At 42.3% G+C, this 1,017,500-nt stretch overlaps 2 protein-coding genes across 20 annotated transcripts in view; one reads left to right on the top strand and one right to left on the bottom strand.

The window, feature by feature from the left end:
* Positions 1-67,162, top strand: part of ACSS3 (acyl-CoA synthetase short chain family member 3) — a 219,335-nt gene extending 152,173 nt beyond the window's left edge. For both annotated transcript variants that reach the window (XM_073620242.1, XM_073620243.1), the window contains exons 10-17: positions 4,487-4,590; positions 17,932-18,027; positions 45,033-45,096; positions 56,608-56,689; positions 57,960-58,082; positions 61,594-61,693; positions 63,625-63,800; positions 66,875-67,162. In XM_073620242.1, coding sequence (XP_073476343.1) covers positions 4,487-4,590; positions 17,932-18,027; positions 45,033-45,096; positions 56,608-56,689; positions 57,960-58,082; positions 61,594-61,693; positions 63,625-63,800; positions 66,875-66,943 — 814 coding nt within the window. In that variant the 3' untranslated portion in view covers positions 66,944-67,162. The remainder of the gene's footprint in view (positions 1-4,486; positions 4,591-17,931; positions 18,028-45,032; positions 45,097-56,607; positions 56,690-57,959; positions 58,083-61,593; positions 61,694-63,624; positions 63,801-66,874) is intronic.
* Positions 67,163-86,032: 18,870 nt separating this feature from the next.
* PPFIA2 (PTPRF interacting protein alpha 2) lies at positions 86,033-630,132 on the bottom strand. Of its 18 annotated transcripts, none has more exons than XM_073620222.1 (33): positions 629,847-630,132; positions 590,989-591,239; positions 587,420-587,473; positions 371,528-371,629; positions 364,832-364,996; positions 329,417-329,491; positions 292,348-292,458; positions 270,950-271,174; positions 268,838-268,984; positions 258,435-258,569; positions 243,042-243,122; positions 242,523-242,606; positions 233,734-233,865; positions 214,586-214,648; positions 207,683-207,774; positions 202,547-202,682; positions 193,266-193,486; positions 185,070-185,307; positions 184,825-184,854; positions 183,014-183,144; positions 181,425-181,600; positions 170,968-171,061; positions 155,230-155,311; positions 152,970-153,170; positions 152,283-152,345; positions 150,191-150,220; positions 147,885-148,060; positions 145,049-145,146; positions 134,775-134,950; positions 129,833-129,901; positions 94,385-94,544; positions 90,685-90,794; positions 86,033-87,530 (listed from the first exon to the last, which is right to left on the bottom strand). In XM_073620222.1, exons 2-32 carry the CDS (start codon positions 591,235-591,237, stop codon positions 90,733-90,735), a joined length of 3,858 nt encoding a protein of 1,285 aa, XP_073476323.1. In that variant the 5' UTR covers positions 591,238-591,239; positions 629,847-630,132; the 3' UTR covers positions 86,033-87,530; positions 90,685-90,732. The 18 variants fall into 18 exon arrangements, with proteins under 18 accessions (XP_073476323.1, XP_073476326.1, XP_073476327.1 ...); XM_073620225.1 differs by having other exon boundaries at positions 90,685-90,791; XM_073620226.1 differs by having other exon boundaries at positions 181,446-181,600; positions 629,847-630,131.
* Between the last annotated feature and the right edge of the window lie 387,368 nt (positions 630,133-1,017,500).

Raw genomic sequence — 1,017,500 nt, 5'->3', positions numbered from 1 at the left:
TTGGCGCTATATAAATCCTGTATAATAATAATAATATTATAATAATAGTAGATGTGTTAAAAGCAGTGCAACACTGTCAGAATTTTTTATGCAACCTAACAGGACAAGTACAGGGACTTAAAGAAGAATTTACTTTTCTGCGTCAAGATGTACAGAAAATAAGGGAAAGAACATCGGCCCTGGAAGGTTGTGTTAGGGATTGGAGGACACTTCACAACCATTAGATTCAGACATTAAAGAAGTAATGAAAAAATTAGATATCAACGCTCATAGGATGGAAGATCTTGAAAAACGTTTTCATCGTAATAATATTCGGTTGGTGGGTCTCCCAGAGCACTCTGACAGAGCAAACCCCACAGAATTTGTGGAAACCTGACTATAAGAGATGATTGGGAAAGAACATTTCTCTATATCCTTTTCGGTTGCGAGAGCCTAGTAGGCGTTTCATAGCAGAAATATGTATATAATATTGATTCTTTCACAAAATACAAAGCATGGTGATGTAAGAATGCCAAGAAGAATTAAGACAACAGGGGAGTCCTAAACCTAAAAATTTCTGTGAGCATTTTCCTAATTTCAAGCCATCAGTTAATCTTTTCTTACACAGGTGGTCAAGTGTGGCTGTGTATGCATGTTGCTTTATAGTTTTAATAATGTTTATATTGTTAATATCTAAAAATTATGCTATGGTTAAAGAGGAACTGAACTCTAGAAGCTGTACCCAAAAAATGCAAACAAAGTACTAGTCACCACTATTGTCTGATTTACTTTGCTTTGTTCTGCAAAGTTTGTCTCTGTGGAGGATGCCATCTTGATGGAGATGGGGCTTTACTTAGATCAGAGCCTCCAGCGAGGACAACATTGAGCAACAGAGTAGTAAAAATATAATTTTTTCTACACATTTGCTATAACTAACAGTCAGAAGTAGCAGTGTCTTGGCTCTCACACTGCAAAGATACAGCTATGAGGCTGTGGCCAACATTTGCCCAGACACCCCCACGTACCAGAAAGTTGCACTGCTATTTTCCAGGGGAGAATATCAGACAAAGGACACATTCTTGTTAGGGTACTGATTAGGCACAATTAATATTTTTAGATGCTCCCCATAACCATGGTCGAGACAATGGGAGGGTAGGGGCAAAGATGGCAGCAGCCTGAGCACAGTGTTTTCATGTGTGTAAGGGGGGGATGGTGGTGCTGCATAGAGAGCTCTTCTCATAACACAGATTCTAATACAAGCAAAATGTCGTGTTGGTCACGCCCTGACCAGTTTCTTCATTACGGACTTCCACAGAGGGTGTGAGGGCTTCCTCTGTGGAAGTCTGTAATGACGAAACCAGTCAGGGCGTAACCAACACGACATCTCGGAAATGACGCTGTGTGCTCCACCGGCCTACCCAGAAGTGTTTGCAGCTATCTGCAAGGAAACGCTCGCTCCATCCTGGATGGCTGATAACGGTGATAGCGCCCTCTGGGTCACATACCTTCTTTTGCTTGTAGTTTTTAAACTTGATGTACGCAGTTCTACTAATGGGTCCGCTTGTATATGAGGGGTTTTGTCAGAAAATAAACGAGATTACGCTATGTGCCGACTTTCTTGTGTTTTATGATGCAACTCTGGAGCCCCTGTACTTGTGGATCTTGATGGTGATGTGGACTTAGAATCTGAGTGGCTGTTGTTTATTCCACCATAACACTGACTTATATTGAGATTCTGGTGAGTTTAACCCCTTGGGGGAGTGTGCTGCACAAGGTGGAATTTCTTCACGTTTTCTGGTGAAAGGTGCACGTTTTGACCACTTACATTCTCCAATCAAAACCTTTTTTGAACTGTCTGCCTTACCATCTACTGCCTATAGACTTTTATGTGTGAGGAAGACCACATGCTGTGATATTGTGATTTCAGCACGTTTAATTTTAGCGCTGTTTTAGTATTTTAATAATCTAGTGTTTGAACTGCTTATTTTTATACTACTGTTCGGTATGTCACAGTACATGTTGGCATTCATGGTTCCCTCAATGAACTGTAGCTCCCCAGTGCCGACAGCACTCATGCAGCCCCAGATCATGACACCATCATGCTTGACTGTAGGCAAGACACACTTGTCTTTGTACTCCTCCTCTGGTAGCTGTCACACACGCTTGAACCAAATAAGTTTATCTTGGTCTCATCAGACCACAGGACATGGTTCCAGTAATCCATGTCCTTAGTCTGCTTGTCTTCAGCAAACTTTGCGGGCTTTCTTGTGCATCATCTTTAGAAGAGGCTTCCTTCAGGGATGACAGCCATGCAGACCAATTTGATGCAGTCTGTAGCGTATGGTCTGAGCACTGGCAGGCTGACCCCCACCCCTTCGACCTCTGCAGCAATACTGGCATCACTCATACGTCTATTTCCCAAAGACAACCTCTGGAGATGACACTGAGCACGTGCACTCAACTTCTTTGATCGACGATGGCGAGGCCTGTTCTGAGTGTTACCTGTCCTGTTAAACCGCTGCATGGTCTTGGCCACCATGCTGCAGCTAAGTTTCAGGGTCTTGGCAACCTTCTTATAGCCTAGGCCGTCTTTATGTAGAACAATTCTTTTTTCAGATCTGCAGAGAGTTCTTTGCCATGAGGGGCTATGTTGAACTTCCAGTGACCAGTATGAGAGAGTGAGAGCGATAACATCCAGTTTAACACACCTGCTCCCCATTCACACCTGAGACCTTGTAACATTAACTAATTGGGCCCAATTTGGACATTTTCACTTAGGAGTGTACTCACCTTTGTTGCCAGTGGTTTAGACTTTAATGGCTGTGTGTTGAGTTATTTTGAGGGAACAGCAAATTTACACTGTAAGGCCTCTTTCACACGGGCGGACCATTCAGATCCGCCTGTCAGTTTTTTCAGGCGGACCTGAATGGACACTCCATACATTTCTAAGGAGCAACGGATGTCAGCAGTGACATGTCCACTGACATCCGATCCGCCCCGATCTGATCTCCGCTAAATCCAGATGGATGGAAACCCTATTTTCCATCCGTCTGGCGGATCAGATTGGATGAAAACGGACAGGTGGTCCATTTTCATCCGATTCCCCCCCATAGAGGAGAGCAGAGATCTGACAGGTCCGTTTCTGCACAGTGTGCAGAGACAGACTTGTCATCCGCTGGCTCAGCGGGGATAGACGAATCTGAACGTGTGAAAGAGACCTTATACAAGCTGTACACTAACTACTTTACATTGTAGCAAAGTGTAATTTCTTCAGTGCTGTCACATAAAAAGATATAATAAAATATTTACGAAAAATGTGAGGGGTGTACTCATTTTTGTGAGATACTGTACCTTACATACATATTCCTGACCTCTGCACTTTGTATGTCACACACTATTGACCCTTGCACTCTGTACTTTATTTAATCCTGACCTTTGAATTCTGTATGTTACTCAACCCTAACCCCTGCACTCTGCATTTCATACTCCTGATCCCTGAAACCTTAGCGTTACAGAATGCAGGGTCAGGATCAGTAATATGTATTTTACACACTCCTGCACTATGTACATTACATACACCTGACCATTACACTATGTACTGTACATAACACACTCCTAACCCCTGACTAAGTACTTTAAATACACTTGGCTCCTGCACTCTGACACTATATACAGTGCAAGAAAACAGAGAATACACATAACAAAAGTCCCATAATGTCATGGTGCATGTCCGGGTCCCCACAAAACCCAACTGATGTATCTGCAAAAGAGACACTGAGAAAGCATGGTGGAAGTTGCTAGCAGGACCCCAGCTGTGCAAAATGTGTGTGTGCACATCCGGAATGAGGGCAGTTTTTCACCTTCATCCTGGGCACTAGATGACTTCATACTGGCACTGATATAGCATAGCAATGCTTCGCTTTTTGTCTTCAGTTCCACTTTAAATCTCTTTTTCAGTTATGCACAAATAAAGGCAGTCAGGTGTTTCTGATGCTAGAGAAAAATCAGCTGCCTGTCTGTATCTACAGAATTGCTCCTACTCTAGCCAGATGCGGTGCTGGTCCAAACACTGCTGAATTTGATCGCTAGCAATGACTGTGATAACTCAATGCCACAGCTACAGAGGGAGTCATTCCATAGAAACAAAAGGCAGCCTCTTGGCAATCCTGCCATTGGCAATATTGACAAATCACTAGTGGTAGAGTGGCCTGTGTGACATTAGCCTTAAAATTCTGCACAACATGTATGTGACAACCTTTTTTTTTTTTCTTTTTTTTTTAAAAAAAGGCTGGTTACAGTTTGAATCATACCATTTTCTTCAGTTGTTCATCCTGCAGGCTACCACCTTTCTACAAAACAGATTTGTTTGCTACTCTTTTTCCATAAAGCTATTTCACTGAATATAAGGATCATGAAAAAAGTTATAATTAATGTTCACACTTTGATGCAAACTGAATGCCCATGTTTATACCAACATTTATGCTGTGCTGCTTGTAATTTTAAATAGGTTCCGCACATTGTTTGTTGCTGGAGAGCGCTGTGATGTGGAAACGTTGGAATGGGCCAAAACTATCTTCAAAGTACCAGTGCTGGATCATTGGTGGCAAACAGGTAGGCAAGTCAGTAGAGCTAGTTTTTAGGCACAACAGAAGTGCCAAAACTACCAGTCAGTAAAATATACAGTGTTTTTCGGGCTAAATGAAGCCGCTTATGAGATTTTACATGTTAATATTTTCAGAAATCCATATTTCTTGTTTAGGACAACACAGTGCCTTTGCTGCACTAAAATCCCAACCAGTGTTGTTGACCCTGCTACTAGACCACAGAACTCCACCTTTCCCTGCCCCTGCCTACCCCTGAAAAAGGCTCTTGGATGATGCAGTTCTAGGATGGCAAAGGCCTTTTGCAAGCCGAGTGATGCTGTCCCATGGAGTAGTAAAAGCTGTTGATTTTTTGTGATTATACTTGCATTTTTTAAGGTCGATGACAGGATATCTTTATATAATGCACTTCATCACATATTTTTGTTTTGTCTAGAGCAGGAGTCCTCAGACTTTCCAAACAAGGGGCCAGTACACTGTCCTTCTGACTTTAGGAAGCCAGCTTGTGAACCAGTGTCAATGGACATAAACAACACCCTAAACTTGATGGTCAGTGGGAGTAAAAATGCTCCAGGCTTAGTGGTCAGTGAGAGTAAAAATGTACTTGTATAGGTAGTTTGTAGGAAAAGGAATGTTGCTCCATTGTTATTGTCAGTGGGAGTAATAGTGCCTCATTGTTAGTGTCAGTATAAGAATTAGTGCCTTATCCTTGGTGACAGGGGTGGAATAGTGCCCAGACCTTGGTGTCAGGAGGAGAAATTACATTCAGATCTTAGTGTCAGTGGGAGGAATTGTGCCCTATCCTTGGTGTCAGGGCGAGGATAAGTGTCCAGAAATTGGTATCGGGGGAGGAATAGTGTCTCATCCTTTGTGTCAGGGGGAGGAAAAGTACCTTCTCCTTTGTGTCAGGGGAAGGGGCAGTGACTCATCCTTGGAGTTGGGGAGGAATAGTGCCTCATCCTTGGAGTTGGGGAGGAATAGTGCCTCATCCTTGTTGTCAGGGGGAGTAATAGTGAACCATCCTTTGGGTCAGGGGGAGGAATAGTTCCTCTCATTGGGGCCAGAGTGTGAATAGTGCCTCCGTCTTTGGTGTCACTTGGAAGAACGGTGCCCCATTGTTGGTTTCAATTGGTTGAACCGTGGCCCATATGTGGTAGGAAGAACTGCACCCCATCCTTTTGTGTGAGAAGGAGGAATCGTGCCCCAAGGGCTGATTAAAGGCAACCAAAGCACTGCAGTTTAATTCCCACTGCTCAAGAGGGTCTTGGAAAAGTATGCAGTAGGAAAATTCCAATAAAATTAAAATAACATCCAAACTTTGATACATTGAAAATCCAGTGATTGATATATATATAAACAAACAAAAGAAAAAACATAGAAGTGCAGTGCTTTTCCAAGCAAGTTACACCAATGTGCATATACAGTCCTTATCCCTTCTCCACAGACAGTCCTTGATACAAGTGAATAGGAATAGGGATCCCATGTAAAAGATTGCCACTTCCAACAGAAGCACACACAGAATTAACCCCCTATTACAGAGGGTCAAACGCATGCATTAATATCCAAAAATGGATATTAATGGTGTGTTTGAACCTCTGTAATAGGGGGTCAATTTTATCTGGTAAGAGGCTGTGTGTGCTTCTGTTGGAGGTGTCAATCTTTTACTTGGGATCCCTATTCCTATTTACTTGTATCAAGGACTGTCTGTGGAGAAGGGATAAGGACTGTATATGCACATTGGTGTAACTTGCTAAGATAAGCACTGCACGTCTATGTTTTTTGTGTTTTATATTTATGACCAGCAAATTTGTGTTTGCAGCTTTTTTTTATACGATTAAGTGGGTCTGAGCGCAGTTTTTTACAAAATATGTTTTAGCGGTATACAGTATATTGTTTAAAAAAATGGGATAATTTTGAAAGTTGGAACAAAGGAAATGTTGGGCTACTATTTTGTGCAGGAGCAAAGTTTTTTTTTCTTTCTTTGATGTTTTCAACAGATCAGTTTTAGAATGAATGCTTTTTCCTCCAGATATAATATCTCTGGTGGTTCAATTCTGAATTGATTGGTTTGTGTTCGGTAATAATTCCATACAATAATCAAAAGACAGCATCAGCATTTTCTTCAGACTGAACCAATTCCCTTAGATATAGTTTTACAAGATCCAGATCATCAGCTTAATGTAAATTTTCATCCACTTCCTAAAGTATATATTGGAAAGGACATTTGATCCTGTGTTTTGTTATTAAAGTTTACAATAGATTGAATTTTGCTTTTGGAATGTGAATTTGCAAAAAAGGGACAAGGTTTAAACTACAGTACTTTAAAAATAATAAAATAAAAAATATGAGAAAATTTATCACCGCCATTTAAAGTATAACCAAAGACTAGAACAAAAATGTAATAATGTACAGTGCCTTGAAAAAGTATTCATACCCCTTCACATTTTCCACATTTTGTCATGTTACAACCAAAAACATAAATGTATTTTATTGGGATTTTATTTGATAGAACAACACAAAGTGGCACATAATTGTGAAGTGGAAGGAAAATGATAAATGGTTTTACAATTTTTTTACAAATAAATATGTTAAAAGTGTGTCGTGCATTTGTATTCACTGCAATTAAAGCTGCAAGTCTTTTTGGAGATGTCTCTACCAGCTTTACACATCTAAAGAGTGAAATTTGTGCCCATTCCTTCCTTGCAAAATAGCTTAAGCTTTGTCAGACTGGATGGAGAACGTCTGTGAACAGCAATTATCAAGTCTTGCCACAGATTCTCAATTGGATTTAGGTCTGGACTTTGACTGGGCCATTCTAAAACATGAAGATGCTTTGATCTAAACCATTCCATTGTAAGTCTGGCTGTATGTTTAGGGTCGTTGTCTTGCTGGAAGGTGAACCTCCGCCCCAGTCTCAAGTCTTTTGTAGACTCTAACAGGTTCTCTTCTAAGATTGCCCTGTATTTGGCTCCATCCATCTCCCCATCAACTTGGACCAGCTTCCCTATCCCCGCTAAAAAAAAAGAATCCCCACACCACCATGTTTAACTGTGGGGATGGCGTGTTCAGGGTGATGTGCAGTGTTAGTTTTGCGCCACACAAAGCATTTTGCTTTTAGCCCAAAAAGTTCAATTTTGGTCTCATCTGACCAGAACACCTTCTTCCACATGCTTGCTGTGTCTCCCACATGGCTTCTCCTAAACTGAAAACGGGACTTCTTATGGCTTTCTTTTAACAATGGCTTTCTTCTTGCCACTCTTCCATAAAAGCCAAATTTGTGGAGAGCACGACTAATAGTTTTCCTGTGGGCAGATTCTCCCACCTGAGCTTTGGATCTCTGCAGCTCCTCCAGAGTTATCATGGGCCTTTTGGCTGCTTCTCTGATTAATGCTCTCCTTGTCCGGCCTGTCAGTTTAGGTGGACGGCCATGTCTTGGTAGGTTTGCAGTTGTGCCATACTCTTTCCATTTTCAAATGATGGATTGAACAGTGCTCTGTGAGATGTTCAAAGCTTGGGATATTTTCTTATAACCTAACCCTGCTTTAACCCCTTCCCGCCGACCGTACGCAGATATGTGTACTCGGCTTTCCGGGGTTATACCGGGATGATGCCCGCAGCTGCAGGCATCATCCCGGTACCGTTGTTTCCAGCGGGCGATCGGCTACCCGAGTATAACAACCGATGCGGCTAAAAGCCGCTCGGTTGTTATACCGGAGGAGCGGGAGGGGACATCCCCCCCCTCCCGCCGCCTCCCGCCGCTGTTACCGGGCCTCCCGTGCGATCGGGAGGCCCGGTGTCCGATCGGGTACCTTCGGCAGCTGGGGGCGGGCTGGAACGAAGCCGTGGGCGGCTTCGTTCCAGCCTTCTCGTTGTAAACGCGGAAGCGACGTCATGGCGCCGAATTTAAAAAAGTACACAGTATTCAGAATCGCCGTTTTCGGCGATCTGAATACTTTGAAGTGTAAAGGAGGGATGGGGGGTCTTTTAGACCCCCCATCCCTCCATAAAGAGTACCTGTCACCACCTATTGCTGTCACAAGGGATGTTTACATTCCTTGTGACAGCAATAAAAGTAAAAAAAAAAAATTTTTTTTTAAAACACAATTTATAAAGTAAAAAAAAAATAAAATAAAAAAAAAAAAAAAATTTTTTTAAAGTGCCCCTGTCCCCGCGAGCTCGCGCAGCGAAGAAAACGCATACGGAAGTCGCGCACGCATATGTAAACGGTGTTCAAATCACACATGTGAGGTATTGCCGCGATCGTCGGAGCAAGAGCAATAATTCTAGCCCTAGACCTCCTCTATAACTCAAACCTGGTAACCGTAAAAAAAATTTTAAAGCGTCGCCTATGGAAATTCATAGGTACCGTAGTTTGTCGCCATTCCACGAGTGTGTGCAATTATAAAGGGTGACATGTTTGGTATCTATTTACTCAGCGTAACATCATCTTTCACATTATACAAAAAAATTGGGGTAACTTTACTTTAAAAATTCATGAAAGTGTCCCTTTTCCAAAAATTTGCGTTTAAAACACCGCTGCACAAATACCGTGTGATATAAAATATTGCAACAATCGCCATTTTATTCTCTAGATTCTCTGCTAAAAAAATATATATAATGTTTGGGTACTCTAATTAATTTTCTAGCAAAAAATACGGATTTTAACTTGTAAACACCAAATTTCAAAAATAGGCTTAGTCTTAAACTTCTCCACAACTTTATCCCTGACTGTCTGGTGTGTTTCTTGGCCTTCATGATGCTGTTTGTTCACTAAAGTTCTCTAACAAACCTCTGAGGGCTTCACAGAACAGCTGTATTTATACAGAGATTAAATTGCACACAGGTGGACACTATTTACTAATTCAGTGACTTCTGAAGGCAATTGGTTCCACTAGATTTTAGTTAGGGGTATCAGAGTAAAGGGATCTGAGTATAAATGCACACCACACTTTTCAGATATTCATTTTTAAAAATAAATTGTAAACCATTTGTCATTTTCCTTTCACATGTCAAGGGCTTTGAATACTTTTTCAAGGCACTGTATATTTCAGCTTGCCAGTCTTGTGGTGGCTGCCTTGATTTTCCTTTTTTTGTTCAGGCAAAAACCTTTTATACAAAAACATTTTTTGCCAGATATCCAGTGTCCTTGTAACCTACTGTCCAATTACCGTAACTGAAATTAGTTATCTCACCCTTTGCAGCTATTTTCTGTGAACTACAAAGCATCCCTCCTCTATGTAAAGGAGATGGGAAGCAGGGGGATACGTTGTTTTAGTCTTGCCACACTTTCACACAGTCCTAAAGTGACAACACTACTCTATATTTACAGTATGCTGAGTGAACGTTGTCACGCTAGGACAGGAAGTGTTGCTGGCAGGATAAACAGGTGAAAATGAAGTAAGAAAAATTGATACAAGCATCAACTTTAAAGCCTGATACACACTAATAGCTTTTTGTCATGCAACGCGCCGGGTTACACGAAAATAAATTGACAACTCCGGTCGGAGTCGCTGTATTAACCATGCAAGGTTTGTTCAGCGATCTCCCCCAATGAGCTATTGTGTTCTGACAGGGGGACAGTCCTCCCAGCAGAACACTCTGATCAGCGCTCTCTGGCATTGGCTGAGAGTGCTGATTGGGAGTTGGTCAGCTGCTGGTTTTCCAGCATGCATGTCCGACAGAAGCTGGCCAGGCCAATATACACACAGGCTGAATGTTTGCCTTTTTTTTTTTTTTTTTTTAACCGGCAGTTGTCTCCTGACATTCAGCCTGTGTGTACAGGGCTTAAGGACTGGTAAGCTGCCTTATCTCACTTTTTTTTTCTTAGATGAGGTTCAAATACACGAACAACCTTACATCCTCCAGCTCCTGTGACTTCTATTACAGTAACGACTGATAACAGACACAGGTTGGTCAAATGACCTTTCTGGTATTTACCAGAAGGACTTGTGCCTGAGTCTTGTTTAGGTTCCTGTGCTCTCTTCAACCTTCATCTGCCCTCTGTTAACAATCAATAGGAGTGATCACAAGAATCACAGTAGTCTATGGACATCCTGTAGTTGGGCCCATTATTAGCATACAGTTTTGGACCACATTGAGCTATTTATTCTTTTGCTTTTTTGCTAGAGTAGCAGGCAAAAGCATAAATACACATTTTAAGTTGTTAAATTGATAAAGTAATTTTTAACTGTATATTTTTATTTTCTGCACGTCCATGCATTTACAGGTTTGTAAATGCTGTCTTTTGTGATTATTAGCATAACTTGGATTGTAAAGGACTGTTGACTGTGATACGTTCAGTTATCTATAGGCTGACCATAGATAGATGGATAGGTAGAGGGTTAATACATTTGCAGCTTGACTGCAGGAAATTTCTAGTAAATAAACAAAAACACCAAGCGCAATAATGTTCTAGCGTGACATATACAATCAAATAAGTGTAAATCAAATGTATGTGAATGCACGTGCAATTAATTAAATAAAAATTGTTAGATTGACAATGATATCAAGCTGCTATCAATTATATAGTGATCAGAATCCCCTAAAAATTAAAACATATAACATAGATTGATGCGCTCTGATACAACGTTCAATCAATGTGAGAAAATAATTTTTTGTGCTAAAAAACCAATGTGAAAAAAAATTGCTACCAAATCGCTAAAAAATCGCATATATATAAAATCGCAAATATATGAAAAAATCGCAAATATTTAAAAACTGTGTTCCTCCAGTTATACAAATCCACTGTATTTGTATAACTGGAGGAAATTTCTAGAGCACCTTGTAAACTTGTAAGTTTGCCATGTTTAGGTCAATGTAAAGGAGACAAAAGAGGCAGCAAGTGGGCCAGTGCTGTTTGTTCTGCTTATATTAGAGAGGATCAATAGCCGGCCATTTCTCACACATGCCGCTTCACAATTGTAAGGAATTTATTGATTCACCTTTACATTCACTTTTTCCTCCATAAAATATAGTTCAAAATATATCCACCACTCCAATAAATTCTTTACCAGCCTGCTGCTCATGATAGAGATTTGAAAAATACTGAAAGTCACATTTTACATAACAAAGTAGAGCATACTGACCTTGTGAAGTATATCAGAATAGTAAAATTAAAAGAAATTAAAAATGCACGCATCATATGAAATATGAAAGCTTAATGCAAAAGTTAGAGTATTACTAAAGGCAAAACTTTTTTTTTTTTTTGGAAGGAGAGGAATTAGAACACTTGTGAGTTTTTTTTCACTGACTATGCCCCCATTAGGGAGATTCAGCCTTTCTATTAATTCTGTATACCATTATCATCAAAATTGAGAGTAAAAGAAAATCCCAAATTTCTCAAATTGTCTTTTTAGGACAGCCTTGGAGAGCGTAGCTCTGCCCATTTTCCAGGAAACACATACAGCTTTAAAAACCCTCCTCTCCCACCATGGCCTCCGTTATTTGTGTTTCCTCCACCATGGTGGAAGCGCTGCAGGAACCAGGGGGAGCTGCGCTCTCTTCAAGGTGAAGGGGTATAGGTTCACCTCAAGATGTTTTTGTTGTTTCTTCCAGCGACCATCCCAGCTCCCCCCCAGTACTGGCGGGGGTGCTCCGGTGTCCCCAGCCTCTCCAGCTCAGAGGAGCAATGGCCCACAGGTGGTCACGCGTCCTTGTGCCCAGGGTCCACGTGTGTAAGCTTAGGAGGCCAGGCGGGCTGGTGCGTGGCTATCCCCGCATGTTGGTCCCGGGTCTCGGCTGGCGGGTGACATCATGTCCGGTGATGCATCTTCCTGTCGGGGAGACAGTGGTTCCAGTCGCCCTGAACGCAGAGGTCAAGGGGGATCGGGTCTATCGGCCGCTGTTTCCGGTTCCGGCCTTTTTGGATGACGCCGGAACCGGGAGTTTTAAAACCAGATGTTTTTTTCTCAGTTCCTCGCTGCGCTCTCTGCAAAATGGATGAGAGACCCACAGCCTCTGCGGAAGCAGGTGCCTCAAGCACCTTAATTGTATACCTCCCTGCGGGGTCAGAGGGGACTCTGCTCGGACCCTGCAGCCTGGATGGGGGGCTTTGCTTTGCTTGAGGGGTCTGGCACCTTTATGGGGTTCACACAGTTTTTCCTTTTGTTCTGGTGGAGGGATGTCTCACTAAGGAAATGGTGGTGACTGCTACATAGTAAAGACGCTTGGGTGATTCTTATTTTGTATAGGTTAAAGTGGCAGCAAAACCTAAACCTCCTCCACCAGCTCAGAGGAAATGCCTGTCTTGCAAGGATCCTCTAAGAGATTCATGGCAAAAAACAATGTGCAGAACCTGTATAGCAGAGCTTGTTGAAGAGGAGACATCCCAACAATTTCAAAGATCGGTTTTCCTCTGTACGGAGCTGACGAATTCCTTGAGCTCAGACAGATCTCTGCTGATCAAAAGCCCAGCCAGCCAAGCTGAACCTCAACAGCCTCTGTGCAGCCCTCAAGCATTCACCTCTAGGGCAGCAGAGGTTATTTACTCGGGGGATGAGAGGACAAGTACTCTTCCTTCCCTCATGGATTCAGATGAGGAGGGAGAGGTAGATGATAGCCGAGTGGCATCTAGGTACAAACTATCACTGGAGCAGGTAGATGATCTTTTAAGAGCAATCTACATGACTCAAGAAATCTAGGAGGAAAAAGTACATGACAAGATGTACCAAGGCTTGGATGAAACCAAACACTGAGTGTTTCCGGTCCACAGGGTCCTCTCTGATGCAATTAAAAAAGAGTGGAAGGACCCAGAGAGAGTTCCTTTCTTTTCCAAAACCCTCAGGGGAAGGTTACCCTTTGAAGAAAAGGAGACTGAGATCTGGAACAAGAAATCCAGGGTGGACGCAGCATTCTCACAAGTATCCTGTCACATGGACCTTGCGTTCGAAGATATGGGGGTACTAAAGGACACGATGGATAAGAGGGCAGATCACCTCCTGAGAAAAAAAAAGCGTGGGATTCCACCTCATCCAGCCTCAAGCCTGCAATGGCTTCCACAATAGTGGCCAGGAACCTGGAATGCTGAATAGAAAAACTTAAAGGTCACGTGGAGGCATGTACATCGCCAAAAGAGTTGCTGGAATCCTTTCCACTGTTGCTTAAAGCGATAAAGTACATGGCTGATGCATCAGCAGAATCAGTGAAGATGTCGGCAAGATCTTCAGTGGTGGAGAACTCGGCTAGACGTGCTAGCTGGCTGAAAACTTGAACCGGAGATATGGCATTCAAGATAAAGTTGTGCGGTTTACCTTTCTCAGGTGACTTACGTTTTGGTCCAGACCTTGAGACGGTCCTGGGCAGAACAGCCGACAAGAAGACGGCGTTTCCTTCCAAAAATAAGCAACCACTCAAAAGAATTTTCGTGCTGTTCAACAGCCCCACAAAAATAGAGATTAGGAGCAAAAAAAAGCTGGGCCTCCCAGAGGGGCAAGGGGAGAGGAGGGGGTTCTCTTCAGAACCCCAAATCAGCCCCCCAAAAATAAATGACAATCTCACCCCAGTGGGGGGAAGATTATCTTATTTTCACCACAGTGGGAAAAGGTAACTACAAGCCTGTTCGTAAACAACATCATCACCCAGGGGTACAGTTTGGAGTTCTCAGAAACCCCTCCGAGCAGATACTATATCACTAGTCTTCCAAAAGACAAGGAAAAAGCTTCTGCAACGATGAACCTGCTCCAGAATCTGATACAACAGGAAGTCATTATCCAAGTCCAAAAACATCAGGAAGGTCAGGGTTTCTAGTCACACATCTTCCTAGTGAAGAAACCCTCAGAACAGTATCATTTGATACTGATTTTGAAGATTCTGAACAAGTCAATCCGTTACAAACACTTCCGGATGGACACAATCTATTCAATTTGTCCCGAAATTGCTTTATGTCATCTCTAGACCCAAGGGACGCTTATCTGCACATCCTGATAGCCCAGGCTTCCCAACAGTTTCTCAGTCTAGCTCTAAAGCTGTGGGATTCAATATGGCATCTCTATTTCAGAGCTCTGCCTTTTGGACTATCATCCTCCCCCAGGATCTTTACAAAAGTGATGGCGGAAGCACTGGAGCCTCTAAAACTAAGGGGCATATCAATCGTCCTGTATCTGGACGATCTGTTACTTTTTGCAGACTCCAAAAGCAGGTCCTGACAAACCTGCAGGTGACCCAGGCTCACCTCAAAAGCTTAGGTTTGCTCCTAAATTTGGAGAAATCAAATCTAGACCCAGCACAGGAGATGAAGTTCCTGGGTTACACAAACTCGGTAGGTCAGAAAGTCTTCCTCCCACAGGAGAAGATAGAAAAGGTCCAAGCTGTAGTAACGCAGATTCAAACCAATCTCTCAGCGTCTGTTCGGAAAGCTATGGCAGTTTTGGGACTCCTCACAGCATCCATTTCAGCCATACAGTGGGCCAGACTACATTCCCAGCCGCTCCACATGAACAACCTTCAAAGATGGTCTCACAAGGAGCCTCTAGAAAAGCAAATCAGGTTCACCTCAAACGTAAAAAGAGTGCTCTTGTGGTGGCGGGATTTGACCAACCTAATAAAAGGTCTCCCCTGGGTCTTTCCCCTGGACAAACGTCTAACGATGGACGTGAGTGCTTGGGGAGCTCACTTGGACGGCCAGACCGCTCAGGGTTCCTGGTCGAAATCAGAAGCCCAGAAATCTTCAAACTGGCGGGAACTAAAGGCCATCTTTCTCGGACTCCTATCCTTTCAACAGGTAGTCAGGGGACAGCATGTGCAAGTACTCTTAGACAATACAACAGCAGTAGCCTATGTATTGAAACAGGGAGGAACCAGGAGCAATGGGCTCTTAGAGCTAGTCAGCCAGTTGCTCACCTGGGCTAAGCAAAATGTGGCCTCTCTGACGGCGATCCATCTAAAGGGGTCCCAGAACCTTCTAGCAGATCTGCTAAAAAAAAGGAGAGTGATAGAAGCGGAATGGAGCCTGAACCAGGAGGTTTTCTTGATGGTCACCTAGGCATGGGGACAACCTCAAATAGATCTGTTTGAAGCCAGCAGAACTCAAAAATGCGGATTTTTTTTTTGCTTCACAGGGAAGATCAGGCCATAGGAATAGATGCATTTGCCCATCCCTGGGATTACCAGCTGTGCTACGTTTTCCCCCCCTTCCAGCTCAGGATTTTCCTCAGGAAATTCAAAGAGGAAAACACAAGTCTGATTCTGGTCACCCCCTTCTGGCCGAAGAGGCCTTGGTTTGCGGCTCTGCTAAATCTAGCTGCAAAACCTCCCTGGAGGCTACCATCCAGAAAGGACCTGCTAACAGAGAGGACTCTGAACCATCCGAAAGCAGATTGGCTACAACTGACAGCTTGGTTTCTGAAAAGGACCTCCTAAGAGCCAAGGGTCTGTCAGAGAAGTTTGTGAATACCCTGCTCTCCAGTAGGAAAGAAGTGACATGGACTATATACCTAAAAGTATGGAAAAAGTTTAACTCCCGATGCTCTTCTAAGGGCTTCCAGGTCAAAAGTATAGTTTCAGTCTTAGAATTCTTCCTTGATGGAATGGAGAAGGGGTTGGCAGCCAGCACCCTTAAAACCCAGGTGGTGGCTCTTTCAGTTTTTATTTTATAGACTTTATTCAAAGAAGTGTTAATTTCTAGATTTTTTTAGGGCTCTTGCATGGAATAGGCCGGTAGCCCTTAAAGTTTTTCCCAGTTAGGATTTATCCATTGTGTTGCAGGGTCTTATGGAGGCTCCTTTTGGACCCTTGCAGGAAGCATCCTTAAAAGATTTAGTTCTCAAAATTTTTTTTTTATAGTGGCCATCACGTCAGCCAGAAGGATCAGTGAGCTTCAGGCCTTGGCAGTCATGGAACCCTCTTTGACGTTTTTTTCAGATCGGGTAATCCTTCGAACAGTCCCAGCATTTCTACCCAAGGTTGCCACACCTTTTCACCGCTCACAAGAGATAGTATTACCCACATTCTCCTGGGCACCAGCCAATCCAGGAGAGGAAGCTTTCCATACACTGGATGTAAGGAGATGCCTGCTACATTAACTAACAGTCACCAAAACATTTAGGAAATCAAATGCTCTCTTCATAATCTTCTCGGGATCCTGTAAAGGGGAAAAAGCTTCCAAGAGCACTCTAGGTAGGTGGCTTAAATGGGCAATCATAGAAGCCTACAAAGCTAAGGGAGAAGTACCCCCTTCAGGTATCGCTGCCCACTATACATGATCAACAGCAGTTTCCTGGACCGAAAGGGTCAGTGCCACCCCTGAACAAATATGCAAGGCTGCTACCTGGTCCAACTTCTCTATGTTCCTCCGGCACTATAGGTTGGACCTGCTGTCCTTTGCAGATCAAGCCTTCGGCAGGAAGGTGCTGCAGGCAGTGGTCCCACCCTAGGGTAAATTTCTCGGTTATCCTCTCCAAGGCTGTCCTGAAAGGCGATTTGAGAAAACTTAGTTAGACTTACCATTGACGGTATTTCTAAGAGCCTTTTAGGACAGCCGTTACTACCCTCCCTGTTGTCTTAGAAGCGTTTTAAGTATCTGTCATGGTTGTGTTGGTGATTTCTGTGCTTTGTTTTCCAGTGTGCTGGAGACCACACAATAACTGAGGCCATGGTGGAAGAGCGTTTTTAAAGCTGCATGTGTTTCCTGGAAAATGGGCGGAGCTACGCTCTCCATGGCTGTCCTGAAAGGCTCTTAGAAATACTGTCACCGGCAAGTCTAACTAAGTTTTTTGGGTTTGACTCCAAAACAGGAATAGAGGGGAAATCTTCCAATGGGGACACCCAAGTTCCCTCACTTTGGATAGATTTTCTCCCACTCCTTGTTTTGGCTATATGACAGAAAGTGAAGGGAAATCTCCCGAATGGAACACAGATGGAAAAAAAAAGGGACAGGGGTATAACCCTCCCTTACTCTGAAATTAAAAAAAAAATTGCATTCAGTTCTACTTTAAATATATCACCGATCTTTAAATGTGGTAGTTGCATTTATTTTCTTTTTTCCTATTTTTTTCCTTTATTTTCACCTGTTGATCCAGTTAGTCTGTTATTTTTCAACTTCTTTTAGTGTAACTAAAGAAAAATTTTTTATTATTTATTTATTACAGGTACTTATACAGCGACGTTAATTTACGCAGCGCTTTACACATATTTATTATACATTAACATCAGTTGAAAATGCCTTTTAAAATGACTTTGTTAAAGCATCTAATGATAGGTTTCTATATAATATGGCTGATGAGGTCTTGAGCCAAGAATAGCAGATATAGGTCCCCCTCTAACTATTCATCTATTTTATGAAATGGCCCAGAAAGAAGTGCTATCTTTTCTGTGTGAGTTTAAAATGTGTACATTTCTTAACTAATTTATTTTGTAGAAACTGGATCTTCTATGACAGCAACTTGTATAGGACTTGGGAATTCTTTGACACCTCCTGCAGGACAAGCAGGGAAGCCTGTTCCAGGATATAATGGTGCGTAATTGTAAAAGTAAATTGTTACTTCCTTATTTCCCATTCACCAATAAAACATTGTCCTATTTATATAATTAATCCTTCAACAATCACTTGACTACTTTTACAGTGCTTTTTCTGCAGCTTCCATCTGCAAAACAGCCAGTGAAAGAAACAGATGTAATATATGGTGCATATGTTTATATATGCACATGAATATATGTATTACTGTTTTGTATGTCTAATCTGCATCATTCTAAAAGGAACCTGTTAGGTAATAAGAAAAGGTACTGAAATTTTTTTCTTGAGTGAATTGCTAAGCTGGAACCAGTATGAAGGCAGTGAAGTCATGAAAAAATTTAGTGTGACTTGAAACTACAGATGGTGCCGACATCCCTACATTACTTCAGGCAAATAGGCTGTACACTTTGCAAGTGCGGTTGCACTCATTTTCCCAGAACATAGTAAATGTGCTGATTTTGTCCAATAATGTACAAGTAGGGATGAACCGAACACCCCCGGTTCGGTTCGCACCAGAACATGTGTACAGACAAAAATTTTGTGCGAACAAAGTTAAAGTCTATGGGACACGAACAAAGTGTTCATTTTAAAGGCTTATATGCAAGTTATTGCCATAAAAAATATGGGGACTCGGGTACTGCCCCAGGGGACATATATCAATGCAAAAAAAGAGTTTTTAAAACAACAGTTTTTTTCAGGAGCAGTGATTTTAGTAATGCTTAAAGTGAAACAATAAAAATAAAATATTCCTTTAACCACTTCAATACAGGGCACTTAGACACCTTCCTGCCCAGACCAATTTTTAGCTTTCAGCGCTGTCGCAGTTTGAATGACAATTGCGCGGTCATGCTACACTGTACTCAAACTAAATTTTTATCATTTTGTTCCCACAAATAGAGCTTTCTTTTGGTGGTATTTGATCACCTCTGCGGTTTTTATTTTTTGCTAAACAAATAAAAAAAGACCGAAAATTTTGAAAAAAATTAAAGTTTTGCTTTTGTTTCTGTTAAAAAAAATTGTAAATAAGTAAGTTTTCTCTTTCACTGATGGGCACTGATAAGGCGGCACTGACGGGCACTGATACGGCGGCACCAATGAGCAGGCACTGACGGACACTGACGATGGGCACTGATATGCGGCACTGATGGGCACTGGTAGGCGGCACTGATGGGTGGCACTCATATGCAGCACTGATGGGCATTGATAGGCGGCACTGATGGGTGGCACTGGTTGGCACTGATGGGCACTAATAGGCGACACTGATGGGCAATGAAAGGCGGCACTGCTGGGCACTGATAGGGTGGTGCTGATAGGCGGCACTGATGGGCACTGATGGGCACTGATACGCGGCACTGATATGAGGCACTGATGGGCATCCCTGGTGGCACTGGCAGTGGTAGGCATTGAAGTGGGCACTGATTGGCAGCTGCCTGGGCACACAGTGGCATTTCTCTGGGGGTCTAGGGGCATACCTGGTGGTCCAGTGTGGATCGCTTCCCTGGTGGTCCTGGGTAGGATCCGAGGGGGGGCTGTGCTGATAAACAATCAGCACAGACCCCCCTGTCAGGAGAGCAGCCGATCGGCTCTCCTCTACTCGCGTCTGTCAGACGCGAGTGAGGAAAAGCCGATCACCGGCTCTTTCTATTCACATCGTGATCAGCCGTGATTGGACACGGCTGATCACGTGGTAAAGAGTCTCCGTCAGAGACTCTTTACCTAGATCGGTGTTGCAGGGTGTCAGACTGACACCGGGGGGCGCGCAGCGGCTCGATATTCCTGATCACGTCATATGACGTCCGGTCAGGAATATCAAACCACTTTGCCGCCGTCATTTAATAATAGGGCGGGCGGCAAGTGGTTAAATATCATGCGTGGGGGGGGGGTCCCTTAGTCTGCCTGTAAAGTAGCCCATCATCCCCATGTTTATAACACTACCGCAGCAAAATTACATTTCTAAAGTAAAAAATGTAATTCAAAATTGTTTGCGGCTGTAATATATTGCCGGATCCCGGCAATATACATAAAAAATCATTGAAAAAAATGGCGTGGGTTCCCCCTCCCAGTCCATTACCAGGCCCTTCGGGTCTGATATGGATATTAAGGGGAACTCTACGCCCACATTTTTTTTTAAATGCCGTGGGGGTCCCCCCCAAAATTCATACCAGGCCCTTCAGGTCTGCTATGGATTTTAAGGGGAACCCCGTGCCAAAATGTGAAAAAAATGGCATGGCCCCCCCCCCAAAATCCATACCAGACCCTTATCCAAGCATGCAACCTGGCAGGGAGCAGACCCCCACAACTAGTGGGCAAGGGTTGTGGGGAAGAGGCCCTTGTCCCCATCAACATGGGGACAAGGTGCTTTGCAGGGATCCCAAAGCACCCTCCCCATGTCGAGGGCATGTGGCCTGGTACGGTTCAGGGGGGGGACTCTCTTGTCCCCCCCCCTTTTCCTGCGGCCTGCCAGGTTGTATGCTCAGATAAGGGTCTGCTGTGGAATTTGGGGGGAACCCCCACGCCATTTTTTTTTTTTTTACATTTTGGCGCGGGGTTCTCCTTAAAATCCATACCAGAAGGGTCTGGTGTGGATTTTGGGGGGGACCCCCACGCCATTTCTTTTTTAAATTCAGGCGTGGGGTTCACCTTAACCACTTTAATACACTGTGTTATATAAACTGCACTGACTGAATATAGCGTTTACACTGAATATCTAGTCTACACTAAATGCAGAGTATATATACATTTACTAGACTGACTGTGTATATATGTGTGTGTGTATTTATATACTTATTTACCACAAAAAGGAATCTGTCCTGGGGCATGGCCAGCTCTAACGGTCCACACAGGGGGAGCTGGCTGTTAAGTCATAACTCTTGACCTGCATAATTATTTCAGGACAGTGACTTTCTAGGTAGAGAAATTGGCGATGAGGATGATGACTGGACATTAGCACCTTTATATCTGCCCTTATGCTTTGTCTTCAAAGCTTAAAGTGTTACTAAAACCACAACAGTAAAATCAGTGTGTATCTACAGTAAAGCATGCTTGTTATACTCACTGTGGAAACTTAATCCTGCACATTGTATAAAAAGGCTGTTTGATCCTGTCTTCTCTGATCACACCCTTCTACCACAGTCCCCAATCCATCTCCTGATAGAACAGAGCCTTGCTCAGTTTGGTGTGTATTGCTATTTTCTCCTGTAGGGTACATGTAATCAGCACAGAGCCAATCAGCACTGTCCAGACAGAGGGTCAGGGGTCCTGCAGCCTCATAGGACAGTCAGATTTGAATGAAAACGCCTCCTACAAGCTTTAACTAGACATCATAGAAGTCACAAGACTTATATTTACTTAATTGCATTTCCATGGTCTGTGTACTGTGGGGGACCAGATATAGTGAATGAGGGTTCTGGGTTTAGTGACACTTTAAGTCCAAGTAGATTTGGAGAAAAAACACCACTGAATGCAGTTAAATATTTATTTAAAGCCCAATTGTATTTTCCCTATAAACTATACAAATAAAGTTACGCTAGATACAAAAATAAGCCTTAGGCCCCTTTCACTCATAATGTTAGTTTTTGACAGACTCTTTTTGCTCAGTGGGGATCGCTCCGTTGATCCCCGCTGAGCCGATGGATGACCGGTCCATCTTTGCTCACTGTGCAGAGACAGACCTGTCAGATCTTAGCTCTCCGCTATGAGAGATTGGATGAAAATGGATCTGCCTGTCCGTTTTCATCCGATCCGCCAGACGGAAGTAAAATAGGGCTTCCATCCTTCTGAATTTAGCGGATTGGAGTGGATCAGATGTCAGCAGACATGTCACCGCTGACATCCGTTGCTCCATAGAACTGTATGGAGCGTCCGTTTAGGTCTCCCTAAAAAACGGACAGGCGGACCTAAACGGTCTGCATGTGTGAAAGGGGCCTTAATTTGCTTACTTTATTTTTTAATATTTTCCCAGCCTCAACTTAAAAGACCTATCGCCAGCAGGTTATGCACCTAAAAAATTGTAACACTTTGGGGTTGATTCACTAAAACTGGAGTGCAAAATCCGGTTGCAGTTGTACATAGAAAGCAATCATCTTTTTATTTAAATAAGACAGTGTTAAATTAAATACAAAGCTGAATTGGACAGAAGTCCTACCAAATAGCATATTTGGATAACAATGAATCCATTTTTCATGAATGCTGATTTTTCAATGGGCTATAAATCCAAAATGAATATGCAATACACTTGTTTCTGAAATCCTGTTTTTAGTTAAGATGTATTATTTCAGTTTTTGTTTCTCCATTTGGAAATGTTCTTTTGCAATATGACATTTTTTGCCAATACTTGGTATTAATTTAAGTGCTAAGGACTTGGAAAGTTCAATGTACCTCTGTGTCTTTTTTGTACTTAAGGCACAATGCTATATTAGGAGAGCGGTGAGACAGAGTCTTTTATCTTTAAATACCCGTCTTTCATACAGTATTTCTTTGTGGGGAAGCTTTAGAAAGTGTTGAGTTTATACAGAAGGTGCTGTTCACAGCTTTGAAGATATTTGATATGCAGAACATCTATTATCTGCTCTGAGATAAGCCCAAAGCTGTGAATCACACTTGGCGAGTGTGAACGTGAACTGTAAAGTCAGGTCTCCTGAAATGTAATTTTATTTTTAAGCTTTTTAACAGTCAAATCATTCCTAGTATTATAAGCATAGTATAGCGCCACAGCACACATGGCGAGAACCCTCTGCCTACCATTCTACATCAGTGATGTGTTTGGCATGCCTTTGCTTTTTATTTTTTTTTTAAGCCCCACTCATCGTCCAAAGATTTGAATGTACCAGTGTTGGAACTACCAGGTTTGTAAGTGTGACCAGGCCCTGGCTGGGGGGGGGGGGGGGGGGGGGGGCGCGGCGCCTCGCCTCAGCGGGGTTGCTTGCCGCAGGGCTCTGAGCTGAGAACGTCTCTCTCACACAGCCCAAAGCCTGCAGTAACAGTTCCTACACCCTCGCACAGATGGGAGAGGAGAGAGCTGGTCTGCTCCTTCTCCTCCCACCCCTCTTCTCTTCTGTGCACAGCAGAAAGTGTGAATGATCAAATTCAGCTGCTTAGCCCTTACATTTTCCACAGTGCACACAGGAGGAGAGGGGCGGGGGAGGGGGAACTGTCAGTGTGCTGGATGCGTGCCCCAGGGGGGCACACGGGAGGCAGGGTTCTGGGAGGATGCCCAAGGACACCCTCCCAAAATTGGAAGCCCGGCCCGGGCCGATCATAGGGTCACAGATGCCTGGGTGCAGAAATATTTCTGGCGCCCCCACGTGGGAGTGGTCATCTTACCAACTCCTCCCCTTTACAAACGTTTCTATGGCAATGACTCAAACACAGATATGCTCCCCTAAGAAGTCTTCGCTACCCTAGGATCCTCCCATGATCTCTTAACATTAAAGCAAATACAGGAAGAGCGTACACTAATGAGACCTGGAGGGGAGTCTCTTTGATGCACACAGAGAGGGCTTCTGTTAGAGAGTCTGTTAGAAAGAGCCCCCAGGCATAGTACAGGAGATGGTCAGAGACTGCAGACATGTTACAAGAGATGGTCAGAGACTGCAGACATAGTACAGGAGATGGTCAGAGACTGCAGACATGCTACAAGAGATGGTCAGAGACTGCAGACATAGTACAGGAGATGGTCAGAGACTGCAGACATACTACAGGAGACGGTCAGAGACTGGAGACATGTTACAAGAGATGGTCAGAGACTGCAGACATGATACAGGAGATGGTCATAGACTGCAGACATGATACAGGAGATGGTCAGAGACTGCAGACATGTTACAAGAGATGGTCAGAGACTGCAGAAATAGTACGGGAGATGGTCAGAGAATGCGGACATATTACAGGAGATGGTCAGAGACTACAGACATACTACAGGAGACGGTCAGAGACTGGAGATGTAATACAGGAATTGGTCAGAGACTGCAGACATTATACAAAAGATGGTCAGAGACTGCAGACATGACACAAGAGATGGTCAGAGACTGCAGACATAATACAAGATTTGGCCAGAGACTGCAGACATGTTACAAGAGATGGTCAGAGACTGCAGACATGATACAAGAGATGATCAGAGACTGCAGACATGATACAAGAGATGATCAGAGACTGCAGACATGTTACAAGAGATGATCAGAGACTGCAGACATAGTACAGGAGATGGTCAGAGACTGCAGACATGACACAAGGGATGGTCAGAGACTGCAGACATGACACAGGAGATGGTCAGAGACTACAGACATAATACAGGAGATGGTCAGAGACTGCAGACATAATACAAGAGATGGTCAGAGACTGCAGACATGTTACAAGAGAAGGTCAGAGACTGCAGACATACTACAGGAGACGGTCAGACACTGGAGATATAATACAGGAGAAGGTCAGAGACTGCAGAGATATTACAGGAGATGGTCAGAGACTGCAGACATGTTGCAAGAGATGGTCAGAGACTGCAGAAGACTTGTTTCAAGAGATGGTCAGAGACTGCAGACATAGTACAGGAGATGGTCAGAGACTGCAGACATGTTACAAGAGATGGTCAGAGACTGCAGAAATAGTACGGGAGATGGTCAGAGAATGCGGACATATTACAGGAGATGGTCAGAGACTACAGACATACTACAGGAGACGGTCAGAGACTGGAGATGTAATACAGGAATTGGTCAGAGACTGCAGACATTATACAAAAGATGGTCAGAGACTGCAAACATGACACAAGAGATGGTCAGAGACTGCAGACATAATACAAGATTTGGCCAGAGACTGCAGACATGTTACAAGAGATGGTCAGAGACTGCAGACATGATACAAGAGATGATCAGAGACTGCAGACATGATACAAGAGATGATCAGAGACTGCAGACATGTTACAAGAGATGGTCAGAGACTGCAGACATAGTACAGGAGATGGTCAGAGACTGCAGACATGACACAAGGGATGGTCAGAGACTGCAGACATGACACAGGAGATGATCAGAGACTACAGACATAATACAGGAGATGGTCAGAGACTGCAGACATAATACAAGAGATGGTCAGAGACTGCAGACATGTTACAAGAGAAGGTCAGAGACTGCAGACATACTACAGGAGACGGTCAGACACTGGAGATATAATACAGGAGATGGTCAGAGACTGCAGAGATATTACAGGAGATGGTCAGAGAGTTACTCCATTCCTTTCTCCACCAGGGATGGCGCCAGGCTGTGTGGCTTTCCCTCTGGTGGCGCAGGGCAGTGGGGTTCTCTCTCTGATGGTGTTCCCTCAGCACTGTCCTCTCCCTCTGGAGTCCTGGGTGTACTTCCCTGAAAGCTTTTCCGGGCTCCTGTCTCTCTCTCCCATTCAGCTGAGCATGCTGTGTGGGCTGCAGTTTCCGTGTTACAGTGGGGCTGCCAGTCCTCGGGACTACGTGTCCCACAATCCTCTTCTCTGCTCCTTTTTTTTTCTTCCCTGGCCGATATGAAGGCGGGGGAAGAAACAGAGTGCGCCGCTCACTAGTACAGCAGCGCGCGCAAGGAGGAGAGGGGAAATAAGAGCCCGCGGCTGCAGTGGCGTCACTAGGCTTGGTGTCACCCAGTGCGGTAAAACATGGTGTCACCCCCCCTCCACCAACTATATTCGCCCCTCAGTACAGACCCCCCTCCACTAAGTATAGACCCCCCTTCGTCAGTGCAGACCCCCCACTAAGTATAAACCCGTCTCTCAGTACAGACCTCACATCAGTATAGACCCCCTCAGGACAAACCACCCCCCTCCATTAGTTCAGAACCACCCCATCTGCATTGGTACAAACCCCCCAGAACAAACCACCCCCCCTCCATTAGTACAGACCCCCCAGAACAAACCACCCCCCCCCATTAGTACAGACCCCCCAGAACAAACCACCCCTCCTCCATTAGTACAGACCCCCCCAGAAGAAACCACCCCCTTCCATTAGTACAGACCCCCCCAGAACAAACCACCCCCTCCATTAATACAGACCCCCAGAACAAACCACCCCCCTCCATTATTACAGACCCCCCAGAACAAACCACCCCCCTCTATTAGTACAGAGCCCTAGGACAAACCACTCCATTAGTACAGACCCCCCAGACAACCCCCCCTCTATTAGTACAGACCCCCAGAACAAACCATCCCCCTCCATTAGTACAGACCCCCCGGCCAAACTACCTCTCCTACATTAGTACAGACCCCCCCAGGACAAACCACCCCCCATTAGTACAGACCCCCCCAGGACAAACCACCCCCCTACATTGGTATAGACCCCCCAGGACAAACCACACCCCCTACATTAGTATAGACCACCCCAGAACAAACCACCCCTCCCTACATTAGTATAGACCCCCCAGGATGAAACCACCCCCCCTACATTAGTATAGACCCCCAAAACAAACCACCCCCTTACATTACTATAGACCCCCAGGACAAACCACCCCCCTTACATTAGTATAGACCCCCCAGGACAAACCACACCCCCTACATTAGTATAGATCACCCCAGAACAAACCACCCCTCCCTACATTAGTATAGACCCCCCAGGATGAAACCACCCCCCCTACATTAGTATAGACCCCCAAAACAAACCACCCCCTTACATTACTATAGACCCCCAGGACAAACCACCCCCCTTACATTAGTATAGACCCCCCAGGACAAAACCACCCCTCTACATTAGTATAGACCCCCCAGAACAAACCACCCCCCCTACATTAGTATAGGCCCCCCACCCCTCCAGGACGAAACCACCCCCTACATTAGTATAGACCCCCCAGAACAAACCACCCCCCTACATTACTATAGACCCCCAGGACAAATCCCTTCCCTACATTAGTATAGACCCCCAGAACAAACCCCCCCTACATTAGTATAGATCCCCCCAGGATGAAACCCCCCCCTACGTTAGTATAGACCCCCAGGACAAACCACCCCCCCTACATTACTATAGACCCCCAGGACAAACCACCCCCCTACATTAGTATCAACCCCCCAGGACAAACCACCCCCCCTACATTAGTATAGACCCCCCCAGGACAAACCACCCCCTACATTAGTATAGACCCCCCAAGACAAACCACCCCCCCCTACATTAGTATAGACCCACCCCAGGACAAACCACCCCCCTACATTACTATAGACCCCCCAGGACAAACCACCCCCCTACATTAGTATAGACCCCCCAGGACAAACCACCGCCCCTATATTATTATAGAACCCCCCAGGACAAACCACCCCCCTACATTAGTATAGACCCCCCAGATCAAAACACCCCCCCTACATTAGTATAGACCCCCCAGGATGAAACCACCCCCCCTACATTAGTATAGACCCCCCCAGGATGAAACCACCCCCCCTACATTAGTATAGCCCCAGAACAAACCACCCCCTACATTAGTATAGACCCCCCGCCCCCCCAGGACGAAACCACCCCCCTACATTAGTATAGACCCCCCCAGAACATACCACCCCCCTACATTACTATAGACCCCCCAGGACAAACCCCTTCCCTACATTAGTATAGACCCCAGGACAAACCAACCCCCCTACATTAGTATAGACCCCCCCAGGACAAACCACCCCCCCTACATTAGGTTTATTTAAAACACCCGGGTGGCAGCTGGAGAGGAGAGGACAGTGTGCAGCCGCGCCGCCCAGGTGGAGCGTGTCAGGCTTGGGCAGCAGGTGGGAGTGAGACACAGGAGGAGGAGAACTGGAACACGTTGGGCACAGGCACGGGCCGCCCCCCCTCCCACGGACGTCACTGCGCGGCTGGTCTCTCACACAGAGACAGCCGCTTCGATCTCATTTCGCTCTCCTCCTCTGACAGGAGGAGGGAGTGGGGATGGGCTTCGGCACTCGGCAGGTCAAGGCGGCAACCAGCAGAGAGCTGCCTACGGACAAGGAAGAGGAGAAGAAGGGAGGGGAGCACTCTGGCACTTCAGCGCCCCCACCTCTGTGGCGCCCGGGTGCACTGCACCCCGTGCACCCCGTCCAGGATCGGTCCTGAGCCCGGGGCTCGGATGGAAGGGAGGGGGGAGTAAGGGGGGCCCTTCATGGTTTCTTGCATCAGAGCCCTGAAGGTTCTAGTTACACCTCTGGAATGTACTGTACCCATGTAACCAAGGGTTACATTTCTTGTTACATTTATTTATTGACAGGTTTGTATATTTACCTATCCAGATTTGTGGATATAGTTCGATGATGAAAACAACACACAAGTAGTATAGTAATAACAAGATTTACTTTGGTTAAATATGGAGTACAGAGTCAAAAACTGATACATCCAGCTTCAGTTCAATCCAACATCTGTAAGCATCAGAAAGTCCTGGAGACGACAATCACTTCAATTTCTAGGCACATTCACTAGTCTGTCCTAGACGAGGCTCTGAAGGTCTTCTTTTGTTCTATGGTGTGTGTGTGTATATGTGTGTGTGTGTGTGTGTGTGTGTGTGTGAAAGGGGGCTCAACTAGTTTTAACCAATTCTAACAAATAAAGGGCTGTAATGGTTTTGAGACATTGTGACCATTTGTGGTAAGGTCAGAAAGATCAATGTATGCAGGAAAGACATAGCCATAGTCAGTATACAGAAGTATATATGCATACACAGAAGTGATTACCCTAAAACTACTATAGTTAACAGCATAACAACTAATACCAAGTTCTTTGTAAATTAATAATGAATATAGACCCGTACTACTATAACCCTCTTCACACTTCAATGGTGCCCCCTTTGTATCCTGCTTTGCCCCTGTTAGCGGCTGTCCACAAAGGTTGAATGATGTCATTTAGTCCACTTCCCGTGATGACAGTACAATACTGCAAAGAATGATGATTTTTATGTCAGCGTGAAAGCTGCTTTATGTGAATGTAAAAAAACCTTGTAAAACCCATGTTGGAGAAGAAGGACCTTACTTGTCACATGACTGGCTAGAAGAGACTTGTTTGAAATTACAGTACGTAGGCCTTGTATTTGAAAAAAAAATGAAAAAAAGTTGCTTGTGAACAGTAAGTGCTTTTTTTTTTGTGTAACTTTTTTCCGTGTTCTACTTCGCTGTCATGTTTTTGTGGTCTGTACAATCCACCCCTTAAACATGACATTCACGTTTGCCCACTAATGTACAAGGGGGTCCACAAGCTGTCAGTGTACACAAGCATATAGGCAGTGCTGGTACAAGGACATCTAGAGCCCAGGGCGAACATGCCAAACTGTGTCCCCCCACCCCCATTATGTGTCAGCAAAATCCCCCCCTCCCCCCCAAAAAACTGAGCACTAATCTGCATGCTTTTCCCTAAATATAAATCCCCCTCTTCCCAGTATAAATCCACCCCTTTGCTGAAATCCCCCCTCCCAGCACAAATCTCCCTTCCCACCAAAAAAAAAAATCACTCCTTCTAGCACAAATCCTCTACTCCTAAAATTTCCTCTCCTAATACACATCTTCTCCCCCCTCCCCCCCTGCCAGCACAACCTCCCCTCCTACCACAAATCCCGCCCCCCAATCTCCCCTCCTAGCACAAATCTTCCTACCATCCCCCCTCCTGACACAAATATTCCTAAATCACCACTATTAGCACATACACCCAAATTTCCCTTCCTAGAACAATACTTACCCCCTGCCGTCCCTCAAATTCCCCCTTCCAACCTCCTTGCAGCGCACCCCCCTCCCCCATCTCACATGATGCTACAGTGCCCAGGGCAGCCGCCCCTCCTGCGCACCCCTTGTCCCAGCCATGCATGCAGGAGACATGTAATGAAGGAGGGATGAGCGGACAAGTATTGTCTTCAGACAGTCAAGGGATGGGGGTGCTTCTAAGTTCATTGGATTTTTAATGTTTGAACTCAGCAATTGCAGTACCCTCCAAGAAAAACATGGGGGGGTTTACTAGAACTGGTGTACACAGCATCTAGTGCAGCTGTGCATAGTAACCAATGAACTTTGAACTTCAGCTTGTTCAATTAAGCTTTTGCAAAAAAAACAAAAACCTGGAAGCTGATTGGTTACTATGCAGAACTTCGCCAGATTCTGTGTGCACCAGTTTTTGTAAATCTCCCCCTGTGTGTCAAGCTGGCCAGGCTTGTTCTGTGCATGGAAAGAATTGTACAGAAATCTACAAAACAAAAGCTTTTTAGATGAGGTTGTTTAACTACTTCCCACCCGCCCTATAGCGGATTGACGTCCGGGAAGTGGTTCCGTTATCCTGACTGGGCGTCATATGACGTCCAGCAGTATAACATGCCGCCGCGGGGGCGCACATCGCGGCGATCGGTGGAGTGGTGTGTCAGCCTGACACACCGCTCCACCGATCTTGGTAAAGAGCCTCCGGCGGAGGCTCTTTACCACGTGATCAGCCGTGTCCAATCACGGCTGATCACGCTGTCAATAGGAAGAGGCGTTGATCGGCTTTTCTGTCAGACGCGAGTAGAGGAGAGCCGATCGGCGGTTCCCCTGACAGGGGGGTCTGCGCTGATTGTTTATCAGCGCAGCCCCCCCTCAGATCACCACACTGGACCACCAGGGACGCCACTAGGACCACCAGGGAAGGGGGCAACATGTGGATGGCCAGGTATGTACCCCATGGCCATCTACATATGCCCAATCAGTGCCCACAAATGGGCACTGATTGGCACCATTATGTTTTAGTTCTGCCCAGCAATGCCACCAATACATTTTATCAGTGCCACCAATCAGTGTCATCAGTGCCACCTGTCATTGCCCATCGGTGCCACCTGTCAGTGTCCATAAGTGGCACCTATCAGTGCCACCCATAACTACCCATCAGTGCCACCCATATGTACCAATCAATGCCACCTACGAGTGCCCATCAGTGCCACCTGTGAGTGCCCATCAGTGCCGCATACCAGTGCCACCTATCAGTGCCCATCAGTCCCACCTATCAGTGCCCATCAGTGCCGCCTATCAGTGCCCATCAGTGCCACCTCATCAGTGCCACCTCTTTGGTGCCACCTCATCGGTGCCCATCAGTGCCACCGTATCAGTGCCCATCAGTGCAGCCATATCAGTGCCCATTATTGAAGAAGAAAATGTACTTATTTACAACTTGTTTTTTTTTTTTTTAATTTTCGGTCTTTTTTTATTTGTTGTGCAAAAAATAAAAAACGCAGAGGTGATCAAATACCACCAAAAGAAAGCTCTATTTGTGGGAACAAAATGATAAAAAATTTGTTTGGGTACAGTGTAGCATGACCGCGCAGTTGTCATTCAAATTGCGACAGCGCTGAAAGCTGAAAATTGGTCTGGGCGGGAAGGTGTCTAAGTGCCTGGTTTTGAAGTGGTTAAAACATTCATTGGATAAGTCAGGAAACTTTCTTTTAAACAAGAGACACATGCCACACAATCTCTACTTTAAGCCTTATGTCTGGTACACACGATCGGATTGTTGGCCAACAAAGCGTCACTTTTGTCCGAAGGGCGTGTGCCAGGAACTTGTCCTGCATACAAATGGTACACAATTGTCGGCCAACAAACACGGACGTAGTGAGGTACTACAAGGAATTTCTGCTCTTGAGCGCCACCCTTTGGTACTTGTGTACAGATGATAGGAATATCTGACAACAGACCGTTGTCTGCCAAAAATTTACTAGCCTGCCAAAGTTGGACAACAATTGTCTGGAGCGTACTAACGGTCGGATTTTAGGCAAACAGTCTGTCATCACACAATTCCCTGCCGAAAATCCAATCGTGTGTACGAGGATTTAGGGTTAATGTACACGGGACCTTTTAAAACCTCTCCTGAACAATTTAACTTAACAGATAGTAGCCGATGTTTAGAAGCGTTTTTTTTTTTTTTTTGCAAAGAGTCAAAAATATATCTCCATTAAGCACACCTGTACACAAAACGCGGTTAAACGTGAGTTACCGCATTTACACGCGTTTTCAAGCTTATACAGGCATTTGCGGTTTGAAATACCTCTGAACATCCATCCTAAGTACGTTTTTTTGCTTTCCAAAAAATGCTTCTAAACTCAACTGCCTAGAAACTACTATAAAGACCTGTGTACATGTACTGATAAGATAACATAGAGGAGAGTTCAGGGGCAGCTGAAAAAAATCGCCCAACTGCTCCTAAATGTCCGTTTAGCAGCAGCAGTGTACATGAAGCCTGAATCTTTTCTCCCTACATTTAATTTTTAAGACATTCTTATTTTTGTCTCCTTCAATGTGGTGATGTTCATGACAGTTGTCATTTGCTGAGGGTTCTGTTTAGAGAACTGAAAAAAGTTTGTCAAATATGAAAGTTAAGATCATACTAGATGATCATGGTTGGCTTTAGTTCTCAAGTACTTGGGTTATTTAACCTGTTACAAGGTCTGTAATTACCACTGTCATTGAGGGAAATCCTAAAGCATGACCTGAATGGGCTGCATAATTGACTGCACAAAACTGACCTAGTCAACACTGATGTAAAAGTGGTATTAAACCCAAAAGCATTTTATTATATTGTAGCTTATCAGTTCTTAAATGTGGTGGTTGCATTAGTTTTCTTTCTTTTTTTTTTTTGGATCTCTTTTTTTATTTTTACTTGGTGATTCAGCTATTAGGTCTGTAATTTTTTCAACAGAACCAGCTGTTCTTCAAATGTAACAGGGGGTTGAGACAAAACCATTCAATTAATGGCAGGGGTGCTTACTGTACAATGATCAGCCTTAATTTATATGGGACACAAGACAGGTTGCTTTGGTGATGTGTTTCGGAACCTTTATGGGTTCCTTTCTCAAACCATTTAAAACAGTGGCCCCCAACCTTTTTGGCACGGGGACCGGCTGCGTGGAAGAAAATTGTGCTGCGCGGGGGTGTGATTTTTCACGGGCAATTAATAGCTGGTGTTCTGGTGTTGGCGCTTCAATCATCACAGCACCATGGTTGTTATGGTGGCAGAATGATTGAAGTGCATTATTTCTTATATTACATTGCAATATAAATGAAATAGTTCAACTCTCCATAATGCAGAATCAGTGGGAGCCCCGAGTGTGTCACTTGCCATGTCGCCTGCCTTCAGATGCAGCTTGCCACTTGCCACATCACCTACCACCAGATGCAGCTTGTCACTTTCCACATCGCCTGCCACCAGATGAGGAATGTCACTTGCCACGCTGCCTGCCACCAGATGAGGAATGCCACTTGCCATGCTGCTTGCCACCAGATGAGGAATGCCACTTGCCACACTGCCTGCCACAAGATAAGGAATGCCACTTGCCATGCTGCCTGCCACCAGATAATCAATGCCACTTGCCACGCTGCCTGCCACCAGATGAGGAATGCCACTTACCACGTTGCCTGCCACCAGATGAGGAATGCCACTTGCTGCGCTGCCTGCCATCAGATGATGAATGCCACGTGCCCCGCTGCCTGCTACCAGATGAGGAATGCCACTTGCAACGCTGCCTGCCCCCAGGTGAGGAGTGCCACTTGCCACGCTGCCTGCCACCAGGTGAGGAGTGCCACTTGCCACGCTGCTTGCCACCAGATGAGGAATGCCACTTGCCATGCTGCCTGCCACCAGATGAGGAATGCCACTTGCCACACTGCCTGCTACCAGATGAGGAATGCCACTTGCAACGCTGCCTGCCCCCAGGTGAGGAGTGCCACTTGCCACGCTGCCTGCCACCAGGTGAGGAGTGCCACTTGCCACGCTGCTTGCCACCAGATGAGGAATGCCACTTGCCATGCTGCCTGCCACCAGATGAGGAATGCCACTTGCCACACTGCCTGCCACCAGATGAGGAATGCCACTTGCCACGCTGCCTGCCACCAAATGAGGAATGCCACTTGCCACGTCACCTGCCATTGCCACCAGATGTGGATTGTCACTGCATTGGTGGCACTGGTTCATTTAGTACAGAGGCCTGCCTTTTAGCACAGTGGTCGTTCATGAGTGGGGGCGGAAGGTGAGAGATCTCTCTGCTCCCCGCCGCACCTCCGAGATTCTGCACGCTGTGAGGGCGGAAGAGAAGTGATATTATGCGGGCGGAGAGAGATGATGTCATCTCTGCTCGCCAGCCCACTTTTCTCATCCGCCTGCCTGCCTCTCTGATCCACTGGACTCTCTCACCCGCCCACCTGGCCCGACTGCAGAGGCGCTATGCACTGGTAGTGGGCCGCGGCCCAGTGGTTTGAGACCCCTGATTTAAACCATGGTTTGAGAAAGGAACCCATAGGAGTTCCAAAATGTCTCACCATTGCAACCAGCACACCCCAGGTGTGACAGCACATCCTGCCTTGTGGCTCACCTCCCCTCCTGGAACATTGGACTTGGTTTCCTCACTGACTACACGCTGTTTGCTGTCACAAACGGCTCTTCTGGTGGATGGTTTCCATCTAATGTGGCAGTTTGCATTTGGCTTTTTAATCATAATAAACCCATTGATGCTGCACTTAGCTGGCGCCCCGTGTGTTCCTATTCTGTAACCAATTCACAAAGATATTGAAAAAACTTGAATAAATATTGTAAAGAATTAATAAGTACAATGAAGTTCAGTGCACAACAGTACACTTAACAACCATGGGAACAGGGTTATTGGTTACTGTGGAAAGGTGAACATGGGAAGGGGTAAGACCCTGGGACAGTATAGGCTACACAGCATAATGTATGGAGAAGGTGGGAAGGTAACATGAAGAGTCCTCTCCCACTTTATCCACAAAGGATAGCGAAGTCGATGTCAGTCTGAAGTAATAGCTTGTAACAAAGCGAAAGGTCAGCTGGGCTCGTTTGTGTGCACTCTTATTCAAAGGATAACATTACTTTGTGGATTTTGGTAAGAAGGATGACAGTTGTATGCAGCACCAGTGCCAAAGTGTTCCAAGATCAGTGACCGAGGACATATCTGAGCATGTCAGCTAGGAAATGAGTAAAAAAAGTGTAAGTTCTAAACCCGCTGCTCCACCTCAAGAAAGTCAGAGTGTGGTCAGAAAGCTAGGTGAAAATAATAGGTTGCCAAGTATAAGAAAATAATTTGTAGGGCTTGGGAGTTAATTATCTAAGAAGCCTGTCTGAGCAATCACCCAGGTAGTGCCCATTGTGTAGTGCCATTGTGATATTAAATGCAAATTAATTAAAATAGAGGTTATGCTTACCTGCTCTGCGCAATGATATTGCACAAAACGGCCCCTTACTGTACCTCCTCTTTGGCTGTCCCCCACTGGCAAATTCCTACACCAAAGGAGGGTAGGGAGCAGGATGGGAGAGGTGTTCTGTTCAACATTTACCCAAAGTTTAGTCTGCACCAATCTATCACCTTGTGTTAGATGTACAGTGATATAGTAGAATCGAATGTCTTGGAGGGCCATCCTACCAGCCCCTTTAGGCTTATCAATGAATAATGTATGTGTATAGCGGGGATATAGGAGTCACAGTAGTCACATGTTTTGTTATAAAATACTGCACCAGCCCATCTCAATCTCAAGAGAGAGCTCCATGTACCCATGTCTGAAGGTCAGTTCTGATTTTCTGCAAAGTGGGGTAAAGTTCAAAGTTAATGTCCTTAGGGAGGGGAATCCCCACGTATCTGGTAGCGTTCAGATGTGCATTTAAATGGAAAACTATGTTGGAGTCTAGCATAAGAAGTTTGGGATAATGAAAGATTGATGGCTTCCGATTTCTAAATTGGTAATGTTGAAATTTTAGCGTGTACCTTAGTCCCTGAATTCAGATAGGAGATTAGGGAGGGGGACCTCTGGTGAAAAGATTAGCTCTTAGGATTTGTAAGAATGGTTCCAGGGTCAAAAAGAACAAAATGGATCATAAGAGACCACACTGGCGAGTCCCAATATTAGCGGAGAAGATATCGGGTAGCACCCCCGTTTACTTAAACCCTAGCAGAAAAAGTAGAAAGAGAAAAGACCAGTTGACCCTGTCAAAGGCCTTTTCCGTGTTTGTGTAGTCATATTGTCTTTTGCTTCTCTAGTGGGCATGAAGCCCCCTTGGTCTAAATGAATGATTTTGTGCATATGAGGTAGGATATAACTTGGTGTCTATGTTTAGAGAGATTGGCCAGTAATTGGCACATGCCAAGAGATATTTGCCCTCCTTAGGGGGTAACTGTGGTGTGTGTGTGGCAAAAGCTTACTTACATTATAATTAGTGTCCAGGCGGGTTGGTGTGGAGTACAGCTACAGAAATTGCCTTTATACACACAGGAGCAGGCATGGGGGGTGAAAGCACGGCTCATGAGCTGGGTATGCTTGCAGTTATCATAAGTAGGAGACCCCGCCTGTAAATTGTGAACCTTTACCCTGAAGCACCTGGGGCCGCTGCTGATGGGGGTGCTATGGCATCCCCCCAAGGGCCTCCCCTGATGCTAGAATCACTGCCTCCACCTGTACACTGCTCGTGCCTCACTAGACACTGCTGGGTTCAGCCTTAGAGAAGAAACCGAGGTCCGGTATGCTGGGTGAGAGTTTGCAGCTGCTTCCTTGAGCCCTCTCTCCGCTGTCTGCCTCTGCCTTGCTCCCTCCTCCCCCCTCCCTCCCACACATCGCTCGGCCATACTCAGCCACCAATCTATGGGGGACTACAGCTGACAAAAAAAAAAAATCTGAATCTTCAGCATGTGGCTGGGGATACAGTCTTTATTGCACCCCCCATCCAGGCATCCTAAGGCCGCTGCCTAATGCTGGCACTGGCCCTGCCTGTTGCTTTGCTATGCATGGGCAAAGTGCAGGTTTACCTTAATTGTGCAATAATTGTACCAATTGTTTCTTTTACAAATTTAGGGAATACACGTTAGCAAGTTGCTTTACCTCTTATCTTCCCAACAAAAGAAATGTATGTGTTATGAACTCTCCCTTTAGGCTTCCAAACTGTGTGTGTGTTTTGGGAGTGGGAAGGAAAAGAGCATAAACTGAAAAAGCCTAGGGCTTAACGTAAACTTTATTTATCATTGCTCTGGGATGTTGGTTTTACGTTTAAATTTAGTTTTAAAATGTCACACGGAAAGGAACAAGGAGGAATCATTCTGAATCAAAATATAATTAATACATTTTGAAAAATATCATGATCTACAGTATATTGCTTTCAACTTGCTATTTCTTTGCTGTGTTTTAGGGCCCTCTGGTGGTGCTTTATAAAATATGTATTGTTGTTAATCTATTCACTTATCCAGGTTATAAAGTTTAATTAGAGTCATATTGTTTAGGCAGCCTTTTCTGACCAATGACCTTGATTAAGTGACCTGGAAATGTATACAGATCAATTGTTCAGATTTTACTAACTGCAAGATTGTTCCAGCTCAGTGACTATTGAAACCAGAGGAAGCCAGGCATCTAGCCTTTGTAGAGCAATGGTCGCTTACATATTTATATTAGTAGAGGCTTCCATAGTGCATTCTGTCGCAGTGTTTAATCGGCAGATTGCTGGCCCGATATTTACACCTGTGCCATTTATAAATAGCACTGGATAAATTAATGTAGCTGTTGGGCAATAGATTTGTCCAGTAATTTCTGTGTACGTGTCAAGATGGCTCAGTACGCTGAGACACTGTACTAAGCTGGTCCTGGTCCAAGGAGCTGAGTACCATGTGATTGGCCATCACATGGTATTGTTTACAGTGTTGACCCTCCCCTTCCTCTTACAACAGGGAAAAGAGAGAGACAGCGTACTTGTGAATGGGGAAAGAATGAATGGATCAGCTGCTACAGATGCACATTAATTCTGTTTTTTTTTAACCCTTTCATGCTCCCTACTTTCCTACACAGATTACCTCCATGCTGTCTCCATGTGACTTGTATGTTAACCAATTCACTTACCTTATCCTGCTTATCTGAACAATAACCCCTCATTTCTATCCTGACACTGTATGTAACCAGTACATTAACCCATTCACCTCTTCCTTCATTTGTGTATGTCCTGTACCTTTAATGTATCAAGTGCATTTTGGGAGTTTTTGCATTATTCTGCCATTTTTTTTTTTTTATACAGTACCTTGAAAAAGTATTCAAACCCCTTGAAATGTTCCACATTTTGTCATGTTACAACCAAAAACGTAAATGTGTTTTATTGAGCTTTTATGTGATCGACCAACACAAAGTGACACATAATTGTGTAGTGGAAGGAAAATGATAAATGTTTTTTAAAATATTTTACAAATAAATATCTGAAAAGTGTGGTGTGAATTTGTATTCAGCCCTCCTTTACTCTGATACCCCTAACTAAGATCTAGTGGAACCATTTGCCTTCAGAAGTCACCTAATTAGTAAATAGAGTCCACCTGTGTGTAATTTAATCTTCATATCAATACAGCTGTTCTGTGAAGCCCTCAGAGGTTTGTTAGAGAACCTTCGTGAACAAACAGCATTATGAAGGCCAAGTAACACACTAGACAGGTCAGGGATAAAGTTGTGGAGAAGTTTAAAGAAGGGTTGGGTTATAAAAAAATATCCAACGCTTTGAACATCTCACAAAGCACTTTTCAATCCATCATCCGTAAAATGGAAAGAGTATGGCACAACTGCAAACCTATCAAAACATGGCCATACACCTAAACTGACAGGCTGGGATAGGAGAGCATTAATCAGAGAAGCAGCCAAGAGGCCCATGGTTACTCTGGAGGAGCTGCAGAGATCCACAGCTAAGGTGGGAAATTTTGTCCACAGGACAACTATTAGTCGTACACTCCACAAATCTGGCCTTTAAGAGTGGCAAGAAGAAAGCCATTGTTGAAAGAAAGCCATAAGAAATCCCATTTGCAATTTGCGAGAAGCCATGTGGAGACACAGCAAACATGTGGAAGAAGGTGCTCTGGTCAGATGAGACCAAAATTGAACTTTTTAGCCTGAAAGCAAAACACTATGTGTGGCGGAAATCTAATGCCCTGTACACACGGTCGGACTTTCCTACGGAATATGTGCGATCGGAGCTTGTTGGAAATTCCGACCGTGTGTGGGCTCCATCGGACTTTTTCCATCAGAATTTCGGACACACAAAGTTTGAGAGCAGGCTATAAAATTTTCCGACAACAAAATCCGTTTGCGTAAATTCCGACCGTGTGTGGACAATTCCGACGCACAAAGTACCACGCATGCTCAGAATAAATTAAGAGATGAAAGCTATTGGCTACTGCCCCGTTTATAGTCCCAACGTACGTGTTTTACGTCACCACGTTCAGATTCAGTGCGACCGTGTGTATGCAAGACAAGTTTGAGCCAACATCCGTCAGAAAAAAAACGATGGATTTTGTTGTCGGAATGTCCGCTCAATGTCCGACCGTGTATACAGAGCATTATACTGCACATCACCCTGAACACATCATCCCCACCGTTAAACATGGTGGTGGCAGCAGGGACAGGGAAGATGGTCAGAGTTGATGGAAAGAAGGATGGAGCCAAATACAGGTCAATCTTAGAAGAAAACCTGTTGGAGTCTGCAAAAGACTTGAGACTGGGGCGGAGTTCACCTTCCAGCAGCACAACGACCCTAAACATACAGCCAGAGTTACAATGGAATGGTTTAGATCAGGGCTGGACTGGGACAAAAATTTGGCCCTGGATTTCATCCAGACCGGCCCGGACAAAAATTTGGCTCTGAACTTCATCTAGAGTGGCCCACTGGCCTGGGCAAAAATTTGGCTCTGGACTTCATCCAGACCAGCCAACCTGTCCACTTTAATTTTGCAAACATGCACAATAACAGTATATAAACTATATGCAATTGCACAAAAATGGCTCTCCCTTACATCAGAATCCCTAGAGAGCCACCCCCACTTACATCAGGGTCCCCAGAGAGCCTCCCCTTACATCAGGGTCCCCAAAGAGCCTCCCCCTTACATCAGGGTCCCCAGAGAGCCTCCCCCTTACATCAGGGTCCCCAGACAGCCCCCATTACATCAGGGTCCCTAGAGAACCGCCTTCTTACATCAGGGTCCCTAGAGATCCCCCTTACTTTAGGGTCCCCAGAGAGCCCCCCCCTTACATCAGGGTCCCCAGAGAGCCCATCCATACATCAGGTCCCCAGATAGCCCCTCCATACATCAAGGTCCACAGGGAGCCCCCCCTTACATCAGGGTTCCCAGAGAGCCACAGCTTTGCATCAGGGTCCCCAGAGAGCCCCCCTTACATCAGGGTCCCTAGAGAACCGCCTTCTTACATCAGGGTCCCCAGAGATCCCCCTTACTTTAGGGTCCCCAGAGAGCCCCCCCTTACATCAGGGTCCCCAGAGAGCCCCCCCTTACATCAGGTCCCCAGGGAGCCCCCCCTTACATCAGGGTCAACAGAGAGCCCCCCCTTACATCAGGGTCCCCAGAGAGCCCCCCTTACATCAGAGTTCCCAGAGAGCCCCCCTTACGTCACCAGAGAGGGGGCGAGCAGTGAGAGATTATGTAATCTCTCTGCTGCCCGTGGCTGCACAGTGAGGGTGGAACAGCGGTGATGCGGGGTGGGTGGTGAGAGATGGTGTAATCTCTCTGCTCTCTCACCCGCCTGGCTCTCCCGTGCTGCCTGCCCACTCTATGGCTCTCCCGTGCTGCCTGCCGCATGGCTGCAGAGATGCCACGGCCCGGTAGTGGGCCGTGACCCTGTGGTCGGGGACTCAGGGCTGTGGGCCCCAGATTCGGGGCTATAGCCCCAAAAGCCACCCTATAACGACGCCACTAGCTGTCACTGAAACCGGCCCACTGAGCCATCAGCCCACTGGGAAACTCCCGGTAGTCCCGATGGCCAGTACATGCCTGTTTTAGATCAAAGCATATTCATGTGTTAGAATGGCCAAGTCAAAGTCCAGACCTAAATCCAATTGAGAATCTGTGGCAAGACTAGAAAATTCCTGTTCACAGATGCTCTCCATCCAATCTGACAGAGCTTGAGCCATTTAACAAAGAAGAATGGGAAATAATTTGACTCTCTAAATGTGCCAAGCTGGTAGAGACATACCCAAAAAGACTTGCAGCTGTAATTGCAGTGAAAGGTGGTTCTACAAAGTTTTGTCTCGAGGGGGCTGAATACAAATGCACGCCACACTTTTCACATATTTATTTGTAAAACATTTTGAAAGCCATTTATCATTTTCCTTCCACTTCACAATTATGTGCCCCTTTCTGTTGGTCTATCGCATTAAATCCCAATAAAACACATTTACGTTTTGGGTTGTAACATGACAAAATGTGGAAAATTTCAAAGGGTATGAATACTTTTTCAAGGCACTGTATATAAAAAAAAAGTAGGGCAGTTGCTCAGTTGTAGACAACCTTCCCAGCCTTTTTTTTTTTTTCAAATAGTTTGTCTACATTTTTGTGAAAAATTAAAGACATGTAGAAGAGCGACCTAGAGTAAAGGCCTTATGCCCTTTTTGATTTTTATTAAATTAATGGCCCTAAAATGATTTTCTTTTTGTGTGAGGGGTTAACTAATGTGCATAGTATAATAGGGGGTTATCTGTGCATCCTAATTGTGCAGTTGTATAAAAGTTTATGTAACATTTTATTCTTAAAGCCTGAATCCAGCCAAAACCTTTTCCCAAATACTTCTCTGTTTTTTTTATTGCCGTCTTTGACCCTTTTAGGGAGTTTTCACTTAAATTCCTGCCCCTTTGATATTCTGTGACAGCAGGACAGAAAATGCAGGTAGTGGTGGTCACTGTGACCAGAAAAGACAGACAATAATGGCCAGTTCAGATTCTTTCACTGCCACATGAACATCAGCAAACTTAAGTCAGGTTCACTGATCTCCAAGCACCATGCTGAAAATAAAAGCAGTACTTCTACAGTTTTGTGACTGGCCACACATAGAATTAAACAGTTTTGCAAACTGTGATCTTGTTTTTAACCCTTTGGAAGGCCATGATGTATTTCTTACCTCACTGGCTAACTTAAGCCTTTCTCAACCATTTTACCCTAGAGGAAGCCTTAAAATAATTTTCAGGTCTCAGGGAACCCTTGGAAAAATCCAGTTATACAGCTCATGGTACATATGTTTTTAAGTTGTAGAAAGTTTTAAATACAAGAAAAAAAAAGGTGGCATACCTTGAATATGTGATCCCCACGGCAGATAATTTTTTAATGTCCTCCTGCTGTATACAACAAAATTATTTTCAGTAATGCTCTTGAAATGAATAATAGAAAAAAAATTCTGCTAATGAAAATAAGTAACACCTTACTTTGGTGGTCATTGTAGGTGGGAAATCATTTTTCCACTGTCAAAGGAACCCATAGCAACTTCAGGAGGAACCCTAGTTGAGGAAGGCAGCCGTGGAGGTTACAACTATTGCGTATGGACCCTCTCTTTGGCATTCAAAAGGTTAAAGTGGAGCTCCAGTTGTTTTTATACAAAACGTGTAGCTGCTGACTTTTAATAGACACATACTCACCTGTCCAGCAATATGGTCACCCGAACCAGCACTTGTCTCCTCTTTCCGATTCTGGCGTTTCAACTTTGGGCACCTGGCTGTGACAGCTTGCGGCTTCACAGCCGGGTGCACACTGGGCATGTGTAAGTCACGCTGCGCCTGCTGAATGGTCTGGTAGTCTTCTGGGACCTGTGACGCATTCCAAAAGACTGCAGGGAGGGAGGGGGAGAGCCTAGGCCATAGGAGCAGAAGTGGGAGCAGGTACCTGTCAAAACTAGGTACCCGCTCCCCCCCAAAAAATGACATGCTCAATGTGCCGGGGGGGGGATGCATAAAGTGAAACTTCCCCTTTTGGGTGGAGCTCCGCTTTAAAATACTAGTTATATTAGTGGAGCCACCAGTGACCCTTCTATCTTTGGTGTGTTTATTGGATAAACTAGAACTCATGTAATAAAAATGAGATTATTACATGAGTTTTATACATACAGTATGGCATGTGTGTATAGTACAGTATCTCACAAAATTGAGTACACCCCTCACATTTTTGTAAATATTTGATTATATCTTTTCATGTGACAACACTGAAGAAATGACGTAGTAAAGTAGTGAGTGTACAGCTTGTATAACAGTGTAAATTTGCTGTCCCCTCAAAATAACTCAACACACAGCCATTAATGTCTAAACCATTGGCAACAAAAGTGAGTACACCCCTAAGTGAAAATGTCCAAATTGGTCCCAATTTGCCATTTTCCCTCCGCGGTGTCATGTGACTCATTAGTGTTACAAGGTCTCAGGTGTGAATGGGGAGCAGGTGTGTTAAATTTGGTGTTATCGCTCTCACTCTCTCATACTGGTCACTGGAAGTTCAACATGGCACCTCATGGCAAAGAACTCTCTGAGGATCTGAGAAAAAGAATTGTTGCTCTACATAAAGATGGCCTAGGCTTTAAGTAGATTGCCAAGACCCTGAAATTGAGCGCAGCATGGTTGCGAAGACCATACAGGGGTTTAACAGGACAGGTTCCACTCAGAATAGGCCTCACCATGGTTGAACAAAGAAGTTGAGTGCACATGCTCTTTGGGAAATAGATGTATGAGTGCTGCCAGCATTGCTGCAGAGGTTGAAGGGGTGGGGGTTCAGCCTGTCAGTGCTCAGACCATACATCGTGCACTGCATCAAATTGGTCTGCATGGCTGTCGTCCCAGAAGGAAGCCTCTTCTAAAGATGATGCACAACAAAGCCCGCAAACAGTTTGCTGAAGACAAGCAGACTAAGGACATGGATTACTGGAACCATGTCCTGTGGCTCGATGAGACCAAGATAAACTTATTTGGTTCAGATGATGTCAAGCATGTGTGGCAGCAAACAGGTGAGGAGTACAGTCAAGCATGGTGGTGGGGTGGTCATGGTCTGGGGCTGCATGAGTGCTGCTGGCACTGGGGAGCTACAGTTCATTGAGGGAACCACAAATGCCAACATGTACTGTGACATACTGAAGCAGAGCATGATCCCCATCCCTTTCGGAGACTGGGCCACAGGGCAGTATTCCAACATTATAATGACCCCAAACACACCTCCAAGATGACCACTGCCTTGCCAAAGAAGCTGAGGGTAAAGGTGGTGGACTGGCCAAGCATGTCTCCAGACCTAAACCCTATTGAGCATCTGTGGGGCATCCTCAAATGGAAGTTGGAAGCGCACAAGGTCTCTAACATCCACCAGCTCAGTGATGTCGTCATGGAGGAGTGGAGGAGGACTCCAGTGGCAACCTGTGGAACTCTGGTGAACTCCATGCCTAAGAGGGTTAAGGCAGTGCTGGAAATAATGGTGGCCACACAAAATATTGACACTTTGGCCCAATTTGGACATTTTCACTTAGGGGTGTACTCACTTTTGTTGCCAGCAGTTTAGACATTGATGACTGTGTGTTGAGTTATTTTGAGGGGACAGCAAATTTACACTGTTATACAAGCTGTACACTCACTACTATACATTGTAGCAAAGTGTCATTTCTTCAGTTTTGTCACATGAAAAGATATAATACAATATTTACAAAAATGTGAGGGGTGTACTCACTTTTGTGAGGTACTGTAGATATTGTATCATATCAAATGGCTATAGACAGACATATGTGCACATTTTGGTACATTAAGGAGTCTTTAGTATAGCTAATACTGAATAGCCTTGAAAGATGAAAACCTAAAAAAGTGCAATAAAAACAAGAACCTGTCTAAAGCAAGTTGTATCTATGAATTTTTTTCATGTAACGTCTCTGTAGCAGACCTACAAGCAGGGTGTGCATTGCTGCACACCCTGCCATTTTTAGCTAGAGTGATGTGATAGCCTCATAGATATGAGTGGGAAATGTGGTGTCAGGCACATGGTAGGGACATAATCACTGGGGTGGAACGGCATATGTTTATATTAAAATTGCTCATAAATTTATGACAAATTTATCACAAGTAATGCTTAAATTTACCACATCGTCTGCACAAATTGCACAAATTGCATTGTCGGTGTTTGTTTATCATTGGTCATTTGTTAAGCTGGATTGTCAATTGAAAATGCAGAGATTACTAAATTGTTTATTACATTTTGTTTGAAAGACCTATACCTTAAAATCATAATTCTGGAAAAAAAAGGCCATTCAAGAAATATTCTTCTTTTCTTTCACAGTTAAAATATTAAATAGCCAAATGCAAGAACTCAAGACTAACACGCTGGGAAATATTGTTGTAAAGTAAGTGTTATTGTCATGTTTGTGATCATAAACCTTTTCAAATTCCTAAACTAAAGTTGTCAGGTAATGTTGCTTCATATTTAACAAGATGTTTAAAAAAAATGGAAAATCCTTCCAATATAGAAGTCATTTACTTTAGCACACCTTCTTGCACCTGCTCACAGATTACACTCTAGTTACACCTGTGCGACACTCTTTTTTTTTTTTTTTTTTTACCAAGTTTGTTACATGATCGCATAGGGCATCCCATTCAGCATGTGACAAACATGCCAAAGTACCTCCTGCACCTGTTTGTAGTAGGCCTCATGCAATGCACATTTTGGCATGTGACAAAACATCCTTAAGAATTAATGACACTTCAAGCGCGATGCACATTTTGCACGTGTTCCCGGAACACCAAGATGTGAATAGGGCACTAATTAGTTGTCTCTGACCAATAAGAAATTTGTCTCTGTACCATAGACACAATGGGGTGGATTTACTAAAGTGAAAAAGACTGTGCACTTTGCAAAGTGCAGTTGCTCCAGAGCTTAGTAAATGAGCAGAAACGCTGATGACTTCCATCATCCAATCATGTGCAAGCTAAAAATACAGTTTTTTTTTATTTGCCTTGCACGTGATTCACTTTACAAAGTGAAGCTTTACCTCATTTACTAAGCTCTGGAGCAACTGCACTTTCAGAGGGCAACTGCACTTTGCAAAGTGCACAGTATAGTTACTTTTAGCAAATCAACCCCAATGAATTCAACAGTGGCATTACTGCCCACAATGAAATATTTTTCTGTTTACTGGAAGAAGGAAAACCTTTTTAAACACCCTCTGGTGAATGAATGTATTGTGCTCTCATGTAAAGGTGTTGCATAGCTATTTATTGTGGGTATGTTCATTGCCCATCTACTACCTTATATAAATCTGAATTTAAGGCAGATATAAAGCCAGTTAAATGTATTTTAAATGCAGTTGGTGGAAGCAGCCAAGTTTTCTTTTATTGACCTGTCCTGTCCAGTCTCCTCTTACCCAGTTATCACTCAGACTGTACATTATAGAAAATCTCAAGGTGAAAGGCTACAGGTGGTGGTCAGTGCCAGAACAAGGTCATCTAGAGCCCAGGGCGAACATGCCAAACTGCCCCCCCCCCCACCAAGATGTATGAGCATTATGTGTCAGCAAAAATCCCACCGCAAAAACACTGAGCACTAATCTGCATGCTTACCCCCAAGCATTAATTCCCCCCTGCTGAAAGCCTTCCCCAAATCTTTGCCCCCCCCCATCTCCCAAATCCCCCCCAAAAAAAATCACCCATCCTAGCACAAATCCTCTACCCCTAAAATTACCCCCCCACTTCAAAACCCCCCTCCCAGCACAAATCCCCCCCACCCCTTGTCCCAACCCTGGTGGTAGTAAGGGGGGGTTGGTATCAGACTTTTTTTTGTGGGGGGGGTTCTTTGATCTCTGTGAGGGTTAATAAATGTTTAGGTCCACTTTAAACTAGCCTTCCTTAGCTGCAGTGAAGGTCAAGGATCTAGCATTGTTGTCTGCCAGGGGTGGCCACACTGAATAATTGAGTCTTTGGCAGGTAGAACATTTCCAGGAATGTTTTTCTGTTGTGTGTTTGCCTGGAGTTGATCTTTTGACACATTTATTATCACAAGGTTGAAATATACCATTAGAAACGTTTTGCTAACCTTAAGTGGGCAAAGTTTAATTTTCATGGCTCGCTGTGAATATGTGTCATGTCTGGGTGTATATCATAGCTTGCACTTTTATGTCAGAGTATAAAAAATCTCTTGTAAATCTCATTTAATGCTGCAGTTTTCACAGTTGAATGACATTTACATGCCTTGGAAGAAGTTTCACCAAACACCTGTGAGACTGGGGAGCCAAAGGAAAAATAGTTGGCTTCCCACAGACTGGTACAACTGTAGATTTTGGCAGTACATCCTATTGACGAGCGTCAGGAAGTCTGCAGCAACTTATGCTTGATAGAAAATGCACATATTGCAGATAAGTGAGGTTTTTAAAGCAGATTGTCAGGGAAAGGTCATATTAATGAGAACCCTTTAGTCTAAATAAACAATAAAGAATGGACTATTAAATCACATAATTTTAAAGAGAATAACATGGACAAAGAAATTATGAAAATTAGCAAGAAGCTTTGAACTCAATATGCTAAAAAGGCAAGGGGTATTCCCTACAAATAAGGAAAATAGAATGCAAAAGTTTTATTGACAATTATTTAATGAGAAACTCATCCTCCACGACTCTGTTAACCAATTCGAAAATTTGGCCCCATGCATAGAGCACCATATGCCCAAGGACACTCACTGTAGATTAGTGCACCTATAATTACAAAAACATGGTCAGTGTGTTCATGCCTAGTCCACCCTATCCCCACCTCCCCCCCATCCAAAAAGGTCCCCTTTTTTTTTTCTTGCAACTCCTCTGTTGCTCAGTTTCCTTGTGCTGGTCTCTCTTCCCAGCAGTCATAATTCTGTCTATTGGACATCTCCCACCCTCCAGGTATTAGACCAATGGACGGTATACCTCATCTTCTACAAAATCCTACTCCCTTCTGCATGGCTTGAAACCAGAGTTAAGGCTGGTATGGTAGAGTTCGGAGTTTTACAATTTGGGAGGCATTCTGAAAAAGCATGTCCCTTTTATTAGGCTCTAAACACTTGGGTCTATTCTGGAAGCAGTGTGTCATAAGAATTCTGGGGACAAGTCTCAGACATGAGAGCATACTTCACTTTTATGTGGTTCTGAGCAAGATACCTGTATGAAGTGGCCCTTACATTTTTTTCTCTGATTTAAAAATTGGGGAAAAAAATTAAAATAAAGCCATACCTTTTCAGGCTTTGCTGTAAGCAATTGCCACTATTCCAAAACTGCAGCCCGATTGTGTTTGCAGAGATTCACTTCACCCCAGCCAAATGGCTGATGTAGATGGCATGTTAGTGGTTTCTAGGGTCAAAGATGATGTTAGGGATAACGGGGAGGTTCACCAGTTTTACATCAGTGCTAGCAAAATGGCACCAATTGGGATATTGATTCTTCAATATTCACAAGTGCCTGCTAAAAGTGAAGAATATTTTCCTATAAAAAAAAGTTCATCCCTGTGGAGGATTTCATGTCTTATTATAAAAGAATAATACATCACAGTGCATTTCATTTGCTTTTTTTCTGACAATGATCAACAGAAATAGACTCTTTCATGTCAAAGTGAAAACAAATCTCAGCAAAGCCTTTTATATTCAGTACAGTGAAAAACACAAGCTTGACTGCATAAGTCATATGGTTATGTGATAGTTTATGCAATCCCTAACAATGGACTTCTCTAATTTTGCTCCCTTTTTATCCTTTGTCATATTTGTTTGATAAGTGCAAAAAATACCTGATGAACCTGTCAGAAATCCAGAGCTGTCTTGTGTTCTTCATATGTTATCTCAAGGAGTTTAATTATTCCTTCTAATTTTTCCCTTAGACCAGAGAACACTTCTTACTATGTCGTGGAGATGACAAGAGGGTAGAGAGGTATTCTGTAGTTCAGATAAAAACTAAAGGACAAGGACAGGTCTAACGCCATGGGGTTTATTTACTAAAGGCAACTCCACTTTGCACTACAAGTGCACTTGGAAGTGCAGTCGCTGCAGATCCGAGGGGGACATGTAAGGATAAAAAAAAAAAAAACAGCATTTTTGCTTATACATAATTGGATGATAAAAACAGTAGAGCTTCCCCTCATTTCAGATCTTCCCCTCAAATCTATAGTGACTGCACTCCCAAGTGCACTTGTAGTGCCAAGTGGATTTGCCTTTAGTAAATCAATTGCAAACAAAGCCTGGGGAATGCCCAGGAAAAAAAAAAACAAAGCCTACTTACCACCAGCTCGCAGACAACCAAACTGATCTGTCTAATCGTACGCGTTAAAAACAGGGGTTTAGTCCGCACGCATTTGCAAATGCATGCGTAAGCCACAGAGCCTCGTCACGGCACCCTGATATCTGTGGTCCTAACACTAAAATATGAGTGTCCCCACAGTGGAGGCACATGCATTCTGATGGATAAATGCTGGCAGGTGGACTGAAGGGCAGCCCATCCCTTCTTAAAGGTACAGAAGCACACCAAACACCCAGCAAATAGCACCATGGCTGCAAAGGTGCTGGTGCATTTCTGGACCTATAAACACACCAAGGTGATCTCAAAAAACTTGCCACCGCCTTCATTTATAGCTGGCTATCACAGTAAGCGGCTTTGAAGGGCTACAGACAGATGCAAACAAAGCCTGGGGAATGCCCAGGAAAAAACCAAAGCCTACTTACCACCAGCTCACAGACAACCAAATTGACCTGTCTAAAAGTACGCGTTAAAAACAGGGGTTTAGTCCGCACGCATTTGCAAATGCATGCGTAAGCCACAGAGCCTCGTCACGGCACCCTGATATCTGTGGTCCTAACACTAAAATATGAGTGTCCTCACAGTGGAGGCACATGCATTCTAATGGATAAATGCTGGCAGGTGGACTGAAGGGCAGCCCATCCCTTCTTAACCACCTCAATACAGGGCACTTTCACCCCCTTCCTGCCCAAGCCATTTTTCAGTTTTCAGCGCTGTCGTACTTTGAATTACAATTATGCGGTCATGTTAAACTGCACCTTAATTAAATTTTTATCATTTTTTCCCCACAAATATAGCTTTCTTTTGGTGGTATTTGATCACATCTGTGTTTTTTTTATTTATTGCGCTATAAACAAAAGAAGAGGGACAATTTTGAAAAAACACAATATTTTTTACTTTTTGCTATAATAAATATCCAATTTTATTTTTAATTTGAACAAATTTTTTCCTCAGTTTAGGCCGATATGTATTCTTCTACATATTTTTGGTAAAAAAAAATCGCGATAAGCGTATATTGATTGGTTTGCGCAAAAGTTATAGCGTCTACAAAATAGGGGATAGATTTATAGCATTTTTATTTATTTATTTTTTACTAGTAATGGCGGCGATCTGCAATTTTTATTGTGACTGCGATATTACGGCGGACATATCGGACACTTTTGACACATTTTTGGGACCATTCACATTTATACAGCGATCTGTGCTATAAAAATGCATTGATTACTGTGTAAATGTGACTGGCAGGGAAGGGGTTAACACTAGGGGGCGATCGAGGGGTTAATGTGTGTCCTAGGGAGGTGATTCTAACTGTGGGAGGAGGGGACTGACTGGGGGAGGTGACCGATCGGTGTCCCTATGTACAAGGGACACACCATCGGTCTCCTCTCCGACAGGATGTGGGTCTGTGTTTACATACACAGATCCACGGTCCTGCTCTGTTACCCGGCAATCACGGGTGCCTGGTGGACATCGCGGCCGCCAGGCACGCGCATCGGGTCCCGAGCGACGCAGCGGGCAGGCGCCCCCTAGTGGCTCGGGAGGGCGATCATGTCATATGACATCCGCCCAGAACAAGAGCGACGCAGCGGGCAGGCGCCCCCTAGTGGCTCGGGAGGTTGTTCACGTCATATGACGTCCGCCCAGAACAAGAGCTGCCTCGTCCCGCCGTCATATGACGGCGGGCGGTAGCTTGGTGGTTAAAGGTACAGAAGCACACCAAACACCCAGCAAATAGCACTATGGCTTCAAAGGTGCTGGTGCGTTTCTGGACCAATAAACACACCAAGGTGACCTCAAAAAACTTGCCACCGCTTTCATTTATAGCTGGCTATCGCAGTAAGCAGCTTTGGAGGGCTATAGACAGATGCAAACAAAGCCTGGGGAATGCCCAGGAAAAAAACAAAGCCTACTTACTAGCAGCTCGCAGACAACCAAATTGACCTGTCTAAAAGTACGCGTTAAAAACAGGGGTTTAGTCCGCACGCATTTGCAAATGCATGCGTAAGCCACAGAGCCTCGGCATGGCACCTTGATATCTGTGGTCCTAACACTAAAATATGAGTGTCCCCACAGTGGAGGCACATGCATTCTAATGGATAAATGCTGGCAGGTGGACTGAAGGGCAGCCCATCCCTTCTTAAAGGTACAAAAGCACCCCAAACACCCAGCAAATAGCACTATGGCTGCAAAGGTGCTGGTGCATTTCTGGACCAATAAACACACCAAGGTGATCTAAAAAAACTTGCCACCGCCTTCATTTATAGCTGGCTATCACAGTAAGCAGCTTTGGAGGGCTACAGACAGATGCAAACAAAGCCTGGGGAATGCCCAGGAAAAAACTAAAGCCTACTTACCACCAGCTCACAGACAACCAAATTGACCTGTCTAAAAGTACGCGTTAAAAACAGGGGTTTAGTCCGCACGCATTTGCAAATGCATGCGTAAGCCACAGAGCCTGGTCCTAACACTAAAATATGAGTGTCCTCACAGTGGAGGCACATGCATTCTGATGGATAAATGCTGGCAGGTGGACTGAAGGGCAGCCCATCCCTTCTTAAAGGTACAGAAGCACACCAAACACCCAGTAGTAAATCAACCCCACAAACGGAAACTAAAAGCTGTGTGCATTTCTACCACGATCAACATTTTATTTTTAAATTTATTTCAGGAGTTTTTAACCACTTGTAATCAACCCCTTATACATAGATGGGTGGCACATTCCGGTGTGAGGTGGGGGGTAATATTTAAAAATTTTTTTTTTTTTGCATGAACACTGCTGTACTGTCAAGGATCTTCTCTGTACTGTTAAGTTCAGCTCACAAACGTACAGAGCCATTGGAATTGGCTCTGTACCACGTGTATGGCAGCCAGCTTTCACTTTCTTCTCACACAATGATCTGTGTGGGAGAGGAAAGAAAGCTTCCTGATCACAGCCAACGCCCAGTGTCCAGTGTTGTTCAGTACCAAAACAGTGTTATTCACCCCTCTACTGTCATTCACCTCTATACAGTATATATATCCTGTCTCTGCTCCTGCAGGGACCCGTAGGTTAATCCCTCGCCTCCCTTATCCTGTAGATCCTGCACTGCCCCCTAATCTCTATCCTCTCACTGTATGTGACGTGCATTAACCCTTCACCTCTTTCTTCCTTTGTGTACGATCTGTACTTTTTTATGTGTGTAGTGTGTCATTACCAAGCTCAGTGCTTTAACCCCCTCAATAAATCCAGCATGTTTCTTCATTTCCAAAAAAATGGCAAAAAGCAGATCACCTTGTGGCGTCTAATTTCCAAAAGAGGTCATTTTTATTTGCTTGATCTAGATCAGGGGTGCCCAACCTTTTGAAGTGGAGCGGGCGGGTGATAGGTCCATGTCCACTCTGCATATGCAAAGTGGACACATACACAGCCCACTCTAGTCTATGGGCCCTCCAATCCGATCAGATGGAAGGGGAAGTATCCCCTTCTTTTTTTTTTAGCAGATTGGATTATGGTGGTAGGTGAGTCTAAATGGACACAAGTCTGTTTACATCTGCTGCTCCATTGAGGTGAATGGAGGGTCTAATTGGGTCAGACTGTGTGAAAGGGGCCTAAGCCACTGATGCACTGCGGTTTACCCACACCGTGAGTGCAGCACAGTGCACCTGTGACTTTCCTGCGGGTTAGCTGCACTTTGCCATAGACTTCTATTATATTCTGCAGGTGTGGTGCACTTTCTGAAAGCGCAACAAACCGGCAGGTAATAACAGAAGTCTATGGCTCTGTGCAGGTAACTCACAGGCGCACTGAGCTACACCTACAGATCGGTTTGAAAGCAGCCCAGTAACCACTGCAAAACAGATATGCCCATATATTCACTGGTTTTAGTAATAAACTTACCTATAATAACTGTCTTCCATTCAGGTATTGCCGGGTGTTGCTGTCCCAGGCAGAGTGCATTTGGTATCACTCCGCCTGTGACAAGAGAAGGCACTATACAAGAAGTATCGGTTTATGCGGCTCTGCTCCGCAACTGCTTGCTTCCTCTACCGCTGGCTTCATTTACAGCACTGATGCTCTGGGATGGCGACTCGGCAACCTGCGATCTGGGTTTGCCAACCCACCATCCCAGAACAGGAAGGAGGTGGCGGGCCACATCAGGGGGCTCTGCGGGCTACTGGGCACCAATGAACTAGATGGACTTGTGTCTTTTTTCAACCAGACTATGTAACAATTTGTTGTGTTTTAAAACTGGAAGTAAGGGAAACTGTTTTTTTTCATGTTTTTTCTTTCTTTCTTTTATATAGTAGAAATAAAGAAAAAGGTTTATAAACCGCTTGCCTACAGAGGCATTTTTTTATTTTTCACGTTTTCATTTTTTTTATTTTGAGTTGGGGAGGAGGGCCTTCGGAGCACTGTAAACGTGATCTGTTAGCTGTAAAGCTACCGCATCTCACATCTGCAGGAAAGATGATTGCCAGCTTTAAAAAACAGTACCAGGATTGTGGCTGCAGTTGCAACCTTGATCCTTGTATAACCACTTGCTGTCCAGGATGTTTATATCTATAGACTGGGCAGCAAGTACTTAATATGGCATTAAACCCAAAATCAAAAATGTAATATATCGCAGCTTATCAATCCTTTAGATGTGGTGGCTGCATTGGTTTATTTTTTGTAGGCGTTTTTCTCTCTGGTTTCACCTGGTAATCTGGCTAGTAACATTCCTCCTGTATGAAGCCCCTTTCACATGGGCACCTCCGTAAAGCGGCATCCGCTTGCTCAACAAGGGGGATCTCTCCGCTGCTCCCCGCTGAGCTGGCAGATGACAGGTCAGTGTCTGCTCAACTATGCAGAGCAGACACAGACACGCTCTAATCTATGGGGCAATCGGATGGAATCAGACCTCCTGTCAGTTTCCATCTGATGCCATCCGATCCGCCAAACAGATAAGAAATAGGACCACCATTCCTCTGTTTTTAGCAGACAGGATCGGATTGACAGCGGTGGGTGTCAGTGGACAGTGTCCGCTGACATCTACTGCTCCATAGAAGAGACTGGAGGGTCCCATCAGTTCCGCCTGAATAAACACTCAAGCGCTAAATGCACCTATCGCTTCGGCATGATTGACATTTGTTATGCCCAAAAGCTCCTTTCCTGCACACAATTCTGCATTTAGGAGAGGAGCTTTGACTGCCTCTAAATGCTGCTTCTTCTAAATTCCTCTAAAAGCCTATGTATACATGGACACAAAGCTTTTTATTGAGAGGAATTTAGTCTTTTATTAAGAGGAATTCAGGGTTTTAGGCAAAAAAATGCCCAAAGCCCCCCAAAAAACTGTTTAGAAGCAGCAGTGTGCATGAACCCTAATGTCCCGTACACACGGTCGGAATTTCCAACAGAAAAAGTCCGATGGGAGCTTTTCATCGTATATTCCGACCGTGTGTATGCCCCATCGGACTTTTTACGACGAAAATTCAGACGAACTTAGAGAACATGTTATATATTTTTCCGAGGGAACAAATTCCTATCGGGAAAACTGCTCGTCTGTATGCTGTTCCGAGGTACCAAAAATGACGCATGCTCTGAAGCAAGTACAAGACGTCATACCTGTTGTCCCGTCGTACATGTTGTACAACACCGCGTTCTTGGTGTGACCGTGTGTATGCAAGACAGCTTGAGCGGAATTCCATCGTGAAAAAACCTTCAAATTTAAATTCCGACGGCAAAACCAGTCGTGTGTACAGGGCATAACTGCTCAAAATAGGAAAAAAAGTTTTTTATGTCGTTTTACTAGTTTCTGTTTATGGTTTCCATAAAAAATAAAAGAATTTTGGAAGATAATATTGCCAAAGGAAAGCCTTGATCTAAAAAATTCTACTGTATATGTATTACTTTGTTATTCTTGGAAATGACCATTATTGCTGAATAAACAGACTCATAACAGAAAAGTAAAACTGCCCTGGTCCAGAGGGGGTGTACAGGTGCAAGAGCTAAATCCACTTGATTTCAATGCTAATTGCAAAAGAAAACTTTTTATATGAACTGAAATTTCCCCTTACAACGTTTAACAGACATGAGATCGTTCATCTTTGGTAGTTGCATGTTGTGTAGCAGGAATTCAGTAAATTATAGTACTGCTTTGGCAATTCCCTGCAATCAGTGCTGTTTCTACACACCAGAAAAAAAGAAAATCGCACAGGACCTGGACATTCTGTAATTGAAATGCCATTCTGTAATCTGGGATAGTTTTTTTTTTTCTTCTTCTGATTCTATGCTTGTTTGGCTTTCATTTACAAAACTGTCATAATAAAAACAAAGGCTTCCGCTACAGATGCATTGGCACTCATGGCCAGTTCTCTAACAAAGTTGGCAAGGTTTGGCAAGCCTGGCATTACAAATATCCAGTTATCGTAATTGGTCAGATTTGATGACCGACTAAACTGATAACGGAGGAAGGCTTAGAAAATATGAACATTTAGAGGAATAGATTTATAGAGAAAAAACTTTTAAAGACATTTTTTGTAAATATAATCATTTAATTACCCTCCTTTTTATTTCATTGCACTTTGAAAGCTGTCATCACAAGCCCATGACAGCAACATTGGTTTCTTTACATTTAGCCTGTCTGCAGTGATCAGTGTGGAGAGCCTAATGTCTTCAGTGGGCTGAAAGCTGCAGGGCTTGTCTGTAGAAGCCTGACCTTGCACCCTTGATCACGGGTGCAATGCTTTCCAGGCTCCTGAAGGAAAAATAATAAATGCGCATTTTCTGCAAAATAATGTGCATTTATTTTTTTTTTTCTAAAAAATTATGAACATATTCTTTAATTTTATTCCACTGACACCAACAATATGGGGCCTATTTTACCCCTGTTGACACCATGGTGAGGCTCATTTTACTCCCACACACCCATCATCAAAGATTGGGGTTTCATTTTGCTCCCACTGACACCAACAATATGGGACTTATTTTACTCCGACTGACACAATATGGGGCTTGTCTTACTTTAATGATACCAATAATGTTGTGTTTATTTTATCCTACTATATTATCCTAGTAATACCAATAATGGAACTTATTTTATCCCAATGATTGCAAACTATGGGGAGCCATGAACAAACAATGATTTTTATTTTTTTCCCACTGACATCAACAAAGGAGTTTAATTTACTTCAGTTTCTCCTGTATTCATAGCCCTGTTTTCCCTAAAACATAGAAAAGCATAGGGGTAAAAATGTAACACCACAAGCCATACATTGTGAAGTCATATTTCCAATTGTTGGCAACTATGCTAGAAACCCAAATTGATTTGTATATGCCAGTGCACTCTAAGGAAGGAAATGGAATTACAGACGAAAAAGATTAGAAACTACAGCCCCTGCACGAACTTAGCTAAGTCCTGCCTAATCCCTATTCCGTGTGATTCTAGCCAGCCAGCTGTGGAAAACCGACTACAATCCTAGCAGATGCCCCAATGCCACCTTCCGTTCTGCATGTGGTCTGCTTTTCAGCTTATTGTTGATCTTTGTTGACAGGCTGAATGCTCACACTGCACTAGTTCTAGAAAGAATCATTTTTATACTGGAATCTGATTGTAAATTGATGTTTCTCATATTTCTGATTTTTTTATTTCCCAGATTACCTTTGCCTCCTGGGGCTTTTTCCACACTTTGGGAAAATGATGAAATGTTTAAAAATCTCTACTTCGCAAAGTTTCCAGTAAGTGTAACTTGCCAGGGGTCCATGATGTAATAGTAACATTTCTACCATGGATTAACCTTTTCTTTTTTGGCAGCATAACATCCCTTAAAGTGAAGTGATTTTGTCATGTAGGACAATGGAACAAGTTCACTTTAGTGCTGGCCCCACCAGCAACACAAACCTTTCCTTCCCTTTCTCACTAATCGATTCAGCTTCCAAGGGCAGAGTATGTGACTCCATCCCATTCCACCCATGTGGCAGCTATGGTGAATGGCTGTTCAGGTGCCCAGCTCTGTCACATAGAGGTGAGAGGAGAGTCCTCATCATTGTAAAGCATCCAAATAACGATAAATACTGCTGCCTTAAAAGGGTTGTAAACCTTTGTGTTTTTTCACCTTAATGCATCCTATAAAAATCACTTGTCAGTGACCGACCCCCCAGCCCCCCGTTTTACTTATCTGAACCCTCGAACTTGACCCGCAGGGATGCGCTTTCTCTCTGCCAGGGGTGCTCAGCTCTTGATTGGATAGATTGATAGCAGCTCAGCCATTGGCTCCCACTGCTGTCAATCAAATCCAATGACGCGAGCGCTGGGGGGTTGGGCCGAGTCCTGCATTCATCGTCTATGGACGCCGAATGCAGGACTCGGGAGCGCGCCCGCAAGGTAACCCCCTCGGGGAAGCGCTTCTCCGAAGGGGTTATCAGATGTTGGGAGGAGCCACGAGAGCCACTGGGGGACCCCAGAAGAGCAGGTTCGGGGGCCACTCTGTGCAAAACAAGCTGCACGGTGGAAGTAAGTATGATATGTTTGTTATTTAAAAAAAAAAAAATATATCTTTACAATCACTTTAAAAAATGTATTTTTAATTGACTTTTCGCTGGAACCAAACACACCTTTTCCTCTAAACATTAAGCGCTCTTAGAGACCTTGCCCTAACATGAACCATGTAAACAATGGGTTTCAATGGGTTGTTTTTTTTTATAACTGTAAATTTAGCTGTTAGCCAAGAATTCAGCTTCAAAAGCTATGAAAAAGCAATACACAGAAAGCTGCACAGGATTTTATAAAGATTGAAATAGATCTGAATTTGCCTGGCATGATTGGTCCCTGGTCAGTGCCCTGTGATTACATTGGGAATGGAATAGACAAGTGCCAGAAGCAGGTGAAAAGCTAATGAACTAGTTTTCTGTGATCTTACTGGCATATTTATTCTTCACGTACATAAGTATCCTAGGGTGAATGTAAAATGGTTGGATAATGTCTTTACATGTATTATCTGTTTGATAGGGGTATTACGATACAATGGATGCAGGATATATGGATGAAGATGGCTATGTATATGTCATGTCCCGGGTCGATGATGTCATAAACGTAGCAGGTCATCGGCTTTCTGCAGGAGCAATAGAAGAGGTAACCTAAAAGTAATATTAATTGTATATGTTAAAATGGTGGTTTTTGCAGGCTTTTTGATAGAAATTCTGCAGTTTTTTTATTTTGTTATGAATGTTGGTGCCATACTGCCCATTAGCCTCTAAGACCATTAACTATTACCTTAGTTGCCAAAGCTGGTACTTTTTGTGCTTGCATTTTTTTTTTTTTTTTTTTCGAGAAGATAGATAAACATTTAGGTGAGATGGCAACCTACTGGAGCTGCTCACTTCTTTTACTTATTCCTAGAATTTACAGGTATTGTTGGTGAGACATAATGCATGTCATGCATGATGGCATGTTACTCCATATTCTGTGAGATATAACATGAAGTGCCTCATCCAACTTGCAGTACTTCATACCTGTGTTATACACATTCCCCCCTTTAACTTTGTTGCACATAGGGGGTTATTTACTAAAGGCAAATCCACTTTGCACTACAAGTGCACTGTAAGTGCACTTGAAAATGCACTTTCAAGTGCAGTTGCTGTAGATCTTAAGGGGACATGCAAGGGAAATAAAAAAACGCATTTTAGCTTATTCATGATTGGATGATAAAATCGGCAGAGCTTCCACTCATTTCAGATCTTCCCCTCAGATCTACAGCGACTGCACTTCCAAGTGCACTTTCAGTGCAATTTCAAGTGCACTTGTAGTGCAAAGTGGATTTGCCTTTCGTAAATAACCCCCTCTGTGATTTATATCTCTTCATTACATGCAGTACCTCATACCTCTTTCAGTTCTTCATACCTATACTCACTGGATCCCCGGACTCCTAGTGCAGAAAGATCCTCCCCATCCCTGGACTCCTTGTACAGACATCACCACCAGCACCCTGAGCAGCCTCTGCATGGCTGGGGTGAAAACACAATACACGTAGGGGGCGGGGCTGAGTCACAGGAGGTGGGCAGAGGGACAAAAGGGGGGCAGCAGGGGGGCACCTTCACAGGAGGAGGGCAGAGTGACAGGTGGGCGGCAGCATCACAGGAAGAGCGCAGCGTGAAACAGGATGGGGCAGAGGGACAGGTGGGAGGCAGTGTCACAGGCAGAGGGACTGGAGGAGAGCATGCGTCACAGGGGGAGGGGAGCGTGACAGAAGTGGGTCATGCTTCACAGGAGGGGGGCATAGGGACAGGTGGGGACAGCGTCACAGGAGGTGGGCAGAGGGACAGGTGGGGGCAGCGTCACAGGAGATGGGCAGAGGGACATGTGGGGAGCAGTGTCACAGGAAGTCTGCAGAGGGACAGGTGGGGGGCTTGCATCATAGGAAGGGTGGCAGATGGACAGGAGGGAGGTATGCATCACAGGAGGGGGGCAGAGGGACAGGAGGGGGGCAGAGAGACAGGAGGTAGCAGGGGGACAGGTAGGGGCAGCATCACAGGAAGAAGGCAGAGGGACAGGAGGGGGGCATGCATCACAGGAGAGGAGCAGAGTGACAGGTGGGGAACAGCGTCACAGGAGGTGGGCAGAGGGACAGGAGGGGAAAAGAGGGACAGGAGGGGAAGCATGTGTCACAGGAGGCGGGCAGAGGGACAGGAGGTAGGCAGCATCACAGGAGGTGGGCAGTGTCGCAGGAGGTGGGCAGAGGGACAGGAGGGGCAGTGTCACAGGAGGTGGGCAGAGGGACAGGTGGGGGAAATGTATCACAGGAGGTGGGCAGAGGGACAGGAGGGAGGCATGCGTCACAGGAGGTGGGCTGAGGGACAGGAGGGGGGCATGCATCACAGGATGTGGGCATAGGGGCAGAGAGACAGGAGGGGGCGTGCCTCACAGGAGGTGGGCAGAGGGACAGGACAGAGGTAAACCTCTCCAGCATCAGGTCCTCGGGCAGAGCTTGGGGGGGGGATTAGGGAGGCAAGCTTGGGGGGGCGATTCATAGGTTAGGGTGCGGTGGTCAGGACGCAGAGGGTTTCGGGCAGGTGTCTATCTCTGACAGCTGCTGCACTCCTCCTGCCTATCTTCTCTCAGCGAGAAAGCTGAGCCATATCGTGCCGCTTGAAAGGATCAGACTTGTGTCCTCTGCTTACCTCTGCTCCAACGCCGGCTCCCCTCTCCTCTTCCTCCCCGCAGCCTCCAGTCCAGTTTAACAGTGACTCCTGCTCCGTTAAGGCGGGCAATATGAATGTATAATCCATCCACCTGGGGGCTGGGTTCACGCATGTCCGGCTGCGGTTTGCAGTCCGGAGTCCAGTGCGGTTTTGTTTACAGGTTAAGGTGCAAATTTTTCCTTGAATTCGCACCTGACCCAGACCCAAAATTGCACAGGACCCTTTTTATAACAGCACCGTGGCCGCCCCGCACATGTGTGAACCGGTGAAAGCTGGTCTGATTCACATGTTATGCGAATAGGATGCGGTTAAAACGCATCCATTTCGCATATATGTGAATTGATCCTTATTCTTTCCATTATGAGAGCAGTAGAAATGGCTGTATCCTGCCATAACTACCACCAATCTTCTCATTCTATCCTTGTGGGAGGGGCAAGAGTGGCTGCACACTGTGGGAACCAACACTTTTTCTAATATATGCAATGCCCTACCTCATGCCTTAGTACAAACCATGCATCACTTCCCTATTACTTGCTGTGTCTCTTGCCCCTATATTGCATATTTCTTGTTTCAATTGCACACAATGACAAGTGTTTCTATTTTGTCCAGCCCTTCACATTTTCTACAACATGCAGTGCCTTGTGCCTCTGTTTGCAGTGTCTAGTTTTCAGTGTCCCAGGTTGTGCAGGCAAATTACTTATCAATTCTGTATTTTTCTACATTTAACTTCAGTTATGGTAACAGGACATTTCATTTTAGTTCAATTAAATGTAACGTTAGTAGCTGGTGTCCAGTTTGTAATGTGTGTGGCAAGTTGATTATAAGATAATGCATGCAAGAAGAAAATGTAATGTACCCGTTCAAGCAAGTTTTGCTTCTTTGCTGTGCATTGCCAATGGTCTAAATTCCTGCAAGTATACCAGAGGGGATCTCTTTGACTAAAAACAGACCTTCTCTGCTGGATAAGAAGAAAGGTTTCTCTACAATTAACAATACCCATGACAGGTGAAACACGTTAGAGGGCCGTGGCTTGGAAGGGAATGAACCTGAAGCCTGTCATACTTGAAAATGAGTGGCTTTTGGTGTGCGCTTCCATCCTTTCTTCTTATCCAGTTGATGTTTGGGCAATACGAGCCCTTGAGGAGCTGTACCCAGCAGGGAGTAAATCACTGGGAAAACTTGACAGTGGAGCTTGTTGAGGTGTTTCATGTTCATTTGGGTTTCAGAAGCTCTCTGCTGTTTCAAAGGACATTAAAAATCATTATGCTCCTGTAGCCAGAGATTACAGTATGTGATCTTTGTCTATGATTTGGGTCATATGATAGGACCCATGAGCATCATATTTATATTCATGACATTTACCATTATCATATATAATATTTGTAAAGTGTGAATTTTAGTGATATGTCCAGTTTATTATTATTTTTTTTCTTTTAACTTTGCAGTCTGTGTTATTGCACAAGTCTGTGGCAGACTGTGCTGTGGTGGGCTTGGAGGATTCCTTGAAAGGACATGTTCCACTGGCACTTTGTGTTCTGCAAAATGGTAACGACTCCTGTGCTCTGACTGTACCTTGTATATTGTGTGTGTCATGCTAAAATTTCTTTCAAAATACTGCGGTGCACCAAATGGAAATTTTGGTGCCGAAAGGATAGGATACACTAGGCTGAAAAACAAAACTGATAACGAAAATGACAGTTTTTAAAAAATAATAGCATTTTGATATATAAAATTGTATTATATTCATCATTTGACTTTTTAATTATCATGAATTTAATGAATAAAAAATACAATCCAGTAATGTAAAATAAGTACTTTTATAGAACGTAACCCACATAAATTGGACACAGAAAATAAAATAAATACAAAATGAAATAAAGAAACTTACAGTACATATGCTGCTCAATAATAATAATAATAAAAACTAAATAAAATAAAAACAAAACAGGCATAATATAAAATGCCAAAGACTAAGAGCCTCTATGTTTATCCTCATGATACATCACAGGAAGCACCTCCATGGTTAACAGAGGACAGAATTAAAATTAGACTTGGGAAACTTAACTTTAATAAATTACCGGGACCAGATGGCTTGAACCCGAGGGTACTTAGGGAACTCAGTCAAGTAATTGCCAGACCATTGCTCCTAATTTTTACTGACAGTCTACTGACTGGAATGGTACCAGCGGATTAGAGAAAAGCAATGTAGCACCAATATTTAAAAAGGGCCCAAAATACATCCCTGGGAATTACAGACCAGTGAGCCTAACATCAAAAGTATGTATACTCTTGGAGGGTTTGATATGGGACTATATACAAGATTTTAGTAATGAGAATGGTATCATTAGTAGTAATCAGCATGGATTCATGAAGATTTGTTCTTGCCAAACCAATCTACTAACCTTCTATGAGGAGGTGAGTTGCCAGCTAGCTAAAGGAAGGCCCGTAGATGTGGTGTATCTGGATTTTGCAAAACACAGTTCTCCATAAACGTTTACTGTACAAAATAAGGTCCGTTGTTATGGACCATAGGGTGAATACATGGATTGAAAACTGGCTACAAGGGCGAGTTCAGAGTGTGGTGATAAATGGGGAATACTCGGAATGGTCAGGGGTGGGTAGTCGGGTCCCCCATGGTTCTGTGCTGGGACCAATCCTTTTTAATTTGTTCATAAATGACCTGGAGGATGGGGTAAACAGTTCAATCCCTGTATTTGTGGACGATGTTAAGCTAAGCAGGGCAATAACTTCTCCGCAGGATGTGGAAACCTTGCAAAAAGATCTGAACAAATTAATGGGGTGGGCAACTACATGGCAAATGAGGTTCAATGTAGAAAAATTTAAAATAATGCATGTGGGTGGCAAAAATATGAATGCAATATATATATATATATATATATATATATATATATATATATATATATATATATATATATATAATATATATTCTATAAACTGGGGGGAGAACCTCTGCGGGAATCTAGGATGGAAAAGGACCTGGGGGTCCTAGTAGATAATAGGCTCAGCAGTGGCATGCGCAATTTTCTGCGCCATTATCAACAATTTTTTCCTTTCGGCAGTTTTTTCCCGCCAACAAAATTTTGGTGCATCCCTACAAAATACACATGTACTGAATAGTGCATGTGGGGCACGATTTTTATAAACTGCTTGCAGCATTAGCTTGTTTCTGTATAATGAGATTGCAGTTGTAACAAACCAACACATGAACAAATAAATACCCAAAGATCTTCTGTATATTCTTTGTGTTTATCTCTGGGCCTAATAAATCTGAAAACCTATGATAGGTATGTCTGTATGACAAGTAGTGTATAGGTATAGAACTGTGAAGTGATGTTGTAAAAAGTACTCAGCCAATCGGGAATCAACTTTTCTTGCTCTATACCAAGTTGTGAAGTTTGTGCTTTTGTTCTCTAGGTAAAAATAAGCTATACATGGCCATTTCATATTTGTTGCAGGTGTGGACACTACAGATGAGGAACTGGAAAATGAAATAGTGTCACAAGTCCGAGAACATATTGGGCCAGTAGCAGCTTTCAGGAAAGTGATTGTTGTAAAACAGCTACCTAAAACACGTTCTGGCAAGATCCCTCGTGCCACATTGGCTTCACTTGTAAATGGCAAGCCATATCAGGTAAATGGTTAGATAATGTGTGCAATTAAATTATGTAATTGTTAAGTAAAATAATTACTGGATAGAAATCTATTGGTAAATGTTTTTGCATGTAAATCAAACTGACACATAGAAATCTTAATACGATCAAATACTTTCACACATGCTGTCCGTTTTTCATCCATCCATTGACGGATGAAAAACGTACATCGATGCATCTTTATGGAAAAACTGATATAAATGGATAATCATCCATTTACATCAGTTTACATCCACATCCGTCATCATTCGTTTTTTTAAACTGATCCAAGCTCTATTTTTCTTCCATTAGAAAAACGGATGTAAACTGACAAATGGTCAGTTTTTCATCCATTTTTGCATTGGTAGTGGATTTAAAAAGAAAAATGATAAACTGATGAGCACGGATGAAAAACAGATGGAAAAACTGATGAGCACTGCAGATAAAATGATGAATACTTCATCCATTTATGAAAGTGGTTTACAAATGCAGCAACTTATGGCTTCTTTCACACAGGTGGTCCACCTGTTTCATTAGTTCAGTCAGGTTTTTTCAAAGAAAAACTGGATTAAGTTTTCATAATTTGTTTCATCATTTTTTCATCATTTTTTTTTATTTTTTCATCAGTTTACATCAGGTTTTTCATTAGTTTACATCAGTCTTTAATCAGTTTACATCAGTTATTCATCAGTTTACATCAGTTTTTAATCAGTTTTTCATTAGTTTACATCAGTTTTTAATCAGTTTACATCAGTTTTTCATCTGATGCCACTCCATAGAAGAGACTGGGGGATCCGATTGGGTCTGCCTGAAAAATTGACAGGTGGACCCGGTCGGACCTCTCATGTGAAAGGGGCCTTAACCACTTTCAATTTTTTAAAATGTTTTCTTAAAATGATTAAAACATAATTTTAGGCCTGAAGATTACTTTAATCCCCCAAACATTATATATTTTCTGAAAGCAGACATCCTAGAGAATAAATGTGTGGTAGTTCCATTTTTTTATGTCACATGATAGCGCCATGGTTTATGAAGTACAAAAAAGTTAATTTTATGGCACACAAATGCAATAAATTCCCTAATTTTTGGTAAAATATAAAAGATGAAGTTGCACTGGGTAAATGGATGCCCAGCATGTCAAGCATTAAAATTGCATGTGCCCGTAAAAAACCTTCAATGCCCTATATTTTCCAAAGGGGATGCTTTAAAAGCCCGTACAGGTCATCAGTTTAGAGTTACCCAGGCACTCTGGTGCTAAAATGATTGATCTCTGGCTACATGTGTAGCACAATTGCCTTTTTTGTACGTAGGCACCCCAACACATGGATTTTTGTATATACACGTGCGTATGTGGGAGTGGAGAGGCTCAAACTTTTTTTTTTTAATGTGTCTCTTTAAATGTTTTTATTTTTTATTTTTTCTAAACATGACATTATTGCTATCACTTAGGGGACCAATAGCCCCCTATGTGATAGCGTATAGGTGATAGGGGGTGGAGGGGGCAGTGTGTGCAAGGAGAGGGGCAGGAGAGGTGAGGAGCAGTAAACAAAGGGGCAGGGTCAACCCTTTCTCTACTTCAGCGGCGGGGCCAAATGACCACTCCTTCTCAGGCCCTATCAAGTAACCAAAGAGCCGGCAATTATATTCAGAGCCGGCAATTATATTCAGAGCCGGCAATAATAGTCAGAGCTGACAAGTGATATAGCCTGTATGTACAAACTGCCCCCTCCCTGTAAGCACTGCTCCTCTCTGCATACACTGCCTACCCCCCTGACTTGTCTGTTTTACACACTGCCACCTGTTGCATTCAGTCTGTGCTGTCAGCGGGAATTCCTGACCCCTGACTGGCAGCAGAGATGAGTCACTGAATATTAGTACGCCGGTGGGTGCTGGCTCAAATGCAAAAATGGACCGTTTACATCCATTTTTCATCTGTTTCACTTTTTTAATGGAACAATAGGGCTTTGATCCATTCCAAAAAATGGATGTTGACAGATGTGAATGTAAACAGATGATCATCCACTTGCATCCGTTTTTCAATAGAGATGCATTGATGTTTGTTTTTCATCCGTCAATGGATTCATGTTAAACAGACTAACGGTCCGCATGCGTAAAAGGGGCCTTACACTTTTGGCAATAGTACTTTTCAGTTAACTGGTTGTGCACCTCTAGTTCTTCATGGGGATAAAATCAGCTGTGCTGACTAATCTGTGTTAGACATGTGCACGACCGAAAAATTCATTTTTTTATTTTTTGTTTCATTCGTTTTTGTTTTCCGTTTATCCGATTATTCATTATGATCGGCATTCGGTACTTCGGATCATTCGTAACATCGGAATGCGTTCGTATTTGTTCCGTTCCATTCGTTTAGATGTGGTATTCATAAATTCGGATGCATTCGTAACGTTTACTAACAGCCAAATTTGAAAGGAAATTCCAATACCTATAATTTAATAATTTTTAGTTTTTTTATTATTGTTGTTATTATTATTAATAAATAATAAATAATAATAAAAACTATAATAATAGTTAATAATTTAATCACAATAGAAAATAGTATACGAAAATCAAAATTATCCAAATGTAATCGATTTGTTTAATTCGTAGGTTGAATTGATTTTCGAAGTTTCGGATTTTCGTTCTTATTCTTTTGATTTTTGTTCTTTCTGATTTTCTGATTTTGAATTTTTTAATTTTCGTTCTTGCGGATTTTTATTCTTTCTGAAAATTTGTTTTCGTATGCATTCATCAAGAGAATCTTTCATTTATTTGGATGCTTCTGACCAAAAAAATAATCCCAATTTCGTTCAAAAACGAATTTGGAACGAAACGAATTGCACACGTCTAATCTCTGTCATACTCTGCCCAGCTGCTGTAACAGGAAATTGAAGGTAAGACTTTGGATTGAGGTTTTTAGTACACAATTCAAAAGTCCTAAATCACAGAAATAGATATGCAGTTAAAGAAACATTTTTTTTCAACCTGAGCTCTATTTTGTTGTATTTGTTGATAACCAAATTACACTATTGACTTTACATTTGATTGTGCTTCTTTTTGATTTGTATTTCTTTTCTAGATTGGTTCAACTATTGAGGATCCGGATGTTTTTAAAGTTTTAGAAGATGTTGTAAAAGCAAAATTATGAATAGAGGAAAGTTTTACAGTTTTTGATAAAGAGAAAAACCTTATCCTTTCTGTTTAGCATGGTCTACCACAAGAGCTAAAGAAAATACAAATCGGTTAGCTGTAACTGGTAGATAATTTTTATGTGGTCATGTTCTAAAAGTCCATTAACAGCTACCTCTCGTTTTGACTCTCATTTCTGATGATATATTTTCAAATAAAACTCTGTTTTATATGTAAACATTTAGGTGCTGCTGTCGTTAGTTGAAGCCTTACCAGACATTTTAGAGAACCAGATTTTGAATTTGTGTGTGTCTGAACTTTTACAAACCAGGCTTCTAGGATGGTATAAAAGAAAAAAAGCTTGTAGAAGTCTCTATTCATAGTAAGCTGACCCCGTCACACACGTCCATGGTTAATGGATGGATTACTATAGCTGGGTCTTCTCACTCTAGTACATTATGAGAAAAATCAGAGAATGGAATACAACATACCTTTCATTTATGCAATAAACCTAAAACCCAACTGCAGGCAAGTATAAAAAATCTTGATTCCACCTCTTCCTAAGCCAACCCACAGTGTAATGGATCAAAGTTACAGTTTTCCCTAAGAGTCAAGCCAATTCCCTGCCCTAAGGACCAGGCATTTTTGCCACTTGTTATCTCCTTGGGTACCAGTCCCATTACCCAGTTCTTCTACCTCTGGAGCCTAGGAGAGAGGACTCCCCTGCTGGAAGTGTTGCTTCCACCAATAGGAGGTGCCCACGTCATGTAGGTACCATGGCCACTTGAAGAAGGAACCCAGGAAGTAAACAGATAAAGGAAGATTGGGCCAGCAGTGTCACATGATCATATCTTCAGGTGTGTAAAATGGGCATTTGGATATTTTTTTTTCATACCAGTGGTTAGTTGGTCGGAGAGGGGTTGGTAACATCCTATATCCTGGAGCTGGGAATTTAAAGTGGAAGGAAAGGCAACCACATTAAAAAGCATCATTCTCATGTAATCACTAATATTAATCGATTGAAATCCTTCAAAAGTCATAAATGTCCCTTCAGGAGCTAATACATAATTTCTGGAAGTGATATGGTATCCGTTGGCTCATCACTTCCTATGAAAAACTGTAATTACAGGAAATGACGCTTCGCGCCTGCTGCTCAGCGGCGTCCTTTTCATGGCAACCGGATGCATTTGTCTTCTGTCCCCGACCCCGGCAGGCTATCTCCACTGTTCACAGCACAAGTGATTTATCTGTGCGGTTTCTACTCTCATCGGGAGGCATAGTGAGTTATTTATCTGTGCAATTAACACTCAGGTCATGTTCTGTCTGCCTAAGGCTAGGAGGGATGGGGGAAAGGCTGGGCAGGACAGGGGCAGCATTACTTAGTAGTAGGCATGTCTGTCCAAGAAAGACCGACAATGGTTTCAGGATCTAAAGGACAGCTGGCAAATTCAGATGAAGAGAGAAACCGTTGTCGGTGAAAAACAGGAAGAAGCTGATTGTCTAGCCAGAATTGAATAATATCAAAGTTAAATATATACTATTAATAGGAATTTTTTTATTTTTGACTGGAATTCCACTTTAAGCAGCAGAATAACAGAACAATGTGCTACACCTTTAATACCATACACTGAGCCCCATGATGGTGTGATTTATTGGAGTGGGACAGCGATTCAATGCTAGTGTCACTGTAACATGTCCATGGTAAACAGCAGGTGAATACACTACAATAATAAAACCGATAATACACAAATATCATTGCACAATGTGGAAAGCTAAGATGACATTGATTGGAAATCTGAACATTTGTGGGTTCAAATAATAAACTACTGAATATAGCCTTAAATAGGACTAGGAAAGGACGGACCAAATGTAAGAACACCACATCCCAAACGTTTAGACAAATGAATAAAATGGACTTTGAGGTAACCAACCTCGGGACTTTAATGGTGTTTATATCTTAAATATCAATTCATCAAGGGTTTGAATAAAAATAAAAATGTATTGATGTATTTAAACATTAAAAAAATCACAAGACATGATTTAGTACAGACAAACAATTTTTTCATCATAAAATTCAGTGACGTATCGCAAAAGATACCACTTTTCTCAATATGTTTCGCTCATTGGAGCTTTCTTGTGATTTCTTTTAATGTTTAAATAAATCAATAAATTTTTATTTTATTCAAACCTTTGATGAATTGATATTTAAGATATAAACACCATTAAAGTCCCGAGGTTGGTTACCTCAAATTCCATTTTCTTCATTTGTCTAATGAATATAGCCTTAGACATCACAGATGCTCCTGCCTAATACTCAGTGACTAGGGAAGCAATCATCTGGGTCCCCCCCCCCCCCCCCCACACACACACACACACACACACACACACACACACATACAGTATGAGTTGAACAGCCGCAACTGAAAGCGCACAGTCATTGTGACCATAATAAGGCATGCACAGTATGGTGAATGGTGGACTGTCATGTTCTGAGTTTTTGTTTTGTCTTTCTTTTTCAACTTATAGTGTACTTTAAATAATTATTTATGCAAACAAAAATTGATGTTAATTAAATAAATTGCATGTTTGCATTTGTGCAACTTGGTGTAACAAGGAACAGTACATATTGTTTCCTCTCTGATTTTGCCAGATTATATTTTCCTTACTTCAAAATCCTCTTTCTTTTTTATCCAGGGAAATAATGATTTATTTTTTATAGAAACTATTTCGTATGACTACCGTGATGGCAGTCACTATATTTAGACTTGTGATATTTTTTATGGATGAGAACCTTTGTTAAACATCTTTTGTAATGCTAAGCATTAAAACATTTTTTTTTCTTTTAAACTTGTAACTGAATGATTTTATTGAATGGGAAAAAAAAAAAATCCTGAAACCATGTTAAATTATCTATACACTATATTACCAAAAGTATTGGGACACCTGCCATTACACGCACATGAACTTTAATAGCATCCCAGTCTTAGTCCATAGAGATATGCCCTGTACACATGGTCGGAAGTCAGTAGTGCTTAATATTGCGTTGGCCCACCCTTTGCAGCTACAACAGCTTCAACTCTTCTGGGAAGGCCATCCACAAGGTTTAGGAATGTGTCTATGGGAATTTTTGACCATTCTTCCAGAAGCGAATTTGTGAGGTCAGGCAATGATGTTGGATGAGAAGGCCTGGCTCTCAGTCTTCACTCTAATTCATCCCAAAGGTACTCTCTCGGGTTGAGGTCAGGCCAGTCAAGTTCCTACATCCCAAACTCTTTATGGACCTCTTTATGTTTATTATAGATCATGTGGATGGCCAAGTGCATGTGCATCGCTTACCTGGGGAAGAGATGGTACCAGGATGCACTATGGAAAGAAGGCAAGCAGAAAGCAAACAATTTGCTGTTTCTAACAGCCCCCCCCCCCCCCCCCCCCGTTTTGATTTGAAAATGATTGCAACTGGACTTCTATTGATCAGCCCAAATTTGCAAATTCTGTTTCCTCCCTATCCTGCATCCCCTTCTCTAACACCCTTGTTGACAAAATAGATGCCCTTAGCTACTTCAATACTGAACACTTTTGCAGGCCAATTTTCAGCTTTAAGTCACATTTTGAATAACAATTATGCAGTTATGCAACACTGTACGCAAATTACATTTTTATAATTTTTTCCACACAAATAGAGCTTACTGTTGGTGGTGTTTAAGCACCACTGGGTTTTTATTTTTTTGTCTAATAAACATAATAAGACTGATAATTTAAAGAAAAAAAATGAATTTTTCTTTGTTTCTGTTATAAAACTTTGCAAATATATCATCTTTCTTCAAAAATTTAAGCCAAAATGTATACTGCTACATTTGTTTTTTTTTTACAAAAAAAAAAATAAAAATTAGTGGTATATTATTTACTAGGAAAGTTTTACAGTCCACATACTTTATGGAAAGTAGACAGTCCAAGGCATTTAGTAAGAGTCATGACAAGTTTTATGAAGTCTTGTGTCTATTTCCTGGCGCTAACTCACAGCTGAGTTAAAGGGATCTATTGAGGATATCTGAGGAGATGCACCCTTCTGACCAGCTGGTCTCAAAGCCTTTGTGACTTGGACGACATAAGTCTCCCCAAGTCAACAACATCTGGTAAGCCCCTTAATATCCTCGGTGGCGGCCTTTTCACCAATACTATCTTCCCTGCATACGTTGGTTGTCTCTAACTTCTATACAGCCTCTCGATTTATCTGCTACTCCAACCTGCGATCCAACATGGCCGTTCAAGGAGATGTACTCTTGTGACCAGTTGGTCTCATAGCCATTGTGACTTGGATGGCATAAGTCTTCCCAAATCATTTGCTTCTGGTAAGCCCCCTAAGACCCTGGGTGGTGGCTTTTTCACTATTCTTACCCTCTCTGCAACGTTGGTGGACTCTGACATTTACAGTCTCCTGTGGTGTTAATCTCATTTAGGAATTTTTGGACTTTATTGGTTCTTATGTTTGAATCACTTTTCACCTTTTTTTGTTTTTCCTTTCCAGTATTGTCTTTATAGCTCTGTACATTATATATGCACCATATACAGTGCACTTTATAACAATTTCATATCAATATTTGATTATATTGTATGTCATTATTTTTACACTTAACTTAGGTTTAAGACACTGTTTTTTTCTTTAATTTTTTGGGTTCATAGCGCTACACTTTTTTACACTGAGATCTGCATGGAGGAATGGGCCAACATGCCAGTAACAGTGTGTGACAACCTTGTGAAGACTTACAGAAAACGTTTGACCTCTGTCATTGCCAACAAAGGATATATAACAAAGTATTGAGATGAACTTTTGATATTGACCAAATACTAATTTTCCACCATAATTTGCAAATAAATTCTTTCAAAAATCAGACAATGTGATTGTCTGGATTTGTTTCCACATTTTGTCTCTCATAGTTGAGATATACCTATGATGACAATTACAGGCCTCTCTCATCTTTTTAAGTGGGAGAACTTGCACAATTGGTGGCTGACTAAATACTTTTTTGCCCCACTGTAATTTACCACCTGTGATCAACAAAGGCAGTCCCACGGAAACTTGAGCGTAGATGGTACTGTTCTGGCCTGACTGTTTATTATCCGGTTTGGAAGGATCATTTATGTGACTATAAGGGTCAAATTGAGACTGCTAGATCAAACAAAAAAAATTTTTTAACAAAAAATCTAAGCAAGCCTAGCAACAAAAAATCTTAGCAAGCCTAGGCAACTCTTCTGCACCACTGATAGATTATTAAAGTGTTTGTAAAGGTTCATATGTTTTTTGTTTTAATAACAAACATGTCATGCTTATCTGCTCGATGCAATGGTTTTGCACAGAGAAGCCCCAATCCTCATCTTCCTCCTGGCCCCTCCCCTCTGCAGAGTGCCCCCATGCATGATTGCTCCGCAGCTGCCTCTGTGTGTCTGAGAGACACGGAGCGTGGCTCAGCCCCGCCCCTCACTCCCTTCTTACTGGCTGTGATTGACAGAGATGGGAGCCAATGGCTCCCACTGCTGTGTCTCAGCCAATGGGGGTGGGGAGAGACCCAGATGTACTTCTTCTCTCATGCACATCATTGGATCGTGTTCATGCTCAGGTGAGTATAAGGGGGAGTTGAGGAAGGAGCTGCATACTGAAGGTTTTTTAACTTCATGCATAGAATGCAAGAAGGTAAAAAAAACCTTCACCCTTTAGAATCATTTTCAAACCAACACAGCTCTGTAACACATTTTTTAGATTTTTTTTACCTCAAAAATTGATAAAATAGGGCATCACATTCTTACCATACCACGTTTCTTCCACATCACTTCCTGAACCACCCAATTCTATCATCTCTGATTTAATTGGTCTCTGATATGAAATCTTCCTCCTGCATACTCGATCCTTTTCCCACCTATTTATTTAAATCCTGTTTTAGATCTCTATGCCCCATTATTCTCAATATCGTATACGACTCTCTTAGCACTGGTTTTGTACCAACATTCCTCAAAATTGATGCTCTTATCTCGATACCTAAAAAATCCAGCATTGTTCTGGACAATTTAAACAACTTCCGCCCCATATCTAAGTTACCCTTGCTTTCCAAGATCCTTGAACGGGCTGTGATATCTGTTATATAACCACCGGACTTTAAATACCCTATTTGAAACCCTCCAATCTGGTTTTTGGCAACTGCACAGCAGAGAAACCACCTTGGTCAAAGTCACTAACTATTATTCTATTGGATCCTAGTTCTTCGTTAGTGTCTTTGATACTGTAGACCACAATCTTTTACTCTCTCACCTTGAAACCATATTTGGAGTCTCAGAATTTGTCATATCTTACTGATCACTGTCACTTTGTTTCTCTTAGCGGATTCCAGTCTGAAGTTGCTCCAGTCAAGTTCGGTGTTCCTCAAGGCTCAATCTTGGGTCCCTTACTTTTTAGCATTTACATGTTTCCACTTGGCCAACTGCTTAGATCACATGGGCTTAATTATCACTTCTATGCTGACAACACTCAGACATCCACACTAAACCAGATTCTACTTTGGCTACTTCTCTCCCAGCTGTATTTATGATATAAAAACTTGGATGGCCCACAATTAAGCTGTGATAAGACTGAAGTCATGCTTATTGGCACCCCCCCCCCCCCCTCAATTATGTAAGGGTAGTCCTGGTAGTCTATTTTCAGCCTACTGTAGCTGAAAAACTGATTCATACATTTGTGTTTTTCTGACTTTTTTGCAATGCTCTACTCGCTGGTGTACCTAAATCCACTATTGACTACAATATGCAATATGTACAAAATTTTGCAGCCATAATCCTCCCTGGGTCTGGTACAAGTGACCATGTTACCCCTATTTTGGAGTCCTTCCACTGGCCACCCGACAGGTTTCGCATAGATTTTAAAATCCTTTTGCTCACCTATACGGCTCTTCATGGCTTGGCATCCCAATTTCTGTCTGAACTCTTACCAACTTAGCAGATGCATGTCTAAAAAGCCCTGTCAAAAGGGTCAGATGAAATGCATGGGATACAAGCCCAGCCACGCCTCAAAAAGTAGGAAGGAAAGGAAATCCCAAAAAGGTAACCTAAAAAAAATATGTGGGGGAGACCTGCAAACTACAGGAGCCTCCAAAGATCTCAACATGACAATGGTTGACAACAAAGTCAAGGGCTTACAGGAATGCCTTGATGAAACCAAACAGATCCTGACAGAAGCAGACTTTGTAGGCATGCATCTTCTCTTCTCACATATACATTATATAATGCTCTTTTTACTTCCTGATGAAGACTCTTTGAGTTGAAACACGTTGAGAATTTTCAGACTGACATTGGAGACATTTTCATGGAGGGATGCTGTAATCATTGATGTATTTGTGTGTAATATGTCACATGTATGGTAACATATTTTAAGCTGTGTTAATAATAAAATAGATCTTTCTTTCTCGAACATCACGGGACACAGAGCCTCAGTAATTACTGATGGGTTATATAGGTATCACTAGGTGATTGGACACCGGCACACCCTACCAGGAAGTTCAACCCCCTATATAATCCCTCCCCCTTGCAGGGATACCTCAGTTCTTACGCCAGTGTTTTAGGTGATGGACGTGTAAAGATGTCCTGTGCTGAGCTCCAAAGGGATTATCCTATATCCTATACTGGGGCAGGCCAGGCGAACCGGATCCATTCCAAAGTGTCTTTTCTAGGCCGAATTGGATGGTACCCAGGCCTCGTGTCTGAAGAAATGAGGTTTTACCTGTAACGCTTCTCTTTTTAGAGAGCTGGACCCTGCATATTAGAAAATGTTTTTTCTAGCCTAATTTCTAGCCGGGTGCTTTACAAGCCCAGAACTGTGGATCCCCCTATTCGTAGGAGGCCCCACCAGTCTCTGATGGTTTTTTCAAACGGAGCCCACCGTGAGAGGTGAAGATTGGGTCTGTGTAACAGAACCCTGCGGCTGGATAAGGTAAGAGGACATTCCACAGAATTTTTTAATTCTAGTAGGTTTTCTCCTTTAAGGTAAATGCATGCTATGCCTATTGTGACCACCGGGGGCTGCCAAGAGCACATACTCTCTCATGCTGATGTCTGTCTCAGTGTTCGACGCTACACAAGCTCCTCCGGCCGGCTCAGGTAGGATGGGATGGGGGGCTGTCCTCAGGAATATCTCCCCCCAGACTAGGGGAGGCCACGGATGGTTTGTAAGGTGGTTAGACACCGCACTTTCCCCGCCACCGCCGCCATTGCACGTGCAGGCCCATCACTACCAGCCTCTCTCCTTCCTCCCCCTCCCCCAGCCTTCCTCCAGGTTGGTTCCAGAAGGGTCGGCTAGCGCGGGAAGCTCTAGTTTTTTCGAAAAAGGAGTGGGGGGATAGTAGTAGGGGGGGGGGCGGGCATCAGCACAGCGTGCTCAGACGCCCACAGGGCCGGCTGCAGGCTATTAAAGGCACTAATTACAGGTGCACTAAGCCTTCTGGAGGGACACAGAGCTGACGGTTGCATGTAAGGTGGGACAAAGGCATTCCCCTAGGAAGCACTTACTAAAGTAACACCAGACTAGCCATTGGGTAGCAAGGGTTTTAGCCAGACTACATTGCTCAGCAGTCAGTGTTCATTTTGTGATACCTCCACCTTGTTGCTTTGCACTATGGGTAGAAGAGGTTCAAGCACCCCAAGAACCAGAGACTCTAGGAGATCTCGTTCAGGTTCTGAGGGCCCCCTGTCTGCAGCATCCTCCCCCCCTGAGGGGCCAGGGAGAGCCTTCGGGGTCAGGGGCTACACCTGCTTCTGGCACTTCAGCCCCTGTATACATTACATAGGAGGTTTTTTCCGCAACCATTAATGGTTTAGAGGAAAGATTAATGGCCGTGATTACATCTTCGCTCGGTGGAAGAAAATGCACTAGGCCTTCCTCTGTTCCCCAAGACCTTCAGGAAGAGGAGCTCTGGGATAAAGGAGAGGAATCCCTTTCAGAGGATCGGGATGGGATGGATGATTCCTCTTCGGAGGAATCAGGTGGAGAGGGACCCTCTGCGACTTCCCAAGAGGAGAAAGTCTTAGTGCAGATCCTTACTGGATTGGTCCGCTCCACATTTAAATTGCCCATATCTGAATCAGTTAAAGAACCCTCTTCTTCTTTAGGGTCACTGAAACCTCCTCAAACAGCACAGGCTTTTCCTGTTCATAATTTACTTGAACAGCTCCTTTATGCTGAGTGGGATCACCCAGATAAACATTTTTTTCCGCCGAAAAAGTTTTCAACACTATCCTATGGAAGAAAAGTTTATTAAAATGTGGGGAATACCGGCCATTGATGCCGCCATTTCCTCCGTAAATAATAGTCTGACTTGTCCTGTAGACAATGCTCAGATGCTCAGGGATCCTGTAGATAAAAAGATGGAATCCCTATTGAAAGATGTTTTCTCCTTAGCAGGTTCAGTGGCTCAACCTGCAGTAGCAGCGATTGGAGTCTGTCAATACTTAAGAGACCATGTTAACAGGTCATCAAAGTTTTACCTGAACAGCAGGCCCAGGGGTTGGCTAACCTTCCAGCGGCCTTATGTTATGTTGTTGACGCCATCAGAGATTCTATCATGCAAACCTCTCGTCTGTCGCTGGGGTTAGTGCATATACGTAGAATCCTATGGTTGAAAAATTGGTCAGCTGAAGCACCATGTAAGAAGCTCCTGGCTGGGTTTCCATTTCGTGGTGAAAGGTTGTTTGGAGAAGACTTGGATAACTATATCAAGAGAATCTCTTGTGGGAAAAGCACTCTCTTACCTGTTAAGAAGAAGAGTAAGCCTCCCTCTTTCAAGCGGACTCTTTCCCCAGGGCCGGGGGCTCCAGCCTCCAGGCAGTCTCGACGGCCTCCTCCTGGGTCCAGAGACAGGAGTCAACCCCAGTGACAAAAGAAGTCCTGAGGGAAGAAGCCTACTAGGCAAAACACTAAGACCTCTGCATGAGGGGGCGCCCCCGCTCGCTGGAGTGGGGGGAAGACTGCGACATTTCTCAGGGCTCTGGCAGGAGGATTTCCAGGACAGATGGGTAATCTCCACGGTAACCATAGGGTACAAGCTGGAGTTTCAGGAATTTCCTTCTCCTCGTTTCCTCAGGTCAAGTGTCCCCAGAGATCCAGAGAAAAAGTAGTCGCTCCTTCTAGCGTTAGAGCGACTTTTGTCGCAGGGGGTCATTGTGGTAGTTCCCGCGAAGGATCAAGGATTGGGCTTCTATTCCAACCTTTTTACGGTCCAAAAACCAAATGGGGATGTCAGACCCATTCTGGATTTAAGGGATCCGAACCGATTCCTAAGGATTCAATCCTTCCGCATGGAATCAATTCGGACAGTAGTCTCCACCTTGCAGGGAGGAGAATTTCTGGCATCGTTAGAAATCAGAGATGCATATCTGCATGTGCCCATTTTTCCTGCTCATCAGAAGTTTCTGCGCTTCGAGATAGGAGGGCACCATTTCCAGTTTGTGGCTCTGCCTTTTGGGCTAGCCACTGCACCTTGAATGTTCACAAAGGTCTTGGCTCCTCCTCTGGCCAGATTAAGGGCTCAGGGTATAGCTGTCATAGCATACCTAGACGACCTGCTCCTGATAGACCGGTTGGTAGCCTCCTTGAACTGGAACTTGAGGACCACAGTCAGGTATCTGGAACACCTAGGTTGTGTCCTCAACCTAGAAAAATCTTTCCTAAAACCAGTAAGAAGACTGGAGTATTTGGGTTTGATCATAGATACAAGCCAGGAGAAAGTATTTCTACCTCAGGCAAAGATCACTGCTTTAACCACTTCAATACCAGGCACTTAGACACCTTCCCGCCCAGACCAATTTTCAGCTTTCAGCGCTGTCGCAATTTGAATGACAATTGCGCGGTCATGCTACACTGTACCCAAACAAATTTTTTATCATTTTGTTCCCACAAATAGAGCTTTCTTTTGGTGGTATTTGATCACCTCTGCGGTTTTTATTTTTTGCGCAACAAATAAAAAAAGACCGAAAATTTTGAAAAAAAACAAGTTTTTCTTTGTTTCTGTTAAAACTTTTTTGTAAATAAGTACGTTTTCTTCTTCAATGACGGGCACTGATATGGCTGCACTGACGGGCACTGATACGGCGGCACTGATGGGCACCGATGAGGTGGCACCAATGAGGTGGCACTGATGGGCACTGATGATGGGCACTGATAGGCGGCACTGATGGGCACTGATAGGCGGCACTGATGGGCACTGATAGGTGGCACTGGTATGCGGCACTGATGGGCACTCATAGGTGGCACAGATGGGCACTTATAGGCGGCACTGATGGGCACTCATAGGTGGCATTGATGGGCACTCATAGGTGGCATTGATGGGCACTCATAGGTGGCACTGATAGTTGGCACAGATGGGCATGGATGGGCACTGATAGATGGGCACTGATGGGCACTGACAAGTGGCATGAATGGACAATGATGGGTGGCACTGATGGCACTGCTTGTTTGCAGTGATGCCCCTAAGGGTGGCATTGCTGGGCATCACTGCAACATAATGGTGCCAATCAGTGCCCATTTGTGGGCACTGATTGGCACAGATTTGGCACACTGGGCACATGTGGATGGCCATGGGGTACATACCTGGCCATCCACATGTTGCCCCTTCCCTGGTGGTCCTAGTGGCGATCCCTGGTGGTCCAGTGTGGTGATCTGCGGGGGGGCTGCACTGATAAACAATCAGCGCAGACCCCCCTTGCCAGGAGAGCCGCCGATCGGCTCTCCTCTAATCGCGTCTGTCAGACACGAGTGAGGAAGAGCCGATCAACGGCTCTTCCTATTGACAGCGTGATCAGCCGTGATTGGACACGGCTGATCACGTGGTAAAGAGCCTCCGCCGGAGGCTCTTTACCAAGATCGGTGGAGCGGTGTGTCAGACTGACACACCGCTCCACCGATCGCCGCGATGCGCGCCCCCGGGGGCGCGCTGCGGCATGTTATCCTGCTGGACGTCATATGACGTCCAGTCAGGATAACAGAACCACTTCCCGGACGTCAATCCACTATAGGGCGGGCGGGAAGTGGTTAAGGGAGCTGATTTTGGCAGTCAGGACCAAGGAGGGTCCTTCTGTCCGCCTTTGTATGAGGCTGCTAGGAAAGATGGTGTCTGCATTCGAAGCAGTTCCCTATGCTCAGTTCCATTCAAGACTACTGCAACACAGTATTCTGACGGCCTATCTAGCCCTAAAGGCCTGGACTATCAGGCTACAGGGTTACCCGGTCAGGATCCAGTCCGATAATGCCACAGCTGTGGCTTATGTCAATCATCAGGGAGGCACCAGGAGCCGAGCTGCTCAAAAAGAGGTGAACCAGATCTTAGTCTGGTCAGAGAAGCATGTGCCATGCATATCTGCAGTTTTCATTCCAGGGATAGAGAACTGGCAGGCGGACTATTTAAGTCGCCAGCAGTTACTTCCAGGGGAATGGTCTCTGCATCCCGACGTCTTTTGGGCCATGTGCCAAAGATGGGGGGTTCCAGATGTAGATCTCTTTGCATCCCGGTTCAACAAAAAGATAGACAGATTTGTGGCAAGGACAAAGGATCCTCTTGCAGAAGGGACGGATGCGTTGGTGATTCCGTGGCATCGGTTCTCGCTGATTTATACATTCCCTCCTATTCTGCTACTGCCACGACTCCTTCGCAGGATCAGGCAGGAAAGGAAGTCAGTACTTCTGGTGGCCCCCGCTTGGCCCAGAAGGACGTGGTATGTGGAAATAGTAAGGATGACGGTGGGTTCCCCGTGGACACTACCGGTACAACCAGACCTGTTATCTCAAGGTCCAGTGTTCCATCCTGCCTTACAAATGCTAAATTTGACAGTTTGGCTATTGAGACCCACGTTCTGAAGAGTCGCGGGATTTCAGGTCCTGTGATATCTACCTTGATCAATGCAAGGAAGCCAGCTTCCAGAATGATTTATCATAGAGTCTGGAAAGCTTATGTATCCTGGTGTGGATCCAGGGGTTGGCATCCCAGAAAATATGTGATTTTCTACAATTGGGATTAGAGATGAAGCTGGCCTTGAGTACCATCAAGGGCCAGGTCTTGGCCTTATCGGTATTGTTTCAACGGCCACTTGCTTCGCATTCTTTGGTCCGAAACTTTATGCAGGGGGTGATGCTTCTTAATCCTCCGGTTAAGGCGCCCTTAAACCCCTGGGACTTGAATTTGGTTCTGTCTGTTTTACAGAAACAGCCCTTTGAACCAATATGTCAGATTCCGTTGGTCTTGCTGACAAGGAAGTTAATTTTTCTGGTAGCCATCTCTTCTGCTAGAAGAGTATCAGAGTTAGCAGCTCTTTCCTGTCAAGAGCCTTATTTGATTGTACACAAAGGATAGAGTGGTACTGCGCTCTCATCCTAGTTTTTTTTTTACCGAAGGTGGTTTCAGATTTTCATCTAAACCAGGACATTGTTCTGCCTTCCTTTTTTCCAGATCCCTGTTCTCCGGAAGAAAGATCACTACATTCTTTGGATGTAGTAAGAGCAGTCAGGGCCTATCTGGAAGCAACTGCTCAGATTTGCAAAACGGATGTTTTGTTTGTGCTGCCTGAGGGTCCCAGTACAGGACAGGCAGCGTCAAGAACTACCATTTTTAAATGGATTCGACAATTGATTATTCAAGCTTACGATTTGAAACAGAAGATTCATCCGTTTCAGATCAGGGCACATTCCACAAGGGCTATTGGTGCTTCTTGGGCAGTGCATCACCGGGCCTCTATGGCTCAAATCTGCAAGGCCGCAACCTGGTCTTCAGTCCATACATTGACCAGATTCTATCAGGTGGATGTGAGAAGGAATGAGGATATCGCCTTTGGGCGTAGTGTGCTGCAGGCAGCAGTACAGGGTCCTCAGGTCTGATCGCACCCTACTTGGTTGTGGTTCCCCCCCTCAGATAGCATTGCTCTGGGACATCCCATCAGTAATTACTGAGGCTCTGTGTCCCGTGATGTTCGAGAAAGAAAATAGGATTTTTAAAAACAGCTTACCTGTAAAATCCTTTTCTGTCGATGGACATCACGGGACACAGAGGTCCCGCCCCTCTTCTAATACACTATATTGCTTGGCTACAAAACTGAGGTATCCCTGCAAGGGGGAGGGATTATATAGGGGGTTGAACTTCCTGGTAGGGTGTGCCAGTGTCCAATCACCTAGTGATACCTACCTGTATATAACCCATCAGTAATTACTGAGGCTCTGTGTCCTGTGATGTCCATCGAAAGAAAAGGATTTTACAGGTAAGCTGTTTTTAAAAAATCCTATTTTTTAAACATATTTTTTATGGTTACATGGCACCTATAAAAAGTCCCATTCCACACTTTTTGTTTCTCTTGTCTGTAAAGTGCTTTGAGAAGCTATATAAAATACAGTTTATTTATAAACCTTGTACTACCACATGTACCACCTCTCTAAACATTGTTGCTGACCAAGTATATGCCTCCGTAGAAATGGGATTCCCTGTCCTTTTTCAGCAGAATAATTCACCCTGCAATGCTGCAAAAATGGTTCAAGAATGGTTTGAAGAACACAACAAGTTTGAGGTGTCTCACAATTTTCCAGATCTCAATCCAATCGAGCATTTGTGGGGCTGTGCTGGAAAAACAACTTCATCTCATAACCACAGCATACCTTTAGAGGTCTAGTGGTGTCCATGATTTGCTGCGTCAGGGCTGTTTTGGTTGCATATTGTATTCTCAATATTAGGTGGGTGGTCGTAAAGCTATGGAGGATCAGTGTACGTTTTCCTTGTTCATATTTACATTCTATGTACATTTTTTTTTGTGGACTAAATTATTACTTTTGCATACATTTTACCGGCAGGGTGTAGTCCTGTAGAATCAGGTAAAATTAAATTACCTTTGATTCTGCCATGGGGATGGATGCTGTGGAAACTATGAGCTTGAACATGAAACATGTAAACATTACTAAAACACTTGTAAACCATTCAACCAATTGGAGCCATACAATTGTGCAAGAAAACTATACCTCAAAATAAATGTCACCAGATTTTCCTGCTCTTCTACTTACTTCTTTGAAAAACAAAAGAGCTGCAAGGGCCCCAGGACCATGCTGCGAAGCCTTTTTTCACTTAAAGCTTTTGTCTCTCCTCATTCCTGAGGTCCCACTACCAAAAAACTTGAAAAAAAAAAAAAGGCTCACAGCGATAACCGAAAAAAATCCCACAAATCATCCCATGCCTTCTGGTCATTTGAAGTTAATAACTCACCTAAAAGCTACAGTAGGCAATGCACGTGTACGCAGGTAGGTGCATAAAAATGCAAGGCGGCTGGGGACAGCAAATAACAGAACTGAAAGAACTTTTTTTTTTTTTTTTTTTGACAGAACTTGTTTTTTTTTGTTTTTGTCTCAGTTGAATGTGAATAATGTACCCAAGAACTTTAATCAAATCCATCAACATTCTTTTACCGATTTTGTAAATTATTTTTGTTTTATTACTTCAAATGCAGATCCTGCATGGTTGGACATAAAAAGCACCTATAGATATAATGACGCTCTGAGCACCAATATCTCAAAGGCTAGACCTTATCTGAGCAAATCAGGCTTTATGCTAGCTATACACATTACAATCTTTTTACACTTACCAAAACTATGTGAGTGTAGGTCCACCTAAGCAGTCTGTTGAATTTGTATCCAAGCCTGTAGACCCTGCTCCACATAGTTGTTGGCAGATTTAAAAAAATATCTACAACTAAGCTGTAATGCGTGTTGCCGACATAAAAGTGCACAGGCTCTATAGACATTAAAGGATTTACATTGTTAACAGGCATTAAAACAAGTCTTCTTTGACCTCTCTAGTTGCATGTACTGTGAAGTAAATCCCCTTAAAAATACCAAGTCATGCTTTAATCAGTTTCTGCCTGCTTACAGTACCTGTTGTTTTGCATACATTAGAAGCCAGGCAAGCTGCCAATATTCCAAAGCAATAGAAGGTAAAGGGGGAAAGAAGCAAACATGTCAGTGTCTCCGTTGTGAACATTAAAATATAATTTCTTCACAATGCCTTTAGCTACATTGGTGAATGAGGGAACATCTTATTGTGTTTTACTGCTTGTTTGATGTATAATTAATAAAATAATTTAATGTGAATAAGGTCTGCACAGAGGTTCATTTTAAGGCTACTGCTTCGTACCATCCAGTGTTCATACTCCAATTGCAACAATGATGCTTTGTTCACAAGCGCTTTAGCCTGTATAAGAGCAATGAGTACACAACACTTCTGTAAAGTTTTCAGGCAACCTTTCAGCAGCTTTGTTGAGGCCATTAAAATTACCACCCTGGGACTGAAGCTTTCTTTAAAGTGGAACTGCTCCACCCAAAGGAGTAAGCTCCACTTGTCTGCCTCCTCCCCCCCTGGGCACCTTTTGGTGGGGAGGGGGGAGTGGGTACCTGGTTTTGACAGGTACCCCCTCCCTCTTCCAGCTCACTTTGCCATGGCGGTTCAGCAGTCACTGGCCAAATTTGGACAGGATGATTGTACAGAAGTTGATCTACCGATTGACTTCTGTACAACCAGCTTTTTGGATTTTCCGCGCTCGATCAGCACCGCTGGCTATAGTAAGCAGCGCTAATCAGTGTATTTTTATGTCAGCAGGAAGACTTCCCTGTCATCAGAACAATAGCTCAAAGGGGAGGATTCCCCCACCCACATTGTGTGTGTGGCAGGTAGAATTCGATCATTTATTTCATCCAACCGACTAGTCGAAAAAAAAAAAAAAAAAAGCCAGCCCTAATGTGTAGCTGTAAACAGACTGTGTTGGGTGCCTGCTGTAACATGGGTTGAAGGATAAAGTAAATGACTAGCAGCTGTGGCAGACTTTCTCACTGTTACGCTGGGGGAGGAACACACTATGGCCAGCATGTAGCAGACTTTGGAACTACTGCCCTGGGAGAGAAACGCTATGCAGCAGGTGGTAGCTGTGTGATCTGAGCGCTGACAGGCTCAGTAGGATCACCACAGAAGGTTAAAAGATCTGAGCCTCCTTGCTCTACCAATCAGCATCTCCGGCTCTCTTCCTGTAGTTTGGCCTGCTCTACAGAGCATGAACGCAGACATCTGTCAGCATGCTTCTCTATGCCTGTCAGTTTCCAAACCGATGGGCTCAGAGAAGGATGCTGAGACTGGAAGCATAGCGGACCGCACAAGGAGAGGCAAAGGGCCAGATGTGGCCCATGGTCTGCTTGAGTAGCTGAAAATCACTGTAGTGGGTACTGCTAAGACAGTGATCTCCGCTAGCTTCCATGTCCTGTACCGAGCGGCTGCCCTGCTGCATTGTGAACACAGAAGGTTGGTCACTAGGGGCAGGCACCATTCAGAGAATGCTTAGCATTCTCTCTACAAATGGAAAGTATTCTCTGATTGGACGAAGTGAAAAGCGTGATGTCACTGCCCCATTTCATCCAATCAAGGAATGCTTTGCATTCATTGACAACATGCAAAGTGATCTCTGACTGGTCAGCCTCCTGTGTTCTCAATGCAGCAGGGCGCCACTTGGCATCCTCCCTGGAACAGAAACTCTCTTGTCTGGAGGCCAAGCTAAAGCAGGAGAACCGTGAGGCCAGGAGAAGCGCCTATCCATGATTGGGTCCGGTGACAAGGTTTAACAGAAGCTGACCTCACCTGTTGTTTCCTGAGAGTGACCACATTCCCAGTTCCATGCCTATTTGACTCAGTGCCAATGGCATTGTGTCCAGTGAGTTTGGTAAGAGTATCTAATTTTTTCATCAGTGGTGGATTCACAATCTATGGTGATTTCTTACTGGATGGTGGCCTATCCTTCAGAGGTTGAATATATCTTCAGTTTGAACATTGATTTCTACCTAAACAATTTCATTTCACCTGTTTGGACTGTTTTTTGTTGTATGAATTGTATTTATATACATTTATTGCTGTTTGCACCTAGCACTTTTTTTACTTTGCACAGTCAATGTGTTATATTTACTGTTTGCATTTTGCACAATTTTCTAATATATACATACAATATGGATTAATGCTTCTATAGGGATCCCACAGGTATATGTATAGTTACATTGGTCAAAGCTGGACCAATGTAAGTATGTAAAAATACCCATGCATAGAACTCTTCTTTAAAGTGACATAATCTCTGTGCTTAACCTGTCCAATCTAGCGCTAAGCCATGCTTCAAAGGCTTCAACAAAGTTGCATGAACATTGCAAAAAACTATGAAGAGCTTTCTGTAAACAATATCCTTATACAAGCTACAGCCCATCTGATCAAAACCTTAAAAGAGAAGTATGGGATTTTTTTTTATTTTTTAGAATCATACTTACCTAGGTGGATGCAGCATTGGTTCCCCACCAGCTCCAACACCAAGAACTAAGCGATCAAACACCGCAGATCGCTCAGTTCTCAGAGCTCCCTAAGCAGAGAGCTGCTGACTGTCAGTCACTGGAGCACTGGGCTGTGGAGGGGGCGGGAGCGGGTGGCCTAGGCTCTCAGCGGCTCACTAAGAGGCTGAGCCAGGTGCCGGTCCGGACATGTGGGCAAATCCCGACCACATTCACAATCGTTCCTGAGCCTTGACTGGCTCTGTGATGTCAGCCGACAGCTCCAGTTCGTTCTGCTCTCCTGTAATCCACAGGAGAAGTACAGCCAAACTAAACCAGTTGAATTTTCATCCATCTATGGCCACCTTTAGAGCAGCTGTAGTTGAATTGCTACATATGTCAAAAACAAATTATTCCAGCAGTATATTTAGAAGTGATTTTAACTGTAAACATAATTTACTTTATGCTTTATGTTCCAAAGGGGAGTTTGTCTAATTCGTTTTTGTTTTTTTTTATATATTAACTGCATCTTATTTTCCTTTCTATACACAAAATGTGTGCAGTTAAGCAAAAAAGTTCAATCTTGAAACATGCAATTTTCAAATACAGATATGGATACAAATGAGTAATAGCCGACATTGAAATTACATTTCTTTTGTTTTTGTCCTGTGATTTCAGAGTGCCCTCTAGTGGCTTAGCCTAGGGACTCCACCTTCTCTAAAAAGATCTGTACATCACCATAGTTATACAAGCCAGAGAGAGTTTAGTTTTATTTCCCTTTTTATTGACAATGGAAGGAAAACATTTTGTCACCATAAACTTCCAACTTTCATTGGTTAAAAATGAGATCTGACAATAAAATAAATGTTTATGAACGTGCATTGGCTTAACGGAATAACTAAAAGGTTTCAAGCAAAAGTCAAGCAGCGGAAGTTGGCAAATAGTTCAAAAAAATCTTAACCCCCTACTTGGGAGATGTCCATAATAACTATCAGAGAAGAAGCAACGGTTGCAAACAACAAATAAAGCCACAGCAGGTAATAAGATTGCAGCTATGCCTATGTATTATATCCAGATTTAGATATAATCAGACTTAGTAAAGCTGTGTGAACTGTAGTAACCTATAGCAACTAAGCAGTATGCATTTACTGAGACTGGTTCACTGCATGATGAATCCTGATTGGTTGCTACAGATTGCTCCACTGTGTAGATACATATATCTCTTATTAAACAGGCCTAAATATATAGGCATCTTTCACTTGTCTTTCAGTTATTTCATCTTTAAACAATTCTTTACAAGGCCATCTTGGCGAGGAGAGTAACAATAAATATATTTGCTAAAAGCAAAAGCTGGAATAAAGGTATGACTTTTTTTTTTTTTTACATAAGAATCTTGAATATTAAACTGTTGGAATATTACATCCAACATTCACTGGCATCTGAAGAGAAAGTAAAAGGTGTTCTCGGTAAAGCAAAGTGTTTTCTTGGTCCACAGGTTATTTCATGTTTTTTTTTTTTTCGTTTTTTTTTTTTTAAACCAAAGACCGGTGTCCTGGTGATTGCTTTTGACTTATGTAAACAGTTCATTACTCAAAGAGCCATCACAGTGCTTCTCTAAAAGACTTTAACCTATCAAGTGCCTTTTGTAAGTCCATTAGGCTCCACTGCCAGATTACACCATGGAACCAGAGGCAGGTATACAGCTGGAAGTTTGGAGGCTCTTAGGAGAAACATGTTGAGGCATCTAACTGCTAAACATACTAGTTTGACTGTTACAATCCAAAAAACTGTAAAAACAGTGAAATGGAAAGGTACAAACATTAGAGACACTATTTCGTCAGGTCTTCCCACATTGACTCAATTGAACTTTCAGTTTTATTTTTTAGAAAATCATATTTATAACCATTTACACTTGAGAAAATAAAAAAGACTTACACTTCATAAAATAAATACACATTAAATACTTAAATATTTCTAGTATATTACAAGGAAAACAGATGTAACAGAACATAAAAACGATTGGTTCCATCTCATTAAGTTGTGCACATTTAAACCTCTATGGATCATGGGAACCTTTCTTTTAATAATAGTTGTTCTCTGTCTCTTAAACTAGGCATATGATAATACGATACATAAAAATATTTTCACATTTTAGTTTTGTAGATCAGTGCTCGTTCTGGCATTCAGCTATCAGCCAGATGGTCTCTTCTTTTCATTCTTCTAGGTAGTGCACTTCAGGTAGATGGTTAAAAGAAGACACCTGGGGGAATACATGCTGGCATTAGACTTGTTTCATAACATAACAGTTTTTTTGTAGCCTTTAGGATTAAAGTGCTAGTGACTGGACAACAATATTCAAAGTCGCTGACGTAAAACATGCATACAGCAGGAGAAATAAGAGTGAAGAAAGGACTCCCCATCTACATATTTGTTCCAGGTGCTTCATTCAGAAGATAATACAGCCAGGCGCTAGTATCTTCAGGTGATGGTTAGCAGATAGCATGTGTATTTCTCCAAGGAAAGGTTCATTTTAAATGTGTTTTTGATTATTGGTGCAATGATTAAGTTCAAGTAGAACTATAGGCAAAACTTTTTATTTCATTCTGGCTAGAGTAAGGGAGGGTCATAACCCCTGTCAGTTTATTCTTTTCCCATCGGGGAGATTTTTCTTCCCTGCAAATTAAGGGAATCCCTTGGGGACCCCCAGGCCACCAGATCTAGTGTCCCCACTAGAAGACTTCCCCTCTATTACTTTTCTGGAGACAACCCAAAATTTGGGATTTTCTCTTACTTTCTATTTCAATGATAATGGTAAACAGAACATTACAGAGGGTGAATCTCCGTAAGGCTCAGTTCACTTATATGCAAATTAGATGCATTTTGAACCGCATCCAACTTGCATGACATGTTAACCCGGCAGCCTTCTCTTATGGAGCAGGTTCACATATCTGCAGACTGGCTGCGGTCTGTTTTTAAAGAGTGTCCTGTGCATTTTTCATTCTGGTTCAGGCGTGATTTCAAGTAAAAATTCACACCTGAATCGCTCCTGAACCAGTGAACAAAACTGCACCGGACTCCTTTTAAAAACCTCACTGAAACCGCGACCAGGCATATGTGAACTGAGCCTAATGGGGGCACAGATCGCAATAAAAACAGACAGGTGTTCTAAATCCTCTCTATTCTATTCAAAAATAAAAGAATTGTGCCTTTAGTTGTACTTTTATGTGATTACTCTGATTGCATAAAATAGTCTAACGGGCTAAATAACAAACATTTACAGGATTGTTGATATGGCTACAAATAAGCACCAATTCACCGTGGCACCTAAATGCATGTTTCCCATAGTGAGAAGCGGGTACCTCTAGAAGCATATCATTATCAAAGCATGTGAAGTGCCAGGTACATGATTTCTAGACCATTTACACAGTAAAATAAAGCTAGCTCTAATGATGAGTGCCTTATCATACATTGCATAGGCTACAGTGGATCTTACTTTTACTCAGGCAGCAGTCTCCTGTCAGGACAAAAAAATCCTGCACTGCCCTGTTGTTTCAGCTGCAATACATTGATCACTATGGGTTGCATTCTTTTCAATGGATGCAAGGTGTTCAGTGATTTGAAAGAAAGGCGATTATGATATTAATTTGCACCAACACCAGTGGCGGCTGGTGGTTTTTTTTGGGGGGGGGGGGCGGCAAACAACCACCTCCCCGGTCGGCCAGTGGCACCCAAGCCCCCTCCAGGGGCTGTCGGACGGTCATCTAGCCCCGCACTTGCCCCATAGGTCACGGCAGGCAACGCTCCTATGGGTGGCGGGCAACAGCTTCCATTGCGTCTCCTCCTCCTCTGCATCACAACAGTTTGTACCGTGCGTCTCCTCCCTCCTCCTCCTAAGCATTCAATAGGTTTGCCTGTCCTTTCAGACAATCAGGTGACAGGTCTCAGGACCCGCTTCCTGATTGGCAGGGAGGAGGATTAGTGTGACAATAGCGAATATTAATTCGCTATTGTCACACAACTGGATGTGCTCAGGGTGCTGTGCTCTGCACCCGGCACACACCCTTTTTTGAAGCCTATTAAAGCCTCTGGCTCTAATCATGTGCTTCAAAAAAACAAAAAAACCCCATTGGAATCCATGCGTCCGGCGCACCGCATGTAGATTAAGGAGCTGGACACATGTATAGGGGGTGCGGTGCCTTGCAGTGAAAAAGAATTTAAGATGGTTTATGAATAGAGGAGGTTCTGAGCGAGCGACAGTGATCAGTGTACACTAAAGCCGGCACTACAAGTCTCAACACTGGATGTTCACCATCATGAGATTGCTGCCTGGGTAAAATTAAGATGTGTAACAAACATTGCAGCAGCCAGAGATGGTGCACACATCATTACAGCTAACCTATGTTTTTCCTATTTCAGTCATCTGCCTTCATGTTTGGGCAAGAAATCAGTAGTAGCATCAACTAAAATGATATTTTGTTGACCCATAAGCAGGCAGGTGACACTGAGCCAAGAAACAGTGTTTCCCCCTGGCTTCCTATGCAGTGTGACAGGAGTGTAAGACACTCAGGATTAACTAAATGACTTCACCTAAAGCAGAATTTTACACATAACAACTTAATAAAAAATAATGTTCTTTAGCAAGGAACATACAGTACATTCCACATTAATATTTATGCTGCCAAAATTAGTGTGTGCTATAAATTGCCTACCGCATTGTTTCTTCTTGCTGGGGGTTGCTGTTTTACTGAAGACTGGCACCCCTGAGCAGCAGTAAATCTTTAGGCTATCAGCAGATCGGCCTCTAGTGGCTCTGGTTTTCGGCACAATGCCAAAAATGAAGAGCAACTGAGCATGTGCAGAGAAGGGTGAATAACTGGATTTTTAACAGTATAGGCACTTATTTTTAATGTTTTACATATCTATACCTGCAAAAGAGGCCAGCCTGAAGTGATCTAGCAGGACTTAATTTTCTGACAAAAAGTTCTACTTTAAGCTAGGTTCACACTGTTGCGATCAGATTTTGATCAGACTATCTGTGCGATTTTGTGATACAACTTGGATGTGGTTTGCTTATTCTATGGGGCCAGAATTGCCCTGGAATTACACCAAAGTAGCACAAGACCCTTTTCCAAAATCACGCTGCGTTGATGTGAATAGGCACCATTAAAAACAATTGTTCATGTGACTCAAGCCGCATCTGAAATTGCACTAGTGTGAACCAGGCCTTAAGGTGGTCTAAACAGACCATGTTGCAGCTGGCAACTTAGCATGAGCCAGGGTTCACCAGCAGTGAAACCTGCTAGTCTATAGACTCATCTGTCATCCACAGTGGTAAATTACCATTTTGTGAATATCCTTGCTTATACTTGGCAACAATGACTTTTACAACATAAATAATAAAACACATTACTTACTGTAAGTCAGTGCTTTGCTCTTTGTTTTGTTTTTTGTTTAAAGTGTTGTCAACATGAGTATGTCCGGACTGTGGAGCTGTCTAGTCTCTGCATTGCGGAAGGAGCAGCTGCTAAGAAAATGCAAATATATATATATGTTCAGTAACTGAACATAATTCATCCCAACCATCTATTACTACTTAGCACAAACTGGTTTTCAAATAATTTGCTCTCACATTAAGCTAAATAAACTATATGATAACGATGTAGTCTTCTATGCTCCTCTTCTTTACAAAGACTACAAACCTGCATAGACCAATAAGCATACTTAAGGTTAAAAGGTTTTTTTGCTCCTCATACCTGGATAAGCCATGTTTAGTAGTTTGCAGCCCTGAAATAACAATATGCTGTATATTCTGTATAGCTAAGGGCCTCCCCAAAGAACTCACGGTTCCACTGTTGCATGAAAGTAGGCAACCCTCTTTTACTAAGAGACCTAAAGAGGCCTAGGTGAATTTTAGCATTACAAAATGAATTGTGAAAGGCCTGTCCCCAAATGTAAAGTCATGAAACAATGGGCTTTTTAAGCTGCACTGGGGTTGATTTGCTAAAACTGGAGAGTGCAAAATCTGGTGCTGCTGTGCATGATAGCCAATCAACTTCCAGGTTTCATTGTCAAAGCTTAATTGGACAAGCTGAAGTTAGAAGCTGATTGGCTGCCATGCACCAGATTTTGTACTTTCCAGTTTAAGTACATCAACCACATAGCTCCCAACTGTCCCTGATTTCAAGGGACTTTCCCTGATTTGGAGCAATGTCTCTCTGTCCCCCTTTCCCCCTCATTTTGGTCTGATCCATATAGTTGTATATAAAATGCACTTTTTATCTTTCAAAAAGCGTTTCTCAGTGCTAAACCTTTCATCCAATTTCTAAATTGCTGCATTTGTACATTTTAAAAGCCAATATAAAGGAATAGTAGTTGTAAAAAAAAAGCACTTGTGGATTTAATTAACCTTTTTTATTGGTTAATTCTCCTTTAAGGGGGTGTGGCAGGGGGCGTGTCCTATGCCTACATACCTTTGTTAGTAGGTGCCCCTCATTCCTATCTCAAAACGTTGGAAAGTATGCACACTGTGTCTATGATTTATCACACATGATCAATTAATGTTGTAATTGTGGCTGTTAATTTTGTGCAGGTTTTACACAATAAGGCCCCTTTCACATGGGGTGGACTCCGCTGCTCAGTGGGGAATCTGTCTGCTGATCCCCCGCTCAGCAGGTGAATGATTTGTCTGTGTCCGCTTATGCAGAGCGGACACAGACAGCCTGCTGTCCTACCACCTGTCCGTTTACACCTGACAGCCATTTGATCGAATCCACTAGACCAGTGGTAGCCAACCTTGGCCCTCCAGCTGTGGTGAAACTACAAATCCCATCATGCCTCTGCCTCTAGGAATCATGCCTGTGATTGTCAGGGTCTTGCAATGTCTCATGGGACTTGTAGTTTCAAAACAGCTGGAGGGCTGAGGTTGCCTACCCCTACACTAGACAGTTAGGGAACAGATACCCATCCATCTGTTTTTAGCAGATAGGATCGGATGTCAGCGAGTGTCCATGGACATATGTCCGTTGACACCCGCCACTCCATAGAGAGCAATGGATGGTCCAATCAGGTCCGTCTGTGTAAAAGGGGCCTTAGTCTCAGGCGATTTCAGTAGTGTCTTTGAGCTTTGCATTTGTTACTGTCTCATAATTGAAGGGCTGGTTCACACCACAATTTCTGTGTTCAGGATGCTTTTCTGCATGCACGTTTTGATACGTTCTGGTGCGTTTTTTTTACCTCCTTTTTTCTTCATTTTTGATGCATTTTGCCATGTTCCAGATGCATTCCATACAGAAACAAATGCACCATGTTTTTCTTTTGTTGACTGCACTGGTGTGAACTAGGGCCATTGGAATCCATGTTAAACACTGTCCATGCAATTTTTATGCAGAATAAAAATGCACTGGACCGCATCTAGTGTGAACCAGCCCGAAGAGATGCCAACTGTATAGGAGCAGACCTAAACCTTGTAGGTCAGGTGTGTCTCTGAAAATGTGTTAAACACTATGGATGTTACAATAATACTGATTTAAAGCGGAGTTCCACACAAAAATGGAACTTCCGCTTTTCGGAACCCTCCCCCCCTCCAGTGTCACATTTGGCACCTTTCAGGGGGGAGGGGGGTGCAGATACCTGTCTAAGACAGGTATTTGCACCCACTTCGGGCATAGACTCCCATGGGAGTCTATGCCTCTTCCCGTCCCGACCGCGCTGTCTGCTGGGAACACACAGCTCCCAGGAGAGAGCAGGAACCACTAGGGACGTGCAGCGCGACTCGCGCATGCGCAGTAGGGAACCGGGAAGTGAAGCCGCAACGCTTCACTTCCTGATTCCCTCACCTAGGATGGCGGCGGCAGCTGCCGAGAACCGAGCAGGTTCTCGGTGTCCCCTGCCGACATCGCTGGACCCTGGGACAGGTAAGTGGCCATGTATTAAAAGTCAGCAGCTGCAGTATTTGTAGCTGCTGGCTTTTAATATTTTTTTTTTTTTTTGGCGGTGTGGGTGAACCCCCGCTTTAAAAAGGTTTGTTTTCAACAAAAAGTATACTGGGGACAAATTGTAAGCCAGTAATAATATCAAAAGAATACCAGGGTCATCTTGAAAAGAATACCATCTGAACAGGTCAGTCTCTTAATACAGCTACAAATGGATCTCGAAAAACACTCTTATGCAGCGTACACACGACCGGTTTTGCTGTCGGAATAAACTCCGAAGGTTTCTCCGATGGAATTCCATTCAAGCGGTCCTGCCTACACACGGTCAAACCAAATTCCGACCATCCAGAATGCAGTGATGTACAGCACGTATGACGGGACTAGAAAAAGGAAGTTCAATAGCGAGTAGCCAATAGCTTCAGATCATGCGTCGTTTTTGGTCCGTCGGAACAGCATACAGACGAGCGGTTTTCCCGATAGGAATTGGTTCAGTCGGAAATATTTAGAACATGTTCTATTTGTAGGTCTGCCAGAATTTTCAAAAAAAAAAAGTCTGATGAGACATACACACACGGAATATACGATGAAAAGCTTCCGTCGGACATTCCTCTCGTGTGTACATGGCTTTAGGGAGAGCAGGAGCCAGGAAAACATTAAATGTTCTCATCACAAACGTTCTCAGTTTGCCTTTTGAGTATTGGTTGTAAACTGTGTGTCATAGAATGTGGATCTGAACTGGGCAGATCACGGCAGTAATAGGTTTAAATTATTTAGGGGATATCATCATTGCTTTACTGCTTTGTGATTCCACAGACCTGGAACAAGTATGGAGGTTAGGAGTTCTCACTTTACTGGCTGAATACTTGTTACTCTCAGTCTGAGACTCACTTGGTACTGAAGAAAGGATGAAGATGGCAACCTTGGAACTGGCATTTGTTTAAAAACAAGTCAGTAACTGTAATTCTATTTCTATCCTTACATATCTGTAAATATACTGTTTGTATTTGAATAAATACAATTCATACAAATACTGCACCATAAAAAGCACATCTCGTTCCTGTTTTCAGTTTTCAGCCCTGTTCACATGCAATAGGGTGTTATTTGGACTCAATCATCCTTTTAATGCACTTCTACAGAATAGTATGACCTATTGCTGTAAGCAAAGCTAAAAATAAAGCAGTACCATCTGTTGTCATTTTTCGTGAGTGTCCGGACGTTGTTGTTAATCTGAATCCTGCTGGCAGTGTTTCTGAAGAGCCCGGCATCATGCTGATTCCATGGACCTCGCGTGGTGGAAATTGCCTCCTCCAGGAGGGCCCACGTCTAAAGTTTTTGTCATCAGTCTGAAAATACAAAACATGCCAAATTATAGAGCAGCAGTTCTATTCTGCTTATTTTCGTTGCTTTTATGCATTTATCACACAATAAAAGAATATTTTCAGTTTTTGTTATACTAGCAAGCATAGCTAATTGTCCAATAGGTATCTGCTACAAATGGATTTTTTTTTAAATGCTAGAGTTTAACAATAAAGCTCATTCCTAGGTGAATCTCCCCTGTATCTACATATTGCTGCATGATCAATGACTATAGCAACAACGCAGTAACTATCAATGCAGGGATAAATGAGTGGAACAAGGTATGGATAAATGAGCATTGTAACATGCCACGCGTGCCTCAATAGCAGACTATCTCTCTGAATCAACTCAACACATACATAAATGGAGTCACACGATAATGGGTGAAATCAGTCTGCTTACTATAATATAAAAGGCCAAGATACTGACTTTATTCCATGAATGCTGGAACGCCATGGGTCTGCTTGGCCCCATCCCTCCCATTTCCTGCAAATTGCTATTAGTAAAGGCAACCATCACACTGGTCCAATTGGAAGACCCAAAGATTGGCACCAAATGTTTTCATGAAATTAAGTCGATATCTGCATAACAGATTTCCCTATGTTTTTGGGGGTTCCAAGATGCTCTGAAGACAACACAAGGTGTGTCCATGCACCTCTCTGGGCACCTGAGTTTAATTTGTATGCTCATGTTTTTTTGGGTTTTTTTTTTTTGCTTGTTTGTTTTTTTTTGCTTTCCGAGGACACTACAAAGGATTTGTGTTACATTTTACAAATTAACTGATTGTTTCTATAAAATTCTACACTGCTATCTGGCACTTGTGAACAGACTCAGGATCTACAGCAGATGACCAGGAGTCAGGAGTCTGACAAGATCTAGCTTAAGCTTTGATAGGAAATACTCCTTTTGCACTGATTCGTGATACATTTGTTAAGGAATAACTCCAGCCAAAAGCCAACGTTCTCCTGATACAATAACCTGATGTGTGGGAAAGAGAGGAATCTCCTTAAAATGCATTAATCCTTGAGTTGATCTTATGGGTGTACAACTGAGCAAAGTGTATTGAACATTTTATAGTTAGTTGTTTTATTTAGTCGGTACGTGTTCTATGTACTTGTTAGCCGGGGAATGCCTAAAGGCAAAGTTTTGTAGACATACTTTTTAAAACTTTTCAATAAAAAGAAATCCCCCCCCCCCCCAGACAAAATTCTACACTGCTTGTAAAAAAAACATATATTTTAATAACCATTTAATACAGGGCATTTTTTGCTATTCAGCACTGTACTACTTTTTTGGCAATTGTGCAGTCATGCAACACTGTATGCAAATTAAAGTTATATCATTTTTTTCACAGAAAGAGAGCTTTCTTTTGGTGGTATTTGATCACAACTGGGTTTATTATTTTTTTTATTATATAAACGAAAAAAAGATTGAAAATTTAGAAAAAAAAATATTTTCTATTTTCTTTTATAGAACATATCACATCAAAAAAAAAAATCGAATTTCTTCATAAATTTAGTCCAAAATGTGTTCTGCTACATGTCTTTGGTATAAAATAAAAACTCAATAAGTGTAAATTATTGGTTTGTGTGAAATGTATAGCATCTACAAACTATGGTACATACAGTTGTGCTCAAGTTTACATACCCTAGCAGAATTTATGATTTCTTGGCCATTTTTCAGAGAATATGAATGATAACACAAAAACATTTCTTTCATTCATAGTTAGTGTTTGGTTGAGGCCATTTATTATCAATCAACTGTGTTTACTCTTTTTAAATCATAATCAAAACAGAAACTACCCAAATGACCCTGATTAAAAGTTTACATACCCTAGTGATTGTGGCCTGATAACATGCACACAAGCTGACACAAAGGGGTTTGAATGGCTATTAACGGTAACCATCCTCACCTGTGATCTGTTTGCTTGTAATTAGTGTGTGTGTATAAAAGGTCAATGAGTTTCTGGACTCCTGACAGACCCTTGCATCTTTCATCCAGTGCTGCACTGACGTTTCTGGATTCTGAGTCATGGGGAAAGCAAAAGAATTGTCAAAGGATCTGCGGTAAAAGTTAGTTGAACTGTATAAAACAGGAAAGGGATATAAAAAGATATCAAAGGAATTGAGAATGCCAATCAGCAGTGTTCAAACTCTAATCAAGAAGTGGAAAATGAGGGGTTCTGTTGAGACCAAATCACGGTCAGGTAGACCAACTAAAATTTCAGCCACTGCCAGGAAAATTGTTTGGGATGCAAAGAAAAACCCACAAATAACTTCAAGTGAAATACAGGACTCTCTGAAAACATGTGGTGTGGCTGTTTCAAGATGCACAATAAGGAGGCACTTGAAGAAAGATGGCCTGCATGGTCGAGTTGCCAGAAGAAAGCCATTACTATGCAAATGCCACAAAGTATTCTGCTTACAATACGCCAAACAGCACAAAGACAAGCCTCAAACCTTCTGGCACAAAGTCATTTGGAGTGATGAGACCAAAATTGAGCTTTTTGGCCACAACCATAAACACTACATTTGGAGAGGATTCAACAAGGCCTATGATGAAAGGTACAACATCCCTGCTGTGAAACACTGAGGTGGATCGTTGCTGTTTTGAGGATGTGTGAGCTACAGGCACAGGAAATTTGGTCAAAATTGATGGCAAAATGTATGCATAACGTTATCAAAAAATACTGGAGGAACATTTGCATTCATCAGCCAGGAAGCTGCACATGGGACATACTTGGACATTCCAACATGACAATGATCCAAAACACAAGGCCAAGTCGACCCGTCATTGGCTACAGCAGAATAAAGTGAAGGTTCTGGAGTGGCCATCTTAGTCTCCTGACCACAATAACATTGAGGCTGGATTCACACATCTGCGGTGCAAATTCCAGCTCCGTTTTCCCTACGAAGAGAAAAAACAGCTGTTCTGCGGATCAGCTGAGCAGGGAGAGGGGGGAGGTGGTAATGAGGAGGGGGAGAGAATGCCTGTTCACAACGGAACGCATCCATGAATCAGATGCGTTCCCATAGAAGATAATTCGCACCGCAATGCCCAAAAAACACACTTTTTTTGGGCAATGCAGAGTGCGAATGCAACGCACATATGTGGACCAGCCTCACTCAAATGAACGTATTTTAAAATGTCATGTGAATTGGATGCGGTGTAAGCCTCATCCAATATGCATAGGTGTGAACCCAGCCTTAGCCACTCTGGGGAGAGCTCAAATGTGCAGTTCATGCAAGATAGCCCAAGAATTTACAGCAAATGGAGGCTTTTTGCCAATAGAAATGGGCAGCTTTACCATCTGAGAAGATAAAGAGCCTCATCCACAAATACCACAAAAGACTTCAAGCTGTCATTAATGTTAAAGGAGGCAATACAGGGCGCTGGTTCGAATCCCGACTACGACATTACCTGCCTGGAGTTTGCATGTTCTCCGTGTGTCTGCGTGGGTTTCCTCCGGGTACTCCGGTTTCCTCCCACACTCCAAAGACATGCTGGTAGGTTAATTGGATCCTGTCTAAATTGGCCCTAGTATAGGTATGAATGTGAGTTAGGGACCTTAGATTGTAAGCTCCTTGAGGGTATAGGGACTGATGTGAATGTATAATATATATGTAAAGTGCTGCGTAAATTGACGGCGCTATATAAGTACCTGAAATAAAATAAAAATAAATACACAGTATTAAGAACTGAGGTATGTAAACTTTTGATCAGGGTCATTTGGGTAGTTTCTGTTGGGATTATGATTTAAAAAGAGTAAACACAGTTGATTGATAATAAATGGCTTCAGCAAAACACTAACCATGAGTGGAAGAAAAGTTTTTGTGTTATCATTCATATTCTCTGAAAAATGGCCAAGAAATCTTAAATTCTGCCAGGGTATGTAAACTTATGAGCACAACTGTATACTGGATTTTACACAGCTATAGACGCTATACTGTAATGGCTGTGATCAACGTCTTAAAGTGTGACTGTGATAGTGTGGCAGGCAATCTGGTGCTAATCGACACTGGCTGGGAGGGTCACTAGCTGACAATGATGTTGTTAGTGACATTAATACAGTGATAACACTGTACACTGACACTGTACTAATGACACTGGCCTGAGAAGGGGTTAACATCTAGGGGCAATCAAGTGGTTAACTGTGTACCTAACAAGTGTAATGTATGTAATGTGTGCTGCTTTTAGCGTACTTAGATCCCTTTCACACTGGGGCGTTTTCAGGTGCTTTTGGGCTAAAAATAGCGCCTGTAAAGTGCCTGAAAAACACCTCCCCTGCAGCTCCAGTGTGAGAGCCCAAGTGCTTTCACACTGGGGCGGTGCACTTGCAGGACATTAGAAAAAGTCCTGCAAGCAGCATCTTTGGGTCTGTGGAGGAATGGTGTATACACCACCCCTGCTCATTGGAATGCATGGGCAGCGCTGCCAAAGCGCCTGAATAGCGCTTTGGCAGCTGCACTTTTTAGGCGCTTTTAACCCTTTCTTCGGCCGCTAGCAGCGCTTTACCACTAACGCGGAGCGGACCCAGTGTGAAAGGGTTCTTTCTAATCTGGCTGTTTTTTCTCCCTGCTTTTCAGGAAGAAGAAACAGCCAGATCACTGTTATCTGTACTCAGAGTTCTGTTTGTTTGTAAACACAGAACTATTTGTTTGGATAAGGCCAATCAGCAGGTTTCAGTCAAAATCATTGGCTGTAATCTGCTGCAAAACACATGCTGTGTTCAATCACAGAGTCATGTCCCAAACCCAGAAGCTAGCCAGCAATGTACATGTACACTGCCAAGCCTGCACCTGCCGCCCGGTCACAGTATATTTACTGTGAGTGCTTGGCAGTAGGATAAAGTAGGTTGCACTAAAGGCAAAACTTTTTTATTAATTCCAGATAGAGTGGAGAAGGATTAGAACACCTGTCAGGTTTTTACCAGAGAGAGAACTTCAAATTTTGGGTTGACACCAGAACAGTAAGAGAGGAGAAATCTTAGCTGGTGGGGGGGATTAGAGATAGGGTGGGGGGGTCCTCTTCTTCAATAAAAAGCCTTCCTGTTACCCAATTTATTTTTCTTGTTAAGTAAAGATCTAAATTAAGAAGAAAGAAAGGCCACATAACTGAAAAACACTGGCTGGTGAGCACACCAGTAGTGCGTAAGATAACACTTTACATGTAAAAGGCAACAAGAGAATCCAGATTGTGAGAACGTTTATAAAATTCAGGGCATAGTAACTGATTGAATTGTAGGTATTTTCTTTTTGCTGTTAGCACAACTGACACACATTTGCCTGTTAACCTCCCTAAAGTACTGGTTGTGCCAAGTTTGCCAGCAGTAATATAACAGTACTGCTTTTGTATTAGTCTAAACTTTACCTTCAATGAAATCCTCAATTAAACCTAAAAAATAAAAAATTATGTTTTATATTTCTAGAAGAGTACTAGCGCAGGTTTTGGAAGGCTGCCAGTTTGTCATTACTAATTAATGGAGAAGAGTCTTTTTTTCATTATATGTGAGCACATGGGTAAAAATATTATGTACTAAACAGACATTTCACTAATAAAATATAGAAACTTTTTCAAAGATTGTTAAGCAGTTTATTTGGTACGCATGTATTTCCTATAGGATTAGAGTTTAAGTATCAGTTCTATAAAATGTACCCACATGGCTTTATGTATGGGGTAACTGCAGCTCTTTAGCTAAGGATTGTTTGCACCAGAACTCTCAAACATTGCAACATTTCTGACCCAAACCGCAAACTCTAATAAAGTCTATGGGACCCAAACTTGAAAAATCAAAAGTCCCCATTTTGAAGGCTTATATGCAAGTTATTGGCCATACAAAAGGTATGGGGGCCTGCATACTGCCCAGGGGGACATGTATTAATGCAAAAAAAAGTTTAAAAATATAGTTTTTAAAGTAGCAGTGATTTTAATGATGCTTAAAGTGAAATAATAAAATTGAAAAATTCCTTTAAATATAGTGCCTGTAAAGTGACGCAGCTGTACCATGTATGGAACCTGCTGTAGCAAAACTGACATTTTTAAAGAAAAAAAATGACATTTAAATAGATTTTTCCCTGCAAACTTTCTTTATTTTGTAAACAGCGGCTTGGAGAGCCAGTCTGTGTGATGAGACCACAATTTAGTGCACTTGGGACAAGAATAGAGATTTTTTTGGATAAATTCCGGTGTCTCTCTGGCAGACTTTGAATGGAAATAAAGTTTTTCACCACAGTGAGCAGTGAGCAAGCCTTATGTGAAGAAGCCAAATTATAGTACACTCAGGCCTAGAATAACATTTTTTTTAATAAAGTCTGGTGTCTCTTTCGCAGACTTTGCATAGAAGTAACAGGTGTGGAAAAATTGTTTTTTGGGTGTTGGTGGTGCCTTCACACCGTAACCCTATAGAGGTACTCTTGATGAAAGCAAGAATTGGCCTTGCTGCATAAAATGTAAATTTTATGCCCCGGTCAAACAGTTGTGGAAAAATTGATCTTTACGTGTTGGTGGTGCCTTCACACCCTAACCTCATAGAGGTACTCTTGATGAAAGCAAGTTTTCCCCTTTTTGTAAAAAAATTTAATTTTGTGCCTCGGTCAAACAGTTGCGGAAAAATTGGTCCTTGGGTCTTGGTGGCGCCTTCACACCATAACCCTATAGAGCAGTGGTTCTCAACTCCAGTCCTCAGGACCCACCAACAGACCAGATTTTAAGTATTACCTTGGGGAGATGCAGACTAGAATACTGCAATCACCGAGCAGCAAATGATGTCACCTGTGATGTATTTCAGTTATCTTGCAAACCTGGCCTGTTAGTGGGCCCTGAGGACCGGAGTTGAGAACCACTGCTATAGAGGTTCTCTTGATGAAAGCAAGAATTTGCCTTATTGTAAAAAAATTAAATGTTATGCCCTGTCAAACAGTTGCAGAAAAATTGGTCTTTGGGTATTGGTGGCGCCTTCACACTGTAGCCCTATAGAGGTACTCTTAATGAAAACAAGAATTGGCCTTGCTGCAAAAATTTGAAATAATATGCCCCTGTCAAACAGTTGGAGAAAAATGGGGCTTTGGGTGTTGGTGGTGCCTTCACATTGTAACCCTAAAGAGGTACTCTTGATGAAAGAGTTGGCCTTGCTGTAAAAAATCTTAATTATATGCACCTGTCAAACAGGTTTGGAAAAATTGGTCCTTGGGTGTTAATTGTGCCCATGAAACCTATCCCAAAAAATGACTTCAAGATAAAATTAACACCCACAAAGCTAGGCAGCCTAGACAGTCTTGCAGGGATTAAAGACCCCAAAAATAATTAATCAGTGACATCGGCTTGATAGCTGCTGCTAATCTAGGACTGATTCATTTTGACAAATGTCAGCTGGTCAACGGAGTCTTTCGACAGACACGCTGTTTTATCTGTCACAAAACCTCCAGCAGCACTGAATGCCCATTTGGAAAGCACGCTGGATTCCAGGCTATAGCGTCTACAAAATAGGGGATAGATTTATGGCATTTTTATCTATTTATTTTTACTAGTAATGGCGGTGATCAGTGATTTCTAGCGGGACTGCGACACTGCAGTGGACAGATCGGATACCTGACATTTTTTACACTTTTTTGGGAACCAGTGACATTATTGCAGTGATCAGTGCTAAAAATAAGAACTGACATTGTACTAATGACACTGGCGATCAAGGGGTTAAATGTGTTCCCTGTTTGTGTTTTACAACTGTATGGGGGACTATGTGACTGGGGAAACACACAGATCCGTCTTCCTGCTTAGCAGGAAGACAGATCTCAGCAGGGCCGCCATCAGGGGGGTACAGCCGTTACAACTGTAAGGGGCCAGAGGGGCCCGCCCGGGCCAGAAGAAGGCAGGATGGGTGAAAGGGAGCCATGCTGTGCATTACAGAAACAATCTCAGAGCGTGTGCTCTCTGTGGCATTGAGCTCAGACATCAAGCTCTTTACTGTCACCTCTTGCTACTATGTGCATGTGCACCCCTCGTGTACTGGGCTTTTCTGTGTGAGCAACATGTCAGCTTTGTGAAAACGAGCTGGGACCAGGTAGGACGAAATTCTTTACAAGTAGGGGCTGTGTGGGAAAGGGAGGGGGGCTGTTTGTGTACAGGAAGGGGCCAGAGCCTTGTGTGTTTACAGATTTGTGTATGTGGGGGGCTGCCATATATATAGGCATTGGTGCTCGGGTGCCACCCCCTCTCTCCAGCCACCCACCTCTATGTATCATGGATAGATTCATGCATTGCTTTGCATGAATCTATCTATGGCCGCTGTAGACACCCCCTATTCAGGCATCAGGCCGCTTTTCAGACGCCGGGCGCCTAATTTATAGTGGCGGGGTGTATTTTCGAAGCACCTGATTAGAGCCATATGCTCTAATAGGCTTCAAAAAAGGTGAAATGCGAGCGCAGAGCATTGCGCTTGCAGTTCACCCAGGTGTGTTAGAACAGTGAATGAATATTCCCTTTCTAACACTGAACCGCCTCTCCGCCAATAAGCGCGGGTGTGTTACCTGTCACCTGATTGGCTAAAGCGACAGGTGCTGTGATTGGATGCCTATCAGGAGAAGGAGAGGCAATGCATGGAGGACACAGCTCGCAGCTGTCACCCACTGCCCCACCGAGATAGGGTAAGTGGCGAGCAGACAGCGAGATGGCAGGGGGGGGTCACAGTGTTAACGTTTAAATGGGCATTTGATGGGCACAGTGGCAGCATTTGATGGGCACAGTGTCGGCATTTGATGGGCACAGTGGCAGCGTTTGATGGGCACAGTGGCAGCATTTGATGGGCACAGTGGCAGCATTTGATGGCACAATGGCTGCATTTGATGGGCACAGTGGCTGCAATGAATGGGCACCGTGGCTGCGTTTGATGGGCACAGTGGCTGCGTTTGATGGGGCACAGTGGCTGTGTTTGATGGCACTGTGGCTGCAATTGATTGGCACAGTGGCTGCGTTTGATGGCACAGTGGCTACAATTGATGGGCACAGTGAGGCTTCAATTGATGTTTCTTTCCTGAATTTTTCAGTTTGTTTGCGCCACCCTCAAAAATTTGGAGCACCAGCCGCCACTGTATACAAGTGTGTGTGTGTGGGGGTGGCTGGTATTTATACAGGTTTGTGGGGGCTGACATATATACAGGGGTGAGGGCGGCTGACATATATACAGGTGTGTGGGGGGTCTGACATATATACAGGTGTGTGTGTGGGGGGGGGCTAGCATATATACAGATGTGTGTGGGGGCTGACATATATACAGGTGTGAGGGGGCTGACATATATACAGGTGTGTGTGTGTGGGGGGCTAGCATATATACAGGTGTGTGGGGGGCCGGCATATATACAGGTGAGTGGGGGCCTGACATATACCGGATTGAGGGGGCTGAGTGTGTATGTACAGGTGGGGGGGCCAGCGTGAGGATTTGGTAGGATGGCCCATGGGCAAGCCCTGGGAAATGTTGGTGGTCAGGCTCGGTGGGGGGGGCCAGGCCTAAAGCTGTGTAAGGGGCCCAAAAATTTCTGATGGCTGCCCTGGATCTCAGTGTCATCCCCTGGCAGAACGGAGATCTGCCTTGTTTACTTTAGCAGATCCCCATTCTGTCTCTGTGGGGAACGATCGCGGGCCGCCGGCAGACTTTGAGCCTGCTGGACCCGCTTGTTGGCTCCCCCACTGGCCAAACGGAGCGCCGACGAAAGCTAGTGCACGAATGGCCGTACCGGTTCCCCGATTTGCGCAGCCGAGCCACCTTGCCGCAGTACATCTGTGGCGGGTGGTTGGCAAGTGGTTAAATTGAGGACTGACACTGACAGTAATGTAAAAACTATTAAAAAAATTAAAAAGGGGAAACACCAGCGTCGCAGTCAGAAAAACTGTGGCTGACATAAAAAAAAAAGAAAAGGGGGCAGACAGGGGATAAAAAGAAAAAAATGCAGCAAAAAAAAAAAAAGGTATACAGTGCTACATTTTAAGTAATGCTATGTGCTAAACACTGCACTAAACTAACAAACTACACTGACACTATACTATACTCACTTTATACTGACACACTATACTCACACTATACTGACACACTACACTACACTCACACTATACTGACACACTACACTATACTCACACACAACACTATACTCACACTATAGTATAGTGTAGTGTGTCAGTATAGTGACTATACTTACACGCGATACTGAGACGCTGCACAAGGGGTCGGCAACCTATGGGCCATGGGCCGCACCTGGACCGCTGCCGCTAAATGTCCGATCCGTGATTTATTCACATGCACCCAGTGGACATTTTAACCCCCTCACGCCGACCGTACACAAATATGTGGCCTCGACTTGAAGGGGTTGTACTGGGGTGATGCATGCAGCTGCAAGCATTACCCCAGTACCATTTTTTAGAGCCAGGGGTTGGCTTCCTTGGGATAACAACCCATGCGGCTAAGAAGACGCTCGGCTGTTATCCCAAGCAGCGGGAAGGGATGCCCCCCCTCCGGCCTCCTTCCGCGGCTCGCCCGGGCTCTCCCATCCCACAGGGAGGCCTGAGCGACCAGCTGGCTCATCCGCTGGCTGGCCTGGAGACCCAGACAAAGCCAGAATCGGCTTCGATCAGATCTAGGATCTAGTAACCCGGACGTGATGTCATGACATTCCGGTTTACAGAAGACTTAAAGGCGCTAAATTTTTAAAAATGGCAGTATTCAAAAAAGCCAAACTTGGCGTTTTAAATGCTTTTAAGTGCAAAGGAGGGATTCGGGGTCTTATAGACCCCAGATCCCTCCATAAAGAGTACCCATCACTGCCTATTACTGTCACAAGGGATGTGTACATTCCTTCTGACAGCAATAAAAGTGATCAGAATTGGGGGCTGTGTAATGTAAACGGGTCCAGAGGTGCGGGGGGCTGTGTAATGTAAAGGGGGCTGTGTAATGTTACCTTCATTTATTAGCAGGTGAATGTGGCCCTCCATGCATTCACATACATTGAATCTGGGCCTTAAGTGGAAAAAAGGTTGCTGACCTCTGCACTACACTACACTCACACAGTATATTCACACTATACTGACACACTACGCTATACTGACACACTATACTCACACTATACTAACACTACACTAACACTTTACACTCTAACAATAAGTTAACACACTAACTCGCTAGTAGAAAACTGAGCCCTGCTCTATCTATTTCAGCTCCAACAACACACTGCAAATGCTTCCTGTGGGAAGGGACCTTTTGTAGTGTGGGGTGGGACTATGAGATTGAGCCATGATTGGGCAAAGTCATTATGATTTTGTCAAATCAGGGCTCTTGCAGTGCTCTGTGCCCTGATTGGACAAAGCCTTGCACCTGCCCAGCGGTCAGGTGCATTGCTTCATCCAATTAGGGCCCTAGAATGCACTGCTTGCAGTGCACTGTGGGGCACTGAAGGGCAAATATCCCGCCGAGCGCCCCTTGAAAATGTGGGTGTTTGTCGAACGGGCGAACAGTCGATGTTTGGGCCAAACTTTGGCTTGGCCTGATTCATTCTCCCCACTCTATTTCTTAGAAATACCCTTTTATATAAAGAAGAAGATACCCTTTTATATAAGCTCTCATCTCTTTGGTCATGTAACTTCTATAATAGGGCTCATGCGCATGGCTGATTAGGGCCATACGCTGCCCTAGCAGGGCATTTCTATGTTGGGTATGGCCAAGGGCTTCTGAGCAACTGTGGACAGGAAGTCTCTCATCTAGGGACACACATTAGTCCCTAATTACAGAAAACTGCTCCAAGTGCAATTATGCCATCTGCGGACAATATCAGAATGTCCCTGATTTGTGGAGGCTGTCCTGTGCACGAGTCTTTAAAAGCTACTGCTAGAATGCACTATTGGAGGCAACACGAGGTCTGCTTTAGTAACAGAGTTACTTTTTAAGTGACCATCACCAAAAAACAATTATTTTTAAACCATATCTAAACCCAAAAACAAAAACATAATATATTGCAAATTACCAGTCTTTAGATGTGGTGCATTTGTATTGCCTTTTCAGGCTTTTTTCCCTTTATTTTAATCTGGCGATCCTACCTGTAACACACTTTCTGTCCTAGAATGTCAACCCTCACTGTATATATAGAGAAGCAGAGTTGTCACCTTTGGACTGCAGAATACCTCACTTTCTCCTCTTCTTTATAACATAGGGATGTAGTGTTTTGTAGTCCACACAGAGGGCTAGGAACAATGTTAACCGATAAGAGTAGAGCACGGGAAGTCCTCAGCTGACAAATTTCTGACATGATTGACAGATGTTTTGTGACTTATCTAACAGATATAACAAAACTCTTTCAATAGTATATGTAACAGATCACAAGGGAGAAAATAGAATAAGTTCATTGTTATAGGGTTTACATACACCAAGGGGCGTGTTTATAAAAAAAATGTAGAAAGCTATTGTGATACTGCATGTACATTCATACTGGGCAAATGGGGGCAAAGAGGCTGATTTGCTATACTAAAAGCTGGACTGCCAAACAAGCTGATGAAAGGCCTTTGCTTATAATTCACACTGGAAAAATACCATTGTATATTCAGGTCACTTCTGATTTGTTTACATTGTTTCAATCAACTTGAGGCTACCTTTTTTGGATTGTCCTCCAGACTTGTATTGGAATATAGTTGGACCTTATAGCAGTGGTGTGGAGCTTTATTAAAATTTTTGTTTCATTATACTTTAAGCCATTAAGATTGTGGAGATCCTCTGGGGTTGTAGAAGCTGCCTGCCCAGGAACCAGATCATTTACATCAACATCAATACTTTAGGATGGCAAAAACCAGTGAGATAATTCTACAGGTCCACCGCTATTTTTCCAATTTCCTCAACTATTCAGGGCAAAGAAACAGTGACAGTGTGTGGGTGCACTGACCCACTGGCAATCAGCTTGCCAGCGCCCCCCTTTACTGCTTCTTTCTCTGTCAAAGCTGGCACCAAAATCCCCTGTGCCGAATGATATGAGATACCAGATGAGCGGTGATGCCACTCTGTCATGCAACACTGCTTGGGCCTAATGTTTTCTGTAACAGCACAAGGCGTGTGGGGAGCTATTTGTCATGGGCAACTTGCATTAGGAAATTAAGATTTTTGTCGCTCATTTTGGCAGGATCTCACTGGTGAGGAACTGTTGGGAAGCATTCTGACAGCACATGTTTTGGTTGATGAGGGCAGGTTTTCATTATTGAAATTCAGCCTTTGGTTCAGGTCTGTTCTGAATTGTTATTTCCGCTTACCTCTTAGGGCCATGATGTTTTCACTCCTCCCTTAAGTAGGTTTCAGGTTGAATTTCTGGGATGGCTGCTAGAAAATTGTACAGGTTCCTTTCTCCAGCAGTCAGGGCAGCCATCAGAAATTTTTGGGCCCTTAACACAGCTTTAGGACTGCCCTGCCCACCCCCCCCCGCCTAGCCTGAGCACCAACATTCCCCAGAGCCTACCCACGGGGCATCTCACTGAATCCGCACTCAGCCCCCGCTCACATCTGTACGCAGTCAGCACCCCCCCTCACTTCTGCATATATGTCAGCCCCCTCACTCCTATACGCACTCAGCCCCCCCCCACTCCTGTATATAAGTCCCCCCCTCACACCTGTACGCACTCAGCACCCCCCTCACAGCTGTACACACTCAGCATCCCTTCACACCTGCAAATATGTCAGCCCCCCTCACTCCTGTACATACTGTATGCATCAGCCCTCCTCTTCACACCTGTACGCACTCAGCCCCTCTCCTCACACCTGTACGCACTCAGCCCCTCCCTCACTCCTGTGTATATGTCAGCCCCCCTCACACCTGTATGCACTCAGCACCCCCCTCACACCTGTACGCACTCAGCACCCCCCTCACACCTGCATATATTTCAGCCCCCCTCCTCACACCTGTATGCACTCAGCTCCTCTGCTCACACAGTTATATGTCAGCCCCCCCCTCACACCTGCATATATGTCAGCCCCCCTCACTCTTGTACACACTGTAAGCATCAGCCCCCCTCCTCACACCTGTAAGCACACAGCCCCTCTCCTCACACCTATGTGCACTCAGCCCCCCTCACTCCTATGTATATGTCAGCCTCCCTCACACCTGTACACACTCAGCACCCCCCTCACACCTGTACGCACTCAGCACCCCCCTCACACCTGCAAATATGTCAGCCCCCCTCACTCCTGTACATACTGTATGCATCAGCCCTCCTCTTCACACCTGTACGCACTCAGCCCCTCTCCTCACACCTGTACGCACTCAGCCCCTCCCTCACTCCTGTGTATATGTCAGCCCCCCTCACACCTGTATGCACTCAGCACCCCCCTCACACCTGTACGCACTCAGCACCCCCCTCACACCTGCATATATGTCAGCCCCCCTCCTCACACCTGTATGCACTCAGCTCCTCTGCTCACACAGTTATCTGTCAGCCCCCCCTCACACCTGCATATATGTCAGCCCCCCTCACTCTTGTACACACTGTAACCATCAGCGCCCCTCCTCACACCTGTAAGCACACAGCCCCTCTCCTCACACCTATGTGCACTCAGCCCCCCTCACTCCTATGTATATGTCAGCCTCCCTCACACCTGTACACACTCAGCACCCCCCTCACACCTGTACGCACTCAGCACCCCCCTCACACCTGCAAATATGTCAGCCCCCCTCACTCCTGTACATACTGTATGCATCAGCCCTCCTCTTCACACCTGTACGCACTCAGCCCCTCTCCTCACACCTGTACGCACTCAGTCCCTCCCTCACTCCTGTGTATATGTCAGCCCCCTCACACTTGTATGCACTCAGCACCCCCCTCACACCTGTACGCACTCAGCACCCCCCTCACACCTGCATATATGTCAGCCCCCCTCCTCACACCTGTATGCACTCAGCTCCTCTGCTCACACAGTTATATGTCAGCCCCCTCCTCACACCTGTACGCACTCAGCCCCCCCTCACACCTGCATATATGTCAGCCCCCCTCACTCTTGTACACACTGTAAGCATCAGCCCCCCTCCTCACACCTGTAAGCACACAGCCCCTCTCCTCACACCTATGTGCACTCAGCCCCCCTCACTCCTATGTATATGTCAGCCTCCCTCACACCTGTACACACTCAGCCCCCCTCCTCACACCTGTTTGCACTCAGCTCCTCTCCTCACACCGTTATATGTCAGCCCCCTCCTCACACCTGTACGCACTCAGCCCCCCTCACACCTGCATATATGTCAGCCCCCCTCACTCCTGTACACACTGTAAGCATCAGCCCCCCTCCTCACACCTGTAAGCACTCAGCCCCTCTCCTCACACCTATGTGCACTCAGCCCCCCTCACTCCTATGTATATGTCAGCCCCCCTCACACCTGTACACACTCAGCACCCCCCTTACACCTGAATATATGTCAGCCCCCCTCACTCCTGTACACACTGTAAGCATCAGCCCCCCCCCCTCACACCTGTAAGCACTCAGCCCCTCTCCTCACACCTGTATGTACTCAGCCCCCCTCACTCCTGTGTATATATCAGCCCCCCTCACACCTGTACACACTCAGCACCCCCCTCACACCTGCATATATGTCAGCCCCCCTCCTCACACCTGTACGCACTCAGCTCCTCTCCTCGCACCTGTATATGTCAGCCCCCCTCCTCACACCTGTACGCACTCAGCACCCCCCTCACACCTGTACGCACTCAGCACCCCCCTCACACCTGCATATATGTCAGCCCCCCTCCTCACACCTGTATGCACTCAGCTCCTCTCCTCCCACCTGTATATGTATATTGGGTGGTTTCTATGATTTAAAAAGAATCCAAAAAACTATGTGATAATAAAAGGTTTCATGTGATTTCTGTCCTTAAAAGAGTTTTTTTTAGCAGAACTGTATATGTCAGCCCCCCCTCACTCCTATACACACTGTATGCATCAGCCCCTCTCCTTACACCTGTATATGTCAGCCCACCTCCTCACACCTGTACACACTCAGTTCCTCTCCTCCCACCTGTATATGTCAGCCCCCCTCCTCCCACCTGTACACACTCAGCTCCTCTCCTCAAACCTGTATATGTCAGCCCCCCTCCTCACACCTATACACATTCACCCCACCCCCCTCACACCTGCATACAGTCATGCTCAAAAGTTTGCATACCCTGGCAAAAATTGTAAAATGTTGGCATTAATATTGAAAAATGACTGAACATGCCAAAAAAAAAAATTCTTTTATTTAAGGATAGCAATCACATGAAGCCATGTATTATCACATAGTTTTTTGGATCCTTGTTAAATCATAATAACAGAAATCACCTAAATGGCCCTGATAAAAAGTTTACATACCCTGGAATGTTTGGCCTTGGTACAGTCACAGAAGGTGGCACACACAGGTTAAATTGGCAAGTAAAGATTAATTTCACACATTTGTGGCTTTTTAAATCACAATTAGTGTCTGTGTATAAATAGTCAATGAGTTTGTTAGCTCTCACATGGATGCACTAAGCAGGCTAGACACTGAGCCATGAGGAGGTAGAAAAGAACAGTCAAAAGACCTGCGTAACAAGGCAATGAAACTTTACAAAGATGGAAAGAAAATGGAAAAAGATATCCAAAGCCTTGAATATGCCAGTCAGTACTGTTTAATCACCTATTAAGAAGTGGAAAATTGGGGGCTCTTTTGATACCAAGCGAAGGTTAGCTAGACCAAGAAAGATTGCAGCCACAACTGGCGGAAGAATTGCTCAGAATACAAAGAAAAGCCCACAGGTAACCGCAGGAGAAATAAAGGCTGCTCTCCAAAAAGACAGTGTGGTTGTTTTTAACCACTTCAGCCCCGGAAGAATTTGCTCCCTTCATGACCAGGCCATTTTTTGCAATACAGCACTGCGACGCAAAAAAAGAGTGACAATTTTGAAAAAAAAACAATATTTTTTACTTTTTGTTATAATAAATATACAAAAAAAAAATTAAAAAAAAATGTCTTCATCATTTTAGGCCAATATATATTCTTCTACATATTTTTGGTAAAAAAAATCCCAATAAGCGTATATTGATTGCTTTGTGGAAAAGTTTTTGCGTCTACAAAATAGGGGATAAATTTATGGTATTTTTATGACAATTTTATTAATATTATTTTTTTTACTAGTAATAAAGGTGATCTGCAATTTTTAGCGGGACTGCGACATTGTGGCGGACAGATCAGACACTTTTGACACATTTTTGGGACCACTGACATTTATACAGCGATCTGTGCTATAAAAATGCACTGATTACTGTGTAAATGTCACTGGCAGGGAAGGGGTTAACAATAGGGGACGATCAAGGGGTTAAATGTGTTCCCTAGTTAGCGCAGGCCACGCGCATTGGGTCCCCCAGCGTGCAAGCCTGCTAAAGGAGCAGCCGTACATATACGGTGATTTGAACAGGAGAGCCAACCTACCGCTGTATATGTACAGAAGCTGGTCGACAAGTGGTTAAGGAGCATGATTCAACAATACTTGAACAAAAAAGATCTGCATGGTTGAGCTACCAGAAGGAAGCCTTTAATGCGCCAATGCCACAAAAAAGCCAATGAGGCATGTCAAGGTGTTGTTGGGCATATTGTAACCAGGCTTTTTTGTGGAACTTGTACAGTAAAGGCTTCTCGTATCTCAGTCTCATCGTATTGTGCTCCTTAAAAATAACCACACCATCTTTTTCCAGAGCACTCCGTATTTCTCCTGAGGTTACCTGTGATCTACCTGACCTTGACTTGGTATCAAGAGATTCCCAAATTCTCCACTTCTTATTAAGTGGTTGAACAGTACTGACTGGTATATTCAAGGCTTTGGATATCTTTTTATATCCTTTTCCATCTTTGTAAAGTTTAATTACCTTGTTACGCAGGTCTTTTGACTGTTTTTTTTTTCTACCTCCTCATGGCTCAGTGTCTAGCCTGCTTAGTGCATCCATGTGAGAGCTAACAAACTCATTGACTATTTATACACAGACACTAATTGTGATTTAAAAAGCCACACATGTGGGAAATTAACCTTTAATTGCCATTTTAACCTGTGTGTGCCACCTTCTGTGTCTGTACCAAGGCCAAACATTCCAGGGTATGTAAACTTTTTATCAGGGCCATTTGGGTGGTTTCTATGATTTAAAAAGAATCCAAAAAACTATGTGATAATAAATGGTTTCATGTGATTGCTGTCCTTAAGAGTTTTTTTTAGCAGAACTGTATATGTCAGCCCCCCCTCACTCCTGTACACACTGTATGCATCAGCCCTTCTCCTCACACCTGTATACAGTGGGGACGGAAAGTATTCAGACCCCTTAAATTTTTTACTCTTTGTTATATTGCAGCCATTTGCTAAAATCAGTTAAGTTCAAAAACACAGAATTGTTGACATTTTTACAGATTTATTAAAAAAGAAAAATATCACATGGTCCTAAGTATTCAGACCCTTTGCTCAGTATTTAGTAGAAGCACCCTTTTGATCTAATACAGCCATGAGTCTTTTTGGGAAAGATGTAACAAGTTTTTTCACACCTGGATTTGGGGATCCTCTGCCATTCCTCCTTGCAGATCCTCTCAAGTTCTGTCAGGTTGGATGGTAAACGTTGGTGGACAGCCATTTTTAGGTCTCTTCAGAGATGCTCAATTGGGTTTAAGTCAGGGCTCTGGCTGGGCCATTCAAGAACAGTCACGGAGTTGTTGTGAAGCCACTCCTTCGTTATTTTAGCTGTGTGCTTAGGGTCATTGTCTTGTTGGAAGGTAAACCTTCGGCCCAGTCTGAGGTTCTGAGCACTCTGGAGAAGGTTTTCGTCCAGGATATCCCTGTACTTGGCCGCATTCGTCTTTCCCTCGATTGCAACCAGTCATCCTGTCCCTGCAGCTGAAAAACACCCCCACAGCATGATGCTGCCACCACCATGCTTCACTGTTGGGACTGTATTGGACAGGTGATGAGCAGTGCCTGGTTTTCTCCACACATACCGCTTAGAATTAAGGCCAAAAAGTTCTATCTTGGTCTCATCAGACCAGAGAATCTTATTTCTCACCATCTTGGAGTCCTTCAGGTGTTTTTTTTATCAAACTTGCGGGCTTTCATGACACATGCGGGCTTTCATGTGTCTTGCACTGAGGAGAGGCTTCCATCGGGCCACTCTGCCATGAAGCCCCGACTGGTGGAGGGCTGCAGTGATGGTTGACCTTCTACAACTTTCTCTCATCCCCCGAATGCATCTGTGGAGCTCAGCCACAGTGATCTTTGGGTTCTTCTTTACCTCTCTCACCAAGGCTCTTCTCCCCCGATAGCTCAGTTTGGCCGGACGGCCAGCTCTAGGAAGGGTTCTGGTTGTCCCAAACGTCTTCCATTTAAGGATTATGGAGGCCACTGTGCTCTTAGGAACCTTAAGTGCAGCAGAAATTTTTTTGTAACCTTGGCCAGATCTGTGCCTTGCCACAATTCTGTCACTGAGCTCTTTGTAGTTCCTTTGACCTCATGATTCTCATTTGCTCTGACATGTACTGTGAGCTGTAAGGTCTTATATAGACAGGGGTGTGGCTTTCCTAATCAAGTCCAATCAGTATAATCAAACACAGCTGGACTCAAATGAAGGTATAGAACCATCTCAAGGATGATCAGAAGAAATGTACAGCACCTGAGTTAAATATATGAGTGTCACAGCAAAGGGTCTGAATACTTAGGACCATGTGCTATTTCAGTGTTTCTTTTTTAATAAATCTGCAAAAATGTCAACAATTCTGTGTTTTTCTGTCAATATGGGGTGCTCTGTGTACATTAATGAGGAAAAAAAATGAACTTAAATGATTTTAGCAAATGGCTGCAATATAGCAAAGAGTGAAAAATGTAAAGGGGTCTGAATACTTTCCGTCCCCACTGTATGTCAGTCCCCCTCCTCACACCTGTATGCACTCAGCCCCTCTCCTCACACCTGTATATGTCAGCTCCCCTCACTCCTGTATATATATCAGTCCCCTCCCTCCTTTATATATAATTTTTTTTTCTTTTTTCCTTCATTTCACAGCCTACCTGCATATTCCCTATTCTTACACACATTTTTATTACAATACCCTATAGGTGCGTCAGTCCCATACCTTCATACCATCCACATACCACCACTCCCTCCATCCAGCTTTGCTTAGTGCCCCCCGCCCCCCACCACCCCATGACATTTCTTTCTTCCACAGTTACCCCATCTACTCAGGCTATACCGCCAATACTTCTTTGTTAGTATACTCCAGTTCCAATACTCCCCGCTCTCACCCACTATCATTATTACTACATTCCACATGTAATTTTGCCATGCGCACGCATGTATGCATACATACATGCAAGTGCGCACATATGCCTGATACATGGTAGTTGTATGCGCACATATATGACTCGCATTCCTCCCACCCATCCCTTCTATTTTTTTTTTTCTCTCACTTCATATTCTTCCTTATTATAATGTTAATAATTTTTATATTTTTTATTCTATTTATTTTCTATGTTAATATTTTTTATATATTTTGTATATATTTTTTCTTACTCTCTTGTTTTCTATTTTTTATCATTTTTTATCACTTTTTATCCATTTATTCAATCTCTAATCCTTCTTTTTTACTTACTTCCCCTTTTTTCCACTTTTCATTCTCCCCTCTGATAATTATTCTCTCTGCGCTTACGGGCGACATTATCATCTCATCTTTTTACCCTCCCACACTTGTTCCTGCTGGCGTGTGTTAGACACGCACCAATGCTGCCTGGCCAATCACTCTTGGACACCGCCCCTTCCCCCCCCTCCTCTCTCCCTATATAACCAACATCAATCATGGCTGATACCCACGCCTGACGAAGGAGCACGCATGCTCCGAACGCGAGCACTATGGGCACGCCCCCCGCTCCCCATGGAATCCCATGCCTCGGAGCTACGGACACCACCGGAAGCAGCCGGGGTCTGACCCCACCACAGCCCAGCTGGAACCAGATGAGACTCTGCAATGCTTAGGAGAACTAACTCATGCCTGTTTTTAATACTCAAATGTGAGTGCACATTTTACATTATTAAAGCCTTGTTTTACTAATCTACTACCCTTAGAGCGGCGCTGCCTTTTTTCTGTTTTTCTGTATATATGTCAGCCCCCCTCACTACTGTATATATGTCAGTCCCCCCACATATACACATCTGTAAACACACAAAACTCTGGCTTCTCCCTGTAAACAAACAGCCCACTCCCTTTCCTTCATGTGCCCCTACTTGTAAAGGAGGTTCTCCTACCTAGTTCCAGCTCTTGTTTCCACAAAGTTGACATGTTGCTGAGACACAGAAGAGCTGCAGCCGATCACACTACATAGCACAGTACAGGCAGCTCACACGAGGCCTGCACATATACATAGTAGCCAGAGGTGGCAGTAAAGAGCTCAATGTCTGAGCTCAATGAAACAGAGCAGCAGAAGCTGCTGAGATCATTTCTATACTGCACAACATGGTTCCCCTTCACCTGCTCCTGCCTTCTCCTGGCCTGGTCAGACCTCTCCAGATGCTCGGACCCCTTACAATTGTATCAGCTGTCCCTCCCTGATGGCGGTCCTGCCAGCAGTATTCAGCTTATTCACAACAGGTGCTGTTAGATTGTATTACTGCTGTGCACTCTTTAGTCGACCAAGGGAAATGCAAACTGACCTTAGTTCAGCCTCTGCTACAAGCCTGGTCAGAAATACTATCCCCAGGTTCATATGATTTGCACCAATACAGATCTGCCTCTAAACATCAAGAATCTCTTCCTTTGTTACCCTTAGCAACCACAGCTGCTACTGAGCATTCCCTGCCTCCTGTAGATCAGTACCCTGCTATCAGTAACCACACTTTCTCCACATGTAATCCACTGAAGGCTCCCCCTCGCAGTCCCGTTACCCATAGCATCCTCTCAGACTTCTTCCTCTCCTCTACTTTTTACGCCTCTCTCTTTGCTCCACAGTAGTGTTTACTACTTTTCCGTCAGCAGTACACAGCAATACACTCTGGTCAGCATCATGCAACTGCTTCCATGACTCTAATATCCAAACCAAAAAAGAAACAGAAGTCTTCTCCTGCTCATTCAATCCTGCCACTATCCACTGCTGACTCAACCATTATTCAGCCAGTTCCAGATTCCATGCTGCTTGCTGATGAGATCAATTCTTTCACCATGTTGCCTGCTGATTGGGTCCATTCTTCCTCCATGCCGCCTGCTGATGAGGTCCATTCTTCTTCCATGCTGCCTGCCGATGGGGTATATTCTTCTTCCATGCTGCCTGCCAATTGGGGCCAATCTTCCTCCATGCTGCCTGCCAATGGGGTCCATTTTTCCTCCATACTGCTTACCGATTGGGTCCAGCCTGCCTCTATGCTGCCTGTCTATTGTGTTCAGCCTGCCTCTACACAGCCTGCATATGGGGTTCAGCCTGCCTCTATGCTGCTTGCGATGGGATTCAGCCGGCCTTCATGCTGCCTGCCGATGGGGTTTAGCCTGCCTCTATGCTGCCTGCCGATGGGGTGCAGTCTGCCTTTATGCTGCCTGCCGATTGGGTGCAGTCTGCCACTGGTGCTCTGCTGTCCTCTGCCATGCCTGCCTCTGGTGCCCTGCTGTCCTCTGCCATGCCTGCTGCTGGTGCCCTGCTGTCCTCTGCCATGCCTGCGGCTGTTGCCCTGCTGTCCTCTGCCATGCCTGCCGCTGGTGCTCTGCTGTCCTCTGCCATGCCTGCGGCTGTTGCCCTGCTGTCCTCTGCCATGCCTACTGCCGGTGAATTGCTGTCCTCTGCCATGCATGCCACTGGTGACCTGCTGACAGCTGCCTAGCTGGTCTATGCTGATTCCCGGGCGCCCTCCCAGCTGGACTCTGTTAACTGGGTCAAGCTCCTGCCTGCTGAGGGGTCTAAGGCTTCTTGGTTTCCTTTGTCATGTGGCTTGCATGGGTTATCTGTCTGATCTGAGATCCCTACAGTTGCCTGTCCTGAGTTTCTTTTGCAGTCGTTTGGTCCTGTTGCGGAAAAGCTGGGAGGTCCAGATACCCACTTGGAAAGTGAGAGCTGCACTGTCTATTAGAGCCCCAGTAATAGAGGTCTTCTACGTAAGGGCAGAGTTCGATTTGAACCTTGTCCTGACCTAGGCGATATCTCCGCAATCCCAGGTGCATTCGGGGACCCGAGTTGGGTATCCAGGGGGATAGACCTGGGAGACAGTTAAAATGCGTGGCAGTCTCTTGTTAACCGAATGGGAAAGGTCCAGTAGTGATGGGACATCCTGGAATCAGAATCCCAGCAGTGGGATCTATGCTGCACTAAGGAATTGTAAGCTTTTGGTGTTGCACCTCCTCAGGGATCTGACCAGCAGGGAACCCAACCAGTTTTTGGACTCTGACGGCGAGGTATTCAGTCAGCCTCCAGACCCTGGCAGCAAGGTTCTCAGTCAACCTCCAGACACAAGCAATGGGGCACAGTGGAGCGTCCAGAGGCCATTCATTAAGGTGGGGGGAACAGTCAGGACCTGGTTCACCTGCTGGTGGCACTGTGCTTCCCTGGGTGGACAGCTTCAGTTCTGGTGTCCACCAGCAGGTGTCTCCCAGCAGCCAGCAGGTTCCTGCAATCATCTCCACCTGGCCCCAGCTGCTGGGAGGGTACTTAAGCTTGTCTCTACTAACACACCTTGCGTCAGTGTTTTGATTGCCTTTCTTGCTGCCAGATTCTAAATACTCCGGCTCTAGCATGTATCCTGTACCTTGCTGCCTTACTCTTGCTCCCCTTGTTCCTGTGCCTAGTCCTGATTCCTCCCCTTTCTTGCATCCCTGGTATTCCCTGTTGCCCGTGACCCTCATTTGTATATATTTTGTATATATTATATGATTAGTTTGTTAGGTTTCTGTTACTTAGGCTTTTTGGGTGTTGGTCACTTGTTGTTTATGTTCATTATTTATTGCTGTGTGCATATCTTCTTGCTTGCTGTTAATACATGTATTTCATTATACATTGTTTGGTCCCAGTTTCCTTGTCTACATCTGGTCATCCCAGCTGGTGTCTCTTGACAATGACAATGACTCTTTATACAAAGCATTTATTTTCCTGTGGGTACAGAACATTTCTGCAATTTTTTAATTTGGGCCTAGGAGACGATGGACAGCAGGGAGGGTCAACTTTGCTGTCCTTACTATCATAGACTCTGAATGCATGGGTATATTCAGAGTTTGCAGTGTTTATATTTTTATGAATACATAGAATATCAGCCTGCATTGGAATACAGAAATGACTCCTCAATGCACACCACCTTCTGGGATGTTCTGAAAGGTTTTGATTGTCTATAGAATATATGTTCAATATATATGTCCAATTATTATTTTAGTTGCAACTAACTTAAGTTACATTACAGTGCAGTAAGCATTTTTCTGTAAGATTTTGCTCATCTGTGTTAGGTATAGGGTCTTTTTTAAGCAGCATAACCTCAGAATATTTTATATGTTTTATGTTTACATTTTGATTTACCAGGTAGAAATAAAAAATAAAAAAAAAAATAAAAAAGTAAATGAAAATCATCAGCTCCATCAATCCACTTCTTTTTTTTTTTTTTTTTTTTAATCAGAAAAATATTTATTGTGCCAAAGAACAAAATACACATAATGTGGTTACACATACAGCAAAGGGCGGCCAAAATATAAAAGAAAAATACAGTAATACAGAAATAAAAGGAACACTTTACCCACTAGATCAAAGTTCTCCAACAAATTGGATCACAAGCGTAGTAGGGCACATACCCAGTATAAGAGTACAACTTGGCACCAGATTATAAATTTAAAACAAAAACAAACAGAATCTAACAGTAATAGAGTCTTTTTTGTAAAAGGAAGAGAAAACCACGGCCAAGGGGCCAATGCACAACGGAAGGTTATACTATCCCATGAAGACAAAAATCCTCTGAATACCCTATACAATGTTAGCAGTTACAAGTTTTTACTCACTCGCATATGGTGACTTGTTTGGGGACAGAACTCCATGTCCACCCCCAAGTGGAAGGGATAATAAATATCACACTCTCAAACTTGAAATAATCTTTGCATAACCAACTGAGTTATTCCAGGGGTGTCCAGCCATGCCTGCCAGATTGAGTTAAATTTCCTGTTCGCGTTTCAATGCTGATAGATCAACTTTTCATGGATAAGTGTCGGATTAACCTGTTCTATCCAATTTTTCATGGAAGGAATATTTGGGGACAGCCAAAATCTGGGGATTTGTTTTCTGGCAAGGTATAGCAGTGGTATCATAGCAATATTTATTGGAGGGGGAAAAAGGTCTTCGTCTATTACTCCCAATAAACAAACTATAGGGTCCAATGGGACCTTGATCATATACAGTCGATATAAAAAGTCTACACATCCCTGTTAAAATGTCAGTTTTCTGTGATGTAAAAAAATGAGACAAGGATAAATAATTTCAGAACTTTTTCCTCCTTGTGTGTGTAGACTTTTTATGTCCACTGTATACCCTTGAGATGGTATCAGTCACTTCCCTCCAATATCGGAAGAGTTTAGGACATCGCCACATCAAGTGTATAAGCGTCCCCTCTTCACCACAACACTTCGGACATATAGGCGAGTCTCTTCTCCCCCAACGATAAACCTGCGATGAAGTCCGGTATGCCCTGTGCAGCAGAAATAAATGGGACAGTTTATGTGAAGGCGAGACTGAGATGGATGGTATGGATTGTAAGTAGGGTTGCACAAATACCACTTTTTTAAGACCAAGTACAAGTACTTTTTTCAAGTATTCGCCAATACTGATTACCGATACTTTTTAAAATGTCATGTGACAGTGGCACTAATATGCAGCACTGATGGGCACTGATAGGTGGCACTGATGCAGCGGCACTGATGGGGCGGCACTGATGGGGTGGCACTGATGAGGAGGCACTAATATGCAGCACTGATGAAGCATGGATTGTGTCAGTAGTTTTTTTATTTTTATTTTATTTTTACACTTTTTTTTTTTAGTTTTTTACAATTCATATTTTTTTGTTATTTATTTATTTATTTATTTTTTACAATGTTATTTTGTGTGTGTGTGTGTGTGTGGGGGGGGGGTGGGGGGTCAGTGGGTTTTTTAATTTTATTTTTTATTATTTTTTACAATTTAACTTTTAAATATTAATTATAATTCTTTCTTTTTTTGCTTTTTTCTTTTTTTTTATTAGCCCTGTTAGGGGGTGGCTTTGGTGAGATATTAGGGTTCTAAACAGACCTCTGACATCTCCCTTTCGAGACAGGGAAAAGGACTGAGGACACAGATTCCCTAGTCCTCTTCTCTGCAGCCTCGGCTGCACTGAAGATGACTGAACAGGAGACAGAGGCTCCTGTTCATTCATAAACTGAAGCATTGTTTACAATGCTCCGTTATGAATGGACAAAGACAGTGATTCAGAAAAGGAAGGAGCCGTTAAAGGACATATATATCGGCTCCTTTCTCCGCTCTCTATCCTGACAGATCTGGGAGGAGGGGGGGACCGGAGGAGGACCTGAAGACCCAGAGAACTAGAGGAGCACATGGAGGACCCGGGGAGCTGGAGGAGAACACCAGGAACCAGAGGAGGACCCGGGGAGCCAGAGGACACACAGGACAGTCGGGGTGGTTGGTGCAGTGATGTGGGCAGTTATAAGCACCAATCTCCCTGTATAGCTTTCAATAAAGCAGCTGACAGCCACGGGAGGGAGAGGAGAAGAAACGTCTGTCAGCTGCTTTATTGAAAGCTATACAGGGAGATTGGTGCTTGTAACTCCCCCCACCGCCACACTGATCATCTGTTCGGCTGCCCGGCCCCCCTGCTATGCTGAGAACGCTGTACTGGCCAATCAGCAGCCCTGCCAGGAGGTATCGGATTAAGCATCTGTCAGGGCAGGGTCCAGCCCTTCCTTCTCTGAGCCCTGTGCTCAGCTGTCTGTTAATTGCCAGTATTCTTCATTCCACAGTGAATCACCTGGTCTTCATTTCCTGCTCGTCAGCTAGCCCTACTGGCTATTTAAACTGCCTGGATCAGATCTCCTGTGCCTTTGCCTGGTCAACATATCCAGATACTGTGTTTTCCTGTTAAAGACTTTTGCCTGGCTGACTTCCCTTCTGGTTCCTGATCCTGTTTACTGCCTCTACTACGCTGATCTCTGGATTCCTGTTTCACTGGCTTGTTCCGACTACCCGCTCTGGTTATTGAACCCTGGCTATGTTTTGACTATGTTTGCTCTGTTTATACCATTTTACCATTTTATTAAAAAGTGTGATTTTACTGCACTTCTGTCTCAGTCTGATTCATGATTCCTGACAGTAGGCGAAGGCCATGAATTCAGAAGATGCAGGCAATCCACTTATTGGTAATATTTTTCCAAATTGGATGAGCAGGATCACAGAATGGATCAGTTTGCCATAGCGTTACGGACGCTCCTGATTCGCACTGCTCACTTGGATCCTCCCACTGAGGCTGTTCCGGTACAACCTGTGTTACAGGCCGTTCCTGCATTTGAGGGCGATCCAGTTCAATGCAGAGGGTTTCTCAACCAGGTTGGAATATACTTTGAAATGCTGCCCCAGGCATTTCCCATGGACAGAAGCAAAGTAGGCTTTGTGATTTCTTTGCTTTCTGAGAGAGCCTTGGCAAACCCTCTATAGGAGACACAAAACCCTGTCGTTCTGAGTTACCCAGAGTTGGTGGCTTCCTTTAAAAGGGTATTTGACGTTCCCGCATGCTCCACTTCTGCTGCCAAGAGCCTCATGTCCATCAAACAGAGTACGAGAACTGTTGCCGATTATGCCATTGAATTCCATACTCTGGAAGCAGAGGTTGATTGGAACAATGAGGCCCTCATGGCTGCTTTTTCTCATGGTCTCCTGTACGTTTGGCTCTGAGCTTTGCAGTCCCACCCTTGCCTCCCTTAACTCCCATGCCTCCTGGTACTGAGTCTGCCAGTGAAGTAGAATCCATGCAGTTGGCTTCACACGTCTTTTTTGCGGACAAGAGGCCCTTTAGGAGGAGGGAGAGATTGTGCCTTTATTGTGGCCAGGCAGATCACTTCCTGAAGTCTTGTCCTACCCGTCCGGGAAACGCTTGCACCTGAGGTCCTGTAGGGGACAGACCTTAGGTGGCATTTTTACGTCCCCAGTTATCCAGAAGGATAAGCCCATGGTTCCGGTTACCCTTTCTTGGTCTGAGTTGTCCATCGAGATACAGCCTCTAATCGACCCTGGGTCTGCAGACCTGTTTATAGATGGTGCCTTTGTGTCTAAGCACCCGATTCCGCTGCAGTTTCATGCTATTCCACTTGTCATTGAGGCTATTGATGGGAGACCTCTACAGCCTGCCCATGTGACTCAGGAGACTGCTCTGTTGACCATGGCTGTAGGAGCTCTTCACCATGATATAATCAAATTCATCCAAGTCATTTCCTCACCTCATTTTCCAGTGCTTATTGATTATCCTTGGGTACAGAGGCACAACTCCTCTTTTGATTGACTTCATGCTAAGGTTCTTTCCTGGTCGCCACAGTGCAGAAAGACATGTTTTCAGAAAGTGGCTAAGGTCTTGTGCACCTCTTCACTCTCCTCCCTGCTGGAGGAGTACCGTGAATTTAGCGATGTCTTTGACAAAGATCAAGCCGGTAATTTGCCTCCACACCAGTCATATGATTGCACAATTGACCTTCATCCTGGTGCCATACAAAAAACAAAAGAGAGAAGGAGCACCAGCCTTGTGCATTATCCTTAAACAAGTTTATTTAAAAGAACACGTAAAAACTACTACTCACAAAGGTAGATGAAAATCACGCTAAAGATAATCTTTAACTTGTGACAATCTGTCCACTGGTGGCAGTCTCCAGATCCTATGAAGAGGACGTGCAAACCACTGCTGGCTGACGTGTTTCAAACGTAGCACCTTCTTCAGATCCTGGTGCCATACCCCCTTGTGGCCAGATTTACCCTTTGTCTGTCTCAGAGGACAAAGCCATGGAGGAGTTTGATGCCGATGCACTTTCTTGAGGATTCATCCGTAAATCCTCGTCTCCTGCTGGTCCTGGTTTCTTCTTTGTGAAAAAGAAAAGTGGTGAATTGAGACCTTGTATTGATTATAGGGGTCTCAATCGCTTCACGATAAAGAATGCTTATCTGATTCCATTGATTACAGAGTTATTTGACCCCCTCAAGGGAGCAACAGTTTTCACAAAGCTTGATTTGAGAGGGCATACAATCTCGTGAGGATCAAGGAGGGCAACGAATGGAAAACTGCATTTAATACCAGAACAAGCCATTATGAATACCTTGTAATAGCGTCTGGTCTTTGCAACGCCACGGCAGTTTTCCAGGAATTTATCAACGATGTCCTCCGAGATTTGTTGCAGCTATGTGTGGTGGTTTATCTCGACGATATCCTCATATTTTCCAAGTCCCTAGAGAGTCACCACACAGATGTCTGCCATGTGCTTCAGAGGCTGAGAGATGATAACCTGTATTGTAAATTGGAGAAGTGTGAGTTTCATCGTGAACAGGTTAAATTCCTGGGTTATGTCATTTCCACTGCTGGTTTTTGGATGGACCCAGAGAAATTTTCGGCAGTTCTACAGTGGCCCCGACCTGTGGGCTTACGTCCATTACAAAGTTTTCTTGGCTTTGCCAATTAATATAGGAAATGTATTCGTAACTTCTTGTCTCTGGTCAAACCCTTGACTGATATGACCAGAAAGGACAGTAACCCACAGAATTGGTCTTTGGATTCCATTAATGCCTTTTGAGAGTCTCAAGGCTGACTTTGTTTGACCAAAAGAATCTCACATTCTTGTCTGAGGTTAAACGCCTCCCTCCCAGAAGGGTGTGATGGGCTCTTTTCTTGTCAAGCTTCAATTACATAGTCTCATTCTTACCCGGCATTAAGAATGTAAGGGCTGATGCTTTGTCACAACAGTTTTCCTCCACTTTCAAGATGGAGTCAGTTTCTTTTCCTGTGATACCTCCTGATCGTATTCTGGCTACGGTTCGTACCAGTCTCACATCACCTTTGGGTGACAGAATTCTTGCCGCTCAGATCTATTTTCCTCTTGAGAAACCTTGTGACCGCTGATTTGTCCCCGAGAGTCTCCACATTGCTGTGCTTCAGACTTACTATTCTCCCATGGCTGCTGGCCACCCAGGGAAGAAACAACTCATTTAGGCTATTTCCCAACAATTCTGGTGGCCTAGTCTACACACTGATGTAGCCACCTTCGTAGCTGCTTGTTCCGTGTGTGCTCAGAGTAGGACACCACGACACCTTCCAGTGGGCCTCCTACAACCCTTACCTAATGTAGAGAGGCCTTGGACTACCTGTCTACGGATTTTATTGTGGAGTTACCCAGCTCTCAGGGCAACACAGTTATCCTTATGGTGGTTGACCGGTTCTCGAAAATGTCTCATTGTATTCCATTTAAGAAGTTGCCCACATCCAAAGAACTGGCTTCCATTTTTTCTCGGGAGATCTTTCGCTTACATGGCTACCCAAGGTAATAATCTCCGACAGGGGTAGCCAGTTTGGGTCCAGGTTTTGGCAAGCCTTTTGTGTGCAGTTGGGAATTCAACTTTCCTTCTCCTCTGCATGTCTCCCGCAGTCCAATGCAGCCACAGAACGAGCCAACCAGTCCTTGGAGCAGTTTTTACATTGCTACATTTCTGACCACCATAACAACTGGGCGGAGTTTGCTCACAATAGTGCCATCAATACCGCTTCCCAATTCTTTCCATTTATGGCGAATTATGGTTTCCAACTATCCATGTTGCCTGACTCATTTGTTCCTCAGAGCATTCCTGCATTGGAGGAGCCTCTCCGTGGTCTTCGTTCCACTTGGGTACAGGTCCAAGAGTCCTTGCGATATGCCAATGATAGGTACAGACTCCATACTGACCGCGGACGCCTCCCTGCGCCTTCCTACCAAGTTGGGGACAGGGTCTGGCTGTCATCTCGCAACCTCCGACTCCATGTTCCCTCACTGAAACTGGCACCACTGTTTATTGGGCCTTTCTGTATTCTTTTTAGGATCAACCCTGTGGCTTATGCTTTAGACCTTCCTTCTAATATGCGTATTCCAAATGTATTTCATCCCTCCTTATTAAAACCTGTGGTATGCAAATGCTTCACCACCTCGGTACCATGTCTTCACCCAGTTCAGGTTGAGAACCATGAGGAGTATGCACCCCGGAGAAATGATCTTGGGTCTCATACTCGGACATACATGCTCCTGTTCTCCTCTTTGCTTTCTATAGACATTTTCCCCTCAAACCTGGCAGTCCTCCAAAGGGGGAGCTGTCATTGAGGGAGTACGGTCATGGCTGGGCTTAGCCCTTCCTTCTCTGCGCTCTGTGCTCCTCTGTCGGTTAATTGTCAGTACTCTTCATTCCACAGTGAATCACCTGGTCTTCATTTCCTGCTTGTCAGCTGTTGGGCCTGCAATGCGTGCCTTAATTGCAGATATTTGTAAAAGTGGTGTCTCGGTATCTCAAATTTAATCTGTAACTCTGAGAATGATTTAATACCCCCTGACGAAATAGTTGAGACGTGTATTGAACACCCAATGACTCCCATGTTTGAAAACCCTCCAACTTGTCTAATTCTGCATAAGTCGGATTATGCCATATAGGTGTTTCCTGAAGAAAACCCGACAGCTTTAAGCTTACCCTAAGGAAAGCCCGAAGCTTTTTGAAAGGGAGTATTGTAGGTTCCGAATTTGAGAAGGCAGGCAAGCCTTATCCAGAAGCAGGACTGCCCGACTCGGGTCAGGAGCATCTGGTATCCCCCATCCCCCTAGATGTTGGAATTGGGAGGCCATAAAGTACAGTCTAGGATTTGGTACTGCTAGTTCCCCATGATCCTTGCTATACTGTAGAGTGGAAAGACATCCTAGCAAACTTCTTATTCCAAATAAGGGATCTAAATAATGATTCTATACATGTAAACAACCTCCGCGGTATCCATTGAGGAGAATTATGGAGTATATACAATAGTTGTAGAGACCAAACCATTTTAATTAGGTTCATTCTATTACTCTTACAATACTGACGCAGAAGGCTCGTAATGAGATGAAGGGATCATGGGAAACATTTCCTCATTACATAGACCGTGATCAATTCTGGAGAGGCCCTGATGCGAGGAAGAATGACAGGAAAAAACCTTGGACTGCTGGGTATGTGTACGCCATACATCCCTCAAACCCATCTCTGCCAAAAGTCTGGTAAAGGGCATCTGACGTCCCAACAGTCCCTGACCATGAGGTGAGACAGAGAATTTGTCAAGGGTGACATCCAGATAGTTATTAAAATCTCCTGTGACATACGCTGGGATGTTAGGATGATGAGCTAAAAAGTTTGCTAAGATATTAAGTGCTTCCGTAGAGGAAGGAGGATGGATGTACTGTATATGTTGGCTATTATGCATTCCAGCCCAGCCAGGTTGCATAACAAAAAGATATAGCGACCATACGAGGCAGAAACCGACAATGTAATGAAAATGGGACATTTTGATAGACTAGCATGCTAACACCTTGTGAGTGCACAGAGCAGGTAGAGTAAAATTGATGGCTAAACAAACTCATAGAGAATGGAGTGGTTGGATCTGAGCACAAATGGGTCTCCTGCAGACACACTACAGAGGAACCCAGATGTTTAGCCGTATGTAAAAGTTTTTCACTATGTTATCCAACCCCCTCACATTCCAGCTAATTATCCCATGCGATTTAGACATAACAAAGCTGTAAAAGAATGGTTAAACAAATCTAACCAAACAGTGCAGAATTCCATCCAGTTATACAACACACTTGAGTCCTGATGAAATGAAGGAGTGGAACAATAAGCAGAACACTCTATAGGGTCAACAGCCCTAAGTCCTGGGATGGAGGTGTCATTTAACCACATGGGACCTTCAAGAACCAGGAAGTAATTGTCTTCCAGTGCAAGAACAACAAAGAGAAAATAGTAAGGCCCATGAACCAACAGGGTCCATAAGCTTAACTTAACAGTATGATAATGTCCATGTGGAAACAGCATCTGGGGGGTTGAAACAGCTGGACTACATGTCATAGCCAAGCACACTGGCATGGTGCTCAAACGTTAAAACCAATAAACAAAGAACAAGCATATCAAGCACTTGCACAGATCCATCTTGAAAAAAGATCAGGGGCAAATAAGGCCATTCAGATGGTGACTGAGAATGCTGGATATATCCGAATCCTGTGGCCTGCATGCATCACACAGCATCTGCCCAGAGAGAGCGTTCCTCTCTGTCTAGTCATTGGGACATGAGGGAGGGCTTCTCGAAGAAATGTGCCTCTCCTTTAGCTACCACACGTAAGCGAGCTAGGTACAACATGGCATACTGTAGATCCAGAGCCCTATGGTGTTTCTTCACCTCAGTGAATTGTGCTTGTTGCTTTTGGACCTCTGCCGAGAAGTCAGGGAACAATGAGATCTTTGAGTTGCCAATTACTAATGCATCTCCCATAGACCTGGCTTTGGAGAGGATCACATCACAATCTTTGTAATTGAGTATCTTAAAGGGAAAGATTCTTGGAAAATTGCCTGGTGGTAGAGGTCCTTTCTACTGCGAACATTGGTAAAAAGGAGTCTCTCCCGAACACAGTAATTAGCCATTGTTCGATAAAAGCCACTGGGTTTCTTCCCTCGCTTTTTTCTGGGATGCCTATTGCTCTGACATTATTTTGCCTCAAACAATTTTCCATGTCATCAAGGCGAGCCGCATGTTTGGCAGTGAGGCTTGTTGATAATGTACCCCACGCTGCATTGGCACCCATTCGTCCTCTAAGATACTCAGGTGCCCTTCCAGTGCCGTCTCGCAGCTTTTGCATGTGTTGGCGGAGGAATGTGATTTCCACTTTAATCCCCTTAACCTACACTGCAAGCTCAGTAATGAAGGAGTTACGTGTGGTGACTGTCATTAGGATATCCCTCAGTGTGGGTTCCGGCACGTCCAGGCACTGGGCCTGGTCTGACGGGCAGCCATATTAGTTAGGGGTGTACTCACTGTGTCCCATAAATGTAAGGAGGCAGATGAGTCTTCCAGCGGTACCGTATCATTGGCTTAGGATTGATTACTGCTATGTTCTTCTGGTGTATCTGGCGGTGAGGGAGCCTCCCGCGGCATCGACTTGGCAAAGAACTTTTGAGCTGCCTCTTTGCACTTCTCCTTGGCTGGCCTTTTGGAGCATGGCACCATCTTGCCCCATGCTGTCCGAGGCCGAGTGGGAGGTATATCTGTGTTTTTGACATGCTGCTGGAGGTTGAGAGAGGTATCTCCGGATATCCCAAGGACACACCTTTCATCAGGTGTAGGAAGAACTGCAGGTAGAAGAGTAAGGTAGACGCCCGAAGGATAAATGCACAGCTGTTCGGTGGATCTAGTAGACCATACATCTGTCTACATCCACTGCCAAGCCACGCCCCCATCAATCAGCTTTATGAACATGAATTCCTGCATTAGTACTAAGTTCAAGAAAATGACGACTTTATAAGGAATTGTAGATTTTTTACTGGGATAATTTTTTGTCTATGATTTCCAGTAGGAGTTTATCTAGTGATCAGAAAAGTAAATGAGTTCAGTTCACTGGCACTTTGTGCCTGAACAAAGTATGAAAAACTCCTCTTCTGTAATTTAACACCAGTGTAATCTGTTGTAAAAGTGGCACTGTTAGGCAGACCATAGGAAAGAAATTTGCACGATTCCCCAATCAACACAGACAGTGCTGACAGGGGAATCAGCATTTGTCTTCTCCCGGCTGGGGGGCAGGGGTAGCCGTGCCTACCGGGAGAAGACATTGCTAATCGCAATAGAGTCCGGCAGGCTGGTTGTACCCAAGTTGATCGATCAACTTGGTACATTCAGCCTGCCTATTAACGGTTTGAATCTCGGCCAGTTTAGCAGGAAGATTCGAACCATGTATGGCCGGCCATACAGAAACCCACAAAACTACTTGGAGAAAAGGAGGAAAATGTAAAATAGTCTAAAGGAAGTTTTCAGAGTAAAGGAAATGATAGTAACGGGGTAATTATGGTGAATGTAAAATTGTTTTACATTGTTCCACACAGTGCAGAACAAAGTACACTCTACACAATGACAAAGCTTTATCTCCGTTAGTTCGCAGTTACAAAAGGATGTAGATGAATAGCGAGAAATGATTGTTTTCATAACATTGCTTTGTCACATAATTGTCAAAAACAGGCTAGTAGTATGGTTTACCTCATCAAGACGTCTCTCGGTTCCTAATGCCAATAGATTATTGTACTCTCTTTCCAGAATTTGTCTAGCCTGGAAATCAAAACAGTCAGCATTCAGTTATAAAAACACAAATATCCATTTACTGACACCTTAAAAGATACTTGCTTAGCTAATATACCTGGTATTTGGCGTCACCCTCACACTTCTCATGAAACTTTCCAGTTGTAATATAGACCTCGGATGCAATAAAGTAGGCTCAATTGCTCTAGTCTGCACAGACCCAGCCAGTGTTTATTGGCTTTTTAGGTTCAGATGCCTGTGAAGCAGACCCATATGCTCCAGGAGCATAAAAGAACATAATGGCCCCAGGAGTACATCTCAGCCCACATGCCTAAAGCTGAAATTCTCTAAGGCCATTCAGAAGCATTTGCATCTACCTCACAGGCTGTCATAGGTGTTTAACAGATAAACAGTGCCAGTATTCAGAAAGCAGGATCTGGTTTCATTGAACATCTTAGATCCATTTTAGTTCAGAAGTCTAACAAGCAGTGCCGGGACAAGGTCATCCAGTGCCATGGGCAAAGATGCCAAATTGCCCCCCACCGTTCATTATGTGCAAGCTTATGAGGAGGAGGGGGAGAGAGAGAGCACAGCCCGCACCTCCTTCTGGCTCTTTCCTCCTCTCCTTGCCGCTTCCAGTGCTGGGCTGACAGAAGTAGTGATGCCGCTGTCATTACTCCTGCCAGCCTTATAGTAGAAGGAACTTGCGGCACCCCCATCCCTACAATACGCGTTGCGCCCAGGGCAGCCATCCCCTTTACCCATCCCTTGTCCCGGCCTTGTTAATAGGAAGCATGGAAAGAGGTCAAATGCTGCAAGCATACAAAAACATACAGCCAAAATTTCATGGAGAAAAAAATGTCAACCAAGGTGACATAAACCAGTAGCAGTAAGTCACCTTGTTGTCCTACTTTTCAATTTTTTTCTACTTGTAGTGTCACTTTATGTGCAGCACCTGAATCTCCACCTGAATGTGTGTTGGATATGGTGAGCTGCATGTATGTTTTGTATGGTAAATCAGCAGGTGTGGCTTACATATTGGCATCAGTCTATTATCACGTCTTCCTGACACAGGAAGACTTTGATAACTGCTAGCAAACAATCTAAAAGCTCACATTACCAAATCTATTACACAAAAGCTACTTCAACCAAAAGTCAGCTCAAGCGCAAAACCATTAAAGAAATGTTCTTTTCAAAATTACTTGAAGATAATACAAAGTCAACAACAAAAACCCTGCATGTGTTTATGTGATACTGATGCCAATAAATAAAGAGTGGAATTGCTCTTATGGTCCAATCAAAAAGAAAAGCATCTAGCACACCACTAGATACAAATCTTTATAGAGCATAGAAAAAAACATGCTGCAATAATCAAAACATGTATATGATCTTAGCGTAATGGTGTGCAATAATAACAGTTGATAAAGATAAATGTGAAGATAAATCATAATGCAAAAAGATATTGTGTACAATATTAAGAATGGTGTCACACAAAAAAACAAAGCAAGTCTATTCAGCATACAAAAGTGAAAAAAGTTCCATAATAAGAATTTCTCAGCATTCCACACCATCTGCATGCTTCTTCACCTTATTTCACACAAGAGGCTTACCACAAAGCTATGACCCCCTGAATCAGAGAAGTCATAAAGCACTTAGGTTGATGTAACCATTTGTCAAAACAGATGAGCTCAGGATCTTGCAGCCTCTCCCCAGTAGACAACTTGGTCTCACAATGCACAGGATTATATACAGTAGAAGACATAAAAAAGAGACAGATGCTCCACAGAGCATAAAACCATCTATTAAAATAAATGAGCAGAATACTCCTAAGAGGTACAGGTAGATCGCTCCATCGTTTGTGCATGCATGATGACTTTACAGCGTCCACTCTGTCCCACATGTTTCTTCACAACTGACATCATCAGGGACTCAGAGAGGACGTCTGCACACCACACATTAAATACTGGAACTGGACAATGGAAAGCAAGGAAGTGTATGGTTTTTTGCTATGTAGAGCATCTCACTCTTTTTTTTTTTATCTTTGCACATTGTTTTTTTGCACTGAGATTATTATTATGGGTCTTTTTTTGCTATTGTATGATGAATGGACATGATTTGTTATTTTTGTGACACTATTGTTAATATTGTATACAATATCTTATTTGCATATGGATTTATCTTATTTATCAATTGTTTTTATTACACATAATTGTGTTATGATGATATACTGTACCCATGTAAGGAGAATATCACATCATATACAGTATCTCACAAAAGTGAGTACACCCTTCACATTTTTGTAAATATTTTATTATATCTTTTCATGTGACAACACTGAAGAAATGACACTTTTCTACAATGTAAAGTAGTGAGTGTACAGCTTGTATAACCCTGTAAATTTGCTGTCCCCTCAAAATAACAACACGCAGCCATTAATATCTAAACCACTGACAACAAAAGTGAGTACACCCCTAAGCGAAAATGTCCAAATTGGGCCCAAAGTGTCCATATTTTGTGTGGCCACCATTATTTTCCAGCACTACTTTAACCCTCTTGGGCATAGAGTTTACCAGAGCTTCACAGGTTGCCACTGGGGTCCTCTTCCACTCCTCCATGATGACACCACAGAGCTGGTGGATGTTAGAGACCTTGTGCTCCTCCACCTTCTGCTTGAGAATGCCCCACAGATGCTCAATAGGGTTTAGGTCTGGAGACATGCTTGGTCAGTCCATCACCTTTATCCTCAGCTTCTTTAGCAAAGCAGTGGTCGTCTTGGAGGTGTGTTTGGGGTCGTTACCATATTGGAATACTGCCCTGCGGCCCAGTCTCTGAAGGGAGGGGATCATGCTCTGCTTCAGTATGTCCCAGTACATGTTGTCATTCATGGTTCCCTCAATGAACTGTAGCTCCCCAGTGCTGGCAGCACTCATGCAGCCCCAGACCATGACACTCCCACCACCATGCTTGACTGTAGGCAAGACACACTTGTCTTTGTACTCCTCACCTGGTTGTCGCCACACACACTTGACACCATCTGAACCAAATAAGTTTATCTTGGTCTCATCAGACCACAGGACATGATTCCAGTAATCCATGTCCTTAGTCTGCTTGTCTTCAGCAAACTGTTTGCAGGCTTTCATGTGCATCATCTTTAGAAGAGGCTTCCTTCTGGGATGACAACCATGTAGACCAATTTGATGCAGTGTGCGGCATATGGTCTGAGCACTGACAGGCTGACCCCCCACTCCTTTAAACTCTGCAGCAATGCTGGCAGCACTCATACATCTATTTCCCAAAGACAACCTCTGGATATGACACTGAGCACGTGCACTCAACTTCTTTGGTCGACCACGACGAGGCCTGTTCTGAGTGGAACCTGTCCTATTAAACCGCTGTATGATCTTGGTCACTGTTCTGCAGCTCAGTTTCAGGGTCTTGGCAATCTTCTTATAGCCTAGGCCATCTTTATGTAGAGCAACAATTCTTTTTTATAGATCCTCAGAGAGTTCTTTGCCATGAGGTGCCATGTTGACCTTTCAGTGACCAATATGAGAGAGTGAGAGCGATAACACCAAATTTAACACACCTGTTCCACATTCACACCTGAGACCTTGTAACAATAACAAGGCACATGACACTGGGGAGGGAAAATGGCTAATTGGGCCCAATTTGGACATTTTCACTTAGGGGTGTACTCACTTTTGTTGCCAGAAGTTTAGACATTAATGGCTGTGTGTTGAGTTATTTTGAAGGGGCAGCAAATTTACACTGTTATACAAGCTGTACACTCACTACTTTGTAGCAAAGTGTCACTTATTCAGTGTTGTCACATGAAAAGATATAATCAAATATTTACAAAAATGTGAGGGGTGTACTCACTTTTGTGAGATTCTGTAGGTTAAAATGGCCTTGATCTATGTATATATGTGAATTGTCCTTTATTTTTAGTTTTTTTGCACATTTTTTTCATGCATATATTCATTTATTTATTGCATTTACTGCTGCTTTTTGGTTCAGGTGTGTACTATTATTACTACTAACAAAATCCAGATCCAGAGTAAGTGACATTCCCCTTACAGGTGATTGTGCAATGCTGATCCCTTTGATTTCCTAGACATACAGTATATGAAGGGTCTGTCTTTTTTTTTTTTTTTGTTTTCCTTTCATTTTTTTAATTAAAGTGGTCTTAAGCCTCGTACATTGGATTTTCAGCAGGGAAATGTGTGATGACAGACTGTCTAAAATCCGACTGTTAGTACATTCCATCAGACAATTGTTGGCCAACTTGGCCAAATGCTGGATGGCAGGCTAGTAAATTTTCGGCGGACAGCGGTCTGTTTTCAAATTTTCCTATCGTGTGTACACAAGTCTGTCACACAAAAAGTCCAAAGTACAAACACACATGCTCTGAATCAATGCTCACCAAACACGACATTAGCAGAAGGTACCCAAAGGGTGGCGCTCAAGAGCTGAAATTCCACGTAGCACGTCACTACGTTCATGTTTGTTGGCCGGCAATTGTGTACCGTTTGTATGCAAGACAGGTTCACGGCACATGCCCTTAAGATAAAAGTCTGGTGCTTTGTCTGCGGAAAATTCCGATCGTGTGTACAAGGCTTTAATTGTGTTTTGTCCTTTGATAATATATGTACAATAAACTTTGGAATAGACATTTCTAACAATGATTGGGCTTGAGCTGTTCATTGACGTTATCTTTTTTGTAGTACGTCATATCAGTAATAAACTAAGCAACGTGTAATCCTATCAAGACAGCTCAGTTTGTTTACAAAGTTGGCAACTGAGTGCAAAGGAAATTTCAATTACGTAATAGCATAACTAAAAAAAGCCCATATACTATAGCCTAAATAACATTAGAAAAGGCAGCTACCACTGGCCAACTTACCTGAGTATTTTGTGTTGGGATTTGTAATAACAGTGCCAAACTGGTGTAATCAAAGTTTTCATCCAGAGCAATGAGCGAGCCATGCACACCACTTTCTAGAATGCTGTTTGCATAATCCCTTAGACCTATTGCCTGGATCCAACGGATTACTCGGTCATTGCTCCAAACCAGCACATCTAGAACAGGAAAACACATTGCAGTGTCAGCCTATTTATCGTCATTTCAAAATCTCTCTCTTATTAAGCCACCTTCATAAATAAATCATTCCTTAAGTTTATCTGCAGGCAAAAATGGCAATCTTTCCAAAAAGAAAGTTTTTCTTTTTCCCTTTAGTGGTTTTGAGCTTGTAATAATAAATGCACCCAATTTTGATTAAGATTTATAGCAAAACTTTCCTGTGAGAGGTAGGGATTCTATGGCCATTCCCGGAGATGCTATCTGTCTGGCTATTGCACTGACCAAAAGTGCTGAATCCCTTTTGAGTCACCGACCTGAATAAGTATTCATAAATGAAGGCGGCAGACATCCTTATTTTTGGGTTTGATTCTGGTAAGGGGCATACACTATTGAAGAAAGAGGGTAAACAGGTTGGCTAGGAAGCATTTACAGAAGTAGCCATGGCAGCCTCCATGACTCTCACAGGAAAGTTTCCTTTATGGAACATATAATCGGAAAGTGTTTTCACCTGTGTTGCCTACACACATTGGATACTAGCTATCCAATGTTTATTTCAGTTTTAAGTCAAACTACCTGAGACCACACCTGAAGGAAAATACTTTTTATTGGTGTGTTTGCAGCCCAATAGCAGTGTTTTAATTTGGGATTTCTGATAACAACCAGGTCATAGCTTATTACTTACATTTAAGATAGAAGATCAGTAATGTGTTTGGATCGCCCAAAAACGACCACTGTCTTCTTTTTAGGCACCAAAAATCTTGCAAGACAGATAATTAACGCACAAAATAATACAAATATAAAAGGCTTTAGTAACACAAAGATTTCAGGGTCAATGAAAATGGTAAATTTACTAGCAAATACCATAATTTTCCTTTCCTGATGGACTCTATCGCAGCATACATTTGGGTAGCCCGGCCCTTGCTTCCACCCCATAGGACCCCACTTCCATCAATTTTCAGGCTGAGCCAGAGGACCCGTTCCGTAACTAGCCTACTCATGACTCTGGAAGGGAACTCCTGCTGCCATGGAATCCATCAGGAAAGGAAAATTATGGTAAGTATTTGATAGTAAATTTTCAGTTTTCCTGACAGACTTCCATGGCAGCATACATTTGGGAACTAACTAGCCCAAAAAAACAAGGGTGGGGTGTTAAAAAAGTAGGGTTTCAACTATAGCCAACAGAAACCCAATGGATAGATATTAACAGCATAAGGAAGTTAGCTACACCCCACAATGAGCCAGAACAGCTTTAATGGAAGACATGTCATCCTCCTACAACTATTCCTAGTGCTCAGGGAACCCACAAAGCCTACACACTCCTGGATGAGTGTGTGGTGACTGTTTCTGTAGGAACCAAGCCCTAAGCTTTATAAGCCTAATGGCTAGCTGGAATGACCCATGCAGCAAAAATTCGGGATTTTGCCCCACTGATTCTGCTAGAGAGAGTGACAAATATGTCCTAAAACTGTGAGCAAAGCTGTAGCTTGAGAGCATGCTCAAAGTATCCCAATATCCATGGCATGGAACCAGTTATTCTTGGTGGAAGGAAGCCACCTCAGATTGCCACTCAGTATGGATATAAACACTACCCATACTGGGCAGAAAGCCAAAAGGGTCCCTCTTGGCACAAGGCCAAGATCCTGGCAAACCTCCCGACTGAGGAAAAAGAACCCAAGGAAAGGCTGCTTTCATGACAGACTTTACTCAAAACTGGACTGAAAGAGATTCCATATGGAGCAGCAAGCTGTCAAGGGGCCTTAAAGGCCCTGAATCTGGCCAAACTTCCTGCTGAGGATGTAGCCCTAGAGAGATTGACATCATTGCTCAATCCTTGCTCCAACTGGATTGGCAGGGATCCCACCTGGAGCTGTAAGTCATCAAAGTATCCTTCCTAGCCTAAAGCTTTGATCTTGGCAAACTTCCTGGCTGAAAAGATAGCCCTTAGAGTGCATGTCTTCATAGCTCAGTCTTCATAGTTCAGTCTTTACCCATGCTGGACTGCAAAAAGATCTCATCAAGAAAGTCCAGAGCAAGTAGTAAACCCCACTTAGAGAGTCTTGGCTCTCCTTCGAGACTCAGATGCAGCCCCCAATAAAAGTATTGGTTTAGTAAGGGATAGTCCACCCATGAGCTATTTAATATGACAGGGACTGCAGAGATCTGCCCTCTAAGAGAGCTTTAGGATCAGTTGAAGTCCAGAATGCACCTGACCAGAGGACTGACGCAAAGAAAACAAAGCAATCCAAACTGAACAAGCTCTATTCAAATCTTTTTGTAGGATTTATAGATATTAGCTTGGCCTGTTTCGCCAATAGGGAATTACTGCAAAAATTGCCACAGTTTTTGGCAACAGACCCCCCCAAAAAACGGTATATGGATCAAACTGGAAGCATATGGCTTGTGAGACCTTTCCTGATTTGACACAGCATCTGCACCCAGGGCTTTGCCCAGGCCCCAGGGAAAGCTTTCCAGCTTGTAACAGTAAGGAGATACTACCAGATCTAACTCTGAAATCTTGTCCAGAGATAAAATCCAGAGAGGACTGATCACCGCTCCAGGAAAAGTTCAAACAGACCAAAATAAATCCTTCTTGGTTCAGAGGTTGTAGGTGCTGGCTATTGCTAGTAGAAATAAACAGGAATGAATTCTGGACAGCCGCACTCGTAGATTAGCCTTGTTTATTAAGAAAATGCACATCAATTACAGGGTGACAGCAGACAGGAATAGAGCTGACGTTTCGCACTAACGTTAGTGCTTACTCATGGCTGTCCAGAATTCATTCCTGTTTATTGCCAGAGATAAAATGCACTTGGAGGGACCTGGATGTAGGAAATGTAGGAACCACTTATTGCCTAATTGGGCCACAGTATATGGATTCTTCCCAGAAATTCTATGTAGACTCAAAAGAGATAAGGAAGATTCTACTCCACCCAGATTACAGTCATCTCTACCTCTTCTCAGTGGACTGACCCTGCAGGTTCTGACCTGCCCCCAGATGTAGGACACCACTATGATGTTCAGCCTCACTGGAGACTTAAAAGCCTGCTGTTAGGTGATAAAAATGTGAAGGGAGCATGAAAGAGCTGGCCAGAAAACCAGAATGTTCCAACTAACTTTCTAACCGGGGAGTTCTACAGGCAAAACAATTTCCCGACAGGGGAGTTCCACTGGTAATAACTCAGCAGCACCCAAGGCTTCATCTGCCTGTTTGCGAGACTTGAATCGCTGGGCTTTTTGCATGATCAATATTGGAGAAAAAAAAACTTTCAGAGCAGGAAGCCATTTACATTGAGCGCAATATAGGGATGGGAGAGACCATGGTCCTGATCATCAGGTAGTGAGACACTGACAGGTGAAGAGAGGAAAAGCCAGGAATCAGATTACCCAGCATCCTACCACCATTATGCTCTAGTGGCAAAGCTATGCATTCTGAACCATGATGGATTAAGCTCTCAGATACACAGATATTTGCGTAGGAGTCACATGACCCTTTTTGAAAGACTAGCCAACCAATCTCATATAGGGTTCTGCGAACTTGACAGGAATCCCTGTCTAGAGGAGGAGTGAATCGAGAACCCAACCAGCAGACATATATGCTGCAAGATGTCTTAATCCATGTAGAAACAGAGGTATGTCAGACAGCTCTGGGAATTGGAAATAGGCATCCCTCTGAGCAACAATAGTACTCCTCTTAAAATCACATCTGCTGGAATTGGAATTGCCGTCCCTAGAGACAGTAAGAACTATGTTGGCTAGCAGAACTTGCTTATTGTTGCTGGAGCAAAGGATTGTGTGGGTGGCACAAATATGGAAAAGGCCAGTAAGCAACCTCTCCCCCAGAACTGGAGCTTTTTGCTGACTACGTGGCTGAGGACTCTTTCTCTCCAATTCTTTCTGGACTCCAGGCCAGACCTGCAGGAACAAACCCTTTGGAGCTAAACACTGACTCTTGATTCACAGTAGGGATGAGCCGAACACCCCCCTGTTCAGTTCGCACCAGAACATGCGAACAGGCAAAAAATTTGTTTGAACACGCGAACACCATTAAAGTCTATGGGACATGAACATGAATAATCAAAAGTGCTAATTTTAAAGGCTTATATGCAAGTTATTGTCATAAAAAGTGTTTGGGGACCTGGGTCCTGCCCCAGGGGACATGGATCACTGCAAAAAAAAGTTTTAAAAATGGCCGTTTTTTCGGGAGCAGTGATTTTATTAATGCTTAAAGTGAAACAATAAAAGTGTAATATCCCTTTAAATTTCATACCTGGGGGGTGTCTATAGTATGCCTGTAAAGGGGCGCATGTTTCCCGTGTTTAGAACAGTCTGACAGCAAAATGACATTTCAAAGGAAAAAAAGTAATTTAAAACTACTTGCGGCTATTAATGCATTGCCGGTCCGACAATACACATAGAAGTTCATTGATAAAAACGTCATGGGAATTCCCCACAGGGGAACCCCGAACCAAAATTTAAAAAAAAATTACGTGGGGTCCCCCTCAAAATCTATACCAGACCCTTCAGGTCTGGTATGGATTTTAAGGGGAACACCGTGCCAAAATAAAAAAAAAAAAAAAACAGCGTGGGGTCCCCCTAAAAATCAATACCAGACCCTTATCCGAGCACGCAACCTGGCAGGCCGCAGGAAAAGGGGGGGACGAGAGAGCGCCCCCCCTCCTGAACCGTACCAGGCCACATGCCCTCAACATTGGGAGGGTGCTTTGGGGTAGCCCCCCAAAACACCTTGTCCCCATGTTGATGAGGACAAGGGCCTCATCCCCACAACCCTGGCCGGTGGTTGTGGGGGTCTGCGGGCGGGGGGCTTATCGGAATCTGGAAGCCCCCTTTAACAAGGGGACCCCCAGATCCCAGCCCTCCCCCCTGTGTGAAATGGTAAGGGGGTACTTGTACAAAAGTACCCCTATCATTTCACTAAAAACTGTCAAAAATGTTAAAAATGACAAGAGACAGTTTTTGACAATTTCTTTATTTAAATGCTTCTTCTTTCTTCTTTCTTCTATCTTCTATCTTCCTTCGGTTTCTTGCTCCATCTTCTTCTGGTTCTTCTGGTTCTTCCGCCGGTGTTCTCATCCGACATCTTCCTCCGCGGCTCGGCATCTTCTTCCCTTCTTCTCCTCGGGCCGCTCCACATCCATGATGGCATGGAGGGAGGCTCCCGCTCTTCTCTTCATTTTCTTCTCTTCATCTTTTTCTCTTCATCTTCTTCTCTTCATCTTCTTCTCTTCATCTTCTTTTCTGGCCGCTCCGCATCCATGATGGCATGGAGGGAGGCTCCCGCTGTGTGACGCTTCTCCAAAATAGATTTTGAGGGGGACCCCATGCCATTTTTTGAAAATTTTGGCCGGAGTTCCCCTTAATATCCATACCAGACCTTAAGGGCCTGGTATGGAATTTAGGGGGACCCCCAAGTCATTTTTTTTTTATTTTGGCCGGGGGTTCCCCTTAATATCCATACCAGACCTGAAGGGCCTGGTATGGAATTTAGGGGGTCCCCCCACTTCATTTTTTTTTTAATTTTGGTTCGGGGTTTCCCTGTGGGGAATTCCCATGCCGTTTTTATCAATGAACTTCTATGTGTATTGTTGGACCGACAATGCATTAATAGCCGCGAGTAGTTTTAAATGACTTTTTTTCCTTTGAAATGTCATTTTGCTGTCAGACTGTTCTAAACACGGGAAACATGCGCCCCTTTACAGGCATACTATAGACACCCCCCCAGGTACGAAATTTAAAGGGATATTACACTTTTATTGTTTCACTTTATGCATTATTAAAATCACTGCTCCCGAAAAAACGGCAGTTTTTAAAACTTTTTTTTGCAGTGATCCATGTCCCCTGGGGCAGGACCCAGGTCCCCAAACACTTTTTATGGCAATACCATGAATAGAAGCCTTTAAAATTAGCACTTTTGATTTCTCCCATAGACTTTTAAAGGGTGTTCCGCGGCATTTGAATTTGCCGTGAACACCCCAAATTGTTCGATGTTTGGCGAACTTGTGAACACTCGATGTTCGAGTCGAACATGAGTTCGACTCGAACTCGAAGCTCATCCCTAATTCACAGTCTTCTTTAATTCAGCAGACATGTACTCTGAGGCAGGAGGCCAGACTAAACACAGCTTAGATGTCAAATGAAGCTAGCCCTTGAAGGGGGCAGTTTAAACTCTTGAAATGCAGACCAGATTGTCTCACTTGTCAGAATGATTCTTTAGGATAGAATATTCTGCATCCCAACTTCCATTGCATTGGAACAAAGGCAAAAGTTAAGGCAGGCTCCCAGGCTGCAAATGCAGACAGATATACCGCTTAGGAAAAAGTCCAACACAAGGCTACCACCAGAAGATGCTACACTCTCCAAGGACACACTCAATCATCCGGATTGAGTATACCCCTGAAGGACATAGCATCCTCCAACGACAACTCCATGTATACAGCTAAGCTGATGAAGGCCACATCAACCAAACAGGTGACTCATTATGCTGGAAAACTTATTCTGCATAACTGCCTTAATCTGACATCCTGCAGTGCAGGTAAAAGTGTTTTGGTTGGGGTTTGAACTTGAGCAACCCAGTACTGCAAGGTGCTGACCACTAAGACATTCTGCTGCTCTGTCCGTCTGTTCAATTTGCACCCCCCTTCAAGAATAAGCTTCTAGCTTAAACATCATAGGAAAAAGGCAATGCACTCCTTTGGAAGTGCTAAAATACTTGCATTGCAGGTACCTCTGCCATTTTAGGCATCCTAGCAGCCTTACAAAAGGAGGTACAAAAACCAGCTCAAAAGGTCTTCCTCATACACATATTCCTTTTAGGTATGGTTTGAAGAGGGTTAAATTGGCCCATTGATTGGTCCTGCAAGAAAAAGCTTGACATTGTCAGAGTAGAGAATCCTTGCGCAGGAAGAGTTGTAACAGACTCCTTTAGAGCAGTGGTCATCAACCCTGTCCTCAGGACCCACTAACAGGCCAAGTTTTATGTATTACCTTGGGGAGATGTAGACTAGAATACTGCAATCACTGAGCAGCAAATTTATTTATTTATTTATTTCAGTTACTTATATAGCGCTGTCAATTTACGCAGCGCTTTACATATACATTGTACATTCACATCAGTCCCTACCCTCAAGGAGCTTACAATCTAAGGTCCCTAACACACATTCATACATACTAGGGACAATTTAGACAGGATCCAATTAACCTACCAGCATGTCTTTGGAGTGTGGGAGTAAACCGGAGTACCCGGAGGAAACCCACGCAGGCACAGGGAGAATATGCAAACTCCAGGCAGGTTGTGTCGTGGTTGGGATTCGAACCAGCGACCCTTCTTACTGCTAGGTGAGAGTGCTACCCACTACACCACTGTGCCGCCCAAATGATATCACCTGTGATGTATTTCAGTTATCTTGCAAACCTGAACTGTTAGTGGGCCCTGAGGACAAGGTTGATGACCACTTCTTTAGAGGGTCTTGACTACCTGTGGCAACCTGTTGGTCTCTGTCATCTTGCTCCCTGGGTGCCTGAACAAGGCAAGAAATTCATACAGGGTTTTACCAGCCAAGGCATTAGCAGCAAAGGCCCAGTTTATGGTGTGCATAATACATGTACATGTCTGGAGACACTTAATAGCAAGTGTCCATTAGTAAGCTTTCCATACACCAGCTTTAAGAGGCCTGCAGAAGTACTGACAATCCAGGAACAGTATCAGTAAGGAAGTATTAGGCTGCAGAACACAAGGACTTGTTGCAGAAATAAACAAATCTCAGTAAGTTTAAGGGAGAACTCCACATTGTTAAGAAAACAAATATTATAACATGTACAATTGCTACTCAAGCCATGCAGTAATTTATTAAATAACCTTCCCAATTCAAACTGCAGCTGCTGAAGTTTCTTCAGTTGTCCAGAGAGAGACAAAGTAACCGTTGTTTGTTTGCTGGGTGAGAGGAAACCCCTAAGGGGCTAACCACTGCTAAAGGAATACTAACACTGCCAGACCTCTCACATCAGAGCACCACTACACAGGTGATTTCATTAGACAGAGCCTCAAACACAGAAGGAAAAACCTTGCTTAAACTAACAGATATCTGTTCAGGACAGAATGCAACTAAACCAAACTTTGATAAAAATGCTACAATGCATATCACAGCATAGACACCTCCACATGTTTTCATTTTGGTTATTATTTCTTTCTTTCTTTCTTTAACATAAGTTAACATAAAAGGTAGGAAACTTCATACAAAATGAACCCATAAATGAGGAGGACAAAAAAGGAATGCAGCCTCTAGCTCAGCCTGAAAATTTATGGGAGTGGGGTCCTATGGGGTAGGAGCGAGGGCGGGGCTACCCAAATGTATGCTGTCATGGAAGTTTGTCAGGAAATTTCTTTTAGTGCAGTATTCTAAAGTCACATTATATAATAGTGGACTGGTCTCCAAACTGCGGCCCCGGATGTGGCCCTTTGCATGCATTTATCTGGCCCTTGGGGCACTATTTCTCCCACTTGTACAAGAAACGATTCCTCCCACTGAAAACAGCAATTGGTCAAAATTACTGCTACTGACACCAACAATACAAGGAACCATTCTTCCCACTGACAATGGGGCATAATTCCTGACACTGACACCAATGATGGGGCATTATTCCATTCACTATTTCATCGGCTGACACAAATGATGGGATACCATTTGTACCACTGACACCAACACTGGGGCATAATTTCTGACACCCACCCCAATGACGGCGTACTATTCCTCCCACTGACATCAATGATGAGGTATAATTTGCTCCCACACTAGGACATTTTCTGCTTCCACTGGCCAGAGTCTGGCCCCCCAAAGCCTGAAGGACAGTAATCTGGCTCTTTGTTTAGAAAGTTTGGAGACTCCTGCACTAGTGCATACATCAATAAAAAAAAAAAAAGCAAAAGATTTGCTGGGTTCCAACACTTGAAAAAATTGAAAATCTGTCGTAAATCAGTTCAGCAAGTTTACTAATATCTTATTAGTTTATAGATCCAAAAACTGACTGGATAGGGTCCCAAAAAATGTAAGTCCGTAACAGCAATGGAATACTTATTAGAGGGTATTGTTCATAACATTCTTACCAGGTTATCTTCGTTTTATGTTACAAAGACATTTTTTGAAACTCAGTGAAGGTTCTAAATCATATAATTATCCCTGCTTTCTATACTGATAAGTAAAATTAGCAATGATAAAGTCATGGAAATCAGTTAATGAGTAGAACGCAATACAGAGCTTCTTAAAGAGGAAGTAAAGCCTCTTAAAAAAAAAATACACCCTGCAAGGCAAAGGCATAATGAGCTAGTATGCATAGCATACTAGCTCATTATGAATTACCTGAGATCGAAGCCTTGGCATCGGCCCTCGTTCCCCTCCTCCGACGCCATCTATCCCGGAGTGACTTCCAGGTATCGCGTCTCCGACACTGTGACTGGCCGGAGCCGCGATGACGTTACTCCCACGCATGCGGGCTGGTGCCAACACTAGCGTGGCGCGATCGCCGTTAGAAACGGCATGCTCAGTGCGCCTGCGCCCAATGTCTACGGCGCATGCGCCGTAGACATTGGTGCCGCTATTCCTGCAAATATTTCCTAAATCTTTTAGGTTTGGGAGATATTTCTTGCACCTGCAGGTAAGCCTTAATCTAGGCTTACCTGTAGGTTAAAGTGGTTGTAATGGGTTTACAACCACTTTAAGAGGCCCCCACAGAAGCAATAAGTTGCCAACCTAGTCTTTTGTACAGTAGTGCTAACCAGGGCAATGTATCATGTATAAATGATCAATGCAGCTACAAAACTTTCAACATAAAAAAAATGTTTCATTGCATAGTCACTGGGATATGTAAATAATCACTACAACTCTTCATATTGAAGCATTATTTAACATCATATGTTTACTGACATTAAAAACCTTCTCTATAGGAATGCAAAGTGTTACACAGCCCTAGTGAATATTACATTCTGTGTAAGATTTCTGATATAAGATATATACACAGGCAGTACATTGGATATAATCTATGCTTCACTATTGCACACATTCCCTAAAACAATATACATAGATTACCTTTTATTTCATGCTGGCTTACTTCTCTTCTCCTCTCAAGTTCTTTCCTGTCATAATTCAACTTTTTTAAGCACATAATTCCGTACTGCAGACTTGTTCTGGAAATGTAAAAGAAATGGTTTTAGAAGTGTTACATTTCTAGGTACAATACACATGATTTAGTGTAAAAATCTAAATGTTCTTATAAAGTACTTATTGTAGGGTGCAAAGCATAGGTGTGCGCAGCCTCTTGCATTAGGGTGTGCACCCCAAAGCTCAAATACATATGCATGTGTATATGTACTGATGGTGTCAGTAGGGCAGTGGACAGTGTCAGTAGTTTTATTTATATTCTTTTTAAATTTTTTTTTTGTAACATTTTTTTGGGGATGAAATATCAGCGGTCTAAACAGGGGGGAATATGCACCACACAAGGCGATTAGGGTGTGCCCAGGCACACCTGGCACACCCTGTGCTCACGCCTATGGTGCAAAGTTGTTACAATAAATAGTAGTGTGTAGATTTCTACAAACTGATGTGATTTTCATTTTATTGTTATGAGGACTTTCCCTATCCATTAAGCTAAAACAGCATTCACAATACTTCATCCATTTGTTTTTTATAAAACCTCTTCCATCAATTCAGCTATAATAGTGCTACCAGAACACCATGGCCAAATGAACATTGTTTTCACATGCAGCTGGACTGCTGATGAGCTCTCAGCTTGGGCTACTGCTGCCTACATTATGAAGGCCCTCCTGGTCCCTGCATTATGAAAGGCCCTCCTGGTTCATGCATTATGAAAGGGCCTCCTGGTTCATGCATTATGAAAGGGCCTCCTGGTCCCTGCTTTATGAAAGGGCCTCCTGGTCCCTGCTTTATGAAAGGGCCTCCTGGTTCCTGCATTATAAAAGGGCCTCCGGGTCCCTGCATTATGAAAGGCCCTCCTGGTTCATGCATTATGAAAGGGCCTCCTGGTTCATGCATTATGAAAGGGCCTCCTGGTTCATGCATTATGAAAGGGCCTCCTGGTTCATGCATTATGAAAGGGCCTCCTGGTCCCTGCTTTATGAAAGGGCCTCCTGGTCCCTGCATTATAAAAGGGCCTCCTGGTACCTGCATTATAAAAGGTCCTCCTGCTCCCTGCATCATGAAGGGGATCCTGCTTCCTGCATCATGAAGGGGCTCCTGCTCCCTGCATTAAAAAGGGCTCCTGCTCCCTGCATTATTAGGGGCTTCTGCTCTCTGCATTATTAGGGGCTCCCAATCCCTGCATTTTGAAGGAGATACTGGATCAAGCATTATGAAATGGCTCCTGGTCCCTGCATTATTAAGGCAACCAGTGCCTGCATTTTAAAGGAGCTTCTGGTCACTGCATTGTGAAACGGCTCCTGCTCTCTGCATTATGAAGGGCCTCAAGAGGAGGTGATTGTGTCCACTTCTACCCAGGGGATTCAAGTAGAATGTCCTCTTAACCAAAAGTGGAACACTTCTGTTTGAATGAGCTCCTGGTCCCTGCATTATGAAAAGGGGTTCTAGTCTGCATTATTAAAGGAACTATATTTTCAGCAGAAAATAATGAACCTACATAGTTTCAGTCATAAATCTTTCACTTTTAGACTAAAAGATTTTATATTCTCAAATAAATATATAAAAAAAGTCTGTGCTTACTGTTAAGCGTTAAGTAATTCTAACAGTCTCAAATGTAAAGCCAAAGCTTATATTTTTTATATTTTGATAGAGTGTGGGAGTGTGATGACCTCAGTCAGGTTTTTATTGTGTTTTGTATCTACGCTGGAGAGATTCATCCTCTCTCAACTTTACATTTTTGGATTTCCTACCACTTGCTGTTGCATCTCCAGTTTAATCCCCCCCCCCCCCACAAGTTAAAAGCCCAACAGGGGTTTTAACAATTTAACAATCTGAACTAAAATGGCTTTAAATACACCTTGGTCTTTAGAAAATTGTAATTACAATTTAAACATTTTTTCTATTCTAAAGTATATGAAATTTTAAAACAGGTGCCTGTTTATCCTCCATGTGAATATGCCCAAATACACCACATCTAAAACCTGTGGTAATAATGTCACTGAAGTCTCAGTTTGGTGGGTAATTAAAGCTCCCATCAAACTCTTTCCTTATTATGGAAGCTCCAGCATAGGTTTAGCTGCTAAAAAAAATGCTTTTGCTTGGCTTAAATTGGTGAAAACTAGCGACTCATCTCAAGGGACAGTGCCATGCATTTTCTGCTCCTATTCAATTTATATTTATTTGTCAAAGGATATAGCAACCTTTTGGAGCTAAAGACCAGGTGTTTAACTCTGAAATGTTGCTATAGCTTTGTGACACTTGAATAGAGTTTGAAGAGGAGCAGAAGATGTGCTAGTGATACATGCTATTATCTACAATTTTATAACGCTGCCATCCATCCATGATAAATCACTACAGCACTTGGAAAGGAAAAAGGTTGAACACCATTTGCTTTTTTTTTTTTTTACATCTTAGTGATCTCAAGACTTGTTTCAACACGTATGTCAGAGACTTGTCAGCACTGATATGACCTTAACAGTAATTCCACTGCCCTCTGTGTTTCAGCCATCTCAGTTTGTGTGGCTTGCATGGCTTTTTTGGCTTCTAAAAGCTTCTATGGCTGTAAGCAGTATATTATCACCTTCCCTTTTGGCAACTTCAAATCTACAAGAAATCACAAATCAACAATAGACAAAAATAGGTAACACCGCAATAGCATTAAAAGTATAACTTCAGCCAAAACATTTTTTAGGTTTACATCCAAAAATGTAAATGCCTGAAATAAGGCCTAAGGCTTTAACCTTTCGCTCAGGTTTATAGCACTTACCTATGAAAGCTATCTACCATTTTTAAGTGCACTCGCAGGTCTTTCTTTGTCAGATGATCCAACATTCTTGCATCTACCAGGCATTCCATGAAATAGCTTCTGTATTGAGGTAAGCCCAAACTAGGCAGCCATTCATTACCAATCCATTCATGATTCATATCTCCATATGCCAATGTCTAAAAAGCACATTTTATGGAAAATTATTATACACATCTGTATTGTTAACACTTTATTTAGTATAGAAAGCATTAGGCTATACAGTGTTTTACGTAAGAATTCATGCTCCCTATTGGTTTTACAGTCCAGAATTAACATGAATGTATCTGTAATTTTATGTTGCCGAACTACACTTAGTAGTAAATAATGATGAAGTGAAAAAAAATGTATTTTGTTTCCTGAAATAATTTACAAATAGGTTAAAAGTGCTAATTGCATAAGTATTGACCCCTTGGCTGTAAAACAATAAAATAATCACCTACATGGAATTAAAGTGTTACATGATCTCAAAATAAACACTCCTGTTTCTGGAAGGCTACACAGTTTGATAGAGACTAGGGGCTAATTTAACAGTGTAACTGAACGACCACCGTGCAAACCTCCCTAATATTTTGACTAATGAGTGGCTGTCAGTATTAGAATGTGTGCCCACACCCAGTAAAATAACAAACAAAAGAAAAATGCGGCCCTACTCCAATGCAGTAATGTTAATGATGACTGCGAAGTGCTGAACAAACCTTTAATATAAATATCTAAATTAAGTATCCAAATTAATACTCAAATGCAATACCTGTGTAAATTAAAACAAACAAGGGAGATAAAACCCTCATCAATATGCACACAGTCAAACAGTAAATCTAAGCATAAGCCCGGGTTCACACCTATGTGAATTAGATGTGCGTTTCCCCGCATCTAATTCGCATAGCAGGAGAATGTGATTGGCTCCCTATGGAGCCGGTTCACATATCTCCGGGGCGGCTGCGGAGCGCACTGCACAAAAACGCTGTGCGTCTTTGGCTCCGTTTCAGGGCCGAATTCAGGCATAGAATCGGCCCTGATTCATCCCTGAAACGGGGAACAGGGACGCACAGCTCTCCTGTGCGATCCGCAGCCCGTTATAGTGTGAACCCGGGCTCAATGTCCTCAAAGTTCATGGATTACTACTACAATGTGGTCGCCCCCTAATTAGGTGTGACCACAGGTAATACCATTAGTAATGGTGGCACCTGACCTCCATGTTTAAAATGAAAAGAAATCAATCACTTCCTTGGAAATGTGAGTATTTATTTGGATACCTCATTTTAGACATTTATAGTGAGGTTTGTTCAGCACTTCACAGTCATTATCTGTACTGCATTAGAGTAGTGCCACATTTTTCTTTTGTTTGTTATTTTTATGGGGCTGATTTACTAAATGCAAAGAGGCTTTTCTTTTACTTTGGGAAATTTCCAGTAGCTTACTGAATGAAATAAAGCTCTCCTGACTTCCATCTTCTAATGTTCTCATGTTTTTATTTTACTTGTATGTGATTGAGTATTCTTTGCAAAGTGTATTTTCACCACATTCACTGAGCTAAGGGAAAATTCCCTTGCAAAGGTAACAGTCTTTTTGCCTTTAGTAAATCAACCCTATACATAGCTAAACAGGATCAGGACCACCTACATACTATCGAAGTGGGTCTCAGATAACGTTTTTTGAGAAACACCAACCTGAGTTTATAAAACAAAATATCCCACTGTCTAATTTTGGAACACAGCCTGGCAATACAAGAATCACACTGTCCCATGCATCCTATAAAATATTTAGTTTTCTTTTAGTTGCATAGCTAATATTCCTATGAAATATACATATTGTTATTTTCTTGGAACAATTTTAGTTGTCCTGATCAAGTTTACTTTATAATTTTTTTATTTAATGATCTTTGGTCTTGATTGGTTAGTTTTGGTTGTACTCCTGATTGTCAATCAGTGTAGTTGGGATAGCAGGGAATAGGCTGAGTAACAGTTTCAGCTAAAAAAAAGATAAGGGGCTTGGAGCCAGTGAGTGGATGGAGAAGAATGACCACTGGAAGGGGGAGCAGAGCTCTGCGAGCTAATAAAAGTAAGTCAGGAAAAAACATTGACCTAGAACTACAGTATATGAAGATCAAAAGAATTCAATGGACTTCAATGCTCATGTTTGAAATGATTAAAATCATGAACAAAAGAACAAGCTACATATACTTTTCAACATCATCTTGATCTGTCATTAAATATAGCCCTTAGTGTCTGATACTTTTTTGTAGAAATCTGCAACAACAGTGTTCATACCTGTGCCCAGCTACCTTCTTCCAACTCTTTCTGCATGATCAGCAGGAAAAATGAACATGAAAACACATACAAAAATAAAAAACAGGTCAGTAAACAAATTTGATACCACATAAAAGAAAGTGTGTAATATTTAGCGCATAATTGCATGATTTTATATTTGCTTGCCTAATGTAGTGGTTGCTGTATTTTGCTTTTCTTTAGGGGCAATTTGCACTAACCCATTGTGGTAATGCATGTAACTTGGGTTACTGCATTACAGTGCTATTAATTTAATACTCAAATGTACCCCAGCACCCAAAGGGAATGCACCACAGCCTGTGGCAGTGCATTGGGCTGCGCTATTGAAAAAGCACCATGCCCAAATTTCTGTTTGTTGGAATGCATTTCAAGCCCCTTCGTTTCAAAGGGCTGCCTTAGGACATTGTAAATGGGCCCTTAAGCTTACTTAAAAAAAAAAAAGTGTAAAGAACAATGACTGCACACAAAGCACAGTAACCAATGCAGGCAGATCATGGTCTTATCAATGCCTAACTGTCTGAGCTGATAGTATTGCTGTGACGGAGAGATGTTAGCTATGTATTAAAACACACACATATATATATATATATATATATATATATATATATATATATATATATCACACACACATACACAATATTACCAAAAGTATTGTGACACCTGCCTTTACATGCACATGAGCTTTAAAGGCATCCCAGTCTTAGTTTGTAGGGTTCAATATTGAGTTGGCCCACTCTTTGCAGCTATAACAGCTTCAACTCTTCTGGGAAGGCTGTCCGCAAGGTTTAGGAGTGTGTCTATGGGAATGTTTGACCATTCTTCCAAAAGCACATTTGTGAGTTCAGGCACTGATGTGAACGAGAAGGCCTGGCTCGCAGTCTTCATTCTAATTCATCCCAAAGGTGTTCTATCCAGTTATAGTCAAAACTCTGTGCAGACCAGTCAAGTTCCACCACCCCAAACTCGCTCATCCATGTCTTTATGGACCTTGTTTGTGCACTGGTGCGCAGTCATGTTGGAACAGGAAGGGGCCATCCCCAAACTGTTCCCACAAATTTGGGAGCATGAAATTGTCCAAAATGTGGTGGTATGCTGACGCCATAAGAGTTTCCTTCCCTTGAACTAAGTGGCCAAGCCCAACCCCACACCATAATCCTCTTCCACCAAATGATTTGGACTAGTGCATAAAAGAAAGGTCCATAAAGACATGGATGAGAGAGTTCTTCGAAAACAATTTTAGTGTGTAATCTGGATTAGTATTTTAAAAGAATACATGCATTTCTCCAGTACATACAAACTGTACACTGATATACTGTATATAATACTGTATTTCTTTAATAAAAAAGTGGAAGTGACATTTAATTTTTGGTTTTATATGCAAATGTGTACACAAAAACAAGGGTAGAATCTGATTAATGGACAGTCCTATTTCTTGTTTTTGTCTTTTTTGTTGTTGTTGTTAAATCTTTTCTGTGCAGGGGCTGTCCATCTACACATGAGAAATGCACATAAAGGGGGGGTTTTGTGACCTGTCCATACCAGCATTATGAACGCTGACATGTCTCCATCCCAATTCGTAGTACCAAAAAGAGAAAAGAGAAAGCGGGACTTTAATGAGACGTGTCCTTAAGGATGCCTACAATCTAACAACTATCTGTACTGTAACTGTATACGCCTTGTATCCACCATACCTTTGATTGATTTTTAACAATTCTCTTTATGTCTAATGAAGTATTAAACGATGTTTTATACGAATATTGCTGTAAATCCTTTGTGATTACGCCCAGTGTCTCCCTGGTTATAGAATATTTATGTCCGGATCATATTTATATTGGATACAGGCCAATTCTATATGTGCCTGGCCAATCTATTAATAATTATGCGTTGACACGTCTCATTAAAGTCCCGCTTTCTCTTTTCTCTTTTTGGTACACATGAGAAATATTATAAAATAAAAACTGTACATGTGCAAATTAGGTATAGGCTTGTAAAACCCTGATTATACTAGAAACTACTCAAATGTATTTGAAATTGTATGGCTGACATTGTAAATTATAGAGGGTGAATGACTTACCGCTTTGGCAGGAGCTGTTAGAGTCTCCATTTCCTCATGGGTAACCCATACATTACCAGACGGCTAATGAGAGGGCCCATGGGAGAGCAGGTTCAGATCCACATCAGGTAAGCAGCATTAAAGAAGAAAGTCAGCACCACTGTTAACAGTGTAATAACATCACAGTCAGCAGATATGCTAAATGCCTCTGCGTCATAGATGTCCCAAGATCCCCCACGAGCTATATTGTAAATACAGAAATAAAGCCCATTTTCATATACTTGTGATTGAATAATGTTTGCTGAATAACAGAGTAAAACTGAGCTCCATTCTATAGGTGTACTACACAATATAAAGAACCCTATAAAGCATTACTGGGCTTACTTTGAAAGGATGTTCAGCAGTGGCACAGCTGCCAAATTTTATATTTTAATGTCCAAGTTCTTATGTACATGGTGTTTTTTTCTCAATCTCCTGCATTTCACATTCATAAAAAGCTAATTTATAGGAAAACACCTAGTCATATAAATGATTTAAACTAGTTGCCCCAGTTTAGTATGCAGAGAAAACTGATTCATGCATTATATAAATGACCCCATATAAAAGACATGGATGGAAACAATTTTAGAACAGTTAATAATAATTATATATTGACATTCTGTTAACTACTGAGTATACCCAGGGTAAATGTAGAAGAAGTAGACTCACTGTTCTTGATGTTGGAGGAGCCGAGGGACTTGTAAGTGAGACCATTTCCTGAATAGCAAGGCGAAGTTTCAAGCGATGCAAGGGGTTGCTAATCCCAATTTCTCGCTGAATTTCAGTGTCTGACAATGCAGACATAATGGCACCACTTTTCACATTGGCACGACAAGCTGCAACATACCAGGCTGGCATTCCAAGCCATAACTAGAAAAAAAAAAAAAAAAAGCATTTTGATATATGACATAACTGCTTCATATATATATATATATATATATATATATATATATATATATATATATATATATATATATATATACTACTGACCATGTAAACCTAATTTGTCATTCTTTAAGAAGAGCGTCAGGATGTAGTATTTATCTAAACTAACCCCTTAAGAAAATGCCACCACAGTTTTAGAGAACTAACAACCCTGTGTGAAAACACTGCTTTTGGGTCTATATGGCTCCAACTGTACCATGGATAACATTCATTTAAAATTTACAACACTTCTGGGTGCCTCCCGCTCTGCAGATCACATCAGGCAGATTCAAAACATACAAAGACAGATGTAATCTAGCATATATAACATGTAAGTAGTTATTAAATAAAAGCAATATTTCAAGGTTAACATATTTTTTTCTTTTTCATTTGCTTTGTCTAGTCTAAATAGTTTAGATTCATATGGTTAAATAACATGGAAAAGGTATCTACAAGCATACAGTATGTATAATGTAGATTCAATGTCCCAATTTTTTTTTTTCCTATAAAATCTAACAGAACCTCATTTGATCTTGTATAAATCCACTGTTGTCCTGATTTAAAAATGAGGAAGAAAAACATTTGACCTCTCTATACCTTAGGATTCCACTTTCCCTGCTGGATTTACACAAAGTACAGAATAAAGCTCAACCTGACCTAAGTTACCCTACTCTGTCCAGCAACAGGTGAACAGTCACATGCAGAATGTGGCGTTAACCTGCAGGAGACCTTGTTGAAGCACTTTCTTACGGTCTTATTTACTATCAGTACAGTACAGTTAGTTAATGTGGCTAACATCAACATTAAAAGCAATTTTTTCCTCTTACTTAAAAACATTTTTTCTGTTTTCATTTAATGGAAATATGTTTTATCCTTTCATTTTAGTTCCCACCTCTGATTTAGATTGAGAAGTATGGCAGAATTATTAGTTGTTCCTAAAGCTGGTTATACAAACTAATCAGAAATCAATTTAAAGAGATTGTCTTACCTCCAAGAAATACACCTAAATGTATACTGTTACATCATAACATGCAAGAAACAGTGATACCAGGCTTGTAGCTCTCCTAAAATTGGAGAATGGCAAGGAAACACACTGTATATTCTAACCAAAATTGAACAGTCATCTAACTTTTGTGATGCAATGGGGTTGATTTACTAAAACTGGAGAACTGCAAAATGTGGTGCAGCTCTGCATAGAAACCAATCAGCTTCCAGCTTTTTTTTTGTGTGTCAGTTTATTTGAAAAAGTTAAAGTTAGAAGCTGACTGGCTACCATGCACAGCTGCACCAGATTTTGCACTATCCAGTTTTAGTAAATCAACCCCAATAACTCCAATATATCATTCTTAACTACTAGAGTGTCCAATCAGCATCCAAAATTGTCAAAATCACCTAAATTACCATATTTATCGGTGTATAACACACACTTTTTTCCCCTTAAAATCAGGGTAAAATCGTGGGTGTGTGTTATACGCCGAACCGCTGCCTCAGAGGGTAAGGAGGGAATGCCGCCGCCGAAATAGACAGAGCATAGTGTACTGTGTACTCGGCTAGGCTCAGCTCTGCTCACAGTCACGCCCAGTCCAGCCTCCTAGCCTTTACGTCCCGCCTTTGGACCGGTGTTGTGTCCATCATAGGAGTCAGGCCGAGGGGCGGGACTGCAAGACGAGCCGAGAGGAGCTGAATACACAGGACATCCGGCTCTGTCTATCTCGGTGGCGGTAACAATTTAAAAGATCATGCTGCAATTTTGGGCAAGGCTGCAGATGGACACTGGGCAAGGCTGCAGATGGACATTGGGCAAGGCTGCAGGTAGACACTGGGCTGCATTGATGGGCATTTAAAATGTAAGTTTTTTTCCTTAAACTTCCCTCCTAAAAGTTTTTTTCCTTAAACTTCCCTCCTAAACTTGGGGTGCATGTTATACGCCGGCACGTGTTATATTTGCCGATAAATACGGTAGATTGCACAAATGTAATACGTAGGGTGTACCTTGATTTCTTACCTCAAGCCATGCTACGACTGTAGGTCCATCCCATTGAGCAAATGGTAGTCCTTTTCTGCGGGCTTCTTCAAGAAGTTCATGTCTGTAAAAATAAAAATAGATGGCATTTTCATTAAATCAAGGATTAAACCTTTTAGGAATCATAATTCAGTAAACAGAAAAATGGTAACTTTATAAGGTAACTGCATCCTACCTTTACCGTTTATGCTGAAAAAGTTTTAGGCAGGTGTGAAGAAATATTGTAACGTAAGAATGCTTAAAAATATAAATATAATTGTTTATTTGATCAATTTACAAAATGCAAACTGAGTGAACAGAAGACAAAACTAAATCAAATCAATATTTGGTGTGACTACCCTTCCGCTTAAAGCCAGCATCAATTCTTACACTTGCACACTTTGTACATTTTCACAATGTCAGGGATTTTGTCGGGTGTATGATTAATCAATTATACCAAGCAGGTGCTAATGATCATAAACTTCATATGTAGGTTGAAACAGAGTCATTAACTGAAATGGAAACAGCTGTGTAGGAGGCATTAGGCCGGGTTCACACTGGTACGACACAACAGTCGTACCACTTTGGATCCGACTTTGCCCTGCGAATTGAAGTCCGACACGCGTCCGACTTCAATGAACAGGGATCCGACTTTGATCCCAAACAATACCAGGCACTGCATCTGGTATGAATCTTTAGAGGGAACTCCATGCAAAATGTTAAAAAAAACAGCATGGGTTCCCCCCTCCAAGAGCATACCAGGCCCTTTGGTCTGGTATGGATTTTAAGGGGAACCCCCATGCTGGAAAACTGCATGGGGTCCCCCCAAAATCTATACCAGACCCTTATCCGAGCACACAGCCTGGCAGGTCAGGAAAGGGGGTGTGGACAAGAGAGCGCCCCCCCTCATGAACCGTACCAGGCCGCATGCCCTCAACATGGGGGGTTGGGTGCTTTGGGGCAGGGGGGCCCTGCGCCCCCCCACCCCAAAGCCCCTTGCCCCCATGTTGATGGGGACAAGGGCCACTCCCCAACAACCCTGGCCGTTGGTTGTCGGGGTCTGCAGGCGGGGAGCTTATTGGAATCTGGAAGACCCTTTAACAAGGGGCTCCTGGATCCCGGCCCCCCACCCTATGTGGATGAGTATGGGGTACATTGTATCCCTACCTATTCACCTGAAAAAAAAGTGTCAAAAAAAAAAAACAGCACACAGGGTGCTAAAGTAATTTATTAATGCAGCTCTGGCGTCTCTTCTCCCCTCTCCGCCTCTTCTGCCTCCTCCACTGATGTCTTCTGCCTCTGTCAGTTCTTCTCCCCTCTCTGGGTCTTCTAGCCCTCTCCGGTTCTTCTCCCTCTGTCCGTTGTCTTCTGCCTCTGCTGGATCTTCTCTGCTATCTTCTTGCTCTTTTGCTGGGTCTTCTCCGTTGTCTTCTGCCTCTGTTCTTTTTCCGATGTTGACTCAACGCTTTCTCACGCTCTAATGCTGGGTGCGTGGTGTGCCACTACTTATATTGGCATTGGGCGGAGTCACCGGAGGCCCACCCCTTATGACGCCACCGCCCCATCATGCCCCAGGTGGTGATGTCATACAGGGTAGGGCCTCTGGATGACAGTACCCGATGACCCCTCCGCATGCCAATGTAAGTGGGGGCACACCGCGCACCCAGCATTAGAGCGGTTGAGAGCGTTGAGTCAACATCGAAAGGAGAACAGAGGCAGAAGACAGCAGAGAAGACCCAGCAAAAGAGCGAGAATATAGCGAAGAAGACCCAGCAGAGGCTGAAGACAGTGGACAGAGGAAGAAGTGCCAGAGAGGGCTAGAAGACCCGGAGAGGGGAGAAGAACCGACAGAGGCAGAAGACATCAGTGGAGGAGGCAGAAGAGCCGGAGAGGGGAGAAGAGATGCCGGAGCTGCCTTAATAAATTGCTTTAAAAACCTGTGTGCTGTGTTTTATTTTTGACACTTTTTTTTTTAACACATTGTACCCCTACCTATTCACATAGGGTGGGGGCTGGAATCTGGGGAACCCCTTGTTAAAGGGGGCTTCCAGATTACGATAAGCTCCCCGCCCACCGACCCCGACAATCAACGCCAAGAGTTGTCGGGAAGAGGCCCTTGTCCTCGTCAACATGGGGACAAGGTGCTTTGGTGTGGGGGGCGCAAGACCCCCCTGCCCCAAAGCACCCACCCCCCCCATGTTGAGGGCATGCAGCCTGGTATGGTTCAGGAGGGGGGGCGCTTTCTCGTCCCCACCCCCTTTCCTGACCTGCTGGGCTGTGTGCTCGGATAAGGGTCTGGTATGGATTTTGGGGGGGACCCCAATGCTGTTTTTTTGGTGTAGGGGTTCCCCTGAAAATTCATGCCAGACCGAAGGGTCTCGTATGCTCTTGGAGGTGGAACCCATGCCTTTTATTATTTGGCATGGAGTTCCCCTTCAAGATCCTCAGTGAACAAGTTGTATGCCAAAGTCGGGTCAGTTAGGACGGCAATCCGACTTTGATCCGACTTCAGTGATAATCAATAGGCTGAAGTAGGATCAAAGCCAGACCAAAGTAGTGCAGGGAGCATTTTCAAAGCTGGACCAACTTGTGTCGGACCAGTTAAGACGTCTCCTACAGGGAAACATTAATTTTCACATGTCATGCAACATGAGCTCTCAATGTCGGAGCATTTGTCGTACCAGTGTGAACCCACCCAAAAACTGAGGGAGGAACTCTGCTAATAAGGTGAGGTTGTGGAATACAATTTCATGTCACAGGTCATACACCATGGCAAGACTGAGCAAACAAAGGTAGGTATACTGCATCAGCAAGGTCTCTCCCATGCAAAGATTTCAAAGCAGACTGAGATTTCAAGATGTGCTGTTCAAGATCTTTTGAAGAAGCACAAAGAAGCGGGCAATGTTGAGGTCCGTAGATGCAGTGGTTGGCCAAGGAAACTTAATGCAGCAAATGAAAGACACATCATACTTACTTCTCTTCAGCATCAAAAGATATCCAACAGTGCCATCAGCGCAGAACTGGTAGAAACTAGTGGGACCCAGGTACACTCATCTACTGTCTGGAGAAGTTTGGCCAAAAGTGGTCTTCATGGAAGATGTGGACAAAAAGCCATACCTCTGACATGGAAATAAGGCTAAGTGACTTAACTATGCACAAAAACATAGGAACTGGGATGCAGAAAAATGGCAGTGGGCTCTCTGGACTGATTAGTCAAAATTTGAAATATCTGGCTGTAACAGGAAGCAGTTTGTTTGTGAATGGCTGGAGAGGGGTACGATAATGAGTGTCTGCAGGCATCAGTGAAGCATGGTGGAGGTTCCTTGCAAGTTTGGGGCTGCATTTCTGCAAATTGAATTAGAGATTTGGTCAGGATCAATGGTGTCCTCAATGCTGCGAAACACAGACAGATACTTGTCCATTATGCCATACCATTAGGGAGACGTGTGATTGGCCCCAAATATATTCTGCAGCAGGATAACCCCAAACATACAGCCAATGTCATTAAGAACTATCTTTAGATTAAAGTGGTTGCAAAGTCAGAAGGTTTTTAATCTTAATGCATTCTATGCATTAAAATAAAAAGCCTTCTGTGTGCAGCAGCCCCCCTCAGCCTCCCTAATACTTACCTGAGCCCCATCTCTGTCCAGCGATGTCCAAGAGTGTCTTGGCCATCCGGGACTCTCCCTCCTGATTGGCTGAGACACAACAGCGGTGCCATTGGCTCCCACTGCTGTCAAAGTCAGTTAGCCAATCAGGAGAGAGAGGGGGTGGGGTCGAACCGCAACTCTGTGTCTAAATCTCCTGTGGAGTCCCTCAGGGATCACCCTTGTCGCCAGTGCTATTCAACATTTACATCCGCCCTCTCCTCAAAATCATCAAAAAATCAGACCTCTGCTTCCACTCATACGCAGACGATACCCAAATCTACTTTCGGATCACCGGACAAAAAGACCACCATCAGCAACTTGAGAAATGCCTCACTTTAATAGATGACTGGATGACCATTAGTTCCCTCAAACTCAACGGGTCAAAAACAGAACTTCTCTACCTACACGCTAACCAAAATCCCAAAACCAAGACTCCATGGACACCTCCCGCCATCTTTGGACAGACCGTCTCTCCGAGCACCAAAGCCAAAAGTCTTGGAGTTATCTTTGACTCAGAAATGACAATGGATGCACAAATAGGATCAGTAGTTAGCGGATCTCACCATCTCCTCCGCCTGTTACGCAGACTCATCCCCCTCATCCCAGAAGATGACAAAGCAGCAGTAGTTGTAACAATCATCAATTCCCGTCTCGACTACGCAAACTCACTCTACTTAGGATTACCCCAATATCAGCTTACGCGCCTACAGGCCATTCAAAACGCGGCAGCAAGACTACTAACAGGAAAAAAACCCTGGGAGTCCATCTCCCCATCCCTGAGGAGCCTTCATTGGCTAACAGTAAAGAATCGGATCGCATACAAGACCCTCTGCCTCACCCACAAATGCTTAAAAGGTAACGCACCTCAATACCTCCGAGAGAAAATAAAACATTACTCACCGAATCGCAATCTGCGATCATCGAGTCAAAACCTCCTCCTAGTTCCAAAATACCGCTACAAAGCAAGGGGAGAACGAAGATTCGCAGTCCAGGGACCTTGGCTATGGAACTCTCTTCCTACTCACATCCGCACGGAAGAAAACCATCTGGCGTTCAGGAAAAAGCTCAAGACTTACCTCTTCTAATGAAAGCTGACAACATAAACGCATCAGCGCCTTGAGGCGATTCAGTTCGCATTTGCAGCGCTCTACAAATCATTCATTCATTCATTCATAAATGACTGGGGGCACTCAACAGGAGGAAGAGGCCAGGAGAGGCGAAGAGGAACCTGAGCAGAGGAGGATTTAGGCTGGTCTGTGCAAATCCCCTGCACAGGGCAAGTAAGTATAACATGTCTGTTATTTTTATAGAAAAAAAAACGAGACTTTACAATCACTTTAAAGAAGAACAAGGAGTCCTGGAAGTGATGGGTTGTGCCCAACAGAGCCCTGATCTCAACATCATTGTGTCTGTCTGGGATTACATGAAGAGGTAGAAAGATTTTTAGATAGCCTACATCCACAGAAGATCTGTGACTAGTTCTCCAAGATGTTTCAAACAACCTACCTGCCCAGTTCCTTCAAAAACTGCATGCAAGTGTACCTAGAAAAATTGATGCTGTTTTGAAGGCAAAGGGTGGTCACAGCAATATTGATTTGATTTGGATTTCTCTTCTGTTCATTTACTTTTTTTTACTCAATTTGTTAATTGATAAAAATAAACTATTAGCACTTCTATCAGTATTTCTAAAGCATTCTTAATTTACAGCATTTTTCACATCTGCCTACAACTTTTGCACAGTACTGTATTTCACAAAAAAAGACACTTCATATGCAATGCAATCCATTGCAGAAGGAGTGAGATGTGCAGCTCCTGTTTATCAATCAAAATCAAGTAAAGCTTCAGCTAAAACCATTTTCTTTTATAGTTTTTTGCATATTGGTGTGTGTTTTATGGAGCTTTCCCTTCACTTCCTGCCTCAAAGATGAGTCAGAACAGAGTGAAAATCTCCCCTTTTACCAAAACAGGTGCTTTTGAAACAAGGGTAAAATGTTGTATTTCCCTTCACTTTCTTTCCCAGTGGCAATGGTTAGCATTGAAATTAGAACCATTGTAACCTAATATAGTATGTATCCCTTTACCATTTTATCTGAAAAAAAAAGGTGACATCACATTGGATAAAAAGCTTTATTCTGGTAACACAAATTCACATTGTGACCTGCCACCTGTCCTCCACCCGCTCCATGTTTCAAAACGGCTTAACATGAAGGCTAGGGTGGTCCCAATGGAAGATGTTCTTTTTACCAGCATTCAATACAAGTAATTGATCCAATATGTGTGACAGTGTTCCTTTAAAAGGAACTCCCAGTATTATTCAAGCTATATGAAGATGAAAAAAAACCTTCACACAGCCATCTAGTGGCAATTGTCAAAAATACAACAAATACATATCAAATTAACATTCCCACACAAAATTAATTCGCTGTATCATAGAGGATTTTGAAATGCAGGCTTGAGCTGTTGAGAAGAAATTCATTGAGCAGGGATAAAACTGATCAGCCATAAAGAACACCTATATGGCAGCCAACAAAGTTTTGAGAGAGAAACTCTAGGTAATGGTCAGTCCCTGAGAGTAGAAGGTCACATGGGTGATAAGTTACAACAGGTTACATTTACCACACATTACAGTTTCGAGCGGGGGTCAAGCAACCAGTAGATCACGATCTGCCGGTAGATTGCAGACAGGTGACTGGTAGATAACTGTCTGGGCTTGCTGACCCACCATTCCAGAGCATCAAGGAAAGTGCAATGCAGAGAGATTTCTTATAAAGTTTGAGCTGTAGTAGGTAGCAAGAGCTGCATAAGACAATTCCTTCTCTGTAGTGCTGGCTTCTGTCCCATGCAGAGGGATTTCAACTGCACTCCACCTCTTATCTTGGCTAGTGGTCTCCAGAGTGGTGCCAGCAGCAGGAAAGAAGAGATCTTCAGGTCAGTGTGAAGCAATACACTGGGTATAATAGTATAGGGCTGCTTTTACACTGATGCATGGCAGTTTACCCATACCGCAGCTGCAGTGCATTGTGCCTGCAGCTTTCCTGCGGGTTTGCTGCGCTTAGCCATAGATTTCTTTTATATCCTGCTGTTTTACCACCCCCCAACTTTACGTGTGAACGAGCCCTAAGGGTCCTGTTGTGGAATGCAACTAAGGGCTCATTCACAAGTGCAGCAAGCACGGCTGCTCCTCATAAAAGTGATCTGAGTGTGTGTTAACAGGTAGTGAGGTGGCGATATGTTGCCTCCTCACCACCTAATTTAAACCCATGATTGCCATGCAATGCATGCGATTGCGACACTGTAGTACAGCAATTAGAGGTTTAAATCAGGTGTGAGGAGGCGAAACTGTGCGTGGTGATCTTTGACTTCTCAAAGGCTCTGACTTCAGGATCTCCACCCCTTTAAGGTTGCTTACCCCTGGTTTAGAGTTTGGTTTGAAGAATTAAAAAAAAGATTGCACATAGATACTTACCTATCTTATATGGAGATTCAGATCTGAAAGAGGTACTATCTTTGGGTGTTCAGTTTGTAGTCAAAAGGACACCCATGATAAGTAACAAAGTATTACCTAGTTTATTTTAGTCAGAAAAAAGGAGAATGTGGTTGAGCGCAACAGGGATGTAAAAGTCTGATGCATGCCGATACTTGAGCTGTCTTTGAATTGTCCTCTTCTAAGTGGTCTACACAGAGTAATATCTACTATCCTACACTAATGGAAGCTTATATGAGATCAGACAACTGTAATTAATTGTGAAATGAGATATATAGTGTTTGTTTTCCCATGTGCATAGTGCAAAAAGCAGTATGTATATACACTATATTGCCGAAAGTATTGGTACACCTGCCTTTACACGCACATGATGGCATTCCTTTATTGCAGATGTCATGTTGTAGAGCAAAGTAATGCTTTTGGACAAGCACCTGATGCAGACCAAAAAAATGAAGAGGAGTGAACTTTTTAAAAAGATGGTATCTGCTAAATTTATTTGAAAAAAGTGTTGGCAGAAGTTTTATTTTAATTCAATAAGGTTATATACGAAACCAGTTAATATTGGGAGGATTGCTTTGCCAGCTTCACGTTTTTCAATTTCCTGGCGACATGCCTATTGCATGTAATGACCTAATAAGTGTAGGTACAATGCTAAAAGATAGTCATATAGCTAAACACTTATTTCATTTTCTACTCCAGGAATAATGACAGCTGGGGTCTGCTTGTTGCTATCACATACAGAGCATTATCTCTTGGTGAATAAATATTTTTGCGTCAAGTAAAAAGGGCAAAGCCAATGAGAGGTGCTATAGGTTGTAGAGATCAACCTATATACTGCATTGTACAGTCACCAGGCTTCCATGAAATTGTAGAGGACAAATATTTTGACAGAAAATAAACACTGAATTACATCTAAAATTTTTCTAGTACCGAATTCTGGGTACTATTTTCTAGCTATTTCCTGATACTTAAATAATGTACTTATAAAAGTAATTTTGGAAAAGAAGTGTAGAATTGAATCCTGTGGAGATGAAAGCCTTCTCAAACCAACAGGACATATACATGAGCAATTTGAAACTCAATGGGGCATGTAGATCATGCTGTAAATCTCATAGCCAATAGCTGTTAATATAATGACAAATGTAAGCACAAAGTATCCAGGGCTATCTTTGCTGACCTTTTTATGTCACATCTGGCATTAGAAAAGATAAGAAATATTGGCCATACTCAGGCACATATTTCCTTACCAGATAAAAATTTGATATGTTCCACACTAGCAAGGTACCCCTAAAACAAATGTAATCCATTTTTCTGGCTCAAAAAAAGAATTTTCTTCTTTCAGTAAAACAATGCAGATGAGGATGTGCAAAGTGCAGTAGTCTGTGTGAGTAAGGAACCGATTTCAGCCCATGTCATTTAGAAGTTAGGAGATCGTTTCTGATTGGGCAAGGTGCTTTGGCCACCAATATTCCATACACAGGCTTATTCAATAAAGGAAAATAAGGAGTGGTCTTCTTTTTCCCACAGTGAAAAATCATTGGCTAATTTAAAAGAAAAACATAAATTGTAATTGCAGAAAAACCATACCCCATTCCTTCAGGCTATAACAAAAACAAACTTTAGCATGTCATACCAAAAAAACAGCGACAGCAGCTAAAAAAGGTATGACCCACGAAAATATTTCCTGGCTAACATGATGCATTGCATGCTTTCAATATTTGCTGTACAAAGAGGATACAGGCACAGGGACATCGTTTTCAGGCTGTCAGGTATTAGGAGTTAAAATAGCTTCTCTCCAACTGCTAGGAAAAGAGTTAGCAGCACAGGTTTAGGAAGTGAAGTTGCATAACATTAAGCCTTAGCAAAATATGCTAATCAATACACTTTTTTAGAATATTTAACTTTGTTTAGTGGACAATTGTTACACTTAGTTACAGTATTAATAAACTTTCACAAGGAAGTTTATAGAAATGCAAAATTTTCATAACCATGAATTGGGGCTCAAATGCGTAAAATATTTTAAAATATACAGTAAGCCACAGGATGTTTCAGTTCCATTGTACTCTGGATATTCAAAATGATTACAATAAATTAGGGCTGTTACTGATTAAAATTTTCGTGTTCGACCAATCGATTTTTTAAAATCAATTAATCGATTAATTTTGATTAATTATAAACGCACATACAGATCTAACTACTTTTAGCTGATGTAGCTCCTCCCCCATACATGTTACGTTCAATCAGAACTTCCTCAGAACTTCCTCAGCGGGGCTGGGCTATGGCGTCACCCTACAGTCTATTTAAATAGCACCGTTGTGCATCAGGGGGACAGATGGAGAGCCAGAGACATCCATCACCTGCTCAGACAGCAAAGTGTCAGCTCTTTGGAAAAAAAGTACCCTCATTATAAATGTTTCTTGATTGCTGGATAACCAATCAATGTCAGTACATCGTCAAACTGACTTACAGCCAGGAAAGCCCTCAGATATGTTGATTTTCATAGCCAAGTGCAGGATTTACATAGATGTTTATCTGAATACTTTGACCAGTGAGATCAATCAAATCGTTAGGATCTGTCTTCCTCAATTTATGATTTTGCGGACATCGACGTCACCGGACTTCTCCCCCCTTCTCTTCGTTAGCAGACGGAGGCACTTGGGGAAGGTTGGAGGAGTCCAGTGACGTCGATGTCCGTGACATCACCGGATCTCCGACGGAACTCCCTGAAGACCCGGAAGCCGGCGGAGAGGTGAGTACTGATCAACAGAATTTTGATTGATCAAAAAAATGTTGATCGATCAAAAAAATTAACAATTAATCGAAGAAATAATCTTTAATTTTCCCAGCCCTACAATAAATACTCATTATTTCACTGCAACATTTTAATTTGACACAAAACAATAAGGGAAAGATGTCTGTGTTTATTGTTTGGACCATTCAGTTTTGGGGTCAAGCTGGAAAAGAGGTTTAATAACCAATACAAACTAAAACAGTGGTGGTCAACTTGGTAAATATAGAGGGACTCAAGGGCAGCCTCCAAAATGTCCAGAGGGCTGCACAACAGAATCCATAGTTTCATTACATGTGTTGACAATGTACATTGTGGTGGGTTTGTGCATGCACTGTAATGCATTTTAAGAGACAACTTACTTTGCTTTTACACAATGCAAACTGTACCGAGCTATAACATGCCGCAGCATGTCACACCTCACTGAAATTTAATGCCACCAGCCTCATCTTTTTTTCATTGCACATCAAATGGCACAATAGAGAACAAGGCTTTTTGTCTCTTCCATGTGCCCAACACATGGGGGGTAAACAAGAACACATTTTAGTCACATTAATTGTAAATTTGCACTTTAAATCACATGTATTTTAAATTAACTCACTGTCGCTGTGATGTTATGCAGTGGCGAAGCTAGGCATTCTTTCACTCAGAAAAGACTCAGTCTGGACCCCCCACCCCCACCCCCACCTGAGAGAAAAGGTCTACACAATTATCACGTAGGTGAGCTTTGAGCATTTTCAAGCTTCACTCCCAAAATGGCTTAGGAGGGGCGCCACTGGAAAAAGAAGTGAGTCAAGGCTTGTTTCTGTGCGCTCTTTTACCTTCCCAGCGATAGGCTTCCCAATCTGCTGCAGAGGTGAAGCTTAAAATTATAGGAACACTATAGGATTGTAAAAGACCTGGGACTTCTTTGGATGCCCCGAGGAGAGCAGTAATGCGGCACGCAGTGGGTGCAGCCAAATTGTGTGGGGCTTAAAAGGGCATGGTTAAATAAAACAAATGTATTCTTGTACCTATAAAATATGCTTAGATTAATAAAACAAATGTCACTGTAAAAATACAAATTTAGGCTACCTTAAAAAGGGACTGCAGGGCTGATGCAAGGATTTTTTTCCACACAGGTGAAAGTGCACTTTGCTTCCCACAGGAGTGTGCTACGTACAGAGTTCAGGAGTGCGCTCTGTACAGAATGCAGAGTTCAGGAGTGCTCTCTGTACAGAGTGCAGAGTTCAGGAGTGCTCTCTGTACAGAGTGCAGAGTTCAGGCATGCTCTCTGTACAGAGTGCAGAGTTCAGGCGTGCTCTCTGTACAGAGTGCAGAGTTCAGGAGTGCTCTCTGTACAGAGTGCAGGGTTCAGAGAGATGCTATGTACAGAGTGCAGGGTTCAGGGGTGTTCTCTGTACAGAGTGCAGGGTTCAGAGGTATGCTATGTACAGAGTGCAAGGTTCAGGGGTGCTCTCTGTACAGAGTACAGGGTTAAGGGGTATGCTTTGTACAGAGTGCAGGGTGCAGGGGTGCTCTCTGTACAGAGTGCAGGGTTCAGGGATGCACTATGTACAGAGTTTAGGGCTCAGGGGTGCTTTCTGTACAGAGTGTAGGGCGCAGGTGTGCTTTCTGTACAGAGTGCAGGGTTCAGGGGTGCGCTGCGTACAGTGTGCAGGGCTCAGGGGTGTGCTATGTACAGACTGCAGGGGTCAGGGGTGTGCTATGTACAGAGTGCAGGGCTCAGAGGTATGCTATGTACAGAGTACAGGGTTGAGAGGTTCTTTCTGTACAGCGTGCAGGGTTCAGTGGTACGCTTTTTATGGTGTATAAAGGGTTAGGCTACATACAGAGTGCAGGGTTCAGGGGTATGCTATGCATAGAGTGCAGGGTTCAGGGGTACACTATGCACAGAGGGCAGAGTTCAGGGGCACGTTGTGTACAGAGTGCAGGGTTCAGGGGTGCACTATGTACAGAGTACAGGGTTCAGGAGTGTTTTCTGTACAGATTGCAGGGTTCAGGGGTGCGCTATGTACAGAGTATATAGGGTTACGCTACGTACAGAGAGCAGGGTTCAGGGGTACACTACGTGCAGAGTGCAGGCTCAGGGGTGCGCTATGTACAGAGTATATAGGGTTATGCTACTTACAGAGTACAGGGTTCAGGGGTGCGCTACGTGCAGAGTGCAGGGCTCAGGGGTATGCTGTATTGAGAGTGCAGGGTACAGGGGTGCGCTGTGTACAGAGTGCAGGGTTCAGGGGTGCACGACCTACAGAGTGCAGGGTTCAGGGGTACACTACGTACAGAGTGCAGGGTTCAGGGGTGTGCTACTTACAGGGTGCAGGGTTTAGGGGTGCACTAGGTACAGAGTGCAAGGTTCAGGAGTACGCTACGCACAGAGTGCAGGGTTCAGAGGTGCGCTAGGTACAGAGTGCAGTGTTCAGGGGGTACATATTTCATAGGGCACCTTAAACCAAAAATGACTCCCTTTGAAATCTCCACCCCCTCCTAGTACAGAATTTTCCCATCCCCAAATCCCCATCCTTGGCAGGATAATCTTATTCCCCTGCCATCATCACCCCCCTGGCCTGTACAAATGTCCACTCTAAACACAGACCTCACATACAGCGCGGCTCCATGCGGGCAGGTGATGTTATTCCTGTCAGTCTCCTCCTCGTGGTTTGTTGTGAGACCGGGTAGAGCTGAGAAGAAGCCTAGAGGAAGCTTATTTGGCTCTGTTACACAGGCAGTGGTCGGTCTGGGGAGATGATGCCAGTGCCGGAAATGCCTGGATGCATGGCGCTCCCCTGACTTTCCTGTACATTGGACCAGCTACGCCTGGGGACCGTGCAGGTTGGAGGGGGGTTGTAATTGCAGCCGTACAGAGTGCACATTTATGCGCTTCTGCATGTCCATCCCCAGTTGCCCCCAGGTTACTTTTTTTGATGGTAAAGTGAATTGGGTGAGCTTCTGCTGACGGCGCTCAGCATGAAGCTTGACATGCTCACTATCCTATAGGAGCTGGCAGAGATCTCGGAGGGCCTGGAGGAAGGAGGAGAAGAAAGGAGTAGTGGCGCACCTCTCAATATGGCGCCCAGGGCAGATTCGCCCCCTGCCTCCCCCCCTAGTTTTGGCCCTGATGTTATGTTCTTTTAACTTTCTTGCTTCTCCAGCACTCTTTTTCAATCAACAGGATGGTACTATCAGTCTCTGCAGGGCTTCCTATGTCAGTTATTAGACCCAGACAGATAACCTCCACAGAGCTCATGTGACCTGGGCTGTACAGGTGGCTGATTTCTCCCATGGCTGACTTCTCTGCTGCTTGTCACTTATGGACTCCATCTCTCTCCAAAGACTGAACCAAGCATACTGGCAGCCTGTTTGTAACACTTTCCAAATGCACTGACAATTGGAGGCAGCATGAGCATCATAAGCAACTGCTGTCTGATCTACCTAGGACTGCAAACAAGGATCTGGTGGACCACATTTGGCCCAGAGTCCCTTTGTAATGCACCTAAAATTACTGCATTTGTGATGAAGTAAGCTAGCTTTTACTTTGCAGCCTAAGGCCATCCCATGTGATAGCTTCCAAGTTGTTCTTCCTAGGATAAAAAGCCATTCAATCAAGTAAAAACAATACTAGCATTAAAATATAAATATTTAGTAATAAAGGAGCAACTGTGACAAGAAGAAAAAATGTGTTCTTTATTTTTTTTTTATTAAGGTTGGAAGTTTGGTTCCTGAGCTATAGTGCATCATTTATGGAATTTTCGAAATTTGTCCACAATTTTTACCATATAATGTTTACAATCATTTTGGAATCTCATATAGACATGATATACCTCCGAGTATGGAATCTAAATGATAAAAAAAACGGGGCTAGTGTCTTTTAATAGGCTAGTTCTATAATCAACTTTATGACTACTATCTGATTTAAGAAAAGAAGTATTTGTTGTCTCTAAGGAATTACTGGCTTTAATCTGAGACTGATATAATTACATTCACAGTGCTTTCTAGATTACAGCCACTCTTCCATCTTCTAAGAACTTGATATAGGAGATAACCAAAGAAAATAGCCTGTCCTTAGCTTTCAAAATTATATTAATGGCCAGAAACATTAAATTATTTCACAAAAAATATTAGTTGAATTTATGTTGTGATGCAGCAAGGGGGCTACAAGTATTTAGCAAGCCTGTGGGGTATTCCAGGTTCCATTATGGATTTCTGGCATTTGAATAAACTGTATGCATGATTTTGAATAATTGTGGTAGAAACTTTCAATTTTAAGCTCCTTTAGGGCAAGAATGGATGTGATTGGTACTATATTCTCTGCAAAGCACATGCTAGGTTGCTATATGGTACTATAGAGCGATGGTCATCAACCCTGTCCTCAGGGCCCACTAACAGACCAGGTTTTATGTATTACTTCGGGGAGATGCAGACAAGAATACTGCAATCACTGAGCAGCAAATGATATCACCCGTGATGTATTTCAGTTATCTTGCAAACCTGGTCTGTTAGTGGGCCCTGAGGACAAGGTTGATGACCACTGCTATAGAGCACAGGAAATAATTGTACAGAACCATAGGACCATGTTACCTAACACACATGATATTGTGTAGTGGTTTCAGAGAAAAGGCAGCATCTTACTGTCGTATTCCTTTTAGTAAGACAACAGTCTATGTACAATGCATGAAGGGCTCTTTGTCCACCAACGTGAGACATTTTTTTCTGTTTATTAGCAACATTACAGAGATAACTAAATTTTTGCACAGCACTATCACAGCATTACAACAAGTAGCTAAGCTCTAACAATGCTACATGTGGCTTATAGTTTATAGTTTCTATCATGTGGCAGGGAAACAGTATAATGTTCAGAGTCATAACATGGCAATCAAGCAAGAGTTCATGATATAGCTGATGAAAAGTCCTCTTCGAAAAGTATTCAAAAAGAAAAAATTATCCATATTGACTGAACATACACAGTACCGTCCTATGCATTTACCCAAGACAGTTGGTAAACAGCTGTGATCAACTAAGAAAAACCATCCAAATGGTCAGCTTTATGCAACAATCAACTTGCATGGCAGCCATACATAAATAGATGATGTGATGTCTTAAGCTTTATTTTTGGCCGTTTCTTAAAAATGAATACTTGTATACTACATGCTGGTACATCTGTATAAATAATAGGAAACCGTCTTCAACCCTGCACCTACATTGGGGACTGTTGACTAAGAAACTCCAAGTTGACCAGCAACTATTTCCATGACAGTTCTGTTGAAGTATTTTGCTGATAATACATAATTAATACATAATCACCTGATCCTGACAGAAATGCAATTATTAGTGATGACAGTAATCATCTATTGATTACACAGTGCTGACTGTCTAACTCTTGCATGTATGACCATCTGCTTAGCAATGTGGAGACACCTTCTACATTAGAGTATAGATATGTCATTAACATATGGCATGGTTCATCCTGAGATGAACAGATGAGGCACAGCTAACTAGTTTAACTGCAAACTGTAAATATGTATAGTATTTACATATTTCAGGGTTTATGGTAAAAAAGCAACCTGTTAACACACAAAAAATGGGATATTCAATTGCAGAGTGCACTGCCAAGTAGGGAATTGTAAATTATTTACATGTTTTGGGTCAGTGATTGACTAATAGCTAACAATAGAGAAAACAGGGCTGAACTTGCAAATCAATAGCAGCAGCTCTCATTTTTTCATTATGACAGGTTCCTATCAAAGACACAGTTTTTTGGAAAGTTAAAATTGCATAACAAAATTATAATATTACATGCATTGGTAAGTGTTACATACTTTTTCTTCAGCCTTCGGTCTTTCTCTGCTTGAGTTCCAAGTTTACTCAATCCCAGATAGTCCTGTGCCCCAGGGTCTATATCCATAAAAGCTCCTGTTGTCAAGAATGACATAAATCACATCTGTCTTTATTAAAGATTAATTAGGTAATCACAGTTTATATATACACTGAGCAAAATTATAAACGCAACATTTTGTGTTTGCCCTTATTTATCATGAGCTGAACACAAAGATCTACGACTTTTTCTATGTACACAAAAGGCCTATTTCTCTCAAATATTGTTCACAAAACTGTCTAAATCTGTGTTACTTAGCAATTCTCCTTTGCCGAGATAATCCATCCACCTCACAGGTGTGGCATATCTAGATGCTGATTAGACAGCATGGTTATTGCACATGTGTGCCTTAGGCTGGACACAATAAAAGGCCACTCTAAAATATGCAGTTTTACTGTATTGGGGGAGGGGGGGGTCTGAAAAACAGTCAGTATCTGGTGTGACCGACCACCATATGCCTCACTCCTTTGCATAGAGTTGATCGGGTTGTTGATTGTGGCCTGTGGAATGTTGGTCCATTCCTCTTCAATGGCTGTGGAAGTTGCTGGATATTGGCAGGAACTAGAACACGCTGTCGTATACGCCGATCCAGAGCATCCCAAACATGCTCAATGGGTGCCATGTCCGGTGAGTATACTGGCCATGCAAGAACTGGGATGTTTTCAGCTTCCAGGATTTGTGTACAGATCCTTGCAACATGGGGCTGTGCATTATCATGCTGCAACATGAGGTGATGGTCATGGACGAATGGCACAACAATGGGCCTCAGGATCTCGTCACTGTGCACTTAAAATGCCATCAATAAAATGCACATGTGTTCATTGTCCAAAGCATACGCCTATCCATACCATAACTCTACCGCCACCATGGACCACTTGATCCACAACGTTGACATCAGCAAACCGCTCACCCACACAACGCCATACACACTGTCTGCCATCTGCCCTGTACAGTGAAAACCGGGATTCATCCGTGAAGAGAACACCTCTCCAAAATGACAGACCCCATCGAATGCGAGCATTTGCCCACTCAAGTCGGTTACGATGACGAACTGCAGTCAGGTTGAGACCCCGATGAGGATGACGAGCATGCAGATGAGCTTCCCTGGGATGGTTTCTGACAGTTTGTGCAGAAATTCTTTGGTAATGCAAACCGATTGTTGCAGCAGCTGTCCGGGTGGCTGGTCTCAGAAGATCTTGGTGAAGATGCTGGATGTGGAGGTCCTGGGCTGGTGTGGTTACACGTGATCTGCGGTTGTGAGGCCAGTTGGATGTACTGACAAATTCTCTGAAACGCCTTTGGAGACAGCTTATCATAGAGAAATGAACTTTAAATTTAAGGGCAACAGCTCTGGTGGATATTCCTGTAGTCAGCATGCCAATTGCACGCTCCATCTGTGTGACATCTGTGGCATTGTGCTTTGTGATAAAATTGTGTGTATATTTTAGAGTGGTCTTTTATTGTGGCCAGCCTAAGGCACACCTGTGCAATAATCATGCTGTCTAATCAGCATCTTGATATGCGACACCTGTGAGGTGGATGGATTATCTCAGCAAAGGAGAAGTGCTCACTAACACAGATTTAGACAGATTTGTGAACAATATTTGAGAGAAATAGGCCTTTTGTGTACATAGAGAAAGTCATAGATCTTTGCGTTCAGCTCATGAAAAAATGGGGCAAACACAAAAGTATTGTGTTTATAATTTTGCTCAGTGTGTATATATATATATATATATATATATATATATATATATATATTAATATAAATGATATACTATATTTTCCTTGTCAAAAGAAGTTTATTGAGTATACAATGTTATAAAGATACATAAAGTAAGTTTACAAGGATCTACAAGGATCTGAGTAAGCTCATTGTTTTACAGTAGGGCTTCTATAGGTAAATATAATGAAATTTCAAATTTCAAATATTAAACATTGGGTTTACGTAAACCTAAATTAAAGATATATATCATTTCCTTAGTTACTTTTGTAGGTATTTAAATGATTTATACCTACTATACATATTGTTTACAAGTAGAGTGTATATAGGTCAAATAAATTCTGATAATGAGCTTTAATCGTAAGGTGGAGAAAAGGAAAGAAAAAGAAGAAAAAGGGTTGAAAGGTAGAGGTATGGTCCACAAGGTTGTCCCGCTCGTCAGTTTATTATTCTTTTTAGTTCTCTTTGAAGCCTTAGAATGGGTGTCTCTGTAAGTCATTTAATCTGTTACCATGGCAACAGGACAGAGTCATTGAAGTTTGACAGGAACTGTTGTTTTATCCAAGGATGCCAAAGTTTTTCAAATTTTGGAATTTGATTTTGATCGATGGCTACCATCTTAGCATGGGACATTGTATTATTCATTCTGTGAATTGTTTCTGCTAGTACCAATGTAGGAGATTTCCATGCCTTGGCCACTGTTTGTTTTGCAGCCGTTATTAGTTGGATCATAAGTTTGAATTGAGAGAGTGTTAACCATTCCGGTTTTAGATTAAGTAAAGTTAAATATGGATCTGGTTGTATTATTTTTTTAAATATTTTAGATGCAATCACGAAGACTTCCTTCCAGAAGGTTTGGATTACTGGGCACGTCCACCATATGTGTAAATATGTGCCTATTTCTGGGCATCCTCGAAAACAAAGAGCTGAGGTATTAGGTGAATATTTTGCCACTCTAGCGGGTACAAGGTACCAGCGAGTTAGGACTTTATAATTTGTCTCCAGTGCTAAGATGTTGGGTGAAGATGACTTAGATGTGAGCCATATGTTAGACCAGTCCGTGTCTTCTAAAGTTCGTCCCAGGTCCTCTTCCCACCTCTGAACGTAAGAGGGTCTATTAAGATTTGCTACTCCATATAATTGATTATAAAGTGATGAAATTGTACCTTTAGCAAATGGATCTTTTGTACAGATTGATTCAAAAATGGATAATTGGGATAATGGTGTATCCCCCTTTAGGAATGGTGTATAGAAATTTTTGATTTGGAGATATCTAAATATCTCAGAGTTTGGTAGATCATATTTTTCTCTAAGCGATGGGAATGAAAGGAATGATTTAGATGCTATGAAGTCATTTAGTGTCTGAATGCCTGATGTTGTCCAAGCTTTAAAAGAATTTGGGTAGATCCATGCCGGATAAAAGGCCGAATTTCTGATAAAAGAAAGGAGAGGATTGTGTGGAGATTGTAACTGATATTTGGTTTTTAGTTTATCCCAGAGAGATAAGAAGTGTTTAGTTATGGGATTATGAATTTTAAAGCGGTCTTTAGGATCAAGCCATAATAAATTTGATATTAATAGTGGGTCATTTTCTGAAGCCTCTATAAATACCCATAATGGGATTTCCTGTTTTGCATGGTATTTGGACAGACTGGCCAAATGTGCTGCTCTGTAGTAGTTAGTAAAATTAGGGTATCCCAGGCCTCCTTTATTTTTGGGAAGATGTAGTGTGTGTATAGGTATACGTGGTTTAGAAGAGCCCCATATAAACGAAGTTGCTCTTTTTTGTACTATTCTCAAAAAATAGGAAGGAATTGGAATAGGGAGGACTCTGAATAGATAAAGCAATTTGGGTAGAATAGTCATTTTGATTGCATTAATCTTCCCTATCCAGGATAAAGGAAGTTGCGACCATTGTTTTATTAGATTTGTGATCTGTCTTAATACAGGAGGATAATTGGTTGAGAATAAGTCAGAATGAGATGCTGTTAAATGAATTCCAAGATATGGGATTGATTTTTCTGCCCATGTGAATGGGAGTGCAGCCCTAGCCGGGATCAATTCCATGTTTGTGAGTGAAATATTAAGCATTAGGCATTTCTTAGGATTAATCATAAGGCCGGATAGGGCTGCAAATCCATCAAGAGCTGGTATTAAGTTAGGACCAGAGACCTGTGGTGATGATAGAAAAAGTAATATATCGTCTGCAAATATACATAATTTGTGTGTAATACCTCCTACTTCAATGCCAGTTATAGTTTGGTTTGTTCTGATGTATTGGGCCATGGGTTCGAGTATAAGGGCAAATAATAAGGGAGATAATGGGCAACCCTGTCGGGTACCTCTTTCGATATTAAAGGCTTCAGATTTGTATCCAGCATATTTTATATAGGCTTTGGGTTTATTATATAATGCTTTGATCCATGTTAAAAAGTGGGGTCCAAAACCCCATTTTTGTAATGAAAATTGCATATATTGCCAGGATACTGTGTCAAATGCCCTCTTAATATCGAGAGATAGAAAACATAAAGGGATTTTCCGTTTTTTAGCAATATGTGCCAATAACACTGCCCTGCGTATATTATCGCCTGCCTGTCTATTTGGCATGAAGCCTACTTGATCTCTATGTATTAATTTTCCTATAATGCTATTAAGGCGTTTTGCTATTATTTTTGCTAATAATTTAATATCGAGGTTTAACAGAGAGATAGGCCGATAATTCACACAGGAAGTATCATCAGAAAGGGGTTTTGGGATCATACAAACAATTGCCATTAGTGTTTCTTGCCGAAAAGAATGTCCATCTAGAAGTTTGTTAAACGTTTCAGTGAGAATGGGAGAGAGAATTTCTGAGAATGTTTTATAGTATAAAGCCGAGTAGCCGTCTGGGCCTGGTCTTTTGTTAAGTTTTAGGTCTTTTATGGCGTTTGCAACTTCATCTATAGTTATAGGCTCATCCAAACTGCTTTTTTGATTCTGAGATAACTCAGGTAAGGTTATTTTTGAGAAGAAGGATTCAGCCTCTGTAGGATTAAATTCATTGTTTGTCTTGTATAAAGTTGCGAGATGTGAGTGAAATTTATGGACTATTTTAACTGGATTACAAGTGTAAACATTTTTTGATAATTTCAAACGTATTGGTTTGAAAGATTTGTTAGTTGAATTTAATGCCCGAGCCAAATATGTACCTGGTTTGTTTGTATTCATGTAGAAATTGTGTTTGGAGCGTTTGAGGGATTTATCAACTGACTCAGTGAGAAATAGATCGTATTCCAATCTAGATTTTTCCAGATGAGATTTTGTACTCTGAGATGGATTATCTTGAAATGATATGTAGGCTGCATTAAAATTGAGTTCTAGTTTTTTTGCTAGATTTTTGCGTTCCCGTTTAAATAGTGCCATTTGTCTTTGTATTGTACCACGCAAGACAGGCTTATGAGCTTCCCACAGTGTTATTGGGGAGATGTCTGTTGTATTATTAATTGATATGTATTCCTTTAAAGCTTGTTCAATGGCCATCTGATGTAGTGGGTGTTTGAGCATTATGTCCGGTAAGTACCACGTTGGGTCATGCGCTTTTGGTATGGCTGAGGCTATAGTAGTGTATACTGCATTATGGTCAGACCACGGAATCGGAAGTATATCTGATGCAATAATTTCTGGTATCATTCCTATTGTTAGAAAAATATGATCTATTCTGGTGAAGGTTTGATGAGGGTGCGAGAAATAAGTGAATTTCTTTTTCATTGGGTTACTTTCTCTCCACGAATCTACCAGATTGTATTTGGAAAGAAGTTGAGAAAAAGGTAATCTAGAGGTTATTTTGGATGGTGTAAAAGGTGATTTATCTAGAAATGGGAGGAGGACCTGGTTCGAATCCCCACACATTATCACTGTTCCTATTTTGTGTGTATTAATCACTTGTAATATATGTGAGAGGAATGGTGTAGGTTGTTTGTTAGGAGCGTAGTAGGAAATCACCGTGATTGCTGTATCCATTATATAACCCATGAGTATCAGGTATCTACCTTCTGGGTCTTTAATTTCTGATGATAAGGTGAATGGTGTGGATCGGTGAAATGCAATTAGAGTTCCCCTTTGCTTGGTACAGGCAGAAGCCGTGTAAATTTGTTGATAAAAAGGAGAAATATATTTTGGAGTAGAATCTTTGGTGAAGTGTGTTTCTTGGAGGCATACTATGTGAGCCTTCTTGTTATGAAAAGTCCGGAAGGCTTTGGTCCTTTTTTGAGGGACATTTATTCCCTGAACATTCAGGGAAAGTATATTCAGTGGTGCCATGGCAATAGATCAAATAGTTTTGACTTACTTTTTGTTATGCAGAGCTGACTGCGCAGATCAACCTGTGTGGACTGAAGAGATGAATAGATAGAAAAGAAACCAGTGAATTCTGGAGTAAAGAGTAAACAAAAAACATATGAGATTAGATGATACATTGTATAAATTATTTTTTGCAAGTAATCACAATTTACCCGTGAAAGAGAATAAATATCTCTCTCAGGGGAATAAGTGCCTTGGTCACACTCCCACATAATATGGTTGGGAGAATGAGGAGGGCTAATGGGGGTACACGGATCTTCCGCTTACAGGAGAGAAGTGCTATGTCAAAAGACATCAAAATGATGTTTCATTAATTGGAGTGCAGAATATAGTTTTTGTTGAAATTATTTATTCCAGGGTGGTTGTATATGGTTAGTCTTGCCCTAGGCTAAATAATTCAGTTAGAAAGGTACTGTTAATAACTTTGGTATTGATGAAGATAGTTTGAATTATTTTGGGATTTTAACCCTTTTAGAGTAAACAATTACATATTTTATTCATATGCAACTGTTTAGATATGTTAACTCATAAAATTGAGGTTATATTGCTTCAGATTAGAATAAACAAAAACATAATTCTAGGAAGTAGTTAGGTAATAATATATTTGTTTTAAGAAAAGAAAGAAAAAGCTTCCATTACTTCTGGATTATTGAACATATTTGTCCTAAAAAGTAATAAATCTATTGTTATTACCTGATAATATATAACTGAACAAGAATTTCCTTATTTCACTTATATATTCTAAGGCTATATGAATCAGAAGTAATAAGAAATATAACTGGAATGTAACATGATCCCACACAGTGTGTGACTATCAGAATGCAGTTACATTCAGTTATAAATATAGGTTTTTTATAGAGAACCATCTCTTAGTATAATAAATGAAGAGATATCAGGAATTAGGATGTCAGTCCATTGAATCTTCTTGGTCCATGGATGATGTGGCATAACGGCCTCTTTTGTGAGAATGATGATTCCCATTTTGTTCTGAAATTTTCTGGGTGCTGCCTGAAGGTGAAGATGATGCCATTCTTCTGCGTGTGGGTTCTGTCAGATTTAATTTTAAAAGGGTTTGTTGTAGTTCATCTGCTGATCTGCTTCTGTAAATTGTACCTTGGTAGTTAAATCTGACTGAAAAGGGGAAGCCCCATTGATACATAATGTTGTGGCGTTGCAGTTCCATTAGTTGGGGTTTCATGGATCGTCTTTTAGTAATAGTAAGTTGGGATAGGTCAGCAAAAATTTGATAATTGTGTCCTTGAAAATTAAGTTCCTTTTTTTCTCTTGCAGCAATTAGTATTTGTTCTTTCGTTCTGTAATAATGAAATTTTGTGATTATATCACGTGGGGGTCCATCTTTCTTTTTGGCTGTGAGGGCTCTGTGTACTCTGTCCAGTTCTAAACGTTCAATAGGGATATCTGGCTTTAGTTCTTGTAATAGAGCAGTAATAGTAGATTGCAGGTCTGTCACAGTTTCAGGTATTCCCCTTATGCGCAAGTTTGAACGTCTGGCTCTATTTTCGTAATCTTCGAGCTTAGTTTGAAGTATTAAATTCTCTTTTTTTAATTGTTCCAATTCTGTTATATTTTCTTGGGTTGTAATTTCAATTTCATCCATTTTTATTTCTAAGGCTGCGGTGCGGTTTCCCAGCTCTCTTATTTCTTTGGTTAGGCTTTTTGTTATTTGGTCTGAGGTTTGTTTTAAAGCCTTATGAAGCATCTTTTCAAATTGTAATAATATTACTGGTGATGCTGAGGAGGCTTGTGGAGAAGTTTGTGAGAGGATTTGTTCTGTATCTGACTCAAATGGAGAGTCTTGCTGTGACATTTTCTGTCTGTGAGAGCGCCCTGATGCTGTATCTTGTGAGGTGACTGGAGCTGCTTCAGCTGCAGTGAGTGCCTGTGAGCTCTTTGTGAGGTGATTTTTATTTCTGCCACGGTTTCCTCCCAGTACCATATTTCCTGCCCAAACTTTCACAGTTTGTTCCCAGGGGCAAAAAGGTTCAAATGGATACCTTTTGAGCCTGCAGGCTCCGCTTTGTCCTTCTCTTCTCTCCTCAGCGGTGTGGAGCTCTAACAATGCATGTCTGCTCCGCTTCCCACTCGAAAAATTTCCGATATACTATATTTTATATATTTACACACACACACACAAAAACAAATATAACCACGCAGGGCTACAGAAATTGTATCCCTGGAGTGTATTTTGTTTCTGTTTATGCACGAATGTAGAGATGTGTCCTCACTTGACATTTCCTGTATTGAAACTATAGTACATGAAATGTGACGGAAGATACAGACTTCTCTATGGTACATGAGTAACAATGCATAGTTGAGTAAGGATCCTTTGGAAAGTGGTACAGGGTTACTTTGAATTACTATACAACTACAAAACACAAATCCAACAATTTAGAATATTATGATGGGGTATTTTGACAATAAGGATGAGTTCTCTATTGTAGCACTCTTTGGCAGTTTGCACAAATTGACAAAAGTTGCCCTATGCCTGAACTGCTAGGCCTAGGTCAAACTACCTAATGCAGGGCTCTGAGTAGATATGAAAGCCATAATATTGATAGGAAGTTTGCTGTTTATGCCCTTACCATCTCCTATTCTCTTTGGTTTCACCCAAATTAATTGAAGTTCACATCTCTATGGGGTTTATTTACTAAAGGCAAATCCACTTTGCACTACAAATGCACTGCAAGTGCACTTGGAAGTGCAGTCGCTGTAGATCTGAGGGGGACATGCAAGGAAAATAAAAAACAGCATTTTTGCTTGTACATGATTGGATGATAAAATCAGCAGAGCTTCCCCTCTTTTCAGATCTTCCCCTCAGATCTAAAGCGACTGCTCTTCCAAGTGCGTTGTAGTGCAAAGTGGATTTGCCTTTAGTAAATAACCCCACCCCCGTGTTGCGTTTAGGACAGCCAAATAATTTCAATGTTCTACTCTCGAAAAATGCGGGAAAGACATCTCCGACCCTTTTGTAAAAGTGCACCACACCATAAACATGTGCAGTTGCCTATGCTTTGGGGCACCATTAAGAATTAATGGTACCCTCCATGCTTCTGCTAAAGTGCAGCTCATTTCTCTGTATGTCGGAAAAGTTCACGATTTTGTGAGTGTTTCCAACACACAGAGATATGAACTTAGCCTTAATGAATATATCAAGGCTGAAAACTTAAAACTAAGATTATACTTTCAGAAACTGTTACTGTACAATCTGAACTATCACTGTGCAAGAACTTTTGTTGTTTTAATATTCTTCCTCAGCCAATTAGGTGAAAACTAGTTATAATATAAACATAAACAGTTCCTGTGATAATAAAGCATTCAGGTTGGCAAAATTCTACTGTCTATTCTCCAAAGAGCTGCGTTTTTTTAGGCTTCCAACCACTCTTCTTCATTCTCTCCCACTGTGCTTCCCATGTGTTCGACAGGCTGACATACTGAAGCTGACACACCGAATTAAAGTAAACAGACTGAAAAAGAGACAGGTTGGGCAATCCTGACATCCAATTTAAATTTTCTTTTGGGTAATGCTAAAGTTATTTTTCAAAACAATGCTGGTTTAAAGTGATTCTAATCAATCACCCTGTAAAACAACCCACTCAGTTTAAAATATAAATTAAAGGCAAAACATTTTTGTATAGATATGAAAAAAAAAACATTCTAAACACCTTTTACCCCTTTTTTATAAATGATTACATTCCCTCTGTTCTCAGCTGCATGAGAGCTGGGGGAGGAGAAGCAGCAGGACATTGAGCTTGCCAGTGAATAGCTGTGCAGCGGGGGCATGCTAGAAAAAGTCCGATCATTGCAGAAGAGTACACTGAATTCCCAGCACAGCTAGAGAACTGACCATGGTGTGTGCTCTTGCTTAGTGTGGTCAGTTTTTACTAGGAAAGCAAGGGGATTAGCAGGAGCACCTGGGATTTCACATAAAGGAAGCAATACAAAGAGAACAGGATACTTTCTCATACAAGTACATGGTACAGCAGGCACATATCAGAAATATGAAGTGTTGGGGTAACAAACTAATTAAGTTATGATGATTACTATGATTGCATGTGGTAATTTACAATATATGCACTACTGTTAATAATAATTTTAGCACTGTGTTTGGAAGTCATCATTAACACAGCAGTAGCAAAGTGAGACGCCGTTGGCGCCATTGTTCAATGTTTGAACACACCTACTCATTTCTAATACAGCACTTTAAATTTTATGCAAAATGACTCCTTTAAGCTTGTGCACACAAAGCCTAGTGTCTATTTAAATACAAAAGATAGAACAGAAACTTATTTCTAAATAACACAATTCTTATAAAGAACAATGACCTTGGAGGCCATACTCCTTACTGAGCTGTCCAAGTCTTGCCTTCTCTTTTTTACCAAACAATCGTCCAATGGATGATTTAATTCCTTTCTTCTTTGGAGCTTTGTGGAGAGAGTCTTGACTGCTGTTGGCACTGACTAGACCAAGGGCATCAGGTTCAAGAGATGCAGTCAAACTTCTACAAAAAAAATGAAAAAAAATTTTTTAAAATATTTACAAATCATACGCTAACAGCATACAGGTTCTGTGCTGAATTTATGCTGTGTTTACATCCTGGGGCCAGAAGAAATAGCTTTCCTTTTTTCACGTCAAAGAAAATTTAGCATCTTCTTGTAAGTGGTAGTGACTGACCTTGCTTATAGGTTTTTTTTTTATTATTGTGTACCTGAAGTGAGGGCACTGGTGAAACTTTACTGGTATGAAAGTTTTACATTTGGGCTTTCAGGAATCACCGGAAACCAGAGTTCTGTGTCATGCAAATACCAAACCAGCATCCGTTGTCCAGAATCTGGATCTGCTCCCTCATACCTGTTAATCCTCATTAATGGATAGAAAGTCCACCCATCTCAGTAATTAGCCAACAGCTAAACCTACCTGTTTGTCTTACCAGAATGCTAGTATTCTGGCTGAACAAGAGAAATCCATTGATCCCTCTATCCGCGCTAAGCAGTGTGGATAGTGGAATGCCAGCTGGTACCTTCTGTATTCAGCAGCCTCTGTTTCATCAGCTGCCACATATCTTTTTTTGGACTGGCTCCTTTATCAAAAAAAAAAACATTTTTACTAGATCACTTCTGCAACAGGAATGGCCAAATTTTGTCCAATGAGGACATGTGAAAAAATTACATACAGATCTGTTTGATCTGTGAGAAATCTCACCATGAAAATAGAATTTTCTTCAGAGTGAAAGGGTGTTTCCTTGTAAAATTTACCATCAACTCTTCTGGTAAGAGTTGTAAAATTTTGAATTTCTTTGACTTTCTCGGGTTGATTTACTAAAGGTAAACAGAATGTGCACTTTGCAATGTGCAGTTGCTCCAGATCTTTTTAAATGAGTAGAAGCTTCACTTTTCAAAGAATAGCCAATCACATGCAAGGAACATAAAAAAACAGCATTTTTGCTTGCACATGATTGGATGATTGAAGTGCCTCCTAGGATATGCATGTCTGTCACATATCACGGGAGGCATTAGCTTTCTTTGAGAAAAGAGAACGGGGTAGGCCTAGCGGCGAATCACTGGGAAAGCCACCGTCTGAACCCAAAATAGCTGATGGCTTCCCGATGACCTCACGAATGAAGATGCCGGCGTGGGACTGAGTGTGGGACAGAAAGAAAGAGGATCTCAGCAGGACATTGTTGGATCTGCTGGGTGGGTGAGCATGTTTACTGTGCAGGACCCGCAACCAGGTAAGCATGGGTTTAGAAAGAAAAAAATGGGGGGGGGGGGGGGGTAAAGGTCCTTTTTAAGACCATAAAGCTGATTTTGCTTCTGTTGGTCTTGTTAACATGACCTGAATATAATACAGCCATATAGTTCCTAGGATGTTATTTAAGTAGAGTGCAGTTTGAAGAAAGTGGTACACAGCTCACCCTCTGGCATCATTATGATATGAAGATGGCAAAGTATGAGTCATCCTGAGGGCTCGTGGTGTTGATGGAGGGGAGGTTTCACATTTTATTGTGGCTTTGTCTTCACGTCCATCTTCTTCTACAACTGCAATCTGAAACAAAAGATATTAGTTAAGCCATATTCAAACTGATCTATGAATTATATATGCCATCTCTGTGTAGAATATAAACAATTTATCTAAACAATTTAAAATGTTAATTGTTGATATTTTTGGACTAGATTACTATTATGCCATGTACTCACGGGCAAACTTTTTGGCATCAAAGGTCCGATGGTCTTTCCGACGGACTTTCAACTCACTTTTGACAGACTTCCGACAGACTTTCGAATGAACGGACTTGGCCACACGCGATCACACCAAAGTCCGATGGATTCGTACGTGATGACGTATGAACAGACTAAAATAAGGAAGTAGATAGCCAGTAGCCAATAGCTGCCCTAGCGTCGGTTTTCGTCCGTCAGACTAGCATACAGACAAACAGAATTTTCAACCGGACTCGAATCCGTCGGAAGGATTTGAAACATGTTTCAAATCTAAAGTCCGTCTGATTTTCGACCCAAAAGGTCCATCGGAAGTCCAATGAAGCCCACACACGGTTGGATTGTCCAACGGATTCGTTCCGGCAGACGAGTTTGGTCGAAAAGTCCGCCCGTGTGTACAGGGCATAAGTCTACGAAACAACAGTCACATGAAAAAAACAAAAAGCCCAAAAAAGACTTTAACTTCTCACATGGTTTCTGGTATTTATTTGTAATTATTTAGAAAACATGTAGTTAATATTCTATTTTGTATGCAACATTGCTCCAGACCAGCTTCCGGAAATTGACAGCAGTGGATCAATCCTGAACAATGTGCGTCAGCGTGGCCACCCTCCAACAGAATTGTAGTAAATGGTGGGGTGATAACACAGGAGCACTACTGTGAAACAGTTGGCACCCTATAATAGAAAGTGCCTGCACAAGGCAGACATAAGATGTTTTTAAGTTGTTTTGAAGACTACTTCCTTCATAATCTATCCTCATGTAATTTGCTTTTTGAAAGATTATATTTAAAAGTTTTTAATCAGGTGAAATTTGAGTTAGGCTGACGTTGCTAGTGTTTGGGAGAAGAAACATTTCTGCAGTAAAGTTTACAACAATAATTCGGTGATGTCAACACAAAATGCCTTCAATTTTTGATTTGCAACCCCAAGGAATTGGTGATCAAATCATAAGGCTGGCTTTACAGTATTCATTTATTGCTAGTAATCCTCAATCATAACCTCCAAACCACCTTTGTGGCTTATTAGCCTGTCCTAATCTTCTTCCAAGTTGTTCCCTTATCAAAAAACCAAGACTCTTACTTAAAGAACTCCAGGCATTTTATGCTAAATCATAGTGAACTATTTTCAAAGCACACATACACTTTATTACCACTGTCAATTCTGATACTATCATGTGAAAATTTAAAATCCAAATTGAATATTTTGTTGTTAGCTAAATATAACAAATTACGTCCAGTGATACATTAAAATCATTATGCATGATTGTGTTGATAGTTACACAACAATTTAAATGCTAAAATATCTTTAAATGATCAAGACAAATACAGAAATCACTCCAATGTGCAGGTCCATTGACAGACAGTACTGTGGAATGACCATAAACATCCAAGCCAGTGGACTGAATATTTGCCTGGTTTGGTTTCAGAATTAATCCAGCTCTAAAAGATAGACACATGGTCATTATTCTAAGCATGGTTTAGGTTTACTAAATATAAAAATGACATTACCTTTCGTCGATGCTTCCTCAAGTCACTAGGCTAAATTTGCAAAAAATAAAAAAACAAACAGCATTAGTGTTAATAGTGGTAGTAGTAAGTGGTAGTAAAATACAACAAACAAAAAAGAAAACACTAAAACAGAGTATGTTTGTTATGAAGCAATCTAATTGATATCAATGTACAAAAAAGATGGAAGTGTTAAACCTGTAGTCATGAATCAAAAGCTGTAAAATAATGCCAAATTCACAACTTACTAGTGTCATGACTCCCATGCGATCCATTTCCCTTGCAGGGCTACGTGGTGTGAGCTTAGGTGTGGAATGTCCGCTTGGAGGTGATGAACTTGCTAACGACGAAGCAGTCACTGAGCCAGTTATAGAGGTACCTGGGTGCATTCTGGCCAAGTTAAGTCCCTCTAAGCTAACGCTGGCAACTCTGTTCTCTATCTCTTCTGCTCTTAGTTCCGTAGACTCTTTTTCTTCCTGAATGAGCCTGGTTAAAAAACATAAGAACATTTATTTTCAATGCAAGTGCCATATCCACAAAAAAGAGAATAAACTCAGATCTTGGTCTGTCAGTGCTGAGAACTAATTTATCCATTCCATCTTCAACCTTTGTCTACAAAAGATCTGTACATAATTAAAGGTCTTTTTTTTACATCAATTGCATCAGAGGCTTTTCGACAGATCACCCCACTTAGAAAGCAGGATCATAACATAGTTTGTGTAACTCAGCTGAAAGATATGTGCCAAGATTTCATGCCTACTTAGCTACTTACTATCCCTGAGGAGCAAGAATCACTTCTGTCTACAGCATTCAGAAACTGTAAACCAATTTAACCCTGCATTACACATCTGCATGCATTTTTTTTATTGACTACTTTCTGTCACCCAGACTAGCTGAAGAGCCTGTTTTGAGCAAAAAAGACTAAATGCATGAGCGCTAATTATCCAAAGATTTAACATCCAAGCAGTAGCTTGTGTTTCCTATTCGGCTAACAATTAAAAAATGGTTTAATCTAACAGCAGGATACAAACGCAGTATTTTGGAAATGGGCCATCTGAAATATTGGGCCACTAAATCTACCTACTAAATTCCACCTAAATTCTACCTGCTGATATCTCAACAGTTTTGCATCTGCACCCGCCGACTCCTTTCTCACCTATCCTACTAGACACTGAAATTTGCTGCCATCTTCTGAATTTTCTAAGCTTTACAGTACACACAATGGGCTATTAAAATCACCAGCTAAAATATTTTTGTTAAAACACTTTCAACTCAACCTCATCAGTATACCAACACATTGGCTTAACCATGCTCATTATCAAGTAAAAATACTGAAAAGAATGCTGCACTCAAAGTAGTTTTACACCCCAAACAAAAATGTAATATGTTGCAGCTCACCAATCCTTAACTGTGGTGGCTACATTAGTTTTCTTCTTTTTTTTTAGGCTTGTTTCCCCTTTATTTTCACCGGGTGATCTAGCCAGTAAGACACTTCCTGTATTAGAGTGGCTCCTCCATTGATGGAGGAGCAACAGAGCCACCCTATGACAGCAGCACTATCTGTAGAGGATAATGTTAGATGGACTGCACATTTAGATGGATTTAAAGTGGTTTTAATTGCTGATGGTTTTCTACCTTCATGCATTCTGTGCATGAAGATATAAAACCTGCTGTGTGCAGCCTCCCCCCGAGCCCCCCCAACACTTACCTGAGTCTGATCTCAATCCAGCTATGTGCACAATAGCAGCTGCTCTCCCGCATCTCTCCCTCCTCATTGGCTGAGACAAAGCACCAATCACAGTCAGTGGGAGGGAGCAGGGGACGGGGCCAAGCCACCCTGTGTGCGCCAATGGACACACAGAGCTGGCTTGGGAGCGAGCATGCATGCGTGTCCCCCTAGCAAGCAGCTTGCTATGGGGTTACTTGGCAGGGGGGAGAAGCCATGAGCGCCAATGGGGGACCCGGGTGGAGGAAAATCGGGCTTCTCTGTGCAAAACCACTGCATAGAGCAGGTAAGTATGACATGTTTGTTTCTTTTTTTTCCCTTTTGTATCACATAAGTACCTAACAACTTAAAGCTTAACCACTTCAGCCCCAGAAGGATTTACCCCCTTCCTGACCAGAGCACTTTTTGCGATTCGGCACTGCGTCGCTTTAACTGACAATTGCGCGGTCGTGCAACGTGGCTCGGAAACAAAATTGATGTATTTTTTTCCCCACAAATAGAGTTTTCTATTGGTGGTATTTGATCACCTCTGCAATTTTTATTTTTTGTGCTATAAACAAAATAATAGCGACAATTTTGAAAAAATCGCATTATTTTTTACTTTTTGCTATAATAAATATCCCCAAAAAATATATAAAAAAAACATTTTTTTTCTCAGTTTAGGCCGATACGTATTCTTCCACATATTTTTGGTAAAAAAAAAAAAAAATTGCAATAAGCGTTTATTGATTGATTTGTGCAAAAGTTATAGCGTTTACAAAATAGGGGATAGTTTTATGGCATTTTTATTAATAATTTTTTTTTTTTACTAGTAATGACGGCGATCAGCGATTTTTATCGGGACTGCGACATTATGGCGGACACATCGGACATTTTTGACATATTTTTGGGACCATTGTCATTTATACAGCAATCAGTGCTATAAAAATGCATTGATTCCCGTGTAAATGACACTGGCAGTCAAGGGGTTAACCACTAGGGGGCGGGGAGGGGTTAAATGTGTCCTAGGGGAGTGATTATAACTGTAGGGGGGATGGGCTGGTGTGTGACGTCACTGATCTCTGCTCCGATGACAGGGAGCAGAGATCCAGTGACACTGTCACTAGGCAGAACGGGGAGATGCTGTTTACAATGGCATCTCCCCATTCGTCCTCTCCGTGAGGCAATCGCGGGTATCCCCGCGGCGTTCGAGTCCGCGGGACCCGCGACCCAACTCACGGAGATCTCGGCAGGCGCGCGTGCGCACACGGCAGCAAATTCAAAGTAACGTACGGGTACGTTACTTTGCGCAGCCGTGCCATTCTGCCAACGTATATCTACAGGAGCCGGTCGGGAACCGGTTAAAGTGTTGCAAAATCCAGGACCCTGCATTAATTATAGCTCCCACAGGAGATAGAACATGGAACTGCAATTATTTTAGTAAATATAAACTGCTAAATACCTTTTCTCATCAGCAGTATATAGCAGTCTTTTGACTTCTTTCAGTGTCTTGTTAAAGCTTATAAGAGGAGTTTTCATTCTACTCTGACTGTGCTATGAGGCTGCAGGACCCCTGGCCCTCTGTCTGGACAGTGCTGATTGGCCCTGTGCTGATCATCACATGCACCATCCCAAGAAAACAAAAAACTCTCTAGCAATACACACCAAACTGAGCAAGTGCAGAGTGACTCCAAGGCTCTGTCTGATCAGGAAATGGATTGGGGACAGTGGAAAAAGGGGTGAGATCAGAGAAGTCAGGATCAAACAGCCTTTTTACACAATGCGGAGGATTAACCCCTTACGTTTCACAGTGAGTATAACAAGCATGCTTTACTGCATATACACACTGATTTTACTGTTGTGGGTTTAGTAACACTTTAACTCCAGCTAACTTAAAGTTACAGATATTTTTTTTTCCTTTTGGGATAAAGGTTTTAACAGATGAATAAAATCTGACAATTGTAGGCACCTGTCATTGGTAATTGGTTTGTCTCAACCCTCCACCTTTTTTTTACACAGTTTGGTTTGTTAAAGGAAGTTGAAAAATAATAAAAGGATACAAAAAAAAAAAAAAAACGAAGTTAGAGAGGGAACTCAGAAAAACAAAGACTGATCCATTAAAGCATATCCAAGATCAAAATTTAAAATGATATATTCATTTCCACATTGTATTTCAATCATTTCTAGCCTACTCTTATTTATCTGAGCAATCCTGAAGATTGTAAACTTACTTTATGAAGATCCCCACACATTTACTTCCTTGATTTCTGTAACATATTCTAATGCTGCATGAATAAGCACTGCTGTGTCACACAGTTTATAGAGCCTGCCTTCTGGACTACAGAGGCGCTGAGAGGAGGAGTTTTGGGAGGCGGAGTCAGTACAAGAATCACTGCTTGCAGGCAGCAAGGTACCATGGACTCCTTAGCTCCAGCAGGAGACATGCAGAACACACAAAAGATTTTTAGAAAAATAACTATTGTTTTTAATGTTATTACAATGCTCATGTTAAAAAAAGAATGTGTATCATGTGACCATAGAATTCCTTTAATGCTGGTGAGAGATCAAGTATATCATTTTTTATTTTCACTTTCAGTGCCACTTGCCAGTCTCAGGTAGAAAATAAAACTATTTGAATGCAAGGCGGAACTCATATTGCAAAGGATCAATTAAATATAATATTTCCTCACTTTCGTCCTTTTTAAGGTTATAGGCAAATGCCACTACAGTAAAACCTTGGTTTGAGAGCGTTTTGCAAGACAAGCAAAATTTTTTACAAAATTGTGACTTGGTATACAAGTGATGTCTTGATATAAGAGTAGCGTCATGTCACAACTGAGTATAAAAGAGAAGAGAGGCGCCTCTAAGCGTAGCAATATGGTTACATTTAATGAAGGTACAACATTTAGAAACTCACATGATTGATGATTAAAACAGGCACATCTAAGTATGCAGGCATCCAGGGTAAAGCTGTCCACATAGACCGTCCTCCGCACTGTCATCTACGTCAACCCTTTCACGCTCCGCTCCACGAGCACTCCAAGCCTCGTTTTTAGATCGCTCTACTGCAGGGTAGTCTTCCCGGTCATGAGTGCAGACTGACAGCGGTGAGAGCTGGTCTATGTGGACCGCTTTACCCCAGATCCCTGCATACTTAGATGTGCCTCTTTTAATCATCAACCATGTGAGTTGCCAAATGTTGTTAAATGTAACCATATTGCCACACTTAAAGGCGCCTCTCTTCTCTTTTATACTCTGTAGCTCCTGCTGGATTTTGCTTCTAATCCCCTTGTGGAGGCTTCCATTTGTGGATGGACATTTTATGGTTACACAACCTATCACATTGCAATAATCTTTTTTTATGGACTATAAACTGAAGGACTTATGAATAAAATGGTTGTGGAACGAATCATTTGAGTTTCCATTATTTCTTATGGGGAGATTCGCATTCATATACAAGTGCTTTGGATTACAAGCATGCTTCTTTTGACTGTGTCCATAGATATATACTGTATAATAATTGTTGTAAGATCTGGCAGACTGCAGGCAAGTGGAGAGGTCATATACCTAAGCACACTCTGTAAACTGGGCAATTATCCCCTTCCTGAACCTTGGGGGCATCTCATGAGCTATGAAGTTTTAAAGGTTGGCTGTATCCTGGCTACATTTTATAATCTTTTAGAGCTATAATACTTTGTGCTTCAGTGTCTCTCATAACCCTGGCTTTCCTCATATCCATGTGATGTCACCACAGATGTTTAACGTAGACATGTTCTAGGGATGATACTTTGTACTTTTGGTTAAATACAATCAGTAACCATGGTAAACCTATGAAAACTAAAATGATTTGCCGTTTCAATTTAATTATGCTGGTTGCATATTCTGATTGTGCATGATAGTGCTGCAGGTTTTGAACCTAGATATAAATGGAATTTGGACAAAGTTCTTGATGTTTGAAAAAACAGGAACTGGATATACAGGCAATCACCTAACTCACATAGCTACTTGCTTTCTATGTGCATTTAGCTAGAAATTGGACAGAGGCAGGATGTTTTTGTACAGTTGCCACAGGCAAAGAAGCAGGAGTGCCAAAAATAAAAATAGCTCAGAAACACAGTCACTGTAACTTAGTCCTCTCAAAGTAAAAAAGCCAACTTTAAATGTCACCAGCATGTCAGTTCCCAGGTTTGTTCCAGGTGCTGCTGGTGCAAGCAGTTGACATTTTATCTATTGTAAAGGCAATCCACTGACCTGGCTTCAACTCTGTTCTGCTGTTTAAATGCTATGCGATACCAAAAAACTGTATATCCCGACCAATGCTTTATTATTCTTATTTTCAGTATTTACACTGAATACTTTAAGAAAATAATCAAGCTGGCATAAAAAAAATCTAAGGCAGAACTGTAAAGATCTATAAGAGCTGGCTTTGTCTTTTTTTGTAGCTGGAAGGCTGCTGACATGTAGAACAGCTAATCCTGTAGACCAGAATAGTTTTTCTTATATGCTTGCCCTGTTTTAAAGTGAATCCATGCCTTGCCTACCCATCACTAGGAATAGTTATCCAATATAGTCATTTAAATATTAGAACATCATTACAAACCAGGTAAGGTCCAGGACAACAAGGAAATGCCTTAAGTAAAATAGATGATCCCAGCTTGAGACGTATTACTTAGGGCACCAAAATGAGCAAGCCCCTTTTATAGTACCTCTTGTATAGCATGGGAACATGACTTAAACACAAATTTCTCCATTCCTGAATGGGAGACTATTTGCTCCTACACACACAAAGGCTCCCTTAATGTCGCCACACAAGAATGCGGATATAAAAATCTTACGAGATGGTACAGAACCCCTGCTCTACTTAAATTCTCTAACTCGATCCCCAATAGATGTTGGCGAAGAGAAGCTGAGGATGGATCAATGATACACATCTGGTGGTCGTGTCCCAAGGACCAACTTTTTTGGAAATTGGTACATGACACTATTCTTTCAGTCACTACAGAGAGATTTGATTTCTCACCTGCATAATACCTGCTTCATCATACTAATATTCCAAAAAAGCGTTACTTCAAATCACTAACTATGTTTATGATAAACGCGGCCAGACACTGCATACCTTGCCATTGGCGTTCTTCTACCATCCCAACGAAAAAGGAATGGTACTGCAGACTCAATAACATAGAAAAGATTGAAGAACTCATCAGTATCTCACAAGTAAAGTTATCCAAATTTACATCAACATGGTACTGTTGGCAACACTAAGACAACACCTGCATATTCAGAGAACGACTGTTGACCTCTTCATAGCATTAACGTTTGATAGAAATAGAAACCAACTAACTCTCAGCCCAGTTACCATCTTTATGGTCCTAATGTGATATCAATGTATATAGGGACCATCCATTTCACCTCAAAACAATAATTTAATCCAATAAACCACTATTTTTGCCTGATATCACTTGCGCGGAGAGAGAGAGAGGAGTTCCGGGTATCCCCTTCTTTTCTCCCCCCCATTTCTCCCCCTCCCCATTCCCCTGTCAGCTATGACTATTCCTTTTAATCTGTTACATCTCGTGCTAGTCTTTATAAAACATAATCAAGCTAAGACACTTCTATAGCTAGCATTATCTCATTATCTCATCAATTGACACAAGCAAAGACTCTTTACAGACATCAATGTATAAATTCCTTTCTATGGTAACCTTGCAATGTAGATCAACCAATAGCACTGTTCTGACATGAATAATAATGCTCTTCTGTATACGCGTTTTCTTGTTCCTCCTTCATACGAGCCAATTGACTTCTTGTTATTTGAGGTCATATTAATGTCAAAAATATGTTATTTGTATGCTTCTTGAACTTCAATAAAAATTTATGAAACAAAATGAGTATGCCTACAAACTCCACAGATTAAAACTTGGCCCTGCAGAGTGGACAGGGTAAGGTCAGCCATAGGTGAGCAGACCACTCAAATCTCATTTACACTGCAGTGCTGTCAGGACCGGTCAAGGGGATTGATTTACCAAAACTGGAGAGTGCGAAATCTGGTGCAGCTGTGCATGGTAGCCAATCAGCTTCTTTCTAACTTCAGCGTGTTCAATTAAGCTTTGACAAAAAACCTGGAGGCTGATTGGTTTTTATGCAGAGTTGCACCAGATTTTGCGATCTCTAGTATTAGTAAATCAACCCCAAAATGTCTTTCCCTGCTTAGCTGATGCATGGCTATAGCAAATCAGATAAAGGGTTGTTTCCTTTTTATCACAGAATTCTGACTGATCTGGGGAAACTTGAAGCATGCAAGAGAAGAGGTACTTTCTTAGTTTTCTAGCACCCCTGTAAACATAGAAAAGATTCTGCACCACTGTATTATTTCCTTAGGGAACAAATATTGTATATGGTCATAATGTTGTGAGGGCTTATTGATCTACTACATATTAATTGGTGTTGAATTAAAAACCTTTACTTGGGGTTATGTAACACAATATCTCAGGATACCTTCTGCAAGTCCCCCCAATAATTTCTTGTTCTGTTCTTAAATGTTCCAAGCACTCTATTGTAAGTGTCTCCATAAGACAATCCTTCCCAACAGCCACCAACTGGACTTTTCCAGACCATATAGCATATTGGGGTCATAACAAATAAATATGTAGTGCCAACTTAAAACTTTTTGAAACACAGTGCTAAGAAACATAACAGAAAAACTGCAGATAAAATGTATATAATATCAAGAAAAAAATACCTTATTTCTTTGTTAATAGCATCTAACTGCTCTTGAAGCATCATTGCCAATGTCTGAGCATCAGAATGTCCACCTGGAGATAAAAGGTCCATGGAACTGAAAATCGTTTCACGATCATCATCATCTATATCAGACATCTCTGTATCACTTTCAAAGGGAAGACTGCTAAGCACTCCCATTTGCTGTGTTCGATTCCATTCATGGTCCCCTAGAGACTTCACCTATTTAGAGAGAAATAGTGGCAAAACAAAAAAATACAAGACAATTTGGTGTCAGGAACATATACATTTGTGTTTTTTATTTCATAGCAACGGCCTTCTGCAATCTACACCCAAAAAAATATTTCCTAATACCCAAATTAGTAATAACAGAATCAAAACAATTACTAATAATCACTTTTTGATTCTGATGACTATTTGCTTGCACGATAGGTTTGCACAGATGCATGGATTTATGAAGTTAGGCAATCATGCATATATTCTGAAGAATTTAAACATTTGCAGTTTGCCCGGCTTTCATAATCATTTGTGCACCACTAATTCTAACACATCAAACAGAAATATACATTTTAAATACACAATGTAAATTTTGTATTCCTATCCTAACATTTGAAATACATTCTACTGCTAATAGCTGATGCCCTTAACTTCATTTAGGTGAACTCCTGATGAAGTCACAAGACTGTGATGATACGCGTCAGGATTGATTGACAGGCACGCCGGAAGTGACGCGGAAGTATGAGAATGTGAATACTTATATTGCTACTATTTACCAATACATTTTTGCCTAAACGTTACTACACTATCCCCCTTCTTCCCTCCTACCCACAATGGGCAAGTGTGAGAGGACCCTTATACCACTATAGAGGAGCCATTATCCACCACAGAACATTAACCATTGGAAAATGAGAGGAGGACCCCTAAAGGTGAAAGAGCGAAGCACTTTTTATTCACCCTTCACATTATAATATTCTTAGGACCTCTTTAGAGACTTATTAGATTGGTGGTTGGTACAATGTACCCGATACCCATTCACATGGGGGGGCAGGATCTGGGGGTCCCCTTGTTAAAGGGGGCTTTGGATTCCGATGAAAACCCCCCGCCCGCAGACCCCCACAACCACCAGGCAAGGGTTGTGGGGATGAGGCCCTTGTCCCCAAAACACCCTCCCCATGTTGAGGACATGTGGCCTGGTATGGTTTAGGAGGGAGGGCACTCTCATGCCCCCCCTTTTCCTGCAGCCTGCCAGGTTGTGTGCTTTTTTTTTACATTTTGGTGCAGGGCTCCCATTAATTTTCATACCAGACCCGAAGGGCCTGGTAATGGACTGGAGGGGGGAGGGATCTTCTTCACCTGCAAATGTATGGGATGCCTTTAAGGCATATACTCAAGGACAATATATATCTATTATTAAGGCTGTCAACAAGGCTCAGCGGGTCAAGACCGATACCCTGCAATCTTCGGTGGAAGAGCAAATAGCTTAATATACAATTGATCCGTCAGAGAATAATTTTAATGGTTTATTACAAAAGCAAACAGATGTCCTTTGAGCAGGGGGACTGGAATGGTCGTTTTTTGGCAATGATGGCTCAACATGAGCATACTATTACCTCGATCTCTGAAATACATACCTCATTGGGGGAACACGGTTTCTTCGCAATCTAATATTTTAGAGGCCTTTCAACAGTACTGCCAGACATTGTATACATCCTAGTTGACCCCAGATCTTTTGCCTAATGATATGGTGGCTTGGTTGGATCTGGTGATGCTTGCCTGGTTGTCGGACACGGAGAGAGGGCTTTAGTAAGTCCTATAACATCAGAGGAGGTTCTCCAAATTATTGATTATTGGTTCTTTCCCTATGGGAAAGTCACCGGGACTGGATGGTCTCTCTATAGAATTTTATAAGGCTCACGGAGACCTTCTTGCTCTTCTTCTTGCTTCTCTCTATTCCCACTGTCTGAAGGAGGGGCGGTGCCGGATTCACGCTCATATAGTTCTGATTCACAAATCACAAAAAGATCCATCCTCCTGTGCATCGTATAGACTTATTGCTCTTCTGAATACAGATTTCAAGATATTGACAAAACTCATTAAACTCATAATCGTAATCCTGCCAAGATGATCTTTTTAGGAATTGATAAGTACACCCCCCACTGGAGGTGTGGGTCTCTATTACGTGGGATTTCAAGATTAGAAATGGCATGGATATATAAGATTAAATGCTATACCCCTTTTGGGCTCAATGTGGAGGTAGATCTTAATGCCTTTATAGATAATTCTTAATCATTTTTTGCACAAGCTGTGAACTTGATGTGAACCCTTTGTGGCTATACCTTTATTCATTATTTTTTCCTTGTATAGGTGTCCCTCTCCACATTCTAACATTTTTTTTTGGCCAGCACTGATAAAAAGGAAAGGTGGTGGGGTCTGTCTCTATGTGAGAAGTGATCTCAAAGCAAGTGTGAAAGAGGACCTGATTGATGGAGAGTGTGATGAGTCTGAAGCATTATGGGTGGAACTGCATATAGATGGGCGTAGTTCAAAGTTAATCATTGGAGTTTGTTATAGACCACCCAATGTTAACGAGGAGGTGGAGACTCAGCTCCTTGCACAGATGGAAAGGGCTGCAAGGGCTGGGACAGTGATAATAATGGGAGATTTTAACTACCCAGAAATTGACTGGAGTAATGGCACTGCTGGGACAGTTAAAGGGCAAAAATTTATAAACCTAGTACAGGACAATTTTATGGTCCAGTTTATTGAGGCCCCAACTAGGAATGAAGCTCTGTTGGACCTGGTAATCTCAAACCATGCAGAGCTTATTACTAATGTGCAGATAAAGGAACACCTGGGTAGCAGTGACCATAACATGATTTCATTTGATGTTAGCTGTAAACAAGAAATACATAAGGGAAAGATAAAAACACTTAACTTCAAGAGAGCAAATTTTCCAAGGATGAGGGCTGCTCTCGAGGACTTAGACTGGGAGGGAATATTGGCAGCGATAAACACAGAACAGAAATGGGAATTCTTCAAAAAGACTGTTTGGGACCTCACTGCAAAGTATATTCCCATGGGCAATAAATTTAAAAGGCTAAAAAGAAAACCTATGTGGCTCACGGTCAAAGTTAGAAAAGCTATAAACAATAAGAAAAGAGCTTTTAAAAAATATAAAAATGAAGGAACACTAGAGTTGTTTAAATGCTACAAAGAATTTAACAGAATATGTAAAAAGGAAATCAAGGGTGCAAAAATTCAAAATGAACGACAGATCGCAAAAAATAGTAGGACAAACCCCAAAAAATTCTTCAAATATATTAATAGTAAAAAGGTCATGTCTGAGCATGTAGGCCCTTTACAAAATAATCTAGAGTGGGTGACTGGGGACAAGGAGAAGGCTAATTTATTAAATACTTTCTTCAGCTCTGTGTATACAAAAGAGCATGGGGAAGCTCATGTCCATAATGGGGGTGGTATTGACACAGCCCCCAATGATCCACAATGGCTCAAAAGGGATATGGTCCAGAAATATTTAGACAGAATAAAAGTGGATAAAGCACCTGGACCTGATGGCATCCACCCACGGATCCTAAAAGAATTGAGCTCTGTAATTTCAAAGCCATTGTATCTAATTTTTAGGGACTCATTAATGACAGGAATGGTACCACTGGATTGGCGCAGGGCGAACGTGGTGCCTATATTTAAAAAGGGATCAAAGTCTTTACCAAGTAACTATAGACCTGTTAGTTTAACTTCTATAGTCGGGAAGATACTGGAGCGTTTAATAAAGGACCACATAGAAGAGTTCTTGCTGGAAAAAAACATTTTAAGCAACAGACAGCATGGATTCATGAAAGACAGAAGTTGTCAGACAAACCTGATTTCTTTTTATGAAGAGGTAAGTAAAACCTTGGACAGAGGGGTGGCTGTGGACGTGGTTTACTTGGATTTTGCAAAAGCGTTCGATACAGTTCCGCACACACGGCTCATGTGTAAGCTAAAGTCTACAGGGTTGGAAATATCAGTTTGTAAATGGATGGAAAACTGGCTAAAAGACAGAATTCAGAGAGTAGTGGTTAATGATTCTTACTCTGAATGGTCTAAGGTTATCAGTGGTGTACCCCAAGGTTCAGTGCTGGGACCCTTACTCTTTAATATCTTTATAAATGATATTGGGTCTGGGATCAAAAGTAACATTTCTGTCTTTGCAGATGACACCAAGCTATGCAGTGGAATAACGTCCTTACAGGATGTCTCCAATTTACAAGCCGACCTCAATGCACTGTCTAATTGGGCGACTATGTGGCAGATGAGGTTTAATGTTGAGAAATGTAAAGTTATGCACTTGGGGGCTAAGAATATGCATGCATCATACATTCTAGGGGGAGTACAACTGGGGGAATCCGTAGTGGAGAAGGATCTGGGGGTTTTGGTAGATCATAAGCTCAATAATAGCATGCAATGCCAAGCTGCGGTTTCCAAAGCGAGCAAAGTTCTTTCTTGTATTAAGAGAGGTATGGACTCCAGAGAGAGAGACATCATTTTGCCCCTGTTCAAATCATTAGTAAGACCTCATCTGGAATATGCCGTTCAGTTTTGGGCACCAGTTCTCAAAAAGGATATCGGGGAACTGGAGAAAGTGCAGAGAAGGGCAACCAAACTGATAAGAGGCATGGGGGAGCTCAGCTATGAGGAAAGATTAGAGGAACTGAATTTGTTCACTCTTGAGAAGAGGAGAATAAGGGGGGATATGATTAACATGTTTAAATATATAAGGGGTCCATATAGTGAACTTGGTGTTGAGTTATTCACTTTACGGTCAACACAGAGGACAAGGGGGCACTCTTTACGACTGGAGGAAAAGAGATTTCATCTCCAAATACGGAAAGGTTTCTTCACAGTAAGAGCTGTGAAAATGTGGAATAGACTCCCTCCAGAGGTGGTTCTGGCCAGCTCAGTAGATTGCTTTAAGAAAGGCCTGGATACTTTCCTAAATGTACATAATATAACTGGGTACTGACATTTATAGGTAAAGTTGATCCAGGGATAATCCGATTGCCACTCTGGGATCAGGAAGGAATTTTTTCCCCTGCTGTAGCAAATTGGAGCATGCTCTGCTGGGGTTTTTTGCCTTCCTCTGGATCAACTGTGGGTATAGTATTGGGTATATTGTTTTTTTGTTTTTTTTGTTTTTTTATGGTTGGACTGGATGGACTTATGTCTTTTTTCAACCTGACTAACTATGTAACTATGATACTTTGTGATCACTTACTACCAATACTGGCCATTCTTTGGACATTGATGTCATATTAAATCTATTTTGAATGTTGGTTGTTTAGGCAACCATTTTTATTTACCTCTATCCTATTGGAACTGGTTTTACTTTAATTCAGTTTTTATTATATGTTATTTTATCTGAGTTCTTTTTTGTTTCTTTTTTTTTCATTTACACGTAATTTGATTAATTTCTATTATGTTTACTCTATTGGTACATATGGATCTAGATTTTTATACATTTATTTATTTTCATATTTATGTATAGTTCTATTTTTCCACTAGATGGCGTAATGTGACCCTTATCCATCTGGGAATTTTTTATGGTCGTCCTATTTGGATTGTGTGTCTTTTTGATACATTGTCCAAACTAGTTTTATGTCAGTATTGCTCTATATGTGCCCTCTCAATTATTTAATTTAATTTTTTTTTTTTTTATTTCTACTTTTTTATTTAGTTTATTAATCCATATAATGCTCTCTGAGCATTTCCTATTTCCGTTTTGGAGACCTGGTGTTGCCACTCATGTTTCACAACGAGGCGTGGTTTCTATGTATATTTATAGCGATGAGTCAGTGCGTCGCCTGTTCCCTAGACGATGTCTTTCTAAGACGAAACGTACGTCGGATGGTTGACAGGCTGACGTCATCACTGAGTATCTCATCTTGAATGGGTGTTCGCAGGCCGGCCGGCTGCTGTTTTATCTTTGCTTTTAATTCTGCTGTTTACGTAAGTGCAATATTTTATTTGAATACATTTTTATTACCAACTGATTTGTGCTATGGAGAGCCGTCTTTTTACTTTTTTTGGGTCCTCCCTGCTGTTTGCTTATTGATCCATTGGATGGAGCCACCCTGGTCTGCCTGGTCATCCTGGTCAGTCTTTCTCCACATTGTGAATCGTATCAGGACGGTATCATTGACTGTGCACCTGGTTTATTTAAAAGCTGGTTCACAGCTTGCCTTTGGTAAGCGTTTATTTTACCTGGTGGTGGATTCTTTCACATGGTGTCATCTGAAGGATTTATTAGCTTTTTGCACCTTATTGGAAATCATTGGGATTTTATATTTGGACTTTATTTCACTGTTGTAATTTTTCCTTTTTGTTTATTTCTTTTCTATATCACATCGGTTGTGTTTAGTGTTCATTTCTGACATATATGTGGGTCCTTCAGGGATCTATTTATATTATAGTACACCCGTTTGCAGCGCGGTTCATATTTATCTATTGTCTTATTGACTGTACATATCCCACAATTTTAGAACTGCAGCTACTTTTTTTGTGTTAGCGTGGTAATTTTTCTCTCCTCACAAATTTTTTGCATGTTTGCAAGTTCTGGTGCAAACCCGAACCGGGGGGGGGGGGGGTTGTTCCGCTTATCCCTACTAATTCGTAGTGTTTGTTTTTGAGCCGGCTTGAAAAAGGTTCCCATTACCCTTATCCCTTTATTTGCTCGCAAGATAATAAGTAATTTGTTACTGTCATTGCTCCTATTTTGGAGGTTTTATCCTACTTCCTGCCTAAACAAAAAAAGAAAGGGGAAATATCCTCATTTTTGATCAGATAGAAAGGGAAGAAGTATTCAGGGAAGCATGACCATTTTTGGTAAACTCATTTCTTGTTGAAGACAGAAGGGAATTGATTTACTAAATGTAAATAGGCAAATGGGTTGTTCATTTTGCAATTGGATCTGCCCCAGAGCTTAAAGTGATTGTAAACGATCATGTAAAACGGCCACAGCGCAGATCTGAATTTCCGGGAGGCCGTCACGCGCCCCCTGCAGGGCGCGCATGGCACGCGCTGTGTTCACCGAGTCACTGATCCGGTCCCGGCCCCTTACCATGTGTTCAGCTGTCAGCCAATGATCACATGACGTAAACAAAAGCTCGGTAATCGTTTTTTTTCTCCTCACGCTGACAGCGTGAGGAGAAAAAAAAAGCCGATCACCGGCTTATCTGCAAGGGACATCGGTCCCGAAGAGGAAGAGGCAATTATGCCTCATCTGTGCCCACCAGTACCCTCTGCCAGTGCCACCTGCCATTGCCACCTGCCAGTGCCCACCAGTGCCACCTATCAATGCCCATGAGTGCCACCTATCAATGCCCACAAGTGCCACCTATCAATGCCCACCAGTGGTGCCAATCGGTGCCACCTAGCAGTGCTGCCTATCAGTGTAAACGATCAGTGTCCATTATTGCCACCCATCAGTGCCCATCACTGCCACCCATCAGTGCCCATCACTGCCACCTATCTGTGCCCATCTGTGCCCATCAGTGCCGCCTCATCAGCGTACATCAATGAAGGAGAAAAATTACCTGTTTGCAAAATTTTATAACAAAATATTAAAAAAAAAAAAAAAATTTAACAAAAAATAAAAACCGCAAATACCACCAAAAGAAAGCTCTATTTGTGGGGAAAAAATGATAAAAATGTATTTTGGGTACAGTGTAGCATGACCACGCAATTGTCATTCAAAGTGCATCTGCACTGAAAGCTGAAAATTGGTCTGGACAGGAGGGGGAGTTTAAGTGCCCAGTAAGCAAGTGGTTAAAATAGAAATTAAAGGCAAAACATTTTTGCAAAGATATAAAGAAAAAATTATAAATACCTTTCTTCCTTTTTTATAAGTGATCACATTCCCTCTGTTCTCAGCTGCATAGGAGCTGGGAGGAGGAGAAGCTGCAGCAGCACACAGAGCTTCCCAGTGAATGGCTGTGCAGCGGGGACATGTCAGGACAAGTCTGATCATTGGAGGAGAGCACACTGAGTTCCCAGTATAGCTAGAGAACTGACCGCTGTGTGCTCACTTACTTAGTGTGGTCAGTCTTTAATAGGAAAGCAGAAGGACTGGCAGGAACACCAGGGATTTCACACAAAAGAAGCAATACAAACAGAAAAGGATACGTTCTCATACAAGTACATGGTACAGCAGGCACATATAAGTAATATGATGTGTTGGGGTAACAAATGCTTTAACCTCCCTGGCGGTATGATTATTTCAGATTTTTGCGTCTCAAAGCGGTACAATTATTTTGCAAAGAAATTTGGCGTTTTATATTGTAGGTCTGTAATTCTTAGCAATAACACACTTAGATCTGTCTACCAAGAGTCTAGTAGATATCCCGGGTATGATGAAGTTTGAAACACAAAATCATAAATTATAATATAATAAATAAATATAAATAATTAAAAAAAAAAATAATATAATAATAATAAAATAAATTTCCCCACAATTCACTATCGCTCAATTCTGCAAGTGTTCTATTTACTATCGCTGTTTTCTAGCTGGTCTAAAGCCACTTTTGACGTAAAGGGACACTTTTTGGTTGCTATGGACAATCTCAAGTTTCCAGGCAGAAAGAACAGTATATGTAATATCAAAACTGCATGCAGGGCATGGGCCAAAGCACTGGGGACAAAAGGGAAGTGAAATGACTTCATACAGTACTGTAATCTGTAAGATTACAGTACTGTATGTGTTATGATTTTTACATTTTTTGAATTTGGCGCCAGGCTCTGCCCCTGTATGTCGCAACGTATGCAGGGAACGGAGCCTGGCACAGAGAGACTTTGGGCAGAGGACGGAGCTCACAGACAGCACGGGGGGACATCGCAGGATCCTGGGGACAAGGTAAGTATACCGCACCAGGATCCAGAGATGTAATCCTGAGTGTGGCTCGGGGTTACCGCTAATGGGGCTGAAATTTAACCCCAAGCCACACTCGGGAATACCGTCAGGGAGTCTACTGAAGCTCTGATAACTTCCATCATACAATCATGTGCAAGAATTACTACTGTTTTTTTGTTTGTTTTTTGCACATGATTGGGTATTCTTTGCAAAGTGAAATTTCACCAAATCCCCTAAGCTCTTATACAAATTCCCTTGCAGAGTGCAACTTCCCTTGCAAAGTGAACAGCCTATTTGTTTTTTAGTAAATCAACCTCAAAGCCTCATAGCAATTGCACTAGCACATGCATACAAAATATCTACATCAAATATCAGACCTTTGGTTCTTCTCTTCTTATTCCCATTCTTCCTTTACGTGGCCTCCTTATGACTTTAGCTGAACGGTAGTCTGGCTGCGTATCTACCAATGAACCAACAGAGTATCTCAGTTCTGCTGATGTTTCCAGATGAGGCCTAAGAGAAATGCAAAACATGTCACTAAGATGAGGTGTACATACGTTTAGCTTGTAGATATCACTATATACAGTAGCTTTAATGTAAAACTATAGTGCCTACTAGATTTGGTACACAACACATGATCAAAAGGATACACTGAGAATAATTCTCTAAGATTAACGAGGGAAGGAGAGAAGGGGAGAGCAGATGAGAGAAGGGATAGGATAGATTCAGGAGAGAGGAAATTAAAAAGTAAAAATAAATAGAGGGAGGAGAAAAGGCAATAAGGCTCTGTTCACATTAGTGAGATTTCAGATGTGACTTGAGTCACACAGAATTGCAGGATAATGGAAATCACATTTTATTCAATGGTGCCTGTTCACCCCAATGCAACTCAGCATAGTGTGATTTTGGAAAAAGTTGGCCCCATAGAATATGCAAACAACGTCAAAGTAACATTCAAGTTGCATCCAATGTACACTACAAACTCACACTTAAAGTCGGATCAAAATTGGATTGCAGCAGTGTGAACCTAGCCTTATGCATTATTTAATTTGAGACAGAAAGTATGGTAAAAATAGCTGAATAGTTTATAGCTGGGGTTTGGGGGGAATCATTAATTTGCTTCAAAGGATCAATAACCTTTTCTGGCAACACAGAGTGGCAGGGGACTCCCCCATCACAAAGTCTGTTCTCCCCAACCCTTGGGTTACCTGTGGTCATCTTGTGAGATCCTTTGTGGAACTGATTTTAGTGATGCAGAAGGTTATAGGGCAAGAATGTCAGTGCGATGTGATGTAACTTGACAAAAAATGACATACTATAAGGTTAGAAAAAGTATAAGTGGCACTATTCTTCTCTAATTTCAGTATAGTGGAAAGAAATTGCCTTGCAGTTTATAAAACCTTTAGTCTATCCCAAGTCAAACCAAAAAAAACGAAGAGAAGCGAATAAAAAGCTATAAAAGACAGGTGTTATACCCTCTGTCTTTTTATTCAGGCTGTTGGATCAAAACCATAAACATATGGGATGGTTTGGTCTTCCTTAGAAGATGTTGTGGGCCCCAAATCCCAAAAAAGCCCATGGTATCAAAAATGCCACAGAAGTGTTAGACATAGTATACTTGCTTTTTAAGTGTTACAGGTACATAATTACTAGGGCAATGAAGTCACAGAGAAATGCTTGGAGTTTTAGGGGGTCCCAGTGCCTCTATGCAGTGGAAAACTGAACTGGCAAGAGGTCTATTGCATATTTACCAGCTCATATAGACCACTGGGCCAAACTAGTAATGTGGTATGCCCAAACAAATGAGCAGCAAATGACCCTTCAAAGAAGATTTGAGAGGAGAAAAGATGGAGAGAGAAAGAGAAGGCAAATACTGTTTTTCTTCAACCAGCTGAGGACCTAAGCGTATACAGGGCATACACCATCTTCCCCTGCTGCTGCTGGCAAATCTAAGGTGTCTAAAGTGGTATAAAATCGAAAAACAAAAAATAATATATTGCAATTTTTGGGCTTTTTGTCCTTTATTTCACCTGGTGATCCAGCCAGTAACACACTTCCTGTCTTAGGGTGCCTGCATTCTGGATGTAAATAGTAAAGCAGGCACCTTTTGACAGCAGCATTGTTGATCTGGGGAGAGGGTAGTGTTATGCCGTGTACACACGACCGGTTTTGCCGTTGGAACAAACTCCGAAGGTTTCTCCGACGGAACTCCGACGGATATCCGCTCAAGATGTCTTGCATACACACGGTCACACCAAAGTCCAACTGTCCAGAATGCGGTGATGTACAGCACGTATGACGGGACTAGAAAATGGAAGTTCAATAGCCAGTAGCCAATAGCTTCCGTCTCGTACTTGCTTCAGAGCATGCGTCGTTTTTGGTCCGTCGGAACAGCATACAGACGAGCGGCTTTCCCGATAGGAAATATTTAGAACATGTTCCATTTCTAGGTCCATCAGAATTTTCGAAAAAAAAGACAGATGAGGCATACACACGATCGGAATAGACGATGAAAAGCTTCCGTCTGACTTTTTGTATTGGACATTCCACTCGTGTGTACGCGGCATTAGACTAGCAAAATTAGATGGATTTGCTTACAAAATTGAAGTTGAACTCCAGCTAACACTTTTTCAGCAGTTACAGCAAACCGTTTTTTTTTCCTTTTGGGATAAAGGTTTTACATAAAGGCTGGTTCACACCTGGAACCTCATTCCTGTGCAGTGCAATTTTCAGCCCATTCATTTGAATAAGCTGAAATCCGGCTGGATCACACAAAAAGTAGTGCATCCACTACTTTTCAAAACTGCACTCACAAAAGCACATGATAATGTGGTACCATGCAATCTGATGCAGGCAAACGCACTGCGTTTGCGATCTGCATTTGGGGTGTCACTAGGAATATAACTGCCACTTAGTATGGACAGCATGGTCCGTTAAAGAAAGTTGAAAAATAACAGACTTACTGGCTGAATCACCAGGTGACAGTAAAGAAAAAAGCATAAGCAAAGAAAAGCATTGCAGCCAATAATTGGTAAGCTGCAATTTATTTTATTTTTTTTCTATTGGGTTTAATACTGATTCAGTTGAGAGAAACAAGGTAACAATGATGTTGTTACATCATATTTACTCAAAGGGGGGGGGGGGGGTGACCTTTAATCTGCATTTGATGTTACTTAGGGCAACTCAACAAATATTTTAGAAAAAATTAAATGAAAGGTGTTCCTATATAACCAGTGGCATCACTAGGGTCGGTGTCACCTGGTGCGGCAAAACATGATGTCACCCCCCCTCCTGTCTATCCTGCCCAGCGCCTGCAGGATAGACAGGAAGTTTGCACAAAAGTTTGGTTTGCACAAAAGTTATAGCGTCTACAAAATAGGGGATATATTTAAGGCATTTTTATTATTATTAATTTTTTTTACTAGTAATGGTGGCGATCAGCGATTTTTAGCGGGACTGCGACAATGCGGCGGATAGATCGGACACTTTTGACTCTTTTTTGGGACCATTGATATTTATACAGCGATCAGAGCTAAAAATAGCCAATGATTACTGTACAAATGTCACTGGCAGGGAAGGGGTTAACACTAGGGGGCAATCAAGGGGTTAAGTGTCCCCTAGGGAGGTGTTTCTAGCTGTGGGGGAGTGAACTGACTGGGAGTAGAGAGAGATCGCTGTTCCTGATTACTAGGAACAGCAGATCTCTCTTTACTTCCCTGACAGAACTGGGATCTGTCTGTTTACATTGAAAGATCCCCGTTCGGGCTCTCTGAGAAGCAATCGCGGGTCACTGGTGGACATCGTGTGCACCGGCCACACGCATCGGCATGTGCCCCCTATACCTCTTAAAGCGGCTGCCGTACAGCTACGGTGATTCACACAGTCGTGCCAACCTGCCGCTGTAGAATGACGGCGGCTGGTCGGCAAGCAGTTAAGAGCTGGTTCTGGCCAGATCAGTAGATTGCTTTAAAAAAAGGGCTGAAATATTTTCTAAATGTACATAATATAACTGCATACTAACATTTATAGGGGAAGTTGATCCAGGGAATATCTGATTGCCTCACCGGGGAACAGGAAGGATTTTTTTCCCCTGCTGGAGCAAATTGGATCCTGCTTTGCTGTTTTTTGCTTTCCTATGGATCAACTGTGGGTATAGCATTGTAGGTTTTTTTTCTCTCCCTTTTATTGGTTGAACTAGATGGACTGGTGTATTTTTTCAACCGGATGACTATGTAACTATATGTTACATTTTTTTGTTTCTTATTTTTAGTGTCACATTAAAACAATGTGCAAAATAAAAAAAAAATAAAAATCATTTTTAAATAATGTCGAAATGCTCTGTACTAGAATCATAATTTTTTTTTTTTTTTGTTTCACAAAAATAATCATAATTTTAGTGTCATTATAAAAGAGGCAAATTATACAATAAACATTAAAAAAATGTATCTTCTGCAAAACTGATCAAAGTAGAAAAAAATGCAATTTCTAATTTTGTTACTTATTTTTGTCTATAGATTGCAGAGAAAATTGAAATACTTTTTCAAGACAATGTCACTAAAAATCACAAAAAAAACAAAACATATACATATATATTACTTTGTGAAGTAAGGACAAATGTATTGCTGAATAAACAGGCTTATAGCAGAAATGTAAAAATAATTGCAGTCCATAATTGTAGTCCATAAGGGGTATACAGGTGTGACAGCTGAAGTGGTTACAAAAAAAAAAATTGTGTTCTTGCTCTCACTTCATGAAAGGAGAATAGCATTTTTAAGCGGATCAAAGTTTAAGCTGTCAGTTGTAAGATGAATTGTAGTATTGCTCATTCTGCCAGAAAAGGGAACAATGAGACATCATTTTGGTGGGATTATGTGACACCAAAGATTGAAAAATGTGAGTCTAAAAAGAGTTTGAGGCATCAAGCTGTCACTCAAGGTGATATGCCCTTGAGATAACCAGAAGCCTAAAGCATGGATGTAGATGTAGTAGACATGTAGCTTGGCAAACACTTGAAGTCATGAATAAATAAATTGTCTTCTCAAAGGATGGCCCACTCACAATAAAATAACAACAAATTGGATGATCTACAGCAGTGGTTCTCAACCCTGTCCTCAAGTACCCCCAACAGGACATATTTTGGGAATTTCTCTTAGATAAATTAGCTGTCCAAAATACCAAGCCATTGATTCTCATTTAAAGCACCTGTGCAAGATAAAGGAAAACCTGCAAACATGGCCTGTTGGGGGTACTTGAGGACAGGGTTGAGAACCACTTATCTACAGTATATGATATCCCACTTTGGAAAAAATATTTTTTCCAAAACAACGTAAAAGTACAATACTCTAAGATAAGTATAAAAGTCACTGAATACTTTTACCATTCAAAGAAACCATGACAAGTTGATGGTACCCACACCAGCATAAGGGCAAATAAAGTGGCTTCTTGGGAATGTTTATTCCATTTGTTATAAAAATAATTGTAATAAACAAGACTAGCCCTGATATACTAAGTACCTGGTTAAAGTTGGTTCTATCAAGGATCCAGTACGCATCTTCACCTGATCAAATTCTGTTCTCATTTTATCAAGGTCTTCTGCTAGTCTTTCCTGAAAATAATCATTTCAATTTTATTCTAAACATTTACTCAAAATGTAAACAGATTTTCAATACTCATTGCTCTGGACAAGTAAAAGTGACATAGAAAGGATAAGACTTATACTAGCTAGAATCATAAGATGTTTATCACTTGAAAATCAGACTATGAATCAATCAGATGTTTATGATAACTCTCCAGCCATTCCTTAGCTGAATAATTATGGGAGGTTGTGATTGTTGCGAATATTTTAAGTTTACCCAGAGAGTTAATATGTAAAAAAAATATGTAGGAAGGCCAGTATGGTGGCCTGAATTTATGGGAGGAGCCCGGGGGGTATTTAAGCAGCCCGCTCACCTGTGGTGCTTGTCGGTTTCCTGTGCGCGATATACGTCACTAGGCCGACTATTCGATATACCAGCGTTCGCAAGTTCTTGCCTCGCAAGTTCCCGTATTCGATATTCCGTACTCAAAACCTTCGAAGTCCGCGTTTTCCGTTCGTAGTTTGTACCACGCGTCTGGCTTGGCTGTCGCAGGTAAGGTCCCGTCGGACTTTTCGTTTTTCATATCATGTCACTAAACCGTGAGTTCAAATTTCGTTTCACCCGCATCGCATAAACTGCAATGTATATCGCTCGTACTTTCGATATGTTACAATTCGATAGCACAGCGACGCTGACGTCGCATCATTTCTAGCATGTCGGTATTAGTAGACAGCCATAGCCAGTCGCAGCTTGTAAAATTATCAAATCAAGTTAGTTCGGTACCAATCATTTCTCATTTCTAAAACATTTCAAAAAACTCATTTCGGACATTTCAAATCATTTCTCATTTCTGGAAAAACATTTCTAAAAAATCATTTCGGACATTTCAAATCATTTCTTATTTCTGAAAACTCATTTTCTGACATTTCAAATCATTTCTCATTTCAGTCACCACCGCGCTCCGATTCGAATCCAATCGCACCAAAGATGCGCCGATTCGTCCCGGTGTGCCCCAGTTATTACGGCCTCATTTCTATACATGCTCCAGAGTTACGTTATTGTCAGCCAATTGTACCTCTGCCATGGTTATCATTTCATTTCCATGTATCACGTTCCGACATGAATTCAGTCGCATAAAAATGCACCGATTCGTCTCGGCGTGCCCCAGGATTGGCCTCATTTCTATACATGCTCCAGAGTTACGTTTTATCAGTCATTTTGTACCTCTGTCATGGTTATCATTTCATTCCCATGTATCACGTCCCGACATGAATTCAGTCGCATAAAAAATGCACCGATTCGTCTCGGCGTGCCCCAGGATTGGCCTCATTTCTATACATGCTCCAGAGTTACGTTTATCAGTCAATTGTACCTCTGTCATGGTTATCATTTCATTTCCATGTATCACGTTCCGACATGAATTTAGTCGCATAAAAATGCACCGATTCATCTCGGCGTGCCCCAGGATCGGCCTCATTTCTATACATGCTCCAGAGTTACCTTATCAGTCATTTGTACCTCTGTCATGGTTATCATTTCATTCCCACGTATCACGTTCCGACAGGAATTCAGTCGCATGAAAATGCACCGATTCGTCTCGGCGTGCCCCAGGATTGGCCACATTTCTGATACATGCTCCAGAAATCCGGATCATAGCTGAATCGCAGACACCAGGGATTGACCCATATCTCTGTCACGCAATTTCTACCATTGTACTCTCACAACGCATCACCGTTTCGAAACCAGTCGCATCCAAGGCGCACCGATTCGGCACGGCATGCATCACAGGTTTCGATCACATTTCATACCCACACCAGAGCTCGGTTGGTTGCCAGTCGCTAACACGGCACAACCAATACGAGCCTCGGTCAAAACAATCATTTCTCTCATTTATTCAATACCGCACTCCTATTCGAATCCAGATGCAGCAAACAAGCACCGATTCGACCCAGGAGCACCAGTATTTTAGCTTGCCTCATTTCAATACATGCTCCAGAGCCCGGTCCACGGTCGAACAAATCGTGACACGACCAGGCCGCACCTCTGTCATGCAGTTCATTCATTTCACAATCAAGGCAAACATTTCGAACCATTTCATTGTCACAAATTGCAAGCACCATACAAATCATTGCTTCAAGTTACTTAGCAATCCCTTCACGAATTGTCACCTTTCATCTTCCTCAGGTCAGTCAAAGTTCAGTAGGTCCACCCTGCACCAGGTTGGACGATATCCCCCCAGGTAAAAAAAAAAAAAAAAAAAAAGAGGGAGAACAAGTCGGGTAAGTATGACGCAGCGGATCAAAGAAAAACTTGAAATCCATCTCACCCCCAATAGGTTACAGTCAACCAGGAGATAAAGCTCGAGAGATCCTCACCAGAGCAACCATGTCCCAGGCCGGCAGTGAAGACTTCACGGCCCCTCTATCACCTACTCCGGTCTCAGAAAGCGGCAGCGTGCAATCCCTCAGGGGATGGACTATTCCCAGACTGACGGCAGAGCTCAGACGCAGAGGTGTCCCCTTCCCCGCCACAGCGAGGAAAGGCGAGCTCTTCAAACTCCTCTTCCCCCCACCAGCAGCAGGACCCAGTACCCAACAGGCATCCCTCCAGTCCATATCGTCGGCCATCTCCCAGTTACACACAATGGTATCATCTCTATCCACCTCAGTTGCAGACGTCCAAGCCAGGGTGGCACTTCTGGAGGCCCGACCGGCCACAGCTGTCCCCGACCCAACGGCAACTCAGACCTTGACACCTCTTCCTACAGGTACCTCAGGCTCAAGCGTCATTGTCTACCCCTCCCACCTGGTCCCAACCAGTATCAGGAAGGACATTTTGGACGGCAAGGACGTCAACCTGGCCTCTCTCCTTATCTCCGTGCATGATTTAGCAGAAAATAAAGCCTACTCCTGGGGCGACATATCGGTGGTCATTAAAGCCAAAGACCCCAGGCTGAACCGCAAGCTATCAGTCCCCGAATTTACCCTGGCCTTTGGCATGCTCAGAGATGTCCTGTGCTCAGCCACCCCCAGCAGGCGGGAAGAGCTGGACTTATACCTCCATACTGTGGTAGACTTGGGCCACAAGTATGGAGGTTTCGCTTTCTACGATTATCATCGTTCCTTCTCAGCCAAGGCCGCCGCCAGATTCGCACAATTCCAGATCGCGACAGATTGGAGTCTCATGGACACAGAGCTCTTCTGCCGCCACTTTGCCGGCTTACGCTCACCTCTGTGTGCAATTTGCCAGTCTTCCACCCACACTGCCACCTGGTGCGCCAATACGGCGATCAGACGGCCCTTCGAGTTCCCCTCTACCTCAGGTACAGTACAGGGCCAGTCACCCCCTGAACCAACGCCTCAGGTGGACAAACTCGGACGCCCAGTCCGAACCGTGGGAGGGGCAGCCATCTGTAATAACTACAACTACGGGTCCTGCAACTTCAGCCAATGCCGCCTACTTCACATCTGCACTTTATGCCAAAGAGCACACCCTAGGAATTTGTGTGAAGTCAAGCAAAACAAGAGGGCATGACTAAGCCGAATCAACATCTTATGGCTAGGACTGTATCTCACTTCACACCCCACCCCTTCCCTGGCCACCTACCTTATCCAAGGCTTCACAATAGGCTTTCACACCGGCCTCATTGCACTGCCCCACAGTACTCACGAATGCGCCAATCTTCGTTTGGCAGCCATCGACGAACAGGCCATAGATCAGCTCTTACAGGCAGAGGTAGATCGAGACTATGTAATAGGCCCTTTCACTTGCCCCCCTTTCAGCACATGGAGAGTCAGCCCTATTGGGCTTGTCAAGGGCAAATTCTCTAATAAATTGCGTTTGGTGTACGACTTGTCTGCGCCTCATTCTTCGCACATACCCAGTCTCAATTCCCTGATCCCCTCCGAAGAGTTTTCCCTAAAATACTCCTCCGTGGACATGGCAATACAAGCGATCATCAAAGCAGGCACAGGTGCCTGGCTCTCCAAAGCCGACATCTCGGATGCCTTCAAGCTCCTGCCCATCCACCCATCCCTTTGGTGCTGGCATGGCATCAAATGGAAGGAAGCGTATTATTTTGCTACGAAACTCACCTTCGGTTCGAAGAGTAGCCCGTGGCTCTTCGACACGTTCGCACAGTCCCTCGTTTGGATACTATTACACAAGGGCCAATGCCATGAAGTCATCCATTACCTGGATGACTTCCTACTGATAGAACCGCCCAACAAGCCCCCAGGAGATCTCGACAAACTGAGAGTAATTTTTGGAAACCTCAACGTTCCTATCGCCGAGCACAAAGTCGACGGTCCAGCAAACATCATCACCTTTCTCGGGGTCAGCTTGGATACCTGCGCAATGCAGGCCAGTCTCCCCCCCGACAAATTAACACGCATTAGGGCAGTCATTTACGAGTTTACACACACCAAGGGCTGTACCAAAAAACAGTTGCAGTCTCTCCTAGGTATGCTCAACTTCGCTATGCGAATTATCCCACAAGGCCGCACATTCGTATCACGCCTACTTAGATTTCTGTCAGAAACTCAAGACCCTGATCAGATTTTGAAATTAGACTCCGCAGCTATAGCGGACCTATCAATGTGGGAGGAATTCTTGTCCGCCTGGAATGGCATATCTCTATTCATACCTATGGTTTCGATCCATTCACCCCAGGTAGTGACTGACGCTGCAGCCTCCACAGGTTTCGCGGCAATTTTTGGCCATCATTGGTTTTCAGGACCCTGGCCTCAACAGATACTATTGATACCCGGCTTTTCCCAAACATCTGCCCTGTTCGAGCTTTATCCCATAGTGGCAGCCGCACAACTCTGGGGCCCCCACTGGACAGGACAAACCGTAGTCTTCACCACCGACAACCAGGCCACGGCAGACATCATCAACAGAGGCAGGTCCAAGTCCCTAGCAGTCATGTCCTTCCTGCGCAGGTTGGTTCAACTGTCTTTACAACATCAGTTCAACATACACTGTGAATTTATACCCGGCAGATACAACTCAGCAGCTGACGCACTATCACGTTTCAATTATCCCTCCTTTTTCAAACAGGTTCCCGATGCCGACCCAATGTCGGCCCCTATCCCCGTCTGGTCACAACTGACCCTGGATTAGTGCAACATCTACACGGAGCTACGCAACTCATAAATAATTCCCTCTCCCGCAACACACTCAAAGCCTACCAGACAGCTTGGAAGGCTTTCAACAAATTCCTCACGCCCTGCCGCAAAGAACCAACAGATATCAAACAGGTACTGGCCTTCACGGCACACTGCCACACGCAGCTGGCCTTATCCTACAACACCATCCGGTTATACCTAGCCGGCATTCAACATTTCATGGCGCTTGAAGACCCGACGAAGTCGTCACTGTTCTCATCCCACGCTATACGAGCCATCCTAAGGGGAATACAGAAACAACAACCAGTCATCAGCACTAAGCGTTTGCCCATTACGGGGCCCATCTTTAGGGACATGTCAAACATACTGGCTACTTCGCCATTCGGTCTGCTCCCCAGCACGGTCCTACAAGCAGCCATATATTTAGCTTACTACGGGTTCTTGCGGCCTGGCGAATTCACCACTAACAAACCCACAGACCTAGTACTATGCAGACGACACTTGCTTCGACACCAAGACCACTTTATCCTGCACCTCGAGGTCTCTAAAACCCAGCAAACTGGCTCGGGAGTGAACATCCACCTCTACAGAACCAACAACAGCTGGTGTCCAGTCGCTGTACTCAACCGACTCCTATCTCTCCTGCCTGAACAACCAGACAGCAGTCCCCTTCTACCATTCCCAGTCAAACCCTTAAATGCCTCTCAGTTTGTGAGCCACATAAGAATACTTCTCCGCAATCTCCACCTTAACCCTAGTCAGTATTCCGGACACTCTTTCCGCATCGGAGCAGCCTCCGCGGCATCCCGCCACGGGGTGCCAGATCACATCATCAAAAGGTTAGGCAGGTGGAAATCAGCCTGCTTCGCCCGGTACATCCCCAATCCACAAACAGAGATGGCACAGGCATTCTCCAAATTGGCTCAATAAATAACTGAAAACCAATAAAAATTATAACCCTACCTGAATGTTTTTGCCCCCTTATTTTGGCATACCGGCCATTAGACCAAGGCACACTTTCAGGTCTATTTCATATGGTAAGTCCACACTTTCAGGTCTATTTCCGATGGTAAGTCTTATCTTTACTACAAGTGTTATCTATGTCCATATCGGACATAGGGCTCCGACCATAAGTAGGAAGGCCAGTATGGTGGCCTGAATTTATGGGAGGAGCCCGGGGGGTATTTAAGCAGCCCGCTCACCTGTGGTGCTTGTCGGTTTCCTGTGCGCGATACCCACCCTCCCATCCCCATTTCACAGCATTTCTCAACTATTCATTTCATTCATTTCTCTTACAGAATAATCATTTCTTAAACCAGGGTATGCCCCCTTATTTTGGCATACCGGCCATTAGACCAAGGCACACTTTCAGGTCTATTTCATATGGTAAGTCCACACTTTCAGGTCTATTTCCGATGGTAAGTCTTATCTTTACTACAAGTGTTATCTATGTCCATATCGGACATAGGGCTCCGACCATAAATATATTATATATATATATATATATATATATATATATATATATATATATATATATATATATATATATATATATATATATATATAGGTTTATTTGGATTACCCTTGGTGTATACAAGTAGTGCCATACAAATACACGTTTACCTGTAATTATTGTGCAAGATCTGTCAGACTGTGATCTCCTGTTTATGGTTTAGCCAAAATCAGACTAATCAAAAAAAAAATTGTGTACCTTTTCATGTAAACATTCTTCTAACTGTTTTCTGAAATTTTCTGAATCCTGAAGTAAAATATTCTGTAAGATAAAAAAAAAAAATACAAAAATCAAAAGGTTTCCAATATCAAAATGACCATACATTTAAACAGACAGCATGTACTATAAGCCAAAATACTCATATCTAACTGGTGTTCCTGACCAGGTTAGGCAATGAACACTGAATACTTCAATACCTTTATCAGATTTTAATATATAACTTCTAACTTTCTGGCAAGATAGCACCCATTGCTCTTTTGGGTGAATAGAAATCTTGCTTTTCGGATTTTGTAGAAATTTGTGCCCTGTGTGATCACGTACATTGTATATAGGCTACTTTCACACTGAAAGGGCTGGCCGTTAGCGATAAAGAGCCACTCGTTTTAACAGCGCTTTACCGCTGTTTAAGTTGCACTTTTGCACTGCTTTTCGGCCATTAGCGGGGTGTTTTTATCCCCAAAGAAGGGGTTAAAAACGCCCGTGTTGCAGCGCTTCCGAAGCTTTTTTTTCAGGTGCTTTAAAAGTGCTGCCCATTCATTTCAATGGGCAGGGCGTTTTTGGAGTGCTGTATACAGCGCTCCCAAACCACCCAAAAGATGCTGCTCTGAAACGTCACACTGAAATGAATGGGAGGCGGTTTTCAGGCGCTTTACAGGCGCTATTTCTAACGTTAAAACGCCTGAAAAATTACCTAGGGGTCTAAACTGACCACACAAAGCACAGAAGCTGATTTGTGTTAGTGTGGTCAGTTTTCATTCTTTGGCTGGTCATCCAGATGTGCAGACACACAGCATGCCTGTATTAAGTAGTTTGTTTAGTCACCACACTCTTCGACCAATCACAGCCATTCCCCTGGCACACACCCCCTCCCAATCAACTGTTGAACACGCTCCCTACTCAAGAACAGGCTTACTGTGTGTCTGCACAGTGTCCTGTAACCTCCCCACCCAGTATTAGGAAAAAGAGATGCCTGGTCACATGACAGAACTTTTAACCATGTAAAAAGGTAAGAAAGATAATTTCTTGAACTAAACAAGATCAAATATGGCATCTTCATAACAATAACTGTATTAGAAAGTGCTACTTCAATATAATACCACTGTTTATATTCAGTAGTTGCAGTACACAAGCTTTACTTTATGTAAAACCAGTCTATTGTCCTATCGTTATACAAGCAGGAGCCATGTGTGTGGTGCATGAAGAGATGATGCTGCTAATTTATTGTACCTGAACTATTTGACAGCCCATTCTCACTTGCCTGCACACCAAGCCAGATCGGTTTAGTGGGTGGGCAGCAGTCTATTATGCACGTTTTATTGCATCACACAGCTCCCTTTTTTTCTGTTTCAACCTTACATAAGTGAGGCGTAAATAGTGACACTTCATTCATGTCACTGCAAAGCAGTGTGGTGCACTGCGCTTGCTGAGCAGTGAAGTGACATACAGGGCCATACAGAGAGGTGTGATATACAAACATGTTGTATAATATCACACAGCTCTGGAATGCAGTGAAACACTGTGCTCCGGTATGAACGTGACACAAAGAAAGCTATTGTGTGCGTCATTGCAGTTAGTAATACCAGCTCATTATTGTATATTCCAAGACCAAGGTATGAACTCTTTATGCTATGCATCAAAAGAAATTTCCAATGGCTTATCTGGAACCAGTATACAGATTAGGACCTCTCACCTATCCCTGACTTTTCCAATCTTTTTTTCCTATTTCAGGTTAGCGTTTTAAGAAAATCTGGGCATTAGCATGACAGCCACATAATTATCAAAACCAGATTATTAATGGCTGCCCAACTGTTTTACCTAGGTTTTCTTTGAAAATATTAGGCTATATTAGCAAAAGCATTTTTTTCCATAATTATGTTTTTCTTAAAATTTTTCGTGATGCATCAATCTCCCAAAGAATAAAGATAGTCACAGTTGATACACATACATATGTATTTTGACTCTGGGCTCTCCATCTGTAGCTGTCAAGTGTAACCTTCGAATGACAAAGGGCATCCTTTAAACCTAACCACATTTATATTAAAGTAAACTATAACACTATCTAACTGCTATATAACTATATACACATAAACATGTACAATATGCATTGAAACGTTTGGATTTACTAATATATATTTGATCTTTTAAAGCATTGACTTTTTTTGTAATTATTTTATTGAAAGTTATACCCAAGATATAACTAATGTTGCAAATGACTATTACTGCCTGAAATGACCTATGTATAATTTATTACTCTCAAAGTACTGTAAAGCCCTATTCTCAGCAGCCATTTCTTCAATGCCCTTATTGTAAACTCTCCTATCTTATGCTGTATGGGGGTTTCCTGACTCTAGTAGGTTTCATTTACAGACTCAGAACAAGCATGCAATCAGTGGCGGATTAACCTCTGTGGAGGTCCCTAGGCAGTCAAAACCTTAGTAACCCCCTTGCAGGTTTCTGGAGGTTTCTCATGCCCGAGCTCCAGTGGGATAACTAAATAGTGTGCACGTTCACCGCTAGGAAATGGTCATCATCAACTGTGCATTAAACGTCCATAGGTTGCACCAAATTTTTTTACAAACTGATAGCTGAAAGAAGATGAGTTTTTAAGAGACAAACTGTAATGTGAACCTGATGTCTATGGTTTATGTACTTTAAGTTGTTATTGGGTACATTACAATATTACAGTACAGTTTGTTTCCTTAACCTCCCTGGCGGTATGATTATTTCAGATTTTTGATGCTCAAAGCGGTACAATGCGGTACAATGTTTTGCATGGAAATTTGGCGTTTTATATTGTAGGCCTGTAATTCTTAGGAATAACACACTTAAATCTGTCCAAACAAGAGTCTAGTAGACAGCCTGGGTATGATAACGTTTGAAACACAAAATCACGAAATATAGTATAATAAATAACTATAAATAATTATAACAAATAATAATATAATAATAATACAAATTATTCAATAATGTAATCAAATCAAAAACACTGAAATCTGCTCAGTTGCAGAATTGTTGCTGTCATTACTTTCAGTGTTTGATGACGAATTTCCCCACGATTCAATATCGCTCATATTCTAATTTATTATCGCTGTTTTCTAGCTGGTCTAAAACCGCTTTTGATGTAAAAGGACAGTTTTGGTTGCTATGGACAATCTCCAGTTTCCAGGCAGAAAGAACAGTATTTATAATATAAAACTGCATGCAGGGCATGGGCCAAAGCACTGGGGACAAAATCTGTAAGATTATAGTGTACTGTATGTATTGTGTGTTTCACTTTTTAAATTTGGCGCCATGCTCTGTCCCCATGCGTTGCAATGCTCGCAGGGAACAGAGCCCGGCGCTGTGATACATCGAGCGGAGACACAGCCGCCGCACACAGCGGGGAGACATTGCAGGATCCTGGGGAAAAGGTAAGTAACCGTACCTGGATCCTGCAATGCAATCCCAAGTGTGGCTTGGGGTTACCGCTTTTGGTACTGAAAATCCACCCCGAGCCACACTCAGGAATACCACCAGGGAAGTTAAGTTGATTCATTTTTTCTATCTTTTGTAAACAATTTAAGAAAGCTTCATAGTAATTTTCTTTTAAGATTAAATCAATATTATTTTGATTTGTTATCAAGGGGCCCTTAAACGGCATGGGTCCCTTAGGCTGGTCTCTACACTGCCAATCTGATAATTCGGCACTACATGCAATAAATTGTCAGAACAACTTATGCCTATATTTTTCCCAGGTAAGCATTGATGTCAAAAGCATTGAAATTGCAGCTAGAGACTAGCATTTTCAAAAGCAGAGTTCAACAATAGCAGCCTCCATGACCTCTCATGACAGTAACACCTCTGAGTGTCCCTTTCAGTAACCATGTTTAAAGCGGTTGTAAACCGCTGAAGAATATAAAAAAATAAATAAACCTGTAAGACAACGGCATTATGTGCTAGTATGCATCGCATTATGAAATACTTACCTTAGAATGAATGGTGTTTCTTCAGGGTACGCATTTTCCGGCATGGGCTCTGAAGGTCCGGCACTGTAAGCCAGACCTTCAGAGCGCATGCACCAATGATGTCATCAGCTGCATGCACTCTGAATATATCCTAAACTGTGCAAGTTTAGGAGATATTCACAGTACCTACAGGTAAGCCTTATTAAAGGCTTACCTGTAGGTACAAGTGGTGTAACAGAGTTTACAACCTCTTTAAATTATACTAGGTCATACTGTATACACAATTATTAGGCAAGTTAGTATTTTGACCAAATCATAATTTTTATGCATATTGTCCAACTTCAAGCTGTATAAACTTGAATGCTTATTGGATTTAAGCATATCAGGTGATGTGTATTTGTGTAATGGGGGAGGGTGAGGCCTAAGGAGATCAACACCCTACATCAAGGTGTGCATAATTAAGCAGCTTCTTTTCCTTAAGCAAAATAGGCCAAAAAGATTTACCTGACTGAAAAGTCAAAAATTTTAAAAAGTCTTTCAGAGGGATTCAGCACTCTTGAAATTGCTAAGATATTGGGGTGTGATCACAGAACCATCAAAGGTTCTTTTGCAAATAGTCAACAGGGTTGCAAGAAATGTGTTGGGGAAAAAAAGATGCAAATTAACCTCCCTGGCGGTATGATTATTTCGGATTTTAGGTGCTGAAAGCGGTACAATTATTTTGCATGGAAATTTGGCGTTTTATATTGTAGGTCTGTAAATCTTAACAATAACACACTTAAATCTGTCCAAACCAGAGTCTAGTAGATATCCCGGGTATGATAAAGTTTGAAACACAAAAACATAAATTATAATATAATAAATAAAAATAAATAATAAAAAAAAATAAAAAAAAATAGTAATAAAATAAATTTCCCCACAATTCACTATCGCTCAATTCTGCAAGTGTTCTAATTTACTATCGCTGTTTTCTAGCTGGTCTAAAGCCACTTTTGACGTAAAGGGACACTTTTTGGTTGCTATGGACAATCTCCAGTTTCCAGGCAGAAAGAACAGTGTATATCATGTAAAACTGCATGCAGGGCATGGGCCAAAGCACTGGGGACAAAAGGGATGTGAAATCATTTCATACAGTACTGTAATCTGTAAGATTACAGTACTGTGTGTGTTATGATTTTTACTTTTTTTTAAATTTGCCGCCAGGCTCCGCCCCCGTGCATCGCGCCGCTCGCAGGGAACGGAGCCTGGCAAGGAGAGGCTTCGGAGGAGGACGGAGCCCTCGGACACTGCGGGTGACATCGCAGGATCCCGGGGACAAGGTAAGTAAGGAGGCACCAGGATCCTGCGATGTAATCCCGAGTGTGGCTTGGGGTTACCGCTAATGGTCCTGAATTTTAACCCCGAGCCACACTCGGGAAAACCGCCAGGGAGGTTAACTGCCAAAGATTTGAGAAGAATCAAACGTGAAGCTACCAAGAACCCATTATCCTCCAGTGCTGTCATGTTCCAGAACTGCAACCTACCTGGAGTGCCCAGAAGTAGAAGGTGTTCAGTGCTCAGAGACATAGCCAATGTAAGGAAAGCTGAAACCCGACCACCAATGAACAAGACATATAAGTTGAAACGTCAAGACTGAGCCAAGAAATATCTGAAGACAGATTTTTCTAAGGTTTTATGGACTGAAGAGATGAGAGTGACACTTGATGGGTCTGTGGCTGGATCAGTAATGGGCACAGAGCTCCGCTTCCACTCAGATTCCAGCAAGGTGGAGGTTTGGGCTGATATTAGAGGTTAGCTAGTTGGACCTTTTCAGGTTGAAGATGGACTCAAAATCAACTCCCAAACCTACTGGCAATTTTTAGAAGACACTTTCTTCAAGCAATGGTACAGGAAAAAGTCTGCATCTTTCAAGAAGACCATGGTATTTATTCAGGACAATGCTCCATCGCATGCATTGATGTACTCCACTGCATGGCTAGCCATTAAAGCCCTTAAAGATGAAAGAATAATGACATGGCCCCATTCCTCACCTTACCTAAACCCTTTTGAGAACTTGTGGGCCCTTCTTAAATGTGAAGGAAAACAGTACACGTCTTTGAACAGTGTCTGGGATAGACGTGCATAATGAAAAAATTAGTTTCATTTCCAGTCGTTATTTACACAAATTTTTTTTAGTTAAATTAGTTTAATTCATTTTCGGAATTCGTGTTGATTATTCGTTTTCAAATTGATTCAAAAAGTTTTCGAATCAATTTTGAATAGTTTTCGAATTCGAAAAGTTTTCGAATTTGAAAACTATTCGAATTCAAAAAGTTTTTGAATCTGCAAACTATTCGAATTCAAAAAGTATTAAAAAACTATTCGAAAATGATTCGAATTTTGTTATTTAGGATTCGTTTAAATTCAGTCCTATTCTAATTTGGAATAACGAAAATTCGTCTGAATTTTAACTCGGAGCGAAACGAACCTCACATGTCTAGTCTGGGAGGCTGTGGCGACTGCTGCACGAAAGGTTGATCGCCAACATAATAATTCTGCACGAGAAAGCCAAAAGCTTACTTTTACTTTCTTAAATATTCAGGTTTGAGGTTTATTAACATTTTGGATTGACCAAGAGCACTGTAGTTGTTCAATAATGAAATTAATCCTCAAAAATACAACTTGCCTAATAATTGTGCACACAGTGTAGTTGTGTTAGCAAGAGCTGAGACCCATGATTCTGTTCAAAAACCAAGTAAAGTTTTTTTCTTTGGTTGCAAAATGCTGGCAAGTTAAAATGCATACAAAAAAGAAACAGTGAGAGCTCAGAGACTAGAGCAGCTAGCACAAAAAAGGTGACAAATCTAATATGCAATAAATCAAAAACAGTGCAGCACTTATAATGAAGTTCATAAGAATGAAATTCATAAAAATATATATTCATAAAGTGCATGATGAAAATTCATAAAAATAGATACATAAAGTGCATGAAGATAAATCATAAAGTTACACACACAAAATTTGATTGAAAAAAATTCATATCACGTGCATAAGGAACATTCATAAAACTATACACGCAAAGTGCATCTGAAAATTATGCAAACCAGAACACATAAACTTATAAAAGCGCCACTTAAGTGCCAAAAAGTGCCTTATCTTTAGGGTTTATACCCTGAGGATGTGCATGCCCATGAAACGTGTCGGGTGATGCCTTATATGCTGACATCAAGCCATTTTGTAATTTAATAGTAAGTATGAGACTGCTTTGGTGCTAGTAAGGTAGCAGATTTATACAGAGTACACAGAATAATAAACCAGAATGTTTATGCCCGGTCCTATAATCAGCAATTGATTGGTGCAAATTTCATCATGAGGCAGGGCAACAATAAAAATCATTTAACTAAGCTATGCAAAAACCTATTTAATGAAGTTACCTAGGGAAACCTCCCTGGGTAACCTGTGTCATCAGGTGGGTTTGGTTTCCCAACTACCACATGACGCCATTGTAGGCAGGGATTTCCTAAAATTCTGGGAACTCTGGGATTTACCTGACTCCCCATTAAGTGCTTCCTCCGAGCCTAAATGTACTCCTAGGAAAACCTATTGTGAGGTTTCTCCTGAGTTTCCCTTGTCAATTACATACTTCAGTATATCACCATCAGACAGAGGAGTTAGTTGAAAGATTTAACAAAACATAAAAATAGTTTTTTAGGAAGGTGATCTATAAAGACACAAAGAATTGGGATTGTCTAATCAGAGAGGTTCCCCAATCATCCACACGGGGTTCTATCTTTTTGAGTTACTGTATGGGAGGCACCCATTGGGGCTCTATTGGACTTTGCCAGAGACACACGGGAGAGTGAGAGTACCCCTCATACAGGTGTGATTGAACATGTGGCAGAAATGCAAGACAGAATTGCGCAAATGATGCCTATTGTGAAGGAACATTTGTCTCAAGCCCAGTTGGCTCAGCAGAGAATTTACAATTGTGGGGCCCAGGTACGTTCTTTTTCACCAGGTGATAGGGTGTTGGTGTTGGTCCCCATGGTCGTAAGTAAATTCCTAGCCAAAGGGCAGGAAGCGTTGGAAAAAATAGGTGACATGAATTACAAAATTATCTAACCAGGGGGATGGAAAAATAAGCAGATATACCATGTGAATTTGCTAAAACAATGGAAAGATAGGGAATCCCTGGTAGCTGAGACTACGCAAACTCCCACTCCGCCTAACTTGGTAGTCCCTGAAGATGGGATAGCAGAGACTCTGTCAAAAGATCAACAACAGGAAGCTAGAGAATTTGTACTCCACAATAAAGAGACATTTTCAGAATTGCCAGGTTGGGGATCTGGGATTGAACACGACATTGGGAAAGGGACTAGTTGAAACCATTGCAGAAGAAAAGCCAAAACACGTAAGCTGTTTTTAATCCATCTATTTGTAGCAATGCTGATTCTGGAGCTGCCAGCTACCTCTTCTTCTGAATACTTTTTATAGGGATGGAGAGCCTTTAAGCCTGTGCACCTAGTGGAAAGACTCCACTTAAGATTTGTGGGGAGTCTGCTTTGTTGGGAGTGCTGCTCTTGTGTGTCATTTGTCTAGTTCAAAACTCTATCAAATTCCAGAAGCCAGATGAGAGCCAATTCACCAAGAAGTAAAAAAAAGGCTTGAAATGGGGGTTATAGAGGAGTCAAATAGTAATTGGTCTAATCTTATTGTGTTAGTGCTCAAAGAAAATGGAAGTTGGCGTTTTTGCAATGACTTTCGCCAGGGGAGGCAGGGAATGGGATGTCAACAGAACAGTATACAGAAACAGGAATCAGTAGGGCAGAGTACAGTTGGTTAGCAGGGCAGTGTCAAATATGTGGATGGGGGAATCAAGTAATTTTTTTTTTGGTTCATACATTAGTCATTGAACAAATGACTGATGTATGGGCTGAGCCTACCTTAAAGAAGAACTTCACTAAAACCAGCAACAGTGAAGACAATGAACACCTTGGTCAGGTCTATGTAGATCAATGCATAATGTACAGAGTACAGGGGTCAGGAGAAAGCAATAAACAAAGCATCATATAGAGTGCAGCAGTCAGGATGAGCGCCACGGTCACATTATAGTCCTTCCTTAGCTCAGCGTCCATGGCAATCCTCCTACACATTCCCCCTCCATCCATGTCACCAAAGTTCCCCTATACATCAGTGTTCCCAAAGGGCCACCACCTTACATCAGAGTCCCACATTTACAGCAGATATGCCCCTTGCATCAGAGTCTGGCAGAGTGCCCCCTTACACATGCCTTCACCACTGGTCGATGGTTGGCATCAAAAGGCTTTAGAAAAATCCACCTGTTTCTGGCTCTGAACTGTGCATGCACAGTTGCAGAGTCAGACCAATTAATGAATTGCCAGACTCAGCCTAAACTGGTGCATTGGGGTTTGTGAATATAAACCATGCCAGATAAGCGCCATGTCGTCACTGTGCAAGTGCACACCTGAACCTCCCCTGCTGCCTGAACTGAGGCCAAGCCTGGCAGTTCTCAAAAAGGTTGGCTTCGTAACTGTGTATACACAGTTCAGAGCTAATGACAAGGGGACTTTTCTCCTGTCTACAGACATTTATGGAGAGGAGAAAAGTGCCTGTTTTTTTTTTTTTTTTTTAAACCATCTCTAAATTTACAACACAGGGCTGGGGTGTACACATGCTGCCTCTGTAATATTTTATTTCCTGTCCGTGGCAGAAATTATACCCTCATTTACTTTCTGAGGGCACAGTGCCTGCTTACCATGTCCCATTCAAGTAAATGGAGCTGCTTTGAAAGCACCCCATAACTGCGTGCAACGCACATGGTTGCAGTGCATTTTCGTGGGGTTCTAGGGTTTAAAGGAGGTAGTCACTGACTGTTAAATGCTCTCTGAATGCAGATTGCTCTTCAGAAAACAAAACACATGTAAACAAGCCTCTAAAGGGATGCTAGGGCTGGGCAGAAAGGGGTTAAACAGAGGTAAAACCTCATAAGTTTATCCAACAAGCAGATTGTGAGTCATCTCCCAAAAGTATTAAAGTTGTCCCTAAGTGTTACCTGGACATGAACAGAGAGGGGGTTGGAGACAGATGGGGGAGAGAAGAGAGGGGGATGGAGAGAGTTCTGACATAGTGCAGAGCTCAGCTCACTCACCCCAGGTTGGTCTGATGGTATCAGGCAGAGGTATCAATCTTGCAGCCACCAAGTAGTTGTCAGTTGTAGAGCTTCAAATTTCCCGACCACACATCTTCTCAGGCATAGCGCCGGCCGGGAAATGGAGTGTGGATGGGGCAAACATGAGGAGAGGGGCGAGGAGGTGGTCACATCGATCTGTCTCTCCTGTTCGTGCAGGTAAGGGGGGAGGGGGAGGGGGGGCATTGTGCTAGATGAGCTCAGTGATAGTGTCACAGACACACAGCTTTGAGAGATGCAGCCAGCTGCTGCAGACAGCTTCTCTTGATGGCCAAAGTCCTTAGGTTGTCCATAGGTTGGCACAACTGGAATCTAGTAGGGCGTAGCCCACCCCAGCAACCCCCTAGGTCCAGCAATGAAAGATAAGTATATTTAATAACATTTTCCCTGAAAGTAACCTCCCTAGTAAGAGTGGAAAGGGCAATAACCCCGATAGGTTCAAGAGGAGTTCTGAAGTGCCAAGAGAGCACAATTCAAATCCAAAAAAGTCACAGAAAAACACACAGGGGAAGCTACATGAGAGATACGATGTACTTTGTCTTAAACAAAGAAAAAATGAAAGGCTAGTGGTCTTCTGGCACAAGATCACAACCACTGAGATCAAATGCTGATCCAAGCCTGATTATAAAAAGGTCAGGATTTGTCCCAAGGAGAACTTGCAAAGATGAAAGCCTTTCCTAACAGTTCGCAGAAAGTTGACTTCTTGGCTTTTAACATCCATCATTCGGAAAGGCCCCAGTCCCTCATAATCTGGGCTTCAAAAGCCATTCCAATACAGCCAACAGAGTCAACAAAGCATCTGCCAGGAGTATTGATCTTTTTTAGTGTACCACATCTGCCTGGGCTAACCCAGAGCTATGAGCATCACAAAAATGCTCTCCATCTGGATCCTGTAGGGCATATGAGGAAGGATTTTTCTGGGGAGAAAAGGTGTATATCATTCATTACTGATCCAACTGAGTCACCAGAGTATCCACTACTTTTGCAAGATGATTTCTGTACCTAGAGAAAACCTTGTTTCATTTACTTTTGTTGAACCTGGTCCAGGAGATCCACATTTGGCATCCCCCACTTTTTACACAGATCCTGGAACACTTACTGGTAAAGAGCCCATTGCCCTGGATCCAGGTGCTGACGGCTGAGGAAGCCTGTCTGCCAATTATCCACATCTGCAATGTAAATGGTGGACAAGGCTAAAACATCAAGTTCTGCCCTTGACAGAATCCCTTTTACTTGTCTTGTCATAGCAGGTCTTCTCTCTGATGGTTGATGTAAGCTACTGATGTGGAGTTTTCAGACTGGATCCTGATCAGCTGACTCTCCATTTGGGGATGGCCAACATTGTAGAGACAACCAAGCCATCCGGAGCTCTAGAGTTTGGATTCCTCCAGTGTCCGAGTCCCCTGCACCACCAAGGTGTCTAAGACTCTTTCCTAGCCTGTAAGGCTAGCATTTACTGTGAGGATCTGGATCTCTCCAACTCGAGAACTGGATTCTGGAGGAACTAGGCTAGAGACACCCCGATCTTCTGTGTCAGAGAAATTGGTCCAGAGCAGGGATCTCAAACTGGCGGCCCTCCACCTGTTACGAAACTCCAAGTTCCATCATGCCTGTGGGAGTCATGCTTGTAACTGTCAGCCTTGCGATGCCTCATGGGACTTGTAGTTTGGCAACAGCTGGAGGGCCGCCAGTTTGAGACCCCTGGTGTAGAGACTGCACCTATTCATCCCACACAGGATCCTAATTTGTAGTGTTATGGATTGAACTGGGCAAACTGGACTGGCTTGAAGAAAGCTACCATCAGTCCCAGAGTAAGGTAGCTCCTGGTCTGGAAGCTGAAAGTTTGATATTTCTCTTGGGGAATAAAAATTGACTTTATCTATGTCTAGGATAAAGTCCAGATATTGCAAGTGATGAGCTGGCTCCAATGCTAACTTCTGAAGGTTCAGCATTTATCCAAACCTTTTCAAGGACTTTATTGGCCGTGTTGTTCACCTTGTCAGCTGGAACTTGTGTTGGCTGCCCCTTTAAAAAGAGGTTGTTCAGATATTCCACACTGGGGATGGCCTGGGAGTATGACATAGCAACCTTAGTGAATGGTAGGGGTGCGAAAGACAGGTGGAAAGGCAGGACCATGAACTGGATGTGTTGGGAACCCACAGAAAAGCAAAGTTTTTTAATTGGAAAAATGATGACATGCAAGTATGTATCCTTGATGTCCACACAGTCTCCCTAAATGAAGAAGGCTGCAACAGACCTGGTGGATTTCATGCAGAGTTTTTGGGTCCGAAGGGAGGGCCTTGAAATTCGAAGGTGTCTTCCACGACACCGTTTGGTTTAAAGGCTATGAAAAGCTAGGACTAGAATCCCTGAAATGATTCTGCTGTAAGAACTGGGTGATAACCCTTTTATCCAGAAGATCTCTAAGGGCTGCATGGAGACCCATGTAGTCACATAGGTAGGTTAGAAGACATGAACTGGGAGGAGGGTTTGGAGCAGCATTCTAGTGTGTAGCCCCTGGAAACCACCTCCTGTACCCAGGCATCTAAAAAGCTTTCTGTCCAGGTGTCCACAAGGGCTAACAAATGTCCCACTATTTTGGAAGGGGAGGGCACCCACTATCTCACCTACACAGTAGATTAAGGCTGGTGCCATGAGTTCTAATTGCATAACTAGACTTTTATAGACTAGCAACATGGCTAAGGCAGGTGCAATGCAGGGCCAGCCAGGGAAAACAAGGTTTTTGGGAAAAATCTCCACACATTTATCAATAGGATTCTTAAAAACAGACGCATCATCCACAGGAATCATCAGTACTTTATTAGGGTGTTGGATTAATGGATGAAATGGCCCAGTTCCTAATAAACGACTCCTAAATTAGTACAAGCTGCCAAAGATTTTGGAGATGTGAACAGCTTATCAGGAGTCTCCCAGTCCCCACAAAGGATGTCTGGGACTAGTGCACCAGAAAGGTCTTGGTAGTCTTAGGGCCTCGAAGGAATCCTAGACAGGTAGCAGCACTGGTAAAAGCTACAGGCTGATCTTCCAGTTTTAAAGTGGTGCACACCAGATCAATATCAATAACCACATCAATGGCAGTGGCTCCTCAGGGGCAACCTCATCTGTTAAAGATTATTGAGGCTCAACATCAGACCGAGACAGCGTGTGCAGCAGAGAGCTCAGAGTCCGCTAAGGCCACACCAGACCAGTTAACAATTTTGCAGGGTAAAGCTTGGAGGTAAATCATTCAGAGTCAGTAATAAAGGTTGCAAGTTGGCCCATGAATACTTAACTGCAGTGAATTCCTTCTAGGATAGCATCAAGAGGGGGGGGTAGGGGGGCACATATATCTGAGCTAAGGAAGAGTGCAGGGACTCAAAGAGAGGGCAACATTCCAGGATGTCAGTGTGTCAAGTCCTTTTGGTGGGTGAATTGCAGGCAGCACTGGACCCATAAGTGGATTGTTACAGTAGAGCTGCTGCCCGTGTGTCTGGGATCTGATATATTGTGCTGAAAACAGCAGGGACAATGTAGCTTAAGGTACAAGGCTAGGCCTTAAGGGTAGGTGGGCAGCAAATACCAACAGAGGATGATCCACATGTCACATGAAACAAGAAGCATTGGTGGGGAATTTCTTCTTCTCACTGAATGGCTCAACATTCCACCTAACAACCCTAGCTTTAACCCTTTCTGCATTACACTGATGGAAAAATAGGGATAATAAGGGTGCCCAATGGTCCTAACAAAAGTAGCTCTCTGTGATTGGTCTGAATGGCCTACTTATAAAGTGAGTCTTTTCAAGGACTGGGTCACACCAGAGGCTGTGCCACAGCTCTGGACCCTGAAAGCACTCTGTGGCTAATTAATACAGTACATTCAGGTCTCCAAAGCACCACAATGCAGAGAGCTCAGTGCTTGACAAAAAAATTGACAAGTAAAAATGGATAAACTTTTCTCAGTAGAGAAAAGGCATCCATCTTTCTAAGGCACTATCAAAAAAAAAACTGAAGCATGCTGGGAGTAGAAGAGGTTATACTGGACTGGTCACTTTTTTGGTTGCCAAAGTCAAACAATTCCTGCAGGCGGTGGTATGACCTAATCATCTATGAATCCTGTGTCCCTCAATAAGTAGGAGAAAAAAATATTTTAGAGAGTGATCTGTAGGATCAGAAAACACTTTCTGCTGGGCCTATTGCCTAAAATTAGGCAAGATATTGTCGGGCAGAGGACATTGGACCTGTCACAGAATGGAAACATAGGGGTTGATTTACTAAAACTGGTGGGGGCAAAATCTGGTGCAGCTGTGCATGGTAGCCAATCAGCTTCTAACTTCAGCTTGCTCAGTTAAGCTTTGACAAAAAAAATTGGAAGCTGATTGGTTTCTATGCAGAGCTGTGCCAGTTTTTGCACTCTACAGTTTTAGTAAATCAACCCCATAGTTCTTTCAATGCAAATGTAACCTCAAAATGCTAAAGGCAAATTAAAACATTCACATTGCATTTGAAGTTTTGCATTTGACCGAAGCTTGTTTTTGCTACAACTCAAATACACAATTTAGGATTTTGATAGTAATTAGACATGTGGATTAGTTTTTGTCCGAATGCATTTTCGTCCGAATTTCAGGTATTTTCGATATTGTTTTAACAAACGATAACGAAAGCGCAGAATCCGAAAAACGAAAGATCCGACATAAACAAATGCTTTATTTTCGTTTTCGTTGCTACAACAGTTCGATATACAGTGGGGCAAAAAAGTATTTAGTCAGCCACCAATTGTGCAAGTTCTCCCACTTAAAAAGATGAGAGAGGCCTGTAATTGTCATCATAGGTATACCTCAACTATGAGAGACAAAATGTGGAAACAAATCCAGACAATCACATTGTCTGATTTTTGAAAGAATTTATTTGCAAATTATGGTGGAAAATAAGTATTTGGTCACCCACAAACAAGCAAGATTTCTGGCTCTCACAGACCTGTATCTTCTTCTTTAAGAGGCTCCTCTGTCCTCCACTCATTACCTGTATTAATGGCACCTGTTTGAACTTATCAGTATAAAAGACACCGGTCCACAACCTCAAACAGTCACACTCCAAACTCCACTATGGTGAAGACCAAAGAGCTGTTAAAGGACACCAGAAACAAAATTGTAGACCTGCACCAGGCTGGGAAGACTGAATCTGCAATAGGCAAACAGCTGGGTGTGAAGAAATCAACTGTGGGAGCAATAATTAGAAAATGGAAGACATACAAGACCACTGATAATCTCCCTCGATCTGGGGCTCCACACAAGATCTCACCCCGTGGGGTCAAATTGATCACAAGAACGGTGAGCAAAAATCCCAGAACCACACGGGGGGGCCTAGTGAATGACCTGCAGAGAGCTGGGACCAAGGTAACAAAGGCTACCATCAGTAACACACTACGCTGCCAGGGATTTAGATCCTGCAGTGCCAGACGTGTCCCCCTGCTTAAGCCAGTAGGGGGTTTGCTAGAGAACATTTGGATGATCCAGAAGATGATTGGGAGAATGTCATATGGTCAGATGAAACCATAGTAGAACTGTTTGGTAGAAACACAACATGTCATGTTTGGAGGAGAGAGAATGCTGAGTTGCAACCAAAGAACACCATACCTACTGTGAAGCATGGGGGTGGCAACATCATGCTTTGGGGCTGTTTCTCTGCAAAGGGAACAGGACGACTGAACCGTGTACATGAAAGAATGAATGGGGCCATGTATCGTGAGATTTTGAGTGCAAACCTCCTCCCATCAGCAAGGGCATTGAAGATGAAACGTGGCTGGGTCTTTCAGCATGACAATGATCCCAAACACACTGCCCGGGCAACAAAGGAGTGGCTTCGTAAGAAGCATTTCAAGGTCCTGGAGTGGCCTAGCCAGTCTCCAGATCTCAACCCCATAGAAAACCTTTGGAGGGAGTTGAAAGTCCGTGTTGCCCAGCGACAGCCCCAAAACATCACTGCTCTAGAGGAGATCTGCATGGAGGAATGGGCCAACATACCAGCAACAGTGTGTGACAACCTTGTGAAGACTTACAGAAAACGTTTGACCTCTGTCATTGCCAACAAAGGATATATAACAAAGTATTGAGATGAACTTTTGATATTGACCAAATACTTATTTTCCACCATAATTTGCAAATATATTCTTTTAAAAATCAGACAATGTGATTGTCTGGATTTGTTTCCACATTTTGTCTCTCATAGTTGAGGTATACCTATGATGACAATTACAGGCCTCTCTCATCTTTTTAAGTGGGAGAACTTGCACAATTGGTGGCTGACTAAATACTTTTTTGCCCCACTGTAGATAGGAGATTCAACATGATGCTGACAATAAAAATCTGTGTCCATCAAACCTGTGGTCGAATGTGTCTAACCTTAACTCTATTAGTCCAAGATTATTCTACATAGAGAGAAAAGATTGGACGTAGAGAGAAAAGATTCAACATAGAGAGAAAAGATTCGACATAGGGGAGAAAAGATCGCTGTTGGAATTGGATGGGGGAAGTAAAATAAAAATAATGATGATGATGAATGTTATTGGCTGATTGTAATCAAAGGGGAGGAGCAGTAAGATAGCTAAAACTAAGTACACACATACTTTGGCTTGTGGTGTCTGTTGAAAGTTCTAAGAAGATTTGACGGAGCAGGTAAACTATACGGCGTCGTACAGTTTAGCTGCTCCGTCGAATCCTCTTTGAACATTCGACAGACACCATAAGCCTTCAATGACAGATTCGACCTTAAAGTGGGGTTCCACCCAAAAAACAAAAATACCTGGAAAAAATCTAAAAAAAAAACCAAAAAAACATTTGGATATTTTTTTTTTTTTTCACTTACCTCTAAATGCCTGTTGTTAAGTGGTCCCTCGTAGTCTGCCTGTTCCTTTGCCTGGGCTGGTGACATCACTTCCCCCCAGGCACAGGAAGGGCTCCGCTCTGCTCCCTCCCTCCTGTCAATCATCTGGGACCCATTACAGGTCCCAGGTGATTGAGCGGCCAATCACGGCGCGCGGCGCCGCTCGCGCATGCGCAGTGGGTGCCAGGCTGTGAAGCCACAGCCCGGCGCCCACAGTTGAAATGCCGGCGCCAACGAGTGGAGGGGGGGGACGAGTGGGGCCTCGATCCCCCGCATCGCTGGACCCAAGGACAGGTGAGTGTCCAATTAAAAGTCAGCAGCTGCAGTATTTGTAGCTGCTGACTTTTAATTTTTTTTTTTTTTTACGGCCCCCTGGGTGGAACTCCTCTTTAATTAATTTGGATTTTTGGACAAATGCAATTTTTAACGAAAAACTAAACAAATAAAAACAAATTTCGGGAGTAACTAAATAAATTTATTTTTTGGATGAAAACGAAATTCCGAAACGAAATATTTCAGTGTGCACATGTCTAATAGTAATAAGTACAAATTATATTTATCTATTATATATGGTGTAGCACCTACAGGGGTTGATTTACTAAATGCAAATAGATTGTGCACAGTTGCACTCTGAAAGAGCAGTTGCCCCAGAGCTTAGTAAATGAGGTAAAGGTTCACTTTGCAAAGAATACCTAATAATATGCAAAGAAAATAAAAAAAAAACAGCATTTTTGCTTGCACATGATTGGATGATAGAAGTCACAGAGCTTCTGCTCATTTACTTAGTTCTGGAGCAACAGCTCATGCAGAGTGCAACTGTACTCTTCAAAGTGCGCAGTCTATATGCCTTTAGTAAATCAACCCTATGGTGTTATAAGGAAATCTGTACTGAAAATGCTGAACTGACTATCATGATGATCCAAGTATGCAAGATAAGGAAGTTTTAATCCCCTATTACTGTCCTGATAAGCATACTTTTTCTGGGTCAGTAACTGAAAGTTTTCAAGCCAGAGTAGCAAGCATCTTTAGGAGGTATTACTAAGCTCTGGAAAAATGAGCGCAACTGCATATGCAAAGTGCACAGTTTATTTGCCTTTAGTAAATCAACCCCTTTACTTGTTCAGTAGAGAAGGCAGTATTTAAGGAGAGAAATTCGGGCCCTGGCTTAAATTTTGCACTGGGTCGTCGACCAGTTTATCTACAGTGCTGGAGCAAAGCACGAAGAATGACAAATTACTGAATATTACTGAGTCCTATGCTGAAGGAAGGAAATGTAGCTTTTTAATTTAGTAACTGTACAACTGCAAGCACAGCACTTCTAATAACCTCCCTAATACATCATTCGTTCTGGAAACTATTAGGCCCCTTTCACACTGGGGCGGTTTGCAGGCGGTATTGCGCTAAAAATACCGCCTGCAAACCGCCCCTAAACAGCCTCCGCTGTTTGTTCAGTGTGAAAGCCCGAGGGCTTTCACACTGAAGCGGTGCGCTGGCAGGACGGTAAAAAAAGTCCTGCCAACCGCTTCTTTGGAGCGGTGAAGGAGCGGTGTATTCACCGCTCCTAAACCGCTCCTGCCCATTGAAATCAATGGGACAGCGCGACTATACCGTGGTTATACCGCGGCTATAGCCGCGCTGTACGAGCGGATTTAACCCTTTTTCGGCCGTCAGCGAGGGTTAAAACCGCACCGCTAGCGGCCGAATACAGCCGCAAAAACGACGGTAAAACAGCACTTAAAATAGCGCTGTTTTACCGCCGACGCCCCCACCGCCCCAGTGTGAAAGGGGCCTTACAGTAGTTGTATGGTCTCAACTGAAATGTGAAAGATTACTTACCTAACTGGACTTGTATATCATTCCTTGTTCAGATTTGCATAAAACTACAAGAAAATCACTGAACTATACAGTATAGCCACACCCTGTTTTTCTTGTGTTACACGGGTTACTTTTTTGAAAAAAATGTCACCAAAAAAAACAATTGTAATACAATACAGGTCAATGCAATAAGTTGTATAGAACTGACATGCTACCTTGAACAAATGTGCTTTCAGCAAAATCCAGCACATGAAAACATTTTAAGCTTTTCCTGCAGAGGAAGCTGCAAAATTTCAAAATTACCTTGTCTTCAAGTGCAGCCATTCTTTCCTTCAAGTGCAACTGCAGCCGTTCATTTGATTCAGTTAGGAGTCTATCCACTGTATCAGAAAGCCTTTTATTGTGTTCTTCATTCATTTTTTCCCTCTGTCTAGCCTAAACCGCAAAATTAGACACAAATATATAAACTATATTCAGCTATTGGTTACAGTCTACTCATTCTGGTTCTGGTCATTCCCAACAGCAATACAACGTATTACATACATAGTTACATAGTAGGTGAGGTTGAAAAAAGGCACAAGTCCATCAAGTCCAACCTATGTGTGTGATTCTGTCAGTATTACATTGTATATCCCTGTATGTTGCAGTCGTTCAGGTGCTTATCTAATAGTTTCTTAAAACTATTGATGCCCCCCCCCCCTGCTGAGATCACCACCTGTGGAAGGGAATTCCACATCCTTACTGCTCTTACAGTAAAGAACCCTCTATGTAGTTTAAGGTTAAACCTCTTGTTAATCTTGTTAAGATTCCTTCTGCGAAAAAGTTTTATCCCTATTGTGAGGTCACCAGTATGGTATTTGTATATTGAAACCATATCCCCTCTCAAGCATCTCTTGTCCAGAGAGAATAAGTTCAGTGCTCGCAACCTTTCCTCATAACTAGGATCCTCCAGACCCTTTATTAGCTTTGTTGCCCTTCTTTGTACTCGCTCCATTTCCAGTACATTATTCCTGAAGACTGGTGCCCAGAACTGGACAGCATACTCTAGGTGCGGCCGGACCAGAGTCTTGTAGAGTGGGAGAATTATCATTTTATCTCTGGAATTAATCCCCTTTTTAATGCATGCCAATATTCTGTTTGCTTTGTTAGCAGCAGCTTGGCATTGCATGCCATTGCTGAGCCTATCATCTACTAGGACTCCCAGGTCCTTTTCCATCCTAGAGTCCCCCAGAGGTTCTCCCCCCAGTGTATAGATTGCATTCTTATTTTTGCAACCCAAATGCATTATTTTACATTTTTCTACATTGAACCTCATTTGCCATGTAGTTGTCCACCACATTAATTTGTTCAGATCTTTTTGCAAAGTTTCGACATCCTGCGGAGAAGTTATTGCCATGTTTAGCTTAGTATCGTCCACAAATACAGAGATTGAACTGTTTACCCCATCCTCCAGGTTGTTTATGAACAAATTAAACAGGATTGGTCCCAGCACAGAACCCTGGGGGACCCCACTATCCACCCCTGACCATTCCGAGTACACATTTTTCATCTTTTTTTTTTTTTTTTTTTAGGAGGAGGAGAAGGCTGGGTTTAAGTCCACGTTCAGATCACAAAAGCGTTCTCCAGATCCATTGCGATGTGTTTCTGCATGTGCGTTTTTGATGTGTTTCTGGATGCATTCCAGATGCTTTTTTTTCTCACTGTACTGGGGTACAGTGCCTATTGTAGCCAATCAGATGTTATCCATATTGTATTTATCACAGATCAATGATATATACGTTATGTTAATATTGTTAAAGTTGTTGTTGTTAATATTTATCTTTGTAAATAAATTCTGTATAAAACATTCAACAGTGTTATTTCATGAGATAATTTATGAGGGCGTGTTTAGGAGTGGGGCAGGGTAGGGGTTGGGTGGGGCAATTGGTGGTGAGTAACTCTTAAAGCGGGAGACCAATCTTTTTTTTTTTTTTTTTTAGGTCATTGAGACACTTTGCTAATCCCAAAATAATACTCAGTTTGGGTGTAATATTTCCGCCTCTGTCTGTTTTTGTACTGATGAATAACTTAAAAAATGTGATGCTGGCTGTTTTCATCTTGCTTGTGGGCATGTGAAGCCCACAAGCATTGATTTCCTGGATGCGGTGAATGCTGCTCATTCACAGCTTGTGGAAGCCTGACACTAAGCTCCCAGGAGACAGTGCGGCGCCGGGGAAAGGCAATAAACACGCCTACTCCCATGGGAGGAGAGACAGGAAGTGCCACAATAAAGTACAAATAAAGGTTATTACAGCGATAAAAAAAAATTTCGTGTGGCATTTGAACATCTATGCAATTAACTGAAGGGGGTAAGATTAAGTTAAAAATTTGAGTGGAACCCCCGCTTTAAGGCCTGGCTAGGAGCTCAGGACTTTAAATTTTGAGCCCTGCTCTAATGGGTCAGACCACACTAAATTAGGCTATATTCACATTGAGGCATTTTTCAGGCGCTAAAGGGCTAAAAATAGTGCCTGTAAAGCACCTGAAAAACGCCTCACCTGAAGCCCCAATGTGAAAGCACAAGTGCTTTCACACTGAAACAGTGCGCTTGCAGAACGTTGGAAAAAGTCCTGCAAGCAGCATCTTTCAGGCGGTACGGGAGCGATGAATACACCGCTCCTCCACCACCCCTGCCATTGGAATAAATGGACGACGCTTTGTGGGCGCTGCTAACCTTTTATTTGGCCACTGGCGGGGTTAAAAGTGCCCTGCTAGCAGCCGAAAAGTGCCGCTATTACAGCGGTAAAGCGCCGCTAAAATTAGCGCGCTTTACCGCTACTGCCCCCCGCCCCAGTGTGAAACTAGCCTTATTGTTAGTATTAGCCCACTGGCTCCAGCTTGTGTTTACACCCGTCAATATTTTTACAGGCAGCCAGTAAAAAACGGGCACTTTTCTCCTGCCAGTAAATGCCAGTGACAGGAAAAGGTTGCCAGTAAAAAATATGGCTGTGAGTCAGCTGAGACCATCCGAGTGCCTGCTACATTGTGTTCTGGCAGGGGGCGGGTCTGGCAGAGGAGGTGCCTGAGCATGTCATGTGAGGTCATAGTGCAAGGCAGCCGAGTGGAGAGGGCCGAAGCCTCAAATACGAGTCTGTGGGAGGGGAGCAAGGCAACCCGGGAGCCGGATTGTCAGTGCTGTTTGAACTGGAGTGGACTGAAGCGACCACGTGGCGGGGGAGAGAGACTGTCACTGTGACTCAGGGGGGGATGTGTTGTGTCGGTGACGTGTCATTATCATCTGTGCTGCCGCTAGTGTCACTGTGAGAGTCAATTTCATGTGTGTGTTTCTGCCTATTCTAATTTCTTGCCTGTCCCTGAGCAACTTACTTTATCAAATATAAATATAAATTTATAAAATAAGAAATATGTTTTTTGCCCTAATATCTACCTTAAATCACATTGCTAATTGCAAATTGTACTTGTTTGTAGCCTAAATACTGAAATTTGCACTTAAGACTGTAATGTTGTAACTTTTGGAAATGCCAGTAAAAACGTTTCTGTGCCAGTAAATTTGGAGTTTCGTGTCAGTAAATTTCAATCTAGTAGGTTGGCAACCGGCAGAGAGAGTGGGACCCCTTTTATAGACTATGGCGGGTATACAGATCTGAGATTCCTAAAGCAGGGTTATCATCAGAGTCCCAGAATAAATTTAAGAATAATTTAAGAATCTTGACCCCCCTAGCATTTGTTTTTTAAAAGAAAAATTTCAGTGCAACTGGCCACGCACACTATTAGATGCTTGCATTTTCACAATGAACACATTGTGAAGTGTAAAAACATAACATAAGAGCTTTATATGCATCTACAAATGTTCATGCATTACAGGTAACTTCACAGCTCTTTCCAACACTTTGAAAACTACATCTTCCAGCATGAAGCATGTGAGAGAAGGTGAAAAAACACCCCATGAGAAGCGAGAAACAGAACACCAATGATTAACAATGAACTGGCAAAACAGTGTTTTACCTAAAAGATGAAACTGAATATCACACAATCTTCTGAATGTTCAAACAACATTCTCCCATTTGTACAATGTAGGCAACATTGTTCAGCAAACCTTGTGTGGAAGACATCTAATGTCCCAAATTGTATTTATTTATTATACTGTAGGTATTTAAAAAGCACTGAGAATTTACACAGTGTTTACATACTGTACATTCACATCCATATGTGTCCTCAAGGAGGACCCTCTATGGTCCCTATTTAACATGCAAAGATAGTGTACATGCACAAATACACTAGGGGCAATTTGCAATGAAGCCAAATAACCTACCAGCATGTCTTTGGAGCGTGGAAGGAAACAAGAATACCTGGAGGAAACCCACACAAGAAAAGAAAATACAAAGACAATCCATGCTGATAGTGTCCTGGCTGGGAGTCAAATCAGGTACTCCAGTGTTGCAAGTCAGATGTGTTAACCACTTAGCCACTGTGCTGCCCAATAGACCAACCCTTGAAAAACTAAATGTGAAGGCTAAGTCAAAATGGTAATCACAGACTAAAAATGATTCCCGTTTTTAGCTATAAAATGAAAGGCAACTGGTTAGTCTAAGCCAATGTTTCTCAACTCCAGTCCTCGGGGGGGGGGGGGAATCCTGAAAACATGACCTGTTGGGGATACTTGAGGACTGGAGTTGAGAAACAGCGGTGTAAACTTTGTGTTTTTTTTTTCTTTTACCAAGTTCCACTATCAGAAAACAATTTTTTGTTGTTTTACTAACTTAGGAGAAGAATGATGTAACTAGATTAGGGTACCTTCACAAACTTTCACAGGTACCATAATGTTCTGGGACAATTAACATCTCCCATGACACATTTTATGGTGATTGGATTAAGGTGACTGATTTATACATGTGGTTATAAATGCTGTGGTATGTTTCTAACAGTAACTAGAAAAGAGGGCAGTTCTTAGAAGAGTGGCAAAGCATGTAAAACATTACAGAACAATTCTAGGTAAATGTGACCAATTACTTCCACAATAGCTATACCATGAACTGAATAAAAGAAAACCTTCATTTGATTGACCTTAAAGTGATTCTATGCTTTGTTTATAATGGGTAACGGGTGCACTTTAATCCAAACTGCCACAGACTCATATACTTACCTTCCTTTTTTCTCCACTGCATTCAGCCTACAGGAGCAATACTGGAACCTTGTACAAGTTACAAGTTGTTGGAGTCATAGATCACACAGGGCTTTGTCATTGTTTACACAGGAATATTACTCTCCATAGACATAGAGGGTACTTCTTTTAGCTCTCATCACTGAACAAAGTGGCGAGAGAACAAAGGAAAGGCCAGTATATTCTGACGGGAAAGAGAAAGAATGGGCAAAGCACCAGTTTGCCTTAAAGGAAACCTATCAAGGTAAAATGTGTCACTTATACTGCTTTAACTTAAAAATTCTGGGGCTGTCATTCTTGTTCTTGTTCCATTTTAGGTAAGATCCTTTAATTAGAATGTGCATGTAAGATGTTCTAAAATAGAAAGAAATCCTGCGAGTCACCACTGTCTAGATGCTTAAAGTGGTTTAAAGCGGGGTTCCACCAAAATTTTGAACAATATCTGTATGTATTCTCTTCCTTGCCTAGATGCTGAAATGCCGTTTAAAAAAATTAAAATCGCCGTAATTACCTTTTAGTTTTCTATTCTTCTTTGCACTTCCTGGTTCTCCTCCCGTGGGAGTAGGCGTGTTTCTAGCCTCTCCCAGACTCCTGGGAGCTAGTCTCAGGCTTCCCAGGATGCCACTGAGCATGTGCGGGAACGAGCAGTGAATGCTGGGAGCACAGCATTCACCACATCCAGGAAATAAATGCTTGTGGGCTTCAAATGCCCACAATGAAGATGGAAACCGCCTGCAGTGAATAATATAAGTTATTCTTTCCGACGAAATCTGACACAGGCGGACATATTACACACAATATGTGAGTATGTAATGCTGAGAAGAAAAGTTTGTGAATGAACTCAAAAAAAAAAAAAAAAAAACGATAGATAGGTGGACCCCCGCTTTAAATAACCCAAAGACTAATGGTATTGAGCCTGTCACATGTATCGTGAAAGATCAATAAATTATCTAAAAGCTGCTAGCATTGAACACATCACATATATCGTGCAAAGATAAATACATTAATTGAATACACTGCGCTAAAAATTATATAGATTGTAGTGTATACTAAAACTAAGTAAAATTAATCAAATTAATATAACTAATAAATGGATATGATTACACACAACATACATTTAAAGTGCCTTGTGCATAACTTTGTTTAAAACCATAAACATAAACAAATAACATAGAAAAAAAGTGCTCCTGTGAAATATATAGTGTCCAAGTAGGTCATGAATGACCGTGCTGAATATAAACAACACTGCAAGGGATATGTGAATCAAATCATAAGACAAAGTGCTCATGTGCATATAAATCGCATCCAAATCGCATCCAACTGCGTCTCTAGTAAGGTGATAAAAGTTTGTGTAATTTAAGAACAATAAAAAGTGTGATCCAAGACGTGCTGGGGTGTCTTCACTCAGGTGCCCCCCCTCAGGTAGTAAACGCTCATCTTGGAGCGTGCAACTTTGCGATTAAGCAAAGTCAAAGCACGCATGTAAACCTCCTCTGGGCTCTTTAGAATGTCAGGCTCCTGGGTTCCTCAGCATAGTTATCCGGGATATACATCAGGTGCATCAGTGCACCATTCTATGATGAACATGTAGCAGATTATACCAGGGTGGTATCGGGATGATACAAGCGTCCTCCTTAGCTTACAAGATATTTTGTCGTGCCATCCTGACCCCTCCCCAAATAGTGTCGATACAGGGATATCAAATCTACCTCAGGGGGAAATATATGTAAGATGTTCTGGTTTTTTTCTGGCCACATACTTCTCTCAGACTAATAAGCTACCCTATTTCTATCCTGATTTCTTATCTTTAATAGGGAAATACCTACCATGACATAAAGGCCAGTAAACATTTTTTTAATGCCCACATAAAATGTGAATATAACCAGTGAACACTTGGACTTCATGTAAAACCCAACTCCAGGTTTTTTCTTTTTTTTTTTAATACAGTGGAAAGAATTCAGTTATATGCCAGGCTTTTTTAATTGTCTTTCACTTCCTGTGCCTCTGAAGCACATACACGAAATTGATATTGTGGTTGTTACAGGGACAGAAAGCCATTGACAAAAATTAAATGAAATAAGAAAAACCTCATCAGGCGTTTATCCTCTTCCTTACTTAAAAAAAAAAAAAAATGTGAGTTTTGATTTTGTCTGTGTCTCCTGTCCTGACAGGAAGTGAGGGAAAACCATCCCATTAGGAATACTGAAGGCAATAAAACCTTACCAGAGGCTCTGATCCTTTCCTGCTTTGTCTAAAACGAAATAAAATGTTTTGGCTGGAGTTGGGCTTTCAAATTCAATGGGGAACATTTATCAAGCAAATTAGCAACAAAATTAGTTGCAAAGCTGGCTGCCCCTTTACTCTAGGAATCGTTGGTAGCCATCTCCAGAAAGTTTTGAAAAGGCATGAGACAGATTTAGCACTGTAAGAGCACTTTCACACTGAAAGCGCCGGCCATTAGCGGTAAAGCGTTGCTCGTGAGGCTACTAGTTCGCCCGCTAGTTCGCCCGCTAGTATGGCGCGTTTAACCCTAAAAAAGGGTTAAAAACTCCCGTTTTGCGGCACTTTCAAAGTGATTTTCAGGCGCTTTGAAAGCGCTGCCCATTCATTCCAATGGGCAGGGCGTGTTGGGAGCGCTAAATACAGCGCTCCAAACCCACCCTAAAGATGCTGCTTGCAGGATTTTTCCTAACGTCCCGCAAGTGCACCGGCCAAGTGAGAAAAGTCACACTGGAATGAATGGGAGGCAGTTTTAAGCATTTAGCAGAGGCTATTTCCAGCGCTAAAGCGCCTGAAAACCGCCCCAGTGTGAAAGGGATATTCACTGAAAACAGACATACCATTATGAAGCAGGGGCAGGGTGTATATTGTCATGGTGCTAATTTTGATCTGTAGAGGGAAGAATTTATGAACCAAGATTCATAGATCTGTCTTATATTGGAGTCACTGCTCCTGTTTAGCACTCCCTTGCTTTGCAACAAAATTGATCAATGCCAGCCAAATATTTAAAGTGAACCTTTTCTAAAGGTCATCGTTTCTAGCAATTTTGCTATATTAATATTAAAAAACATTTTTTTTTTTACTTATTTTCACCAAATCATGAGCTCTATTCAAAAACATATAAACACACAGATGAAGTACTTCAATTGTGCATTTCACATTTTAGATAATTTGCTTCCAAGGGATTCATTAGGCTTTTCTGAGCATATCTCTACCTGTCTGCACCCTCTTGCCTGCTGATTCTATTTCAAGAATTACAAAAGGACATTACTAGGAACCATTGAACGTATAAAATTGAAAACAACTGTCTTTGTTTGGTTTCTCTCGCCACTGAGGAGATTTATCCTTTCTATTAATCATGAGGACCACTGTCAATGAGACTAAAATTGATGGGAAATCTAAAATTTTACAGTTGTCAACGGGACAAGAAGTAAAGGGAAATATTTAATGGGGACAGCTGTTCTGGTGACATCTGTCTAAGGATGGAATTCTCCTTACCTCACAAGGACAGGAAGTAAAGATAAATCTTCGCCACCTTAACATGTTAGAGCCCAGCTCAAGTCCATCATTTTTATTTTATTTTGGCTAGAGCAGGGAAAGTTTACAGCCTCTGCCAGGTTTTGAATGTCAGATCAAAAACATTTTAGTTAGATTTGGGCTTTAATGTCAGGCTAAGAATAAAACCATTCCTCTGTAAGTCTTTTTCCCTTGAGTTTCAACAAAAGCATTCATTCTTGATGAAAGCCCACCTTTGGAAAAGCTGAAGCCCAGAGAACATGACTTTTTTCTGGCCAGAATCAAAGTAGAGATGCACTGCATTGCATCTAGCTCTCCAGATTTCTTAATAAAAAAGGGTCAAGCACCTTTAAATCCACTTATTTACATATAAGAATCTTAGCATACTTTAAAAAACGTATTATACTGTACACACCCTCTGCAGCTCCTGGTTCTTTTCTTCAAGCTGTGTCTCCAAATGTCTCATTCGTTCCTCAATGTTTCCATGCCTTTCTTCTGCCTGTAAAAAAAATGAAAAGAGCTGATCTGAAATGTGAATATCTAGGGACCGGGATGGTCAGCAAGTAAAGTATAAAAAGACAAAAGCAAGCTACTACTAACTGCAGACTTACTCTAGAAAAAGAAATAGTACTGAAGCAGGCAGCTGGACAGCATTGCTTGAAATGTGTCAGCTACAGAGGCCTGCTACATCCAAGCGCTAGCAATATATTAGGATTACCTATGAGCAGTGAAATCAGCCAAATGTAACATGCAGACTGTGCATGGTTTGAAAACAAACCTACTATCATAAATCATAAGCCCCTGAAGCACTAAATTGCACAATGGTTGATTATCAATAATCAAGGCATAACAAAAAAACGAAAGAACAGTAAAATGAAAAATAAAGTAAAATGGATTCTATTCAGCAATAGAAAGTAAAGTCCAGTAGGACTACCTTCCTACGTATGGAGACCATTTCTTGTAGTTTAGATTCCATAACATATTGATAATCATCAGATGAGGAGGTTGGCTCAGACTAACAAGTTAAGGAAAAGGAGAGGGACAAAGTTGATAAAACACAACAGAAGACTGCAAATAATAAAACTGTACAGAACACTTAAAGAAAATAAAACAAAAAATGACAATGTATATACCAGAAAAAAAAAAAGAAAAATGGTAAAACATACTAATCTTAGCTTGAACCGCCACCTGGCGGAGGCTCTCATAATTCACAGGTAAATTTCTAATAACTAAAGCAGAGGTCCACATCTCTTAGTTCCTTAGGATCTGAAAGAAAGCTAATAGCAAACAACCTGCTTCTCCCTTTCACAATTCTAGGCAAGTTAGAAAATAGCAGGGAGCAGTTGAGAGCACAGATAAAGCTTACACACCAAGGACAAAAAGTATTACATTTCTTGTGCCTACAGCTAAATGGAAAAATGGAAAAAAATGGAAAAAAAATTGCCTATAATTGCAATGTCAAGCCGCTCAACTTTTTTTCTCTCAACTCAGACAATAATGTTTTTGTATGTAAAATATGAATATCTTCCCAAGTGAAATGTCAATACCCCAAAATCCCACCCCAAGCCACACAATAATTAAAAAATATTAATAATAATATCTATAATAATTAAACCACATTTTAATATAGTTTATTGAAGTTGACCAAGAGCTGTAGATCTAATCTGCAGCATTCACAATAGGCTCTGAGAAGGTTTTACAGCTAATTTTATCTGGTTTTAGTATTCAAGTCAAATTTTATCAAGACATACATTTTACATTAATAATGCAATCTTCTGCTGTTACAACTACACAGCAATTCCTAGTGTCCAAACTGAGTACAGGAGTCCTGAAAGTATTCCATAGCACCATGATCCCTATCCAGGCACAATTTTACAGAATGTTCAAGGTGATTTATGCATCTACACTATAGAAACCTCATTCTTTGAAGAGCCTGCTTTCTCAAATGGATAATGTCATAGAATGAGTAGTGCGGTCAGTTAGGGAATTCACAACTAGGGATGGGCCGAACACCTCGAACAGGCAAAAAGTTCTAGCGAACTAGCGAACTCTATTAATGTATATGGGACACGAACATGAAAAATCAAAAGTCCTCATTTTAAAGGCTTATATGCAAGTTATTGCCATAAAAAGTGTATGGGGACCCGGGTACTGCCCTAGGGGACATGTAACAGTGCAAAAAAACATTTTTAAAAGGCAGAAGCTGGCTAATATTGCCGGCCTTACCAAGAGACACTTTGCAGCACTTACTGTAGTGAGACTATTCCTCTCTAGTGCCTATCTTAGACTCTATGTCATCACATCCTGCCAGCAGGATGAATGATTGAATAATATGAGAGAGTAAATGAAAGCATCTTGGGACCTGAAATCCAAGGAACCAGGGTTTGCACTCAAGTCGGACTGTAATGGACTACAAGTTTAAAACAAGGAAGATGCCGCTCCAGGTGAGCAGTCACTACAGTCCAGATGCGCTGGGTGCAAGCCACCGATGATCAATAGAAAGAAAAGAACAGCTGCACACCACAGGAACATTCCAACGATTTTATTCCAAATATAGCAAATGACAGCCAACAAAGACAGAGTGTCTGAACCCAGGAGGTGATGCATGCATTTCACACTGACCTCAGTGCTTCTTCAAACAACTGAGAAGCACTGAGAAGCCGTTCTTTTCTTTCTATGGACTACAAGTACCAACCTGCTGAAGAGGGAGAGGAGAATGCTGGGAGAGGCAATAAAAAGCCTAGTCTAGGCTGGGATTACTCTCTTGGGACCCCGGCCTGGATCTGCAAGCAAGTGACTCAGTGTTAGACTGTGCTCTGGCCGAGTCACAGCATGTGCTACAAGAGAGAGAGGGTCATCACGCGTGTGTACAGGAGCATCCACTGACAGCCACTTCTGGTCATCTAGCGGCAGCCTGGAAGCAACTCTTGTCACATCCACGCCTGAACCTGTAGGGCAGCAGCATGACATGAGATCGAGCGTCATCCCTTGAGCCAGGCCCTGCAGAGGCCTGTTGTGGAGTGTTCACATCACTTCTCATAACGGAAGATCGCTAGGACTGGTGAGAGGGCTCTTGCCCACCCCTCTTATAACAAGGAAAACTGCATGTAGACAACGTTGTCTTGCTCTTTTGACTAAACTTGTAGGACCCTGTGCTACACTTACTCCCTGCCAAGCAGCGACAGTGTTCATCCTGCTTCAGGACACCACAAGCACACTTTACATCACCCTGCTTGCCAGGACATACCAGCTAATTTACTTCACTCTGCCTATCAGGATATCTCCAGTATATCACCAAAGAGCTAGCTGAAGATGCAAGGCCTTCTTTTTCTTCTAAGGGACTACATCATAGCCCCAAAAAGGGATGTAGTGCCACCCCGAAGGAGCCACTGGTTAAATTTTGGGTTCTCTGCGCCTCGACTCCAAGAACAACCTCAGCCCCTCTGGTATACCTGGTTGAATAAAACTACTGCAAGCACAATATACAACGCAAGTGAGAAATACATTTTGCCTGGCTGTGGGATATGCCAATAAAAACACACACACCTGTTTGGTGGTAAATACGCTCAACCACTTCAATACAGGGCATTTTCACCCCCTTCCCGCCCAGACCAATTTTTAGCTTTCAGCGCTGTTACACTTTGAATTACAATTGCGCGGTCATGCAACACTGTACCCATATGAAATTTTGATATTTTTTCCCCCACAAATAGAGCTTTCTTTTGGTGGTATTTGATCACCTTTGCGGTTTTTATCTTTTGTGCTATAAACAAAAAAAGAGCGACAATTAGAAAAAAACACAATATTTTTTACTTTTTGCTATAATAAATATGCCATTAAAAAAAAAAAAAAAAAAAAAAACCCCAAAAAACATTTTTTTTCCTCAGTTTAGGCCGATATGTATTCTTCTACATATTTTTGGTAAAAAAAAAAAATCGCAATAAGCGTATATGGATTGGCTTGCGCAAAAGTTATAGCGTCTACAAAATAGGGGATAAATTTATGGTATTTTTATTGTTATTTTTTTTTTACTAGTAATGGCGGTGATCTGCGATTTTCATCGTGACTGCGATATTGCGGCGAACACTTCAGACACTTTTGACACTACCTTGGGACCATTCACATTTATACAGCGATCAGAGCTATAAAAATGCACTGATTACTGTGTAAATGTGACTGGCAGGGAAGGGGTTAACACTACGTGGTGAGGAAGGGGTTAAATGTGTATCCTAGGGAGTGATTCTAACTGTAGGGGGAGGGGACTCACAAGGAGAGGAGACCGATCAGTGTTCCTCTGTACTGGGAACACACCATCGGTCTCCTCTCCTCTGACAGGACGTGGATCTGTGAGTTTACACACACAGATCCACGGTCCTGCTGTGTTCACGGGCAATCGCGGGTGACCCGACGGACATCGCGGCCGCCAGTCACGCGCATCGGGTGCCTAGTGACGCGGCGTGTGCACGCGCCCCGGAGGGACAAAGGGTTCCTGCCGCCGTCATATCACTATGCGCGTTAGGGAAGTGGTTAATCTATTGATACGGATTAGCGTAAGTAACAGATAAACCGAACTTAACACACGCAGCAGGCAGGTTAGCAATAAACAATGGATTTAAACTTTCAACAAGGGTACTTATAAATCCACACTAGGTTTTGAGTGCACTCAAAAGAATAGACAGAGGTATGGTACCCCTTTAACTAGCAAATGGCCAAGGTTCTGGGATACCTAAGGTTAGGGGCAGTTTTTAGTCCTGAATCTTTGCCAGCTAAACCGTTGGAGCTCGTTGCAGCCATTAGTAAAGCCTGCAGGCAGTATTAAGGCTATAGGATAGCAGGTCAGGCAGTTCCTAATGGCTCAGTCTATAGTAGTGATAACAAATAATGAGCGCAGGGCCCTCTCATCAGGCTCAGTGACACAACAGTAGTTGTTCCTCCAATGGGCATTCACTCGCTTGGGTTACCTAAGGCAACTCTGGAGGACAGCAGGGCAAAGACGGTGGGTCTCTCTCTCCCTGTTTGGGTGCAAACTCTGGCACAGCAAAGGGGCTTCAGTGGCTTGGTCCCTTTCCCTGATGGCGTTCCCTCAGCCACACTTCAGACTCCCCTCTCTTCTTGTAGCACTCTACTCCCTCTGGTGATGAGGGGCAACGTGACTCACTCTCTCCTTGTTGCCCCAGGTCACACACTGCAGCGTGGTTCTCCCTCTCCTCTTCTTTAGTCTCCAGCCTCCTCATCCCTCACACACACTCTCTTCTTCAGAAGCCTGTCTTCTGGGATAGTGCTGGGCTACATGGTTGTCCCTCATGGATGCACAGTCCTCTCACCACACTGTCCTCCACAGCTCTTGGTAGCACTGCCTGAAACTTTTCACTTCCCATTGTCATCTGTGTCTCCCCATGTTCAGGAAAAGAAAGGTCAGCATCTCCCTATCTCCATCTTGTGACCAAAAGAAGAAATTGCATGACGATTAGTCTTACGTTATAATCTATGAATGTCCTTTATGGCTCAATGACAACATGCCTGCTACAGGAATATGAGGAGGGAGAGGAAGAGGCTGGTCCTCGAGCCACGTTTGCCTACTGGAGTTTTACTTTCTCTTAACATGACATTATACAGTGAGGATTGGATGACGTTGTACCATGTGATGAGCTTGATACATTTGGTATCTTGTGAATATAATACTTACCATTTTTATTAATAAAGCAATGTTTTTGGGATAATGCACTAGGTCTGTGCGCCCTCTCTTTCTTTTGTGGTTCCAGTTATCCAGACTCCCTCAGTCTTAAGAGGGCAGCAAGAGGTGGTGTATCCATAACAGCCAGTATGGAAGTATAGCCTACTTACATTGTGTGGACCCACTCCTAAGGGCAGGAGGTTTTTGTGTTTGCAACTATCTACAACATATTCCCCCCACAAGGGATTGACGCTTTTGGTGCCATAAAGGCCCTACTTTCACCCAGGACTCTATTAAGTGAGCAGGTTTAAGACTTAAAGGTTAAATTGGTTGCATTAAATGAAATAGAGTGTTAAACCTTTTCTGGACCTGTGGTGTTGGGGAACAGAAAGGAGTGGTCTGACACGAGTAGGTCATTCTCCTGCTCTCCACCTGCCTGAACCTGCAGAGACCAATTCAAGCAGATTCTGTTGATCTTGTGATGGTACTCATTACTTATATGTTGTAATCAGTTATTGGTCTTTTTGACTGTTATTTCTGTCTTTAGGGTTATTTGGCACAGTAAACCTTTTGCAAGTGGCAAGTTTATTTTACTGAATTCTAATGCTTTTGAAACCTCAGTAAACAATATTTAACTGTTTCATTTGAGTGTGTGTCTTTAAGTGTTTTTTTGGTCACAACAAGATGTCTAAACAAAGGGTGTCAAAGGTGTCGGAGGACTTACAAGGTAAGGCCAACCAGTGGGGTACAAATCCTTTAAGTGGCCCTCACAGGGGTAGCGCTACACTGATAAATATGAACAAATGTAAAGCATCTAATTACTAATTCCCGAGAAAAGAACAGATTTCAATGGCATGAACACTGAATACTTGTGCATGAAAATTGCCTTCACTTTGTGCTTGAAAGTGATGCACATTTCATAGTTACATAGTAGGCGAGGTTGAAAAAAGACACTAGTCCAACCTATGTGTGTGATTTTATGTCAGTATTACATTGTATATCCCTGCATGTTGTGGTCATTCAGGTGCTTATCTAATAGTTTTTTTAAATTATCGATGCTCCCCACTGAAACCACTGCCTGTGGAAGAGAATTTCACTTTCTACCGCTCTTACAGTAAAGAACCCTCTACACAGTTTAAAGGGGTTGTAAACCTACCTGTTTGCATTAAGGTGGAAAAACACCTGGCAGTGACCCCTACCCCCCCATTTTACTTACCTGAGCCCTGGAACGTGACCGACGGGGATGCGCTGTCTCTCTGCCCAGGGTTCTCGGCTCTTGATTGGATAGATTGATAGCAGCGCAGCTATTGGCTCCCGCTGCTTTCAATCAAATCCAATGACGAGGGTGCCGGGGGCGGGGGCCGAGTCCTGCATTCGGCCTCAATGGATGGTGAATGCTGGACTCGGGAGCACGCCTGCAAGGTATTCCCCCAGGAGAGAGCTTCTCCCAGGGGGTTAACTGATGTGGGGAGGAGCCGCGAGAGCCACCGGGGGACCCCAGAAGAGCAGGTTTGGGGTCACTCTGTGCAACACGAGCTGCACAGTGGAGGTAAGTATGATATGTTTGTTATTTAAGAAAAAAAAGAAACCTTACAATCACTTTAACCTCCCTGGCGGTATGATTATTTCAGATTTTAGGTGCTGAAAGCGGTACCATTATTTTGCACAGAAATTTGGTGTTTTATATTATAGGCCTGTAATTCTTAGGAATAATTCACTTAAATCTGTCCAAACAAGAATCTAGTAGACATCCCGGGTATGATAAAGTTTGAAAAACTAAAATAAAAAATTATAATATAATAACTATAAATAATTATAACAAATAATAATATAATAATAATAAAAATTATTCAATAATGTAATCAAATCAAAAACACTGAAATTTGCTCAGTTGCAGAATTGTCGCTTTTGTTACTTTTAGTGTTTGATGACGAATTTCCCCACAAATCACTATCGCTCAATTCTGCGAGTGATTCTAATTTATTATCGCTGTTTTCTAGCTGGTCTGAAACCACTTTTGATGTAAAGGGACAGTTTTGGTTGCTATGGACAATCTCCAGTTTCCAGGCAGAAAGAACAGTTTTTATAATATAAAACTGCATGCAGGACACTGGGCAGACCACTAGGGACAAAGGGGATGTGTAATTATTTGATACAGTACTGTAATCTGTAAGATTACAGTATACTGTATATGTACTGTGTGTTTTACTTTTTGAATTTGCCGCCGAACTCCGTCCCCGTGCGTCGCAACGCTCGCAGGGAATGGAGCTCGGCACTGTGAATCGAGCGAGACACGGCGGCTCGCCGATCACACAGCGGAGAGACATCGCAGGATACAGGGGACAAGGTAAGTAAACTCTTCCTGGATCCTGCGATGCGATCCCGAGTCTGGCTCGGGGATACCGCTTTTGGTATTAAAAATTCACCCCGAGCCAGACTCGGGAATACCGCCAGGGGGGTTAAGGTTAAACCGCTTTTCTTCTAGTTCTAGTGAATGGCTGCGTGTCTTAAAAAATTCCCTTTCGCGGAAAAGTTTAATCCCTACTGTGGGGTCACCAGTACGGTATTTGTACATTGAAATCATATCCCCTCTCAAGCGTCTCCTCTCCAGAGAGAATAAGTTCACTGGCCAGCATACTCCAGGTGCAGCTGGACCAGGGTTTTGTAGAGTGGGAGAATTATTGTTTCATCTCTGGAGTTAATCCCCTTTTTAATGCATGCCAATATGCTGTTTGCTTTGCTTGTAGCAGCTTGGCATTGCATGCTGAGTAGATGGCATTTATATTTTTGCCACCCAAATACATTATTTTACATTTTTCTACATTAAACATTTCTACATTGGCCATCCCATTAATTTGTTCAGATCTTCTTGAAAGGTTTCCACATTCTGTGGAGAAGTTATTTCCCTGCTTAGCTTAGTATCATCCACAAATACAAAGATTGAGCTGCTTATCCCATCCTCCAAGTTGTTTGAATAAATGAAATAAGATTGGTCCCAGGACAGAGGCCTTGGGGAACCCACTCTCCACTCCGAGTACTCCCCATTTATCATTACTCTCTGAACTCGCCCCTGTAGCCAGTTTTCAATCCATGTACTCACCCTATGGTCCATGCTAATGGACCTTACTTTGTACAGTAAACGTTTATGGGGAACTATATCGAATGCTTTTGCAAAATCCAGATACACCACGTCTACGGGCCTTCCTTTATCTAGATAGCAGCTCATCTCCTCATAGAAGGTTAATAGATTGGTTTGGCAAGAACAATTCTTCACGAAGCCATGCTGATTACTGCTAATGATACCACTGTCATTACTAAAATCTTGTATATAGTCCCTTATCACCCCCTCCAAGAGCTTCCATACAATTGATGTTAGGCTAACTGGTCTGTAATTCCCAGGAAAGTATATTGGCCCTTTTTTAAATATTGGTGCTACATTGGCTTTTCTCCAATGAGCTGGTACCATTCCAGTTAGTAGACTGTTCATAAAAATTAGGAGCAATGGTCTGCCAATTACTTGACTGAGTTCCTTAATGACCCTCGGGTGCAAGCCATCTGGTCCCAGTGACTTATTAATGTTAGGTTTTTCAAGTCTAATTCTAATTCTGTCCTTTGTTAGCCATGAGGGTGCTTCCTGTGACATGTCATGAAGATAAACTTTGCAGTTTTGGTTACTGAAGCCCCCCGATTCCCTCGTGAAGACTGAGGTGAAGAATAAAGTTAATACCTTTGCCATCTTTCCATCCTTAGTAACCAGATTCCCTTCATCATTCTTTATGAGACCAATATGATCTGACCTCCCTTTCTTACTATTTATGTACTTAAAGAATTTCTTTGGATTTTTTTTAACTCTCCCCTGCTATGTGCCTTTTGTGTTCTATCTTAGCCGTCCTGATTGCACCCTTACATTTCTTGTTGCATTCTTTGTAAAGTTGGAATGCTGATGATGATCCCTCAGCCTTGTATTTTTTGAAGGTCCTCTCCTTTGCTTTTATATGCATTTTTACGTGGAGTTAAACCACCCAGGACTTTTATTAGCTCTTTTAAATGTATTTCCTATTGGGATGCACTGGCTAATGCTCTTATTTACTATGCTCTTAAAGCATACCCATTTTTCCTCTGTGTTCTTTGTTCCCAAGATTTTATCCCAATTATTATCTTCTAGCAAGGATCATAGTTTAGGGAAGTTGGCTCTTTTGAAATTCAGTGTCTTTGTATTACCCTTATGTTTCCTATTTGTGTGATTTATACTAAAACTAATTGACCCGTGATTGCTGTTTCCTAAATTGCCCCGTATTTCCACATCCGTGATCAGGTTTGTACTGTTGGTAAGCGGTAGGTCTAGTAACGCTTTGTTTCTAGTTGGTGTATTTACCATCTGACCCATGAAATTGTCCTGCAAGACATTTAGGAACTGGCAAGCCCTAAATGAATGCACGGTTCCATCAACCCAGTCTATGTCTGGATAATTAAAATAACCCATTATAATAACACTTCCCTTTCTTGCCGTGAATCCAAATTGTGATAGGAGGTCCGCCTCCTCCCTCTGGTTAGGGGGCCTATAGCATACCCCCAGTATTACTTTCCCCTTAGTTTCCTCCCTTTGTAGCTCTACCCATAAGGATTCCACCTCCTCTCTTAGAGGATGCTGTAGCTTATTGTAGGAAACCTGTACCAAGGCAAATATTGAAGGAGAGGTGGGAGGAAGTCACTGGGCATGCACCTCAAAATGATACAAATAGAAGTCCTTGGCTCAGTCCAATGGCTTAGGTTCAGTAGCATTCCAAAGAAAGGGCCTCTCCCAAGGGGCAGATATCACCCAAGTAAAATAATTTATAAATAATTGAGCCAGAGGGAGTGCCAAACAAATGCTTCTTAGAGTCCAAAAATATTTATTTGATTCCATGAGGGACCAAAAGGAAAAAAGGCAGCTAAATAATTTCCCTTCATCAGGGAGTTAGTGCTTATCTAATGGACTAGCAAAGATCTTGAACGTATCAAAGCAAGAATATTTAGTGTGCAAATTTCTGTGTTAGTGGCAGAGCTGTTCTGGGTCAGTGTCAAAAGAATTGAAATTACATTTTTAATAGGATCAGTCAGCAATGGCTTGCCCTATATTGTCAAGAGGTTTTCTTCACTAACCATGCAAAAAAAATTAAAAATAGCATGGTCCAATACATTACAGCCAATCCCCTTAGCTTCTCCATGCTTGAAAGCAGCTGTGGTTGGCTGCTTCATGATGCTATATAACACTACTCTTGCCATGTAATAAAACCCACTGTGGTGAAGACAACTTGCTTTGCACGGACATAAAGTTCGGTACTAAGTGAAATTATTTAATTAAAAAAACTGAAAAGAACACATTCTTTGTCTACAGCAGTTGAAGCAATAGATGAAAGTAGCACAAGAAACAAAGTAAATAGAATAATATGTATTCATGTGTTTTATCAAAGTAAGTCTATTAGGGAAATTTACTGATTGCAGTACAGCTCTTGACAGATATATAGTGTGCATTCCAGTAAAAGACTAGGCCGACACTTCAGAAATGTCTTACATAAATTTACAGAGTGAGCTGTGATAGGTTTATGGGATATGTTTTAGTAGAAGTATTGATTGTACCTAGCTGCAAGGAAGAGCATGTGGCTTGTATGTATCTTTTAGAGAAGACATCAATAATATTTAAGAAGCTATGCTCTGTAACTGTTAACAGTAAGTAGGTATATTTCTAACGATACAAAATATCTGATCTTGGATAAAATGGCTATAATCTTTATATCACACAGGGAATAATAATGTATAGTTGAAATTTCAAATATTTCAACCTAACAACACACATTTTTTAAATGAATGGTTAAGGGGCAATGGGGGTTATTTACAAAAGGCAAATCCACTTTGCACTACAAGTGCACTTGGAAGTGAAGTCGCTGTAAATCTGTGGGGTAGATCTGAAATGAGGGGAAGCTCTGCTGATTTTATCATCCAATCATGTGCAAGATAAAATGTTGTTTTTTATTTTCTTTGCATGTCCCCCTTGGATTTACAGCGACTGCACTTCCAAGTGCAATTGTAGTGCAAAGTGGAGTTGCCTTTCGTAAATAACCCCCAATGTTTATTACAGTGTTCACTTGTGAATGGTCTGTTGCTGTATCTGACTGGTTTTAGTAAAAAATATACTAGAATGAAAAAAAATGTTGGTGATGGTCTAAATGCTAGTGCTTGACAGACCTTCATTATCTCGGTGAAAGTTGTAAAAGTGTGTGAAAATAGCACACTGAAAAATATGACTGCAGACTAGGGTTTTTCTTTGCATGTATTATTATTTTTATTATTATTATTGCAGGTATTTATATAGCACCGCTTATCCGCTTACAGATAACTAAAAAGATCAATGACGTCAGTGGGAACTTATCTGAGAGGCAAAAATTGCGCACTGCTCAAGGAACCTCTGGAGGAACCCTAGGGTTCCATAGAACCCTGGTTGAGAAACCATGTATTATAGCAGAGATATGCAATTAGCAGACCTCCAGCTGTTGCAAAACTACAAGTCCCATCATGCATTTGCCTCTGGGTATCATGCTTATGGCTGTCAGAGTCTTGCAATGCCACATGGGACTTGTAGTTCTGCAACAGCTGGAGGTCCGCTAATTGCATATCCCTGTATTATAGTGTAAAATGAATACATTATTACATATTCACCATTTTACCTTCTCTGTTTTTAAAGTGCATGTGTAACCAAAACTGTTATACATTTCTAAAGAGTAGGGAAGGGTTAAAAGCCCCAATTGGGTTCACAGTGTTTTTTATGCACATGTTCGCTCGGAATTCTTTTCACTTCCTGTCCTGAAGACACAACAGGAAATTAAAGGGAACCTTCAAATAATACAAACCCCTGTAAATTATTACTGTAACACTAGTGGAACAGTTGTCCCCACTGCATAACTAACCCTCACCTCTTCTATGCAGACAAATCTAAAATTTTGGATTTCTCCTAATTTTCTGTGATAATGGATACCAACACAACTAGAGGGGTGAATATCCTTTACTAAGTTTCCATTGCTGTCTAACTCTTCCTCACTCTATCCATAAACTAAAAAAAAAAGTTTTGCCTTTATATATACTTTCAATTACCCTGTTTGTATATTAGAGGCCATAGAGAGGTGAATATCATCAGTGAAAATCTTTGCTAGGTTTGCATTGCTGGCTAACTATTCCCCACTTATCCAAAACTAAAAAAAAAATAAGTTTAGCCTCTGTATACACTTTAATCAATGGCCCTGTTTTATATTATAGGTAATTTCTAAGATGTTCCTTTGATAAAAACACAGACTCAGATTTTTATCAATGGGACATTTCTATCCAAGTCTTGTGTACAGACCACTGAATAAAACACAGAGAAAGCAACAAATCCACATTTGCTTGTTGTGATAAATTCCTACTCTGCCTACCCACTTGCCCCTTTGCTAAAAACAATCATCTTAAAAAAACCTGCGTTAAAATGAACCCCCAACAAACAATTATCTTCTAATTACCACTAAAGGATTTGTAACCATGCAGAAGGTCACTAACTCAAGGCCATCAGCATCACAATTCATGTACTATCAGAAAGAGATACTGTAGTTTACTTATCAAGGACAGCATGAATTAAAAAAAAAAAAAAAAATCTATACTGTCTTAAACTGTCACATGACAGTTGCCTCGTGCACACGGTCGGATTTTCCGATGGAAAATGTTCGATGGGAGCCTTTTGTCAGAAATTCCGACTGTGTATAGGCTCCATCAGACTTTTTCCATCGGAATTTCCGTCGCACAAAATTTGAGATCTGGTTCTCAAATTCTCTGACGACAAAATCCGTTCGCGTAAATTCCGATCGTGTGTACACAATTCCGATGCACAAAGCTCCACGCATGCTCAGAATCAAGCAGAAGAGCTGCACTGGCTATTGAACTTAATTGTTCTCGGCTCATCGTACGTGTTGTACGTCACCGCGTTCTTGACGTTTGGAATTTCCGACCAACTTTGTGTGACCGTGTGTATGCAAGACAAGTTTGAGCCAACATCTGTCAGAAAAAAAACATGGATTTTGTTGTCGGAATGTGCGATTGTGTGTACGAGGCATTAGTTTACCTGAATAATATAGTTCTCACCATATACAACTCTAAAGGTCTATGTATAAAACATTTGCTGTGTGGATGTCCTAACTATTCAAAAGGGCACCATTAATTTTTTCTGTATTTTTTGTAATATAATTATCTTCTATGATTGTCAGTTCCAACTAGTGGCCATAATTCTTTTTTTTTTTCTTTTATTGAGGTATTTCAGGAAGAATATTGCATTATGGCCACTAGATGGAACTGATGATTATAAGACATTATATAAAAACAATATGGACAATTGAGTACTGCCCATGATACATTTTTTATTTGCACATCCAAGTTTTCACGACAAGCTTTCAGGATGTACACCGTTCTTCAAGGTTCAAGCAGTACTTATACACACATTTTTAGCAGAATGTTAACAAAATCTCTGAGGGAAAAAAAAAAAACACAAATAAACATACACAACAATAGTAAACTTGGATAGTTAGGCTACTTTCACACTGAGGCATTTTTCAGGCACTTTAGAGCTAAAAACAGCGCCTGTAAAGTGCCTGAAAACTGCCTCACTATGCAGAGCGCTTTTAACCCCTTTTTAACCCCTTCATGAGGGGGTTAAACACGCACCGCTAGCTGCGGCAAAGCGCAGCTCAAACAGCAGTAAAGCGTCGCAAAAACTATCGGCGCTTTATCGCTACGGCCCCCACCATCTCAGTGTGAAAGTGCCCTTAGTGAGCTAAGGCAGGCAGAGGGCTATGGACTGGGAGGGAAAAGGGGTCACAGAGGTGAGAGTGGTCGTGAAACTGTTAGTGATTTAGAAAACTGAGGTCCACATTTAGCCCATTATCCTTTATTTCAATAAGATGTATTATTCTTAGTTCAAAAAGTTTCCTTTCCTGAGTTGGTTTGAAGTTTTCCTTAAGAACTAAAACATTCATGTCTTCCAAGGTGTGGTTTGGTTGTGAAAAATTAGGTCCCACAGGTGTGCAAAAATCATCTTATTTTTGTTCCTTAATGGTGTGTCTATGTAAATTCATTCTTCTTTGTAATTTCTGTCCTGTTTCACCAACATAGGATCCTTGGTTGTATTTTGTTTTGCATTGGATGATGTACATAACATTACTAGAGCTACAGCTGTATGATCATGTAATATTGAAGTTCCCTTTTGTGTGTGTGACACCTTTTAATGAATTCATTTGGCTGCACAGTTTGCAGTGTTTTTTGTTACAGGGCTTGGTTCCTTTATTTGTGACTTTTTAATAAGAAGGAAGCTTCCTTCTGATTACATTATGTCTGAGGTTCGGTGGTTGTCTGAAAGCCAAGGGTTTTGGAATTTACTTTAAGCATTTCATCTGTTGTGATGGGTTGCAAATCTTTGATTATCTTTCTTATCCCTATTATTGGTGTTTTGTATGTTTTTTTTCTTTGCATTGGAGGAGATTTTCTCTTTGGGTTTACCTCAAGCAAAAACAATATGGCAAACATTCATGGTGTCTGTGTGCATGATTAAGACACCTGCACTATAAATGTTTTATACATAGACCTTATAAAGTCACAAAACTACCTTACAAGCTAATTCTAACTTGCTAATTTTATTTGTTTTTATATTTTTTTTAAATAATTAAACATTAAAAATAAAACTCTGTTGAGATCATTTTTTTACTTCTTATTGTGTACCATATGAACAAATTCATTTTCTTAGAGATTCACTTTAATGATACTTACCTTTTGTTGATAATGATGATGTCAAAAGTAACAGCATTTAGTTAAAGTACTAAAACACCCATCATATGCTTTGGTCCCAATTTAATAGCGGGCCCATTGTTTATACTAAACATTCTGTTTTTTTAAGAATATTTTAATACAAATATTGATTTCTGATTTTTCATTCTTGAAAATATCTAAAATACGATATTATGTTTGGTATACTTATAAAATATCAAAATAAAAAAGGTCCATGTCATTATATGTTATTTGCTCTTGAAAAGAACAATACTAACTCTAAATTGCCAGTAAATAAAAACAGGTTAAATTAAAAAAGAGATAAAATTCAGCACTAATAGTAATCAGCTGTCAAACTAGATGAATGTTTATTTGTAGCAGGATGGTATCTCATTTTCATTTATAAGGTTGCCTAGGCGAGAGATCAATAGTTACACCAACAATCCAAGACGTCTTACTTTTTATTAAAACTGTTGATCAAGCATTTTAATGTGAAAAGGGGGTACCTTACTGCTGTAAGATCATGTAGGAAACTGAGCAATGCTTGCTGAATATATAAAATTCTTCAAGGCACACATGCATAAATCATAAAATATAAAATTAACAAAATGATGAAAACATCTAATGTGCAAAGTAAGCATAAAACCAAGCAAGACATCTAACAAAGCTGAATGTAACATATCACAACCATAAACCATCTTTATAGTATTTTTTATTAGGTTAAATAAGCTAAACCCCTTTTAACTAAAACACCTACATGATTTGCTGCTATGGCATGGTAGAATGATGCATCCTTAAGGTGCATCCTTATAAAGAAATGTTTCACCTGTTCATTACCTTTGTAAGGGCTGCTATCCTTTGTGCCAGCTCCGCTTCCACCTCGGGCAGAGTCTCAGCTTTCCTCATTGTTTGCTGTAGTTTTTGTTCAGCCAATTCCAAGCGCTCCTGCAGCTGTCTGTTTTTCTCTTCCATCTATTCATCCAACAAAAAGAAGAAAAACGGTCATAATCAATTACTATTTTATGGTTGTTATTATTTTTTTACATTTATCACATGGTTGTGTAGCATAATGTATTGAACACTGTGTACCCCAAAGCCTATACCTTCCTCTTTGCTTCGTCTGTCTTCAGATTTTCTACCTTCCTTTTTTCCCTGCTAACCCAAAATCTCTGCCTCGACTTTTTCCCTTTTGTCTCAGGGCTTCTGTCTTTCCTTTTTCCCTTCTGTCCCAGACCCTCTGCCTTCCTGTTTCCTCTTTTTCTCCTACTCTAACTTTCTTTGTTAGAGCCTCTACCTCCCCTTTTTCTCCTACTGTCACAGAGCCTTTTAACCCCCCACCCCCATCCCTTCCGTCCTATTATCCTTTCCATCCCACAGCCTCAGACTCCCTTTTTACACCTTCCTTCTAACCCAGAGCATCTGCCTCCACATTTACCCTTTTTGTCAGAGCCTCTGCATGTATTTCTCCTTCCATCACAGAGCCCTTGCCTCCCATTTCCCCCTTTCATTTCCAGAACCTCCCATTTTCCCCCATTTGAGTGCTTTTGCCACCTTTTTTTACATCCTTACATGGGTCTTTGCCACCCTTATTCCCCTTGCTTCCTAGACAAAAAGCCTTTTGTTTGCAACAGCCTCCCCAGCACCCCCTAATACTTACCTGAGCCCCATCTGTGTCCAGCGATGTCCACAAGATTCTCAGCCGTCTGAGACTCTCCCTCCTGATTTGCTGAGACTTAGCAGCAGCGCCATTGGCTCCTGCTGCCAATCAAAGCCAGTCAGCCAATCAGGAGAGAGAGGGGGTGGGGCCGGGCTACAGCTCTGTGTCTGAATGGACAGAGGGAGCTGTGACTCGACTCAGGTGCCCCATAGCAAGCTGCTTGCTGTGGGGGCACTCCACGGGAGAGAGAGGCCAGGAGCTCAGAAGAGGGACTTGAGAAGAGGAGGATCTGGGTAAGAATAACATGTTTGTTATTTTTATTGAAAAAAAAACAAGACTTTACAATCACTTTAACTTTATTTTAGAGGATATTATACTGTAAATAACATTTTTATTTTGTATTCTATAATTCGTCCCATTTAAAATGACACTAAAATAATGTAATGTAATTTAACCACTTGCCGACCGTGGGGTGTCCTAACACGTCCTGGGTTTGTGGGGTATACCGGAATGATGCCTGCAGCTAGAGGCATCATTCAGATATTGCCGTTTTCAGCCAGCGATTCCCTACAGCATAAGAATGATCATAGCGGAGGGCCAGCCGCTTGATCGTTCTTACGGGCGACGAGAGGGGACGTCCCTTTGGTGCTTCTACCGACTCACCTCTGCGATCAGTGAGTTGGAGAACAGATCTGCTGGCACCGGATGTCCACCATAGAGGTTTCCGGTGGACCAGATGGCGCCGCCTTGGCTGGGAAGCCATGATCGTTTTTTTTTAATTTTTTTAAATTTTTGCCTTCCAGCCTAGAGGTGAGATGTGGGGTCTTATTGACCCCATATCTCACTGTAAAGAGGTCCGATCATGCCATATTCCTATTAAAAGGGATGTTTACATTCCTTGTAATAGGAATAAAAGTGATCAATTTTTTTTTTTTTGAAAGTGTCAAATTAAAATTTTTTATGAAAAATTAACAATAGAAAAATTTTTTTTTAAAGCGCCCCTGTCCTCATGTACTCGCACGCAGAAGTGAACACATACGTAAGTTCTGCCCACATATGAAAATGGTGTTGAAACCACACATTTGAGGTGTCACCGTGAACGTTAGAGCGAGAGCAATAATTCTAGCCCTAGACCTCCTCTGTAACTCAAAACATGTAAGCAGTAAAAATTTTTAAAGAATCGCCTATGGGGATTTTTAAGTATCGAAGTTTGGCGCCATTCCACGAGCGTGTGCAATTTTGAAGCGTGACATGTTAGGTTTCTATTTATTCGGCGCAATTTCAGCTTTCATATTATGCAAAAAAATTGTGCTAACTTTACTGTTTTTTTTTTTTTTAAAGCATGAAACTGCTTTTTTTTTTTTTAAAATGCGTTTGAAAAATTGTTGCGCAAATACCGTGCGAGATAAAAAGTTGCAATGACCGCCATTGTATTCTCTAGGGTCTCTGCTAAAAAAAACATATATAAAAAAAAAACATGTCCCCTGCCCCAGGGGACATGTATCAATGCAAAAAATGTTTTCAAGAACGGCCGTTTTTTCGGGAGCAGTGATTTTTTTAATACTTAAAGTGAAACAATAAAAATGAAATATTCCTTTAAATATCGTGCCTGGGGGGTGTCTATAGTATGCCTGTAAAGTGGCACATTTTTCCCGTGTTTAGAACAGTACAGGAAGTCCTCGATTTACAAACACCCGAGTTACGAATGACTCCTACTTACGAACGGCCTGAAATGCAGGCCACTTGTGTTCCACGCTGGTCTTCCACATTGGTCCTGGATACCTCCGGACACATCCCATACTGCAGTTCTCCATGTACTGCATGGCCAGAAGAGCCCCAGATAACATAACAAGCGCCTGGAACATCCCACATGCATGCACAGGCGGACGTTACACTTACAAATGCAGTGTTCTGACCGGAAGTTATACTTACAAATGCAGTGTTGCGACTTACAAACAACTTCGACTTACGAACAAACCTACAGTCCCTATTGTGTTCGTAACTCTGGGACTTCCTGTACCACAGCAAAATTATCATTTAAAACTAATTGCGGCTGTAATGAATTGTCGGGTCTTGGCAATATAGATAAAAATCATTGAAAAAAAGAGCATGGGATCCCCCCAGTCCATTACCAGGCCTTTTGGGTCTGGTATGAATATTAAGGGGAACCCCGAACCAAAATTAAAAAACAAAAAATTGCGTGGGGGTCCCCCTAAAATCCATACCAGGCCCTTTGGGTCTAGTATGGAAATTAAGGGGAACCCTGCGCCAAAATTAAAAAAAAAAGGCATAGGGGTCACCCTCAAAATCCATGGCAGGCTGCAGGAAAAAAGGGGGGAACGAGAGAGCACCCCCCTCCTGAACTGTACCAGGCCACATGCCCTCAAAATGGGGAGGGTGCTTTGGGGTAGCCCCCCAAAGCACCTTGTCCCCATGTTGATGGGGACAAGGGCCTCATACCCACAACCCTTGCCCGGTGGTTGTGGGGGTATGTGGGTGGGGGGCTTGTCGGAATCTGGAAGCCCCCTTTAATAAGGGACCCCCAGATCCCGACCTCCCCCCCTGTGTGAATTGGTAATGGGGTACGATGTACCCCTACCATTTCACAAAAAAAGTGTCAAAATGGTAAAAAAGACAATAGCCGGTTTTTGACAATTCCTTTAATAATAATGTCTTCTTCTTTCCCCCTGCTTCTTCCTCTATCTTCTTCTTCCCCTGCTTCTTCCTCCAACTTCCTCTGCTTCTTCCTCTGGTCTTCTCTATCTTCCTCCAGCTTCTTCTTCCCCTCTTCGTCCTCTGGACGATCCGCCTCAATGGGAGGCTTCCGCTGTGTGACGCTTCTGTGCTTGCCCTCAGTTATATGAGAACTGTCACAGAAGCGTCCCATGGCGGGATCCTTTCATTGAGGTGGATCGTCTGGAGGATGAAGCGGGGAAGAAGAAACTAAAGGAAGATGAAGAAAACTGGAGGAAGAAGCGGGGAAAGAAGAAGACCTTATTAATAAAGGAATTGTCAAAATTGTTTTTTTTACCATTTTGACACTTTTTTTGTGAAATGGTAGGGGTACATCGTACCCCATTACCAATTCACACAGGGGGAGAGGTTGGGATCTGGGGGTCCCCTTGTTAAAGGGGGCTTTCAGATTCCGATAAGCCCCCCGCCCGCATACCCCCACAACCACAGGGCAAGGGTTGTGGGGATGAGGCCCTTGTCCCCATCAACATGGGGACAAGGTACTTTGGGGGGCTACCCCAAAGCACCCTCCCCATGTTGAGGGCATGTGGCCTGGTACGGTTCAGGGGGGGCACTCTCTCGTCCCCCCCTTTTGGGTCTGGTAATGGACTGGGGGGGATTTCATGCTCTTTTTTTCAATGATTTTTATCTATATTGCCGAGACCCGACAATTCATTACAGCCGCGATCAGTTTTCAATTTTTCCTTTAGAAATGTCATTTTGCTGTGGTACTGTTCTAAACACGGGAAAAATGCGCCACTTTACAGGCATACTATAGACATCCCCCAGGCACGATATTTAAAGGAATATTTAATTTTTATTGTTTCACTTTAAGCATTAAAAAATCACTGCTCCCGAAAAAACGGCCCGTTTAAAAAAAAAAAAAAATTTCATTGATACATGTCCCCTGGGGCAAGAAACTGTTATTTCACCCTTACAGAAGAATTGTAAAGGTGAACTAACACTGTACATCCCCTCCCCCCTTCCTGTCCCCGCTGTACTTACCTCCAGAGATACTGAGCTGTCAGTGCCCACACTGACAGGCTAGCGGTCTGGGGATTTGAAATCCAAGTTTTTCTTCCTCTTCTCTGTGCAGCGCCTCCTGGATGGACCAATATGATTCTAAGTGGTCAGCGCCATTATGTGATTCTAATTGGTCAGCGCCATTACAGAGCATCACTCTGATCTTTCTCTGAGAACAGGAAGAAGAGTGAGGAGTTCAAATCCCTGGACCGCTGGACCAGCTGTGTGGGCCCTGGCAGCTCAGCATCCACAGAGGTAATTACAAAGGAAACTGGGTTGGGGTGAGAGGTTGTGTGCTGCTAGTTCACATTTACACTTTTTCTGTAAAATTTAATTAACACTTTACATAGTTACATCGTTAGCCAGGTGGAAAAAAGACACAAGTCCATCTAGTTCAACAAAAAAACAAATAAAAAAAATATATACTTTATTGACACTTGCAAACTATCTGCAAGTGTCATTTTACACAATGGCATACAAAGCAATTGCTTGGCTGACACATTGAGGCACAGACCAGAATTAGGTATGCAGATCAAGATTTAAACTTTATCCTTCCTGTCTTGTATGTTTGTACTGGGTCAACATTTAAATAAATCAAAGGCACAGGACCAGTATGACAGCCAAGCAACTGACATTTTTTGCATGTCGTCAGCAATAGCAGTCTTCCTGTTTCTCTCCGCACAAGTTTCCTTTAAAACTTAATGAGTTCACAGCAGCCAATGATATATCGCATTCAGGAGAACTTCTGCCATATGCTGGAATTGTCAATCCAAGTTTTGGTTATGATTTCTGTGTTTACCTATATACTAGAAGCATCTGATTTCGAAAGATGTGCATATTGTCCCGATAAAAAGTGACCCAAATCATGAACTGTACAAATTCAAACCATATTGTTTCAACTATAATCTAAATATTAATATGATAATTAACAGCTTCACTGCAGCTACAATCGTTTCATGTTATTGTATTTTTAAAGCATTAAAAGTGCACTGTAAAGATAGAAAAGATAAAAAGGCTTTCAGAAGAAAACAAAACACTAATAAGCTAGATGCTAGATCAGTAACTTTGAACGTTATTGATGTTTCAGCACACCTGGGACAATGTTTCCTGTCTACTGGCACAACAAAAGTAATCTGCTATAATTAAGAAATAATTAGACCAAAAATATGGACTGTAATATTACTGACTATTTAACCAGAACATGCTACAATGAAACATCAGCAATATCAATTACCTTAAAACTACACATATTTCGGGGCTAAAGTCAGTTACATGTATCTTAGTTAATAAATTAGATAATAAAAAAGCAATTCTAGTTTTAAAAATTATGGGACACCGTGGACTGAGCATTAGCTCACAGCAGTCTGACTGAAGAACTGTGATACTGTCACTTTAAAACCAAAACAACCTTGAGACAATGGGGTTAATTTACTAAAAGCAAATGGACTGTTCACTTTGCAAGGGAATTTTCTCCAGAGCTTAGCAAATAAGGTGAAGCTCTGCTGACTTTCACCATCCAATCATGTGCAAAAGATACTGTTTATTTTATTTTCCCTGCACATGATTGGCTTCTTTGCAAAGTGAAATTTCACCTCATTCACAAAGCTATGGGCAAAATACCCTTGTAAAGTAAAACTTCCCTTGCAAAGTGCACAGCCTATTTGCTTTTAGTAAATAAACCCTAATGGGTTTTCCGGGCATAACATCCAATTCTTTGCTTCCCCCTGGTGTCTCTTTCTTTTTTTTTTCTTATGCCTTATGTTGTCTCCTTTTGTCTCTCTTCTCAGTTTCTTTTTACCCTTAATTCTTTGTCTCTCCTGTTATAAAATCTTCTTACCTTCCGGTTCTCTAACTTCTTTAGCGTGGTGCACACTGAGCTGTGCATTCAGCACAAGACGTCAGTGCTGGTGAGGGAGCTTGCAGAGGTTGTATTGCTGGAGGGGGGGTGGACTTTAGTTCCTTTTTAATGAAGTCTGTGATGTGTGTGATGGAAAAATCTGGACAGCCGCACTCCGGATTGGAAAAGTGAAAAATAAAATCCTCTTTATTGAAAAAGTAATAACATGATTAAAATCCGTACATGGCTTTGTTGGGATAATGCAGCATAACCGCTAACGCGTTTCACGCTCCCAGGAGCGTGAAACGCGTTAGCGGTTATGCTGCATTATCCCAACAAAGCCATGTACGGATTTTAATCATGTTATTACTTTTTCAATAAAGAGGATTTTATTTTTCACTTTTCCAATCCAGAGTGCGGCTGTCCAGATTTTTCCATCACACACATACCATTGGAATAGCAATTGCCGGCACCTGGGGCTCTCACAATCATCCACACAGCGGAGGACGGGAAGCTTGAACCCGGTCACCTAGAGCAGTGGTAACTATCTTGTTCATCTCAAAAGTCTGTGATGTGCTATTTCTTGTCTGTTTATTTGAATGCAATCAGTAGCCATTAAGGACTGAGTTTTTACTTTGGGTTATTATTATGCATACCTCCCAACTTTTTGAGATGGGAAAGAAGGACACCTATCAGCAAAAGTATACAGGCATAGGACACACCTCTTGCATGCCCCCTTAAAGAAGAATTGTACAAACAAAAAAGACTGGTTAAACCCACAAGTGCTTTTTTTACCACTACTATTCCTTTATATTGGCTTTTGGAATTTACAAATGCAGCAATTTAGAAATCAAATGAAAGGTTTAGGGCTGGAAAACACTTTTTGATACATAAAAAGTGCATTTTTATAGCAAACTCTAAAGATAAGTCCAAAATGAAGGACAAATGAGGAGGAATGAGGGACAGAGGGACATCGTTCCAAATCAGGGACAGTTGGGAGCTATGATTATGTGATCAACAAAAGCAAAAGGGGTTGCCAAATTGCTGAGAAGGGGGGAGTGTGGTTAATTGGTGTGTTCTCTAAATGCATCCCAACTGGCTGCTTTTATCCCCAAACGGAACTGTGGTCCTTTGACATAGGGAATTAACTGTAGCTGGGCAATCATGGCCGGAAAGGTTCCTTAGATTCAGCCTCCGTTTAACTACTGAGGTTATAAAAACTTTAACATGCTGATCCCCAACTATTTTAATAATGATGGATAATGATGCAATTCTTTTACACTTTATATTACCATTTTTGTCTCCTGTAATGATTCAAGTTTTCCTGAGTTTGCTTCCAAAAGCAGCATGGCATCACTCAGTGTGACTATTAAATTGGCTCTGGTCTGCATATTGCATTTACAAGCTTCTTTTACCTGCCTAATCCAAAACACCCATTTACATGAAACATCAAATTCATGCAGTGACCTAGGCTGGACTCCGGGCAAACACTTAAACACACAAATGAAATGCATGCATGAGAGATGTTTTGCCTGTCAAAAGATCAAAAGATTTGTATTTCTATTACCCATTTATGAGATTTACACAACTCTAATGCCCCGTACACACGGTCGGACATTGATCGGACATTCCGACAAAAAAATCCATGGATTTTTTCCGACGGATGTTGGCTCAAACTTGTTTTGCATACACACGGTCACACAAAGTTGTCGGAAAATCCAATCGTTCTGAACGCGGTGACGTAATACACGTACTTCGGGACTATAAACGGGGCAGTAGCCAATAGCTTTCTCTTAATTTATTCTGAGCATGCGTGGCACTTTGTGTGTCGGATTTGTGTACACACGATCGGAATTTCCGACAACGGATTTTGTTGTCGGAAAATTTTATAGCAAGCTCTCAAACTTTGTGTGTCGGAAATTCCTATGGAAAATGTGTGATGGAGCCTACACACGGTCGGAATTTCCGAAACAAGGTCCTATCACACATTTTCCATCTGAAAATCCTATCGTGTGTACAGGGCATAACAGCCTGCACATCCTTGTCTGGCAGGACAAGATACCTGACTTTTCTCCACTGCAGTTACGTAATACAACTAGATCTTGTCCCTGACCCAAGACTGTAACTGGACAAAGAAGGAGAAGCAGCAGAATGGTAAGCACATTTTTTGGCCTCTTGTGTTGCTTTTCCTTTTTGCAATCTCAGCTCTACAGGAGATTTCAAGAGACTGATAGAATTTAAAGGCTGAAGGCAATTAAAGTGGTAAACCCAAAAGCAAATATTTATTATATTGCTGCTCACCAATTCTTTTACATGTTGGCATCATTAGTTTTCTGTTTTTAGTTTTTTTCTCTTTTATTTTCACCTAGCAATCCTGCCTGTAAATTGTCGTGCAGATGTAGCATGTAACACTGACAGGGGTGTTTCCAATGATAAGCTTTTATTAATTTATGTAAAACCTTTATTTCCAAAATGAACAAAACTGTTTGCTGTAACTGTTTAAAATGTTAATGTCAATTTGTTGGTGTATTTAAACCTGTTAACCACTTTCTGTCCAAAGGTATCTCTGTTGCTCCTTCATACAGAGTGTAGGCACTCTAATACAGGAGGTGTGTTACTGGCCAGATCACCAAGAGGGGGAAAAAAAAAACTAAAACCCAACCTCTATGATTCATTTTTCTTATTAATCTCTTTTTTTTAATATGTCTGTTCTATTACAGAGTACTTGTTATGACTATTTAACTATGAGATTATACCTATTTTGTAGATGACAATAATTGCCTCCTCCTGAGGAAGTGAAACATGTAGAAGACTGTGTCAAGATCTACATTTCGGTACCCCCTATGATCTCCGGGGTTCATCAACTTTCTGAAACCTCTTGTATGAACAATACACATTGAACATTTTGATTGTATATAGTGTCTTTTGTAATATTGTTTTAAATATGTCTCTCTATGAATAAAATGTTATTTTAATTACAATTTCTGCCTAATCCTTGGGTACCGAGATAGTCCAAATTCCTCCATTCTACCAGGGGCATGTTTGGGGCAGCCCCAGGTATCTCGTCTCAACACTAAACCATTATTGGATGATGGTACCTGCCCCTACCTTTAGATTAAGTAGATTGAGGCATTTCTTTATACTCTATGATTAAGCCCAATGTGGGTGAATGAGGCAAGAAGAGGTTCTGGACAGCCGCACTCCGGAATATAGCCTTTATTATAAAAAATCAAAAATACAAGCCACAGCAGAAATTGAGACAAATGAGCTGACGTGTTTCACACTTAACAGTGCTTATTCATAGCTGTGGGTGAAATCTGTCAGAGGGGTGAAACCAATGGGTGGGAATGTAGACTGAAGCCTGTCTTTCATTTACCTTACACTCAAGTTGAATTCAGTGTGTACCTGTATGCTATATTTATGGTTTGGGGTTTAATACCTTTATATATTTTTATTTCATGTACTTACACTACTTGCATTTAAAAATATATTTATTGATGTAATTATGAATACAGATCTACATATCTGCCTGGAGTTTAACTTAAGTTTAATCCAGTTTAAGCACCACTGGGATATATTTATGGTAGAATTATTCCACCCTGTAAGGATTAATAAATCCATGTTGTTTAAAAAGACCTTTAACAGATCAGAATCTGGCTTTACAGAGGAAAGTGAAAGGACTAGGAGGCGCTTCATAACGTAAAAAGGGTACATATAAAGTTTTTGTGTTCCGTGATATTTTAAAAATCTAAATGCGCTATTTGTTGTCAGCCAAGAAAATAGAGGCCTATTTTAAGTGACCCATGCAAAATGGTACAACTCTACCACAAGAAAAAAGAGGCCTATTTTAAGTGACCTATGCATCGGTACAACTCTACCACTTGTTTAAAGTAACAATTCAACACCAGAACTCAATTATGTACTTGAACAACATTTATATATTACAGGTAAAGCTGGATAAAATAAAGTATAACAATAAAAGTACAGAACCTGGCGTAATATAGCTTCTTTGTTCGCCAATTCATTTTCTAATTTGTCATTCATATCATGAATGGAAGTTGCTTCCCTTTGTGCACTGAGATATCTCTTCTCCAGAGTTGTGATACGCTCTTCCATATCCTCCTTCTGAGCCATAGCCTGAAATAAACAGAGCTATGTTGTAATACTGAATCACAGCAGGATAATGGATAAGGTGATTACACACACACACATAGTAGGGTCAACAATAGCATAACACATGGGATATTCTGATTGTTGTGAATTATTTACAAATTTTAAGTTTTTTTTTACATTCACTAAAAATTATATTGGCACATTATAGCAATTTTTTACATAACGCTGCCTGTTGTTTAAGTGCTGTGTACACAGATTGCTTCATTGCTCCACTGCCACCCTATGGTCAAAAGAAGGAACACGTTGGCACCATCAGTGAAGATGGCACAAGTGGCTGTGGAGCAGAGAATATTTCATATGTAATTGCTGAAATATGACAAATTAAGGGTTAAGTCTGCTGTGTATAGGACAAGCACTGCCACCACTCTTCCCCCAATAATTACACTTTAGGGCAAACCATATTATGCTCTGAGATTGAATAACATTTTATAGCCAAAAATGTGTTAGCTTTTTCATTTTTTTATTAGCACCCTTTCTATATTATATATTATATTATATATTTTTCTAAGTATATGTTGTCTGTGGAAAATACTGTAGCATTCAATAAGTACATTGTATGTATAAAGTTTGGACTTCTCAATCACATTGCATGGCTAGGTCATGTTTTGATATGGCATTTGTTGCAGTAGCAGACATTGTCTTAATTTGAATCAGAAAGATGCAAAAGGCCCTATAATTTACCTACTGAACCCAGTAATGCTTTGTCATGCCCTCTGCTGCAGATGATACACTGGAACCCCAATCAAGAGAAAAACAATTTTTAATAAGACACTGCAGTCTATAGTGAGACAAGGGACATGCAGCTAAGAGCTTTATTTCTCAATATGAGCATACTAAACAAGCCTCGCACTATGTGGACCGATACAATTACAAGTCGAGACCCTATAAGGCATGTTTAGTAAAAGATAAGACTGTGGATATTAGTAATCTTCGGTTACGAAAAAAAGTGCTTAACTGTTAAAGCAAATGCAACTCAGAGACGGAATAGCGAGAAAAGATGTTTTAGCCTGGGTTTAAACTCTTGCGATGTGGGAACTAGCGCGATTCCAGTGCGGGTTGCCGCATCGCATCTCCCCCCGCAGGCAGTTCACACTGACCTCTGCGAACCCCTGTAGGTGTCAATACAAAGTTAATTACACCCCCAGATCGGTTCACAGACCGCAGTGTGAACTGTGGATTCAGACAGGAATCGGATCGCATGGGTGTGAACACCCTTGCGATCTGACTCCAGTGCGGGAAAAAAAAAGTACCTGCACCTTTTTTCTGCAAATCCAATGCGAGTTCGCATTGCACAGACATTGTATATGATCGGCACAGCAATGCAGGTGTGAATCACATGCAATGTCTGTGTTCGCATATGTGTACTGTATGGCTAGGAGTGCTGGGGTGTGTTGGAGGATCTATTAATGCTGGCTGCTGGGGGATCTATTGTTCCTGGAGGGGATCTATTTTTGCGTGGCGCTCTATTGTTGCTGGGGAGATCAATTGTTGCTGGCGGGTAATCTATTGTTTCTGGGGGGTCAATTGTTGCTGAAAGAGATCTACTGTTGAGGGAGGGAGTCTACTGTTGCTGGCTGCTGGAGATTCTATTGATACTGGCTGCAGGGGGTGGGAGTCTATTGTTACTGGGGGATCTATTGTTTCTGGGCAAATCTATTGTTGCTATTGGGGATCTATTTTACTACTTCTCTTATTATTAACAAATTCCATTCAAATTACTTAGCGTCACAAAATGATACTTGGCTCTGTATTCTCTAAAATAGGTGCTACTGGGGGGGTGGAACCAAGGAACGGTGCTCAGAGGTGGGTAGGGGCGGAGACAAGGGCTGACTCAGAAGAGCGGAGTTCCTGCACCTATTCTCTGAGAAAAAAAGCTCTGTTTATAAATAAATGACTCGTGATGCCACACAAGACAGGACTAATTAACACTACCTCCCTGATGTCTCTCTGATATTTTGTATTCATTTCTTCTGTTTTTGTTAGTTCTTTTCGAGCCGACTCTGCTTCTTGCTCAACTTCTCCAACTCGTGCTGACAAGGATGATAATCGGTCCTTCATCTGGGTCATTTCATAATTCTGCTTCTCAAGTAGTTCTTGAAGTTCAACCATCTGACTGGCTTCATCATTAGAGTCTATAGAGCCATTTGATAACCTCTGCAGAAAAAAGTAAGAATGCAAAAGTTAAAACGTTAACCTACTTATTTTATTCTCATAAATAGGAATACAATTTTTCTTCTAAATTACAAAAAGGGGAAATTCCACCTCCCCCTTTCACATTTGGCACTTTATTTTTTTGGGGTGGGTACCTGCTTTTGAGCGAAAGTTCAGCCTCCTATTCAACCTTCTGTGACAGATGAGCCTCCTAAAATTTGTAGCTGCTGACTTTTTTTTTTCAAAAGATAACCGAAGAAGCACTTTGAAGCAAAACTAAAACTACAGTGCGTTGAAAAAGTATTCATACCCCTTAAACATTTTCCACATTTTGTCATGTTACAACCAAAGACATAAATGTTTTGATTTTATGTGTTAGACTAACACAAAGTAAATTGTGAAGTGGAAGGAAAATGATAAATAGTTTTCAAAATGTTTTACAAATAAATATGTGAAAAGTGTGGCGTGCATTTGTATTCAGCCCCCTTTACTCTGATAACCCTAACTAAAATCTAGTGGAACCAATTGCCTTCAGAAGTCACCTAATTAGTAAATAGAGTCAACCTGTGTGTAATTTATTTAATGTAATTAATCTCAGTATAATTACAGCTGTTCTGTGAAGCCCTCAGAGGTTTGTTAAAGAACCTTAGTGAACAAACAGCATCATGAAGGCCAAGGAACACATACATTTGTGGAGAAGTTTAAAGCAGGGCTAGCTTATAAAAAAATATCCCAAGCTTTGAACATCTCACGGAGCACTGTTCAATCCATCATCCGAAAATGGAAAGAGTATTGCACAACTGCAAACCTACCAAGACATGGCCGTCCACCTAAACTGACAGGCCGGGCAAGGAGAGCATTAATCAGAGAAGTAGCCAAGAGGCCCATGGTAACTCTGGAGGAACTGCAGAGATCCACAGCTCAGGTGAGACAATCTGTCCACATGACAACTATTAGTCGTGCACTCCACAAATCTGGCCTTTATGGAAAAGTGGCAAGAAGAAAGTCATTGTTGAAAGAAAGCCAAAAAGAAGTCCCATTTGCAGTTTGTGAGAAGCCACAGCAAACATGTGGAAGAAGGTGCTCTGTTCAGATGAGACCAATATTTAACTTTTTGGCTTAAAAGCAAAACACTATGTGTGGTGGAAAACTAACACTGCATATCACCCTGAACACACCATCCCCACCATAAAAAACATGGTGGTGGCACCTGTGGTTGTGTGTACCTGAGTATTGTGTGTACCTGAGTATTGGGAGTACCCGAATATTGGGAGTACCCGAGTATTGGGAGTACCCGAGTATTGGGTGTACCTGAGTATTGGGAGTACCTGAGTATTGTGTGTGCCTGAGTATTGTGAGTAGCTGAGTAATGTGTGTAGCTGAGTATTGGGAGTACCTGAGTATTGTGTGTACCTGCAAGTGCACGTGGTCTGCGAGTGCACATGGTCTGCGGGTGCACGTGGTCTGCAAGTGCATGTGGGCTGCGAGTGCACGTGGTCTGCGAGTGCACGTAGGCTGCGAGTGCACATGGTCCGCGAGTGCACACTGACTTTGAGTGCAGGTGGTCTGCGAGTGCACGTAGGCTGCGAGTGCACATGGTATGTGAGTGCACGTGGTTTGCGAGTGCACTTGGTCTGTGAGTGCACATGGGCAGCGAGTACCTGTTGGCGGCAAGTACCTGTGTATTCTCTTGTTGAGTACCTGTGTATATTGTATTGTTGAGTATTAGTGTCAGGAAGCTAGTTTTTAGGTAATTTGAACAGGGTATATTCCCCAATCCTCATTAAATTAGTAGGTATGATGCCCGGTGGGTGTGGAGATACGACTCGGTGTACACCTTGCGGCATGTATGCGTTCCTTGATCATCTGATCGAGGGCAAATACTGCTGTGCAAAATGTAAACACATTGTTTGCCCAGGTTCTGAATCTAGGGAAGCAACTGTCAGCACTGAGAAGACCCTCCATACTAAAGGAGAGCCGGGAACATACCCGGCAGGTGCCGGCAGGGGCCAGCACAGAGGCGCGTGGAGACAAAGACGTGCAGGCACTTGAAACGAGTAGATGGGTGACAGTCAGGAAGGATATAGGGGGAAGTGCCAGGGAGACCAATCCTGGGCTGGAGCATCCCAATAAGTACGATCCATTGAGTGACATTGGTGAAACCAGTAAGCGACCAGCAGTGCTGGAGCTGGGGGACTCTGCTAGCTGCCAGGGGAAGAACTCCTCCAGTAAGAGTGGGGGGGAAGTGAAGGGAAGGGGAGGGGTATGCCTATATATCAAGAATAATGTACAAGTGAATGATGACATCAATAAGGGAGCTAGGGAGGAGGAGGTGGAATCCTTATGGGTAGAGCTCCATTTAGCAATGAAGCTAAGGGGAAAATAATACTGGGAGTATGCTATAGGCCCCTTAACCTGAGGTAGGAGGGGGAGATGGACCTCCTATCACAATTTGGATTAGCAGCAAGGATGGGAAGTTTTATCATAATGGGGGATTTTAATCATCCAGACATAGACTGGGCGGAGGGAACCACACATTAGTCTAAGGCTCGCCAGTTCCTAAATGTCTTGCAGGACAATTTCAAGGGTCAGATGGTAGACGCACCAACTAGAAACAAGGCGTTAATAGAGCTACTGATTACCAACATTACAGACCTGATCATGGATGTGGAAATACGGGCAATTTAGGAAACAGCGATCACAGGTCAATTGGCTTCAGTATAAATCACACAAATAGGAAACACAAGGGGAACACAAAGACACTGAATTTCAAAAGAGCCAACTTCCCTAAACTACGAACCTTGCTAGAAGATATAAATTGGGATAAAATCTTAGGAACATTTACATTTTTGGCTGTAACATGACAAAATGTGGAAAATTTCAAGGGGTATGAATACTTTTTCAAGGCACTGTAAAGAAAAAACTTTGGTGACTGTTTAGAACAACTGTCAGGGTTGTATTGCTGTCTGTGTCCTTTTAGGGAGATTCACTCTCTAACCTTCCTGATAACCAGTGTCACCAGATATGAAAGAGATGATGGCAACTGTACTGTATAAGAGGAGTATTCACTCACACTAAAAATATATCCTCCCACTTCCTTTTGAGTCTACAGGGAAGGAAGTGAAAGGGAGTTGAAAGGGAAATCTCCTCAACAAAACAGAAGCAAAATTCAAACTAAAAAAGAAGTTTTGGCTTTAAAGAGTAACTCCACCCTATGGGTGATCTATGTATATTGCAACAACTTTGTTGTAGATTTCTACCTTTTGTTATTCTGACGGAATAGCTGTTTGTTTGACTTTGTCCATGTTTAGAGTGAATCTGTATGGGAGTGGGTTTATAATTATCAATTAGTTACTGCACCTGCAGGGCTCTAATGAGGAAATTGGCATGGTCTGCATTCCCTTAGACGTGAATTCCCCTTTGAGAGTATCTCATCAAAAATTACTAATTAATTTTGGTTGCAGGGGATGCCAAAATTCTGACTAGAAGCATAGTGCAGACTTCTGGGAAACATCTGTGTACAGAACGCCTCCAAGTAGCCATATTGCATTGCATTTTCCAACGACAGTGGAGCTATCCTATACTTCAACCACTTGCCAACCGGCTGCAGTACATATACCACAGCAGGTCGGCTCTATTGTGCGATACAACGTATCTGTACGTCATTTCATGCAATAGACAGCAGTTCTGATTGGCCAGAGGGGGAGCCAATCAGCGGGTCCGGCGGCCACCCGCAATCGCTTTACAGAGAGGCAGAACAGGGATCTGCCTATGTAAACAAGGCAGATCCCCGTTCTGACAGGGATAGACACAGAGATCTTCCGTTCCTGCCAAGCAGGAACTCAGATCTCTGTGTTCATCCAGCGAGTCCATCCCCCACACAGTTAGTAAGCACCCCCTAGGGACACATTTGACCCTTTGATCGCCCCTGGTGTTAACCCCTTCCCTGCCAATGTAATTAGTACAGTAACAGTGCATATTTTTAGCACTGTTCGCTGTAATAATGTCACTGGTTCCCAAAAAAGTGTCAAAAGTGTCAGTTAGGTGTCCGATTTGTACGCCGCAATGTCGCAGTCCTGCTAAAAATTGCTGATCTCCGCCATTACTAGTAAAAATAAATAAATAAATAAAAATTCCATAAAAATATCCCATAGTTTGTAGACATGATAACTTTTGCGCAAACCAATCAATATACACTTATTGGAATTTTTTTTACCAAAATTATGTAGCAGAATACATATAGGCCTAAATTGATGAAGACATTTGATTTTTTTCATTTTTTTATTGGATATGTTTTATAGCAGACAGTAAAATATATATATTTTTTTCAAAATTGTCGGTCTTTTTTTGTTTATAGCACAAAAAATAAAAACCGCAGAGGTGATCAAATATAAGTGAAAGTGTCCTTCACGCTACTATGAGTAAATACAGTGAATGTATACAAGGAAAAAAATGTGTGATAATATCTATAAAGAAAGCAGCAAAATATGAAAGTGTTCACACTACACCAATAGGCAATAATAAATAAAAGTGATCTTGCGCAATCAAATGTAATCACACATAATAATGGTTCTTGAAACATGTATAAAGTGCATAAATATAAAGTGCATCAAAATAAGGTGCATAGTGTTATAAAAAACAAAAACAAACAGTAAAATATTAATAAATATAAAGGTGCTCTGCAAAGTGCTCTCTATCCGTGAGGTAAGAGTAAGAAGATTTAGAATGGCGATTTCTGAAGGGCACAGTTCAAACGGTGGATAAATATAAAGTGGCTAAGTGTAGCAATAAATAAGCTGGCAAAAGTTCATAGATGTCTTCACAGATGGTCTCCTAATGACACCAGTCTCTCAGAACTCTCACCTTAGTGTATGTTGAAACAAGCATCGCTAATTGACATTCGGTTGTAGATCTGTGTACAGCATCAGAATGGGGCCCAAATATTACTCATCCAATCACCATGGCTCTGGCAATTTCCTCTCTGCTCCCAATAATGCTCACATGTTCTGCACGATTGGTGGCTCTCTAAGTGGACACTCTGGATCCAGCAGGCAATTCCATGTGAGACTGTGCCCCCAGCTGGAAGGGCTCAGAGGATGCTCTCTCCAGGTGCTGCTCTGCACTGGTCTGCCAGCAGCGATGTGTCAGCGATAATCCGGGAGTGTGATCCGGGGAGGTGTCCGCTCCACTTCCTGATCCCTCTACAACAAGTGTGTCCGTTCACTGACAGCCGCCCGCCCCTCTGTATGTGTCAGTCTGTGGATGTCCAGCTTCCAGGTCATGTCCCTGGCACTCAGCAATGCCATCTGTGAAGACATCTATGAACTTTTGCCAGCTTATTTATTGCTACACTTAGCCACTTTATATTTATCCACCATTTGAACTGTGCCCTTCAGAAATCGCCATTCTAAATCTTCTTACTCTCACCTCACGGATAGAGAGAACTTTGCAGAGCACCTTTATATTCATTAATATTTTACTGTTTGTTTTTTATAACACTATGCACCTTATTTATTTATTTAATTTATTTCAGGTACTTATATAGCGCCGTCAATTTACGCAGCGCTTTACATATACATTGTACATTCACATCAGTCCCTACCCTCAAGGAGCTTACAATCTAAGGTCCCTAACTCACATTCATACATACTAGGGACAATTTAGACAGGATCCAATTAACCTTCCAGCATGTCTTTGGAGTGTGGGAGGAAACCGGAGTACCCGGAAGAAACCCACGCAGACACAGGGAGAACATGCAAACTACAGGCATGTTCACGGTTGGGATTCGAACCAGTGACCCTTCTTACTGCTAGGCGAAAGTGCTACCACTACACCACTGTGCCGCCTTATTTTGATGCACTTTATATTTATGCACTTTATACATGTTTCAAGAACCATTATTATGGTGATCAAATACCACCAAAAGAAAGCTTTATTTGTGGGAAAAAAAGGACATCAATGTTATTGGGTACAGCGTCGTACGACCACGCAATTTTCAAGTAGCCTCCCTGGCGGTATGATTATGTCAGATTTTTGCGTCTCAAAGCAGTACAATTGTTTTGCATAGAAATTTGGAGTTTTATATTGCAGGCCTGTAATTCTTAGCAATAACACACTTAAATCTGCCCAAACAAGAGTCTAGTAGATATCCCGGGTATGATAAAGTTTGAAACACAAAATCATAAATTATAATATAATAAATAACTATAAATAATGCTAAAAAATAATAAAATGAATTTCCCCACGATTCACTATCGCTCATTTCTGCAAGTGATTCTAATTTACTATCGCTGTTTTCTAGCTGGTCTAAAACCACTTTTGACGTAAAGGTACACTTTTTGGTTGCTATGGACAATCTCAAGTTTCCAGGCAGAAAGAACAGTATATATAATATAAAACTGCAAGCAGGGCATTGAACAAAGCACTAGGGACAAAAGGGATGTGAAATTATTTCATACAGTAATGTAATCTTACAGATTACAGTGTACTGTATGTGTTATGAATTTTAAATTTTTTTAATTTGCCGCCGGGCTCCTCCCCCATGTGTTGCGTTGCTCACAGGGAACGAAGCCCGGCACACAGAGGCTTCGGGCGGAAGACAGAGCCCGCAGACACATCAAGGGACATTGCAGGATCCCGGAGACAATGTAAGTAACCTGCACCAGGATCCTGCAATACCGAGTGTGGCTCGGGTTTACCGCTAATAGTACTGAAATTTAACCCCGAGCCACACTCGGGAAAACCGCCAGGGAGGTTAAATTAACGCAGTGCGTTATCGCAAAAAATGGCCTGCTCCTAAAGGTGGTGTACTAGAATCTTCCCCAGAGCTATACACCAGGAGGTAGACAACAGAGATCTACTATTCTCAAAATGGATGAATTTCAAAGAACCAAGTAACAAAAAGCTGTTTTTATGGTAGAATATTATCAATCATTTTGCATTAGTCAGCAGCACCAAGGATACTTTGTTCATGAATACGATTGTATTTTAATCGATCAGATTATGAGATTATATGGTGGAAACCTAGATGTGATCAATAATTTATGATAGTAAGTTACTATCATATCTTAACTATGATTGGAATATCATTTCCCCGTGTGACATATTGATAAAATGGGTTGTCGACTATAGATTAGTGATAGGAATAAACAGAGATCAATCACAAAAGAAATCAACCATTTATTGAAACACGCATAGCTACCTTTACTGGAGATGAGAGAGGTAGATTTCTAAAGCAAAGCATTATGTGGGAACACTGATTTTTCAGGATCTGTCAATGACTGTAAGGCTCTTTCATACTGCATGCATTTTTACAACAGAGCAGTGTGAAACGCAACTAACCAGTGTGAAGAGTTCCATAGGATTTCAAGGGATGCGTATTTCATGCATTTTTCTTCTGCTTTTTTAACTGAAAAAACTGATCAAAAACTGATGAATGTGAAAGGGCCCCTAATGCTGAAATGAAAGGGGCACTTAGAAACCAAAGAGCCAAGTTCTGCTCTTACAGGAAATATTGAGATCGGCATATAACTTCAGCTGTCCGGGTTTACTGCTCATTTTCACTGAAGCTGAGCTCTGTATTTTCCACCATATTCCCAGCCTAGACTACCTAGAGTTGTCATAGGTTTAACAACCAAACTAAAGCCGCGTACACACGAGCGGAATGTCCGACAGATAAAGTCAGACGGAAGCTTTTCATTGTCTATTCCGATCGTGTGTATGCCTCATCAGACTTTCTTTTTCGAAAATTCTGACGGACCTAGAAATAAAACATGTTCTAAATATTTCCAACGGAACCTATTCCTATCGGGATAACCGCTCGTCTGTATGCTGTTCTGATGGACCAAAAATGACGCTTGCTCTGAAGCAAGTATGAGACGGAAGCTATTGGCTACTGGCTATTGAACTCCCTTTGTCTAGTCCCATCGTACGTGCTGTATGTCACCGCGTTCTGGATGGTCAGACTTTGGTCGGACTTTGGTTTGACTGTGTGTACGCAAGACCGCTTGAATAAAATTCTGTTGGAGTTCCGTTGGAGAAACCTTCGGAGTTTATTCAGACGGCAAAAGTGGTCGTGTGTACGCGGCATAAGATTGCAAAAAAATGGAAAGGTACACTACTGTTAGCAATAAAAAAAGAATGAAAACAGTCCCTTGCTCTAAATTTATAATATATCATTTACATCTATTACTTGCTAGAGAACTGAGAATTTGAGATAACAGCTATATTGATTAAAAACAATAAAAAGCGTGCTCCGCCCTGCTTCCACTTCTTTTCATTAAAAGTTTTTTTTCTTTTTTACTTTAAATTGATTTTATGACAGCGTTACACTGTATAGTTATCAAATACTAATCTATAAATGCTACAGCTTAAAATGAGACACAAATAAAGTATGTTTCCCCTTTATAGATATTTTCTAGGCTCAGACATCCCCTGATTGCTCAATCAATTTGAAGCTGCCTCATTCCATTAGTGATAAGATGCACAGTAAGGGTATTCTTGGTATTGACACAGAAGCCATGTATCGGATTCTTTTGTTCCCAGGATAAGGATGGACCTTACCATCTCCTCTTGCCACATCTGAAAATGTGATACTACATTGTTCTTTATAGCCGCCCACAGAACTACTGTTTGCTAAATTTAGTTTTTGGCTTCCCTGTAATCGGGGAAAGCATTGTTTGATTAGTTAGGTCCGCTCTGGGCTCTGTAGGTATGGACTCAATTACTTCCCCCTGGGAACCTGGGAAATAGTGGGTGGGAGAATATTAACTCAGCCAGCATGTTAATATCCCCCCAGCCATTTCCTGGTCAATATGGCAGGAGACCAGCAGGGGGCTGTGGGAGGTATAAATGGGGCAGTGCCCAGAGCTGAGGTCTCTTGTTCCTGGGGGAGTAAGACTCAGCCTGAGGGTTGTGGCATCCCTGGGAGTTCTGCCTGGAACAGTCTGCGCCTTTATGGGGCTTTAAACCTAAAGACTTTTATGGACTTATAGCTGACAATCCTGGATCTATTGCCTTTGTCGATTACTGTTAGTTATGGACCTAAAGACTTGCACTACCTCTTGTGGATTTATTGCTGAATTGGACTTTGCCTTCTGCCAAAGTTATGCACACTTTATGGGGCACTTAGAAGAACTCTGTACAGCAGGGGACCCCAAACTTTGCAAACAAAGAGTTAGTTTATGTGCTTCAGACTTTATGGGGGCGAGACCATGGCCAGTGGGAGACAAAAATGCCTTGGCATCAGTGGGAGTATAAAATTCCCCAATCATTGGTATTAGGGTAAATATTAATGACCATTGTCAGTTTGAATTGGAGAGATAGTGTGCCATTGTTTGTGTCATTGTGAGGAATAGTGCCCCATTGCTGGTGTCATTGTGAGGAATAGTGCCCCATTGTTGGTGTCAGTGGGAGGAATACTGCCCCACTGTTGGTGTCAGTTCAGAAATGAATGCCTCATTGTTGGTGTCAGTGGGAGGAATAGTGCCCCAAGGGCTGGATAAAGGTATGCAAAGGGCCTCATTTTGCCCCGGGGACGCAATTTGGAGGCCACTGCTGTACAGGGATGTATGGATACTGTCTTGAGAACTGTACTGTTATCTGCAACTACCTCAGTAAAGGGTGCCGTTTGTTTACTTGCTTTGCCTGGTCTGAAGTCTCCTAAATGGGTACATGCACAGCGAATCAAATGAACAGGGCTTACGCACACAACAAGGGGACTGAGTTAGAAAGTCACAGTGTATAGGGTTCAGCATGCAGGATGCTCTCTAGTATAGGCTATAATAACATTACTAGGGACACCTGTGTTTGTGTCATTTGCTTATTGCAATTAACCAGCCAGGGAAAGGATGACTGGCAAGGTGATGGTTACTCTGAAAGTGAAGGGGTGTTATGCTTGTCTCCTTCAATAGAGGTTGGCTCCTCACAGTCTAGGACTTAATCCGCGGCTCAGCATACCTAGGGACCTAGCCAGGAAACGGGAGAGAGAGATGTAGAGGGACCCCTGGGAGAAAGAACAAGCATCTAGTTATAGTCAAGTACTGTATTCAATAGCAACAGTCAGACATGGGAGTGAGGTGACAGGGATTGCTGTGTTTGTGGAGACCGGTACAGGCTCTGCGGTACTGGTCCCTAAATGCTGCACAGCTGGGGAGCAGTGTTCGCTAACTATTAACAGTGTCTCTAGAGTGCTTAGGGTTAACAGTGAGTGCATTTGGGCACAGATTACAGAACAGTTAAGCCGGCCATAGATGGTCCGAACCTCATCCGGTTCAGCAGGGATGTTGGATTTTTACATGCGATTATTGCCAGTGGCTAAAGCCGCTACCAACAATCACTGTGTTTTCCCGGCAGGGATGACTCTCACATCCTCCTGCAGGGAGAACACAATAGCATTGTGGGTGGAATTCCCTCATCAACACTGATTTTGGGAATTGAGCTTCTTTTTTTCCTGCAACCCATGGTTGCAGGAAAGAAAATCACATCATCTATGGCCTGCCTTAACTAAGTCACTGCCTACTTCTAAGTCTAGATTTATGCTTTAATGCTGCCTAGTGTTTAGACATTAGCAAGTGCAGTTTCTTAGTGTCCCCACAGGGTGCCCTAAGCTCCGCCCACAAGCCAGTAAAGGACAAAGGCAACATACTTGATAAGCTCTCTCTATTACTATTTATCAGCTACTCTAATCTTTAATTCTATAAGGATGTTCTATGTTAGTGCATAAGCATATCTGACACGTGCCTCCTTTCTCAGTCTGAGCTTGGCTGTACAGTAAATTGCAAAAGGTTGATATTAAGTCAAAGCAGGGTGATATTTAATGCAGCTATGTGCTCCGATAAAAGTAATTTAAAATGTAATTTTTCCCCTTTGTGGAGTTTTCAAAAAAGGAGGCAGTTATTTTCGCCAATTTTGACAAAAACAAAGCTCTTTGCCTTTACTATTAGCAGATTTCATAAAGTTAATACAGAAAATCAATACTTAAAGACTCATCACAGGGACACATTTTGTATTCTTCTAACTGCATAGTGTTAATGCCTGTAAAATAGCATTTATGCTTTTTATTTAATTTAATTTACCGTAATATTTCAGGCCAAACTTTCCAGCACAGGTAACAGTTACAAGGATTGGGGCAAACCATGTAACGCTTGCGTAAAGTCCATTTAAAACGAAATGCCCATCTAAGATTACCCTATCCATAAGGTGACAACGCTGCTTTTAGATTTCACTGCCAAATATATGTTCAATCTTATATTTGCTAAAACTATGTACCATACTGTCTGTATCTATTTAAACTGCATTCAGTTGTTCAGGCCTTTGTGCTACATAGTTGTTGGATTTAAAGGACTGTTCTGGATATAGTCAGAATAAAATGGATACTATACACTGTACATTGCAATATGTACCTTATTCATAGTAGATTTTTAGCATTATATTATAAAAGAACTGGGTAACTCGTGTGAAGTATACATTTAAGTCTGTGAACGATCCTACATGGATATTAATATATCAAAAAGTATAAAGGGAACATTATTATGAGGAGCAAATGGAGAAGTATTAATAAGACTGGCTTTCCACTGAATAATTTTCTTTCAATTAGCAGTTCATTTCTTGGTTCTTCAGCTCTAATACAATTTTTACAAAAATAGGATTTTTATACTCACTGTAAAATCCTTTTCATGGATTCTTCTGAGGGACACGGGGAATCTTTACCTTTAAGGTAATACTCCTGCCCACAGGGGGATTGGACAAAAAAAAAACTATAGTCCAGCCCAGGATACCCCCTACCTTCCGTTAGCATGCCTCAGGTTTTGAGACAAAGCACTTTTGAAAGCATAATCAGAGGGGTGGAACCTGTATCCCTCAATAGACTCCAAGAAAATAATTTTACACAGAGTGCAAAAAAACTATTTTATTTCTTGTCCATTATCGATATCCAAAAGGAGTCCAAAAAAAAGCAGTCCAAGGGGTGAATAATTCAGCAAACAAATGCTAACAGGGCCAAGTAAAAAACATGAACTGGGAACTGCTTGCAATGTAAAGAGGCATCAGAAGACTATTTCATCCAAACTAAGAACTCGAACTAGGGGAATGTGTGAATGTAGACCAGGTGGCAGCCTTGCAAATGGCAAACAATTGCTTGATACCAAAAAGCCCAAGAAGAACTCACATATCTAGTAGAGTGTGCCTTGACAGGACAGATTATACACTTGGATAATGGTCTGCCTCAACAAGCTAGAGATGGTGGAATGAGAACCCTGATGAGGTCCAACGAAAATACAAAAGGGAACCAATCTTCCTAAAGAAAGCAGTGGCTGAGAGATACTCTCACAGCCCAAACCACATCCTGACAATAGAGGGAAATTAACTTTTAACAGTTTTTATAGCAAACCTGACACCCCCCTTACACCTACTGAAACTTCCCTTGGGATTCGGGAGGAGTTAAAATTTGGGTAGTTAGACTTTGGGCAACAGGACTTAAATAGTGCCAACAGTTTGTGCAGGGCGTGAATAGAAAGGTCCTACTCTAGGGGTTTATATTCTAAGGGGAGGGGTGATGCAAAAAGTAATAGCTGCAGGGAATTATCTGATGGAGCTGGCTGAGGTAACATTTTAGGTGGAGGCGGGGTAGGCTTCCCTGAATAAATGAGTTTTCAGGGATCACCTAGGTGAGAAAAGGGGAGGGCTTGGCTGGACATATTGGGATGGGGAGTTCCAGAGGTTCTGGATCGATCCTGATGTTGAGCATGGGAGGAGGTAAAAAGGGAGCTTGAAATTGGGATGTCTTAGGAGGAGCAGAGTGGAGACTTTGGGTGATATCTCAAGATCCAAATATCTCAAACTAAGGTTTCTTAATGGGAAAAGTTTATTCAGGTACAGTCTTACGGACACAGATTTAGTAAACTCCACCCTGTTGCTGTCCTGATGTGGGTATCTATAAGGAGACCAATGTAGAAGAATTTGCGCATTTAAGAGAGGACCCTAGAACTATATATTTCTTGTTGTTTGTTGTTTTAGGGATAAGCCTCTTAAATTTGGAATAATAAACTGCAGTCAGATTTACCTACATTCTAGTTTTAATAATTTTTTTCTCTCTCTCTCTGTTAATATCTGTGTACCTGACCTGCAAATATACTGCTAATTACTAGTATGGGAGATGAGTTGCCCTTTTTGTTAAAGGGCTATATATATTTTCTAGAAATAGTTTTCAGGGCTCTTTAACAGTCTAAAGTGGAATGTAAACTAAAAATCTTGGTTGGAGCAGCATTGAATCTGTAGTTTTTTGTTTTTTTTCTTTTTTCATGATCATTTTTACTATTCTTCTTGTTTATTTTAATTACTCTCCTCTCTTCTGTTTCTTTTCCTTCTTTAATGTTATGCTTTCTAAGTTTTTCTTTTGGTTTCTATTGTATATTTCCTGAAGATAATGTAACTAAGACATCAGTCATATAATTTTTTTTTTTTTGCAAATTAGTAGGCGTGGGCATTCCTGCCCACCAGTACCATATTTACACCCATTGAAACCAAAGTATCACTGGACATCCAGGTCTTATGTCTTAATGTAATTCTACCTCCCCCAGTCTGCCTACTGCTTTAACCTGAGCCCCATGAGCAGGTGTGGTGAAGCCAGGGACCCGGCAATAGCAGGCAGTGTTGACTATCCCTACCATCAAGAGCCATGGATGATACTGGCTGTTGCTCCGACTCTGTACCCTGTGGGGATCCCACTTTACCCGTCCACATTACACCCCTTATAAGTATTTAGCCTTAATGGCCAACCAATCTTGTCTGGCATTCCTCCAATAATTGTACACTGACATTGTTATTTTTTTGTATTCATGCATGACTGTCCGGAGGCCCCATCGTCCCCCTCCTGAAGAAGCAACGACAACCAAGTAATTTCTTGAGACAAATGTGCAACGAATAAGACTCTCCTGAACTTTCCTTCACCATGCTGAAAAGTGCTCATAGTCCGATCCAATCATTACAATCATTACACCATATTCCCAAGTTACAGGACGAGATATGTCAAGCTTCCTCAGAGCATGAGGAAGCTTGGTTACAAGCGAAACATGTAAACAAGAAATCATCACGCCTTTTGTGGTGTGAGCACGGGTGTTTCCACCCACACAACGGACTAACTCCATTTATCCCAGTATCCGTGAGTTTGTGCCCCGAGTACCTGTTGGGAAGCCAGAAGAAGAATACAACATATGGTCTGCGAAGCAAGGACTTGGCTGAATTCATATCTATGACTCGGTTCTATGCTTTACTACTGTGGCAAGTGGGCCATACAGATGGACTTGAAATAAAAAGGAGTAACAACATGGAATGAGACATCAAACGGTGAGCTGTATCTGCCCTTACAAACAATGGGGATGTCTATTCAGGATTGAAACCATTTGTTTCCTTAACCACTGTCACCTTTACATCTATAAGTCTGCGATTCAAGATTCATCCTCTTTATAGTCATTTAACATACTCATGCAGAGCCTCTAAGAAATGAGTTCTATCATCTTGTTGTCTTAACCACTTCAATACAGGGCACTTAGACACCTTCCTGCCCAGACCAGTGCTGTTGCACTTTGAATGACAATTGCGCGGTCATCCATCACTGTACCCAAACTAAATTTTTATCATTTTGTTCCCACAAATAGACCTTTCTTTTGGTGGTATTTGATCACCTCTGCGGTTTTTATTTTTTGCTAAACAAATAAAAAACGACCGAAAATTTTGAAAAAAAAAAAAGTTTTGCTTTTGTTTCTGTTAAAAAAAATTGTAAATAAGTAAGTTTTCTCTTTCACTGATGGGCACTGATAAGGCAGCACTGACAGGCACTGATACAGCGGCACCGATAAGGTGGCACCAATGAGCGGCACTGACGGGCACTGACGATGGGCACTGATATGCAGCACTGATGGGCACTGGTTGGCGGCACTGATGGGTGGCACTCATATGCAGCACTGATGGGCATTGATAGGCGGCACTGATGGGCACTGATGGGTGGCACTGGGTGGCACTGGTTGGCACTGATGGGCAATGAAAGGCGGCACTGCTGGGCACTGCTGGGCACTGATAGGGTGGCACTGATAGGCGGCACTGATAGGCGGCACTGATAGGCGGCACTGATGGGCACTGCTGGGCACTGATAGGCGGCACTGCTGGGCACTGATAGGTGGCACTGCTGGGCACTGATACGTGGCACTGATGGGCACTGATACGCAGCACTGATATGAGGCACTGATGGGCATCCCTGGTGGCACTGGCAGTGGTAGGCATTGAAGTGGGCACTGATTGGCAGCTGCCTGGGCACAGATTGGCAGCTGCCTGGGCACAGAGTGGCATTTCCCTGGGGGTCTAGGGGCATACCTGGTGGTCCAGTGTGGTGGCCATCCTGGTGGTCCTGGGCGGCTTCCCTGGTGGTCCTGGGTAGGATCTGAGGGGGGGCTGTGCTGATAAACAATCAGCACAGACCCCCCTGTCAGGAGAGCAGCCGATTGGCTCTCCTCTACTCGCGTCTGTCAGACGCGAGTGAGGAAAAGCCGATCACCGGTTCTTTCTATTTACATCGTGATCAGCCGTGATTGGACACGGCTGATCACGTGGTAAAGAGTCTCCGTCGGAGAATCTTTACCTAGATCGGTGTTGCAGGGTGTCAGTCTGACACCCCGCAACAACGATCGCCGCGATGCGCGCCCCCAGGGGCGTGCAGCGGCTCGATATTCCTGATCACGTCATATGACGTCTGATCAGGAATATCAAACCACTTTGCCGCCGTCATTTGTTAATAGGGCGGGCGGCAAGTGGTTAAACTTTTAAGTGGATAATGATTAATACTATACAAGGCACATGCACTTTATCTATATGGAGCAAATGAACTCTCAATATAAATGAACTATATACATATATATTTTTTCATCTCATATATGTATATATCCCCCCTTTTTTTGAACCAGTACCTTTTCTGATCAAATTAAGTACGAACTTTGAAATTTTTTTGAGTAGATTCCAATGTATGGGATGAATGAGAGTTGTGTATGATTGGTTGTGGTGGCCACCTGTGTCTCATTAAGACCTCTGTCTTAATTTAAATTTTATGTAATGGAGGTGGGTGTAGATAGTAATATTTTCTAGATTTATAATAATTGTGGATATTCAATAAAGAAATTTAGTTTTATCCTGTTTATCCTCTTTGAAGAATACTTTTTGAGAATTTTTCCGTGTTTTCTTTTAGTGTCCCCACCTGGTCATGGGTCTTTGACATGCTAATGTCGAAATTGGTTATGCTAGGATCAAAGAGGGTTGCTTAACTTACAACCATAAAACATATGGTAGACAGAGGGGCACCGGAAGTTTCTTGAACATGGTAGCCAAAGGGACTTTAAATTACAGGCAATCAGACTTTGATGCAACTCTGGACCAATGACGAGGTTCCGGGGAGGGGGGTGTAACCTGGATGGGTGAAAGTGGGAGTAGGGGCGGGGGCGGTATAAAAGCATTACAGAGAGCCACACATGGTCTCTTCCTCTCTGTGTGCCCCCCCCCCCCGCAAGCATTGTAACATAAGGTCTCTGTGTATTGTATTTCCATTACTGTAGTCCCTTTACTTTCTTTGTGTGTAACTTAAATTATCTTTGTCCATTGGCAAAATTGTATTTGTAACATTGCGGCTTCTCTGTATTTGTATCATCTACGTTATATTTGACAATATCTGATTATTCTAATGTTCCTTTTCTGTATAAATGAATCAGATCTTTGTATTTTAGCAACATTATCATTTCGTTATTGATTTCATGGGTTATAGCTGCAACCGCATTGGTTGATTCTTATATAGACAAGGTTGTAATCACTTATGGTATATATCGTTAAGCGTATAAGTGAGGTAGGTAAACATTGCCATTACACACCCTACATGGAATCCAGTGCTTGAAGGTCACTTCCATGCTGTCCCTACAACATCCAGTCCAGTGGTGCACAGATGTAGCAACCATAAGCCAGGCTGATGATTGTCACATTGGATAGCTGCAATCGAAAAGATGATTTCTACAGAACAGCCTTGACTAAAGAAGAAAAAATTTAAAAAGTAGAAAAAAAAAAGTAATAGCAAAAATAACCTTCCACAAAGCAAAGCAAAAAAGAAGACTTCATCCTGCTAGGTCACTAGCTGGTAATATCCTGGGCTGGTTTACAGTTTTGTGTTTGCCAGTGTCCAATCTTCATCTAAGCTGCAGTATAACCCAAAGGGCATAATGGGCGAGTTAGAAAATTAGTTTGGCGAATTTTAGCATGGAGAAATCTGTAGATTTTGGTATTGTTCACAATGCTTATAAGTTAATATTTAGATTTAAATGTATTCTTGCATTGTAAGCTTTACCTTAATGTTCAAATAGCAAGAAGCAATGGGGTTGAACTATTAAAACTGAAGAATGCAAAATCTGCTGCTGCTGCTATGCAAAGAAACCAATCAGCTTCCAGGCTTTTTGTCAAAGCTTAATTACGGAAGCTGAAGTTGGAAGCTGATTGGCTACCATGTACAGCTGCACCAGATTTTCCACTCTCCAATTTTACTAATTCAACCCCTATGAGTGTCACAGCATGTAAAAAGATTTATTTAAGCCCAAGTAACAAGACACTGGAAAAGCTGAATATGCAAAATTAAACTAAAAATATAGAAATGCGATCAAGCAGCTGTAACTATAGTACCAACATCTCTGATTTAGGCTGTTGATGATGTGACAAAACATTTTAAAGCATATCTAAAAGCAAAACTTATTTTTTTTAATTTTGGATATAGTAGATATAGTTTTGGATATAGTAGAGAATAATTAAACCCTTTTACATAATTTGCTATCTCTGTCTTATTGGAGAGAAACCTCTTCATTTACTGTCCGAGAGACACAACAGGAAGTGAAAAAAAAATCTCTCCAAGGTGAGGCATATATGGCTTATAATATTCACCTGCAGGGCATTATAGTTTAAAAAAAAGTTCATCCCTGCAATATTGCACATAAATTTGCAGGTGATTTGAAACTAAATTCGGTGGACCTGCCATAACCCCCTGGCTTCCCTACTCATCACATCAAAAGCTAAAAAAAAAAAAAATGGTTGCGTTATCACATTAGTCAGTTACTTTTGTTGGTCACTACAGTTCTGTGTTGCATGATCAGTTATTACAAATATTTCAAGGTAAAGAATTTTGGAAGTTGACATTACCAACTTCATCAAAAAGTGCAGGACCCGGGACTGTCATCCTGATCATAGAGTTCAGACATTTATTCTACATTTACTTCACTAGCTGCATACCAGTTTTAAATGAGTGACTTCCTAGGTAGAGTAGGCAGAATCAGGATAACAACCACTGAACATGGCAGTTTGCATAGTTCTATCCTTACAGGTTTACTTTATTACGCAAAGAAGCCCAGTTATAAAGCAGCAGTATGGTCTGACCACAGTCATACTGCTGCTTTACGAAACACAGTGGAGTAACTTCACACATACTCTATGTATAGTGCTTTGCTTGTTTTGAGGCTCCAAACCAAACAAAACTTAATGCATGTCAATAAAAGAAAAAATAGATAAAAGGGGGTTAGAAGAAAAAAGCTGGTCAAGTGGCCAGACAAAGTCCGGCAACTGGCCTCTCATACATGGATTGCTCTTGACAGTGTTAGGCAGAGAGCACTTTATGGGATACCACAGACTCCACACCCCAACACAATGTAACATAAGCTGTATCCACTCCCAGCTGTAAATATGGCCTTTAATTGCCAATAGAGATGGGCTGAACACACCCCTGTTCGGTTCACAGAAGAACTCCCGAATGGGGGAAAAGTTCTGATCTGAACGGTGAACCCCATTGAAGTCTATGGAAGCCGAAGAGGAAAAATCAAAAGTGCCCATTTTGAAGGCTTATAGGCACGTATTTGGCCATAAAAGGGTTATAGGGGTTCGGGTACTGCCCTGGGGACATGTATTAATGCAAAACATTTTTTAAGAAACAATAGTTTTTTCAGGGGCAGTGCAACAATAAAAATGAAAAATTCCTTTAAACATAGTGCCTGGGGGGCCCCCTTAGTCTGCCTGTACAGTGTTGCATCTGTAGCATGCATAGAACATGTTGCAGCAAAAATTACATTTCTAAAGAAATAGAACGATTCAAATCCCATATAAAATGACTCGCGGTTGCAATTGCCGCCACCCGGCTTATTGAAAAAAGAAATAAAGAAAAAAACAGCGTGCCCCCCAGTCCATACCAGACCCTTCGAGCCCCTTCCCCCTCCATGTTGAGGGCATGTGGCCTGGTATGGTTCGGGGGGGCGCTCACTCGCCCACCCTTTCCTGACCTTCCAGGCTGCATGCTCGGTTAAAAGTCTGGTATCGATTTTGGGGGGGACCCCATGCCGTTTTCGCTTGAAATTTTTGGCAACTTTTTTCTTTTTTTTTTTTTTTCAATAGCCAGGTGTCAGCAATTGCAACTGTGGGTCTGGACTAGGGGGGTACCCCACTCCATTTTTTTTTTTTTTACTATTTTTTTACCGGCAAATGTTTTTTTAATTGCCGACTCATCGGTTGTTAAGGACGGCATGGCCGGCTTCCTGGCCCAGCTCCCTAACAACCAGTCCAGAATGCACTGTGCAGCGGACACACGCCGAACACCCAGCAAATTCGGGTGTTCGCCGAACAGTCCGAACAGCAAATGTTCGGCCTGAACTCATGCTCAGGCTAAACTGTTCACCCAACACTTATTGCCAGGTAGAGTTTTGAGGAGACATACACATACTGAAGTCAAGTTTTAGTGTTGTGTGAAAATGAATAGAAAACCCATATTCAAACGTGTAAAGTCGCAACTCTTTCACTCTATTCATGTTACTAAAGTGGGAAATGAAACATAATTCCACATTATAGCAAACAATTCCTGTTATATAGGAATGTTGCTTTAGCTCAGATAGCAAATATTTCAAAATCATTGTACCTTAAATGTTCTAATGCAACTGTATACAGGAGCTCCCAGCAGCAAACTGCACACTTGTTTCTTATAGAAATAAAAGAATATATCGTAAACAAACTAATTACACAAAAAGGCAGAGCTGCTAACGCCTTACATCAGAGTTCTTTCCTGTAAGCAACTGCAAATGTAAACATCTAAAGGGAAACTGCTGAAAAAACGACCATTTCAAAGTAATAACACTTTAGGGTAATCATTGCCTGCCACATTCTGAGAGCCATGAAAAGCTCTCAAGCTAGTAGTTTTATGATAAAATATGCTTGGTTTGCCTCTCAGCATAGGACGACAAAAACATGGCACAAAAAAGAAAAGTATTTATACTGCCTACGGGAAAGTTTTATATGTTCTACAGTTGTTCCAACTTTGGTTAGTGGCAGGAGCAAAATTCCAATGCTAGCTGTCAGGGCACCAGAGAGAAAACACACATCTTTAGATTCCTTTTCTGTAATGCCCCGTACACACGGTCGGACATTGATCAGACATTCTGACAACAAAATCCATCAATTTTTTCCAACGGATGTTGGATCAAACTTGTCTTGCATACACACGGTCACACAAAGTTGTCCGAAAATCCGATCGTTCTGAACGCAGTGACGTAAAACACGTACATCGGGACTATAAACGGGGCAGTAGCCAATAGCTTTCGTCTCTTAATTTATTCTGAGCATGCGTGGCACTTTGTGCGTCGGATTTGTGTACACACGATCGAAATTTCCGACAATGGATTTTGTTGTCAGAAAATTTTCTAGCAAGCTCTCAAACTTTGTGTGTCGGAAATTCCTATGGAAAATGTGTGATGGAGCCCACACACGGTCGGAATTTCCCGACAACAAGGTCCTATCACACATTTTCCATCGGAAAATCCTATCGTGTGTACAGGGCATTAGTGTTACTGAGTAAAAACACTCTATCTGGTCTATCTACAAGACGTGTTATGACCTATGTTGCTGTCCCTCTCATAAGAGAAATTGTAGGAAATGCCTCCCAAGTATATCAGTGAGCAGCACCAAACACCCTAACTGCCTACTAGCATGCAACTGTGAAGCTATTGTTCTAGAACAGTCTTTCCCAACCTTTGCAACACAGAGGACCCCTTGAAATAACTTCCCTGTCTCAGGGAACACCTGCTAGATTACTATATCTACACCTCAGGGTACTAAAGTCTGATGGTCATTACCTTGTCATGAACCTTCTGCCCTTGTTCTACGGCTTCCATAGGCTCCTGATCTCCTTCACCAGTCACGATCTTCCTCTGGATATGTGCATTCTGTTCCCTTAACGCTACAATCTGTAAAAACAAATAAGGCCACAGATATTACTACAATATTTTGTACACAATAATTATATATTAGAGACTGACTGCTGTCAGGGTATACTGATTTGTTGTATTTTCTGACATCATCACTGACGACGTAGGGAGGAGTCGGTGATGTGTGACGTGACTCGTGTGCTGGGATGCAGCAGCCATTTTGTGGGTTGGAAACGCCGGACATTTCCTTTACTGCCTGTTTATCTCTCTGAAATGTGAGTGGCTTTTATTATAATAAATTACTATCTGGATGTCTGCACTACGAGGGGTTCTTTTCTCTTTTCAATTGGGTATTGAATGTTGCAGAGGAGCTGCAGAGTATATCCCCATGCCGCTGAGGAGCTGTTATTGAATAATATCCATGCTTGTTACTATCTACCTGAGGGTAAGAGGCAGTGTGCTTGGGTGATGGTGGCGGTTTCTTCACAATTGTGATACCTCAAGACACATCCTTTCCGTTCAGCAATGGACTATTCTAAGTGAACTATACTCACCTGTTCATGCTAGGTGAACACATATAATCAATATACAATTAGTTCATATTGGTCTTTGTTTATGAATTTTAGTAGCGCTACACCATTCTCTCTATATTTTCATAGTTACTAGTATGGATGAGCTTCGAGTTGAATGTAAATTCAACTCGAACATCGGGTGTTCGCCCGTTCGCTGAAGAGGGAATTTTATGGGTCGTTCGCGGCAAATTCGAGCGCCCCATAATGCACTGCAATACCGCAGTGCATTGCTGTATGGTGATTGGCCATAGCATACACCTGACCTGCATGCTTTGGCCAATCACAACATGCTCCTCACGAAAGCCATAATTGGCCAAAGGCAGGGTGCCTTTGGCCAATCATGGCTCAGGGGGACTAAGTCCACGCCCACACTATAAAAGGCTGCTTACACAGCACCGGTATAGTGTGTTATAGTGGACAGAGATAGAGAGATTGAGCTAGATTAGGCAGGCCGATTAGTTAGTTAGTGGCAGTGTATTTGATATATATCTATATATATATATATATATATATATATATATATATATATATATATATATATATATATACATACATATATATATATATATATATATATAATATATATATATATATATATATATACATACATATACACACATATAAAGTCAGACTAGTACTAGTAATAAAAAAAAATGGTATAAATCTATCCCCTATTTTATAGATGCTATAACTTTTGCGCAAACCAATCAATAAACGATTTTTTTTACCGAAAATATGTAGAAGAATACATATCGGCCTAAACTGAGGAAAAAAAATGTTTTTTTATATATTTTTTGGGGATATTTATTATAGCAAAAAGTAAAAAATATTTATTTTTTTTCAAAATTGTCGCTCTTTTTTTGTTTATAACGCAAAAAATACCACCAAAAGAAAGCTCTATTTGTGGGGGAAAAAAGGACATCTTTTTGACAGGACTTCCCTGTGGCGTCACGGGGAATGCCACAGGGAAGTCCCGTCAAGTCCCCGTGCCTCAGAGGGGGGCGGGGTCACCGGGTGGCCCTGCCCCCCCGTTATTTAAGAACCGTCAGAAGAGGAGAAGCGTCACATCCAGCCATCATGGATGCGGAGCGGCCTGAAAAGAAGATGAAGACAAGATGAAGAGAAGAAGATGAAGAGAGAAGCGTCACACAGCGGGAGCCTCCCTCCATGCCATCATGGATGCGGAGCGGCCCGATGAGAAGAAGGGAAGAAGATGCCGACGCTGCGGAGGAAGATGCCGGACGAGAACACCGGAGGAAGAACCAGAAGAACCAGAAGAAGAAGAAGATGGAGGAAGAAACTGAAGGAAGATAGAAGAAAGAAGAAAGGAGATAGAAGAAAGAAGAAACATTTAAATAAAGGAATTGTCAAAAACTGTCTCTTGTCATTTTTAACATTTTTGACAGTTTTTTTGTGAAATGGTAGGGGTACTTTTGTACCCCCTTACCATTTCACACAGGGGGAGGGCCGGGATCTGGGGGTCCCCTTGTTAAAGGGGGCTTCCAGATTCTGATAAGTCCCCCACCCGCAGACCCCCACAACCACGGGCCAGGGTTGTGGGGATGAGGCCCTTGTCCTCATCAACATGGGGACAAGGTGTTTTGGAGAGCTACCCCAAAGCACCCTCCCAATGTTGAGGACATGCGGCCTGGTACGGTTCAGGGGGCGAGAGAGCACCCCCCTCTTTTCCTGCAGCCTGCCAGGTTGCATGCTTGGATAAGGGTCCGGTATGGATTTTTGGGGGGACCCCACGCCATTTTTTTTTTTAATTTTGGCGCGGGGTTCCCCTTGAAATCCATACCAGACCTAAAGGGTCTGATATAAATTTTGAGGGGGACCTCACGCCATTTTTTTTTTTATTTTGGCCGGGGTTCCCCTTAATATCCATACCAGACCTGAAGGGCCTGGTATGGAATTTAGGTGGACCCCCACGTCATTTTTTTTTAAATCTTGGTTCGGGGTTCCCCTGTGGGGAATTCCCATGCCGTTTTTATCAATGAACTTTTATGTGTATTGTCGGACCGGCAATTCATTAATAGCTGCGAGTAGTTTAAATGACTTTTTTTCCTTTGAAATGTCATTTTGCTGTCAGACTGTTCTAAACACGGAAAAAAGGTGCCCCTTTACAGGTATACTATAGACACCCCCCCAGGTACGAAATTTAAAGGGATATTACACTTTTATTGTTTCACTTTAAGCATTATTAAAATCACTGCTCCCGAAAAAAAGGGCCGTTTTTAAAACTTTTTTTTGCATTGATCCATGTCCCCTGGGGCAGGACCCAGGTCCCCAAACACTTTTTATGACAATACCATAATTATAAGCCTTTAAAATTAGCACTTTTGATTTCTCCCATAGACTTCTAAAGGGTGTTCCCCAGCATTCTAATTTGCCGCGAACACCCCAAATTGTTCGTTGTTCAGTGAACTTGCAAACAGCCGATGTTTGAGTCGAACATGAGTTCAACTCGAACTCGAAGCTCATCCCTAGAACTGAATTTATTCCCTCTTGAGAAGAGGAGATTAGAAGAGGGATATGATCAACATTTACAAATACATAAGTGGTCCATATCGTGAACTTGGTGTGGAGTTATTCACTTTAAGGTCATCACAGAGGTGAAGGGGGCACTCTTTATGTCTAGAGGAATAAAGATTTCATCTCCAAATACGGAAAAGTTTCTTCACAGTAAGAGCTGTGAAAATGTGAAATAGACTTCCTCCAGAGGTGGTTCTGGCAAGCTCAGTCGATTGCTTTAAATAAGGCCTGGATTCTTTCCTAAATGTACACAATATAACTGGGTACTAACATTTATAGGTAAACGTTGATCCAGGGAAAATCCGATTGCCTCTCGGGGGATCAGGAAGGAATTTTTTCCCCTGTTGTAGCAAATTGGAGAATGCTTTGCTGGGGTTTTTTGTCTTCCTCTGGATCAACTGTGGGTGTAGGTTTGTGTATATGGGATTGTATTTTTATGTTTTTGGTTGAACTGGATGAACTTGTGTCCTTTTTCAACCTGACTAATTATGTAACTATGGTCTATTCAAAACAGTGTAAAACAAGTCTTATCTGGAGATTGATTTAAAGACTAGACTCAAGGACTGAGAGTGCATAATGTGTTAATTTATCAGTGATGTTGCGGTAGACCCATCCAAACAGGAGATTCAAGGAGGTGCAATCAAGTTAAATCCTCTTGGGTGCAGGGATCATGCCATGTTCATAGGTGCAAGAGATTCATTTGGAAAATAACGTTTTAATTTTTAACTCGTGCAGTATCATGGTATCTTCAAGTAACTCAAAATCAAACATTCATTTGCAAAGCTAAGTACATGGAAAAAAGACTGCGCAGGTCTTACGTGGAGCTTTGAACACGCTGTTCTAGCACAGCCTTCTCAAAAAATCCCATAAAACATAAAATACCAATTGACACAGCACCTTTTAATGTCCTGATAATGGCAGATATCATGTATTCATTCAACCTGCAGATGCCTGCACAATTTGGAAACATTTTAAAAGACATAACTTTGTCTCAAACCAAAGCAGTGCAAACACTATTTTCTGGCTCCGTAACAGAAGCATTATTGACCATTAAAGGAAACCTGTCATAACGTAGGTTGCCATTACAAACTTCTTCTGAAAATGAAAATTTGTTTCATGTCCATAATCCATAAAATGCTGAAGCAAAAGCCTCAGTACATTTCTTCAACCTCCATGTTCTGCATGCTTCTGAGGTCTGTGAGTCAAATATATGGGCCAGGCAAAGCCATGTAACTAACCTTTTGAGATGGTGTCCAGCAATAAATAAACTCCTGTCACCAAACACCGGCTAAGTGGATCGGTATAGATTCCTGCTCCAGGGAAACCCATATTTTGTGAGAGGAGTGTCTGCATCAGTCGACCACTCTAGTCATGGGAGTCACCATACAGTATAAAGCATGGTGGGGAAGACCAACCCCCCCTCTGAGCTTGGGTCATTGTAAGAGTGCGCATTTAAGATGGGAAGTTTGCATATCCCCTCTCAAGAGCCAGCCCAGTGCTTGCATTCAGGGCTGGGAGATTTTGAGAGGAGTATTAAGAAAAGGTGATGGGATGTTTTGGGGAGCTATGTAAAGCACCCTACCGGTCCTTCCCATCAGCCATGATCTTCCTGCATTACACAGAAACTCCCAGACGACATCGCTGAATCTAAAATAAAGTATGCAAAGAAAACAGAAAGGTCTCATTTAAAATTTGCATGTTGATGAGGGGGGAAGTATGACCCAGGGCAGGCAAAAAGCAGAATAAACCATAGCCTGGAGGCACCATGCTTGAGCATTGTGTGCCAGTTTATTGGCAAGTCCATTATTAACAGTCAAAGTCAAAAGCATTAAGGAATCGTTTATAATACACATGTGCTAACAGCTGCACACTGTTTTTCAACTGTAATTACATTAGTAAGGATGAAGGATAGTTGTGGTTATCCACAAGTACAAATTACATAAAAGATTGAAACAACTCAAAGGAATCACAACAACAACAGAAATATGTTGCAAATACAATTTAGATCAATTTAAACAACAACTGCAACTGCAGTTGGGAAATGTTGGACAGCTTGTTAGCATACTAGTAGCTACACTTGATTAGATAATAAAATGCATGAATTAAATGCCAAATAATCAGATTTGCTGTAAAGTGTTCAGCTAGCACTCTAAATGCAATCTGTAAAAATGTCAAGTGACCTGCGAGAGCCATATTATAAACCACAAAATCACATTATGTGCAAAATGCCTTGTTGTTCTTGGTTATGACTAATTGTAAACAGTAACAGATCAGTGAATAAAATGTCTAGAAAAGCTAATAGAAATCACAGCAAGGTTGTCACTGAATGTACAGTGCCTTGAAAAAAGTATGCATACCCCTTGAAATTTTTCACATTTTGTCATGTTACAACCAAAAACGTAAATGTATTTTTAACAGAGTGCCACATAAATGTGAATTGGAAGGAAAATGATAAATAATTTTCAAAATTCTTTACAAATAAATATCTGAAAAGTATGGGGTGTGTTTATATTCAGCTCCCTTTACTCTGATACCCTAAACTAAAATCTAGTGCAACCATCTAGTGCAACCAATTGCCTTCAGAAGTCACCTAATTAGTAAATAGAGTCCACCTGTGTGTAATTTAATCTCAGTATAAATACAGCTGTTCTGTAAAGCCCTCAGAGGTTTGTTAGAGAACCTTAGTGAACAAACAGCATCATGAAGGCCAAGGAACACACCAGAGTGTTCAGGGATAAAGAGTGGTCAAGGATAAAGTTGGAGAAGTTCAAAGCAGGGTTAGGTTATAAAAAAATATCCCAAGCTTTGAACATCTCACAGAGGACTGTTTAATCCATCATCCGAAAACGGAAAGAGTATAGCACAACTGCAAACCTACCAAGACCACCTAAACTGTCAGGCCGGGCAATTAACCAGAGAAGCAGCCAAGAGGCCCGTGGTAACTCTGGAGGAGCTGCAGAGATCCACAGCTCAAGTGGGAGAATCTGTTCACAGGACAACTATTAGTTGTGCACGCCACAAATCTGGCCTTTACGGAAGAGTGGCAAGAAGAAAGCCATTGTTGAAAGAAAGCCATAAGAAGTCCCATTTGCATTTTGAAGCCATGTGGGGAACACAGGAAACATGTGCTCTGATCAGATGAAACCAAAATTTTACTTTTTGGCCTAAAAGCAAAACGCTATGTGTGACGGAAAACTAACACTGCGCATCACCCTGAACACACCATCCCCACCGTGAAACATGGTGGTGGCAGCATCATGTTGTGGGAAAGCTTTTCTTCAGCAGGGAAGCTGGTCAGAGTTAATAGGAAGATGGATGGAGCCAAATACAGGGCAATCTTAAGCCGCGTACACACGAGCGGAATGTCTGACAGAAAAAGTCCGACAGAAGCTTTTCATCGTATATTCCGATCGTGTGTGTGCCTCATCTGACTTTTTTTTTCAAAAATTCTGATGGACCTAGGAATAGAACATGCTCTAAATATTTCCGACGGAACCAATTCCTATCAGGAAATCCGTTTGTCTGCATGCTATTCTGACGGACCAAAAACGACGCATGCTCTGAAGCAAGTACGAGACGGGAGCTATTGGCTACTGGCTATTGAACTTCCTTTTTCTAGTCCCGTCGTACATGCTGTACGTCACCGCGTTCTGGACGGTTGGACTGTGGTCGGACCTTGGTTTGACCGTGTGTAGGCAAGACGGCTTGAATGGAATTCCGTCGGAGTTCCGTCGGAGAAACCTTCGGAGTTTATTCTGACGGCAAAACTGGTTGTGTGTACGCGGCATTAGAAGAAAATCTGTTAGAGTCTGCAAAAGACTTAAGACTGGCGAATACAGCAAGAGCTACAATAAAATGGTTTAGATCGAAGCAAATTCATGTGTTAGAATGGCCCAGTCAAAGTCCAGACCTTAATCCAATCCAGAATCTGAGACTTAAAATTGCTGTTCGCAGATGCTCTCCATCCAATCTAGCAGAGATTGAGCTATTTTGCAAAGAAGAATGGGCAAAAATGTCACTCTCTAGATGTGCAAAACTGGTAGAGACATCCCCAAAAAAGACTTGCAGCTGTAATTGCAGCAAAAGGTGGTTCTATAAAGTATTGACTCAGGGGGGCTGAATACAAATGCATGTCACACTTTTCACACATGTATTTGTAAAAAAAAATGAAAACCATTCATCATTTTCCTTCCACTTCACAATTATGTGCCACTTTGTGTTGGTCAATCACATAAAATACATTTATGTTTTTGGTTGTAACATGACAAAATGTGGAAATTTCAAGGGGTATGAATACTTTTTCAAGGCACAGTATGTATGTTGATACCAGCCGAGTAGTATTAATGTATTTCACCAAACCATGTTATGTATGTTACATTCCAAATGATCGGTGTACAATAATGAAGTATCTTCTATACTTCATTTGTTATCAGTCTTTCAAAAAGACCTTTGCCTTCACAGCTTACTTTGATTATTACTATAGTTAGCCAGGTATTTGCGATAAAAAACACTTGGACTTATTCCATGGCTAAAGTCCCCTGCACCAAAATCCTAAAATGCATTTAGATTTTTTTTCTACATACAGTGCCTTGCAAAAGTATTCACCCCCCTTGGCATTTTTCGTGTTTTGTTGCCTCACAACCTGGAATTAACATGGCTTGTTTGAGGATTTGCATCATTTAATTTACAGAACATGCCCACAACTTTGAAGAGAAGATGTTTTTTTTTCATTGTGAAGCAAACAACAAATAGGACAAAATAAAAGTCAATGTGCATAACTATTCACCCCCCTAAAGTCAATACTTTGTAGAGCCACCTTTTGCGGCTATCACAGCTCCACGTCGCTTTGGATAAGTCTCTATGAGCTTGCCACATCTTACCACTGGGATTTTTGCCCATTCCTCCCTGCAAAACTGCTCTAGCTCCTTCGAGTTGAATGGTTTGCGCTTGTGAACAGCAATCTTTAAGTCTGACCACAGATTTTCTATTGGATCGAGGTCTGGGCTTTGACTAGGCCATTCCAACACATTTACGTGTTTCCCCTTAAACCACTCAAGTGTTGCTTTAGCAGTGTGTTTGGGGTCATTGTCCTACTGGAAGGTGAACCTCCATCCTAGCCTTAAATCACACACAGAGTGGTACAGGTTTTGCTCAAGAATATCCCTGTATTTAGCACCATTCATCTTTCCCTCAACGCTGACCACTTTCCCAGTCCTGACTGCTGAAAAACATCCCCACAGCATGATGCTGCCACCACCATGTTTCACGGTGGGGATTGTGTTCTTTGGGTGATGTGATGTGCTGGGTTTGCACCAGACATAGCCTTTTCTTTGATGGCCAAAAAGTTCCAATTTACTCTCATCAGACCAGAGCACATTTTGGGAGTCTCCCACATGCCTTTTTTCGCAACTCAAAACGTCCCATTTTGTTTTTTGCTGAAAGTAATGGCTTTCTTCTGGCTACTTTGTCATAAAACCCATCACTATGGAGCGTACGACTTATTGTCGTCCTATGTACAGATATTCCAGTCTCTGCTGTGGAACTCTGCAGCTCCACCAGGGTTACCTTAGGTCTCCATGCTGCCTCTCTGATTAAGGCCCTCCTTGCCCGATCCGTAAGTTTTGGTGTGCGGCCGTCTCTTGGCAGGTTTGCTGTTGTGCCATGTTCTTTCCATTTGGTTATAATAGATTTGATGGTGCTCGTAGGGATCATCAAAGATTTGGATATTTTTTTATAACCTAACCCTGACTTGTACTTCTCAACAACATTGTCCCTTATTTGTTTGGAGAGTTCCTTGGTCTTCATGGCAGTGTTTGGTTCGTGGTGCCTCTTGAATAGGTGTTGCAGCCTCTGGGGCCTTCCAAAAAGGTGTGTATATGTAATGACAGATCATGTGACACTTAGAATGCACACAGGTGGACATCATTTCACTAATTATGGGACTTCTGGCTTCATAACAAAAGGGGTGAATACATACGCACATGCCAATTATCATTTTTTTTTTCTGAAAAATAGTTTTATGTATATATTTTTCTAATTTTACTTCACCAATTTAGACTATTGTGTGCTGATCCATCACATATAATTCAGATTAAAAAAAACATTGAACTAAAGACTGTAATGTAACAAAATAGGTAAAAAGCCAAGGGGGGTGAATACTTTTGCAAGGCACTGTATTTGATCTAGGTTTACAAATTACTAAAATTGCTAGTTAGTGATAGAGAATATTTTTGCTGACAACTAAAAAAGCTGTGGAAGTGAGGTGTGAGTAAGATAGCAATTACTGGAAAACCTAAAGCTAATTAAAAGCAATGAAAAGAGAGAGTTAGGAAGTGAATTTTGCACGGCTTGAGGACAATAGAGATCATCAAAATCAGTAAGTGAATATATTTAATATATAAAAACATTCAGACAAGACTGTGGGGGGGTCAGTTCACAAAGAGATAAATACCACATTTGCCCTAAAACAGCTCATGTGATATTTAGTAGTAAATTCACAAAAGCAGCCAACCACTTCAGCCCCGGAAGATTTTACCCCCTTCCTGACCAAAGCACTTTTTGCAATTTGGCACTGCGTCACTTTAACTGATAATTGCGCGGTCGTGGGATGTTGCACCCAAACTAAATTGACGTCCTTTTTTTCCCAAAAACACAGCTTTCTTTTGGTGGTATTTGATCACCTCTGTGGTTTTTATTTTTTGCGCTATAAACAAAAAAAGAGCGACAATTTTGAAAAAAACGCATTTTTTTTTACTTTTTGCTATAATAAATATACCCCAAAAATATATAAAAAAACAATTTTTTCCTCAGTTTAGGTCGATATGTATTCTTCTACATATTTTTGGTAAAAAAAATCTCAATAAGCGTATATTGATTGGTTTGCGCAAAAGTTATAGCGTCTACAAAATAGGGGATAGATTTATACCATTTTTTAAAAATTTTTTTACTAGTAATGGCGGCGATCTGCGATTTTTATCATGACTGTGACATTATGGCAGACACATTGGACAATTTTGACACTCATTTGGGACCACTGGCATTAATACAGCGATCAATGCTATAAAAAATGCATTGATTGCTGTAAAAATGTCACTGGCAGTGTAGGGGTTAACACTAGGGGGCGATTGTGTTCCCTAGTGTGTGTTCTAACTGAAGGGGGGAGGGGACTGCATCGAGACCGCCGGGCACTCTCATTGGCTCTGGGGGCTAGCTGCGGGCGCGCGCCCCTAGTCGCCACCAGAGGGAGCGACGTAACATAACGGCGATTCGCGCAGCCGAGCCATGTTGCCACAGTACAACTGCGGCGGCTGGTCAGCAAGCTTTTGATGAATATACTAAATATTTAGGTTCTGTGATATTTAGCACTGAAATTTGGGGCTGGTTCACACCAGAATTGCACAGGAAGCAGTCCACTGTGTGATTCCTGTGCATTCCCCTGCATTCATTTGAATGGGCTGCAAATCACATATGATCGGACAAAAAGAAGTGTATGACTACTTTTGAAAAACACAGTGCACCAAAACACATGGTGCATTGGTACCCACAAAACGGTGCTGTTGCCAAATTGCAGCAGGGCAGTGTGAAAGAGCTCTAGTGAGTGTAGTGTCACGTGATCTCAAACATGTCTTTAATACTGTATTTACCTCATGTATTTACTAAATTTGCAGCATATACTGTAAATCAGATATTTTACTTTGATGAATTGACTCTTCCATCAGCTTTAATTAATTCATGGAATGTTTCCAAAAAACATAAATATTGCATTTGATAACTGTTAGTGACTTAACAACTGAATTTCAGGAAATAGGGTGAGTCTGCCAACTCTACAAATTACCTGAATAGTTGGTAGCTTCTATAGTGAAGAAAGAGAGGCTTCCATCATGTCAGACAAAGAAGTGTGGTGGTCCCATCCCTAATTAGACAGACCAAGAAAAAAATACCCCCTAGATGGGACTTTAATAGACCACCAAATATAAATATAACAACAAACAAACATGGCAAAACACAAAAAGGGAACAAAATACAAAAATGGCACTGATACTCTCCAATGGGTAAATGCCCTGATACCCGACGCGTTTCTAGTTTTTTTACACCTTCATCAGGGGTGCATAATGGAGAATGGTCATATGTATTAGCACAAATGGAGTGATTCCATATCAGGAGCTTGAGAAGAGCCAAATGTCAGGAGAGGCACAGAACGTTGTTCAGAAAAATTCTTGGCTTGGAGAAATCTATTCCCATACCGGTGAAATAACCATAGTATGGTGATGATTGGATTTGGTTGTACGCAATGTGTACTTTGTTGGGGCAATGCAGATGGAGACAGACCAGCGCCTTAAATAAGGCTGTGTGGTTAGCATATACTAGCCAATGGTGTTTTGCCATTTTTGTTATATGCACTACTAGACGTTTTATGTCTTTTTATATTTCTATTTGCTCACCTGTTTAATTGTTCTACATTTATGAAATAAATTGTTTTTTTACTTATCCAGTGTTTGTGGTCTATTAAAGTCCCATCTAGGGGGTATTTTTTTCTTGGTCCGAGCTTCTATAGTGTGCTTTTCCAAATGCCCAATCAGCACAATTTACAGACTACTATAGTCCATTACACAGAATCAGTAGAACCTTATACCTATGGATGTCTTCAAGTAAGGTAGCAAAAGATGCACTGGAATATAAAACATTATGGACTTATTCTCTTAGTATCAATGCACACAGACAAGGGAAGAAACCTTCCCAAATCTTCAAACCCTATGTTTATACAGTCCACATTTCATGGTAAACATGGACATATAGACAATGTCAAAACATAACTCAACAACAGGGCACCTGAATCCATGTGCAGGAGATTAGTCTGCCCATGTTCTAGACCCAACTTAGTAAAAAAATACAAACTGTAGACGAACTGGAAGCTTACTTTATCCTTTATCAAAATCCAGCCCTCTATATGCATTACACAGTCTTGGCTGTGGTTAAGTGTAAATTTTCCTCTACAAGTGTACGTCAGGTATGCAGACAGGTTTTCAAGAATCTAATATACTGTATATAGCTTTATGAATTGATTACTGAAACAAGATTTAGTTTAATAAACATACCAGCTGGCCAACCAGCAGCAAACATGTCAAGAAAGCAAGGCCAAACTGAAACGATGTATGGTCTTGTGCTAATGAATTATGAACCTGTGTCGCTATGTCTTCCCTTTTACCCCCCCCCCCTTTTTCTTTTCTTTTCTTTTTTTTCCCATGGATACGTGTACTACGCTTATGCAAATTACTGATTGGTCGATATAATATGTTAGACAGTGTTTTTTGTACGATTGTTAATACCATATATCTTCCAGGTATACTTTACACTTATGTGTATATTGCTAACAGACCATGTCTCATCTTAGCTTTTTTTTTTATTGGCGGCATGCATGCTGTGCAGAGAATGTTAATATTATTTTTCATTTTATTTTTTATTTTTTGTACTGGAAAAAATACAAAAATGTAATAAAAATTGTCAATTATTGAAAAAAAAAAAAGAAAAAAGAATTATGAACCTGTGGATGGCTTAATCTGTACAGTACTTGACAAGCACCAACATGGGAAAAAAAACGTCCTGGAAAACTACTAGAATGAACAGTCTGATTAATAGTGCAAACAAACATAATACTGTGCTGACCACTGCAATCTTTTCAAATACAAAGGATTAAAATGAATCTAGCGAAAGAAGTCTTTAATACTCAAATGCCCTACATTTCTTTTTCAGATATTTGGTGTTCAACCTACTTAGCCAGTGATACACTGCTAAATTACGGTTACGTGTCTGTAGCACATTCATCAGATCAGTCTGCAACGAAAACTCCAAACATGAAATGGAAAATAAATAGTACTCTTGGGTGTGCTGGGGAGAGAACAGTTGGAGCATAGCCACAGGGAGCAGACAGGTCAACTGCTTCGGAGGCCCCAGAGGTCTTTGGAATGGTTGTCACTGCCACTCCCTCATTAACATAGTGTGCTTTTTCCCTTTCGTGCTGTTTTAATATTTATTAGTGTTGCAGTTAAGGAAAATGCTACCGTTTCAATCATGTCTGTTATAGAATTCTGTAAACTTTAGTTGCATCACCATATTCTAAAAAATATATATATATATAAAAAAAAAAAAAAACCTCTGTGTTTAAAATAAACAAAATGTAAGTGCATGCAATATCAGCACTGTCCTAGTATCTCATTTTCAATTAAGCCGATGTTTAAAAACTGAATAAATGTTTTACACGCCATTTGCTAATTACTAATTTCAAAGAAGTAGGGTCAAAGGTGGCCATAGACAGTGGAGAATGGCTACAATTACGGCATTACGTGATTGATATGTTGTCCCAAAGGTTTTCACATAAAAATACACGCTCATTATACTCAAATGCCGCGTACATACGGCCGGACTTCCCGACAGAAAAAGTCCGATGGGAGATTTCGGTCGGACATTCCGACCGTGTGTATGCCCCTTTGGACTTTTTCTGTCAGCATTTCCGATGGACTCAGATATAGAACATGTTCTAAATCTCTCCGTCGGAAATGCCAACAAAGTTTAGCTCGTTGGCAAGTCCGGCCGTGTGTACGTGCCATTACAAGCATGTTCGTGTGAATGGGTAAGTCTATGCCTATGTATTGCAGATAATACATCAAAATAGATGCAACAAGAGTCGATTTTGAATTACATTGAAATGTTATTTTCTCGTAATAATACAACATTAGATGCAGACACTAAACATATAGAAGAAAAAAATAGTAATTATTTGTGACAACGCCTCTGACTCAGAATGTCGCCAGTGTCAAAGGAGAGGCAGGCTCAAACACAGCATAACTCCAAATGGTTAGACTACAGTTGTCACACATAAATTATTCTGAGAGGATCTGAGATTAAAGCAACACATCAGGAATTAATTGTTCAGATATATATTTCTTGCAAAATGAATAAGGATAAAGGATGGAACCAACTTGTTTTGGAGGCCTCAAAAGTGCTCTCTTCATCAGGGCTTAAAGATGGAGAATGATGTATATTGGACAAAACAGCTGATGTATATTAAACAGTATTTTGACAGGACAAGTGAAGACTGTTTCAGAAGCTAGAATAACACAAGGGTTCCAGCACAAATCTTCCTGCCTTCCCAAATTATTGGGTATCTGTTTTTGGAGGTCTGATAATCTGGAATCAAACACCTCCTTCTGAAACAATGCTGCAAATGGTCACAGCTGTAATTCCAATATACAATGAATCAGCTTCCACTAAGGCAGCCTATACATGAGCCAGTGAGTTGAATGAAAAATACTGACCCGATTCCCCCATTCATATATTCCAGGTACATTTGAGGGAATCCTCCTGCTAAGCGATTGTATTCTGACAAAGGGGAGACTTCCCTACTGTAAGAATACACAGAAGAGCACTGCCAGCTATAGCCTGCAGCATTGATTGAGCGGGGAAAACCCGACAAGGCAGTTGCACAGAAGTCGATCAGTAGATTGACTTCTGTACAACCACTGTGCTTATACATGGACTGAAATCAGGATGGTCCCTGCTGAACTGGCCACATTTTAATCCATGTTATGCCAGATTAAGTTCATTGAGTGGTCACAGAAATAAATGACTGATAATTTGCAGATCTCCTGGGTCTAGTAGTTTTAGCAGCTTAGGAGGAATAGACTATAGCAACATCATCCCCCTTTGCATGTTTTATAGCAAATGACTTTAAAACAGTGCCAAGACAAGGTCATTCAGCGTCCAGGACAAAGATGCCAAATTGTGTCTCTCCGCCCAGTTTATGTGTAAGTGTCTTTTCAAAACACAAAATAATTGATAACATTTTAAAATAAAATAGATTTAATTAAGTCAAAACAAAATCTATTCACAGCTACCCCTTCTTCCCCTCACCTTGCATCAGCCAATGTACATATATTACATGAGCATATTACATGAGCAAAAAGTATATTGCACATGCAGTATCTCGCAGTGTGTGTGTGTTTATGAAAGCAGTTCCTGTGTTATATCTGTGTAGCACCCTCTAGTGTGTGCTAGAATGTAATATAGTTTTTTTTGTAGTATAGGTTTGTTAGTGTAGGAAAATTTAGTTCAGCTCAGAATTAAGCCTGAGCTGTGAATCTGGGTCAGGATTTAGTGAGTCGGGGCTGGATGGCTTATCCTGACAGCTCTTCTGGTGCCTCCCACTGGTCTAGAAGGTGAGGAGGAGCTGTTTGGAATATTTATGTGGGCCTCAGTCAATCCTCAGTAAAAGGCTGGCAGGGGGCAAAGCTTACCTCGTAAATAGACATGGGCCATGCCAGCAGGCAGTCGGGTTAAAAATAGAGAAATAGTACTGTGGAGACTGTTGTGGCCCTCTGGGGTGCCCCCTAGTCTTGGGGGGGGGGGTGACCTTAGGCCGGGGCTTGGGTTCTGGAAGGATCCTGCCAAAACACATGGAGGAAGCTCTTCCTGGAAGCACAGGAGCAAGTGTGAGGATAGTGTGGGTAGAGCAGCACTACTGGGGACTTACAAAGGGGGAGACTGCCACATGTAGCTTGTTCTCTCTAAAGACCATTTTGTGCCAAGTTTTCATCCCTTCCCTGGGAGATCTCCTGAGAGTCAGGCGGGTGGGCTGGTGAAGAGTCAGCTGAGTGGGCTGGTGTGAGTCAGTCTGGAGGACTGTGGAGGAATGTTAGCCTGGAGGGCAAGTAAAAGGCCAGCTGCAGCTAGGTGGGTTAGCAGTACCTGAAGAGGTGGTGCTGGGACCAGTAACCACAGGAGGAGTAATGCAAACCAATCACTGTGATTTCTACACAACAAGGGGCTTCAAATTCCTGCCTGCAAAGGGCCATTGCTAAAAATCTGACTGTGTCTGTCAGATCCACAAAACAGTGATTCAGCTAGAACTGCAAGCAAGTGAAGTGCTGAAGGAGTGTTGAGGGGCTGTATATAGACTGTATATAGACTGCACATAGGAAAGATGTCCCGGAAGTTGTTGCCAAGTTTGTTGCTGAAGTCAAGTGGACATCCCATAACTTCCTATCCCCATCCAAATTTTTAACCCTCAATAAACCACAAAAAAACAAGCTTCGGACTGTTCTCTGTCTCTGGAGTGCCTGTGAAAATTCAGTGTTCTTGGCTGTGCAGGTTGAGGGATCCCAGTTCATCTGCGACTCCTTAGGGGGTGTGCACCATGTGTGATCTTGGATCATGTGTAGAAAGAAGCACTGAGTAAACATACTATGAAAACTGTGAGCTTATTGAATGAGTAGTGTGTATGTGTGTGTGTGGTATGTATGCAGATGTAAACTGAGTGTGCATCTGCAATATGGATACCCTTTGTATGTAGCCTTATGGAAGTAGTGAAGTAGTGAAGTATTACACATGTACAGAATGTGTGAGCAATAAGTGTAGTATACAGTTAGTATGCATGTTATGCAGCAGTGTATACATCTGTGTGTATTACATGTGAGTATGTGACAGTGTGAGTGGTAGTACATTCAGAGTCATATGACCTTGGCATTGATCAGGAACAGACAACACATGTCACTCTTCATTCCATCTCATTATTGGTCTCTCCTACAGCTGCATAGCTTCCTCCAGCTGCTGCCCTGGCCTTTCACCTTTTCCCACTGTCCTCTGCTCTTACTCCTCTTGATTCCTACCTTTCAGTGTCCTAGGCTCCACTGGTGCCCCACTCCTTGTTTTATTTGCCTGCCCAGCCCAGCCTCCTTTATTTGCTTACTGGGGGACACCATCATAAGGAACAGCTGGGGAAAAAAGCACCAGCACAAGGCCAGGCCATCTCAAAGGCATGATGGAAAGCGTGAGAGGGAGCAGCATAACAAGAGGAAGTATGCAGAAGTATGCAGATGGAATACAGAAGGATGGGAAAACAGCACAACAAAAATCAAACATCTGGAGCAGTGGTTCTCAACCTTACTGAGACCAGGGCCCGATAATTTATTCCTAAACCTTCCTTGTCCCAAAAATGATAAAAAGAAAATATACACTAAAAGTATCGATATTCAAAATATGATGTTTGGTGGTCAGTAGATGGATAAACACTGTGGCATAAGTGGTCAGTAGGAGGAAAAGATTCCCTGGGGTTGGCTCTACATGGGGCTGGGGGTCACTATGGGGAGATGATAGTTCTGGAAGAGGTTAGGGGACTATGCAGCAGGCTATATGGCCCTGTGGGCTATGAGGGTTCTGGAGGATTGGGGTCTAATGTTGGGGATGGGGTCTCTGGAGAAGGCTGGGTGTCTCTACAGGGTGCTCAGGCTTTGTAGGGGCTGTGCGAGACTGAAGGACACTGGGGGCACTGTTGCAGGTTGTTTGTCACTATGGGGGTGGGGAATGGAGACTCTTTAGCAGGTTGTGGAACACTGTGGAGGGTTTGGGGGAACTGAAGGGGGTGGGTGCTCTATAGGGGCACTGTAAGAAGCTGAGCATTCCAGTACATGGCATTGCTGCTTCTCTGCAGCCCTGGCAAACAGGAAGGAGACACTGCAGCTTCTCCTGTGGCCCAGCAGGAGGTCTCCACACTATTACACCCTGCCCAGGGCAGATGCTCCTCCCCCCTCATTGTACCAATCCTGTCTGAAATTCTTCAGTTGTTCACTAACTCTCTGCTAACATAGGTTTTTTATACAGTTATATGAAAGCCAACGCTTTCTATAAAGTAGTAGGTAATCTTTGGAAAAAAGAAGAAAATATATTTGTTTATCATCCATGCTTTTAAGTCCACTCTCAAATAAATGCCACAGGAGGCTGTAATTGTGGACCTTTTTCTATTTTGCATATTTTTAGGTGCACAGAAAACACAAGCTGCTATTTTGTGAGAGAAAGTATCCCAGATGAACATCTTGCTCTGGTATGTGTTTCTGGTATGTACGGGGCTTCTCACTTGGCACTGCAGCAACCATCAAGCTCCACTGCTACTAAGAGTACACTAGCTCTATTCTGCACTAAGGCAGGGGGCAAGAAGTCCACATGCACTGCCATCCCACTGCAGAAAGAGGATGGGAAAAAAAAACTAACTCAGCAACTATAGGGGGAGAGGAAAGCTGCCTCCCCTGGAAATAAAAAAATAGCACTTAGATCCACTTACTAGTGCTGCTATACTATTAATACTAATAGGCATTTTTTCCCATAGGAAATAAAATCCTTTTTTTATTTTACAATTGGGGTTGGAGGAAGGCATTCCCCCTACATTAAATTTTTCAGTTTGACCATGGTGTGTCATGACTCCCCTCCCTCTCACCTTCCTATATAACATTTATGCATTAGCCATATGAGGAAGAGAAGTACTATAGGATGTAACTGACTCTGCTGGGGCTGCTGGCATCACACCAAAGACAGTAACGCACAGCAGAAACCTCAGGCCTTTCTGATGTCTTCATAAGAGTGGCATTTACAGGTAAATGATATGCCTAAATTACATTAAATGCAAGACGGCCGAGGGTTGGCGGTCCCCAACCCTTGGCTGTACTATATTGCGGCACAGTTGCAGCACCGTGTAGGCTCTATGACACACGAACCAAGGGGCTCCGTGGCGCGATTGATGCTTTTTGCAACGGGTGCTGAGACCATTCTTTTGGGTCTGGAGGCACAAATGTTTGCAAAGTCTAATAAAAAAACTCCGACACTATCCCTGGTGCAGAAAGTTTGGAACAAAGGAAGGCAACTCCAGGGGGTGCAGGGGTTTACAGAATACAGCCCAATATGGGGAAACCGTACTTATGTGGAGCTGGTACCTCTCAAAGTTACAGCGTGAGCCCAGATGGAGATCTCACAGGGTGACCATGCTGTTTCACATATTTAGACATGGTAGACTGATGTCCTTTGCAGAGTTGCAGGCCACATTTAATCTTCCAGATAATATGTATTATTCATATTTACAGCTTCGGCATGCGGTTGCTGCGCAGGGAGATGCCGGTGAGTGGGAAGTGTATCCCACTCCGGTGTTCCATGTACTGCAATCCTCCAGTGCAACAAAAGGGATTATTTCCACGTGTTATCAAATGCTACTTACCAAACACCTCTATGCTTATCCATGCAAGGCGATCGATGCATGGAGAAGGGACCTGGGCCAGTTAACTGAGGACCAATGGGAGGAAGCGTTACAAGCCATACCTACATGCTCCCTCAATGTTGCGCAAAAAGTATCTCAATTATATATAATACTTAGGGTTCACCATACTCCAACAAAACTACACAGGATGGGCAGAGTGGCGGACCCCCTGTGCTGCCGATGTTGTCAGCACAGTGCGGATCTTATACACCTCTTGTGGCGTTGCCCGAAGCTCCATAGGTATTGGCATGAGGTGATCAATACACTAAATGGAGTGTTGCAAACAACGGTACCTGTAGACCCTATGTGCTGTCTGTTAGGGGTATTGGACGATGTAATCCTGGAGGAACAAACTAGAGTGGCTTTCTCCAGGGTTTTGTTTCAAGCTAGAAAACTTATCCTAATGGCATGGAAGTCTGCAGTACCGCCTTCAGTTAAAACGTGGATAACACATATGGGTAAAACTCTCATTATGGAAAAATACATATATCAACACAGAGGTTGCCCAAGCAGGTTTGAACGCATTTGGTCTAAATGGTTAGACACACCAGGACTTAGTCAGGGAGAACTAGTATTGACTAGGCTTTTACAGTGTCCTTAATTGAAAAAATAAATATACATGGAAAGGATATGTACTATATGTGGACTGGAAGGGTCGATGGAAGCCATTTTAAAATGAATAGTATGGAATAAAGGGTTATGTAGCACCACTAAAAGAACTTGTGCTGTATACATTGTATAAGTATGACACTGATGTCAGTGACATTGTGCATTGGAAGATGTATTAACCAAAAATGTTCAATAAAAACCTTTCTGATTTAAAAAAAAATACATTAAATGCACTAAATGCATTAAATGCACATATAATCTTATGGGAAGATTGTTGTTGAGTGGAATATCTGGTGATAGGGTTTGGAACCACTGATGTGAAACGTATGTGATATCAGCTTTCTTGACATGTGTAAAAATCAGCTATGTGATGCTAGTTGGGGATCCAAGGGCCCTTGACAGATGAACAGATCAGGTATAAAAGAACCTGGGGGTGCCTGCAAGTTCCAGTTTTATTTTATTTTTTTCTCTCCACAGGTTTGCTGATAATCAGAATGACACACAAGCCACTCTTACATGTTGTTTTTAATCATAAAGCCCAATTTGTTTTCATGGGGTACTCTTTTACAGGAATTCAATATTCAATACATTCAAACTTTCAGATACTTGTTGCAAATAAATATATTGTGCCTAATAATACTGTAACCACTCGGAAAACTGCTTTCTCTACCTCAGATAAGTTTGAACCTAATTTCAGGTATGTTTGCTTTCAAGTCTAAAGTCTTGGTTTTGCAACATGTACTACAGTAAGTTAAAGTGGCTCTAAAGGCAAAATGTATTTTACCTTAATACATTCCCTGAATTCAGGTAAAAAAATGTTCTGCCCTCGCCAAATGCTGTCCCGACTGGCAGCCTCCTCTCCTCTCTTCCTGGATTCACAGGCTTCACTGAGAGCATTGGGAGTTACTGGCTTCTGCTGCTGTCAGTCAAATCTTGTAAGGAGGGAGCAGGGGAATGGCTGAGCCCTGCTATGCGTGTCTCAATAAAATCACAAATTTTGGGTTGTCCCCAGAAAAGTCATTGAAATCTTCCAATGGGGACACTAGTTCTGGTGACCTGGGGGTCCCCAAGGGATTCCCTTAATTTGCAGGGATTTCCTCTCACTTCCTGTTTAGGCTACGGGACAGGAAGTGAAATCTTTGCAATGGGACACAGAAGGCAAAAAATAAACTGACAGGGGTTATGGCCCTGCCTTACTCTATCCAAAATGAAAAAAACAAAAAAGTTTTGCCTATAGTTCTAGTTCTACTTTAATATCACTTTAAGTAAAATGTATATGCTAGTCATGCTGTGTTCAGTTTCTGTAATATGGAACGAAAAGTATTCTTAACCAACATAACAAAACTTAAGCTTATCCTTTGAAAGTAATGATGTCTTTGTTGCTGACCACTTTAGCATGGTCACAGTAGTTAATTTCAGCTAGACTGAACTATAAGCTTTTGTTGGTGCCAACCATTAAAAGCATAAAAAGACTTGACTCTAAAGAGTAGATTATAGTGCTTGCTAGCTTGCCTTCAGCATTTTCATGGATGGTTTTAGGTCACGGTAAAATTCATTTTTAATAATTAACCACCATAATACCCCCTTCATTTATCCACATGGTAACACATACAGTATATTGAACATTTTATATGTAAAAGAGAAAGTGTGTTGAAAACAGCAGTGAGTTTATCAATGCCTATACTATTCTCCTCTTATCAAGCCAATAGTGCTTGAGCTAAGGCAGGCCACAAATAAGTATTTCCCCATGAACTAGGTACCAAATCATATCACGAGAGGCACACATCTGTAAGTGGAGTGCACACTGTATCATGTTGATCTCTCTTGATTGGACCTTTCATGCAGAGTTGTTCTATTAAGTTAAAGCATTTCATAACTTCAGTCTGAGTTTTTAGAGCTGCCAGTAAGGGATTGCTAGTAGTAAGCTGCAACATTAGAAAAGGGTGAAATTAGGAACTTAAAACAGCCTATAACCGTTGGATGGCGTAGCAAGAGGAATGGCTTGATTCATTTGCTGAAGCTACAGCCAGCACCGCCTTCAAAAAAGATGTCCTTTTACTGCACAATGTAGCCACATACCAGAACAGGACCAATTACTGCATACACCTGATCCCCCGAGGGATTCAGCAGGGATTTATATGTTGTGATGACACTTCTGCTTTGAAGGGGAGTTCCACCCAAAAGGGGAAGCTTTGCTTATTTGCCTCCCCCCAACCTTTGCTGCCACATTTGGCACCTTTTGGGGGGGGGGGGGGGAGCGGGTACCTGGTTTTGAGAGGCACCTGCTCTCAGTTCCAGGTGACTTTACTGCGGTAAAATCATCCGGAAGTTTGGCCCCCATCTCCTTCCCCTGCCACTGGGCCATTCACAAAGCACAGCGTGCTTCGCGCATGCGCAGCAGGAAACCGGCTGTGAAGCCGTAGGGCTTCACTACCGGTTTCCCTTAGCTGAGATGATGGCAGCAGCACCCAAGAGCCAATTGAAAAATTAGCTTGGGTGAAGACACTGCTGGATTAGTGGACATGTACATGTCCTAATATTAAAAGTCAGCAGCTACAGTATTTGTAGCTGTTGACTTTTAATTTTTTTTTAAGGAGCCTGGAACTCCGCTTTAAGGGCGGTGGGGACTACAAAGGTAAAAGTACTCTAAGGTGCCCACACTCTGTACTGACATAATATTTTTTACTCTTACTGGTAACTATGATCACACCCGCTTAACAACTAATATTAATTTTAAGGTTGACAGATACCTATGTGATACTTACATCGCATCTGTGTACTTTCAGTACCAAATCACTCTAAGCAAAATTGAAAAATCTTACATTTAAACTACTGCAATTAAATACAGAATGATGAAAAAAGTTTTTCATGTTATTATTTGTGTAGAGCACACATAAGGCCTGCCATTGCCAGTACCTTTCTGAAGATGCTAGTTCTCTGGATTCAAAAGAATTTGAGCAACGGATTTGGAACAAGTACACATATCTATAAAGTCCGACATCCTTATTTGCATGCTTGCTCTATGTAAAGGACACAAAGTACAGTGATATTTCGGGTTCACAAATGCTTCCGTTCTCGAACAACTCGATTCGCAAACAGAAGAGTTCACAAAAATTTGCTTCGGTACGTGAACTCCGCTTCAGTTTACAAACACGAGCCACGGCCATCTTCCCTGCTCTGACACGTGGTCGTGACTTTCTCTAGGTGAGATCGCAGTCACAGAGGGACACTGAAAGTGTACTATGAAGACACTTACAGTATTGAGAAGCTTTTTGGAGTGCTTTTTAGCACATACTGTACTGTACCTCCCTGTGCACACTTGCTGTAAAGCTTTTTTGTGTGCTTTTTATCACATACTGTACTGTGCCGGACATCCAGTATGGCTCCAAAGAAAATTCAGAGCAAGCATGGTGGTAAGAAGAAAGTGCGGAGCAGTAATAAAGGTGACAAGACTGTTCACAGCAAGCATGTTGGTGAAAAGAAAGTGCAGAGCAGTAATGCAGGTGATAAGAATGTGTTAGTGTTGTCTCTCTTCATACTGTACTCTACTGTACTTTGTTTCATATTTTTGTGGTTCAAAAACAAGAAAAAAAGTTCAGAATGGATTAACCTGATTTACATTGAACCCTATAGGAAAATTTGTCTTAGTTCACGACCAATTCAGTTCACGACCAGAGTCGTGGAACAAATTAAGTTCGTGAACCGAGGTATCACTGTATTGAAGCAGAAGGACAAACATGACAGGCAGGAAACTAGTATTATTAAAAAAATGAGAAGTAGCAATGGCGGCCCTCATCTCACCTAGGAAAGATTTTGTTTAAACTAAACCATCTTTTTTTGAAAACTCTGAATTTAATGGAAAAGTTAGAATGTTTCAAATGCTGTCTGTGAGATTTTTCTTTTTTTGGCAGGTCTGCTACCAGTCTCCTGGATAAGAAAGCAGATGAAATCTACGTAATAAGGGCATAGCCATAAATGCTTTTGAAGACCTATGTTAAATCTTGTGACAGTTGCCTGCAATGCCTTACTGCTGAACTCCTGTCTTGAGTACAGTATTCCCCATTCAGTGACCCTATTATCTACGCTGGCATCACTCCAATCCTTAATGCCTCTGTCACAATTGTCTCACTCTTGTAGTCTTGTTGAAGAAACCAGTTGGGTAAATTCATCCTATACCAAAATATATACAGTGCTTTAAAAAAGTATTCATACCCTTGAAAGTTTCCACATTTTGTCAGGTTAGAACCAAAAATGTAAATGTATTTTACTGGGATTTTATGTGATAGGTCAACACAAAGTAGCACGTAATTGTGAAGTGGAAGGAAAATGATAAATGGTTTTCAATTTTTTTTATAAATATATATCTAAAAATTGTGGCAGGCATTTGTATTCAGCTCCCCTTTGAGTCAATACTTTGTTGAACCACCTTTCGCTGCAATTACAGCTAAAAGTCTTTTTGGGGATGTCTCTACCAGCTTTGCACATCTAGAGAGTGACATTTTAGCCCATTCCACTTTGCAAAATAGCTGAAGCTCTATCAGATTGAATGGAGAGTGTCTGTGAACAGCAATTTTCAAGTCTTGCCACAGATTCTCAATTGGATTTAGGTCTGAACTTTGACTGGGTCATTCTAACACATGAATATGCTTTGATCGAAACCACTCCCTTGTAGCTCTGGCTGTATGTTTAAGGTTTTTGTCCTGCTGGAAGGTGAACCTCCGCCCCAGTCTCAAATCTTTTGCAGACTCTAACAGGTTTTTTTCTAAGATTGCGCTGTATTTGGCTCCATCCATCTTTCCATCAACTCTGACCAGCTTCCCTGTTTTTGCTGAAGAAAAAGCATCCCCACAACATGATGCTGACCCCACCATGTTTCACAGTGGGGGTGGTGTGTTCAGGGTGATGTGCAGTGTTAGTTTTCCATCACACATAGCGTTTTGCATTTAGGCCAAAAAGTTCCATTTTGGTCTCATCTGACCATAGCACCTTCTTCCGCATGTTTTCTGTGTCTCCCTCATGGCTTCTCGCAAACTGCAAATGGGACTTCTTGTGGCTTTCTTTCAATAATGGCTTTCTTCTTGCCATTCTTCCATAAAGGCCAAATTTGTCGAGTGCGCTACTAATTGTTGTCCTGTGATTTATATTCTCCCACCTGAGCTGTGGATCTCTGCAGTTTCTCCAGAGTTACCATAGGCCTCCTGGCTGCTTCTCTGATTATTGCTCTCCTTACCCGGCCTGTCAGTTTAGGTGAACAGCCATGTCTTGGTAGGTTAGCAATTGTGCCATACTCTTTCCATTTTCAGATGATGGATTGAACAGTGTTCGGTGAGATGTTCAAAGCTTAACCTAACTCAGCTTTAAACTTCTTCACAACTTTTTCCCTGACGTGTCTGGTGTGTTCATTGTCCTTCATGATGCTGTGTTATCACTAAGGTTCTCTAACAAACCCCTGAGGGCTTCACAGAACAGCTGTATTTATACTGAGATTAAATTACACACAGGTGAACTATTTACTAATTAGGTGACTTCTGAAGGCAATTGGTTTCACTAGATTTTAGTTAGGGGTATAAGAGTAAAGGAGGTGGAATACAAATGCACGCCACACTTTTCAGATATTTATTTGTAAAAAATGTTGAAAACCATTTATCATTTTCCTTCAACTTCACAATTATGAGCCACTTTGTGTTGGTCTATCACATAAAATCCCAATAAAATACATTTTCGTTTTTAGTTTTAAAATTTCAAGAGACATGAATACTTTTTCAAGGCACTGTAAGCATAGTCAGTGACACAAAATGCTTTTAATGCATCTTTAGCTTTAATCTCAATGCAGTTACAGCATGCAACAAATGCATATGATACAATTTTTTCTCCTAAAAGTTCGACGGACCTAGAAATGAAACATGTTTCAAATCTTCGACGGACTCAAGTCCGGTCGAAAAGTCCACTCGTCTGTATGCTAGTCCGACGGCCAAAAACCGACGCTAGTGCAGCTATTGGCTACGAACTTCCTTGTTTTAGTCTGGTCGTACGTCATCACGTACGAATCCGTCGGACTTTGGTTGATCGTGTGTAGGCAAGTCCGTTCATTCGGAGAGTCAATCGTAAAGTCCGTTGAAAAGTCTGCCGAACCAAGTATGCCGTACAGTCCGGTCGTGTGTATGCGGCATTACAAGTAATCACTAACATGTTAAACAAATTATGTAGTATGCTCCGCACTCAGGATAGTAATGGGTTGCAGCCCCCCTATTGGGTTCCCAAGGGAACTTACAATGAATAGAGATAAAGAAATGGGGTGAGTGGCGCTACCCTATTAAAACCGAATGAGTATAAGGAGAATAGTAGGTAAGTGACCCTACCTATATAAACGAGGGGGGTACCTATCTTGTTGGACTAGATGTGTATATATGTATCCATCAATGGTGGATATGAAAGTGTGATATAGCAGGAAGTGCTTAATCAAATAATATTAATTATGTGATGGATAAACATACATAGGTGTAAGTGATCAAACAAAACTTGTCATCAACATAATTATGCATATAGTGTGGTAAAGTATATGTCTATCACACCAATAAGCCAGTATTGAAAATCTAAACAACCATACATATATAGTGAAAGTGTTACATAGGTAACGCTTCAAAATAGCCAAGCAGATAATTTAAAAAAGAAAAGAAAAAATATTAGAAAACAAAAAGTAAATCCCAAACAAATATATGTGAAAAATATATAGGTATAGTCCCACACAGGATGTGTGTAAAAATTAAAAAATTATAACGGGGGGAGCACAACGAGTCACTTGATTTGCTGAGCACCGAAGTCAACCGAACGAGTTATATTTGGTTACTCTGGAATTACACTCATGTTATATATACATCATCTTTTGGGACTTATATTCTGTTTTTCTATTTTTTTTTAATTTTTACACACATCCTGTGTGTAAAATATATATATTTTATAGATATATATATTTTTCACATATATTTGTTCGGGATTTACTTTTTGTTTTCTAATATTTTTTCTTTTCTTTTTTAAATTATCTGCTTGGCTATTTTGAAGCTTTACCTATGTAACACTTTCACTATATGTGTATGGTTGTTTAGATTTTCAATACTGGCTTATTGGTGTGATAGATATATACTTTACCACACTATATGCATAATTATGTTTATGACAAATTTTGTTTGATCACTTACACCTATGTATGTTTATCCATCACATAATTAATATTATTTGATTAAGCACTTCCTGCTATATTACACTTTCATATCCACCATTGATGGATACATATATACACATCTAGCCCAACAAGATAGGTACCCCCCTCGTTTATATAGGTAGGGCCACTTACCTACCATTCTCTTTATACTCATTGGGTTTTAATAGGGTAGCGCCACTCACCCCATTTCTTTACCTCTAATCACTAACATGTTGCCTAGTGTGCTTTCTTTATTACCTTGTTTTTATTGGTAAAAGGCTATTGTATCCTGTGAATAGGGTTGTCATCCCTTTAAGGAAGATTTTAAGGGACATTTTTAGCACTCAGTGGTTCTCACCCATGGAAGGTGAGGGTTTCCGGGGTAGCCTGGCTGAACAGGAGAGGACTGATTTGAGTACTCACTGGATTAATAAGTCCTCATTAAAGACCCGAAGGCTTTGGTCCCTGTATTATAGCGTGGATAAGACTCCTCTATACCTCTCCAGTGGCCCATATCCAAGTTAACTCACATGTTACCGATTCTTTCCCAATTACTAGGGGCACAAGGCAGGGGTGTCCGTTGTCATCCCTCCTATTTGCTCTAGCTATGGAGCCTCTTGCTGTACGCATCCACTCCTCCCCCTTAATTAAGGGGCTCCCCATTGCCACCATAGAGGAATGAATCTCGCTGTACGTGGATGACACCCTGCTATACATGACTGATACTCACGAGTGACTTCACATTTTGCTTTCCAAAATTAACACCTTTGGTGACTACTCTGGCTTCCTGGTGAATTGGGATGAGTCCAATCTTTTTCCTTTGTATCCAGCTGCGATCCCCCAGATTCACCCGGACACCAGACTGCAGGTTGTGTCCTCCTTTAGGTATATCGGAGTTGTGGTACAGATACGTCTTTCTTCCTACATTGTTAATGACCTAGGTCCCTTAATAACTCAGTTACAAGAACAAACCAAGCAATTAATGGATTTGCCTCTAGATCTCATGGGCAGGGCCAACGCCCTTAAAATTATATATCTACCTAAGTTATTGTATATTCTTACTAACTCCCCTAGCAAAATCCCTAAATCCATTTTTAAGCGTATAGACACAATCTGAGCGGCATTCTTATGGAGTGGCCAACAACCTTTAGCACTTGAAACGCTAAAGGTTGCCGACACATCTGGCAGGTTTGGCGTTTCCTAACTTTTATCTATATTATCTAGCATCTCAACTGGTCCATATTCATGACTGGCTGAACCTGGTTGCAGTGAATGCATGTACTACTACTGAGGGAGCCATTGCCTCTTCCCTAGAGACCCTCCATAACATTGTCTATAGAGGCCGGGTTCCAGCTCATCTTGGCACATCCATATTGGCTACTTCTCTTTCATTATTTTGCTCAATTGTTTCGAAGATATCCAAACAATCTTGGTCGACCTCCCCCAATAACCCTCTGTGGTTCAATCCCAATTTGCAGGAACGGTACTCCCTACCGGATCCCTTTAGATCGCTGGTACTCTAAAGGGGTTAAATACCTATGTAATTTATACGATGCACAGGGTTTTAAATCTTTCTATCAACTACGCATTGACTTTGACCTACCACGCTCCTACCTGTTCTGTTATTTTCAGCTCCGACATGCTGTTCGTGCCCAGTTTGGCTTGTTAGACAGCCCAATAACTATACTCTCACTGGAGAAACTGCTAAGACACCCTGATCCCACTAAACTCATCTCCACTTACTATGCTGCCCTCACGACTGACTTTAACCCTAGATTCTGTATGGCTCAGACGAAATGGACCTCTATGGACATCTCCCTCACGGATGATGACTGGTCAGAATTTAGTGATACGTACAAGACCTCAGTTATCTCATCCAAGGCTTGAATTATACACATCAAAATCTTTCACCACTCTCACCTTACTCCAGCTAGATTACATAAAATGGGGCTAACCCCCTCGGCTGAGTGCTTCCGAGGCTGTGGCCAAACCACTGATTTCCTACACTGTTTCTTGACCTGTCCAGTGGTTCAAGATTTCTGGGCAGATGTAGGTTCTTTCATTTCCTCAGCTGTAGGTCTCCCAAACATTGTCCATCCCAAGAACTGCTTTCTATGCATCTTTGGTGACTTATGCCGCGTACACATGAGCGGACTTTACGGCAGACTTTGCCCGGCGGACTTTGACAGACTTTACGACGGACTTTCTGAATGAACGGACTTGCCTACACACAATCAACCAAAGTCCATCGAATTCGTACGTGATGACGTACGACCGGACTAACATAAGGAAGTTCATAGCCAGTAGCCAATAGCTGCTGTAGCGTGGCTTTTTGTCCGTCGAACTAGCATACAGACGAGTGGACTTTTCGACCGGACTCGAGTCCGTCGGATAGATTTGAAACATGTTTCAAATCTAAGTCCGTCCAACTTTTGAGAAAACAAAGTCCGCTGGAGCCCACACACGATCGAATTGTCAGACGAAATCCTGTCCGCCGGGCAAAGTCTGCCGTAAAGTCCGCTTGTGTGTACGCGGCATTACACATACCATGCCATGCTAAGAGACTACTCCGCATTCTGTATTTCTATGTTAAAAAGTCAATCTTGCTGTCTTGAAAGGGAACACAGACCCCTCTGAAATCCCTCTTGTTAAAGTTAATAAAGGATTCTATACTACTATACAAACTTACATTTGAACTCCGAAAAAGGAATAAGACAGTCCACAAAATTTAAAGTAGATGGATAGCTAGCCCTCTGACCCTTACCCCAGAGTGAATACATTATAATGTCATTTCTTGGTCATGCCACATACTTCAATGTGCTGATCTCCACTGTTGATATATGAAGTTCACACTGACAGTATGATCAATTCCTGTACTTATGCAATTAATAAATACACGAGATAGGTGAATTGATATTTTTTTATTGACTGAATAAGTGTATTGCTTGTTTATATATACCAATGAACAACCAAAGTTTTTTTGTATGTTGGTTTGTGTTTAAACCCAATAAAAATACTGTAAAAAAAAAAAAAAAAAAAAAAAGGACCCGAAATTCAGAGACTTGGAGAGACTTTGGATGGGAAAGCCTCCAAACACTGATTATAGGGACTTTGGTCCTGAAAGGGTTAATCCTCCTGAAAGGGAGACTTGAAAAGCAGGAAAAAGTCAGCACATGTCTATGAGTTATTGTGGAGTAGTCCAGTGCTGTGAGATTGTGTGGGCTGTCTGGCGACTGAGACTTGTTTTGCTTAGTTTATGCAGCATGCCTTGTACCCCAAAACAGACTGGAACTTCAAACCACAGCGTGGGACTTTTGGCCTTGCTTAAACCAGGACTAAGCACTGCTTGCTGAAGAAAGATATTTGTGTTTACTATAAAAAAAATAAAAATAAATTTTATAAATTATATATATATATATAGATATATATAATTTATAAATTTATATCTATATATATATATATATATATCTATATATATATATATATATATAGATATATATATATATATATATATATATATACTAAATGCATGAAGAAAGGGTTGCAGAATAGAGAGCTTTTATTGCTCAAACAAAAATTACAGCATGTACCAATGTTTCAAGGAATCCCTGCTTATTTTCAAGCTTGAGAATGCTGTCTTTTTTGCACGAGCAGTAAAAGCTCTTTCCCTCTTTTCAACTGTATTGATCCCGTGGTTTGCTGGGAATTCACTGGGTTGCATGCATGGACAGTTGAGTTATACTGCTTTAATGCTGTCTGCCCAGTTTTTTGTATATATATTCCACTCTGCATAGCTCTGCATTGTCCTTTCTTATAAAAATAAGTATTATACATTTAAAGTGGTTCTAAAGGCAGAACATTCCATGCATTAAGGTAGAAAACCTTCTGGGTGCAGCTCACCTTTCCTTGTGATAAAAGCTAAATAAGAAGGAATCTCAAGGCTGAGCATTCTCTGACAATAGGTTCCAATATATTGGGGGTGATTTACGAAAGCCATGTGCCATCAGTAGAGGTGCACGGCGAGGCTCAACGCACATTTCCATATTTACAAAATGGTGCGCCGGTAACAGAGTGTGAATCCCCCATTTACTATAGCGATTTCGGCACATGGGAGAGTGCAGTCTGTGCCCCACTATGGACATGAAGCACGGCATCTCCAAATCAATATTGACAGAAGATGGAGGTGCCAATATTATGGGGTGATGTGAGGAAGTTTAGTAACAACTGCCCAAGTAACAAATATGCCCAAAATAAAATGAGAAAGTAACTTTTTCAGAGAAAGCCTGCTTTGCCTGCAAGTACGTTTAGAACTGTGTGAGCTCAATGTAAGCAGTGCGCATGCGCAAGCGGTTCTTGCGCTCATTCAAATGTGTTTGTTTACTGCGTGGCCAAAATCTTAGTAAATGTTAAGTAACGTACACGCAATTGCATGGGTTGAACGAGCGCACCTCTAAACTTGACAATTTTTTTTTTTTTTTTACGCTGGTTCACCTTTATTTATTTTTTTAAGGAGATTTGCACACAGGTCACGTTAGCATGTTACGTTGCCAACATGTGACATGCACCTTGTTAAAATTATGTAAAAAGACTCTCGCTCCTCTAGCTCCTCCTAAAAGGGCATTTAACCTTCCCCTTCTAATGCATATGATTTCCTAGGGCTAGATTTTGCTTTTAAAGGGGAACTCTACACTCTATTCTCCAATGCTCTTGTCTCCCCCCTCTAACCCCTTGGATGTCCATGGGCTAGCTTTTCTTTTTAAAAGGGAACTCCACACTCCACTCCATTCCCAAAAGGCTGTGAGCTGCCTTCACCAATCCAAACCACATACTTTTTCAGAGCATACAACAGGGCCAGCTAGGAAAGGGGTGAGAAGTGTGATCGCCCAACCCCCTCCTGAACCATACAAGGCCACATGCATTCAACATAGCTGGCTGCCTTTAGGGCATGTTGGGCTCAGCCCAATACCAACCACAAAGCACCTTGTACCCACTAGTTTAAAGGGGCTTTCCACATTCCATAAAGCCCCCAGTCTGCAGCCCCCCACAACCCCAGCCTAGGGTTGTGTGGAAGAGGCCCTTGTCCCCCTGAATATGGGAACAAGGTGGTTGACTTTTGGGGTGCCCGAGCCTCTCCTGCCCCCAAGCATCCACCCCCCTTTCATGGGCTGGCTTGCTGTGTGTTTGGCTAAGGGTTTGTTAGTGTGTGGGAGGGACACAATATTTCTTTAGTTTGGGATGGTATTTTTCACGTGGGGGTTCTCATTTGAACCCTTAATAGACCCGTGTGTGTGTGTGTGTGTGTGTGTGCCAGGCAGGCAAGAGAGTACACTTGGGTGTCCTTATAGAGTTTGTAACATGTATTTTCTCTTTGTATTTTGTTTGTTATGTCTTTGTAAAGCAGATGTGCTTTAGAGCAAGTTTTTTTCACTTTTGTTTATTTAATTTTTGGGGGGGTATTTTGTCCTGAAACATTTGTGATGTTGTCAAAGTGTGTCGTTTGTAGGTTGTTAGTTTTACTTTCATTTAATTGTCTGTGTTGCATTATTTTGCAAAATCTTCCTCAAGATGTTGTGATTAATAAATGTTTATGGGCACAGTCCTTTTAACTCCTGTTAATTTCCTCTGCAAAATGGTCAGACCTCAAAACCATATTCTGTTAGTGTCTCAAATTAACATACATGTGTTTTTTGCTTTCCTTGCTCAAGTCCTGTTTTGTTGAACAATAAACTTTGTAGCAAATTTTTATGTTTTATGTGTTTTGTTAATTTTCATGCAAAAGATTTTCCATCTGCAGCTTAACTAGGCTGATTGGCATGGCAAAACAAAAAAAGGTGTGATTTGTCTAAAAGCTACTTTCCTGGTGCCTTCATGGCAGCATATGCATAGATTGTGCGTATGCTGCCATGGATAGGCACCAGGAAAGGAAAATTACAGAGAGGTAAGTATTCAATTTTCCATTTTAGCACAGTGGTTTTCTGCCTCAGTCCTCAAGTACCCCCGAAAGGACATGTTTTGGGAATTTATCTTAGCTAAAATAGCTGGCCAAAATACCAAGCCATTGACTGTGATTTAAAGCACCTGTGCAAGATGAAGGAAAACCTGCAAACATGGCCTGGTGGGGATATTTGAGGACAGGTTTGAGAAGCACTGATTTAGAGCACTGGGCTAAAATCTAGCTCAAGACAATCCTATTCTAATTGTGGGCATTTTAGGGAAACCAAGTGAGTGTTAGAACCCCTTCTTGTCTTTTTTAGGTTGGGCTTTGTGTCCCTTTTCTGAAAATTGTGTTCACTTCCTATCACATAGCACTGGTGATTTTATCATCCAATCATGTAGAAGCAGAGATGCTGTTTTTTTTTATTTTCCTTGCATTTCCCCTCAGATCTCCACCAACTGCACTTCCAAGTGCACTTGTAGTGCAAAGTGGATTTGCCTTTAGTAAATAAACCCCAAAGTCCAATATACCTACTAATTTGGGGTGTACACAGCAAAATGCTAGAGTGCAATTTACTTAATGAGGAAACAATTTAGACTGACCAGTGTCAATCACTTCCTGTTTGGCTATGTGACAGGAAGTGAATAAATTTGAAGAAGAAAGTGGCAAAATTTGTGAGGTGTCTTCACCCTATCAGGGGTGCAGACACCCCCAAAAAACTGACAAGACTTCTAATCCCTCTGCACTCTGTCCCCAAGCAAAAATAAAAAAGTATTTCATTTAGTTTAACTTTGCAAAGACACATTCCTAAGTTCAACTGTGATGCATGTCAATAGCCCATTTAGACCTTGTTTACTATTAATTTCCCTAAAAATTGGGTTCCTGCAGCTAGATGCGCCAAATGCATCTAGATGCGTGACTGCTGTGTATGTGAGACTGCTGTGTGCGCGGAGGTATGTACCCGTGCTGCATATCTGGTTCCCGGAAGCGGTGGCCAGCACACAGGAATTACATCCACCCCTACAGGAAGTTGCTTGTACTGCTTCTAATTTCTTCCCACCACCATGCCTCGCTCACTGTTCTCTGAGGAAGAGATGATCTTTATTTGTAAATTAAGACAATTTTTTATTTTTTTTTACATGGGGTGGTGTTTGTGTGGGAGGAAGCCAGAGTACCTGGAGGAAACCTGCGCAGGCACAGGGAGAACATGCAAACTCCAGGCAGATGGTGTCGCGGGCGGGATTCGAACCAGCGACCCTTTTTGCTGCTGGGTGAAAGTGCTAACCACTACACCACTTTGCTGCCAAAATATATATCCATAGATGTAGGTTCTTGTGTCCACCAACAGAGAGAAGTTGGGTAGATGCCACACTCCCAATTCTGGAGGCATAATATTGGTCTAGCATTACTCTAGCATGTCTTGAAAAAAGGTGGTTTCTCATGTGCCTTGTATAATGCCCAAGAAATATTGTTAGGAAAATACAAGTGGGTCATGGCACATCTACATTCTAAATTTGGCACTTAAGATGGTCATGCACTATGCAATCTGATTGGCCAATCTCTGTACAACTTAATATTTAGGCAAAATAGCTAATAGGAAGATGCACTTGAACAATTAATTCAAATGATAGGAAATCAATCAGGCTCTTGCACTAAATCTAATTTATTTAAGATATAACTGATTGCAGTGTATGGTCACCTTTAACCACTTCCCACCCAGCCACTGCATATGTACGGCCGGGTGGGTGCTCTCTCCTTCTGAGTGGATGTTCAGGAACGTCCCTCAGAAGGAAGGGGATCGCGCGAGCAGATGCGCTTGTGTCACCCGGACATGGCGCATCTCAGATCGGCAGGAGGGCTCTGTGATTGGCCCTCCTGATCACATGACGGCCGTGTCCAATCACAGCCGTCATGTGATGTAAACAGAGAGCCGGCTGCTAGGCGATCGTCTCTCCTCTCCTCACACATTATTTGTCGTGAGGAGAGGAGAGCGGATAGCTGCAGCCGGCTGGTGATCAGTGTGTATGAGCTGAGAGGTGAGGAGAGGAGAGCGGATAGCTGCAGCCAGCTGGTGATCAGTGTGCATGAGCTGTTTTTTACAGCTTTTTACACACTGATCACCAGCATAGTAACACACAGTGTAAAACACAATGTCCCAAAACACATGTCCCCAAAACACGTCCCCAAAACACATGTCCCCAAAACACCTGTCCCGCACATATGTCCCAGTAAAATCACATGTCCCAATGATTATCTGCACACATATGACCATGATCACCTGCGCACATCTGTACATGATCATTTGCGCACATCTTTCCGTGATCACACAACCCAATTATTATACACTTAATTGTTTTTTTTTTACCAAAGACATGTAGCAGAATACATTTTGGCTTAAATTTATGACAAAATTTGATTTTATTGGATTTCTTTTAAAATAGAATAAAGAAAATATTGTTTTTTTTCCAAATTTCTGCTCTTTTTTTCGCTTATATCGAGTTGTGAATAAATACCACCAAAAGAAAGCTCTATTTGTGCGAACAAAATGATAAAAACTTCATTTGGGTACAGCAAAAGAAGGAATAGCTCCCATAGTGTAGTAGTTAATACATATAAAATTCACAACGAGCAGTGAGAAAAGTGTATGGCTTCCGGGTTCGGCCGAACCCGGAAGCCATACACTTTTCTCACTGCTCGTTGTGAATTTTATATGTAAGTTACTACATTTGCTATAATAAACCTGAATTTTAACTACTACACTATGGGAGCTATTCCTTCTTTTTTAATCATTGCCTTGGGACTACTACGAGTGGCGGGAGGTGAAGCGGAGAGCTAGATCTACGGTCACCCCGCAGGGAAGGTGAATGCTGACACTGCTGCTGCATGAAACACATCCCCGTGATAATAACATTATCCATCTGCTTGACTCGGCCCACTGGAGGCCGCTACTGGAGGTGAGAGGCTGGGGGGAATAATGGGTGTGTGCACCAGAAGCAAAGAACAGCACAAGTCACTATTATCTGCATGTCTTTAAAAGACTTTTTGAACACTTGAAGTCACAGATTGCATGATATTGGTGTGGATTGCATTGCACCATTGTCACATTTTTGGACTACACTACAATCATTTTTTACATTTTTTATTTTTTAGTTTCTCATCTTTTCCTATTTTTGTTTGTGCTCTGTTCGCATCTCATACTCAAGGGTTGCATGTATATTAATATCATCTACTGCACTGATGTCATTGTTTTGCTTATTCTATTTAGTGCTGCGGAGCATTTTTGTGGCATTCATAGTCGCATATTATTGAGTATATATTTTTTACACTGGTTTAGTCACTATACTTCTGATTAGACGAGGTCACATGTTTTAGCACGTCAGAATTCAATATTTTTTGCACTATTCAATATCTTTGCACGTGTTATGCACAATTTGCACTTTTACATTTGGATTGTATTTTAGAGTTATTAGTATGTCACTTTGAATACTGTTTACATTGTGGATATTGGTCATTGTACTAGGGACTGCACTTGTGCACAAGTCACTTTATCTAATGATTTATGTATTCATTTTGCTATGCAGGTTATTCATTGGGATTTTTGATTATTTATTCTAGTGTGGAGTTTGATTTATTGCAAAAGGGATTGCAATTTTGCACTAGTTGTTTTATTCAGCTATGCATTATTGGTTTAGTAGCTAAGACTTATTGTCATATATTTGACACCTGTAACTAGGAGACTCACCTGGATGTTGATTGACCTTTTAGGGTTTATCTTGTTTCCCTGCAGTTTGGTACAGGAGGATAGAGCAGCGCCACATATCATTCTGTTTTTGTTATCCATGTTCTGGGGTGTTGAGTGCACCCATTTATGTTGGCTGCTTTCTGTCTGGTACCACATTACCCAAATTTTTGCTTAGGTTTTTATTTATATAGGAGGTTGTGGTTTTTGCGCATTAGTCCTTGCAGTTTTTTGTTTCTCATCTATCTGCTGCTGGTTTCCAAATACATGATGTAGAACCTAAAGCTTCAAACAACATGCTATGACTTAAAGGGAGATAAAGTATTTTATATTTTACCTCCTGGTTGGCAACAGCTAGCTCTTCTTCCAGTGCAGAGACTCTTTCTAAAGAAACCCTCAGCCGTTCCCTTACCTAGAAGAAAAATCAAAATGTGCAGTAACAATTTTTTTTCCTTGCTCTATAAAAATACTAAATATTATAGCTGTACATATATTTACCAAGGCAAAGACACAAAACATTTTTGGAGTAATTAAAGTGAAACATTTTTATACAAAAAAATGGAAAAAAAAAAGCTTATAAGATAATTTAAATCATTAAAAAGATCTCTGAAAAATACATTTTGTTCAGTTTATTTACATAACATTTACATTTTTATCATTACATAAATGTATACTAGGTCAGTATCCAAAAGGATATGAGAAATTGAAGTACTAGTAAAAAAAAATTAAATAAAAACTAGCCAATCATAGCTTCTTTAAACTTATTCATACATTACAGGATATTTTAGGAGACCTTATCAACATTTACAATATCAAAGTAATTTAAAAAAAATGTAAACCACAATGCCTAAATACATACTAATTAAGCATGCAACAAGATCAAAAACTCTGTAGTTAGCATACATAAGGGGAAAAGACAAGAGGCAGAGTTGGGAAATGTGCATTCTGGCACTTCTCCAACATTTCTTGTATTCCTTTTTTTGCCTAAAAACTAAAACAGGCCAACATGATTGCTACAGTAAGCATTTTATCAAAATGCAATAATGAACCAAAGTTGAGCTTATCAAATCTGATCTACTCTTTCACCAATACCCACTGTTGCCTGGAGACGGGAAACCTACTACTGCTGTTCAACTGGTATTGATCTTCTACTGCTATCTATTACCATCTTCTGAGGTAGAAAAAAAAAATAAAGGAGAAGAGGGAACAGAAACCACATATGTGTCTTTTACCTTTAAAGAACAAAATATAGTGAAATAACAAAGAGCAGTCTACGAACAATAGTAATGAGTATTACAAGAAGGGAGCATTTTCAACATAATTTAATTCTTATAGAAAATTATTTTACCTTAATTTGCAAACAGCAGTGTAAATATGAAATAAAAACTGAGTCTGCATTTATCTGAAGATCCCACTACTTTTGATGAATACTTCACAATCTGCTGTAGCACTGAATCTTTGTCAACTGCATCTATAGTTGAGACTCTATCATGGATGAAAATATCTAAGGTAGCTCAAAATAAGGCCTCCAAACTGATCAGTATATCAGTATATTAATATACTTTCAAATTATTCAAACATTCCTAAAAGAAACATAGGGACCACCATGGGTAGTCTCCTAGTTGACATCTTATGCTGTTCTTTTTGTTTTAATACTTTGTTGGCCACTGGCCTAGCATATACAAGTCAGAGTAAAGTCAGAACTCTTTATCTGTTCTGGGTTAGTGACTCAATAAAATGAGGCAGGAAAGTCTGCATGACAGCCACACAGATAGCTTTTTGAACAATGAAGATTAGCAAAGACAGTCACCATCTTTCAATCAGGAAAAGTTATTCTTAAGCAAAATGTTCACTTTTTTTTACCGAACATCTATGATAACTTTGATAAACCCATCATCTGTTAAATGTCAGATCTTCCTCCACCCTCTATCCAGATATGGTATAGTCTTTCTAGAAAGTGTAAAATCTTTCCATTTACAAGAGTTTTAATTAGTGTTTTTGACCAGATTTCCCAAACTTTTAGTATTAATAATGCATATCTTTATTTAAAATAAATAAAAAACACAAAGCGCTGTGAAGGTTAATAACTAATAAATATACACATCAAAAAGGTGAGGCTGCTATCAAAAAAATGTGTTCAGAATCACTGAATCAAAAAAACTTTGCTGCTTGGGACTAAAAGCTAATTTTCATGTGTTTTTTGGTTGTCTGATTTATTTATTCACGTTTTGTGGATGATCACTAGAAGCGACTTTATTTCCAGCACAGTATTATTTATTTATTTATGTATACAATTATGCACATGGTGTCACATATATATATTTTTTAGATTGCATCTTTTTAACACTGCTGGATTATTTTGATTATATAGCTACCAGTGTTTAAGAGCCATTTTTTATGAATTTACCACATTGTGAAGCGCTTCAAACACATTTTATTCACATATCTTTATTTAATATTCACATATTTCTAATTGTGCATATTTGTCAGAAGGAAATCTGTTTTTCTGATATTTTTCACAAATTTACAAAAGTCAGAAAATGTGGCTTTTAATCCGATGACTGACTGTGATTTTTCAGGTTTATTTTCGAAAAAATAGTTTAATATACCTTCTGGACTTTTCATTTTTCATTACTAATAATCTGACCCCCAAAGTCTGAAAAGGCTGAAATTAACCACTTCAGCTCCGGAAGATTTTACCCCCTTCCTGACCAGAGCACTTTTTTACAATTTGGCACTGCGTTGTTTTAACTGACAATTGTGCGGTCATGCAATACAGTACCCAAACAAAATTTGCGTCCTTTTTTTCCCACAAATAGAGCTTTCTTTTGGTGGTATTTGATCAACTCTGCGGTTTTTATTTTTTGCGCTATAAACAAAAAAAAAAACAATATTTTTAACTTTTTGCTATAATAAATATCCCCCCATTTCTTTAAAAAAAACAAATTTCTTCAACAGTTGAGGCCATTATGTATTCTTCTACATATTTTTTGGTAAAAAAAAATTGCAATAAGCACATATTGACTGGTTTGTGCAAAAGTTATAGCGTCTACAAACTATGGGAAAGCTTTATGGCATTTTTTTGGCATTTTTATTTGTTTTAATTTTTTTACTAGTAATGGCGGTGATCTGCGATTTTTTAGTGGTATTGCGACTGACAGATCGGAGACTTTTGACACATTTTTGGGACCACTGACATTTATAGAGCGATCAGTGCTATAAATATGCACTGATTACGGTATAAATGTCACTGGCAGGGAAGGGGTTAACATCAGGGGGCGATCAGGGGGTTAACTGTGTGTTCCCTCACTGTGTTATAACTGTGGGGGGGATGGGACTAACTAGGAGATATGACACTTTGTAGGAACACACAATCTGTCTTCTTTTCTCTGACTGCACAGGGATTTGTGTGTTTACACACACAAATCCCCGTGCTGGCTTTCATTCACGTGATCACGCCTGGCCAGCGGCAATCGCGCCCACCGGCCATGCGTATCAGGTCCCCCGCTGTGCAGCGGGCGCGCACGCATGCCTCCAGCGGTGCTCGCATGCCCTCTGGTGGCTCTCCTGGGCAAAGCCGTATATATACACAGAACTTTGTCCAGGAGAGCCATTCTGCCACAGTATATCTGCGTGAGCCGGTCAGGAACCAGTTAAACACAAGGATTTTGCCTGGTTTTAAAGGCTCTTCATGTATAGGCTTATAAATCTAATTGGGGTTGATTTACTAAAACTGGAGAGTATAGAATCTGGTGCAGCTGTGCAGAGTAGCCAATCAGCTTCTAACTTCAGCTTGATCAATTAAGCTTTGACAAAAAACCCGGAAGCTGGTTGGTAGAACTAAAGGCAAAACATTTTTTTATTATTTTGGATAGGGTAAGGTAGAGTTATAACCTCTATCAGATTTATTTATTTATTTATTTATTTTTGCCATCTGTGTCTTATTGGGAAGATTTCCCTGTCACACAGCCAATATGGGAGGTAAATCCTTTCAAAGTGAGAAATCCCTGGTTGTCACTAGAACTAATGCCCCATTGGAAGATCTTCCCTCTGTTCCTGCTCTTGTAACAACCTAATGTTGTACAAATAAATAGAGAGAGTGTATCTACCTAATGGGGACACAGACAGCCTGACAGGTATTCTAATCCCTCTCAGCTCCATTCAAAATAAAATAAAATAACGTTTTGACTTTAGTTATACTTCAATCTTTAATGATATAGAACCTCATAATTATCAACAAATCTAGTTATACTTTAATGAGTGATAAAAAAAATACTGAAATAAAAAAGAAACTAGGAAAAACTATATTGTGAGTTCACTGCATCTATTACTGAAAATTCCCCCAAAAGCTGGAACAATTTTACGTTTTAAAATGTATAACTTAGAATTGAATTTATATCTGAAATGATTCCATAAACTTAGCACATCTAGAATTTTTACATGTAAATATTTATTTTTCTTTGTACTTTGTTTTACAAAGTACAAGCTTCAACTATCATGGTTAAAGGGGCAATTCTGACCATTACCTGCAACTCTCTGTCGATAACATTTGTCTTTATTAACTGAGCTGCTCATTATGCATTTTTGAAGATGATCATGTCGGTTTTCTTATCGTTAAGTAGTGTTATCTATTTTCGACCTTTGTTTGCATCACTTCTAAATTACCTAAAAAAAAAAAAAATGCCATCTGAAAAATCTTCACCTAGCAGCTAAATAGGGAGAAAGGGCAGTGACACTCATAGAATACCTCTAAGAAAGACAAGAATAAACTCTCCAGAGCTTTAGATGAAGCCACAATACACATGTAATAACCTTTCAAGTGCATCTGATGACAGAGGCTTTCCTATTTTGTAGGCCTATTTTCAGTGATTATGTTTTGAGGTGGTCTCGATCTCAAACTGTTGTGTCATGAGGATCCTGCCAGTAATCAGCGATCCAGACGCAGGGGGACACGGCCGCGGGTTCCACTGCGCATGTGCGTGCGTTCTCGGGTGCTGTCACGCACGGGCACGCGCGCACTCCCGCTAGTGCCAGGCGGGCTATTTAAACCGGCCTGTCACACTCTATTCCCGCTGCCTGCTCTACAGCGTTCCGTGTGCCTTAACCTGATCTGACCTGTGTACTCTGCTATCTGACCCGGCTTCCTGTTAGACCATCCTGCTATCCGCCTGCACCAGACCCTCTTGGCTTGCCTGACCATCCCTCTGTGTTGTCCCTGGTACCTTTGCTGATCGACCGATACCGACCTCCGGCTTGTTTGACCATCCCTCAGTCTGATACCTGTATCCAGCCTACTACCTGCTGCCTTGTTCCTGGTTCCAGTCCAGCCTTCCAGTCTACTACCTGCTGCCTTGTTCCTGGTTCCAGTCCAGCATCCAGCCTACTACCTGCTGCCTTGTTCCTGGTTCCAGTCCAGCGTTCCAGTCTACTACCTGCTGCCTTGTTCCTGGTTCCAGTCCAGCATCCAGCCTACTACCTGCTGCCTTGTTCCTGGTTCCAGTCCAGCGTTCCAGTCTACTACCTGCTGTCTTGTTCCTGGTTCCAGTCCAGCGATCCAGGCTACTACCTGCTGCTTGTTCTTGGTTCCAGTCCAGCGTTCCAGGCTACTACCTGCTGCTTGTTCCAGCTTCCAGTCCAGTGATCCAGGCTACTACCTGCTGCTTTGTTCCTGGTTCCAGTCCAGCGTTCCAGGCTACTACCTGCTGCATTGTTCCTGGTTCCAGTCCAGCATTCCAGGCTACTACCTGCTGCTTTGTTCCTGGTTCCAGTCCTGCTTACTTACCTGCTTCCTTACCTGCTGTGGCTCCGGGTCCTCTCTGCATTCCAGCTTCCTCTTCAGCTTCTGGATCCAGAGGGTGCCACCACTCCTGAACTTCCGGTGACTGTCGATCCTGCCAGGCACCCATACCACTCCTCACTCCTGGCCTTCTGTCTCCATTCCAGAGGAACAGGAGTGGGAGCTGTAAGGGAGGTCCTTCTCTGCACTTCGGGCTCAAAACCTACCAGGTACGTGACAGTAGCAGACAGCCATGTCTGAGCCTGAGCAGGGAACGCCTCCCATGGAGGAACTTTGTGCACACCTGGCAGGATTGACTGAAGCAGTCAAGAATCTACAGCAAGGTTACACCAGGCTGGAGGAACGAGTATTAACCTCGTCTAATCCCATTGGGGCTCAGGGAGTTCCTTCCGCTCCTGCTCCTTCAGTCGGGCCTTCCTCAACAGTGGTGATGCTCTCTCCAGAACCCAAGGTCCCGACGCCTGAACGTTTCTCCGGAAATCGTCTCAAATTCAGGGCTTTCCGCAACTCCTGTGAATTGTTCTTTGCTCTTCAGCCACGTACCTTTTCCCTGGAGGCTACTAAGGTGGGCTACGTAATCTCTCTGCTTTCTGGTGACCCCCAAACCTGGGCCCACCGCCTTTTGGAGCAAAAGGACGTATCCCTGACTAATCTCCCCACCTTCTTTGACGCGCTAGGTCAGCTGTATGATGACCCCCAGCTGTCCGTGACCGCAGAAGCGGCTTTGCACACCCTTCAACAGGGTCGCAGGGCTGCAGAGGACTATGTGGCGGAATTCAGAAAATGGAGTGCGGACACAAATTGGAATGATGCGGCTCTCCGCTATCAGTTTCGAATGGGACTTTCTGACTCTCTGAAGGATGAATTGGCCAGGGTGGGTACCCCACAGACTTTGAATGCATTGATCGATCTAACCATCCAGATCGATCGACGTCCAAGAGAACGTAGGACTGCTATGGGAACCTCTCGCCCAACTTGGGTTACCCCTAAAGTTCCCCATCATTCGTCACCAGCACCACCAATCTCTACGTTTAACCCACCTGAGCCAATGCAATTAGGGGTTCTGCGGCCTTCTCTTACTCAGGAGGAACGACAACGTCGTCGAGTGAATAATCTGTGCCTGTATTGTGGGGAACCTGGGCACTATGTCAGGAACTGTCCCCTTAAACTCCGTAAGTGCCTATCCCTGTCCACTGACTATGTTGCACCTCTGGTTAAGAACACTACTCACCTTGCTCTCTCTCTCCTGTTACAGCTTCCAGGAGAGACTCTGCAAATAACCGCTATTATTGACTCTGGAGCTTGCAGTTGTTTCATGGACTCTCTTTTTGCTACCCAACATCGGATACCTCTGTCGCCTAAAGCCCATGGACTTTCCATCCACCTAGCTGATGGAACAGCCATTAAATCTGGGCCTGTTACCCAAGAGACTGTTCCAATACCTGTTTCCATCTCCAATTCTCATCAAGAACTGTTACGCCTAGATATCATCGCTTCACCTCTGTTCCCCATAATCCTCGGTATGCCATGGTTACAGGCCCACAATCCTGACATAAATTGGATCACAGGTGAAGTTACCTTTTCCTCCCCATATTGCCAACAGTCTTGTAGACTTCAGAACACTCAGGAGAACCCTACCCTGCTCTGTTTGAACACAGATCCTAGTCTACACCTTTCCATCCCTTCTGCATATCATGATTTCTTAGATGTATTCAGCAAGCAGGGGGCAGAGGTCCTACCCCCTCACCGGGCCTATGACTGTCCTATCGAATTACTCCCCGGTGCTGAGATACCTTTTAAAAGAATATTTCCTTTGACGGAAGTGGAACAAGGGGCTTTAAAAGAATATATCGATGAGAATTTAAAGAAAGGCTTCATTCGTCCATCCACGTCTCCAGCAGGTGCAGGTATCTTCTTCGTACAAAAGAAAGACAAGACCCTCAGACCATGTGTAGATTACCGCGAGCTGAACAAGATCACTGTAAAGAACCGTTACCCTCTTCCCCTGGTACCAGAGTTGTTCCAAAGACTTGGGACAGCTACCATATTCACTAAGCTTGACCTCCGCGGAGCCTACAATTTGGTTCGTATTAGGGACGGAGACGAATGGAAGACCGCCTTTCGTACCCATTATGGACATTTTGAATACCTTGTGATGCCATTCGGTCTGTGTAATGCCCCTGCTACATTCCAGTACTTCATCAATGATGTTTTACGAGACTTTCTAGATCTGTTTGTTATCGTCTATTTAGACGACATACTAATTTTTTCTTGTTCCCTTGAATCCCATCGCAGGCACATCAGAAGTGTGTTGGCCCGGCTTCGACAACACGGTCTATATGCAAAAGCTGAGAAATGTGAATTTGAACAGGAAAGTATTCAATTTTTGGGGTTAATCATTTCTAGCAAGGGCATTAAGATGGACCCTCAAAAGGTCACTGCAGTACTAGACTGGCCAGTCCCGACAGATAAGAAGGGGATCCAGCGATTCGTTGGATTCGCTAATTTTTACCGTAAATTTATTAAGGGGTTTTCAGCCATCATCACACCCATCACACAGCTAACTAAACAGGGTACACGTTTCCACTGGTCTGCTGAGGCTCAAAAGGCTTTCGAGACTCTCAAGGGCCTTTTTACTTCTGCTTCCATGCTAAAACATCCAGATTCCTCTCTGCCATTTGTACTAGAGGTGGACGCATCCGAAATTGCAGTAGGGGCAGTGTTGTCCCAAAGACAGGGAACTAAGGCCCTGTTATATCCTGTGGCCTTCTTCTCTCGTAAATTGTCCATGGCAGAGAGAAATTATGATGTAGGTGACAGAGAGTTATTGGCTTCAAATCAGCGTTGGAGGAGTGGCGCTATCTGCTAGAGGGTGCCGCTCATCCAGTCTTAATTTTTACAGATCATAAGAACCTGGAGTATTTGAGGTCTGCAAAAAGGTTGAAGCCACGCAAAGCCAGGTGGGCCCTCTTTTTCTCCAGGTTCTCCTTTCATGTCACTTATCGCCCCGGCTCCAAGAATACCAAACCTGATGCCCTATCCAGAATGTTTCACAAGTCCCAAGAGGTTTCCCCTCCAGACACCATTCTGTCCCCAGGGAATTTTCTTTTGCTTCAGGGGGACTTGCTTTCCCAGATTAGGCAGACTTCCGCAGAGTTGGGGTCTTCTATTAGGTCAGAACTCCAAGTTAAGGATGGGTTATTATGGCATGAGAATAGGATCTTTATACCTGAAGAACTACGAGTTTCAGTACTAGAACTCTGTCATGACCATGCATTGGCTGGGCATTTTGGAGTGGCTAAGACTACTGATCTGGTACAGCGTACCTTTTGGTGGCCTCAGTTACGTGAAGATTGTAGGAGATTTGTTGAATCCTGTACCACCTGTATCAGGAACAAGGGGCACAGGACCAAGTCATGGGGTTTGCTAAAGCCATTACCTGTCCCAGATAGGCCTTGGAAGATGCTTTCTATAGATTTTATTGTGGAATTACCTCCGGCTGGGGGCTTCACCTCAATTTTTGCCATAGTAGACCGGTTGTCGAAGATGGCCCACTTTGTCCCAATGAAGGGCACTCCCTCAGCTACAGAAACGGCACAGGCATTCATTAGAGAAGTCATCAGGCTCCATGGGGTACCAGTTAATATCGTTTCAGATCGGGGGGTACAGTTTACCTCCCGATTCTGGAGGTCTCTGTGCAAAACATTGAAGATTGAACTCTCATTTTCATCTGCTTATCATCCCCAGACTAATGGGCAAACAGAGAGAACAAACCAGACTCTTGAACAATATTTACGCTGTTTTTCTTCATTTGCCCAGGATGATTGGATTTCTGTTCTTCCATTGGCTGAATTCGCCTACAACTCTATTCACTCTGCTATCAAACAAACCCCATTTTTTGCAAATTATGGTTTCCACCCTTCATTTCTGCCTAATTCTCTTCCAGAGTGCACAGTACCCGCATTTCAGGAGAGGTTGGACTTCTTCACTTCCAACAATAAAGTTTTGCAGGAGACCATGACCAGGACCCAGGAGTATAATAAAGCAACTTTTGATAAGAAGAGACGAGGTGAGCTGTTACTTACACCCGGGGACCAGGTATGGTTGTCTACAGTAAATCTCAGGATGGCTTGCCCATCAAAGAAATTGGGTCCCAAGTTTCTTGGACCATTTCCTGTCAAGCGAAGAATTAATGAGGTGGCATACGAACTTGAACCTCCGGATTAATTAAAAGTGCATCCAGTTTTTTATGTGTCTCTACTCAGACCCTCTGTTTCTAACCCATTTTCAGGCCGAAGTACGGATCCTCCTGATCCAATTTTGGTAGATGGGGAGGAAGAATTCGAGGTGGAGGCTATCATGGACCATAGGAGAAGAGGCAACCAAAATCAATTTCTGATAAAATGGAGGGGGTTCGGCCCAGAAGAAAATTCTTGGGAACCTGAGGATAATATTCATGCTGAAAATCTTTTGCAATCCTTTAAAAGAGCCCATCCGGAGAAATTCCTTCAAAGGGGCAGCCGGAGGGGGCAATTTCATGAGGATCCTGCCAGTAATCAGCGATCCAGACGCAGGGGGACACGGCCGCGGGTTCCACTGCGCATGCGCGCGCGTTCTCGGGTGCTGTCACGCGCGCGCGCACTCCCGCTAGTGCCAGGCGGGCTATTTAAACTGGCCTGTCACACTCTATCCCCGCTGTCTGCTCTACAGCATTCTGTGTGCCTTAACCTGATCTGACCTGTGTACTCTGCTATCTGACCCGGCTTCCTGTTAGACCATCCTGCTATCCGCCTGCACCCGACCCTCTTGACTTGCCTGACCATCCCTCTGTGTTGTCCCTGGTACCTTTGCTGATCGACCGATACCGACCTCCGGCTTGTTTGACCATCCCTCAGTCTGATACCTGTATCCAGCCTACTACCTGCTGCCTTGTTCCTGGTTTCAGTCCAGCGTTCCAGTCTACTACCTGCTGCCTTGTTCCTGGTTCCAGTCCAGCATCCAGCCTACTACCTGCTGTCTTGTTCCTGGTTCCAGTCCAGCGTTCCAGTCTACTACCTGCTGCCTTGTTCCTGGTTCCAGTCCAGCATCCAGCCTACTACCTGCTGCCTTGTTCCTGGTTCCAGTCCAGCGTTCCAGTCTACTACCTGCTGCCTTGTTCCTGGTTCCAGTCCAGCGATCCAGGCTACTACCTGCTGCTTGTTCCTGGTTCCAGTCCAGCGTTCCAGGCTACTACCTGCTGCTTGTTCCAGCTTCCAGTCCAGCGATCCAGGCTACTACCTGCTGCTTTGTTCCTGGTTCCAGTCCAGCGTTCCAGGCTACTACCTGCTGCTTTGTTCCTGGTTCCAGTCCTGCTTACTTACCTGCTTCCTTACCTGCTGTGGCTCCGGGTCCTCTCTGCATTCCAGCTTCCTCTTCAGCTTCTGGATCCAGAGGGTGCCACCACTCCTGAACTTCCGGTGACTGTCGATCCTGCCAGGCACCCATACCACTCCTCACTCCTGGCCTTCTGTCTCCATTCCAGAGGAACAGGAGTGGGAGCTGTAAGGGAGGTCCTTCTCTGCACTTCGGGCTCAAAACCTACCAGGTACGTGACATGTTGGGTTTTCTTGCTCCATATTATGATTCCAGGGATGACTGTATGGATGGTCACCTCCCAGTATTTATCTTGTTCTTGCTGTTTATTTCCAGGCTATAGTGCACAAAATGTTATCCCTATCCACTTCTGTTGGTGACCAAGTGCTTAGCTGGGATCTTAGAGAAGACCTAACCCAATTGACAAGATTCTATGTTGTTCTGTTTCCCCCCCACTTATGTACCATTTCTTGTTGTCTTTTCAGAGCACACAAGGATTGTTCGTTGCTCTGCACAATGACTTTTTTTAATTTTTGTTCTTCTCCAAAAATTAATAACAATGATTGAAACAGAAAGATACAGCCTCTACAATTAGTATTTTTTTCATTCAGACACCACTTGTATCCAAAACCAAAACATAATGTTGCTTAAACATCACAAAACCTGGATTTCTGAGCAATGCAAAAACAATTTTATATACAGTGGGGACAGAAAGTATTCAGACCCCCTTACATTTTTCACTCTTTGTTATATGGCAGCCATTTGCTAAAATAATTTAAGTTGATTTTTTCCCCTCATTAATGTACACACTGCACCCCATATTTACAGAAAAACACAGAATTGTTGACATTTTTGCAGATTTATTAAAAAAGAAAAACTGAAATATCACATGGTCCTAAGTATTCAAACCCTTTGCTGTGACACTCATATATTTAACTCAGGTACTGTCCATTTCTTCTGATCATCCTTGAGATGGTTCTACACCTTCATTTGAGTCCAGCTGTGTTTGATTATACTGATTGGACTTGATTAGGAAAGCCACACACCTATCTATATAAGACCTTACAGCTTACAGTGCATGTCAGAGCAAATGAGAATCATGAGGTCAAAGGAACTGCCTGAAGAGCTCAGAGACAGAATTGTGGCAAGGTACAGATCTGGCCAAGGTTACAAAAAATTTCTGCTGCACTTAAGGTTCCTAAGAGCACAGTGGCCTCCATAATCCTTAAATGGAAGACGTTTGGGATGACCAGAACCCTTCCTAGAGCTGGCCGTCCGGCCAAACTGAGCTATTGGGGGTGAAGAGCCTTGGTGAGAGAAGTAAAGAAGAACCCAAAGATCACTGTGGCTGAGCTCCAGAGATGAAGTCGGGAGATGGGAGAAAGTTGTAGAAAGTCAACCATGACTGCAGCCCTCCACCAGTCAGGGCTTTATGGCAGAGTGGCCCGACGGAAGCCTCTCCTCAGTGCAAGACACATGAAAGCCCGCATGGAGTTTGCTAAAAAACACCTGAAGGACTCCAAGATGGTGAGAAATAAGATTCTCTGGTCTGATGAGACCAAGATAGAACTTTTTGGCCTTAATTCTAAGCGGTATGTGTGGAGAAAACCAGGCACTGCTCATCACCTGTCCAATACAGTCCCAACAGTGAAGCATGGTGGTGGCAGCATCATGCTGTGGGGGTGTTTTTCAGCTGCAGGGACAGGACGACTGGTTGCAATCGAGGAAAAGATGAATGCGGCCAAGTACAGGGATATCCTGGACGAAAACCTTCTATAGAGTGCTCGGGACCTCAGACTGGGCCGAAGGTTTACCTTCCAACAAGACAATGACCCTAAGCACACAGCTAAAATAACGAAGGAGTGGCTTCACAACAACTCCGTGACTGTTCTTGAATGGCCCAGCCAGAGCCCTGACTTAAACCCAATTGAGCATCTCTGGAGAGACCTAAAAATGGCTGTCCACCAACGTTTACCATCCAACCTGACAGAACTGGAGAGGATCTGCAAGGAGGAATGGCAGAGGATCCCCAAATCCAGGTGTGAAAAACTTGTTGCATCTTTCCCAAAAAGACTCATGGCTGTATTAGATCAAAAGGGTGCTTCTACTAAATACTGAGCAAAGGGTCTGAATACTTAGGACCATGTGATATTTCAGTTTTTCTTTTTTAATAAATCTGCAAAAATGTCAACAATTCTGTGTTTTTCTGTCAATATGGGGTGCTGTGTGTACATTAATGAGGAAAAAAATGAACTTAAATGATTTTAGCAAATGGCTGCAATATAACAAAGAGTGAACAATTTAAGGGGGTCTGAATACTTTCCGTCCCCACTGTATATATATGTATAGATATATAGATATCTATATCTATAGATATAGATATCTATATATCTTGATGAGATCATCACCCTAATATCTACATCTGATAATTACTCTGTATGGTCAATGGCTTCAAAAACACCTGGACAAAATCAAGCACGTTTCATGGCTTCCCAATTCACCGGATCATTCCTAGGGCAGTGATGTGCAATGTGCAGTTGTCAATAAACAGGTCAATTCTTAGCTGGTCTCAAGACAGTAAATTCAAATTTTACTTATATCAACCACTATTTTTATATGTTGTTTTTTATGTTTTTTTCTATGGAGAAATTCTTTATAATAGAATTTTGTTGCTAGTTGCTGAGAAAAATTGTTGAATATCTGATCAAAATTGCTGATTGGGCGCGAACACCCAATATTACACTAAGCACATTTACTTTATATTGCAGACTGACACGTCAGCTTGCAATCAGTATCACCATTAGGGATTTTCTTATTTGTATTTTATTAATTATCTTTTGTATAAACCTGCTTTAAAACAAAGTGGGAACACCCGTCAAAGGTTTCTCTTGTGTGGGAACAACCACACTACTCAGCACCTACCACTTAAAAGAGTGATTCACTGTGTAGGTTTACCCTCAGGTGACGACAGTATTATTTTTTCACTTATGTTTTTTTCACTTACTTATTGCACATTCACCTGGGAAGAGTGACCCATTGGAGCAGCACTCTTCAGGTGACGGGCAGCACCCCCCTCCCCTATTGTTATACACTTTTACTATTGGTACTCTGATTGGAGCCCCTTGGGGGAGGCAGCAGCCTAACTTACACCTAAGCATGGAATCTAACAAATATTATACATTCTGAAGATAGTTTTAGATTTAGTTAGGGATAACCAATTTGATCTCCAGAAGAAAGCAATAAACCACTTTGCAACAGAAAAAGACAATATTTCAATGAGAGTGTTGTGTTAACAGGGTAGTAAGGGTAGTACAATAAGACATTTAACAGGTTGAGAAGTAAATGTTTTACAGACTTTATTGATTAGTTCTTGAACTCTACATAGAATTTCATATGAGCTTCTATGAAATGTAGGTGGCCCTGATGGGGGAGTGTTGGAAACAAAAACCCTTAATTTCATAATTGCATATTGTTCTGGTAGAAGGGCTTTCTAGTGACTCTGAGCAAATATGGGTAAACAAATCTCCTGTTCCAAAGGACTAAGCTCTTTTTGAGAGTTAAAAAAAGTTAAAATCAGTTTTTTTACTTAGAACCCCCAAACATTATATATTTTTTTTTCAGACACCCTAGAGAACACACCGTATTTGCGCAGCGGTCTTACAATCGCTTTTTTTTTTTTTTTTAAATACACTTTTTTGAATTAAAAAATAATACAACAGTAAAGTTTTTTCATATTGTGAAAGATAATGTTACACCGAGTAAATTGATACCCAACATGTCATGCTTCAAAATTGTGCCCGCTTGTGGAATGGTGACAGACTTTGACCCTTTAAAATCTCCATAGGCGACGTTTAAAAATTTCTACGGGTTAAGAGTTTTGAGTTATGCTCTAAAAATCCTGGCAATACCTCACATGTGTGGTTTGAACACCATTTTCATATGCAGGTGTGACTTACGTATGCGTTCGCTTCTGCACGCAATTTTGGCAGGATGGGCTCTTTAATTTTTTTTTTTATTATTATTTATTTTACTTTTTATTTTTTATTTTTACACTGTCCTTTTAAAAAAAATGGGTCACTTTTATTCATATTATAAGGAATGTAAGCATCCTTTGTAATAGAAAAAAAGCATGACAGGAACTCTTAAATGTAAGATCTGGGGTCAAAATGACCTCAAATCTCACATTTACACTTAAATGCAATAAATAATAAATAAATAAATGTATTTTTATTACAAAAAAAAATCCCCTTTAAAGAGGAAGTAAACTCTGCAGTCCCTATGGTGCTTTTCATCCATTTCAATGTAATTGCCGTTTAACAAGCATTACATGGTCTAATCAAGACAGAATAGCCTATTAATTACTTTATTTTCAAACTTTTAAAAATGTTGTCTTCCGGGATAAGTCGGTGCCATCTTTAGTACTGTCATCTTGAGTCCGTGTAGAATATAATTTCCGCCCTTTCCTTTTTCTCGCCATAATATCACATATGTGCAATCTGATATTACTGAACCGCCACTCATACCCAGCATATTTCATTGTTTTTGTGCTTTTTATATATACCCGTTCTGGGTATATGTGTGCCTGTTAGTCCTGCTCCAGGTCTCTTCTCCTCATCGCGTTCTCGGATGTAGTAGGTTTACTTCCCATGTGACGTCATACAGTCACATGGGGAGTTACAGGATGCAGGAGAAGCTCTGTGATCCTGCGAGCAGAGGGCAGTCAGCGCTGTGCCGCTGGGAGAGGAAATCCCATTCATGGCACCCTGTCAATAAACGGACCCCACACAGAGCGTGCCGCAAATGAGGGGAAGAGAAGCGGATGCGCCAGCGACGTCAGTAAATCTAACAGGACGGATTACAGCAAAACTAAACAGGTAAGGAGACATTTGCCAGCAGCAATTAATAGTGTTTTTTATGAGGATTACAAAAGAGTAACGCTGTGTGGGAGGGTTTACAACCACTTTAAGATCATTGAGCGGAAGTAATGTTTGATACAATTGATACAATGTTTCAATGTTACATTCTGTATTCGTGGCTGAGCGATGTTGTTGATAAACATTGCCAGACTGCTTTTTTTTGACAACTCCTACTGCTGTGATTAATTAGAGCTGAATTGTTGGGTACTGGGACAGGGAAGGATCCCGGCAGATCCCGGCAGAAGGACTGGACGTACTAGACATGCCCTGTTTACAATGATGACATGTTTTTGGGCGTGCCTGGCACGCCCAGAGTTTGCATCCGGTTACTGAACATTTAGTTGAGACTAGTGACAGAACAGTGTTGATTGCGTACAGTGAGTACTGTGATTAGGCACAGACTCTATTTAACCGTGCCACTTTAAAACCAAGGCAAATATGCAGCACTTGATAGCCATGCCCAATTATTTTGCACTGAAGCAAAACATGGGTGTGGCATATCAGCAATTCCTTCCGTTCTGTAGTGAACCCCAGTGTCCCAGTCTGCCCCTGCATTCATGTATCAGTTTGGATAAGAAGAAAAAAAAAAACTTGCTTTCAATACTAAGCTAAGCATTTTCTCTAAGAGGTTTAGTACATAATGTTTTTCATTTGTATTGTAAGAATTAGTTCACAAGCTTCTTAAGTGGGATGTGAGAAATCCCTGATCATCCTGGATAGCAACAGAATGCAGGTGCTGTATAAGTGCATCAAGACAACAAGCAAACATTGTGCTCATTTTATTTGTGAACACAGAAATATAGCTTAATCATTTAATAGCAGTGCTAATAAATGCCGAAACAGACAATGGTATAATGATATAAGACTTAATTTACAGTGGAATTCACAGCTAGAACAAAAATCACAAGCAATAATTACATTGTACAGTGAAAGGACTTTAAAAAATATGTAATAAAAAGGTGATTGCTTGGACTTAATGATTCTGGTATGATAAGTTATTTCTAAGAAAAGTGATAATTCCATTGTTCTGGTGGAATACATGGAGATAAAATATCTTGAAAACACTTTGGGAGCAACAGAGATTTATTGGGGCCATCTTAAAATCTCATGCATAAGCAATTTTGATGGAGTTATTTAACAATCTCCAAACCATCGTTTCAGTATATAACAGCACCTATTACTTGTTGTAATGTCTTTAATGAGGTTGAGCAGACCCAATTACAGTGGCGGCTGTGTTTTTTTTGTTTTTGTTTGGGGGGGCGGCAAACAACCAAACCGGTTGGGACGGGGACCGGATATGCATGCAGCGGCGGTGGGGACTGGGCAATAATGCAGCGGTGGCGGGGAGCGGGTATCCATGGGTTGTGCAGCAGCTATGGGTTATATATACACTTCTGTATAATTCCACAAGCTGTTCAATGAACTTGAATCCTTGCTGGACACACACACACACACACACACTAGTGATATAATGCAACAATCTCTCTAGAAGTTATTAATTAATAATGTCGTATGACACCTATTTGTTTATATTTATTATTCCTAGGCAGGCAGCACATAAAAATGTATGCAGAAGTAGTACAAAACAGTATTACAAAAGTATTACAAAACAGGAAAGAAAATAGCATTCAGAAATGTTGGCTAATTGCTATAAAATAAAAAGGGAGAAAAACAGAAAAAAGGATTTTTGACTTAGACATGTGCAGAACAAAAAAAATGTGTTTAGTTTTGTTTCGTTTCGATTCGTTATTTACATAAATTTGTTTCGTTAACTTTGTTTCATTCATTTATTTCGTTTTTGGGACTCATTTCGTTTTGTATTCATTTTCAAATCAATTTCGAATAGTTTTTGAATTTGAAATGTTTTTAACTCAATTTCGAATCGTTTTTGAATTCAAAAAATTCCTTTTCCAATTTCCAAAAAGAAAACAATAGAATAAAAAATAAAGGAATAGAATAGAAAAAAAATCTTTTATCTATTCTATTCCTTTATTCTCTGTTCTATTTTATTCTCTTTGGAAATTGGAAAACTATTCGAATTTGAAAAGTTTTCGAATTTAAAAACTATTCGAATTAGAAAAGTATTTGAAAACGATTTGAAAAAATGTTTAAAATTTTGAATTTCGTCCGAATTCAAATTTCGTTATTTCGGATTTGTTTAAATTCGCTACTATTCTAATTCAGAAATTCGGATACATCTGAATTTCCGAATAACAAAAATTCGTCCGAATTTTAATTCAGAACGAGACAAACCTATTATTAAATCCTTTCCTTGTAGTACATTAAGGGATACAGGATGAAGTATTCAGGTGCATTGGGTTATATTGCTGCCTTCCAAAGATTGAACAGCATACCCCTCCAATCTTGGCATTCCTCAGTTTTGTAGTAACCAATAGTAGATCATAAGAACAGACCAATGCCTATCTATGCCTATTAAGTTAATCTAATAAAAGGATTTTACGGTAAGTCCAAAATCATTGAAAATCTGAGAAACATATGCCTGGTGCTGAACAGCCAGGAAGCACTAACTGATTTGGTGTAGTGAACTTTGACAGGAAATAGTGGAACATTGCCTTTGAGTATATAGTCTTGAGTTGACAATTCCATCTGGAAGTAGTGAAAGTATAAGCAGGTTGTACCACATCCAGACTATAGAAGAAATGTGCTGATTAAGGTTAAAGGAAGAGACCACCTTGGGAAGAAAAGATGCCTTGGGCATTAATTCAACTTTGTCCATGTGTAACACAAGAAAGAGTTCTTTACAGGTTAAGGCCACCAGGGAAAATGTCTTGCCAATGTGAAGGTAATGAGAAAGCCAACATTGTGAGTAAGTCTCGGTACACAAGGGCTGAAATTGGCCAAAAAATTGTTGGTTCAGCAGGAAACAGCTGACTTTCGGGCCTTGTGTACAGCTCCCTGTCCAACAGAAGCCGGTCTCACAACTGGCTTCTGTCGAGCCAATCGAGCACATACACAATTTTTAGGCATTCTTGCAGTGATGAGCAGCAGACCAACATTTGAGCCAAAGGGCCCTCCACCCATGTCCCGAAAGGAGGCACAATATAAATATTTAACATATAATTTCGGCTAGCCTGTCAACACAATAGAGTAGGGTTACAAGCATTTGCTCTAGCTACTGAAGAACAGAAGGTTCCATTAAAATAGATCCAGGATCCCAGAACTTAACCTTGGTCCAGACAGCTAAGGTCTGGCAGATATACATGGCAGCAAAGGCACGGAAGGAACTATGAGGGAGAATAAGGCCTTGGGGTGGACCCAGCCATCTGTTGTATTAAAAATACGACAGATGGCTGGGTCCACCACAGGGGCGGTACACTTTGAGGAACCCTTCCTGCATAGGGTATTGTTGGGCAAACCATTTTGAAGGAGCAAAAACTTTATTCAGGTTGGGAAACATCTTTACAGGCTGGGGAGCTTTTAATCAATCCACACTGGTAACTTTAGGAGCAGTGTAGATATGTGTGAACTATACCAGTAAGGGCCAAGATGGTTTTGGATTTATACCTGTAGATTGAGACTCCTCCTATACCAACTCCTCAAACAAGGATAAGGTGCAATAATCCTCATCTTCTGCTGACTGTGGAGCAGCAACTGCAGCCCCAGGGAATTCAGATATGGACTCTAGAAGAGAAGGCACTGAAGCACCCTTGTGACCCCTGTGTTCTGTCAGCTAGCATGGCTGCAACTTTTCCCATAAACTCAGGTATAGCAGCTAAGAATTCCTCCCTAGATAAAATCGTGAAGATTACCCTTGAAGGCGTTAAGGAAGACTCTAAAGAATGCTAAGCTGACAAGACCCCCAGGACCGCTGCCAGTGCACTTATACTAAGTATAGAGTGAGGGATTGCCCACAAGGGACCTCACAAAAAATGCTGCTGGAGTCAATGCCATCTGTAACTGGAGACTACAGGGAGCCTGGTTGAACATCCTGGAGAATTGTGATGTAGGGGTGTGGCTGAAGGAGATAGTGGGAAAGGCTGAGCAGATATGCTTGCCCTCTAGAAAAAAAGGCACATGCATAAGCTGTACAAGCAACCTAAAGGGAGACTGCACATATTTAGTAAGATCTACAGTCAGTAAGCACCAACTTTAAAAACAGTGCTGTGCCCCTGGCCCATTACTGAAAGTATCATGGCTGGCACTCTAGTTTTAACCACTTAGGGTACAGATCAGGGCACAAAAGCACACCAGCCCCAACTTACCAAGCTGTGGTCCTAAAACCCACAGCCCCCTCCAGGTAGGACTATCTATGGGCAGTTAGGCAGGATTCAGGGAACATGCCCCTTCCAGACTTTGCCCTGGACATACAGTACTTCTCTTGCCGTTTGGCCAATAATCTTGGGGGTATTGTCTTACCTGATATGATGACAACCAGTTCTGAAGGTGGATGATTTTGGATTTCTAAAACTAGCACATCATCCTGATTGCAGAGAGTCAAATTGCCATACTGTTGCCATGAGCAGTGTCTATAAAACTGTTAGTCAGTTCCAAGGTGGTTCTACAAAGCTAGGGCATAGCATTTTGCATTTGCATGCATCTCATAGTGCATGCTATCAGAAGTCGTCACTCTCATTTCACTATGATTAATATGTTGCACAAAACATATTCTTGAGTAGACAAAGAGAATAATCTGAGTGACTCTAGAATATCATGCACCTCATCCCGTTTAGAAAAGATCTTGAGTAGTGATACCAGACAATGTTGAGCCTGAGTTTGTAAGACCTCTTTCTCCCTGCTGTGATGCAGTCCAAAGGTCTGTGAGACCATAGTTGACTAACTTTATCTATGGCCACAAGCCTACAAGGTCCTGTTAGAGGTTCGTTAGCAACTAGGAGTTAATCCAGGTCTGTATGCCTATTCAGATGATGCCACATTTGCTGATACACCACTAGACACTGTATAATGACACTGAATCTTGTGATGTTATCTCACCTTATATCTCTAATGTTACATGCCACAGATTAAAATAGACAAATGCAGTTTTTAAAGCTCTGGAGAGATGAATCTTTAATACCAGAAACTGCCTACCTCAGGTGTGGGCAAAGAATGGCAAGTTTTCAAGGAAAAAAAATGGGTGTGGATTTCACAAAGTTGTATGGATTATCCATGAGTATTACATATTTGCTAAACAAATTGAACATTTAAACTACTATGCCTGCAATTGCAGACGGATGACTTGTCGGTTTTTATTTTTATTTTTTAAAGGGAAAGACTGCTGTTTGCTTTAAGAAAGAACACTGGCTGATTTTAGAGATAGTTACAGTATATTTTTCCCAGTGAGAATGGTACATATTACTAAAGATGGTACTTTGTGTTGTTAGGTTGTTCAATTAAGCTTTGATAATAAAACTTGGAAGCTGATTGGTTTCTATGCAGAGCTGCACCAGATTTTGCAGCGCTGCATATTTTATTTGAATAAATTCTTGGTTGGTCCAATGACTACTAAAGCACTTGGAAACCATCCTTAAGGCATAAACATGGAACCACTGAGCAGGCTAAACCCAAGTATTAAGTGCTGGGTCGTGGAAGGCATATATATCTTTGACTCTCATACTGCTAATGAATTTGTCTTTCAAAATAACAAAATCAAGAGAGCACGAAGTGTTAGCAAATGTCAAGCCTGTTTTTTTTATTTTTTACACAACACAGAGATCAAATTAACATGCTGTTAAAGAATTATTAATACTGCAGGACACAATTAGCACCACATATAACTGATAATTGTCAATTTGCAGAACGGTTTGGCATCTCGTCAGTCTCAGGAAGAGTGCATCAATTTATACTTAAAGGAAACAGTTTTCAAACTTCAGTTTCTGGATCACCAATACATTAGATCAAAAATTATTTAAAGTGGAACTGAATTCAAAAAGTAAAAATTTGTAAGGTTATTGTAAATGTTTGTAAATGTTAATTGTGCCTAAACAGTACCCTGCGAATCTGCCCTTTTCCTTTCTGGTATGAGAGTGTGCATAGGCACTTTTGTACCTACAGCCTTGACGTATGTCTGTTGTTTGAGATCTAAGGCACTGTTGCCTCTGGCTAAGAACTTAGAATCTTATAAGATTTAGTAATTTCAATAATGTGTTGCTCACTTTTCTCTATTCTGGGGGCTTTATATGAGCAAGGAAGCCCTGTCTCTACCAAAATGTCCACCTCCACACAGAGACACAGTCCAGACAAAGGCATTGTAAGTCAATATGGGGGGATAAAAGCAACTGCAGGGAGCATATAGGTAGTACTAGTCATTGATTCATTGCGGTCTGCCTGCCTTTTTTGGGTAAAGTTTCTAGAGTTAATTTCCCCTTAAATACACAATCACCAAATGTCTCTATGACCTAGATTGGACATCAGTGCTTCATTGCTGTTACTGTGCAATAATAATAACTTTCTTCACTGCAATCCTTTTAGGAGGGCATCTTATTACATATTAAAAAAAAACATATTGGATATGCAAAACCAGCTTACAAGTAACTACTCCAAAAGAAATGCCTTACGGAATAGCAATCACTTTAAAGCGAGCACCCCTTTTTTTCCACAACTCATTTGTCCAAAAAAACACTTCTTCTAGGGGCAAAGCAACCAACACATAAAAGTGTAGTATGAAAGTGGTGTATGATTATTTACTTCTGTTTACTTCTGTTTCTGAAGTTAAGACTTCTGCAGAAAGTTACAGACAATTAATGTCTCCAAGGTCCCTCAGCTATGAACAGCTGGCGTTACTTTTTGTGAGCTATGAAGATAGCTAGGCACAGTATTTAACTTTCTGGTGAGTAGACTGTGTGACTGGTGTTGGTGGGGGAAGATTAACCCTTGTGATGATCGCCGAATGTTAGAAAGATCTCATCCAGAAACCATTCAAATTTTTTCTGTCAAGCTTGAATAATACTTTATTTGAACACAATAATATTTACACTCTGGACTTTTGTTTAAAAAGCACTTATGGTGTCAGAAATTGTTGGCATTTTTATAGTTTTTTTTGTGTAAACCATTTGGTTGTTTTGCACTTGCAAGCGCAAGTGCAGAGCGCGGTTTAACTAATCTGTTCGTTTTTTCTTGTCTTATCTAATTTATACAACGTGCTGCTCTCACATCTTCACGATATTTAATGGTATACTAATTTATTCATTCCAATTGCGCGGATTGGTGGTATTTCCATTTATTTTATATAGTATTTAATGCAGCAGGATCTTGGGAGATTCTTCAATGTGCTATCATTTTGTTATAAGAAACTTTAAAGGTTGATGTGAGCTCAGAAGCATGGGATGGATACTAAGACAACTTGCTGGCTCTGTGATACAACATATGTAATACTTAAAGCTTGCACTCTATCGACTAAATGCAGTTCATCCTTATATTATAGAAATGTCAATAACAATAAAAATTTACATCAGGTTGTTTTGGATACACTGGAACATAATGTCTGGAGGAATCCAGGGGATGCTCAAATTTTCATTTGAAGTCCATGCCACATAGGGTTTCATCTTCAAATACTTCCTTTCTTGTACAGTAGAGACAGGAGTCTCTGGTTTGGCACCTCCAAGAGGTTTTCTGATTGGATAAGGTGGAGAGGAGGGGCAGATGATGTCACAATCTACCCTTCTGAATCTTCTGTGAACTACAAAAGACCTACACTCTGTAATAGAGATGGAAAGCGAGTTGTAGTTTGTAAATCAGGAGAGCAAAATATGGTGACAATGATATTCCTCCATAGGTACAGGACAGGAAGCACACTAATGGCAGGATTACTAGGCGAAAAAAAGGGAAAAAAAAGGCCAAGAAATTAAAACCTTTATCACCACCATATCTAAGGAATGGTGAGTTTCAATAAAGTGCATTAATTAATATTAATGCAATATAGTGCATTAATTAAGCACAGTATCATGTGCTTAATTAAGCACATGATACTGTGTGACACATGTCTGCCTTGATGCCTTGATTGTCGTTTTTCCTGTGGTGTGTCACTTGGATGGATCAATAAAGGACTTATATTCATCATCTTAGAGTGCAGCCGTTTCTTCCTTTTTGCAGTTTGTAGGGCGGGCGAGCCGTGGCTAGCACCCTTAAGAGGAGCCCTTCAGTTCACTTCACTCACTCATTTATCTGGATTCACCCCTCCTTTGTTATTTTGGCTCAGGGTAGTTGTCCTGTTGGAAGATGAACCTTCGCCCCAGTCTGAGGTCCAGAGCACTCTGGAGCAGATTTTTATCAAGAATGTCTCTGTACATTGCTGCATTTTTCTTTCTCTTAATCCTAACTAGTATCCCAGTTCCTGCCGCTGAAAAACATCCCCACAGCATGATGCTGCCACCACTATGCTTCACTGAAGGGATGGTATCGGCGAGATGAGGAGATGGTTTTCTCCAGACATGATGCTTGCCATACTGACCAAAGAGTTCAAACTTTGCTTCATCAGATCAGAGAATTTTGTTTCTCATGGTCTGAGAGTCCTTCAGGTGCCTTATGGCAAACTTCAGGGGGCTGTCACTGAGGAGTGGCTTCCATCTGGCCACTCTACTACACAGGCTTGATTGGTGGAGTGCTGCAGAGATGGTTGTTCTTCAAAAAGGTTCTCCTCTCTCCACAGAGAAACACCGGAGCTCTGTCAGAGTGACCATCAGGTTCTTTGTCACCTCCCTGACTAAGGCTCTTCTTCCCGATCACTCAGTTTGGCCAAGTGGCCCGCTCTAGGAAGAGTCCTGGTGGTTCCAAACTTCTTCCATTTACAGATGATGGAGGCCACTGTGCTCATTGGGACCTTCAATGATGCAGAAAATTTTCTGTACCGTTCCCCAGATCTGTGCCTCAATACAATCCTTTCTCGGAGGTCTACAGACAATTCCTTGGACTTTGTGGCTTGGTTTGTACTCTGACATGCATTGTTAACTGTGGGACCTTGTATAGACAGGTGTGTGTCTTTCCAAATCATGTCCAATCAACTGAATTTACCACAGGTGGACACCAATCAAGTTGTACAAACTTCTCAAGGATGATAAGTGGAAACCGGATTGTCACGGCAAAGGCTGTGAATACTTATGTACATATGATTTTTTTTTTCGTTTTTTATTTTTAATAAATTTGCAAAGATTTCAAACAAACTTTTTTCATGTTGTAATTATGGGGTATTGTTTGTAACAGCTTGAGGAAAATAATGAATTGAATCCATTTTGGAATAAGGCTGTAACATAGCAAATTGTGGAAAAAGTGATGCGCTGTGAATACTTTCCAGATGCACTGTAACCAAATACACCAGGCCTCGGTTTTAACAGGTTAAATAGTCTTATGAAGGTACACTCTTGTTTTAAGGGATTACAATATTTGCATGTACAGTATATTTTCTATAATTATGATAATTGGTACATAGATGTACTACGCATTACACATTCTATCATGTTAAAAAGACTTTCATTTTAATGAAATAATCTTTAGAAGGTAAACACCAATTGGTAGGCTCCAATAAATATAACACCAATTGGTAGGCTCCAATAAATATTTGGGGACATATATACAGGGCATCCTGAAATATTATTGGACAGGGCATCTAAAAAAATGTTACTGAGAGCAGATATATGGTTAACAAGAAAAACTTACATTCAAGTTGTTAGTTATAATATGTTATGTACACGGTGTGTTGTTTTATTGACATTATGTGATTTTATGCATCTACTGGTGTGTTGAGAGATGCTTGGGGTTGACATAGATGTGGGCTCCTCTGGAAGCCCCTATCCCTGTGCTGTTTCCCCAGGTGGAGGACCATTATGCACTCTGTGCCTGGTAGGCCCATGATATAGCGAGGCCATCGGCAGGGGAGGGTGGTTAATGCTTTTACTCCTTTTGTCAGTTGTAAGAGGATCTTTTTCTCCACTTGACCTGCATCCTGCTAATACCGACTGGGTAGTGAGATGAGGAATGGGTTAACTCCCATCTCTCATTCTTCCTTTTACAGCACCCAAGATGGTGGCGGGTGTTCCCTGGTGTGCTTCTGACCTGATTATGTGGTGTAACTGTGCCTTTATTTGCCTATGCAACAAATGGTGGACATGGCGATGGAGGACTAGGTGGGAGTGAGTTCTCTCTCCCTTGATTCAGGAGAATATCCAAACCGGGCCAACCAGAGACATATGTTGATAAAACTGAGGCAGTTAGAATAACCCTACAATTATGTTTAATGGTTGCACACATCCATTTGACTGTCTATAGCATTCTTATGCCGCGTACACAAAACCGGACTCTCCGGCAGAAAAGGTCAGACGGAATCATTCCGTCGGTCATTCCGATCGTGTGTGGGCTTCATCTGACTTTTTCTTTCTAAAATTCTGACAAACCTAGAATAGAACATGTTTCAAATCTTTCCAACGGAATCAGTTCCTATCGGGAAAACCACTCGTCTGTATGCTATTCCAACGGACCAAAAACAACGCAAGGGCAGCTATTGGCTACTGGCTATTGAACTTCCTTTTTCTAATCCCATCATACATCATCGTGTTCTAAACGATCAGACTTTGGTGTGATTGTGTGTAGGCAAGTCAGTTTCAGTGGAACTCCTTCAGAACTCCTTCGGGAAGACCGTCGTAGTCTATTCTGATGGAAAGTCCGGTCGTGTGTACGTGGCATTAGATTTACCAAGCGGTCAGCAATTTTTTATTGTGGGCAGCTCTGTGGACCTAACCAAGCAGGGCAGCAGAAACACAATATGAACAGTGAACATAAGTAAAAATGTAAATACAATGGAGATTTCATTAAAGCTGCTGCACCACTTCTCTGCCATTAATCCCTGTTAATGTATTGCGCCAAATTCATGAAGCATGTGCGACACTTATGATTTTGTCAGTGACTTGTGCACCACATTAAGGTAGTTTTAAATTGTGCCTCTTTAACATTGGGTTGCATTGAATGGGCCAAAATGTAAAAGTAGAGCTGATTAAGACTGACTCTCTTTTAGCATACAGAGAAATACTGTCTCAGACAGATTTTGCAAAAGTGTCTCTCAAGCATTCTAAAAGTGGTGCAGCAAGAGCCAAATTCAATTACAAGTTCTAGACGGGTATTTAAATTTGGCGCATTCTTCACCACTTTTAGAATGCATAAAAGACCCTTTTGTGAAATCTGCATGCACCTCTCTATGAATTTCAGGGTATGTTGCTTAACTCTTTCTATTGAGACTTTGTAAATGCATTAAGGCCTTAACAGGCCTCCCAGGAATAGCTTGGTACCTTTTTGTTTTCCCTAAAAGGTTTTATTACATAGTATGAATACTTCTATAAAATTAAATATTTTAAATATGACACAATCTGTATAAGTAATACATCTTTGCAGCACCTGAGAAGTCCTTGCATGCTTTCTATTTTCCTTAAACATAATCGGTAAGACCCCTTTCACAGTGGGGCCTCGCGGCGTTAGCGGTAAAGTGCCGGTAAAACTTTACCATCGTTTTAGCGGCACTGGGGCGCTTTTAACTGCCACCAGTGGCCGAACAAAGGCTTAAAAGCGCCTGTGTTGCGGCGCTGCCGACGCGCTTTGCAGGCGCTTTAGCAACTCTGCTCATTCATTTCAATGGGCAGGGCGTTTTGGGAGCGGTGTATACACCGCTCCCACACCGCCCTGAAGTTGCTGCATGCAGGACTTTTTTCCCCATCCCGCAAGCGCACTGCCCCAGTGTGAAAGCACTTGGGCTTTCACACTGGGGAGTCATGAGAGATGCTTTTCAAGCGCTTTACAGGTGCTATTTTTAGCGCTAAAACACCTGAAAAGCGCCTTCAGTGTAAAGGGGGTCTTAGGGATATGGTGAGCTGACCTAATAGGCTGGCTTTAGTATTTAAGTTTATTATGATAATTGAAAGTCAATCAGCTTTCCTCTCTCCTTCATTTTCAGCTTTACCCCAAGTTGGTAATTCATAGTCATCAGTTATAACATCTTTATAAACCTGCTCAAATGAGCACAGCGATCAACACCTCATATTATTGAGCCCATATGGAACTAACTTCTTATTTATGGTTTCACTCACAACATGCTGGCACTGCAGGTGCTTGTGTGTAAAAAATCTCCATCAACCCCTAATACCGCGTACACACGGTCTGATTTTTCTATGGGAAATGTTGGATGTGAGCTTGTTGTCTGAAAGTCCAATGGTGTGTATGCTCCATTGAACATCTGCTGTCGGACTTTCTGCCACCAAATGTTTGGTAGCAGGTTCTCAAATTTTCCGCCAACAAAACTTTGTTGTCAGAATTTCCGATCATGTGTACACAAGTCCGCACTGTCAGAGTCATGATTGGACACCATATCATCATGATTTTATCCAATCATGGCTCATTCCCGCCCCACAGTATAAAAGTATTCTTTCAATGGCAGCCATATTCAGTGTGATTTTGGCATGGAGAGAGATAGAACAGGGCTCTGTTCAGTGCTATTAGTTAGTTAGTGTGCTATATTGTGCTATTTTGCTTTAATTGTCAGTGTAGAATATTAGTTTAGTGTCAGTCTAGGGATAGTGTGAGTGTAGTGAGGAGGGCCATCATTCAGCTTTGCATAGTGTGCAGCTAGAGTAGGGACAGCTCAGATAGTTTCACTGTAGTGTAGTGAGACCGTGTCATTCATACATACATTAGTGTAGAGTAGGGACAGCTCAGATAATTTCAGTGTAGTGTAGTGAGACCGTGTCAGTAATCTTTACATTAGTGTATAGCTAGAGTATGGACAGTTCAGATAGCGTCAGTGTAGTGACGGCTGAACACTGTCTATTTGATTGCGTTACTGCCAGTTTAACGTCATTTACTTCTGTGTGCATTACTGCCAGTTTAATGCAATATAGTTTTGTGTGCATTACTGCCAGTTTAATGCCATATAGTTCTGTGTGCGTTACTGCCAGTTTAACCCCATATAGTTCTGTGTGTTACTGCCAGTTTAACGTCATATAGTTTGGTGTGCATTACTGCCAGTTTAACGCCATATAGTTCTGTGTGCCTTACTGCCAGTTTAATGCCATATAGTTCTGTGTATGTTATTACCTGTTTAACACCATATAGTTTTGTGCATTACTACAAGTTTAACGCCATTTAATTCTGTGCGCATTACTGCCTGTTTAAGGCCATATAGTTCTGTGTGTGTTACTGCCAGTTTAATTCCATATAGTTTTTTGTGCGTTACTGCCAGTTTTACGCCATATAGTTTTGTGTGCGTTACTGTCAGTTTAACGCCATATAGTTTTGTGTGCATTACTGCCAGTTTAACGCCATATAGTTCTGTGTGCATTACTGCCAGTTTAACGCCATATAGTTCTGTGTGCTACTGCCAGTTTAATGCCATATAGTTCTGTGTGCGTTACTGCCTGTTTAACACCAAATAGTTTTGTGTGCGTTACTGCCAGTTTAACACTATATAATTTTGTGCATTACTGCCAGTTTAACGCCATATAGTTGTGTGTGTTACTGCAAGTTTAACGCCATTTACTTCTGTGTGCGTTACTGCAAGTTTAATGCCATATAGTTCTGTGCATCACTGTACGTTTGGCGCATTATATTGCACTATATTACAGTGTATTCGTGGAGTGTGTCTGTGTAGTCTGAGTACTCAAATTAAAGTGCACCAAACACCACTTTACATTGATTAAAGTGCATCTACATACAGATTTCCACCACTTCTTCACATCTGATTATAAGCACCGCCCCCTCCCTCCCAATAATGTTTGGGAGGACAACAAGGAGAGGCAGACGTACCCTTGGCACTGTAAGGGGGCCAGCAACAAATGTGTCCACAGGCAAAGGTGAACGTGGTGGTCAGTCCTCAGGCAGGGCATCATTTCCTCTGTTTAGTGAGTTTGCCACAACATGCAGCGGAGGTGGTAGACTGGCTTACTAAACCTTCCTCATCCACTGTCACGCAAGCAGAGACAAGTGTGCAGTCTCCTGCAGTTGCCAGGGTGGATAAACCTGCCTCCTTGTCCACATCTATTCCTGCCATAGCCCCAAAATCAGCCTTGGAGGAGTCACATGCTTGACAAGGCATTTAACGTCCCTCCTCCTCCTTACCCACTTCAGTCTCCCCCTGCTATACCGAGTCATTACCTCTCAGCAGCCTCCACTGACAAGGATGATGGTATAGCACAGGGTGTCCCAGGTCCTAGCAGCACATCTGAAAGCAGCACACCACCAGCTGTAGACTGTAGCTGTCAAATTTCTCTGTCCCATCTCTGTCCCATCTGCTGCAGCGGAAAAAAAAAATACAGTCCCTGCCACCCACATGCCCAGCGTATAAATGCAAACTTGTCAAAGCTGTTGGCTCTCCAACTTCTGCCTTTCAGCCTCAGGACTCTGCCCCCTTCCATTAATTTGCACAATGGCAGGTTCCCAGTAGCTACTACTTTTCACGAAAGGCTGTTCCATCTCTCTACCATCATGTGGAAGGGAATTTTCTGGCATCATTGGGCAAGGCAGTCAGCTGTAAAATCCACCTTACTGCTGACACGTGGTCCAGCAAGCATGGGCAGAGACGATATATTTGGTTCACAGCACACTGAGTAACGCTGCTTGCAACTCAAAAGGATGCAGGACAGGGCTCAGTGCTGCAGCTTGTTATGCCCCCACATCTCCATACAGCTGGTGGTGATGATACCAGACCTGTGAGTCTACCCCCTCCTCCTCCTCCACCACCTCCATGCCCTCCTCTAAAGAATTGTCCTATGAACAACAGGTAATCCCTAAGCATTCAAAGGGCTATCCCATGAGTCAGGCTTAAAGGTGCCATGCAATGCTTCAGCTGGTGTGTTTAGGGGACAGGAACCACACCAGAACAGAGATTCTTGCAGGTCTGCAAGGACAGGCCCAGAGGTGGTTCACACCACACCAGCTGGAGCCAGGAATGGTGGTGTGCGATAAAGGCTCAAACCTCCCGTCCCCCCAAGTTGACACATGTGCCATGCCTGGCACATGTCCTCAATTTGGTGGTGCAGCGTTTTCTAAATATGTACCCAGGGTTGCAAGATGTGCTAAATCTGGCCAGAAGAGTCTGTAGCCATTTCAGGCGGTCATACACAGCCACTGCTCGGTAGGCTGAAATTCAGCAGGAATTCCACCTGCCTGTAAACCGCCTGATTTGTGACATGCCCACCAGGTGGAACTCAACTTAGGCTATACATGCAGCAGAGGGCCGTCAACGAGTACCTCTGCGAGTATGGCACGACAACAGGCTCAGGCCGCCTCTGCTTTTTTCCCCGTGCCAATGGCTGATCATTAAGGATGCATGCACTGTATTGTCACCATTTGAGGAGGCCATGAGGATGGTGAAGAGGACTTCCTTTCCTCTCAAGGCCCACTTTATCCAGACACTATCATAACTATGTCACAGAACACACAGGAGGAGAGAGGGGAGGAGGACGAGGAGGAGGATTCTGGCACTTTCATAGGCTTCGAAGAAGAGGAAGACATGGGTCAATCTGTGAGCAATGACTTTCCAACCCCAGGACCCTTGGGAGTAGTATGTGGCTGGGAGGAGGAAGTTCCAGATGCTGTCATTCTAAGTGACCCAGAGGAGTCTGATTTTCAAGCCTCTGCAAATTTGAGGCGCATGGGCAACCTCATGCTTCAAAGTCTGCAAAAGGACCCAAGAATACATGGCATAAAGGAGAAGGATGATTACTGGTTGGCAACCCTCCTTGACCACCATTTTAAGGGGAAGGTCTCAGAACTCATCCCGTCCCCACAGAGAGTGCAGAAGATAAAATCTCTTGAAGACACGTTAAAAGGATTTTATTGAACGTTTTTCCTGACTCCAGTAGGTTACAGTGTCATGGAACCCATTGTTTTGAGTCTTCTGTTGGTCAAGAGAGGAGCGTTGGAGATGACATCCGCCTAACTGAGGCATTTCGGAATTTTTTTATTCCTCGCCGCCACATGGTGGATGATTACCTCAGGGCCAAAACAGAGATGGAGAGCTTTCCAGCTGACGATCCATTGACTTACTGGGTCATGAGAATAGACCACTGGCCAGAACTTGCCCAGTATGCTGTTGAGTTGTTGGGTTGCCCTGCATCCAACGTGCTTTCAGAGCGGGCATTCAGTGCTGCAGGAGGTTTCGTTACTGATCATAGAACGCATCTGTCCACAGACTCCGTGGATCGTTTGACTTTTATAAAAATTAATCAGTCCTGGATTACCAGCTATGAAGCCCCTGATGCCAATGTCACTGATTAGGTCTTTTTGGGTGTGGAATCTCTGCAGGACTTCAAGGCTGCCTGTCCGGGGCCTGCCAGCACAGAACGGGCGAACATGCGTGCGCGCATGCGTGCCCCTGGCCGGTTTAAGGACCAGCGTCTGTCTCCCTGTGTGCGCCAGCGCACCCCTCAGGCACATGTGTGTGTGCGGCGTGTGCTTGTGCATTCGTGCTAGCGCCATTTGGCGCCAAGAGGGCTTTAAAAGAATTGCAGCTGCACTTGTGCAGCGCTGTTTCGTCTGCAGCTCTGAGTCTTGTAATCTGAAACCTGTTTGCTGATCCTATCTACTGGCCCGGCTCCTGTTTGACCTCCCTACTCTCTCTTGACCCGACCTCGGCTTGCCTGACCCTGCTTATGGACTTCTGCCTGATACCTGTTGCCGAACTTCTGCCTGTTATCTGATCCTGCTTGTGCCTGCTGAATCTGCCTGCCTGATTACTCGTTATTGACCCGGCTTGTCTGACCTCTCTGCTGCCTTATCCAGTGTGTGTGTGTGTGCCATGTCCTCTGGCTTGTCTCATCCAGTTGCAGCTGCCTCCGCATTCACCAGCTCTTCAGGTCGCTGACCTGCTACTGCTTCAGCTGTCTCCGCAGTTCCAGCCATCCCTGAAGGATCTCCATCCTGCTACAGTTCCAGCTGCCGCAACTTCCAAGGCACTCCTACCCCTCTGTGCTCTCAAGACCACTGTTCCCACTCCAGTGGCTCTTGAACCAGAGTTGAAAGAGAGGTCTTCTCCCACCAGTCAGGCTCTACTACCAGGTACCTAACACTGCCTAGCTTTGAGGGTGTTCAATCATTTCATCTGGAAGAATATTTTTGGTATAGGTTTCATGGGCACAATTAACACCCAAAGACCAATATTTCAGCACCTGCTTGACAGGTGCATATCATTGCAATTTTTTTGCCTTCATCAAGAGCAATAGGGTTACGGTGGGAAGGCGCTTTTTTACAGCAAGGCCACTTCTTGCAATTTTTTACAACAAGGCCAATGCTTGCTTTCATCAAGAGTACCTCTATAGGGTTACGGTGGGAAGGTGCCACCGACACCCAAAGACCAATTTGTACGCATCCGTTACTTCTATCCAAAGTGACATCAGAATGTATCCAAAAAATCTCTAATCTTGTTTCCAGTGCACTACATTGTGGCCTCATCATACACACTGGCTCCCCAGCTGTTGCTGTGCAAAATAAAGGCAGCTTGCAGGGAAAATGTTATTTTTTGGGGACTTTATTTATGCAATTATTGCTGCAACAGATTCTAGACATGGTACAGATCTGCCACTTTACAGGTACAGTAAGGGGACCCCCCAGGCACTATATTGGAAGGAATTTTTCATTTTTATCCTTTTACTTTAAAAATCAAAAAATCACTGCTTATTTACAAACATTTTTTTTATTGATACATGTCCCCCTAGGGCAGGACCCGGACCCCTATAACCATTGTATGCCCAATTACTTGCATATAAGCTTTCAAAATGGGCACTTTTGATTTTTGACGTTCGGGTCCCATTGACGTTAATGGGGTTCGTTATTCGGGGTCCGAACTTTTATGGTGTTCAAAGGTTCTGGTGCGAACCAACAGGGGTCCATTTGGCCCATCCCTACAGGAGAGCCTAGCTTCTTCTCTCCAATCTTTTCTAAAAAATGTACTTTCCTTGAAGAAACAAGCTGTTTTTTCCCATACCTTCTGGAACATGAAAATTTCCAGATGATTTGGGAAAATGGAAGCTTAAAGGAGAACTGATACTTAAAGCGGAAGTAAACCCATCCATAAAACAGTTTCATTTCTGGCACGTGCCGGAAATGTAACACTACTACGATAGGGGGGTTTACTTACACTTTAATCACACACAAACCGTAATGTAAATATTTATCCTCTATATCTCTGCAATATTAAGGTCTTTTAACTTGAAGCTGACTCAAATCTTCCCTTTTTCTCAAAAAACAAAAAACATATTTCACTAATACGAATTAAAAAATCATCCTCAGATGGTTCCTTGGGATCTAAACTGAATACCACTGTATTCCATTTATAAAAGTTAATAATACTGGTTCACATCTATGTTGCGTATGACACATTTTTATGCATATGACAACTACTTTTATATCTACTGATATTTTATATAAAAGAGCATATGTATATACTATTTATTGTTTTTGTTTCTTCTCATGTTTAGGGGTAAAGATTAGCCAAGATGAGAGGTTTACTTGCAGAGAGCAGCCATACCCCCCCCCCCCCCCAAAGAAAAACATATCGTGCATGGTTTAAACCTCCCGCTTAAAGCCAAGAAGGATTTTTTGATCCGCTACACAGTTATTTTTCCATAACTTCCATCAGAACACAGATTTTATAGTCAAGCCATAAAGATTAAAGGCTGGATTCAATTTTTCTGGCAGAATTTCATTTTTCATAATAAATAGTGGCCAGGTTCAGGATGTGTATTAATGAGGTCAGCTGGTGAACTACTTCCTGTGTCTTAGAAGTCAGCTGGTAAACTACTTCCTGAGTCTTAGAAGTCAGCCGGTGAACTACTTCCTGTGTCTTAGAAGTCAGCTGGTGAACTCCTTCTTGTGTCTTACTGGTTTTCACAGCCTAGGGTCCATCCAGGAAGTAATGTAGAAATTTTCCATTGAACAAACTGGATGCTGAAGTAAGGGCTGGTGTAGGAAAAATAGAAATCTTTTTCTTTTCTGCAAATTAAGTACATTAATGCTATATTGGTACATAGGGAAGTTGGAATTTAGAAAACAAAGGTGAACTTAGCCTTTAAGGACTGAACACCTACACTCTATTTAAATACATCTAAATAATTAGTCCCTGCCATCATAAATGAGTCAATAGTGTTTGGCTTGGAATCTTTGATTTTTAATTCTGGCAATAACATCTGGTTACTTGGCTTTTCAGATATTTTTCCTTGAAAAACTTTAAGTGTTGATGAAAAGGGATGCCTCCAGAACACGGAACTCTGCAGACTAAGCAGCTAACCTCATAAGCCGCACTGCCTACACACTCATTAAAACATTGTTCCATTATATCACAGCAGGCCGTTTACAATAATCCCGTGATTACACATCACCACCAACTTGACTGGCACTGCAATCTACAGTGTTTATTAGTCTGCAATTAATACCGTTTATTTTCAAATCAAATATTATCATTCCAGTTTAAGTGCCTTTGTTCCTATAAATGGACATCTGAAAGCTGAAATCACACGGTCTACTAGTATTTAAATATTTGGCAGATTCAACATTATTCAGATGGGCTTGTCAGCAGCCTGAAGCTGCAGTTATATATAGTGGTTCTAATTACCGGGAGCCTGATCTGCATCTTACAGGCAGGAAACGCTGCAGAACTGCAGTTTGAGATCTTGGTCATTACAGTGCAGAGCTAAACGTCAGTAAACAGTCTCATACATATATTGAGCTTAGTCTGAAGCCAATGATTAAAAGAATAGCATACCTTTTCATCTAGAGCTTTGTGGTGCTCAAAGAGAGATTTCAGAGCTTTAAGAACTTCCACTTCACTGGAAACACCTGAGGGGGACTGTGCTTGGCGTTTCACCACCGTCATCCTCAATGACCTTTCGTGTCTTGAAACAAGGCACTCCAGATGCTCTAACAAAAGCTGTTGGATTGAAGATAAATAAATCAGTGACTGTGGTTTCAAAGGTCAGTTTAATTGAACTGTTAACTTTGCGGCATGCCTGGATAATGGATCTGAGAGCAAGAAAATAACTGTTTGATCAAGGAGTAATAAAGAGAAATGAAGAAACATTTATAATAACTACAGGGGTAATTTACTAAAACTGGTGCACACAGAATCTAGTGCAGCTTTGCACAGTAACTTATCAGCTTCTAGGTTTTATTGTCAAACCTTAAAGCTAAACTTCAACTTTCTTTTCACTAGACCTGAATGGAATGATCAGTCCCAGTACAGATCATACCTCTGTACCATGTTGCTCTGTTTACTGCAGATCCTCTGATATTCTGGGTTTAGTTGAGGCTTTGTATCATGTGACATTCTGTATAGCCTGGATGTAGACTGAGGGCCTTACAGCCACTTCCTGCCGCATCTCTAGCCTACAAAACACCCCTTACATCAGTTACATCATTTGTAGTCTGCAAATGATGTAACTTCCTTCACAGCTCTGATGGTGGGTGGGATGGAATATATCCTTATTAGGATCCAGTCCCACCCAGTCACACCTTCGGGAAGAGTCCAAACCTTTCATGTCGCGCCTCACAGATCACAGCATTATTCAAGAAGGAAGCCCCATTCATACATATCCAGTTCTGAAAGCCAGTTGTGCTGCTGGTGGGAGGGATGAATAGACAGCCCTGGTACACACAGTACCACATGAAAGTCACATGACTTCCAGCGCCACTATCACAGACTATCACACAGAAATGCATGCCTTTTCTTGCAGATTGCCCTGCGTCCAAAAATGCGTAGATGTGAACGAACGGTAACTCAAGCACAACATGTGTGTCCACGGGTCTTCGAAATGCACAGCAAAGCATGCGTTTTCTGTGCAGGTTGCCACTGGTTTGGAAATGTGCCGATACAAATGCAGCCGAAATCGTAACACATTGCTACGCATTTTTCAACACATGGCAAAACAAGCTAAAGTTAGAAGCTGATTGGCTACTATGCACAACTGCACCAGATTCTGTACGGTGTACACCACTCAATGTCCAAAAAACAAAGCTAATATTTTTTTATAGATATATATTATTGGGTTTTAAACATTTTGTACAAAAAAAACAGAACACATATAAAAAAAGATAAAAATAGTTTTCTTAAACAGAGAAAGAAAATACCTACCACGTCTCATTGAGTTGCACAATCCACTTGTAAGAATCATATATACTTTGGGTATTACAGTGTAAAGAATCTAAGTAGTCCACTATGAAGAAACAGATATTTTAAAGAAGAAGTACAGCCCCCCCCCCCCCATGAAAAATTAAAAGTCAGCAGCTGCAAATACTGCAGCTGCTGACTTTTAATATATGGACACTTACCTGTCCAGGGAGCCTGCAATGTTGGCACCTCAGCCAATCTTCAGATCGGCTGTTGGGTGCAGCCATTGCCATTCCTGGTAAGGGAACCTGGCAGTGAAGCCTTTTGGCTTCACAGTGGGTTCCCTACTGTGCATGCACAAAGCGCGCTATGCTTTCTAATTGGCCCAGTGGTGGAGGAAAGAGGAGGGGGACCGAACTTCCAAGAGAAGGCGCAGCGGTGCCCTCTCCAGAAGTGGGGGAACTGTACCTGTCAAAACCAGGTACCCGTTCCCCCCCTCCCCCCTGAAAGGTGCAAATGTGGCACCGGAGGGGGGGGGGGGGAGACAGATAAGCGGAAGTTCCACTTTTGAGAAAAGTCACGCTCCAAAGTCGCACTGTTAATCGTGCAACTTTGGAGATGTGCTAATGTGAATGGAGCCTAAGCCTGCTTTGAACTGTGACACTTGCCATCACTATTAATAAGGACTGAACAGATGTTTGAATTTGCATCCATTGCAATTGTTGAGCGTACTCTTATTAATGCAATATAAATGATTATTTTACAGGATTTATATAGCAACAGTTTGCGCAGCGCTTTACAACATGAGGATCAGAGGGCTCTGCTCGTTAGAGCTGACTAGTTATAGCATAATTAATACCACAACTCACTTTTTTTATTCGTTTTCTGATGTAAATTATATTTAATACTTTGAATTATCAAAGATTATACATATAAGCCTTCCTATCTCTGTTAGAAAAGCAGAGGCTCCCGATATGTGGCTCTGAGCTTGTTTTCAGGTTGATAGCTGTATCCCTATCATCAGGTACTCTGTAGTGTATCTGTGTTAATAGCTCAAGATTTATGATTTTCACATTAATGTGGAACTAATTATACCCGGGCCTATCTTTTTTCCTGCTAGATTTTAATAATTATGGCTGAATGCCAGGCACATTAAAAATGCTATTACTTGCTCATTTAAAAAAAGATTACATTTATTTTTAAATTCATCTAGCTCTTTTACTTTGTATCAGCCATTTTTAATCTCCGGTACTGTAGTACTCAGACTGGGAGAAGGAGGGGAAGCATTAGGAGTCATTCAGTTGTATTGCAGTGTACTAAAGCTGGCAAAAAAAAATAATGTTGATAGAAGGATAGAGAGCAGATGGATGACTCTGTGCCTGCTGCTGCACCTTCACTGTCCAGTCTCTGACTGAGAGTCATGAGGTCACTTAGCTGGTCACCAGCCTAGCTGTGTAGGACTGCGTATATCTTAAAGAATATCCATAGACACATTTTTTTTCTTTCATTTTGGATCGAGTAAGGCCCCATACGCACCTGAGCATTTTGTAGCTTGAAGCCTGAAACTACAAAACGCTGGAGGGGAAAAAATCTATTCTCTATGGAGATGGTTCACATCTCCACTCCAAAATGCCTGAAGCCAGAAGCCCCAAAACGCCTGAAGCTCAAACAAGTTCTGGAACTTTTTTTTTTTTTTTTAGGCAGATTTGGGTGTTTTTCTGCTTTTTACGTTGGTGACCTTTTGACCTGTAGAAAATCGCGGCAAAAATGCAGTAAAAAACGCGGCAAAAATCGCCGCAAAATCGCAATAAAATCGTGCGACCCATTGCCTGAAAATGCTAAGCTCAGGGCTGAATGGGGGCCTAAGGGAGGGTTATAACCCCTGTAAGGTTTATTTTTGCCATCTTTGTCCCATTGGGGGGTTTACTTTCACTTACTGTCTCATAGCCAAACAGGAAGTGAGAGGAAAATCCTGCAAATTAACCACTTGCTTACTGGGCACTTAAACCCTCTTCCTGCCCAGGCGAATTTTCAGCTTTCAACGCTCTCACACTTTGAATGACAATTGCGCGGTCATGCTACACACTGTACCCAAATGATTTTTATCTTTTTTTGCACACAAATAGAGATTTATTTTGGTGGTATTTAATCACTGCTGGGTTTTTTATATTTTGCTAAAAAAACAAAAAAAGACCGAAAATTTTGAAAAAAGAAAAAACTGTTTCATAGTTTGTTATAAAATTTTGCAAATAGGTAATTTTTCTCCTTCATTGATGTGCACTGATAGGCTGCACTGATGGGCACTGATAAGGTAGCACTGAAGGGCACTGGTGAGACGGCACTGGCGGGCACTGATAGGTGGCACTGAGAGGTGGCATTGATGGGCAGCACTGAAGGGCACTGATAGACTGCACTGATTTTTTCCTTTGATAGGCACTAATGGGTGGCGCTGATAGGCACTGGTAGGTGACACTGATAGGCAGCACTAATAGGTGGCACTGATGAGGCACTAATGGGCACTGATTGGCAGCACTGATAGGTGGCACTGGTGGGCATTGATAGGTGGCACTGGTGGGCACTGATAGGCAGCACTGATATGTGCTGGTAGCTGGCACTGGTGGGCACTGGCAGGTGGCAATGGTGGGCACTGCTTAGCAGCAGTGGGTGTCCATGTGCGAGACCGATGTCTCTCTGACAGAAGCCAGTAATCGGCTTTTTCGTGAAGAAAAAAAAAGCCGATTACGATCTTGTGTTTACATCACGTGATCAGCTGTCATTGGCTGACAGCTAAAAAAAAGGATGTTCTCCGTCTTCACCCCCTGTTTGGTGATTCCCTTTTTGAGTACACTGTGTCTAGAATATTATCCAACCCAATTTTAATATGTATTGTACATTTTTCTAATAATAAAGAATTTGTAAACTTTTAAAAACTTTACAAAGATACTTTCTATTGACTCTAAAAATGACCTATTGCCGTTAAAGTCCCATTATAAGGGTTTCTTTCTCCATGTATTGGCTGACAGCTGATCCCGTGGTAATGGAAACCAATCTGTGATCAGCCGAGTCTCATTGGCTCGCTGATTACAGAGCATGCTTGGGAGGACATACATGGATGCCCTCCCAGCAATTTAGGCCCGGGCTGTAGCCTTCTTTCGGCTATAGAGCGGGCATGAGGAGGTTAAGGGAATCTCTTGGGACCCCCCCCCCGGTCATTAGAACTAGCGTTACAAAATTTCTCCTCTATTACTTTTCTAGGGACAACCCAAAAGTTGGGTATTTCTTTTATTTTCACTTTCACTGATAATGGACAAATAGACAGGGTGAATCTCCCTAAGGCTGGCCATACATGGGTCGAATTCTGAAAGAATTTTCTTTTTAAAACATGTTTTCTAAGAATTTTCATTCAAATTTCACACCTTTAGTGGGCCGCAGAAATGGCTGATTTTTGTACGGCCATTGAATTTGGGTGATCGGGCATGTTGGAAATTTTTTGAAAAATGAACGATTTTCTAATTAATGATGGGAGAATTGTGTGAGAAAAATAATCAAAAAAGAAATGCGCATGAGTGCAAGAAAAGAAAATTACCGGAAAGAAAAGAAAATTCACAGCCACAAAAAATATTTTCTGTAGCAATATGAGGTGAAATTGAAGGCTTGGTTGGTCGAATTTCAAAATCAATGGTAGCCTCATTGGATTACAAAACGCACAAAATGTCTGATTTTCGGAAGAAAATATGTTCCTGAATTCGACCCATGTATGGCCTGCATAACGGGGGCACAGGCAGCAATAAAAACTGATAGGTGTTCTAATCCCTCTCCACTTTATCCAAAACTTGTGCAGGAAACACAGCTTCCAAAAATGTATATGCTGGCGGGGGGGAGAGCAAAGGGATGACTAATTATTGTGTGTATAATGTAAATTATAACAGGTTTGTTATTTTTTTTTTTTTTTATTACAACCTTTAGAATCACTTTAAAGCGGTAGTAAACCACAGTTTAAGAAAAAAATCCCCATCAAGGCAATGTCATAATGTGCTAGTATGCATCGCATACTAGCACATTATGGGAGGCTTGCCTCAAAACGAAGCCCTCCAGCGCCACACTGTCACCGCTGAGAGGGCTTCCATCTTCCTTCAGCTACATGAGTGGCCGGGGGCGTGATGACGTCACTCCCGTGAATGCACTCTGAATATCTCCTAAACAGTGAAAGTTTAGGAGATATTCACAGTACCTACAGGTAAGCCTTATTGTAGACTTACCTGTAGGTATAAAGGTTCTACAGGGTTTACTACCACTTTAAACACTTGCTGACCAGCCGGCGTCATTATACGGCGGCAGGTCGGCTCGTTCAGCTCCCATAAGAGCCATAGCAGGCGCGTGCGTGCCGCTGCACAGCTGGGTACCTGATGCGTGTGGCCAGCGGCCGCAATGTCCGCCGGTCACCTGAGATCGCAGGCACGAGAGCCAGCACTGGGATTTGTGTGTGTAAATACACAAACCCCCATTCTGACAGGGCAGGAGAGACAGATCTGCTGTTCCTAGTAATTAGGAACAGCGATCTGTCTCCTCCTCTAGTAAGTCCCATCCCCTCACAGTTAGAAACACACATAGGGAACACAGTTACCCCTAGATCACCCCCTAGTGTTAACACCTTCCCCGCCAGTGACATTTAAACAGTAATCAGTGCATTTTTATAGCACTGGTCCCAAAAAAGTGTCAAAAGTGTCCGATCTGTCCACCGCAATGTCGCAGTCCCGGTAAAAATCACAGATCACCACCATTACTAGTAAAAAACAAATACCGGTAAATAAAAATGCCATAAATATATCCCCTATTTTGTAGACGCTATAACTTTTGCGCAAACCAATCAATATATGCTTATTGCGATTTTTTTACCAAAAATATGTAGAAGAAAACATATTGGCCTAAACTAATGAATAAATTAGTTTTAATTTTTTTTTTTTGGGGGGGGGGGGGGGTATTTATTATAGCAAAAAGTAAAACATATTGTTTTATTTTTTTCAAAATTGTCGCTCTTTTTTCGTGATCAAATTCCACCAAAAGAAAGCTCTATTTGTGGGAAAAAATTACATCAATTTTGTTTGGGTACAGCGTCGTATGACTGCGCAATTGTCAGTTAAAGCGACACAGTGCCGTATTGCAAAAAATGGCCTGGTCATTAAGGGGGCAAATCCTTCCGGTCCTTAAGTGGTTAAATTACAGTTTACAATAAATAATAAAGATATGAATAAACCATTGATAAAGGGGTTGCAGATACTTGTGATTTACAAGACTCAGCCTATACTAAGACAAGATCAAATTGAGATGTTGGAATAGCGAATACAATTAACTTACTCTTGTGTTATTCCTTTCTGCTTTCAATTCCGAAATTTCTTCCTCTTTTTCGAGAAGCTGTTCCCTGCATGCATTCAACTCTTTTGTCAGTGCAGCAAACTCCTGTGAAGTGCAACAGAAAAAAAAAGTCACCAACAAAGCAGTAGCTCCAGAGTGTACACAACTTCAGTTTTAGCAGTTCTAATACCCAGGATGGGTTTTAATATTCATTCATCCACAGGTATCCATCTCATTGACAAGTAAATTGCTTAGTTTAAGTCTTTAAGATGTTTTGTATCACACAGTATTCACACCAGTTATAGTTAACATTAATCTTTAGCCATACAAAGCCAGACAAAAGCACAGTGGAAAAAAGGAGGAGAGTAAAATAATCCCACAGATTTTCAAAGGTGTTGTACAATAGCTCAGGAATATGCTGCTTTGAAAGTCAGTTTTCATAAAAGATGTATGTCTCACAAAAGATCTTACCATCATTCAGCCTGGGTTCACACTATAGCGAATACAGACATTGCATGTGATTCGCACCTGCACTGTGGTGCTGATCGCATGCGATGTTTGTGCAATGCAAGTTCAGCCATACAGTTGTTTGACTGAACTCACATTGGATTTGCACAAAAAGGGACTTTTTTCCCCACACTGGAATTGGATCGTATGGGTGTTTTAACCCATGCAATCCAATTCCTGTCCGAATTCACAGTTCGCACTGCGATCTGTGAACCGTTCTGAGGGTGTCATTAACATTGTATTGACACCCACAGGGGTTCGCAGTGTAAACTGCCTGCGGGAGAAATGCGATGCGGGAATCGACGCTGGAATTGCGCTGGTTCCTGCATCGCTACAGTGTGAACCTAGGCTAAAGCGACATTAAACCCAAAAGCAAACATTTATTATATTGCAGTTCTTACAGGAGATGGCTGTATTCTTTTTTCTTGTCCACTTCTGCCCCCTGTGCTCTTTCATCCAGAGTGGTGTCAGTATAATAATGGAAGTGTATTACTGACCAGATCACCAGGGGAATTTAGAGGGAAAAAAGCCTGATACAGCCACCACATCTAATGATTGGTAAATTGCAATATATATTACAATTTTGGTTTTGGGTTTAGTATCGCTTTTGAGCTTTTACTTTAGCTTGAAGAAGCTTGTGCTTTTTTGTGCTCTTGTGCACGGTTCCTTGCATGTGATTGAGTACTCTTTGCAAAGTGAAGCTTTACCTCATTCACTAAGCTCTGGAGCAATTGCACTTGCAGAGTGAAACTGCACTTTGCAAAGTGTACAGTCTGTTTGCCTTTAGTAAATCAACCCCTGAATTACACTATCACAGCCCCAAAAAAAGCCTACAGCAATCCACATCATGCAGACTTCTTCAAGCAGGACAGAAAATAAATCCATAAAATCTGCCAGTACTGCCTCCTACCAAAGAATGTAAGAAATATAATAACAATAACGAATCAAAAGTAATATTAGAGCAGTAAGAACAGTTCCAAAATGTTAGTATAGGCTCATTTACACTTGCTTCGGCTTCAACACACACATTCATGGCTACTTTACACTTGCTGCAAAACATTGCTTCGGACAGGCTTTGTTAAAGCTCTGTGAACGCTAATGAAAGCTCCTGTCACTAAATAAAATAGTTAGCTTACAGTCCTGTTCATACTTTGCTTTTGCTTTGCTTTGCTTCGGCTTTGCTTCAAAAATTATAACCCATGTAGCTTTAGTTTTTGGTGCGTCAAAGCATCTTCAAAGCCTCCATGGAAGTTTATGGCAAAGCTCGCTTGAAGCCCCACCTAAGCCTTTTTGAAGCCTCATCGAGGCCCCATCGAAGATCCACCAAAGCCTCATCGAAGCCCTGCCAAAGCCTTATCGAAGCCTCATCGAAGCACCATGCAAAAGCAAGGTGTAAACAGGACTGTAAGCTAACCATTTTATTTAGTAAAAGGAGCATTGACTGCCGTTTAGAGAGCTTTAACAAAGTGTGTCTTGTTTTGAAGCAAGTGTAAACGAGCCCTTAGTGCTCATTTACACTTGCTTCGGCTTCAACACACATTAATGGCTAGTTTACACTTGCTTCAAAACAAGGCTTCGGGCAGGCTTTATTAAAGCTCTCTGAACGCTAATCAAAGCTCTTGTCACTAAATAAAATGGTCAGCTTACAGTCCTGTTTACACCTTGCTTTTGCTTTGCCTTTGCTTCAAAAATTATACCCCATGTAGCTTTAGTGGTTCTTCAAAGCGTCTTCAAAGCCTCCATAGAAGTCTATGGCAAAGCTCGCTTGAAGCCCCACCTAAGCCTCATTGAAGCACCATGAAGCCTCACCAAAGCCCCACCAAAGCCCCATCGAAGCCTCACCAAAGCCTCATCGAAGCCTCATCAAAGCACCAAGCAAAAGCAAGGTGTAAACAGGACTGTAAGCTAACCATTTTATTTAGTGACAGGAGCTTTGACTGGCGTTCAGAGAGCTTTAACAAAGCGTGTCCAAAGTCATGTTTTGAAGCAAGTGTAAACTAGCCCTTACAGAGAGGAAAAAAAAGTCTTACTTTGCTGAAATCATATTTCAGATTTTTACAGAATGGATGGGGATATTAGGATCAGACCTCATTGACACACATAAAAAAAAAAAAGTCTGCTTTAGTCAAAGTAATGAGAAAAAAAAAACACAAAAATTGGCTTTGTTCAAACGTATACATAAAGAGAAGTATGCTTTTTTATACAGCTAGCAAAAGTTTGGAAATGGGAAAAAATAAGATTCCCTGGTGCTAAAATTGTACAGTTGAGTATAGAGCTCTGCTGTTATTCTGGTAATCTGGCCAACGTAATGTATAGCACAGTGTAGAGTAGTAGGTATTACCTGGTGTGCCATTACACTATAGTTGCCACCTCTACATTTAATTAGCCTCAGAACCTGTGTAATTCAAAGGTGTTCGAGTTTAAAGGGATGAGGTGGCAACCCTACATTACACTTGTGGAGGAGTGCAGCTCCGAAGCAGTGGCCATTGGGGGATGAGAAATTGCAGTGGTGGCCAGTAGAGTAATGTGGTGGTAGTCATTAGAGAAGTATGACCTTACAGAAGTAGTCAGAGAAGTACATTGGTATGGATGGAGGTGATGTTTATAAGTGCAGCGGTGGTCAGTGTTTACCATCACTATACAGCCAGTATCAGGTGGATCAATCACTCTGCACATTGTATGTACTGTTAACATTTTTCTGTCAACAGTGCTGTCCACTTCCATGATGCCAAAGACATAATGTGGTGGTGGAAAGTGCATTTGATAAAAAGTTTGCATATTCCAAGAATCTCTGCAGGAAACCAGTCAACATGTAGGCACTTAAAATACATTTATTTACTCAATTATTAATTTGAAACCTAACACTGCACAATTTAGTAAACTCAACACACAAATAAAAATATATCAGGACATTTTTTTATGCTACATGACCTGCACCTGCAGAATGCTTAAATTAAAGCAGTAATAAACTCCAAAACAACAATGTATTATATTGCAGCTTACCAATTTCATGATGTATTGACTGCATCATTTTTTTTTTTTAAGGCATTTCCCTTTTTTTTTCACCTAGTAAAACAGCCAGTAAGTCTGTTATTTTTCAATTTTCTTTTACGGACCAAGCTGTTCAGCAAAAGTGGCAGTTGGAGGGTTGAGTCAAACCATATACCACTGATAGAGGTACTTACATTGGTCATCTTTTATTCATTAATGTAAAATCTTTATTCTGAAAGGAAAAAATGTTGCTAAAGTGCTTAAAAAGTTTGAGCTGGAGTTCAGCTCTTATTCATTAGTTAAGTCCATGTAAATTTGCTAAATCTAACATTACACTGTACCTAGACTGAAAATGCTGCTGTCTGACTGCCCCCCCCGCTTCACCTCCCTCATGCAATCTTTTATCCCAGCCTTTTTCAACACAGAGGAACCCTTGAAATAGATCTCCAGTCTCAGGGAACCCCTGCTAAAAATTTGAAATCTACAACTCATGATACATTAGTGTTATGGTCAATGGGAAGAATGGTCCTTAGACCTGTGGTCATTGGGAAGAAATACCTCCTTACAGATAGCTAAAAAGATCAATGGTGTCGGTGGGAACTTATCCGAGAGGCAGAAATGGCCCAATGCTGAAGAAACCGTTAGAAACCTAGGGTAGTGGTAGTGACCTGAGGATAGTGGCCCTTATGTCAACACTGTAATCATTGGTTATATTAATTTGGTGCATATACATTCCTCAGCTATGCCTGAGTTGTCATGTTCTGTAAATTGTTTTGTCAACCTTTGCCCTTTTTTAAATAAAGAAAAAATGGCAATCCTGTTGCTTATACAACTGACTACTAGGGATGAGGTTTGGGTTTAGAGCCACCTTAGGGTTAAGCCAGAGGCGTAGCTACAACCTTCAGAGCCCCGATGCAAGAAACCATAAAGAGCTTTGGTCCCGGGCCCTTCCCTCCAGGCCCGGGGCTCTTTATTTCCATCATGGGGTCCTTTATTATGGTCACACAACAGCCCCCTTTCTGCCATCTTGGGGTCCCCCCACGGTGGTAGAACACCAAGGTCCAGTCGCAAGTGAAACCTTTGTGACCCTGGTAGTTCCGCCACTGTGTTCCACCTGCATTTACTGCTAAAAATGTTATAGATTTTACCAGCATGTAAGAGCTGCACTTCCAGATTCCGACAGGCTTTTAAACAGGATGTTAGTGACAAGCTCAGCGAGCGGCCCCTATGCAGATCACCCATGACAGGAGAACCAGTATACCCATCGCCGACCTCAGAAATATAAGCCGCAGTGGTGCAGGAGGAGCGCTATGACAGCACATGGCTCATGCTGAGGACACTGATGGAGGATGAAAGGTCAGATTGGCAGCATTGGGCTAGCAGCGGTGGGGAGCAGCCAAGTCAGGCAGCAGTTATCAGTACCAGAAGGGCCGGTGCAAGGATTTTTATCTACATAGGCGAAGGTGCATTTTGGTGCCCCCCCCTCCCCACCATCCTCCTGCCATCCCTCTCCCCTCAACAATGCAACCCCCCACCACCACTGTCTATGGAACCTCCTTGAAATTGCTCCCATATTTGTGGGGATGGAGTGTGAAGGACATGTCTTTAAATCCCCCCAGGACAAATCCACCCCCACCCAATCCCCCTCTCAGTAAAAATCCTCTAGCTCAGATCCTCTCCACCAGGTCCTCCCTTCCAGCACAACCCCTTCCCCCCATCCTGGGTCAGATCCGCTCCCCCCTTTATCCTCCCCAGCACAAATCATCTTTCCCCAAAATCCTCCATGCCAGCATAAGTACTTTCCCCAGTTTTGTCACAAAGCCTACTACCCAAATCCCCCTTCCCAGTACAACCCACCCCCCCCCCCGCCCCAAAAAAAAAAACACAAATCTTCTCCCCTTCTAATATAAATACATCATTCCCAACTGTCCTGGTTTTAGTGGGACCTTACCGAGATATTAATTCAATTCTATGTATCCGGACTAAGGGTCTGTTTACATCAGAATACCAAGAGGGAAACCTGTGTTTTGTGTGCGTCTCCCAACTGCATTCAAAATGCACTGCCATCACGATCTGCAGCGGGTATCAGCTTAAAGACTCCCAAAATACAGGTCGCAAAAAAGTCCCTTATATGGATAGAGGGTATTTGCTGCAAATGCAGGTCGCAAACGTAGTGTATGCCTGCGCCAGATCCTATGATCAGAAGTACCATCCAGTTGCTGTGCATTTTGTAAAGTAGAGCATGCACAGCTCTTGGTGCAGACCAGCACAGTTTCAGCCCACTGAAATGAAAGGGCTAAGATTGCACAGCACCTGGAAGGCATGTGAATCGCACAGGAATGCACAGTGTGTTCCTATGTTATTCATGGTGTGTACCAGCCCTGAAATATGGAGCCCAGTGCCGAAAAAAGTTCTGGCACTCGGCTTCACAAACTTGCCTGCCGGGGGGGGTTTCGGGCTGGGGGACTAGTGTGGGCACCTGAGGCAATTTCTCAGAATTTCTAGCAGGTGCCCAGGATCTCAGACACCAGGATTGTCCCCTCAAAAGCAGCAAGTATCTCTTTGTAGAAGGGGTAAAGGGGGCAAGTTGTCAAAGAAGAATACTTGCAGTGATTGGGGGGATAATAAAATGCTGTATGAGCTAGGGGGCACTTTGGGAGGGGAGAGGATTTTTGCTAGAAGAGGGGATGAATATATAGCACAAGTTCTCTCCCCTCACAAAGTGCCCCCTAACACATACAGCATCCTATTATCCCCCCAAATCATTGCAAGTATTCTTCTTGGACAACTTGCCCCCCCCCCCCCTTCTCTGAGTCCCCTTCCCTGTGTCTCCTTTCCCTGCAAGTGTCATGTTGTATATTGAATTCAGATTCAGCACAAACCTCAGATCAGCACGGCATATGTACAGCTGTGTCCATTCTCCACCCCCTCTTCCTGTCTGTTTATAGGGAGGAGGGGCTTCAGTCTGTGCGTTAGTGTGAGGCAGGAGGGGGGAGAAACGGGGGAAAGAGGGAGAAATGTGGCTGCTGTACAGAGTTATAGCAGAATGTGGGACCCGAAAACACCCCACACAAGCTACGAGCAAGTCACTGGAGCCAAGTGCTGGAACTTTTTCCAACACTGGGCTCCTCTCTGGGGTTCACATACTGGGCTCAGCTAAGTACCAGCTGTGCTAGAGCTGGACGGGAAGCCTTTCCTGCTGTCTTGGGGCCCCCTTACAGTGGCAGAACACCAGGGCCCGGTTGCAAGTGAGACTGTTGCAACCCTGGTGGTTCTGCCACTGGTAAGCAGATGCTATGGTTCTGTGGTTCAGCAAAACTCTGAATTTATGGCTGGAAATTAACAGCCAAAGCCATAGTTTACTTTAAAACCTTTGATTATATGGGCCCCCGAGAGCCAATGATCTGAAAGAAGTGACAAGCCAGCTTTCTCACTATATAACGTGTGGGCTCCCAGCAGCCAGATTATCAGTGTGTGTTGGAGCTACATAGTTGCATAGTTGGTAAGGCTAAAAAAGACACCAGTCCATCCAGTTCAACCTGTGGTGTGTGAGTGTGCTTGTGTTTATGTCAGTATTACATTGTATATCCCTGTATGTTGTGATCATTAAGGTGCCCATCTAATAGTTTTTTGAAACTATTGATGCTCACTGATGATACCACTGCTTGTGGAAGAGAATTCCACATCTTTACCGCTCTGACAGTAAAGAAGAAGAGTAGTTAAAGTGTTACTAAACTCAGGACCCTGCATTCATTATATCTGGTCTCCCCACAGTAAACAGAACATGGAAATGCAATTATTTTAGTAAATATAAACTGCTAAATATCTTTTCTCATCAGCAGTTACAGCAGTCTTGTGACTTCTATCAGTGGTTGGCTGAGCACTGGCTAAAGCTTGTAGAAGTATTCATTCTCTTCTGACTGTCCTATGAGGCTGCATAAATTAGAGACAGTGCACATCTACCTCATTTTTCCAAAAGTGGCTATCCTTTAGGGTTACAGGCCACCCAGCAGATAGTTGAAAGGCTGACAATTCCTACATTCTGCTAGAGACAGAGAAGCTAGATGTCTGCCAGTGTTACTAATATGCCCTCTTTCCTCTCCAGCTTTGCAGGGAGAAGAAACAGAGATTGTTCCCTCTATACAGAGCCCTGTGTTGATTGTCAACACAGGGCTCTGGGTTGTGATTAGGTGCAGCCAATCTGCTGACAAAATCCCGGTGTGTCTAATCAAAGCAGGAATGGGCGAGGGCACGCACCCTGTACCCCAAAGAGACCAGCAACCTACAGGTAGGTCTCTGTGCCTGTATGGGCCACCCATCCACAGCACATTGCAGACGAGCGGTCTTTAAGTGGTTACATTTTGGAATTGGTACATGTGCCCCATGCACTACCTGGCTTCCGATGGCTAATTTTGACAACAGTTTGTCAGCCCAACAAAGGTAACACATGAATACTAAGATTAATTCTATAAGTTTCAATGTGGTCTGGATTTTTTAGGTTTTGGGGACCATTCATGAAAATGGCTGCAAATCAGACCTGGACAGATTCACTCATCCCTATACACTACTATATGCCACATGCAAAGTACATGGAAAATCGTTTTTCCAGAAATTTCACTATTTAAACACTAAATTACATATACTGTTAAAGTTTTTCCTTGACGTTAAATGTCTACCTACTCGATTTATCCATAGTACATAATACAAATCTCACAAATGCCAGCTCCTGAAAGTCCTCAATGCTTTGATCAATGCTTGCAAGTCTACCAAGGAGACATAGGTAGGTAATGCAACTGTATATTCATTATTATATATCATTTTTTTCCTGTGTATTTAATTTGCCCAGACTTTAGCTTTTGTATTTGGTGAACTTTCAAGACCAAAAATATTTGTAATGCAATAAATGTAAAATGTTCACTAACATTGTTTTTTTATGACATAAAGATATTAGGCAACTAAGTTAACACATTAGGTTAAGGATTTTTTTTTATTTTTTAAAAAGGGAGGTATTCTTAGCTATAATATATATATATTTTATATATATATATATATATATATATATATATATATATATATATATATATATATATATATATATATATATATATATATATATAATTTATATATGAAATATATTTAAATAATATCTAAATTGAAGAGCAATTCATATTCTTACACAAATCACAGCATTCTCTGTAATTTTTGTAAAAAAAAATCTGTACAGTAACCCAGCATAAAACAACTCCTTACTATGCCTTTGTGCTCCCTTTCCTTGTGCAGATGAATTGGTCTTGTGCAGTGTTCTCCAGGCAGTCTGTAGTGGCTCGGCTACTGGGTTATAGCTACAGCTCTGCTCAATGCAAAGGTTAAGTACAGCATATTGATGAGGTCACTGCCTCATACACCCTGCCTTTACAGGATCATATTTGGTTTTTCAAGGGCATTTAGTGCACACATGGATTTATAACCTTTGTGACTATTGAAGAATATACTTAAAGCACATCTTTACACATTTTTTAAAGTTCAGCTCAGTGGGTTCTAAATATTGCATAGAGTGCACAATGGACCGTTTTTTAATTTTTTTTTGTTCCTACCTTCAGATATGTGGCCCGGCCTGTGTTCGATCCCTGCAGCTGTGGGCGGGGATTTTGCGGGTATAGGCATCATTTCCTTTCATGGCCGCACTGTCTCCTGGGATATCGTGTCATTCATCCCAGGAGTCAGCGCGGAGAGTCACCGCGAAATCTCGTGGGATTTCAACAGACTTTTTTTTATGAGAAAACGGACAGCAGTAATCACTAAAAATGGAACAAGTGAGTTCTATATTTATACATCATAATCTTTGTCATTTTGCACAAAAAAAAAAACAAAACTTTGGAGACAGTAAAACCCGCTTTAAGGAGTAACTCCACTTTCAAGAGGAAAAAAAATAGCAATTAAAAAAAAATATATATATAGCATATACAATTATTGTGATTGAATGTTAAAAAATGACCTTTCCTTTTCAATCTGCAGCGCTGTAATACAATATGGCTACCTGGAGGTGTTCTGTACACAGATGGTATACAGAGCCCCCCCCCCCCCCCCCAGACATGTCATTTCCTGCTTGTGTGATTGGCTTACTGATTCTCCCAAAAGTCTGCACTAACATACACGTTAGATTTTGAGCATCCCCTGCAACAAAAATGGCATTTTTGTTGAGATTCTCTCAAAGGGAAATTACATCTAAAGGGATGCAGACCCTGCAGCTTTCCTCATTAGAGGCCTGCAGCTGTTTGAAAATTATAAAACCACTCCCATACAGATCCACTCAGCACATGGACACAGACAAACAGCTGTTCCCTCAGAACAACAAAAGGTAGGAATCTGCAACAAAGTTTGTTAAAATCTCTGCAATGTACATAGATTACCCAGAGGGGAATGCTTTTTTTCCCAACAAAAGTGGAGTTACTATTTAAAGCAGAACTTTGGCCAAAATTTGATCATTTATTTCTACAGGAGAGGACAGCTGAGATATACTTACCTGACCCGCTGGTCCTCCCTGCACAAGACCAGTCCGACACCCCCCACGCTCCAGGGGTCTTGAGAATAGACTGTTCCTGATGTCAGCATGTTTCATATACAGGAACAGTCCACCGCTGGACTATGGGGGAGTGAGGTTTTCCAGAGGATCGGCGGATCAGGTGAGTATGAACTTTGTATGAACAAGTAGTTGAAAAAATTTGCCCAGAGTTGGGCTTCAAATTACAGTTTTAGTGCCCAGAGTTTAGCTTTAAAAGGAGCTACAGTTCATTGAGGGAACCATGGATGCCAACATGTACTATGACATAGTGAAGCAGAGGATGATCCCCTCCCTTCGGAGACTAGGCCACAGGGCAGTATTCCAACATGATAATGACCCCCAAACACACCTTCAAGATGACCACTGCCTTGCAAAGAAAGCTGAGGGTAAAGGTATGGACTGACCAAGCATGTCTCCAGACCTAAACCCTACTGAGCATCTGTGGGGCATCCTCAAATGGAGGTGGAGGAGCGCAAGGGCTCTAATATCCACCAGCTCTGTGATGTCATCATGGAGGAGTGGAAGAGGACTCCAGTGGCAACCTGTGAAGCTCTGGGGAACTCTATGTTGCCACTTTGGGCTCAATTTGGACATTTTCACTTAGGGGTGTACTCACTTTTTGTTGCCAGCAGTTTAGACATTAATGGCTGTGTGTTGAGTTATTTTGAGGGGACAGCAAATTTACACTGTTATACAAGCTGTACACTCACTACTTTACATTGTAGCAAAGTGTCATTTCTTCAGTGTTGTCACATGAAAAGATATAATAAAATATTTACAAAAATGTGAGGGATGTACTCACTTTTGTGAGGTACTGTATACAATATATATAGATATCTATATATCTATATATAGATATCTATATAATTGTTTGGGGGTTCTAAGTCATTTTCTACCAAAAAAAATCGATTTTTACTTCTGAACAAAAAGTGTCAGAATAGGTCTAGTCCTTACATAGGTCCCAAAGGCTGACGCCTACTTTTGCTATTTGGTATTCCAGCACTGCATTTAGGACTGTAATGCCGCGTACAGCCGAGCGGACTTTTCGATGGACTAGGTCCGGTGGACCGGACTCCGACGGACAATTCGACCGTGTGTGGGCTCCAGTGGACTTTTTTTCCCAAAAGTCCGACGGTCCGAGTCCGGTTTGAATAGTCTGCTCATCTGTATGCTAGTCCAATGAGCAATAACCGACGCTAGGGCAGCTATTGGCTACTGGCTACGAACTTCCTTATTTTAGTCTGGTCTACGTCATCACGTACGAATCCGTCGGAGTTTGGTTGATCGTGTGTAGGCAAGTCCGTTCATTCGAAAGTCCGTCGGAAAGTCAGTTGAAAAGTCCGCCGGACCTAGTCCGTTGAAAAGTCCGCCCGTGTGTACGCGGCATTAGTTCTGAGCAAAATCTGGAGTGCTAGCGGGACCACGCAGGTCCCCCAAATGACCCATATACTGCAAGATACATAAATATATATATACACTTTTAGCAGAGAATAAAATGGTGGTCGTTGCAATTTTTTATGTCACACGATATTTGCGCAGCAGTTTTTCAAACACCCTTTTTTCAGGAAAAAATACACTGTAATTAAACAAAAACAATATATAACCTAATTGTTTTGTAAAATGTGAAAGATGATGGTACGCCGAGTAAACAGATACCTAACGTGTCATGCTTTAAATCTGCACATGCTCATGGAATGGCACCAACCTATGGTACCTAAAAATCTCCATAAGTGACTTTTTAGGTGGAACAGTGTATTCTAATGTAAACTGAGAGCCGTTATGTGGAAACTCACTATCCACATTATAACAGTAATTAAAATAACTTAAAAATTGTATTTAATATTTTGTATGGAAAAGCCAGAGTCCAGTAAAATGCATTAGAAAAAAAAAAGAGAGCACGATGTTTTAAATTTCAAGTAATGAAACAAGATAGCTTGTATACATTTTTACGCAGCATATTGTTGACACAAGTTAAAATATTTTATCAACCTTTTTGTAGTATTGTGTTATGCAATGGTATGGGATACTAATGGCCTACGCTTCTAAATCTGCCTTCCAGATGTACATGAACCAGGGGAATTCTGTCATCTACAATCTTTGTTTTCAACAGAAATGTTGTATGTCTGGTCATAGTTTACAAGCCCAGAGGTAAGAAAGCCTTTGCATAGTTAATGAAATTTGACAAGCACAACTGCACTCTTGAAATCTGTACACAAGTTATTCAGCTGGGAAGTGTGTGGAAGTAAACACGATTAAACTGGTGAATAATGAAGTTCAGCTTTGTTTTATCTTTTTTTTTTTTCTGACCGACAATGCAGTGCAGAAATGGTGCTGCCAGAATTTTAGTTTTCCTCAATTGGCCTTCAACATCTGAAAAGGCATCCAGTGTGTATGGAGGAGACGGCTTATTACGGTTTTAAATATATTGTCATCTTCAGTGTACACCAAAGCAGAACTAAATGCCCATGGATAGGTTTTAGCACCGCTCCCTAATAACAATTATACTCCTAGCTGGTATTTCCACATCTGAATAACTGATATACAATGTTCATTTTTCATTTGCTGTCACACTTCATCAGAATTGCTTTGTAACATATGAAATTATGTTTACACACACACACAAAGTATGGTTAAATAAGCAGTCCACTGGACAGTTAGATATTAAGATCTTTGAACCGAAACCTCTTCAACAAAGTAACTAATAATTTCTATGGAGATCACACAAGAATATGATATACTTAGCTGGGGATTTTTGTGGGCAACTACAAGAAATTGGGCTTTGGTGATACCTTTCCTAATTGAGTGCTATTGCCTAATACTGATCCCAGGGCCTGGGTAAAGACTAATAAAGATATCCCCATGTCTTTTCCTCTACAGCAGGGATATGCAATTAGTGGACCTCCAGCTGTTGCAGAACTACAAGTCCCATGAGGCATAGCAAGACTGACAGCCACAAGCATGACACCCAGAGGCAGAGGCACGATGGAACTTGTAGTTTTGCAACAGCTGGAGGTCCGCTAATTGCATATCCCAGCTCTACAGCAATGTACATGCCAGGGGTGCTCCCTGTTTCCCTTTTTATTTGCAATAGGCCAAAGAAAACAGACAAACCACTACATTTTGAAGTATACAGTCGGGAACCCTGGAGGATCTCTTTGTATGCTGGCGTTGCCTTGGTGAACCAAAAGGACTTGGAAGACTTCTTTAATAGCCTCAATGACGATGGAGGAGTCTCAGATTTGAAAGTGGGCAGCTTTAGGTCCCACAAAAGGACTATTCCTTAAAAAATGTCCAGACTGCTAATTGTGCAGTCATTTCAACATTTAGGTATACAAATTCACAATTTGTATTTGTAAAATTAATATCACTAAACTTAGATATTAAAATAACAAAAGGATACTAGGCTCCAAATGCATACCTCCCAACTTTTTGAGATGGGAATGAGGGACACCTATCAGCAAAAGTATGCAGGCATAGGACACAACCCTTGTCACGCCCCTTTAAAGGAGAATTGTACAAAAAATAAAAGATTGGTTCAACCCACAAGAACTTTTTTTTGTCACTACTATTTCTTTATATTGGCTTTTAGAATTTACAAATGCAGCAATTTAGAAATCAGATGAACGTTTAGTGCTGGAAAACAGTTTTTAAAGATAAAAAGTGCATTTTATATACATCCTATATAGATCAGACCAAAATAAGGGACAAATGAGAAGGATTGAGGGACAGAGGGACATTGCTCCAAATCAGGGACAGTCCCTCGAAATGAGGGACAGTTGGGAGCTATGCAAATGTGAAATTCCCTTCTATTACTTCTAATGCTTTAACACATTACTTTTACACATGATTTACTCTCCAAAATGTTTCACAGTGCCACTATTGACATTGAGATACTTTTTGATTCTGTGCTATTATTGCTAGAATTGACTGGATGTTATTTTATCAATGTGACAAGGTGAAGTTATTTCGGTCAGTTTTGCGTTTTTTCTTAGATTTTTTATTATTTATTCAATCCACCAGGTGCCTCTCTGAAGGTGTTTAGAGTGTGACACCTTGTGGATAACATTTTTATTTTAGGTTCTAGGACGGTCCGATGGCCTCATATTGTAATTTTTAATGTTTTATTGTCATTGTGGGAATTACGTTCCACCATAATATTTTGACAATATGGCCACCATTGTTAGCTTTTTTACCTATGTAGATTATATAATAAGAATTATGTTTTTATATAACCACTTCAGCCCTGGAAGATTTACCCCCTTAATGACCAGGCCATTTTTTGCTATATGACACTGCATCGCTTTAGTTGATAATTGCACGGGCGTGCAAAGCTGTACCCAAATAAAATTGACGTCCTTCTCTTCCCAAAAATAGAGCTTTCTTTTGTTGGTATTTGATCACCTCTGCGTTTTTTATTTTTTGCACTATAAACAAAAAAAGACTGACAATTTTGAAAAAAAACTTTTTGCTATAATAAATATCCCAAAAATAAATAAATATCCCAAAAATAAATAAATAAATAAATAAATAAATAAAACAAATTTCTTCATCAGTTTCGGCCAATATGTATTCTTCTACATGTTTTGGTAACAAAAATCACAATAAGCGTATATTGATTTGTTTGTGCAAAAGTTATAGCGTCTTCAAAATAGAGGCTATATTTATGGCATTTTATTATAAAATTATTTTTTTTTTTACTAGTAATGGCGGTGATCAGCGGTTTTTAGGGGGACTGTGACATTGCGGCAGACAGATCGGACACTTGACACTTTTTTGGGACCAGTGACATTTATACAGCGATCAGTGCTATAAAAATGCACTGATTACTGCATAAATGGCACTGGCAGGGAAGAGGTTACCACTAGGGGGTGATCAAGGGGTTAAATGTTCCATAGGGAGGTGTTTCTAACTGTGGGGGGACTGAACTGACTGGGAGTATAGATAGATCGCTGTTCCTAATCACTAGGAACAGACGATCACTCTGTACTCCCCTGACAGAAGGGGGATCTGTTTGTTTACATTGACAGATCCCCATTCTGGCTCTCTGTGGAGCGATCGCTGGTGGCTGGCGGATATCATGGCCACCGACCATGCACATCAGCCACCCTGCGATGCAGCAGGCAGAAGCGCCACCAGAGTGCCTGCTATAGCTGTTAAAGGGACCAATGTACGGCTATGGCAATTTGCGGGATCGAGCCGACCTGCTGCAGTATAATGATGGCGGCTGGTCGGCAAGAGGTTAAATATTACAGCCAGATTCATGGGGCATTTTTTTGATTGCCGCTCCTGAGAAGGGAGTTTCTAACTAAATCTGTTACCTGTTTATAATTAAAGTTTAGAGGCTTTATTTCCCCACTTGGAATCAAGGCTTGGTTTTAATATAGCTTGTCAGTGAGCTCTATGATTGCCATCCACGGCTCAAATCAAGGGGTGGTTTAATTGTATGGTATAATTAACCATGCCCCTGGACGATGTCAAACATATAATGAAACGCATAGGGAGGAGCGACGTGCTGACTTTACCGTTACACTCGTGTCCCGGAAAGATGGGTTTTTGTATGAGTGCTTGCCTATGCATACAAATAAAGGCGTGTTTACATTACATATCTTGTAAGTGCAACTTCTAAGTTCATTAAAGCTCTGAGGATTTTACACTATGCAGAATCTTCTTTATTTCTGAGAACCGTTATCATCCCCCTATGAGTAGAATCAATGTCCCTTACTGGATTTAAAAGGCCCTGGCTGGGTTTGGAGCCACAGGTGTTTCTGACCTTTTGTAACGAGAGGTCTATTTGATCCCGTAAGCAAGCCCTTTTTAGCCTAAATTGGCTATTGGCACATCCATAGTTATTAGATCATCTTTCTTCAGTTTATTAATTTTGTTAGATGTGTGTATATGTTATGCAACTTGAGCGCAGTTTATTTTTGAACAAATTTTTAGCGCTGTGTTAGTATCTGGTTTAGGGCAGGGATATGCAATTAGTGGACCTCCAGCTGTTGCAAAACTACAAGTCCCATCATGCCTCTGCCTCTGGGTGTCATACTTGTGGCTGTCAGAGTCTTGGTACGCCTCATGGGACTTGTAGTTCTGCAACAGCTGGAGGTCCGCTAATTGCATATCCCAGCTATGAAAAAGTGCCATGATGGGGCGTGAAACATGTTAGCTACCTTTCCTGTTCCTCCCTGTACATGAGGTGACTGCATTTGGATTTTATTTCTTCATATCAATAAAGATGCCTTCTATGGTGTGTGGCCGTCCAGGATCTTTTTCTTTCCTCAAGCTTGTGCAGAACCAGCACCTGTGAGTTCCATTAGGGCGGGTGTCTTGATTTGAGAGATTGGAGCTTTTGCTTATGAATTGCATATCCCTGGTTTAGAGTATTGGCGCAGTTATTTTACATTTACTTATATGTATTTAGAGCTGATATAAGATTCCTCCCTGCTTTATATATCCGAAGACATATAATCTTTACTCTCCTCCTTTATATATAGACTAAAGCACAGCCATGTGTAGCTAATCAAGCCTCTAAATTCTAATTTTGTAGACAGTGGGCTAGGCTGCCTTAATTTTTATAATTATTTTCCAGCCTCAAAGTACACTTTTGTCTATGAATGGCTTCACCATTCAGGTTCTATCCACCTCCACCACTTTAACAGTTTATCTCTATGGTTCTCAAATATATTTACAACAATGCATCTGCACTTTTACACCTAAGAGATGCAACAAACTTTCTCCTTTGGAGGTCTCAGCTCTCTATTGGCTTAAAGCCAGGGAACCTTCATACCTTTCAGTCAATCTTCTCCCCCATAACTCAACTTTGGAATTATTCTATATAAGGGGAATTCCACTGGTGGTCTGCTAAAGTGATTACTGATCTGTTTCATATGACTCAAGATTGTCTCCTTCTCCCCTTTGAGAAGCTAAAACTTAAATACAAACTTTGCAACATGTTTTTTCTCCCTAAGACACTACCCAGTTGCTGCCTCTGTATTGGAAGACCTAATCTAGGATGAAAATCTTTCAAAAGTCCCCACTGGTAAGCTCTGGTGGGTGGAGTGAAACGTGTTGGGGGCATGGTCTGGGGGGGGGGGGGTCCAGTCTGATACTGCAATTCGGTATTATACAGCAGTTCTTGACTTGATCTGCGGCTCTTGGGACACCTAGTCAATCTTTCAAAAGTCACTACTTAAATGTACCGTTGTATAAAATTGTGAGTCTCTAGACCCTTCTTCACCTTTGCTTACAACAATCCAAACTTTTACCATCACTGACTAATGACTAAGGAGACCTGGCTAATGTATAAAATTATCACTGCAGGTAAACATGAATATATTATTATTATACCACCTGCAGTATACTCCAGATAAGCTATGTCATATGGGAGTACTTCCTACTTCAACCTGTATTAGATGCAAAGATGCTTCTGCTGATCTTTTGATCCATATCTTTTGGACTTATCAACTGATTGGTTCATATTGGTCCTAGTTAACCATATTGGTCTAAACTCCATGACTTCATGGTAGACAACTTTAAAATTTTGGCACAAAATACTCCAGAGGAGTTTCTTATAGGCTAGATTGGCCCATTTATGCTTACTATGCATAGTAAAACGATGGCTTACATTTTTTAGTTCCAAGGCAGAAAATGGATCTTACTTCACAAAAAAGTTATTCCTTCTGACATCAACCAAATGTTATAGCCAACATTAATATTTCATTTGCAAAATGCAAATGTTTTTACTTCAATATAGAATAGCGTTTGGAAGACCTTTTCCTAGTTCATATCAGTTTAAATAAAGTTGAGTAAGACTAGGCTGCTTTTATGATACACTATCTGGTACAGGTACATTAAGGCTTTAGAAAGACCACTGTTCCTTTGTACATATCCAAAGCCCTTACAGCTTTAAAGTATCAAAGGCTTCACCTTTGTATCACATTAAGACTACTCATTACCACTGCAAGTAAAAGAAATTCTCCTGTTATCTGAATTACAGAAGAAGAAGAAGAAGAAGAATGCCAGCCATTAGTTTGTGAGGTTATTTTTTGACTGTGTGGGGAAGGGAGAAGAGATACTTTAGAAAAGGCACTCAGAGAAGCAATTGTGCACCCTATGTTGCATGTGTTTATAAAGTAGAACTCAATTTTTTTTTTTTTTTTTTTTTTTTTTTTTTTTTGAGCGTCAGTATTTCCCATTGCTTTTTTTTTTGTCACCAGGACAGGAACTCATATAAGACCGGAGGTAAAAGTTAAAACCACTTTTACAAACAGTGTAGGGGATAGGGGAAAGGTATAATTGTCCTCATATTGTTATTGTAATACATGCTCCAAATGAGGAAATCTTTTTCTAACCATGATAAATCTAGAAAGGAAATAGAGATTGTAAACCTCCCTGTTCTATGCAAAAAAAAAAGTCTGGCGTTTGCATTAAAAAGCCCTCTAGACCAAGGGTGCACTAGCTTCTATGACTTTATTCTAAATACAGCTCAAACATTGTGTTAGGTTTCTTCAAAAACTTCAGAAAAACACTCAATAATGCACAACCATATTTCTTTTCAATGATAAACGCTGGATGTGATGACATGAATTAAGGAGATTTCTTTCTTCTGGTACAAATTAAAGTTAAACATGTTGTGAAGTGTCTTAATATGTTGCCCTGCTTATTTTTTTTTTCATATTCCTACGTAAAGTCAACTCTACCCAAAACTGGTTTTGGATAGAGTAAAAAAAGAGTTCAAACTTCAGTCAGTGATCGAAAATCTCAATTGAGAAAAAAAAATGCAACAAAAACACTTTATTTACAGTAGTTGAAATTAAAATATTATTGATGTGCCTTCCTTTCCCAGGGACTCGCTTTAATTTCTTGGTTGGCAGATAAAATGTGAAGGAAATATCCCAAATTAGTCAGACATAAATATAAGCATGGTAGCATGGTAGATGTTGTAACCCTTTTCTCACTTCAAAAAAAAAAGCTTTGGTATAGCTATATAAGGTAAAAGTGTCTGAATGTACTTTGTTTAATATTTACACTAATATTCCTTTCCTGGTATCTCCACTCAACATTTGATGGGTTTTGTTTCGGAAAACTGGGTACATGTAGGGTGTCTATGTGGAGGGAGTGGAAGTACTTGCTGTGGCATTTAGACAATCATTCACGTGAGATACCTCTTGTATAATACAAACAAAAAAAAAAAAAAAAAAAAACACACAAGAAAACCCCAAACAACTTGGTGGTTTAATTGTTGGAATGTTCAAGCTCCACTGAATTTTGTGTGCAGCACTAGTCATTTTTAATCAGAATCTTTTCACTCGGTCATTATGATAGTCAATCTGTCACTTTCACATTATCTGAACATTTTTTTTTTAATCTGACAGCAAAATGCTAAATATGTGCATAACAATATGTGGTATACTAATTAAAGGCTTACAAATGTCTGACATCTCATTTGCTGAACACCTGCTGAGAATCATGTACACAAAAAGTTCTGGCTTCTCTAACAGCTGTACAGATAATCGTGTTTTTTAAGCAGCCCTAGATATTAATTTAAACAAACAAAAAAATTTCAAGTTGGAAAACCACAAATACCTCTTTAAATCTACACTGGACAACAAAACAGTCTTCCTTTATCAATCTAATTAAAGTAATTTGTGGCGCTAAAAGCAGGCTCCAAAAACAGTTTCTATGGAAACCTAACTTTCTTCAGAACAAAAACGTGGGTGTTGTGTTATGGGTTCTAATAATACAAACCCTAGCCCATAATATTAGTCACTATTTTCATGTTTTTTTCCTTAACAGTTTTTTTTCTTTTTTAAAGTCCACCTTGCTATATATAATCGGTAGTGATTACCAGCCCTGTATTTCAGGCTCCACTGTGCAAGTGTGCTGTTGTTCACACTTAAAACAAGTCTGAACTGAAAGAAATAGAAATACAGCTGTTGTTGACTCTCCTCCTGAAAATGCTAGTGACCTGGATGCCATGTTGATCCTCTGGTCTTATGGTACTAAGGGGCCTGGCAACTGATTGGTGTACAGTTAGCGTTGGTCTTTGTACATGTCTTGCATATTCATAATAGCAAAATCTCTCTACCATAATTCCTGTCCAGTTCCTGTTCACCTTAGTGTCAGAGCTTCCTGCCTACCTTTGTGTGTCCCAGCATCTTCTATTGCACTCTTTATAAAATAAAGTAAATAAAAAAACAACAGGGAGAGTGAAACCCCAGATAATTGCCACAACAGGTATATAGAGACAGAATATAAGCAAAGTGGCCATGCCATTAGCTCAGAAAAGCTATTGAAAACAGTTACATAGTTACATAGTAGGTGAGGTTGAAAAAAGACACAAGTCCATCCAGTCCAACCTATGTGTGTGATTATGTGTCAGTATTACCTTGTATATCCCTGTATGATGTAGTTGTACAGGTGCTAATCTAATAGTTTTTTGAAACTATCAATGACCCCCGCTGAGACCACCGCCTGTGGAAGGGAATTCCACATCCTTGCCACTCTTATGCCCTGTACACACGATAGGATTTTCCGATAGAAAATGTGTGATAGGACCTTGTTGTCAGAAATTCCGACCGCGTGTGGGCTCCATCACACATTTTCCATCGGAATTTCCGACACACAAAGTTTGAGAGCAGGCTATAAAATTTTCCGACAACAAAATCCGTTGTCGGAAATTCCGATCGTGTGTACACAAATCCGACACACAAAGTGCCACGCATGCTCAGAATAAATTAAGAGAAAGCTATTGGCTACTGCCCCGTTTATAGTCCCGATGTACGTGTTTTACGTCACCACGTTCAGAACGATCGGATTTTCCGACAACTTTGTGCGACCGTGTGTATGCAAGACAAGTTCGAGCCAACATCCGTCGGAACAAATCCATGGATTTTGTTGTAAATGTGGCAATATGAAAACTAAAGAAATGGGACTTTGGGGGCACAAAGGTATTTAAACTATAAAAATGTAAGGATAGTTTTTAAATTTTATTATATAGTACAAAAAACAGACATATTGATTTAAAAAACAATACAGACTACATATAAAACCTTATTACATGGATTTTGTTGTCGGAATGTCCGATCAATGTCCGGCCGTGTGTACAGGGCATAACAGTAAAGAACCCTCTACGTATTTTAAGGTTAAACCTCTTTTCTTCTAATTTTAACGAGTGGCAACGTGTCTTGTTAAACTCCCTTCTGCGAAAAAGTTTTATCCCTATTGTGGGGTCACCAGTACGGTATTTGTAAATTGAAATCATATCCCCTCTCAAGCGTCTCTTCTCCAGAGAGAATAAGTTCAGTGCTCGCAACGTTTTTTCATAACTAATATCCTCCAGATCCTTTATTAGCTTTGGTGCCCTTCTTTTTACTTGCTCCATTTCCAGTACATCCTTCCTGAGGACTGGTGCCCAGAACTGGACAGCATACTCTAGGTGCTGCCGGACCAGAGTCTTGTAGAGCGGGAGAAATATAATTTTATCTCTGGAGTTAATCCCCTTTTTAATGCATGCCAATATTCTGTTTGCTTTGTTAGCAGCAGCTTGGCATTGCATGCCATTGCTGAGCCTATCATCTACTAGGTTTACATTAATCTGTTCAGATCTTCTTTCAAGGTTTCCACATCCTGCGGAGAAGTTATTGCCCTGCTTAGCTTAGTATCATCCGCAAATACAGAGATTGAACTGTTTACCCCATCCTCCAGGTTGTTTATGAACAAATTAAATAGGATTGGTCCCAGCACAGAACCCTGTGGGACCCAACTACCCGCCTCTGACCATTCTGAGCATTCCCCATTTATCACCACCCTCTGAACTCGCCCTTGTAGCCAGTTTTCAATCCATGTACTCACCCTTTGTTCTATGCCCACAGACCTTATTTTGTACAGTAAACGTTTATCAGGAACTGTGACAAATGCTTTTGCAAAATCCAGATACACCATGTCTACGGGCATTCCTTTGTCTAGATGGCAACTCACCTCCTCATAGAAGGTTAATAGATTTGTTTGGCAAGGACGGTTCTTCATGAATCCATGCTAATTACTGCTAATGATACCGTTTTCATTACGAAAATCTTGTATTTAGTCCTTTATCATCCCCTCCAAGAGCTTGCATACTATTGATGTTAGGCTAACTGGTCTGTAATTCCCAGGGATGTATTTTGGGTCCTTTTTAAATATTGGTGCTACATTGGCTTTTCTCCAACCCGCTGGTACCATTCCAGTCAGTAGACTGTCAGTAAAAATTAGGAACAACGGTCTGGCAATTACTTGACGGAGTTCCCTAAGTACCCTTAGGTGCAACCCATCCATTCCCGGTGATTTATTAATGTTATGTTTCCCAATTCTAATTCAAATTATGTCCTCTGTTAGCCATGAGGGTGCTTCCTGTGATGTGTGATCCTCACCACTACTCAGACACCACTCAGGTACTCACAATACGCAGGTACTCCCGACACTCAGGTACTGCCAGTACTCAGGTACTCCCAATACTCAGGTACTCCCAATACACAGGTACTCCCAATACACAGGTACTCACAGTACACAGGTACTCACTATACACAGGTACTCACAATAACCTGGTACTCATTATACTCAGGTACTCACTATACCCAGGTACTCACTATACCCAGATACTCACAATACACAGGTACTCACAATACACAGGTACTCACTACACCTAGGGACTCACTGTACCCAGGTACTCACTGTACCCTGGTACTCACAATACACTGGTACTCACTATACCCAGGTACTCACTATACATAGGTACTCACAATACACAGGTACTCACTATACCCAGGTACATACTATACACAGGTACTCACTATACCCAGGTACATACTATACACAGGTACTCACAATACACACACAATACTCATGTACTCACAATACTCAACAAAAACAGTTACTCCACAATACCCAGCATCCACGCTAGACACAGTTAGTCAGTTTTTTTTTGTTTTTTTTATGTTAACTGGTTATGACTGCTCTGCTCAATCCCCTATGCAATCCAACACTTCCAGGGCTTGTCAGTGCCTACGGTCTCCCCCGGTCAGCCTGCCTGTTACTGTTCCCACCGCTCCCATGTCTGCCTGTCACTCTCCCCCCTGCGGTCTGCGGCACACTTACCTGCCGCTTCTCCCGGTCAGACCTGACACCTCACGCTCCCCTGGTCTCTCTCCAGGTCAAACCGCCTCCTCTGTCCTCTGTCACCCCCGCCCACTGCCTCTCACAGTCCCCTCGGGTCACCCGCCGCAGCTTCTTTCGGTCTCAAGGGGGGTGGATCGATCCTGTCCGCACCCACCGCCGCTTCTCCCGGTCACAAGGGGAGGGGGGTTTGATCCGCTCCGCACCCGCCACCGCTTTTCCTGGTCTCGGGGGGGTTTGATCCGGTCCACAGCACACACTCTCACACACTTCCTTCCTTCCAGAAACCACTCTGCTCTGTGGATTCGCACCAACAATCCCAGTCAGGTGGTTTAACCTCCCAAGATTGAACAAAAAATGAAAAATCACTTTTGGGTAGACTAATAATTTTGCCTTTTGATCCAAAGCATGTATGGAGTATTTATTTCACTTCTCATAATTATCCAAAGTGACTTCTCACCAATCTATCAAGGTCTGACATTTGAAGGTGTGACAACTAACAGGAAGGCCATCATCTGAACCAATGAAGGTTGGTGGGATTGTGCAAAGATCATCTCCAGGATATGGCCACCTTGTCAGAACAGACTGTTGGTCTCATGCAGTTTCTTTCTGTCACTTCCTTTCTACATGCCTCAGCTCCAGTGTCAACTGTATATCATTTCTTTTTATTGGCTGCTTTATAGTGATTACAGTGAACTATGCTTATGCACTATGTGTCTACCAAGGGGGTTTGTGATAGGGCGACAATGCAGGAGTACAGTTGTAACTGAAAGTGTATAAACAAGGACCTTCATGGCTAGGTATTTTTTTAAAGTGGCTGTAAACTCTGACATATACCGAGTGAAGTGACTGGTCTCAGGTGATACACAGAGATTAAACAAATCCTCCTACGTAAGTTGTACCTGTTTATCTGTAGTCTTCTCCTCAGCCATGTCTACAGTACAGAATTTAAAGCTTGTGTGAGCTGTCAGAAAACAGGGCGCGGAGAGCTGAAATTACACACTGCAGAGCTCAGTGAGGAGAACTCTGAGAGCTGATTGGAGGGATGAGTCACACTCCCCTTTACACAGCGTATAGGAACAGAGCTAAGGCTGTCAATCAGAGGCTGTGCGCTGGAGATTCCTAAATGTTAACTTTTTTTTCTTGGTGTCAGGAAAAGTTGTCAGAAATGGCACTTAGTGCTCTAGATTGAGACAAGTACACACTATAAAGGAATATTCTTTGTTCATATTTCAGATCTGAGGTTTACAAAATATATATATATATATATATATATATATATATATATATATATATATATATATATATATATATATATATATACATATATACACACACACACACACAGTAGGGACGGAAAGTATCAGACCCCTTTAAATTTTTCACTCTTTGTTATATTGCAGCCATTTGCTAAAATCATTTAAGGTCATTTTTTTCCTCATTAATGTACACACAGCACCCTATATTGACAGAAAAACACAGAATTGTTGACATTTTTGCAGATTTATTAAAAAACAAAAACTGAAATATCACATGGTCCTAAGTATTCAGACCCTTTGCTCAGTATTTAGTAGAAGCACCCTTTTGATCTCATACAGCCATGAGTCTTTTTGGGAAAGATGCAACAAGTTTTTCACACCTGGATGTGGGGATCCTCTGCCATTCCTCCTTGCAGATCCTCTCCAGTTCTGTCAGGTTGGATGGTAAACGTTGGTGGACAGCCATTTTTAGGTCTCTCCAGAGATGCTCAATTGGGTTTAAGTCAGGGCTCTGGCTGGGCCATTCAAGAAGAGTCACAGAGTTGTTGTGAAGCCACTCCTTCGTTATTTTAGCTGTGTGATTAGGGTCATTGTCTTGTTGGAAGGTAAACCTTCGGCCCAGTCTGAGGTCCTGAGCACTCTGGAGAAGGTTTTCCTCCAGGATATCCCTGTACTTGGCCGCATTCATCTTTCCCTCGATTGCAACCAGTCGTCCTGTCCCTGTAGCTGAAAAACACCCACACAGAATGATGCTGCCACCACCATGCTTCACTGTTGGGACTGTATTGGGCAGGTGATGAGCAGTGCCTGGTTTTCTCCACACATACCGCTTAGAATCAAGGCCAAAAAGTTCTATCTTGGTCTCATCAGACCAAAGAATCTTATTTCTCACCATCTTGGAGTCCTTCAGGTGTATTTTAGCAAATTCCATGCGGGCTTTCATGTGTCTTGCACTGAGGAGAGGCTTCCGTCAGGCAACTCTGCCATAAAGCCCCGACTGGTGAAGGGCTGCAGTGATGGTTGACTTTCTACAACTTTCTCCCATCTCCCGACTGCATCTCTGGAGCTCAGCCACAGCGATCTTTGGGTTCTTCTTTACCTCTCTCACCAAGGCTCTTCTCCCCCGATAGCTCAGTTCGGCTGGATGGCCAGCTCTAGGAAGGGTTCTGGTCGTCCCAAACGTCTTCCATTTAAGGATTATGGAGGCCACTGTGCTCTTAGGAACCTTAAAGTGGTGTTCCGGCCAAAATTATACTTTTTAAATAAAAATACCCATATAATACCCAAGCTTAATGTATTCTAGTAAAGTTAGTCTGTAAACTAAGGTCTGTTTTGTTTGTTTATAGCAATAGTTTGTTATTTTATAAACTTACAGCAGGCTGTGGCCATCTTAAGTGTGGGCAGCTGAAGCCAGACTGTATTTCTTCCTGGATCTCATCCTTGCAGATCTCGCACATGCTCAGTGCAGCACAAGCAGTGTAATAGGTTTCAGGTCAGGTTTCCATAGCAACGGCAGTGTCAGAGGAAGTTGCCGCCCCTTCCCAGAAGACATTGCAAACAGGAAATGATGCGATGAGCCACGGCTAGGGAGGAGGAAGTGAAAAATGAATACAGCAGATATACAGTAAGTGCTGAGAAAAAAAAATTAAAAATATCCAATTCGTTTGCAGTGCACAGTTTAGTGAGGGATGCTGAAGAGTTGTAAAAGTGGGTGGAACTCCACTTTAAGTGCAGCAGACATTTTTTTGTAACCTTAGCCAGATCTGTGCCTTGCCACAATTCTGTCTCTGAGCTCTTCAGGCAGTTCCTTTGATCTCATGATTCTCATTTGCTCTGACATGCACTGTGAGCTGTAAGGTCTTATATAGAGAGGTGTGTGGCTTTCCTAATCAAGTCCAATCAGTATAATCAAACACAGCTGGACTCAAATGAAGGTGTAGAACCATCTCAAGGATGATCAGAGGAAATGGACAGCACCTGAGTTAAATATATGAGTGTCACAGCAAAGGGTCTGAATACTTAGGACCATGTGATATTTCAGTTTTTCTTTTTTAATAAATCTGCAAAAATGTCAACAATTCTGTGTTTTTCTGTCAATATGCGGTGCTGTGTGTACATTAATGAGGAAAAAAAATGAACTTAAATGATTTTAGCAAATGGCTGCAATATAACAGAGTGAAATATTTAAGGGGGTCTGAATATATATATATATATATCTACCTGACAATACCTGATATGATGTAACTTTTTACCAATAAATTTTCACGGTTTGTGCAGCAATCCTCTTCTGATTTTTTTTATATTTTAGTCCCTGGGAACGACTAGATTGCTTGCACAACACCTCCTAAAAGACCGTTCAGTGCACCTCACCCAGTGACTGATATATATATATATATATACACACACAGTGGATATAAAAAGTCTACACACCCCTGTTAAAATGACAGGTTTCTGTGATGTAAAAAAATGAGACAAAGATAAATCATTTCAGAATGTTCTCCACCTTTAATGTGACCTATAAACTGTACAACTCAATTGAAAAACAAACTGAAATCTTTTAGGTGGAGGGAAGTAAAAAAATAAAATAATATGGTTGCATAAGTGTGCACACGCTTAAACTAATACTTTGTTGAAGCATCTTTTGATTTTATTACAGCACTCAGTCTTTTTGGGTATGAGTCTATCAGCATGGCACAACTTGACTTGGCAATATTTGCCCAATCTTCTTTGCAAAAACACTCCAAATCTGTCATATTGCGAGGGCATCCCCTGTGCACAACCCTCTTTAGATCACCCCACAGATTTTCAATTGGATTCAGGTCTGAGCTCTGGCTAGGCCATTCCAAAACTTTAATCTTCTTTTGGTGAAGTCATTCCTTTGTTGATTTGGATGTATGCTTTGGGTTGTTGCCATTCTGAAAGATGAAGTTCCTCTTCGTGTTCAGCTTTCTAGCAGAAGCCTGAAGATTTTCTGCCAATATTGACTGGTATTTGGAACTGTTCATAAATTCCCTCTACCTAGACTAAGGCCCCTGTTCCAGCTGAAGAAAAACAGCCCTAGAGCATAATGCTGCCACCACCATGCTTCATGGTGGGTATGGTGTTCTTTTGGTGATGTGAAGTGTTGTTTTTGTGCCAAACCGGAATTATGGGCAAAAAATTCAACCTTGATTTCATCAGACCATAAAACATTTTCCCACATGCTTTTGGGAGACTTCAGATGTGTTTTTGCAAGATTTATCCGGGCTTGGATGTTTTTCTTCGTAAGAAAAGGCTTCCATCTTGCAATTCTACCCCATAGCCAAAACATATGAAGGATACAGAGATTGATGTCACATGTACCACACAGCCAGTATTTGTCAGATATTCCTGCAGCTCCTTTAATGTTGCTGTAGGCCTCTTGGCAGCCTCACTGACCAGTTTTCTTCTCGTCTTTTTATCAATTTTGGAGGGGCGTCCAGTTCTTGGTAAAGTGTCTCTGTTGTGCCATATTTTCTCCACTCGATGATAACTGTCTTCACTGTGTTCCATGGTATATCTAATGCCTTTGAGATTCTTTTGTACCCTTCTCCTGACTGGTACCTTCTAACAATGAGATTCCTCTGATGCTTTGGAAGCTCTCTGCAGGCCACAGCTTTTGCTGTAGGATGCGACTAAGAAAATGTCAGGAAAAACCTACGGGAACAGCTGAACTTTATTTATGGTTAATCAGAGGTACTTTGAATGATGGCAGGTGTGTACTGACTCCTATTTAACATGAGTTTGAATGTGATTGCTTAATTCTGAATACAGCTACATCCCTAGTTATAAGAGGGTGTGCACACTTATGCAACCACATTATTTTAGTTTTTTATTTTTACTTCCCTCCTTATAAAAGATTTCAGTTTGTTTTTCAATTGAGTTGTACAGTTTATAGATCACATTAAAGGTGGAAAAAGTTATGAATTGATTTATCTTTGTCTCATTTTTCTACATCACAGAAACCTGACATTTTAACAGGGGTGTGTGGACTTTCTATGTCCAATATATATATATATATATATATATATATATATATATATATATATATATATATATATATATATATACACACACACACACACACACAGTGCATATACATACACAGTATCTTTTTAACCCACTGTTCTTGTGTGCTGGTGTGGCATTTTAAATCCAGAGCACTGCAACACACAAAGTGCCGTATGTTACTGTGCATTTACCATGCTATCACAGTCTTTTTTACTGTGAATTATGTTTTGAAAAATATCAAATTTTATGCAAAAACAGCCTTTCTTGCAAAGTATTTTCCTTTTAATGTACAGAACAAATACAAATGTCAACATTCTGGTTCACTGTTGCATAAAAGGTATATCCTGCTCAACATTATTGTGGTCTCATGTGTACTCCTGATTACTCTGAGCAACCCAAGTCTTTATTGTTACTCAGAATGCATAATGAAGGAAACATTAAGGGGATTTACAGTAAATGGTAACCTGCCATGGATGGTGGTTCCTTTAGACACAGCAGGAAGCCTATGTAAAAATAAACAGATAAACAATGATTGTATATCCATTTACAGGTTTATGGTTAATAAGCAAACTTGTGTTTTCGTTAATATCACATAATAATTAAAAGAACACAAACCAAAATATTTAACTCCTTCCCACTGGCCATTTAAGAGATTATAATGCCCGAGGTGGTACATGATCTTACAGATCATGTGATCACCATGATTGGCTGTCACAGTGATCAAATCATGTGATTGGGAGCTGTCAATAGCATGCTGGTCATAGTGATGGGGGTGTGTGATTGAGCATGCTTCCAGCACAACAGAGCAAATAAATGATGGAATTGGGAGTGGACCTCCCCCTCACCATGCAACCAGTGCACCATCCTCATACCTCACCCATAGGCTGACATGTGTTACCAAACATATCCAGGTGCCTAAGCCCCAATGCCATACCTTGCTTTTGGTGATAATATTTGCTATAAAAAAAATTGCGCATACTAACTAACAAGATATGTTTTTCCAAATCCTTATACCCTCTTTCTAACATGCACCTACATGCCTCCACACCCATCCTATGTGGGATGGATGTGTACAAGGACTCAAAATTCAGTCATACCAGGATAAAATCATCCTCGGTTTCCATCTCCTGTAGTTTCTGCAACACTTTTTTATTGCTGAACACAGACAAAATTCAGGGAGGAGGGCTTGGGGTACAGGATACCCAAGGCACAAAAAACACAGAGGACAGCTTCCTGAAAATCTCAACAATGGACCTTGTAGCAGCAGTGTTGCTGTAGGACAGGTAATTAGAGTTGGCCAAAGATCCAATGACTGTAGGAGCAGTCAGAGTCCAAATATGGCACCACATGGCTCCTGTCCCTATATCAAAAAGTACCACAATAACTGGAGTAGTAAGCAACCTGTGGACCCTTCTCATAATGTCTTAGCAGGAGCTTTTGCCCAGCAAATTTGCAACACTCTTCAGTGAAAGATCTCTTCTCAGCCCAGCTACAACATATCTCTCTTTCTTAGGCCTCCACCCCATATCACATGCTAGGGCCCACTGCAAAGAGCAGTTTCTCAAACACAAGCCTCAAATCCCCCCCAAATATTTATCCTCTTCCAAACCATACCTTCTGAGCTAGTCCCTCAGGGATTGGTTGGATGGATAAATATTCATAACTCCAGAGGTTACACACACACACACACACACACACACTATTTGCTGAAACTCTTAAGTGCCAACAGGCAGGAGCAATCAGCCTATGAGGTTTATACAGAACCTGCAGAACTCTGGAAAACTAGATTTCAGCTCAGCTGGCTACAGCCCAACCAAAAAACTTTAATGTAGTAATGTAATGTAAAACTTTAATGTAGCCAAGCTCTGTTCTATATATATTTTTTTACCCACAGATCTTTTCATTCTCTTACCAAAAGAACTACTTCCAAATAAGCCTATTCCAACATCACATTAGGTAATTCAACCATTCTAGGAAAGGGGTTAGTAGACAATCTTTCATAATTCCTAGTGTCCCCTACCAAACTTTACACTTCCTGATCATATTTATATTTGTTTTTGCATCAAAACAATCATCCCACTTCGGCATTAGATCACACAATATCATCCATTCACTAAAAGCTTTCCTCTCCTCCAGTGACAAAAAAACTTCTCAAATCTCCTTCTGCTAACTCCATAAACATAGATAAATAAGGATCTCCTGACAAAGGCAAGACAGGAAAGTAACTTTAGGAGGTATCCCCCTCTTTCTATTTCTGCTACCTGCAATTCCAATTTTTCTAGACTTATTTTATCAATTTACAAAAATTCCTTGTTTTTCAAATGTCACTAACCTCGTTTATGCCCCCTCTTGTCTCTAACAGTGCTACTTTTTAAAGCTCTATAGTCACAGCTAAGGATGGCCCCAATGTTCGAGTCAAACGTAAGTTTGACTCAAACATTGGGTGTTTGTTTGTTCGTAGTCGCCCCCCCCCCCCACCGTGGAGCACACCATAATGCACTGCAAGATTGCATATATAATACAGTTCAGAGTATATAATGAAGTCCGCATAGTATATATAATACAGTTCAGAGTATATATTGCAGTCCGTATAGTACATATAATACAGTTCATTACTACACTAAAAAGGGGCCTGCGGTCCCTGCCTGCAAAAGGCAGTTGCTAAGGCCTGGCTGAGCCAGTGTCAGGCCCAGTGGCGTAGCTAGCATATCTTGCACCCGGGGCTGGTAAATTTTTTGCACCCCCCCAAGAAAAATGGTATGTGGCAATATAGCGGTGCTGCGCCAAAACTGTGGGTGTGGTCAGATTGCATCAACAGTAGGAGGGACTTAAATGGCCATATGCTTTAATGATTGTGCCACATGCCAGTATGTAACAGACAGTACAAACCTCAGTACACTAATTTTAATTAAAAAAAAAAACTGTTCTATTGCATATCCTTTACTACACACAGCTAACCTTAAACTGATATTAAAGTCCTTTTTGTTTTTTAATAAGAAACATGTCATACTTACCTGCTCTGTGTAATGGTTTTGCAGCCTGGATCCTCCTCTTCTTGGCCCCTCGTCGGCGCCCCTGGCACCTCCGTCCTTCTGGGTGCCCCCACAGCAAGCAGCTTGCTATAGGGGCATCAAAGTAGGCGCACTACCGTCTGTCTCCTGATTGGCTCACTGGCTGTGATTGACAGCAGCGGAAGCCAATGGCTCCTGCTGCTGCCAAAAGCCAATCAGGAGGGAGAGTCCCCAGAAAGCCAAGGCTCTCGTGGACATCGTTGGATCGAGAAGGGACTCGGATAAGTATTAAGTGGAGCTGGGGGGACTGCTGCACACAGAATGTTTTTTACCTTCTTCCATAGAATGTAAAACACAGTGAGGGGAATTTATCAAAACTGGTGCAGTCAGAATCTTGAACAGCTGCACATGGCAACCAATCAGCTTCTATCTTCAGCTTGTCCAGCTTCGAAAATGAAGGCTATGAGCTGATTGGTTGCCATGCACAGCTGCTCCAGATTCTGTCTGCTGTAGTTTTGATAAGTTCCCCTAAGGACTCATTCAGATAGGCGCTGAGAAAGGGCCTGTATGCTGAGATACTTTTTGCTGCATCTGCATCCACCAGAGAGCTTCACCTATAGAAGTGGGTGCACAGATCTGAATGCAGACACTGTGCGTTTGGGATACATGCATCCCTTCCTGTCTGCATATCAAATTTTGACATTTGACTATGTCCATGCAGCTGCTGCATCCCAATTGACTTTAACTGGACTACCTGAACAGGGATGCACGGGGATAAGTATCCCCACGCGGTACATGGCCATCACACTGGGCATGGACGCATGTGCTCCATGTGAATGAGGCCTTATTGTAATGTGGGCCAGATAGCATGAAAGAGGAGATGTCAGGTATGGGATTTTTTTTTTAAATCATACTTATGTACAGTAGGTGGATGCTGCATCTGTCCCCCCGTCAGCTCCTAGACTGAGAACCGAGTAATCAAACACCACCAATCACTCAGTGCCCAACCCCCCCTAACACTGAAACACTGAGCTACGGAAGGGGTGGGAGTGGCTGGATCAGGCTGACCTGGGTGCCGGGCCAGGCATGTGAGCGGATCCTGACCACAAGGTTGTTATATTTCCCTAGCCTGAATTGGCTCTGTGACATCAGCCAACAGCCCACTGTCAGCTGAAAACTGTTCACAGAAGTGCAAAACATACTGCACTGCAATAAATCTATCACACAACCTGTCTCTCTGCTCCTGTTTGGCATTACTTGCAACAATTAAAAAAATTTCCAAAATGTATGTCCCCATTCATGTTGTGAACTCACCCTCCAGGGTCCAGGCAGGCTCTTCCTCAACCCAGGCTTTAGATCCAGGCTCTTTCTCCTTGAAGCTAGCAGGTCCTTCAGGCACCCTCTTTCCTAAGCCAGAGGGGTTCCACCTTTCCCCTCTCATAGTCCAGGGCCTCCAGACACCTGCTGTCCTAGTCCAGGGCCTCCAGACACCCCCTCTCCTAATCTGTAGCCTCCAGGCACCCCCTCACCTAGTTCAGTATCTCCCTTGTACCCCCCCCCCCCATCCAGGGGCCTTTGCCACACCAACCACCATTCCCTAGTCAAGGGCTTCTTTTGCACCCCCCCCCCCCCAGTCCAGGGCTTTCTCTGCACTCCCCTCCTAGTCCAAGGCCTTTTCTACAGCACCCCCCCCCCCCCCCCAAGTTCAGAGCCTCCTCTGCACCCTGCCCTCTGAATCCAGGTCCTGGGTCTCCTCTACACCCCCAGTCTAGGGCCTCCAATGTACACCCCCCTAGTCCAAGGCCTCTTCTGCAGCACCCAGTCCAGAGCCTCCTCTGCATCCCCCCAGTCATGGGCTTCCTGTCTTCTCCTCCCCTAGACCAGGGACTCCTCTGCACTCCTCTGCTAGTCCAGGCCTTCCTCTGCACCTCCCAGTACAGGGCCTCCTGTGAACTCCCCTAAAAGTCCAGGGCCTCCTCTCTTAATCCAGGGTCTTTGCCACACCAACCTTTTTCTAGTCTAGGGCCTCCTCTCCTAATCCAGGGTCTTTTCACACCACCCTTTTCTAGTCCAGGGCCTTCTCTGCCCCTGCACAGTCCAGAGCCTCCTCTGCACCCCCCAGTCCAGGGCCTCCTCTGCACCCCCCCTCCCAGTCCAGGGCCTCCTCTGTACCCCCCCAGCCCAGGGCCTCCTTCGCACCCCCTATCCCAGGGCCTCCTCTGCACCCCCCAAGTCCAGGGTCTTCTCTGCACCCCCTCAGTCCAGGGACTCCTCTGCATCCCCCCAGCCCAGTGGCTCCTCTGCACCCCCCATCAGCCCAAGGTCCCCACTGCACCCCCCAGTCCAGGGCCTCCTCTGAACCCCCCCAGTCCAAGGCCTCCTCCGCACCCCCCTCTCAGCCCAGGGTCTCTACTGCACCCCCCAGTCCAGGGCCTCCTCTGCGCACACTCCCAGCCCCGGGCCTCCTCTGCACCCCCCTGTCCAGGGTCATCTCTGCCACCCCAGTCCACTGCCTTCTCTGCACTCCCCCAGGCCCCCCAATCCTTTGCCATACCAACCCCAACTTCCTATTCCAGAGCCTTCTGCACACAAACCCCTCTCCGTGTCCTAATAAATGCCTTCCAGTTTGACGAAGGCTCTCCCATGCTGAAGCGTCACTCTGGAATGCCTTTCTATAGTGCTTGTGGGCTGGAGGAGCAGAGTGATTCAGCGCTAGTGCTCCTGTGCAGTCTCCCTCCTATTTGATTCTCTTGTTTTTGGCAAACTATGCAGAGGGCGCTGCCTGTCTATTACACTTGATCAGGCGGTAGTGACACCCTTAGAGCAGCACTTCCCAGTATGGGTGGGGGTGACGGAACCCCTGGCATCACCCCCCTAGATGCATCACCCTGGGCATGTGCCCCCCTGCCCCCCAAGTTTTGGCCCTGGTCAGGATTAACCATGCAGTGCTAGCTGTGCCTAGGAGCTCAAGCAAGTAGAGTGCTAGAGGAGCTGAGGTGTAATGGTCTGCAGTAAGAGTGGTGCTGGAGGAGGAGAGATCTGTATATAATGGAGTGTATAAAAGTTGTTCCAATTCTTTGTTCTAAAAGTCGCCCCAATTGATTGTTCTAAAATTCACTGGGCATTCCATACTTCCTATACCCCATCCAAGTTCAATCCCCTCGATAAGACAAAAAAAACAAAGCTAATGGACTGTTCATTGCCTTGGAGTGACTGAGGAATTGAATGCCGGGCTAGGCAGAGTGACAGGTGGGCCACAACACTTAGCAGCCCTTACAGGGGTACCACTACATATATAATACAGTTCAGACTATATAGTGCAGTCAGTGTAGTATATATGGTACAGTTCAGAGTATATAGTGCAGTCAGTGTAGTATATATAGTACATTTCAGAGTATATAGTGCAGTCAGTGTAGTATATATAATACAGTGGAGAATATATAGTGCAGTCAGTGTAGTATATATAATACAGTGCAGGGTATATAGTGCAGTGCAGAGTATATAATACAGTGTATTGAAGTACTTAAGGGGAACCCTATGACAGAATTAAGAAAAAAAACGGTGTGGTGTCCCCCACGAAATCCATACCAGGCCCCTTGGGTCTGGCATAGATTTTAAAGGGAACTCCACACCAAAATGTAAAAAAAAATTGGCGTGGGGTCCCACCCAAAATCCATACCAGACCCTTATCCGAGCATGCAGCCTGGAGGTCTGCATAAGGACTACATATCCAACAGTACCTTTCTGTCTGCAAGTAGATATGATGTGGTGTGTTTCCTGCACTGTATGCCTCCTGTAGTTCAAAAAGCAGGCTCTGTGAATGTTTGACACAAACAGTGTATAGAGAATATGTATCACTAAATTCCAGAAGTAAATGTGTGGGGATTCTTCAAAAAACTTTAAAACTTCAAGACTGTTCAAAATGATATAAGTAGACTAGAAATAATTAACATTTTACATTTTGAACATTTTGCAGAGCTAATCATCTCTTTGTAATCTTTAAATTTCTGCCCAAACTGATTTTATGGTACAGTTTATAGAAGGTCCAATTAGAAATAATGCGCTAATGGATATGTTAATCTCAAACAATGTATAGCTTCTTACAAATGTTCACACAGAAGAAAGTCTGGGTAGCAGTGACCATTATATGATTTTATTTAATCTAAGTGGTAAACAACTAGTATAAATATACTGGAAAGATAATAACATTAATGCCCTGTACACACGGTCGGACATTGATCGGACATTCCGACAACAAAATCCTAGGATTTTTTCCGACGGATGTTGGCTCAAACTTGTCTTGCATACACACGGCCACACAAAGTTGTCGGAAAATCCGATCGTTCTAAACGCGGTGACGTAAAACACGTACGTCGGGACTATAAACGGGGCAGTGGCCAATAGTTTTCATCTCTTTATTTATTCTGAGCATGCGTGGCACTTTGTTCGTCGGTTTTGTGTACACATGATCGGAATTTCCGACAACGGATTTTGTTGTCGGAAAATTTTATATCCTGCTCTCAAACTTTGCGTGTCGGAAAATCCGATGGAAAATGTGTGATGGAGCCTACACACGGTCAGAATTTCCGACAACAAGGTCCTATCACACATTTTCCGTCGGAAAATCCGACCGTGTGTACGGGGCATTACTGTTAGAATGGCAAATATTCCAGTGCTAAAGGCTGTCCTCCCAGACTGAAGCTGGTCATTCACTGTTTTTTTTTTTTTTAAATTAAGTCAGTGGGCTGAACAAAAAAAAAAAAAAGATCCTTCCATCCACACAAACGAGGTGGATAGAGGAAGCCCACCCCCCTATCCAGGAAACTGTGTTCTGGCAGTGCACCCACTGCTATCAGAGTACACTGATCAGAGGTTGCAGAGGTCAAGGGTCCTATACCCGTGGGCCACAGTTTCCACTTACAAGCTTGGTAAAATGGATGACATTTCCAGCTATCCTCACCCGCACAACTACCAAAACTATTCTGCTTTTGGGACATTGATGAAGCCCAAGATCGTCTGACCATAGACATTGTACCGGAGAATGTACACACACTTTGTGCTTCTTTCATCCACAACTGGCAGGTAAATTTAATGCTTCTATGAGTTGAACCAAGAAATCCCCTCAGGTCCTGCCAACAGACTAAGCTTACCATAATGTGATGGCTGAGTAGGATGTTAAGCAATCAAACTCCTCTTGATATGCAGAAGGGAACAATAGCTCTAGGGCTTCAGTGGAGTAACTACAACCTATACCTTTGAATGACCCATTTATGGTGACCCTCAAGTTTAGACTGACCCTGCTATCTGGCCTGATGGAGCCCCTTTGTCCCCATCGTCCAAAGCCCAGACTAGCCCAGATGTTGACACATACTATATTTCTCGGGATGCTTTAACTTATAAATTGTCTCTATGTTACACAAACTCTTTGTAGTTACCATTATTATTGTTTATTCTAATACTGAATGTCTACTTACAAACTAGCTTGGACACTAGAGCCATGGGCCCTTAACATTCCTTATATTCCTCCAACAATGTATGACAATTTAGACCAGGATGACTCGCATGGTTGCCCATAATATGTGATGCCTGACTTGTATTTCTGCTGAATGCGAGGTGTAGGTGTTGATGCTCCTGATAGGGTGGAGAGAGGAGGATAGGTGAACTGTGAGATACGAAACGGACACCATCCATACCCAATAATTGAACTTTGGAATGTTTGAAATGTTTACTGTTTTGCGTTTCAGGCAACATGGGATATTCATATAGAGCCCACATTAAATGGGCAGTGTGTTTGGTCATCTGTTTTAGGTCCACATTGATATACATTTGATTTACACATTTAAATGCTAGCACGCACCCATGCAAATCTGCTTAGGCGCTTGTCGCTACTTTCTATTTAGAAGTCCCTGTCCTCCCCTGAGAATAGGGAGCAAATTGCATTAACAATCTTAAGTAGGTAATTAAACCCTCAATCGAGTACTGCCCCCGCATTGAGTTTCACCCCCTTTCTTACATAGTTGGCAAGGATGAAAAAAGACACCAGTCCATCCAATTCAACCTGTGTGGGTTGGTGTGTGTGTGTGTTTATGTTAATACCATTTCCCATATCCCTGTATATAGTATTCGTTAAGAGGCCCATCTAAGAGTTTTTCAAAATGATCAACACTTCCCGCAGACAACACCAACCGTGGAAGGGAGTTCCACATCCTTACCACTCTGACAGTAAAAAACCCTTAAGCAGTTTAAGGTTAAACTGCTTCTCATCCAGCATTATTAAGTGGCCATGTGTCCTCTTAAGCAACCTGAGACTGAATAGTTTCATCCCTATGCTAGAATCACTATTTAGATATTTGTACATCACAATCATATCCCCTCTTAAGCGTCTCTTCTCCAGGGAAAATAAGTTTAATGTTTGTAGTTGTTCATTGTAAATAAGGTCCTGTAGCCCCCTTGTTAGCTTTGTTGTCCTTCTCTGGCTTTCTCCAGTTCCATCACATCATAAGAAACCTGGTGACCAGAACTGGGCAGTATACCCATACTTCCTGTTATCCCTTGTAAGCCTTCTCCATTCCATCTTCTTTCCCTCTCTCACCCAGCTTACCTTGCCTACCCAGTTGGTCCCCCATTATTCCTACCCTTCTGCATCCCCCATTTTGCCTTAGCCCATTCCCTACGTTGCGGTAGACTAAGATGGCAGATCACAATGCTATAACCTCAAAACAAATTAAAAGAAGACAAACACATAAAGTTAACATTATGGAATGTAAAAGGAGTAAACCTCAATGTCAAGTGATCAGGGATACTGGGAGACATTAGAGGATGCAAAGCAAAATTGCATTCTTTAAAAAAAATGCATTTCTAAATAGGAGAAATTCCCAGATTCACAAACCACTACTTTCCAATGCTATACCACAGCTCTCCAGCCTATGCCACCACCTAGCAGAATTACAGTTAATATCCTAATGGAATTCCAAGTGGTTGGAAGCATAAAATTACCTGACCCAGTTCTATATTATAACATTGTGCACCTAGCCACGGTACTGGACTATTGTAGAAACGAGGATGTGGATAATCATGAAACAATGCTACACTTACATGTCTCCAGTTTTAGGTAACCTGACCTTCTCCTCAGGTCTTAATGAAGCAGCCTTTATTGCACTCCACAAATCCAACAAATTTAGACTAAAAAAATTTGGCACACAGAAGGGAGTTAAACCCATTCAAAAGATCCAAACAATGGTTGGTACATTGAAGTTCTGGTAATCAGTACAACTGATATATTTGTAGCATCCCTTGTCTGATTGTTCTAGAACCTATGTCACCCTTCAAAGAGTTGTGTGAACAGTCCAGGACACTCAGGTACTCTTTAGCAGCAGCCTATGTTATACTTAATACCCTTACTGGAGGATTACAAGTCCCCATTTCCCATTAATTCTTCATAGGTTGTTTCAAGCACTGTCCCTATATTTTGCCATTGCAAGAAGGCTGTCTTTACAACACTTCATTTTTTGGACTGCCTGGTGATGCATGGGTTCTGGGAAAGAGTAATCAATATAATTGAGAAACTTAAAGATACAGTCCTTAAAAACTTTCCCAGTGGCTCTTATCTACCACCTAACTCCCATTCCAAATACATTACTATGAGAAAACTGTGCTCATTCACTTAATAAATAGAACTACAGCATCCCAGTTTGTTGAAATTGATCCAATCCACCTCTGAGGAACTTATGGTGTGCATAATTAGCAAACCTAAGGAAATGTAAAAATTGGCAGCACTCACAAAACACAGGGAAGAATATATTAACCTAAGACATAGTTTAACTGGTTCAAGCTCACGAGAGTATTGAGAGCTACTGACTGAAGCTTAAAGAGACCATAGATGTCCCTGCTTATCCTGAGTACCAGTTCAATGCTATTTTCCGCAAGATGCATGTTTGGAAAGACTATATAACCTGAACACATTGGGGGGAAATTTACGGGTGCACAAAGAATCTGGTACAGCTGTGCATAGTAACCAATCAGCTTCTAGATTTTATTGTCAAAGCTTAATTGAACAAGTTAAAGTTATATGTAAAAAGAGTGCAGCACTAAACAATAAAGTGCATTCGTGCAAATACAGACAAATATCAAAATATACTAATGTGCAGATAATCAACATTATATAAACAATAATAACTGTGAATGAAGTTTTAAGACACATATGCTAAACTCATCACATGTGAATAAAGTGCAACTGTGCAAACAAAAAGTTCATATAAAGCTGGATTCCATCAAATAAAGTCTCATGGAAGAAGAGAGTGTTTGAAAATTACAATCATACACCTGACGGCGTGACACCCACCACCATAACAAAATGGAGGCTTACCGGAAAGCCAGCGACTCCTCTTATTCAGAGAGATCACACAGCGCTTGGTTGGATCGCTGATCCACTGAGAAAGAAATCCGGACGTTCCACTCCTATGGCCATGGATGGTATACTCCAGGTGGTTCACAGCAACTCAGGATGCAAGATGCAGTGTAGGAAGCCTCGATATTAGAATGTTTAGGAAACAAAAGGACTCCACCTAGTGTGATACTGTCTTAACATCCGGATAGCTACGTACAAATGCTGCTACACTTGTGCGATCGCTGCTTGAAACTCACAAGGATTTTATCTGTTTGATCTGTTGATTGTGACATGATCATAGCTTTGAATTTTATGTAAGTGTACTTCTTAATAAACCGGATGTTGAGACAGTATCACACTATGTGGAGTCCTTTTGTTTCCTAAACATTCTGATATTGAGGCTTCCTATACTGCATCTTGCATCCTTAGTTGCTGTGAACCTCCCAGAGTATATCATCCACGGCCATAGAAGAGGAAAGTCTGGATTTCTTTCTCAGTGGATCAGAGATCCAACCAAGTGCTGTGTGACCTCTCTGAGTAAGAGGGGTCACTGGCTTTCCGGTAAGCCTCCATTTTTGTTATGGTGGCATGGAGAGAGACTGTCACTGTGACTCAGGAGGAGATTTATCGTGTCAGTGAGGTGTCACCATCTGTGCTGCTGCACACTGCTGTCAGTGTCCCTGGGAGTCAATGCATGTATGTTTTCCGCCCATTCTATTGTCTTGCCCCCCTGAGCTATATACATACTATATCGAAAATAAAATAAGAAATATGTTTTTTGCCTTAATATCTACCTTAAATCACATTGCTAATTGCATATTGTACTTGTTTGTAGCCTAAATACTGAAAGTTGCCCTTAAAACCATAATTTGTAATTTTTGGAAATGCCAGTAAAAAAGTGGCTGTGCCAGTAAATTTTGGACGTTGTGTCAGTGTTGTGTAAATTTCAATCTGGTGGGTTGGCAACACTGTTCACAAGTGATGTAATTTAGCATATGTGTCTTCAAACTTTATTCACAGTTATTATTGTTTATATACTTATGCCGTGTACACACGGGCGGACTTTTCGGCATCAAAGGCCCGACAGACTTCCGACGGACTTTCAAATGAACGGACTTGCCTACACACGATCACACCAAAGTCCGACGGATTCGTACGTGATGACATACGACCGGACTAAAATAAAGAAGTTGATAGCCAGTAGCCAATAGCTGCCCTAGCGTCTGTTTTCGTCCGTTGGACTAGCATACAGACGAGCGGATTTTTCGACCGGACTCGAGTCCGTTGGAAAGATTTGAAACATGTTTCAAATCTAAAGTCCATCTGATTTTTACCCGAAAAAGTCAGCTGCAGGTCTGATGAAGCCCACACACGGTCAGATTGTCCGACGGATTCGTCCCGTCGGACCAGTCCGGTCGAAAAGTCCACCCGTGTGTACACGGCATTAGAGATTATCTGCACATTAGTATATTTTGATATTTGCCTGAATTCGCATGAATGCACTTTATTGTTTAGTGCTGCACTCTTTTTACATATATTAACTGTGCCTGGTGTCGGGGTTATAGTGCACAGCTGGTTAATTAACTTTAGTTCCTAGTGTGGATATACCCTTTACATTTAAGTTAAAGTTAGAAGCTGATTGGTTATTATGCAGCACTGCACCAGATTCTGTGTGCACCAGTTTTATTAAATCTCCCCCATTGTCTCTGTATTCATATATACTCTCTGTAGTTTCCCAGGCCTTGTTTTCTCCTGTATGGTTTTAAAAAAAATTAAATGCATCAACTAACTGGTCTTTAGAATATGTGAAACTCAAATAATACAGCTGATTATTGAATTGTTAGATACTTTACAAAGGGATAAGAACTATGGTAGCAAGAATTGTACATAAACAGGTATGTTTTGACAAGATGCTATTGAGGGAGAAGTTGTAGGAAGAGTGCTTTGAGACAGGAGGGTCCTTTGGAAGCAGACAATGATAATGAGGTACTATCTCTAATGTAGATCCTCCTGGGAGGAGAACAGGAGGAACAGAGATTGTAGTAAGTCATACCATCACGGGAAAGTCATGCAGAACAGTGGAGGTATTGTGCTTTCCAAAATGAAAGTCTACCAGATTCAGTCAATGTTGTTTTTTTCCTTTCAAGCGGAGCATCACCAGAGCACTACAAGAGTAGAGAACAATGTTTAATGATGCCTAAGGTGTAACAAACAGACATAGATAATGTATCAAAGCATGACAGTGAGTTCAGTCTAAGATTTCACCCAAATCAAGTTAGTAAATATAATAAAATGAAAAATATAGGCTTTCCTGGTAATAATATCATGTGCCTTCTATGAACAATCCTTTTTATATATAGTATGATGGCCTTGCTGGAATTTGCTAGATTTAATCCCCTTATAGAACACAATAGCAGCAACAAAAGGCAAAATTGTCAAACGAAAAAGAAAGATATCTGAAAATATTTTATTCTTTGTCAAAAATGGGTAAGGTAACTAACCTACATTGCTTAAGGACAGAAACCTTTCACACCTTACTTCCTTAATGGGAATTTATCGTTTTTCATTTTGTTTAAAGATATTTATAGGTCACTGTGATATAAAATATTTTCAATGTGTGCTAGACTGGATTTGCACCTGTCTGTTCTGGTGCATTTGATGTTAATGTGTTGCATTAAGACAAACCATTTAAATAAATGATACAACACATTTGAACTTTTTTTTTTTTTTTTTTTTTTAATGAAAGAACACCACAATATAGTAGTGGGTTGCTTTGTGTTGTTATAATGCAGGTGCACCGGGGTTCCATTCAGAATGAATGGCAATACAGTATGCTAACGAGCATATTGCACATTAATACAATGTACAGGTGCAAACCCAGCCTTAATGTTTAAAAAAAACCTTGTTTCTACTTCTAATTTGTAATTATCAGTAGGGTTGCCACCTGTTGAGGATTCACCCGGACAGTTCAGGTTTGGAATCATGTGTCCAAGTTTCAGACTGCCTGAAACCCGGACACATTATTTAGACTTGAATATGGCTTCCCAGCAGGGTTGATGGCTGCAGTTGTCTAATCTGAGAGTGTCTGTTACACTCTTTCGTGCTGCCCAAAGCCAGCACTAGAAACACCCCCCCCCTCAAACAAACACACATACGGGAGAGGAGAGAGGGCTCGATCTGCACCTACCCCTCTGTGTCTGCTCACACTCCAATCCTCGGTGCTGTGCCTCAGAAAAGGAAAGTGGGGGTCGGAAATTTGAAGTTCAGCAGCCTCAGATACATCTGGATAAGTGTTGCTGACTGCGAAGGGGTGAGTGAGTTCACTATCCATCCCTGTCTGTGACTGAAGTCCCCCCCCCCCCCTCCTGCCTCTGAGTGGCATTAAGGTAAATCAGGGTTCTCAGAGTACCCCTTACATCACAGTTCCCCTTTACACCAGAGGCCACAGTATTCCCTCTTACATCAGAGTCCTCTCTGTACATCAGAATTCTCTTTGTCCCCCCTTAAATCAGGGTTCCCAGAGCATTCCTTATATTAGAGTCCCCAGAGTTCTCTCTTACATCAGAGTCTGCAGAGCCCCCCCTTACAGTGAAAGGGAACTCTGCAAGTTCAGATATAAAAAGGGAACTCTGTGGACTCTGATGTAAAGGGGGACTTTTGTTATTAACTTCATATGATTAGAAATGTTATTTAATAGCAAAATATATGTATAGTTTATACTATAAAAAAATTTGCTGTTCGCCGCTAAAGTGTTCGGGTTTGACTTGATGAAAAGGTGGCAACCCTAATTATCAGTCATATGCTCAATACAAATGCAGGCTCTGAATGTTGCTTTTCAGTGCTACACAATGGTTGTCCTTTATTACTCTTTCCTCACTGCTAAACTAAGAACGGGTCAACCCAATGAAAGCAATGCATTTCCTACAAGGTGGATATCATATCTAGAATTAATTTAACAGCTAAAGGGAGCTCTGAGTGGTTAGACATGGTCAGTCAGCTTCCTGCAAAAAAGAAATATCTAAATTTAATATCAAAACAAAAAATGTAAAGTGTAAAGAACAAACAAAGATCACATAAAGAATTACCTTACTAATCCTACTAAATGTTTCATCAGTACTGCAGCGCATGTTATTTTAATATAGAAATTAACTTTGGTCTATATTCTTAAAGATATCATTTTTGAACTGCTTCTGCAAAGACAAAATACATTTTTTTTTCCGCTCATTCCTAGACAACAAGCAGAAGATAGGAGCGCACATCGAAGCCGCCCGATTCTTATGGGGCGTACACACGGTCAGACTTTTTGGTTACAAAAGTCCGACAGCCTGTCCGGCAGACTTTCGACAGACTTTCGACGGACTTTTGGCGGACTTTAAACGGACTTTCTAACGACCGGACTTGCCTACACATGATCACACCAAAGTCCGACGGATTTGTACGTGATGACGTACACCGGACGAAAATAAGGAAGTTGATAGCCAGTAGTCAATAGCTATCCTAGCGTCGGTTTTTGTCCGTCGGACTAGCATACAGACGAGCGGATTTCTGGGTCCGGCGGAGTTACCATGTAAAGATTAGAAGCAAGTTCCAAATCTAAAGTCCGTCAGACTTGCGACTGGAAAAGTCCGCTGAAAGTCCGGGGAAGCCCACACACGATCGGATTGTCCGCTGGATTTGGTCCGCCGGCGTCCGTCGGACTTTTGTAGCCGAAAAGTCCAACCGTGTGTACGCCCCATAAGACTAATAAACAGGCTTCAGCTTTACCTCCCCCAGACCACGTCCCTCTAACAAATTTGACGCACTCCTGGGCTTAGTTGTAGAGACTACAACTGAGCTCAGGAGTGAATGAAAGGTGTTAGAGGGGCGTGGTCTGGGAGGAGGAAAAGCCGAAGCCTGTTTATAAGCCTTAGAATCGGGCAGCTTCGGTGTGCTCTCCTATCTTCTGCTTGTTGTCTATCCATTCGGGCAAGACAGGCCCTTTTGGAGCTGCACTCATCAGCCTGTGTGGAATTACCAGATTGAAACCCTTTGAGCTTTGGCCAGCCGCTCAGCTGTCGGCTAATTGCCAGCTCCTATCTCTCCACAGTTACTCAGCCTTTGATGATATCCTGCTGAATCGGTCCTGCCTACTTAAGCCGTCCAATCGAGCTCTGCCTTCACCTTGGTCAACATCACAGAAATTATTTCCTGCAATCCTGTTCAAGACTTGCTTTGCTGACATCCCTTCTGGCTCTAGAACCTGCATGCTGTTCCACTACATTGATCCCTGGCATTTGGCTTGTCTGACTATCTGTTCCGATTACTGAACTTTGGCTATGTTTTGACTATGTTTGTTCTTTTTCATTTTATTATTAAAAAAGTGATTTAACTGTACTTCCGTCTCGGCCTGATTTCATGGTTTCTGACAGTATCAATTGCTCATTTTTAGTTACATAACACTGGACAAATGAAAAGGTAACTTAGGATGGCTAACCACACATGGCTAATGTACCTCAGTAATCATGAATGTCAATGGCAACGCATGTGGTATGAACAAGGTTGTTCAGCTCTTCAGTTATATTATACATGAGTCTCCACAAGGTACATGGTATAAAACAATTTCTTTATTAAGTCTCCCAAAAACATTTTACTGTAAAAAAACTAGCTCTACTAGGCCCACATAATATAGGTTAGTCTACAGTGAAACATACTGACTACAACAGGATAAACTAGCATAAATACATTGTTGCATTAAAACATGCCATGCTGGTACACTCAATACTACAGTGTGACCAACCATCATTCAAGGTGTAGCAGAGAGCAATAACTATACCTTGCTCAAATAATCTGTGGCCCTATCTTGTTCGACAAGTGCAGGTTTCTACTGATGGTAAAGTGTAACTCAGAGGCCAAACTGCTGTTAGTTTTACACACTATACTAATATAGAATGAAGAATCCTATGGATGATGAGATAAATGTAAATCCATACTGATCTTGTTACCATTCTGTAGGTACTATGGATAATCAGTTAATCGTTTCAAATCAATTAATCGTTTCGTTTCCTTGACCAAATCAAGTTGTAGTGTCCAATTAGTATGTTAAATACACTGGTAATATCCATTCACAATACACATCAAAGACGTGACACATACATGCCAGTCTATGATGCATCCAATCACAACACATTAAAATAACGTATTAGAACACGATGTAGGAGTAAGGCCTAAGTTTTTTTTGCCAAAGCTCCTAAACTCAATTCCATAAAGCCTGTGGGGTTGATTTACTAAAACTGGAGAGTGCAAAAAATTGGTGCAGTTCTGCATAGAAACCGGGTTTTTTTGTCAAAGCTTAACCAATTCCAGCCAAAGCAAATTCTGGCATTTCTCCCCTACATGTAAAAATCATAATTTTTTTGATAGAAAATTACTCAGGACCCCCAACCAAATAATATATATATATATATATATAGCAGAGACCCTAGGGAATATAATGGCGGTCGTTGCAATTTTTTACGTCAACTTTGGTAAAACATAAATTATTATGTTAGGCTGAGTAAATAGATACCAAACATGTCATGCTTCAAAATTGCGCACACGCGTAAAAAGGTGCCAAACTACGTTACTTAAAAATCTCCATAGGCGACACTTTCAAATTTTTTACAGGTTGCCGTTTAGAGTTACAGGGGAGCTCTAGTTCTGAAATATTGCTCTCGCTCTAAAGATCGCAGCAATATCTCACATGTGTGGTTTGAATTTTTTTTTAAATTAGAATTTTTGAATATTTTTTTTTTTACACTTTCTCTTTATTTTTTTTTTTATCACTTTTATTCTTTTTACAAGGAATGTAAACATCCCTTGTAAAAGGAATAGGGCATGACAGGTCCTCTTTACAAAGAGATTTTGGGTCTATAAGTCCCCACATCTCTCCTCTATGCTGGAAAGCCTGAGATAAAAAAAAAAAAAATTGATCTCAGGCTTTCCAGCAAAAAAAAAAAAAAAAAAAAAATGGCAGTGTTTACATCTGCCAGAGCTGGAAATGACATGCCGCTTCTGGACTTCGGGGATCATAAAGTTATGTAGGGAATCGCTGGCTGAAAAAAAATATAACTGGATGATGCCTGTAGCTGAAGGCATAATTCAGATATCCTCAGAAAGCAATTAAGGGGAGTGTCAACAATGGCTTAATTAAACAAAAATGATATGGTTTTATTGATGAAATACACAAAACAACAATAATGAATAAGGTTCAACCGACTGGTACAATGACTGTTCTGGTGGACCTCGTTCCTCCAACGTACACAGTAATGCCCTGTACACACGGTCGGACATTGATCGGACATTCTGACAACAAAATTTATGGATTTTTTCCGATGGATGTTGGCTCAAACTTGTCTTGCATACACATGGTCACACAAAGTTGTCGGAAAATCCGATTGTTCTGAACGCGGTGACGTAAAACACGTACATCGTGACTATAAACAGGGCATTAGCCAATATCTTTCGTCTCTTAATTTATTTTGAGCATGCGTGGCACTTTGTGCGTTGGATTTGTGTACACACGATCGGAATTTCCGACAACGGATTTTGTTGTCGGAAAATTTTATAGCAAGTTCTCAAACTTTGTGTGTCGGAAATTCCGATGGAAAATGTGTGATGGAGCCTACACACGGTCGGAATTTCCGACAACAAGGTCTTATCACACATTTTCCGTCGGAAAATCCGACCGTGTGTACAGGGCATAACTCTTAAAAATTTCTGCAGTATTGGACAACGTTGTCATTAAAACCCCGCTAAACCACACAAACCTACTACCCCCACCATGAAAGTCCTTATTTCCATGTATGGATAAGAGATGGTACTACTGTTGAGTATTGTCCTGCTCCTGTTAAAGAAATACCATTAGTAAGTCCACCTTATATTAATTTAATTTATTATTTAATCATAGCCTTATGTCCATTGAGAGGGCTAATGGAAATGCTGCAATAAAGGGTGGTATAATAAAAAAGGTAAGTAAAAAATAGTTAAACAGTTCATATCATTTCTGCGTACTACAGCCTTTTACACAGGTTTATACAATCAATTTCAAACCGGTGTAGAACTATTATTGTGTTGTTTGCTGATATATGGCAATGTTCTAATACCGCTCACTACTGCTGGAAGTTGTGGATTGCTGAATTGAACAACAGAATTATTCTCCAGCCGAAGCAATACGCAGGAATGATATGAACTGTTTAACTATTTTTTACTTACCTTTTTTATCCATACACGGAAATAAGGACTTTCATGGTGGGGGTAGTAGGTTTGTGTGGTTTAGCGGGCTTTTAATGACAACGTTGTCCAATACTGCAGATATTTTTAGGAGTTACTGTGTACGTTGGAGGAACGAGGTCCACCAGAACAGTCATTGTACCAGTCGGTTGGACCTTATTCATTATTATTATTTTGTGTGTTTTATCAATAAAGCCATATAATTTTTATTCAATGAAACCACTGTTGACACTCCCCTTAATTGCTTTCTGAGGACATCTCTTTGTGCTACCATTTTTAATAGTGTTTTTAATTGCTATTGGGGAGTTATCCCTTCCATGGGGCGAATTGGTCATTGTTCAAAATTAGCTTGTTACTATTTAAAGTAGGGTGTATTCGAGGATTTTTTATTTTAAGATGTCATTCAGATATCTACACTTAAAGTTCTTGATGTCATATGACATCCACCTGAGGAAAGTGGTTAATCCATTCAAGCTAAAGTTAGAAGCTGATTGGCTACCATGCCTAGCTGCACCAGATTTTGTACTCTGCAGTTTTAGTATATCAACCCCTATTCGTCAATGTATATATAGGCTTTTAGCAGAGTTTAGGAGCTGCCGCGGTTAGGTGAGCTTCAACCTCCCTCTCCTAAATGTGGAAGAATCGCATTTAGGATAGGAATGTTTGGACCGCTGGCAGTGGGAAAACTATGGCAAAATCGCAGGGCGATTTTTCCAAATTTGGCGTTTTCCCGAGGTCGCAGTAAATGTAGGCAGGGTGTACATGAAGCCTAAAAGAAGTTTAGGAGATAATCAAGTCAGCTCCTGAGCTTAGTGCTGGTATTCTGAACATCAGACAGTCAGTAGTTCCAGTACACCAAATCTTCCTGAATCTGCAGAAATGCAGTACTGTACTGCCGCAAAAAACAGTTTTGGTTGCTATGGACAATCTCCAGTTTCCAGACAGAAAGAACAGTTTTTATAATATAAAACTGCATGCAGGGCACTGGGGAAACCACTAGGGACTAAAGGGATGTGAAATTATTTCATACAGTAATGTAATCTGTAAGATTACAGTATACTGTATATATTGTGTGTGTTTCACTTTTTGAATTTGGCGCCGTTCTCCATCCCCGTGCGTCGCAACGTTTGCAGGGAATGGAGATCGGCTCCGTGATGAATCGAGCGGAGGATGAGCCGCTCACACTGCGGGGAGACATCGCAGGATCTGGGGGACAAGGTAAGTAAGCTCTTCCTGGATCCTGCAATGCGATCCTGAGTCTGGCTCGGGGTTACCACTTTTGATTCTGAAATTCCACCCCGAGACAGACTCAGGAATACCGCCAGGGAGGTTAAAAGTAATCAATACCTGCAATTATTTACGTGTTTTAGCCTCTTACATAGGCCTTATTTATAATGATTATGACTAAGGCCTATGTAAGAGGCTGAAACGCGTCAATAATTACAGGTGTGGGTTCCTTTTAATTGATGGATCTAATTAGATCGTAAATGTTTTATTGTTGAGACACTGTGGTGTCGGATTTTTTTTCTTTTATATTGGACATTTGAACGCCTGAGTACAGGGGCTATCAGAGCACATGAGTCTCCATCTCATCCTATTTATTATTATGGGCTATTTTGGGGTAGTAGCACAATTTTAGGAGATGTATTATCCTGTCAGTAAGGCTTCATGTACACTGGCCTACATTTACCGCAGCCAGGAACATTTTTGCTGCGTTTTATGTTTTCCCACGGCCGGTGGTCAAAAGATTTCTTTCCTGAGGAGAGGGAGGTTGAAGCTCACCTAAACGCGCCAGCTCTTAAACTCTGTTTAAAGCCTATGTGTACACTTACACATAGGCTTTTATGGAGTTGAGTTTAGGAGCTTTGCTAAAAAAAACGCCAAAGGCTTCTAGACTCAAGTTTAGGAGCTGCCAGTGTAGGCTAGTGTACATGAAGCTAATGTCTGATAAGTGGCAGTTAGAGGGTTGACACAAACCTTTGAACGCTGACAGGGGTGCTTACATCGGTCAGCTTTTATTCATTTCTGAAAACCTTTATTTCAAAATGAAAAAAAAAAAACAAATAACTGGTAACTGCTAACAGTTAGCTGGAGTTTAGATTTAGTTTTTCAGTCAAGGCCATCTGTCCATCTAAGTTTTGCGTCTAACACAACCCTTTCCCTAGATTGACTGTAGACTTTTACCTAGTTGTTGATGCATGCACATCCCAAACTCCCCTTATACCAAGGAAAGTTTGTTAAACATTTGAAGAGCTGTGGACCAGGTTTCAGTTGCGGTGACTGGAGGCTGAGCCACTCATACAACAAAGACGAATTGTAGAACTAAGAAAACCTTAAAGATCACCAAGGAGCTGCATTTTCAGTATATGTGTTCCATCACAAAACACTGGGGGAGGGAAGGAGGCCCTGAGAAGGATAAATGCTCTAAGTGCACTTATCCTTTAAGCTAATAAAGTAATTAAATGATTTCCTGCTGTCAATCACGGAGAATGTAGAAGAAAAAAAAACTAAAAAGTCATAAAGAGTGCCTTTTTTATTTTCATAGTCTTTAATAAAGAATACCTGTAACCAGGCCATTCAAAACAAAGCAACAAAGCCACTGTACAGAAGGTACCATAAGAGGGAGTACAGAAAAATCATACTCGGAATAAGCCAAACACAGCATATGTTTAGGAAATAATGGCAACGATGTCTGGTTATGCAAAAAAAATTAAAAATTCTACCACTGCAATCTGATAAGAGGCATGGAAGAGCTTAGCTATGACGAAAGATTAGCTAAACTGAATTTATTCTCTAATGAGAGAGGCGATTAAGGGGGGTATAATCGCCATGTATAGCTACATAAGTGGTCCATATAGTCAACTTGGTGTAGAGTTAGTCATAATAAATGACAAGGGGACAGACACTCTTTACGTCTGAAGTAAAAGAGATTTAACCTCCACATTCAGAAAGGCTTCTTCACAGTAAGAGCTGTGAAAATGTGGAATAGACTCCCTCAAGAACTAGTCCTGGCCAGTTGAGTAGATTGTTTTTAAAAAAAGAGCTGGATGAATTCCTAAAGGCACAAAATATAACTAGATACTAACATTTATAGGTAATAAAACCAGGGGTAGTTGAATATCTATTTGCCTTCTGGGGGACAAGAAAATAATTTGTCCCCCACTTGAGCAAATTGGACCATACTTTATAAGGTATTTCACAGTATTCTGTTTATGAAGATTTTCTTTTTATTTACAGTATGTATTCTATTTTATTTTTTTCTATTGGTTGAACTAATGGACTTGTGTCTTTTTTCAACTTGACAATCTAGGTCTTTCAAAAATACTACAACACCCATTAAATATGAATTCCTATTAATACGTTTATTAGCAAAACATTGTCTTGATATTTAAAGTGTGTGTATAAGAAGATACCTCAGATAGTGATGGCTGGAATGTTGGTTCACTCCAGACCTGGAAAGCATGACTGATAGTATGGAAAATCAGCTGTATTTACTTACAGTAATACCTCGAGCGTTTTGTAATACGAGCTATTTTGTTTTTTTAAATCCTTACTCGATTTGCGAGCATTGTTTTGCAAGATGAGCAGGATTCTAGCCTCTGGGGTGTGCAAGTACTGCATGTGGCCAGAGGTGCGGCGGCGCCGCTGACGCTCGGTTCCTGAGTGTCTCTGAACATCTCCGAGTGTTTCTGAGTGTCTCCAGCGCCCCTGCACCTATGGCCTTATGCGGTACTGCATACACCAGCAGTGGCACTGGAACGCATTATCTGGGTTTCCATTGATTCCTATGGGGAAACTTTTATACGAGTGTTTTGGATTACAAGCATGCTTCTGGAACGAATTATGCTCATAATCCAAGGTACTACTGTATTTTGTTATTTTGGATACAGTGGAGAAGGGTTAGCAACCTTATCAATTTTTTCTTGCTATGTGTCCCAGATGAGAAAGATCCATTTTTTTCTATGTGTCCTGATGACAATTGTGTTACTAGGACTTAAGGTGATTGTAAAGCTTCGCCTTTTATTTATTTTTTTTAATTACAAACATGTTATACTTACCTGCTCTGTGCAATGGCTTTGCACAGACTATCCCCAATCCTCCTCTTCTGCAGTCCCCTGCCAGCACTGTCAGCTCCTCCACCCTGCCGAGTGTCCCCATAGCAAGCTGCATGCTATGGGGCACTTGTACATGTTTGTTCCCGAGCCGACTCTGTGTCCATTGAAGCACAGAACTCGGCTCAGCCCCACCCCCCACTCACTCGCTATGATTGACAGCAGCAGGAGCCAATGACTCCGGCTACTCTCCATGAGTGCAGTGAGGAGAGAGAGAGAGAGCAGTGCTGGATTGAGATCTGGCTCTGGTAAGTATAAGGAGGGGGAGGCAGAGCACTGAAGGTTTTATTTTACCTTAATGCAGAGAATGGTAAAAAAAAAAAAAAAAACATGTCAGGCTTTAGAACCACCCACATTTTTAGCTGTTACTGGAACAAAAACAGAAAGGAAAACCTTTTGTGGGCATATGTTGCACTAGTAACTCTGAGGATTTCCATCATTTTGGAGAGATTTCCTTTTACTTTGTATTCTGTTTACAGAAAGGAAAAGGATATTTCTCTGTTGTGATGAAGATGTTACAAAAAGAAAGAAAAAAGAAAAGAAAACCACCTGCAAGAGGGTTTGATTCTTCACTGTTTTATCTAAAACTGTAAAAAAGAAAAAAAATATATATTTGCCTTAAAGTGTTAGTTCACCTTTGCAACATTCTACATATCAGCACTCCTTATTTTCCAAGGCAGCCCCATCTTGCCATTACATATGCAGCCGTGGGTGGCCTCTCCACAGAAAACGCTGGCCCCTTGGTGCTACTTCATCCTGCCATTGTTTGCAGGATGAGATGGATACGTCCTGGTAGCTGTCCCAGCCTGCTCAAACTGTGTGCATGCGTGGTGCACTCTCTCATTCTCTATTTGCAGCACCCAGCCAGCAAGTTCTGCAGAGCGGTTCTCCCCTCTGTATATGTAATGGCAAGAAGGAAGACCATTTGAAAATAAGGGGCACACTGGTATGTACTATTCAGGGGGACCCGGAATTACAAATAGAGCTTTTTGTTTAATGTCACTTAAGGTAAACTTACATATTAAGTAATTAACACATTTTATAATATTTTATTTAGGCAATTGACATATGTACCCAATGCAAGTAAATGTTTTTTTACAAACATGTCCCATACAATTTCCAATAAAATAGCTTTCAGAACTGAGAGATTAATGCTCTTCTTGTCTCAGAGAGCAATGCTCTACCCTTAAGGCCCAATTAAATCATGTTACAGTAACGCACTATAAATTACATTTATTTACCACACATTACAGTGTGTCTATTTGAATGGCACCCCGACACACTGCACAGTAGCAGAGAACCAACATCATTCTGCATGCCATGTGTTGCGATGTGCTGTATTATAAAATAAAGAAAGAAAGAAAAAACACTGCATGTCTGATTTTTGGAGCATTAGGCTATGTTGCCAGCCCATTCGAACTTTCATTCGGCAGCTTCACGTGTCACCCATAATGATCTAATGCCGCGTACACACGAGCGGACTTCTTGTCGGACTGAACTCCGAAGGACTTTTCGACAGAGTTCCGACAGAGTTCCGACGGAGTTCCAACGAAACGGACTTGCCTACGTGATGACGTATGACCAGACTAGAATAAGGAAGTTCGTAGCCAATAGCTGCCCTTGCGTTGTTTTTGGTCCGCCGGACTAGCATACAGACGAACGGATTTTTCAATAGGACTCGAGTCCGTCGGAAAGATTTGAAACATGTTCTATTTCTAGGTCCATCGGAATTGGACACAAAAGGTCCGATGACGGTCCGATGAAGCCCACCCCTGATCGGAATGTCCGACTGAATCGTTCTGTCGGACCTTTTCTGCCGGAAAGTCCGCTCGTGTGTACGCGGCATTATAGTGAAGGAATAGGATACTGGAAATCCAACAGTTACCTATCTATAAGGAGGAAGGGCAAAAAAAACAAATTATTCTAGATGTCTACATTAACATACCAGCTAACCTACAAAAGAACAGTCCTGGTTTCCTGCACAATTGTTACTTTTACAAATGTAAATAACATTGAAAACAGAAAAAAAAAAATGTAAACTGGAGTTTTTATTGAAATATTAGATTTCTGAAGGCTTAATTTTAAGAATCATAAACCGTGTCTGCATCTTGGATGTCAATATTGTATGTCTGTGATTTTTTACCAATAATGTCTTTGTTGCAGGGACATGCGGTGAGGTCAGTGGCTGGTGAGGCACTGGCTAGTATCAGAGCCAGATACACACAGGTTACATACGCCACAATCGTTAGAGCGAGAGCAATCATTCTAGCACTAGACCACCTCTGTAACTCTAAACATGTAACCTGTAAAAAAATTTTACAGCGTCACCTATGGAGATTTTTAAGTACTGAAGTTTGGCGGCATTTCCACAAGTGTGCGCAATTTTAAAGCATGAAGAAGAAGAAAAGAGGTTTAACTTTAATCTACATAGAGGGTTCTTTACTGTAAGAGCAGCAAGGATGTGGAATTCCCTTCCATGGGCGTGGTCTCAGTGGGGAGCATTGATAGTTTCAAAAAACTATTAGATAAGCACCTGAACAACCGCAACATACAGGGATATACAATGTAATACTGACATATAATCATACACACAGATTGGACTTGATGGACTTGTGTCTTTTTTCAACCTCACCTACTATGTAACTATGTAACATGTTAGGTATCTATTTACTCTGCGCAAAATCATCTTTCACATTATACAAAAAAAAAAAAAAAAAAAAATCGGGCTAACAAATATATATATATACACACACGTATAATGTTTGGGGGTAAATTTCTAGCAAATTTCTAGCAAAAAAATGATGATTTTTACATGTAGGAGAGAAGTGTCAGAATTGGCCTGGGTGGCAAGTAAGTAATATACAAATAATTATTATATATTGTTTTTAAGGTAATTTACTATATTTTCAAAATCTGTACTCAAACAGGTGACTTAACAGACAAATTATTGAAGTTTGAAGTTATAACTTCCAACCACTAATTTCACAGTAAATAGATACATTATTATGTTATAACATATAGCATAATAATATATGATTTAGCTTGATTAAAACACCTTTTCAACAGCAGCAGATTCTCATTCTCCCTCTTAAGTGTGTGAGAAAAACATGGGGTTTTGGGTAAATCTTATACACATGTTTTTTCCTTGTAGTTAAGAGGGCTGGGCTGGAAGGGAGTATTTGTCTTTTAGACAAATGCCCCCTTCTATGACACTGCAGTGAGAGGACAGCCTCCACTGCAGCATTTTTATTGGACAGCTTGGGCCAATGGTACTTTACCATTGCTCCAAGACTCCAAGCTGTCCATTGAGCACAGTGCCTCTGACAAGAAGTGAGGAGAGGCACTCTGAGCTCATCCTCTCTGTCTGCTGAAAACAGAGTGTGCTTGCATTTAAACTGGCTGCTCTGTATATAGCTTCTGACAGGCTGCGCAAGGAGCTCCGCATCTCTGGAACCATAGGTCATAGGAGACCAGTGGTGGGGTAGGACTTCGGCTACCTACCCCCCCCCCCCACATTTGGGGGCCCTGTGACCCCAGGTCGCCGAACTACGACCCTTGAAGCTCGATCATTCTTTTTTTTTGTTATTTATTTTATTTTTTTATTATGTTCATGGCAGGCTCTGCCTCACCTGCCTCCCCTGACTGCACATCCCTGCTTTGTTGTGTAGAAGCTTCACTGTTTCAACATTGCAATAGAGGATCCCTTCAAAGGTTCATAATACACCAATTCTATATATGCTGTAATAAGTAGCCCAATGGCAGGAGATCGAGGACAGGCTGGAAATACTAGAACATACCTAGAAATCTATAAGGAACTATAATCCAATGTACGACTGTGAGCAAAGATCCTATAACAGTCATTGCCTACCACAGTTTAAATGACTCCATGTCTTAAAATAGACTGGCTGGTGATTTAGAAAAGTGTTCATACTTCCAAGCACATGAGGTTAATCCTGTAGCAGATGAGGCAACAAGATGACTGCAGTCTCTGAAAATACTTTGTGAACCACAGCAACAAATTCAGTATGCTTCTCTAATGCACCGTACACACGATCGGAAGTTCCGCCAGCAAAAGTCCGATGTGAGCTTTTGGTCAAAAATTCAGACCGTGTGTATGCTCCATCGGACTTTTGCTGGCAGAATTTTCGCCAGCAAAAGATTGAGAGCAGGTTCTCTATTTTTCCAACGGAAAAAGTTCCTATCCGAAATTCCGATCGTCTGTAGCAATTCCGACGCGCAAAATTCCTATGCATGCTCGGAAATAATTCGACACATGCTCGGAACCATTAAACTTCATTTTCTCGGCTTGTCATAGTGTTGAACGTCACTGCATTCTTGACGATCCAAAGTTCAGAGAACTTTTGTGTGATCGTGTGTATGCAAGGCAAGCTTGCGCGGAATTCCGTCGGAAAAACCATCCAAGATTTTTCTGAAGGAAATTCCGATCGTGTGTACGGGGCATAAAAGGTGAATGTTTCTACCTTTAGCAGTAATGACCAATTAGTACATCTTCCACAAACTTCCAGAAACGACTACTACGTTACGACTTATGAGCTCCAAACCATAATATATAATACGGCTTTCTTTTAACCTTAGCTAGACATAGGTCAAGGAAGCATACGGATACACAGAACTCAAATCACAAAGAGTTATTTTACTCTTAAAATCTGAGATTTTTTTCACATATTTCTTTGCAATTCACAATAAAACCACTACTAAAATAAAGCAGTTATTTCATCAAAAATGTGAGGTATTTTACTCATGACACCATGTTGTATTTTATTTCATGACACGATGGGATGAATACAGTGGAGAAGGATTAGAACCCCTGTTAGTTTTTAGTGCTAAGAAAAAGGTAAAATGGTCTAAACTGTAGAAAAATGCCAACTCACAAGTCAGTGTGCTCCCTGCAGCATATGTATGAATACAAAAGAAAAAAGATGACTAGAATACCAGTCAAAGGGAAGCTGCTTTCAGAGGACACACGTGGTTTATCAAAAACAAAACAAAAAAAAAAAAAAAAAGTAAAATTAGGTAAATACAAAATATCTTTATAAATGTCAAATATTTCATAAAAAATGTCTTAAAAATCACATATATAAGAACCGCTTTTCCACCAATAAAAAAAGACAGCTTTATCATTGGAGATATTTGCCATCACTTCTGTCCCATAGACAAACAGGAAGTGAGAGGAAATTCCTGCTAATTAAAATTAGTTCTGGTGACCTGGGGGTCCCCAAGGGATTGTGTCCCCATTGGAAGATTTCCCCTCTATTACTTTTGTGGGGGCAATCCAAAATTTGGGATTTTCTTTAACTTTTAATGATAAACGGGACAAATAGAGAGGGTGCATCTCCCTAATGGGGGCACAGACAGCAATAACCTGACAGGGGGTCTAATCCATCTCCACTCTATCCAAAACTAAAAAAAAAAAAAATTTGCCTTTAGTTATACTTTAACCACTTCTGGACCTCCCAGCGTACATGTACTGTGGTAGGGCGGCCCTTCAGCGTAAAATCACCTACCTGTACGTCATTTTAAATGCATGCAGGCCGCTGGCGACCTGCTCCTGATGTGATTGGACACAGCGGGAGCCAATCAGCGGGTCCGGTGGCCCCGATGTTCGCCGGCACACGGTGATCGCTCCCGAGAGAGGCAGAACAAAGCAGATCGCCATTCTGTGAGAGGGGAAGATGGAGATCTTGTGTTTCTACTAAGCATCTCTGTCTTCCTTCAGTCAAAGCACCCCCCCCCCCACCACACACACACAGTTAGCAAGCACTCCCTAGGGACACATTTAACAGTTTGATCACCTATGATGTTAACCCCTTTCTTGCAGTGTCATTAGTACAACGACAGTGCACATTTTTTAGCATTGATCACTGTATTAGTGTCACTGGTCACCAAAAAAAGTGTCAAAAGTGTCAGTTAGGCCACTTTCACATTGAGGCCCTTTACAGGCATTTTAGCGTTAAAAATAGTGCCTGCAAAGCACCTGTAAAGCGCCTCTCCTGTCACTGCAGTGTGAAAGCCTGAGGGCTTTCACACTGGAGCAGTGCGCTTGCGGGACGTTAAAAAAATTCCTGCGAGCAGCATCTTTGGGGTGGTTTAGGAGCGGTGTATACATAAAACGCCCTGCCCATTGAAATCAATGGGCAGCGCTGCCAAAGCACCTGCAAAGTGCTTCAGCAGCAGTGCTTTTCAGGCGCTATTGACCCCTTCTTTGGCCGCTAGCGAGGGTTAAATGCGCCCGCTAGTGGCCAAAAACCGCTGTAAAAATGACGGTAAAGCGCCGCTAAAACTAGCAGCGCTTTACCGCCAACACTCTTACCGCCCCAGTGTGAAAGTGCTCTTAGTGTCTGATTTCTCTGCCGCAATGTTGTAGTTCCGCTATGAGTCGCTGATCGCCGCCATTACTAGTAAAAAATAAAAAATATAAAAATGAGTTTGTAGACGCTATAACTTTTGAGCAAACCAATCAATACGCGCTTGGGATTTTTTTTACCAAAAATATGTAGCAGAATACATATTGGCCTAAATTGATGAATATTTTTTTTTTTTTTTTTTATTGGATATGTTTTATAGCAGAAAGTAAAAAATATTGGTTTTCTTTCAAAATTGTTGGCCTTTTTTTTGTTGATAGCACAAAAAATAAAAACCACAGAGGTGGTCAAATGCCATCAAAAGAAATCTCTATTTGTGAGAAAAAAACACATCAATTTGCCCGATTGCAAAAAATGGCCTGGTCATGAACGGGGGTGAACCTTCCCAGGGCTGAAGTGGTGGGAAAATTGGCCCCGATGATTTTGTGTTTTTCCATACTTAGGATACAAAAAGGAAGAGACTCTTCCAAGTTGGCAATTATATTTTTACATTCTTTAAATACCTCATGCCTGGACCACTGCTTATCTAACTCATGCTTTATTTATGTCCTTAGTGAATTGTTTTAACGCTGTTTTATGAGTTATTTACCACATGTTTTTGGTTTGTGAGGTAAATAGCCCATGATGTAATAGTGAATTGACATTTTCAGCATCTCATGAGATAATTGGAGAAAAATGTGTCATGTTATTCAATTATCTCATAAGATATTCTTTAGGGAATTGAGCCCACAGCAAGCACAATGCCTCATGCAACACCACAAATTTTAGCAAACTATTTGCATTTGGATATTTTAAGTAAATATCAAGCCAAAAATCCATTGATAAAAGTAAAACCCCCATAGATAGATAAAGCGGGGACCCTTGCCTACTATATCAAGAAAAATGTTGGCTTTGCATTCATTAGAACTCTTTTTTTTGAACTAACACATCTTTTTATCGTACTGCAATTACTTCACTAAGGTAACTTTTCATGGACTCCTGTTGGTTACTTCACTTCAACTTCACTTCCCACATTGTTTATTAAAGTGGTTGTAAAGTCTGAAGGTTTTTTAGAATGCATGAAGGTAAAAAATCTTCTGTGTGCTGCTCCCCCCACAGCCCCCACTGGATCCAGTGATGTGCACAAGAGCCTTGGCTGTCCCAGGACTCCCTCTCCTCATTGGCTCCCACTGCTGTCAATCACAGCCAGTGAGCCAATGAGGAGAGAGTGGTAGATGGGGCCAAGCGGTTCTATGTGTCTTGTGGCTGAATAAAGTGGAGCTCAGGAGTGAGCACGCACCAGTGCCCCCATATTAAGCAGCTTGCTATTGGGGGCACTGGTCAAGGGGGGGATCCAGGATCACAGGCAGGGGACCTGAGAAGAGGAGGATCAGGGCTGCTCTGTGCAAAACAACTATACAGAGCGGGTAGGGATAACTTTTTTTTTTTTAATCGGAACCTTTAATACCACTTTAAATTAGGTCAACAGTACAAAAACTATTTCTGGGAAGTACTCCCTATCTGTGTAGAAAATATTTTAAAATCCCTTTTTTTTTTTAAAACAAAAGGGTATTTATAGCCATTCTTTTTCAAAAGTAAGATTAGTTGCATCAATCACATTCTTCTAATACCAAAATAGTTTAAGGCACCCCTACAGCATATGCAAAAGATTACAGGGAGTTTGTTCACATTGTGTGCAAACAGGGGAGGTATTATGGACATACAAAAATATATAAAAATAGATATTGTGGGGTTTGACACACTCTATGTTGGACAAAGAAAGAGAAGATCTATAGGAGGGCATGTAAAGTATCTCCAGGCTGGCACTCAGATAACCTTCAACCTATAGGACAGAATCATGCCTCACACATAGAGAAGTACAAAGAAAAAAAAACATTTCTTGAAATAAGACTTTTTTTAGTTGGCATTTAACATAAGGAGAGTGATATTTTCAAGAGTTTTTTTTTTTTTATTTAAAGAAGCTGAAGAATGGCAGAGTTGGAAGTATTGTAAGAACTCTCACTGGGAAATTTCTTCTTTCATTTTTTTTAAAAGGAGTTGAAGATGATATTTTTATAATATCGGTGGATATACTGTCTTAGTATATTTTAGTTCAGTCTGGGTTTATTATGTTTCAAATGTATAGCATACAAAGTAGAAAAAGATAAGGAACTTAGAATAAGGCACAATGCAAAAAATCACCACATTGGTTTTGGTCAGTTACTATGGACAAAACTGATATATAACATCCAAAATTGATTAGAAAGGTCAGACAATGATGAAAGTAAGGGAAGACTTTTGTTTAAACTTCATCCCACTTTGAACCATGAGTTCAATATGCATCAAGTAAACTACAGTACATGAAAGTGTTTCAAAGTAAATTGATGAGAGCAGGGTGCAGGGGTGAGGCTGACATGTTGGTGCAGTTAGGTATCTAAAGGGGAAGAAAATAGAAGACAGAAAAGTAACAACTGCGAGAAGAAAGGGAAAGAGAATAAGACTAATACTAGCTAAAAAAAAGTGGCTGAATTAATCTTGTAGGGATATCACCCGAAAGCTAGCCGTTAGATAATTGAAACATAGGCCCAACAGAGGTCCAACTTTTCTTAGTTACATAGTTGGTAAGGTTGAATAAAGACAACAATTCATCCAGTTCAACCTGTGTTGGTGTGTATGTGTAGAAAATCATTTCCCATATCCCCGTATATTGTTTTTGCTAAGATGCACATCCAAGAGTCTTTTAAAACTATCTATACTTCCTGCCGACACCGATTGTGGAAGAGAGTTCTACATCCTTACTGCCCTGACCGTGAAAACCCCCCTACGCAGCTTAAGGTTAAAACGCTTTTCTTTCAGTCTCATTGTGTGGCCTCGTGTCTTCTTGCACTCCACGGTACTGAAAAGTTTCATACTTACACTGGGATCACCGTCGAGATATATGTATATTGATATCATATCTCCTCAAGCTTTTCTGCTCCAGGGAGAATACATTTAGCGCTTGTAGTTGTTCCTCATAACTGAGGTCCTCCAGTCCCCATATGAATTTAGTTGCCCTTCTCTGGACCTTCCCCAGCTCCATCACATCCTTCCTGAGGACTGGTGACCAGAACTGGACAGAAAACTCCAGATACAGCGGAACCAGGGTTTTATAAAGTGGTAGGATTATCGTTTTATCTCTGGAGTAAATTCACTTTTTAATGCATGCTAATATTCTGCTGGCTTTGGTTGCTGCAGCTTGACATTGCATGCTATTGCTCAGTCTTCTACTAGGACCCTTAGATCCTTCTCCATCCTGGAATCCCCAAGAGGTTCTCCTCCTAATGAGTAACTTGTGTTTATATTTCTACCCCCCAAGTGCATTACCTTACATTTAGTAATGTTAAACTTCATTTGCCATCTAGTAGCCCAATCCATTAATTTATTAAGGTCCTCTTGTAAAGTTTCTATATCCTGCTGTGATGTTATTGCCCTACATATTTTTTGTTTCATCAGCAAACACTGAGATCAAAATATTTATCCCCTCCTCGATATCATTTATAAATAAATTAAACAGAATTGATCCCAGGACAGAGCCTTGGGGTACCCCACTAGCTACTATAGACCTTTCTGAGTACATGTTATTTATCACCACCCTTTGGACACGCCCCTGCAGCCAGTTTTCTATCCAAGAACAAATCCTATGGTCTATACCAGGGTTTCCCAACCCGTGGTACGCATACTCCTGGGGGTACATGCACCTAAGGCAAGGGGTATGCCCAGTGTCTCGAGTCCCACCTTCCGCACACATACAGTCCCCGGCGGCTTGCTGTAGCGTAGCACTGTGGTGTACCACCGGGGCGGGCGTTCCGCACAGTGTGCCACACATTGGTGTTGGGGGGGGTCAGGCCGGCGGCAGCTGCCCAGGGTCCTGTCATCAATGGAGCCCATCACGCTGCTGCAAGATGTTTCCCTGGCCAGAGCTAACTATTCAGTGCAGCCTCATCAGTGCTGCCTATCAGTGTCCATCAGTCCTACTTGTCAGTGCCTCCTATCAGTGCAGCCTCATCAGTGCCTCCTATCAGTGCAGCCTCATCAGTGCTGCCCATCAATGCCTCCTATCAGTGCCGCCTCATCAGTGCCCCCTATCAGTGCCCATCAGTGCCTCCTATCAGTGTCTCCTATCAGTGCAGCCTCATCAGTGCCCATCAGTGCTGCCTATCAGTGCAGCCTCATCAGTGCCTCCTATCAGTGCAGCCTCATCAGTGCCCCCTTATCATTGCCGCCTATCAGTGCAACCTCATCAGTGCCCTCTATCAGTGCAGCCTCATCAGTGCCACATATCAGTGAAGCCTCATCAGTGCCCATCAGTGCAGCCTCATCAGTGCCTTCTCATCAATGCCCATCAGTGCCTCCTATGATCACAAACACATACATGACACCCAAACAATAGAAACTACTTCTCGAGACGGGTACGTAGGAATTTTTTTTATACCTGCAGGGGTACTTAACCGTAAAAGGTTGGGAAACACTGGTCTATACCCACCATAGGCATGCGCAGACCATGGCATTAGGGTGTGCACCCAAAGCTCAAACACACGTCTGTGTTTTTTTTTTTATTATTATTTTTATTAAAAAAAAATATTTTTTTATTATTTATATTTTTATTTTTTATTTATATTTTTTTTAAAAAAATTTTATCATAAGTTTTTTTTACAATTTTTCTATTTTTTACAATTTTATTTAATAATATATTCTTATTATACAATTTTTTAGAAAAACCATTGGGGGGCTTTGGTTTGATATCAGAGGTCTAAACAGACCGCTGATATCTCACTTTTTAGACAGAGATTCCCCAGTCCCTTCTTCTGCAGTCAAACAACTGGGGGAATCTGTGCAGCACAGCATGATTAGGGTGTGCCCAGGCACACCCTGTGCGCACGCCTATGATACCCACTGACCTCAGTTTGTAGATTAAGCATTTGTAGGGGACTGTATCAAATATATTTTTTTTGTACTGTTCTTCCCTATTACTTTCTTGGGAAAACAGACATTCTAGATTGCTAATAAAATCCAACTCCACGGTCATGGATTTCCACTGATGGATTATAACCATTCTAGCCGAGGACATCTTTTTTGGCATATTTAATGGGACTGGGGAGCAAAGAGAGATGCGCCTCAGGGGACAAGGAGATTTGTGTCGCCATAATGTCGCAGTATAATTTAAACATTTTTGTTCAAAATGTTTTTAATTGAAGCATAGTCCCACCATATGTGGAGCATTGCGTTATATCTCCAGCATGTATCAAAGGGAGTTGAATGGTCAAAGGGAAGAAGTGTAGTGGGGCATCTGTACCATCTTGTGATGAGTCTAAATTCCTTCTCCTGGATCTTGGTCACTGCAAACAACTTATGCCGGACTATCTGACGGACTTTCGACGGACTTCCAAGGGACTTTCCGAATGAACGGACTTGCCTACACACAATCACACCAAAATCCGACGGATTCGTACGTGATGACGTAAGACCGGGCTAAAATAAGAAAGTTGATAGCCAGTAGCCAATAGCTGCCCTAATGTTGGTTTTTGTCCGACGGACTAGCATACAGACGAGTGGACTTTTCGATAGGAACTCGGTCCGGCAGAGTTCTGATGTAAAGATTTGAAACATGTTCCAAATCTAAAGTCTGTCAGATTTACGACCGAAAAAGTCCGCTGCAGGTCTGATGAAGTCCACACACGGTTGAATTGTCCGCCGGACTCGGTCCGTTGGACCAGTCTGGTCGAAAAGCCGCTCGTAAGTACGCGGCATTAGGCATTAAAATAAAACATTATTTCCAATCCTGGGGAGTAATATGGATTAGGATCTCCTTTTTCCAAGTTTGCATATATGAGGGGAGGTTCAGATGTGCCAGGAAGGAGAAGATCGAGCACAACAGAAAAACAGAGTGGGCTGAGGTGGGGGGAGTTGTAGGAGCAGCAATTCAAATGCATTTGGTTTGTAAAAAATACTGGAAAAGCTCAGGAGGGAGCGCATGACAAAAATTATTGTCTTTGAAACCAAAGACCAAGGATGAGAGTGTTATCATGGTTGCTCCTGGAGGCTAGTAAGGATCAGATTGTATCAACAGAAGAAGTGGTCTGTAATGTTCCAAGGGTAGAGGTATGCAGAGCTGAAGGAAAGACAGGATTGATGAAAAATGGGGTAGGTAATAAGACCTATATTTTGCAATAACTGGAGATTTGCAAGAACGTGGTCCCAAATGGATAGAGTGCATTTGGTAAGATCTGGAAGAGAAGGGAGAGCAGTGCGTACCATGGAAGTATCCAGGGTAGAGCTAGGAGGTCAACTGGGGACATGTAGTGTTCCAATTGAACCCAGAGTTAAGGAAAAATTGTGAGACCAGTCAAGTACCCTGGTGAGGACTGATGCTTCATGGTTAAGTGAGATGTCTTGGATTCCTGCCCTACCCCACGATTTTGGCATAGTAAGCAATTTGTAATGGAGTCTGGGGTGGGAGCAATGATTCTTAAAGAACAGGAAGTGGGAGTGTCTAGAATAAGTACAAAAAACAGGGGATGATGTCCATTTTGAGTACGTTATTCCTACCCAACCAAGAGAGGTATTTTGACATGTAAATGTTGAGGTGTGTTTGGATTTTGGTCAACGTTGCAGGAAATTTAGGAAGAATAATTTAGAGGGGTTCAGGAGAAGGTGGTTCAGGGTTCAGATTCCCAGGTAATACAAGGACTTGGAGCAGATTTTGAATGGAAAGTTGTCCTTTAGTTGTTTCAGTCAGGTAGGGGTTAAGAATATATTTAAGATTTAACATATTTGTAGGATAGACCAACAATAGCAGTTTCCATACTTTAATTATGACAGAATCACTTTAAACAATGAACTGCAGAGGAATTTTTCAACCTTTTTAGAGTCACTGCACCTTTAAAAGTATGCAAAATCTCGAAGCCCCTCAATTTAAAATGTAAAAAAAATTTAACCATTACTTACCATCAACGTAAGGATTGGTTTACAATAAAAGCGAAAGTACATCAGTCTTGATCATTTTTAATTTTCAGCTTTACATTAAAAAAATTTAAGAACACAGCATATTCTTCTCCCTGTGTAAAGTCATCTAATTAAAGGGTTGCTAAGATACGGCCTTACACCTCCACGTGTGAAAATCGCAGTTCTCTGCTAAATTTGTAACTTTGTATAATGCAGAACAGGCTCATGGTTATAGCTGATGCATGCAATACTGAGTTATGTTCTGTCTTTTTACAGGAGAAGAAAATCTAGCCTGTATGGTTATGTACTCCCATGTTCACAGTACAGTATATATTTTTTACTCTCCGGCTAAAGAGCAAACAAGCTAACATGATAAAGACACACAGAAAAAAAATATATGTGGAAGACCTATGGGTCTATATATATTTCTGGCTTTGTTCTGTCCCACCTTGATGCTTATTGACTGTCTTCGTCTACCTTATAAACACCGTTATTACATTTTTAATAAAATATAGTTCAGGGAATGCATGTGCTTTAAATACCTTTAGCACTTTCTGATCTTTGCTCTCTTGTACAGCTACAGGCATCCACTATAACCTTCAGATTCCTGTTGGGTCATATACTTGTTTTTGCCTGCCCTTAGCCATTATTTCATCAGAGCTCCTTGTAGCTCTAAAGGGACATACTAGTAATATAACTGCCAGGGGTAAAGCCACAGTTGGCAAGGGGGCCATGTGGAAATATGGAGCACCCAGAAGTGTTTAATTCTGAAGATTCTAGTGTGTCTACTAGTTCTGCAAGAGAGAAAAGATGATATGCAAATAGGCTCTAAAAGTAACATGTACAGCATGGGTTTTCCAATCCTTTCTTTGATTGAACCTTTACAATGTCAAGACTAAAAAAAACAAGTTATAAATTGATCCATTTACCATTTTTGTTTTTCTTGCTGGATTTGGTGCAGATACACACGGATAGCCTGCCATTGAGCTGCACCTGGATTTCTGCACCTTTAAGAAAGAATGGGCTGCCTACAGGCATACCTATCCTCAATTTATTCAGTGCTATACAGTATATGTCCCAAGTTGGGAGGATTTTTCCTTTTGTGATATCAACCCATATAATTGCCATATCAGTGGTGCAGATTTTATTGTTTTTGGATCAGGATCACAAATATACACAGAAATTTCTCAGAACTTTTATTTTGTTTTCATATAAATCATTTTTTTTTAACACAGCAGCAAACTTGTACCTGTTCCTAGACCATTGTCAATGAAGCCTTCTTAAAGGGGTTGTAAAGGTACATGTTTTTTCACCTTAATGCATCCTATGCATTAAGGTGAAAAAACACCTGGCAGTCACCGGCCCCCTAGCCCCCCCCCCCCCCGTTTTACTTACCTGAACCCCTTCATTCAGTCAGCAGGGACACGCTGGCTCCTTCTCCATGGCTCCCAGCTCTTGATTGGATAGATTGATAGCAGCGCAGCCATTGGCTCCCACTGCTGGCAATCAAACCCAATGACGCGGGCACCCGGGGGCAGGGCCGAGTCCGGCATTCTGTGTCTATAGAGGCAAATGCTGGACTCAGGAGCGCGCCCGTAAGGTAATCCCCTCGGGGAAGCGCTTCTCTGAGGGGGTTATCAGATGTGGGGAGGTGCCGCGAGAGCTGCCGGGGGACCCCAGAAGAGCAGGTTCGGGGCCACTCTGTGCAAAACGAGCTGCACAGTGGAGGTAGGTATGACATGTTTGTTATCTTTAAAAAAAAAAAATTACGCTTACAATCACTTTAACAAGCATTAAAATAGCTACAACTTGAGTTTCTGTTGCTAACTTTAATGAGTGATTTACTCCACAGAGCCTGCAGTTAGAGAGGTCAGTGGGGCTTTATTTAAAGTGTTTTACTGCTCATTAAAAATATGTAAATGCTTTAATATCCATATTCTGGGCAAAAGTGTATTTTATGTTAACGCTGTCCAGTGTGTATTGCATAGAGCGAACTATGTTAGATCTGCTGACTCCTATTAGAAGACTAGATGAAGTCTCTAACGTAAAGTCTAAGTTTAGTTACATAAAAATGTAAAAAAATAAAAAAGCACAAAGGACTGGCTGATCTCTTGGTTGTAATCCAAAGACCCCCAATACCTATGACAGGGCTAGCCGTTAACGCCCACAGCACCAGAAGTATATGGCTGCAGGGATCGATACAATCGTCTGCACCTGTCATAGGCATTCTGCCTCCTCCATTAATGTAAGCTCTGCTAATGTTTCCATCTATGAAAAGCAATATATTAATAGAGGAGCTGGGCCTTTCATTCATCTGCTCATAATGGAGGGAAGCTATAGTAAAGCTTGTATGAATGGAGGAGGGGGGCAGACAAGAGTGGGCATATTTGGCAGTCTTACAGAGTGCCTATGACATGCCCAGCCAATGGTATTAATCCCTGCAATCATAATCTTCTGGTGCTGCGGGGGTTAATATGATCAGCTGAATTTGTCATAGGAACTGTCAAAGGTATGGGGTAGAGGGCAATGCAAAGGACTTCAGATTTCAACTAAGATCAACCAGCAGCAGAAGGGACTCTTACCACTGAATGAGTGTACCGTCCATTGTGCTGATATAAAAAAAAAAAAAATGTATTTGAACTAAACTTAGGCTTTAGATCACAAGCATGTATAAATATTAGAGAAATGAAAGCAGCAAAAAATAGGCACCTACTGTTTGTAATGATGCCATGCCAGTTGTGAGAAGTGAAAATTGAAGAACAGGATCATGCAGGTAACAAAGAAAGCCTGTGGAACTCCAAAGGACCTTCTTTTAACGGTTCTAACCATTTGATCCCACCAATGTGTGTTTCTACAAAGTAAAAGGTCACCTTGACCTTACTAAGCACTATAATACTCATTTAAAGGTAACTAGCAAAGGCTAGACCAAGCTCATAGTAATATATATATATATATATATATATATATATATATATATATATATATATATATATATATATATATATATATATATATGGGACTTTTTTATGCAATTCAGGCATATTGCAAGACAGACAGTACTGAAAAAACATTTGGAACAATAATGAAATAGTTGCAATAATATTTTGCCATTTGATTCACACTAAGATTAATGTTTTCACAAAACAATTGCTTTGATTTATTCTAGATGTTTATAATTTTTAAAGCACTTGCACCGTTTAGTGGTACATTAGACTAGCATTTAATTAAATTACCCAAAACGATGTCACTAGATCCAATAAATGCAGTTTTACATTTTACTTGACCATGGATATGCAAATTCCTGTTCTCCTAATTAAAAGGCTAATACAATAAATCCATGGACAACATTTTTATTGGAACATGAAAGATGTACAATGGCTTAAGGTCATATGCACGTAAGTGTTAATCACCATACAGTCATTCGCATCCTCTTTATATGTAAATGTTTGGTTCACATATTGATGAAGAAAAATAGCTTGAGTCATGATGAATAATTAAAGTGATACACTGATGACAGTTACTGATAATGTGTTCTCTGGCAGCCCAATTAGTTTTGTTTCCTCACAAATGTCTTCCTTGTGCTTCCAATGAACCAAGATCAGCAAGGTCCTTTTAGTCAAGTACAGTATGAAAGGAAACTCAATTATGCTGCACTGCTTAAAGTTGAACTTTAACTATTCCTTCAGTCTTGCATAGTTGTTTAGGGACCGCTCCTACACTTAAATTGCTTAGTGTGATTCCTCTGCACACTCTAATCTCCTCACAGTGGAGAGGGTTAGAAGGTTCCACAAGTTAGTTGGAGCTGGGTACCAACAGTACAATAGTTTAACATTAGATTCAAGTGCAAGTACATTCTGAGAGCACGATTTAGTGATGTCCCAGATTTGTTGCCTTTGTTGTGGCTTCAGGGTGATGCTGAGATCTGATTCCCATTTCTGCATGTGGGTGACGAGGAGCCAGAAATACGAGGTATGTCCAGAATATAATGAGAATTAAGTTCTTATGCTCAAGAAGAGCTATGTGAAGGGATAAGCTGGCCAAGGTAACTCGGGGTGGGGTGCCAGGTATACATCAGAACACTGATCAGTTGCATTCCAACCCTGTTCAAGTGCCTCGTATTAAGAAGCGAGTTTGGAAATTTGTGTGAAATTGGGTAAAAGGGCATCAGAAACTTTGGAAATGATGAGGAAAACTTATGGAGAAGCTTTACTATCATCTGCACAAGTGTACTGATGGCACAAGGCCTTCAAGGAGTGACGAGAAGGTGTTGAAGATGCACAACAATTAGAACGCCACTCTTCAAACGCAACAGAACGTGGATGCAATGAGGTCTATTCTCAACCATGACCGACAGCTCACTATCAGAATGATTCCAGAGGAAACAGGAATTACAGAGTAAATTGTTCATGAAATTGTGACTCAGGATTTGAACCTGAGAAAAGTGTGCGCAAAACTTGTTCTGAGGACCTTGTCACCTGATCAAAAAGAACACCGTCAAGTCATTTGCCAAGACCTGTTGGCTCATTTGGAAAGAGAGCCTGATTTTTAAAGTCGAGTGATCACGGGAAAGGAATCCTGGGTGCTTGAGTATGATCTTGAGACAGAGAAACAAAGTTTAGAATGTCACAGACCCACATCACCCCAAAGATACAGTGCCTTGCAAAAGTATTCACCCCCTTGGCATTTTTCGTGGTTTTTTTTGCCTCACAACCTGGAGTTAACATGGATTGTATGAGGATTTGCATCATTTAATTTACAGAACATGCCCACAACTTTTAAGTTTTTTTTTTTTTTAATTGTGAAGCAAACAACAAATAGGACAAAATAACAGAAAAAGTCAATGTGCATAGCTATTCACCCCCCCAATACTTTGTAGAGCCACCTTTTGCAGCTATCACAGCTCCAAGTCGCTTTGGATAAGTCTTTATGAGCTTGCCACATCTTACCACTGGGATTTTTGCCCATTCCCCCTTGCAAAACTGCTCCAACTCCTTCAAGTTAGATGGTTTGCGCTTGGGAACAGCAATCTTTAAGTCTGACCCCAGATTTTCTATTGGATTGAGGTCTGGGCTTTGATTAGGCCATTCCAACACATTTACATGTTTCCCCTTAAACCACTCAAATGTTGCTTTAGCAGTGTGTTTGGGGTCATTGTCCTGCTGGAAGGTGAACCTCCATCCTAGCCTCAAATCACACACAGAGTGGTACAGGTTTTGCTCAAGAATATCCCTGTATTTAGCACCATCCGTCTTTCCCTCGACTCTGACCAGTTTCCCAGTCCCGACTGCTGAAAAACATCCAAAGCATGATGCTGCCACCACCATGTTTCACTGTGGGGACGGTGTTCTTTGGGCGATGTGATGTGTTGGGTCTGCGCCAGACATAGCATTTTCTTTGATGGCCAAAAAGTTAAATTTTAGCCTCATCAGACCAGAGCACCTTCCTCCATACATTTTGGGAGTCTCCCACGTGCCTTTTCGCAAACTCAAAACGTGCCATTTTGTTTTTTCCTGAAAGTAATGGCCACTCTGTCATAAAGCCCAACTCTATGGAGCGTACGGCTTATTGTCATCCTATGTACAGATACTCCAGTCTCTGCTGTGGAACTCTACAGTTCCTCCAGGGTTACCTTAGGTCTCTGTGCTGCCTCTCTAATTAATGCCCTCCTTGCCCGGTCCATGAGTTTTGGTGTGCGGACATCTCTTGGCAGGTTTACTGTTGTGCCATGTTCTTTCCATTTGGTTATGATAGATTTGATGGTGCCTCTAGGGATCAAAGATTTGAATATTTTTTTTTTTTATAACCGAACCCTGACTTCTCAAAAACATTGTCCCTTACTTGTTTGGAGAGTTCCTCGGTCTTCATGGCAGTGTTTGGTTAGTGGTGCCTCTTGCTCAGGTGTTGCAGCCTCTGGGGCCTTTAAAAAAAGGTGTGTATATGTAATGACAGATCATGTCACACTTAGATTGCACACAGGTGGACATTATTTCACCAATTATGTGAAGGCAATTGGTTGCACCAGAGCTTTTTATGGGCTTCATAACAAAGGGGGTGAATACATACGCACATGGCAATTATCAGTTTTTTATTTCTGAAAAATAGTTTTATGTATATATTTTCTAATTTTACTTCACCAACTTAGACTATTGTGTTCTGATCCATCACATATAATTCAGATTAAAAAAAAACATTGAAATAAAGGCTGTAATGTAACAAAATAGGTAAAAAGGCAAGGCACTGTAGCTTGAATGAGCAAATTAAAAGACAAATCACAATGGTCATTTTTTTTTTTTGTTTTTTTATTCACATGGAATTGTCCACAAGGAATTTGTACCTACTGCTCAAACTGTGAATCAAACATTTAATCTGAAGTTTTTGGTCGCTTGAGACAAAGAATTTTTCATGTGCATCCTGAGGCGCACAACTTGAATCCTTCATCATGACAAAGCACCAAATCACAGTTCTTTGGCTGTCAGAGAGGTTTTGCCTGAAAAACACATCCCGATGCTTCCCCATCCACTCTACACCCCTGACTTGGCTTCTTGTGACTTTTTCATATTCCCAAAGATTAAGAATTGTTTGAAAGGACACCATTCGGGTAGTGTGAACAATGTCCAAAGAGCCATTACTTAGGCTCTAAATGCCATCCCACTTGAAAACTTCCATGGATGCTATGAAGAATGGAAAAAAAAAAATCGCTGGGAGCATTGTGTACACTCACAAGGTGCATACTTTGAAGGAGACAATGTTCAATTGTAAAAGGTTCCAATAAAATAATTTTTAAAATATCATTCTTATTACTTTCTGGACATCCCTCGTAGGTTAAGAATATAACAAGGAGATCAAGCCCAGGGAGTACAGTACAACAAAGATTTTCACAGGGTGTTAGGGTCATCTTGTCAGGGACAGGGACCATAGACTGAATGAAGTGTTTAACTTGTAAATAACAGAACATTTTGGTTATAGGCAATTTATTAACTACTTGCCACAGGATGTCAGGAGACAAAGAATGTTGGTGAGTTTTAGGTCAATCCAATGCAAAAAAGCATGCAGTTTTTTACCATCCTGGTAGGAAGCCAGGACTTCAGAGGATCGACATGAAATGCAAATAAGGGAACTCGAGCTCGCTGGAGTATTTAAGGTTGTCCCATATGCATAGGGAATGCAGAGTGATGGGGCTCTGAAGGGAGGATGTATCATGTGGAAGTAGCCATAACTGGGTCACAATTTTGGGTCACAATTCAAGAAATATCCACATGGGTACTTCAGCCGTAGCATCATATCTGGTGAGAACGGCCAATTGAACAGACTGATAATATATCTGCATATGTGGGACCCCCAGACCACCCCGAGGCTGACTCTAATAGAGAGTTTGTTTATCTGCTCTCCATCTTTGGCTATGCCAAATACATATTAGAAGCTGTTGCTGAGGTTTCAATAGGTTTGGCGTCGGGATCCTGAGGGGTAAACCCGACACAGATACACAATGTTTGGCAAAAAATGCCATTTTAATTGTTGCTATTTGGCAAAGCCAAGAGAGTGGATAGTCCTTCCAGGCAGCTAACAGGGTTTTGAGTTTACTAAGCAGAGGCGATTACTTAGCAGTATATAGGTAATGGTAAGAGAGGGTGAGATAGATCCCTATGTAAGAGAGGCATGGGTGTAGATTTACAGGGATAGGGAAAGGAATCCTGCAGTATACCTACCTGTTCCTGTAATAGAGAAACATTTAATACTTGGGACCAAACCCACCAAATTTTCTGACTGGAGGATTTCCAGAAGAGCCTAACTGCCCCCAGCCCACCTCATTCATTGTATTTCAGGTCTATCAGTCACAGAGGCTCAGCATAAAACTTGGGTGCAAATGGAGCCTGCCTGGGAATGCCCAATTCAACAGACTGACATCAATCCATTAAGGCAAATGCCATATGATATTGATGATGTTTTCATACCAACACCCAACTCACTATTTGCATCACGATGGAAGGCTTCTGAGAGGAGAATTGGGGCAGGGGATGGTGACATTTTCAGGAGCTTTGTACAGCACCCTGCCAGTCCCTCCCACCAGTCATGATCTGCCTTTATTGCATATTAGAGAAAACACAGAGATACAGTAATGACATCCCTAGGTCCAAAATCTAGTATGTAATAGAAAGACAATTGTTTTAAATAAGTAGTTTTAACTTGATTAATGAATGGGAAAAATTATGAACCAGGGAAGGCAAAGTAAGCAGAGAAGTTGCATTAAACCCAAATGCAAACAAATAATATATTGCAGATTATCATTTCTTATGCCCTGCTTGATTCCGAGCATGTGTGGAACTTTGTGCGTCGGAATTGTTTACACATAATCGGAATTTCCGACAATGGATTATGTTGTTGGTAAATTTGAGAACCAGTTCTCAAATTTTGTGTGAGGGAAATTCTGATGGAAAATGTCCGATGGAGCCTACACATGGTCGGAATTTCCGACAACAAGCTCCTAGCAAACATTTTCTGTCGGAAAATCCTATCGTGTGTACGGGGCACTAGGTGTGATGGCTGCATTCATTTTCTTCTTTAGGCTGTCTTTCTTAATTTTTCATCTGGTGATTCAGCCAGTAAGTCTTGATTTTAAAATGAACAAAATCTCCAGCAGAAGGTATCAGTTACAGAGATGAGATAAACCATTTAACACTAGCAGGGGTGCTTACAATGATCAGCTTTTATTTATTTTTGTAAAACCTTTATCCCTAAAGGAAAAAAACTATTTATTTAACTGCTTCTAAAGTATTAGCTGGCTTTTTTTTAAGTATCTAAATCTGCTGGTCCATCTAATACTCCCCCATACTGAGAATGTTGTTGTCCGAATGTACCCCTGTGCTCAATTATCCAGAGTGGGGGCATATTTATTTATACATTTTTATATTATTTATTTTATAAAATATCATTGTTTGTTCTTGTACTATATTTATATCTTTTAGCCATCCATTGATTTGTTTGCTAGCCCTGAAAAAGGGGGAGTCTATTCCCCTGAAATGTGTTGGCTTGATGTACATGTTGTTAATTTTATTAAAGGTCCATGATCCATATTTTAGAAGTCACACTTCTCTTGACACCAGGTGCTCCTTTCTTTTTATCTAAGTCTACATGCTGAAAGGACATTAAGGCCACACAGAAAAGACAGCAACCCAATCCCTGAGAGGGCCCATTGCCACTATCCATCACTGGGCACTAGGCACCCCAAGATATTCCTTCCTTTTGCCCACACGAATACCCATTCAGGACCAGTGACCTATCCAGTCAGTCCAGCTTGTCTCCAACACAAACTAGGGTGGGTTCACTGTAATACAGGTGCTGTGTTACTGGCCAGATCACCAGGGAAAACAACTAAAATGATTAGGTAAATTAGGTAAATTGAGATATATTACATTTTGGTTTTGAATGTAATACTGCTTTAAATTTTAGCTTTACGGAGTAATTCCACTTTTGTTGAGAAAAAAAAAAAAAGCAATCACTTCTGGACAATATACATTGAAAAGATTTCAACAAATTTTGTTGCAGACTCCTACCTTTTTTCACCTTTCAGACTGATTCATGGGAGGTGGAGGGGGTGGGGAGCTCTAAGTGTTCATATGAAGAAAATTGTAGGGTCTGCATCCATTAGTAGTTAACCCTCCAGGCTGCCATATTGCATTGAACTTTATGTAGCACTTTTAGAAAATTACAGTGGCTATAGATTGAAATAAAAATGTATCTTTTCATAGCAATAAATTACTAAATGGCTCAGGTAGCACATATATACTATATTGATTTCTTAATTGAAATAAGTTTAAATTAGCAGAGAGCTGTGATTGACCATTTCATTACTGTACTTTGTAGGACACTTGGCTGACTAGCTATGACATATGTGATCCCCGAATCAGCAGGACAGGAGAGTGGTGTAACTACTACATACTCATTTTTGCAATTTCCATCAGTCTCACAAGACTGGATGACCCATTCCAGTAGAAAGAACAACTAGAGGACCTTCTATGCAGTGATACATGTCAGGATATCAAGCAATGCATATTATAGTAATTACAGTTCATGCTGAAAATGTCCTCAAGTTCCTTGGCAATTCCTGCAGGTTTGAAATGTGTGGCCCCTTTAAACTTATCTCCACTTGAGCAGAGCAAATTTTTTTTTACAACCATAAAGCACTGAATTGCCAGTGGGCCTTTTTGGGGTTCTTCAGGATTCTTCAGGATTCTTCCTAGGCTCCCCAGCGGATTCCTAGTAGACTAGTAGACTGACCGGGTCCCCCAGCAGCCCCTAGCAACATCCAGGAATGGAAGCGGGTACCTCCAGTCTCCATCGCGCCGTCCGCTGCCTCCGGACGCCTAGTTCCAGCCCGCCAGCCTCATAGGACAGCGTCCCAGGACACACCCCGGCTCCGGCCTAGCACTCTGCCCTAGCCCGGCCTGTCGCCTTCCTCCACACCCGATCGGCAGACCCGCACCCCTGCCCTCCTCCCTACCCTACCCACCAGCCGCTGACGTGATCGTTTTCATTCCAGGGATCCTTACCTCTGGACAGACCGTGGCTCGGGCCTAGTCCGGCGGCCATCTTGGGACACCCAGACACGGCAGCAGCACTCCCCAGCCACCCGGAGAGCATCCTCGGACTCCACAGCAGGACCCACCCGGACCCGCCCCCCCCAGCCCCGCCCAGACCCCTGCCCTCCAGTGCTCCTCCACAGCATTCATCAGACGGTGGCTCGGGCCTAGTCCGGCGGCCATCTTGGTACTCCTAGTTCGGCCGTAGCTCCCTACTGACCGCCCGGAGCTCATCCGGACTCCACAGCAGTACTCTACAGAGACCCACCAGCCCCCTACCCACCAGTACACCTCCACAGCCGCCGTCTGGTCACCTAGTCCCTAGCTGCTAGACTCGGGGGGACAGAGAGTGGCTGCGGCCCAGCTCCAACCCACCTCCTCAGCTCACCCTCTCTCTCCGCGGGCAGTGTGCCCTTTTTACCACCTCCGTCACACCGGACTTCACCGCTAGGGCATGGGGTGAGACTGAGAGCAGGTCAATCCTCGATTCAGGCCTTGCACCGTCGTCCATCCTGATCCCTACAGACGCGGCTCAGTACCAGTAAGTAGCAGCTTAGGTCAACCCTAGTGCCCTCTCCTTCGGTCCGACCTCCACCCCTCTCCCCTCTCTACTCATCACCGACCAACCCAGGTCAGGTAAGTACCCCCCTCAGCAGTTGATCCAGGGACCTTCCGTCCGATCGCCTCCGGGGGTCAGGAAAGAATTTTTTCCTCTGCTGTAGCAATTGGCTAGCTCAGCTAGGGGTTTTTCGCCTTCCTCTGGATCAACAGAAGGGCGGTTAGGCCGCGTGGCCCCCCTTTCACCAACCCCCACAGGTCCATTCGCACCATCATCAACGCCACCCCTGAAGCAGCAGCATTCTTCAGACCATCATCTTCTCTGCAAAAGAAGCAGCGGCACCCTTCAGGACCGCCATTTCCTCAGCAACCTCACCATCGCTACATCAGTATCATCACCGCATCATCCTACCTTCAGCAATTTTTCTCGCCATGTGCAACTTCAAGTACTCAGCGGACGCTCTCCACAGGCTAAGAAATACCACCTCAACATTAACAACTCCCGTTTATAAAATACTACAGAAAGAACAACTACTAAAGACCAACCTACAATCAACCATCAAATATAGGAAGACAACAATTCAACCACAACAATTAGCATGCGCTCTGATCAACACCAGATCTGCAGTCAAACACAGACTGGAAGTACACGACTTCATCACCCAAAACATAGATTGCCTCTTCATTACGGAAAGCTGGCTAACACCCGACTGCAACGCCATCCTAACCGAATTAGTACCTGAGAACTACAGGATCCTAACAGAGCACAGAACAGGAAAAAAAGGAGGAGGCCTAGCAGTGATCTTCAAATCTCACCTCACCAAACCAACGGTACAGAACTCAGTGCTTTTCATGGAGAAACTCACCCTACATCTTCAAACACCCCAAGACACTATCCACATACTTCTACGTTACAGACCACCAGGACCGAAGACCAATCTCCTTACACCCTTCAAAGAATTCATGTCAACTCACACCCTGAAAACTAAAAACTTTTTGGCACTTGGAGATTTCAACCTCTGGGCAAACTCCACCCAAGACCCTATCGCCACCGCCTGCATTAACCAACTGGAAGAATTAGGTCTTCAGCAACTGATAAATGCTCCTACACATGGTTCAGGACACATTCTGGACCTCATCTTCAAACAAAATATGGACGTCAACATATTCGACAACCTACCGCTACCATGGACGGATCACGACGCTATAAAATTTAAAATCACTACCAACACCACCCTCCAAAAACGGAAACAGGCAATTACAACACGCTGGACAAGATCTCAGAGGAAACTACACTCCGAACTCTTCAAAACCACATTATCAAACAAAATAGCAATGCCAAACTTAAACCACTCAACTGAAAAAACACTCAACTCCTTAAACAAGGCATTACTACAAACAGTGGACTCAGTGGCTCCAAAACGTAGAGCACACATCCACAGAATAAACTCTGAATGATTTAATGGCACTCTTACTTTACTAAAGCAGGAACGCAGAAGAGCTGAAAGAGCCTGGAGAAGAAACGCCACAAAGGAAAACCACACAAACTACAAAGCACTCACGGAGAAATATCACAAAGCAATCTTCAAAGCAAAAAAGGAACATTTCTCAAACACCATCTCAACAGCCTTAAACCGCTCTCGAGAACTCTTCAAAATAGTCACCAAGACTATGAATCCTACCTGCCTAGAGCCCCCAGGAAACGAAACCCAAGAATTCTGTAATGAGCTATCGGATTTTTTTATCGACAAAAACGACAACATCCGGAAAACAATTCAACAAAAAAAAAAAAAACATCCAACCTCATTTAACTAAAGCAAAAAGAAAAAAATCGATACAATCATCACACAAGCACCAAATTTTTCGCTGATCCCAATCACCACTGACACCACCAAAAATATCATCAGAAGCCTCAGAGACAGCACATTACCAAACGACATAATTCCTACAAAACTCCTGAAAGAATGTTCCTACATCTTGGCTCCTACTATAACACACCTCATTAACCAGTCGTTCAAAGAAAGGACTGTTCCAATCACCCTCAAACATGGCATTGTCAAACCCCTTCTAAAGAAACCCAACCTCGACCCTAAGGACCCTAACTATCGCAGACCGATAACAAGCCTTAACACCATCTCCAAGATTATTGAGAAAGCAGTAGTACAACAGCTACAACACCACCTAGACACACACAAACTCCTGGACCCTCTGCAATCAGGCTTCCGCCCAGGCCATGGCACAGAAACGGCACTTCTCAAAATATGGGACGACGCCCTTGAAGCAGCTGACGATGGAGAATCATGTCTCCTGGTACTGTTGGCATTGATTATAACAGGCTGCTAGTGGCGGCTGCACAGTACACCTGTTACTCCTGGGTAAGGATAAGCTCCGGCGTGTTCGCACAGCCCACACGCAGAGCCCGCCAGGAAGTCGGCACTGCGCTACTCACAGGCATTGAGACGTTGTCCCGATGCGTGGCTGCAGAGATCGGGACAATGTCTCACTGCCTGTGATTAGTGCAGTGCCGTGCCGACTTCCTGGCGGTCTCTGCACGTGGGCTGTGCGAACACGCCAGAGCTCATTCTTACTCCTGGGCCCAATAACGCATGCTGTACAGGCCTCTGCACCTGTGTGAATGAACTATTACATGGTATGAATGTAGTTCTGAACACCAACATCACAACAATATCATGCGCGGGGGGGATGAGAACCAAGAATTTACATAAAAAGGAAACTTTGATGGTTATTCTGAAATTCAAAGTCTATTCACTCTGTGTTGCACACTAACACATTATCATGCAATATAGCAGTGCATTTGTTTTGAATGAGCTGGCAGTACACTTTAAATAGCATCTCCGCTTTTGTTGAAAAAAAAAAAATAAAAATCTCTGGGTGGTCAATGTTTATTGCAAGTTCATCTGCTCTGAAAAAAAAGCTCTTTGTTGTCTGCGGAATAAATCTGAACGGGAGTGATTTTTTTTCATAATTAACCAGCTGATGCACTTGCAGTGTTCTGCTAAGGAAAATGCATGCTCTGCGTCCTTTTAGAGGTGATTTCACTCTTTAGGAGTATCTCCACCAAAAATAACAGTTTTGTTGCACAGCATACATAAAATCTGACTTGGATCTTGGTGGAGACTTCTAGGAAAATCAGTGAGCCAATCACACAAGCAGGAAATTACATTTTTGGGGAAGTTCTGTATACCAACTGTATACAGAAGACCTCTATGTTGCCATATTTCATTGTATTTTACAGAAAATCACAGCACTGCAAATTAAAACGGAAAAGTAATTTTTATTAACATTCAAGTACGCAATGACTTGTGTGCCAACTGTATATGCTATATATTTTTTTTTTTGTTTGTTTGCTTTTATTTTTCCGACGAAAGTGGTGTAACACTTTAATGCATGAAAAAAAGTTGACATGACCCTTTCCCAACTAAGCACATTAAAATGCATGCCATGTGACTTATGGTGCACTGCAGTGTGGGTGTTTTACAGCAATTGTAGTAGTGTGTTGATTGAGAGTCTGTATAGATGCCTACAGGAAGCAAAATCACTCCCCTGATCAATCAGCTGTGAGAGTTCTGAGCCTCAGCTATCGAGCTCTGTAAACATAGAGATATAAATAGGTTGCGCGAGAATAAACCAAATTAATGTATATACACCTAAATGTAAATTTAAACTAAATTATATCTAAACAAAAATCATATGTGACAAATTCATATAAATAGCATTAAAGTGCAATGTGCATGTACAATATCAGCAAATCCAAAGTGCATAAATAGGTATAAAGTGCCCAGTGCTCAACATAAATATCAGAAAGTCCTGTCAGATATTCCTATATGGTAATTGGAAAAAATCCTAGAAATTAATGCCAAATCAGGTGTATATAACAGTGTCCATGTATAGTGTCATCCAGCATGCTCATCCAATCTTGGGTGCTGCAAAAAACATGCTCCAGTGCACTTCGGTGACCCCCCCCAAGTGGTTGCGCTCACCTCCGAGCATGTGACACAGTAGCTAGCTGTGTCAAATCACGCTTTGGAACCACCCCCGGGCTCTGTACTGATAATCAGGTGCCGATCTCCAGCCTGGTTCACTACAGCTCCATACCATAACCAAGAAAACAACTGGATAGTGTGATATCTTAAAAATATTTATTTATAAAACCCACTCCCCACAAAGGGGTACTCACATTACACCGGTGCACAAGTGCACCGCTCTATAACAAACTTCCAAAGTGGTTAAAAATGCCGGTACAGCGTGTGGTATGGTATGCGCTTCTCACGATATCACACTATCCAGAACTCCAGTTACTGTCCTGCAGTAACACAGCACAAAAAGAAGAGACACCAGTACAGAAAAGAGAGTTTAAGCTGAATCCAGCAGTCTGTACCTCTACAGCTGTCTCCATTAGCAACCAAATCTTTCCAGTAGCAGCACCAGTAATCTTGATCCCATCTTGATGCTTTCCCAGGCTCTCCATAAGTTCCTCAACCAGGATCTCATGTGGCAGAGTGACCTCTGGTACTTTATCTCAGACATTCCTCCCCTGTCCTCAACCAGGCTCCTGAACCACAGAGCCTAAAGCAATAGAACTCACTGGACAGTCAGACTTCTTCTCCAAGCACATGTACAGACCTCAGGCCTAATCACTCAGCTGTGCCTCACACACCCATCCCAGGCTAGAGCCTTGGGGGGGAAAGAGAGAACACCTGACCCTCCCAAAACATTTATACTCTCCTTCAGAATGTACCAGTGGCCATAAACCTCTTATTGGTTGGCTAGGGGAAGTATGAATATTCATAAGTCAGTTTTATTGTAGTAACTCATACTAATACCAGAGGTACCAGTGACACCTATTGGCAGAAGAGAGAAACCACAGCTCCACTGCATTTAGTGGAAAAAAAAACAAATGAACAAGTAGACTACAAATCAGCCAGGTTGTCTACCACCCAGCAGAACTAAATTTGACTAGTAGCCTCTGTTGAGGACATAGTGGCTACACAGGCAAAACTTAACTTCTTCTTAAATTGCTCCCTCACCCCTCCTAACACCTATGCTGACTAACCTGTGTAAGAAATATCTGTATACTTACCTATTTCCAAACTACTCCAGTCTTGTCATGTGATCTGGCTTCCCTGTGTAAGACAGCAGCAGCTGCAGGGGAGAGAAAGCGTGCCAACAACGGATGAACCATAGGATCCCATAGTCGATATCACATCTCCCAAGCATTACCAGCCATTGTTTAGTGCCCTCTCCTCTTCCCTGCATCTGGCAATGGTTGACACAGGGGATATCATGTGACTGGACCAGAGCAGCATGAAAATAGGCAAGTACAGTATATTCATCTTTCTTACACAGGTTTACCAGAATAGGTGTTAGGAGGGTGGTGGGAGTATTTTTCCTTGTCAAAAGAAGTTTATTGAGTATACAATGTTATAAAGATACATAAAGTAAGTTTACAAGGATCTATAAAGTAAGCTCATTGTTTTACAGTAGGGTTTATATAGGTAAATATCATGAAATTTCAAATATTAAACATTGGGTTCACGTAAACCTAAATTAAAGATATATATCATTTCCTTAGTTACTTTTGTAGGTATTTAAATGATTTATACCTACTATACATATTGTTTACAAGTAGAGTGTATATAGGTCAAATAAATTCTGATAATGAGCTTTAATCGTAAGGTGGAGAAAAGGAAAGAGAAAGAAGAAAAAGGGTTGAAAGGTAGAGGTATGGTTCACAAGGTTGTCCCGCTCGTCAGTTTATTATTCTTTTTAGTTCTCTTTGAAGCCTTAGAATGGGTGTCTCTGTAAGTCATTTAATCTGTTACCATGGCAACAGGACAGAGTCATTGAAGTTTGACAGGAACTGTTTTATCCAAGGATGCCAAAGTTTTTCAAATTTTGGAATTTGATTTTGATCGATGGCTACCATCTTAGCATGGGACATTGTATTATTCATTCTATGAATTGTTTCTGCTAGTACCAATGTAGGAGATTTCCATGCCTTGGCCACTGTTTGTTTTGCAGCCGTTATTAGTTGGATCATAAGTTTGAATTGAGAGAGTGTTAACCATTCCGGTTTTAGATTAAGTAAGGTTAAATATGGATCTGGTTGTATTATTTTTTTAAATATTTTAGATGCAATCACGAAGACTTCCTTCCAGAAGGTTTGGATTACTGGGCACGTCCACCATATGTGTAAATATGTGCCTATTTCTGGGCATCCTCGAAAACAAAGAGCTGAGGTATTAGGTGAATATTTTGCCACTCTAGCGGGTACAAGGTACCAGCGAGTTAGGACTTTATAATTTGTCTCCAGTGCTAAGATGTTGGGTGAAGATGACTTAGATGTGAGCCATATGTTAGACCAGTCCGTGTCTTCTAAAGTTCGTCCCAGGTCCTCCTCCCACCTCTGAACGTAAGAGGGTCTATTAAGATTTGCTACTCCATATAATTGATTATAAAGTGATGAAATTGTACCTTTAGCAAATGGATCTTTTGTACAGATTGATTCAAAAATGGATAATTGGGATAATGGTGTATCCCCCTTTAGGAATGGTGTATAGAAATTTTTGATTTGGAGATATCTAAATATCTCAGAGTTTGGTAGATCATATTTTTCTCTAAGCGATGGGAATGAAAGGAATGATTTAGATGCTATGAAGTCATTTAGTGTCTGAATGCCTGATGTTGTCCAAGCTTTAAAAGAATTTGGGTAGATCCATGCCGGATAAAAGGCCGGATTTCTGATAAAAGAAAGGAGAGGATTGTGTGGAGATTGTAACTGATATTTGGTTTTTAGTTTATCCCAGAGAGATAAGAAGTGTTTAGTTATGGGATTATGAATTTTAAAGCGGTCTTTAGGATCAAGCCATAATAAATTTGATATTAATAGAGGGTCATTTTCTGAAGCCTCTATAAATACCCATAATGGGATTTCCTGTTTTGCATGGTATTTGGACAGACTGGCCAAATGTGCTGCTCTGTAGTAGTTAGTAAAATTAGGGTATCCCAGGCCTCCTTTATTTTTGGGAAGATGTAGTGTGTGTATAGGTATACGTGGTTTAGAAGAGCCCCATATAAACGAAGTTGCTCTTTTTTGTACTATTCTCAAAAAATAGGAAGGAATTGGAATAGGGAGGACTCTGAATAGATAAAGCAATTTGGGTAGAATAGTCATTTTGATTGCATTAATCTTCCCTATCCAGGATAAAGGAAGTTGCGACCATTGTTTTATTAGATTTGTGATCTGTCTTAATACAGGAGGATAATTGGTTGAGAATAAGTCAGAATGAGATGCTGTTAAATGAATTCCAAGATATGGGATTGATTTTTCTGCCCATGTGAATGGGAGTGCAGCCCTAGCCGGGATCAATTCCATGTTTGTGGGTGAAATATTAAGCACTAGGCATTTCTTAGGATTAATCATAAGGCCGGATAGGGCTGCAAATCCATCAAGAGCTGGTATTAAGTTAGGACCAGAGACCTGTGGTGATGATAGAAAAAGTAATATATCGTCTGCAAATATACATAATTTGTGTGTAATACCTCCTACTTCAATGCCAGTTATAGTTTGGTTTGTTCTGATGTATTGGGCCATGGGTTCGAGTATAAGGGCAAATAATAAGGGAGATAATGGGCAACCCTGTCGGGTACCTCTTTCGATATTAAAGGCTTCAGATTTGTATCCAGCATATTTTATATAGGCTTTGGGTTTATTATATAATGCTTTGATCCATGTTAAAAAGTGGGGTCCAAAACCCCATTTTTGTAATGAATATTGCATATATTGCCAGGATACTGTGTCAAATGCCCTCTTAATATCGAGAGATAGAAAACATAAAGGGATTTTCCGTTTTTTAGCAATATGTGCCAATAACACTGCCCTGCGTATATTATCGCCTGCCTGTCTATTTGGCATGAAGCCTACTTGATCTCTATGTATTAATTTTCCTATAATGCTATTGAGGCGTTTTGCTATTATTTTTGCTAATAATTTAATATCGAGGTTTAACAGAGAGATAGGCCGATAATTCACACAGGAAGTATCATCAGAAAGGGGTTTTGGGATCATACAAACAATTGCCATTAGTGTTTCTTGTCGAAAAGAATGTCCATCTAGAAGTTTGTTAAAAGTTTCAGTGAGAATGGGAGAGAGTATTTCTGAGAATGTTTTATAGTATAAAGCCGAGTAGCCGTCTGGGCCTGGTCTTTTGTTAAGTTTTAGGTCTTTTATGGCGTTAGCAACTTCATCTATAGTTATAGGCTCATCCAAACTGCTTTTTTGATTCTGAGATAACTCAGGTAAGGTTATTTTTGAGAAGAAGGATTCAGCCTCTGTAGGATTAAATTCATTGTTTGTCTTGTATAAAGTTGCGAGATGTGAGTGAAATTTATGGACTATTTTAACTGGATTACAAGTGTAAACATTTTTTGATAATTTCAAACGTATTGGTTTGAAAGATTTGTTAGTTGAATTTAATGCCCGAGCCAAATATGTACCTGGTTTGTTTGTATTCATGTAGAAATTGTGTTTGGAGCGTTTGAGGGATTTATCAACTGACTCAGTGAGAAATAGATCGTATTCCAATCTAGATTTTTCCAGATGAGATTTTGTACTCTGGGATGGATTATCTTAAAATGATATGTAGGCTGCATTAAAATTGAGTTCTAGTTTTTTTGCTAGATTTTTGCGTTCCCGTTTAAATAGTGCCATTTGTCTTTGTATTGTACCACGCAAGACAGGCTTATGAGCTTCCCACAGTGTTATTGGGGAGATGTCTGTTGTATTATTAATTGATATGTATTCCTTTAAAGCTTGTTCAATGGCCATCTGATGTAGTGGGTGTTTGAGCATTATGTCCGGTAAGTACCACGTTGGGTCATGCGCTTTTGGTATGGCTGAGGCTATAGTAGTGTATACTGCATTATGGTCAGACCACGGAATCGGAATTATATCTGATGCAATAATTTCTGGTATCATTCCTATTATTAGAAAAATATGATCTATTCTGGTGAAGGTTTGATGAGGGTGTGAGAAATAAGTGAATTTCTTTTTCATTGGGTTACTTTCTCTCCATGAATCTACCAGATTGTATTTGGAAAGAAGTTGAGAAAAAGGTAATCTAGAGGTTATTTTGGATGGTGTAAAAGGTGATTTATCTAGAAATGGGAGGAGGACCTGGTTTGAATCCCCACACATTATCACTGTTCCTATTTTGTGTGTATTAATCACTTGTAATATATGTGAGAGGAATGGTGTAGGTTGTTTGTTAGGAGCGTAGTAGGAAATCACCGTGATTGCTGTATCCATTATATAACCCATGAGTATCAGGTATCTACCTTCTGGGTCTTTAATTTCTGATAAGGTGAATGGTGTGGATCGGTGAAATGCAATTAGAGTTCCCCTTTGCTTGGTACAGGCAGAAGCCGTGTAAATTTGTTGATAAAAAGGAGAAATATATTTTGGAGTAGAATCTTTGGTGAAGTGTGTTTCTTGGAGGCATACTATGTGAGCCTTCTTGTTATGGAAAGTACGGAAGGCTTTGGTCCTTTTTTGAGGGACATTTATTCCCTGAACATTCAGGGAAAGTATATTCAGTGGTGCCATGGCAGTAGATCAAATAGTTTTGACTTACTTTTTGTTATGCAGAGCTGACTGCGCAGATCAACCTGTGTGGACTGAAGAGATGAATAGATAGAAAAGAAACCAGTGAATTCTGGAGTAAAGAGTAAACAAAAAACATATGAGATTAGATGATACATTGTATAAATTATTTTTTGCAAGTAATCACAATTTACCCGTGAAAGAGAATAAATATCTCTCTCAGGGGAATAAGTGCCTTCGTCACACTCCCACATAATATGGTTGGGAGAATGAGGAGGGCTAATGGGGGTACACGGATCTTCCGCTTACAGGAGAGAAGTGCTATGTCAAAAGACATCAAAATGATGTTTCATTAATTGGAGTGCAGAATATAGTTTTTGTTGAAATTATTTATTCCAGGGTGGTTGTATATGGTTAGTCTTGCCCTAGGCTAAATAATTCAGTTAGAAAGGTACTGTTAATAACTTTGGTATTGATGAAGATAGTTTGAATTATTTTGGGATTTTAACCCTTTTAGAGTAAACAATTACATATTTTATTCATATGTAACTGTTTAGATATGTTAACTCATAAAATTGAGGTTGTATTGCTTCAGATTAGAATAAACAAAAACATAATTCTAGGAACTAGTTAGGTAATAATATATTTGTTTTAAGAAAAGAAAGAAAAAGCTTCCATTACTTCTGGATTATTGAACATATTTGTCCTAAAAAAGTAATAAATCTATTGTTATTACCTGATAATATATAACTGAACAAGAATTTCTTTATTTCACTTATATATTCTAAGGCTATATGAATCAGAAGTAATAAGAAATATAACTGGAATGTAACATGATCCCACACAGTGTGTGACTATCAGAATGCAGTTACATTCAGTTATAAATACAGGTTTTTTATAGAGAACCATCTCTTAGTATAATAAATGAAGAGATATCAGGAATTAGGATGTCAGTCCATTGAATCTTCTTGGTCCATGGATGATGTGGCATAACGGCCTCTTTTGTGAGAATGATGATTCCCATTTTGTTCTGAAATTTTCTGGGTGCTGCTTGAAGGTGAAGATGACGCCATTCTTCTGCGTGTGGGAGTGTTGCTGCTTGTGGGTTCTGTCAGATTTAATTTTAAAAGGGTTTGTTGTAGTTCATCTGCTGATCTGCTTCTGTAAATTGTACCTTGGTAGTTAAATCTGACTGAAAAGGGGAAGCCCCATTGATACATAATGTTGTGGCGTTGCAGTTCCATTAGTTGGGGTTTCATGGATTGTCTTTTAGTAATAGTAAGTTGGGATAGGTCAGCAAAAATTTGATAATTGTGTCCTTGAAAATTAAGTTCCTTTTTTTCTCTTGCAGCAATTAGTATTTGTTCTTTCGTTCTGTAATAATGAAATTTTGTGATTATATCACGTGGGGGTCCATCTTTCCTTTTGGCTGTGAGGGCTCTGTGTACTCTGTCCAGTTCTAAACGTTCAATAGGGATATCTGGCTTTAGTTCTTGTAATAGAGCAGTAATAGTAGATTGCAGGACTGTCACAGTTTCAGGTATTCCCCTTATGCGCAAGTTTGAACGTCTGGCTCTATTTTCGTAATCTTCGAGCTTAGTTTGAAGTATTAAATTCTCTTCTTTTAATTGTTCCAATTCTGTTATATTTTCTTGGGTTGTAATTTCAATTTCATCCATTTTTATTTCTAAGGCTGCGGTGCGGTTTCCAGCTCTCTTATTTCTTTGGTTAGGCTTTTTGTTATTTGGTCTGAGGTTTGTTTTAAAGCCTTATGAAGCATCTTTTCAAATTGTAATAATATTACTGGGGATACTGAGGAGGCTTGTGGAGAAGTTTGTGAGAGGATTTGTTCTGTATCTGACTCAAATGGAGAGTCTTGCTGTGACATTTTCTGTCTGTGAGAGCGCCCTGATGCTGTATCTTGTGAGGTGACTGGAGCTGCTTCAGCTGCAGTGAGTGCCTGTGAGCTCTTTGTGAGGTGATTTTTATTTCTGCCACGGTTTCCTCCCAGTACCATATTTCCTGCCCAAACTTTCACAGTTTGTTCCCTGGGGCAAAAAGGTTCAAATGGATACCTTTTGAGCCTGCAGGCTCCGCTTTGTCCTTCTCTTCTCTCCTCAGCGGTGTGGAGCTCTAACAATGCATGTCTGCTCCGCTAGGCTCCGCCTCCTGCCCCCCTGTGGGAGTATTTTTAAGACTTTAGGTTTGCCTTCAATTCTTTTTTCTTTTTAAGGATTGGCCTGCTAAAATGTAATCACTAAAAAACAATATTTTTCAAATTTACCTGACTAAAAGAATTATATATATATATAATTTTTGACAGAGTCCAACGGATTGCTACACTTAAAATATTTATTTATTAATAAATATTTTATGTGCAGCAATCCATTGGACTTTTTCTATATTTGGTCGGTGGGACGACTAGATTGCATTGCACTTGATACAGACCGGATGCTGTTTTCCTCAACCATAGTGAATATATATATTTTAGATATATAATAATAAAAAAAAAATAATCATAAAACTTTATTCATTCCTCTTTAATACCATAAGGGCTCTTTCACACGGACGATCCGTATGTCCGTTTTTCATCCTTCCGTTTTCGGATGAAAAACGGACATACAGTCATCCCTATGGAGCGTCGGATGTCAGCGGTGACATGTCCGCTGACATCCGACCCCGCTCCGATCCGAAAAGTGTAACGGAGGAAAAACCTACTTTTCCATCCGTTTTCGGATCGGATCGGATGACGACGGACACTACGGACCGTCATCATCCGATCCCCCCATAGGGGAGAGCGGCGCTCTGACAGGTCCGTCGCTGCACAGTGTGCAGCGATGGACCTGTCATCTTCCTGCTCAGCGGGGATCGGCGGAGCGATCCCCGCTGAGCCAGCGTGTGTTCACGGGGCGGATCATCACTGATCTGCCCCGTGTGAAAGAGGCCTAAATGTTTTTTTTTTTTTTTTTTTTTTTAACATGGTTTTGACTCCCTCATTATGCTAAGACTTTCTTATTTAGTTAACATGGTAAGTGGATAAATAAAGATCTTACAAATAATCTTTTTTTTTTATAATCTGCATATTAATACAACAAAAGCCAACGTCCACAGTCAGTTTCTGAATCGTTTTATGTGCACTTGCATATCAAAAGATCTGTACTCCAAGAATTATGGTTTAGATTGTGCTTATGGGAAGTCCCAGGTGGAAAGTGATAATAACGCAGTGCTTGTTGTGCACATAATTATACTGAAAGTTGACTAGGGAAAAGATTGAATCCTTCTTGATCAGCCAACCACATGATTTGCCTTAAGATTTCCAGCAGCTATGAAAGAACCTTTAAAATTTGCAAATTAAAGTAGTTCATTACCCAGAGGCTTTTAAGAACGAGTGAAGGTTTCCTGCATATTAAAGAAATAGGAAAAAAGATAGCAGATAATTCACTGCTATAAGAGAAACTCAACCCAAGCTATGAGAACTCAATCTTATAACCATAATGCTATAGAATTTGGTTCACTTTCAAATGTTTGCAGCTACAAGGATTAACTTGTTTGGCTCGGAAGTTTGCATTGACACATTCAAAAGCAACTGCCATGAGCAATTAACCATTCTCAAAGTAAATCACACCCAATCACTGAAATCTAATTATCTGTAAAGTACGTATATTGACTTTTTTGTCTAATCAGTGTACCTTTAACCAAAACAATGCTTTCTTTAGAATATTATGGGAAAAGATTAGAACCTCTGTAGTGGGTTCTTACTGTGTGGAATAGGTTAGAAGGGAACAGGTGACAGAATTTTTTATTTTGTATAAAAGTAATAAGCAGTTAAAACTTAAGTGATTCCTCACCTTCTAGGGAAAAGTTACTTATAGTAACAGTCAAATGTAGCACATAAGAATGAAAGACTGGCATAGGGGAGATTATGTGAGACATGCATCCTTAAGCTTTGTTTAATTGGGAACTTCTTAGGATAAAGTTATTTCAGGAGAGGGCACTGTCCTGAACCAGCCGCACTTCGGAAAATTTCTCAGTATTCCAGCACAATCACTAAGGGGTCTGTCAACTTTTTTCTGCAGTGCTGTCCTCTCAAGGGATACCCTGGCCTGTTGGCCTATGCTTTCCCTTCTGGTCAGGATCCTATCCCTATCTTTAAAGCCTAGTACACACGGGCCAAATGTCAGGTGGTATTGGCCGGTACAATAAAAAAACAGCCGACATTCGGCCTGTGTGTATAACAGCTGGTCGGATATGAGTCGGCTGTGTGGGAGGCTTCTGTTGATAGGGCATGACCGAAAAAGGTCTGCCGATTGGTTCCTGATCAGCACTCGCCAATGTCTGAGAGTGCTCCCCGGAGTGTTCTGACAGGAGGATGCCCCCCACCAGAACACAAGAGCACAGCAGAGGAGATCGCTGTACTAACATTGCATGTTTTTTTTCATTCAGCCCTGCTGGGTTGAATTAAAAAGAAAACTACTAGTGTGTACTAGGCTTAAACCATGGCTCTCCCTATCAAGCATGATCCTCTCCCTAGGCTGGCCATACACAATGTATTTTCTGTAACCACAGGTTGCAGAAAAGAAAATTGCTTGATTCCCCCATCAACACAGACAGCATAGATTAGGGAATCCCTCCTGCTGGGCCATTGTCTTTTCCTGGTGGGGGGTGGGGAAGGGCAGGGGAAGCCGTTCCCGCCAGGAGACGACAGTGACTATTGCTAGTGGCTATAGCAGCCACTTGCAATAATCGTAAGCGAACCCAGCTTGCTGGTTGTACCCAAGTTGATCGATCGATCAACCTGGTACATTTAGGCTGCCCATTAATGGTTTGAATCAGCAGGAACCAGACAAGATTTGAACTGTGTATGGCCAGCCTTATATCCACTCCTATCACTGTGGGCATGACAATGTGATGCAGAGGATGCTATTGATAGCACCTCTGCGTCCAAGATGGGCATTCAAAACTTGCAGGAATTCAGTGCCTATATTTAGCCACTGGCTTCCACAAGTCCACTTCCCACACACATGACACAAATGTCTTCTGCCAAGCGCCTTTTAGTGTCAGTAGCAAGCGGCAATCAGATAATCTCTTTGTTTAGTACCGAGAACTAGAGTGATCATCAGACTGGTCAGAAGTATGAATCAGTAAGAATTCTGCTTGCATGCATTACATCAGCTGGATGTGAAATCACCAATGGTCTCCACCTAAAGTGTTTCGCCCCTCCCACAGGGCATCTTTAGCGGCTGGCTTGCATTAGGTGAAGATCATTGGTGACATCACATCCAGCTGGTGTGGCTCACTTCTGGTTTGGCATACATGCAATTTTTTACTTGTTTGGTGAGTTTTTATTCTATTTTGCACAAATCTTTTATTAAATTGATTTATGCTATGTTTGCCCTTCTTGCTATTTATTTAATACGTGAGTACTAAATCTGAATAAATCGATGGTGGTTGGTGAAGATGGAAAGAATCTTTCACAGTCATCATGATGGACACTTTTTTATACATGGACTCTTTATATATGAACTGTTCATGTTCAGTAACTGAATAGGGGTTTGGGCAGTGACCAGTGCTTTGCATATATGGTTTGGAACTGAAGGGTAATTAATTTGCCTCGTCTCAGCAGCAGCTCACTAAGGTGACACAATTTTGCACATTCATTTATTTATATAGTTCTTTGGGGAATTATATTCAGTAAAGTATATTTATTTGAACACTGAACACAATTTTTTTCCAAAAGCGTGGGTATTGCAATAATTTTAACAGAAAATACTAGCATTGATGGATAATATATGATTGGCTTAAACTCCAAAGCTGTTTTTGTCTTGTTTGGCCATTATTTCTTTCATCCCCTGTTTTACACATATACCTCTAAAAAGCTTGATTCCCAAAAGAGCATTATGTGGCCTGTTTTACCACCACTAGTACAAGTATAACAAGGTCAGCATTATCTTAACAACAGCTATCATAAAATCCATGTCAGTTCCCAAAGATTATTACATAAGTTATCAACCCTATAATGCTAGCTTCCAAACGGATGACAACAGAGTTCCAATAGGTGTCTTTGGAAGAAAGAAGGAAGAGGAACTGTTGAAAAGTTCATATAATAACACTTTCTGGTATAAGACATCAAACAAATGAAATAAATTTGTTAATATAAAACGGTGGCCCTCCAAAAACATTACAATTATGATTAATATGCATCTGCAGTTTTCTTTTAGTCCCTCTGCAAAGTAATACAAATACCTGTTGATCCTACTAGTGAGGCCCCCCTAATGCAGCTTCCTGTGATGGTGTAGCAACAAAGCTACACTGCTCCTGAAGTCGGAGCAGAGTTGCTACTCTCATGTAGACTGTACCTACAGGTAGCAAGTACAACTATGAGTCCAGCGATGGCAGGGTGACAGCGGTGTGGGTAAATTCACCTCACAGCTAATAAAGAAAGAGGCCTTAGGCTAGGTTCACACATATGCAGCTCTGTGAGCCATGTTTTGTGTGGCTATGGCAACCTATTCATTTGAATGGGCTGCCGTGCCTCCTGAAATGCAGGAAAAAGGTCCCTGCAGCATTTTATAAATTGCAGCCCGCACGGGAACTGCAAGTGCAGTGCGGTTCCCAGTGTAGGTGTGAATTCCAGTGCCTGTCAGTGCCATTAGGGTTAATACAGCATGTTTTTCTGGGTGGATGGTCACAGCTGTGGGAACAGGTGCTGAATTACCCTCACAAATGTGACCCTAGCCTTAGAGATGCTAAAGGTAAAGAGTTTTGACCAGTTTTCGCATTTTGACTGGACTTCCCTTGTTCTATGTATTTTGAAAACATGAGTACGAAAGTACACTGTAAGCCATAAGTAACTGAGTCTATTAACCTCCATTAATACATAGCCATGTTTTCAGTGTGATTTAAACAAAAAAAAAATTGTGGCAAAAATATTTATTCCTCCCAAAGGTGAACCAATGTGCAGTATATTTTAATGAAACTAGAAAAGCAGAGTAAAATATTACATGTAAAATGTGTTTGAATGCTGCAAGCACTATTTATATGTTTCTTTTTGTGAGTTGGAATGCATTAATGTATAATTAGAGTTGTAATTATTATACAGACGAATGAATCACTATGTGACCATGGCTCACTGCACACCCATCAGGAGGCAAATGGAGCCACATGTCACAGCAGAAATGCAAACAGATAGAAAGCCTTAAAGATATCAGTACTTTAAAGATGCTGGCCAGGTAGGTAAGCAATGAAACTATTGTCTCTGCAGTGCTAAAATTCCTGTGATGTAAATTTTTGCTGCCACTATTTAGACAAAGTGTTAAAGAGGAACTTTGCTGTGGAAAAAAACAAATTCCGTAGCTACTGACTTTTAATAAACATGGACTTACCAGTCCAGGTATCTGGACTGTTTTCCCCTGGGCCAGTTCCTCACCAATCTTGGATTTGGGAAGCCAGGTTCGCATTCTGTTACCACTGTGCATGCGCGAGCAGCCATATGCTTTCTCAATGAACCTCCCACGTGTGACATGTCCCAGGAGGTTACGGGTGGGAAACTTTCACTCAGACTGCCTAGGGGATCCAAGCAGAAATGGAGCATTTACCTGTCAGAAATAGTTACCCACTCCCAGAAAAAAATAATGCACCTCCAAAAGTAGCTGGGGGAGGGGAGGAGGAGGAGGAGGAAAGGGATTGTTTGATCAGCACTGTTAAGCTGGGCACACACTGTTTAAATTGTTGCTAGTTCCTGAAAAATTGGATGAAATTTGCTTAGTGGGTGGCCCTGTGAACCCATTTACACTTGACATCCTTTGAATAAAAAAATCCTAGTCCTTTGAAAGATCTGTTTTATCTTTCATGGGAGTGGTGAAGGATTCGTATGCTTTTTCTCGATGAGAAGGAGCAAAAATTCTGATAACTGAACTAATGCAAAGAGAAGACATTGTAAGGTAGGAGAAAAAAAATCATCTTTACCCACCATGTAAACACTTTACAGTGATAACCTAGCCTCAGGGGAGCACAGTATCATAAACTACGTTCAGCCACATGATGTGGGTTACTTTACTGGTTTATCTTCCTCAGGAGTGTGTAATATCAGCATACTTTATTGTTTCATCTTCCTCAGGATTGGTGTGGCAAAAGCATGCGTCTACTCCATTATCAGTAAATGTTCTATAATTATACAGTAATATATATATATATATATATATATATATATATATATATATATATATATATATATAATCACATTCTGTGTGTGAAGTTTTCTGCGTTCAAGTGAAAAAGTTTACCGATCAAATCAGTCAACAACAAAACACTGACGTTCTGTAAAAATCTCTGTAGACATATAAAATACTAGATGTACTGTACTTTTTGAATAATGTATATGTACTTTTTGAATAATGTATATGCACAGCTATCAGTCCGTTTCCGCATGCCAGAGTGCTAGGGGTAACCCTGGACTCTAAACTCTCCCTTCGGCCCCACATCCAATTGCTGTCCAAATCATGCCGCCTCAAACTCCACAGCATCTCCAAAATACGCCCCTTTTTACCAAAGAAAACACAAAGCTTCTAATTCACTTCCTGGCTATCTCTCTCCTTGACTACCGCATCTGCCCTTTTTTGGATTATTTATTTATTTCAGGTACTTATATAGCTCCATCAATTTACGCAGCGCTTTACATATACATTATACATTCACATCAGTCCCTACCCTCGAGGAGCTTACAATCTAAGTTCCCTAACTCACATTCATACATACTAGGGACAATTTAGACAGGATCCAATTAACCTACCAGCATGTCTTTGGAGTGTGGGAGGAAACCAGAGTACCCGGAGGAAACCAATGCAGGCACAGGGAGAACATGCAAACTTCAGGCAGGTAGTGTCGTGGTTGGGATTCGAACCAGCAACCCTTCTTACTGCTAGGCTAAAGTGCTATCCACTACACCACTGTGCCGCCCTTACATTACCTTTACATTGACTATCTCCTCTTCAGTCCATCATAAATGCTGCTGCACTGCCAGACTCATCCACCTTACCAACTGTGCAGTGTCTGCCACCCCTCTCTGCAAGTCTCTCAATTGGCTTCCCCTCACCCAATGAATAAAATAAAAAAATTATAACAACATCTTACAAAGTCATCCACAACTCAGCCGCCAGCTATATCACTAACCTGGTCTCAAAATACCAACCAAATCGCTCTCTTTGGTCCTCCCAAGACCTCTTGCTTTCTAGCTCCCTTGTTACCCCCTCTCATGCTTGCCTTCAGGACTTCTCCGAAGCCTCTCCGATCCTCTGGAACTCCCTTCCCCAATCTGACCAACTATCTCCTAATCTATTCATCTTTAGGTGATCCTTGAAAACCCACCTCTTTAATAAAGAAGCCTATCTTGCCTCTGCACAGACTGCTTGATTGAAATCAACACGCAGAGAACTACATTTTTCAAGAAGCATGGCTGCATGGGAGAAGTTTTACCCTGGAGGCTTTCTGAGGGAAGATTAGAGCTACCATGAGGCAGGGAAGAGTCTGGACGTGGGGAGAGAGCGCTGCGGTCTTGGATCTGGGGTATTGCGCCTGTTACAGCCGAGAAGTCAGCGGTGGCATCCGGAACTAAAGGACATCCCCAGACATCCCGATCAGCGTGCAACGTTCCCGTGAGGAGGTGTAAATCGGGCACTCGTAGGAACCAGTACAGCAGCATTTTCTTCTGCGGCCATTGACACAGGAGTCAGTGAGAGGGCTTTCGCCCAATACTCCCTAAGCCAGAACTCTGTATTACCTTTGTCACTCTGCTTCCCTTAGTTACATGGAACTGTTACACTCTGCCTGACAGTGAAAGTATTTGTCCACTGCCCCATAGGATTACAATACTGGTTGCTTATCAAGCCCTTTGCATGTGCTGTGTTCACCTCATTACTGGAGATCAACAAGTGCACCACCGTAAAGTAAAGATCTTAAAGGGCCCTATCTGTGTTCAGGACACTGGTCAATTATAAGTGGATCCATGCTGGGGGTTTATTAAGTGCACTGGGTCAGGTATTGAAGTTATGCAGGCCTGCTAGGACTGTGATGCTGGGGTGAGGAAGGGAGAGGATTGACAGACAAAGATAAGGTCATTCTTTTACCCTCCTTCTGCCTGTGCTCATATAGCCCAAATTGTTTGGGGGTTGCCAGATGCTTTACCGAAGTCAATTTTACATTTTCTTGATTTACTATTCTCATATATTTACCTCTGCTCTTGGGGCTATTTCACTTGAAGGAGTCCCCTAAGAGCAGACAAATTTGACCGTGCCGATTTTCCTGTAACTTTCGTCTTGTTAAATCTCATCATACCTGCTTATACTGCTGTGACTGTTTGTTTTGTCCTCTTTAAAGCAAACATACAGTAAAAGTTACTTTTTGATTTCATCATAACCTGTGTCTTTTACTGTGGTATTTACACTACACTACAGCCAGGGGTGTCAGTGAGGTTGAGCCTGTTCTTGTGGTTGAGAAGGCAGAGTAAAGAACCAACAATATTCAAGTGGCTCCAGTAGGGGTAGCGCTACATATGTCTGATGGAATCAGATGTGGACCTTCATTCGGTGATGTCTTAATCCTCAGGCTTGAATGCCTTAATTTTCCATTAACATGTACTATACAATGCTCCGCCACTGAAATGCAAACTCTGGTCCTTTAAGAAAGCTGTTAAGCATCCTTGGAAACACAGTGTTGTTGTCTATAGCAGAGAGACATTTCAATGGAGCTTCAAAGGGAGTAAACTACAGGTTGGTACATGTGTTGTCATCAAAAGCAGAGGAAACAAACATTGCCCGGCTGCCAGAATACAAAGAAAGACATACTTTTTCCTGAAAGTTGGAGTGGCAATAAAAAGGAGAGATTCTCCTTACGAGTAAGGCCCAGCTTTTCAAAAAGGAACTTAAATAAATAAAATGAATAAATATACTGTATATAGGCAAGGTTAGAAACATAGTAATAAATCTTAAGTTCTCCTTAAAGAGTCAATTTATTTACATCCTAAACTGTAGAAAGAAAAATGTACACACAGCCTCTGGGAAAATAAGAGGAAAACTTCCCTGCTAGGTTTATTCTTACAGCTTTGTTAACCAGTGTCCAAACATGTGAAGGTGGTTGCATAACCCATGGTCTTACTATAATATTTGTTTCAGCACTGCCTTATCAAACGATGAAAGGTGATTTTGGAAATTATGTGCTACATTTAATTTGGAATTCTAATGCCGTGTACACACGATCGGACATTCGGACAACAAAATCCTGTTATTTATTTCCGACGGATGTTGGCTCAAACTTGTCTCGCATACACACGGTCGCACAAATGTTGTTGGAAATTCCGATCATCAAGAACACGCTGACGTGCAACACGTACGACGAGCCAAGAAAAATTAAGTTCAATAACCAGTGCGGTTCTTCTGCTTGATTCGGAGCATGCATGGAATTTTGTTCGTTGGAATTGTATACACACGATCTGAATTTCCGACAACGGATTATGCTGTCGGAAAATTTGAGAACCAGCTCCCAAATTTTTGTTGTAGGAAATTCTGACAAAGAATGTCCAATGGAGCCTACACACGGTCGGAATTTCCGACAACAAGCTCACATTGAACATCGTGTGTACGCGGCATAAGAAGACAGAATACCCCCTTCACAGATTCTCAAACACCCCAGTAGTTTTGTTGGAGTCAGTGAAAGCTAATATCCCCCAGATTTCCTTACTAGTCTTTAGTTCTTCTAGCTGGATACCATTAGTTGTAAAGAGTATCCGGTTTACAATTACATAATGATTGCTATTACCACAGCATTAATTCACACAACTTAATTACTATTTCAGTAAAATAGTATTTTCTTCCTATAACACAATAGTAAATTATCTTTTCTTTCTACATAATTAATGCCATCGTATCCTTTTTTTAAAGTTTCTGGAGTAAAAAGTAGGTTTACTAAAACAACTACTTATTGAAGCTCTACTGAATCACATTTTGTTTGCTAAAGCATTGCATATTAAACAATTACTATCTTTTTTTAATACTTGTTTTCACCTTTTCTTCACCTGTTGCAGCTCAGTCTCCTGCAATCTTTTTGCAGCCACTTTCTGTCTACAAACATGCTCTCCATGGATGCATGGCATTTCTCAGGGAGTTTTCGGATGCTGACATTAGTGGACCATGCCTGCTAAATGTGTGTTGAAACAGCCACTTGTAATCTCCATCAGAATCCCAAGTGACAGTGCAAGAACACAACTGGGAGCCCAGGTAGCTTTTAAAAGAAATTTCCTGAAAGAAAACGTCATAGCTCACCAGATTTTTTAATGAAAGCTGCATATTTAAATAGGAAATTTAATGACTTAAAATACTACAACATGTGAGCATGAGATTTTAGTAATTGAGCTTACTTTAACAGAAATAACACATTTCACAGAATGTGTTTACACATGCATTTACATTGACAACACAGCAAGGTCTGATTTACTACTCAATATTTCTATTAGAAATCAGCTTTACTACATTAGCTGCTGGGAACTCTCCATGGTGCCATTTTTCTATTTTATGAGCCATGTCAGCTACACTGCTCTCCATGTACAACAAATCTTCAAGTACGTTTATCTTTCTTGTGGTGAAACAATCAAATATCATATTAACCCATTAACCAACATAACTAATAAAAATAATTATTATCAGACTGGGTATAGTTAAGAGAAATAATATAAGCAGAAGATTTTTCCCGCTGTATAAAATAAAAAGACTTGTCTGTAGTTAGGCTTTATAGAAGAACTTCAATAAAAATCTAAAAATGAGCACATAATTCTGACAAAAAAAACTTTCAAAAACAATAAGGTGGGGCATATTTATTAAGCTGTCAATCTGACATTTAACATTTACTGCAGGTTAACTTTCCAGCTGCATGTGCTTTAAATGCCAATTACATTAGTCATGAGTAAATGTTTGGTAAAAGTGACATTAACTGCTTTATAAATATGCCCCTATTTGTCCCTGGACTTTTCTTGGCTCTAACAGCATATGTATATAGAACAAGGAAAAAGAAAAAAAAAAATGTAAAAAAAAAAAAAAAAAAAGTCACAGAATCTGTATGTAGCAGCTGCTGCAGCATGTCACGGCTTAGTAGCTCCTAAACCTACCCAAAGAAAATCCACGTGGGCTATCACTGCAAATATTTATTTTGAAAATAAATGCTAGCTGCATGGCTCCTATGCCAACTCACTGGCTTCAAAACTTTGGTGCTGGATTCCCTTTGCTGGTGGGCTGCAGTGTCCCTAATTCTGAAATGCATCTAAGAACCTTTTTCAAAGCACCTGGGTTCCAATCTACCATATCATATGGTAACACTAGCATACACTGTGATGTGATGTGTTGCAAAAAAACTGTGCATGCACTTTATTGCATTTTGGTTTATTAGGCAGCCTATTCAAATGAACAGGCTGCCTTAACATAAAGCACAACATAATTAGTGCTAACCCACAGCGCAGATGTAAATGGGCTCTGTGTCACTTACCCAAAGTCAAAGTAAAGTCCTTAATCCTTACCTGCACACATGTTCTTAGTTAGTGACTCCAAGTATTTAAAGCGGAGTTCCACTCAAAAGGGGAACTTCCGCTTATCTGGCTCCCCCCCCCCTCTGGTGCCACATTTGGCACCTTTCACAGGGGAGGGGGTACCTGTTTTTGACAGGTCCCCCTTCCCCACTTCCGGAGACAGCGCCGCGGCACTGTCCCTTAGAAGTTCGGCCCCCCTCCTCCTTCCTCCGCCGCCGGGCCAATTAGAAAGCACAGCGCGCTTCGCTCATGGGCAGTAGAGAACCGGCTGTGAAGCCGAATGGCTTCACTACCAGTTTCCCTTACCAGGAATGGTGTCAGCAGTACCTGACACCCGATCCGAAAATCGGCTGGGTGCTGACATCGCGGGAACCTTGGACAGGTAAGTGTCCTAATATTAAAAGTCAGCAGATACAGTATTTGTAGCTGCTGACTTTTTTAACCTATCATAGGGGGATGTAACTCGTCTTTAAGTAACAGGGACAGCCAGACAATTGGCATATGCAGAATAGGAATTGGCATATGCAGAATGGAGACACCATTAGGATAACTTGCACACGATATACGCTGCTTTGTTGCAAGATAGACCACCTATAGAGTGCCGTATGTTGGGCAAGTCCGGCGCCTCCTTCCTTTCCCAATCAATATTGATATACAGCATTACAGGACCATGTTGTCCCTTCTATGGCTGCCAAGTGCCACCTTGGAATCTAAAGACAAAATATGTCAATAGCAACAACACTAATTAGTAGTAAGGTTTCCTATTGATAGATAAGGACTTGGCTTATATAAAAAGATTTGGGCAACACTCCTCCAGAAGAAGCCATTGTCGGTGAAACATGTAGAGGAAACAGTGTAGCCTGTAGGGAAGAAGAAAACTACTAACTGTAAAGTTCTGCTGTATATGGATAAAAACAATAAAAACTTTGTTGTTTTTATGGGTTTGTTTAAGGGGAGTTTCTAAATTTAATAGCAGCTATTGCAGATTGGGAAATAATAATGGGTGTTTCAGTGCATACAACTGTACAGCACAAATATGCAGTGATATGCTGCAAATAAAGGGCAGCTGTGCTAAATAACAATCATCAAACTAAAGCCACCTTGCAGAAGGCCAGCAAGTCTAAACACTTAGGTTTTCACACTGCAGCCTGCCTACAGTGTGGTGGATCCAGGCGCCATCAGGAAATATGACAAAGAGCTTCTTTGCATTGCATCCTTAATGTAGGTCATTTTGAGCTCTCTCTTGGATAGTGTCAATAGATCCCACAAGATTTCCCCCTTGTATCAGGAAGGGTTGAAATGTTCCCTACAAGTCTCCTACCAATTTTCTTTTTCATCACCAGCATCTTTACCCTCCCCCTCCTCACCACTAACACTCAAACATGCCTTCTCTTCCTCACCACCGGCACCCCAGCACACCTTCTCTTCCTCACCACCAGCACCCGACCCTACTTTTCCTCAATGCAAGCATCCCAATCCTCCTCCTTACCACCAGCACCCCAAGCCTCCTCCTTGTATTCCTCTTCATCATCATGGCATTCCACATGCAGGTGGAAGGAAGGTATGGCCTTTGGTGCAAAGTAATGGTGGCTGCCATATGGCCTTCTGGGCAAAATAATGGCAGCTAAGTACCTGACACTGTGGTGTAGCACAGACAGCAATAAAAGAAATGCGTACATGGGTTGTCAGGCAAAGCTTGCCTGAAGCCACTGGGCATGGGGCTTATTTGGGAACTTTATTTTCAGTTCCACAGAAGAAATGCAAAAGAATATATCACATATTTTACCATCCTGTTAATGACTAATTTAAGGAAAGCCAAACACAGAAATAAACAGAACTAGAAATGGGCAACAACCTAGATTTCTCTGTATTATACGAGCAGTGTTCTATCACAATGCTGGAAACTACAGCTGTTATAGTTTAGTCTCCAAAATGCTTTATAAATAATATTATTAAACATGCTTTCTGGTCATTACTTAAATGTAAAGAAGTAGAAGCTACCAGCCAAGTCATTTGGAGTATATTACAGTCTGAAAATATTACTTTACTTTGAAGACTGTGCGCTGACATCCTACTCAGCTGTTCCACTTTACATTACTCTAATGCATATACTGTACCCTTAGTTGCACTGCAAATTAAATGAAGATGTGTTTAATGCTTGCAGATTTAGGTTTCAAATAGCTGTCATCCCTGGTTCAAAGACTGAGCTTCCAAAAATACATGGTAATCTTAGTGATTTTGACAAGCCTGTTTCATAGCAACAATATAGCTTTGTTGTGTGCCAAAAGTGATTATTCTTCAGCAGGTTTGCGAGTTCTGCCCAGGTTCTAAATGTGCAGCTTTGAATTGTGGATATTTCATTTTATTTAATTGTTGAAAGATAAGATAGATGATTTTGGGAATGTAAGGAAGTTACATATTTGCCTATTAACTTTCTCCTAATATTTTTGTAATGTAAATAATGTTTTAGACTTATAAATCCCCAAGAACAAACTTAATTTCCTGTATTTTGTTGCATATATTGGAATGGAGGTGGTTTCCGGGTGACCTTTTCCTTTTTGTCTATTGAACCTGGGTGGAAGACACCCATTTAGCCCAAACCTGTTCTGCTGCCCCCATTAGCCAATCATTCATTACATACAATTATTCTATTCCGTAGCCCTTTCAGCCATTTCGTCCAACACTCAGGTACCACATCTCCCATGGGCTGATCAAGGTTCTTGGTGCTGTTTCCTGTTGGTGGCAGTGGTCATCGCCCATCTTGGGGGCTGCGATGTGTACAAGGGAGGTTTTCATAGCTCCTGCTGTCCCCCCCTGCCCGGACAGGCGGGGCCACCTACAAATCGGCACCATGCAACCAAGTCCACCAGATGCGGCGTGGTATGTCAGCACGTGTGACTGTTGACATTATTAATGGATAATGGGAGCTCTTTGGTGACACACACCCCCATTCCGGCCATGTCTGCCCCCCATTTGTACTCTGTTGGGTTGGTTTTTCCTCTGCCTCCTCAGCTCCCAAGCCGAACGCTCATTACTGCCGACTGTGGGTATTCAGCATTTGGTAGTCTGATCCAGCCTTCGGTGAGTATAGGGTCATGCGTTTTGGACCCTCTTGACCAACTGTCACGATACTATCTCTATGTCGATACTTATTTGGCTCATTATAATCCCTGCAGACGTACTACACATGCATCTACCCCTGATGAAGCAAGTATGGTCTTGCGAAATGCGTTGGGTTACTTTTCATGCCTGTGTACTTTGCAATTTACATTTTATACCATGATACGTGTAATTCTATTTTTTACTGTATGTATCATTTCAGTGGCTTGGCTATCATTCATATTGTTTATGTTTGCATGACAATTTTAATAAATTCGAGACTTTATTTACTCTGTCAATTGTTGGCTAACCGCATTCATCTCATTTAAAGTCCCGGGCGATTTCCTGTATTTATTTATTTTTACAACAATGAGGCAAACTAATCTTCACTTTACCTCTACCACCTATGCACTTAGTGGCCAAGTATCCACAAAACCTAAATGGTTTTTAACGATAGAGTGGATAGACAAATTAACATAAGGACCTCGGGGTGAGCAGCTTGGTAACCAGTTCTCTACAAACCCCCAGAACCTCCTATAGTTTTTGGGAAACAATAGACTTATTAAATTAGGCAATATTGCATGCAAGAGTTAAATGTTTCATCACATTACTCCAAAAAAAAGTAGGTCTAATTAAATAGCTATAGTGTCATATATTAACTTCTATACTCTCGCCAACATCACAACCAAAAGCTATTAAAAGTTCCAGACACATACATATTCCTATGTAGAATGGATTAATTAATATCACTTGAATATGTCAATTTTTTTCCAAAAGGTTATGAAGTGGTTCAGCTGTGTTTATGTTTTTCACTTTGGCGTTGACAGTTGCCCAGCTACAAAAAACGTTAATCTGGATTTCATTAATATGCATGTACTTCTTTAGTATTCTGCGTAGAAACTGCTTGACTTTCACTTACTGAATACATTAAACAGAACTAATACTACATAACTGTGATTGAGACCTTTTGCTGTAAAAAAAAAGAAAAAAGAACTGCCTGGCTATCTACCAAAGAGGCTGATCATATTGGCATACACAAGTGAATCAAAGAGGTTTTCTCAGATCCCAGGGTGATTGTCCTGTAGGCAGTGCTGTATGTAGACAAACTATTTTCAGTTAGCATAACAGTTCCTTAGTCTATATAAACTTGTGTAACCCCAACAATGGCATAATATTCTCTGATGCTATATCATATACAGCATATACTTCTGTCTGCTGGCAACTGTGAAGGCAAGCATTAAGCTGAAATCCATGCTAATTGCTAAACACGCACTGTATATATGAATTGTTTTACTTGGCGGATTGTTTTTTGAACAGTGGTCTTGTGATTCTGGCACTACTGCAGTATAGGTATTTCTAAAGCCTACATTCTCCTTTTTTTATACTTTTTTTGTAGTTTGTGAAGTAATATTCAAAATTCTGTTTTTCTTGTTGCCTGTGTCCCTATTGGGGAGATTCAACCTCTCTGTTTGCCCTGGTAACCACTGTCACCAGGGCTGAAAGTGATGGGAAATCCAAACTATGAGCTGTCATCAGAACATGAATGAATAAGTTCACCTTTTGAATATATTACATGTTACACATGTATTTAGGTTGTAACATGTAACTTGTTCAGCCAGTTGCGCTGTTGCTTCACTTTTAATTCTCATTGGCTGATCTGGTGGTTTCTCTCTAACCACAGTTAAACCATAGAAAAGGTTCTGCCTAGGTACTATTCCTTGCAAAACCTCTGATATTCTAAGACATACAATTTCAGAACTTAAAGTCTTTTCTCACAATTTTTAAAAGTACTTGATTTTCTGATAGTTTCCAATACCCCTACACATAGATAGACATTAAAGACATGTTGCCCATTTGGGCAGAAAAAAAGGCTACAAATATGATACCTATGACTGACCCACAAACTGCAGTCGATGACCCTGGTAGAAATCTCCTTTTGCCTTGGATCATTCAAGAGGAGAGTAGTTCCCTGAATGTCACCTAAGCACAGCCAAAAAAAAACATCTGCGGTATGTGCTTGTCAGTAACCAAGCAAAGTTATCTAATTTCCAACCACCACTCATGCCCATGGAAAATTGTAATTTGAACACAAACAATATAAACAATGGGCTTAGTTTATCTTTGCTACCATTTCCTTTAATCAACAACCATATGCAACAAAAAAAAAAAAAATATAAAAGTCTCTGAACGTTGCACAAGTTTACCTAACCAGCTGTGTACATTGAGCATGCTACACACACATAATTATTGTGATATTTGTGGTGTTTACCTCAGTGGTGTCCATATGAGTCAGGATCTAAAGTTAAGGGTTTGTCGGGCCATTTTTTATTTAAAAATTAAAGCAAAGTCCTTACACCAGGGTTTCCCATACAGGGCTTTTCACCATCAAAACAAACATGGTCAAAAACAATACAGAATCACCTGGCTCTCTCTTCAGCAGTGCCACTGCCAAACCTTGTCTTTTGGCTTTTGATTGGTCCCTCAGACTGTCTTACGCAACTCTCCTGCCTCCCTGGGTTCTTCTGGCTCTCAGCCTATAGTTGCAGCACCCTGCTGCATGGACCCATGCCCTGGCCTCTTAACAGGGGATCTCCAGAGACTCATCAGAAGCCCTCCTGTCTCCTAGTCTAGACCTCCTGGCTTTTGGGTGGAGCACACCTGTCTCCTAGATGGAGAACACCTGTCTCCTAATGGGAGCCCTGAACTATGCCCAAGCCTATTATTATAACGTCTGTGCACACTCAGCCTGCATGTCTTCTGCAAGACCCGGATGCTGGGTTGGAGATTTCTTCCTTCCCAAAGCACTTCCAAATTTCCAAACTACAGAGCCCAATATGGGGAAAAACAAAATCCAGAGAAAGTTTTAAAAAAAGTTTACCCCATGCATAATTGATACTCCAGCGCCCCGCACACAGAACACGTGCAAACCCTGTGTCCATTTAAAAATCATTTTCGCAGTGGCAGGGCCTCACACTGTCACACTATATATGGGAGCTGAATTGGTTAAATAGTGGTTTCAGTTATGCATATGTATGTAGTTTAAAAACAAAATTCTAACTGTGTGGGAGTAATGGAAATAAATTAATCAGGTTTGGCTGAACTGTTGTGACTTTTTTTTCTAATATTTTGGAAGTCACTTTTCCCCACTGCATGTCACATTAAAAAGGTTCAGAATTCTGACAATAATTCAGCTGCATCTCATCACTGAAGTCTCTGAGCTCCAGTCCCTTGTGTATATTTCATCAAAGCAATTAAAATACAGCACTTCTCTTTTAGAAAATATTATGCAAAATGAGTAAATGAAATGTGACATTCTGGTCCAATTCAGAAGATTCAGCTTTTTGTTAGTTCCCTTTATTTCAGGTGCAGACCTAATGAAGCCCAGAGGTCAGTGCCTATTTTGGTTGTGACCACCATCCCTGTGTTCCTATCCTGGTAGATTTAATTCCCCTCCTTCATTGTCTTGCTGTCATACTGATAACAAGTGAAAATCTGGGGTCAAAGATTTCTAACCATTATCCATTCTAGAAATATTCCACACTGGCTTTTGGTGTTTGACAAATCTAACAAGATTGCAGTTCAGGGAACCCAGCACAGAATTCCAGAGTACAGGTAATCTGCTGCTGATCAGAGAAATGCTCAGGTGTCTACTGGCCATGCATGCACAAACTTGGCAATTAAAAACCATTTCCAATCATTCCCAATCAACACAACTTCGCAAAGACTTCTCGCTATAGTGCAGCCAGTAACGCATGAAGAGAAGAAACTTCATAATCCCATTCAAATATAGTTAGTCAATGATTACATACTGTATCTTTCAAACATCCTGCAGGTGGGAGTGTACAGTTTAACTTGTGATAATGAATGTAAATGATATAGAGATAAACTCTATAACAACTGATTATAGCAAGCAAAACCTGAAATGGCCCCTTAATGGCCAGGCTAGGTGACCCATGACCATGCAAGGATCCAGTATTCCAATACCTCTGTGTAGGTTGTGCAAAAGCAACATGGCAGCTTGCTCATGGGTGATGCGCAACAATTCCTCAGAAAACAATACTAAACCCAACATGCTTTACTATAAATTGCTTTTTTATACATGTTCTATTGTTCATTTATGATCAGTAGATTCAGAGGTGTAGGCAGCTTAAAGTGACTCTGTCATGAGGGATTTATTGGGGCTGCCATTGCTGCTCTAAAAATGAAGGTGGCTCAGCTGGGTTTGTGTTTAATACTTTTTAATGAGAGACCAAGAAAATGCATGGTGTTGATCAGTGTCAGAAAAGTGTAAGGGTTCTTAAGCTCAAGAACCAGAAACTTACAGACATATGGTGCCCAAGACTGCAAAAAAAAAAACATGAATGGATGCTATTGGTGGCTAACAAGCTGCTGATCACATCCAGTGATAACACTTTTTGTGCTACCCCACCTAATTGCTGCTACTCACCAACCACTAGAAAACTAAATCAGTGCTCGCTCATGAGGTTTTCTGAGTTCAGTGCAGTGCTGGGTACCAGGGAAGAAGGAGGCCAGTGACTCTCTGTCCTCCGTTTCCCTCTCCAGCATAAGGTATCAGGTTTCTAAATAACTTGATAAAAAATACACAAACACCCCTATCATCGCACACACATACATTTTAGGTTGGAGTCACAAATTTAGTCTTGTGCTATGGTGCATTACTGCGTCCAATGTGTTAGGGTGTATTGCGTCACAGAAGCCTATTCATGTTGCTTGAGCTGCCAAGACATCCCAATGCAAAAATAAAACTTACAGTTCTCATTTACATCTTTACAATACATTAACGCACATAGGCTCATGTGCAGTATATCACGCATTAATGTGCATCAAGGCAACCCGTTCATTTTGAATTGACTAGCAACACACCCCAACGTAATTAAACATGCATATAACCATTTTTCTAAGGCAATACACCATTCAAAATTAATTTTGGAGTTTGCATGCTCTGCCTGTGACTGCCTGGGGTTTCCTCCCACATTCCTGTCTAAATTGGCCCTAATGTGTATATGTACAGTATGAATGTGTGTTAGGGGCCTTAGATTGTAAGCTCCGTGAGGGCAGGAACTGATGTGAATGTATAATATACAGCATACTGTATGTAAATCACTGTGTAAATTGTTGGTGCTATATAAGTACTTATAATAAATAAATGGTAACCATACTGTAAATTTGCTTTGAACAGGTAAAGTGTCAGTGTCTCTTTAACATGCATTATTTTAGGCTTTAACACGAGTTGAGTTTAAGGCAGCAAATTATTTTTCAACCTCTTAACTCTGCCTCCTGGCTGCCCAAGTAGTGCTTTTTAATGCCCAGGAGGTGTTGCAGCTTCCCTATCACTTGACCGCTGTGATTTGCTCACAGGATCAGCGTGGTCCCCTTGGAGATCTGTCGGTTTAGCTTTTAAATTCAGAGAGCTATGTTAAATATGGGCTCGATTTCAGGACTGAATGGACTAGGGACTGAATAGACTTGGGTGGAGGTGAGGCCCAATCCCCCCCCCCCCCTTTTTTCCCTTTTTTTCCCTTTTTTTCCTTTTTTTTTCTCTCTTTTTGTGTGAGTGTTGGTTGGGGGCATTCACATTTGGATAGGTTTTTTGGATAATTGAAGTTATAAGTTGAAAACCTAGGGTGAATAGAGGTTGGAATTGAAAGCAAAATATTATATCATACGATGTGTGAATTGTATTCTGTAAAAGATTGTGTAAAATCTCGTTTTTGCTGTTGCAGAAAATGTAATAAAAATTATAATTTAAAACAAAAACATTAATAATTATCTTTTAGACTTCACAAGAATTTTGAAAGATATGTTGTATTTGTGTGCGCTAATAATGATTTTAGTGTATTTTTATGGAAAATATAGTGTATAGTGTTTATAAACATTTGTGCAACTTTCATGGGATCTACAACAAAGGGCGGCACAGTTTTATACGTTTTTATTCGACTTCTGAATTGCCTGGGCCCCCTTACCGCTATTTTGAAAACTTTCTGTACACTTTATCTGGCGCATACGCAATGTGAAAATACTGCAAGATTTCTCAATTTAGAAACGATGATCTCTCTGAAGGTAATTGGTGACAATGCCTTAACAGAGGGCATCTGTGCAGCTCGTGCCTATATTACCGCTGCTTTCACAGATACCAGGAAGTGGAAACCAAAAAAGGTAGATAAAAGCAAAAAAAAGTTTTATAAAAGTAACTGGTGTTAGACGATTTCACATCTGCATGCAGAGATATACATGTTTCTGTGAATTTTAGGGAAGGAAGGGAAAGGTCCACTTTAAAGGCAAACCCAAAAGAAAAAAAATATCTTTCTTCACTATCTCTGTGGGTGAAATATACACGTTTGCTTTTTCGAAGTTGAAAGCCCCTAACATCTACTGTTTCTGCACTTTTGAGCCAGAATAAAAAAAAAAAAAAAGAAAACCCATGGGAAGCCTAGAGGTGTATACACAGCAAATCAGCCTTGCTGAGCCACAATTACTCTAATTATAGAAACTGTTAAGGGGGAAAAAAAAAAACTACTGGCATACAAGTGTGCCTGCCAGTAAATCTCACATCATAGCACTTGAATAAATATTTGCAGATCATGGAAAACTGTGACTGTGACCGTTTTGTGAAGAAAAGGTACATTTTGGCCGCATGCGCACTGGACATTTTTAACGCTGCTGTTAGCAATGTCTGGCTTTTTTTTTTTTTTTTTGCCCGCTGCATGTTAACCTATGTGTCCATTCTTACATAGGCTTTTAGAGGCAGAGAATACATACATATATATATATGGTTAGCATCTCCTTCCTTTCTGTGCCAAGAGCTTCAGAATCGGTTCACACAGGGGCAACTTGTCAGGCGACTTAGCCCCCTGACAAGTCGCATTCCGTTTTGTACTATGGAACCGTTCTAATAGGAACGACTCAAGTCGCTCCGACTTAGAAAAAGGTTCCTGTACTTCGGAATGACTTCAGGGCAATTTGCATTGACTTCTATACAGAAGTAATTTTGCAAGCCGTCGCTGAAGTCGTGTACAGGTCGCCTAAGGCAGTCGCGCTGCAAGTCGTGCTGCCCCTGTGTGATCCGGCTCTCACAAGACACCATTATATAAACACTGGTGTCTGCGGTACTCCTGCAAATTTCACACACAACAATTTGTCTACTGCAGTCTCTCACTTTGTGACTGTTGACCAAACTTTAAAGCATTACTAAACCCAGTAAAATGAAAATAGTTAATCCGCCCCCCCCCCCCACACACACACACACACACACACACACACTCACACACACAATGCCCACAGCTTGGAAATCTTCTTTTTACATTAAAATACTGCCACTATATACCTTTTTGGCTGGTCTGTATACCACAGTCACTTGATAAACTGCAGGGTTTGCCCGAGTGCTGAGTGTTCAGGTAGGAGAAGATTTCCACTATAGCCTGTGTCCTCGTACTGTATTGGGAGGTGGATCATCCAACAATCAAGATGTGACATTCCACCCACTGTGTTTTTTCTTAGTTACTGTGCATGGAAGAGGATGGAGGGACTGGGCTGTCATTTAGGATCTGTATACACGCCCAAATGCATGATGTCTATACCATGTGACCTGACTAGCTCAGCTCAACAAGGAAATATTGTCTACAGCAATAGAGACCAAACTGAGCATGTGCAGGGGGACCACTCTGACTCTGTCTTATCTGACCTTGCCCAGAGTGACCCTACAGGAGGGGGAGGATCTGTGCATACAGGATCAAAGAGCTTTTTTACACAATGCACAGGATTAACCCCTTAAGTTCCACAGTGAACATAACAAGCATGCTATTCTGCATATACAGACTGATTTTACTGTTGTGGGTTTAGTAACACTTTAATGTACATTTTGAGTGACCATAGGAGAATGGTCAAAAGAGGAAATACTTCTTCCTGGCTGCAGCAGACCAGCAAAATTCTTCTCCTAGATTCCTCAGTCTAGGCAGAGACACTTGATAGGAGGCTCAGAAACTGTTTAATGATAAAATGTTTAATTTTTTTTTTTGAAAAAGTATCTGTTTGCTGTACATTGCAACATATCAGGAATGTATTTATGCAGATATTAAAAGTTACTGATTGGTCCACATTAAATTATTTTCTAAAATTGTGGTTACCAACCTTTACAGTGAACACGTAGAGATAGAAATATGGTAGCTGTCACTGCCAATTTCTTTTTAAAACTGACTTCGGAGTACAGCACAGGTACAGATTGCAGATGCCTAAGCAAACACATATTAATGGTTGAAATACAAGGAAACATGGCATGAAATTTGAAGCAAGGTGCAAAGGCGTAGCAAGAAACTGTAAGCCCTTGCATAGTCAATGCCACCTTCTGCTCACATTCTGCATTTTCCCTCTCTACAGCAGAAGTGCACCACAGCCATTTTGCTGTAACTCAGGTAATATATTAGTGACAAGGGGATTCCTTGTATCTCTTCTGTCACGGCATACATTTCTAACCAAAGATCTGCCTCAGGTTTTTCTAAGGTAAACCCAGGGCCTGTAGTTTGAGAATTTATAGCTGTGCCACTTGTGAACAGAGCTGCCAATAAGGGGTTCTCATATTCTGGGTCTGGGCCCCAAATAGGCAGGTGGGCCAAAAATTCTGTTACTATGATTACCATCCTGGGAAAGGAACGTGCTGCTGTGCGGTTTACTAGTCACTACTATATGTGCAGGCCAACAAAGACTCTACAGAAGAGTGGGGATTGCCTTATCTGAGCACTCCTACCATCTCCCCAGAGTGACAATGCTGCTGTCTAAAGGTGGCTCCATTGTTCCTCCATGGAGGAGACTAGGGTTGCACCGATACTAGTATTGGTGCCGATACCGAGTATTTGCACAATTATCGGTACTCGTGCAAATGCACCAATACCTGAAACTGATACTTTCAGGCTCAGTTCTTTGAGCTGTCAGTGGATCTCCCCAGTGTTAAAGAAGTCTGGTAATTGGAGCTGTCAAAAAAAAAAAAGCAGCCGGCAATGTTTATTAAAAACATTGCTCAGCTCTGAAAGCTAAAATAAAAAGAAACATTGTTTCTTTTTGTATATTTGTTTCTTTATCTGCAGATCAAAGGGATGAACAAATGTTCCTCTGTTTAACCCCTTAATAACCCTTAATTTACTTCAATCAGCCTTAATTAACTCCCTATTCTCCTCCATTTAATTATTATTTTCTTGTTTTTTTTCTTTTGTTCATGTCTATTTTATAAAAGATAAACAATTAAAACTTGTATTTTTTTGCTTTGTTAGTGAATATTTTTACATATATATATTAACATATATTTACACATTTCACATTGAAAAAGCACTAAATTTAAAGAAAATCGATTTCGTTTGTAAATAACTTTTCAATGCTTTGTACCATTGCTGGCAGCTGAAGTTAAAACAAAACAGTTGCGATAGGTATCGGTAATTGGTATCGGCGAGTACTAAAAAAAAAGTATCGGTACTTGTGCTCATTGTAAAAAAAATGGTATCGGTGTATCCCTAGACGAGACTCCCTAAGATAGGAAGTGTGTTACTGGCATGATCACTAGGTCAAAATAAAAAAAAAGAGGAAAAAAGGAAAAAAGAAAAATGAATGCAGCCATTGCATTTAAGGATTTAAAAGCTGCATATATAACATTTCTACTTTTGAGTTTAGATTTAACATTTGTATGTTATGTTGAAGAAACAGATGCAAATCAGTGCAAATACACCTAAATTATTTGGCAGTTCATACTTACTGTGTGTTCTGAAAAGCCATTGTGAGATTAAGAGCAAATTAGATAAAGTTTCATTCATTTTTAACTATAAAATACAGCTAAGTCTTCCTAAAGAATAAGGCATGTAACTCTGAAAGTGAATATTACCATTTCTCCTACCTAAGCTGGCCACAGATTTGGTCCTTTTTTTTTTTCCGTCCGATTCCTGCTTAACACATTTTGATATATCTATAACAGATTTAGATCTATCACAACATAGTACATAAGCAATCTGCTAATGAGTGCTCCTGCTTTTTTCCCCACTTCTCTTGTATGTGACTGCCCTATGACTTTACTACAAAAGGAAATTCAAATGGCTTCCTTATGAACATAAAATAGTTTTATTCTCTAGGTTTGTGGTTATAGCAGATTAAAGTAGTTCTAAAGGCAGGACGTTTATACCTTAATACGTTTATACCTTATCCCTTAATACATTCCCTGCATTAAAATGAATGTAAAGACTTAAACATGTCATACTTACCTGCTGTGTCCAATGCAGCCTCCGCTTCTCAGGTCCTTCGTCAGCTCTCCGAGCTCTCACCCCCCCCATCCCCCGCTGAGGGCCCCCATAGGAAGCCCTTTCTTATGGGGCACTCATGCATGCTTGATCCTGAGCCAAGCTGTTTGCGTCTATTCAGACACACAGCCTGGTTTGGCCCCACCTCCCACTATCTGCTTACAGGCTTTGGCTGACATCAGCAGAGGTCAATGGCTCCCACTGCTCTCGGCCAAGCCTGTGAAAGAGGGGACAGGGTAGAAAACCTGCTGCAGACGTGCACAGTGCTGAACGAAGATCGGTCTGAGGTGAGTATTTGGGGGGGCAGGGAGAAGCTACTATGAAAAGGTTTTTTACCTAAATGCAGTCAATGCATTTAGGTAAAAAACCTTTTACATTTACAAATGTTCCAGTAATTGTATCACCCACCCCCTTACCTCCCTATAGCTCGATCCAGCGCTGTGCTCGTCTGCAGTGATACTGGATTCTGTCAAAGGCCAAGGAGACGGCGGGGTTTACAAATTACAATATCCCTTCTGTGTATGAAAGCCGCAGAGTTTGATAGTAAAGCGAGCGCTGTATTGTCCAGCATAAATACAAATAGTGATATTGAAGGACAGAGCAGGGATAAGGCCATGGGATACACCTAATGAAAGGTCACACTCACTAATGTTTACAAACCCATTATTAAAAAAGCCTATGTTGGGGTTTTGCTCTAATAGTTTTTCTGCAACACGTTATTTTATCCATTGATTCCACTTGAAAATGGAGGGCCAAGCAACCAATATTTTTAATAGTGACCAAAGATTGGCAGATGGCAATTATTTGCATAGTCACTTCAAAGTTGGACTTTTCCCCATTGCCCAGCCTTTGGTTATGGTGGCCATCAAAAGCTAATATGAGAGCCTGAAGGACAGCATTTTCTCCTAGACCTCATCATAGTGCCCAGACCTGCAGAAGCCCTTTTAATTACAGCATTACAGATGGCCCTGTTGTAAGTCAGACAGTTAAAATTTCTGTTATTTTTCCAAGCCCAAGAACAGTTTCACACTTATACAAAGGGTTGCTATGTAAGGTTTATAAACTGCCCTATTATTTAGCTTTACTTTATCAAAGTGTGACAGAAGTAAAAAAGAAGTGACCTGAGGCTTGACAGTTGTTGCTTAATCCTGCACACTGTCAACCACTTCTGAATAGTACAGAACTGTATCAAAAAGGAGACGTAGTTAAGAGGAATGTCAATAACTGCAATGATCTGAAATACTATAATGCATATACAAACTTGAAGTAAGATCAGGAAGCAGACATATCATCTATAGCATGTCAATTTGGGCGACCTGGGCTTCCCAACTAACTTGGACAGAAAAAGGCACACGTTATCCCAACTTTCTAATCATAATAAATTATTACATTAATTTGTTATATCACAAGCAGTGTAAGCATCTTTGACATGGCATTGGCCTCTAGTAATCAGATGTGCAAATCAGTACAGCAGAACCTTTTTTTTTTTTTTTGGGGGGGGGGGGAGGTAGAAGCAGCAAAATGTGCCAGTTCAGGTGAGCTGCAATGCAAAGAGCCTACTAATAAAAAGACACAGCAGGGTAAACAAGGATATAAGCTCACCACTATGCCCAATAGCAGGGTGCAGATAGGCCCAGTAAATGAAAGAGACAGCAAGATCAGGTCTCAACCTCTGCTAGACAGTGTTGTGCTGTGGGGCAAAGCTGTATAATTCTCAGGACTGAATGGATACCAATACATTTTTTTTTTTTTCGCAGATAAAACAGCACAAATGTATTAATACTGTGTATTTAGCAGTGTGCTTGAAGTTCAGTTTTACAGAATTAGTGTTAAAACTTTATTGACACTTAATCCTGCCCAGAAGGTTCCGTTGTGAGAAGCTTAGAACCTCAAAGCCATGAGCGTTGTTTTCTTATGTTATATGTAACATAGCTTGTTACAAGAACAGGCATAACTGCAGACATATAGTGCAAATACCAGTGATGTTCCCCTACCCAGAGCCAACCTAGGCAGAAAGCCTAGGGCCAAGTGGATGTGCAGGGAACCAGCTTGAATATTCATGCTCCATGCACTAGACCAGGAGATAGCATGCTTGGTCAAAGGGCAAGATGCACTTGTAGTCCATTGGCTTTGGATACAGCCAAGCCAGTACAGGTGATGCAAATGGTATGGCTTCTCTGTGCCTCTGTACAACACTTATACATCTATCAATCAAAAGGATGGGAGGGGGGCCAAAGCTGCTACCTAGAGCCCCATTCTGTTTTAATCCATCCATGTTCCTACCCATATTATGTAATACCATCTTTCATTCATGTTACTCGCATACACTGTAAACCCATTTTCCCAGGGTTGCATCCGGTCACTGTCCACCACTGTTCTCAATATATTACACTGAATTTTAGCCAAAGTGTTCTATAACTGCTGAATAGCTAAACTGTTTAAAACAAAAATCCTATAGTTAGGCTATGGTAAAGCACCGTACACACGATCAGAATTGAACAAAAAATACCGCTTTAGAAGTGATCATTCGATAATCTGATCGCAATTACGCAGATTTCGGCCAAAAATTTTCCCAAGGGACAAACACGAAATTTTTTTTTTTTTTTGTACAATACCATATCATTATATGATTTTCATGTAATCAGTACAGTTTTTCGTCCGAAAAATACAATACAAATACATTACAACACTTCCGAATTTTTATTCTGTCGTACTAAAATTTTCATACTTTAGTAACCTTTTCATTTTCGATATGAAGGCTAGTTTGCAAAAATAAATGGACGATCAATCGTCCGATAATCTCATTGTGTGTGCTAGGCTTTAGTTGCTAGTATGCCATACATAAACACAACCCTGCTTTATAAGCAATACATTAATAAAGCAGGCAACACAACGTCATATCCTACAAGAACTGTATTTATAGTCTTTCCTGCTTCTCCACGGTTATAAAGGATTTCTACCAGTGAATAATTCTGCCGCTGAGTAAAAATAGTTATTTTTTTTCTGCTACATTTTTAGAACTGCTTATTCAGAACCCAAGTACTGCCAATGTTTGAGTGCGATTGTGTATATAAAATTAGAGCTATTATGGGATTTTTGCCGCTCAGTATGTAGATGTATAGTGACAATGCAGGTTGTACTAATCCCACTGTTAGGGGTCTCCTGTTAAACTTGTTGAAGCCCTAGATCACTTACAAGGGTGGTACTGCCCCCTGCTGTGCAAGAACAACAAATTAGAGCTTCATGAACGCGTTAACAATGATCATAAATACAGCACAGATTTTTTTTTTCTCTTAACAATGCTTTTTTTTCTCTCTGAATATAGAATAACCTATATGCTTCATTTTAAATAATGATAATGTACATTAAGAGTCATGTTATCATGCCTGATAAGGACACTGTTTAACGATTTATACAAATGCTTTCACTTTAAGACCACTTTTTGATCTTTAATGGCAATCCAGTACAGCATATAAACAGCACCTAAAAATAATCTGATAATCCGTCATCTACATATATGGTATTATACACATAGACAATAAACATAAAATATAGTTACATATACTTTAGAATTACAAATAGGAATAAAACAACAACAACAACAACAACAACAACAATGTCTCTAAAGCCTACAACATCAAACATACCTACCTGAAAAGTGTAATACCTGGTCCCATTTGGAGGATGTACTTTAGGAGATCCAGAAACTGTGCTCATATCCGAGAAAATCATTTCTGATGTCACAGGCAATACAATCCACAAAATGATACAGATGCAGACGAGGGATTTAAGGTTCTTTATAAATCCTTTCATGCATTATGGGAAGCTACTGTACAATACAAAATCTGCCCCATCCCTTCCATGCAGAAGTATTTATAAGGTTCCATTCTCAGTATTTCTGAGCTGACACGCCAGGTCTTCTCTCAGCTTCCACTCTCATTTGAACCTCACAGGGCATGTAAAAGCAGTTACATAAAAACACATAGGGAATCAGATGGAGAAAAAGAAGAGCCATACAGTACATGAAGCTTGCACAGAATCTGGCAACGCTTTGGTCCTGCCCATCTGTTCTCAGTGATAATCACCTCCCCTCAACCACAGTCTAGCAAAGTGATTATGCTAAGCATCCTAGCTAACCAATAACACACAGCTTCTTCTACAACGTGTGCGCTCAGTGTAATGCAAGGGACCTATTGTGTCATGCAACCTGAATGAAGTGACACTTTATATTGATTCCTGTGTAGAGCTGTCGCTGCTACTGCCACACTAAGCCCACAGAAGTTGTGCTTATCACTCTGCCAGCATTGTAGCAGCCAACAGCCTCTATTTCAAGTCATATTACAACATCAATTAAAATATTTATCGGCATAACCCCGAGTACACGGTTGAGTGGGCATGTTGTATTAATTATTATAACAATTATATATATATATATTAAAAAAAAGTTATAACCAAGCGTAATGCCTGATGCACAGATCACCATAAGCATTTGCGGACATCTGGCAAGTTACAGACTTTGGCGAATGTATTCAGGTTTTCATTTCCTGAATTTGGACAGGGTCCACAGTGTTGCAGGCTATTCGGTAAATGGAAAACAACAAAACAAAAGTGTTCTATTTTTTTGAGGAGTGGGAGTAGTCAGTCCTTTGGCACATTAAGACCAGAATCTACAAGCATAAAAGTAAAACAAAAAAGTCACCTTTGGGAATGCTACCCTATCCATGCATATTTAAAGCAGATCCCAAAACAAAAAAAAATGTATATATTGGAGCTTATTAGTCTTTAGATGTGGTGGCTACCTGTGTTACCTGTCCTCAGGCAAAATACATGGCTTCACGGTACTTTAAAACGAATACTTTTTTTTCTGCCCTATAGTACAGCTGTACCATGCTCTATCTGCTGTACCTGGGGTCCATGTTGATTTGTGAATGGCCAAGAGGAGAGGGGAAACAATAATGCCAGCTCTGCAGTCTATTATACCCACAACAATCATTTCCAAAGTACAGCGGGAGCTCATCTACCCAACAGAAAGTAAATAATATTGATTTTATTGTACTGCAAGACGATTTGGCCATGTATTACAACTGAGCACAGATAACATTTACTTACACATCAGAACTCAGTAAAATCTATGTGCCCACAGGTTTTCAGTGTATGTAGGGTATAGGTGTTTTTTTTTTTCCATTTAGTTCTGGGTAGAGCAGAACTAAATGAAAATTCCTTGTAGGGTGATTTTTTTAGACAAAGGGGTTGATTTACTAAAACTGGAGGGTGCAAAATTTTGTGCAACTGTGCATAGTAGCCAATCAGCATTTAACTTCAGCTTCTTTAATTAGGATTTGACAAAAAAAAAAATGGAAGCTGATTGGTTTCTATGCAGAGCTGCACCATCTTTAGTAAATTAACCCCATAGAGTTGTTACCAGAACAAAAGGTGAGGGAAAATCTAGCCATACACTCTGCAAATTGTAAAATAAAGCCAGTGCTCCTTCAGTGAAATGTAAACAACCATGTGCAATAAGTGTAGATATATAGTACACCAATCACCAAATTATAACAACAATGCAGCGCTAAAATAATAAAAGTGTCCATAAAAATTTAACCATAAACTGAAATTTGTCAAAACAAAAATAAACAGTTCAAATTGTTACGTGTGTAAAACATATACAGTAAAAGTTTCACTTCAACATTCACCCAACCTTTGGAAACACCCGTAGTGCCAATCATTCACCAATGGTAGAAATACACACTCAGGGATATGCTAATACTAGAACAGCAATAGGCGCTTTGTGTAAATGGCATCCAGCATCACCACTCTCGCTCCACGGATGTCAGGACCAGACTGCTCTATTCCACTCCACCAGGGGAATGTACCAGAGTTATCAGCATTGAGTCACCAACCAAAAACAATATTTTTGCTCATAGTATTTTATTATTCCCAAATATACATTAAAAACATCCAGTATAAAAACAAATTCCTTTCCTTACCATTCCTTACATAAGGGGCCACCAAACCTGTAGAGAATGGTGGCATGACCTCTAGCCCTTCACAGTGTAGCTCTACGTACGTTCCCCTGGTGGAGTGGAATAGAGCAGTTTGATCCTGCCATCTGTGGAGCGAGAGTGGTGATGCTGGATGCCATTTACACAAAGCACTTATTACTGTTCCAATGATAGCCAGCATATCCCTCTGGTAAGTGTGTATTTCTACCATTGGTGAAGGATTGCACTATAGGTGTTTCCAAGCATTGGGTGAAGGCTGAAGTGGAGCACTTTTATATGTTTTACACCCATAACAATATGAACTCGTTATTTTATTGTTCTGAGAAACTTCAGTTTAGGGTCACATTTTTGTGGACACTTTTATTATTTTAGCATTGCATTTTTGTTAAACTGTGCAAAGTGTGGCTGATTCCTGATGAACACAGGCAGAAATTCAAAAAAACAACAAAAATCAAAGGAGGCGGGTGAAAAATTATTAGTGAACAGCAGCTTCAAAATTCATCCATCCACATTATATAGCATGAATTGAGGTATCTGTTACTTTTTTTAATGGATTGAACAAAAAAAAGTGGGCATATCCCCTCACTTTTTAGAGATATCCTCTATTTCTGTTCAGTCTCTGGGACAAGGAGTGAAGGGAAATCTTCTCAGTAGGACACAGACCACATACAAACTGATGTGGGTCTTAATCGCAACCTACTCTACCAAAAGAAAATAAATGGTTATACAGTGCATACACTTAAAGAAATCAGTGAGAATTGTAGGCTGCTACTGTTGATCTCCTGCTGAACAGGTAAGTCGACTTGGTGTCTCTGATTTTAATGGCTGAAAAATAATCCAAGCATGAGAGAACTTATGAATGCTTCTCCTGGATCAACACAGTGTTTTGAAGCCACTTGATCAACACAATGGCTAGGCAACCATCCTGTTCAGAAGGAGAGATCAGCCATATCTGCCAACATATTTCTATCTGCACAATTTTGGTACTTGGCACACTACAGAGGCACTCCACATATGTAGAAGTTGTAGGTTGACCGTTCTCTGATGTAACAGAAAATATAAACTTAACGTAACATTTATCTGCCGTTATCCTATGTTTGGAATCTGTGCTTGTCCTGTGTATGAGATTTCATGGACTTTATCCAGTAAAGTTTATACTTTCCGTTACATCAGAGTGCGGTCAACCTACAATTTCTACATATGTGGAGTGCCACGACCACGGATCTGACCAGCACCTGAGCAGTGTGGTGGCATACATAGGAAGAGCTCATCTGGAGCAATATTTGTTTTGTGGCTTTGGATATTTGTACACTACAGAGGCACCTTGAATAATAATATTGGAAACTCTCTACCTCCTCTTTATATACTGTATGTATGTTATGTATCTGTATCTCCCTCTGCTTCTACACATCTAACAATCTATAAATGTCCTCTGATCCCCAATTTGTACACCATTGCCTAAAAGTTCCTGGACCCAAAAAGGATTAAAATATTTGTGCACTGTAAAACTCTAATATTTCATTTGTTTATTTCTATTGGGAGTAAGCCAATGAAATATGTTATGCTCTTTGAACTGATATCTCACTGCAAAGAACAGGATAGTATGAAACATCACACAACACCTTTCACCGAGCTTCATGCACTATATGATCTGATACAATATGGCACAATCAGGTCTCCATCCCACCCATACTTTACAGATCACCCCAAAGCATACATTCACATTGAGTAGAATCTGCATCCACAGTATTACAGTTCATACCAGTGCTCTGGAGATGCATATTCATCTGTCAATAACTAAATATGCCTGCATAATACATAACCTTAGTGCAGACCAGACTTGGCACTCTGCCTTTGATCCAGAGGTTATCAATATTAAATTGGGAAAAGAAAGATGTACAATGACAGGCCCTCTCAAATTAGTAAAGAATATAATCAGCTATTCCATATTAAAGTCTTTTCTCTTCTGGGAGAGAAATAATAAAACCTTACAGCAAAATATTCTTCATATTTAAGAAAGAAATTATTTTATTGCAAAGTCTTAAAGTGAACCCTGCACCTAAAATGCAGCACATGCTTTTTAAAGGGTAAGGCCATTTTAGTGGGGAAAAAAATTGCAAATAAAAAAAATATATATAGCGTATACAATTGCGAATCAAGTCATATTATATTTAACTGTTAAAAATTACCTTTCCTTTTCAATCTGCATTGCTGTAATTTTCTGTAAAATGCAATACAATATGGCTACCTGGAGGCGTTCTGTACACAGATGGTATACAGAACGCCCTCTGAAAATGCAAATTCTTGCATGTGCGATTGGCTTACTGATTTTCCCCAGAAGACTGCACCAAGATACAAGTCAGAATTTTGGTCTCCCCTGCAACATAAATGTCATTTTTGGTGAGATACCCTCAAAGGGAAATCATGTCTGATGGGATGCAGACCTTGCCAATTTCTCATTAGAGCCCTGCAGGTGCAGCAGCTGATTGCTAATTATAAAATCACTCCCATACAGATTGACTCAGTACATGGACACAGACAAACAAATAGCTATTTCTTCAGGATAACAAAAGGTACTAATCTTCAACAAAGTTTGTTAAAATTCCTGCAATGTACATAGATTACCCAGAGGGAAATGTTTTTTTCTCAACAAAAGTGTAATTACTCTTTAAAGCTATACTCTAGAGAAAGTAAAAATCCTCTTGTGCAATGGGGCTGCTCCTGCACTGAAAGGGTTTATTCCTCGTTTAGGTCTAGGAGGATACAAAAAAGCAGTTTTACATTATCCAATCCTAATCTTCAGCAGGCTTCCTCCAGACTGTAAGACCTGTCCCTGGTTGCCATTTATCTCCTATGCTCCAGCAGTTGCAGGTCCTCTAACATCATAAAGCCCAATGCAGAGCCCAATCCTTGCACAAGAGATAAGTTTTCCTAGGAACAGTTCATGGTCAGAGCTTAGGGTATAGAAAAGAACTCCGGCTACTGGAAGACCTAAGGATCTGGTAAGTAAAACTGCTATTCCCAAGATTCAAACAAGCATTTAACCTTTGCAGTGCGTGGGCAGCCCCACTGCAAGAAAGGGTCTAGGGGGCTGCCAGAAAGCAGTTTTACTTTACCTAATCTTCATCTCCAACAGGCTTCCTCTCGCCAGTAAGGGTGGCTATAGACGGTTCAAAACATGTAAGGGCAGGCTGAATGTACCAAGATGATTGAACGATCAACTTGAGTATAGCCAGCCTGCCAGATTTTGCATGCAATTATCACTAGCGGCTACTAGCCACTAGCAATATTCACGGTCTTTAATAGCTGAGTTGGAGGGGTTCCCCTGTCAACACTGTCCGTGGTTGCAGGAAAGAAATTCACTCAGTGTATGGGTTGCTTTAGACTGGTGCTTGAAACCACTTCTCCGATATGCTCCAGTGGTTGCAGGTCTTCCAACATCAAGCAAACAAGCATTTAATATTTTCAGTGATGGGAGCCCTACTGCAAGGAAGGATTTTTCTTTTCCCTGGAGATAAGCTTTAAGAAGTCCCCCCTTCCCCCCTGCTGAGAAAAGCATAAGCAAAAAAATGTAGAAAAAAATGAATTGGGGTACTATTAGATAATATACTTACTGGCTTCCACCATCAGCATCTAGGCAAGATCTAGGGATTGTATAAAAAAAGCCCAAGTCTTGCTGAGAATACACTCACAGCACTACACTATAGCATCTTCTCATAAGATTTGGAGTGCTCTCCATGCCTCAGAATCTTGTTGGCAGGATGATGCCATCACCCCCTAACTATGGAAGCCAGAAGAAAGGAAAGTATATCATTTTATCCCCCCCCTACAGTTTTTTCTGTTGTTTATGTTGCTTTTTACCAAGGGGGAGCACATTTTAAAAGCGGACCTTACAAGGTGTGCAAGGTCCGCTTCAAGGTATCCACAGACATGGGATTGTTCTTTTCCAGTCTATCAGATTTTGCAGAGAATACACAAAGATCACCACGCTTGAGCAGAGCAGACATTCATATCTGAACAACCTTTGACGAAACATCAATCTACTGTGCAATTTTTTTTCAGCTGTGTGTTTTCATCAAAATAAGCCTAGGTCTACCTCCCACCTCCATAGGAATATTTTACAGTCAGTCTCAGAGCAGTAATTAGCAGTATGGGATAATGTACAAGCTTGTAATTCTAACCAGAGGGAAAGACACCAATCCCCTTCCATAATACTCACATAAATATATATGCTCATGGGAACTTCTGAGCACTGCAACAGTACTTTGGAGAAAAAATGCGCTAAAATAACAAAGTTATCAGTGCAGTCACAAACCTTATTTTGCTAGAAGAAATATTAGCATTTCTCTCCAGTCTTCAGATTTACACAGTTCTGCCAGAAAGTACCGCCAGGCTGATCACCTGACCTTTCTCTATTCCAATTAAGCAATGCAGATAGGTCAGAATACACACATCAATCCCCACACTAGCAATATTACACACAGCTGTATACTACACTTATAAAATGAGCTTAGATTAATATACAAAATCTCCTCATTACAACATAAAATGTACACACCATAAACTATAAGCTACTCCACCAAAAATGTAATTAGTGTTCAAAAGAGTACTGTATATGCCAATTGTTATGCCAACTAGATAATTTTTGACTTGCTAGTGACTGAACAGCAAAAGATGAGCATTCCTCCATCACTTTTTTCTATCCACCTGTCACCATGTTCCTTGGCAGCACAAGTCTACCACACCTAACTAGCTTCTAACTTTGCTCCTCTCATTCTCAGGAGTGATTTACAGGGAATTATACATCAGATTTGAACACTTACATTAGCTGAATTTAAAGGATTATTAAACCCAAAGCAGTAAAATCAGTCTGTATATGCAGTAAAGCATGCTTGTTATACTCACTGTGGAACCTAAAGGGGTTAATCCTCTGCATTGTGTAAAAAGGCTGTTTGATGCTGTCTTCCCTGTTTCCCCCTTCCTCCAGTGTCCCCAAACCATCTCCTGATAGAACAAAGGCTAGGGGACAAGCTGCACATGCTCAGTTTGACGTGTATGGCTAGAGAGTTTTTTCTTTCCTGGGAGAGTGCATGTGATCAGCACAGGGCCAATTAGCACTGTCCGGACAGAGAGTCAGGGGTCCTGTAAATTCATAGGGCAGTCAGAGCAGATTGAAACTCCTTCTACAAGCTTTAACTGGGGTTGTAAACCCTTGCGGTTTTTCACCTCATTCTATGCATTGAGGTGAAAAACCTCTTGTAGTGCCTCCCTTTTACTTACCTGATCGTTCCTGCGCTGGGGACGAGCACACACACTGCAGCCGGTGTCTCAAGACCTGATTGGATAGATTGATAGCAGCACAGCCATTGGCTCCTGCTGCTGTCAATCAAATCCAATGATGCGGGAGCCGGGGAGGCAGAGCTGAGTCCTGCTGTCTGTGTCAATGGACGCAGCAGCAGGACTCGGGAGTGCCCCGAGGGAGAGCGCTTCTCCGACCGGGGCACTCGAGAAGAGGAGGAGCCTGGAGCGTCCCTGAGGGACCCCAGAAGAGGTGGGTTGGGGCCACTCTGTGCAAAACCAACTGCACAGAGGAAGTATGACATTTGTTTGTTTTTTTTTTAATGAACCTTTAGTTATCCTTTAACCAGACACTGATAGTCACAAGACTGCTACAGTATATACTGCTGATGAGAAAAGGTATTTAGCAGTTTATATTTACTAAAATAATTGCATTTCCATGTTCTGTGTACTGTGGGAGACCAGATATAGTGAATGCAGGGTCCTGGTTTTAGTAACACTTTGGGGGTTATTTACTAAAGACAAATCCACTTTGCACTACAAGTGCAAACTACAAGTGCAAAGTGCACTTGAAATTGCACTGAAAATGCACTTGAAAGTGCAGTCGCTGTAGATCTGAGGGGGACATGCAAGGAGAATATAAAACAGCATTTTAGCTTGCACATGATTGGATAATAAAATCAGCAGAGATTCCTCTCATTTTAGATCTTCCTCTCAGATTTACAGCGACTGCACTTCCAAGTGCACTTTCAGTGCAATTTCAAGTGCACTTTGCACATGTAGTTTGCACTTGTGGTGCAAAGTGGATTTGCCTTTTGTAAATAACCCCCATTAAGTATTCATTTGTTTTCAATGAATACATCACTGTATATGCAAATACTGTACATAATAGTTGGTTTGTTTTTTGCCTAGGATGACAGATGTCTTAGGTGTCCTTTTATGAAACTGAGATCAGCGGCGATCCCGAGTCTCACCGCTGATCTCAGCGCTTTACCAGTTTATGAAACTGAGATAATCAGCGGAGAACATGTTCTCCGCTAATTATCTCAGCACAGTGAGAATTCACAGAAACGGCCAGTTTATGAAGGTGCGATCTCCACACCTCACTGGCGATCTGTGACAGAATTCTCACTTTCTGATTCACCATTTCAGAAGTGGAGAATCAGAGTGAGAAGCCTGAAACTGGCTGATATTCTGGAGAAAGAAAGAAGTCTTTTGACTTCTTTCTTTCACCAAACAGTCAGAGCACACCTTCCCCACCATTACACACCCCAAAACCAGCAGGATAGGAATTTATAGTGTATATATATATATATATATATATATATATATATATATATATATATATATATATATATATGTATATATATATATATACATATATATATATATATATATATATATATATATATAAATATACATCTATATATATATATATATATATATAGCTATATATAGATACATATATATATATATATATCTATATATATATGTATCTATATATAGATATATATATATATTTTTTTTTGAGATGTTCACGTCTCTGGCTGGGTTCACACTTGTGCGATGCGTGAACCAGCGTGATTCCTGTGCGGGTTTTCACATCGCACCTACATTGACATCTGCGCACCACTGCGGGTGTCAATGTAAAGTTAATGACACCCCCAGATCATTTCACAGATCGCAGTGCGAACTATGTAATGGTGCAGGAATCGGATCGCATGGGTGTTCACACCCATGCGATCCGATTCCAGTGCGGACCAAATAAAGGGTCCTGTACCATTTTGGTGCAAATGCAATATGATTTAGGGCCAGTTCCCACTGCTGCGGTGTCCGAGATCGGATGTGATTCGCACCGCAGTGCAAAATCACATCCGATCTCTGTGCGATGCGATTTCAGCCATACAGATAGTATTGCTAAATTTGCATTGCCCTCGGACCAAACTCTTACAGGACCCTTTTATTGGTCCACAGCAGAATCGGATTGCATGGGTGTTCACACCCATGCGATTCGATTACTGTCCGAGTTTGCAGATCGCACTGCGATATGTGAACTGATTTGGGGGTGTTAACTTTTAGGCCCAGTTCACACTTGCGCGATGCCGGACATCGCACAGGCATCGCATGTTATTTGCAGCACACTGCCATTCACATTACATGCGATGTCTGTGCGGTGCGATATCAGCTGTACAGATAGTATGGCTGATATCGCACCGCATTCGGTGCAAACACGCACAGGACCCTTTTTTCTGTTCGGACCAGAATCGGATCGCATGTGTGTTCACACATATGCGATCCGATTCATGTCCGAACTGTCAGTTCGCAGTGCGATATGCAAGCTGATCTGGGGGTGTCCTTAACAATGTATTGACACTCCCCAGCGATTCGCATATGGCAGTGTGAACTGACATGCGAGTCGGTGCGATGCGGGAACCCGCAGTGGATTCGCAGTGTTCTCGCATCGCACCAGTTTATCAATTTTTATGTTTATCTATAATGAAATATATTTTATTTTAATTTATTAATAAATATTTATACTTGTATACTTTATTAAAATTATTTTTTTAATGATTATAAATGTATTTTGCATTTATATGAATGGTGTATAGCTGCATTACATATATGCATTACATTCATTTACTATACACCATTCACATTTAAATAGGGACATGTATGATCTTTAAATATTGATAAAAACAATGTTTTTTTTATAATTAGGTTAATGTATATTGTGTAGGGGGAATTTATCTTTATTATTTTATTAATATGTTGGGGAATAATGTGTGCTGATTTGTGTTAAACTTTTGTATTTTATGGTTCCTCATACTGTAATCCCGCTATATCACGCGAGATTACAGTGAGAGGAGCCATTGTCAGGAGTTCCCGGCGTTTGTAGATCGCTCCTCAACTCAACATGAGAAGCGATCTACACACTTTCATAAACAGGCACTCAGAGGAGAGCGATCTCCTCTGAGAATGCCTGAGAACTGAAAAGCGGTATTTTACCGCACTTTCATAAAAGGACACCTTAATGTCTTTGGGTCCTTTGGGTATGAACAGTACTATAAATAAACATCTAATTCTCTATGTGTTACTGTAAATATATTTAGAACGACCTGTCAGATAACAAAAAGATCAAGGTGAGTCCTACTTGCAAAAGAAGAGCTCTAGCGCTAACCTCCCCAGCAGCCTGCGATTACTACCTCTACTATGATCCAGTGCTGCAACCCCTGTCAGCGTCTTACAGCAGTTGACATCTCCAGGAGTGTTAGATGCTGGTGTTCCCTGCCGTAACCTGTGATTCCATCATCCGACCCCTAAATCACTTCAGCACTGTCTCACAAGAAGGCTTTATCGTTATTTCTTTGTTCCCCAACTGGGTCACTTTAACCTTAGCCACTTTTCCATTATCTTAATGTCCTTGAAGACTTCACTAAAGCCTCCACCTGCTGTGCAGCTCCAACCAAGAACTGCGGCCAGCTTGACAGGAACAGTTATTTTTGTGTTTTTATTTAGAAAAGAAATAAAAGTAAAAAGAAAATAACTGCATAATGATTTGTAACAGGATACAGCTTTAGTGCTATGATAAATGTGACAAACTGCAGATGAACATTTGTACTTTACATCATGCTCGTAGTTTTCAAACAAGCCATTGTAAAAAATGGAAGAGCTGTGCTCATTTTTTATATGCTTCTTGCCTTTAAAAAAAATAGAACTATTATTACAAAAAAAGAAAACCTGTCACTTCAGTATTATAAGTAATGAAAGTGATTGGAACATCATAAGGCCATAGGTGAATTGTGAAAATTGCACTGGTAAAATAACCAAAAAATGCTGCAGGTTCCTAGAGGTGTTTTAGATGTTGGAGCTTTGCCTGGACTTTCCTACTGCCTGTACATTCGCATGGTCCGGGGAAGTTGAAAATTATAGTGATGGCCCAATAAGAATGTAGAGTGTGGGAGGTAGTGACAAGCTCCATAATTACCCAGAAATGTCAGACCTTACACAGAAGTGTGAGCCTAGATTTGGTCCTAAAGAATAGGTAAACCCAACATTTCATATTACTGATATTGCCTGCTGTACCATGTACTTTTATGAAAACTTCCTACTCTCTTTGTATTGCTTCCCTTGTGTGAAATCTCTGGTGTTCCTGCCAGTTCCTCTACTTTCCTATTAAACACTGACCACACTAGACATGAGCACACTGTGGTCAGTTTTCTGACTGGGCTGGGAACTCAGTGTGCTCCCCTCCAATGACCAGACTTCCCCTGACATACCACCCTGCCCCCTGCACAGCCACTCACTGGGAAGATCAGTGTACGACTGTTTATAAACCCCCAAGTTTTCTGAATACCTTATGCAGCAGATACCAGATGGTATGTGATCACTTCTAAAAAAGGATTAAAGTGGTTGTAAAATCACATGAAAAAAAAAAAAAAAAGACCGGCAAGACAATGGCATAATGAGCTAGTATGCATAGCATACTAGCTCATTATGTAATACTCACCTGAGATCGAAGACACCGCTGCGGTGCCCGTACACAGTACCAGTCGGCGACATTTCTCCCCGGAGTTACTTCCTGGTATCGCGGCTCTGGTGCTGTGATTGGCTGGAGCCGTGATCACGTCACTCCCACGCATGTGCACGGGAGTCACCGGTAACAGCACACTCACTGAAGTAACGGTACGTACTTGCCATTGCTTCAGTGTGCATGTGCCGATAATGTTGGCACATGCAGATACAGGGGATATCTCCTAAACCGTGCAGGCTGAGGAGATATCTGGGGTAGCTACAGGTAAGCCTTATTATAGGCTTACCTGTCGCAAAAAGTGGATTGTAAGGGTTTATAACCACTATAAAAAAAGGTATGTATATTTTTTTTTTATGAGAATGGGTTGTTTAACAAGGTTAGGATTCACATATACTTTAACCACTTGCCTACTGGACACTTAACCCCCCCTCCTGACCAGACCAATTTTCAGTTTTCAGTGCTCTCACACTTTGAATGACAAATACTCAGTCATGTAATACTGTACCCGAATGATTTTTTTGTCCTTTTTTTCACACAAATAGAGCTTTCTTTTGGTGGTATTTGATCACCTCTGGGTTTTTTATTTTTTGCGCTATAAATGAAAAAAGACCGAAAATTTTGAAAAAAAAAACGCATTTTTCTTAGTTTCTGTGATAAAATTTTGCAAATTATTAATTTTTCTTCATAAACTTCATAAATTTTGGCCACAATTTATACTGCTACATATCTTTGGTAAAAATAACCCAAATGAGTGGATATTATTTGGTCTGTGTGAAAGTTAGAGAGTCTACAACAGGGATCCTCAAACTACGGCCCTCCAGCTGTTGCAGAACTACACATCCCATGAGGCATTGTAAAACTCTGACATTCACAGACATGACTAGGCATGATGGGAATTGTAGTTCCTGAACACCCGGAGGGCCGCAGTTTGAAGACCCCTGGTCTACAAGCTGCAAATTATAAAAAACTGATCACACCTGAGGTACTGACAGCCTATCTCATTTCTTGCAACCCAGGAAAGTACAAATACCCCCCAAATGACCCTTTTTTGAAAGTAGACATGCCAAGGTGTTTAGTAAGATGCATGGTGAGGTTTTTGATGTTGTCATATTTTCCCATAATTCTTTGCAAAATTAAGATTTTTATTTTCCACAAAATTGTCATTGTAATAAATTATTTCTCTCACATGGCATGTGTATACCACAAATGACGCTCCAAAATACATTCTGTTACTCCTCCTGAGTATTACAATAGCACATGTATGGGACTTTTTCACAGCCTGGACACATAGAGAGGCCCAACATGCAGGGAGCACCTTCAGGTGTTCTAGGAGCATAAATTACACATCTAACTTGTTGACTACCTACTACACTTTTGAAGGCCCTGGAGCACCAGGACAATGACACATGACACTGATGTGGCACTGATGACAGATGGCACTGATACGTGGCACTGATGACATGTGACACTGATGACAGATGGCACTAATAAGTGGCACTGATGACACGTGACACTGATGACAGATGGCACCAATATGTGGCACTGATGACCCGTGACACTGATGTGGCACTAATATGTGGCACTGATGACAGATGACACTGATATGGCACTGATGACAGATGGCACTAATACGTGGCAATGATGACAGATGGCACTAATACATGGCACTGATGTGGCACTGATGACAGATGGCACTAATACGTGGCACTGACAGATGGCACTGATGACAGATGGCACTAATACGTGGCACTGATGACACGTGACAATGATAACAGATGGCAAGTGACAGGTGGCACTGATGACAGGTGGCACTGATACATGGCACTGAGGACACGTGACACTGATAACAGATGGCACATGACACTGACAGGTGGCACTGGGGACAGGTGGCACTGATAGATGGCACTGGGGACAGATGGCACTGACAGGTGGCACTGGGGACAGATGGCACTGACAGGTGGCACTGGGGACAGGTGGCAATGGGGACAGATGGCCACTGTGGGCATGTGTTCATGCTATAGAGACCGCGTGTGAGGAGGGATAGCCGGCGAGGAGTGATGACCCCTTATTTTACATATGAGATTATCTCTCATTGGACACTCTGATCAAGTGCTAAATGGCAGCTGTGATTGGCCATTTAGCACGATCTGTGATTGGCTGTGTCCAAGGGACACGGCCAACACAGATTTCCCCCGATGCGTGCCCGCAGCGGCACGCAGGGGGGATGTAGACAGGAGGACGTCCAGGGACGCCCTCCCGGCAATTGAGCGCCGCGCTGTAGCCGTTTTTCGGCTATAGCGCGGGCGCCAGGTGGTTAAAGCATAACTTCCGTGTTTGACCCAAACAAACTATTTCGAGTGGAATTAATCTTTACTAGTAGATGAACCTGCTGTACATTTACTAATAGATGCACTGCTCAATTTATCAATGAATACAGGACTTTCTCTGGTTTGCTGAGGTGGAGAGGTAGGTGAATGGCGTCACGATCTCTACCTCAGCCAATAAAAGGAAGCCTTGTATTCATTGATAAAAAATACAAGAACTACAGAGGAGACATTGGGTATCAATGCGCACTGGCAGTATTCACTATCAGTGCACATTGAAAACAACATTGGGCGCATATATACACCCACGATAATGTTGATTTGCAACGGAACCCCTGGGGACTTCTTGCGGAACCCTAGGGTTCCTCAAAAAACAGACAAAAAAAATGCTGGTGTATGGGATAGTTTTGGAGTAGTTAGTGTGATGGGGTTACAATTACATTTTTTTTGTCAATACTTTTTATTAGGAAATGTATAAGACAAACAGCCTGCAACTGTAGGAGACATAGGAGCTCGTTTACTAAAGGAAAATCCACTTTGCACTACAAGTGCACTTGGAAGTACAGTCGCTGTAGATCTGAGGGGGACATGCAAGGAAAATAAAAAACAGCATTTTTGCTTGCACGTGATTGGATGATAAAATCAGCAGAGCTTCCCCATCATTTCAGATCTACCCCTTAGATCTAAAGCAACTGCACTTCCAAGTGCACTTGTAGTGCAAAGTAGAATTGCCTTTAGTAATTAACCCCCAATGAAACAAAAGGTAAAAAATTAAGAGAGGGTGCACAAAGGGCAAGCTTTGCAGGGCGCAATAATGTCATCATATGAGCAATGAGGATGGAATACAGCTACATGAGTAGAAACAAACTATTATGCATTAGTGTGGCTGTTGGAATACCAGGTAGCCTAATTAAAAATTTGATATAAATATTTTTTTAATTTTTAAAGCCAGGGTTTGTTGCTATGTTTTTTGTTTTTACTATATGTGGTTACTAATTTTGTTTACTATGGGATACTGATGGTGGGTGGTGTCTGTGCTATTGATCTGTAGATTTTCTACTTGGAAGTAGTATTTAATGAGGCTGCCTGTTGATAATGAGGCTGCCATGTCAAAAGAGGTTTGCTATAAATAAAGAAAATTTTTGAGCAGGAAACTTTTGGGAATGCAGTGACTCATTTTATATTGATATATCTATATATAGATATACAGTATCTCACAAAAGTGAGTACACCCCTCACATTTTTGTAAATATTTTATTATATCTTTTCATGTGACAACACTGAAGAAATGACACTTTGCTACAATGTAAAGTAGTGAGTGTACAGCTTGTATAACAGTGTAAATTTGCTGTCCCCTCAAAATAACTCAACACACAGCCATTAATGTCTAAACTGCTGGCCACAAAAGTGAGTACACCCCTAAGACCCCTTTCACACTGAGGCGGTTTGCAGGCGCTAAAAATAGCGCCTGCAAACCGACCGGAAACAGCCGCTGCTGTGTCTCCAGCATGAAAGCCCAAGGGCTTTCACACTGGAGTGGTGAACTAGCAGGATGGGAAAAAAAGTCCTGCTAGCAGCATCTTCGGAGCGGTGAAGGAGCGGAGTGTATACACCACCCCTTCACTGCTCCTGCCAATTGAAATCAATGGGGCAGCGCGGCTATACCGCCGGCAAAGCGCCTCTGGTTTTTAACCCTTTCTCGCCTGCTAGTGGGGGGGGTAAAACCGCCGTGCTAGCGGCCGAATACTGCCGCTAAAATGACGGTAAAGCACCGCTAATAATAGCAACACTTTACCGCCGACGCACCTCCTGCCCCAGTGTGAAAGGGGTCTAAGTGAAAATGTAAAAATTGGGCCCAATTAGCCATTTTTCCTCCCTGGTTCCATGTGACTCATTAGTGTTTCAAGGTCTCAGGTGTGAATGGAGAGCAGGTGTGTTAAATTTGGTGTTATCGCTCTCACTCTCTCATACTAATCACTGGAAGTTCAACATGGCACCTCATGGCAAAAAACTCTCTGAGGATCTGAAAACAAGAGCGATTGCGGGTGCCAGGCGAACATCGCACCCGGCGGGCACGTGCATCTGCTCCGTCATCGCACTGCAGGCGTGTACCACGGGCGTGTACCACAGGCGTGTGCCTCTGGCAGTGCGAGCGCGCCCCCTAGTGGTCTTAAAGCGGCCGACGCATACCTGCAGCGATTTGCTCAGGCGAGCCAACCTGCCACAGTATAACTGCGGTGGCTGGTCGTCTAGTGGTTACGTTAATAAACATTACTTTGATTGCAAAGCCTGTGTCCTGCGATCCAGCGGATTCCCTGAACATTGCAATATATACAGTGTCTCACAAAAGTGAGTACACCCCTCAAATTTTTGTAAATATTTTATTATATCTTTTCATGTGACAACACTGAAGAAATCACACTTTGCTACAATGTAAAGTAGTGAGTGTACAGCTTGTAATAATTTTAGTAATAAAATTGTTGTAATAAAATATTTACAAAAATGTAAGGAGTATACTCACTTTTGTGAGATACTGTATATTTATATATACATAATATGTACAGTATTTATGTATACATGCATACATACAGTATATGTTCATATTTAGCCTGTCTAAAATGTAACTGAAGATAAGTAACTTGCAGTGCACTTGTAGTGCAGAGTGGATTTGCCTTTAGTAAATCAACCCCATAGATATTCGTTATCTAGAAATGCAGAACATACAAATATTTTGCTTAAACTAACTTATTCTAGCTACATTAGTGGTCTATAACACAATCAGCCCTATAAAATAAGTACTGTGTCAACTTAAAGCAAATACATACAATAACAGAATAACCAAAGCCCAGCTCATGGAGGGCATGAGAAAGAAACAAACAGAATAGTCTTGTGGATATGCTGTAAAAGCCCACGTTCTCCACTTCTAGGTTCATCCATTGATGCATAAGAAAGCAATAAGAGTGAATAACTCTATGATTTGACAATTATTTTATAACAGAATTTCACAAATTGGCAATAATCCTTCTGTCACCTCCAGATATTTACAAAAAATGAGCATCAGTTGACTTGCTTCACTATCTACAGCTGTACTGTTCTAAGCTCAATATTAAACCGTGGACAACAGGGAGTAACATTCAATTTTCATTATGAGAAACCAGCCATCCGAAAAGCCATCTAGCTCACCTGTTAAGATGAAGTTTGGAAAATTGACAACTGGCCACATTGTGAACTCCAATTAACTAGTTCAATCAACAAAATGCATGCCAGTGATTAGAATATACCTCAGCAGTCTTATTACACTCATCTGAAAGTAGGGCCAGAGCCAAAATAAAAAAACAGGCAACTAATAGATGGGACCAACATTTTTTTGGAAGCACTGTAAAGAAAGCCGGGTAGGAATTCATTGTAAGAAAAAGGTCTACAAGTGTGCCCCCCCCCCACACACACACACACACATACCCCATATCAACATGATAATTACATTTTTGAATAAAACCTTTCCATTTTCATTACTTAATTTAGACCTAGCATTCATGGTTGGTGGGAGGGGGCAGATTATTGTCTTGAAAATGTCTTGGGCCCAGCCTCAGAACTCCTCTCAAGAGCCCTCAGACCTGATGCATGGCGTGGCCTGGCTCTTGAAAGGAATTATGCAAATATCAAAATGCCTTGATACATGGATGTAAGTTTGCTGGAGGTAGGTAATGCCCCCGTGTGATGCTGAGTATCCATGATGGGGTGGGTCATGGACAGTTGGCCTCGAAAAGAAAGAGCTAGATGAGTTAGTGAGGGCTGAATGCCCTCTAGCCAGACTCTACCTGGCATGCTTCAATGTGAGAAGCTAATAGTGTGCAGCAAAATCATAATAAGCAAATTCAATACAGGAGAGGAGCTTGTACAACTGTACAGTGTGTAAGATTCGGGTGATTAAACTCAAGCGGTAGGTGTGTTTACAGTGGGTTGCGCCAGTCCAAAACTGTAATTTAAGGGCATGGCAGACCACTTTTATTTAAAAGCAAGTCACAGTTCATACAGATAAATCTTCCCACGCAGAGGGTTCTCACCATCACTGCGAAAACATAACATTCAGCCTCCTGGCTTTCTTGTGGCAGCTTTACTGTATTCCAGAGGGCCGTGATGATTTCACTCCTCCTTTTGATATGAATCAGGTTGTATCCCTAGTGTGGCGTTTTGAAGATGATCCAGCCAATTTTTGTGAGCACTACTCAGCCTGTTCCCCACAGGTGATTGCTGAGTGCATTGTGTCTGCTCAGTCTTTTGTTAGACAGGGAGATTTAAAAGCACAGTTTGTACAACCTATACTTTCAGCATGGTCTGACATGATGCAATCAGCTCCAGCCAAACAAACCACCTCTGCCACCAAACACCAGCCTACCCAAATGTATGTTTCCCCATCACCCATGTCAACCGCAGTTGCAGCTCAGTATATGCTGCTCCCAATCAAATACTCATATCCGGTCTCTGCTCCCTGTACCTATCCTGCATTCAACCCACCTGCCTCTTCTCAGCTGCCTACCAACCCACATGAACTTCCCCCAGCTACTTTTACCTCTTCTATACCATATACCAATCCTCCTTTCCAGTCTGCTGCACCCCTCACCTACAGAGCTTCAGTGGCTAAGTCAAAGAAAAAACGAAAGTTTTTTCCAACCAAGACGATCCTGCCAGTAACCCAACCTGCCTCCGCACCAGCTAATCCAATCCAGCCTGGCGTCCCAGTGCTTGCTACCCAGTCTGATGTCCCAGTGCCTGTTAGCCAGTTCGATGTCCTGATGTCCGCTTTCCAGCCTGATGTCCTGGTACCCGCCTTCCAGCCTGAAGCGCCAGTGTTCCAGCCTGAGGTGCCAGTGTTCCAGCCTGAGGGGCCAGTGTTCCAGCCTGAGGTGCCAGTGTTCCAGCTGGAGGTGCCAGTGTTCCAGCCGGAGGTGCCAGTGTTCCAGCTTGAGGTACCAGTGCCTACTTTCCAGCCTGATGTGCCCGCTCTCCAGCCTGATGTGCCCGCTCTCCAGCCTGATGAGCCCGCTTTCCAGCCTGATGTGCCACTGTCTGCCATCCAGCCTGATGACCCGGAGCTTGCTGCCCAGCCTGATGACCCGGAGCTTGCTGCCCAGCCTGTGCCCATGCCTTCTGCCCAGCTTGAAGTGCCCGTACCTGCTGCCCAGCCTGATGTGCCTGCTGCCCAGCTTGAAGTGCCTGTACCTGCTGCCCCGCTTGATGTGCCTGCTGCCCAGCTTGAAGTGCCCATGCCTGCTGCCCAGCTTGAAGTACACATGCCTGCTGCCCTGCTTGAAGTGCCCGTGCCTGCTGCCTAGCTTGAAGTGCCCATGCCTGCTGCCCAGCCTGATGTGCCTGCTGCCCAGCTTGAAGTGCTCCTGTCCGCTGCCCAGCTTGAAGTGCTCCTGTCCGCTGCCCAGCTTGAAGTGCTCCTGTCCGCTGCCCAGCTTGAAGTGTTCCTGTCCGCTGCCCAGCTTGGAGTGTTCCTGTCCGCTGCCCAGCTTGGAGTGTTCCTGTCCACTGCCCAGCCCGGTGTGTTCCTGTCCGCTGCCCAGCCTGGTGTGTTCCTGCCCGCTGCCCAGCCTGGTGTGCCACTGCTTGCTGCCCAGCTTGAGGTGCCCGCTGCCCGGCTGGACACCATGGACTTTCCCCAGCAACGGCTAGTTGGAGCGTCCGGAGGTCGCTCCTTCGAGGGGGGGTACTGTCAGGAAAGGTGTCCTCCGCTGGTAATATCGATCATTTGGCGTGCAGTACTGAGGTCCACCAGCAGGTGTCTCCTGGCAGTTTGGAGCTGTCAGAAGAACTTTTTCCTGCAAGTATTCTGTCACTTTTGGGCCGCAGTACTGGCGTCCACCAGCTTGAGAATCCTGGCAGTATGGAGCAGGTATTCCCCTCTGCAGACAGGTATCACTTGACCTTAATTAGCAGAGCTGCAGTATAAATACCCGGCAAGTGCACACTCATGTTGCCCTGGTATTGTTCCTTGAGCTCTGACCTGCATTCTGTTATTCCTGATTCCTGATTCCTGAACCCTGGACCCTGATTCCTGGAACCTGTTGATCCTGAACCCTGAACCCTGGACCCTAAACCCTGAGCCTTGTACCTGACCCGTCCCTCCTGTGATCCATCCATCCTCTCTTGTCCTGTTATTTCCCTTCCCATCTACTGATCTCCTGTTTATGACCCTGGCCTGGCTTGACTACGATCTGGTACTCCCTCTTGCTACATATGCTGGTTGGTTTAATATCACTGTTTGTTTGGTTGTTCACTCTGTATTGGTGGTGTGTTCACATATGCATTTTCCTTAATAAACTTACTTTCACCTATTTATGTCTGGTTCACTCTGCCGCAGTCACACAGTTCTGGTCACATCTGGTTTATGACAGACAGCAGTACTGTTGCTCTGATTGCGGCACATCAAACTATTTCCTTTGTTTTTTAACAAGCTTTATTAAAATGTCATAAAGTGACATTACATTAAGTTCTTTAGTTGTAGTGCAGTACAAGCCTGTGGACAGTGTTGCATTACTGCATGTCATACTTTTTTTTGACGTACACCACTGCTACATGGTTTTGTGAACTGCCTTGCATTTGTCTTTGTCTTGCAGTGGGACTGAGTTGGAATAACTGTCCAGTACAGTCCTACTAGACCTGGTGTGAATGGGCCCCGTAAGCAGATGAAGCCTTTGCCTGTTTACCTCCATTTGACTCTTGATCCTGGCCCAAGCTCTATTTAGTTCTATTGACCTGTAACGCCTGCCCTTGGTTTTATTGCCCTGCTTAAGATAGTCTTTGGGATCTCACCTGTCTTTTTTTTTAATTTTTATTATTATTCTGAACCCTTGGTCACCGCAATATTCCAGGAAGCTAGCTCAATGCAACTTTGAGCTTGCCATTTTAGGATTTCTTTTTTTTAATCTGTCAAATCTCTAGGAAGAACTGGCATTTTTTGGCCAGTATCAGAGTGCATATACAGCTAATGACTACACAGTGCGTAGGCAACAATTCCTTTTAATGCCACACAACCACTGGAGGACCAATTCTTGCCATGTCTATAATCTTCATAATTCACTTGTGAATTACTCATGCACCAAAATACTTGATGCGCTAATAACAGCTTATGCATTACAGGTATAACTGAAAACCCTATTGCGCTGTCAAAGGCTGAAGTTAAATACCAGTTTTAAAAACATCTTGTGCTACCACATATAATTAGGAGAGTGATTCACAGCCATGGAGCAGGCTGCTCTTACGTTAAATGACAATTTCAGGGATGTACAAAACTATCAACTACCAAATTAGGCCCTATTGTTTTGTTATTATATTTGTGTGTGAAGATGCAGCATTCAGCACGCATAGGAAAATCTCATCGACTGAAAAATATTTACTTTACACACGTATGAACGAATGAAAAGTGAGAAATAAAATAAACAGTAAACTGGTATTTCCAATACAGCGTAGTTTGTTGCCATCTCTTCAACTAGCCGCAGATTTTATCTCTAGCCCCTAGCACCTATTTTGCTGTCACAACTATTAATCTTATAAAGCTTTCTCGATATACATGAGAATATTATTAATTTGGTGTAAGTCTTCTACAAGTATGCTAAAGTGTTAGACCTTTATTTTATGTATCTGTATTATATTGACATCCAAAGAAGGAACATCCTCCACTGCAGAAGAAAACAGAAGACTTGGGACCCAGAACATCATGTGGATTTAGACAAGTAAAAGCTTAGGTGTTATTTTCAGCTAAGCGAAATAAGGCAATTAATATTTGGGGGGGTGAACTAAATTTACATGACAATAATTTACGCATTACTTTTGCAGACCATGCTTATTCGTAGTGCTGTGAAGTGATTTCACTGTATTGTTTCTCTCTCAATTTAAGTCAATTCTTCCCTGTAATGGACACAGTGGTGAAACTACCGCCATAGCAGCCCATGCGCCTGCTAAGGGGCCAGTACGGGGGGGGGAGGTGTTTGCAGTTGAAGCGCCAGGGACTGAGGAGTGGAGGGACTGCATCCCAATTTAGAACTCCATCAGCGCAGGCCCTTAGAAGCAATGACATCTGCTGCCACTTGTAAAATAAAATAGCCCAAACAGTAGTTACACTCAGGGTCAAGCCAAATGCCCCAGGTGCTGTGGATATGGAGAAAAGTAGTGAAAGAAAGATGTGCTATCCTCATAGAGGTGGGCTGGGAAGGCCCCCTGTTGTCTCCCAGCAGCCAGCACTCCAGTCATGCTATAATGGGCTGCCAACAGTCAGACCTCACACATTGTGGCCTATAAGGAATTGACAATCCTCACCCAGGGAAATGCCAGAGGACCTCCGTGCATTCAGAGTCCACATTCAGTGCTCTAGGGTGGAGGAAGTCAAGCAGTAATCCTGAGAGGCAGTGTAGAACTGGCAACTTGGCAAATTTCTTCAGAATTTTAGCTGCATGGGAGTCTGGCAAACATGTTACCTACTTTATCTAATCTGGTTCTGGATATGATAAATATGCAGTATATGCAAGTTAGTTCCATAAAAAGTGTATGGGGACCTGGGTACTGCCCCAGGGGACATGTATCAATGCAAAACATTTTTTTTGTAAAAAAAGGCAGTTTTTTTCAGGAGCAGTGATTTTATTAATGCCTAAAGTGAAACAATAAAAATAAAATTTTACTTTAAATATCATGCCTGGGGGGTCCCCTCAGTCTGCCTGTAAAGTAGCGCATTTTCCCATATTCATAACAGTTCCGCAGCAAAATGAAATTTCGAAAGGAAAAAATGTCATTTAAAATTGCTCGCGGCTGTAATGTATTGCCGGATCCCGACAATATACATAAAAAATCATTGATTCATTCAATCATTGTGGTTTGGTATGGATATGGATATTAGGGGGATATTAGGGGGAACCCCGCACCAAAATTTTTTAAAAAAATGGGGCGGGGGTTCCCCCCAAAATCCATACCAGGCCCTTCAGGTCTGGTATGGATATTAAGGGGAACCCCGTGCCAAAATTGAAAAAAAATGGTGTGGGGGTCCCCCCAAAATCCATACCAGACCCTTATCCAAGCACGCAAGCTGGCAGGCAGCAGGAAAAGGGGGGACAAGAGAGCACCCCCCCGAACTGTACCAGGCCACATGCCCTCAACATGGGGAGGGCAGGCCACCCGCAATGTAACCAAGTGACCCTGCCTCTTCTGACATGTGACATCAGAGGGGGGTGGGGTCACCCGTTTACATCATTGGGTGGCCCCGCCCTTGACTATATAAGAGCTGTCAAAGCAAAAAGATGGCAGTTGGCGGGATGCCTCCCATGGAGGCAGAGTTTTTCCATTTTTTTTTTTCTGGACCACCTGGCGCCATGATTGAGGATGGATGGACATCGTGGGACACTTTTTTTTTTTTTTTTTAATAAAGGAATTGCCAAACTCTCTCCTGTCATTTTAACTTTTTTGACACTTTTTTTGGTAAATGGGTAGGGGATTTTGGGGGGGGACCCGACAACATTTTTTTTTTTTTTTATTTGGCGCAGGGTTCCCCTTAACCACTTCAATACACTATATTATGTATACTACACTGCCTGAATATAGATTCTACACTGAATATTAGACATGTGCATTGCTTTTCGTCCGAATGCATTTTCGTCCGAATTTCAGGTATTTTCGTTATCGTTTTAACAAACGATAACGAAAGTGCAGAATACAAAAACCAAAAGATCCACATAAACAAATGCTTTATTTTCGTTTTCGTTGGGACAACAGTTCGATATAGATAGGAGATTCGACATGACGCTAACAATAACAATCTGTGTCTATCGAACCTGTGGTCGAGTGTGCCTAACCTTAACTCTATTAGTTCAAGATTATTTTACATAGAGAGAAAAGATTCGACATAGAGAGAAAAGATTCGCCATAGAGAAAAAAGATCGCTGCTGGAATTGAGTGGGGGAAGTAAAATAAAAATAATGATGATGATGAATGTTATTGGCCGATTGTAACCAAAGAGAAGGGCAGTAAAATAGCTAGAACTAAGTACACACGTACAGCCGACTTACTTTCACTTACGATTTGCTAGCAGAGAGAGACACACACACTGAATCATTTCAGAAGACAATCTTAGCTGGTCCGTTTGTCAGAGAACCTGAATTATTTAGCAATTAAGCATAAGAACAGCAGCAGAACAATAGTGAAGCAAGCTACAGTTCAACTTAAATTTTTCATAATATTCTGCTGCTATTGTGTTAGTGTTGTGAACTTGATAGTGATACTAGTGTTACTAGTGTTGTGATAGCCTCAGAGGCTGCCCGTGTTGTGGGGGGGGGATTTATTATTATAGATTCTATATTATAATGCCATATCAATATCTGAAACAACGTCGGATGCCACGCCCGCCATTGCACTGAGGTTGAGAAACAAATGTGAAAGTTGGCTGACTGTTGGGGTAGAGTAGACCATTCAACATGAACGACGAAGATTCGACAAAGGAACGAAAAACATACAAACATTGAATCTTTGGCTTATGGTGTCTGTCGAAAGTTCTAAGAAGTTTCGACAGAGCAGCTAAACTGTACGATGCTGCAATCGTACATTTCTGGTCAAATGCATCCGCCCATAGGCTATAGAAAAATTCTAATGTTGGTTGACTAGTAAAATAATTAATAATTATAATTATTACTAGTCATACAACATTAGAATTCTACTACAGCTAGCTTGTAGGTGGAAAATTCGACCGGAATTGTACACGTAAAGTTTAGCTGCTCCGTCAAATCTTCTTTGAACATTCGACAGACACCATAAGCCTTCAATGACAGATTCGACCTTATTCAACCTAACCAAATAAATTTATTTTTCGGACGAAAACGAAATTCCGAAACGAAATATTTCAGTGTGCACATGTCTACTTAATATCTAATCTACAGTAAATGCAGCATATATACTAGGCTGTATATATATATATATATCAAATACACTGTCTTTATTGACTGAATATAGATTATACACTGAATATCTAATCTACGCTAAATGCAGAGTTAAAATCATTTAACTAATTTTTTTTCCTCATTAATGTACACACAGCACCCCATATTGACAGAAAAACACAGAATTGTTGACATTTTTGCAGATTTATTAAAAAAGAAAAACTGAAATATCACATGGTCCTAAGTATTCAGACCCTTTGCTGTGACACTCATATATTTAACTCAGGTGCTGTCCATTTCTTCTGATCATCCTTGAGATGGTTCTACACGTTCATTAGAGTCCAGCTGTGTTTGATTATACTGATTGGACTTGATTAGGAAAGCCACACACCTGTCTATATAAGACCTTACAGCTCACAGTGCATGTCAGAGAAAATGAGAATCATGAGGTCAAAGGAACTGCCTGAAGAGCTGAGACAGAATTGTGGCAAGGCACAGATCTGGCCAAGGTTACAAAAAATTTCTGCTGCACTTAAGGTTCACGAGAGCACAGTGGCCTCCGTGATCCTTAAATGGAAGACGTTTGGGACAACCAGAACCCTTCCTAGAGCTGGCCGTCCGGCCAAACTGAGCTATCGGTGGAGAAGAACCTTGGTGAGAGAGGTAAAGAAGACCCCAAAGATCACTGTGGCTGAGCTCAAGAGATGCAGTCAGAAGATGGGAGAAAGTTGTAGAAAGTCAACCATCACTGCAGCCCTCCACCAGTGGGGGCTTTATGGCAGAGTGGCCCGACGGAAGCCTCTCCTCAGTGCAAGACACATGGAGTTTGCTAAAAAACACCTGAAGGACTCCAAGATGGTGAGAAATAAGATTCTCTGGTCTGATGAGACCAAGATAGAACTTTTTGGCCTTAATTCTAAGCGGTATGTGTGGAGAAAACCAGGCACTGCTCATCACCTGTCCAATACAGTCCCAACAGTGAAGCATGGTGGTGGCAGCATCATGCTGTGGGGGTGTTTTTCAGCTGCAGGGACAGGACGACTGGTTGCAATCGAGGGAAAGATGAATGCGGCCAAGTACGGGGATATCCTGGACGAAAACCTTCTCCAGAGTGCTCAGGACCTCAGACTGGGCCGAAGGTTTACCTTCCAACAAGACAATGACCCTAATCACACAGCTAAAATAACGAAGGAGTGGCTTCACAACAACTCAGTGACTGTTCTTGAATGGCCCAGCCAGAGCCATGACTTAAACCCAATTGAGCATCTCTGGAGAGACCTAAAAATGGCTGTCCACCAACGTTTATCATCCAACCTGACAGAACTGGAGAGGATCTGCAAGGAGGAATGGGAGAGGATCCCCAAATCCAGGTGTGAAAAACTTGTTGCATCTTTCCCAAAAAGACTCATGGCTGTATGAGATCAAAAGGGTGCTTCTACTAAATACTGAGCAAAGGGTCTGAATACTTAGGACCATGTGATATTTCAGTTTTTCTTTTTTAATAAATCTGCAAAAATGTCAACAATTCTGTGTTTTGCTGTCAATATGGGGTGCTGTGTGTACATTAATGAGGAAAAAAAATTATTTTAGCAAATGGCTGCAATATAACAAAGAGTGAAAAATTTAAGTGGCTCTGAATACTTTCCGTCCCCACTGTATATATATAGATATATATATATACACACAGTATCTCACAAAAGTGAGTACACTCCTCACATTTTTGTAAATGTTTTATTATACCTTTTCATGTGACAACACTGAAGAAATTACTCTTTGCTACAATGTTAAGTAGTGAGTCTACAGCTTGTACAACAGTGTAAATTTGCCATCCCCTCAAAATAACTCAACGCACAGCCATTAATGTCTAAACTGCTGGCAACAAAAGTGAGTACACCCCTAAGTGGAAATCTCCAAATTGGACCCAATTAGCCATTTTCCCTCTCTGGTGTCATGTGACTCGTTAGTGTTACAAGGTCTCAGGTATGAATGGGGATCACTCTCCCTCTCTCATACTGGTCGCTGAAAGCTCAACATGGAACCTCATGGCAAAGAACTCTGTGAGGATCTGAAAAAAAGGAATTGTTTCTCTATATAAAGATGGCAATCTATAAGAAGATTGCCAAGACCCTAAAACTGAGCTGCAGTACAGTGGTCAAGACCATACAGCGGCTTAACAGGACAGGTTCTACTAGAGCAGGCCTTGCCATGGTCCACTAAAGAAGTTGAGTGCACGTGCTCAGCATCATATCCAGACGTTGTCTTTGGGAAATAGATGTAGAGCTGCCAATGTTGCTGTAGAGGTTGAAGGGGTGGGGGTTAGCCTGTCAGTGCTCAGACCATATGCCGCACAATGCATCAAACTGGTCTGCATGGCTGTCATCCCAGAAGTAAGCCTCTTCTAAAGATAATGCGCAAGAAAGTCCGCAAACAGTTTGCTGAAGACAAGCAGGCTAAGGACATGGATTACTGCAACCATGTCCTGTGGTCTGATGAGACCACAGGACATGGTTGCAGTAATCCATGTCCTGTGGTCTGATGAGATCAAGATAGACTTATTTGGTTCAGATGGTGTCAAGCGTGTGTGGCGGCAACCAGGTGAGGAGTACAAAGACAAGTGTGTCTTGCCTACAGTCAAGCATGGTGGCGGGAGTGTCATGGTCTGGAGCTACATGAGTGCTGTCGGCACTGGGGAGCTACAGTTCATTGAGGGAACCATGAAAGCCAACATGTACTGTGACATATTGAAGCAGAGCATGATCCCCTCCCTTCGGAGACTGGGTCGTAGGGCAGTATTCCAACATAATAACAACCCCAAACACACCTCCAAGACGACCACTGCCTTGGTAAGGAAGCTGAGGGTAAAGGTGATGGACTGACCAAGCATGTCTCCAGACCTAAACCCTATTGAGCATCTGTGGGGCATCCTCAAACAGAAGGTGGAGGAGCGCAAAGTCTCTAACATCCACCAGCTCTGTGATGTCATCGTGGAGAAGACTTCAGTGGCAACCTGTGAAGCGCTAGTGAACTCCATACCCAAGAGGGTTAAGGCAGTGCAGGAAAATAATGGTGGCTACACAAAATATTGACACTTTGGGCCCAATTTAGACATTTTTACTTAGGGGTGTACTCACTTTTGTTGTCAGTGGTTTAGACATTAATGGCTGTGTGTTGAGTTATTTTGAGGGGACAGCAAATTTACAGTTATACGAGCTGTACACTCACTACTTTCCATTGTAGCAATGTGTCATTACTTCAGTGTTGTCACATGAAAAGATATAATAAAATATTTCGAAAAGTGTGAGGGGTGTACTCACTTTTGTGAGATACTGTGTATATATATACTAGACTGTGTGTGTGTATATATCAAATACACTGCCTGCACGCCACTAACTAAGCTGCGTAATCTCGCTTCATTCATTACACTATTATAGGGCGTACACACGGTAGGACTCAGTTCGGACATTGCAACAACAAAATCCATGGATTTTTTCCGACGGATGTTGGCTCAAACTTGTCTTGCATACACACGGTCACACAAAGTTGTCGGAAAATCCGATCGTTCTGAACGCGGTGACGTCAAAACATGTACGTCGGGACTATAAACGGGGCAGTGGCCAATAGCTTTCATCTCTTTATTTATTCTGAGCATGCGTGGCACTTTGTCCGTCGGATTTGTGTACACACGATCGGAATTTCCGACAATTTCCGACGGATTTTGTTGTTGGAAAATTTTATCTCCTGCTCTCCAACTTTGTGTGTCGGAAAATCCGATGGCAAATGTCCGATGGAGCCCAAACACGGTCGGAATTTCTGACAACACGCTCCGATCGGACATTTTCCATCGGAAAATCCAACCGTGTGTACGGGGCATAAGGCCACCGTGTAAGCAGCAACCTTATATAGTGTGGGCTGTGGACTTAGTCCCCGAGCCATGATTGGCCAAAAGCACCCTACCTTTGGCCGATTATGGCTCTCTTAGCAGAGCACGCTGCTATTGGCCAAAGCATGCAGGTCAGGTGCATGCTTTGGCCAATCATCATACAGCAATGCACTGCGAGATCGCAATGCATTATGGGGCGCTCAAATATCCCGCGAACACCCCATATGTTCGGTTTGTTTTAGAACAAACGAACACCTTGCTTTCGACTCGAACCCTGGGCTCATGCCTAGTTGATATCCCGTTAAGTCCTCTACCAGGAAAATATAGCAGGTCCAAATAGTACATCCACTAGTTTGGTGAGATTAGCATCACAGGGATGCCCTCCATCTCGATTCAGCGGAGCAGTTGAGGAAAGAGCTTCAGAGGAAAAAAGGCATAGATCAAGGTGAACTGATACCATGGAGTCATCAGAGGAGTCATCAGGTCCTGCCCCAGGGGACAAGTATCAATCAAAAAAAAGTTTTAAAAATGGCCGTTTTTTCGGGAGCAGTGATTTTATTAATGCCTAAAGTGAAACAATAAAAGTGAAATATTCCTTACCTGGGGGGTGTCTATAGTATGCCTGTAAAGTGGTCCCCAAACACTTTTTATGACAATAACTTGTATATAAGCCTTTAAAATGAACACTTTTGATTTTTCATGTTAATGTTCCATAGAATTTAACGGTGTTCTGGAAGCTTTCGAATTTGCCCCGAACACCGCGTATTGTTCGGTGTTCGCAGAACATCCGAACAACCAAAGTTCGGCCTGAACTTATGCTTGGGCCGAACCGTTCGCCCATCCCTAGTACCTACCTGATGGTTTATCTATGCCACGGCTTTAGCATTGCTTAACTGAATCTGGATTGAATGATCTTTCAGTTGAGAGTTCCAGCATCGAAGGGATAACTTGTATCTCCAGTATGTTGATTGGGAGGTGATAAAGTACCCTGCGTAGAAAAGGTGTTCAGGACTTGTCCATAGCTTGTCAGGCTGGCATCTATTTTGAAAAATTTTCAGACTCCATAGCTAGATTCATGAGCCACTAGAAGAACAAGGTTTATTACAGCCTCAGCCTGGGCTGCAACCAGGCCATGCCCCCAACACATTTCATTCTGCCCAGGGAGCTTAGTCATGGGGAACCATGAGCTGTGCAACTTCCAGGACTTTTTTCCATTTCCAATAGATGTCTAGAGCTGGGACAAGCTCTGCCCTTGTCTGCACCCCAAGCGGTTGCTACATAAGAGGACCTGGTGGAGCAAAATGCGGGTAACATTGATGAGCTGGAAAGAGGGGAAAGATAGGGACATGCAAGTAGGCATCCTTGTCCAAGGAGGCCAGAAAGTCTCTCTGATAGAGGGAAGCAATAACTGACCTTGTGGATTCCATGTGGAAGACACCGAGAGGGTGATTTACTAAAACTGCACGAATCGCGCTGCGTGTCCTCACTGGTCCCTGCTGTCTTCTGGGATTTGTGTGTCTCCCAGAAGACAGTGGGGGGGCGGAGGAGGGGCCAGACATGGCGTAGATCACAGCAGAGCCTGCCGTGATTTATGCCCAGAAGTGGGAGCAAATACCTGGATTATACAGGTATCTGCTCCCCCTCCCCCCTGAAAGGTGCCAAATGTGACACCGGAGGGGGGGAGGAATCAATTTTTGGGTGGAACTCCACTTTAAGGATAAATACATTGTTTGGTCTCAGTTTCCTTGAGTAGCTACGTGTCTGGTCTCCTTAGCCGCTGATTCCTAACAAACGTGGATGTCTGTTATTTACTGCAGAGGTTGGCAGGCTAGATAACATGAAGCAGGTTAAATGCAGAGATTGAAATTCTAGCTTGTAGTCCCTAGATACCACATGCTTCACCCATGTATCAGAGTTGCTTTAGTTCCAGTTGGTCACAAAGGCTATCAGATGTCCCACCACATTAAAAAGTGGGGTCTTCCCTCATTGTGAAGAGGACTTGCAGGTTTGGAAGGTTTGGGAGTCCCAAGGTATGTAATGGAATGGAGTCCCAGCCTTAGACTTGGAGGTCACGTAGAAATAAATGGACTCCTCTTTGTTTTTGAAGATGAAGGTTTTCCAGCCCAAGGCTTAGGTTTCAAAAAATACTTTTTCCTATGTTGACATTCATGATTTAAATTGTTTAGGGAAGCACCAAAGAAAGGTTCACCAGCAAAAAAGCAATTTTTGCACTGTTGTTCTGCAGACCAAAATTTAGCACACAAGTCCTCTGTATATGCACAGATAGGAGACCCATTCTGGACATGAGACATATGATGTCCACACGCCCATAAATTGGCATTGGCTTTGAGTTCTAATTGTTTTAAAGCTGAAGGTCAGTTAGGATCAGCTCAGGTGCATTAGTCATATCCTTGGTCCATAATCCCATGGTTTGGCTAATGGACTCAACAGCAATGACAGGCAGGGCCTGTCAATGAGAACAAGGACTTGGAAATGGCTTCCAGTTTCTTGTCCACTGGTTCCTTAAACACTGGGATGTCATCAATGAATCAATGTTTTATTTAGGGAAGAAATGTCAGGATCCACAGTGGGAGAGGCCCACTCAGCAAAATGATTGGGAGGTAAAAAAAAAAAAATCTCAGCCAAAAACCAGTCACCACAATTCAGTAATGAATTGGGAACGTTTCAACTGGTTTGGGATTCTTAGGAAAGCTCAGACTAGTAACCTTAAAAGAGAAGTATTGGTTTTAAAAATCATCATCTAGTTCGGTCAAACAGCCAAGCTGGAAAACTCTCATAGACTTCCTCGATCCACCTTGCTTGTGTGGATGGTGGAGTCTGCTCATTCTTAATTTTTATTCAGTCTGCCAGTTGAACAAAAAACTTACTGTGTATACCCAGCTTTAGAGAATTCAGGCACAGGTAGCTCAATATCCAGTGGATATGGGGCACATTTAAAAGAGTCACAGTCACGTTGCCACAGAATGTCTGTGACATATTGAAAAGTGTTCCAGCATGTCAGAGTTCTCATCTGTAACAGGAATATGCAAGAGGTATAAAACGCACTCCAGGATTTAAAAAAGGGGACAAGCCCCAATAACTTACTCCAGCAGTGGTCTAGAGACCTGCGGAGAGTAAATACAGAAAACAAGGTACAGGAGAGTGCCAATGTAGAATTAAAGTGAAACATGTCACATTCCAGAGAGTCTTCAGACTTCAGGAGGACATGCTCCCAAGAATTCTTCAGGGACAGTATTATGCCAGTGGGTGAATTACAGCCCTGGACCTGTAAAGTGCTCTGTAGCTAACTGACATAGAACACAAGGCGGCTCACCAGCAAAACGCAGTGCCCATTATATTACATTACAGGCAGGTCCTGTGTCATTATGGTGGGGTCCTGGGTACTGCATCCAAGGAAACGCCAAACCAGAAAAACTGCAAGATCTCTAAGGGCTTAGCAATAAAGAAAGAATGTTGGTTAAAGATACACATCTTGATAAAAACAAATAAAATGTCAAGTAAAATTGGTTTGCTTTTCTCTGAGGAGAAAAGACATCCATTTTCCTAGAACACTAGGTCCAAAGTACGATGGGAGATGACTAACAGCATTTTTGTTTGCCACTGTCCAGTTCTCTTGTAGGCAGCAGTATACTCAATGGCAGCTGGTGTTTTTTATTGGGGGGGGGGAAGCAAACAATGCACTCACAGCCACTATCCCCCTGGCGGTCAGGATAGGATAGGACCCGCTTCCTGATTGGCCAGGAGGAGAATCAGTGTGACAATAGCGAATATTCATCCGCTATTGTCACACAACTAAGCAGGCCCTTTTTTGAAGCCTATTAGAGCCTTAGCTCTAATCATGTGCTTAAAAAAAACCCCATTGAAATCTATGCGTTCGGCGCCCCGCATGTAGATTAGGGGGCTGGCGCATGGATGGGGGGCCCTGCATTATGGGCCACCACTGAGTTCATAACCTCAGAATTCCCTCTGAACCTGTGTCCCTATCATGGGACCTGGAGGAACCATGGGCACCAAGCGGCACTTTCAGGGGGGAGGCAAACTGACACCCGCCAGCCAGCCCGCTCCGCTGCCTATCCCACTGTGAGGAAGTCTGGCGCCGCTACTGTTAGTGGTGACAGGAGCGGGCGAGCAGAACACTCGCTACCCAGGGGGAGCAGTCAGCGGGCGAGTGAGCGGGCGGGGAGCAGAGAGATGACATCATCTCTCACTACCCGCCCTGCATCACTGCAGTTCCGCCCTAACTGTGCAGCCACGGGCTGCCTGCTTTCACTCTGGGACACAGCAAGTGACAATCCGCAACATGTGGCAGGTGAAGTCGTGGCAAGTGACAATCCGCAGCGATTGGCAGGTGACGTGGCAAGTGACAATCCGCAATATGTAGCAAGTGACAATCCGCAATGTGTGGCAGGTGACAATACGCCTCTGGTGGCAGGTGCCATGGCAAGTGACAATTTGCAACGTGTGGCAAGTGACAATCCGCATCTGGTGGCAGGTGACGTGGCAAGTGACAATCCACAACGTGTGGCAAGTGACAATCCGCATGTGGTGACAGGTGACGTGGCAAGTGACAATTCGCAACGTGTGGCAGGTGACAATCTGCATCTGGTGGTGGAGTCCGAATCAAAACTTTAAGTACAAACACACATCACAAGTTGTATGAGACATCAGAGCCTGAGAGGGACTTGCCTTGCCCAGCCCTGTTTAACCACTTACAGACAGGAAGGATTTGCCCCCTTAATGACCAGGCCATTTTTAGGGATACAGCACTACGTCGCTTTAACTGACAATTGGACGGTCGTGCGACGTTGTACACAAATAAAATTGTCCTTTTTTTCCACAAATAGAGTTTTCTTTTGGTGGTATTTGATCACCTCTGTGGTTTTTATTTTTTACGGTATAAACAAAAAAAGAGCGACAACTTTGAAAAAAAAAAAAACTATGTTTTACTTTTTGCTATAATAAATATATGTAAAAAAACCCTAATTTCTTCATCAGTTTTTAGGCCAATATGTATTCTTCTACATATTTTTTGGTTAAAAAAACCGCAATTAGCGCACATTGATTAGTTTGTTCAACAGTTATAGCATCTACAACAGTGGTTCTCAACTCCGGTCCTCAGGACCCACTAACATGCCAGAATTTAAGTATTACCTTGGGGAGATGCAGACTAGAATACTGCAATCACTGAGCAGCAAATTATATCACCTGTGATGTATTTCAGTTATCTTGCAAACCTGGCCTGTTCATGGATCCCGAGAACATGAGTTGAGAACCACTGATCTACAAAATAGGGGATAGATTTATGGCATTTTTATTATTATTATTTACTAGTAATGGCGGCGTTCTGCTATTTTAGCGGGACTGCGACATTGTGGTGGACAGATCGGACACTTTTGACACAGTTTTGGGACCATTTATACCATTGGGACCATTGGGAACATTTATACAGCGATTAGTGCTATAAAAAAATGCTCTGTTTATTGTGTAAATGTCACTGGCAGGGAAGGGGTTAACACTAGGGGGAGATCAAGGGGTTAAATGTGTTCCCTGGGAGGTGTTTCTAACTGTGGGGCGGTGGGACTGATTGGAAGAGGGGAGAGATCGCTGTTCCTAATCACTAGGAACAGCAGATCTGTCTCTCCTCCCCTGTCAGAATGGGGATCTGCCTGTTTACATTGACAGATCCCCGTTCTGGCTCTCTGTGGAGCGATCGCGGGTGGCCGGCGGACATCGTGGCCACCGCCCATGCACAGGTTCCTTTATACTCCTATATACATGTATAGAGCCCTGACAGGTCCTTTTATACTTCTAAATACATGCATTGAGCCATGACAGGTCCTCTTCATACCCCTATAAACATGTGTAGAGCCATGTCAGGTCCTCTTTATATTCCTTTACATGTATAGAGCCATGACAGGTTCTCTTTCTACCCCTATCTACATGTATAGTGCCATGAACGGTCCTCTTTATACTCCAATATACATGTATAGAGCCATGACAGGTCCTCTTTATACTCCTATATACATGTTTAGAGCCATGACAGGTCCTCTTTATATTCCTTTACATGTATAGAGCCATGACAGGTCCTCTTTATACTCCTATATACATGTATAGAGCCATGACAGGTCCTCTTTATACTCCTATATACAAGTATAAAGCCATGTCAGGTCCTCTTTATATTCCTTTACATGTATAGAGCCATAACAGTTCCTCTTTATACTCCTATATACATGTATAGTGCCATGACTGGTCCTCTTTATACTCCTTTATACATGTATAGAGCCATGACAGGTCCTCTTTATACTTCTATATACATGTATAGAGCCCTGACAGGTCCTCTTTATACTCCTATATACATGTATAGAGCCCTGACAGGTCCTCTTTATACTCCTACATACATGTATAGAGCCATGACAGGTCCTCTTTATACTCCTTTATATATGTATAGTGCCATGACAGGTCCTCTTTAGACTCCTTTATACATGTATAAAGCCATGACAGGTCCTCTTTATACTCCTTTATATATGTATAGAGCCATGACAGGTTCTCTTTATACTCCTTTATATATGTATAGAGCCATGACAGGTCCTCTTTAGACTCCTTTATACATGTATAAAGCCATGACAGGTCCTCTTTAGACTCCTTTATACATGTATAAAGCCATGACAGGTCCTCTTTATACTCCTTTATATATGTATAGAGCCATGACAGGTCCTCTTTATACTCCTTTATATATGTATAGTGCCATGACAGGTCCTCTTTAGACTCCTTTATACATGTATAAAGCCATGACAGGTCCTCTTTATACTCCTATATACATGTATAGAGCCATTAGAGATCCTCATTATACTCCTTTACACATGTATAGAGTTAATTAGGGCAGATTGCAATTAACTAATAGCTACAGTAATTAGGAAAACATTTTTTTTTAACTTGTAGGATTGCTGTAAATGATGGCATATGCAGATCAAACATCACCTCTTTGATTTAAATATGAATAAAATACTAAATACAATTTGATGTCAAATGTTACATAGCTACATATAGTCACATCAAAGGTCACTCTTGAGATAAATATGAATAAAATAGTAAATATAATGCAGTTGTTGTACCATATTTAGGCAATGACACTTGCGGACTATCTGACAATGTCATTTTACACAGGAGTGGCTTTGACAGCTGTTCATGTTTCGTGATACATAGGAGGTCCTAGATGTCAGAGGTGCAGCCACAGGGAAGAGGAGCAGAGCATAGGATATAATCTGGTTTTTGTGACCAGAGTTCATCTTTACACTGGCTGCACATTTTAGATTCTGTACATTCTCCATAAAACCTCACCATGTACACATACATCTTTTATTTGATTGTTTCAGGGTCAACCCCAAGTGATTCTGAAGGCCCATACACACGATCGGACTTTTTGACAACAAACATACAAATTACCTGTTTTAAGGCAACATCTGACCGCGTGTACGCTCCATCGGACAAATTTTTTCGGTTTTCATCGGACAAATGTTAGACAAACTTTCCTGCAACAAAAGTCCTACGTCGGCTAGTCCGATCGTGGGTACACAAATCCATTGGACTTTAGTCCAAAGTACAAACACACATGCTCAGAACCAATGCAAAAGATCAGACAACAATACAGAAGTTGACCAAAGGGTCGTGGTAAAGAGCTGAGAAACCACATGATTTGGTGAAAGTTGGCTGAAAAAGTCCTGCCATGTGTATGCATACTAAGTTCATGGCCAACGCCCTTTGGACAGAAATCCACGGAAAATTTGAAGTCCGATTGTGTGTACGAGGCTATACACTGATCATGTTAAAAATCCACATTTTCCAGCAAATACTACATCTCTTTCATTATCAATTTAATCCCACAAAACTGCATAAAAGGTACAAAACAATTATATATATAATATTGTAAGTAACATCCTGCAATGACACTTTAAACACAGATAGCACTGTATATAGTCAGCAGGGCCACTGATAAGGCAGTACAGCCAGCCCTCCTGTACTGAGCCTGGGCCCCATCAGTTCAAAATGGGGGCCCAGGCATCTCCTGACTGTACCATCTTATTGCAGACACTGATCACCTTCTGCCTCCACCTCTTTCTCCCTCCAGCTGCACTGCAGAGAGATTGGTTCTAGCACATGTGCCCCATCCATCTGCTCTCCGGGCCCCCCTGTGTGCCCCTTTCCCCTGCAACACTGCTGGCTTCTTTCTTTCCTTTCCTCTCCTGCCATCAGCTGCTGTGGGCACACAGGGATTTTTAGATGGAAAGTGAGGCAAGGGGCCAGTAAATATGTCATTTATTGGCCCCTTCCTTTCCTGAATGAGCACAATGAGCAATCGGTACTAATCACTCCTGTGTCCATTCATCACTGAAGCATAAGTTTGTTTACTATGCTTCAGTTTGTGAATGAACAGGAAGCTTCAGAGCACTTCCTATTCATTCATCTGTGCAGCTGAGGCTACAGAGAAAGGAACAGATACATTTACTGTATGTCTTCAGTCACTTTTGACCGGGGAGGGGAGTGGGGCCCTGTCAGGTAGGTTGTGATTTCTTACAGCAGCCCTGATGGTCAACACCAGGCTTAACTGCACATTCTATTTAATATAGAATATACGGTATGCAGTCAGGTAAGCCCCCTACATTACATAACTGTAAACAAGGATATTTTACCATCAAATTTTAACAGGCATATCCAGCTTTACACAAAGCATACTATTGCAAAACCTGAACTAAGCTTTAGTCTTCTATTTAAAGCAATACATTACAGCAAATAGGGAGGATGTTGTGTGGTCACAAAACTCAAGGGACATTAACAGTATCCATTTCCCCTCTTGATTGTCCACTGCAGTTTTTTTTTTTTTTTGTACAGAAAAAAATATAACACTGTCTACATAATTAGGTGCCAGGCACAAAGCTTTTGGGTGTTTGGCCCAAGTCCTATTTCACATTTAGCATAATTGGGATGGCAAATACCAACTACCTACAAAATTCTCATGGTAAGCATTACACTTCCAACAACAATGGAGACAAAATACATTTAAAATTTGCCATTCTGAAGCTTCCCTCCAACCACTTTGCATATTATTTTATATATACTGTTATTCTGTACTTGCCAAATATGCTGCAGAAATCTCCCTCCACTGAGTCTGGCTGCATCCATTTTAACTGTGGGCAGCTGAAGCTGCTGCCTGTTCACTTCCTGGATTTACACAGACACACAGAGGCACACCTCCAGCTCTGCAGCTCTCATTGGCCCACTTATGACTCACCCCCCTCCCTTCCTGGAAAACTCATGAGAATGAGACTGAGAACTGTGCATGATGTCATAAGCCTAGCCTTATGACCAGACAAGAAACAGGAAGTGGGCTGTATAAAGTATTTACGGGCAGAAAAAAAAAAAAATGTTTTACTATCCAAAGTTAAAACAACAAGGGCAGAAGATTTAATAGCTGGAAAGATGAAAAAATTACTGAAGTTCCACTTTAAGCTTTGTTAGAAATATTGCTCTGTGAGACAGCAGCATGGTTAGATAATACTATACTATAGTATAGAGAGATGTGCCAAGAGGAAGTGATACTTAGGGCTTCAAAGCTTGGATGCCCACAGGTTTAGTTATATATAGCTGGCTTTGGTCCAAAATATGCACCTTTTTCTGATACTTCTCTTTGCATTGGAAGAAACTTTTAATAAGCCTTCAGGGATCCACTGTGTAAAAGGAGTAGCGTTATCTTTGAAACTGTACTACTGACTTTGCTCAGGAGTCAAATTACCAGGTCTTTTTCTTGGAAATTCGCCTAGCAGACCTAATCAGACTTGAAGCAGAACTAAACTGTATCTGAACACAAAAAACTGAAAAAGCTATTTAATTAATTTTTAATATTCAAAGCACATTCCCCCATCCATCCATCTCATTTTGTTGAGAAACCACCTTAACCCCCCCCCCCCAGCATTTCTAGTCATGGCCATCTTGAGTAAGGGCAGATGACTCATGTAGGCATTCGCTTCCTGGAATCCTTCTGTCCTTAGTTCAGGCATGCAGGCAGGAGGGTGCGCTTAGTTGAGAAAGCTCATCTCTTCCTTCAGATAAAAGAAAGAAATGCCAATGAAGACTCGTGGGATCTATGACAATATTTTGGCCTAGGCCAGAAACCAGGAAGCACCTGAAGAAATGTAAAAAAAATAATAACTAGGAAATGTACACTGTATAATATACACTGCTCAAAATGAATAAAGGAACACTTTGAAAACACGTCAGATCTCAATGGGGAAAAATATCATGCTGGATATCTATAATATATGGACTGGGTAATGTGTTGGGAACAAAAGGATGCCACATTGTTTAAAGGAGATGAAAACGATCAACTTACAGAGGGCTGAATTCAAAGACACCCTGAAAATCAAAGTGAAAAAATGATGCTGTCAGGGAAATAGGCTAGCAAACCAGCACAGGCAAGGCCGCGCTAACGCGCATCAACGCACACGGGTGTGCAATGTTTCTACTAGGCGGACGCCTGGCACCAAATTCGGACGAATGCGCGTGCGTAGCAACGTCGCGATGTTACGAACGCACGAACGGAACGGTGTGCGTACGACGTGATACTACGCCTTGTCTATTTAAACGTCCCACTGATGGTGCCACATTGCTGGATTATCGTCAGCTCTTCCTGTGTTCCTGTGATTGTGTTTCCTGTTATCCTGACTTCCTGTTGTCCTGACTTCCTGTGCACCGACCCGGCTTGTTATCGACTCCTCTGGACCTCCTGGCTTATTCTACCGGCTTGCTTCTGAATCTCCCTGCCTGCTTCCTGCATCTGACCCCGGCTTGGCTAAACGGACTCCGCATTCCTCTGTCTCCTGTACCTGGACTTGTTGCTTTGATTCTCGGACTGCTTACTGTGTTTGACCCCCTGGCCTGGCTTCTGATTTTCCTATTGGACTTCCATTGGTCCCATCCTTGGATCCTAAGCACGTTGCCTCTACGGACTTTCTCTATCAAGCCACCAACACCGGCTCCTACTTCCAGGCAACCCGTGCTTCTGTGAGCACCACATCCCTGTACCATATTCAGGGTTGTGCTGCACTCGGCCGCAAGGGGAGCCCTCTCAGCAACTCGGTCTCCTACCAAGGTCCTGACAGTATAATCCAGCCATGTCAGAGACCGACGGAGGTGACTCCCCGATGAAGGCCATTCTCCAGCAAATCACGGCCTTTACCCCAGTCATTCAGAAGCTTCAGGAGGAATACTTCCGGTTGGAGGAACGTCTGCAGCACCTACCTGAGTCATCCTCCTCCTCGGTTCAAGGTCCACCTCCAGCGGCAGCTGCTGGGATCTTGGTCCCTCCAGAACCACGTGTCCCAATGCCAGAATGTTTCCGTGGCGATCGAAGAAAATTTAGGTCTTTTAAAAACTCCTGCTACTTATACTTTGACTTGCAACCACAGACTTTTTGCAGTGAAACAGTCAAGGTGGGGTTCACTATCTCCCTATTACGTGGTGAACCACAGACCTGGGCCCATGGCCTGTTGGAACGAAGCAGTCCCTCCATCAACACTATGGATCAGTTCTTTGAAGTCATGGCTCGGTTATATGATGATCCCCTACGGGTAGCCTCTGCTGAAGCAAATCTACATTCCCTCCGTCAGGGTCAGCGCCCTGCGGAGGACTATACAGTGGAGTTCCGCACATGGTCCATGGATTCTGGTTGGAATGAGGCAGCATTAAAATACCAATATCGAATGGGGTTATCAGAGGCCCTCAAGGATGAGTTAGCCAGGTTACAGGGTCCGGCCACACTTGAAGATCTCATCCAGTTAACTATTCAGCTTGACAGACGTTTACGGGAACGTCAGGGTGAACGTGACCAGGCCTCTTGCTCCACTCGGAACCTGCCCCAAGTTCAGTCTGCATCAGCTCCCTTACAAGTCGGCATGTTCCATCCAGCATTAACTCCTGGGGTGAGACGTTATCGCCGGCAGGCGAGACTTTGCTTCTACTGCGGGGAATCAGGACATTTCATAGATTACTGCCCTATAAGACCAAGAAAACCGACCCTCCGTACTCACCTTCAAGTATCCAGGTCTTCCTCTGCCCATATCTCACTTCCTGTTACATTGCTAGTGGCAGGTAAGGAGATCCACCTCCAAGCAATACTGGATTCCGGGGCGTGTAGTTGCTTCTTGGACTTGGCCTTGGCTAAAGATCTAGCTATTCCGTTAAACTATAAGGAACAGAGACTAACAGTTCATCTGGCTGACGGCTCCTTGCCAAGCTCGGGTCATGTCACCCAGGAAACCATACCTATTCTTACCACTACCAATTCTGGTCATCAGGAGTTTCTCAGATTTGATGTCTTAAGTTCCCCTATGTTCCCAGTCATCCTGGGAATCCCATGGCTACAAGCACACAATCCTCAGATTGATTGGTCCAAGAAGGAGGTACTCCTTACATCTCCCTATTGCCAACAACATTGTTTGACCCCCGAATTCCAGGACTTTTCCAGTTGCCTGACTGTACAATCCACACCGAGTCCGGATCCTAATGTACCAGCAGCTTACCTGGAATTTCTTGATGTCTTCGATAAAAAGAAAGCAGACACCTTACCGCCACACCGTCCTTACGACTGCCCCATTGAATTACTACCAGGAGCTACTATTCCTTTTGGTCGTATATTCCCCCTCTCCGAGACTGAGCTTGAGACCTTGAGACAATATATTGATGAGAATCTTGAAAAAGGTTTTATCCGTCCTTCTTCTTCCCCTGCAGGTGCCGGAATCTTCTTTGTTGAGAAGAAGGACAAGACACTGAGACCATGTGTGGACTACAGGGAGTTAAACAAAATTACCCTTAAGAACCGCTACCCACTCCCGCTCATCCCTGAGCTTTTTCAAAGGTTCCGCACAGCACACATCTTTACCAAACTCGACCTCCGTGGTGCCTATAATCTCGTCCGCATCCGAGAGGGGGACGAGTGGAAAACGGCTTTCAGAACAAGATTTGGACATTTTGAGTACCTAGTCATGCCGTTTGGGTTGTGCAATGCCCCGGCGACCTTTCAGCATTTCATAAATGACATCTTCCGGGAACATTTAGATCATTTTGTTGTTGTCTACCTTGACGACATTCTTATTTTTTCTGCCACTCTGGAACTCCATAGAATACACGTGAAGAAGGTACTGAGCATCCTCAGAACCCATGGGTTATTCGTCAAATCTGAAAAGTGCGATTTTGAAAAAACTTCAATTCAATTCCTGGGTCTTATCATCACCACAGGTGGAATCGCCATGGATCCTCAAAAAGTAAAGTCCATCCTTGATTGGCCGGCCCCTTCTGACAAGAAGGGTGTACAGAGATTCATTGGCTTCGCCAACTTCTACAGAAGGTTTATAAAGAATTTCTCCACCATTGTAGCACCTATTACTCAGACAACCCGCCAGCATACCAAGTTTAAGTGGTCAGCAGCGGCACAGTCCGCCTTCGATCAGCTTAAGACCTTCTTCACTTCTGCCCCAATTCTGCAACACCCTGACCCTGCTCTACCCTACGTCCTGGAAGTCGATGCCTCAGAAGTCGCCACAGGGGCGATTCTATCTCAGCGTCAGGGTCCCAAAGCACTGCTGCATCCCGTGGCCTTTTCCTCACGGAAAATGAGCCCTCCTGAGAGGAATTACGATGTGGGGGATCGGGAACTTTTGGCAATCAAGACAGCTCTCGAGGAATGGAGGTATCTCCTGGAAGGTGCCACTCATCCCATCCTGATTTTTATGGACCACAAGAACTTAGAATATCTCCGTACGGCCAAACGCCTAAGACCCCGACAGGCTCGATGGGCACTATTTTTCTCTCGGTTTAATTTTCACTTAACCTATCGCCCAGGGTCGAAGAATGCAAAGGCGGACGCCTTATCCCGGATGTTTCCGGACACGCCTGAAGAAATTGCCCCCAGTACAATTTTGTCTCCCCAAAACTTCCTACTGATCCAACCCGACCTAAGATCCTCTATTGAGCAGGCCTCTAGTCAGTGTACTGAAGCGGAAGTCTCCTCCCTGAGAAGCCAAGAGGGACTCCTATGGCACCAAGATAAGATTTTCGTTCCCCAGCAAGCCAGATTACAAGTGTTGAAGACCTTTCATGACCATCAGCTAGCTGGTCATTTTGGGGTTCGAAAAACAACTGAGCTAGTTCAGCGGTCCCTATGGTGGCCCACTTTGAAACTTGATTGTAAAACCTACGTCAGCTCCTGCATCATCTGCCAACGGAACAAAGGATCCAACGCCAGGTCTTGGGGCTTGTTAAGACCCTTGCCAGTCCCAGAACAACCATGGAGGAAGATTTCCATGGACTTTATCGTGGAGTTACCCCCCTCAGAAGAATTTACTACCATCTTGGTGGTAGTAGACCGCCTGTCCAAAATGGCGCATTTTTTACCTATGAAAGGTACCCCCTCTGCCTTAGATACAGCAAAAATCTTTATTAAGGAAATTGTTCGACTACACGGATTACCAAATAACATCGTATCAGATAGAGGGGTACAATTTACTTCTAGGTTTTGGAGAAACCTCTGCAAATTACTTTCTATTGAAATGTGTTTGTCCACAGCTTACCACCCACAGAGTAACGGTCAGACCGAAAGGACCAACCAAACGCTGGAACAGTATCTGCGGTGCTTCTGTTCCTTTTCTCAAGACGACTGGATTCAACTATTACCTTGTGCAGAATTTGCTTATAATAACTCAATACACACTTCTACCAACCAATCACCCTTCTGGGCGAATTACGGCTTCCACCCCTCATTCCTACCCAACGTCATTCCAGAATCTTCAGTACCGGCGGTTCAGGACAGAGTGGATTTCATCCATACTAATTATCAGACACTCCAGGATACCATGAAGAAGGCCCAAGAAGAATATAAGAAGCAGTACGATAGGAAGAGAAGAGCGAGCCCTACCTTTAAGATAGGGGACAAGGTCTGGCTCTCATCTATAAATCTCAAGCTACCATGCCCATCTCGGAAATTGGGACCCAAGTTCCTGGGTCCTTTCGAGATCAAACGCGAAATCAACTCTGTAGCCTTTGAACTCACTTTACCCGAATCTTTCAAGATCCATCCTGTTTTTCATGTCTCACTTCTTAAACATGTTGTTTCTAGTCCTTTTCCAGGGAGAGAAGAAGTGCCCCCACCTCCGGTCCAGGTTGGAGATGAAGCAGAATTTGAAGTTGAATCTATCCTTGACTGTCGTCGGAGAGGTAGGACAATTCAATTTCTAGTCAAGTGGAAGGGGTATTCTGCAGAAGAGAACTCTTGGGAGCCCGCAAGTTATGTACACGCTCCTAGGCTAATTCAGAGATTTCGCAGTAGGTACCCCGAAAAATGGGCACGTTTAGGCATCCGGAGGCTGCCCCTTGGGGGGGGGCACTGTCAGGGAAATAGGCTAGCAAACCAGCACAGGCAAGGCCGCGCTAACGCGCATCAACGCACACGGGTGTGCAATGTTTCTACTAGGCGGACGCCTGGCACCAAATTCGGACGAATGCGCGTGCGTAGCAACGTCGCGATGTTACGAACGCACGAACGGAACGGTGTGCGTACGACGTGATACTACGCCTTGTCTATTTAAACGTCCCACTGATGGTGCCACATTGCTGGATTATCGTCAGCTCTTCCTGTGTTCCTGTGATTGTGTTTCCTGTTATCCTGACTTCCTGTTGTCCTGACTTCCTGTGCACCGACCCGGCTTGTTATCGACTCCTCTGGACCTCCTGGCTTATTCTACCGGCTTGCTTCTGAATCTCCCTGCCTGCTTCCTGCATCTGACCCCGGCTTGGCTAAACGGACTCCGCATTCCTCTGTCTCCTGTACCTGGACTTGTTGCTTTGATTCTCGGACTGCTTACTGTGTTTGACCCCCTGGCCTGGCTTCTGATTTTCCTATTGGACTTCCATTGGTCCCATCCTTGGATCCTAAGCACGTTGCCTCTACGGACTTTCTCTATCAAGCCACCAACACCGGCTCCTACTTCCAGGCAACCCGTGCTTCTGTGAGCACCACATCCCTGTACCATATTCAGGGTTGTGCTGCACTCGGCCGCAAGGGGAGCCCTCTCAGCAACTCGGTCTCCTACCAAGGTCCTGACAGATGCAGAAGGCTAGGGCATTTTTCTGAAATTTCATTGCTGCAACTCAAAATGGTACTCCATAGTTTGTATGGCCCCCGTGTGCTTGTATGCATGCCTGACAACGTCGGTGCATGCTCCTAATGAGACGACGGATGTTGTCCTGGGGTATTTCCTCCCAGATCTGGACCAGGGCATCACTGAGCTCCTGAACAGACTGAGGTACAACCTGGCGGCGTCAGATGCACAGAAACATAACGTCCCAGAGATGTTCTATTGGATTTAGGTCAGGCGAGGGTGGGGGCCATTCAATGGTATCAATTCCTTCATCCTCCAGGAACTTGCTGCATACTCTCGCCACATGAAACCGGGCATTATCGTGCACCAGGAGGAACCCAGGACCCACTACACCAGCTTAGGGTCTGACAATGGGTCCAAGGATTTCATCCCGATACCTAATGGCAGACAGGGTGCCATTGTCTAGCCGTCTCTCCATAGATATGCCTCCCCAGACCATTACTGACCCACCACCAAACCGGTCATGCTGAAGGATGTTACAGACATCATAACATTCTCCACGGCTTCTCCAGACCCTTTCACGTCTGTCACATGTGCTCAGGTTGAACCTGCTCTCATCTGTGAAAAGCACAGGGTCTGTCTCCTGGAATCTCCTCCGTGCTCTTGAGACTGTATTGGGAGACACAGCAAACCTTCTGGCAATGGCACGTATTGATGTGCCATCCTGCAGGAGTTGGACTGCCTGTGCAACCTCTATAGGATCCAGGTATCACCTCATGCTACCAGTGGTGACACTGACCTTAACCAAATGCAAAACCAGTGAAAAACAGTCAGAAAAGATGAGTAGGGAAAAAAAATATCAGTGGCCTCCACCTGTAAAACCATTCCTATATTGAAGGTTGTCTCATTGTTGCCCATCTAGAGCACCTGTTGTTAATTTCATTAACACCAAAGCAGCTGGAACTGATTAACAACCCCCTCTGCTACTTAACTGACTAAATCAATATCCCAGGAGATTAATTGATCTGATGCTATACACTGATTAAAAAATAGTGAATGCTGGTTGAGAGAGTTTAGTTGAGCTTTAAAGTGCAACTTAAGGCTCCTTTAGGATACACAAATGCCCTGAGTTTATGGGTGCCACCTTTTTGGAGGTGATCTCACCAACCCCAGCAGACTGAAAGTTGTCATTCAAGTGATGAACAGCATTCCTTCCCTTTGCTTCTTCCCTGGAAGCTACATAAAAAGTTATGAAGGGAAGTGAGGGGAGGGGTTGAGGTACGGAGGAAGCACAGAGAGTAATTAGACCCTGCCAGAAGGGAAGAGAGCTAGGATGTGCACAGAGAGAGACTCCACTAATAAATTCATTCTTCTCAAGTCGTCAAATTTGCTAGCAAGTTCAGAGGTACATTGCAATGCACTTAATTTAATGACCAATGTAAGTTTCCTAAGCATATAAAAAAAGAAAAACACTACCTAAATACCATATAAGTAATGCAGCACATACAGTAAATGGGTTATGTCAATTCTGATTTGCATGCTAAATATTTATTTATTGGAATGAACTGTAGGGTTTGTTACATACTCATATACTTGCCACAGCCCATGACACTGCTTGGCTGTAACAAAATAATTTAATAGAAAGCCATTATTCCTCTGGTCTATATTATAGAAGTTACCCAGGTATGATTTACTGACAGAGGGCTGTTTAACAACTTGCAAGTTTCCACTCAGTATGTTCCCGGGGAAAGCTGCTGTTTGTTTTAAACCTGCTGTCTGATTTCTTTCATCAGAAATCAGCCTTTCAGATGGATGGAATTTTAAAAGTGCAGCCATATAACTCTATATAGATACAGTATCTCACAAAAGTGAGTACACCCTTCACATTTTTGTAAATATTTTATTATATCTTTTCATGTGACAACACTGAAGAAATGACACTTTGCTACAATGTAAAGTAGTGAGTGTACAGCTTGTATAACAGTGTAAAGTGTAAATTTGCTGTACCCTTGAAATAACTCAACACACAGCCATTAATGTCCAAAACACTGGCAACAAAAGTGAGTACACCCTTAAGTGAAAATGTCCAAATTGGCCCCAAAGTGTCAATATTTTGTGTGGCCATCATTATTTTCCAGCACTGCCTTAATCCTCTTGAGCATGGAGTTCACCAGAGCTTCACAGGTTGCCACTGGAGTCCTCTTCCACGCCTCCATGACGACATCACAGAGCTGATGGATGGTAGAGACCTTGCGCTCCTCCACCTTCCGTTTGAGGATGCCCCACAGATGCTCAGTAGGGTTTAGGTCTGGAGACATGCTTGGCCAGTCCATCACCTTAACCCTCAGCTTCTTTAGCAAGGCAGTGGTCATCTTGGAGGAGTGTTTGGGGTCGTTATCATGTTGGAATACTGCCCTGTGGCCCAGTCTCCGAAGGGAGGGGATCATGCTCTGCTTTAGTATGTCACAGTACATGCTGGCATTCATGGTTCCCTCAATGAACTGTAGATCCCCAATTCCAGCAGCACTCATGCAGCCCCAGACCGTGACACTCCCACCACCATGCTTGACTGTAGGCAAAACACACTGGGCTTTGTACTCCTCACCTGATTGCTGACACACACGCTTGACACCATCTGAACCAAATAAGTTTATCTTGGTCTCATCAGACCATAGGACATGGTTCCAGTAATCCATGTCCTTAGTCTGCTTGTCTTCAGCAAACTGTTCACAGGCTTTCTTGTGCATTATCTTTAGAAGAGGCTTCCTTCTGGGACGACAGCCATGCAGACCAATTTGATGCAGTGTGCGGCGTATGGTCTGAGCACTGACAGGCTGACCCCCCACCCCTTCAACCTCTGCAGCAATGCTGGCAGCACTCATACGTCTATTTCCCAAAGACAATCTCTGGATATGACGCTGAGCATGTGCACTCAACTTCTTTGGTCGACCATGGCGAAGCCTGTTTTGAATGGAACCTGTCCTGTTAAACCACTGTATGGTCTTGGCCACCATGCTGCAGCTCAGTTTCAGGGTCTTGGCAATATTCTTATAGCCTAGGCCATCTTTATGTAGAGCAGCAATAATTTTTTTTCAGATGCTCAGAGAGTTCATTGCCATGAGGTGCCATGTTTAACTTCCAGTGACAAGTATGAGAAAGTGAGAACGATAACACCAAATTTAACACACCTGCTCCCCATTCACACCTGAGATCTTGTAACACTAATGAGTCACATGACAGGGAGGGTAAATGGCTAATTGAATAGGATCTCTGAAAATGGCAATGCTCGGCTCTTCTTTGGAAGTTATTAAAGCGGGGGTCCACCTATCTATCGTTTTTTTTTTTTTTGAGTTCATTCACAAACTTTTCTTCTCAGCAGTACATACTCACATATTGTGTGTAATATGTCCGCCTGTGTCAGATTTCGTCGGAAAGAATAACTTATATTATTCACTGCAGGCGGTTTCCATCTTCATTGTGGGCATTTGAAGCCCACAAGCATTTATTTCCTGGATGTGGTGAATGCTGTGCTCCCAGCATTCACCGCTCGTTCCCGCACATGCTCAGTGGCATCCTGGGAAGCCTGAGACTAGCTCCCAGGAGTCTGGGAGAGGCTAGAAACACGCCTACTCCCACGGGAGGAGAACCAGGAAGTGCAAAGAAGAATAGAAAAATAAAAGGTAATTACGGCGATTTAAATTTTTTTAAACGGCATGTCAGCATCTAGGCAAGGAAGAGAATACATACAGATATTGTTCAAAATTTGGGTGGAACCCCGCTTTAAGCTGTAACCTGTAAATCAATTAGTAGTTTCATGCAAAGTCCCTGTAAGCCCTGTTCTCTAAACATCCAGAGACTCTTTAAATAACTCCACACCATGTCCCAGACTGCTGTAACCTCAAATTTTCAAATAACTGTTCAGAGCTAGCCAGCATCTCCGACTATTTTTTTGGTTTGTCAATAAGGCTGCCCATCATAATGATGGAGCAAATAGGAATGCATAGTAAGCGCAGCTCTTGGCATAGTGGCCTATAATGACCCAAAATTCATAGCATCAAGGACACTGGACAAGGTATGAAGTACCTTCACTGCATTGCCACAGCCTGTCTGGGATCTAACTTCAAGCTTTGCGTTTTAGTTTTTTTTTCCCTTTGCCAAATCCTATACTGCAATACTAAAGCCTAGTGGCATTATAGATGTAGAAAATTATCAATGCTCAATTATGCAAAGCATGATAAAACACATTTAACAAAAACAACTACATCTTTCTAAAGGTTATTTCATTCTCCTACAGCAGTGGCCTTCAAACTGCAGCCCTTTGCTAGCCTTTTTCACTATTCCATTGAATGACACATATGGGGAATCTGATAGGGCTGCGCACCCCGATACAAATATTTGAAAAAAAGTGTAGAATTCCCCATGGGTTTTTTTAGCAGCAAATATTCTTCCCACTGATGTGCAGCACTATTCTTCCCACTGACACGAATGATGGGGCACTATTCTTCCCACTGACATGAATGATGGGGCACTATTCTTCCCACTGACACGATTGATGGGGCACTATTCTTCCCACTGACACGAATGATGGGGCACTACTCCTCCCACTCACACCAATGATGGGGCACTATTCCTCCCACTGAAACCAATGATGGGGCACTGTTCCTCTCACTGATACCAATAATGGGGAACAATTCCTTTTACTGATACCAATTGTGGGGCACTATTCCTCCCAATGATACCAGTAATGGGGCACTATTCCTCCCAATGAAACCAGCAATGGGGCTCTATTCCTCCCACTGACACCAACAATAGGGCACTATTTCTCCCACTGATACCAACAATGGGGCGCTATCCCTTCAACTATTACCAAGGATGAAGCACTATTCCTCCCACTTATACCAATGATGAGGCACTATTCCTCCCAATGATGGGGCACTATTCCTCCCACTTATACCAATGATGAGGCACTATTCCTCCCAATGATGGGGCACTATTCCTCCCACGTATACCAATGATGGGGCACTATTCCTCCCACTTATACCAATGATGGGGCACTATTCCTCCTCCTACTTGACTACAGGTGCTATGTAATTTATTTACTCCCATTGACCATCAAGCCAGAGGCATTGTTTATTCCCACTGACCATGGGGCATTTTCTACTCCTCCTGGCCACAATCCGCTCCCTTAAAGTCTGAAGAACAGTAAACTGGTATATGACTAAGCACCAGTCCAGGTGTGAAACGCGTTAGCTGTGTCTGTTAGTTCACCATCATCTGCTGTCAATGTTTTGTTTTTATCACACTAAATAAAGGTGATTGCATTTGAGTGCGGCCATCCAGCTTTGTTTCTTTTCCTAAACTGGTCCATTGTTTAAAATGTTTGGAGACCCCTGTCCTATAGCAAAGCATCTGCCATTATGCGTTTTTAGTAGAGGACAAAGACACAATGCTTTATTGCTTTACATATTCAACATTTGGCCGGAAAAAAATAATCAGGTAGCAAGCATGTAACAGTTTTGTTGATGTGGTTACTGTATGATAAAACCTTTAGTTTCCATGTTCTTGTAGTTCTAAAGCATTATCCACACGCTCAGCTTTTTAAGCTAGATTTATATATGCAACCGGGGCAGAGGTAAGATGGTGGTTTCAATGAGGCGGGTAAAACAGAGTGACAAACCATCATCAACTTGTCCTTGACATACCGTATTTTTAGTAGATGCTTGTTTATGGTTGGTGATAATTCACGGTGTGTTTCATGTCATTTTGTTGACATATGGCTTTAAATGCAGTTAGCCATCAGAGAAGATGAGAACTGCAGTGTTAGAATTTGATTCCCCAGGGGGACTGGCCCACGAGCACCATGTCATTGATAAAGATGAAGATACTGTCAGTGGAGCAGTGTATTGTCAGCATGATTATTTCATGGTTAGACAAAGTGAAATTTCCATGCTCCTGAAAATACTGTAGAGGTATGGAAATTAATCCAAGTCATCTCAGGATAAAAAACAGCTGCAGGTAATATGTTGTGGTGAACACTAGATGGCAGTATAACAGGATGTATAATCTTGATTGTTATTTAACCCTTTTATGACTAAGCCTATTTTTGACATTTGGTGTTTACAAGTTAAAATCCGTATTTTTTGCTAGAAAATTACTTAGAGCCCCCAAACATTATATAAATATTTTTTAGCAGAGAATCTAGAGAATAAAATGGCGATTGTTGCAATATTTTATATCACACGGTATTTGTGCAGCGGTGTTTTAAACGCAACTTTTTGGGAAAAGGGACACTTTTATGAATTTTTAAAAAAACAAACAGTAAAGTTAGCCCAATTTGTTTGTATAATGTGAAAGATGATGTTGTGCTGAGTAAATAGATACCAAACATGTCACGCTTTATAATTGCATGCACTCGTGGAATGGCAACAAACTACGGTACCTAAAAATCTCCATAGGCGACGCTTTAATTTTTTATTTTTTTTACGGTTACCAGGTTAGAGTTACAGAGGAGGTCTAGTGCTAGAATTATTGCTCTTGCTCTGACAATCGCACAATACCTCACATGTGTGATTTGAACACCGTTTACATATGCGGGCGCGACTTCCGTATGCGTTTTCTTTGCTGCGCGAGCTCGCAGGGACGGGGGCGCTTTAAAAAATGTTTTTTTCTTATTTATTTTATTTATTTTTATATTAATAAATTGTGTTTTATGAAAAAAAAAATTTGATCACTTTTATTGCTGTCACAAGGAATGTAAACATCCCTTGTGACAGTAATAGGTGGTGACAGGTACTCTTTATGGAGGGATCGGGGGTCCAAAAGACCCCCGATCCCTCCTTTGCACTTCAAAGTGTTCAGATCGCCTTTTTCGGCGATTCTGAATACTGTATATTTTTCTAAAACCGGCGCCATTGGCAGCCGAGTAAACGGGAAGTGACGTCATGACGTCGCTTCAGTGTTTACAATTAGGAGGCTGGAACGAAGCCGTGACAGCTTCGTTTCAGACTGTCACTAGCCAGCGGATTGGTCATCGGGCCTCCCGATGGAACGGGAGGCCCGGTAAGAGCGGCGGCAGGCGGCCGGAGGGGATGGACATCCACTCCCGCTCCTCCGGTATAACAGCCGAGTGGCTTTTAGCCACATTGGTTGTTATACCTGGAAAGCCGATCGCCGGCTCTAAAAAACAGTACCGGGATGATGCCTGAGGGGTTAAATGTATGGTTGCTTTACGGCTTGTTTACACGATCAGCCGGGGGATAGTAAAAGCACTTAGTTGAGCCGCAGTTGTGCAGTCTCATACATGCTGTGACAAAAGCTAAACCCCTTAATGCATGATGAAATGGGGCTGTGCTGCAACTGTCCTGCATGCAGTTGTGACATCATGGTTCAGCCTTTTCTGGGTTAGAGATGGCAGTGAGCAGGGACTTATCACTTCGTAGCCTCCTGTCAAGCAACCTCTGTGGATCACTTTTAAAAGGGACAGCAACGTTTTCTCTTTGTACCCCTGAAAAGTCCTACAAATACCTTTTGGTCCTGCCAGTAAAATCCACCTCATGAAACTTGTGATGGGTTAAAAAAATGCTGGACTTCGCCTAAATTTAAAGCAGTGCTGCCAGTTTCATGTAGGCTGTGGCTGCTTGCACTACAGCGGGTTAAGGCGAGGTTGCAGGGGGTGTGACTATCCACATAGTCACTACCATGCCAATCACAAGCCTGTGGCTTATCAATTGGCACCTGACCTCATCTAGTCCTGTCCATTGCTTTCAAAATTGATATCGCTGGCTCTGTTGCTGAAACCCTCCCACTGTGAGCTGCAGTGCCTGGAAGGAGGAGCGTGTGAGACACAGATTAAAGCGGATTTGGCTCAGTCTAGGAAGCTCCTACTTTATGAGGCTTGTGCATCGCATGGTTACTGGATTTGGGACCTACTTAGACCATCATGCAGGAGCCTTTAGAAGTACTAAGATAAGATTGGGTTGTATTGGCAGAAATCATAGTCATTTTGTGATCACTAGAATTCCTAATGACATTTTACTTGCTTACCTGAAGAGTTTGACACTCATGCAGTAAACACAAATGTCATCTAAAGTATCAAATGCATTTTCAGGACCTTGCTATTAAATGAGGGGAGAGGATATATTTTATCACTTGATCTCCACCCACGCACACACACTTTTTCTTCAGTAGGGGGTCAAGAGATTGCCCCAGATGATTTCATAAAAAAAGCCAGACCACCCAACTGTAAAATCAGTTTTTGGTAGATGCTGGAGGATTAAACTACCAGAAGGTTTCTTATCGGACTATCGGTGAGATCTCTGCACTCCTGGATTTGCGCATCTGCAGTCGCCATTATGGGTGGAGTTCCCCCTTTCTCTCTTGTTTCTTTAATAGACACTATGGAGAATGCAACAGGGAGGTGCTGCAAAGCGCAAAAGTTGATAGAAACACCTAAAGTTGCCATATTAATAAGAACATAAGTGAGAACTATAGAAGGGAAATCTCACTTTTAAAACAAATAAGAAGCTAGGGCCTACTTGACTTACCTGTAACCAAAACATCATTAATGAGTGGACTTACCCTCTAATCTGTCTCAAACTGTGTCTATTACTGTTTTACACTGTATTTGTACAGAAATGTTTTGAGTTAGTTTTGCATAATTAAAGACTGAAAATAAAGCTAGGGTGGGATGGGGGTTCAAGTGTAATGCCCCGTACACACGGTCGGATTTTCCGACGGAAAATGTGTGATAGGACCTTGTTGTCGGAAATTCCGACCGTGTGTAGGCTCCATCACACATTTTCCATCGTATTTTCCGACACACAAAGTTTGAGAGCAGGATATAAAATTTTCCGACAACAAAATTCGTTGTCGGAAATTCCGATCGTGTGTACACAAATCCGACGGACAAAGTGCCACGCATGCTCAGACTAAATAAAGAGATGAAAGCTATTGGCCACTGCCCCGTTTATAGTCCCGACGTACGTGTTTTACGTCACCGCGTTTAGAACGATCGGCTTTTCCAACAACTTTGTGTGACCGTGTGTATGCAAGACAAGTTTGAGCCAACATCTGTCGAAAAAATCCTAGGATTTCGTTGTCGGAATGTCCGAACAAAGTCCGACCGTGTGTACGGGGCATAAGTATATTAGACATCTTTAACCAGAAACAATTTGGCATACTTCCTTTTCGCTTTTAAATACATAAATATTTATTTTATGAGTGAAAAGGCTTTAGCTTTTACTTTTATCAATGTAATCCCTTTAAAGCATGTGCAATGCCTTTTCTGTTCATATGGAAACGCATCTTAGCAAGACGCATGCTGATGCACATTAATGCATGTACACACCTTCAACTGTCAAAAGCACTTCCGATCTGCACATAGCAGCCACCTCTGCCAAACTGCGCTTTTCCTTTCCAAAGTAATTAAATAAATGAGTCCCACTAAGCAGCTGCAAATCTCTTGTCAATACATGCATGGAATGCATTTCAAGTGCACAGATCATTCTATACACGAGTTATAGCTCAGGATTTTTATATAAAAATTATACAATAATTATTTGAAAGCTAGTCACAGGGAGCCTGTTATGAGAAATGATAGAATTATCAGAATAAATCGCCTGAGAATTAGAGCAGCATATGACCTACATTTACATAATGCGGAACTCTCCATCTCAGCGTAGCCAGTGATATATTCACAGAGGCAGCCTGAGCTCAAACCTTGATGCACAGCGTCGCATGGTGGATTAAACAAGAACACAAACTCAACTGATACACAGGAAAATGAGGAGAGAAAAATGTCAAACATTTATACATTGAACTTTTAGAATTCATAGTGTGACAAAGAAATTTGTTGGTTTTCACATGTGATATATGCAGCATTTTGAGACTAAAATACAACATATTTGCCCCCTTCTTGGTATTTTATTTTTTTTGCATATTTCTCACACTTAAATGATTCAGATCATCAAACAAATTGTAATATTACACAAAGATAACCCGGGTAAATCCAAGATGCAGTTTTTAAATTATTATTTCATTTATTAAAGGAAAAAAGCCATTCAAACCTGCCTGGCCCTATGCAAAAAAGTAATTGCCCCCTCCCATGCTGAATCACGAATGAGCTGGGATTAACCACATTTTTTTGGAAATTTTTTTGGGTGTGGCAGTTTCACTTGCCACACCCAGGCCTGATTACTGCCAGACCTGTTGAATCAAAAAATCACTTAAATAGAAGCTGACTGACAAAGTGAAGCACGCTAAACGATCTATAAAAGCAACACATCATGCCCTGATCTAAAGAAATTCAAGAACAGATGAGAAACAAAGTCACTGACATGTATCAGTCTGGAAAGGATTACAAAGTCATTTCTAAGGCTTTGGGATGCCTGTGAACCACGGTGAGAGCTATTATTCAGAAATGGAGAAAACTTGGAACAGTTATGAACCTTAGCAGGAGTGGCCGGCCAACCAAAATGACTCCAAGAGCACGTCTCTCAACGACTCATCCAGGAGGTCATAAAAGAACCCAGAACAACATCTAAAGAACTGCAGGCCTCACTTGCCTCAGGTAAGATCAGTGTTCATTATTCAACAATAAGAAAGAGACTGGGCAAAAATGGCATCCATGGGAGAGTTCCAAGGCCAAAGCCACTGCTGACCAAAAAGAACACAAAGGCTCATCTCACATTTACCAAAAAACATCTTGATTATCCCCAAGACTTTTAGGCAAATATTCTGTGGATTGATGAGACAAAAATGTTACTTTTTGGAAGGTGTGAGTCCCTTTACATCTGGCATAAAACAATACAGCATTTCATAACAAGCACATCATACCAACAGTCAGGCATGGGGGTGGTAGCATGATGGTCTGGGGCTGCTTTGCAGCTTCAGGACCTGGATGACTTACCATAATTGATGGAACCATGAATTCTGAGCTCTACCAGAAAATCCTAAAGGAGAATGTCCGGCCATCAGTTTGTGACCTCAAGCTCAAGTGCACTTGGGTTATGCAGCAGGACAATGATCCGAAACACAACAGCAAGTCCACCTCCAAATGGTTCAAACAAAGCAAACTTTAGGTTTTGGAGTGGCCTAGTCAAAGCCTGGACTTAAATCCAATTGAGATGCTGTATCATGACCTTACACAGGCCATTCATGCTGGAAAACCCTCCAATGTTGTTGAATTAAAACAATTCTGCAAAGAAGAGTGGGCCAAAATTGCTCCACAGTAATGTGAAAGACTCATTGACAGTTATCGCAAAAGCTTGATTGCAGTTGTTGCCGCCAAGGGTGGCACAACCAGTTATTAGGTTTAGGGGGCAAATACTTTTTTAACATAAAGACAAGCAGGTTTGGACAGCTTTTTTGCCTTAACCTCCCTGACGGTATTCCGGAGTGTGGCTCGGGGTTAAATTTCAGCACCATTAGCGGTAACCCCCGAGCCACACTCGAAATTACATCTCAGGATCCTGGTGCAGGTTACTTACCTTGTCCCAGGATCCTGCGATGTCCCCCCGTGCTGTCTGCGGGCTCCATCCTCTGCCCGAAGCCTCTCTGTGCCAGGCTCCGTTCCCTGCGAGCACACGGGGGCGGAGCCTGGCGGCAAATTCAAAAGAATGTAAAAATCATAACGCATACAGCACTGTAATCTTACAGATTACAGTACTGTATGAAATCATTTTACTTCCCTTTTGTCCCCAGTGCTTTGGTCCATGCCCTGCATGCAGTTTTATAATATATATACTGTTCTTTCTGCCTGGAAACTTGAGAATGTCAATAGCAACCAAAAAGTGTCCCTTTATGTCAAAAGTGGCTTTAAACCAGCTATAAAACAGCAATGGTAAATTAGAACACTTGCAGAATTGAGTGATAGTGAATCGTGGGGAAATGTATTTTATTATTATTATATACATTTTTTAAAATTATTTATATTTATTTATTATATTATAATTTATGATTTTGTGTTTCAAACTTCAACATACCCGGGATATCCACTAGAATCTTGGTGGACAGATCTAAGTGTGTTGTTGCTAAGAATTACAGACCTACAATATAAAACGCCAAATTTCTATGCAAAATAATTGTATCGCTTTGAGACGCAAAAATCTGAAATAATCATACCGCCAGGGAGGTTAATAAATTAAATCATTTAAAAACTGCATTTTGTATTTACTCGAGTTATCTTTGTGTAATAATAAAATTTGTTTGATGATCTGAGTCATTTAAAAGTGTGACAAATATGCAAAAAAATAAAAAATCAGAAAGGGGGCAAATACTTTTTCACACAACTGCATGCATATTTAAACTTTTTATAGTTTTTATAGTTAGTCGGGTTAAAAAAAGACCATTTGGTTTAACCAATAAAAAGGGGAAAAAAAATTATACAATCCTATATACACAATCCTATACCCGCAAACCTAAACTATTGCATTGGATTAAAAGTGTAAATTTAAAACAAGAATAATAAACAGGCACACTCCTGCTTGCAGCCATTGATCTCTTTTTCGTATGCAAATACTGACTTGGAAAAAGAAAACTTCTGGTAGGTGACCCTTCTCCTGTCTCACAATTCATTATGGAATCCATCAGACACTTTTAGGGAACATAAGGCTCTGTTCATACTATGTGCAGCAGAAACGAGTATTATTGCTGGTGATTTTCAAAGTGCGATTCTCACAAAATTCAGTGTCTCACGCATAGGGCAGCCTATTCACTTGGCTGCCCTATGCATGTTTGTCGCCCAGAAGAAGCTCCCGCTCCTTTTTGGGTGGCAAGCTACATGTGATTTTAAAGGGACGTTTTCCCGCAATTGCTACGCGATGCTGTCACTTGACGATCACTGCAAAATTTGCATTAAAATGAATGGCACCTAAATGCACGTTGTGTTGCAGCGATCGCCACATGACTTGGAATAGTGGGCAGAATCACAGTGATTCTGCCCGTGATTTAAAATCAGAAACTGTGAACAGGGCCCCAGAGAGGCAGCATAGGAGGGATTGGGTGGGCCTGTCCTTCTCCAAGTGGGCAAATCCATATCAGAGTGTCAGAGGTTTCAACAAGGGTACCCCAGGACCCCTGGCAAGGAGTACAAAGGTAAGGACATGCTGGATTAATAGATATTGGCATCTGTAAGTACTAAAGTGGTACATTTTTGCCTAGCTAGTCCTCTTGTGGGATATGTTAAGTGACCCATGCCATTCCTATGTTTAATGTTTTTAACTCAAGACCCCAAGTGAAAACCAACTAAGCTAGATGGCCAATTCTAAGAACTAATGATACCAAACACAGACACCTTGTATTCAATGGAAAGGTTTTCTTTAAAATTCAGATACTGGATCAGACTTCTCCAAAGTAAAAATAGATTGCTCAACAGTTTTACACTGGAAATACCGAATTTGTTTGGCTTGTTGTTAAAGTTGTCCTGGGGAACCCCTCTAATGGGTTTTTCTATATTTCAACAAAGGTCCAAATGGAGCAAAATATTGTAGCTCAATTCCCCAGTTAATACAAATTTCAGTAAAAACAAGAAGCTGCACCAGACTAAATGCAGTATTGCTGAAAATGGATTTATTAAATTATCAGCCAAATGGCTATTCACATAATATCTGTGATAAACAGGCATATCATTCCAAAGAAGGTCCGTGGTCCCTGGGGGAGTCCAAAGGGGTGTCCTAATGGGCTGCAGCGACATGACAGCAAGGAGGTGGAAAAAGCCGGCCTGGTTCCTGCCTTGCGGTTTACAAACCAGCGTGGAACGCACTTGGGAAGGTCTGAAAACCGGAAGTGAAGTTGGGGACGTGTCAGATGATGCGTTTCAAATCTTTCCCCTTTTCCTCAGTTCTGAGTGTTCCCTACCACTCTCCTGGCGCTTTTATGTGCCCCTTTCAATCGCGGTTGGGTTCCGGTCAACGCAATAGCTTATTCTTTTTTTCTTAAGTACATGATCATGACTAAAAAAGGGATAAATTAAAGTAAAATGTTATGTAACAAGTAGACAAGAAAGGTTGAAGTAATTCTACTTCCTGTGCTTCGTAATAAATTAAAGTATAACTAAAGTCAAAACTTTTTTTTTATTTTAGGATAGAGTGGAGAGGGACTAGAACACTTGTTGTTAGTTTGTATTGCTGTCTGTGGCACTGTTAAGAAGATTTACTCATTTGTCTTTTTTACTATTATCATTGAAAGTGAAAGTAAAAGAAAATTCCAGGTTTTGGGTTGTGCCCAAAAAAGTAATGGGGGGGGACTTCCAATGGGGACACTAGCTTTGGTGACCTGGGGATCCTCAAGGAATTCCCTTAATTTGCAGGGTTTTTCTCTCACTTGTTTGGCTATATGACAAGATGTAAAGGGAAATCTCAACCTTTCCTTACTATATCCAAAATGAAAAAAAAAAAAAAAAGTTTGCCTATACAGTAGTTCTACTTTAAGACATAAAATCTCCTAGAGAGGTTATCAACAGAAGAGACCTATGCATTCTCAGATTTTGTCACAAATTTATTTAACATTGTCAAATTTACATCTAAAATTCAAGTATACAAAATTATGACTAAACCTACTATGAGAGATATAGGAAATATTCCACACTTTTGACTTTGGCCACCATGCAAAAGACAAGTCAAAAATGGAAAAACAGGGTACCTATGCTATAGCACCTGTGTACCTACCTGTATGTCTACCAATGATTGGTAATCTGATGACTGGAGGGGTAATAAACAAGATGCAGCAGGAGAGGGAGAGGAAGCATTGAAAATTATTGAAGCAGAAAGAACCTTTTACGACAAGTTTTTGGGTACAGATACTTCTGCTCACCTGCAAGCCCAGAAAAGAATGTGGTTGCAGCTTTCCATAGCTGAATTGTACCTATAGGTATGCCTATAATAAAGATTACCTATAGGTACTGTAAATACTGTAAATATCTCCTGAACGTGCACCGTCATCGGCGCATGTGCTCTGAAGGAACGGCAACCCGTGACAGGAGTGACATCACACGGCTCCGGCCAGTCACACAGCCGAAGTCCATGGCCCCCGGAAGGAAGACAGGTGAAGATGGATGCAGCATCCAGCAGTGACAACGCATCGGTGGAAGGCTTCGTTTGTAGGTAAGTTTCACATAATGTGCTAGTATGTGATGCATACTAGCACATTATGGCTTTACTTTACAGGTCAAAAAAAAAAAAAATTCAGCCTGCGGTTTACTTCCTCTTTAAGGGCACAGTAATGACAACAAATCTCCTGACACTAGCAGTCAGAAACAGCCGGTCCTTAGATGACCTCACATTGCACATATACAGCTATCAGGCTGACAGTCATGTCAGGAAATGCACTGCCTTTATTCAGGAGAAATCCAAGGTGAAGTCTCTCAGGGTACTGCTTATGTAAAATTAACCGATTTTCCCTATAAAGTCGCAAAACTTAACTTGAGTACAGGTCTACATTATGTATCAATGTTATGAGGGGGTGAATTCAGCCACATCAGGCAGGTGAGAATGGACTACACTGGTTAGAGATAACCAATACTGAATTCTGGTCCTTTGCTTTAGATACATCAAGTTCAAGATTTCCCATAGACATGAAGACCCAAGCCTACACTTCCCCGTTGGCTTTGCCAACCTCCAGAATGTCTACAGAACCCCATGCATTTTTTTTAGAATAAATGAAAGCTCCTATAGTACACAGTTGATGACAACAGGTCACTACATTAGTGAACCATAAATGCAATGGTTTGCTGGCAGAGCAGATTCTTCTTCAGTTACATATCTGCCCAAAAGTCTGTCATGCCGTTACTGGTGTCTAAATTACTTGATTTGCAACTTGGGGCCTCAACATTGCCCTGGAATTTAGAGAAAGCAAGTTTCATTGAGACTTCTGCTTTTATTCCTGTCTCTTCTTTCACTTGAATTATTAATGTAAAGATGAATCAAGACTGTATTTTTAGCTACACCACACTCTTGAGAAATCAGCAACTTCCTCCACCAGTTCTCCTCAAGTGATGTACCAGAACAAAATGCAAACAAAGAAACAGTATCATCAATTCTAAAACTTCAAGGGTTGTGGAGAACTTGAAAACTATCAATAATCACAGGGTAAAATAAAAACATTTGTTAAGTAATTAAAAAAAAGTCAGGCTTGATAAAAGTAATTCTCCAACCCAACACAAACCCCCTCGCAAAAAATCCATTTGGAATCCTGGATCTTAAAAAGGAGAAAAAGTGGCAAATATTACTGGACAAGCACATTCTACTTTATTTTAATAAAAAAGGATATGGGGGCAATGGAATCATGAAACCATAGTTTGGAATGATTTCATGTGCGCCTCTCCTGTAATGACTTAAGTCTCCTGTAATGACTTACATTAGGCATTCTACTATAGCCTTTGTACTTGACCAAAAACAGCCAAGTACACATCTATAGTATTGCGGTAGCTATTCATCTGAGGAAAGTTAGTGGATAGTGTTTGCATTAAATCATTATTATCATATTCTGATAATTTTGGAAGGATCAGATAACTAACACCACAACTATGCTTTACGCGAAACATCAGGCTAGTCAATATTAGCTTGGAGTAAGCAATATTGGCTGAGGCGACTAAATCTAGGGTTCCCTTTTAGATACTAGTGGTGCCTGCTATCTATAGATATTTGGTAAAGCCCAAATCCAGGAAATCTGAAAACTCCTTCTTTGTGCCTGTACTGCAATGGTTAATTGCTTGTTTTGGTCTAGGCCTAGGGGAAAGTAAAATTATTTTACTTACTCGATCCTCCACTCCTCTGGCAGATTCAGCTACCCCATGCTCTGGAGGATGGGCCCTGGACCGGTCTTGATGATGTCAGAACTTTAGTTTGCTGAAGCATAAGGGAGAAGACTCTGTGGGGACAGATCTAGCAGCATAGAGAATTGGGTAAGTAAATATTCTTTACGCTCTAAACCGAAACTAGAAGTTAACCCTTGTAGTGTGGGTGCAAGGAGGAATTTTCAAGTTTCCTAGAGTAGGGGGTTAAAGGAGAAGTTCACCTTTTTACAAAAAAATAAATAAATGCATATTTTTTTGCAGGTAGAAAAATGTGTATTTATTATTTTTTTTTGTTGCAGGAGCCTGCAAAGCATTGCACCAACAATCAGCAGATCACTGATGCCATGCAGAACTCCTGCAGACCTGTCAGTGTATCTGCTTGCTCATATCTCATATGGACAAGCCCATACACTCTAACAAAAAGAATCAATTAACTACCACAGTGCTCACAGTGCCATAGTATTAAATTGAGAACTAAAAGCTGACAACCACTAAAGCTGTTGGGACTTGTTGTTTTCCATTCACAGAGCACTATCAGTTCACAAACGCTGTCAGGAAAGGCATGTTCGTGCAGCAGGAATTGCGCGGCTGACACACACACTCACAGTGCGTCGACGTGCGCGCGCGCACACCTGGCGCTAATCCTGGTGCCAAAGGGGCTATTTAAGCTGAGTACACCAAGTACTCTTTGCTGTTTGGTCTGCAGCTTCTGTCTGTTCTGACCTGTTACCTTGTGCTGACCTCTGATCTTGATCTGGCTTTTTCCCACTAACACTGTCTGCTTGATACCCTGACCCCGGCTTGTTTTGCACTTCTCTTCTGCCTGCTGCTCTGCTTATCTGCCTGAACGTTACCAACCCGGACTGCCTGACCCTGCACCTGCTCATCCAGCCTGCTACGGCTCATCTCTGCCAATCGCATACAGTTCCTGCTCCTGCTGCGATTCCAGCCTGCCACGACTCTGGTTCGCCTACCCATCGCCATCCAGCCTGCTGCACATCCAGCCATGGACAACCAGCTATACTACTTACTGCACTGATCTCAGGCACTCCTACGTCACCGTATTTCTGTGGTTGCTGTCTCACCTCCAGGGACCCACAAGCCGGTGTGGTATGAGAGGCTCTCTTCTACACAACAGGCTCACGAACCAGGTACGTGACAGGCGCAGACACATTTTTAAAAAATGTTGAAAGCTAGCAGGGGAGAAGATCACAGGTAGCTGTCAGAGTGGGGGCCAGTGCTTTCATAACATATTACATGTTACACCTTGAATATGGGTGTAACATGTAACATGTTATGAAAGGTGAACTTATCCTTTCAGTTCACTATATTTATCTGACAGTTTAGAGAATGAAACAGGCTGGGGCCTTTTCCTATTCAGTCTTCTATCAAGAGTGGGGGTCCTGGGTGATGCAGAAAATGGTATAGACATCACCACTGCTCTCTGATTTAATATCTGAAATATGGGGCATGTGCTCAGGGATCAAGGCCATGATACCCTGCACTCCCAGCCTTTCGTTAGTCTCTCAGGTTAAATAACAATGATGAGCCATTCTATCCAAAATCGAAAAAAATATCAAATAGTACTGCCTTTTACTGTATTTATTATACAGATGATCAGCTTGGGATGTAAATCAATTCTCTGTGATAAGTTATAGAGCACAATATTTCCCAGACATTTCTTTACTTGAAAGGAAGTTTGAAAGGAAGCAGCAAAGTACTGAACAAAGGTCAATAACTAGCCAGCCATTGAAAAAGCATAAGTCATTAAAGGCCAATAATTCCAATAATTTATTCCACCTTCCAAATCCAAAAGAAATGCTAAGCAGATGAAGGCAGGTTACAAGTAATTTGTTTATCAAGCAATTCTACATTTTTCAAAGCTTCCAGAGCTCCCTCATCTCTGAAGTTTCAAGAAAATGCTGTAAAATAGGGGTGGGACTTGGTGGATGAGTTACATTGGTTCAGCTTGGACCAATTAAAATATGCATATTCCAAACCAGTGGGGTTACCGTGGAAGTGGAGAATCACTGTAGTATGTGCTGATACTACAGTTATCACTGCTGTCTTCTGGGTTCCATGCCAAGAAGCTGTCTTGCTGCAAAATAACCATAGGGGGATACTTGCTCACATTCTCATTCACAGAATTCTTTGCATTTTTCTCAATAAAGATATTTTCTGGTGGTGGGGGCAAGACAGCGGTTGGGACTTTTGCCATGGTGCTTTATGCCCCCAGTGTCAAGGCAAACATTATACAGTAGGTTGCTAAATGGACACAACATCAGTTATTTTAATTACATTTGTGTGGGATTTTCAGTTTTTCTTTTGCTAAATGGACAGACAATTACATTTGTATGGGTTTCTTTGGTTTCTTTTGTTAAATGGATAGACCAAAAAAAAGAAAAGTTTTTAACTGGAGAAAAGGTTTGGATGGTATTTGCTCCACTATCCTTTAGGTCTTTCTATCACACTCTGCACTTGAGCTCTACAAAATAGAAAATGATAACTATAATGCCCCGTACACGCGGTCGGATTTTCTGATGGAAAATGTGTGATAGGACCTCGTTGTCGGAAATTCTGACCGTGTGTAGGCTCCATCACACATTTTCCATCGGATTTTTCGACACACAAAGTTTGAGAGCAGGATATAAAATTTTCCGACAACAAAATCCGTTGTCGGAAATTCCGATCGTGTGTACACAAATCCGACGGACAAAGTGCCACGCATTCTCAGAATAAATAAAGAGATGAAAACTATTGGCCACTGCCCCGTTTAAAGTCCCGACGTATGTGTTTTATGTCACCGCGTTTAGAACGATCGGATTTTCCAACAACTTTGTGTGACCGTGTGTATGCAAGAGAAGTTTGAGCCAACATCCGTCGGAAAAAATCCTAGGATTTTGTTGTCTGAATGTCCGAACAAAGTCCGACCGTGTGTACGGGGCATTAGTCCTCATGCACATTGGATATTTTTAACGTTTTTTTCCTCCAAAAGCCCCTGCATATTAGCCTATGTGTCCATGCGCACTTTTTAGAGAAGTTTAGAAACAGGGATGTCTAGAGGCAGAAAAAAAAATACTGTCAGCGCATTCAAGAGCAGCTACATTTTGGCACAAACATTTGATGCGTGTACATGTGTGTAAATGCACATTACCGACTAGCATGTTTAGCGCTTGAGAGTCAATTAGTTTCAATGGCCAGACCATATTAATATTCTGACCAATTAAATGCTGCCAGGAGGACAGGCGTCTATGAGAGCTAGCAAAACTTCCATGAGGCCTTGCTCATGTAATGAAACTTATCTGCACAAAAAATTATGTTTTCGTTACAAAAACTGCAAATGCATTTTAAAGGCATAAATAGATTGATTTACAGCCAAAAAAAAGTTACTGCATTGGTATTATTTTCAATAAAAACAAAGTCCCAGTAATAGTATGAATTGTAGCTGAAATATAACCAGTGATGCATGATGTCCAATTTATTGGACAGATGATTAATTGCAATTTCTGCCCAAGATGAAATCTATACTAGTAAAATTGAATTACATTATGTTTCTTTAGGTGCCATTTTTATTTTACCCAGGGTGTCCTATAGAAGTATTGGCAAGATATTCCTAAGCTGCTCAGCTTTTCTGAGTTTCTTGGTTTTGAGAAATTTGCACTTACAATAGCTTTCCAGTGGGTGGCAGAGTATAGGGTGACACACTAGCATCCACTGTAATGGGTGATATGCCACTATACAATCAGAACCCATGCATATACAAGAAAACAGACAGAGTATTTTTGTATTTTTTCCTATGGATTGTCCATAAATGTCCATTTAAAAATAAATGTCCATTTAAAAATAATGGGAAGCAGTCCCTAAGAAACATTGTTTTATTTCCTGGACACGTGTGCAATTGTTTGGGAGTTATTGCATATTAGGATTAAGCTGTTTTTGAGGGTGATTTACTGCAGGTACCAAACCAATGTGAATCCTACATATACATATCTTAGCCTATCAGATCATCTGTAATGATGATTCCATGTTATAAGCCTCTTGTTTGTAGATCAAGACCATGTATTAAAACTACACAGGATTGGAGTGCGGAGGAAAATTCACTCTTGCAAAAGTGTTTTGAATGGACAAATTGGAATGCCTTTGTACAGGATGCAGACTTAGAAGAAAATGCTTCATTTGTTCTAGCTTATATTTGCTTTTGTATGGAGATGTTATTAGTTACAAAAACTACTAAGATGTTCCCAAATCAAAAGCCATGGTAAAGGGAGGGCTCAGCTTAGAGTGAGAGATATGGCCTTTAGATCAGGTGACCCTATGGCCTACAGGAAAGCTTGTAATTAATTACTGAAGGGCATTAAGGTGGCTCAAGGTAGATATAAACAGCATTTTGAACCTTTTTTTTGAGAATCGCAATTCTGGGAATTAAAGCAATGGTAGATTTTAAATCTGGCAATACACAGGTGTGTAACTCAGTACTCCCTGATACCATTTAACCTTCAAGTTTTTTTTCCTTTAAAATAAGAAACATGTTGGTACAATGGTATTGCACAGAGAAGCCTGATCCTCATCTTCTGGCGCTCATAGCTCCTCCTCTTCAGTGAGAGCCCCATGGGAAGCGGCTTTCCATGGGTGCACTCGTGTGGGCTCATTCCTGAGCAGCCTTGTCTGCATCCATTGACACAGAAAGGTAGGCTCGGCCCCACCCCCCACTTGCTTGTCACAGAATTTGATTAACAGCAGCGGGAGCCAGTGGTGCCCATTGCTATCAATCTGTGCAGTGAGGCGGGGCAGATCCCAGAAGAGCTGCTGCTCTTGCGCACATCGCTGGATCAGGATCGGGCTCGTATAAGGTGGGTGGAGGATGGGTGGAGGGTGGGGGAACACATGCAGCAGAGAAGGTTTTATACCTTAAAGCAGTTGTATACCCTCAGAAAAAAAAAATGTTAAAAAAAAAAAACCCTGTGAGGCAAAGGCATAATGAGCTGGTATGCCCTGCTCATTATGGAATACTTACCTCAGAATGCGGTCCCCATATCGCTGACTGATCCATGACGAGGAAGCTGACATTTTGCCCTCGGCGTGTCTTCCGGGTTCGCGGCTCCGGCGCTGTGAGTGGATGGAGCCATGATGACTTCACTCCTGCGCATGCGCCGGAGTCTTCTTCCCAGCATAGAATGCATTAGGGTAAAAAAAAAACATAATTCTTTATAACCACTTTAAACCAACTTTTGCTTGTTTTGAGGATCAAAATCTACGACGTGAAACCCTAAGAGAAGAACTTGTGGAAGGGGAGCATATATTGGTATGAAAAAAAATGCAGTCAGATCAAGTTTGAGGAAGATGATTGACATCAGAAAGGCAGAAGGACTAGATGGGGTAATGGGGTATTAGGTGGTATATTGAGGGCATGTGTAGATCAGTTAGCAGAGGTTTTCATCTATATACTATAGAGTATTTAATTTGTCACTGCAGTACCTTCTTGTTTAAAATCTACTACTATTGTCCCAATAGCTAAAAGATAAGCAGTAACGTGCTAAAATGACCATTGTCTAGTTGCTCTAGCATCTATCATCCATGAAGTGTTTTGTTTTTTTTTTAGAAACTTATATTATCACATGTTAAGGTAAGTATTCCTGTTGATCTGGATAACATACTGCTTTGATACATCTCCAGCACTCAAATATGTATGTTAGGATGCTATTCATTGCTAATCAACACCAATTGTATGGCCACACAAAAAACCTTTAAGAAAAAAAAAAAAGGATTTAGAAAGTGATTTATTCGTTTAGAGCAAAGGGGGAGCAACATTTAACAAGTCACTGTTAAATACTGTAAGTTACTGTTTAGCCTGTCCTATTTAAACAATATAAATTATTTAAACAATATAAATTATTCACGCGATCCAAATATATTTTTTTAAATGCTGTTTTCAGCCAGAAAAATTAAGCATGGGCTTTTTATCTTAATTTGGACATTTCCAAATATTATATGTGCATACCGAATTTGACACAATACAATATAAGACTGCAAATACTTTTCTGTACACTAGATGGCACTAGTTCAATTAGGTACACTTGTACCAGCAGTGAATTTAGACAGCAATAAGGAAGCCTGGGTTTTAGCATTGTCTGCACAAAACACGATACCAAGAGCAAAGCTCAGCAAAAAAATTATATTTTACTTTTGATGTTAAATTTGAAGAGCAGTTGGGCTAATAATGCCTTATTTTGTGGGGGCATAAATATTTTGTATACATTTATTTCAAAAAAAATATGGGGAAACCTGATGATACAGGTTTTAGAGAATCGAAAATGAACTACAGAGCAAAACTGACAAATCATAACTACCAATCTCTCAAACAGAACAGACAGGGAACTAGACTTCATTTCATCAAGTTCAACATAAAAGCTCTTCTACGTAATCGATTTGTCTCGACTGGCTGAACTAGTGATGTCATAAGAAACGGTCATCACCTTTTAAAATGTGGTGTTCACACTTGTGGGGTATAATGAACATTATACCGAACAACCTACAGCAGCTGAAAAAATAAGAAAAAAAAAATGTATAAGTATATATATATATATATATATATATTTAAAATATATACCTATATAAGCTGTATGGCACAGTTTTAGTCTTGTAGCTATTCCATTAAGGTTTCTTGACACTTCAGTTATGGCTCTACACTGAGAAGGAAGTAATGAGATACTCCCACAGGCATCACAGATATGGATTTGTTAAAAAGATGAGGAAAGACAGTGTCTGTGTTAACCAGAGAAGCTACATTACAGCACTCATTGTTCTGTCGAAAGTCACAGCTGGATTTGCAGAGGTTGCTCTGGGCTACACATTCGTCTTTCATTTACCTTCTCCACTGATCTCTATGGAGTATCCACCAGCACTTTACATACGTATGACACTAGATTAATACAAGTATAACTCTGGGCAAGCCCAGAGTACGGCTATAGTTATTAATGCTATCTAGAAAATAAGTGTGCCTTTTTAAAAGTAATGGACAAAACTGTATGCCCTGTGACATTATAAAAGGTGAGATGATTGAGGGATGCTATGTATCATTTCATATGTAGCAAACTAAGGTGGAATGTGGTCCAGGTTTTCCAGGCCACCTTGGCAGTGTGGGTTCTGATCCAGATCTTGCTTTCCATTTGTGACCAGTAGCAGGTGGTATAAATAAGGAAGGACTGGAGCAAGAGGTTGGGGGGGAGACATCAAACAAAGAAGTTCATTCTAGAACTACTCTATGAACATTAAACAGCTAAATAACACATGTACATTGATAAATGCACAACACTGTATTTTACTTCTGTCCATGCTCTTGTTGGCCATAATTCAGCACTGCAAACTGCCAGTAATTTACCAGTAATACCATGCAACTCATGGTGTAGTTCAGCCCCCCGTGTTATTTATGTTTTGTGACTGATAAACTCAATACTGGGAAAGATGTAGACAGTATGATGAAGGGGGGGGGGTTGCATGGTGTTGCTAGTGTTGCCAGGAGCTGGATATCTACTTATTTCTGCAATCAGGAGACCTTGTATGGTATTGTTCCAGGGGAAGCTGTTTCCCTCTTGTGTTGAGTTGATGCTGACCTGTTACCTTCTTAGTCAGAGACAAGCTATGAGTATCTTGGGACATGTAGCCCGTACCGATGGGATTTGCCCTCTGGCTGAGTGATGTGGAAATACAACTTCCAACTGGCTTATAGGGAAGAGTAGACCGCTGGGAGAGACTATAAGTGGGAGGGATTGAGGCCTAGCGCGCTCTCTTGGGACCCAGCCTGGATCTATATGCAGGGAATCTGTTGTGGTGTGAGCTGCAGTTGAGTCGCGGCCTGCTTTGCAGAATTATCCAGCGAATATCTGGAGGGACACCTGCTGACAGCTTCCTTTAGCTGTTCGGCGGAAGCTTGGAGGCCACACCAATTCCATCCATCCTGCAGTGGTATCAGATTCGGAAGAACCATGGTACGGTACGCGGTGGAGGCCAAAAGTTCTCCCTTGAGCCACATTCCTGAGAGATCATCATTATCATCATCATCATCCTTATAACCATCATCATCACCATATGAATCAAATATGTGCAGCGCTATACACTGTTAACCAAGATTCCTACTGTGCAATAATCTATTGCTATACACTGTTAACCAATTGTTCTTACTGTACGATAAATTATATATCAATACAAAATATATATTAAAACAACAAATATTCTTACTATGCAATAATTAAATGTTAATCAATAACGTGAACAGTGCATGCTTAATATTAAAGTGCTGATGTGCTTGTGATATAAAACAATAATGCTTAATCATTCAGGTGTGTAGATTATCTTATATATAATTCATCGTTAAAAGTCCTTTCAAAATTTGCGTAATAATCAGATTCTAGTGATGGTGCTCCAAACTCTCCAATGTGGCAGCAAACTCGTGCTCCCCCCTGTGTGAATCTGCTTACCTCAGGGCATGTGACCGCACAATTAAGCTTGGTCTAATCACGCAGTTGAACCACCCCTGGGCTCTATATTAATGAACTCTGTGGGATCCTGAGCTGTTCAATGACGTAATCCTCCGTATAGGCTGGATGGTGTTTTATCATTTTAAAACTATTTTATTAAAACTATTTCCATCCAGGGTACTCACATAGTTTGGGTGCTTGTAGTGCACCACTCTGTAACAGACAGACACACAATCTCATTGTTTTGCTCTGTCTGTCTGTAACAGACAGAGCAAAACAATGAGATTGTGTGTGTCCATATACTCTCCGCAGCTACTTGGGTTAGCGTTGGAGCTGCTTCCTACACTGTCCTGTCTCGGGGGATTGTGTGGGAGGAAGACACGTCATTCCCTGTGTCGACACACGTTGGGGAGGGTACAGGACGGTGAATCCACTGTGAATCCAAGTACAGTTTATTTTACCCAGGAGGATTGTTGGCTGTTTATTCTCAACTTATTGGGTCAGTTATACACACAATCGGACATTCCGACAACAAAATCCATGGATTTTTTCCGACGGATGTTGGCTCAAACTTGTCTTGCATACACATGGTCACACAAATCTTGTCAGAAATTCCGAACGTCAAGAACGTGGTGACATACAACACGTACAATGAAGCGAGAAAAAGGAAGTTCAGTAGCCAGTGCAGCTCTTCTGCTTGATTCCGAGCATGCATGGAACTTGTGCGTCAGGATTGTGTACACACGATCGGAATTTACGCCAACGGATTTTGTTGTCGGAAAATTTGAGATCCAGATCTCAAATTTTGTGTGACGGAAATTCCGATGGAAAATGTCCGATGGAGCCTACACACGGTCGGAATTTCCGAAAACAAGCTCCCATCGAACATTTTCCGTCGGAAAATCTGACCGTGTGTATGGGGCATTACTCTGTTTTACCATCCAAAGTTTCTTTGCATGCCATCAAACATCAATATGCTAGCTGAAGATCAACAGGATTGCCACACAGCAACACAGAACTACTTTCACCTCCCTTCTCACTTCAGGGATTTGTTTCATTAAAGCTCATAGAATTCACCAAGGACCAAGAGCAGGTTGAATTGCAGCACAGTTCTTTTGCTAAAAGTTGTATTTGTTATATACTGTTCTGTATTTATACGTGAAAGAGCAGTAGAGAGGGGTCTGACACTCATAAGAGCCAATCCTCTGCTCTACTGTAACCTGTTCACATAGACATTATATGCGCTTAGTTGAGAACAGGGATTTAGCAGTGTTCACTGCTAAATGTTTGAATCTCATAAGTGATTGTTATTTAGTTATAAGTGACGTTTCTGTGTGAGACAACATTTTAAAGTGCAAACTTGAGTTTGACTCTTTGATTCTTTTCCCTTCCATCTAATTAAAGCAGTTGTATACCCGCAGAAAAAAAAAATGTAAAAAACAAAAGAACCCTTTAAGGCAAAGGCATAATGAGCTAGTATACACCGCATACTAGCTCACTATGAAATATTTACCTTAGAACAAGGTCCCTGCAGGCCGGTCCACGCAGAGGGAGCTGACATTTTTCGTTATAACGTCACTGCGTGCAGGAGAATTCTTCCCGGCAAGGTCGTGCAGACGCTGCGCATGCGCCGCTGAGGTCAGTGGCTGCATGCAATGTGAATATCTCCTAAACCGTACAGGTTTAGGAGATATTCATTTTACCTACAGGTTAGCCTTATTTTAGGCTAACCTGTAGGTAAAAACTTAAAAAATGGGTATACAACTACTTTAAGTAAATTTTGCTGATTTAATCAATTCTGTGTATTTCCTTCTTATTGTCATTTGAAAGGGAAAAAAATGTATGAACCCAGGGTGTCAGAGGTAACAGAGGACTCACAGGGTCAGGGCAACCAGGGGGGTATTGATTTATCTTGTGACCCTCAAGAGGGCAGCGTTACACTGGTAAATGGCTGGCAGTTTCCAGTGCTGGTTGTTGGACAACTGGAGTGCAGACAGAAGCAAAAAATGCATCCAATTCAGTTTAATGTTCTGTGACAGGGCTGCGACTTGTCACGGTGTCAGAAGAGGTATATTTCACACAGGGTTCTCACTGATGCAGGTTGGGGGGCTTGAGAATGCCCATTCTGAGTGGAGAAAAAGAGTTTTACAATTTTCTCTAGGATTGGTAACTCCTGGATTGGGTTCTTGAATCCAAAGGCCTCAAAGAGTCTTGGGAGGGATGGAGCTTCTAACCCCACATCCACATCTTACTGGAGACCATCATCTTGATTGTGCAGATGTGCACAACCTTTTTAGTCAAGATGTTGTTTGTGGTTTAGGGCTCTTTCATCTGGAGACAAGTTACTACACAAGCAGTGTGGTCAAACACACTGAGTGTGTTCTGGCCATGTGATTAAGCTGGGAGGTACTAATACACTTTGTGTCATTAGGCAGGAGCCTGTGTAGCCCAGGTGGGCATTTTGTTTGTCACAAAGTTGACTGAAACAGTGCGGTGACTTTGTGGGGAGACAGGCTCAGGAACAACAAAGTTTAGATAGCCAGGAGGTTGTAAAATGTATGTTCTGTCATATTGATGCTGCAAACCCCTTCAAAGGTAACCCTTTAAGTGGTTTTAAACTTTATGTTTAAATAAAATTGGGCAAAAGGCCCTGAAAATGTACTCCCCTGGCTGGACTGGAATAGACTAAACTACTTTTGAGAAAATCCCTACAGTTCATAGAGTACTTCTACAATGAACTTCCACTTTAAGCAGTGACGGTATTCATAGGATTGCGTTCACACATCTGAACTGAAAAATTTAAAATTTTTGTACATTCCAAATGCGTTTTACATGTGGTGCATTTTCAAAAGAAACAGGAATCAAGTATAGTTTTTTCTTTTTACTAACAAATGCGCATAAAACATAAATCATATACACATCTGTACAAACACATACACAAATGCCCTGTACACACGGTCGGACATTGATCAGACATTCCGACAACAAAATCCATGGATTTTTTCTGATGGATGTTGGCTCAAACTTGTCTTGCATACACACGGTCACACAAAGTTGTCGGAAAATCCGATCGTTCTGAACGCGGTGACGTAAAACACGTACGTCAGGACTATAAACGGGGCAGTAGCCAATAGCTTTCATCTCTTAATTTATTCTGAGCATGCGTGGCACTTTTGTGCGTCGGATTTGTGTACACGCGATCAGAATTTCCAACAACGGATTTTGTTGTCGGAAAATTTTATAGCAAGCTCTCAAACTTTGTGTCGGAAATTCCTATGGAAAATGTGTGATGGAGCCTACACACGGTCGGAATTTCCGACAACAAGGTCCTATCACACATTTTCCGTCGGAAAATCCTATCTTGTGTACAGGGCAATACACTACAATCTCAAAAGATTTCCTCAGCATTCACAAAGTTCTACCCTCAACCTAAAAATTGTGGACAATAAAATCTTAACAGAAATGGCAATCCAGGGAAGCTAGATGGAAAATAATAAAAGTGACCATTTAAAAAAGAAAAATATTTAAATTCCAAAAAATGAATATTTAACTTAGTCATGTTACATCGAATAAATACAGTATTAATGTAAAAGCCTATAAGAACAAGAAAGACCCAATATCATTGATCAATAACCTGCTATAATTAGAAATGCATATATTTAATCAGAAGTGTGTTCAAATAAGAGGATTCCATTTCTGCAGACCTTGACAGTCTCAAACAATAGACTTCTTCCAGTCACCGGTACATATGCATTCTAACACATAATGGCTTATTGATTGAAAAATTGTGCTCAAATAGAATGCCAACAGTTAACCCGGAGAAGATTGTTTCCTCTCATATATGCCCAAAGCTGATGTTCCTGCCATAGTGTAAAGTCATTGAAAGATGTATTTATTATACATTTCTCCCAGATTTTCAGTTTAATTTTGACTGAGATGACTTGCCTCATACTATGAAATGGTACTGTTCAGACGCTGCCCACATAGCAGCCTAAACACTCATTGCATTCAAATGAGTAGAGAGAGGATTCACTTGTGAGAAATGTGACTTGTGTTTATTCCTGCTTCTGTATGTTAGTTGGCTGAATTAGAGCATGTTCAATCACTCTGCTGGCAATATTGTGAAGTGACGCGTTAATAGGAAAAGCCATGTGCTGGCTAAAAATAACAAGCATTGGTTAAACAGAGCTTTCCATGGTCCACCAGCACAAAAGAAGTATGCAGAATAAGGCCCTTCTCTGTGATGCCACATTTGCGTACATCTGGAGGGGAAGGATTATAGACCAACAGATGATAATGTCAATGGAAGAATGTAAATGATAACTACATATATCTTACAATATTATATACTTTACATAAAACACACAAACTTTATATTGTTCCCTTGCAATATACCATCTGACAGAGCTATAGATGCAAAACGGTCAACTGCACAACTATCACTGCATATGGTTGGCAGTCATTCAGCCATCAGTCTACCACCTATCCAAACAGTCCACTAGGAAATCCAGCACAGTGGTATGGATCAGCAAATAACTCAATTTTTTAATGATATGCAGGGAGATACAACCAGTGAAAGTCAATGTGTTTCAGCCATGTTGACTCCTACTGGCTTTATCTCCCTGAATATCATAAATAGAGGAGTTTTTTACTGATCCATACCGCTGTGCTGGCTTTCCTAGTGGACTGTGGGTATGTGAGACTTAAGAAACCTAGAGACTGAGCACAGGTTCCAGAGATTTGCACTCTCTACGGGAGGTAGTAGCACAGCTTTCATCTGTTCTTCTACCAAATAACCATGACTGTATATTTTTGGTGCCAAAACTATACAGTCACTGTTAGTCAGAAAAAAACAAAAAAATGGAAGGGGGTTATGCCTATAATATGTAATTCCAGGATGGGTAGTGTGTATAGATACGTGTGACACATCAGATCACAAACCCATAGCTGGAAGCAAAGCCAAATACCTGCTATCAATAAAAAGACAGAAGCAGGTGCGTTCCTCTAGACCATTGCATATATGAAAAAAAGGGGGACGACCAGAGGGTCAAGGGACAGGGTTAATCAATGAGGGACACACTGGCTATAATGATAATTTAGAAACAGTTTATTACAAAATATAATAATAAAAATAGTTTCCACCCACATAATAAAAGATGGAACTAACCTCCACCACTAAGAAAGTGACAGTGCAAAAGGACAGATACACCACCTGGTACCCACTACATACATGTATAATATCCCCATGCATAGCAGTAATGAGCCATGACCGGCTGAACCCGTGCCTGGGAACAGTGTGTTGGCCTAAAAGGAACAAACAAAATAAACAATCAAATACTGAAAAGGACAATGCTGAGTGACGGTAATGCGATCACTTATAAAGAACAGCCTGTATGTAACCTGCCAGTCCAAAAAATAGGGTAAAAATTCAGTGGAAGCATACAAATAAATGGTTCAAATGGATCTTCCTGTAAAGGGAGCAACTGATAACCATTCTGTAGTTTGCCGTACTTATATGGAAATAATAGTCAGATGATGGTGTAGTGAGCGGCTTGTTTAGAACAAATTCATTGTAACTAAACACATACCTTCAGTCTTCTGCTGTGCAGTGTGAAGGGGGGGGGATAGAACAGCTGATCTCAGGATGCGGGAACCAACAGGCCGGGTAGTGGAGGACCTGTAACGTTCATGAAGTTCCCAAAGTTACCTTCTGTAGAATGGCCACGCCGACCCGATCCCCGGGTCTGTGGTAAACGGCACTTGAAGGGAAAGGTGACTGCGGGGTCCCAAAAGCCAGTCTCTGAGTATAGCAACGGAGTCGCCAGGCACCGCAGCCGTCCGGCGTGAAGAGCAGTAGTCCACGCTGGCTGCACTCCGCTGAAGTGGGACGCTCCACAGAGACGGCTCAGCTGGACATGATGGGATGGGATGATTGAGTCTCTGATGAGATCGCAGCTGAGAGGGGTATGAAGAAACAGGAAGACCGAAGTTAACCAGTATGAGCAGACATCCTGGAAAGGATCTTCAAACAGCTTGTATGCGGGGGAAAAAAGCAAATCATGAATAAAGTAGGGGTTGGTAAGTACAGTCCAGGTGGTGACTGTCAAGGAGTGGGGGCGTCCAGCTGACGCGTTTCAATCGGTTGACCGATTTTCTTCAGAGCTGGAGACAAAGTGGAATACATGAACCTAAATAGTAAAGTATTTAGTCTTATTGGCTACCATGTAATCCACCTGGACTGCCCCCTTAGAAAACATTAACTCTAAAGTACTCAATAGAAAGGTACACCTCTGACATTACCAATAGATAGCACCACACATACAGGGAGCAGATTGGTGAACATTGCGTGAAAAGGTGAGATACCAAAAGATAAAAATAAAAATAAAACATTGTTTAGTGGAAGAGGAAGGGGGGGGGAGAGGGTAGGATATTAGGGGGTACGGAATATATGTACATATTGATTTACACCATATCTCTAGTTTGTTGGAATCTATCAGAGTTTGTAGGAATATCACTCTGAGTCGCTTAATAGATGCGAAGGGGAGAGATTATCACTGAGCAATCCCTATAGTATCTATATTGTAAAGAAGACCCAGAGGGGAGGGTGGATTTTCCCACTCAATCATCCAAGGGTCACAGAAACCGGGGTCGCCTTAATGTTCCAGAAATACTGCTAAGTTGCATTCATTATTCAAGCCTAGGGGCTGGAGGCTCTTCAGGTGATAGATCCACATTTTTTCTTTTTGGTATAGAATGCGGTCAAAATCCCCTCTCCTTAGTGGGAGATTTAATCTGTAGATACCCTTCACACGGAGGCCCCTGGGCTCCCCACTATGTGCAGTCAGGAAATTAAGCGGTAATGGTCGCTCATCATCCTTTTTAAGGATGCTCTGGATATGTTCGCTGACTCTAATTTTGAGTTGTCTTTTGGTTTTACCTACATAGATCTTATCACACGGACAGGTGATCATGTAGACCACCTGTGTGGTGGAACAGTTGATGAAATCTGTAATTTTAAAATGTTTAAGACCCGTGGAGTCAGCGAACACATCCGTCTTTTCAACATAGCTACAAAGGGAGCATTTGCCACAGGGGAAACTTCCATGCAAGGGGGGCAAGTCTGTCAACCAGTTTTTACTGGGTGATCTAGTATACACAGAGTGGGATAATAGATCCCCCACATTCTGGGCCCTTCGTGCAGTCAATATGGGTCGATCCCCTGTGAATTTCCCCAAGATGGGTGCTTGAGATAGAATACTCCAATGTTTGGTGAGAATTTCTTTGACTTGATCCCACTGGGCCCCAAATTTGGTAATAATTCTAATTGGGTCCTGGGAACTGTCTGTCTTATTGTCCACAGGAGTGTCTGTCAAGAGGTCCTCTCTATTTGTATTGAAGGCTCTCTTCTTGGCCCTTCTGATGGACCTATGGGAGTAACCTCTCTCTCTAAAATGTGTATAGAGGTTAGAGGCCTCCTCTTGAAAGACAACATCTGAGGAACAATTTCGTCTGATCCTTAGGAACTGTCCAATTGGGATCCCCTGGATCAGGGAAAATGGGTGGTGGCTGGACGCCTGTAACAAGGTATTTGCAGCTGTTTCTTTAAGAAAATGTCCTAGTTACCAATCTGTTATCCTGTATAGTAATCTGTAGGTCCAGAAAGGAGATTGTCTTCGAATGGTGTGTGTATGTAAATCGCAAGTTACGGTCATTTGCATTCAGCTGTTGCATGAAGCTATCTAGCTGTAATACCGAGCCCTCCCACACCATAAAAACATCATCAATGTACCTCAGCCACAATTTGCTGTGGCTGAGGTACAGAGGGGCCAAAATATATATCCTCCTCCTCCCATAGGCCCAGATGTAGGCACGCAAAAGAAGGGGCCCAAGGAGCTCCCATAGAGGTGCCCCTCCTTTGTTGAAAGAAGGAACCCAAAAATTGAAAGCAATTATTTGATAACATGAACTCCAAGAGTTCTAGGATAAATTCATTCTGGTCCCCTAGGAGTGGGTAACTCCTATCCAGGAAGTGACTCACTGCGCGGAGGCCCCACTCATGGGGAATCGACATGTAAAGAGATTCCACTTCGATCCCAAGGAGGAGAGCCTCCGCGGGGCAGTACACCCCCTGGATACGTTTCAAGACATCTCTCGTATCCCTGACAAAGGATGGCAAGTCACTCTCAAGTGTCTTAATCATAGCATCAACATATTTGCCTATCCGCTCCAGGGGTCCTTTTATAGCGGAGACAATAGGTCTACCTGGAGGGTCTGTGAGGGATTTATGTAACTTTGGGATAGTGTAAAAAATTGGCGTGTTATATTCCCTTACTGTCATGAAAACAAGTTCCTTTTTGGTAATAAGATTACACTCTGAGGCAAACAATAATTTCTCATTAAGGATCTGGACAATCTTGGGGAAAGGGTTGTCTTTGAATTTACTATAGGTGGTAACGTCATTTAATTGACTCATCACTTCTTTCTCATATTTATCTCCTGATAGTAAAACAATATTTCCTCCCTTATCACTGCCTTTAATTACTATATTAGGTGCCTCCCGAAGTTCCTTTAAGGCCTGTCTCTCCCTTTTTGTTAAGTTGTCTATACCTCTCCACTCCCAGTTGATCTTCCCAAGGTCTTTTTGTACTAGATCTAAAAATAGTTTAATCCACTTGTTCTTGGAAATGGGAGGCATCTTTAGGGATTTGATTTTAAGATTTGAGGGTCTGTTGGTTATGTCTGTATGGGTAGGGATCTCCTGGTCGCTGTCAAAGTCTGGATTTTCATTCAGTAATGCTATAAGATTATCAAGTGCTTCTTGTTCTTCTTGATTCTCTGAGATTGTATTTTGAGTGTTTTCATGGGTGGAGTGCCAGGACCTGAAAATTACTTTCCGTAAAAAGAGATTAATGTTTTTAAACACTTCAAACTCCTGCATATTAGATTTCGGTGAGAAGGATAAACCTATTTTCAATAAAGAGATATGGTGTTCATTAAGGGGAAAGTCCGTGAGGTTAATTACAGTCATTTCCCGTGACTCCAGAGGTGAAAGCTCAGAGGGGAAGGCTGGAGTGGTCTTTTCTAGCTCCTTCGTGGGCGCGTTCTGAGTTCCCTTTGGTTTCCTTTTATTTCTTTTTCTTTTCCTTTTTGTGTTAGGGTTTTGCACCTTGCCTGCTGGGTGCTGGAAGACTGACTCTGCGTCGTTTCTACAGTCTCTGTGTCTCCCGTCGATGTCCCTAAAAAAACGACCGTTTTAGTTGGAGAGTCCAATTCACTATCTGACGACAGTGAATATCGTGGGGCTGAGGGAGTCCTTCTGTTTCTACTTCTACGCGATTTGCTTCTGCCTCTCTATAGAGTGGGGTCAAAGACGTGGTCCTTTTCCCAATCTGCTAAATTCTGTTTGAATTTTTTCCTGTTTATTACTTTTAAGGTTTTTTGGGTTTTTTCCATCTCCCTTCTAAGAGACTCATTTAGTCTTTCAAATTCTTGACTTTGTTTGAAAGGCTCAAGGAGTTTAGTGCTTGTATCTATCTCAGATTGGAGTTCACTAAGTTGTGCCAGTTCCTCTGCCACTATGAGGCGCATCAGCTCTAACCCTCTATTTGTGCAGCTCTCTCTTTCCATAATTCGAGAAGTCTCGAGTATGGAGATGAGCTGCCGGAGCAACCCTTTCACGTAAACCCCTTGGGATGACCCTATGCTCTATATGGGACTTTAGGGATGACACATCCCATGTTCTGTTTAGTTAATTTCTTATGATTTTTGAACAACTTCTTAAGGGTATCATCACCCGGAGCCTGGTTTGTTTGATCTATAGAAAAAGCTGTTTGTATTTCAAGGTCAAACTTTTCATCCAGAACACAGTCACTGTTAGTCAGCAGATTGTTATGCATTAACCAATAGTGAATAAAAATCTTCCACCCAACCATTAAAAGGGCACTGTTTTGCTAGTGTTACATACAGGGATACTTTGTCAGAGAATAAGTGAAGGTAATCACTCCACCGATGTGCCAACCTTGTCTCCAGTTCCTCCCCACTTCCTAGCACACCCCCTCCCCTTTTAAACCAAACCAAGTATCATTTTGTGATGATATATAAGTATTTTTATTGATTTTTTCATAAAAAGAAATGCGGTAAAATGTAGCAGCAAATTGTAATATACCTTTGAATGCAGTACAATTTACCTGCAAATCCGGTAAAATGTGTTTATAAGCCATCTGATTATGTCAATTTGTGATGAAGCGCATTGGGTGGAGACAGATGTGCTGACATAACTATGCACACACATTCTACATGCCAGATCAGGATTTGGATGCTTTATTGAATAGCGCTATTCTACTGTTTATATGTGAGTGGTTTAACTGCTTTTAAATACATTAGTTTTGTTGATTTCACACTAACGGGAGCATTCCCTTCATTTTCCTTTTCATACATACTTGCCTTATGTTGATGATATGCAAGGGATATGGAGGAGTTAGATATGGATATGGCCATTCTAATACCACATTGATCATGCTGTATATGAACACTCAAACACTGGGGGTCATTTGCCTTTGGTGAGTGCACACTTATTTCACTATGGTGCTATGTATCACTATGGCCATTTGGTGACAGGAAGAGTTTTCACTGATGAGGATTGGAATTGCAGCTTTGGATTATTTTGGACTTTGTTTTTTGAACTCAGTAAATTAGTTTCACAGTTGTTTATTTTATACTGTATTTCTTCAATGTGTGGCACTAGGTTTTATCACGTTAATGGTTTAAGTTATGCGGCTTAATGGGAAGATTAGCAAAACACTTTCCGTTTCAGAAGACCATCTTGCATAGGAAAAATAAATTCTAGCAGAAAAATACAGAAGCTGGCTGGCCTAAACTCTTCCAAACTTTTTAAAGAATAGAATGCAGCTGCTGTTCCTGGACCTCTTGACCATCAATCAATGTTAGCATCTGCACTTCAGTGATCAGGTTACAGCTTCACCCTCAAGAGGTTTTTCAGCAGCTTTGCTGATACAGATCTATGGCCCTTTTCATAGGAAGTAGTCTCATCCCTTATTGTTCTGTACACCTTCTGCTGCCTGCTTGCCATTTCTGTGGGCTGCTTAGCATCGAAGGGGTAGGTGATACATCTTATGAGAAACACAGAGCTACTATGGCATTACCAAGCGGCAAGGCTAGCCCAGTTATCTACCGCTTACCTCAAGGTTGAAAAACCAGATTGAGTAGCCATAGAGAGACACGCAGCCCCGAACCACACGCTAGACTTTCTACTTTGGTGTCCCCCAAAAAATAGACCCCGAATTCTCTCCCCCACTCTCTCTCACTCATTTAAGCTATGGGATAGCATGAGGGGGCTTCCCTCCCTGGTCTCTGAGTTCCAACTGCTAGCACATATTTTCCATAACCCTGAATTCCAACCAGGTATGAACATTACAGCATTTAAGTGGCGGCTGGATAAGTAAGTGTACCGCATAGGGCATTTCAATTCTGCAAGTGGCCTCATACCCCTGGGGCATTTTGAGGAAACACTGGATCTCCCTACTTCGGAAAGATTCAGGTTCTATCAAATCTTCCACTTTCTCAACGCCATTTGGAAGAATAAAATAAAACCCTCCAAATTTCACAGAGTACGAAAGATGGCGTGGGCAAGCCATGGAGCAAAGGGGTGGAATATCAATAATCTACGCATTGCTGGCTAAAAATGCAGACAAACTACCGTATATAACAGCGTGGGAAAGGGAACTTCAGGAAGAACGAGGACTGGCATGAGTCGTTTTCTGGATCTCTTAAAGGTATCTACAATACCTCACTGTTAGAAGCTAATATAAAAGTTTTCACAAGATGGTATCTAGTACCCACCAGATTAGCCTCCATGTTCCCTACCACTTCTCCGCTATGCTTTAGAGGGTGCCACAGCTTGGGGACTATGCTACACACCTGGTAGGAATAAAGTCATAAAGTGTCCCCTGACCCAAAATCCATCCATAGCCCTACTGAACGGCTACATACCAAACATCCCCAAACTGCCACGAACACTGATCCGCTTTATCCTGACAGGGGCGAAACTTTCAATAGCCAAGGCGTGGAAACAACCTAAAGTATCAATTGCTGCTACGAAAAGGAAATTATCTTGGATAATCTGAGTACTTTTAGACATGTCCAAACAGTTTGAAGCAATCTGGGAACCCCGGGCCCAATATATGGGAATTTCCTTGATACCTGGAATTGATAATCACTAATAGACATAATTCAATTCCTCTATGGTTGGCGACCCTTTTCTCTCTTCTCCTTCTTTCCCTCTACTCTTCTAACTACTCCTTTAGTGTGTTTCACACTATAATCTTCCTCCATGAATCACACCTCAAAGCCTATAGGGCTAGAAAAAACTGTAAACCAGGCTGGCTCGAGGCTACCACGGTACAGCCAGAGGTCCTGCTGAACTGAACAGTCTCGAGGGAACTGAATTCTAAACAAAGGTCCGGAAGCAGCCTCTGGCTTGCACGCCTTCAAAATAGGAGATGGAGTGCCCCCGCTTCTCCCGACACAGCTAGACCCCAATGAGGGTGACAGTAGTTGAGGGCCCACAACACTCCCCAAGTGCATAGCACACAGCCGTTTATTGTGAGAGTTACATGTATTATTAATGTACACCCATATGGTGGTTCATAAGTTGATCTTCATGTTATACTGTATTTTTCTATTTGAAAATCAATAAAATACTTTGACACGAGAAACACAGAGCTGCAGCTTCCCCTTTCTCTCCTCAGCCTCCTTCTACAGCCTCTCTAGCTCTTCCTTGCTCATGACCAGTAAAGGACAGGGGCTGGACAGTCAGGCCCTGCTGCTTCTACTGTTGGGCTGAAGCCCCTGGAGCACTCATTGGTCTGGCTGGGGGAGAACTAGGCCCCAGCTCTGGTTTGAGTACCCCCTCAGTCGCTCCACCCATCACTGACCATATACGCAGTACACACCAAACAATTCTCAAGAACCACCAAATTAAAAAATGCCGGACCCGGCTCCACCCCTGGCGCCTGCGTCACTGGATTTGATTGACAGCAGCGGGAGCCAATGGCGGCGCTGCTATCAATCTATCCAATCAAGAGCCGAGAACCCCGGGCAAAGGAAGAGCGTGTCTCCACCAGGTGAAATTCTAGGGCTCGGGTAAGTTAAACCGGGGGAGGGGGGTCACTGCTAGATGTTTTTTCACCTTAATGCATAGGATGCATTAAGGTGAAAAAACACGAGGGTTTACAACCCCTTTAAATTTTGACAAATAAAAACCTGGAAGCTGATACTGATTATATATTTTACACAGACTGAGAAGTGTGATTCCTATAAAACTAAAAACTTCAATTTGCCAAGCATATCTGGTCAAGAAACTATTAATAATGTACCCTTAACTTTATAAAACTTTTTTTTCTAGAAAGAAAAAAAAAAAGCACTGGTACCACTTTACAATGTGAATTTTAAAAAAACCACCCAGCCAGCACAGAACCCTTATATGCCAAAATAAATCTTTTTGTATCCAATAAGAATGCATCCTTGTACCTTTTGCAACAAATAACTTTCCACCTGAGTTAACACATTGAACATTTATATATTATACAACGCAATCAAATCCCATCTATTACATTTTTTGATGCTATAGCAACAGAAAATACTGTGTGCAGAGGGAATAAGAATTTTTACTTATTAACGGACTCTGAAAGGCAAAGGTGCACAGCCGGGGGCAAATCAAAAATGAAAAAAAAAAAGCTGGATATACCAACAAGACAATGATCCTAGACATACCTTAATATTACCCATGTTAAAGTTTGGAACTGACCTTGAGTCTTTAAACCTGAACACTATTACAAATCTGAGAACATTTTCTTCTTTTACCTGGGAAAGCCAACGCTTGAATACACTTTCTATCTAAAACATCTAGGCTCAAACAGCAAAGCTACAGACCAAGGACAAGGAATAAAACCTGCAGCCTACACAAAGAGGGAAGCTAATCTATTTGACTTCACATAGAAAGTAGTAAAAATCAATTTTGCTGCACGAAATTTCAACTGAACAGAAACCAGACCTTTAAATTACATTGTGCAGCCTGATCCATGAGGTTTATGAGCACCAAGCAGAATGAAGTACAGCAAGAGGAAAACAATTATTTGAACACTAATGCGTTTTTTTATCTGACAAAAATTAAATGAACATTTTAATAAAACAATATTGGAGATAGGAGTGTCAGCAGTCCATTTAATCAAACTCTAAATGTGCACTGTACAGAGTACAAAACACACAAGTTAATTAATCAATTCATTTGACAAATCCTCAATCCTCTCGTTGTTTTTTTTAAAAAGCTCACTATATTTTGCTAAACTATTAACGTTGTACTGAAGAGCAGTGAACTCACCTAACTGCCCATCTCTTATACTTGTACTTGTTGATTAAACATCAACTATTGTTCCTGACAGATGTTCCCATGTTGTCTGCTGCTGCAGCAATGCCCTATGAGAAATCCATGTTTCCTTTGCCAAAGGAATTATATTTTTGCCTATCCAGTCCTGATATTTACATAGCCCTGCCAGACTGCACAGCCTGGTTGGTGAACTAATTTATCTGCTGTAGTTTAGCGTTTCTCAACCCCAGGTTCCACAGAAGCCTAGGGTTCTGCAAGAAGTCCCCAGGTGTTCCACCCCAATTCACCACCGTGAATTGGTGGTTTCATTGTGCACTGACAGTGAGTACCTCCAGGGATCCAATACCTTCCTTGTACTACCAACACCTGTGACATCACTGCAGAGAGCAGCAGGGGATTATAGGCATGTTTGCAGGGTGGGAAAAACATACTGTCTCCTTCGCAGTGGCTGTTGAAAAGATACCAGCTGGGGAAAGTGTTGCAGCCAGATGAGCATATGTTTTAGGTGAATCTGTAATAAGGTGTATTTGGAAATCAGTGCAGAGAAGTATACTTCTACCTGTACTGTGCTGATCCCCACCTGCCCTCCTCTTCCGTCCATCCCAGGTTCTTATATGTGATATCAGCTGGGATTGACAAGAGAAGAGGGTAAGCTGGGATCAGCACTAGATTGGACATGTAACAGCAGCTTCCCTGTGCTGCTATGCATGTGAAAGAAACTAAACAGTACTACAAAATTCCCTGTCTGTTGCCCTGGTAAACCCTATGTGCTAAAAACAAGAAGGGTCCTGCGAGCCTCCACTGACCAGTTGCTCAGTAAAATATAGTATGGGAAGCTGCTAGCGTTAAACACGTCTCACAAATCGTGCAAATATAAATGAATAAAATATATACGCCACGCTATAAATGTGATGCACATCTCATCCATATAAATTCTGAAGCGCATACATCAGGTATAAATATTAATCAATGCGTAATGTTACAGCTTAAATGAACAATTATGCTGTGCTGAATAATATATAAAAACATGATTCGAATTCAAATCCCCAAAAAAATGTGAAAATGAATAGTGGCGCTCAAATGAACATACCTACTAAAGATATATATAAATGACTAGAGAAATTAAATAAATCATGGTGAAACCTCAATGTATCAGAAATGTGAAAATAAAAATAAAAGTCCAAAAATGGGAATAACGTGACTAAGCCAATATATATCACCCTGAGACAAGTGTAACTTTATATGTGTCACTTCTCAAAAATAAAATAAAAACCATATATATAAGAATAAAAAAGTCCATATAATAATGTGAGTGACCACACATAAGCTGAAACCTAGTGAGATGAGAGTGTCACTTTTCAAAAAAATGATAAGTGGCTAATGAAAATGCATAAACCAGTCCATATCCATATATATCTATCAAATCTTCTACTTCCTCAACGCCATTTGGAAGAACAAACCAAACCCTCCAAATTTCACAGAGTATGAAAGATGGTGCATTTATAATGTTACAGCTTAAAAGAACAATTATGCTGTGCTTAACAATATATAAATGCATAAATAGCATATATGCAAATAAGTGGTGATCAGTAGGTAATGTGACAGGTTAAATAAACAAGTGAATGAAACTCAGGTGCACAACTCAATAACAAAGTGCTCATCTGCATAAATATGTAGAATTCATAAAAAACCATAAAGCTTCATAAAATTAATCAAAAAAGTCCACAAATCGGTATACACAGATTCGTTTATCGATTGCTATAGAGTGATGCACTAGGTGCACCTGTTAAATGTGAGTACCCTTGAAAAGGGTTTTTTTACTTTGTTTAAAATAAATGGTTTTAAGCTTTATTACACTATCAAGCTTTTTATTTTTGCTGAGGTATTAGCTGAGGAGTTCAGGATTCCGGTTTTCCTTCTGAACCCAGAGGAGGTTCACATGCGTGTTTAGACTGAGCTTAAATACAAAGTCGCACGCTCTAAGGTGAGCGTTTATTACCTAGGGGATCACTGAAGGAAGGACACCTTGGCACGTTTTGATCACCTACCAAGCTGTTTTGAACTGTATGAACTTTTCAGCGCAGTCATTAATGATACAGCAGGACACTTTATTTGCATGTGAGCACTTTGTTCTTTGACATATTCACAATTTACGATTTATGGACTTTTTTGATGAATTTTATGAAGCTTTATGTTTTTTATGAATTCTACATATTTATGCACACGAGCACTTTGTTATTGAGTTGTGCATCTGAGTTTCACTCACTTGTTTATTTAACCTGTCACATCACCTATTGATCACCACTTATTTGCATGTATGCTATTTATGTATGTAGTTATATATTGTACAAACTATTGGTTTACAAATGAATCCGCCTATATCTGTAAAACCACCACTGTGCTCTGGAGAATGAAGACAATCCTAAAGATGCCACTTAAAAAAATGAAAATATGTGATCCGAATTCAAATCCCCCCAAAAATGTGAAAATGAATAGTGGCGCTCAAATGAACATACCTACTAAAGATATATATAAATGACTAGAGAAATTAAATAAATCATGGTGAAACCTCAATGTATCAGAAATGTGAAAATAAAAATAAAAGTCCAAAAATGGGAATAACGTGACTAAACCAATATATATCACTGAGACAAGTGTAACTATATATGTGTCACTTCTCAAAAATAAAATATAAACTATATATATATAAGCATAAAAAAAAGTCCATATAATAATGTGAGTGACCACAGATAAGCTGAAACCTAGTGAGATGAGAGTGTCACTTTTCAAAAAAATGATAAGTGACTAATGAAAATGCATAAACCAGTCCATATGCACAGTGAGCAAGAGAAAACAATAAAAAATAATGAACAGTACAAAAATGATACACCTCGTGACAGATGTGAGATGAGAGTATCATTCATTCACAAATTGTAGAACTGATGGATTAAATCAGTCCATGTGCAGTGTGATCGGAAGTTCAAAATAGTGATAAGATCTCCGGTGGGAAGACTGTGATTCTTGTACTCATCCACCACACCTCAGTGACGTGATTCCACTCCCTTCAAAATTCAAACTCACCAGCTGCTTTAGCCTCACACTCTCGTGTTTGGCCAGAATTGCCTTAACCCACTCACATGGGGGTTTACAATACGATCTCCAGTATCCAAAGATGTATATATCAAGTACTCTCCCTGAAGTAGTGGCTCCACATGTGAATGAGAAAAAACCCTCCAATAGTGTGATATCATCTAAAAATGTATTAAAACTCTCAATGAACCAACACCATTGTACTCACATGTAAATAAATCACAGCAGGCAAAGGGCAAATATCATCAAAGACATCCATGCAGTGGTTAAAGATCAACTACAAACGGCCACGGCCGACCCAGGGAGTGTGGATGCTAATGAACGGCTCACCTGCGCCTAGAATCGTTCCTCCACCTTACACCGTTGCATAACCTGTCAGTCCGTCCTCCGTCACACGTGTTAGGTTGCTGTATAGCCACGCCCCAACATGTTTCGTCACTGGGACTTAATTATGGGATTCCCATGATTAAGTCATCATGGATGTCTTTGATGATATTTGCCCTTTGCCTGCTGTGATTTATTTACATTTGAGTACAATGGTGTTGATTCATTGAGAGTTTTAATCAATTTTTGGATGATCACACTATTGGAGCATTTTTTCTCATTCACATGTGGAGCCACTACTTCAGGGAGAGTGCTTTATATATACATCTTTGGATACTGGAGATTGTAAACCCCCATGTGAGTGGGTTAAGGCGATTCTGGCCAAACATGAGAGTGGTGAGTTTGAATTTTGAAGGGAGTGGAATCACATCACCAAGGTGTGGTGGATGAGTACAAGAATCACAGTCTTCCCACCGGAGATCTTATCACTATTTTGAACTTCTGATCACACTGCACATGGACTGATTTCATCCATCAGTTCTACAATTTGTGAATGAATGATACTCTCATCTCACATCTGTCACGAGGTGTATCATTTTTGTACTGTTCATTATTTTTTATTGTTTTCTCTTGCTCACTGTGCATATGGACTGGTTTATGCATTTTCATTAGCCACTTATCATTTTTTTGAAAAGTGACACTCTCATCTCACTAGGTTTCAGCTTATCTGTGGTCACTCACATTATTATAAGGGCTTTTTTTATGCTTATATATATGTTTTTTATTTTATTTTTGAGAAGTGACACATACCGGTATATAGTTACACTTGTCTCAGGGTGATATATATTGGTTTAGTCACATTATTCCTATTTTTGGACTTATATTTTTTTTTTTCACATTTCTGATACATTGAGGTTTCACCATGATTTATTTAATTTCTCTAGTCATTTATATATATATCTTTAGTAGGTATGTTCATTATTCATTTTCACATTTTTTGGGGATTTGAATTTGGATCATGTATTTATATATTATTTAGCACAGCATAATTGTTCATTTAAGCTGTAACATTATGCATTGATTAATTTTTATACCTGATGTATACGCTTCAGAATTTATACTGATGAGATGTGATCACATTTATAGTGCGGCGTATATATTTTATTCATTTATATGAGCCCTATGTGCTGTTTCCTGGGGTTCCTCTGTGCTGTGCCCTGGTGACCCCCCCTTGCTGTGCCCTGGTGACCCCCCCATGCTGTGTCTTGGTGACCCCCCCGTGCTGTGTCCTGGTGAGTTCCCTGTGCCTTGGTGAGCCCCCTGTGCTGTGCCCTGCTGATCCACACCTCCTATCTCCTGTTTTATGACCCCCCCTGTCTTATTTCAGTTGAAGATGAAATTTGTGTATGTTTATTTCAAGTTTGATCCAGAATTGAGCATATGTGCAGAAAAAAAGCCCCCCAAGTATTACATTAAAGCATTTGTTAACCTCAAAAAAACAGATCCTGTTTCCTTAAAGCATGTTATACAGCACAGTGCTTGTGCTGTGTAATTTTGTCCTCTCTATCACCTAAAAAACCTGCCTGATCCTGCCTGGCTTTACCATCCCCCCTGTAAACAGACCACGGTATATCATGGCTGCTGAGCCCTGACACCGTGGTCAGTTTACGTGCCTCTGTCATCCACAGCTCTCCTGTCCTCCTCTGTCCTCTCCTCCGTCCTCTCCTCCGTCCTCTCCCCCCTCTCCCCATCCTGTCTGTTCGTGTCAGTGCCCGCCCCCTCCTGCTGTTCTCATATCTAATATAAAATGTCTTTCCATCCCCTCTGTAATAAAACAATAAGTGTCCCTGTGCCTGTGTTATATAAAAAATATGCCGATCCGTACCTATATCACAGCGGATCCCGGTGATCACGTGACTCCTCAGCTCTCTCTCTCCTCTTATCCGGCTGGAGCTGTCAGCCGGGGAGAGGAGAAAGTTGAAGAGTCACATGAGTGTCGGGGGTCGTTGTGATATAGGTACAGATCAGCATATTTTTTATATAACGAAGGCACATGGAAACTTATTGTTATATTACAAGGGGGGGTGGGAGGATTTTATATCGGTGGCTTAACAACCACTTTAAAGTGATATTAAAGTCTTGTCTTTTTTTTTGTTTAAAAATAACAAACATGTTATACTTACCTGCTCTGTGCAGTGGTTTTGTCCAGAGCAGCCCAGATTCTCCTCTTCTCGGGTCCCTCGCTGGTGCTCCTGGCCCCGTCCTCCTGCCAAGTGCCCCCACAGCAAGCAGCTTGCTATGGGGGCACCCGATCAGAGTTACTGCTCTGTGTGTCCATTCAAACATGGAGCCATGGCTCGGCCCCGGCCCCTTTCCTATATCAACAGCTTGCTGATCACACAGGTGTTCCATGAGCTGTAGATTTGAAAATTATTTTAAAGGTTCCTCGAAATCTCAAAATTTTTGCCCAAGGTAAAAAGGTTGGGAAACCCTGAGTTATGCCATAAAGCTCCCTGCCTCAGCTTGTGATTAAACAGTGAAGCAGCAGCTTACCTCTCTGGCGACACTGCTCTCTTCTCCTGTCAGTAAGTTTTTTTTACAGTGCATTGCTGAGCACCTGATTAAAGTGTCTCTAAAGGTTCAAGGTTTTTTACATTCATACATTCTATGCATGAAGGTAAAAAACCTTCTGTGTGCAGCAACCCCCCCCCCCCCTCCAATACTTACCTGAGCCCTATCGTGATCCAGCAATATGCACAAGAGCCTCAGCTCTCCGGAGACTCTTACTCCTCATTGGCTGAGACAGTAGCGGGAGTGATTGTCTCCCACTGCTGTCAATCACAGCCAGTAAGCCAATGAGGAGAGAGAGGGGGTGGGCCGAGCTGCGGCTCTGTGTGTGAATAGACACACAGAGCAAGGGCTCAGGAGCAAGACTGCTTGGGTGCCCCCATAGCAAGCTTGCTCTGGAGGCACTTGACAGGAGGAAAGGGTCAGGAGTGCCGACGAGGGGCCTGAGAAGAGGAGGATCGGGGCTGCTCTTTGCAAATCCACTGCACAATGCAGGTAAGTATAACATGTTTTTTTTTTTTAAACTTGCTTTTAATATCACTTTAAATCCAGTCCAGTTTAATGCTGTAGATGGAATTACAGGAGTAGGATATTATACCACATTTAAAAATATGCAATAGATGCATTTAAAATTAAATTTCATTATTGCTTCATGAATAGATACCTATCTCAATGTGCGTAATTTTCCTCCACCTGGAGTTTATCTTTAAAGCAAAATAACCATTTAAAAACCATGTCCATCTAACCACATTGTTTTCAGTTGGGTGCAATAAAATATATTGCACCATCCACTGCCCCTATAAATAAGACAGACTGTGTACATAATGTATTTCACAGCATAAGCTGGATAACTTCCCAGGTAATGTAAAACATCATGGATGGAGGCATGAAGCTTATTTTGTACATCTGAGTTACAGAAAGGAAAATTGAAAGAAGGTGAATGTACATCTGCTGAAGCATTTGTATATAAGAGGAGTATAGACTGGCTTATCAGGGATCTTAAAGCCCTACCTGAGCTTTTTTTTATAATGAGTAGGGAGGGGTTAACACTTGTAAAATTTTTATTGCTGTCTGTGGCACAAAGACAAAAAATGAAGGGTCAAGTCAATAACACACAGCGATCCTGAGCAATTCTTACCCTTATCTAAGCAAATTGGGAAAAATGGTTATTTATTCTTATTGGAGAGATTTCCTTCTACTTCCTGTTCCTCTGACCCCTATTACCAGAGCAGAGAGTAAAATAATATCCCCAGCTGAAAAAATAAAAATGATTATATATATATATATATATATATATATATATATATATATATATATATATACATACATACAGGTATCTCACAAAAGTGAGTACAACCCTCACATTTTTGTAAATATTTTATTATATCTTTTCATGTGACAACACTGAAGAAACACTTTGCTACAATGTAAAGTAGGGAGTGTACAACTTGTATAACAGTGTAAATTTGCTGTCCCCTCAAAATAACTCAACACACAGCCATTAATGTCTAAACCGCTGGCAACAAAAGTGAGTACATCCCTAAGTGAAAATGTCCAAATTGGGCCCAATTTGCCATTTTCCCTCCCCGGTGTCATGTGACTTGTTAGTATTATAAGGTCTCAGGTGTGAATGGGGAGCAGATGTGTTAAATTTGGAGTTATCGCTCTCACTCTCTCATACTGGTCACTGGAAGTTCAACATGGCACCTCATGGCAAAAACTCTCTGAGAATCTGAAAAAAAGAATTGTTGCTCTACATAAAGATGGCCTAGGCTATAAGAAGATTGCCAAGACTCTGAAACTGAGCTGCAATCTGGTGGCCAAGACCATACAATGATTTAACAGGATAGATTCCACTCAGAATAGGCCTCACCATGGTTGACCAAGGAAGTTGAGTTCACATGCTCAGCATCATATCCAGAGGTTGTCTTTGGAAAATAGACGTATTAGTGCTGCCAGCATTGCTGCAGAGGTTGAAGGGGTGGGGGGTCAGTCTGCCAGTGCTCAGACACTGCACACTGCATCAAACTGGTCTGCATGGCTGTCGTCTCAGAAGGAAGCCTCTTCTAAAGATGATGCACAAGAAAGCCCACAAACAGTTTACTGAAAACAAGCAGACTAAGGACATGGATTACTGGAACCATGTCCTGTGGTCTGATGAGACCAAGATAAACTTATTTGGTTCAGATGGTGTCAAGCGTGTGTGGCTCAACCAGGTGAGGAGTAAAAAGACAAGTGTGTCTTGCCTACAGTCAAGTATGGTGGTGGGAGTGTCATGGTCTGGGGCTGCATGAGTGCTGCCAGCACTGGGGAGTTACAGTTCTTTGAGGGAACCATGAATGCCAACATGTACTGTGACATACTGAAGCAGAGCATGATTCCCCTCCCTTGGAGACTGGGCTGAAAGGCAGTATTCCAACATGATAACGACCCCAAACACACCTCCAAGACGACCACTGCCTTGCTAAAGAAGCTGAGGGTAAAGGTGATGGACTGGCCAAGCATGTCCCCAGATCTAAACCCTACTGAGCATCTGTGGGGCATGCTCAAACGGAAGGTGGAGGAGCGCAAGGTCTCTAACATCTACGAGCTCCATGATATCGTCATGGAGGAGTGGAAGAGGACCCCAGTGGCAACCTGTGAAGCTCTGGTGAACTCCATGCCCAAGAGGGTTAGGGCAGTGCTTAAAAATAATGGTGGCCACACAAAATATTGATACTTTGGGCCCAATTTTGACATTTTCACTTAGGGGTGTACTCACTTTTGTTGCCAGCGATTTAGACAATAATGACTGTGTGTTGAGTTATTTTGAGCAGCAAATTTACACTGTTATACAAGCTGTACACTCACTACTTTACAGCAAAGTGTCATTTCTTCAATGTTGTCACATGAAAAGATAATAAAATATTTACAAAAATGTGAGGGGTGTACTCACTTTTGTGAGCTACTGTATAATAAATAAAGACCCGACAAAGGTTCTAGCTCTTCTAACACTTGTCAAAAACTGTTTTGGTGTATGTCTTTTATTTGCACTTTGATTTCCATCACAGATTGCCTTCTTTCTTTGCTTGGCACATTTACTGTACACACAACCCATGGACACAGAGTGAAAGGACTACATGTGCCACAACATTGAACAACTCTGTTATTGAATCATAAGCATGAGTTTTGGATTTGAAATAACTTAAATTAAATATGTTATAGATAAGCAAATGAGAACAGAATATGGCTTTTAATGTGCATGCTACATTGTGGATATTGTGATAATAAAGCACATTAAAAACTCCCCCCATCCCCCAGTAGCAAAAGGGAGTACAATATGGCAAACAAAAACCTGTATGAGCAGGTTACAATGATTACAAAAAAAAAAAAAAAAAAAAAAAAGACAAAAAATATGACTTTCCTTTATATTTACAAAGTTTAGTACAAAAGTATCACTCTGGGAATAGATACCGAATAACAGCTATCAGACTGATAACTTATCATTGACAACATTGATTAATTAATAAAATTCAGCAATGGCATATACTGTAAATACCTGAACATTCAAAAGAATTTCATAAAATGCTTTGTACAACGGTTAAAGGTATGGATTAAAACCTATGTTCTTGTAAAGTATGCAAAATTGCTAGTTTCTATTCTTATCTATTTCTTGGAACCAAACTGGGACACAGGTTTAAAAATACCTATAGTAAGGTATTAATGATTTTATGATATTTAAGATGGTAAGCCTGACTTTCAAGTAGTCGTGTGCACAACTGGGTGGCAATGTTTCTATGGGGATGTGACTTCAGTAGGAAGATTAACACCGGCATATTCATTTTAAAGTGCAATTTTAGTCATTATTGTTTAAAATAGAACTATATGCAAAATCCAAAATAATGTATTATGTGGTTTGTCACTAGTATAAACATAGCACTCTTTCTTTTTTAAGTCCCACTTTAAGGCCAGCCATACATGAATCGAAATTTGGCTGGTTCAGCAGGGACCAGCCGAATTTCAATCCATGAATGGGCTAGCTGGTTGTACACAAGTTGATCTATCGATCAACTTGTATGCAACTAGCCTGTCGGGTTTTTCCTGAACAGTCTGTACTGCTGACTATAGCCAGCAACACTGATCATTGTATTCTGCCGGCGGGGACGTTTACCTACTGTCAGAATAGAATAGCTCAGCACGAGTGATTCCCCCATCCACCTGGAACGTGTGGATGGGAGAATATGCTCTCTTCTCTTTTTATTTGTTCAACCCACTGATTGAATGAAAAAAAAAGGAATCAAGTATGGTCTGCCTAACATAGTTATATCACTGGTTGATCCTGCCAGTACTGTTATTAAACACCTGTTAAAGCGCCTATTGCTTTAAGATGCATCATTGACGCATTTTGCACCCTTTTTAAATAAAAAAGTATGAGTGAAGTTTTTATGTTCATTTAAATATAAGTGGTCAGGAAAGCCCTGAAAACTATATCTAGTGTGGAGCTGTTTTGGCACCAACATTGAGCTAAGAAACCCCAACATGTTACATCACTTACTGTAAAGTTCATCTAAATCTAGTATTCTAGCTAACACTACTCTCCCCAGAGATTGACAATGCCGCTGTCCAAGGGTGGCAACACTGCTCCTCTATACATACAGTGGAGGAGTGAGCACAGCCACCCTAAGGAAGAAAATGTGGTACTGGCAGTATCACCAGGTTACAATCCTGAAGAAGCAAGAAAAAAGAAAAGGGATTCAACCACCACACGCAAGAACTGGCAAGCTGCAATGTATTCTGTTTTTGCTTTGAGATACATTCGGAGTGCACTCATGAATAAATATATATATATATATATATATATATATATATATATATATATATATATATATATATATATATATATATATATATATATATATATATATATTTGAGAATGTTTAGAACCTCTGTCAGGTTGTTAGTAATTTCTGGGTCCCTTTCGACAAAAAACACCCACTTCCTGTGACCACAATGGGAAGCACACGGTATTTTCCTAAACAACACTGCACACAGCAATTTAAACCCAACAGAGGTTCTAACTCTTCCTAATACATATTGATACATTTAGTGTTTTTATTGCTGTACATTTACCTTTTGGAGAGGTCTGCTGTGACCAAACAATAAAACCTGACAAAGGTTTTTTGCTTCCCCAATCAAAATAAAAATATTGGCTGTAGGTTTATTTAAAGCTGCCCATACACTGGCAGGTCGAACAACCTAAGAATTCCTCTCCTTGGCAAGGAGTGACTGAATATACAATACGGAAATACTAACCCTATTGTTTACAAAACAACAAAAACATAAGACTTCAATGCTCAATGATTAAGCTTTGTCATTTTTTTACTGGCCATTACTTGCCCTAGTACTTAATTTATTATAGGTACTTACATAGGTAGTAAGACAAAAACAGACAAGTAATAAACACTAGCTAAGTATTGCAACAGTACTCTAGGGCAGAGTTTAAGTCCTAATGCAGAGATTACAAAAAGAATGGTTGCCAAGCTTTGTAAATTCTAAATGACCAGTTCCAAGATCATATTGAAGTTATAGAAATAATAGAAGAGATCTGATCAAAACAAATGCATTAGTTCTTTCAGGTAGTAGGAAGTAATAGCCTAAGGCTTCATGCACATGGATGGTCTATGGTGCTGAATACTAAAAACCCAAGTTTGTTTCCACACCTGGGGAGCCACAGATGGCACCTGGGCAGCTGTACTCAGCTAAACGTGTTTTTTGCAATTTCTTTGCAGTAGCATTTCTATATGCATTCGCATTTGGTGTATTTGCCGAACGAATATGTAATACAAACATGCACATGTAAAAGCTGATGCAAAAAAGCATCACCATTTACCCAAGCATGGCTGTATACAACCATTCACTTCTATGACCGACTGTAAGCACCACCTGGAGCTCTCGGGGCGTGAAAAAACACTGGTGTTTTTCAGTACTACAGCATATGTGTGCTGCAAACCATCTGTGTGCACGAGCCCTAAAAAATCTGATGAAAATACAAAATCCACAAATACATTTTCAGTCACCAGAAAGAAAAACATATATTCTACAAATGCCACAGCGGTTCTCCAAAAAGGTGCATGTAAATTACAAATTAAGAAGTTAAGCATTGCCACATCTTTACTCATAAGCATGCATTATATTGTAGTTATTATGTGGTATACAATATTTAAACATCTTAAAGTGGCCCTATTTGTTTTTTTGTTCTTTTGAAAGAATGGAAATTTAACATACTATTATGACCATAAGGCTTCATGTACATTTGGCCATGATGTACCCCGGCTGCAGGAAAACTCAAAACGCAACAAAACACAGTTTTCCCACGTTTTTCTGTTTCCTTCGGCCATCGTTCAAAATGTTCCTATCCTGAACACAATTCTTCTGCGTTCAGGAGAGGGAGGTTGGGGGGGTTAAACTTCCCCTAACCACAGCAGCTACTAAACACTTCTAAAACTCGACACTATATTACCAAAAGTATTGGGATGCCTGCCTTTACATGCACATGAACTTTAATGGCATCCCAACCTCGCTCATCCATGTTTTTATGGACCTTGCTCTGTGCACTGCTCCAAAACATTTACTGGAGGGGGATTATGGTGTGGGGTTGTTTTTCAGGTGTTGGACTTGGTCCCTTAGTTCCAGTGAAGGGAACTCTTAAGGCGTCAGCATACCAAGACATTTTGGACAATTTCATGCTCCCAGCTTTCTGGGAACAGTTTGGGGATGGCCCCTTTCTGTTCCAACATAACTGCACACCAGTGTACAAAGCAAGGTTCATAAAGACATGGATGAGCAAGTTTGGGGAGGAGGAACTTGACTGGCCTGGACAGAGTCCTGACCACAACTCAATAGAACACCTTTGGGAAGACTGCGAGTCGGGCCTTCTGCCCGACCTCACAAATGCGCTTCTTTCTGTAAGAATGTCAAACATTCCCATAGACACACTCCCAAACCTTGTGGACAGCCTTCCCAGAAGAGTTGAAGCTATTATAGCTGCAAAGGATGGGCCAACTCAATATTGAACCCTACGGACTAAGACCGGAATTTCATTAAAGTTCATGTGCATATAAAGGCAGGTGTCCCAATACTTTTGGTAATACAGTGTATGTGTACATGGACACATAGGCTTTTATTGAGTTGACTTAAATTTAGGAGCTGTAGTGTACATGAAGCCTTACAGATTGTGTATGCATGCTGTCTTGATGTTTACAGTTGATAGTTGGCAGTAGAGCTGCAACAACAATTTAAAGCATATAAATACCCCAGCAGAACATTACAGGTTACTAGAATTGTTTTCCCTTAGGTGCCCTTCATTTTGGAACATATAATCAAGAAATACTTGATTGTGACTGGAAATAAGGCAAAAAAAAGCACAAATAACTTTCCCAACATGTGATGCTGCAGACATTGCACACGCATTTGCACATGTGTATGCCAGGGTTAAAAAAATGTGTTCTAAACATTTTCTATGAACAAATAAAACAGTAACTAACTGCGAGTCAAAGTCATGATATTAATTGGAGAGACATTTCATAATTAGAGGTTAAATTGCTCCCTTTCATAGTGTGCAACACAATTTAACAAGCCACAAGAATAAACAAGTAGCTAATTACATTTCCAACTAATTGACAGGCTGGACACACAGCATTTCAGAGCTGGAATAGTGTTTATAAAAACTGCAATTAACATACCTTTGTACCCTAAAAACTAAAAGACATTTTAAAATTACTTAACGATTTCATTTTCTGTCTAGGAGACTACACACTTATGAAAATCCTGGGTACTTACATGATGTTGCTTATCAAATGGCTTTTGCCTTCTGTCAATCACCACTGGACTTTCCTAAACCAAAAATCCAAATGACACAACTGGTATTAAAAGTAAGTGGGTGAGGGGAGCTAAAGGGTTCAAGGCAATATGTACTTTATGATTTTATGTAGTGGGATACTATTATTAAAATGGACAATGCAAGACTTTTTTCCATTTTTTTGAAGACGCCATCTGCCATTTTGTGTTAAGACCTCTATGACTAAGACCTGTCTGGATGAAACCCGGTCGAGGCAGACCCAAGAGTCTGTGGTCCCCAAAGCAAGCAAAATACCATTCATGCCAATAAAAAGAAAAAAAAAAAACTGGGAGGAGGAGAGCATGGCTATGTGAAACAAGAAGCCGTTTGAAGCGGAGCACTGGAGGGAGATGTAGGGGCACTGCAGAGGGTAGTGCAGGAGACAGTACAATACATACTCCTGACCACTGCCCTCTGTATGTTATGTTGTATTTAACATAGTCCTGACTGATACACTTAAATTGTACTGTAAGTGTTTATTACATGTGTTCATGGCCCTTACAGTTGCGAAAGGTCCCCAGGTAAATGATTTTAAAGTGGTTCTAAACCCTAAATGTTCTTTACCTTAATGCATTCTCTGCAAAAAAACCTTTTCACTACCTGTTTCCCCTGCCCCGTCCCTAAATACTTACCTGTCTATTCTTTCAATCAAGTGCTGTGCCCATCTGCCGCAGTGCTGCTCTCTCTTCCTGCATTCACAGGCTACACTGAGAGCAGTGGGAGCCATTGGCCCCTGCTGCTGTCAGTCAAATCCCGTGAGGAGAAAGAAGGTGGCGTGGCCTAGCCATCTTGTGTGTGTGTCTATGAATGAACACATTCTTTGCTTAATATATATTTGCTTACTCTATAATACTATATTTTCATTCTGTGTTGTTGCCTTCAATATAGAACTTTTTTTTTTTAAGCATTTGTCATTACGGTTTGTATGTTTTTTTTATAGCATGAGATTCAGGATGAGGAACCTAGCTCTCCTACCTAAACTTCTGGCACAGCAGCAGCGAAAAAATGGCTGCCTGTCATACCAAAACATGGAGGGAGGGGGGAATGACAAGAAAGCACAAGTAGCAATTTAAAATAATCCAAATCTTACAGGATTTGACCTTTCTACATTTTAGAAAGGAAAAGTATTTTTGACATTGTCTGTGTTGACGCTAATTGGTTCGGTCAATAGGAATGTAAGGGTGAGGTCTCACAAATTGGACTCACAAAGCAAGAAAAAAATCAGTTAGTTTATAACCCTTTTTTTAAAAAAAAAACAAGATATTCATATATTATTAGTAATTAGACAAAAAGAAGAATATATGGGGCTTTATTTCATTCATTTATATTCATACACTACTTGACCCAAGCTGGGACTTAGCCACGTTTTTTTATTTATTTTTTAGATTGTTTGGTAAATCACAAGTCAACACAAAATATAAAATAGAGTCATTTTGGTAAAGAAAAATATAATTTTAGGTTGACTTTTGTGCAGAATAATACTAAAATCAGTACTAAGCCCAACAGCAAAAATTGAATACAGTATCTCACAAAAGTGAGTACATCCCTCACATTTTTGTAAATATTTTATTCTATCTTTTCATGTGACAACACTGAAGAAATGACACTTTTCTACAATGTAAAGTAGTGAGTGTACAGCTTGTATAACAGTGTAAATTTGCTGTCCCCTCAATATAACATGCATCTAACACTATCCTCCCAATAGTTTGACAATGCTGCTGTCCAAGGGTGGCTCTATTGCGTCTCAGAAAGTCAGACAAAAAGTATATGACTGGCTGGATCACCAGGGGTAAAAAAACATAAAAAGAAAACAAATTCAGCCACTATACTTAAGTAATGGTAAGCTGTTGTTTTTGGGTTTAGTACCACTTTACCTACTTTATTTTAGTTAAAGGCATGAAATATGGGTAAAAACATTTTTTAGAGACTCAAAATAAATTTTTAGGCCTGAGTCAGAAAACTAAAGTTACAATGCACCAATGTAATTAATGAATATTGAAACCCATTGGCCAATCTGCCAGGTACGGGCTGCTAAACAGCCTAAAAACATAAAGTTTACCTCCAGACAGATACATTTTGTAAAGCAATGTACAATAGGATCAAATTTGTTAAAAAAACAGGTTTTGTTTTCCTACTTTGTTTCGTTTCTTTCTCATCTTGCACTGTGCACATCCTGGAGGCTCTTTCTGAACTTCTTTTGAATGTGTGAAAGCTCAGGTCAGCTGAACATCAAGGTTCTACTTCAGCTGCTACAAAAGAGAGTGCCATTGCACTGTGTACTAACACGACTGCTTAAAGTTTGACTTGAAAGTGCATAGTATAGGGAAACACCACAACAGCTAAACTAAGTACATGTTGCCACCTAGAAAATAAGGTGTCTGGAGATACATCTTGTGGGCAGAATCACCAGATTTGAATGCAAAAATTAAAAAAAAGTCCATGTCCATTAAAATATGCATTGCAGTGCATTGGCGTCCCTGAATGCAGTGCACCCCAATGTGTGCGCAGTTACAAATTGGAACAGTGTGAACTGGCCCTTTTGACAAAACAAGAACTCCCTCAGTGACATATTTGTTCTTAGTGATTGTGTTTAGATATACTTTAGAGCAGAACTAAACTGTAACTGAGCACCAAAAACTGAACATGCTATTTATTTCATTTTAATATTCAAAGGAAACTCACCCATCCATCCATGTCTCCATGCTTTATTTTGTTGAAAAATCACTTTGAAAAACACCTCCTTAGCATTTTTAGCCATGGCCATCCTCAGTTACACCGGCCACACACGGTTCAAATCTCGACCTGTTCAGCAGGAACCAGCTGAGATTCGAACTGTTGACAAGCAGGCTAAATTACCAAGTTGATCAATCGGTCAGCTTGGGTACAACCAGCCTGCCTGATTCGCTACAGTTGATAGAGATAAATACTGTCTTCTTTCGATGTGGACGGCTTCCTCCGCCCACCACCAGGAGAAGACAAATGCTGATTCCCCTGTCAGCACTGTCTGTGTTGATGGGGGAATCGTGCAAATTTATTTTCTGCAACCCGTGGTAGCAGGAAAGAAATTTGCACCGTGTATGGTGGGCCTAAGAGCAGATGATTAATTTAGCATTTACTTCCTGGAATGCATCTGCCTTTAGCTCAGGCATGCAGGCAAGAGGGTGTGCTTAGCTGAGAAAAACCCTCCTCTCCCTCCCCCAGATGAAAGAAACGAAAATGCCAATGAAGAGTCTCGATATGTATGACATAATTTTGGCCAAAGTAGCAAGCAATGTAAAAAAATAAAGTTTTGAACAAGTAAATATATCATAACTTTCTATCTATTTACTAATACTAGCAGCATAAGGATTAAACTAGTTAATGTTGGTTGAGAGAGTTTAGTTCTACTTTCATATTAATACCCCATTATACAATTGTTATTTAACGGTACTACATAGATAACTATGTCAGGAACAAAAAGATAAGAAAGCAAATTACTGTAAAAATTGACAATTGTTAATGACTAATGTACCTGGGGCAGTGCAGAATTCAGTTGACGCTGTAGTGAATCTCTATCGTAGATAACATCTTGAAGTCGCTGCTGGGCCATGCTGAGGCTCTCTTGAGTTTCCCGCAGTGTATCCAGCAGCCGGTCACGCTCATCCAGCATGTTCACCATCAGTTGTTCAAAGTGGGAGTCCGAGTCTGAGCCACTACTCTGGGACCCCCTTTGGCTCATAGGGGTGTCCTCATTTATCGTTGGCATTACTTCACACATCATTGCTAGAAAAACAGAGAAAGTTTTAGAACAGATAATACACCAAAAAAAGACCCAAAAGATAAATTTAGGAGTCAAACATGTTTAATCTAATCAACCAATTTATCTAATCCACCAATTTTAAAAACAAGCTTAAAAAATAATTTAAATAATAGATAATTAAAATAGAGAAGAGGAAATGGATCAATTTACATGAAGCTGATTCAATATGCGTACAATATGTTACATCATGTCCTATACAGAAAAAAGTATACAGCGAGGGAAAAAAGTATTTGATCCCCTGCTGATTTTGTACATTTGTCCACTGACCAAGAAATGATCAGTCTATCATTGTAATAGTAGGTTTATTTTAACAGTGAGAGACAGAATAACAACAAAATATCCAGAAAACCCATTTCAAAAAAGTTAAGTCAAATAAGTATTTGATCCCCTATCAATCAGCAAGATTTCTGGCTCCCAGGTGTCTTCTATACAGCTAAAGAGCTGAGATTAGGAGCACTCTCTTAAAGGGAGTGCTCCTAATCTCAGCGTGTTACCTGTATAAAAGACACCTGTCCACAGAAACAATCAATCAGATTCCAATCTCTCCACCATGGCCAAGACCAAAGAGCTGTCCCAGAATGTCAGGGACAAGAGTGTAGACCTACACAAGGCTGGAATGGGCTACAAGACCATCGCCAAGCAGCTTTGTGAGAGGGTGACAACAGTTGGTGAGATTTTTCGCAAATGGAGGAAACACAAAATAACTGTCAGTCTCCCTCCATTGGGGCTCTATGAAAGATCTCACTTTGTGGAGTTTCAATGATCATAAGAATGGTGAGGAATCAGCCCAGAACTACACGGGAGAATCTTGTCAATGATCTCGAGGCAGCTGGGACCATAGTCACCAAGAAAACAATTGGTAACACACTACGCCATGAAGGACTGAAATCCTGCACTGCTTGCAAGGTCCCTCTGCTCAAGAAAGCACATGTACAGGCCCGTCTGAAGTTTGCTAATGAACACCTAAATGATTCAGAGGAGAACTGGGTGAAAGTGTTGCAGTCAGATGAGATCAAAATCAAGCTCTTTGGCATCAAGTCAACTCGCCATGTTTGGAGGAGGAGGAATTCTGCCTATGACCCCAAGAACACCATCCCCACCATCAAACATGGAGATGGAAATATTATGCTTTGGGGGTGTTTTACTGCTAAGGGGACAGGGCAACTTCACAGCATCAAAGGGGCGATGGTCGGGCCATGTGCTGTCAAATCTTGGGTTAAAACCTCCTTCCCTCAGCCAGGGCATTGAAAATGGGTCGTGGATGGGTATTCCAGCATGACAATGACCCAAAACACACGGCCAAGACGAAAAAGGAGTGGCTCAAGAAGAAGCACATTAACGTTCTGGAGTGCCTAGCCAGTCTCCAGACCTTAATCCCATAAAAATATGTGGAGGAAGCTGAAGGTTCGAGTTACCAAATGACAGCCTTGAAACCTTAAAGGATCTGCAAAGAGGAGTGGGACAAAATCCCTCCCGGGATGTGTGCAGACCTGGTGGCCAACTACAAGAAACGTCTGACCTCTGTGATTGCCAACAAGGGTTTTGCCACCAAGTACTAAGTCATGTTTTGCAAAGGGGTCAAATACTTATTTCACTCATTAAAATGCAAATCAATTTGCATTTTATCATTTTTTATCAATTTTTGAAATGCGTTTTCTGGATTTTTTTCTTGTTATTCTGTCTCTCATTGTTACAATAAACCTAAAATTAAAATTATAGACTGATCATTTCTTTGTCAGTGGGCAAACGTACAAAATCAGCAGGGGATCAAATACTTTTCCCCCTCGCTGTATATAAATAATTAACTTGCACTGTTAAGATCCTTGGCTTTGTCCCTTATACTATTTTTTTTTTTTTCCTTGCCCCCTACTTATGAGTACCTAATGTAAAATCTTGCCTACCTAAACCTTTTACACAATAAATTATACGATAAACATTAAATATGAAAACACTCCACCCCCACACATTTTGAAATAAAATCATGTGGAAGTCAATTACAAAACCTGAGGTTTAACCATTTCCCATCCACTCTTTGTAGATCAATGATGCCCCATGCAGAGAACGTTGTTTAGGTTCCACAGCTAGGACAGGGCTGTTGGGAGACTGTGCTGTTACTGACAGTTCCCATTGTCCAGTAATGATCTGGAACCAAGTAGAATGATTCACGATCAGGTAATAACCATGTCAGCTATGACAGTTATTGCAGGCGGTTTGTTAGTAAACAAACCAACATTGCTCCAGCTGTCATTGAACAAGCTGTCCACAGAGTTCAATGAAAAATGTCTTTTTTTTAAAGAAGACATTATAGTGTTTAAAAGGAAATACATTTTAAAACTTTACAAAAATACAATTTTTGTTCATTTTTTAGAATCACATTAAAAATCCGAGTAGGCTATTTATTAAAACATTGTACCAAACAAAATCATTATCGGTCATTACTGTAAAAATGTAGATATTATGCATGAGATAGTATAAAGTTATTTAATGAAATTGAGTGTACAATTTGAACTCAGTATCCATGCATCAATGACCTTTAGTCTAGGAGTTAAACATTCTTAAACTGCATAGAAACAAAAAAGCAGAATGAGCAAAAATGTTGTGTTAAAGTGATGCTGTAGCATTTATTACATTTTTCTTTTGTGGTTTTCTGTGGGGTGGGTGAAAGTTTGTTCTTTTTGTTTTGTTTTTTGAAAGACAGATCCTTGCCTTTTCACATCAGGAAGGAAGAGAAGAAGCCTTCATCAATGCTGGGTTGGGAAAGTCAGAGGTTTACCGTAGAAAAGCTGCTTACACCAATCAGAGAAAAAGCTTTATTTGCTTGAACCGAGTTAAACATTGTTGTGAATCTAAACTAAATTTAGAAAGAACTTATTCAGAATTAGCAAGAATTGGAAATACTAATTTATTTGACTAGCTTAAGTAATCTTGCAATAATTAAATGTGTTACTTGGGAATTTATATTCCTCCTAATGGGTGAAAAGTTCTACTACATTTATTTTAACAGTGCTGCTCCCAAATCCTGCCCATACAACAGCACAAAACATATTATTGCATAAACTTTATAGTGGAAAGAAGTCATGGAAATCTATTGCCAAAATCATGCGTTTGCAGAATTTACTGCCAACATTGCAAAAGGAACATACATTATTGCATTTAGGAATTGGGGGATTTGTTGGCCTCACATATCAAAAGAAATCATGTAAAAAAGTACCATCATCTGAGTTTAATTGAAACAGAAAATTTGGGAGCAGGGACCCCAACTCCGAACTCTCCAGGGGAGAAGTGCAAACGGACTATCTCGGTACAAGTAAAAGAGGGTAAACAGCAGAAATGATAAACATGTATATAAAACACAATTTTATTTATACAAAAAGTCTATATAAAAATATGCACAGATGACATGGAATTTCAAGTAGTTTCGCGGGGAACCCACTTCATCAGGAAATGTATTTGTGAATAAAATACAATACAATAAAATATATATATTTTTCACGGTGAAGGGGGATGAAAGGGGTAAAAAAGATTTGTAGACAGGTAAGCGGGGCTGCTTACCCATGCTGAGGTGCGAACAGAGTTCAGGCCTGACCCGGCGGGGTCTCCCGCGGTGACTGGGGAAGACACATATAAGGCTGCAGGGAGACAACCGCCTGCATGAATAAAGAATGAGGGGTATATATAAGTATAACAAATACATTGTATGTCTGTGATCCAAACAGTGAGAGTGAGTGAACGGAACACCAGAAAAGACCACGTAAGAATGCAAGAAGGATCCAATACCAAAGGACCAGACTAGAGGGACAAAGAAAATGTGTGGTTTCCCTGAATGATTTTCCTTTGGTGCCAATCATCATCGCCCTTCTCACTTTTTCGTTTTTATGATCACATAATTTTCTTTGTCCCTCTAGTCTGGTCCTTTGGTATTGGATCCTTCTTGCATTCTTCCCCAGTCGCCACGGGAGACCTTGCCGGGTCAGGCCTGAACTATGTTCACACCTCAGCATGGGTAAGCAGCCCCCCTTACCTGTCTACAAATCTTTTTTACCCCCCCCCCCCCAAAAAAACCCCTCTCCCTCCTTTTTCTTCATGTTGTGGTATCACCCCTTTCATCCCCCTTCACCGTGAAAAATATATATATATTATTGTATTGTATTTTATTCACAGATACATTTCCTGATGAAGCGGGTACCCCGGGAAACTAGTTGAAATTCCATGCCATCTGTGCATATTTTTATATAGTTTGTATTATATACCCCCTTGACTTTTTGTATAAATAAAATCGTGTTTTATACATGTTTATCATTTCTGCTGTTTACCCTCTTTTACTTGTACCGAGATAGTCCGCTTGCACTTCTCCCCTGGAGAGCTCGGAGTTGGGGTCCCTGCTCCCAAATTTTCTGTTGCATTTAGGAATTGATTAACTCATGGTTTTATATTAAATAACATTTTGTTGTGTTTATATGCATGTGCGGATTTCCAATTTGCTTCAATAAATCTGGACATCCTTTTCTGATCTTTCTCATTAACAATGCATTAAAGCAGAAGGAATTGTCACTCACTGGATTTGTTTTGTTTTTTTGTTTTTATAGCAGTGTTTTCTGTAAGTTTTAGAGACTGTAATCCATGAAAATCCAAGAAGGTCAGCAGCTTCTGACTTGGAAAAACAAAAGCAGAAAAAAGTGCACAAGCCACTCACAGAACCAGCAGTTCATCAAATTATAGTGCTTCTCGGCAGTATACTGCCTTCCAGCAGAAGCAGAAGCATCAGCACCTGGATAGAGTGAGGAGACAATCTACAAATGTTACATTCTAGCATGTACTTTACCAATATACTTAATAATGGATTTTTGTCTGTGATTGGGGCATCAGCATTACCAGCTGCTTTGGTGAGCTGGTTATTTGTTTCCTGGTTACATATAGAATATACAATAGCGATGTGGAGGGCAGAATTTGTCTTAAACTGTCATTAATGACACAGACAGACTCGGCACCTCTCCACAGAGCCCTATTACCCTTATTCCCTGACTTCCCCTGGGTACTCCACTGGTCCTTTGGCCACACATCCTTTCTCCATCGATCTACAGAGGACTTTTCTGTCATCATGGGCAAGGTCTCAGTCCTTTTTAGAGGCCATAGATCCCAGGGGTAATAAAAGAGCCCTTCAGTCTCCCCTTCACAGTCGGTCATGGACTTTGCTACTGCAGCTGATACGCTGTCTGAGAAGGGGATAAAGGTGGATGACCCCCCTTCTTCTAAAGAATTAGATCAGGATGAGATCTAATCAAAGCTTAAGTATACTACTGCTACCCTTATTAATGTGGTATGCTCATATTTAGCGTTAGAGCAGCCAGAGTCTGCTCATCCTAAGATCTCCAGCATGAGTTCCCTAAAAGTGCCCAAGACCTTCCCTGACCACTTGCTCCTTGAGTCTATTTTGCATAGTGACTAGCCTAACCCTGAAAGTTCTTTTCTCCTAAATGTTTTGCTCACAAAATCTTAATAAGTAGGGTTTCCTGCAGAAATAGACAGTCCCTGTGGTGGACCCAGCCATTTCTTGTCTTAACAAGACACAATGATCCCTGTAGAAGATACAGTAATTCTGTGTTCAAGGACCCAGTGGACAAATGGTTAGAAGCCTTCTTTAAGGTCCTATTTTCTTGGGCGGATCACCATGCAATCTGTGGTTGCCTCCATGGCAGGCTGCCAAACCTTAGCTTGGCCTGAGACCATAGATCCATCCCTCTGTTCACCAGCACCTGGAACTTTTACCTGTGCCCTTATGCTACTGCATAAACATCTTGGCTCTGTAGACAAACCAGGAAATTAATAAATCCTTTCATAGCAAGGTAAATCTTGTAGTCATTTGTTTCCTGAAAAAGAGCCCCTTTAGAAGAATTCCCCTTATGTCTCAACAGGACAAACAGAGTGGCGTTAGGGGTTCTAACCCCTAATCACTCTATCCATAACTAAAAATAAGTTTTCCCTTTTTTTGCCAGTTTCTTTCTGTACTCATCTACATGTTCTCTGGACAATGTTGGGCAATGCCAGGCAACAGATTGCATTACCATTTCCAACCAATATCTATCGCCTTTGTTAATGAAACATTTCAGCCAAGTCCAGGGAGCTCAGATTTTCTTCAAACTTGATCTCAGGAGGGCATACCACTTAGTATGGATCCATGAGGGGGATGAGTGAGGACATATGGCATTACAATGCATGTTGATAAGACTGCTCATAGTTTTTACTAAGGAAGCATGTGACAGGGTGAAAATGCAATAATACAATTGGAAAACGGTTGTCAACCCATAACCGGAGGTGTCTGAACTTCATAGTAAGGTGTTTTGATAAAAGCTACAGGTTTAAAAAGATTTTAAAAAACCTCTAAAATTACATTAGAACAGAGCTCCAGTTAAAAAAAGACATGAAGGAAATTAAAAGCCCATAAAAAGATAAACAAAACCAGCTAGAGATTTCCCTCATGGTAGTCTTCTTTAGCTGTTGCATTTTCACTGTCAAATGTGTCCTTCAACCTGTTTCCTCTGAACCCTGGTTCCGCCCCTGTTAGTGGACAGTGAAAGGAGAAGCAGAACAGTAATGAGCTGATCTCTCTATTCCTCTACTTTCTCTTCCTATCAGTATGCTTTTTTCAGCACATGAGCTTATTGATTCCTTGTACTGCTTCTTTTTCTCACACTCCATGTCTGCTATACAGGAATCTTAAGAGGTATGAAAGCCAGGTAAAATTTGGGTACTTACACGGCTTGCATTTAAAAAACACATTGCAGAGCTACGTTGATTTGTGTCTTTTATATCTACCTAGGTTTTTATTATGCTAAAGCCTATGTAGGGTTATGTACCTTAACAGCCTACCAGTCATTCTGTTGAGGAGACTCCAAAGTCATGTGTCATGAGTGTATACAGAGATTCCTATCTTTTTTGTCAGGTGGCCATCTTCTGGTGAGCTTGTCATATGGGTATTTCCCTGTTACCCAGTTGCTGCCACAGCATAGGTACGTATGGCAAGGCAAGGTGTCATCTCACCTGACCCAGAGAACCCCGATATAGACTATTTATCTATAGGCAATGACATCCATAATACCAACACCCAAGTACATTGTACTTATATGCAGTAAGATGTGTGTGTGTGTCTTTTTTTTTAGAAACCATCTAGTTCATTTCAGATCCCAGATGGACACCAATAAACAAACCAACAAACTGAAGATATACAAAACCAGGATACATATGTAAGTACTACTTTTCTATTTTCCTTGTGTGCCTTTCTTTGAGGTAAAAACAGTTTCTACATCAAGCTGCTTCTTTACTGCCAGAGAGTACGTTCACATGCTGAAAAGCCTGAGTCATTTCTATGGAATCTTCACATACCCCAATTTGAGACCAGAGGCAAGTACAGCAACGATCTTCATCGGCTTTACCATGTGGCATACAGTCTGAGCAACCACCCCCCTCCCCCCAAACCCTAAAACTCTTACATTCTCTTTAATTTAAACACTGCATCATGTAGTGACATTTGTGAGGATACAGTACCACTTCTCTATCTTACTTTGTCTTCTGAGAATTCTGCGTTTGAAAATGCTTTCTGATCCTCATGACCTTCTGAATAGCCATTAGAAGCCAAAATTAAATAATCCCTATGGGTATAAGACTTTAGTTTACCCCCTATTTTCCTTTTTAACTAAGTAATATCACAAGATACTTGCAGAGCACATTTTATCTTATATACATTTTAGATATAGAAATCCGGTTGTTATTTCCTTGTAGGATCACAATGTCACTTGTATATGTATCATATGAGTGGAGTTGACTGCTATCATCTTGAAGACAGGTATGTTTCTTGACAGCAAATAAAAAATTCCTTCCTAATACCTTATGAGTGTCACGCAACCGAAGAAACATAGACATCATTCTATATGTCATTTATGTTTCTCAGAACCAATACCTCTTTACAAAAAATCCAGCTAACAGGTCTTTCTAGTAAGGCTATTCTACATGCAGTACAAGTTTTATTTCAACATGGCAACACATAGGTGAATACAAATATGCAAGCTGAGAATTAGTACAATTATATAATACATATTTTATACCTAAATAATAATAATGTTTCCAAACCTCTACAATAAAAATATTCCACTGATTGGAAATAAATTAGATTTTATAAACTGCATATTTTTGACTAGTGGAACATTTTAACATATGGAGGGGGAAAAAGAGAAACTGACTCAAAATAAAAAATAGTAGCTCATTATTAGATGAATTGATAACAGACAATGGGGTTTTTTACGAAAGGCAAATCCACTTTGCACTGCAAATGCACTTGAAAGTGCAGTCACTCTAAATCTAAGGGGTAGATCTGAAATGAGTGAAAGCTCTGCTGATTTTATCATCCAATCATGTGCAAGCTAAAATTCTGTTTTTTTATTTTCCTTGCATGCCCCCCTTGGATCTACAGCGACTTTACTTCCAAGTGCACTGAAAGTGCAAAGTGGATTTTCCTTTAGTAAATAACCCCCTATGCATTCAAATTTCAGTGGCCCTCTGCTTTTGCACAAGAAAGTAAAGCTGTCAAAGCAGTACACACTATAGATATGCAAATCTGGCACCTCAAGTTCAGTACAACAATATGAATAGTATGTACAGGCAGTCCCCGAGTTACGAACACCCGAGTTCCGAACGACTCCTACTTACGAACGGCCTCAAATGCTGGCCACTTGTTCTCCACGCTGGTCCTGGATACCTTCGGACACATCCCATACTGCAGTACTACATGTACTGCATGGCCAGAAGAGTCCCAGATAACATAACAACCACCCAGAAAATCCCACATCCATGCACAGGCGGACGTTACACTTACAAATGCAGTGTTGCGACTTACGAACAACTTCGACTTACGAACAAACCTACAGTCCCTATTGTGTTCGTAACTCGGGGACTTCCTGTACTGTAGCTGGCAAAGGGAAGGAAGGGTTTGTACAGTTCACACAGAAGGACACAGGTTGAGGACCATTCATACTGTATGTAAACATGATTCTTTATTATGCCTCTTTCTTAGGTTCTTTGCCTTAGTGTACATTATTATAGTTTGAGATTTAAATGATGACACACACGTCTCTAGGCTAATTGTGACCTTTAAAGCCAAGTCAACAGTCTGAAAGTACATACAACACTGACATTTTAATTGGGCTTTGAGCTACCCATATCTTAATCTTCACAGTGTTTCCATTGTCACACATTTCACTGAAATTTTTCTCCTCCTACATGCTGGCACATTGTTGAGTGTATGAAGGACAATTGCAGTAGATATGGTTAGTAAAATCTTTACTTTACACTTTCAAAGTCAGACAGGGTGAGCTTTCAATCACATGCATTGTAAGCTCTCAGCATCAAGTCATTAATGCACCTCAGAATACAAGCTTTCAAAACTTATTCTCAGACATTTCTGGTTGAGAATATCTATCTATCTATCTATCTATCTATCTATCTATCTATCTATCTATCTATCTATCTATCTATCTATCTATCTATCTACAGGGGGTCCCCTACTTACAAACATCCGACTTACAAACGACTCCTACTTACAAACGGAGGGAGACAACAGGAAGTGAGAGGAAATCTACCCCTAGGAAGGGAAATTCACTCCTGTAAGAGTTAATATGGGAAAAAGGTGTCTCCACTGATGCTTCATCACCTATCCTTATTTCCCTAATAACCCCAAATTTTCAAAATCCAATTGTCATTGGGACAGAAAGTGAGGTGAAATCTTCTGAACAGGGGCACAGACAGCAAAACAAATGTTACAGGGGTGATAACCCTTCCCTATGCTATCTACAAAACTTAAAAATAGATTTTTTGGCTGGAGCTACACTTAAAAAATTTACCTGTTCCGACTTACAAACAGATTCAACTTAAGAACAAACCTAAAGTCCCTATCTTGTTTGTAACCCGGGGACCCCCTGTATATACACACACACACACACACACTCACAAAAGTGAGTACACCCCTCACATTTTTGTAAATATTTTATTATATGTTTTCATGTGACAACACTGAAGAAATGACACTTTGCTACAATGTAAAGTAGTAAGTGTACAGTTTGTGTAAATTTGCTGTACCCACATAATAACTCAACACACAGCCATTAATGTCTAAACCGCTGGCAACAAAAGTGAGTACACCCCTAACTGAAAATGTCCAAATTGGGCCCAAAATATTTTGTGTGGCCACCGTTATTTTCCAGCACTGCCTTAACCCTCTTGGGCATGGAGTTCACCAGAGCTTCACAGGTTGCCACTGGGGTAATCCTCCACTCCTCCACAACGACATCACAGAGCTGGTGGATGTTAGAAACCTTGCGCTCCTCCACCTTCCATTTGAGGATGCCCCACAGATGCTCAATAGGGTTCAGGTCTGGAGACATGCTTGGCCAGTTCATCGCCTTTACCCTCAGCTTCTTTAGCAAGGCAGTGGTCATCTTGGAAGTGTATTTGGGGTTGTTATCATGTTGGAATACTGCCTGTGGCCCAGTCTCTGAAAGGAGGGGATCATGCTCTGCTTCAGTATGTCACAGTACATATTGGCATTCATGGTTCCCTCAATGAACAGTAGCTCCCCAGTGCCAGCAGCACTCATGCAGCCCCAGACCATGATACTCCACCATGCTTGACTGTAGGCAAGACACACTTGTCTTTGTACTCCTCAGCTGATTGCCACCACACATGCCTGACACCATCTGAACCAAATACGTTTATCTTTGTCTCATCAGACCACGGGACATGGTTTCAGTAATCCATGTCCTTAGTCTGCTTGTCTTCAGCAAACTGTTTGCGGGCTTTCTTGTGCATCATCTTTAGAAGAGGCTTCCTTCCTCTGCAGCAATGCTGGCAGCACTCATACATCTGTTTCCCAAAGACAACCTCTGGATATGACACTGGGCACATGCACTCAACTTCTTTGGTCGACCATGGCGAGGCCTGTTCTGAGTGGAACCTGTGCAGTTAAACCGCTGTATGGTCTTGGCCACTATGCTGCAGCTCAGTTTCAGGGTTTTGGCAATCTTCGTATAGCCTAGGCCATCTTTATGTAGAGCAACAATTCTTTTTTTCAGATCCTCAGAGTTCTTTGCCATGAGGTGCCATGTTGAACTTATAGTGACCAGTATGAGAGAGTGATAACACCAAATTTAAAACACCTGCTCCCCATTCACATCGGAGACCTTGTAACACTAATGAGTCACATGACACCGAGGGAGAGAAAATGGCTAATTGAGCCCAATTTGGACATTTTCAGTTAGGGGTGATATAATAAAATATTTACAAAAATGTGAGGGGTGTACTCACTTTTGTGAGATACTGTCTGTGTATATATATGTGTGGCTGATACCAAAGCATTTTTAGGTACTTTCCCTAGTTACATTTGTTTAAAGGAATAAATAGCATTAGGAAGGAATTTGTTTAAAGGAATAAATAACATTAACATTAATCTAAGTTCTAAGTTATTAAAATGTAAGTTTTAAGATGTATTGAGGAGTTTAGCCCGTGTCCACCCTCCAGATGTTCTATGACATGCCTGACTCTCCGCTATACTATTTGTGAGCGGTTATTTTATACCACATTATGAATTTTTTAATATTTGTATGTATAATAAATTGATGCAAATGTTTAATATATTTAGCAGAATGTGATACCCTGTAAGTTGGTCCCAAGGAAGCTACGCAATCAGCGAAATGCATCGACCAGCAAATGAAATACACCCCCCCTCCACTCTTTAAGTCTGGAGTACCAATACACTAGTAGGAGGTGTCTATATACTGGCCCCAAGTGGGACCTACTGTATGTATCATATTGCAATATTACTGGTTTTAAAACCTACCAACACGTTGTGTGTTATTTTTAAAGTATTGTAAAATAAGATTGATATTTTTAACAAATTGGATTCTGTCTCATGTGCTTGCCAGTAAAGTTCATTACCAGCAACACTGGTTTCTGCAAATTGTACATTTACTAACATTAATTGGTGTTTTTTCACATGTGCTTTGGGATAAGTTTTAAATGAAATACAATAGTATAAGTAGAAAAGGTACTTGGCTTTGTCTTCGGAAACTTAGCCTCCTTTGATCCAACATAAAGCAGTACTCAGACTTGGAAAATAAGTATCAGCATTATGAGATAATCAGGGTTCTACTGCTCTGCACAAAAATGCTTACAGGAAGGAAAAACACAGGGATTACATCATCTACGTGCAAATTCATTGCCCAGTGAAAGAACTAAGGTGAATGTAGACAAAGTTGCATTGATTAACTGCTGTGTAGTCTGCTGAGGTCCAGGGCCTTGTAGTATTGTCTGGCAGGGGTGCCTGGATCAAAATCTTATCCAAAAAGAATTACACATTTTTTGGCAGGGGTGCCTGGATCACAATTCTATCCAAAAAGCATTACACATTTTTTGGCAGAGAAAACAGTTCACATAGATATTTCAATTGTGAAGATTTTGGCTCATGGGAAGAAATGAAGTCTGGCTATGATAATATACTGTCTATATGCTGAAGACAATGACTGGATTTCTCCTTTTAGTTAGTCCATTAATATACACACCTGACTTTATTTGCACATATTGAGTCATGACTTTTATTTCTTCCTATCACAAACGCTCTTTTTTCTAAAGTCTTAAGACCAGCATTCCACCAGTTAGAATTATAATTTGACAGGTATGAAATAAGATGTCTCTTCACAGAGCTACACAGACATTAGGCATATCAATGCATAAATAGATCAAATATTTTCAAGAGTGCTCCTCTCCTTACAGCTGCCTGAGGCAGGCATAAGTGGACGGCAGAGCAATAAAATTCCTTGCACTGAATATCAGCAGTTGATTGCTGGTGCTGACAAGTGGCATAAGTCACCTAGGAAAACATCCTATATTTTCTAGGTGAGAGATTCTCTTACTAGATCCTATTCTTACAGAAAAAAATATAATTAAACAAAAAAAAACACATCTACAACTATCTTCTCTCTCAATTCGCATTTCTGTTCTAAAAGTGTGGGGATCAATACTCAAAAACAGGGCCATGTCATGTTGCCTAGGATCAGCGATGACACTATTGGGAACCCTGAATACGCACCTGCTTAAAACGCCCCTTTTCTTGGTTGGTCCCATGGAAACCTTTCCCTTATAGCTTTGGCACATAAGGAACGAAAGAATGGATACTAAAATCCACCCCTAACTCTTAGCTTTGACCTGGATCTCAAAAACTGGTCAATGGGTTCCATATTTGCAACTGTGGGGGTTACTGGAGCACCTCCAAAGGCTGGGACTGACCCATAGGTGCCCTATGCCATTTAAAAACCTATGCCTCTTAAAATCAAAACCTACTCAACTTATTTCAGCTTTATACTATACTGATAAACCACATGTACTCTAAACACTAACCCATAAGGAACTAGGTCACCAGCTACAGTAGGTAGATATCCATAACAAATCTAGTTTGACAAGGAACGTCTATTACCTATAACACAAGGAGGAAGAAACAGCCTTGCCTCATAAACTATATAACAATTCCATGGCCACTTGAAGCACCTGGATTGCTTTTTTCTGGCTTTATGCAATTTAAAGATCTCATAACATAATACATACAGTAACTACTTGCTGGGGTGCCTGTCAAGCACCTGATGCCTTTCTTACCCCTGAAAATTATAATTTTCCCATCATTGTTCTTACAACTTTCAATCTTTTTACAATTCAACATAGGTGGTAAATCGAGATTGTTGACTTAGGCCTACAGACTTGGGACACAAAAAAGCTGTCTACAATGCATGAGTTACAATAGTCTTTTACGAAAGTCTACAAACAATTACTCTTTAGATGTTAAAGTGTATTGCATTCTTACATGTTTTTAAATATGATCACCCCAATATGAATTGTTCTTTGTCACCTTAATGTGAACTTTTAAATAAAAAAAAAAACCTTCCTTTGCTGTTTCTCCCAGTACTTGGCATTTGGTGGCAACTTCAGAAGCTGCCAAAAGCAGAACACGTAGTGCACAGTCATATCAAATCTGAACCTGTTTCTGCCATCAGCTGCTGGAGGGCAGCTGAAATGAGATGCAAAGCTCTCCTTATTTTTAGCTCTGTTCACTCAAGGTAGAATAGATCAGAGTTAACATACAACATGACAGTCCCAATGTACAGTACACTCTAATGAGAATAACCTTTTGGTTGATCGGAGACTTCCAAAAGCAAAATGATTTACTAAAATAAATACTCTTATTTTACCTCACGCTGTCATGCTCTGTTGTTACTTAATACATTTTAAACCAAAATCATACTTACCTGTACATTCTGCTACTGTAAGTGTTTATCAACACACAGATTCACTCTTTATTAAGCGCTTGTAAACTCCAACATTTCTTATGTATTTCCTGTTGATCCTGTCAGGATTTTGTAAGACAATAATTAACTATGCTCTCTGCCTCTGCTAACTTTATTATTTAGCATTATTTCCAATTCTCATTTTGACTAGAGGATACCCCCCTCCATGTTATAGAAAAGAGGAAAGGGGCAGGTGTCTTGTAGTCCTTAAACAATTCCTGTTCTGGAGGGCCAATGCTGTCCTTAGATACAGTATGAATAGTAAGCATTTACACATTTTTGTTTTTAATAGAGAGTGGAAGGGTTAGAATCCCTATGAAGTGTTTAATACTCTCTGTGTCCTCTGATTCACATCATTTGTCTTAGTGATCATTGTCACTGGAATAAAAAAGTGATGAAATGGGAAAGCAATGGGAAATGGGAGGTGATGTCTTTCAATAGGACAGCTGTAATGGTGATAACTGTGTCAACAGGTGCCCCATGTACTGGGTCTTCTCCTTTGCCATCAGGAGCCAAAGCTGGACAGGAGCTCATCCATGCTTCACAAACTGTGAATCAAGGAGAAAAGAACCAATGGCACATTAATTAATCCCTTGTCGTTAAAATGTTATTGCTCTGGACAACAACATAAATTCCAATGGGGGACCTCCTTCGGTGGTCCCAAAAGGGGCTTCATGTTATTGCCTGAAACAGTAAAGCTTTATCTATGAGGGATTCTATGGTGTTCCACCTATGTCAAAATGTGAGTTTCTGTAACAGGTGTACAGTATGATCTCAGCTTTTGTCTTTCAGAAGGTAGAAATTCTCTGCATATGAATCAGGGATTGTCTGCATCTCATATAGGATTTTGCTGTCACAGATTCACTTATGGGACATTTTATACTTATGTGCATACTATACATGCATTTTGCCACGTTCTTATATTCACACATGAGTGTATACTGTATATATATATATATAGCTATATCTATCTATCTATCTATCTATCTATCTATCTATCTATCTATCTATCTATCTATCTATCTATCTATCTATCTATCTATCTATCTATCTATCTATCTATCTATCTATCGAGAGATCTATATATCTATAGATATAGATATATAGATATAAAGATATATAGCTATATATACACACACACATAAACACAGTGGGAACAATAATTACTTTATCCCCTGCAGATTTTGTAAGTTTGCCCACTTAAAAAGAAATGAAGGGTCTATAATTTTTAACATCGTAGGTGTACTTTAAATGATAGAGACGTCAACCAAAAATCCAGAAAAAACACATAAAACAAACGTTATAAAGTGAGTTGCAGTTCAGTGAGTAAAATAATTATTTGATCCCCAAGCAAAACATGACTTAGTACTCGGTGGAGAAACCCTTGTCGGTAAGTACAGAGGTAAGATGTTTCTCGTAGATTGTGACCAGGTTTGCACACATCTCAGGAGAGATTTTGGTCCACTCTTCTTTACAGATCTTCTCTAAATCCTTAAGGTTTCTTGGCTGTCTCTTGGCAACTCGAAGTTTCAGCTCCCACCATAAATTTTTTATAGGAGTACGGTCTGGAGACTGACTAGGCCACTCCATGACCTTAATGTGTTTCTTCTTGAGCCACTCCTTTGTTGCCTTGGCGGTATGTTTTGGGTCATTGTCATGCTGAAAACCCATTCACGACCCATCTTCAGTGTTCTGGCTGGGGGAAGAAAGTTTTCATCCAAGATATTACAATACATGGCCTTGTCCATTGGCTCCTCAATGCGGCAAAGTCAGCCTGTACCTTTAGCAGAGAAATAGCCCCAAAGCATCATGTTTCCACATCCGTGCTTGACTGTAGAGATGGTGTTCTTAGGGTCATAGTCAGCATTTTTCTTCCTCCAAACACGACGAGTTCAGTTAATGCCTCGAGTTAAGAGCTCAATTTTGGTCTCATCCGACCACAGGACTTTCTCCCAATCCTTCTCTGAATCATTTAGATGTTCATTGGCATGACTGTACATGTGCCTTCTTGAGAAAGGGGGACTTGCCGTGGTTGAAGGAAGAAAAATGTTCCCAATGACTAAGCTCCATGGGGCGGAGTGGAATGCGTTGGGGCGTGGCCTGGTCAGAGTTCAGGCTGAGGTTGCCACTCTATTCACCTCTCCAGGACACCATAGATGTGCGACTTCCAGGGTATACCCCCTTTTCCCTTGAATCTTCAATGGAGACTTACTAAACAGTACCCAAAATCATTAAAATCCCTATTTGAAGAATTTCCTAAGATTTCTTATTGTTTTCCATTAATGCAAAGTAGGGGAGTGGATGTACTATATACAGAAAGAAACGCAGGCTAAAAAATAAAACCACTGGTGTCATGGTTAGGGCTGCTGCCATGCATTGTAAGTTTCGTAGGTTCAATCCCATAGTTGTTTTTGACTTTTTTTTTCGGTATTGCAATTAATCAGTTTTAGGGTCCATAGATTACATTTCAACAAAATAATTTACAGGAATCATACCCTATTCACATTTGTTTGTTCTATTAACATCCCAAAAATGTGAACAAATGATTGAAGCAAATATTTTTTTTTTTCTAATACTACATGTTATTTTTTACTTTACAAACATACAAATTTATATTTATGAAGGTTGATAGGAAGGTCTGGGCTTGATAGTTGAGCACAAACACATGCATACAAATTTTTGTGGGTTCATTCTGATCTCTCTGTACACTAAAACAGAGTTGGTCTTAATTACCTCCACTTTCATTCGATATTAACTGTCAGCATTTTATTTTGAATTTGGTGCAAGAGTTGCGACACAATGTAGAAGTGGCACAAATTAGAACTACCTGAAATAGGCGCATGAGTAGCAGTAAGAATCAAAACCGTTGCAAATGTTTCTCAACAAGAGAGTAATTCAATATCAGGAGCAAATAAAACCAGTAAAGTGGCGCAGCAGCTTTCTTGAATTCCACCCAATGTTTCCATAGTCTGCTTGATAAACTAGTGTAAAAAAATACTTTTGTATCATGCTTTTTAAGCCAAGAATTACTCATTTTATTAAGCCTGTTTATGAAGTGTTAAAAACATTAAAAAACTATTCTCTGTAGCACATGACCTAAACTATCTCTGGTAAAAGGACATTTTTACAATTCCTTTTCTGCAATAAAATGTAAAAAATAAATATCCACGCTACATTCCAGGGCCTCAAAAGTCTAGGGTTTCCATGCTATATCAATGCCCAGTGGGAGTATGGTCGGTGTGCATAAGGATGCCTATAGCCAGACTCTAGCCAGGGGGGGGCAGTATTTTGCTGCTAAGGTAAAAAAAAACCACGATGGGCATTATCTTTAGGATAAACTTGCAGTCCGGTAGAGTCAATGCCAAACAACAATACAGCATTTCAACACTGGACAGTGTACTCACATTTTATGTTAAGACCTAAAAGGATGCATATCTCCATACTGTAACTGCACTGAAGAACTGAATGTATTTGATTTGCATTACATATACTGTAAGCACAAGTCCTTCAGTACTTTCAGGATTTCTATGAGAAACGTTGTCCTAAGTTATCCTTTGCCTTTACAATAAGATCAAAGAAAACACTCACTCCAGGTACTTAAGAAATGCACACTATACAGGTCAGCAATGATTACAGAAGTCTTTACACCTGTAGGATACCACATTCATGTTAGGGAGCTGTAAGCTGGGCATTAAAGGGTAACTATGGAAAAAAATAGCAAAAAAAAAAAAGAGTATATAGCATATACAATTGCTACATGTTGTAATTTAATGTTATTAAAATCTACCTTTCCTTTTCAAACTGTGGCTCCATAATTTTCTGTAAAATTGGCAACCTGGAGGTGTTCTGTACGCTAATGTACAAAATGCCTCTAAAAATGTCATAGCCTGCTTGTGTGATTGGCTCACTGATTTTTCCAGAAGTCTGCAAGATACAATTTGGATTTAAGGTATCCTCTGCAACAAAATATCAAGCTAGTCATACATGGATCGAAATTTGGCAGGTTCAGCAGAGTTTGGCCGTATTTCGATCCATCTATGGCTGTTCCTAATCGACAGCAGTTGATATAATGAATAATTGCTCTTGAACTGGCTTTTTGGAAAATTTTGCTTTGATCAGCACTGCAACCAATCGGCTGCAAAGCTGATCAGTGTATTCTGACAACGGGGAAGTCCCTCTTTCAGAATATAAAGACACAGCAGGGAGGATTCCCCCATTTACCTTGATTGTGTGGATGGGGGAATCAGTTCAGTTTTATCAACCAGCCCGCTGGCTGTTTAAAACAAAAAAATTATCTGTGTTTTTGCCAGCTTAAAGCATGTGGAAACCCCCATCTTGTAAAACAACCCATTCAGTTTAAAATAGAAATGTAAGGAAAACATTTATGTATATACTGTATATATTGTGTATACTGTATATATATATATATATATATATATATATATATATATACTTTTTTTCCCTTTATTTTTTTAGACGTGATCACATTGGGGTTTATTTACTAAAGGCAAATCCACTTTGCACTGCAAGTGCACTTGGAAGTGCAGTCGATGTAGATCTGAGGAGACATGCAAGGAAATAAAAAAACAGCATTTTTGTTTGTACCTGATTGGATGATAAAATCAGCAGAGCTTCCCCTCATTTCAGATCTTCCCCTCAGATCTACAGCGACTGCACTTCCAAGTGCACTTGCAGTGCACTTGTGGTGCAAAGTGGTTTGCCTTTAGTAAATCAACCCCATTGTCTCTGTTCTCAGCTGCATAAGAGCTAGGGGAGGAGAAATAGCATTGCACGGAACTTCCAAGTGAAAAGCTGTGCGAGGGAAGGGGGGTGTCAGGACAAATCTGATAATTGGAGGAGAGCAGGCTGAGTTCCCAGCACAGCTAAAGAACTGACCGTGATGTGCTCTCCTGCTTAGTGTGGTCAGTTTTTAATAGGAAAGCTGAGGTGCTGGCAGGAACACCGGGGATTTCACACAAAGGAAGCAAAACAAAGAGAACAGGATACTTTTTCATACAACTATATAGTACAACAGAAACATATCAGGAATATGACATTTTTGGGTTTACAGTACATACTTTAGCTATATTTTACCACCAATCGCATGTTAAAGCTGTATGAGAGTGGTTTATTATTATTATTATCAGTCAGCTGCTGCACTTGCAGATCTCTAATGGGGAAAGCTGCAGGGTCTGCATCCCTTTAGATGTGATTTCCCTTTGGGAGTATCTCACCAAAAATTAAATTTTTGTTGCAGGGGATGCCAAAAATCTGACTTGTATCTTAGTGTAGACTTCTGTGAAAATCAGTGAGCCAATAACACAAGCAAGAAATTACATTTTCAGAGGGCGTTCTATACACCATCTATGTACAAAGGACTGTTTTTAAGGCAGGGCAAAAGGGGAAGCTGCCCTGGGCCCCATCATTGTTGTGGGGCCCAAAGCAGCTGCCTCATACTTGCCAATTATCCCTGTTTAAATTCCCTTGAAGTTTTAGTCCGTGCTGTGTCCCAATATCTCAGTGTGAAGTTTTGTTACTAATGCTGCTCAGCTCTGTCCAATTGCCGTGTACAGATGACTCACCTGCAGACCCTGTGTTTACATGTAAATAATCTGCATTAATATGTAAATAGAGGTGACATTGATATGTAAATAGCCACGGACCAATGGTATTGATATGTAAATAGAGGCAGGATTCATATGTATATCACGCCCCCCCCCTGAAGTCATATTCACCATCACTTCTGCTGAATGGTGCCAACTGGGGAGGTAAAGGGCCATGCTGGAAAGTCCTGCCTACAACTGTGGTCATTAAGCCTAACATCAGCCTGTTCTGCAAAGGAAAGCAAATTGGAGGTGGAACACTTTTTCAAAATAATATGGTGCCACAGCACCCTGAATTTTGGTGCATGTGAATACACACATCTCAGCAAATGCGTGAGGGTGTCATTAACAATTAATGGCACTGCTGTATATCTGCTAAAGGGCAGCACGTTTCTGTGGTGTCAGGAAAGCGGTTTTGCATGCGTTCCTGACACACACAAATGTGAACGCAGGCTAAATATCTCAGTTGCATTAGTGGTCGGTGTAAATCTTCTCATTACATGGGGGCTTGGTGTACAATCCTTTCATTCACACTAATGGCCAGTGTGAAGGTCCCCCTTACATTGGTGGTCAGTGTACATTCCTCTTTACACTGGTGGTTACTGTGAATGCTTCAATTACATTAGTAGTTAGTGTAAATCCCCATTACATTAGTGGTCATTGTAAATCCCCAATACATTAGTGGTCATTGTAAATCCCCAATACATTAGTGGTCAGTGTAGAAACTCCTCTTTATTTTGGTAATCAGTAAAAAAAATTCCAAACTTGCATTTGTGGTCAGTTTAAAATCCTCTCTTGCATTGGTGGTCCATGTGGAAGCCCCCTTTAAATTGGTAGTGAGTATAAATCCCCCTTTATTGCTTGTTGATGTAAAAACCCCCATTACATTGGTTGTGTAAATTCTTCATTGCATTGGTGATCAGTGTACATTTCCCTTCACATTGCTGGTAAGTGCAGAATTGCCCTTACACTAGTGGTCAGCGTAAATCCCCCTTTATATTGGTGGTCAGTGTAAATCCCCCCTAACATTGGTGGTCATTGGAGGTCATGGAGGCCATTGTATATTTCTCCTTACACTGGTGGCTGGTGTGTTAATGCTCCTATTATATTGGTGTTCGTGTAGAAATCCCTCTTTGTATTGGTTGGTGGCATAAAATCCCCTGTTATATGGTGGTCAGTGCAAATTCCCCCCTCACATTGGTGGTCAGTGTAAATTCCCCCTCATATTGGTGGTCATTGAAAATTCCTCATTACATTGGTGGTCAGTGTAGAATCCCCCACTACAGTATATACTGTACTTGATTTCAAGAATTTGCAACAGTGTACTGCCTATTAACTAATCCTATCCCCCCACCACTGCCACTGATCCCATCAACCCCCAGCTTTGCCACTGATAACATCCCCCTCCCCAAGCATTGCCATTGATCCCAGGAGTCCTAGGATCCCTAGGAGTTTTCTGTCTTTCTGTCTATTGATGGGTCCCCTCACCTCCCCAGTTCATGGTGTGCAGGCAGTGAGGAGATGATATGCTACAACCTTTGGCAACCAATCAGTGAGCAGTAATTGTGTGCATTAACCTCACGCAATCAATCATTGAACGGTAAGGATATGCATTAACCTCTAGCAACCAATCAGTGATCAGTAATAATATGCAGTAACCTCTAGCAACCAATTGGTGAGCAGTATTGATGTACAGTAATCTCTAGCAACCAATCAACAAGCAGAAGTCATGTGCTGTAACCTCTATCAAATAATCAGTGAGCCATAATGTGTGCTGTAACCTCTAGCAGTCAGTCAGTGAGCGGTAATGATAAACTGTAACCTTTGGCAACCAATCACAATCGCTGCCTGATCTGATTCGGTAAACTGATTTTGAGTCTAGCTGCTATTTATTGTATGTATTAGAGCAGGTGGAGAGCGAAATTGCATGGATAACCCTGTATGTACAGAACACCTTCAGTTAGCCATATTGCATTGCATTTTACAGAAAATTACAGTGGCTGCAGATTGAAAAGGAAAGGTAATTTTTAATAACATTCAATTACAATATGACTTGAGTCACAATTGTATACACTATTTTATTATCATTTTTTATTTCCTATTTTTTTTCCCCCAAGAAAGTGGAGTTACCCTTTAACTGTCGAATCTATACTATTTTAACAGTTTATTCATATGTCAAGCACATTCCTCTAGAAGAGAATAATCCAAGCCCTCGGCAATTAAACAATCGCAGAATATTGTGTGTTTGAAGATTAGCATCACATAATTACATGTTTTACACCGCTAACCTCCTACAGATCTTTCTGGGAAAACATCATAACAAGTGGTTAGCCTTCCAGTTTCCCTCTTTCAAGTAGTTTTTTTCTCAGAACAGAAGCTAGTAAGAAAAGAAAGTTGGCTGAAATATTATCTGAAGAAGTTCATAGAAATGGGGACCGCCAACTAATAACACCATGACTCAACAGCTAATCAAACTAACATGATGAAATGGGGAACAAGTGGAACATTGAGGAGGTTCCTGAAATGGGCTGAACTACACAGGCAAACTTTATTCCATGCTATATAGTGATTTAAAAACCAATTTGCAGCAGAATCATTTCAAATTATTTAACTTCCAAAAAGAGGTTAAATGTTTCACCCTCTCTAATGTTCATATACCTTAGTCATAAACAGTAGAATTCCCTAACTTCAATACTACACACCATATTATCATCCTTATTCCACTACTTGGCCAGTCAGTGACCCATAAGTTTCTGTACATCAGATGTCATGACAATTCACTAGCTGCATGCTTGTACTTGGATGACAGCTTTGTACTAAAGACAAAATGACAGTTGAAGAAGAAGTGCAGGAAAATACATTTGGTTTTTAAAGTGATACAAAAGATATTTTTTTAAAATTAAAATAAAAGAGAGGTTATAATTACCTGCTCTGTGCAATGATATTGCAGCGATTCCTTACCTCCTCTTCTAGGAGTCCCTCAATGTGCTCCTTCTTCCTCCGAGTTCCCCTTTAGCAAGCCATGTGCTATGGAGCCACTCATATGGGCTTGCTCTCAAGCTGGGCTGTGTGCATCCATAGACACATGCAGTACTGACAAGCCACACCCCCCCCCACTTCCTCCTAACAGGAGTTTGACTGACAGCAGCAGGAGCCTTTGGCTTCCACTGCCCTTAATGTATCTTGTGAGATCAGGAAGGGGAGGGGATCAGGAAGAGAGTGGTGCTACAGCCGGGACAGCATTGGATCAGTGACTGGACTCTGGTGAGTATTCAGGGACAGGAGTGCCAGGAAAAGTAGTGGTGGTGGTGGTGGTGGCGGTGGGGGGGGGTGTATCTTAATGCAGAGAATGCAATAATGTAAAAAAAAAAAAACACGCTTTTGAGTTTAAAACCACTTTAAATGCGAAGTACAGCTAAAGCTTATTTGGCTGTACTTCTCCTGTGGAGTGCAGTTTGTTTTGCACTCCTGTGACCCCTTTTCAGCAGAGAGCGGGCTGAATTCTGTTCTCTGCTGAAGTCACAGAAGTTGGTCCAGGCTCTGCGTCATCACGACAATGGAGTCTGGATCCGCCAGGTGCCTGGACCGACACCCGGCTCAGCCTCCCAGCAAGCCACTGAGAGCCGGAGCCAGACGCCTCCTGCACAGCTCAGCGCTCCAGTGAGCAAGGAGGGAACAGAGCAGAGAGCTGTGACTGACAGTCTGCAGCTCTCTGCTCACAGAGCTGTGAGAGCCAAGCCATTTCTCAGTGTAGAGGTGCCGGGGACAGATGCAGCATTGGACCGATGTTGCATCCATCTAGGTAAGTATGAATCTTAAAAAAAAAAGAAAAAAAGACCTACTTTCCTTTTAAAGCATATCTGTCACAATCTGAGCTAACCATACAAATCAAGAGTTTAATCCAGATTCGTTTTGGCATTCTCATGTCATGATCCAGCCAAGATTGAGTAGGTCTAGATTAGATTAGGGGTCTCAAAGCACTCCATGTGTTGCAAAACTACAAGGCCCATCATGCCTCTGCATGTGGGAGTCATGCTTGTAACTGTCAGCCTTGCAATGCCTCATGGGACTTGTAGTTTCGCAACAGCTGGAGGGCCGCCAGTTTGAGACCCCTGGTCTAGATCATCCATTCATAAACATTTTGAAAATCACACTAAAAGTGTGTCATGATCCAGTTAGGGTAGACCTAAAGTGGTTCTAAAGTCAACATTTTTTCTTTACCCTAATGCATTCAGTGCATTGAGGTTAAAAAATCTTCTACTAGCTGCACCCCCCCCCCCCCCCATCTCCCTAAACACTTACCTGAGTCCTATATTGATCCAGCGCTGTGCCCATCAGCAGCTTTTTCCCTCTCCTCTCCCTGCTCTCACAGGCTTCACTAAAAGCAGCGGGAGCCATTGGCTCCTGCTGCTGTCAGTCAAATCCAGTGAGGAGATAGTGGGGGCGGGGCCAAGGCATGCTGTGTGTCTATAGACGTACACAGCCTGGCTTGGGAGCGCGCCCACATGTGTGTTCCCATAGGACACAGCTTGCTATGGGGGCACATGAAGAAGAGGAGGAGCGGAGAGCTCTGATGAAGAACCCCAGAAAGGGTAAGGGGCCACTCTGGCATATAAAACCCCTTTTTTTTATTTTAATTTAAAAAAAAAAGTTTGACTTTACATTTGCTTTAATTCAGAAGATACATAACATTTTAACAGTATGGTTTTGAAGGAAGGCCAAATGTTTTACCTGTATACTTTCACAGTGGGGGTCAATTAACTCCAAAGTATGTTCTCACTTGACACCGGTCTATATGCCTGCATCCCAATTAGCACAGCTTGGCCTCTGAGACAAATGCGTGTATTTCAATACTTGAAATTCTGAAATTTGTATTAACTTTTATCCCATGCAGTGCACAATTATACCACTCTGCAAAGGCCTGGTTGCACAGAAACAAGATGTTGGACTCTAAAAGTGCCAGCTTTATTGTAGGGTATGCATGAGTATTATTAGCTTGGATCTTTTTATAGGGATACTGGTTAACTGCTAGCCATAAAGCATCTGTCTTTTCGCATAGCAAAAAAGAAGAAAGTAAAACTCTTACTTTTGGATTTATCAACCATAACTGGAAACAATTTTGAGTGAATATTTTGATAACCAAAATCCTACCTGCGATAACAGGTTAAGATGCAACCGCCAGCCTATTTCATCCCATTGGGTAGTCTGGGTGGGTGGTAACTCACTTTGATCTCAATTGTATAAAATAAAAAAACTGCAGTTTAAAACAGGATTTTTGATTTGTTGCAAATCGTTTTAATGAAGTTTATAAAAGGGTAATACCACTTTTGTGAAAAACAAAAAAACAAAAATAAAAATAAAAAATATTATAGCATATACTGTACAATTGCAATACAAGCTATGTTGTCATTTAATGCCATTAAAAATTACCTTTCTATTTTAATTAGCAAATTCACTGGAATTTTTTTGTAAAGTTCAATGCAATATGGAACCCTGGAGACATTTTTTACACCATTGGTGTACAGGACACCCCCAGAAGCTCTCTTTCACAGGCTGTCCACATGTCACTTCCACTCTCCTCCGCTCTGACCTCTGCTCCACTCTTCCCTATCCCCCACTTCTGCACATATCTCCCTCCACACCCCTCATCTCTTCTCCCACCCCCACCCCTAAAGTTTCCTCGCATCTTACCTACTGGGCCTGGCTCTAGTACCTCCCAGCAGTGCAGCCTCCACCTCTTTCTCTCACTTGCAAGAAGATCATTGGCCGACATCTGTGTATCTGGGTACAGGCGGGGATCACAGCGCGGCTTACCATGTGATGCCTAATCCCACACTGCACTTGCACCTCCCTTGTCCCCACCATGAGAGCAGGGTAAGCAGGGATCTTTGAGAGCCACTGAGAGGAAAGCTACCCTTGTAAACACAGAAGGCTTCTGTGTTTACAAGTGACAGTGGTGAGCAGACAATGAGGGCCGGAGGTGGCAGAACCCCATTGAGAAACAGCCTTGGGTGTGATAGGGCACATATGTGCCCTAGACACCGCTTTCCTCACCCATGCATCTGATATGTTTTACTCCAGGCTAACAAGTGCCCTTCTGAAAGTGGGGGCCTTCTTCATTGTGAGGAGGATTTGATCACAGGTTTGTAAGGTGTCGTCACTCAAGGTTTGTGAGGGAACCAAGTCCCAGACTAGTACTTGGGCTTGTGGTGAAATCAAAGGAACTCTCTTGGCTCCAGAGGAAGGAGGTTTTCCAGTTTCAAGGTACTTGGAGGCCTGTGTTAGCTGCAAAATGGTTTATGTACAGGGCCATTATAGACCCATTGGTGTAAGCCTGTGCCTGAAGACTACTTTAAAGTATGCCCACAGGAAGGGTGTCTGACCTGTGATAGCTGGTTTCAGGATGCTTGCCATGGCTGGGGTAAAAGAGTACCCTATCCCTTCAATAAAGTTTTTTAGGGAAGTACCAAAATAGTATTCCCCCACAAATGGCACAAAAATCCCACAAAAATTGGTACTTGCTCTCCCCTCCCCTCAGAAAAACCTGTAACTCAGTTTCAGGCTGAGGGGAGGGAATGAACCAGCAGGACAAAGCAAAAGAATGTCACCAGCATACCAAGGATCTCCAGAGTAGGTCCTAAGCTTTAATCAGCGAGCACATCATTACAGCAAAATGTAACATTTCGGGCCCACGCAGGACCCCTTCATCAGGTATGTGAAGGGGTCCTGTGTGGCTTCCTTGACACAGTTCCAGCCGGCGGTCGCTTCATCACCCACTTATACGCATAGCCAGTTCTACATTTGTAATTTTTTGTCTTAGGGACACGAGCGAGTGAAGCGAAGCGAGCATGTACAAGTGCCCCCACAAGTGGCTTGCTATGGGGGCACTCAGCAGGGGGGAGGAGCCAGGAGCACCAGTGGGGAACTTGAGAAGAGGAGGATCAGGGCTGCTCTGTGCAAAACCATTTTGTTATATTAAAATCATGTATCTATAAATATAAAACATTTATTTTAAAATGGCAATTTTCTTTCTTTCCAGCATGAGTGGAAGGAGAGAAAATGGCTTGTTTCCACCATCAGCACATTCAAATAATATGTTGTTTCTCTGTATGAGAGTGGCAGCAAGCCAGAGGTCCAGCAATAGCTGTGGTATCTGGGGTCAGTCAAATTTGAGAAAACCCCACCATATGTTTGTTATGCATTCCCATTCATGAAGCATGCCTAAAAGTAAATTTTAAACTATTTCTTACCATTAAGATGTTGGAAGGTGTCATGGCAGACTACAATTATTTTTGAGCAAGTTCAGAGTAAGGATGGGCATAGTCTGTGTAAATTTCTTTCCTCCAGCCAGGGGTTGCGGGAGAGAAATTTGCATGATTCCCCCATCAGCACAGACAATGCTGACGTGGGAATCCCTCCTGCCGAGCTATTGTCTGCTCCTGGTGGGGGGGGGCGGGAGAAGGCAAGGGAAGCTATCCCTTCCAGGAGAAGACCGTCATTATATAGAAGCCGCTTGTGATAATAGGAAGCTAATCTGGCAAGCTGGTTGTATCAATCATCTTGGTACACTCAGCCTACCCATTATTAGTTCGAATCTCGGCCTGTTTTGAGATTCAAACCGTGTATGGCCGGCCTAAGTCTGTTTCAATAGAAAGGCTAACGACAGGCTCAGATTTCTCTTATTAACATACAATTTAGAAGCCTAGCTAATCTTTTAGACAGTGTTCAACTTTAGTGTTCAGATCTAATTTACTAATAATTATTACTAATAATGAGATCTGCCAGCACAATACAGAGAGGTTTAAATATAGCAAGCACCACTGCCCAGCCCCCCCACAAAGAGTACTAAGTAGAATTATGTCAGTGCAGGAGTTATCAGAAAAAAAGTATCTAATGTGGTAAGCACTTATTTCCAAATATTATTTAATACGTTTTGCTATGTGAATGGGCACATGTAACAAATACAAAGTTGTATCCCAATTTGACTGCAAAAGTGGAAATACAATTTAGGGCTCCAACAAACTTACTTGAAGCTTGCTAAAAACTTTGCAAACCTGTGTTACAAACTGTTCTTATATAAGATTAACCCACAATATATAAGGCCTTAAAGTGTGTATGTATCCCCAAATCTTTTTAGTTGTTCTGGGTAAAGTAGCGAATGGTGAAAACCCTGTGTTTCATCTCCTGTCTTGTAGAAACATCAGGAAGGGAGAGTCAACCTATGCAAAGTAAGCAGAATTGCACTCTGACATCCCCGCTGATTTCCCCTCTATTCCAGTTCTTATCACACTCAAAGGGGGTTATTTACGAAAGGCAAATCCACTTTGCACTACAAGTGCAAACTACAAGTGTAAAGTGCACTTGAAATTGCACTGAAAGTGCATTTGGAAGTAAAGTCACTGTAGATCCAGGGGAGACATGCAAGGAAAATAAAAAACAGCATTTTAGCTTGCACATGATTGGATGATAAAATCAGCAGAGCTTCCCCTCATTTCAGATCTTCCCCTCAGATTTACAGCGACCGCACTTCCAAGTGCACTTTCAGTGCAATTTCAAGTGCACGTTTAGTTTGCACTTGTAGTGCAAAGTGGATTTGCCTTTCATAAATAACCCCCAAAGTCTTTTCTCAAACTTTTCATCATGTGACAGTGGTCAACAGAACAAATAGTGGTGGTGAATCTCCCCAGTTCTGCCTGAGCATACACGTTACAGCTCAATGAACATTCAGTTTAGCCCCTTAATTATGAAGGTAAAACAAACTTGAACCCAATTTTGGAACTTCTGTATTTTTTTAGTAAAATTGTAGAAAGTCCAATGGTGGGCACCATACTCAGATAAGAACAACTCTAAAGGCAAGGAGACGCAAAATAGTCCAGTGGAAGAGGCAATACTGGGTTTTGTACTGAAACAAGATAAACAGATTTATTGGTCGACTACTCAAGACTTGAGACAGACAAGCAGTGCCTCTTCTACTGGACAGTTAATAATAATGTACTGTACACATTTTTGCAACTAATTTAGTGTACTCAAGTGAATTGTACCTTGTCTTTTTTTTTTTTAGGACAAGGGCAGCACTTTAATGTACGTACATCATATCATACATAAAACATATAGAATCATGTGTACAATGGAATAGCAGAAACCAATCAGAATCCATCTCATATCTGACTTTAGAACACTGAAATCTAAACCGTTGCTATAATTTACTGAATATCAAATCCTAACAGAACAAGCCAGTGTGACAGCTACAGTGCCTTGAAAAAGTAATCATAACCCCTTGAAATTTTCCACATTTGTCATGTTACAACCAAAAATGTAAATGTATTTTATTGGGATTTTATGTGATAGACCAACACAAATTGGCACATAATTGTGAAGTGGAAAAAAAAAATGATAAATGTTTTTTACAATTTTTTTTTACAAATAAATATGTCAAATGTGTGGTGTGCATTTGTATTCAGCCCCCTCTCAGTCAATACTTTCCTCATTGCAATTACAGCTGCAAGTCTTTTGGGGTATATCTCTACCAGCTTTGCACATCTAGAGAGTTTCATTTTTGCCCATTCTTCTTTGCAAAATAGCTCAAGCTCTGTCGGATTGGATGGAGAGCGTCTGTGAAAAGCAATTTTCAAGTCTTGCCACAGATTCTCATTTGGATTTAGGTCTGGACTTTGACTGTGCCATTCTAACACATGAATATGCTTTGTTCTAAACCATTCCATTGTAGCTCTGGCTGTAGGTTTAGGGTCGTTGTCCTGCTGGAAGGTGAACCTCCGCCCCTGTCTCAAGTCTTTTCTTCTAAAACCCCATACACACGATAGGACTTTGTACAAACTTTCCCTTGGATTTTTGTACAAAGGGCGTTGGCTGGAAGTTTGTCTTGCATACAGACGACAGGACTTTTCCAGCCAACTTTCACCAAATCAAGTGGTTTTTCAGCTCTTTACCACCACCCTTTGGTCAACTTCTGTATCGTCGTCTGATTATGTGTCAATCTCGCCACTTTTATTGGCGAGATTGACACCTTGTGAAATGGGTTCACACTGCTGTGGGGATCCGACTTGGATCCCCGCCAATGCCAGGCACTGTGTTTGGTATGAATCTTGAGGGGGAACTCCACGCCAAATTTTAAATAAAAAACCGGCATGGGTTCCCCTCCAGGGGCATACCAGGCCCTTAGGTCTGGTATGGATTTTAAGGGGAACCCCCTACGCCAAAAAAACGGCGTGGGGGTCCCCCCTAAATCCATACCAGACCCCTATCCGAGCACGCAGCGCGGCCGGTCAGGAAAGGGGGTTGGGGACGAGCGAGCGCCCCCCCCCTCCTGAGCCATACCAGGCCACATGCCCTCAACATGGGGGGTGGGTGCTACACAGGTTTTAAAATTAATTTATTAGGCAGCTCCGGGTCTTCTTCCGTATTCGGGGGGCTTCTTCCGACTTCGGGGGTCTCTAAATTTAAAACCTGTGTAGTGTGTTTTATTTATTGACACTTTTTTCCCTAGGTGAATGGGTAGGGGTACGCTGTACCCCATACTTATTCACATAGGGCGGGGGGCCGGGATCTGGGCGCCACCTTATTAAAGGGGGCTCCCGGATTCAGATAAGCCCCCCGCCCGCAGACCCCGACAACCAACGGCCAGGGTTGTTGGGAAGAGGCCCTTGTTCTCATCAACATGGGGACAAGGTGCTTTGGGGTGGGGGGGCTGCAGGGCGCCCCCTCCCCCAAAGCACCCATCCCCCATGTTGAGGGCATGCAGCCTGGTGTACGGCTCAGGAGGGGGGTGCTCGCTCGTTTCCACCCCCTTTCCTGACCGGCCGAGCTGTGTGCTCGGATAAGGGTCTGGTATAGATTTTGGGGGGGACCCCTACGCCGTTTTTTCGGCGTAGGGGGTTCCCCTTAAAATCCATACCAGACCTAAGGGCCTGGTATGCCCCCAGAGGGGAATTCTCTCTCGCGCTCGCTGCAGTAGGAAAATGTGTTTTTCCTATTGCAGCCAGCGCAAGATGTACAGTACCTTGTCGCCGAGAACCAGCGTGATGAGTTCGCACTGGAAACGTTCTCGCGTCCGCGTACTGTAGTTTGTACAAAAGTCCGATGCTTTTGTGTACACACGAACGGACTTTGCTCCATCGGACTTTTGTTGCCGGAAAGTTTGTCCGTTCGCACAGCCAACAAAAGTCCAATGGAAACAGAAAAAGTTTGTCCGATGGAGCGTACACATGGTCGAATGTTGCTTCAAAACAGCTAATTTGCATGTTTGTTGTCAAAAAGTCAGATCGTGTGTACGGGCCTTAAGATTGCCCTGTATTTGGTTCCATCCATCTTCCCATTAACTCTGACCAGCTTCCCTGTCCCTGCTGAAGAAAAGCATCTCCACAACATGATGCTGCCACCACCATGTTTCACAGTGGGGATGGTGTGCTCAGGATAATGTGCAGTGTTAATTTTCCACCACACATAGCGTTTTGCTTTTAGGCCAAAAAGTTCAATTTTGGTCTCATCTGACCAGAGCACCTTCTTCCACATGTTTGCAGTGTCTCCCACATGGCTTCTCACAAACTGCAAATGGGACTTCTTATGGCTTTCTTTCAACAATGGCTTTCTTCTTGCCATTCTTCCAAAAAGGCCAGATTTGTGTAGTGCACGACTAATAGTTGTCCTGTGGACAGATTCTCCCACCTGAGCTGTGGATCTCTGCAGCTCCTCCAGAGTTACCATGGACCTCTTGGCTGCTTCTCTCATTAATGCTCCCCTTGCCCAGCCTGTCAGTTTAGGTGGACGGCCATGTCTTGATAGGTTTGCAGTTGTACCATACTCTTTCCATTTTCGGATGATGGATTGAACAGTACTCCGTGAGATGTTCAAAGCTTGGGATTTTTTTTTATAACCTAACCACCCTGCTTTAAGCTTCTTCACTGCTTTATCCCTGACCTGTCTGATGGGTAACTTGGCCTTCATAATGCTGTTTGTTTACTAAGGTTCTCTAACAAACCTCTGGGGGATTCACAGAACAGCTGTATTTATACTGAGATTAAATTACACACAGGTGGACTATTTAGTATTTGGGTGACTTCTGAAGGCAATTGGTTTGACTAGATTTTAGTTAGGGGTATCAGAGTAAAGGGGGCTGAATAAAAATGCACGCCACATTTTTCAGATATTTATTTGTAAAAAAATTTGAAGACCATTTATCATTTTCCTTCCACTTCATAATTATGTGCCACTTTGTGTGGGTCTATCACATAAAATCCCAATAAAATACATTTACGCTTTTGGTTGTAACACAACAAAATGTGGAAAATTTCAAGGGGTATGAATACTTTTCCAAGGCACTGTGTGCAAACAGATAAGAAAAAGTTATCAAATCTATGTTTAATTTTACTTGTAAAATGGTTAGTTCACCTTTATTAAAAAACTTTACAGTGCAGACAAGGGGCCCCAGTAGTTTACAAATCATAGTGCACTGTAAGCAAATTTAGTTTTTTTTTTAAAGAGGTTGTAAAGGCTCAAGGTTATTTACCTTCATGCATTTTATGCATGAAGGTAAAAAAACCTTCTGTGTGCATCAGCCCCTCCAGCCCCTCTAATACTTACCTGAGCCCCATTGCGATCCAGCGTTGGGCACGAGAGTCTGGGGACTCTCCCTCCTCATTGGCTGAGACGGCAGTCACAGCAAGTAAGCCAATGAGAAGAGAGAGGGAGCAGGGCTAAGCAATGGTTCCGAGTCTGAATGGACACGCAGAGCAGCAGCTGGGGACTGAGCCTGCTCGGGTGCCCCCACAGCAAGTTGTTTGCTCTGGGGGCACCTGGTAGGAGGGTGGAGCCAGGAGCGTTGGCGAGGGACCCGAGAAGAGGAGGATTCACTGCACAGAGCAGGTAAGTATAACATATGTTTTTTTTTTTTTTTAAACAAGTTGTCTTTATTATCACTTTAAATTTCATTCCTGTAGGCAAAGTGTGGCTAAAAAGTATTCTGAGGAATATGCATCATCCTATCATCCTGCGTATCAGCTATATGTCCCCATCACCAAAGCAATGAGGGATCTTCCTCATCCACAAATCAGCACATATACAGTATATACAGTATATATATATAGATATATATATCTATATATATCTATAGATATATAGATATATATATCTATAGATATATATAGATATATATATCTATATATATCTATAGATATATATATCTATATATATAATTTTGTAAATATTTTATTATATCTTTTCATGTGACAACACTGAAGAAATTGCACTTTGCTACAATGCAAAGTAGTGAGTGTACAGCTTGTATAACAGTGTAAATTTGCTGTCCCCTCAAAATAACGCAACACACAGCCATTAATGTCTAAACCACTGGCAACAAAAGTGAGTACACCCCTAAGTGAAAATGTCCAAACTGAGCTCAAAGTGTTAATATTTTGAGTGGCCACCGATATTTTCCAGCACTACCTTAATCCTCTTGGGCATGGACTTTACCAGAGCTTCACAGGTTGCCACTAGAGTCCTCTTCCACTCCTCCATGACGACATCACGGAGCTGGTGGATGTTAGAGACCTTGCGCTCCTCCACCTTCTGTTTGAGGATGCCCCACAGATGCTCAATAGGTTTTAGATCTGGAGACATGCTAGGCCAGTCCATCACCTTTACCCTCAGCTTCTTTAGCAAGGCAGTGGTCGTCTTGGAGGTGTGTTTGGGGTTGTTATCATGTTGGAATATTGCCCTGCGGCCCAGTCTCCGAAGGGAGGAGATCATGCTCTGCTTCAGTATGTCACAGTACATGTTGGCATTCATGGTTCCCTCAATGAACTGTAGCTCCCCAGTGCCAGCAGCACTCATGCAGCCTCAGACCATGACACTCCCACCACCATGCTTGGCTGTAGGCAAGACACACTTGTCTTTGTACTCCTCACCTGGTTGCCACCACACATGCTCAACACCATCTGAACCAAATAAGTTTATCTTGGTCTCATCAGACCACAGGACATGGTTCCAGCAATGCATGTCCTTAGTCTGCTTGTCTTCAGCAAACTGTTCAGGCTTTCTTGTGCATCATCTTTAGAAGAGGCTTTCTTCTGGGACAACAGCCATGCAGACCAATTTGATGTAGTGTGCTATGATGCTATGACGCTGATATGATGCTGAGCACGTGCACTTAACTTCTTTGGTCGACCACTGAACCTGTCCTGTTAAACTGCTGTATGGTCTTGGCAACCGTGATGCAGCTCAGTTTCAGGGTCTTGGCAATCCTCTTATAGCCTTGGCCATCTTTATGTAGAGCAATTCTTTTTTTCAGATCCTCAGAGAGTTCTTTGCTATGAGGTGCCGTTTAACTTTCAGTGACCAGTATGAGAGAGTGAGAGCGATAACAACAAATTTAACACACCTGCTCCCCATTCACACCTGAGACCTTGTAACACTAATGAGGCACATGCCACCGGGGAGGGAAAATGGCTAATTGGGCCCAATTTGGACATTTTCACTTAGGGGTATACTCACTTTTGTTGCCGGTGGTTTAGACATTAATGGTTGTGTGTTGAGTTATTTTGAGGAACAGCAAATTTACATTGTTATACAAGCTGTACACTCTTCATTTTCATTGTAGCAAAGTGTCATTTCTTCAGTATTGTCACATGAAAAGATATAATAAAATATTTACAAAAATGTGAAGGGTAATCACTTTTGTTAGATACTGTGTATATATATGTTTTCCATCGGGTTTAGGTCAGTACTCTGTGCAGGCCAGTCAAGTTCCTCCACCCCAAACTTGCTCATCCATGTCATTGGGGACCTTGCTTTGTGCACTGGTCCAAATCATTTGGTGGAAAGGGAATTATGGTGTGGGGCTGTTTTTCAGGGGTTGGGCTTGGCCACTTAGTTCGAGTGTCGGGAACTCTCAAGGCGTCAGCATACCAAGACATTTTGGACAATTTCATGCTCCCAACTTTGTGAGAACAGTTTGGGGATGGCCCCTTCCTGTTTCACCATGACGGCACAACAATGCAAAAAGCAAGGTCCATAAAGACAAGGATGACTGAGTTTGGGGTGGATAAACTTGACTGGTCTACATAGAGTCCTGACCTCAACCCGAACACCTTTGGGATGAATTCGAGCGGAAACTGCGAGCCAGGCCTTCTTGCCCAACATCAGTGCCTGACTTCACAAATGTGCTTCTGGAAGAATGATCAAACATTCCCATAGACCAGTAATGGTGAACCTTGGCACTCCAGATGTTTTGGAACTACATTTCCTATGATGCTCATGCAGTCTGCAGTGTAGTTGAGCATCATGGGAAATGTAGTCCCAAAACATCTGGAGTGCCAAGGTTCGCCATCACTGCCATAGTCAAACCTAAACCTTGTGGACAGCCTTCCCAGAAGAATTGAAGCTGTTATAGCTGCAAAGGGTGGGCCAATTCAATATTGAACCCTACGGACTAAGACCTCATGTACACTGCAGAGGGTAAACGGAGGTTTAGGAGCATTGGGGAGTTTTTTCAGCAGCCCCTGAACTCTCCTCAATGTTATCTTATGGTTACATGTACACTCAGTCGTTTATAGTAGTTTAGAAGCAGTTGAGGTTAGAAGCATTTTTTTGAAAGCAAATAAATCATGTTCAGGATGGTAGTTGAAAGAAAGAAAGAAAGAAAGAAAGAAAGAAAGAAAGAAAGAAAGAAAGAAAGAAAGAAAGAAAGAAAGAAAGAAAGAAAGAAAGAAAGAAAGAAAGAAAGCATTGTGGCCATTTGGGAGGGTCTATTGAGGTTATCTGTAAAAAAACACTTGTGAACACAAACGCTCATAAATGCTGCTAAATGCACATAAAAGTGGCAAAACTGATGTTTATAACCGTCGGTTACTAGCTGTCAAGTCCCAGGGTTCAGAAGAGGTTTTCAAACGTCCCGTGTACATGAAGCCTAAGACTGGGATGCCATTAACCACTTAAGGACAGATTTGACCCCTTAATGACCAGGCCATTTTTTGCGATACGGCACTGCATCGCTTTAACTGACAATTGCGCGGTCGTGCGACGCTGTACCCAAACAAAATTGACGTCCTTTTTTTCCCACAAATAGATTTTTTTTGTGGTATTTGATCACCTCTGCGGTTTTTATTTTTTTGCGCTATAAACAAACAAAGAGCGACAATTTTGAAAAAAAAATTATTTTTTTTACTTTTTGCTATAATACATATCCAAACAAAATATATATATATACAGGGGGTCCCCGGGTTACAAACAAGTTAGGGACTATAGGTTTGTTCTTAAGTTGAATCTGTTTGTAAGTCGGAACAGGTACATTTTTTAGGTGTAGCTCCAGCCAAAAAAACTATTTTTAAGCTTTTTGGATAGCATAGGGAAGGGTTATCACCCCTGTAACATTTGTTTTGCTGTGTGTGCCCCTGTTCAGAAGATTTCACCTCACTTTCTGTCCCAATGACAATTGGATTTTGAAAATTTTGGGTTGTTGTGGAAACAAGCCTTGGTGATAAAGCATCAGTGGAGGTACCTTTTCCCCAAAATAGCTCTTACAGGAGATAATTTCCCTTCCTAGGGGTAGATTTCCTCTTACTTCCTGTAGTCTGCCTCCATTTGTAAGTAGGAGTCGTTTGTAAGTCGGATGTTTGTAACTAGGGGACCCCCTGTAAACACATTTATTCATCAGTTTAGGTCAATATATATTCTTTTACATATTTTTGGTAACAAAAAAAAAAAATCGCAATAGGCATATATTGATTGGTTTACGCAAAAGTTATCGCGTCTACAAACTATGGGATAGATTTAGGGAGTTTTATTTATTTTTTTATTGTTTTTACTAGTAATGGTGGCGATCTGCGATTTTTAGAGGGACTGCAACATTGCAGTGGACAAATCTGACCCCAAAGCACACTTTTTAGGGACCAGTGACATTATTACATTGATCAGTGCTATAAAAATGCACCGATCAATGTAAAAATGACACTGGCAGGGAAGGGGTTAACCCTAGGGGGTGATCATGGGGTTAAATGTGTTCCCTGGGTGTGTTTTAACTGTAGGAGGGATGGGCTCCCTGGGACATGACAGAGATCACTGTTCCCGATCACTGGGAACAGAAGATGTCTGACATGTCCCCTGTCACAACAGGGATCCGCTTGTTTACACTGGCAGATCCCCGTTCTGCCTCTGTACTAGACGATCGCGGGTCGGGCGGACTCGATGTTGGGCGGACTTGAGGGACGCTCAGTGGGAGTGAGAGGGGGCGGTGGCGCGTGCCCGTAACTGCGGGAGCCATCGTACAGGTACAGCGATTCGTGCAGGAGAGCCGACCTTCTGCTGTATAACGACGGTGGCTGGTCAGCAAGTGCTTAAAGTTCATAAGTGTGTAGCGGCAGGCGTCCCAATACATTTGGCAATATAGCGTATGTGTGATGGACTCCAAGCCAGCACCTGACTCCAGCATGTGAGCATAGTTCTTTTCCTTGCCTCTAACCTTTTAATCGTTCTACCATCTTATTATTATTACTATCCAGGATTTACATAGCGCCAACAGTTTGAGTAACTCTTTACAATGTAGAGGGGGGACAGTACAATTAGAATACAGTTCAATACTAAAGGAATAGGAGGGTCCTGCTCATGGAGCTTACAATCTAAAGGGATGATCTGATGGACCATCCAATTTCCCTCCTTGGTATAACCAGAGCCAGTATGAGAGTGCTCATATGAATATATGAATCCCTCCAGCTGCTAGTGACATCTATGTACATGCTGCCTGGGGTGTAAAAAGCAGAGAAGTTCCCACACCATGTGCACTAGCATTTTTTACAAGCACATGGATAATAAGGTGCAGGCAGCCTGTTGAACCCTCAGCCTCCATTGAATTAGCATTTCTATTCTAGACAGAAGTCACAAGGTGCTAATAAGGGGGGAATGGCCACTCCCTACATGAAGCTGACTCCCCAGCTTCTCTACCTGCCTATGATGAAACCAATGGAAGGAGGGAGCCTCCTGTGCCATGGCACTGCATAGGAGTGAACGGCTGGTTCAGCACCACACGCCTGGACAGCTCCGGCCGCACCTGATTACAGCCTGGCTCAGGTGTTCTCCTACCCTTTAATTAGCGCTCCCATTGCGGGCTCATCAATGTCCTCCCATTCTACCCAATCCCCCCTTTATTTATTCATCTCAGCCCCATCCTTCACACCTATCCCCCCCTCCACCCACAAATCATTCTTCAGCCCGACAATAGTAAGAGCCGCACGCTGTAATTCTTGCAGGAGAAGCCTTGCCATTGTCTCAATTGCATTACATCATACCTATCCCTCCTCCTCTTTAACTCCTTCTGCCCCGCAGCCCTCCAAGCAGCGAAGCAAATGGCAATCATAAGTGATAAAAAGCACACAAACGGCCATACAACTAGCCAATAGAACAAGCCGGGGCAGATGGCATTTTACAAGAGCCGATCCCTGCTGTCACTGCTGTCATTGCACACTGATGTACTTGTCAGGATTTTTTTTATTTTTTTTTTTACATGCATGCAATCATCAAGTTTGCAGTAAGATCCCCCCAAATGAACAATGCATGCATGTGATGTGACAAGGAACACACTGAATACCTAAGATTTGAGATGTCTGCTTGCTTCTTGTAAGAGATCAATGAAGTGAGTCTGCAATCTCCGCCGGCTTCACATGGAGCACTCCGCCTGGACCATTTCCCCCATCAATCCGAACACAAATCACAAGATGCTGAAGTCAGGGCAGCCTCCAGGCATGCGACTGGAGCCACAATCAGCTTGGCATCTCTGCATGTCTGCCTCCCCTGTCAGCACCTAAATGGAAAGGCATCCATGGCAAAAATGGCACATTACAAATTTTGCAATGGGAAGCAGAGCTCGGTAGAAACCATTGTTTAGAGCAGAGTAGGGGAGGTGTCTCTTAAAGCCCCAGCATCCTTCTGACAGCTGCACAAGAATCATCTGCCTGCTGCTTGGCAAATGCACTGATTGCATGCATCTTGTATCCATTGATAGATATGATATATCCATTGCTGTATAATCTACCTTTGCTTTTTTTTGTTATATAATCATATAAAATGGTGTGAAGAAGGAGGTGTTGATTGTTTTTTTTTTGGTAATCAATGACTCAGGGCAAAAAGGCAAAGTCATTTGTGTCACTACATGGGTTTCCAGTAAATGACTAGTCATTTTACAATCTGGAGTGCCATGTGAGGTAACAGAAATCAGTTTTTCATTATCTGAACTACTGGCTTGGTTACAACATTGAGAATAAAGGGAATTGGCTATAATTTTTAATGCGCAAACAACTGCTTTACAATAAATGCTGTTTTTTTCTGACATAAAAAGTACAGTAAATATGTACTAGCAGCATTATTTAATAACACAAAGATCAGTTTGCAACTCACAGCAATTTGCAGAATTTGTTTTAAGTGTTAGTGTTTCTAAACCCAGTAATATGAAAATAATTCATCTGCCCCCCCCCCTGCCCTTTTAAATCTTCTCTTTACATTAAAATATTGCCACTATATACCTTTTTGGATAATCTGTATACTACGGTTACATGATAAACTGTAGTTTCTCCAGTGCTGAGAGTTCAGGTAGGAGGAGATTTCCACTACAGCCTGTATACACGCCCACATGTGTGATGTCAATATCATGTGATCTGGCATGCTCTGAGAACAAGTAAATGTTCTCTCCAGCATAAGAGACACAACTGAGCATGTGCAGGTTGGCTACCCTACCTGTGTTAGCTGGCCTTCCTCCAGTGCAGGAGGGAAGGATCTGTGCATACAGGATAAAACAACCTTTTTACACAATGCGGAGGATTAACCCCTTAGGTTCCACAGTGAGTATAACAAGCATGCTATGCTGCATATACAGACTGATTTTACTGTTGTGGGTTTAGTAACACTTTAAGGACTGATTCAAATGTAGTCCAACTGGTTACTATAGGTCAGTTATGGTGAACCTTGGCACCCCAGATGTTTTGGAACTACATTTCCCATGATGCTCATGTACACTGCAGAGTGCATGAGCATCATGGGAAATGTAGTTCCAAAACATCTGGGGTGCTAAGGTTTGCCATCACTGCTATAGGTTATTGCACTTTGCACATCATTGATGCCCACCCCATAGGACTCATTTTCATGTGATGGGGCATTTGTTTGGCAGTACCCCAACTGAACTTGATCCATGCAAGTGAATGGAGCCATGCCGCAACCGCTCTGGAATCGTGTGCAATGTACGCAATTGCAGCATAGTGTTGAGGGCTTTTGAGAGCTAAGGCATAGCACCTCCCAGCTGCCTGTCACCTGCCCTCTAAGGCCGGGTTCACATATGTGTGGCCGCAGTTTTCAGCCCGGGGCCAGGTGCGTTTCTGTTTACCGTTCAGTTCCGAGTTTTTGCCTGAATTCGCACCTGAACCAGACCAAAAAATGCACAAGACCCTTTTGGAAACTGCACCGCAGCTGCCTCGGACATATGTGAACTGGCTCCATTGAGAGCCAATAACACTCATATATCATGTGAGTTGGATGTGGTGAAAACTGCATCCAATTTGCACATAGATGGCAGGTGACAGGCAGTTGGGTGGCACTATGTCTTAGTCCTTAAAAGCCCACAACACTATGCTGCAATTGCGTACATTGCCTGCGATTCCAGGGCAGTTGCGTCATGACTCCATTCACTTGCATGGATCAAGTTCAGTTGAGGTGATGCCCACCAAATGCCCCAGAAGGTATATTTTTTTGCTGCGACTCTGAAATAAAGTATTGCAGCAAAAAGTACAACCCCATCCAGCTGCAGTTAAAGGGGGTGGCTAGGGGTTGGTAAAACTGCAATTCAGATTCCTATTTTTACCACTCCCTGACTCCAAGTGTAAATGAGACCTTAGGGTCTTTTCACATTATACTGCACATAAAAATGCACTGGAAATACATGTGCGCTGTTGCACATTTGCAACTTTTGCACATTGGATTGCACTTATATGTATTATTGTGTGTTGTAGTGTGAACAAGGCACATAGAAAACCATCGTTTTCTATGTGTCCTTGCAGTGACCTGCAGCCTATTTCAGTGCAGAAAATTGCAGGTCACTAGACATGGCATGCACAAGCCCTTGAACGTTATTACTATTTGTTATTATATATTACTCTTCTAATTACATGTGCTATAACTAAAATTGTAATAAATAAGCAACACAAGCAGAAACGTTCTTTAAAAAGGCAAGATATGGTTAATAGTGATTGTCATTCTAAAACAATAGGGACTTATTGTACATTTGGGAGCTGATATTTTTAAATGGAAAATATTAGAGCATCAATAACCAGTAGCTTCATTTTCAAAGGTTATAAAAAGTTCCTGCTTTCTGTGGAGTCTGCTCCCTTGGCTGACTCAGTGGTTTCTACCAGTCCCTAAATACATTCTGAAGTAATCACGCCTTCTCTTGCGTGCAGATATCCCCAGTTGCCTTCAGATATTTTCCCTGTTTGATATGAACATTTCCATCAGTGCTCTGCAAAAGGGTTAACCTTGTCACACTGCGAAGAATCAACGCAATATCCTTCACAAGGTATCTGAGTCATTTCAGGCAGTCTCACTTTAGCTGCATCATATGTTCTGTCAAGTGGGCTGTGTTTAGAGCGGCGGATATTTCTTTCTTTGTGAATGTCCTTCAGCCTTCCTCTTGGCAGCCAGGAACACTTCTGGGAAAATGGTTTAATTACATTTGTAAGTATAGTATTCCCTTGAATCAGGAAGGTGTGATTATGATCATTCAAACTGAAAGATATTTATACAAGGAAAACAAGCAGTTAAAGGGGATGCTTAATTGTTCCTTTTCTGGGTATGTACAGAAGTTTTAGGGTGAAGGTAAATGGGTGCTTTCAGTGTTGTGTCTTTTAACTGAGAGTCATCATCACAGTGCCAGATAAGCATGCAAAAGTTCCTAAAATGACAAAAGATGCTGCAAGCAGCATTACGACTGTCCATGCACTGTACAGTATAAACTAACAGAATTTGCTTTGGACCTATCACAGAGTGTAATCTGCTTTAAAATTATATTTTGACAGAATCAGGGAAATTTCTAGTTAAGAAACGTTTGACAGGGTTTGTCCAAGATTTAATATTATTATTTATTATACAGGATTTATATAGCACCAACAGTTTTGCACATCCTTGAAGGCTATGTTTAGGGACAGGTTCAGGTTTGCTGTTACAATGGACTCATGGTGAGTCTCTGAGATTTGCAAAGTTTGCATATCACAAACTTTTGGCTGAAAAGTTTGTAGGTTAGTCACTAGAAATAAATAAAATTAACTAGCTAGAATTCATTCCCTTAGCCTTGTCTATGGTCTCAAGAGTCAAATTTTTTTTTATGGTCTTAAGAGCCAAAAATTAGAAGTAATTGACAACCTAGTCCTCTTTGGTGGGCTCACAGCAGCCATAATGTCATTGTGTGTTGGAACTGTTATGCCGTGTACACACAGGCAGACTTTTCGACTGGACTGGTCCGACGGAACGAATCCGTCGGACAATCCGACCGTGTGTGGGCTTCATCGGACCTTCAGCGGACTTTTTCTGTCGAAAATCAGACGGACTTTAGATTTGGAACATGTTCCGACGGACTCGAGTCTGGTCGAAAAATCAGTTCGTCTGTATGCTAGTCCGACAGACAAAAAAGGACGCTAGGGCAGCTATTGGCTATGAACTGGCTATGAAATCAGTTCGTCTGTATGCTAGTCCGACAGACAAAAAAGGACGCTAGGGCAGCTACTGGCTATGAACTTCCTTATTCTAGTCTCTTCATACGTCATCACGTTCAAACCAACAGACTTTCGAATGGACTTTAGTCCGTTCGTGTTTGGACAAGTCTGGTCGTCCGAAAGTCCGTCGTAACTCCGTCGAAAGTCCGTTGGAAAGACCGTTGGACATTTGATGCTGAAAAGTCTGCCCGTGTGTACACGGCTTTAGGGAGAGCTGACAGTTTTGTGTAGCTAGAGATACTGATTTTTACATTTTTTCAATTATTTTTTCTTATTTTGGCTTTGGTACATGTTTCATGGCTTACCATGCCTTTTGTTTGACAATAGCTAGAAATGGTCTTAATTAAATAATAAGATTTGTGCCATATAGACTTTTAAGCCTCATACACACGATCGGATTTTCCGCAGACAAAGCGCCAGACTTTTGTCCGAAGGGCGTTGGCCAGGAACTTGTCTTGCATACAAACGGCACACAATTGTTGGCCAACAAACACGAACGTAGTTAAGTACTACGTGGTTTTTCATCTCTTTAGTGCCATTTTTTGGGCATCTTCTGCTAATGTTGTGTTTGTTTAGCATTGATTCCGAGCATGCATGTTTGTACTTTGGACTTTTGTCCGACGGACTTGTGTACACACGCTCAGAAAATATGACAACAGACATTTGTCCGCAGAAAATTTTAAAACCTGCCATCCAACATATGTCCATGGAAAATCCGACAACAATTGTCCGATGGAGCGTACAAACGGTTGGATTTTCCGCCAACAGCCTGTCATCACACAATTCCCGTTGGAAAATCTGATCATGTGTACGCGGTTTGCAACTGAACCCAGACAGATGTTTGTTCTAAACTTACATCGATAGTTAGGCATGGTCTATAAATTGCTTGTGATGTTTTGGGCCAAAGTAACGCAGTAACATAAGCAAAATTTGTCCCATTGAACCAGACCCAGCACATTTAGGGTAATTCACAACAGCCAATGCGATACAATGCAGTGGCTGGTATGAGGTACGGTGCACTGGAATCACTGCAGTGCCGATGCACCGATAGTGGGGAATCACACTTTTCACTTTTTTTAACCAACTTTATTAAACTGTATGCCCTGTACACAAGATAGGATTTTCCAACAACAAAACCGTGCATTCTTTTCCTACGGATGTTGGCTGAAACTTGTCTTGCATACACACGGTCACACAAATGTTGTCGTAAATTCCGAACGTCAAGAACGTGGTGACGTACAACACGCAGGACGAGCTGAAAAAAAATGGCCAGTGCGGCTCTTCTGCTTGATTCCGAGCATGTGTGGAATTTTGTGCATTGGAATTGTGTACACAAGCTCGGAATTTCCGACAACAAAAAGTTTTGTTGTCGGAAAATTTGAGAACCAGCTCTCAAACATTTGTTGTCGGAAATTCCGACAGCAAATGTCCGATGGAGCATACACACAGTCGGATTTTCCGACAACTAGCTCACATCGAACATTTGTTGTCGGAAATTCCGACCGTGTGTACGCGGCATTACACATCTCCATTCCATTAAGTAGCATTATCCTCTGGGTGGTGCGAGGCAGTGACTTATCTCGTACAGTGCTGCATAACTTTTTTTCAATGCACACTGCCCACATACTATCGCAACATGGTAGTGTGAACTGGGCACATAGGGGACAAGGCATTTTGCCTTGTTTTGTGGTGGGACAGCAATGGAATAGCCGCCTAACACAGACCTGGTGCGAATAAACCCTTGTGCCGCGCACACACGATCGGAATTTCGGCCCGCAAAAGAGCGATGACAGTTTTCCATTGGAAAATGCGACTGTGTGTATACTCCATCGGTCTTTTGCTGGCGGAATTCCAGCCAGCAAAAGATTGAGAGCATGCTTTCAATTTTTCGGTCGGGAAAAGTTCCTATCCGAAAATGCGATCGTCTGTGGCAATTCCGACGTGCAAAATCCCTATGCATGCTCGAAAACAATTCGACACATGCTCGGAAGCATTGAACTTAATTTTCTCGGCTCGTCGTAGTGTTGTACGTCATCGTGTTCTTGACGGCAAACTGCAAGGCAAACTTGAGCTGAATCCCGTCGGAAAAGCCGTCATATCTTTTTCCGACGAGAAATCTGCTCGTGTGTACCCGGCATAAGTCAACTAATCTTTCTTGGACTCAGCAGTTTAGAGAATGCTTAAAACTTGCAGAAGTCATAGACACTTGCTATGCTCCTTTTTTTTTGTACAGCAGCAAACACATTAGTTACATGTAACGTTGTGTATCCCTTGTCCTGTAAATCCTCACGCTGCCTTAACTTTTGCCTGATATTGCCCTGAGTGGCTGACTTCTGGATCTGTATGGGTTAACAGCAGCCACTGATAGTGTTAATGATTTTCACCACTTACCCACCCCCTTCTTCCCTTTCCACCATTCTGAGACCTCTCACTACTATTCTCCCACAATGCATCGCATTCTATGAACGGAGGAGGAAGATACATGACATGATCTGCACCCGCCTTCACAGAATGTTGGTGAATAGTAGTATCAGGAGTCTGAATCCCTGAGAGGGCACAAGGGGGCAGGTAAGCTGGGCAACTCTTCACAGTAGCAATGGTTGCTGTTATCCCATACAGGAGTGTTTTTCAACCGGGGTACCGCAGCACTCTGGGGTGCTGCAAAGAGTCCCCGGGAGTGCTGCGGCAAAATGACATAAAACCCTGTACGGTCCGATCTGAAAGTTTTCCTCTCTTAACTCCTATATACAGAAAAGAGGGAGAGAGCACAGCCCACACCTCCTCCCAGCTTTCTCTTCCTCTCGCTACTTCTGTCGACAACCCAGAAGGCTAACAGCTGCTGAGAGTGGGGTCAGTAAACTCAGGTATGGGAACAGGTCACCCTGACCAACACCATGTAGGTCTTGTAGCTTGGTTTACATAGGCCTTGGGGCCTGGGACTGAGAAACACCTGTGTGAGAACCCACTCCTGGGGGACTAACTGAAGAGCAAGGGGAGAGATGTCTGGACTTAATGTATTCATAATGGCTACAGTGCTCCACACTGTAGAAACTACTGTTTAAGAGGTCATGTAATGAAGTTACTGTGTTCTGCACTGTAAAAACACTGTTCAGGAAGTCAAAATATGAACTGTAATGCTTTGCCAATGTTCTTCGGTAAATTGTTGAAAATCATCTTGAGTGAGCATTCTTATTCTGGGTAACAGGCCTCAGGCTGGGAATATGTAAAGTGGTGGGCCTCAGGCCTGATGAAAAGTGAATGACACAATATGGTGAAGTGTCTCCTAAAGACAGGTATGTGGGAACCCTATCCAGAAGAGGAACTGGGCAGAACCTTGGCCAGCTTAGCGTAGACCGCTGTCCAATCCAGGTCCCTTACACTCTCCAATGATATCACTGCGGAACCAACAGTATTGTTATCCCAATTACAGACATCTGCTGGCAGGATCAACAGGTAATAAATCTATGCCATTGGGAAATTCAGACAAACAAAAATATAAAAATATTTGTATTAATACTATTAACAGACTGCATTAAATATATATATATATATATATATATATATATATATATATATATATATATATATATATATATATATATATATACAGTATCTCACAAAAGTGAGTACACCCCTCACAATTTTGTAAATATTATATTCTATCTTTTCATGTGACAACACTGAAGAAATTACACTTTGCTACAGTGTAAAGTAATGAGTGTACAGTTTGTATAACAGTGTAAATTTGCTGCCCCCTCAAAATAACTCAACACACAGCCAATACTGTCTAAACCACTGGCAACAAAAGTGAGTGCACCCCTAAGTGAAAATGTCCAAATTGGGCCCAGTTAGCCATTTTCCCTCCTGGTGTCATGTGACTCATTAGTGTTACAAGGTCTCAGGTGTGAATGGGGAGCAATTAAAGGGGACGACCAGAACCCTTCCAGCCAAACTGAGCTATCGGGGGAGAAGAGCCTTGGTGAGAGAGGTAAAGAAGAACCCAAAGATCATTGTGCCTGAGCTCTAGAGATGCAGTCGGGAGATGGGAGAATGTTGTAGAAAGTCAACCATCACTGCAGCCCTCCACAAGTCGGGGCTTTATGGCAGAGTGGCCCGACGGAAGCCTCTCTAAGTGCAAGACACATGAAAGCCCGCATGGAGTCTGCTAAAAAACACCTGAAGGACTCCAAGATGGTGAGAAATAAGATTATCTGGTCTGATGAGACCAAGATAGAACTTTTTGGCCTTAATTCTAAGCGGTATGTGTGGAGAAAACCAGGCACTGCTCATCACCTGTCCAATACAGTCCCAACAGTGAAGCATGGTGGTGGCAGCATCATGCTGTGGGGGTGTTTTTCAGCTGCAGGGACAGGACGACTGGTTGCAATCGAGGGAAAGATGAATGCGGCCAAGTACAGGGATATTCTGGACGAAAACCTTCTCCAGAGTGCTCAGCACCTCAGACTGGGCCGAAGGTTTACCTTCCAACAAGACAATGACCCTAAGCACACAGCTAAAATAATGAAGGAGTGGCTTCACAACAACTCCATGACTGTTCTTGAATGGCCCAGCCAGAGCCCTGAGTTAAACCCAATTGAGCATCTCTAGAGAGACCTAAAAATGGCTGTCCACCAACGTTTACCATCCAACCTGACAGAACTGGAGAGGATCTGCAAGGAGGAATGGCAGAGGATCCCCAAATCCAGGTGTGAAAAACTTGTTGCATCTTTCCCAAAAAGACTCATGGCTGCTTCTACTAAATACTGAGCAAAGGGTCTGAACACTGAATGTGAGATTTCAGTTTTTCTTTTTTAATAAATCTGCAAAAATGTCAACAATTCTGTGTTTTTCTGTTATTATGGGGTGCTGTGTGTACATCAATGAGGAAAAAAATGAACTTAAACGATTTTAGCAAATGGCTGCAATATAACAAAGAGTGAAAAATTTAAGGGGGTCTGAATACTTTCCGTCCCCACTGTATATATATATATATATATATATACATGTCTATATATATCTATATCTATCTATCTATCTATCTATCTATCTATCTATCTATCTATCTATCTATCTATCTATAGATAGATAGAAAGATAGATAGATAGATAGATAGATAGATAGATAGATAGATAGATAGATAGATAGATAGATAGATAGATAGATAGATAGATATAGATATAGATATAATTATTATCTTTTTTTTACTTTTACTTTTACCCATAGTTTGATTTTGATTTTAAAGTACACATCTGACCTTCTCCATGGAAATTATAGTTTGCTATGCAGTCACCGAACTGTGTTCATGGTAGTGGCAGACTAATATTTTAAACCCCAGATACTTAATTTATTAATTTTTATAGACATTTAAAGGTTCCAGTGTCTGTACAGAAGGGTATACAATGTAAATTTGTTTGCTTGGCAACCAATTCCTCAGAGATTTACAGAGTACATAAATAATTCACATCTGTACTGCCCCAAAGGATAATGTCCCTACAACATTCACACAAAGATGAATGTATTAAAAGTAGAAAGCAGGCAACATCAGTTTCTCTCTATTAGTTAAATTTTATTTCTGTTCCACACCTGGGCGGAACAGGTGTGCATCCTTGTTGTGTTGTCAACCTTAAGAGATAAATGCAGAATTTCATAACAACAACAGTTTACAGTGACTAAATGACGTCTTACCAGAAAAAGTGCGGGCTTAGATTTAAATAAAGTTGCAGAAATTCCTACCCAAAAAAATATAATTAAAATTTGTCTACACCTGTAAACAAAATGTTTTTATATTGCAGCTTACCAGTCTTTACATGTTGTGGCCGAATATGTTTTTTTTTTTTTTTAGGCTGTTTTCCCTTGTTTGTTTACCTGGTGATTTGACCAGTAACACACCTCCTGTCTTAAGGTGGCTAAGCTAACTCCTCCACTGTATCTTTGGGGATAGCAATGTAGCTACCCATGAACAGCAGCATTGCCAACCTGTGGAGAGAGTTTCCCACACCACTTTCTGGTGTAACCAATTCTATAGCTATAAACCAGCTTTAAAGCTTTGGCTAGAGCCAGGATTGGATGACACCTATGTCAGGCTTTAATAATTTTCCTGTCAGTACTAGTTTTAGAGTAAATCTCTCAAAAACAGAGACAGCAATAAAAAACTGACAGGCATTCTGACTGTTACCCATTCTACTAAGAACATTGCATTATTATTGTATGTCAGGGGTCTCCAGACTTTTAAAGCCTAACTTCACCTTTTTTTTTTTTTTTTAATTCAAAAAGGAAACGCTTTCTCTGTCTTTTAGGATAGGCAATACTTAAGCCACCAGTCTCCTGTTTAAAACTCCTCCATCACCGGTCCTGAATGTTTGTATTTGGGACAAAAAAAAAAAAACATTCAAAGGAAGTAGTTCACCAGCTGACCTCATTAACAAACACCCTGTACCTGTCCTCCCTCTCTAGCAGATTGCTCCCTCCCACCCTTGCAGTTACATGCTAATCCAATGCAGGTAATGTCAGCTCTTGTCAGGGAATCCCTGTGAGATGTCTGGCACATAGATGTGCGCATGCTCATTGTTTGTCTCGAAGAATGGCTAACAGGCACGAGCATGCGTGCAGGAAACCACGATCGCAAGTGCGCATGCGCATGGGCAAAATCCCTATTGGTGCCAGATTGGCTATTTAAAGGGAGCCCAGTCTCCTATTCTTTGTTGAGTGATCTTGAGCTGTGTCCTGTGCCCTGGTTTATCCTGTATGGTCTCCTTTAAGGTGATAACCTGACTTGTTCCTTGACTCTGGCTGTGTATCCTGTTCCTGTCTTGCCATTTACCTTTGACCTGGCTCTGCTAATGACTTGGGACCCTGCTGTCGGCCTGATGATGACCCAGGCTATCCCTGAGACTCTGCTTCTACCTATTACCCCGGCTTCTGTTAACCTCCAAGTGTCTGCCTGGCTGTCTTCTGTTCCAGCTCTGCACACCGTTGTATGCTCCAGCCTCCAGAGTCCTGACAAGCTGCCGGCCCGGAGTCATTCACATCAGGCACTCGTGTCCCTCCTGTCCCTCGGCTTCCTCTGTCTCATCCTCAGTGGGGCCAGGGCGGGAGATATAAGAGAAGCCGACCTCATCAACTCAGTCTCCTATCAGGTACATGACAGCTCTGCTCTCACTAAATACACAGCCAGGATCTTGCTTGTTTTGTATGTTACCTTCATCCCGCATAGATCATTCATTTGGCAGAGTGTGCAGGAGCGTCACATAAGACTGCTGTGGTATTGAAAACAGGAGAAGTGTGTGCCCGGAAGTCTGTAAAGCTTACCATACACTATACAATCTGATTGTGCAATCTCCTTTAGATCTAAAATCACCTATGTAGTGCAAGGGCCTGCCTGACTAGATACAGAATGATTGGATAGATACTGTAGGTGTGTACTCCTCTTATATAGCATTGGTAAATCTAAAGAAGATTGTACAGAAATTGTAGAAATGAGTTGTATAGTGTATGGCCATCTTTAACCACTTCAGCCCATGAAGATTTTACCTCCTTCCTGACCAGAGCACTTTTTGCAATTCGGCACTGTGTTGTTTAACTGACAATTGCGCAGTCGTGCGGCATTGCACTCAAACAAAATTGACGTCTTTTTGTCCTCACAAATAGAGCTTTCTTTTGGTGGTATTTGATCACCTCTGCGGTTTTTATTTTTTGCGCTATAAACAAAAAAAGAGCGACAATTTTGAAAAAAAAGCAATATTTTTTACTTTTTGCCATAATAAATAGCCCCCAAAAATATATATAAAAAACATTTTTTTCCTCAGTTTAGGCCGATATGTATTCTTTTACATATTTTTGGTAAAAAAAATCCGCTAAGCGTATATTAATTGGTTTGCGCAAAAGTTAAAGCGTCTACAAAATAGGGGATAGTTTTATGGCATTTTTTTTTCACATCGAGTCCGCCGGTCCCGCGAGCACGGTACGCGGTGGGTGCACTTGCCCGCTAACCACACCAAGTAAAGGGAACATACAGGTACGCCCATTTGCCCACCGTTGCCATCGTGCCAAAGTAGTGCGTGCAGCGGTTGGCAAGTGGTTATACACCTAAGATGAACCAGTCACACTTTCGGTGCCATTACCTGTTAACGGTACCCCAAATGCAGATGCAAACACACATTTGCCATTTAAAAATATGTGCAAAAATAGCAGGAAACTGTCAGTAAAAAATGTGCCAAAAACAGCATGTCAAAATGTCCCATGAGCTACTTTGCCACTCGTAGTGCAGCCCATTGAAATTATGCCCTATGCATGTAGTGGGGAAAAACAAGAAAAAAATCACATGTCTCCACTACGCTAGGTGTGAATTGGGCCTAAAAGCGAAATTGGCGTGGCTTCTGGTCTCAGATATCAGCTAAAGGGTCACACGAGAAGAAAAGTAAATGTGCTCTTGTGACCCAATGGGGAAGCATGGCCAAAAAAAGATTTGTCCATAATTCTCTTTCAAAAAAATACTTACCTGGTGCTTTTCCCCACAGTAAGTCCTCTTCACCACTAGATTGTGCTGTTCTTCCATGTTAAATGACATTGGAGGGAGAGCTGGAGTTGGGTTTTAAGAAGTTTTCTTAATGCCCCCAAAACACCTTTTGCTCAGAACTAGGAGTGCTAAGTGTTGGCTGTAGTTAAAGTGCAGATAGCATATGGCAGGCTTCAAAAACATGTGGTGGAACTAGTATAAAAACACCCACCACTAAATGATTCCATGTGGTCTTGTTAGTCAGATCAGTTCTTTAAAGTGAAGCATGGGTGCATTTGTTCCATTCATCATTCTGTCTATTGTTTTTATTGTTTACATGCCTTATCTATATTACTGGTACAGCTTTTATAGTACAATCTTGTCCTAATGCAAATCCCTACATAAGTTCATCGGTTCTTTTGTTTTTCTTGCTTACTGTACAGGATTGTAATGCTCACTCTTTAAGCTGAGGTGTCAAGTTCGGGTGTCTCATTGCACTTGGACCAAAATGGTAGATTTGCAGCTGTTCAGAAAGATTCCAAATACATAATACTTTTATACATTTGAGGTCAGAGGCTTATTATACTGGATCGAGGAAAAAAAAATTGTAAACACCAGGTGTCAGAATAAAAGAAATTCCAGAACTAGAACTAGTGAACATAATCATTGTCAGTAATGTCATAGTAACAGCACTGAACAATTCCTGAAATTGTAACAGAAAAACCTGAGGCTCCTGAAGAGCACCTGCAGTGTTGAAGAAAATGTGCTGCAAAGTAAGAAGGCAGCGAATATAGGTGCTGACTACACCTCACTAATGTCCCTTCATGGTCATGAGTGGTCTCTTGGAATTATAATGAATAGTGAGGGATTGTTCAGCTCTTGAGTTTCACAGAAAAATATAGATTTCTTTTAGAAGAGGAGGTCCACACTAACAATAAATAATAGTTCCTACTTTTTTAAATTGTCTCTTTATCTCTCGTGTTCTGTCCCCAAGCTGGCCCCCCACCTGTTTGTGGGTGTCTCCAAAGCTAGCAGGCTACTAAGGAAACAACCGTACATGTGCGCTACCAGTTGGTGCTGACACACACAGCACCTGGCAAGTGATGCCACTGCTTCCTTCTTTAAGCATATTTGACTATCACTCCACTGCCCTCAGTACCCTCCTCTGCAACCCAAAAATCAGGGAAGCAGTCCTAATGCAAAATTGCATTAAAGCTGTTGTAAGCCCTTAAGTGACAAGCCTTAGGTCATACACAGAGATGATACAAATCCTCCTAAATAATTTGTACTTGTTTATCTGCCAGATTTCCAAAACACACATTTTTTACATCATCTCTTAGTAAGAGAAAGCAGGGGATGGGGATCTGACATCACACACTGCAGAGCTAGAGCACAGAGTTCAATAAATTCTGATAGTTGATTGGAAGAAAGAGACACCCCCCTTCTAATAGGCTCATAGAGAAAAACACAGAGCTGAGTCTGTAAGTCACTTGCTTTATACTGGAGATCTTCCAGGGAGCTGAGGTGTTGGTTTGGGGTTCTATCAGTGATCCATGCAGATAGTATAGGGATCAGAGGTCAGAGAAGAAAAAGACTCGGTGCTTTGGAATAAGGCTAGTACACACTAGAGAGGGATGTACTTTGTTTATTTTAATGTCTGAGGTTTGCAACCGTTTAAGGGTAAAATAACACCTATCATTAAAGTGATTGTAAAGGGGAATGCAGTTAGGTAAAAAAAAAAACCCTTCTGCATGCAACTCCCCCCACAGCCCCCATAAATATATACCTGAGCTTAATCTCGATTAAGCAACATGCATGAGAGCAGCAGAGCTGCAGTCTCTTTGTCTCTCCATTGGCTTAGAGACAGCAGCAGGAGCCATTGGTTCCTGCTGTTGTCAATCACAGCCAGGGACAAGGGAGCAGGGGGCAGGGCCGAGCCCCGCTTCATGGGTCTTATGGATACACAGAGTAGTGCTCGGGAGCCAGCACTCATGAGTGCCCCCATAAAAAGCGGCTTGCTATGGGGCACTCGGCAGGGGGGAGGAGCCAGGGGTGCCAGCGGTAACCTGAGAAGAGGAGGATGGGGGCTGCTCTGTAAAACAACATTGCAAAGAGCAGGTAAGTATAAAAATGTTTGCTACTTTAACAAAAAAACAAGACTTTACAATTACTTTAGGTACCTATTTAAATCATTTACTGAGAAGTGTGAGGCACTGGCTTGAAGGGATTTGTCCCGTAGGTTTCTCACCTACATTAGGTGGGGAGCCCTAGGATTTGTCTGTTATAGAGAAAACAAACTTTTTGTTTGTTCATATGGAGAGGGGCTCCAGACTTTTCTCAGATCTTTATTAAGTTCAGGTCTGGGTCCTTAAGTCTGAAGACTTCGTAGAGCTTTGGCATAAAGCCTCCAGTACTAGGTCCATATTTTACTTGTTAGCCAAACCTCAATAATTAGTCAGCTGTGCACAAGCCTTTTTCGTAAGCTGGCTTTGGATCATTCCCTCTCTGCTATGTGGAAGACCACTGCTAGGTGAAAGGCTGACTACTGACAGAATGTTGGAAAGATACATGTGCTGCTTGCTTTGGGGAATGCATCAACGGGCATCCAACATAAAAAAAATATCATAATTGTATCATAAATTAACAAGTCTGGCTAGCCTCTCATAGCCTACCCTGTTATATGATTCGTTTAGTATATATTGCAAATAAAGGTATTCTCTAACACCTGGTACACACCAAACTTTTTTCTATGAAACATAGCTGATAATTAGGCATTTGAAAAACATAAGGATAAACAATAGATTATTTAAGTATTAATGCGCAGTATATCATGTGTGAATTTTTAGCAAGATACATGCATCTTCAATGTGTCTTGTCCAAAGAGAACAGTACCAAAATCCGAATAGTTATATTGCACCCTGGAATCAGAAAAGTCATGGAGTCCGTTAATTGCCCACTTACGTCCCTCAGCAACACAACTTTATTCAGGTGTTAACTTAAATGTTAAAAATAAGATGCTATGCCTGATTTATAAAAAAAAAAACAGAGGAAAGGAAAACAATGTTAAGAGATGGATCTATTTAAAGATCTAGTATTTATTAACCTAGTGTAGACATACAACATCTGAAATCTGACTGGATTCTATGGGCAAAAGCTTTAGCTTATGGCACCAATTACAGTATGTCAGTCCCAGTTTGTTACATCTGTGTTTTCTTTAAAATGTAAACGGTGCCAGTATTTATCATGGAAAACAGTGCTGAGCAGAGCAAAAGGGATGATAATGATGAAGTTGGTAAGAATGAAGCTGGCAAAATATTAACATCAGACCAAATGTTGAAAAAAAAAGGAGGGTTGTAAGATTCAAGGGTTGTAAGTCAAACCTGTGGTGTATATATGCAGGGCCAAGAAACAGGTTTACTTTAAAGCTGGATTAAACACCAAAAAATTATTGCAGATTATCCATTCTGTGGTGGCTACATTCATTTTTTTTTTCTTTCTGGGCTTTTTTACCTTTATTCTGACCCAGTGATCTGGTCAGTAAGTCCGTTATTTTTCAGTTTCCTTTAAAAGACCAAGTTTCCAGCAAAAGTGGCAGTTGGAAGGTAGAGACAAACCATTTAAAAGGTGACAGGGGTGCTTATAATGGTCAGCTTTTATTTATTTATGTAAACCCTTTATCCCAAAAGAGAAAAAAATGTTCAAAAAGTGTTAGCTAGAGTTTTGCTTGAATTTGTTAGTCAAGTCCATCCACAGCTGTGGCCAAAAGTTTTGAGAATGACAGAAATATACATTTTCAGAGAGTCTGCTGTCTCAGTGTTTTTAGATCTTTCTTTGAGATGTTACTATGGTATACTGAAGTATAATTACAAGCATTTCATAAGTGTCAAAGGCTTTTATTGACAATGACATGAAGTTTATGCAAAGAGACAGTGTTGATCCTTCTTTTTCAAGACCTCTGCAATTCGCCCTGGCATGCTGTCAATCAACTTCTGGGCCACATTCTGACCGATGGCAGCCCATTCTTGCATAATCAATGCTTGAAATTTGTCAGAATTTGTGGGGTTTTTTTTGTTCCACCCGCCTCTTGAGAATTGACCACAAGTTCTCAATGGGATTAAGGTCTGGGGAGTTTCCTGGCCATGAACTCAAAAGTTCAATGTTTTGTTTCCCAAGCCACTTAGTTATCACTTTTGCCTTTTGGCAAGGTGCTCCATCCTGCTGGAAAAGGCATTGTTCGTCACCAAAGGTTGTTCTTGAAAGGTTGAGAGAAGTTGCTCTCGGAGGATGTTTTTTTACAATTCTTTATTCATGGCTGTGTTCTTAGGCAAAATTGTAAATGAGCCCTCTCCTTTGGCTGAGAATCAACCCCACACATGAATGGTTTCAGGATTCTTTACTGTTGGCATGACACAGGACTGATGGTAGCGCTCACCTTTTCTTATACTGACAAGGATTTTCCAGATGTCACTAACAATCGGAAAGGGGATTCATCAGAGAAAATGAGTTTACCCTAGTTCTCAGCAGTCCAATCCGGCATCTTTTGCAGAATATCAGTCTGTCCCCGAAGTTTTTCCTGGAGAGAAGTGGCTTTTTTGCTGATCTTCTTGACACCATGCCATCTTCCAAAAGTCTCCTCCTCACTGTGTGTGCAGATGCACTCACACCTGCCTGCTGCCATTCCTGAGCAAGCTCTTGTCAGAAACCATGAATAAGACTGAGACAGAAGTACAGTTAAATCACACTTATTTAATAATAATAATAAAAAGGTAAACAGAGTTAACATAGTCAAAACATAGCCAGAGTTAGGAAACGGAACGGATAGTCAGACAATCCAAAATGTCAGGGAGCCAGAGAACACAGGAGAGCGTCTCTAGAGATGTGACCAAGGCAAAGGCAGAGATCATCTGGGCTGGACGGCTTAAGTAGGCAGGACTGATGAGCAGGATATCATCAGTGGAGAGAAATGAGCTGGCAATCAGCCGACAGCTGAATGGCCAGCTTTGAGAAGGAAGGGCTGAGCCTAGCCCTGACAGCTCTACACTGGTGGTGCCCTGACCCCACAGCTTAATCAACTGTAGTAGATGGTCTTGGCACTTGCTGGACTTTCTTGGGCGCCCTAAAGCCTTCTTCACAAATGCAGTGGAAATGTTTTTAATGGGATTAAGTTAATTTAAATGGCAAAGAGGGATATTAATTGCAATTCATCTAATCACTCTTCATAACATTCTGGAGTATATGCAAATTGCCATAAAAAAACTGAGGGAGCTGACTTTGTGAAAAATTTATATTTGTGTCATTCTCAAAACTTTTGGCTACAGGCTGTAAATATGCTGGTGCACTACCCTCTCCCAAGAATAACAATTTTGCTGTCCAAAATTGGCTCTGTTGCTCTCTTTGTATGAATGTTGGGGGCTTGTTTGAGCAGTATGAATGTTATGGGTGTAAGGTTAGGTTGCAGCGACTGATTGGTTTTGTGTGGCAGTTGTGTGAAGTTCTTTTGGGGTTATGAATGTTTTAGATGTAAGGTTAGGGTGTAGGGAATGATTGTTAGTTTGCGGCTGTAGTTGTATGGGGTTCTTGCGGGAGTACGTGTTCCATGTGATGTGATCTTGAGATAGTAGGAGCTGTATGTTTTGTTCCCTTTGGTTTAGGATGTTATATGAGGGATTCATGTTCCCAGGGCCCTCACGGATGGTTGGCTGGAGTGTATGGTCATTTGTGTGTGGGTGTTAGTACAGCTGTTTGACCTCTGTTCCCTACTTTGTGTAATGCCCTGTACACACGGTCGGACATTGATCGGAAATTCTGACAACAAAATCCATGGATTTTTTCCGACGGATGTTGGCTCAAACTTGTCTTGCATACACACGGTCACACAAAGTTGTCGGAAAATCCGATCGTTCTGAATGCGGTGACGTAAAACACGTACGTCGGGACTATAAACGGGGCAGTAGCCAACGGATTTTGTTGTCGGAAAATTTTATAGCAAGCTCTCAAACTTTGTGTGTCGGAAATTCCGATGGAAAATGTGTGATGGAGCCCACATACGGTCGGAATTTCCGACAATAAGGTCCTATCAAACATTTTCCGTCGGAAAATCCGACCGTGTGTACAGGGCATAATAGTGATTTGGATTTTATATAAGCATACTTAGAGGTATGTCACTTTTGCAGTTGTGACTGTGTGGCTGGTTGTGGCCCTTGCTTCCCCCATGATTGGTCCAGTGCCCAGTATGCCACCCCTATGCCTGGCTTCTAGGGGGTTGGTAATAAGACCCTGAATGTGATATCCTCTTGAGACTCAGGGGCTGATACATATATGACAAATGCTGTGGTAAGCCTACTGGTACACATTGTGATCTAATTTGATACATCCAAAGTCTAATTATGTTTGTACTGCAGAAATGTTTTTTAACTTTCTAGATGCTTCTGAGGTTTCCCTGATGAAGCAGCTGTTGACTGCAAAACATGTCAGTACAGACCAACGGGATACATCAGCATCCATCATTCATGCAATTGTATTGTTTTTAATACTATGTAATATAGTGTTTGTAATCTTTTTTTTTTTTTTTTTTTTTTTATTTTATTTATTTTTGACAAACAGACAGGGAATGAATCAAGGTACATATGCATTCAGACACAAACATTTAACAGCAGTACATGCTATTGCAGAAAAACAAATGTGATATTGGCATCAGTCAATTAGGTTGCAGTTAAAACAACAGCTACATAGTGCAGTATTCAGTGACCTAAAGGTTGGGGGGGTGGGTGGATCTCGCATGTCCCAGTAAAACATATAGCACTCATAAACAAGCTAGGGTGTGAAAACAACCATTGGGGTAGCTACAGGTAACGGGATATGGGGGGGAACGAAGCTCCGAACCCTATTCAAGAGTCAGATGCCACGCCTTCACCCAGGCGCCCCATATTTTATCATATTTCTTTGGACAGTTTGTTGCTAGGTAAGTCAGTTTGTAGAGAGGTAGGGCAGCATTTATCAGGGACAGCCAAAGCTGTTTAGTGGGGGGTTGAGTTTGGTTCCAATATAAAAGGATAGCCTTCCTAGCGTAAAATGACGCATAGAAGACAAATAATTTTTTCCCTTGGGGAGCCTGGAGGCCATTATCTTTCCTATAGAGTTGATCTCGTCAAGGATTACCCTCCAAAACTCCTCCAGTTTGGGACAGGACCAGACTACATGGATAAAATCCGCATCGTCCGAGCCACATTTGGGGCATATTGCCGACCGACCAAGAAAGACTCTCGCCAAGCATGCTGGGGGGTAGTAGGCCCGGTGTAGACATTTCAGTTCAGTGAATCTATCTCTGGCAAAGACCATCAGAGGTAGGTATTGCTGAATACCCTCCTCCCAGTTGTCATCGGCTAGGTTTGGGATATCTCTCTGCCACATCAAAAATAATTGAGAGACCTTAGACGTGTCAAGAGCAGCCAGCATATTATAGATTGTAGTCATTGTTTTGTCGCCCTCCGGGGATCGCAGCGTATTTTCAAGGTCGGACATCTGTAAAGTTATCGAGGAAGGGAATTGAGAGTGGTAAGCAAGATGTAATTGGAGATACCGAAAAAAATTTGATTTGGCAGGCGTTTGTCCCTCTTAAGAGTATCAAAAGAAGTCAACTGTTCCCAGGATACTATGTCTCCCAATGTTGTAATCCCATGTCTAGCCCATATAATCGGGTCTGAGATGGAATGAAAATAAGGTAGACGGGGGTTACCCCATAGCGGGGTTACAGGGGACCAGGTGTTAGGTTTTCCAGTCTTCCGACTTACAGTATCCCATACCTTAAGTGTTGCTTGCATGGGTGTGGTCACGTACCGGTTGGATCTAGGGCCCCTGTGGATTATATTCCTCAGCTCTGCGTATCTAACCCACCAGCGCTGCCTCTAGGGGATCTGTACACAGCCTCGACCCAGGAGATGAAGACTGGGCCAAATCCAAACCTACGGAGGACCTCCCACAGATATCGCCACTCGACCGAATCAAAGGCTTTCTCTGCATCCAGGGAGGCCACTACCACAGGTCGGTCGCCTCCATCCCCCGAGGCCATGACCGCATACAATCTTCGAAGATTAATATCTGTTCCCTTACTCGGCATAAAACCTGACTGATCTTCATGAATTAAGGTAAGTATCACCTCATTGAGACGCCTGGCGAGGATCTTAATCAGTATTTTAGCATCCGAGTTTAGGAGGAGTGTTTGTAATCTTAGTATGGTGGTTATATACTATCCCACCATCTTTCTTAACGGGTTTAAATAAATATTGTTTTATATGAAATTGTGCTGCTATACTTTTAGTACGAAGTCCCTAAAGTCCCCTATCTTTGGAAAGAATTTTCCTTTATGTTGTTCTTGGTATAATTTGGGATGTGGCGTCATACGCTTGTTTCCTAAGATATGGTAATACTTTTGGTCTGGCCAGTAAGTCTGTTATTTTTCAATTTCCTTTAAAAGACCAAACTATCCTGAAAAAGTGGCAGTTAGAGGGTAGAGATAAACTATTTAACACTGACAGGGGTGCTTATAATGGTCATCTTTTATTCATTTATGTAAAAAAACTGTTCCAAAAGTGTTAGCTAGAGTTTGTCTTTAATTTGTTAGTCCATCTAAATCTAAATCTGCTAGTGTATCTAATACTACTCTCTCCCCAGAACAACAATTCTGCTGTCCAAAGGTTCTGGATTGGCTCTGTTGCTCTGTGGAGTCACCTTAGGACAGGAAGTGTTATATACAATATAAATGTTTTGGTTTTGTGCTTATGGTGCTTTAATACCCTCCTTCCCAGCACAATATACACAGTTTTCCTTTGTTCCCATTGACACGCCATTCAACTGCCAGGAGTGAGGTTAGGAGGCCCAGTGTAAGCTCTGAGTCACTCTAGCCAGAAAAGTGGACTGCAAACTGTGTCACCACCCCTGTGAGAAAGTTCTGGGCCAATCACCAGTGCTGTCCCTTGAAAAAAAGGCGAATCCTATGTTCCTCCACATTCAGAGTTAACTCTTTGCTCCTGTTACCTGACTGGAGCAACGTAAGATGAAAGGAAAGGTGACTATGTGTAGCTTGTGGCGAGCAAAAAAGTGAACAGGTTACTTTTTCTGGAATGAGCAAAACACAGGTTGGCTATAAACGAATATTCAGGACAAAATATGAATCATACAGAAACAAAGAGAAAGGCTTTCTGATTAATCAGGTAACTATTTTTTGTTCTAGATAATACAGTCCCTGACAAAAGTCTTGTCGCTTCTCTATTTTGTAGAAACTCCTGCTATTAACCTGACTTTTAATTAATCAATTGGTGTTAGAAATAGCTCATATGAAAAGCTAAAGCCCTCCAAATGATGTTTAATGCACTGAAATAAATTAGTTTCACTGAAAAAAGATTTATCATTTAAACAAGACAGACAGGTCAAATTTTGGCAAGACAAAAGTTTTGTCGCCTATACAGAAATTTAATAACTTTACTGAAAATCCAAAAATATGTCAGCAAATTAAGTAGTGGTGCTGTGAGATCCAAATTTAATATCTTGTATGACTTCCATGAGCTTGAAGGACAGCATCCATGCGGTTTGGCAAGGATTCATACAATTTATTGATGAAGTCATCAGGAATAGCAAAGAAAACAGTCTTGCATGCCTCCCAGAGTTCATCAATATTCTTTGGTTTCGTCTTCCATGCTTCATCTTTCATCCTACACCACATATGCTCAATGATGTTCATGTCTGGTGACTGGGCTGGCCAATCCTGGAGCATCTTGATCTTCTTTGCCTTAAGGGACTTTGATGGAAGTATGCGATGGAGCACCATCCTGCTGCGAAATTTGGCCTTTTTTATGGTTGGGAATATAAGAGGTAGCTAAGATTTCTTGGTATTTTAGACTATTGATGTTGCCTTCCACCCTGCAGATCCCTCGCACACCCCCATACTGGATGTAACCCCAGACCATGATTTTGCCTCCACCAAACTTCACTGTTTTCTGGGTAAATCTCGGCTCCATGCGGGTTCCAGTAGGTCTCTTGCAATATTTGCAGCGACTGTGGTGTAACTCAACAGAAGATTCATCTGAAAAATCCACCTTCTGCCACTTTTCCAGAGTCCATCCTTTTAGCAGGCTGTGGCCCTTGGCAAATGCCACACGGTTTTTCAATTGTCTTTTGTTTAGTGCTGGCTTATGGGCACTGATTCGACCATGGAGGCCATTTCGAGACAGAATCCGACAAACTGTTCTGGTTGACACAGGGACTTCAGGTGACCAGGTCTCGTGGAGCTCTGCTGCAGTGGAAAATGGGCTGGCCTTGGATTTTCGAGCCAACAAACGGTCCTCTTGAGCAGTTGTCTTACAATATAATAATACAATATTTATATGCATATATTACTACTGTTTTACTATTACGTATACGGGAAGGACATGAGAGAACTACGATTAAGACAAGAACTAACAGTACGTTTGAATATTTACAGGTTATGAGCTTTTGCAGCAGTGCAATGAAGCTTTTTAATCAAAGCATATTGAAGGGATATAGTTCACTTGTTAGTCTTCAGAAGTCACACAAGCAGACAATTATGTATTTATTTCTGGCTGGAGTCCTTGAACTGGAAGGAAACCACTATGACTGATGGATCAATAAGAATAAAACACAAAAATGTAATGATTCGAAAAGAAAACAAAGTCTCTGCTTTGATTCAAACCTGGGGGCATGGTGACAATGTTATTCCAGCTTAAGGAATTTATTTAATCAAAATACCCCCCTCAATTTGAATGTATCCTGTTCAAAACTTGAATTTTCAAACTATAACATATGCTAGCGTGTTTTAAAAGGATAAAAAACATCCAAAAGAAGAGGACATCGTTGACATACCAGTACCAAGACAAGAAATTACTTAAAAACACTCAAAAGGGTCTCATTAAAAAAGTAGTCTTTCTCACTTATTAAGGTCTAGCTTAGTGTATGATAGGGTAATAATTAGTTAACATGGCTATACCTAATTAATATTTACTAAATCAGTTCTCTTCGCATGTTTGATTTAAAAATTAAATACTACTGCCTTAGTGCACCATTCATTAAGTATGCTGGGATATGGCCCCTTCACATGAAGGAAACATTTCTGATAACTTCCTCTATCATTCAGTCAATGAACTGTAAAGTACCCTGCTCAAAGCTGGCTTGAATTGATTAATGCTTGACCCTCTTGGGATTGCCTAATTCGTTTGGAAATTTAGAGCATTTCCCTGTAAAAAGGAGAAATATACAGGCTGCCATTGTTGATCTCCTTCTAAAAACACTATCACTGGAATTCATAAAGACTGACACAGACAGATTTCGTGAAAGTGTCTCCCATGCATTTTTTAAAAGTAGTACAGCATGCACCAAATTCATGTACCTCTCTAGAACTTGCTCTTGAATTCTGTGCATGCTGCACCACTTTTAGAACACATGCAAGACACTTTTGTAAAATCTGTCAAACGCCAAACCCGGATAGCAAGCAATTGTGCTGCAAGTTTGAAAATGACTTGCTAAGCTATTGCTAGACTTGCCAGGCTTCACAAGTTTGTTGCACAATTGCAGCAAGTGCACATTGCATGACTCCAGATCAACTTTCTTTGCAAACATTCTGCAAGTCTGCTGCATGTTCTGGTTCAGTTATGTTGTGCAATAGTCATCCCACCACAGGAGACACTGTGGCTGAATTTTTATGATGTAAACTTGCAGAGCTCTTGCTGTAGAGACTTGCCACACAAATTTGCTACAAATTGGAAAAGTGTCAACTAAAACTTGTGCTTCGAGTGCTCTGCAAGTATACAACTTGCCAGTGAAAGTGTGCAAGTAAGTTAAAGTGAGGTTCCCATTTAAAAAAAAAAAAAAAAATTAAAAGTCAGCAGCTACAAATACTGCAGCTGCTGACTTTTAATTGGACACTTACCTGTCCCAGGGTCCAGCGATGCGGGAGACCGAAGCCCCGCTCGTCTCCCCCTCCGTTCGGCGGCGCCGGCATTGCAACTGTGGGCGCCGGGCTGTGGCTTCACAGCCGGGCACCCACTGTGCATGTGCGAGCGGCACCGCGCTCCGTGATTGGCCGCTCAGTCATCTGGGACCTGTAATGGGTCCCAGATGATTGACAAGAGGGAGGGAGCAGAGCTGAGCCCTTCCTGTGCCGAGGGGAAGTGATGTCACCAGCCAAGACACTGAAAGAGGCAGACTATGAGGGACCCCCTAGCAACAGGCATTTAGAGGTGAGTAAAAAAAAAAAAAAAATTCCAAATGTTTTTTTTTTATTTTTTTTAGGCACATTCATGTATTTTTTTTTTTTTTTGGTGGAACACCACTTTAACAAACTTACAGTACAGTTCAACACTGCCATAAATTTGTTGTCTGTGCTACAGTATTTGCGAAGTTGGTACTAATTATCTCTACTTTTGTAAAATAAAAGCTGTTGGTATTATATTTTATTTTGTATTTTGCACAGGTGTTGCAACACAATATAGGAGTGGAGCAGTTTAGAACTACCTGAATTTGGCTCATGACCCTCTATCAGGACCAAAACTGTCACAGATATTTTTTGAATTAGGCGCAACACATTAACAAGAGCAATTAAACATCAGCTTTATGTGTAGCTGTCATACTGTTCCCATTGCTTCTCAACTTCTAGAGACACTGACCTACAGTACCTTGAAAAAGTATTCATACCCTTAAAATGTTCCACATTTTGTCATGTTGCAACCAACAACCTAAATGTATGGATTTTATGTGATAGACCAACACAAAGTGGCACATAATTGTGAAGTGGAAGGAAAATTATAAATGGTTTTCAAAATTTTTTGCAAATAAATATCTGAAAAGTGTGGCGTGCATTTGTATTCAGCCCCCTTTACTCTGATACCCCGAACTAAAATCTAGTGGAACCAATTGCCTTCAGAAGTCACCTAATTAGTAAATAGAGTCCACCTGTGTGTAATTTAATCTCAGTATAAATACAGCTATTTTGTGAAGCCCTCAGAGGTTTGTTAGAGAACCTTAATGAACAAACAGCATCATGAAGGCCAAGGAACACACCAGACATGTCAAAGATAAAGTTGTGGAGAAGTTTAAAGCAGGATCAGGTTAAAAAAAAATATCCCAAGCTTTGTACATCTAACGGAGCACTGTTCAATCCATTATCCGAAAATGGAAAGAGTATGGCACAACTGCAAACCTACCAAGACATGGCCGTCCACTTAAACTGACAGGCCGGGTAAGGAGAGCATTAATCAGAGAAGCGGCCAAGAGGCCCATGGTAACTCTGGAGGAGCTGCAGAGATCCACAGTTTAGATGGGAGAATCTGTCCACAGGACAACCATTAGCCATGAAGTCCAGAAATCTAACCTTTATGGAAGAGTGGAAAGAAGAAAGCCATTCTTGAAAGAAAGCCATAAGAAGTCCCGTTTGCAGTTTGCGGGAAGCCATGTGAGGCTCTTTTGGTGAGATGAGACCAAAAATTAAACTTTTTGGCTTTAAAGCAAAACACTATGGAAAACTAACACTGCACATCGCCCTGAACACACCATTGTGAAACATGGTGGTGGCAACATCATGTTGTGGGGATGCTGTTAAAGTCTGCAAAAGACGGGGCGGATGTTCACCTTGCAGCAGGACAATGACCCTAAACATACAGTCAGAGCTACAATGGAATGGTTTAGAGGAGGGATCTCCAAACTACAGCCCTCCAGCTTTTGCAGAACTACATGTCCCATGCGGCATTGTAAAACTCTGACATTCACAGACATGACTAGGCATGATGGTAATTGTAATTCAGGAACAACTGGAGGGCCATAGTTTGGAGACCCCTGCCCTAGACCAAAACAAGCAGTTAACCATTGTAGTACAGGCACAACAAGGAGTCTTCAGATTTCCTGGATTTGGGCTTTACCAAATGTAACTATAGATAGCTGACACCACCGGTATCTAAATCTGTTACTTGTTATCTAGAAGGGAATCTAGATTTAGTCGCATCAGCCAATATTGCTTACTCCAAGCTACTATTGACTAGCCTGCCGATGTTTCTCGTAAAGAATAGTTGTGGTATTAGTTATCTGATCCTTCTAAAATTACCAGAATATGATAATCATGATTTAATGCTAACACTATCCACTAACTTTTCTCGGATGAATACCTTAATACTATAGATGTGTACTTGACTGTTTTTGGTGAAGTACAAAGGCTATAGTTCTCTATAGTATGCTTAATGTATGGTTTACAGGAGACTTAAGTCTTTACAGGAGAGGTGCACATGAAATCATCCCAAACTATGGTTTAATGAATACCATTGCCCCATATCCTTTTTATTAAAATAAAGTAGAATGTGCTTGTCCAGTAATATTTGTCACTTTTTCTCCTTTTTTAAGATCCAGGATTCCAAATGAATTTTTTGCGAGGGGGTTTGTGTTGGGTTGGAGAATTACTTTGTTTTATCATGCCTGACTTTTTTAATGACTTAACAAATATTATTATTTTACCCTGCCATTATTGATAGCTTTCAAATTCTCCACAACTCTTGACGTTTTAGAATTGATGATACTGTTTTCTTTGTTTGCATTTTGTTCTGGTACATCACTTGAGGAGAACTGGTGGAGGAAGTTGCTGATTTCTCAAGAGTGTGGTGGAGGGCCATAGTTTGAAGACCCCTTGTTTAGATCAAAGCATATTCATGTGTTAAAATGGCCCAGTCAAAGTCCAGACCTCAATCCAATTGAGAATCTGTGGCAAGACTTGAAAATTGCTGTTCACAGATGTTCTCCATCCAATCTGACAGAGCTTGAGCTATTTTGCAAAGAAGAATGGGCAAACGTTTCACTTTCTAGATGTGCAAAGCTATTAGAGACATACCCAAAAAGACTTGCAGCTGTAATTGCAGCGAAAGGTGGTTCTACAAAGTATTGACTCTGTAAACATTTGAAAATTTGAAATTTTGAAAGCCATTTATCCTTTTTTCTTCCACTTCACAATTATGTGCCATTTTGTATCTATCACATAAAATCCTAATAAAATACATTTACGTTTTTGGTTGTAACATGACAAAGTATGGAAAGTTTTAAGGGGTGTGAATACTTTTTCAAGGCATTGTAGAACAAGCATGCAGTCAGCGAAGTGAAAATGATCTCATTCTTGATTCAGGTCAGTGAATGACAATATACTGAAACCAATGAATCATTGTTATAGTCAACTATTCTAATATACTGTACTATTGTTAATAGTTATTCAAATTTCCAAAAATGCAATTCAGTCATAATTTTCCTTTTTGTTCATGCAAGGACACAGCAGAGTTCTTGAATCTCTGACTACTGGGTTATAGCACCAGTGTCAGGAGTAGGACACTAGGCACAAAAAGAAAAGCACAGCCTATGGGTGGCCCCTGGCTGTGTCCAAACCCCAAAACTGCTAGAGGCAGCTCAAATTTTCACTAGTGTCCACAAATAAAGACCTAAGCTCCTTGATGGTAATCTTAGTTCCCTTTATTTTTTGCAGGTGATTTTTATTTTATTTTCAGTATTCTAGACCTTCACTCAACAGCAGAACTGGCTGTTAAGCTGGATAATCTAGACCCTTGTAGCCTCCCCCCAGCTCACACCAAGAATACCTGCAATTCCTTGCTACATTCAGGTTCGGCTGCGCCCTATTGTGGATCTAAGACCAATGTGAACGATACTTAACAGAGTAATGGGGGGGACATATGATCGAATGTTGCTCTGTCATGGCAGACAGTGACCCCACTCTTGCAGGAGGAGGCCGATAATGGTTAAGGTGCCCTCCTCTAATCCTTGGGATACAGAGACTAAATATACCCTCCTCTCCCCCTTATCCTTACTAGGTGGCTTTGAGTGGTCTGTGGGTGCCTGTTTCTTATCTAATTTTGTGTGTGTATCAAGGTGATGCACTCTTAGCAGGGGACACATAGGCCAACCAGTTACAGTGTCCTCAGATGAGAAGGTGACCCCCATGGGGTCCCACTGATTGCTGAGGTTGTAAGCGTACTTCCATACCTTCTCCCACAGAATCCTTGCCAATCTATTTGCAGTATTACAGCTTCTGAGCTTTGATTGTTGTTTCCCTTTTTTAATCCCTAATGATGACTCTACACCTGAGGGTTTTATAGGCCCCTGTTATTGCTCCCACAATTTTGAAGACCCTTTTCAGCTATTATTGATGCGGTCCATTCCACTTTGAATCTAGCGGATTATGCTTTTACCAATGCTTTCCCTGGTTTAGGTCCCTCTAGGGTTCCCCAACATCATCAAAATCTTCTAATACACTGGGGTTTCCATCCTCCTTTTTGGAGATTAGAAGGATTGTCAGTTGTTCCCTCCTCCCAAGCAATTGCAGCTTTGTGCTCATTTAAGGAGGCCTTCCTGTAAAGCTAAACTCCAGAAATTCAGTCACTTTGTAAAATGTAATGGCAGCCAAGTCCACCGAGGTGCATGCCACCTCTTATCTCTTTAATTTACATCTGAAAGTTTTATAGAGCTCTAAGAAATGTAGCTATCACCACACTCCTGGGGCTCTGACAGGAGAGATGCTGTAATCTCACACACATCATCTCTGCTTGCCCCTCCTCTATGCTGTTCATTCACAGAAGCATTTGTGTTCTGTGAATTAGTTAATTTAATACAAAGCATTCTGTGATTGACCAGGAGAAGAGAAGGGGTGGGTACAGTGGCTGCCTGCGACTCTGCAGCTTCAGGAACTGAGACTAGAAGATCCAGTCTTGGATCACTGGAAGTATCGCAATAGTGAGTTATGCTCCCTGCACTCAGAAAAAAATGGAAACTGTATATTGAAGAGATATGTCCACGAGGTATCATGCACCTTGCCTGACCTAACCCCTACTAATCCAGCACATTTTACAAAGTTCCTGGAGTTCAGCTTTAAACATGGCTGTACTAGCTGTAGATGAGGCTGGGTCCAACCCTAACAAGGCCCAAACCTTTCCAGTGAGAATGCACTTTTTAGGACCATATCAATGAGTGATTGTATTCCCTTTCAAGCCCTTGTTCTCATTGGGCAGAATTCAAACCCCTGTTCCCATTGGAAGAGAAGCCCAGTACTTTGCCTAGGAAGGTTCATTCCTCCTCGGCAGACAATAAGAGTTCTTTTTTTCTCTCAGACCCCAGCCTTCTAAGCCAAATCCTAGGCTGGCCCTCAGTCCATCCACAAACCTTGAATTTCAAGTCCCCACAGCCCAAGCTGAAAAATAATGTTTCTGGAGGGGTACTGACCTCTGACTGGAGCGTAGCATCCTCAAGAGCAATCACAGATAACAACTGCATCTTTTCCTGCACTATCCTCTTAATTATTTTGTCTTTGCCAATCCCCCTCTTGAGAACAAAAGGAGAGATATCCAAGCTGGTCCAAACAAGCTTTTCCCTTCACTAAATGCTACATTGGCTCTAAGTGCTTTATGAACTGTATGCAGCTTCAGCTACATACAGTACACAGTGCTGGGTTCCCATCTCACACCTGGAACAAAACTGAGTCGGGCTGAGCAGTGCTCAGCCATTTAGAGGCAGCTTTATACTTTAATACAAAGTTTCCTTTGGCCAAGTTGGAGAGCTTAACGTCATCAGTCCACCTTGCTGCCTTAGTCAATTAAAGGAAGCTTTGTATTAATTCACAGAATACAAAGCTGCCTATGAATGGCCGAGTGCTGCTCAGCACGACTCTGTTATCTTCCAGGTGTGAGACGAAGTCTCTGAAGTTTCTGCCTTACAGCTGGAACCCAACACCCAACGCTGAAGCTATAGTACATACAGTTCATACAGCACTTAGAGCCAATGCAGCACTTGGAAAGTGAAGGAAATAGTTTGTTTGGACCAGCTTGGGCCAAACAAACTATTTAAATTGGCAGGAAACCTGGAAATCAACTTTACTTTCTGTCCATTTTTATAGCTAAGAAGCAAGCCACTTAAAAAAATAGAAGAAAAAAAAAAAACACACGAAATTGAGCACTGCTGTGGGGGACATGTACCAATGCAAATAATAAAAAAAAAAAAATAACATACAATGAGAAAAGGGTCTTTTCAAGTGGCTTTGAAAGCACATTGAAAATGCACAAATGCTTTAACCAATGGAAGCTTTTACCCCCTTTATGATCAGGGCATTTTTTGCTATTTGGCACTGTGCTATTTTAACTGGCAGTTGCGCGATCATGCAACACTGTATGCAAATTACATTTTTATCATTTTTCTCATACAAAGAGAGCTTGCTTTTAGTGGCTTTTTAATTTTTTATTATACATTTTTAATTTTTTTTTTAGATATTAATTATAAAATATTATAATATAAAATCAAATTTCTTCATACATTTAGGCCAAAGTGTATTCTGCTACATGATCCCAATAAGTGTATATTAATTGGTGTGTGGGGAAGTTATAGCATCTGCAAACTATGGTATACATACTGAATTTTTTTTTTGTACAGTAATGGCAGTGATCAGTGACCTTTAGTGGGACTGTGATAGTGTGGCAGGCAATATGACACTGGGTGAGAACTGACTAACTGACACCACCAGTGACACTAATACAGTGATCAGTGCTAATACTTTACACTGTCACTGTACTAGTGGCTGTGAAATGGTTAACAACTATGGGCAATGAAAGGGATAACTGTATGCCTTACAATGTGTAATGTGTGCAATATGTGCTGCTTTTACTAATAGATGTGACAGAGTTTTCTCCCTGCCTTGCAGGGAGAAAATACAGCCACATCGCTGTTCTCTGTACAGAGCCCTGTGTTATTAGTAAACACAGGTCTCTGTGCTGTGATTCGCTAAGCTGATCAGCAGGTTCTGGCCATAAATCATTGGCTGGGATCTGCTGACTGACTTGTGCTATCCTGAATGAAAGCACAGATAGGGAGCAATAGGGATACCTGCCTGCAACATATCTACTGGGAGCAGGCCTTAAGCCTAAATAACATGCTGGAGGATGCCTTCAAGGGATTGTAAAGTCTCTTTTTTTTTTCCTTAAAAATAACAAACATGTTATACTTACCTGCCCTGTGCAGTTCATTTGCACAGAGCAGCTTGCCTCCTCCTCTTCCCGAGTCCCTCTTCGGTGCTCCTGGCCCCTCTCTCTTGTTGAGTACCCCCACAAAAAGCAGCTTGCTATGAGGGCACCCAAGATGAGTCATAGCTCCCTGTGTCCATTCAGACATGGAGCTGAGACCTGCCCTGGCCCCCACCCGCCCCCTTTCTCTTGTGATTGGCTGGCCAATGGTGCTGCTGTCTTAGCCAATGAGGAGGGAAGTACCGGCCAGCCGAGTGTCTCATACAACATCACTGGATAAAGACAGGGCTCAGGTAAGTATTAGGGGTGCTGCACAAAGAACATTTTTTATCTTAATGCATAAAATACATTAAGATAAAAAATCTTCAGACTTTACAACCACTTTAAAGCTGTACATGGTATTACAAAACAGTATGTTTTCTTTACAGACAGTCTCCGCAACAGGGTACTCTGGCACTGCATATTTGGCGGTGGAATTTTTTTTTTTTTACAATTAACCCTGCTCACATACAGCAGCATCACACCAGTTTGATTCACTTCAGTTTTTAAAAAGAGGCTCTTTTGAGCAGCAACACATGCTTTTTCATCAAACTGTATCCCCAGGCAACCCATGGATGTTGTGTATCATTATAGATATCTGCAGCTACTATCTGTCAAGGCTTAGCATTTGTGACAGTCTCACAGAGCCCAGCCAGCACACTACCCCCTCCCTGCACTGACAGGAGAGGAGACGTCAATGTGCACCACCTCCTCCCACCCCTCTCCTCCTGAGTGACCTGCACTCCAATCCACGGTTAGTACCATGCCTGTGAAAGGGGATGTGTGGGTGGGAAATTTGAAGCACTGCAGCTGGCTGATACAAGAGACTGCAAGATTGATGCCTCTGCCTGAGACCTGCCTTGGGTGAGTGAGCTGAGCTCTGCACTATGGCTGAACTCTCCACATCTCCCTCCTTTCTCTCCCCCTCTCTGTTCATGAGCAGTTTACTCAGGACAACTTCAGTAATATTGGAAGATGACTGACAATCTGCCAGTTGGATAAACTGATGAGGTTTTTACTCAAGTTTGTGATGCTTCTGTTTTAAACCCTTCCTGCCCAGCCCCAGATTCCCTTTAGGGGCCTGTTCACAAGTGCTTTGGTCTCTGAAGAGCAATCTGTATTCAGATCCCTCTTCAGAGAGCAATTGGCAGATAGTGAGGGGATGTTGTATCAACTGCTCACCACTTGCTTTAATCTCTAGAATACCACACTAGCGCACTACAACAGTCTGCATTGCACTGTTTTCAGTTGTGTTGTGGGGTGCTTGCAGAGCAGCCAAATTCACTTTAATGGGACAGGGTAAGCAAGCCCTGTGCCCACAGAAAGCAACAGAGGGTACAATTCCTGCCACTGCAACAAAGGAAGTCATCATAGTGGCAGCATGTGTACACCCTAGTCTTGTGTTGCCAACTGTCTGTAAATTCACAGACGGTTTGTAAAAAACAGGCACTTTTCTCCTGTCCATAAACGTCCATGCACAGTTCCAGATCCAGCCAATTAAGAGAACCGCCAGACTTAGCCTCAGATCAGGCAGTGGGGCAGGTCAAGGTGTGCACCTGTGCAGTGACATCATGGCACTTATCAGGCATGACTTATATGTGTTGAGGCTGAGCCCGGCAGTTCATTAATCGACTCACCCTGGAACTGCACATATGCAGTTCGACAACAAGGGGATTTTCCTAAATCCTTTTTCCTCCAGCCACCCTCCATTGGTGAAGGCATGTGTAAGGGGGCACCCTGACAGACTCCAAAGTAAGGAAGGACTCTGTCAGACTCTGATGTAAGGGGAGACTCTGCTAGACTCTGATGTAAGGGGGGACTCTGACCAAGGTGTTCATTGTTTCAACAGTTGCTGTTTTCTTTGAAGTTCTTCTGTAAGGTAGGCTCAGTAAGGCAGCCTGTACATTAGTCATTTTTTTCACACAACAGTGCGTTGATTTAAAAAAAAAAAAAAAAAAAGACTCGATTCTCCCATTCACACATTTGATGTGGATGAGGGAATCACTCTCGCTGAGGTATTGTGTTTTGACAATGGAGAGACTTTCACTCCACCAGAATTCACTGATCAGTGCTGCCAGCTATCGCCAGCGGTGCTGATCATGCGGAAATTTTCCTAGAGGCTAGTTTACAGAAGTCGGTCAGTAGACCAACTTCTGTACAACCAGCCTGCCCAAACATTGAAATTCAGCCAGTCCCTGCTGAAGCAGCAGATTTCGATCCATGTATGGCAGCCTATTAGTATTTTGCAGGTACAAGGACTGTGGTATATGTGTGCATTGTATATAGCAGGCAGAGATTCTGTTCAATCCCTCTGTTCAATGTCCCCCTTTAAGACCCTCCCACTGGCCAGCCTCAGTTATTAACATATTATATGTCTTGTTTCCATCTAACCCCCTGTACACTGCCATTATGACCCCTGTCCTATGCCCTGCTGACCCAATACAAAATGCCCTGCTGCTCCTTGTCCTCTACCTTGCTGACCCCTGTATACTGCCCTACAAACTGCTGGCCCCATCTTCTGCTCTGCTGACCCCCAGTACATTGCTCTACTGAATCCTGTTTTTGAACACTGCCCTGCTGACCTCCTATCCTCTGCCCCCTGACATTTTTTACTGCACCACCACATCCCAAAATAGTAATCCCCAAAACAAAATCTAATTTTTAAAAGGGAAGCCTTGCAGCAAAAAAAAAAAAAAAAAAACTTGCTATGAAGAGGACAGCAGCTAAAAGATGCTGCTGACCTAAAATCAACCACTAAATAAAATGAAAGACAAGAAAGCCCACAATAGTAAGAACAAAATAGAGGCAGAAAAGAGTTTGATCACCCATAGAACTATCAATCAAAATGAAAGTATAGTTTCTTCACTGACCTAATCTCTATTTATACAGTTTGTCTGCTTTCCATGTAACATCTTCACGCACTCAATGGCTGCTCTGGATCCCCTTTTATAGTGAGGGGGTTATCTTAGCCAAAGTTCCCTTATTTGCCCTTCTAGGTTTGCGACCCATAGTTCAAAGACTATGCAGTGCATTATGGTTTTAAAAAATTCTCCCAAGGGGATCTGCACTATATTCTGCACAATATGTATATATTCACCTGGACCATGAATCTTGAACACACAGGATTCACCTTGAACCTATTGTAAAGATGAAAATAGGTTTTGCTTAAAATAGGCATTGTTACAGATAATAACATACTTCATCTATTGTATGTTGTCAGTTTCAGTGTTAGTAACTCTTTTAAAATACAGTCATTATAGAGTAATTTGAGTCTGCCATTTCTGGAGCTCTGAAAATGGTATTTACCTGGCTATGTCTGTCTTAAATACTTTTGAAACACAGACCCTGTACATGAGTGTCAGAAAAATGTCAGAATTTCTTATTTCTTTTACCTGTACCAAGTTAGCGCTTCAGAAAGTGTAGGTGTCAAGTTATCAATGTGACAGCCTGGGATCTAACATTCTCAAAATGTCAGTAATGGCTGGCGGGCTCTACCTATGATAGAATAATAAAATTTTTATTTTTGTAAGTATCCCTTATACCGTTCTTGTCATAAGTTTGAAGGATAGTAAAGGTGGCCTTTAAAACTTTCTCATGACGGGTGTATTTTTAAAAGAAGGTTTAGTGTGCTTCAGGAAGCCACACTTTTTCGAGAAAGCTGACATTGCCAGTAAAAAGTCTTGATATCTTGATTGTGGACCACCCTCACAGTATAAAGCCTTTTGCCATTTAATAAGGTTCTAAACACACAAGCATAGGTATGCCACAGGTATGCAGTGATATTCCTAGGTCTCATTCAGCAGTGATATTCCTAGGTCCCACCACAGGAGACGTATTCCAGGACTTAGGGTCTGAAAATACCACTGACATGAATACTCTCTTAAGGCCCATACACATGATCAGAAAATCGTACAAAAAATACAGCTTTCAAAGCGATCATACGATAATCTACAATAATCGTAAGATAATTTGGTCCAAAATTATCCGAAGGCACAAAGATGAAAATTTTCCTCCTACTATTTGTGTTTAACCACTTGCCGACCACTGCACGCCGATATATGTCGGCACAATGGCAGTAATGTACGCCCCCTTTAATTGGCGGGGCTAGCGGGCACACGCGTCGCGTACAGCGTGATCATGCCCGCTGGTCCTGCGGACTTGATGTCCACCGGGGACCCGTGATCGTGTCACGGAGCCGCAGGACGGGGGAGATGCCTATGTAAACAAGCCATTTCCCCGTTCTGCCTAGTGACATGACAGGGATCTACTGCTCCCTGTCAATGGGAGCAGTGATCGCTGTCATGTTAGTGGTAGCCCATCCCCCCCACAGTTAGAATCACTCTTTAGGACACACTTAACCCCTTGATCGCCCCCTAGTGTTTAACCCCTTCCCTGCCAGTGTCATTTACACAGTAATCAGTGCTTTTTTATAGCACTGATCGCTGTATAAATGACAATAGTCCCAAAATAGTGTCAAAAAATGTCCGATGTGTTCGCCATAATGTCGCAGTCATGATAAAAATTGCAGATCGCTGCCATTACTAATAAAAAAAATGAATAATTAAAATGCCATAAAACAGTCCCCTATTTTGTAGACGCTGTAACTTTTGCGCAAACCAATCAATATACGCCTATTTTGATTCCTTTTATCAAAAATATGTAGAAGAATACATATCGGCCTAAACTGAGGAAAAAATGTGGGGTTTTTTTATATATTTTTGGGGGATATTTATTACAGCAAAAAGTAAAAAATATTGCTTTTTTTTCAAAATTGTCGCTCTTTTTTTGTTTATAGTGCAAAAAATAAAAACTGCAGAGGTGATCAAATACCACCAAAAGAAAGCTCTATTTGTGGGAAAAAAAGGACGTCAATTTTGTTTGGGTGCAACATCGCACGACCGCGCAATTGTTAGTTAAAGCGATGCAGTGCCGTATCGCAAAAAGTGCTCTGATCAAGGGGAAGGGGGCAAATTCTTCCGGGGCTGAAGCTGTTAATCAGTACAATTTTCGGCTGAAAATACAATACAAATACATGACATCACTTCCAAATTTTTATTCTGTCATACGAGAATTTTCATACTTTAGTAACCTCCTAATTTTCGTTATGGAGACCAGGATGCAAAAAAAAAAAAAACGGACAATCATTCATCAGATAATCTCATTGTGTGTACTAGGCTTTAAGACCTGTTCACACTGGTGTGCTGTAAAACACCATGTGTTTTTTGAAAATACACATTGCGTTTTTAGCACATTTTGAATGTGTTGCATTAAAATTTAACACATAATGCTTTTTACATATACATTTTGCATGGATTTTCAGCTCTGGTTACCTGAGAAAAATTTGACATGTGACTCAAATAACACACCAAAAACTCACCATTGTTGCATTTTCATTGACTATAATGGAAGGTATATTTTTCAAAGAGGGTACCAAGGATGCAGCAAGCAGGACTTTTTAAAAACATTGCACTCACAGAGATGTGAACAGATAAAATTTAAAGGGAACTATTTTTTATGCACTTTTGTTGCACTGAAAAGGTGTGTTTTAGCGTGGCAAAAGCACACCAGTGTCAACAGGGCCTTAGCTACAAAAAGCTGGTTGTTATTTGATAAGGTTGGTAGGTTCATTCTACCTCCCTGTAAGATGCAGAACGTTACATTTACTCTAGTATCAGAAAGTGTACACATTTGCATATTCTTTTCTGTGTTTCTCAAGAGTAACTTTTAGGTGTACATTATATTTAATTCAAATTAATTTATATGTCTGCTGCACCACAGTATTCTTCTCTTAAAAGTGCAACAGCAGCTGCTATAAAAAGTATCAACTGATACTCCTATATAAATGAAAAAAAAAAAAGTTTAATAGCGCTATCACCAAACTGTTTAATGTGCAGAAAATATATGTGCAAAAATTCCCATTCATTTTTATTTTTGTATTTACCATACTCCAAGCCCATCAATCCAGCTTTACTTTAAAGTCCATAATTAGACCAAATCTTGTGAATGAGAAATATCTGGACCCTTAAAGAGCTATAAGCCTCAAACTATAGCCCAGGCTGCACATTTTTGATGAGCAGATACATATTTTACACCAACCGATGTAGATTTCAAGCACAAAAAAAGGTTGCTTTACAACAAAACTAAGGATGAGCTCCGACGTGTTCACACGCCCCACGTGCAGAGCCCGCCAGGAAGTCGGAACTGCGCTGCGCTAATCACAGGCAGTGAGACATTGTCCCGATCTCTGCAGCCGCGCATCAGGACAATGTCTCACTGCCTGTGATTAGCACAGCGCAGTGCCGACTTCCTGGCGGGCTCTGCACGTGGGCTGTGCGAGCACGCCGGAGCTCATCCTTAAACAAAACCAATGTGTAATGGCACCGAATTGCACCTTTTTTCTGGTCAGTCAGTTTTACAATCAGAGTCAATCCTAAGCCAACACCTACAGAAATACCAATGTTCTGATAATCTTCCTCCCCCTGACTTCCACTTGGTAATGCCAAGGCCTGAAAATAAGCCACATGGGCAGAGAGCAGTGCATTGCGGGATTCAGATTGGAGTGTGACTATCTTTCCCATTCATGTAAGTTGTGATTTTCATAGGAACATAAGAGAGCTCCAGCAGCACACTTGGGACTTAAAAGCAAAAAAGGACCTGACACCTCATGGTGCTTGCTGGTTGGCAACAAAATGTTAACCCACCAGGATGTAAAAATTAAAGACTAGTCCAGAGGTTTCATAAATCTTACAGCCTTTAGAAATGCTTCTCCTTAATATTTATTTAATGAGCATGTTTTCTATTTCTACGGTCCTCTTTCATAAAGCTGACCAAGCATGGAAAATTGTAATATGCTTGTGAATGATCAGGCACTTGTAAAATAATCTTTTCTTTCAGCTTGCTCATTCAATGCTCAATAGCTTACAGACAGCAGGAAATGATAGGACATCAGATAAAATATGTAAATCTGGTAGATCTTGGTTAGAGATGCCAAGGTGCCAAATTATACACCAAAAAATGATTATTACACAAGGTTACTAAAAGTACTCCTGTAATTTAACAATCTTTGTGTTTTGGCACAATGAGCAATGATAAGGTTAAAACAGGTGAGCTAAAGTTGCTGCTGGACAGTAGGTGTGATAAGAAGCCCAGATCAGTGGTGGATTCAGACCTTGGGGGGCTCAAGGCACTTCAAGTTGGGGGGCCCTTCAACATAGAAATTATAATTACCGTATTTATCAGCGTATAACACGCGCCACGTATAACACGCACCCTAATTTTAAGAGGGAAGTTTCAGGAAAAAAACATATTTTTTAAATAAACATCTTTGAAGCAAATTAAGGGTCAATGCCCATCAATGTCCATCTGTAGCCTAATTAATGTCCTCAATGCAGCCTAAATAAAGTCCTCAATGCAGCCTAAACAAATTAATAAAGCCTGATTATTGTCCTCAATGCAGCATAATAAATGCCTTTATTTAAACTATATCATTTGCAGCCTCACCAGCAGCCTGAATCAGGAAATAACCAAGCCTTCATCTCCTCTCCACTTGGCTCTCACGTTACACACACACAATCCCGCCTCCGCCATCGGCATTGGACCAGCTCTTGTGATAGGCAGAACATTGGACCAATGCCGGTGGCAGAGGCGGAACTGTGTGTGTGACGTGAGAGCTGAGTGAAAGCTGAGGAGCCGAGTGGAGAGGAGATGACGGCTCGGTGAGGTGCGCTGTCGGCATATAACACGCACCCCTATTTGCCCCCGATTTTCAGGGGAAAAATGTGCGTGTTATACACCAATAAATACGGTCTATGAAAAATAAAAAAGTGAACTGAAATGAATGATAAACTCCACATCTGTGCAGAATTTGATCAATCTTGTAATTTTGGGTAAAACATGCCAACAACATTTTACCCTATTCAAGATCGCAGAGTGACGAATTCGCTCCTTGATTCAATCAGGGTCAAGTGAGGGAGTGAGCTTCTCTCTCACTGTGAAAAATCGATGCTGGTCATTAACGTGGTTGTAAAGGCAGAAGGTTTTTTATCTTAGTGCATTGTATGCATTAAGATAAAAAGCCTTCTGTGTGCAGCAGCCCCCCTCAGCCACCTAACACTTACGTGAAGTCCCTCCCTATCAGCGATATCCACGAATGTGTCAGCTGTCCAAGATTCTCCTTTCCTGATTGGCTGAGAAACAGCAGTGGCGCCATTGGCTCCCGCTGCTGTCAATTAAAGGTAACAAGCCAATCGGGAGAAAAGGGGCGGATCGGGGCGGGGGATCCATGTCTGAATAGACACAGGGAACTGTGACTTGGCTAGGGTGCCCCCACAGCAAGCTGCTTACTGTGGGGGGCACTGAACATGAGGAAGGGGCCAGGATCACACAAGAGGCACCTGAGAAGAGAAGGATCTGAGCTGCTCTGTGCAAAACCACTGCAGCAGAGCAGGTAAGTATAACATGTTTATTATTTTTATAGGAAAAAAACCTAAAAACAATCACTTTAACTCCACTCCCACATGATGGGGTCAGGGCGGTTGCTTGGCACTTTCCAACATTTTTCAATCTTTTTCCATGTCCCACCCACTTGTCTCTTGTAAACTAGGCAATAAATTCCATGGCACACTCAAGCTAAAACAAACCTCTCGGATACTAAAATAATATTAGAAGTTGAAACGTAAAACATCTGCCAACCCTCATCCCTTTCTTTGCCTCTGAAGTCAGGCTTAATTGCTCCGTATCCTGACACCTACACACTTTGTTTTTTTTTTTTGTTTTTTTTTTTTAAATAAAACAAATAATATAGTTAGTAATTTTTTTTTTTTTTTTATAAAGGAAGTCTTTAGCCCCCTTTAGCAGGGGGGTTGGGGGAAATTGCCCCCTTATATTTCCAGCACTGGCTAATATGTTACTTTTATTAAAATCAACTGATTCAAAGACTATTTCTGCACTCCCCAAAATGACCATGCAATGCTGGTTTAAAAAAAAAGTTGGTTATTGAAAAGACACCTCAGTCTCCCCCACAGCAATGCTTGGGTTGCTAGAGGGCTGCGCTTATTATTTTTATAAGAATATCCAGCAGCATTTTGAGGACTCTGAATATAGAAATAATGATATGATGTGGTGATCTGGCACATTATGGTGCTTGTCAGGTTTTTAAAAGAGCATAAGCTAATAGCTCAAATCAGAAAGATTAAATGTTAAAATAAATGCATCGTTTTGAAATATTACAAATAACTCACTTGTTCACAATGTTTACATGTTGTTTATTTATTTTAGATGACAATAGAGAAGACATATTTTTTAAAACAAATGAAACAATAGGGAGAATGTCTCAAGACACACACCACAAAAGAAATAAAAATAATTATGCAGTTTACCAAAATACAGTTATACCATATTTTAATATTACCCAAAAGAAGTCCATACATACTTCTACTAAATATGCAGTTTTACTATCCCACCCCTACATGTAAAAAAAAAACAAAAAAAAAACACAGCACTCGTAACTGCTCCCATGGTGCCATTGTTGTTATGGCAACACAATCATTTAGAACTGCATTACCGAAGAAATATTTCTTTGCTAGCCTAGTTCATCACACAGCATTTTCAACTAAATGCCACACAGCAAAAATCAAAATCTGCAATAAAGAAAACAGCACATTAATCTACAATTAAACTAAAGTTCTGTATCAGTTATTTAAAATTTAAAATTAATACTTTATTTTTTTATTTTGACAGGATAAGCGATCAGTAAAACACATTTGTAGCTACATGATCAAAGATTATTTGTACAGTTGATTATAGCAAGTCATTTGTAGCTACATGCCTCGTTTATATTGTATCCTCCTTAGCAAAATAAATCACTATTCAATAACAATTTTCGTGCTGTGCATTTTTATTTTTTGTGTTGATAGGCATTGAATTTTTGCCATCTACTGGTCATTACTTTTCACTGCAGCTCAGGCACCTGCAGTGCACACCTGCTTTAACCAATAAAGCATAAAGCAGAACACTGACCACTTTCACACTGAAGTGCTTTTCAGGCGTTTTAGCACTAAAAATAACGCCTGTAAAGCGCCTGTAAAGCGCCTCTTATGCCTCCCCAGTGTGAAAGCCCGAGTGTTTTTACACTGGGGAGGTGCGCTTGCGGGGCGGGAAAAGAAGTCCTGCAAGCAGCATCTTTGGGGCGGTTTGAAATGAATGGGCAGCACTGCCGAAGCGCCTGCAAAGCGATTTGGCAGCACAGCAACACGGGCGCTTTTAACCCTTTCTTCAGCCGCTAGCGGGGGTTAAAAGCACCCCACTAGTGAAAAGTGGGCGAAAAGTGCAGCTAAAACGATGGTAAAGCGCCGCTAAAACTAGCGGCGCTTTACCGCTAACGACGGGCGTTTTCAGTGTGAAGGTAGTGTAAAGTTCCTGTGGTGTTCACTGAAAACAGATAGGTTTTTATAAAATAGACCTAACTGCCTGTTCGCACCACCCCCCCTCCCCCCCAGCATGTAAACTGAGCTGAACATGTGTAGCTCAGCTCACAGCAGCCGGCCTGATCCCTGTGTGCCAGAATGGTGGCCTCCTGCACATGCGCAGGAGCGAAGTCATCCTGCACTGTCCAATGAAGATGGCTGAAAACCGACACACAGAAGAAGATGCTGGGACAGCGAGGGACAAGGACCATTGAAGGAAAGGTGAGTATAAGCTGCCTGTAAAGTAAAAGTTAAAGCAAAAGGCTTTTTTTGCCATCTGTGACCATGTTAGGGAGGCAAGCAAGGATTCCCTCACTTTTGAAAGATATTTTTCATCTTGTTTTGAGCAAGAAATTAAGAGAGACCGCCCCCCAAAGGGACACAGATAGCAAAAAAAAAAAAAACTGACAGGGGTTAAACCCTTACTTTATCCAAAATAAAAAAAATGTTTTGCCTTTAGTTCTACTTTCGTAGACTGCTAAACATGCACCCAATACCTGATCAAGAGGTTAGTCTGTTTGCTCATGTCCTGGACAGGGGTCAATCTGACTTATTTCTGATTGTTAATGCCTCAGATTATTCATTTGATGTGCTTGGACTGTGTTTGTATTCAGTTTGACTGTGCCTGTTCTGATCATGTGGTGCAGGTGCAGCTGTGCATGGTAGCCAATCAGCTTCTATCTTCAACTTGTTTACCCACTTCAGCCCCGGAAGGATTTGCCCCCTTAATGACCAGGCCATTTTTTGCAATACAGCACTGCATCGCTTTAACCGACAATTATGTGGTCGTGCGACGTTGTACCCAAACAAAAGTTACATCCCCCCCCCCCACAAATAGAGCTTCCTTTTGGTGGTATTTGATCACCTCTGCGGTTTTTATTTTTTGCGCTATAAACAAACAGAGCGACAATTTTTTGCTATAATACATATCCAAACAAAATATATAAAGAAACACATTTATTCAGCAGTTTAGGCCGATATATATTCTTCTACATATTTTTGGTAAAAAAAATCGCAATAGGCGTATATTGATTGATTTGTGCAAAAGTTATCGTGTCTACAAACTATGGGATAGATTTAAGGACTTTTATTTATTTATTTATTTTTTTAGCGGGTCTGCGACATTGCGACAGACAAATTTGACCCCAAATTACACTTTTGGGGACCAGCAACATTATTACATTGATCAGTGCATTTTTATAGCACTGAGCAATGTAAAAATGACACTGGCAGGGAAGGGGTTAAGGGTAGGGGGCGATCAGGGGGTTAAGTGTGTTCCCTAGGTGTATTCTAACTATAGGGGGGATGGGCTCACTGGGACATGACAGAGATCACTGTTCCCGATCACTGGGAACATAAGAACTCCTTCCCTGTCAGAATGGGGATCCGCCTTGTTTACACTGGCAGATCCCCATTCTGCCTCTGTACTAGGCGATCGTGGGTCGCTGTCGTACAGGTACGGCGATTCGCGCAGCGCTGCCACACTTCCGCAGTATATCTGCGTGAGCTGGTCGGCAAGTGGTTAATTAAGCTTTGACAAAATACCTGGAAACGCATTGGTTTCTATGCAGAGCTGCACCAGATTTTACACTCTCCAGTTTTAGCAAATCAACCCCAGTGGGTCCATTGAACTTTGCTACAATTATTTATTGATGTTCTCACTTGACAACAAGTCAACATAAAACACTAATCAAAAGACCTGGTTACATTTAAAGTCTAACTCCTTAGAAAGAACAACTTTTGATGTTGCACTGCTCACCAGGCCTAAATGGGATAGTTATCAATGAGGAATTTATGCATCAACACCAAATGCAAGCACAAAGTATGTAAACAATCAGACAGAAATCAGAGTTCTGGGCATGAGCAAACACACTAAGCTGTTGCTCAAGCACAAGCTGAATGTTCAGCAGTCTACCTAAGATTTCTTGATTAGACCAGGTGTACACTGCAAATACCTGAAGCACACTGCTAAGAAACAACAAGCAGTTAGCTAAAATGCAGGGCTGATTATTATGAAAATGTGTATGACAAAAAATATATATTGAATGGTGATTTGGATAAAATGTACAAGGGTTAGAAACTCAGTGATATTTTCCCCCGGGGGAATCACCCTCACTATTTATCATGGTGACCATTTTCACTAGGACTGAAAGTGACAGGATATTACATTTACACCAGCACAGGAATTGAGGTGAAATAGTCCAATGCGGACATTGTTGAGGTGACAACTGTCTAGTATGGGATTTACCCTCTCACCTACTGATGTGTCTTAAGATGAGAAAGTAAAAGGAAATCTCTCCAATGGGATAAAGACAACAAAACTAAAATATAAAAACACTGTAGAGCTGCTCTATATAAAACTAAAGAAAAAGTTTGAGCTTTAAATATAGTAATGTTTTACATAGGAGGCTAAAAAACAAGTGTATACTGTAAGTATGTATGGATCATGGCTGAGACGTTTAAATGGAAAAAACTTTATTAAAAAAAGGTTAACTTTTGGTAATGACAAAAGAAATATGCAATCCCTTAATCTACTGAACTGCCGGATCCTGGATTTGATAGCTTTATTTCATGGTGCATACAACATTAGTGTTATAACAATTTTTGGAATTATAAAATGGATTAACATTTTTCTTCATGCCCACTTGGTAATTTTTCCACTATTTTATATGAAGCACTGAAGATTTATTATGAAAACTACATTCAGCATACTATTTAAAGAAGAACTAAACAGTCACAAGAAGAATATTTAGTTTGGTAGGATATTTTAAGTAAAATATTATTACTGTTTTTTGTTAGTTTTTTTTCTTCACAGTTACAATTTTGTTACAGTTTTTTGTTAATGCCTGTGGATTCTTTGTATGAACTTTTTGTGAAGGTGTGCAGGCTTCATCAGTACCTGAACAGTCCAGTTTTATTGCAGTGACTCCAGTAGTACATGCTAATGTGTTGTCCATTAGGGTGACTACTTGCAGTCCAACTGATAAGTGCACAGGAAAGGGAGACAATACCGCAGCTGAATTAGGTAAGGGTTATCACCTAAAAAAGGGAGTGTCTATAGAGACACCTTGCTGGTAGGTTCAGCGCGTATCATTTAACGGAAAGCAAGAAATATTCAAAAATAAATAAAAAGGTATTCGCATCTTTGACATTACAGGAAAATGTGCTACAACATATTTGATTTAAGTGTTTGGTTTTAGATTCACTTTAAGCAGAAGCAAACTTGGGTGTGTGCCATCATGGAAAAAAATCTATGCACAGCTCCCTTCATCTTCACCTTGTTAGCGACCCGTCTTACCAATTGAACACTCTGTCTTAAATCATATGCTGAAAAATAAAGTAACACTGTTAGTTTCGAAATATTTTTATATAAATTTCTTAAGCAGGATTTTGATTGCCTAAAGCAAAAGATGTAAGAAACTAAAGAAACAAATACAAAAGAAACATAGTATTAATAAATACAGAACTGCATTATTTGTTGTGTTTTTTATCTGCCTGGAGTACAGCTTTAAATAAACCTGTAATGAGATATATATTGGGCCACCATTGATGACTTTCTACTAAAAATACTTGTTGTTCGGCTGTATCTGACAATACTTCCCATTGGCCTAGGACAAGCATACAGATTAAAAGTCACTTTAGCATTCAAATTACTTATCTGCATATTTATTCATCAGAAAACATTAAAGTTTAATTAGCATGACAGCCAGGCAACTAGTGAATTCTGAAATAAAGTTTAGCAATGTATTCTCCATATTCTCACAGGTTCTTTACCTCTTTCATCTATGGCTGGCATTTCAAGTCTGTGCAAATTAACACCATCTTGTTCAACATAATTGCCTTATTGATACTTTGGGAGTTGGTAATATCCATGTAATGTTGATATCTAGATACACTGGTTTCACCCTTAGATATAAAAAATGAATTGTATCCATAAATAAACAGTTACATATTAAAAGAGCACCAAAGCGGTAATGAATCCATTAAGGCAAAACACCAGGCATTTTTTTTTTTAAATGTGCTGTGTTGAAAATAAAAAATAAAACTGTGTAGAGGTATGTGCTAACTCCAGGATTGTTGTCAATAATTAATATTTACAATTTCATTTATGCCAGGAAGCATAGTTCTCACTAAACTTCTGGCCTGCTGTGGCTATGAGAGCTGTGACACTCATAACACAGAAGACATACTATAATTTATCCTCCATTGCCTGGAGTTCTGCTTTAACTCTGACATAGTGAACATGAAACTATTCCCCCCTGGACTTACACCTTGCTCTCACACTACACCCACACCTTAGAGAGGAAGTTCAAAGTCTCCAGACCCCTCTTGCCCTTTGAAACTCTATGTGTGATGCAATGACCCCAGCGCCACTTAATCTTCACAATGAACTCACTCCTGTTTTCAAATGTCCCCTCCAATACAGGACGGGCTTGCTCATCCTGGGAAAGTGACCTCGGTAGATCTCTTTCCCCGGAAGATTGGAAATTAATCTATCTGAACATACATAAGGGATCTGTAAATGTATCCACACAAGAGAATGGATACAAAATTCAAGCCCGATCGTACCGTTCCCCCCACCCTTATCCACAAATTCCGTCCGGACCTCCCGGATAAGTGTTGGAGATGCCAACTCGAAAAAGGATCTCTCCTGCATTTATGGTGGAGCTGCCCTGCCATCCAAACTTACTGGTCCGAGGTGCATCACCTCATCATGAAGATAACCACATACCAACTAGACTTCTCCCCGGCACAATTTCTCCTACACCATTCCACACTGTCACATAGGAACTACTTTAAGTCCCTAGCAATGCACATGTTAAACGCCGCAAAGCAATGCATAACCAGTCCACTGGGGCACCACACAGACCCCATCAATTAAAGAATGGTTAGCCAGAATCACCAAAGTAGCAGAAATGGAACGCCTCATCAGCATTGCACATGATACACCCTCCAAATTCTCAACTAAATGGGCCCATTGGATCCACTTCCAATCAACAGCAGAATACCAAGACCTTATCACTGCTGACAGCTCAACGGCTCAATCCAGTTTGCCCCAGGATCTGCCCCGAAACTGAAAACAAGCAACAATTACACCTACCTCCAGACTATTTCAAGTCAGAATCTCAATGAGCCAGCAACCTACCTACCACCCCAGGGAGAGAAAGATGGACACCCACCCCCTCCGTTTTAATTTGCACACCCCTCTATAACCACTGCAATATCCACCAGCCCTCTTTTTACCTACCCCCTCCCCCGCCCAGCCCTTCCCCGGCCTTGCCCCTCCCTTTCCACCCCCAACACTCACCTCCCACCCCGATCCTAACATCTCCCACCTAAGGAACCTAGTACTACTCATCATCACACAGAAACCTGCCACCTCACTGAGATAAATACCTACTACATTAAACAAACCCCTAACAGGACACCCAACCCCGCTGAACAAAAACTCACACCCCTCCCAGCGACCTCATATCTATAACCTGCGACCCACCCCTTAAGCCCCTTAAACACACACAGACAAAAACCTACGAGATCAGTATACGGCTCAAGCGAACCCACTGGATAACTTCCTCCTATGCCCTTTACTCAAAACCCGAAACTCCTAAACACTGAGAAGTTACCGACATACTTGAGTCAACCTTCACCCTATGCACCTCGTCACCGGACTACACCAAGTTGTTAAATATCATATGTTCTGTAATGAATGTTTCTGTATTTCAGTATACGTGTATGTTCCATTCAATTACCGCTAAAAACCTTTTTGGAAGAAATTAATATTATTATTATTATTATTATTATTATTATTATTATTATTATTATTATACAGGATTTATATAGTGTCAACAGTTTGTGCAGTGCTTTACAACATGAGGGCAAACAGTACAGTTACAATACAATTCAATACAGGAGGAATCAGAGGGCTCTGCTTGTTAGAGCTTACAATCTAGAAGGGAGGGTCACCCGATCAAATGGAACAAAAGGTAATAACTGTGGGGGATGAACTGATGGAGAAAATTAAAATGCAGTTGCTAGGTTTGTGTAGGATAGGCTTCTCTGAAGAGGAGGAGGAGATAATCGGCCAGGTTGGGATGAGTTTCATAGGATTGGAGAGGCTCTGAAAAAGTCCTGGAGGAGGTGACGAGGAAGATAGAGAACAGGAGGTCTTTAGAAGAAAACAATTAGGTTGGTATTTTGAGACTATGCTAGTGATGTAGATAGCGGTTAAATTGTGGATGGCTTTGTAAGTGGTTGTTAGTATTTTGAATTTAATTTGTTGGGTGAGCGGGAGCCAGGGGAGGGATTGACAGAGAGGAGTAGCAGACACAGAGCGATTGGTAAGGTGGATGAGTCTGGCAGCAGCATTCATGATGGATTGAAGGGGGATAGCCTATGTAGACATAAGCCAATGAGTAGGTTGCAGTAGTCGGGGAGAGAGATGACCAGGGAGTGAATTGAGAGCTTTGTTGTGTCATTGGTTAGAAAGGGGCGTATTTTGGAGATGTTGCAGAGGTTGATGCGGCAAGATTTGGACAGTGATAGGACGCGGGGCTTAAAGGAGAGTTCAGATTCCAGGACTACATCTAAGACAGTGATGGCGAACCTTGGCACTCCAGATGTTTTGGAACTACATATCCCATGATGCTACACTACACTGCAGAGTGCATGAGCATCATGGGAAATGTAGTCCCAAAACATCTGGGGAGCCAAGGTTCACAATCACTGACCTATGACCTTGGCATGCGGGGATTGGCTGACAGTTGTGTCATCGATTTTGACGGAGAGATCAGGGGAAGGTGCACGTGGTGGAGGAAAAATTATAAGTTTGGTTTTGGATAGATTGAGTTTGAGGAAGTGGTGTGACATCCAGACTGATATATCTATTAGTAAATTAGTGATATGTGAGGAGACTGAGGGAGTGAGCTGTGGGGTAGAGAAATAGATTTGGGTGCCGTCAGCATAGAGATGGTGTTTGAAGCTATGGGGGGCTATCAGCGGACCCAGGGAGGAGGTGTAGATTGAATGGGAGAGACCCAAGAACAGAACCTTAGGAGACCCCAACATAGAACGGAAGAGAAGAGGAGAAAGTAGAGTTGTAAGTAACATTAAGGTGTGGTTGGATAAGTAGGAAGAGAACCAGAAAAGAGTACAGAAATGTTTGTATGATGTTATATGTAAGGCTGCATTCACCCCTATGCAGCTCTCATACCTTTATACCCAACATCAGTGGTTTATGTAGGTTTTGTGCTGCCCTAGGCCTGACTAAACTCATGCACCCCCTAATTTAAATGCGGCCCACCCTTCCTGTCAAGGCCCCACCCCTTCCTACTTAAGACACGCCCTATCATCTGTAAACCACACCCCTTCCTCTTCAGGCTCTGCCTTTTCCTTTTAGAGCTCCACCTCTTCCTCTCTTCACTCCGGGCCGGGGAGCAGATGCAATGTAAGGAGGCTGCTCGGAGGAGGGTAGGCGGAGCATTAGGCCAGTTAAATTATGCGCACCTAGTCTGGTCAGTCACTGCCCATTTTTTTGCTGCCTTCCCGCAAAGTGTCGACCAAGGCCTGGGCCCTGTCGGTCTAGGCCAAGACACAGCACTGTCCACAGTACCACCCTGTGAGGACAGCCCAAAAGTACTTGTACTATGTACATACATTGGACATGAAGGCATTTACATGTTCTTAAGAAGCAATTAAAAACATGCACTCCACAACTTCTGAGGCTGAAGACACTCTAATGAAGCCAATGTTCAGACTGATGAGGTGCGGGGAGATTCAGAGAGGAATCGCACTGCATTCCTGTCAAAATCACTGCACCTGCACAAAAAAGGTACATGCTGGAATCAGACTGCATGGATGTTAACACCCATGCAATTCAGCCAATCGTACAGCGTTTTGTAAACAGCTTTTATGGTGTTATTGTTTCAACTTAGATGCCTGCAGCGGTTTGCATGAACGCAGTACGATTATGATGCAGTGCGGGAAATGCGCAGGAATACACAGGAATCACTGTGAATCCTACGCCGCATCAGTGTGAACCGTGGCTTAAATTCACAATAGAAGCACTAAAATTGCAACTCCTGCCAGCCTTCTAATGTAAACAGCTTTTTAGAATTGACTGAAACCCAGCTTCAGTGTCTGTTGTGATCTTAAAGCTGCTCCGCATCACTGGCTGTGTGGCTGTCCCCCTCACCAATGTCATCATATACAAAGCAGGACCAGCAGTCCTGAGCTGTACTTGAGGAAGTTGACAACCCACATTCCAGAACTGGATTGGAGGAGAGCATCAGCCAGTATTACTTTCTGCTAACCCCCCAAGACTGGGTTCACACCTATGCGAATTGGATGCGGGTTTTGCATAGAAGGAGAATGTGACCGGCTCTCCATAGCATCTTTGGCTCCATTTCAGGGCCGAATTCAGGCAGAGATTCGGCCCTGACTTGTCCCTGAACCGAGCCTAAAACGCCATTAGAGATTTACTATGTGCTAACTGTTCTTACTTGCTTGTCAAGAAAATGTAAAAACAGAAATGTGCTGCTTAGTCCCTAGGGTGATCACTGGGCATTCCGCATAGCAAACACTGACCATGTCCTAGGATTGCAGATGATTTCCAACACACTGCCATTGATAGCAATTTGTTCTGCAAAGCCACCAAGCCTGCCCGTGCAATCCTGCAGGTTCCTTAATGGTCCCAGCACATTCAGTACATTTTTGTTGGTGGCATCATTTGCTGTGTAAATACAATTTGTGATTCAGAATACTAAAGCTGCTGGGTATACATGTTTTGCAATTTGTCCTGCTTCAATCTGTGTATATCCCTCTCATCAATTTGTACCTGCTGCTGTCCTAGCTGTCGCCTGGGGGTTCCCGTCGTCCTCCTCTCTCTCTCGCTCCTCCTCCTGTTGTCACAAGGAGACCCCGCCCCAGGCCCGGGAGTAGATGCAATGATGCCGCGCGGAGGAGGGTAGGCATTAGGCTCCGCCTCCACCAGGTTAAACTGCACCTGGTCTGGCCAGTCACCAGCTGTTTTATGGGAGTTCCAGACGCTCCTCCCCCTCGCCTAAGTATGTTCCATGCTGCCCATGATATTAACAAGTGCCATGCTACAGCAAGTTGGCCATAGGAGGCTGTATTTGTGCGGGAGGCGGCCACGGGAGCTGGGACTCAGGAGGACGGGTGGGAGGGAGTTTTTGTGTGGGGGGGTGGCTTTTTTGCTGCTCCCCCCCACAAAGTGCCGCCCTAGGCCTGGGTCTTGTCATCCTAGGCCAAGATACAGCACTGTCCCACATGAACCAAAACAATTTTTACATTTAAAATATGAATCTTGTTCAATGAAAACATTGTGATTACTTAAGATAACAAAGAAATACATTGTTTTTTGGGGACAAGCATTGTCTTTTGTTTTTTATGTAATCTATAAGCAAACAGACCTTTTTTTTTTAAATTTGCGCAAGTTTTTTGATATGACACTGAAAAAATGAATTCATAAAAATGAAAACAAAAATGTTATGTAAATAAAAACTAAATAAATAAATAATAGCTAAGGGGAGAAGGGGAGGAAACAGTCCATCAGAGCTAATTAGGTTAATAAGGGGTTAAATATGAAAACATTTTATTATAAAAAAAAATGTTTGTAAGGTTTTTTAGATGAGGTTGTGTGCAGATTAAATATTATAACTTTGATCTACATATGAATAAAAACACTGTGTTATGGAATGACACTTACAGACTGTCTACAATAGGGATAAGCCGAACACCCCCCAGTTCGGTTCGCACCAGAACCTGCGAACAGACCGAAATTTGCGCAAACTTTAGAACCCTATTGAAGTACATGGGACTCGAACATTCAAAATCAAAAGTGCTAATTTTAAAGGCTAATTTACATGGTATTGTCCTAAAAAGGGTTTGGGGACCCGGGTCCTGCCCTAGGGGACATGTATCAATGCAAGAAAAAGTTTTAAAAACTGCCGTTTTTTCGGGAGCAGTGATTTTAATGATGCTTAAAGTGGAAAAAAAAATTAAATATTCCTTTAAATATCGTACCTGGGGGGGGGGGGGGGGGGGTGTCTCTATAGTATGCCTGTAAAGTGGCGCGTGTTTCTCATGCTTAGAACAGTCCCTGCACAAAATGACATTTTTAAAGGAATAAAAGTCATTTAAAACTGCTTACGGCTTTAATGTAATGTCCGGTCCCGGTAATATGGATGAAAATCAGTGAGACAAATGGCATGGGTACCCCCCCAGTCCATTACCAGGCCCTTTGGGTCTTGTATGGATATTAAGGGGCACCCCGCACCCAAATTGAAAAAAGAAAGGCGTGGGGCCCCAGGCCCTCTGAACAGCAGTATACAGGCGGTGCAAACAAGACAGGGACTGTAGGTTTGTTGTTAAGTAGAATCTGTTTGTAATTTTGAACTGGTACATTTTTAAAGTGTAGCTCCAGCCAAAAAAATCTATTTTTAAGCTTCTTGGAAAACATAAGGAAGGGTTATCACCCCTGTGACATTTGTTTTGCTGTCTGTGCACCTCTTCAGAAGATTTTACCTCACTTTCTGTCCCAATGACAAATGTTTGACAATTTGGGGTTTTTAGTGAAACAAGGATTGCTGATAAAGCATCAGTGGAAAGGAGACACGTTTTTCCCATATTAACTCTTACAGGAGAGAATTTCCCTTCCTAGGGGTAGATTTCATCTCACTTCCTGTTGTCAAGTTTGTCAACTTCCTGTTGTTCCTGTTTGCAAGTAGGAGTCGTTTGTAAGTTGGATGTTTGAAAGTAGGGACCTGCCCTATATACTCTTGGTGGGCGCAGGAACAGGCTCTGCTGTGAAATATTAGATCAAGAATTGTAATTACATGCCACTGTTGAACAGGGTCAGAAAAATTGGGCCTTTGGTGGTGGTGGTGCTGGTGCCACAACACTGCAACCCCTCACAGATACTCTAGTTGGAGCGCAGGAACAAGCCCTGCTGCAAAGTATTGCATCAAAAATTGTAATTACACCCCCCTGTACAGGGGCTGAAAAATTGGGCCTTAGGCACTGGTGCTGGTGCCACAACACTGCAACCCCTCACAAATACTCTAGTTGAGTGCAGCAACGAACCCTCCTTCCAAAATATTGCATCAAAAATTGCAATTACATGCCCCTGTTAAACAGGGGCTGAAAAATTGCGCCCAGAACCAAAAATATTCTTACAAGCTATCAGCATGATCATTGAGGAGGAAGAGGATAGTCACTCAGCATAATAGGATAGTCACTCAGCATCAGCATAGGCAGTCTTGAAGGGATCTGACATTTCAAAAAAAATTATTCGGTTACATCAGCATCAGGTGCTTGGTAGCTGGTGGTGATCCAAGACTGATTCATTTTTATGAAGGTCAGTCGATCGACCGAGTCGGTGGACAGGCACACCCTGTGATCAGTTACAAAACCTCCAGCAGCACTGAATGTGCATTCCGAAAGAAGGCTGGATGCAGGACAGCCACCTTCTCCACTGCTCCTTCTTTGACTGACCGAAGCCTCAGCAACATGTTGTCCAGGAACAGGAGTTTGTAACCTCCCAGTCTCTGGGAACGCGTTGCACAGACCTTTCTGCAAGGCCTCCCGAAGATGTTTCATCCTCTGCTCTCTCTGCAACAGCAAGATAAGGTCTGCAACCTTACCCTTGTAACATGGATCAAGGAGGGTTGCCAGCCAGTATTGATCCCTCTCCTTGATACCACGAATATAAGGATCCTTCCGCAGGCTTTGCAAGATCAGGGAGGCCATGCAGCGTGTGTTTGCTGAGGCATTCGGTCTGGAGTCCTCTGGGTCACTAAGGACGACATGATCCGCAGCCACCTCCTCCCAGCCATGTACAAGTCCATGGGTTTCTTGGGACTGTAAATGATTCCTTAAATCCTCCTCTTCCTCCTCCTCCTCCTCCTCTTCCTGTGTGATCGGCGGGCATGTAGGAACACTGTCTGGATAAAGGGGGCCTTGTGAGCTAAGGAAGTCCTCCTCTTCCTGCCTCTGTTCTGCCTCAAGTGCCCTGTCCATTATTCCACGCAGCGTGTGCTCCAACAGGTGGACAGTGTCACTGATGCATGATCTGTCACTGCTCACCAGCCTCCTCAAATGGTGACAGGACAGTGCATGCATCCATGATCATGGCCCACTGGTGTGGGGAAATAAAACAAAGCTCTCCTGACCCTGTCCTGGTGCCATAATCACACAGGTACTCATTGATGGCCCTCTGCTGCGTGTGCAGCCACTGCAGCATGGCCAACGTTGAGTTCCACCTGGTGGGCATGTCACAGATTAGGCGGTTCTTGGGCAGGTTAAATTCCTTTTGGAGGTCAGCCAGCTGAGCACTGGCATTATATGACCGGCGGAAATGCACACAGACTTTCCTGGCCTGCCTCAGGACATCCTGTAAGCCTGAGTACCTGCCCAAGAACCGCTGCACCACCAAGTTAAGGACATGAGCCAAACAGGGCACATGGGTCATTTGTCCCTGTTGGAGGGTGGAGAGGAGGTTGGTGCCATTGTCGCAAACCACCATTCCTGCCTTAAGTTGGCGCGGCGTCAACCACCTCTGAACCTGCCCCTGCAGAGCTGACAGAACCTCTGCCCCAGTGTGGCTCCTGTCCCCCAAGCACACCAGCTCAAGCAATGCATGGCATCTTTTGGCCTGCGTAGTTGCATAGCCCCTTGAACGCCTACAGAGCACCACTGGTTCCAAGGACAAAGCACAGGAAGAGGCCATGGAGGAAGAAGAAGAGGAGGGGGTGGAGGAGAGAGGTGTGTCAGAGTCACCAGTAGTAGCATTTTGGAGGCGTGGTGGCGGAACAACCTCCAACACTACTGCACCTTGTCCTGCATCCTTCCCAGCTGCCAGTAGAGTCACCCAATGCGCTGTGAAGCTTAGGTAACGTCCCTGTCCATGCCTGATGGACCATGAGTCAGCGGTAATATGCACCTTACCGCTGACCGCTCTGTCCAGCAAGGCATGGACATTGCCTTCCACATGCCGGTAGAGAGCCGGAATCGCCTTCTGTGAGAAAAAGTGGCGTTTGGGTACCTGCCACTGAGGAACCACACATTCCACAAACTCACGAAAGGGGGCAGAGTCTACCAACTGAAAAGGTAGCAGTTGAAGTGCTAGCAATTTTGCCAAGCTAGCATTCAACCGCTGGGCATGTGGATGGCTGGGAGCGAACTTCTTTCGGCGGTGCAGCAGCTGGGGCAGGGAAATTTGCCTGGTACAATCTGACGTTGGTGTACCGATAGCAGATTGCCCACAAGTACTTGGCTGTGACACACCTAATTCTACACCTTCATTTCCTCTCAGTGCAGGTCTCAGAGAAGACTGAAGGTATAGTGGGGTTGGAGATCTCAGCTGATGAGGAGCTAGGACAGGTCCTCTTTGTTCTTTGGTATGGGTCTTTTAGGTACACTTGCCAACGAACTCTATGGCAGGTCAACATATGTCTGGTCAAGCATGTGGTGCCCAAGTGGGAGATGTTTTGGCCACGCGAGATACGCTGGAGACATATGTTGCAAATAGCAGCGGTGCAATCTCCTGCACTTGTCTCAAAAAAGGCCCACACCAAAGAACTTTTGGAATAACGCGCAGAGACAGCAGCCCCCTGCACATGCGGAGCTTTGCGGTGTGATGCAGTCAGTGTGCTGCCTTTAAGCTGGACCCTGGAGGGCATCCTGTCTCGTTGGTGATGTGCCTCCTCCTCCTCCTCCTCTCTCCTATCAGGCACCCACGTGGAGTCAGTGACCTCATCATCCCCTCCCTCCTCATTACTGGAGCAAACCTGGCAGTATGCTGCAGCAGGGGCAACATGACTGCCAGATTGCTGTCCTTCTTGGGCACCCCCTCTGTCTGTGCTCACGTTACTGCCTTCCTCTAGCTGAGTACCATCATTGGAGCCTTCAAAACACTAGGCATCCTCCTGGAGCATGTACCCAATACTGTGGTCAAACAGTTCGGGGGACTCCTCAGGAGGACATGGTGGGGCTAGGGAAGGAGTGACTGATTCCATTGAGCCGAGGGAAGAGGCCGGGTTGGCAGCTGCTTTGCCAGATAAAGTACACTGAGCATGGGTGAGAGAGGATGAGGAGGATGAGGACGTCTTGGTTATCCACTCGACCAAGTCTTCCGCATGTTGCAGCACAACACGGCCAGCTGCCGAAAAAAGGCCAAGCATGTCCCTTGGTCACGTGCTGATGAGGATGCACCGTGTCCACGACCAGCACTGTTGCCTCTAGACACAGAACCTGCTTGCCCTCTTTTATTGGCTTGTGACTGTCTGCCTCTCCTTGTTGGCCTTCCAGACATACTAATGGCCTGCAGTGAGATGTAGCTGCACTAAGCTGGGATATATATATATATATATATATATATATATATATATATATATATACTGATACTGCAGCTAGCAAAATCAACTGCTTGCCTGTAGTATTAGTATGAGAACACCACCAATCTTCTACAGGTATCTTTAGCTGAACACTGTGCAGAGGTCGCACTACACTAACTTGTAGCTTTAGCTGAACACTGTGCAGAGGTCGCACTACACTAACTCGTAGCTTTAGCTGAACACTGTGCAGAGGATGCAATACACTAACGTTTAAATAACGTAGCTGCCTGCGGTAGTGATAGGATCAGGAAAACACCACCAACCTTCTACAGGTAGCTTTAGCTGAACACTGTGCAGAGGACGCAAAACACTAACGTTTAAATAATGTAGCTGCCTGCGGTAGTGATAGGATCAGGAAAACACCACCAACCTTCTACAGGTAGCTTTAGCTGAACACTGTGCAGAGGACGCACTACACTAACGTTTAAATAATGTAGCTGCACGCGGTAGTGATAGGATCAGGAAAACACCACCAACCTTCTACAGGTAGCTTTAGCTGAACACTGTGCAGAGGATGCACTACACGAATGTTTAAATAATGTAGCTGCCTGTGGTAGTGATAGGATCAGGAATACACCACCAACCTTCTACAGGTAGCTTTAGCTGAACACTGTGCAGAGGATGCACTACACTAACTTGTAAATAATGTAGCTGCCTGCGGTAGTGATAGGATCAGAAAAACACCACCAATCTTCTACAGGTAGCTTTAGCTGAACACTGTGCAGAGGTCGCGCTACACTAACTTGTAGCTTTAGCTGAACACTGTGCAGAGGTCGCACTACACTAACTTGTAGCCTTAGCTGAACACTGTGCAGAGGTCGCACTACACTAACTTGTAGCTTTAGCTGAATACTGTGCAGAGGTCGCACTACACTAGCTTGTAAATAATGTAGCTGCCTGCGGTAGTGATAGGATCAGAAAAACACCACCAATCTTCTACAGGTAGCTTTAGCTGAACACTTTGCAGAGGACGCACTACACTAACTGTAAATACTGTAGCTGCCTGACTGTGGCACTAATAGGATCAGAAGAACACCAGCAACTTTCTTAAGGTAGCTGTAAATACTGTAACAACACCTGCCTGCCTGTCAGTAGGAAGAGAATAACAAGAACAGATCTAGCTAAACTGAGTACAGTGTATATATATATATATATATATATATATACACACACACACACACACACACACACAACACCTTGGATGCATATATATATATATACACAATACACTGTAAGTGCAGCTAACTGACTGTCCTGCCTAATCTATCTAACTTAAATCAAATGACACTGTCTCTCTGTCTCTGTCTCTCAACGCCGGAACACACTACACAGGGCCGACGTGCAGGTGGCCTTATATAGTGTGGGGTGTGTACTAAACCCCGAGCCATAATTGACCAAAGCCACCCTGACTTTGGCCAATTACAGCTCTCTGTACAGACGGCGCTGTGATTGGCCAAGCATGCGGGTCATAGTGCATGCTTGGCCAATCATCAGCCAGCAATGCACTGCGATGTCGCAGTGAATTATGGGCCGTGACGCGCCACTCGATTTTGGCGCGAACGACCCATATCGTTCTGCAATTCGACCGAACAGACGATTCCCTAGTCTACAAGTGTTATTTAACACATGAGTGGCTGCATTTTGACAGCCACCTCTACTATGTAATACAGTGGGGGGGAGCGGTGGCAGGAGGAGAGGAGTAGGTCATAGGAGATACGTCCTAGATGTTTTTTGGATGTATCTTCTATGTTTAAGATTCTGAGATGGAAAGGTATTGTGCATCCTTTAGAACATCCTGCTTGCTGCATCTTGCAGTGAATAATACTTCATATAAAAACATACTGCAATGCATAAAAAGGAAGAGGTAGGAATTTAGCATTATAATATTTCAACAGTCAGCATTTTTACATTTTTGGATATGGTAGAGAAAATTGAGTACTGTCCGTGATACTTTTTTTTTTTTTTATTTATTTTGTCCTGAAAAATGGTATGTTAGTGCAAATAAAAAAAAGTATCACGGACAGTACTCAATTTTCTCTGTCACAATTGCACTAATACGGCTACAATCAAATCAAGTGGATATGGTAGGAAAGGGTTAGCACCACTGCAACTAATAACCTAATAACCTAATAAGCCTAATGCCGCATATACACGATCGGAATTTCGGCCCGCAAAAGACCGATGAGAGTTTTTCGTCGGATAATGCAACCATGTGTATGCTCCATCGGAGAGCATGTTCTTAATTTTTCGGTGGGAAAAAGTTCCTATCCGAAAATGCGATCGTCTGTGGCAATTCCAAAGCGCAAAATTCCTACGCATGCTCGGAAACAATTCGCAGCTCGGAAGTATTGAACTTAATTTTCTCGGCTCGCCGTAGTGTTGTACGTCACCGCGTTCTTGACGGTCGTAATTTCAGTAAACTTTTGTATGACCGTGTAAATGCAAGGCAAACTTGAGCAGAATCCCGTCGGAAAAGGCGTCATATCTTTTTCCGACGAGAAGTCCGATCGTGTGTACGCGGCATAAGTCATCATTGGATAAATTCAATCTCTATATGTGTCTTTGTGACCATTGCCACGGAACACAAAATTATGGGAAATAGTCACCAGAACAGGTGGTAAGGTGACACCTTTTCTGGTTACAACAGTCTAAAAAAAGATTATGTGTCCAAGCTGGAGGTGAAGAAATGTTCTCTATTTGGACACAGGCAGAAAATAAATACATGGCAGCTAAATTACTTAAATCTATGTTTGATAAAATAATTCACACATTTGCACAATCTCTCCACAAGGACAACGATTAAAGTAAAAATCAGATAGCATGTTTTATTTATATAGCAGAACATCACCAGAACCCAAGCTAAAACCTCACCACCTTGTGCACTAGGGAAAGCCTAAATATGAAATACAACAATATGCAAAAAACATATAATGTATGAATCCTTGGTGTTTAAAACAGAAAAGTAGTTCTGGTTGCAATATATCCCCTGCAGCACCCAGCATTATTCAACACAAATGACTGAGAACATCCAGTGAGTGCAGGATGTTATGAACCCACCCTCTTAGGAGACATCACCAAGGCACCCTGCCCTCACATACAATGATACAGTGAGCAGTGCTTACATGAACATATCAGTCCTGCTCTGCGCCATTGAGGACCGTCCAGTCCACTGCTGCAGAAGATTTGAAGAGGAAGAGGACCCTACGTACATGAGCAGCCTAAAAACATCAAAAAAAGGTACATTTATTAAAAAAAATCTAAATATACAGCTGGTGGGGTGCTTTGGTAAGAAATAAAATGGGGGTGGAATGGAGGGCATACAGTTGGCCTAGCATCATTTGACAATATTTATTCTTATAAGGAGATTTATTACAAATGCTCATTCTTGACTGTTTTTCTTTAATAATGAATATTCTTCTACCTATTAAAAGCAAATACTTTACAACTCAAGAATGTATTTCTTTTATTTGGACACTTCGTGTTCCAGATTTACTTTTCCAAACCAATATTTGGTTTAAATTTTGATGGTTGTGTTATTTATATAAAACAGTACAATAGAGTGGCTTTAATACATTTTATTTTGGCTTGGACCTATCAATGGGAAAAAAATAGAACATCTTCCTAAATCTAATGAGAACCTTCCTAGATTTATTTAGGGTAACCCCAATTTTTGAGAAGCCCATGCACTTTCTAAAGGTTTGTACATTTTGGGGGGAATCCACATGTTTCTCATATTGATCATTATTCAAGATTTTTATTCAAATTATATCATTATATCAGTTGGTTTTCATGAAGATATTGTAAGTTGACAGAGTTAACTATAGCCCAAGAAATTGAAATTCCCACCTGTTTTCTTTTATTATCAGCTCACTACTCTTCACTATTTCAAGATTGCAGTTTTTTTAACAGACCAAATCAGTGGAAAATAGAAATAAAAGTGCCTACATTAACAAACCTCCTTTTTTGGAAAATTAGATGAGTCAGCTCTATTTAGAACAGAAAAGATTTCTAAAGAATTAAAAAATCCCATTAAGGACTGTAATTGCCACATTATTTAAATAGATACAGAAACATAATGAGCTAAGAAATTTGAAGAGAACAATATTATAAAACATTACAGCATATTTATCTTTGGTACAAAATTATTCATAACAGTATTTCAGTTTCCACAAGTGAATTACTTTTTTTTTAGATTCTTTGAAACAGATTTTTTAACTAACTATACCAGCAGATTTATTTTTTTTGGTGAGTATACACAGATTTGGTATACACCTAAAGTGCCAGCATGTAACTACGTTGATCACTTAGAATGGCGCTGATCCATCCTGGAAGCCCAAAATAAAAAAATAAAAAGGGGAAGAAGAGCAGGTCTTCAGATTCCTGGACTGCTGTACCAGCTGTGTGGGCAGTGACAGCTAATCATCCATGGAGGTAAGTGCAGCAGGGTCCATGGGGGTGGGGAGAGTGTAGAGTGTTAGATCACCTTTTTCATTTTATGTGAAAAGGTGAACTTACACTTTAAATGAAACTTGTTACGTAAGAAACATAGAAGTTACCACTGATGACATCTGTTTCTCAAATGCTAGATTGCCTGGCTGTCATACTGATCTCGACATTCAGTACTCTGAGTCACTGACCCAGAATAAGCCAGTCCTAACAGCTAAGCATTCACTATTTCATAAACAGGCTAGCATTGGCAGACCTGACATTTCACTCATGACAGGGTTTCTTTAACTATTTAAAGCGGAACTAAGGTTTTTTGCAGAAGAGGCATGCCATGTCTCTTTTGCAATAAAATAAACTTAACTGCCTGCTTGCAGTCATCTTTAGAAAGCACACTGAGCTGCACATGTACAGTGCAGTATAGATTCCAACTCTGTACCTGTGTGCCGGGATGACTGAACTCCTGTGCATGCATGGGAGTTATGTCATCCTGTGCTGACCAATAATAATGGCTAAGGATGGAAGAAGCCAGTGAGAAGATACCAGCGACAACAAGGGACTTCATGGGCGTTGGACCATTGGAGCTAAGTTGAGTATTTGGGAGTTTCAGTGTTTACTGATTGCTTTCAGAGCTTATCCTGAGGTTAGGAGAAATCTCTGACGCAACAGCCAAAAGACAACTGTTAAAGTTATTAAAGTGGGGGAGGGTTAGAACCTCTGCCAGGTCTTTGTTCTACCTGCACATTTCTTCAAAGTGATGCAGGCTGAGGCAGCAGCATCAGGTCGTTATAGAGATGCAGTCTACTTTTGTTGACGATCCTGACTACTCTTTTTTCTGTTCCTGATTCATACTGGAATAGAACAGGTGAACTTTAAGAACTAAAATGAAGGGGTAGGAAATGTAAAAGCTAAACTCCAGGAACATATAATAAAAAAAATCAATAGTCCATTAAAATATAAAATAACAAAAACAGATTTCTCTTCTCTGCTTTCAGATCATCACCTATTGAGTATAGCGCCAACTGCATAAGTAGGATGTTAGGTAAAACTAAACAACAGCCTGGGGAAGCCCATATACTGTGGAACAAGTTCAATTATTAGCCTTGCATCTGGGAATTAGGACATAGAAATATCCTCCTGGAAATACTACTTCCTCTTGATTTTACTTAATGTAAGTCATTAGCTGGTTGAATAGCTGGATAATATAGATCCTGGTAGTCTCCCCAGTTTTAGCCATGACTTTTTGCAGTTCCTTGCTCCACGCTGGTCAGTCTGTAAAGGCCCATTTGCCTTGTAGGCAGCTTGTGGATTTTTTTCCTGCTTGGGGGCACATATAAACAACAAACTGAATGGTCTGTCACAGTGTACCCCTCACCGGCATGAAGCACCGTGGCTTCAACTGCAGGTGTCCTGCAAATTTCTGGGGCAGACAACTGGGATCCTTATTTTCCATTTGCTTCTGTCTGTCTTAAAATTTTGGAAAACAAAACACTTTTTTTAGTTTCGATTATAAAATTTTGCAAATTAGTAATTTTTCTTCATAAATGTTGGCCAACATTTATACTGCTACATATCTTTGGTAAAAGTATCCCAAATAAGTGTATATTATTTAGTCTGTGTGAAGGTTATAGAGTCTACAAGCTATGGTGCCAATCATTGAAAATTGATCACACCTGATCACACCTGATGTACTCATTTCTTGAGACACTAACAAGCCAGGACAGTACAAATACCCCCCAAATGACCCATTTTTCCAAGGTATTTAGTCAGAGGCATGGTGTGTTTTTTAACCACTTGCTTACAGGGCACTTAAACCCCCCTCCTATCCAGACCAATTTTCAGCTTTCAGCACTGACGCACTTTGAACGACAATTGCGCGGTCATACAACACTGTACCCAAATGAAATTTTTATCATTTTTTCCCCACAAATAGAGCTTTCTTTTGGTGGTATTTGATCACCTCTGCGGTTTTTATTTTTTGTTAAAAATTTTTAAAAAGACCGAATTTAAAAAAAAACATTTTTTTTTATATTTTGTTATAAAATTTTAAAAAGGGTAATTTTTCTCCTACATTGATGTACGCTGATGAGGCGGCACCAATGGGCACTGATAGGTGGCAGTGATGGGCACTGATGGGTGGCAGTGATGGGCACTGATTGGTAGCCATAATGGGCACTGATCTGGTACATTGATCTGCAACACTGCTAGGTGGCACTGATTGGCACCACTGGTGGGCATTGTTAGGTGGCAATGGTGGGCATTGATAGGTGGCACTTGTAGGCATTGATAGGTGGCACTCATGGGTATTGATACGTGGCACTGGTGGGCATTGTGGGCACTGTGATGTGGCAATGTCAGGTGGCACTGGCAGGGGGTACTGGTGGCACAATTGAGGCACAATTGAGGCATTATTGCCTCCTCCTCTTCAGGACCGATGTCCCTTGCTGGTGAGCCGGTGATCGGCTTTTTTTCTCCTCGCACTGTCAGCGCGAGGAGAAAAAAAAAGCAATCACAGAGCTTTTGTTTTGATCATGTGATCAGCAGTCATTGGCTGACTGCTGATCACATGGTAAGGGGCCGGGACCGGCCCCTTACTTGGATCGGTGATCACCCGAGTCCCAGTGACTCGGTGATCACAGCGCGCACCACGGGGCACGTGGACAAATTCGAGATCTACAAGGATCTCCAACTCTTTATACGAAAGTTGATTCTAAAAAAACTCTACCACAGACAGGAAGGGCCTAATGATCTAACTCCACAAGAAAACCAGGCATTGAAGCAACTGGTGTCCCTTCTCGATGAAAACGATCCAATCGATCGCATAGATGAGATCGACCTCTCCCAAATTTTAGAGTCAATCGAAACATCTAATGAACCCTCTAGGGGAAACAAATCCACATTAAAAAAGAAATCAGATTTCTGTCCAGTACCCATCCAAATGCGGCGGCTTTCCTTAAATTAGTTGATAAGGAACTAGACAAGATAAAAACCCATACTAAATTCCCCAGGAATTTAACCAAAAGAGAAACAGCAGCACTCAAAACACTGTCAAATAATAATCGAATTACAATAAAAAATGCGGATAAGGGTGGAAATATTGTGGTATTTAATAATGAGGACTATATCAAGATGTGCAATAAAATATTAAACAACCCATACAATCAGGATTTCTATACATTGATAGATACAGCCTATTCCCACTTGATAATCACCAAGTCCCTATGGGAATTCATTAGGAACAATTTCCCCCGTATACCGGTCTTTTATTCACTACCAAAAATCCACAAGGACACAAAAAACCCCCCTGGTAGACCAATCATTTCCAGTATAGGGGCAATCAGCGAGAATGCGAGCAAACTGATAGACGAAGTTTTAAAACCATTCGTTTCTTCTTTACCTTCCTTCGTCAAAGATACACTGCATTTTCTGCAAATTATTGATAAATTGGAAATCCCTGAACATGCAGTCTTTGTGACAATAGATGTCGAATCTCTCTATAGCTCTATCCCCCATGAGAAGGGTGTAGCAGATATCAAACACATCCTTCGCACAGCTAGAGACATAGATCCCACATATGGAGAGTTCATTACTTCATTACTAGAATTCATCCTCAGCCATAATGTTTTTACCTTTAATGGCCCCCACTACCTCCACGTGCAGGGGGTTGCGATGGGGACATGTTGTGCCCCATCGTATGCCAACCTGTACCTGGGGGAGTGAGAGGCCATGTTTCTGGGTGACGAAAGTTTATCGATGTATACGGACCACATACTGGGATGGTACCGATACATCGATGACCTCTTTATTATATGAGATGGATCGATTGATCTCCTCCAACAATGCTTGTTGAGGATGAATCGAAACGAATTCAACCATAACTTTACAATGTCATTCGATGAGCATTGTGTCACATTTTTGGATGTGGAGGTCTACAGAGGAGAGGGAGGGACTATCATGAGTAAACTTTACAGAAAACCTACTGCGAGCAACGCAATTTTACATGCCACTAGCTTCCACCCTAAACCCCTCCTTGATTCAATTCCGTATAGCCAGTACCTTAGAGTGAGACGCAAATGCTCCAACGATGACACTTTTAGAATGGAAGCAAACAAATTACGTGACAGACTATTACTACGGGGCTATTCCCATGCGTCACTCAAACGGTCTTTCAAAAAAGCCCTTATGCAGCCAAGAAACAAGCTATTGTACTCTGAAAAAGCAAATAAAACTGGCAAAAATGATACAGGTACTATTAGAATCATCACAAAATACAATAATCAACATAGACAAGTCAGGAACATTGTGGAAAGATACTGGCATAAGCTACAGTGTGATCCAACATTGGGGCCATTTGTTCCACAGAGACCCCTCTTCACCTTTAAACGAACCACTTCTTTGAGAGATAAAATCACTACGAGTGAATTCAAGGGGGAAGTAGGCAAAACCCACTGTAAGTACAAGGGGACCTTTAGATGTGGAGATTGCAACTACTGTAAATACATGCTCACAGATAAAAACCCGACCCTCCCGAACGGTCAGACTTTCCATCCTAAACACTTCGCTAATTGTAAAACTTGAGGGGTGCTTTATATACTCATATGCGAATGTACGTGTTTTTATATAGGAAAAACAAAAACAGAGTTTTGGAAGAGAGCACTTGGGAGACATACCACAATAGTGCACAACGGCAAATTTCCAAAGATTAAATTTCTTATTCTAGACCGGGTACACCCGGGGTCAAGGGGAGGCGACTGGAACAAGACATTGTTACAGTTGGAATCCCGCTGGATATACAGTTTAAGAGCTACTCAACCCCTAGGCTTGAACGAAACCATCTGGTTCAAGCCTTTCCTTGAGGGTTTCTCTTTAGGTGGTAGGGAGCAATAACTAAGATGACTATCCTTGGAAACCATGGGCTATTAATCCACCCTTCGACTATATAAACATCGCTTTGGTATCACTGCTCCCTTCCCTATATGTCATCCAAATCTTTTCCTCCCCCTCTATTATGTATAATTATGCCATACATAGTATACTTTAATTGCAGACTGTGTGCATATACGCTTAGTGTAACGGTTTCCCTCTCTATAGTCTATGCCCCAGAAATACAATCTCTATATATATTCAACTTTACTAGTTGTCACCCCAGCCCATATAACATCGATTAAGTAGTGTAATTCCTAAATGTACTTATATTCTTACTTTGTTTGCCGCTTATAATTTGTTTTCATTGAATGTAAAATCTTACCTGTAAAATACTGTCAGTCAGCAGCGCTTCCCATGTATTGTGACAAATTTACAATATTTTAAACTTTGTGCACTTTTTTTGTGCCTTCACTACAATCCCAGTCTGTGACCTGAAATTCGCCCGGCACACAAAGCCGCCTGAGCGGTTCCAGCTCATGGCGGTGTTGTGTGAGGCTACAGTGTTGTTTACACTGTCCTCCATCTTGCGACCCCGGCAGGCATGCGCAGTCCGCCGGGGAAGCTAGACGTGTCGGCGGGGGGAGTAGGCATGGCCACGCCTCATCGTGGATGCTCGCGCATGCGCGGGGGGGACCTGGTGGCGCTCGCTCCACCCAGGGGGCCATTGCCAGCGTGTCCGCCCCTCCTCTGTCACTGACAATCAGCTGTTGGCTATCACACCAACAGCTGATTGGCGAGGAGGGCTTCTTATACCCGAACACTGCTCACACCGAGCATCCGCTGCAGTGTGCAGGACGCTGTCGGTCTGAGCTGATGTCCAGCTATCTTGGATACAAAGTAAGTGACACCTGAATACATAATTTATGTCTTACTTAATATACTTTAATCCTGATGCTGTATTACTCTCTGCATTTGCACCTTTTTAGCCAGAAGGCATCAGTATATGGCTGAAATTTGGATTCTCTCCCTTTCCCCCCCCCCCCCATCTTAGCTTCTGGATTTGCTATTGCTGTGATCGCTAACCTCTTTAGCCAATCACACTATATATTATTTATCTACCTTTCCATTGATTTAAATACCATTTAACCACTACCACCTAATTAATGATAATCTAGATGTATCTGGATTTTATGAACCCTTTAAATCCATTGATATATTTATATCTCAAACTGTCAGGAATATCCAGTTGGATAAAATATACATCTATCTAATGGTATTTCCATATCTTCCTCCCCTTTTGTTATTACCTTTAGACATTCAAGGTATATTCAATCTACACCAGTTACCCTCCACATGTCCTTTTGAACCCTTCACAGTAGTCTTATCATATCATGTCATACCTCCACTATTAAAAGATTTTTCCCGTATCTAATTATACTCATTTAAAGTTTTGATCATTGATTGGCCATTATATACCTTTATATTTTTACATTTTACAGGACCCGCATTCGGCCTCAGTGGAATTTCAGGTCTAAAATTTCTTTACGCCCCACATCTCTGGGCCTTTCCTCCAATTTTTGAGGAACTAAATTATCTGTTTACATCCATATCTAGTCAAATCTTCATTTGCTATGCATGAAGTACCAACATCTTGGATACATTAATCAACCCTTACCTATCACAATCGGGAATATGCTGGATGGGCAGACAGTGTCAGCGCCTTTGTTTTTAAACTATTTTGGAATGAGAAGTTAGCTTACACAGTGCCAATGTAAGTGTAAATAGAATGAAAAATATAGCATGCACTTATGTCCTCATGGTTTGATATGTACACATATTTATCACTTTTTTGCTAAATACATTGTCTCTAATTTAGAAACCTCTGTTAAACTTACATCCACCCCTGAAGAAGGAGGCTAAACAACTCCGAAACGCGTCGGGTGCAAGTATATTGGTATCAATATCCCATATATGTACAAGTGTACGAATCGCATTCCTGTCAATGTTTGTTATATTGTTATTGATGCTTTTATGATGTTTTTGAAATGAATAAATTATTGTCTATATACTATACATTTTCCTTATGTTTTTCCACATGTGCCTTTAAAGTCCACCATTAGGGGAACTTTCTCTCTGCTTGAATGTTTAATTATAGGATGTGGCACAATTTTGCAGACAATTGCCGATTTACAACCTTTGTCTCACGTGCACAGCGGAGGCCGTCATATGACGGCCTCCTGGGAATTCAGGTCCGCGCTGTAGCTGTCATTCGGCTATAGCGCGGATATCAAGCGGTTAAAGTTGTAATTTTTTCCCACAATTCTTTTTTTTTTACACAACATTTTTTTCTTCATCCAGAAAGACAATTCTGGAGCCCTTCACATATGTGAGACCCCTGTGTACTACAGTAGCAGGACAGCAGATCAGTCCAAGTGATAGGCAAAAGCATAGGCAATAAAACAGACCAGGGTCAGTTCACATGCAAGCAGTTCAAGTGATAGGCAAAAGTGTAGTCGATAAAACAGGCCAGGGTCAGTTAACATGGAAGCAGTCCAAAAGGTAGGCAGAAGCATAGTCGAAAAAAAGGGCAGGGTGAGTTCACGTGGAAGGCAGTGGCATGGTTATTTGAGGAAGCATGGAAAATGGTCAGCACAGTCAGCACAGACGATGAAAATGGGAAAATGGTTAAAAATTTTAGGGATGTGTGATAAAGATGGAAGTATTCACCAATGCAAAGGCTGGGTTAGGAGGAACACTGGGGACAATTGTAGCTGGTATCTCTTCGAAATTCATTTTTACTGCATACGCGACATCTTTTTGGGCATCTTTGGCCTGCTTCATATGATGGAATGTTGTCCGGGAAGTGGCACTCATGAAGTCGGCTAATAGCATCAGAGAGAAGGCTTTCTGGGGGGGGGGGGGTGTCTTTGTTGATAGATGAGGGACGTGACAACTTCTTCTTTGATGCATTTTAGGAAGGGGGTGGATGGATATGGATTTCCATGGATTTGGTGTAGATTATGTATGCATTATAAATGGCCAAATGAATTAGATAAATTACTACTTGTACCTGAAATGGGACCTCCTTTTAGCCAAATAGGGCTGAAGCATTTGGTCATTGAAATCCACCCCCCTCCATGTAGAGATTATAGTCTTGGATGCATGTTGACTTTTCAATGGGACCTTGTCTTCTTTGAACCTCAACTGTAGTGTCATCATGGATGGTGGACATCATGTACACATTCCTGCTGTCCTTCCTCTTCTAGGACAGCACTTTGTTGCTTCTCAAAATTGCTTTTTCCCCCTTTGCAGTTTTTTGTTCACTATGGATTGTGGGAAGCCCTTCCTGTTCTTTCTGGAGGTTTAGCAGGCCAGGGTTTTTGCAAGGTATAGGTGTTTGAAAAGGGGCAGGCTGGTGTAATAGTTATCCAGGTATATGTGATAACTTTTGTTCAGCAGTGGGTATGCCAGGTCCCATACAATTTTTCCAGTTGTGCCCATGTAGGCTGGGCACTCAGGGGGCTGGAGCTGGGATACTCTCCCTTTATATATGTGGAACACATACAGATATCCCGTGACTCTCTCACAAAGCTTATAAAATTTTATTCCTAGACGGCCTGAAAAGGGTACCAGGGTCTCATGCAAACATATACGCAGATCGGGGACATAGATTTCTGCAAATCTTTGGGAAAAAAAAATTATATGATGATTGGGGGTTATTTTCAATATGCTGCTGGGCATATAGATTGGTCTTGTCCACGATGAATTGCAGCAAAGTGTCGGGCAAAAATAGATAAAAAACATAATTTTTGGAGAAATTTGGGGTATTGGCCTGCACACTTGGCTGTGCAGTGAAAGGGGGAATACTTGCTGACCCCGAGTTAAAAGACAGCCATGTTGGGTTGGCAAGAGCATCTGGGAGGTATGTAGCGGTCCTGACTCTTGGGGAATGTGACACTTGAGTGCTGGTAGTTGGGGGATTGAAAATTCCTGTGCTGGTACTGTGTGGTGATACTGCAGTGCTGGTGCTGGGCCTTGGCATTTGATCGTGGGGTCTATCGCTGGTGACAGCACTGGTACTGGGCATTTGTTCTTGGGGTCTATCCCAGATGGCAGTGCTGGTACTGGGCCTGGGAATTTGATCCTGGGGTCTATTGCTGGCGGCTGCCTAGTTTGCAGAGTGCCGTGCCCTTTTAGGAGGGACCCATTCTTCCTCCGATTCATTTGCCGATGCACTGCTATCAATCGTTTTAATGCTGAATTTGATTTGGAATCGGAATTGGCATTGGAATCTGATGAGAACTCCACGCTGCTCTCATCAGTCATGGAGAGGATCTGGAACGCCTCTTCACTGGTAAAAACTTTTTTGAACATACTGCTGATGGGCTGTGCGACGGGTGGCAGGTGACGGTCACTGATGGGCTGTGCAACAGGTGACAGATGGGTGACAGGTGAATTTCGCTGATAGGTGGCAGGTGATAGGTGATGGTCACTGATGGGTGACTGATGACGGTCACTGATGACGGTCACTGATGGCGGTCACTGACTGATGGGTGACTGATGGGTGACTGATGGGTGACAGGCGATGGCCACTGATGGGTGACAGGCGACGGTCACTGATGGGTGACAGGTGCACCGCTGACGGTCACTGATGGCAGCCTCTGATGGTGACAGGTGCGCTTTATGGGCACTGATAGGTGACAGGTGCACTTTATGAGCACTGATGTGGTGACTGTTGGGTGACAGGTGCAATGGGGGGGGGGAGTAGGGGCGATGTGACAAGTTCCCTTTATTTGTGTGTTTGGTGCATATAATACACACACAGATCGGTAACTCACTGCTCCTGGCTCTTCTCTCCTCCTCACACTGGAAACAGTGTGTGAAGAGTGAAGAGTCGGTAGCAGCCAGTTACCAGTCTGTGTTTACATTTGTGATCGGCTGTGAATGGATCACAGCCGATCACGTGGTAAACAGCCGCCGGCCATTGACTGTTTACCACTGTGTTCCTGGGAACATGCCGTCACCGACATGCACGCGCAGCGGGCGCATGTGCCGCGTCTAAGCGGGAGTACCATCTGTGACCGGCCGTGATCCAGTTCACGTGGTAAACAGCCATGCCTATTTGCTGTTCACCCCCCGTCGGTGGCGAGCTGTGTCTCGGGGACACACCACCACCAACGGTGCAGGGCTGTGCGCACCCGATCGGGCGCATACCCTGTTTGAATGGGCCGATGTCATATGACATCTGCCCAGAACGTGAGCCGCACCACCCCTCCATCATCTGACGGTGGGCGGGCTGCAACTGGTTAAGCAGAAGCGTAGCCGAGGAACAAGCAAAAAGTCAGTAATGCATGGTATTGAAGATATGGACAGCAGCAGGAGTGACAAGAGTGAGATATTGGCTGAGGAGAGCACAATAATCTGGCAAACAGGAAGTGCAGAGACATGGCTTAAATCCAGAGGGATTCATGGGAGGAGCTAAGAGTTAAAGGTTCAGCAGAAAACAAGACACAAGGCAATGGATCAGACAGGGTGCTACCTGGCAACTCATGTAGTGCAGAGAGATGAGTTATTACCAGACACAGCAGAGGTCCTGGGATTAAGTCACGGCCCTGACAGGCAATCAGACTCAGCTGTGGTCATCCACAGGTTGCAGTGGTACAAATATTGGTTCACTTTTACTGCACAACAGTTTATCTATCACAAAACGTCAGTAAAAATTACATTACAGTTCATTTTAGGGCACTCAAACTCAATGTATTACATAATTGGTATAATAATAATAGTACAGCCAAAGCTGACGCCGCAAAGCTGGTCCATGGCTCAGGAAGGAACACGACCATATGGTCGAGATCCACCCAGAACCCTGGACCGGCACCCAGCTCAGCCTCTCAGCAAGCCACTGAGAGCCTAAGCTCCCGCCCCCTTCATAGACCTGCACTCCAGTGAGCTCAGGGGGGCACAGCAGAGAGCTGGTGACTAACAGTCACCAGATTTCTGCTTAGGGAGCCCTGAGAACTAAGCGATTGGTGGTGTTTGAACGCTCAGTTCTCAGTGTGAGAGCCGACGGGGAACATATGCAACATCAGACCAATGCTGCATCCAGCTAAGTAAGCATGAATAAAAAAAAAAAAAAAAAAAAAAAAACCCATCCTTCTCTTTAAAGAAAAGGTTGTGCTGAGTAAAAAAATACCCAACTTGTTAAACCTTAAAATTGTGTGTGTGTGTGTCCATGAAACAGCAGCAAACGTCAATACGCCATCTTTTCTATTGGCAACATTTTAAAAACCCTTACAGGTCATCGGTTTAGAGTTAACTGTGATTAATGGTCCTAAAAATATTTCTCTCACTGCTCTTACTATAGCATGCACAATGAAAATGTAACGTGTACTGCAATCAATGTTTATGTACATAGTCGCTCCTGATGCATGCGTTTTCGTTGATATGTGCATTTATGTGGGGGAGGGATTACAGTTACCTAATCACTTCTACCTGACAGCCAGTAGTCAGCTTGTCAGATTTACACACAAACAAGAGTATGGGGGAGATTTACTAAAACTAGTGCACAGAGAATCTCGTGCAGCTGTGCCTAGTAATTAATCAGCTTCTAAAGGCTATGTACGCTTTTTTTCAGGCAGAATTTCACTTTTCATAATAAATAGAAGCCTTTTCTAATGTCCTTTCTGCCCCAACCATCTCAATGTTGTTATCGCCCACTTACCTAATCCATGGAAGCTTTATATTTTCACATTTCTGTTTGAATTTTTTATTATGCTTTTTGCTTTTATCACTTCCAGTGGAATATCTCCCATCATGCACTGCCTTAGTGCATCACAGAATATGTGTGTATTATCTGTCTGGACCAAACCTCCCCCACCACCTCTTTTTTAACCACTTCCATACAGGGCATTTTCACCCCCTTCCTGCCCAAGCCAATTTTCAGCTTTCAGCGCTGTCACACCTTGAATAACAATTGTGCGGTCATACAACACTGTGCCCAAATGAAATTTTTATCATTTTTTCCCCACTAATAGAGCTTTCTTTTGGTGGTATTTGATTACCCCTGCGGTTTTTATTTCTTGCGCTATAAACAAAATAAGAGTGACAAGTTTGAAAAAAAACATAATATTTTTTACTTTTTGCTATAATAAATATCCAAATTTTTTTTGTTTTTAAACAAATTTTTTCCTCAGTTTAGGCCGATATGTATTCTTCTACATATTTCTGGTAAAAAATATCGCAATAAGCGTATATTTATTGGTTTACGCAAAAGTTGTGTCTACATAGTGTCTACAAAATAAGGGGATAGATTTATAACATTTTTATTATTATTTTTTTTTTTTTTTACTAGTAATGGCGGCGATCTGCGATTTTTATCACATCGGACAATTTTGACACATTTTTGGGACCATTCACATTTATACAGCGATCCGTGTTATAAAAATGCATTGATTACTGTATAAATGTGACTGGCAATGAAGGGGTTAACCAGGAGGGGGCGCTGTAAGGTTAAATGTGTTCCTAAGGACTGATTCTAACTGTGGGGGAGAGGGGATTCACAAGGGGAGGATACTGATCGGTGTTCCTCTGTACAAGGAACACACCATCGGTCTCCTCTCATCTGACAGGACGTGGATCTGTGTGTTTACATACACAGTTCCACAGTCCTGCTCGGTTACCGGGCAATTGTACCGGCAGACATCGCGGCCGCCAGGCACGTGCACCGGGACCCGAGTGACGTGGCGGACGCTCGCGCGCGCCGTCGGTGGCACGCACGCGCCCCCTAGGGATCCTGGAAGGCAGCCCAGGATAACAGCTGCACCGTCCCGCTGTCATATGACAGTGGGCGGGCAGCAAGTGGTTAATATTTGTTTTCTGTTTTAATATCTGTTTTATTTCTAGGGTCCTCCTATTCCATAATTTTGGGAAATCTAAAGGAAATTTACAGAGATTGTACAATCAGATTGCATAGTGAATGTCAGGAAACGTTCAACCTGCTGGTGGCACTGTCAGACCTTTGGCTTGCAGTGATGGTGTCCAGCAGCGGGTGTCTCCTGGCAATCTGGAACTGTCAGGAAAGGTTTCACCTGCTGATGGCACTGTCTGATCATTAGGCCGCAGTACTGGCGTCCACCAGGGGATGTTTCCTGGCAGTGTGGAGCTGACATTATCTCCTGCGATCAGGCGTCACCTGAGACTGATTGCAGGAGATATGTATTAATACCCGGCAAGCACTCACACACTTGCCTTGGTTATGTCCTTGTGCCCTGACCTGTACCTGTGATCCCTGACCCTGACTCTGACTCAGAACCTGTACCTGTCCCTCCTGTGATCCTGTTACCTTGTACCCTTGCCCTGCAGCCTGATCCCGTCCACCTTCTCCTTGTCCTGTTTGCACGTGGCCCCCATCTGCTGATCCCCCGTTGATGACCCTGGACTGGCTACGTTTACGATTTTGGTATTTACCATCTATTGTATATACCTGTTTACTGTTATTTGTGGGTCTTTGTCTGGTAGTTGGATTGTTGTGCCCTGTGTTGTATTGGAGGTGTTTGTATTATATTTCACTTACCTTAATAAATTACACTATTTCACTTTACATGCGTAAACCTTTTGTGTGTAGCAGCCACCCCAGCACCCCCTAGTACTTACCTGAGCCCCATCTCTATCTAGTGATATCCACGAGTGCCTCGGCCATCCATGACTCTCCCTTCTGATTGGCTGAGACAGAGCAGCAGCGCCATTTGCTCCCAATGCTGTCAATTAAAGTCAGGAGAGGGAGAGGCGGGGCCAAACCGGGGCTCCGTGCCTGAATACACACACAGAGCTGCAGCTCGACTCGGATGCCCCCATAGCAAGCTGCAGGAGGGAGGGGTCAGAAGAGCCGAAGAGGGACCCGAGAAGAGGAGGATCTGGTCTGCCCTGTGCAAAACCCTACACAGGACAGGTAAGTATAACATGTTTATTATTTTTATAGAAAAAAACAAGGCTTTACAATCACTTTAATGGCACCAAAAGAGTGACTAGTTCATTTTAGGTGTATAAAGGTGGCCATATACTATACAATCTGATCTCTTTTAGATTTAGCAAAACTATGTATTAAGACTCCACACCTATCTATTTAATCACTCTGTATCCAATCAGGCTGGCTCTTGCACTACATAGTTGGTAGATCTAAAGGAGATTGTATAGTGGATAGTGGGCTTTACAGATTTCTGGTGTCACACTTCTCCTGGTTTCAATACTACAGCTCTGCTCCACATTGACCTATTATGTGATTGCTCAGCCCCTGCAAACTCTACCAAATGAACAATCTATCCAAGATGAAGGAGCAAAAAAATAAAATAAAAAAATGTATCACTGGCTGTGTATTTCGTGAGAACAGATAATGATACATAGACTGATAATGACTGTGTGTGAGCACAGAGGGGGATGGGAGCAATCTCCTGGAGGAGGATGGTGTGTGTTAGTGAGGTCAGCTAATGAACTACCCTGTTTCCCCGAAAATAAGACCTAGCATGATTGTCGGTGATGGCTGCAATATAAGCCATACCTCCCAAATAATCCCTAGTTAAAGTCCTTGTAGGTCTTGTTTTCAGGGTAGGGCTTATTTTCGGGGAAAGAGGGTAGGGCTTATTTTGGGGGTAGGGCTTATATTGCAGCCAACACCGACAATTACGCTAGGTCTTATTTTCGGGGAAACAGGGTAGTTCCTTCTACTAGTTTTTATGTCCTAAACACCAAATTCAGGATGTGTAATGGAGGACTTTTATACAGGAGGCTGGATGCTGAGGTAAGGCCTGTCCTAAGAGGTAGAGAAAGCTTTTTTTTCTCTGCGACAGACAAACAATAATGGCATACTCCCAGTTAGCAAGGATAACTTGCCACAAGTTTGTGGCGGTGTTGAATTGTAAGTTTGTTAACTTGCTGCACATTTTCACTGGCAAGTTGTACACTTGCATAGCACTTGAAGCACAAGTTCTAGTTGACACTTTTCCAACTTGCAGCAAAATTGCAGTGGTGAGTCTACAGCAAGAGGTCTGCAAATTTACAGCATGAAAATTCAGCCACAGCGACCCCTGTGGTGGGATGACTATTGCACGACATAACTGAACCAGAACTTGCAGCAGACTTGCAGAATGTTTGCAAAGAAACTTAATCTGGAGTCATGCAATGTGCACTTGCTGCAATTGTGCAACAAACTTGTGAAGCCTGGCAAGTCTAGCAATAGCTTAGCAAGTCATTTCCAAACTTGCAGCACAGTTGCTTGTTATCTGGGTTGGAACATAGGGAAGCTGAAATTTAGAAAAAAATCAAATAAAAAGGTGAATTTAGCCTTTAAATGCCATGCCTGGGCTCTGTATATTATATTCCTTGTTCATGGTTATAGAAAGCTTATGTAAGAGCCTTGCAGCGTCAACTGCTACTATCTCAGATCTGACAAACTAGGTTTACTCTCTCAAGTATGCTGTTGTGGAGCGTAGTAAATATTGGGTAATTACTGTAGCAATCAGCACTGTTCAAAGCAACTAATACCTTACCTCTCAGTAATTCATTTATTTCATTGCTGAAAATCCCACATTCAATCTAGTCATCAGTATTCTTGACATGGTCAAATGCTGTTAGATCTTCATTATCCTGATTTTTCAAACTGGCTCCTTTAAAGAAGCATATAATCATCAAAAATGTAACACGGGCAGGCACTCAGAGCTGAGTTAATTAATTTGTGTATGTTTAACATTGATTATCATTCTGGCTGAGGCTTTTGCAGTAGAAAACCAGACTGTGGCATATGTATTGTACAATATGTGTTTAATGAGTGTTAAAGAATTCACGTGTACATTAATGTGCCAAGTCAATTTTAATCTGTGTAGGATACTTTGAACATTACGTTCTTGTTACTACCAAAATAGAATTTTATAACAAGCAAACAGTCCCCATGCATGCAGTTTATTTGTTATTTTAGGAAGAAACTTGCTTTTATACTAACAGACAACAGCAGCCGTAAGTCATTCACTAGTACTATTAATAGAAACTATAAAATAATAATAAAAACAACACTGCATACACCTGAGTAAACAAAATTAATATAGACAGACACTTTACTGCTGTTGCTTTCTTTTGGCACTTAAATTAAAGATAATATGAGGACACAAAACTCCTAAAAAAAAAAAAAAAAAAATGAAAACCAAATTCTGGTCACACATAGGGTTTGGCAGCTTGAGCACATACCAACAAGACTTATGTCAGCCTTGGCCAGTGACACAGGTTTCTGCGTCCAAGTGTGACTATGCTGTGCTTGAGACAATGATCTATTTGTTCTGTTAGAAAGTATTTGCAGGCCAAGAATTACTGTGTTTCAACAGCATTTAGTGACATTTTGCATACATTTTCGTGAAAGCTTATCTAGAATGGCATGACCAATATCTGAGCTTCATAGAGATTTTGTGTTCTGGGACTGAGTTTATATATTCAAAAGCAAAAACTCTTGGATGGCGCAGTATCTAGATTCACACAGTGGGGTTGATATAATAAGGCCCCTTTCACACTTGTGCCGCTTGTCCTGCGACTTGGTAAATGACAAGTGATTTCCAATGAGTACCGTTCATACCTGTGTGACTTCAAGTCACAGCGACTTCAAAGTAGTCCCTGCCCTACTTTGGTCAGACTTTGATGCGACTTGAGGTCCATAGACCTCAAGATTACACAGGAATTGCTTCAAGTCATGCCAAAGTCGTGTCAAAGTCACGTCAAAGTTACGCCAAAGTCGTCAAAGTCTCGCAACTTTCAGGTCATACAAGTGTGAAAGGGGCCTAAAGGTAAATAAATTTTTTGCAAAGAAATTTTCCCCAGAGTTTAGTGAATGACTTGAAGCTCTGTTGACTTCCATCATCTAATCATGTGTGAGCAAGGTGCACCATGGTGTGGCAAGCAGTAAACACACAGAGTCCAAGTCAGGCAACAAAGTTATATTGTAGAAAAGGTTCAAATGCAACTTATTCAGGCTTGGCAGGTAGGCACACCCATAAGGCCTTAAAGATGCCGACAGTGTCTGCAATGAGGAGCGGAATGTGGCCTGGCCAGTCCACACCCAAAGGGGAGGCTTCTTGAAGAGAAGGAGACGTAGTCCCTGCACTCTAATGCCCTGTACACACGATCGCACATTCCGACAACAAAATCCATCGGATTTTTTCCGACAGATGTTTGCTCAAACTTGTCTTGCATACACACGGTCACACAAAGTTGGTTGGAAATTCCGAATGTCAAGAACGCGGTGACGTACAACACGTCCGACGAGCCGAGAAAAATGAAGTTCTATAGCCAGTGCGGCTCTTCTGCTTGATTGTGAGCATGTGTGGCACTTTGTGCGTCGGAATTGTCTACACATGATTGGAATTTATGCAAACGGATTTGTTGTCAGAAAATTTTAGATCCAGCTCTCAAACTTTGTGTGTCGGAAATTCCGATGGAAAAGTCCGATGAAGTCTACACAAGGTCGGAATTTCCAACAAGCTCCGATCGCACATTTTCCGTTGGAAAGTCCGATCGTGTGTACAGGGCATAACTACTCCTCCGGAACTGTTCCCTACTAAGCACTGACCTGTCAGACAGGGATCCTGTCCCTATGTTAGCATCTTGCATAAAGTGCGCCAAACCTGGGAGCCTTAAATAGACTCTGACCCAGTGTCCAATCGGACAGCTGTCTAACTGTGACCACAGGAAGTCATAGAGGAACGAAGTTCCTCAAAACTTCCTTACCCTTCTGCATTTCCACTTCACACGAACACAATCTGCTGAGAAGTACATGCCTGCAAGCAAAAGTGCGTTTTTTTTTCCTTGCACATGAAGGGGTATTCTTTGTGAAGTGAAATTTCCACACATTCACTAAACTCTGGTGAAAATTTCCTTGCAAAATGCAACTTCCCGTACAAAGTGAACAGCCTATTTGCCTTTAGTAAATTAACCCCAGTGTGCTGCATGCCTTGGAGCCAGTGGTGGACATTGAGTTGCCGTATATTGCTGATACGAGACAAAGGCGCTTTTAAGTGTAGCAATAAAACACTTTAAGGACAAGGAAGGGTTAAAAACAATTACAAGATGGAAGTGAAAAACAGGCATATCAATGAATCCATAGCGTCCAGTGGGATGCCTCCTGGGAGTAAAGACAGCTGCAGGTGGAAGTTCCAACGAGCAGCGGTGGGAAACACTGTGTCTCTGATCCAACATGGTCGTGCTGTCAGGGCCAGCATGGAACACAGGCAACTGGAAGTGATGTCAGAGTGGGCAGGACATGTTTTGGAGCATGCCCCTTCTTCATTGGTTTGAAGAAGGAGCGACTGGGCATGCTCCGAAACATGCCCCGCCCACTCTGACGTCACTTCTGGTTGCCTGTATTACATGCTGGCCCTTACAGCACGACTCTCCATCTTAGATCAAAGACAGTGTTTCCCACCTCTGGTCAGCTGGAACTTCCACCTGCAGCTGTCTTTACTCCCGAGAGGAATTCCACTGGATGTTATGGACTCATTGATATGCCTGTTTTTCTCTTCCATCTTGTAAGTGTTTTTAACCATTCCTTGTCATTAACCGCTTGCCGACCGGCTCACGCCGATATACGTTGGCAGAAAGGCACGTACAGGCAGATTAAAGTACCTGTATGTTGCCCTTTAAGAAGCGGATTGCGGGCCCGCAGTGACCTCCGTGAGTGTGATCTCGGAGAGGAAGAATGGGGAAATGCTTGTAAACAAGCATTTCCCCGTTCTGCCTAGTGACAGGACACTGATCACCGTTCCCTGTAATCGGGAGCGGTGATCAGTGTCGTGTCACACATAGCCACGCCCCTCCCAGTCAGAATCACTCCCTAGGACACACTTAACCCCTTCACTGCCCCTATTGGTTAACCTCTTCACTGCCGGTCACATTTACACAGTAATCAATGCATTTTTAATTGCACTGATCGCTGTATAAATGTGAATGGTCCCAAAATCGTGCCAAAAGTGTCCGATATCTCCGCTATAATGTCGCAGTTATGATAAAAATATGTAGAAAAATATGTATCGGCCTAAACTGAGGGGGAAAAAAAATGTAATATACTTTTTGGGGATATTTATTATAGCAAAAAGTAAAAAATAATGCTTTTTTTCAAAATTGTCGCTATTTTTTTGTTTATAGCGCAAAAAATAAAAACCGCAGAGGTGATCAAATACCACCAAAGGAAAGATCTATTTGTGTGGAAAAAAGGACACCAATTTTGTTAGGGAGCCACGTCGCATGACCGCGCAATTGTCAGTTAAATCGATGCAGTGCCAAATCACAAAAAGTGCTCTGGTCTTTGGGCAGCCAAATGGTCTGGGGCTTAAGTGGTTCAAGTATATTACTGCACTTAGAAGCGCCTTCTTCTCTGCTTTGTTTTTTCTATAGAGTGTGCTTCCTTCTTCTGAAGTGCTGCTGTGGTGCATTAATTACATTTCAAGAGCCAGTCATGTACTCTTTGTTAAAGTCTCCTTGTTATCTAGAGCACCCTATTCTTCACACTCTTTCATATGCACACTCTACGCACATAAAGTGTTTGTTATCTGACACTACAATAGCCAAATTAGCCCCTTTTTATCTACCATATCTTAGATTTTACTGAAGCAGTCACCTCAGGTAAACCCTCGTTGGCATCACCAACAATTCTGGCATAACATCTTGACATTATCAGTTGCAGTGGGACAAGCTGATTGGGGTCTGTTGTCTCAACAAAGAGGCCAAAGTAATAATCTGTGGAAATAAAGTTCCCCATGTGGCCTCTCCTGCACCCGCCTTGGCTCCCCTTGTACTTTTGGACCCTGGGGTAAGAGTGCAGTACACACCAACAGCATGTCCACTCTTTGTGTACAGGATTCTGTAGACAACAGATAAAACACTAAAACTAAGACTGATGCCACTTCCTGATTGTTCAACATATTAAGCACATACTTTTTATGTACTACAGCTCAGAAATCTGAGGTAGAAAGAACATTTGCAACTGATAGTCCAGACTAGATGAGGACTTTGGAGACATCTTCAAAGGTGAATAGGTTGGATAGTGGCTATGTGGGCTGCCTAGGCTGTATCTCCACCATTAGTTCTTCACAGTATGAAAAGATACTAACAGGTTAGCTGAGGTATGCTTAAAACTCCATGGCAACTAGAAATTATTTGGATGACATTACCTGTATATTGTAAGCTCCTCTAAGAACACACAATAGAGTGAATGTGTAAATGAAAAATACAGATTTTTTACTGTACCACAGTCAATCAAGAGTCTTGCTCCATGGAAGTTTGATGCAAAGACATTGTTAAAAGTGGAGTGATTCCATCATGATTTGTTAAAATTTACTTGAGCACAGAATGACAAAAGCAGTTTCATAATCTCATACCTTTTAATCTGGAGAGCAGCTAAATGCAAAACGCTGTAAATAAACAAAAATCAGATTACATTCATATTGCATTACAAATTCTACATTACAACTGTAGCAAAAAATCTTCCGACAACAAAATCCATGGTTTTATTCCAACGGATGTTGGCTCAAACTTGTCTTGCATACAAACGGTCACACAAAGTTGGTTGGAAATTCCAAACGTCAAGAACGTGGTGACGTACAACACGTACGACAAGCCGAGAAGACTGAAGTTCAATAGCCAGTGCTGCTCTTCTGCTTGATTCCGAGCATGCGTGGAACTTTGTGTGTCGGAATTGTGTACACACGATCGGAATTTCCGACAACGGATTTTGTTGGTGGAAAATTTGAGAACCAGCTCTCAAATTTTGTGTGATGGAAATTCCGATGGAAAATGTCCGATGAGCCTACAAACGGTTGGAATTTCTGACAACAAGCTCCTATCAAACATTTTCCATTGGAAAATCTTATCGTGTGTACGGGGCATTAGATCTGTGACTTTTTCTATGTACACAAAAGGCCAAGTTCTCTCAAATATTGTTCACAAATCTGTCTAAATCTGTGTTAGTGAGCACTTCTCCTTGTCAGAAACCACGAATCAGACTGAGACAGAAATACAGTTAAATCTCACTTGTGTAATAATAATAAAAAAAGGTAAACAGAGTAAACGTAGTCAAACAATAGCCAGAGTTCAGGAACCGGAACGGATAGTCAGACTAGCCAAAACGTCACAGAGCCAGAGATGAGCGTAGTAGAACAGCACGCAGGGTCTGGAGCCAGAAGGAATGTCAGCCAAGCAAATCTTTAACAGGAACACATGAGAGTGTCTCTAAAGATGTGACCAAGGTGAAGGCAGAGATTATCTGGGCTGGGCGGCTTAAGTAAGCGGGACTGACAAGCAGGATATCATCAACAGGTGAGTCACTGTGGAGAGATAGGAGCTGGCAATTAGCCGACAGCTGAACGGCCAGCTCAGAGAAGGAAGGGCTGAGCCCAGCCCTGACAGTACCTCCTCCTCAATGACCCCTCCCTCTAGGAGGACCACCAGGCTTGAGGGGAAAACATCTATGGAAATCAAAGAGGAGGACAGGGGCATGTACGTCCAAGGATGAGACCCAAGAGCGTTTCTCCGGACCGTTCACTTTTCAATGCACCAGGTACTGTATGTGCCCACGGAACCTACGGGAGTCAACAATGGACTGTACTTTATACTCCTCATGGTTCTCAACCTGTAGAGGGTGAGGACGAGGCACCGAGGTAGTAAAGCGGTTACAGACCAAAGGTTTTATTAAGGAGACATGAAATACATTTGAGATACGCATATTAGAAGGAAGGTCTAATGCATAAGAAACTGGGTTAATTCTGCGAAGAATACAGAAAGGCCCAATAAACTGAGGTGCGAACTTCAGAGAGAGAACATGAAGTTGGAGGTTGTGAGATGACAGCCAGACCCTGTCCCCAACCTGGTAGGAAGGCGCAGGCAGGCATCTATGGTCAGCATGGAGTCTGTACCTATCATTAGCATGTCTCAAAGGATCCTGGACTTGTGCCCAAGTGGAACGAAGAACATGGAGATGCTCCTCTAACGCAGGAAAACTCTGCGGAACAAATGACTCAGGCAACATGGAAGGTTGGAAACCATAGTTCGCCATAAACGGGGACAATTGGGAAGCAGAATTCAAGGCACTATTGTGAGAAAACTCCACCCACTATAAGAGGTCTGACCAGTTGTTATGATGGTCAGAAATATAGCAACCTAGGAATTGCCCCAAGGACTGATTGGCTTGTTCTGCGGCCCCATTAAACTGCGTGTGAGATGCAGAGGAGAAAGCAAGCTGAATTCCCAAATGTGCACAAAAGGCTCGCCAGATTGGGACACAAACTGACTACCCCTGTCCGAGACAATCACCTTGGGTAGCCCATGTAAGCGAAAGATCTCCCGAGCAAAAATGGAAGCCAGTTCCTTAGAAATGGACAACTTCCTAAGTAGAATACAAAGACATTTTCGAGAACCAGTCAACCACCATAAGGATAACTGTATTGCCCTGGGAGTTGGGTAACTCCACAATGAAATCCATAGACAGGTGGGTCCAGGGCCTCTCTCCATTGGGTATGGGTTGTAGGAGGCCCACTGGAAGGTGTAGTGGAGTCTTTCTCTGAGCACACACGGAACAGGCAGCTACGAAGGCGGTTACATCAGCACGTAGACTAGGCCACCAGAATTTTTGGGAAATGGCCCAAAAGAGTTGATTCTTCCCAGGGTGGCCAGCAGCCTTGGGAGAATGGTAAGTCTGGAGCACGGCAGTACGGAGACTCTCTGGGACAAAGCAGCGGTCACAAGGTTTCTCAGGAGGAGCATGAACCTGAGCAGCAAGAATTTTTTCACCCAAAGGAGAAGTGAGACTGATGTGAACTGTAGCCAGAATACGATCAGGAAGAATCACAGGAACCAGAACCGACTCCATCTTGGAAGTGGAGGAAAATTGTCGTGACAAAGCGTCAGCCCTTACATTCTTAGTACCGGGTAAGAATGAGACAATGTAATTGAAACTAGACAAAGAGCTCATTGTGCTCTTCTGGGAGAGAGGCTTTTAGCCTCAGACAAGAATGTGAGATTCTTATGGTCAGTAAGAATGAGAACCGGCACAGTGGTACCTTTGAGGAGATGTCTCCATTCTTTCAGGGCTAAAATGATTGCTAACAGCTCTCTGTCACCAATCTTATAATTGCACTCCGCAGGTGACAATATCTTGGAAAAGTAGCCACAAGGATGCATAGCGCTCTCAGAGGTAGGACGTTGAGACAGAAGGGAGCCAACTCCCGTCTCAGAAGCATCAACCTCAAGGATAAAAGGTAACATAGGATCAGGATGTGCCAACACAGGAGCCAGAAACAAAGGCAGCAACCAACACTGTAGGTTACCCTCCTTTCTGGTCATATCAGTCAGGGGCTTGACCAGAGACAAGAAGTTAGGAATAAACTTTCGATAATAGTTGGCAAAGCCAAGAAAACACTGAAGAGGACGTAAACCCATGGGTCAGGGCCACTGTAGGACTGCTGAAAGTTTCTCTGGGTCCATCGAAAAACCAGCAGTGGAAATGACATAACCCAGGAATTTAACCTGTTCACGATGGAATTTGCACTTCTCCAATTTACAATAGAGATTGTGCTCTCTTAGTTTCTGAACCACACGACAGACATCTGCGTGGTGGCTCTCCAGGGACTTGGAAAATATGAGGATATTGTCGAGATAAACCATCACACATAACTGCAACAAATCTCGGAGGACGTCGTTAATAAATTCCTGAAAAACTGCCGGGGCATTACAAAGGCCAAAAGACATTACGAGATACTCATAATGGCCTGTTCTGGTATAAAATGCATTTTTCCACTTGTCGCCCCCCTTAATCCTCACAAGACTGTATGCCCCTCTCAAATCAAGCTTCGTGAAAAACATGGAATCGAATAGGCATTCTTATTCGTGAAACAATTGAGACCCCTATAATCAATACAAAGTCTCAGTTCACCACTCTTCTTCTTCACAAAGAAGAAACCAGCACCAGCAGGAGACATAGATTTACGGATGAAACCTTGAGAAAGTGCATCTGCAACATACTCCTCCATGGCCTTATCCTGCAAGACCGACAAAGGGTAAACCTGGCCACGAAGGGGTATGGCAACAGGTTGAAGGTCAATTGCGCAATCATATGACCGGTGTGGAAGCAAACTACCGGCTTGACCTTTGTCAAAGCCATCGCTAAAATTGCTGTACTCCTCCGGCAGGGAGGAAAGAGAAGAAGTGCACAGGACCTTGGCTACCTTCTGGAAGCATGTCTTACTGCATTGTGGTGACCAGGAGAGAACCTCAGCATGGAGCCCATGATAGAAACTTATACATTCATTTCTCTCTTAACCCCTTTATTCAACTGGTGTGGTTTGCCCTATCTCCGTACCCTCTTATCCTGATGCCGTTATGGGATTTTCTACCCAACTTGCCCATACTCTCTCATATTTCTCTCCATATCCTCTATTCCAGTATGTCTCCCTATATAATGGCAGATTGCTATTTACTAAGTTTTTCCAATATGTCAGTGATGGGGCTTCCACCTTCTTCCAATTCAACACTATTGTCTTTCTAGCATAGAAAAGCAGCAGGCCCACCTGTATTCTCCTTCCTATAGGGATAATATTATTCCCTACTGGTCCTAATAGGCAGATCTCCGCTTCTTGATCTAAAGAGACTGATGTTACTATAGCAATTACTCTCAGAACCTCCCTCCAAAATACCACTATCTTCGGACAAGACCAAAATGTATGGATAAAGTTTCCTGGAAGATGAGCACATCTCCAACAGTTTTGAGGATTCGTTGGGAATATTGTATATAATTTGTATGGCGTATAATAACTCCTATGTGTTATCTTAAATTGTATTAATTTATCTCGGAGTGATACTAATATTTGGAGTGGAAATCTCCATATCTCCTCCCAGTTCTCTTCTGCTATTTTCAGAACATCCCTTGTCCAACAATCACATAATTTGCTTATGACTGACAATGTAGTCCTTGATAGATAACTATATAGAGTTGACATTAACTTCTTTTTACTCTTTTTCCTTACCATTTGCTCTAATCCTGTTTCTATTAATTGTGGAATACCCTTCGGGAACTGGGCTAATAAAGCATGGACCAACTGTATATATATATATATCTAAAAGTATAACTCCCGGGTATATCCCAACATGTGTCTTATTTCAGCAAATGAAAGAATTTTCCCCTCAGGTACCACTTGTGATAATTTTTTGATCCCAAATTTAGTCCATGCCCCTGGATCTTGAATAGAATCCAAGCGTGGAATCTCTGGATTTCTCCACAATGGGGTATTTGGAGATAAATTCATTCTCGAATGCTCCTCTTTTGCCATGGCCGTTTTCCATATTTTTGCTGTCGTAATCATCGAGGGGGTCAGATCTCACCTGTATTTTAGTCCACGGAATGGCAGCGCCTGGAGTGCCTCCACTGAGTGGACCACTGCAGCCTCTACCATTGTAGCGGGGTCAAACCCATCAGGATTCAGCCATCTCCCTACCTTCACCAACTGTATAGCTATATAATATTTATAAAGGTCTGGGAACGCCAATCCCCCCTGTACCACCAGGCGCATAAGTGTACTTAGTTTAATTCTAGCTGGTTTGCTTTTCCATATAAATGTGGAAAACATACCATGTGGCTGTGTAAAAAAATGTTTAGGCAACCACTGCACAGAATTTCTAAATAAGTACAAAAATTTAGGAAGAATCTTCATCTTTATTAGATTTATATGTCCCAGCAGCGATAGGGGCAGCACCTCCCAGATCTTTAGCTTTTTCTTAAACTCCTGTATTACTGGATCTTATTTCAGCATTCAAAAGTCTTTGACCTGTCGAGATACTGTTATGCCAAGGTACTTAAATTCAGTTACCCATTTCAACGGCAAATCTGGGGGAGCTGTATCTTGTGCCCCTTGGTCAATAGAAAATAACAAAGACTTATCCTAATTCACTTCAAGCCCTGTAAACGTTGAAAAGATATTCAATAATTCTAGAGCTCCCTTCAGTGAAGGACCCGAATCTCTCAGAAACAGCAGCATATCGTCGCCATACAGGGCTACCCTCTCCTCCAGCCCCCGCGACCGGAAGTCCTTGGATATTTGGCAAAGTCCTAAGAACCTCTGCCACTGGCTCTATTGCAATTGCAGCCTTGCCTTGTGCCTCTATGCAGCTGGAAGAAGGATGAGAGCCTTCTTCCCAATTTTACCACCGACATGGGTTTCTTATATATTGTTTGTATCCATTTGATGAATATTAATGGGAATCCCATCCTTTTAAATATTTCCCAGAGAAAAGGCCATTCGACTGTATCGAAGGCCTTCTCTATGTCCAGGGAAGCCACCGTCCTAGATCCCTCATACACATGGTGAGTATGTATATTTGTATATAATCTGCGTAGGTTAACATCTGTCGGCCTATATGAGGAACATAATTTCGGATCTTTCATTTCCTTTTATATTAAAGTTATATGTGCCTGCCTCATTGAATCTGGGAGGACTCCTTTCAATAAACCACTTGAAAATGCAAGTTTTGGAGCTAGTAAAGTTCCATATTTTTTATAGAATTCCACAGGAATTCTGGTTGGGCCTGGTTCTTTCTCCCCTGGAAATGTATGTGTAATCTTCATAATCTCCTCACTTGTGATCAATGCCTCTCTCTCCTTATCCTACAGCCACCCGAGGGCTACTCGGTCCAAAAGATCCGCCATAATCGTCAGGTGGAAGTCAGAGGGGAGAGAAGAGGCATATAGCGAACTACAATTCTCTCTGAAGGTCTCCAAAATCTCCTCAGGTTCTTTTGCTCTCTCTCCCTCTAGGGTTTTGATCTCTGATATGATTGTAGTTTGATATTCTTGTTGCGCCAATCTTCCAGAAATCTCCCACTTTTGTCCCCTTGCTCAAAAATGTTTTGTCAATTTCTATATAGTTCCAACCTTGTTATTTCTTCTATATGTAGATGTAAATCTCTTTGTGTGGCTATCATTTGCTCAAAATTTACAACGCTAGGATCTTGACCATATTTTTCCTTCTTTGTTTCTATCTGTTTTTGCAATTCCTGTATTCCGACCTTCTGTTTTTTATTAACCGCTGCATTGTTTGAGATGTATTGTCCCCATAAATATGCTTTAAATGCATCCCAAACAATATCCACCGAGGACGACCTTGCATTATTTTCCCAATACTCCATTATTATGGATGCCATTTTTTCTTCTATTTTGGGGTATGACACCCATTGCGGAGTTAATCTCCACAATGATGCACTCCTTGGAGTGGGGGCACGTATTGACAGAAATAGAGGGGAGTGGTCTGATAGGCCACTCAGTAAATACATTGTCACATCTGCAAATTCTAGATCTATTCTGGATGCTGTTTTATAGGAGGTAGAAAAACAGGAGTAAACTCTTTTTTCTGGATTTTTCCATCTCCAAATTTCTGTTACCCCTGCCGCCTGTGCCCAGTTGTACAAATCTGCTGAATATTGCTTAGGAGGTTTTGGTCTATCCAACTCTGGAGACAAAATTGAATTAAAGTCTCCAATAAATAGTAACTTTGCTGGGAGATATTGAATTATTTTTTCCATTATCTCATTCAGAATTCCAACCACGAAAGGAGGTAGTACATATACTGCTACTATAATATATCTTTGCTGCCCAGTCATATAAAATAGAATAACATATTTCCCTTGTATATCTGTATAGGTCTTCTCAATTTCTCCAGGGAAGGTTTTATTCACTAGAACTGATACTCCTCTAGCGTAAGAGGGATATGTAGCATGGTATACTTTTTTCATCCAGGCTTTTTTTAAGGTTATAAATCTTCTACCCATTAAATGTGTCTCCTGAAGTATAATCAGCTGAGGGCTGTATTTCCTTATATATTGAAACATTAATGCTTGTTTAAACCTCAAGTTTAATCCTCGGACATTCCAAGAGAATATCGAATAGCAATTATTTTTATCTGACATTATACAGGAAGTATGGGAAGGCTAGATACCTCCCCCATATCATAGAGTAAATCCATAGGGCCCTTAAACCACACCCTTGTTGAACCAATCAATACTCCCCCCTTACACTCCCTTCACCTCCCTCCTCCCATCCCACCCTATCCCTTTCCACTCCCTTCCCTATTCTACAACCCCATCCATTCATGGATGGGAATGGAGAGGAACTTCTTCTATCCCCTTCTTCACTGGGCATAGTATCTATTCCATGTTCAGTACGCAACATAGCCAGACACGCCTACAAAAAGCAGTCACCCTTCCATTCCATTGTGTGATGGGCTCTCTGGTATCAGTGGGTCTCAAAAACACCTTATTAATATACCCCTAAAAAAAAAAAAAAAAAATCTATCTTTCCCTTTATCATTCCAAAAAATGTATTATTAATATATAATATTTGTCTTAATTAAAAAATCTATATTCAGTGTATATTCAGTGTAGAAATATTCTCCCAACCACCCATCCTTTATAATCCTTTATTTCCCACATGCCATTTACCTTTATATTTTCCTCTGTGTCATATCATATAAAGCAGCGTGAGAGAAAATATTATTAATAATATCCAGTGAAAAGAAGAATGGCTATATATATTATTATTCAGTGCTGTAATATCATTTGCATCTATTAATACTTATTATTTTATAATTCCATATGTGCAATCTCCCCCCCAAAAAAAAAATCATCATTAATGTGGATCATTAATATACTACTATATATAGAATATAGTGTTTTTGTTATTATCAGGATCTATCACGATCTATACCGATCATATAATCATATAATAATATTTTTGTTGTTATTATCAAAATCTATACCAATCTATAATCATGTATATGGAAAAAAAATTATACATCATTGATATAAATCATTAATATATAGTGTTTTTGTTATGATCAGGATCTATATCTATATATATCTATATCTACCTATATCAATCTATAATCATATATGTGTCAGAGAAAAAAAAAAAAAACATAGTTAATATAAATCATTGGTCTATCAGAATATAGTGTTTGTTATTATCCGGATCTACACCAATCTATGTCTATAGACATATATATGCCCCCCCCAAAAATAGAAAAAAGGAACGAATGAAAAAAGAAAAAAAAAAATGATAAAAACCCACAGCCCAAAAAAAAAAAAAAATCCATCTATCTAGTGTTCAACCATTCTGCTGCTAAAGTTGGTGTTTCAAAAAAGAGGGTATGTGCCCCATCAATCACTCATAATTTGCTAGGGTATAAAAGGCTACATTTTAACCCCTTCTCTCTCAGTCTTTTCAGTCTTTTTCATATGTCTGTATAGGCTTTTCTTTGCTGCTGTATCTCCAGCGGGTAGTCGGGAAAAAATGATCATTTAGAATTCTCATATTGTAAATCTGCCTTTATCCTGGCTGCTGATAAGATACGGCCTCAATCTCTGTAGTTCAATAGAAGTATCAAAAATGGACGAGGAGGTGCCCCTGGCTTTGGGGAGCGGAAGGAGGTCCTATGTGCTTTCTCCACCGCTAACGTTGTGGACATATTCACTAAATCAAAAACTTCGTTCAGTAATTTCTCTAAAAATTTAATTGGGTTGTCTCCCTCCACACGTTCTGGTAGGCCCACGATTAGAACGTTATTTCTTCTCAAGCGACTTTCTGTATCAATTGCTCTGTCCTGTAGCGCTCTGATTTGTTTTTTCAATATATCCATTCTCTATAATCTGCTTTTAGTTTATCCTCTTCTTTGGAAACGGGAATTTCTATTTCTGTAGTCCTTTGCTGTATTTTATCAAACTCACGTCTCATTAAATTAACGTCCACTGCTAAAGCATCAATTTTACTTGTAAGGGTCTCCCTACTTGTTTTAATGGCCTCCAGAATGTCTTTACCAGAGGGAGTTTGCTCTACCTCTTCTTCTATCACAGTCTGGGTCTCCCCTCTGTGGGGATTTTTGTTGGGGTTTTGGTGCTGATTTCCCTGCTGTCTTTGCAGCCATTTCTGTGGGGGAGGAACAGAGGGTAATGGTTTGTGCTTTTACATGCTGTTTGTTAGGGGCCATTTAGCCACTTAATTGTATGCCCTCCGAGCCTCCTCACTACTCAGCAGAAGAGAACAGAGGAACAAAGGAATTCACGTTTCCCTCACCCGGCTCTCCTCCTTTGTCCCTTTTCAAATCCCCCCCCCCTTCCAAAGTAGAAAAAGGTCATTTCACAGCCTACCGTTATGTCCGCGCTCTCAGTTCTGACTGCAAGCTATACCGTCATTCAAAACATAGAGGAGTGGAGTCATCCATCCAACTAATCCACTAGCCTGAGAAGCTGAGAGGCTGAATAATCAGGAGTCTGAGATCCAGGGCCGTCAGTGAGCGTACACTGTCTCCCCCTGCTACTCCGTCACCTCTCTGCCACTACTCACAAAGCCGTTCCAGCCTCTATTCCTGCCGGTAATCTCCTCAGAGCCGCTGTCAGAGGAGAGAGGAAGAGAGGAAGGGGATCTGCCAGCACCTGGAGGCGGGTCAGCTTGCAGTATCCAATGCTCTCCTCTAGCCAGCGTGGGGAGGAGAAGGGTCGGCCAGCGCTCAGCTGAACCCGGCATCCCTCGCTGGAATCTTCACAGGATCAGAGCCCGCCCACAGTGTTACACATCACACACACTCACACCGGTATCCTGTAACCTCTAATGTACATTGTTATCTCATCCGTGATGGTATCCAAGAGACCATGAGAAAAAGCAGCCACAAAGGCCTCATTGTTCCACGCAACCTCTGCTGCCAGAGTACAGAGTTCAATGGCGTAATCGGCAACAGTTCTCATACTCTGTTTGATAGACATGAGGCACTTTGCAGAAGAAGTGGAGCATGCAGGAAATACCCTTTTAAAGGAAGCCACAAACTCAGGGTAACTCAAGACAACAGGTTTTTGCGTCTCCCATACAGGGTTTGCCCAGGCCAAGGCTCTCTCAGAAGACATAGATATCACGAAACCTACTTTGCTTTTGTCCATGTGAAACGCCTGGGGCAGCATCTCAAAGTATATCTCAACCTGGTTGGGAAACCCTCTATATTGGACTGGATCGCCCCCAAATTGCTGGGGAAGTGGAGCGGAACAAGACATACCTCTTATGGAGGTAATACTCGAGGCGGGTGCCTGCACAGAGACTGGAGCAGCAGCAGGGATGGCCTGCAACACAGATTGTACTGGAACAGCCACAGTGGGAGATTCCAGGTGAGCCGTGCGACTCATGAGCGTTTATAATGCCATGGTAAACTGAACCATGCGTTGATCCTGCTCATCCAATCTGGAAAAAATATTACCAACAAGTGGATTGACTGCATCTTCTGAATTCATGACCTTTGCCTATTGTCAGAAACCATGAATCAGACTGAGACAGAAGTACAGTTAAATCTCACTTGTTTAATAATAATAAAAAAAGGTAAACAAAGTAAACGTAGTCAAAACATAGCCAGAGTTCAGGAACCGGAACGGATAGTCAGACTAGCCAAAACGTCACGGAGCCAGAGATGAGCGTAGTAGAACAGCAAGCAGGGTCTGGAGCCAGAAGGAATGTCAGCCAAGCAAGTCTTTAACAGGAACACATGAGAGTGTCTCTAAAGATGTGACCAAGGCGAAGGCAGAGATCATCTGGGCTGGACGGCTTAAGTAGGCAGGACTGATAGCAGGATATCATCAACAGGTGAGTCACTGTGGAGAGATAGGAGCTGGCAATTAGCCGACAGCTGAGTGGCCAGCTCAGAGAAGGTAGGGCTGAGCCCAGCCCTGACACTCCTTTGCCAAGATAATCCATCCACCTCACAGGTGTGGCATATCAAGATGCCAATTAGACAGCATGATTATTGCACAGATGTGCCTTAGGCTGGCCACAATAAAAGGCCACTCTAAAATGTGCAGTTTTATTGTAATGGGGGGCCAGTAAAACCAGTCAGTATCTGGTGTGACCACAATTTGCCTCACACAGTGCAGCACATTTCCTTCACATAGAGCTGATCAGGTTGTTGATTGTGGCCTGTGGAATGTTGGTCCATTCCTCTTCAATGGCTGTGCAAAGGTGCTGGATATTGGCAGGAACTGGAACACGCTGTCGTTTACGCCGATCCAGAGCATCCTAAATATTTTCAATGGGTGACATGTCCGGTGAGTATGCTGGCCATGTAAGAACTGGGATATTTTCAGCTACCAGGAATTGTGTACAGATCCTTGCAACATGGGGTCGTGCATTATCATGCTCCAACATGAGGTGATGGTTGTGGATGAATAACACAACAACGGGCCTCAGGATCTCGTCACGGTATCTCTGTGCATTCAAAATGCCATCAATAAAATGCACCTGTGTTCGTTGTCCATAGCATGTGCCTGCCCATACCATAACCCTACCGCCACCATGGGCCTTTCGATCCACAATGTTGACATCATCAAACTGCTCACCCACACGACGTCATACACAATGTTTGCCCTCTGCCCTGTACAGTGAAAAACTGGATTCATCCGTGAAGAGAACACCTCTCCAAAGTGCCAGACGCCATTGAATGTGAGCATTTGCCTACGTAAGTCGGTTACGAACTGCATTCAGGTCGAGACCCCATTGAGGATGACGAGCATGCAGATGAGCTTCCCTGAGATGGTTTCTGACAGTTTGTGCAGCAATTCTTTGGTTATGCAAACGGATTGTTGCAGCAGCTGTCTGGGTGGCTGGTTTCAGATGATCTAGGAGGTGAAGATGCTGGCTGTGGAGGTCCTGGGCTGGTGTGGTTCACACGTGGTCTGCGGTTGTAAGGCCAGGTGGATGTACTGCCAAATTCTCTGAAACACCTTTGGAGGTGGCTTATGGTAGAGAAATGAACATTCAATTCAAGGGCAACAGCTCTGGTGGACATTCCTGCAGTCAGCATGCAAATTGAACACTCCCTCAAAACTTGCGACATCTGTGACATTGTGCTGTGTGATAAAAATGCACATTTTAGAGTGGCCTTTTATTGCGTCCAGCCTAAGGCACACCTGTGCAATAATCATGCTGTCTAATCAGCATCTTGATATGCCACACCTGTGAGGTGGATGGATTATCTTGGCAAATGAGAAGTGCTCACTAACACAGATTTAGACAGATTTGTGAACAATATTTGAGAGAAGTAAGTCTTATGTGTACATAAAAAAGGCGAAGATCTTTAAGTTCGGCTCATGATAAAAAGGGAAACCCAAAAGTATTTTGCGTTTATAATTTTGCTCACTGGAGTTGTTGGAGACACAGGCAGACATAGATAAATACTGTGGGGCTCAGTTTAAGATGGAACACTAAAAAACTTGTTGCCTAGCCCTTGTTTGCTGGTTTACCATGGCATTGGCATCCCAGAAGTGCCAGAGGCCATGTGCTACAATGCTGGACTGGAGTATAACATATACCACATAAAGATTTTATTTGTTGAGAACTAATATTCAGTGTTCTGGTCCTTACAAGTATACAGTTCTTGCATCCATGTCAATTCCCTCTGTAATACAGGAAGTCAACTCAACACACAGCCATTAATGTATAAAACCACTGGCAACAAAAGTGAGTACACCCCTAAGGGAAAATGTCCAAGTTGGGCCCAAAGTGTCAATATTTTGTGTTGCCACCATTTTTTTCCAGCACTGCCTTAACTTTCTTGGGCATGGAGTTCACCAGAGCTTCACAGGTTGCCACTGGTGTCCTTTTCCACTCCTCCACGACGACATCATGGAGCTGGTGGATGTTAGAGACCTTGTGCTCCTCTACCTCTTGTTTGAGGATGCCCCACAGATGTTCAATGGAGTTTAGGTCTGGAGACATGCTTGGCCAGTCCATCACCTTTACCCTCAGCTTCTTTAGTAAGGCAGTGGTCGTCTTGGAGGTGTGTTTGGGGTCGTTATCATCTTGGAATACTGCCCTGTGGCCAGTCTCCAAAGGGAGGGGATCATGCTCTGCTTCAGTATGTCACAGTACATGTTGGCATTCATGGTTCCCGCAATGAACTGTAGCTCCCCAGTGCTGGCAGCACTCATCCAGCCAGCCCCAGACCATGACACTCCCACCACTATGCTTGACTGTAGGCAAGACACACTTGTCTTTGTACTCCTCACCTGGTTGCTGCCACACACGCTTGACACCATCTTAACCAATTCAGTTTATCTTGGTCTCATCAGACCACAGGACGTTCCAGTAATGTCCTTAGTCTGCTTGTCTTCAGCAAACTGTTTGCGGGCTTTCTTGTGCATCATCTTTAGAAGAGGCTTCCTTCTGGGATGACAGCCATGCAGACCAATTTGATCCAGTGTGCGGTGTATGGTCTGAGCACTGACAGGCTGACCCCCGCCCCTTCAACCTCTGCAGCAATGCTGGCAGCCCTCATACGTCTATTTCACAAAGACAACCTCTGGATATGACGCTTAGCACGTGCACTCATCTTCTTTGGTTGACCATGGCGAGGCCTGTTCTGAGTGGAACCTGTCCTGTTAAACCTCTGTATGGTCTTGGCCACTGTGCTGCAGCTCAGTTTTAGGGTCTTGTTATAGCCCAGGCCATCTTTATGTAGAGCAACAATTCTTTTTTTCAGATCTTCACAGAGTTCTTTGCCATGAGGTGCCATGTTGAGCTTCCAGTGACCAGTATGAGAGAGTGAGAGCGATAACACCAAATATAACACACTTGCTCCCCAGTCACACCTGAGACCTTGTAACACTAACGAGTCACGTGACACTGAAGAAGGGAAAATGGCTAATTGGGCCTAATTTGGACATTTTCACTTAGGGGTATACTCACTTTTGTTGCCAGCGGTTTAGATATGGCTGTGTGTTGAGTTATTTTGAGGGGACAGCAAATTTACACTGTTACACAAGCTGTACACTCACTACTTTACATTGTAGTATAGTGTCATTTCTTCAGTGTTATAATAAAATATTTACAAAAATGTGAGGGGTGTACTCACTTTTGTGAGATACTGTAGCTGTCACGTGACCTGTATTTTGCAGGACAGTCCTAGTATGTTCTAGATATGTAAATGCAAGAATAATGTATTTTGCTGTTTTGGTTACTGTTTCGATAAGTTTCACTACATTTACATATGAACTTTGCATAGTATTACTTCCTTTGTTATCAGTAGTATACCTGGAGGAGGGCCAGTCCACCGTGGGTACAGCCTCGTTGAGAGTGTTTTAGGACCAAGCACCTCCCTTGCCAGATGCACTTTGATGCATTACCTATGGCTCTGTGGCACCACCCCTTGTAATACCTCAGACACAGAGGCAGCACAGAGCCTAGGGAAGCTCTCCTAAGTGAGGACTTTGCAGGGCACTGCTGTGTCTGAATCTGGTAAGTGCATTTATGAAAGGAGGGCTATAGCTAGGAAAAAGGGGATTGCTGTGGGGGTTTAAAAGAAAGATTCACTCGGGTTGTCAACTATGTCAGGTATACTTAAATACATGTTATATGCATATGTTAACGTGATGTAGTACGGCTTTTTATATTTTGCATGCTGGATGTAATTGTTAGCATATTTTCCTTTTTCTGTATGTACAGTTGCAATAAAAAGTATGTGAACCCTTTTGGAATCATATGGATTTCTGCACAAATTGGTCATAAAATGTGATCTGATCTTCATCTAACTCACAACAATAGACAATCACAGTCTGCTTAAACTAATAACACACAAAGAATTAAATGTTACCATGTTTTTATTGAACACACCATGTAAACATTCACAGTGCAGATGGAAAAAGTATGTGAATCCCTAGACTAATGAGATCTCCAAGAGCTAATTGGAGTGAGGTGTCAGCCAACTGGAGTCCAATCAATGAGATGAGATTGGAGATGTTGGTTACAGCTGCCCTATAAAAAACAAACCAGTTCTGGGTTTGCTTTTCACAAGAAGCATTGCCTGATGTGAATGATGCCTCGCACAAAAGAGCTCTCAGAAGACCTACGATTAAGAATTGTTGACTTGCATAAAGCTGGAAAGGGTTATAAAAGTGTCTCCAAAAGCCTTGCTGTTCATCAGTCCATGGTAAGACAAATTGTCAATAAATGGAGAAAGTTCAGCACTGCTGCTACTCTCCCTAGGAGTGGGCATCCTGTAAAGATGACTGCAAGAGCACAGCGCAGACTGCGCAATGAGGTGAAGAAGAATCCTAGAGGGTCAGCTAAAGACTTACAATGACACGTACCTCGTATGTGAGCCTGACGTGCAGAGGGAGACCTCTCGTACAGCCCTGGTTCCCAGATCACTGGAGTTGAGGACAGTGACCGTAGGAGCACAGCGGGGTATGAGTGCCTGGTGGATTCTCTGGAACTGGAGATGATGTCCACTGGAAGACACTGGAACTGGCTGGAGTGCCGGGTGCAGATAAGCTGGATACAAGTCAGCAGGCTGCAGGCAAGCTGGATGCAGGTCAGCAGGATGCAGGTAAGCTGGATGCAGGTCAGCAGGATGCAGGTAAGCTGGATGCAGGTCAGCAGGGTGCAGGTGAGCTGGATGCAGGTCAGCAGGGTGCAGGTAAGCTGGATGCAGGTCAGCAGGATGCAGGTAAGCTGGATGCAGGTCAGCAGGATGCAGGTAAACTGGATGCAGGTCAGCAGGGTGCAGGTGAGCTGGATGCAGGTCAGCAGGCTGCAGGTAAGCTGGATGCAGGTCAGCAGGGTGCACACAGCAGGCAGAAGCAAGGTCAGACAAGCCGGGTCATACACAGTGGATCAGTTCAACAGAATCGGCAGGCAAGGAATAGTCAAGTTCAGGCTGGTTTCTGGTAACAGGAGATCAGGCAGGCAGGTAAACAGAATCAGAGTCAGGGAAAGCCAAGGTTCAGGATTGGAGACAGCAGCGTGGTCAGAGAGCCAGGTCAGGTGATCGGATGCTGATTACAGGAACAGGTCACAGATGAAGCGGCAGATCAAACAGCAAGAGCTGAATGGTGGAAGCCCCTCTTAAAGGCCACTGGGCGCCAAAGCCGCGTCACTGTGCGTGCGATCTTCGCAATCGGCATATGCGCATTGGAACCTGTTGGTGGGGATGCGCCTGAGCCCTGTTGCAGGTCTGGAAGTAGTATGTCCATGACATACAAAAGTCTCTGGCATATGCTAACATCCCTGTTAGCGAATCTACGATACGTAAAACACTAAACAAGAATGAATTTCATGGGAGGACACCACAGAGGAAGCCACTGCTGTCTAAAAGAAAACATTGCTACACGTTTACAGTTTGCACAAGAGCACCTGGATGTTCCACAGCAGTACTGGCAAAATATTCTGTGGACAGATGACACCAAAGTTGAGTTGTTTGGAAGAAACACACAACACTATGTGTGGAAAAAAAGAGGCACAGCACACCAGCATCAAAACCTCATCCCAACTGTGAAGTATGGTGGGGGGGGGCATCATGGTTTGGGGCTGCTTTGCTGCGTCAGGGCCTGGACGGATTGCTATCATCGAAGGAAAAATGAATTCCCAAGTTTATCAAGACATTTTGCAGGAGAACTGATGGCCATCTGTTCACCAGCTGAAGCTCAACAGAAGATGGGTGTTGCAACAGGACAACGACCCAACGCATAGTGTCAGAGAACTCACAGCACTAGCTCCCGTCTCCATGCAGCAGTGACTAACGGCCATGCGCGGTGTCCCCGACAGAGGCGAGCGCGTTCCGGATCGAACGTGCACACTTACGCATCCGTACGAACGTATGCACGCACCCGCACACCCATACGAGCGGGTGTACGTTCTCACGCTCGCACGTTAACGTCCACCAATCCTGGCGCTCAGCGCCATATATAAACAAGGTCCTTGCCTGACACTAGTGCTGGATCATCTTCAGCTAGTTCCTGAGTTCTTGATTCCTGTGTGACCTGTTACCTTGCTCCTGACTACCCGGCTTCCTGACTGCTCTTTTGGATCTCCCTTGCCTGCTACCTACCTCCACTGATTATACTGACCCCGGCTTGGACTCTCTACTATGGCTCTGCTTCCTGACTTTGTACCTCGCTGCCTGCCCATTGCCAACCTCTGCCTGACCTTGACCACGAACCTGCCTGCTGTGTGGATACCTTGTTGCCAGCCAGTTGCCAACCCTTGCTTGTCCTGACGTTGCAGTTGTCCTTGAATCCATACCTACCTGCCTGGTTTCCACTAAACAGTTTTGGTGATCAGTCTCTTCGTCTTCTCCTAGAGGATCCTGAAACTCCAAGTTCCAGTTTCCAGCCACAGGTACACGCACCCTTCTGTGCCTCAGCACTCCCTGTCCTCACTACCAGGGGTGTTGGGACCAGAACCGTGAGAGAGGCCTCCCTCAGCATTCAGACTCTGCTGTAAGGTACGTGACAGTACGATCCAGCCAAATGGAGTCTGAAAGGGGGACCTCACCTTTGGACGCTCTGTGCCAACAAATTTCGGCCCTTACCCAGGCAGTCCAAGGCCTACAAGACGGCTGCCGGCAACTCGAACAGAGTGGAGTCCTTGTTTCCAAATCCCTCAACTCACCAGGCAGCTACCGCATCTCAGCTTCCTGGCCCAGCAGCCTCAGCATCTGCACCCGCAATAATGGTGCCACCCCCAGAGCCTCGAGTCCCCACCCCAGAGAGGTTTTTGGGAGATTGCAGCAAGTTTCGTGCCTTCAAGAATGCCTGCCAGCTATACTTCCTGCTTCATCCCCATACCTTCTCTTTGGAGAGCACCAAGGTGGGGTTCATCGTCTCACTACTCCAGGGGGAACCCCAAACCTGGGCCCATCGCTTACTAGAACAAGCCAGTCTGCTGTTAGACACCATGGACTCCTTCCTGAATGAAATGGCCAAATTATATGATGACCCTCAACGTGCCACCACCGCAGAGGCCAGTCTTCATGCCCTCGAGCAGGGACGTAGGCCAGTAGAAGACTATGTAACTGACTTTAGGCGGTGGGGTTCCGATACCCAGTGTAACGATGCCACCCTCCGCTATCAATTCCGCATTGGACTCTCTGAGGCACTAAAAGATGAGTTGGCCCGTGTTGGACTACCAGACTCTTTGGAGGACCTGATCCAGTTGTCCATCCAGATAGACCGTCGTCTGAGAGCGGAGATCTGAGAGAACCAGCCAAATACGGCCCATATGGATGTTGCCTAAAGTTTCCAGCAATCCTCCTATGTCTGCCTCCCATGTACCTGCTGCCACCTCCGAAGCTCCGGAGCCAATGCAGATAGGCCTACTCCGTTCACCACCACCACCTGAAGACAAGCAGCGTTGATGCCAGAACCACCTCTGCCTCTACTGTGGGGAGGCTGGCCACTATGCAAACATGTGCCCAAATAAGACCCGTAAGTTTAACTCCCTGCCTCATGAACCTAGTGCACCACCTGTAACAAGATCTGCTCACATTGCTGTCCCTGTTTCCTTGCAGCTTCCAGAAGGAACACTCCGGGTCCGGGCCATAATTGATTCTGGTGCCTGCAGCTGCTTTGTGGATCGTGCCTTTGCCCTGCAACATCACATTCCGTTAACACCCAAGCAACAACAACTTTCCATACGGCTAGCAGATGGGTCAAATATTAAATCCGGGCCTATTACTCATGAAACCCAACCACTGCCCGCCAACATTTTACCCAACCATCAGGAATTACTATGCCTGGACGTCATCTCTTCACCATTATTTCCAATTATTCTGGGAATGCTGTGGCTGCAAGCCCATAATCCTCAAATCAATTGGGTTTACGATTGCCCAATCGAACTTTTACACGGGGCAGAAATTCCGTTTGGAAAGATCTTTCCTCTGTCGGAACCTGAACTCTTGGTCCTTAAAGAGTACATTGATGAAAACCTCAAAAAAGGTTTCATCCGACATTCCTCTTCTCCAGCCGGTGCTGGAATATTCTTCGTCGAGAAGAAAGATCATTCCCTCCGTCCATGTGTGGACTACAGAGACTTAAATAAAATAATGATCTAGAATCGCTATCCTCTCCCATTAATCCCAGAACTGTTTCAGAGACTTCGCTCGGCACAGATATTCACAAAGCTGGATCTGCGGGGTGCCTATAATTTGATTAGAATCCATGAGGGGGATAAGTGGAAGACGGCTTTTCGGACACGCTTCGGCCACTTCGAGTACCTAGTTATGCCATTTGGACTCTGTAACGCACCGGCTACGTTCCAACATTTTGTAAATAACTATTTACCTCCGCCCCGGTGTTGAAACACCCTGATCCTGCCTTGTCTTATACCCTGGAAGTGGATGCATCGGAAAGTGCTGTGGGGGCCAGTCCTGTCCCAGCGCCAAGGACCCAAGTCTTGCACCCTGTGGCTTTCTTTTCCAAGAAGTTAAGTATATCAGAGAGGAATTATGACATTGGGGACTGAGAGCTCTTGGCGATAAAAGTGGCCTTGGAAGAGTGGCGGTATCTCCTGGAGGAAGCAGTGCACCCAATATTGATCTTCACAGATCATAAGAACCTCGAGTACCTCAGGACTGCCAAGCGGCTCAGACCCAGACAGGCAAGATGGGCTCTTTTCTTTTCCCATTTCAATTTCCACCTTACCTACCGGCCAGGCTCTAAAAATATCAAACCTGATGCGTTATCCTGCATGTTCACAGAGGCTGAGGTTTCTTCACCACCAGATACAATCCTGCAAGCTGGAAATTTCTTACTAACCCAATCTAGTTTTATATCACAAATCCGTCAGGCATCTCTAAGGACATCAATACCCCCAGGAACAAACCTTCAAGAAAAGACGGGCTCTTCTGGCGAGGAAATAAAATTTTTGTCCCTCAAGCTTTACGTACCACCACCCTGCAGGTCTGCCATGACTATCCTTTAGCAGGCCACTTTGGGGGTCACAAGACCATGGACCTAATTCAAAGGCATTTTTGGTGGCCCAACCTTGCAAAAGACTGTGGAGATTATGTAAAATCTTGCTTGACCTGTCTTAGGAACAAGAATAGTAAAAATAGAGCATGGGGACTATTGAGACCACTGCCCATCCCTGAAAGACCTTGGGATAAAATTGCAATGGACTTCATTGTCGAGCTCCCTCCATCTGAGGGATTTTCATCTGTCTTCGTGGTAGTTGACCGTTTTTCCAAAAGGGCACATTTTATTCCCATGAAAGGGACTCCGTCAGCAACCGAGACTGCCAGAATTTTTATTAAGGAAATCATTAGACTTCACGGAATTCCCAGTGACATTGTTTCTGATCATGGAGTACAATTCACATCAAAATTTTGGAAATTATCGTGTGAGGCACTAGGTATCAAACTTAGCTTTTCTTCAGCTTATCACCCCCAGACCAACGGGCAGACTGAACGCACTAATCAAACGTTGGAACAGTACCTACCTTGCTTCTCTTCTTTTTCTCAGGAAGATTGGGCCTCATTACTGCCCTTGGCAGAATTCGCATTCAACAATTCTACGCATTCTACTACAAACCAGTCACCATTCTTCTCCAACTATGGGTTTCACCCCGCCTTTTTGCCAGTACTCGTACCAGACTCTACTGTACCCGCTGTCCAGGACAGGCTAAATTTCTTTGTCACAAACAATCGGTTGCTTAAAGAAACCATCTCCAAGGCTCAGGAAGATAATAAAAAATTCTTCGACAGAAAAAGAAGGGGAGAATTGGATTGAAAGGTTGCTGACCGTGTATGGCTGGCTACTACAAACCTGAAATTGGCATGCCCTTCTAAGAAACTGGGACCCAGATACTTAGGGCCCTTCCCAGTCCAGAAGAAAATAAATTCAGTCACCTACGAACTTGAACTCCCCAATTCATTCAGGATCCACCCTGTTTTCCATGCTTCACTACTCAAGGTCGATGTACCGAATTCCTTTCCGGATCGGGAGGTAGGACCCCCTGAAGCTATAATCATGAATGGGGAAGAAGAATTTGAGGTTGAAGCCATTTTGGACCATAGGAAACGACAAGGGCAAAATCAATATTTAATCAAATGGAGAGGCTTTGGCCCAGAATAGAATTCCTGGGAACCTGAAACAAATCTCCATGCTCAAAGACTCATACGGGCTTTTCACCGCTCCCGCTCAGAGGGTTCGGTTTCAAGAGGCATCCGGAGGCTGCCCTTAAGGAGGGGGCAATGTCAGAGAACTCACAGCACTAGCTCCCGTCTCTGTGCAGCAGTGACTAACGGCCATGCGCGGTGTCCCTGACAGAGGCGAGCGAGTTCCGGATCGAACGCGCACATTCACGCATCCGTGCGAACGTATGCACGCACCCGCACACCCATACGAGCGGGTGTACGTTCTTACACTCGCACGTTCATGTCCACCAATCCTGGCGCTCAGCGCCATATATAAACAAGGTCCTTGCCTGACACTAGTGCTGGATCGTCTTCAGCTAGTTCCTGAGTTCTTGATTCCTGTGTGACCTGTTACCTTGCTCCTGACTACCCGGCTTCCTGACTCTCTTGGATCTCCCTTGCCTACTACCTACCTCCACTGATTATACTGACCCCGGCTTGGACTCTCTACTATGGCTCTGCTTCCTGACTTTGTACCTCACTGCCTGCCCGTTGCCAACCTCTGCCTGACCTTGACCATGAACCTGCCTGCTGTGTGGATACCTTGTTGCCAGCCAGTTGCCAACCCTTGCTGGTCCTGACGTTGCAGTTGTCCTTGAATCCATACCTACCTGCCTGGTTTCTAGCTTCCAGCCGCAGGCATCTGCACCCTTCTGTGCCCCAGCACTCCCTGTCCTCACTACCAGGGGTGTTGGAACCAGAACCGTGCGAGAGGCCTCCCTCAGCATTCAGACTCCGCTGTAAGGTACGTGACATATAGAAGTAAATCAACAACAGAATGGCTTAAACAGAAGAAAATACGCCTTCTGGAGTGGCCCAGTCAGAGTCCTGACCTCATTCCGATTGAGATGCTGTGGCATGACCTCAAGAAAGCGATTCACACCAGACATCCCAAGAATATTGCTGAACTGAAACAGTTCTGTAAAGAGGAATGGTCAAGAATTACTCCTGACCGTTGTGCACGTCTGATCTGCAACTACAAGAAACGTTTGGTTGAAGTTATTGCTGCCAAAGGAGGTTCAACCAGTTATTAAATCCAAGGGTTCACATACTTTTTCCACCCGCACTGTGAATGTTTACTTGGTGTGTTCAATAAAAACATGGTAACATTTAAGTGTTTTTGTGTTATTCGTTTAAGCTGACTGTGATTGTCTATTGTTGTGACTTAGCTGAAGATCAGATCACATTTTATGACCAATTTGTGCAGAAATCCATATCATTCCAAAAGGGTTAACATACTCTTTATTGCAATTGTATGTATACTGCACATTAACATTTCTCTTGCTTTGTATGCTGTGTATACTTCTTTTATATCCTGGAACCTATTCTTTGATCTTGTTCTCTTAATAATATAACCATAAAGTGAAAAGGTACAGCATATGCAACATTTGGTGAATAATAAACTACAATTTTTATTGCCCATTTTACTACCTGAACGTTTAGCCTGAGCCAGATGTCAGATTTGGTTGCATGCATATTTAACAGGATTTGGCTGTACAATGCTCAGGCAAAGCAACCGTTTTAGATCACCAGCAAAATAATGGGCCTGACATTCTGTCAAGAAAGGCCATAAATACTGTATAATCACACCAATCCATATTGTTTTCCATCCTGAGGACCCCTATCTAGAAGACCACCACTATGGGCAAATTGAGGAAGATCAGTAGACCCAAGAGAGGATGTAGAAAAGGTAGAAAGGCCCTTCCAAAAATAAAAAAGAGTGGCCGGTGTGTGTGTGTGAATGGGGGCTGGTATCTTTAATTTGAGTTTAGCATTAAATGTTTTATATAAAAATATTTAATACTATGGTATCAATCAGTTTTTGTTGGAGTTGTTATAATGTAAGTGTTTTTAGATTACTTTTAGTTTTGAAGAAAACAATGCAAAATATCTATCAATATATGGCTATTAGTTTTGGATGGAGCTGCTAAAATTTGGGATTATTGTAAGATTTTAGTTGTTTAGTATCCTTATGGCATCATTTACATTAAGCATGGGAAAATGTCTCTTCTATTTAACAGTAAAAAAGGGAGGACAGACCATGTTGGCCCCATAAAGAATGAGGAAGGAAATATGGTGACAAAGGATGGGGAAATGGCAAAGGTACTGAATTTATTCTTCTCCTCAGTCTTCACGAGGAAATCGGGGGGCTTCAGTAACCAAAACTGCAGTGTTTATCCTCATGACACATCACAGGAAGCACTCTCATGACTAACAGAGGACAGAATTAGAGATAGACTTGGAAAACTTAACATTAATAAGTCACCGGGACCAGATGGCTTGCACCCAAGAGTCCTTAGGGAAATCAGTCAAGTAATTGCCAGACCGTTGTTCCTAATTTTACTGACAGTCTACTATCTGGACTGGTACCAGCTGATTGGAGAAAAGCCAATGTAGCACCAATATTTAAAAAGGGCCTAAATAAATCCCAGAGAATTACAGACCAGTCAGCCTAATATCAATAGTATGCAAGCTCTTAGAGGAGAGGATATGGGGCTATATACAAGATTTTAGCAATAAAAACGGTATCATTAGCAGTAATCAGCACGGATTCATGAAGAATCGTTCTTGCCAAACCAATCTATTAACCTTCTATGAGGAGGTGAGCTGCCATCTAGATAAAGGAAGCCCTGTAGTTGTGGTGTATCTGGATTTTGCAAAAGCATTTGACACAGTTCCCCATAAACGTTTACTGTACAGAGTAAGGTCCGTTGGCATGGACCATAGGGTGAGTATATGGATTGAAAACTGGCTACAAGGACGAGTTCAGAGGGTAGTGGGGAGTACTCGGAATGGATGGGTGGAAAGTGGGGTCCCCCAGGGTTCTGTGCTGGGACCAAATCTTATTTAATTTGTTCCTAAATGGTAAAGGATATTATTTATGAAGAAAGTTTGCGAGCACTGAACTTTTTCTCTCTGGAGAAGAGACACTTGAGTGGGGATATGATTTCAATTTACAAATACCACACTGGTGACCTCACAATAGGGATAAAACTTTTCCGTGGAAGGGAGTTTAATAAGACATGTGGCCACTCATTAAAATTAGAAGAAATTAGGTTTAACCTTAAACTGCGTAGAGGGTTCTTTACTATAGGAGCGGCAAGGATGTGGAATTCCCTTCCACAGGCGGTGGTTTCAGAAGGGAGCATCGATAGTTTCAAAAAACTATTATTAGATAGGCACTTGAACGACCACAACATACAGGGATATACAATGTAATACTGACATATAATCACACACATAGGTTGGACTTGATGGACTCTTTTTTGCAACCTCTACTATGCAACTATATATCTAATTAGTTGCAAAATATAATGGAAATTGTGTTAATTATTAAAGTGTTTGTAAAGGATGAAGTTTTTTTTACCTTTATGCATTTTATGCATGAAGGTAAAAAAACATTCAGTGTGCAGGATCCCACCAGCCCCCCAAATACTTACCTAAGCCTAATCTTCCTCCAGCAATGTGCATGAGATCCTCGACTCTCCCTCCTGATTGGCTAAGACAGCAGCGGGAGCAACAGCTCCCACTGCTATCAATCACAGCCAGTGAGCCAATGAGGAAAGAGAGGGGGCTGGGTCGAGCCGCAGCTCTGTGTGTGAATGGACACTCAGAGCCATGGCTCAGGAGAGAGCCTGCTCAGGTGCCCTCCATTGCAAGCTGCTTGCTCAGGGGACACTTGGCAGGAGGGAGGGGGCAGGAGCCCCTGTGGGGGACCCAAGAAGAGGAGGATCTGGGCTTCGCTGTACAAAACCACTGTACAGAGCAGGCACGTATGGAATGTTTGTTTGTTTCTTTTTTAATTTTTGACTTTAATATCACTTTAAGAGAAGATACATATTAAATTATTGCAAAGTTTGCTGAAGTATGTAATTGCCTACACCTATAGCAAGAGCATTATTCAATGATTGAGCAAGGATCAGGCAGTTTATGAGTATGCAAGGGCTAGGGGGGCAATAATGAGTGCTAACACCTTCAGAAAAGCTTGTTATTGCACAGAGATTTTTCAATCTGTGTGACTGGGCCAGTACAACTGTTTTCTCATTAAAAATATAGGAGAAAAAGAATGGTCCATCTACTCTCCCCTTTTGTCTGTTGGCCAAGTTTCAAGACACAAATGATCGTAACCAGCATGTCTGAGGTCATACATACATTTCTCAACCTATCAATCAGAGAGAAAAATCTGCTTACAGTTGGTCACTTATGCCGCGTACACACGCTCAGAATTTCCGACAACAAATGTTCGATGGGAGCTTGTTGTCGGAAATTCCAACCGTGTCTAGGCTCCATTGGACATTTTCTGTCGAAATTTCCGACCAACAAAGTTTGAGATCTGGATCTCAAATTTTCCGACAACAAAATCCATTGTCATAAATTCTGAGCGTGTGTAGACAATTCCCACACACAAAATTCCACGCATGCTCTGAATCAAGTACGAGACGGAAGCGCTCGTTCTGGTAAAACTAGTGTTTGCAATGGAGATAGCACATTCATCACACTGCAAATTTTCTAAATCTTTTAATGCAGCACATTCTCTTCTTCTTTATAATGCTAGAATAATGCTGTTGTTTTGCTGCTATTCACACAGAGTTCTGACAAACTGATTTCTTTATTTCTCATGATCTCCTGAATAATATTAGTTATTTTTTTCGTGAGATCTCCATAATAATGTTTTTTATTTATTTTTATAGTGATTTTATTTTTTTTTGTTTTTTTTTTTTTTTATCAAGATCTTCTATTTTTTTTTCTAGTGATCTCCATAAGATTTTTTTCATTTTGTGTGTCAAGTTACCACAACGTCATTATTATCTTGTATTTTTTAACCTCAAGGAGGTTGGTTGGTTGGTGTCCCTTGTTAATTTGACATTGTATTTAGGAAATGTACCTGCCTACTTACAAACAAACTGTCCTTTTTGAAGTAAAACACATAGGCAAGTATTTGTGAATCAAAAATAGCCATTTATTATGGGTCATAAGAAAATAAAGAGGAAGGCAACGCTGGAGAAACTGGTGAAATTGGCAAAACCTTTGTACCCCAGGGCACACATCAACTATTTTACAGGCAAAATTGGGAGCTTGAGGAGTCCATATAATAGTGAGCACAATCCGGTCAAGGACTCCAAGAGATCAGGAACAACAGCAGATGACATACGTCCCCAGGCTGTGGTCATATAACAGCCTGCATCTTTTGTCAGACCAGACTGAACCCAGGCCATCACACTCTTTTCTTCCTTCCACTCTTCCTTCCAGGCTGTGGCTGTGGTGTTGGAGTTGTGGCAGGGGGTGGAGGAGGAGGACGATGGTCGAACTCACACAGGTGGGTTTTGGTTGTGAGTTGGCCCCTCAACCCCTTATTTAGGATCAGATACACAATTTCCTCACAGATGAGGTGTTGGCCCTCCTCCATTTCCTGCATTTTTCATGAAGGCATGGAGGCAAAGGCCTCTTGAAGAGTGGGGGTGGTTCTGAGGGCAGCATTAGCCTCCCGAATCAGCCCAAGCGCTGCCTCCTCCACATTTCTCCCCTTCCTGGGCCTTTTGGTTGGAAGGCGGAGGGGAGGGACCTGGGATTCGGTCAGGCTGCTGGGCCGTGCCACCTCCTGGCTGCCACATTCCACAGCCTCCTCCTGGCTGCCACATTCCACAGCCTCCTCCTGGCTGCCACATTCCATGCCCTCCTCCTGGCTGAGGCTTTCCTGTGTATGAAAAACGGACATTGTTTTAGTTTTTTGTTCATCAATCACACACAATTTTCAGCTCATGACTGTTGCAAATTGAATGTTAACAAATAGAAAAGACTATCATTCTGAGCCCAGCATTTTTCATTCTTGTCCCAAACATTTTTGGCCACTACTGTCTATTGATATGTCAAACACTATATTAAATCAGCAATTAGTGATCAATAATAACATCTAGTTAACATCATTAATTTTATGATAAGAAATATGTAGAACAATGCTATACCTGGCTCAAGCTGGGCTCCTCCACTTCTTCCTGGCTGGAAGGCCCAGGTTGGACGTTGGAAGTCTCAGCTGGGTTGGAAGGAGGTGTGGAAGGAAGAGTGGAAGGTAGGGTTGAGAGTGATTGCCTGACTTCAGTCTGGTCTGACAGAAAACAAAGTCTCTCATAGTACTAGAGCCTGGGTACATAAATGTCATCTGCTGCTGCTCCTGATCTCTAGGAATCCTGAACCTTGTTGCGATCCCTATTATAAGTGCTCCTCAGGCCAACAATTTTGAGCTTTAAATAGGGGATGGTTGCTGTGGGGATCTGTGGCTTCACCAACTTCAGCAGTTTCTCCAGCAGTTTCTCCAGTGCTGCCTGCCTCTTTTGTTTATGATTATAATGTGGGTGTTTCACCTGCCACAGACAGGGCAGCTCCCTGTACTTGTCTATGAATAGGGGGAGAAAGTTGTGATCATTGAAGCCATCCATTTTCTATGCAATCCACAACACAAGACAAACCTTAATTACAGGCTAAACTCTCTTAATCTTGTCCCAATATAGGCCTCAATCTATAAGCAGTATAGGCCACTGATGCACCAAGTTAAAATTGTACCTTCATTATCACGATCGGCACTTCCACTACTCCTTCCTCACAGATCGTACGTATAACGCATGCGTGTTGTGCTTTATATACACTGCGCATGCATGAAACTCCGCCCGCCCCTGACCTTCTATCTAGTATATTCCCCTTCTCTTTCGGCACAGTAGGAAAGCACATGGCGGAGAAAGAGCAAGTGCATGCAGACAGCAGCAGCAATGACAAAAGCCCGGAGCCACGAATGTCCCGATCCCAGAGGAGATTTAAGGCCTCAAATATGTCCTTTGTAGAGATGGTGGAGATGGTGGACATCTTGAAGAGGGCCTACTATGATGGGTAGCATGGACCTTACCCAAACCCAAATGTGAGAAAGGCCAAGATCATGGCTAAAGTTGTGAAAAGTCTGCACAGGAATTTTGGGGTACTACGATCCAAAGATCAACTGAGGAAACGATGGTCAGACCTGAAATTGAGGCAGCAGGATCAGTACAGAAAGATCAGGAAACTGCTTCTAAAAATTAAGTATTTTTTCCTGTGTTTCTATTATTATTATGTTTGTGCTGCTCCATGTGTTTTTCTTTACTGTTGTACAGTTTAAAATGGCAACTTTCAGGTTCGTGGGCACAGTAATCGTTCGTAGTAAACATTGTTCATTCGCACACTAATAAGATGTTTTTGGCAGATCCAGGTTAACTACATTTGTTCAGACCTATCTGTATTAAAAGAAGTTTAGTACATTGTTGTCTAGATGGGTTTGTAACTAGAATGAAATGTAAACTTGATTCAGTGTAAGGAGAGGACACTCAGCAGCTGTTTACACATCTGGACGCAGGAGCACTAGTGTGGGACACCAGAACAAACTTTTTAGGGTGTCCCACACAGGTGCTCCAGTGGTATTAGGGGTGTCTCCATGTGTGAAAATTGTACAAAAAAAGGTAAGTATTCCAGCTTTAGAAAGGGAAAAAGATGTATTCAGCTTGGAACTCTGCCCAAAAAGACAATTGTATGACACTTCCAAGCAATGTTTCAGATTCCTATTTCTGCCCTCAAATATCTGTGTGTTAAGTATACCTTTTTTAAATTCACATAGGGGAGAAAAGACTCAGAGCATCAGAGTACACCAGGGACCCCCAACCTCATAAAGAAGGGGAAATACCAACACCACAACCAGAGGATGTGGAGGAAGGAGAGGTTTATGAAGTGGGCAAAATAGTGACCACAACAGGTGAGTGTCTGAGACCACAGCTTCAGGTAATAGATGTATGCCTGCATATTTATAATACATGGTGTGTTTTTTTATTTTAGGTGATGTGGATGTTGTGGAAAAAGAAACTCATTTCACAAGTGCAAGTGCACACGTCCTCATCGGGGAGATCATGGTGTGCAATTGGGATTTACAGCAGACATCAATGATGTTGAAAAAAAGACTTCAAAACATCATTGATGTTTTAGGCAGAATCTAAAACACACCTAAATTCTTCCATTTGTTGATACTTTTAAATTTTGTAATTTTGTAAATCTTTTTTGAAGTATATTAAATGCCAGATTTTGAATATGCACACAGTGTGTCAACATGTACTATCTGCCATCACAGGATATCAATGTACGCGTTTTGTGGGTGCAACCCCTTCCTCGCAACTCAAGTAGTGCAGTGCAGTTTCAAGTGCAGTTTCAAGTGCTCTTTTGCAGTGCACTTGGAGTGCAAAGTGGATTTTCCTTTAGTAAATAACTCCCACAGTGCTTTATAATTTGCAACAATCAGGCCATTTTCGTGACTCCCAAAAATTAATTAATGGTGCTGAAAATGATGAATATTTTTTATCAGTAATGCATTACATACATTAACAACAAAAAACAAGGTGTGTGTGTGACAGACCCACAACGTAATAGTTAGCTGAAAAAGAGATTGTCACCTCATGTATCAAATAAGTTACATTTGCACTATTGAAGAAAACAGCCAAAAAGAAAAGCCCATTGGATAACCTAGGAGACAGCTAAAAGAAACACAAGCAGTTGTGTCTTGTTCATACATCACGGTACACAGACACAGAGTATTCATTACATAGCGGGATGTCCCAAAGCAATGCTCATTTGAGGGGAGGGAGACACAGATCAGAAAATAGACCGAAGGCGGTATCCTCTTGCCCTCTTACATCCACCTGATAGAATCTGGTGAATGTATGGACTGAAGACCAAGTCGTAGCCTTACAGATCTGAGCTATGGAGGCCTGGTGATGCACTGCCCAAGAAGCACTAACAGCCCTAGTTGAGTGCGCTTTCACATGAAAAGGAGGAGTCTTCCTCTTTATATCATAAGCCTGAAAAATAACCTGTCTAATCCATCTAGAAAGAGTGGATTTCGACGCTGCTTGGCCTTTCTTATGGTCATCCGGCAGAATAAACAAACGATCGGTTTTCCGTATCTGAGCGGTTGCCTGCAGATAGACACTGACTGCTCTAACCACATCAAGAGTGTGCAAAGATTCTTCCTCCTCGGACTGTGGATCTGGAAAAAAGGATGGTAGGATTACATCTTGATTCAAATGGAATCCTGAAACCACCTTTGGTAAGAAGGAACGATTAGGACGCATAACAATCCTGTCCTTGTGAATAATTAAATATGGCTCTTTACAAGAAAAAGCTGCCAATTCTGATACTCTCCTAGCAGAGGATATGGCTATCAAGAAGACTAATTTTTTAGTCAAAAGTGCTAAAGGAGCCAGGTGCAGTGGCTCAAAGGGTTGTCCCTGTAAAGCTGACAACACCAAATTCAAATCCCATGGGCATACTGGAGGTTTGACTGGCAGATTTAACCGCAGTGCCCCCTGAATAAAGGCCCGGACAAGGGAATGTGAAGCAATTGGCTTCTGAAAAAAAATACAGACAAAGCCGAAATTTGGACTTTGATAGTGCTCAAAGAAAGTGAAAAGTGCTCAAATCTCATTTCTAGGCCTGACTGAAGAAAGGTCAAGATTCTGCTAATCATATACCTTCTAGGATGCCATCCCCTGGGTTCACACCAGGAAACATATGCCTTCCAGATTTGTAGTAAATAAGCCTGGAGGTCGGCTTTCTGGCATTGACCAGAGTGGAAAGGACTGACTCCGAGAGCCCACGATCCTTTAAAATGTGGGTCTCAGCAGCCAATCTGTCAAATTTAGACTTCGTAAAGCAGGGTGGCAAATCGGACCCTGTGTGAGCAGATCTGGCCGGAATGGGAGGACCCAAAACCTGCCCACTGCCATCTTTACGATCTCTGCATACCAAGGTCATCTGGGCCAAGCCGAGTCTACTAAAAGGACTGACTTTGCTTCCCTTTTGACCCTTCCCAGGAACCGTGGAAGATGTGGGTTCGGAGGGAAAGCATACATTAGATTGTACTGATCCCATGGGATTGTCAGAGCATCTGACCCCTGAGTAAGTACATCCCTTGTTCTGGACACAAATTTGTCCAGCTTCCTGTTGAATCTGGATGCGAATAGATCCACATCTGGTGTTCCCCACCTTTGACATATGGTCTGGAATATGTCGGGGTGTAGGAACCATTCTCCTGGGCATAATTGCCGGCGGCTTAAGAAATCCACTTGCCAATTTTCCACTCCTGGGATGAATACCGCAGACAGGCAGGGAACATGGCTTTCTACCCATGCAGGAATGCGATGCACCTCCCTTTGGGCATCCAGACTTCTGGTGCCTCCTTGGTGATTGATGTAAGCCACAGCCGTGGCATTGTCAGATTGTATCCGAATAGGATGACTCTGTAGCCTGTAAGACCAGTCCATGAGGGCCAAATAAATTGCCCGAATTTCTAGACTATTGATGGGAAAGCGTCTCTCGGTTGCAGACCATCTTCCCTGCCTGCATGTTTCTTCCAGAACTGCTCCCCAGCCTGTCAGGCTGGCATCTGTGGTTACGATCTTCCATTGTAGTGGAAGAAAGGCTTTGCCTTTCAAAAGATTTTTGGTTCGTAACCACCAATTGAGGCTTTTGCGTATCCTTGGGGATAGGCACATCGGAAGATCCAAGGCATGAGTCTTTTTGTTCCAAGCTGCGAGAATGTTTCTCTGCAGGGGCCTTGAGTGAAACTGGGCAAATGGAACAGCCTCGAAAGTGGCAACCATCTTTCCTAACAGTCTCATACATAGCCGAATGGATGGACTCTTTTTGCTTAATACTAAGCGGACTAAAGCTCTTATGGCCTTGACCGTTGGCTCTGGTAGAAACACCCTGCCTTAAGCGGTGTCTACGATCATGCCTAGATACTCCAAACTTGTTGAAGGTTGCAAAGAAGACTTTTCTAGGTTGATTATCCAGCCTAGTCTTTCCAAATGTCTTACTGTCTTGAAGGCAGCGCGGTTCAGGTGTGCCACCAATTGCTCTATGGGTAGCAAATTGTCTAGATAAGTTACCACAGTTATGCCCTGAGCTCTTAGATTTGCTAAGAGAGGGTCTAGAATTTTTGTAAAAATTTGAGGAGCTGTAGCGAGACCGAAAGGAAGGGCCCCAAACTGGAAATGGCGCTGGTCTACCGCAAACCTTAGATGTCTTTAGTGAGCGAGAAAAATCAGCACATGAAGATATGCACCCTTGATATCTATTGATGGCATAAATTCTCCCCCCTTCAGGGTGGAGACCACCAAACTAATTGACTGCATTCGGAAGGATCGAATGTGTAGAAACCGATTCAGATCCTTTAGATCTAGGATGGGTCTGACATCTCCATTTTGTAACCTAGAGATACTGAAGAGACCACCCACTTGTCTTGAACCTCTTCTTGCCAGGCTCCTGAAAACTGTAGGAGCCTTCCCCCCACTCTGCCGAGTGGGGGCTCCCCTTCACAGGGATGTTTTGGGGCTCTGCTTGGCCGGCTTTTGTCCCCCAAGCCTTTTTCTGCCCTTGGGTGTGACCCTGGGCCTTTCCTCTGAAAGTAGATTGGGAAGGCCGTCGCCACTACTTAGAGCCTGATGTTCCAGGGGAAGGAGAAAGAGACCGTTTGAATGGTGGACATTTACTCCTCTTAACTGGTAGGAGTGTAGATCTACCACCTGTCATTTTTTTGGATAAAATAGTCTAGGTCATCCCCAAATAGGCGTTCCCCTTTGAATGGGAAGCCAGCTAAATATCTTTTGCATGAAAGCTCTGCTGCCCAACTTTTGAGCCAAAGGGACCTGCGCATGTGTACCAACAGGAGAGACAAATGAGATGCTTGCTGGGCAGAATCCAGAATGGCATCAATCATAAAACACAGCACCTGTGGAAGGTCTGCATAGTTCTCCACTTCCTCACTGGGAAGGAGGCCAAGCATCTGCTTAAACTGTTCCTTGAGGAATTGACACAAACCCACAGTTGCAACTGTAGATTGGACTACAGCGCCAGCCATGGAGAAGGAGGCTTTTAATAAACTTTCCAGCTTTTTATCAGTTGGATCTTTAAACACCTGAGCATTGTCCAAGGGACAGGTCAGGTTTTTATTCACACAAGAGACAGCCGCATCCACGGATGGGACCTCCCACTTTTTGATGAAGCTTTCCTCCAGAGGGTAAAGCATAGAAAACCTTTTAGGAGGAGTAAACAGTTTATCGGGATGTCCCTAGTCCTCATACAACAATTTATCCATTAAAGGATGAATTGGAAAGGAAAACGCAGTCTGTGGGATCCTTCTGACCCCCAGGGAAGAAACAGAGGATGTAGCGGCCTCAGCAGAGGGCATTTTAAATGTGGAACGCACTAGTTCAGTGTAATACTGGACCTGCTTCTTGAGTAATAAAATGAAAATAAACCAGCGCTGATCACAAATAATATAAACTAAAGCAGCTATGGTACTGAGGGTAAAACTTATCAAATCCCAAAACATATCTAATCGCAAAAAGCAGTACAGCGCTTAAAATTACATTTAAAAAACATTCACTAAAGAATACTATTATAAAAGTCCATAGTAAAGAGTTTCCAACATGTGATACAGTGGTACGAGTGATATCCACACAAGATGAGTGACTGTAGTGAAACAAGACCTCCACCAACGGTGGCACAAGCTGCTCACCTCAGTTGTTGGACCCCTGAGTATATCAGTCAGGTCAAAGACAGCATTTCCCTCAAAGGGAAGTAAAGCAGTAACAGGTAGACTTGTTGCCGATCAGATACCCAAAAACTTGTGAAGCTCGCAGTAGTCACATGAGTAGTCATGTGACTACTGCGAGCTTCACAAGTTTTTGGGTATCTGATCTGCTTCTTGAGTGCCTGAGAGAAAGAAGCTCTCTCCTCTTCCTCTGAATCCTCAGACTGCTCTTAATCCCTATCTCTGGATAGGGATCTCTCCTCATTGTCAGAAGAATCATCTGAAAGAGATAGTGCAGCAGAGGGAGGGGATCTACCCCTTTTTCTGCTATCTTTTAAGGAAGCTGAAATAAAATTCATAATTCTTCCCTCAAAACCCTCCAATGTAGCCCTAAGGGAATCCTTTGTGACATACGCTGGGGCTGTAACATTTAGGAGAGGCTGCAAAACCTGACAGGGGCACTGACTCATCCTGTGAGGCTGGCTCCAGTCTTGCAGGGGGGAATGGTAATCTGCAGGCATCTTTAGGACCCCTAGACACAGGCGGTGACTTTCTTGTGCCTTTGTTACCTCCCCCCGAGACTCTCTTACGAGGAGACATAGTCCCAAGCTACAAAGCAGAGGTACTAGTACATATGCAATCACTGTTGTGCTAAAAGTCTCACAATATACATATATGCTTAATACTGCACAAACCTGATGCCGAGTAGGTGTCTTAGGTTAGCCTGGATCCGACCACTTTAAGATGCTCACTGCCCAGACTCTGTGTTCATCTGTTTACAGAGCTCTGAACGCTCTGGGCTTTTAAATTAGCCACCTGGCGTCTGCACACCTGCAGTGGAGGAAGGGAATGATTGGACACCAGCTAATCACTGAGTGTCTGAAAAGCACGTAAGTTTGCTCTTTACTCCTTCTAGTGGTGGAAATCAGGTAAGACATGAACTCATTTAAGAAAGTCCACTTGTAATATAAATATACACATAGGGTTAACTTCTCTTACCTGTCCCCGCCGCAGGAACTGCTGAGAACAGACAGTTTCCAGCCTTCACCCATCACGGCGGGTAGCGTTGTGCCAACCTTCAGGGTTTTTTGGGTTCCTACTCAGAGAAACCTCTTTACCTGGACCTGTAAAAGACTCTGCCAGAAACTTTCGTGCCACTGTTTTAATAGTACACCAAGCCTGGTTTTCTCAGAGCCCAGTCCTCCAAAGAGAGACTTACAGGCAAAACCTCGCTTCTTCGGATGACGAGGTCCGGGTACCATATCATCTTGGGAGTCAAAATATCGGCCCGAGATATGGATCTGGTCAGCATGGCCCTTTAAGCCCCCGCAGGGACCAAACTGGAGCTTTCTTCACAGCACATGTTTTACGTGACCAACCAACAAAAACTGAGGTCCTCCCCGTATGAGAGGGATTATATAGGGGAGGAATTCTCCTTAATTGGGGTTAACCAGTGTCCAATCACCGATGGTGCCTATCTAACCCACTATGTAATGAATACTCTGTGTCCCGTGATGTATGATCAAGAAAAGGATTTTACAGGTAAGCTGTATTTAAAAATCCATGACTCCTGGCTGCTGTGCTACTATGATCCAGGGCTACAGCGGTATTCTTTTCTTTTCTAGGTTATTTTTCCTGTAGATATGGAGATGAAAAGTGATAGGATAGATTTTACCACTAAAATCAAAATCTATCAAGAAAAATAAAGCAGACTTTAATGTACAACTTGAAAATGCAAATGTAAGGTAATTTACCATGCATAAGAATGTAAAATAATTATATAAATATTCAGAGATTTTCCAAAGATTTATGACAAGTGAATATACAGTGCTCAGCATAAATGAGTACACCCATTTTGAAAAGTAAGATTCTATTCAATATGTCATTGAACACAAGAACAATTTACAAAATGTTGACAAAACTGAGTTTTTTAGAACATTTGTTTAGCTCATTACATGAAAGTAAGGTTAATAATATAACTTAGATTACAAAATCTTCAGTTTTACTCAAATTAGTTAATGCAAACATGAATACACCCCACAACAAAAACTAATCCATCTAGTATTGTGTATGACCTCCATGAATTGTAAGGACAGCATCAAGTCTTCTAGACATGGAATGAACAAGTTGGCGACATATTGCAAAGTCTATCTTTTTCCATTCTTCATGAAGTACCTCTTTAGAGCTTGGATGTTGGATGGAGATTGATGCTCAACTTGTCTCTTCAGAATTCCCCATAGGTGTTTGATTGGCTTCAGATCAGAAGACATACTTGTCCACTGAATCACTTTCACCGTGTTCTTCTTCAGAAATGCAACAGCGGCCTTAGATGTGCGTTTTGGATCACTGTCATGTTGGAAACGTGCACGACGACCAAGGGCATGGAGTGATGGTAGCATCTTCTCTTTCAATATAGAGCAGTACATCTGTGAATTCATGATACCATCATTGAAATGCAGCTCTTCGACACCAGCAGCAACTCATGCAGCCGCACAGAAGGACACTGCGACCACCACGTTTCACTGTAGGCACCATGCATTTTTCTTTGAACTTCTCGCCTTTGCGACATCATACAGTTTTGAAGCCATCAGTTCCAAAAACATTTATCTTGGTCTCATCACTCCAGAGTACAGAGTCCCAATAGTCTTCGTCTTTTTCAGTATGGGCCCTGGCAAATTCTAGGCAGGCTTTTTTGTGCATGGGCTTTAGGAGAGGCTTTCTTCATGGAGGACACCCCTGCATGCCAATTCATCTGCAGTGTGCGCCGTATTGTGTCACGGGAAACAATCACCCCAGTTTGGCTTTCTACTTCTTTAGCTATCTGCGGTGAACTTGCATGGTGATCCTTCTTTCCTCTGTTAATCTCTGTGGATGGCCTGGACGTCTCTGTGATATGGTTGCAGTTCCATCTTTGTTTTATCACTTTTATCACTTTTGCTTCAGTATTATGACTGATAAGTAAAGCTTTGCTGATCTTCTTGTAGCCTTCACCTTTCTTGTGTAAAGAAATTATTTTCTTTCTTAGGCCTTGTGGCCTTGTGACATTTATCTTCCATGTGGTGCCATTGCTGACAGAATAATCATAATAATCATAATAATCAACTGTCTCCTGGATACCTGTTTAATAAATAATTAGACTCATCTGTAGTTGAATTTTTGTTAACTAGGATTTTGTTGTCTAAAATTGAGCTTTGCAAATAAGACTTTCATTGAGGTGTATTTTTTTTTTGTGCAACATGGTCTTGAATTAATTTGTTAGGAAAAATACTTTTTATGTGTGCAAATTAACAAATCTTGGTTGCAAACAATGGCCCGCATTTGTGGGAGTATTTTGTAGTATAGTGTTCCATAGAAAATGTTGATTCTGAAATGTTTTCTGACAAATCTGTTGGGGTGTACTCATTTATGCACTCATTTATGCTGAGCACTGTATAAAAGAAATGGTTCTAAGCTTTCACAACTTATCTAAACATAGCTAGGAATCAATACCAAGGGTGTCTTCTCAGATCTGTTCTTCTTTGCCAGGGTTTTTAAAGAAGGGCTTGGACCTCCCTAAGGTAACTTGTAAACTTCTTTCTGTATACTATGTCATTATTGGCACAAAGGTTAAAGCTTGTAATGCCAGAACTTGGCCACCCCCTTCTGTCTCTCACACATTTATATTACCCAATGAGGCAGCCCATCTCACTGATGGGCCAATAGGAATGTGTAAAAGGCAGGAGAGGTCCAGATTCCATACTTCGATATAGACTCACCGGCCACTTCAATAGGCACACCTGTTCAATTGCTTGGTAACACAATTTGCCAATCATACGGCAGCAACTCAATGCATTTAGGCATTTAGGCGCAGTGAAGATGACTTGCTGAAGCTAAAACCGAGCATCAGAATGGGGAAGAAAGGGGATTTAACCACTTGAGCCCCGGACCATTATGCTGCCTAAGGACCAGAGGTCTTTTTCCAATTTGGCACTGCGTCGCTTTAACTGCTAATTGCGCGGTCATGCAATGCTGTACCCAAACAAAATTTGCGTCCTTTTCTTCCCACAAATAGAGCTTTCTTTTGATGGTATTTGATCACCTCTGCAGTTTTTATTTTTTGCGCTATAAACGGAAAAAGACCGAAAATTTTGAAAAAAAATGATATTTTCTACTTTTTGTTATAAAAAAAATCCAATAAACTAAATTTTAGTCATACATTTAGGCCAAAATGTATTCGGCCACATGTCTTTGGTAAAAAAAATGTCAATAAGCATATATTTATTGGATTGCGCAAAAGTTATAGCGTCTACAAACTAGGGTACATTTTCTGTAATTTACACAGCTTTTAGTTTATGACTGCCTATGTCATTTCTTGAGGTGCTAAAATGGCAGGGCAGTACAAACCCCCTCCCCAAATGACCCCATTTTGGAAAGTAGACACCCCAAGGAAATTGCTGAGAGGCATGTTGAACCCATTGAATATTTATTTTTTTTGTCCCAAGTGATTGAATAATGACAAAAAAAAAAAAAATATTTACAAAAAGTTGTCACTAAATGATATATTGCTCACACAGGCCATGGGCCTATGTGGAATTGCACCCCAAAATACATTCAGCTGCTTCTCCTGAGTATGGGGATACCACATGTGTGGGACTTTTTGGGAGCTTAGCCGCGTACGGGGCCCCGAAAACCAAGCACCGCCTTCAGGATTTCTAAGGGTGTAAATTTTTGATTTCACTCTTCACTGCCTATCACAGTTTCGGAGGCCATGGAATGCCCAGGTGGCACAAAACCCCCCCAAATGACCCCATTTTGGAAAGTAGACACCCCAAGCTATTTGCTGAGAGGCATGGTGAGTATTTTGCAGCTCTCATTTGTTTTTGAAAATGAAGAAAGACAAGAAAAAACTTTTTTTTTTTTCTTTTTTCAATTTTCAAAACTTTGTGACAAAAAGTGAGGTCTGCAAAATACTCACTATACCTCTCAGCAAATAGCTTTGGGTGTCTACTTTCCAAAATGGGGTCATTTGGGGGGGGTTTGTGCCACCTGGGCTTTCCATGGCCTCCGAAACTATGATAGGCAGTGAAGAGTGAAATCAAAAATTCACGCCTTTAGAAAGCCTGAAGGCGGTGCTTGGTTTTCGGGGTCCCGTACGCGGCTAGGCTCCCAAAAAGTCTCACACATGTGGTATCCCCGTACTCAGGAGAAGCAGCAGAATGTATTTTGGGGTGTAATTTCACATATTCCCATGGCATGTTTGAGCAATATATCATTTAGTGACAACTTTGTGCAAAAAAAAAAAATTTGTCTCTTTCCCGCAACTTGTGTCGCAATATAAAATATTCCATGGACCCGACATGCCTCTCAGCAAATAGCTTGGGGTGTCTACTTTCCAAAATGGGGTCATTTGGGGGGGTTTTGAACTGTCCTGGTATTTTATGCACAACATTTAGAAGCTTATGTCACACATCACCCACTCTTCTAACCACTTGAAGACAAAGCCCTTTCTGACACTCATTGTTTACATGAAAAAGTTATTTTTTTTTGCAAAAAAATTACTTTGAACCCCCAAACATTATATATTTTTTTAAAGCAAATGCCCTACAGATTAAAATGGTGGGTGTTTCATTTTTTTTTCACACAGTATTTGCGCAGCGATTTTTCAAACGCATTTTTTGGGGAAAAAAACACACTTTTTTAAATTTTAATGCACTAAAACACACTATATTGCCCAAATGTTTGATGAAATAAAAAAGATGATCTTAGGCCGAGTACATGGATACCAAACATGACATGCTTTAAAATTGCGCACAAACGTGCAGTGGCAACAAAATAAATACATTTTTAAAAGCCTTTAAAAGCCTTTACAGGTTACCACTTTAGATTTACAGAGGAGGTCTACTGCAAAAATTACTGCCCTCGATCTGACCTTCGTGGCGATACCTCACATGCATGGTGCAATTGCTGTTTACGTTTGACGACAGACCGCCGCTTGCGTTTGCCTTAGCGCGAGAGCAGGGGGCGACAGGGGTGCTTTTTTTTTTTTTTTTTCTTTATTATTTTTTTTGCTTTTTTATCTTATTTTTAAACTGTTCCTTTCATTTTTTTTTTTTTTAATCATTTTTATTGTTATCTCGGGGAATGTAAATATCCCCTATGATAGCAATAGGTAGTGACAGGTACTCTTTTTTGAAAAAATTGGGGTCTATTAGACCCTAGATCTCTCCTCTGCCCTCAAAGCATCTGATGACACCAAGATCGGTGTGATAAAATGCTTCCCCAATTTCCCAATGGCGCTATTTACATCCGGCGAAATCTAAGTCATAAAATGCTCGTAGCTTCCGGTTTCTTATGCCATAGAGATGTTTGGAGCCACTCTGGTCTCTGATCAGCTCTATGGTCAGCTGGCTGAACCACCAGCTGCATTCTCAGGTTCCCTGTTGAGACAGGAGAGCCAGAGAAAAACACGGAAGACGGTGGGGGGGGCATTCCCTCCCACTGCTTGTAAAAGCAGTCTAGAGGCTAATTAGCCACTAGGATTGCTTTTACATGAAAGCCGACCGCTGGCTGAAAAGAATGATACCAAGATGATACCTAAACCTGCAGGCATCATTCTGGTATAACCATTCAAAGTCGTGAATGGCGTACCTGAAGACAAAAAAATGGTTAACAATAAAGCACAGTAAACGGTAAAGTATAAAAAATTGCATACCTGAAAAGCAAACATGATAAAACATAATAACAATAAAACATTGCAGAATAGAATACAGTAAAAAAGAGCAGAACAAGAGAGAGAGAATAGAGAGAGAGAGAACAATAAAACGACAACTATTTTTTTTTATTTTATATATATATTTTTTTTTTTACACTTTTTTTGTAACTAACTTTTATAACTGTAACCGGTTCCAGGTTCGGGTCTCTTAAAATGCGATGGCATCTTGGGAGACCCTGTGAAAGTGTGCCTAGTCTGTGCAATGCTGTACCCTACGCTAATACTCAACTAGTGAATGGTAGCGTTCAAAACATTCACCAATGCAAAGACCAGGATTGTCAGGACAGGAGGGACAATAATAGAGGGTGTCACGCCTATATTCGCGCTTGCTGCAGACACGACATCTTTTTTGGGGGTTCGTTGGGTAGGGGTACTCGGGAGGACATAAAGAAAATGCCTCTCATGCAGCCGACTGCATTTGGTTGGGGATGTGAATGGGGGAAGTACGGGCGCTGCAGAAGCGGTGGGTTCCCAATTAGGATTGGCGAATGCAGCAGGAAGGGCACTATGGGCACGACGGGCCTGTGTGTGTCTTCTTGGTGGCAGCGGGACACTACTTGTGCTTGCCACCTCACCAGCTTGAACTGCACTTATGGGACTCGCCACGTCACCAAGTGTTACTGCAGTGCTGGTTTGACTACGACCGGGGTGTACTAGGCCGCTGGCGCTTGCCAGTTCAATAAAAAGCTACCAAAAAAACTGTTAGCGATCGCAGGGATCAGGCCTGACTCTGCGAACGCTGCAGTTATGCGTTAAGTGTTTTGTAAGTGACAGTGATCGATCGATACTGCACTTGGGTGGGCTGGGCCGGGCGGAGGGGCAAAATGCAGGTGCTAGCAGGTATCTGGGCTGATCCCGCTAACACTGCGTTTTTGGGAACCCTAAACTGCTGGGGACGCCAGTATAGATCTGATCGGATCAGATATTGATCCGTTCAGATACTATACCACTAAGGGAGGTGTACGGTGCGTGCGTGGGTGTTAGCGGTACTGGCGCTAATCTGACGCTGCTTGGGGCTGGTGCTTGCCAGTTCACCAAAATACTACCAAAAAAACTGTTAGCGATCGCAGGGATCAGGCCTGACTCTGCGAATGCTGCAGTTATGCATTTAGTGTTTTGTAAGTGTCAGTGATCGATCGATACTGCACTTGGGTGGGCTGGGCTGGGCTGGGCCGGGCGGAGGGGCAAAACACAGGTGCTAGCAGGTATCTGGGCTGATCCCGCTAACACTGCATTTTTGGGATCCCTAAACTGCTGGGGACGCCAGTATAGATCTGATCGGACCAGATATTGATCCGATCAGATACTATACCACTAAGGGAGCTGTACGGTGCGTGCGTGGGTGTTAGCGCTACTGGCGCTAACCTGACGCTGCCTGGGGCTGGTGCTTGCCAGTTCACCAAAATGCTACCAAAAAAACTGTTAGCGATCGCAGGGATCAGGCCTGACTCTGCGAACGCTGCAGTTATGCGTTTAGTGTTTTGTAAGTGACAGTGATCGATCGATACTGCACTTGGGTGGGCTGGGCGGAGGGGCAAAACGCAGGTGCTAGCAGGTATCTGGGCTGATCCCGCTAACACCGCGTTTTTGGGAACCCTAAACTGCTGGGGACGCTAGTATAGATCTGATCGGATCAGATATTGATCCGTACAGATACTATACCACTAAGGGAGGTGTATGCTGCATGCGTGGGTGTTAGCGGTACTGGCGCTAATCTGACGCTGCCTGGGGCGACGCATATCACCGCCGGGCGATCAGGGGGCTAAACCTTTATTCGGTAATAAACGGCGGGTGCCCTGACACTATAAAAAATAAACAAACTAACCAGCGTCACCCGTAACAGTTATACGGTGATCAGTGGTGAAAGGGTTAACTAGGGGGCAATCAAGGGGTTAAAACATTTATTCGGTAGTATATGGGGGTCCCTGTCGCTATAAAATGCTGACGGCGAACCTAAATATTTACGTCCCTAACTAGCGACACTAATACAGCGATCAGAAAAATGATAGGGGGTGATCAAGGGGTTAAAACTTTATTAGGGGGGGTTAGGGGGGTATCCTAGACCTACAGGGGGGTAATACTAACTGTCCCAACACTGTAACTGTCACAAACTGACACCAATGCAGTAATCAGAAAAAAAAAAAAAACTGCTGGTGTCAGTTTGTGACAGGGGGGGGGTGATTGGGGGGGGATCGGGGGGCGATCGGGGGGGGGATCGGGGTGTTTTGTGTGCCTGGCATGTTCTACTGTGTGTGTAGTGTTTGTGCACTCACATACCTGTCTTCTCTCCTCGGGCCGGAACGGAAATTACCGAGCCGAGGAGAGATGACATCATTTCCTTTGCTGCTGTTTAGCATACAGCAGCAAAGGAATGATGTGATTGGCCGGTGGCGATCGCGAGGGGGGGGCCACGAACGGATGGCCTCCCCCTCACCTCTGATCGCCGCTGGACAAAAGACGACCGCCTCGGGCACCGGGGGGGGTCCGATCGGACCCCCCACCCGCGGAAGGCAAATCACGTATATGTATGTGATTTTGCCTGTCCGTGCCACCTTGCCGACGTAAATCGGCGTGAGGCGGTCGTCAAGTGGTTAAGTGACTTTGAATGTGACATGGTTGTTGGTGCCAGACTGACTGGTTTGAGTACGGTATTTAAAAAACTGCTGATCTACTGGGATTTTTACGCACAGCCATCTCTTAAAAAGAGAAAATTTCCAGTGAGCGGCTGTTGTGTGGACGAAAATGCTTTGTTGATGTCAGAGGAGAATGGGCAGACTGGTTCCAGATGATAGAAAGGCAACAGTAACTCAAATAACCGCTCGTTGCAAGCAAGCTATGCAGAATACTATCTCTGTACGTACAACACATGGAACCTTGAAGCAGATGGGCTACAGCAGCAGAAGACCACACTGGGTGCCACTCCTGTCAGCTAAGAACAGGAAACTGAGACTACAATTTGCACAATTTGCTACAATAGAAGATTGAAAAAACATTGCTTGATCTGATGAGTCTCAATTTTAGCTGCAACATTCAGATGGTAGGGTCAGCAGGGGTGGCCCGTTCATTAAGGGCGCCCAGGCGCCATCCCCTCTATCACGCCACCCCCCTACATGTAGAATGGATAGATTCATGCATAGCATGAATCTATCCATGGCCGCCCCCAATTCAGGCATCCGGCCCCTTTTCGAATGCCGGGCGCCTGAATTACAGCGACGGGGGGTGTTTTTTAAGCACCTGATTAGAGCCATGGGCTCTAATAGGCTTCAAAAAAAGTGGACTCGGAGCACAGAGCATTGCGCTTGGAGCCCACCCAGGTATGTTAGAAAAGCAAATTAATATTTGCTTTTCTAACACTAACCCGTCTCTCTGCCAATCAGGAAGCGCAGGTCTAATACCCATCACCTGATTGGCTGAAGGCACAGGTGATCCTATTGGATGCCTGGCAGAAGGAGGAGCATGGAGGACACAGAAGCCATTGCCTGACCTGCTGCCCGTCCCACAGCTCACCACCGTCACTCGCTGGCGGACCCACCACCAGGATGGGGTAAGTGCCAGTCAGACAGCGAGCGGGCAAGCAGGCGGGCTGAAGGGGGAGGGGTCACAGTGAGGCTGCATTTGATGGGCACAGTGGCTGCATATGATGGGCACAGTGGTTGCATATGATGGGCACAGTGGCTGCATTTGATGGGCACGGTGGCTGCATTTGATGGGACACAGTGGCTGCATTTGATAGGGGACAGTGGCTGCATTTGATGGGCACAGTGGCTGCATATGATAGGCACAGTGGCTGCATTTGATGGGCACAGTGGCTGCATATGATAGGCACAGTGGCTGCATTTGATGGCACAGTGGCTGCATTTGATGAGCACAGTGGCTGCATTTGATGGCACAGTGGCTGCATTTGATGAGCACAGTGAGGCTGCAATTGATGGGGGGTTTTTTCAGCATTTTTCTGAATTTTTCAGTTAGTTTGCGCCTCCCCCCCAAAATTTTTTAGCACCAGTCGCCACTGAGGGTCATAATTTGCTGTGAACAACTTGAAAGCATGGATCCATCCTGCCTTGTATCAATGGTTCATGCTGGTGGTGTAATGGTGTGGGGGAAATTTTCTTGACACACTTTGGGCTCCTTAGTACCAATTGAGCATCAACGCCACAGCCTACCTGAATATTGTTGCTGACTAGAGATGGGCTCAGCTGCACAGACCGGGAAATGCCTCACTGCCTGTGATTAGTGGTGTGCAGTGTCAGCTTCCTGGCAGGATTGGGCAGGTGGGTTGGGACTAGGACCCGAACACGCCTGAGCCCATCTCTATTGCTGACCATGTGCATCCCTTTATGACTACAGTGTACCCATCTTCTGATGGCTACTTCCAGCAGGATAATGCACCATGTCACAAAGCTCAAATCATCTCATACTGCTTTCTTGAACATGACAATGAGTTCACTGTACTCCAATGGTCTCCACACTCATCAGATCTCAATCCAATAGAGCACCTTTGGGATGTGGTGATTGGGAGAGTCGCGTCATGGATGTGCAGCCGACAAATCTGCAGCAACTGCGTGATGCTATCATGTCAATATGGACCAAAATCTCTGAGGAATGTTTCCAACACCTTGTTGAATCTATGCCACGAAGAATTAAGGCAGTTCTGAAGGCAAAAGGGGGTCCAACCCAGTACTAGCAAGGTGTACTTAATAAAGTGGCTGGTGAGTGTATATCATACCAATAGATATTATACTGTATATACTGCACTGTATACACACACACACCTTGTTTATTTTAACTCATTCATTTTAAAACATTCATATTATTTAAAGTGGAATGCAACCATTGGCGGGGATGTGGCCAGAATTTGCCATAATGTGCAAATATGCATACATGTATAATATGATGCACTTACCTCTGTGTCTGCTCTCCTCCAGCAATATGAGGTCTGAGCTCAATGCATTCACTCCCTCTTTACCAGTGCCTATTATGTTCTTGTTCTTAGGGGTCTGTTATCTTCTTGTTTTGTCTGGCATGCACCGATGATGTAACTCCTGCACATGCATTCTGGATTTGCGATCTTGGTATCCGGCTCCATTCCCACCATTCCTATAAAATGTTGGGAATGGCCTGGGTCTACACACTGTACTGCGTGTGTAGTAGTCAGTGTACAGATAAAAAAAAGCAGGTAAGTAAATAGTTTTTTGGCAGACTAATAACTCTCTTCTACCCTGCTGGCAAATTTTTTGTCTTTAAACTTTACTTTTTACTTTCAATTTACTTTCATCCACTCATTATCCATTCAGATATCACTTTTCATTTACAAACGCTATAGTACTGGCTTTATGACTGGCAAGGCTGAGCGGCAAGGCTAAGGCAAGGGTGGGCATAGTTGGGCATTTCCAATGAGTGTCTGCCACACCGATCACACTCTGTAAAGTGTAATGTGATACATTTAGAAATCCCTAGCACTTCCTATTTTTTCCCATGGGGAATTTTGGGAGATTGATGTCAAAAGTTTACAATCTTATCTGCCCAGCAAATCAAGAGGGCTGCAGGCTGAGCTTGGAGAAGGCCTGATAAAATCAATCACCTTATATGCATCTGGAATACCCAGGCATCTTTAAAACAGAAAGTGCAGGGAACAAATGATTTCATATGTATCTTCACAGCATAACTTTTGTTGAACAGTTGTTTTTCATTTTTAAAAATTGAGGAAAGGTGATAGACTTACTTGTCATCTTTATTGCACACCATGTCAAGTAATAGTTCAATATCTTCCCTATCTTTTAACAGAAAACCATTTGAAATCAACCTGAAAAAAGTGGTCATGACAATAAAAAATAGTATATATTTGCTAGATAGTTTATATTTTACAAGATAAATGGCCATGGGTGCAAGAGACAATCGAAACAAATTAGTATTTATTTATGAAAACTCTAACACAATTAAACAGTTTTAAGTGAAGCTGTTGCCCAGAGCAACCACAAAGTTGTCATCTTTCATTTTCCAGGAAAGTGCACCAAGAAATCTAATTACTAGGGCCAGCAGCTCAATTTTGGTTCCATTTAATATTGTTTTAATTTGAATTAATTTATTTAGCCTTAATATGTAAACTGTGATGGATACATAATCATAATAGTTGGTTCGCAGCAGCACATATTTTAACATGCTTCCAGAAGACTTATCGCTAACCCTATAAGTCTGCTTAAATAAAATGCTGGAGTGCCACAAATCCAACTGCATTTTTCATTATAGAAAAAATAGTCATTGCCCTAAAATTTGGACGCTTTTGAGTAGGTATCTACCAACTGATTCACAAAATTTTGGTGAATACCAGAAGGATCCAAGAGAGGCCTTGTAAAACCTCTAAATAAAGACTAGCTACTAATTAAAACATGTAGCTTTTGTGTTCACGGTTGCTAAGCAAACCTTAGCAAAACCATGAAAATCTGTTTTTATAATGGAAAAACAAGTTAGAGTGTCTTGCACGTGATTAATGAGAAACGTTCTGTGATACTAAACAACTCTGTCTGAATTTCAAAAGGTCTGGACACCATGGGTAATGCATTACATGCCTCCAAACTTTGACCAAACATTACTCATTATCTGTCGAGCTCTGGAGCTTGTAAGACTACACCATCCCAGTTAATCACACCCTTCCCACTTTTCTCTCAACCCCCTCCCCCTTCTTTCCTCTTACCACTTCAACTCTCTTCTTTTCTTGTTCTTCTACTTATTGTCACCTTTCCCTCTTGCTGCACCTTGATATTTCTTCCATGCTAGGTACGTCATTCACACTCCTGGGCAGGAGCCAGCCCGGCGGTGCTGTGATTTGATACAGCACCAATCAATCTTCAGGTCTAAGCCAATGATTTTTGGCCTGGACCTGCTGATCAGTTCTGCTGAATCACAGATTAGCATGTGTCTGTGTTTACAAAACTCTGGCACAGGAAATGACGTGATCTAGAGCCCTTTGGTTCCAGAGAGAGAAGAGATTGTTCACAGTGAGTCAAAGCAACACACAGTCACAGTAAAAACAGTTTGGCATATCTTAACCCCCTGCTCACCCCCCAGTTAATCTTCTCACTGCCCTGTCACCAGTGTCATTAGTACAGTGTAGATAATTTTTTATGCCCCATGTTGGCATGGTGTCCACCTTAGCATTTGCAGTGGCAAGGCAATGTAGGACTGGCCAAAAGAGGGATTACTTTGACGCAGTTGGTCAGCTTAAACATGTATTATAATATATGTGAACGAAATATCCTTGCTTTTCATTGCATAGTTTGATGGGAAGGGTGTAGCAGTGTGCAGAGGGTCCATCCAGAATTTATATATATTTTTTACTGATCACTGTATTAGTGTCACAGGCAATGTGTGATAGTGTTAGCATCAGTTAGCATTCCTACCAGATAGCATCAGATTGCCCACCACATATTCACAATCACATCTAACCCTTTGATTGCCAGCAACGCTATCACAGACACACTATAAACCTCCATTACTAGTATAGTGTCTGTACAGCCATATCTTTGATCAGATCAACACTATACTTGCTTCCCTAATAGTATAGGGTCCCCAAAAATGCAGCTTTAGCAGGATCAGCCCCGACACCTGCTAGCACTTGCTTTTAGGCCCCCCCCCCCCCACCCCAAGTGCAGTGTCAGTAGATCTTTGTCACTTCTAATACATTGCACACAAAACAAACAGGCCTGATCCCTACTAGCGCTAGCAGGTACATTTTATTTGTAGCTGTTAAAGCAGCCCCTGACAGCCACGTGACCTTTTTCCCATGAGTCGCACTAGGTACGTATACATTTAGTGGCCAAAATGTCCAAAGAAAGGTACACTAGTGAAGAGGCCTACAGGATTCTGAGTATGTCAGATGAGAGTGAAGGGGAGTCCTCACTGACAGAATCAGGACCAGAATACAAACCTGTAGAGAGCAGCGGCAACCCTGACAGGTAGCTCAGACGATGGAGGAGAGGTCCCTGTTAAGGTCAGGCTTGCCCGACCCCATGCCCAAGTTGCTGAGCTGCTAGAATCTCATGATTTTACTCATACTGTATGCATCAGAGTGCAAGTATTGGTGCCACGATACCTTTTGGTGAACTGGCAGGCACCAGCGGCCTAGTACATCCTGGCATTTTTCACACCAGCACAGCAGTATCTCATGGTGGTGAGTCCCAGAAGTGCAGTTCAAGCTGGTGCGTTTTCTAGCACTAGTAGCATAGCATCCTGCAGCCATCAGGAATTCAAACACAGGGCCATAGAGAACCTTAGTGTCTTTCTGGATGTGCTTGCAAGTCCTGATTGGCAGCCCACAGATTCTGTAACACCCGTACTCCCACTCACTGCTCAAGCCGTAATTCAGGTGGAAACAGCACATTTAACTACTCCCCCTTGATTTTTATTAGTTTTTTTTTCATGGAAGATCATGTGATTGATTGTGAGCCAAAGCAATTTATATGATCACCAGTACATCGCCGCCAATCCAAATTCCTAGCTTGCTAGACCATTCAAATGGAAATAAGTCACAGTTTCAAAATTTAACATTTTTTTGGGCCTAACTCTCAACATATGTGTGATAGTGTTAGCATCAGTTAGCATTCCTACCAGATAGCATCAGATTGCCCACCACATATTCACAATCACATCTAACCCTTTGATTGCCAGCAACGCTATCACAGACACACTATAAACCTCCATTACTAGTATAGTGTCTGTACAGCCATATCTTTGATCAGATCAACACTATACTTGCTTCCCTAATAGTATAGGGTCCCCAAAAATGCAGCTTTAGCAGGATCAGCCCCGACACCTGCTAGCACTTGCTTTTAGCCCCCCCCCCAAGTGCAGTGTCAGTAGATCTTTGTCACTTCTAATACATAGCACACAAAACAGGCCTGATCCCTACTAGCACTAGCAGGTACATTTTATTTGTAGCTGTTAAAGCAGCCCCTGACAGCCACGTGACCTTTTTCCCATGAGTCGCACTAGGTACGTATACATTTAGTGGCCAAAATGTCCAAAGAAAGGTACACTAGTGAAGAGGCCTACATGATTCTGAGTATGTCAGATGAGAGTGAAGGGGAGTCCTCACTGACAGAATCAGGACCAGAATACAAACCTGTAGAGAGCAGCGGCAACCCTGACAGGTAGCTCAGACAATGGAGGAGAGGTCCCTGTTAAGGTCAGGCTTGCCCGACCCCATGCCCAAGTTGCTGAGCTGCTAGAATCTCATGATTTTTCTCATACTGTATGCATCAGAGTGCAAGTACTGGTGCCACGATACCTTTTGGTGAACTGGCAGGCACCAGCGGCCTAGTACATCCTGGCATTTTTCACACCAGCACAGCAGTATCTCATGGTGGTGAGTCCCAGAAGTGCAGTTCAAGCTGGTGCGTTTTCTAGCACTAGTAGCATAGCATCCTGCAGCCATCAGGAATTCAAACACAGGGCCATAGAGCCCCTTAATGTCTTTCTGGATGTGCTTGCAAGTGCTGATTGGCAGCCCACAGATTCTGTAACACCCGTACTCCCACTCACTGCTCAAGCCGTAATTCAGGTGGAAACAGCACATTTAACTACTCCCCCTTGATTTTTATTAGTTGTTTTTCATGGAAGATCATGTGATTGATTGTGAGCCAAAGCAATTTATATGATCACCAGTACATCGCCGCCAATCCAAATTCCTAGCTTGCTAGACCATTCAAATGGAAATAAGTCATGGTTTCAAAATTTAACATTTTTTTGGGCCTAACTCTCAACATGGGAATTACAAAAAAAAAAAATTAGTGATGGTCATATTGGTCCACAGACACGATTCGTCATATGTCTGTGTTCTTTGCTGCCATGGCCAGGCATAGATACGTGAATATAATGCAATTTAGGCATTTCAAGAACAATATACTCTGTCGTCCTCAGGGTGACCATGAATATGATCGGCTCCACAAAATTCGGCCCCTCATACATCACCTTAACCATAAATTCGCAGATGTCTATATGCCCTAACAAAACATCTGTGTAGATGAGTCCCTCATTAATATTTCTATTCACCTTCCATTCAAACAGTATCTCCCCAGCAAGTGTGCCAGACCTAGGGTCAAAATGTATAAGCTCTGTGAGAGTGCAACAGGCTATATATGTGATTTTCGGATTTACGAGGGAAAACATAAGCATGCAGAGCTCCCCAGATGACCAGGCTACATGGGGAGCAGTGGCAAAATAGCATGGGACTTGGTGTCACCCTTGTTCTGGTAAGGAACAATTATTATGCAATCGTACCACTTTTTAGACACTTATACGATCCTGGAAATTGGCTAATGTGGTACCATACGACCTAATCACTGGGGCTTCCCCCAACGGCTTGTAAAAACTCGACTTAGAAAAGGACTTGCTTGTGCAATGATGAATTGCTCAAATTCTCGTAAAGCCAGATGCTGGTACAAAAAAACGGTTGTATATTTATTTCAATCGGCTCTGTACAACACTTTTGTGTTTTACAAAGCAACAGGAAGAAGTGCATCCTACCTAAAATTTCAGGAAGAGATCATCATGGCCCCTTTGTATCCAAAAGGTGCTGTGGCCCAATCCCCAAATCCAGATGCAGTCAGCTGGCTGCATGAGAGGCATTTTCCAGATATCCTCACTGGTACCCCAACCCAAAAGTCACCCCAAAAAAAGATGTTGTGTCTGTAGCAGACATGGAATTAGGAGACACTCAGTTTTTTTGTCCCTCCTGTCCTGGCCAACCTGGTCACTGCTTCAAGGACTGCTTCCATTGCTACCACGCACTAGTGGAGCATTAGTATAAAGTAGAGCATGGCACAGTCTAGGGCACACAATTTGTACACAAGGGTTTCAAAAGATGGTAGAAACTGGTTATAACTTTTTAAGAGCCCATAAAATCACAGCCTGGAAAGTTTAAGTTACAGTTTTTACAAAAAAGTAAAAAAAAGTATAAATATATATATATATATATATATATATATATATATATATATATATATATAAAATATAAAATATAAATATAAATTAAAACGTTTAAAAAAAATAAAAAAGTCAAACAAAAGATATTGTTTTATTGAGGTAATGTTCTGTTGTTACTTGTGTTTTGTGGTTAACCATTTTTGTTTGCTTTGCGGGACCTCCAATCAGCTGCAGCACTAATATATTTATTCTGACAGCAACAAGGTGAGCTTTCAGAATACATACATCAGCGCTTGCAGCACTGCAGGAGGAGATTTATCATCCACAGTTAAAAAAAAGAACAAATATGCCCAAGTATGGAGGCCTGGTTTGTCAGTGCGCGGATCACCCCTATACTTCAGTATATATTTTTTTCACTTTTTTGGCAGAGATTTCTTTATCCACGTCGATCGATGTGAATGAAGGAATCTGTTAGGTTCTTTTTTTCATCCAGCCAACAAGCTGCATGAAAAAAAAGAATATTACATACAGTGCCTTGAAAAAGTATTCATACCACTTGAAATTTTTCACATTTTGAAAATTTAAATGTATCAAAAATGTAAATGTATTTTATTGGGATTTTATGTGATAGACCAACACAAAGTGGCACATAATTGTAAAGTTGAAGGAAAATGATAAATAGTTTTCACAATTCTTTTACAAATAAATATGTGAAAAGTGTGGTGTGCATTTGTATTCAGCCCCCTTTACTGTGATACCCTTAACTAAAATCTAATGAAACCAATTGGCTTCAGAAGTCACCTAATTAGTAAATAGAGTCCACCTGTGTGTAATTTAATCTCATTATTAATACAGCTGTTCTCTGAAGCCCTCCGGGGTTTGTTAGAGAATCCTAGTGAACAAACAACATTATAAAGGCCAAGGAACACACCAGACAGGTCAGGGATAAAATTGTGGAGAAGTTTAAAGCAGGGTTAGGTTAGCACCGTTCAAACCATCATCCGAAAATGGAAAGAGTATGGCACAACTGTAAACCTACCAAGACATGGCCGTCCACCTAAACTGATTGTTTAAAGAAAGCCATAAAAATTCCTGTTTGCAGTTTGCATGTGGGGGACACAGCAAACATGTGGAAGAAGGTGCTCTGGTCAGATGAGAACAAAATTGAACTTTTTGGCCTAAAAACAAAACACAATGTGTGGTGGAAAACGAATACTGCACATCACTCTGAACACACCATCCCCACCGTGAAACATGGTGGCAGCATCATGTTGTGGGGATGCTTTTCTTCAGCAGGCACATGGAAACTGGTCAGAGTTGATGGGAAGATGGATGGAGCCAAATACAGGGCAATCTTAGAAGAAAACCTGTTAGAGTCTGCAAAAAGCTTGAGCCTGGGGTGGAGGGTAACCTTCCAGCAGGACAACGACCCTAAACATACAGCCAGAGCTACAATGGAATGTTTTAGATCAAAGCATATTCATGTGTTAGAATGGTTCAGGCCCATTCCAGACCTAAATCCAATTGAGAATCTGTGGCAAGACTTGAAACTTGCTGTTTACAGATGCTCTCCATACAATCTGACAGAACTTGAGCTATTTTGCAAGGAAGAATGGGCACAAATTTCACTCTTTAGATGTGCAAAGCTGGTAGAGACATACCCAAAAAGACTTTCAGCTGTAATTGCAGTGAAAGGTGGTTCTACAAAGTATTGACTCAGGGGGGCTGAATACAAATGCCACACTAATCACATATTTATTTGTAATACATTTTGAAACCCATTTATCATTTTCTTTCCACTTCACAATAGTGTGCCACTTTGTGTTGGTCTATCACATAAAATTCCAATAAAATACATTTAAGTTTTTGGTTGTAACATGACAAAATGTGGAAAATTTCAAGGGGTAGGAATACTTTTTCAAGGCACTGTATATGCCCAACAAGGACCAGCAATGCACTGGTTTATCACTGGACTTTGAGTGGCTATACCTGGATGATGCCTGCAGCTAGAGGCATCATCCTGGTATTATTTTTTCAGCCAGCGATCAGCTTTCATGTATAAGATATCATAGTGCCTAATTAGCCACTGGATTGATTTTACAAGCAGTAGGAGGGGACTCCCCCCCCTCCTGCCACCTTCCACATCTTTCTCGGGCTCTCCCGTCTCACCGGGAAACTCGAAAAAGCAACCAGCGGTTCCACCAGCTGACAATAGAACTGATCAGAGACTGGAACAGCTCCAATAATCTCTATGGTTTAAGAAACCGGTGGACATCGTTAGATAGGGATGGACCTCAGGGGGTGGTGGGGCAGCTGCTGCTCACAGAAGGCTTTTAGTCCTAATGCATAAAATGCATTAAGATAAAAAAAAAACTTCTGATTTTACAACCACTGTAAGAGAAAGGAGAGAGAGGCCTCGAGGTTAATAAACTTAGAGTATATACAAGAATTGGCTTCCTAGTATCCAAGTCTAATATGTGGGTTGATGTCACCTGGAGCAAGATGACTGGTAGCTAAGCTGGTTGAGTCCAGTACAGGCTCAGCAGTACTGGCTAGGAAGTGCTGCATCATAACAGAGAAGACATGAGCCTACCCTACTGTCTAGAGCTTAGAGAAAGTTAATGAACTGTGCCACAGATTACCAGGGCACTAGTGAATGCTACCTTTGGCCCCCCACATGGGCACAGTAAGTCCCACCCAGTAGCAAACTTAGAATTAGGCCCCTTTTATACTTGTGCAATCTGAAAGTAGACTTTGCTGTGATTTTGCCGCAATTTTTGCCATGATTTTGCTGCAATTTTTTTGCCACGATTTTGCCGCAATTTTGAGCAATGCCTGTGTAATCATGAGATCTACTGACCTTAAGTCGCATGAAAGTCGGGCCAAAGTAGTGCAGGGACTATTTGAAGTTGCACAGATATGAACGGTACTCATTGGAAATCATGGGGTACGACTGGTCATGCGACTTTGCAGTCCCAAGTCGCATGACAAGTCCCACAAGTGTGAAAGGAGCCTTACAAAACACATCCAAAACACATTCTGCTTCTGCTTTTAACAAAAATATGTAGAAGAATATATATTGGCCTAAACTGATAAATAAATGTTTTTTTATATTTTTTTTGGACATATAGCAAAAAGCTTTGTTTTTTTCAAAATTGTTGCTCTTTTTTTATTTATAACACAAAAAATAAAAACTGCAGAGGTGATCAAATACCACCAAAAGAAAGCTCTATTTGTGGGAAAAAAAGGATGTCAATTTTGTTTGGGTACAGCGTCGCACAACCACGCAATTGTCAGTTAAAGCGATGCAATGTCATTGTGTGTAGCAGCCACCTCAGCACCCCCCTAATTACTTACCTGAGCCCCATCACTCTCCAGCGATGTCTACAAATGTCTAAGCCATCCGGGACACTCCACCTGATTGAGACACAGCAGCAGTGCCATTGGCTCCCACAGCTGTCAATTAAAGTCAGTCAGCCAAACAGGGGAGAGAGGGGGCGGGGCCGGGTTGGGGATTCGTGTCTGAATGGACTCACTGAGCTATGCCTTGGATTGGGTACCCCCATAGGAAGCTGCTGACTGTGAGGGAACTCGTCAGGAGGGAAGGGCCAGGAACAGCAAAGAGGGACCCAAGAAAAGGAGGATCCGGGCTGCTCTGTGCAAAAACAACTGCACAGCGGAGGTAAGTATAACATGTTTGTTATTTATTTTATTTTTTTAAAACAAAACTTTACAATCAGCACCATGTGGTAAAGTAATCTGCTTACCAGAAGGCAAAGAAAGCTAGGCATGTAATTTAATCCACGGCTCATCCAGCATATCGGCCTCCACCATACACCCTCAAGGCTTAGAACAGCAGTATCCAGATAACAATCACACCCAATAAACTTCTCCAGGGACTCACATCAAAATGCAGGCTCTCAGTAAATCGATCAGCAATGTTTTGGTGAGCTGGTCAACTCCTTTCTGTGTCATAACCTAAAGTCTGATCAGGAAGAAGACATTATTGATAGAAATGTCTTGATAAAAGGACGAGCACAAGAAAACATTGCTGATCGGTTTACTGAGAGCCTGCATTTTGATGTGAGTCCCTGGAGAAGTTTACTGGGTGTGATTGTTATCTGGATACTGCTGTTCCAAGCCTTAAGGGTGTATGGTGGAGGCCGATATGCTGGATGACCCGTGGCTTAAATTACATGCCTAGCTTTCTTTGCCTTCTGGTAAGCAGATTACTTTACCACGTGGTGCTGAGTGCTTCTACATCTATGCACTTTAATTTGTGACTGGAACATTCCTCCCTTTACCTCGGACTCACTAATTTAACATCATCTATTTTAGCGCCGCTTTCATAGACTTTTGGACTTTTATATTTGGTTATCAACAAACTTTGCTGGCTGCTCTTATTTTTTATTGAATAGCGCAGATAATTAAATTTTTTTATAAAACTTTACAATCACTTTTAAGTGGTAAAGGATGCGTCAAATGTATGTACCTAGAACTTGTACTTGAATTTGGCTCATTCTGCACCAATTTAGACACTTTCGCAAAATCTGTCTGATCCAGTTTTTCTGTCTGTACACCAAAAGAGAGCTGATCCAAATTAGCTCTACTTTTACATTTGGCTCATTCAGTGTGACACAATGCAATGCTCTGTACACACGATCGGACATTGATCGGACATACCGACAACAAAATCCATCGGATTTTTTCCGACGGATGTTGGCTCAAACTTGTCTTGCATACACATGGCCGCACAATGTTGTCAGAATTTCTGAATGTCAAGAACGCGGTGGCGTACACCACGTACGACGAGACTTTAAAAGGGCAGTTCAATACTAAGTGTGCCACCCTTTGGGCTCCTTTTGCTAATCTCGTGTTAGTAAAAGTTTGGTGAGAGACGATTCGCACTTATTCAGACTCGTGGTTTTCAGTTTGTTTTTCTGCTGTTCAGTTTGTGCTTGTGGGTTTGTATCTGTTCTTCAGTGCGTGTAGTGAATTCGCATTGATTTATCATTGTGTATCGCATCGATGTATCATTGTGCTCTTGTCTGCTAGTTGCTGATTTTCAGGTCGCTCTTCACAGGCTTTGCTGTTCTTCGGTGCATTCTGTTACTTCGTTCTGACCAGCCGACCGTTTTAAAGCCATGTTGCGTGTACATACTCATCGTAGAGTTTATGCTGTGCAGGGCCTTGGTGTTGGGGTTCTTACTTTTACACAAGTCCAGTCCATGAACAGGGTGGGGAGGAGTTCATGGACCAAGAATTGGTTGCTCCAGCATGACCAATTCTGTCACATGCCTTTACTCTGTGAGATTCGTGAGAATAATCCTGATGATTTCAGGAACTTTCTCAGGATGACGGACCCTGTTTTGGCTTTGCTGACCCCTTGTATCAGCAGGCAGGATACCTGCATGAGGCAAGCCATCACTCCGGGGCAGAGGCTAGTCGCCCCCCTACGGTACTTGGCGACAGGGAGAAGCCTGCAGGACCTCAAGTTCTCGACAGGCATCTCCCCCAAGGCTCTGGGGATCATTATTCCAGAGACCTGTTCTGCCATCATCCAGGTCCTGCAGAAGGACTATATTAAGGTAAGATTTTTATCCTTTAACAGCACATTTTATTGTTTTTAATGTTTGATAATATATTGTATTTCTTTCATCATTCCCTAATTACCATGATTGTAATATGCTGTGAATGTCCCCTTTGTCCTCATGCATGCTGGATTTTTTTAACGTTTTTTTTTTTTGGCCTTCATGCGTATTTGACTTCACTTACCTCCCCAGCATGCTCTCCTGTGCCTATATCCACCTCGCCTAGTCACTTAACAATGTATTTTGTCAGCTCCATAGTAGTGCTTTACCCTAAACACCCCCTAAAATGTGTACAAATGTTATTTATGTCCTTAAATTCTGGCAGAGTGCCAGAGGCTTCTTTTTGTGTCCCAAACCCATTTGGAACCCTCCCTCCCCCCAACCGCTACGTCAACCCATAACAATCCTCTATCTGCTGACTTTGTCAAACCCATACACACTATACCTACCTCCTACCGGGTAAAGATGAAACAAATCCAAATAGCTATCGTCCTATCTCATTGCTGAATCAAGATATAAAGTTTTATGCTAAACTTATTGTTAATAGGCTTCAACCATTATTGCCCCAAATGATTCATACAGACCAAACTGGCTTTGTGAAGGCTAAAGAGACTCGAGACAACACTAGCAAGACTCTTTCACTGATTTCCTTGGCACAGAAATGACAAATTCCGGCATGCTTGCTATCAATAGATGCCGAAAAGGCTTTTGATCGACTTCATTGGAGATTTATGTTTCATTCACTTCGCCTGATTGGTCTGCAGGATAACTTGATAAATAAAATGATGGCGCTATATACAAACCCTTCTGCTCAAGTTCGAACAAATGGTATCCTCTCCAACACATTTGAAATTAATAATGGTACCCGTCAGGGATGTCCTTTATCTCCCTTATTGTATGTGATCACAATGGAACATCTAGTAATAGCCATACGTAAAAATCCTTCTATACATGGTATAACCATTAATGAAACAGATTATAAAACTTCACTCTATGCAGATGATGTTCTACTCTATATAACATCATCCAAGATCAGTATTCCTTCTGTTCTAAAAGAAATCAATCTATTCAGATACTTAAGTAATTTTAAGGTAAATTTAACCAAATCTGATTTATTGAATATCTCACTATCTAGAGAAGAGGTTTCTTCACTGGCATCGCTATTCCCTTTTCATTTGCAAGAAGTAGCAGTGGAATATCTAGCAGTTAAAATTCCAACAGATCTTACTCTGGTTTATGATTTAAACTTTCTTCCACTTCTACTTCGAACACAAGCTGAACTACAATCGTGGACGAAGCTTTCCTTATCATGGTTTGGCCGTATTAACTCCATTAAGATGGATATTCTTCCCAAGTATTTGTACCTATTCCAAACTTTACCTATTAAACTACCTAAAACATTTTTTTAAAAATTGAATAAATTATTATCGCAATTTATCTGGAAAAACATTAAACCTCTAACTAACTGGAAGACACTCTGTCGATCTAAAGATCACGAAGGAGCAGGCTTGCCAGATTTTGAGCGTTATTATAAAGCAGTGATATATTCTCGTGTTCTAGACTGGTTTCATCATTCCAATGATAAACAATGGGTCCAATTAGAAATAAGTTCTTCTCCACTGAATCCTAAGGCCACCCTATGGCTTAATCTTAAGGCTATAGGTTCACGTTCATCTTGGCTTCTGCTCACCTATACGGTTTTGGAGTGTTGGCATCATTATTTAAAATTATTTCCCTTGTCTTCTATTCCAGCTCCACTTACTCCTTTACTAGATAATCCTTCTCTCCCTATTGGTATTCATTCAAATGCTATCCTAAGCTGGGACAAATCTTATTGGCCCCAGATTAGACATATGATTTTGGAAGGTACTTTTATGTCATTTATAAATTTTCAAACTCTACATGATCAGAAGAAAGGTATATGGTTTGTTTACATGCAATTGCAGAGGTTTTAACTCCTTCCTGACTCAGAAATACTCTATCCACCGACCGCTTACAGATTTTGAGCAGTTGTGTATATCTTTAGATCCACCAAAACACACTATATCTAAGATATACACGTTATTATCCACCCTTAATTCACCAGGTTTACCATCATACTGTATACGACCAAATGGGAGTTGGAACTGAACCGGGTAACTCAAAAGGAAGATTGGGATCAAATTTTTATCAATACTCATAAATTTTCAATAGCCTGCGATACTCAAGAGCGCAATTTTAAATTATTGTCCAGATGGTATCGCACTTCAGTTAACTTAAACTGAATTTTCCCTTCGCAGTCAGATTGATGTTGGCGTTGTAATGCTGCTATAGGTAACTTATCCCATCTATGGTGGGCTTGTCCTTCTATTTATAAACTATGGGATCAAGTAATCAATCTATATAATACTGCTCTGGATGAATCGATAAACAATTCTGTCGAATTGGCTCTTTTTTCTTTCTTACCTAAATTATTACCTAAAGCCAAAAAATCTCTTCTTTGTTTTTTCTTATCAGCAGTTAGACAACTAATACCAAGATATTGGAAATCCACAATGGCTCCTACAATTCCAGAATGGATTGAGACTCTTAATAGTATTATGCACATGGAGAAATTAGTAGCTGAAAATAACAATACTGTACTGAAGTTTAATGGGGTGTGGCAGTCCTGGATAACATTTAAAAATTCTTTAACTTTTTTGGAAACTTACTAATTTTCAAATTTATTGCTGCTGGAGCATATACATCTTATTTGCTTAAAACAACTTTAAAGACGGAAGAGAGACCCTACGATTTCGTTAATGTGAGACACTACTATTTTTGTTTTTTATCTACTTTTCCATTTCCCTTTCCTCCCCCCCCCCCCCTCTTTTTTTCTCTTTTTTTTGGTCACTCTGAATGTATAGGAAAATGATTGTGTTTTTTTTTTTTTTATTATTATTATGAAATGTATAATTAAGAAAGTTAAATTATAATGATTTAGTAATCATAACTTTAACGAATATCAAAGGTTAAATATGTATTCTGAGCGACTTTATCAAATTTGTGTATGTATATGTGTTTTGTTGTTTGTATAAAATTAAGAAAATTAATAAAAACATGTTGGACTAAATTTGGCTTTTAACATACGTAAAAAAAAATTTGTCACAAAAAACAGAAGAAATTTACGGATTTCTGGGTGTTTTAGATTCTTCCTAAAATATCAATGATGTTCTTCATTTTGTTTTGAACTTCATTGATGTTTTGCTTTATGTTTTCTAAATCTCGATTACACCCCATTATCTCCCCAATGAGGATCTGGGCACTTTCACTGGTGAAATTACATTCCTCTTCCACATCACGATCACCTACAAAAAAACCAAAAAAACACACCATGTATTATAAATATGCGGGCATCCATCTCTTACCTGAAGCTGTGGTCACAGACACTCACCTGTTGTGGTAACAATTTCTACAACGTCTCCCTCCTCCTCCTCTGTTTGGGTTTGGGGGATTTCCCCTTCTTCTTGAGGTGAGGGGTCCCTGGTGTCCTCTGATGAGTGGTGTCCTCTGAGTCTTTTTTCCCCTATGTGAACAAAAATAGTTATACTTAGCACACAGATATTTGATGGCAGAAATAGGAATATGAAACATTGCTTGGAAGTGTTGTACAATTGTCTGTTTTGTCAGAGTTCCAAGCTGAAGAATTTTTTTGGTCCTTTGTAAGGCTTGAATACCTACCTGTGTTGTGCAAGCTTCACAGATGGAGACACCCCTATAGTATCCACTGGAGCACCTGTGTGGGCCCCCTAATAAAAAGGGTGTTCTATTGTCCCACACTAGTGCTCCAGTGTCCAGATGTGTAAACAGCTGCTGAGTGTCCTCTCCTTACACAGAATCTAGTTAGCATTTCATTCTAGTTACAAACCCATCTAGACAACAAACTTTTATTAACAGAAGTAGGCCCGAAAAACCGTATTGAACTGCATCTGGCCAAAACATCGTATTTTAGTGGACGAACAAACAATGTTTCCTACGAACGATTAATGTGCCCATGAACATGAAAGTTGCCATTTTAAAATGTACAACAGTAAAGAAAAGCACATGGAGCAGCACGAACATCATAAAAAGAAAGAATAGGAACACAGGACAACTACTAACTTTTTGCAGCACTCTCCTGATCCTTCTATACTGATCGTGCTCCCTTAATCTGAGGTCCAACCACTGTTTCCTCAGTTGATCCTTGGATCGCTGTACATCAAAATTCTTCTGCAGACTCTTCACAACTTTAGCCATGATCTTGGCCTTTCTCACATTTGGGTTTGGGTAAGGTCCGTGCTTCCCGTCATAGTCGGCCCTTTTCAATATGTCCACCATCTCCACCATATCAACAAAGGCCATATTTGAGGCCTTAAATCTTCTCCTCTGGGATTGTGACGTTTCTGGCACCGGGCTTTCCTTCTCCTCCTCGTTGCTGCTATTATCATGCACCTGTTGTCTCTCCGCCATGTGCTCTCCCCCACTGCACCAAAAGAGAAGGGGCAGGGAATAGACTAGGAAGAACGTCAGGGGCGGGCGGAGTTCCACGCATGCGCAGTGTATATAAAGCGTAACACGTGTGCGTCGTACGTACGATCTGTGAGTGGAGGAAGGAGTATCAGAAGCGCCGTCGTGATAATGAAGGTACAAGTTTAACTTGGGCCTATGCTGCTTATAGATTGAGGCCTATGTTGGGACAAGATTAGGAGAGTTTAGCCTGACATTAGGGTTTGTCTTGTGTTGTATCTTGCAGAGAAAATGGATGGCTTCAATGATCACAACTTCCTCCCCTTGTTCATAGACAAGTAGAGGGAGCTGTCCTGTCTGTGACAGGTCAAACACCCGCATTATAATCATAAACAAAAGAGGCGGGCAGCGCTGGAGAAACTGCTGGAGTTGGTGCAGCTGGTGGTCCCCACGGCAACCATCCCCTATTTAAAAGCCAAAATTGGTGGCCTGAGGAGCACATATCTTAGGGAGCGCAAGAAGGTCCATGATTCCCAGAGATCCGGAGCTGCAGCAGATGATGTTTATGTCCCCAGGCTGTGGTACTATGAGAGACTGCGATTTCTGTCAGATCAGACTGAAGTCAGGAAATCTCTCTCAACCCTTCCTTCCACTCTTCCTTCCACACTATCTTCCACCCCAGCTGAGACTTCCGATGTCCAACCTGGGACTTCCAGCCAGGAAGAATGTGGAAGAGCCCAGCTTGAGTCAGGTATAGCATTGTTCTACAGATTTCTTGGCAAAACATAAATGATGTTTACTAGATGTTATTATTGATCACTAATTGCTGATTTAATAAAGGCTTTTACATATCAATAGACAGTAGTGGGCAAAAATAATTGTGACAAGAATGAAAAATGCTGGGCTCAGAATGATAGTCTTGCAACAGTCATGAGATGAAAATTGTGTGTGATTGATGAAGAAAAAACTAAAACTATGTCCCTTTTTCATACACAGGAAGACCTCAGCCAGGTGGAATGTGGCACACCGGAGGAGGCTGTGGAATGTGGCAGCCAGGAGGAGGCGGGGGTTAGTGACAGCCAGGAGGTGGCCGGGTTAAGTGGCAGCCAGGAGGAGACCGGGCCCAGTAGGAGCCTGACAGAATCGCAGGTTCCTCCCCTCCGCCTTCCAAACAAAAGACCCAGGAAGAGGAGTAACGTGGAGGAGTCAGCGCACAGGCTGATTCAGGAGGCTTCTGCATCCCTCAGAGCCACCCCCACTCCTGAAGAGGCCTTTTCCTCCATGGCTGCTACAAAACTGCAGGACATACAGGAGGGGCAATGCCTCATGTGTGAGGAAATCATTTATAAAACATTAAATAAGGGGTTGAGGGGCGAAATCGAAAACCAATACCTTCCTGTGTGAGTTGCATCCTCCTCCTCCTGCCACAACTCCAAAACCACAGACACAGCCTGGAAGGAAGAGTGGAAGGAAGACAAGAAAGTGATGGCCTGGGTTCAGTCTGGTCTGACAAAAGATGCAGGCTCTTGTATGACCACAGCCTGGGGATATAGATATCATCTGCTGCTGTTCATGATCTCTTGGACTTCTGGACCAGATTGTACTCCCTTATATATGGCCTCAGGCCACCAATTGTGCCTGAAAATTGTTGGTGTGTGCCCTGGGGGCCACAGGCTTCGTCAATTTCTGCTGTTTCTCCAGAGTTGCCTCCCTCTTTATTTGGTTAGGACCCCTTAATAAAGGTATTTTTTGGAACTAATACTTGCCTATGTGTGTTTTTCTTCAAAAAGGACAGTTTGTTTGTGAGGAGGCAGGTACATTTCCAAAATACAATGTGAAATTAACAAGGGACACCAACACCAACCAATCTCCTTGAGATTAAAAAAGACAAGATAATAATGGTGTTGTGGTAACTTGACACACACACCCAAAACTATTCTGGAGATAACCACAAAACAAAAAAAACAAAAAAAAACAGGAGATCTGTATTTAAAAAAAATACAATAAATAATACCAAAAAATAAATTTAAAAAATAAAGACATTTTCGGTAGATGAGACAAATTAAAATATTATATTCATGAGATCACGAGAAATAATAAAGAAAGAAGTTTGTGAGAAGTCTGTGTGAATATGAGCAGCAAAACAACTTCATTCTTCTAGCATTATAAAGAAGAAGAGAGAGCACTGCATTAAACAATTTAAAACATTGCAGCGTGACGAAAGTGCTATATCCATTACGAACGCTAATTTTACCAGACCGAGCAGTTCCGTCTCGGAATTTATTCTGCGCATGCGTGGCACTTTGTGTGCTGGAATTGGCCACACACGGTCGGAATTTCTGCGAACAGATTTTGTTGTTGGAAAATTGTATAGCCTGCTCTCAAACTTTGTGTGTCGGAAATTCGGATGAAAAAGTCTGATGGAGCCCACACACGGTCGGAATTTCCGACGACAAGCTCCGATCGCACATATTCCGACGGAAAAGCTGACCGTGTGTACAGGGCATAAAAGTGGTGCATTCACTGTGACCAGATGTAAAAGTGGTTCATTTTAGAACTATCTGAATTTGGTGCACGAGTTTCTGTCAGAACCAAAAGTGTGGTAAATGCTTCATGAATTTGGCTTCAATACATTAACAAGAGGGATTAACACCAGAAAAGTGGCACCGCAGCTTTATTGAATTCATGGCTGTGGGGAACACAGAGGGCTCTCTCTCCCCTTCCAGGATCTCTCCATCCAGCCCACCATGCTGCAGTCCTGCTAAAGCTTTCATGAGGCTAGATCATAATAACAAGACCCTGAGGTAAGCCAGGAGACTGCACCTCCACCACACAGCCTGTCTGAACTGTTTTCCTTTCCTACTTCAAACCAGCCTGTAATGAACACTCTTCTCAAGGAGATGCTGCTCTCCCTGCATGCAGATATTCTAGCACTAAACAAACAGTTCTACGGTGAAGTGCATTCTATGGTAGAGTGCACAACATAGGAGAGTCTCTGGGGAAATGACTACCACCATTAAAGACCTAGTAGAGGCACACAATGAGAGTTTATAGTAACGTACATGGATTAAAGCTAAAAATCGCTGACCTAGAGGACCGCTCTAGGAAGAACAACATTAAACTTAGGGATACTTGAATATGTGCAGTCAGCAGACAGACAGCAGTCAGCAGACCTAAAAAAGTACGCTATTCGCATCTCTATTACCTAACACAATAGCATTAGAGCTTACCGTCGATCACATTCACTGCATACCAAAACCCTCGTTCCTTCCAAATACAGTCAACCGCAATGTCTTACTCTTGAGAGAAGGAGAGAGAGAGAGAGAGAGAGAGAGAGAGAGAGAAAGGGAGAGAGAGAAAGAGAGAAAGAAAGGGAGAGAGAGAAATAAAGAAAGAGAGAGAGAGAAAGAAACAGAGGCGGCACGTCCATTAAGGGCGTCCGGCCCCCATGCAGGATGCTGGATGCATGAATTCCAATGAATGGGGGGGTTTGACACACGTGATTAGAGCCAGTGGCTCTAATAAGCTTCAAAATAGGGTGGGCTCGAGACGCAGAGCACTGCGAACCGAGCCCACCCAGTTGGGTGACAATTTTAACACTAAATCTCCTCCCCACCAAATTAGAAAGCAGGTCTGAGACCCATTTCCCGATGACCGCTGAGGAGGAAGGAGACGGAAGCACACAGGCACCGCCCCCATATCCATGCATCCAGATGGGGTAAGTGCTCCGGACCTGAAAGAAAGAAAGAAAGAAAGAAAGAAAGAAAGAAAGAAAGAAAGAAAGAAAGAAAGAAAGAAGGAAAGAAAGAAAGAGGGATGGAGGGACAGCAGGCCCAGATCCTACACCACAATATCAATATGTGTATGCCAGAAAGTTTAACAATCACCGGATAAAGATACTCCAAGCACCACCCCCTGGCAGATCCCATCAAACAGATACAATAGATGGTCAGAGAGTGTGCGGACATGCTACAGGAGATGGTCAGAGACTGCGAACATGATACAAGAGATGGTCAGAGAGTGTGCTGGCATGATACAAGAGATGGTCAGAAAGTGTATGGGCATGATACAAGAGATGGTCAGAGACTGCGGACATGATACAAGAGATGGTCAGAGAGTGCAGACATGATACAAGAGATGGTCAGAGAGTGTGGACATGATACAGGAGTTAGTCAGAGGTTGCGGACATGATACAAGAGATGGTCAGAGAGTGGGGACATGATACAGGAGTTGGTCAGAGGTTGCGGACATGATACAAGAGATAGTCAGAGACTGCGGACATGATACAAGAGATGGTCAGAGACTGCGGACATGATATAAAAGATGGTCAGAGACTGCAGACATGATACAAGAGATGGTGATAGACTGTGGACATGATACAAGCAGGGACATGCAGTGAGGCCAGTGGCTGGTGAGGCACTGGCTAGTATCAGAGTCAGATACACACAGGTTACACAGGAGCGAGAACAATAATTCTAGTATTAGATCTCCTTTGTAACTCTAAACATGTAACCTGTAAAAAAATGTAAAGCGTCTCCCTTAAGTACTGAAGTTTGGCGCCATTTCACAAGTGTGCGCAGTTTTAAAGCATGACATCTTAGGTATCTGTTTACTCGGCGTAACATCATCGGGCTAACTTTAGTGGTTTCTTTATTTTTTTATTCATGAAACAGCTTCTTTCCAAAAAAAATGCGTTTTCAAAAATTGCTGTGCAAATACCGTGCAACGACCACCATTTTCTTCCCTAGGGTGTCTGCTAAAACTCTATATATAGATATATATATATATCTATATATATATATATATCTATATATATATATATATATATATAATGTTTGGGGGTTCTGAGTAATTTTCTAGCAAATTAATTTCACAGTAAATAGATAAATAATAAGTTATTATCTTATAACATATAGCATAATAATATATGATTTAGCTTGTACCTTTTCAGCAGCAGCAGATTCTCATTCTCCCTCTTAACTGTGTTAGAAAAACATGAGATTGTGGGTAAATCTTATACTCATAAACCCATGTTTTTTCCTTGTAATTAAGAGGGCTGGGCTAGAAGGGGGCATGTGTCTTTTAGACACATGTCCCCTTCTATGACACTGCAGTGAGAGGCGTGCCTCCACTGCAGCATTTTTATTGGACAGCTTGGGCCAATGGTACTTTACCATTGGTCCAAGACTCCAAGCTGCCCATTGAGCTCAGTGCCTCTGACAAGAAGTCAGAGACACTGTGAGCTCATCCTCTCAGTCTGCTGCAAACAGAGTGTGTCAGCTTGTATTTAAACTGGCTGCTCTGTATGTAGCTTTTGACAGGCTGCACAAGGAGCCCCGTATCTCTGGAACCATAGATGATTGGAGCCCCACATTTTGATCAATGGTTGGGTAAGACTTTAAATTTGGGGTCTCTGTGACCCCAGGTCGCCGAGCTAAGACCCTCAAAGTCGATCATTTTTTAAATTTATTTTTGTTTCGTTTTTATTTATTTATTGTTCATGGCACTCATGGCTCTGCATCACCTGCCTCCCCTGACTGCACCTCCCTGGATACAAGAGATGGTCAGAGACTGTGGACATACTACAGGAGACTGTCAGAGACTGCAGACATGGTACCCGGAGATGGTCAGAGACTGCAGAACTACTACAAGAGATGGGGTCAGAGATTGTGGACATGATAGAGATGGTCAGAGACTAAGGACACAGCTGACAGCAGAGGCTTCTCACATGGCTATGAATGTGTACAATGTTCTGTGTATGGGGGAGGGATGTCAGTGAGTTAAATACACTACACAGGTCAGTGCAGTTTGCTCAGAACACACACAGAGAGTGTGTGAGTGTGTGTGTGTGTGTGTGTGTGTGTGTGTGTGTGTGTGTGTGTGTGTAAGTGAGTTTGAGTGTGTGTGTCCCTGAATACCTGCTGCTCACCCTCCTTCACAAAAAAAACAGAGACAAAGAGCCTACCTATCATGATTTTTCCACAGACATTCAGCTGTAGAGAGCCCAAACTGCAGGGTACAAATATATCTCTGCTTGGATGCACACATGCTGCAGTTGAGCTCAGGTCTGGCTGCCATGTTCATCTTCACCCCTCCAAGGCTGGCCACGCCCCTTCTCTGAGTCCCGGACAATCACTGAGAGGCAAGCGCCACCTGACCTCCCCGCATGCTAATTAATTGGATCTGGACAACCCTCTCCAGGGATTGGCCCAAGACCCATAAATATTCAGGCTGCCTGTTCTGCTCTCCCTCCCACTATACTTCCAGAACTCTCCAGAAGACAGGGGGAAGTAACAGAACAGCAGCCTGTGTAACACTGAACAACACCCCAAAGCAATCAACCCCTGCTCCTCTGATTACAGTGGAGCTAACTAAATTTACCCAGCAGCCTATTCTAAACTAAGAGGGTGCTACTCTACTATAGGGAGCTCTATTGTGGCTCAATCTCAATGCTTAAATGATGAATAAATCTAGGGCAAAAATGTAAAATGCACGCATAAACTTAAGTAACCACAATGCATTGCAACATTCACTACTTGCTCTATGTGTGGTGTGTTGTGTTGTCAATTCTTAACAATTATAATTGCAACAAAAATAATCATAATGATAGTAATAGTACAATGTAATATTAAATATAATGCAATATAAGTATAATGCTCTCTGTTATATACCAGTCAAAGAGCAAAATGTCTTTGCATGAGACTTTAAAATGAGTAAAAGAAAAAGAAAATCACTTCCATTTTGGGTTTGGAATATAAGAGACCACTCTGCATGACAATAATATAAAACAGACACTGTATTATATTTATGTTTTGTCTAATGGTGACATAAAACTTTACCAACCTACTTGAAAGGAAAAATTATGATAATGCTGTGCCATGATTTTCCATTCCAAATATCACAGTTTTATTTTCAGTATGAATCCTGCTGCTATGCAGCATATATTTCTTCTACATTGTGTAATGTAAAAAATCTTTATTGCATTTAGCGCTTTATTTTTTGGAGGAACATTGTTTTTTATTTTAAACCACTTAAATTATTCGTAATTCATAAATGCAATATGCCATAGAATCAAATCAAGTAGGGATTAGTCTCATAATTACAGTGTGCCTTTAGACTGAAATTTATTCAGAGCCCTAAAAAAGTTCTAGCTAAATTTATTTGGGACTAATGTGTACACACCAGAAAAGTCAATGTTGCTTGTTTCATTTTTTTTTTTTAGTTATTTTCATTTGAATATATAAACAAAACTTTACAACAAAACCCACACCCTGCTGGTGGACAAAGCATCATGTATAATTCCAGAGATCGACAATTCATCAAACAGCATACATACATAAAGCATTTGCTGCATCACAATGTATGAAAGAACATGTAGCCTAATAAAGTGTTTTTTTTTTTTTTTTTTAAAAAGCAGTGTACACTTTTTTTGTGTAGCGTTTACCCCCAAAAGGAGCCACTTGATGTCTCGGGTCCTTTGTCTTTGTGCCCACGACTTTGTGAACAGTTTGTTACTCTCTGACACGTCAAAAAGAACAAAGAAAAATTCCCAGCTCAATTTAGCAGTCAACCTGCAACAAACTGAATTATCCTGTCTAACAGTTCGCATTAAAAACAGGGGTTTAGGGGGGGCGTGGTGACCGAGCTCCAAGATGGATGCTTAACACAGGAGCTACGCTCATCCGCCAGAAATAATCCAGCGCCATCTGGGTCCATGGGCACGATCGAAGGCCCTGAATATGACCATCGGATAGCCCTCGACCCGCTGCACAGTGCAAGGATGCCGAGGCACAGAAAGAATCCATTACAGCCTCAAAAACGGTTGGACTTTTTCGCCTCAGCACTGCTTGGGCTACAACAAAATGGCAGCAATGCTAGGGACAAATGGCCTGACTACAGGGCTGGAACACATAACGGTAGCAGCAAGATGCCCTCCACAACATCCCACACAGACAAGCTACACAGCGAATCATCTTCTGGGACATCCAGCCCCTCTACAAGAAGCCCAGCAAAATCTAAGGCATGGAGGCACTCTCCGGCTAGGTCACAGGCTGACATGGAGGTAAGCAGGCCACAGCATATCTCCACAGCCCAGGACACATGCGAGGGAGACCCCGTAGCTGACTTCCCCATATCAGACAAGCCCATCTCTGACACAATGTTGAAAGACATGCTTCTGTCTTTGTGGTCCTCACTCCAAGCTGACATGGTCAGAGGGATTAACAAATGCCAAAGAGAGGTCCAAGCCATAGGTAACAGGGTGGATCATGTTGAATGCAAAATGGAGGAATACACATCTTCATACAACATGATGGTAGAGGTCCACACAGCACAGGGAGAAGACATAACAGGGATGAAAGATGTAATAGCAGACCCCGAGAGGCATCACAGAGTCTGTTCCCCTTAACCAACTCCTGCAATATGCCCACACCCTGTTCTCCACACTAATGCCAGAGCTGACAGCACAGGATATCTTTGTGGACAGGATCCACAGAATCCCCAAACCATCCTTTCTCCCTGAAGAGACCGCAAGAGATGTCCCGCTGAGAGTTCATTACTATTACGTAAAAGAACAAATACCACAACTATCACGCAAGCCAGAAATTATCCCTCAGCAGTATACCACTTTGAGATTACTCCCTGATCTCTCCAGGCACACACTACAATGAGGCTGCAACCTTATGACAATTACTAAAGCACTGAGGAATCATAAAATCCTCCATAAGTGAAAATACCCAGCTACAATCTCTATTACCCACAATGGGGTCACACTATCAGTATAAACATTGGAGGAAGGGATCACAGCCTTTGCGACAATGGGACATACTCCCTGACCAGGACCCACTACATTCACCTCCAACAGGACCACAAGCAATACAAAACGAGTGGCAAGTTGTATCTCATAAGCGTTCCCAAAAGAAAAATGCCGGTGTAAAATCTTAAAGATAACACACAATTACTCACAAATATCTCCAGGGACAGGAGATGACAGTTTACCTTCTCCTCTCCCCTCCTAAAGCACTAATAGCAGTTACATCTGCATGCGGATACATTACAGGATCCATTTCTAATGTTTCACGTGTTAAACTTTGATGTTCTTTGTTCCTTTTGTTATCTATTCGATATACACAGCCATATCCGAAGCAAATTACTTTCAACTACTGTAGAACCTGAGCCTCAGATACCTCCTCCTCATCGTACCGAACTTCACCAGAACAAACCCCATGTAAAAAGTGAGTATGTGTACCACACAATTAGACCACAGAATGCACCCCTCTTGCAATGACGATCACCTGTCTCTCAATTAATGCACGGGGTCTAAATCATCCCACAAAAAGATTTTCCCTATGGAAAGAGGCATGTAAGCAAAAGGCAGATATCCTCTGTGTACAGGAAACTCAATTCCAACTACACAAAATTCCGAGCTGTTCACACAAAGACTATCCGCATATAATTATAGATGGTCAGGGCCGGTGCTCCTACTAGGCGAACTAGGCAGTCGCCTAGGGTGCACTGCCACCTAGGGGCGCAGCTGACCCCTGCCTCTTCTCTTCCTCCTCCTCATCGCTCCCCAGGCTCCTGGCAGGGCCGCTGACAGAGGAGCCCAGACAGCAAGGTGTTCAGTGTGGCAGGCGGGTGGTAGCAATTGCAAAGCAGTGTGCTGCTTTGCCCTCTCTCTCTCACTGGCTTTCAGATGCTGTAAAGAGAGGGACAGACCAGAGTGACAGGCAGCCAATAGTGCTGCTCTTCTGAGTGGGAGGGCTTGACTGCTACTCCTCCCACCACCTCCTTAGCCAATTAGATTGCCCAGCCCACCACATTTGATTAGAAGATACTAGTAGCCAGAGCAGGGCGGGATGGAGAAGATCCGACCGGCATACCTGAGCATGAAGACGGTATGATCATGTCACACGCTCACTGGAAATGCCAAACACCTGCTGCAGAAGTCTAATCATCGGTGTGTTCTCCTGTCCTTTGTGTAGATTAGGCAATGATCGAGGGATGACTTCCCCTCTGTCTTCTCACACTGCTTCTTATCTGTGTAATATATTGAAATAAAGGAAAGGCGCTATACATGTTCATGAAAAACTATGCACAAAGAATAAATATACAATGCATCAAACCTAAATGTGCACACTAATGAAATAAATTGTCATAATAGCAAGCAAAATGTCCATAAGTGATAAATCCCAACACCAAATCGAAATGCTCTTAGAAAAAAATTCTAGTTCTTCCACCACAAGTGCTCAGTATGAAGATGGCCACTCACCAGAGATGTTTTACCCCATTTTACAGGACGGTCAAAAAACGCTTTGGTTCAGATTGGTTCTGCTAATATCATAAATACACTCCAATGGCCACTCCCAATGGAACTTTGCTACTGAGTTTCAGAAATGCCCAGATCGTCTTAAGCTTCTTATTTCGGATACTCAGGGTCTCCTGTACATCTCTTGCTGCCTGGCTCACCAACTGTTCTCTCACTGTGCTTAGTCCCCAATCACTGCAATTTCCACTGATGTATTTTCCAGTTCCTGCGGCAATTCTCTTCAAACACAGGACAGCCACTGATGGTGTAACTTCTTCAGCAGAGATTCAAAACCCCAAAGGGTATACTTAACAACCAGGAAGTTTTAATTAGGGAAAGCCTTCAGGGGGAGCCAGGTTGCACACAGATCTCCTCTCTCCAGACACCATTTACACTGAACACAGGATGGGTGACTGATGATTAGACTTCTGCAAGACGCTTCAAACTTCAGCTGTTTCTATAGAGCTTTTTGTGCCAGAGTCCTGTGTCAGCTATCCATCATTTATCTAACTTTTTCCTTGTTATCTTTGAAGGAATTAACTGGTCAGGCTGGGAGCTTCACAGACCTGTTAACCATTTACTGACCTCCTTTGCTTGAGAAATTACTGTTAGTAAAGTTTTTTCTTCTTGGCACTTTGTTATATATTGTAAACTGCTGTTTTTCTACACTGGTCACTGCTAGGACACACTTGTACTATCTCTGCAGTCTCTGATCATCTCCTGTATTATAACCGCAGTCTCTGACCCTTTCCTGTACCATGTCTGCAGTCTCTAACCATCTACTGTAGCATGTCTGCTGTCTCTGACCATCTCCTGTAGCATGTCTGCAGTCTCTGACCATCTTCTGTAGCATGTCTACAGTCTCTGACCATCTCTTGTATCATGTCTGCAGTCTTTGACCCTCTCCTGAAATATATTTTGCAGTCTCTGACCATCTCTTGTAGTATTTTTGCCAAAAAAGGGTGGCTACAAGCACGGTAGGTGGTGAGGGAAGGTGTACTTAGGCATGGTGGATAGTGAGGGATGGAGGGCCCAGGCATGTTGGGTGGTGAGGGAAGAGGGCTGTAGGTGCAATGGGTGGTAAGGCAAGGGAGGCTGCAGGCACAGTAGATAATGAGGAAAGGGATCCCAGGTGCAGTGTGTAGTGATGGAAGGAATTGACCAGGCACAAGTGGTGGTTAATAAGGGCAAGGCTGTAGAGAAAATTTTAATGTAGCATACAGGGCAAGGCTCTTCATAATCCAGGGCCCACCATAATCCTCAGCACCAGGCCCATGATGCTCTTAATCCAGGCCGAATGACCAGGGTCGCAAAGGTCACACTTGCAATCAGGCCCTGGTGTTCCGCCAATAATATATTTTTTTATAATGGCACACAGTGAAAAAATTAAAATACGTCATTATAAAAAGAAAACACTTTAAGATTTTCACACAATACACACAATACACACTGGGATCTGGGTTTAAAGAGTGTATTGTGCTATTATTTAATGACACTGCACAAAGCCATTCAGTTTTTTTTTGGGGGGGCACAAGTTTTTCACGTGTTTGATGCGTGGAGATGCCTTCACACCAACGAAAAGGACTACAGCTTTTTTTCCCATAGACATTGCTCATATTCACGTATTGACATGTTCCTGACAAATAATTACAACAAGTAGAAACCACTAAAGTGCACGACATTATATGGTCTGACCAAGCTGCCAAATCTTTGTCTATAAAAGAGCAGGGAGTCTCCTCTTCAACACCCATCTGGTGCTGTAATGTAAGACTGCTACAAGACACCCAAACCCACACTAAAATATCTCAGCATTTCCAAAAAATTTTCCTAGACAACTCCGAGTCTATAACTGACCCATATATCTTCTGGAACACACATAAGGGGCATACTCATCCAGGTAGGGGCCAAAGAAAAAAAGTTACATGTTCAATCTCGACACATTACTCGGAAATTCATACCACAGAAACACAAAATAAAAATTCACCTACAGCAACACTAACAAACAAACTGACCACATTCAGGGAGAACTTGAGAGAACACCTCTCCCAACAATACCACAAACACCTTAGATGCCTACAGCTGAACTATTACGCCAGCGCTAACAGAGCTGGCAAATACTTGGCAAACAGACTAAAAGCGGCACGCAGGAAATCTAGAATAGCATACTAACACACCCTACCCTACACCACAAAGTAATAAACCCACAGGACATAGCAAATCAATTTGCTGATTGCTATGGGTCATTATACGACCTACACAAGGATCCCAATACACCTCAACCAACTGCAGAAAAAATACACACATTCTTACGGGGACTGAACCTTCCATCTCTCTCATAACATCAACTTGAAAACCTGAACACCCTGATTACAACCCAAGAAATAGAACTAGTCATAAATATGCTACCGAACGGTAAATCCCCGGGGCCATATGGCTTCTCCAATGAATACTTCAAGACATTTAAAACTATACTATCTCCACACCTACGTACAGTCTTTAACAAAGCCGCAGATTCTGCCACTTTCCCCAAGAGATGCCGAGAGCACATATAGTTACCCTACCCAAACCGGGAAAAGATCCCAACACACCAGCTAACTTCAGACTAATATCCATTCTCAATTCAGACATCAAAGTATATGCAAAACTACTGGCTAAAAGATTAGCAGATATTATTCCCTCACTTATTCAAAGCGACCAGATAGGATTCATGAAGGAGAGACAAACCTCAGATGCAACCAGACGAGTCATAAAGGTGATATATCATGCTGAAAAAAAAATTGAACGCCTTCTCTGCTGCTCTCTATAGATGCAGAGAAGGCATTTGACAGGGTCCACTGGACCTACATGGAAATGGTGTTATCCAAGTTTGGCTTCAAGGGACCCATGTTAACAGCCATCTTGGCTCTATACTCATGCCCCTCTGCACAGGTATACTCAGCGGGCTTTCTATCCACACCCTTCAACATAACAAATGGGACCCGACAGGGGTGCCACTTATCACTGACCATTTTAAATCTAATGATAGAACAACTAACCAAAGCAATTAGGACACACCCCTTAATCACAGGTTTCCAGTTCGGTACAAGCAGAAATACTATCAATTTATTTGCGGACGATGTCATCCTGCTCCTGACTAACCTGCTCACATCCCTAAAACAGGCCCACAAAATCCTAATGGACTTTGGCGATATCTCATACTATAAAGTAAACTTTACTAAATCTCTAATCTTATATATAGGAGTGATGCCTCCATAAGGAATACCCTACAAAAACAATTACCATACACGTGGCGTAAGAAAGATATCACCTGCTTAGGAATAACACTAAACAATACCATTCATGCACGAATGAAAGCTAACATAATTCCGCTGACTACCAAACTGGAAACCCAATTAAAAGAAATATCCAGAAGGGATGTATCCTGGTTAGGCAAAAAAACAGCCTTCAAAATGTTAATATTACCGCTAATCTTATATATCTTTCGTACCTTACCAATTCCTATACCATTATTACCAATATCATTACCTCAAAACCCTGTCAAAAATAAGTTGCAAGTACATTTGGGGTGGAAAAAAGCTAGATGTTCCTGCAATAACCTCACCTTCTCACAGGAAGGTGGGAGGGGCAGGATTAGTGGACCTGCATGACTACCAATGGGCAATTAGACTAGATCATATCAAATATTGGTTACATAAAAGTAATACACCACTATGAGTAGACATAGAAAAAGTAAACTCCCCAACGAAAGACCTAACATCACTACTGATGGGAGACATCTGGATACCATGGGACACAAAATATCTCTCCCCTCCTATGCAGGTTTCATTGAAGGCATGGAGACTCTTCCTAAGCCAAACTCACACGGATACACATGAAATAAATTACGAGATGCCATTGAAAATCCTAGAAACAAAAATTCCTATGTTATCGGTTAAGGCCCTGGAAACACATAGCATTACAGACCTTTCAGACCTCTATAATGGGCCCCAGCATAAATCCACAGAACAATTATTAATGAAACAGTACCAATTGCTGAATAATTTGCTGTTCTCATGCCTACTGATAACGCATTCAAATCGCATCCAAGACCAAAGATTGAAATCCAGTCCAAAGTATGGCAATTTTACTCAACACCTACACAACACAAAAAAGGAATGTGAAGCACTGGAAACTAATGATTAAAATGTCAAACAGGTGGCATTACACCCCATATAGAATAGCAAGCTATTTCCCAAAAACCTTGCCATACTGCTGGAGGGTCTGCGGACAAATAGGAAACCTATTACACATGCTCTGGCTGTGCCCAAAAGTAAAAAGCCTATGGAACCAAATATTCTGATTGATTTCTTCCCTAATAGGAATATTAACCACTCCTGACCCAGCATTAGCTATCCTTCACTTGGGCATAAAGAACTTACCTCACGACTTCAGGCCAGTTATTAATATATTCTATTTGAAACACACACACTGATACTACGTAACTGGAAAAACAACACAACAACAAATTTATCAGACGTTAAAAACAACAACAAATTTATCAGACATTAAGAGAGCAGTCCACAGAAACTACACGTTCGAGCGTCTAATTGCAATCAACTCTATGCAATGCGACAGATTTGACAAATATTGGTCTATTTGGCCTAACAGCAATAACACCACGTAATGATCCCTTGACTTGATGTATATCCTGTGCTTTGGCTCAGTTCTACTGATTACCTAATGTTTTGTTATTATCAATCTATCAAAAAATTCTTATACAGATGTGTACTGTGTATATCGAACTGTATTGTCTTATTTGTAACATGTTCATATTTGATGCATGCAATAAAAAATATTGAAACAAAAAAAACACAGGGGTTTAGTTTGCACACATTTTCAAATACATGCGTAAGCTGCAGAGGCTACGTCACAGCACCCCAGTATTATCTGCAGTCCTAAGTCTCCAATAAAACTCATATCCATCCAATAAAAACTTTTAAAAAATCAAATTTCTTCACAAATTAGGTCAACATGTATTCTGCTACATATTTTTGGTAAAATTAAATTCCCAATAAGCGTATATTGATTGGTTTATGCAAAAGTTATAGCATCTATAAAATTTGGGATACAGTTGTGCTCATAAGTTTACATATCCTGGCAGAATTTATGATTTCTTGGCCATTTTTCAGAGAATATGGATGATAACACAAAAACTTTTGTTTCACTCATAGTGTTTGGCTAAAGCCATTTATTATCAATAAACTGTGTTTACTCTTTTTAAATCATTACAACAGAAACTACCTAAATGACCCTGATCAAAAGTTTACAAACCCCAGTTCTTAATATCGTGTATTGCCCCCTTTAACATCAATGACAGCTTGAAGTCTTTTGTGGTATTTGTGGATGAGGCTCTTTATCTTCTCAGATGGTAAAGCTGCCCATTCCTCTTGGCAAAAAGCCTCCAGTTCCTGTAAATTCTTAGGCTGTCTTGCATGAACTGCACGTTTGAGATCTCCCCAGAGTGTCTCAATGATATTGAGGTCAGGAGACTGAGATGGCTACTCCAGAACCTTCACTTTATACTGCTGTAGTCAATGACAGGTCGACTTGGGCTTGTGTTTTGGATCATTGGCATGGTTGGTCTACCTGACCGTGGTTTGGTTTCAACAGAATCCCTCATTTTCCACTTCTTAATTAGAGTTTGAACACTGCTGAATGGCATTCTAAATTCCTTGGATATCTTTTTATATCCCTTTCCTGTTTTATACTGTTAAACTACTTTACTTTACTTTAATACTACTACAACTTTCTCGCAGATCCTTTGACAATTCTTTTGCTTTCCCCATGAGTCACAATCCAGAAACATCAGTGCAGCACTGGATGGAAGATGCAAGAGTCTCTCAGGAGTCCAGAAACTCATTGACCTTTTATACACACACACTAACTACAAGCAAACAGAACACAGGTGAGGATGGTTACCATTAATAGCCATTCAAACCCCTTTGTGTCAACTTATGTGCATGTTATCAGGCCAAAATCACCAGGATATGTAAACTTTTGATCAGGGTCATTTGGGTAGTTTCTTTTGTCATTAATATTAAAAAAGAGTAAACACAGTTGACTGATAATAAATGGCTTCAGCCAAACACTAACCATGAGTGAAAGAATAATTTATTGTGTTATCATTCATATTCTCTGATAAATGACCAAGAAATCACAAATTCTGCCAGGGTATGTAAACTTATGAGCACAACTATTTATACTGGAATTTTAATTTATTTTTTATACTAGTAATGGTGCCAATCAGTGACTTATAGCAGGACTGCAATATTGCGGGGGACAAATTGACACTTTGCAGCAGACAATCTGACACTGACTGACACTTTTGACACTTTGTGGGAACCAGTGACACTAATACAGTGATCAGTGCTAAAAACATGCACTGTCACTGTATTAGTGGCACTGGCTGGGAAGGGGTAAAACATCCATGCCGATCAAAGTGTAAAATGTGTGCCTAGCCAGTGTTTATGTGTACTGTGTGTGGTGCTTTTACTAAGGGATGTGATGGAAGAAAATCCATCACATACCCGCAAACAGGATGGAGCTCTGCCTTGTTTACAAAGGCAGAGCTCCGTCCTGCCTCTCTCCTTGATGATCAGCGGGTGTCAGCGAACATCCATTGGCCAGCACTCTCAGCTTATAGGCTTTTGCTGTGACTAATTACAGCAGAAGCGGTGGGCCCCTTACCTGAAAGTGCAGAATCAAGTATGTATACGTGATTCTGCACAGTATGACCGCCCTGTAGCAGTAAATCTGCTATGGGGCAGTCGGCAAGTGGTTAAAGGCACAGGGGTGCACTGGACACCCAGCAAATAGCACAATGATAGCGTAGGTGTCCAGTGTGCCCCCTCACCAAATAACAAACGTTACAAACGGCAACTGCCCCTACCTATAACTAGCCTTAACTGCAAGGAGCACATTGTAAAACAGCAAAGAAAAACTCCCAGCTCAACTTAGCAGCCATCTTGCTAAACCAAATTAATCTGTCTAATGCCCTGTACATACGGTAGGATTTTCCGACAACAAAATCCATGTTTTTTTCCGACGGATGTTGACTCAAACTTGTCTTGCATACACACGGTCACAAAAATCTTGTCGGAAATTACGAACGTCAAGAACGCGGTGACGTATAACACGTACGACGAGCTGAGAAAAATGAAGTTTGATAGCCAGTGCGGCTCTTCTGCTTGATTCTGAGCATGTGTGGAACTTTGTGTGTCGGAATTGTGTACACACGATCGGAATTTACGACAACGGATCCAGATCTCAAGTTTTGTGTGTCGGAAATTCCGATGGAAAATGTCCGATGGAGCCTACACACGGTCAGAATTTCTGACAACAAGCTCCCATCGAACATTTTCCGTCGGAAAATCCTATCGTGTGTACAGGGCATAACAGTTCACTTTAAAAACAGGGGTTTAGTTTGCACACATTTGCATATATCATTTTTCCTCCCCCACATGCCTCCTCCCCTGATCTCTCTGTCAAAATTGATGACCCATCCCCACATGCCAAGGTCCTAGGAGTAGTCCTGGACTCTGAACTCTCCTTTCAGCTCCACGTCCAATCACTTTCCAAAGCTTGCCATTTCAACTTCTGGAACATCTCCAAAATATGTCCCTTTCTAACCAATCACAACCAACAAAGCTCTTAATTCACTTCCTGGTCATCTCTTGCCTCGATTACTGAAACTCCCTCCTCATTGGCTTACCTCTGCATACTCTTTCCCCCCTTCAGTCCATCATGAATGCTGCTGCCAGACTCGTCCACCTTACCAACCACTCTGTCTCTGCTACTCCTCTCTGTCAATCCCTCCACTGGCTTCCGCTCACCCAACAAATTAAATTCAAAATACTAACAACTACCTACAAAGCAATCCACAACTCTGCCCCCGGCTACATCACTGACTCTCAAAATACCAACCTAATCATTCTCTTTGTTCTTCTCAAGACCTCCTGCTCTCTAGCTCTCTCATCACCTCTTCCCATGCTCGTCTCCAGGACTTTTCCAGATCCTCTCCAAGCCTATGAAACTCCTTACCCCAATCTGTCTGTCTATCTCCTACTCTATTAGCTTTTAGACGATCTCTCAAAAACCCTCCTCTTCAGTGAAGCCTATCCTACCCACACCTAACTACTGTATTTTCATTTTGTGCATCTGATCATCCCCCACAGCTACTACCCTTTGTTCCACTTGACCTTCCTTTCTAGATTGTAAGCTCTAACGAGCAGGGCCCTCTGATCCCTCCTGTATTGTATTGTAATTGTACTGTGTTCTCCAATGTTGTAAAGCGCTGTGCAAACTGTTGGCGCTATTTAAATCCTGTATAATAATAATAATACACATTCTTAAGCTGCTGAGGCCACATTACGGCACCTCAGTATTATCTGCAGTCCTAACTTTAAAAATTTTGAAAGCCTCCATAGAAGAAGCGCATATCGTATATAATAATGGATAGATTGAGGGCAGGTATGCCTGGAGGGAGCCCATCCCTCTTTAAAGGCACAGAGGTGCACTGGACACTCAGCAAATAGCACAATGGCAGAAAAGGTGTCCAGTGAGCCCCTGATGCCCTTTACACACGACCGGTTTTCCCGTTGGAATAAACTCTAAAGGTTTCTCCAACGAAGTTCCAATGGAATTCCGCTCAAGCTGTCTTGCATACACATGGTCACACCAAATTCCGACCATCCAGAACGCAGTGACGTACAACACGTACAACGGGACTAGAAAATGGAAGTTCAATAGCCAGTGCGCCACCTTTTGGGCTCCTTCTGCTAATCTCGTGTTTATCTCATGTTAGTAGAAGTTTGGTGAGAGATGATTCGTGCTTTTCAGCTTTCGTGCTTTTCAGTCCATTACTGCTCTTCAGTTTGTGCTTGTGGGGTTTGTATTTGTTCTTCAATGCATGTAGTCAGTTCATATCTGTTTTTCAGTGCGTTCTTGTCTGCATTAAAAAAATCGAAGAATTTGCAGCGTGAGGAATGTGCTATCTCCATTACGAACGCTAGTTTTACCAGACCAAGCGCTTCCATCTTGTACTTGCTTCAGAGCATGCGTCGTTTTTGGTGCGTTGGAACAGCATACAGACGAGCATTTTTTCCTATAGTAATTTTTTCCATCAGAAAATATAGAACATGTTCTCTATCTAAGTCTGTCTGAATTTTCGACGGAAAAAGTCCGATGGGGCATACACACGGTCGGAATATACGATGAAAAGCTCACATCGGACTCTTTCTGTCGGAAATTCCGACCGTGTGTACGCGGTATCACTCTCTGACAAACCTGGCTGGGCTGAGGATATAGCTGCAGACACCTGTTTATATGTGTGTGTATATATAGCAAATATAGATCTCTCTATATTGTAATATGGGGGATTTTTAGCTCCTCCATTTCAAAGAAAAAAGAAAAGCTCACAGACACAGTTGCCAACACAGGGGTTCTTCTCCAGTGAAAAATCAGATAACAGAAAACACCAAGCCATCTGGTTCTCCCAGCTTGTAGTCCTAGCCCCCAGTTCTCTGGCTCTTCTGGCTCAAGCACTCCTGGACTCTGGATAGGGGTTCTCCTGACACCCCAGGCTCTCTCATCCCCCTACTACTTACAGCCTCCCTCCAATCCCCTGGACTCACTAGTTTCCTCAGGTTTCTCAGTCTCCCTAGGCTCATGCAGCTGTCCCGACAGTCCCAGTCTGGTGGGCAAGGAATTCTTCCAACATAAGGTTCAGTCTCTTGGCAGGAATGCACGTTCCTCCTGGATGGAGCACACAACTGTCTCCTGAGAGGGCTTTTTATCTAAATAGGAGCCTTGAGCTATGATCAGGTCTGGCCTAAAACTAACCAGCACACTTGTTCACCTACATGGCCTGCAGGTCTCCAGCAAAACCAGGACATATAATTGAAGGCTTTGTCTTACCCAAGACACTTTGAAGCTGTCAAGCTTCAGGCCCAATCCAGGATTACGAAACCTGAGGGAACACTGACAAACCAGTCTTCTGTACTCAAAAACAATGCTCTTTCTTATTGCAAATCCTGTGTGCATTTTTTCTATATCCACAGGGACTAGCAATGTCACAATATATATATATATATATATATATATATATATATATATATATATATATATATATATATATATATATATTCATATATCCCCAGAGAACAGTAATACATATACACCAGAAAATGACAACAAATTGAGTAGTGGCAAAGTGTATTCACCAGATGGAGGTAAGGAAAGATTGTACAGTAGTAAACCAGCAAGAAAAGATTATACTGGAGTGGTTCACAGTTAGAAGATATACCACAGCAGTCAACAATCAAACAACAGCATATAGTTTTACTGTAATATTTAACTGGTATAATTACCAGACTGCAAACAGTGGATGTGTAATAGTTCACCTCTTACTTAAACCTGTGCTTGGTAAGCCTAACTAGGAGGAAGACCTATAAAGTGTTCACCACAGTAACAGTCAGTAATTACTAGTGCACTTGCTCTAGACCTTCTATTGGCCAGCTCATTGGGGCCCAGTAGGAATCCCTACTGAAAGGGGCACCATTTCACACTGCACTTCAGGCAGTAAAAAGGTTAGGGTTTAGTGAGCATAAATGCATGTGTTTTCATTTTAATTATTTCAGTGTTCAATGCATTAATATATAGGTCCAGTGTTAAGTTTGCCATACATTGTAATACCATTTTTATATATACTGTCTCATGCACAGAGCAGGGAGCCAGCCAGAATTGGTTCAGAATCCCATAAACCAATAAGATTTCTGGATCTGGGGTTCTGTAGCTCCCCAGCTCTAACCTCCAGCTGGAGTAATACAGCTCAAATGCAGCTGTGATCCAGAGGATTGATATACACACTATGTCTATAGCTCTTCCTCATCCAATAAAGAGTTGCTGTGTGCTTTGCTGCCTGTGAAAGATGTTCACTGTCTATATCTAGGCTGGTCTCCCCCTCCCTTTGGTATGTAGATTTATTGCTGTAATCATTGCTCCATCCCTGCTAGCCCTGTGACATTTAACTCTATATGTACAAGTCAGCATTCTTGGTTTTGTTATAGGTCCCAGTATATCTTCTCAACTAGAAACTAACAAGACATCATGCTAGGACTTGCTGTTCTACCAAGGGACGCAAGCTAACAAAGTTTTTTCTAGGATTATGGAAGTGCTGAAGAACAGCGGCAGCACTCTATGATAAATAAAAATATAGAATAATATTGTAGTTAGCTTTACTACTGCCTTACCTGCCATCTCTATTATCTGCAGATGTTAAATCTCAATGAATTCCAGGCCCAGGCAATATTTGAAAAGCTCCTTATTATGCTCATGCAATGTCTTTTGATATATAAAGTCCAATGATACTATGAAATTGGCATGCCAAATTGTTGAGTCAGTTGTATTTCTCTATCAGAGCTTCTATTCATATATATATATATATATATATATATATATATATATATATATATATATATATATATATATACACAGTGCCTTGAAAAAGTATTCATACCCCTTGAAATTTTCCACATTTTGTAATGTTACAACCAAAATGTAAATGTATTTAATTGGGATTTTATGTGACAGACCAACACAAAGTGGCACATAATTGTGAATTGGAAGTAAACGATAAATATAGTAGGTGAGGTTGAAAAAAGTTACAAGTCCATCAAGTCCAACCTATGTGTGTGATTATGTGTCAGTATTACATTACATATCCCTGTATATTGCGGTCATTCAGGTGATTATCTAATAGTTTCTTGAAGCTATCAATGCTCCCCGCTGAGACCACCGCCTGTGGAAGGGAATTCCACATCCTTGCCGGATGGGTTTCTACATTTTTTACAAATAAATATGTGAAATACATGGCGTGCATTTGTATTCAGCCCCCCGAGTCAGTACTTTGTAGAACCACCTTTTGCTGCAATTACAGCTGCAAGTCTTTTTGGGGATGTCTCTATCAGCTTTGCACATCTAGGGAGTGACATTTTTGCCAATTCTTCTTTGCAAAATAGCTCAAGCTCTGTCAGATTGGATGGAGAGCTTCTGTGAACTGCAATTTTCAAGTCTTGCCTCAGTTTCTCAATTAGATTTAGGTCTGGACTTTGACGGGCCATTCTAACACATGAATATATTTTGATCTAAACCATTCCATTGTAGCTCTGGCTGTATGTTTAGGGTCGTTATCCTGCTGGAAGGTGAACCTCTACTCCAGTCTCAAGTCTTTTGCAGACTCTAACAGGTTTTCTTGTAAGATTGCCCTGTATTTAGCTCCATCCATCTTCCCATCAACTCTGACCAGCTTCCCTGTCCCTGCTGAAGAAAAGCATTCCCACAACATGATGCTGCCACCACCATGTTTCACGGTGTGGATGGTGTGTTCAGGTTGTTGTGCAGTGTTATGCCCCGTACACACGGTCGGATTTTTTCGATGGAAAATGTCCGATCGGAGCGTGTTGTCGGAAATTCCGACCGTGTGTGGGCTCCATCGGACATTTTCCATCGGATTTTCCGACACACAAAGTTGGAGAGCAGGAGATAAAATTTTCCGACAACAAAATCCGTTGTCGGAAATTCCGATCGTGTGTACACAAATCCGACGGACAAAGTGCCACGCATGCTCAGAATAAATAAAGAGATGAAAGCTATTGGCCACTGCCCCGTTTATAGTCCCGACGTACGTGTTTTACGTCACCGCGTTCAGAACGATCGGATTTTCCGACAACTTTGTGTGACCGTGTGTATGCAAGACAAGTTTGAACCAACATCCGTCTGAAAAAATCCATGGATTTTGTTGTCAGAATGTCCGAACAAAGTCCGACCGTGTGTATGCCCTATTAGTTTTCCGCCACACATAGCTTTTTGCTTTTAGGCCAAAAAGTTCCATTTTGGTCTCATCTGACCAGAGCACCTTCTTCCACATTCTTGCTGTGTCCCCCACATGGCTTCTCGCAAACTGCAAATGGGACTTCTTATGGCTTTCTTTCAACAACGGCTTTCTTCTTGCCACTCTTCCATAAAGGCCAGATTTGTGGAGTGCACGACTAATAGTTGTCCTGTGGACAGATTCTCCCACCTGAGCTGTGGATCTCTGCAGCTCTTCCAGAGTTACCATGGGTCTCTTGGCTGCTTCTCCGATTAATGCTCTCCTTACTCTGCGTGTCAGTTTAGGTGGATGGCCATGTCTTGGTAAAAATGGAATTTGATTATTCCTGTGCTACCATGTACAAGAAAAGGGAAAAGGGTGAAAAAATGCAGATAGAACAGCTGCATGCACTGACTAGGGGTCAAACCGAACCCCTAAAAACAATAAAGTAAGGATGTGGTTTGGTGCTGCGCTATTCAAGCAAAGTGAGGTAATATGCAGCTAAAGGTAGTAGTACAAATGGATATAAAATGGATTGATATAACTGGTAAAAACAGAACTATTGTTAAAAGTACCAGACTGAAGAATATATAAAATACACTGTTTTACCACTTCTAGAGTAATGCATGTGATAATAATAAAGTGCAAAGTGCAAGAATCAGACACAAATAACACTCTGATAGGTGCAGGGATGAATAAACTGTGTGTAGCAATAACTCTTGGTGGAGCTGCTGGTTTAAAGCGGGCTGTTACCGTCACCTTCGTTACCTCTATTTCACCAGAACCGGGTCTAGGGTCCCGTTGAGTTTAATACCAGACAATTTAGGCACCGGACACTTGAGTATCTTTTCCAATGCTTTAATAAAGGTAAATTGAAGGAATTAGCAGGAAAGAGGTAGAAGGAGAGTTGCATGGAAGTTCAAATACCTTTTCTCAGTGTAGTATTAGGAATTGAAAGCTTGTAGATGAATGTACTCTGTTTTTAGAGTTGAATCTTTGCCCCTCCTGGATAGGTTTCTCTCACTAACCTAGCAGCCAGTACGCAGCACGAACAAAAGTCTCTGCCGCAGACTTGATTGGAATAAAACCCGTACAATCCTCTGCCACAGGATGTAATGGTTTAAGATGGATAGCAAACACAGCACTAGAACTTTTAAGCCGACCCGGCAGTACTATGCGATAGGATTACTTTAGGATGCGTCCTCCAACTGAGTCACCAGGCCCCTCTCCAGACCAGCACTCTGCATGATCCTTCCATGACGGGTCCTCCCCTGGGATCTTCTCAGTTGTCCAGCTTCTTCCCATAGGACAGACAGCCCAGGACCATTCCTCTGCCGCCATGATAGGCTCCAGACAGGCTTCTGGGCCCACCCACACGCTGCAGCAACATGGGCCTCCTGGTCGGAGGACCACGAGGTAGTACTCCTAGCACATACCTGTCGGCCAGGTGGGCCAGCAGGTGGAACAAAACAAACCCTAAAACATGGCGTCTGTCCCATAAATACCCTCTCCCAGGATGCAACTCGGAGGACCACCTCCACCAAGTTATCTCCAGGACAGAGGAGCACTCATACACTTCAACGTGTTGCCTTTCCAACACCGACCCATGGTGACAACGACACCCACAGGCACAGTGTGAAACTACATGCAACTCAGCCAAACTGGAACAGAGGCAAATCTGACTATGTATAAACAGATAACCCATTAAATTTACCTATAAGCAGTAGATTAAAAATCTACCAGCGGGGGTGGGGGAGATGAGGACGTGACGTAGGACGCGACGTGAGGGGGAGGGGCTGATGCCGGCGCCTGTGTGAGGATCTGGGGCGAGCGGCTCCGGACGGGAGAGAGCTGCGAACGGGGCGATACACTGCAGCGATCCCGGTGTAAGTGTTCCACCGGGATGTCCTGGCTCCCGTGAAGGGCCCCCCCCTTCTCGTTCCCCGCGCCCACGGACGGCGTCACATACACAGTATACGACCCAGCCGGTTGGCTGGGACGTGACAGATCTGGAAACGAGCAGATAAACAGCTGATTATCAGCTGGAGGAGAAGCCCAGAGAGCGAGAGCGGGAGGAAGGGTAGTGAAGCCGCTCAAACAGCGTGCTGTCCGCCTGAACTGCTACCCGACGTACCGGACACCTGACGACCCCCCCTGAGTTTTCTCTCCCCCCTGCTTTTCACCCAAGATCAGGACTGCGATCCTACGCTGAAGGAGGACTACTGCTTAGAGACAGCGTCAGAAGAAAAGGTAGGAATCTCTGCATATCCTTATGAGAAGTAACTGGAAAGCATAGTGGTTTATGGATGGATAACTACCTGCATAATCAGGGTCTAAAAAGTGTCTGAGCGCAGGGAATTTTGTGTGTCCCCTCCTGGACCTGGCTGCGAATCTGTGAACAAACTGTGGGTACTATGTCTGTGGCTTGTCTTCCCCCGCACGCTTGAGATCTGACTCATATACTCCACAGTACATCACCCCAGGGCCCTTGCCTTGCCTCTGGAGGAGACATAAGGAGGGGGACCGATAAGGTCACTCTCTCAGGTCCCAGTTATTTGGAAGCCTGACATAACTTAAGGAAAAACCCAGCATAAATGTAAAGACTCCTCCCTAGGCGGGCGATAAGGATTGCGACAGGCGAGGAGGGCTAGGAGGGCTCCTCCTTGGACTCTGTGTGCATTGGTTCACAATTTTCCTCTTTTTGGTTTTTTCTTTTTCCCTCTATTTTTCTTTATGTGCACGTGGTGGGTAGGCACCACCAGGAGGGATCGAGCAACACGTCGTGAGAGGGGGTCTGATACCCCAAAAGCGGATACCCGGTGGAAGCATGAGAGGGCGGTCCCAAAAAACAGCAGAACCTAAAAACTCAAGAGAGAGCCTTAATACTAGCACCATTCAAAAATATCTTACAGAATCAAACCCAAAGAGTCCAGGGCAGGATATGAAGCCCTCAGGAACAAATGAAAAGAAAAAAGAACAACAGAAGCAGAAGGGGGGACAGGGGGCTAGGCCTAAGGAGGACTCGGGTCTGGAGGGGGGAGTGATGAGTGACACCCCGGAAGAGCAAAGAAATATGGATCGTGGCATGAATAGAACAGAAATGCTGGAAATGTTTGCTAAACTGGAGGGAGTGATAAAATCGGAAATCATGAATGTACGCTCAGATATGGGCCATTTACTCCATAGGGTGGAAGAAGTAGAAGAGGTATCAGCAAAGCAAGCAAAGACAATTTCTGAACTCCAAGATCAAATAGTCAAGATCCAGAGCGAAAATCGCATGCTGTCCTACAAAATGGAAGAGCAGGAGAACCAGAGCAGGCGACAAAATCTGCGAATCAGATCCATCCCGGAACAAATGAATGAAGACCTTGGGGAGAAAGTGAGAAAAATATTCAACCCCATTTTGGGTAGAAAGGTGGAGGAGGCCCTCAAGATTGATCGGGCCCATAGGGTAAGGAAACCCCCCAATCTCAATCAAGATATCCCCAGGGATGTTATCGTGAAGTTCCACTTGTACGAAGATAAGGAAAAAATATGGAGGAATCTCAGGGGTGCTCCCCCAATCTGCTTCGAAAATAAAAACCTACAGATTTTCGCGGACATATCGGCTGGAACCCTAGCACGAAGAAGACAGATGAGACCTCTATTAGATCAACTTCGAAGGGCCAACTTGAAGTATAGCTGGGGGTTCCCAACATCCCTGTTAGTTGTCAAAGATGGGAGAACACATAGGATGAGGTTTCCAGAAGAGACTCAGGATTTTTGCGCAAGTGTGGGGATCACGATGCCAGAGGAACTGAGATAAGAACCATAATGATCGCTCCACTAAGCTCATTTGAGTATGAGGGGGACTCTGAGTTGTTTTTTTTTTTTTTTTTTTTTTTTTTCCCCCGGGGGATTGTTGTGAGCAACTAAGAATACGGGACTCGGGACTTTGGGCAATCTATAGTGCAATAAGGTGATGGCTGTGCGGGGGGTGGGGGGGGGTGTGGGTCCTAGTAGGGGCGCCAGCCTCTTGTCCTCTTAAACCTCCCTCCGTGCGGGGGGGAGGGGGGGGGGGAGAGTTTTTTTTTTTTTTTTTTTTTTTTTTTTTTTTTCATCTCTCTCCCCACCACCTTCCCCGCGTAGCGGGGGGGCGGCACGGGTTGCCGGCTTATCGGCACCACCCCTCGAAGCAGTGCGCGCTGTACGGGATCTGGAACATCCTCTACAAGCGGGCCTTGGGCTGGGTGGCAGCCGGGGGGATGGGGGGAGGGGCCGGGGTGGGCGGTGTTCAGGGGTGGGGATGAAGGGGGGGTGGGGTGTTCCTGCGAGGGGGATCTTAGAAGGGCAGAGAGGAGCGGCCAGGGCCGTGAGCCTAAGTAATGCCTGACCTCAAGTTTCTCTCATATAATGTAAAGGGCCTCAACTCTCCCGTAAAAAGACATAAAATTCTGAAGGAATTGCAACATTATGGGGCTGACATAGTTTTTCTCCAAGAGACTCATCTGGTGCTGGAGTCTAGGATCAGGCTTTTCTCTCCGGGCCTGCCGCAATGGTTTTATAGTGACTCCCCCATCAGAAGAGCAAAGGGGGTGGCAATTGGTTTCTCAAAGTCTTCAAACTTCTCATTAATAGATAGACTGACAGACCCGGATGGCCGGTATATTTTCTTGAAGGGCAACATCGGAAATAAGATATTCACTCTGGCGAATATATATTGCCCCAATAAGAAACCAATGTCTTTTCTCGGTCAGGTGTTGACGAGGCTGATGAATTTCAGAGAGGGAGAGGTGGTATTGGCGGGAGACCTCAACTGCTACCTGGACACTGGTCTCGATACTACGTCCCGGGCACAGGGGACGAGCAGGGCCTCTACTGCCGCAATTGGGCGGCGGCTTTTTGACTGCCGCCTTGTAGATGCTTGGCGGACGCAACACGCCAAGGATAGGGACTTTACCTTCTTCTCCCCTGTGCACGGGACGTATTCGAGACTAGACTGCATCTTTGTTGACCATGGCCTCTTGGAGCAAGTACAGGAAACTAAAATTGAGATTATTTCACTTTCAGATCACGCACCGGTCACCTTAACGTTGCGGCTCCCTGACAGGGTCGAAGGGACTTATGCGTGGAAACTGAATGAATCTCTGCTCAAAGATCCAAAAGTGTTGGGGAAGATACAAGAAGAGGTTGACTTTTACTTTAAAGCGAACGATACAGGAGAGGTTTCATACTCCATTCTATGGGAAGCACATAAGGCGTTTACCAGGGGGGTCCTTATCTCCATGGGAGCGGGTATTAAAAAAAAGAGAAGGGAGGAAAGGGAGAGGCTGCTCGCTGAAATTTTCATCTTGGAGCAGAAACACAAGGAGAGAAGGGGATTTAATCAGGAAATCTTCCACCGACTAGTCGATAAAAGGGAGGAGCTGAGGGATATTATAGATCAGGAAACTAAGAGATCCCTTAATAGATTAACAAAAGAAAACTACCTGTGGGCAAATAAGTCTAGCAAGCACCTGGCCAGAATGATCAGAAAGAAAAAAGACAGGAATTTCATAGGCAAAATACAGAACAAAAAAGGAGAGCTTATCAGCACTAGTACAGGTATAGCAGAGGAGTTTAAAAAGTTCTATGGAGCGCTCTACTCCATAGGCCTAAATAGAACGGTCAGCCCTACACAGGGGAAGAGGGTCGAGGAGTTCCTAAGGGAGGCAGGAGTGGCGGAGCTTACAATGGAAGAGAGAGAGGCTCTGGATAGACCGATCGGAGAGGAAGAGATCATGGCAGCCCTCAAATCCTCCCCGAAAGGCAAGAGCCCAGGCCCCGACGGCTTCACCACATTATATTTGGAGAAGTTGAAACACATATTAGTCCCTAGACTGTGCCAATATTGGAACAATCTGGGTAATAACTGCGAGATGGGAAGAGAGGCGTTGTTAGCCTCAATTACTTTAATCTTAAAAGAGGGGAAAAACGATAGGCTATGCTCCAGTTATAGGCCCATCTCGTTGTTGAACGCAGATGTGAAGCTCTTCGCAAAGGTTCTGGCTGGGAGACTGAAGGAGAGAATGGCATCCCTGGTTCATGCAGATCAAGCGGGTTTCATACCCGGGAGACAGAGCAGAGACAACGGTGTACGAGCAGCGCTCCTTCTGGAGTTAGGTAAACGCAAGGGACCCCCAGTTCTATTCCTGTCAGTTGATGCGGAAAAAGCGTTTGACAGGGTAGACTGGGGGTTCATGTTGAAAACGTTGGAAGTTATGGGGGTGGGGCAGAGGTATATCTCCTGGGTGAGGTCCCTTTATAGTCACCCTATGGCTACAGTTAGGGTCAATGGGGTATTATCAGAGCCTCTGGAGATGAAAAACGGCACTAGGCAGGGGTGTCCGTTGTCCCCTCTACTGTTTGTTCTGTCTCTTGAGCCTCTCCTCGCTACCATTCGCAACGACCCAGATTGCAACGGGGTGGGAACGGGAGGGGAGGAGCACAAACTCGCGGCGTTTGCCGACGATATACTATTTTTTATTACCAACCCCAGAATCACCCTCCCGAACCTGCTCCGAGTAATCAGAGGGTACGGGGAACTATCAAATTTCAAAGTCAATTTGAAAAAGTCGGAGATCCTAAATATTAGCGTAGACAAGGACGAGGCCTCCCACCTCGCTCAGGTATTTCCATTTCCCTGGAAAGAGGAAATTAAATATCTAGGGGTAAAACTCTCCAACTCCATAAATGGATTGTATCATAAAAATTATTTACCACTGCTGGATGAGATTAGGCAGGAAACTAGAAGGTTAGCTACGAGACCGCTCTCGTGGCTTGGTCGCGTGAATGCGGTTAAGATGATACTGACCCCTAAGATACTTTTTAAATTCCAGATGCTCCCCATCCCACTTCCTCTGTATTACTTTGGAGCCTTAAGGAGACTGGTGGCGAGTTTTGTCTGGGGGGGCAAAAAACCACGTATTTCTTACGTGGTTTTGAGTAGGGGGAAAAAAAAGGGGGGGCTGGCCCTACCGGACTTTTATAGATATTACATATCAATCACAATATCACGGGTTATTGAATGGTCCAAAAAGGATACTGAAAAAAGATGGGTCAGATTAGAACACTACATGAGTAACACTGATTTACGTAGGAAAGTATGGAATCCACCAAAATATCGAGCACTGGGCACTAACACAGCGGTTTTGACACAAAACACTCTTAAATGTTGGGATTTGGTACACACACAGAATAAGTGGACATTTAACTCACCTTTAATTTACATGAAAGATAATCCTTTTTTTGAGCCAGGGACGAGGGAGGTGGGGGGGAATTGGTTAAAAGACGAAGGTATCCAACTTAAAAACTTCCTTAGTAACAATGGAAGCTTACGCACATTCTCCGAGTTAAAGGCAGACTCGGGGTTCTGGACGTGTGGAGGTACCTTCAGCTCTCGCACTTCACTGAAAAGCTCCCAGGGCCACTTAGGGGTGAAGGGGAATACAGACCACTCGAGCAGCTCTGTGAGAGGGAGCAGCCGCGTGGGACTATCTCACAAATCTATAGGATCTTGGGCACGAGACTGGAGCTGGAGGTGCCCCCGTACATCAGAAAGTGGGAACGGGAATTAGGTTCACAATGTGGTGAAGTCACCCTAGAGAAGATTTTGAAATTGGTACATTTGGCAGCACAGGATTCCAGGAGAATGGAAACTCACTATAAATGTTTGGCAAGATGGTACGCCACCCCAGACAGACTCGCCAAAATGGACAACACCAAATCCAACTTATGTTGGAGGGGCTGCACCTCTATAGGTTCGATGGCCCACATGTGGTGGGAATGCCACGTTATTAAAACTTTTTGGGGAAAAATCATAAGTTTGATCAAGGTAATTACAGGAGAGGTTATCCCGATAGATCCATGGGTATGCCTTTTTCACGGCACGTCAAAGACGGTGAGGAGTTATCGCTCCTCTATGGTAGCCATACTGCTGGATGCGGCTAAAAAGCAGATAGCAACAAAATGGCTAGACCCGGCTGCACCAAATATCCGGGACTGGCTACTTAGCGTTAACGAGGTGTACAACGTTGAAATTATAGATAGCAGAGGAATTGTCCCTGGGGAGGGAGAGGTAGGAGAAGGTAAATGGGAGGGATGGCAAAGGTATAAAAAGACTTGGAGTTTTGCCGAGCAATTTATAGATAGTACTTAGGGGGCCGGCGAAGTGGACAGTGACATGAGTCCATCAATGTATTAGCAGCTGTCCTCTAGATCCTCCTGCAGGAACAGGGGTGGGCGGGATTGGGGGTTTTTGGGTGGGTAGGATGAACTCTGTTAATGAATTTGTTATCTTTTTCTTTTTTTGTATTTGGTTGAGTTCGGTTTTTTATGGAGAAACAGTAAATAAAGTATTTAAAAGAAGAAGGGAAAAAAGAAAAAGAAAAGAAAAAAGAAGCTACACATGATGTGAAAATCAAAAGAGACAGAATTGACACTGATAAAGTGGAGGAAGTCTCTAATGGAATCACTGAGGTGGCAGAAGAAAAAAAAAAAAAAAAAAAAAAAAATCTACCAGCGCTACATGTGCAATATAACAAAATGTGCAAAAGACTGCAATAAATAAAACTTCCAGTGCAAAGTGCAAAATAATGTAAACAAGATGTAATGCGGTGTGTAGCATACACACAGCAATCATGCAGCAATCAAATTGTGCAAGCTGCAAGAAATGTAACAAAAGTCCAAATCATTCCAAGATGTGCAAAAATGCGATGCGATAAAAATGTGAGTAGAATTAGGTGGCGGTATTTCTTCTTTAAGGCCCCTTTCACACTGGGGTGGTAGGGGGCGTCGGCGGTAAAACAGCGCTATTTTTAGCGCTGTTTTACCACGGTATTCGGCCGCTAGCGGTGCGGTTTTAACCCCCCGCTGGCGGCTGAAAAAGGGTTAAATCCACTCGTATAGCGTGGCTATAGCCGCTGTATTGCCGCGGTATAGCCGCGCTGTCCCATTGATTTCAATGGGCAGGAGCGGTTTAGGAGCGGTGAATACACCGCTCCTTCACCCCTCCAAAGATGCGGCTGACAGGAGATTTTTTCTTCTCCTGCCAGCGCACCGCTTCAGTGTGAAAGCCCTCGGGCTTTCACACTGAACAAACAGCGGAGGCTGTTTTGGGGCGGTTTGCAGGCGGTATTTTTAGCGCAATAACGCCTGCAAACCGCCCCAGTGTGAAAGGGGCCTTAGTAAGTGAATGTTTCAAATATCAAAGTGGGGTGCTTGGAAAAATAAATGTCTCCTCTTCGTGTAAAGATCACACACTAGGAAGAAGTGGCCTCTTACCTTGCGGTAATGAGGTAACCGCATAAGATTAAATACTGGTAATGTCTGCCTCTTCCTTGTGTTCCTGGACAATATCTTGGTCTCTCAGTGGATGCAGAAGGAGTAATGAAAGAAAGGGGGTACTAGATAGTGTAGTATTTTTTCAACAGTGGTTGATTTTATTCAAACAACATGAAGGTACTCACATAATACAGCAGAGTAAAAGCGCTTGTCTCCACGAGCGGCAAGCTCATTGCCCTACGTCAGCATAGAGTGCCTATCCCTTCCCTACGCGTGACGTCATGATCACGAGACTTCTTCAGGGGATAGAGGGAAGGCACTAAAGATGTCTTAAATAGTCTATACTATTGCTTCTAATGAGCGGCCATTTTCTTGTGGCTTAATGTGATAATAATATAGTGGCCATTTTCCAAGGGATCAAGGGCGCGGCCATTTTTTTTGGTTATCATTACCTATATGGCGTAGCCCTAGATAAGAGTGTCATTAGTGCTAACCGAGCATGGCAGTACGCTGAATACTATTGTAGTGTAGGCTATGACACGGGACTGGTAAAAGACTGTCAGCAGAGCAATAAGGGCTGCGGGATGGAAGCTCAAAAAATACACTGACATAGTGGGCTAAAAATAAAATAAAAATTAACAAATATAAAGATAAAAATAGAATAAAACCTTATAGATATCCCTGAGGAAAAATGTGTTTATTAAAAACTGTAAAATACCGAATGGGTAGAATAGACCTCAGCACTGACGTATGCATAGAGAACAAGAATAAAAATAAGAATTAATGAAAATGAAAAAAAAAGAAAAAAATGAAAAAAATATATAAAAATAAAATAAAAATAAAAATATGTCTTGGTAGATTTGCAGTTGTGCCATACTCTTTCCATTTTTGGATGATGGATTGAACAGTGCTCCGTGAGATGTTCAAAGCTTGGGATATTTTTTTTCATAACCTAACCCTGCTGTAAACTTCTCCATAACCTTATACCTGACCTGTCTGGTGTGTTCCTTGGCCTTCATGATGCCGTTTGTTCAGTAAGGTTCTCTAACAACCCTCTGAGGGCTTCACAGAACAGCTGTATTTGTACTGAGAATAAATTACACACAGGTGGACTCTATTTACTAATTAGGTGACTTCTGAAGCCAATTGGTTCCACTAGATTTTAGTTAGGGGTATCAGAGTAAAGGGGGCTGAATACAAATGCACGCCACACTTTTCAGATATTTATTTGTAAAAGAACTGTGAAAACTATTTATCATTTTCCTTCCACTTCACAATTATGTGCCACTTTGTGTTGGTCTATCACATAAAATCCCAATAAAATACATTTATGTGGGGTGTAACATGACAAGATGTGGAAAATGTCAAGGGGTATGAATACTTTTTCAAGGCATTGTATATAGAAAAAAACAGTGCATTAGTATGGAAACTGTACTGTATGCAAGTGATCAGATTATTGTGTGAGGGTCTAACAGTGAAGAATCAGTGTAGTGATCTTAAATATAGGCCCAACACAAATACACCTTACTGTGTTACTGCTCAGGAAAGGAAGCTAGACACATGCTGTGTCAGAAATGTCCTGGTCACTTAGAAGAAACCTGACATAGAAACAGACACATTTCTATTTTTTTTTCACTAATACAGGAGGTATTCTTTGTAATGCATTACAAATTCAGAGCATATGTGGTGAGAATTAAAAACTCAGAAGTAGGGATAAGCCGAACACCCCCCCCGGTTCAGTTCACACCAGAACCTGCGAATGGACCGAAAATTCGCACAAATGTTAGAACCCTATTGAAGTCTATGGGACTCGAATGTTCGAAATCAAAAGTGCTAATTTTAAAGGCTAATTTGCATGAAATATATATAGAAAAAAACAGTGCATTAGTATGGAAACTGTACTGTATGCAAGTGATCAGATTATTGTGTGAGGGTCTAACGGTGAAGAATCAGTGTAGTGATCTTAAATATAGGCCCAACACAAATACACCTTACTGTGTTACTGCTCAGGAAAGGAAGCTAGATAAACCTGAAGGAATAAACCCCTTTTGACATCAATGTTTCTAAATTTAGCATCCTCTGTGGTTCTCCAATTCTGTCTACATGGGAATTAAACAGTTTTCACTCCATAACCCACTGAACAATTGTACTGCATTGCAATGAAAAGTTTACAATTAATTCCAGAGAACACTGGCTGTGATATCACTTTCCGTAACAGAAAGTCAAATGTCTTATATTAGTATTCCACTATACAAGCTTTCAGATCCATACAGGTCACCGTCATGCTGTGTCAGAAATGTCCTGGTCACTTAGAAGAAACCTGACATAGAAACAGACACATTTCTATTTTTTTTTCACTAATACAGGAGGTATTCTTTGTAATGCATTACAAATTCAGAGCATATGTGGTGAGAATTAAAAACTCAGAAGTAGGGATAAGCCGAACACCCCCCCCCGGTTCAGTTCACACCAGAACCTGCGAATGGACCGAAAATTTGCACAAATGTTAGAACCCTATTGAAGTCTATGGGACTCGAATGTTTGAAATCAAAAGTGCTAATTTTAAAGGCTAATTTGAATGGTATTGTCCTAAAAAGGGTTTGGGGACCCGGGTCCTGCCCCAGGGGACATGTATCAATGCAAAAAAAGTTTTAAAAACGGAAGTTTTTTCGGGAGCAGTGATTTTAACCACTTCAGCCCCGGACCATTATGCTGCCTAAGGACCAGAGGACTTTTTCCAATTTGGCACTGCGTCGCTTTAACTGCTAATTGCGCGCTCATGCAATGCTGTACCCAAACGAAATTTGCGTCTTTTTCTTCCCACAAATAGAGCTTTCTTTTGATGGTATTTGATCACCTCTGCGGTTTTTATTTTTTGTGCTATAAATGGAAAAAGACCAAAAATTTGGGAAAAAAAAATGATATTTTCTACTTTTTGTTATAAAAAAAATCCAATAAACTCAATTTTAGTCATACATTTAGGCCAAAATGTATTCGGCCACTTGTCTTTGGTAAAAAAATGTCAATAAGCGTATATTTATTGGTTTGCGCAAAAGTTATAGCGTCTACAAGCTAGGGTACATTTTCTGGAATTTACACAGCTTTTAGTTTATGACTGCTTATGTCATTTCTTGAGGTGCTAAAATGGCAGGGCAGTACAACCCCCCCCCCAAATTACCCCATTTTGGAAAGTAGACACCCCAAGGAAATTGCTGAGAGGCATGTTGAGCCCATTGAATATTAATTTTTTTTGTCCCAAGTGATTGAATAGTGACAAAAAAAATACAAAAAGTTGTCACTAAATGATATATTGCTCACACAGGCCATGGGCATATGTGGAATTGCACCCCAAAATACATTTAGCTGCTTCTCCTGAGTATGGGGATACCACATGTGTGGGACTTTTTGGGAGCCTAGCTGTGTACGGGGCCCCGAAAACCAAACACCGCCTTCAGGATTTCTAAGGGTGTAAATTTTTGATTTCACTCTTCACTGCCTATTACAGTTTCGGAGGCCATGGAATGCCCAGGTGGCACAAAACCCCCCCAAATGACTCCATTTTGGAGAGTAGACACCCCAAGCTATTTGCTGAGAGGCATGGTGAGTATTTTGCAGCTCTCATTTGTTTTTGAAAATTAAGAAAGACAAGAAAAAACTTTTTTTTTTCTTTTTTCAATTTTCAAAACTTTGTGACAAAAATTAAGGTCTGCAAAATACTCACCTCTCAGCAAATAGCTTGGGGTGTCTACTTTCCAAAATGGGGTCATTTGGGGGGGGGGGGGGGGGTTTGTGCCACCTGGGCATTCCATGGCCTCCGAAACTGTGATATGCAGTGAAGAGTGAAATCAAAAATTTACGCCCTTAGTAAGCCTGAAGGCAGTGCTTGGTTTTCGGGGTCCCGTACGCGGCTAGGCTCCCAAAAAGTCTCACACATGTGGTATCCCCGTACTCAGGTGAAGCAACAGAATGTATTTTGGGGTGTAATTTCACATATTCCCATGGCATGTTTGAGCAATATATCATTTAGTGACAACTTTGTGCAAAAAAAAAAAAAAAATTTGTCTCTTTCCCGCAACTTGTGTCACAATATAAAATATTCCATGGACTTGACATGACTCTCAGCAAATAGCTTGGGGTATCTACTTTCCAAAATGGGGTCATTTGGGGGGGGTTGAACTGTCCTGGCATTTTATGCACAACATTTAGAAGCTTATGACACACATCATCCACTCTTCTAACCACTTGAAGACAAAGCCCTTTCTGACACTTTTAGTTTACATGAAAAAATTATTTTTTTTGCAAGAAAATTACTTTGAACCCCCAAACATTATATATTTTTTTAAAGCAAATGCCCTACAGATTAAAATGGTGGGTGTTTCATTTTATTTTTTCACACAGTATTTGCGCAGCGATTTTTCAAACGCATTTTTTGGGGAAAAAACACACTTTTTTAAATTTTAATGCACTAAAACACACTAAATTGCCCAAATGTTTGATGAAATAAAAAAGATGATCTTAGGCCGAGTACATGGATAGCAAACATGACATGCTTTAAAATTGCGCACAAACGTGCAGTGGCGACAAACTAAATATATTTTTAAAAGCCTTTAAAAGTCTTTACAGGTTACCACTTTAGATTTACAGAGGAGGTCTACTGCTAAAATTACTGCTCTCGATCTGACGTTCGCGGTGACACCTCACATGCATGGTGCAATTGCTGTTTCAATTTGACGCCAGACCGACGCTTGCATTCGCCTTTGCGCGAGAGCAGGGGGGGACAGGGGTGCTTTTTTTATTTATTTTTTTTTTTTATTATTTTTTTGTTTTTTTATCTTATTTTTAAACTGTTCCTTTCATTTTTTTTTTAATCATTTTTATTGTTATCTCAGGGAATGTAAATATCCCCCATGATAGCAATAGGTAGTGACAGGTACTCTTTTTTGAAAAAATTGGGGTCTATTAGACCCTAGATCTCTCCTCTGCCCTCAAAGCATCTGACCACACCAAGATCGGTGTGATAAAATGCTTTTCCAATTTCCCAATGGCGCTGTTTACATCCGATGAAATCTAAGTCATGAAATGCTCGTAGCTTCCGGTTTCTTAGGCCATAGAGATGTTTGGAGCCACTCTGGTCTCTGATCAGCTCTATGGTCAGCTGGCTGAATCACCGGCTGCATTCTCAGGTTCCCTGTTGAGACAGGAGAGCCAGAGAAAAACACGGAAGACGGTGGTGGGGGGGGGCATTCCCTCCCACTGCTTGTAAAAGCAGTCTAGAGGCTAATTAGCCACTAGGATTGCTTTTACATGAAAGCCGACCGCTGGCTGAAAAGAATGATACCAAGATGATACCTAAACCTGCAGGCATCATTCTGGTATAACCACTCAAAGTTGTGAATGGCGTACCTGAAGACAAAAAAATGGTTAACAATAAAACACAGTAAACGGTAAAGTATAAAATATTGCATACCTGAAAAGCAAACATGATAAAACATAATAACAATAAAACATTGCAGAATAGAATACAGTAAAAAAGAGCAGAACAATAGAGAGAGAATAGAGAGAGAGAGAACAATAAAATGACAACTATTTTTTTTTATTTTATATATATATTTTTTTCTTTACACTTTTTTTTGTAACTAACTTTTATAACTGTAACCGGTTCCAGGTTTGGGTCTCTCAAAATGCGATGGCATCTTGGGAGACCCTGTGAAAGTGTGCCTAGTCTGTGCAGTGCTGTACCCTACGCTAATACTCAACTAGTGAATGATAGCGTTCAAAACATTGACCAATGCAAAGACCAGGATTGTCAGGACAGGAGGGACAATAATAGCGGGTGTCACGCCTATATCTGCGCTTGCTGCAGACACAACATCTTTTTTGGGGGGGTTCGCTGGGTAGGGGTACTCGGGAGGACATAAAGAAAATGCCTCTCATGCAGCCGACTGCATTTGGTTGGGGATGTGAATGGGGGAAGTACGGGCACTGCAGAAGTGGTGGGTTCCCAATTAGGATTGGCGAATGCAGCAGGAAGGGCATTATGGGCACGACGGGCCTGTGTTTGTCTTCTTCTTGGTGGCAGCAGGACACTACTTGTGCTTGCCACCTCACCAGCTTAAACTGCATTTATGGGACTCGCCACGTCACCAAGTGTTACTGCAGTGCTGGTTTGACTACGACCGGGGTGTACTAGGCCGCTGGTGCTTGCCAGTTCACCAAAACGCTACCAAAAAAACTGTTAGCGATCGCAGGGATCAGGCCTGACTCTGCGAATGCTGCAGTTATGCGTTTAGTGTTTTGTAAGTGACAGTGATCGATCGATAGTGCACTTGGGTGGGCTGGGCCAGGCGGAGGGGAAAAACGCAGGTGCTAGTAGGTATCTTGGCTGATCCCGCTAACACTGCGTTTTTGGGAACCCTAAACTGCTGGGGACGCTAGTATAGATCTGATCGGATCAGATATTGATCCGTTCAGATACTATACCACTAAGGGAGGCGTATGCTGCGTGCGTGGGTGTTAGCGGTACTGGCGCTAACCTGACGCTGCTTGGGGCTGGTGCTTGCCAGTTCACCAAAACGCTACCAAAAAAACGGTTAGCGATCGCAGGGATCAGGCCTGACTCTGCGAACACTGCAGTTATGCGTTTAGTGTTTTGTAAGTGACAGTGATCGATCGATACTGCACTTGGGTGGGCTGGGTTGGGCCGGGCGGAGGGGCAAAATGCAGGTGCTAGCAGGTATCTGGGCTGATTCTGCTAACACTGCGTTTTTGGGAACCCTAAACTGCTGGGGAAGCTAGTATAGATCTGATCGGATCAGATATTGATCCGTTCAGATACTATACCAACAAGGGAGGTGTACGGTGCGTGCGTGGGTGTTAGCGGTACTGGCGCTAACCTGACGCTGCCTGGGGCTGGTGCTTGCCAGTTCACCAAAATGCTACCAAAAAAACTGTTAGAGATGGCAGGGATCAGGCCTGACTCTGCGAACGCTGCAGTTATGCGTTTTGTAAGTGACAGTGATCGATCGATTTTGGGAACCCTAAACTGCTGGGGACGCTAGTATAGATCTGATCAGATCAGATATTGATCCGTACAGATACTATACCACTAAAGGAGGCGTATGCTGCATGCGTGGGTGTTAGCGGTACTGGTGCTAATCTGACGCTGCCTGGGGCGACGCATATCACCGCCGGGCAATCAGGGGGCTAAACCTTTATTCGGTAATAAACGGCGGGTGCCCTGACACTATAAAAAATAAACGAACTAACCAGCGTCACCCGTAACACTTATACGGTGATCAGTGGCGAAAGGGTTAACTAGGGGGCAATCAAGGGGTAAAACATTTATTAGGTAGTATATGGGGGTCCCTGTTGCTATAAAATGCTGACGGCGAACCTAAATATTTACGTCCCTAACTAGCATCACCAGCGACACTAATACAGCAATCAGAAAAATGATCGCTTAGCGACACTGGCGACAGGGGGTGATCAAGGGGTTAAAACTTTATTGGGGGGGTTACCCTAACTGCCCTACCACAGTAACTGTCACAAACTGACACCATGCAGTAATCAGAAAAAAAAAAAACTGCTTGGTGTCAGTGTGACAGGGGGGGGGGGAGGGATGATTGGGGGGTGATCGGGGGCGATCGGGGGGGGGATCGGGGTGTTTTGTGTGCCGGGCATGTTCTACTGAGTGTGTGTTTGTGCACTCACATTGATGTCTTCTCTCCTCGGCGCCGGAACGGAAAATACCGAGCCGAGGAGAGATGACATCATTTCCTTTGCTGCTGTTTAGCATACAGCAGCAAAGGAATGTTCTGATTGGCCAGCGGCGATCGCGAGGGGGGGCCACTAATGGATGGCCTCCCCCTCACCTCCGATCACCGGGGGACAAAAGAGGACCGATCGGACCCCCCACCCGTGGGAGGCAGATCACGTATATGTATGTGATTCTGCCTGCCGTGCCGCCTTGCCGATGTAAATCGGCGTGAGGCGGTCCTTAAGTGGTTAATGATGCTTAAAGTGAACAAAAAAAAAAGTGAAATATTCCTTTAAATATCGTACCTGGGGGGTGTCTATAGTATGCCTGTGAAGTGGCACGTGTTTCCCGTGGTTAGAACAGTCCCTACACAAAATGACATTTTTAAAGAAATAAAAGTCATTTAAAACTGCTTATGGCTTTAATGTAATGTCCGGTCCCTGTAATATGAATGAAAATCAGTGAGACAAATGGCATGGGTACCCCCCTCCCCCAGTCCATTACCAGGCCCTTTGGGTCTTGTATGCATATTAAGGGGAACCCCGCACCCAAATTAAAAAAAAGGAAAGGCGTGGGGCCCCAGGCCCTCTGAACAGCAGTATACAGGCGTTACAAACAAGACAAGGACTGTAGGTTTGTTGTTAAGTAGAATCTGTTTGTAATTTTGAACTGGTACATTTTTAAAGTGTAGCTCCAGCCAAAAAAATCTATTTTTAAGCTTTTTGGAAAACATAGGGAAGGGTTATCACCCCTGTGACATTTGTTTTGCTGTCTGTGCACCTCTTCAGAAGATTTTACCTCACTTTCTGTCCCAATGACAAATGTTTTTTGACAATTTGGGGTTTTTAGTGAAACAAGGATTGCTGATAAAGCATCAGTGGAAAGGAGACACGTTTTTCCCATATTAACTCTAATGCCCCGTACACAAGGTCGGATTTTCCGATGGAAAATGTTCGATTGGAGCGTGTTGTTGGAAATTCCGACCGTGTGTGGGCTCCATCGGACATTTTCCATCGGATTTTCCGACACACAAAGTTGGAGAGCAGGAGATAAAATTTTCCGACAACAAAATCCGTTGTCGGAAATTCCGATCATGTGTACACAAATCCGACGGACAAAGTGCCACACATGCTCAGAATAAATAAAGAGATGAAAGCTATTGGCCACTGCCCCGTTTATAGTCCCGACGTACGTGTTTTACGTCACCGCGTTCAGAACGATCGGATTTTCCGACAACTTTGTGTGACCGTGTGTATGCAAGACAAGTTTGAGCCAACATCCGTCTGAAAAAATCCTAGGATTTTGTTGTCGGAATGTCCGAACAAAGTCCGACCGTGTGTACGGGGCATTACAGGAGAGAATTTCCCTTCCTAGGGGTAGATTTCATCTCACTTCCTGTTGTCTCCTTCCGTTTGCAAGTAGGAGTCATTTGTAGGTTGGATGTTTGAAAGTAGGGGCTTGCCCTATATATTCTGCAGAAATTGGGGCCTTAGGTGTTGGTGTTGCCACAACACTGTAAGCCCTCAAAGTTACTCTTGGTGGGCGCAGAAACGGGCTCTGCTGTGAAATATTAGATCAAGAATTGTAATTACATGCCCCTGTTGAACAGGGTCAGAAAAATTGGGCCTTTGGTGGTGGTGGTGGTGGTGTTGCCACAACACTGCAAGTCCTCACAGTTACTCTTGGTGGGCGCAGAAACGGGCCCTGCTGTGAAATATTAGATCAAGAATTGTAATTACATGTCCTTGTTGAACAGGGGCAGAAAAAGTTGGCCTTAGGCACTGGTGCCACAACACTGCAACCCCTCACAGATACTCTAGTTGGAGTGCAGGAATGAGCCCTCCTGTAAAATATTGCATCAAAAATTGTAATTACACGCCCCTGTTAAACAGGGGCTGAAAAATTGGGCCTTAGGCACTGGTGCTGGTGTCACAGCACTGCAACCCCTCACAGATACTCTAGTTGGAGCGCAGGAACGAGCCCTGCTGCAAAGTATTGCATCAAAAATTGTAAATTAAACAGGGGCTGAAAAATTGGGCCTTAGGCACTGGTGCTGGTGCCACAACACTGCAACCCCTCACAGATACTCTAGTTGGAGCGCAGGAACGAGCCCTGCTGCAAAGTATTGCATCAAAAATTGTAATTACACGCCCCTGTTAAACAGGGGCTGAAAAATTGGGCCTTAGGCACTGGTCCTGGTGCCACAACATTGCAACCCCTCACAAATACTCTAGTTGAGTGCAGCAACGAACCCTCCTTGCAAAATATTGCATCAAAAATTGTAATTACTCGCCCCTGTTAACCAGGGGCTGAAAAATTGGGCCTTAGCCACTGGTGGCGGTGCCCAGAACCAAAAATTCTTACAAGCTATCAGCATGATCATTGAGGAGGAAGAGGATAGTCACTCAGCATAACAGGATAGTCACTCAGCATCAGCATAGGCAGTCTTGAAGGGATCTGACATTTAAAAAAAAAATATTCGGTTACATCAGTAGCTTGGTAGCTGGTGGTGATCCAAGACTGATTCATTTTTATGAAGGTCAGTCGATCGAACGAGTCGGTGGACAGGCGCACCCTGTGATTGGTTACAAAACCTCCAGCAGCACTGAATGTGCGTTCCGAAAGAACGATGGATGCAGAACAGGCCAGTAGCTCAATTGCATACTGTGCAAGCTCTGGCCAGTGATCCATCCTCAAGACCCAGTAACCCAGAGGATTTTTGGTGGGAAAGGTGTCCAAGTCAGATCTTGCCCCTAGGTATTCCTGCACCATGTAAAACAGACGCTGGCGATGTATGCTGGAACAGATCATACCTTGGGGGTGCGGACTAAAAAATTGTCTGAACGCATTGGTCAGACGGCCACCTTCTCCATCACTCCTTCTTTGACTGACCGAAGCCTCAGCAACACGATATCCAGGAACAGGAGTTTGTAAACTCCCAGTCACTGGGAACGCGTTGCACAGACCTTTCTGCAAGGCCTCCCAAAGATGTTTCATCCTCTGCTCCCTCTGCGACGGCAAGATAAGGTCCACAACCTTACCCTTGTAATATGGATCAAGGAGGGTTGCCAGCCAGTATTGATCCCTCTCCTTGATACCACGAATACGAAAATCCTTCCACAGGCTTTGCAGGATCAGGGAGGCCATGCAGCGTAGGTTTGCTGAGGCATTCGGTTCGAAGTCCTCTGGGTCACTAAGGACGACATGATCCGCAGCCACCTCCTCCCAGCCACGTACAAGTCCATGGGTTTCTTCGGACTGTAAACGATCCCTTAAAGACTGCTGCTGATGCTGAGTGCCAGGCTCCACCTCCATGCTGACACAATCCTCCTCTTCCTCCTCCTCCTCCTCATCCTCTTCCTGTGTGATTGGCGGGCACGCAGGAACACTGTCTAGATAAAGGGAGCCTTGAGAGCTAAGGAAGTCCTCCTCTTCCTGCCTCTGTTCTGCCACAAGTGCCCTGTCCATTATTCCATGCAGCATGTGCTCCAACAGGTGGACAAGGGGGACAGTGTCACTGATGCATGCACTGTCACTGCTCACCATCCTCGCGGCCTCCTCAAATGGTGACAAGACAGTGCATGCATCCCTGATCATGGCCCACTGGCGTGGGGAAAAAAAAACAAGCTCCCCTGACCCTGTCCTGGTGCCATAGTCGCACAGGTACTCATTGATGGCCCTCTGCTGCATGTGCAGCCGCTGCAGCATGGCCAATGTTGAGTTCCACCTGGTGGACATGTCACAGATTAGGCGGTTCTTGGGCTGGTTAAATTCCTTTTGGAGGCCAGGAAGCCGAGCACTGGCATTATATGGCCTGCAGAAATGCACACAGACTTTCCTGGCCTGCCTCAGGACATCCTGTAAGCCCGGGTACCGGCCCAAGAACTGATGCACCACCAAGTTAAGGACGTGAGCCAAACAGGGCACATGGGTCAGTTGTCCCTGTCGGAGGGCGGAGAGAAGGTTGGTGCCATTGTCGCAAACCACCATACCTGCCTTAAGCTGGCAGGGCGTCAACCACCTCTGAACCTGCCCCTGCAGAGCTGACAGAATCTCTGCCCCAGTGTGGCTCCTGTCCCCCAAGCACACCAGCTCAAGCACCACATGGCATCTTTTGGCCTGCGTGCTTGCATAGCCCCTTGAATGCCTACGGAGCACCGCTGGTTCCGAAGTCAAATCAGTACAGGAAGAGGCCATGGAGGAAGAAGAAGAGGAGGGGGTGGAGGAGAGAGGTGTGGCAGAATCACCACTAGTAGTATTTTGGAGGCATGGTGGCAGAACAACCTCTGACACTACTGCACCTTGTCCTGCATCCTTCCCAGCTGCCAGAAGAGTCAACCAGTGCGCGGTGAAAGATAGGTAACGGCCCTGTCCATGCCTGCTGGACCATGAGTCAGCGCTAATATGCACCTTACCACTGACCACCCTGTCCAGTGAGGCCAAGACATTGCCTTCCACATGCCGGTAGAGAGCCGTAATCACCTTCCGTCAGAAAAAGTGGCGTTTGGGAACCTGCCACTGAGGAACCGCACATTCCACAAACTCACGGAAGGGGGAAGAGTCTACCAACTGAAAAGGCAGCAGTTGAAGTGCTAGCAATTTAGCCAAGCTAGCATTCAACCGCTGGGCATGTGGATGGCTGGGAGCGAACTTCTTTCGGCGGTGCAGCAGCTGGGGCAGCGAAATTTGCCTGGTACAATCTGACGTCGGTGTACCAATAGCAGATTGCCCCCAAGTACTTGGCTGTGACACACCTAATTCTACACCTTCATTCTTCTCAGTGCAGGTCTCAGAGAGGACTGACGGTATAGTGGGGTTGGATATCCCAGCTGATGAGGAGCAAGGAGAGGTCCTCTTTGTTCTTTGGAGTGGGTCTTTTAGGTATGCTTGCCAACGAACTGCATGGCAGGTCAACATATGTCTGGTCAAGCATGTGGTGCCCAAGCGGGAGATGTTTTGGCCACAAGAGATACGCTTGAGACATATGTTGCAAATAGCAGCGGTGGGATCTGATGCACTTGTCTCAAAAAAAGCCCACACCAAAGAACTTTTGGAATAACGCGCAGAGACAGCAGCGCCCTGCACATGCGGAGCTCTGCGGTGTGATGCAGTCAGTGTGCTGCCCTTAAGCTGGCCCCTGGAGGGCATCCTGCCTCATTGGTGATGTGCCTCCTCCTCCTCTCTCCTATCAGGCACCCATGTGGAGTCAGTGACCTCATCATCCCCTCCCTCCTCATCACTGGAGCAAAGCTGGCAGTATGCTGCAGCTGGGGGAACATGACTGCCATATTGCTGTCCTTCTTGGGCACCCCCTCTCTCTGGGCTCACGTTACTGCCTTCCTCTAGCTGGGTACCATCATCAGAGCCTTCAAAACGCTGGGCATCCTCCTGGAGCATGTACCCAACACTGTGGTCAAACAGTTCTGGGGACTCCTCAGGAGAACATGGCGGGGCTAGGGAAGGAGTGACTGATGCCACTGAGCCGAGGGAAGAGGCAGCGTTGGCAGCTGCTTTGCCAGACAACGTACCCTGAGCATGGGTGAGAGAGGATGAGGAGGATGAGGATGGCTTGGTCATCCACTCTACCAAGTCTTCCGCATGTTATGGCTCAACATGACCAGCTGCCGAAAAAAAAAGGACAAGCGTGTCCCACAGCCACATGCTGATGAGGATGCACTGTCTCCATGACCAGCACTGTTGCCTCTAGACACAGAGCCTGTTTGCCCTCTTTTATTGGCTTGTGACTGTCTGTCTCTCCTTGTTGGCCTTCCCGACATACTAATGGCCTGCAGTGAGATGTAGCTGCACAAAGCTGCGATGTATATATATACTGATACTGCAGCTAGCAGAATCAACTGCCTGCCTGTAGTATTATTAGTATGAGAACACCAGCAATTGTCTTCAGGTAGCTTTAGGTGCACACTGTGCAGAGGACGCAGTACACTAACTGTAAATACTGTAGCTGCCTGCCTGTGGTATTAATAGGATCAGAATAAAAAAATCCAATTTTATTCAGGTAGCTTTAGGTGCAAATGCTGTGTGTGTGAATGCGCTGATCCCATCTAAATACGCTTATATCCTATCCATAAAGTGCAAACTTATTTCATATACAACATGGATCCATATAGAATCATTACATTAAAAAATAAATTATATCAAAAATTATATCAAAAAAAATCCAAAAATTCAACAGTTCAATGATGTGTGTCACATTTGTGGCAAAGTCTCCCAGTAATGTATTCAAATCTTCTATCAATTGCCGTGATTGGCGTGCTCTTGTGCTAATTCAATGTACTAGTGACTTAGTGCTCCACCACCACCTGTGAGATTGGCCACTCACCAGATGTTTCTTTAAAACTACACCTTTGGTTCATTCATAGGGATAACCACTCCACTCAAAGGGAACTTCTTCAACAGTTATGATTGGACCTTAGTGTTCCTCATAAAACATGAATAAAACGATCATCGCGCAATACCGTTTAAACTGTTTATTGTAAAAAACAAATAAAAACTGTGCACTCACATTTATATGTGCCCTTGAGCCGGCACCAAGCTATTCCAACAGTTAGGGACGGGTAGGTATAGCAGTCTACTGTATGCTGTGCGACCTCCGTTCCTCCCCTCGTACCCGTTCGCGTCCTCACCAACCACGTTCGTACTTGATCACGTGGGTGTATATCTCCCAGCAGCCTCTACGCGTTTCGCAATTTGCGTCATCAGGAATTGCTTCCTGATGACGCAAATTGCGAAACGCGTAGAGGCTGCTGGGAGATATACACCCACGTGATCAAGTACGAACGTGGTTGGTGAGGACGCGAACGGGTACGAGGGGAGGAACGGAGGTCGCACAGCATACAGTAGACTGCTATACCTACCCGTCCCTAACTGTTGGAATAGCTTGGTGCCGGCTCAAGGGCACATATAAATGTGAGTGCACAGTTTTTATTTGTTTTTTACAATAAACAGTTTAAACGGTATTGCGCGATGATCGTTTTATTCATGTTTTATGAGGAACACTAAGGTCCAATCATAACTGTTGAAGAAGTTCCCTTTGAGTGGAGTGGTTATCCCTATGAATGAACCAAAGGTGTAGTTTTAAAGAAACATCTGGTGAGTGGCCAATCTCACAGGTGGTGGTGGAGCACTAAGTCACTAGTACATTGAATTAGCACAAGAGCACGCCAATCACGGCAATTGATAGAAGATTTGAATACATTACTGGGAGACTTTGCCACAAATGTGACACACATCATTGAACTGTTGAATTTTTGGATTTTTTTTTATATAATTTTTGATATAATTTATTTTTTAATGTAATGATTCTATATGGATCCATGTTGTATATGAAATAAGTTTGCACTTTATGGATAGGATATAAGCGTATTTAGATGGGAGCAGCGCATTCACACACACAGCATTTGTAATCTATTTCTATGAGAAGTTTTTTGGATGCAGCAGCTAAGGCAATCACTATTAAAGTAATCGGTAGATATTGGTTTTGCGCCGGTGACACACACATACTAGCTTTAGGTGCACACTGTGCAGAGAACACAGTACACTAACTGTAAATACTGTAGCTGCCTGCCTGTGGTATAAATATAGGATCAGAAGAACACCACCAATTTTATTCAGGTAGCTTTAGGTGCACACTATGCAGAGGACACAGTACACTTACTGTAAATACTGTAGCTGCCTGCCTGTGGTATTAATAGGAGCAGAACAACAGCAATTGCTCCAGGTAGCTTTAGGTGCACACTGTGCAGAGGATGCACTACACTAACTGTAAATACTGTAGCTGCCTGCCTGTGGTATTACTTGGATCAGAAGAACACCACTAATTTTCTTCAGGTAGCTTTAGGTGCACACTGTGCAGAGGATATGGTGCACTAACTGTAAATACTGTAGCTGCCTGCCTGTGGTATTATTAGGAGCAGAACAACAGCAATTGTCTCCAGGTAGCTTTAGGTGCACACTGTGCAGAGGGCGCACTACACTAACTGTAATTACTGTAGCTGCCTGCCTGTGGCATTAATAGGATCAGAAGAACACCGCTAATTTTCTTCAGGTAGCTTTAGGTGCACACTGTGCAGGGGACGCACTACACTAAATTGTAAATACTGCAGCTGCCTGCGGTACTGTACTAATAGGATCAGAAGAACACCACTAATTTTCTTCAGGTAGCTTTAGGTGCACACTGTGCAGAGGACGCACTACACTAACTTGTAAATACTGCAGCTGCCTGCGGTACTGTACTAATAGAATCAGAAGAACACTCATTTTCTTCAGGTAGCTTTAGGTGCACACTGTGCAGAGGACGCACTTCACTAACTGTAAATACTGTAACTAATAGGACTAATAAGATCAGAAGAACACCAGCAATTTTCTTCAGGTAGCTGTAAATACTGTAAAAACACCTGCCTGCCTGTCAGTAGTAGGAAGAGAATAACAGGAACGGATCTAGCTAAACTGAATACAGTGTGTATATACAATTTATATATATATATATATATATACAACACCTAGGATGTATATATATACACAATACACTGTAAGTGCAGCTAACTGACTCGCCTGCCTACTCTATCTAACTTAAATCAAATGACACTGTCTCTCTGTCTATCTATCTCTCTCTGAACGCCGGAACACACTACACAGGGCCGCCGTGCAGTCGGCCTTATATAGTGTGAGGTGTGTACTAAACCCCCTGAGCCATAATTGGTCAAAGCCACCCTGGCTTTGGCCAATTACGGCTCTCTGTACAGATGGCACTGTGATTGGGCAAGCATGCGGGTCATAGTGCTTGCTTGGCCAATCATCAGCCAGCAATGCACTGCGATGCCGCAGTGAATTATGGGCCGTGAATTGGGCCACTCGAATTTGGAGCGAACGGCCCATATCGTTCGGAATTCGGCGAACGACCGAACAGGCAATGTTCGAGTCGAACAGGCAATGTTCGAGTCGAACATGCGTTCGATTCAAACATGAAGCTCATCCCTACTCAGAAGTAGTATATTGTGGTATTTTAGGCAAAGAAATTTAGATGTATTCAAAGGCTACACTTGGGCATAAAAAGAAAAAAAAATGGTACAAGGGAAATTTAATGGAGTACTAGATAGTCAAGATGGAGCCGCACTACTGATCATCCCCTGGCTGACTTCCATAAGTACATTTTTTAAATGTATGAATTACATTTAAAACTTTTCTTATATTAAATCTGTTTTGGCTGATCCTGCCAGAGATTATTATTATTATATAGGATTTATATAGTGCCAACAGTTTACGCAGCGCTTTACAATATAAAAGGAGACAATACAGTTACAATACAATAAAACACAAGAGGATTAAGAGGGCCCTGCTCAGAAGAGTTTACAATCTAATAGGGTGGGGCAGATGGTACAAAAGTTGTAACTGTGGGGAATGAGCTGATGGAAGTGGTAAAAGATTAGTTGGAGATGTGATAGGCTTTCGTGAAGGGATGAGTTTTCAGGGATCGCCTGAAGGTAGCAAGAGTAGGGTATAGCCGGACCAGTGGAGGTAGCGAGTTCCAGAGGATGGGAGAGGCTCTGCAGAAATCCTGGAGACCAGCATGGGAGGAGGAGACGAGAGAACTTGAGAGTAGGAGGTCTTGAGAAGAGCAGAGATCAAGTGTGGTTCTTTGGAATCCACAGTGTTATTTCAAACACTGTTATCAGAAATGCCCAGTTCATCTCTGTGTTCTACACCATAGGATGGGGAAGAGGGGTAGGTATTCTGTACTTGTAGCACACTTCCTGTCTTACCTAAAATTACGACTCCGATTCTAAACATACAGAACATGGGACCCCCACTCACAGTAGTTGGCATGCTCATCCCAACACAACTCAGGCAGGTGCCCCCACTGAATATTAACTTAAATATAAAATAGAAGAATTGTGGATCCATAAACAACTCTGAGCAAAAACCCTAACTCAATATATGAAATACTAAATTTATTTGAACAATAAGTCATACAATGATTGTAGATAAACAACACACCTGTCCCCAATTTAAAAGTAGAATAACGTTGTTCCCCACATAAAAAACACCCTTACACCTTTACTATATTGATCACCTGCTCTTGTTGACAAACTATGGACCCATAGCCAGCCAACAAGTGGACAATTCCATGCTAATGTCCAAAAAAGGGAATAAAGCATAACTGAATAAAGATACTCGCCTACACTCTGTGCATCCAGAAGAAATAATATATTCTAGTTCATGGTATCAAAAATGTTGCATGTGTAAAAACACAACCCTGTTTCTCCATAGATAAATTATAGTGGCATTGTCACCCTGACAGGAAGACACGGATCTCTCTCTTCCCCCAGTCAAAGCATCCCCTACACAGTTAGAAAGCACTCCCTGGGAGCACACTTAACCCTTTGATCACCCCTGATATTAAATTCTTCCCTGCCAGTGTCATTAGAACAGTGACAGTACATTTGTTTTAGCACTGATCAATGTATTAGTGTCACTGGTCCCCAAAAAGTGTCACTTAGTGTCTGCCGCAATGTCGCCGTCCCACTAAAAATCGCTGATCACCACCATTACTAGTATAAATAAATAAATAAAAATTCCATAAATCTATCCCATAGTTCATAGATGCTATAACTTTTGCGCAAACCAATCAATATACACTTATTGGAATTTTTTTTACCAAAATATGTAGCAGAATACCTAGATATTGGCCTAAATTGATAAACAAATGAGATCTTTTACATTTTTTTTTTGGTTGTACTTTATTGCAGAAAGTAAAAAATATAGTTTTCTTTTCAAAATTGTCTGCTCACAGTTAAAGAACCCCCCACACAGTTAGAAAGCACTCCCTAGGGACACATTTAACCACTTGCTTGCTGTAGCAGCTCCTCAGATTGCGGCTATCACTGTAGTAACATTGACTACCACAGTGATTCTTAGCTTCCTCAGTGGCCTATCGGGTATAACATATTTATACCAACATTATCAATCAATGCAAAAGTAAAAATCATGGCCTAGGAAAAAATCCAAAGGAAATACATGAGTTACAAGACCGCTGAGCAGAATTACAAATTGCCAGATAAAACAGCCCACATTTATGTATACAACAGCAAGATGTAAAATGAAAACATTAAACTGCATGTGACTATTTACTGCCTATCAAGATTCTGTTAAGCCCGCTGGTTAATTTCTGCCATGTACCAGTAAATGGGCTGTTCCATGCTTATTAAACTAAATGTGGCACTGCATTTAGATGACAGTTTGAGAGCAACATTTTGATGTACCTTTAGGAAAACTTCATATAAATGCAAAAATCGTTTTTTTCTAGTAGACTGTTTAATCCTTAGTTGCCTTTTTTGTTGGACATGGATGAATCCCACTGATAATTTTACATAAGTGAATTGACAGTAATCAGGCTTAACAGCATGTGTGCAGGTGTTTTGTGCTATTACTACGCTAACCTTCAGACTGTAATTTGCAAAGAAATCATCCTTTTATGCAGCATGTTTGGAAATGTGTTCATGTGTATTACCTTATTAAGATGTTTGGCCATAATCTATGTGATGCTTTAATCACATAGAATCAAAGGGATAAGTTTAAAAAATAAAATCAAAATTTTCCATATTTAACCCCTTATTAACTTTTAATGTATCATAAACAGCTCTAATAAGCTTCTTCTTCCCCTTTGGCCTTGCTTTTATTTTCCTGCTGATTTGTTTGTTTATTTGTATTTTTCTACCCATCAATATTAAACTTTTTTGTTTTTATTTGTGCTGTTTGTTAATTTTGTGTGTCGCATTACCACTTGCCAACTGGCCCATAGCCGAATAAAGGCTACAGTGCGGTCGGCTTATTCTGGGAGGGCGTACAATGACGTCCTCCCAAAATCGCGCTTCCCACGCACACCAAAGGAAGCGCACATGGCAATGTCCGTGACCATCATCACGGATCAGGGTAAAGGTCCAATCACAGCGGCCCATTACCACGTGATCGCTCCGTCCAATGATGGAGCAATCACTTGTCAACAAACCGGGGCATTTCCGGTTCATCTCTCTCAGCACACATTGATCGGTACAGCGTGCAAGGAGAGGAGGGAGTGCCTCATCCATGCCCATCTGTGCCTCATTCATGCTCATATGTGCCTAATTTATGCTCATCTGTGCCTCATTCAAGCCCATATGTGCCTCAATTAATCCCATCCATGCCTCATCTGTGCCTCATTCATGCTCATCTGTGCCTCATCCATGCCTCATCTCTACCTCATCCATGCCCATCTGTGCCTTATCCATGCCCATCTATGCCTCATCCATGCCCATCTGTGCCTTATTCATGCCCATCTGTGCCTCACCATGCCTCATCCATGCCTCATTCATGCCCATCCGTACCTCATTCATGCCCATCTGTGCCTCATCCATGCCACATCAGCGCTCATGCTTGCCTCATCCATGCCTCACTTGTCTCACATCAATGCCTCATCCGTGCCATATCAATGCCTAATCTGTGCCTTATCTGGTCTCATCTGTGCTTCATCCGTGGTCATTGATGCCAGATCAATGTCTCATCCATGCTCATCCATGCCACATCAGTGCTCATTCGTGCCACATCAGTGCTCATCCATGCCACATCAATGCCACTACAGTGCTTATCAGTGCCCTACAGTGCCTCACAAAAGTGCAATAGGTAGTCAGGAAATTTGATTTGTAATTTTATGTCCCTAGAGTGCCTGACGGTGCCCCTGAATGTTGGGCCTCTGTATGTGGCCAGGCTGTGTAAAAGCCTCACACGTGGTATCACCATACTCAGGAGGAGCAGCAGAATGTATTTTGGGGTGTCATTTGTGGTAAGCACATGCTATGTGTTAGAAATATCTTATAAATGGACAACTTTGTGTAAAAAAAAAATGCGTTTTCATTTTCTTTCCACGTTTTCCAAAAATGTGTAAAAAAAAAGACATGTTCAAAAGACTCATAATGCCTCATAGAATATACATTGGGGGTATTTGCTTTTCAAAATGGGGTTATTTTGGGGGCGTTTTCATTGTCCTGGTGCTCCAGGGCCTTCAAAAGTTTGATAGGTTGTCAGGAAATTATATGTGTCATTTAATCTCCCAGAACGACTGGAGGTGGTGCCACTTGCATGTTGGGCCTTAGTATGTGGCCAGGCTGTGTAAGTCTCACACATGTGGTATTGTCATACTCAGGAGGAGTAGCAGAATGTATTTTGGGGTGTAGTTGCAAGTACGCCTATACAGTGTGAGAGAAATAACTTGGTAATATGACAATTTTTTGGGAAAAAAATCTTAATTTTGCAAAGAATTGTGGGAAAAAATTACAACTTCAAAAAAATGCCTTTTGCCCATGCCTCTTACTAAATACCTTGGAATGTCTGCTTTCCAAAAAGGGGTCATTTGGGGGTATTTGTACTTTACTGGCTTGTTAGCGTCTCAAGAAATGAGATAAGCCGTCAGGTGTGATCAATTTTCAATGATTGCCACCATAGCTTGTAGACTCTATAATGCCCTGGACACACGTTGAGATTATCGGATGAATGAACGTCCATTTTTTTTTTTTTGCATGCTAATCTCAGATCAAATCTGATGAGTTTACTAAAGTCACGAAAATTCTCGTACAACAGAATAAAAATTCGGAAGTGATGTCATGTGTTGTAATGCATTTGTATTGCATTTTCAAACAACAGCTGTACTGATTACACAAAAATTGTATGATCTGGCATTATAAGAACATTTTTTTTTAGATATGTCCGATCAAATAATATCTGTTGAACTGTCCTGATCAGCTCTCAAAAGCTCTGTACTAACGATCAGATTACATAGTTACCTGGTTACATAGTAGGTGTGGTTGAAAAAAAGACACAAGTCTATCAAATCCATCCTGTGTGTGTGATTATATGTCAGTATTACATTGTATATCCTTGTATGTTGTGGTCATTCAGGTGATTATCTAATAGTTTTTTGAAACTATCAATGCCCCCTGCTGAAACCACCACCTGTGAAAGTGAATTCCATATCCTTGCCGCTCTTACAGTAAAGAACCCTCTACGCAGTCTAAGGTTAAACCTCTTTCCTTCTAGTTCTAATGAGTGGCCACGTGTCTTATTAAACTCACGGAAAAGTTGTATCCCTATTGTGGGGTCACCAGTATGGTATTTGTAAATTGAAATCATATCCCCTCTCAAGCGTCTGTTCTCCAGAGAGAATAAGTTCAGTGCTCATAACCTTTCTTCATAACTAATGTCCTCCAGTCCCTTTATTAGTGTTGTTGCCCTTCTCTGTACTCGCTCCATTTCCAGTACATCCTTCCTGAGGACTGGTGCCCAGAACTGAACAGCATACTCCAGGTGAGGCCGGACCAGAGTCTTGTAGAGAGAGAGAATTATCGCTTTATTTCTTGAGTTAATCCCCTTTTTAATGCATGCCAATGTTCTGTTTGCTTTGTTAGCAGCAGCTTGGCACTGCATGCCATTGCTGAGCCTATCATCTACTAGGACCCCCAGGTACTTTTCCATCCTTGATTCCCACAGAGGTTCTCCCCCCCCCCCCCCCAGTGAGTAGATTGCATTAATATTTTTGCCACCCAAATGCATTATTTTACATTTTTCCCCATTAAACCTCATTTGCCATGTAGTTGCCCACCCCATTAATTTGTTCTGATCTTCTTGCAAGGTTTCCAATCTTCCACATTGGCTTTTCTCCAATCAGCTGATACATTTCCAGTCAGTAGACTGTCAGTAAAAATTAGGAACAACGGTCTGGCAATTACTTGACTGAGTTCCCCAGGATTTCTTGGGTGCAAGCCATCTTGTCCCGGTGACTTATTAATGTTAAGTTTTCCAAATCTATTTCTAATTCTGTCCTCTGTTAGCCATGGGGGTGCTTCCTGTGATGTGTCATGAGGATAAACACTGCAGTTTTGGTTACTGAAGCCCCCCGATTCCCTTGTGAAGACTGAGGAGAAGAATAAATTCAAAACCTTCGCCATCTCCCCAACCATATTTCCTTCCTCATTCTTTATGGGGCCAATATGGTCTGTCCTCCCTTTTTTACTGTTTATATACTTAAAGAATTTCTTGGTATTTTTTTTGCTCTCCTCCACTATGTGGCTTTCGTGGTCTATCTTCTCCCTATCGCCCTAATGCGGATGATGATCACTCCGAAATCTGCCTTTTTCGTACAATTTTCTGATCGTGTGTAAGGGGCTTAACTTTCACAAAGACCAAATAATATATACTTATTTGGGTTATTTTTACCAAAGATATGTAGCAGTGTAACTTTTGTCCAAAATTTTTAAAGAAACATTACAAATTTGCTAAATTTTATAATCGCAACAAAGAAAAATAGATTTTTTTTTACAAAATTTTGGGCTGACTCCGGACTGACAAGCGATATGTTCAGCTGAGACATCTGTGCATGAACAGTTTATTTTCCTCACTATCTTCTACCAACTGTGAGTCGGCTGTATGCCAATTACAACATCTGCAGCCGATATAGCTGTGGCCACAGAGTGTATGTGCACAATTAGACTGTTTTGCAATCAGCCGAGAGGATCGGATGCTGAGGGATACAGTTATTCCCGCCCGAGCATCTTACTAATTGCCATCTTTGATACTTGCTACAGCTGAGGATCTGTGCATTATACATGTGTCACAGTCTCTGCCGTGGAGTTCATATGCACGAATAGACTACACTGGTATCGGCCGAGAAGATCATAGCTGAGGGAGAGAGATTTATTTCTGTCTGTGCATTTCACAAATTTGATTGAGGCGGCTGTCACAGCTGAGGACCTGTACTGCCTTGTTCATCCCTGGATCTTTTTGTTACCTTATAGGGCATGTTTTCACAATTATTAGCCCATTCCAGCACGGGCGTTGCTAGGGAGTGGCTATTGGGGCTATAGCCCCGAATCTGGGGCCCATAGCCCCGAGTCTGTTGCCGCAGGGTCCCTGCCTAACCAGCGGGCTGTGGCTGCTGCGGTGGGCGGGCTGGCTGCATGAGAGAGACAGAGGAGAGGAGAGAAGCGAGCAGGCGGAGGAGCAGAGATGACATCTTTCTCCGCCCACTCCACATCAGTGCTTTTCACAGCCGGGCCTCTTCAATTTGGGAGTGAGGTACGGTGGGGAGCAGCGAGATGACATCATCTCTCACTGCCCGCCCTGCATCACCGCTTTCCTGCTCTCACTAAATGGACCCGTGCTGTCAGCCTGCCACCAATGCAGTGTCAATGCACATTTAGTGGCACTGGCTGGGATGGAAAGTGACAATCCACATCAGGTGGCAAGTGACAATCTGCAAATGGTGGCAGGAGATGTGACAATTTGCAAATGGTGTCAGGAGACATGGCAAGTGACAATCTGCAAATCGTGGAAAGAGATGTGGCAAGTGACAATCTGCAAATGGTGGCAGGAGACGTGGTGACAATCTGCAAATAGTGGTAGGAGACGTGGCAGTGACAATCTGCAAATGGTGGAAAGAGACGTGGCAATCTGCAAATGGTGGCAGGTGACGTGGCAAGTGGCAATCTGCAAATGGTGGCAGGTGACTTGGCAAGTGACAATCCATATCTGCTGCCAGGTGAAAGTGGCAAGTGACAATCCACATCTGGTGGCAGGTGACATGGCAAGTGACAATCCACATCTAGTGGCAGGCGATGGTGGCAAGTGACATGCTGCATCTGGTGGCAGGAGATGTGGCAAGTGACAAGCCCAGGGCTCCTACTGATTCTGCAGTATGGTGAGTTGAACCACTTCATTAAATATTAGAATGTAACAATAGAAATAATGCACTTCAATCATCCTGACACCGTATCAACCATGGTGCCATGAAGATTGAAGCGCCAACACCAGCCATCGCCCGTGAAAAATTACCACTGCCCCCCCCCCCCCCCCCCCGCGGGCATGCAAAAAGGTTGGTGACTGCTATGGGCTCTAGCCCCAGATCTTTTGCAGACCTAGCAATGCCCCTGCCTACCAGTATCCATAAGAAGAGGGATTGGTGTAACATACATCGCTACACCGCATAGATACCTACTTCCCCTCCTTTGAATGGACATTCCACTGCCCATGTGTGGTGTTATCTGATCCATCCCCTAATGAGGGATCGGTACTGCTTAATGAGCCTATCTGCCTGCTAATCTCATACCCACACAGTGGATAGAGGACACACTTACCTGCTCATACAAGTCTGTGCTTTTTTGGCTCTGTATGTGTTACATTTTAAATGATTTAATAACAACGTTGTTATTTGTGGTGTTTGGTGGAGGTTTTGATTTGACTGTTTTTGTCATTTTGCTACTAACATTTTATGTCCAATAAATTATATATATTTTGATAGCATACTGTGTGGGGTCACTGTATACCAACCTTTTGGGAATTCTGTCCAATCTTTTTGCGATAGTATACTAGTGGAACGTGTCTTAATTAAATCTCACATATCCACAGTCTGATCTTCTCTTTGCTATTGATGCATGTGGTGTCGTTATTCTAAGATCAAGACAGCTCTCTAAGGCTCTCATAAAATATTTTTATTGTTGCCTATTCTTCTGGGATAAGTTTGAAAATATTGTCAAATTATTTGAAACCCATCATTCCAAAATATTTTTTAAATTAGATTTCAAATGAATGCTAATTTGTGCAGGGCTAGCTGGCCCAGCTGGGTTGTTTAGATTTAGAAGGAAATATAGGGGGCCTCTACATGAGATATCAGCTAGAAATGTAAACAGCACTGTTGTCATAGCAACTGGTTTGTTTACAAACTGGAGCTATAAAATAGACGGCCTAAATATATTAATAAAAAAGCTAAATAAAGTCGGCGCTGTTAATCCTCACTACTAACTGCTGATCTACAGTGGGGACGGAAAGAATTCAGACCCCTTTACATTTTTCACTCTTTTTTATATTGCAGCCATTTGCTAAAATAATTTAAGTTAATTTTTTTTCCTCATTAATGTACACATAGCACCCCATATTGACAGAAAAACACAGAATTGTTGACATTTTTGCAGATTTATTAAAAAAGAAAAACTGAAATATCACATGGTCCTAAGTATTCAGACCCTTTGCTCAGTATTTAGTAGAAGCACCCTTTTGATCTAATACAGCCATGAGTCTTTTTGGGAAAGGTGAAACAAGTTTTTCACACTTAGATTTGGGGATCCTCTGCCATTCCTCCTTGCAGATCCTCTCCAGTTCTGTCAGGTTGGATGGTAAACGTTGGTGGACAGCCATTTTTAGGTCTCTCCAGAGATGCTCAATTGGGTTTAAGCCAGGGCTCTGGCTGGGCCATTCAAGAACAGTTACAGAGTTGTTGTGAAGCCACTCCTTCGTTATTTTAGCTGTGTGCTTAGGGTCATTGTCTTGTTGGAAGGTAACCGTTCGCCCCAGTCTGAGGTCCTGAGCACTCTGGAGAAGGTTTTCTTCCAGGATATTCCTGTACTTGGCCGCATTCCTTTGTCAAATTTGTTTATTGAAGTTTTATAAGTCAGGGAACAGGTTCAAAAGCAATACAGGAATATACAATAGTAAGGTACAGTATAACATTATAATATGACAAAAGATAAAGTTGTCTCTTACTTTAAACAAAAAATTGTCAACTCAGAGAGACATTTCCTATAGTGTTAAGAAAGCAAAAATGTCTAAACATAGACTATGATAGAATAATGGAATCTCAATAAAATTATAATTTGAGAATATCTAAAGTTTTAAATAAAAGAAGCGTTAAGGAATTGTCACTCCCATATTTCAAGTAAGAGGAAGTTCCAATGGTTAATAACGTCATAGAAACATGAAATATAATTAAAAGTGACGCCATATGAACCTGATGAAGAGCAAGGAGTACAAGAAAGGAAAAAGAAAGGTAGGATAGCGAAAGGGTTAGAAAAGAAAGGAAAGAGGAGAGAGGAAAGGAAACGAAAGGGAAGGGATCTCCGAGGTAAGGCGTGTTTTCAACCATATATTAAATATGAGAAAATGAAAATGCATGAGAAATTTACCCAGGCATCAATAAGGCTGCATCGAAATTAGAAGGCAGGAAATGTGTCGTCCAAGAAAGCCATATATTCTTGAAGTTAGGAATTTTGTCATGCGTTATAGCCTCTGTTTTGGCATGAACCATGGCTTGATTAATTCTATAATTAGTTTCAGTTAATATCAGGGTACGAGTTTTCCAGGCTTTAGCTATTGTTTGTTTCGCGGCTGTAGTAATCTGCAGCATTAGCTTGAACTGATTATTAGAGAGGATTGTTGGTTTTCAATTCAAAAGCGCAATCAAGGGATCAGGAAGGATGAACACTGCAAATAATGTCGAGATCATGCGGAATATGTTTTCCCAAAATCTTTTGACAATTGGACAGGTCCACCAAATATGAAAATGTGATCCAGGTTCAGTACAGCCTCGAAAGCAAGAGGAGGAGTAATTGGGGGCAAATTTCGCAATTCTAGTAGGAACTAAGTACCAACGTGTAAGTACTTTGTAGTTGGTTTCTAAAGCAGCTATATTTTGAGAGGAGGATTTTGTAGTAGTAGTACAAATCTTATCCCATTTTGTTGTTTCCAATAAGAATCCAAGATCAGATTCTCACTTAGCTACATATGTGGGTGGACTAGAATGCGATTTAGAAATGAGTTGGGCATAAATGTTCAAAATAATTCATTTTGTATGGGGGTCATGTTTACATATGTTTTCAAAGTATGATAATTTATCGAGTGCAAGTCTTCCTTGGATATTAGGCATATAAAAATTTTTAATCTGAAGATATCAGAAAATTTCGGAGTTTGGAAGTTCGTGACTATTACTTAAGTCTGTGAATGTTTTAAAGGAATTAGAGGAAGTAAGGTCATGTAATTGGGTCATTTTAAAGGTGGTCCATGTTTTAAAGGTTTTAGGAAATTTCCAGGCAGGATAAAAAAGAGGATTTTTAAAGAACGATAAGAGTGGATTATGAGGAGATTGTAAACCACATAACAATTTAAATCTGTCCCATATTGCAAGGGATTGTTTAGTTATCGGATTTGTACGTTTTTTTCCGGCAAGAGGGCTGTATCCACAGGAGATTGGATATTGATAATGGGTCACAATCTATAGACTCCAGAGCTACCCAAAGTGGTATTTCAGTTGTCGCATGGTATTTAGGTATTTGTGCCAAATGAGCCGCATGGTAATAGGTAGATAAATTAGGAAATCCAAGACCACCTTTAAGTTTTGGAAGATATAAAGTATGTTTAGGTAAGCGGGGTTTTGAAGAGCCCCAAACATAGGTTGTTATTTTACGCTGCATTATTCTTAAAAAATATGTTGGGACCGAAATAGGTAAAACCCTGAAAAGATAAAGAAATTTAGGTAATATAGCCATCTTAATAACATTGATTTTACCAATCCAAGATATAGGGAGAGTAGACCACTGAGTTATTAAGTTGGTAATCTGTCGTAAGATAGGTGGAAAATTCATCCTAAATAGTTCAGAGAGATGAGGCGTAAGATTAATTCCTAAATATGGAAGACTGGTAGTAGACTATGTGAAAGGGAGAGATGTTTGTGCCTGTTGTACATCTGAGGGGGATAGGGAGATGTTTAGTGCCATAGATTTTTGAGGATTAATGACTAGACCATAAATATGAGCAAATTGATCAAGTTTTCGGAGAAGATTAGGAACGGAAATATGTGGAGAGGACATAAAGATTAAGATGTCGTCTGCAAAGAGACAGGTTTTGTGATGATGTCCAGGTAACTCAAGGCCTTTAATTGAGGGATCAGAACGACTTGATTGGGCAAGGGGTTCAATGAGTAAGGCAAATATAAGTGGGGATAGTGGGCAACCCTGTCTCGTACCTCTGCAGATGTCGAATGTGGTTGATTTATACCCTGCATATTTGACATACGCCTTGGGTTTATCATATAAAGAAGGGATCCAGCTAAGGAAATGAGGGCCAAATTCCCAGCATTGTAGCACATAGCATAGGTAGGGCCACGAAACTGTATCGAACGCTTTTACATATCTAGAGATAAAAAACAAAGTGGGATTTTCCTTAATTTGGCAATATGCATCAGTAGTGTCGCTCTACGTATATTATCCCCCGCTTGACGCTTTGGGATGAAGCTTACTTGATCTCTATGTATTAAAGAGTCAACTATATTATTTAGGCGAGTTGCTAAAACTTTTGCTAAAAGTTTGATGTCTAAAGTAAGCAGCGAGATGGGTCTGTAATTAGAGCAAGATGTTTCATCAGAGTGGGGTTTAGGTATCATTGAAATAATTGCAGTTAATGTTTCAGTTCTAACGCTATGTCCATTTAATAGGGAATTAATGGCTTCAGTCAATACTGGAGCTAGGATAGAAGCAAATTTTTTGTAATACAAGGCTGAAAGGCCATCTGGGCCTGGGCGTTTATTCAACTTAAGGGATTTAATGGCCATCAGGAGTTAATTTGTGGATATTGGGTTTTCAGGGCACTCACGATGAGCTGGGGGAATAGTTGGAAGAGTGAACTGTGAAAAGAAGGAGTCTGCTGAGACTTGATCTAGAGGATCTTCCCTGTTATATAGGGAGGCAAGATGTTTTTGGAAGGCATTTAGGATTTTTATAGGGTTACTGGTATATGTACCTTTGGATAACTTCAACCGTATTGGTTTAGAAGGGCGATTTATCTTATTAAGGGCCCGGGCAAGAAGTGTACTAGGCTTATTGGCTTTAAAATAAAATAAGTGTCTGGATTTACATATCGTTTTATCCGCGGAGTCCGAAAGGAAAAGGCCAAGATCAAGGCGTGTTTTATATAATTTTAATTTTGTTGTAGGAGAAGGGTTAGATTGGAAGAGCACATGTGCAGAATTAAATTTGTCTTCTAGTTTTTGCTGCTTTAAGCGCTTTTCTTTTTTGAGAAAAGAGGCCTGGTGAATACAAACACCTCTAATCACCGGTTTATGTGCCTCCCAAAGTGTCATTGAGGAGATATCAGGAGTCGCGTTATTAACCAGATATTCTTTTAAAGCCTTTTCCAAATCTAAGGAATGAGATGGATGTGATAATATAGAATTATTGATAATCCATGTGGGGTCATGTGCTTTAGGAATTAAAGAAGTGAATGTTGTTAGTACAGCACTAAGGTCTGTCCACGCAAATGGTATAAGTGAAGAGGAAAGGAGTTCTGGGGTCATGCCAATTGCGATCAATATGTGATCTATTCGGGAGAATTACTTATGTGGATGGGAATAAAAAGTGAATTGTCGTTTTGTGGGATTATTTTCACGCCAAGAGTCTAATAAAGAGTACTGTTGGAGTAATTGTTGGAAGGTATGCTTCCCGTTTTCTGTACGTTTTACTTATCAAGGTACCAAATATACCTGCAGATCTTATGATGAGTTGCAAAATACCTTGCAAAATCTACATCTCATAGATAGATCCTCTTCAAGTGGTCTTTGCCGTCGTATTACACCTGATCCATCACGAGATTCTGCCAAAGATGACAGAAGTCGCCAAAATTCATCTAAACGCAGTCACCATAATTCTCCTGATAAAGACCTTGCAGATACTATGGACTGATAGATTCATATTTTTTTTTTTTTGGACTCTATTTTGCAAGCATATTCTGCTTTTTCCCCCTTTTTTTTTTTTTTCATTATGCCATTAGATGTGTTGGCAAATGTTAACATCTTTACCCTCAACGCATCCTTAATTGATAACGTTATGAGTGCATAGAGCTCATTCTTACCCCCTAACCTCAATTCTCCTAGATATTTCACTTTTTGTGTACCAAATTTATAGTTTCCTTCCCCTTTTTTTTTTTTGCCCCTTCCCTCCTGCTCTTATTAATTATATGGTTAACCACTTCAGCCCCGGAAGGATTTACCCCCTTCCTGACCAGAGCGTTTTTTGCGATTCGCCACTGCGTCGCTTTAACTGACAATTGCGCGGTCGTGCGACGTGGCTCCCAAACAAAATTGACGTCCTTTTTTTCCCACAAATAGAGCTTTCTTTTGGTGGTATTTGATTGCCTCTGCGATTTTTATTTTTTGCGCTATAAACAAAATAAGAGCGACAATTTTGAAAAAAACGCATTATTTTTTACATTTTGCTATAATAAATATCCCCCAAAAATATATAAAAAAAAATTTTTTTTCTTCAGTTTAGGCCGATCGTAATCTTCTACATATTTTTGGTAAAAAAAATCGCAATAAGCGTTTATTAATTGGTTTGCGCAAACGTTATAGTGTTTACTAAATAGGGGATAGTTTTATGGCATTTTTATTAATAATTTTTTTTTTTACTAGTAATGGCGGCGATCAGCGATTTTTATTGTGACTGCGACGTTATGGCGGACATGTCGGACATTTTTGACACATTTTTGGGACCATTGTCATTTATACAGCGATCAGTGCGATTAAAAATGCACTGATTACTGTGTAAATGACACTGGCAGTGAAGGGGTTAACCACTAGGGGGCGGGGAGGGGTTAAGTGTGTCCTAGGGAGTGATTACTAACTGTAGGGGGATGGGCTGTGTGGGTGACGTCACTGATCTCTGTTCCGATGACAGGGAGCAGAGATCGAGTGACACTTGTCACTAGGCAGAACGGGGAGATGCTGTTTACAACGGCATCTCTCCGTTCATCCGCTCCGTGAGGCGATCGCGGGTATCCCCGTGGCGATCGAGTCCGCGGGACCCGCGACCCGACTCACGGAGCTCCCGGCCGGCGCGCGCGCGCGCCGCCGGCGGCGCGCATGCACGGGCACGGCGGGAAATTCAAATGGACGTACATGTACGCCCATTTGCCCAGCCGTGCCGCTCTGCCGACGTACATCGGCGTGCGCCGGTCGGCAAGCGGTTAACAAACCTGGTATGTAAGTTTATACCCTACATAGATGTGTAATATGCTTCAACTCAATGTTTTCTTATTCCTTCTCACCCTCCTTTCCCATCCCTCCTTTTTTTTTTTAAATTAATTAATTAATTAATTAATTTATTTATTTATTTTCTCTCACCCCTCTTTTTCCCCATCCCTTTTTTTTTCTTCTCTTTCCCTATCCCCTTACTTATCACTTACTTATTATAGCCGCTTTTGGGTGTTAGTATACTTTATTTTATTCATATATGTTTTGGCTGTCGTGGTCTCGGGAGAATGTCACTGCTCTCCCCATCTCTCCATCTTTGGGTATTTCTTCCTGGTAATTTTGGGGAATTCCCTGGATAGCTATTAGGCCTCTGGGTTCGTATTTTTGCGCACCCAGTACGCCACTTTCTTACTTATCCGCATAATTAAACTTAATGTTGATTGTCTATATAAATAATATATATAAACCTTACCCCTCTCTTTTATCTTACATACTTCTTCTTACTCTTCTACTTGTTCTTACTCTTCTCCGAGGTAAGTGTAGCAACACAAATTGTAAAGACTAATTTTGACCATATGTCTTTTATACCCTTCTTATAGCTCCTTTAAATGTACTTACTTTAAATGTGCAGGGTTTAAATATACCACAGAATCGAACTAAAGTGTTTCGCTCATTGGCATCAACCAAGGCACATGTTGTGTGTCTCCAGGAGACGCACTTTACTATTAAAGCAACTCCCAAATATTTTAGCCCTTTTTACCCACAAGTTTTTACGGCTTCAGCTGAAACAAAACAAAGAGGAGTATTGGTAGCATTCCATCGCACAACACCGTTCTCTCTCCAAAAGGTCTGAAGGGAGATACCTGATACTAATGGGGTTTTTATCCGATTCCCCAATTACAGTGGTATATTATTATGCCCTGAACAAAACTCCAATATAATTTCTTTCCCACTTGCTACATGTGATCGATACCCACAAAATGGGCACACTGTTAATCTGTGGTGACTCAAACCAAGTCCTATATATGTTCTTAGACAAATCCCCAATACCTATTGCCTCTAATTTGCGAAAGCGTACTTGGCCGCATTCATCTTTCCCTCAATTGCAACCAGTCGTCCTGTCCCTGCAGCTGAAAAACACCCCCACAGCATGATGCTGCCACCACCATACTTCACTGTTGGGACTGTATTGGACAGGTGATGAGCAGTGCCTGGTTTTCTCCACACATACCGCTTAGTATTAAGGCCAAAAAGTTCTATCTTGGTCTCATCAGACCAAAGAATCTTATTTCTCACCATCTTGGAGTCCTTGAGGTGTTTTTTTTAGCAAACTCCATGCGGGCTTTCATGTGTCTTGCACTGAGGAGGGGCTTCCATCGGGCCACTCTGCCATAAAGCCCCGACTGGTGGAGGGCTACAGTGATGGTTGACTTTCTACAACTTTCTCCCATCTCCTGACTGCATCTCTGGAGCTCAGCCACAGAGATCTTTGGGTTCTTCTTTAGCTCTCTCACCAAGGCTCTTCTCCCCCAATAGCTCAGCTCCTAGGAAGGGTTCTGGTCGTCCCAAATGTCTTCCATTTAAGGATTATGGAGGCCACTGTGCTCTTAGGAACCTTAAGTGCAGCAGAATTTTTTTTTGTAACCTTGGCCAGATCTGTGCCTTGCCACAATTCTGTCTCTGAGCTCTTCAGGCAGTTCCTTTGACCTCATAATTATCATTTGCACTGTCAGCTGTAAGGTCTTATATAAACAGGTGTGTGGCTTTCCTAATCAAGTCCAATTAGTATACTCAAAGACAGCTGGACTCAAATGAAGGTGTAGAACCATCTCAAAGATGATCAGAAGAAATGGACAGCACCTGAGTTAAATATATGAGTGTCACAGCATAGGGTCTGAATACTTAGGACCATGTGATATTTCAGTTTTTCTTTTTTAATAAATCTGCAAAAATGTCAACAATTCTGTGTTTTTCTGTCAATATGGGGTACTGTGTGTACATTAATGAGGAAAAAAAAAATGAACTTAAATGATTTTAGCAAATGGCTGCAATATAACGTAGAGTGAAAAATTTAAGGGGGTCTGAATGCTTTCTGTCCCCACTGTATATTACTAACAATATCTAGTTGTGTAATTTCCATATCATTCCCCACCATACAATAAATCCTAAATATCCACATTTGTGAAAGACATATGAAGATAAAACACGGGATACAACACCATGTATTACATCATGAAATCAATATCCAGATTTGTTCTGAATGTGAAAAAAAAACAAAAACAAAAAAACCCCAAAAAAACAGTCCTTGAAAATGTTCATCCACAAAATTCCGTGTTATTGTATTTATCAAAGATCATCCTGTCCCCCGTGCTTTTCTCTTTAAAATTCAATATAAAAATTGCTCCCCCGCCAGTGATGGAGCTAATTCCCCTCCCCCTAGAACCCTGAGGACCTCTGGGCCAATCATATGTTATTCTATCACCAAAAAACACCAGATCAGCATTTCTTCATCCAATAGATATATTCTCCCCTCAATGGATTTCCACCAATCACCCAAAAAGGAAATGACAAGGTCATCGTACAACGTGCTTTTATTAATAAATCCCCCTTAGAAGCTCCTCCTACAACCTATATGCTTCCAGATTCCAGTGCCCAGACCGGCACCAGCTCCATCAGCAGATTTCTATCCATTAACCACTTCAGCCCCAGAAGATTTGGCTGCTGAATTACTGGGCCATTTTTTGCAATTCGGCACTGCGTCGCTTTAACTGACAATTGCGCGGTCATGCGATGTTGCACCCAAACAAAATTGACGTCCTTTTTTTCCCACATATAGAGCTTTTTTTTGGTGGTATTTGATTTTGATCGCCTCTGTGGTTTTTATTTTTTGCGCTATTATGGTGGACACATCGGACACTTTTGACACATTTTTGGGACCATTGGCATTTATACAGCGATCAGTGCTATAAAAATGCACTGATTACTGTAAAAATGTCACTGGCAGGGAAGGGGTTAACACTAGGGGGGGTGATCAAGAGGTTAACCATGTTCCCTCAGTGTGTCCCTCAGTGTGTTTCTAACTGACCTAGAGGACCTAGAGGAAATGACAGATTGTGGTTCCTAGCTATTACGAACTCACGATCTGACACTCCTCACAGAGCAGAACAGGGATTTGTTTGTTTACACACACACGTACCTGTTCTGCTTCTCTTGCCCACGATCGCTCATGGCTGGCGGTCATCGCGACCATCAGCCACGAGCATCGGCACCCCCGCAGTGCAGCAGGTGCCTGCTATCCGGGCGACGGTTTGCTGGATTGTGCCGACCTGCCGCAGTATAATGACGGCGGCAACGTGAAAAAAAAACAAAACAAAAACACAGTCCTTCATCCACAAATTCAATGTTATTGTATTTATCAAATGTCATCCCATCCCCCGTGCTTTTATAGAAGTGATCCTTAAAATTCAATATAAAAAGTGCTCCCCTGCCAGTGATGGTGCTAATGCCCCTCCCCCCAGAACCCTGAGAACCTCTGGGCCAATCACACGTTATTCTATCACTAAAAACCACCAAATCAGCATTTCTTCATCCAATAGATATATTCTCTTCTCAATGGATTTCCACCAATCATCCAAAAAAAAAAATGACAAGGTCATCATACAACGCGCTTTTATTAATAAATCCCCTTTAGAAGCTCCTCCCACAATCTATATGCTTCCAGATTCCAGTGCCCAGACCGGCACCAGCTCCATCAGCAGATTTCTATCCATTAATATCCTCCAAGTAGTTCCCTCAGCACCGCCGTTCCTCCCACCATCTTCCCTCTCCATACAAACTATTCTCTTTTCACTCTCATTTCTCTCTTTTGGCTTTTTAATAAAATGCCATTTAAATATAAAATGGCCCAATGAGTAACTGCTTGTCTTTGTCAGACTAAGATGTTCCTATGAGTCCAGCTTAATCCACATGCAGTGCAGCATAGGAGCTGTTACATTGTACAGAAACATACAAGAAGAAGCTGCAGTCCCACCACAAGTTAGAGGAATTAAGTGGTTAGCTCTTCTGCCTGGCAGCACCGGGGTCGTTGCTTCAATTCCCAACCACAGCGCCACCTGCCCGGAGATTTCATGTTCTCCCTGCGCCTGCGTGGGTTTCCTCCGGGTTTCCTCTGGGTGCTCCGGTTTCCTCCCACACTACAAAGACATGATGGGAGGTACATTGTCCCTAGTATGTGTATGAATGTGAGTTAGGGAGCTTAGATTGTAAGCTCCTTGGGGGCAGGGACTGGTGTGACTGTACAATATACAGGATGGAAATAGATGACTGAGCACAGCTGCAATGTCTCCTATAATGACTGATCATTATTACATGGCCTACCTGTTGGATTGGCTCTACAGACCCCTCTTCTCCATTGCCAATACCTGCAGGTTTCCTGCCAATCCCCTGGACAGGTTTGTTGGTGGTGGTGGTCCTCTTGGCTTGTAAGGCCCTCTGTGGAGACACCAATTACACAGTCCCTGTAGTTTGCAGGGACTCGTCTTAGGAAGGTCCAGTATTCATTGATCAGAGACATAGACATTCCCTGTCTGCTCACATTCACCTCACATTTTACAGCTATTCACATTCAGGAGTAAAGGAGAGAAAGAACTTTCCTCCAACATTTCCATCCAAAGAAAACATGGGCACTTTACACGTCTGCTCGCTTCTAAAAAAAATTTTTGTATGGTGGTCACCGATAAAAAATGGAAATATGGCAGAACACGGCATGCACACAGAAATGCACGTTTCCACGCAATCCCGGACCATGCAAAAATATGTGCCTCACGCTTGTAGTGTCATTTATTGTAAATGTCCCCCCAAAACGTGAGACCCCCAATACAACAAATGTGGCAAAATGTGTGGTAAATAAAACAAAGCGGAACGCGCCATGAGCTACTTTGGGCAACTCACTGAAATCAATGGGGGGGCGCTATGCTTGTTGGGTGTTTGCCATCCGGGTGTGTGACTGGGGCCTTCATCATTTCACAAACTATGGAATGCTGGGAGAGCAGAAATCAGCAAAAATCTCCAACAGTAAAAGGGTTTAAATGACTACCTGAGCGCTCACCCCTACCCCCCCATAGCCCCATGTGTAATGTGCTGCACCCTCTTTTATATCGAGTCCCCACCATCCCCCACATACCAGATAAAAGATAAAATAGAAATAAAGACAAACTTTTTTTTTCATTTACAATAGAGTAAGGGGGGACTATAACCCCTGGCAGGTTTTATTTGCCATGTGTGTCCCCATTGGGGGGAATTTCCCTTCACTTCCTTTCCCATAGACAAAAAAGAAGTGAGAGAAATCCTCCCAAAGTGATCACCGGGTGTCACCAGAACTAGTGTCCCCATTGGAAGATTTCCCCTCTAATTCCTGTTCCGTGACAACCCAAAATCTGTGATTTTCTTTCACTTTTGTTGGTAATGGTAAATAGAGAGAATTAATCTCCCTAAAGGGGGTGCAGACATCAATAAAAACCTGACAGGGGTTCTAATCCCTCTCCACTCCATCCAACATTAACAATAAAAATATTTTCCTTTTATTTATAATTTAACATATGAGGGGGAAATAAAAAAAAATGATTTGGCAGTAAAAGGGTTAAAATGTGTTCGTGTAGGGGGAGGGGAGAGTTTACTTGGTTTGACAGTTAAAGGGTTGAAACAAATGAACAATATAGTTTGGTATTGAAAGGGTTAAAAACTGAAAGAAAAAAATTGATTTGGTAGTTGAAGAGGATGACTTTTTCTAAAGGGGACACAGACAGCAATAAAAACCTGACAGGGGTTCTAATCCCTCTCCACTCCATCCAACACTAACAATAAACAGGATTTCCTTTAGTTATACTTTAAAGCGGTGTTCTGGTCGAAATTTTACCTTTAAGATAAAAATACCCCTATAATCCTCATGCTTAATGTATTCTAGTAAAGGTATGCTGTAAACTAAGGTCCGTTTTGTATTTTTGCACCATTGATTTCCTACTTTTGTAAGGCCCAGCAGGCCACGGTCATCTCATGTGTGGGCATCTGAAGCCAGACTGTATCTCTTCCTGTATTCCATGCATGCTGGTCACCCAGCATGCACCTCCAGATCTTGTACATGCTCAGAGCAGCACAAGCGGTGTAATAGGTTGTAGGTCGGGTTTCCATAGCAACAGCAGTGTCTGAGGAAGTTGCCGCTATGGAAACCTCTCCTCCCCCTCCAGGAACCAGGAAGATAGGAAGATTATAAATCTAGAAATATAAAAAGCTGCAAAAAGTAATTACTTCTTTAAAAGATGCTAATTGTAAATGATATCCCTTGTTTCTGTACAGATTTTATATATATACATATATATATATATATATATATATATATATATATATATATAATCTGTTGTTATGTGTATAATATATATATATATATATATATATATATATATATATATATATATATATATATATATATATATATATATATATATATATATATATATATATATATATATATATATATATATATATATATATATATATATATATATATATATATATATATATATATTTGCACAGAGACAATGGATATCATTTACAATTAGCATCTTTTAAAAAAGTAATTACCTTTATAAATCTAGAAATATAAAAAGCTGCAAAAAGTAATTTACTTTACTTTAAAAGATGCTGATTGTAAATGATATCACTTTATCCCTTGTTTCTGTGCAGATTATATATATATATATATATATATATATATATATATATATATATATATATATATATATATATATATATATATATATATATATATATATATATATATATAAAATCTGTTGTTATGTGTGTGTATATATATATATATATATATATATATATATATATATATGCACAGAGACAAGGGATAATCAAGTAATTACCTCTATAAATCTAGAAATATATAAAGCTGCAGAAAGTAATTACTTCTTTAAAAGATGCTAATTGTAAATGATATTCCTTGTTTCTGTGCAGATTTTATATATATATATATATATATATATATATATATATATATATATATATGTATATATATATATATAATAAATAATCTGTTGTCATGTGTATATATATATATATATATATGCACAGAGACAAGGGATATCATTTACAATTAGCATCTTTTAAAAAAGTAATTACCTTTTGCAGGAGCTGCCCCATATTGCCCCCATCAAAATTGCCCCATCAAAACTACACAATCATACTGCCCCCATCAAACTGCCCCCATCAAATTTGCCCCATCAAATTGCCCCATCATAATTGTCCCCATCAAAACTGCCCCATCATGCTGCCACCATCAAAATTGCCCCATCAAAACTGCCCCATCATACTGCCACCATCAAAATTGCCCCCCATCAAAACTGCCCCATCAAATTGCCCCCATCAAAATTGCCCCCATCAAATTTGCCCCCATCAAAACTGCCCCCATCAAAACTGCCCCATCAAATTGCCCCATCATACTGCCTAATCAAAACTGCCCCTATCAAATTGCCTCATCATACTGCCCCCATCAAAATTGCCCCATCAAAACTGCCCCCATCAAAATTGTCCCATCATACTGCCCCAACAAAATTGCCCCCATCAAAACTGCCCCATCAAAATTACCCCCATCAAAATTGAAATAAATGAACATTATAGTTTGGTAGGGAAAGGGTTAAATCTCATTCACAATAACATGATTTTCCAGGAGCCGTATCCCTATTAGATCCGTACACTGATCATACAGGCTGAATTCACAGACTTTACAAATAAGGACGTGGCTCCATTAAGGAAAATCGTCCGTTATTTATTTTTTTTGCTGAGTCATCATTCATCAAAAAAAAAAGAAGTCAGATAACTCTGTCTATGATGTCATCAGCTGAGCCGTTATAAACAGGCGCAGTGAAGGCAGGCAGCAGAAGCTGAGAGGTCACTGACCAGTGAAGACTTGTTTCTTATCTCTCCTGAGATTTGTCTTGCGATTTTATTGGATTTGATTTAATTCGATTCAATTTCATTGCAATTTCTATTGTACATTTAAAGCGTGTTTTTTTATTCTTAATAATGAACCGATTTAAATATAATCAGCTCCTTTCTCTGAAAAACACCAAAGAGAAACCCAGCAAAGGAGCTATGGTAGGAGGTATCAGTGACCAGCCTGCAGATACCCCAATCAAAAAGCCCCCCAAAATGAAGAGGACCCGGGCATTTGTGCGCGGCTGTTTCAGAGCCATTGTTGGATGTTTTGGTTCCGGCTGTAAAGCCAATGGACATCACTGGGATACAGACACCGAGATTGGTAAGTATTATTTATAGTGATAGATACAAAAAGTACTCTGGATAAGTCACCTACACTCATGAATCAAAGGCACCTTCATCCCAAAATTATTTGTTTTCAAATAATTTTAGAACAGAAGGGGATTTTAAAGTGGTTGTTAAGCCACTAGCTGATCTTTATATAATCCCCTCTGTCAGATGAAAAGCTGCATCCTAGTGCCTGTGTGTTATTTAAAAATAAACAGTTTCTACCTGTATTAAAGCGGAAGTAAACCCATCGATTTAACAGTTTCAAAAAATATTTCTATTTCTGGCATGCCGAGATTGCTAACTGTCACATTGTTTGTGCTCTCAACCAAACTGTCAAACCATCCAATGGCTGGGGTCATAACGGATCACATGTGCAGCATTATGGCAGTTGAAGATTAACCACTTCAATACCAGGCACTTCCCCCCCCCCCCTCCTGCCCAGGACAATTTTCAGCTTTCAGCGCTGTAGCAATTTGAATGACAATTGCATGGTCATACAACACTGTACCTAAACTACATTTTTATCATTTTCTTCCCACAAATAGAGCTTTCTTTTGGTGGTATTTGATCACCTCTGGGTTTTTTATTTTTTGTTAAACAATTAAAAAAGATCCACATTTTTGAAAAAAACTAAATGTTTTTCTTAGTTTGTCATAAAATTTCTCCTTCACTGACGGACGCTGATGAGGAGGCACTGATGAGGTGGCACTGATGGGCACTGATGAGTTGGCACTGATAAGCAGCACGGATGGGCATTAATAGGCGACACTGATGGGCACTAAAAAGTGGCACTGATGGGCACTGACAGGTGGCACTGATGGGCACTGACAGGCGGCGCTGAGGGGCTGTGACAGATGGCACTGATGGACACTAATAGATGGCATTGATGGGCAGCACTGATGATGATGTACTGACAGGTGTTACTGCTGGGCACTGATTGGCACTGTGATGGGCACTAATTCGCACTGTGGTGGGCTCTGATTGGCACTGTGGTGGGCACTGAGAGACATTAAGGGGGCACTGCTAGCAGCTGTTGGGCACTGATTGGCACATCTGATGGGCACCTCTCATGGGGGCTGCGCTGATAATCAATCTGCTGATTATCAGCACAGACCCCCCCTCTGACAGGGAGAGCTGCCGATTGGCTCTCCCTGTCAGTGTGAACTGAGGAATGCTGTTTACCGGCACATCCTGGTTCACATGATGATCACGTGGTAAGAAACCTCTGTCAGGACTCTGGTGTCAGGACTCTGCAGCCCTGATACATGGGAGTCAGCAGAGAGAGGGGAGGGTAGAAACTGGTAAGATCAGCCAGCTATTTCATACACAGCACAAGCACTGTGCTCTATAACAGGCTTTAAAGGAACAGGATCTTCTTTAATGGTGTCAAAACACACAAAAATATATTTTGTTATAAAAACATCTTTATTGGAGTCCAAAGTTTTAAAAGAAACGGGGGGACAATGAATGTTGTCCACATTTCATAAAAACAATTCAGTGCACATGTACAAAATACACATAAATTAGCTACTGTAACCAGCGTGATGCTTGTTGCTCAACATGTTTCATTTTTCAGTTTCTTCAGGAGCTTATAAAGCAATATGTAGCTACAAAAAGACAAATACAATCAAAATAAAAAATAAACAACAATAATTCCAAAAATATGCATAAAGAATTATTAGTAAGTATGCATGACCATAAATAAACATTTTTGTTATCAAAGTAAATGTGTATCAAAAAGATATAACAACATAAATAATATGTTCAATGAATATCCATGAGGGTCTGAGCACTATACAGGGGGCACACAACATGAACATAAAACTCACCATGTATATAGAATGTAATCAAGCTAATGCACACTACTAAAGAGTCCAAAAGAAGAGGTGCCAATGCCAGCGACGGCAATTGATGGCAGGAGGAGCACAATGGGGCCGGTGGAAATACTATGCGTAAAATATATATGCACTGAGGAAAGAAATATATCAAGGATACATAAAGGCCTCAATCAATTAGATATACAGGTTAGTTTTACCTTAAATGTCATTCAAATGCTCCTTCCACAGAATGTAGAGGGTAGCAACAGACCAATCTGGAACTATTTCTTCCAGTGATGAAGGAACAATTTCACAAAGCCATAATGAATGCGGACACGTTAAATCAATAGCATCCCCCATGCCACCCACACTGTCCCATCTGATAACAAATAGAGATCATTAACCCATCAGCAAGACCAACATACACATAAGATGGGCCTGAAGACCAAACCTACCAAGAGTATCCTCAAAACTCACTGCATCTGTCAGAACAAAGACATAGCGGCCACCATGGTGAGCTTTATGTTCATGTTGTGTGCCCTTCTGTATAGTGCTCAGACCCTCATGAATATTCATTGAACATATTATTTATGCTGTTATATAATTTTGATACACATTTACTTTGATAACAGAAATGTTTATTTACAGTCATGCATACTTATTAATAATTGTTACTGCCAATTTTTTTGCATTATTGTTGGTATTTTTTATTTTAATTGTATTTGTCTTTTTGTAGCTACATATTGCTTTATAAGCTCCTGAAGAAGCTGAAAAGTGAAACATGTCGAGCAACAAAGCATCACACTGGTTACATTAGTTACTTTATGTGTATATTGTACATGTGCACTGAATTGTTTTTATGAAATGTGGACAACATTCATTGTCACCCATTTCTTTTTAAACTTTGGACTCCAATAAAGATGTTTTTATAACTAAATATTTTTTTTGTGTGTTTTGGCACCATTAAAATCCCCTTCTGTTCTAAAATTCTTTGAAAACTATTGATAGGTACAAGACAACTGAAACCCTTTCATTGGATCCTTCTTTCCCATTGATGAGGGAGTCACCCCCATATGTACACATGTATAGGGATTGCCACGACCATTGATGAGGGGGCACCCCCCCCATATGTACACATGTATAGGGATTGCCACGAACAATGATGAGGGGTCACCCCTATTTCTTCACTTTGGGGTGCGGCAGAGTAATCTGCAATGCAGCGGTTCCTGGTCCCGGCTTCTTCTATATCAATCCACCTCAACAATTCAAGGGATTACAATAAAAGAGACCGGGTGTTTAATAATAAGAAATGGAAGCACTGCAGATTACTCCACCGCACCCAGGAGTGAAGAATCAGTCCCCTTTTTTACTCAATTCATTTTAGTGGGTTGGCATAACTGCCAGGCAACCAAAGTTTTTATATGAAGGTCCCACACTCTGCTTGAGTGCTTGCATCATATACCACTTCCTCCCAGTCTGGATACAGATATAAGATATTCCAACCCCTCATAAGCACAAAACAAGGCGACACTTGTTTCGTTGCTAACATGGACTGTTTTTATTTGAGATCTCACACAAATATATAGAGCAGGATGACTAAAACCTAACCTAATTAACACGAGCTAATTATCTAATCCTTTATCCAGCCTCGGTGACTAAGAGACATGACCTTTTAGAACAGACTTGTGGTCAGCGAGCTTAAGGCTCGGTTCACACTGGGGCGACTTGGGATCCGACTTGTACGCCCTCAAGTCGCCCCAAGTCGCTCCAGAAATAGTTTCAATGGGAGTTAACGCTAGCGTCTTAATAGACACTACTGAAGTCGCTCCGACTTCAGAGCGTACTCCCTGTACTACTTTGATCCGACTTTGATCCGACTTCAGCCTATTGACTATCATTGAAGTCGGATCAAAGTCGGATCGCCGTCTCGCATGATCCGACTTCGGCATGCGACTTGTGCTCAGATGATCTTGAGGGGAACTCCGCGCCAAATTTTAAATAAAAATCCGGCATGGGTTCCCCCTCCAGGGGCATACCAGGCCCTTGGGTCTGGTATGGACCTTGAGGAGAACCCCCTACGCCGAAAAAACGGCGTGGGGGGTCCCCCCCAATCCATACCAGACCCTTATCCGAGCACGCAGCCCGGCCGGACAGGAATGGGGGTGGGGACGAGCGAGCGCCCCCCCCTCCTGAACCGTACCAGGCCGCATGCCCTCAACATGGGGGGTTTGGTGCCTTGGGGGAGGGGGGCGTGCTGCGGCCCCCCCCACCCCAAAGCACCTTGTCCCCATGTTGATGAGGACAAGGGCCTCTTCCCGACAACCCTGGCCGTTGGTTGTCGGGGTCTGCGGGCGGGAGGCTTATCGGAATCTGGGAGCCCCCTTTAATAAGGGGGCCCCCAGATCCCGGCCCCCCACCCTATGTGAATAGGTATGGGGTACATGGTACCCCTACCCATTCACCTAGGGAAAAAAGCGTCAATAAAAAACACAGTACACAGGTATTTAAAATAATTTATTAGGCAGCTCCGGGATCTTCTTCCGACTTCGGGGGTCTCTCCGGCGTCTTCTCCCGGTGTCCGCATCTTCTGCCGGCTCCACCGCTATCTTCTGGCGCTCTTTTGCCAGCGGTGGTCCGGACCTCTGGATCATCTTCTTCCCTCTTCTCTTCCAGAGATGTTGACACGACGCTCTCCCCAGCCAGAATGGTTTCTGTGCGCTCTGCAAGGGACTTATATAGGCGGTGACCCCGCCCCCTTATGCCGTCACAGTCCCTGGGCATGCTGGGTCTGTGACGTTTTAGGAGGCGTGGTCACCGGGTGATGACCACGCCCCCTTATGACGGCACAGCCCCAGCATGCCCTGGGACAGTGACCTCATAAGGGGGCGGGGTCACCGCCTATATAAGTCCGTTGCGGAGCGTTCAGAGACCATTCCAGCTGGAGAGAGCGTCGTGTCAACATCTCTGGAAGAAAAGAAGAAGGCAGAAGTCCGGACCACCGCTAGCAATTGAGCTGCAGAAGATAGTGGAGGAGCCGGCAGAAGATGCGGACACCGGGAGGAGACGGCGGAGAGACCCCCGAAGTCGGAAGAGGACCCCCGAAGTCGGAAGAAGATCCCGGAGCTGCCTAATAAATTATTTTAAAAACCTGTGTACTGTTTGTTTTATTGACGCTTTTTTTCCCTAGGTGAATGGGTAGGGGTACCATGTACCCCATACTCATTCACATAGGGTGGGGGGCCGGGATCTGGGGGCCCCCTTATTAAAGGGGGCTCCCAGATTCCGATAAGCCCCCCGCCCGCAGACCCCGACAACCAACGGCCAGGGTTGTCGGGAAGAGGCCCTTGTCCTCATCAACATGGGGACAAGGTGCTTTGGGGGGGGCGCACACTGCGCCCCCCATGCCCCAAAGCACCCCCCATGTTGAGAGCATGCGGCCTGGTACGGTGGGGGGGCGCCAGCGAAGTCGCCCGTCATGGAGGCGACTTGAAGTCGCCTCGTAATTTGCCGAAGTCGTGCCAAAGTCGCGCTGAAGCCGCGTTGAAGTCGCGGTACAAAGTCGCGTTAAAGTCGTGTTGCCCATGTGTGAACCGACCCTAACACAGTAGTATTCTTACAATAGCAGGAGCTAATTACAATTAACAATACAAACAGTGATCTCCCCCCCTCCTCAGCCTAGTCATTAACAAACTATAGTAGGAGTAGACTGTCCCATTTTAAGCAATCCAAGACATTCCCCCCAGTCACCATTTCCCATATGGCATACACAGGGTCCCCAGAGTCTGTGTGTCCTGGGGGAAAAGGACCCAAATCCAAAGTAATACCACCTCAAGGGTCCCTAGGCATACAGCTCACAAAGAGCACCGTTCCCCCAAATGCCAGGGCCCATAATGGGTCGGCAAGAGGCTTGCATTCAGTCCCCTCCAAAAGCCTCTGTCCTGGCTAGGTCTGTCACATTTCTCCCCTTTCAGCAGAAGACTAACACAGGAGGAGACCCCAGACGGGTTGACTCCGAAGTTAGTCCATAGTTCCAGTCCTCTACTGCCTGTACCAACACAGTACCCCAAACAAATTGTTCCAAACAAAGCATTACTCACCCAGCCAACCTCTGCCTCTCTCAGAGAACATATCCGCCGCTGGGGAGAGGCCTGGACTGGCCCTTCTCCCTGGAGTCCTTTCTGCCTCTGGAGAGAAGACAGGGGGACTGGGCTCACTCCGTCATGCCTTTGGGGATCTGGGCCGACCGCCCAGCATCCCTGGGGTATACAGGTGGGGACTGAAGCCCCATCCACCGACACCAGATAAAGCTCACGATAGACTGCCACCTCCTCACCCTGGGCCTCCACAATTGCTGCAGGTGTGGGGCAGAGGTCTTGAACCCTCTGTCCGGTTGCCAGCACTTCTGCTGGGGGTTTGCTAGGTGGTTCCTCCTCTACAGAAACGTCTATTAAATCCCCAGTCTCTGGAATTGCTAAAAGTATGGGACAGAGGTCTTGGACCCTCTGCTCAGTTACCAGATCTTCAGCTGGAGAAGTTTGTTGTAACTCCATAGATGCTGCTGGCAGAAAATCACATGTCCCTGTCAGTGTTGTAGGAGAGAGACCGACTACCTCTTCTCTCAAGAAGGCCGAAGCCACTGTTGGTGCTGGGCAGAGCACAGTGAACTTTGGCCCTGATAGCAGCTCTTCTGCTGGAGGCTCATCAGGTTGTTCTTCCTCAGCAGAAACGTCTATCAAATCTGCTGTCTCTGCAACTGATGTCTGGGGATAGAGGTTCACCATCTCCTGTTCTTGGAACCCAGAAGATGCTATCAGTGCTGGGCAGAGGTTAGCAGAGCTCTGCCCTGTTGTCATCACTTCAGGTTTGGGGACGGCAATCTCCAGATTTTCCACTGCCGATTCTCTGGCATGCTGCTGAACGTGTTCTAGCAGTTTCATGTATGCCCTTTCCAGATGCTGTTCCTTCCTTAGCAAATGGTCCAGATCAGGTTTGAGCTCTGAGACCCCTGCAAGACTGAGCATAGCCTCTCTATATTCTCGCAGGTCCTCAAGGGCAGGTTCCCCTTCATTGCCAAACACAAAACGATCTGTAAGGCTCTCCCACAGCAATCCAGGGCCTCCAAAGTCATATCCCTCCGGAGAGCATTCTGTTGTCTCCCCTAAATATGCCTCCTCCGCGTGCCATTGCAGAGCCCAATACCGATTGTCCAGCTCTATTTCCTGCTGGACCAGCCTATCCAACTCAGTCACCCATTGCTCCTGGGGCCGCTCTCCCAGGAATGCCATCCGCAATGCCCGTTGGTCACTGTCCCGTTGCTCTTGGGTCAGAAAGCACTTGCCCTGTTTTATACCAGTGAGCTGGAGGGCTCCAATCCAGAGCTCCACCCGAATTTGCTGCCTAAGCTCCAGGTATTCATCCTCAGACACAGTCCTGGTGTATGCTGAAAGGATGATCCGCAGCAGCCCCGGAAACTCTGATGCCAAGTCCATATCTCCGCTGGGGTGACCGAAGTCTGCTATGCTGATCTTGGATCCAGGTGGAGGTTTGGATGTCCCAGACTGCAGGAAGTGTCCCGCTGCTTGCCACCAATGTCACAGAACGTCCCACACTCCGCTTGAGTGCTTCCGTCATATACCACTTCCTCCCAGTCTGGATACAGATATCAGATATTCCAACCACTCATAAGCACAAAACAAGGCGACACTTGTTTCACTGCTAACATGAACTGTTTTTATTTGAGATCTCACACAAATATATACAGCAGGATGACTAAAACCTAACCTTATTAACATGAGCTAATTATCCAATCCTTTATCCAGCCTAGGTGACTAAGAGACATGACCTTTTAGAACAGACTTGTGGTCACCGAGCTTCACACAGCAGTATTCACACAAAAGCAGGAGCTAATTACAATTAACAACACAAACAGTGATCCCCCCCTCCTCAGCCTAGTCATCAACAAACTATAATAGGAGTAGACTGTCCCATTTTAAGCAATCCAAGACATACCCTCCAAGTCACCATTTCCCATATGGCATACACAGGGTCCCCAGAGTTTGTGTGTCCTGGGGGACAAGGACCCAAATCCAAAGTAATACCACCTCAAGGGTCCCTAGGCATAAAGCTCACAAAGAGCACCATTCCCCCAAATGCCAGGGCCCATAATCGGTCGGCAAGAGGCTTGCATTCAGTCCCCTCCAAAAGCCTCTGTCCTTTCTAGGTCTGTCACAATTAGTCAACCCTGTGTCCTTGTCATGTTGGGATTATTTATTGTCCCTTGCACTGGAATTTTGAACTTTTCTCTCTATAATTTGATGTTGTATACAAATATATAATGTAGGTGAAGGTGCTAAATCTGATTCTTCTTTTTTTTTCCAGATGTACGTGGTATTTACTGCAGACACAGCTCACAAGGCAGGACTACCCCAGTGAGCGAGACAGAATATGAAAGCTACATTGAGACTCCACCAGCATGTGACATTCACAAGGAGTCTCCACCAGCATGTGACATTCACACGGAGACACCACCAGCATGTGACATTCACACAGAGACACCATCAGCATGTGATGTTTACACAAAGACTTCACCAGCATGGGATGTTCACATGGAGATTCCACCAGCATGTGACATTAACATGGAGACACCACCAGCATGTGACATTCACACAGAGACTCCACCAGCATGTGTAGTTCACACGGAGACTCCACCAGCATATAACGTTCACATGGATAATCCACCAGCATGTGTAGTTCACACAGAGACTCCACCAGCATGTGATGTGCTTAATGTAGACATTAAGCTTTAAGGTTAATGAAAAATGTCACATTCTAAAGGGAAAGGTAGAACAAGGGGAGGGGGAGTATGGAAGAGGGAGAGAGGGAGGAAAAGAGAGGGGGGTTGGAGGAAAGGAAGGGGTGTGGGGGTTCCCCCCAACCCTCATCCCTCCTTCTTTCCTCCAACCTCCCTTCCCCATCTCCTTTTCTCCCTCTCTCCCTTTTCCATACTCCCTCTCCCCCTTGTTCTACCTTTCCCTTTAGAATGTGATATTTTTCATTAACCTTAAAGCTTAATGTCTACATTTGGACAAACAAGACAATTGGCTGTTCCTAGAAGAAGACTCAACAAAAAGTCTGAGGAACCCTCCCAGGGACCAGGTACAGCTGTACCAACACAGGTTCCTACACTAGTGGCATCTGCCACTCCAGTAACTGGAGGGTCCTCCCTTGAGGCCTCCATTTTTGTTTTTGGAGCTTCTGAATCACCATCAATGTAGCTGGAAAAACAAGACAATTGACTGTTACTAGAAGAAGACTCAACAAAAAGTCTGAGGAACCCTCCCAGGGACTAGGTACAGCTGTACCAACACAGGTCCCTACACTGGTGGCAGCTGCCACTCCAGTAAGAGGAGGGTCCTCCCATCAGCCCTCCATTTTTGTTTTTGGAGCTTCTGAATCACCAACTATCAATGTAGCTGGACAGACAAGACAATTGGCTGTTCCTAGAAGACTCAAAAAGTATGAGGAACCCTCCCAGGGACCAGTTACGGCTGTACCAACACAGGTCCCTACACTGGTGCCGACTGCCACTCCAGTAACCGGAGGGTCCTCCCATGAGGCCTCCATTTTTGTTTTTGGAACTTCTGAATCACCATCAATGTAGCTGGACAGACAAGACAATTGGCTGTTCCTAGAAGAAGACTCAATAAAAAGTCTGAGAAACCCTCCCAGGGACCAGGTACGGCTGTACCAACACATGCCCCCACATTGGTGGCGACTGCCACTTCAGTAACCGGAGGGTCTTCCCATCAGCTCTATATTTCCCTTTCTGTAGGTTCTGAATCACCAACTATCAATGTAGTTGGACAAAGAATATAATTGGCTTTTTCTTAGAAGAAGACTCAACAAAAAGTCTGAGGAACGCTCCCAGGGACCAAGTACAGCTGTACCAACACAGGTTCCTACACTGGTGGCGGCTGCCACTCCAGTAATCAAAGGGTCCTCCCATCAGCCCTCTATTTCCCTTACTGCAGCTTCTGCAGTAGCTTTAAGGTTAAGCTTTAAGGTTAATGAAAAATATCACATTCTAAAGGGAAAGGTTGAACAAGGGAAGGGGGAGTATGGAAGAGGGAGAGAGGGAGGAAAAGAGAGGGGGGTTGGAGGAAAGGAAGGGGTGTGGGGGTTCCCCCCAACCCTCATCCCCCTTCTTTCCTCCAACCTCCCTTCCCCATCTCCTTTTCTCCCTCTCTCCCTTTTCAATACTCCCCATCCCCCTTGTTCTACCTTTCCCTTTAGAATGTGATATTTTTCATTAACCTTAAAGCTTAATGTCTACATTTGGACAAACAAGACAATTGGCTGTTCCTAGAAGAAGACTCAACAAAAAGGCTGAGGGACCCTCCCAGGGACCAGGTACAGCTGTACCAACACAGGTCCCTACACTGGTGGCGGCTGCCACTCCAGTAACTGGAGGGACTTCCCATCAGCACTCGATTTCCCTTTCTGCAGCTTCTGAATCACTATCAATATAGTTGGACATGCAGGACAATTAGCTGTTCCTAGAAGAAGACTCAACAAAAAGTCTGAGGGACCAGGTACGGCTGTACCAACACAGGTTCCTACACTGGTGGCGGCTGCCACTCCAGGACCTGGAGGGACTTCCCATCAGCCCTCTATTTCCCTTTCTGCAGCTTCTGTAGAAGCTTTAAGGTTAAGCTTTAAGGTTAATCAAATATATCACATTCTAAAGGGAAAGGTAGAACAAGGGGAGGGGGAGTATGGAAGAGGGAGAGAGACAGGAAAAAGAGAGGGGGGTTGGGGGAAAGGAAGGGGTGTGGGGGTTCCCCCAAACCCTCATCCCCCTTCTTTCCTCCAACCTCCCCCCTCTCCTTTCCTCCCTCTCTCCCTCTTCCATACTCCCCCTCCCCCTTGTTCTACCTTTCCCTTTAGAATGTGATATTTTTGATTAACCTTAAAGCTTAATGTCTACATTTTACAAACAAACCAATTGGCTGTTCCTAGAAGAAGACTCAACAAAAAGTCTGAGGAACCCTTCCAGGGACCAGGAATGGCAGTACCAACACAGGTTCCTACACTGGTGGCGACTGACACTCCAGTAACCGGAGGGTCCTCCCATCAGCCCTCTATTTCCCTTTCTGCAGCTTCTGCAGAAGCTTTAAGGTTAAGCTTTAAGGTTAATGAAAAATATCACATTCTAAAGGGAAAGGTAGAACAAGAGGGAGGGAGAGTATGGAAAAGGGGGAGATGGAGGAAAAGAAAGGGGGGGAGGTTGGGGGAAATAAATGGGTGTGAGGGTTCCCCCCAACCCTCACCACCCTTCTTTCCTTCAACCTTCCTTCCCCCCTCTCCTTTCCTCCCTCTCTCCCTCTTCCATACTCCCCCTACCCTTGTACTACTTTTCCCTTTAGAATGTGATATTTTTCATTAACCTTAAAGCGTAATGTCTACATTTGGCAACTTTTGGATATGAGGCAGCTTGTGGAAGACTTGGTTTGGTTCCCCGAGGGCCTAGCAGGCTGTTTACCACCAACATCTCAGGCACTTTTTGACAGGCGATTATGTTTGATTGATGTATTGTCGATCTACATTAAGTAATTGATTATGTTGTGAAGTTTGGAGGCCGGTAGGCTTTTGAGGCATGTGTTGGACCGGCTATAAGAAGAGGTTGGAGGCCTGTATGTTTTTGAGGCGTGTGTTGGACCGGCTATGAGGGGAGGTTGGAGGCAGTATGCTTTTGAGGCGTGTGTTGGACCGGCTATGAGGGGAGGTTGGAGGCCGGTATGTTTTTGAGGCGTGTGTTGGACTGGCTATGAGGGGAGGTTGAAGGCCGGTATGTTTTTGAGGCGTGTGTTGGACCAGCTATATGGGAAGGTTGAAGGCTGGTATATTTTTGAGGTGTGTGTTGGACCAGCTATGAGTAGAGGTTGGAACTCTTTTTGTCTTCAGAGGCAAGAGGAGTCTTTCCAGCTTTCTTTAGGCTTTCTCTGCTGGATAAATGAGAACTCTTTCCACCAGTGAGGTCCAAGGCCTTACTCACATGGGGTGTATGAATCTATACCATGTGTGGAGGCTGAGTTAATCCCAAAAAGAACATCCATGCGGGTGCAGTTGCACAGACGCACCCTGGGTGCATTCGGGGCTGTGCACCGGCACCCACACAGATGTCACATTAAGTACAACCGCTGCAACCCAGTTGACCGGGTCTGCCTACACGGGATGCTGGGAACAGCTGTGCATCCCCATTCTGGTAAACACGGCCCTTCCATGGGGTACGAATTCATACCCCCCACGTGTGAATGAGGCCTAAGGGTGAATGGGATATTTAGCTCCATTGTGTTGCTAATTTGGGGACCACTGTACCCCTCTTTATTGTTATTTGGGTGTGTTTTATTATAGGGGTGTTATATTTTGTAGATTAGGATAAGTTTGTATATGTTGTGGAGGTGTTCCTTATTCTTTGGGTGTGTTTTGGAGTGTTTTATATATATATATATATATATATATAGATTGTAGTTTAGGATAAGTTTGGATTTCTTCTGGAGGCGCTTTAAGTGGACAGAACTGATTTACTCCGCTCAGCGGGGGTGGGCCTTAGAGAACAGAGGCCGCATATGGGCAGCACAGAGGCTTAGGGGTTAGCCTAGCAGCACTGGGGTCCTTGTTTCAGATTCTGACCAGGACACTATCTGCATGGAGTTTGCATGTTCTCCTTGTGCTTGCGTGGGTTTCCTCCGGGTACTCTGGTTTCCTCCCACACTACAAAGACATGCTACCTTGTGTTGGTGGTGCAGTGGTGAGCATAGCTTCCTTTTCCAGCAGCTTCCCAGGTTCAATTCCTGGCCAATGCCATCTCCAATACTTGGAGTCCTCAGAGAGAAAAGCGCTATACAAGGTCAATGCGGAGTATGTTTTAGTGGTGGAATAAAGAATGAAGCAAATGTGTGGTATGTTTGAGGAAGAAAATGTTCCCCCAGAATCTATAGAATCTATAGAAGGTGAACCCAGCAACTGATAGAAGACGCTTAGGCTGTGCTCACACCTAGGCCTTCTGGATTGTGGGCGGTATTACTGCTATTCCCGAATTGCTGGAAAACATGGGACATGCTTGTGATCCTGTTACTTTCAATGGCACTCACGGGACAATATTGTCACCTGACAAATCGCGCAAACAAAATCGTGGAAAGCCTGTTTCCCAAAAGCAGTCCTGCGATTTGTCAGGCAACAATCACAGCATAATCACACCTCTATTGGGGTAATGTTGAAAGTAAACAGATCGCAAGCACGTCCTGTGTTTTGGAGCGATTCGGGAGTCCGGAACACCTAGGTGTGAACAGAGCCTCTCTGTGTCCATCGTATGACAAGAACTTCTTGCACAAACTTCCCCCCAGCAGGAATATTACACCGATATTCCCCCCAGCAGGAATATTATACCCATACTTCCCCCCAGCAGGAATATTACACCGATACTCCCCCCCAGCAGGAATATTATTTCCATACTCCCCCAGCAGGAATATTGCACCCACACCCCACCATCCTGACACTAAAGGGGATCTCTACTGACCTATTGTGTGCTGATAACAGGAGTCCTGCTGCAAGTATCTGGGAACTTTTCCTAGCCAGCATCACTCTGCTCTCTCCTTCTATCAGCATGTTCCCTGTCATCATATTGGCACACAACTCCTCTGATTGGCTCCTGCAAGGGAGGGGTGAGGGGGATGGGCCCTCAAGGTGTTCGGGATGAGGGGGGTGGGCCCTCGTGGTGTTTGGGGTGAGGTGGATGGGCCTTCGGGGTGTTCAGGGTGAGGGGGGTGGGCCCTCGGGGGGTTCAGGATGAGGGGGATGGGCCCTTTGGGTTGAAAGGTGTCATGTTCTCCTCTCACATGTTGCCCCGTCACCCCATCGATAGGAGAAGGTCAGACTTGTTCCTGTCTGGGGGTCGTATTTATAATGTCACACTATGGGGGGAGGGGGCTTTCTATTACACCCGCTACTTTGCTGACAATCCCTGTACAGCACACCTGGCCTCTGCCCCCTCGGGGGGGTATCTCCAGTGTTGGTTCCTCCTCTTCTTAGTGCTGGGAGACACCACAGTCTCATCTCTGGTATCCTATTAGGACAGAGCTGATTGGCCCAGGGCTGTCACCTGACCAGGTCACACACTCCTCCATCCCTTGAATGAGAAGGCATTTCCTTCAGCTACACACTGGAGGGGGTGAGGGGGAGGGGGAAGTGAAGGAAAGGGGAGTGTACATTGGGGTGTAGGGAGGTAAAGGTGAACTCTGCTGTTGAAGTAAAGAATGTCTCCGAGAGTAATGCAACATATTCCTTCCATTCTATTGCAGGTTCCATCATGTCTGTGCAGTTTACCGTCCCTCTGACCTTCAGAGGCCCCCTGAAGAGTGGAGGTGTGGGGCAGTATGTGGTCCAGGAGGTTCAGCCTGCGTGGCAGCTGCCGTGCCAGCTCAGTGGTGAGACCTTCTATGATCCCGTGTCCTTCTTCTGTGGTCCGCGCCCTTCTCCTTTGATCTGTGCCCCTTCTTCTCTGATCCATGCCCTTATTCTCTGGTCCTCGCCCTTCTTCTCTGGTCCCTGCACTTTTTCTCTGGTCCCTGCCCTTCTTCTTTGGTCCCTTCCCTACTTCTCTGGTCCCTGCCCTTCTTCTCTGGTCCTTGCCCTTCTTCTCTGGTCCCTGCCCTTCTTCTCTGATCCTTGCCCTTCTTCTCTGTTCCCTGTCCTTCTCTGTTCCTCGCCTTTCTTTGGTTCTCATCCTTCTTCTGTGGTCCTCACCCTTCTTCTGGTGTTATCGGTGTCACTGGTAATCACTGAATGGGTATAGTGAATGGCAGGACACCACACACCCCCTCAACTGTCTAGATTTACATTAAAGTTTCAAATACAAAAATCCTTCATTGCTGCAGACCTCAGCACACGCCAATATATACAGTATCTCACGAAAGTGAGTAGACCCCTCACATTTTTGTAAATATTTTATTCTATATTTTCATGTGACAGCACTGAAGAAATAACACTTTGCTACAATGTAAAGTAGTGAGTGTACAGCTTGTTTAACAGTGTAAATTTGCTGTCCCCTCAAAATAACTCAACACACAGCCATTAATGTTTAAACCGCTGGCAACAAAACTGAGTACACACCTAAGTGAAAATGTCCAAATTGGGCCCAAAGTGTCAATATTTTCTGTGGCCACAATTATTTCCCAGCACTGTCTTAACCCTCTTGGCCATAGAGTTCACCAGAGCTTCACAGGTTACCACTGGAGTCCTCTTCCACTCCTCCATGACGACATGTGGGAGCTGGTGGATGTTAGAGACCTTGCGCTCCTCCACCTTCCATTTGAAGATGCCCCACAGATGCTCAATAGGTTTTAGGTCTGGAGACAAGCTTGGCCACTCCATCACCTTTACCCTCAGCTTCTTTAGCAAGGCAGTGGTCTTCTTGGAGGTGTGTTTGGGGTAGTTATGTTGGAATACTGCCCTGCGGCCCAGTCTCTGAAGGGAGGGAATCATGCTCGGCTTCAGTATGTCACAGTACATAATAAAAAAGAATTTACTAAAGCACTGCAATTAATCCAATTAATGTGTAGGAATCGGTTGGGTTTAAGCGCACTATTATTGTTATTCTATTACCATGTCACAGTACATGTTGGCATTCATGGTTCCCTCAATGAATTGTAGCTCCCCAGTACTAGCAGCACTCATGCAGCCCCAGATCATGACACTCCCACCACCATGCTTCACTGTAGACAAGATACACTTGTCTTTGTACTCCTCACCTGGTTGCTTCCACACACGCTTGACACCATCTGAACTAAATAAGTTTATCTTGGTCTGATCAGACCACAGGATATGGTTCAGTAATCCATGTCCTTAGTCTGCTTGTCTTCAGCAAACTGTGTGCAGGCTTTCTTGTGTGTAAATATCCCTTGTAATAAAAAAAAAAAAAGAATGACAGGACCTCTTAAATATGAGATCTGGGGTCAAAAAGACCTCAGATCTCATATTTACACAAAAATGCAATAACAAAAAAATAAAAATGAAATGTCATTTGAAAAAAAAAAAAAAATGTTAAAAAATTTCCCCTTTAAGAACATTGGGTAGAAGTGACGTTTGACATCGCTACCGCCCTCCAATGCTATGGAGCCGCACAGGGGCCATCTTCCCCTCACTTCCCCTCCCTTCCCCTCGGCATCCAGGCATTGAGGGGACAGGAACAGATTGGCTCCGCTGCTACCAACGGCTCCGGTAAGCGGTGGAGATGACAGGAGAGTGGCGGGAGGGGGGGCCTTTCGCGCCACCGATAAAAGTGATCTCGCGGTGAATCTGCCTCTGAGACCACTTTTATCTGAAAGAGGACAGTCCGCCGTTTTTAAAAATCCCGGGGTTAGTAAAAGTAGCGATGTATAACAACAACGGCTGGTCCGTATGTAGTTAATAAATTTGCAAAGATTCTCATGTTGTCATTATGGGGGATTGTTTGTAGAATTTTGAAGAAAATAATATATTTAGTCCATTTTGGAATAAGGCTGTAACATAACAAAATGTTGTGACATGGATCTATGCCTTCCCCTAGTACAAGCACCTCCCCCACAGTAAGAAAACACCAGCTAGGCACACAGGTAACCCTTTAATCTCCTCTGCTGTTAACCCCTTCCCTGCCTTCATTAGTACAGTAACAGTTGTAGAGCTGGTAGATTTACAATCTACCGCAGGTTAGGTAAATTTAGTAAATTGTGTGATAGGAAGGTTAAAAGTTCGCCTCTGTTCCATCTTGGCTGACGTTGTGTGTGCTTCCATGCTGACAGGTGGGTGTCGCTGTTACCACCGGTTAGTGTTGGAAAGGCAACGTGTCGAAGTGTATAGATGCTCCTCTGTCTCAGAGACAAGCTCGGTGGAGGTGGTCCTCCGAGTTGCATTCTGGGAAGAGGGTATTTATGGGACAGACGCCATGTTCTAGGGTTCGTTTTACAGCCACCTGCTGGCCCTCCTGGCTGACAGGTATGCGTTAAGGAGCTACCTTGTGGTCCTCCGATCGGGAGGCCCACGATGCAGCGGCGCAGGGGTGGGCACAGAGGCTTGTCTGGGGCCTACCACCGCGGCCGAGGAATGATCCTGAGCTGTCGGTCCTGTGTGACGAAGCTGGATGACCGGGGAGAGCCCAGGGGAGGACCCGTCTTGGAGGGATCATGCAGCGTGCTGGTCTATAGAGGGGCCTGGTGACTCGGTCGAAGGATGTATCCAAAAGAAGTAAGCATACAGCATAGTGTTGCCGGTTCGGCTTAAAGGTTCAGGCACTGTGACTGACTTTTACTGCAGAGAAAATCTGATACATCCTGTGGCAGAGGAACGTACGGATTTACAAGTCTGTGGCAGAGACCTTTGATTCGTGCTGCGTACTGGCTGCTAGACCGGTGAGAGAGGCCTATCCAGACGAGCAAGGAGTGTGTCCCACGAGGGGAGCGCATATCACCTAATAATCTAAATTCTACCGGGACATTAGCTACTGAGATTCTATAAGAAGATATTTGAGTTTCTCCTGAAAGTTTCCTTTTCCGCCTCTTTCCTGCTACTTCCTAAAGTTTGTTTGTTCAATAAAGCATTGAAAACGTACTCCAGTGTTGGTGCGTGTGTCGTCCAGAAGTAAACACAACGGAACCCCTAGACCCGGTGTCGGTAAAACCAAGGGAAGCAAGGTGAAGGTAACAGACCCGCTTAAACCAGCAGCTCCACTGTGAGTTAGTGCTACACAGTGCATATTTTTAGCACTGATCACTGTATTGGTGTCACTGGTCCCAAAAAAGTGTCAAAAGTGTCTGATTTGTCCACCGCAATGTCGCAGTCACGCAGATCAGCGCCATTACTAGTAAAAAAAAATCCCATATTTGTAGACTCTATAACTTTTGTGAACCAAAATCAATATACACTTATTGGGATTTTTTAATCAAAAATATGTAGCAAAATACATATTAACCTAAATTGATGAATAATTTCATTTTTTACATTTTTTTATTGGATGTATAGCAAAAAGTGAAAAATATATTTTTTCTAAATTTTTTTTTTGTTTATAAGTGATGCTCAAATACCACTGAAAGAAAGTTCTATTTGTGGGAAAAAAAGGACATCAATTTTATTTGGGTACAATGTCGCACGACCGCGCTATTGTCAGTTAAAGTAACGCAGTGCCGTATCACAAAAAATGGCCTAGTCATGAAGGGGGGTAAAACTTTCCAGAGCTGAAGAGGTTAAACCCTAATGGTGGTATTAATCACATAATCTGATTGATCTGCTTCCATAGGAATAATCGATCTATAGATGGCAACCCATTCAATCAATATGATACATCTGGGGAAGTGGATTTCAATGGAAAGGATACAATCATAATTGATAATAAATGCCTTTCTGTTTTCATAGTGTAATCCCATAATCTGATTGGTCACAATAGTAGAGTGGGAGTGGTTTAGATCCCTCTGACAAGTCTTTATCACTGTCTGGTGTCCCCATAGTGGAGATTTAGCTCTCACTTCCTCCGGGGTCAGAAAGGCAGGAAGTGAGCAGAATCTCTGCCAATAAATAAAGGGAAAAGGAGCATCTACTCTACACACAGCGGCCATCTTGGATTGCAGATTCTCTTTCCAGGGATAAATGTTTTTGGGGACCACTAGGATTCCCCCAAATGGTTACAAGGGAACCCATACTGAAAGAAATATGTAGGCTGCCATTGCTGATCGCCTTCTCTGAAAATGCTATACTCCTGGCTAGCTCTGGTTTCCATGCTTTCTGCTTCACTGGATGTTCATTTAGAACTTCTTCCCAATCAGTGATGGAGAACAGACAGAAAGCAATGGATCAGACTGACAGCCAGGCAATGAGTAGATTCAGTCTCTGTATTCTCCCATAATAAACAATCCAGGGGCTTTACAAGACGCCCCCCCCCCCCACTACCCTCATAGTAAATACTCATTTTTTCACTCGACCTGTGATTGGTTGCTATTGGTTACATGTATGTATTCTTGTTCTAGAGAACATAGGGCCCTATACATGAGATGTCAGCTAAAAAGGTAACCTTGTTGTCATAGCAACCATTTTGTTTACAACCCTGAGCTGTAAAAAAAACATCCTCCCTCTGTCTATTTTACAGCTCAGATGTGTAAACAAACCGTATGCTGTGGCAACAAGGTTGTTTAGATATTAAAAAAAAAACCATAAGGGCCCCCTTACATGAGATCAGCTAGAAAGGTAAACAACACTGTTGCCATAGCAACCAGTTTATTTACTTATTTAAAAACCTAAAAAGGTTTGTCAGCTAAAAGGTAAACAAGCTTGTTATCATAGCAACCATGTTGTTTACTTGTTTACAAACCTGAGCTGTAAAAAAAAAAAAACATCCTCCCACTGTCTGTTTTACAGCTCAGATTTATAAACAAGTAAACAAACCAGTTGCTATGACAACAACCTTGTTTACCTTTTAGCTGGTAACATTGTGCATTACATCATAAAAATCAATATCCAGATTTGTTATAAACGTGAAAAAAACAAAAAAACAAAACAAAAACACAGTCCTTGAAAATGTTCATCCACAAAATTCCATGTTATTGTATTTATCAAATGTCATCCCATCCCCCGTGCTTTTATAGAAGTGATCCTTAAAATTCAATATAAAAAGTGCTCCCCTGCCAGTGATGGTACTAATGTCCCTCCCCCAGAACCCTGAGGACCTCTGGGCCAATCACACGTTATTCTATCACTAAAAACCACCAAGTCAGCATTTCTTCATCCAATAGATATATTCTCTCCTCAATGGATTTCCACCAATCATCCAAAAAGAAAATGACAAGGTCATCATACAACGCGCTTTTATTAATAAATCCCCTTTAGAAGCTCCTCCCACAATCTATATGCTTCCAGATTCCAGTGCCCAGACCAGCACCAGCTCCATCAGCAGATTTCTATCCATTAATAACCTCCAAGTAGTTCCCCCAGCACCGCCGTTCCTCCCACCATCTTCCCTCTCTATACAAACTATTCTCTTTTTACTCTAACTTCTCTCTTTTGCCTTTTTAATAAAATGACATTTAAATATTAAATGGCCCAATGAGTAACTGCTTGTCTTTGGCAGACTAATGCCCCGTACACATGGTCAGTTTCTCCGACAGAAAATGTGCGATCGGAGCGTGTTGTCGGACATTCCGACCGTGTGTGGGCTCCATCAGACATTTTCCATCGGATTTTCCGACACACAAAGTTAGAGAGCAGGCTATAAAATTTTCCGACAACATAATCCGATCGCATCAATTCCGACCGTGTGTGGCCAGTTCCGACGCACAAAGTGCCACGGATGCTCAGAAGAAATTCCGAGACGGAACAGCTCGGTCTGGTAAAATTAGCGTTCAGAATGGATACAGCACTTTCGTCACGCTGCAATGTTTTAAATAGTTTAATACAGCGCACTCTGTTCTTCTTTATAATGTGAGAAGAATGAAGTAATTTTGCTGCTCATATTCACACAGACTTCTCACAAACTTCTTTCTTTATTCTTTATCGGGATTCCCTCAATATATTTTGATTTGTCACATCTGAACAAAATTTTTTTTGGTTGTTTTTAATTTTTTTAATTTTTTTTTCAAGGCTGTTTAATTTTTTTTTTGGGGGGGGTTGTATTTTTTTCAAGGCTGTTTTTTTTCTTTCTTTTTTTTGGTTTTTACTCCAGAATATTTTTGTGTGTGTTTTGTGTGTCAAGTTACCACAACACCATTATTATCTTGTATTATTTAATCTCAAGGAGATTGCTTGGTGTTGGTGTCCCTTGTTAATTTCACATTGTATTTTTGAAATGTACCTGCCTCCTCACAAACAAACTGTCCTTTTTGAAGGAAAACACACATAGGCGAGTATAATTGAAACAAAAATTCCTTTCTTAAGGGCTCAGAACCAAACAAAGAGGGAGGCAACGCTGGAGAAACAGCTGAAATTGGTGAAGCCTTTGGCCCCCAGGGCACACATCAATTCTTTTCCAGCAAAATTGGTGGCCTGAGGAGTCCATATCTAAGGGAGTGCAATCTAGTCCAGAAGTCCCAGAGATCATGAAAGCAGCAGATGACATCCGTGTCCCCAGGCTGTGGTACTACAAGAGCCTGCATATTTTGCCAGGCCAGACTGAACCCAGGGTCATCACTCTCTGGTCTTCTTTCCACGTTTCCTTCCCGGCTGTGGCTCTGGTGTTGGAGATGTGACAGGAGGAGGAGTAGGACCTGGAGGCGGAGGAGTAGGAGGAGTAGGAGGAGGAGGAGGAGGAGGACCATGTGTGAGGTCACAAATGTGGGTAGCACATGTTATTTGGCCCCTCCGCCCCTTATTGAGAGCTTCCAAAATTAGGAACTCACACAGGAGTCATTGGCCCTCCTCCATCTGCATAATTTTGCAGGCAGTTATGCCAGCAAAGTCCTCCTCCACAGTGTGGGGGGTTCTCAGGGCCTCTGTAGCCTTCCAAAAGAGGCCTATGGCAGCCTCCTCCAGGTTACTCCTCTTCCTGGCAGTTTGTCTTTGAAGGTGTAGGGCAGGGACCTGGATATCAGGCAGCCTGCTTGGCCCAGCCACCTCCTGGCTGAGACTTCCCTGTGTATGAAAAAGGGACATGGTTTTAGTTTTTGCTTCATCAGTCACAATCATAAATTAGTACTCCTAACTAACATCTAGTTAACATCATTGATTGGACAACCAGCAATATTTAGAAGAATGCTATACCTGGCTCAAGCTGGGCTCCTCCACATGTTGCTGCCTGGAAGGCCCAGGTTGGGCATCAGAAGCCTCAGCTGGGGAGGAAGGAAGCATGGAAGGAAGAGTGGAGAGTGCTGGCCTGGGTTCAGTCTGACCTGCCAGAAAATGCAGCCTGTCATAGTACCACAGCCTGGGGACATAGATGTCATCTGCTACTCTCTGGGAATCCTGGACCTTCTTGTGCTCCCTTAGGTAAGTGCTCCTCAGGCCACCAATTAGAACCTTCAAATAGATCATGTCTGCCGTGGGGATAACCGTCTTCACAAATTCCAACAAATTATCCAGCGCTGCCTTCCTCTTTGTTTGGTTCTTATATTCAGGGTGGTTTATCTGCCATAGACAGGGCAGCTCCCTGAACATATCAATGAAGATTGGCATAAAGTCCTTATCTTTCAAGATATCCATTTTCACTGCAAGACACAACACAAGACAAACCCTAACGTCAGCCTAAAGTCTACTAAACTTGTGCAAATACAGGCCTCAATCTAGAAGCAGTATAGGCCCAATGTTAAATCTTACCTTCGCTATCACGATCGGCGCCTCCGTTACTCCTTCCTCTGCTCACAGATCATACGTACTACGCACGCGTGTTACGCTTTATAGACACTGCGCATGCGTGAAACTCCGCCCGCCCCTGGCGTTCTTTCTAGTCTATTCCCCGCCCCCTCTCGTTCATAGCAGTGGGGGAAGAGCACATGGCGGAGACACAGCAGGTGTCAGATAATTACACAAACGAGGAGGAGGAAAGCCCGGAGCCTGAAACGTCCAGATCCAGAAGGAGACAATATAAGGCATCAAATATGTCCTTTGGGGAGATGTTGGAGATGGTCGACATAATGAAGAGGGCCGACTATGACGGGAAGTATGGACCTTACCCCAACCCCAATGTCAGAAAGGCCAAGATCATGGTGAAAGTGGTCAAGAGTCTGCACTGAAATTTTGGGGTACGACGATCGAAAGATCAGCTCAGGAAGCGGTGGTCGGACCTCAAATTAAGGGAGCATGAGCAGTACAGAAAGATCCGGAGAGTGCTGCAAAAAAGTAAGTAGTTGTGCTGTGTTCCTATCCTTTTTTATGTTTATTACATTCGTGCTGCTCCATGTGCTTTTCTTAACTGTTGTCCAGTTTAAAATGGCAACTTTCATGTTCATGGGCACATTATTCGTTCGTATCAAACATTGTTCGTTCGGCCTAGAAAACACCATGGTTTTGTCCATATGCATTTGGCCACATTTTTTAGGGCCTACTTGTCTGAAAATAATTTGGTTGGGTAGATGGGTTTGTAACTAGAATGAAATGCAAACTAGATTCTGTGTACGGAGAGGACACTCAGCAGCAGTTTTCACATCTGGACACTGGAGCACTAGTGTGGGACACAAGAACACTCTTTTTATTAGGGGGCCTACACAGGTGCTCCAGTGTATACTATAGGGGTGTCTCCATCTGTGCTTGTACAAGAGGTAAAGTATTCAAGCTTGACAAAGGACAAGAAAAATGCTACATCTTGGAACTCTGGCCACAAAAAAATTGTACCCCACTTCCAAACAATGTTTCATATTTATAGTTCTGCCATCAAATATCTGTGTGCTAAGTATACCATTTTTTTATACATAGGGGAGAAAAGACTCGGAGGACACCCCTCATCCGAGGAGACCAAAGACCCCCCACCTCTGGAAGAAGGGGAAATCCACCCAAGACAAACAGAGCAGGAGGAGGAAGATGTGGTGGAAATTGGCACCACAACAGGTAAGTGTCTGCGACCACAGGCTCAGGTAAGAGATGCATGTCGGCATAGTTTTTTTTTGGTTTCTATCTTTTTAGGTGATCGTGATGTTGTGGATCCAGATCCTTTCACCTCGGAAAGTGCACAGATCCTGATCGGGGAGATCATGGGGTGTAATAGGGACTTGGAAAACATCAAGAAAAACATCAATGATGTTCTTCCAAAAAATAAGAACATCATTGGTGTTTTGGGGAGAGTTTAAAACCCCTCCAAATGCCTATGTTTTTTGGTGTGCTACAATTTTGTAACATTTTTTGTCAAATTGGAGAAAAGCCAAATTTTGAAGAGGCACACAGTGTGTCAACATGTGCTATCTGCCATCACGGGAGATCAATGGATGCGTTTTGGGGGTGCAACACCTTCCTCAATAATAAAGTAGTTGAGAGAAAGGGGTTGCACCCCCAAAACACGTCCCTTGATCGCCCGTGATGGCAGGTCGCATATGTTAACATTCGGCTATTTGTGTGCATCTTCAAAATTTGGCTTTTCCGGGGGTGACTTCACCCTATCTGAACGCAATATCAAACACAGTTTGTAAATACTCATGTCTGATATTGCCTTCAAGTTCTACCAAATGTGAACTTTGTAAGTTCAAGATTTGTGTCTTTCTTGCTGGTTTTAAACACGCCTGTTTTATCTTAAATGGACATTTCTACTTTTTCTAATGTGACCCCAAAAAGTGTTATACAACAAACATGTTGGTTTGTTTTAAAAACCTTTTCTAAGTGCACATGTGATTGTGCAGGTATTAAAAAGATTGTTAATCAAGAATGTGTGGATTATTGTCTCAACGCTACAACACTTTTGTGGTGCTCTAATTGCTGTTTTCTGTGACAATGGGTGTTATTTCCTAAGGGCAAATCCACTTTGCACTACAAGTGCAGTTTCAAGTGTACTTGTAGTGCAAAGTGTCTTTGCCTTTAGTAAATAACACCCAACAGTGCTTTGTAAGGTTACACAATCACGCCATTTTCAGGACTCACCACATTTCTGTCAGGGTCAGCTAAAACAAACACAAGCAGTAAATGTCACCAAAGATTTGCTTATTTTCTTTTTTTAATTTGAAAAAGGTTTTACACATTGTTTGGCATATTGATAGCCCCCCTACCCGCAAAGAATTTAAGGTATCTTAGCCGGACATCACGGGCACTCGGGGGGGCAAGCCAGGATGGCCACTTTCAAGCGCCGTCAGGGTTGGTTCATTTTGAATTCTGGCCTCAGGCCCAACTGAGCCAGCATAGTTGGCAGAATGGTGCCGTAAAAAGTTGTGTAGAACACAGCACGCCAGGATAATGTGATTCAGTTTGTACTCCGCCATATGTATGGGTGTAAGAAATAGGCGGAACTGGCTGGCCATGATTCCAAACGTGTTCTCCACCACTCTTCTGGCTCTGGCTAGCCGGTAATTAAAAAACCTCTGGTCTGGGGTGAGGGTCTTCATCGGGAATGGTCGCATAAGATGGTCCCCCAGCGCAAAAGCTTCATCCGCAACAAAGACAAATGGGAGTCCTTCCACATTGTCTTCTGGAGGTGGCAAGTCCAAGCTGCCATTCTGGAGACGCCTGTAGAACTCCGTCTGGGTGATGACCCCACCATCGGACATCCGGCCATTCTTCCCCACGTCCACATACAGAAATTCATAAGTAGCCGACACCACCGCCAACATCACAATACTATTGAACCCCTTATAATTATAATAGTACAACCCCGAGTTGGGTGGTGGGACGATGTGGACGTGTTTCCCATCAATTGCCCCTCCGCAGTTAGGAAAGTCCCACCGCTGGGCAAAGTGGGAGGCCACAGTCTGCCATTCCTGTGGTGTGGAAGGAAACTGTGGAGTAAAACAAAAAAAAATTAGTATTTTTGCACATAAACATGGAAAGCAGATTAGACACAAACTTTCTTGGCCAACATCAAGATACCATTTATTTACGGGAAGTTTTAAAGATCAAAGTATAAGGTACACCTATCAGATTCACCCTCCCCCCCTCTCATGGGCCATTTGTAACATTATAGGGGGGGGACTTTTGGACAGGTAACCCCTCTCCACTTTATTGAGAGATGAATGCCTAAAAAATGGGTATTACTTTGGCCAGCCCCTCCTTAGTTACACTATTGACAGCCCACTGGACAGGTAAGAAGTGTCATAATTCAAAGATAGAAATACACATTGTATCCATTTTAGAACATTTTTACATTCTGCTATTACCTATCAAGATAATAATAGTATACAAAAACTTGAAACAGTACCATTTGAAAGTATACAGGCAGGCCCTTGCACTACATGCTTTGGGGATTTCATCCATAAATCTGAGTACAAAAGAGATGGGTATAGTGTGTATGGGTTTGGCAGTCAGCAGATAGATGATTGAGAAAAGATAGAGAATTGGTATCAGCTGACTTAGCAGTTGGGGGGAGGGAGGGTTCCAAATGATTTGGGGACCCCCCAAAAAAATACTCTGGCAATCTGCCTAAATTTTAAGCACCAATCACATTTCAAAACATTTTAGGGATGTTTGGGGTAAAGCACTACTATGGAGCTGATAAAATACATTGTTAAGTGACTACATGAGGTGAATCTAGGGCCAGGAGAGCATGCTGGGGAGGTAAGTGAAGGCAAATATGTATGAAGGACAAAAAATAATTACATAAAAATCCAGCATGCATGAGAACAAAGGGGACATTCACAGCATATTACAATCATGGTAATTAGGGAATGAGGAAAGAAATACAATACATTATCAATAGGGATGAGCCGAACACCCCCCTGTTCGGTTCGCACCAGAACATGCGAACAGGAAAAAAGTTCGTTCGAACATGCGAACACCGTTAAAGTCTATGGGACACGAACATGAATAATCAAAAGTGCTAATTTTAAAGGCTTATATGAAAGTTATTGTCATAAAAAGTGTTTGGGGACCTGGGTCCTGCCCCAGGGGACATGGATCAATGCAAAAAAAAGTTTTAAAAACGGCCGTTTTTTCAGGAGCAGTGATTTTAATAATGCTTAAAGTCAAACAATAAAAGTGTAATATCCCTTTAAATTTCATAGCTGGGGGGTGTCTATAGTATGCCTGTAAAGGGGCGCATGTTTCCTGTGTTTAGAACAGTCTGACAGCAAAATGACATTTTGAAGGAAAAAACTCATTTAAAACTACTCGCGGCTATTGCATTGCCGACAATACACATAGAAGTTCATTGATAAAAACGGCATGGGAATTCCCCAAAGGGGAACCCCGAACCAAAATTTTAAAAAAAAATGACGTGGGAGTCCTCCTAAATTCCATACCAGGCCCTTCAGGTCTGGTATGGATATTAAGGGGAACCCCGGCCAAAATTAAAAAAAAAAAATGACGTGGGGTTCCCCCTAAATTCCATACCAGACCCTTCAGGTCTGGTATGGATTTTAAGGGGAACCCCGCGCTAAAAAAAAAAAAAAAAAACGGCGTGGGGTCCCCCCAAAAATCCATACCAGACCCTTATCCGAGCACGCAACCTGGCAGGCCGCAGGAAAAGAGGGGGGGACGAGAGTGCGGCCCCCCCTCCCTCCTGAACCGTACCAGGCCACATGCCCTCAACATTGGGAGGGTGCTTTGGGGTAGCCCCCCAAAACACCTTGTCCCCATGTTGATGAGGACAAGGGCCTCATCCCCACAACCCTGGCCGGTGGTTGTGGGGGTCTGCGGGCGGGGGGCTTATCGGAATCTGGAAGCCCCCTTTAACAAGGTGACCCCCAGATCCCGGCCCCCCCCCTGTGTGAAATGGTAAGGGGGTACATAAGTACCCCTACCATTTCACGAAGAAAGTGTCAAAAATGTTAAAAATGACAAGAGACAGTTTTTGACAATTCCTTTATTTAAATGCTTCTTCTTTCTTCTATCTTCCTTCATCTTCTGGTTCTTCTGGTTCTTCTGGCTCTTCTGGTTCTTCCTCCGGCGTTCTCGTCCAGCATCTCCTCCGCGGCGTCTTCTGTCTTCTTCTCCTCGGGCCGCTCCGCACCCATGGCATGGGGGGAGGCTCCCGCTCTTCTCTTCTTCTTTTCTTCTCTTCTTCTCTTCTTCTTTTCTTCTCTTCTTCTCTTCTTCATTTTCTTCTCCAGGCCGCTCCGCAATCCATGCTGGCATGGAGGGAGGCTCCCGCTGTGTGACGGCGCTCCTCGTCTGACAGTTCTTAAATAACGGGGGGCGGGGCCACCTGGTGACCCCGCCCCCCTTTGACTTGACGGGACTTCCCTGTGGCATTCCCCGTGACGTCACAGGGAAGTCCCGTCAAGTCACCGTGCGTCAGAGGGGGGCGGGGTCACCGGGTGGCCCCGCCCCCCCCGTTATTTAAGAACTGTCAGACGAGGAGCGCCGTCACACAGCGGGAGCCTCCCTCCATGCCAGCATGGATTGCGGAGCGGCCCGGAGAAGAAAAGAAGAAAAGAAGAAGAGAAGAAGAGAAGAAAAGAAGAAGAGAAGAGCGGGAGCCTCCCCCCCATGCCATGGGTGCGGAGCGGCCCGAGGAGAAGAAGATAGAAGACGCCGCGGAGGAGATGCTGGACGAGAACGCCGGAGGAAGAACCAGAAGAGCCAGAAGAACCAGAAGATGAAGGAAGATAGAAGAAAGAAGAAGCATTTAAATAAAGGAATTGTCAAAAACTGTCTCTTGTCATTTTTAACATTTTTGACACTTTTTTCGTGAAATGGTAGGGGTACTTATGTACCCCCTTACCATTTCACACGGGGGGGGCCGGGATCTGGGGGTCACCTTGTTAAAGGGGGCTTCCAGATTCCGATAAGCCCTCCGCCCGCAGACCCCCACAACCACCGGTCAGGGTTGTGGGGATGAGGCCCTTGTCCTCATCAACATGGGGACAAGGTGTTTTGGGGGGCTACCCCAAAGCACCCTCCCAATGTTGAGGGCATGTGGCCTGGTACGGTTCAGGAGGGAGGGGGGGGCCGCACTCTCGTCCCCCCCTCTTTTCCTGCGGCCTGCCAGGTTGCGTGCTCGGATAAGGGTCTGGTATGGATTTTTGGGGGGACCCCACGCCGTTTTTTTTTTTGGCGCGGGGTTCCCCTTAAAATCCATACCAGACCTGAAGGGTCTGGTATGGAATTTAGGGGGAACCCCACGTCATTTTTTTTTTTAAATTTTGGCCGGGGTTCCCCTTAATATCCATACCAGACCTGAAGGGCCTGGTATGGAATTTAGGGGGACTCCCACGTCATTTTTTTTTTTAAATTTTGGTTCGGGGTTCCCCTTTGGGGAATTCCCATGCCGTTTTTATCAATGAACTTCTATGTGTATTGTCGGCAATGCAATAGCCGCGAGTAGTTTTAAATGAGTTTTTTCCTTCAAAATGTCATTTTGCTGTCAGACTGTTCTAAACACAGGAAACATGCGCCCCTTTACAGGCACACTATAGACACCCCCCAGGTACGAAATTTAAAGGGATATTACACTTTTATTGATTGACTTTAAGCATTATTAAAATCACTGCTCCTGAAAAAACGGCCGTTTTTAAAACTTTTTTTTGCATTGATCCATGTCCCCTGGGGCAGGACCCAGTTCCCCAAACACTTTTTATGACAATAACTTGCATATTAGCCTTTAAAATTAGCACTTTTGATTTCTCCCATAGACTTTTAAAGGGTGTTCCGCGGCATTCGAATTTGCCACGAACACCCCAAATTGTTCGCTGTTAGGTGAACTTGCGAACAGCCAATGTTCGAGTCGAACATGAGTTCGACTCGAACTCGAAGCTCATCCCTAATTATCAAACATTATATACCATACAATGTGATGTTAAAGGATAAAAATCTTACCTTAATATACTCCTTCTGCAGAACCTGGATGATGGCAGAACAGGACTCTGGGATAATGATCCCCAGAGCCTGGGGGGAGATGCCTGTCGAGAACTTCAAGTCCTGCAGACTTCTCCCCGTCGCCAAGTACCACAGGGTGGCGACGAGCCTCTGCTCCGGAGTGATGGCTTGCCTCATGCAGGTATCCTGCCTGTTGATATAGGGGGTCAGCAAAGCCAACAAACGGTGAAATACGGGGTCCGTCATCCGGAGAAAGTTCCTGAAATCATCAGGATTATTCTCACGGATCTCACGGAGCAAAGGCATATGACAGAACTGGTCACGTTGAAGCAAAAAATTCTTGGTCCATGAACTCCTCCCCACCCTGTTCATGGACTGGGCTTGTGTCAAGGTCAGGGCCCCAACACCAAGCCCCCGCACAGCACGAACTCTACGAGGAGTACGTATACGCAACATAGCTAGAAAACGGTCGGCTGCTCAGAACGAAGTAACAGAATGCACTGAAGAACAGCAAGGCCTGTGAAGAGCGACCTGAAAAACAGTAACGAGTGGACAAGATCGCACTGAATAGTACAATACGAACTGACTGCACGCACTGAAAAGCAGATACAAACCCACAAGCACAAACTGAACAGCAGAAAATGATCTGAAAACCACGAGTCTGAAAAAGCGCAAATCGTCTCTCACCAAACTTTTACTAACATGAGATTAGCAAAAGGAGCCCAAAGGGTGCCGCGCTTGGTTCTGAAATGGCCTTTTCTAGTCTCATCGTACGTGGTGTACGTCACCGCGTTCTTAGCGAGCGGAAATTCCGACAACTTTGTGCAACCGTGTGTACGCAAAACAAGTTTGAGCCAACATCCGTCTGAAAAAATCCATGGATTTTGTTGTCGGAATGTCCGATCAATGTCCGACTGTGTGTACGGGGCATAAGAGTCCAGCTTAATCCACATGCAGTGCAGCATAGGAGCTGTTACATTGTACAGAAACATACAAGAAGCTGCAGTCCCACCACAAGTTAGAGGAATTAAGTGGTTAGCTCTTCTGCCTGGTAGCACCGAGGTCGTCACTTCAATTCCCAACCACAGCGCCACCTGCCTGGAGTTTGCATGTTCTCCCTGTGCCTGCGTGGGTTTCCTCCGGGTACTCCAGTTTCCTCCCACACTACAAAGACATGCTGGGAGGTACATTGCCCCTAGTATGTGTATGAATGTGAGTTAGGGAGCTTAGATTGTAAGCTCCTTGGGGGTTCTGTAGAGTAGAGGGGAGAGGGGTGCAGGGTAGATGGGAGGTACAGGTAGAAGAGAGGGCTCCCACACAGGGTTCAATAGAGGAATAGAGGGCAGAGGACAGTGTCAGAGGGGGCCCTGGACATTGACAGCCTGGAGCGGTCGGAGGGACCTGGATCAGAGCTGGAGGAGACGATCAGGGAGGGAGCAGCTGGGGGTGAGCGAGTATCGAGAAGGAGGGACTCGAGGACTGGGTAGCACGGGAGGGACCCTGGGGCACAGACACAGGCAGCGCCCCGCCCCCATTTCAGTCACAAGAGACGAGCAGTGCCAGAGCACTGATCACCGGGATCCGTCGTACACTGCATGTCTGACAGGGAGCCAGCACCACTATCCCCGACCTACACCTCTATCCACCTTACTACTACCCGACTGCCAGCCCCGCTCCTCCAACCAATCATCCTCTACTACCTTGAGGGCAAAGACGACCCTGCCTATCAGCAGAGCAGAGCAGGGGGCGGGAGGAGCTGTTATGAAAAGACTCCGCCAATCCCGTTGTCTGTGCAGACCTCCAGCTCCTCCCACCCCCTTGCTCTGTGCTGATAGGATGAAACCGTTGGTGGGGCAGGAGAGCCGGAAGAGGAGACAGACAGACATGGCCACAGAATCGTGAAAGGCTGCATCGGCCATGTCAATTTCATTCCGGGACACTGTATTGTCCCGGAATGAAGGTGCCCGGGACCCAGGACAGACTTCCAAGATGCGGGACTTTACCGGCCAATCCGCGACGCGTGGTCACCCTAGTTCCAATGGCATAATTCACACCAGTGCAGTGCGTTTTTTCCTGCACAGAACTGCACTGGAATGTGGTAAAAAGCATATAAAATGCATCAAAAGTGCACCGGACCCCAGTACAGTGAAAAAAAAGTTGGAAAAATTAAGAAAAAACTCACTGGATTGCATAAAAAATGCGTTAAAAACGTGCATGCAGAAACGCATCCGGAACGGATCTGGAGGATTTTTTTGTGGTGGGAACAGGCACTTAAAAAGAGTATTTATTGATACATTAATGAATGCAGAGCTGCTTTAATTTGTGTATTTTTAAACTGTCTAGAGCTCAGTTATAAGTGTTGAGGTGCAGATCAGAGTTCGATTAATTATTTGGTATGGTTTCACATCAAAGTTATCCTTGCATACAATTATAGTTATACAAAACAGTGCAGTGCTAACCTTCAAAATATATAGTACAGATAATCACCTACTGTATATAAAAAAAAATGATCATGCAAAATAATAGTGTTCCCCTATGGGAGTGGGGTCATTACGCAACGCAAAGTGATTGGATGGGCGTACAGACCTGGAGCAGCCCACAGGAACGCTGTACTTTCTGATTTTCTTACGTAGTATAACCGACTTCAAGATGGTGTGAGTGTACATCTTTGTATGCTTAATAAATTTTCTCATATGGTTTTACGCTATGGGATGGTACCTTGTTTTTTACTTTTGAGAGACATTGTGGAGGCCAGAGCACGGCAGTCTACTGGCGGGGGGTGGCCAAAAAACCATATAAGCGCTGCCTAACCATTTGCTGTGAAAATGATGGTCTATAATATCTGGTAAGCTGTTGGTTTTTCTTGCACTTTTCACAGGTAAATAAGGAATCAGTTTATGCACTGTGGTATTGCAAGATGACTTTTCAGCACTAGAGAAAATGGAAATAAAAACTGCGCTATAAAACAAATAAACGGTAAATGATCAAAAAGCTGCACTCCCGACAATAAACATCAATTGTGAAAAGAAACATAAAAAAATATGAGAGTTGCGCTAATACATGTGCAATTATAAATATACAACCAAAGTGAACAAACTATAATAATAAGTGCAAACACAAGTAAAGGCAGATAGCAACTGAATATGATCCACCAAAATGTCCCATCAAGGTGAGAAAGCTCAATGTAAATGGTAATGACTCCAGATAGCCCACAAGTAATATAGAAAAAGTCCAGGTGATGATTATTACTTAATCCGTGACTACAGAGGAGGATCCACCACCGAAAAATGGAAGGGGTTACTGCTTACCAAATGGCCATGACCCCCCACCACAGAGGATCACAGTTAGCAGGCAAACTTTAAACAGACAATGGGAGCTCCTATCGGCATCCACTAGAGGTCATCACACCGTCAGCCACACCAGCAGAACTCATGGCAGGGATACACCATAGAATACAAAAGGGGAGCTCACAAAACCGTAGAGATTTATTTTTAAAATTGTATACATAAATGAACACTTACAAAACATACGAAGATAAAATAGCCAAAAGTCCGGTTCCTTGGCCACAGGAGCATGGACAAACCCGTCCTCTTGGAAAGCAACACTGTTTGGGGGTGACGTCAGCGCGTCATCTGGCTCCGCCCAAATTTAACGCGTTTCGTGACATCATCACGTCTTCCAGGGGCACAGGCGGCGCACTACGTCACCTCCTTAAATAATCACAAAGCGAAACCACGCCTCGCTATGGATTCCTACATGCCGAGAGTCACCCAAGGTACGTCAGAGACTTCCGGCGTCCGGGTGCGCTTCTCAGCACAAGCAATCAGCAAAGGCTGTCTGGTTATGGCAATCTAAAAACCAATGCACATATATAGACATAATATACATATATATATCATATCAGATACAAATGTAAGACCAAAAATAAAGGTTAGTGAAACTAAGTAAAACATTTCTACAGAGCGAAAAGAACGATAAGGGACTTGTAATAAGTGGCTAAAAATCCAAGGATAGTAGTTTCACTTCTCACATATAGGGACTTACGGGACCTATTTAAAAGCAAAACAAACAATCCAGAGGGGAAATTACAGATATATATCCCCATAATCCCCCATCTATCTAAATCAAAACTTTGTAAAGACCGGAAGTTGAACACTTAGTGGATTGTAGTCTCCATCCAAACATTCCCGCATAAGTTCAGCAGCGCCATCCAGTGGATGGGTCCAGAAAGCACACTAAAAAACATGTAATGTTTATTAATCCACCGGAATGTCGCTGACAAAAACTGGGGCAATGTCTGGTGGATAGATTAGGGTTGTAGGGGAGAAGAATCCCAAAGGGACCCCTATGTGACAATCCTCCAAGTATGCAATTTATATTCTCTACCACTCCACATATAAAACAAAAGCCGGAAGTGAAGCAAATTGCCAATTGTGGTCTCCATCTAGGTGTCCCCACCAATGCTCAACAGCGCCATCTGGTGAGTATACCTAGAGTGCACTGAAGGAACCTATATTGTGGATTAAACCACCAGAATGTCTCTATCAAAGATTGAAGTGACATCTTAGTGGATACTCTGGAAACTACAAGATACAGAGACCAAAATATTGAATATAGGGGTCTGTATAGCATAAACATTAAAACAGATATAGGGTAAAAGTACAACTTATACAGATCAAAACAATTTAATATGAAAAATAAATATAAAAAATAGATATGAAAAAGAGAAAAAGAAGGCCAGCCCAATATAACAAAACTCTACAGGGGAGCCGGGCTTGAGTTGGAAAATTGATAAACCCTATATCTTATACGGCCCTCTGGGGACATCCTCTAAGAGACAACTGTTGGCGAGGAACAGATGTAATACTGCGTGGTCAACGGCTGGTTTTATATACATATTATACATACAGTTTGGCCTGCAGATACAGATAACCCGGAGCATTAGGAATTATTAATAAATGCATTTACATCTGTGTCTACATTTAACCCAAATGGGGCATATGTTCTTAATCTGTAAATCCAAGACATTTTGCACTTGGAAATTTCCCTTACAAGTGAACTCCCTCTCCAATGTGGTTTGTATTTGTCGATCCCAACATACAAAGTATTGAAGGGTTCCCTACCATGTATTTCATTGAAATGTCTCGACACAGGGTGCTTATCAAAGCCCCTGCGGATATTATTAATATGTTCAGCCAATTTGACCTTGAGGGCCCTCTTGGTCCTGCCCACATATTGCAATCCGCAGGGGCATTGTATAAGATCCCTCTGATCCCTCCTGTATTGATTTGTATTGTAAGTGTACTGTCTGCCCCATGTTGTAAAGCACTGCGCAAACTGTTGGCGCTATATAAATCCTGTATAATAATAATAATAATAATAAGATAGACAACCCCCTCAGATGTACAGGTTATAAACGGTTTAACCTAATAGACCCGTGAAGTGCTTGTGGACATGAACTGACAGATTTTTCTTCCCCTGCAACTATTGAGGGAGCAGACTTGACAGTTCCTACATTTGTAGTACCCTGTAAGGTCATGGAAAAAAGATCTGTTGATAATGGGTGGATCCTGTATTGTGGGAGCAATTCTATTACCCAGTGTAGATGCTCCCTTAAATACAATACGAGGGTTTTTAGGTAGGATTGTACTGAGTACTGGATCCGTGGTCAGGATGTGCCAGTGTTTCTTTATTAGGTCCTTAATCTGGCGATGTTGGGTGGAAAATGTGGTGATAAAAGGTAAATTAAAATCACCCTTAGCCACCTGACGCTGGCCTGCTCCCAACAGCAAAGATCTATCCTTACCCCTTACTGTCTCTAATGATCTTAATAATCCAGATTGGTCGTATCCCTTTTCAATGAACCTCTCGGTTAGGATAGTTGCCTGGTTGTCAAAAGACTTGATTTCGGTGTAATTGCGCCGAAGGCGTGTGTATTGCCCTAAGGGAACAGCCCTCAACCAGGGTTCGTAGTGACAACTATCAAGGGGAATAAATGAGTTTTTGTCAGTTGCTTTAAAATAAGTGTATGTCACTAGTTTATCATCTTGAACCTTGATCTTCAGGTCAAGAAAACTGATTTCCACTTCACTGATCTCAAAACTCAATTTAATACCCCTGTCATTCTCGTTAAGGAAAGCCATGAAATTCACAAGCTCTGCCTCACTGCCGTCCCATAGGAGGAGGACGTCGTCAATATACCTAGCCCACAGGACCACCTGTGGTCTGTCCCGTGCCTTGACGACGTCCTCCTCCCACTTGGCCATAAATAAATTGGCCAGGCTGGGGGCATATTTCGCCCCCATGGACACGCCCCTATCTTGGCGAAAAAACTGATGGTCGAACCAAAAATAGTTGTGGCCCGTGGCGTAGTTAAGCAATTCCATAATAAAGTCTTTTTGAGATGGAACATACATGTCTACTGCCTCTAATCCTAAGTCATGGGGTATGATGGTATAGAGTGAAGTAACGTCTGCCATGACTAACCGTATACCTGGCTTCCACACAAAGTGGGACAGCATATTGATGACCTGTGTGGTGTCCTTCACAAACGATGGAACCTTCTGGACCAAAGGTTGCAAGAAGTGGTCTATATACTTACCCACCCAGGACGTAACCGAATCAATACCACTGACAATCGGCCGTCCCGGGGGGCAAGTGAGGCTTTTATGGACCTTGGGGAGATAGTAAATTACCGGAGTGCGAGGAGCACTCGGTACTAAAAAGAATTCCTCCTTTTTATCCAGGATCCCCTAGCGATAACCCCTGTCCACAATTGCCTCCAATCTCAATCTTTTTTATATTTGACCACAGGGTCCCTAGTGAGGGGAGTGTATGTGTCCGGGTCATCCATGATGCGATGCATCTCCTCCAGATAGTCACTCCGATCAAGGATGACTATCCCCCCGCCTTTATCCGCGGGGCGGATGACCAAAGCTTTATTGTTACATAAAGATTCCAGACCTGATTCCAGATTCTTACACATTTTTGTCTTGTTAACCCTAATCCGCTCCAAATCTCTCAACAAAACTTCTTTGAACGTTTTAATGGCTGGAGCAAGAGAACCTGGGGGGTTGAAAAGTGAAGCATTAGCGAGACCGGAGTGTCTATAAATGGAACCACCACTAGCATCACTTGTAACTGGGTTGTTTAACATGTACCTTTTAATATTGATTTTACGTATATATTTGTGTATATCCATATACGTTTGAAATTTGCTCAAGCTCCTAGGTGGAGCAAATTTCAAACCCTTGTCAAGTAGCTGTAGTTCAGAGTTCGTTAATGCCTGTTTGTTTAAGTTAAACACTCCGGTACCTATGGTCGCTTTCTTTTTGGCTGATTGAACCCGCCTCCCCCCTCTGACTCTTCTTTTCATTCTCCTGGCCTCTTTTGGCCCTGATTGGTCCTGGGAAAACCCCAATTGAAATTACCCTGTGCCCCTTGTGGTCTCGGGACAGGGTTCAATCTGGGTTGTCCATAACCCCTTCATGTCTTGGGGGGTAATAAATTTCCCCATTTCTCTCCATTTCATTGTATGTATGTCTATGAGGATCTTGGTCATAAAAACCCGGAGCCTCAGAATCAGATAAAGGGAAAAACCGATTCCGAGTGGGTATATTGGACCCAAAATCTCCATTATGGACTGGGTAATGGGTATAATTTTTTGAATTGGGGCCAGGTTGATGTTGAAAAGCACCAGATCTTTGTCCACCCATTGGGGTACCCCATAAACGCGGGGAATTCACCCTCTGATGGTTGGGTTGATTAGAATAACTTAAATCATAATAGTTGTTGGATGTATTAGGGGGAATGTCCGAATGGGACTGCCTGGGTATAGGTCCAAGGGATTTACCCTTGTTCCTATTATTGTTCTTGTTGTTGTTCCTATTGGGGATATTTCTCATGGGGGAGTATTGATACCCTCTCTCTACTCGGGCAGGGATAGGTTTTGGTACAGGTCTCACACTCACCCCACCTGCAGGTTGTGTGTCCATAACCGTATCATCTGCTAAATCTGAGGCAAGTTTTTTCTGCCAAACAAAGACCAGACCTGTTTGGTAATCTTCTTTGTCTCTCATATATTTTTTCTTTTTTTTTGACTTTTTGGTCCTTCTCTTCCTTCTCTAGTGTTTTAAGTAAGGTTTTGGAACATTCCTTGTACTCCTCACTAGTGGCAGTGGGTGTTAATTTCTCCTTAACCTTCTTAATCTCCTCGTCCAGACGAGCCCATTTCTCAGTCTTCCTCTGGATGAGGAAACGCAGGAGGCTGACCCCGGAGTCGTTAAAATACTTGAACCACCCCTCTAAGTCCACATCTCCTTTTTGGGGGGGTACCTCCCACCTCAGACTCCTAGGGACCATAGCCTCCCTGATATAGGTATCCAAGTAGGCTATGTCCCATTGAGTGTGTAATTCGGATACGGTAAGGTTCTTTAATCGAATAAAGAGACCACTCGTTCCTGAGTCTACAGAGGTGGGATTAGAATCAAAAACCCCAGTGGTGTCAACCACCCTCTGAGCTCTGAATTCAAAAATATCCATATGGTAAACCAGTAAAGGTATCTTATAGATCAAGCAGCAGTTAGTTGAATGTTTAAAGAATAATATAGAGAAAATGGAAATAAAAACTGCGCTATAAAACAAATAAACGGTAAATGATCAAAAAGCTGCACTCCCGACAATAAACATCAATTGTGAAAAGAAACATAAAAAAATATGAGAGTTGCGCTAATACATGTGCAATTATAAATATACAACCAAAGTGAACAAACTATAATAATAAGTGCAAACACAAGTAAAGGCAGATAGCAACTGAATATGATCCACCAAAATGTCCCATCAAGGTGAGAAAGCTCAATGTAAATGGTAATGACTCCAGATAGCCCACAAGTAATATAGAAAAAGTCCAGGTGATGATTATTACTTAATCCGTGACTACAGAGGAGGATCCAGCACCGAAAAATGGAAGGGGTTACTGCTTACCAAATGGCCATGACCCCCCACCACAGAGGATCACAGCTAGCAGGCAAACTTTAAACAGACAATGGGAGCTCCTATCGGCATCCACTAGAGGTCGTCACACCGTCAGCCACACCAGCAGAACTCATGGCAGGGATACACCATAGAATACAAAAGGGGAGCTCACATAGTGTAAAACCGTAGAGATTCATTTTTAAAATTGTATACATAAATGAACACTTACAAAACGTACAAAGATAAAATAGCCTAAAGTCTGGTTCCTTGGCCACAGGAGCGCGGACAAACCCGTCCTCTTGGAAAGCAACACTGTTTGGGAGTGACGTCAGCGCGTCGTCTGGCTCCGCCCTGGGCGTTTTGTAAGTGTTCATTTATGTTTTTGCTGGTCTGTTTTTTTTTCTTTTTTTTGTCTACATTAACAAGCAAGCACTGTAGTGCTATAGCACCATGTGATATGTCATATTGTTCTTTTGGGAGTGTATGTACACATGGAACATTATTATTTTGCATGATCTTTTTTTGATATATGTGATTATCTGTACTATACACTTTGGGGGTTAGTGTTGCACTGTTTTGTATTATTGTACTTTTTGGGCTTAGTATCACAAGCTTATTTGGTGTCAGCAGTTGTATTTAGGGGGGGGGGTGTTGTACCTAAGCGCAGAGATTTCTTGTTTTATACAATTATAGCTACTATAAATATAAAGCCCTGTGCATGAAAACATAACTGACAAAAACCAAGGTATGTTGTTGTTGGACCCTTGCTATAATAGCAAGTTGTGACAGACTCCTAACAGGAAAGCTACACTGAAAAATTATCAAGTGCTACCATCACTGCGCCCCACGCCTCTATCTGCCCCTCCACAAAATTGTTACACAGGTCAGCAAGATGAAAACCAGCAGTGCCAGACCCAGGCATAGACTCTATAGCTTGGTTGATACTACCCAGCTAGCAAAGATAACTTGCCACAAATTGTTGAATTGTAAGTCTATTAACTTACTGCACATTTTCACTGGCAAGTTGTACACTTGCAGAGCACTTGAAGCACAAGTTCTAGTTAACACTTTTCCAATTTGTAGCAAATTTGTGACAAGTGTCTAGCAAAAGCAAAGTTGCAGTGGTGAGTGTAGGAGCGCTGCAGATCTATAGCATGAAATTTAAGCCACAGTGACCCCTGTGGTGGGATGACTAGTGCACAACATAACTGAAACCAAAACTTGCAGCAGACTTGCAGAATGTTTTCAAAGAAAGTTGCTCTGGAGTAGGGATGAGCTTCGTGTTCGAGTCGAACCCATGTTCGACTCGAACATCGGCTGTTCGATCGTTCGCCGAATTGCGAACGTTATGGGCCGTTCGCGCTAAATTCGTGTGGCGCGTCACGGCCCATAATTCACTGCGGCATCGCAGTGCATTGCTGGCTGATGATTGGCCAAGCATGCACTATGACCCGCATGCTTGGCCAATCACAGCGCCGTCAGTAGAGAGAGCTGTAATTGGCCAAAGCCAGGGTGGCTTTGGCCAATTATGGCTCAGGGGATTTAGTACACACCCCACACTATATAAGGCCGCCTGCACGGCGGCCCTGTGTAGTGTGTGTTCCGGTGTGCTGAGAGATAGAGAGAGAGAGAGACAGTGTCATTTGATTTGAGTTAGATAGATTAGGCAGAACAGTCAGTCAGTTAGCTGCACTTACAGTGTATTGTGTATATATATGCATCCCAGGTGTTGCATATATATATATACACTGTATTCAGTTTAGCTAGATCCGTTCCTGTTATCTTCTATCTAGACTATTTACATTTAATGCAGTGCGTCCTGCTCACAGTGTTCAGCTAGATCCGTTCCTGCTATTTACATTTAGTGCAGTGCGTCCTGCTCACAGTGTTCAGCTAGATCCGTTCCTGTTATCTTCTAGACTATTTACATTTAGTGCAGTGCGTCCTGCTCACAGTGTTCAGCTAGATCCGTTCCTGCAATTTACATTTAGTGCAGTGCGTCCTGCTCACAGTGTTCAGCTAGATCCGTTCCTGCTATTTACATTTAGTGCAGTGCGTCCTGCTCACAGTGTTCAGCTAGATCCGTTCCTGCTATTTACATTTAGTGCAGTGCGTCCTGCTCACAGTGTTCAGCTAGATCCGTTCCTGTTATCTTCTAGACTATTTACATTTAGTGCAGTGCGTCCTGCTCACAGTGTTCAGCTAGATCCGTTCCTGTTATCTTCTAGACTATTTACATTTAGTGCAGTGCGTCCTGCTCACAGTGTTCAGCTAGATCCGTTCCTGCTATTTACATTTAGTGCAGTGCGTCCTGCTCACAGTGTTCAGCTAGATCCGTTCCTGTTAAATTCCTACTGACCGGCAGGCTTGTCTGGTTACAGTATATAAAGCTACCTGAAGAAAATTACAGGTGTTCTATTTGATCCTATTAGTACCACGGTCAGGCAGCTAGACTATTTAAATTTAGTACAGTGCGTCCTGCTCACAGTGTTCAGCTAGATCCTTTCCTGTTATCTTCCTACTGACAGGCAGGCTTGTCTGGTTACAGTATATAAAGCTACTTGAAGAAAATTACAGGTGTTCTATCCCAGCTTAGTGCAGCTACAGGCCATTAGTATGTCTGGAAGGCCAAGAAGGAGAGGCAGACAGTCACAAGCCAATAAGAGAGGGCAAGCAGGCTCTGTGTCTAGTGCTGGTCGTGGAGACGGTGCATCCTCATCAGCACGTGGCCATGGGACACGCTTGGCCTTTTTTTCGGCAGCTGGCCATGTTGAGCCGCAACATGCGGAAGACTTGGTCGAGTGGATGACCAAGCCGTCCTCATCCTCCTCATCCTCTCTCACCCATGCCCAGGGTGCTTTGTCTGGCAAAGCAGCGGCCTCTTCCCTCAGCTCAATGTCATCAGTGACTCCTTCCCTAGCTCCACCATGTCCTCATGAGGATTCCCTCGAACTGTTTGACCACAGTGTTGGGTACATGCTCCAGGAGGATGCCCAGCGTTTGGAAGGCTCTGATGACGATACTGAGCTCGATGAAGGCAGTAACATGAGCGCGGACAGAGGGGGTGCCCAAGAAGGACAGCAATCTGGCAGTCATGCTCCCCCTGCTGCAGCATACTGCCAGGTTTGCTCCAGTGATGAGGAGGGAGGGGATGATGAGGTCACTGATTCAACGTGGGTGCCTGATAGGAGAGAGGAGGAGGAGGAGGAGGAGGAGGAGGAGGAGGAGGCGGCAGCACATCACCAACGAGGCAGGATGCCCTCCAGGGGCCAGCCTAAGGGCAGCACATTGACTGCATCACACCCCAAAGCTCCACATGTGCAGGGCGCTGCAGTCTCTGCGCGTTATTCAAAAAGTTCTTTGGTGTGGGCCTTTTTTGAGACGAGTGCATCAGATCGCACCGCTGCTATTTGCAACATATGTCTCAAGCGTATCTCGCGTGGCCAAAATATCTCCCGCTTGGGTACCACATGCTTGACCAGACATATGTTGACCTGCCATGCAGTTCGTTGGCAAGCGTATCTAAAAGACCCACACCAAAGAACAAAGAGGATCTCTCCTTGCTCCTCATCAGCTGAGATTTCCAACCCCACTAGACCTTCAGTCCTCTCTGAGACCTGCAGTGAGAGGAATGAAGGTGTAGAATTAGGTGTGTCACAGCCAAGTACTTGTGGGCAATCTGCTTTTGGTACACCGACGTCAGATTGTACCAGGCAAATTTCCCTGCCCCAGCTGCTGCACCGCCGAAAGAAGTTTGCTCCCAGCCATCCACATGCCCAGCGGTTGAATGCTAGCTTGGCAAAATTGCTAGCACTTCAACTGCTGCCTTTTCAGTTGGTAGACTCTGCCCCCTTCCGTGAGTTTGTGGAATGTGCGGTTCCTCAGTGGCAGGTACCCAAACGCCACTTTTTCTCACGGAAGGCGATTCCGGCTCTCTACCGGCATGTGGAAGGCAATGTCCATGCCTCGCTGGACAGGGCGGTCAGCGGTAAGGTGCATATTACCGCTGACTCATGGTCCAGCAGGCATGGACAGGGACGTTACCTAAGTTTCACGGCGCATTGGGTGACTCTGCTGGCAGCTGGGAAGGATGCAGGACAAGGTGCAGTAGTGTTGGAGGTTGTTCCGCCACCACGCCTCCAAAATGCTGATTGTGACACACCTCTCTCCTCCACCCCCTCCTCTTCTTCTTCCTCCATGGCCTCTTCCTCGGAACCAGCGGTGCTCCGTAGGCGTTCAAGGGGCTACGCAAGTACGCAGGCCAAAAGATGCCATGCGGTGCTTGAGCTGGTGTGCTTGGGGGACAGGAGCCACACTGGGGCAGAGGTTCTGTCAGCTCTGCAGGGGCAGGTTCAGAGGTGGTTGACGCCACGCCAACTTAAGGCAGGAATGGTGGTTTGCGACAATGGCACCAACCTCCTCTCTGCCCTCCGACAGGGACAAATGACCCATGTGCCCTGTTTGGCTCACGTCCTTAACTTGGTGGTGCAGCGGTTCTTGGGCAGGTACCCGGGCTTACAGGATGTCCTGAGGCAGGCCAGGAAAGTCTGTGTGCATTTCCGCCGGTCATATAATGCCAGTGCTCGGCTGACGGACCTCCAAAAGGAGTTTAACCTGCCCAAGAACCGCCTAATCTGTGACATGCACACCAGGTGGAACTCAACGTTGGCCATGCTGCAGCGGCTGCACACGCAGCAGAGGGCCATCAATGAGTACCTGTGCGACTATGGCACCAGGACAGGGTCAGGGGAGCTTGGTTTTTTTTCCCCACGCCAGTGGGCCATGATCAGGGATGCATGCACTGTCCTGTCACCATTCGAGGAGGCCACGAGGATGGTGAGCAGTGACAGTGCATGCATCAGTGACACTGTCCCCCTTGTCCACCTGTTGGAGCACACGCTGCGTGGAATAATGGACAGGGCACTTGAGGCAGAACAGAGGCAGGAAGAGGAGGACTTCCTTAGCTCTCAAGGCCCCCTTTATCCAGACAGTGTTCCTGCGTGCCCGCCGATCACACAGGAAGAGGACGAGGAGGAAGAGGAGGAGGAGGAAGATTGTGTCAGTATGGAGGTGGAGCCTGGCACTCAGCATCAGCAGCAGTCTTTAAGGGATCAGTCCCAAGAAACACATGGACTTGTACGTGGCTGGGAGGAGGTGGCTGCGGACCATGTCGTTCTTAGTGACCCAGAGGACTCCGGACCGAATGCCTCAGCAAACCTACGCTGCATGGCCTCCCTGATCCTGCAAAGCCTGCGTAAGGATCCTCGTATTCGTGGTATCAAGGAGAAGGACCAATACTGGCTGGCAACCCTCCTTGATCCACGTTACAAGGGTAAGGTTGCGGACCTTATCTTGCCATCGCAGAGGGAGCAGAGGATGAAACATCTTCGGGAGGCCTTGCAGAAAGGTCTGTGCAACGCGTTCCCAGAGACTGGGAGGTTACAAACTCCTGTTTCTGGACAACGTGTTGCTGAGGCTTCGGTCAGTCAAAGAAGGAGCGGTGGAGAAGGTGGCCGTCTGACCGATGCGTTCAGACAATTTTTTGGTCCGCAGCCCCAAGGTATGATCGGTTCCAGCAACCATCGCCAGCGTCTGTTTTACATGGTGCAGGAATACCTAGGGGCAAGATCAGACTTGGACACCTTTCCCACCGAAAATCCTCTGGGTTATTGGGTCTTGAGGATGGATCACTGGCCAGAGCTTGCACAGTATGCAATTGAGCTACTGGCCTGTCCTGCATCCAGCGTTCTTTCGGAACGCACATTCAGTGCTGCTGGAGGCGTGGTAACCGATCACAGGGTGCGTCTGTCCACCGACTCGGTCGATCGGCTGACCTTCATAAAAATGAATGAGTCTTGGATCACCACCAGCTACCAAGCACCTGATGCTGATGTAACCGAATAATTTTTTTTGAAATCTCAGATCCCTTAAAAGACTGCCTATGCTGATGCTGAGTGACTATCCCTGAGTAATTATCCTCTTCCTCCTCAATCATCACGCTGATAGCTTGTAAGAACATTTTTGGTTCTGGGCGCCACCACCAGTGCCTAAGGCACAATTTTTCAGCCCCTGTTTAACAGGGGCGTGTAATTACAATTTTTGATGTAATACTTTGCAGCAGGGCTCGTTCCTGCATTCCAACTAGAGTGTCTGTGAGGGGTTGCAGTGTTGTGGCACCAGCACCAGTGCCTAGGGCCCAATTTTTCTGCCCCTGTCTAACAGGGGCGTGTAATTACAATTTTTGATGCAATACTTTGCAGCAGGGCTCGTTCCTGCGTTCCAACTAGAGTGTCTGTGAGGGGTTGCAGTGTTGTGGCACCAGCACCAGTGCCTAAGGCCCAATTTTTCTGCCCCTGTCTAACAGGGGCGTGTAATTACAATTTTTGATGCAATACTTTGCAGCAGGGCTCGTTCCTGCGTTCCAACTAGAGTGTCTGTGAGGGGTTGCAGTGTTGTGGCACCAGCACCAGTGCCTAAGGCCCAATTTTTCTGCCCCTGTCTAACAGGGGCGTGTAATTACAATTTTTGAAGCAATAATTTGCAGCAGGGCTCGTTCCTGCGTTCCAACTAGAGTGTCTGTGAGGGGTTGCAGTGTTGTGGCACCAGCACCAGTGCCTAAGGCCTAATTTTTCAGCTCCTGTTCAACAGGGGCATGTAATTACAATTCTTGATCTAATATTTCACAGCAGGGCCCTGTGAGGGCTTACAGTGTTGTGGCCACAGCAACACCTAAGGCCCAAATTTCTGCTGAGTATATAGGGCAGGACCCTACTTTCAAACATCTAACTTACAAACGACTCCTACTTTGCAAACAGAAGGAGACAACAGGAAGTGAGATGAAATCTACCCCTAGGAAGGGAAATTCTCTCCTGTAAGAGTTAATATGGGAAAACAATTTCTCCTTTCCACTGATGCTTTCCAATCCTTGTTCCACAAAAAAACCCAAATTTTCAAAAAACATTTTTCATTGGGACAAAAAAGTGAGGTGAAATCTTCTGAAGAGGAGGAAAGACAGCAAAACAAATGTCACAGGGGTGATAACCCTTTCCTATGTTTTCCAAAAAGCTTAGAAAAGATTTTTTGGCTGGAGCTAAACACGTTAAAAATGTTCAAAATTACAAACAGATTCTACTTAACAACAAACCTACAGTCCCTGTCTTGTTTGCACCGCCTGTATACTGCTGTTCAGAGTATATAGGGCCTGGTGGCCCCACACCTTTCCTTATTTTAATTTGGGTGCGGGGTTCCCCTTAATATCCATACAAGACCCAAAGGGCCTGGTAATGGACTGGGGGGTACCCATGCCGTTTGTCTCACTGATTTTCATCCATATTGCCATGACCCGACATGACATTAAACCCGCAAGCAGTTTTAAATGAGATTTTTTCCTTTAAAAATGACATTTGGTGCAGGGACTGTTCTAAACATGGGAAACACGCGTCACTTTACAGGCATACTATAGACACCCCCCAGGTACGATATTTAAAGGAATATTTCACTTTTTTTTTTTTACTTTAAGCATCATTAAAATCACTGCTCCCGAAAAAACGGCCTTTTTTAAAAGTTTTTTTTGCATTGATACATGTCCCCTGGGGTAGGACCCGGGTCCCCAAACCCTTTTTAGGACAATACCATGCAAATTAGCCTTTAAAATGAGCACTTTTGATTTCGAACGTTCGAGTCCCATAGACGTCAATGGGGTTCTAACGTTCGTGCGAACTTTCGGTCCGTTCGCGGGTTCTGGTGCGAACCGAACCGGGGGGTGTTCGGCTCATCCCTACTCTGGAGTCATGCAATGCAAACTTGCTGTAATTGTGCAACAAAACTTGTGAAACCTGGTAAGTCTAGCAATAGCTTAGCAAGTCAATTTCAAACTTGCAGCACAATTGCATGCTATCTGGGTATGGACATTTTTTTTTGTAGCAGTAGTATCTGGATGAGGTGTCAGTCCAAAGCCAAACACAATGACGATTAGCCCTCGTTCACACTGGAGCGACTTGTCATGCCACTTGACAGGTCAAATTGCATGACAAGTTGCACCCTATTTTCGGCAATGGCACTGTTCAAATCAGAGCGATGCTGACTTTGATTTGAAAAGTTCCTTCACTACTTTTGGCGATTTTGGGTGTGACTTGGATAGACATCTGTGCACCTGAAGTTGCACTGACACACGGCTTTGAAATCATGCAATTTCAGATTAAGTTGCACGATTTCATCGGCGCCTTCAATGTGAACGAGGGCTAAATGATGATGATGGTGGCTTATCCTGTCTACCCAGCAAAGGTACTCACCAATGACTTCATAAACTGTTGGGTCTGTGGACCGGACTAGTGGCCAGTGCTGGCCAAGTTTGTAGTAAAGGACTTACATATCTAGGCCAGTGTTCCTTCATATAGGGAGTTTGGTGAAACAGAATTGGGTAAGATTTCAAATTCATCTACTCATCTCAGATACCAATGACTAGATAGCAGTCCATCACTGTTTCCAATACCGACTCCAACACCTTCACTGTCCAGCACCGTTCTGTTACTCAGATCCTTTTCAGTGTCAGCAAATGATGGATAATGGATGATGATAAATGGACAAGCAGCAGAGAAAGTTGATGAAATGTGAGCAAAAATGATATAATGATTGTTTTGAAACATATACAGTATCTCACAAAAATGAGTACACCCCTCACATTTTTGTAAATATTTTATTATATCTTTTTATGTGACAACACTGAAGAAATTACACTTTGCTACAATTTAAAGTAGTGAGTGTACAACTTGTATAACAGTGTAAATTTGCTGTCTTCTCAAAATAACTCAACACACAGCCATTAATGTTTAAACCGCTGGCAACAAAAGTGAGTACACCCCTAAGTGAAAATGTCCAAATTGGGCACAATTAGCAATTTTCCCTCCCCAGTGTCATGTGACTCGTTAGTGTTACAAGGTCTCAGGTGTGAATGGGGAGCAGGTGTGTTAACTTTGGTGTTATCGCTCTCACTCTCTCATACTGGTCACTGGAAGCTCAACATGGCACCTTATGGCAAAAAGCTCTGAGGATCTAAAAAAAAGAATTATTGCTCTACATAAAGATGGTCTAGGCTATAAGAAGATTGCCAAGACCCTGTAACTGAGCTGCAGCATGGTTACCAAGACCATACAGTGGTTTAACAGGACAAGTTGTACTCAGAACAGGCCTCGCCATGGTCGATTAAAGAAGATGAGTGCACGTGCTCAGTGTCATATCCAAAGGTTGTCTTTGGGAAATAGACGTATGAGTGCTGCCAGCATTGCTGCAGAGGTTGAAAGGGTAGGGGGTCAGCCTGTCAGTGCTGAGACCATACGCCGCACACTGCATCAAATTTGTCTGCATGTCTGTCGTCCCAGAGGGAAGCCTCTTCTAAAGATGATGCACAAGAAATCCCGCAGTTTGCTGAACACAAGCAGACTAAGGACATGGATTACTGGAACCGTGTCCTGTGGTCTGATGAGACCAAGATAAACGTATTTGGTTCAGATGGTGTCAAGATTGTGTGGCGGCAACCAGGTGAGGAGTACAAAGCCAAGTTTGTCTTGCCTACAGTCAAGCATGGTGGTGGGAGTGTCATGGTCTGGGGCTGCATGAGTGCTGCCGGCACTGTGGAGCTACAGTTCATTGAGGGAACCATGATTACCAACATGTACTGTGACATACTGAAGCAGAGCATAATTCCCCTCCCTTCGGAGACTGGGCCGGAAGGCAGTATTCCAACATGATAACGACCCCAAACACACCTCCAAGACGACCACTGCCTTGCTAAAGAAGCTGAGGGTAAAGGTGATGGACTGGCCAAGCATGTCCCCAGACCTAAACCCTACTGAGCATCTGTGGGACATGCTCAAACGGAAGGTGGAGGAGTGCAAGGTCTCTAACATCTACCAGCTCCATGATGTCGTCATGGAGGAGTGGAAGAGGACTGCAGTGGCAACCTGTGAAGCTCTGGTGAACTCCATGCCCAAGAGGGTTAAGGCAGTGCTGGAAAAGAATGGTGGCCACACAAAATATTGACACTTTGGGCCCAATTTGGACATTTTCACTTTTGTTGCCAGTGGTTTAGACATCAATGACTGTGTGTTGAGTTATTTTGAGGGGACAGCAAATTTACACTGTTATTCAAGCTGCACACTCACAACTTTACATTGTAGCAAAGTGTAATTTCTTCAGTGTTGTCACATGAAAAGATATAATAAAATATTTACAAAAATGTGAGGGGTGTACTCACTTTTGTGAGATACCGTATCCCTTTGTATACGTACTTGTGAAAGCAATGCTAAAATATAACTGGGATGATGTACTGAATGTCACATTCTTTTTTTAGGCTGCTGTTTGCATTACACACTAATTGTTCATTTATTACAACTTGAATTAAATTTGCAGATTTTTCTTTTGGGAAACATGTCCAACATTAGTTCACATCTGTGCAATGCCTAAAAGCCTGCCAAGATTTTAATGAAAGATATTGAGGCAGTGATTGGCTCCCTGTCGTGGAACACAGATGATTATGTAAATATTGTAATTAGAGAAAAAATTTGAAAAGACAATAGTCCATTGTGTTGCAATATTATTATGGCAGATATATGCTCATGTGATGACTTTCTGCATAGACCTACAGTAAACAAAAAACCTCTTCTAAGCCTTTGCTTCAACTTCTCCATTCTATTAAGTCATTATTCCCTGATTTGGACTATACATGAACCTGTGGTTGGCTGACATTGCAGGCATTTATTGAAATACTATAATTAAATTTTATTTTGGGAATTTAATTTCAAACAAATCCTGGATTTTCACAACACACATTTTGGCAAGATGCTGAATTAAATTTTTTTACAGTGACATTTTAATAGTAAATTCTCTAAACCCATTAAAAGTAAAACATGAAAATCTTGCCTGAGGGAAGACACCAGACTTTAGGGTATTACCCTCCTCTGTGCACTGCAATGAAACTGTTGTTACTTGGAACTGTTACTAAGGGATTTGCCTTAGTTTAGTTAAAGCGGAACTTTACTCAAATGGGGAAGATCCACTGGTTGCATCCTGCCCCCTTTCACTGCCACATTTACCCCTTTTTTTGGAAAGGAGGAGGGAGGGGGTACCTGGTTTTGACTGGTACCTGCTTCCACTTACGGTCAGGTCGCCAGAGCGATCTGTGCAAAAGTTCACCCCCCTCCTTTGTCATGCAGCTTTCTGGGACACATCAGAGGTCCCAGAAAAATGTGAGACCATTCACAAAGCGTAGCATGGCTCACACATGTGCAGTAGGAAGGCTTCACTGACAGTTTTCCTTATTAGACCCAAAGCTGATTGAAGAATTGGCTTGGGTGTAGACATCGCTGGATCCCTGGAGAGGTACATGTCCTCATATTAATAGTCTGCAGCTACAGTATTTGTAGCTGCTGCCTTTTCATTTTATGGGAGAGACTGGAGCTTCTCTTTAAAGTCCCACTGGTACACTCACCATCCCTAATTCAGTAATAATGTCCTAGTGGTCAATAAGGATGCCTACATTGGACTGGCTGGTGGCAGATCACTGGCTTCAGAGGGTAATACATTTAAGGGTGATGTGCACATGGCTGATGGTGTGCAATATGAAAGCAGCAGTGCCACTATACTATAAACAGTGCATCATGCTATAACTTTTTTTGTTAGAACTTTGTTGAGATTTCACGATTTTACATTTCAGATATTTCTATAGGCCAAAGCATGATGCGATGCAATGCATTGCATCATACCTTGCTGTGCTGAAACTGTTTTCCAGTGCTTACCATCGCAGTGCAGTGATGTGACTTGCCATTATGGGAACGAGGCAAACAATGCTTCTACTGTAGTTCACATATTTTAAGGTTGGTAAATCCAACATGGAATATGGTAAACTCTTGTAATAGCTGCAGTAGGTAGACAGGAAATCTGGCGCAGAGATTTTAATGCTACCAACTGGCACCTGGCTAAATCCAAAATTTTATTAGTGGGTTGTCAGCTGAAATGCATTCCAACTGTGAAAAAGTATTACTACAGCAGCTAGTCTGTGGGCCCGGTAATTTGGTAATAACTTTATTACATATGCTACAGATACAGATTACATATGCTACAGAAGTGAGACATATACAGTGCCTTGAAAAAGTATTCATACCCTTTGATATTTTCCACATTTTGTCATGTTGCAACCAAAAATAATTTTATTGGGATTTTATGTGATAGACCAACACAAAGTGGCACTTAATTGTGCAGTGGAAGGAAAATGATAAATGGTTCTCCAAATTTTGTACAAATAAATATGTGAAAAGTGTGGCGTGCATTTGTATTCACCACCCCATAGTCAATACTTTGTAGAACCACCTTTCGCTGCAATTACAGATGCAAGTCTTTTTGGGTATGTCTCTACCAGCTTTGCACATCTAGAGAGTGAAATTTTTACCCATCCTTCTTTGGAAATTAGCTCAAGCTCTGTCAGATTTGGAAAGAGAATGTCTGTGAACAGCAATTTTCAAGTCTTGCCACAGATTCCCAATTGAATTTAGGTCTAGATTTTTACCGGGCCATTCTAACACATGATTATGTTTTGATGTAAACCATTCCATTGTAGCTCTTGCCACTATTCTATAAAGGCCAGATTTATGGAGTGCACAACTAATAGTTGTCCTGTGGACAGATTCTCCCACCTGAGCTGTGGATCTCTGCAGCTCCTCCAGAGTTACCATGGACCTCTTGGCTGCTTCTTTGATTAATGCTCTGCTTGCCTGGCCTGTCAGTTTAGGTGGATGACCATGTCTTGGTAGGTTTGCAGTTGTGCCATACTCTTTCCATTTTTGCATGATGGACTGAACAGTGCTCCATGAGATGTTCAAAGCTTGGGATATTTTTTTATAACCAAATCCTGCTTTAAACTTCTACACAAGTTTATCGCTGACCTGTCTGGTGTGTTCCTTGGCCTTCATGATGCTGTTTGTTCACTAAGGTTCTCTAAGTCTGAGGACTTCACAGAACAGCTGTATTTATACTGAGATTAAATTACACACAGGTGAACTCTATTTACTAATTAGGTGACTTCTGAAGGCAATTGGTTCCATTAGATTTTAGTTAGGGGTATCAGAGTAAAGGGGGCTGAATACAAATGCATGCCACACTTTTCAGATATTTATTTGGAAAACATTTGGAAAACCATTTATCATTTTCCTTCCACTTCACAATTATGTGCCACTTTGTGTTGGTCTATCACATAAAATCCCAATAAAATACATTTACATTTTTAGTTGTAAAATGACAAAATGTGGAAAATTTCAAGGGGTATGAATACTTTTTTCAAGGCACTGTATATAGAGAAATTGTTGCATGGAGGAATATTTCTGTAGGAGAATGTAATATTTTTAGAGAAATGCTTTCTCTTAGGGGCTACCCACAGTGGTGTATAGACAGAGGATATAAAATTTCCACCAGTAAACAATGACATACAGTCATATCTAGAGCCAAAATGAGGCATAACCAAAGAAGAGTGTTAGCTTTATGGCAACTTATTCTGTTGAATATAATCAAATAGTCAATCTGATAAAGAAAAATATACCTATTCTATATGCAAATAGACAGCCACATAACATTTTATCAGAGGGTGTTTGTTTTTGTAATCATCGTGCCCCCACTCTACGTTCCCTCCTGGCCCCCAGTCATATTAGTTTCAATAACAGAAACAAAACTTGGCTGTCATATTCCGGGTCCTTTCGCTGTGGTTTTGCACATGCAAATATTGCAGAATACATAAGGTGAATAAAAATGTTAATTAATTTTCCACAAGCGAAATCCACAAAATTTCACAATATATCTATTGTGGTTCAAATCATGTAGTGTATTTAATACAATGTGAGGCTTACAAAGTACACTTGTGCTCACGTATTTCTCTACATTACTGTGATAGTATGAGCCTCAATGGCAAAAATGTTGCTAACATTTCTAAACACTTTAGAGATATACATAAAGGAAATATCTCCTCCTTCTCTTTCTGCGGCATAGAGAGAGTGCTGCCTGCGGATAGAAGAGGGGATAGATATCACAGACTTTTGAAGCTTGAGGTGTATGAGATATATAAAATGCAAACTCGCATCCCCTAGGGTATGAATCATAGATGGGATGTGGATTTATTTCTTACATACCTGTTTTACTTTTTCAATACATAGTTTTGTATATGTTGCCTTTTTTTTTGTATATCCAATGCATTTGTATCCACTAGAGGGAGTTCCCAGTCAGTAAGCCATTCTCATCCAATCTAATGGATTGGGCTTTTCCTTATCTAAAGTCTATGTCACAAATATAAATCTGGAAACTGTGATGGATTCTTGGCACCCTGCTTGGGTGCTTCCGCCAAACAGTGCCTCTTCCTCTTCAAACCCTTCCAGCTAATACCAGCCCTTTTACCCCAAGCATCGTACCCAAGATGTTGGGATAAGAACCGAAGGAATGACTGTTTATTGAACAGAAATACAGGTTTTTATACATGCCAAAAGTAGGGCAGTCACCACATGAATAATAAAACCAAATATTACCCAAAACATCACACAATGGTTACATAATGGGGTAGAGTCGACACAAGACTAATCCCATCATATAGGAACCTCCAAGAGGATTAGCCAACAGACAGAAACAATAGGTAACTCAATTAATAATGGGAATTCACACCTAGGAGGCACACAATGGGAGAGACACACTTAAAAATAAACACAAAACACCTTAATAAACAGATTATAGCAGGAGACCCGGTCATATTTTCTCTGACTATGAACCTGTAGAAGATTAATATTACACCTTTCTATCATCTTCAGACAGGACGCCTTATTGTCTTTATTCAGAGAACTATTCCAAGTCTTGCTCTCAGCATTCATCACGTTGTTGTCCATCATTAGAGAATGATCTGCTCTCTCCATGGGATAAGAGGCTGAACTGAGCTCTTTACCATGCTCTGACTGGGAGAAGCAAACAAAATCCCCAGTCTCCTCCATAGGCCATAATCAATGGGTAGGACACTAGCTCCTAGTCCCCTCCAAAAGCCCCTGTGCTGGTTGGGTTTGTCAAAGAAACCTTTCCTCTTTTGATTTTGAGAAAACTGTTGGAGATAATCACTACTATATGCTCTGAGGCTTTTTGCACTGGCCCATTCTTTTTATTGTTTTGTCTATTTGATTGTATTCCATTTTGGGTTTTGCATTTTAAGTCACCTGTGTTTTGGGGTCATGTGACCACTTGATTCACTATTTAAATGTTTGTAATGCCATTTTACTTCAGCCATTAATAAGGCCTGATGGCCAAAACATGTTGGCTGTTTTACAGCTGTTTTACATGTTTTTGCAATAAAGGATAACCATTGTTATCCATTGATGCCACTCTGAGTGCCTACTTCTCCTCTTGTGATTTGTGTTCTGCTGTTGCAGTGAAGTTCGAGGACCTGGCTGTGCCCTCTGGATCACAAGACCGTCCATCCGTAAATCCATAAATTCTTTGTCAGGTAAAAAAGCTCCCATATATGCATTTGACACAGGGAAGCTGTGGTTTCACCCATTTAAAAATCAATTTCCAGAACATCTACCTAACTAGTTCAGCTCTTTGGACATACTGTGAACATCCAAAGAGCAGAGGGTTAACCACAAGCTGATGGCTGCAAGAGCTCTGTTTCCTCAGCTGACTCCCGGCAGTAAAGTGAAAGTGATCCAGCAGCTTTATTGCTGCCAAGCACTCTCACAGCGCAGCCAATGCGGCCCATCCCCACCGTACCCCCACATGGTTCCCAGGTTCTCCCGCTCTTAATGGGAGCCCAAGGCCACATCAATGGTCTTCAACATGGAGTCACTTTTGTGATTTAGTAACTTCTAGTTTTAGAGCAGTCATTCTCTGGATGTATCAGCCAGAGAAGCAAGCACATCTCTGCTCGGTTGCATGCTGTGGAGGGCAGGAAAGACAATGGGGTCTGATAGACTCCCAATGTCTCCATAAAGAGTACCTGTCACCTGTCCAATGCTATCAGATGGGGGTTTGGTAATCCCTTTTGATAGCAATGAAGTTAAATAAATACATAAAAAAAGTAGAATTTTTTTTATTTTTTTTAAATGTTTAAAAAAAAAAAAAAAATTAACCATAACCCCCACTGCCCTTCACACATCCACAAATGCAAATACGCACATGTATGTAAACCACGATAGCACAACACTTGTGAGGTATCGCCACGAACGTGAGAGAACAATAGTTCTAGCATCAGAGCTCACGGTCAAAACTGATGAGTTGTAAAGGCTTTTAAAATGTTGCTGCAATTTTTTTACTAATAGTTTATTTCATTGCTAATATATTTTATATGTATCATTTTTTTAATGTTTATTTCACTGCTGATCACCAATAGTATTTTTTCACTATTATTACATTTTTCGTGTTTGCGTGGTTGTAAATTAATGCTATTTATTTGGACTGAGGAGGTTGTCACCTCTGTTGCATATGGATATTCCTTTGGTAATTTTGGGAGGGTATTGATATTTATTTGATTTATATTAGTTATTCATGTTTATTTTGTGTATATTTTTTTACACATTAGGGGGGTCCGTCACTGTGGTTTTAACCATTTAGTATAGGCAGCTCTGCATTTGTTTGCCTATATTTGAAAACATCACCTATGGTGATTTTTGGGTAATTTACATGTTTGCTATTTATTTGCTTGATGTAACCTCATCCTTTAAATTTTATATTGTGTGTGTTTGCAGTAAAATACATTTTATCACATTTTTTTTTAACTGAAAATACGTGTTTGATAAAAGGTTGCACAAATATCACATGACATACAAAATTGCAACAAGTTTCTTTTTATTCTGTTTTTACATGTGTGCAAAAAATGAAAAAATAGCTCTAGTACCAAAGTGGTTAAAGAAACCTACCTGCATTGTATTTCCATCTCTTGAACGTTGCAGAGGTGTGGCTCCTTTGTAGTCCAATATGTCCACATCGACTTGTACAGTGCCTTGCAAAAGTGTTCACCCCCCTTGGCATTTTTTTTGTGTTTTGTTGCTTCACAACCTGGAATTAACATGGATTGTTTGAGGATTTGCATCATTTAATTTACAGAATATGCCCACAACTTTGAAGATGTTTTTTTTTTTATTGTGAAGCAAACAACAAATAGGACAAAATAACAGAAAACATCAATGTGCATAACTATTCACACAACTAAAGTCAATACTTTGTAGAGCCACCTTTTGTGGCTATCACAGCTCCAAGTCGCTTTGGATAAGTCTCTATGAGCTTGCCACATTTTACCACTGGGATTTTTGCCCATTCCTCCTTGCAAAACTGCTCCAGCTCCTTCAAGATGGATGGTTTGCGCTTGTGAACAGCAATCTTTAAGTCTGTCCACAGATTTTCTATTGGATTGAGGTCTGGGCTTTGACTAGACCATTCCAACATGTTTCCCCTTAAACCACTCAAATGTTCCTTTAGCAGTGTGTTTGGGGTCATTGTCCTGCTGGAAGGTGAACCTCTGTCCTAGCCTCAAATCACACACATAGTGGTACAGGTTTTGCTCAAGAATATCCCTGTATTTAGCACCAGCCATCTTTCCCTCAACTCTGACCAGTTTCCCAGTCTCGACTGCTGAAAAACATCCCCACAGCATGAAGCTGCAACCACCATGTTTCACTGTGGGGATGGTGTTCTTTGGGTGATGTGATGTGTTGGGTTTGCCCCAGACATAGCGTTTTCTTTGATGGCCAAAAAGTTCAATTTTAGTCTCATCAGACCAGAGCACCTTCCTCCATACATTTTGGGAGTCTCCCACATGTCTTTTCGCAAACTCAAAACGTGCAATTTTGTTTTTTGCTGAAAGAAATGGCTTTCTTCTGGCCACTCTGCCATATAGCCCAACTCTATGGAGCGTACGGCTTATTGTCATCTTATGTACAAATACTCCAATCTCTGCTGTGGAACTCTGCCCGGTCCATGAGTTTTGGTGTGTGGCCGTCTCTTGGCAGGTTTGCTGTTGTGCCATGTTCTTTCCATTTGGTTATGATAGATTTGATGGTGCTCCCAGGGATCATCAAAGATTTGGATTTATTTTATAACCTAACCCTGACTTGTACTTCTCAACAACATTGTCCCTTAGTTGTTTGGAGAGTTCCTTGGTCTTCATGGCAGTGTTTGGTTAGTGGTGCCTCTTAGGTGTTGCAGCCTCTGGGGCCTTTCAAAAAAGTGTGCTTATGTAATGACAGATCATGTGATACTTAGAATGCACACAGGTGGACATCATTTCACTAATTATGTGACTTCTGAAGGTAATTGGTTACACCAGAGTTTTTTTTCTTTTTTTTAATGGGCTTCGTAACAAAGGGGGTGAATACATATGCACATGCCAATTATCAGTTTTTTATTTTTGAAAAATTGTTTTATGTATGTATTTTCCTAATTATACTTCACCAACTAATGCCCTGTACACACGATAGGGTTTTCCGACAACAAAATCCATGTTTTTTTTCCAACGGATGTTGGCTCAAACTTGTCTTGCATACACATGGTCACACAAAGTTGGTCGGAAATTCTGAACGTCAAGAACGCGGTGACGTATGACGAGCCGAGAAAAATGACGTTCAGTAGCCAGTGCGGCTCTTCTGCTTGATTCTGAGCATGCGTGGAACTTTGTGCATCGGAATTGTGTACATACGATCGGAATTTCCGACAACAGATTTGGTTGTCGGAAAATTTGAGATCCAGATCTCAAATTTTGTGTGAAGGAAATCCCTATGGAAAATGTGTGATGGAGCCTTTCCGACAAAAGGCTCCCATCGAACATTTTCCGTCGGAAAATCCGACAGTATGTACGAGGCATTAGACTATTGTGTTCTGATCCATCACATATAATTCAGATTAAAAAAACATTGAACTAAAGACTGTAATGTAACAAAATAAGTAAAAAGCCAAGGGGGTGAATACTTTTGCAAGGCACTGTAACTGCAAAAGAGTCTAAAACAAAAAACATATTCTTTTTCAAGTTCCTGTTTATAAAAAAGGTATGTTAAATTGTATATATTTCTCCAGCCAACACAACACACTTTTGTTTTATAGTTCTGTATAGTGTGGATGACTGCAGGAACAGGAAACAGGGTCAGAAGCAGCAATTAAAATCTAAAATCTAACTGAACCCATTTTTACTATATGTAAAGGAAAAAAACAGTTTAGGCTGGATATGGTACACTTTCAGGAAAAAAAAGATCAAAAGCAATATGAAGGCCAGAATTGAATATGAATCACAACAGCTCTAAAACAAAAAGAACATTTTACTTAAAAATTGACAAGTGATACAACAGTTTATCAGTAGAGTTTGCCAGCTTCAGTTTTTCGCAGTACCACACTGTATTGTACTAAAAGTTTAATAAAATGGTAAAAGAGAGTGCAAAAAACATTCCAAAACCACAAGACCACAATACCTGCACTCCTTCCCTTACCTGTATCCCCAGTTGTTTCCAAGAAAATTCAAAATATAGATTTCAGATATGTATTTGGTAGAAATTAGCTAGTACAGTATGCAGGAACTTCAATAGGCAGTAAATAGAAAGAGCTCTGCAGTATGGGCTTGTTTTATTGTATTTGTTGCCAAAAGCACAGTGTAACAGCTGTGGTAAAAGTACTAGCCATTTGGGTACCACATACATCAAAGAACATATGACTATGTACCAAAGACATTGGTGGGAGCAACACTTTAATTATTTAAGTTGGCAGCAAAACATCCTCAATGGTGTATAGCAGCCACTTTTTTTTAAGAGTGCTGCTAATGTGCCCTTTTCCTCTTAATCAAGAGCACATAGCAGCCATTAATATGGGCCTGCCAAAACACCCTTTACCACCTCTTTCTACTCAAGGGCAAAAGAGCAGTCAATGTTTACATTTGTCCAAGGTTTTATTGCCAGAAGTTCTTGGCCCTTCTTATCCTACAAGGGCACATAGCAGCTATGTTTGGGAGGGTCTGCTCTTGTGCTCTTTTTCTCCTTTTTGGACCTGTCTTTTCCCTCCTCATGCTCCTCAAGGGTGCATAGCAGTCTTTTTTAAGTGCTGCTAATGTGCCTCATTCATCCTCCTCTAGCTCAGCATATACTTATTTTCTTGTTGAAGTTTGCATAACATTTAAATTATGTACACTCCTGCTGTATGAACCAAAGGTTTAGGAGAATAAGGGGCAAAGGCATGGAGGGAATCTGGAGCTTTGATTGGGCAGTGGGACTTGGGAACTTGCACACTCTAAAGGACTGTTGAAGTTTTCTTTATGTGTCATTTTTTTCTGTGTTCTTTATTGTTAAAAGGGGTTGTATGCAGAAAACATCTAAATTTTATTTTTTTCTGAAAAACAAAAAAAACAAAAATGATTGCTAGACTAGGTGGGTGTTAGTTGGTCCATGTCTGTCATTCGGGGTCTAGATGATGGGTATTAACGTTTTGTATATTTTGTACTCCTTATCTTTTTGGATACGGTAAATTAACAGTGTCTGTTGCATTAATAAATCATCCCTTCTAAATCAGCCTACCTTTAACTTAAGGGACATTTGTACCTTTGAAGAAAATGTTATAATGTTTCCCTAGAAAGTAGAATTTTAAAATCTGTGGGGGAAACATCATTGCCCAATTACAGTAGGCAAATATCTAAGAGCCCTTTAGTTTATGCATATATTCCTTTGAAGTCATGAAATAATTTTCCAATTCAGTTAGTGCAATTACGTAAAAATGTCTTTATTTGTAACTGTCATATGCCTGCTGTACGCTAACAGTGCAGTGAAAGAAGACTCAAGATATTTCATAAACTTCCATTCACTCCCTAAAAACTCAAACTTAACTACTCAGCTTCCAACACAGAGTAAAATACATACCAATATTGATTTATACAAAAATAGTACAGCAGTATCAACACTCTTACATAAACAAGTTCAATATAATAAATTACTTATCTTTAGATATCACAAAAGATAAGTGAATGCTGCTATAAATGTTTCAATATCTACTCATAAATAATAAGTGGTATCATAATAAATTGAAAAATGTGAACAATGCAATTTCTAAATTAAAGGTAAATCCAAGTATATAAGTAAAAGTCCCAATAGCTTACATATTGATTATATACTTGATGTAACTGTACTTTGAGAATCACATTATTCACATTTTCTGATTTATAATGGTAATATTCATGAGCAGATTTAATGTGGTAACATTTATTATTTAAAAGTATGCTTTGATACAAGTTTATAGTAGTATTCACTTATCTTTTATGATATCTGGAGATGTCATATATTATATTGCACTTGTTTTTTTAGTGCAGTGACAATGTCTGCTTTAAGCAGACATGACATGTAAGCGCCTCTTTTTCTTTTAAAATATACTATTTCCTGATACGAGTGGTCTTGCTGGAGCAGCTAATGGAGGAGAGTGTTTCGGATTGCTGCCTCTGAAATGTCAACTACCAGGCGTGGAGGGAAGTCTGTCTCTACTCAAAGACCAGCTGTTCCTGACCCCGAGAGGAGTTTGTTCAGGCTCGCATGAGCTCTGTGGTGGGGATCCATCAAATCTGGTAAACAGCCCCCTTTTCCTATTTATGCACTGTCTTAGAAGATCCATAGATGATTTACTGAAGATTTAAAGAGGAATCACACCCCCGGTTTATGATACCATCATTTTCCATATGAACTATATTTTTTTCATTTCTTTATATTCACATTATTATTTGAGTAGCGCACTGAACTTTTTTCTTTAAACATTTATTATTTAAAAGTAAGCTTTGATACATGTTTATAGTAGTATTCACTTATCTTTTATGATATCTGGAGATGTCATATATTATACTGCACTTGTTTTTTTAGTGCAGTGACACTGTCTGCTTTACAGTCTGATGGGAGAGGGGGTGGGGGGTAATTAGGACTCAGAGGTGTACTCTGGCAGCTGTCCTAAGAGTAGCTAAATGAAAAGGCAATAGTATGGAGCCAGCAAAATGCTATTAAACTTGGCTGGATTGCAAACGTATGTGTAGGTAAAATTGTTCATTTATGTGCTTTTATTTCTATTAACTTAGCTGTTGCCTGTAGTTACCCTCTAATTCTGGGATACTTGTAGATAGCCAAGTAGTTATGCTTACAGTCATGTTAAATCATTATTCTTCTTAGTTCAACTAAGGATATGTTAAAATGACCAGGAACAGTGAAAACACCATGCCAGAAGGGATAGATATGAGCTACTGTTACAACACAAGCTGTCAAGCTCCATTACAAACAAGCCGGTTGGTAGGACCCCATTCCTGGTGGGCTCAAGGCAAGTGCCCTTTTTGCCCCAATTTATTAACATAGCATTGGATTTTATGTTACTAACACTGTATGAACAAAATCTGAAAAGAACATACAAACTAGTTCATCTGTCAGCTTTGTCTAGTGACTGTCTAGTGTACATATACTTTTTTAAATATCCTGTGTGATTAACAAAAAAGAAAAATATTAAAAATACTCTATCACCTCAATATGTTGGTGCTCCCCAAAGTAGGCAGCAACATGTAATGCCCTGTACACACGGTCGGACATTGATGGGACATTCCAAACAACAAAATCCATGGATTTTTTCCAACGGATGTTGGCTCAAACTTGTCTTGCATACACGCGGTCAGTTATCGGAAAATCCGATCGTTCTGAACGCGGTGACGTAAAACACGTACGTCGGGACTATAAACGGGGCAGTAGCCAATAGCTTTCGTCTCTTAATGTATTCTGAGCTAGGGATGAGCTGAACACCCCCCAGTTCAGTTCGCACCAGAACCTGCGAACAGACCGAAAATTCACACAAACTTTAGAACCCCATTGACGTCTATGGGACTCGAACGTTCGAAATCAAAAGTGCTCATTTTAAAGTCTAATTTTCATGGTATTGTCCTAAAAAGGGTTTGGGGACCCGGGTCCTGCCCCAGGGAACATGTATCAATGCAAAAAAAACTTTTAAAAACGGACGCTATCAGCTATCAGCATGATCATTGAGGAGGAAGAGGATAATTACTCAGCATAACAGTATAGTCACTCAGGATCAGCATAGGCAGTCTTTGTAGGGATCTGAGATTTCAAAAAAAATTAATCGGTTACATCAGCATCAGGTGCTCGGTAGCTGGTGGTGATCTAAGACTGATTCTTTTTCATGAAGGTCAGTCGATCGACCGAGTCGGTGGACAGACACACCCTGTGATCGGTTACAAAGCCTCCAGCAGCACTGAATGTGCGTTCCGAAAGAACGCTGGATGCAGGACAGGCCCGTAGCTCAATTGCATACTGTGCAAGCTCTGGCCAGTGATCCATCCTCAAGACCCAGTAACCCAGAGGATTTTTGGTGGGAAAGGTGTCCAAGTCAGATCTTGCCCCTAGGTATTCCTGCACCATGTAAAACAGACGCTGGCGATCGTTGCTGGAACCGATCATACCTTGGGGCTGCGGACTAAAAAATTGTCTGAATGCATCGGTCAGACGGCCACCTTCTCCACTGCTCCTTCTTTGACTGACCGAAGCCTCAGCAACACGTTGTCCAAAAACAGGAGTTTGTAACCTCCCAGTCGCTGGGAACACGTTGCACAGACCTTTCTGCAAGGCCTCCCGAAGATGTTTCATCCTCTGCTCCCTCTGCGACGGCAAGATAAGGTTCGCAACCTTACCCTTGTAACGTGGATCAAGGAAGGTTGCCAGCCAGTAATGATCCCCCTCCTTGATCCTTGATGCCACGAATATGAGGATCCTTCCACAGGCTTTGCAGGATCAGGGAGGCCATGCAGCGTAGGTTTGCTGAGGAATTCGGTCTGGAGTCCATTAGGTCACTAAGGACGACATGGTCCGCAGCCACCTCCTCCCAGCCACGTACAAGTCCATGTGTTTCATGGGACTGATCCCTTAAAGACTGCTGCTGATGCTGAGTGCCAGGCACCTCCATACTGACACAATCCTCCTCGTCCTCTTCCTGTGTGATCGGCGTGGGCCTTGAGAGCTAAGGAAGTCCTCCTCTTCGTGCCTCTGTTGTGCCTCAAGTGCCCTGTCCATTATTCCATGCAGCGTGTGCTCCAACAGGTGGACAAGGGGGACAGTGTCACTGATGCATGCACTGTCACTGCTCACCATCCTCGTGGCCTCCTCTAATGGTGACAGGAGAGTGCATGCATCCCTGATCATGGCCCACTGGCGTGCGAAAAAAAACCAAGCTCCCCTGATCCTGTCCTGGTGCCATAGTCGCACAGGTACTCATTGATGGCCCTCTGCTGCGTGTGCAGCCGCTGCAGCATGGCCAACGTTGAGTTCCACCTGGTGGGCATGTCACAGATTAGGCGGTTCTTGGGCAGGTTAAACTCCTTTTGGAGGTCTGCCAGCCGAGCACTGGCATTATATAACCAGCAGAAATGCACACAGACTTTCCTGGCCTGCCTCAGGACATCCTGTAAGCCGGGTACCTGCCCAAGAACCACTGCACCACCAAGTTAAGGACGTGAGCCAAACAGGGCACATGGGTCAGTTGTCCCTGTCGGAGGGCGGAGAGGAGGTTGGTGCCATTGTCGCAAACCACCATTCCTGCCTTAAGTTGGCATGGCATCAACCACCTCTGAACCTGCCCCTGCAGAGCTGACAGAATCTCTGCACCAGTATGGCTCCTGTCCCCCAAGCACACCAGTTCAAGCACTGCATGGCATCTTTTGGCCTGCGTACTTGCGTAGCCCCCTGAATGCCTACGGAGCACCCCTGGTTCCGAGGACAAAGCACAGGAAGAGGCCATGGAGGAAGAAGAAGAGGAGGGGGTGGAGGAGAGAGGTGTGTCACAATCATTAGTAGTGGCATTTTGGAGGCGTGGTGGCGGAACAACCTCCAACACTACTGCACCTTGTCCTGCATCCTTCCCAGCTGCCAGCAGAGTGACCCAATGTACCATGAAACTTAGGTAACGTCCCTGTCCATGCCTGCTGGACCATGAGTCAGCGGTAATATGCACCTTACCGCTGACTGCCCTGTCCAGTGAGGCCAAGACATTGCCTTCCACATGCCGGTAGAGAGCCGGAATTGCCTTCTGTGAGAAAAAGTGGCGTTCGGGTACCTGCCACTGAGGAACCGCACATTCCACAAACTCACGGAAGTGGGCAGAGTCTACCAACTGAAAAGGTAGCAGTTGAAGTGCTAGCAATTTTGCCAAGCTAGCATTCAACCGCTGGGCATGTGGATGGCTGGGAGTGAATTTCTTTCGGCGGTGCAGCAGCTGGGGCAGGGAAATTTGCCTGGTACAATCTGACGTCGGTGTACCGAAAGCAGATTGGCAACAAGTAATTGGCTGTGACACACCTAATTCTACACCTTCATTCCTCTCAGTGCAGGTCTCAGAGAGGACTGAAGGTATAGTGGGGTTGGAGATCTCAGCTGATGAGGAGCAAGGAGAGGTCCTCTTTGTTCTTTGGTGTGGGTCTTTAAGATACGCTTGCCGACGAACTGCATGGCAGGTCAACATATGTCTGGTCAAGCATGTGGTGCCCAAGCGGGAGATGTTTTGGCCACGCGAGATACGCTTGAGACATATGTTGCAAATAGCAGCGATGCGATCTGATGCACTCGTCTCAAAAAAGCCCACACCAAAGAAATTTTAGAATAACGCACAGAGACAGCAGCGCCCTGCACATGCGGAGCTTTGCGGTGTGATGCAGTCAGTGTGCTGCCCTTAGGCTGGCTCCTGGAGGGCATCCTGCCTCGTTGGTGATGTGCCTCCTCCTCCTCCTCCTCCTCTCTCCTATCAGGCACCCACATTGAGTCAGTGACCTCATCATCCCCTCCCTCCTCATTACTGGAGCAAACCTGGCAGTATGCTGCAGCAGGGGGAGCATGACTGCCAGATTGCTGTCCTTCTTGGGCACCCCCTCTGTCCGTGCTCACGTTACTGCCTTCATCTAGCTCAGTATCATCATCAGGAGCATCCTCCTGGGCATCCTCCTGGAGCATGGACCCAACACTGTGGTCAAACAGTTCGAGGGACTCCTCAGGAGGACATAGTGGGGCTAGGGAAGGAGTCACTGATGCCATTGAGCCGAGGGAACAGGCCGCGTTGGCAGCTGCTTTGCCAGACAAAGTACCCTGAGCATTAGTGAGAGAGGATGAGGAGGATGAGGACGGCTTGGTCATCCACTCAACCAAGTCTTCCGCATGTTGCGGCTCAACATGGCCAGCTGCCGAAAAAAAGGCCAAGCGTGTCCCACGGCCACGTGCTGATGAGGATGCACCGTCTCCACGACCAGCACTGTTGCCTCTAGACACAGAGCCTGCTTGCCCTCTTTTATTGGCTTGTGACTGTCTGCCTCCCCTTGTTGGCCTTCCAGACATACTAATGGCCTGTAGCTGCACTAAGCTGGGATATATATATATAATGATACTGCAGCTAGCAAAATCAACTGCCTGCCTGTAGTATGAGAACACCACCAACCTTCTACAGGTAGCTTTAGCTGAACACTGTGCAAAGGTTGCACTACACTAACGTGTAAATAATTTAGCTGCCTGCGGTAGTGATAGGATCAGGAAAACACCACCAACCTTCTACAGGTAGCTTTAGCTGAACACTGTGCAGAGGTCACACTAAACTAACTTGTAGCTTTAGCTTAACACTGTTCAGAGGACGCACTACACTAACTTGTAGCTTTAGCTGAACACTGTGAGGAGGACGCACTACACTAACTTGTAGCTTTAGCTGAACACTGTGAGGAGGACGCACTACACTAACTTGTAGCTTTAGCTGAACACTGTGCAGAGGTCACACTAAACTAACTTGTAGCTTTAGCAGAACACTGTGCAGAGCTCGCAAAAAACTAACTTGTAGCTTATTTAGCTGCCTGCGGTAGTGATAGGATCAGGAAAACACCACCAACCTTCTACAGGTAGCTTTAGCTGAACACTGTGCAGAGGTCGCACTACACTAACTTGTAGTTTTAGCTGAACACTGTGAGGAGGACGCACTACACTAACTTGTAGCTTTAGCTGAACACTGTTCAGAGGACACACTACACTAACTTGTAGCTTTAGCTGAACACTGTGCAGAGGTCGCACTACACTAACTTGTAGTTTTAGCTGAACACTGTGAGGAGGACGCACTACACTAACTTGTAGCTTTAGCTGAACACTGTGCACTAAAACTAAAAAAAGTTTTAAAAGTGTTTTACACAATGAGTGCCCCCTTTGTTCTTTTCTATGAGTGGAGTTGTTACTGGTCCTTCCTTATAAGTGAAGCTGGCTCTGGTCTTTAAAGGTGGAAGAAAAAGTTATAGGCTACCCCATGTGCTATTGACCTTTTATCATAGAAAGGTCCATCAGTTTGGGTGAGTTCAAGCTGTCCTAAGCACTTTTTAACATATCAAATATTTATAATCCCTTTGTTTAGGGATTAGCGCTGTTTTATATATACAAACTAGGACAGCTGCAGCAATGATCTTGGTATAACCACTTGCTGACAGGCTGTATATGTATGGTGGTCAGCAAGTAGTTAAAGTAACAGTACTCCTGTTGTGATCTGTGTTCAACATTCCCAAACTGGAGCTGAAGGGTGCTTTAAAGAGTTCAAGAAAGTGGTTTGAAGCTTGTTGAAAGCTTCACAAATGGTTTGCATAAGTTTTGCGTTTACATTGCTCTTATGCAAGCTGAAGCGTGTGTGAACTAGGCCTAAAGAATATTAATAACAAATTGGAAAAGCTTGTTGGAAAACCTTTTTGTATGACGATAAGCTCTTTTCATTTTTAGAACCAACATTGCTTGGGATTTGTTGTACCAGCTGTTCAACATAGGCACAGAGGGGTTACTTTACTGAATGACTAGAAGCTGTTCATTTAACAAAGTGAATGTCCACTTAGCCTAGTAAAAAAAAGGTGAAGCTGTGTCATGCAATTATGCATATCAGATTTGTGAGTATTTGGTTCTTAAAGTGGTCTTGAGCTCAAAAAAAGTGACGTTTTTGTTATAGGGAACATTTAGAAACATTAACTGTTCATAAGCAGTATCTTGAAAATGTAAATTGTGCCTGGCATTTCTTCTAAAATGTGGAAATATGCATGTATTGTAGAAATGTACAATATATGTATATATATTTTTTCCTTGACATACGCTTTAAACTGCCATTCAATAGGGTAGCTGTATCAGCATCATTGACTCAAAAGTAAACAGCCCAATATTGGAATGTAATGCCTCGTTTCCACTGAGCGGATCGGTTCAGGTCGGTACAGTTTGGAAAGCCTAGAATGGTCTGGCCTATTCGGGTGAGCATTTCCACTGCAAGTCGGACCGCCAGGGGCCATACGTGGGTTTAGAAAAAATGCCTAGCATTGCGTCACACGTCCGCCAATCAGTGAAATGTATCGCAGCTCCGCCCTAACCGAACCGTACCATTTTCTATGGCCCCACATCTGAAGCAGGTTGTATGGGCCACTTTCATAATGGAAACACTCAAAATAGCGTACCGCACCGAACCGAACCAAACCGATCCTCTCATTGGAAACAAGGCATTAATATCACTGCATTCTATATACATTATACAACTGGGCTCCATAATGAATCAGCATAAATTAGACAAAAGCGATGAATTCAATAACATTTAAAAATACTGTAGGTTAAAATTTTACTACCTATGGCTGACTGGGTTTAGAATTCCCACTCCATTACAAATCAATTATTTGTATACCCTGTTTAGAGCTTTTACCATAGTAGGTAAATCATCTTTTACTAATTCACTAATTACTCAGCAGTCAATCCACTATCACAGAACATTAATGGTGCTCTTGCTATGTCTCCACCCCATAACCTTTGCCAAATGAAATAAATGTTTGCAATAGCCAATAGAAAGCTGTATAGTCCTACTTACTCATCCTGTCTTTTTTTAATTGCAAGGCTATTTATTATTTTTAATCTGCTGTAATGGATAACGATGTCTTTGTATAGATGCATCACTGAATAAAAAAATAATAAGCATAGGTGTTGCTGAGCCATGTAATTCGTAGTACTGTAAATTGTGAAAGTAATTACAATTCATAAAATCTGAATATTATAAAATAATCAGATTCTGAATGTTTGCATTTGAGTAATGTGTGCTTCTTTTTCTCTTATTATATACAATGCAGAAAAATGTTCTTGTAAATTTGTACAAACAGGACTATATCTTCTGCTGCATATGTTCTGTTATACACTATATCTGTATGCACACATCATTTGAACTTTCTTATGCAATTCCATTATCTGCATTACTCAACCTTGCTTGTATCATTCTGATCCTGTAATCCTGATTGGCACCAGTGATTATAAAGATAATTTTAAATACAGAAATGCTCAAAAACTTTAGTAGTTCTTGTTCTTCAGATGCCAGTACATTCCTAAAGGTTTTCACTCCCGGAGAGGTAGCAAGGCTTTTTGTATTTTTCTAACACCTCTCACAGAATAAAAAAATAGGCCCTTACAACAGATGCATCATTTGCAACAGCATATTTTTGTCCAGTTAAAGGTGGGCTATTGACTGATCATCATAAATGTAATAATGCATTATATGCGTGAGGTTTGCTCCACACATACATGCATTTTCTTGTTAGCATATCATTGTTAGCGCATCTTCATACCTATAATTGCAACTCTACATTGTGCCATGGATTACGGCAAAATGTATAGATTTAACACCAAATAAGCAGAAGAAAGGGATTTTCTTCAGTGCCATAATTTTCAGGGATGGACTCACAACACAAAAGCTTAAAAATTACATATGCAGCTATAGCAGCTTCAACTATTCTGGTAAGGCTGTACACAAGGTTTAGGAGTGTGTCTATGGGAATGTTTGACCATTCTTCTAGAAGTACATTTGTGAGGTCAGGCACGTATGTTGGACGAGAAGGCCTGGTTCCCAGTCTCCACTCTAATTCACCCCAAAGATGTTCTATCAGGTTCAGGTCAGGACTCTGTTTTTCTTTCAGTATTTGTATTAAAGTTTTACAAGAGAAACAATGAATACACAATGAGGCTTATAAAATGAGCCAGCAGTAAAATACAATGGAACACAAAGCATAATGGTATTAAGAGAGATAATGGGATGTAATAACCAGTCAAAATGTGACAAACAAATGAAACTCCTGAGAATGAGAGAAAACCTTAGAGCTAAAATAGAGGATAGCTTTATGCAATCAAGGCTAAAACTGTGGACTCCCTTTAAAAGATGACCATTAGCCAAAGCCCTGGAGATAGTTGAGCAGGGTTGTATATATACTATTCTGGACTCCTAGACAGTGTTGTAAATGCCCTAGCGTTTGTCAGAAACTCTGAATCAGACTGAGACAGAAGTGCAGTAAAAATCACACTAGTTTATTAATAATAGTAAAAGGTAAACAGAGCAAATGTAGTCATAAGATAGCCAGCATTCGGAGAGCCAGGGATCAGCATACTTCAGGTCAAGCCAGGAAATCAGGAAACCGGAGAATCAGTGTAGTGGGACAGCAAGCAGGATCAGGGACCAGAAGGGATGTCAGCCAAGCAAGTCTTTCACAGGTACACAGGAGAGAGTCTCTGATATGTTGGCCAGGTGAAGGCAGAGAGGATCTGGACTGAACAGCTTAAGTAGCCAGCAGGACTGACGAGCAGGATATCATCACCAGGTGAGTCACTGCGGAAAGATTAAAGCTGGCAATTAACCAATAGCTGAGTGGCCTGCTCTGAGAAGGAAGGGCTGAGCCTAGCCCTGACAGCGTTATAGAATAGACCAAGCATTTGGAATGCCCTCTATTCCTCTCCATCCCATAAGCAACTGACGTCGGTGGTTCCAGACAAAACCCCCCTAAGAAAAAGGGGAGGGGAGAAAAGAGAAAAAAGAAAAAAGCCTAGAATAAATGACCAAAATGAAGAGAACTTGTCAGAAGTTAGAAAAGAATGAATCAAGAGGAGAGAAGAGGCAAGGGGAGAGAGCAGTTAGACACCAAGGAGACGTAAACATGAATGGAGAGACAGCTGAATAAATCGGATTACGAAAATCATTTGCCCAGGGTTCCCAGATCAGGTCAAATTTCTGTACTGTATCCTGGAGAATACTAACTGCTTTTTCCTAGTTCATTATCCAAGAAATGTTACACTTCACTGCTGAGAAGGGCACAGATGTCTGTTTCCAAGCTCAGGCAATTGTGAGCTTGGCTCCTAATAGCATGAAATAAATCAATTTTTGGAGATCTTATTGACCCTTCCATTTAAAAGTGCGATTAGAGGCGATTTGGGGATTGCAACTTCTTTTAAACTTTCCGCAGCAAAGAGAAAAATGTATTCCAAAATCCTCTTAAACAGGGACAATCCCACCAGGTATGGAGGAAGTTACCTATATAACCACAACCCCGAAAATAAAGGGGGGGCGTTCTCGGGTTGATCTTTGCTAAGTGGGAAGAAACATGATACCAACATTTAAGGCTTTTAACACCTGCCTCCACCAGGGAAATGTTGTCAATACCTTTAAAGGACCGTTGAAAGCAGTGATGCCAAGTATCCGATTCCCAATTAATTTTCAGATCTTGTTCCCAGCGTAGAGCATACAAGGGTTTCTCTAAAGTATCCGAAAGCGAGGAGTATATTAAAGAAATACCCCCCCCCTTTGATCAATGATCCTAGAGCAGTGTTTCTCAACTCCAGTCCTCAAGGCGCACCAACAGGTCATGTTTTCAGGATTTCCACTATTTTGCACAGGTGATTTGATCAGTTTCTTTGCCTTAGTAATTACCACAGACATTTCATCTGAGGGAACTCCTGAAAACATGACCTGTTGGTGCACCTTGAGGACTGGAGTTGAGAAACACTGTCCTAGAGCACCGTTGTTTATACAGAGTTAACTTTGGTGGGTCTGGTTAAGACTTCCACAGAGAGAGCAAAAAATGTCAGATTTAAGTCAATCTGAATTTGTCAGACGGAGGCATCTTCAGCTTACTAACGAAATGGCTCACCATTAATGGACCTAGGTAGGAAATGAAATGTCCTATCCTAAATAACCCCTTATTTAACCACCACTGTAAAGCCTGAATATTTAGACCCGGTTGGAATTGCGGGTTATATAAGATGTGGGATACTGGTCGGAATTCTGATGTGAGGGCAGGGTTAGGATGTAATGTATCGCATAAAGCCATGGAGTGTGAAAGGGTAGGGGCTAAAATGGGTGGTCTGTTCTTATAGGGACACCAGAGAAGAAATCTATGGTGTGTCTAGGGATCAACTGTTTTTCCATGCTGACCCAATCAGGTTTATTCCCGCTGGCATACACTATTGAGATTTGAGCTAGCTGGGCTGCTTGCTAATATTTCCATAAATTAGGGAGGCCTAAACCCTCTTGAGTCCGAAGTCTACAAAGGACACTTTTAGGACAACGGTGTCGTTTGGAGCCCCACACAAAGTGTATGATTTTGGACTGAAATTTATTAAGGTGGGATTTCAGGATTGGAATGGGGAGGGATCTGAAAAGGTATACAAGCCTAGGTAACAAAGTAATTTTGACTGAATTTACTCTACTCAGCCAGGATAGATCACTCTTAGACCATGCATCCAAGTCATCGTTTAATTTTTGATAAATTGTAGGGTAGTTGGCATTGTAAAGCTGACTCATATCAGCTGTCAAGTTGACCCCCAGATAAGGAAGACAAGATGAGCTCCAAGTGAAGGCATAATGGTTTTTGAGTCTCTTGAGAAGCGGAGTTGGGATAATGATGTTAACAGACATTGATTTAGAGCAGTTAACTCATAGTCCCGATGCCCTCCCAAACTCATGTAGTAGAGCAAGTATATTTGGTGTAGAGATTAGTGGGGAAGTGATAAAAAGTAATAGGTCATCCACGAATAATACGCACCTGTGAGTCTGAGGTCCTCACTGCACCCCATGAATATCAGGATGGTTCCTGATTGCGATTGCCAGTGTCTTGATTGCAATCACAAAAATGAAGGGAGACAGGGGGCAACCCTGTCTCGTGCCTTTAGTTATAGGAAATGGGTCTCAATAATGGCCTTGCAGTCTCACATGTGCACTCATGTTGGAATACAAGGCTCAGAGGAGCCCTATAAAAGGGGGGCCAAACCCCCACCTAGACAGAACCTAACCATTCCACTGTATGAAAGGCTTTTTGTAAATCAATGGATAAAAGAAAACCTTCCTGGGGAGCCCCCCCATCCCAATGTGAACGCAAAAGCGAAATTACGTCAATGGTTCTTCTGATTTGGTAAGGTCCCTGTCCCCCTGTGATAAATCCCACTTGATCTTTATGGACGTATCGATCAATAAATGCCGACAGTCTATTGGCTAAAATTTTTGTAAGAAATTTAAGGTCATTCATGATCAAAGAGATTGGTCACTTCTGTCACTTCTGGTTGATCTTTGCCTTGCTTGGGGATGACCCATATAAATGCTGAGTTAGAGTCAATGTCGACAGTGGCTCCCTTTCTGAGGAAGTTATAGGTCCTCACCAAATATGGAGAGAGGACCAGAGCAAATGCCTTGTTATAGCAGACAGAAAACCCATCTGGTCCGGGGGCAGACCCATTTTTAAGATTTTTGATGATATCTAGTGCCTCCAAACTTGTGATTTTTCGAGGCTCGACCTATGTGTAGGGGCAATTTAGGAAGGGGAATCTCATCTAAAAAGTCAGACACTGATTTAGATGAAAACTGAGAGTCAGCCTTGCATAGAGCAGAGTAAAACTAATGAAAAGTGGCCATAATTTGTTCGGGGTTCTGAGTGAGAATACCTGTGGAGGAGCGAATTTTAGGAAAAGAGAAGGACTGTGTTTTGGGGGTCAACCTTTAATTCAACCTGGGTCCTATTTTGTCTTTCTGTACATAATACCGAGCGCTGGTCCAACGAAGGGTCTTTTCGACTTCTATGGAAAGTGCGAGATTTAATGCTAGGCGTGCCGCCTCTAACTGAGCGAGAGATTCAGCTGTGGGGTGACGTTTATGATTTTTGGAGACTGTTTGGAATTCCTTTTCGAGTTTGACAATTTCCACTCTGTTTTCCCGTTTGCCCTGGGAAGCAATCTGGATAAGTTTGCCTCTAATGACAGCCTTATGAGCTGCCCAGTGCGTTTCAGGAGAAATATCTGTATCGTTGGTTTGAAAGAATTCTTGGAGATCTTTGACCAAAATTGTGGATTGCACTGGATCACTTAGCAAGGCCTCGTTGAAGCACCAATGAAGCGGTCCGACAGGGCCATGGGGCTTTGTGATACAAAGCAAAACCAGAGCTTGATCAGACAGGGAAGAATCTCTGATTAATGACTTGGATGCACACGGAATTTCCACTGCAGGTAAGAAAATGTGATCTATCCCGGAATAGTTGCGGTGAGGGGCAGACAAGTGTATGTAATCTTTTGCAGTCGGGTTGAGTTCCCTCTAAATGTCAACCAGACCATGTGGGTGGAGGAGCTTAGCTACATGCACTCTCTGTTTTGGAGGGTGGAGAAGGCCTGAGTGACCATTTTCCGATTTGTCTAGCATCTGGTCAAGGGTCACATTCGAGTCACCCCCATAACCACCATGCCTATAAAATGAGGGGAGAGAATTTTCATCATAGATGAGAAAAATTCTGCTTGCCCATGGTTCGGAGCATAATATGATACAAAAGTGAAGGGGGAACCCTCAATAGATCCTACCAGGAAGAGAAATCTGACCTCAGGATCTTTAATCCCTTCTGAAAGGGTGAAAGAAATGTGTCTAGAGAAAAAAATCCCCATCCCTTTAGTTTTATCTTCTGGATTAGAAAGATAGAACTGTGGGTATTTATGATTGATAAAAGAGGGGTTATATTGTTTGGGGAAGTGTGTCTCCTGTAGGTATAGGACATCTAAGTGTTGCAAATGGTAAGATTGAAACAATTGACTGTTGTTTTTCAGGGGTTGGGCTTTGCCCCTTAGTTCCAGTGAAGGGAACTCTTAAGGCGATATCATACCAAGACATTTTGGACAATTTATTTTTTTTTCAAAAGATTTTTATTTATTTATCTATAAGAATATAGATTAGAAGAATAAAGAATTTAAATTCAGTCACTTCTGCATAAACCTTAATGAAGTGGGTCTGGACCCAAAATATGTTTCAGGATATGTAGCATACCCTTGTAGAATGTTTCATAAGCTAGATAGCCAATTTCAGACAATTTCATGCTCCCAAATTTGTGGGAACAGTTTGGGGATAGCCCTTTCCTGTTCCAACATGACTGTGTACCAGTGCACAAAGTAAGGTCCATAAAGACATGGATGAGTGAGTTTGGGGTGAAAGAACTTGACTAACCTGCACAGAATTCTGACCTCAACCCGATAGAACACCTTTGCGATGAATTAGAATGGAGACTGCAAAGCAGGTCTCCTCGTCCAACATCAGTGCCTGACCACACTAATAAATGTTTGGAAGAATGGTCAAACATTCCCACAGACACACTCCTAAACCTTGTTGACAGCCTTCCCAGAAGAGTTGAAGCTGTTATACCTGCAAAGGGTGGGCCAACTCAATATTGAACTCTTCAGACTAAGATTGGGATTCCATTAAAGTTCATTTGCATGTAAAGGCAGGTGTCCCAATACTTTTGACAATTAAGTGTATAATGTATACAAAAAGTTAAAATAAATTAAAACTAAGCAGCTGAGTTTATGTTTACAATTACCCCTAGGCTGAGTAACAGGCTCAACCCCTTTATCTCCCTGATGAAGATAAACCAGACTTCTATCTATCAGTACATCATATCAGTGTCATATAATTAGTACATTATATAGTGTCTACAAAGTGTACAGAAAGGTCCTGAAAGACCGCGTGTGTTTTGCGTTGTGTCGCTTCCTTAGGAGACCTTAGGGTGCTAGGTGATGTATACATGTTAATATTTCAAACATATTACTTTCTTGTTAAACAATGATGCTGGAATAAATTATATACCCACATATCATATACAGTAGAGTGTATCTTAAAGATGAAGCTGCATATGGTATTAGCAGAAGTGGCAAGGTATCCCCAGGGACTATAGTTCAAAGATCACAGGAAAAATGGAGTGGACAGCAAAGAGCTCAAAACCAGGGGTCATCTGAACACAACCAAAAATATATATTTATATAATGCATATACACCAGAAGTCCCAAACTTACAAAAAATATGAAATATAATTGAATACAGTACCCTTTCTATTTTACTCAATACCAGTAATATTAAAAAAACTCCAATGAAACCTACCAATAAATATGGAGATGAAGCCAATCCTCGGTAGATGCCAGAGATAGAAATTTGAGTCCCAAAGGTTGCCCCCCAATATTGTGCTCTTGGTCTTATTATTCATGGCTTCTTAGGATTTTTGAGTTCGTTTTTTGTGTTTGGATTGGCGTAGTCTTGTTTAGGGGTGAAGCCTTGTTTGGGTTGTATTTTTCCTTTTTTTGTTTTTTTTTGTTATTGTATTGTGTGATGTGATTATTTGCGCACAAGCATGTGAATAATTAAAGCTACAAGCATGTAGTGAAAAAGATCACCTGAATGTGTATAAAAGACTAAATGCTGTGCTATCACCAATAGTTTATTTGTGAGTAATAATCGCTATCTGTTGTATGTGTTTTCAGAAAATAAAACTGAAAAAAACATCAACCAATCATAAACAATACAACAGTAAAAGTCCATATATTTGTGAACGTATTAGTCCCATACAACTTATGATATATATAAGTTGTATGGGACTAATACGTACACAAATATATGGACTTTTACTGTTTTATTGTTTATGATTGGTTGATGTTTTTTTCAATTTTATTTTCTGAAAACACATACAACCGATAGCAGGTAAGTGCTGCAAGAATGTGCAAGTAGAAAACACCTCCACCACGGTGAATCCCTTATAGGCAAACACTGACCTCTCCGTATTGACCCTTATGACAAAAGGTCAATATGCGCTCCATTGGCTCCAACATGTATTATACAGATATATATTTTGGTTGTATTTAGATGGCCCCTGGTTTTGAGCTTCTTGCTATCCACTCAATTTTTCTTGTGATCTTTGAACTATAGTCCTTGTGGTTTTCTTGCCATTTCTGGTAAAATGCAGCATCATCTTTATGATACACTCTACTGTATTGCGCAGGATGTCGTGGCTGGGTCCTGGAAGGATGCTATATTTCCCCTCTGTTTGGAATGTGGCCCCTTTAAGGAAACAAAATTGTTAACTCACCTGCCAGAGGAAATGGGTTTAAAAAAAAGACAGGAAGTTGTAGGTATGTGTGGAGGAGTGTAGAGGAGACTGTGGATGGTGGTTTTGTGTACAGTGATAAAAGTGAACAGCAGTGTCCTGCTTGGAAGCCTCCTGGCAGGGGAAGCTACCTGCGACAAAAACCAAGGACTGATTAACTGCGATAGCAGTTCTGGACTCTGCAAGTCGGTGAGACTGAAATTTCTTTCTGTTGTTTTTGCTGCTGTGAAGCTGTTTAAGTTAAATAAACATTCTTTTGATCGCAAAGCCTGTATCCTGCGATCCAGCTGGCTCCCCGAATTTGACAGTATATAATATGTGAGTATATAATTTATTCCAGCATTATTGTTTAATAGGAAAATTATGATATGTTTGGGAGCATCCTAAGGTCTCCCAACGAAGCAACACACCACAAAACGTGCTTGGTCCTTCATGACCTTCCTGTACACTTTTTAGACACAGAACCTCCTGTCATTGAAGATTGTCATATTTTCTATGTGATTTACTGATTATATGATACTGGTATAATGTACTGATTGATGGTTGTCTGGTATATCATCAGGGGGTTGAGCCTGTGACTGCATATTTTAGTATTTATTTTACAATATCGAATCTGGTGTGAATCATACCAAATTGCATCCTTATAAAAACTTGTATAGGTTTATTTCAGATAAGTGAACCTGAGAGTTTAAATTTCTCAGAAATGTTGGCCAAAATGGAAAGATTTCAAAACTATTTTAGTGAAATGAATTTGCCTCATTAAGGAAGGCAAAGCTAAAGTGTTTTTTGTGGTGCAATGGGGATCTAAGTGGCTCCAAAAGGTTACAAAAGCTCTTTTTAACTATTCTGTTACTATTTTGCAAAGTAGTCCGCTTGATCCAAATCAATCCACTCATCACTAACCTCTTTACAACAACATTCATTCATTGGTTATTCCTGATGGCAATGACTGCTGCCATTAACTGATCCACTAATCTTTCACTTCCTTTAGGGCTCATTTACCCTTGTGCTGTCTTATGAAGAGCAATCCACATTGGATTGCCCTTGGAAGAAAGTTTGACAGGTGGTGACAAGGCCTTATGTTGCCTCTTTACACTGGTTTTAAACCCATAAAACCCCACACAACAGTGCCACGACCGTGTGCATTGCGCATGCAGCATGGTTGCAGCCCTATGTAGTTAAATAGATCTTTTTCAGTAGGCTTTAAAGAACATGTAAACCCAACAGTTCATATTCCTGATATGTGCCTGCTGCACCATGTAATTGTAGCAAAAAATATCCTGTTCTCTTTGTATTGCTGGCTTTGTGTGAAATCCCTGCTGTTCCTGCCAGCCCCTATGCTTTCCTATGAAACCTAGTCAGGAAAGCTCAGTGTGGTCAGTTCTCTAGCTGTACGCTCTCCTCCAATGATCAGTCTGACATGCCCCCACTACACAGCCATTCACTCGGAAGACAAGCTTAGTGCTGTTTTTCCTCCTCCAGCTCTCTGAGCTCCTTATGCAGCTGAGAACAGAGGGGCTGTGATCACTTACAAAAAAGGGACAAAAAAGGTATTTGAAATGTTTTTATTATATATATATATATATATACAAATGTTTTGCCTTTCATTTCTGTTTTAAACTGAATGGGTTGTTTTACAAGGCAAAGTTTCACATTAACTTTTTACTTTAATGCCCACCGAGAGCAACAGTGGGGATAAATCTTGCTACAATGAAAATCATACACTGCATATGTACACTCATGTTTGCTGCCTTTGTAACTTAAGGGAAAACACTTAGGGAGCAGTAAAATACTTCATATTTTTGCCCCCCCCCCCCAACCACAAGTGTAAGCAGAGCCTTAACAAGACGACCCTGTGATCCCCATGAGCAGGGTTGTCTTGTGCCCCGTACACACAAGCTGAATTTCTGTCGGAAAAATCTTGGTTGGTTTTTCCGACGGAATTCCACTCAAGCTTGCCTTGCATACACACGGTCACACAAAAGTTCTCTGAACTTTCGACTGTCAAGAACGCGGTGACATACAACAATACGACGAACCGAGAAAATGAAGTTCAATGCTTCCGAGCATGCGTCGAATTGTTTCCGAGCATGCGTGATTTTTTGCGCGTCCGAATTGCATACAGACGATCGCATTTTCGGATAGGAACTTTTTCCGACCGAAAAATAGAGAACCTGCTCTCAATCATTTGCTGGCTGGAATTCTGCCAGCAAAAGTCCGATGGAGCATACACAGGGTCGGAATTTCTGACCAAAAGCTCTCATCGGACTTTTGCTGGCAGAATTTCCGCTCATGTGTACGGGGCATTAGATGGATAAAGTTTTAAAGTGACACCAAATAAGCAAAAACAAAAGATAACTAAAGCTTAATGCCAACTAAGATTTCTTAAGCAGTTACAGCAACAGTTTCTTTGTTTTTTGAACATTGTTCGCCTCTACTGGACCTTTAAAGCGCAAGGGAAAAGAGATTTAATGGTGTTCAGAGAAGATGTCTGTTCACATTAACAGAAGTAAATGGCAAAACATAAATCAATAGTTTTGTTTGAGACTGAAAGGTAATCATTGTACACGGTAAGCCAGAAAATATTACCGGTAATTGTGCAATCCTCCCTTTTCTTTTTTTACTGTTGTAGCAAAAGATAAATCATGGTATTCATCTGGAACAATAAGACCTCAAAGAGAATCAGTCACAGAAAAAAAAACTGAAATAGGCTCTAATACCCAACATTTGTGGGCAAAAGCCATGCTGACAGGCAGTTTTGGCAATTGCTACTTGTGCTGAAACCTGGCAGAGTTCCAAAATACAATTTAAGACTTGCCCCTGTAAGGCCAGTATACCAAAATGAGTTCTACATGGAGAGTCTCTGGTTTTCCATACACTTTCAGAAAAAAATATATTTTAAAGAAAACCTGTACTGAGGGTGCCATTGTACCAAGGGATCTCTGTGGTTTCAGGTGCTTGCCAATGGACCATGTCAATGCTCCCCACATTGATTGAACAAACAATTCGGTCATACCTGTTTGTTCATTCCATGAAGGGCAGCATTGCTGACCTCATCAACTGAGATCAGGAAGTCAGAGTGAAGTATGTTTGTATGGATCAGTGCCCCGGTGTATGAGAGTAATAGGATGATAGCCAAGCAGCTAGGATTTACCCAGAAAAGGTCAGCAATGAAAGACTCCATGTTTTTTTCAGTATGAGGTTCCTTTTTAAGGAAAGCTCTATTATAAGCTCTTTCATAATTCACTAACTTGAATACATCAGTAGCAGTAAAAAATATGACCCTGCATTGGAGGTCAGTAGGGGCAAAAATGCCCTTTTCCCAGTATGAAGTGAGTAGAACATTCCTCCAAGTTTAAGGTCAGTGGGATTCAAAAATTCTCCTGTCTAAGGTCAGTGGGAGGAAAAAAAATTCTCTGTCTATGGTTAGTAGGAATAAAAATGCCGGACATAAGTAGGAGCAAAACAATACCTGTGTGTTGGTGGTCAGGGAGAGTAAAAACTGCCTCTTCATCAGCAGCAGTAAATACCCCAATCTCCCCAGCCTTGTTTCAGTGAGCAAAATAAAACTGTAGCTGTAAAAAAAAACACACCCACCCACCCATGCAATAGTGACAGTAATAAAAAAAAATTTTCCCACCATAATACCTCTTGCTGGTGTTATTGGAAGGAACAGTGTCTCATCATTGGCGCCAGTGGGAGGAATAGTGCCCCAGCATTGGTGTCAGTGGGAAGAATAGTGCCCCAGCATTGGTGTCAGTGGGAAGAATAGTGCCCCAGCATTGGTGTCAGTGGGAAGAATAGTGCCCCAGCATTGGTGTCAGTGGGAAGAATAGTGCCCCAGCATTGGTGTCAGTGGGAAGAATAGTGCCCCAGCATTGGTGTCAGTGGGAAGAATAGTGCCCCAGCATTGGTGTCAGTGGGAAGAATAGTGCCCCAGCATTGGTGTCAGTGGGAAGAATAGTGCCCCAGCATTGGTGTCAATGGGAAGAATAGTGCCTCAGCATTGGTGTCAATGGGAAGAATAGTGCCCCAGCATTGGTGTCAATGGGAAGAATAGTGCCCCAGCATTGGTGTCAATGGGAAGAATAGTGCCCCAGCATTGGTGTCAATGGGAAGAATAGTGCCCCAGCATTGGTGTCAATGGGAAGAATAGTGCCCCAGCATTGGTGTCAATGGGAAGAATAGTGCCCCAGCATTGGTGTCAATAGGAAGAATAGTGCCCCAGCATTGGTGTCATTGGGAAGAATAGTGCCCCAGCATTGGTGTCAGTGGGAGGAATATTGGCCCAATATTAGTGTCAATAGAAGGCATATCGCGCCCCAATATTAGTGTCAATAGAAGGCATATCGCGCCCCATCATTAGTGTCAATTCAAAAAATACTGTAAAGTTCCAAGAGCTGGTTAAAAGCAATTAAGTTTAACCACTTAAGCCTCGAACCATTTGGCTGGCCAAAGACCAGAACACTTTTTGCGATTCGGCACTGCGTTGCTTTAACTGACAATTGAGCGGTCGTGCGACGTGGCTCCCAAACAAAATTGAAAACCTTTTTTCCCCGCAAATAGAGCTTTCTTTTGGTGATATCTGATCACCTCTGCAGTTTTTATTTTTAGCACTATAAACAAAAAAAGTGACAATTTTGAAAAAAACTCATTGTTTTTTACTTTTTGCTATAATAAATATCCCCAAAAAATTTATAAAAAAACATTTTTTTTCCTCAGTTTAGGCCGATACGTAATCTTCTACATATTTTTGGTAAAAAAAAAGCAATAAGCGTTTATTGATTGGTTTGCGCAAAAGTTATAGCGTCTACAAAATAGGGGATAGTTTTATGGCATTTTTATTAATATTTTTTTTTTTACTAGTAATGGTGGCAATCAGTGATTTATATCGTGACTGCGACATTATGGCGGACTTGTCGGACAATTTTGACACATTTTTGGGACCATTGGCATTAATACAACGATCAGTGCGATTAAAAATGCATTGATTACTGTAAAAATGTCACTGGCAGTGAAGGGGTTAATGTGTGTCCTAGTTTGTGTTCTAACTGAAGGGGGATGGGGACTGTGCAGGGAAGCTAACAGATCGCTGTTCATAATCTGTATGAACAAACGATCCGCCAATTCTCCCCTCAGAGAACGGGAAACTGTGTGTTTACTAGGGATGAGCCGAACACCCCCCGGTTCGGTTCGCACCAGAACCTGCGAACGGACCGAAAGTTCGCACGAACGTTAGAACCCCATTGACGTCTATGGGACTCGAACGTTCGAAATCAAAAGTGCTCATTTTAAAGGCTAATTTGCATGGTATTGTCCTAAAAAGGGTTTGGGGACCCGGGTCCTACCCCAGGGGACATGTATCAATGCAAAAAAAACTTTTAAAAACGGCCGTTTTTTCGGGAGCAGTGATTTTAATGATGCTTAAAGTAAAAAAAAAAAAAGTGAAATATTCCTTTAAATATCGTACCTGAGGGGTGTCTATAGTATGCCTGTAAAGTGACGCGTGTTTCCCGTGTTTAGAACAGTCCCTGCACCAAATGTCATTTTTAAAGGAAAAAATCTCATTTAAAACTGCTTGCGGGTTTAATGTAATGTCGGGTCCTGGCAATATGGATGAAAATCAGTGAGACAAACGGCATGGGTACACCCCAGTCCATTACCAGGCCCTTTGGGTCTTGTATGGATATTAAGGGGAACCCCGCACCCAAATTAAAATAAGGAAAGATGTGGGGCCACCAGGCCCTATATACTCTGAACAGCAATATACAGGCTGTAGGTTTGTTGTTAAGTAGAATCTCTTTGTAATTTTGAACGGGTACATTTTTAACGAGTTTAGCTCCAGCCAAAAAATCTTTTTTAAGCTTTTTGGAAAACATAGGGAAGGGTTATCACCCCTGTGACATTTGTTTTGCTGTCTTTCCTCCTCTTCAGAAGATTTCACCTCACTTTTTGTCCCAATGGATTGGAAAGCATCAGTGGAAAGGAGAAATGTTTTTCCCATATTAACTCTAATGCCCCGTACACACGGTCGGATTTTCCGGTGGAAAATGTCCGATCGGAGCGTGTTGTTGGAAATTCCGACCGTGTGTGGGCTCCATCGGACATTTTCGATCGGATTTTCCGACACACAAAGTTGGAGAGCAGGAGATAAAATTTTCCGACAACAAAATCCGTTGTCGGAAATTCCAATCGTGTGTACACAAATCAAATTACGTCACCGCGTATAGAACGATCGGATTTTTCGTCAACCTTGTGCGACCGTGTGTAGACAAAAAAAGTTTGAGCCAACATCCGTCGGAAAAAAATCCTAGGATTTTGTTGTCGGAATGTCCGAACAAAGTCCGACCGTGTGTACGCCCTATTACAGGAGAGAATTTCCCTTCCTAGGGGTAGATTTATTCTCACTTCCTGTTGTCTCCTTCCGTTTGCAAGTAGGAGTCGTTTGTAAGTTAGTTGTTTGAAAGTAGGGTCCTGCCCTATATACTCAGCAGAAATTTGGCCACAACACTGTAAGCCCTCACAGGGCTCTGCTGTGAAATATTAGATCAAGAATTGTAATTACATGCCCCTGTTGAACAGGAGCTGAAAAATTAGGCCTTAGGCACTGGTGCTGGTGCCACAACACTGCAACCCCTCACAGACACTCTAATTGGAATGCAGGAACAAGCCCTGCTGCAAAGTATTACATCAAAAATCGTAATTACATGCCCCTGTTAAACAGGGGCTGAAAAATTGTGCCTTAGGCACTGGTGGTGGCACCCAGAACCAAAAATGTTCTTACAAGCTATCAGCGTGATGATTGAGGAGGAAGAGGATAATTACTCAGGGATAGTCACTCAGCATCAGCATAGGCAGTCTTTGAAGGGATCTGAGATTTCAAAAAAAATTATTCGGTTACATCAGCATCAGGTGCTTGGTAGCTGGTGGTGATCCAAGACTCATTCATTTTAATGAAGGTCAGTCGATCGACCGAGTCAGTGGACAGACGCACCCTGTGATCGGTTACCACGCCTCCAGCAGCACTGAATGTGCGTTCCGAAAGAACGCTGGATGCAGGACAGGCCAGTAGCTCAATTGCATACTGTGCAAGCTCTGGCCAGTGATCCATCCTCAAGACCCAGTAACCCAGAGGATTTTCGGTGGGAAAGGTGTCCAAGTCTGATCTTGCCCCTAGGTATTCCTGCACCATGTAAAACAGACGCTGGCGATGGTTGCTGGAATCGATCATACCTTGGGGCTGCGGACCAAAAAATTGTCTGAACGCATCGGTCAGACGGCCACCTTCTCCACCGCTCCTTCTTTGACTGACCGAAGCCTCAGCAACACGTTGTCCAGAAACAGGAGTTTGTAACCTCCCAGTCTCTGGGAACGCGTTGCACAGACCTTTCTGCAAGGCCTCCCGAAGATGTTTCATCCTCTGCTCCCTCTGCGATGGCAAGATAAGGTCCGCAACCTTACCCTTGTAACGTGGATCAAGGATGGTTGCCAGCCAGTATTGGTCCTTCTCCTTGATACCACGAATACGAGGATCCTTACGCAGGCTTTGCAGGATCAGGGAGGCCATGCAGTGTAGGTTTGCTGAGGCATTCGGTCCGGAGTCCTCTGGGTCACTAAGGACGACATGGTCCGCAGCCACCTCCTCCCAGCCACGTACAAGTCCATGTGTTTCTTGGGACTGATCCCTTAAAGACTGCTGCTGATGCTGAGTGCCAGGCTCCACCTCCATACTGACACAATCTTCCTCCTCCTCCTCCTCCTCTTCCTCCTCGTCCTCTTCCTGTGTGATCGGCGGGCACGCAGGAACACTGTCTGGATAAAGGGGGCCTTGAGAGCTAAGGAAGCCCTCCTCTTCCTGCCTCTGTTCTGCCTCAAGTGCCCTGTCCATTATTCCACGCAGCGTGTGCTCCAACAGGTGGACAAGGGGGACAGTGTCACTGATGCATGCACTGTCACTGCTCACCATCCTCGTGGCCTCCTCAAATGGTGACAGGACAGTGCATGCATCCCTGATCATGGCCCACTGGCGTGGGGAAAAAAAACCAAGCTCCCCTGACCCTGTCCTGGTGCCATAGTGGCACAGGTACTCATTGATGGCCCTCTGCTGCGTGTGCAGCCGCTGCAGCATGGCCAACGTTGAGTTCCACCTGGTGGGCATGTCACAGATTAGGCGGTTCTTGGGCAGGTTAAACTCCTTTTTGGAGGTCCGTCAGCCGAGCACTGGCATTATATGACCGGCGGAAATGCACACAGACTTTCCTGGCCTGCCTCAGGACATCCTGTAAGCCCGGGTACCTGCCCAAGAACCGCTGCACCACCAAGTTAAGGACGTGAGCCAAACAGGGCACATGGGTCATTTGTCCCTGTCGGAGGGCAGAGAGGAGGTTGGTGCCATTGTCGCAAACCACCATTCCTGCCTTAAGTTGGCGTGGCGTCAACCACCTCTGAACCTGCCCCTGCAGAGCTGACAGAACCTCTGCCCCAGTGTGGCTCCTGTCCCCCAAGCACACCAGCTCAAGCACCGCATGGCATCTTTTGGCCTGCGTACTTGCGTAGCCCCTTGAACGACTACGGAGCACCGCTGGTTCGAGGAAGAGGCCATGGAGGAAGAAGAAGAGGAGGGGGTGGAGGAGAGAGGTGTGTCACAATCATTAGCATTTTGGAGGCGTGGTGGCGGAACAACCTCCAACACTACTGCACCTTGTCCTGCATCCTTCCCAGCTGCCAGCAGAGTCACCCAATGCGCCGTGAAACTTCGGTAACGTCCCTGTCCATGCCTGCTGGACCATGAGTCAGCGGTAATATGCACCTGACCGCCCTGTCCAGCGAGGCATGGACATTGCCTTCCACATGCTGGTAGAGAGCCGGAATCGCCTTCCGTGAGAAAAAGTGGCGTTTGGGTACCTGCCACTGAGGAACCGCACATTCCACAAACTCACGGAAGGGGGCAGAGTCTACCAACTGAAAAGGCAGCAGTTGAAGTGCTAGCAATTTTGCCAAGCTAGCATTCAACCGTTGGGCATGTGGATGGCTGGGAGCAAACTTCTTTCGGCGGTGCAGCAGCTGGGGCAGGGAAATTTGCCTGGTACAATCTGACGTCGGTGTACCAAAATCAGATTGCCCACAAGTACGTGGCTGTGACACACCTAATTCTACACCTTCATTCCTCTCAGTGCAGGTCTCAGAGAGGACTGAAGGTCTAGTGGGGTTGGAAATCTCAGCTGATGAGGAGCAAGCAGAGGTCCTCTTTGTTCTTTGGTGTGGGTCTTTTAGATACGCTTGCCAACGAACTGCATGGCAGGTCAACATATGTCTGGTCAAGCATGTGGTACCCAAGCGGGAGATGTTTTGGCCACGCGAGATACGCTTGAGACATATGTTGCAAATAGCAGCGGTGCGATCTGATGCACTCGTCTCAAAAAAGGCCCACACCAAAGAACTTTTTGAATAATGCGCAGAGACTGCAGCGCCCTGCACATGTGGAGCTTTGGGGTGTGATGCAGTCAATGTGCTGCCCTTAGGCTGGCCCCTGGAGGGCATCCTGCCTCGTTGGTGATGTGCCGCCTCCTCCTCCTCCTCCTCTCTCCTATCAGGCACCCACGTTGAGTCAGTGACCTCATCATCCCCTCCCTCCTCATCACTGGAGCAAACCTGGCAGTATGCTGCAGCAGGGGGAGCATGACTGCCAGATTGCTGTCCTTCTTGGGCACCCCCTCTGTCCGTGCTCGTGTTACTGCCTTCATCGAGCTCAGTATCCTCATCAGAGCCTTCCAAACGCTGGGCATCCTCCTGGAGCATGTACCCAACACTGTGGTCAAACAGTTCGAGGGACTCCTCAGGAGGACATGGTGGGGCTAGGGAAGGAGTCACTGATGACATTGAGCCGAGGGAAGAGGCCGCTGCTTTGCCAGACAAAGTACCCTGGGCATGGGTGAGAGAGGATGAGGAGGATGAGGACGGCTTGGTCATCCACTCGACCAAGTCTTCCGCATGTTGCGGCTCAACATGGCCAGCTGCCGAAAAAAAGGCCAAGCGTGTCCCATGGCCACGTGCTGATGAGGATGCACCGTCTCCACGATCAGCACTAGACACAGAGCCTGCTTGCCCTCTCTTATTGGCTTGTGACTGTCTGCCTCTCCTTCTTGGCCTTCCAGACATACTAATGGCCTGTAGCTGCACTAAGCTGGGATATATATATATATAATGTATATGTGTGTACTGATACTGCAGCTAGCAAAATCAACTGCCTGCCTGTAGTATGAGAACACCACCAACCTTCTACATCAGTAATTTTCTTTAAAATACTGTAACAAGACAAGCCTGCCTGTCAGTAAGAAGATAACAGGAACGGATCTAGCTGAACACTGTGAGCAGGACGCACCCCACTAGCTTGTAGGTTTAGCTGAACACTGTGAGGTGGACGCACCCCACTAACTTGTAGGTTTAGCTGAACACTGTGAGCAGGACGCACCCCACTAACTTGTAGGTTTAGCAGAACACTGTGAGCAGGACGCACTGCACTAACTGTAAATAGTCTAGCTGCCTGACTGTGGTACTAATAGGAGCAAAAGAACACCAGCAATTTTCTTCAGGTAGCTGTATTTACTGTAACAAGACAAGCCTGCCTGTCAGTAAGAAGATAACAGAAACGGATCTAGCTGAACACTGTGAGCAGGACGCACCCCACTAGCTTGTAGGTTTAGCTGAACACTGTGAGGTGGACGCACCCCACTAACTTGTAGGTTTAGCTGAACACTGTGAGCAGGACGCACCCCACTTACTTGTAGGTTTAGCAGAACACTGTGGGCAGGACGCACTGCACTAACTGTAAATAGTCTAGCTGCCTGACTGTGGTACTAGTATGCCCCGTACACACGGTCGGATTTTCCGATGGAAAATGTCCGATCGGAGCGTGTTGTCGGAAATTCCGACCGTGTGTGGGCTCCATCGGACAGTTTCCATCGAATTTTCCGACACACAAAGTTGGAGAGCAGGAGATAAAATTTTCCGACAACAAAATCCGTTGTCGGAAATTCCGATCGTGTGTACACAAATCCGACGGACAAAGTGCCACGCATGCTCAGAATAAATAAAGAGATGAAAGCTATTGGCCACTGCCCCGTTTATAGTCCCGACGTACATGTTTTACGTCACCGCGTTTAAAACGATCGGATTTTCCGGGGGGCGTGTCTGGTCGCTCAACAGGGAGGACGTGTGCTGCTCTAGCTCCGTCTGGGCTGATTGCATCCAGAGCCATCTCTACCCTTCCCCAACCCATCGAGGCTGGTTACACACCTCAGGGGTATCTGGACACTTTTGGCTACGGCCCCTGGGGACTATCCAACCTTTTTGACCCCTGGAAGCGGTTCGGGGCCTACAGCTCAGCCCGAGCCTCGGACGCCAGTCGCCATCTTGGGCCCTATCTAACACCCGGAGCCCCCGGATCTCCGCTGCTCTGGACTAGAGACCTCCGTGAAGCTCCCACACGGCACCCTGTCCGCACTTGGGATCCCCCCGTCCCAGTATCTTCCACCCGGAGATCCCTCATCTGACGGGCCGACCTCCGGAGGTCCGACGCCATCCCGCGGCCTACCGCTCCGACCTACTCCACCTTCTGCACAGCGGTGAGTACCTGGATAATTTACCATCTATCACCTACCTCTCAATCGGCCCCCCCATCAGAGGGAAATCCCGTTCCTGGGCCCAAAAGAAGCCACCCGAGACCTCCGCGCTATTGGTGCTCTCCCGGCCGGCCTAGACTGTCAGGAAAGTCCGAGGCTTCGGCCTACTCACGGAGGTCGGCGGCCATCTTTGTACTCCCTATCCACATTTGTGCCTTCACTTGCTCAGTGCAGCCATTGCTTATACTCATTTAGGCTCCGCTTCAATCAGATCTCCCCCTGATCTATAGCTGAGGGGGAACTTTCAGTACCTGCAAAGGGGAAGGGAGGAGAAGAAGAGAGAAGAGGAAAGAAAAATTTTTTTTTTTTTTTTTTTTTTTTGTTTTTTTTTTCCTTTTCACGAAAATCTCCACAAGCAACCACAGTATGTTGAAATATGTCCGACGCTGAGCAAATGTAAGTGAGAGGTGCCCCACACGGCTACCGGCCTAATAGTTCCAGTTATGCCTTCCAAATCAGCTAAATCTCGTTCTGCAGCAGGTAAACGATCTGGTAAAAGGTCACTGTCTAACTCAATATCTGCAGGCTCTATTCAACAATATTTGTCTAACGCACGCGGCACTCAGGCCCGAACCTCGAGACTAAGCGCCTCTCCCGCATCTCACGCTGCCTCAGTGAGGGGAAGCTCTCCAGCCTCTTCATACTGCTCTGATCTCATGGATGACCCAAGTTCCCCTGCTGGCTCCGAAATGAATACGCTGATGAGCGGTCTTAAAAAAGAACTTGCAGGCATGTTCCATAACTTGGAAAAGTCTATTAAAAAAGAGATAACTGCAGTTAGGACTGACATGTCCCACATCTTGGTCAGAGTAGAGGAGACGGAGCAACGGCAAGATACCCAAGCGCTAGCCATTAAAGAACTGCAGGACACTGTTACCCAGCTAGCATTTGCTCATCGGGCCTCCCTATACAAACTCGAAGACCTCGAGAACCGCAATCGAAGAAACAACATACGGATCAGAGGCCTACCCGAGGCTACTGGAGATAGTGACCTAGAACCATCAATACGGGGCATTTTCAACACCATTATGGATAATCCTGTCACCGCACCACTCCGCTTTGACCGGGTACACCGGGCTCTGAGACCCCGCAATACTAACTCTGACCAACCTAGAGACGTTATCTGTCGCCTACATTACTTCGAAGATAAAAATGCAATTATGATGAAGATGCGAGGCCTGCCTAGCATAGATTTCGACGGGGCAACCATCACTGTATTCCCAGACATCTCCAAGGACACCTTAGACCGTCGCAGAGCTCTAAAGCCGCTTCTTGACCTCTTGCGTACAGAAGGGATCACATATAGATGGGGCTTCCCAGCCTGCCTGATTGCCACAAAAAATGGCCGATCCCACACACTAAGGTTCCCGGAGGAACTTACAACCTTTTCGCAAGCTCTTAATCTTCCGCCCGTGGAACTCCCAGGCTGGCAGGACTCCATTCCTAAATTCTCGAATCTTGCAGATTCAGTCTGGAAAAAAACCCCTTCAAAGGCTGGTCGTTCCTCTATCCCGGGCTCTGCACAAAAGAATGGTTGAACTCTGCAACTTTGTCCTTTGCCTTTTTTCATTCAACCACGTTTCACTAGTACAGATGCTTATTTTCCTACAGCAAATTGATGCCAAGTCAGTCTTCAGATGTAAAAAAAAAAAAATTTTTTTTTTTTTTTTTTTTTTTTTGCACACTTACCTGACTATTTTTGGTAAACTCTGACTTAGGATTAGTTTGACCACTGATCTCCTTTCATGCTCTTTTGTTGATTAGTTGTCGCATCAGTAATGGTCTACAATTTATGCTGCTCAGTAGGAATTTCAATGTTTAAGTTTATTTCTGTTTCTGCCTACATGACCCCTTATTTTCATTTTTATTTAACTGGAACTAAATTTTTCATTTCTAATTACAAGTTAATTATTTGTTATGGGCCGAGTGCTGTTGGGGCACGTTTCTTATATTGCTCCTCCCCGACAACATAACCCAGTCCCCCCCTCCTTCTGGGGTTGACGAGTGCGTGCGACCTTAAAAGTTATTTTGTCCAATCCCTGCTTGAGGTTTTGGATGGCCGCTCGTGCTCTTCTTCCCCAATGGGACCACTGCAGATTTCTGCGTGTTATTCATACGTTTCCCAAAAGTTCTTTAATTCATATGTATGATTTTTCTATAAGTTCACTTTTCCCTTCTTCTTTTTTTTTCTATTCTTTACTTTACTCTCTTTTCCTTCTCCCTCCCCCTCCCCTCCCTTTCCCCTGCTGGCATACATGGAAGCATAGGCTGAAGTATTCTACCTACATGTAACAATGACTACATTGAAGCTTCTATCATATAATGTTAGAGGTCTTAATGTCGCAGCTAAACGGCACCAAACATTCCGTGAACTAAAGCAGGCCGCTTGTTCTATTGTTTTTCTCCAGGAAACACATCTAACTCATACAACACCGGTTAAACTGACCTCACCTCATTTTCCGCAATGGTACTATAGTTTATCTGACACTAACAAAGCTAAGGGAGTAGCCATTGGGTTTAACAGAAGCATATCCTTTCGTTTGTCTGACATGCTAGCAGATGATTCAGGCCGCTTTCTTTTTCTCCAGGGTTTCATTGGTAATACCCAATGTACTCTAGCAAACGTTTATTGCCCAAACCAAAATCAACCTACTTTTTTTTCAAAAATCTTAACCAAATTATCACATTTTGCCAAAGGTCTTATTATATTAGCAGGTGATATCAACATGTCCCTAGACCCTATACTAGACACGTCCCAAGGACGATCTAATATCTCTTTTAAACGCCTTAAATTTGTTAAAAGAAGACTCTTGGACCTCCAACTCATGGACGTCTGGCGCCTCCTCCATCCCAAGGAGAGAGATTTTTCACACTTCTCCACATCACATCACTCATATTCCAGAATTGACAATATATTTCTAGATCATTTTCACCTCCCCCTCTTACAGTCTGCCCACATAGGCACCGCAACTATCTCTGATCATGCACCTGTTTCGATAACGCTGTCTATGCCTTCCTTGGCACGCCGCACTAATAACTGGAAACTCAACGACTCCCTTCTTACTAATGAAGCCGAGGTTTCCTTAATGTCCTCTCATCTCTCACAATATTTCAAAGAAAACAAACCCTTTGATACTTCTCCCTCCGTAGTCTGGGAAGCTCATAAGGTTACTATCAGAGGACGGTTTATTGAACTTGGTGCTAGACTGAAAAGGGAGCATGGTCAGCGACTCGAACAGGTCCTACAACAAATAGCTGATCTTGATAAGCAACATAAACTTTCTCTCCATAATGAGCACCTCCAATCACTCACACTCAAACGAGAGGAATTAAAATCTCTTCTTAACTTAGACACTAAGAGAAAATTCCAACGCTTATCACAAAAATACTATGAATGGGGAAACAAACCAAGTAGGCTATTGGCCAGGTCATTAAAAGCTAAACAAACGCAGTCCTTTATTCCCAAAATTAAACTACAATCAGGAGAGCTCGCTCATGCAACCCCAGACATTGCAAAGGCCTTCAAGGAGTTTTACGCAGATCTCTACTGTGTCAACAATGACTTGTCCTCTTTACCTCAGAAAGAGAGACGTAGACGCATGCTCTCCTATTTAAAAGAAGCTAAACTACCTAAATTACCTACATCTATTTTTAAAGAATTAGAGGCAGACTTCTCGGTAGAGGAATTTCAAGCTGCTTTGAAGTCCACTCCCTCTGGTAAAGCACCCGGACCGGACGGGTTCACTATTCTATACTACAAGACATTTAGTGACATTCTGCTTCCCCATCTTACAGCTTATGCTAACTCAGTTTCTCAATCCTCAGGTTTACGCCCAGAATCCCTCTCCACTCACATTACTGTCATTCCTAAACCTGATAAAGACCCTACCCTCCGTAATAGTTATAGGCCAATTTCATTAATAAATACTGATATCAAATTATTTGCCAAAGTAATGGCAAATCGCCTACTCCCCCTACTACCTAACTGGATCTCCAAAGATCAATCAGGTTTCATTCCCAATAGAGAAGCAAAAGACAATTCCCTCAGAGCGATTTCCCTAATCCAGTATGTTCGGAGAAGCGCCCAGCCCACCCTACTCCTATCCACTGATGCTGAAAAAGCGTTTGATAGGGTGGACTGGGACTATCTTAGAATGACATTGAGACATTTTGGATTGGGTCCTAAGATGTTCCACCGTATTTTATCTCTATACTCTAACCCCACAGCACAAATCAGAATCAACGGAACGCTGAGTGACTCTTTTGCTTTACATAACGGTACAAGGCAGGGATGCCCCCTATCCCCCCTCCTCTTTGCCATTACCTTGGAACCTTTCCTAGCGACAATTAGGAACAATGATAATATTCAAGGCATTCGAGTTGGTAAGAGTTCCCATAAATACGCAGCATATGCTGACGACATATTATTTTTTATTCAACAACCCCGCATCTCCATACCTAACCTAATGTCAGCATTTTCCATCTTTCAGTCAATCTCTAATTTTAAAATAAATCTATCCAAATCAGAAATTTTAAACATTAACTTCTCCCAATCCGAGGTGTCTTCCCTGAAACCTCTCTTCCCCTTTAAATGGGAACCAAAACATATGAAATATCTAGGTATTTATCTCACTCCCAACCTTCACTCTCTTTTCCGACATAACTATATTCCATTGCTTAACAGGATTAGGGAAGATCTACGAAAATGGTCCAGTTTATCCCACACCTGGCTAGGTAAAGTAAATATTATTAAAATGAACATATTACCCCGCATACTCTTTCTTTTTCAAATGCTTCCACTAGGGGTTCCAGTGGGGTTCTTCACCATTTTGCAAACCATGATCTCCCGTTTTGTTTGGAGGAACAGTCACCCCAGGATATCTAGAGAGATACTGTTTCGCTCCAAGATGTCTGGGGGACTGGCACTACCTAATTTTAAGGCGTACTATCAGGCGGTTGTACTTTCTAGGATAGCCGACTGGAAGTATGCTCTTGATTCGAAATTGTGGGTCCAACTTGAATACCTTTTGAGCGGTGTTGATCTATCGGTAGTTCCTTGGATACCCCGCTCCTGCAGGAATCTTGATCGATCCACCTCGACACTCACTATATCCTCATTAGCTATATGGGACGCCCTACATAAAAAATTCTCATGGGGGTATAACTCCCCTTTAACACCCCTCCTTAATCACAAATATTTTCTACCAGGTTTATTAGATCCCGGTTTCCAATCTTGGAGACCAAGAGAACCTTTCTTATTACATCACGCCCTCCGTGGCAATACACTTAAACCATTACATTTGATCATCGATCCCAAACCTGTCTCGTTTATCGACAAATGGAGATACCATCAATTACAATGTTTCTTAAGCTCTCTCCCTCATCCGCTTAGAGGTTTGCAAGATCTAAATCGAATAGAAGAAATATTCTACCCAAAAGACCCTCCCTTACATAGTATTTCTCTATTTTATAGAGCTATTATTGCCCTTCAAAATCCTGAGTTTCCACCCTTTTTGGTAAAATGGGAGACTGACCTGGGTTCCCCCATCTCAGACAATCAAAAGGACAGGGTCTTACAATTGGCTCACACTTCCTCCCTTGCTTCTAAGATGGCAGAGGTCAATTATAAACTACTCACTAGGTGGCATTACACCCCCGTTAGACTTCACCAAATGTTCCCCGCCAGTTCCCCATTATGCTGGAGGAACTGTGGGAACGAAGCCACTCATGCACATATCTGGTGGTTTTGCCCACTTATCCGCCCCTACTGGATGGCCATCTGCAATCTGATTTCACAGATTATGGAGGTAAATCTACCCATGGACCCATGGACTATCCTTTTTCATGCCTCTACAACCTCCATAGGCTCATATAAACGTTCACTCATTCCCCACCTTTTGAACACAGCCAAAGCCTTAATTCCCACCTTCTGGGGCCAAGCAGCAATTCCGTCTATTAGGACCTGGTTGCAGAAGGTTGATGAAGTTCAACTCATGGAGAGTATTACCCATAATATCAAAGGGACTTCAGAAAAACACTCAGCCACCTGGGCTCCTTGGGTGGATTTTCAGTCCACCTCCTCATATAAGGATATTATAGTACAGACCTCATAAATTTATTACTTTTATATCGTCACAAAATTTCGATCACTCAACATTTTGCACATGTATGCCAACACCCCACCTTATCCTCTTTCTTCTCATTTTACCCTCTATCCTATTTACTATCCCCCTTATTTTTTTCCTTTTTCATTTCCTCTCCTATTATCAAGTTTTCTGCACCTCAAGCTTTCTGTTAGCTTCATTATATATCTCTTATCTAACTGATGCAAGGTTTTTCATCTTGTTCTTACACTTTGATTTCTATGTTTACTCTGAGGGAAGGTTTTCCTTTTTCTACTCAATTACTACATTGATTCTCATCCTCCTTTCTGAATATACAGAACCGTTTAATATATCTCAGGCTTCTTGACACTCATTGTATATATCCGAGCATTGAAATTGACTTTGCTTCTCATAATATTTGTACCCAGTTTGTGACATAACTGTTTATTTTTGTAATTATTTTCTTTAATAAAAATTTATTAAACAAAAAAAACGATCGGATTTTCCGACAACTTTGTGTGACCGTGTGTATGCAAGACAAGTTTGAGCCAACATCCGTCGGAAAAAATCCTAGAATTTTGTTGTCGGAATGTCCGAACAAAGTCCGACCGTGTTTACGGGGCAATAGGATCAAAAGAACACCAGTAATTTTCTTTAAAATACTGTAACAAGACAAGCCTGCCTGTCAGTAAGAAGATAACAGGAACGGATCTAGCTGAACACTGTGAGCAGGACGCACTGCACTAAATGTAAATAGTCTAGCTGCCTGACTGTGGTACTAATAGGATCAAAAGAACACCAGTAATTTTCTTCAAAATACTGTAACAAGACAAGCCTGCCTGTCAGTAGAAATATAACAGGAACGGATCTAGCTGAACACTGTGAGCAGGACGCACTGCACTAAATGTAAATAGTCTAGAAGATAACAGGAACGGATCTAGCTAAACTGAATACAGTGTGTGTATATATATATATATGCAACACCTGGGATGCATATATATATATACACAATACACTTTAAGTGCAGCTAACTGACTGACTGTCCTGCCTAATCTAGCTAACTCAAATGAAATGACACTGTATCTCTCTCTCTCTCTCTCTCTCTAAGCACACCGGAACACACTGCACAGGGCCGCCGTGCAGGCGGCCTTATATAGTGTGGGGCGTGTACTAAATCCCCTGAGCCATAATTGGCCAAAGCCTCCTTGGCTTTGGCCAATTATGGCTCTCTGTTAAGGCGGCGCTGTGATTGGCCAAGCATGCGGGTCATAGTGCATGCTTGGCCAATCATCAGCAAGCAATGCACTGCGATGCCGCAGTGAATTATGGGCCGTGACGCGCCACACGAATTTGGCGCGAACGGCCCATATCGTTCGCAATTCGGCGAACGATCGAACAGCCGATGTTCGAGTCGAACATGGGTTCGACTCGAACACGAAGCTCATCCCTAGTGTTTACACACACAGTTCTGGTTTCTCTGTGTGCCCCGAGAGATCACGGGAGCCCGGCGGTGATCGAGACCGCCGGGCACTCGCATCGGCTCGGGGAGCGAGCGCGCCTTCTAGTGGCCACAGGGCGAAGCGATGTTGCATAATGTTGTTTCGCCCAGCCGTGCCATTCTGCCATTCAGTACAACTGCGGTGGCTGGTCGGCAAGTGGTCAATGGCATCCCAGTCTTAGTCCATAGGGTTCACTATTGAGTTGGCCCACCCTTTGCAGCTATAACCGCTTCAACTCTTCTGGGAAGGCTGTCCACAAAGTATAGGAGTGTGTCTATGGGAATGTTGCGCATTTGTGAGGTCAGGCTAGTGTTACCACCTCATCCCTTTAAAAAATGAACACCTATCAATTTACACAGCTTCTGTGGATGATTAAGGTAGTAATTAAACTCACTTGGTGCCTTATCTACATTCAATTAGCCTCAAAACCTGTGTAATAATTAATATGTGTTCGGGTTTAAAGGGATGAGGTGGCAACCCTAGGTCAGGCACTGATGTGGATGAGAAGGCCCGGCTCGCAGTCTATGCTCTAATTCATCCCAAAGGTGTTGGTCAGGACTCTGTGCAGGCCAGTCGAGTTCCTCCACCTCAAACTCGCTCATCCATGTTTTTATGGCCCTTGTTTGTGCACTGGTGCGCAGTCATGTTGGAACAGGAAGGGGCCATCCCCAAACTGTTCCCACAAAGTTGGGAGCATGAAATTGTCCAAAATGTCTTGGTATGCTGACGCCTTAAGAGTTCCCTTGACTGTTACTTAGGGGCCAAGCCCGACCCCTGAAAAACAACCCCACACCATAATCCCCCCTCCACCAAATGATTTGGACCAGTGCACAAACTAAGGTCCATAAAGACATGGATGAGCAAGTTTGGGGTTGGAGGAACTTGACTGGCCTGGTCTTGACCTCAACCCGATAGAACACCTTTGCGATGAATTAGAATGGAGAATACGAGTCAGGCCTTCTCGTCCACATCAGTGCCTGACCTCACAAATGTGCTTCTGGAAGAATGGTCAAACATTCCCATAGACACACTCCTAAACCTTGTGGACAGCCTTCCCAGAAGAGTTGAAGCTGTTATACCTGCAAAGGGTGGGCCAATTTAATAATGAACTAATGAACCCTACAGACTAATGCCCCGTACACACGGTCGGATATTGATCGGACATTCCTACAACAAAATCCATGGATTTTTTTCCGATGGATGTTGGCTCAAACTTGTCTTGCATACACACGGTCACACAAAGTTGTCGGAAAATCTGATCGTTCTGAACGCAGTGACATAAAACACGTACATTGGGACTATAAACGGGGCAGTAGCCAACAGCTTTTGTCTCTTAATTTATTTTGAGCATGCGTGGCACTTTGTGCGTCGGATTTGTGTACACATGAACGGATTTTGTTGTCGAAAAATGTTATAGCAAGCTCTCAAACTTTGTGTGTCGGAAATTCCGATGGAAAATGTGTGATGGAGCCTACACATGGTCGGAATTTTCGACAACAAGGTCCTATCACACATTTTCCATTGGAAAATCTGACCGTGTGTACGGGGCATAAGGTATAATATATAAGGTGTGTATATATATTTATTATTATTATTATTATTATATTTTTTATGCAATGCAAATATGCAAATGTCATTTACATCTAGCATTTAAATAGCTATACTTGCCCCTTTCTTGTCCAATGTATTAAACATCATCTGAATGCTTGAATACACATTGTCACAACAAAAAGTAATTATTAGTGGCAAGTGATACCCTATAATGCAGAAACACATTAATTCTTGCCTTACGAACATCCCTGTGTTTTCCTGCTAAGGCATAATAAAATTGGATGTGCTTATTCCTGTCCGTTTTATTGACAGATGCTCCATTTTCCAAGAGCAGCAGTGCAGTGTCCTGTAATAAAAATGACAGCATAAATAAACTGTTACTTGAATTGATACAGATATGTATTTAACTTAATGCGATATTTTTTTTTTTACAAACATTTCCTAAACAGGATGATATATACTTATCATGTGTGTCTATTCTAGGATGTGCTTATTTATAAGCTTATGAACCTTGGTATACCATTGTTTTCTCTGTTATGTTTAGTTCTAAATAAAACAAGCAAATAAACGTCCGAAAGGGCTTTTTATCATTGTAATCTCATGAGATTAATCAGAGGCAGTCAGGGGCTTCTGCTATAAACTGTCAGTTTATGCTCTGATAGTTCCAACTGTTTGATCCTGTCACACAAACCTTCTCAGGCACATAGTAAGCATGTCTATCAATATCCACAGAACATTCCCAATCTCATTAATATTCACAAACATTTGTTGTCTTCACAGTAGGTGCTCACTGTCCTGCAGATGTGTGCAATGTTTACAGAAGGTAAGAAGTGACGGTGATCATTAATTGACTTGGGTTTGTTTTCAGATATTAATTTAGTGGATAAATGACAGGCATCATGTATTTCTAATTACCATTATTTGATTGGCTAAATTCCTATAGGGCTGGCAGCCCAATCTGACTACCTGATGTGATGCCTGGGTGAGAATTGTGTTTTTTACAGGGGGCACCTAGGCAAATACAGTGAGTATCTAACATCGAAGGTGCTTGTTTTTACAAACAGAAAAGTTTCAACTAATTGTAAGATCTGATATACAGTACGTGGATGATAAATGCTTGTGTCTGTGCTACTTCCTTTTCTCTGGCAAGTGACATGATTAATCAGTGCCAGGAAATTGAATTCCAACAAATATCTCTGGACCCTGCTTTGTTAGAAGCACATCTGCCTATAACCAGGCTTAGATCAGCCATACACACAGCCTAAACTTGTTATCAACATGGCTTATCTGAGCATCACAATAGCTGGACCATGTAGGGGTAAACATATGAGAAATAATGGAAGTAGAAAGGAAACAATCTTTTCTAACCATATGCAAAATAAAATGGCTGGTATAACAGAAAGTTACACTGTGGATAATAACCTTGCTGTAACTGTTGATAGCTCTGCCCTTCTCCTGCTGTAACTGATCTAATTGAACCCATGGGCGGGCAGACCCAGAGTTTTTTTTCTTAGAGACTAGGTGCAGGAACTCCCCCTTTCTAAATGACCCCCATCTCCGCCCCCTACCTACCTCTGAGCATTCCTTGGTTTTACCCCCTACCCACCCCCCAGTACTGACCCTTATAGAGAATACAGAACCAAGTATCATTTTGTGGTGCTAAGTAATTCGTATGGAATTTGGTAATGATAACAACAAAAGCAGTAAAATAGATCCTCTGCAGCCAGTATTAATAGAGCCCCTGCCAGCAACAATAGATCCCCCAACAACAATGGACCACCCACAACAAAATTCCCCCAAGCGACAATTGACAATAGACTCCTGGCATCAACAGATCTCTCACAGCCAGCATCAATAGACTTTACGGCAGCCAGCAACAATAGACACCCTCCCTCAACAGTAGATCTCTCCCAGCAACAACTGAACCCCCCAGCAATATAAGACCCCCCACCAGAAACAATACACCTCAACAACAATAGACCCCTAGTGCTAGAGGTGCTGGAACTGCTTTCCCCCACGTTCCCGCTGAAAAAAAGCCCTGGGCAGACCTATTAATGAATATTTGCTATGACTTTGGTACCCACTAAGATATACCAGATAAACACATTTGGAGAATGCATGGTCAAATATTTCATCTGTTTTCTCCTTGAAAAGTCAATAAATAGTCGACAATCAAGCAGAGGACTTTCTCAGAGGGCGTGCTTAGCTCAGAAATGCTCCTCCTCCCCTTATCCAGTTGAAGAATCAATGAAGACTCTTGGGATGTATGCCACGATTTTGGCCTAAGTCAGAAACCAGACAGCAACTGATGAAATAAAAAAAAAAAAAAAAAAAAAAGTTATACCAAGTAAATATAATGTACTTTCCTATCTATTTATCACGGTTAGAGGCTTAAGGATTAAAATAATTAATGGTGATTGAGAAAGTTTACTTCTGTTTTAACAAGAAAAAAATCCAGATCCAAAATATGTTTTTCACTTAAATCTATTTTGCTCTTGTCGGGAGGGTATAGCACTCCTGATCCTTGATATCTGCTGGTCTCACTCCAGCATCCTGGTTTTGGCTGTTATACATTCTCCCTGTCTGTTTGTGCACCCGCAAGGTGATTGATGTAGTCAGTCTCTGTGTGGAGACCAAACCTGATTTAAGCCAGCCGAGCCTGTAGTCTCATGGTTGCGATATTGCATTTGTAACATGTGCTTTAAGCTCCCTGTTTGTCCACTATGCTGATTAGATTTCCCTGTTTATGACCTCAGATCGGATATCGACTACTCTCTGAACCACGCCTGCATTTTGACTATGAATTTGACCCCGACTACTCTGATTCTTGCCTGCCTAGTACCTGGACTGTCACTGAACCTGTCAGGGACGTGCTGGCCATTGCATTACTGGTGCTCAAGGGTACACACTATTACGCATGTGCAGGCATGATTCTGCAAGTGCCCATCCTATCAGGCACACAAATGTTCACATGTGCACAAATATCGCTAATGCGCATGCCAATAAGCGTTGGCGCCCAAATGTCATATATAAGTTCAGCAGGTTCCCTAGTGCTTTGCTGTCTGATCTGCAGCTTGTACCCTGTATACCTGTTCCTGGCTTCCTTTAACTATGTTTGCTATCCATTATCCTGACTCTGGCTTGCCTTGTTGACTTTGCTTAATCTCTCCACTGCTTGATGTCCTGTAGCCAAACCTTGTCTGCATTCTGACCATTCTTTGCCTGTTGTCTATGCCTGCATCTGATCGTCTGTTAACAACCCGGCATGTCTGATCATACATCCTGTGTCTCTTCTGCTCTGCATGTACCTGCCTGGTCCCTGCTTCCTGCTGCCACCAGCCCGGAATCTGCTGGCCTGCCAACGCTTGCCATTGAGCCAGACTTTATAGCATTTTGTATAAGACCTGGGGGCAACCGAGTACCTGTAGGCCTGCTTGCCATATGGGAAAGGGGGCTGCTATAGTTGAAGAACTCAGAAGCTAGCTATAGTGTCTGAGCACCTGCATTAAGGGTAAGTGTGATAACTCTGAGATGCTTCAAAAGCTGTCATTAGATGCAGGAGAACATCCACTTACCTCTTAGGTGAATGGAAGTTTCAGCTTCACAATTCAGTAGGGATGAGCTTCGTGTTCGAGTCGAACCCATGTTCGACTCGAACATCATCTGTTCGCCCGTTCGCCGAATTGCGAACGATATGGGCCGTTCGTGCCAAATTCGTGTGGCACGTCACGGCCCATATTTCACTGCGGCATCGCAGTGCATTGCTGGCTGATGATTGGCCAAGCATGCACTATGACCCGCATGCTTGGCCAATCACAGTGCCGTCTGAACAGAGAGCCGTAATTGGCCAAAGCCAAGGAGGCTTTGGCCAATTATGGCTCAGGGGATATAGCACACGCCCCACACTATATAAGGCCACCTGCACGGCGGCCCTGTGTAGTGTGTGTTCCGGCGTTCATAGATAGAGAGAGAGACAGACAATGTCATTTGATTTGAGTTAGATAGATTAGGCAGAACAGTCAGTCAGTTAGCTGCACTTACAGTGTATTGTGTGTGTATGTGTGTGTGTGTGTATATATATATATATATATATATATATATACATATACACTGTATTCAGTTTAGCTAAATCCGTTCCTGTTATCTTCTTACTGACAGGCAGGCTTGTCTTGTTACAGTATTTACAGCTACCTGAAGAAAATTGCTGGTGTTCTTTTGATCCTATTAGTATCACAGTCAGGCAGCTAGACTATTTACAGTTAGTGCAGTGCGTCCTGCTCACAGTGTTCAGCTAAAACTACAAGTTAGTGTGGTGCGTCCACCTCACAGTGTTCAGCTAAACCTACAAGTTAGTGCGGTGCGTCCTGCTCACAGTGTTCAGCTAAACCTACAAGTTAGTGCTGTGCGTCCTGCTCACAGTGTTCAGCTAAAACTACAAGTTAGTGTGGTGCGTCCTCCTCACAGGCAGGCAGTTGATTTTTCTAGCTGCAGTATCAGTACATATATATATATCTCTATCCCAGCTTAGTGCAGCTACAGGCCATTAGTATGTCTGGAAGGCCAAGAAGGAGAGGCAGAGAGGGCAAGCAGGCTCTGTGTCTAGTGTTGGTCGTGGAGACGGTGCATCCTCATCAGCACGTGGCCGTGGGACACGCTTGGCCTTTTTTTCGGCAGCTGGCTGTGTTGAGCCGCAACATGTGGAAGACTTGGTCGAGTGGATGACCAAGCCGTCCTCATCCTCCTCATCCACTCTCACCCATGCCCAGGGTACTTTGTCTGGCAAAGCAGCGGCCTCTTCCCTTGGCTCAATGTCATCAGTGACTCCTTCCCTAGCCCCACCATGTCCTCCTGAGGAGTCCCTCGAACTGTTTGACCACAGTGTTGGGTACATGCTCCAGGAGGATGCCCAGCGTTTGGAAGGCTCTGATGATGATACTGAGCTGATGAAGGCAATAACGTGAGCACAGACAGAGGGGGTGCCCAAGAAGGACAGCAATCTGGCAGTCATGCTCCCCCTGCTGCAGCATACTGCCAGGTTTGCTCCAGTGATGAGGAGGGAGGGGATGATGAGGTCACTGACTCAACTTGGGTGCCTGATAGGAGAGAGGAGGAGGAGGAGGCAGCACATCACCAACGAGGCAGGATGCCCTCCAGGGGCCAGCCTAAGGGCAGCACCTTGACTGCATCACACCCCAAAGCTCCACATGTGCAGGGCGCTGCAGTCTCTGCACGTTATTCAAAAAGTTCTTTGGTGTGGGCCTTTTTTGAGACGAGTGCATCAGACCGCACCGCTGCTATTTGCAACATATGTCTCAAGCGTATCTCGCGTGGCCAAAACATCTCCCGCTTGGGTACCACATGCTTGACCAGACATATGTTGACCTACCATGCAGTTCATTGGCAAGCGTATCTAAAAGACCCACACCAAAGAACAAAGAGGACCTCTCCTTGCTCCTCATCAGCTGAGATCTCCAACCCCACTATACCTTCAGTCCTCTCTGAGACCTGCACTGAGAGGAATGAAGGTGTAGAATTAGGTGTGTCACAGCCAAGTACTTGTGGGCAATCTGCTTTTGGTACACCAACGTCAGATTGTACCAGGCAAATTTCCCTGCCCCAGCTGCTGCACCGCCGGAAGAAGTTTGCTCCCAGCCATCCACATGCCCAGCGGTTGAATGCTAGCTTGGCAAAATTGCTAGCACTTCAACTGCTGCCTTTTCAGTTGGTAGACTCTGCCCCCTTCCGTGAGTTTGTGGAATGTGCGGTTCCTCAGTGGCAGGTACCCAAATGCCACTTTTTCTCACGGAAGGCGATTCCGGCTCTCTACCGGCATGTGGAAAGGCAATGTCCATGCCTCGCTGGACAGGGCGGTCAGCGGTAAGGTGCATATTACCGCTGACTCATGGTCCAGCAGGCATGGACAGGGATGTTACCTAAGTTTCACGGCGCATTGGGTGACTCTGCTGGCAGCTGGGAAGGATGCAGGACAAGTTGCAGTAGTGTTGGAGGTTGTTCCGCCACCACGCCTCCAAAATGCTAATGATTGTGACACACCTCTCTCCTCCACCCCCTCCTCTTCTTCTTCCTCCATGGCCTCTTCCTGTGCTTTGTCCTCGGAACCAGCTGTGCTCCGTAGCCGTTCAAGGGGCTACGCAAGTACGCAGGCCAAAGATGCCATGCGGTGCTTGAGCTGGTGTGCTTGGGGGACAGGAGCCACACTGGGGCAGAGGTTCTGTCAGCTCTGCAGGGGCAGGTTCAGAGGTGGTTGACGCCACGCCAGCTTAAGGCAGGAATGGTGGTTTGTGACAATGGCACCAACCTCCTCTCTGACCTCCGACAGGGACAAATGACCCATGTGCCCTGTTTGGCTCACGTCCTTAACTTGGTGGTGCAGCGGTTCTTGGGTAGGTACCCGGGCTTACAGGATGTCCTGAGGCAGGCCAGGAAAGTCTGTGTGCATTTCCGCCAGTCATATAATGCCAGTGCTCGGCTGACGGACCTCCAAAAGGAGTTTAACCTGCCCAAGAACCGCCTAATCTGTGACATGCCCACCAGGTGGAACTCAACGTTGGCCATGCTGCAGCGGCTGCACATGCAGCAGAGGGCCATCAATGAGTACCTGTGCGACTATGGCACCAGGACAGGGTCAGGGGAGCTTGTTTTTTTTTTCCCCACGCCAGTGGGCCATGATCAGGGATGCATGCACTGTCCTGTCACCATTTGAGGAGGCCACGAGGATGGTGAGCAGTGACAGTGCATGCATCAGTGACACTGTCCCCCTTGTCCACCTGTTGGAGCACACGCTGCGTGCAATAATGGACAGGGCACTTGAGGCAGAACAGAGGCAGGAAGAGGAGGACTTCCTTAGCTCTCAAGGCCCCCTTTATCCAGACAGTGTTCCTGCGTGCCTGCCGATCACACAGGAAGAGGAGGAGGAGGAAGATTGTGTCAGTATGAAGGTGGAGCCTGGCACTCAGCATCAGCAGCAGTCTTTAAGGGATCAGTCCCAAGAAACACATGGACTTGTACGTGACTGGGAGGAGGTGGCTGCGGACCATGTCGTCCTTAGTGACCCAGAGGACTCCGGACCGAATGCCTCAGCAAACCTACGCTGCATGGCCTCCTGATCCTGCAAAGCCTGCGTAAGGATCCTCGTATTCGTGGTATCAAGGAGAAGGACCAATACTGGCTGGCAACCATCCTTGATCCACGTTACAAGGGTAAGGTAGCGGACCTTATCTTGCCATCACAGAGGGAGCAGAAGATGAAACATCTTCGGGAGGCCTTGCAGAAAGGTCTGTGCAATGCGTTCCCAGAGACTGGGAGGTTACAAACTCCTGTTTCTGGACAACGTGTTGCTGAGGCTTCGGTCAGTCAAAGAAGGAGCGGTGGAGAAGGTGGCCATCTGACCGATGCGTTAAGACAATTTTTTGGTCCGCAGCCCCAAGGTATGATCGGTTCCAGCAACCATCGCCAGCGTCTGTTTTACATGGTGCAGGAATACCTAGGGACAAGATCTGACTTGGACACCTTTCCCACCGAAAATCCTCTGGGTTACTGGGTCTTGAGGATGGATCACTGGCCAGAGCTTGCACAGTATGCAATTGAGCTACTGGTCTGTCCTGCATCCAGCGTTCTTTCGGAACGCACATTCAGTGCTGCTGGGGGCTTTGTAACCGATCACAGGGTGCGTCTGTCCACCGACTCGGTCGATCGACTGACCTTCATAAAAATGAATCAGTCTTGGATCACCACCAGCTACCAAGCACCTGATGCTGATGTAACCGAATATTTTTTTTTGAAATCTCAGATCCCTTCAAAGACTGCCTATGCTGATGCTGAGTGACTATCCCTGAGTAATTATCCTCTTCCTCCTCAATCATCACGCTGATAGCTTGTAAGAACATTTTTGGTTCTGGGCGCCACCACCAGTGCCTAAGGCCCAGTTTTTCAGCCCCTGTTTAACAGGGGCGTGTAATTACAATTTTTGATGCAATACTTTGCAGCAGGGCTCGTTTCTGCGTTACAACTAGAGTATCTGTGAGGGGTTGCAGTGTTGTGGCTCCAGCACCAGTGCCTAAGGCCTAATTTTTCAGCTAGTCGTCATGCCCCCCTACCCTTGACAACTCTCAGTGTTCAGATGCATAGAGTGGCATTGATGCCAGCATATTAGTGCTAACTTATGCATCATTTTGGACCACCCACATCTGGAAAAAGAGATAAGAGGACCCAGCATGCCACAGAAGACATTACAAAAATGGTAAGTAGGAACAAAAAGCAAAAAATTATACTGCTGTGGGAGCTCACGGGGGGTGGGTAGCACAGGTCACAGAGCGTGGAGCTTGGCTTTAACCACTTGCCTACTGGGCACTTTTACCCCCCCTTCCTACCCAGGCCAATTTTCAGTGCTGTTACACTTTGAATGACAATTGCACGGTCATGGGTCATACTCATATGAAGTTTTTATTTTTTTTTTTCACACAAATAGAGCTTTCTGTTGGTGGTATTTATTCACCACTGGGTTTTTTATTTTTTGCTAAACAAACAAAAAAGCCAGACTATTTTGAAAAAAAAAACAAAACATTTTTCATAGTTTGATATACATTTTGCAAACAGGTAATTTTTCCCCTTCGCTGATGTGCATTGATGAGGCTGCACTGATAGGCAGCACTGATGAGGTGGCACTGATGAGGCAGCCCTGGTGGGCATTGATGAGGAGGCACTGATGAGCCTGCACTGATAGGTGGCACTGATGGGCATTGGTAGGCAGCATTGATGGGCACTGATATGTGACACATATGAGTAGGCACAAATTGGAACTAATGGGCCGCATTGATAAGTGACACAGATGAGGAGGCAATGATTGGTAGCACTGATGGGCACTGATAGTACTGCACTAATAATCAGTGCCCTGATTATCAGTATAGATGTCCCTTTAACACAAGAAAGTTATCGGCTCTCTTCTCCCCTCCTCATGCTGTCAGTGTGATGAAGGGAATGCCGATTATCCGCTTGTGTTTACATCATGATCAGCTGTCATTGGACACAGCTGATCACGTGGTAAAGGGCAGCTGTGACTGGCCCTTTACCCCGATCTGTGATCAGCTGACTCCAAAGGACTCCTGGCAATGAAAGCCCACGCTGTAGCCATCTTTTGGCTATAGCGTGGGAGGGAAGTGGTTAAAGTGGTTAACTGGTTAATTTTACAGCTAATTCTAAATTTAATGGGGGGTGGGCTGGTTAGAGAAAACTGCATTGAAAATAGAACCTAAGTACCCAGAATTCTTGTGTAGATTTAAAAATTAAACATGGTTCATTGCTACGGGAATTACCATTAACTTTTGCTCAATTTGTTATAAAACAGCCCCAATACTCAATTGTGTTCTGCTTTCCTTAGAAAAAAATGCAACAAATTAAACAGTGTGCAGATCTTCAGGGTAGACTGAGACCACATGGTTAAGGCCCTTCAGAATCCATTTAGCCATGCTCTACATGGGGGTCTGTAGAAGAATTGTTCAACTGCAAAATGATCAGTATGGTTCATGAATAACTTACAAGAAGGTAAAATAATTCCCAGATCAAATACAAGCTGAAACATCTAACTTAATTTCCTGTATTTTTCCTGGAAGAGTGGGACATGGCCTTGCTTTAGTTACATTAATTATACTTACAAACAATCCACTTTGGCTAGCCAGGTGCAGAGCTACACGGCCTGAAGATATTTCCTCTGAGTTAATTAGGTGTGGGCAGGCTTTCTTGAAGAAACTGAGAAGGTTTTCTGTTACTGTACTTATTTTCATTTACAGCTTGGTGAAGTATCTTTAACCACTGGGATATATTTCCTGGAAAGACCTGATATAAAAACCTATAAAACATAAAAGAGATCTTTGCATGTAGACGGCAGTCTTTGTTGCGATATATTGTCAATCTTGTAGGTTGCTACCATGTACCTCTTTTTCTGAAAATAGCTGTTCACTGGCTATCATACTGATCTAGTTCCAGTATTTCTTCAGTCACTGAAACAGTCACAGAAACAAGTATACAAATAAGGAGTTCTAGCTCTTACTGATCTGTATGTATTTTAACTGTACAAGAGAGGAGGTATTGGTGCCCTCACAGAGTGCCCCTTTTAACGCCTCTCCAAAAAAGAAACCTTAAATCAGGAAATGAGGTTACCCATATATTCATTGTGCCTATAAAAAATATTATGAGCTAGAGGTGAGCTCAGATGACATATCCGGCATATGATATTCTTACTCTACAAGGGCATTTCACCTTCCAGATGTAAAAATCCTCTGCAATCGCACAAAAAAATTGTAGATAACCTGTTCCGTGCTAAAATTAGCAAACTGTGAGGAAAACAACACTTTTCTGATGGACTAGCTAACCTGTCTCTCTGTGTAGGTACATTTACACATTTTGTAGGTGTCTTTTAGCATGGCAACATCCTTTGTGTTTTTCATAGAAATTACTGTAACAAGGGATGGGCAAAGCTATGACCCAATCACAAAGGTCTTCTCAGAATACATTCACACTGATGCAAAATGGTCAAGGGATATATGGGATTATGGAAAAAATGCTTCTATCAAAGATTTCAGAGCCCTCAGGGACCTCATCACCCTATGAGAGAAGAGTAATCCTAATGGGATTGAACTTGTGGATTATTCTGTTAATGATCTGATTGGTCTGTCACCACAACATTGCCCATGCTCATATAGAAAAAGATCTCAAGATCTCCCCTCACTTCAAATTAATGGTCATATTGGGGCTTTTTTTGCTAAAACCAGTGCATAATATCGAACAGCTAACAAATCAGGGGAGTCAATCCAACAATCTATCTTTAGCCCACTTCAAAGCTGTGCACTCTTATGCCATGTACACACGATCGGACATTCCGACAACAAAACCGTGGATTTTTTTTCCGAAGGATTTTGGCTCAAACTTGTCTTGCATACACACGGTCACACAAATGTTGTTGGAAATTCTGAACGTCAAGAATGCGGTGAAGTACAACACCAACGACGGGACTATAAAAAGGAAGTTCTATAGCCAGAGCCACCACCCTTTGGGCTCCTTCTGCTAATCTCGTGTTTATCTCGTGTTAGTAGAAGTTTGGTGAGAGACGATTCACGCTTTTCAGCCTCGTGCTTTTCAGTTACTGCTTGTCAGTTTGTGCTTGTGGGTTCGTGTCTGTTCTTCAGTGCGTGTTGTCAGTTAGTTCCTGTCTTTCAGTGCGTTCTATTTAATAGTTCGTATCTGTTTTTCAGTGCGTTCTTGTCTGCTTGTTTCTGATTTTCAGCTTGTTCTTCTCAGGTTCTTTCTGATTTTCAGTGCGTTCTGTTCGTTCTGACCAGCGGACCATTTTCTAGCCATGTTGTACTCATCATAGAGTTCGTGCTGTGCAAGGGCTTGGTGTTGGAGTTCTTGCTTTGACCCAAGTCCAGTACATGAACAGGGCGAGGAAGAGTTCATGGACAAAGAATTGGTTGCTCCAGCTTGTCAATTATCTCATATGCCTTTGTTGCGGGAGATCCAGGAGAATAATCCTGATGATTTCAGAAATTATCTCCGGATGATGGACCCCGTTTTTCACCATCTGTTGGCTTTGCTGTCCCCTTATATTACGAAGCACTCCTGAACAAAGGTTTGTCACCACCCTGCGGTACTTAGCAACGGGGAGAAGTCTGCAGGACATCAAGTTTTCGACTGGAATCTCCCTCAGGCTCTGGGAATCATTATTCCAGAGACCTGTTCTGCCATCATACAGGTCTTGCAGAAGGACTATATTAAGGTAAGTTTTCTCCTTTAACATCACATTCTATGTATTTAATGTTTGCTAATGCATTGTATTTCATCATTCCCTAATTACCATGATTGTAATATGCTGTGAATGTCCTCTTTCTCCTCATGCATGCTGGGAGCTTTTAAAGTTCCTTTTTTGTCCTTCATGCATATTTGCCTTCACTAACCTCTCCAACATGCTATTCTGGGCCCATACACACCTAGTCCAGTCACTTAACAATGTATTTGTTCAGCTCCATTGTAGTGCTTACCCTAAACACCCCCTAAAATGTGTCCAAATGTTATTGTTGTCCTTAAATTCAGGCAGAGTGCAAGATTTTTTGAGGGGGGGCAAAACTCATTTGGAACCCTTCCTCCCCCCCAACTGCTAAGTCAACCTATACCAATACTCTCTGCTGACTTTGCCAAACCCATAAACACTATACCTACCTCTTTTGTGATCAGATGTATGGATGAATTCACCAAAGCATGTAGTGCAAGGGCCTGCTTGAATACTTTCAAATGGTACTGTTTAAAGTTTTGTTCTCCTCCTATTATCTTGATAGGTAATTTCAGAATGTAAAAATGTGCTTCAATTTGTACAGTGTGGATTTATATTTTTGTATTATGACACTTCTTACCTGTCCAGTGGGCTGCCAATAATGTAAGTAAGGGGGGGCCTGGCCAAAGTAACACACATTATTTAAGTATTGAGCTCTCAATGAAGTGGAGAGGGTTACCTGTCCAAAATATCTCCCCCCTCCTAAAATGTTTTACAATGGAGCATCAGAGGGGGTGAGGAATCTGATAAGTGGACCTTATACTTTGTGTTTAAATACTCATTAAAATAAATGTTATACTTATGTTGGCCAAGAATGTTTGTGTCTAATCTGCTTGCAATGTTGTGTACAAAAGTATTAATTTTTATTTTTCTTGTTTGACTCCACAGTTTCCTTCCAACCCACAGGAATGGCAGACTGTGGCCTCCCAGTTTGCCCAGCAGTGGGACTTTCCCAATTGCGGAGGGGCAATAGAAGGGAAGCACGTCCACATAACCCCTAACTCGGGGTCATACTAATACAATTATAAGGGGTTTAATAGGATTGTAATGTTGGCAGTGGTGTCTGCGACATACGAGTTCCCGTATGTGGACGTGGGGAAAAATGGCCGGATGTTAGATGGTGGAGTCATCACCCAGAGTTCTCCAGACGTCTCCAGAATGGCGGCTTGGGCTTGCCACCTCCGGAAGACAACATGGCAGGACTCCCATTTGTCTTCATGGCTGATGAAGCATTTGGGCTGGGTGATCATCTGATACGGCCATTCCCGATGAGGACCCTCACCCCGGACCAGAGGGTTTTTAATTATAGGCTGGCCAGAGCCAGAAGAGTGGTGGAGAATGCGTTTGAAATAATGGCCAGCCGGTTCCGCCTATTTCTCACAGCAATCAACATGGCGGAATATAAACTAAATCATATTGTCCTTGCATGCTGCATACTCCATTATTTCCTAAGGAAAAATGCAACAAACCATGTGGCCTCAGTTGGGACTGAGGCCGGCTTTCAAAATCAAACAACCTTGACAGCTCTTGAAGCTGGCCGTCCTGGCTTGCCCCCCCCAAAGCGCCCGCGAAGTTCGACAAAAGTATGTAGAGTACTTTGCGGGTAGGGTGGCCATTGATATGCCAGACAATGTGTAAAACATTTTTTAAATACATTTTTGTTTTAGAAACTGAACTCCTATTTAATTTGGTTTACTGCTTGTGTTTCTTTTAGCTGTTTCCTGGGTTCTCCACTGGCCTTTTATTTTTGGCCATTTTCTTCAATAGTGCAAAGGTAATTTATTTGATACATGAGGTGACAATCTCTTCTTCAGCTAACTATTATGTTGTGCTATGGGCCTGCTACACACACACACATTGTTTTTGTTGTTAATGTATATAATGCATTAATGATAAAAATAATCATCCTTTTCAGCTCCATAAATTAATTGCTTTGAGTCCCTAAAATGGCCTGATTGGGGCAAATTTTAGAGCACTGTGGGGGTTATTTACTAAAGGAAAATCCACTTTGCACTGCAAGTGCACTTGTAGTGCAAAGTGGATTTGCCTTTAGTAAATACCCCCCATTGTCACTGTAACTACAACAACTTACTCCAAAAACTGGTATTGAGCATTGAAAGAAGAAGCCGCACATTGTTGAGTATAAAACATTTTACTCTGTGCACACACATGTGCGTTAGAAAAGGGTTTTTTAACAAACCAACATCTTTGGTGTATAACATTTATGTGTGACAGTATATAGCCTTTTTTGGTTAAACAGGCATGTTTGAAACCATAAAACATACACAACTCAGGAACTTACAAAGTTCAACTTTGATAAATTGAAGGCAAAATGTGACATGTCAAAACTGTGTTGATCTTGCCTTCATCAGATGGGGTGATGTCACCCCTGTAAAAGCCAAATTTTGAAGATGCACACAAATTGAGAGTCAAAATGTGGATTTCCCTTCTGATCCCATGCCTAATGTTAACATCTGCTAGCTCCCATCATGGGGGATCAATGGACGTGTTTTGGGGGGTGCAACCCCTTCCTCTCATCTACTTTCATTGCGAGGAAGGGGTTGCACCCACAAAACGCGTACATTGATATCCCGTGATGGCAGATAGCACATGTTGACTCACTGTGTGCATCTTCAAAATTTTTATGACTCCATGTTTTTTTCTATGGACTGGAGCATGTACCCCCAATATTAGGGGTCAGGATATTGATACACAGGTACTTCAATTGGAAACTAAATGGATTTAAACACTCAAAGCCATGACTAGGTCTGAGCTTAATGAAATACTAAGCCTTAAATCTTCCTTGTAAATAACCTTGAAATATATTGCCATGGCTGCAATGAATAAGTCAGGAATCCCCAAATAATCATTCAACCATATAGAATGTTTATTTACAATTTAATTATCTGCCTTTAATTTATAGATCTGCTTTTATACAATGGATGTATACTAATTGTATACTTTGCACTTTTGAATGTAAAGAATAATCATTTTCTTTGGGGTTTATCTCTTTTTTCTTTAATTTTGTTCATAGTAAGATTTATTGTGTACATGCCATGGACCAGATTGGAGAATGCAGTGCGCTTGTTTTGATTTGAGACACCTGACCGCACTGCACCACCACTTTTTTGCTTGTGTGGGCATAAGGTAAGGGTCTCCAGTATATAATAATACTTTGGTGTAGTACATTAATATTTATTAGGACTAATAGATCCAACTATTGAACAATTTATCGGCACATAGGGGCTAGCGTTTGCCCAATCTACTCTGAGCACACCAACTCGCAAGTTAGGTCCCAGGCTCTTTCTTTTTCTTTTCCTTTTTTCTTCCACATTTTTTTCTCTGTCTGGGACTTCATCAGGACCCCCTTTCCCTGCCCAGTCTCCGCTATTTAGTGGGGCCTGTGTGAGGGGGATGGGCGGATGCTGGCCTTGGTTATAATACCTCCTGACAACAGGTGTCACCTTTGCGGAGGAGCAAGGCTTTCTCTAGTTCTGGGGTATAGGGTATGTCAGATTTGCTGTGGGGGTGGTTCTCCAGGTCAATGAGCTTGCACACAGGGAAGCTCTCCATTGGTGATTCTCCAGTGCGTGTGTGCTTAGTGCAGTTTCTGCAGCAGCTATTTTAATTCGGGACGGCTATGTGGGCTGGGCATGTGGGCATGTGCAGTGCCATCTTTAATATGGCAGTATGCATGCCTGGTATCATGCTGGGTATTGCATCATCAATACTTGTTTTTGCCTCCACATGGGGAGGGATGGCATGGGGGTGGAATGGATTGGTAATAGGCACCATTTAAAATCAGCTCATACTTGAGCCATTTTCCTCATTTCAATAGCAGTTGCATGACACTCTGATTAGCCCCCTTTGATTCAGATATGAATCTTAGACTTTGTGGAACATGCTTGGTTTTTATCCCGTTGATTTTATTGATATACAGTTGTGCTCATAAGTTTACATACCCTGGCAGAATTTATGATTTCTTGCCCGTTTTTCAGAGAACATGAATGATAACACAAAACATTTCTTTCACTCATGGTTAGTGTTTGGCTGAAGCCATTTATTATCAATCAACTGTTTTTAAATCATAATGACAACAGAAACCACCCAAATGACCCTGATAAAAAGTTTACACACCCTGGTAATTTCGGCCTGATAACATGCACACAAGTTGACACAAAGGGGTTTGAATGGCTATTAAAGGTAACCATCTCACCTGTGATCTGTTTGACCTGTTATACACACACACTAATTACAAGCAATGAGTTTCTGGACCCCTGACAGACCCTTGCATCTTTCATCCAGTGCTGCACTGATGTTTCTGGATTCTGAGTCATGGGGAAAGCAAAAGAATTGTCAAAGGATCTTCAGGAAAAGGTAGTTGAATAAAACAGGAAAGGAATATAAAAAGATATCCAAGGAATTGAGAATGCCAATCAGCAGTTTTCAAACTCTAATCAAGAAGTGGAAAATGAGGGGTTTTGCTGAAACCAAACCACGGTCAGGTAGACAAACTAAAATTTCAGCCACAACTGCCAGGAAAATTGTTCGGGATGCAAAGAAAAACTCACAAATAACTTCAGATGAACTACAGGACTCACTGAAAACATGTGGTGTGGCTGTTTCAAGATTCACAATAAGGAGGCACTTGAAGAAAGATGGGTTGCATGGTAGAGTCACCAGAAGAAAGCCATTACTACGCAAATGCCACAAAGTATCCCTCTTACAAAACGCCAAACAGCACAGAGACAAGCCTCAAATCTTCTGGCACAAAGTAATTTGGAGTGATGAGACCAAAATTGAGCTTTTTGGCCACAACCATAAAAGCTACATTTGGAGAGGAGTCAAGAAGGTCTATGATGAAAGGTACACCATTAATACTGTGAAACACTGAGGTGAATCATTGATGTTTTGGGGATGTATGAGCTACAAAGGCACAGGAAATTTGGTCAAAATTGATGGCAAGATGAATGCAACATGTTATCAAAAAATACTGGAGGAACATTTGCATTCATCACCTAGGAAGCTGCGAATGGGACATACTTGAACATTCCAACATGACAATGATCCAAAACACAAGCCCAAGTCGACCTGTCATTGGCTACAGCAGAATAAAGTGAAGGTTCTGGAGTGACCATCTCAGTCTCCTGACCTCAACATCATTGAACCACTCTGGGGAGATCTCAAACATGCAGTTCATGCAAGACAGCCCAAGAATTTACAGGAACCAGAGGCCAAGAGAAATGGGCAGCTTTACCATCTGAGAAGATAAAAAGCCTCATCCACAAACACCACAAAAGACTTCAAGCTGTCATTGATGTTAAAGCGGGCAATACATGGTATTAAGAACTGGGATATGTAAACGTTTGATCAGGGTCATTTGACTAGTTTCTGTTGTCATTATGATTTAAAAAGAGTAAAGACAGGGCGCAAGCATGGACTCGAGACAGACATGTCCGTGTAGATCCTCACACCAGGGAGAACCCCACCAGAATACACGGCCATGCATTGGCTCCCTGCACAGCACCCGCCTCCTTCTCCAATCTCGGGCAGATCGGCGCTACCTCAGTTATGGTTTTTGGAGGCTCCAGAGACTCCAGAAACATCAAAGACGCCCCGAGCAAGCCACCCAGACCTCCCAAGATGGCGACAGCTTCTTCTTCCCTGCCCAGCACACCACGCTCTGCCAAATCCTCATTTCACACTAAGCCATCCCAAGTCAGTAACGATGACTCAGACTCTGACACAGGCAGCACGCAGGCATGTTCAAGCAGTTTGAACAGATGCTACAGAAAGCCCTCAAGCAGACTTCTGACCACATCACAGACAAGCTGACTTGTGAGATCAGGGAGTTAGGTCAGAGAACTGCTGGGCTGGAAGTGAGGGTTGTGGACCAGGAGAATCCTACTCAGGACTATAAGACAGAATTTGAGAACTTCAAGGAGGAAAACTCAATGTTTACAGTCCCCGCTTAGAAGATCAGGCGAATAGGGACAGGCGCTCAAATCAAACCTGAGACAGTGCTGGATCTGCAAGCTACTATGACGGCCCTGTTCCAGGAATTACAACCTGGCATCCCTGTTGAAAGCCCTAGCCCCGTGCAAAACTAATGGTCCTTCTAGGAACATAATAGCTAAATTCCACTATTACCGCACAAAGGAGCAGCTCCTTTCAGCAGCCAGAGGGAAAGATGCATTGGCCTTCCAGGGATACACATATCAGATATTTGCTGACCTTTCCCCTCTCGCGGTGGCAAAGAGACGAACACTGAAACCACTCCGATCCTACAGCAACATAAGATCCCATACCACTGGGGCTTTGCGTTCTCTACTTCACGCACTTGGAAACCAAATATGTCTGCCGCACAGTTGGGGAGTTACAGACAGCCTTGCGAGATCTGGACCTGCTGCATCACACCTCAAGTAGGGATTCATCCCGCAGACGCTCAGCTTCCCGTTCTCCGCAGAAAGCAGCGACCGCGGATCAAGATCATGGAAGCCTCTACAAGCGTGGTCGCTTCGACAACCCTGCAGCATTCGCTGAGGACTCCATGGACTGATTGTGACCAGGTGACAAGTATCAGCCTCCATGCATCCCCTTTTGTGTCATCCTTAGATGATGAAGACCGCCTTAATCGGCTCCCCCCCCTTATTATTTTTTCAGTAGACGCTGGTTTTCTATTGTAACCAGCTATCTTCTCCCACCCTATTGACGTTAGTCTGGACTGTTTCCAGCCAAAATTCACAGTTTTATCGGTCATATTTAAAGCTCTATTGTTGGTTAAGAACAGGGACTTTTAGGTTAAGGGGCCCCCTTAAACATCCTGACCTTGAATGTTCAGGCTTCAATACCCCACATAAACGCACCAAGGCACTACGCTCTTTTGTAGCTGTGAAAGCTCACATCATTTGTCTACAAGAAACTAATTTTACAGAGAAATACACTCCTAAATACCTCAGCGCCTCCTACCCTCAATTTTATGCAGCCTCAGCCACCACCACACAGTGCGGGACTCTCATTGTTTTTCATCGCTCCACACCATTTGCTCTCACTTCTCAAATTAAAGACCCAGAGGGCCGGTATTTGATCCTCACGGGCCATATATCAGACAGGGCGATTACCATTGTGTCCACTTACACTCCAAATAAACACCTGACAGCCTTTCTCTTATGCCCTGTACACACGATAGGATTTTCCGACAACAAAATCCATGTTTTTTTTTCCGACGGATGTTGGCTCAAACTTGTCTTGCATACACATGGTCACAAAAGTTGGTCGGAAATTCCGAACGTCAAGAACGCGGTGACGTACAACACGTATAACGAGCCGAGAAAAATGAAGTTCAATAGCCAGTGTTGCTCTTCTGCTTGATTCCGAGCATGCGTGGAACTTTGTGCGTCAGAATTGTGTACACAGCTCTCAAATTTTGAGTGAAGGAAATTCCGATGGAAAATGTCCAATGGAGCCTACACACGGTCGGAATTTCTGACAACAAGCTCCTATCAAACATTTTCTGTCAAAAAATCCTATCGTGTGCATGGGGCATTACATCTTCTCCAAGTAGTAGACACACATAAATTTGGAACGGTAGTACTCTGTGGTGACTCTAATCAGGTGATGGTTATAGAATATAATCTGAGTGGCTCTATATTTTTATGCACCTCATCACGCTATGCAAAATTTGGAATGTGGAGGAATGGGATTACCAACTATTAACGGTGCTACCAACTATTATTTCATGACAAATTACATAAAAAAAAAAATATTTTCTTTATTGAATACAAAAAGATAAATATCAAAGAACACTAAAAATATAGAAGTAGTTTAAAATCAATGATAGAGCATTTACAGGGTACATATATTGGGTTGCTGGTGACCCACAAGGGAAAAAAGGATGGTCACAAATAGATGATAAATCCCAACATGTTTCGCCGAGTGATGGCTTCCTCAGGGGATAATGTGGGACCACCACAATGATCCAGCTCTAACATAAAAATGGAAAAAGATATACATAAATACTAATACATAATATCACAAAAACAAACATTGTAATGACCTCAGATGCGTGGCACATACCTCTATCCGACCAAGACCAGGGGATGGAAAAGTTTTGTTGGTGAGTTGCCTCCCCAATAACAAGGGAGACAAAGATGGATGTCAAAAAATAGGCCCCAGCCTAAGAATGACACAAGGGAGACCATATACGATCACAGGGAATAGTTAAAGGCCCAGCTGGAGAGTGTTGATTAGTATAACCATATTCTGGACAAAAAACATACGTGAGTCCAGAAAGAAGAATCATTTTACTCTTCTCTCTTTTGGAAACCCACCTCTGGGAATACAATACTGCATGCGTCTGGTGGACATCCCCAATCACTTCTGAAAAGCATTCCATTTAGTCAGTATGTCAGATTAAGAAGAAATTGTGCATGTGATGAAGACTACCAGAAAGCAGCCCATGGACTTTATACTAGATTGAAGCATAGAGGTTACAGCCACAGACTGCTTAAAAAAGCATATAACAAGGCCTCCAAACGTGATAGGAAAGACCTAATTTTTTCTATTAAACTTTCAACTACTCAGCAACCAGTTAGAATCATAATACGGGGGCGTGGCTTAGCAATGGCCGAGTGAAGACGTGTGGTGGGGGAGCTCCCTGTCCGACCCGGCCTGCACGGACCACAAACAGTCTTTTAAACCCTGTGAGAGCGGTATGAGCAACCCCAAGAGATACAGGACACGATCGGCCACCCGTGGAACCCAAAACCGGAACACACAACAAGGGATTCCGCATTTCTTCAGAGGCAAGTCAGACTTATCCCCCGGCGCCATAGCCTCCGCACCACGTGAGCCCCGCTTACCATCGTCCTCCACCGGAGCTTTGATGTCCTCTCTTGCCCACATTTCCACTCCTCTACTCCTCACGGGAACACCGACACTATTCCGCACTGAGATGGAGGATAAGCCGCCAATTCAGGGCTCTATAGAGGAAGATCTCCGTAGCATGCTAAGGGCTCTCCCCACAAGAGCGGACCTGGAGGCTCTCCCCACGAGGGCAGATATTGAGGCCCTGATCCTACGGATAGAGGAAGCGCATAATAAAGATATCCAGGCAGTGAGGGAGGACTTGCACTCAGTGGAGAACCGAGTTACCTCAGGTGAAAACAGGATATTCACCCTGGAAGAGAGGATGCAAGCCATGGAACAATCCCAACAGGCCCAGTCCCTAGAAGTGCAAGAAATGCAGCTCCATTTGGAGGAGATGGAGGACCGCAGTCGCCGCAACAATTTGCGGCTACGAGGAATCCCGGAGGCCACAGGTCAAGAAGACTTGGCTGCGACGGCGGCGGTCTTCCAGAGCCTCTTAGACAACCCTCCACCCCACCTGGAAATAGACAGGATACATCGCACCCTAGGCCCCAAATCTACGGACCCAGCTAGGCCACGCGATGTATTATGTCGGCTACATCGTTATGCGCAGAAGGAAATCCTACTGAGGAAAGCCTGGGACCAGGGGGAAGTAGAATTCGATGGTGCCCATATTCAGATTCTTCCAGATCTTTCTAGGGCCACGTTGCAGCGACGAGCCATGCTGAAGCCGGTGCTGGAACTAGCGAGAAGCTTGGGTTGCACCTACAGATGGGGATACCCACTAGCGGTTATCTTCCGCACGGATCGCGCCTCCTTTACACTGCGTACACCAGCGGACTTACCGGCCCTGTTTGACTTTCTGGGAACAGAGCCAATACAGATGCCAAATTGGCTGCTAAAGATTCCGCGACCTACAGGCCGCATGGGCCCAACCATGAACAGACCCAACCCATCAATCCGTTCGCAGCGGTCTCGAGGTCGATCCCGCGCCAGACCAGAAAACAATGCACGTGAGTCATAAACACATTATGTGATCCCATTCTGCATTGACTACTTAGCACATATGTTTATTATTTTATGTTCCGGTTGGCACCTGACCCACTTTGCCATTGCAATTGAACCGCTGCCCTCCCACTGAGTGTGGAACGTTACCACAGACATGGCACATCCCAGGATTGATCGTGACGCGTTCCCCGCCCTGAACCCCCTGCCTTCCATAAATTCATCACATGACTGCCGGATGTGTTTCCTGAACCGTACCGACCCCTCCCACAAGCTACAGCGGTGAGCGGGACGGAGCTGAGGACCCCCCTGATGAAGGGTGGAGGCGATGGCTGTGCCGCCGCCCCCCCTCCCGTGCCCTCCGCCTCCCCCATTCCGGCCTCTTTGTGTTCCTGCTTGATTGGGTGAAGGTCTTGCCACATCCCCTACTGCTCCGAGACTGAGGACAATTGCCTACTGAGACCGACACGAGGAGTTGACTCGGGAACTTTGTCACACTATGCTCCGAGGTAGGACCGCGCCGGTGGGAGTTGGACACCAGACCTCAAAGCATGGTCCAGTCAGGTGACTATAGAAAATTGAAATGCCGGTATCCCTGGAAGACCCATGAGACTATCTAGAGGAGCTGTGTGGGCCTTGATGTGGATGGGTGGGGGGGGGGGGGGTGTTGGGATTGCCTGTCATTGTTGCCTAAAGGATATGTGATGGGGGAGTCCCCGCAGATGACAGGAGGGTTGAATATAGATGTATATGTTCACTGTGACGAGAGCCGGGGGGGTAGGGGGGGGGGATCATCCATGTAACACTGTATAAACCACTGAGCAGACTTGACACAAGAGCCTGTGCATAAGAGGAATGATCAATGCTGAGACTATGGGGGGGATGGTATGTGGCACTCAAGTTTAGATGAGCAATTATGTTTTGTGCCCCTAGCAAGGAGGAATCTCTTGATTTACTCTCTACCAATCACTTTTTTGTTTTGGGAGGAATACGCTCCCCTTTGCAGGGGGGAGTTTCAATGCCTTTTGGTCTGCACTCAGATGAGTGATATGCTCACCATTAAACACTATTTTTTATTTTTATTTTTTATGGGGCAACATCCAAGCTTTTGACATGAGGGAACTGTACCAAAGCATTAAGGGTGGCAGGCACTTAGTTCACCCCTCATTTTTTGTTTTCTGAAGCACTTAGTACTGAGGTTACAGCCAGGTAAAAGAGGTCCTGTATGCAGAAATATTGCTCAGGATAAAAGTTTGCAATGTGCTGCCTAGAGGGGACATATAGGAGGGTCTCTGGTAAGATTCCTCCCTTTCCTGCCACACTTATCAACCAGCATAAGATATGGTAACAACATAGCCCTGGAAAGTAACCATACATGGACTTTTTTTTCCTTTTTTTTTTTTTTTTTTTTTTTGCTAGCCGGGGATTATTATTTCCATTACCTTGGAGGAGGGCATACGGTCAGTAGATTCTATAGCCAACCAGCAATGTTGATATACAATTTCTTTGGTCCAACCAATAATGTTATCCTTAATAAGGTTATTTTTATTACTATGGTTAAGGAGCGCCGGGTGCTCATACATGTTATATACACATATTCTAAGCCTGTACACGGGGAGGCTATCTACGTACTCACAAATACATTTACAATCTTAGGTCCGGGGGCCTGGGGAGGGTAGGGATCTACCCTCATGACCCTTGCTAGACTCTCCTCCAAATAGGATATCGCCTTATACCAGGTGACACTGGTGGGCGTTGAAGCAATATATTGCTACACATTAGTTTTCCAACCCTGTTGGATTGGGTCGGTTGAAAGTTTTCCTTTCAAGACACCCTTAACCACCTTAGAGTGGTCTTTCTCTCTTATAATTCCTCTTTGCTTACCACTTTTACCTCCCTCTTTTCTCCTGTTCCTCTCTCTTGCCCCTCTTTTTCCTTCTATACTTTTGTGTGCTCGCGAGTATGGAGGTCCTTAACATTGTCACTCTCAACGCAAAAGGGCTTAACGTCCCTGAAAAGAGACGAATGCTATTAAATGACATGAAACGCATGAGAGCGGACATAGTCCTACTGCAGGAGACACATTTCCGGGATGACAAACTCCCGATCCTCAAAAACAGACATTACCCGACAGTATACCATTCCACCCACTCAGTGGCCAAGTCTAGAGGGGTTTCCATACAGATATCTGCAAAAGTCCCGTGGTCTCTAGTTGATAAAAAGACAGACACGGCAGGCAGGTTTCTTTTTCTGAAAGGACTAATTGGTAGCACAAAAGTGACCATTGCAAATTTTTATGTCCCAAATAGCCACCAAGACACATTTTTGAAACGACATTTAGAACTTCTCCAGGGCTTCTCTGAGGGACAACTAATCGTAGGCGGGGACCTAAATTTCCCACTGACCCCAGTAGAAGATACCTCGACAGGCACATCCTCCTCCCCACAAGGTACACGCAAAAGGATACTTTCGGCCCTCCACGCCGCACAACTGATAGACGCTTGGCGTCTCTTCCACCCAGGTGAAAGGGACTACACCTTTTTTTCACGCCCTCATCAAGCATACTCGCGTATCGATCTCTTCTTAATCCCTCACAGCCAACTTCAGGCTGTTAAAGGTTCCGCCATTGGTTCTATCACCTGGTCAGACCACGCCCCGGTTACAATGCAATATGCCTTTACTGACTTTTATAGGGGACAAAAGAGTCCTTGGCGACTCAACGAAAGCCTCCTACAAAATCCAGAAATAGTCGCGGATGTTACGAAAGAAATTTCACACTACTTTCACTCAAATACCACAGATGACGGTGACGGAGGACTGATATGGGAAGCACACAAAGCGGTGATCCGAGGGAGTCCTTATAAAACACGGAGCAAGACTCAAAAAACATAGATCCACACAACTATCGACATTACTTGACAAACTTCACAAATTGGAATCTAAACACAAACAGACACTGACTAACTCCCTGGGTAGTGAACTAGACACAATACGTACACAGATCACAGACCTTCTACACTTTAAGGCTAAGGCGGCCCTCCAAATTTCACAGAAAAAGATTTATGAATCGGGCAATAAATGCGGCAGACTACTTGCACAATCTTTAAAATCACAGAAGACAGCGTCATATATCCCACATATCCATTCTCCCACGGGTCAGAAAGTAACTCTACCCCAACAAATAACACAAACATTTAGATCTTACTATGAAGCTTTATATAACCTAAACATGCCACAACCCACCCCAGAACGCATAGCAAACTACATTGCAGATTCCAACATGCCTACCCTATCGACTACGACACGAGACCTACTAGAAGAACCCATAACACTAACAGACATACAATTGGCAATAAAAAATACCAAACAAGGAAAAGCTCCAGGACCGGACGGTCTTACAGTCCAGTACTATAAAGCCCTACTCCCATCCCTAGGACAACACCTAATCAAACTCTTTAATGATCTAGGCAAGGGAAGCAAGTTACATCATAATACACTACAAGCCCAAATAGCAGTTATACACAAAGAAGACAGAGACCCAACTCAATGTGGAAACTACCGCCCGATATCCTTACTGAACACTGACCTTAAACTATTTACTAAAATACTGGCCACTAGACTACAACAACACATAACCGGCCTGATCCACCTAGATCAAGTGGGCTTCGTCCCAACTAGAGAGGCGAGGGACAATACCACAAAAGTCCTGAATTTGCTCTATAAAGCCAACTCAGCAGGTACACCAACGGTCTTTCTTGGCACAGATGCTGAAAAAGCATTCGACCGAGTGAACTGGTCGTTTATGTTTGCAACGCTACGACACATTGGCCTAGGAAATAATATGCTGAACTGGATCTCAGCAATATATTTCTCACCATCTGCAAGGGTCAGGGTTAACGGCGTGTTGTCAGACGCTTTTCAAATTGCGAACGGCACACGGCAAGGATGCCCACTCTCACCCCTCCTCTTTGCGCTTTCTTTGGAGCCCTTCTTATGCCATATCAGACTAAATCCAGACATTACGGGAGTTTCCATAGAACACACTCAATATAAGGTATCAGCATACGCCGATGACTTGATGTTCTCACTAGCAAACCCGGTAATCTCCCTCCCTAACCTGATTAAAGAATTTTCTACATATGGAGCTCTCTCCTATCTGAAAATTAATCTAGCTAAGTCAGAGGCAATGAGCATAGGGATCCCACTAACACAACTTACATCTCTACAATCCAGTTTTAAACTAAAATGGACAAACAAAGCTTTGAAATATCTGGGCACCCATATACCCCAAACCTTAGCGAAACTATATGAGATCAACTTTCCTCCATTACTATCTAAAATCAAAACATTACTAAACACATGGCAATCTGGCCTACATTCCTGGCTAGGGCGTTGTAATATTCTAAAAATGTCTATCCTACCGAAATTACTATATCTAATGCAAGCCTTGCCAATACACATACCTCTCAGTTTTTTCAGACAAGTACAATCGCTATTCACTGACTTTGTCTGGGCTAAGAAAAGACCCAGGCTCCCTAATAAACTACTAGTGCTCCCAAAGCCTTCTGGTGGGTTGGCACTACCTAACATTCGTGCTTATTATCAGGCTGTTCACATAGGTAGACTTATAGATTGGCGTAGACACCGGGAAACCAAGTTATGGTCCCAAATGGAACAATCCCACACCACAATTCCACTAGGTGGCACCCCGTGGTGTTACCAGGGTTTACCAACGGAACTCAAACGCCACCCTCTAATAGGCAACACGGCCCGAATTTGCGCAAAACTAATATCTAAAACGTCCATTTCTTCCCCGAACTCACCCCTATATCCAATAATAGGCAATCCCCTGTTCAGTCCAGGCCTACAGGATGGAATTTTTCGAAAGTTGGGGGAAGCAGGTATACACTTGGCCTCCCACTTTAGTTCTGGAGGACGCTGGAAAACATACTCGGAGCTTTCCGATCTCACGGGTAGGTTCTGTTTAGACTTCATGCGGACACTCCAATTAAGACATTTCCTCAACTCTATCCCACCCCCCACAGATAGTAATCAAAACCTCACGACATTAGAAGAACTCTGTACCGATACAGGTGTTTTACCACACACACTCTCACTGACCTACAACCTACTGAATACACCCCCCTCGGACTATATACCGCCAGGCTTACTTAAATGGGAAGAGGAATTGGACTGTAGATTTAGCCCCGCAAAGAGACAACACATACTTCGTTTCACACACAAATCTTCCATTTGCGCTAAGACACAGGAAACAAACTATAAGATACTTTCCAGATGGTATAGAACCCCAACACGCCTGCATGAAATGTTCCCAACAACATCAGATATGTGTTGGCGCTGTCAAATGGACAAGGGAACTTTGCTACACATATTCTGGTCTTGCCCCAAACTCGCACACTTTTGGAGAGTGATACGAGAGACTGTACAACTGTTTACTGATAGGACAATCACAAATGACCCAGCATTCTTTTTACTACACGCTACAGACATTCCCGACAAGATATACAAAAGATCAGTCATACGTCACCTGCTGGATGCAGCTAGAGCCTGCATCCCACTGTGTTGGAAATCCGCCCTCCCACCGACAATTGATATGTGGCTAGGGAAAGTAGAGGACATCAGAAAGCTGGAAGACCTAATCCACACGGCACAACACAGAGAAGAAATATTCCTAAGACTTGGCAGCGGTGGATTATGTTTATTTACTCGACGGCAGGACAATCTCTGAGAAGAGCTGATTGTGACCCGAGAACAGACGTGCGACAATGAGCTATCGCTGTTGAATCAAATAATGACATAAAACTCCGTGGGAACGGACTGCGAGACCCTCCATGCTTGCGAGACACACACCCATCTCCCCCCTTTCTCAATTACTCCATTATACTCTCTCTCTCCCTCAACTCTTCCTCTTCTTTCATTTCAATTCCTTCTCCTTCTCTCCTCTAACTTTTCCTAACCTTTCTTTAGTTCCTTATTAATGTCTATTTGAGAGACAAAAAAAAAAAAAAGGAGGAGAGCCGACGCAATGGGCCATATTACAACACAATGTCACATGCTTAATAAAGGTTACTCATTTAACACACTACCGGCTTATCCGGGATTGGTTATCACTTTTTCAGTATTAAGACAAAAGAAGATGAGACACTGTATAACATGTTAAACACAATGAGTTTTTGGTCTTCTAAAATATACTGTGTATGTTACGTGATACATGTGATACTCTGTAACATGTTGGTCCATGTGGGCCGTGTTCTTTTCTTTTCATAAATAAAAAATTTAAAAAAAAAGAATCATAATACAATACTCAATTTAGACACCATGCTCAATTTAGGAGTATTCTAACTCAATATTGGCCCTTACTGTTGGCTGATTCCTCTGCACAGAAATTCATTAAGCATCAACCCTAAATTACATATCGACGGGCTCCATCTCTTAGGGACAAACTGGTACATAGCTACTTTGATCCTGGAGGCCTTGTTGCTCCACCTCATACTGGCACGTTTGCTTGTCGCAAATGTGATGTATGCCGCTTTATTTTAGATGGTTCAACTGTGCTTCTTCCCAATGGTCATACGCATATGATTTGTTATAGAATCTCATGCCAGACTATTGGAATGGTATATCTTGCCAAATGAGATCACATTATTCCTATTTCTAAATGACTTACGACAACAGCTATCAGCCGCCATGACGGTTCTGAACATAATTTTGATTCCAACATGATCAAATTCAGTGCTCTCAAGCACGTGCCTCCACATGTGAGGGACAGTGGCATTGATCATACTCTTTTTTGCAATTAGAAACTAAATGGATTCATAACTTAAATGCTACTCAGTATCCAGGAATGAATGAATATATCAGTTTCAAATCCTTCCTGTGACTCACGCTTAATAGTATCAGCCACATGAAGCTACAGTATTTATCGTTTTGCTATTCTATCGCATCAATCACTTTTTCTTAAAATAACTTGATGATTTGGCTGTCAATGTTACTATTAACTATTTTGGATCAAGTGCTGTTTCCCTCCCTATGCCTGTCTGCATGGCACTGTCTGTTGGATCATGCGTGTTTCCCTGCATCTGATCAATGATTTTTCAATGATTATTTTTGTTATGACTTATTTTGTTATTTTTACATATTTTGATATATATGATCGTTATTCCTTAAAGTCTGGATATTACTGTATGACCACTTTTATACAATAATTTTCACTATATTCATGTATGTATTTGTCTATGCATGTTGTCATATTTTTCATATATGTACAGATGTCTATTTATGTGTCATGCCCTCTGGAATATGTAGAGTGTGTCCCTCCCGGGATAATTTTTTGTTTTCCCTGATGGTTTCACACCTAAAAAGGGCCTGCACTTTCCGTCCTTGACCACTAGTTTTGTTTCTTTTTTGAGCTGCTTTGCAGCCAACTGCCTGGATGGTCTCTCGGTGGACCCGATGTATGGTCGTACAGACGCCCATCTCTTCCAGCTCGCCTGTCCAATCCGGTGTTTGACTTGACCCCCTTTACACACCGCTGGCTTTGCCACTGGTGTGTAATTCTATCCATCTCCCTCCTGATCACACCTTCCTTGGTCTGCTCTGGCTGTGTCACACCGCCCGCGTCGCTCATTGCTGTGACTCCTGGGTGCTGTAGGCAGCCATAGCTCCGGACATAGGCGCATGCGCGGTGGACCTTTTTCGTCCACGCTCGCTCGGTGATGTCACACGCAGAGCGAGCGGGGGGGTATTTAATGCCGGCAACTCCAGCAATCAGCTGGCTGGAGATTAGGGGAGACCTCACCTTCTGATTTCTGTGTACAGGTAAAAAACTTTGCTCCTTGGCTCTATATAATGCACTATTTTGTTGACTCTTATTGAGCTATTGATAAACTTTTTTCTGCTGCAATGCTGCTCATTGAATCTTTATTGTTAGTCTCCATGGCTTTGTGATGCTCCAGTATGTATGACTGGATCCACTCTATTCAAAACAAATTGTTGATAATGGTTAAAAATAAATATGTTATTGCGTGCCATACATTTTTTCTAACATGCTCAATGTTGCAGCTAATGCACTAGGTTACCCAAAAGTTTTTTTTTTTTTTTCTTCTTTGGATTACTGATCAATTTGATTTTGTGGTAAAATTTCAACATACTATACAAAACCTCTCCCCTAATAATGGTTATTTTGTGCATTTCAGTGGCTATTTAAGCTGTGCGCTTAAGATCAGGGACAACCCTTAGTTTCCTTTCCTTGTCCATATCAGCATCACGACGCCCCTAAATCCATGTGTTTTTCAATCTTGAGCTTAGTAAGTTTATATTATCCTCTCTTTGGGTCCTTCCCCTTTTTAGGGCCCCTTCTTTCTGGACTTACGTATGGTGTTTTTTTTTTTTTTTTTGTCCAGAATATGGTTATACTAATCAATCTCTTGTTTTCCATACTCTCCAGCTGGGCCTTTATCTATCCCCTGTGATCGTACATGGTCTCCCCTGTATCATTCTTAGGCTGGGGCCTTTTTTTTTTACATCAATCTTTGTCTCCCTTGCTATTGGGGAGGCAACACACCAACAAAACTTTTCCATCCCCTGGTCTTAGATGGATAGAGGTTATGTGCCACGCATCTTCCTGAGGTCATGACAATGTTTATTTTTGTGATATTATGTATTCGTATTTATGTATATCTTTTTCCTTTTTTATGTTAGAGCTGGATTATTGTGGTGGTCCCACACTATCCCCTGAGGAAGCCATCACTGAAGAAACATGTTGGGATTTAACATCTATTTGTGACCATCCTTTCTTTTTCTCTTGTGGGTCACCAGCAACCCAATATATGTACCCTGTAAATGCTCTATCAATGATAAACTACTAATATTTTTTGTGTACTTTGATCTTTATCGTTTTTTGTATTTAATAAAGAAAATAAATTTTTTTTTTTTTTACGTAATTTGTCATGAAATAATTGTTGGTAGCACCGTTATAATCCCATATAATCAGGTGATCTTTCCAATCCTGGATAAGTCCCCTCCTGCCCCTTCCACAAGTCCAGCAAAACAGACATTCCAACATGTTCTCACCAGGTATCAATTAGTTGATACGTAGCCTGAAGTTAACCCTGTAAGTAAACGCTCACAGCCTCACAAATCTTTTTCTCGCATCAATCACATTTTTGCTGACAAGCATAGTTTCTGAAATAACTTCTTCAGTGATTACCCCCCTTTTCCTGGACTGATCATTGTGCAGTGTGTACAACTGTCGCCTCCCCGATTTCTAGAACACATGACACATCTTGGTGCCTTAACAACTCCACACTCACCCATCCCTCCCACTGGCTAGACGTAGAAATAACTCTTAAGGAATACTTATCGCATAATGCTACTGATGATATTTCAGCAATAACATTATGGAAAGCTCACAAGCCTGTAATTCGGGGAAAACTGATTCAACAGGCTGCATCCCTTAAAAGAGACCGGAAGAACCTATTTCTAAAACTGGAAGCAAATTTTATTGCATGTCATGCTGACTTCCAATCTAACCCTAATCTTACCACTAACTCCCGTCTCGAGAAGGCTCGGCTTGACTTTGATCTGTTTCTCACCGATCTGGCAGATAAACTCATACGTAAACGCAACTTATCTCAAGGCCAATAAACCTGACACACCCATGGCTCAAGCACTACGAGCAATACACCGCCCCACAACATCTATGCGACTGAAAACGGTACGAGACACCTATACCAGCAATTACATTAAAATCCTGGAAGTATTCCTTTCAAACCTCGCCAAACTTTATTCTTCATCCCCAAACTTGGATAACACAGCTACGGATACCCTTTTTTCCTGGATCTTTCTTCCCTCACTCACACAACAAGAATCACTTGGGTGTCCTATCACAGACAAGAAAGTGGCAATAGCCATCAAAGCTCTAAAACTGCATAAGAGACTGGGACCAGATGGGTTTTCGGCAATTTATTACAGACAAGTCTCAAATTGACGCCAATGTTAACAAGTGCCTTTAACGCCCCCTTGAAAGGGACACTCATTTAGATCCGAGAACCTAACATCCATAATCTCCATGATACCCAAACCACGATCTGACCTTTCCTCCTGGGCAAACTATCGCCCCATCGCCCTCCTGAATCTCGACATCAAAGTATTAGCCAAAATCATAGCAACATGTTTAAATACCATCATAGGCCAATGAATCCATCGTGACAGGATTTGTCCCCATTTGTCAAGCTGACGTTAATATTCAACGCGCCCTCCTCCCATCACACGCTGCCAAAACTAGACGTATCCCGACATGCTTCCTATCCCTGGACATCAGGAAAGCATTCAACTTTATCTACAATTTACCCAACACAACTCGCTAATTTACCCAAATATCACGCAGCAAAGGAAACGCCAATGTGGATGGCAGTAGAATCTGTCGATTGTGATCCCATCTCTGAAGCAAACATGTGATGGCTGCATCCGGCTGATAGAACATCCATACTAAACCCCATAACAAAACACTCTTTATCTATCTGGGATAAATTTAGAACCACGCACAATCTACAATCTATGCATAACACCCTCCTCTCATTTCTCAGGAACCGGGCGTTTCACCCTGCGTGGGAATCTCCTGGTGCATTTGCTGCCTGGTCTTCTACCAATCTCTTCAAATTGCACAACTTGGTCACTAACAATGCAATATACAATGCTATATACATTTCCTACCCTGTGAAACCTACAGACTCCTGAGGTCTGAGTTATTCCGATACCTATGAATTAAACATTTTTTACACGCCATTTCTTAGGGCAGGATCCCTGCTTAAACAGATGACACAATTTGAATGTATCTGCAAAAGTGACCCACATGTACGGGTGCTCATATGGATCCATTTCCAACAACTCATTGTCAACCTGGACAATTCCCTGCCACCATATACTGATAAATGGACACATGAGCTGCAGCACACATTCAAGGTTGCAGATTGGTCTGGTATCTGGATGGCCACTAAATCAGCCTCCCCTAATATCTCCGCTTTAGAAACAAATTATAATGTCCTCATGTTGGTACCTTGTGCCAGCTAGAATCCTAAAAAATTGTCCCATCCTATTCTGAATCTTTTTTCTGAGGCTGCTCTGATCCTGGCACTCACTTACATGTGTGGTGGCAATGCCTGATCGCTCTAGAATTCTGGAAAGCCATTTTCGCAATGGCCTCAAACACTACAATCCAATCTATGACCAAATCCTGCTACAGCTTTTTCATAATATTTCAAAAAATTTGTATTGATTTTAAACTTTTCAAATCATTTTGAACAATGCATAATGATTTATTTTTATAAAAGCTAAGCCCTTTTTTCCTAGTTCAGAGATGCACAGATCTGACATGCCCAAGAAAAGTTGCTGTACACATTAGCCAAGATTCAAATTTCTGACAATATGTATAGCATTTATAAAGTTTAGAACATCATAAAACAATGTTTGATTTCACAGAATGGGTCATACTGTAGGTTTTCTGAAAGTTGAGCATTTAGATACAAATACTGCTTAGCAAGGCTCTTTGTTAGGCATTCTAAATACTTACAGGGAATTTGCCTTCAGCATCTTGTTATTTGATTTACTTTCCAAAAAATCTATTAAGAAGAACAGAATCAAATTTAAGACCATGTGAACATGCTAATAAAAATAAAACACATTCCCTGGAATTCATAAAGAGTGTTGTAGACACTCTTTTGAATTCTGTTGAGTTTCACATCACAATTGTCAGTTCTTGTCACAGATTAATGCACCGGTCAGTAACAGGTACACAAATCTGTCTCATCGGGAACAGCACTGAGAATGGAGTGTTAATTCTGGACACTTCTTCCTTTGTTCATCTCAGTAACACTGAGCAACCTACCTGGCCACTGCACCTGCCACACAGTTTTGATGTAGGATGGGACGAATGATGATGGGGAACTTTGAGAGACTCATTCCCCATGACGTTCGCCTTGCTTGTGATTGAAAGTAGATGGAGGTGGACAGATTTCATAACCGCTATTCAGACCAATAGCAGCTATGAAATCCATCCACTGCCATTAAATGTCATAGAACAAGCAGACCTGATGGGGAACTATTCTTTCAGCATTCCCCATCAGGATCCGCTCACTTGACAGGTACAGCAGCTGCAGAGTTGTTGGGTAGGTGGATCCTGCTATGGATGCTAAAAGACTAGCTGGTAATATCTGTTATTCGGCATGCAGTACTGAGGCCCACCAGCAGGTGTCTCCTGGCAGTTTGGAACTAACTGTCAGGAGAGCTTTTCCCTGTTAATGTTATGTCATCTTTGGGCCGCAGTATTGGTGTCCACCAGCGGCTGGATCCTGGCAGTATGGAGCAGGTATTCCCCTCTGCAGACAGGTGTCACCTGACATTAATTAGCAGAGCTGCAGTATAAATACCCGGCAATTGCACACTTATGTTGCCCTGGTATTGTCCTTGAGCCCTGATCTGTATCCTGTATCCTGTATCCGGAACCTGGAACCTGTTGATCCTGTTTCCTGTCCGTTACCTGAACCCTGAACCTTGGACTCTGAGCCTTGTACCTGACCCGTCCCTCCTGTATCCATCCATCCTCTCTTGTCCTGTTTATCTCCCTTCCCAGCTACTGATTCCGTGTTTATGACCCCGGCCTGGCTTGACTATGATTCTGGGACTCCCTCTTGCTACATATGCTGGTTGGTTTTATATCACTGATTGTTTGGTTGTCCACTTGTATTTGTGGTGTGTTCACATATGCATTTTCCTTAAATAAACTTACTTTCACCTATTTATGTCTGGTTCACTCTGTTGCAGTCACACAGTTCTGGTCACACAGCTGGAATACTTACCTTTTTTGTACAATTTTCACACATGGAGACATCCCTAGTATCCACTGGAGCACCTGTATAGGACACCCTAAAAAGTTTGTTCTGGTGTCCCACTCTAATGCTCCTGCGTCCAGATGTGTAAACAGCTGCTGAGTGTCCTCTCCTTACACTGAATCAAGTTTACATTTTCCTTCTAGTTACAAACCCATCTAGACAACAATGTACTAAACTTCTTTTAATACAAATAGGCCTGAAAAAATGTAGTTAACCTGGATCTGCCAAAAACATCGTATTAGTGGGTGAACAAACAATGTTTACTACAAACGATTACTGAAAGTTGCCATTTTAAACTGTACAACAGTAAAGAAAAACACATGGAGCAGCACAAATGTAATAATACAAATAGAAACACAGGACAAATACTTACTTTTTAGAAGCAGTTTCCTGATCCTGCTCCCTTAATTTCAGGTTTCTCAGTAGATCCTTGGATAGCCGTACCCCAAAATTCTTCTGCAGACTTTTCACAACTTAAGCCATGATCTTGGCCTTTCTCACATTTGGGTTTGGGTAAGGTCCATGCTACCCATCATAGTAGGCCCTCTTCAAGATGTCCACCATCTCCACCATCTCTACAAAGGACATATTTGAGGCCTTAAATCTCCTGCAGGATCGGGACGTTTGTGGCTCCGGGCTTTCGTCATTGCTGCTCTCCTCTGCACTTACTCTTTCTCCGCCATGTGCTCTCCCACTGCGCCAAAAGAGAAAGGACGGGGAATAAGACTAGAAAGAATGTCAGGGGCAGGCGGAGTTTCACGCTTGCACAGTGTATATAAAGCATAACATGCGTGCGTCGTACGATCTGTGAGTGGAGGAAGGAGTATCGGAAGCGCCAATCGTTAGAACGAAGATACAATTTTAACTTGGTGCATCAGTGGCCTATACTGCTTATAGACTGAGGCCTATATTGGGACAAGATTAGGAGAGTTTAGCCTGACATTAGGGTTTGTCTTGTGCTGTGTCTTGCAGAGAAAATTGATCTATTCAATGATGAGGACTTTATCCCCATATTCATTGATATGTACAGGGAGCTGCCCTGTCTGTGGCAGGTAAACCACCCCTTTTTTAACAATAAAACAAAAAGGAAGGCAGCGCTGGATCAATTGCTGGAATTTGATCCCCACGGCAGACATCCCCTATTTGAAGGCCCTAATTGGTGGCATGAGGAGCACTTATAATAGGGAGCGCAGGAAGGTCCAGGATTCCCAGAGATCAGGAGCTGCAACAGATGACATTTATGTACCCAGGCTGTGGTAGTATGACAGACTGCATTTTCTAGCAGGCCAGACTGAACCCAGGCCAGCTCGTTCCAGTCTTCCTTCAAGGCTTCCTTCCACCTCAGCTAAGGCTTCTGACATCCAACCTGAGCCTTCCAGCCAGGAAGAAGTGGGGGAGCCCAGCTTGAGCCAGGTATAGCATTGTTTAACATATTTCTAGTCAAATAATTAATGATGTTAACTAGATGTTATTATTGATCAGTAATTTCTGATTTTACAAAGTGTTTTACATATCAATAGACAGTAGTGGCCAAAAATGATTGGGACAAGAATGAAAAATGCTGGGGTCAGAATGATAGTCTTTTCTATTTATTAACATTCAATTTGCAACAGTCATGAGCTGAAAATTGTGTGTGATTGATGAACCAAAAAATAAAACTATGTCCTTTTTCATATACAGGAAAGCCTCAGCCAAGCTGTGGAAAGTGGCAGCCAAGAGATGGCGGGGATAAGTGGCAGCCAGGAGGTGGCTGGGCCTAGTAGCCTCCCTGAATCCCAGGTCCCTCCCCTCCGCCTTCCAAAAAAAAGTCCCAGGAAGAGGAGTAACCTGGAGGAGGCAGCACTTGGTCTATTTCGGAAGGCTACTGCAGCCCTTGGAACCCCCCCAATAATCAAGACGACTATGCGTACATGGCAGCCTGCAAAATGCAGAAAATGGAGGAGGGCCAACGCCTCTTATGTGAGGAACTTTATGTTATGTTACAAGCCCTAAATAAGGGGTTGAGGGGCGAACTCACAAGACAAAGCCACGTTTGTGAGTTCAACCATGGTCCTCCTTCTCTTCCTCCACCTCTTGCCACAACTACAACATCAGAGCCACAGCCTGGAAGCAAGCATGAAAGGAAGCATGGAGGAATGACAAGAAAGTGATGGCCTGGGTTCAGTCTGATCTGACAAGACGCAGGCTGTGTAAGACCACAGCCTGGGGACAGATATGTCATCTGCTGCTGTTCCTGATCTCTTGTAGTCTTGGACCGGATTGTGCTCACTATTATAAGGACTCCTCAGGCCACCAATTTTGACTGTAAAATAATTGATGTCTTCCCTGGGGTACAAAGGCTTCGCACATTTTACCAGATTCTCCAGCATTGCCTTCCTCTTTATTTTGTTATGACCCATAATAAATGGCTATTTATTTTTCACAAATACTTGCCTATGTGTTTTACTTCAAAAAGGACAGTTTGTTTGCGAGTAGGCAGATACATTTCAAAAATACAATGTCAGATTAACAAGGGACACCAGCACCAACCTCCTTGAGGTTAAAAAATACAAGATAATAATAGTATTGTAGTAACTTGACACAAAACAAAAGAAAAAATTATGGAGATCACTATAAAAAAAAAGAGATCTGGATAAAAAAAAAAACACTATAAACAAAAATTCTAAACATTATTATGGAGATCTGACGAAAAAAAAAAAATGTAAAAAAATTATTCATGAGATCATGAGAAATAATAAAGAAATCAGGTTGTCAGAACTCTGTGTGAATATCAGCAGCAAAACAACTTCATTATTCTAGCATTACAAAAGAAGAAGAGAATGCGCTGCATTAAAAGATTTGCAGCGTGACGGATGTGCTATCTCCATTACAAACGCTAGTTTTACCAGAAGGAGCGCTTCCATCTCGTATTTGATTCAGAGCATGCGTGGAATTTTGTGTGTCGGAATTGTGTACACATGCTCGGAATTTAGGACAACAGATTTTGTTGTCGGAAAATTTGAGATCCAGATCTCAAATTTTGTTTGTCGGAAATTCCGACGGAAAATGTCTGATGGAGCCTACACACGGTCGGAATTTCCGACAACAAGCTCCCATCGAACATTTGTTGTCGGAAATTCTGACCCTGTGTACGCGGCATTACTCTGATATGCATAGAGGTAGTGCATGTTATAACTTTTCTTTGAAATAAAAAAGTGAACATAGTCATAAGCTTAAGACATATTTAAACAAAAAAGGGAATACTATGCAGTAAATATAACAACCAGTAAGAATCCATTCTGTAAGTTATCAGTGTAAATTCTGAATGGTTGGTATAGGTTACTAGACATTACACTGTTTTATTGATAAGGTCTGTTTGTATTATGTGTTTTATTGGTGCAACCTAACCATATTCTTTCATTTACAATATTCATAATTTTCCATGAGATATAATATAAGGTCTTGTTGATAGGACGTTACTAAACTCACAATAGTAAAATCCGTCTATATATGCAGTAAAGCTTGCTATACTCACTGTGGAACCTAAGGGTTTAATCCTGCGTATTGTGTAAAAAAGCTGTTTGATCCTGTCTTCTCTGATCCTCCCCTTCTTTTACTGTCCCCAATCCATCTGCTGATAGAACAAAGCCTTGCAGGCCCTCTGCACATGCTCAGTTTGGTGTGTATTTATTGCTAGAGAGATTTTTATCCTTGGGAGGGTGCATGTGATCAGCACAGGGCCATTCAGCACTGTCCAGACAGAGGGTCAGGGGTCCTGCAGCCTTATAGGACAGTCAAAGGAGAATGAAAACTGCTCCTACAAGATTTACCCAGTGCTCGCTCGGAGACTGAAAGTCACACGACTATTTACTATACTATAGACGGGTATTTAGCAGTTTATATTTATTTGTGTACTGTGGGAGACAAGATATAGTGAATAAAGTGTCCTGGGTTTTATAGCACTTTAAAGGATGTCTTATTAACAAGATCCTAAAAAAGACACACATACAATTTATAAGTGCACACACAGTTAATCTGCATTATAGAATGACCTTATAGTTAAAGTAATTCTCTGGCTTAACTTCAACGACTTGCATCAGGGGTAAATTCAGCAGTTTTAGCGTATTTACTAAAAAAGGAAATAATTAACTTTAGCAGTAATATAATTTACAGACATGTCACATTAAAGCAGTATTAAACCTGAATGCAAGCATTTATTATATGGCAGCTTACCAACTCTTAGATACAATGGCTGTATTAGTTTCTTTTTTTTAGGCTTTCTTCTATTTTCATCTGGTAATCCAGCCAGCAAGTGTGTCGTTTTTCTAAAGCACAAGCTTTCAGCAGAATGTATCCGTGTACATGGGTGATACAACCCACTTAAAGTGGATGTAAACCCTCACATATACCCAGTGAAGTGAACAGCCTCAGATGATACACAGGGATAAAACAAATCTCCCTATATAAGTTTTACATTAATATCTGCTGTCTTCATCTTGCTATATTCTTTAGAATTTTTACATCAGATAAGAATTTTCACTTCCTCATTCTACACTGTTAGAGAAGGCTTGCATTACACTGGGAAACAGCTGATTGGAGGAAAGGCACCCCCCCCTACACATTGGTAGAGGAATGAAAATGCTTCAATAGCTCTGCCCTAATCTATTTATAGCCACCTCCCCCGACACACACTTGTATCTCCAGTCTTGGAGAACGTGTGAGAAGTTATCGAGCTGATAACAGAGCTACGGAGCAGAAGACAACTATGAGACACAGTGCTTTGAAGAGAGCTAACAAAACACTGCAGATATGTGCCCAGCTAAAATGTAATGAATCGGGTTTACATCCACTTTAACACTGACATGGGATGCTTAAACTCATCAGCTTTTATTTATTCATGCAAATCCCAAAAGGAAAAAAAAAAAACTATTTGCTGAAACTGATTATAAAGTGTAAAGTGGAGTTTGGCTTCAATTTGTTAGTTTATCCAAATATGCTAATCAGCAAATTATTTAGCTCACTACCCTCTCCCCAGACTGAAAATGCTGTTGTCTGCTGTGTATCCTGTGCTCATTCATTCAGAGTTGTGTCTCACTAATACAGGAGGTGTGTTATGTCCCGGACACACGGTCGGAATTTCCGACAGAAAAAGTCAGATGGGAGCTTTTGGTTGGATATTCCAACCGTGTGTATGACTTTTTCTGTCGGCATTTCCGACGGACTTAGAGAACATGTTCTAAATTTTTCTGGCGGAAATGCCGACGGAGGTTATACCGTTGGCAAGTCCGACCGTGTGTGTACACGGCATAACTGGTCAGATCACCAGATGTAATCAGAGGGAAAAAAATCCTCATCTTCCCAGTTAACGTTGCAGTAATTCAAAGTCTGTAACCATGCTAACTAGGGTACGAGCCTTTAGGATTCCCTTTCCCCCTATCTTCTCCTCCTTTTTATCTCCTATTCATCTCTTCTTTCTTTCTCTTCTCCTTCTCTATTTTTCTTTTTCGGCTACTATGCACTCTCTCTCTCTTCCGAACTGGGGAGTTCCCATTTTCACTCCCCTGCAGAAAACTACACTTATGAACAATTTAATGCATTTTTAATATTCAAAGCAAACTTCACCATCCATCCACGTCTCTATGCTTTATCTTGTAGATAAACCACTTTGAAAAACAACCCCCAAGTATTTCTGGCCACGGCCATCTTGCGTAAGGGCAAATGCTGCATGTAGCATTTACTTTCTGGAATCTATCTGCCCTTCGCTCAAGCATGCATGCAGGAGAGTGTGCTTAACTGAGAAAACCCATCCTTCTCTCCTCTCCTCATGAAGACTCCTGGGATGTATGACATCATTTGCCTAGTCAAGAAACCAGAAAGTAACTGAAGAAATATAGAAAAAAGTTTAAAACAAGTAAGGCTTCATATACACTAGTGTTGTTTTTTTTTTTAAGCTCCTAGAAGCTGTTATTAGCATTTTTTCTGCTCCTAGAAGCTAAATAGAGTAATCCTATACTTTAGGTTATTAGCATTTTTTGAGCTTCAGCATCTAGGAGCAGTGGCGGCTGGTGGTATATTTTTTTTGGAGGGGGGCGGCAAACAATCCACCCACCAACACCCCCCCTGGTCTGTCACCAGCTCGGCACTTACCCTATCTAGGGTGTGGGTAGCGATTCCTCCAGACAGTGGCTTCACCATGAGTCTTCTCCTCCTCCTTAGCTTCACAGCGGCTACCCCCAGCGTCTCCTCCCTCCTCGGTGGCCAATAGGAGGTCGAGTTTTTTTGGAGCATTTTTCCAGCAGAAAAAAAATGCTAATAAAACACTAATGCTCCTAAACACTCTTAAAAGCTACTAAAATGTTACTACAGCCGCCACAAAATGGTATTATCAGTGTTTTTCATCCAGAAACTTTATTCTAGTGTTTTTTTTTTTTTTAACTTTTTGTTTTTGTTTTTAACTAGTGTACATGGAGCCTAACTATGATTATACTTTCCTATCTTTTTACTAATGCTTGCAGCATGAGGATTAAAAATAATCAATGATGATTGGGAGAGTGTAGTTCCATTTTAAGTTATTTGACATCTTGGGAAGATTTTCCCTAAATTCGTGTATTATAGGCAAATTGAATGCGAGGGTAAATCTCCTCAAAGTGAGGTTAAATCCCATTTTTAACAGTTGTCACCAAGCACGTATCTTCATTGGTGTCAGCTGAAAAATGGTAATTTGTCCTCACTTTTTTCATTAGTGACAGTGGTCTTCAGGACAAGAAAAAGGATCTATGCGGGGTACACAAACAGCAATACACACGTATGAGGTATCTCTAGATGCACAATACAAACCTCTACCTTTACTTATACTAGAAAAGTATCAGGTTTGCTTTTTAGAAAACATCATTGCCAGGCTGTACTCACCCTCCCTGCACTCCTCAGTTGCCTTGATTCTCTGTCAAAAAACCCAGAATCTGTACAAATGTTAACTCTTGAATATTGAAACCTGCACAGGGCTCAACATGCCCTGACAGTATTCCTACCAAGAAATTGGCTGATCAGACACCCATGGCTACATTATTGGGATGCTGGGGAATATCAACCATTCTCCTACCCCCAGAGGTTTCTGGTATTTCTCAGGTAAATTTTTGTAGTAGAGCAGGGGAAAGGTGAGAGCAGCCTGCCTATTGTTCTTCCTTGAAAACAGTTTATTTTGCTTATTGTTGGCAAAGTTTGTTTTAAACGTTATCTATGCCCTACCAAATATATGTAATATAATCTTTTTCTCAGTTTCTGTTATAAAAAATAATTTTTCTCCTTCACTGATGTGCGCTGATGAGGCTGCATTGATGAGCACTGATAAGCAGCACTGATGGCCACTAATGAGGCAGCACTGACGAGCACTGATAAAAGGCACTGATAGGCAGCACTTATTGGCGATAATGAGGGGGCACTGATAAGGTGGTACTGATGGGCAATGGTCGGCACTGATGGGGTGGTCCTGATGGGCACTGATCAGGAGGAACTGATGAGGCAGCACTGATATGCACTGATAGGTGGCACTGGGCACTAATAGGCACCACTGATGGGCACTGATAGGCGGCACTGATGGGCACTGATAGGCAGCACTGGGCAATGATAGGCTGCACTGATGGGCACTGATAGGCTGCACTGATAGGTGACACTGATGAGGAGGCACTGATGGGCAGCACTGATGAGGAGACACTGATGGGCAGCACTGATGAGGAGACACTGATGGGCAGCACTGATGAGGAGACACTGATGGGCAGCACTGATAGGCAGCACTGGGCACTGATAGGCGGCACTGGGCACTGATAGGCTGCACTGATGGGCACTGATAGGTGACACTGATGAGGAGACACTGATGGGCAGCACTGATGAGGAGACACTGATGGGCAGCACTGATGAGGAGACACCGATGGGCAGCACTGATGAGGAGACACTGACGAGGCTGCACTGATAGGCAGCACTGGGCACTGATAGGCTGCACTGATAGGTGACACTGATGAGGAGACACTGATGGGCAGCACTGATGAGGAGACACTGATGGGCAGCACTGATGAGGAGACACTGATGAGGCTGCACTGATAGGAGGCACTGATGAGGCTGCACTGATAGGCAGCACTGATGAGCACTGATAGGCGACACTGATGGGCACTGATAGGCAGCACTGATTAATACTAATGAGGGGGCACTGATGGGCAGCACTGATGGCACTGCAGGGCATCACTGATGGGCAGCATTGATGGCACTTATGGGCAGCACTGATGTCCAGATTGCCAATTACCGGCTCTCCTCTCCTCATGCTGTGAAAGCACGTGAGGAGAGAAATGCTGATACCCAGAAATTCTGTTTACACTGTGATCAGCTCCAAAGGATACAATGATCACAGAGCGCGCCGAATGCATGCCCCATGGGGCATATGAAGGGCATGGTTCCGTGAGGACGTCCATGGATGTCCTCCAGGAACAACAGAACTGCGCTATAGCTGCTATGGCGTGGTTAGGAAGTGATTAAAGTCCAGCCTGAATGACAACCATGTCTCTCTCCAAAGATACAGTGAATTGAGCATAGCCACCCAAGGACAGGAAGTGTGTTATTCACTGGATTACAAGTTAAAAATAAAGGGAAAAAAATTAAATATCTGAGGACTGCTAAGCTGCATTATATATTTACTGGTCATCTATAATAATATGCTTTAAAGTCCCTTGTCCAGTGATTAATCTTACTTCCTTTTCTGCCCTTCTGACCCTTGACTTCAAAGCTTTTAGACCTGGAACAAGTATCAATGTCAGAGCAGCCAAGCAACTGGCATCTGCAGAAGGAGATCTGTTCTATTTTTCTAATGATATAATTCCTTTAGGCTGGGTTCACACTATTGCGAATTGGATGTGGGAATTGGATGCGGAATTCCTCACATCCAATTCACAATAGCAGGCAATTGTGACCGGCTCTCTATAGAGGCGGTTCACAGATCTCTGATGCAGCTCCAGTGCAAATTTGCACAGGAGCCATGTGCATCTTTTGGTCCATCTCCGGTCAGAATTCAGCCCTAAAATTCGGGCTGAAATCGGACCTGAAACAGTGAACGGGGACGCCCTGGACCCCTGCTGTGAGCTGCATCGGCATTAGGTGTGAACTGAGCCTTAATGATGACTATACATAGCTTTATAAAAGTAAATTATGAAACCAATTCAAACATTGCTTGTGACAATCAGACTTTGTAGAGGTATGTAGTAGTAGTTTGTTAGTATATTGTACTTGTTCATAGTATTCTGTCTGAAAACACATTTCTTAATTGTTCGTTGCAGGACAGAAGAAATTCTGAGATCACTGGGTTGTACTGCTTCCTAGAGGAGAATTGGACACTGCCAAGCATACAAAGTTGTTAGTCAGCCAGGTATAATCACTCCCATCATGCTTCAGTTCTTATTGCTAGTGTTCTAGATGAATTGATGTGTTTTCTCCCCTTCACTTAAAATGTTTTCATTGCAATCAAGACATTTTTTGCAATCAAGATTCTTCATTAGTTTCAGAGTTATCAGGGCTTTCCAGATTAGCTAATCCTCAGTGAGGTTGGAGGCCATACCCACCCATGATGAAAGCGCTTAGCCTGCTTGTAATGTGATCTTCGGGCCTTGAGCTGTGGTGCTCTCCAGGCACCTAGTGTACTGGGGTAGCTAAGTGAAGAGCGCTTTATAGGTCAAGATTCATGATGCACCCTCCGATGCACCCTCCGATGCACCCTCCGATGTAATCCTGTTCCTGATGACTTCCTTGGGAGTAGGCCCACTAGAGGGGTGAAAATTGTCTGAAATGTGACATGTTTCACTGGGTCCTGCTTTAGCACTTTCCAGTACTGTACCGTTACTATGTTTATTTGCCACAAAGATCTCTTCAGGCTACCACTGTATTACATTTCTGTGGCTTTGCCCTTCTCTGGGACTGATTTATTTTACTCTTAGCTCTTGCTAATTCCCTTATGTGGATAATGTTCTGAAGATTTTGTGCTGCAACACATTTGAATGTGTCACAGACACTCTAGGGAAACAGCATTGTGTCATTTTGAGATGGCTAAGTGGTTAGCACTTGCTTGGCAGCACTAGGGTCAGCGGTTCAATTCCCAATCATGGCACTACCTGCCTGGAGTTTGCATGTTCTCCCTGTGCCTGTGTGGGTTTCCTGTGGGTACTCCCGTTTCCTCCACTCTCCAAAAAGCATGCTGATAGGTTAATTGGCTCCTGCCAAATTGGCCTTAGTATGAATGTGATTTAGATCGTATGCTCCTTAAGGGCAGGGACTGGTGTGAATATATATGTAAATGGGTGGCACTGTATTAGTAACTGTTATATAGAAGTGGATGTGTTGCATGTGGGGTGGCAAGCTCAGAGGTGGCAGCCCTAAATGTCACTGCTATCCCTAGCAGCCGGGAGAGCAGCCCATCTTGTAGGGGTGGTGAGGGTTCTGCAGGTAGGCCTAGACAGTTGGTGGTAATAGGGGATTCTATAATCAGGACTGATAGAATAATTTGTTGCCAGGATCGCCTCAACCAAATGGTTTGCTGTAGCCCTGGTGCTAGGGTTCGGCATGTGGTGGAACGGATGGATAAATTACTGGGAGGGGCTGGGCATGACCCAGTTGTTTTGGTCCACATTTGAACCAATGACAGAATATATAGAAGGTGGAGGCTCCTTAAGAACCAATTTAAAGAACTAGGCTGCAAGTTGAAAGGAAGGACCTCCAAGGTGATATTCTCTGAAATTATGCCTGTGCCATGCGCATCACAGGAAAGACAGGGGGAGATTAGAGAACTGAATGCATGGCTAAGGACCTGGTGTAAGAAGGAGGGATTTGGATTTTTAGAGCACTGGGCTGACTTTCCATTGGGGTACAACCTGTATGCTAAAGATGGTTTGCACCTAAATGGAAGGGGGGGGTCTGCTGTGCTGGGGGAGAGGTTTACGGGAAGGCTGGAGGAGTATTTAAACTAGGATTGAGGGGGGAGGGTGAATTCGATTTTATTGGGGCAGACAGGTCAGACGGGGTCAGCCCCTATTGGTGGGTTGAATCGGGAAAGATGGGGGAGGGCTATGGCAGGTAATATGACGGTTCCCATGTTACAAACAACCATTGGAAATGGTACTATTTGTACTAAAATAAAACAATATGCTAAATAAGTGTGCAAAACGTGACAATGAATTAAAGTGTTTGTTCACCAATGGCAAAAGTCTGCCAAGCAAAATAGGTGAGTTGGAAGCTTTGGTGTATGAAGAGAAGTATGATTTAATTGGTATTGCTGAATCTTTGCTTCCTTCTTCACATGACTGGGCTATTATTATTCCTGGCTATGCTCTCTTTCGGAAAGACAGGGTAAAACGGAGGGCTAGTGGTGTCTGTCTCTATGTGATAGGTGTCTGTCTCTATGTGATAAGCGATCTCAAAGGGAGTGTGAAAGAGGACCTAGTTGATGGAGAATGTGATGAGTCTGAAGCATTATGGGTGGAACTGTACATGGGTGTGCATACTACAAAGGTTATCATTGGAGTTTGTTATAGACCTCCCAGTGTTAATGAGGAGGTGGAGACTCTGCTCTTGGCACAGATAGAAAGGGCTGCATGGGCTGGGACAGTGATAATAATGGGGGATTTTAACAACCCAGAAATTGACTGGAGTAATGGCACTGCTGGGACAGCAAAAATTTATAAACCTATTACAAGACAATTTTATGGTCCAGTTTACTGAGGCCCCAACTGGAAATGAAGCTCTGCTGGACCTGGTAATCTCAAACCACGCAGAGCTTATTACCAATGTTCATATAAAAGAACATCTGGGTAGCAGTGACCATGATTTAATTTAATGTTAGCTGTCTGTAAGCAACACACACATACAGGAAATATGAAAACACTTATCTTATAAGAGCACAGTTTCCAAGGATGAGGGCTGCTCTCCAAGACTTATGCCCCGTACACATGATCGGACATTGATCGGACATTCCGACAACAAAATCCATGGATTTTTTCCGACAGATGTTGGCTCAAACTTGTTTTGCGTACACACAGTTGCACAAAGTTGTCGGAATTTCCGATCACCAAGAACGCGGTGACATAAAGCACGTACGACGAGACTAGAAAAGGCCAGTTCAGAACCAAGCGCGGCACCCTTTGGGCTCCTTTTGCTAATTTCGTGTTAGTAAAAGTTTGGTGAGAGACGATTCGTGCTTTTTTAGACTCGTGGTTTTCTACTGTTCAGTTTGTGCTTGTGGGTTTGTATCTGCTCTTCAGTGCGTGCAGTCAGTTTGTATTGTACTATTCATTGCGATCGTGTCCGCTCGTTACTGTTTTTCAGGTCGCTCTTCACAGGCCTTGCTGTTCTTCAGTGCGTTCTGTTACTTCATTCTGAGCAGCCGACCGTTTTCTAGCCATGTTGCGTATACGTACTCCTCGTAGAGTTTGTGCTGTGCGGGGGCTTGGTGTTGGGGTCCTGACCTTGACACAAGTCCAGTCCATGAACAGGGTGGGGAGGAGTTTATGGACCAAGAATTGGTTGCTCCAGTGTGACCAGTTCTGTCACATGCCTTTGCTCCGTGAGATCCAATTTCGTGTTAGTAAAAGTTTGGTGAGAGACGATTCGTGCTTTTTTAGACTCGTGGTTTTCTACTGTTCAGTTTGTGCTTGTGGGTTTGTATCTGCTCTTCAGTGCGTGCAGTCAGTTTGTATTGTACTATTCATTGCGATCGTGTCCGCTCGTTACTGTTTTTCAGGTCGCTCTTCACAGGCCTTGCTGTTCTTCAGTGCGTTCTGTTACTTCGTTCTGAGCAGCCGACCGTTTTCTAGCCATGTTGCGTATACGTACTCCTCGTAGAGTTCGTGCTGTGCGGGGGCTTGGTGTTGGGGTCCTGACCTTGACACAAGTCCAGTCCATGAACAGGGTGGGGAGGAGTTTATGGACCAAGAATTGGTTGCTCCAGTGTGACCAGTTCTGTCACATGCCTTTGCTCCGTGAGATCCATGAGAATAATCCTGATGATTTCAGGAACTTTCTCGGGATGACGGACCCCGTATTTCACCGTTTGTTGGCTTTGCTGACCCCCTATATCAGCAGGCAGGATACCTGCATGCGGCAAGCCATCACCCTGGAGCAGAGGCTAGTCGCCACCCTGTGGTATTTGGCGACGGGGAGAAGCCTGCAGGACTTGAAGTTCTCGACAGGCATCTCCCTCCAGGCTCTGGGGATCATTATCCCAGAGACCTGTTCTGCTATCATCCAGGTCCTGCAGAAGGAGTATATTAAGGTAAGATTTTTATCCTTTAACATCACATTTTATTGTATATAATGTTGGATAATATATTGTATTTCTTTCCTCATTCCCTAATTACCATAATTGTAATATGCTGTGAATGTCCCCTTTGTCCTAATGCATGCTGGATTTTTATCTAATTTTCTTTTTTTGTCCTTCATGCATATTTGCCTTCACTTACCTCCCCAGCATGCTCTCCTGGCCCTATATTCACCTCATGTAGTCACTTAACAATGTATTTTTATCAGCTCCATAGTAGTGCTTTACCCCAAACACCCCCTAAAATGTTTTTAAATGTGATTTGTGCTTTAAATTCAGGCAGAGTGCCAGAGGCGTTTTTTTGGGGGGTTCCCCAAATCATTTGGAACCCTCCCTCCCCCCAACTGCTAAGTCAGCTGATAACAATTCTCTATCCTCAATCATCTATCTGCTGACTTTGTCAAGCCCATACACACTATACCCATCTCTTTAGTGGTCAGATTTATGTATGAATTCCCCAAAGCATGTAGTGCAAGGGCCTACTTGTATAAGTTTTTGTATACTATTATTATCTTGATAGGTAATAGCAGAATTTCCAAATGTGCTCAAATGTGTACAATGTGTATTTATATCTTTGTATTATGACACTTCTTACCTGTCCAGTGGGCTGTCAATAGTGTAACTAAGGAGGGGCTGGCCAAAGTAATATGTATTTAGGCATTCATCTCTCAATGAAGTGGAGAGGGTTACCTGTCCAAGAGCCCCCCCCTATAATGTTAGAAATGGCCCATGAGAGGGTGGGGGGAGGGGGAATATGATAGGTGTACCTTATACTTTGGTCTTTAAAAACTCCCTCCAAAAAATGTTATCTTGATGTTGGCCAAGAATGTTTGTGTGTAATCTGCTTTCCCTGTTTTTATGTGCAAAATGACTATTTTTTTTTTGTTTGTTTTGACTCCACAGTTTCCTTGCACGCCACAGGAATGGCAGACTGTGGCCTCCCACTTTGCCCAGCGGTGGGACTTTCCTAACTGCCGAGGGGCAATTGGTGGGAAACACATCCACATCGTCCCACCACCCAACTCAGGGTCGTACTATTACAACTACAAGGGGTTCAATAGTATTGTGATGTTGGTGGTGGTGTCGGCTACTTATGAGTTCCCGTATGTGGACTTGGGGAAGAATGGCCGGATGTCCGATGGTGGAGTCATCGCCCAGGCCGAGTTCTACAGGCATCTCCAGAATGGCAGCTTGGACTTGCCACCTCCAGAAGACAATGTGGAAGGACTCCCATTCGTCTTCGTTGCGGATGAAGCATTTGCGCTGGGGGACCATCTTATGCGGCCATTCCCAATGAGGACCCTCACCCTGGACCAGAGGGTTTTTAATTACCGGCTGGCCAGAGCCAGAAGAGTGGTGGAAAGCACGTTTGGAATCATGGCCAGCCGGTTTGCCTATTTCTTACACCCATACATATGGCGGAGTACAAACATTATCCTGGCGTGCTGTGTTCTACACAACTTTTTACGGCAACATTCTGCCAACTATGCTGGCTCAGTTGGGCCTGAGGCCGGAATTCAAAATGAACCAACCCTGATGGCGCTTGAAAGTGGCCGTCCTGGCTTGCCCCCCCCTGAGTGCCTGTGATGTCCAGCTAAGATACCTTGAATTCTTTGCGGGTAGGGGGGCTATCAATATGCCAGACAATGTCTAAAACCTTTTTCAAATAAAAAAAAGATAATCAAATCTTTGGTGACATTTACTGCTTGTGTTTGTTTTAGCTGACCCTGAGAGAAATGTGATGAGTCCTGAAAATGGTGTGATTGTGTAACATTACAAAGCACTGTTGGGTGTTATTTACTAAAGGCAAAGACACTTTGCACTACAAGTGCACTTGAAACTGCATTTGTAGTGCAAAGTGGATTTGCCCTTAGGAAATAACACCCATTGTCACAGAAAACAGCAATCAGAGCACTACAAAAGTGTTGTAGCGTTGAGACAATAATCCACACATTCTTGATTAACAATCTTTTTAATACCTGCACAATCACATGTGCATTTAGAAAAGGTTTTTAAAACAAACCAAAATGTTTGTTGTATAACAATTTTAGGGGTCAAAAATTAGAAATGTCCATTTAAGATAAAACAGGCATGTTTAAAACCAACAAGAAAGACACAAATCTTGAACTTACAAAGTTCACATTTGGTAGAACTTGAAGGCAATCTGAGACATGAGTATTTACAAACTGTGTTTGATATTGCGTTCAGATGGGGTGAAGTCACCCCAGAGAAAGCCAAATTTTGAAGATGCACACAAATAGCTGAATGTCAACATGTGCTACCTGCCATCATGGAATCAAGGGACGTGTTTTTGGGGTGCAAACCCTTCCTCTCAGCTACTTTATTATTGAAGAAGGGGTTGCACCCCCAAAACGCATCCATTGATCTCCCGTGATGGCAGATAGCACATGTTGACACACTGTGTGCCTCTTCAAAATTTGGCTTTTCTAGAAATTGACAAAAAATGTAAAAAAATTGTAGCACACCAAAAAACAAAGGGATTTGGAGGGGTTTTAAACTCTCCCTAAAACATCAATGATGTTCTTATTTTTTTGAAGAACATCATTGATGTTTTTCTTGATGTTTTCTTGATGTTTTCCAAGTTCCTATTACAACCCATGATCTCCCCGATCAGGATCTGTGCACTTTCTGAGGTGAAAGGATCTGGATCCACAACATCACGATCACCTAAAAAGATAGAAACCAAAAAAAAACATGTATTATAAAAATACCGGCATCCATCTCTTACCTGAGCCTGTGGTCGCAGACACTCACCTGTTGTGGTGCCAATTTCCACCACGTCTTCCTCCTCCTGCTCTGTTTGTCTTGGGTGGATTTCCCCTTCTTCCAGAGGTGGGGGGTCTCTGGTCTCCTCGGATGAAGGGTGTCCTCCAAGTCTTTTCTTCCCTATGTAAAAAAAATGGTATACTTAGCACACAGATATTTGATGGCAGAACTATAAATATGAAACATTGTTTGTAAATGGGGTACAATTATTTTTGTGGGCAGAGTTCCAAGATGTAGCATTTTTCTTGTCCTTTGTCAAGCTAGAATACTTTACTTGTCTTGTACAAGCTTCACAGATGGAGACACCCCTATAGTATACCTGTGTGGGCCCCCTAATAAAAAGGGTGTTCTTGTGTCCCACACTAGTGCTCCAGCATCCATATGTGAAAACTGCTGCTGAGTGTCCTCTCCTTACACAGAATCTAGTTTGCATTTCATTCTAGTTACAGACCCATCTACACAACCAAATTAGTTTCAGACAAGTAGGCCCTACAAAATGTGGCCAAATGCATATGGCCAAAACCATGGTGTTTTCTAGGCCGAACAAACAATGTTTGATACGAACGAATAATGTACCCATGAACATTAAAGTTGCCATTTTAAACTGGACAACAGTTAAGAAACGCACATGGAGCAGCACGAACATAATAAACATAAAAAGAATAGGAACACAGGACAACTATTTACTTTTTTGCAGCACTCTCTGGATCTTTCTGTAATGCTCGTGCTCTCTTAATTTTAGGTCCGACCACCGCTTCCTGAGCTGATCTTTCGATCGTGGTACCCCGAAATTCCGGTGCAGACTCTTGACCACTTTTGCCATGATCTTGGCCTTTCTGACATTGGGGTTGGGATAAGGTCCATACTTCCTGTCATAGTCAGCCTTCTTCAGGATGTCCACCATCTCCAACATCTCCTCAAAGGACATATTTGATGCCTTAAATCTTCTCCTTCTGGATCCAAACATTTCTGGCTCCGGGCTCTCCTCCCCCTCCTCCTCGTTGCTGTAATTAGCACGCACCTGCTGTGTCTCCGCCATGTGCTCTTCACCCACTGCTCCAAACGAAAAGGGGAATAGACTAGAAAGAACGTCAGGGCGGAGTTACACGCATGCGCAGTGTGTATAAAGCGTAACACGCGTGCGCAGTACGTAGATCTGTGAGCGGAGGAAGGAGTATCGGAGGCGCCGATCGTGATAATGAAGGTAAGATCTAAACTTGGGCCTATACTGCTTCTACACTGAGGCCTATATTGTAACACGATTAGGAGAGTTTTGCCTGAGATTAGGGTTTGTCTTGTGTTGTGTCTTGCAGATAAAATGGATGGCTTCAATGACCACAACAACTTCCTCCCCCTGTTCATAGACAAATACAGGGAGCAGCCCTGTCTGTGGCAGGTGAAACACCCACATTATAATCATAAACAAAAAGAGGCAGACAGTGCTGGAGAAACTGCTGGAGTTGGTGATGCTGGTGGTCCCCACAGCAACCATCCCCTATTTAAAAGCCAAAATTGGTGGCCTGAGGAGCACATATCTTAGAGAGCGCAAGAAGGTCACGGATTCCCAGAGATCAGGAGCTGGAGCAGATGACATTTATGTCCCCAGACTGTGGTACTATGAGAGACTGCGATTTCTGTCAGACCAGACTGGAGTCAGGGAATCCCTCTCAACCCTTCCTTCCACTCTTCCTTCCACCCCAGCTGAGACTTCTGATGTCCAACCTGGGACTTCCAGCCAGGAAAAAGTGGAGGAGCCCAGATGGAGTCTGGAGGTATAGCATTCTTCTACAGATTTCTGGTCAATAAAGAAATGATGTTTACTAGATGTTATTATTGATCACTAATTGCTGATTTAAGAAAGTGTTTTACATATCAATAGACAGTAGTTTTGAAAAATAATTGGGACAAGAATGAAAAATGTTGGGCTCAGAATGATAGTCTTTTATATTTGTTAACATTCAATTTGCAACAATCATGAGGTGAAAATTGTGTGTGATTGATGAATAAAAAACTAAAACGATGTCCCTTTTTCGTACACAGGAAGACCTCAGCCAGGAGGAGGCTGTGGAATGTGGCAGCCAGGAGGAGGCTGTGGAATGTGGCAGCCAGGAGGAGGCGGGGCTAAGTGACAGCCAGGAGAAGCCTGGGCCCAGTCGGAGCCTGACTGAATCGCAGGTTCCTCCCCTCCACCTTCCATACAAAAGACCCAGGAAGGGAAGTCACGTTCAGGATTCAGCGCTCAGGCTCATTCAGGAGGCTTCTGCATCCCTCAGAGCCACCCCCACTCCTGAAGAGGCCTTTGCCTGCATGGCTGCCACCAAACTGCAGGCCATGCAGGAGGGTCAACGCAAGCTGTGTGAGGACCTTCTGTATAAAGTCCTAAGTAAGGGGGTGAGTGGCGAAATCACACCCAATACCCACTTGAGTGAGTTGGCCCATCCTCCTCCTCCTCCTGCTGCCACATCTCCAACACCAGAGCCACAGCGTGGAAGGAAGCATGGAAAGAAGACCAGAGAGTGATGACCCTGGGTTCAGTCTGGTCTGGCCAAAGATGCAGTCTCTTGTATGACCACAGCCTGGGGACACAGATGTCATGTGTGTTTTCCTTCAAAAAGGACAGTTTGTTTGTGAGGAGGCAGGTACATTTCTAATATACAATGTGAATTTAACAAGGGACACCAACACCAAGCAACCTCCTTGAGATTAAATAATACAAGATAATAATGGTGTTGTGGTAACTTGACACACAAAACACACACAAAAATATTCGGGAGTAAAACACAAAATAAAAACAGCCTTGAAAAAAATACAAAACAAAATAAAACAACAAAATAGAAATTTGGTCAGATGTGACAAATCAAAATATATTTAGGGAATCCCGCTAAATAATAAAGAAAGAAGTTTGTGAGAAGTCTGTGTGAATATGAGCAGCAAAACTACTTCATTCTTTTCACATTATAAAGAAGAAGAGAGTGCGCTGTATTAAACAATTTAAAACATTGCAGCGTGACGAAAGTGCTGTATCCATTCCGAATGCTAATTTTACCAGACCGAGCTGTTCTGTCTCGGAATTTCTTCTGAGCATGCGTGGCACTTTGTGCGACGGAACTGGCCACACACGGTCGGAATTGACGAGATTGGATTTTGTTGTCGGAAAAATTAATTGGCTGCTCTCAAAGTTTGTGCGTCGGAAAATCCGATGGAAAAAGTCTGATGGAGCCCACACACGGTCGAAATGTCCGACAACACGCTCCGATCGCACATTTTCAGTCAGAAAATCTGACCGTGTGTACGGGGCATTAGACTGGGAGGGGATATTGGCATTGATGAACAAAGAACAGAAATTGAACTTCTTCAAAAAGACTGTATGCAAACTCACTGCAAAGTATATTCCCATGGGCAATAAGTTTAAAAGGCTAAAAATAAAACCTATGATGTGGCTCAGGGCCAAAGTTAAAAAGCTATAAATAATAAGAAAAGAGCTTTTAAAAAAATATAAAAATGGAGGAACACTATCATTATTTAAATGTTACAAAGAATATTACAGAATATGTAAAAAGGAAATCAAGGACGCAAAAATTGAAAACGAACGATAAATTGCAAAAGATAGTAGGAAAAAACCCTCAAAAATTCTTCAAATATATAAATAGTAAAAAGGTCAGGCCCTTTACAAAATACTCAAGAATGGGTGACTGGGGACAAAGAGAAGGCAAATTTATGAAATTCTTTCTTCAGCTCTGTATACAAAGGAGCATGGGGGAGCTCATGTCCATAATGGAGATGGTATTGACGCAGGGACCCTTTAATGACTGGAATGGTACCACTGGATTGGTGTAGGGCCAATGTGGTGCCTATATTTAAAAAGGGATCAAAGTCTTTACCAAGTAACTATAGACCTGTTAGTTTAACTTCTATAGTCGGGAAGATACTGGAGAGTTTAATAAAAGATCACATAGCAATTCACACCAAACTGAGCATGTGCAGAGTGCCTCCTAAGGCTCTGTACTATCAGCAGATGGATTGGGGACTGTTGAAGGCAAGGATCACAGAAGACAGGATCAAACAGACTTTTTACACAATGCAGAGGATTAATCCCTTATGTTCCACAGTGAGTATAACAAACATGCTTTACTGCATACACAGATGGATTTTACTGTTGTGGGTTTAGTAACACTGTAAGCTTCAAAATGCTCAACATTCAAAACCCCATGTATTACAATGACTGCCCACATTTAAGTGTTTAGTCGCCTGTAGCTCAAAACCTGAAACTCCAAAAGCTGAGCTACTTTTGATACAGATTTGGGTTTTCTCTGGCCCCATAGACTTCAATAGGGATACATGAAAATGCTTTAATCAAGCATTTTCAAGTACTCTTCTAGGCATTTTTTTTAGGCATATTTTAGTCATTTTTGAGCTTGATAGAACTGGTCCCCTACACCTAATACTTTCCATTGGCTAAAACAAACATGCCTGAAGTTTGAATACACATGTAAAATGCTTAAAATATGTTTCTAAATTTCTTGTATATTCACATAATAATAATTAAAAAAAAAAACGCTAAAAAAAAAAAAACACCTGGAAATGCCTGCGAATCACTCTGCTCAGGTGTGAATTCAGCATTAGTGCTATAATCATCTTTCAACACATCAACTTTCAGATCACAGTGACAAAAGATAAAAAAAATAGAGAAAAAACTAAGTACTGTCAGAGGTGACAGGATGTCACCAGCACAGAAAGTGAGGGTAAGTCTGCCCAGCAGGAACACAGACATTAATAAAAACCTAACAGTGGTTCTGACCTTTTACCAATGCTTTATCTAAAACTTAAAAATGTTTTGGCTGGAGTTAGACTTTATGCTAAACTATGTGCCTGGATTTTACTATTACAATCTTAGCCACCAGACATGGCTCACCTTCATCCATCAAGGTCCGCCTACCACATACAACTTCAACATGTTAATAAAATGTCTTGTGACTTAGTCCTTCAATTTTACATATTAAGATCACCATATTCAAAAACTCCAATAAATCAATGGTGGTGACGTTGTGGGGATATACCTTATTTTTCAAAGTCTATTCTCAATGATCTGTTCAGACACAAACAAAAAGTAGAAAGGGAGCCACTGTTGTAAATTTCATTTATGTAATTTCACATGTTTAAATAGTAATGCCTTGTACACACGGTCGGACATTGATCGGACATTCTGACAACAAAATCCATGGATTTTTTCCGACGGATGTTGGCTCAAACTTTTCTTGCATACACACGGTCACACAAAGTTGTCGGAAAATCCAATAGTTTTGAACGCGGTGACATAAAACACATACGTTGGGACTATAAACAGGGCAGTAGCCAATATCTTTCGTCTCTTAATTTATTTTGAGCACTTTGTGCATTGGAATTGTCCACACATGGTCGGAATTGACACAAACGGATTTTGTTGTCGGAAAATTTTATAGCCTGCTCTCAAACTTTGTGTGTCGGAAATTCCGATGGAAAAAGTCCGATGGAGCCTACACTCAGTCGGAATTTCCGACAACAATCTCCGATCGCACATTTTCCATTGGAAAATCTGACCGTGTGTATGGGGCATTAGAGACATAGTTAAAAAAAAGTGAATCTAAAATTCACCAAACATTTACTGTAGATAAATCTTTGAGGTTTGTGTGTTTTGCATGACAGTGATTGGTTCATTACCAGTGAATGTTTGGTGAAAGTCTCATTCACTACTTTATAAATGTTCCCATAAGTGAGTCTACTTCTACTACAGGAGCAGAGTTTCTATTTTTCGGGTATGTTAGGCATATAATGTATTTTTTGCTTGTTTTATTATTGATTTATCATTTTCATAGTAATATAGACTAGACACATTTTATAGCACAAGCCCTATTTAAAATAACCTAAATAAAGTTTTTTTGCAAACATAGAATCTTTATTATAGGATATTTATACCAAGTTTTTTGTCCTGTTCTGCATTGCAGATGCCGTACACTAAAAAAAAAAAATCTGGGACAAAAAATACATCAGTAGCCACAATATCGGTGTACGTTTTATCATATAGGTCATCTTGTCTATTTATTTTCCTACCAATAATATCCAATTGATATAGTAGTGCATTTTTAGTCTATACAGCACTCACATATTTATCTCCATAAACTAAAATGTCTAATAAATCTCTGCAATGTGACAGCTAATTGGTCATGTTTAAACTTTGCTATGAAATGAAGTAATTGATTTCCTCTGTAATTTAACTGCCTCACAGTTTTAAAGGCTAAATCCACCTAAAGCTGACATTTTTTTTCTTTTTTTTTTTTTTTTTTTTTTTTTTTTTTTTTGATTAGATGCTGACATGTTACCTGTTAGCCTCTTATGTGTCTACAGGAAACCAGCACCTGCTAGAGCTTCAGATTTTACTTCCTTTGGTTGACTTTAGAATTTAGCCAGGAAAGAGTGTTGACCTCAATCTTAGGCTAAAGCTATGTCAGGCAATGATGGCCTTGGGCTCGGAGGAGTGGGTAGCGGCAGCAAGAATGGAATACTACAGAGGTTTGTTGTACGTAGTATATTATAGACAAGAAATATGTTATCAGGACAAGATAAAAAATATCAACAGTTAGTTTTAAGCGGTTTCAGTATTTAAAAAAAAAAAACATATTTTTTAAAACAAAGAATAATCAAGACATGTACCACTGCTCCAAATAGTTACCTTGGCACAACTACTATTTCAAATCGATCTTTTATTTTCTGCTGTATAATGTCCTTAGTTTTCCTTTGAACTTTCCAAGCATGCTTGACCCATTTCTGACAGCGTTCCAAATCATACGATTCTTTAAGCCACTGCAGCTCTGAAAAGTAAATGCAAATTACATTTTTTATTTTTTGCATGTGCTATTTTCTGTGTCCTTATATTCCCTCGGTTGTTCCTTTTTCACAAGCATAAATGTATTTAACAAAATGCTATTGTACAGATCTATAATATATGCATTTGCCTACAAATAGCATTTTAAAAGAAAAGTAATGTATCAATAAAAGCAAATAGAATTCTGAAATACTGCCATGATAGTAATAGTTTATACAGGGCTCAAAATTTCAAGTCCTGAGCTACTACCCAGGCCTTAAGAGTTTTTTGCCACCAGTTGCCCACCCAAACCCCAACCCTGCCCCGCCCCTAATACACCTCTAAACAGGCTCCTGTAAATTATCATATTTTATCCTTAATTTGTTTATCACAGTTAGATTAATGAAATATGATTGCCGATTGCTTGTATTGATTATTTTTCTTTTCTTATTCAGTGTAATAACTAAAAATTATACCGAGGGCTGGGTGGATAGAGCAGCCATTAGACATTTTGGGGCCCCTTGCAAAGCTTTGGGCCTGGACCCCCAACCCCCCCCCCCCCCAGGCCTGACCGCCAATATTCCCCAGGGCCAACACACTGACCATCCCACCAAATCTACCCACTGGCCATCCCACAGTCCTGCAGGCAGCCCCCCCCCAACACCTGTGCACACTAAGCCCCCCTCACATCTGTACACACTCAGTCCCCTCTGACACACACACATAACACACACATACATAAAACACAACACACACACACACATGCATAACACACACCACACAACACTCACACACATAACACACACCACACAATACATACACACTACATACATTACACACAACACACATACATAAAACACACACACCATATACAACACACACAACTCTGGCCCCCCTGTAGACAAACAGCCCTTCACCTTACTTATACACACAGACCCAATTTGTAAAGGAGGTCTTCCTAGTCCCGGCTTGTTTCCACAAAGCTGACACATGTCCCTGAGACTCAGAGAGGAGCTGCAGCCATCACGATCCAGAATACAGTACCAGCAGCACTCGCACTAGGAGTGCACATGCAGGAAGCAGCCACAAGTGTCAGTAAAGGGCCCAATGTGAGCAAAATAACAGAGCTGCTGACTCTTCTGTTGTGAATGAATGTATAGAGAAAGACAGGGCAGCCATGCTAATAGGAGGAGGAGGAGGAGGAGAAGGGACAGGAAGCACCCATTGCCATCTTTCTTCCTGGCAGGTGTGCTCCACTTGCTCTCAGTTTATTTCCAAATGCGGAAAGTGGAAATTTTAAGGATTGGCTTAAAATATAAAGTGTAAAATATTTGAGCAAAAGTACATTTTGGTACCATATATTTAAATACACCTTAGACCCGTTTTATTGGAAATTTGCATCTGGAAAATGGCCACCTTTCTAAGAATGTTTACACTGTACTTTTCAAGCCCCCTCAGTGCTACCGAGCACAGTTATAAGTAACCCTTATACCTCAGCTGCACATATACCGCAGCAGGTCAGCTACGAGCTACCCTGAGCTGCTGCTGTTGTTTACAGAATCCTATTGCATCTCTCTCCCCTTCTGGGTGTGCCTTGCACAGTAAGCAGTAAAAGATGTCATACATGGCTTGAATTTCAGCTGATTTATGCTAAATTGACCAAAATTCAAGCTATGGGTGCCCCTGCGGACACCGCCTGGCTCAACAAATATTGTTCAATTTTTACCAATCAGCCCAGTGGAAATATGTCAGCCTCCAATCAGATGTAGGCTCTGTTTGGGTATTCTGACAGCTGCTGAGCCTGCTCTCTGAAAAAAATAACCTGCAGTGGCGATTTGTCCATCTACATAGTTTTGCATGGATGAAGAAATCTACGTGTATGACCAGCTTTGGAGACAATGAATAGGATGGTCTTCAGCATTTCAACTCTTGGATGACAGTCCCCAGCAACTCCATAATGGGTTACTATAAGGTGTGACCTCTGGAAGAGAAAAATATAGTACATCCAAATGCTGTAACTAAGTGTTACTAAACCCACAACAGTAAAATCAGTCTGTATATGCAGTTAAGCATGCTTGTTATACTCACTGTGGAACCTAAGGGATTAATCCTCTGCATTGTGTAAAAAGGCTGATTGATCCTGTCTTCTCTGATCCTCCCCTTTTTCCATGGTCCCCAATCCAACTGCTGATAATACAGAGGCTTGGGGACACACTGTACAGGCCCATTTTGCATGGGATCAGCACAGGGCCAATCAGCACTGTCCATACAGAGGGTCAGGGGTCCTGCAGCCATATAGGACAGTCAGAGTAAAATGAAAACCCCTCCTACAAGCTTTAACAAGACACTGATAGAAGTCACAAGACTTCTATATACTGCTGATGAGAAAAGGTATTAAGCAGTTTATATTTACTAAAATAAATGCATTTCCATGTTCTGTGTGCTGTAGGTGACCAGATATAGTGAAAGCAGGGTCCTGGGTTTAGTAACACTTTAAGCTTCAGCTTGAGGGAGATTACTACCATATTGATAATGTAGGTGTGCATCTAAAGTATGAGGGTTTCTTTTCATTCTACTTGACAGGACAAGGGAGGATGGTTTAGTGCACTTTCCATGAAGTTGCACCTGTGCATTTGTTATGTTTATAGTGGAATAGTGATATTATAATACATCTAAGCAGATCCTATCTGGTGTGTACCATCGGACATCATTCTACATAAGAGATAAGCTCATCCTATATAGTATCCATTACAGAACATAATTCTACATCTGAAATACTTTTGCTTAAAAGAAAAAAATCTAGGCGCTAGAACAGTGTACACCAAAACTACATCACTACCTTACATGTATGGCTTCCTCATTTACGGGGGAAGGCAAGCACCTGGGGGCTCCCTTGTAGATAAAGGTGTCTAATTTCCGATAATCCCCCCATCAACAGACCCTCACAGCCATTGGAACCATAAAACAAAACAGAGGGCGTACCAGCCTAGTACATTATACTCCCAAACAAACAGGTGTATAAAAGTTTGTTATCATAGATCATAGGAGAACATCAGGAGTCCAACAGGCTAATGCGTTTTGAGGGACTTCCCTTTTCTTCAGAGTCAAATGAACTGTATGGTATGCCATGGACTTGATGTTGTTGTATCATGACAAACTTTTTTACACCTGTTGGTTTGTGAGTAAAATACTTACCATTCTTTTAATTATAAAATACATGTTTTGAGAATGGTGCACTAGGCTGGTGTGCCCTGTTTTGTTTTAGGGTTTTAGTGTATCCTGACTTCCCCGGTCGTAGGAGGACAGCAAGGCACAGCATGTCTATTAAAGCCAAGATGGGAATCTATGCATTTACCACCTCTGGGGTCCACTGTCAAGCACAGGAGGTTTAGCATTTTTTATTGGTTTGGGATCCCACAGCCATTGGACCAGGGATGTGGGGAAGACGCCCAGGTCTTCATTAACATGGGGATAAGGTGCTTTTTCCCCCTGTCAAACTACCCTCACCATGTTGAGGGCATGTGGCCTAATATGTTTTTTTGCCTGAATCACCCCTTAAAATCCATACCATCCCAATGCCATGCTTTTAATAATTCTCTACTTATTAGCATTGAAAATGGCCAGTAATTTAAAAGATTTGGCTCCAATTGATTTCAATAGGGTTTGTATTAACATTGAGAAGGTTCACTGAACCCTTGGTGTGTCAAACCAAGGCAGATTTGCCCATCACTAAAAATAAATGTGGATATAGCATGACATCCTAAATTGGCCACTGTACAAAACCATCATTACCTATTTGGATGCAATAAATCATACACCAATAATATAAGTAAAATAGTGAAATTATAAACAATGTGACTCTTTTGATAGGAATTTGCATTTGATATTCTTATGTTGCTATATTTGACACTCAGCGGTGATTCTGTAGAATTCACTGTTCAGAAAAAACTATTGCTGAAAAAAATTTCTCCAGTAAGCTTCAGTTTTAATCATACTATGATTCACATAATCTGAAATGCTTTAATCTGTACCATCCTCCTAGTTAGGCTACTAGGTAGATTTAGATTGTGGCTCCTGCTGTAGCCAGAGGAGTAGTGATTTTTTATTCTGGTATGTTCAGGGGTGCACAAGCTGGAAGTTTGATTGCTTCCCCCTGCCTCTAGAACAGTGGTTCTCAACTCCTGTCCTCGGGACCCACTAACAGGCCAGGCTTGCAAGATAACTGAAAAACATCACAGGTGATATCATTTGCTGCTCAGTGATTGCAGTATTCTAGTCTGCATCTCCCCAAGGTAATATTTAAATTCTGGCCTGTTAGCGGGTCCTGAGGACCGAAGTTGAGAACCACTGCTCTAGAAGAAGTTACTGGAGTTTAGGGATAGAGAATTTAAATGACCAGACTGAAGATTGAGCAGGGCTAAGCCATATCTGTTCTGCAAGCTACTTCATGGACCCCAGCTGTGAACCTATCGACTGTTTCAGTCTAGCTACACCTGCTCTGCAAATGATCTCATGGTCCCCATTTGTAAGTGAAAAGACTGTGTCGCTACTGTTTAGAGAGAGAGTTGTCCTCTGCAGAAGTGTGTTCAAGTATTTGCGGACTGTTACTGTGTGCCTGGCTGCCTCTGCACTGTAGTAGGAAAGAACTGGTTTATCTAAGCAGCTCCTACGGGGGTAGCATCTTTTGCACAAAACTGTGCAGACATATTGGGAAAAGGAATGTTTTCTCAAGTTTATCAAGTATATTCTCATGTTGCACTACTGTAATAGTAAGGCAGCAAAAGAGCACAAATGCATATTTTGCACTTTAAGAGGACACAGGGCCACATGATGAGATGTGATTTAACCTTAAGCTGCGTGGGGTGTTTCACTGTCAGAGTGGTAAGGAAGTGGAACTCTTTTACACAATCGGTGGTGTCGGCAGGGTGTATGGATAGTTTTAAAAGACTCTTGGATGGGCATCTTAGCGAAAACAATATACGGGGATATGGGAAATTATTTTTATACACACACACATACACAGGTTGAACTAGATGGACTGTTGCCTTTATTCAACCTTACCAACTATGTAACTATGTAACACACAGTTGCATCTCACTCCACATTACTGTCCTAAAACAGCAAGTTCCTGTCTAGAACAAATAAAAAAAAAATAGCCTAACCTCTAGCTAACACTTCAGGGCCCTCTGAGGTTTACTAGGGGCACCTCTGTTTCAACTGACACTGTTCCTAGGAGACACTGCACATTCTCTTTAGTGGTCAGGGAGCATCCTTTCCAAACCCTCAGATGGTCGATTATTTCCAGCTTTGCTACAGGCAACAGCTCTTCATGCTTCTGGATAGCTATAATTTCAGCCATCAAGAACTGACTTTCGACTCTCTGTAGTTGGATTCACCATTGTCAAATGATTTTTACACCTGTCCACTGCAGACTCCCAAACTGTCATATTCTGTTATAATGTTTGAGGGTTTTAACTAATATTCAATCCAAAAATGTGCACTTTACCATGTGGCTCTGGTGGACAAGTGGTTAAGGTTCAGGGGAAGCCATGACACAAATAGCACACAGATTCTCAGGAAGACTATATTGTCCAATTACACCATTGCTGCCCCCACTCTACTCTCTGAAGAATCACATAGATCTCATTTACTTTTTCCATTTTTTTGCGAGTCAAATTCCAAATGGAAATTATGGGCTCACAAAGGGCAATCAAAAACTCCTGAGTGCTACTGTAGGTGAAGGTTCTACACTATTTAAAGCAGGAACTAGTCATTATAGGAAAGGATCACACCTTTGTGGGGAAGGCCGTAAATTTTGATATCATCGGGGCATTGCATTGATCTAAAAAATGCATGTTTAAATAAAGAGGGGTATTCTCAGGTGTGATAGCTGCATTTGTTTTCTTATTTTAGGCTTTTTCTTTTATTTTCACCTGGTAATCCTGATAATAAGTCTGTTGTTTTTCAGCAGAAGAAGAAGTTCTGCAGAACTAGTTACAGGGGTAAGACAAACTAATTACCACTGACACAGGTGCTTACAATTATCAGGCTTTATTTGTTTATGTAAAACATTTATCCCAAAAGGAACAAAACTATTGCTGTAATTGCTTAAAAAGTGTTAGCATGAGTTAGCCTTCAATTTCTCAGTGTATCTAAATCTGCTAGTGCATCTAACACTCCCCACCCCCCAGACTGACAATGCTGCTGTCCAGGGGGCCCCTGTACTCCTTCAGTGGGGGCACTCTATAACTGGGAGTGTGTTACTGGCCAGATCACCAGGTGAAAACAGAGGGGAAAAAAGGCCTAAGAAACAAAAACTGATGTAGCCATCACATCCAATAATTGGTAAGCTGCAAAATATTACAATTTTGAGTTTAATACCGCCTTAAATTTTATTACTACTTGATAAAACATTTTATTGAAAGATTTAAATAAAGAAAAGTTGCAAGACTTGCTGTTAAATTGTTGCAATGACTATGTAGCAAAAATAACAAGGAGTAAGAACAAGAATTGGTATAAAAGTAATATATGGTTAAGGGAAAAGACTAAGCAGAAAAAAAGGGGGGTCCAAGTGGAAAAACCTAAATGAAAAATTGGTAACCTGCTGTGTAAAATACCCACCATTTTTTTCCATGAATCATAATGCTTGAGAATTATCTTTTAGTTATTGTTAAATTAATTATTGCTGGTTTACAGCATCTAGCAATTAATATTTTTGCTAAAAAGATACACAATATTGGAGGCTGAGAGTCTTATGCCCCGTACACATGGTCGGATTTTCCGATGGAAAATGTCCAATCGGAGCGTGTTGTCGGAAATTCCGACCGTGTGTGGGCTCCATCGGACATTTTCCATCGGATTTTCCGACACACAAAGTTGGAGAGCAGGAGATAAAATTTTCCAACAACAAAATCCGTTTTCGGAATTTCCGATCGTGTGTACACAAATCCGATGGACAAAGTGCCACGCATGCTCAGAATAAATAAAGAGATGAAAGCTATTGGCCACTGCCCCGTTTATAGTCTCGACGTACATGTTTTACGTCACCGTGTTTAAAACGATCGGATTTTCCGACAACTTTGTGTGACCGTGTGTATGCAAGACAAGTTTGAGCCAACATCCGTCGGAAAAAATCCTAGGATTTTGTTGTCGGAATGTCCGAACAAAGTCCGACCGTGTGTACGGGGCATAAGGGTATCATTGAGAAGGGCTAAATATAAATTTTTTGGGAATATTAAGGTTCATAACAGAGTAAATAAAAGTGTATATAATTTTTGAGAGGTGCCCAATAATGGGACGCTGCCACCAAATATGGTACATTGTTCCTTGGTCATATTGTCTGAAACATTGTGAAGAAGTATCACCGAAAACTGCCAGTAGCTTAATGGATCTAGCCTTGTCTATGCTCCTTCAGATTCCACTTGTGGAGTGTACACTCTACTTGGTTGTCATTGACCACTCTTTGGTGTCATCTGGGACAGGCACACTAGAATCCCAACCTCACCTTGAAATTTGGGGTCTTGCATAAAAAAAACATGTATTTTTTTTATTTCATCTCATGTCCAGCCTACATCTAAATCCTGGACTGCCTGTGACTACAATGTCACAATCCAAATATTTACTGGGTATTTGGTAAAATCCACTCATGGACTGACTCTTGCATTTAAACTTGCATGCAGCAGGTTGCCCTGACCTGGAGAGATAGCACTGGGGAGACTATAGTCTAAAGAAATATTGAGCAGGAAATCATCCTGTTCTTTGAGTCAGGTTTGATTGAATACAGACCTGATCGTGTGACTTTTTGCAGGTACCTTCATTTGGATAAGGAAAGTGATAATTCCTTGAATAGCGCACTCTTTAGTGACTTCCTAACCTGCCATCAATAACTCCATGTCTCTCCTCTACATCTGCAACTGCCATAAACTCATAGGTGTTTATTTACTAAAGGCAAATAAACTTTGCACTACAAGTGCACTTGGAAGTGCAGTTTCTGTAGATCTGAGGGGGACATGCAAGGAAAAAAAACAGCATTTTTGCTTGTACATGATTGGATGATAAAATCAGCAGAGCTTCCCCTCATTTCAGATCTTCCCATCAGATCTAAAGCGATTGCACTTCCAAGTGCACTTGCAATGCACTGGCAGTGCAAAGTGGATTTCCCTTTAGTAAATCAGCCCCTTAGTCTCAGGGTAAAAATCCTATAACAAATCCCCATCCAAGGGCCCCAGAACAGCCCATGTACTATAGTTACCCACTTGTTCCAGTTTCATGGAGTTAAAATGTTTTTTTGTCATTTTATAACTGTTTTAATATTTCTAAGTTACAGTATGCCAGAATTATTCAAACTGAACGTGCTCTAATCATAGTTGAGAAAATGTATTGTTTTGGGAACAGGAGTGAAAAGAAAAGAACTTCTTTTATACTTTTATATAGCTTCCTAGCCAAATTATGCTAATTTCTGAGACTTTATGATGCTGTCATTGCAGATGCTTGTGTTTGTACAGCAGTTAAAGAATTCCCTAACACATATATTTAAACAATTTAAAGGAGTGCAATTGACCATGAATATGTGACCAAAACTGTTTTCTTAAGAGAAGTATGGCCAAAGCTTTTTTGGCAATACTTCTCTTCTGGGTCACAGGAGTGCACTTACTTACTAAACCCCACTGTCAGCTGACATCACAGAGCCACTCCAGCTTCAGCCCAGCACTTCAGTGAGTGCCAGAGGAGTAGAGTAGAGAGCGGTGGCTGGCAGTCACTGCTCTCCACTCGATTTAGACTGCAGTCATGTCATCACTCAGTTCTTGGACTTAAAGGCAGAGGGCACAGCTGCAGCATCAAACTGATGCTACAGCATTGAGGTGAGTATGTATGTTTGTTTTTTTTTTTTGTTTTTTTTTTTATTAGCCCCATACATCTCCTTAAAAGCCTAGATACATCCAAAATAAAAAAAAAAAAAACACAAAAATCTGCACAAGGGATATAACTTGCAGTCAGTAGGTTGTGTCACTTGTGCTGATGCCTCTTCTGTTAGATGAAATCTTCCATCCTCTGATGTCCCCCCTACCCCCACCTCAATAATCTTCAAGTGTAGTGGGTTCAATAAAATGAAGAGGCTGTCACAGGCCCTAATCAAGAGTTCCTGACTGGACCCACCCTTTTCACCCAAGCCATACTACAACTTCCATGAATAAAACAGAATCTATTCAAGGAGGGAGCGGACCTATTAATCATTCGTCCATCCTCCATTCATAGATTGCTTTCCATTCATGAAAGCTGTAGTACAAAACACAATTTATTTATTTCAGGTACTTATATAGCGCTGTCAATTTACGCAGTGCTTTACATATACATTGTACATTCACATCAGTCCCTACCCTCAAGGAGCTTACAATCTAAGGCCCGTAACTCACATTCATACATGCTAGGGACAATTTAGACAGGATCCAATTAACCTACCAGCATGTCTTTGGAGTGTGGGAGGAAACTGGAGAACCCGGAGGAAACCCATGCAGGCACAGGGAGAACATGCAAACTCCAGGCAGGTAGTGTCGTGGTTGGTATTTGAACCAGCGACCCTTCTTACTGCTAGGTGAAAGTGCTATCCACTACACCACTGTGCCGCCTTAATTAGCTTCTATAAATGGAGAAGTTGGGCAGAAAGGGTGGGCATAGTTTGGCACTCTTGATGAGAATTTGTCTCAGCCCCTTAGTTCTTTAAACCCCCACTACACTGGAAGATTATACAGGTAGGGATGGGGGGGGGGGGAGAGTTTCACTTAGCAGAAGAGGCGTCGGCACAAGGGACACATCTTACTGACTGTAAGTTATATCCCTTGTGCTTATTTTTGTATTTTTTATTTTAGCTTTAATCTTTAGGAACCTCTGGAGATACAGTATATCAAATATGCCATAGAGATGTGTTTTTGTCCTTATAGCAGTACTATCTGTTAGAAATTCTGTATATAGCTCCTACAGGACAGACAGACAGTGCACAGTCCACATGAGTACAGCTTATTCTTTCTGTAACCCCATTTTGTTTTGGGTTGTATGGTACAGTAGTTTGAAATATTATTCCATGCTTTCTGAGAATTGCCTGTGTATTATCACCTGTATATTCAATTCCATTGTCTGTGTGCAATACACTTGCCATTCTGCCTAATTTGTTGCTTACATGAGCCAAAAACTATTTACGTTTCTCTGTTACTTCACTTTTGTTGTGTAACTGATATAGTGTAGTATACCTGGAGTAGTCATTTATGAAAGTGAGAAAATACCTCTTCTTTCCTGGAGTCAATTTTTCCATTGGACTGCAAAGATCTGAATTAATTAGGTCCAGAGGTTTCTTAGCTCTGCTGTTACTCTACTTTGGAAAGGTTTTTCTGTCATGTTTCCTTTTATACAGCTGGTGCATTTCATTGTTTGATCACATTGACTATTTTTTTTTTCCACTTGCATAATCATTCTCAGTTAATTTTTTTTTGTTATGTCAGGACTTCTGTACCCTATTCATCTGTACCATGTGTGAATGCAGTTTGAATGTTTTTCCCCCTTGGCAGTATTAACCACTTCACTGCAGTTCAGCGGATACAGTTCATGTTGTAATTTTAGCCTTTGCAAGTAAGATATCCCCTTTTGTGATGGCACAACTGTCATCTTGGAAGGTCACTACATTGCCTTGTTTTGTGAGCTTCTTCACTGGCAAAAGATTAGTTTCAAGAGCAGGGACATAAAGGACATTTTTTTACAAGTATCTTTCTGGTGACACTCTGGAAAATAGGACAGTAAAGAAAACCATGTCCTATTCCTTCTGATTCCATTATTTGCCCATTAGCTGTGGTGATTTCTTTCTGTTTTACTCTGGTCAAAGTGAATAAAGAAATTTCTATTATTTGCCATGTGACTCGTAGCTCCTGAATGAACCCACCATGCCTGCAAACATGAGGTGCAACTTTTCAATTGAAAAACATATTTATTATCTGAAGCAAAATCTGTTCTTCCTTCATATTTGTATCCTTTTGTAGTTTAGTTTGTTTTTGCATTCTAGCTTTCCAGATTCTGCAATCTGCTTTAAAACTACCTTGTTTCTTGCACACAAAGCATTCCCGTGTTTCTTGTTACTGTTTTTACTCTTTTTTTCATCTTTAAAGCAGATTTTTTTTCTGTTTTATGCCCCAGTTGATTATACTATTAGCAATCTTCCCCGAAAGAGCAGTACCATCACCTCTTTGCCCTAAGAGCATCAGTTTTCTGCCTATACTAGAGCAGAAGTGTAGCTTTTTTTCCCAGAACAACAGTACCATTGGCTCCCTGAGCTGTACCATTAGATTTTTTTCCAACAGACCTGCACCATCAGCTTTCTTTCCCTACAGCAGTATCATCACCTCTCTGCCCCAGCAGAGTAGTACCAGCAACAATCTGACCCAACAGAGCAGTAATATCAGCTCTCTACCCTCAGAGCAGTACCATCACATACCTTCCTACAATATAGCAGTACAATCAGCTCTCTTCCCCAGCAGAGAAGTCCCAACTGCTGTTTTCACTAATTAAGCTGTATCATTGGTGTTCCATTTCAATAGAGTAGTAATATCAGCTATGTTCCTCAGTAGAGTCAATTCCATCCGCTCTTTGCACTTTAAGGCAGTAGCATCAATTTTCAGTTAAACTAATAAAAGTAGGGATTTTTTCTAACTGATCAGTGCCATCAACTTTCTTATCCAAGAGACTTGTACCAAAGGCTCTTTTCTCCAACATAGAAGTGCCATCAAGCATCCAAGCAAAGCAGTACCAATAGCTCTGTGTTTGCTTAACTTGTTTCACTCCAGCACTTAGCTCTGGCTTGAACCTAAATCTTAGGTTTTCTCTTTTCTGCTCAGCAGTCTGCTGAAATATATGGGATTTCTGGATTAGAGTATAAAATGCAATGTTTTCTTACTCATATTGTTATTTGTACTTGTCTATTATAAGATTCAGTGAGTGTTAAACTGTCTCATTCACTTGTGTAAATGTTCTGCCAATTGCAGAAAACAATCAAAGTAAAAGACTAAAATAAAAGTCACTATTTCTCTTAACTGTCAGTACAGAACAGATTTGTTTCTTACCATTTCTCATTTCTATCACCTTCTGCTGCAAGGCATTTTTTTCAGCAAATTGGCTCACTTCCAGTTTTTTTGATGAAAATATCTTCAGTCGAGACTCTGCAACTTCAATTTCGAAACGTAGTTGTTTCTACAGTATTAGAAAAAAAAATATCGCCAGATGGTACAATGTTTTTTAAAGCGTAATTGCAAACACCGTAACCTTTAAGAAATTATATACCTTAGCAACGCAATTAAAACTGGTCAATTTAACAAGCACTTTATCAAATGTAAAGACGTCAGGCTATGCAGTTTTGCCTTAATGTGTAGTTTTATAATAAAGGCCATTGACAATAATTAAATGTGATTTCATCAATTTCTAAAGGTTGACACAAAACAGCATAGGGGTCAGCTAGATGTGACTGTCACCATTTAGCACATATTCAAGCTCTGCAGAATACAAAAGCAGAACATGTCAAAATCTTTGATGCAATCTCCAAAACCATGTCTTTACTGATGTTTCGTAAAGTACAATGATGTTTTAGGCCTGGTTGACAACTATGCAGGTCTCAGTTTGCATATTGCAGATGCATTTTGCATTTTTCAATACATATTTTTGATCCATTGAAGTCTATGGAACCAAAAACTAGAAAAAAGTCCCTGCCCCCTTCCATAAAATGCACAGATGTGAACTACAGCCATAGGAAACCGTGTTAAATGGATTGTAGTGTGTTTCTGCAAAACTGAAAACTCACTAAAAAATGCATAGGTGTGAACCAGGTCTTAGTGGTGGTAGTAGTGATGACTGTGACAGAATGATTCCCAACCAGATGCTCAAAATCCACCTCAGTGATCCTCAGATATCATTGTGGTCACTCATAAAGCAAATTCTTAGAAATCTGAATAGTAGTAGACAATGTGCGTGAAAGTGGTTTTTGTGTCAATGGCAGATTTATCTATTAGGCAAGGATCTCCAAACTACGGCCCTCCAGCTGTTGCGGAACTACACATTCCATGAGGCATTGTAAAATGCTGACATTCACAGACATGACTAGGCATGATGGGAATTGTAGTTCCTGAACAACTGGAGGGCCATAATGTATGCAGGGCAATGTCATTGGGGGCATATAAAACTGCATTAAAAATTATTTAACCGCTTGCCAATCGCATAACATACATATATGGCGTTAAGGCGGATCGACTGCGCCAGATCATGTACTAGGTATGTGATCTGTAACTTCCGGGTAGGGGGCTGGCGACCTGCCTGTGCTGTGATCAAACACCGCAGATGTCGATCAGTGGGTGCTGGCCAATGGATTACCACCTGCACTCGGTGATCATCATGAATTCACACAGGACAGAGCGCTGCCTATGTAAACAAGGCAGAGCTCTGTCCTGTCAGCAAAGAAGTCATAGATTTTCCTTCTCCGCATAGCAGGGAATAAAATTGATTACTTCCCCTAGTAGAAGCACCTCCCACAGTACACTAAAACACTGGCTAGGCACACATTTAACCCTTTGATTGCCCTAGATGTTTAATCACTTGCTTACTGGGCACTTATACCCGCTTCCTGCCCAGGCCAATTTTCAGCTTTCAGAGCTGTCAAACTTTGAATGACAATTGCGCGATCATGCAACACTATACCCAAACACATTTTTTTATCATTTTTTTCACACAAATAGAGCTTTCTTTTGGTAGTATTTAATTGCCACTGTGTTTTTTATTTCTTGCTAGAGAAACAAAAAAAGACGGAAATTTTAGAAAAAAACCCACCCCTTTTTCATAGTTTGTGATAAAATTTTTCAAACCGGTAATTTTTATCCTTCTCTGATGTGTACTGATGAGGCTGCACTGATGGGCACTGGGAAGGTGGCACTGATAGGTGGCACTGGTGGGCACTGATGAGGAGGCACTGATGAGGCTGCACTGATAGGAGGCACTGATGGACTCTGATAGGCAGCACTGAAGGGCACTGAGAGGTGGCACTGATGGGCACTAATGGGTACCTGATAGGCACTGGTAGGCAGCACTGATAGGGAGCACCGATAGGTGACACTGATAAGGCACTAATTGGCAGCACTGATGGGTATCGATAGGTGGCACTGGTGGGCACTGATTGGCAGTACTGGTGGGCACTGATTAGCAGCACTGCTGGGCACTGATAGGTGGCACTGGTTGGCACTGATTAGCAGCACTGATGGGCACTGTGTGGGACAGATGTCCCTGTAACAGAAGTTCGGCCAATAACTGGCTTCTGTTTACTTCCATGATCAGCTGTCTTTGGCTGACAGCTGATCACATGGTAAAGGGCCGCTGTGCTTGGCCCTTTACCCTGCTCTGTGATCAGCTTTATCTAAAGGCCACAGTGGGCGCGCGAGCAACGCGATCACGGGATGGTCATCTATTGATGCCCTCCCGCCAGTGGAAGCCCACGCTGTTGCCATCTTTTTGTTATAGCGCGGGCGGAAAGTGGTTAACCCCTTTCCAGCCAGTGTCATTAGTACAGTGGCAGTGCATATTTTAAGCACTGATCACTGTATTAATGTCACTGGTTCCCAAAAAGTGTCAAAAGTGTCATTTAGTGTCCAAATGTCCACTACAATATCCCACTATAAGTCACTGATCACCGCCAGTATGGTCTGTAGACATTATAACTTTTGTGCAAACCAGTCAATATTCACTTATTGGAATTTATTTTACCTAAGCATGTATCAGAGTAAATATTGGCCTAAATTTATCATAAAAATAGATTTTTTAAATTCTTTTATTGGATAGCAGAAAGTAAAACATAGTGTAAAAACAAAGGGCAGGAGGTAGAGAGCGGCCGCAGTGAGCTGCTTCTGTCGGTCAGTATCTCAGTACCCCATGCAAGGAGGACCAACCCCTAAAGGGGGGGGGGGACTATTGCGGTACTAGATATAATCAAATATTCAGTAAAAAAAGGTAGAAAAAAGGATCATAATATAAAAAATTACATTTTAATAGAAAACATGATTAAAAGATTTTTTACAGTGTCACATACAGTTGTAATAAAAAGCGGAAGCAGTAAATACAACCAATTGGATTACAACCCATAATGATATAGAACACAAATAGAGCTTGGATTCTCGACCGGTTTCGCAGTTTTTCACCGCTTCCTCAGGAGAGCAATATCTGTGATACGACATACAATAATTGTAATCAATACATAACACAAGAGATACATAACAAGGTTATCAATGCAGCAAAAACATTAGACAATACATTAACAAATACATACAATTAAGTAACAAAAGGATGAGCTCACCCGTTCAATGGCTCTCTATGGGTGTGTAAGTCCCCAAGTGGTTCCCCCTGCGGCGGACACAGGGGATAGCAAACAGCCTCTATGAGAATACATTTTAGATGATGGGGTTATATAAGTAAATAGGCTAGGGAATCAGTCAAAAGGAGGAATAGGGTAAGGGGGTGCCAATGGTGTGCCTTTAGAGTTAAAACCAGTGTGCATGGAGAGAAACCAAGAAAAGTGTGACAGTAGATGGCAGTGGGGAAGGGGGGGGGGGAAGGTGGGGGAGGAAAGAAAGGGAGGAAGGGGGGGGGAAGGGGAAGAGTGAAGGAAGAGAAAGGGAGGGGGAGGGGAAAGGAAAGGGGGGAAAGAAGAAGGAGGGGAGGGGGGGGAGAAAAGGGGGGGAAAGGAGGGGGCAGGGGGAAGGACAGTGAGGTCAGTGAGGGTTTTTTTTTTTTTTTTTGGGGGGGGGGAAAGGGGAGGGGGGAAAAGGAAAGGGGGGGGGGAAGGAAGGGGGGGAGGGAAAAAGGGGGGGACAAGACACATAGGAACCTCATAGGAAAGCCCTATAGGACACTGCTTCATTTAGGCCAGGGGGAATGGTGGCGTTGAGTCGCTCAATCCACAGGGATTCCCTCTGGAGTATCGAGCGATCCCAATCGCCACCCCTAGGATTGGGTTGGACAACCTCCAGTACCAGAAATTTAACCACGGAGTTGTCGAATCTATGATGTAGGCCAATGTGTCGGCCGACAGTTGTCAATTTGCCGTTTTCTGAGTCATATAAGTGGTCACCTATTCTCTGCCTAAGTTCCCTAATTGTTTTGCCCACGTAGAAGGCTTTGCATACACAATTCATGAGATAGACCACCTCTTTTGTATTGCAGTCGGCGAAGGTCCGTGGGACTAAAGTCTCGCCGTTGGGTAAAACCACAGTTCTGCTTTCATGGATCCAAGGGCACCGGGGGCACTCCCCACACTGGAAGGTGCCGTTGGGGCCACTCCTAGTAGGCTTGGTGGGGTTGTAATGGCTGGCAGTAAGTTGGTCGCGTAGTGACCGCGCTCTACGGAAAACCACTTCCGGTGTATCTCTGATGTATTTAGTTAATACATGATGGTCAGCCAAGAGGTGCCAATGTTTAGTTAGAATGTTACGGAGTATATTGTGGTGCGCAGAATAGGTCGTAATCAGTCTTACAGTATCTAAGGGGGGAGAAGGTTTGTTGCCTTTGAATAGTAAAGAGGTCCGTGGACGTGATAGGGACTTGTTAAATGCTTTGCGCAAATTGGTGGAAGAATAACCTCGTCGTAAAAGGCGTTCGCGTAATGCTTTGGCCTGACGAATGAAGTCTCTGTGATGTGTACAGTTCCTACGTAACCGTAAATATTGGGCATACGGAATACTCCGTACCAGGGGATTCGGATGAGCACTAGTGGCAAACAACAAGGTGTTACCAGCCGTGGGTTTCCTATAGAGGTCGGTGCCTAGCGTTCCATCAGGTTGTTTAATAATCAATAGATCTAGGAAGGGGTTTTGCTGAGTCTCGATTTTGAAGGTGAATTTGAGATTTAAGTCATTGTTATCCAGTTGACGTAAAAATTGTAGGAGTTTGTCTCTGGAACCCGTCCATACCATGAAAAGATCATCAATAAAGCGATACCATAAAAGGATGTCGTCTAGGAATTCTGTATATTGTTACTTAATTGTATGTATTTGTTAATGTATTGTCTAATGTTTTTGCTGCATTGATAACCTTGTTATGTATCTCTTGTGTTATGTATTGATTACAATTATTGTATGTCGTATCACAGATATTGCTCTCCTGAGGAAGCGGTGAAAAACCGCAAAACGGTCGAGAATCCAAGCTTTATTTGTGTTCTATATCACTATGGGTTGTAATCCAATTGGTTGTATTTACTGCTTCCGCTTTTTATTACAACTGTATGTGACACTGTAAAAAATCTTTTAATCATGTTTTCTATTAAAATGTAATTTTTTATATTATGATCCTTTTTTCTACCTTTTTTTACTGAATATTTGATTATATCTAGTACCGCAATAGTCCCCCCCCCCCCCCTTTAGGGGTTGGTCCTCCTTGCATGGGGTACTGAGATACTGACCGACAGAAGCAGCTCACTGCGGCCGCTCTCTACCTCCTGCCCTTTGTTTTTACACTAGACATTTGGGATGATGGTACTTGTATTTGGTATTTCAATTTTTCTGATCTAGACGCTCTTCCTTCATAGTATACACAGGGTGGATAACACACCCATAATTCTTTGTGTCCCTGGGTGAACAGCAACGCCCATCGACACACATTCTCAGTAGCGTCCTTATATTCGTTTTGAGTTTGTTTAACCATATATTTTTTTGTGTGTCTTCTAGCTCTGACACTTTGTCATTACAGCATACGATAGGGGTCCCTGCTGGTAGTCAGGTACACTATGGATGTTCTAGGCACAGATTGGTCGGGCTTTATGTCCAACCTTAAAACTGCATGTTTGAATGAACATAAAATTGATGATGATATTTCAACGTTTTTTATGCGAATGTCCAAACTCCTTAAACGTAAGTCACACTTACACTGGCATATCGAATATTTTAAATTGTATGTTAGTGAAAAAGTCTGCCCTTTGGGCTTAAGGGGTCAGATCTTCCCCACTCTCAAAGATCCCTCAGTGGACTTTAAGAAAACGTGGGAAGATATCCTAACTAAAAACAGTCTTGAATTAATTGACTACTTATTACTCAATATACCCTTGATATGACTCTACTCGATAGCGACATCGAAC

The sequence above is a fragment of the Aquarana catesbeiana genome, linkage group LG03 (genome assembly GCF_042186555.1).
Source record: "Aquarana catesbeiana isolate 2022-GZ linkage group LG03, ASM4218655v1, whole genome shotgun sequence".
NCBI classification, from domain to species: Eukaryota; Metazoa; Chordata; class Amphibia; order Anura; family Ranidae; genus Aquarana; species Aquarana catesbeiana.
The sequence above is the reverse complement of the archived record's forward strand: the minus strand, read 5'-3'. Positions and strand labels throughout refer to the sequence as shown.

Coding starts and splice junctions, on each gene's coding strand:
- PPFIA2 (XM_073620222.1), bottom strand. CDS start 591,237: ATGATGTGTGAAGTAATGCCAACGATAAATGAGGACACCCCTATGAGC. Junction 371,630..587,419: donor CATTTGATAAGCAACATCAT/GTAAGTACCCAG, acceptor TGCACTTCACAG/GAGTTTGCTGCACTGACAAA. Junction 364,997..371,527: donor CAGAAAGGAATAACACAAGA/GTAAGTTAATTG, acceptor TCAATCCAACAG/CTTTTGTTAGAGCATCTGGA.